The sequence below is a fragment of the Oncorhynchus tshawytscha genome, linkage group LG02 (genome assembly GCF_018296145.1).
Source record: "Oncorhynchus tshawytscha isolate Ot180627B linkage group LG02, Otsh_v2.0, whole genome shotgun sequence".
NCBI classification, from domain to species: domain Eukaryota; kingdom Metazoa; phylum Chordata; class Actinopteri; order Salmoniformes; family Salmonidae; genus Oncorhynchus; species Oncorhynchus tshawytscha.
The window spans coordinates 24487115-25612111 of NC_056430.1; the positions used below are offsets into that span (position 1 = coordinate 24487115).

The following is a 1124997-nucleotide window of genomic DNA, read 5'->3' on the forward strand; positions in this document are numbered from 1 at the left end:
ACGTTCATTGCCCATCCTCCCATCCCTATGGTAACCAAGCTGAGGTGTGTTTAAAGGTGGTGCTCTACCTGGGGCATTGGGTCAGGGCAGGGTAAGGGGTGAATCAGGTACCTCAGGTACCTCTGTGCTGGAGTTAGCCTGGCCCATTAGGGATACTGGCCTGTCTACCCATGTCCCCTAAGACACTCTTTGTGCAACTGTCTGAGAGAGAGAAAGAGAACATACCATGAATGGATTTGTCTAACATCTTTATTAGCATTATTCAAAATGCTTGTAAAATATCCTCCACCCTCAGTAATCATAAACAGATTACAAATACTGGTAAATGGTTTTCAAATTGTTCAAATTATAATGTTACACGGACAGAAGAGCAAGTACATAAATGGAGTTTCTTTTTACCACATGCTTTGACACTGAAGACACATGGTTAATTCATTATCATCATCAATATCAGACACCATCTCCTTAGACTTATTTTTATTCATTGCACAAACTTTCCAAAAGTTGTACAAACCTGAAAGACTTTGTTTATAGAATTCAAGACAAAGAAAACATGACAGATAAAATGGAGGGTGTTCAGGAATGGTTATACAGACAAGCTTGGCTGAGCTCACTGTTTTAATTGCAACTTAGTTATTCTGGCCCTTTTTCACTGGGGCCTAGCTAGCTAGCTCCAGGATGTGTATGAAATGATTCTTTCATTTGAATCAAGAGCAACCATTTGTAAACAGAGCGGGTACAAACACTTTTCCCATTTACAATTGTTAACAACAACATCAAAAACTCCCCACAAATCAATACATAAAACCCCTTTATGATCAAGGGCATCTTGTGTAACATGGCAGACAGCGAACAATTCTTCCTTAGTGCAGTGAAATAAAACTTTATACAATTTAAATAATCATTCTAAATATATAAAATAAAAACACATTTATTAAAATATAGTGTATACTATAAAGGATGTCTTGAAAAAAATATAAATAAATACAAGCGATTAAATAAAATTCTAATAATGAGGAATAAACTGCTACTGTTACCTTGCTGTAACGCTGAGATTAAATCCTCCCAGTTTCGCAATTAGAATGTGCACAAACATGCATAGAAACACATAGCACCACTTCATGCACTTTGTCAAGACTATATAGGAAACTTCAAGAATTATACAATTGTAGACCACATTTCTCTTCCACGACAGTACAAACCAGTTTGAAAAAGACGTCTCGTTAAAAAGGTCTGTGGCATTGCACCTAGCACAGAAAAAGATAAACTGTAAACAGACTCAAGCCACAGGCAATACAACATTCACGAAAACAACATCTAAAAACGTAACTAAAATCTAGATTTTGTACAATACTTCAAAATACAACGTGTGGAACTGTATCAATCGACAACTTACCTTTTCTGGCACCAGAATATTTTTACCTAAGAACTGCATGTAGGTCATTTGGACACATTTTTTTATGTTTTTGCACAAACAGGACACCAACAACATGATGCATTAGAGGATCAAACTGAGCTAGCCCCTCATGCCCCCTCCCTCCCTTCAACCCTTTCCTTCCTTAACCCCTGATTGAATTTGCCCTTATAGAACACTGATGTCCCAATCAGACTGCAAGGCTACATCTGATTGGAGTAGGAGGTGGGTTCACCCACAGGACTGTATTCTGATGCCTGCTCCCGGTCTCCCTGGCCGCTGTAGCCTCCTGACTGGTCGAAGCTGCCCTGGTTGTAGGGCTGCTGCTGGCTGAAGGTCGCGGCCTGTTTTTCGGGTGGCGCTCCAGCGTACCGAGCAGGTCCTCCCTTATGCCAGCCAGTCTCCTTGAAAACAAACCAGATGTTTCCTGCCCACAGGACGAAGTTTAGGAAGCCAAACACCTGGGGAGAGACAGAGTATATCACAACAAAACAAACCATACATGTGGTGTGTGTGTTGTGGTGTGGTAGTGTGTGGTTCACAGTCTGTCGTACCACAGAGGTGTTAAGGCCTGACCAACGGGGTCCTTGCACTGAGCCACACTTGTTGGTCATGACCTTACAGGCAGATATGAGCTCCTGCACCTCATCTGGATCTGTGGCGACCTTGACGTCCGACAAGGCCTGGGCCCAGGCCGAAGAACTGACCAGCCACATGAAGGCGAACACCACGGTCACTATGAAGTCCTGAGAGGGCAGGGGGACATATTACTGAATAGTGATCAAGTTGCTGTTTGCACAAAAAGCAGATGTGAAAGGTGCAGGGACTGGGTACATTATACAACATATATTGCAGCATGGAAGCAGTACAAACACATAGCATACTATCTTATTCAAAAGGAAATATAATCAGTGGAGGTTTGAACACAAAAAAGGTGAGCAGCTCACAATGAGAGGGCCTCGGTTGTTCTCTCGGTACTTGTTCTGGAAGAAGATGTAGACTACGGTGGCCATGAGGGAGTAGAGGAAGGCGAACACAGCAATGGTGACGAAGAACTCAGCTGAGGAAGAATAGTCCCCAATGAGGAAGAGACTCTCCCTCCTCCTCCCATCACACAGCGGAGCCTCAAAGGACACCTGGTGCAACCTGCCACAGAGTGGAGAAAAGAGGAGTCTAAAACACCTGTAGCCACTCTTTAAACAATGGAGAGATTAAGTCTATTAAAAGACATCAACAGACTGCTGATGATCTTATTTTGTGTGTCTTGAGTGAATATTAGCAAAGCGACCACTGAAAGCATTTTAGACATCTTGTCTGGTGCTAATCACTACCCCTTTGTTTGGCTGCATAATAGCTTTCAGAGTGCCACACAGATGGATCTTAATTGGCTCGACTAAATCTTGCATATGGTGTTAGAAATTACATCTCAAATTGTCTCAAATATTATCCCGCTAGGCTGGTGTTGAAAAGCACATGTGTGCACGCACACACATACACACAGAAACACAGACAGCAAAGGAATTTGAATGAGGAGCAACAGAGTTGGAGATGGCTCCTAATCTCTTTGGGTTCATTAAACATTCATGGGGCTGCGCTGGAAATTGAGAAAAAATACCTCTAACCCAAATGTGCTTGTCCTCGAGTTGCATTACTATTATGTGTCTTAAATGTTACTAGAAAGTGTCTAGAAAGGGTCTTACCTAAAAGGATAGGCAAAATCGATGCCAATACTGAGGTTGCTGCTGGCCTTGTCAAGCTGACAGTCAACGCTAACCCGCAGCTGTCCACTGTAGCCTCCACATGTTGCAAATGCAAAAATGGCAAAAAGCTGTTGAGAGACAAACAAACAAAAACAACAAAATTATTGAATTGGAACTCTGTTCAGGAGTAATTAGCCTGATTATTTAAAGGCCCAATGCATCTGTTTTTTTTAATTATCTCAATATCAAATAATTTCTGGTTAACAATTATATACATATACCTTACTGTAATAGTTTTCCATTAAAGTAGTCAAAAGTAAACAATATTAGCTGTTTAGCAGAGGCTTGGCAGAGGCTTGGAACTGTCTTTATTGGTCCATTAAAGGCGTAGTGCAGTCAAAGATGAGATTTTTCCTGTGTGTTATATATATTTCCACACTGAGGTTGGAATAATACTGTGAAATTGTGAAAATTATGGTAATGTTTTTTGTGTAAGAGCTGTTTGAAAAGACCACCTGAAATTTCAGCCTGTTTTGGTGGGATGGAGTTTTGGCCTGGATGGTGACATCACCGGGCGGGAAATTAGTTAGACCAATAAGACAGAGATCCAAACCTCTCTGCCAATAACAGCTGTTTTCAGTTTTCCCCTAACTAGTGTTAGCACAATGATTGGAAGTCTATGAATATCTGCATGCTGCTAACGCTAGTTAGCATTGGCTCGTGAAACTCCACGACTTCATCTGATTCTGGGGAAGTAGATAATGGGCCTCATTGCCAAAATCCCGAAGTATGCCTTTAACTGAAAATTATTTGATATGGAGATTAAAATGGCTGCATGGAACTTATACTGCCGGTGATGTCACCAGGCAAGACAAAACTCCAACCATGCAAAACCTGCTGGTTAGAAGGTCCTGTGTAAATTGTACTTTCTACCAGCAACTATGAGGAAATAACACTGATCAAATTTGTTCACACTTTTACAATGTTAGTTTCATCAGTTGTTGTACAATATGATACAGAACACAGGAAAAACAGCATTTTGAATGCAATGGGCTTAATTACTCATCTGTTGAAAGTCTGAGAGGGTATTGTGATCACTAAGAACACAAGGGCCTTGTTGTAATTTCCTCCCTCCCTATTTATGCATCCATCAGTTGTTAAATCAAAGATAAACAAGAACACCAAAGCGTGCTGATCTAATCCCTCCCAAGGATTTTGTTGGTCTTCCAGCAGGCAAAGCAGTGCTCAATTTCAATTAGGCCCCCTCCCACACATACAGGTAATTCATATCCAGCACCACTCTCTCTGTGGTGGATTCTCACTGCAGTTAGACAAAGAGTCAGTGACATTGCTACGGCTACTGACAGCAATGTCTGGAGTACCCACCCACCAAAGAGTGAGACAGGTTGAGATAGCGAGACAGGCAGAGAAATAGGGAGAGAGAGAGAAAAGAAACCATTTTCAACGTGAACGACCTCTGTAAGTTACAGGACTGATGAAGTACATTAGCCAAGCACTGAGAACAGAATGGGCTCATACTGAGAGGTTAGGCCTCTCACCGCCTGCTTGCAAAACTAATACAAAAGCAAAGTCTCATCATGAGTGGGAATTAGATTTCAGTAGATGACTCAGATGCCAATGTTCCGTTATGAAACAAACAGACACAGAAGAATTATTAACACTTGGACCTGGACCATTCCAGCAAGGATAATAGGGTAACAACATGCGGCATAAAAAACATCTGACAATATCAATCGCTCAAATCAGCTATCTGCTCCTTCAACCTGTAGCTACAGCTATAGTTCCAGACACGTCAGGTGTCTGGACACATAACATGCAATAACAAAATACATTAGGTTTCTTTCACAAGACACCCATATAGCAGATGGCAGTCATTAGTACTGTACTGACAGACTGGAGAGAGAGAGCAGTCAGCGTGACAGAGACATCCTCTGTAGTCCTCTTGCGCCCAATGATGACCTCATCACCCGCAGACTCAAGAGAAATTCCTGGACATCATTAGACTTCCGCTCCACTTGGCATGCCCACAATAGGACCACAACTTCTCCTCTCCCAGGGGTGGCTGCAGAGACTGTAGATCCATCTCTGAAAAACGACTAGTGCTATGGAGACATGCATACACTGCCACACATACACATGACATAACATGCATATGCACATAAAACACATGCAAACACACACACACACACACACACACACACACACACACACACACACACACACACACACACACACACACACACACACACACACACACACACACACACACACACACACACACACACACACACACACACACACACACACACACACACACACACACACACACACACGTCCAGTCTGTTGGCTGAAATATATATCAGGTTTGTTTCTATGGGGATCCTCCAAACAGAGCCTGAGAAATAATTCCCATGCTGCAACTGAGGCAAACACTCAACTACCATGAGAACTAGGAAACTTAGATTCACATGTATAAGCACTACTCATCCATAGTCTCATTTTCAGCCCTGCATCCAGAGCTCTGGGAGCAGTAATAGTTATCATTAGCAAGCTCATAATATAATTTGTCTGCTCAGACTGAATGATCCTCTATGTCTAACGTCTTGTTAAAATGAACCCACCAGTAGTAGAGCAGAGGAAAGGAGAGAAGGGAAGGATTGAGAGAGGCTCACTGTAAAGGGCGGCAGGGTAGCCTAGTGGTTAAGAGCGTTGGACTAGTAACTGAAAGGTTGCAAGTTCATTTCCCTGAGCTGACAAGGTACAAGGTTGCATAGTTAAATAAAGGTTAAAAAAATAAATATTATCTTGGTCAGAAATAATTGAAAGGATGAGTAAAGGCACCGATTAGGGTTTACAGGCTGTAAGTAGGCTCGAGCAGGGTTTCCCCCCACTAGGTGCACATTTGTTTTTTTTGCCCTAGCACTACACAGCTGATTGAAATAATCAAAGCTTGAATTTGTATTTATTTTACCTTTATTTAACTAGGCAAGTCAGTTAAGAACAAATTCTTATTTTCAATGACGGCCTAGGAACAGTGAGTTAACTGCCTGTTCAGGGGCAGAATGACAGATTTGTACCTTGTCAGCTCAGGGATTTGAACTTGCAACCTTCCGGTTACTAGTCCAACGCCGGTTACTAACCACTAGGCTACCCTTCCTCCCCAGCTGTGTAGTGCTAGGGCAAAAAACAAAATGTGCACCTGGGGGGCCCAGGACCGAGTTTGGGAAACCCTGGGCTAGAGAGAGCAAGACATGATGGAAAGGCTCATCACTGCTTGCACTGAGAGAGGGTTATTAGTAAGCTCTCATATCTAGTCACTTCAAAGGACAACACAGGCATTTCTCCTCAGAAAGCTATGTAGTGGGACAGCAAGTCAAACCAGGAAGATAATGTAACAAACAGCAGGTAGGGAAGTGAAGGCAGGTAGGGAAGTGAACCTGGGTCTCTGGCATGAAAGGCAAACACCCTAAACTTCACGTCAATAGGGTTAACCCACCTGGTGGGAATTGTAATGTGGCTCATATAGCGAGGATCGCTTCAATATCTTACAGACCAATGTGAAACTGATGCTGGATTGAACACAAGTGTCGCACTAAGAATTACACATCTCCATTTACATTGCACCAACTTTAGTTGATCATTACACAGCCTAATCACTCTGTCAACTTTTTTATTTATTTTTTTTTATTTCACCTTTATTTAACCAGGTAGGCTAGTTGAGAACACGTTCTCAACTTATCTAAATCTCAACAATTTTGCAATTATTTCTTAAGGGAGAGGCATGGTATTCTCTTATCATTAGGACCTCAATGCCGAAATACATTTGTTGAATTTCATTAAACATTTTGTAACTGAATATCTGACCACACCTAATCAACTGCAGTATGTAGAGTGTATGAAAATGTAACTTACCGGTGCAAATATAACCATACACATTTGAAAATTACAATCCAACTTTGTTACACAAAATGTTTTCTAGTAGCTCTCACTCTCATCCCGTGAAACCGAAGAAGATGCTCCCCAGAGACTGAACAGGGTTGTGTGTTGTCTACCTCTCTCTCTTTCTCCCTCCCTCCCTTTTTCATAAAGTAAAACAACGAATATTGTGAGAGAGAAAAGTGATATGAAAAAAGCGAGAGACACGGGATAAAGAGAGAGAGATGGATATGATGTCACCTATCAGTTTCTTTATTCAGTGTGTTCTCTTCTTACCCCAGCTGAAGATAGGACTCCACACACACACACACACACACACACACACACACACACACACACACACACACACACACACACACACACACACACACACACACACACACACACACACACACACACACACACACACACACACACACACACACACACACACACACACACACACCTCACTATAATGTACACAAAACCATACCACAGGAAACCCCAGAACATGCCATAAACAACCTCACAACATCACAACAAAACTACAACATTCTGAGCACCACCAGCTAACGTTCTCTTCCAATGACATTGATGTACAGTACCAGTCAAAAGTTTGGACACACCCTACTCATTCAAGGTTTTTCTTTACATATTTTGATTTGTTTAACACTTTTTTGGTTACTAAATGATTCCATGTGTTATTTCATAGTGTTGATGTCTTCACTAATAATCTACAATGTTGAAAATAGTACAAATAAAGAAAAACCCTGGAATGAGTAGGTGTGTCCAAACTTATGACTGGTACTGTAAGTGCACAGAAACACCACTCAAACCAGACCTAAATGAGTCTGGGGAAATACTGCCATTAGAGAAAACAATATCCGTAATCACAGAGCCAACAGGGAGAGTTTCATTAGGCAAGAATTATAATTCTGTAGCAGTTGAGGAAGTCCAGCTAGAGTGGGGCTTGACCCAGCAACCCTGCAGTAACAGGGCAATCACACAACCTACGCCATAAAGATCCAGACCTCTTGCCAACGGCTGTACTACGCTTACGTACAGAGGTGTTACAAAACTGTGATGTCTAAGATTGAATCATTGAGGGAGATATGAGAGTTAGTAGGGAGTGGGGTAAGAAGCCATTTTTTACAGGGAAACAGAGTATTCTTTCTAACAAAGATGTCTCCATCCACTACATGGCCAAAATTATGTGGAGACCTGCTCGATGAACTTCTCATTCCAAAATCACGGGCATTAATATGGAGTTGGTCCCCCCTTTCTGCTCTAACAGCCTCCACTCTTCTGGGAAGGCTTTCCACTAGATGTTGGAACATTGCTGCGGCAACCTGCTTCCATTCAGCCACAAGTGCATTTGTGAGGTTGGGCACTGATGTTGGATGATTAGGCCTGGCTCGCAGTCTGTGTTCCAATTAATCCCAAAGGTGGAGATGGAGTTGAGGGCAGGGCTCTGTGCAGGCCAGTCAATTTCGTCCCCACCGACAAACCATTTGTATATAGACCTCACTTTGTGCATGGGGGCATTGTCATGCTGAAACAGGAAAGGGCCTTCCCCAAACTGTTGCAACAAAGTTGGATGCACAAAATCATCTAAAATATAATTGTATGCTGCAATTCCCTTCACTGGAACTATGGGGCCTAGTCCTAACCATGAAAAACAGCCCTAGACCATTATTCCACCTCCACCAAACTTTACAGTTGGCACTATGCATTGGGGCAGATAGCGTTCTCCTGGCATCCTCCAAACTCACATTCATCCGTCGGACTGCCAGATGGTGAAGCGTGATTCATCACTCCAGAGAACGCGTTTCCTCTGCTCCAGAGTCCAATGAGGGTGAGCTTTACACCACTCCAGCCGACGCTTGGCATTGCGCATGGAGATCTTAGGCTTTTATGTGGCTGCTCGGCCATGAAAACCCATTTCATGAAGCTCCCGACAAACAGTTCTTGTGCTGACGTTGCTTCCAGAGGCAGTTTGGAACTCAGTAGTGAGTGTTGCAACAGAGGACAGACGATTTTTACTCGCTACAGCACTTCAGCACTCGGCGGTCCCGTTCTGTGAGCTTGTCTGTCCTACTACTTCGCGGCTGAGCTGTTGTTGCTCCTCAACGTTTCCACTTCACAATAACAGCACATACAGTTGACCGGGGCAGCTCTAGCAGGGCAGAAATTTGACAAACTAAATTGTTGGAAAGGTGGCATCCTATGACGGTGTCACGTTAAAAGTCACTGAGCTCTTCAGTAGGGGCCATTCTACTGCCAATGTTTGTCTATGGAGATTGCAAATCCACTAATTTGAAGAGGTGTCCACATACTTTTGGTTATATAGTGTATTTCAGGATGTTGTGTATCCCTGGAAATAATCAGAATTAATGTAAACAATACAGTTTTGAAAACATAGCTTGTCCAATAAAAGAGGTCTCTTGGCACAACTTACCCCAGGTATGGGGCAAATTAAGCCGCAGGACAGGGTAAGTTACACTGCCTACACATTTCTGTAATGAATGAAATTGTAGGGACCGACACCGGAGATGAGAAGCAGGTACGGGGAGTAAAACATTTAATCAGGAACAGACATGAAACAAGACAGGAGCAGCGTCAGCACACGGGTATACAAAGACAAATAACAATCAATGCAGAAGCAGGGAACAGAGCAGGGAACCAGACAGATATAGGGAAGGTAATGACAGATGTGTTTGAGACCAGGTGAGTCCAATAATCGCTGATGCGTGTGATGGGGGAAGGCAGGTCTGTGTAATGATGATGGCAGGAGTGCGTAATGCTGGGGAGCCTGGCGCTCAAGCGGGAGCAGACACAATTCAACACAATCACAATAGTTTTTGTCTTAATCATATTAAGCATATTTTAACACAGGCTTAACCCCTAGCAAACACTTTGTACGTTTGTTTTTACACTTGTAACTTAGGCCAGGCCCTGTTGTTACCTCATATCCTAGCGATAATGCCTAGCATTACGCCTTGGAAGAAAACACTTCAATTTTCTTAACTTGCCATGGGCGCAACATACCCCATACCATTGGCTCAGTTTACCCCAAGGCAAAGATTTTGACTATATTAGCCCACACAGCTACAATGATGCACTTTCATGCTAGGTTCAGGACCTCATATTGAAGCTTATAGAAACTCCAACTGCTAAATAGAACACTCTTATCTACTTTGTTTTATACACAAGCATCATGAAACCTCTAAAACAATCAATTAATTTGACTTGGTGAAAATACTTTTTTGAGACCTAACTTGCTTACCACTTTTTCCATGTGGTTTTCTTCCTTCACAGACTCCATTAAATGATGACTTCTTGCTAAATATTTGGTCAAATTATAAATTTTGTGTATGGTTTCTTAGAAACAACTTCCCCCTTTTGCTCAACTTACCACACTCTCCCCTACTGGAGTACCTTAATATTCATCATCATCATCATCATAATAATAATAAAACCTAAGGGAGTTATTGGTAGAATGAGAAACAATAACATTTAATGTGATTTAGCACACATCCTGTCCTTATAGTAGTAATGCAATAGCATTTTGTGCTCCCGAACCCTACGGCCCAGGGGACTGCAGCAGAGGAGGCTGGTGGGATGAGCTATAGGAGGACGGACTCTTTGTAATGGCTGGAATGGAATTAAAGGAATGGAGTCAAACGTGGTTTCCATATGTTTGATGTATTTGATTCCGTTCCAATGATACTCCAGCCATTCCAATGAGTCCGTCCTCCTATAGCTCCCCCCACCAGCCTCCACTGGATTTCAGATATAAAAGGGTGGCTGAATCTGCTTTAAAAAAAAACAAGAAAGTTTCAGGAAACCAAAAAATTGTCCTTCATCTGAGGCCAGGACTAATGGGGTGTTACCAACTCTATCTGGGACTACAGGGAGAAATCACAGGCTGTGACAAATGCAGGTCTGCAGTTTAATATCGCATAGGTTATCATTGCCATTGTAAAAATACAAACCCTCTGTGGCAATGGTAGAAGAGAATCCTACAGCTATAGGGGAAAAACTGTGGTTCCGTGTATTGATTGGTATCGGGTATATTTCATGACGTAATGACAACTAAATTAAAGACATAAAGAAAGCAAAAGCCCCCCTCCAACATCACAAGACCATCTCTTTCCTAGAACCAACGAGGGAAACTGAAAAAAGGGCGTAAACGGAACACATGTTGATGGAAACTTGAATCAGGCATCAACAAATCAGACATAGGATGGAAGAAATCAGAGAGAACTGCCCGGAACAGTGTGATGGACACTTGTTGGATTATTACTTTGTTTCTGCCTCCATAGTTTGAAGAAAGTATATTGTACTACTTCAGATATGCACTGCCCAAAAAAACGTTGATTTCATGTATTAATTTGTATCTGGTATATTTCATGATGTAATGACTACAAAATTAAAGACAGAAAGCATGCAAAAGATCAAACATCCCTTTGAAGGAACATCTCTCTTTCTGTAGTTCTCCAGTGAGATGCTTTTTAATACCTATTAAAAGGTATATAGAAGTTAAACCTCATGAGACAGATTAGTGTTAAAAAACTGGACTTGGCAGCTTGGAGGAAGTTATATCACTCCTAGTAGTCTACACCACTGCACATAGAAGCTCTGCTCCAAACTCAGCCTTGAACATCATCTATCATCTCACTATCTGTCTCAAACCAGGTACAGTATATGTATCCAGATCCAATGATGAATTATGTAACACATTTCCTCTGCCATCACATTGCAATCTACCTCCCATGAAAGTACAGAAGAGAATGACCATTAGCTGCTGTGGGCCTGCAGGTCTGGAATTGGAGGTGAGGGCCGAGGGCTGAGGGCAAAAGTCATGGAGCCTGGGGAAAGAAAGTGTGTCAAGCTCTCCTCCTACAAAGATATTGATCTTGAAGAAAGTTTTTCACAATGTATAATGAACAAGGAGGTTTTCTTAGTTTAGAGTAACAGATGAGCATGGCCCTAGGACCATGCCCCAGGATTACCTGACATGATGGCTCCTTGCTGTCCCCAGTCCACCTGGCCGTGCTGCTGCTCCAGTTTCAACTGTTCTGCCTTCTTATTATTCGAACATGCTGATCATTTATGAACATTTGAACATCTTGGCCATGTTCTGTTATAATCTCCACCCGGCACAGCCTGAAGAGGACTGGCCACCCCACATAGCCTGGTTCCTCTCTAGGTTGCTTCCTAGGTTTTGGCCTTTCTAGGGAGTTTTTCCTAGCCACCGTGCTTCTACACCTGCATTGCTTGCTGTTTGGGGTTTTAGGCTGGGTTTCTGTACAGCACTTTGAGATATCAGCTGATGTACGAAGGGCTATATAAATAAATTTGATTTGATTTGATTTGATGAGTACAATATTTTGTAAACAGAAGGAGAACTAGCTACATCCCAAACATCCCCTTTTACTTCACCCTGGCTGCCTCTTCTAATTGAAAAACGTATCTTCGAGGATGTCAGGAGGAGAACATGTGTCACGGATCAGACATACTCTCCAAAAGCCCCCCTCCAACATCACAAGACCATCTCTTACCTGGAATCCACAAGGGAAATGGAAAAAGAGGCCGCCCACGGAACACATGTTGATGAAAGGTTGAAACGGGCATCAACAAAACAGACATAGGATGGAAGAAATCAGAGAGAAATGCCCAGAACAGAGTGGGATGGACAGCAGTGGTCCATGGCCTATGTTCCCTGAGGAGCGATGGGCCTATAACTTGTTGGATTATTACTTTGTTTTTGCCTCCATGGTTTGAAGAAAGTGTGTTGTAATACTTCAGATATGCACTACAAAGATGCATCTCAATAGTTCTTTCCTTGTATCCTCTCCTTCATACACACTGATCTGAAAACGTATGACTGTAACAACTGCTCGCTGAAGGAGGGAAAGAGGTACAGTGCCTTCAGTAAGTATTCAGACCCCTTGACTTTTTCCACATTTTGTTATGTTACAGCCTTAACCTTAAAATGTACTAAATAAATACAAATAATCAGCAATCTACACACAATACCCCATAATGTATTGTCCTGAATCTTCATCATAGGAATCACTCGGATTGCCTGCTTCTGGAGAGGGGACGATATTTCCTGCATCAAAATGGGCGCTCAGGCCTTGGGATCAGTCGATGTGATGACGCTGCAGATGCGTGGGGGACGCACAACAAATTGCAGCCTGTACCAATGTTCGCTCTAATTCTTTTTGGCACTGAGCAAATTTCAAGTCCGCTGAGCGTAAACTTGAACATTGTGAAAATTCTGTGAACACTGTGGCTGTAACCACCTTATGTTCCAATTTTAACAGTGGCCAAGTAGGCTACTATGGCTATTTAATCATAATGCAGGCCTACCAAAGTGGCCAGTAGTGAAAAGTACTGAAGGGAAAATACTTTAAAGTAGTACCTAAGTAGTTTTTTGGGGTTACTTTACTTTACTATTTATATTTTTGACATCTTTTACTTCACTACATAACTAAAGAAAATTATTTACTTTTTACGCCTTGCATTTTTCCTGACACCCAAAAGCACTCGTGACATTTTGAATGCTTAGCAGGACAGGAAAATGGTCCAATTCACCCACTTATCAAGAGAACATCCCTGGTCATCCCTACTGCCTCTAATCTGGCAGACTCACTAAATACAAATGCTTTGTAAATGATGTTTGTGTTGGAGTGGGCCCCTGGCTATCCGTGAGTAAATAAAAAACAATAAAATTGTGCTGTCTGGTTTGCTTAATAAACAAAACAAAAATAATAAATAAACGTCCCTTTTTCAGGACCCTGTCGTTCAAAGACATTTCGAAAAAATCCAAATAACTTCACAGATCTTCATTGTCAAGGGATTAAACACAGTTTTCCATTCTTGTTCAATGAACCATGAACAATTAATGAACATGCACCTGTGGAACGGTCGTTAAGACACTAACAGCTTACAGACGGTAGGCAATTAAGGTCACAGTTATGAAAACTTAGGACACTAAAGAGGCCTTTCTAATGACTCTGAAAAACACAAAAAGAAAGATGCCCAGGGTCCCTGCTCATCTGTGTGAATGTGCCTTAGGCATGCTGCAAGGAGGCATGAGAACTGCAGATGTGGCCAGGGCAATAAATTGTAATGTCCGTACTGTGAGACGCCTAAGACAGAGCTACAGGGAGACAGGACGGACAGCTGTTCGTCCTCGTAGTGGCAGACCATGTGTAACAACACCTGCACAGGATCGGTAGATCCGAACATCACACCTGCGGGACAGGTACAGGATGGCAACAACAACTGCCTGAGTTACACCAGGAACGCACAATCTCTCCATCAGTGCTCAGACTGTCCGCAATAGGCTGAGAGAGGCTGGACTGAGGACTTGTAGGCCTGTTGTAAGGCAGGTCCTCACAAGACATCACCGGCAACAACGTCGCCTATGGGCACAAACCCACCGTTGCTGGACCAGACAGGCAAAAGGTACTCTTCACTGACGAGTCGCGGTTTTGTCTCACCATGTGTGATGGTCAGATTCGCGTTTATCGTCGAAGGAAACACCAAAGCCTGTACTCTGGATCGGGATCGATTTGGAGGTGGAGGGTCCGTCAGGGTCTGGGGTGGTGTGTCACAGCATCATCGGACTGAGCTTGTTGTCATTGCAGGCAATCTCAATGCAGTGCGTTTACAGGTAAGACATCTTCCTCCCTCATGTGGTACCCTTCCTGCAGGCTCATCCTGACATGACCCCCCAGCATGACAATGCCACCAGCCATACTGCTCGTTCTGTGCGTGTTTTCCTGCAAGACAGGAATGTCAGTGTTCTACCATGGCCAGCGAAAAGCCCGGATCTCAATCCCATTGAGCACGTTTGGTACCTGTTGGATCGGAGGGTGAGGGCTAGGGCCATTCCCCCCAGAAATGTCCGGGAACTTGCAGGTGCTTTGGTGGAAGAGTGGGGTAACATTTCACAGTAAGAACTGGTAAATCTGGTGCAGTCCATGAGGAGGAGATGCAAAGCAGTACTTAATGCAGCTGGTGGCCACACCATATACTGACTGTTACTTGATTTTGACCCCCCTTTTGTTCAGGGACACAATTATTCCTTTTATGTTAGTCACGTGTCTGTGGAACTTGTTCAGTTTATGTCTCAGTTGTTGAATCTTGTTATGTTCATACAAATATTAACACATGTTAAGTTTGCTGGAAATAAACGCAGATGACATTGAGAGGATGTTTAAGGAATGTGAAATTAATTATACTTTAACTTTTGATACTTAAGTATAATTTAGCAATTACATTTACTTTTGATACTTAAGTATATTGAAAATCAAATACTTTTAAACTTTTACTCAAGTAGTATTTTACTGGGTGATTTTCTTTTAAGGTATATTTACTTTTATTCAAGTATAATAATTGGGTACTTTTTCCACCACTGAGAGTAGCCTACCATAAACAACAATTGAAAGAAATGCATCCCGTAACATTTTTACATGGAAATAGCTGTTCTATCACCCAGTCTACAGTAGAAGTAAATGTTTGGTGTTCAATGTAGGCCTGCATTCCAGGAGACTTTAGGAAAAAAAACATGCAGGGCTTGACATTAATCTGTTTATCCACTTGTCATCCAGACAAGGAGGTGACTGAAAAGGTTGTGTTGTTTGATGCAAGAAACCATTTTACAAAATAAAATGTATTATTATTCCCATACTGTTAAAACAAAGATTCAGACAGATTATGCTACCCTCTGCCTTTTAGCTACATAGCTTTGTAATGAATACACAGGTAGAAAAAGGTGTAGATTCACATGCAGAGCGCGGCAGGTGTTTATTTCGCCTTCGCGGAAGGCAGGAATCGTGGTCACAGGCCGACAATGTTCATACACAGGTAGGCAAACAGGCAGGTGAATCAAAAAGAGGATTGAAGGCTATAACTGGTTCTCACAAATGAGCTAGGAAAAGGCTTAGTAGAGTCAAAATGAACAATACCTCACAAAGGCACAAACAGAATGAACTGAACTAAATAAGGAGCTGATGAGACCAGGTGAGTAACTAACACAGGTGAAATCAATGAACAAAAATGAAAGACAGGGCTACCTTTAACAACACAAAGAAACAGGGCTATGTTCACGAACACAAAGAAACAAAACACAAGGTTGACTAAGAAAATAAATACAGAACCCTACAAGCTTATTCAAGACTGTCTCAAAATACAACATTGCCCCATTAAGACATAAAAAAGCTCTTTACTTGATGGCTAGAAATACATATATTGAATATATTTTGTGCTCCTGTAGGACACAACCACTCCCCCATTGTTGACTAGAAATTTGCTATAACTGGGCTAATAACTCACTAACTAGCAAATAATATGAACAAATGTGCATAGGTGGCTACATGCAGCTCTCGCTTTGATCTCAAAACAAGCGCATCTACTCCCATCTACTCCCATGCTGTAAACACTGTCCAGTTCAAGGTGAACGTCACAGATCCATATATGGCAATTGCTATTTGCATATAGGCCTACTGCAGTTATGGCACATGGCCCGTGTAGAGTCGTGCCTGTCAATGCAATAGAATCCTACTCCAATGCCCTCTGCCTACAACAAAATCTCTTGCACAGTTAGTTTTACATACTAAGTGTTGCACAGTTTTGTTCCGGTACATTTAAAGTGGCTAATATATTATTGATTCAAGCACAATTTCTACAGTAGAATGAAACTTTGATAGTGTTAAAGTGGCAATATGTAACTTTTTGGGCGACCCGAACAAATTTCCATAGAAATGTGAGTTATAGATTTAGCATTCTACTTCAAAGCAAGTCTAAGAAGCGGTAGATCTGTTCTATGTGGCTATTGCTATGCTTACCGTGGTTACGTTTTGTTTTTGCCTCTTTTACTTTCAGTTTTGTACACAAGCTTCAAACACCTGAAACAACAATATTTTGGTTATGGAAAATATATTTCACAATGATTCTCTACACTAGGTAGTCCCAAACTGGGGTACACGTATGCTGTCAGGGGTACGCCAAATAAAAATGTGATTCACATAAAAATATAAACATATATATATTTTTTTTCTTCACATTTTCAAACAGTTAATTTATATTTTCCAACGGGGCTATACATTTGGGTGAGGTTTTTTTGTCACCTGAGTAGCCTCGTTTCACTGCCAAAAACAAAATTCAACCATCTAGTGTTCAGCGAAATAACAACACAATGTCAAATACAGGTAGCCTAGTCAAATAATTAACATCCGGTCACATTAACCGTTACTCTCTCGCGGGAATTCCACTAATGGTTCCTATGTAGCCAAACGTAGCTGCTGCTCATGTTGGTATCTGTACTGCTGGCGCAAAAGCCATGACAGGGAGACATATTGGAGTGGTAACGCGCGTGCAAGCAGTTTCTCCCGACGCCACGTGGGTGCACTGCAGCATCCACCGAGAGGCTCTTGCTGCCAAGGAAATGCCTGACAGCTTGAAAGACGTTTTAAAGCAACGCCCCTGAACTCTTGTGTATTTTCTGCACTATGCAATGATATGGGCAGCGACCATATAACGCTTTTACAACATACAGAAGTGCGCTGGTTATCAAGGGGCAAAGTATTGACATGTTTTTTTAAATTTTTAAATTGAGAGACGAGCTTAAAGTTTTCTTTACTGACCATCATTTTCACTTGTCTGACCGCTTGCATGATGATGAGTTTCTCACATGACTGGCCTATCTGGGTGATGTATTGTCTCGCCTCAATGATCTGAATCTAGGATTACAGAGACTCTCCACAACTATATTCAATGTGCGGGACAAAATTGAGGCTATGATTAAGAAGTTGTATTTCTTCTCTGTCTGCATTAATAAGGACAACACACAGGTCTTTCCATCTTTGTATGAGTTTTTCTGTGCAAATGAACTCAAGCTTATGGACAATGTCAAATGTGATATAGCGAAGCACCTGTGTGAGTTGGGTGCACAATTACACAGGTACCCAAAATGGATGACACAAACAACTGGATTCGTTATCCCTTTCATGCCCCTGCCTCCAGTCCACTTACCAATATCTGAACAAGAGAGCCTCATCGAAATTGCAACATGCGGTTCTGTGAAAATTTAATCAGAAGCCACTGACAGACTTCTGGATTGGGCTGTGCTCAGAGTATCCCGCTGTTAAGACACTGATGCCCTTTGCAACCACGTACCTATGTGAAAGTGGATTCTTGGCCCTCACTAGCATGAAAACTAAATACAGGCACAGACTGTCAATGGAAAGTAATTTAAGACTGAGACTCTCTCCAATACAACCCAACATTGCAGAGTTATGTGCATCCTTTCAAGCACACCCTTCTCATTAACCTGTGGTGAGTTATTCACAATTTTCGATGAACAAATAAATATGTAAGATGGTTAAATAAAGAGCAAAATGATTGATCATTATTATATTATTATTTGTGCCCCTGTCCTATAGGAGCTCTTTTTCACTTCACACGAGCCGGGTTGTGACAAAAACTCACACTCATTCTTATGTTTAATAAATGCATCGTATAGTGTGTGTGTGGCAGGCTTACAATGATGGGAAAAAACAACATTCGAGAGTGAGCTGACCCTGATGCTAGAGGTAGCTGGAGGTTGAATGTGTGAAGGGGTACAGGACTATAAAAGGTTTGGGAACCACTGCACTGCACTACACTATACTAGTTTGTTTAGTCACATAAACTGAAATTAGGCAGTTTTAGCAACCAGGAAATGGTGGACCGATTTCTGCATAGTGTCACTTTAACAAAACGGGAAACTCTAGTTGAGTGAAGTTCAATCTTGTGCTTCTCTGAGCAGGCTGATATGTATTCTGCACGGCAGTCCGAGGGAAGAGGAACATTGGCCCTGTACCCTGATGTCATTGTTTGCATGGCAACACTGTGCATGCGCACCATTGGTCGGCGCAGACAGCAAGCCTCCCGTGAAGGGGCGGGACGTTACCCTATGGACTGGGAGAGATTGGTTCTTTTTCCATTTCCCCCACTCTTGACAACCGTGTGTCTAAATGTGGAGAAGGGACACTTTTCATCGAACTCACATACGGGAGACACAACACTTTTGACACCCGTGAAGACTGCTTATCAAGGCAAATAATAAGCTGCATGGACTTACTCTGTGTGCAATAATAGTGTTTAACATGATTTTTGAATGACTACCTCGTCTCAATACCCCACACATACAATTATATGTAAGGTTCCTCAGTCAAACAGTGAATTTCAAACACAGATTCAACCACAAAGACTAGGGAGATTTTCCAATGCCTCGCAAAGAAAGGCACCTAAGGTATTGGTAGATTTCTTAAAAGAATAGCAGATATTTAATATACCTTTGAGCATGGTGAAGTTGTTAATTACACTTTGGATGGTGTATCAATACACCTAGTCACTACAAAGATACAGGCCTCCTTCCTAACTCAGTTGCCGAAGAGGAAGGAAGCCGCTCAGGGATTTCACCAATGGTGACTTTAAAACAGATACAGAGTTTAATAGCTGTGATAGGAGAAAACTGAGGATGGATCAACAACATTATAGTTACTCCACAATATTCACCTAATTGACAGAGTGAAAAGAAGGAAGCCTGTACAGAATATAAATGTTCCAAAACATGCATCCTGTTCGCAATAAGGCACTAAAGTAATACTGCAAAACATTTGGCAAAGTGCTTAACTTTTTGTTCTGAATACAAAGGGTTATGTTTGTGGCAAATCCAATACAACACATTACTGAGTATCATGTTATGGCTATGCTTGTAATCATTAAGGACTGCGGAGTATTTCAGAATAAAAAATAAACAGAATGGAGATAAGCACAGGCAAAATCCTAGAGGAAACCCAGTTCAGTCTGCTTTCCACCAGACCCTTTCAGCAGGACAATAACCTAAAACACAAGGTGAAATCTACACTGGAATTGCTTACCAAGAAGACAGTGAATGTTCCTGAGTGGCTGAGTTTGACTTAAATCTACTTAAAAAGCTATGGCAAGACCTGAAAATGGTTGTCTAGTAATGATCAACAACCAATTTGACAGAAATTGAGAATTTTTAAAAGAATAGTGGGAAAATGTTGCACAATCCAGGTGTGGAAAGCTCTTAGAGACTTACCCAGAAAGACTCTGTAATTGCAGCCAAAGGTGCTTCTACAAAGTATTGACTTAAGTGTGTGAATTCTTATGTAAATTAGATATTTCTGTATTTCAATTTCAATACATTTACTAAAATGTCTAAAAACATGTTTTGACTTCGTATTTGTAGAGTATTGTGTGTAGTATTTAAAAAAAAATGTTTTCATTAATTTTGAATTCAGGCTGTAACACAACAAAATGTGGAATAAGTCAAGGGGCATGAATACTTTCTTAAGGCACTGTACAAGACAACCAATGTGAGTATCTTTTAATTCATTGGGGCAACCCATCTTCTTAGCCTTCCTCGTTATGGTCTCATTAACCATCTTACTTATTGCTATAGCCAGGCTAAGCAATTCGAACAATAACTACGTTTGTGATTAGGACATTTCTGAGAACCATTCAAACTTCAGCAAACAACGTCCAGGGGGTGAGCATGCTCGACCACTAAGGGACAGTTAAGTTGGTGCAACGTCAGACAGTCTCGTGTTCCAATTCTTTGTTTTAATAGCGTGAATCGTTCCTCTTCATGCAAATGTGGTCCAATAATTGAAGAAATGAATCCAAGCCTTACTCTTATCACCATTGCAAGGCAGGGCTTCCAGTGAGGCATGGATTTCATAGCCTTGTCAGGCGTGATTGTAGATCCTTCAACCAAAGTTGTAAGAGTGCAACTTCCCCCATGGTATGTTGTACCGAAGTTGACTAACTGGAAGGGAAACATACTTTCTTTCTCCATGACAGAGGTAGAGTCCCCCCAAGAGGTAAAAAGAGAAGCAGCAGTACTTCCGCTACAAGTCCCTCTCCCTGCCTGTCAGCAGCACACACCATTTCCTCTTCTCTATCTTGGTCTCTCCAAGCCCATTTTCCATATAAAGCTCTTTGCCTGCAAGCTCCTCAAAACCATGATCACCATAATCAGAGCTGACACCTACGTAGTATGCAGCTCCAGTCTGCCATTACAGGCAGCTGGATGGCCAGTTTACCAAAAGGAGGCGAGGTTACAGTTTGATTTCAATGGCGTTCAACTCCTGGAGGGGCTAATTAAATTTGGTATGCCATTTTCAGATTATGCAGCTTGACCTCACACATTCATCTGGGTACGAGCATCAACATTGACTTACACGTGCACACCTACAGAATATGAGTCACATATAAACATGCACAAGTGCAAACATGCACACACATCTGCACACATTCATACACACATACAGTAACAGTCAAAAGTTTGGACACACCTAGTCATTCAAGGGTTTTTCTTTATTTTTACTATTTTCTATATTGTAGAATAATAGTGAAGACATCAAAACCGTTAATAACACATATGGAATCTTGTAGTAACCAAAAATGTATTAAACAAATCAAAATATATTTTATATTTTTCAAAGTATCCACCCTTCACCTTGATGACAGCTGTCATCAAGCCAAAGGATGGCATATGTTTTACATTATTATTATTATGATATTCTTTTTTTCACCTTTATTTTACCAGGTAGGCTAGTTGAGAACAAGTTCTCATTTGCAACTGTGACCTGGCCAAGATAAAGCATAGCAGTTCGACACATACAACAACACAGAGTTACACATGGAATGAACAAAACATACAGTCAATAATACAGTAGAACAAAAAGGAAACGTCTGGAATGAAGATATATCTAGGACATACATAACCTTGGGAAATCAATTTGGTCAATTAATACCTCCATGTTACCATTCATTTTAATGTCATGACAATGTCACATACACTTCCCCTGGGTTTTTAATATTCACTTTCATTGAAGATACACACATCCGTGGAGATACCACTTCTTTCATATACTGCATCTCTTCTGGCTAAATACTATTGTAGAGTGGCTTGTGCAAGAGATCTGTATCAGATTCATCAGGACATTTCGCTTTAATAAGCCTAAATGAGGCATTCAAAACTGTTACAAACGAGAGTAAAAATGCATGCTTGAACTGATGTATAATAACTGAACATCTCATATACTGTATACTACCACAGCCATTATTATCAGGTGATCTGTGCACCTTGTGGTGGTAAATGGACATTGAGGAAAGGTAGTTGGAGGCGTAGTAGGTACACTGGACAGTTCAGTAGGGTTTCCAGTGTGGGAAAAGTTTAATAGAATTGTAATGTGTTCCTGGTTAGGCCCCTGCCTGAGACAGCCTAATCTTATCTCCTTCTTTTAATTAACTGAGCTGCTCATAGCCATCTGGCTACTAATGCTTCATATATCCACAGTGTGTGTGTGTGTGCATGTCAAATCAAATCACATTTTATTTGTCACATCTGCCAAATAGAACAGGTGTAGTAGACCTTACCGTGAAATGCTTACTTACAAGCCCTTAACCAACAATGTGGTTCAAGAAATAGAGTTAAGAAAATATTTACTAAATAAATAAAGTAAACAAATATATATATAATCAAAAAGTAAGACAAGAAAATTACATAACAAGAAAATTACAGAACAAGAACAAGGCTATATTTATTTAATTTGATTTCGCCTTTATTTAACCAGATAGGCCAGTTGAGAACAAGTTCTCATTTACAACTGCGACCTGGCCAAGATAAAGCAAAGCTGTGCGACAAAAACAACAACACAGAGTTACACATACACAAACATAGAGTCAATAACACAATGGAAAATAGATGTACAGTGTGTGCAAATGTAGAAGAGTAGGGAGGTAAGGCAATAAATAGGTCAAATAATCACAATGTAGCGTTAACACTGGAGTGATAGATGACGATTTGCAAGTAGTGATACTGTGGTGAAAAAGAGCAAGGGGATAAATAACAACTGAGGTAGTTGGGTGTGATATTTACGGATTGGCTGTGTACAGGTACAGTGATCGATAAGCTGCTCTGACAGCTGATGCTTAAAGTTAGAGAGGGATAAGACTCCAGCTTCAGTGATTTTTGTCATTCGTTCCAGTCATTGGCAGCAGAGAACTGGAAGGAAAGGTGGCCAAAGGAAATGGGGATGACCAGTGAAATATACCTGCTAGAGCGTGTGCTACGGGTGGGTGTTGCTATGGTGACCAGTGAGCTGAGATAAGGTGGGGTTTTACCTAGCAAAGACTTATAGATGACCTGGAGCCAGTGGGTTTGGCAAAGAATATGTAGTGAGGGTCAGCCAATGAGAGCATACAGGTCGCAGTGGTGGGTAGTATATGGGGCTTTGGTGACAAAACGGATGGCACTGTGATAGACTACATCCAGTTTGCTGAGTAGAGTGTTGGATGCTATTTTGTAAATGACATCGCCAAAGTCAAGGATCGGTAGGATAGTCAGTTTTATGAGGGTATGTTTGGCAGCATGAGTGAAGGAGGCTTTGTTGCAAAATAGGAAGCCGATTCTAGATTTAATTTTGGATTGGAGATGCTTAATGTGAGTCTGGTAGGAGAGTTTACAGTCTAACCAGACACCTAGGTATTTGTAGTTGTCCCCAAATTCTAAGTCAGAACCGACCAGAGTAGTGATGCTAGACAGGTGGGCGGGTGCGGGCAGCAATCGGTTGAAGAGCATGCATTTAGTTTTACTAGCATTTAAAAGCAATTGCAGGCCACGGAAGGAGTGCTGTATGACATTGAAGCTCGTTTGGAGGTTTGTTAACAGGGGATACCGGTACAGAGTCAATGTGCAGGGGTACAGGCTAGTCGGAGTAACGTGTAAAGTGAATATGCATAGATAATAAACAGCGAGTAGCAGCAGTGTAAAAACAAAGGAGGGGGGGTCAATGTAAATAGTCCGGGTGGCCATTTGATTAATTGTTCAGCAGTCTTATGGCTTGGGGGTAGAAGCTGTTAAGGAGCTTTTTGGTCCTAGACTTTGCACTCCGGTACCATTTGCTGTGCGGTAGCAGAGAGATCAATCTGTGACTTGGGTGACTGGAGTCTTTGACTATTTTTTGGGCCTTCCTCTGACACCGCCTAGTATATAGTTCCTGGACGTCAGGAAGCTTGGCCCCAGTGATGTACTTGGCCGTACGCACTACCCTCTGCAGCGTCTTACGGTCATCAAATGCCGAGCATTTGCAATACCAGGCGGTGATGCAACCGGTCAGGATGCTCTCGATGGTGCAAATGTCAAACTTTTTGAGGATCTGGGGACCCATGCCAGTCTCCTGAGGGGGAAAAGGTGTTGTCATGTCCTCTTCACAACTGTGTTGGTGTGTTTGGACCATGATAGTTCATTGGTGATGTGGACACCAAGGAACTTGAAACTCTCAACCCGCTCCACTCTCAGGGCTGTTGAAGTTAATCGGGTCTGTTCGGCCATCCTTTTCCTATAGTCCACAATCAGCTCCTTTGTCTTTGTCTCACATTGAGGGAGAGGTTGTTGTCCTGACATCAACCTCTCACACATGTGTGTGTGTGCGTGTATATATGCATGTGCGTGTGTGCGCGAGTGAGAGAACCCCAATCACCCAATCACAATTACTAGGATCATGAAAAAAGACATCCAAATTCTACAAACTTGTCCTTATTGAATCAAAGCAGGATAAAGTTAAAGCTCCAGTCAGGCCATCCCATAGCCCTGCTCTCTGTCCTCTCCACGGCAGCCCTGCTCTCTGTCCTGACCACGGCAGCCCTGCTCTCTGTCCTCTCCACGGCAGCCCTGCTCTCTGTCCTGACCACGGCAGCCCTGCTCTCTGTCCTCTCCACGGCAGCCCTGCTCTCTGTCCTCTCCACGGCAGCCCTGCTCTCTGTCCACTCCATGACAGTACAGTGACCCCATATGTGTGCTAGCTGCTGTGACGCATTTTGGATTCTCCCTGGGGTGGCATGGCATCAGTGGAGCACGGACTGTGTCCAGCATAGTAGAGCAGGATGCTAGGCTAGGCTAGGAGAGGCCATTCCAGAGCACAGCTACACTATACTCGGTCAGGGTCTCTCCCTTCTCTTAACACCCCATTACCCCAAGTATACTGTCAGTCTCTTCTCATTTCCTAATCTCAAGCACAAAGAAACACAGCAGGAGGGCATAAGCAAATATATTCAGTGCTTTTAAGTATGATATTGCATTTAACGCTCACATCACACTGTTTTGGTTGAGAGGGATAAGGGGATTATAAAAAGCAACATGCACGCACACACGCACACACACACTTACACGCATGCACACATGCACACACACACTTACACGCATACACATTTTACATTTACACACACAAACACAACTGAGAGAGAGCGCAATTCCAACATAACATCACATTACTCTCCCTCTCTCCCTCCCTCCCTCCCTCCCTCCCTCCCTCCCTCCCTCCCTCCCTCCCTCCCTCCCTCCCTCCCTCCCTCCCTCCCTCCCTCCCTCCCTCCCTCCCTCCCTCCCTCCCTCCCTCCCTCCCTTTCCTGCAGCTGCCTCCATTCCCTATGTTTACCCCTCTCATTTATGGTGGAGGCCTTTGAACAGGAGAGCGTGGCATTGTGAAGGGGAGTGTGTGCTAAGCCCCGCACCCCTGTGTGTTTATCTGCCTCTCCCAGCTGGGCTCCTGGGGGAGGGATGAGGCCTGGGAGAGAAGCTGGGATGAGGGCTAGGATGGAGAGAACACTGGGGGAAAAAGCTAGGATGAGGCTAGGACAAGGGCTGGGGAATGATTATGTTTTTTGTCCTTCTAGGGGAAATTCTATCCTCACAGATCACCACAGTTAGTTACACATACACACAACAAGGTACATCCCTCACCCCCATGAAAACATACATGATATATATAAATTATAATGAGGGCTGGGATGAGAGCTGGGATGGACTCAACGAGAATGAAGAACGAAATCAAGGGAGAAAACAGAAAACAAGGAGAAGTGAAAGTGAAATGGTGAGAACTGAGGAGAGAGCGAGTGAGTGTAAGAAGGAGTGTGGGGGTTGGCAAACAAGGAAGTGGTAGATGGAGAGGGATCAAGTGCAGAGTAAAGATGGAGATCATGCTAAGGACACTGTGTATTCAGTCAGTCTCACTGAGGAGCCTCAGCACAGCATTCATCAGCAACACTTATGTTCCCTCAGGCACCGTAGACGCTGCTATCCACCTGCTCTATTCAAGACGTAGGCGTCGCAGCATGAAGTACTCACTTGGGGAACCAAAAGCCTGAAATCTTCTCTCTACAACTGCAGAAATCTGGGACAGTCTTTATCAAGAGGAGAGGGAAAGAGATGACCATGTCTGCAGCCCATTAAATGTTTTAAACCACCATTACAATAGTCATATAAAGGGTCTACACAACCACCCTGAGAGCCAGGAACCCAGCTATTACAACATTATTACCACTGGGCTTAGAAGAACCAAACAGGGATATGATCCTTGCTACAGCACCTCTCGCCTACTGTTGCAGCACACTTCAGTGTAACACACTCAAGCTGTTGTGTTTGGTAAGTGTCTATATGAGTATGTGATGATAAAGCATAGCCTCTGAAGAAAGTACAAACAACACTACCTATCAAGGGCTTTCCCCCCACACGTGTTTCCATACTGTGCCTGTCTCCAGTGATACTGTGTCTGTGTCTGTGTGTCTGTGTGTGTGATAAAAATATCCCTTCTCCTCCACTCGAGTGGAAGCATTGTGCATTATCTACAATGCAGTTTCCTCCTACATGGTCTGTCAGTGTGGTAACATGAGCAATTTTTTAGCTAGCTCATTACAAAATAAAACAGCAACCGTCTTTCAAAAACTGTCAGAGACAACAGGGAGAATAAACTAAATCACATTTACGCTTGCGCTTAATCAAAGACAATTGCCCAATGTAGAAAGCTACAAACAGATCTGTTTTGGAAAAACTTTTTTATCTGCCTTTAAATGGTCTGGACCATGGTGAGCCTCCATTTTCAATGAGGTCCTTTTTGTTCATAGTCCTCTTATTTATACCCATTTAGTCTTAAAAGAGGACAATCTCAGATATGCAATACTGTACTTCAAAGTGATTTACTGACATAACTAGCCCAACATACACTGTGAAAACAATATGATCAAGACATTATGGTAGAATCAAGTTATCATGGAAGTTGATTGTGCTACGTGGTGAATGCTTTGTGACTTGATTAACCCATGCCTCTCTCTCTTCTCTCTCTTCTCTCTCTTCTCTCTCTTCTCTCTCTCTCTCTCTCTCTCTCTCTCTCTCTCTCTCTCTCTCTCTCTCTCTCTCTCTCTCTCTCTCTCTCTCTCTCTCTCTCTCTCTCTCCTCTCTCTCTCTCTCTCTCTCTCTCTCTCTCTCTCTCTCTCTCTCTCTCTCTCTCTCTCTCTCTCTCTCTCTCTCTCTCTCTCTCTCTCTCTCTCTCTCTCTCTCTCTCTCTCTCTCTCTCCTCTCCTCACATATTTCTGCAAGCATGACTGACCACAAGCAAGCAGAAAATCTCAATTTATTTCATAACAGTGCTTCTTCATGCTCCTCTTCTCCTCGTGGGGTTTCCATGGCTACTTGGTCAGGTGACCTAGCTGGAGCCCATCCCCTGCCCTGCAGTCACTGTCACAGCAGTTAGTCAGCCTCGGCCACACAACAAGGAAATGTTACGACTGTGTGTGTGTGTGTTTGTGTTAGTATGCATACACCACCCGGCAGTGGTACAGTGTTTAGTATGTGTGGATGGTAGGACAGCAGATAGTTATTTTTTTTGTAAACATATATACACAGTAATAATATATATTTTTTAAATATATTTTCCTTTATTATTTTCCCCTAACCCTACCCCCCCTCCCCAAAATGTAGGCTTCTACTTCCAGCTTATACATAATATATTCATTTTAATGACACAATGTATTTTAAAATAGCATTTTACAATTATACAATAGTCATCCTTCAGCTACAGTCAACCCCTCCCATCTATCTCTGAAGACCATCCAGTTTGATTTATATTTGCCATATATTTCTAACTGTGTTGTTTCACAAGTTCTGAACCCATATACATTTTACGGGCACAGTATATTTTGCATTAGTTATCTTGTTGTTTTTAGTCCCACCCTTCAGCTCCACTCAACCCCTCCCATCTATCTCTTAACACCATCCATTTTTGTCTTCTATTTGCAATATATTTTTCAACTGTGCTTTGATGTTTCACAAAAGTTCTGTCACGTTCTGACCTTAGTTCTGTTATTATATCTTTGTTTTAGTATGGTCAGGGCGTGAGTTGGGTGGGCAGTCTATGTTTGTTTTTCTACGTTGGTTTTTGAGTTCGGCCTAGTATGTTTCTCAATCAGAGGCAGCTGTCAATTGTTGTCCCTGATTGAGAATCATACTTAGGTAGCCTGGGTTTCACTTTTGGGTTGTGGGTGTTTGGTCCACACGGTACTGTTTTCGGTTTTGTATATTCACGTCATCGGTTGTTGTTTTTGTTCGAGTGTTCTATTGTCTTTATTAAAAAACATAACTGGACACTTACCACGCTGCGCATTGGTCCTCCGATCCTTCTCGCTACTCCTCCTCAGAAGAGGAGGACGAGAACCCTTACAAGTTCTGAACCTTTCTATTCTCATAGTTTCTACAGATTGTAAATGAAAGACAACAGCAGTGATTTGTGTGTGTGTATGTGAAAGTTAATATTTGTGCAAAAACCTATGAGTGAGAGTTCCAGTAATTGTATTATATGTAAGAGTGGACACTTTTAGCAGAATGACACTTTACATTCATATTACTGGGCATGTCAAATTCTCAATCTTTATTAAAGAGATGAGACACAAAAGTGTGGTGTTCACACCTACAGTATATGCCAACTGGACCCAGATGTCAATTCAATGTCTATTCCACGTTGGTTCAATGAAATTTCATTAAAATGAAGTGGAACCAACGTTGATTCAACCAGTGTGTGCCCAGTGGGTGTTCACCTTGATGAGGCTGTTAATGCTATTTGCTTTTAACACAATGGTATATGATGTTACAGAGCTACAAACATTCCACAAATAGAGTGCTTTTTGGGTAGTGTAATTTTGATTAAAAAAATGTTTAAAAAATATTTATTTCACCTAATTAAAACATTCTGTTATAAAGAGTGTAAAGAGCATAAAAAACATGTTTTCACTTACTATATAGTAAGTGCCAATAAAGTAACAGGGTTGACCGTAACAGGGTTGACAATTTTATCTTAAATCAGCCATAAATTCCTTTGTGATGGGAGAATGGAGGCAACAGGGAGGGGCAATTGAATGCAAGCGTCACAAAAATATTCAATTGCAAAAAAAAAAAATCCTGCCTATCTATCTATGGGTAACAGTGCTGACGTGTTATGCTTGACACACTCAGTTTTCCACCAGAAAAAAAAAACTGAAAATGGCCAAAAATACTAGAACCAGCACCCTCTTTAACACTATGATTTGACTAATAGATGTTCGATGTGTCTTCTGAAAAGTTTTTTTAAAAGAACAGCTTCACTATATTAAAACTAGAGTTCCATTCACGTAACAGGGTTGACCTGAGGAACAAACGTAAATGAATCACTAACCACATTAAATAAATAATAATCTTCAGAAATTACTTTGTCAAAGCAACAAAAGAACTAGGGCTTTACAAATGACGGTGAAAACTTGGGAAAATGTTTGGGGTGGTGGGGTAAAATCTTCCTAGAAGACGGAAAGGGCCACATGTCAAATTTGCAGATCTTTTGCATTTTAAGCAAGTCTTTATTCATACAAAAAAAAAAGATTTATTGAATTTGACCAATCACATCCGAACTTTTCACATCAGATCTTTTTCAGAGCTGATCTGATTGGTCAAAAGACCAATTAGTAAAACAAATATATCAGACTTTGGCTGCCTGTGTAAATGCAGCCCATGTGGTTTATATTAAAGGGACTTCATTTAATAAAACAGGCTTTAAAAATTCAATATTGGTGCATGATTTCTACTCCAGACCATTAGACTACACTCGCCAACCTTTCCCTTGTAGGGTTTCACTCGCTGATCGATGTTGAGAAGAGTGGCATTGGGCATGATCTCTGCTCCTCGCTTCGACGAGAGGCTGTGCCAACAAAAAGGAAGGGACAGGCCAACCTTCTCCTGCCTGACTCACAGACTGAGACGAACCCAGAGACGTGAGCTCCCCTCTGACATGATGGGTTAGCATTAGCAGAGCTAAGTTACAGCCTAAAACTCCATCCACATCACATGCGGACTGTGGAGACACACTCACACGCATACGCCAGCCCGCCCGCCCACACAGATAGACAGACAGACAGACAGACAGACAGACAGACAGACAGACAGACAGACAGACAGACAGACAGACAGACAGACAGACAGACAGACAGACAGACAGACAGACAGACAGACAGACAGACAGACAGACAGACAGACAGACAGACAGACAGACAGACAGACAGACAGACAGACAGATTTGCAAGTTTATCTCAATACTTTGTTATATACCCTTTGTTGGCAATGACAGAGGTCAAACGTTTTCTGTAAGTCTTCACAAGGTTTTCACACACTGTTGCTGGTATTTTGGCCCATTCCTCCATGCAGATCTCCTCTAGAGCAGTGATGTTTTTTTGCTGGCTAACATGGACTTTCAACTCCCTCCAAAGATTTTCTATGGGGTTGAGATCTGGAGACTGGCTAGGCCACTCCAGGACCTTGAAATGCTTTTTACGAAGCCACTCCTTCGTTGCCCGGGCGGTGTGTTTGGGATCATTGTCATGCTGAAAGACCCAGCCACGTTTCATCTTCAATGCCCTTGCTGATGGAAGGAGGTTTTCACTCAAAATCTCACGATACATGGCCCCATTCATTCTTTCCTTGACACGGATCAGTCGTCCTGGTCCCTTTGCAGAAAAACAGCTCCAAAACATTATGTTTCCACCCCCATGCTTCACAGTAGGCATGGTGTTCTTTGGATGCAACTCAGCATCTTTGTCCTCCAAACACGATGAGTTGAGTTGTTACCAAAAAGTTATATTTTGGTTTCATCTGACCATATGACATTCTCCCAATCTTCTGCTGGATCATCCAAATGCTCTCTAGCAAACTTCAGATGGGCCTGGACATGTACTGGCTTAAGCAGGGGGACACGTCTGGCACTGCAGGATTTGAGTCCCTGGCGGCGTAGTGTGTTACTGATGGTAGGCTTTGTTACTTTGGTCCCAGCTCTCTGCAGGTCATTCACTAGGTCCTCCCGTGTGGTTCTGGGATTTTTGCTCACCGTTCTTGTGATCATTTTGACCCCACCGGGTGAGATCTTGCGTGGAGCCCCAGATCGAGGGAGATTATCAGTGGTCTTGTATGTCTTCCATTTCCTAATAATTGCTCCCACAGTTGATTTCTTCAAACCAAGCTGCTTACCTATTGCAGATTCAGTCTTCCCAGCCTGGTGCAGGTCTACAATTTTGTTTCTGGTGTCCTTTGACAGCTCTTTGGTCTTGGCCATAGTGGAGTTTGGAGTGTGACTGTTTGAGGTTGTTGACAGGTGTCTTTTATACTGATAACAAGTTCAAACAGGTGCCATTAATACAGGTAACGAGTGGGGGACAGAGGATCCTTTTAAAGAAGTTACAGGTCTGTGAGAGCCAGAAATCTTGCTTGTTTGTAGGTGACCAAATACTTATTTTCCACCATCATTTGCAAATAAATTCATTAAAAATCCTACAATGTGATTTTCTGGATTTTTTTTCTTATTTTGTCTTTCATAGTTGAAGTGTACCTATGATGAAAATTACAGGCCTCTCTCATCTTTTTAAGTGGGAAAACTTGCACAACTGGTGGCTGACTAAATACTTTTACCCCACTGTACAGTGTGAAGTAAGATTAGGGAGGTAAGGCAATAAATTGTCCACAGTGGCAAAATAATTACAATATAGCAATTGAACACTGGAGTGATAGATGTGTAGAAGATGAATGTGCAAGTAGAGATACTGGGGTGCCAAAGGAGAAAAAAAACAATATAGGGATGAGGTAGTTGGGTGGGCTATTTACAGATGGGCTATGTACAGGTGCAATGATCTGTAAGCTGCTCTGACAGCTGAGGCTTACAGTTAGAGGGAGATATAAGACTCCAGCTTCAGTGATTTTTGCAATTCGTTCCAGTCATTGGCAGCATAGAACTGGAAGGAAAGGCGGCCAAAGGAGGTGTTGGCTTTGGGGATGACCAGTGCAATGTACCTGCTGGAGCGCGTGCTATGTGTGGGTGTTGCTATGGTGACCAGTGAGCTGAGATAAGGTGGGGCTTTACCTAGCAAAGACTTATAGATGACCTGGAGCCTGTGGGTTTGGCAACGGATATGTAGTGAGTGCCAGCCAACGAGAGCATACTGGTCGCAGTGGTGGGTAGTATATAGGGCTTTCGTGATAAAACGGATGACACTGTGATAGACTACATACAGTTTGCAGAGTATAGTGTTGGGGTCTATTTTGTAAATGACATGGCTAAAGTCAAGGATCGGTAGGATAGTCAGTTTTACGAGGGTATGTTTGGCGGATTGAGTGAAGGAGGCTTTCTTGCGAAATAGGAAGCCGATTCTAGATTTAATTTTGGATTGGAGATGCTTCATGTGAGTCTGGAAGGAGAGTTTACAGTCTAACCAGACAGCTAGGTATTTGTAGTTGTCCACGTATTCTAGGTCAGAACCGTCCAGAGTAGTAATGCTTGTTGAGCGGGAGGATGCGGGCAGCAATCGGTTGAAGAGCATGCACTTAGTTTTACTAGCATTTAAAAGCAGCTGCAGACCATGGACGGAGGGCTATATGGCATTGAAACACATTTGGAGGTTTGTTAGCACAGTGTCCAAAAAAAGGACAGATGTATACAGAATGGTGTCGTCTGCGTAGAGATGGATCAGAGAATCACCAGCAGCAAGAGCGACATCATATACAGAGAAAAGAGTCGGCCTGAGAATTGAACCCTGTGGCACCCCCATAGAGACTGCCAGGGGTCCGGACAACAGGCCCTCCGATTTGACACACTGAACTCTATCTGAGAAGTAGTTGGTGAACCAGGCGAGGCAGTCATTTGAGAAGCCAAGGCTATTGAGTCTGCCGATAAGAATTCATTGACTGACAGAGTCGAAAGCCTTCGCCAGGTCGATGAATACGGCTACACAGTATTATCTTTTATCGATGGAGGTTATGATATCGTTTAAGGCCTTGAGCGTGGCTGAGGTGCACCCATGACCAGCTCAGAAACCAGATTGCATAGCAGAGAAGGTACGGTGGGATTCGAAATGGTCGGTGATCTGTTTGTTAACTTGGCTTTCGAAGACCTTGGAAAGGCAGAGTAGGATAGAGATAGGTCTGTAACAGTTTGGGTCTAGAGTGTCTTCTCCTTTGAATAAGGGGATGACCGCGGCAGCTTTCCAATCTTTGGGGATCTCAGACGATACGAAAGAGAATTTGAGCAGGCTAGTAATAGGGGTTGCAACAATTGTGGTGGATAATTTTAGAAAGAGAGAGTCCAGATTGTCTAGCCTATCTGATTTGTAGGGGTCCAGATTTTGCAGCTATTTCAGAACATCAGCTATCTGGATTTGGGTGAAGGAGAAATGAGGGAGGCTTGGGCAAGTTGCTGTGGGGGGTGCAGAGCTGTTGACCGGGGTAGGGGTAGCCAGGTGGAAAGCTTGGCCATCCGTAGAAAAATGCTTATTGAAATTCTTGATTATCATTGATTTATCGGTGGTGACAGTGTTTCCTAGCCTTAGTGCAGTGGGCAGCTGGGAGGAGGTGCTCCTATTCTCCATGGACTTTACAGTGTCGCAGAACTTTTTGGAGTTTGTGCTACAGGATGCAAATTTCTGTTTGAAAAAGCTAGCCTTTGCTTTCCTAACTGACTGTCTATATTGGTTCCTAACTTCCCTGAGAAGTTGCATATCGCGGGGGCTATTCGATACTAATGCAGTATGCCACAGGAGTAAAATAAGGCTGCAATGTAACAAAATGCGGAAAAAGTCTGAATGCGCTGTATGCTTTGATTGAAACAAAATACAAGCAAGGCTAATAGTTTGTTATCATCTGCTCTAAGTCACTCACGAAACATTCATTCAAGAAAATCTAAATGCATAGGCTATTCCTATGAAACTGATTGAGATCAATCTAATGATTGGCATGCAGGTGCAAATATGACATTTTATTGAGACAATATGTGTTGGCTTAGGCAACATTTTAATTGGAGGATTACTTTTTGGCATTTCTACAACAGGGCTCTCCAACCCTGTTTGTTCTTGGAGAGCTACCACCATTTAGGTTTTCATTCTAACACTAATCGAGCGCAACTGATTCAAATAATTAGCTGGTTTATAAGATGAATCGGGTTAGTCTGAAACCCTACTGTAACGAGTGCGCTGAGAGTCGGGAAGCAAGTACAGGGAGTGAGTGTTTTAGTAAAGAAACAAAACAATAAACACGAAACACAAACAACGCACCGACATGAAACAGAGCCAATAACACCTGAGGAAAGAACCAAGGGGAGTGACAGATAGAGTAAAGATAATCAAGGAGGTGATGGAGTTCAGGTGAGTGTCATGAGGCCCAGGTGCGCAAGACGATGGTGACAGGTGTGTGGCATAATCGACCTAGAGGCCGGAGAGGGAGTATACGTGACACCTACAGGACGGTAGCACTCCAGGAACAGGGTTGGAGAGCCATGATAGGCTATTCAATAGGCTACTGTTGGTAGAAACTTTGATTGAGGAAATGATGACGTCACTTACATATTTTGTGTGCTCCCTCATCTAAAAAATAGGCACTGCACCACTGCAAGTAAGATCTGTAGTAGGGCTGTAGCCGTGATGTCTGTATGCTGCATGTGTTCCCTGCTGGCTTCATCCATCTGAGCAGAATCCAAAATGCAACCGTCACTTGCTCATTACGAACAGGGTAAATAAAGGACCTTGAATGACAGCACCGTAGACAACTCCTCCTTTCACCCGGAGACTTCCTAACACTATTTTGATCTGCCGCTGACCACGTTTTAGCCTTCTTCTCCATTTACATTGTGTCGTAGCCTACACTTGGATTAGCCTACACTGTAATTCATTAAACTGGACTGGATTATTTTACCGCACCTGCATTGCAATCCAATGATTGCAAAATGTATGCAATAAACAAAGATATGCTACAGAATACTATATAGGTCCACTAATACAGGACTAGTAAAGTCCCAGTGCACTACTTTTGTGATTTAAAAAAAAAGTTTATATATTTGTATTTTTCAGGGTGTGCTGCAGCACCCCTTGGCAACAGCTAATGGGGATCATAAATAAATACTCAATACTAAATACATGGGCCTTATTACAAGCTCTACTGTCTCCGGAAGTCAGTGGATTTGCATTCTGATGATCTAGTAAACTTGAACTCAGAGCGTTGCTTGAATTATTTTTTACATTTTTTTTTACATCAGCTCTGTATGCAAATATCCTTCGGATAGGAATGATATATCTCTAACAGCAAATTATCTTCCAGGGAGGTAGTCATCAAAACAAGTCCAACAGTACAGTCACTGTAGTATTGAAGGCTGCTGGGAGTAAAAACAGACCCAAACCACAACGTGGTCAGTACAAGGACGTGATTACACCCACATGTGTTTCCCGGGTGATAAGCCTCGCATGCAGAGAGAGAGAGAGAGGGAGATTCATTCTCCCTAGAGAAGTTGCATCTCTTTTCACCAATCCCCTGGCATTCAAAAGCAAAAATTATATGAAATGATAATTCCACTTTTGTAGTACTGCCTAATTTGCATAACAATGGAGGCTTTTTGGCTCCTCTCTCCCACTCTACTCTGCTCTATAAGAGGCAGTGGACCGGGGTCAATCTCAAAGAGTAGATGAAAATTTGACATATGAACTTTGTAGCATTGCCATTTTGAACAGGTGTCGATTAGCAATGCCAGGTTTGAGTGCAAAGCTTGTGATTTGTGAAATCAAAACAGCGAAAGCCCAACTTCCGTATGGTTCTGTTTTCTTGAGACTTACCAACATGTTGCCCTATGAAAACAATAATAAATTGTCTTGTTGAGAAAAACCTACAGTAGCTGAGACAGGTGTATCAAGTTTCACAGTCACACGGAAGTCACAGATCCTATACTGATATCTGATGTGACAAGCCATACAAATCCATATTAGAACATTTTGCAGTTTTGATTTTGTTATTATGTCTGAGCAAATAACAGCATTAGCCATGGCAAAATACATAGAACTGCAGGAAATTATCTTTAAATTTCAACATTTAATTCAGCTCCACAGCAAAATGTGTAGAATTGTATCAAATTAGATCTAAAACTTCACAAATGTCTCTCATCTCCATGGAGAAATGTGTAGAATTGCAGGAAATTGCCTTAAAATGCAAAAATGTCTCTACACCGCCAAGATGGGGCCTCTAAAATGCAGCCGCGACAACAGGCCAACTGTGGGTATTGCCACGCCCCCCACCACACGCCTGTCACACCCACCACCTAAGCCTTTTTTTTATCCATAAAAAACACTGCACTACACTTACATATACACTGACACACGGACACACGCACGTACACAGAGACGAACACACAACAAGGAGCTAGGGCACATCTTAAAGCGCAGCTTCTACATGACTTGAGAATGGGAAGCTTACAGGTGTTTGGAGAATTGTCCGCCACATACTGACAACGTGCCAGAGAGCCAGAGTTGCAGCTTTGGAAATGCATGGGAGATGATTATTTACCATAAAGTAGTGTGAAAGTATCAGGTTTTGATGACTAGATGCCGCTGTTCCTGCTATACCAACACACTCTTTTATCCATTTTGCTGGTCTCTTGTGTTTATTAAATAGATCACAGCATTTATTTTGCAACTTTGGGTAGAACACGAATAGATGTGGCTCATGATTGGTACACTAGGGCTTCTGAGTGGCACAGCAGTCTAAGGCACTGCATTTTAGTACTAGAGGCGTCACTACAGACCCTGGTTCAATTCCAGGCTGTATCACAACCGGCTGTTGTTGGGAGTCCCAGGGCTGTGCACAATTGTCCCAGCGTTATCCGGATTAGGGTTTGGCTGGGGTAGGCTGTCATTGTAAATAAGAATTTGTTCTTAACTGACTTGCCTAGTTAAATAAAGCATTGTGTGGTCATCCTCACAAGTCCTCCATGAAAGCAAATACTTCTGTCCTTCTCTTAGCAACCTAATACTGACTGACTGCTGAGGGCCATATCCTGGCAAACAAGGATCATCTGGGGCAAAAATACGTTCATAGCTTTCAGAAGCATAATAATGCACTTCAGTAAAATTCAAGTTCTTCCTATTTTGATGATCTTTGAATACATTTGGACATATGACTTGAGTAATAGATTATCACACACTTCTCAGGATGCAATGTTGTGCAGAATGAACTGCTCATAAGAGTCCGTAATAGTAAAGGTACTGACGATTACTTGGTTTTATTTACATCTCGGTCATCTCTTTTTTTCTGACTCTGGCCACTCATACTAATTAAGCTGAACCAATTTAACCACTCTGAGCATCCGAGTGTGTCAATGGGTTAGCTGTCTCTGTGTCACTCTGCTCCTGATGGGAAAGATGCTGTTTCCTCCTCTATTCCTCTGCATTGTTTCAACACACTCATAGAGTGAAACTATCATCTCCATGTCACTGTGACACCGTGACACTACTACATGCTCAGAGCTCTGTCAGCCATTGCCCCAGAAGCCACCAATTTCAAGCTGTTTGTGTTTGTGTGTGTGTGTGTGTGTGTGTGTGTGTTCTGCAAAGAGTCACCATATACTGAAACATCAGTCAACCAATGACTGCCTACTGTTATATAAAAAATAATAATATTTCAATTCAACAGCTGACCCCTGTGCCATGTCACAGTTGTAATTTAGATAAGTAGGCCTAAATAACATTGAAATTAAATTGTAGGCGACATATGATAATTTGATATCCCTTCATGCTTTTATATTGTTGATATTTGTAAATTGACAAATTATTTAATGCCACAGCCACCCATGATTACAATGGAATTATGGCAACCAAATATATACCAGTGACTTGCAGTGTTTTGACGTGAACCCCTAATAAAGACAGCTTGCTGTTGAAACATTGGTCAATACATTACTGCATCAAAGCTACTAGAGTGCTGCTTTTCCTTTATTGTTTATCCATATGTGACAGGATGAGAGCACGCACACACACACACACACACACACAAACGAGCTCTGACTGACTGAACGTTTTGGATCACCTGCCTGCTATTTTAGACTGACCCATAAATATCACCGTGAATAACCGTTACACCTAAACAACCAATGTGACCAGCCTCCCAGTGAAGACGAAGTAGTAGCCACACTAGCCTTATGTAATAGAGCAGCAATTCATTACATAAACTTGAACCATTTGGTCAATGTAAAGCGAATTGTTCACACGCTGATTGAACATGCGCTGGGATGGTTCCTCATCAGAGAAAGTGGAACATCACTATACACGACATAGAACGCAATTATAAAAATAAAAAGTTTAACCTGAGAGTAATGGAAATGAATGAAAACAAAACGTACAGGATTGCCTAACGCTACTCTCAAAAACACAACAAGCCCGCTTAGGTAGGCAAAACAAACACGCAATTATGAAATCGCACAGGGGTTCAGTGAGCAAATGCAAATACGACTGTGCAATGTATACAGCTAGGCGGTATATCGGCAGACACTAATAGATAGGATCAATAAATTGACTTCCTACTGTAAACATGTTATCGTTCAGTTAACTCAAACAAAACAAATAAGTGTTTCTGCAAACACTCAACTTACCCATTCCAAAACGCGGATAAATCCAAGGGGTAATTTAAGCACTTGAAACGTTCCAACAGACACGAGCTAAGGGAATAATGACAACAACAATGACATGGAAACAAAAACTATAGTGTTAATCAAATAGCCATAACTATTAGTATATAATTTGACAAATTTGAATAAAGGCCTTTTAACGCACATTATTTTGAGACCTGACCAAACACCATTTACAATCAATAAACATACCTGGTTAGCTGATTCCATTTTCAAAATACTTATCTACTTGTTCAGTAAGACGTAAACAATTTTACAGTGCTACCCAAACCGACTGATGCCTGTGCCTCGCGCAAAAGACTCTCGGCTTTAATTGCTACTGCACGGAAAAAACCGAGCTCTATTCGGCTTGTTGAAAAATAAAACACCATAGAGACAGACTGGGATTGGCTTCACGGAAATAAACGATGGCGTCCACATTTGCCGATTGTAACGGCCTCTCCTCCCCACGTCGGAGATGGTTGAGGGGATGTGATTGTATCTCTCGTGCATTAATGTTGGATCGAGGCACCACGCATTGTAAGGTCATATAAGTAGAAATATACAGTACCCGTCAAAAGTTTGGACACACCTACTCATTCAAATCAAATCCAATTGTATTTGTCACATATGCCAAATACAACAGGTGTAGGTAGACCTTATAGTGAAATGCTTACTTAGCCCTTATAACCAACAATGCCGTTTTAAGAAAATAAGTATTATGTAAAAAAAATACATACACTACCTGTCCAAAGTTTTAGAACACCTCCTCATTCAAGGATTTTTCTTTATTTTTACTATTTTCTCCATTGTAGAATAATAGGGAAAACATCAAAACTATGAAATAACACATATGGAATCATGTAGTAACCAAAAAAGTGTTAAACAAATCAAAATATATTTTATATTTAAGATTCATCAAATAGCGACCCTTTGCATTGACGACAGCTTTGCACCCTCTTGGCATTCTCTCAATCAGCTTCATGAGGTAGTCACCTGGAATGTATTTCAATTAACAGGTGTGCCTTCTTAAAAGTTCATTTGTGGAATTTCTTTCCTTCTTAATGCGTTTGAGCCATTCAGTTGTGTTGTGAGAAGGTAGGGGGGTATACAGAAGATAGCCCTATTTGGTAAAAGACCAAGTCCATTTTATGGCAAGAACAGCTCAAATAAGCTAAAAGAAATGACAGTCCATCATTACTTTAATACATGAAGGTCAGTCAATACGGAACATTTAAAGAACTTTGAAAGTTTCTTCAAGTGCAGTCGCAAAAACCATCAAGAGCTATGATGAAACTGGCTCTCATGAGGAATGGAAGACCCAGAGTTATCTCTGCTGCAGAGGATAAGTTCATTCGAGTTACCAGCCTCAGAAATTGCAGCACAAATAAATGCAACACAGAGTTCAAGTAACAGACACATCTCAACATAAACTGTTCAGAGGAGACTTTGTGAACCAGGCCTTCATGGTTAAATTGCTGCAAAGAAACCACTTCTAAAGGACACCATCAAGAAGAAGAGACTTGCTTCGGCCAAGAAACACGAGCAATGGGTAATAGACTGGTGGAAATCTGTCCTTTGTTCTGGAGTCCAAATGGAATATTTTTGGTTCCAACTGTCATGTCTTTGTGAGATGTGATGTGGGTAAACGAATGATTTCAGCATGTGTATTTCCCACCGTAAAGCATGGAGGAGGAGGCGTTATAGTGTGGGGGTGCTTTGCTGGTGACACTGTCTGTGATTTATTTAGAATTCAATGTACACTTAACCAGCATGGCTACCACAGCATTCTGCATCAATACGCCATCCCATCTGGTTTGGGCTTAGTGGGACTATCATTTGTTTTTCAACAGGACAATGACCCAAATCACACCCCCAGGCTGTATAAGGGCTATTTGACCAAGAAGGAGAGTGATGGAGTGCTGCATCAGATGACCTGGCCTCCACAATCCCCGACCTCAACCAAATTGAGATGGTTTGGGATGAGTCAGAACGCAGAGTGAAGGATAAGCAGCCAACAAGTGTTCAACATATGTGGGAACTCCTTCAAGACTGTTAAAAAAGCATTCCAGGTGACTACCTCATGAAGCTGGTTGCTTCATTAAAAGTCCTACAATGTGATTTTCTGGATTTTTTTTCTTCATTTTGTCTGTCATAGTTGAAGTGTACCTATGAGGAAAATTACAGGCCTCTCTCATCTTTTTAAGTTGGAAAACTTGCACAATTGGTGGCTGACTAAATACTTTTTTGCCCCACTGTACCTGCAGGCAAGATGATGGTGAGCGAGGATTCCTGATTCTGCCACAGAGATTATAATTCCAATAGAGACGAGTGAAAACCAGGCTGACAGCATGGCTAATTTTACAACATCTCTTCTCTCACTCCAACCCTCCTTCTCCCCTTGTTTTACTCTCCTGCTCACACACATCCCTCTCTTCTCATCTCCTTTGCTCCCTCTCTCTCTCCCTCTCTCTCTCACACTCTCTCTACCTCTCTCACGCTCTCTCTCTCTGCCTGCCTGAAGTGCTGTCCTAGCGATTAGGAAACTGTTAGATCTGATTGGCTAATCTTCGCACCACAGAAGATCTAAAAGAAGTCGGCAGGAAGAATAGAGGATCTCATGCATACTTTATCCATTTAGTTGGATGTGATGTTTTTCATGAGCCAAGTCACAGACAGCTGTTTCTGAAAGGGATGCCTGCCATTCGTTTTTAGATGTTGAGAATTTTACAAGCTTGCCAGGGTCAGTAAAACAATGGTCAATACAATGATTGACCATAGGGAGATATTGATGTTGACTGATATTAATTTAGATAATCTCTTATCCACAGAGCACAGGTGCCTAGTGGTTAAAGCATTGGACTAGTAACCGAAAGGTTGCAAGATTGAATCACTGAGCTGACAAGCAAAAAACTGTCGTTCTGCCCCTGAACAAGTTAACCCACTGTTCCCCGGTAGGCTGTCATTGAAAATAAGAATTTGTTCTTAACTGACTTACCTGGTAAAATACAGTTTTTTACAATCACTTTGGCACTAATTTCGGAACCTCAATGTCATTTTTCAAAACTCTAGACACAAAACTCACAAGCAATGATCAAAATGCAAATTTTTCAAAACTCTTAACACTTTTTCCAATTGCTTGGATACAATACACATAAAGCTAAGATCATTTGTTCATTGAACTAAAATCACCCGTTCAAAATGACACAACTTAAAATCAAAGTATTAGCATTTCAAAATGAAATTCAGACATTACATCTGAGATGACTGTCTATTCCTTTCATTACAATGATCTAACTATCAATTGATACAACTGCTCAAAATGATAAGTAACTGTTGCATTAGTCTTAATGCATAGTTTTACGGAAACTGATGAACAATATTGTCACGCCCTGGTCAAAGTATTTTGTGTTTATCTTTATGTATTTGGTCAGGCCAGGGTGTGGCATGGGGTTTTTGTAATTGTGGTGTGTTTGTCTTGGGGTTTTGGTGGTGGTATTGGGATTGTAGCTTAGTGGGTTGTCTAGCAAGGTCTATGGCTGTCTGGAGTGGTTCTCAATCAGAGGCAGGTGCTTATCGTTGTCTCTGATTGGGAACCATATTTAGGCAGCCATATTCTTTGAGTTTGTCGTGGGTGATTGTCCTTAGTGTCTTACTTGTACTCTCTGTTAGTTTGCACTAGATAGGCTGTTTTCGGTTTTCATTTACGTTTATTGTTTTGTAGTGTTTAGTGTTTAGTCGTGTTTACGTTTTGTTTAATAAATATGGATCGCAATCGACACGCTGCAGTTTGGTCCGACTCTCCTTCATCACCACTAGAAAACCGTTACAGAATCACCCACCACCAACGGACCAAGCGGCGTGTCAACAGGCAGGAGCAGCCGAAAGAGGAGAGGCAACAAAGGCAGCAACAGCGGCGCAATGAGGATTGGACATGGGACGATATATTGGATGGCAAGGGTTGCTACACATGGGAGGAGATCCTGGCGGGAAGGGATCGCCTTCCATGGGAACAGGTGGAGGCACTTAGGAGAGCAGAGGCAGCCGGAGAGAGGAGCCGGCGATACGAGGGAACACGGTTGGCAAGAAAGCCCGGGAGTCAGCCCCAAAAATTTCTTGGGGGCTTACAGGGAGTATAGCTATGCCAGGTAGGAGACCTGCGCAAACTCCCTGTGCTTACCGGGGGCTGGAGAGACCGGGCAGGCACCGTGTTATGCTGTGGAGCGCATGGTGTCTCCAGTGCGGGTGCACAGCCCGGTTCGATATATTCCAGCTCCTCGTATCGGCCGGGCTAGAGTGGGCATCGAGCCAGGTAAGGTTGGGCAGGCTCGGTGCTCAAGAGCTCCAGTGCGCCTGCACGGTCCGGTCTATCCAGTACCACCTCCACACCCCAGCCCTCCGGTAGCAGCTCCCCGCACCAGGCTTCCTGTGCGTGTCCTCGATCCAGTACCACCAGTTCCAGCACCACGCACCAGGCCTTCAGTGTGCCTCGCCTGTTTAGCGCAGCCAGAGCCTTTCTCCTCTACAGCGCTGCCGGAGCCTCCCGCCTGTTTAGCGCAGCCAGAGCCTTTCTCCTCTCCTACGCTGCCGGAGTCTCCCGCCTGTTCAGCGCAGCCAGAGCTGCCAGTCTGCAAGGAGCAGCCAGAGCTGTCAGTCTGCATGGAGCAGCCAGAGCTGCCAGTCTGCATGAAGCAGCCAGTCTGCATGGAGCAGCCAGAGCTGTCAGTCCGCATGGAGCAGTCAGAGCTGTCAGTCTACATGAAGCAGCCCGAGCTGCCAGTCTGCATGAAGCAGCCAGTCTACATGGAGCTTCCAGTCTGCATGAAGCAGCCAGAGCTGTCAGTCTGCATGGAACAGTCAGAGCTGTCAGTCTGCATGGAACAGCAGAGCTGTCAGTCTGCATGGAGCAGCCAGAGCTGTCAGTCTACATGAAGCAGCCCGAGCTGCCAGTCTGCATGAAGCAGCCAGTCTACATGGAGCAGCCAGAGATGTCAGTCTGCATGAAGCAGCCAGAGCTGTCAGTCTGCATAGAGCAGCCAGTCTGCATGGAGCTGCCAGTCTGCATGGAGCTGCCAGTCTGCAAGGAGCTGCCAGTCTGCAAGGAGCTGCCAGTCTGCAAGGAGCTGTCAGTCTGCACGGAGCTGTCAGTCTAAGGAGCTGCCAGTCTGCAAGGAGCTGCCAGTCAGCACGGAGCCGCCAGAGCGGTCAGTCTGTAAGAAGCCGCCAGAGCTGTCAGCCTATATGGAGCAGCTAGTGCCGCCAGTCTGCCCAGCGCCGCCAGTGCCCCCAGTCTGCCCAGCGTCGCCAGTCTGCCCAGCGCCGTCAGTCTGCCCAGCATCGCCAGTCTGCCCAGCGTCGCCAGTCTGCCCAGCGTCGCCAGTCTGCCCAGCGTCGCCAGTCTGCCCAGCGTCGCCAGTCTGCCCAGCCAGTCTGCCCAGCGCCGCCAGTCTGCCCAGCGCCGCCAGTCTGCCCAGCGCCGCCAGTCTGCCCAGCGCCGCCAGATCTGCCAGTCAGCCAGACTCTTCCAGATCTGCCAGTCAACCAGACTCTTCCAGATCTGCCAGTCAACCAGACTCTTCCAGATCTGCCAGTCAACCAGACTCTTCCAGATCTGCCAGTCAACCAGACTCTTCCAGATCTGCCAGTCAACCAGACTCTTCCAGATCTGTCAGTCAGCCAGGATCTGCCAGTCAGCCAGGATCTGCTGAAACCACCAGCCAGCCAGGAGCTGGTAGATCTATCTACCTGCCTGAGCTTCCTCTCACTCCTGAGCTTCCTCTCACTCCTGAGCTTCCTCTCACTCCTGAGCTTCCTCTCACTCCCGAGCTTCCTCTCACTCCCGAGCTTCCTCTCACTCCCGAGCTTCCTCTCACTCCCGAGCTTCCTCTCACTCCCGAGCTTCCTCTCACTCCCGAGCTTCCTCTCACTCCCGAGCTTCCTCTCACTCCCGAGCTTTCTCTCACTCCCGAGCTTCCTCTCACTCCCGAGCTTTCTCTCACTCCCGAGCTTTCTCTCACTCCCGAGCTTTCTCTCACTCCCGAGAGCTTTCTCTCACTCCCGAGCTTTCTCTCACTCCCGAGCTTCCCCTCAGTCCCGAGCTGCCTCGGTCCCGAGCTGTCCTTCAGTCCCGATCTGCTCCTCAGTCCAGTGGGGTTCTGGGTGGGGACTACTAGGCCATGGTCGGCGGCGAGGGTGGACTATCCAGGGACGAAGGGAGAGGGGACTAAGACATTAAAGGAGTGGGGTCCACGTCCCGCGCCGGAGCCGCCACCATGGACAGACGCCCACCCGGACCCTCCCTATTGTTTTGAGGTGCGTTCGGGAGTCCGCACCTTAGGGGGGGGGGTTCTGTCACGCCCTGGTCAAAGTATTTTGTGTTTATGTATTTGGTCAGGCCAGGGTGTGGCATGGGGTTTTTGTAATTGTGGTGTGTTTGTCTTGGGGTTTTGGTGGTGGTATTGGGATTGTAGCTTAGTGGGTTGTCTAGCAAGGTCTATGGCTGTCTGGAGTGGTTCTCAATCAGAGGCAGGTGCTTATCGTTGTCTCTGATTGGGAACCATATTTAGGCAGCCATATTCTTTGAGTTTGTCGTGGGTGATTGTCCTTAGTGTCTTACTTGTACTCTCTGTTAGTTTGCACTAGATAGGCTGTTTTCGGTTTTCATTTACGTTTATTGTTTTGTAGTGTTTAGTGTTTAGTCGTGTTTACGTTTTGTTTAATAAATATGGATCGCAATCGACACGCTGCAGTTTGGTCCGACTCTCCTTCATCACCACTAGAAAACCGTTACAAATATTCCATGTTTAGATCATGAAAGTTTCAGGATTACGAGATCCATTGACGCCAATTACGTGGAATATGAATCAATTGGACTACATTATCTGTGGATGTAACATTTTATCATCATTCTTTATCAGACACTGTTTCTATGGTCCCATGTACCACTTTTCCAGACCATGTTTTCAGATTTGACATTACTGTACACTCACTGGCCACTTTATTAGGTACACCTATCTAGTACTGGGTAGGACCCCCTTTTGCCTCCACAACAGCATGCATTATTCACGGTGTTGTACGTTAAGAGATGCCCTTGTGCACACCACTGTTTTAAACAGCTGTTATTTGAGCGTTTGTGGCCTTTCTGTTAGCTTGAATGAGTCTGGACATTCTCCTCTGACCTCTCTCATTAACAAGGTGTTTTGCCCACAGAACTGCCGCTCACTGAATGTGTTCTGTTTATCGCACCATTCTCTGTAAACTCTAGAGACTGTAATGGGTAAAAATCCCAGGAAGGCAGCTGTTTCTGAGATGCTGGAACCACCATGTGTGGCATCAACAATTGATACCACAGTCAAAGTTGCTTAGATTACGCATCTTGCCCGTTCTAATGTTTGGTCGAACAACATCTAAAGCTCTCTACTCTATATACTCTGTATATTGAGTTGCAGGCAGCCACATGATTCGCAGTTCGAATGTAACCTTCCATGATGAGCTAAATCAGGTCTGTAGAGCTGATGGCATGACCTATGTCATTGTGTGGGATAATGTCAGGTTCCACCATGCTCAAATGGTGCAAGCATGGTTTCAGGCCCAACCACAATTTACCACCCTGAAATTACCCCCATACTATCCTTCTCTAAAACCCGAGTGTCAGGCATGGATTCGCCCGAAGATTCTTCCCAAGATGTTTGGCTAATGAAAACATCCATTGTGATGTGGATGAGAACCTGTGGCCAAATCCACAAAACAGAGCTGATGGAAATATAGAAGTACAGTAATCAATCTTTTGTTTTTCTTTTTACAGTAAGCCAGGCGAGGAACACTGCAGTGATGTTTTACAGTAAGCCAGGTGAGGAACACTGCAGTGATGTTTTACAGTAAGCCAGGTGAGGAACACTGCAGTGATGTTTTACAGTAAGCCAGGTGAGGAACACTGCAGTGATGTTTTACAGTAAGCCAGGTGAGGAACACTGCAGTGATGTTTTACAGTAAGCCAGGTGAGGAACACTGCAGCTGATGTTTTACTGTCTTTTTTTAAGCTAATTATTTTTGCTTTGATTCAAAGAAACCTATGTTGTGATTTTATTGTATTTCATCAATAAATTTCATATTTTGTTCAATGATTCCACTGTGTCTGTAGTATTCTCTCTACTAGTCCTTCTACAGTGATGTATTTATGTGTAGTACCATAATAAAACATGTATCACATATTTTGTACTATAATATTTAATGATCGTACGAACAACTACACAGTGAAACCACCGGTATCTTGTGAGTGGGTGATCTAAATGAATGTTCCTATGGTATTTCATGATAAATGAGTTATTTGAACCAATGATTCTGCAAGTGCAAGGTTTCTTTAAAGATATGAATGCACAATGCAATGTTATGAACATTGGACAGCCTGTGTTACAAGTGATGACCGTTTTGAGTTTTGTGTCTAGAGTTTTGAAAAATGACCACAAGGTTCTGAATTTTTTTTTTTTTTAGATCATTACCAGACCAGACCACAGTCTCCAGAGTGGTCATGTCACCACCTGAAGATTCAGAGGGGCTTTTTCCCCCCAAATGTGAAAATGGACATTTTGCCCCCCTCAGGAAGAGCCACTGTTCATTTGAAGGAGGCTGCATGTGACCGTTCCAAGGTCAACTCGCATCGCTCTACCAGCACATAGTGCCACCACCCCTCAGAGAATGCTGGGAAAAGGCTGCAAATAGATGCAAAGCAACTGAAGGATTTTTTTGCAGGGATCGCAGCTGTGTCTGCTCACTCACACTCGATTTCTTCCTGCACGTTAAGATTCTGAGAAGAGGTGAATAGGGCTGATTCTGTGCCATGATAACTGTCATGTTAAAGTGGTGCCCACCTACTGTCTACTGTAGCTCTTATGGGGAGTTGTCTTATCCCTATCAAAATCCTCTTGGGGTTTTAGGGGAGACTCCTTGGTGCTGGAACAGCATCCTTTCGGTTCCCCTGGATGGGAGTATCAAGGAGAATCTGTCATACACACTGGCAGGTGTCCAAACACATCACACATACCTTGACAAACTGCAAATGTGCTGCAGAGGCAGAAACAAGCACACCTGGGTTTAGTACCTGGGGGACCAGAGAGTGACAGAGGAGAGGTAGGTGTGTGTGTGTGTGTGTGTGTGTGTGTGTGTGTGTGTGTGTGTGTGTGTGTGTGTGTGGGCGCATGCATGCATGTGTGTGTGGGTGGGTGGGTGATAAGAGAGACAGAGGTAGAGTGAAATTTGATCATTCAGATACTGGTGGGATTGTTATAACCATGTTAATATTAATGCTGACTTGAAAACAACTGGCAACTAACTTCTACTACAGTAGTCAAAATGACTGGAAACATTGTTTGTCAACTCCTCACCATAAGGGCGGGGCAATTAAAACTAGACAGTAAGAGCATCAACAAACACATTAAGGTTTAATTAGAAATTAACCAGCCACAAGGATCTGCACCTCTGTGTCTCTAATCAACATTTGCCTATGCAGCCAGTACATTAGATCTCCAATTAAAGTGTTAATAACATAAAAGCTAAACTAATTGATCATATAAAGCTTTGACCAGTGGCAGTGTGGGGTGTCTTTGTCACCATAGTTACAGTGTCTCAATTAACCCAATGTCAAGAAGACATTACAGTCATAACGCCCCCTGCTGGTCACGCAAAAAAAGGTGGGAAAATATCAGAGGCTTTAGTTGAATAGCTGGGGATTATACAGACTTAAAATTGTTTTTCTTCAGCCTAAGAAAGAGTCTGTAAATGTACAGTTATAATCCTGGGATGACGATGGCAAAGCAAAAATATCCCTAAAAGGGAGTTATGTCAAGTAAATGTATTAAGAGTGAAGAGGATTATGTTGTGTGTTCCTCTCTGGTTTTGGGCAGGCAGTATTATAAGAAAATACACAGTATCCATTAGTTCAGTTTTGTCACGTCCTCTTCAGTTTAGTCTCATCTTCCTCTAGGGCAATAGACCAGAAGTGTGTTTTAGCACATGTGCTGACCAGCCACAGCACAGCACTCACACCTGTACCCTAACACGTGTAGCCTACTGGAGAAAAACAAATCAGTCCTGCCCCCATAACCACACCTGATACAGCAACACATGTATCATCAGGGACATGAAACCATTATTTTTCATTGATTTAACCATAATCTAGAGATCTGACAAGAGGTATTATATTCATATTCATTGAGTCTCTACTGTGGAGTACTGTTATGTTCATCATACAGGCAAACAACACACACAAAAACCAACTGTAAGGTGCTAATCTCGGTTAACCCAGAAGTAAAATATTGTGTAATTTGGTCAACTTCGCAGAATCTGCCCATGAGAGATGAGTACTTTGATTTTGCTCTTCCATCATCGACATAGTGGTAAGTCCTTATTTTATATATATTTTTTTACTCCAGACAACTGCATGATATAAATCATATACAGGAAACTGACCCATTGCCTATCTGAATTAGGATCTCTTGCTGTTGAGTTTCCTAGACACTAGGTGGCAGTTTTACTGTACGGTGTGCTAAGTTCAGGGCTGCTTACCTTTATAGACCCCTGCAGAAGGCCTTACGTTCAACGATCATTTTCCCCATGAAAAGTAACCGTTAACATACGTTTTTCCTTAAACAAAACAAAGGTGTGGAAGCATGATCACATACAACACAGCGTCTCACACACTAGGAGTTTGTCATTAACTGTTACCTGCTTTTAAAGGCCCACCGCAATCAAACATTGGATTTTTCTGTGTTTTATATATATTTCCACGCTATGAGGTTGGAATAATACTGTGAAATTGTGAAAATTATGATAATGTCCTTTTAGTGTAAGAGCTGTTTGAAACCTGAAATTTCAGTCTGTTTTGGTGGGATGGAGTTTTGGCCTGCCTGGTGACATCACCAGGTGGTAAATTAGATAAAAGACCAATAAGAAAGAGAGTTCCAAACCTCTCTGCTAATAACAGCTAGTTTTCAGTTTCCCCCTCCCCTTCAGACCACTCCCAGACAGTCCTGGCAAAATTCATGTTTCTTTTGGACCATTTGAATTGAAAACAATCATCGTACGGTACTTTATTGTTACCCAGAAATTGAGATAAAAATGGCTGCATTGGATCTTTAAATGGCAGACCTACCACCACTGATGCCACCGTTTTCTCAGGAATGCAATGCTTCACATTTTTAAAGCAGGTCATCATGCTAGCTATCATTGTAATTTTTCAAGAGACACCCCGAACGACCAACGGAGAAAGTGTTCATTTAAAAGGGAAAGTGTGCCTTTGTCATGACCTTTTTTCAGATCTCTCTCTGTGTGGGTGAGTGATGTAATGAAAGACAGTTCCAGAGCAGGCTGCGTTAAGCTGGTGGAGCACAGAGCAGTGTTGCGCTCTCTGGGTGTGGATGGAGCAGACAGCACAGTGACACTGGGAACAATTACTGTTCTTCTCCTCTGTTTAAGCCTCTTTCATATTGCACCTATTGGAGGAATTATAGCAGAGAGCAGGCCAGTCACTTATCCAGAGCAACAACTGTACAACTGGCAGGCGTCCCAGAGCACGTCCAATGTTTACAATATTGCATAGTCTGTCTTTCGTTTCCAATGGTGAGCTTTGCGGTCAATAGTATATTTTGATGAAGATCAGAGGAGCATGTATTTGATTGTCTCTCTGCTTGTCTCTGTCCTTCCTCCCCTCTCCTCTGTGTGAAACCACCAGTTTTCCCTCTATTCTTTTCATAGGTATTAAGAAAGTTCTGTGCATTGCCTTGAGGCGTTCATGGTCTATATAGTAGTGTTTGATGGACTAGTATCTGAACACCTGTGTGTGCTTTGCTGTTTCACTACATTTTTCTTCATAGGAGAATGGGAGATACAGTATTTGGCCTCTGACAGGCTTGACGCTTTTTTTGCTTATTTTCTGCAGTGAAATGTCATGACTCAGTCATTTTGGACACCATCACATTTTTCATAGTTAGTTGTCAAACCTACAATCATGCGCCTGCAAAAACACAAAGAAATTAAACACAATTAGACACTGAAACAAAAGCCGGGCATTTGGAAATATGTCTGGTTAAATGGCATTAACCCTGGTCTCATTCTGCACCAGTAAAACAGTGTACATAATCAGGATTAACATTAGCACGATAGGGAAAACACTGACAGAGAGAGAACGAGAGAGAGGGAGAGGAGGGGGAGCTGTAGCACAGTCTATGATGGTGGCCTCAAACTAAGATTGGTGATATGCAGTAACACATGTATGAAATACTCATAAACAAACATGTGCATTCAACCACAAACACATACACACATATTACAGTAGACCCACAGTCATTTCCATATGGCTCTGAGTAGACCTACACACGTCATTTGAGCTCTTGCCACAGATTGAAATACAGTGAAAACAGTCAGGTAAAAAAATCTGAATCGCTTACCCAGATGCCTCTGATAGACAGAGCTGTTCCCACATCTGTCATTGGTCAGTAGATTGCTTCTGAGGGCACCAGGAGAAGTCAACCCTATGACAACAGGTTTAGCCCACATGTTGCTAGGCAACTAATCCAGTGGGGAAGGAATGGGTCTATTCTTGTGACAATGACGGACAATTATCAGATGCTTATCTCTTTAAAGACGTTTTCCAGTGCATTGTTTGCAATTAAACAAAATGCATTTATCCTAACACTATTCTTTACCTGACAATATGCACTTTTTCATGTCACAGAATATTTGATTATTGGCTTTCAGCTTTGGGCCATGACTATGGTCACTTTCAAATTCTAATAATTAGATTAGATTAGTTTATTAGTTACATGCACAGGGTCGCAGATGTAATTGCAGGGTCATTCTTAAACTCAGAGCTCCAACTGTACAGGTAAAAAAAGAGAAGTGAATGAAACAATAATAAAAATAATCATAAATACATATTTACAACTGTAGCAATGATACATGTCTATTGGGGGGTTGGGGGTGGGGGAGCATGTAGCTTGTTGGTGGCTATTCAGCAGCCAGATGGTCTGGGGGTAGAATCTAATGGCCAGACTGTCAGTTTTTGGCATGAATACTGCCCCCGTCTGAGTGATGGAAGTGGGGAGAACAGGCTGTGGCTCAGGTGATCGATCTTCTTGGCCTTCCTACGACACCAGTGTGCACCCAATGGTGTGTTTGGCTGAACGTAGCACCCGCTGTAGAGCCTTGTGGTCAGTGGTGGTGAAGTTGATGTACCAGGCTGTGATGCAGCCCGACAGTATGCTCTTGATGGTGCTCCTGTATAACACTGTGATGGCCCTCGGGGACAGGGAGAATTTCTTCATCCTCCATCAGGGTCTACATCAGAGAGATGTAAGCTCTATAGTGGGAAATGATCACTGGGTTTTGATGTTCAGTGATTGTTTGCTTTGTTTGTGTGACATCAAATGGAGCAGCAGAATCTTCTGAATCCTTAGTTATAAATGACCATGGAAACTCTCTGCTGCTGACGTCTTAATTGTTTTGATGTCAAATTTCTATTTTGGAATGTACGGCTTATGTCTGTACTGGACTGGCTGTATAGTTGTCATCCAGCCATGGTGCACCAATGGCATAAAGTACTTAAGTAAAACACTTTGAAGTACTATATTTTAGGAATCTGTACTTTAATATTTATAATTTTCACAACTTTTACACCACTACATTCCTTATGTACGTTTTACTCCCATACATTTTCCATGACACCCAAAAAGTACCCGTTACATTTCGAATGCTTGGGCAATATGGTCCAATTCACAGACCTATCAATATAACACATTGTCATCCCTACTGCCTCTGATCTGGCAGAATCACGAAACATAAATACAGCATTTGTAAATTATGTCTGAGTGTGAGAGTGTGCCTCTGTCTGTCCGTACATTTCTTTATTAAATCGTGGAGTATTTTAAGGGTAACTTTTAATTTGACTTGCGTAATTTTCTATTAAGGTATCTTTACTTTTACTAAAGTATGACTGTTGAGTACTTTTTCCACCACTGGTCTGTACCTTGAAGGACCCATGATGTGGAAATGGCTTTGCACATGACAAGATGCATTTGTAGGCTCAATGCCAAATGGGGTATGAAGCCACCTGGGTGAACCCTACTGCCAGTGTACAACTGCATGTCAGCTATCACATCGTTTTATGTATCCCTTAAAGCATTGTTCAACCACACCATTGGGTAAAAAACATCACTAAATCTTCAGAAATAAATCAACTAGGCTTGCCCTTCCTAACTCCAATGATTTTTATTATATATTTTTTTATGTGGTTATCTGCTGCTGTCAATCTCCATCTGAAATTAGCGCTGGGAAACATACAACTACCAGAGCCTCTATCTACTCTGCAGGTGTCAGGAGATGGGAGGCCAGATAGAGCCTACCCTGTGACTCCAGAGCACTGATAACCTGGAGACAGGCTACCAAACACATCCAGTCAAATGAAAGGGTGGTTTTCCTCATCAACTGTACTCCCCATCTTCTCCTCACACAGCCAGTTCTGTTAGCTGGATGCACATCAACACACTGCTTATTCAGTCTGGGAACAGAGACTGTGTTAATTAACTGACTGAGGAGAATCACAGAGGGAGATTGGGGTGGTATTGCGAGCTATGGTATCATCAATTCAATTCATCCCTCAAACATAAAGATGGTAGCTAGAGAAGTAGTCCAATGTCACTCACTCACTTACTGTACATTTTATTTCACAACGGTGGATAGGTTTACTTGAGTACATTTAATATGAATTATTTAATGACAAAAATGTGCTTATAAATATGGCAAATATTGAAGAATGAAATGTTTCTGACAGAATAGAAGGATAAGGAATAGGGAGGCAGAAAAATGAATCCATGCTTTTGTCACTTCTAGGTTAGACTACTGCAATGCTCTATTTTCCGGCTACCCGGATAAAGCACTAAATAAACTTCAGTTAGTGCTAAATACGGCTGCTAGAATCCTGACTAGAACCAAAAAATTTGATCATATTACTCCAGTGCTAGCCTCTCTACACTGGCTTCCTGTCAAAGCAAGGGCTGATTTCAAGGTTTTACTGCTAACCTACAAAGCATTACATGGGCTTGCTCCTACCTATCTCTCTGATTTGGTCCTGCCGTACATACCTACACGTACGCTACGGTCACAAGACGCAGGCCTCCTAATTGTCCCTAGAATTTCTAAGCAAACAGCTGGAGGCAGGGCTTTCTCCTATAGAGCTCCATTTTTATGGAACGGTCTGCCTACCCATGTCAGAGACGCAAACTCGGTCTCAACCTTTAAGTCTTTACTGAAGACTCATCTCTTCAGTGGGTCATATGATTGAGTGTAGTCTGGCCCAGGAGTGGGAAGGTGAACGGAAAGGCTCTGGAGCAACGAACCGCCCTTGCTGTCTCTGCCTGGCCGGTTCCCCTCTTTCCACTGGGATTCTCTGCCTCTAACCCTATTACAGGGGCTGAGTCACTGGCTTGCTGGGGCTCTCTCATGCCGTCCCTGGAGGGGGTGCGTCACCTGAGTGGGTTGATTCACTGTTGTGGTCATCCTGTCTGGGTTGGCGCCCCCCTTGGGTTGTGCCGTGGCGGAGATCTTTGTGGGCTATACTCAGCCTTGTCTCAGGATGGTAAGTTGGTGGTTGAAGATATCCCTCTAGTGGTGTGGGGCTGTGCTTTGGCAAAGTGGGTGGGGTTATATCCTTCCTGTTTGGCCCTGTCCGGGGTGTCCTCGGATGGGGCCACAGTGTCTCCTGACCCCTCCTGTCTCAGCCTCCAGTATTTATGCTGCAGTAGTTTATGTGTCGGGGGCTGGGGTCAGTTTGTTATATCTGGAGTACTTCTCCTGTCCTATTCGGTGTCCTGTGTGAATCTAAGTGTGCGTTCTCTAATTCTCTCCTTCTCTCTTTCTTTCTCTCTCTCGGAGGACCTGAGCCCTAGGACCATGCCCCAGGACTACCTGACATGATGACTCCTTGCTGTCCCCAGTCCACCTGGCCATGCTGCTGTTCCAGTTTCAACTGACCTGAGCCCTAGGACCATGCCCCAGGACTACCTGACATGATGACTCCTTGCTGTCCCCAGTCCACCTGGCCATGCTGCTGCTCCAGTTTCAACTTCCACCTGACTGTGCTGCTGTTCCAGTTTCAACTGTTCTGCCTTATTATTATTCAACCATGCTGGTCATTTATGAACATTTGAACATCTTGGCCATGTTCTGTTATAATCTCCACCCGGCACAGCCAGAAGAGGACTGGCCACCCCACATAGCCTGGTTCCTCTCTAGGTTTCTTCCTAGGTTTTGGCCTTTCTAGGGAGTTTTTCCTAGCCACCGTGCTTCTACACCTGCATTGCTTGCTGTTTGGGGTTTTAGGCTGGGTTTCTGTACAGCACTTTGAGATATCAGCTGATGTACGAAGGGCTATATAAATAAATTTGATTTGATTTGATTTGATTTGGGGAGTGTAATTTTTACTTGGAAATAACAGACCAGTAGGGGCTCCCTCTCATTACCTAACATAGAAGTTGTGTAGTAGCTACAATCCAACAGTAGAAAAGGATTCCATGACAATAATGTATTTTTCCTCAAAGTCCCTCTTAAACCAACTCAAATATGTGCCTGTCCTACCCCCATGGATAGGCTTAGTCATAGTATTGCACACCATTCTGCAGAGACAGTGTTTCACCGTGCTGAGCTTAGAATCTTACTGTAACCTGAATTGAGCATGCTGATTGAAGTCTATCATTGGCAACAATTGCTAAGCTGGGACAATTTTGTGTGAAAAAAAGGTAGTCTATCCTGGGAACCAACACTTCTGAGAGAGGAGTCTTGAAACACACAGGCCTACATGGTTTTAATAAATGGGAAATTATTATTCTTTAAGGTCTGTCTGTGCTGGTGGAACAAACCAGGGGATGGGTTTGATGCGGTTCTCTCGCCTCTACAGAGCACACAGGTCCAGCTCAATGAGTATCTCCCTGTGAATATGATGTAACTCATATTTACTGTAATGGCAGTGTGCTGAATACAGGCTCAGGCTGAATACAGGCTGAATACAGGCTCTGGGATTCTCTCTCTAAAAGGATCTGTACAAAACTAGCAATGGACCTCCTCCTGACCTGTCCTTCTCCAGCGAGTTCATTCACACAACGTAAACACACACACACACACACAGACAGCATGCTGTGTGTGTGTCAACAAAACTAAGGAGATGATTGTGGACTTCAGGAAACTGCAGAGGGAACACCCCCCTATCCACATCGATGGAACAGTAGTGGATAGGGTAGTAAGTTTTAAGATCCTCGGCGTACACATCACAGACAAACTGAATTGGTCCACCCACACAGACAGCATCGTGAAGAAGGCGCAGCAGCGCCTCTTCAACCTCAGGAGGCTGAAGAAATTCGGCTTGTCACCAAAAGCACTCACAAACTTCTACAGATGCACAATCAAGAGCATCCTGTCGGGCTGTATCACCGCCTGGTACGGCAACTGCTCCGCCCACAACCGTAAGGCTCTCCAGAGGGTAGTGAGGTCTGCACAACGCATCACCAGGGGCAAACTACCTGCCTTCCAGGACACCTACACCACCCGATGTCACAGGAAGGCCATAAAGATCACCAAGGACAACAACCACCCGAGCCACTGCCTGTTCACCCCGCTATCATCCAGAAGGCGAGGTCAGTACAGGTGCATCAAAGCTGGGACCGAGAGACTGAAAAACAGCTTCTATCTCAAGGCCATCAGACTGTTAAACAGCCACCACTAACATTGAGTGGCTGCTGCCAACACACTGACTCAACTCCAGCCACTTTAATAATGGGAATTGATGGGAAATGATGTAAAATATATCATTAGCCACTTTAAACAATGCTACCTAATATAATGTTTACATACCCTACATTATTCATCTCATATGTATACTGTATATACTGTACTCTATATCATCTACTGCATCTTTATGTAATACATGTATCACTAGCCACTTTAACTATGCCACTTTGTTTACATACTCATCTCATATGTATATACTGCACTCAGTACCATCTACTGTATCTTGCCTATGCCGCTCTGTACCATCACTCATTCATATATCTTTATGTACATATTCTTTATCCCCTTACACTTGTGTCTATAAGGTAGTCGTTTTGGAATTGTTAGCTAGATTACTTGTTGGTTATTACTGCATTGTCGGAACTAGAATCACAAGAATTTCGCTACACTCGCATTAACATCTGCTAACCATGTGTATGTGACGAATAACATTTGATTTGATTTGATTTGCTGGCGTCTACTGAAAGTGAGGCAGTTATTACCTCAACCATTCCCTTAAAGCACAGGCTGTTGTGTGGGAATTTGTTTCCCAGTACAATTTTTTTATGCATTCACATTTTGATCTATCGCTCTACAAATGTGTTTTGGTGGGAATTCCAATGCATGAAAGTGCATCAATCATAAGCAAGTATGATGAATGCTTGGTATGTCCAAATAGAACGACTGACAGGGTTCATATCATTATATTGTCATCAAATCATGTCTATAAATGGATTGATCTCTGCAGGTGGTACAGTTTGTTCTGTGGGTTTAAGGAAGCTTGGTCTCGCACTCAGTAAACATGGTTGTTGTCACATCAAATATAAAAAGTAGGACTTTTCTGGACTGAAGTCAAGTTAGTTTTTGCCACATCCGGTATGTTCCCTTTCACCCGATCACTGTGAGAGAAAGCAGTTAATGAAACTACAAGTCTAACAAGTGCAAAATTTAAGTTGGCACCAGTTGTCCTAATACATATTCAAGTCAAGTGGCTCTCTTTTGAACACACAGTCATGTTCTATTTCAGTTCAACCTTTAGTAATCTGGCATAGGCATGACAAACACTCCTTAAAAGACCTTTGGCTGAAATTGGAGACATGCTGGTACTCCCAGAGCTACTCTCTAACGATTGTTGTTACAATGCTTTGAATGCTGGGAAACCAGAGGCATTTTCCCTAACCATCACATCACGTGCATCAACATATTACACCAATTTACTTTGATCAACAGTAAAATTATAGAATTATGAATGGTTGATTAATATTACAGCTTGTATGCCCTTTTAAAAAGGGAGTTCACGTAACAGAAAAAGCTTCATAATTTGGGGTGAAAAATGCTCCCTGGGGAGCTTGCACTCTCCTTTCCTGAAGAGGCTTTTTTAGGCTCCAGTTCTCTAGAGACCCCTGTTACAACAGCTGTGCAGTGTCATAGGGCTAACCAAAAGGGCACCCCTCTATTTATATCCAATCAAGAGTTGGTAGCTAATACCAGATTTGTTCACGTGTTAAATAGACCTTTAGTCTTGTTGAAACGATCATAGCTTGTGGGCTGGGATGGTCTAGTGGTTTGGTTAGGGCTGCAGCCTTCACTGTACAGTCATGCCCAATGTCCACCAGATGATTATGCATATTTATTTTGCCAGATGTCTAGCCCGCATTTTCCATACTTGACCCACGTGCTTTGCTTTCAACTATTACAAGCTATCTAGTTGGAGTTTGTGTGTACATCCGTTGAATGCATGCCGTACACAGAATGCACAGCAGCACCCCCAACGAGGCGTTATGATCCTCGCCACTGAAATTGAATGACTTCCGCTGGAACGCAAAGTTTAATGCATCTGGTGGACACGAGGCATTACACCGTGTTGGCGTAGGTTTGAATCCGGCCCACTACTGCACCATTCCTAATAATAACTAACTAGTCAGGTAATTACTGTACATGATTTACCAGTTTTCACATCTTGGAAACCTTAAGGAATAAACATCAGTAAACTGGTGAAATACTTGGTTGGTGTTATTTAAGATCAATATCATAGGGCAGAAGAAAATACTAAATCATTTTCAGTCAAGAACATTTGTCAAGAGCATATTTATTTTTTGTCGTACAATATACATTTAGTAAAACTCAAAAACAAACTAATGCTGTCACATTTAATGAACTTAAAGCAGACCACACTTTTCTGAAGTTATTTACACAATAACATACCATTAGTATCAATCTTCATGTACAGTAACAATATAATTTATATAGAAAAAGAGGTAGGGTCAACTGCTTCTTGCCCAATTAATCAGAACACTACAATTATTTTTGCTTCAAATAATATGGGTCTGAAAAGGGTTAAAAGCTCTAAACCACAGCATTGGTCTTAATTAACCTGGGTCTCCACCAGACTGAAGAGCAGTCTGGGACAGCACCAGTCACACAGACCAGCATTTAATGTACATCACAGACAATTAAAGGCATCCGAAGCAAATCGATTCACAAAAGAAAGTACTTAATTTCAAGCTGAATTTGTACAGAGAATGGGGATTCAAATGGAAAGGAACATCAAAACCCAAATGACTGATTCGAATGGCAATGGTTCCAAAGGCAGGAGAACAAAAGTACGAGGTCAGACAAGTCTGGAGCCCATACATTTTAATAGTCTTTGATGTAGTCTTAGGAAGCTTATGGTCAACATATATAGTATAACACACTGTTATATCAATCAATTAGAACAAAAACCCCCATCACATTTCTCTTACAGAATCCCAATTTGAGACCCACGTGCATAACTACATTTGCATGTATACAACACATGCACATCAGTCCTAGTGACAACACACTAAAGTCGGAGTTAAAAATTAAGATGTCAAGTTAGGATTCTGCAAAGTGCAGCATTGCTATCATGGCAAAAAAATGTCAAACAGAATCAGTTAATGTACTACAAACATTCTGCTTAACAGACTAAAAACAAGGATCAGTCAATTCTAAAACCAACTCTACCTCTAGTGAAATAGAACAGTAATAATATCAGCTCTTCAAAGCCTGCTATAGAGCTTAATCAGATGAATCCTTCCACTCAACAGGTGTTGCTATGAAATGCCCGATATCATATGCTGCCTGATTACACAAATAGTGATGCATATTATGTGCTCTTCAGACAAACATAGCAGTAAAACAAAGACTCATGGTCTAAACCATGAGACAGCAGGTCAGTCATTGGTCCAATGGGCTGAAGTGTTGAACAAGGAATTACATTTAGGTTGATGATCAGTAGTCCATTATGTGACTAGTGTGCTGAAGATTACTGCATCCCCCCCCAAAAAAAATTCTTATGGTGCAGCTCCAATAACACCATTCTTATGTTCGCTGACAATCAGAGCACTCCTCTAATGGTGAACTGTAGTAGGCCTTCTGGCAATGAGTAAACCCAGTTCCCTATACGTTATGCCTCCAGTTTTCGGACAGTTAGTGCATTGCTTTACAGGTGGGTGTGTTGGTTGCTTAATGCACCCCGTTCATTATGTGTTTCTGGTGTAGCTCCAGGCTCTTGGGCTCGTCCTGGTTGTGTTGGGAAGGGGCGATATAGTCTTCTAGGAGCCGAGCATTCTTCCGGATCTCCTCCAGAGTGTACTCCTGCACGATGGAGCCATTCTCAAACACAATCACCAGCATGTCCTGAGAAAGACACACCAGAGAGTCAGTGAAACATGAGACTACGAAAGAGACGTGTGTTATACAATGTAGACTTAAACAACTGTTGACACAGTAATCACACAGAGGTGAGCATGTGTGCTCTATTCCTCCCAAGTGAAACATCTTCCCCTATTTAAGGCCTCACCTCCTCTGGCTTGCCCACCCCTCGCTCCACAGTCTCAATGAAGTCATCAGAGTTTCTCCTAAGTGACAGAAGACCTCTCTTTGACCCCTTGGACGGGTCGGTCACAGGCTGCTTGTACACATCCATCTAGACAAAACACAAACACAACAGATGGAAACATGTTAAAATCACCTTTGTTCAAACTCTTTTGAACACTTAAATTCTTTGATTTGTGTGAGTTGTTTGTTTACACAGAAAATCAGTTGTGACTGAGCTCATTCTCAAAAAAAGACTGATTCCCAGGACAGGTTTCCTTTGAGCATTCCACAATCACTACAAAGGAGTGATTGAGGTATGAGGAGGTATTCCATATTAGATCAAAAGAAAGGTTTAGTGGGTAAAAATGGCTGCTTTTCATCTTCATCCAAGCACTTAGTGACTTCAGTGTTCACACCCCTTGACCTTTTCCACATTTTGTTGTGTTACAGCCCGAAATTAAAATTGATTAAATTGAGATTTTGCATCACTGACAATACCACATAATGTCAAATTAGAAATATGATTTTAGAAATGTTTACAAAATAATAAAACCTGAAATGTCTTGAGTCAATAAATAGTTCAACCCTGTTGTTATGACAAGCCTATAGTTCAGGAGTAAAAAATGTGCTTAACAAGTCACAAGTTGCATGGACTCAATAAGTGTTAAACATGATTTTTCAAAATGACTACCTCATCTCTGTACCCCACACATACAGATAATTGTACGGTCTATTAGTAGAGCAGTGAATTTTAAACACATATTCAACCCGCAAAGGTTCAGTGGCGTGTATTCATGGATGCCGAGGGAAGCCAGGCTTATTTGACTGACTTTTTTCTCTCATCATTTTCAGTCAATTCGGAAGTAGCTGAATCTCACCGGAGAAATTCAGAACGAGGGAAACAGTGCCCTTCTGTCTCAGTATGTGTAGCCCATGTATCTTATGCGTTCTGGACCAAAGGAGTATGACATGTTGTGGCCGTAGCATTTGATTGATTGATGCCAACAAGCATTTGGCCCCCCTTGATAAAACATATAAAATAATTAGCATTGAGCTCAACTGTGGGTTGACCTGGTGCAGCGTTCAACTAGTCTACAAGTAGGATGAGTAAAAAAAAAAAAACCTGTTTAGTTCGCAACACACAATATTTAGCAACATTGTTTGGCCTAAATTGTTTTTTCTATCTTGCAGTTAGTTTTCAGTGTATTAAACTAAGCAAGCCTTGTTAATTTGACAATTTTTAAATGTTTAAGTTGGAATGGTGCCGAAATAGAGGAGGCAGTGCTCCTGTGGTCTTTGGGTTGACCTGAGGTAATGCCGTGGTTCTAAAATCAGTAGTTCTTAAGTAAACTGTCAAAAACATTAACTTGCTTGACCATGTTGCAGGTCATATAAGCGTTTGTTACATGTAATATTTGCTTTGTGGACAGATGTTGCTCTCTGGTTTTGTGATTAAAACACCAGTATGTGTCGGTTAATTTATTTTGCCACTGTCTGGCCACTTTTTTTGTTGTCACGGCCTTATTGTATATATCACAGTGGAATATGAACAAATGGGTTTATAGAGCAAAAAATTCAATTTTCACAGCATAGGTTGTAATATGGATGTTTTACTGGTTTCACTTGCTCAGTGATTTTACCCACGCACTGCTACTGGGGAGGTTATCCAAAGCAGGGTACTTACTGGTAGATGGGTAAAAATAAAAAATGCAGACCATATCCCTTTGAGCATGGTGAAGTTTTTAATTACACTTTGGATGGTGTATCTAATAGATGGGTTAACTAACAACGTCACTAAAACGATGTGCACACTTCCATGGGGCAGAAGTCAGCGTGTTGTGATTCTGGATGGCCATTTAGCTAGCAAGAAAGACAAGAAACCGCCATGTGGGGAATCATAAGTGGCTTGTTTCAGCTCGTTCCACCTTGTTCATGATACCATGTCTTGTTTTGACTGATTTCATACCAGTGCTAATATGGCTAAACATTTGCTAGCTAGTTTTTCAACAATTGTAATGATGTATTTGAGAGACAAGTACTCATTGTGCAATTAGACTGCTGAACAATTTGTAAAATCACCACCGGACAATTTACATAGACCCCTCTTTTGTACAATGCTGCAACTACTCACTGTTTATTATCTATGCATAGTCACTTCACCCCCACCTACGTGTACAAATTACCTCAACTAACCTGTACCCCCGCACACTGACTCAGTACCGGTGCCCCCTGTATATAGCTCGTTAGTGTTACTTTTCATTATTACTTTTTATTTTAGTCTACTTGGTAAATATTTTCTTAACCCTTCTTGAACTACACTGTTGGTTAAGGGCTTGTAAGTAAGCATTTCGTGGTAAAGTCTACACAACTTTGTATTCGGCGCATGTGACAAAAAGTTTGATTTGACCTATACACCCAGTCACTACACAGATAAAGACGTCCTTCTTAACTCAGTTGTTGGAGAGGAAGGAAACCGCTCCCGGATTTAACATCGAGGCCAATGGTGGCTTTAAAACAGTTCCAGCATTTAATGGCTGTGATAGGAGAAAACTGAGGATGGCTCAACAACATGACAGAATGAAAAGAAGGAAGCATGCACATGTTATTGGTAAGCTTGTCATCGGCAAGACTAAGGAGTTTTTTAGGATACAAATAAAATAGTGCTAAACACAGGCAAAATCCTAGAGGAAAACCTGGTTCAGTCTGCTTTCCAACAGACATTGGGAGACAAATTCACCTTTCAGCAGGACAATAACCTAAAACACAAGGCCAAATATACACTATAGTTGCTTACCAAGATGACATTCTTGAGTGGCCTAGTTACAGTTTTGACTTAAATTGGCTTTAAACTGTATGGCAAGACTTGAAAATGTCTGTCTAGCGATGATCAACAACAAACTTGACAGAGCTTGAAGAGTAATGTGCAAATTCAGGCTGTAACAACAAAATGTAGAATAAGTCGAGGGGTATGAATACTTTCTGAAGGCACTGTATGAAAGTAAATAAGTGAGTAACATACCCCCTTCCCATTGATCTCCACATAGCTGCATTTGAAGGCACAGTTGAGTGTGTCTCTGTTGAGCTTCTGAAGGAGGGCGCTCCCACAGCCAAAGAACACATTCTCAGCACTCCAGCCTTCGTCACTCAACTTCTCCAGGATCTACAGGCAGAGATGGCAGTTAAACAATGTGGTATATCCAGAGGGGTGTTCGTGGGCGGTGTGTGTAAATTATTTTCTTACCTCATCCACTGAGTTGAGATCAATGCCGTCACCCTGGATGATTCGCAGGTAAGATGGCAGCACCTTGAAGCCTTGAGAGTTCAGAGAGCAACCGAAGCACTCCTCCAAAATCTTTATCACCTGGCGAGGGAATAGGTAGTCAAGTACTGCATCCAAACTTTGAAACTTGAATCAAAGAGACAATAATAGGCAACTGAAACCCCCACACAGACAAGTGACATTTCGAAGGGAATCAATAAGAGCTAAGTGTATAGAGCACACCAAGTATGTTGGTCCCAAGGGTGACACTATGGAACCTGAAATCCAATCTGAACAAGAACGCAAGTTTGTCTTAGAAACAATAAAACATAAAAGAACAGCCAAGAGCAACTTAAAACTAACTGCTCTTTTCAAAAAACATTCCTTGCAGTAGACCCATTGTCAAGAGAAGAAGACTTTGGATGAAAACTGGAAATTAACTAGTTGAAGTCAGAAGTTTACATACACTTAGGTTGGAGCCATTAAAACTAGTTTTTCAACAAATTTCTTGTCCTAACCGACTTGCCAAAACTATAGTTTAACATCTACTTTGTGCATGACACACGTCATTTTTCAAACAATTGTTTACAGACAGATTATTTCACTGTATCACAATTCTATTGGGTCAGAAGTTTACATACACTAAGTTGACTGTGCCTTTAAATAGCTTGGAAAATTCCAGGCAATTATGTCATGGCTTTAGAAGCTTCTGATAGGCTAATTGACATAATTTGTGTCAATTGGAGGTCTACCTGAGGATGTATTTCAAAGCCTACCTTCAAACTCAGTGCCTCTTTGCCTGGCATCATGGGAAAATCAAAAGCATCATGTTGTGGGGGTGCTTTGCTGCAGGAAGGACTGGCGCACTTCACAAAATAGATGGCTTCATGAGGGAGGAAAATTATGTGGATATATTGAAGCAACATCAAGACATCAGTCAGGATGTTAAAGCTTGGAACCCATGTTCCACTTTCTCAGGTAAATCACTTCAAGTGAACAAACGTCACGTGATTTCTTTCAGGCACTTTGTTGAACAATGCAAAAGATGAATCATAGTAGATGAGTCTTCCAAATGGACAAAATTGTGTCAAAATGGCTTAATGACAACAAAGTCAAGGTATTGGAGTGGCCATCAAAGCTCTGACCTATAGAAAAATGTGGGCAGAACTGAAAAAGCGTATGCGAGCAAGGAGGCCTACAAACCTGACTCTATGTACAGGGAAGCCTGTGATTACATGTCTCTATGTACAGGGAAGCCTGTGATTACATGTCTCTATGTACAGGGAAGCCTGTGATTACATGTCTCTATGTACAGGGAAGCCTGTGATTACATGTCTATGTACAGGGAAGCCTGTGATTACATGTCTCTATGTACAGGGAAGCCTGTGATTACATGTCTCTATGTACAGGGAAGCCTGTGATTACATGTCTCTATGTACAGGGAAGCCTGTGATTACATGTCTCTATGTACAGGGAAGCCTGTGATTACATGTCTACATGTACAACACCAGCGCTGTCGGGAGGAATGGGCCAAAATTCCCCCAACTTATTGTGGGAAGCGTGTGGAAGGCTACCTGAAACTTTTGACCCAAGTTAAACAATTTAAAGGCAATGCTACCAAATACCAATTGAGTGTATGTAAACTTCTGACCCACTGGGAATGTGATGAAAGAAATAAAAGCTGAAATCATTCTTTCAACTATTATTTTGACATTTCACATTTTTTAAATAAAGTGGTGATCGTAACTAACCTAAGACAGCGAGTTTTTATGAGAATGAAATGTCAGCAATGGTGAAAAACTGAGTTTAAATGTATTTTGCTAAGGTGTACGTAAACTTCCGACTTCAACTGTATGTACCGTGTGTATGGCCAGCCAGGAAGACCCACACCACAACCCAGACCTGTGACACTTGTAGCGAGATCATACTTGACTATGAGGGATCCCATCCCAAAAGGAAGGTAGGTGTGTGTTCCCCCACCTCGATGAGGGTCTCTGCGGGGTCTCCTGAGTCAGGCCGGATGATCAAGCAGGAGTCTTCGCTCCGCTCTATCACGCGCTCCTTCAGCTTGTCCCCCCAGATGTGTCTACAAGCCTTGAAGATGTCGTAGCTGTCACTGACCACTGACACCGGCCCTGTCGGGAACTGGTCCAGCATGCTCTCGAAGGCCTCCTTCTCCCTGCTCCGCCCCCACGAGATGATCGTACTACAGGGAGAAGATGAAATTGGTTTTAAGAAACAGATTCAGTCTGCTGGACTGAAAACCTCTTATCCCTACACCTAGGGCTGCATGTTTGCTGTACAAGTCAAAAACCACAAAGCAAAATGTGTGATGCTACATGTGAAAGGGACTATGTGATTGAGTGTGTTTGTGAGCATGAGTCTTACCTATGCTCTGCTGCAGGCATAGAGAAGCCTGCCATGGGGCAGCCATAGTATCGCTGGGCCATCAGTAGCCCTGCTACAGTGTCTGTACTGCAGAAATTCACCAGGTGGGCCGCCCCGCCTAATGCCGCAGACTGATAGGGATAAAGGAGGGAAAATCATCAGTTTCAAATTGTCACACAGACAGAAGTGTGTAACTGAAAGAAAAAGTCTGCTCCAAATCCCCAGCCCCTTTTCCATTACCTAAGCATCATCCTTGAGAACAGCATTTTGACCAGTTTCTGTTCATTCTGGTTATAGTCACAGTAATGCTCCAGAACATAGTCAGCAATAATCTACTACAATAAATATCTTCATAAGTGGGAGGGACATCTCAAACTATACTGAACAAAAATATAAACACCTATGCCCACACCTCTGCCCAGTCATGCAAAATCCATTGATTAGGGCCTAATTCATTTATTTCCATTCATTTATTTCCAGTTCCCTTATGTGAACTGTAACTCAGTAAAATCATTGAAGAATAGTTTGATAGTTTGAGATGTCCCTCCCACTATGAAGATATTTCTTGTAGCAGATTATTGCTGACTATGTTCATTAGTATTCAAAGGAGAGAGTCTTTATGCCTCGCTGGAGCATTACTGTGACTATAACCAGAATGTACAGAAACTGGTTAAAATGCTGTAAACTACACTGAACAAAAATATAAATGCAACATGTAAAGTGTTGGTTTCATGAGCTGAAAAAAAGATCGCAGAAATTTCCCATATGCATTTCTCGTTTGCCAATATAATCCATCCACCTGACAGGTGTGGCATATCAAGAAGCTGATTAAACAGCATGATCATTACACAGGTGCACCTTGTGCAGAGGACAATAAAAGGCCACTAAAATGTACAGTTGTTTCACAACACAATGCCGCAAATGTCTCAAGTTGAGGGAGCGTGCAATTGGCATGCTGACTGCAGTTCCAAAGAGTTGAATGTTAATTTCTCTACTGTAAGCAGTCTCCAACATCGTTTTAGAGAACTTTGCAGTATGTCCAACCACCCTCACAACCGCAGACCACGGGTATGGGCAGGCATAAACTACAAACAACGAACACAATTACGATTTAGGGATGGCAATTTGAATGCACAGAGATACCATGACGAGATCCTGAGGCCCATTGTCATGTGAATCATCTGCCGCCATCACCTCATGTTTCAGCATGAAAATGCATGGCCATGTCGCAAGGATCTGTACACAATTACTGGAAGCTGAACATGCCCCAGTTCTTCCACTCACCAGACATGTCACCCATTGAGTATGTTTGGGATGCTCTGGATCGACGTGTACAACTGCGTGTTACAGTTCCTGCCAATATCCAACAACTTAGCACAGCTATTGAAGAGGAGTGGGACAACATTCCACAGGCCACAATCAACGAAGAAAAGGAGATGTGACACGCTACATGAGGCAAATGGTGGTCACCCCAGATACTGACTGGTTTTCTGAGCCACATTCCTACCTTTTTTTAAAGGTATCGTGACCAACAGATAAATCTGTATTCTCAGTCATGTGAAATCCATAGATTAGGGCCTAATTAATGATTTCCTTATTGTTGCATTTATATATATTTTTTCATTGTATATGCATATTTTAATGCTAGACTGTTGCTCGTCATCAAATCTATTTTAGAAAGCCTTTTTTGTTTTACATCAGAAATTGTCAAAGTGCTTTACAGATGCCCAGCACCAAACTCCCAAGAAGGCAGAAACCTAGAAAGAAACCAGGCTCAGAGGTGTGACCAGTCCTCTTCTGGTTGGGCTTGCCATGGGTCTTACCTCCTGCGAGGAGACCCCTCTGTAGCCAAAGTCATGCAGTTTGAAGTCCAGGCCCTCCAGACTGCCTGATGTGGCCTTCAGGTGCTTGGCCAGGATCTTCTTAAACTCCCGGGAGATGGTCGCCACACTAATGGGATACCACATCTGGACCAGCATGGTCTGTGAGAGAAAAAGAGAAACACAGAGATCGCTAAAACACCATTTGATTTGAGAAGAAGTTGATTTTGTTCAGAGACGACTTCTAAAACCATGACAATGGGACGTGGCTGTGCCATTGGGAAGTAGGGAAGGGAAGTAGAAATGGGTGTGGGCTGGATAGCAAAAGCTGTGGCTGGTGTTGGGCTCAGTGCCAGCAGGCTAAGCTATCCCCTGAACAGGAAAAAGGCCAGAGTGACTGGGTGGAATCATCCTCATTGACCTGATTAGGGGAATTGCAATGGTTTCTTTGACTCCATGACAGTGTCCCCAACAAAAGAGAGATAAAATTTTTTTTTAAAGATAAATAACGAGGAATAAAGTTCAGATTTAATGTCAAATGCACAAGTACAGTGGAATGCCTTTGTTGAAAACTCAAAACCCCACAATTGCAATACAATAATAAAATAAAAACACGAGAAATAAGAAGAACACAAAAAGTAAGTAACTTTAAGCATACTATATACAGGGTCAGTTTCAATAACATATATGCAGGGACACTGGAGTGATGGAGTTAGAAATGTATAGGGGTAAGGTGACTAGGCATCAGTATATATGATAAACAGTGTAGCAGCAGCTTGTATGTGAGTGGGTGTGTGTGAGTGTAGTCAGTATAAATGTATGGGCATGTTACAGTATGTGTGAGTGATTAGATGGAGTGAGAATGTGTGTTGGTGGTTGGTGCCAAACTTGATGCACCGGTGGTACTGCTTATAGTGCGGAAGCAGAGAGAATAGTCTATGGCTTGGGTGGTTGGAGTCTTGAACGATTCTCCAGGCCTTCCTACCATACACCTGATATATAAACTCAGCAAAAAAAAGAAAAGTCCCTTTTTCAGGACCCTGTCTTTCAAAGATAATTCGTAAAAATCCAAAAAAACTTCAGATCTTCATTGTAAAGGGTTTAAACACTGTTTCCCATGCTTGTTCATTCAATGAACCATAAACAATTAATGAACATGTACCTGTGCAACAGTCGTTAAGACGCTAACAGCTTACAGACGGTAGGCAATTAAGGTCACGTTTATGAAAACTTAGGACACTAAAGAGGCCTTTCTACTGACTCTGAAAAGCACCAAAAGAAAGATGCCCAGGGTCCCTGCTCATCTGCGTGAACGTGCCTTAGGCATGCTGCAAGGAAGCATGAGGACCGCAGATGTGGCCAGGGAAATAAATTGCAGTGTCTGTACTGTGAGACGCTTAAGACAGCGCTACAGGGAGACAGGACAGCTGATCTGGAGCTGTCAAAGTGAACATGTACCGAACTTTGATGATCGGAGGGCCTCTGCCTAATATTTCCAGCCTCCTGAGGGGGAAGAGGCATTGTTTTGCCTTCTTCACGACTGGGTTGGGGTGTGTAGACAATGATAATTCCTTAATAATGTGGACATAGGAACTTGAAGATCTAGACCCGCTCCACTACAGCCCCATTGATGTGGATGGGTGTGTACTTTGCCCTTCGTTTCCTGTAGTCCACTATCAGCAGCCCGTCAGGAATTCCAGGATCCAGAAGGACGTGTCAGTCCCATGGTCCTGCGCTTAGGAGGGCACCATGGTGTTGAACGCTAAGCTATAGTCAATGGACAGCATTCTCGCGTAAGTGTCCTCTTGTCCAGGTGGGAGAGGGCAGTGTGGAGTGCAACAAAGATTGGATCATCTGCGTGTCTGTTAAGAGCAGGGACAAACCCTGGACTACTGCCCAACATTGTCACAGCTCTGTTCTGTCTGACCAGTATCTGATACAATCCACCTGGTGAGTTGTGTGCACACACACACGGTTTAAGAAACATATGCTGTATTAGAGAAAGGAAGTACAACAAAATGACAATGAAAGGGATACTAAGGGGGAAATGAAGAGAATTACCTCAATATAGTTGGTGAGCCAGAAGAAATCTGGGTCTGTGTTTTCCACTGTGAAGAGGACGTTTCCTCTGGGAATGATCTTCCCCTCAGGAACCGCTTTGATTCGAATTGGGAGACGGCCATCATACTTCTGATGAAACAGCATCAAAATCTACAATCAACCTCGGTGTGTGTGTGTGTTCATATGAACATCTTACAGCGAGCAGCCTAACAGTTGAGACTGCATCAGTAAAATAGACTTCATTGAAAAGCTAAAATTGAGACATCCCACTTACCTCCAGCACTTTCCTCCAGCCTTCCTCATCAAACACAGTCTGTCTAAAGTGCATCTGGTAAAAGACTTTGGCTTCCTGAATCTTCTCCTCAGTGATGACTCGTCCTGATTAGGGGAGACAATGGGGAAAAAGTAATTCATGAATCAAAATGAACAGACAGAAACAAACAAACCAAAAACTCACTAGCCCACATGTGTCAGGCAACATTTGAACTATCAGTGTAAAAGTAGATCTGTCCCACCCCCACTTACTGCAATTCCCTTTCATTCAGTCAAAATTGAGTGTCAGTGGGTGATCAAGTGCCACAGAAACACAGTCAGTGGTGGAGAATGGTTGACTAGTATGGCTGGAGGAGACTCTCTGATTGGATAGAGGAGTGAAACCCTAGCCTGGAGGAGGACCTCAGCAGTCAGAAACAAACCCCTCAGTGGTCCTCTCAGGGGTGATAGGTCACTGTTCACACATTCCACACATGACTGCATATGGGACCAGATACAAACACTGCCGACTGCCATGTCTGGAGACCCTAAAATTAGATGAGTTGAAGTTGGTCCTTTTTATTTATTTTTAAACATACTTTATCTAGGCTGTCATAGTTGCATGGATGTGGCCATTTGATTGAATTTGCAAATGTTCCATTGAGGTTGAGTGTATGAAATCTTCTGTAATCTGTGGTTTGTTTTGGAAGTTTTTCAATAACCTTCACCAAGTGACTTAGTGGGTCATACATGCACATCATGTGACAAAGGACAATACTGGTGGTAAATAGAACATATGACTGCGACGTACCACGGAGTCACATCACAGTGTGTGGGCTGAGGTGACCTCTAAACACTGACTAGCCTAGAACAGACTACAATGAGAAGGAAGAAACTCAAGAATGGAACTCTAAAAGAATGGAGATGAAAGAAGCAAGTGGAATTTCCTTACAAGGCTATAGTCCAGACTAGAGGTCGACCGATTAATCAGAATGGCCGATTAATTGGGGCCGATTTCAAGTTTTTCATAACAAATCGGTAATCAGCATTTTTGGACACCGATTATGGCCGATTACATTGCACTCCATGAGGAGACTTCGTGGCAGGCTGACTACCTGTTATGCGAGTGCAGTAAGGAGCCACGGTAAGGTGCTAGCAAGCATTAAACTTATCTTAACAATCACTAGTTAAATACACATGGTTGATGATATTACTAGTTTATCTAGCTTGTCCCGCGTTGCATATAATCGATGCGGTGCTGTTAATTTATCATTGAAATCACAGCCTATTTCGCCAAACGGGTGATTTAACAAGCGCATTCGCGAAAAAAAGCACTGTCGTTGCACCAATGTGTATCTAAACATCAACACCCTTCTTAAAATCAATACACAAGTATATATATTTTTAAACCTGCATATTTAGTCAATATTGCCTGCTAACATGAATTTCTTTAAACTAGGGAAATTGTGTCACTTCTCTTGCGTTGTGTGCAACAGAGTTAGGGTATATGCAGCAGTTTCGGCCGCCTGGCTCGTTGCAAACTGTGTGAAGACCATTTCTAACAAAGACAGCCAACTTCGCCAAACGGGGGATGATTTAACAAAAGCACAATCGTTGCACGAATGAACATAACCATCAATGCCTTTCTTAAAACCAATAAACAGAGGTATATTTTTTTAAACCTGCACATTTAGTTAAAATAATATTGCCTACTAACATTAATTTAACTAGGGAAATTGTGTCACTTCTCTTGCATTCATTGCACACAGAGTCAGGATATATGCAACAGTTTGGGCCGCCTGGCTCATTGCGAACTAATTTGCCAGAATTTTACATAATTATGACATAACACTGAAGGTTGTGCAATGTAACAGCAATATAACTGTAACAGCAAGACTTATGGATGCCACCCGTTAGATAAAATACGTAATGGTTCCGTATTTCACTGAAAGAATAAACGTTTTGTTTTCGAAATTATAGTTTCCGGATTTGACCATATTAATGACCTAAGGCTCGTATTTCTGTGTGTTATTATATTATAATTAAGTATATGATTTGATAGAGCAATCTGATTGAGCGATGGTAGGCAGCAGCAGGCTCGTAAGCATTCATTCAAACAGCACTTTCCTGCGTTTGCCAACGGCTCTTTGCAAATGCTTCAAGCATTGCGCTGTTTATGACTTCAAGCCTATCAACTCCCAAGATTAGGCTGGCAATACTAAAGTACCTATTAGAACATCCAATAATCGAAAGGTATGAAATACAAATGGTATAGAGAGAAATAGTCCTATAATAACTCCAACCTAAAACTTCTTATGTGGGAATATTGAAGACTCATGTTTAAAGGAACATTAGCTTTTTCACATGGCACATATTGCACTTTTACTTTCTTCTCCAACACGGTTTTTGCATTATTTAAACCAAATTGAACATGTTTCATTATTTATTTGAGACTAAATTGATTTTATTGATGTATTATATTAGGTTAAAATAAGTGTTCATTGTTCATTCAGTATTGTTGTAATTGCCATTATTACAAATAAATAAATAAATATATATATATATATATATATATATAAAAATCTGCTTTTTTTTTGGGTCCTCCAATAAATCGGTATCGGCGTTGAAATATCATAAAATCGGTCCATCTCTCATACAGGCAAAATGGACATACCTGAAAGATACTTCTTCAGGAGGTACTGAAGGCCAAAAAACACAATCTCACTGAACTGGGTGCCCCCCCTTTTGCGGCGGCACTCAAAGTAGGAGTAGACCTTGCTAACATTGGGAGGGTACTGCTTGTAGTGTGTGATCTGTGGAAGAGGAGAATTTCAGTTAAAATAGGCTACAACAAAGGAAACCTAAGGGAGTCAAGGGAAAGACAAACTAACTGGAATCAGGAGGTCATGTTATTAACGACATAATAAGCCAGGTCAGTGAAGAGATGAGGTGTAGGCCCATGATGAGAAAAGTCCATTTCATGTTCCTACGAGAGCTTAGTCCTGCAAAATTAGATCACAAACAGTGACTAATGTCAAAGCTGTTTGTTTCAGAGCTTAAGAATGAACCTTAATACACCGGAAGATGTTCTAAGCACTTCTCTTATACATTTAGAGAATAACCTGTTTTGTATCATATACATCCTTCCAACTGATTAGTGCACATAAAAACAGCATTATTTCTGAGTTTTATTTTTCAAAGGGTTCACCCCGAATGTGCCAAGAGGGAAAGTGGAGCGAATGCAAAAAAAAAAAGCCCTTAAGTTAGGCTAAGTGAAGAGCTTAGTGTGCAACGTGATGCTTTGTACAGTACCACATCTCTCTCTGCCAAACATGAGCTCCAGTGGGTGGGGGTGCTCTCCTCATTCCAGTTCAAAACACAGGTCGGCCTTTGTGAGCCCAGGGTCAGAAATTCAATAATTGAGAGCAACTACCCTTCACTTGGAAATTTACAATTTGCGCAAAGAGGCAGGGGTGAGCAGTATTAGCGCCATCTTTATCCAAGCTGCCCTTTACCACACTCTCTCCCCCGCTACTTCTCACTCACCCTACCTCTCAGAATCTCCTTTCCCCTTGATGCTGATCTTGAAGTCATAAGGTTTTGGCTCATGATCTTAGCAATTACAAATCAGATGTTTTGCAAACATTCCGGCTGAGGCTGTAGTGAGTGCCAGTGTATCAGACGTTATTACGTGTCACATGACTGGAATTCTGGGAGTGTCAGGTCTGGAGGAATGGGAGTCATCACAACCAGGGACAAATAGAGAAAAAAACTTGAGATGCCCATATGTTGCGCTGTTGTCTTCATCTTCCCATAATGGGTGAGATGGTGTTTAGGAAAGGTTAACAGGTGATGTTAGTTTTCACAGTGAAAACATAAGTCAATCTGGGCCCTCAATGTTTACACAAAAGAAGGACCACAAAGTCAACCAAAAGTAAGCGAAAGCATAAACATGATTATGCAACAACAGAGAGAGCTATTGATGGGAGAGGACAGCAAGAGGATGGCTAACCAGGATTTTATGCTGTTATGGAAGGTTGTTGTATATGTAACCATTGTTCAGATTTGGGGGATATCCATAAAGATATTTAGCGTATCATATTCACCTCGACAGTCTCATGATGCACAGATACAGGATTCTCAGAAGGGATTGTACAAGGGCTATGCCTACATACAGTAAGATCATCCCCTTGACCACATCTAATCAATAAATATAAATGTGTGACTACTGACTACCTTTCCAGGTGCTGTACTGAAGGATGGAACACGGGCAATATGCCAGATAGTTATACCTAACAAACCTAATAAGGATTTCATAAGAACACAAAACACATACCATTCATATGCATACCTTGTGACTTTGTCTGACTGGCATCACCATCCAACCAACTGTGGAACTTCACTTATGTAAGAGGGATAATTTCTATCATGAGCCTACGAATGACATAATGTAGGTATACATGCCATGACTAGGCAATGTGCGTAGCAAACCAGGCCCTGGAGACAACTGGGTTGTAACTGGAGAAAAAAAAAAAAAAGGGTGCCATGCACAGTGCTTGACTTTGGCAAGAGCTCACCGTAGCAGAGTACCGGAACCTCAATTTTTCAACTGCTTGAGCTCCTGTTCCTTTTATAAAATATTAGCTCAAAGTATTATGGAACTCCTGCACCTAAATATAATACAGTACTGGAACCTACTTCAGGTTCAAACACTCATTCAGTATGCTACAGTTATTATGCCTATTGTCTTCCTCCATTCATTTGACAACATATCTACATTTGGTAGGAATTACAACACTGTTCTGATCAGTATGAAATCAATAAAATAATAGGCTTACCTAGTGGCAAAGCAGTGACTGATCCCTAGGCTAGAGATTGAAATCAATGGTCTATAGCAGTGTTTCCCAAATCCAGTCCTTATTAAGTACCCCCTCGACAGCACACATTTTTGTTGTAGCCCTGGACAGAAACATTGGATTCAACTTCGAATCAAATGTTATTTGTCACATGCTGCAGAATACAACAGGTGTAGACCTTACAGTGCAATGCTTACTTGTCAAGGGCTTGATTATTAGTTGACAAGTATAATCTGGTGTTCTTGTCAGGTGCCACAACAAAAATATGTACTGTCGGGGATACTCGAGGACAGGGCAACACTGGTCTGTAGCAGCGTCTCCCAAACTCGGTCCTCGGGATCCCAAGGAGTGCACGTTTTGGTTTTTGCCCCAACACTACTCAGCTGATTCAAATAATCAACGAATCATCAAGCTTTAATTCTTTGAATCAGCTGTGTAAAACTAGGACCACGTTTGGGAAACGTTGGTCTAAAGGATTAAGACTGACACTTTTACTGACTGATTAGTTGGGGGGTCGCTACAAACTTGAAGTCATCACGCGGACCCTTGGCATTTGGTAGTGACATTTATTGAGCCGGGCTATTGCCCTCTGGTAAAGTTTGGCCGTGTGCACTCAGAGGTAGTTACCTAGCTAGGCTTGAGAAAAAGTTGAATACATGCAAGTATGCCCCCCAAAAATCTAGTATTAAAGTTAGGGCTAGCGAAACACCATATAAAATAGTTAGCATTTAACCTTTCTTTAGCATTAGCTGTCAGATGTTGTTGATTCCACATAGGTAGCTAGCTAGCCAGGCTACGTTTTGACCTCTATTGGCAATGTATTTGTCAGGCGTCAAATTGCTAGGCTACTCAGTATGAGAGTTGTTAAAATTAGAAATAACGATTGAGGGCGGAACACCAGCCATGGTCTGAATAAGTTTGCTAGTTACTTTGCATTATTTCGGTTTGGTTTATGTAGCTAGGTTCGTGGCATGTTCTGTATATAATGTAACGTTGGTTTTTTAATACTAGTTCTTGAAATAAGGTCCCCTCGAGTGAATGTCAGCTTAGCCAGGCGCACTTCCACAACATTTCGTCAACCATTTCTAGGAAGGAAGAATATAACTGATGCAAATGCGAAAATGTTGCCAGCTTCAGCTTGCGACACGTATCGTATTGGTAACATGATAATACTACTGCTGAAAGTAAGTAACTTCTAGTTAGTGGCGATCATGACACTCACCTTGTATGAATCTGTCGCCAGTAAAATATTAAAATCCTGGGCTGCCATGGTTGATTGAACGAGATGAATGCGACTGTGCTCTACTTCGTCGCTATTTATCAAAATCGAAAGCTGACTAAGGCGGAGATAGCAGCTACACAACCGTACTTTGTTATTCCTCTGTTGTTCCTGTGTTACGTCCTTCTAGTAGTGAAATTAGCCCGTCCCTGAAACTGACCGCCCAGAGAAGGAGAATTCCGGGGTTGGGTTGAGGGGGCGGATTTGAAAACATGCATGTTAGAAAGCACGTAGTCAATGCTCCCCCTCTGATATTCTTACGCACGGAAGAGGCGTGGTCACTCTGTTTTACAAGTTTCATTTCAGCACTGTGCTGGTTATCACTTGCCTGAAAGTTTCACTTTCCCGGAAAGCATTGATTTAAGGGAATGGTGCTAAGTTTCTGATTTATATGCCTAGTGCAGTGGTTTCCAACCTGGGGAACATGAGAAGACTCATGAGTCTATATGCTTACATGGTAAAATACATATGAGGGAATAGTTTTAAGGGTACTCTGGTCACTCTGTTTTACAAGTTTCATTTCAGCACTGTGCTGGTTATCACTTGCCTGAAAGTTTCACTTTCCCGGAAAGCATTGATTTAAGGGAATGGTGCTAAGTTTCTGATTTATATGCCTAGTGCAGTGGTTTCCAACCTGGGGAACATGAGAAGACTCATGAGTCTATATGCTTACATGGTAAAATACATATGAGGGAATAGTTTTAAGGGTACTCTGGTCAGAGCAAAATTCAGTTGGAGGTAAGGTAACCGGAAAAGGTTGGGAACGACTGGGCTAGTGAGTGGCTACCTTGTCAAAAGTTCTGATATTGCCACTAGTACAGATGGGATTGCAAATGTTCATAAACGATTGCAAAACAAACCACTTTCCAAACGTGGAAAAGGCTATAAGGACATGCCTTATAGCCCGACCTCACTAATGCACTTGTGGCTGAATGGAAGCAAGTCCCCGCAGCAATGTTCCAGTGGAAAGCCTTCCCAAAAGAGTTGAGGCTGTTATAAAAAGGGGGACCAACTCCATATTACTGCCCATGATTTTGGAATGAGATGTTCGACAAGCAGGTGTCCACATACTTTTGGTCATGTGGTGCATTTTATATGGTATTTAGACACTCACATTTTATATCATTATGTAACTTCTTTATGTCAAGTTTCTCAGTAAAACTAAGTTCATTGCGGGGACAGGAAGAAAGAACTCCCAGGGACAAACAGAGATGGAGGGGTATGTCTCGTGATTAATAAATCCAGGCTGTATCACATCTGGCTGTGATTGGGAATCCCATAGGGCAGTGCACAGTTGGCCCAGCGTCATCCAGGTTTGGCCGGGGCAGGCCGTCATTGTAAATAAGAATTTGTTCTTAACTGACTTGCCCAGTTAAATAAAAAAATTGTGGTAACGTACAGGAACTCAAGTCCTTTTGTTCTCTCGATCTGGTATACTTCACCATCAAATGCCGACCGCATTACCTGCCAAGATTATAATTTTCTTTTGTCATTGTCCCTACCATGTATATTCCTCCTCAAGCCGACACTGTGACGGCTCTCAAGGAACTACACTGGACTTTGTGCAAACTGGAAACCGCATATCCTGAGGCCGATTTTATTGTAGCTGGGGACTTTGATAAAGGAAACATTCCATAAATTCTATCAACACATCTCCTGGACTACACTCGGTGAGAACACGCTTTACCATTGTTACTCTCCCTCCGTCCTGCTCCTCCCCGCCTATAGGGAGAAACGTTTTAGCAGGAAGCACCCGTAGTAAGGACTGTTCAACATTGTTCTGACCAATCGGAATCTAGAATCTAGACTGGAAAATGCTCCGGGTCACCTTTGAGGATTGTATCGATGTACACACTGACTCGGTGACTGGGTTCATCGGGAAGTTCATAGTGGATGTTTTTCCTACTGTGACGATTAGAACTTATCCAAACCAACCAAACCAAAAACTGTGGATAATTTGAACATGAACCACCGCATTTAACCACGGTCAGGTGACTGGGAATATGGTTCTGTACAAACAACCCAGCTATGACCTCCGAAAGGCAATCAAAGGGGCAAAATGAAAGTACAGGGACAAAGTGGATTCTCAATTCAATGGCTCAGACACGAGACGCATGTGGGTGGGAATCCAGACAATCATGGATTATAAAGGGAAAGCCAGCTAAACACCTTCACCCGCTTTGAACAAAACAACACAGAGCCGCCGACGTGGGCTCCCGCCGCTCACGAGGACTCTGTGCTCCCGATCTCTGTGGTCAACGTAAGTAAGATAGTCAAGATTGTTAATCCTTGTACGGCTGCTGGCCCAGACGACATACCAAGCGGCATCCTCTGAGCATGTGCAGACCAGCTGGTTGGAGTGTTTGAATGTAAGTAATCTCTCCCTATCCCAGTCTGTTGTTCCCACTTGCATCAAGATGTCCACCGTTGCTCCTGTACCCAAGAAAGTGAAGGTAACTGAACTGAATGACTATTGCCCTGTAGCACTCACTTTTTGGAGTCACTTTTACTGTAAATAGAATAGAATGTGTCAAAACATTTCTACATTAATATGGATGCTACCATGATTACGGATAATCCTGAATGAATCGTGAATAATGACGAGTGACAAATATCATACCCCTAAATAATTCTAACCTCCCCAAGTTTTTTGGGGGGGGTGTGTGGTTCCTTCCTCTCTGGCAACTGAGTTAGAAAAGGCACCTGCTTTGTTGTAATGACTGGATATATTGATACACCATCCAAAGTGTAATTAATTAACTTCACCATGGTCAAAGGGATATTCAATGTCTGTATTGTTTTTTACCCAGGGTCCCATACCATCCAAAATCTCCTCCCAAGCCCAGGAGTCCAGAACCCTCTGCTCCTGGTTACCACGCTGCTTGGTCCGGTTGTGGTGGGTAGTTCTGTAACGGATCTCTTCGTCGTCTGACGACGAGTATGAATTATCGGACCAATGTGCAGCGTGGTAAGTGTCCATGTTAATTTAATAGCTGAACACACAAAAACAAAATAACGAAGCGAATGGAAGAAACGGAACAGTTCTGCAAGGTGACATACACTAAACAGAAAACAACTACCCACAAATCATAGTGGGAACACAGGCTACCTAAGTATAATTCTCAGAGACAACAATTGACAGCTGCCTCTGATTGGGAACCATACCAGGCCAAAAGCAGAAATACAACACATAGAACAAAAACATTGAATGCCCACCCCAACTCATGCCCTGACCAAACTAAAACAGAGACATAAAAAGGAACTAAGGTCAGGACATGACACCATGTGTATGTGACCAATAAAATTTGATTTGATTAGATTTTTACTTACGAGTCGTTTCCCAACAATGCAGAGTTAAAAAGTAAGAAAATGTGCAAATAGAAAATAGTAACACAATAACAAGACTATATACAAGGAGTACCGGTAACAAGTCAATGTGCAGGGGTACAAGGTAGTTGAGGTAATATTAACATGTAGGTCGGGGTAAAAGTGTTTTGGCACTCTGGATAGAGTAGAAGCAGTGTGTGTGAAAATGTGTGGTGTGTTGGAGTGTCAGTGTAAGCATGTGTGAGCAAGTGGGTAGAGTCTGTGGAAGAGAGTGAGTGAAAAAAGGGTCAATTCAATAGTCCAGGTAGCCATTTGATTAACTGTTCAGCAGTCTTATGTATTAGGAGTAGAAGCTGTTATGGGTGCCTTTTGGTCCCGAACTTGGCGCTCTGGTACCGTTTGCCATGTGGTAGCAGATTGAACAGTCTATGGCTTGGGTGGCTGGGGTCTTTGACAATTTTCCGGGCCTTCCTCTGACACCGCCTGGTATAGAGGTCCTGGATGGCAGGGAGTTTAGCCCCATGTACTGGGCCATCCACACGACCCTCTGTAGTGCCTTGCGATCGAGCTCTGTGCAGTTGCCATACCAAGTGGTGATGCAGCAAGTCAAGATGCTCTCGATGGTGCAGCTGTAGAACCCTTCGAGGATCTGAGGGGCCATGCCAAATATTTTCAACCTAAGGGGGAAGAGGCACTGTTGAGCCTTCTTCACAACAGTGATGCTGTGAGAGGACCATGTTAAGTCCTTGGTGATGTGGAACTTAAAGCTCTCAACCCACTTCACTACAGAGTTGTCAATCTGTTTTGGAGCGTGCTTGCCCCTCTACTTCCTGTAGTCCACGATCAGCTCCGTTTTGTCTTTCTGATGTTGAGGGAGAGGTTGCTGTTGTTCTGGCACCACGCTGCCAGGTCTCTGACCTCCTCCCTGTAGGCTGTCTCATCGTTGTCGGTGCTCAGGCTTACCACCGTCGTGTCATCAGCAAACTTGATGATGGCGTTGGAGACGTGTTGCCACACAGTCATAGGTGAACAGGGAGTATAGAAGGGGACAAAGCACACACCCCTGAGGGGTCAGTTAGGCAGATGTGTTGTTACTAGGGCTGGGAATTTCCAGGGCCTCACGGTATAATATTATGAAGATCGCGAGATCTTACAATTGTCTGCTGCAGAGGAACAAGAGAGAGCCATGAGAAAATGAGTTTTGATCAGTCATGGAAAGAAAACTGCTGAAAACAAATTGGCTACCTATTTAAAAAGATTAGAACAAGCTACAGTATGAATGAAAAATACTGGTGTTTTGGTGCAGGTACAGCCGACTACTACTGCGCTGTAGTCAATGAACGGCATTCTCACATAAGTATTCTTCTTGTCCAGGTGGGAGAGAGCAGTGTGGAGTGCAATAGAGATTGTGTGATCTGTTGGGGTTGTATGCAAATTGGATTGGGTCCAGGGTGTCTGAGATGATGGTGTTGATGGTGTGCCAGGACAGGACAATAGGCAAGCAGCTTGGTGAGAAGGCAACAACTGTTGGCGCAATTATTAGAAAATGGAAGAAGTTCAAGATGACTGTCAAATCACCCTCGGTCTGGGGCTCCATGCAAGATCTCACCTAGTGGGGCATCAATGGTCATGAGGAAAGTGAGCGATCAGCCCAGAACTACATGGCAGGACCTGGTCAATGACCTGAAGAGAGCTGGAACTACAGTCTCAAAGAAAACCATTAGTAACACATTACGCCGTCATGGATTAATATCCTGCAGCGCATGCAAGGTCCCCCTGCTCAAGCCAGCGCATGTCCAGGCCCGTCTGAAGTTTGCCAATGACCATCTGGAGGATCCAGAGGAGGAATGGGAGAAGGTCATGTGGTCTGATGAGACAAAAATAGAGCTTTTTGGTCTAAACTCCACTTGCCGTGTTTGGAGGAGGAAGAAGAAGGATGAGTACAACCCCAAGAACACCATCCCAACCGTGAAGCATGGAAGTGGAAACATCCTTTTTTGGGGATGCTTTTCTGCAAAGGGGACAGGACGACTGCACCGTATTGAGGGGAGGATGGATGGGGCCATGTATCGCGAGATCTTGGCCAACAACCTCCTTCCCTCAGTAAGAGCATTGAAGATGGGTCGTGGCTGGGCTTTCCTGCATGACAACGACCCAAAACACACAGCCAGGGCAACTAAGGAGTGGCTCCGTAAGAAGCATCTCAAGGTCCTGGAGTGGCCTAGGCAGTCTCCAGACCTGAACCCAATAGAACATTTTTGGAGGGAGCTGAAAGTCCGTATTGCCAAGTGACAGCCCCGAAACCTGAAGGATCTGGAGAAGGTCTGTATGGAGGAGTGGTCCAAAATCCCTGCTGCAGTGTGTGCAAACCTGGTCAAGATCTACAGGAAACGTATGATCTCTGTAATTGCAAACAAAGGTTTCTGTACCAAATATTAAGTTATGCTTTTCTGATGTATCAAATACTTATGTCATGCAATAAAATGCAAATGAATTACTTAAAAATCATACAATGTGATTTTCTGGATTTTTGTTTTAGATTCTGTCTCTCACAGTTGAAGTGTACCTATGATAAAAATTACAGACCTCTACATGCTTTGTAAGTAGGAAAACCTGCAAAATCGGCAGTGTATCAAATACTTGTTCTCCCCACTGTACATGTAACAGTTGAAGTCGGAAGTTTACATACACTTAGGTTGGAGTCATTAATTAAATCTCGTTTTTCAACCATTCCACAAATTTCTTGTAAACAAACTATAGTTTTGGCAAGTCGTTTAGGACATCTACTTTGTGCATGACACAAGTCATTTTTCCAACAATTGTTAATAACAGACAGATTTTTTCACATATCTCACTGTATCACAATTTCAGTGGGTCAGAAGTTTAGATACACTAAGTTGACTGTGCCTTTAAACAGCCTGGAACATTCCAGAAAATTATGTCATGGCTTTAGAAGCTTCTGATAGGCTAATTGACATCATTTGAGTCAATTGGAGGTGTACCTGTGGCTGTATTTCAAGGCATACCTTCAAACTCAGTGCCTCTTTGCTTGACATCAATGGAAAATCAAAAGAAATTAGCTGTCTTGACGTTGTATTAGTTAATGTGATGACTGTTGCTCATCGAATGATTAAAGTTTTCTAATTGCGAAGCAATTTTTAACTCATTAACCTGGGGCACCATGGGGAAATTCGTTTTATTGGGTTTCTATTTCCCAAATTAACTCAAAGAATATCAGAATATCGATTTTACAACAGTCGCTAATTAATCAGTTTCCTCTACAATCTCATTCTGAACGTCACATAATCCGGGAATCTGCACGGACCCGGGTCCCACCAATGAGTTCTTACCACATCAATCTTAGTGGATTATTTATTTACTAGAAAGCTAAAATGATGATAAAAAAATACACATACACAAAACACAGTCTAGGCTATTGATTAGAACTTAGTATAACGGGCCAACACACTATGTGGCGCATGTTACCCAAAATGTGGATTTAAAAGAGAGAGAAAAAGAGAAAGTACACGAGAAATATACATTTGGGTGCATTTGTCAGTTATGCTTATTTTAACCCTAGCCTTGCCCCGAACTGCCGCTCTTATGGGTCCGAATATAATGTAATTACGTGTGGGAGATCTCAGATGGAAAGCTCCGTGTGGGTCGTTTAGGCTTCTCAATGATGCACTTCTCCGGCGCAACTCTCTGGTTGTCCTCACGATGTCAGTGTCCTTTTTTTTCTGATTCCTCGCCCTTGCTCTGGGAGGGGTCTTCTGAGGACAGACAGCTCTGTAGCTCAGAGCTCACAGTGTAGGAATGAAACAGTGTAGATACCACGATTCGATGGAGAGTGGAGGTTAGGTGGTCCGGCTTGAATTCACCCGCTTAGACACAGCTACTCATCATGGGCATGGGTAGAAAAAAGATTTATTTGTTTTCAACCTTGTTTTGGGTTCGTTGACTTTTTAGACCTTGGCTGCAGCTTGGGTCACTTAGTCTGATCTGTTTATTCTTAACTCACGGGTTTTATACCCTTGGGTCAGAAGTGGGCGTAACCGCCTTTAGGGCAATTCTCTAAGCATACCAAGTTAAGAGCAAGGTCTACATTTGACTCAAATCCAATTTTAGACAACTAACTTCACATTTCATCTTTACCAAAACATTCTCTTTCATTTGGACATTTTCCACACAATGTACAATGTATAAACATCAAGCATATCCTATGAAAACTCTTACAGTTACAATGTTTTCATAATAACGTAATCTATTAACCTTTAACAACAAAACAAAAATGACATACATTTCCATATTCCATCTATCGTCATGACCACCATTGTGACTGACGGAAACCATTGTTCCAAAGTCCCTTTATTGCATGTTTAATGTTCTGAGGCTGGTTCTCCATAGTGAGAGGACAAATGAATGTTGTCTGTGGCCTAAGATTTACCATGGGTGTGAGGGGTCATAAAACCCCCACATCTTCAGACCCCTAGATCTCTCCTCCTCTGTTGGGGGTGAGAGATCATCTGTAGGGTTGTGGTCTCCTGTAACCTGACCTGATCAGGACAGTCATGACATAGCCAAGACCTCAGAAAATAAATTGTAGACCTCCACAAGTCTGGTTCATCCTTGGGAGCAATTTCCAAATGACTGAAGATACCACGTTCATCTGTAAAAACAATAGTACGCAAGTATAAACACCATGGGACCATGCAGCCATCATACCGCTCAGGAAGGAGACACGTTCTGTCAACGTACTTTGGTGCAGAAAGTGCAAATCAACCCCAGAACAACAGCAAAGGACCTTGTGAAGATGCTGGAGGAAACAGGTACAAAAGTATCTATATCTACAATAAAACGAGTCCTATATCGACATAACCTGAAAGGCCGTCAGCAAGGAGGAAGCCACTGCTACAAAAACGCCACAAAAAAAGCCAGACTACGGTTTGCAACTGCACATGGGGACAGAGATCGTACTGTTTGGGGAAATGTCCTCTGGTCTGATGAAACAAAAATAGAACTGTTTGGCTATAATGACCACTGTCATGTTTGGAGGAAAAAGGGGGAGGCTTGCAAGCTGAAGAACACCATCCCAACCGTGAAGCACGGGAGTGGCAGCATCATGTTGTGGGGGTGCTTTGCTGCAGGAGGGACTGGTGCACTTCACAAAATAGGTGGCATCATGAGTCGGAAAAATGATGTGGATATATTGAAGCAACATCTCAAGACATCAGTCAGGAAGTTAAAGCTTGGCCGTAAATGGGTCATCCAAATGTACAATGACCCCAAGCATACTTCCAAAGTTGTGGCAAAATGGCTTAAGGACAACAAATTCAAGGTATTAGAGTAGCCATCACAAAGCCCTGACCTCAATCCTATAGAACATTTGTGGGCAGAACTGAAAAAGTGTGTGCGAGCATGGAGGCCTACAAATCTGACTCAGTTACACCAGCTCTGTCAGGAGGAATGGGCCAAATTAACCCAATTTATTGTGGGAAGCTTGTGGGAGGCTACCCGACATGTTTGACCCAAGTTAAACAATTTAGGCAATGCTACGAAATACTAATTGAGTGTAAGTAAACTTCTGACCCACTAGGAATGTGATGAAAGAAATAAAAGCTGAAAAAAATCATTCTGTCTACTATTATTCTGACATTTCACGTTCTTAAAATAAAGTGGTGATCCTAACTGACCTAAGACAGGGAATTTTTACTAGGATTAAATGTTAGGATTTGTGAAAAACTGAGTTTAAACGTATGTCTGGCCCAGCGGCCTTGAGTGTTAACCTATTTAAGTCTTACATCTGGCCTCCCGAGTGGCGCAGTGGTCTAAGGCACTGCATCGCAGTGCTAGCTGTGCCAATAGAGATCTTGGTTCGAGTCCAGGCTCTGTCACAGCCAGCTGCAACTGGGAGACCCATGGGGCGGCGCACAATTGGCCCAGCGTCGTCCGGGTTAGGGGAGGGTCTTGTCCCACTGCGCTCTAGCAACTCCTGTGGTGGGCTGGGTACAATGCACGCTGACACGATTGTCAGGTGCACAGTGTTTCCTCCGACACATTGCAACTGGCTTCCGGGTTAAATGGCATTGTGTCAAGAAGTAGTGCCGCTTTGCTGGATTGTGTTTCGGAGGACGCACGGCTCCCGGCCTTCGCCTCTCCCAAGTCCATACGGGAGTTGCAGCGATGAGACAAGACTGTCACTACCAATTGGATACTACAAAACAGTAGGGGCTCTCATGCCTGGCTCACTGTTGTCATTCAGTCATTCAGCTCATCTGGGATATTTGCATTACTGGGAAAATCACTGCTGGTTTTCCCTTTGTAATCCGTAATAGTGTACAGCCACATCCTACACCGGGTCTGACAGAGTGTCGGACCCGGTGTAGGATGTTAGAGCTAGAAACATAAGCATTTTGCTGCACCTGCGATAGCATTTGCATAACTGTGTATGTAACCAATACATTTTAATTTGATAATGAAAAAAAAGTAATTCTTACATTTGAATGCTAAAATGTCAATTTGGGCTACTCTGTTTTCAGTCAAAATCACATGCCTAAAAGATAATATATTTTCATCCACATTATCATCAACTTTAGTTACAGTAACCTCTGTGGCAATGGATGTGTTACTCATTTTAAATTAAATTAAATACTGTTACATTAATTAGCCTTAACTTTAGGCTAGTTAACGTATTACAAAAGTTATATTGAAATGTGTTTGGTTGACAATGCAAGCAACTATCAACATTTAAAGGAGATGCTAATGCTTGGATCGTTTCATCTGAGCCACTGGCTTAATCCTATTCCTTAATTTTTATTTGTGGTGTACTTGGAGACGTGAATCCAACATATCATTTGTTAACTTGTCCACAAGTTAATAGGTTATTTATTGTATTGCTAAAGTGATATTGAATTGTGTTTGGTTGTCAATGCAACCAAATATCAACATTTAAAGCAGATATTTTGTGTCACTGACTTAGTCTTGCTTTAATTCCAGTTTGTCTACAAATTAAAAATTGATATGTTGGATTCAAGTCTCCATCTCAACCAAAATTAAAGTGACTAAATGTGACTAAATAAAATCAAACTTCAAATGCACTTCAAATTAAGTTTGATTTAGTGCTATTCTTTAAAATTGCTTTTTGATGGAGATGTGAATCCAACACATGAATTATTACATTGGAAATCAACCAAAGCTTGAACCCAAGGCCTATATGTATTGTCTAGTTTTAGTTGAACCCTGGGTTGAATTGAAACAATAGCTGTTGATGACTTCGCAAATACTAAATAGTATCATTGATGATATATGATTTACCTATGACTTCGATAGCAACAGTGAATCTATTTAGCTATTAAAACGTAACAATTCACATAATTGTACATTGGTAGTAGTCCGTGACAAAACTCAAAGCGAAGCAGGCCTGGGCTTTGTTAAAAAACTGGATGGAGATCAGAAGTATAGCTGTTGATAAATCAGCCCTCCAGTAAGAGGTGCTGTCTGTTCAGACTGTTTTATTTCTGATAGTGGATATAATGTTGAAGATCTTGTGTTGTTTCAAAGGTACAAATTCAACATATTTTATACAAGGTTTGTGTATGTTGAAAATTGATTACCATGATGACACACTCCTGTGGTTGAAATTTCATCCTTAAAACAGCAGTTTATGTTTTTTGTTTTTTTTCAAATCTAATGTATTTTTAACAAAACGTTGACAATTACTCCAGGGCCAGGCATCATGCTGTCAGCATTGAAGATTGATGACAACCGTGGAGATGTGTAGGCTAAATGTGTTTTCTGTAACGCATATATGTCATCACCATACTGATTTAATTTTGCAGCTCAATTCTGATACGTAGGATATAGGCCCTATAGGCAATATTACCCTAGGCATACTAGGGAACAATGCAACATAGGCACTATAATGTACAAACATATAGGAATTAATAGTCGATTAAATCACGCACTTCAAGTCTGACTATTGACTATTCCATGTATCAAATTCAGAATAGGGCAACAAGTGGAGTTTGCGGAAATAATATTGAATATTGGGAATAAATAAATAATGATGTGGGAAAAGACGTAATTTGTGAGAATCTCCATTGGAGATGTCTCAGATCATCAGGTGGATGTAGTAAATAGGTTGTCGCGTCAACTGCGCTCCCACCGCCCGCTATAATTCGCCTTTATATTCAGAACCATGGTCAGTTCCCGGTACCTTCTCCATCCGCGCGTTGCTTAGCAGGCTACTGAAAAGCGTTCTTTATCGTCTTTCATCCGACCCCACCCCTTCTCATAGCATCCTAGCAAATCCCCGGCGGTGACTGGAGAGTTAAACGCTGAAAACTCGTAGGGTAAGCAACTACACATTTATTTTGTTCGAATTCAATAGCTTTTTGTGCAGAGTTTGACCAGCCCAGGCCTACTCTCTTTCTACATCAGTCTTGGGCTTTCGTAATTCCTCTCAACTGAGATTTCCTGGTTTACATCGAGTTTATCAGTATTTTTTTCTACTCATCCCCCCCTCCCCCCTCTAGCGTTGCCAATGCAACACAGATAGCAGCTGTCTCTGAACACTGTCGTTCTTGAAAAACCTGTGGCACTAATTATTTTTGGTCTCCGCTTTTTCACTTTGTCTAGATAGTCTCCATCCAAGACCACCAACATGTTGGACCCATCTTCCAGTGAGGAGGAAGCGGATGAGATGGTAGAAGAAGAACGCAAAGAGGTGTTGGCACCAAATACCGGGGGCGCACGGGTGTCACCCAGCCGGACCACCGAGAGTTCTGGTGGGCTCCAGCCGTCAAGCCGGGGAAGCAGTGCTCGCCCATCCAGCCCCAGCCCCTCGGTGGCCAGCGATAAGGAGAAAGATGATCTGGAAAAGATGCAGAGGGAGGAGGAAGAGCGAAAGAAGAGGCTCCAGCTCTATGTCTTTGTAATGCGCTGCATTGCCTACCCTTTTAATGCCAAGCAACCCACCGACATGGCCAGACGACAGCAGAAGGTAAGACGACTGTAAATAATAAACACACAACAGTGACTACATACTTTTTAAAAGTAATTAAAATATATCCTATACTGTAGTATATAATGAAACTAGTCTTCTGGCATGGGATTAATGGTAGGGTAGTCATTATTAGAAGGGAACCACCCTTGCATAATGTTAACTATTAGAGCTTTAATGATGGGGGGGGTGATTAGAGTGTAGCCCCCACTCTTCTGATACTGGTGTTGGAAAGAAGCAGGTCCAGTAAAGGCATATTTCAATAGCAGCAAAACTACATCAGTGACATGTCTACCAGTTGCACAGTCACATAGTTTCCTTTAAGTGCACCTCCTGTTGAAATGTAGTCTAATTCAATCACAAGGAAGTGCCATATAGCTGTAAATATAGTGGGCTTTGTGTTTGTGGGTAATTTAAAGTGCCACCTTCATCTCACCCACTGCCTGTCAGTGACTCTGCTCTGGTGCCCTGCCCATTGTAGTAGCACTTCCATAAGTCTAGCCTCCAGGGAGGATAATCATCCTTCTGTTCCTACATGAATCAAGTAAAGCTTGTAAGGCTTTTGCACGAACGACCTCTAACACCAAATGAATTGCTTATTTCACAGAGTAGCATTTCTATTGTTGTCTACAGGAAATGTGCTGTAGGCCTATATTTCATCTGACAGATGAATTTCCACTGCATCTAGTACATTATAAAATGTAGCCTAGTCATGGTCAAGAAAATTCACACACACCTGCTAGTGGAAACCTATTGGTCATGTAGAGCTTTGATCTAAGCTACCTGAATAGTAATGTGCCCAGCTGCAGGAGATATTACAATCATATCAGCCTCATTTACATACTGTATTAGCTTTGCATTTTTCAGCATGAATAACATTGTCCATCTCCCAAATAATTAAAATGTATAGACTGGCATAATTCAAGTAGATGTTTTTGCTAAAAGTAACATATTATTTCCTTCTCTCAAAGCCCTTAATAACCTTTTGTGACTAGGGGGCAGTATTTTCATTTTTGGAAAAATAACGTTCCCGTAGTAAACGGGATATTTTGTCAGGACAAGATGCTAGAATATGCATATAATTGACAGCTTATGATAGTAAACACTCTAAAGTTTCCAAAACTGTCAAAATATTGTCTGTGAGTATAACAGAACTGATGTTGCAGGCGAAAGCCTGAGAAAAATCCAATCCGGAAGTGCCTCATGTTTTGAAAGCGCTGCGTTCCAATGCATCCCTATTGAGCAGTGAATGGGCTATCAACCAGATTACTCTTTCTCCGTATTCCCGAAGGTGTCTACAGCATTGTGACGTAGTTTTACGCATTTATGTTGAAGAATACCCGTAAGCGGCTACATTGCGAAAGTGGTCACCTGATGGCTCCCAGGGTGACTCTCGAGTAAAATACAGAGGTAGCCATTATTCCAATCGGTCCTACTGAAAAACGAATTGTCCCGATGATTATATTATCGAATAGATATTTTAAAAACACCTTGAGGATTGATAAACAACGTTTGCCATGTTTCTGTCGATATTATGGAGCTAATTTTGAATATTTTTGGCGTTTTCATGACTGCAATTTCCGGGCAATTTCTCAGCCAAACGTGAAGAACAAACGGAGCTATTTCTCCTACAAAAATAATATTTCTGGAAAAAAGGAACATTTGCTATCTAACTGGCAGTCTCGTGAGTGAAAACATCCGAAGCTCATCAAAGGTAAACGATTTAATTTGATTGCTTTTCTGATTTCCATGACCAAGTTACCTGCTGCTAGCTGGACAAAATGCTATGCTAGGCTATCGATAAACTTACACAAATGCTTGTCTAGCTTTGGCTGTAAAGCATATTTTGAAAATCTGACATGACAGGGTGATTAACAAAAGGCTAAGCTGTGTCTCAATGTATTTCATTTGTGATTTTCATGAATAGGAATATTTTCGAGGAAATTTATGTCCGTTGCGTTATGCTAATTAGTGTCAGTCGATGATTACGCTCCCGCATGCGGGATGGGTAGTCACTAAAGGTTTTAAACTTAAAATTAGTAACATGTCCATCTAATATCCCAGCCATTGGGCAGCATATGAGGCCATTTTTAATACATGCAGATTTAATCCGATTCTTTTAATACAGCGGCCATTGTGGTGACAGCAAAAAGTCAGAGCAGTGATGACATCCATCTGGATATCTCCATTATATATTTTTAAAATGGTGAAGTCAGAGATAGACTAAATAAATCTAATCAAATAACATTTTATTGGTCACATATACATGGTTAGCAGATGTCATTGCGAGTGTAGCGAAATGCTTGTACATCTAGGTCCGACAGTGCAGTAATATCGCACAGTAATCTAACAATTCTACAACAACAATCTAATACACACCAATCTAAGTAAAGGGATGGAATAAGAATATATACATATAAGTATATGGATGAGCGATGACAGAGCGGCATAGGCAAGATGCAATAGATGGTATAAAATACAGTATATAAACTCAGCAAAAAAAGAAACGTCCCTTTTTCAGGACCCTGTCTTTCAAAGATAATTCGTAAAAATCCAAATAACTCTTAATCTTAATCTTAAATAATCTTTATTGTAAAGTGTTTAAACACTGTTTCCCATGCTTGTTCAATGAACCATAAACAATTAATTAACTTGCACCTGTGGAACAGTTGTTAAGACACTAACAGCTTACAGACGGTAGGCAATTAAGGTCACGGTTAGGAAAACATAGGACACTAAAGAGGCCTTTCTACTGACTCTGAAAAACACAAAATGAAAGATGCCCAGGGTCCCTGCTCATCTGCGTGAATGTGCCTTAGGCATGCTGCAAGGAGGCAAGAGGACAGTAGATGTGGCCAGGGAAATACATTTCAATGTCTGTACTGTGAGACGCCTAAGACAGCGCTACAGAGAGACAGGATGGACAGCTGATCGTCCTCGCGGTGGCAGACCACGTGTAACAACACCTGTACAGGATCGGTTTATCCGAAAATCACACCTGCAGGACAGGTTCAGGATGGCAACAACAACTGCCTGAGTTACACCAGGAATACACAATCCCTCCATCAGTGCTCAGACTGTTCGCAATAGGCTGAGAAAGGCTGGACTGAGGGATTGTAGGCCTGTTGTAAGGCAGGTCCTCAACAGACATCATCGGCAACAACGTCGCCTATGGGCACAAACCCACCGTCGCTGGACCAGACAGGACTGGTAAAAAGTGCTCTTCACTGACAAGTCGCAGTTTTGTCTCACCAGGGGTGATGGTCGGATTTGCGTTAATCGTCGAAGGAAAGAGCATTACACTGAGGCCTGTACTCTGGATCGGGATCGATTTGGAGGTGGAGGGTCCGTCATGGTCTGGGGTGGTATGTCACAGCATCATCGGACTGAGCTTGTTGTCATTGCAGGCAATCTCAACGCGGTGCGTTACAGGGAAGACATCCTCCTCCTTCATGTGGTATCCTTCCTGCAGGTTCATCCTAACATGACACTCCAGCATGACAATGCCACCAGCCATACTGCTCGTTCTGTGCGTGATTTCCTTCAAGACAGGAATATCAGTGTTCTGCCATGGCCAGCGAAGAGCCCGGATCTCAATCCCATTTAGCACGTCTGGGACCTGTTGGATCGGAGGGTGAGTGCTAGGGCCATTCCCCCCAGAATTGTCCGGGAACTTGCAGGTGCCTTGGTGGAAGACTGGGGTAACATCTCACAGGAAGAACTGGCAAATCTGGTGCAGTCCATGAGGAGGACACTCACACTTACTGGCCTGAGGCCAAACCACATGACCACTGCAGTACTTAATGCAGCTGGTGGCCACACCAGCTACTGACAGTTACTTTTGATTTTGACCCGCGCCTTTGTTCAAGAACACATTATTACATGTCTGTGGAACTTTTTCAGTATATGTCTCAGTTGATGAATCTTGATCCCAGCTTTGATGCACCTGTACTGTCCTCGCCTACTGGATGGTAGCGGGGTGAACAGGCAGTGGCTCGGGTGGTTGTTGTTCTTGACATTGGGTGGTGTAGGTGTCCTAGAGGGCAGGTGGTTTGACCACACCACCTTCTGCAGGGTCTTGCGGGTGTGGGCGGTGATATAGCCCTACGGGATGCTTTCAATTAAGCATGTGTGAAGGTTTGTGAGGGTTTTAGGTGACAAGCCACATTTATTCAGCGTCCTGAGGTTGTAGAGGCGCTGTGGCGCCTTCTTCACCACACTGTCTGTGTGGGTGGACCATTTCAGTTTGTCAGTAATGTGTACGCCGAGGAACTTAAATTTCTACCTTCTCCACTGCTGTCCCATCAATGTGGATATGGGGGTGCTCCCTCTGCTGTTTCCTGAAGTCCACAATCATCTCCTTTGTTTTGTTGACATTGAGTGCGAGGTTGTTTTCCTGACACCACACTCCGAGTACCCTCACCTCCTCCCTGTAGGCTGTCTCGTCATTGTTGGTAATCAAGCCCACTACTGTTGTGTCGTGTTCAAACCTGATGATTGAGTTGGAGGCGTGCATGGCCATCTGGGCTGGCAGCCTTGCGAGGGTTAACACATTTAAATGTCTTACTCACATCGGCCACAGAGAAGGAGAGGGTGGGCCCACTGTCCTTGGTAGCGGGCCGTGTCGGTGGCACTGATGTTATCCTCAAAGCTGGTAAAGAAGGTGTTTAGTTTGTTTGGAAGCAATATGTCGGTGTCCGTGATGTGGCTGGTTTTATTTTCGTAGTCCATGGTTGCCTGTAGACCCTGCCACATACGTCTGAGCCATTGAATTGCGACTCCACTTTGTCGCTATACTGATATTTCGCTTGTTTGATTGCCTTGCGGAGGGAATAACTACACTGTTTGTATTCAGCCATATTCCCAGTCATCTTTCAATGGTTAAATCCGGTCGTCGCGCTTTCAGTTTTGCACAAATGCCGCAATCTATCCACGGTTTCTAGTTAGTGTACATTTTAGTAGTCACAGTGGGGGCAACATCTCCAATGCACTTCCTTATAAACTCACTCACTGAATCAGTGTATAAGTCAATATTATTCTCTGAGGCTGCCCAGAACATTTCCAAGTCCGCGCGATCAAAACAATCTTGAAGCTTGGATTCCGATTGGTCAGACCAGCGTTGAATAGTTCTTGTCATGGGTACATCCTGTTTGAGTTTCTGCCTATAGGACGGGAGGAGCTAAATGGAGTGATGGTCAGATTTCCCGACTGGAGGGTTTGGGAGGGCCTTGTATGCATCACGGAAGTTAGAGAAGCAGTGATCCAGTGTATTGCAGCATGAGTGCTACAATTACTATGCTGATAGAATTTAGCTAGCCTTGTTCCCAAATTTGCTTTGTTAAAATCCCCAGCTACAATAAATGCAGCCTCCGGATATATGGTTTCCAGTTTGCATAGAGTCCAGTGAATTTCCTTGAGGGCCGTCAGGGTATCAGCTTGAGGGGGGATATACACATCTGTGACAACAATCGACAAGAATTATCTTGGGAAATAATATGGTCGACATTTTATTGTGAGGAATTCTAGGTCAGGTGAACAAAAGGACTTGAGTTCATGGATGTTGTTACGATTATACCATGAGTTGGTAATCATGAAGCATACGCTCCCACCCTTCTTCTTCTTCCCAGAAAGATGTTTATTTCTGTCGGCGCGACGCATAAAGAATCCCGGTGGCTGTACCAACTCCGACAACATATCCTGAGAGAGCCATGTTTCCGTGAAATGGAGTTGCCCTAATTTCGTCTACCTTAATATCTAGAGACTGGTCTTTGGCGACTAAAATACTCGGAAGCGGTAGTTATGTGCATGCCTCCGAAGTCTGACCAGGAGGCCGCTCCATCTACCTCTTCTGCGGCAATGTTGTTTTGGGTCGGCCTCTGTGATCAGATGAAATGCCCTGGGTGGTGGTGCGAACAAAGGATCCACTTTGGGAAAGTTGTATTCCTGGTCATAATGTTGGCAACTTGACGTCGCTCTGATATCCAATAGTTATTCCCGGGTGTATGTAATAATACTTCAGATTTTCTGGGCTAACAATGTAAGAAATAATACATAAAAAAACAAAATACTGCATAGTTTCCAAAGGACTAGAAGCGAGGCAACCCTCTCTGTCGGCGCCATCTTGCTACTCCATCTTGCTACAGACTATTCCAGGAAGATCTTCTGAGGTTTCTTTACCTCGGAGTGACCTGTTATCTGATCCCCTTAATATGAATGTGTTTCCTTTTTGTTCTTCATGGAATAGAATTACAGTATTCCTCCTAGCCTATACTAGGCTTCCACAATTAATGGACTCGGCTTATGCTGATGGTTAATGATGACAAGTATGAATAGGCCTATTTATTATCGTCGTCGTAAGGGAATCTTGTGTCAGTATATTAGGGATGGGCGCTCAACTCCGGTGCTTGGATGGCGGAGTGTCTGCTGGTTTTTGTTATTACCTTCAAACTGGCCATTATGAGATTGCCATGACAGGGGGTAAAGAAAACCAGCAGATACTGGGGCTCCTGAGATTACAGTTGTCCATCCGCAATACTCCAAGGAAGGCTTTGCAGGTGCTGATTTCTCATGGTGACAACATGTTATGATACCTTTCTCGCATGATGAAATACACCAGACAATTTGGAATTCTTTAGTGAGTCTCGTGAAACATACACTATGCAGTCTGATGGGTGGTTCTTGTTAGCCGACATTTTGTGGAGATGAGTGGCGAGGGTTCACTCTCCTGTGATAAGTTGTCAGACTGGTTAGTCTGCTCCATTTAGAAACTATCTTTGACACATTACAAAAACGACTAATGTTGAGTGAATGGATGCAAGGTCAAACAGTGGCCCACCATAAAATAGAGGGCACTTAATTACTGCTCTTGATCCTTTACTTGATGAGCTGGCGATTGTACAATTTCTGGGGTGTGACCTTGTCCTGTCTGACCCATTAAAGTCATGCTGAGCTGATCTCTTAAATGTTACTGTAGGAGATAGCCATAGACTTCCAGTTTTTGCACTAATGGTAGTTGGCATTGGCCCGTGAGAACTGCCTCTAACCTCCTTCACACTGGACACAAAGACGAACATGGTATCCACAAGTTCATCTTACTCTGGGGAAGTACATGCCTTTAGAAAGTATTCACACTCCTTGACTATTTCCACATGTTATTGTGTTACAGCCTGCATTTAAATGAATTCAATTGTGATTTTGTGTCACTGGCCTACACACAATACCCCATAATGTCAAAGTGGAATTATATTTTTACAACATTTTACAAATTCATTACAAATAAAAGCTGAAATGTCTTGAGTAAATAAGTATTCATCCCCTTTGTTATGGCAAGCCTAAATAACTTCAGAAGTAAACATTTGCTGAAAAAGTCACATAATAAATTGCATGAACTCACTCTGTGTGCAATAACAGTGTTTAACATGATTTTGGAATACCTCACCTCTGTACCCCACACACAATTATCTGTGCGGTCCCTCAGTCGAACAGTGAATTTCAAATACAGATTCAACCACAAAGTCCAAGGAGGTCTTCCAATGCCTTCCAAAGCAGGGCACCTATAGATGGATGGGTAAAAATAAAAAAGCTGACATTGAATATCCCTTTTAGCATGGTGAATTACATTTTGGATGGTGTATCAATACACCCAGTCACTACAAAGATGCAGGCGTCCTTCTGAACTTAGTTGCCGGAGAGGAAGGAAACCGCTCAGGAATTTCACCACAAGGCCAATAGTGACTTTAAAACAGTTAAAGAGTTTAATGGCTGTGATCGGAGAAAACTGAGGATGGATCAACAACAGTATAGTTACTCCACAATACTAAGCTAATTGAGAGAATGAAAAGAAAGAAGCACGTACATAATAAAAAATATTCTAAAACATGCATCCTGTTTGCAACAAGGCACTAAAGTAATACTGCAAAAAATTGGCAAAGCAATTTACTTTTTATTCTGAAAAGAAAGTGTTATGTTTGGGGCAAATACAACACATTACTGAGTACCACTTTCCAGATTTTCAAGCTTAGTGGGGGATGTATAATGTTATGGTTATGCTTGTAATCGTTAAGGAATGGGGAGTTTTTCAGGATAAAAAATAAGCGGAATGGAGCTAAGCACAGACAAACTCCTAGAGGAAAACCTAGTTCAGTCTGCTTTCCACCAGACACTGGGAGATTAATTCACCTTTCAGCAGGACAATAACCTAAAACACAAGGCCAAATATACACTGGAGCACTGGAGTTGCTTACCTAGACAACATTAATGTTTCTGAGACTTACCCAGAAAGACTCACATCTGTAATCACTGACAAAGGTGAATCTAACAGGCTGTGAATACTTATGTAAATGAGATGTTTCTGTATTTCATTTTCAATCCATTTTCAATAATTTCTCAAAACATATTTTCACTTTGTCATTATGGAGTATTGTGTGTTGATTGGAGTATTATGGAGTATTGTGTGTAGAAAAAAAGATTTAATCAATTTTGAATACAAGCTGTAACACAACAACATGTGGCATAAGTCAAAGGGTATGAATACTTTCTGAACACACTGTAGATAAAGGGCCTCGTTGCCAAAATCACAAAGTATCCCTTTAAAATGAATCTCACAATACCCTCTCTTGCATTCCCCATTATGAAAAACAGAGCTAAAGGCACATCTAAAGTCTTTGTTGGATGGGTCTCAGAAAAACATTATTTCTCCTTGACTAATTTGCATCTTTATCTGGTTTGTTTTCATGCAGTCTTTGGGCTTTGCTCCATTAGACCATTATGGGGGGGATGTAGGCTCACCTTTCTCTCTCATCGTTTACTGTTATTGTGTACACAGACACTTGCGTCACATGTGATTGCTATTGTCTGCTCTCAAGTCCCACCCTGAGCAGATTGAATGGAATCTGAGCTAGAAACAAGACAGTTGATTTGTCTTCTCTCTTTAGGGTTGTCAGGGGACCTAGCTTGAGATAGTCTCTGAATGTACACCTTGCTGTGGTTCTCAGTTTGAAACAGTATATGTGTTTGATTGGTCCCTCTGTGTTAAGGTCACACACTGTCAGTAACAGGATGATAAGTGGATGTTATTGCAACAGTAGAGAAGACTCCCTCATTGTGAGTTTGGGCTTAGCATTTACTATCACTTGAACCTGATTGGCTAGCTCAGACTGAGAAAGTGTATCTTTATCATTACAATGTCTTGTAACTCTCACTCTCATAATTCTCTCACATGGATGTAGATCTCTATCTCCCCTCTCATATTCCCCGTATTCTTCTCTCCTTTCTCTCTGATTGTATCTCCTCCCTCCCTCCTATTCTTTGTCTCAGGCCCCCCCTTCTCCTTTCCTGTCTCTCTCTTTTCCTATCTCTTCCTCTTGCTCACTCTCTCTCTGTCTTTCAGTGAGCCTTCAGCCTGGAATTTTAGCTAATTTCCTCCCAGCAGTCGATATACCTCAAAGGCCTCTATGACAGTGATTGTATCCGTCATCAAGTTCTTTTCTCAATGTTTCTGCTGGATGCTTGTCCATATGACTCCTTTTCTCACTTTCCCTCAAATACCACAGTGAAAATGTGGACTTATTAAAATGAGAAAATTAGCAGCTGTTGTGTTAGTGGGGGCTATATTGCTTGGGCAAAACAAACATCTTGTCCTTTTTAGGTATGACGTTATTTTCATAGTGATATATTATTTGAAACCTGTTTCCTGAAAACATGTTTTCTAGTTAGACAGGAGCCTGGCAAGGCCAATGATCTAAAATGAAATATGTTAACTAGCTCCGTTGTTTCAACCACTTCTCAAAAATATTGTATGCCAAACCAATTGTTGAAAACACAGGCACGAGTTGAACGCAGAAGGAGCTGCAGTATGGTAACAACCTCCTGCTCCCTACTGTCTTTTATTTATTCCCCATTCTAGGATTATTACACAAAGGTGAGGCTGAGGCGGTACAGTAGCACAATCAGGCCATATGTCCTCTTTTCCACCCCATAGGCCTGGATGAAACCTGTCCAACATCTCCGTACCGCAACCATGCTTTTCTCCTCTCTGCTCCTTTCCTCCCCTCCTCTACTATTCCCTCACTCCATCTCCCCTTCTCTCCTTCACTCTTCTCTACTTCTCTTCTACCATTCCCCCACTTTTCTCCTTGCTTTTCTCCTATGCTTCTCCTCTACCCTGCTTCTTGCCTTCTGCGTATCTCCCCCATCCCTTTGTTCTGCTTATCTTCACTGCTCATCACCCCTGCTTCTCTCATCTACTTTCCTCTTCCATCTCTCTGTTGCTCCTTTCCCCAAATTCTATTCCCCATCTCCCTTCTCTCTTCTCTCTTCAGGAGCCTCCAGAGTGGCAGGGCTTTGGATACAAATCTGTAACAGTAACAGATACACAGGGCTCCACACAACAAGGACTCCCTTTAAATAATTTCACCTCTTTGATGAGCCGACACCTTTGTAAATGGATACTTGTTCTGTCTGCTTTAACAAGTAATATGTCTTTGTCTCCGCTCAGCCACCTACTCTGAGGCATATGAGACAGGTAACGGGACAGAGTTACAACCTCCCCTCCTCTTGTGTTAAGTGGGATACTGCCTCGGTGAAAAGAAAGTCTGCTGCGTTGCTCTACTCGGTGTCATGACGTGGCCCTTTCTGGGTATAGATCGTGGCACCCCGCCCCCTCTCTCTCTCGCTCTGTCTCCTACGACCAGGTTCTGTTATCAATTCAATTCAATTCAATGGCTTTATTGGCATGGGAAACATGTTAACATTGCCAAAGCAAGTGAGGTAGATAATATATAAAGTGAATATATAAAGTGAAATAAACAATCAAAATTAACAGTAAACATTACACATACAGAAGTTTCAAAACAATAAAAGACATTACAAATGTCATATTATATATATACAGTGTTTTAACAATGTACAAATGGTTAAAGGACACAAGAATAAAATAAATAAGCATAAATATGGGTTGTATTTACAATGGTGTTTGTTCTTCACTGGTTGCCCTTTTCTCGTGGCAACAGGTCACACATCTTGCTGCTGTGATGGCACACTGTGGAATTTCACCCAGTAGATATGGGAGTTTATCAAAATTGGATTTGTTTTCGAATTCTTTGTGGATCTGTGTAATCTGAGGGAAATATGTCTCTCTAATATGGTCATACATTGGGCAGGAGGTTAGGAAGTGCAGCTCAGTTTCCACCTGTGGGCAGTGGGCACATAGCCTGTTGTGTTTGTGAACAGAGCCCCAGGACCAGCTTGCTTAGGGGACTCTTCTCCAGGTTAATCTCTCTGTAGGTGATGGCTTTGTTATGGAAGGTTTGGGAATCACTTCCTTTTAGGTGGTTATAGAATTTAACGGCTCTTTTCTGGATTTTGATCATTAGTGGGTATCGGCCTAATTCTGCTCTGCATGCATTATTTGGTGTTCTACGTTGTACACGGAGGATATTTTTGCAGAATTCTGTGTGCAGTCTCAATTTGGTGTTTGTCCCTTTTTGTGAAGTCTTGGTTGGTGAGCGGACCCCAGACCTCACAACCATAAAGGGCAATGGGCTCTATGACTGATTCAAGTATTTTTAGCCAAATCCTAATTGGTATGTTGAAATGTATGTTCCTTTTGATGGCATAGAATGCCCTTCTTGCCTTGTCTCTCAGATCGTTCACAGCTTTGTGGAAGTTACCTGTGGCGCTGATGTTTAGGCCAAAGTATGTCTAGTTTTTTGTGTGCTCTAGGGCAACAGTGTCTAGATGGAATTTGTATTTGTGGTCCTGGTGACTGGACCTTTTTTGGAACACCATTATTTTGGTCTGAGATTGACTGTCAGGGCCCAGGTCTGACAGAATCTGTGCATAAGATCTAGGTGCTGCTGTAGGCCCTCCTTGGTTGGTGACAGAAGCACCAGATCATCAGCAAACAGCAGACATTTGACTTCGGATTCTAGTAGGGTGAGGCCGGGTGCTGCAGATTTTTCTAGTGCCCACGCCAATTTGTTGATATATATGTTGAAGAGGGTGGGGCTTAAGCTGCATCCCTGTCTCACCCCACGACCCTGTGTGAAGAAATGTGTGTGTTTTTTGCCAATTTTAACCGCACACTTGTTGTTTGTATACATGGATTTTATAATGTCGTATGTTTTACCCCCAACACCACTTTCCATCAGTTTGTATAGCAGACCCTCATGCCAAATTGAGTCGAAGGCTTTTTTGAAATCAACAAAGCACGAGAAGACTTTGCCTTTGCTTTGGTTTGTTTGGTTGTCAATTAGGGTGTGGGTGAATACAAGGTCTGTTGTACGGTAATTTGGTAAAAAGCCAATTTGACATTTGCTCAGTACATTGTTTTCATTGAGGAAATGTACGAGTCTGCTGTTAATGATAATGCAGAGGATTTTCCCAAGGTTACTGTTGACGCATATTCCACGGTAGTTATTGGGGTCAAATTTGTCTCCACTTTTGTGGATTGGGGTGATCAGTCCTTGGTTCCAAATATTGGGGAAGATGCCAGAGCTAAGGATGATGTTAAAGAGTTTTAGTATAGCCAATTGGAATTTGTTGTCTGTATATTTATTTACACCACAGGCCTTTTTGGGTTGGAGGATTTTTATTTTGTCCTGTAACTCATTCAATGTAATTGGAGAATCCAGTGGGTTCTGGTAGTCTTTAATAGTTGATTCTAAGATCTGTATTTGATCATGTGTATGTTTTTTCTCTTTATTCTTTGTTATAGAGCCAAAAAGATTGGAGAAGTGGTTTACCTATACATCTCCATTTTGGATAGATAATTCTTCATGTTGTTGTTTGTTTAGTGTTTTCCAATTATCCCAGAAGTGGTTAGATTCTATGGATTTTTCAATTACATTGAGCTGATTTCTGACATGCTGTTCCTTCTTTTTCCGTAGTGTATTTCTGTATTGTTTTAGTGATTCACCATAGTGAAGGCGTAGACTCACGTTTTCCGGGTCTCTATGTTTTTGGTTGGACAGATTTCTCAATTTCTTTCTTAGATTTTTGCATTCTTCATCAAACCATTTGTCATTGTCGTTAATTTTCTTCGGTTTTCTATTTGAGATTTTTAGATTTGATAGGGAAGCTGAGAGGTCAAATATACTGTTAAGATTTTCAACTGCCAAGTTTACACCTTCACTATTACAGTGGAACGTTTTACCCAGGAAATTGTCTAAAAGGGATTGAATTTGTTGTTGCCTAATTGTTTTTTGGTAGGTTTCCAAACTGCATTCCTTCCATCTATAGCATTTCTCAATGTTACTCAGTTCCTTTGGCTTTGATGCCTCGTGATTGGTTATTTCTCTGTTTAAGTAGACTGTGATTTTGCTGTGGTCTGATAGGGGTGTCAGTGGGCTGACTGTGAACGCTCTGAGAGACTCTGGGTTGAGGTCAGTGAAAAAGTAGTCTACAGTACTACTGCCAAGAGATGAGCTATAGGTATACCTACCATAGGAGTCCCCTCGAAGCCTACCATTGAGTATGTACATACCCAGCGTGCGACAGAGCTGCAGGAGTTGTGACCCGTTTTTGTTGGTTATGTTGTCATAGTTGTGCCTAGGGGGGCATATGCGGGAGGGAATGCTGTCACCTCCAGGCAGGTGTTTGTCCCCCTGTGTGCTGAAGGTGTCAGGTTCTTGTCCGGTTCTGGCATTTAGGTTGCCACAGACTAGTACATGTCCCTGGGCCTGGAAATGATTGATTTCCCCCTCCAGGATGGAGAAGCTGTCTTCATTAAAGTATGGGGATTCTAGTGGGGGGATATAGGTAGCACACAGGAGGACATTTTTCTCTGTTAGGATAATTTCCTTTTGAATTTCTAGCCAAATGTAGAATGTTCCTGTTTTGATTAATTTAATGGAGTGAGTTAGGTCTGCTCTATACCAAATTAGCATACCCCCTGAGTCCCTTCCCTGTTTCACACCTGGTAGTTTGGTGGATGGGACTACCAGCTATCTGTAACCTAGAGGGCAACCAGTGGGTCCATATCCTCTATACCAGGTTTCTTGCAGGATGGCAATGTCTGTATTACCGATTTCTTTGGTGAAGTCCGGGTTCCTGCTCTTAAGGCCAAAGGCAGATGACATCAGGCCTTGGATATTCCAGGATGATATAGTGAAGGCTTTTTGTTCCATAGAGTGTCCAATGTTGTTGGTCGTAGTTTGGCCTTATCTCAGGTCATAAATTCCTGGCGGAGACTCTCTCCCCCTGGCCACGCAGGAAGAGACACATAGAGAGAACAAAGGATTTCACATGGCAAACGCCAAAATCCCCAAAATGGGGATTTGACACAAAATGTCCACTTGTGAGAAGGTGGGAATGGTCAGTGGACACTTAAGGGATGGGTATGACAAGTGTGTTTTCTTTTCTAAACAGGAAACACATCTTACTTTATCTCTGAATATGTAAATTTCTCAATTATGGGGTTTGCATCTAAATCTTGTATAAAATGAATGAGTAAAGATGAAACTATTTGTGGAATTATGTAATATGATGTTAAACCTTTAATGTGAAAGATTTGTATTCCCTTTAAAGCTTTAAAAGGAAGTCATTGGCCCGCCCCAGTGAGCACAGACATGATCTGGCATCATGGCACAGCCCTTTTCTACTGTTATGAATAAAACCTGAGGAAATCCTCTTCAGACCACAAAAACCTCAGCGTAAGCTAAGGGTGCAATGGTTGTTGAATTCCTAACCATACCACGTGGAGCAGTGGCTACACGGTGGGAAATGGTTACAGAATAAGAGCAAATCTTAGATAATAATTACTAGTCTGCAGCTAGAAATTATGTCAAACTGGGATGCGAAGACCGACAACCGCCGAAACATCTATTCTAAGAGAACAGTACTCTGAAGTATCCATTCTAACCACGAAAGACTTTGCTCTTCAGGGAAACAGAGAGGGAGAGAGACTCAGATGAACTCTCCAACAGAAGGACTGACGATTCCAACAGAGATCACAACGACACATTGGGCATAAATATATATTGATTGCAATTATTCCCGAATGAGTGAGCGTTCATATGCAAATGATTAGCATTTCAATTAATATAATTATCAACTGTGTAGTGATTCCCTTTGTCTTTCCCGACCTTTTCAGTCCACACGCACTTCCCTTTGTCCACCAAGCCGTCATATCTGCTTAGCCCACTAGGGAACCTCCCCTATCATTTCCTTGTAACCATATCTACTGTGTTTGTTTATGCATTTCAGTGATTATTTAGTTAGTTACTAAATAAATTATTAAGACAATTGATGTATGAATGATTCATAGTAAAGGCTGGGTTTGTGCAGATAACCAACAATTTACGACGTTTGGAATGAGACTAACTTGAGGTAAAGAATAATTCATTAATTAGAAGACGAATTGATCAGATATTAAAATATTAGGAAAATTATAACTATGTAATCTGAAGATTTTCCTTGGTGCCCGTCTTCCTAGTTAATTACATTTACGTGATTAATTTAATCACGTAATAATAATTAGAGAGAAATGATTTGATAAAATAAGTCTTCACTTTACCGACATCGGTATTTGTCTGAGTTCAGAGGAAGGCAGCGTGCAAGAAACAAAAGACTGTTAAACAGCAGTATGAGTTCTAGTGTCTCTTCACCATCCAAAGTTAGACCAATAAAACTACAGAGACCAGGGCTGAAGGGTGTGTCTTTTTCATTTAGCATTAGCACAGGCGCCACTACATTGACAGCTAACTGTGATGCAAATATGCTCAGCTACTCCCTGTACTGATGAAGGGAAAGAGAGGTGCAATGATGGAAGAGTGATACAGAGGACAGATTTCGTAGTCCTGCTTCAAAATTGGCAATGAAATGTATCCTTTTGGAGAGAAATAATGACTTTTATGGCTTTCTTAGACACCACGAGTGAGTGGTGTACATGAGAGTTTCAGAAATGTATCAAATCTATACTTCTATTTGACATGAAAATATGAGAATATCTCATTTATGCACATTGTGTGCAATACACCAGGCAAATCTGGAACAGAATCTTTGAGTTATGTCATAAAAGGCAGACCTTGCATGTTTTAGTGAGTGAACACACAGTCCAGGGCCATTCTCTTGTGTGATATGGAAAATCAGCGTATGGTTTTGTGTGTGGTGGAAGTGTCACGGGGCTCACGTTCTCTCCTTGCCCTCTAACAGCTTTGTGTTGCAAAACTGGTTCAATAGTTCCCTGCTTAATTTATGATGGCATGGTGTAAGCACCTAATGATGCCATGTCAGGTTTCCTACTGTGCAGCCAGTCCGTGAGTACTGTATCCTCGCCAGGGTCTGTACACACATTTAACGCATGCATGTGCGCAGGCACATGAACACAACGCATACGTACAATGCACCCACACATACTACACACCTGCACTACACTTCCTGTCTTGGACACATACACTTATACAGACACATGGTGGTAAGAGTAATCAGTGCAGTCAGTCACTGTGAACACACGAACACAGAGCATGATCAATTATAGCTGTAATGGTGGGTGCCTGTGACACCCACAGAACGGGTATGTCAAGACCAAAGGCGCACGTTATTAGCCTAACCCCCCGCCACGAGCTCAGATGTTGCATACATATAGCTGTGTTTTATTATTCTAAAATGTTACACTATGTGCCGTGCTATTCCATGCTGTATGTTGTTTGTATTCTTGAATGCTAAGGCGTTTCTTGCGTTTCCACACTTCAATGTCTCGCTGTATAGATGGATTACCGGTAGTGGAGGTGGCTTGAGCTGTTAATGTAGGCAATCTGTTCCGTTTTCCCTGTCTCTCATAGTTTGGAGACTCACTCCAACACAGCTATTTTTGGGACATTATCCTTATTCTTACAGTGGGAGCTGAGAGGAAAAATCCCCCATTCCCATAACCAGCACCTGAGAATAGTAGGGCACTATTGTGTTAGACCAAGCCTAATGGCTAAGAGAGAGCTGGGTTGGACCTGGGGGTGAGGCAAAGGCTCACTGGTAATAGACCATAGATTGACGCCCCACTGGCCCAAAGCACTCTGGAGAAAGAGAACTGTGGTCAGAGTGGCGCTGTGGGTATTCTGGTTGCCCGTTCCAATACTACTTACAATGCATCCTTCCTGACTCCCAGTCCCTACCTCAAAGTAATCATTGATTAGGCTGGATTGGTTAAAGCTATGATGTGGAACCGTTGATTTCTCCTATCTCATTAGACCAGTGATCACTTCAAGGAAGGGAAGAAGCTAGAATGATGTTTACAAGTGCTCCCTCTACAGAGAGCTTGGCTAGAATAAACCAATCTAATGTTCCTAGCCACAACCCAGTCTTTATGATCGTTCGATTCAGCAGCAATTTGCTCTCATTGTGGAAGGGCAATTCCACGATAACGGAATTTGTATTTGTATTTATTATGGATCCCTATTAGCCAAGGCAGCAGCTATATCACATTAAATCAAATTGTATCGGTCACATACACGTGATTAGCAGATGTTATTGCGGGTGTAGAGAAATGCTTGTGCTTCTAACTCCGACAGTGCCGTAATATCTAACAAATTACACAACATATACCCAATACACACATCTAAGTAGGAATGAATTAAGACTATATACGTATGACCGAGCATTTTTTAATTTTTTAATTTAATTTAATTTTAGAGAGGACTGGATTAAGATACAGTAGAATAGTACAGAATACAGTACATACATGTGAGATGAGTAATGCAAAATATATTAACTTTATTAAGTGAAAGACATACCGTGGAATAGTATAGAAAACAGTATATCCATATGAAATGAGTAATGCCAGATATGTAAACATTATTAAAGTGACTTGTGTTCCATTCCTTAAAGTGGCCAGTGATTTCTAGTCTATGCCTATAGTCAGCAGCCTCTAATGTGCTAGTGATGGCTGTTTAACAGTCTGATGGCCTTGTGATAGAAGCTGTTTTTCAGTCTCTCGGTCCCAGCTTTGATGCACCTGTACTGACCTCGCCTTCTGGATGATAGCGGGGTGAACAGGCAGTGGCTCAGGTGGTTGTTATCCTTGATGATATTTTTGACCTTCCTGTGACATCGGGTGCTGTAGGTGTCCTGGAGGGCGGGTCGTTTGCCCCCGGTAATGCATTGGGCAGACCGCACCATCCTGTGCAGAGCCTTGCGGTTGTGGGAGGTGATACAGCCCGACAGTATGCTCTCAGTTGTGCATCTGTAAAAGTTTGTGAGGGTTTTAGGTGACAAGCCACATTTCAGCCTCCTGTGGTTTAAGAGGCTCTGTTGCGCCTTCTTCACCACACTGTCTGTGTGGGTGGTCTATTTCAGTTTGTCAGTGATGTGTACGCCAAGGAACTTGAAGCTTTCCACCTTCTCCACTGCGGTCCCATCGATGTAGATAGGCGGAGGCACCCTCTGCTGTTTCCTGAAGTCCACGATTATCACATTTGTTTTATTGACGTTGACTGAGCGGTTGTTTTCCAGGCACCACAACCCCAGAGCCCTTACCTCCTCGCTATAGGCTGTATCGTCGTCATTGGTAATTAGCCTCTTGAGTGTAGGGGGCAGTATTTTGATGTTTGGATGAAAAACATACCCAAATGAAACTGCCTATTTCTCAGGCCCAGAATCTAGAATATGCATATATGCATATGTCAGATTAGGATAGAAAACACTCTAAAGTTTCCAAAAATGTCAAAATATTGTCTGTGAGTATAACAGAACTGATATTGCAGGCGAAAACCTGAGGAAAATCCAACCCGGTAATGCTGTTTTTCCTGAAAGTTCCATTGCATGCCGTCACTCCATTTAAAGGGATATCAACCAGATTTTCCTATGGCTTCCACATGGTGTGAACAGTCTTTAGACATAGTTTCAGGCTTTTATTTTGAAAAATTAGCGAGAAAGATCACATCGCGTCATTGGATGGCTTGCTGCCAGCAGCGTTTTGCATGCGCAACAGCTTGGAGCAGAATTTTTTTCTCTCTCTCCTATTGAAGAAGCTACAGTCCGGTTGAAATATTATCGATTATATATTGTAAAAACAACCTGAGGATTGATTATAAAAAACGTTTGACATGTTTCTACGAACTTTACGGATACTATTTGGAATTTTCGTCTGCCCCGTCGTGACCGCTCGAGCCTGTTGATTTCTGAACATAACGCGCCAACCAAATGGAGATATTTTGGATATAAAAATAATCTTTATGGAACAAAATTATAATTTATTGTGTAACTGGGAGTCTCGTGACAAACATCCGAAGATCATCAAAGGTAAGCGATTCATTTTATTGCTTTTCTGACTTTCGTGACCAATCTACTTTGCTGCTAGCTGTTTGTAATGTTTTGTCTGCTGAGAGAGATGTCCTTACATAAACGCTTGGTATGCTTTCGCTGAAAAGCTTTTTTGAAATCTGACACGCCAGGTGGATTAACAACAAGCTAAACTGTGTTTTGCTATATTGCACTTGTGATTTCATGAAAATTAAATATTTTTAGTAATTTAATTTGAATTTGGTGCTCTGCAATTCAGCAGATGTTGATGAAAATGATCCCGCTAACGGGATGGGTGCATCAAGAAGTTAAGCCTACTGCTGTTGTGTCATTTGCAAAGTTGATGATTGAGTTGGCGGCATGCTTGGCCACACAACCATGGGTGAATAGGGAGTACAGGAGGGGCCTGAGCATGCACCCTTGTGGGGCCCCAGTGTTGAGGATAAACGGAGTGGAGGTAAAGTTTCCTACCTTCACCACCTGGGGGCGTCCCGTCAGGAAGTCCATGATCCAGTTGCACAGAGCGGGGTTCAGACCCAGGGCCTCAAGCTTAATGATGAGCTTGGAGGGTAGTATGGTGTTGAATGCTGAGCTACAGGCAATAAACAGCATACTTCCATAGGTATTCCTCTTGTCCAGATGGGATAGGGCAGTGTGCAGAGTGATGGCAATTGCATTGTCTGTGAATCTATTGGGACAGTAAGCAAATTCAAGTGGGTCTAGGATTGCAGGTAAGGTAGAGGTGATATGATCCTTGACTAGTCTCTCAAAGCACTTCATGATGACTAAGGGGAGTGCTACGGGGCGATAGTCATTAAGTTCAGTTACCTTTGCCCTCTTGGGTACAGGAACAATGGTGGCCATCTCGAAGCATGTTGGGACAGCAGACTGGGATAGGGAGAGATTGAATATGCCCGTAAATACACCAACCAACTGGTCTTCGCATGCTCTTAGGACGCAGCTAGGGATGCCGTCTGGGCATTACATTTCACAACAGAGTTCACAACACATTAAGTGTGTACCTCAAGCCTCTACTCTTCTACCACATATCTACAACACAAAATCCAACTGTACCTGTGTTTATAGTGCATACGTTATCGTGTGTGCATGTGTCTGTGCATGTGTGTGTGTCCCTTCACAGTCCCCACTGTTCCATAAGGTGTATTTTCATCCATTTAAATCTGATTTTACTGCTTGTATGAGTTATTTGATGTGGAATAGATTTCCATGTAGTCATGGCTCTATGTAGTACTGTGCGGCCCTCAATAGTGTGTTCTGGACTGTGAAGAGACCTCTGGTGGCATGTCTTGTGGGGTATGCATGTCTGAACTGTGTGCGAGTAGTTTAAACTTCTTAAGGTATAGGGGGCAGCATTTTCACTTTTGGATAAATAGCATGCCCAATTTCAACTCATGCCAAGAATATAAGATATGCATATTAGATATAGTATATTATTAGTATTATTAGTATATTTGGATAGAAAACACTCTGAAGTTTCTAAAACTGTTTGAATCATGTCTGTGAGTATAACAGAACTTATGTAGCAGGCAAAACCCTGAGGACTAACCGTTCAGATTTTTTTTTTAGGTCTCTGTCTGTTCAGTGAGTTCTCATTGGGAAACGATATTCCTTAGGAACTTGTTTTCAGTTCCTACCGCTTCCACTGGATGTCATCAGTCTTTGGAATTTGGTTGAGGTTGAGGTTATTCATTTGTGCAATGAAGAAGTACGGCCATCTAGGAACTGCGTAACACTGTTGAGAGTTGCGCAAGACTTGAAAAGTAGCTTGGTTTGTTGTCTTCCTGTATTGAACACAGATAGACCCGTCTTCAATTTGATCGATTATTAACGTTTAAAAATATATAAAGTTGTATTACAAAAGTAGTTTGAAATGTTTTGGCAAAGTTTACAGGCAACTTTTGAAATATTCTGTAGTGACGTTGCGCAATTTGGAAGCTGTTTTTTTTCTGGATCAAACGCGCCAAATAAATGGACATTTTGGATATACTGTATATGGACGGAATTAATCGAACAAAAGAACCAATTGTGATGTTTATGGGACATATTGGAGTGCCAACAAAAGAAGCTCGTCAAAGGTAAGGTAAGTCCTTCTTGACACCAGGCCATCCTCCAAAAGTCTTCGACCTCACTGTGAGTGCAGATGCACTCACACCTACCTGCTGCCATTCCTGAGCAAGCTCTGTGCTGGTGGTGCCCCGATCCCTCAGCTGAATCAACTTTAGGAGACGGTCCTGACGCTTGCTGGACTTTCTTGGGTGCCCTGAAGCCTTCTTCACAACAACTGAACTGCTCTCCTTGAAGTTCTTGATGATTTGATAAATGGTTGACATCCGATGGATTTGGATACTTCTATAGAGCAGATATCTGCAGCATTAGTAAAGATGTGATCAATGCATGTGGATGATTTCATTCCTGTGCTGTTTGTAAATTACTTGATAGATTGACTGATAACCTGAATGGCAACACCTCCACCATTGACTCAGATTTTTCACTTTAAAATATATGCCAAACAAAAACAATTGATTTCAAAGTTTAACAAACCATTCACTTGTATGCACAAGGACTACTTTGAGAAATTTACACAAAAAAGTCACAAACACATTTACTGCAAAGTTTGGTAAAATAATTATGGTCAAATCTCCCTCAGTTTTTATGCAACCACTTTTTCAAAAACTGTACAGTATCTGATCCAAATGAAGATTCAACGATGTCTACAGTGTCAGCTATGACATTGCATCTTGAGTTTGAAAAAATATTTTGAATATTGAACTACAGTAGGTGAAGTGGATTTACATCTGGTAACAGAGTTATGGTAACAGAATTACATCATGGGTCCCTAATCTGTACTATACAGAAATGCATCATTATGGATATGAATATCATTCACTTCATGGTGATGTATCCTGAATAGGTACACAAAAGTAGAAATATGCAATATCCATCTTTTGCACATTTGGGTATTATTCTACAGACTACCTATTATTGTAAAGAGCTCCGCCCCCAAACAAATCCACATTTGGTTTGTCCGAACCAGACCAAATCTGAAACGATCATAGATGCCTATCTTTCACAAGTTTGGACAGTACAATACAGTACTCTACTTTACTGTACTCTACTTTTCTTTACTGGACTGTACACTACTGTACTGAACTCTACTGTGCTTTGCAAACTTGTGAAACATAGATGTCTATGATTGGTTCAGATTTTGTCTGGCCAGGGCGGACTGACCAAAATACTACTCAGCTACTTTTCAACGTCCGATGTCGGTCGGTGCTCAGTGGGTTAGGATGCTTGTTAATAAAGTAAATGGAAAGAGGTTTAGAGATAGGTGTCAATAAGAGCAGGGGGATACAGAGCAGGAGAGAGAGAGACAGACAGACAGACACACACACACACACAGGTTTTCCAGACTGTTTTCACACTCTTACTTTGACCACCAGACGAGAGAAAAAATGTTAGCAGCTGAACATAACAGTACGCCAGTGGAAGGGAGGACAGTAGCAGGTGATCCAACTGTGGTTTGTGACTGCTATGATTTCCCATTGCAGACATGTCTGTGTGTAAACGAGAGTGGGGGAGGAGACATGTCTGTGTGTAAACGAGAGTGGGGGAGGAGACATGTCTGTGTGTAAACGAGAGTGGGGGAGGAGACATGTCTGTGTGTAAACGAGAGTGGGGGAGGAGACACGTCTGTGTGTAAACGAGAGTGGGGGAGGAGACACGTCTGTGTGTAAACGAGAGTGGGGGAGGAGGTCTGTGTGTAGACACGTCTGTGTGTAAACGAGAGTGGGGGAGGAGACACGTCTGTGTGTAAACGAGAGTGGGGGAGGAGACACGTCTGTGTGTAAACGAGAGTGGGGGAGGAGACACGTCTGTGTGTAAACGAGAGTGGGGGAGGAGACATGTCTGTGTGTAAAGGAGAGTGGGGGAGGAGACATGTCTGTGTGTAAATGAGAGTGGGGGGAGGAGACACGTCTGTGTGTAAACGAGAGTGGGGGAGGAGACACGTCTGTGTGTAAACGAGAGTGGGGGAGGAGACACGTCTGTGTGTAAACGAGAGTGGGGGAGGAGACATGTCTGTGTGTAAACGAGAGTGGGGGAGGAGAGACATGTCTGTGTGTAAACGAGAGAGTGGGGGGGGAGGAGACATGTCTGTGTGTAAACGAGAGTGGGGGAGGAGACATGTCTGTGTGTAAACGAGAGTGGGGGAGACATGTCTGTGTGTAAATGAGAGTGGGGGAGGAGACATGTCTGTGTGTAAATGAGAGTGGGCTTGTGTAAATGCAGGTTAGACATGTCTGTTGCAGCTGAGCCTAAACGAGAGTGGGGTGTGTGTGACATGTCTGTGTGTGTGTGAGTGGGGTGTGTGTTTTTAGGGTGCAGACATGTCTGTGTGGGCTGTCAGTAATCTCAGATTACACAATCCATTTGATGTGTTACGCCCATTATGTAACTGCCAGGGAGAGCCCATCTTTGTGCCATGAGAGTGTGATGTGTGTTTACGTACGTTAGAGTGGTGTATTTGTGTGAGTGACGTGTTTGTGAGAGAGATGGAGAGAGATAGACGGAGGAGGGAAGGGGAGAGAGATCACCCGCCCTCCTTCTGGTGCCACCTCTCTTCTCTGTTTTCCTGACCAATATGCCAAGTAGTCACACATTAAAGACACCCCTTTGGAAGCTGAATGGTGATTGCTTTTCACGTGATGGTGATTAGGGAGATATATTTCTTGACTTGTGATGGCAGACCACCTTGTGAATGATCCAGAGCTATTTCAGACCTCATCAACTGCCAAAACACTAATGTGAGGGAGGGAGGGAGGGAGGGAGGGAGGGAGGGAGGGAGGGAGGGGAGGGAGAGAGGGAGGGAGAGAGAGAGAGAGGGAGAGAGAGATATTTATAATATTCACATTAACGAATTGGCCACTATTCTAGAAAAATCTTCAGCCCCTGGTGTTAGTCTCCACAATTCAGAAGTTAAATGCCTACTCTTCGCAGATGACCTATGCCTGCTGTCACCCACAGCACATGACCTACAGCAGAGCCTGGACCTGCGAGAGCAGTACTGCCAGACCTGGGCCCTGGCAGTAAACCCTAAAAAGACTCAAATGGTGATTTTCCAGAGAAGATCCAGATCTCAGGGAATTAGACCAAAGTTCTCAATTGGTACAAAATATATAGAATGCTGTGCACACTACAATTACTTAGGTTTAAAAATAAGCTCAACTAGGCACCTTAATGAGGCAGTGAATGAGCTGAGAGAGAAAGCACGCAGGGCATTCTACGCCATTAAAAAGCTAATTGAAATTGAAATACCTATTAAAATTTGGCTAAAACTAATTGAATATGTCATTGAACCAATTGCACTTTATTGCAGCGAGGTGTGGGGTCCACTTGCAAAACAAGATTTCATCAAATGGGACAAACACCCCATTGAAACCCTGCATGCAGAGTTCTGTAAGATTCTCCTACAAGTCCAGAGGAAAACTACAAACAATGCATGCTGGGCAGAATTAGGGCAATATCCACTAATAATAAAAACTCAAAAAAGAGCAATTAAGTTTTGGAAACATCTAAAATACAGTGACCCCCTCTCATATCATTACCAAGCCCTGCAATGCCAAGAGCTGAGCAAAGAAAAGAGTCCCCTCATCCAGCTGGTCCTGGGGCTGAGTTCACAAACCTGTTCTACTAACAATTCCATACAATTCATCCATTGTACAGTATACAGCCTACAATGCACTGTACTATAGTATCCATTCTCAGACTTTCTCGTTCCCACCTTCAACAACCTGTTTGCTCTCTGAACTGGCTTATATTGGTTGTGTCGCATCATTTGAAACAGGTTAAATCAATTTTGAGTGGTTGTGTTCAATCAATGACATATGTTCTCTATTTGTATTTGATTGTTGCCACTTGTGTTTACAAGTATGGATGACATGTGCATTAGAGTGCAGAATGTGTTTTGAGAATGAGAATGTGTTTAGAGTTTTGCTGAAAAGTATAAGTGAGATCTGCAAATTGTGTTTTATCATGTGAAATGGTTTAAGGTATTGACAACAGACTGCAGAATTAGCTAAATGAGTCCAGGCAACTGAGAACTTTGTTCAGCCAATGGGTTTTAGTGTTTTAGCAATTGAGAAAAACTGTAACAGTACTGACTGCTCAATAGATTTTGACTGATTGCAGGTTCATATCAAGAAAGAACAAGAATTACAGTATCACAGAGACAAAGGACAAGTTTGTGAGATGCAGGGTACAGTACTGTAAAAATAGGGGTACAAGGTGCAGGATGAACAAAAAACAAAATTGCAAAGAGCAAAGCAGAGTAGTAATTTCTGATCAATTTTGAGCTACTATGAACGAAAATGTTTTCGTTCATCAAAAGACAATGACGGAAAAATATGAATATTTTTTTAGATAAAAAAATGTACTTCTCCCTGAGAATTGTATGTTTTGAACAATGTGTTTTCTATTTTTCGGTCTATTGTTAACTGACTGCTTGAGAGTGTATATCATTTTGATCACTTTGTTTATGATTTGAGAGCAGTGTTTGATTTTGAACACAGGTAAAACTGTTTTGAGGCGAATGTTTCATTTTGCAAGAGGAGTCGGAGGTTATGTAAATAGTGCTTGAAGATGAGGTTTTGTGTTTAATGTTTTCAGGAAATGGAGCAAGGTTTCAGAAATTGTGTTTTAGCAATTGAGAAAAACTATATCAGCAGAGGTCCAGTTTCCTGGAGGACCAGGTATCTTTGTGATGTCTCCACCCCCACACAGAGCTCTCACTCACTTACAAGATACAAGGCACGTGCCAGGCACAGGCATACAAACCACGAACACAAACATAATGAATGAAACAAACAAACACACACACACACGTGGTGTGTGAACATGCACACTGAAAAACTGCATGACTTAATCTGCATTGAAGTACAGTATGTGCAACATACAGTTCATGTTTGTACAGAACATCCATAACACAGTCTCCTACTATACACACAATGTATTGCTCCTTGACCCTGTAAAGAGCATGCATTTTCAGGAATATTGTTTGTGGCCAGCTGGCTCAGTAAAACAATCATTCAAGGGAATATTCCATCCTGTGCCAGAGATGATTAGATTCATGCCATTAAAGTGGTGCATTACATAAACCCTCAGCCTGATGTTTGCTAGCTTGGGGGCTTAGGGCCGGTGCTGCGCCATGAATTAAGTGGAGTGGACACAGTAAAACACAGGAGAGGACTTGAGTCAATGAGTAGAATAGAGACTAAGTTACCTTGTTGAACCACTGGGGTCTATCTGTAAGGGAAACACAGTCTGAGCTGTTTGAGCTAGGAAAACATGACTAAATTACTTACAAATATATATTTGAATGTAAAAGATTTCTAGAATTATGACTTTGCTGTTATTCTAATGGAAGGACACAGAGTAAAATGTCATAGCAACATGATCTCATACAAATACATTATGCTGTACCAAAGTGATTGGAATAAGGAGTGTTCTCCTCCTGGTCCTCCAATGTTTGGAGTGTGCCTGTTTGCTTTGTGTCTGTTCATCACTAAAACGCTGGCAGAAAAGGCAAGTGTAACTACTGACTCAGTGTGCCAAACCCAAATTACTGTATTAGTGTGTTGGTGTGTGTAGTTTCTGGAGTGCTGCCATGGCTGGTCTGCCTCTGTCCTAGGATGAGGATATCATATTACACAGACACACACATTTATGTACGTACTCTATCCACAATATCTCTATCATTATATTTTATTTTGCATCTGGGATGTAAAAAGCAATCAATCCTAACATTGTCAAAGTGCCCATCTTAATAAACATATTATAAATAATTACACGCAGGCATGTGCCTTGTTTCTTGTACAGACATAGCAGTTCATTTAATTTAAGGACAGACTCAAAGTAATAAAGATGCAATAGAAAAGGGAGCTAGTGAACATGGCACAGGTGCAAGCGCTTAGTAAATCTAGGCCCATGTTTTATGGACTCTAATGTAAACAAATACAATTCAATGCTTTGTTAGGCACATAAGAGTCCTGTGGGAATTCATTCTGAAAAGGACAGTACTGTATGGAAACTGTATACACAGACCATTATAGCGTCTAGTCTCACCCGGCCTTGGTACGAGTTAGTAAGTGAGATTTCTCTGAGAGTAGACAATGACATGGTATCTCTATACACTTGAACAGGGAGTGTCATAATTGCCTATGTTCCAAATACACTGACAATTCCCATAGTAAACCCAGATCTGAAAGCACTAGATAGGTGAAGGCCATATGGAGAAAATACCTGCTCCCAGATTCTGTCAAATCCAGTCCTCTCAAATCTGTGGGATTTGGAGTCGGGAGTCGAGGACAGGGATTTATTAAAGTGTGTTTGAACATCCTGTGGCAACTATCTCACATCATTTCCTAAAGCCGCATGCACATCTGCCCCTCCCCACGCCAGCTACCCTATCCCTCTACCCCAACCCCCAGCAGTACAGATTTCCCCTGATTCCTGTCAATGGATTGGACTATTCCCACGAGGACCGGTACAGATTTTTCTTTTGAAAATGTGTGCGCTCACTACTGTAAGTTGCTCTGGATAAGAGCGTCTGCTAAATGACAAAAAAAGTGGCTTGACTACAGACTCTACACTTAGAAGCAGTCGTGTTCATTCTGTGGATGTGTTTCTTCCTTTTCCTTCATTGTAATGTGGAAGTAATACATCCCTGGTGGGCATATTGTTTACTGCCTCACACCATGTTTACACACAGGCATGCGGGGCGGTGCTTTTTTGGGGTATAGATGTGGAACATGTTTATTGTATTGTCAGTGTTTAAGTGTTGCTGTCTGGTGTACAGAGTTGTGCCTTTTTTTGGAACCCAGGACTCCCTGGAAAACAGTGGCAATTGTGTGTATTTGGAACATTCTGACACTGAGCAATTCTGACGCTCCCTGTTCAAGTATATAGAGATACCATGTCATTGTCTACTCTCAGAAAAATCTCACTTACTCACTCGTACCAAGGCCGGGTGAGACTAGACGCTATAATGGTCTGTGTATACAGTTCCCATACAGTACTGTCCTTCTTAGAGTGAATTCCCACAGGACTATCCTGGCTAAATAAATAAATAGAAAGATGCTTGGCCTCCCAGAAGGTAGGCTGACCTCCCAGAAGGTAGGCTGACCTCCAACTGCTGTCCTTGGTGTGCTGACAGCAAAGCTAGAGTGGATGAAGCAGTTAGAGGAAGAGAGAGTGTTCCAGGATGGATGGATGACTTGAAGTATTGTGAAGGTCACATCTATGAGAGGCTGTGGTACTGTAGTTCACCCCAGACACGATGTCCACTCCATCTGCTCCACTGCTGATTAATCACATGGGTCTGATTGTGGTAGGCATCTGGAGGTGAGAGGTTTGGCTGGCGGTCAGTCTTCATAAAATCATGTGGCCCGGCTGGTCTGCTGAGACATCCCTCTCACCCAAACATGGGTTATTTATCAGTACTTGGCAGAGAGGTGAATGGGGCTGGGTAGGGTAAAGATCCACAGCTGATGATGGTTGAATTTCTCTATATATTGTATGGTTGATAAGGATAAATGTCACTTCCATAGTTATAATCTGTGCTATAATCATTACCCTGACCACTGATAATATCAGGGTTTCAGCTTAGTCCTCGACAGAGAGGCTGGTAATGGAAAGGTCATGTTGAACTCTGAACCTTGACCCCATTCAGGGTAATTACTACAGGGCTTTGTGGAGTTGTCTGTGACATGGTGACCACGGTAACAGTAACTTGGAGCAGCGGTGGGATGGGACAGATGGGGAGGAGGTCCAGGGGTGGGTTGGTAGACGTGTCTTTAGACATTAGTGTTTCACTTCTCTCAGATATCAAAAGCTGAAAAAAATGTGTAAAGGAGAGAGACCACATGAAGGGAGCATTGATAATACATTTGAATTAAGAACAGTATCATGTTCCTTGGCAAAATGATGGCAGAATGGTTGGCTACCCTCCCCTCAACATGTTGTGAGTGTGTGATAAAGACTTTGATAAATTACTGATTTGATGGACCAGTGTGTTATTGTAAAACAAGTGCTTCCATTTTCAGACGCCATTGGGTTATAGTCACTAGCCTACATCAGAGATAGGACCTTGGTCTGCACTCTGCATAAAAGTTTCATTATGACTATACTGACTCGTGTCATCTCGTCTCTGTCACATCACTTATACAGACACCCCAATTCTGGTCTTTTCCACTGATTGGTCTTTTGACAAATCAGATCAGCTCTTTTGCCAATAATTGGGCAAAGATCGCAATAGGACTGCCTGTGTAAATGCAGCCTTTCTCTATCCTCCCAGTTAGACATGCTCTCTTATCTATCTGCTCCTACCAGCCTGTGTATTTTGCTCGGGAAGGTCAATATACATTTACACAAGTGCCCAGTGCAGAATTACCGTGGCAACATCAGCCAAAACTAATTTCCTATCTATCTTTGAACATCTTTATTACTCAATCATTTATTTATAGCCCATCAGTCCTGTTGCCGTGTGGCGAGTGTAACACTGTGCATCTGTTTGCAGCATTATCAGGGATAATGCCTTTTTGCCATTCAGCGATTGCAACAGTAATTAATTTTAATGCAAAAAAACATCCCTGTTGTTATTGTCAGCTGAGACTGGGAGACCCCAGTTTTTAAAACTTCGGTGAGGGCTGTAATTCACACCTAAGGTGGCCATTTTTGTTGCCTTAAATGCTCGGTGAAGTATGCAAATAAAGATGTGTATGTTAAAAAGGACTTGATATCGAATCATGAAATATGTCATTGGTAATGTGAGGACTTAGATATGAGTGTTGGGACAGGGGCTGCATAAGGCATTTAAATGATTTGTATGCTGAGGATGTTAGAGAACACTGGGTTTAAACCAGAGTTCATGTTTCAGTTTAGCACTGAAACATGACAGTTTTCTTGCACTGTACCCAATGATTTAGGAAAGCTTACTTGATACGTCAATGTCCTGATTGTGGTTTTACAGACGTGTTTAATAGGTTTTATGTACACACTTTATTTGAATACTTATGAAATGCACATTGTTATATTTAGTAACACTTGCTTATTTTCCCTGGACTGCAACCCCATTTAATGCATTGGACGGATGTGGGTGGAGATATGTCTACATAAGGGTGCAAATAAACACTCACAAAAGCTCTGACGAAGGCCTTGAGGCCGATACGTAAAGCTTCATAATACTAGCAAGAGCAGTGTGTGGGTTTATAATTGTTTAAATCTTATTAAATTGTTACCATGCACCTGTAACAAAGATAGCTCAGATGTGCAAGTGCCTTTTGAATTTGAAGATGATGATGTGTCAGGGAAGAGAGACACTTAGAAGTACATTTATATTCAATATTTAAATAAAGTTGTTTATTTTATAAGGGGACTGTGACAATAGAATTGTATGAAGTGAAGTAAAGTAATATAATATGAGAACTTGATGTTAGGATGATTCCTATCACTCTGTTGTGTTTCTCTCTATATTGACTTTCTCCTGTCTGTCTGTCTGTCTGTCTGTCTGTCTGTCTGTCTGTCTGTCTGTCTGTCTGTCTGTCTGTCTGTCTGTCTGTCTGTCTGTCTGTCTGTCTGTCTGTCTGTCTGTCTGTCTGTCTGTCTGTCTGTCTGTCTGTCTGTCTGTCTGTCTGTCTGTCTGTCTGTCTGTCTGTCTGTCTGTCTGTCTGTCTGTCTGTCTGTCTGTCTGTCTGTCTGTCTGTCTGTCTGTCTGTCTGTCTGTCTGTCTGTCTGTCTGTCTGTCTGTCTGTCTGTCTGTCTGTCTGTCTGTCTGTCTGTCTGTCTGTCTGTCTGTCTGTCTGTCTGTCTGTCTGTCTGTCTGTCTGTCTGTCTGTCTGTCTGTCTGTCTGTCTGTCTCTGTCTGTCTGTCTGTCTGTCTGTCTGTCTGTCTGTCTGTCTGTCTGTCTGTCTGTCTGTCTGTCTGTCTGTCTGTCTGTCTGTCTGTCTGTCTGTCTGTCTGTCTGTCTGTCTGTCTGTCTGTCTGTCTGTCTGTCTGTCTGTCTGTCTGTCTGTCTGTCTGTCTGTCTGTCTGTCTGTCTGTCTGTCTGTCTGTCTGTCTGTCTGTCTGTCTGTCTGTCTGTCTGTCTGTCTGTCTGTCTCCTCTCTCAGATCAGTAAGCAGCAGCTACAGACAGTGAAGGAGCGTTTCCAGGCCTTCCTAAGTGGTGACACCCAGATAGTGGCAGACGAGGCCTTTATCAATGCAGTCCAAAGCTACTATGACGTGAGGCCCAACTCTGTGTGTTTTTGTTTCATTTTAGGTCTGTATGGGAGTATGTTTAAGTGTATGTTGTCTTTTATTTTGATTTGTATTCCGTGTTGATTATCCTGCTGTTTTAAATGGTCCTCAGCGGACGGACCAGTCCGTCTGGATATTTGAGGAGATGACTCACCTTTGTTCTGGTAAATGATGTGGAACTTACAGACAGGCTGCTTCCTTCAGGCAGTCATATTAATGTTCTCATCCTGCATCTGACAGATTCAAATGAATTGGACTACCCAAAATAGGCCTCTGAAATATTCAGTCCAGACAGCAGCTATGTGAGGTGCTAACCTGAATTTATGGACATCTTGTGCCCTTAGCTTTGAGTCTGACTATCCATCCCATCCAATCAGTCCACCTTCACTCTGAAATCACAGAAGGATGAGGTTCAGAACACTATTGCAAACCTTCCTAAAAGTTAGAGAAAAGGAGACAAGAAAATGTATTGAGCGAAAAGGGGATTCACTTTAATAAACCCAAATTAGTGAATTGAAAAAGCTAAAGCCAGTTTTCCAATTTAATTAAAGCATAATGGTATTACTGTCTGAGTTCTGGATTCTTACACACTCCCCACATCCCCACCTGCTCTGGAGACTGGAGGAGAGACACCTGGGGTGCTCTTTGTTGGCAGAACTCAGGGTAATGCTACTGTACGTGAAAGTGACAATGTGTAGACAACATTTCAATTCTATTTTCTATATCAGCAGTTTCTATATTTAACACTCCCATTTGTGCAATGTTCCCTTCTTTTGGGCCCACTAAGAGCACTGCTGCTGTTGCAGAACAAGTCAAGTGTCCAAAGTTGGCTACAGGCAGAGTGATAAATGTCTGTGTATCTGTGTGTCCATCCAGGCTCAGAGCTGTGGCCTTCTGTCTTCACCCTGCGTTAGGCACTGATTGGGAACAGAGAGTCTGTCACTGTGAGCCATAAGGAGGTTGCACGGTAGTGAGAGGGCCGACATCTGAGTCAGGCAGCCATTTGGGTCCTTCTCTCTCTCTCTTTCTCTTTCTCTAACCCACAACCCTTGGTATGGAAAATTGCTTTGTGGGGATTGTGAAAAAAATATACGTGCAGATGGAATTAAACAGAGAAGCGCAACAGTGTCAGATTGAATTGAAACTACAATAATTTATTTCCCTCTGCACCTTTGTCATAAAGACCCAAAGACCGAGCTGCAGCAAAGCCTCAAAGAGAGAAGCAGTACTTCAGAAACCCTCTTTTGCAGCTGCGTTTTCATTTCATGTCCCTCCAGATGCACGTGTCAGCCTGCTACCAGGGCTACTGTACACAGCTGCATGGGAGAACGTTTCATAGAAAATAATGGATCATTTCCCATTCAGGAATTGAGTAAAAATGGAATTTATCCTAACCTCTCAACTACGCTGTATGCGCATCCTCCTGTATGTTCCTCCTGCCCTGTAATGTTTAATCCACATGCTTTAACGCCCTCTTTCTGCTCTCGACCATGACAACAGATATTTTTGAAAAGTGACCGTGTGTGCCGGATGGTCCAGAGCGGAGGCTGCTCGGCCAGTGACTCGCGGGAGGTCTTCAAGAAGCACATTGAGAAGCGTGTCCGCAGCCTGCCCGAGATCGACGGTCTGAGTAAAGAGACGGTGCTCAGCTCCTGGATGGCCAAGTTTGACACCATCTACCGTGGAGAGGAGGACCCCAGGAAGCACCAGCAACGGATGACTGCCAGCGCAGCCTCAGAGCTCATCCTCAGTAAGGACCAGCTCTATGAGATGTTCCAGTCCATCCTGGGCATCAAGAAGTTTGAGCACCAGCTCCTCTACAACGCCTGCCAGGTGAGATAAGAGCTTCATGTCATGTCCTTTACTAGACATTTGTCTTAACACACTAACACTTTCCCTGGTGGTGATTTGTCAGTTTCACTCCTTTCTCCCGATCTGATAGTTGACTTGAGCGGCAGTGTCACTCTTTCAACCCTCTAATGCTTTAACTTCAGGCTTGCTTCTCATTAAGTTCCAATGGGTTGAAATGGTAAAAGTGTGCCGTGAAAGCCTTTCAGGGTTATTAGATGAGTTGTCACCTGTCACAGGAAAGCGCAACTTTCAGTGTGGAATTGAATACTCTTTGGGACCTTTAACCTTCGATCCAAGCAGGAAAGAGGTATGAATACGGCAAAGAAAATATGACCATTGTGAGATGGAGAGAGAGAGTGGGTGGTGTGCAGGGCACTATGGAAGTAGAACAATAGATGAGTGTGAGTACCCAGGTACTGTGTCACAAGGAAAGTGGGTGATGGCTGGAAGTGACTCAAAACACCTGCTAACTGCAATCATATTGTAATCATAGCGAATGGAATGGATAGCTATTGATCATTGTTGAATGGAGAGGGTGGGCTGAGAAGGCCGCCAGAATAATAAGGTGATGGTGGCTTTTAAAGAGGGGGTCCACATACTAGTCATACCGGGTTCAATGGAAGAAGGTATAGTCAGCCCGTTAGCATGTCTCAAGTCATCATCAAGCCTTTTGTCTGTCCAGGATTAACCATTCAGATGCCACACACACACACATGATGCTGGCCATACAGTATGTGAGTAGGCCTAGAGCCATTCTGTTATTAAGACCAGTGTATCATTGTAGTCCAGGCCAAGATTGAAATGACTTTTCTGCCACTGCTTCATTTAGTAATGTGCCCGGTCCACGCCCAGTTTCCAGTGGAAGGGCAGGGCCAGCCCATGAACATTAGCACTGCTAGTGACTCATCCTTTGGCGGAGACATAGTAGGATGTGCTAACGATAAATCTGCACAGACCTGCTGTATGTTACATGGAATTAGTTCTGACATTGTGCAATTTTGTTGCGAATGGAATTGCCTACCTATTAGACAATATTACCCCCTACTCTTTTCTTTGCCCTCTTTTCAAGAATAGGATTTAGTTGTCTTCTGCCACAGTTTAAAGACACATTTACTGTCAATATCAACACCCACTACACATTCAATCTCTGGCACACACGCGCACACACATACACACACCAGGGTTTCAGTTAGACGTCTATAGCCGGCTTTTGGCCAATAAAAAAACAAAAGGTTGATAAATAAAACTATTGCCTGCCAAAATGACCTGTAAAAACAATAACGCTTTTTATTCATTGAATACCAGTTGATGTAAATACATTTGACCGTTATGCTTATCAGTCTATAAGTAATTTGCATAATTTAGTGGAATTAAATTGGCCTGTGTGTATTTTCATTAGTCATCATGTATGTTTTTTCTCCAACACAACTATCACAAGCGCACAGATTTCTCCTGCAGCTCCTGTGCTTTTATAAGCCCATTCATTGCACAACTATTCTAAATGCAATCACGTGTTAACAGTTTTGGTGCACGATTAAAAATAACTATTTTTATTTCTCAACTAGTCATTGAAGCACACCTCCCATTCACCATTCAAGTGTAGGCACCAGGATATCAGCGCGTCACCCACCACTTTACAATGTGAGCTAGAGGCAATATGCATTTTGAAATCATACTTAATTGTTTGAAATCTGAATGTTTTATTTCATATTAGTTTGTCTGTCAAGTCTGTCATGGAAATTATCACCAGGGACATCTGATGTCAATATTAATATATATATATATTTATATATATATATATATATATTATATATATATATATATTTATTAATATATTTATATATTTATATTATCAGCAAGCTGGAGAGGTTCCAACAAACTTAATGAACCATAGTAAACGTCGGTTGGAGGCTCTGCCGGGGCAGTACCGTTACTTATAAACTGCTTACACAGACAAGTTATATTTACATGATTTACATGATTCATTATTCATTATTAGCGTTTGGTTCATGCATGTGACCGACCAATACCTAACAAGGCTTCTTCTCTCCAAGCTGATACCTTGAAACTGAGAGACCCCTTTCAGTTCTCAAAGCAATGTTCTGGACATACTGCCAAATTGCTTATACTGATAGTGAAGATTCCTCCCAGGAAAGATCAATCAATCACTTGCATGAACCAAGTCGAATTGGTTAACAGAAAAGCACCTCCATAAAATGTTTCTTCACAAGGCATGTCTTACCTTGCCTCAAAGTAGCTTTTGAAGCAAGGTAAAATCCGACCCTGCAAACGTGGAGGCAATTATTTTATAAAGACTTCATAGTTTCAAGTTTGGGGAAGCTTGGGGAAGCAATTTATCCTACCATTTCTACCATTCTGTATGCCAGTTCTGATTTTCATATGCGCATTAACAGTTTCATTAAAATAATAAAGTTTTTGTTTCTCAAAATAATTGTCACGTGGTTAATCGTAAAAATCTGAATAAAAATTACAAAAATCAAAGGTAAAAGTCAACAATTGCGAGATCACCAGTCTCTGCCATATGGGCAGATTGATTCACCGTCATCCATTGACGCCTAAAAAAAAGGAGCGCATAGCCTTCAGGCCAATGAAGCAGTGGACCTAGAACTTCCATTGCTTTTTCACACCGAGGATTGGTGCTTATCGAGGGGAGATTGTTGCTCCCTCAACATTATCAGGAAAGAGAAAACAGACACATGGTCATTGCTCACATGGAGCACTACAAACAGAAGACAATAAAAAAAAGACAAATCTCGTAAATGATGGTTATGAAATAAACCAAAACTTGTTTCTCACAAGTGTAGCAGGTTGTGAACTCTGCAAACAACATTTCCACTCTGAGAATGAGAATGGTAAATTAATTTAATTAATACATGCATTAACAGAAATGTATGTAACCAAATGACAGGGATTACCTGTACATTTACTACTGATGACATTATCTTCACACATATTTTAGATTATTTTAATTGACAGCCGTAACTCAATTATCAGCTAGGCCTATTACCACGCTTGCTGCCCAAATTGCGGGCTTCCAAAATGAGGGACAGAACAGCTGTCATCTGGGCCCTTAATCAGGTACCTGTCATCATGTACCTTAGGGTTGTGTGTTGAATGCTTTTGAAGGAGACTGATAGGCAGATGGTGTGTGTGTGTGTGTGTGTGTGTGTGTGTGTGTGTGTGTTTGTGTGTGCGTGCGCATGCGCGTGTGAACCTCTCCCTCAGCAAACTGAAGGCTAGTAGTGCAATTCATGACTATGTAAACCTTTCTGTGTAGAAACAACCTTAGTGACTGACTAAATTAAAACGAGAGGTCGTCTCACCGCTGTGTGTAACCTATGATAGTAGGCAGAGACTCTTTGTCTTCTGAAGAATGTGTTTTAGCCTGTAATGATGACTTCAGTTAAGGAATAAATTGAATAAATTCATGAATTGAATTTCAGTCCTGTGTGGCCTGTGTGTGCCCTGAGTGTGGGTGGAACAGCGTGGGTGTTGTTCCGTTTTATCAGATGGGGTTTGGTGTTATGGATGTGGTCGTGCCGACTGCCTGGCGCTGTTTTAATGAAAGCCTGTAATTGGTCAGAATGGACAGGCAACATCACAACATGGCTGATGTGACTACACTGCTGGTTGCCCAGGGACTCCTATGGAAACACAAATCCAACATTAGATCAGCATGATAAATAAATAGTATCTTTATTAATCCAGCTCTGGTGAGGCAGATCATTTGCCTTCAGCTCTGCTCACACAACACGAACACACACCTTCCGGTTGCCAGTTCATCTCCCTCTTTCTTTTCTCTGGTAACCTTCTGGCCACCTGTCTGCCTCTCTAACTTCAAGGATAGGTAGGCCCCATACAAACACTGTCCATAAAGCCTGTGGAATCGGTTAACTATAAAACAATATAAAAACATCAACTCAAACAGTTGTTTGTTTGACAAAACCTTTTGCCTTCCCCAGGATACAGACCATTTCTGGCAGAAGTCACTTTTATCAGTTCTTTTCCACTTGAGGTGGAAAAGAAAAACAACAGCCGTCATCAGAGTGAGTTTCTGTTAGATGTATAAGTAACTTAAGTCACTTACTGTGCACCTAAGTTAATATGTATATTATATATTTTAGAATCATAAACAAGGCTATCAACACAACAATTTGAAATCCCTCCATTCTATGCATACATTTGCTGTGAATTACAGAATGGGAGAGATGGGGAAGTAACATATCCTCAATTTTCATCAAAGACCTTGCTGTTATCATACTACAAATAGAGATCTGTCTGAAAGCTTTGAAGTAGATCTGAATGCTGGACTTTTGTTTTTGTCTAGACTGTGTGGTGCTGTATTTTGCGAAGGTGTGTGTGTGTGTGTGTGTGTGTGTGTGCGTGTGTGTGTCTTTGTTTGTGAAACCTTTCTGCTGTCAGTCTCACACACACTATGCCCTTTGTCTGCTCATTCATGGCTCCCATGGCGACAGTAAACATGGCCACCTCTCTTTCCCTGCCTCCCCTGTCAGCTGTTGTCACCCTGCCTATATTAAACCAGATAGACCGTATTGGTTCCCTCCCACACATCACAACTGCTGCTACCAGACTCTTATAATGATTGCTAAATACTGCACAATCTAAAACACTTGCCCCCCAATCACCCCTTCCCCAAAACACATGTAAATATTAGACTATAAATTGTGAATTCCTGTATTATACTTATGCAAATATATACACTACCGTTCAAAAGTTTGGGGTCACTTTGAAATGTCCATGTTTTTTAAAGAAAAGCAAAAGAAAGCACAAAAAAATTAAATTAAATTAAAATAACATCAAATTGATCAGAAATACAGTGTAGACATTGTTTATGTTGTAAATGACTATTGTAGCTGGAAACAACTGATTAAAAAAAATGAATATCTACATAGGCAAACAGAGGCCCATTGTCAGAAACCATCACTCCTGTGTTCCAATAACACGATGTGTTAGCTAATCCAAGTTTATTATTTTAAAAGGCTAATTGATCATTAGAAAACCCTTTTGCAATTATGTTAGCACAGCTGAAAATTGTTGCCCTGATTAAAGAAGAAATAAAACAGGCCTTCTTTTGACTAGTTGAGTATCTGGAGCATCAGCATTTGTGGGTTCACAAGTCTCAATGTCAACAGTGAACAGGCGACTCCGGGATGCTGGCCTTCTAGGCAGAGTTGCAAAGAAAAGCCATATCTCAGACTGGCTAATAAAAATAAAATGTCTACACTGTATTTCTGTATCACTGTATTTGCACATTCTTCCACTGCAAAACTACCATTCCAGTGTTTTACTTGCTATATTGTATTTACTTCGCCACCATGGCCTTTTTTTTGCCTTTACCTCCCTTATCTCACCTCATTTGCTCACATTGTATATATACTTATTTTCTACTGTATTATTGACTGTATGTTTGTTTTACTCCATGTGTAACTCTGTGTTGTTGTATGTGTCGAACTGCTTTGCTTTATCTTGGCCAGGTCACAGTTGTAAATGAGAACTTGTTCTCAACTTTCCTACCTGGTTAAATAAAGGTGAAATAAAAAAATTGGGTCAGTTTGATGTTATTTTATTGGACAATTCTTTTAAACTGTCTTTATAACAAGGACATTTCTAAGTGACCCCATACTTTTGAACAGTATTGTGATATATATATATATTCTACAAAGCCATTTACTTTGTTTGTATTCTTATCTTGTATTATTTCTTATTGTTGTTGCATTGATGAGAATAAACCTACAGGCAAGCATTTCGTTGGATGATGTATACCATGTGTATGCCGTACATATGACTAATAAAACTTGAAACAATATCTGAACACCTGTATGTTATGAAATTCTAACTCCTCCATACAGAGTTGATTTACAAGAATCTGAATTCACTGTATCCTCACCCAGGAAAACAGGGTAGTATCACAGCATCAGTGTGCCCCAAGTTGTCTGCACATAGAATTAACGATTGAACAGACACTCATGCACACTGAAATATTTACGCTGGCAGAGCTGTGTGCGTGCGTGTGTCTGTGTTTTTCTTTGAAAAGTGGAAAACAGAAGAGAACAAGCAGATTAGGAAGACTGTAGCCATGACAATGGTAACAGACAGTACCATACTTGACTCTAAACTCAATCGAGACAAGGGTCCTGAACTGGGATCTAAACACAGTCAACCTGAATATGTACAAGTGTGAGAGGGAAAGTCTACATAACCCTTATCCACAATTTACCCTGCTCTGCCTCCCTCTGCCTGTGGGTTACACTATAGCTGTTCACACCCATGGATGTTTTCACTTAAGGATGAGTTATCTGCTGCCTGGAGTGCCTAATGATAGAGTGAGCAGCCTTCAGACACAGAGGCTCCACGCTCTAGTGAGTGAGTGAAAAGATAGATAGTCCAGCATGCTACTCTACCAGTGGACAGAATACACTATCGATTGCCACTCAGTACAATAATACGGCTACTACAGTTACAATACCATGATGCTCAGATGGATACTACAGATCACAGACATATAGACTGACTGACTGACTGACTGTATATCCCATACACACTGGGGTAGGGCTGCCAATAAAAAGTGTGTGGGTGTGGAGAGCAAGAATTACACTATAAGCCCTCGGATCACATGTATGAGTGAGTCCATCACGTGTGAGTGAGTGAGTGAGTCCATCACGGTGCGATCTGGTAATGCACACTCTCAGACACAAGCTACTGTGTTACTGTACAAAACATCTACCACTGTAGTCTGCAGACAGGGAGGGAGTGACCACAGGAAGAGGAAGAGAGGGGAGAGAGGTAAAGATGCGAGATGGAGAGATGGGAGAGAGAAGAAGGGAAGTGATCAGCTGTCCACACCACAGAACTGCAATCCCAACGGGCAGACTCTGTATAAGTTTCAAGTTGCTTCCATTCAGCCACAAGCACTAGTGAGGTCGGCCACTGATGTTGGGAGATTAGGCTTGGCTTGCAGTCGGCGTTACAATTCAACCCACATGTGTTTGATGGGGTGGAGGTCAGGGCTCTGTGCAGACCAGTCAAGTTCTTCCACACCGATCTCAACAAACCATTTCAGCAAAGACTCTGTGTATTCTGACAGCATTTCTAGTCCTATTTTTATCCACCCTCTCCCTTGTTTCCCATCCCTCTCTCTTATTGTTGTTGTGAAGAATGCCTCAGTGCCCTGGCAGAAGGTGGAGGGTGGAGAGGGTGTACGTAGCGTGGGCAGAGAGAGAGAGAGAGAACAGGACATTTTCAGAGAATCTGAGACAGAAATTAATAGAGGGATGGATGAAGTGAGGGAGAGGATGAGGGAGAGGATGGGGTGAATGAAGAGCGAGACCATCATCTTATAATTCACTAATATCAAACAACACCCCCCCCCTTCCCCTCTGGGTTCCCTGTCCCCTGGAGGCCTACAGAGGGAGGGAAGGAGAAGTAATGTTGAAGAGTTAATCTAGACACACACACCGACACAATCATAATAACACAATTCTCTCAGACACACATTGATAAACAGACACAGTCAGATGCATATGGTGTGGCAATCAGGTGCGCAGCTTTGGCCGGTGGAGATTAGGCAGATTTAATGAATCTAATTATGGTTGGCCTTGCTTACATCAGATCTGATTGTATTATTACAGGGATATCTCTCTCTCTTTACTGCTCTGGTGTAATGCAGCAAATACTCTCAGTAGGTGAGTCTGTGTGTTCTGCCAGCATTTCTAGTTCTCTTTTCATCTACCCTCTCCCTTGTTTCCCACCCCTCTCTCATTGTTGTTGTGAAGAATGCCTCAGTGCCCTGGCACTCTACTGGACTCGTTTGGCACAGGGCGTAAAACTCTGCCAGAGTTACATGCCTGTTTTTTATTCTTACTGTATTATTTCATGGCCGCAGGACTAGGCTGGTCTGGTCAGGAGACACATAGACAGTGACTCTGATGTAGTGTTGTTCATTGTGTGTGTGTGTGCCTGTCACGACTTCTGCCAAAGTTGTTGCCTCTCCTTGTTCGGGCGGTGCTCAGCGGTCGACGTCACCGGTCTTCTAGCCATCATTGATCCATTTTTCATTTTCCATTGGTTTTGTCTTGTCTTCCCACACACCTGTTTTCAATCCCAGTCATTACCTGTTGTGTATTTAACCCTCTGTTTCCCCTCATGTCTTTGTCAGAGATTGTTTATTGTCAGTGTTGTGTTTATTGTATAGGTGCGCGATGGGTCCTCGTACCCATGTTTGTTTCTATTCTTATTAGTGTTATGGAGCATGTTATGTGGACATTCATTACAAGACTCCATTTTACACTCTGTTTGACTCTCCTGCGCCTGACTTCCCTGCCACCTATACACACGACTCTGACAGTGCCCTACCCATCCTGCTTTAAGAGCCCTAACGATGCCTCCGAACAGACTGGGGGATTCGATTAGCATAGATTCTAGAGATCTTGTTGCATATCTGTGGCTGTGTGTATATGGTCATGCTCGTGTGGTCTGTGGATATGTGTGTGGTATATGTCAATGTACTTCAGTATGTGTATTCCTGCCAGTAAATGCCCGGCTAGAAACCATATCTGTAGTCATTTGCTCCTCCATCCTCAGGGGCTGAAGGAGTGGCTGTGACAGATGTGTTTGTGTCTGCTATCGTACTGCAGGCTCCCTGACCACTAATGACTACCCCTTTTCTCAGAAGACCCACCTCTGCTCTGCAATCTGGAGAAAGAGTCTATACTGCACATACATCTGATGAAGACAACTCTGATTTATAGTATAGTCAAGTGACAAAGTAATAGATCTGAACCAGGGCTGTAAACAAGCATCCTTAAATAGAGAATTTACTTCCAAGGTCTAATTCACGACAAACACAATCATTTGACAGTGGTTGAATATCGATCACCATTTCCAGGGGAGTGGAAGTCATGGGATTCAAATGGAAATTAAATTGGTTAGCCTACAGCTCATCGTATTGGTGGGGTGTACAGGTGTAGGATCTTAATTTGACCAGTTTCTCACAGCAGGAAAATAATCCTGCAGCAACAAGAAATGTTAATTATTGTGTGAATTATAATTAATGACAATTTTTGTAGGGTTTGATACATTTTTAAGTGGAAATTACAAACTGTAGAAGCCTTTCTTAACTTCTCTAGGGTAGGGGGCACTATTTTCACCTCCGGATAAAAAGCGTGCCCAAAGGAAACTGCCTGCTACTCAGGCCCAGAAGCTAGGATATGCATATAATTGGTAGATTTGGATAGAAAACACTACATTTTGCAAAACTGTTAAAATAACATCTGTGACTATAACAGAACTGATTTGGCAGGTGAAAACCTGAGAAAAATCCATCCAGGAAGTAGGATTTTTTATTTTTTTTGTTGTTTTCTATTCAATTCCATTACAGTATCCATTGATTTAGGACTCAAATTGCAGTTCCTATGCCTTCCACTAGATGTCAACAGTCTTTAGAAATAGTTTCAGGCTTGTATTCTGAAAAATTAGGGAGTAAGAACAGTCTGAATGACTGGACCCTAAAGTGCCACAGAGCTTTTTCATGGGCAATCCCGAGAGTGCGCCTTTCTTTTTTACCTTTTATATTGATGACGTTATTGTCTGGTTGAAATATGATCAATTATTTAGGCTATAAAACAACCTGAGGATTGGATATAAACATCGTTTGACATGTTTCTATGAACTTTACGGATACAATTAGATACGATTTTTGATTATGGATTATGGGCGAACAAAGCGGTTTTGGATATAAAGAGAGACTTTATCAAACAAAACAAACATTTATTGAGAAAAATTAATGTCTTCTGAGTGCAACCATATGAAGATCATCAAAGGTATGTGATTCATTTTATCTCTATTTCTGACTTGTGTAACTCTTCTACTTGGCTGGTTACTGTTTGTAATGATTTGTCTGCTGGGCGATGTTCTCAAATAATCGCATGGTATGCTTTTGCCTTAAAGCCTTTTTGAAATCTGACACCGTGTTTGGATTCACAAGAAGTTCATCTTTAAACATATATATAACACTTGAATGTCTTCTGAATTTTTATAATCAGTATTTCTGTTTTTGAATTTGGAGCTCTGCAATTTCACTAGATGTTGGTCTAGAGGTTTTAAACCTCAAATACACCACAAGTTTGCATTGATCAAATTAAGATTCTATATCTGTACATGTACGCTCCAAGTCATTACATCTTGATACATTCATACATTACTACAAACAATTTCCAATGATGATTATTAGGATATAAGAACTAAAGGTAATACTATGTCAATATCAGGGTTTGTAATGGAGGTTGTGTGTAAGGCCCTGCGTTATGCCACCAGGTGATAATAAATGCTGAATGTAAGGCTTATGTCATGAAAACGTCTCTTGTCGTTGTGTTTGTTTCCAGCTTGATAACCCAGACGAGCAGGCTGCTCAGATCAGGAGAGAGCTGGACGGACGACTGCAGATGGCAGATCAGATCGCCAGGGTAAGACACAACTATCTCAAAGTAAAGTTAGACACCAACCTACCACTCTTAAATCACCTCACCAGAGCTGTTTCTGATACAGTAGAAGATGGTAGCTCTAAGGTCTATAAACTAAGTAGTAGTGATACTACAGTATCTGTGTGTTCTGAACCCTAGGCCCTCAAGCATAAGGCACATCTTTACATCAGAAAACTGCCTCAATAATGTAAGAGCAGAGGTAGACTCATGCAGGAGTACCCATAAATAAAGATCCTCTTTAAAAATACCTTTATGGTTGTAGACTACACAATGGACGTGGGTGTGACTTGTGTGCTTGCGTGCCTGTGTGTGTGTGTACGTGCGTGCCTGTGTGTATACCTGTGTGTGTATGTTTCTGTGCCATAACAGGGCGGCAGGTTTCCCAAGTTTGTTTCCAAAGAGATGGAGGCCATGTTCATAGAGGAGCTGAGATCCTCAGTGAACCTGCTTATGGCTAACCTGGAGAGCATGCCCGTGTCCAAGGGAGGAGAGTTCAAACTGCAGAAGCTCAAACGAGGACACAACAGCTCTATCATAGACATGGGACAGGAGGACGAGAACACACTGTCCAAGTCTGATGTGGTGCTCTCCTTCACTCTGGAGGTATGGTTGGTTAACACTGCAGCTCAAACATTGCGTGCCAGAGACACTGCCTCCAGTGGTCATTTGCAGAAGTGTGCTATTGAAATAATCCTGACTTTTCATCTGTCAGGCTACATAGAAAATAACATTCAAGGCTCTTCTTACTTTAGAAACAGACAGACACTGAGAGGGAAAGTAAGAGAGAGATGTAGACTGAATGACATAGGTGGTTTAGAGAGAGAGAGAGAGCAAGAGAGAGAGAGAGAGAGAGAGAGAGAGAGAGAGAGAGACAGGGAAAGAGGGAGATACAGTGGCTTGCGAAAGTATTCACCCACCATGGCATTTTTCCTATTTTATTGCCTTACAACCTGGAATTAAAATGTATCATTTGATTTACACAACATGCCTACCACTTTGAAGATGCAAAATATGTTTTATTGTGAAAAAATATCAAACTTTACTTGAGCGTGCATAACTATTCACTCCCCCAAAGTCAATACTTTTTAGAGCCTCCTTTTGCAGCAATTACAGCTGCAAGTCTCCTGGGGTATGTCTCTATAAGCTTTGCACATCTAGCCCCTGGGATTTTTTCCCATTCTTCAAGGCAAAACTGCTCCAGCTCCTTCAAGTTGGATGGGGTTCCGCTGGTATACAGCAATCTTTAAGTCATACCACAGATTCTCAGTTGGATTGAGGTCTGGGCATTGACTAGACAATTCCAAGACATTTAAATGGTACCCATTAAACCACTCGAGAGTTGCTTTAGCAGTATGCTTAGGGTCATTGTCCTGCTGGAAGGTGAACCCCCATCCCAGTCTCAAATCTCTGGAAGACTGAAGCAGGTTTCTCTCAAGAATTTCCTTGTATTTAGTGCCATCCATCAGTCCTTCAATTCTGACTAGTTTCCCAGTCCCTGCCGATGAAAAACATCCCCACAGCATGATACTGCCACCACCATGCTTCACTGTTGGCAATGGTTTTCTCGGGGTGATGAGAAATTGTTGTCTCATCTGACCAGAGTACCTTCTTCCATATGTTTGGGGAGTCTCCGACATGCCTTTTGGCGAACACCAAATGTGTTTTCTTAATTAAAGCAATGGCTTTTTTCTTGCCACTCTTCCGTAAAGCCCAGCTCTGTGGAGTGTACGGCTTAAAGTGGTCCTATGGACAGATTCTCCAATCTCCGCTGTGGAGCTTTGCAGCTCCTTCAGAGTTATCTTTGGTCTCTTTGTTGCCTCTCTGATTAATGCTCTCCTTGCCTGGTCCATGATTTTTGGTGGGCGGCCCTCTCTTGGCAGGTTTGTTGTGACGCCTTATTATTTCAATATTTAATAATGGATTTAATGGTGCTCCGTGCGATGTTCAAAGTTTCGAATATTTTTGTTATAACCCTGATCTGTACTTCTCCACGACATTGTCCCTGACCTGTTTGGAGAGCTCCTTGGTCTTCATGGTGACGCTTGTTTGGTGGTGCCCCTTGCTTTGTGGTGTTGCAGACTGTGGGGCCATTCAGAGCAGGTGTGTATATATACTGAGATCATGTGACATTTAGATTGCACAGAGGTGGACTTTAATTAACTAATTATGTGACTTCTGGAGGTAATTGGTTGCAACAGATCTTATTTAGAGGCTTCATAGCAAAGGGGGGAATACATATGCACGCACCACTTTTCACTTTTTTTTTTTTTTAAGTCATTTTTTTCATTTCACTTCACCAATTTGGACTATTTTGTGTTGTCCATTACATGAAATCTAAATAAAAAATCTATTTAAATTACAGGTTGTAATGCAACAAAATAGGAAAAACGCCAAGGGGGATAGGCTCTGATGATTAATGGTCCCTCCACTCTCGTATACCTCAGACATATTTATAGCAGCAGCCATTCAATACAGTCGTAATGTTTTAAACTCCCTATTCTGCTGCTCTCAGGGGACATGGCTGTAGTTCAGAGGAGCTGAGCTTATCGGGGGCGCCCATGTTTGTAAAAAAAAAACTAGTCAGATGTTTCTTTATAGTAGTATCAGTGCCTGTAACAGTGCTCTAGCTCTAACTGATAAAATACATTTTTTTGTGTCTGAAACTAGTTTCTAGCAGTAGATGCATGTTGGAAATAAATAACATGTATAGGCATTTGACTGGCAGTATTCTCTCTGCCAGGTGGTGATTGTGGAGGTTCAGGGGTTAAAGTCTCTGGCGCCCAATCGAGTCGTCTACTGCACCATGGAGGTGGAGGGGGGGCATAAGCTCCAGACTGACCAGGCCGAGGCCTCCAAGCCAACGTGAGTGTGACACACACACACGCACACACATACACACACAGGTATGCTGGGCACACAAATTAGATTATAACAGCCTTATTTAAAGTGGCAATCAGCAGTAGAAACAATAACAAAGAGATCTCCACGTTCCTAGTTTGGTAAAAAGTTGAGGGATGGGACTGGAGAAATGTAAACACTTTCAAATTCATAGACATGAATGCAAGGACTGACCATCCATGATATCACAATTATAGTTTAACCATGTTTTGAGGCTATATATGGTTTGTTTACATTTACTTTGTTTACAAACATTGGCTTGTATTTTGGGATCTGATGGGGTATGACAGTTCAACTAAGGTCATGAGGCATTTATAAGTTATATTCTTCAAGAAGTCCAATAATGGATCTAACAGCTGCTGTTTGCCTCTTTAAGAGTAAATACCTAGTTACTGGGTAATATGTTCAGTACGTTATATTTGATATATACTGTATGTAAACAAACTCATGTTTGCTAAGCATGTTAGGAAGAACATAACTGCATTTAATTTCCAGTCACAGGTTGTTTACTTAGATTCATCACAGCCAGTCATGTGCAAGGCCTCAGTGACATAAAACATGACCTGGTGATGCGATTGAATCTGCTCCTAACTCACTCTCACACTACTTCCTGTTTACATATACATGGCCACATCATGTGTACTTCCTATGACATAAAAACCCCAAGCCCCTGACTGCTGCTCTTCCCTCAGTCCCACTCTGAGTAGCACCTGATCCAGATTGTGTTAATATGATTAGCAAGTCCTGAGTCCTCATTAGGTGGTCCATAGGGTGGGTTCATGTTCTGTCAATAGCTGCACACCATGGTGTGGTAATGATATTTCCTGTGTGAGTATGACCAGGTGTTGTAGACGCCGAGCCAGACTGATTACTCAACATGCACCTTCTTCCACTGGTTGTGTTGAGACATTTGCTTTGCTTTATTTAAAGAACACTCACACATGTACATTTAGGTCCGAAATTATTGGCACCCATGATAAAGATGAGCAAAATAAACGATACAAATACTGAGCTATATTGTATGCTAAAAATGAGAACATTTTAGCCCAAAACCTGGTTACCTGTGCTAGGAGGCTGAAACTTGGCCACAAATGGATCTTCCAGGAAGACAATAACTCAAAGCACACATCAAAATCCACAAAGAAATTGTTATTTGACCACAAAATCAACATTTTGCCATGGTCATCTCAGTCTCGGGACTTGAACCCTATTGAAAACCAGTGGTTCGAATTGAAGAGGGCAATCTATAAACACAGACGGAGGATATCAAGGATTTGGAAATATTCTGTATGGAGGAATGGTCTTAGATCCCTCCCAATATGTTCTCCAATCTCATAAAACAGTTTATTAAAAGTCTCAGTGTCGTTATCCTCGCAAGGGGAAGGTGCTGGAATATTGAAAACAAGGGAATCATCCAATCATTTTGACCCCTATCTTTTTTTAAACTTTTTAAAAACTTTTTAAATCTCTTTCTCTGAGCAATTATATTAATAAAAAATCATATACTTCCTACATTTTATGAGCATGCAATATAGCTCAGTATTTGTATTATTTATTTTATACAGTCTTTTTTCCTCATCTATGTCAATTCGAGAAGCATCCACTTGCTGCCTGGTCTGCGAAACGCAAAGCATTCGTCTCAAATTGTATTTTTGCGTCTCATTTGGTATGCCTGAGCTGGTATGCCTGAACTCTTGATGTGTTCCTGTGTGTCAGTGTGTTAAGCACAAACCAGTTGGCGCACTAGTTCTGGTACTGGGTGTTATGTTAGTGTGTTTCTATCGTAATGGTCAAAGTTGGGAGAGTTGGCTAGCTATCGATGTGTTCAGGATGAATTTAGTTTTCTTAATTTTTTTGATAGAATGTTTATGCCAAAAATCACTACAACCAAACAAACACTGTACCTTGTGCTTTAGCTGTCCCCTGCTAGCTAGCGGCTAGCTGGTAGCACTAGGTAGGTAATGGCTAGCTTGTAGCACTAGCTAGTAAGTAACGCTAGCTAGTAGCCTATCACCTAGTTAGTTGTGCTAGCTAGCTAGTTAGTACTAATTAGAAAAGATACTGATAACTGACCCCATTTTTCTGTGCCACTAGCTAGCTTCTAATTCTAATACTGTTACTTGTACTCCCTGTTTATAGCCATGTTATTTTTTCTTGTTATTGTTGTTCATTATTCATTGTGTATTTATTCCTCATGTCGCTATTTCATTTTTAACTCTGCATTGTTGTAAAAGGACCCGTAAGTTAACATATCACTGTTAGTCTACACCTGTTTTTTTACGAAGCATGTGACAAATAACATGTCATTTTATTTGTACAGTATCTGTGTTCATTTGACTTTCTTTCTGTGGGGTGGGGGTGGGGGGGGGGTGAAGGAGACTGACAGAGAAGAGTAATTCATAATCCATACCTCTTCCTGAAATCCTCATTGTAAGGAAAGGGAATTATTTTCCTCATACTCTAATGCAAGGCTCATCACCCCTGTCTCCTCTTCTCTGATTTGAAAAGCAGGATGGTATGTTCTAGACTTGCTGCTAGAACTATAGTAGCTAAAACAGTTTGTAACAGTAACCCTGTACCTTTTTGTTTTTTAGTAGGACCATCAATACTCATTCAGAAATGTTAATTTTGGCGAGAGCCTTCTGTTTCTGAGATGACAGATGTTGCTGGTTGATTATAGTTTTAGCTTCACACAGTTACTGTAACACACCCTAGTGTGAAATATGTGGTGCAATGGGTCTTTGTTGTCTGACATTTTCAGAGTTATATCAGTCTCTATGCCCTGAGTGCACAGAGATAGAGAGTAGACATTGTCTAGAGTCTAGACTTTGGCCAGGGAGGCAGCTGTGCCCATCTGTGACGTCAAACTGTGTGTCTATGTGTGCATCAGATAAGTGCGAGGGAGAGAGAGAAGGGGCTATTTTAGACCCTGCTTCCTCACGGTGGAAGGCTCAGGTGGGAGCTGTGCTATGAGTGGATCAGTGGAAACTTTAGTTCAACAGAGTATGGGGCTATTATTGCTAGATACAGTATCTCGGGCAAACCCTGACATGCACATCTAAAGGGATCCATTCCTTCTCTTCCACAGATGGCAAGTCCTGTTGAACTTGGAATAGGAAATACAGTACATAGCCAATAGTATGTGGACACCCGTTCAAATGAGTGGATTTGGCTATTTCAGCCAAGCCTGTTGCTGACAGGTGTATAAAATTGAACACACAGCCATGCAGTTTCCATAGACAAACATTGGTAGTAGAATGGCTGGTAGCAGAAAGTTACTGAAGAGCTCAGTAACTTTCAACGTGGCACTGTCATAGTGCCACCTTTCCAAAAAGTAAATTTGTCACATTTCTGTCCTGCTAGAGCTGCCCCTGTCAACTGTAAGTGCTGATATTGTGAAGTGGAAACGTCTAGGAGCAACAGCGGCTCAGCCACGAAGTGGTAGGCAACACAAGCACATAGAACGGTGCCGCTGAGTGCTGAAGCTCCTAGTATGTAAAAATTGTCTGACTCACTACCCAGTTCCAAACGGTTTCTAGAAGCATTGACAGCACAATAACTGTTTGTTGGAAGCTTTGTGAAATGGGTTTCCATGGCCGAGCAGCCGCACACAAGCCTAAGACCACCATCTGCAATGCCAAGCGTCGGCTGGAGTAATGTAAAGCTATTTGTCATTGGACTCGATCAGAGGAAATGCGTTCTTTGGAGTGATGAATCACACTTCACCATCTGGCAGTCCGACAGACGAATCTGGGTTTGGCGGAAGCCAGGAGAACGCTACCTTCCTCAACGCATAGTAAAGTTTAATGGAGGAGGAATAATGTTTTTCATGGTTCGGGCTAGGCCCCTTAGTTCGAGTGAAGGGAAATCTTAACGCTACAGCATACAATGACATTCTAGACGATTCCAACTTTGTGGCAACAGTTTGGGGAAGGCCCTTTCCTATTTCAGCATGACAATGCCCCCATGCATAAAGCTAGGTCCATGCAGAAATGGTTTGTCGAGATCGGTGTGGAAGAACTTGACTGGCATGCACAGAGCCCTGACCTGAATCCCATCGAACACCTTTGGGATGAATTGTAACGCCGACTGCGAGCCAAGCCTAATCTCCCAACAACAGTGCCCGACCTCACTAATGCTCTTGTGGCTGAATGGAATCAAGTCCCCGCCGCAATATTCCAACATTTAGTGGAAATCCTTCTCATAAGAGTGGGGACCAACTCCATATTAATGCCCATGAATTTGGAATGAGATGTTCGATGAACAGTTGTCCAGATACTTTTGGTCATGTAGTGTATGAATGTTATCTGTTGGGATTTTAGTTATCTGTTCTGTGGTATGGACCAGCTGATCACTTTCCTCTCTCTCCCCCCTCTCCATCTCCCCATCTATCTCATCTTTACTTCTCTACCTCACTCCCCCCTCTTCCTCTTCCTGCTGTCTCTCCCTCCCTGTCTGCAGACTGCAGTGGTAGGTGTTTTGTACAGTAACACAGTAGCTTGTGTCTGAGAGTGTGCGTTACCAGGTCAGGTCACACCGTGATTCGGGGTGGAGAGGTGTGTGAAAGGACGGACTCACTCACACCTGTGACCCAAGGGCTTTTTGCACATAGGATACAACCTGGCTGGCTGGATGCGAGCTGTAGCCAGGCAGAAGGAACGTTGTTGTGTGTGTGGCTCCAGCATTGTGCTGTACTATCTTGTGCTGCTCCACACGTGTGGCTGAGCTGAGAGTGATATAGGAATGCCCATGGGCTGTGCTCGTGGCCACTCGGGCTCAAACCAACACCAGGCCTCACATCTGAGCCATGGGCCAGGATGAGAAATACACTCAATCCCTAGACATATTCACATCTCCAGCATTCTGCATGATGAGAAATACCTGCCATACTAGACCTGCGCACATCTTAGCCGCTCCGGAGAAATAGACCCATTCTCAGACCTCTGCTCATCTCAGGCATGTTGTAATGAGGACTACATGCTGTGATCCTAACAAATCAATTTATCTCTGTAATTTTCTCTGAAAGCAACTCATACATTCTGTAATGACATTTTCTGACCTCGTGAATCTAATCCAGACTTTAGTGATGCAAGCTGTTACACTGCCATCTACAGATGGAACAGTATGTGAAAACAGAATAATCAGGGATGGGCAGCCACAGTAGTTTGCTGAAAACACATTTACAGTCAGACAGGGTCAGACATTCATATTTACAGTCAGGCATTCATAAATACTACACAATTTAAACCATCTGGAGAATATTACATTTATGTTTGCATTAATCCATGCAATATTATGCTGCTCTGTAATCTATTATAATAGATTCTCTTTTCCCTCTAAATTTGTGTCAATATCGCAGAGTCAACACTACATCGCCAGTGCACTCTGCTCTGACAAGACAAACAGAACACAAACCCCAGGGAAATGGAGAGGGTGAAAGAGAGACATGGTCGGACTAGTCTTCATTCTGCCATATCAGTGCTCCCCCACCGCACTTTAGTGAGTGTGAAGTCACTCCTGGCTATATTAATTCTACACATGAGTGGCCACAAGCATTCAAGGCCTCTCTCTATTCCATGCTTACTGTTTGTCATTCTCTGCCCACTCTGGCTCACATGCTTCTAGAATTTAACTAAGGGTGTTTTCACATATAGTCCTCTTTAAAAGAACTGATCTCAGTCCTCTTTAAAGTGAACTCTGGGGTAAAAAATAAGAAGCATAAGAACTGTTATCTTTGTATTCATACTGCCTTTGCCTTTGAATGAGGTCTCAACTCTTTTGCCAGTTCAAGGCAACTATTTTGTGCACCAAGTCCTCTTTGCATTCACATTGCTATGTTTAGAAAGGAATCAAGATCTTTTTCCAACATGCACTCTGGGTTTTTACAAAGTGCAGGACAAGCAATTCAATCAGAATATGTTATTAGACAGCTAGAAGCTAATACATTGGAAGCTAATACATTGCATTTAGTTAAAATATGAGACATAATAATTGTATTCAGAAGATACTACTAACATGCAAATGTTTATTGGAAACAATGAATAGCAATAGAATAACTGCAGAATAAATAATGCTGTCATTGAAAATTTTACACCCAAGGTAGGCTACTGTCCCGAGCTAGAATAGATTTTGTAACCTATGTTGTGATTCTCCCCAAATATATTGTCTTCTCACACTACTGAAACCCTACAATCAATAAACAGCTTATGAAGCTCTCTTAGCCTATAGATCACATATTGCAAACAAATAATCTGAACTAAAAACAGCACACATTTTGGAATTTCTGTGCATCCGTGACAACTGCTAATCAATACCCAAAAACAGCACACGTTTTTTTCTGCGAACCTGCATCTTCTCTCTTTTGTGCCACCAATGTGAAGGTTTATGGCAGGGGAAATAGTGTTGCAGTAGTATAGTGTGTGGTGCGGGAATAATGACTTGCGAACCTGGGGAGCTTTGCGTTAACATTGTCCTAAAAAAGGTAACCGGTCCGCGGAATTCAAGCGAGCCGAACTCAGAACAACTCTCGAGATGGTCTCAGTTCGATTCGTTTCTGGGGCTCTTTTGAGGTGACTGAGTTCCTTTGGAGTTCACACTGCACAAAATATTTAAGCGAACCACACTGAGTTAAAAAATATTGACTGGAAGTGAACAAGTGTGAAGATACCCTAAGAGAATAGTGAGAATTCTGAGTCTGCCCATAGGACGAGCCATGAGCATGATTCTTCATTAACTGCAACTCACGATGTTTGCGTGGAGCTGTGAACAACTCAACTAGATTACAGAGAACAACCCAACTATACTGAACAAAAATATAAACGCAACATAAAAAGTGTTGGTCCTATGTTTCATGAGCTGAAATATAAGATCTCTATTTCTCTCAAATTTTGTGCACAAATTTGTTTACATCCTTGTTAGTGAGCATTTCTCCTTTGCCAAGATAATCCATCCACCGGACAGGTGTGGCATATCAAGAAGCTGATTAAACAGCATGACAATTACACAGGTGCACCTTGTACTGGGGACAATAAAAGGCCACTCTAAAATGTGCAGTTTTGTCAAACAAACACAATGGCACAGATGTCTTAAGTTTGAGTAGGTATGCAATTGGCATGCTGACTGCAGGAATGAGAAATTAACCAGAGCTGTTGCCAGATAATTTAATGTTAATTTCTCTACCATAAGCTGCCTCCAACATCGTTTTAGAGAATTTGGTAGTACGTTCAACCGGCCTCACAACCGTAGGCCACGTGGAACCACGGCAGACCAGGACCTCCACATTCGGCTTCTACACCTGCGGGATCGTCTGAGACCAGCCACCCGGACAGCTGATGAAACTGAGGAGATTTTCTGTCTGTAATAAAGCCTGTTTGTGGGGAAAAACGCATTCTGATTGGCTGGGCCTGGCTCCCAAGTGGGTGGGTCTATGCCCTGCAAGGCCCACCCATCGCTACACCCCTGCCCAGTCATGTTAAATCCATAGATTAGGGCCTAATATTTTTTTTTAAATCGATAGATTTTCTTTAAAATTGTTGAAATTGTTGCATGTTGCATTTATATTTTTGTTCAGTATAGATTACAGAGAACAACCTAACTCGATTACAGAGGAAAACCCAACTACCTTCTATCGACAAGTCTACTGTTTTTACAAGGGTGTGTGTGTGTGTGTGTGTGTGTGTGTGTTTATACAAGTCAAGGTCAATGATACACAGTAGGTGCAATGTTTATTTATTCTTCCCTGATTGCCGCTCTCTAATTAGCCACTTGAGCGGCTGCTGTACACATTAATGTATTTGTCCAAGAGTGAGGGTGCAGGGCTCACCCCTCTCCCTCCCCCTGTGATTCGTGACATGTTACACCAATATATGAGGTATTCTGTGAGTTGAAATTAAGTACAGTTGAAGTCGAAAGTTTATATACACCTTAGCCAAATACATTTAAACTCAGTTTTTCACAATTCCTGACATTTAATCATAGTAAAAATTCCCTGTCTTATGTCAGTTAGGATCACCATTTAATTTTAAGAATGTGAAATTTCAGAATAATAGTAGAGAGAGTGATTTATTTCAGCTTTTATTTCTTTCATCACATTCCCAGTGGGTCAGAAGTTTACATACAATCAATTAATATTTGGTAGCATTGCCTTTAAATTGTTTAACTTGGGTCAAACATTTCGGGTAGCCTTCCACAAGCTTCCCACAATAAGTTGAATGAATTTCAGGCCCATTGCTCCTGATAGAGCTGGTGTAACTGAGTCAGATTTGTAGGCCTCCTTGCTCGCACACGCTTTTTCAGTTCTGCCCACATATTTTCTATAGGATTGTCAGGGCTTTGTGATGGCCACTCCAATACCTTGACTTTGCTGTCCATAAGCCATTTTGCCACAACTTTGGAATTATGCTTGGGGTCATTGTCCATTTGGAAGACCCATTTGGGACCAAGCTTTAACTTCCTGACTGATGTCTTGAGATGTTGCTTCAATATATCCACAGAATTTTCCCGCCTCATGATGCAATCTATTTTGTGAAGTGCACCAGTCCCTCCTGCAGCAAAGCACCCCCACAACATGATGCTGCCACCCCAGCGCTTCACGGTTGGGATGGTGTTCTTCGGCTTGCAAGCCTCCCCCTTTTTCCTCCAAACATAACGATAGTCATTATGGCCAAACAGTTATATTTTTGTTTCATCAGACCAGAGGACTTTTCTCCAAAAAGTACGATCTTTGTCCCCATGTGCAGTTGCAAACCGTAGTCGTTTTTTTTATGGCAGTTTTGGAGCAGTGGCTTCTTCCTTGCTGAGCGGCTTTTCAGGTTATGTTGATATAGGACTTGTTTTACTGTGGATATAGACACTTTTGTACCTGTTTCCTCCAGCATCTTCACAAGGTCCTTTACTGTTGTTCTGAGATTGATTTGCACTTTTCGCACCAAAGTACGTTCATCTCTAGGAGACAGAACGTGTCTCCTTCCTGAGCGGTATGACGGCTGCGTTGTCCCATGGTGTTTATACTTGCGTACTATTGTTTGTACAGATGAACGTGGTACCTTCAGGTGTTTGGAAATTGCTCCCAAGGATGAACAAGACTCTTTTTTTCCTGAGGTCTTGGCTGTTTTCTTTAGATTTTACCATGATGTCAAGCAAAGAGGCACTGAGTTTACATCCACAGGTACACCTCCAATCGACTCAAATTATGTCAATTAGCCTATCAGAAGTTTCTAAAGCCATGACGTTTTCTGGAAGCTGTTTAAAGGCGCTGTCAATTTAGTGTATGTAAACTTCTGACCCACTGGAATTGTGATAGAGTGAATTATAAGTGAAATAATCTATCTGTAAGCAATTACTGGAAAAATTACTTGTCATGCACAAAGTAGATGTCCTAACCGACTTCCCAAAACTATAGTTTGTTAACAAGAAATTTGTGGAGTGGTTGAAAAACTAATTTTAATGACTCCAACCTAAGTGTATGTAAACTTCCGACTTCAACTGTATCTAGCCTACTTGACAAATTAGGCCACAAAGTTGCTGTTCCTTGATAAAATAATAACAATGTAATGTTAGAACTACTGCAACTCCATTGTGAAAGGTTCTCATTGGTTGGCTGATTTTAATTAATTAATTAATTTTTATTTCACCTTTATTTAGCCAGGTAGGCTAGTTGAGAACAAGTTCTCATTTACAACTGACATGGCCAAAGTAAAGCAAAGCAGTGCTACACAAACAACAACACAGAGTTACACATGGAATAAACAAACATACAGTCAATAAAACAGTAGAAAAAGTCTATATACAGTCTGTGCAAATGAGGTAGGATAAATAGGCCATAGTGGCAAAATAATTACAATATAGCAATTAAACACTGGAGTGACAGATGTACAGAAGATGAGTGTACAGATACTGGGGTGCAAAATCAACTAGATAACAGTGTGGGGATGAGGTAGTTGGATGGGCTAATTACAGGTGGGCTGTGTACAGGTGCATTGATCTATGAGCTGCTCTGACAGCTGGTGCTTAAAGCAAATAAAATCTGTAATTTGCCAGTACTAGACAGAAAACAAATGTGTTAGCTACTGTAGCTAGCTAGTTTATAAACCACTGTTTCGTGGAGAAACTGCAGTGCCTGGATCTTGCACCAGCAGCAAAAACACCAGACAGGCCAAGCAAACGCCGCAGAACTGACATGAACCAAGCTCATATTGATGTTTTGGAGCTGGAGAGAGAGAAGAATCTACAGTACTGCAGATTGAGGTCCTGAATTTACTAAAAGCGCTACTGAAAATTCAGAAACAGAAACTCCTTCAGGGAAACAAAGGCCCACTGTGTAAAGAATGCAGATCTTTTTATTTATTTAAGAAATTATTTATTATAAACAATGTTTCCCAAGCAGTTTGGTGTCCTCCAGTCCTGTCCCCACACTTGTGTTCTGATGCTTTCAGTTCCACCCTGTATGATATTGAGAATAACAACGTTTTAGGAAGGTTCCTAATTAGGAATTGTACATGTCTATCAAAATATAATATTGCTTTTTACATGTTACCAATGTTAGATTATACACACTTTAGGCTGCAAAATGGTTCTCAATCAAGGTTCTCCTCACAGAATTCCCATTTGCATTGGCAACATGTTGCACCTGAGTTTCTTCTTCATTCTCCTCAGGTAGGTTCCTTCTCAGTCTCCTGCCAACGTTATACAGAACTGCCACTGCAATAATGATTGTCAGTGTAGTGTCCATCTTCGTGCGGAGCTCTACCTGTTCTCATCTTCCTGGTACCAGATACTTTTATTGGACTTTATTGTGTCCCTGTTAAGAGGTGTGTTTTCTGTAGTCCTTTGTAGAATCTTGAATTGTTTACCTTGTGCGTTCGTGTCCTGAGTGAGTTTTTGAGACTTCGTGTTGTTGTTTTTTCAAGTGTACTGTGGTCTTGCGGCTACCAGAAACTGCACCCATGAGCCTTTCTCTCCAAGCGGTTCTCACCAGCGGAATGCAACTCCGATGTAGACAACTGGGAGCTCTTGGCAGTTAAGTGGGCTCTTGAGGGGTGGAGACACTGGTTGGAGAGGGCACCTCATCTTTTGAGATCTAGACGGACCATAAGAACTTGGTCTCCTTTAAAAAAGCCAAGTGGTTGAACGCTCCCCAGGCTAGGTCAGCTCTATTTTTTAACAGGTTCGTTTTCACACTAGCCTTTCACCCGGGATCCAAGAATCAGAAGGCAGACGCCCTGTCCCGATGTCTCTAACGTGGAGAGGGACCCCGAGTCCATCATCCCCAGCTCACACATTGTGGCCTCTGTGATATGCAGTATTGAGAACATGGTCCGACAAGCCCAGAACCAAGAACATGATCCCAGCAGGGGACCCACTAACAGACTTTACGTTCCACGATCAGTCCGGTCCCGAGTACTACAATGGGGACACTCCTCTAAATTAACTGGGCTTCCAGGGGTTATTTGGACACTGGAGTTTCTGAGGCGGAAATTCTGGTGGCTCAACATGATGGAGGATGTGATATCCTTTGCTGCGGGCCTGTTCCATCTGTGCCCAAAGCAAGTATTCACTTGCTTACCACTATCCTGGTTGTCGTTGATCGGTTCTCCAAGTTGCCTTCAGTGAAGGAGACCGCTGATCTCATGATTATCCATGTCTTTCGACTACACACACTTCTGCAGGACTTTGATTCAGATTGTGGGCCCCAGTTCGTCACACGGTATTGGAAGGCCTTCTGTTCCCTCTTGGGGGCATCGTGAGTCTCTCCTCGGGTTCCATCCTCAGTCGAATGGGCAAACTGAGCGGCCCAACCATGAGCTGGAGAAGTTCCTCCCCCCCTGTTTCCTAAACAAGAGGCCGAAGCGGGGGTGCCATCAGATCATTTGATGATGTCGCCACACCTGGATCAGAGCGTGATCCTCCGCTGCCAGCCACCAACATCAGGCAAACCGGCACCGGAGAACTCTTCAGCTCCTCAAGTAGGTCAACGGGTGTGGCTGTCCACCCTTGATCTTCCCTTAAAGGCTCCTTGCTACATAGGACCATTCAAGATCCTGAGTCGCATCGACTCGGTCACCTATTGCCTCCAGCTTCCCAGGTCCATGAGGGTCTGTCCGTCCTTTCATGTCTCCCGTCTCAAGCTGGTAAGGACCAGTCCATTCTCTCCCCCACACCTGCTCCTCCGCCCCCTTGACTTGTGGATGGCCGCCCGGCCTACACAGTCCGGCGTCCGAGGGACCCTGCAGTACCTGGTGGACCGTGAGGGCTATGGTCCCGAAGAGCGGGCGTGGATGCCTGCCCGGGACATCCTGGATCCGGGACTTGTTAGAGACTTCAAACAACTATATGGTGGTTGTAGGGGGGGAGGGGGCAGAGACGGCCCTAGAAACATTTATTTGACTCAGGTGTAACTTATTATTTCATGATGCTGTGTTTTCTGTGGTCCTTTGCAGAAGCTTGAATTGTTTACTGAGTGGCCCTGTAGACACGGGAATCTTTTTTACCCACACTCCAAAACCTCTCTCTGAGACATCTTGCCAGAATATGAGAGGTGTTGTATTCTCTCTCTTCAGGTGTCTGGGGGTTTAAAAGGGGAGTGCTAAGGTACTCACGTCACCTAGTAGGTGGCCTTCAGAAGCCCCCCTTTCCAGCATTGCACACAGATGACTATTGTCAAAGATTCTGCTGTCAAGGGGGGGATCCTGGCTATCTAGCTACGATGTTGGTGAGCCACAAAACACTGGTAAAAACAGCACCCGGACAAAACCAGCCGGAAATGTACCGACATGAACAATAAACAATCACACACAAAGTCATGGGGGAAACAGAGGGTTAAATACATGACCAGTAATTGGGAAATGAAAACCAGGTGTGGGGGAAACAAAGACAAAACCAATGGAAAATGAAAAGTGGATCGGCGACGTCGACCGCCGAGTGGCAGAAGTCGTGACACATCGCCACAACGTGTTCGGCAGACTGAAAACCCCTATACGGATTGACAATGCCTCCACTGTCAAAGTTGAATGGTTTGCATGCCCTGCGGAAGGACCCTGGTATGCGGAATAGATAGTTGGAGTTCGTCGGTCCCCAAGGCTGTAACAGTAATGCTAGCTTGGTGTGCAACGACTGATGTTGATGAGTATAACCAGAGATACTGGAATATAATAACCTCTCTGGTGTAATTTAGCTAATGACGTTAGATAACGTTACATGGTTACATAGGTACAGTAAATGCTCTCTACCAACAATAACCCTGTGGCACAATGTATTTGAATCACATAATCAACTGTTTTCACAACATTCTATAATAGCATCCCCTTTCAAACACCCTCCATTTCCTGCTTTATTTGGGTGTGCCAGAGATACCACTTACTGTATATACCGCTGACATACTTATTCTCTTGTATAGTAGTTAAATGTTACAAAGGAAGACTCACACTGTGGATCCATCACATCAGGGAAATGCTTCATAGATGGTAACTGCCGTAAGAACAGGACTTAAGTGTGAAACTTGGGATCTTCTTCGCAGATATACTGTAAGACCACATAGAAAGGAGATACAGCCCATCAGTGCGAAATGACACACAGAGAAACACCTCACAGCTTGGAGCTTGTTCACAGATGGTTGTGATGCATCCCAAAGGCATGCTGAGTGATTTAGGAATTATGTAATAGTGCTTGTGCTGTCAAGGTTTCCCTGTGCTATCTCTTCCTCAGAATGTGTCTTTTGAATACACCGGGTTTTTCATACACACACACACACACACACACACTCTCTCTCTCGCTTGCTCTTGCTCTCTCCTCACTACTGTAGTGTAGGGTCTTGATCCAATAAAGTGGATTTAAACATTTAAATGATCTTCTCCCTCTCCTGTGAAAATATTAAATGTGTGATTAATAAATTATCTGTAACAGAGCAGCAAGACACCATTTTCCATGTCAAACATATCATTTCACTATTTAACCCTTGTCTCTCCCTGTGGTCTTGTGTGTGTTCCAGCTGGGGGACCCAGGGGGACTTCACTACCACACACCCCCTGCCAGCTGTAAAGGTGAAGCTGTTTACTGAGAGCACAGGAGTACTGGCCCTGGAGGACAAAGAGTTGGGCAGGGTAAGAACCTACACGACTGGAGCCAGAGATAGGCATAGTCGGCAGCAAACTCGTTTTTCACATTTCAAAATGGTTGCTACTTTGACATGAATATGGTGTATATTGATACTATCATACATATATATATAGACATATACATTGATACAACCTTACATGACTGTGTGTTTTATCTATGACTTGACTTGACTTGTATAATAGGTATACCGGATGTGCCATTGTGCTTCCAGGTTGTGCTCCATCCCACCCCCAACAGTCCCAAACAGTCAGAACTGCACAAGATGTCCGTGTCCAAAGGCTGCCCTGACAGTGACCTGAAGATCAAACTGGCCATCCGCATGGACAAGCCACAAAACATGAAGCACTGTGGGTAAGTTACTTTGCGCTGAAACTCTAGATCAAACAATGATTTGCTGCCATCTAGTGGTTCTGATCATTACTGCATAACACACTCCCAGAACAGAGACGATCGACTGACCAAAACAGGCAACCTTTACTTTATCTTGACCTTTAAACTATGATCTTCAACATACATTGAACTTTACTGTGTAATTGGCACTGTGACATCTGACAATTTGAGATTTTTTCAAATATTGTGCTACTGCATTTATCAAGCCTACATAATAAAGTAAATATAGGGGCAACACTGCATAAACAAAGTGTGCATAGCCTTACACTTCTACAAACATGTAAGACATTACCATGTTAAAGCCCGATCAGTTCAAATCAGCCTGGTTTTGTCACAAATATTATGTATCTGTTTGTCCAGCCCTCATATTTTGCCTCACAGGGAAGTGCTTTACCATTTTCTTTCCAGGACAACCAGGGCTACAAGTAAACTGAAAAACAATTTGACATAAGTTACATTCATGAGTTTTATAGACGAATGTCACTAGAAAAATTAGCGGAAATTTATGAAAACGAGTCCTGTGTGGCTTGTGAACCTCGTAGAGCAAAACAGACAACACGTGCACGTTCGTGACAGTCTCTACTTTTCGGGATAGATCAGCTTTTCATAATAGTTTATAGCTCAAACTGTTCAGACTTTAGAGACATTTTCATGAGAAGAACCGTTTTCGGTATTGTGTCTTGATTTGATTTGTCTCACAAACTCCTCAATATTAAAACCTCTGTAGACTGCACAGGTGCATGGCTGCTATGGGCGGATTCAGAGCGAAGGAAGTCTGTAGGCCAAACAGACAATTCAGGAGGGGTTTAAAACCAGGTCAGAACCACTCAAATGTTGCCTGCAGCCTGTTGGTATTGATTGAGTTAAAGAGAACATTGAAAAAGAGTAAGAACTCTGACTGTCATGAATGGATATCAAGAAAATGTCTTGGCACCCTCCTCACCCCAGATCAAATAGCAAATAATGACTGTGATTAGCTTGATGGCTAGTGATAGAAGTGATGCGACAGCACCAACTCAGAGACATAAGGACATGTTAACGTCACATTCCTCTCACTTCCTCCCTCCTCCTGTCTCATTCAGTGTGTGTGCGTGCGTGCGTGTGTGTGTGTGTGTGTGTGTGTGTGTGTGTGTGTGTGTGTGTGTGTGTGTGCGTGCGTATGTGTGCACGTCCTGCTCTATGGGGAAGCCTAAGTGCTACCCAGTGTCTGGGCTTTGAGGCGCTCCGCCTGTCTCCCTCACTCACTCCTCCATATGCTTCCTGTACAGGGCCTGTGGGGCCTGATCTGCTCTTGGGGTGGTCCTACAGTAGCCTGCATTTGGGCCCTTAGCTCCCTGTACCAGCCTCTGCCTGGCAGGCTGCTGGCAGCCCCCTTGCCCGCTGCTCCTTGGGCACTAGTTTATTCAGAGCGACAAGCCACGACGCCCCAAAACTAAACAGGAGGGTACACAGGCAGAGGGAGGCGAACCAGGGCACCCCTAGCCTGACCAGGGGGAGGAGCGGGCAGATTCAGGCAGAGCTGGGGTCCTCACCCTCAGATGTTCTTTTCCAAAGCCCTCCTCCTCCTTCATCCTCTGATCTCTTCATAAAACAACAAGAAACAACACAACACATTCTGGACTTCCGCAGACTCAAGACTGATGGCACTCAACAAACCAGAGTGCAGTGATCAAACCCACATGTAGGGACGTCCACTGGCACATACAGTATCTGGGGTTCTGGATGTGTCAGGAGAATTTATGGCACTCCCATCCACAAACCATGTTCTTCTCTGAAATAAGTAAATATCAGAAAACTGTTATTTTCCCACTTTAAAACCATGAACAAACAAGGTAGCCCTAGCGATAAAACCCTTGCCATAGTAAAAGGTAGCAGTAACAACTTTTAACCATTAGAGGTCAGTAGAGACATTTTACTGTAGCACAAGTAGGGTAGCAAAGGGAGTGTATATTACTGGAAACTTTCAAAGATTACCAGCAAACTACCAGAATTTTGGTATCTTTCAAGAATTGTATGTAATCTATTACAAGACATCTAGTGGATTATCTATTACAAGACATCTAATTTCAGATTATCACAGGTGTCTGTAATCATCTCTGGCCCTCCGTGTGGGCTTACCACATGTACAATTAATTAAATAAGATTTTTAAATAAAACAATGGAATGGCAGAGCTGTTAAACATTATCCTATATATAAACCATACACTTGGTGAATACCATTGGTGTTTCATATGAAGGTTTATTTTACTATGTCAGTATCTATTTGTTGTCAATGTTTTGGTGATAAACTGGTGGCAGTTGTGAAAAATGTCAATAGTCAGAAGAGTTGCAGAGTTAATTGAATATAATGCCATTGTTTATTACCAGCGTTTTTCATTAATTAGGCTTTAAAAAAAATCTTGAACCATATGTCCTATGTACTATACTCATGAAAAATATGGACACAGATATAATAAATGAATACTCTATATGAATAATAAAAAGTTATTCAATTATAACTTACCAAAGTTACGATAGATTGCCATAGATTTTCTGTTAATTACCCACATTTCTGAAGATTCCAGTAACTTTAGTAAATTACCGGTAGCTTTGCAAACCTAAGCACAAGCATCTCTGTTATTGTTTGCAATCTCCATTTGCACAAGTTGATTAAGAACATTATAAACATTAAGAATACCCTCCTAATATTGAGTTGCAATCCCCACCTTTTGCCCTCAGAACAGCCTCAATTCGTCGGGGCATGGACTCTACAAGGTGTCGAAAGCGTTCCACAGGGATGCTGGCCCATGTAGACTACAATGCTTCCCACAGTTGTATCAAGTTGGCTGGATGTCCTTTGGGTGATGGATCATTCTTGATACACACAGGAAACTGTTGAGCGTGAAAAACCCAGCATGGCACACATACACAATCCATGTCTCAATTGTCTCAAGGCTTTAACCTTTAACCTGTCTCCTCCCCTTCATCTACAGTCGTGGCCAAAAGTTTTGAGAATGACACAAATATACATTTTCACAAAGTCTGCTGCCTCAGTGTCGTTAGATATTTTTGTCAGATGTTACTATGGAATAGTGAAGTATAATTACAAGCATTTCATAAGTGTCAAAGGCTTTTATTGACAATTAAATGAAGTTGATGCAAAGAGTCAATATTTGCAGTGTTGACCCTTCTTTTTCAAGACCTCTGCAATCCGCCCTGACATGCTGTCAATTCACTTCTGGGCCACATCCTGATTGATGGCAGCCCATTCTTGCATAATCAATGCTTGGAGTTTGTCAGAATTTGTGGGGTTTTGTTTGTCTACCCGCCTCTTGATGATTGACCACAAGTTCTCAATGGGATTAAGGGATTAAGGTCTATCGATGTTTTGTTCCCCGAGCCACTTAGTTATCAATTCTGCCTTATGGCAAGATGCTCCATCATGCTGGAAAAGGCATTGTTCGTCACCAAACTGTTCCTGGATGGTTGGGAGAAGTTGCTCTCGGAGGATGTGTTGGTACTATTCTTTATTTATGGCATTGTTCTTAGGCAAAATTGTGAGTGAGCCCACCTCCTTGGCTGGGAAGAAACCCCACACACGAATGGTCTCTGGATGCTTTACTGTTGGCATGACACAGGACTGATGGTAGCGCTCACCTTGTCTTCTCCAGAAACGCTTTTTTCCGGATGCCCCAAACAATAGGAAAGGGGATTCATCAGAGAAAATTACTTTACCCCAGTCCTCACCAGTCCAATCCCTGTACCTTTTGCAGAATATCAGTCTGTCCCTGGTGTTTTTCCTGGAGAGAAGTGGCTTCTTTGCTGCCCTTCTTGACACCAGGCCATCCTCCAAAAGTCTTCGCCTCACTGTGCGTGCAGATGCACTCACACCTGCCTGCTGCCATTCCTGAGCAAGCTCTGTGCTGGTGGTGCCCCGATCCCTCAGCTGAATCAACTTTAGGAGACGGTCCTGGCGCTTGTTGGACTTTCTTGGGCGCCCTGAAGCCTTCTTCACAACATTTGAACCGCTCTCCTTGAAGTTCTTGATCATCCGATAAATGTTTGATGTAGGTGCAATCTTACTGGCAGAATATCCTTGCCTGTTGAAACCCATTTTGTGCAAAGCAATAATGAAGGCACGTGTTTCCTTGCAGGTAACCATATTTGAAGAACAATGAATCCAAGCTTCACCCTCCTTTTGAAGCTTCCAGTCTGTTATTCGAACTCAATCAGCATGACAGAGTGATCTCCAGCCTTGTCAACACAACAACACCTGTGTTAACGAGAGAATCCCTGACATGATGTCAGCTGGTCCTTTTGTGGCAGGGCCGAAATGAAGTGGAAATGGGGTTTTGGCCTTCAGTTCATTTGCATGGCAAAGATGGACTTTGCCATTAATCTGATCACTCTTCATAACATTCTGGAGTATATGAAAATTGCCATGATACAAACTGAGGCAGCAGACTTTGTGAAAATTTATATTTGTGCCATTCTCAAAACTTTTGGCCAGGACTATACAGTGATTGAAGTGGATTTAACAAGTGGCATCAATAAGGGATCATAGATTTTACCTGGATTCACCTGGTCAGTCTGTCATGGAAAGAACAGGTGTTCATAATGTTTTGTATATTTATCATCATAAACTGGATGGTTCAAGCCCTGAATGCTGTTTGGCTAACAGCCATGGTATTGCAGACCGTATACCATGGGTATGACAACATTTATTTTTACTGCTTTAATTAAGTTGGTAACCAGTTTATAATAGCAATAAGACACCTTGTGGTATATTGCCAATATACTATGGCTAAGGTCTGTATCAAGGCACTCCGCGTTGCGTCGTGCGTAGAACAGTCCTTAGCCATGGTATATTGACCATATACCCCCCCCCTCCCCCTATTGCTTAGTTGTGACATAAACACATGCATATGCTTTTTTAGCATGCCACTTCTCTAGGACAAAATGATGCAACACAAAATGGAATATTGTAAAGCAGCCTCTGTAGCAAGGACATCCACCATAGTCCACACATCCTGTTATTAAACCATTGCTTTTGTTTACTTAGGTACCTATGGGCTATTGGTAAAAATGTGTGGAAGAGATGGAAGAAGAGATTCTATGTCTTGGTGCAGGTAAGAACAAAATACTTCCAGCTAAATAACCATGGTCAGCACTAGCCCAATACGTGATATGAGTTTTATCTGTCAAGCTGTAGTACGTGTCTTCATCTAGTTGACTAGGATGATAATGGTCTAATAGAGTTATTGTCAGAAGCTTTGTAGCTGTAGCAGCCATTTTTTGTGCATCATTTGGAGCATTATGCAGTCTCTTCTGAGTTCGGGAGTATATGTCTCAAGGCGAGGAGTTGACAGGCGAATGACAAACCGGTGTACGCTGGCTGGCCTAGCACTCGCAGCTAAAAGAGCCCACGGAATGCTCCTCTCACTTGCTTCCAGCTATACATACAGCATGTGACAAATACCGGTCAATAGACTGCCACTGTGTGGGTGTGTTTCCTGGAGAGAAAGGATGCTTGTTTGTTCATGACAGTGAGATGAAGTGTGTGTTTTTGTGTGTCAGTATGTGTCATAGAGAGATAGATAGACATCATGCATGTCCTATGTTGGTGCATAATTTGATTTGTAAAACATTTTCTTGCTTCTGTTTTTACTATGTTAAGTCGTGTGTAAGTATTCAATAATCTATTGGTGTTATGGACTCAAATGTATTTGTACGTTTGGAGATTGATGTTGTGATGAAATATGTGTTATTTCATAGTTTGATGTCTTCACTATTCTTCTACAATGTAGAAAATAGTAAAAATAAAGAAAAACCCTTGAATAAGTAGGTGTCCAAACTTTTGACTGATACTGCATATGAAATATAAATTAATAATGTAAGTGGGAAACAAAATGTTTGGGTGTATTTCAGGGTTTGTTTTGAGTTAGCTGTGTTAATTACTGTGGATGAGATTCACAATCAGCACTCTGATGTTCAACCCTCCTGTGAAATAACTTCATAAACAGCAAGTTCACATCAGCTGCATGCCAAATGTGGTGTGCACACCAGATGTGTATTTCATTATTATATTATGTGTTTTTGAGTGGCCCGACTCAACTACTTCTATTGGAAGTATTTGAAAGTATTTTCTAATAATTTTATATAAATAGCCTACTATTTGACAGTATTTTCAAATACTATTTTTTTTGGAGGGGGGTTGAATGCATGGGAGTGTATTTGAGTCAAGGTATTTTAGTATTTTCAAATACATGCCAATATTTTCCATGAGTTTCCAACTACTTGTCTTTTCAACAACAACAAAAATATTCTGAATACTTACTTCGAAATGCATGTGATAGTAATTAGTAATTGAACCCAGGTCTGGTACACACACACATGCCAAATGCCGTTTGATTGACATTTGCCATGATACTCATAAATAGCACAGCTTACACTGGGGGGTATTTATTTCAGAGATTAGTTTCCTGTTGAATTATTCATGAGTTGTTAATTACATGGAGTGAGTAGATAATTTACAGGGCTGGGTGACGGACGCTGGCATCACCCATGAAACATGGCAGCAACAGCGTTCTACAGGTGTGCATCTGTCATAACTAAGACACTATGTAAACACACTAGATGTGCCAGAGAACAAGAACGAGCCAGGGTTGAACATCCCACCAGGTGGCTGTCATGATGGTTCATACCATGTAACTCTCATTCCTGTGTGATAAATCCCATCTCTCATCTTTCATACCCAATGAAAGTGGAAAGCATCGCTATCAAAGCCGTCGAGCTCCACTGAACCATCCCATCACGAGAGGCAAAAATGCGACTCTAAACCTGTGAAACTGTGTTTTAACTAAATTAAGTGTCAAAGGATCACACTTATTGGCTTCCTCCCCAACCCCAACTCTTGCCACTCCCTCCTCCTACCCTCACCCTGTTCAGAGTTAATCCTGCCTGTGGTGCTAGCTGGCTAGTTGAATGCCCTGCCATGTCCCTGCTCAACAGAACAGATTGGAGCCATAAACCAATTTTTTATAATGCAAAGTGAAGTCTAATTATTCAGCAGTCAGGAGGCTGCCCTCCAACACAGCTGGCAGCAGCCACTCTCTCACTCAGCTCCCCTCTGCACTCTTAGTCTTTCTCCCTCCCTCCCTCCCTCCTCCTTTCACTCTCTCTTTTCTTTTTCCCCTCTCTGTTCACTTCCCCTCTCTCTCGTGCTCTTTTCTCTCTCTCTTTCTCTCCCCCTCTCCCTCTCTCTCTCTCTCTCTGTTGCTGTGCACTAGCTCTGGTGTAAAGTTATTAAGCAGTTGATTATGACAACCTTCATACCCAGTGACCCCCTCCCTGACAAACAACCACATTGATCACATCTCTGGTCTGCCCCCCAGCCCCACCCCACCCATCAAACAATCCAATTTATAGACTCTCAACGATAACAAGGTTATGAGAGCAAAGCATGTAGGGTAATCAGGGAGCCAAGTCTTTTAAAATAATTTAACGGTCAGTTTGACAGCAGGTCAGCCAAACTCTGAGCCAATAGTCTCTCTCTGCCTCCTGCTCTGTGTCTCTGTGTTTCTGTGTCTGTCTCTGTGTCTATCTCGCCTAGCCCAGACAGGCCCAAACTTTAACAGGCAAGGGAACGTAACAGGGAAGTGGTAGGAGAGAGAGAGAGGCATGCGAGGGGGTAGGAAGGAGAGGGGGAGTTCTGATGTGCCCCAGTGACGTCCCGAAGGCAAGTGGGTACCGTGAAGCTGGGTAGTGGCCCAGCGAGCTCCACCCGGGGCCTCATCAGTCCCCTGACAGTGAATCTCTGTTGTCACACAGAGACAGGCTGCAGCCAGTGAGAGCTGCCACTTGCAGCAGAGGTGACAATGGTGCAGGATTGGCCGGGATCCGCGGGTTGCCGTGGCATGACTGGCACCTAGCAGTCAGGCTCCCATCTCTTGTGACAGGGTGTCACTCCTGCACTCGTCTGTCCACGCTGAGTGACAGAGTCAGGGCCATAACCCCGCCCTGGCAACGGCCCCAGCAACAGCACCCTGACCACCCGTCCCCTTACTCTCTGATCCCCTCTCTCCACCTCTCTCTCTGTCCCTGTCTGTAGCAGAATAACATAATAATCCAGAATATCACTGTATCAGCGCTGGATAGGTGCATACTGTACACTCACAAGAACATAAATACTCACTCTCTTCTCTATCTCATCGACGTGTGTTACTTTTAAAGCACACATGTTGCTGTTCATGGAAACATACAGTGTCTTCAGAAAGTATTCACACCCCTTGACTTTTTCCACATTTTGTTGTGTTACAGCTTGAATTAAACCTTTATTAAATGTAGATTTTTTTGGTCACCGGCCTACACACAATACCCCATAATGTCAAAGTGGAATTATGTTTTTAGAAATGCTTACAAATGTACTAATAAATGAAAAGCTGAAATGTATTGAGTCAGTAAGTATTCACATAATAAGTTGCATGGACTCACTCTGTGTGCGTTTAACATTATTTTACATTTTAAATGACTACCTCATCTATGTACCCCACACATACAATTATCTGTAAGGTCCCTCAGTTCGAGCAGTGAATTTCAAACACAGATTTAACCGCAAATACCAGGGAGGTTTTCCAATGCCTCACAAAGAAGGGCACCTATTGGTAGATGGGTAACATTTTTAAAAAGTAGATATTGAATATCCTTTCAAGCATGGTAACGTTATTACTTACACTTACACAATCGACAATGGAGTTGCTTACCAAGAAGACAGTGAATGTTCCTGAGTGGCCGAGTTACAGTTTTGACTTAAATCTACTTGAAAATCTATGGCGAGACCTAAAAATGGCTGTCTAGTAATGATCAACAACCAATTTGACAGAGCTTGAAGAATGTTGAAAATAATCATGGGGAAATATTGTACAATCCGAGTGTGCAAAGTTCTTAGAGACTTACCCAGAAGACTCACATGTGTAATCACTGACAAAGGTGAATCTAACATGTGAATACTTACTTGTATGTAAATGAGATGTTTCTGTATTTCATTTTCAATAAATTTGCAAACATTTCTAAAAACATGTTTTTACTTTGTCATTATGGGCTATTGTATGTAGATGGGTGATGTTTTTTTTAAATCCATTTAGAATTCCATCTGTAACACAACAGAATATGGAATAAGTCAAGGGGTATGAATACTTTCTGAAGGCACTGTACATTGTGACAGTCTCTCCACCAGCCATGAACCAAGCTTCGACCAGCCCCTCTTCCCCTGGCTTGGCCACTTCATTCATCTAATTATAATGTGATTATCCTTGTATACCCACTCACTCTCACACACATTACTGACAAGAGGTTCAAGAGTGGGCAACACAGCTGTCACTTACCCCTCCCATACTCTATCTCACACACACACACACACACACACACATACACACACACACGTTCACTAATACATATACACACACAGACACAGATTGTTTTCCCATATGCCTATCTTGACCAGAATCTGGTCACCATTTATGCCTGGTGATTGGCTCATTAACCCATTAATCCCGGTTGGTTATCACGAACAATTGGTCCAATGCCTGGGTTAGAGAAAATGTGTCATCTGTGAGAGTTGAAGCACAATGGGGTTAAGGACAACTGATGAGATATACAATTGTAGTTACATAGTAATTACTAAGCAGTTTACCAATTCTATTACATTTTTGGGGTCCCTGTACTCATTGGTATTATGCATTATTGTGAGAAGTACCAGGTAAATGGCAGCTGGAGTAGTACTATGAGTAAAATGTACAGTAACTAATAGTAGCCCTCTGTCCCCTCTCTTTGTGGTGCAGGTGAGCCAGTACACCTTTGCCATGTGCAGCTACAGAGAGAAGAAGGCAGAGCCTGTGGAGCTGCTCACACTGGACGGCTACACTGTAGACTACACCGACCCTCAGCCAGGTAACACACCTGTCAAACTATAAACAAATGCAATCGGGTTAACCAATGGATTGTTGTGATTAATCACAATGAATCGCTAATTCAGAATTTGCTGAATTTGAGCTGTAATTTATGATTTTTTTAGACAACACACATTACAAGAATATTGATTGATTTTGTCCCAAGTAAAGGTTAGCAAAAATCATTTAATTTGACAAAGGACACTTTCTTTAACCTCAATGGCAAATTGTTTTCACGTCACTGTTGTTTTTGATTATGTATTTTGGATGTTTTTAGTCTATTTCTGACCACTTTCAGACAGTGCAATTAATCACGATAATCAAAAAATTGTGTACTAAAATTACAAAACGTTAGCTTGAGTTAACTGATTATATCAAGGCTCAGGCTAAGACCCAGATGCAGACACAGAAGGCAGACAGTATGAGTCTCAGAGTTTATTATAGTACAAGGGACAGGCAAATGGTAAATTAAGGCAGGTAAAGAGTCGTAATCCAAATCAGGGTCAGGCGGGTACAGGATGGCAGGCAAGATCAGGGTCAGGCGGGTACAGGATGGCAGGCAAGATCAGGGTCAGGTCAGGCCAAAAGGTCAGAACTGAGAAGACTAACCAAATCAAATTTTATTGGTGACATATATGTTATTGCGGGTGTAGCCGAAATGCTTGTGCTTCTAGCTCCGACAGTGCAGTAATATCTAACAAGTAATATCTAACAAATTACACAACATATACCCATACACCCAAATCTAAGTAGGAATGAATTAAGACTATATACATATGGACGAGCGTTGTCAGAGCAGAACTGACTTGACACAGTAGTATAGAAAAATGAACAGTATATGCATATGAGTTGAGTAATGCTAGGTATGTAAGCATTATTAAGTGAATGAGATACTGTAGAATAGTATAGAAAACAGCATATTCACATGAGATGAATAATGCCAGATATGTAAACATTATTAAAGTGACTAGTGTTCCATTCCTTAAAGTGGCCCAGTGATTCCTAGTCTTTGCTTATAGGCAGCAGCCTCTAATGTGCTAGTGATGGCTGTTTAACAGTCTGATGGCCTTGAGATAGAAGCTGATTTTCAGTCTCTCGGCCCCAGCTTTGATGCACCTGTACTGACCTCGCCTTCTAGATGATAGCGAGGTGAACAGGAAGTGGCTCAGGTGGTTGATGCCCTTGATGATCTTTTTGGCCTTCCTGTGCCATCAGGTGCTGTAGGTGTTCTGGAGGGCGGGTAGTTTTAGGTGACAAGCCAAATTTCTTTTGCCTCCTGAGGCTCTGTTGCGCCTTCTTCACCACACTCTATGTGTGGGTGGTTCATTTCAGTTTGTCAGTGATGTGTACGCCAAGGAACTTGAAGCTTTCCACCTTCTCCACTGCAGTCCCGTCGATGTAGATAGGGGGGTGCACCCTCTGCTGTTTCCTGAAGTCCACAATCATCTCCTTTGGCGAGTGAGAGGTTATTTTCCTGGCACCACACTCCAAGAGCCCTCACCTCCTCCCTGTAGGCTGTCTCGTCGCTGTTGGTAATCAAGCCTACTACTGTTGTGTCATCTGCAAACTTGATGATTGAGTTGGAGGTGTGCTTGGCCATGCAGTCATGGGTGAACAGGGAGTACAGGACGGAGCTGAGTACACAGCCTTGTGGGGCCCCAGTGTTGAGGATCAGCGGAGTGGAGGTGATGTTTCCTACCTTCACAACCTGGGGGCGGCCCATCAGGAAGTCCAGGACCCAGTTGCACAGGGCGGGGTTCAGACCCAGGGCCTAGAGCATAATGATGAGCTTGGAGGGTACTATGGTGTTGAATGCTGAACTATAGTCAATAAACAGCATTCTTACATAGGTTTTCCTCCTGTCCAGATGGGATAGGTCAGTGTGCAGAGTGATGACGATTGCATAGTCTGTGGATATATTGGGGCGGTAAGCAAATTGAAGTGGGTCTAAGGTGGCAGGTAAGGTAGAGGTGATATGATCCTTGACTAGTCTCTGAAAGCAATTCATGATGACAGGTGAGTGCTATGGGGCTATAGTCATTAAGTTCAGTTACCTTTTCCTTATTAGTTACAGGTGCAATGGTGGCCATCCTGAAGCATGTGGGGACAGCAGACTGGGATAGAAAGAGATTGAATATGCCCGAAAACACACCAGCCAGCTGGTCTGCACATGCTTTGAGGACACAGCTAGGGGTGTCGTCTAGACCGGCAACCTTGCGAGGGTTAACACGTTTAAATGTTTTACTCACATCGGCCACGGAGAAGGAGAGCCCACAGTCCTTGGTAGCGGGCTGCGTCAGTGGCACTGTGTTATCGTCAAAGCGTGCGAAGAATGTGTTTAGCCTGTCCGGAAGCAAGATGTGGTCTTGGCGACGTGGCTGGTTTTCCTTTAGTAGTCCATGATTGTCTGTAGTCCCTAACACATACGTCTCGTGTCTGAGCCGTTGAATTGCGACTCTACTTTATCTCTATACTGACGTTTAGCTTATTTGATTGCCTTGCGGATTGAATAACTACACCGTTTATATTCTGTCATATTACCAGTCGCCTTGCCATTATTAAATGCAGTGGTTCGCGCTTTCAGTTTTACGTGAATGCTACCATCTATCCATGGTTTCTGGTTAGGGTAGGTTTTAATAGTCACAGTGGGTACTACATCTCCTATTCACTTCCTTATGAACTCAGTCACCGTTTCCGTGTATGCGTCTAGATTATTTTTGCAAGCCATCCGGAACATATCCCAGTCCACGTGATCAAAACAATCCTGAAGAGTGGATTCTGATTGGTCAGACCAGCATTGAATAGTACAAAGCACAGGCACTTCCTGTTTGAGTTTCTGCCTATAGGATGGGAGGAGCAAGATGGCGTCGTGATCTGATTCGCCCGAAGGGAGGGCAGGGAGAGGGCCTTGTAGCATCCCAGAAGTTTGAATAGCAATGGTCGAGAGTCTTAGTAGTGCGAGTAGGACAGTCAATATGTTGATAGAATTTCCTCAGATAGCCTATTCCTCAGATTTGCTTTCTTAAAATCCCCAACTACAATAAATTCAGCCTCAGGATATGTGTTGTTTCCAGTTTGCATAAAGTCGCTTTAGATAAAACCGTCTGCTAAATTCCTCAAATGTAAATGACTACCATGGCCTAAATATATGGCACTGGTATGTACCAGTAGCACTAGCCCTACAAACACTGCTAACAGTGATTTATTCCTTAGGTCTGGAAGGTGGGAGGACCTTCTTCAACGCAGTGAAGGAGGGCGACACTGTGATCTTTGCCAGTGATGACGAGCAGGACCGTATCCTGTGGGTCCAGGCCATGTACCGGGCCACGGGCCAGTCCCACAAGCCCATCCCCCCCACCCAGGTTCAGAAACTCAACAACAGAGCCGGTTCTGCACCCCAGCTAGACGCACCCATCTCTCAGTTCTGTAAGTGTCGGCCCCTGTTGTGCCCACTAGGCCCACCACACTCACGGTAGCTCTCACTGTTTCAGCTTCACGAAGAACTACAGTACCCAGCAAACTGCCACCCCAATATACACTGCTGTTATGTCTAACCTAACTCTATATCTATCGAGCTACAGATTTCATTGGACTTCTTTTCGGGGTGACCTGTTTTGTTGTATTTTTTTCTCTTCACATGACACAAGTGTGTATTTTATATTCTACAATGGGTGGGTCTTTTCCTGGATGCCAATTGGTTAAAATCGCATTCCAGCTGGTGTCTATTCCACAGGTTACCACCAGCTAAAGCTATGATGTTGAAGTGCATATTTACTCTCACTGCACAATCCACTGTCTCACTAGAATTTGGTTTCCAACAGCGGATATTTGTATAAACATTGCTGTCTGTCTCTCCGACATTTGCAACATCTCCAGCTGTCCCATAGTAATAAACGTGTCGGGACAAGACAGACAGGCAGACGGCTTTTCTCTGTCAGTCGAAATCATGAATAAGCTGGCATAATTTTTATGGATATATACAAAGAAATGCCAATAGAAAACAGGTAAAATTAAATTAAATGCAGCTGGTTTGCAGTCTTTTTCAGCTTCAGTTTAAAGTGATTGTGTTGCTTTGCTGTTGGCTAGCTCCTCTGAACAACAGTGTCCTGACGAGAGACAACATTTTCTATGCCAGGCGAAATTGTTAGGTCATTGTTATGGATGTATCCAAAAAAATGTCACTAGAAAACAGCTTAAACAAACGCAAATGCACCTACTTTGCTGTTATTCAGGCTGCACTGTATGACATGACTGTAAGTTAGCCATAGTTGGCTAGCTAGCAAGCAAGTGATAAGAATGTTGCCAGCCAGTATGGCAATGGAACATTTCGAATGAATGACTGGGTCACGTCCATAGATACAGAACAAAATGACTTAATGACTGGGTCATGTTTCTGGCAACCGAACGAATGACCAGTCACTTGTGTAGCAACCTTAAATTTGTGTCCGGGCTGTATCTCGTGGAAGAATGAAATAGTATGAATAAATTAATCAAAATATAGTAAACAAATAAATAATTATGTCTATCATTATTTAAATATGTCGGTAACCCGTTGTATAAAAGTGATAATGCCCTCGAAGCCGGTGTTTGGAGGATATATTGGCATGGTTGTTGTTAGGCCCGAGACAAAGTCGAGGGCATTATAACTTAAATAGATGATACGCGCCATTATGGTGGGTACTTATTCTACATAAGGATGTGTGTGTGTGTAACAATGTATTTAATGTAACCCGAAGCAACCACAGAGCAGTGTCTACATCAATATGGAGGAGAGAGAACACTTCTCCCTAACTTTTTTATTTTTCCCTTCGTTCTACTATCATCACTAAATGTTATTTTTCATCAGCACTCTCTCTCTCCTATTCCATATTTGTTATCACATGAGCTCTCTTCTCTATCTGTATCTATTAGTTTCACTATATATCTATATTAATCTCTTTAGTTGAGCCTTTCGTCTTTTTTGATTACTGTTTCTCTTCCCCTGTGTCCCGTTATATCAGTTGTTTACCAGTGTTATGAGCTATTTCCCTCACTTTCTTTCTCTCTGTCTTGGTCTCTGTCTCTGTCTCTGCCTCTCTCTCTTGCTTTGTGTGTGCCCGGTCCCTAGCCCAGCTGCTGTAGGTCAGATCTCTGTGTCTGCTCTCTGTCTTTAAGTCTCTCTGGTTTGGTCCTTCTTACCCCGCTATCTCGTAGCTGGATTCAAGGGTAAGTGCTTCCCTGTTGCTGGCACACCTCAGATAATCCACACTGATTATCTGACCAAAGCAATGTGCTCTCCCTGTCTTCCTCCTCTTCTTTTGTTCAGTCTCTCCCTCTATTCAAGTCTTTATCTTATCTCTGTCTTAGACCACTCTAGAAAACATTTATTTTGATTCTGTTTGATTCTTTAGGATTCAATTTCATCCTTACCAGACTAGGATGCATGTAACTCTGATTTTGTTTGGTTTGCTTTGGTTAAACTATCTGCATATTTGCCTCTCTCTCTTTCTCTTCTCTTCTCTTCTCTTCTCGTCTCTTCTCTTTGGTTCTCTCTCTCTCTCAGCACCTTAATTGAACCCCTCTTAGAATAAGGTCCATATCCAAACACTAACTTGTATTTTCAAATCATATATTTCAAATACCAATAATACTAAACATCACTGCCATCATCAAATCATATTTTCTAACAGTTTTAATTACCAATATAGTGACAAAGGGTTTACTTCAGTAACAAGGCTAAAACTCACAACATAAACTACAGTGATGTTTCACATAATTGCAGTAGAATTGAGGATATAAGTGAATTCAGTGAAGTGGTTGTTTTTGACAACTACTGGAGGCCCCTGTGCCTCTCAGCCACTGGTAATTACCATGTTAAAAGTGACATGTCATGAATTAAACAGTGTGGTCTATGCACAATTATTTTGGGAAGCAATCAGTGAAATGTTACCAAATAACTACTTGCTAGTTCACACCTGCATATGTTCACAGTATAGTGTAACACCACAAAGGCTAACTGTTGGGAGAAAAAACAAGGTAAAAATTTAAAAAAAAACACTTACTATATGTTTTTGGGTTTCAAATTAAGATAATATTATTGGTATGCTAAATAAAGTTTTATATATATATATATATATATATATATATATATATATATATATACATATATACACACACACACACACTACCGTTCAAAAGTGTGGGGTCACTTAGTAATGTCCTTGTTTTAGAAAGAAAAGCAAAAAATGTTGTCCTTTAAATAACATTAAATTGATCTGAAATACAGTGGAGACATTGTTAATGTTGTAAATGGCTATTGTAGCTGGAAACGGCAGATTAAAAAAAATATATAATGGAATATCGACATAGGCCTCTATACGACTATGTAGATATTCCATTTAAAAAAATAAAACATTCCAGCTACAGTAGTCATTTACAACATTAAGTGTCTACACTGTATTTCTGATCAATTTAATGTTATTTTAATGGCCCGAAAATGTGCTTTTCTTTCAAAAACAAGGACATTTCTAAGTGACCCCAAACTTTTGAACTGTAGTGTGTATATACATACACTACCGGTCAAACGTTTTAAAACACCTACTCATTCAAGGGTTTTTATTTTTATTATTTCTACATTGTAAAATAATAGTGAAGACATCAAAACTATGAAATAACACATGTAGTAACCAAACAAGTGTTAAACAGATCAAAATATATTTTATATTTGAGATAATTGCCTTTGCCTTGATGACAGCTTAGAACACTTTTGGCATTCTCTCAACCAGTTTTATGAGGTAGTCACCTGGAATGCATTTCAATTAACAGGTGTGCCTTGTTAAAAGTTATAATTTGTGGAATTTCTTTCTTTCTTAATGTGTTTAAGATAGCCATATTTGATAAAAGACCAAGTCCATATTATGGCAAGAACAGCTCAAATAAGCAAAGAGAAACAACAATCTATTATTACTTTAAGACATTAAGGTCAGTCAATACGGAAAATGTCAGGAACTTTGAAAGTTTCTTCAAGTGCAGTCGCATAAACCCTCAAGCGCTATGATGCAACTGACTCTCATGAGGACCGCCACAGGAATGGAAAACCCAGAGTTACTTCTGCTGCAGTGGATAAGTTCATTAGAGTTACCAGCCTCAGAAATTGCATGCCAAATAAATGCTTCACAGAATTCAATTAACAGACACGTCTCAACATCAACTGTTCAGAGGAGACTGTGTGAATCAGGCCTTAATGGTTTCTTTGCAGCAATTCGACCATGATCTAAAGGACACCAATAATAAGAAGAGACTTGCTTGGGCCAAGAAACACAAGCAATAGACATTAGACCGGTAGACATTTATCCTTTGGTCTGGAGTCCAAATTGGAGATTTTTGGTTCCAACAGTCATATCTCTGAGGATGAATTCCGCATGTTTATTTCCCACCGTAAAAGCATGGAGGTGTGATGGTGTGGGGGTGCTTTGCTGGTGACGCTGTCTGTGATTCATTTAGGATTCAAGGCACACTTAACCAGCATGGCTACCACAGCATTCTGCAGCGATACGCCATCCCATCTGGTTTGGGCTTAGTGGGACTATCATTAGTTTTTTAACAGGACAATGACCAAATCCACCTCCAGGCTGTGTAAGGGCTATTTTACCATGAAGGAGAGTGATGGAGTGCACAACCAAATTTAGATCGTTTGGGATGAGTCGGACCGCAGAGTGAAGGAAAAGTGCTCAGCATATGTGGGAACACCTTCAACACTGTTGGAAAAGCGATCCAGGTGAAGCTGGTTGAGAGCTTGCCAAGAGTGTGCAAAGCTGTCATCAAAGCAAAGGGTGGCTATTTGAAGAATCTCAAATATAAAATATATTTTGGTTTGTTTAACACTTTTTTGGTTGCTACATGATTCCATATGTGTTATTTCATAGTTTTGATGTCTTCACTATTATTCTACAAATTCTAGAAAATAGTGTGTGTGTGTGTGTGTGTATCAACTCAGCATAAAAAGAAACGTCCTCTCGCTGTCAACTGCGTTTGTTTTCAGCAAACTTAACGTGTGTAAATATTTGTATGAACATAAGAAGATTCAACAACTGAGACAAACTGAATAAGTTCCACAGACATATGACTAACATAAATGGAATAATGTGTCCTTGAACAAAGGGGGGTCCAAATCAAAAGTAACAGTCAGTATCTGATGTGGCGACCAGCTGCATTAAGTACTGCAGTGCATCTCCTCCTCAATGACTGCACCAGATTTGCCAGTTCTTGCTGTGAGATGTTACCCCACTATTCCACCAAGCCGCCTGCAAGTTCCTGGACATTTCTGGGGGGAATGGCCCTAGCCCTCACCCTCCGATCCAACAGGTCGTAAACGTGCTCAATTGAGATCCGGGCTCTTCGCTGGTCATGGCAGAACTCTGACATTCCTGTTTTGCAGGAAATCACGCATAGAATGAGCAGTATGGCTGGAACGAGCAGTATGGCTGGAACGAGCAGTATGGCTGGTGGCATTGCCCCGCTGGAGTGTCATGTCAGGATGAGCCTGCAGGAAGGGTACAACATGAGGGAGGAGGATATCTTCCCTGTAACGCACAGCGTTGAGATTGCCTCCAATGACAACAAGCACAGTCCGATGATGCTGTGACACACTGCCCCAGACCATGACGGACCCTCCACATCCAAACCAATCCCGCCCCAGAGTACAGACCTCGGTGTAACGCTCATTCCTTCAACGATAAACGCGAATCCGACCATCACACATGGTGAGACAAAACTGCGACTCGTCAGTTTTGCCAGTCCTGTTTGGTCCAGCAATGGTGGGTTTGTGCCCATAGGAGACGTTGTTTCCGGTGATGTCTGGTGAGGACCTGCCATACAACAGGCCCACAAGCCCTCAGTGCAGCCTCTCTCAGCCTATTGCGGACAGTCTGAGCACTGATGGAGGGATTGTGCATTCCTGGTGTAACTCGGGCAGTTGTTGTTGCCATCCTGTATCTGTCCCGCAGGTATGATGTTTGGATGTACCAACCCTGTGCAGGTGTTGTTACACGTGGTCTGCCACTGCGAGGATGATCAGCTGTCCGTCCTGTCTCCCTGTAGCGCTGTCTTGTGCTTCTCACAGTACTGACATTGCAATTTATTGCCCTGGCCACATCTACAGTCCTCATGCCTCCTTGCAGCATGCCTAAGGCACATTCACACAGATGAGCAGGGACCCTGGGCATCTTTCTTTTGGTGTTGTTCAGAGTCAGTAGAAAGCCCTCTTAGTGTCCTAAGTTTTCATAACTGTGACCTTAATTGCCTACCGTCTGTAAGCTTTTAGTGTCTTAACGACCGTCCGACAGGTACATGTTCATTAATTGTTTATGGCTCATTTAACAAGCATGGGAAACAGTGTTTAAACCCTTTACAATGAAGATCTGTGAAGTTATTTGGATTTTTATAAATAATCTTTGAAGACAGGATCCTGAAAAAGGGACATTTATTTTTTTGCTGAGTTTATATTTATATATATATATATATATATATAATATATTCAAAACCAATGCAATTGGGCCACACACTTGATAGACATTATACAGTTATACAGTCCAAATCTGTTCACAGGTGTTATTTACAGTGGAATATTCATGCTTTACTGAAGAGGGCTCAATTTCTGCCTTTCTCTCTTTAGTTCTTCTTGCTACTAAATATGAGCTGGTAAATATGTACCTGGAGTATTCTGAATGCTAACAAGTAGTTCTTGTTGTCATGCAATTCCCTCTGTCATATGCTACTCCAGTCTTCTCCACTACTTACAGACGGACCTTGGATTAAAACTTGCTCTAACATTACTACCACTTTTACAATGTACATATCTGTTTGCCTTTTCTTTCTTTGGATGCCTGACAAGAACATTTACCAGGGTTATCCCAATTTACCAAGTTATCCCAATTTACCAAGTTATCCCAATTTACCAAGTTATCCCAATTTACCAGGGTTATCCCAATTTACCAAGTTATCCCAATTTACCAAGTTATCCCAATTTACCAAGTTATCCCAATTTACCAGGGTTATCCCAATTTTCCAGGGTTATCCCAATTTACCAAGTTATCCCAATTTACCAAGTTATCCCAATTATTGCTGAAAACTGAGACTGTTTTCTGTTCCCTGTTGTTAAGACTGAGACAGATCGTAGTGTTGTTGGGTATTGAGATTTTCCCCAGGAATGTACTACTCCTCTCCATCAACACACTAATAGTGGTATGCTCCAAGACGTTCTCTATGAATCATACAGTGCATGGGAATATAAAGTATTGTCAACTTGCAAATGTTCAAATGTGTAAAAACATGAACCTGTATAGAAAAACTAGATGAGCGTAATAAGATCTTCAACCATCACTGTTCATTGAACTGAAATGTTTAGGATGGATAGACTGATTGAGAAAGGGAGAACCAAAGTGTTGGTTAGTGTCTTTAGTTCCAGGTCAGCACTAAACCAGATCCAGTTATCACCATGTACCCTTCACTCTGCTCTCAGTGAGGGCTGGACTGTGGATGTCCATGTTGTGGGGGGGGTGTTTGATGGTGGTCAATCCTTAAAAAAACAAGTCATGTACTAAATAGCCCCAAATGTTCTGCTCTCAACTCTCTTAGTGAGTGCAGGGATCTATAAATGAGTAGCATCCATCAATCATTGTCATGTCTGTCCTTCCCCTGCCTAGACAGACGGGGGTGACTAGTGTCATTGTCTGTTACTGTCCAGTGCCCCCATGTCCACTCCACCGCTGGAATGTCAAATAGACGTGACAGGCCACCAGTCACAGAGAAGGACACAAAGTCACCTTTTGGATTTGGGAGTTGGGGATCATAAGCATCATAACAGCACAGTCTTTGTTCCCTGGGTGATTGACAGCTGGCAGGGCGCCACATTGGGTTTCACTCAACAGTGAGGTTGAGGTCAATGGGGAAAACAAAAGTAATACTGTATTCTTATATTCTCTGAGTTTGATATTTAAAAAATGATATTCAATAGTCAAAGTAATTTATTCTTCATGATTTTATGTGTATGTCACATTCAGCTTTAGTGTGATTTAGAATTTCAGAAAGAAATCCCAGAACATTTTATACATTTTTGTATATCAGTGTGTCTGAACACATTTTAAGTGTCAAAATAAGATTGTGTGTGTATCCACGTTGCGGCAAAAACTAATTTGTTTCACTATGTTCAAACTGTTGTTAATGCTCAATAAGTGGTGTTGTCTCTTTATTGACATGTAAAGCCTTGTCTCGGGAGGGGCAGCTGCATAGGCTATTTATCCAGACTGCTGCTTAGAATAGCTGTGACTTGCAGACCTCTGGCCTGCAGAGCAGTCCCCTAAGCCCTGGCTAAAATGAGCCATTACAATAAAAATAGAGGTAGATGGCCGGAGCAAGGATTAACAGGCAGCCTTCCAATTCTAGCCAGACCCTGATGTAATGCCTCAGCCCACTCACTGGGAAGTAAAGTGAAAATGTGTTGTCAAATTTATTTATCCCCCTCTCTGAACAAAGGGGTGCATGGTCAGGGGGTTCCTCTGTCCCAGGCCCTGTTTTACTGGCACAGGGGGGCATTTAATTAGGGAGACCCCAGGGGTCATGTGCCCACGAGCAGAGCTAAGCAGAGGAGGGGGGAGGGGAAAGGAGATGGATCTAGCTAGCACTCCTCTGAGGTTGCACTCAATCATGTGAGGATGCAATCAGAAAGGCTGCTTTCAGAGAGTTTATATGTGCTCAAGTTGAAGGATCACATAAGGGACTTTTTTTTTCTTTTTTTTTTTTTTTTTTTTACTAGGCAAGTCAGTTAAGAACACATTCTTATTTTCAATGACGGCCTAGGAACAGTGGGTTAACTGCCTGTTCAGGGGCAGAACGACAGATTTTGTACCTTGTCAGCTCGGGGATTTGAACTTACAACCTTTCGGTTACTAGTCCAATGCTCTAACCACTAGGCTACCCTGCCACCCCGACTTGAGATTTGCGGGGAGAACATACACTGTTTTGTAGAGAGAGAGAGAGACACAGACATTAACTTTAGCCTTTATCAAGGGAAACTGGACCAACGTTGTAATAGTGAGATTGACAGAAGGGTTTTTTCTGGATCAAAATGGGGTTTAGTTGGCGGGTGTGGTGTGGGCATGGCCAATTGCGTGGCCAAAATCAGAGGCTGTAGTGACAGAATGTTGCTATTTTAAAGCTAATTTCCTGCAATTGTACACATTTTGCAATGAGATGGAGAAAGAATGTGCAGTTTTAAAGCATCGTTTTTGCAATTCTACACATTTTTCCATGGCTTATGCTGTCTGAGTGATTCAAACATTTCAAAATCAATGCAAGCACTTTGCCATGACAAAAATACTCCTGCATCATTGTTTAATTTTTTTTTATTCTCCCTGACTATCTAGCTTTTATTTAGGTGATTGTTGGTTCTCAAAGATGTTCTTATAAAAAAATATATAAGTCCATTTATCTTTTCTACGTACATTATATTTTGTTTCTAGTCGTTTAAGTTTGCACTGAAAATGTTTTTCCTTCTTAAGTTTTTCCTTCGTTTTTCCTTCCATTTGATTATTTTTCTGAATGTTTTGACATAGGTGGCCAAATAACTTAGGTAGCCCGCCCAAGGGTTTTCTATGCAGAAGAAACCCTGAAACAGAACAGAACCAGTCATGCATGACCACAGGAACGATCCGTCTGCATTGGTTATGCTGCAACTTGCATCTACTCCTACTCACATCCACTCCTCTGGCCCAGAGCTCTTTCCACTTGATAGTTGACAATGAACCCCACAGTTAATCTTTCCATTGACCAGAACACCCATCCCCAGAAGAAGCATACTGTACGAGAGCCCTATTCAATAAGAACTTTGAAAGTTTCTTCAAGTGCAGTCGCATAAACCCTCAAGCGCTATGATGCAACTGACTCTCATGAGGACCGCCACAGGAATGGAAAACCCAGAGTTACTTCTGCTGCAGTGGATAAGTTCATTAGAGTTACCAGCCTCAGAAATTGCATGCCAAATAAATGCTTCACAGAATTCAATTAACAGACACGTCTCAACATCAACTGTTCAGAGGAGACTGTGTGAATCAGGCCTTCGTGGTCGAATTGCTGCAAAGCAACCGCTACTAAAGGACACCAATAATAAGAAGAGACTTGCTTGGGCCAAGAATCATGAGCAATAGACATTAGATCGGTGGAAATCTGTCCTTTGGTCTGATGAGTCCAAATGTGAGATTTTTGGTTCCAACTGCCCTGTCTTTGTGAGGCACAGAGTAGGTGAACAGGTGATCACCGCATGTGTGGTTCTCACTGTGACGCAGGGAGGAGAACATGTGATGGTATGGGGGTGCTTTGCTGCTGACACTGTCTATGATTTAAATATAATTAAAGGCACACTTAAGCAGCATGGCTGCCACAGCATTTTGCAGCGATACACCATCCGATCTGATTTGGGTGGGACTATCATTTGTTTTTCAACAGGACAATGACCCAAAACACACCTCCAGACTGTGTAAGGGCTATTTGACCAAGGAAAGTGATGGAGTGCTGCATCAGATGACTTCGTTTCCTCAATGACCCAACCTCAACCCAATTGAGATGGTTTGGGATGTGTTTGACTGCAGAGTGAATGAAAAGCAGCCAACAAGTGCTCAGCATATGAGGGAACTCCTTCAAGACTGTTGGATAAGCATTCCTCATGAAGCTGGTTGAGAGAATGCCAAGAGTGCGCAAAGCTGTCATCAAGGCAAAGGGTGGCTACTTTGAAGAATCTCAAATATAAAATATATTTTGATTTGTTTCACATTTTTGTCCATATGTGTTATGTCTTAGTTTTGATGTCTTCACTATAATTCTATAATGCAGAAAATAGTAAAAATAAAGAAAAACCCTTGAATGAGTAGGTGTGTCTAAACTTTTGACTGGTACTGTGTATATACAGTATTTGTGTCTCATGTAAACCTGCTTAATGGTTTTGATAGAATAGGGCCCTCCCGCTGCTTGAGTGACGCTCTCTCACCCTCTCACTTCTTCAGCAATTCACATCCTCTGATATATCTAACTCCTCTCTGGATCCTATTTCTCCCTCCATGTGTGCTGGCTGTCTCTCTCTCTCTCTCTCTGGGGTGGATGGACACAGACGCGGACCGGGCACAGAAACACGGCATGGATGAGTTCATCTCAGCCAACCCCTGTAGTTTCGACCACTCTTCCCTATTTGAGATGGTCCAGCGCCTCACCTTGGACCACAGGCTCAATGACTCTTACTCCTGTTTGGTGAGGAAAGTTAAGTCTAGTGGTTCCCTCATTCTTTTGCTTTGGGATGTGATCCCATATAAGTCATTCTATCATTGAACCCCTCCTTTGTCAATTTTGCAGGGCTGGCTCAGTCCAGGCCAGGTGTTTGTCATGGATGAGTACTGTGCTCGTAATGGTGTGCGGGGGTGTCACAGACACCTGTGTTACCTGGGCGACCTGCTGGAGCGGGCGGAGAACGGGGCTATGATTGACCCCACCCTGCTACACTACAGCTTTGCTTTCTGTGCCTCACACGTCCACGGCAACAGGTACAGAAAACTGACGTACATCTCCCCTCCTTTCTTTCTTTCTTTCTTTCTTTCTTTCTTTCTTTCTTTCTTTCTTTCTTTCTTTCTTTCTTTCTTTCTTTCTTTCTTTCTCTCTGTCTCTCTCTGTCTTTGTGTGTGTCATAAATGTTATGCGTGTTATGCGTATGAATGTCATGTTATGCTTATGAAAGCAAACCAAGAATCCCTGTTCAGAGAAGCCACCCTATCACCAACCTTCTACGAAGAATTTCATTCAGAGAAGACTCTAACCCAGTGTGTATTCCACCCAACATCCCATGCTTGTTGTTTGTTGCATCAGTCAAAGCTTACTTTCTCTAATATTATTTTTTAAATCACTTTTTCCAGTCACTTATGATTTTAAGTCTCTCGTGTTCAGTTGGGATTTGTGTATATTATTAAATTGTTCTTCTTTCTTAGTTGTCTGTTATTCTGTTGTCAATGAATTGTTTCTCATTGTCTATTATTTTTCTTTGCCATTACTTTTCTCTTCTCTGTTTTTCCTTGCTTGCTCTCATAACATCACCCCTGCCTCTCCCTCATGTAACCTGTAGTCAGAGACTGTCTGAGTTGCTAAACTGGCCCGTAACCGAGGCAGAGCTTCAAAGCTACCTTTACCCCCCCACCCCAGAGACCCCCACCCCCTCCAAGAGGGAACTCAAAATCATGGAGTTTAGTGGGGGAAAAGTACTCCAAGTCCCAGAAGGTAAGAGTCTGTGGTGCTTCTCCCACTTTCACATGCTATTGGAGTTATCGGAAATTCCTAGTTCCGTCTAGAAAGTTTACTTGAATGACCCGCCAAGTCGAAATTACAAGTGGGAACTCTGATTAAATGTTGTAGGCCGGGTTGTGACTTTTCACCACTGACTTTGACCTTTTCAACCAAAAGATGATAACAAATGCTGTTTTGAATTAAACAAAGTTGTTTTTCTGACATCACAACTAGAAAATAGGAAGTTCTGACGAACATATAGATCCAACATTCCTCCTCACTTATAGATCCACTGTGACTCCCATTCGACCTTTGTGACACATGAGTGTTTGTTTTTAACAAGATTAAATACTGTATTTGAAATATTAAAATAATTAATGAGTTTTGCAAATAATAGTATTACAAATGTGTTTTTTAAATAATAAAATGTCTGTGTTTGCATGTGTACTTGCATACATATGTAAGCTTGTTTGTACTTGTGTGTTTGTGTACATCTGCCCAGACTTTTGTATGTCATAATAATGGCTTGATCTCTAGTCAACATAAACAAGCGAGTGTCACTACAGTGTTGAGGGGCGAAGGTCATGGGCAGCTGTCTGTCAGTCTACCAGTCTGCCCCAATCTGACACTCCTCCTACCCAATCTACCCCTCCCTCCACCCCTCCCCCATCCTGTAACAGACAGTGATCGAGCTGAGGTGGGCTGTCTGTTTGAGTCCTGTTATGATCAGGCTAGACAGGGAGACGGGAGTAGCTCCAAGACAGGAGGATGGGGGTGGAGAGCGAGAGGGGAAAATGAGAGGAAAAGAGAGAGGTTCAGGAATAGAGGGAGAGGGAAAGAAGGATGGAGAGAGAGAAAATAAGGGAGGGAGGGGGGTGTAGTGTACTGTAGTGGGAGCTCTCCAGCCGGCCTGCCTGAAGGTCAGGGATGACAGGATGACAGGTCATCATGGGTGACGGGCGAGTGTCTCCTGCCACTGTCCGAGCCCAGGCCACAGCCAGCCCGCCTCCAGTCCCCATGACCATGACAGCACCGTGCTGCCCGCGAGAGAAACCCCTCTCTGGCCATGACCCCCTTCACTACCCTGACCCCCCCTTACTCCCCTCTCCGACCCACAACCTAATAGCCTTATAGCCACAGTGCATGGACTGAATATTATAGGGAGTACAGTAGCCTGGGAGTAAATTAAGAGTAAATAGAATTTTAAGGGTTGGAGTTGATTTAATTCCACCTCCAGTTAGTTTAGGTAATGCTTTGGAAATGTGGTGTTTGAATGTTAAAAATACCAGTTAAATATGGCTTTTATCTTTTTAAATTGGATGTACGAGTCAATTTGTGATTTGGCTGTAATTAATTTCCAGTCACGTACTTTTGAAATAAGCAGAGACCTCTGATGTGGTGTTCCTCTGATATTATTAGTTTCTCTGATCGCTCTGTGACAAATGACAACTCATTTCCATGTAGTCATGACAATAGAGTTTATGAAAACATTATGAAAGCCGTGTAGGAGAACAAAATAAGGCTAGGCATAATTAGTGTGAAATTATCAAATTTGTTTTCTGAGTTTTCACATCACATACCATGTTATTAAAAGCTTGGGCTTTTTATTGCTTATGACATGCCTCAGATGAAGACACACACAAAAACACACACTGACAATCATAGCCTGAAACACACACACATAGAGGGAGCATGGGTGAGGGGCCTATCTCCTTATAGTTAGTGACACGGCTGAGGATGGGGGAACGTGAGCACAGGGGAACGTGAGTGCATGTGACAGAGGAGGCACTGGTCGCCGTGACAGCGGCTTGAGGAGCAGGAGACGTGACATGCTTGTTGTCACCGGGCCCAGGATGTCATCTCAGTGAAGGACAGTGAGAAAGGAGGAGGGAGGTGGGGAGGGATACTCCTCCTGTCAGACACGATGGGGACCACAGCTTGCCATAGGGGTGTGTGAAGGGCAGTGGGATCCCCCCCTCCCTGTAACCATCCTCTCAGATACCAGTGGCCCCACTCTCGCAGATAGCTGGCTGGCTCTTACCTGTAGAATATACCACACATACGCTGGATTTGTACTGTAGGCTCTGCTGTGGACGTATAACTACATACTACATGTGTATTACTGTATGTTAGCTGAAATTCTCAGTTAGACCTCCAGTGACCGTTTGACCCTTGTGTGTGACCCCTGTGATTACTGTATCAGAGGTGGTAATACTGCCTACTCTGATTTGGGATGTTATGATAATTCTAAAATATTAATATATAATGTATATGCATAGTTCAATATGTGGACAATGTGGGAATGAAACCCACAACCTTGGTGTTTCCTGCCCCATGCTCCAACCATATAAATTCTATGGTACTGTATGACCCTCAGGCCTGACGGGATAGGGACGGTGACTGTGGAGGAGAAGGAGCGCTTTGAGGATATCAAGGAGAGGCTGCGTGTTCTGCTGGAGAACCAGATCACACACTTCAGGTGTGTACTGTACTCACTGCCAAGTCTGTAACTGACCCCGGCACAGACATGCCTATGGGACTCATCAGATTGTAGATCATGACTTATGCCAATCACTGTGCTCTGCTATATGTTACTTACATTCTGATCTCAAAAACAAGCTAGTCATTTATAAATGATAGAACTCCTTGAGGATAAAGAATGGTCTTATGATGAAGGAATACAGTGCATTCAGAAAGTATTCAGACCCCTTCACTATTTACAGCCTTGTTCTAAAATGGATTACATTTTTTAAAATCCTCATCAATCTAAACACAATACCCTATAATGACAAAGCGAAAGCAGGTCATTTTACTTTTTGCAAATATATATATATATATATATATATAAAGCAATAGCATCGAATAGTCCCCGCGATATGCAACTGTTCAGGGAAGTCAGGAACCAATACACGCAGTCAGTCAGGAAAGCAAAGGCCAGCTTTTTCAAGCAGAAATTTGCATCCTGTAGCTCTAACTCCAAAAAGTTCTGGGACACTGTAAAGTCCATGGAGAACAAGAGCACCTCCTCACAGCTGCCCACTGCACTGAGGCTAGGTAACACGGTCACCACTGATAAATCCATGATAATTGAAAACTTCAACATTTCTCAACGGCTGGCCATGCCTTCCTCCTGGCTACTCCAACCTCGGCCAACAGCTCCCCCCCCCCGCAGCAACTCGCCCAAGCCTCCCAGCTTCTCCTTTACCCAAATCCAGATGCCAGATGTTCTGAAAGAGCTGCAAAACCTGGACCCGTACAAATCAGCTGGTCTTGACAATCTGGACCCTCTATTTCTGAAATTATCCGCCGCCATTGTCGCAAACCCCTATTACCAGCCTGTTCAACCTCGCTTTCATATCGTCTGAGATCCCCAAGCATTGGAAAGCTGCCGCAGTCATCCCCCTCTTCAAAGGGGGAGACACCCTGGACCCAAACTGTTACAGACCTATATCCATCCTGCCCTGCCTATCTAAGGTCTTCGAAAGCCTAGTCAACAAACAGATCATTGACCATCTCGCAGTTGTAAATGAGAACTTGTTCTCAACTAGCCTACCTGGTTAAATAAAGGTGAAATAAAAAAATTAAAAAAATAAACATAAGCATTCAGACCCTTTTCTATGAGACTCGAAATTGAGCTCAGGTGCATCATGTCTCCATTGACTCATCCTTTCCAAGTTTCTACAACCTTATTGGAGTCCACCTGCTGTAAATTCAATTGATTGGACATGATTTGTAAAGGCAAACACCTGTCTATATAAGGTCCCACAGTTGACAGTGCTTTAGGTCGACCAAGCCGTTAGGTCGAAGGAATTGTCCGTACAAAAACATTTCTGCAGCCTTGAAGGTCCCCAAAAACACAGTGGCCTCCATCATTCTTAAATGGAAGAAGTTTGGAACCACCAAGACTCTTCCTAGAGCTGGCCGACCGGCCAAACTGAGCAATCAGGGGAGAAAGGCATTGGTCAGGGAGGTGACCAAGATCCTGATGGTCACTCTGACAGAGCACCAGAGTTCCTCTGTGGAGATGGGAGAACCTTCCAGAAGGACAGCAATCTCTGCAGCACTCCACCAATTCGGCCTTTATGGTAGAGTGGCCAGACGGAAGCCTCAGTAAAAGGCACATGACAGCCCGCTTGGAGTTTGCCAAAAGGCCCCCAAAGGACTCTCAGACCATGAGAAACAAGATTATCTGGTCTAATGAAACCATGATTGAACTCTTTGGCCTGAATGCCAAGCATCACGTCTGGAGGAAACCTGGCACCGCTTATCACCTGGCCAATACCATCCGTATAGTGAAACATGGTGGTGGCAGCATCATGCTGTGGGTATATTTTTCAGCTGTAGGGACTGGGAGACTAGTCGGGATCAAGGGAAAGATGAATGGAGCAAAGAACAGAGAGATCATTGATGAAAACCTGCTCCAGAGCGCTCAGGACCTTAAACTGGGGGCAAGGTTCACCTTTCAACAGGACAATGACCGTAAGCACACAGCCAAGACAACGCAGGCTTCGGGACAAGTCTCTGAATGTCATTGAGTGGCCCAGCCAGAGCCTGGACTTGAACCCAATCGAACATCTCTGGAGAGATCTGAAAATAGCTGTGCATCAACGCTTCCCATCCAACTTGACTGAGCTTGAGAGGATCTGCAGAGAAAAATGGGAGAAACTCCCCAAGCTTGTATCGTCATACCCAAGTAGACTTGAGGCTGTAATCGCTGCCAAAGGTGCTTCAACAAAGTACTGAGTAAAGTTTTTTAAAATTTAAAAATAAATTTAAACATTTTTAAAACCGTTTTTTGCGTTGTTGTTATGGGGTATTGTGTGTAGACTGATGAGGGGGGGAAACTATTATTACATTTTAGAATAGGGCTGTTAACGTAACAAAATGTGGAAAAGGTGAAGGCGTCTGAATACTTTCCGAATGTACTGTACCTTCATAGAAACCCTACATAAATAAAACTGGATTTCTTTCACAGGTACTGTTTTCCATTTGGTCGACCGGAGGGGGCCCTGAAAGCCACTTTGTCCCTGCTTGAGAGGGTATGTTATTATGCATCCTTTTTTAGCCTTACCTTATGTTCTATTAACCATGGACAAATACCTTCCTTTAGGCTATGGGACAAAAAAACGGAATAATATTTCAAATGTTCCATCCAAATTGACCAGATTGTATGGATAGTTATCTATTTGATTACTATATTATGTTGTTTATAATATAGGCTACTTTGTAAAACAGATGTTTGTCTCCTGTTCTCTAGAAGTGAAGGGTCAACAAGCGCACTCCCATCTTTTTTCCCTTTGTGGTACATACTGTAGGGCCAGTTCTAGTCTTTTGTGGGACCTAAGCGAGATTTGGTTGAGCCCCCCCACACCCCCTCCTCCCAGACCTTGCGCCAGGAAGAAGTGACTAAGGGAACAGTTGAAATCAGCGAGGGGTCACATTTTTGGGAGGTTCTTGCATTGGAATTATATTGAATTCGGTTTATATAATCACGCTATACCACAATAAACACAAAGTTCAAATGCCGAGACTCATTGAGTGCTTTTGAAATCTGTAGCCTCTCTGCAGCACAATGGACAGCGCCCTACAGCTAGGCCGTTTTGGTAATGAATATAGGCTACAAGATAGATAGGACAATTCATCTATTACAAACAGCCTATGTGAATGCAGCTGGACACACAGCTGTCTTACCAAAATAATGCAAACTAAATCCTGAAAGTAGTGGCCTAGTTATTCATACATGCAAACAAAAATACTGAATAGTAGTTTGGCTTAGAATACGGACATAACTGTGAATGCGAACGAATGGAACAGAACAAAACAGCGGTACCAAGTAGTAAGCCTGGTAAACAAAATAGATTGATGAAGAGATGACACAATGTATATTCAGGCTAGTTACATTAACAGTAAACAAAATAGATGGATAAAGACATGACACAATGTATATTCAGGCTAGTTACATTAACAGTAAACAAAATAGATGGATAAAGACATGACACAATGTATATTCAGGCTAGTTAATTAACAGTAAACAAAATAGATGGATAAAGAGATGACACAATGTATATTCAGGCTAGTTACATTAACAGTAAACAAAATAGATGGATAAAGACATGACACAATGTATATTCAGGCTCGTTACATTAACAGTAAACAAAATAGATGGATAAAGACATGACACAATGTATATTCAGGCTCGTTACATTAACAGTAAACAAAATAGATGGATAAAGACATGACACAATGTATATTCAGGCTCGTTACATTAACAGTAAATAAAATAGATGGATAAAGACATGACACAATGTATATTCAGGCTCGTTACATTAACAGTAAACAAAATAGATGGATAAAGACATGACACAATGTATATTCAGGCTCGTTACATTAACAGTAAACAAAATAGATGGATAAAGACATGACACAATGTATATTCAGGCTCGTTACATTAACAGTAAACAAAATAGATGGATAAAGACATGACACAATGTATATTCAGGCTCGTTACATTAACAGTAAACAAAATAGATGGATAAAGACATGACACAATGTATATTCAGGCTAGTTACATTAACAGTAAACAAAATAGATGGATAAAGACATGACACAATGTATATTCAGGCTAGTTACATTAACAGTAAACAAAATAGATGGATAAAGACATGACACAATGTATATTCAGGCTCGTTACATTAACAGTAAACTGTAGACCTTACAGTGAAAATCTTACATACAACCCTTAAGCTACAATGCAGTTTTAAGAAAAAATAAGTGTTAAGTAAAAAATAGATAAACAAAAATAACAGTAACAAATAATTAAAGAAGCAGTAAAATAACCATAGCGAGGCTAAATACAGGGGGTACCGGTACAGAGTCAATGTGCGGGGGCACTGGTTAGTTGAGGTAATTGAGGTAATATGTACATGTAGGCAGAGTTAAAGTGACTATGCATAGATAATAAACAGAAAGTAGCAGCAGCTTAAAAGTGTGGGGGGGAATGCAAATAGTCTGGGTAGCCATTTGATTAGCTGTTCAGGAGTATTATGGCTTGGGGGTAGAGGCTATTAAGAAGACTTGGCTCTCTGGTACCGCTTGCCATGAGGTAGCAAAGAGAACCGTCTATGACTAGGGTGGCTGGAGTCTTAGACAATTTTTAGGGCGGCGCTCAATTGGCCTAGGGTTGTCCGGGTTAGGGAGGGTTTGGCCGGCAGGGATATCCTTGTCTCATCGCGCACTAGCGACTCCTGTGGCGGGTCGGGCGCAGTGCACGCTGACCAGGTCGCTAGGTGTACGGTGTTTCCTCTGACACATTGGTGCGGCTGGCTTCCAGGTTGGATGCGCGCTGTGTTAAGAAGCAGTGCGGCTTGGTTGGGTTGTGTTTCGGGGGATGCTTGGCTCTCGACCTTCTCCTCTCCCGAATCCGTTACGGGAGTTGCAGCGATGAGACAAGACAGTAACTACTAACAATTGGATACCACGAAATTGGGGAGAAAAATGGGGTAAAAAAAGAGGGGGAAAATTATTTTTTCTACAATGTCTTCTGTTCTGTCCCAGGTGCTGATGAAGGATATCGTCACCTCTGTGCCCCAGGAGGAGGTGAAGACAGTCATCCGTAAATGTCTGGAGCAAGCAGCCTTGATCAACTACCAGCGCCTCTCAGAATATGCCAAAGTAGAAGGTAGATGACCACTTACACACTGACACCCCTCCACACACACACACAATGCAGCATCACACCGTGTCCTACACTCTTTCACACACAGTACTGTACTGTACTATTTATGTTCTGTCAACATTTTTGTCTCCCTTCTAGCATTGTTACCACAATAGCGTTGATATCTATAGGGATTATCACACGTTGTTGTTGCACAGTGGCCTACAGTACTTGGGGAAAAGACACAATCAGACAGCAGTTGTGAGATACTACAGACATCATGCCCTCTGGTGCTTTACCACATTGCCCCCTGCAGGTCAACTGTTGCACATAAACAACATGACCTCTTAAACATCAGGACTCAGTTTCCCGATAGCAATGGGACTTAGGCTTACAAGTATTTTAATGATGCATCATTCCTGATGTAACATGAGTTTCCCAAAACACCACGCATCGCTAAGTACAATGTTGGAGCATGTGTCGATACTGATAGAATCAAAAGAAAGGCAGCACTGTTCTCTGATCAGCTTTCTCCATTCAAATCTTACCTTAACATTATAAGTATTCCACAATACTGACGACGGATCCGCTCCTAGCTGAGAGATATTGTCACATTATGGCTGCAAATATTGAGGCAGCTTATTCTAATGCTTACCTATGATAATGCACTAAATTACAGATTCATTTGTCACATCATTGCGCGCATGTTGTTACACAAATATTGAGGTAAAATTAGACAGTGTAGCCTACAAATTGAACTCAATTGACTGAACATGAAATTGATTTCAATATGATTTAAATATTGTACATAGGCCTATGTAGCCAACAGGCCTACTGTATTTTTTTATGCAGTCATCTCGGTTTTAATTTGAAACATCATTTTTATCATTTGCTTGTCCAATTGCGAAAGCTACAGCAACTGTGTATTTATAGGCAACTTCGTTCCAAAGTTATCTGCGGTCACAGAAAGACCGATAAACAGCTTGATTTTTTGGTTTAGTGGATATCATATGTGTATAAGGTGAGATGGAATGGCATCTGACGACAGTTTGGGTTTCCAAAAAAGATAAAGATCATCTTTAGCACTGGCACTAGAAATTAGAAGGCAATGGATAAAATGTCATTTTTGTGTTGTGGGAGAACTCTCCATTTAGAACTGATCTCAGGGACATTTTAAGAGGAAAGTCAAACATTGAAATACAATCAAATAATGGAAATAAGGTGTTGTATTTATATTGTATTGAAAATGCAGTAGATAACGCAAAGCAGAGATTTCATACATAATTTTCACAATGTGATAAGTAATATTGGTGCCTTTGAATTAATATAACTGTTCTGTCCCCAGCTGCAGTAAACAGTGAAAAAAATACTCCATCTTCCCCTAATGTGTCTGCTCTTACTTTTACTCTTTTTATTCACAGGTGTAATTTACATTGATATAGCTCCCTAAATTAACTTGCACAGTAGAGATGTGTATAGTAAGTAAAAATGCATTCAACTCCCCGTGAATCTGCCATCTTTATGCTGACTCCTGTGTGTCTCAGCTTCTCTCTGGGCCAGTCAACCCACTGTCCCTCTCCTCTTGCACACCGTTGCGGCTTCAAGGTGGGGTGATGCTCTGAAGCAACAATTCCTCCTTCCCTGGTTTCCTCTCCTTTGTTCTGAAATAACCTTCATCTTCTGTTCATTTTACCCCCCTCTGCTTTCCTCCACCTTGTCTATTGGCTTTGCTGCTTCACTCCAAGCCCCTTGAAGTGTGAACACAAGTCAGGAAGGCCAATACACAAGGCATGCTGGGATTGCCCTCTGCAGCAACCCAGTATTTGTCCGTTGCATGTCCCAGGATTTCTTTACTAGGCATACAGAACTGGCTTACAAACTAAATTATGTGTTGGAATATATTTCTATGTGTGTGTAGCTTTGACTACACTCACCTATACTATTTTACTGGAAATTTCTAGTCTCAAATTCAGCTCTTCTCTATTCCGGTCAGTTTCTATGAAGAAATACCTGAGGGTGCCGAAGATACTGAAGGAGATGCCCCTTAGTATCTTGGAGTGGAAATACTGCAGAAAAATCCTGTTTCTCATAAACATTTGCTTGTTTGTTGCCTTGATTGGTAAAAACTCAAACTTGAGAGAAATGTCTCCCACCTTAATACCATTTGGCATGACGAATGGTTAAACAAAAGTGTTTCCAAAGACGACCGCCAGCCCACACGCCCTTTGTCCAACCACCCCTCTCCTCCACATTCGGCACTTCGGGCCCATCCCAAACCTTCTCCCCAGCCGCCAAACCCCACCCTCTACCACCACCATCTCCACAGAGGAACCTGTGGGGACCCCTATCCCCCACATGCAGCTACCCTTAGAGCTCTGACCTCTCCTCCTCTGACCCCAGCCTCTTGCATGCCCCGATCCTCTCTTGTAGGGAAAAAGAGAGAAATGTATGAGCATCCTGTCTTCTGCTTGGCGTCTCAAGTGATGGATTTAACCATTCGTGAGTACCTTCTTCATCCTGCTCCACCCTCCTCCACCCGTTCCTCCTCTTCCCCTTTCCTCAACCATCTTTTTCTATTTTCAACATCTCTCCGTTCACACGTCCCAATCCCCTCTATTACCACCATTCCTTGCTGCCCTCTTAAACTATCTCTCTCACGCTCTCGTTCTTGCTTCTCTTAAGTCCTTTTCCTTTTGATCTGTTGCTTCTGTCTGTGAAAGCCACCTGTGAGAGATCCAAGCCCATGGTCTGTGTCTGTCTGTTAGGTCCTAGCAGGGCAAGCCAGGACCAAGACTCCAACGGTCTGTGACAATCATGAGAGATCTTATCTACTGTATCTGTCAGCTTTGTTTTCTGTTCACATGCCTGTCTGCGAATTGAATGCATTTTTACTTTGCTTCTGTGTAAACCCCCCTCAGTCCTGTTGAACCATGTCTCACTGGTACAGTACATGATACAGGTACACCATACAGCTACTGTACCATAGGGAACATTGTCATGACTTTCCCTGTTTGTATCATTTCACACTGGGGGCCAGAGTGGTAAGACAACAGGAACAGGAAGTGGCAATCATAAACTGTATGTCCTGGAGTGTTTATGTTTTTTGTGTGTGTGTGCGTTGGGGGGAATGTTTGGACCACTGTCTGTATATGTTTTACTGTTTGAAGCTATATGTGTGTCTATGTCTGACTACTGGTTAACATCAGATCTGGAGAGGAGATCCCTTGGGTGAAGGGTGAAAGGTGTTGCTCAACCACTTTTTTCCCAGACTTCCACTCTATCCTGCTCTTATGCTTTCATTACTGACTATCCACTCCTCTCTCTCTTTCTCTCCCTCCCACCTTCCCTCTCTCTTCTTCTCTTCTTCTCTGCTCTCCCTATCTCCTGCTCTCTCCTAGCGGAGAAAACTCAGAAAGATAAGAAGGATCAGGATCCAGGTGACACCATCCTATATATGAGCATATCCTAACCCAGTTAGAGCCATAGCAACATAACATCTCACAGCCTTCCTGAGGCACGGCCTGGGAAGGTTACAGGAATGTTGTGACAGAGTTATGTCTCCATACCCCTGTCCTGTATTTTCCCCTGTACCTGCACTGCATTCCAGTGATGGAGATGCAGCCCTCCCCAGTGGGTGATTGTGGTAACCCTAACTATCAAGTCCCTTCTCTAGCCCTCCTGTTAAGACCACTCATCTGTGGAGTAGCTCCACCAATGGGCCTCCTCTGAATTCTCTTAAAATGCTTCCTCTTTCCTGCAATGATGTTTCCTCTTTTCTAAAAAAAAAAAATTATGTCAAGGAGGGGAAGAAAAGAAGTGAGGTAGTGAGGAAGGGAGGAAAAGAGAAGATGGAGAGAATTAGTAAACAAATGAACGGAGAGATCAATTTTAAGACCATTCAGACCATTGCCATTGAGTATCTCACTTGTGTGATTGAAACCTGCAGAGGTAGCACAACTTTATTGCAAGCTTCAATACATGTACGATAGCAGTTATGTGTTTGAATTCACAAGTTGTGCAATGAAAGTATCACATCCTCTGCAGATGGTGCATGAACATCTCCAATGTACTAAAATGCAATCGTTTTGAATAAAAACTTCATATCAAAGTTTGGTTACACATTATGACTGATGAAATGGTTTGGATATTCTGGCTGATATTTCCCATAATGTTATATCAATGGCAATTTTGATACATTGGAGATAAGTGAAGCAAGACGATATCATAGATCATGATAGCACATAGTCATCATCATTATTAATGTCACTTCCGACTATTTCAGGTTCACAGTCTTGCTGGTGTCACTGTGTGAGATGTAATTGATCATTAAATGTCACTGACTGGACAGCACTCACACCTGGTTTCCCTGGTCTAAATCAGTCACTGACTAAAAAAGAAGCGGACATCCCTTATACTGTAGAATGTGGCAATACTGAGTTTCTGTTATAGAAGATCTAAATGTTTGGCCTTGCCCCTCACCTCACCTGTATCACTCCAGCACCCATGCCCCTTCATTGACCAATGGAAGAAATGCCCTTTGTGTTTGCGGGCATTCTTTTAAACCCTCCATCCATACTGGTAACCAGACCATCATTTCAACACAGTCAGAGGCAATCCTCTGGCCACAGTCCAGTCCACAGACACCACTGGGCTTAAAGTGCTCTGCCAGTGTGTGTGCGTCACAGAGCTGTACTTCTGTACACTGCCAATTAAACCCCTGCTACTACAGAGCCTCACTAGCACAATGACAGTTGTGTGTGCTGGACAAAGAGCAGAAGCAGCGAGGAGAGGACATGGTCTTTGCCTCATTTCTTCAAGTGTAGAAGTCCACATTGTCACATTAATCTCTCCATTTTACTGGGACTGTAAAGAGGGACTGAGAAGTGCAAAATAAGTCAAGTAAGTCAGTGTTGTTGTGAAAAGTCTGTCTGACTGATTCATTAAGAAGAGATCAGGCATATGTAAAGATGTTTGACCCTCAGATGCACTGAAGTCTGAACGAGCACCCAATATGTTATTGTATAGGCTCCTACGCAGTTCTCCAGTTACCTATGCTGACTCTCTCTCTCTCTCTCTCTCACAAATACCATCTCTTCACCATATTCATTATTCTTTTCTTTATTTCAAAAGCATACATTTATGTGTAGTTTCATCACAACCTCATTGGTCAGTTGAGATGGTTGTGTTTTGTCCCTTGGTTGTGTTTCGTAACATGATCGCTGTAGACTGAATTAGTTTCCATTGAGTAAAGTATGTGAACTAGAGGTCTTCACGGGTCCAAAGATGGATCTGGGGGCTTTCCCACCCGGGCTTGATATGCATACATACTTTTTTTTTTAAAGAGGAGAGACCCATTCCGAATCGAGCCGAAGACAACGAGATCTGTTTCGTATAGACCTGGTCGGATCCAGAGGCAGTCGGATCAGAGTGAGGGAAGCAGCAGAAAATAGATTTTTTTAAGCTACTTTATTAGCCAGAGCTGATAAAACGTGAGAGGAGGGAGAGAGGCGTGTTGCTCTAGCAGGCGGGGGAGGGGCCGTACTGTGAGCGAGTGACACAGGGATGAGGGCAGAAGAGACGAGACCGCAACCAACCAAGCCGATAGTGGACTAATAACTGCAATAGCTAGGTTATTTATCATCAAATGTGATGACGTAGTACCTGACTGAATCAAACTGGGAGAAGCTAGTTAAGCTAGTTAACATTAGCTAAGTAGGTTAATTAATGCTTCAGTGCATGTGCCTTCTCATCCTACAGTTACGAATAATAACTCCATTCAGAATATTAAGTAGCAGCCTACCTGTTGGCTCTTGGTCGTTGTAGCCTATCCTTGTCCTTTAACTTTTAATTGCGTCATTTTAATTCCAGCTTCCATTGATTAGATACAGTATCTCCTAACTTTTGCCCCACACGGAGGCTCTATGACTGTAGCCTATTGCCGCTTTGATGACTTATGATTGGCCAACAACAAGCTCATCGATACACTCTCGTGAAAAGTAAGAGCAGCAGCATACATGATGAAATGTCTCTCTCTCTCTTTCTCTCTCTATAGCAGCAGTCGCGTTCGGATCTGTACAGGCCCTTCCAGACAAGTCAGTTAAGATTACACACACTTGAGACCCGTGACACTCAGACCTGTGACATTATTTAAATTCTGGAACAGGACCCACTCGGGTCTCTGGTATCCGGGTACAGGTGGATCTGTGAAGACCTCTAATGTGAACAGCAGACTGTCATTGTGTATTTTGTTCTTCAAGATGGATTTGATGTAAAAACCTGCCAATACTTGCACTCTACACTTTCTTAGTGGTTATATTTATCCTGGTTGTCACAGCTATCCTACTTAGCAGGGGGAAATGACCAGACTTCAGGGAGTGTCGTTTTGCATATCACATGTTAAACTTGAGCATCTCACATAAGAAACATTCAAAGTGTGGATGTCAGCACATACCGAACATGAGCGATGCACAACGTTCTGCACATTTTGCATGATAACTGTGGAACTTGTCTGTTGTTTTCCCTGTTTTAATTTGTCTCATTATACCTGCATAGTTCTAGAGATGGTTGTATTACAGTGTTGCCCTAGGAGACTTGCACAACATTAGCATAAGGTTGATCAGACGTTGAGGGGAAGTTTTACAGCCATGTATCTCCCTCCATATTGACCTGTGACCTTTGTGCTTCAGAGAATGTAGGGCGCTTAGTCACCCCTGCCAAAAAGCTGGAGGACACCATACGTCTGGCCGAGCTGGTCATCGAGGTCCTCCAACAGAACGAGGAGCATCACGCAGAGGTGAGTACAGCCCACATACATAATTCCAAGGTCAGTTATTATCAGAGCAGAGTGTTAAGAACTACAGAGAACCATGGGGCATTTATTCTCTCTGACTCTGTTTAACAGGCTACAGTCACAGTCGGTACAGTATTCACATCAGTTCTTTTTATCTCCATATCTCACTAGTGCATGCTAGCCAGACCGCATTGGCCTGCACGGTAAGGGGTCAAGGTGTGGGTTTAAAGGTCAAAAAGGTTGCATCACTTCTCACTCCTCCATTTCATGTGCACCAGGCATCGTTTGGGATGACAACGATGAGCAATGCACAGTTTGACGGGGGGACTTGGTCACTCTGTTTCCTATACAAGCCTCCTAGAAGGGAATACCCAACAGGGCTTTAATTAAGCCAATTGAATCATATCCTAGCCTAGGCGCTATAAAGGTTTTTGTGGTGATGTCACAAGTTGCTCTTCCTGTAATTGAGGGTGTCCCCAACAGAAGTTGCATGGTGCTGGTAGAGCAGTGTAGTGTAGTGTAGTGTAGAACAGTGTAGTGTAGTGCAGTGTAGTGTAGAGCAGTGTAGTGTAATGCAGTGTAGTGTAGTGTAGGTTGGGTGTGATGATGATTCAGACTACCTTCCTGTTGTTTACACTGCATTTGTACTCTTTCTGGAAACATGACGAGAATTTACAGACCTCAGTGACCCATTTTTAAACACCAAATGTGTCTATTGATTGAAGGCTAGGCCAAGTGCATGGTTTTCCTCGTGCATATTATGTTTACTCACAAAAGAGAATGTTGACATATATTTCTTAAGAGACGTTGAGCTCTTGAGTATGGTTTGTCAATTAAACTATCATTTGTTTTTTCTCCATTGGTTTGGATCATGTCTTTCTTTCACTGTCATCATCACATATTTCCTGCCAACTAACCATTAGATGGAAAAAGTAAACACAGGGATATGAACTTTGCAGAAGTATACCTGACTTAATCCCTTCCTGTTCTCTTATTGTTTGTTTTGTTTGCGGGGAATGTTCGGACAGGGCAAAGAGGTATGTGATGGATCCTCAAATCCTGATAACATGACCCCCAACCCCTGCCGCCCCCCACCTGCCATGAACCCTAACCACAGTCACCCCCCACTTGCCATGACCCCTAACCCCTGCCACCCTCTACCTCCCATATTATGTGATGTACTGAAGATGCCAAATGCCCAGGGATGGTCTTAACTGTTCCCATCTCTCTTCCTAGTAATAGCCTTGTACCCCAACTTCTTCCCTTATACTTGTTTTCAGCCCATCCTGGAGAGTTGTGCTTGTGCAGCCCAAAGGGTTTCATTTGGTGATAAAGCAAACCTCAACAAGCACTGTGGCAGTGTCCCTGTCTATCATACTCAGATCCCTCCCACTGAAATCCCCCCCGACCACATCACATCGCCCCCACCCCTCCCAGTCTGGTGCAGTTTTATCTGTCCACCCCAACTGCCACAGCCAACTCTGGTCCCATCCTGTCAGTGAAAGGCCTGCTCTGTGGTGCTGTGTGTTTGGGGAAAGCTGTGTGACAGGTAAGAGAGGTGATCCAGTCACCTCCACCCAACAAGCTGATCCTCCTCCATTGTAGACCTGATTACTCTCAATGGAAAAAGCATGTCATTTGTCTGAGGTAACGTGACCCGTCTGTCCCCTCTTGCATTTCTCAAAATGCTTTGTTGTGTGAATTTTCCCATCGGAAATTAACACCAACAACATCAGTAGACCAGCATAACCAGAAATAGACACATCTTCCACTCCTTCTCAACCCAGTACCCTCAGTCACCTCATCCATGTACCAGTCAGTTTGAGTCAATTCCATTATTATTCAAGTAATTTGGCAAATCTAGTAATGTTTCTGTGTATAGGGTATGCCATGGCCAATACAGTTCAGGAATTGACGAATGGAAATTAAACCAACCCTAACTATTACCCAATTTAGCAGCCAATGTGAAGAATCAGTAGATGACTCCTCCCACTGCTTGAGGCCTGTAATGACAGTTTTATTTATTGTTATGAGCCTCTCCATTTTGACCCTGAGTCTGTTGCTGGTTGCTGCTGGCGCTGTCATGGCAACCGTCCCATGCCAGAGTGCATGGCGCCCATGGGAACATTCACATCACAGAGGTGTGACGATGTGAATGGCTGATGGCCAAGTCCTCCACTGGCCCAGAGGACCACGGGCAGGGAGAGGGGGAGCATGGGAGGATGAGTGTTAACCTGCATGAGACCAGCCTGTTCCAGACTCTGTCACTCCACTGATTCTGTCTATCCTATAGGGAGGCTCTGAGCAGCTCTGTATGAATGACTTATTCAAGGAGCCGTATCTATGCAGTTCTCTGTGTTTCGCTCTGTGGGCCAATAGAACAGCGCACGCTTAGCCGTGCTCGAGTGCGGAACTTAAACACTGTGCTCAAAGCTGTAAAGTGTCCCCCAGAGATCTCTGTGTGATGCCTCAGAGGTGACAACTTGACTCTTATTGTGAAGAAAAGAGCCCTTATATAGATCGGTGGAGTAACATTATCTTCCTTTCCTCTCTAGAGAATGACACTTTGAGGCTTGTATTATAGTTGCATACTCTTATCCTCAATTTGTTTGTCTCTCTATCTTTGTCTATTTCTCCACCTGCCTCCCTTTTCCCCTCTTTCACCCTCTATTTGTTTTTCATCAAACTTTATCTGCACATTCCTCTCGTTCTCTCTTCCGTGTATCTCTTTCTTTCATACCCCCTTCTCTCCTCTCTTTTTCTATGTATTCCTCTCTTCTCTTTCATTCTACACTCTCTCTCTCCCCCATCTCTCTGTTTTCTCTCTCTTGCTCTCTCCTTCACTCTCTCTAGGCATTTGCGTGGTGGTCAGACCTGATGGTGGAGCATGCAGAGACCTTCTTGTCTCTGTATGCAGTGGACATGGATGCTGCACTGGAGGTTCAGCCCCCTGACAGCTGGGACAGCTTCCCTCTCTTCCAGTTGCTCAATGACTTTCTGAGGACCGACTGTGAGTGACTCCAACCCCGGCCCAGGCCCTGAACCAAGGCTACATTATGAACAAACACACACAACGTTTAGCACTCCCGAACCATACAGCACATACAGCACACAGTCTGGAGCATTCATGACACATAGAACTGGGTTTTTATTGAATGTTCATTGTGGTTGATCTTGGCGAACTGGAGAAACTAAAACCTAGTGTTGAGATCCAAATTGAGGAGAATATGTTCCGATCTAATATTACTTTCACACTGCATGATCCTTTCTGCATTTGACTCCAGTGTAATGAAACGGATGAAGGTAATTGAGAGGACAATGCAGCACTGTGGGAGCTTCTTACTAAGAGCTGAAACTAAAGTTGAAATGGTTGCTGTGGGCCCTGTAATTATTCGATGCATGTGACAAATAAAATTAATGAACTGTAGTTGCCATAGGAGCACTGTCCAGGGTTCTGGAAGCATGCGTCAGAAGAGAAACACTTACCACTGCCTTTGTGAAGTGAACCTACACTTGCTAATTGTCCCAGGGGAATGTCTCATTCTAGTTTGTCAGCCAGGAGTCTGGAAGAATGTAATGTAGTCTGTTGTTCACCTGCAGTGGCTTAATGGACTTGGACTGGAACAGCTTGTTATGCTCACTTGTTACTGCTGCACAATTGGCCACATTCATAGTTGGATTTTTTTTTGAAACAGCTGATTGGTTATTCACATTGCAATGATCATAGAAACAAGAAAATCTGGAGACAAGCCAAAAATAAGGATGAAATTAATGGTATTTTGATGAATGATAAATTGACATTTATCCTCTACGGGATCGGTGTCCCCCAGCGGGACGGTTGAGCTAACGTAGGCTAATGTGATTAGCATGAGGTTGTAAGTAACAAAATAAAATCCCAGGACATAGACATATCTGATATGGGCAAAAAGTATAAATTCTTGTTAATCTAACTGCACTGTCCAATTTACAGTAGCTATTACAGTGAAAGTGTACCATGCCATTGTTTGAGGACAGTGCACAATTCTGAACTTGAAAATGTATTAATAACCAATTAGGCACATTTGGGCAGTCTTGATACAACATGTTGAACAGATATGCAGTGGTTCATTGGATCAGTCTAAAACTTTCCACACTGCTTCCATCTAGTGGCCAAAATCTAAAGTGCACCTGGGCTGGAATAATACATTATGGCCTTTCTCTTGCATTTTAAATATGGTACAAAAAATGCATGTTTTTCTTTGTATTATCTTTTACCAGATCTAATGTGTTATGTTCCCCTGCATTAATTTCAACAAACTTCATGATAAGTTAGATTTCATAGTGTACACTTTGCATACAGTATGTTTGATGGACTGCAGCATACACAGATGGACTAATCCCATGTAATACTAGTAATTCTGATTTTCATGACTTTGACAGTATAGTTGGAAATGTAAACCTGCCACCATGATATCAACCATCCATCTCCCTCAGGCTTCTCCAGTGGTTTACAGGAGCACAATAACACAGTACACACACAGAGCAGCATCCCAATACTACCAAACCATACCACAGGGGAATTTTACATGGAAGGTCATTTGTTTTGTCTCCCTGAAGCAGCTAGCTTATGTGTCATGAAATAGCCTTAGCACCAGATAGGCGCCAAAGTCGGACAACATTCAAGCAGTTAATGAGGTCTAAAACAGTGGTGGCAGGGAGTAGGGCGAGCCCTGCATCCTCACTCCTGGACAAATACATCGAAGTGTACAGCAGCCACTCAAGTGGCTAATTGGAGAGCGACAATCAGGGAACAAAATAAACATTGCACCTACTGTGTATCATCGACCTTGACTTCTATACACGAGCACACACACACACACACACACACACACACACACACACACACACACACACACACACACACACACACACACACACACACACACACACACACACAGGGAGATTGAGCGCTCAAAGGGATAAAGAGGAAAACAGACCCACTGTTTGGAGCCATGAGCCATCGCATTAACACACACTGGCCTCCATTTTATCTCCCTTGGTCTGTGTTAGCGTTGCCTTTTTACCAGTTGAATCTAGAGGAAACTTGCCTGGTCTAATATATATATATATATATATATAGCCATCAGATATACAAAAGAGAAAATTTGGTATGGTAGCTTATAGCGAGCTAGACTAATATTAATATGATTTATTTTAGACAAGTTTTTTTTTGCTCATTATTATCAAGGGTGCCTATCATTTTGGATGTGACTGTTCCGATGGTGTTACATTTGAATGAATGACTTCATCTGACTTAAATGCTCTGTCCTGTCTCAGATAACCTGTGCAATGGGCAGTTCCACAAACACCTGCAGGACCTATATGCCCCACTGGTGGTGCGATATGTGGACCTCATGGAGTCATCCATCGCCCAGTCCATCCACAGGGGCTTCGAGAGAGAGTCCTGGGAGCCTGTCAAGTAAGGACATCCCTAATATCAACACCCCATTGAAATGGTTACATAGCCCGGATGCTACTGTTTCTGCATTCAAGTTGGCTATAGTAGTTATCGACTGATACCCAGGCTAGTCATAATGCAGTATAGACATACTGTATCGGTAGATGCTAATATCTTCAGTTTTCAAACTTGAATTACTGTCAATGTTTTCAGGCTTTCCTGTTCATGTTAACAGAAATATTCTGATAATGTTTTGGTAATCATGTGTACCATATATTTGTACATGAAATATATTGATATCCACACATGAAGTATGTCTACTTGTGGGCAATTGTGTAAAAAAAATGTTATTTTTATTTAACCTTTATTTAACCACAAGTTCTCATTTGCAACTGCGACCTGGCCAAGATAAAGCACAGCTATTCGACACATACAACAACACAGAGTTACACATGGAATAAACTAAACATACAGTCAGTGAGTGCAAATGAGGTAAGTTAAGGAAATAAATAGGCCATGGTGGCGAAGTAATTACAATATAGCAATTAAACACTGGAATGGTAGATCGGCCGAAGATGAATGTGCAGGTAGAGATACTGGGGTGCAAAGGAGCAATATAAATAAATACCAGTATGGGGATGAGGTAGGTAGATAGATGGGCTGTTTACAGATGGGCTATGAAAAGGTGCAGTGATCTGTAAGCTGCTCTGACAGCTGGTGCTTAAAGCTCGTGAGGGAGATGTGAGTCTCCAGCTTCAGAGATTTTTGCAATTCGTTCCAGTCATGGGCAGCAGAGAACTGGAAGGAAAGACGACCAAAGGAGGAATTGGCTTTGGGGGTGACCAGTGAGATATACCTGCTGGAGCGCGTGCTACTAGTGGGTGCTACAATGGTGACCAGTGAGATGTGATAAGGCGGGGCTTTACCTAGCAGAGACTTGTAGATAACCTGTAGCCAGTGGGTTTGGCGACGAGTATAAAGCGAGGACCAACCAACGAGAGAGTGCAGGTCGCAATGGTGGGTAGTGTATGGGGCTTTGGTGACAAAACGGATGGCACTGTGATAGACTGCATCCAGTTTATTGAGTAGAGTGTTGGAGGCTATTTTCTAGATGACATCACCGAAGTCGAGGATCGGTAGGATGGTCAGTTTTACGAGGGTATGTTTGGCAGCATGAGTGAAGGATGCTTTGTTGCTATATAGGAAGCCGATTCTAGATTTAATTTTGGATTGGAGATGCTTAATGTGAGTCTGGAAGGAGAGTTTACAGTCTAACCAGACACCCATGTATTTGTAGTTGTCCACGTATTCTAAGTCAGAGCCGTCCAGAGTAGTGATGCCGAACGGGTGGGCAGGTGCGGGCAGTGATCGATTGAATAGCATGCATTTAGTTTTATTTGCATTTAAGAGCAGTTGGAGGCCACGGAAGGAGAGTTGTATGGCATTGAAGCTTGTCTGGAGGTTAGTTAACACAGTGTCCAGGAAGGGGCCAGAAGTATACAGAATGGTGTTGTCTGCATAGAGGTGGATCAGAGACTCACCAGCAGCAAGAGCAACATCATTGATGTATACAGAAAAGAGAGTCGGCCCGAGAATTGAACCCTGTGGCACACCCATAGGCCCTCCGATTTGACACACTGAACTCTATCAGAGAAGTAGTTGGTAAACCAGGCGAGGCAATCATTTGAGAAACCAAGCCTGTCGAGTTTGCCAATAAGAATGTTGTGATTGACAGAGTCGAAAGCCTTGGCCAGGTCGATGAATACGGCTGCACAGTAATGTCTCTTATCGATGGTGGTTATGATGTCGTTTAGAAACTTGAGCGTGGCTGAGGTCCACCCATGACCAGATCTGAAACCAGATTGCATAGCGGAGAAGGTATGGTGGGATTCGAAATGGTCAGTAATCTGTTTGTTAACTTGGCTTTCGAAGACCTTAGAAAGACAGGGTGGGATAGATATAGGTCTGTAGCAGTTTGGGTCTAGAGTGTCACCCCCTTTGAAGAGGGGGATGACCACAACAGCTTTCCAATCTTTGGGAATCTCAGACGATACGAAAGAGAGGTTGAACAGGCTAGTAATAGGGGTTGCAACAATTTTGGCAGATAATTTTAGAAAGAGAGGGTCCAGATTGTCTAGCCCGGCTCATTTGTTGGGGTCCAGATTTTGCAGCTCTTTCAGAACATCAGCTATCTGGATTTGGGTAAAGGAGAAATGGTGGGGGCTTTGGCGGGTTGCTGTGGAGGGTGCCGGGCAGTTGACCAGGGTAGGGGTAGCCATGTGGCCAGCCGTAGAGAAATGCTTATTGAAATTCTCAATTATAGTGGATTTATCGGTGGTGACAGTGTTTCAGTAGCGTGCCGTGGTTCTGGGGCCTGGGCCTTCAGTGAAGTCCTACACAGTCCCACCCGAATTAATCCACCTCTTATTACCATCATTATGATGCCATGGCTCTAGACACTATACATTTAGACAGAAACGCAGTATAACCAGGCGTTGCGTCACCTTGAAATTGACATTTTTATTCAGAGAATTGCAGGGGAAGAGTACAATACCTTTTCATTGTGCAGCTTCGTTGCCCTGCGCGCTTGTTCGTTGAGCTGTAGATCCACTCGGGTGTCCCCAAAAGTTTTCAAAAGCACCATTGCTTGTAAGTGCCCAGCCGTACTTTGGTGTCTCGTTGCTGCCTTGGTTAGACAACTCAGGTTTGCAAAGCCAGTGTGGCTCCAAACACCAAATCGATCACTTGCAAATAATAGTCATTCCCAGCAGTACAGTTTGCAGTGCTTCTCGGAGCCTGTGAGTCATTCATAGTTGAAAGTGGCGAACGAACCCCTTTCCCGCCTGTGACAGGCTTTGTAGCGTCGGCGTCTACCTCTCCTGACAATGTCTAACTTTTCTTGAAAAGTTTGTCTTGAGAATGGCGTTATAATTATATCCTCGACCAAATCGATATCTTCTCCTTCCACCATTGTGGGTTGAAAAAACAGCTTAGTAGTACGCAAATTAATTTGTTGATCAATTTCAGTTTCCTAGTTCTGAGACCTGCCCATATAGGACCTGCCTCTCAATATTGGTAATCCAATCAAAAGACGTGCACGCACTACGCCTGCTAGCTGGCTCCTATGTAACACTAGAGCCAGCCAGCAGGCGTACAATAGCCAACTCTAAAGCTGATTGGTTGACACTAAATTTTAATTTCCATTCACTTTAAGCTACAAGCGCCCGCACTGTTGATTCTGAAGGCCTGAGGGCAGATTTTAGACCCCTGGCAACACATGATGGCTGAAAATGATTGGATAAAAAATCTAACATAAAGCCCAGCCCTCCAAATCTCAACCTGGGGCTGGAAGGAGTGCAACCAAGAGGAACGCTATGAAATGAAGAGTGTAACTCTTACTCTGGGGAATAATTTAATACATATTTGTGGGAAAATATATATATTTTTAAATTATATTCTGATTATGTTTAGGCCAGCAGAGAAGGCCTTGCTGGCCCTGACGGCCCACCACTGCAGTGTTTCCTAGCCTCAGAGCAGTGGGCAGCTGGGAGGAGGTTGTGTTACTTATTAATAAGTATTAACACAATTATTTACTATATATTTATTTATATTTGTCCATATTGCAGGTAAGATCATCTGAAAATATTGTCGGAAACATGTTTCTTGAGTGTTTCCCTAGAGCAGGTGTCAAACTCATTCCATGAAGGACCGACCGTCTGCGTGTTTTCACTCCTCCCTTGTACTTGATTGATGAATTAAGGTCACTAATTAGTAAAGAACTTCCCTCACCTGGTTGTCTAGGTCTTAATTTGATAGTGAAAAACCCTGCCCTGGAGTGTTCATATGGTACCCCTTGTATGAATGACATTGCAGTTTGTTGTCACCATATGTTGAGTTGTCATAAGTCAACTATCTTTTGTCATTAGTCTCTTCAATGCTGATAGGATACACTTTACACATTATTTGTCACCATTAGATTTGCCTCTTCAATTCAATGCAAAGATACCCTTACTTATTTAATTTCAATAACAGACTTTTTAGTGCTAATTTGCTAATTTGTTTTGCTAATTTCCTCATCAATTTTATTTGTTTTCCTTGGCGTTGCTTTTATCTAGTTTGTTTCACTTTCCCTTTTAAAACACATCCACATTACCAGTTACAGGACATTTTTTCTGTTCTGTTTGTTTCTACACAAGAGCCTAAGAAGTAATCTGTCTGATTTGAATCTACCAAATGTCAACATCCAAATGCCCAAAGTAACAAATCTACCGCCAGTTAGCTTCCCAACAATGCCTAGCTTTTCTACCCCCAACTGGATTGCAACTACATGTGACTCAGTGTGTATTGAGTCTCTGTTGGAGCCTGAAACATGAAACATGCACATGATATGTTCTTGGCCTGAACATATCACATGTCCTCTGGGACGCTGGCTGTCTGGCTTAACTTCTGAAGATGGACAGAAATTTCCAACAGTCTTAATTTCGATGGGGTCAGCTCTGGCCTAAGGGATTTTGCAACAATTTCATTGATTTTAGCGCGTTACAGTTCATATGAGAAAATCAGTTAATTGAATATGTTCCTTAGGCCCTAATCTATGGAATTCACATGACTGGGAATACAGATATGCATTTTTTGATCACAGATACCTTTAAAAAAAAATGGGTCTTACAATCGGCCTCAGGTTCTCGTCATGGTATTTTTGTGCATTCATCTATAAAATGCAATTGTGTTCGTTTTCCGTAGCTTATGACTACCCATACCATAACCCGACCCCCACCATGAGGCACTCTGTTCACAACGTTGACATCAGCTAAGAACTCTCCCACACAACATCATACATGTGGTCTCGGGTTATGAGGCCGGTTGGACGTACTGCCAAATTCCCTAAAACGATGTTGGAGGCGGCTTATGGTAGAGAAATTAACATTAAATTCTCTGGAAACAGCTCTGGTGGACATTCCTGCTGTCAGCATGCCAATTGCACGCTACCTCAAAACTTAACATCTGTGGCATTGAGCTGTGTGACAAAACTGCATATTTTAGAGTTGACTTTTATTCTCCCCAGCACAAGGTGCACCTGTGTAATGATCATGCTGTTTAATCATTTTATTGATATGCCACACCGGTCAGTTGGATGGATTATCTTGGCAAAGTTGAAATGCTCACTAACAGGGATGCAAACAAATTTCAGCACATTTGAGACAAATAACCTTTTTGTGCGTACGGAAGATTTCTGCAATATTTTATTTCAGCTCATATGGGACCAACACTTTACATGTTGCGTTTTTGATTTTTTTTAGTATAGTTAGCTCATGGCAGCTACTCCACTATAGGTTACAATAAAATTAATCAAATTTAATATAGCGCATTTTATTCATACAATAGTTTATAAAACCAAACATGCCTAACTTGCAGAAGTTGGAGAGCTTTGATCAGCCCTTGGTCTCCTGGGGTGTGTCTTTACTGAGGCATGAGCCTCTCAGATACACTCCTACTCTAATGCAGAGCATGTTAACTCATTCACCACATGATAATGATCCCCCTTTGTTATCGAGGGAATATGACATTTCCCATTTCATTAGTGAGTCTGTCAGTTGTAAAACTCCATGTCTACCTGTTAGCTCTGAGCGCTCCTCCAGGGGGACCTGGAGGGAGAAAGCGTAAAGATAATTGCAAATCTACAGTATGTTTAGATATGGTGATTTAAAGCACTTATCCTACACCTTGAGCTACACCTGATACATTATCTATCCCACTTCCCAAACCAGAGTGAAACATCTTCAGCACCTACTACTAAAAGTCTGTGTCTGTGTGTGCGTGTGTGTGAGAACAGACTGAGACCCTGGCTGTCGCCAAGTTTTGGATTCCAAGTCCCCGGTTTGATACCTTGTAAATGAGCACTCAACAGCCAATGAGATGAAGCGGAAGTCTCGTCCCAAAGTTGCCTCCGAAGTAAAACTAATCGCAACCACCTTTCACCTCCATCGTTATTAAAGGAATACATTTTCTGTCAAAGATAGTCCTAATCTAAACGCATGTTTACCATCCTGTAAATAAGCCAGAAAGATAAAACTCACCTCAAAGGAAAACTCTCAAATACCTCATTTACACAAGCACATGGTTGATAATTAGGAAAAAACAGGCTTAGACAATTCTAAAATATGTAGTTAAACACTGCCAGTGATCTGATGTGCTGTTGCCAGGGCTCCAGTTGTCACAGTGATCTGATGTTCTGTTGCCAGGGTCCCAGTTGTCCCAGTGATCTGATGTTCTGTTGCCAGGGCCCCAGTTGTCCAAGTGATCTGATGTGCTGTTGCCAAGGCTCCAGTTGTCCCAGTGATCTGATGTTCTGTTGCCAGGGCCCCAGTTGTCCCAGTGATTTGATGTTCTGTTGCCAGGGTCCCAGTTGTCCCAGTGATCTGATATTCTGTTGCCAGGGCCCCAGTTGTCCCAGTGATCTGATGTTCTGTTGCCAGGGCCCCAGTTGTCCCAGTGATCTGATGTGCTGTTGCCAGGGCTCCAGTTGTCACAGTGATCTGATGTTCTGTTGCCAGGGTCCCAGTTGTCCCAGTGATCTGATGTTCTGTTGCCAGGGCCCCAGTTGTCCCAGTGATCTGATGTGCTGTTGCCAGGGCTCCAGTTGTCCCAGTGATTTGATGTTCTGTTGCCAGGGTCCCAGTTGTCCCAGTGATCTGATATTCTGTTGCCAGGGCCCCAGTTGTCCCAGTGATCTGATGTTCTGTTGCCAGGGCCCCAGTTGTCCCAGTGATCTGATGTTCTGTTGCCTGGACCCCAGTTGCCCCAGTGTTGTTGTTCTATCGGCAGCCATGTTCATGCCAAGGCCCTAGCATGGGGAGTGTGGTTAAAGTAGGCAGTGTTTCGAAAGGGAGAGCTTTTCATTTTTCTCCTACAGCATGTGTTTGAACTGAATGGTGGAAAGACACAAATATATTTTTAAGCTGATTAAAAAACAACAGAATGGAATCATGCAAAATGATACACCATTATTAAACGAGGCCAAACCAAAGCCAGAGTTTAAAAGTGTTGTTTGTTTCTTTCCATCATATCCCTCTGACCTCCAGTCTGTGGAAGGGAGGTCAGATCCCTGTTTACCCTGTGTTGGAGCTCTTACCTACGGGTACTAGCTGGCAGGAGGCCCCTGTGTGGCTGGAGAGAGCTGCTCTCTCTATTTAAACGGTTTAGGGGAAGGGGACAGGGAGTGGGACAGTCTCCTCCACAGCATTGGAAAGCAACCCCACCCTTCATAGTGTTTTTCCAGAGTTTACTAACTAACTGACCAACCTACAGTGTGCATGGACCCCTACTCCTTCCCTTGTTCTAATAACCACTCAACTCACTGTGATTATTGATTGGTCAAATACATATTTATGTCTGTCAATTCTTTTTTACCATACACTGATTGGTACCTTGGAGAACACAATTCATAGAACCACATTGGCCAGGAACAGGTCAACGATAGTGTTTTTCATTCAAAATATTTTAACCCATCAGTAAATGTTAAAAATAACCGAAATAAATGGAATTCTGAGACCTAGATTTGCCCCATCCTCTTTGACCCTTGATGTAGTCTTTTACCTCCCATGTTAGGTACCAGTGCTATAACCTTTGCCCTGTGATTCCTGTCCAGTAACGGCTCGGGGACGTCAGAGGACCTGTTCTGGAAGCTGGATGCTCTACAGACCTTCATCAGAGACCTGCACTGGCCTGAGGAGGAGTTTGGCAAACACCTGGAGAGTAGGCTGAAACTCATGTCCAGCGACATGATTGAGTCCTGCATCAAACGGTGAGAGGACGGGCCTGAATGAGACACTTACTTACACACAATTACACACACACATTGTGGGTATGTGTATAGTTTTTCAACCTCTCTCCTTAATCTCCTTGTCTCCAGGACGCGGGTGGCCTTTGAAGCCAAGCTCCAGAAGAGCAGTCGGACCACAGACTTCCGGGTGCCTCAGTCCATCTGCACCATGTTCAACGTGATGGTGGATGCAAAGGCCCAGTCAGCCAAGCTGTGTGCCATGGAGCTGGGACAGGAGGTACAGTAGGCCTTCTATCAGACATACAATACCATCTTATAGCAGGCCACCTCCACAGCCTCACACCAACATGCATGTGTTACACAGTGTTTGAATCAGTGTAAAGTTTTCACCTATTATATTCCAGAGGGAATATAATGTTTATGATTCTATTGATGTCTAATAGTGATTTCTCTGATATATCACAAAGCATGTGGAACTGGATATACAGATCAGTTATCCACCGTGGATCAGTACCAAGGCACTTTGGGAAAATCCTTTTTTGCTCACCAACTGTTTGGAAAATGTGTATTCTCTTAATTGCATGGATTCAAGAGCCTCAGCTCACTTAAGATCAACATTTGTTGCTATTTCTTTCTATATGCACATATTATGTAATGGTGTGCTAATACAATACATGTTGTAGAGTAGTACATACTGTGTAAGCATTTCTGTCAAGGTTTTCACTTGCACATTTTTTCAAAGGCACTTGCTCCTGATTTTGCTTTTGCTTGAATATGTGATTTTGCTGTAGTCGCTTGCTTTTTCACCATCACCATGTCTCTATCTTTCATTTATTTTCTCTGTCCTGTGAACGTTTGTTAGAGATTGGTTAAGGGTGGCTAACAATTCAATTGAAATCTCACCCCTGGTTCCCAAATGTATAATTAGCCGCCATTGCAGTCTTCCCCAGTCTTCCGATACTTTTTGTTTTGATTTCATTAACATATGTGTAGATGCTACTGAATATACATGGAGTAGATGTGACAGTCTTCATATCCGCACAATCTAGAGACAGGTACCAATTACCAGAGCAGAATGAATTAGTCGGAGGTCTTTTACATGGCTCACGTGGAGACATAAGAATGCTGTCACACTACTGATTAGCATATTGGCCTACTGTGAGACCTGGTAGCAACAAACAGAAGGGGAGGGAAGGTAGGAAAGCTGGACTTGACATTGTCACTAACATGTCTCTTTCCTTACAGAGACAGTACCATTCCCAAATTGACGCTCTCATAGAAGAGACTGTGAAGGAGATGATCACCTTACTAGTAGCAAAGGTGCTGTTACTGTCTTACTCATATCTGAAAGTGATATGACATGAATGTTGTTTTTAATGTGTTGGACTTGCCAGTAACACAACTCCCTGTCTGTCAGTTTGTGGTCATTCTAGATAGTGTCCTAGCCAAACTGTCCAGATACGACGAGGGCACTCTCTTCTCCTCCTTCCTCTCTTTCACAGTAAGAACGCACTCCTTCTCTCATTCCCCTCTTTCTCAGTGTACACTGCATACAGAACTGGACCCTGATCTTGTAATTATTTTATTCGTCATTGGGTAGGAATAGTCTTGTTCAAATAATTTGCAGCTTTTCCCTCAGTTTTCTCATGATAACACTCCCACTGCAGGAACAGGTTTTCGTAGGTTTCCTGAACATTGTTATAGAAATCGAATTAACTTCTGAGTACACTTTGCAACTACATTTCCTGACATGACTGACTTAATGAGCATACTGCAGTCACACACTGAAGCTACACTCACATGAAACAGCTTTTGTAATGAAAGGAAGCTGCACAGTTGGACTCTCAAGTCTTTTCTTTTCACCTAATCTCTCTCTGTCTCATTTCAAGGTGAAAGCTGCCTCAAAGTATGTGGATGTACCTGTAAGTGAAAATAGTGTTGTTATCAGTTCTTGTGTTTCTCTTATCCCAGTCCAAGTGTGTGTGCGTGCATATGAGTCATTCTTGTATTTATTTATGTGCATGCACACGTATCTTGCTATGGTTTTCCATAGAGTCTCAGGACATGTCCAGATGGTTGTCTTTTTTTTGGTTTGGTTGTCATTCATATGGTTATGGGCAGAATCAGCTGGCTAGGCCTGCCATGTGGCACACATTGTGAGTCTCTGTTGTGTTGTGTAACAAAAGCACACCAGGATTCTGCCTCTGGGGCAGAACGCTAGCTGTGTTCTGCTTTAAACAGCACCTCAGAGGAGTATCACTTCACTGCCAATCGATCCACATGTCAACAAGGCACTTTTTAAATGAATGCCTTGTCGGTGAATCTGTGATTAGGCCTCTTATGTCCGTGGGCCCAAAGCCCTAGCTTCTGCATGGTAATGGTTTGTTTAATGCACAAAATACAATTACAGTGGCGAAACATACTAATTTGCACCCTTTGGAACCACTCAGGGATGTGTTAACAAAGTAAATTCAGTTTACAGTGTCTGATGATTACAAATTCATATTACCTCGTCCACTGGCATGGGGGGGATGCGTTTCATATACCGGAGAAGATGCGGGAGTGAGAAAGGCACACACACACACACACATAAACACGCACATACGTTAACACACGCACACACATAAACACACACACACAAATTGAGTGTCTTATTTGCAAACTCATTGTCCTGTGTGAATATTTGAGCTGGTATGAGAAATGGCAGCCCTCCTAACAATCTGTTCAGCAGCCTGATCATGTGTTCCTGGCTCCTCTGTTCACTTTGCACATTCCCAGACTGTTACGGAGGATTCTGGGCCAAGTACACATCTCTAATAGGAAGTTCAGTGACAATATCCCATATCTCTGGGTCTATACGCACTGCAAATGAAACGCCTCTCCAGAAATGTCAACCATGAACTCTGATTTCTCTGAGATGAAAAGGACAATTTGATAACACTTTAGTGTAATGTTTATTTTAATACCTGTCTGTTGTATCTGATTTTCCTTGGCTAATTACTCCTTTTCCCTCTCCTTTTCTCATCTCCCTCTCTCTGTCTCTATGTGGTGTGTCCTGCAGAAGCCTGGGATGGATGTTGCCGACGGTTACGTGACCTTTGTGCGCCATTCTCAGGACATGCTGCGGGATAAGGTCAATGAGGAGGTTTACATAGAAAGGTTATTTGATGTAAGTAACCAATGCCTTCTCCTCCCTTACAAGGGGAGGCTCTCCAAAATGTGATTAAACAGTCTGCTCTGAGGGATAAGTCACATTTTGAACAGCTTTCTGCCTTCTCTTCCACAGCTGTACAAGTAGCCCTCTCTCTCGCTCTCTCGCTTGCTCTCTCTCTCTCTCTCTCTCTCTCTCTTGCTCTCTCTCTCTCTCTCTCTCTCTCTCTCTCGCTCGCTTGCTCTCTCTCTCTCTCTATCGCTCGCTTGCTCTCTCTCTCTCTCTCTCTCTCTCTCTCTCTCGCTTGCTCTCTCTCTCTCTCTCTCGCTCTCTCGCTTGCTCTCTCTCTCTCTCTCTCTCGCTCGCTTGCTCTCTCTCTCTCTCTCTCTCTCTCTCTCGCTCTCTTGCTTGCTCTCTCTCTCTCGCTCGCTTGCTCTCTCTCTCTCTCTCTCTCTCTCTCTATACACCCTCCTTCCTTTACTTCCAAATCTTCCCTCCAGTCTGAATAGACTATGCTCTACCCTGTGTCTATTCTACTGTAGTGTTCTGCATCTTTTTATGTCTGTTTGTTTGAGACATGCAACACCTTGAGGAGGATTATCTTAAGCAGTGTTCTCTCTCTCTGTGAGTCAGCAGACAAGGGTTAATCAATTAAAGACCACACAATACAATGCCTTTCTATAAGATGACTTAATACATCCCCCGTCTAGATTCTGTCTTCAGCCGTTACATAATACATTGTGTTTCTCCACTAATTGATTTGTAGGAACATTAATAATCAGATCAAAAGGTTAGGGTTAGTAGGTCAGGGTTATGCTGACCCCTATCACTGCTGATCAGTTCTCTACGTTGGACTGTATACAAGACATTTGAAACTGTGTCCAATAAATATTCTTCCTCATAGTAGAGACAAATAGGAAGGAGGGCATCTGACCCTGGTCTTATTATAATGAGAGGAGATAGAAAGAATGAAATAATGAAAGAAAGGGACAGAGAGAAATATGTGTGAGTATTGGAGAGTGAATTAAGTTGAGGGAGAAATGAGAAAAGAGAACACTGTCTTAACCTAGATGATGTTCCAAGCTATTTCTTATCTAAATAGTCCTTTGTGATGCATGTTGACCAATTTGTCCACTGCTCTTTTCAAGGGAGGACCTCAGATTGCACCTATGTGTGCATGTGTGTGTGTGTTGCTTCCCTGAAGGCCTTCTGGCATGACCTGGCTTCTCTCTTATCAGTCTTCTCTGAGTGAACGTGTCTCTTCTCCATGTTTGTTTCTCTTGCTGCTTTGACCTGCTGTTTGCCTTGTATCCTCTTCTCTCAGAAGAGCATTTCTTCTCTGATTATAGCGGAGGCCTCAATCTCTCTCTCTCTTTATGTCACTCTCTATCTGTTCTCCCTCTGGCAGTACTGTGGCGTATGAAGGTGTCCTGCTGCACTGCAGGACTCCATTGCTGTTGTCCTTTTCTTGTCGCTCCGCTCAACATGACCAAGGCGTGATACTTCTCTGCTGCTGTTTCTGTGTGTTTAGGCTCAGTGATTTTTTAAAAAGCATAAAAAGGCCCTTGGTTTTTCTGTGTATTTTCCTTCCAACTCTTTATTTTTCTCACTTGAACCACCAATTCCTTTCAACATTTCTTTCATCTTTACTTTCTAAACCTTTCCAAACACATATTCTTCTGTTTCTGTTTCCCCCCTATTCTCGCTTAGCTATATATTTTGAAATGAAACTTATCTCTCATGTCAAATTTGTTTCAACACATTATGCCCAGTGGCATGATTCAGATTCAAATAATCTTCCTGTGTACATCTACTAACATGGCCCATCCCCCTGTAAATTCACCCCATACATACCTACCTACCTACCTACCTACCTACCTACCTACCTACCTACCTACCTACCATACCATACCATACCATACCATACCATACCATACCATACCATACCATGCCATGCCATGCCATACCATACCATACCATACCTACATACCATACATACAGTTCATTCAGAAAGTTTTCAGACCCCCCCCCACTTTTTACATGTTACGTTATAGCCTTATTCTAAAATTGATTACTTTTTTCCCCCCTCAGCAATCTACACACAATACCCCATAATGACAAAGCAAAAACAGGTTTTTAGACATGTTTACAACTGTATTAAAAGTAAAAAACAGATACCTTATTTACATAAGTATTCAAACCCTTTGCTATGAGAATCAAAATTGAGCTCAGGTGCATCCTGTTTCCATTGATCATCCTTGAGATGTTTCTACAACTTGATTGGAGTCCACCTGTGGTAAATTCAATTGATTGGACATGATTTGGAAAGGCACACACCTGTCTATATAAGGTCCCACAGTTCACAGTGCATGTCAGAGCAAAAACCAAGCCATGAGGTCGAAAGGAATTGTCCGTAGAGCTCCAAAACAGGATGGTGTCGAGGTACAGATCTGGGGATGGGTACCAAAAAATGTCTGCAGCATTGAAGGTCCCAGTGAACACAGTGGCCTCCATCATTCTTAAATGGAAGAAGTTTGGAACCACCAAGACTCTTCTTAGAGCTGGCCTCCCGGCCAAACTGAGCAATTGGGGGAGAAGGGCCTTGGTCAGGGAGGTAACCAAGAACCCGATAGTCACTCTGACAGAGCTCTAGAGTTCCTCTGTGGAGATGGGAAAATCTTCCAGAAGGACAACCATCTCTGCAGCACTCCACCAATCAGGTCTTATGGTAGAGTGACCAAACGGAAGCCACTCCTCAGTAAAACACACATGGCAGCTCACTTGGAGTTTGCCAAAAGCCACCCAAAGACTCTTAGACCATGAGAAACAAGATTCTCTGGTCTGATGAAATCAAGATTGAACTCTTTGGCCTGAATGCCTAGCGTCACATCTGGAGGAAACCTGGCACCATTCCTACAGTGAAGCATGGTGGTGGCAGCATCATGCTGTGTGGATGTTTTTCAGCGGCAGGGACTGGGAGACTAGTCAGGATTGAGGCAAAGATGAACAGAGTAAAGCACAGAGAGATCCTTAATGATCCTGCTCCAGAGTGCTCAGGACCTCAAACTGGGGAGAAGATTCACCTTCCAAAAGGCAACGACCCTTAGCACCAGACAATGCAGGAGTGGCTTCGGAACAAGTCTCTGAATGTACTTGAGTGGCCCACTCAGAGCCCGGACTTGAATCCGATCAAAAATCTCTGGAGAAACCTGAAAATATCTGTGCAGCAATGCTCCCCATCCAACCTGACAGAGCTTGAGAGGATCTGCAGAGAGGAATGGAAGAAACTCCCCAAATACAGGTGTGCCAAGCTTGTAGTGTCATACCCAAGAAGACTTGAAGCTGTGATCGTTGCCAAAGATGCTTCAACTAAGTCCTGAGTAAAAGTTCTGAATACTTATGTAAATGTCATATTTCAGTTTTACATGTTTTATACATTTGTTGAAATGTATAAAAACCTGTGTTTTACTTTGTCATTATGAATTATTTTGTGTGGATTGGTAAGGGGGAAAAACTATTTTATACATTACAAGGCTGTAATGTAACAAAATGTGGAAAAAGTCAAGGGGTCTGAATACTTTCCAAATGCACTGTGCATACAGTACATACATGCTCCCAAGTTGGTCAGCGGTCTAAGGCACTGCATCTCAGTGCTAGAGGCGTCACTATATACCCTGGTTCGATTCCAGACTGTATCACATCCGGCCGTGATTGTGAGTCCCATAGAGCGGCGCACAATTGTCCCAGCGTCGCCTGGGTTAGTGTTAGGCCGGGGTAGGCAGTCATTGTAAATGATAATTTGTTCTCAAGTGACTTGCCTAGTTAAATAAAATGTAAACATTTTAAAATACAATCATGTACTCAGCTCTCTCCAGGATTCAAGAACCCCTCCCTCAACAACCTCCTTGGCATGCAAACAACACTGAAGGACACATTTTGACAGCACACAAATGCGGGGATGCTGCCAAAACAGAGACTATTGTTTGAATTACTCTACATAGCACTTGGACTAGTTTAATATTGTGAGTATTACAGTCAGGTTTGGCAACATCTCCACATTCTTAAGCTGTCAAAATGAGGGTCAAATGGTGAGGCTCCCTCAAACTAGTTAATCTAGGATCAGATCACTTAAAAGTTACTGCTTCTTAGGCAAAAACATTCTACCTTCACCAACACCCCCGATCACACTGTATAGAAGGATCCAAAGCACATGGGGATCATACCACTTAGACTTGATTTGATTGTTTATTTGTTTTGTTCTATAAATTCCACAGTAGCATGTGCTGATGTCTGTAAACTACATTTGGATCCTGTCAGACAGAAACGTACTGTTTTACGTCAGTCTTGCTTCAGATGCTATTTCTTTTAAATATTTCATAGGGTAACATGAGTACTTTCTGGTGCTTACTTCTGACTGATGCCAAATGCTATGTCAGAGGTTCCAACCTTTTTTGCTTTGTGACCCACTAATTCAGGTGTCTTTTGAGTCGCGACCCACCATAAAGGTTAAGTGGTAAAAAAAACATACAGACCAAAGAATAAGTCAAAAATATAATCTTGTCAGCTGAGAGAAATGATGCAGTTTCAAAGCTAATCTTGTGTAATGCCACACATCCTGCCATGGAGCTGAAAGAAAATGGTGCAATTTTAAACATTTTGCCATGAAGCTGAGATAACATTTAGCCTTTTTAAGCTAATGTGTTCTTATGCGTAAACATTATAACAAAATAAATGGAGGATTATTGAAAATGTATAAATCCATTATCTTTTCTACATACCGTACTTTCTATTTGGTTTTAGTCATTTAAGTTTACTCTGAAATAATTGTTATATCCCGAAAATGTATTTTCCATCCCGCGACCCACTTGCAACCCTGCCCATTATGTAGTGGTTCTTGTTTTGATGAATTATTTAAAATGTTAAGGTAATCATGAAGTTATTACCATTTTACAATGTTATTTATCAGACAAAAAAAACAAACATGTGAACAGCCAACTGTAAAGTTAAGTGTAATCAAAATGCCTTTATGTTGGCTAAATACTTTTTTTACTGAAATAGTTTTTTGCCTTCAAGAAATCAACTATTTTTCCCCCCCTGCCCATCCAGGATATCCATTTTGATATGAAATTGAGTTTCATTTGATGTGTGTTGATGGCATCCCATAATAGATGGCTGTGAAGATTATCAGGAGACAAGATTTGAATTCTATTTGATCACAATAGAAACAATTTAATAGATGAGGATGTTGACCTTATAAAAGGACCTTTTGGCCTGAACATTAGTATTACTCTGTGTACTGCTGATCATAAGGGGATTACTTTTGAAATCACACAATGCCTGCAAATGAATATCCATTATGTACATTTCACACGTGCAGATCAAAACCAAATTCTAAATTCTCTCTTCTGTCTTTTGATCTTCCTTTGACCGGTAATGATTTGTCTCCCCACGTTTTGTTAGTAGGATTGGTACCCATTAGAATAGCTCCTTTAGAAGGAGCCAACAGACCAATCAGATGCGTGGTGGGCATGTCTTAGCCCTATAGAGCAGCCATACTCAACAGGGGAACGCCAGATTATCCGGACCCAGAACGGGGTCAATACGGACCACGGGTCCCGACTTAAAAATACATTTAAAATAAATTAAATTATATATTTTTTTTTTTTTTTGGGGGGGGGACTCATTCTGGCCTTCAACTCAATGCTGTTGAGAGTTGTAATTGTAGAATGCACAAGGTGCAATTTCAAATGTTGTAGTACATGGGCAGTTGTCCTCTTATGTCATTCACTGACAGACCTTAGAGAGCTATTTATAACCTGTCAGAAATGGCCAGGTGATTAACTACTAGCCCATTTTAGCTAGATAGGTAAGTTAGGGTAACAACATTTTGTAGTCATGTGCCCAGGGCACTGGTGTTCCCCCTCAGCTTCATGGCAAAATGTGTAGAATTGCAGGAATGACCTTAAAAACAAAACAACAACAAAACTCTCCAGCAACAAGATGGGTGTGAACAGTTTGAACAGTTTGGGGTTGCATATATTGCAAGGTGGGGGTTTGTTCCTATGCCAATAAATGCCAATACCCATTCGTACCTTTGCCATCTAGGAAATTTGTGTGACCGCACCTTCTGAAATATTAGTTGAGTTGAGTACCCGGTTAGGGTCAGATTTTAGTGTGAGGGGTATGACTAGGGCCCTTCCTAAGGATCCATTCTAATACCCACCCTCAGCCTTAGACCTGAGCAATGGCTGAGGAGTAACTCCATAAAACGTTCCTCGGGGAAAAATTCTGTTTTCAATTGTTCCCCCTACCCTATCCCTTGGGTCTTGATGACATTTAGTCAAGGTTTTAGGTGTGTGTGTGTGTGTGTGTGTGTGTGTGTGTGTGTGTGTGTGTGTGTGTGTGTGTGTGTGTGTGTGTGTGTGTGTGTGTGTGTGTGTGTGTGTGTGTGTGTGTGTGTGTGTGTGTGTGTGTGTGTGTGTGGAGGCCAGTTGATCGGAGGGCATACCTTATGTCGCCTCAAGGTTAATTAGAGTGGAGACATGGATTTCTCCAAGACATCATTAGATGTCATGTCCACCATAAGGTTGTGTTTAGACAGGCAGCCCAGTTTGGATATTTTTTCCACTAATTGGTCTTTTGACCAATCACATCAAATCTTTTCACATCAGATATTTTTCAGGGCTGATCTGATTGGTCAAAAGACCATTTACTAGTAAAAAGATCAGAATTGGACTGCCTGTGTAAATGCAGCCTAAGGAGATTACATGGATATGGTTCACTTTATTTAAATATGTGTCAGCAGCACTGCCTTTAGACCAGGGTGCCGTTTGACATCAGACTGACCATATGGGTATACATTAGTGTGTTAAGAAAACAACAACGCCCAAGAAATGAATTAGGATAGGAGACATATTAGAAGGTGAATAATGCCTATGTTGTTATTATTTGAGGATTTGACCTCTTCTCTGTCAGTAAAGATAGCTGTCTAGGCACAGCTCTATAGCTCATTGTGCAAATGCCAAGAGGGTGAAACAACTTGTTTTTTTGAATTGTTATTGCATTCAGTGAGAAAAATACTATTTGATTCATGCCATTTTTACGTACCCCAATCCAATCTTTCTGTGATTGCTTTAATAATACAATTTTGTTTGTGAAAATTGAGGCTTGGATGTGTGTGTGTGTGTGGGGGGGTGATGCGGGTATTATTCAACAGTAATGATTAATCTTGCAGAACTGTTCCCAAAGTACAGATGGCTTTTGTGATGTGCTGTAGGTTTTACAGAGGACAGATTTTTCCAAGCTGCCTAAGCAGCACCAAATTGTATGCAGCGATAAAGAGATGAAACTCGCAGTCAGATGGCTAAATTTGTTAAATTCAGGGGCAGGGAAATGGGGAGGGGAAGGGGGAGAGGGAGGGATGGAGCAGGGTGAGAGCGAGTTTGTTTTCCTCCTCCTACTACTCTTTCTGGTAGATCTTGAAAGAACAGCTGAAGAGATGAAGATTAAAACAGCTGTGCTTAACGTAAGGGCTCATCGACTTAATGCAGATATCATTGATTAAAAAATACATCTCTTTAGCTGGGGCCAAATCCAGCGCTTCACTGATACACTAGCTGCCTGGTGTGGGCCTCCAGCCTCCAGCACCAGGGAACAGAGAGAGAGCTGCCTGTGGTGGGCGCTAGTTCTAGCTGTTCCCCGGCCAACCACAGCTACACAGATTACACGGGTCAATTATACACTTAATCTGCCTCCTGGGGATTAGGGCCCAGCTCATTGATTGATTTGAAGTATTTCCGTTGACCTTGGTAGTTATCAGATCTGCGAGATTGCACGTTATGACTAAGTTAAAACGCTTTAATCGCCACACAGCAAACTAGTTTATGGCTGGCAGGGGGCAGCGGAGGGGAGGGCGGGAGGGGTTAGATTGGGATTGGGATTTAGGATTGTGCTGCTGCTTACTACTGTTTCTGTTGCTGCTGGTTTGTGCTTGTGATGATGATGATGATGATGATGACAAGGATAATTGTGACAGACCTGATGTAATACCACTTCACTGTCCCGAACACTTGACCACTTTGCAGGCTCTGGCCAAGCGCAGAGCAGAGCCAAGTGAACAGTTTAATCAACTTGAGCTTCTTGTGCAGCATGCAAAGTTAACTGTGGCAGGGTGGGTCAGGCAGACAGAGAGGAGAGCCAGGGCCAAATAAAGGATAGCTAAATGGAGGGAAAGAAGGAAGGAAGGAAGGTTTTAATGAGACCTAGGGTGAGAACTCTGAGTTGTTTCTATGTTGAAGAGATTACTTAATTTCAATGTTAGCTATACAATGTCTTATTTATGTATTTATTTTGACAATACTATTAATGTAAAGTTGTAAAATGTAATTTCTCGGGACAGACATTTAAAAAAATATATATATATTATTTCACCTTTATTTAACCAGGTAGGCTAGTTGAGAACAAGTTCTCATTTGCAACTGCGACCTGGCCAAGATAAAGCATAGCAGTGTGAACAGACAACACAGAGTTACACATGGAGTAAACAATTAACAAGTCAATAACACAGTAGAAAAAAAAGAGAGTCTATATACATTGTGTGCAAAAAAGATATGCGAAGAAAAATATGTTTAAAAAAACGAATATGTACAAGGGACACGACACGACAAGACGTCTGACTGCTACGCCATCTTGGATACTGTTTGTATATTTAGACATTAAGTGTGAAAAGAAAGTACACTTAGTAGCACTTTATAATAACTCCACATAATAAAGTATTTATAATGGATTAGTAAATAGTTGATTCATAATTGTTTTATCATTACTTTTACATTTGTACAGTTATTAACACCTTTTAAAGTATTTAATAATTATTCATAAGATCATTCATAAGATGTTTAATATAGTTCCTTATAAACCAATTACTAATCATTAGTTAAGTCTTTTTGCCTGGCCCCATTTAAAGTGTCGGCTATTTACAGTGTATTCGTAAAGTATTCAGACCCCTGACTTTTTACACATTTTGTTACGTTACAGCCTTATTCTAAAATTGATTAAATACATTTTTGTTCCTGATCAATCTACACACAATACCCCACAATGACAAAGCAAAAACAGGTTTTTAGCAATGTTTGCAAATGTATTAAAAATAAAAACAGATACCTTATGTACATAAGTATTCAGACACTTTGCTATGAGACTCGAAATTGAGCTCAGATGCATCCTGTTTCTATTGATCATCGTTGAGATGTTTCTTCAACTTTATTGGAGTCCGCCTGAGGTAAATTCAATTGATTCGACATGATTTGGAAAAGCACACACCTGTTTAATGGTGCCGACAGAGATGGTCTCCTCGCTGGTCGCCTCACTTCGCGTTCTTAGGAAACTATGCAGTATTTTGTTTTTTTTAATGTATTATTTATTTTCATTGCTACCCCAGGAAATCTTAAGTCTTATTACATACAGCTGGGAAGAACTATTGGATATAAGAGCAACGTCAACTTACCAACATTATGACCAGGAATACGACTTTCCCTAAGCAGATCCTCTCTTCGACCACCACCCAGCGCAATGGATCTAATCCCAGCAGCTGACCGAAAACAACAGCGATGGAGAAGGGGCAGACGGAGCGGTCTTCTGGTCAGGCTTCGTAAACGGGCACATTGCTTACCGCTCCTGAGTATACTACTACAATGTCCAGTCTCTTGACAAGGTAGACAAAATTCGAGACACGGGTTGCCTTCCAGAGAGACATCAGAGATTGTAACATTCTCTGTTTCACGGAAACATGGCTTTCTCGAGATATATTGTTGGAATTGGTTCTCCATGCATCACGCCGACAGAGATAAACACCTCACTGGGAAGAGGAAGGACGGGGGTGTATGCTTTATGATTAACAACTCTTGGTGCAATCATAACAACATACAGGAACTCAAGTCCTTCTGTTCACCCGACCTAGAATTTCTTACAATAAAATGTCAGCCATTCTACCTACCAAGAGAATTCTTGTCAGTTATAGTCACAGCTGTGTACAACCCCCCTCAAGCGAACACCAAGACGGCCCTCAAGGAACTTCACTGGACTCTTATGTAAATTGAAAACTATATATCCGGAGGCTGCATTTATTGTAGCTGAAGATTTTAACAAAGCAAATTTGAGAACAATGCTACCTAAATTGTATCAGCATATTGATTGCACGACACTTAGGGCTAATACTCTTGACCACTGCTTGTCTAACTTCCGTGGTCCATACAAAGCCCTCTCCCGCCCTCCCTTCGGCCAATCCGACCACGATGCCATCTTGCTCGTCCCGGCTTATAGGCAGAAACTCAAACAGGATGTACCAGTGACGAGAACCATTCAACACTGGTCTGACAAATCGGAAGCCACACTCCAAGATTGTTTTGATCATGCGGACAGGAATATGTTCCAATCAGCCTCAGAGGACAATATTGACTTATATGCTGACTCGGTGAATGCGTTTATAAATTAATGCATTGGAGACGTCATAGCCACTGTGACCATTTAAAACCTACCCTAAACAGAAACCGTGGATGGATGGATGGCGGCATTCGCGTAAAACTGAAAGAGCGATCCACCGCATTTAACCATGGAAAGAGGTCTGGAGATATGGCTGAACATAAACAGTGTAGTTATTCCCACCCCAAGGCAATCAAAACAAGTGAAATGCCGGTACAGGGACAAGGTGGAGTCGCAATTAAATGGCTCAGACACGAGACGTATGTGGCAGGGTCTACAGGAAATCACAGACTACAAAAATAAAAACAGCCACGTCACGGATACCGGCGTCACGCTTCCACACAAACTACCTTCTTTAACTGCTTTGAGGATAATACAGTGCCACTGTTTCAGCTCGCTAACAAAGTCTGCGGGCCCCCCTCTCCTTCTCAGTGGCTGACGTGAGTAAAACATTTAAACGTGTTAACCATCGCAAGGCTGCTGGCCCAGAAGGTATCCCTAGCTGTGTCCTCAGAGCATGCGCAGACCAGCTGGCTGGTGTTTTTACAGATATATTTAATCACTCCCTATTCAAGTTTGTTGTCCACACATGCTTCAAGATGGCGCCCATTGTTCCTGTACCCAAGAAGGCAAAGACAACTGAATTAAATGACTACCGCCCGTTGTCAAAGGAAGGCCAAAAAGATCATCAAGGGCAACAACCACCCGAGCCACTGCCTGTTCACACTGCCATCAACCAGAAGTAGAGGTCAGTACAGGTGTATCAAAGCTGGAACTGAGAGATTGAAAAAAACGCTTCTGGCTCAAGGCCATCAGACTGTTAAATAGCCATCACTAACTCAGAGAGGCTGCTGCCTACACTGAGACCCAATCACTGGACACTTTAAATAAATGTATCACTAGTCACTTTAAACAATGCCACTTTAAATAATGCCACTTTAATAATGTTTACATATCTTACTTTACTCATATCACATGTATATACTGTATTTTATATAATCTATTGCACCTTGCCTATGCCGTTCGGCCATCGCTCATCCATATATTTATATGTATATATTTTCATTCGCCCCTTTAGATTTGTGTGTATAAGGTAGTTGGTGGGGAATTGTTAGATTACTTGTTAGATTTGTGTGTAGTAGGTAGTTGTTGGGAATTGTTAGATATTACTGCACTGTTGGAACTAGAAGCACAAGCATTTCGCTACCCTCGCATTAACATCTGCTAACCATATGTATGTGACCAATAAAATGTTATTTGATTTGATATAAGGTCCCACAGTTGACAGTGCATGTCAGAGCAAAAACTAAGCCTTGAGGTTGAAGGAATTAGAGCTCCGAGATAGGATTGTGTTGAGGCAAGGATCTAGGGAGGGATACCACAACATTTCTCCAGCATTAAAGGTCCCCAAGAACAGAGTGCCCTCCATCATTCTTCAATGGAAGAAGTTTGGAACCAACAAGACATTTTCTAGAGCTGGCCCCGGCCAAACTGAGCAATTGGGGGATAAGGGCCTTTGTCAGGTAGGTGACGAAGAACCCAATGAGGAGATGGGAGAACCTTCCAGAAGGACAACCATATCTGCAGCACTCCACCAATCAAGCCTTTATGGTACAGTGGCCAGACGGAAGCCACTCCTCAGTAAAAGGCACATGACAGCCTGCTTGGAGTTTGCCAAAAGCCACCTAAAGGACACTCATACCATGAGAAACAAGATTCTCTGGTCTGATGAAACCAACATTGAACTCTCTGGCCTGAATGCCATGTGTCACATCTGGAGGAAACCTGGCACCATCCCTACAGTGAAGCATGGCGGTGGCAGAATCATGCTGTGGGGATGTTCTTCAGCGGCAGAGACTGGGAGACTGGTTGGGATCAAGGGAAATATGAACTGAGCAAAGTACAGAGAGGTCCTTGATGAAAACCTGCTCCAGAGTGCTCAGGACCTCAGATTGGGTGAAGGTTCACCTTCCAACAGGACAATGACCCTAAGCACACAGCCAAGACAACGCAGGAGTGGCTTCGGGACAATTCTGAATGTTCTTGAGTGTCCCAGTCAGAGCCCGGACTTGAACCTGATCAATCATCTCTGGAGAGGCCTGAAAATAGCTGTGCAGCAATGCTCCTCATCCAACCTGATAGAGCTTGAGAGGATCTGCAGAGAAGAATGGGAGAAACTCCACAAATACAGGTGTGCCAAGCTTGTAGTGTCATACCTGTCACGCCCTGATCTGTTTCACCTGTCCTTGTGCTTGTCTCCACCCCCTCCAGGTGTCGCCCATCTTCCCCACTTATCCTCTGGGTATGTATACCTGTTTTTTCTGTCTGTCTGTCTGTGCCAGCTCGTCTTGTTTGTTCAAGCCTACCCGCATTTTGTCTCAGCTCCTGTTTTTCCCTGGTCTCTCTTTTTCTTGTCCTTCTGGTTTTTGACCCTTGGCTGTCCTGACCCTGTACACGCCCACCTGACCACTCTGCCTGTCCCTGACCCTGCCTGCCGTTCTGTACATTACTCCACCTCTGGATTTACCGACCTCTGACTGATCTGACCCTGAGCTTGTCTGCCGTCCTGTACCTTTGCCTCTACTCTGGATTATTTACCACTGCCTGCCTTGACCTGTTGTCTGCTTGCCCCATTGTTACAATAAAAATTGTTACTTCACACAGTCTGCAATTGGGTCTTACCTTGTAATACCCAAGAAGACTCAAGGCTGTGATCACTACCAAAGGTGCTTTAACAAAGTCCTGAGTAAAGGGTCTGAATACTTATGTAAATGTGATATTTTCGTTTTTATCTGAACCTGTTTTGCTTTGTCATTATTGGGTAATGTGTAGATTGAGAAAAGGGTTGAATAAGGTTGTAACGTAACAAAATGTGAAAAAAGTCAAGGGGTCTGAATACTTTCCGAATGCACTTGTATACTTTATAAACACTTTATAAATGTTTTGAATGACTAGTGTAATTTCTCACAGAAGATTGACATGCCATTGGTATACATTCCAGCTGATGCTATTTAAGGTCTCAAAATGGCCCCTAAAACACATCAATGGTTAAACAATTGAATGCTTAAGAAAATATATTGAACATTTTATTCCAAAGCAGTCACATTGTTGTAATAAAATAAAGTTTTTAGTCTGAAAATGCTAACATAAGCGTTTCATGGCAGTGACCTTTCTACCAAAAACAAAGTGTGGATTGCAGTTCTCCTCCAGAGTAGTCTAATCTCAGTCAACCCGGAACTATTAAACTATTTAACATTTGAGTTCTTGTTAGTAATGGGAATTCCAGTTTGCGAACTCCACGAAAAAGGTAACTCTCAGCCAAAAAAGCATTATAGTAAACATCTTATGAATGGATTAATGAATTATAAATTATGAATGAACTATTTACTAATCCATTATAAATACTTTATTAGGTGGAGTTATTATAAATAGCCACTCATGATTTATCTGCTGTTGTTCTCCATCCAGTGTTTAATTTTGGAGAATTTGTTTTTTCACTTTTACAAATGAAATACTGTGTTGACCTTATTGAATACTATACTATATTCATGACGTGCTATATTTTATTCATTGAAATGTTTTGTTTAGTGCTGTTGATCTTTATCAGTTGGATTAACTTCATATCAAATTACATCAACAAAAAGAGAAGCGAACATGTTTACTATTAAAACAAAAGCGTAATTTACTCTTGGAAAATCTACGTTGTCACAAATATGGTTGAAGAAATGTGTTTATGGCTTTTAGGGGGATGAGGACGTGTTAACATAACGCAGGCTATTCTTAGGATATTAAAAAACATATATGTAATAATATCTGCTATTTAGCAGGCGCTTTTATTCAAAGCAACTTACAGTAGTGCCTGCATACGTTTTAATATTGGTGGTCCCAGCAGGAATTGAACCTGCAATCTTGTCATTGCAAGTGCAGTGCTCTACCAACTCAGCCACAGAGGACCACAATGATGTGTTTTTTCCATGTAAACCCATGATCTCATTATGTTGATATAAACCAATAGTGAAAAGAGTCTCTAGAATGGATGATGAATCTGAACAATAGTAGGATAGAATAAAAAAAGACTAAGGATAACAAACAGGTAGTATATTGATTCAATGTGACTGTTGAAAATATGTCAAAAGGTTTCGCTTCCTTTTAATGAAGCCTGTAAGCAGCTTAGACTCTTTATAATTACTGAGGGAGCATTTTGTTTCCATCCATCTACCCTCACTGTGATCTCAGACTCTGGCATAAATCCCTTCTGACTTACCCCAGAGGTCCATGTCAGTGGTCAAAACCAGATGAGGGCAGGAATGGATGAATAACATAAGATGAGGGAAATGGAAGTTAAATGAAGCTGTCTTTTATGTTGAGTGGGACAAGTCCCACTGTTTGGTGAAGGGGGGTGATCGGGTTGGTTGATCACACATACATTACATACACACACCATTTTCTCTCTCTTTCTCTCTCTGTGTCTTTCTTTCTCTGTTTCCCTCTCTTTCTCCCTCTTTATCTAAAGGGAGGTATGGTGGCATTTGTTTGATTAACTTGTCTGACAAAAGTGACAGCTGCTTGCGGGTGCGTGTGGATGAGAGGCTCAGTGCGGGTCCCTCTTTGTACATCTGTCAGCGGAGAGGCAGGGGAAAAGGGTGAAAAGAGACAAATTGGTCCCGAAAGGCAGGCCATTCACCTTCTGCACCCCCTCTCCGCCCCCCCGTCCCTCCTTCCCATTCAGGTGCTCGGCGGGATCCTCAAGTGCTTGCTGGCTTATTCCATTTCGCTCCCCCTATAGAGTCTGAAGCCCACAAGTGTTTTACCCGTCATTCTGAGCCCCTCAATCCGCCTCTAAGCGGCCTTTTGTGAGGAGAATGGCTCACTTTGCTCAGACCGTGGCTCTGTTTTTTTCTCCACTGAGCTTTTCTGTCCTTTATTGTGTGTTTACTCAATGACGCTGCGTAGTCAATAATTCCAACCGTTTCGTTCCTCACAACAAGCTCTTTCTCTCTTTTTTTAACCATGTTTTTGTAAATTACTCTCTTATTTGGACACTGTAATCAGTTCAACTGACACTCACTAGTGTAATGTGACTGGTGCTTTTGTGAGAGACTTGGATTTCAACAGAAAACAGTTCAGAAACGATTGAGAGCCTCTCGCTTGCTTTCATTTGATATAAACATTTATGTTAGCCTTGTGTTAGATATGCAAAGAACACTTATTGTTAACCTGATTTATTTCAAATTTATTTTAAAGAAAGACTGATTATCATAGCGATCTAGTAGTGGTTGGGCACACAGAGGATTTTTGTTCCACTTAAGGTTGCGCTGAAGCGTATGAATTGTTGGCTGGGCTCTCCTTTGTATAGGCGGCACAATCAGAACAGTTTGAAGCCCATAAGCTTGCTGAGCCTGAAACTTTATTTCAATTCTGCCATTCAGAGCACTGCGCTCCCCGAGGTTTAGAGGAGTAGAAAGGAGAGCGGTCAGAGCAGAGCGCAGGGCGCTGGCAGGATCTGAGGGCTACAGCCGTGGCGGTGCTCTCCCAGCGTGGAGGGACATGGTTAGGGCCGTCAGCTTCCTGTGAAAGGACTGACTACCCCTGGGGTCAGCTTAGCCCTAATGGGGGAGACGGGGAGACGGGGGGGGCTGGGGGTCACCGGTGTGGGTTACTATGGTAATTGAGTTCCGTCATCAATGGGCCTCCTCTCATGAGCTATAAATCAGACAATAACAGGCAGGCAGCAGCGGTGAAAAGCAAGCAGGTAGGATTACTCTGCCCCTTTGTCGTAAGTGCATAATGTCTTGTAGTCAGATTTAAAGACTTCTCAACCCCCGGGTCCTCCCCTCAGCTGCCCACTGGGGGGCCTAATTTAGCGGCCCGAGCTGCCAGCTAGACCAGTGTGGACAGCTCTTTTTAACCACTAACAAAGCCCTGCACTAGACATCCTGGCCAAGAGTGCTGGAGAAAGGTTGTGCCTTCGATCGGCCCTACCACTCTTTAATGGATTTTTTAAGAATGTTTGGTTTTCATTTTAAGGGGCTTGGAGTGTGGAGGCGTACTGTGTGTGTGTGTGTGTGTGTGTGTGTGTGTGTGTGTGTGTGTGTGTGTGTGTGTGTGTGTGTGTGTGTGTGTGTGTGTGTGTGTGTGTGTGTGTGTGTGTGGAAGAAGGAAAAAGTAGTGGTGCATTATGTCTCTCTGAAACACAGCGACCTCCCCTCTCCTTTAGAACTATGCCTGTCGCTTTGCATTAGCATTGTCACAGCAACAATCATCATTCCATGCCTCCCGCTAATTGCAGACACAGCTGGGTTCCAGCAGGACACCTACTACACACCCTAGCCTCGCACCAACCAGGCCCAATCTGTGGAGCACTGACACACACACAAATACAGTACACTCTCTCCTACTGCAAGGTCCCAGCCCGTTCAGACCAGATCCAATCTGGTATGTAGCACTGACACATACACAATCACATGCACACACACAGACCTACACACAATAACACACACACACACACACACACACACACACACACACACACACACACACACACACACACACACACACACACACACACACACACACACATTACCACCAGCAAGGGCAGGAAGAGGCAGAGTCGCAGGTTGCTTGTAATCCCCCTGTACCCCCTATGGAGGGCCCTGCCTCTCCTCCAGCATTCCTGCTTTTTTGTGATTTTTGGGGGCCCAGCACAAAGGCCTAAGCCGACCCCTTACCAGTCCTCTGTCCCAGCCTCGCAAAGGAGGGGTGAGGACCCATGAGGTGTGTGAAAGAAAAGGGGGGGGGGTTTGTATATGCATGTGTGTATGCGCACGTATGTGAATGTATTCATGTGTGTGTATTTGTGGGACGGGTGTATGTGTGTATGCATTGGGATACAAGGGGAGGGGTGTGCAGATTTGCACTGAATTCTGTTGGTTGCCCCCCTGCCAGGCGTTATGGCTTCCTGTAACATGTCAGATATGAGTGTGAACACCAGGTTCAAGGCCGGGTGTTGTGTGTGGTGGTGGTGGTGAAGGGGCATGGGGAGGAGGTTGGTGTTGCAGGGGGCAGGAGGTCTCACTGCCTCCCAGCTCGTCACTCCAAGGGGGATGGGTCCTGCAGATGTTCATGTATGTATGTGTGTGATGAAGCATTGGAACTCCTACCCGTACGCACACGAACACACAAACACACACAAAGACACACAACCCCCCAAAACCTCCATTATCCAATCCCTAATATCAGAACTCGTTAGAATGTCACAGATTTTGTCCCTGTTGGGTTTTGACATTATTTATTCAGAGCCATATTACATGTGTTTTGGCTGTCAGCTATTGCTAGCCTCCTGCTGATCCCAATCGAGCCTAAAAAGAGTGAGTTCCTGGGTGTGTTCATCTGCTCTGAGAAATTGGTTAGGGTTTGTTAGTCTGTTCATAGTTGAACAAAGCAAGAGTGCCATCACTGTTCATTTCACAAGCCTGGCATCAGAGTCCGTCTGTCTCCAAGTTTCGCTTGAGCACACACACCCACACGTATATATCCCACTGCTCCTCATTGCTGCTTCATTGTGGAATGTGGTCAACTTAAGAGAAACCTCTTAGAAGCTTCTGTTTGGTATGAAATGTCATATTTGATCATAAATGACCAGTGTTCTCTAGAAGATGACTGTCGGTTATTATCAGAACTGAGACTGGGAAGGAGAATGTGACAGAAGAGTGAAATAATGGGTTCAAGTAATAATGAGTGGGGGGAGTGATGAAATAACCCTATTCAGAGGTTATGAAAGTGAGTGAGAGAGTTGAGCAAAGATAAAGAGAGGAGAGCATGTGGAGGCTAAGGCTGACAGGGAGAGATGGAAGACCGGCAGAGGGAAAAGATGAGGGTGAGGGAGAGAGAGAGATAGAGAGAGAGAGAGCAGTCACTCCAGGCCTGGCCTCTAGATGGGGGGTCGTGCTTGGGCCGAGATCACAGCCCTGCTGCCATGGCGATACCTTCACAGGCACAGAGCGGCAGAGAGGAAGCTGCCACAGTGATACACACGCAGCAGGTCACCACAGTGATTCCGGCCTTTATGTTGTACTCTTACTTACCCTAGCACAACTCCAAGGAGTAGCTACATCGTCACCTCGTGGAGCAGGAACTGAAGATGTGTATACTGTTGTCACTACTGGGGTATGTTCACTTGAAATGTCAAGTAGCTACTGATACCTACGTTCTATTGAGCTCCCTGATAGAACATTTTCCGTGTGGACTGAAAAATTGTTCTCATATTTATTGAGTCTTTTTTGTACATGTGTAAAAAGGACAGTGCAGAAGGCCTTTCGTTGACAGAGTGAATTTCAGCAACACAAACTCAGTCACCCCAGATATGTCCCCCTCCTCCTTGCTTCTTTCTGACTGTTGAGCACTGGTCCACTCTGATTAGCATCAGCCTGCTCTGATCATTACCAATCAATTAGACTTCAAACAGGACTCAGCCCACAGATAAACATCTGGAGCCTCTCGGCTAGCTTCTCCGACTAGCTGCTGCTCCGGTTATAGAAGAAGTTCTTCCAGTTTACTCTCCCCTCAGCTGAGAGAGGGAGACAGCGAGAGGGAGTCAGTCAGAGGGGAATGAGTGAGTGAAAGAGACGGAGAGGGAGTTGTTGAGATGGAGAGAGAATGAGAGGGGGATAGAGACGAGAGGAGAAAGACAGAGGGCCTGAAGGAGTGAGCGTGTAAATTCCGATGAAATGCGGGTTCTGCTCTTTTTCTGTATTCTGGTTGTCTGTGTGTGTGTGTGTGTGTGTGTTTTGCTGGAGAATGCTGTGTTTTTGTGTTGCAGCAATGGTACACCAGCACCATGAACCTCCTGGGTACGTGGCTAACTGACCGGATGGACCTGCAGCTCCATGTCTACCAGCTCAAGATCCTAATCAGAGTAGCCAAGGTAAGACAAGCTCAGCAACCAGGGCCTCGCAAACCAATTGGTTATTAGTTCAAAGTAATATATATAGATCGATAGATATCACAATCAAGTAGTGTAGAATTCCAGCATTTCTCGTCTTAATCTGTGACCCTTATTAAATGAGTTGTGAGCTACCTTCTCTTGGGTTGATATAAAGCCTAGTAGTGACAACAATTGGTTATTTAACCTGTATTAATATTTCAGTGTGAGCAGTAACTACTAAGTCCTACCAGCATAACATCACGTCACACATTTATTTCTGTTCTCTGAGAGACTGTCTCCCTATACATGCAGTAGTGACTTGTAAGGGCTGATCAGTACATGCATGCATGGGATCTGGCCTGACATGCAACATATAGTTTTTAGTGCCTTGTGTATTGATGATTTAGTACACGTGTCTTTTGGGAAAATGCTACTCATGGGTAATTTGCTAAAGGTCTAAAATATTGTGAACTATTAAGTGTCCTCTTCTCATTGCGTCCGCTGCATTTTTACTGATATGAAAACACAGGTTAGGTGAACACATTATAACACCTGTCTGCTGTCACCTGTCTAATTCTTCTAATGATTCAGATGGAGGAAAGGAGATGAGGAAAGGAGGCCACCCTAGACAATCAAGATGTACCCAAACATTGCAGTGCATTCCTGGCTTCATGTCCTCTCTTGCCTTAGCAACTGACTGAGAATGCTTCCTCTGTGTGCTAGTCCCAACCCTGACCAGTGTTTTTATTCTCTTGGGGGTTTGTTCTTCCAGAAAAAGTACCGTGACTTCCGGCTGCAGGGCGTCCTGGACTCCACTCTGAACAGTAAGATGTATGACACGGTGAGGAACAGACTGACCCTGGAGGAGGCCACAGCATCGGTGAGGGAAGGAGGGATGGCGGGCATATCCATGAAGGACAGTGATGAAGACGATGATGATGTCTAGATCAACATCACGGGATGAAGGGGCCATTCGCATCCGTCTTAACCTGTGAATCAATGCATGTACTGTACCTACCAACTGTGTTATTTTTCTCTGTCAGATAGAAATACCCACAAAGGAACAAAAATACAAATTAATAACTGAATATAGAAATTATAATGATATTAGTATAGTATATAGTATATTATAATTATGAAATATATAATAATTGTTTAACTAAATTGTAGGTGTTTTATGAAAAAAGTTAGCGGAGATTTCTGGCTCATTCTCCTAAATCCACTCCTTAATGTTCCTAAGCAATATGGAGGACCATGTGTATGTGGTGTTAAGTACAATGATTGGGGGTAATGCTTGGTGTGTCCATGTTGAATGCAAACCTGTTGAGGCGCTTTGTTAACGTACTGTGAAAACAGTAATGGTACATCATTGTGAGGCGGAGAGTAGGACCTCCTATTGTTCTTATTCCTCTCAGAGCGAACGTCTACTGCCTAAAGGGAACAAACCACAGTCAGACAGACAACCTGTTTGTATCTAGGTTGCAATACATTATAAAACGTAGCTATCCATCCTCTTAACAACATCAATGTAGAATTGACTTTTGTCGACTGAATTCAGTACTACTACAAAAATGTTCCCTCACTGGTAAAACATTTAGCCCCCTTTTTAAACAATGTCGTTTTTTAAAATGCAATATTTTCATTGTTTCGTTGTTATAGCTTGTGGATGTATTTATTGATCATTTTATGTTTCAAAAAAAATATATATATATATGTATATATAGTGCCTTGCGAAAGTATTCGGCCCCCTTGAACTTTGCAACCTTTTGCCACATTTCAGGCTTCAAACATAAAGATATAAAACTGTATTTTTTTGTGAAGAATCAACAACAAGTGGGACACAATCATGAAGTGGAACGACATTTATTGGATATTTCAAACTTTTTTAACAAATCAAAAACTGAAAAATTGGGCGTGCAAAATTATTCAGCCCCTTTACTTTCAGTGCAGCAAACTCTCTCCAGAAGTTCAGTGAGGATCTCTGAATGATCCAATGTTGACCTAAATGACTAATGATGATAAATACAATCCACCTGTGTGTAATCACGTCTCCGTATAAATGCACCTGCAATGTGATAGTCTCAGAGGTCCGTTAAAAGCGCAGAGAGCATCATGAAGAACAAGGAACACACCAGGCAGGTCCGAGATACTGTTGTGAAGAAGTTTAAAGCCGGATTTGGATACAAAAAGATTTCCCAAGCTTTAAACATCCCAAGGAGCACTGTGCAAGCGATAATATTGAAATGGAAGGAGTATCAGACCACTGCAAATCTACCAAGACCTGGCCGTCCCTCTAAACTTTCAGCTCATACAAGGAGAAGACTGATCAGAGATGCAGCCAAGAGGCCCATGATCACTCTGGATGAACTGCAGAGATCTACAGCTGAGGTGGGAGACTCTGTCCATAGGACAACAATCAGTCGTATATTGCACAAATCTGGCCTTTATGGAAGAGTGGCAAGAAGAAAGCCATTTCTTAAAGATATCCATAAAAAGTGTTGTTTAAAGTTTGCCACAAGCCACTTGGGAGACACACCAAACATGTGGAAGAAGGTGCTCTGGTCAGATGAAACCAAAATTGAACTTTTTGGCAACAATGCAAAACATTATGTTTGGCGTAAAAGCAACACAGCTCATCACCCTGACCACACCATCCCCACTGTCAAACATGGTGGTGGCAGCATCATGGTTTGGGCCTGCTTTTCTTCAGCAGGGACAGGGAAGATGGTTAAAATTGATGGGAAGATGGATGGAGCCAAATACAGGACCATTCTGGAAGAAAACCTGATGGAGTCTGCAAAAGACCTGAGACTGGGACGGAGATTTGTCTTCCAACAAGACAATGATCCAAAACATAAAGCAAAATCTACAATGGAATGGTTCAAAAATAAACATATCCAGGTGTTAGAATGGCCAAGTCAAAGTCCAGACCTGAATCCAATCGAGAATCTGTGGAAAGAACTGAAAACTGCTGTTCACAAATGCTCTCCATCCAACCTCACTGAGCTCGAGCTGTTTTGCAAGGAGGAATGGGCAAAAATTTCAGTCTCTCGATGTGCAAAACTGATAGAGACATACCCAAGCAACTTACAGTTGTAATCGCAGCAAAAGGTGGTGCTACAAAGTATTAACTTAAGGGGGCTGAATAATTTTGCACGCCCAATTTTTCAGTTTTTGATTTGTTAAAAAAGTTTGAAATATCCAATAAATGTCGTTCCACTTCATGATTGTGTCCCACTTGTTGTTGATTCTTCACAAAAAAATACAGTTTTATATCTTTATGTTTGAAGCCTGAAATGTGGCAAAGGGTCGCAAAGTTCAAGGGGGCCGAATACTTTCGCAAGGCACTGTATATATATATATATATATATATATATATATATATATATATATATATATATTAGTAACAGTGAGCTCCAAAAGTATTGTGACAGTGTTTTGTTGTTTTGGCTCTGTACTCCAGCACTTTGGATTTGAATTATTCAATGATGATGAGGTTAAAGTCAATGAAGTTAAAGTCCAGACTGTCAGCTTTAATTTGAGGGTATTTTCCTCCATATCGTGTGAACCGTTTAGAAATGACAGTACTTTTTGTACATAGTCCCCCCATTTAAAGTAGTAAAAAATAATTGGTCCCATATTCATAGCACACAATGACTACATCAAGCTTGTGACTACAAATTTGTTGGATGCATTTGTTGTTGGTTTTGGTTGTATTTCAGATCATTTCATTCCCAATAGAATTGAATGGTAAATAATGTATTGTATTTTATTGTAAATAAGAATAGAATATGTTTCTAAACACTTCTACATTCATGTGGATGTTACCATGATTATTGGATAATCCTGAATGAATCGTGAATAATGAGTGAGAAAGTTAGACACACATAATGCCCCCAAGACATGCTATCCTCTCACCATTAGAATAACAGGGGAGGTTAGCATTTTTTGGGGGGTATGATATTTGTGTTTAACTTTCCCATTCATCTTTATTCACGATTCATTCAGGATTAGCCATAAACATGGTAGCATCCACATTAATGTAGAAGTGTTAAGAATTCTTACGAATTCTTAAGAATTATTCTTATTTACAAGTCATTGTATTATTTCAAATCCAAAGTGCTGGAGTGCAGAGCCAAAACAACAACACATTTGTCACGGTACCAATATTTTTGAAGCTCACTGTATAATAGCAGTCAGCACAAAAATATGAAATCATAAAGGGGAAATAGACTTTCTTCTGTGTCCCCTATACTTCAGCCATTCCAGGAGATGTTTCCACACTTTTATATCTGGATTGTGAGAGATGATGTATGCCAGTCTTTTCTCTGCCGCTGTTTTCTATATACACACACTGTACATTGCCCCGTGTGCAGTTACTGTATGTCCCAGGTATCCTCACAAAAAGTGTGTTTGTTCTCTGTGTAACGTTACTGCTGGAGTCATTGTGCTTCTGCCTTATGGGAGGCTACGAAACTAGTAGCCTGGTCCCAGATCTGTGTGTGCTTCTCCATTGTCATTTTCAAACCAATTTCATAAGCAGTTGACAAGAGAGCAGAAACAGACTGGCACCCAGGCTACAGAACTGGGGCCAACAAAATAAAAATACAACTATCTGTACAAACATACTGCTTTTTCATGTGACTTTGTTGTTATCTTGTGAAGTCCTGGAAATTGAAGTGACACTTCAATAGTAACATTACTTATAGGAAATGTAACTAATCTGCCCATACAAATTAATGTAAAGGGTTCATGTAAAAAGTTATGTAAAGAAAAACATATTCAAACTGATGAGGTTAACGGATTCCCTGAACCTGAATGCACAATACATATTAAAAAACATATTTAAAAACCCTGCCCTTGTAACCCCTTGTCTACCCCCCTTCCTGTCACGGTAATGTCCTAAGAAAAGAGTCTGAGATTAGTGTGTTGGATTAAAGCATCACTCATCTTCAGAGTTTATATTACAGCCCAGAAGAAGATTGGAAGAATGGCCAAAGATGATATGGACTTTGCCAGATCTCCACCAGATTAAAATTATTCTGCAACAAAAAAAAGTAATCAGGGCCAAGATGACAGATATCAGTAAAGTCAAGGGGATTAAATTTAATAAAGCCACAAATTAAAAGAAGATAGATATTTTTAATTATTTCAGAGAAGAAGGGCGAACAACAAATCCTTCTTAGAAAATTTACAAAAACAAGATTTAGACCTAGTGTTGTGGGAATAAGGTGATTCAAAACAAAAAACAAGCAAATCATGTGTCTTACTCGAGAACAAGCCTATGGTCTGGATGAAGGGTGAAAACATATTTTGTCATTGCAGGGAATTGAGAGTAGAAATTAGTTGTACAAAATATGTCAAATGTCTGAATATGGGAAAGGTGTATTATCTGTGAAAATCATCAGGTAATAATTGTGTGTGTAGAAAAAAAGAGATGCATTGTTTTCAATTGCAGTCTTGTCACAGTCCCTGCTAATGTGTCCTGCGCAACTTGTGACCATCGTAGGGGGGGAAAGAAGACATATACGTGTTCCTTGGAGTCTTTTGCACAATCAAAATGTAAAAGGTTATTTCCGATTGAGCAGACCAGTGGCAACCCGTCATTCAGGGCATGTTATTTTGTTATTTTGGCATTAATACGTGTCCCATTTCAGATTGAAAACAATGTAAAACAAACAATCATTGAGTTAGTAAAGCCGCATACAAACATGGTCTCTTTTTTGCTTTCGTGAGAAAGGCAGCTCCAAAATGCAGGTGTTTCAGCTCAGTGCTTTCTGTAGTTGTGGGGCAGCCAGCGGAAAATACGGAACGTACTGTAGAGGTTGGTAATGTTCTCTAGTTGTGCTACGATTGGCTCAGTGTTCTGTCACTCATGGGGACACAACGTCACCGCAAAATCTCGGGTGCTGAGCTCGGGTGCTGACATAGAGTTACATTAGAAGTGCCCATCCAAGAAGATTCAAGGTTATTGGTCACAGATAAAATGATGTCAAATCACGTTATATCTACCGTAGGTTTGATTGGACTGATTATGTAAACATCATACTTTCAAAATCTTAGCTAGACAAGCAGGCATCTTCATGAATCATGTCAAAAATCTACTGGAAAATCCTTGTCATATGAAGAGAAATTTTAGATAAAATGTATCATTGCTCATTGGCCATTGGACACAAATTGTGGTCCAAGTCTGGGTTTAAGGGTTTCTTTTCCAAGCTTAAAAGGATAAACATTCAACACCATGGGCCAGAAAAGGTTGAATACATTGGCCATGCTGTCAATCCAGCATGACTTCTGCAGCATTCAAAACATCTGGAAACTTGGAACTGGGAAATCTCAGACTTTATTAAGACAGCTCCAACTGCGAAAATACGTTTTGAACGGTCATCCAACTCGGAATTCCAAGTTGGGAACTCGGGCCTCTTTCTAGAGCTCTGAGCTGAAGATCACTGATGTCATGATTTGACCTTGTTTTTCAGTTGTCAGTTTTTCAGTTCAGTTTTTCAGTTGTCTTGAAAGCACTGTAAATCCAGTGAATGCCAGACTTTGATGACAAAGTTTGATGACAAAATTTGCCCACAAGGACCGCCGCACCACCTTCCTGTTCAAGTGAGCACAGCACAACAAGGTGAGTCCAAAAATGTCTTGTATACAGCTGCATAAATTATGTAATTTGCCAGGGAGATATGTATATTGTAGCTAAGAAAGTAATACTAAGTGTATGTTGTCCAGTAAGCTGTTAGTAGCTCATGTGCCTCACCCTAATCATTTGGTCCCTTTCACCCTCATAACTTAGCCTACTGTTCTGACATGATGGTGCACATGTTGCCGATAGCCTGTTTTAGAGAAATGTAATATTGTAAGAACTTTCATTGTCTTCTTATGCCCCTTTTATCCTACGGGTTCTGATTTGGTGTACAGGGAGAACACTGTCATAACGGCCCATGTTCTGAATTCTGTCTGAACAAATAGTTAGATGTACTATGTCCGTCCTAGCACGCTCATCATTCAATCAATCAAATGTAAAATAAATAAATCAAATAATAATCCGTGGTTGTAGATGGTGCAACAGGTCCGTACCTCAGGAGTAAATGTCAGTTGCCTTTTTATAGCCGAGCATTCAGAAGTCGAGACATCAAGTGTGGTAGAGAGAGAGAGAGAGAGTCAAAAACAGCAGGTCCGGGACAAGGTAGCACGTCTGGTGAACAGGTCAGGGTTCCCTAGCCACAGGCAGAACAGTTGAAACTGGAGCAGTAGCACAACCAGGTTGACTGGGGACAGCCAGGAGTCATCAGGCCAGGAGTCATGAGGCATGAACCTAGGGCTCAGGTCCTCTGGGAGGGGAGGGAGAGAGGGAGAGAGAATTAGAGTGAACATAGTTAAATTCACACAGGACACCAGATAAGACAGGAGAATTACACCACTGCCTGTTCACCCCGCTATCATCCAGAAGACGAGGTCAGTACAGGTGCATCAAAGCTGGGACCGAGAGACTGAAAAACAGCTTCTATCTCAAGGCCATCAGACTGTTAAACAGCAACCACTAAAACTGAGTGGCCGCTGCCAACACACTGACTCAACTCCAGCCACTTTAATAATGGGAATTGATGGGAAATGATGTAAAATATATCACTAGCCACTTTAAACAATGCTACCTAATATAATGTTTACATACCCTACATTATTCATCTCATATGTATACGTATATACTGTACTCTATATCATCTACTGCATCCTTATGTAATTACATGTATCACTAGCCACTTTAACTATGCCACTTGTTTACATACTCATCTCATATGTATATACTGTACTCGATACCATCTATTGTATCTTGCCTATGCTGCTCTGTACCATCACTCATTCATATATCTCTATGTACATATTCTTATCCCCTTGCACTGTGCATAAGACAGTAGTTTTGGAATTGTTAGTTAGATTACTTGTTGGTTATTACTGCATCGTCGGAACTAGAAGCACAAGCATTTCGCTACACTCGCATTAACATCTGCTAACCATGTGTATGTGACAAATACATTTGATTTGATTTGATTTTTTGAGATATAACAGACTGACCCTAGCCCCTCGGCACATAGACTATTGCAGCATAGATGTTGGAGACTGAGACAGGGGTGGGTCGGGGGACATCAAAACTATGAAATAATACATATGGAATCATGTAGTAACCAAAGAAGTGTGAAACAAATCAAAATAGATTTTAGATTCTTCAAAGTAACTACCCTTTGCCTTGATAACAGCTTTTGCTTGATAAGCAACTCCATTGTATATTTGGCCTTGTGTTTTAGGTTGTTGTCCTACTGAAAGGTACATTTGTGTCCCAGTGTCTGATGGAAAGCACACTGAAACAGGATTCCCCCTAGGATTTTGCCTATGCTTAGCTCTATTCTGTTTCTTTTTCTCCTAAAAAATACTCCCTAGTCCTTGCTGATGACAAGCATGTCCATAACATGATGCAGCCTCCACCATGCTTGAAAATATGAATAGTGGTACTCAGTGATGTGTTCGGTTGGGTTTGCCCCAAACATTGTGCTTTGTATTTGGGACATCAAGTTAATTTCTTTGTCACATTTTTTGCAGTTTTATTGCAAACAGGATGCATATTTTGTAATATTTTTATTCTGTACAAAGCTTCCTTCTTTTCACTCTATAATTGTGTTTATTATTGTGGAGTAACTACAATGTTGATTGCATCCTCAATTTTCTCCTATCACAACCACTAAACTCTGTAACTGTTTTAAAGTCACCATTGGCCTCATGGTGAAATCCCTGAGCAGTTTCCTTCCTCTCCAGCAACTGAGTTAGGAAGGATGCCTGTATCTTTGTATGGACTGGATGTATTAAAACACCATCCAAAGTGTAATTAATAACTTTATCATGCTCAAAGGGATATTCAATGTCTGCTTTTATTTTTTCCCATCTAACAACAGGTGCGATTCTTTGCGAGGCATTGGAAAACCGACCTGGTCTTTGTGTTTGAACCAGTGTTTAAAATTCATGGCTCGACTGAAGGACCTTACAGATAATTGTATGTGTGGGGTACAGAGATGAGGTAGTCATTAAACAATTATGTTAAACACTATTATTTTACACAGAGTGAGTCCATGCAACTTATAATACGACTTGTTAAGCACATTTTTACTTTACTTTTACCTGAACTTATTTAGGCTTGCCATAACAAAGGGTTTGAATACTTATTGACTCAAGACAGTTAAGCTTTTCATTTTTTTATTAATTTGCAAAAAAGACTATAAACATAATTCCACTTTGACGTTATGGGGTATTGTGTTTAGGCCAGAGACACAAAATCTAAATTTGATCCATTTTAAATTCAGGCTGTAACACAACAAAATGTGGAAAAAGTCAAGGGGTGTGAATACTTTCTGAATGTACTGTAGTATGTGAAATTTCAAAAAACATAGCATGCTTTAAATGCTAGGATGTCATACTCATTTCGGCTTTTCAACTAGTAGAATTATATCCTTCCTGTTTGGCCCTGTCCGGGGGTGTCCTCGGATGGGTCCACAGTGTCTCCTGACCCCTCCTGTCTCAGCCTCCAGTATTTATGCTGCAGTAGTTTATGTGTCGGGGGGCTGGGGTCAGTTTGTTATATCTGGAGTACTTCTCCTGTCCTATTCGGTGTCCTGTGTGAATCTAAGTGTGCGTTCTCTAATTCTCTCCTTCTCTCTCTCGGAGGACCTGAGCCCTAGGACCATGCCCCAGGATTACCTGACATGATGACTCCTTGCTGTCCCCAGTCCACCTGGCCGTGCTGCTGCTCCAGTTTCAACTGTTCTGCCTTCTTATTATTCGAACATGCTGATCATTTATGAACATTTGAACATCTTGGCCATGTTCTGTTATAATCTCCACCCGGCACAGCCAGAAGAGGACTGGCCACCCCACATATGCTCTCTCTAATTCTCTCTCTTTTTTTCTCTCTCGGAGAACCTGAGCCCTAGGACCATGCCCCAGGACTACCTGACATGATGACTCCTTGCTGTCCCCAGTCCATCTGACCGTGCTGCTGCTCCAGTTTCAACTGTTCTGCCTTATTATTACACGACCATGCTGGTCATTTATGAACATTTGAACATCTTGGCCATGTTCTGTTATAATCTCCACCCGGCACAGCCAGAAGAGGACTGGCCACCCCACATAGCCTGGTTCCTCTCTAGGTTTCTTCCTAGGTTTTGGCCTTTCTAGGGAGTTTTTCCTAGCCACCGTGCTTCTACACCTGCATTGCTTGCTGTTTGGGGTTTTAGGCTGGGTTTCTGTACAGCACTTTGAGATATCAGCTGATGTACGAAGGGCTATATAAATAAATTTGATTTGATTTGAATTCGCTGCACACTATTGAGAAAAATAATCGTATTTCAAGGCCCAGGTGTGTCTGGTCCAATACAAAATTGACCACTAAACCCCACACCCTAAGCACTTGTGGAGATCTGAGAGAGTTTGATTGGCATAAGTAATATGGCAAAAACTCACCTAATCAAAGGACAAGATGGAGCTATTTACCATATTAATTATTAACAGATCTCCACAAGTGCATAGGGCATAGGGTCTAGGGCAGTGGTGGAAAAAGTACCCAACTGTCATACTTGAGTAAAAGTAAAGTAACCTTAATAGAAATTGTTAAAGTAAAAGTAAAAAAGTCTAAAAGTATTTGGTTTAAAATATACTTAAGTATCAAAAGTAAATGTAATTGCTAAAATATACTTAATTATCAAAAGTCAAATAAAAAAATATAAATAATTTCAAATTCCTTATATTAAGCAAACCAGATGGCACCATTTCTTGTTTTTAAAATTTACGGAAAGCCAACACTCAGATATAATTTACAAACAAAACATGTGTGTTTAGTGTGTCCACCAGATCAGAGGCCGTAGGGATGACCAGGGATGTTTGGTTGATAAGTGCGTGAATTGGACTATTTTCCTGTCCTGCTAAGCATTCAAAAGTGTACTTTTGGGTGTCAAAGAAAATGCATGGAGTAAGAAGTACATTATTTTAAAAAGTACTCAAAAATATTAATAGTAAAGTACAGATATCCCTTATGTAGTACTTTAAATTATTTTTACTTAAGTACTTTACACAACTGGTCTAGGGGTCCATCCACTGACAACAGCTGATAATCAACTGAGGGGAAGTGCTGTACCCAAATTAACAAATGGCTGGAATCAACACAATTGCACATCAGATGATGCATTCTCAGTACGATGAGCCTACGATTAGTACACGGTGTGCAGTTTAAGTAAGTAGTAGGTAAGACAGATTTTGGAGATGGTCATTGCCTTTAAGTTTCAACACTATAACGCTGAACTTCAAAGAAACAGATTGAATCCAGCCCTCAGCTTTATAATTGCTAGAACCGTTCAAAAGCTAGAGCCAAATTCAGATGAAGAAAACAGAAACCCCTCTGTTTGTCACAACTGGAGACGGTCACAACCGCTAAATAGTGCACATCGGAGGTTACTCACCAGCCGAGGAGGGCCTTGAGTGGAGGAGAAGGGCAAGATAAGAGAGAAATTATGTGTTATTAAATTCAATTATGCGAGACCCCTGATGATGTGAGGCCCTAGGCAATTGCCTGAGTTGCCTAATGGTAAGTCCGTCACTGCTGCTATATAGGCCTATGACTTATCATGAGGTATCTAATCCTTATACTGTAATAAGCCATGTGTACAGTTTCATTTTAGCCATAGGCCTACACAAACATATTCTGAGATTCATCCAGAATGTGAATAAGAAATTCTAAAGTCCAGGGGCTTGATTCAGGCTTAGGAAATGTAGGCCTTTCCTATGCACGCATTTCCTACACACTACTTAGTAGTTGGTATTCAGACTTACCTTATGCAGGTGCATAAAGAGCTTTGCAGGCTGATTCCCTTGCGAGCTCTGAATACATTTAATTAAACTGCTGAAAACCTCCCACTTCCTGGCCAACAAATGTTCTTGTGGAGATTTCATTCACTAGGGTTATCTACTAAATGCACAATACCAGGTGTATTTCTGTATTTTGAAAGTTATATATCTTGAAAAGTTGATTTATATCTGAACAATGGACTAATCAAACAAATAAACAAAATATAGTCTTGGGGTGAAGTTTTCCTTTAAGATGCTTTTGGGAATCTTGTCCCTGAATATTAGGGATCAATTACAGAAAGCATGTCAACACAGCATATTCATCTCCTTTTCAGCACCAATTGGTTGATTTAAAAATACTCTGATCTTATACATTTTTTTTTAAAGCAGGTTTGGAGAGCCTTTATGCACAAAATATATTGATGAATCAAAAATAAAGTTGTTTGATTCATCCTGATAGTTGCCATATTCAATTGTTCAATCAATCAACAGTGTACAATAGGCTACATGTCCAAAATTATTGCACAACTTGTAATATTAGCCTAATATGATCAACTATTGCTAGCGATCCTGAGGAACAACCACACAAAGGTGACAGACGAAAAAAAGGTAAACTAAGGATGTATTGGAATGGTGCAAAATGTAAGGAAACTAGCACTAAAGTCAGTGACAAGTGTGGGTGGGTATAACTGACAGGGGTTACAGACAGTGGCTAATATTTCACATGATGCCAATTGTAAAATAAAAAATACAGTGAAAAGTCCGGGTATATAATTAAAACATTCTAGAAATCATAAATCAACTTGGTAGGTTTGTTGGTATACTGTCATTTGCGCATGGCTACAGGCTATAGCCTGGGTCTCCAAATTTCACCCCAAATGATAAGGCCAGCATTTCATAATCTTCACTGTGGAAAAGGTGAAATGCTGATATGCTTCAGTAAGGACAATCACCTAAAACAATTGCTATGTGTATTTACAATCACCTTCTCCAAAACTGATTGCTAATTTACCTAGCTCTTATCAATAGCTTTTATCCATGTATAAATTACAGTGCATGGAGAATTCTGTTATTTCTATCGGATAAAAATAAAGCAGATGCTTTTCCCACTTGGAATCGGCAGGTTCACTCAACCTTATTCATGGTTTCCTCACGCGTAAAAATGGTAGAACTACAATATATGGAAATTAAGTCAAGGTCAGAATACAGTGTATCTTTAGACACACATCTACCTCCGCGTCAATTGCTTTGATCTCGACCCTCGACGAATAGTGTCGGTGAATAGCATGCTTTTCTCATGCTTAAATTCAAAGTCAGAATACGCGTAGAGAGAAAAGTGCATAAAATGGGAATTACGTTCCATTTACGCGCGCTTAACTCGGCTCGGAATGGTCCTCTCTGATTCCTTTTCATATCAAGTGCTTGGGGATAATTTGAGGAATGAAGAGCTGCGCCATTGAGCAAATGAAAGACTTCTCATCCCTGCATATATTGTGGTTAAACTCAAAACACTATTTCTCCAGATCATTCTTGTCAGGGGGCGTAGGGCACAGTCAGACAAACGAGAGAGGCCCTACGCGGTAATGTTCTTCCTGAGACTGCGTATCTGACCTAATTGTGAGAGCGTAGGCTTTGTTTCTTTAGAGGCCCACCACGTCCGCTCCCTGATATAGGAATAACCGACAGCAAAGGCCAAAACGTTGTAACTCAGCATCCAATCTAACACGTGAGGGCCCTCGGGATATTATACATTTAATCAGTACATAAATCCAGCCGCAATGCAACAATTGTGCGAGGGAGAGGACACCGAGACGTATTAATAGGCCTGGAGATTTACGCCGGCACGATCTCAGCTGCTTTGGTTTTTAAGCTTCAATCAGGTTAGGAAATTGAAATGATAACGGTATCCAAATGAAAGATTCGCAATTGACCATCACAGCAAGAACTGGCCCAAGTCTCAACACTGGAGCACATGCAGTGGGGTGTCCTCCAATAACAGGGATAGGGATGACTGTTGAGGCGCCCATATCAGAGCCAGCAGGCTCCCTCAGACACGACATCACAGATAATAACAACAAGAACATTGACATTTGAGAAAGATAACAACCTTAATAAAAACATTGGACTAACAAATCAATTGATCTTCCCACTATATTTTAAGCAAGCAATGTGTTATATATTCCTACAAAAATATATTTTCTAGTCTGCTGCAATCAAATGTTTGTTCAGAACAGCTTGTATTTTAAGGGAGGGTGGGCCTATTTTTGTTTGTTGTTTTGAGTGTCAGAAGTGTTGGAATTGCCTGTTATTTAACAGAGCAGGTAGATGTCAGATCCGTTTAATAAAGGCCCTGCCAAAGCCTCTTATGTTTTCCTGCCCCTCCACAACCTTCTTATCTCAGCCTTAAGAAGGGAAAACAACCCAACTGATTAATTTTAGATCTTTTTTCCATGAAAAGAGTAGCTTACAGTTTAAAGCAATCTCACACAATGTTCAGTCAAGACATCAGGCCAGTGTATTAGAGAGAGATGTTCTTGCTGTCTGATCATACAGTAAGCCCATATGGGGATCAACAGTATCACAATCAGGAACTGGGGCTGCCAATTCCACTATTGTTAGGGATTTAACCCCTAGATAGACACATTGTATTTTTCCATATCTCTTTTTAGCAAATATTTTGTACATATAATAGTATTTCACAATATTCTTCCAATGGTCAGAAGTGGTATAGAGAAACTCTTGAATTGGGATGATGAAGAAACAGAAGGAAAAGAAAAGCTAGTACTAAGAATAAGTAGCCTACTTTTAAACATACACAATGATGCCCTGAATCCATGACAACCTTCAATGCCCTTCAGAAAATGCATCAAATTCCAATCCTCAACTCATTCCAATACACCTGTCCATATAGCCCACAGTCCAAAATGCTAATGCAGAAAATCCCTCATGCAACGCTGCTCTGATGTCCTCTTCTGTGCTGGTGAATGACCTGGGGAAGCCTGGACTGACCTGAGTCAGGCTTGGGTATCCTAGGTCTGCATGGCTCTACTGGACTCAGAGCAGGCCCAGAGGGGACTCTCCCTTCAACCTGCTGTCAATCACTTTAATTTTGGCAGACACATGGGGTCTGTGCAGAGTGGGCGGCAGCCAGCAGGGCAAACCAAGGCCTCTCAGGTGGCCATACATGCTCTGTTCTCTCAGGCTTCCTCACCATTGTCCTGCTCTGCCATTCACTCCTCTGCTCTAAGCATCAAAGGCAAGGCTGCCCCGTGCTTTGAAAAGCTATGGGCCATTCATTACTAACAGTATGGAGAACCTCCTGCACTTGGATAAGGGGTCAGAAAAATAGATGGATGGGGGGGGGGAGTTGGAGGAGAGTAAAAGTGGCACCAATGACAAATGTTTCAAAGAGATTGACAATTAAAAAAGGTGGGGGGAGAGAAACGTGCTAAAATGAGAAACGTGATTAAATTGTATTTAATATAGGACATGCTGAATGTGTGTGACAAAGAGAGAGAGAGTGTGTGTGTGTGTGTGTGTGTGTGTGTGTGTGTGTGTGTGTGTGTGTGTGTGTGTGTGTGTGTGTGTGTGTGTGTGTGTGTGTGTGTGTGTGTGTGTGTGTGTGTGTGTGTGTGTGTGTGTGTGTGTGTGTGTGTGTGTGTGTGTGTGTGTGTGTGTGTGTGTGTGTGTGTGTGTGTGTGTGCTTGTGTTGGTGTGTTCTGTAGGTGAAGAGAGGCAAACAGACAGAGTGCATGGTGGTTGGTGTTGAGGGGCAGGTGAGGGGCAGGAGATCTGACAGGCTAGAGGAACTCAGGAGGCCTTCAGGACACAAACACTGGCTGACAAAAAGACTCACTCAGGAATACATTAAAAAAGCAATTTCTGCAGTCCATAGCACAGGAACGCTCCATTGCTTTGACAGAAAATGTTTTCCTCTTAGTAGGCATTTTATCAGCAAACTTTTCTCAAGACACTTGATTTTCCTCTGAGCACTTTTATATAAAACAACAAAGCAGATATAGACTATGCTTTGATGCGACTTAAGACATATTTGTGAAGACCTCTTGTGACAACTTAAGACAGGTCTGGGAAAATATATCTCCTAAAGTCTTAAGATGTCTTTAAAAATCTCTGTGTCTCAAAATGTCAGTAGACTTTATTTCTTAACTTACAAAATCTCAAGACAGAGATGGCTGGTATGCTGATTACATTTTACTTTCCACGAGTTTGAACAGTGGTTCAAAAGAATGTGGCCCATTCCATCCTATGACCCTTTGGCATGGCCAAATATCATACTCAAAATCGAAGTAGTCCTTTGAGATTTAACACGTCATAACCACATGAGACCACAGTACATTCTGTTAGGTGACATGCTGGTCCTGTGATTCTCTGATGTAACACATCTGTAAACATAGCTCTAATGAAGCGATGTGCACAAGTTCACTGAACACCAGTGCTTCCATGTGGTCACACATTCACATTCCATTTCCTCACATTAAAACGTTGGTAGAAGTTGTCATCCTCTGTGGGACCACTAATGGAGAGTGTGAGGACCACTGTTGGTCGGTCGGTAGGCCTAACAGGAGATTTACAGCCTGTGTTTAGCCATTGACAAACTAATTTGTTGGGGTTTTAAAATAATACTGCCTGATGCTATTTATGATTCTGTCAAAATTGGTTAGAATAGGCCTAATGGTGAGAGGGGCTCAGGCTAACCAGTCCTGGGATCTTACCTTAACTGGAAATGTCTCATGTCCAGGTTTGGGGTTTGGCCTCAACCCTAACCCTAGCTTCATGTTCATGTTCATGTTCCCTAACCCTAGCTTCTTGACCCACTCCAATTTGCTTACCGCCCAAATAGGTCCACAGACGATGCAATCTCAACCACACTGCACACTGCCCTAACCCATCTGGACAAGAGGAATACCTATGTGAGAATGCTGTTCATCGACTACAGCTCGGCATTCAACACCATAGTACCCTCCAAGCTCGTCATCAAGCTCGAGACCCTGGGTCTCGACCCCGCCCTGTGCAACTGGGTACTGGACTTCCTGACGGGCCGCCCCCAGGTGGTGAGGGTAGGCAACAACATCTCCTCCCCGCTGATCCTCAACACTGGGGCCCCACAAGGGTGCGTTCTGAGCCCTCTCCTGTACTCCCTGTTCACCCACGACTGCGTGGCCATGCACGCCTCCAACTCAATCATCAAGTTTGCGGACGACACAACAGTGGTAGGCTTGATTACCAACAACGACGAGACGGCCTACAGGGAGGAGGTGAGGGCCCTCGGAGTGTGGTGTCAGGAAAATAACCTCACACTCAACGTCAACAAAACTAAGGAGATGATTGTGGACTTCAGGAAACAGCAGAGGGAACACCCCCATCCACATCGATGGAACAGTAGTGGAGAGGGTAGCAAGTTTTAAGTTCCTCGGCATACACATCACAGACAAACTGAATTGGTCCACTCACACAGACAGCATCGTGAGGAAGGCGCAGCAGCGCCTCTTCAACCTCAGGAGGCTGAAGAAATTCGGCTTGTCACCAAAAGCACTCACAAACTTCTACAGATGCACAATCGAGAGCATCCTGGCGGGCTGTATCACCGCCTGGTATGGCAACTGCACCGCCCTCAACCGTAAGGCTCTCCAGAGGGTAGTGAGGTCTGCACAACGCATCACCGGGGGCAAACTACCTGCCCTCCAGGACACCTACACCACCCGATGCTACAGGAAGGCCATAAAGATCATCAAGGACATCAACCACCCGAGCCACTGCCTGTTCACCCCGCTGCCATCCAGAAGGCGAGGTCAGTACAGGTGCATCAAAGCTGGGACCGAGAGACTGAAAAACAGCTTCTATCTCAAGGCCATCAGACTGTTAAACAGCCACCACTAACATTGAGTGGCTACTGCCAACACACTGTCAATGACACTGACTCTACTCCAGCCACTTTAATCATGGGAATCGATGGGAAATGATGTAAATATATCACTAGCCACTTTAAACAATGCTACCTTATATAATGTTACTTACCCTACATTGTTCATCTCATATGCATACGTTGATACTGTACTCTATATCATCGACTGCATCCTTATGTAATACATGTATCACTAGCCACTTTAACTATGCCACTTGGTTTACATACTTATCTCATATGTATATACTGTACTCGATATCATCTACTGTATCTTGCCTATGCTGCTCTGTACCATCACTCATTCATATATCCTTATGTACATATTCTTTATCCCCTTACACTGTGTATGACAGTAGTTTTTTTTGGAATTGTCAGTTAGATTACTTGCTCGTTATTACTGCATTGTCGGAACTAGAAGCACAAGCATTTCGCTACACTCGCATTAACATCTGCTAACCATGTGTATGTGACAAATAAAATTTGATTTGATTTGATTTGATTTGATGTCCATATCCCAGCTCAATCCTAAACCTAACCCTAACCCTAGATTGGCAATACATTGCATTTACAGCTGAAAACCTAATCCTAACCCTAATCCACGTGTCAATCTCATTCCACAGAGAGCGGAGTGTCTGTGGGTTTTCGCTCCTCCCTTGGATTTGATTGATGAATTAAAGTCATTGATTAGTAACAAACTCCCCTCACCTGGTTGTCTAGGTCGGAAAGGAAAAAACTCAAATCTGCAGACCCTTGGCCCTCTGTGGAATAAATTTGACACCACTGCACTAACCCATACCTTAATACCCTAACCATAGATTGATAATACATTACACTTACAGCTGAAACCTTAGCTTCCTGTCCACATCCTAGCTCAACCCTAACCCTAGCCTCAACTGGTTATATATCGTACTTTATTCCACACAAGGGTTTGTAGTACAACCCTGCAAGGGAAGGAGTTGGGGGGGGTCTCATTATCTTTAGGTTTTTCTTTTCCTTTTTCTTTGTCCTTTTTGTATGCATAGTGGATTATTATATATTAAATGACAGAAATGCTCATATCTTTGTGTCACTGTGCCTAAAAAAATGTATTTTCCTTTCCTTTTATTTGCATATAAGCAATGTATAAATGCTGATCATTCTAAGGGGAAAACCCGCCAAAAGCTTGTGTTATTGTAACATTGTATACAGTACAATGGCGGTCGGTGACGTTCATGATGAGGGAGTCAGGTTTTTTTTCATGAGCATGGCCTTATTTCTATTACAGCATATTGGATAACTGTCATTCATATTCTATTCACCCAGTTCAGTGTAACATCGATAGATTTAGGTTACTACATGATATTCTAATTTTCCCTATGCCCATCATGAGGTTGCTACAACATAGCCTATGAATGAAAGTTTACAACATAGGTGCACACAGGTCGAGAGAAAAATTTGACGTGACAGACAGTGACACATGGACAGACAGTGACACCTTCAATATATGTTTATCTCAGTTCCATTCCGTTTGCTTCCGTTTAAGAAACTTTATTTAACAGAATCGGCGGAATGAATACACCCCTGATTAAGCGTAAACACAGTTCACTTTCATAGCAGCCACGTTGTATTCCATCTCGCATCTATGCACTCTTCTCCTCTCACCTTTTCCCTTTGTTTGTGGACTTCAATGCACAACAAATCATCTGAAAAAAACTTTCCAAGCCAAGCCAAACCATATCAATACCACTACACACAGCTTTCATCACTGTCACCATATTGGCTAAAGCAGTGGTTCCCAAACATTTTATAGTCCCGTACCCCTTCAAACATTCAACCTCCAGCTGAGTAACCACTCTAGCACCAGGGTCAGCACACTCTCAAATGTTGTTTTTTTGCCATCATTGTGCCACACACACACTATACAATACATTTATTAAATATAAGAATGAGTGTGAGTTTTTGTCACAACCCCGGCTCGTGGGAAGTGACAAAGAGCTCTTATAGGACCAGGGCACAAATAATACTATCATAATAATCAATAATTTTGTAATTTATTTAACCATCTTAAATATAAAACCTTATTTGCTCATAAATAACTCACCACAGGTTAATGAGAAGGGTGTGCTTGAAAGGATGCACATAACTCTGCAATGTTGGGTTGTATTGGAGAGATTCTCAGTCTTAAATAAATTTCCACACAGTCTGTGCCTGTATTTAGTTTTCATGCTAGTGAGATCCAAGAATCCACTCTCCCATAGGTACATGGTTGCAAAGGGCATCAGTGTCTTAACAGCGCTATTTGCCAAGGCAGGATACTCGGAGCGCAGCCCAATCCAGAAATCTGGCAGTGGATTCTGATTAAATTCAATTTTTACAGAACCGCTTCTTGCAATTTCGATGAGGCTCTCTTGTTCGATATTGGTAAGTGGACTGGAGTCAGGGCATGAAAGGGATAACAAATCCAGTTGTTTGTGTCATCCGTTTCGGGAAAGTACCCAACTCACTCAGGTGCTTCGCTATATCACAATTGACATTGTCCGTAAGCTTGAGTTCATTTGCACACCAAAAAAATCATACAATGAAAGACCTGTGTGTTGTCCTTGTTAATGCAAACAGAGAAGAGCTCCAACTTCTTAATCATAGCCTCAATTTTGTCCCGCACACTGAATATTGTTGCGGAGAGTCCCTGTAATTCTAGATTCAGATCATTCATGCGAGAAAAAACATCACCCAGATAGGCCAGTCGTTGGAGTAACTCATCATTATGCAAGTGGTCAGACAAGTGAAAATTATGATCAGTAAAGATAACTTTAACCTCTAGCGTCGAGCAATCCCGTATCCGGGAGCGTAATCATAGCCTCAAGCTCATTACCATAACGCAACGTTTCCTATTCATGAAAATCGCAAATGAAATGAAATAAATATATTCAAACACAAGCTTAGCCTTTTGTTAACAACACTGTCATCTCAGATTTTCAAAATATGCTTTTCAACCAAAGCTACACAAGCATTTGTGTAAGAGTATTGATAGCCTAGCATAGCATTAAGCCTAGCATTCAGCAGGCAACATTTTCACAAAAACAAGAAAAGCATTCAAATAAAATCATTTACCTTTGAAGAACTTCGGATGTTTTCAATGACGAGACTCTTAGTTAGATAGCAAATGTTCATTTTTTCCAAAAAGATTATTTGTGTAGACGAAATAGCTCCGTTTTGTTCATCACGTTTCGCTAAGAAAAAGACCGGAAAATGCAGTCACTTACAACGCCGAACTTTTTTCCAAATGAGCTCCATAATATCAACAGAAACATGGCAAACGTTGTTTAGAATCAATCCTCAAGGTGTTTTTCACATATCTATTCGATAATCTATCAGTGGTGACAGTTGGCTTCTCATCAGAAGCAAACGGAAAAATACTGCAGCTGGAGATTACGCAATAATTGTGACGGAGGACACGAAGCGACCACCTGGTAGATGTAGTCTCTTATGGTCAATCTTCCAATGATATGCCTACAAATACGTCACAATGCTGCAGACACCTTGGGGAAAACGTGGAAAACGTAAGCTGACTCCTAGCTCCTTCACAGCCATATAAGGAGTCATTGGCATGCGGCGATTTAAAAAAATGTGGCACTTTCTGATTGGATTTTTATCTGGGTTTTTTCTGTAACATCAGTTCTGTTGCACTCACAGACAATATCTTTGCAGTTTTGGAAACATCAGAGTGTTTTCTTTCCAAAGCTGTCAATTATATGCATAGTTGAGCATCTTTTCTTGACAAAATATCTTGTTTAAAACGGGAACGTTTTTCATCCAAAAATTAAAATAGCGCCCCCTATATCCAAGAAGTTAAGCTCGTCTCTCACTTCAAACAACATGTCAATACTTTGCCCCTTGATAACCAGCGTACTTCTGTATCTTGTAAAAGCGTTACATGGTCGCTGCCCATATCATTGCATAGTGCAGAAAATACATGAGAGTTCAGGGGCCTTGCTTTAACAAAGTTAACCATTTCCACTGTAGCTTCCGAAACGTCTTTCAAGCTGTCAGGCATTCCCTTGGCAGCAATAGCCTCTTGGTGGATGCTGCAGTGTACCCAAGTAGCATCGGGAGCAACTGCTTGCACGCTCGTTACCACTCCACTATGTTTCCCTGTCATGGCTTTTGCTCCATCAGTACAGATACTAACACATCTTGACCAACAATGTCCAATTGATGTCACAAAGCTGTCCAGTACTTTAAAAAGATCCTCTCCTGTTGTCCTGGTTTTCAGTGGTTTTCAGAAGAGGATGTCTTCCTTAATTGACCCCCCATAAACGTAACGGACATATGACGGGAGCTGTTGACTCATCCAGCTGTAACGCATAGAATTCACTGGCTTGTATGCGAAGCAGTAATTTATTCAACACATCCTGCCATGTAACTGACGCGTCGTGAAACAGTATCATTTGATAAAGGCATTGTCTCTATAGATTTGTTGGCCTTTTCCCCCAGCACTGGCCCAGCCATATCCGCGGCAGTAGGAAGAATTAAGTCCTCCACAATAGTATGGGGCTTGCCTGTCCTAGCCACTCGGTAGCTCACCATATAAGACTCTTCTAGCTCCGTCTTATTAATGGTATCTTTTGCTTCTATACATGTCTTACTACTCAAAAGTCATTTTAATTCTCCCTCAAAAAACTCCTGTGGCTTATTTTTCAAATTGGCATGTTTTGTTTCTAAGTGTTTGGTCAAGAGTGAAGGTTTAATTGAGTTGTGAGATAGTACTTTTGCACATATGGCTCACACTGTGGCTCAGGAAAGGCACTACTCCCAATGTAAGTGAACCCCAAATCAATGTAGTTATCATATTTGCACCTCTTCAATGGTCCAACGTCTCTGTCTGTTGTTCAGCGCTTTCCCTGGTAAAGGGTCAGTAGCTCTTCGGCTGCCTCAGATTCATAACTGTTAGTGTCTATGCTAGCTGGGCTAACAACAAATGTAGAATTACTGATGCTAGCATTGAATGTGCTCGTGGAAGCAGAACAATGTGTGTCGTCGACAGGTGCAGGTGTAGTACTGCTGGTAGTAGTAGTACAACCACGAGAGCTGGCATGTGTCTCTATGGCCTTACTTTTTTAGTCATTTTCCCATTTTTGAGCAAATGGAATGAGCAGCAGCTATGTTTGGCTACATACGTTAGTGGAATTCCCGCAAGGGAGTAACTGTTAATGGGGTTGGATATTAATTATTTGACTAGGCTACCTGTATTTGACATTGTGTTGTTATTTCGCAGAACACTAACGTAACGTCAACTCACTCACTTTTGTACATCTCCTTGGTCCGTATAATTTACCTTATTTTTGCGCCCAAAAAACGTAATACTTCCAGATCAACTGTAATATCAATACCAATGTAAAGCACAAAATCCCCTTTCCAACAAAATTAATGAGGAGACCTTCATGATGCCCATCTCTGCATAATTCAACAAAGCAATGAGCTCCGTCAGGTCTTTTTAAAAATGGCGGGTGGGGAGCGAAGGCTACTAAGTGATCTTGAAAGGGGGAAATATGTTGTGTGAAGAAAACAGTTTTTTTTCACCCGATTTGTCCAATTAATCAACTTTAAAATGTAAATAAAACATAAAGAGTTTATGTAATGTCTCATCACATACCTGTTTGGAGGTTTGTGTTGAATTTGAAGAGGGGTTAGGGCTGCGCTAACGTTAGCCTCACAAGTGAACTGCAGCTGTTCCGGCTTTTGAGTGTCATAATGGCTCACAGTATGGCTCGCGGAAAAAAATGCAATTGGCACCCTAGTCATGAAATATTAGTTTAATATTAGCAGTAATTATATTAATTTAGACAAAAATCATGAATAATGAAGTTTTCTTACAAGTGTATATGGTTAACCATGATTTTAATCTGCGAGAGAAGGGCTACCCCTGGTGGAAAGAGGCTGTATGGCACAAAATGAGTCACTGTATGTTACAATGTAAAGTACAGCATCGGGAGGGGTCAGTTTTTTTCATCTTTTCTCAAATACTGTAATCCATTACCATGTCAATCAACGCTGAATCGAAACGTAGTTCACATCCCGGATGTTGATGCCAACACAGTCACTACAGTCACATTCGTTTTCATTGCAGCCTTGTTTGAATGTCGCGGTTACGCACATTTGTACAGAATGGGGTGAGTTTATGTTAGATGGTTCCATTTTATTTTTGGCAGTGAAACCAGGCTACTCAGGCAAGAAGAAAAACTCATCCAAATGTATAGCCCGGTTGGAAAATATAAATGGACTGTTTGAAAATGTGAATTAAAAAGAATAAACAAAAATAAATATATTTTTATTGTTATTTTCTTTTTAACGTTAATCACATTTTTATTTGTAATGTCATAGTCAACATAGCTAATAGGACTAACGGTTAATAAACCCCTTACAATCATGAAGTCACGTGTCAGTGTATAGTTAGTAAGCAGTCCAGCAGTTACACCAGTGGGTCCTGGCGGCAATAAATTAGTAAAAACCAAAACCTTACATTGGCTTGGAAGAGTACAAGTGTTGTGTTGGATAGTCATAACCAGCTAGCTAACATAGCATCCCTCTGTTTGAGCCGGGTGTTTGAGAAGGTTAAACTAGCTAGCTGCATTTGCTAGCTAAGTCAGTGAAACTGAAAGTGAAAAAAACATGAAATCTCTCTCTCTTGCTTCTCCTTCATTTTTGAAGAAATGTATTTGTTCAAAACTGTTAAACTATTGTCTTTCTCTCTGAGTCAACTACTCACCACATGTTATGCACTGCAGTGCTAGCTAGTTGTAACTTATGCTTTCAGTACTAGATTCATTCTCTGATCCTTTGATTGGGTGGACAACATGTCAGCGCATACTGCAAGTGTTCAGAAGTTGTCATAATTACTGTATAAGCCTATGGAAGGGGTTGAGAATCATGAGCCTCCTAGGTTTTGTATTGAAGTCAATGTACCCAGAGTAGGACTGAAACTAGCTGTCATCCGGCTACACCATGGTGCTACCCTATAGACTGCTGTTGAGGCTACTGTAAACCTTTATTGCAAAACAGTGTGTTTTAATCAATTATTTTGTGACGTGAATATATTTAGTATAGTTTCATCAAAAAATGATAACTTCAATGTTTTACAATGATTCTTTTTTTAAATATTTTATTTTTCACTGAGGAGCCTCCACTGATTCAGTATAGTATTATCTGTCATGTTGTAAATTCTAGTTCAACAACAAGAATCAAATCAGATAACTTGTGCTTGCAGTCTAGAATCAATGACATATTGTGGTGGTGAATAAAACCAAAATTAACATAGAACTGTTGTTTCCAATCAAAGAAAATGTCATTAATGTTGTTTTATTGTACTGGAACAAATGACAACAAACTATAATTTAATGAGTTCAATTAAGAAAAAAAGTTATAACTTTCTGATTGGGGTGAGACTTATCAAGACTTACAAGACTTATCAAAAACCTAAAGGATCTAATGGGATTGTTTTACAATATGGAAAAAAGTAGCCCAATAGGTTTCCAATAGGATTCTCATAGAGGTGACACAAATTCCTATAGAATTGCGAGCAACTACAGTATAGGATTCAGTAGGAGACATGTTCTCTGGTCACTTGTGGCATCGTGGCCAACTCTCAGCGGCAGGTTGCTCTGGAAACTTCTCGACTTGACTTCTTGCAGAGTCAACAGGACCAAGGCGTTCTCAACACTTTGCCTCCACCGTTTGTCACTGAAAGTAATACAAAGAAGTGGGAATGTCTGTAAGTTTCTGCGTGTGTATAAACTGAAGAGAAAATATAAATGTATTTAATAAGTCAATAGGTTTAACAGCGATTCTGAATGCTGTTTATTACTTTTTGCTTCATTTTCTAATTCAAAATCATGGTTTGAGATAAGAGTTTATAATGTACACTATAATTGAATTAGGTTTGGAGTGAACCTGGATGCCAAACAGCTAGCAGATGTCATCATACATTTGGCATCATGAGCTTGGCACAGGTGTTTTATTATTGTTGTCATTTTACCACCACCTTACCTTTTTAATATTGCATTATACGTATAACTGTGAACTAATAAGCTGTCTACTTTGAGTATGAGTAGACTATATCCGGGATAAACTTTGCAGTTACTGATTTTAAAAATGTATACATTACATACTGTACATTGAATTATATTAGACTTGGAAAACATGATAGTACAACAAGTCCACCGTTTACTACCAAATATAGTATAGGTCTAGTGTATCACAGTAATAGATTGGGAAACAATAAACAAACAAATGTGTCATGCAAATGCAGCGTCCCGGGCAGCTGCATTGTGTAAGCTACATGTTTGCTTGCCTGCTTTGGAAAGGAGAGACAAGAGCTAGTCCCCTAAGTCGATGCCCGAGCTAATTGCTGAACGTGTTAATGCCGAGTAGTGTGCCGAGGTTACAGCAATAGGATCAATGTTTATTGTGTGGACGAGCCGGTAGTGGGCCTGAATAAACTCAAATTAGAGTTACATCATTTACATATGAGTAGAATTAGTGGGACTCGTTTAAACCCTTCTGCGCTAAAGTTGCAGGTGTGTAACGGGATTTAAGATGTAGCATAATTGCCCTACATATTCAGGTCTTGGTTACATAGAAATACGTACCTTTTTTTCCATCAGTAAAGACAGACTGTTGTGAAAATGTATGGCTTATTTTCGTATATTTTCTACATACATTTAATTTATGACAATCACATACAAAAAGAGCAGAGAAACGAACGGAAGTCAGTATTCTAAACACCTGTTTGTCCCTCAGTTTAAACTGTGAAACAAAGTCGACATAAAAGCAGTTTATCTCAGTTCACATTTTCCACATTCACCCATTAAGAAAGACTATGTCAAGGACATGTGAATGAACTTATCCACACTCGAGGTCTTACATTCCCTGTATTAAGGGGAGAAAACGTTAGAATGGCATGGTCGACATAATAAACATCAACAATGCGTTGTCAAACCAATAATAGGCCTAAAGGAAATCAGAATGCGCAGTTGTGTGTGTGAACTTGCAAAGTTCTTTTGGAATGTATTTTTGTAGTCATTTGTTGTGCGTCTCAGGTAAAATCGTCTGCAAACAAATGAATTTAAGCTGGTCCTTATGAAAAAAAAGAGGAGAGGGCAACTGGTCATTGTAACAAGCACACAAAACTCTGGATTCCAGCAAACTTTTTATACTGGTTTAAAAAGAGCTCTTTTTATTTAAAGGTCTACCTCTGGCCAGGCTAAGTCTTTTCTTCCCCCTTAATCCGTTCTTTTATTTCAGAAAAACACAAAACCAGGTTCCACGCAGTGCTTTAGTAGCTAAAAGTGAAAGAGCAGTTTTTTTCGGGCTGAGCTGAGCTCTGAATCGCTCTGGAAAATTGGTTCTTCTGAATAGGTGGAGGAAAAACGTTTAATAGGATCCGAGGGAGGTTCTGCTATTGCAATCTGCTCTTTAAACAGGTGGAAATTGGACCTTCACAATTATACAAATAGTAATAAACCAGCATGGAAAAAAACTATTCCATCTCCAAGGATTAGCAACTCACAATGAAAAGTTTGTCTGGTCAAACCGTAGGACAAAAAATGATTATTGTTAATCAAGTTAAACAACCTCTGAAGGACTGATAAATTGTGATTTTTACTAATTAGAAGCATACAGTACAATCAGAATATGTGTTATATGATCTTATTCACTACTTAGGCTAATATTTACAGATATTCCAATTCAAAACATGGTAGCCTGAAATAAATCGAATACAATGCGAATGCTAGGCCTTTTTACTAAAACCAGTACTGTTGTCAACAGCAATCAGCAACAAACAAATGATACCACAAATAACAATAACAATAGCATAATAACAATAATAATAACATGTAGCCTACAAATAATAACAAACACATTGTTCAAATTAACATGATCAAATAGCCCTCATCTTTTATTTTTTTCGAGAAAGGAATAGACTAAAGCATAGTTATTCGATTAGAGAATGGCTGGTGGTATAAGCAGAGAATTTGAGGATGGGGACATAAATAATAATCTGTAATAACTGTCATGTACACCACCCCATGGCAGTATATAAGTGGGCGGCGGGAGAAGGGGCAGGGCTGGTGATGGCGTTTCCTTGTCACCCTTGATATGAGCTAGTCCATGTGATGTAGCTAAATGCAAGAGACAGTGATCTCGCGCTGATGAAGACGTCCGCTTCCAAAATGTGACAGGGCAGTCACGCTGCTATCTCCGAATACATCTGTCGTCGCTTTACAAAAAGGTAAACTTCAACATCGACTCAAACGCTAAATTTGCTATCAGATTCTCAGAGGTGTTGAATAGGAATGAACTCACTGCTTTTTGCCCTTTTCTTTTCCTTAACGAGCTCTGTAATGTTCTGTTCATTTTGTGTGTACTAATGAGCATTAATCTGGTACCCCTGGACGCTATTGTTCCAGGGATGCCCATTTGAATGCAAATGTGTGAGATTGTAATACCAAGGTGCTTATTAAACTGATGTGCGTCCGGTCTTTTCTGGAATTCAGGAGGCGAGGACAGGACGGCTGGTCGGCTGCTGCTCACACCAAGTTCGGTACACAAAATGTCAAGTTCTCTCCCTTTGGGAACGGCAATGTCTGTCCCACGACTCGATGGCGGTAGGAACGGAGTGTCCGCCGCACCAAAGGCGCTGGCCTTCTCCATTGAACGGATCATGTCCAAGACCTCTGAACCAAAAGTCCGTTTGGATGAGCGGCGAGTAGTGGAGACTTCAGAGGGAATGAAGATGCTGGGTCTCTGCTCACCTATACCGTGCATGATCCCCCTACAACCTTTTAGCTACGACTTACAAGCCAAGGCGCTGATGAATTACTCCGAATTTTGGAAAGCTAATTTCAGAGGAACACTATGCACTTCTGCTGCGATGTGCAAAGCCAACTGTGGGATGTGTGGCAAAATTGACTCGGGGTTGAAGCACTCTTTATTACCGGGGAGGGTGATAAAACCCCAAGTCATCCACCAGGCAGTGGCGATGCCCACCAACGGCTCTCTTTATTATTTCAACTACCTGGACTCTGCTTATCACCAGTCTGAGCTGCTAAGCGGACACTTGTTTTCCTCTGCCATGGCCAACTCACAAGCTTCTCTCAGTGCGCACCAGAAACTGCTACTGCTGGAGAACGCCAAACTCGCAAGCGCTTCCACCGAAAAGTTTCCGACACCTCAGTACCCACACAAGGAGCATCTCCCTGGCCAGCTCGACCAGATAGTGAAAGAGAACCATAGCCTGAGCTCGGAGAAAAATGGAGTGAAAGCGCATAGCAAGCACAACAGCTCCACGGACGGGAAACCCAAAAACTTCACCTGCGAAGTGTGTGGAAAGGTAAAGCATTTAATTCAGTATAACGAATGGCAAAAAAATAATAACGATGCAATTGTTATTGTTCGTTTTGTTTGTTTATTATTTGCTCTGCAAATCACTTACATTTCCTTTTTTTAAACATGTAGGCCTATAGACAATAACGCAGTATCAGTTATTGTAAATGTTTTGTGCAGTAGATTAGAATAGGCATTCCCTATTTACATTAAATTGAAGCTGACATGTCTTTTTCTCATTATCAAAACATCTCACAAATTAAATACAATACAAGTGAAAACGAGCTTGTTTGTTTTCTTCTGCAGGTGTTCAATGCCCATTATAATTTGACACGACACATGCCAGTGCACACAGGCGCGAGGCCGTTCGTGTGTAAAGTGTGCGGGAAAGGATTCCGTCAGGCCAGCACGTTGTGCAGACACAAAATCATCCACACACAGGTGAAACGTGTATTTCACTCGATAACAACTAGATTAGTTATATATGCCTATATTATAAACTCCCTCGAGGATTGCTTACAAATAATAATAATTTAGATATTTTGTATTTCTTTATCAGGAAAAGCCTCATAAATGCAACCAGTGTGGCAAGGCGTTCAACAGAAGTTCGACGCTGAACACTCACATACGGATCCATGCCGGGTACAAACCTTTCGTCTGCGAATTCTGTGGGAAAGGATTTCATCAGAAAGGTAATCATCACTATTTAAACCTTGGTCAAGATATTCAGGATATGTCCTCTAATGTAGGCTATATTTACAAAAACCCGCATTATAGGTTTTAGACTATATGTTTTGAGATTAATATAACACCAGAGAATCATAATAAAATAATCCAGATGATATTATTTTCAGCCTGCATTATAAATTCATGAAATTAATATCCCAGACAAATATTAATAAAAAAACATGGTTTTTATGATGGTGGTAATGATATATCCCAGTTATAACGTAATGATAATGTAGCCTAGATTACATCCAAAGGTAACAGCAAAGGCACACAATTCCCAATATTTAGAGGCATATCCATATTATTGGTATTATTGATACCCAGTGCTGCCCTCTGATGATGTTGAAGCGTCAATTTAAATCGGACATGTCACTTTACACTAACTAACTCTCCACACAAGACTCTTAAATTCGCCATGGGTCAAGAGACAGACCTTTCTCTGGTTTATAATCCAACCGTTTTCAGTTGCTGTTGCGTTTGATTGTGACAAAGTTTGACAACTTCTTGACTTCGACATGCAAATCGCTGATTAATGAAGGCTGTAGAATGGAGCGCCTTTGTGAAGAGTAAGTTAATTGTGAACTGTTGACCTTGAGGAGAAAAAAGGAGCTAAATGTGTTCCCTTTCGTGTATGCTGTTCATTTTATTCGCGATGTTAATTTTTATTAATTGCATTTCCCAATTTCAGGAAATTACAAGAACCACAAATTGACGCACAGCGGAGAGAAACAGTACAAGTGTTCCATCTGTAACAAGGCCTTCCATCAGGTCTACAACCTAACCTTTCACATGCACACGCACAACGACAAAAAGCCCTTCACGTGCGGAACCTGCGGGAAAGGCTTCTGCAGAAACTTTGACCTGAAAAAACACATAAGGAAATTGCACGACAATAACTCATGTAGGCCTATATCTGTGGCGACCGATTCTTCCAGGGGACCCGAAAGCTGAGTTTTCCACTGGATTTGGACAGTCTCCTTCACACTTAAATTGACAGGTTATTAAGCCTCGCCAGCGCAAATTTCTCAATGCATTTGTTTCTCCAGTTTTCACTGAGTGATGAAAACATCAAATATAATTGTTAAAAGAAGGGAACCTATAAAGCATACAAATAAACATTTGGACGACTTGATAGCCTGATGAAAAGCAAATGAGTTTTTTAAAGGTTTTATTCGATTTTAAAATTATAATAATGAGGATGGGAATTTTGCTTTGTTGCAGCAGTGCAGTAAATCTGACCGTGAGTGAATTAATTCATGTTATAAACATTTAAAGAAGAACATTACTATTTGCTCAACCCATGGGGAAATTCAGGAGGACGTGTTGTTTTTCTTTTATTGCATAACGTGTGAAAATCGAATTGTAAATAATGAAAATAAAATGTTATTTAAAAGTGTTTTACCTTGGGCGCATTTGTATACATTACAATGTAGGCTACATACAACTAAATTGTAACCTATATGTGGATAAAACGTTATATACATCAACATAACTTATGCATAAAATTGAATGTTTAACAATTTCAACAGTTGCCATTTATTAATAGGAAATAAAAAGTGTATCGTACATAAAATGCTATCGAAAACGTTTAGGTTTTTGAGAAAAATATGCCTACTCTAAATGTATATAGGAGTAGGTTAGTCAATGATTTGAAAAGGCCTATAACATATCAGAACGGAATTGTATTGATATTTCAGCCTTCTTTCAAATCAAGTTAAATGTAGCCTATGCCAAAAACCAGTTGGGAAGACAGTGATCGGTCTGATAAGCCTATAGGCCATTTCATCCTCTCAAATATCCAGATGTTTGCTTTTTCACAAAAAAAGATTCGCAAGCAGCTGTTTTACTAGCACCAGTGTGTGGGCTAGTCTGGGTTTATACGCCAATAATACATGGCTCCTGTTACTTGGTTGGGAGAAGTAGGCCTGTGTAGCATTATACACCTCCACTTTAAATTGGTAGCTATAAATTCAGTTTAAGCACTTTTTGCCAGACAAAGAGACAAGTCTGATGATGCTACACTTGACTTCCGTGTAATGGCACAAATGATCAGATATAACATGGACTCTTGAATGCGAATTACATTAATCAGCTAAACGCCGTCGATGGTAGGCTTCCGCGCATATACGTGTTCATCAGAATATGAATAATAGAGCACTTGGGCCATATCATCCACCTCTGTCCAACTTTAATAAAGGATAACGTATTCTGCACACGGCTCCTGGAACAATATTATCCTTGCGGCTAACAGAAATTCTGACGAGAGACGGGCGCGTGCTCACAAATCTCGGTCTACCAATTAGAACGTTTAATAATTATGCACCATGCCCAGGGACCGGTTAGAAGGCTAATATAACCAGTTGAATGGTCTGTTCACCTCTTGTCCACCCTGGTCCTGCTAGTTCACATAAAAGCTCCTTCAAAGACGAGAATATACCAACTAGTGTGTGTTTTTTTTCTTAAAAAATCATTGTTATATTGTCAGTTAAATTCCATTTTGCTGTTGTCACATTGACCAATACTTTTATATAGCCCTAAAGGCTCACATTATTGTTCAACATATAGGCTCTAGGAATAATATTTATATATTTCACACTACCCGTATTTGTTGGCGTTTAACATTGTGCGTAATTTGAACACTCAAGTGTAGTGCCAGACACAGATTGTGCGTAATTCCAGTTTAGGCTACGGAGTTTTCAATAGAAATCCAAGAAAGCCACGTCACATTGCGTCATAAATGTTATTAAGTGTATGCATTAATTGTTCTATCAGAAGAATAAAACATATTCTCAAATGTACTTTCGTTAGGCCTAATTATTCTCATATTTTTATTCGTAGTCTACGTAGGATAGATTTTCAGCAATTGTTCTATACAAACATTCCAAAGCTTCATCAAATAATACAGTTTAATTGACCACAGTCAATGAGTTGCGGGTAGGGGGTTAGCATATGCTGAAAAAAATCATAATCAAATTCCAACACAAACATAACAGCTAGAATATCACGGGGTCATTTATGCCCAATTAAACAATAGGCAACGCTATCAAGTTGGTATCCTCTCGTACGGACAATCTGGAACATGTCCACACCTACAATCATATTGGGTTGATGGGCCGAATAATCATTACAGTGTTGCCAATGTTACTTGTTTTTACGTCTTATAACAACAGGTTTGGTTTGTTTTGTATAAACAATCTTTACAACTCAGCCTACATTGAATTTCAGTATCCATTCATCCATCTTTGTTAGGGAATAGTCTATAGATGGGAAAATGCGAATGGTGCGAGTTTCTCGAAATAAATGTTTGTGTGTAGAAACGCGTCAGGGCTATGCACAAGAGTGTCCGTCTTGTCCAAAGCCGGAGAAAAGAGTGCTGGGGACTGGAGTAAACAACCTAAAGACAGCAGCGTTGCCCTTTTCTCTGCACATACCTCTCACGCATCAGAGCAACCAGCTTCGCTTCTAGAAACACGTTAATTGACAACGGAGCTCATTACTGCGTGCACATGTAAAACAGCGAGAGAGATTAACAACACAAGAGCGCATTAATCAACTGTCAACAATTGAGAACATCTACACGACCAGGATCACCCAAAATTGATGCATTTACAAGTCACAAAAGGCTCGGCTGAGACAGGAAGAAAAGAAGAGCAAGACTTTTGTTTGGCCATTTCAATTGATTGGGAGATTAACAGGAGTAGCTTCAGCTGTTTTTAAGGGCTGAGAGGAGAGAAAAGGACCAATTAAGTCCACCAAATGTTAACTACATCAGTTTCCCCCGTTTAGCCCAAATGAAATTCTAATTAAACCAACCCTTACCAACATTTTGGAAAGCAATTTCTTTCGCTGCTGGAGGAGAGCACAGGCTGGTTGCGCCCCTAGTTAGAAGAAGCATTGGCTCTTGACACAAAGAGCTCACTAGGCGCATTCTAAAATGCCATGAGGGAAGTTAATGAGCATCGGGCGAAGTCCTTGGATCTATTCCTGGAGAATGGTGTTGAAAAGATGGACTCCGCCAGCCTACTACATGGTGTTCTGGAAACTTCTTAATAATGTCCAAAAGGGCAGTCAGCAATAATATTGTTGTAGCTGCTCAAAATATGCAGTGGGTACTCGACTCTGGAAAATGATAGGATTGTAACATACATGTATGTGTTTGTATACGTGACACCACGAAAGTAATTGAAAATTATAAGACATTCTATTGTAAAAATAATAATAATAAAAAACAAAATGTAAATCCACATTTGGTTTCAAACACCTCGTTAGGATCTTGGATTTTCTAAATATATTTTTTGGGTGCATTAGCTTAGCATATCACACCAGGAAATTGGTGTGTGCATTGTATAGGCCTACACAATAATTACATTAATACAAGTAAATCAAATACAATAAAAAAATGAAAATAAATACACAACATAACATGATGACAGGACTGTGATATTCAAGTGATACAAATTCCTTGACAAAACTAGTTAACACTTTCCCCACCAAATCTAATTAAAACCCTTCCATACATTTACACAATGTAAATGTACGCACACGCACACTTCTTTTCTTGGATCCTTCTTGGCTCGTTAAGGACACGGGTGGTAGAAGGTGCTTTGTGGCTTAGAGGCCTGTGGGTGCTGGGCTTGTAGGAGCCATGTGCCGGCTCTGCCCTACTGGAATCACATCACTGTCTGTCAGTCTCCTTAGATTGACCTCTGCCCAAGACCAGTCCGTTTGCCTGCCCTCAGAGCCCTGGGCCAAGGAGCTGAAGGAGACCCTCTGTACCCTTGCCCACTCCTTTCACCTCTGTCTCTGGGAGGATTAGAGAACCCTAAACCCCAAACAATCTGCTCCACATTTCCAGCCTCAGCCTCTCACTGCACTGATAGCAATGAGATTGGTGTCCATGAGGAATCATGAGTAAATACTAATGTTGGCCACTGTCAAAAACAATTAAATAGATAAACAATACACAATTAATAGGCAAGAATACAACTGAATATCAACACATTTCTATAACTAGATAAAGACGTGACAAATGCATGAGTATTGTTCTCCATCACAGCCTGCCAAGACTGAGCTCTATTTTTGTGGAATTAAATCAGTCTTTCATTGTTGGTCAGGATCACTAATTCTGGGATGTCCGGTGCTAATCCCTTTGACCTGGTCTGGCCCTGCTGAGAAATGTCCACTACTGCTGTGCTTACCCAGAAGTGCTAATGACGTACTACTTCAGAGCCACAGCGTCCATTCACGCAAATAAGGCCCCTTATAATGAGATCCTACAAGTTGTCAAATTAGGATGAGCAGTCTCACCAGTTGGTAGGCACTGGTAAGAAGATGGAAGGACTGAACACCAGTATAACTAATTCACTTTATGTGACTTCCATTAACACAATAGAGATTGATCCCAGCAATTAAAATGTAATTGTTTTTCATAAGATAGAAGATACAGTTGAAGTCGGAAGTTTACATATACCTTAGCCAAATACATTTAAACTCAGTTTTCACAATTCCTGACATTTAAAAAAAATCCCTGTTTTAGGTCCGTTAGGATTGCCATTACCACTGTCAGAATAATAGTAGAGAGAATTATTTATTTCAGCTTTTATTTATTTATTCACATTCCCAGTGGGTCAGAAGTTTACATACACTCAATTAGTATTTGGTAGCATTGCCTTTAAATTGTTTAACTTGGGTCAAATGATTCGGGTAGCCTTCCACAAGTTTCCCAAAATAAGTTGGGTGAATTTTGGCCCATTCCTCCTGACAGAGCTGGTGTAACTGAGTCAGGTTTGGCCTCCTCACTCGCACATTTTTCAGTTCTGGCCACAAAGTTTCTATGCGATTGAGGTCAGGGCTTTGTGATGGCCACTCCAATACCTTGACTTTGTTGTACTCAAAGCTATGACATCATTTTCTGGAATTTTCCAAGCTGTTTAAAGGCACAGTCAACATAGTGTATGTAAACTTCCGACCCACTGAAATTGTGATACAGTGAATTATAAGTGAAATAATCTGTCTGTAAACAATTGTTGGAAAAATTACTTGTGTCATGCACAAAGTAGATGTCCTAACTGACTTGCCAAAACTATAGTTAGTTAACAAGAAATTTGTGGAGTGGTTGAAAAACGAGTTTTAATGACTCCAACCTAAGTGTATGTAAACTTCCGACTTCAACTGTATGTGATAAAAATACATATTCTGTATGTCCAAAGTGTTGTTCAGAACATACTGTGAATGCATTCTTCCTCCACAGTATCAATATTGAAAAGGAAAAAAAAAAAAATCCACTCTCTCACAAACTAAGAGACAAACCCTCAATTCAAATACAATGTTATGTTATAACTTCACTTACCTCACCAGTAGGCTTGTGGAAAAAGAGCTGAAAACATTAAGCACAATGTAAGTATGTATTTGAAAAGGGTAAAAAAACAACACTGCAGGAGTTCCCAGCAGTACAGCAGAAATAGTCTAAGAATAAATAAAAAAATCCCAGACAAGCTCCAGTATATGAAAGACATTTGTGTTTAAGTGCACTACAATTGAAAAAGTAAAAAGTATGTGCCGAAAGCTTTCTTTGTAAGGAGTACAGAGAGCCAGTGAAATGCAGTGAGGTATATGATTATGTTGACACAAAAAACCTTGGGTCCATTTTGGAGGAAACACTATACTTAAGCTTGGCCAGTCAATACCAAACAGTGTGGCGCTCCCTTAAGGCCAGTGTTAATTCCTTTTAGTGTGCCACATGTAGACTTGTCTTTAATCCACCACAACATGAACAACACAGTCAACTCCTCTCTTAGCCGATACAGTAGGCACAGGCCTGGCTGGCAGGACATGCACTTAGCCAGAGCTGACATGATCAAAGGAGTGATAAGGAATACTATGGGAGCACATTGTACAGTATGGAGCCCCATGTTATTTCAAGAAACAGCATTTTAACATTGGTTTATTTTTAAATACTGTAGGTCAATTTAAAAATAAAGTGTACTTTAAAAAATGTGATGTTTGTCTTCATATCTATCACATAATAACAAAATGTTCTAAAATAATAGAAAAACAAAACAAAATTATGCCAAAATTGTAGTTTTGTTGTACAGCACTCACTACACTTGCAGCACATTATTCAATAAAATACAACATGCAATCATCCATTATCCAATCAATTGAAGTCGACAGCTAACCAGTTATTGTGCTTCTCAGGAGGCTCTCAGCATGCTCTCAATAGACGCCCCAAATCATGTAATCATACGGTTTTAAATGCATATGCTATTAGAGATGGAGAGGGTCACCTCCTAGCCTCTGTCTGCTGCTAATCCTGTAGCTGAATTTGAGAGGTTGGCTTTAACCCAGGTGTCTGTGGGGTAATGGGGGTCAGGGGACTCAGGGAGGGTTGTCACGGCTGGGACTGGCTGGCAGGGCCTGGTAACAAGGGCCTGGTCTGCCAACCGGGGGCGTGAAGGGACTGTGGTGTCCGTAGCTAATCCACCTCAGGGCTTTCACCATTAGAATACATAATGTGAATCTAGTCATTTGGAAGTGCTCCAGATCGTGCTCTTCAAAATCCTTTTAGATAATTTGCTGCCTGTCCCCCTGCCTTCACTCACCCTCGTTGCCCCTCCTCAAACCTTCACCCACATCCACCCCTCCCACAACCACCATCCCCCATTAGCCCCCCTCCATGGCGACTGGTGCCTGCCTGACCTCGGGGGCAGGATCGGGTCCCATCTGAGGAGCCAGGGCAGCTGCCAACCATGGCCACTTCAACGCAGGCCATCCGGATGATTGCGTTTGTCAAGCCGCCACTCCGCGTCAACCCAGTGCAGGTTTGATCATCGCAATTAGGCTGGATCAGGGATGCCATCTCTGCCACAGAGAGGGAATGAGAGAAGGAAGAACGAGGGAGGTGGAGGGAGGGCAGAGGGGTGGTTTGTGCTGGTTTGACAGTCAGAAAGCAGGTGGAAAGACTCGCTGCGTTTTTGCAAACCGTTTAACAGTGAGACAGACGTCCACCTTCACATTTTGTCCCATGTACCTTCTCATTATCCACACAGCAGCTCCTTTTAACACTGTCCCTACGGCCCGTGTCTTACCTGAAAATATCTGAACTGAAGTCTCAATTATGTTGGTGGAAACAATCTGTAACACTATGACCAATTTGTAACCCCATAAATAGGACCATTTATCATACTGAATATGGTTTACTGTATAATGGTAAAATAACCCTAGAAAACACAGACATTCTAACTTTACAAGCAATAATGCTTTCTGATCGGTGATACCAACTGCCTAACAAACAGACCACCCACCCCCAAAAAATAAAAATAAATAAAAATAAACATGTCTTGAGAAACACAGCAGAGTTTATGCAAACCTAATGGACCTGCAGAAATGAATGGCTCATTTTACACATATTTCTATGGAGTATTATGAACATATGGTAACTGGCTGACCTCAGGCTACCCTTGAATAAAGGGACAATTAAAAAAAACAATTATCGCGGACACAGAAGGTCCTTCTGGAGGCTTTGTTTAATAAAGACGGCACAATCACATTTTATCTCAAATATAAAGAGGACTCTTCAATAACTATATAACGGTTTAGACACATTCCAGAGAACAGCTCAATGGCTTAGGCTAATATACCTGTATGTATCCCCCTAATGCACAATATACAGTCCCTTCAGAAAGTATTCATACCCCTTGACTTAGTCTACATTTTGTTGTGTTACAGCCAGAATTCACAAGACCCCACAATGACTAAGTGAAAACATGATTTTGGAAATTTTGGCAAAATTATTTAAAATGAAATACATAAATATATATAATTTACACAAGTATTCACACCCCTGAGTGAATACACATTAGAATCACCTTAAGCAGCGATTACAGATGTAGGTCTTTCTGGGTAAGTCTCTAAGGAGCTTTGCACACCGGGATTGTACAATATTTGCACATTATTATAAACTCTGTTAATTTGGTTGTTGATCATTAATTGACAGCCATTTTCAAGTCTTGCCATAGATTTTCATGACGATTTAAGTCTAAAACATATCTAGGCCACTCAGGAACATTCACTGTTGTCTTGGTAAGCAACTCCAGATGTATATTTGGCCTTGAGTTTTAGGTTATTGTCCTGCTGAAAGGAGGATTTGTCTCCCAGTGCCTGTTGGAAAGCAGATAACCAGGTTTTGTGCTAGGATGTTGCCTGTGCTTAGCTCTATTCTGTTTTTTTTATCACAAAAAACTCCCCCTAGTCCTTGCTGATGACAAGCATAACCATAACACGATGCAGCCACCACCATGCTTTAAAATATGAAGATTGGTACTCAGTGATGTGTTGTGTTCAATTTGCCCCAAACATAATGCTTTGTATTCAGGACATCAAGTTAATTTCTTTGTCACATTTCTTGCAGTTTTACCTTTGTGCCTTATTACAAACAGGGTGCATGTTTTGGAACACTTTTATTCTGTACAGGCTTCCTTTTGTTAATAACTCTGCAATTTCGGTTTCGGTTAGTATTGAGTAACTACAATGTTGTTGATCCATCTTCAGTTTTCTCCTATCACAGCCATTAAATTCTGTTACTGTTTTAAATTGTCCTCATGGTGAAATCCCTGAGCAGTTTCCTTCCTCTCTGGCAACTGAGTTAGGAAGGATGCCGAATTCCTTGAAGCGGCTGGGTGTATTGATACACCACCCACAGTGTAATTAATAACTTCACCATGCTCAAAGGGATATTCAATGTCTGCTTTTTTTGTACCCATCTGCCAACAGGTGCCCTTCTTTGCGATGCATTGGAAAACCTCCCTGGTCTTTGTAGTTGAATCTGTGATTGAAATTCACTGCTCGACTGAGGACCTTACACAATTTCATGTTTGGGGGTACAGAGATGAGGTACATTCAAAAATCATGTTAAACACATTTATTGCACACAGAGTAAGTTCATGCAACTTATGTGACCTGTTAAGTACATTTTTACTCATGAACTTATTTAGGCTTGCCATAACAAAGTGGGTGAATACTTATTGACTCAAGGCATTTCAGATGTATTTTTTATTAAATTGTAAACATTTCTCATAAAATAATTTCACTTTGATATGGGGTATGGCTTATAAGCCAGCGACACAAAAATCGCAATTGAATCCATTTTATATTCAGGCTAACACAAAATGTGGAAAAAGTCCAGGGTTGTGAAAACTTTCTGAAGGCCCTGTATACTGTGTGATGAAGTGTGGGGGGTGGTGGAATGGTGTTAATACATGTAAAACAAAAATGTTAGAAATAAGTTATATGATAGCATTTTAATGGATAAACATATTGAATTGTTGGGTGTGTATATAGTGTGCAACATTTTATTTGTATAGTTTATTATCTGTCAACTCTACAAAGTTAGGTGTGTGTCAGCTCATGCTTTTTAATGGACTAATAAGCTAAACTATAATGATTTATTAGGGACAAAAGTACATTTGCAGTGAAAGGAATATATAGATGAATGTGAATAATAAAAAACTTTATTGGTTACATATGCACATTGCTTGTTACGACTACTAGATATTGCACAGTATATGAACAAAAAAAAGTGCTTTAATGTACACATAAGAACATAGCTAGTATACAGACAATACATGCAAATAAATAAGAGCACATTTGATTAAATCATTGCTGAGTGACAGACAAAGTGAATGACCTGAGTAACTGAAGGAATTTGCCTTTGTTATCCAAATCTATGGTGCTACCTCCCCCTAGTGGGCAGATATGAACCATGAATTCAAAGACACCATATTCTTTGTTTCAAATAGAATTCTGATGGGATTACCATAAAGTGTTAAAGGCAATACAATCACACTGAAAGTGTGAGCATTGCTTGTAAACATTGCAATCAAGAGCAGCAATTCTGCAGACTGAGGGGTAATAGCCTAATCTGAGCTTCACCCCGAGACATCAAAATGGCTGAGCACAAAAAGGAGCTGCAGTGTAAATACAATGGAAATCAACATGCCTACTCAATGTTGGTGCTAAGAATACTGTTATTCTGATAGGAAAACAGCCCATATGAGACTAAATATGGCCTATAAAAAAGAGCATTTACCTCACAATAACCTCAATCTACAGTGTAATTGTCAACTGATTTTAGTTTCTCCTTCACTCCATGTTGATCACATAAGATTAAGTCAAAAGCCAAAACAGATTGTCCACTTCACTTCAGTTTCAGTATAGGACGAGGAGGCAGAGCCCCATCTTGTGCGGGGGCATGGTCTCTGGGTGTAGTTTTCTGTTTTTGTTGTTTAGGTGTTCTGCTAGGGTCACTGCTAGGATGTGGGCCCTTACCCAGGAGGAAGCGCTCCCATTCTGGGATCTTCTCCTCAACTGATGCCCAGTAACGAGTCTGAAACAAGACAACAGTACAGCGGCCTGTGTCAACAACAATCTGTGACCCCCTGACTGTACTTGATTATCAGGTATAGTAGGGTCAAGCTGCAAAACAACTCAAAATAGCTCCCATTGAAAATTAGGGGAGGCAAGGCAATCTTCAGAGAGGGCATGTATTGTTAATTTGTTGTTACTAAGAGATCCCTTACCTCCAAACTGAGGATGTCAGGGTGTGGGAGTTTTCTTGTTCTGAGACGATTCTCCATTTTCTGCAAGTCCTGTATTTGGAGAAAGGATCAGCCTATCACAAATTCAGCTATTCCTTTACACATGGCCTTCAAAACCTACAGTATACCAGCCTCATCGACATGCACAATAAAAGGCATGCACTGAACGTGTACATTCAAGTAGAGAACCTAGCAGCAGGTCTGAGAGGCACTTGGTAGATTCATACCTGGAGGAGCTGGGAGTTTCTCTCATGTGCAGCTTGTGACAGCTTCACCTGCTGCCTCCTCTTGCTCTTCTGTTGCTCATATCGACTTTCCATCTGCTGAAGGAGCACAGCCCTCTTCCCTAGACTGACACAACATGGATGACTTCCTTAGATATGCTTCCATGTGAAAATGAGCTTTAGGCTCTGCATGTTATTCAAGTTAAATTGAGCTACCTATACTTTTGTTCTGGATATTCAGCAAGCCAAAGCCACTTATGACATTTTAAACAAACTCCCAGGGGGCCAGCTAAAGTTAACTAAAGGGCTTGTTTGACATTGCAGCCGACAGTGCAGGCAACTGCTGACAGACTGATCTACAAATCACCTTGCATCACAAATAACTACTTTTATATTATTTGTAGATCAGTCACAATTTACCCATGATACATCACAGTTTTAATGCTCTTGAACATGCCATTATCAGCTAGCCAGCAGATCCGATCCGCTTGTTTACAGCTGCACTAGGGTCGGACATCATTCCTGTGTATATAATGACACGAGGAGCCGGCGCAAGATATGGCTCGGAAAACGTACCTCAATCATGGGCCAGCATCCCTGTGGAACACTTTCGACGCCTTGCACGGTCTGTTACAACAATATTGAACGACTGCTAGTTTTTCCAGAAAACTGTCCTTTTCCTCTTCATGCTAGGTAGCAGAAGCCGCAGGAGCCGTTAATGTTCAACATGACGCACCATTCTAGAATGGCTGTTGTTGCTACTGCTAACTACCATGAGGACAAAAACGTCAGTTTAATTAAAAACGAGCAGTTGCTCAATCTTCTTGTAACAGTTGGGATAAATGGGACAATTCGGAGTATACCGCATTTCTCATTCCTGGATTGAGGTGTTTTAAAAGCAATATCTCGCACCGTCTTATTATATGTCTTATTATACACTGAGTGTACAAAACATTAGGAACATTTTACTAATATTGTGTTGCACCCCCTTTTTCCCTCAGAACAGCCTCAATTCGTTGAGGCATGGTCCGTACAAGGTGTTGAAAGCGTTTCACATGGATGCTGGCCCATGTTGACTCCAATGCTACCCACAGATGTGTTGAGTTGGCTGGATTTCCTTTGGGTGGTGGACCATTCTTGATACACACAGGAAACTGTTGAGTGTTAAAGACCCAGCAGCACTGCAGTTCTTGACACACTCAAACCAGTGCATCTGACACCTACTACCATACCCTGTTCAAAAGGCACAAATCTTGTCTTACTCATTCACCCTCTGAATGGCACACATTCACAATCCATATCTCAATTCTCTCAAAGCTTAAAAATTAATTCGCGGTATTAACAAGTGACATCAATAAGGGATCATAGCTTTCACCTGGCCAGTCTATATGTCATGGAAAAATCAGGTGTTCCTAATGTTGTGTGTACTCCGTGTAAACAGGAATGCTGTCCGACCATAGTCCAGCTGTAAGCAAGCGGCTCAGATCTGCTGGCTTTTTAAATCAGATAGTTAGCATTAGCTACATTTACCATATTAAGTTTTCGTGCGAAGACTGAATCGAAGAGAGTGAGATTAGGTGTGGACAACGAAGATGGCAACAACAAGAAGTAATTAAAACATGAACTGCATAGCGCCAGGCTGTAGGAATTGGTTCCAAAAAAAATCCCTCGGTAAGCTACTATCGGCTGCCCGAGGGCCCAGAACTTTTGAAGAAGTGGCTCCATGTCCTGAAGAGGAAGGACGTGCCAGTCTGAGCTAGCAGGATCTGTAGACAGTACTTTGCAGAGGCAGACTTCGCGATGAAGGGCACTTGCGATGCGGCAACTGGGAGTTTCTGAATGGAAAGGAGTCATAGGCCTAAGTTGAAGCCTTCTGTTTGCACCTCCATTTAAAATTGAGGGTTGTTGTAGTAGGGGTTACCGACCGACCATCATCAACATCGCTGAAGCGACTGAACAGAGGAGGTTCTGCGAGTCAATGCAATGGAGCCTGAGGTAACGTTAACCGGTCATGACTGTTGTTGACTAGGCTAGCATTAGACACTGGACAACTTCGTTGCAACTTTAGTTGAAGGTAACTAGCTAACTGCATCGGAAGTGTTTTGTGTAACACCCCCCCACCAGCAAACAACGTTAGCAAGCAACTCTACTGCAACACAGTTTCTCCGTGTACCCGTTATTAGGTAGTTACTGTAGCTAGCTTCCACCTCAGATAGTCAAGTACTGTAATACATTTTGTTGACAGATGTTATCTCCACCTCCTTTAGCTAGACTGAAGTTGACATAGCTCATGTTTGCTGAAAAATAAACGTTCCTGTATTTGCTGTGTGTGTTGACAAAGCATACAAGACAGGTAGCTTGTTAATGCCAACTAATATATTTAGCTCCAGTCTTAACAAAACATGTTTGTTTTCAGGATGACATCTTCATCCCTGAAAAGGTTTTCATCTTGGAAGAGACTGAAGGAGGCAGAGGAGGTACATGTAAATCCATGTTATTTCTAAGGCTATTGTTTATTTCAAGTATATGCAGTGATTCTTGAATATAACTATAGCCTAACAGATGTCTTAATTGTTTTCTACCAACAAGAAAGAAGGAAGGGTTAGTACAGCATGCCAAACAGGAAAGAAGGAAGGGTTAGTACAGCATGCCAAACAGGAAAGAAGGGTTAGTACAGCATGCCAAACAGGAAAGAAGGAAGGGTTAGTACAGGAAAGAAGGAAGGGTTAGTACATGCCAAACAGGAAAGAAGGGTTAGTACAGCATGCCAAACTGACAGCATGCCAAACAGGAAAGAAGGGTTAGTACAGCTGCCAAACAGGAAAGAAGGGTATTCATGTGCTGCAGTGGAGAAAGAAGAGGTCCAAACAGGGACCATCACAGGAAAGAAGGGTTAGTAGAGCATGCCAAACTGACCCCTGGCTGCCAGTATTCATGTGCTGCAGTGGAGAAGAGGTCCACCGGGACCATCACTAAAGTGCTCGGGGCCCAGCTAGATAGCGCTCACGACCATCAGTATATAACCGAGTCCTGGCCCAATACGCCACAGATGGAACTGATGGAGAATGAGATCAGTGAAGACCATAACTCCCTGTATGAACCTGAGAGCTCAGAATCCCAATCATCACAGTGCGAGCCAAGATATACTATCGATCACTTTAGGGGAGAGGGCTGGTGTTCTGAAAGTAGAGAAGGAACAGGCCATTCAACAGCAAATTCAAAGATACACCCATCCATAAAGGGAATCAGAGTGGAACTGTTTTCCCGTTTCAATGGATGTGCGACCTTGTCCCGGCCCTGCTGTTTCGACTCCCTCTCTCTCAACCTATGAAAAGCCAACTGACATTTGCTCCTGAGGTGTTGAACTGTTGCACCCTCTATAACCACCGTGGTTAATATTTTGACGTAAAAAGATATTTTGTAAAATTCATTTCATTGATTGATTGTTTGCTGTGCTGAATATTCTCTAACTGTCAGAGTGATGGGACATATAGTATCTGTAACATGCTCATCTGCATCTTAACTTCTTAAAGTGGCAATAGAAACTATATCAAAGTGACTCCCTGCTCCTCTTTTAGTAAAACGCTGAGGGATGCGGCTGGAGAAATGTAACCACTCAAATTCATAGGCAGTGCTATAGATGCAAGGACTGACCATCCATGATATCAAAATTGTGATCCTGTTTCTATGATCTGTTTCCACCCAGTTCGCTTTCGTCTGCTAAATGGCATATATTATTAAAGTTTACTTTGACTCCGCCAACTAGCTGCCCAGTGTAGATACCATTCTTTTCCAATAGATGGTAGGGAGAGGCATAACATGCAGTGCATTGAGAGTCACAAATAGAACAAAGTTCTATTTAAGCGCCTGGCCACGCAGACGCCCACGAGCAGAGTGAGTGCAATGATTGAATAACATTTATGTGTAAATGTATTTTGCGAACGGTGTAGTCTGCATGTAATTCTTCCTTGTGCCTATAGGATGAACTGGTGATAAACTGCCAGCCTTAATGCTCTGCAAACAAAATCATAAGAAAAGTTAGAATGATACCGAAACTAAATCACAATGTATTCATAATGTGCACTCCCCATTATTGGTTAGAATGAAATTTCATGAATCATGATGCTGTCTGCGATTAGAACTCTAGTCGTCTAATCAAAAGGCAAATGTGTTACCATTGCGCCGCACAGCGCTGGTGATAAATATATGATACTGATTATATATTGAGCACCTACCCACTACGGATAAACCTTAATTTATAATCAAGCAACATTTCCCCAATTATTTAACTGGCATATCGGCTGCTGACTGGTCGAGTAACCTCTTCTGCCAGGAAGTCCTTCATAAGGATTAGTGACAATATAGATACTTAGTGTCCAATAAATACATCGCCATCCAGACAGATTCGCCACTCACACCAGTTTGTGTTCGGCTACGCCAACTCCTTAGCTGAGGTGTTTTGTCTGTATTGTTACTACCACGAGAACGAACTCTGATCTGGGGCAACGATCGGCTCACATTAACGGCTTCAGTAGGTTTATTGGCTCCCTAACTAACATTATTTAATTCTCTATAATAGACTCAGAGTTACTCTGGAAATTCAGCCATTTTTTTGGTTAGCTGGCGTTCTAAATCATAGTGGTTCCATTCCCCGTTAACGTCACATGGTTCTGACTGAGCTAACGTTAGACAACAAGCACTAGCGTTTGCTACCCTTGACGACACGTTACTAATGGTCAAATTTCCCTAAAATGGTTTAACTAGACAAATGCTCACATTTCTTCGTGTTTCTTGTTCAGTTCAACTTCTTCAAATGGAGGAGATGTCATTCTGCTAACTTAACTAGAAAGAGATAGACACTGCTGACCGTCTTCTTCGATGAGGTATAACGGTGGTTGGCATCCAATATGTTGCATTACCGCCACCTACTAGACTGGAGTACAACTCCCTAATCTAACACTACACTAACAAAAAAATTATATAAACAAAATTAAAATCACATCACCCTACTCCACTATTTAAATCTATTCAGTCATACCTCATGCCAACAACCTGAAAGGATGGGACATCACCACTTAACACACCATGTAACTCTTCTGATGTCAAGTCTCGCACACCCAACTACTTCTCCGCAGCTGCCACCACAACCTCCATTTTCTGCAACTTGCTATCAATGCTAAAAATCCGATCTTACTGAAACATATATCACTTGTTGGCCTCTCTCTTTGTACTGGTACAGATATACTACTCAAACCACTCCTCTCAGCATCCCTCCCCCTTGACCCATCTTCCTCTACTTTCTTCACTGCTTCAGCATATGACAACTTCGGCACTACTCTAACCCCGGAAACCTCAACCCGCCTATCTCCAATGGGACATTTCTGACTCCAAGCTCCATGGGCACCCCTACAGTTAACACATACCACTCCTTCTCCCAATGCTATACATTCCTTTGTCTCATGCCCTTCTGCACACTTCTCACACTAGGAACCTCCCTCCTACACACTGTAGCCACATTCCCATAAGCTTGACACCTGTAACAATGTAGTGTATTTGTTACAAAAGCTCGAACAGGATAACTTATATATCTTAACATCACTTTGTCAGGCAGAGACTCAAAACTCAAAAGAACAGACAATGACTCTTCTGTTTCACCACTCTCGCCACCCTGTCTGCGTCGCACCAAACGACGAGCATCACGAACACCAGGAATCTTCAGTTGGTCAACTTTTACATTTACTGCTACCCAAGTAATCGCTCCTTTTCTTGAGAGCGAAACAATTCACATTTCTTGACCTCATTTGTTGAATGCCGAGCGCCTTCTCCCTCTGACCAGTAGAAACAAACAATTATCACAAGACCACTTCTGGTTACCCTCACCGATTCCACAGTACCCAACTCTGTTTTCACCCACCCTGAAATCACAAATGGATCAGGGTCCACTTTTTCCAAAAAACTTCACTCCTAATGTCAAAGACTCATCTTTATCCTGACCCTCGGTGCAAGCCTCGGGCTCCGAGAACTTCACCACACCTACCCCCTCCGATACTTTGCCCTCATTCGCTTCCATTTCTACTTCGGTCTTCAGCTCACTCTGCTTACACTTTCTACCATTCTTCTTTAACAAACCATCTCCCTTTTTTTCCACCATTTTTAACTATCTCAAGCTCACCATCTTCCTCCCCCTCTCTTTTGACCTCCTATGCCTCTCTTTTTCCCTCCATTACTCTTCTGTATTCCAAGTGTACGTCTCCTTATGATAATACTGCACTTCTCCTGACACATCTAGTTGTTGCTTTCTCAAGGGATGCCATTTAACCGTCTGTCACAATCTCCGTACAATCAGCACAAACCCCTCGGGATGTAGCGCTCAACAGTGCATCCCACTTATAATGCAGCTGCTTGGTCTTGATGTTAGTCTTTATCAAAAGCTACTACGACACTTTTCAATTTCAAACAAGTGCGCCAAAACCCAACAATGTATCCAGTTCTGACTTTCTTCTCACCATTTCCGCAAGAACATTTATCCATATGAATGGACCGGAAACCGAGGAAATGACAATGTGAGTGTGCTGGAGAACCCCAAGGCCTATGCTCCACTGCTATTTGTGGATTTTAGATCAGCAGCCACACATCCTCCTCAGTTAGCTCAGACAGATGTCAGTCTTACCCTATACCATCAGGTTGTATCACTCATTTCTGACCAACAGGACAGCAGGTCCGAGTTAATGAGATCCTGTCTGAGCCCAAGGTCATTAAGGTGTCCCCCAAGGCTGAGTTCACCCATCCTATTCACACTGTATACAAATGAATGTACAAGTAGAAACCCTGATAACTATATTGTCCAGTTTTCTGATTATTTTGCCATTCTGGGCCTAATGTCTAGAAACGGATACTTCTTTCTATAGGTCAGAGATAAAGGTTTCTACAGTGGTGTGATGACCACCACCTCATCCTAAATGTCAAGCAAAATGAGGAAAAAAAAATTCACCCCAAATCTGTTGGTGACCACTCACCTGTGGTGGTCCTTAATGTGGACGTTACTCAGGTCTACTCTTGCAAATGCTCTAGAGTCCAACAACGACTATTTATTTGCATAGGTTCAGGGTTTTTGGAGTCAAACAGAAGGTCATGCTCCTATTTGACCAGGCTGTCATAGGGAGCATTCTACTCTAAGGCATTTCAGCCTGGTTTGGCAACTTGTCAGTTACAAACCCATCACCTGATCCAGACAGCCATGAAGGTGATGGGTTTGAGGTTTAGTAGCACCTGTCACCGCAGACTGTCTTTGAACAAACAGTTATGAGACAGGCCAAGAAAATAATGTCAGACCTCCCATGTACTCCACCCAGATTTGGCTTCTCCAATCAGACAGACACAGTTCCTCAATGTAAGTTGAACAAATATAAGCACTCATTCATCCCCCTGTCAGTCAAACTCCTAAACAGCAGTATGTAGGGCGAGACCATGTGCAATGTGATATATATATATATATATATATACAGTTGAAGTCGTTTACATACACTTAGGTTGGAGTCATGGAAACTCATTTTTCAACCACTCCACAAATTTCTTGTTAACAAACTATAGTTTTAGCAAGTCGGTTAGGACATCTACTTCGTGCAAGACACAAGTAATATTTTCAACAATTGTTTACAGACAGATTATTTCACTTATAACTCACTGTATCACAATTCCAGTGGGTCAGAAGTTTGCATACACTAAGTTAACTGTGCCTTTAAACAGCTTGGAAAATTCCAGAAAATGATGTCATGGCTTTAGAAGCTTCTGATAGGCTAAATTACATCATTTGAGTCAGTTGGAGGTGTACCTGTGGATGTATTTCAAGGCCTACTGCTTGACATCATGAAGGTACCACATTCATCTGTACAAACCATAGTACGCAAGTATAAACACCATGGGTTCACGCAGCCATCATACCGCTGAGGAAGGAGACGTGTTCTGTCTCCTAGAGATGAACATACTTTGTTGCGAAAAGTGCAAATCAATCCCAGAACAACAGCAAAGGACCTTGTGAAGATGCTGGAGGAAACAGGTACAATAGTATCTATATCTACAATAAAACGAGTCCTATATTGACATAACGGCAGGGAAGCCTAGTGATTAGAGCGTTGGACTAGTAACCGGAAGGTTGCAAGTTCAAATCCCTGAGCTGACAAGGTACAAATCTGTCGTTTTGCCCCTGAATAGGCAGTTAACCCACTGTTCCTAGGCCGTCATTGAAAATAAGAATTTGTTCTTAACTGACTTGCCAAGTTAAATAAAGGTAAAATAAAATAACCTGAAAGGCCGCTCAGCAAGGAAGAAGCCACTGCTCCAAAACCTCAATAAAAAGCCAGACTACGGTTTGCAACTGCGCCTGGAGACAAAGATTGCACTATTTGGAGAAATGTCCTCTGGTCTGATGAAACAAAAATAGAACTGTTTGGCCATAATGACCATCGTTATGTTAGGAGGAAAAAGGGGGATGCTTGCAAGCTTAAGAACACCATCCCAACTGTGAAGGACGGGGGGTGGCAGCATCATGTTGTGGGGGTGCTTTGCTGCAGGAGGGACTGGTGCACTTCACAAAATAGATGGTCTCATGAGGAAGGAAAATGATGTGGATATATTGAAGCAACATCTCAAGACATCAGTCAGGAAGTTAAAGCTTGGTCACAAATGGGTCTTCCAAATGGACAATGACCCCAAGCAGACTTCCATAGCTGTGGCAAAATGGCTTAAGGACAACAAAGTCAAGGTATTGGAGTGGCCATCACAAAGCCCTGATCTCGATCCTATAGAAAATTAGCGGGCAGAACTGAAAAAGCTTGTGCGAGCAAGGAGGCCAATATAACTGACTCAGTTACACCATCTCAGTCAGGAGGAATGGGCCAAAATTCACCCAACTTATTGTGGGAAGCTTGTGGAAGGCTACCCAAAACGTTTGACCCAAGTTAAACAATTTAAAGGCAATGCTACCAAATACTAATTGAGTGTATGTAAACTTCTGACCCACTGAGAATGTGATGAAAGAAATAAAAGCTGAAATAAATCATTGTCTCTACTATTATTCTGACATTTCCCATTCTTAAAATAAAGTGGTGATCCTAACTGACCTAAAACAGGGAATTTTTACTAGGATTAAATGTCAGGAATTGTGAAAAACTGAGTTTAAATGTATATGACTAAGGTGTATGTAAACTTCCCACTTCGACTGTATATATATATATATATATATATATATATACACACACACACACACACACACACACACACACACACACACACACACACACACACACAGTACCAGTGAAAAGTTTGGACACACCTACTCATTCTAGTTTTTTTTGTTTGTTGCTATTTTCTACATTGTAGAATAATAGTGAAGACAGCAAACTATGAAATAACACATGGAATCATGTAGTAACCAAAAAAGTGTTAAACAAATCAAAACATATTTTTTATTTGAGATTCTTCAAAGTAGCCACCCTTTGGCTTGATGACAACTTTGCATACTCTCGGTATTCTTTCAACCAGCTTCATGTTGTTGTCACCTGGAATGCATTTCAATTAACAGATGTGCCTTTGTAACAGTGTTGCTTCCGTCTCTCTCCTCACCCCAATCTGGGCTCAAACCAGGGACCATCTGCACACATTGACAACAGTCACCCTCAAAGCATTACCCATCACTCCACAAGAGCTATGGTCCTTGCAGAGCAAGGGAAACAACTACTTAACTACTTCAAGGTCTCAGAGCAAGTGACATCAGCGATTGGAACGCTATTAGCACGCACCCCGCTAACTAGCTAGCCATTTCAGACAGGATAGTTAATGTGTGGAATTTATTTCCTTCTTAATGTGTTTAAGCCAATCAGTTGTGTTGTGACAAGTTATTGGTGGTATACAGAAGATAGCCCTATTTGCTAAAAGGACAAGTCCGCGTTAATCTAGGATCAAATTATGTCAAACTGGTTAAGTCATGATAACACTGACATAGTAACATCATGACACCACTCCAAGTCAAGACCTACAGTACCTCATGTATTCTCCAAATGACTGGAGAATACATTGGATGCTGTTCACATGGAAAACCATCAGACAAGGCTAAACATTTGTGTCATTTTGAGAGTCCATCTATCATTACTTGTGCTGCATCTAAAATATGTGGTTCAGGATTGTTTAGCTTGAGCTGAATAGGCATTATGTATTATTTATTTATTATGTTTATTTGGCAGGGACAATGTACAACAAAAAATAAGTCTGGAACTGAAGGGTGGAACTAAAAATAAGATAACTCATGTAAAATATACTGTGTCCGTAAAATGTATATAGGTTCAGACCTTTTGTGAAACAGCACAGTTGAAAAATATATAGTAAATAGAAATCAAAACTGGATGGTCTTCAGCGACAGATGAGAGGGGTTGAGGGTAGCTGAAGGACGGGACTAAAAACAAACAAAAGATAACCATAGAAAATGAGAAGTGATGCGTTGCACCAGATTCAGCTGACAGCTCATTTACATCTGCAGTCCCCAGGCAGGTGAACACATAAACATGAACAAAAAGATGTACAAACAGATATTCAAAACCATAGATCAGGACATACAGACACATTTGACCATAGTTTCATCAGGTTTGCCAGGATTAATAGGCTATGTATCAGAATAATAGGCCTATCATTCAGGACAGGTTGTGTTTCAATTGATAATTCAAGATCTACTTTATTGTCCCTGAGGGGAAATTTGTCTTGGACACACATAGCTGATGCATACAGTAACAATATAAACATGAAAGTATACTCAATCACAAACATTGCCTGTGTCCTTATCATACATAGCCCACCAAATCACAGATGATTTAATCAGACATACACACTGTACATACAGTACATACACACTACCGTTCAAAAGTAGGAGGTCACAAAGAAATGTCCTTGTTTTTGAAAGAAAATATATTTTTTTGTCCATTAAAAGAACATAAAATTGATCAGAAATACAGTGTAGACATTGTTAATGCTGTAAATGACTATTGTAGCTGGAAACTGCTGATTTTTAAAAATCGAATATCTACATAAGCGTACAGAGGCCCATTATCGGCAAACATCACTCCTGTGTTCCAATAACACGATGTGTTAGCTAATCCAAGTTTATCATTTTATAAGGCTAATTGATCATTAGAAAACCCTTTTGCAATTATGTTAGCACAGCTGAAAACTGTTGTCCTGATTAAAGAAGCAATAAAACTGGCCTCCTTTAGACTAGTTGAGTGTCTGGAGCATCAGCATTTGTGGGTTCAATTACAGGCTCAAAATGGCAAGAAACAAAGAACATTCTTCTGAAACTCGTCAGTCTATTCTTGTTCTGAGAAATTAAGGCTATTCCACGCGAGAAATTGCCAAGAAACTGAAGATCTCGTACATCGCTGTGTACTACTCCCTTCACAGAACAGTGCAAACTGGCTCTAACTAGAATATAAAGAGGAGTGGGAGGCCCCAGAGCACAACTGAGCAAGAGGACAAGTACATTTGAGTGTCTAGTTTGAGAAACAGACGCCTCACAAGTCCTCAACTGGCAGCTTCATTAAATAGTACCCGCAAAACACCAGTCTCGATGTCAACAGTGAAGAGGCGACTCGGGGATGCTGGAACGTTCCCTCTAAACATAAAGGATATTAAAGAACAAAAGAACAGTGAGAACAGTTTCCTTCTAACGGTCTTTAAACAGCCAGACGTCTAGAGCTCCATGAGGGCTCAGATATCATCTATGCGTCTACCTTCCTCTTGCTGGATAGGCCGAAAGCCTTCTCCAACAGATCCTGCTTCTGCCTCTGAATCCCCACCATGTTCTTCCCCACAGAGTCCTTCACTATGAACTTAGTGATGACAACGTCTCTCTTCTGGCTGAAGCGGTGACAGCGGTTCACACACTGGTCATCTGTTGCTGGGTTCAAGACTGGGTCCATGAGGAAGATGCGCGAGGCAGCTGTGAAGTTTAGCCCCTCCCCTCTGGCTTAGAGTGACAGAAGCACGATTAATGGGCTGTCGGGTGTATCTCTCTGGAACTCCTTGATGACCTGAGCCTGCCTCTTCTGGCTCTGTGCCATCCAGACGCACAAACCTGAAAAACATCCTTCCTGAGTGGGACTCTGCAGTAGTGTGAGGAAGCGTGTTGACCTGAGAGACAACTGGACTCTTGTTGCTGTTGAACTCACTGCACAGTCAGAGCAGGCTCCTCCACCTTGGAGATCCTCCACCTTGGAGCTGCTCCTCCAGTTCTCTGAGATGTTGCCCTCCTCCTCCTCTTCTTCCTGAGGAAACCCCACAAGCTCACTGGCCTTGAGGTAGACTAGTGGTTAGAACGTTGGGCCAGTAACCAAAAGGTTGCTGAATGGAATCCCTGAGCTGACAAGGTAATAATCTGTCATTCTGCCCATGAGCAAAGCAGTTAATGCTGCAAGGAGGCAGGAGGACTGCAGATGTGGCCAGGGCAATAAATTGCAATGACCATACTGTGAAACGCCTAAGACAGGGAGACAGGACGAACAGCTGATCGTCCTCGCAGTGGCAGACCACGTGGAACAACACCTGCACAGGATCGGTACATCCGAACATCACACCTGCGGGACAGGTACAGGATGGCAACAACAACTGCCCGAGTTACACCAGGAACACACAATCCCTCCATCAGTGCTCAGACTGTCCGCAATAAGCTGAGAGAGGCTGGACTGAGGGCTTATAGGCCTGCTGTAAGGCAGGTCCTCACCAGACGTCACCGGCAACAACGTCGCCTATAGGCACAAACCCACCGTCGCTGGACCAAACAGGACTGGTAAAAAGTGCTCTTCACTGACGAGTCATGGTTTTGTCTCACCAGGGGTGATGGTCGGATTTGCGTTTATTGTTGAAGGAATGAGCGTTACATCGAGGCCTGTACTCTGGAGCGGGATCAATTTGGAGGTGTATGGTCCGTCATGGTCTGGGGCGGTGTGTCACAGCATCATCGGACTGAGCTTGTTGTCATTGCAGGCAATCTCAATGCTGTGCGTTACAGGGAAGACATCCTCCTTCCTCATGTGGTACCCTTCCTGCAGGCTCATCCTGACATGACACTTCAGCATGACAATGATGGTGAGCCATACTGCTCGTTCTGTATGTGATTTCCTGCAAGACAGGAATGTCAGTGTTCCCGGATCTCATGTCTGGGACCTGTTGGATCGGAGGGTGAGGGCTAGGGCCATTCCCCCCAGAAATGTCTGCGTACTTGCAGGTGCCTTGGTGGAAGAGTGGGGTAACATCTCACAGCAAGAACTGGCAAATCTGGTGCAGTCCATGAGGAGGAGATGCACTGCAGTACTGAATGCAGCTGGTGCCCCCCCCCCCTTGTTCAGGGGCACATTATTCCATTTCTGTTAGTCACACGTCTGTGGAACTTGTTCAGCTTATGTCTCAGTTGTTGAATCTTATGTACATACAAATATTTACATATGTTAAGTTGACAGTGAGAGGGCGTTTCTTTTTTTGCTGATTTTACTTGGCTGTTCTGGGCTTCACTACTTTACCACTAGATGGCAACCTCATATCTAATTATGTGATATTAATACAAGGATAGGGGAATGATAACGCTTTATTCACAATATGATACAAACTAGTAAATTCAATACACAAAGGCATGAAACATGGACCACACAAGGTTTTCAACAAAGTACATCAAAACCCATATTTTATTTTAAGTATAGCAATACAATTGACATATTAAATAACACTATAATAGAATGCTCTGATATAGCTTTCAACGAAACAAAACATTTTTTTCCTTATTTTTTTCTTATTTCAGGTTATCAAAAGAAGAAGCAACGCCCAGCTGTTCAAAATGGTCAATGGGACGAAATGATTCAGTGACTTACTAGAGCTACTCTATTACACTCTGACAACAGAATTGTAACTCAGAAAAAAATGACAAAAACAAAGTAATAACAATAATGATATCACAATCACTGACTTAAAGTTAATGGGAGGTGTGGAATTGTATTGGAATGTGATGACAACCACTAGCTCAGTGCACAGAGACTTGGTTTCCACGTTTCACCACAAAAGCAAAGCAACAAAGGAGTTGAAACGAGAGAAAGAAAAATAGCTTTATATGAAAATATAAATTCTATGATTATATACCATAGATACAAAGTCTCCAGAGAACGGTTGGTTATAGAAGCAACAAAATATGTACATTGTTTTCATGACACACTAGTGTTTGTGTTTTGCAACACATAAACACACCTGACAGTGGACACTAGGCTCAGTCAGGAAATTAAGACTTAACCTGATGAAACAAGACAAAACTGAAAAAAGCGAGTGTTTAATGATGCAAAATGCCTTCACTGACAAAGGGACAAAAGTCAGCTGTCTACCCCAAATGTTGGAGAGTTATGACTTCATTCAAAAGCCCTCCTTGGAAGGAGATGAAACACGACGGGTAAAATAATCAAATAATTGATGCATCTTTCCACTTAATTTTGTAATTCTATGAGTTGAGTGAGAAATTAAATATAATACAATTGCAATGAACTCCTTCTGTAGCAAAGGGAATTCCTAAACTAACGCAAGTGATGAGGAGTTAATGCAGAAATTCCAGGCTGGAAACAAAAAGATGCCAAAAGAAGCAGAAGAAAAAGTCAACAGAATTGTCCTCACTCAGCAGCCTAAATATCACTGAAAAAGGAAATCAGACACAAATGCAATTAACTTGCTCTCCCTCTCTATAATATTTCTATTAATGGAAATGAGTATAAGTCTTTGGTAAAAGTTACAAATCATAGGTATCCTCGATGCTTTGTTGTGATAATCAAATACAAATATTCTAATACCATTTTCATTGTGCTGTATAATGAATTCACATTTTATTTCAAATGTAAATCACAGGTGGTCTCTCTTTCCTTCAGATAACTAAGGGAGATATTTATCAAAGTGATTTTACCAGGAAATATAGAGGTGGCAGTATGACAACAACTAAAACAGGGTCAATGAGTTTATGTGAATCACTCTAGGACTCAAAAACCACAGTAAATCTTTCCTTGCTTAGGCCACCATATGACAGTCATAGCATACAATCATACCACACACAAGCAGAGTCGAGCAACAGTGAGGATTAGAAACGACGTACACAAGGCTGTGTGACGTGGGAGCATAAGTCCTTTACCCCAATAATAAATTCAATAGGGTATGACACAGAAAATAGCAATTGGCTGTGTCAATAGTATCCATTTTCTCAAAGAAGTTTCCGCTCACACAAGGGCATTATCATTTCTTCATTTGACTCTTCTGTGACTGTGTGTAGACTATTAGCAGCAAGAAGCAAAAACCAACAGAGCCAGAAGGAGGTGTAAGTGTGCAGAAAATCAACACTGGCATTGAATAAGAGTGGTAAACTGTTGGATCAAGTGGGAGTCAGTTCGGCTGAGGCATGTCATGACATCTACAAAATCACAAGCTATAATGATCAGTATATATATATATATATATATATATATATATATATGCATAATATGAATCATACTAAAAATAATACAAGTTCACAGTAGCTGTTATATTACCACCTTCAATATTCAAATATGGGTTTGAATTGCTAATTAGATGCACAATGAAGATAAAAGTCATATAAACAAAAGTTAATCAAACAACAAATAGAACTGGTGACCCTATTGCCTGTAGGTGTGACAGAAACCAGACTGTTGAGTCTTGCAGCAAATTAGTGATATTTGAGCCACAAGGGTGAGGAGAGGAGAGGTGGTCTACTGTAATGAACCTCAGGTTGGACAGCTTATTCATATGAACATGGAGCTATGACACTCTCACTCCTCTTCCTTATATGAGCTAGTAGAGAGCAAACGGAGCAATGTTTTTTTTCCTACTTCTCAAAAGCAGTTGAGTGAGGGCTTTTGCCATGGAATGTTGAAATCAGAGTTTAAGTGTAGTAGAGTCCATCAGCTTAGTATAGGCAGTAACTGACATTATAGTGCAAACAAGAAAGACAGAAGTATGTTTTGTTGTTGTGAACTCAAAAACGTGGGTGCAAACGCTCAGTAGGATAACATTAAGACATAAAATGGCAAAAAATAAATATCAAAAACTTTTTATCAGTGTAAAAAAGTAATCAGGTTATTCATTTAACCAAGAGTCTGGCAAAAAAGGCCTCAAAAAGTCTTGTCTTATAGTCCTTGACATTTTACAAAGTAAGTGGCTCTCTGTCTGCGAGGGCCTTGGGCCCCTCAGGCCTGGTGGGTGGGCCCTTCAGACGAGGGACTCCATGCTCTCTGCCTGGTCTGACTCATCAGACATGGCCATGGTGCAGTTTCTGTCCATGGACGTGAGGCCAGAGCCATTCTCCTTGGTGCTGATCAGACTGAGCATAGCTTTATAAAGGTACTGGTACTGATCCTGTGGAGGGAGAGGAACATGCTCTTAGAGAGGGGGAAACTACAAATGTTCAATTATGTAGTTTTTACATTTAATCCCATAATCATGCTCTACTGGTCTACTTACTATGTCTGTGAAAACTCCAGGCCTCATGAGGTTGATCATTTTGGCCACCTGATAGACGCCCACGGCACTCTCACTCTCCAGCTGCTGGGACAGGGTGGTAAGGGCACACAGCATGCCCGCTGACACTGCCCCGAACCTGGGAGACAGGAGAGGGACAAACAGGGTTACTTTATAGGCCCTAAAACAAGACAGGGACTGAGGGACACACAGGGTCACAAATGAGCATAGAGCCCAGTGAGCCCAGAGGGTCAAATGACTTCCATGTGAGACTAAAGGAGCGGATCAGCCCAGAGGGTCAAATGAATTCCATGTGAGACCACAGGAGAAGTTCAGCCCAGAGGGTCAAATGAATTCCATGTGAGACTAAAGGAGCGGTTCAGCCCAGAGGGTCAAATGAATTCCATGTGAGACCACAGGAGCCGATCAGCCCAGAGGGTCAAATGAATTCCATGTGAGACCACAGGAGCCGTTCAGCCCCTTAGGAAATCAGGGACGCTCACAGGAAAAGGTTGCTGCTTCTATTAACATCCATGTCAAATGTGATGGAGATACACAAGCTAACTACCATGTCTCACCAGCTAATGAATATGCAGACAATTACGACAGCCGTCTTTCCAAAACCTCTTAGGGGGGGATTCCATAGTACAGATACAGAACTGAAATGCTCAATTAGTCCCTTTTTTCTCTGGGATGAGACAAGCAATCTTCATTTTCCTAATGAATAAACATGACTGAGGCTGCGTGTCTCGTCGTTGGGAGTGTTGTTCGCTGCCACTAATGTCTGTCAGCATTAATAGACATTCATTATTTCTAATTGGATGGAGTATCAGGGTACATGGGGGTGGAACTTGTTGCGGATTAAAGGCTGTGCGTGATGACGAATTGCACATAAAACATTTTTGCGGTTAAATTTCCATGTACCGAATAAAAAATACAAGTTAAATGGGTTTCCATCGCATTTTCATCTGTACTGATGGTTTTGTCACTAAAATGTTGCGTTAAAGGCTATAGTGAGAGTGCCCACTCTGGTCTTGACACCTGCGCTCTAGACAACAGCTGGCAGATACACTGTGTGTGTAGCCTACATGATGAGATTATTATGAACAAAAGAGCAAGATTATTTTAAATTTGTCAAACGGCAGCCAAGCATCAATCATCATGTCTTCAGAATAAGACCCTTGATATTTATTGGAAAGGAGCATCAAGATCCACATGCACTTTCACCACCCCGTGAAGTTTTTCTGTAGCCTAATAAACTGCATGGTTTCTCGAGTCGTAGTGTGAGGGCCACACAAAATATAATCACGTGACTAAGTTTACTTTGATTTGATGGTTGTTATATTGATATTTGAGCATAAAGGCATTTCCACTGCAATTTCTCGCATAATTCATTTTACAGACACGAAAAGATCTCACCTTGCCTAGCGTATTTTGTTTTGTCAACATTTGGAAAGTTTACCAGCTAATGAACTGTTTCCATCAGGCCTTTCGTGAAATATTTAATTAATATTAATATTAATTAATATTAATATTTTACTTTACGCATAGAAAGGTTGTATGGAAACCTGGTTAGAGTGAATAATTACATGTTCTGTTGAAACAGAACACAGTTTAAAGTATTTACTTAGAGGTTAAAAGAAGAGATAATGATTATCTCTGTCATCAGGAGCATGATGTGACACACTCACTCATCGTGCACTATGGTAGGTCCGTCTCTGATCATGGCCTCCTCCTTGATGACATTGATGAGCTCAAAGGTGCTGCTCATGGGAGCATCAGGGTTGGGCCATTTAGGGCACTGGAAGTGACGCACCTCCAACACATAGTCATCCTGGGGTAGAGGGAAAAGAAAGACAGAAGAAGAGATAGTTTAAGGTAGGTGTACATACAAAGATGCCCACCCACCCACCCACACACAAAGACTGACTCACACACTCATGCAGGTAAAGACAGTCATACACACAGACGCAGGCCCATTAAAACACCGCACAACAAGTCAACATGGGCCAGCATCCCTGTGGAACGCTTTTGACACCTTGTAGAGTCTATGCCCCAACGAATTGAGGCTGTTCTGAGGGCAAAAGGGGAGGGTGTGCAACTCAATATTAAGGTGTTCCTAATGTTTGGTATACTCAGTGTATAATACAGATATATGTCATTTAACAGACACTTTAATCCAAAGCGATTTACAGTCATGCGTGCATACATTTTACACATAGGTAGTGCTGGGAATAGAACCTTCTATCCTTGTGTTGCAAACACCATGCTCTACCAACTAAGCTACAATGGACTTCCTACACCCACACACACAGGCACACACATCACATCGTACCTGTGTGGCCTCCAGGATAAAGTCGTGGATGATGATCTGCTCTTCGTTAGAAAGGCATAGTCTGTCTTTGCTGATGAGCGTGACAGTGAAGGCCTCACAGTTCATGGCCTCCTCTCGGCTTGGCCAGTACACAAACTCATCCTCCGCCTAAAGACACAGCCAAACCAAAACAAGGATGAAAATAATAGGGAAAAGGGAGAAGGGGAAAGGGTGAGAAAGAAGGGAGGGAAAATGAGAAATACAAGGAAGGGGAGTGTGAGACATTGCAGTTTAGTATAAGAACTGACAGTTCATATATATAGCAAAGGACTTGCCCTAAAACAAAAACATCAAAATGTTAAAGGAACTGGAGTATGAGTGCAGAAGTGCCACTACTCAGTGTGTGAAATCATAGATATATAGACAGAGTTAGTTAGAGAGGTGACAGGTATGGGCAGCAGGTAGAGAGGTAAGCCAGCAACTGGAGAATTGCCAGATCGAATCCCAGGTTCGACAGGAAAATTCTGAAGGGAAATGAGCTGGCAACCGGAGGATTGCTGGTATCACATCCTAGAGGACATTGCATGCTATTGTTCCACTGGAACAGGAAGTTACCCCCCCCACAGCAACAGGTTCCTAGGTGCCCAGTGTGGCAGCCCCCTGCATTGCTTCAAAACCTGTATATGTACCATGCCTTCAGAAAGTATTCACACTCCTTGACTATTTCCACATTTTATTGTGTAACAGCCTGCATTTAAAATGGATTACATTGAGATATTTGTCACTGGCCGATACACAAAACAAAACATCAAAGTGGAATTATGTTTTTCAAAATTTGTACAAATGCATTAAAATATGAAAAACTGAAATGTCTTGAGTCAATAAGTCAATGAGTCAATAAGTATTCAACCCCTTTGTTATGGCAAGCCTAAATAAGTTCAGGAGTAAAAGTTTGCTTAACAAGTCACATAATAAGTTGCATGGATTCACACTGTGTGCAATAATAGTGTTTCATATGATTTGTAAATGACTACCTCATCTCTGTACCCCACACACATACAATTATCTGTGCGGTCCCTCAGTCAAGCAGTGAATTTCAAACACAGATTCAACCTCAAAGACCATGGAGGTTTTCCAATGCCTCGCAAAGAAGGGCACCTATTGGTGGATGGGTAAAAAAAACACAGCATGGAATATCCCTTTGAGCATGGTGAAGTTATTAATTACACCTTGGATGATGTATAATCACACAAAGTAACAGGTGTCCTTCCTAACTCAGTTGCTTGAGAGTAAGAAAACTGCTTAGGGATTTCACCATGAGGCCAATGGTGACTTCAAAATAGTTACAGAGTTTAATGGCTGTGATAGGAGAAAACTGAGGATGGATCAACAACATTGTAGTTACTCCACAATACTAACCTAATTGACAGAGTGAAAAGAAGAAAGCCCGTACAGAATAAAAATATTCTAAAACATGCATCCTGTTTGCAACAAGGTGCTAAAGTAATACTGCAAAAAATGTGGCAAAGCAATTAACTTTTTGTCCTGAATACAAACAAAGTGTTAGGTTTTGGGCAAACCCAATACAACACATTACTGAGTACCACTGTCCATATTTCAAGCATATAGGTAGCTGCATCATGTTATGGGTATCGTTGTAAACCAGCTAAACCTGGTTCAGTCTGCTTTCAACCAGACACTGTGAGACAAATTTACCTTTCAGCAGGACAATAACATAAAACACAAGGCCAAATCCACACTGGAGTTGCTTACCAAGAAGACAGTGAATGTTCCTGTGTGGCCAAAATTTTACTTAAATCTACATGAAAAGCTATGGCAAGACCTGAAAATGGTTGTCTAGCAATGATCAAGAATCAATTTGACAGAGCTTGAATAATTTTGAAAACAATAATGGGCAAATGTTGCACAATCCAGGTGTGGAAAGCTTTTAGAGACTTGCCCAGAAAGATTCACAGCTGTAATCCCTGTCAAAGGTGCTTCTACAATGTACTGACTCAGGGGTGTGAATAATTACACTACCTGTCGAAAGTTTTAGAGCACCTACTTATTCAAGGTTTTTCTTTATTTTTACTATTTTCTACATTGTAGAATAATAGTGAAGACATCAACACCATGAAATAACACATATGGAATCATGTAGTAACCAAAAAAGTGTCAAGCAACTCAAAATAAACTACCTTTCAAATGTTTAGGGTCGTCCTTGTTTTTGAAAGAAAAGCACATTTTTCGTACATTACAATAAAATCTAATTGATCAGAAATACAGTGTAGACATTGTTAGTGTTGTAAATTACTATTTTAGCTGGAAACAGCAGGTTTTTTTATGGAATATCTACATAGGTGTACAGAGTCCCATTATCAGCAACCATCACTCCTGTGTTCCAATGGCACGTTGTGTTAGCTAATCCAAGTTTATCATTTTAAAAGGCTAATTAATCATTAGAAAACCCTTTTGCAATTATGTTAGCACAGCTGAAAACTGTTGTTCTGATTAAAGAAGCAATAAAACTGTCCTCCTTTAGACTAGTTGAGTATCTGAAGCATCAGCATTTTTGGGTTCGATTACAGGCTAAAAATGGCCAGAAACAAATTACTTTCTTCTGAAACTCATCAGTCTATTCTTGTTCTGATAAATTAAGGCTATTCCATGCGAGAAAAATCCAAGAAACTGAAGATCTCGTACAACGCTGTGTACTACTCCCTTCACAGAACAGCGCAAACTGGCTCTAACCAGAGTAGAAAGAGAAGTGGGAGGCCCCGGTGCACAACTGAGCAAGAGGACAAGTACATTTGAGTGTCTAGTTTGAGAAACAGATGCCTCACAAGTCCTCAACTGGCAGCTTTATTAAATAGTACCCACAAAACACCAGTTTCAACGTCAACAGTGAAGAGGCAACTCCGGGATGCTGGCCTTCTAGGTAGAGTTCCTCTGTCCAGTGTATGTGTTCTTTTACCCATCTTAATCTTTCCTTTCAACTCTGCCTAGAAGGCCAGCATTTCGGAGTCGCCTCCGCACTGTTGATATTGAGACTGGTGTTTTTTGCGGGTACTATTTAATAAAGCTGCCAGTTGAGGACAGGACAAAAATTAAGTCAATTTTGAATTCAGGCTGTAACACAACAAAATGTGTATAAGTCAACGGGTATGAATACTTTCCGAAGGCACTGTATGAATGTGTGTTTTTTGGCGGGGTTGGGTTAAAAGTGATTGTCAAATTTCGTTTGGACCTTGTGTGCAATTGACCAATAAAGTGATCTGAATCTTGATCTTAATCTTAATAAGACATATGGCTGAGTGGAGCGACTGATACAGCTGCTGTCACCTTCAGTATTCATCTCAATTCCTCTTACACCCAAACGAGTGGCTTCCTGTGTGAACACTGGGCCAAGGCTGGGAGAGACTAAGCTTAGCGTGCTAAGACAGCCCTTTAATAGACCAGAGATAAGGCTGAAGCCAACAACCCTTGGTGGTGGGGTGTGTGTGCATGTACTGTATGTGTGTGTGTGCCTGCATGCTTGCACATGCACTTGTTCATGTGCGTGCGTGTGAGAGACCCACCAGCCCTTGGTTGTCCGGCAGCATGACAATGATCTGTGCATTGTGGTCCCAGATCATCCTCCAGAAGTCTTTAGTGGTGTGGGGCAGAGGATGCTGGGTAATGATAAACTCATTGCTCCTGTAGTAGCCCTGTGGTGTCAGAACAGAGGTCAAGGGTCCAAGCAAGGGTTGTGTTGTGGTTACACACAAAGATGAAAACAAGTCTGTGTGTGTCAGATGAAACCTGCCACAGCAGTAGACTACCACTGCTCAAAACACCTTAGATCTAGCGGTCTACCTTTTTATGTCCCGACACAAACCTAGGATTCACATAGGTCAACAACAAATCCAATTCCATTCCTTTCAGTTGATAGCAATGAACAATGTCTATGATAGCAATGTCTATGAGAAAAAGCGATCATATATCATAATACTGACATTCCTTAGCTCAGTTGGTCCAGCCGGGTGTGTGGCAGGGACAGTGAATGATTGACAGAGGAGGGACAGGAGGTGGTACTCACCATTATGTAAGACGCGTTAATGTAATCTGTGCCTTTCATGCCGGGTAAAGGTGCCAACCCCACCCTCGCACGCTCCGCTGCCATAGAGAAAGAGAGATCCAATCAAGGCACAGTGATCATAGAGCTAAGTAGCAAACATGTTCTTATTGGTTTACAAAGTAAAGTGTGTCATTTTTATGAAAGCAGCCACAGCATAATCACTTAAAATAACTCTAGTATGAGCATGGACCATAAACAACTGGTTATGTAACTAACTACTGTAGATGAATGACTTCCTATTACCATGAATAGAGCCTAAGGTTATCAGAAACAGGAAACTGTGGAAGGCAGCAGCCTAGACGGGAGCCAATACAAAATCTGAATATCGCTGTCAGGTGGTGCATGGATAATATAATTTGACTTACAGGGTACTACCGAGGAGTTGCGGTTCTTCTCTTTGTTGCATTCCTTCTGAGCACTGAAGCACTCCACAAACCTAGCATTACACTGAGTCACCAACTGCAACAAGAGAGGTGAGAGGGCAAGAAAGAGGGACAGATGGGTGGATGAAAGTGGGTGAGGAAGAAAGACAGAGAGAGAGAGAGGTTAGATAACAATGATACAATACACCAGATTATCTGATAAAGATACATGCTTTGATTGATCATTCATACCCTCCCTACTCTGTCATTTAAACAAACTCTCATGGCCTGCAGTACTCTGTGTAGAGTCACTGACCTCAGGTGTTCTGACACTAACCACCCTACTGTTATGGCCCTAAACATGGGGTTCAGAACATAGCTAGTAGTGTAAACATGTGTTTAGAATACAGCGCAACCATGTGCTGCTTCCCATCAACACCGACTTTCAACAGTTAATTCAATTATAGTCAAGTCTCAGATCAAATTCTGCTGACTGAAAAAAGTGTTTGCTCATCTTAATATTGCAGATAACGCTCATGCCAAATCGCATGTTACAAAAAGACAAACACTGCTTAATTCTTTGTAGAGCAGAAATTAACACAGACTTTTTCTTGGGCTGTGAAAAACAAAATAAATATTCTCTCCAAAAAATTATTAACTTCAAATCCAGCCTTGAGGCTAATTGCATTAAAATCCCAATGGCTGCCATTGTTTCGCAAGAGCACGCTCAATCTCTCCAAACCCTGGGCTAAATCAAATACACCGTGGAGGAGAATAATGAAAGCCAATTACGTTGTGAGCTTGTCATCAAACCAGGCCATAACCCAGACCCCCCACCATTATAGGAAAGTTCACATCTCCCTGGAAACAAGCAGTGAGTGGGGTTAGTCAAAGGGGCCACCCGAGGAAGATAAGTACTCTTCCCCCAAATGTGTATTTCCATTCTAATTACGATCACTTCTCCAGTAGTGGGCCCTGAGGGAGATGAATCACAACTTTGTGATGCTGAGGGACGTCTTTAAGGAGACAAACAGGACCCTGAAGTCTCTGCTCTGGGAAAACATGGGAACGATGGAGAGCTGAGAGAAGAGAGAGGATAGAGGGAGAGTGGGGTACAGAGAGAGAGAAAAAAGAGGTACAGAGAAAGAGAGAGAAAGAAAGGTAAGGAGAGAAAGAGAGACAGCGAGAGAGACAGAGAGATGTGGCAGAAAAAGAAAGATGCAGAGAAAATATGTTTGAGAGAGAAGGAGCATGATAGGCAGATAGAGAAAGAGATCTAGGGGAATGAGTGTTCAGTAAGACTGAGAAGGAGGTACTCTGACCTTAAACTGTTTCTCCAGCCGTGTCTTGCCGCCCACCCCAGGCATAAGGATACTGTTGACATAGCTGTGCAGCTGGCTGGACAACACCTCTGTCTCCTTCCCCATGATGGCCTCAATCAACGCATCATGAATGAAGATATACTGCTCCTATAGGCCAAGCAGGACAGAAAGAGAGAACACCAGTCAGACATGCAGACAACGTGGCAGTGCAGCTCTTTTTAGAGCAGATAAATTATGACAATGACCATGGTCCCCTTGGTCCCGGACAACAGTGGCTGTGTGATGCATGCCTTTCCTATATTTACAAAGAGGGACATGGACAGACTTAAACACAGCTGCATTAGACAGATAAGAAAGATGGAAGTTTAACGTTATGCTCTACTGTAGTCTACTAGCTGCAGGGAGTTTGATCATTCGGGACTTTACCACAGATGCTCAAGTGAATAGAATGGCACATGGTGATTATAGAATGAGTCACTCAGGATGTTCATACACACTCAAAAACACACACACACACACACAACCCACCTCTGTTTGTACCAGGTAGTTGCGGTGTGTCCGGATGTGTTTGAGGAAGCCCAGGACGTTGACTGTGCTTTTGTCCTTGATCTGCTGCAGCATGCTGTCTATGACGATGTAGGTCCCTGTCCGGCCCACACCCGCACTGCACACACACACACACATGAACATACAACTTGGATATTCATACAGGGCGGCAGGGTAGCCTAGTGGTTAGAGCTTTGGGCTAGTAACCGAAAGGTTGCAAGTTCATATCCCGAGCTGACAAGGTACAAATCTGTCGTTCTGCCCCTGAACAGGTAGTTAACCGACTGTAGGCCATCATTGAAAATAAGAATTTGTTTGTAACTGACTTGCCTAGTCAAAATAAATACAGGGTTTCCTATTGGCATTTAGGTCTTCAGGAATATGGACAAAGAGCTCCATGACAGCAGCAGACTAATTAATCTTCTCACTCAGCTGTCAATCCCAGTACATGTATGCTGCATTCATCTTCTCCTCTAACTGGTTCTTAATCAATCAATCCATGTCATTGGCTGATCAGACACATCATTTTCCAGATCTAAACCAGTTGCTGATGAATGATGTTCAAGGACTGAAGTTTGGGAGAGCAGCTCTAATGCATCCAAGCCCTCCTGGAGAAGTCATACAGTACAAACTCCTAGAAAACATGCCTTAACCTCACATCTGACCCTTAACAGGGCTATTTATATCTCATAGGTGGACTTCTCCTCAAGTCAAGGTCCTGTGTGTATCATTAACATAAATCCATGTTCAGCAGGAGAGAAGCCAGTCGGCAGCAGCACTGACAGTGTGAGAGAAGGTCCACCCAGGTCACTGTGTCCACCCAGGACACAGTAATAAGCTTGGCTACACCTGTGGTGTGTGTGTCTGGCAGAGCTGTATAGTTGAGTGTGTAGACACAGCAGGTTCTGCCTGTGAAGGGTCATTATCGAACAGCACAGGACAGATGACATTAGAGACCATTACTCTCATTACCGAGGAGGGAACTTTCACTGGACAATTACAGTCCATGTCCCTGCCTTAAACACATGCTTAGCTAACCACAGCTGCGATTCCTTTCTCTCAGGTAACAAAGGAAGTGCAGAGTAGCTGTAGGGAAAATTATAGTGTATATTTCAGACTGCAGTGCATATTACACTCTAAAAATTAGGGGTTCAACTAGAGTTCTAACATCATCAAAGAACATTAGGGTTCTTGGCAATGAAAAACAGCCCCAAAAAGGTTTTTCAAAGATACAGAAGAGGCACACAGGGGAATTTGCTGTTAATCCTTCCCTTTCTCTAATGTATTTTGCAATAAAACTAGCAAGTGTTGTAAGATCATTGCTTTACTCGGACTCGAGACCACAGCAGCAATCCTGCTCTTGCCCTATCTCTTCAATGAGGACCCGAGTAGCCTTTATGGCCGTGACAAGGTATGCCTATGCTCAAATAATCTGTTTCTTCATAAACATGTGTGCATGCTTATATAAAACTACAGCTGAACATTTGTTCTGTTCTTTGTTAATTGTATGTGTATTAATCTTTTCTTACTTTTGTTGACACAGATTACACTGCTCCCTACTCCTTTACTGCAAATCGGTGGGAATCCAATTCACCATGAGAGTGAAATCCCACTGGTATTTGATGGGGAGAACATCCACGCCCTATTGGACGTCCTCATGGGACTTGGGGCTCTGCCAGGGCTGGATTTTTTATTTTCAGTTCAATTTCCCCAAAATGTCAGAAAAACACCTATGTTGTTATGTTACTGTGTTCTGGGGATAAGAGAATTTGGGGTGAAGTTGCCAGAGCCGGTTATAAAGATGGCAAACTCCCTAACATAACTAAGTGGTTGTTGGACACACACACACACACACACACACACACACACACACACACACACACACACACACACACACACACACACACACACACACACACACACACACACACACACACACACCCTAAAGCAAAAGAAACTGCATTTAGTATCAAGTCTACAATACTGTTAGTTTACCTATGATTATTTTTAATGTATGTTGTTTTTATTGTACATCATTATTTTATTTTAAAAAATGTAATGAAATGCACTGCACAAAGTAAATGTATTATTTATTATGGTCTGACATGTCTGCAGACATTTTTTTATATGTTTTGTTTGGTAAACTGTTTTGTAAATATTCCTTCACATTTGTGGTGCTACTAAATAATCAATTTATTACTTAAATCAATATTGTCAATATTGTTATTATTATTATTGTTATTCATGTATTTTTTTATAATGGAGAGAGGGAGGACAGGGAGTTTAAAAAAATTAGCCCCAAAAGGTTCTTCGAGGAACCATTATAAGGGGTTCTTCGAATAACCTTTTTCAAGGGTTCTTAAAATAACTTATAGGGTTTCCCCCACAGTTTCAATTTGAAGAACCCATAAAGGATCCTCCAGGAACCTTTACTTTTTACACTGCATGGCTCTATGCCAGGTCACTCACAGCACTGCATGTAGAGGGCATACTTTTTCATCTCAGTCGTGCCAAATCAAATTGTATTTGTCACATGTACCGAATACAATACCTTACAGTGAAATGCTTACTTACAAGCCCTAAGCAACAATACAGTTTAATATATATATATATATATATTCTATATATATATATATATCTTCTATATATATATATATATATATATATATATATATATATATATATATATATATATATATATAATAAGAAAGATAAAGCAATAATTATTGAAGAGCCTCACTAAAATAACAATAATGAGGCTATATACGGGGGGTACCGGTACAGAGTCAATGTGCGGGGGCACCGGTTAGTCGAGGTAATTGAGGTAATATGTACATGTAGGTAGAGTTATTAAAGTGCCTATGCATAGATAATAACAGAGAGTAGTAGCAGTGTAAAAGGGGGGTGGGGGGGAATGCAAATAGTCTGGGTAGCCATTTGATTAGATGTTCAGGAGTCTCATGGCTTGGGGGTAGAAGCTGTTTAGAAGCCTCTTGGACCTAGATTTGATACTCCGGTACTGCTTGCTATGCGGGAGCAGAGAGAACAGTCTATGACTAGGGTGGCTGGAGACTTTGACAATTTTTAGGGCCTTCCTCTGACACCGTCTGGTATAGAGGTCCTGGATGGCAGGAAGCTTGGCCACACTGATGCACTGGGCCGTACACACTGCCCTCTGTAGAGCTTTGTACGTGTCTCTGTGTGTGGAGTAAAGGTGGTCTAGAGTTCTATTTCCCTCTAGTTGCACATTTAACATGCTGGTGGAAATTTGGTAAAACAGATTTAAGTTCCCTGCATTAAAGTCCACGGCCACTAGGAGCGCCGCCTCTGGATGAGCATTTTCCTGTTTGCTTATGGCGGTATACAGCTCATTGAGTGTGTCTTAGTGCCGGCATCGGTCTGCGGTGGTATGTAGACAGCTACGAAAAATACAGATGAAAACTCTCTAGGTAGATAGTGTGGTCTACAACTTATCATGAGATACTCTACCTCAGGCGAGCAAAACCTTGAGACTTCCTTAGATATCGTGCACCAGCTGCTGTTTACAAATATACACAGAACGCCACCCCTTGTCTTACCAAAGGCTGCTGTTCTATCCTGACGATACAGTGTAAAACCGGCCAGCTGTATTTTGTGAATGTTGTCGTTCAGCCGCAACTCAGTGAAACATAAGATATTACATTTTTTATGCCCTGTTAGTAGTTTATTCTTGCTCGTAGGTCATCATTTTTATTTTTCAATATTTGCCAGTAGAACAGATGGCAGTGGGAGTTTACTCGATCACCTACAAATTCTCAGAAGGCAGCCCGTACTCCGCCCCCTTTTTATCCATCTTCTCTTCACACAAATGACAAGGATTTTGGCCTGTTCCTGGGAAAGCAGTATATCCTTCACGTCGGACTCATTAAAGGAAAAAGCTTCTACCAGTTCGTGGTGAGTAATTACTGTTCTGATGTCCAGAAGTTATTTTCGGTCATAAGACACGGTCGCAGCAACATTATGTACATAATTAGTAAAAAAATGTTTTACAAACAACGCAATTTAAAAAAAATAATAACAAAAATCCTACCCATTTATTGGCAGAAACACTTATGTATCAAGCACCACAACAGATGCTTCACTGGTGAAAATAAATAATAAACTAAACTACAGTAAATCATGAAACTGTCTAATATTGACTATTTTTGGGGGCTCATTAGTTCTCATAATCTTTATTTTTGCCTTTTGTTCGTCCTCTCATGCTTGATACATTTTTGAATACACAGTTTGCAAAATGTGTACCTCTTCTATTTTAGTAAGTCTTCTCCCATAAGAATCCCTGAGCAGCACAGTGACAGAGACAATACCTGCAGTGGACCAGCATAGGGCCCATCTCTGGGGTCTGGGTGGCAGCAGACCTCCTGACGAAGGTGAGCACGGGGAGGGTGTACTCAGGGACGCCCATGTCAGGCCACTGGGTATAGTGGTATTGCACCACCGTTCTTTCACTCTGACACCCCTTAGGGTTCCCTTTCTGACCCTTGGAGAGAGGGAGGGAGGAAGAGGGAGGAGGGAGATAGAGAGAAAACACATTGATTAGTATCTTTCTACATGATAAGAAGTAGATGAGATATCATGTTAGTCACTTTTCAATAACACTGAGACCAGTAGAACAGGATCACCTGAGAAGACAGGTATGGAGACCATTAACACTGTAGACCAATAACACTGACACCAATAACACTGTTGACCTATAATACTGCAGACCTATAAATCAAATTCAAATCAAATCAAATGTATTTATTTAGCCATTCTTACATCAGCTGATATCTCAAAGTGCTATACAGAAACCCAGCCTAAAACCCCAAACAGAAAGCAATGCAGGTGTAGAAGCACGGTGGCTAGGAAAAACTCCCTAGAAAGTCCAAAACCTAGGAAGAAACCTAGAGAGGAACCTGGCTATGAGGGGTGGCCAGTCCTCTTCTGGCTGTGTTGGGTGGAGATTATAACAGAACATGGCCAAGATGTTCAAATGTTCATAAATGACCAACATGGTCAAATAATAATAATCACAGTAGTTGTCGAGGGTGCAACAAGTCAGCACCTCAGGAGTAAATGTCAGTTGTCTTTTCATAGCCGATCATAACACTGTTGACCTATAACACTGCAGACCTATAACACTGTAGACCTATAACACTGTCACTGACCTTTTTTACTTTTGTGTTGCGCACGGTGAAGCGTCGTAGCGTGTAGCAGGCGTGCACTTTGGTGCTCTTTAGCGTGACCACGATGTTCCCATATTCCTCTGTGTTCTCTGTGGGCCAGTACTGATCACATTTCCTCTGCAGAGACACACCACACATGGTTAGGGACTCTTGTTTCAATGAATCACAAAAAACAAAAGGTTATTATATGATTACTAAAAGGATCTATTGAATTGTAGTGTATATACCCTTCCTTTCTCCACGAGGTTGGTGATCATGACGATGATGCCAGTGTTCTGTTCCCACACCATCCTCCAGAAGTCCTCGAAGGTGGACTTGAGAGGGCCCTGGGCCGCGATGTATGCCTTGGGCTTGTTATAGCCCTACCATACACAGGGAAACAAGGTGAGAGACCATGAACAAAACATACACAATATTCAAAGACATTGTCATGCTTGTACAATACGTAACACATATTGTACACACACGCCTACAATACACAGTACAAAAAAACGAATTCTTACAAATACACACTCACACGACCAGACGGACCAAAATAGATACTCCAATCAACACTCACATCTACGTAATTGGCATTGATATAGTCACTGTGTTTGGTGTCCTTCCCAGCTAAAGGCCGTAGCTTCACCCGAGTGTGGTCGTCTGGAGGAGAGACAGGGACAGTTAGCTCTGTGTGTGTGTGTGTGTGTGTGCGTGCGTGCGTGCGTTCACGTGTGTGTCTCACATTCCCCACACTACATATTCTGTTAGCTCTGAAGACACCAGTAGCCTAGATGATGAGAGCTGTACTCTTACAAGCAGGATCTGTATGACATGAAGCATCAGTGCAGTGGTGTGACAGCCTGTCATGCTCCTGCATTGTAATGTGTGGTGTGCACTACTCACAGGCCACGATGTTGATGTATCTGTTCTTGTGCTTGTTGTCTGGATGGTTGGAGTGCTCCGACGTGATCTTCATGTCCACCGTGCATCGTTGCACCTCCTGTGGGGGAGAGAGAGACACACCAAGGGTAACATTTTGGAACGAAGTGAAAAGAGAGATTTTGACAGTTATAGAGGCATTTCTGGTAACATCTAAGCAATTTATCGCTGTCAGATGCGGTCGACAAAGTGACAGACACAGGGCAGCTGTCTCCCTCCCTTTCTTCCTCTCTCTCTCTCTCTCTCTCTTCCTCGCTCTCTCCCTGAGCAGAAGTTGACACGCTCTCTCCAGGGTTGGGCTCAATTCAAATCAAAGGGCAGTCAATTCAGGAAGCAATAAATAGCTTCTACTTTTCAGTTTATTGAGAAGTCATTGAAAATAAATACCCTTTTTCTATTATTGAATTGTCGTTTCAGTTTACTTTCTGAATAGACGGCCTTCAATTCGATTTGAGCCCAACTCTGGCTCTCTCCCCTTAAGTCCTGTCACACACTAAGCTAACCATCACGCAATCTTCCCAAACCTCCGCTGCTCTCACAACATCATTCCACTCCCAGTGGAACCATAACGTATGCCATCCATTGAGAAGCTTCATGTATCACTTTTATCAACCGTCCTTTAAAGCCACGGCAGAAAACATGCCAAATATGCTTGTGTTCTTTGTGTGTCTCGATACAATCATGAAACCAGAGAACACATGCCCATTCTACTCTATCACTCTATAGTCTAATAGCAACCAGTACATAGTCAATGTTTTATGACAAAGCAACAACAGTTATCTGGCCTTCTAGCAACACGAATTATGACCGACCATGGTCTTCAGTCTGGTCAAATCAGCCCCTCGTTCATTTCCTCTAAGGATTTACAGATCAACAACCTTGTTATATATTTAATAGATGTCTCTCTCCATGGTACAAACAGGAATACTCATTTATTCTGGGCACAGCAGAAGAATTCGGACCCCTCATAAAAGTTGGAGATAGATATATGATAGATCGATAGATAGATAGATAGATAGATAGATAGATAGATAGATAGATAGATAGATATAAGGGAAGGGTGACTGTGGAGGTGGGGTGTACATGGGTAAGAACATGGTGCTGGGATCAAGTTGTGAGGGCTTGGGGACAGTGAAACTGGGTACATACTTACTGTAAAGTCACTGGCTGATGTGACCACCAGATGGCTTATACATACACCACACACACGCCAGACACACACACGCCTGCACACACATGCTTACACATGCTTCCACACACACGCACGCACACACACGCACACACGCTTACACACGCTTACACATGCTTACACACGCACACACACACACACACACACACACACACACACACACACACACACACACACACACACACACACACACACACACACACACACACACACACACACACACACACACACACACACACACACACACACACACACACACACACACACACACACACACACACACACACGGAATACGGACACAGCTGCCCACTGGCTCCAATTACAGTGTGTATGCCAAGGAGAGTAGTGGCATTACAGAATGAGATCCTAAAAATGAGCAGATCTCTAGCCAACACCAGGGAGAATTCAACCATGGTGGACATATGTGGACATTAGAATGACAAGAAGGTATTTATAAATCACCCCAGAACCCTGTCTGTCTATATGGTGTGAAAGGCATCAGGGTACAGAGAGTTATTAGTGAACAGTAAATCTATGAGACATGACGCAAATGGACATATTAGCCACCAAGATCGAAGTCATGTCATGTAACTAACATATCCTCCCTGTGACTCTATCTGTATGCAGCATGCATTCTATCCCCAAAGATTCCCATTGCACAGTGCCCAGGGATCCAAGCCCAGCCAAACCCATTCCGCAGCCTCTCCCCCTGTCTTTAAGCACCCTACCCAGGGATCCAAGCCCAGCCAAACCCATTCCCCAGCCTCTCCCCCTGTCTTTACGCACCCTACCCAGGGATCCAAGCCCAGCCAAACCCATTCCCCAGCCTCTCCCCCTGTCTTTATGCACCCTACCTAGGGATCCAAGCCCAGCCAAACCCATTCCCCAGCCTCTCCCCCTGTCTTTACGCACCCTACCCAGGGATCCAAGCCCAGCCAAACCCATTCCCTAGCCTCTCCCCCTGTCTTTACGCACCCTACCCATGACTCCCTGGGGCCCGTCGGGACAAAGCCACTTGTCAGGGCCCGAGGACGCTCCACCCAAAGGGGTTTCGCTCCGCTGCCTTCCCCCTTTCTCCTGCCTCCTTTCTGGGGCAGAATAAAGAGATGTGGAGTGCAAGTAGCACTCCATTCACTCAGGAGAGGGGCCCCCCTTAAACCTTAAACCACTTCCAAGTGTCACTCACACTGGCCTGGACAACAAGCGGGTGGTGGTGGGGGAGTGGCAGTGTTGCTAGCCCCATGGGGAAACTCATTAGCAGGCCCTAGTGTAGGACAGCTCCCCCATCCTTCTTCTGGGGAGAGGGTTACTAAGAAATACTGAGAGGTTTGCTAACGGCTGAGAAAGTTAGGGTGGGAGAAGGTGAAGGGAGGGACAACGAGGGCAGCAGAGTGGGTTTCTCAAACTACAGCGATAGAAATAGGAGAGGTATTTACAGCACATATATCTGTTAGCATGTGATCAAAATCCCCCTCAAAATAAGTTGTAGGATCACTGACTGAGCCCTCAGATATATTTTACTCGGAATGAAACTTGAAAACCATGGCTGTCCTAAGGGCTATAACCCAGGCACAAAGCATTACTGATCTTACATCATCTGTGTGATCCACATACAACAAGGTAAATATTGGTTTATTAAGGCAGTGTAGTGGACATCTGACACAGGTTTCCAGCCTGATCTGCTCTCTCGCTCTCAGTCAGCCGGCCCAGTCAGGAGACACATGTCTAAATCAGCTAACAGACCTCTCGTACATCATCTGCTCCAATACCATTAGCTGCACTATGGAAACCTTAAATGCCCCACACACACACAAGCATGAACGCACACACGGACACACATGCTGCCCTCACTCACATGGCAAACCAAACACGACACAGGAACGTGGAAAGTCAACCAGTGGTTAGAGCAAGGTCACCTGGCTAACTCAGACTCTAACCCACCGGGCTGGGATGCTATGCTAGCCAGTCTATCGTGGGGTTAAGAGTTAAGATTACTATATTACAGCAACAAAGGGAGCAGTTATTTACCTCAAAGTCCTCTGAGAAGCCATGCTGGTTGTTGGAATAGAGCTCTGAGATGTGTTTGATGAACTGCTTGACAGGGATGGCCTCCATGTCATCTGGAAGGGAGACCATAGAATTAGACACTTAGTCAAAAACACACAGACAAACAGTTTGAGTCATACAGACAAACAGTTTGAGTTCGGCACACACTTGTGTCTAGGGAAGACATGTAGCAGAGGAACTGAAGTATATGTCACATATGAAGATATCAACATGTTTAATGTACAGTACAATGTACAGTACAGTACAATGCATGTACAAAACATCTCTACACTATAACTCTACACTATCTCTAGGATCTCTAAAAACCTGTAATACCTGTTGAATATCTGTCTTAAAAAGACAGAGTGATGTAACACATGCAGGAAAGTAGCAGGAAGCTACAGGAGGAGAGCGGTGAGAGATTGCTCTTCCACTCTATCACAATCCCATGTTCAATATTTCACCAAGACAAAAAGCATGTGTTATTTATGTCCATCAGCTTATGTTTCACATAGGTGAAGAAGTTCACAGCTTTCATCTCAAGCAGAGTCATTAATGATTCACAGTTTCAATCTGGTCCTAGTTTAATCCACAGAAGGGGGTAAAGATAGCAAAAGGGAAAAGAGTGTAATGGTGGAGAGTGATGAGAGGGACAGATCTCATCTTGGTGGATGTTCTGTCCTAACTGTGCCTGTGGGAACCACTCTAAACGCTCATTTAGTGAGACATACGGAGAGCTGGGCTGAACAAACGCTTCATCCACAGGGGAAATCACACACTCAAACACGTGTACGAATGCCTACTGTACGCACGTCACACACACTTACAAACGTACACTTACTCGCATGCACACACGCGCACACACACACACACACACAAATCCACACACAATGAATGTTTCATAGAGCCAACTTATGGGAAAAGGCAGCTTGTACTTTTACATCTTTGCCCAAACGATAATGGTACTTCATAGGACATGCTGTTAACTACAGTGCCTGTTGAAAGCACCCAAATCCTTCTATTTACCCCTTCTTCTCATTAAATATTAACGCATACAAGGCAGAGAGGAATATTTATGCATACTAATGCCACTAATCATATGCTTATGGTAAACACAGCATATGGAGATACAAGGAGGAGGTTCAAATTGTCAAACAGCTTCATGAAAAATGTATTAGACATAATTGGCTTTGAAAATTATTGTTGGAAATACACTGGAGTAATATACTGTGGTGTGTGGTATGTCTCTGGTAGTTAGGTGTGTGGGGTGTTTGTCTTGTGGTCGTTTTCATAAGGTTTCAAATCCCCAGAGAGAGAGGGGGGGGGGGTGTCAGTTGAGACAATTAGCTCTGTGAGAAGCAGGATTGTCATTATGGTCACATATGGCTCTCCCCTCACTGCTGCTCGTTCTCCTATAGGTCTCTACAGCCCCACCGGGCCTAAGAACTCTCTGCCTTAGATGCCCTATACACACTGAGTCATGGCAACACAGTATGATTCAGTCCACTGTTTTCACAGCTCTATCTGAGTGGAATCATCTAGTAATCTTTAGCTCCATTATTGCACAAATTAATACATTTTAAAGGCCCAGTGCAGTCAAAAACGTGATTCATGTGATTTTAAATGTGTTTTTTGTACATTTCCACACCGAGATTTCGCCCACACCCCTAAGGAAACCTCTTTCTCAAAGCCACTTATCTGGATCAGGTTCTGCGCATGTGTTATTTTATGCACAAAAAAAAATTGGGGCGTAGCTGCTGCTCACACTCCATTCACATTTCTCTCTTTACTCACCCTCTTCTGAACCATGATGATGTAGCCTATGTCTCTGCCTCATATTTCTGGACGGCTGAAATAAAAACCATGCGGCGATTTGAACTAACATTCAAGGCCATTATGAAGGCTACAACCTTCTCTGTCTGTTGTAACGGATATTGCAGTTGCACAAACAGGATGCAGTCCCTACACATTGCATTGGAGCAGAAACAATCAGCGTTTTGATGTAGGCTAATCATTATAGTTGCTGCAATATCGTAGCCATTACACAGAGTTGCTGAAAAATAATACTACTACTTTGACTGACTGCCTGTCTGTCTGCCTTCTGCTCAGCCAATGTTTGCAACGATGATGAAAAAATAACATTAAATGGCTAATTAGACTGCGTCTGTGTCATGTTTGTGTCATGTTTGTGTTTGATATGCATGTAACTCCCCACTTGAGTTTTGCACTGGGGCAAAAAACTATTTGAGAGTTTATACAAACATGTTAATCATGTCTTTAGAGTATAACATGTAAATACTGCATGTAGCCTAACTTCCCTCCTTAAAAAAGGACATTAAATTGTGTTTATCCTTAACAGCCTACTGAGGCTTGGAATGCAATAGTTGGAACACATCGACCGTGTCCTTTGTCTACAACATGAAGTGTGTAGACTACACCAGACAAAGGCGTTCATCGTTGATGTAAGCCACAGCGGAGCACTGAGCAGCAGCTACGTAAAAATAAATCTTCTTGCCATGGTAAATCGGGTGTCCAGAAAATCCGGAACCACAGCCTCTCCATTTAGTGTATGAGCGCCTAAAATGTAAGCCTGTTTTGGTGTGATGGAGTTTTGGCCTTCAATGGTGACATCACCATGCAGTAAATTAGTTAATAGACCCATAAGAAAGAGAGTTCCAAACCTCTCTGCCAATAACAGCTCATTTTCAGTTTTCCACTCGGACCACACCCAGACAGTCCTAGTACAATTCTTGGTTGTTTCTTTTTGACCAGTTTAATTGAAAACAATCACAGTAAGGTACTTAATTGTTAACCAGAAATGATTTGATATTCAGATAAAAATGGCTGCATTGGACCTTTAAGAAAAAGTATGCCTATTTCAGTCCTCCAAACCTATGATCAAGATAGATAACAACCTTCAAACAGCACTCCAATCAACATTAGGCTATTCTAGAAACATTGCCTTACATCATAGTCAATATGTAAATGATAATCAATGAGGGGCTATGCGTTCTATGGAAAATAATGAATGACGCGGAGGTCAGGAGTTGCATTATTGTCCTTGGAACGCATAGAGCCCCGAGTTGATTATCCCTTTATACTATGGCTATAATTTAACACAGCTAGAAATGTGTTCATTTTCCAGTATAAACGTGTTCAACATCCACTGAAGTAGCTAGCAAGTTTACTAGATACAGTAGTTGCAATGGCAACCAAACAGACTTGCTAGTTTAGCTAACCAAACTATTCCTCCTAGCTTGTTATTAAGGAACATCTAATTCAACAATGCCAATAATGTTTTCAATTCGACTTTGGCTTTCAAAAGCAGCTCAAACATAAAAAATGTAAGAATGAACGATAGCCATTGAATTTTACGATGCAAATATACTGTGCGTTATGACTTGAAGGGCTCCAGAATCCCCTTCAAGCAAATCAGAAAGAAGTATTCAACAATGCCATGGTATAAAGTCTCATAAGCCACAAACCTTTTGATATCTGGTTAGGAGATCTGCTGGGGAGAATGTAGAGTACTGAAGTCAGTTCTCAAAGTTAACAGCCTTTTAAGGAGGAGGAGAGATGTTGAATGGGGCCCACTTTATAAGCCTTCCCTGTCCCTGTGCTGGGAAGTGCTGCGCCATTGGTTTAAATAGGCACATCAGACACAGCTCTCTGTGCCAAGGTCCATTGTGAAGGACACTCAGTCAGTCCAAATGGATTTGGATGCTGCGGAAAATCTTGTGAGGCGAGATGTTAGATATGGAAGATTGGGTCTTTGAGGGCCAATCTCCATGCCTTTAATGTTTGATCCACTGGCTCGAAAGAGTGAGAGAGAGATCCAGCCCTCCTCTACCCCCCACCCCCCACCCCACCCCTCCCACCCTCCTTTAACATGGTGCATTTGGGCTGAACCAGTAAGCACAGAGCACAAAACCAATGCTGACAGGGAACTCTCATAAATCGTGTTAAACACTACAGTAACACTAGTGAGGGCAAACACCCACCTGTTCCCACACATCACATGATTATGACGGAATAGTGTGTTCTAGCAAAACAACACCAGCTACGGGTATCTCTTGGAACACAAATCTTGTAAATACTGATCACACATATGCACCCCAACAAACCAACCACCTGAGGCCACTGGCACCTTCATCGCCAAGCAACAGCCCATTGAAACCATGGCTGAGTGAGTCCTGTCTCACAGAGTCAGGCTCTCCCTATCAAGTGTTTTAACACTTGAACAGCATTCACAGATGATAACACTGGTGTTCAAACATCAATGTAGGCTGCTAATGCAATGGCTCAGACCTCGATCTCACATGAGATCTTCATGGAAAAATCAATGTGTGCATGGATTTTCCCATCTGAAAAGTGGTTAAAGTAAAATGTTCAATATTAAGTGTGAGAGACATCTCAGCTCTCCTCCCCTTTAGTAATTTAAACACTTTTCAAGATCATCTCTAGGAATAATTTAATGTCGATTTCGGTGTTGAAATGTATGCCTGTTTATCTATAATGCATGTCGGGGTCTGCTGCTGGTGGCAAAAATAACTTCCCTTTGGGGATCAATAATGTCTAATCAATACAATGGAATGACAGGTTACTGTCCAGTACATGAAACTCAATGCACACACTATAAATCAAGTACAGCTCCTTTAGAAAAACAACATATGAATGAACTGTTTGTTTACTCTTCAACAGAGCACACAGAGGTGGATGGATAATGAAATAGTGGTCTCATGTGAGGAGAACGGTCATATGAAGTCTCATATGGTGTCTACTGTATGTGTGTGATGTATCTGTACAGATTGTACATGATTGGTGCCTAAAGGGTTCCAGTGGAAACAGAGAGGAGCAGACATATGGGACAAGACTATTCCCCTTGACCCTGACTGTGAATTCTTTCATTGACCACAGACAGAAAGTGAACATTTGGAAAACTTCAGAGAAACGGTGCCATTTTGCTGAAATCAACTGACCCATTCCTGACAAGAATTTTAATCTCCTTCTGGGGTACTATGGGGCCGAAGCTATGCTCTGATTGGTGCTTACCTGGGATGGGGATGACAGGGATGCTGTCATTGGGCACCACTCTGGGAGAACTACTGTCCTCCACATAGAAATGAGCCGTCTGAAAACACCTCCTGAGAGCGAGAGAGAGAGAGAGAGACAGTCAGTCAGTCAGTGGCACATTAGCCCTGAGAATAATGTATCAGCGCTGTCATCAGCAATGCCACAGGTGACAATCTCCTCCAAAGTAAACACAGATGGCACTAGAGACACGTGACAGGATCAAGGTGTACTTTGAACTCCTCCAGAGAAGGCAAACATTAGCATAAACACGCAGTCACCACCACACACTCTCACAGCTCACACACCGTCAGAGTTATTAAGAGTCACATAAACACTATGAGGATCAGAATCAATTTGTTTTCAGTTTGAGCTATGAAGCAGAGACATACTGTATGTCTGTGGCTAGCCAAATAATGGACTAAAGGAGCCTAACATTGCTCCTTATAGTCCAAGGACCTTATAGGTTCTATTTAGAGGGCAAAGACCAAACAGCCAAATACTCCATCTAAAAGTACATTGATTCTCAAATGCAGTACAGTTCTAGAAACAAAAATACCTCTACTTTCATATCACATCAAACTCATTTCACAAATGCAAAATACATGCTTACTGTACACATTTTAACAGGTTTTAACACAGTTGCAACCAACAGTATTTTTCAGTGACAAGACATTTGTGGTGTCCGTCTTCTGTTTACACACAGGTGTTCAGGGACACAGATAGCTAATTAGCACACGTATGGACTACCTGTGCTAATTAGCTTTCTGCATCTCCAAACACCTGTGTGTAAATGGAAGATGTCTTCCGTCTGTTTTCCGTAAACAGGCACTGTAACATGGACATATGGCCGTGTGGGAACCCTAACCCTGTAAAGGTGTGTATCAATTGTATATATTTGTATTATTTCTCGCTGATATCAAAGATATGGTCCTTATGCTTCTAAAATCGTACCGCAAGCGATGCATGCTAATGTTCAGACCAAGCATCGGGACTCTTAACAAAAGTCCCCCGTACAGAAGACGCCTTCGTCCAATAACTCTTATGTGTAATGTAATGGAACGGAGAGTCATGATCAAGGGCTAGTCTGTGGCCAAACAAAGATCAAGAGGGCAAAGAACACATAGACACAGCTGCAAGTGCAGGCTATGTAAAGCTCAATGGAGGTGTGTCTGAAAAGCCAGGCAGCTCCAGACTAAGCACATACCCTTAGGGAAGTGTACCGTAATAAACATATTACACTGTACGCTTCATCAAAGAGCTCTCCTCGAAGAGAGATTAAAGCTACAATATGGAAACAAGTTAACAGTCAAAACCTGTTCCTCTATTTAAAAATCTCAAAGTAAAAGAAAAACTAGCATTGCATATTTCTTTAACAAATACAGCACTCCAGACTAATAAGCCTGTCATGAACTTCAAGCCTTAAAAATAGGATACAGGTGAGAAAGGGAAAGGAGATAAATCATCTCCATAAGAGAGAGGCGGATATCTGAGCTTGAGCAAGAGGCTATCTACCAAATAGAGAGTAAAGTTACTGAGTGAGTGGAAATGTGTATATGTGAGTGTGTGGTCCTACTCCTACCTGTATTTTATGCAGAGTAGATTGCAGAAACTGGTCATCCTAGAGAGATGAGAGAAGAGCGGAGGAGAAGAGAGACAGAACAGCCTTAGCAGGCAGCGTCTGCATGCTGCTACTGAACCAGACCAGCAGACGGAGAGAGGGAGGAGAAGAGAGGAGTAGAGGTAGGAGAGCAAGAAGAGGGAGGACTCCCCTGTCCTCTCTGCATTAACAAGTCAGAGGAGCAGTGACCTGTCACTCACTCTGTCTAGTAAGAGCTCCTGGATCATTCTCCAGTAATTATCCTGTGTTTAGAGTCAGGCTCAAGGTTGGTTGACCTGATCTCAGACCAGTAATTACTCACGGGTGGCTTACTGTCTACGGGCAGCCAATGTGGTCCGATGGGGGAGGGGTTACAGGGCAACATGGGGGTTGAGCCCTGAGCCCGAGCTCTGCTACGCAATAGGATTAGAATTACCCAACACTCCCCTCTCACGCCTTCAACACCTGCTACTGCCCGAGAGACCTCCAGCTCAACCACCTGTTTTTCTGTCTCTCTCTCTCTCTGTGTGTGTGTGTGTGTGTGTGTGTGTGTGTGTGTGTGTGTGTGTGTGTGTGTGTGTGTCTGTCTGTCTGTGTGTCTGTGTGTCTGTGTGTGTGTCTGTGCATGTGTCTGTGCCATCTCTGTAACACCAGGAACTTTATCTCTGGCACACGCAGACAGACAGATACAAACACAGACACAAAAACACAGACAGACAGACCGAGACACACACACACCCTGTCGTCTGTTTCACAGGACACACTAAGGCTAGGCGGGCTAAACTGAGTCTAAAAGGTAGTTTAATCCAAACAGCCAGCCTAATCTTCCCTAGCCTGTTACTGCAGCTATGATCTCTGCCATTTTCTCTCCCCAGAGGCCCCCTACAGGCCTCAGGGGGTGCTGCACTTCCATTAGCCTCTGTGACAGAGAGCTATAAAAAATGTGGATAAAGGTTGCCCTCTAGGCACAGATCTATGAGCAGCTTACCCTCATGAAATCCTACAAACTTTACAATTAGGGTGGAGACATCAAAATGTCCTCAGATCAGTATCTAGGGGCAGCTTCCTCCTGCTCTGCTGGGTCTCAGTGAGGGGCTAATTATCTGGTCGTGGCTGCTGACCTTTAAGGAGCCGGGGGTGGTGAGAACCAGAGAGGTCACAGCCCTCACTCAGAGGAAAACAGCTCTTTGAACCCAGGCTGGCATTAAACGCCTGTTTGAAGTGCTACGATGGATGCGCTTTGATGATAAAGGCCTGAGAACTAAAATGCTCTCTTCAGCATCATAGGAAACATATACATCTTACAGTAAGAGATATTGACAGGAAACTAGTGCTCATAACCTCAATGCTTTCTTGGTAATGCTGTTTGTGTGACAATATTTACAAATGGGTGAGTATCTATGTATGTAAACAAGCTAGTTGTTGAATGAATAAAAATGTGCATGCCCTCCACTACTTTGGCAGATGCAAAACCCTCTGTGATATATCTCCGTGTCATTGTCTCCAAGTGGGTGCTTGGTGTGTGTGTATGTTCTCACCCCTAACCCCCCCATGCCTGAGTCCTGATTTGCACAGGAGTGGAGCTAGGAAGTGAAGCAGATGGCCAGTCATGCCCCTGGGCCTTAACCGATGAAGGGGCTGGGGCAAGGAGGGCAGGGGGCTACTATAGAGCACTGGGGCTGATGGGGATAGCAGGTACCATAGCCAGCTTACACACTGATACATGGAGAGACCACAGAGGTTAGTCAGGTGGGTGATTGAATTAGCACTGGAGTGTAGAAATCCCCCAACGTCTGTTGACCAGCACTGTGTGTAGCAGTGGAGGCTCCTCCGAGGAGGAAGGGGAGGACCATCCTCCTCAGGGAATTTCATAAAAATAAAAATAGTGAAACATTTAAAAAGTTATCCTTCTTAGATGAAGATATACTACATATAATCACGTCACCAAATAATTGATTAAAACACACTGTTTTGCAATGAAGGGCTAGAGGAGACTCAGCAGCACTGTGTAGGGTATCACAATGGTGTAGCTGGAGAACAGCTAGCTTCTCTCCTCCTCTCGGTACATTCACTTCAATACAAAACCTAGGAAGCTCATGGTTCTCAACCACTTCCATAGACTTACACAGTAATTATGACAACTTCCGGAGGACATCCTCCAACATATCAGAGCTCATGAGTCATGAACAGACATGCTATTATTATACCTTTATTTCAACAAGGAACACAGACTGAGACCGAGGTCTCTTTTAAAGCTGGGCCCTGCGTATACAAGTTTACACATACAGTTTAGGTACAATGATTAAGAAACTAAACATGACAAACAAAACGATCACATATAACACAAAAAAATACAGCAGAAGCTTTACATTTACACACAGGTTATTCTACCAACAGCACAAGAACTTGCATAACCCAAAACAGTTACAAGCAATACAAAATAAAAATCCTCCAATAAATATTTAAAATGGGCAAGGGGGACATGAGTCTCAAGTTTAGTCTGCAGGCTATTCCATAAGCAAGGAGCTTAACAGGAAAAGTCAGCCATACCCAACTCTGTGCAAATCGCATGGGCCCCAGGTTAAATCCATGCTTGAGACCTGGTTGTAGGAATTCTAATTCTAATATTGATGAGTGATTTATAAATAAGAAGGTAGTTTATTCAGAAGTGCTTCATAGACAAACACGAAAGCATGTAGTACTCATCTCATGGACAGCGAAGTCCAACCCACATATTGATATAAAACACAGTGGTGAGTTCTGTAGCTAGCACCTGTAATAAACCTAAGTGCGCAATGACAAGTAGCATCCAGCGATTTAAGTGTTGATGCCGTAGCATGCATGTAAATAATATCCCCATAATCTATAACAGACATAAAAGTAGCTTGCACAATTTGTCTTCTATTTGTAGAGGACAAACACGTCCTGTTTCTATGGAGGAAGCCTAGCTTGATTTTTAGCCGTTTACAAAGTTCATCAATATGCATTTTAAAAGACAGTTTATCATCCAACCATATCCCTAAGTATTTATATGCAGAGACCTGATTAATCTGAGAACCATCTAAGCTCGTGAGTGCAAGTGTATTTCAACCAACTTTTTGAACCTATTAAAAATCATAAAATGTGTTTTCTTTGCATTTTAAACAAGTTTCAGCTGTATAAAAGACCCTTGTAATATCTTAAAATGCTTGGTCAGCCGTTGAAGCGATAGAGTACATGACAGTGTCATCAGCATATAAATGAATTTGACACTTTCATATCTCATCACCGATACTGTTTATGTAGAGAGTGAACAGTAATGGACCAAGTATAGAACCTTGTGGTACCCCTTTAACCAACTCCAATGGCTCCGACTGGAAGCCGTCGACTCTAACAGCCTGACTTCCTTTAGATAGTCATGAAACCAACGACAGACATTAAATCCCAGTCCTATTGTCGACAGCTTACCCAAAAGTATTGCATGGTCATTCAAGGGGTTTAAGTAGGCTAAACTAGCTAGCTGCATTCGCCAGCTAAGTTAGTAAAAAGAATATATACAGTACCTGTCAAAAGTTTGGACACATCTACTCATTCAAGGGTTTTTCTTTATTTGTACTATTTCCTACATTGTAGAATAATAGTGAGGACATCAAAACTATGAAATAACACATATGAAATCATGTAGTAACCCACATTTTTTAAACAAATATATGTTATATTTGAGATTCTTCAAAGTAGCCACCCTTTGCCTCGATGACAGATTTGCACACTATTGGCATTCTCTCAACCAGCTTCATGAGGTAGTCACCTGGAATGCTTTTCCAACAGTCTTGAAGGAGTTCCCATATATGCTGAGTACTTGTTGGCTGCTTTTCCTTCACTCTGCGGTCCAACTCATTCCAAATCATCTCAATTGGGTTGAGGTCTGGTGATTGTGGAGGCCAAGTCATCTGATGCAGCACTCCATCACTGTCCTTCTTGGTCAAATAGCCCTTACACAGCCTGGAGGTGTGTTTGGTAATTGTCCTGTTGAAAAATAAATGATAGTCCCACTAAGTGCAAACTAGATGGGATGGCGTATCGCTGCAGAATGCTGTGGTAGCCATGCTGGTTAAGTGTGCCTTGAATTCTAAAAAAATCACTGACAGTGTCACCAGCAAAGCACAACATAACAACTCCTCCTCCATGTTTTACGGTGGGAACCACAAATGCGGAGATCATCCGTTCATGTACCCTGCGTCTCACAAAGGCACGGCGGTTGGAACCATTCATTTCAAATTTGGACTCATCATGACAGATTTCCTCTGGTCTAATGTCCATTTCTCGTGTTTCTTGGCCCAAGCAAGTCTCTTCTTCTTACTGGTGTCCTTTAGTAGTGGTTTCTTTGCAGCAATTCGACCATGGAGGCCTGATTCACGTAGTCTTCTCTGAACAGTTGATGTTGAGATGTGTCTGTTACTTAAACTCTGTGAAGCATTTATTTGGGCTCAAATCTGATTGCAGTTAATTGCCAATATCTGAGGCTGGTAACTCTAATAAACTTGTTCTCTGCAGCAGAGTTAACTCTGAGTCTTTCTTTCCTGTGGCAGTCCTCACGAGAGCCAGTTTCATCATATCGCTTGATGGTTTTTGCGACTGCACTTGAAGAAACTTTAAAAGTTCTTGAAATGTTCCGGATTGACTGACCTTCATGTCTGAAAGTAATGATGGACTGTCATTTCTCTTTTCTTATTTGAGCTGTTCTTGCCATAATATGGACTTAGTCTTTTACCAAATAGGGCTATCTTCTGTATACCAACCCTACCTTGTCACAACACAACTGATTGACTCAAATGCATTAAGAAGGAAAGAAATTCCACAAATAAACGTTTAACAAGGCACTGTTAATTGAAATGCATTCTAGGTGACTACCTCATGAAGCTGGTTGAATGCCAAGAGTGTGCAAAGCTGTCATCAAGGCAAAGGGTGGCTACTTTGAAGATAATTTTTTAAATTTTGTTTAACACTTCTTTGGTTACTACATATTTCCATATGTGTTATTTCATAGTTTTGATATCTTCAATATTATTCAACTATGTAGAAAATAGTCAAAATAAAGAAAAACCCTGGAATGAGTAGATGTGTCCAAACTTTTGACAGGTACTGTATATATTTTTTAAACTTTCACTTTCACAAACGTAGCTAGCGAATGCAGCTAGCTAGTTTAGCCTACTTCAACCCCCGGGTTCAAACAGAGAGGGATGCTATGTTAGCTAGCTGGCTATGGCTATCCAACACTGGAACTCTTCCAAGTCATGATAAGCTTTTGGTTTTATTAATGTATTGCTACAGGGGCCTGCCAGTGTAACTGCTAAACTGCTTGCTGTACACTGTACTGCATCACTGTAGCAGGTTTACTAATGTGTTAGTTCTAGTAGATAGACAAACATTTCCGTTAATATGGTGACACCACTGTCGGCTGTGTGTAGCGGTTATGGTATGAAAATTTGTCTTGGAAAGTTTTTTCCACCTGGTCACAGACAGCTGTTGTATTGTGCACTGAAGTCCACAAGCAAAGGGAAACGGTAAGAGGATTAGAGAGTGTAGATGCGAGAAGGAATAATATATACAACGAGCAAAGTGATCATGCTGTTTATAAGTGGCTGCTAGTTCTGTGTTTGCATGTGATCAGGAGTATATTAACTCTGCTGATTCTTAAACGGAAGCAAACAGAATGAAATGTGGATAAACATACCTGAATTTGTCCAATATGAACTCTCGTTTGCAACCGTTGGACTAAAGATTACAACCTACATGTGCAGGCAAGAGTGTGCAAGGCGGTATTAAATGTGTCATTCACTGTCTGTCACTTTGATAATACCTAATTTCTCTCGACCTGTTCACCTACGTTGTAAACATTCATTTGTATGCTAGATTGTAGCAACCTCAAAATGGGTATAGGGAAAATTTGAGTATCATGTAGTAGCCTGAACGTATCGATATTACATTGAGCTGGGTGAATGGAATATGAATGACAGTCATCCAATACGCTGTAATAGAAATAAGCCCATGCTCATAAAAAAATATCTTCCTCCCTCATCTTAAACGGCACCGACCGCCATTGGTGTGTAGCCTATACCTGGCTGTTTTTGTGTATGTTGCTCTATGTTCACCATTCTTTAGGGCTGTGATGGTCATGGAGTTTTGGATGACTGGTCATACTGTAATTATTGGTCAGCCAAATGACTGCAGCCACCGTTATGGTCACTTGAATAGCAAATGTTATTTATTTATAGTTTAAAAAAATGACATTTTCTCCTCTCTTCCACTTCTGTCTGCATGTGCAGCAGCTGCAGAGGGGGGTGTTGCCTAGGCAACCAAATACTTGTTTGCTGCAACACAAAGTTTCATCACTTTGTAAAGAGTCCATGTTACCGCGGAAACTGACTCAACCCAGGAATGCCCGGCCTTCCCATGTTAAGTCAATTTTATTTATATTTTCTTCATGAGGGCCTTCCTCCATTATCATCGATTACACGATTATACAGTAATCGTGCCAGCCCTACCCTTCTTCAAACTATACCAACACGAGTTGGGGAAACATTCTTCCTGAAAGGTTTTTATTCAGCTACATGAGTGTGATGTCTCAGTGTGTTATGGTACCCACCTCCAGTAGACGAGCACAGCCAGCAGCAGGATGAGGCAGATGAAGGTGAGGGCAGAGACCACCACCAGGGGGATGATCCACTCCACCCTCCCCACCCCTGGGGGACCCTGCTGGGTCAGGTTGGACATGCTAGTCCTCTCTGTAGGAGGGGAGAGGACATAGAATCAGTCAGAATCACAGCAATATTTACTGGACATATTGGGGATGCTGATCCGGAACAGGAGAGGGGTGGAATGAGGACAAAGACACATTTAGCCAGGTTTAACTGAGCTTCACAAAGGTAAAAAATGAACCACAAAATAATAATAAACAATGATGTGATCAAATTCACTAGCCATCTTCTCAACTGAAGACACATGTTACAGGTTCATTTACCTTAGTAAAATGCTGGATACGTGATCAGGCAGAATGGTTGCCATGAAACTATACTATAATAACCCAAAAAATGTGCTGGAGAATGTTCGGCAGTGCTTACCAGAGAAACAGTAGCCTCTCTTCATACCAAATGCTACCAGTGACAATATATTCCTGTGCTGTCAAAGACAAGTATTCTAAAGTTAGATTTTGGTAGGTAGTGTGGCTATTAACATCATCATCAGCCCCTTATCCTACTATATCTAGACTGGTGCTTTACACAGACAGGAACAATCCAATCCTGGATCATATTCAATAGGCACACACACACAGGAGAAAACATGGTCAACAACAACCAAAAACAACAAAGATTCATTGATATTGGAGACTATTAGAACATCAGTAATCAAATCATAATCTGTTTATTTATGAAGGCAACCCTGGTGCTACATAGCCAGCTTATCTTGCTACCCAGATAAGTGCTCCACTTAGATCCCACACATCCTGAGCCAGCCCCCCTCCACGCTAACCCCCCAACCCTACCTACCCAGGGCTGGTTTTCCTGCTGTGCTGTTCCCGGACCCCATGGCTTTATTCTGCAGCAGGAGCCCGGGTGGTAGCGGCAGTGGCACAGTGGGGGTAGCCCTGGAGGCCGAAACAGCAGTCCCCTGCACTGCAGCACAGCCAGCCGCTACCACAGACGCTCTCTCCCTACCATCCACACACACACCATACTGGCAGGGGAACCATTGTGTGCTGCTCCACTCTGCTCTGTTCTGCTCTCTCCTGTCTGCCTCTCACTGTAAGACGAGTCGTCCCGAAACACAGCGCCAGCGGAAGTGCACACGGACGAACAGGGGCAAACACACAAATGCAATAATGCACACACAGCCAGTAACAAACCTGCATCGAAGGATACACACACGTGTCACCACACACACATGCAGCCAAACACACACTCACACAGACTCACACACCAATGCACACAAGGCCTACATGACTCTAGTGTCAGGCAGGGAGTTATAAATGGAGCAGAGGTTTTTCCCCTGCAGCGGTGTCTCTGCTCCGAGCTCATCTCGCTGGGTCTGAAAGTAGGCCAGCACTCAGCCTAAAGACAACACCAAGGAGGGAGAGAGAGGAGGAAGGAGAGAGAGGAGGAAGGAGGAAGGAGGGGAAACAACAAGGATGGAGAGAGAGGAGGAAGGAGAGAGAGGAGGAAGGAGAGAGAGGAGGAAGGAGGAAGGAGGGGAAACAACAAGGATGGAGAGAGAGGAGGAAGGAGAGAGAAGAGGAAGGAGAGAGAGGAGGAAGGAGAGAGAGGAGGAAGGAGGGGAAACAACAAGGATGGAGAGAAGGGGAGTGAGAAAGACAATGTGAGAGAGAAATAAATAGAGAGCGATCGAAAGAGGTGGAGGGAAAAACAGAGGTGCAAAGGGAAATATAGGAAAGGAGAGAAAGTGGGAAAGATGAGAGAGGAGGGTAAGGGGAGTGGAAGAGATAATGAAGGAGAGAGAGGTGGAACAGAAAACAAGGAAGGGAAGAGGGGAAGGTCCTATCCCCCAGAAGTGTCTATCAAACACATGTTTAATTTGAGTCCTTGTCTTTGGGAGTCACTCATATTTATTCATCAAATTGTAAACCAAGTAGGTAACAGAAATAGCTATAATGTCACTGGTTTTCCATAAAATGTAAATTACAGAATAACCCCTAATCAATATTGTACACGGCATACTGTAGTTAAGGCTGTCTGCAATGCAGTGGCAGTTTAGAAGCCTACTTCCAGCAGTGTATCTCAGCATTAGCCACAGTCTTTCAGTATGTAGAGAGCTTTCCTGGGCAGATCACTTTACTCTTTTGGGGAAGCTACTCTGAAAATATAGTTTTCCACGCTACCAATTACTTCATACTGGAAGAAGTTAAGCTACACTAAAGCTACCTTTAAGAAAAATATATTTTACATAATTAAAGTTACTTTAAAAAAGTAGTTCACAACATCCAAACTACTTCGTGAAAAATGTATCATTTCTAAATCTAGCCTGGGCAGCAGTTAGTGGGCGCTGTAGATCCATAGCGCCCACTAGCGGCTGCTCAGGCTAAACTAAATCTGACATGTCATGAGCTATGTTTCCATTCAAATTGGTGACAGATTTTCATGCAAATATTCAAAAATCTGCATAAATCTGCATTTGATTCCATCAAATTGACTTGTTGCAGATAAAATGATGTGCGTGATGACATAGTGCACATAAATATAGTTTTGCGGTTATATTCCCATGTACCGAATAAAAAAATCCAAGTTAAATGGGCTTCCATCGCATTTTCAACTCTATTGACGGATTTCTCAAAACAAATGTGTGTTATATAGCAACTGTACCCACTCTGGTCTTGGCACGTGCGCTATAGCCAACAGCTGGCAAATACAGTGCGGGTATAGCCTACATCATGACATTATTATGGACAAAAGAGCGAGATTATTTTTATTTGTCAAACGGTAGGCAAGTATGTTTGTATTTGTATTTATTATGGATCCCCATTATCCCCACTCTTCCTGGGGTCCAGCAAAATTAAGGCAGTTTATACCATTTTAAAACATTACAATACATTCACAGATTTCACAACACACTGTGTGCCCTCAGGCCCCTACTCCACCACTACCACATATCTACAACACACTGTGTGCCCTCAGGCCCCTACTCCACCACTACCACATATCTACAACACACTGTGTAAGGCCCCTACTCCACCACTACCACATATCTACAACACACTGTGTGGCCCCTGTCCACCACTACCACATATCTGTGTGTACCCTCAGGCCCCTGTCCACCACTGTATCTACAACACACTGTGTGCCCTCAGGCCCCTACTCCACCACTACCACATTCTACAACACACTGTGTGCCCTCAGGCCCCTACTCCACCACTACCACATATCTACAGTACTAAATCCATGTGTATGTATAGTGTGTGTGTGTGTGTGTGTGTGTGTGTGTGTGTGTGTGTGTGTGTGTGTGTGTGTGTGTGTGTGTGTGTGTGTGTGTGTGTGTGTGTGCGTGTGTGCGTGTGCATGTGTGTGTGCGTGTGTCTGTGTCAGTGTTTGTGTTGCTTCACAGTCCACGCTGTTCCATAAGGCGTTTTTTGTCATCTGTTTTTTAAAATCTAATTTTACTGCCTGCGTCAGTTACTTGATGTGGAATAGAGTTCCATGTAGTCATGGCTCTATGTAGCGCTGTGTGCCTCCCATAGTCTGGTTTGGACTTGGGGACTGTGAAGAGACCTCTTGTGGCATGTCTTGTGGGGTATGCATGGGTGTCTGAGGTGTGTGCCTGTAGTTTAGACAGACAGCTCGGTGCATTCAACATGTCAATACTTCTCAAAAATAAAAGTAGTGATAAAGTCAATCTCTCCTCCACTTTCAGCCTGGAGAGATTGACATGCATATTAATATTAGCTCTCTGTGTACATCCAAGGACCAGCTGTGCTGCCCTGTTTTGAGCCAATTGAAAATTTCCTAAGGTGCCACTTTTTTGTGGCACCTGACCACAGGACTGAACAGTAGTCAAGGTGCGACAAAACTAGGGCCTGTAGGACCTGCCTTGTTGATAGTGTTGTTAAGAAGGCAGACCATCGCTTTATAATAGACAGACTTCTCCCCATCTTAGCTACTACTGCATCAATATGGTTTGACCATGACAGTTTACAATCTAGTGTTACTCCAAGCACTTTAATCATCTCAACTTGCTCACTTTCCACATGATTTATTACAAGATTTAGTTGAGGTTTAGGGTTCAATGAGTGTCCAAATACAATGCTTTTAGTTTTAGAAATATTTAGGGCTAACTTATTGATCATGTCACCAGAATAAGACCCTCGATATTTATTGAATGTAGCATCAAGCTCATCACCTTGCACTTTCAGTACCCTGTGAAATTCATAACCTATTGAATCTGTAGACTATTAAACTGCATTCTTTCCCGACGAGTCGTAGTAGGAGGACAACACAACATGTCATCGTGTGACTCCAAGTTAACTTCCATATGATGGTTATTATATCAATATATGCTCATAAAAGTGATTCCACCGACATTTCTCTGATAATTAATTGCGCCGACGCAAAAAGATCCTAGTGAATTTTGTTGTGTCAAGATTTGGAAAGTTTACCGACAAATATTAGTTTCCATCAGACCTGTCATTAAATTTTGTATCCGACACATACTCACATAAAAAGGTTGGATGGAAACCTGGTTACGGACTTCAAATTGCAAGAACAGATCACACTGGAGTCAGATGTTAACAGAATGTGTAATTTTGCCTATTAAACGCAAAAACGATGTTTCAAGTGAGAATTAGGCACGTCCATATTTTATTTTATGCAAAAAAAGTAGTGTGTATTTCCGGAAGTTAGCTACACCGCTACAATACCAAGATTTTAATTGAGTTCAACTACTACCAAGCTTCTGCTAAATGTATTTTAATTAGCAACCTAACACTGCTCAACATCTACAGCATGTCATTCAGTACAAGCACAAGAGGGTTTGTAGGCATTAGTGTGCGTGTAAGTGGGTATGTGTGGGTATGAAAAAACATTACAACTGAACCATGGTCAAATATGTCTAATACAAGGCTGTCATATTCCTTTCCACTTTATAGTCTTATTATAAGGCGGCAGGTAGCCTAGTGATTAAGAGTGTTGGGCCAGTAACCAAAAGGTTGCTGGTTTGAATTCCAGAGCCCTTGAGCAAGGCACGTAACCCTAATTGCTCCTGTAAGTCGCTCTGGATAACTGCTAAATAATTCAAATGTAATACGAGGAATCACATACTGAAGAAAGGAAAAAGATCACAAGTTGAGACCGGGAGTACAATTTGGTCCAGCTCTGATGCCCTTTCATTATTTTTCTCAGAATGTACTGAAGAAAGGGCTCCCAAGTGGCGCAGCGATCTAAGGCACCTCATCTCAGAACAAGAGGCGTCACTGTAGTCCCTGATTCGAATCCAAGCTGCATCACATCCGGCTGTGATTGGGAGTCCCATAGGGTGGCGCACAATTGACCCAGCGTCGTCTGGGTTTGGCCAGGGTAGGCAGTTGCAAATAAGAATTTGACTTGCCTAGTTAAATAAAGGTTACATAAAAAAAAGAGAATCCACTATAATGCCTGTGCTCACCTGTGTGTATGGAGAATGGCCAGTGGCTTTTGTCCCTTCCTGTGCTGGGCCGGAGGGTGGGGGAGGGGCTGTCTGGGGCTGTGAACTCTGCCGTGTCATTCCCTAGCTCCAAGGTAGGGGGCACCACTGTGTCTGTCTCCACCATACTCTGTGTGTGTGTCACCAGCTGGTCCTCCTCAGCACTAGAGGGCGTAGTGCTGCTGGTGTTAGTTTCACTCTCACTCTCCCCTTCTCTTCCTTTCTCTTTGGCAGTCGAGGCTGGTGCGGCCGTGGGCGGCTCTTTCACTACCGTGCTGTCCGCCTGCTTCTCTACCTTGTCTGCCATCGCTTTCTTTTCTTTTGTCTCCTTCTCTTTCTCCTCCTCGTCTTCCTCCTTATCCTCCTCTCCTTCTTTCTCTCCCTCCTCTCCCTCACCTTTGGCACCTTTCTCCCCGTCCTCGGAGCCCTCTCCATTGTCTTTGGCTGCGTCTGTGCTCTGGGAGGCCGCTGGTTCGCTGGTGGGCTGACGAGGGGTGGCAGCGGTGGGATTCTGGCTGGAGGATGGGGCTCTGGTTGGCCACACAGAGCTGGGGAAGGAGGATATGACCCCACCACTGAACCCTAGCCCTGCCAGTAGGGTACTAGTCACCACGGACGCCACCGTCGCTTGGCTACCACTGGAGGAGGGGCTGATGCCTGTCGCCATTGACACAAAGGAGAAGGGGAGGCCGGAGGAGGTCCAGGTGGAGGAGCCGGAGCTGATGGGAGCCATGTCTGCCGAGGAGGCTGGGGAAACAGTGGGCTGGAAAGAGAAAGTAGGGAGAGGGAGAGGTGAAAAAAAGGTGAGTGGGAAGGAGAGGGAGGGAAAAGAGACAAGTGATTGAAAAATGTAATGACATAATAGCCATGTGACATAAATATGTGGAACTGTTTCATCAATTGAAAATAAAAAGCAATCAAGTACATCATCTGTTATCTGCACATTACTGACATAGGACATTTAATTTATATCTGTGGTCTGTAGTTAAAATGAATGTCTTTGGAGTTGACAGTATCGGAGTGACAGAGCATGCTCTCCAGCACAGAGGTTAAATAATAAGACAGTGCTGCTCTCTGTTGGAGAGAGGTAGTACTACAGAGGGTTCACGCAGCACTCACCATCCCAGTCTTTACTATCCTCGTCCCTTCAAATATCCTGGTTGTGTTAGCTGAAAGGAGAACATAACATGAAACTTCTTAACCAATGATAACTCAAAATATATGTTACTGTATAGACAGTGTAATACCGCTTTGCAACAAATCGGCATAGGCATTTAGACAGACAGAGATATCGTGATGAGGAGGGGAAAGAGTAGAGGCAACGCTGCATCACTAAACAAGACAATAAGGGAACAAAACAAGAGACAAAGAGATTAGAGATAAATATAGACTGTGATGAAATGTGAGGGAAATATTTACAGTTTCTTTTTAGAAAAGTGAAAAGGAAAAATGAAGGACAGAGGATGATGAGGAGGATGATAATGAGGAAGTCACCTCTGAAGAGCATGCTCTGGCTGAAGTCACTGCGCATGTCATTCATACACACAGCCTGCACCCGGAACAGATACAGCACGTCTGGAGACACCGGAGTGATGACAGCTTCCTGTAACACACAAACACCCCCCCACGCAGCCATCGCAAGGCAGGGTGGCCCACAAGCTTTGAGATATAATATGAACACGCCATTAAATGAACAATTATCTCATGTAGGTTTTTGCAGTAACGCTCTGTAACTTTAAAGAATATTTATCTCAAAACTGTGATTCTTAAACGACGTGTTCGGAGATTTGGTCAACTCCATCAGATTTGTCTAAAATCCTAAATCAATCAGAAATATGCAGAATCAGCTATACCATAAGGACCCCTTATTCATATACTCAGTACATGTAGACCACTCATGGTCTGTAAACTTCTCTACTTTTGATAGATTTAAACAAACAATATTGGAATCACCATGGTCACAACCATAAACTGTCAACTCCATCTGCTTCATAGAATATGAATTTTTGTTGAAATGTTACATATAATTAGGTTAAGAGTCATAAAGCAACTGAGGAAAAACACAATTGCTACTATGTATACCACTTGAATGTAAAAGAAAACTGCACTCCATCAGATTTTCTCTTACATCAACTCCGTCAGAGTTCTATAGGATCTGATAGAATCGTTATTTTTAAATGGGGATTCAAATGAATCATTTTCCATATTTTATTCATTATTTTTTGAGGCAAATATATGTCTGTTTGAGTTGTCAACTGTTTGAGGAATAAGAGAAACCCCCAAATACAGGTGTGCCAAGCTTGTAGCATCATACCCGAGAAGAATCAAGGCTGTAATCCCTGCCAAAGGTGATTCAACAAAGTCTTGAGTAGAGGGTCTGAATTCTTATGTAAATGTAATATTTCTGTTTTGTATTTTTTCTAAATTAGCAAAAAATTCAAAAACCTGTTTTTACTTTGTAATTATAGGGTATTGTGTGTACATAAGGGAAAAAACTATTTCCTCAATTTTAGAATAAGGTCGTAATGTAACAATATGTGGAAAATGTAAAGGAGTCTGAATACTTTCCGATTGCACTGTATTAAAAATGTTGCTAATATTAAAACAAATATTAGCGGGAAAACGTTGCGATTGTCCCTGAGCTCTAAAATAGCAAAATGTATCAAATTGCATGAGATTAGCTTCAAAAAAATTCTCTGCCCCATGGCAAAATAAAAAAATGATTGGGTTGGGGGTGGACCTTTGCTCAATTCATGTGAGGGGGAGCCGTGAAACTGCGCTATGCCACTGGCGCACACACGCATTAAAATATAAATTCTGTCGGGGCAGGGGTGCATGGATCCTGCTGCACACTGAGTGGATGATCCAGCAGAACAAAAGGAGGATGTGTTTGGCACAGCGAATTTCCATGCTCACACACAGAGAGACCATCCATGCTCACACTTACATAGCGAACGTCCGTGCTCACACACACACACACAGAGACCATCCATGCTCACACACACATAGTGATTGTCCGTGTTATCCATGCTCACACACACATAGCGAACGGCCGTGCTCACACACACAGAAGGTGGAATTGTCTACAGAACACTTCCCATAAACCCATCCAGCTAGCAGACACACCATTGTCTGCTATAGAGAAGGAGTGTGTGTACACCTACTGTACACTTAGGTCGGGTGGCAAGAGCAAACAGTAATAAACATGCACACACACACATACTTAGATGAGTTCTGGGTACCTTCCTGGAGAGGTCACACACCTTAGTCTAGAATACTACACAACACAGCCTGCCCCTTGACTCTAACACAGCACAGAGGGCAGTGGTCATAGAATGACGGTTAGAGCAGGATGGGAGAAATAAATGTTCCCTCTTCCTCTCTCCCTCTGTCTCCCTCTCCTTTCCTGCTTTCTGTAGACAACAAACAATGGGTTTACCACAGTCTTGAGTGGTGCGATTGTAGCAAAACTGTAGCAACAATGTATAACCTATTTTTAATTAGGATTTAATGTAAATCACCCTGGGCTGAATATGGGTGGTAGAGACAGGCCTGCGTTAGCCAATACCTCACCTCTCTCTCCCTTCCTATTTTCTCTTTATGGTGGACGCATTCCAGATAACACGCATTCATTATCCCCACGGCGGGGAGATGGAGGTCCAATCCACCACTAAATGCATGAGGAATGGCTATTATCATAAGTCACATTCTCCGGTGTACGATCGCCAGGGAGGGCTCGCTGCACAACTACATTTTACATTAAGTAAATGCGTTTGTTCTCCCCTCACCACCACCATCTCCTCCATGATTTATGCAAGTTCCGCACAGTTTAATTCAGTTAAGGATGTGTCTGCCCTGTTCCCGGCGGTTATTACAAATGGAGAGGGCTGTAAAGACCGACGGCAGGCAGGGCTGGAGTGGTTTAGTGGGCCTTTCCATGGATTCTGACGACAGGTTTCATAAAGCCTGGATGTGCCATGCGCTCCCTAATGTGACCCGCATAGTGGAGGTGCCCAGGGAGAAGACAGAGAATTAAAATGGAAATGACAATCTGAGAGAAAAGGAGGAGAGATGGAGAGGGAGAGGCAGAGAACAATAGAGAGAATGAGTGGGAGGGGAATGATGGAGAAAGAAAGCGAGAGAGAGAGAGAGAGAGAGAGAGAGAGAGAGAGAGAGAGAGAGAGAAACGGAAATAGATGGAGCTTGAGAGAAATAATAAAAAGACTGAGAGAACAGGAAGGAGTGATGAGAGGAGGAAGAATGGCTGAGACGAGAGCGGCTGTGGTACATGAGGAGATGATATTCCGTTAATAATGGGCAGCCCTCAAAGAAAAGAACCGCCAAGTCTCTCCTCTGTTCTCTCTTCCGCTGTCCCTTGTTCTCCCTCCCTCTATCAGCAGGCAGGAATTCCTCCCTCCTGCTCCTCCTCATTAAATCCCAGCCCCCATTGGAACACAATGGCAGGATATTAAAAGAGCTGTGGGTGTTTAAAATGCCAGCGCTGGTGGCTCTGCACCTTACGTTGATGTTTCACAGTGCTAGTTTCAAGGTCAAACTACCAACAGTGTCACTACAGTAAGTCTCCACATGCAGTCTAATATGCAGACAATTTACCATAATTTGTCAGTCGATCTCATCAGTTTCTGTACTGTCACTGTGTGTCACGAGTCCGACCGAGGGTGGCTTCCCTTCCCGGTCGGGTGGCGCTCGGCGGTCGTCATCACCGGCCTATTAGCTGCCACTGATTGTCTTTCCTCCCCCTCCTTGTATGTTTATTGGTAGCACCTGTTTGTGATGATTAGTTGGGCTTCTTTAGACAGCCGGCCTGCCTGTTTGTTGTGCGGGATTATTCATTGTAACCTTCGGCTCTGTAGTAGAGGAACGTGTTAGTTCCTGGTCATGCATTTTTCAGTTGTACATTTTTCATTCCTCGTGTTTGGGGCCGTTATTATTGTGAGCACCCTGTGGTGCGTTGGTGCATTAAAGAGCACAGCATTGGACTCTCTGTCTCCTGCGTTTGACTCCACACCCACGACACCCGGAGCATTACACTGTGTGTGGTAAAGTTATGTGTGTGTGCCTGTGTGTGTGCCTGTGTGTGTGTGCGGGTGTGGTGTAGAGTAACTGACCAGTTTGTTTTGGCTGTCGGTGACATGCGTTTCCTCGTAGGACTCGTCGTGTTTAGTCCAGCTGTAGGAGATGAGGAAGGAGATAATTGGCGGGTGGTAGGTGAACTCTGGTCGGGTCCATCGCACCACCAGGGCCGTGTGGTTCAGATGCTGCACCTTCATGTTGATGGGAGCACTGCTGCACACTGCGAGAGGGAGGGAGGGAGAGAGAGAGAGGTGAGGGATGGAGTAGGGGTGAGAAATGAGATGGGAAAAAGAAAGAGGAGATGAGGATAAATGAGGATAGGAGAACCCACTCCACACACATGCAATGGACACCCAGATGTATGTATGGTATACTCTCGAAACACACATACGGTACATGTAGACACTTAGCCGAGGATGATGAGGAGAGAGACGTGCTGAGGAGAGAGAGATTTGTGTGTTAACAGTGCTTTGAGGCAGTTGTGTCATGGAGTCATGGAGTCGTTCCACCAGACGGTAGTATCGGTCTGAGGGCTAACACAACAAAGGCGCTCATATATACCATCTTCTAGGCCTTCCATCTTGGTTTCATATCTCCCTATTCCCTATGCATCCATACAACATGTAGCTGATTTGCTTAGCAGTGGTGTTGTTTCCTCATATGGCCACTAGATGTCTCTGTTTGACCAGTATGAGCAGAGTCCCCCAGTCCTCAGCTCTGCATGGCGTTAACATGGCGTCACAGGCAGCTCCATGGCTCTGTAGTCTCCACAGCAGAGGGGTTCATCACTGGACATGTCAGCAAGCTGAAGACATTACTTCAATAATCAAACCCTGTTTTATTCAAAGGGAAGTTTTACGGAGATCTGCTCTATTTCTCCCACAATCCCCTCACGTTAACAGATGTCATCACCACCTAGTAAAGGCAGATGGATGGGACTGAGGAACCAAATACTGCCTACAGTTTAATCATCAGCATCAATATTACGAATATCCCGAGGATGAATATAAGACATGATCTAAACAAACTGCATTGATATGTGTGAGTACACTATATTTGTGGAATGATAAAGTACGCATAACAATAGCCTATTATGTATGAGTAAATTCATTAGTCATAAATAGCAGCAATGCGGTTATCAATGAATATCCCGATGAATAGTCCCATGTAGTTTGGCATTACTAAAGTGATTAGTCACTCCCTTCTCCCCCTGTACTGCTGCCTGGCTGGCTGGGCCAATGGAACCTGTTTGACCTCCACACACACATGGTGTCCTCTAGATAACACCCAGCTGTGGTGGGTCAGCCTGCACTGTCACTCTCTCTGCGCGCACGCACGTGTATGTGTGAGTGAGTGTGAGAGTGAGAGTGAGAGTGAGAGTGAGAGTGAGAGTGAGAGAGAGAAAGAGATTGAGCGAGAGAGAGAGAGAGAGAGAGAGAGAGAGAAAGACAGAAAGAAAGAAAGAAAGAAAGAAAGAAAGAAAGAAAGAAAGAAAGAAAGAAAGAAAGAAAGAAAGAAAGAAAGAAAGAAAGAAAGAAAGAAAGAGAAGTGAATGTGAGGTAGTAGGTAAGGGGTGTCTCTGTGATGAAAGGCATAAGAGGATATATCCATCACCCCTCCCAGGCCCCAAAGCCCCTCAGGACTCTATGATAGATTGGAGCGTTAGCACAAAAGAGTACACACACACACACACACACACACGCACACACAAGGGACAGGTAGCGATGGCAAAGGATATCACTCTTTCGTTCTGGCTACCAAAAAAAGAGAGGAGGTCTCTTAAGAGATGTGAGAGGCAGTTTAAAGGAGGAAGGTGATCTGTGGACCATGCTGGTAGATGAATGGCCAATAGAAAGGAGTGAGAGAGCCAGCTACCTGGTGACTTACTGGAACCTCAGAGTTTCAGGAGGTTACTCACACACCCGTGAGTTAATAACTGTGTAATAACTATACAGTAGTCTACAGTGGACAGTCTGTGCCCTGTGGGATGTAATACCTGACTTAACCCCATGGTCAGAAACCCTACTCAGTGTGTAGTGATGATGAATACTGACCTGTGTATGTGTTACTCCAGGTTTTGGCATCCCCTTCCTTGCAGTCTCTTCAAATCCTAACTAGGGAAATGGATCCAACCCTAGACCCTCCATCCCCTTCTAAGCCCACTCCAAGCCCTTGTGTTTCTGGGACAGATCAGTTCTGGGTTAATTCACCCTATCTTAAGACATGGGTGCTCATTTAATTCCTTAGGTTTCAATTCCTTGCCTATATTCTTGGAAGGAACAGCCATCACACTCTCTCCCTCCCAATTATCATCCACCCCTCCCTCTATTCCATCACTGTGCCGCCAATCAATTCTCCACGCCCATAAATAAAATAAAATAACTAGTTTGATGGATGATAAAGAAAATCTCCTAAACAATAGTTATTTCAGAGCACTTCAATTAATTATAATTGTGATTATTACTGAGAGATTGGGCTCTCCAGGAGCTAGTACTGCTTCCTGATTTCCCTTTGTTTCATTAGCAGCCTTCCTACAGGCCAGCAGGCTATGTCCAGGTGACAGGATAGAATATCTCTTTGACCAGAGGCTTACAAGTAGCCAGTCCTTCACTGCATTGCATAACTTTCTGCTTTGTGTTTCAAGGGTAGATGGGATGAAGTAAAGGACTTCCAGCGCACGCACACGCACGCACGCACGCACACGCACGCACACGCACACGCAGAGTGCTTTTCATTGGGCTGGAGGTAGAGTTAGGCTACAGTCTGTTCTTCATTTGATGGGATTGAGTCATTTGTCAGCTGTAACACTCAGGCTATTAGGAACATTGCTGAACTGTAATGTCCCTTTTCTACAGGGCTCCTCAACTTTGAGAAAAATGATGATATTACAATACGATTGTGCTTTCCCGTGTCGGACAGTGTTCGACACATTGAAGTGCACACAGGCACGCACGCACGCACGCACGCACACACACACACACACACACACACACACACCCACACACACACACACCACACACACACCCACCCACACGCACCCACACACACAAACACCACACACACACACACACACACACACACACACACAAACACACACGCACACACACACACGCACCCACACACAGAAAGTCATTGTGTGTAATGCAGCAGGCTGTGTAGTGGAGTGAATAGGTGGCATATGGCCCATCGTTACGCTGTTTGTCTTCACTCTTTTCCCTCCTCTCCTCTCTTTTCCTGTCCTCTCCTCTCCTGTTCTGTTCATTTCTCCCCTCAGTCTGACAGATGCAACCCCCAGCAAATGTGCACAACTGCAGCTTTCAAGGACAACTCATATTGCCTGAGTGCATTACAGTAATGTGTGTGGGTACATGTACAATGTGTGTGTGTGTGCGCATCTTCATTTTATATATTGACATTAAATTCTGAGGTTGGAGACAGAAAAGCAGCCTGGTTGGTGTGGTCATGCAACTCAGACAGATGCTAGCGGACTGTGTGAGAGGGTCGCAGGAGTCTTCAGGCACACTCCCTGACACACACTCCCTGACATGTTATAAGACATGATGTACTAGAACCAGTAACGAGCCAGTAAAAGACTGGCCATTGGTGGGCCTCCCAGTACTGTATGGTAGGGGAGTAACACTCCTCATTTGTCCTAAACCACCAGAGAATATTCCAAAGTGGCAGAGTCATGATATGTTGGATTGTACCTTAGGAATTCTGAGGCATCCGCATTTTGGCATAACCAAGAGTTCACTGGAGAGCAACAATGTGCAGTGCTCCAATCCGTGAATTGAATTTGACTCTGAAAACAAAAGCAATTATGTTTCTCTCCTCAGCGTTACTTAGAATAAAATTAACTTGGATTGGACTGTAACAAGGATGCACAGTATCCAATGGTGTGTGAGGTCCCGCCCTACCTTTGGATGCCTCGGTTCCATACGGGTTGCCCAGGCTGTCCGTCAGGTCAGGTAGCCAGGCGTCTCTGACTGCGGACTTGAAGACGTCACGATTATCGAGGCTCTGGATTGGCCGGAAGTTACTCCTCAGGTACTCCACAGACTTCACATGGTCCTGCTGCTCTGTGGTGAAGATGGAGTAGAACGCCTCCAGCTAAAAGAGAGAGAGAGAGAGAGAGAGAGAGAGAGAGAGAGAGAGAGAGAGAGAGAGAGAGAGAGAGAGAGAGAGAGGTAGAGAAAGAGAGAGGGAGAGAGAGAGAGTTAGAGAAAGATAGAGTGAGAAAGACAGAGTTAGAGAAAGAGAGAGTGAGAGGGAGAGAGTTAGAGAAATAGAGAGTGAGAGGGAGAGAGAGAGTTAGAGAAATAGAGAGTGAGAGGGAGAGAGAGAGTTAGAGAAAGAGAGTGAGAGGGAGAGAGAGAGTTAGAGAAAGAGAGAGTGAGGGAGAGAGTTAGAGAGAGAGTTAGAGAAAGGGAGAGAGAGAGTTAGAGAAAGAGAGAGTGAGAGGGAGGACGAAGGAAAACACGCATTAGGGAGGAGAGAAATTACTACATTTTGAGGATATTAAAAGCTCTGAAATCATTTGAACTGTTAATTTGTTCATGGCATCTTTCTAGCAGCTCCTTTTATCTTTGCCCATACATGTACAGTATAATGATGTGATCTTGGTCCTAGCTGTAAGGCTGTGGGGCTGTGGGGCTGAGAGGCATGCCGGGCCAAGCTAGCCCAGCCTAATCAGTAGGAATAGTGTTCTTGAGGCAAACATAAAAATATGACCAGCTGTCCCCCTCCTCTCTTCAACCCAGAATAACCACGCTTTCTGACCTGGTGCTAGAACCCAGGGAATAATCATAATAATCTGTCGAACGGTTTAATAGCTGCCGTTTCAGATGATGAAAGTAATGTCTGGGAGTATCTGTCCTTCAACATCATGATGGCATGCTAACGGCTAAAGAAACAATGTGAGCTGAGACTGCACATGTAAAAAAACAGTCGATTTAGAGTGAAAATGGGTGGAGAAAGAGAGAAAGAAGAAAGATAAATAGATAGATGGCTAGATGTACGGAGGAAGGGTCTAATTTCCTTAGTGTGTGCGAGGTTGTGGGATAAACAAGTGGTTGGTTTGGTTACAGAGTGAGGGTTGGAATCATAGAGATCCTATCAATTAAAGAATTTTAATTCCTAACTCTATGGTTAGAACACTTCCCTGTCTGCTCAGCTCTCTGTCTGTTTACTAAGCAGACTGAGACTGGAGGCCTGGGGAATACTCAGTTCAATGACTGCTCCTCACATTGGCTGTGGAGGGTAAGAGTCTGTGTGTGTGTGTGTGTGTGTGTGTGTGTGTGTGTGTGTGTGTGTGTGTGTGTGTGTGTGTGTGTGTGTGTGCACAACACATCTCTTTCATCTGACACTATAGAAATGGTGTGTCCCATCAGAATGGAACATATTGTACCTTCTATTCTTTGGCAGGACACCTGTAATCCAAAGTCGGCCATGTCCTTAAATCTACAGGCTGCATTAGCCATAATGGCTGATCTGTTAAATATGGTAGCCTCTAGCCCTGGCACAGAAAAGCCCATGCCAGGTCGTGTCAAAGCAATACGCTGCTCTCCACCAAATCTCTTAATCAGACTACAATCTGCTAATCCCTAATATGGCAACACCCCCTTAAAAAACAGGTTATTGGGATTTGAATCACTTCCAGGTCTGCCAAAGGATTTCTTTGTGTGGAAAGCACAGCGCGATTGAAGACTAATACCTCCAGGAGTGACATCGCACACACTCACGCAAGAACGCCATCACACACGTGCACACACACTTCTGTGAGGGGTGAGAAAGGCCTCTGTGATGGGGAGAGCAGGGGTTAAGTGGCCTGGCATGGTAACAGCCGTTACAGCCTGGTGTACACACACACACACACACACACACACACACACACACACACACACACACACACACACACACACACACACACACAAGATCCAGATGCTACAAATGGAAGCATATTAGGCGGCGCTGTCGCTGTGGAATAGCTGAGCATCGATCTGCTGTAAAAGCCACCCCTAAGCTACGTCTGTCACTCCCAATGACCTACTTCCACCACTGATCAAGAACAAAAGACAAAGACTGAAGGAGGGATCGAGAGAGGGAGGTAGGGAGAGAGAGAGAGAGAGAGAGAGAGAGAGAGAGAGAGAGAGAGAGAGATAAAGACATAGACAGACAGGGGAGAGGGAGTACACTGTTTCTTCTTCCCACGTTCTTTCATCTTGGCCAATTAAGTTTTTTTTTAAACCACAGGACAGAAAAAGTGGTATAGACATCAAACCCGAGTTAAAAATGTTGAAAAAGACTGACTAAATGGTCAGGGGTAAACACCCGGAGGATAGAAGATAGGAACAATAAGGATAAGGGATCCCACTGAAGGGAAGGAAGGATGTGCTGCCTGGATGGATAGAGCATCTGCTGAAGTCACTTCCCCTTTAAGTCCCCGTCCTGGTCATTGCATGACTCAAACATCCCCCAGGTTTTGTGTCGATGAAATAAAATCAATCAAATAAAAATGTATTTGTCACATGCGCCAAATACAACAGGTGTAGTAGACCTTAGCGTGAAATGCTTACTAACAAGCCCTTAACCAAAAATGCAGTTCAATAAATAGAGTTAAGAAAATATTACAAAATAAACTAAAGTAAAAAATCTAATCAAATCTAAAAGTAACACAAGAAATGGGCATTACAATAACGAGGTTATATACAGGGGGTACCAGTACCGAGACAATGTGCGGGGGTACAGGTCAGTCGAGGCAATTTGTAAAGTGACTATTGATGGGTTCTGACTTATAAACGGGAAAATATGAAATATTCTTATCCATGTCACTGAAGGAAAGAGGGGAATAGAGAACATTTACATTCTGTCAGGATATGTTATTGTTAGCCATCAGGGATCCTATGGGAGGAGAACAGACACAGTCTGGCACAAGTCAACAGGACAGCCGTGAGTTGGGGAGGAGTGAGGATTTTGGGCAGAGGTCATGTTAGATTAAGTGCGGAAGAACATACATCACTAATCTTCTGGATAGCAAACAGGGGTGTATTTGCTGTTCAGATGTGTAAGGAGGGGCTCAGATTATGAGAAAGGGTTAAATACTAGCGTTTGTGTGAATATGTTTTTTGTCTTATGCAGCTGTATGACCCAGTGGGTGAATAAACTTGGTTTAAGCTTTACTAAGCATCTGTGACTCTTTTACTCTGTTTAGTTGGAACCTAACACTATGCATAGATAATAGATAGTGAGTAGCAGTAGTGTAGAAACAAAGGGGGTGGGGGGGGGGTGTTAATGTTAATAGTCTGGGTGGCCACATGATTAATTGTTCAGCAGTCTTATGGCTTGGTTGTAGAAGCTGTTAACGAGCCTTTTGGTCCTAGACTTGTTGTTGCCTACCCTTACCACCTGGGGGCAGCCCGTCAGGAATTCCAGGATCCAGTTGCAGAGGGAGGTGTTTAGTCCCAGGGTCCTTAGCTTAGTGATGAGCTTTGGGGGCACTATGGTGTTGAACGCTGAGCTGTAGTCAATGAACAGCATTCTCACATAGGTGTTCCTTTTGTCCAGGTGGGAAAGGGCAGTGTGGAGTACGATTGAGATTGCGTCGTCTATGGATCTGTTGGGGCGGTATGCGAATTTGAGTGGGTCTAGGGTTTTCGGCATGATGGTGTTGATGTGAGCCATGACCAGCCTTTCAAAGCACTTCATGGCTACAGATGTGAGTGCTACAGGTAATCATTTAGGCAGGTTACCTTTCCTAGCTAGCTCCCTGCCTCTCAGGGAAGTCCAAACACTTCTTATACCAGGAAGGTCTGTAGAGTCGCAGTGAAATAACACCATTGTATATTCCATATACATCCCAGAGTATTATTCACTGTTGACTGGATCTCAGGCCAAATCAAATCATCCAAAAGGTCAGGCTCAGAGTTCCTCCATGCTGCTTTTCATCTTCTCTACTCTCCGCTCTCTTATAATTCAGAGGATGACAATAGACAAATCCCATCTATTACCCTGCTATGGGACACCTGCTGTCTTCTGAGGAGGCAACATTCACTGTGAGCTCCCATAAACACCCTATTGTAAAGGGGCAATCTGCAGTTGTCCACCTATTTTTGGACATTAATTAATGATATGTACCCATTGATTCTTGAAGAATATAACTTATAAATGCCTCATGAGCTTAGTTCAACTGTCGTACCCCATCAGAACCCAAAATATAAAGCTTGTTTTACTCCAATGTCAGTAAACAACGTAAATGTAAACAAACACTCTATAGCCTCAAAACATTGTTAGAACTATAATGTTTCATATCATGTATGGTCAGTCCTTGCATCCAAAGCTCTGTCCATGAATTTGAGTGGTTAGATTTCTCTAGCTCCATCCCTCAACTTTTTACCAAAACAGTGGTGGGGATGACAGTTTGTTATTGTTTCAACTGCAGATGGCCTTTTAGAGTTGTATGTCTATGTGATAGTCTTATTGCTAGTTGTACTGTGCATGCAGCTGCTATGACGGCCCACCTTTCTGCTAGCATTTGGGGGTACAAAGACCTATGTACCAGTGTGCCATTTTGCATTCAGCACTAGGACTATGCTCTTGCCTATGGGTGGTTAATCTTCAGCTGAGCTCTATGTAGCAGCCAGTATGTTATCTAGCCAGACAGTATGTAAGGGGAATATGAAGCAGGCTAACGGTAAGCTAGTGGTATTCAAGTGGTATAAAGCTGTATCTAGGAGTGACCTATCTTTCTGTGGGCCCAGAGCCAGGCAGCTCCTCTCTTCCACAGCTCCAGAGCTGTCTGGGCCTTGACTAAGCTCTGGCAGATAAACATGTTTAATGCAGACCCACAGAGCACGGTGACAGGGGGCAACGCTCGGCCACCCCTCAACACCACAGCTCTATCTCTCTCTCCCTCTCTACCTCTCCCTCTCTACCTCTCCCTCTCTACCTCTCCCTCTCCCTCTCTGTCCCCTTATATAAAGCCAATACTTCTTCCACATTTGGCGTCCTCCAGTCACACTCTTAAGCAAACTCATTTGGCCTCATTAGTATGTAAGTCTGACAAATGTTCCCTGGACTGTTGGAGAGGAGAGATGGGGAGAGGAGTGGAGAGAAGGGTCATGTGAGGACAGACACCATCACATTACTGACAATGTCTGTACCAACCCAATCACAAATACAGACATCACACATGAGGTATGTGAGCAAATTACAGCTCCTGGAAGGAGGAGACCATTAGTCAAGAAAGACAACAGTGTTTGTTTGTGTGTGTGTGTGTGTGTGTGTGTGTGTGTGTGTGTGTGTGTGTGTGTGTGTGTGTGTGTGTGTGTGTGTGTGTGTGTGTGTGTGTGTGTGCGTGTGGCGTATTTGAGAGAGACAGTGACTCACCTGTTTGTAGGAGAGGAACACAGGTCTGTTGAAGACGATCCACTCGACCACCTTGCTGCAGGGTGGGGTGGTGAGAGAGCCTGTGTAGCGATAGTAACCCCCCAATGATGACGGCAACAGATCTCTCAGAACAAAGGGCTCCAGGAAGGTTTCTTTCTCTGGGGGAGAACAAGCACAGGGACACAAGGAATCAGTATCAACCATTCAGTCACAGCCACATACACTCTACACATGTAGCATACTGAATGTCCAAACTGCAATGCTGGAGAATGAGAAAATGTATTTATTGATGTAAACAGTGTCAAGGGAGAAGATGTGTTCCCTTTGTCACTGAATCATTGAGTATAGTATGGCCCTCTAGTGCTGATGCAAGTAGTCAACCATTTTGGCAACTAATCAATACCATTGATCTCCTCTAAGAATTATTCAACCAGCCCTGAGTCAGAGCTCACGTGTGTAACCACTGGATCTGTCCCCAGTGTCCCAGGCTCCATCAGAACCCAAAGTATATTTTGGAATGGACCACTCAAGCTTTACACAAATATCTGGTGAATCCAACGGATGGTAAAACCAACCCAATTCCCTCCAAAATCCTGTTGTGATGGCAACGCTTATCAGTCCAAGACAACAATGGCAGCCCAACACACACCCAAGGTAAAGATAAATGTAGCTGGGGCAAACCTCTTGTGCCATAAGAATGAGGTGTTCCCTCCCAAATAGAGATAACAGTATAAATAACCTAAAAGATGGGGCGAAGAAACAAAACAGAATGGCTATATGAATCCTCCTGCCCCACATTTTTAATAGATAACTAAACTTGGAATCCTATTGAGCAGGGATGAAAACGAGGCTTAGCGTGCTAGCAATGCGTCGCGGAGCCGCATCAGATTGGAAGTGAATGGGAGAGCTGGGGGATTAAAGCCAATGCTGCAGAATAGAGGACAGAGGCAGGCACAGTGGCAGGGAAGAGGCTATACTGTTACCACCACAGCTGTACCACTAGCTAGGCTCACATACAGTACTGTAGTCTACTGTACTGTAAGCTATTTCAGCCTTTATAAATTAATTGCCAATCAGGGCTGGAGAGTGCTGAGTCAGTGGAGACTTCAAAGCCACTGTAAGACGCTGAATTAATGGACTTGTAATTTGTGCCATTGAGGAGCGGGGAGTTCATTTCAGTACTGTCACAGGAGACCACTGAGAGGGAACGGTTCACTGGGTAAACAATGATGCTGACACTGGGCCATGTACATATACATACATTGCATGCAAGAGAATACAATGACATACATGTGCAGGGTTAGGGCAGTACAGTATGTCACCCAATCAGCCCCCTCTCTATACCTCCTTCCTATGCTGTATCCAGCTTTGAGACACTGCTGTATCATACAGCTAGGTTGTATAAATTAGTAGATACACTTGAATCACTCCTAAGTCTTCATATTATGTCCCAGTACCTTTTCACAGTTCAAATCACCATGTCTTTAGACAGAAAAAAGACTGTGGCTCACTGCATTTTTACAATGTAGCCTTTGCATGTGTAAATGGGCAACCACTGTACTGAATGTACCTTACACAGTCTCCTGCACTCATCTACTGCTTTTTCAAATAGGAAATGAAGGAACAAAGGATTTTCCTGGTTCTATTAAAGATTAAAGCCAGACGACTGGGGTCATTTCAACTACATATATGTGTTGACTGACCCCAGCTGAAATCCATTCGCAACATCTGCCTCTTGCACAAGAGAGCTACACACACACACACACACATGCACAGACACACGCAAACATGCACACACACGCACATGCACGTACACACGCATGTACAGATACTCAGAACTGTGGCTCTCAGCACTTGGCATCTCCTTATATGTGTCCTGATTTGTCTCTTTGCGCTTAGATTGTGTCCCTGCCCTTGCTGTATAATTAAATATTAAGACTAAGTAACATAGGAACCTAATGGATGATTACTTGAGCAGACAGATTTCCTGTCGCACAAGCCTGTGTGCTTAAAATACCAGCAGAATGAACTCTGTCGCAGCGATGCTAATGTTGCAATTAAAATGCCTTCCTTTGAGCCACAGGGAACACACAGAGCCATTGAAAACAGAGGATTGCTTCACAATGTTCTCACAGCAAATACTCCTCTGACACTTATTTTCTTCAAACTATTGTCTAATTGTTTAGAATGTAGCGTGTGTTGCTATTTGTGTGCTGGAAGTTTGTGTGTGAGTTTATTAGTATGCATGTGTGTATGATAATGCTTAATTCAAATCCATACATCTTGAGATCCTCTTCCCTCCATCTCCCTCCTTCCCTCCCTGTCCCCTCCTCGTGTGGAGGGAACAGAGCTGAAAATCTCTGCAATTCACAACAGCAGGAGACAGGCCCGTCAGCGGGGGAGGGAAGGGGGAGACTGGGGAGGCGGGGACCCCACGGTCATATCTGTCTCTGATAAAGACCCCCCATAACGCTGCCTGGCCCTGGGCAAGTCACAGCCTGCCTCACCCTCCCTGCCTCTTCTCTCCCTCCCTCTCCTCTCCAGTCACATTCCCTCCCTCCTCCTTTCCTCTCCCAACACACTCCCTCCTTTCCCCTAATCTCCAGTAATTCTCCCTCACTCCTCTCCTAAACTGCCTCCTTTCCTCTCCCACATTCCTTCCTCCTCCACTGCCCTCAGTAACAACACACAGTTACACTAAAAGTAACGTGATGATGAGGATTGTATCATCATAATCATCATGCAATATAGTTCCGATTTTTCTTTACAATATCGATATAGTTATGTCTGTAAGCTACAGCTGTTAATGTATCAGTATGTCAAAGTTACCCAGCCCTTCTACATCAGTGAGAGCTCAGTGAATCAAAGGCTAGAGCAGTCTTTATCTTAGCTTGTCGAGTGCCTTAAGCCTTCACCCTAATAACAATCTTAGTCCTGTCAGATTTAGCAGCTTTATCTGACATCAAACATTCACCCAACTATAATCACTACACCAGGGACACACCCATATCCCTCTGGACTCATATAGACAAGGCTATAATTGTCTCTTGCAGATCTGCAAAAAAGTGTAGTCAGAACCAAGGTTAATATTTTAAAGTTAATATTGGCATAACTATTTGGCAACTCTATTGGAAAAAATGGCATTGATAAAGCAAAGGTCAACCAGAAACATGGTAACCAAGGTACAACACAATAACCCACTCAAGAAGCCAGCATGTATAGAAGAATAAACTCTACAGCAGGGTGTCAAGCTTATTCCATGGAGGGCCAAGTGTCTGCTGGTTTTTGGTTAATCCTTCCAATTAATACCTACACAACTATGTGAGTTTTTTACTAAACAGTGACCTTCATTCCTCAATCAAGTGCAAGGGAGGGGCGAAAACCAGCAGGCACTCGGACCTCTATGGAATGAGTTTGACACGTGTGCTCTACAGGGTGATTTCTCATGAGAGCCCAGCAGCTTGCTATGCTTGTTTGAGGGCATTTGTTAAGACTAGGCCTGGGCAGCTCTTGTTCTCAGGGGCCTGATTGGTGTCACACTTTTTCCCCAGCCCCCAAGGACTGGAATTGCCCAGGCCTGTGTTAAACAAAGGTTTCATGTAAAATGCAACAAGCCGTGAACTACAAAGACCGCCAGCTAGTGTGGTGGTGCGTGTCCGCCAGACAAGACCAGACCCAGACAGATGAGTGGAAATTTAACCAGCTCTCTCTCTTTCAAGTTCCTAGAACACTGAAGGGCAACTCCAGTCCTCGGGGGCCAGAATGGTGTCACTGTTTCGGTTTTTAGCACTCCCACAAAGTCAAAATGCTTAATATCATAAAAATGTATGAAAACAAAAATGTAATTTAAGGTTAGGCATAAGGTTAACAGTGTGAATAAGGTTAGGGTTAAGGTTAGGTTTAAAATCAAATTTGAAGAAGATACATTTTTGAAACAGGCAGAGTTTATGACTTTGCCTCTCGTAACGGTCCACTTTTTCCCCATCCCAAGCAAACACAGCTGATTAAGCTAATTGCATTTTAAATGGAAGATCATGATTAGTAGATTATTGGAGTCAGGTGTGTTAGCTGGGGCTAGGGAGAGTGTGACACCAATCAGGCCCCCGACGTACCCGGCTTAGCCCCCTCAGTTTTAGTTTTATGTCCTACTTATATCATGCTATACCACAATAAACATAAAGTTAAAATGCAGAAACTCTGAGATCACTGATTGTTTTGAAGTAACAGGTTGGTGCGAAATACGTAGCATATATCTGCTGTAAAATAGGGGCTTTCTAGCTGTCGTAGGGAGGCAGGAGGCAGGCAGGTAGAGGTGCAAATGAGTGTTGGATTTATTTACACAGCGTTGGTGTTTCAAAGATGACGATGATATTTACAAATATACATACACTACCGTTCAAAAGTTTGGGGTCACTTAGAAATGTCCTTGCATATTTTTTGTCCATTAAAATAACATCAAATTAAAACACAAGTCTCAATGTCAACAGTGAAGAGGCTACTCCGGGATGCTGGCCATCTAGGCAGAGTTCCCCTGTCCAGGGTCTGTGCTCTTTTGCCCATCTTAACCTTTTCTTTTAATTTGCTACTCTGCCTAGAAGACCAGCATCCCGGAGTAGGACGCGCAAACCAGATGGGATGGCATATCGCTGAAGAATGCTGTGGTAGCAATGTTGGTTAAGTGTGACTTGAATTCTAAATAAATCACTGAGTGTCACTAACAAAGCACCCCCCACACCATCACACCTCCTCCTCCATGCTTCACTGTGGGAACCACACATGCAGAGATCATCCGTTCACCTACTCGGCGTCTCACATAGACACAGTGGATGGAACCAAAAAACTCAAATTTGGACTCATCAGACCAAAGGACAGATTTCCACCGGTCTAATGTTCATTAACCGTGTTTCTTGGCCAAAGCAAGTCTCTTCTTCTTATTGGTGTCCTTCAGTTGTGATTTCTTTGCAGCAATGCGACCATGGAGGCCTGATTCACGCAGTCTCCTCTGAACAGTTGATGTTGAAATGTGTCTGTTACTTGAACTCTGTGAAGCATTTATTTGCGCTGCAATTTCTGAGGCTGGTAACTCTAATGAACTGCAGCAGAGGTAACTCTGGGTCTTCCTTTCCTGTGGCGATCCACATGAGAGCTAGTTTCATCATAGCGCTTGATGGCTTTTGCGCCTGCACTTGGAGAAACTTTAAAAGTTGTTGAAATTGACTGACCTTCATGTCTAAAAGTAATGATGGACTGTTGTTTCTCTTTGCTTATTTGAGCTGTTCTTGCCATAATATGGACTTGTTCTTTTACTAAATAGCTATATCTTCTGTATACCACCCATATACCTTGTCACAACACAACAGATTGGCTCAAATGCATTAAGAAGGAAAGATATTCCACAAATTAACTTTTAACAAAGCACACCAGTTAATTGAAATGCATTCAAGGTGACTACCTCATGAAGCTGGTTGTGAAAATGCCACAACAATAGACAACCATAGTGTGCTTAAACAAATAACACTCAAATTATTATATTTTTGTTGTCTATATTGAATACATAATTTAAACAAAAGTATGAAAAAGTATGTGAACCCCTAGGCTAATGACTTCTCCAATCAATGAGATGAGATTGGAGATGTTGGTTAGAGCTGCCTTGCCCTATAAAAAACACTCACTAAATTTGAAGTAAATAAACAACAGAATGGCTTCAACAGAAGAAAATAGACCTTCTGAAGTGGCCCAGTCAGAGTCCTGACCTCAACCCGATTGAGATGCTGTGGCATGACCTCAAGTTAGCAGTTCACACCAGACATCCCAAGAATATTGCTGAACTGAAACAGTTTTGTAAAGAGGAATGGTCCAAAATTCCTCCTGACCATTGTACAGGTCTGATCGCAACTACAGATGTTTGGTTGAGGTTATTGCTGCCAATGCAAACCCCCCCAAAATGTTGCCCCCTTAGTCACTTTATCCTGTTGCCAGATCTGGCCCTCGAGGACTGGAGTTGCCCATCCCTGACCAAGAACAACCAGAGAACATTAGGAGCCCACCTCTCCAGTACAATTTAACAAAGATTGGACTTGATTGAGCTGGACTTGTCTGCTTGTCAGGTGATTTCTACATTGAAACAGAAAGCCTGTGGTGAGTGTATTGAGATGTTAGGCTAACGTGTAATAAGCCTGAGATGATTCCATGAATACTTCATGTAACTAACTACATGCTATGGTTGTGCAAACTTTTATTAAAGTCTGTGTTCATTATTGTTTGAAAGGGGTGCATCAGGGATAAAAAGATAATTTCGCTTTAGTCGAGTGTTTTTTAAAACAACCTAGTTCCTTTTGTCTGTAGAGACTCATGGGGGCAACCTGGGGTATGTTCTCTATAATTAGGTACTTGCAACCACAAAAAAACTACACAAACAGAAACGAAAAAGGACTGAGAAATTGCAGTTACATGCAACTTTGGAAAAAATTATGTTGTGAACCTCAATGAACAAATGTTGTAGGCCAATGATTGGTGAATTCCCTCCTGAAATGATTGGGTGATGGATGTGTCACTCACCATGATGAACCACACCCCTCAGGCCATGGATAATGGGGTCCACTGCTGGGTTGTCCTTCAGTCCCACCTGAGAACAGGAGAGGAGAGAGGAGCAGGAGATACACGTTAGAGTCTGGAAAACATGTAAGACATTGTGTAACACCTCCTCTGATACTTCCACTCAAAGAGAGAAAATAGTAGTTGCAGAAAAAGAGGGCAGAGAGAGAGTGTCACGCCCTGGTCTTAGTATTTTGTGTTTTCTTTATTATTTTGGTCAGGCCAGGGTGTGACATGAGGTTATTATGTGGTGTGTTTTGTCTTGGGGTTTTAGTAGGTATTGGGATTGTGGCTTAGTAGGGTTGTCTAGAAAAGTCTATGGTTGCCTGAAGTGGTTCTCAATCAGAGGCAGGTGATTATCGTTGTCTCTGATTGGGAACCATATTTAGGCAGCCATATTCTTTGAGTGTTTCGTGGGTGATTGTTCCTGTCTCTGTGTTTGTTGTTCACCAGATAGGCTGTATAGGTTTTCACGGTCCGGTTGTTGTTTTTGTATTGTTTGTTTTTTCGTCGTCATGAAACATGTATCAAAAATACCACGCTGCATTTTGGTCTGACTCTCCTTCACCGCAAGAAAACCATAACAGAGAGAGAAAGAGCGAGAGAGAGAGAGAGAGAGAGAGAGAGACCATTTTCTGTAGAGAGTGAGTCTTGGTGATGGAAAAACAGAGTCAGAGGTCTTTTTGACCTGAGCTGGAGGAGCAATACACAGGACGTCAACAGACTCTATACATACGTGGGTCCTACAGCTACACACTAGGGCTAACCCCAAATAGTCGACTGGTCGATTGTTTGGTTGATAGGTTGTTGGTCGACCAATCATTTTTTAGGTCTAGCAGTAGAAAATATATACAGTACATATACAGTACCGGTCAAATGTTTGGACACACCTACTCATTCCAGGATTTTTCTTTATTTGTACTATTTTCAAAATTGTACAATAATAGTGAAAACATCAAAACTATTAAATAACACATACGGAATCATGTAGTAACCAATTTGTTTTTAAACAAATCAAACAGCTTCATGAGGTAATCACCTGGAATGCATTTCAATTAACAGATGTGCCTTAAAAGTACATTTGTGGAATTTCTTTCCTTCTTAATGCATTTGTTGTGACAAGGAAGCAGTGGTAAACAGAAGATAAATAAGGTTATGTAAAATACCAAGTCCATATTATGGCAAGAACAGCTCAAATAAGCAAAGAGACAGTCCATCATTACTTTAAGACATGAAGGTCAGTCAATCCAGAACATTTCAATAATTTTTTAAGTTTCTTCAAGTGCAGGTGCAAAAATCATCAAGTGCTATGATGAAACTGGCTCTCATGAGGTCCGCCACAGAAAAGGAAGACCCAGAGTTACCTCTGCTGCAGAGGATAAGTTCATTAAAGTTACCAGCTTCAGAAATTGTAGCACAAATAAATGCTTCAGAGTTCAAGTAACAGACACATCGCAACATCAACTGTTCAGAGGAGACTGTGTGAATCAGGCCTTCATGGTCAAATTTCTGCAAAGAAACCACTACTAAAGGACACCAATAATAAGAAGAGACTTGCTTGGGCCTAAAAACACGAGCAATGGACATTAGACTGGTGGACATCTGTCCTTTGTTCATGAGCCCAAATTTTTTATTTTTGGTTCCAACCACTGTCTATGTGAGACGCAGAGTAGGTGAATGGATGATCTCTGCATGTGTGGTTCCCAAAGTGATGCACGGAGGAAGAGGTGTGATGGTGTGTGGGTGCTTTTCTGGTGACACTGTCTGTGATTTATTTAGAAATCAAGGCACACTTAACCAACATTGCTACCACAGCATTCTGCAGTCATACACCATTAAATAACAAATCTAATCAAATCAAATGTTTTTGTCACATACACATGGTTAGCAGATGTTAATGCGAGGGTAGCGAAATGCTTGTGCTTCTAGTTCCGACAATGCAGTAATAACCAACGAGTAATCTAACTAACAATGCCAAAACTACTACCTTATACACACAACTGTAAAGGGATAAAGAATATGTATATAAAGATATATGAATGAGTGATGGTACAGAGCGGCATAGGCAAGATGCAGTAGATGGTATCGAGTACAGTATATAAATATGAGATGAGTAATGTAGGGTATGTAAACAAAGTGGCATAGTTTAAAGTGGCTAGTGATACATGTATTACATAAAGATGCAGTAGATGATATAGAGTACAGTATATACGTATACATATGAGATGAATAATGTAGGGTATGTAAACATTATATTAAGTAGCATTGTTTAAAGTGGCTAGTGATATATTTTACATCAATTCCCATCAATTCCCATTATTAAAGTGGCTGGAGTTGAGTCAGTGTGTTGGCAGCAGCCAGTCAATGTTAGTGGTGGCTGTTTAACAATCTGATGGCCTTGAGATAGAAGCTGTTTTTCAGTCTCTCGGTCTCTCGGTCCCAGCTTTGATGCACCTGTACTGACCTCGCCTTCTGGATGATAGCGTGGTGAACAGGCAGTGCCTCGGGTGGTTGTTGTCCTTGATGATCTTCATGGCCTTCCTGTGACATCGGGTGGTGTAGGTGTCCTGGAGGGCAGGTAGTTTGCCCCCGGTGATGCGTTGTGCAGACCTCACTACCCACTGGAGAGCCTTACGGTTGTGGGCGGAGCAGTTGCCGTACCAGGCGGTGATACAGCCCGACAGGATGCTCTTGATTGCGCATCTGTAGAAGTTTGTGAGTGCTTTTGGTGACAAGCCAAATTTCTTCAGCATCCTGAGGTTGAAGAGGCGCTGCTACGTCTTCTTCACGATGCTGTCTGTGTGGGTGGACCAATTGAGTTTCTCTGTGATGTGTACTGTCCCATCGATGTGGATAGGGGGGTGTTCCCTCTGCTGTTTCCTGAAGTCCACAATCATCTCCTTAGTTTTGCTGACGTTGAGTGTGAGGTTATTTTCCTGACACCACACTCCGAGGGCCCTCACCTCCTCCCTGTAGGCCGTCTCGTCGTTGTTGGTAATCAAGCCTACCACTGTTGTGTCGTCCGCAAACTTGTTGATTGAGTCGGAGGCGTGCGTGGCCACGCAGTCGTGGGTGAACAGGGAGTACAGGAGAGGGCTCAGAACGCACCCTTGTGGGGCCCCAGTTTTGAGGATCAGCGGGGTGGAGATGTTGTTACCTACCCTCACCACCTGGGGGCGGCCCGTCAGGAAGTCCAGTACCCAGTTGCACAGGGCGGGGTCGAGACCCAGGGTCTCGAGCTTGATGACGAGTTTGGGGGGTACTATGGTGTTAAATGCTGAGCTGTAATCGATGAACAGCATTCTCACATAGGTGTTCCTCTTGTCCAGATGGGTTAGGGCAGTGTGCAGTGTGGTTGAGATTGCATTGTCTGTGGACCTATTTGGGCGGTAAGCAAATTGGTGTGGGTCTAGGGTGTCAGGTAGGGTGGAGGTGATATGGTCCTTGACTAATCTCTCAAAGCACTTCATGATGACGGAAGTGAGTGCTACCGGGCGGTAGTCGTTTAGCTCAGTTACCTTAGCTTTCTTGAGAACAGGAACAATGGTGGCCCTCTTGAAGCATGTGGGAACAGCAGACTGGGATAAGGTTTGATTGAATATGTCCGTAAACACACCAGCCAGCTGGTCTGCGCATGCTCTGAGTGCGCGGCTGGGGATGCCGTCTGGGCCTGTAGCCTTTCGAGGGTTAACACGTTTAAATGTTTTACTCACCTCGGCTGCAGTGAAGGAGAGGCCGCATGTTTTGGTTGCGGGTCGTGTCAGTGGCACTGTATTGTCCTCAAAGCGGGCAAACAAGTTATTTAGTCTGCCTGGGAGCAAGACATCCTGGTCCGTGACTGGGCTGTTTTTCTTTTTGTAATCCGTGATTGACTGTAGACCCTGCCACATACCTTGTGTCTGAGCCGTTGAATTGTGATTCTACTTTGTCTCTATACTGACGCTTAGCTTGTTCGATTCCCTTGCGGAGGGAATAGCTACATTGTTTGTATTCGGTCATGTTTCCGGTCACCTTGCCCTGATTAAAAGCACTGGTTCTTGCTTTCAGTTTCACGCGAATGCTGCCATCAATCCACGGTTTCTGGTTTGGGAATGTTTTAACCGTTGCTATGGGAACGCCATCTAATGAACTCGCTCACCGAATCAGCGTATTCGTCAATATTGTTGTTTGACGCAAAACTAAACATATCCCAGTCCACGTGATGGAAGCAGTCTTGGAGCGTGGAATCAGATTGGTCGGACCAGCGTTGAACAGACCTCAGCACGGGAGCTTCTTGTTTTAGCTTCTGTCTGTAGGCAGGGAGCAACAAAATGGAGTCGTGGTCAGCTTTTCTGAAAGGAGGGCGGGGGAGGGCCTTATATGCGTCGCGGAAGTTAGAATAGCAATGATCCAAGATTTTACCAGCCCTGGTTGCGCAATCGATATGCTGATACAATTTAGGGAGTCTTGTTCTCAGATTAGCCTTGTTAAAATCCCCAGCTACAATGAATGCAGCCTCAGGATATGTGGATTCCAGTTTGCAAAGAGTCAAATAAAGTTCGTTCAGAGCCATCGATGTGTCTGCTTGGGGGGGAATATATACGGCTGTGATTATAATCGAAGAGAATTCCCTTGGTAGATAATGCGGTCGACATTTGATTGTGAGGAATTCTAAAATCAGGTGAACAGAAGGACTTGAGTTCATGTATGTTGTTGTGACCACACCACGTCTCGTTAACCATAAAGCATACGCCCCCGCCCCTCTTCTTACCAGAAAGATGTTTGTTTCTGTCGGCGCGACGCGTGGAGAAACCAGCTGGCTGCACCGACTCCGATAGCGTCTCTCGAGTGAGCCATATTTCCGTGAAGCAAAGAACGTTACAGTCTCTGATGTCCCTTTGGAATGCTACCCTTGCTCGGATTTCATCAACCTTGTTGTCAAGAGACTGGACATTGGCGAGAAGTATGCTAGGGAGCGGTGCGCGATGTGCCCGTCTCCGGAATCTGACCAGAAGACCGCTTCGTTTCCCATTAGTGGGACTATCATTGTTTTTCAACAGGACAATGACCCAACACACCTCTGGGCTCTGTAAGGACTATTTGACCAAGAAGGAGAGTGATGGAGTGCTGCATCGGATGACCTGGCCTCCAAAATCACCCAGCCTCAACTCAGTTGAGATGGTTTGGGATGAGTTGTACCACAGAGTGAACGAAAAGCGGCCAACAAGTGCTCAGCATATGTGGGAACTCCTTCAAGACTGTTGGAAAAGCATTCCAGGTGAAGCTGGTTGAGAGAATGCCAAGAGTGTGCAAAGCTGTCATCAAGGCAAAGGGTGGCTATTTGAAGAATCTCAAATCTCAAATATATTTTGATTTGTTTAACACTTTTTGGTTGCTATATGATTCCCTACGTGTTATTTCATAGTTTTGATGTCTTCACTATTATTCTACAATGTAGAAAATAGTCCAAATAAAGAAAAACCCTTGAATGAGTAGGTGTGTCCAAACCTTTGACCCGTAGTGTGTGTATATATGTATATATATATACACACACACTATATATTATTATAATTTTTTAAACCTCTTTTTCTTTCCAAATTTTGTGATATTCAATTGATAGTTACAGTCTTGTCCCATCGCTGCGACTCCTGTACGGACTCGGGAGAGGCGACGGTCGAGAGCAATGCGTCCTCTGAAACACAACCCTGCCAAGTTGCGCTGCTTCTTGACACACTGCTCGCTCAACCCGGATCGAGCTGGCGACTGTATCAGGGTGCATGCACCCAGCCTACCACAGGAGTTGCTAGAAAGCGATGGGAGAAGGTCATTCCGGCCGGCCAAATCCTCCCATAACCTGGACGACACTGGGCCAATTGTGCGCCGGCTCATGGGTCTCCCAATCGTGGCCGGCTACGACACAACCCGGTCTCGAACCCGGATCTGTAGTGACGCCTATAGCACTGTGATGCAGTGCCTTAGACCGCTGCGCCACTCGGGAGATACTCTGCTTTTTTGACACCACATTCCAAAAAGCAAGTCCTGTAGGCTCTAGTTTTGTCTTATCTTGATTACAGTTGTGTGGTCGAGAACGGCAAAGAAAGACCGAGTTAAGCTACTTCTGTGGCCAAAAACAGAGTGGCACTTCTTGGTTTTCATTGTATTCGGAGGGCTAATATACTGTAAATACTTTGCATACCAATCTCTCTTGGCTAAGAGTTGAGGAGAGACTGACTGCATAACTACTTCTTTTTATAAGAAATATTAATGCATTAAGCTCTAACACACACACTTACCCCACCAGACAAGCCACCAGGTTTTTTTTCACAGTCCACAAATCCAGAACAAATTCAAGAAAGCGTATAGTATTATATAAAGCCAGTATTGCATGGAACTCCGTTCCATCTCATATTGCTCAAATGAACAGCAAACCTGGTTTAAAAAAAAACAGATAAAGCAACACCTCACGGCACAACGCCTCTCCTCTATTTGACCTAGATAGTCTGTGTGTATGTATTGATATGTTGGCTACAGTATGTGTGCCTTTTTTAAACTGATGTAGTTCTGTACTTGAGCTGTTTTTTCTATTAATGTTCTGTATTATGACATGTTTCATGTTTTGTGTGGACCCCTGGAAGAGTAGCTTCTGCTTTCGCAACAGATAATGGGGATCCTAATAAAATACCAAATACCAAATATTTCAGGCTCTTGTCATCTCCTGTCTGGGCTACTGCAACTCGCTGTTGGCAGGGATCCCCGCTTGTGCCATCAAACCCCTGCAACTTATCCAGATCGTTGCAGCCCCCCTGGTTGTCAACCTTCCCAAGATTTCCCATTTCACCACGCTCCTCCGCACACTCCACTGGCTTCCAGTCAAAGCTCGCATCCATTACAAGACCATGTAAATGTCAACGTTGTGAACAGAGTGCCCCATACTCAAAATCAAATCAAATTTGATTTGTCACATGTGCCGAATACAACAGGTGTAGACCTTACTGTGAAATGCTTACTTACAAGCCCTTTAACCAACAATGCAGTTCAAGAAATATTGACTAAATAAACAAAATAAAAATGTTTTAATAAAAAGTACCACAATAAAATAGCAACAATGAAGCTATATACAGGGGGTGCCGGTACCGAGTCAATGTGGGGGGTACAGGTTGGTAGAGGTAGTGGCAGTGGGGTTATGGTATGGGCAGGCATAAGATATGGACAATGAACACAATTGCATTTTATCAATGGCAATTTGAATGCACAGTGATACCTTGATGACATCCTGATGCCCATTGTCATGCCATTTATTCGTCACCATCACCTCATGTTTCAGTATGATAATGCACAACCCCATGATCTGTACACAATTCCTTGAAGCTGAACATTTCCCAATTCTTCCATTACCTTCATACTCACCAGATATGTAACCTGTTGGGAGGCTCTGGATCGACGTGTACGACTGCATGTTCCAGTTCCTGACAATTTCCAGCAACTTCGCACAGCCATTGAAGTGGAGTGGGACAACATTCCGAAGACCATAATCAACAGCCTAAATCAACTTTTTTATTTTTTATTGTGAAATTAATGAAAAAAGCATCTAATCAACAATGGGATTTGACACCACGACACTGACAACAAATGGATATCGCCATAGTAAAATACAGTGCCTTGCGAAAGTATTCGGCCCCCTTGAACTTTGCGACCTTTTGCCACATTTCAGGCTTCAAACATAAAGATATAAAACTGTATTTTTTTGTGAAGAATCAACAACAAGTGGGACACAATCATGAAGTGGAACGACATTTATTGGATATTTCAAACTTTTTTAACAAATCAAAAACTGAAAAATTGGGCGTGCAAAATTATTCAGCCCCCTTAAGTTAATACTTTGTAGCGCCACCTTTTGCTGCGATTACAGCTGTAAGTCGCTTGGGGTATGTCTCTATCAGTTTTGCACATCGAGAGACTGAAATTTTTCCCATTCCTCCTTGCAAAACAGCTCGAGCTCAGTGAGGTTGGATGGAGAGCATTTGTGAACAGCAGTTTTCAGTTCTTTCCACAGATTCTCGATTGGATTCAGGTCTGGACTTTGACTTGGCCATTCTAACACCTGGATATGTTTATTTTTGAACCATTCCATTGTAGATTTTGCTTTATGTTTTGGATCATTGTCTTGTTGGAAGACAAATCTCCGTCCCAGTCTCAGGTCTTTTGCAGACTCCATCAGGTTTTCTTCCAGAATGGTCCGGTATTTGGCTCCATCCATCTTCCCATCAATTCGAACCATCTTCCCTGTCCCTGCTGAAGAAAAGCAGGCCCAAACGATGATGCTGCCACCACCATGTTTGACAGTGGAGATGGTGTGTTCAGGGTGATGAGCTGTGTTGCTTTTACGCCAAACATAACGTTTTGCATTGTTGCCAAAACGTTCAATTTTGGTTTCATCTGACCAGAGCACCTTCTTCCACATGTTTGGTGTGTCTCCCAGGTGGCTTGTGGCAAACTTTAAACGACACTTTTTATGGATATCTTTAAGAAATTGCTTTCTTCTTGCCACTCTTCCATAAAGGCCAGATTTGTGCAATATACGACAGATTGTTGTCCTATGGACAGAGTCTCCCACCTCAGCTGTAGATCTCTGCAGTTCATCCAGAGTGATCATGGGCCTCTTGGCTGCATCTCTGATCAGTCTTCTCCTTGTATGAGCTGAAAGTTTAGAGGGACGGCCAGGTCTTGGTAGATTTGCAGTGGTCTGATACTCCTTCCATTTCAATATTATCGCTTGCACAGTGCTCCTTGGGATGTTTAAAGCTTGGGAAATCTTTTTGTATCCAAATCCGGCTTTAAACTTCTTCACAACAGTATCTCGGACCTGCCTGGTGTGTTCCTTGTTCTTCATGATGCTCTCTGCGCTTTTAACGGACCTCTGAGACTATCACAGTGCAGGTGCATTTATACGGAGACTTGATTACACAGGTGGATTGTATTTATCATCATTAGTCATTTAGGTCAACATTGGATCATTCAGAGATCCTAACTGAACTTCTGGAGAGAGTTTGCTGCACTGAAAGTAAAGGGGCTGAATAATTTTGCACGCCCAATTTTTCAGTTTTTGATTTGTTAAAAAAGTTTGAAATATCCAATAAATGTCTTTCCACTTCATGATTGTGTCCCACTTGTTGTTGATTCTTCACAAAAAAATACAGTTTTATATCTTTATGTTTGAAGCCTGAAATGTGGCAAAAGGTCACAAAGGTTCAAGAGGGCCGAATACTTTCGCAAGGCACTGTAAATAAATGTCCGTAAAAAATATGTTGAAATCCTCATTTTAAACACCAATTGTATTCACTAAGTTGATGGTTTATTTAAAAAAATTCAACAATCCTTTTTAATTATTTCATATATTTTACATGTGATAAGGCCACACAGAGTGCCAAAGATAATTACAGACACCTGTGATAATCGGAATTACCCAAAAGCGTCACTAGATGTCTTGTTATAGATTACATAACATCCTTTAAAGATACACAAATTCTGGCAGTTTACTGGTAAACTTTTAAAGTTTCCAGTAATACACCCTCCCTTTTCAACCCTAACTGGGATAAAGCCCCACACTGAGCTTCAACACACTTCAATCAATGGTTTTCTTTCATTGTTTCCCTGCATTGAGAGACTAGGAAGACCCCTACTGTAGGACAAAAATGTGAAGAGGATTAGAGAGTAACCACACAGTTTCAGGGGCAACCTTCACTGTTACCTTCCTTTCTTCCTAACCCTCCCATGGCACTCCTCTGTTGTTCAGTTACCCCCTGAGTCCAGGTCTATTCTTCAGCCACCTCTGTCACCACCTACTGTCTTCCTCTGTTCCTATGTTCCCAGTCACCGTGTGAGGCATTGCACATCTACCACACTCCTTCGAGTTCTCTCCCACTGTCCCGCTATTTTTAAACACATCAAAGAAACGTGTTTCTGGTGGATGGCGGACCACAGAGAGTACTGAATGATTGTAGCAGCACTGGGGTTTTATTTAAGCAGAGCCCTGCGCCAAATCTTCCTACTTAAGATAGCCCTCTGCGAAGACAGACTGAGAGAGGAAGAGAGAGATGGCTTCAAAGATAGAGACAGGGGTGATAGGAGAAAAACAGATAGGGAGGGAGGCAAAGAGAGAGAGCGATAGAGAGCATGACCAAGGGAATTATAGTTTCATTATTAATGATTGTCTGTTAAATCCACAGCTCTGTCCCATGTGAACCTCCTCCATGGGGTCACACACTGTGTTTGTCTCTGCATTGTCAGTACCACAGTCCCTCTCTTCTCCCCACACAGGCAGCCTGAGTCACCACACCACAGTACAATGACAGGGCAGAAAGATCAGGCCAATGCCATGTGACATCTCATCTCTTTATCATCCATCCAACAGCCCTGATTCGTTCTCCCTGACTTCTGTCGTGGCATTGTTCGGCTTTACCAAATGAGGAGAGTTACAAACTTCACACACCAGTCAGAGATACTTAAACTACATATTTTTTAATAAGAGCTTTGCAATAGCCCTTTTTGACTTTCAATGATGCGCTATCTCTAATGAACCATTGAAAAGTCCCAACAGAAAAGTACAAAGATCTTTTATAGCCAAGATACACCCCCTACATGACGAATCACAGATCTTAGGAACAGTTCACAAAGGTTAAGATTTGTATGAAAGATATCTATAAAACATGGCAGACAGTTACTGCTGTGTCAACAGCTCTCATTGTAAAGACCAGTGTCTGGCCCCCTCACTCCAAAAGGGAACCGTCTCTCCCTGATACGGCATAGAACAGAACCATTAGCTCATGTTATCTGGGATGCTCTTTAGGCTTTATTACCCAAAGACATTGTAAATCTCCTCTGTCAGTGCTATCTCATAGAGGCCCATCCACAGTGGAACACACACACAATACTCTATTCTGTCGAATGTAACAACTATTATAATGTAATACAAGCATTATAACAATCTTACAAGCATTATAACATAATCTTGCCATTTTCCACGACACTTCTCTTTACTATTATCAGTCCAAAAGGACTGTTGAATCTCTCTGTATCTCCTTACAGTCACATAAAACAGTGAAGTGAAGAATAAAGGGCAACTGTAAATGAAGCTACTGTACCTTCAAGAGACTCTTGGCTCATTGCACCATGAGGCTTTAATTGCAGTGCAGGCCAATCGGAGAGAGGGGATTGTTCGACAAACGAGGATATCTCTGCAGTGTCAGAGAGCAGTTGAAACACCTGTGTTTGCCTTCCCAACGACGTGAGAGCTAAAGAATAGCTGTGTCACTTTCTCGCAAGTGTGCTTATTGCTTTTGGACCTTTATCATATCTATACACGTAAAATTAGCAACTATGATCAATTAAGAGGGAGAAGTCACACCTAATGAAGAATCAGAAACGTAATTTGTGCCGATATAAATATAAAGAGCTCCATCTTGTTTCTGAGGACAGTGACGTCGGAGGCTATCCATTCTTTAAGCTGAGAAATGTCCCTCTGTAACTAGGGCGACTGGTGTCACAGAGAGGAAGCAGAGACTAAGTGGCTATGCCATCCCGCTTCATCAACAACAACCCTGGCTCGAGTGCCAAAGCATAATCTACCTGTACACTACAGTACCAGGCCTCACCTCCTCCTCAATTTACCACTTAAACTAAGAAATGGCTAAATGCAACTACAGCAAATTACATTGAATTAATTCTGATTCTCTGTTAAAAGCTGGAACTAATTTCTCCTCCAGTAGCAAGTACTCTGCTGAATTAGAAGCAGCACTGTAGGGTTTAGCACTGTTGGCATATAGTGTAATTAACTTCATTTGGAGGTAATGGATTTAGTGAGGAATGGAGAGTCACCTAAATAGAAGACAAAAAACTCCTTCATCAACACATTATTTCTATGGCTGCATCACATGTAAGACACTGCCTCTCCTTAATGTACTGTACACCTTGGCTGAGTTGATCAGAAGTAAACTTCCTGTTACCATAGTAACACATGCTCCAGTGAGTAGTAAGCCTCTGTGAGCGATGCTGGGTCTGGTCTGCTCTAATCACACGTGTGTTTATCTGAATGACCGTATGGTGAATCCCTGAGCATGTGGACTGTAAATAAGCCAATAAAACTGTAATGATAGATGTTACTACTAAAATCTATTTCAATCAGGGGACTGGGCACAGCACGAGAGTGGGCCGCAAAAGCAATGTAAGCCGCAGCCCTGAGCTCACACGGGGCGATAGGGCCAATTTGTCCTGTATGGCAACATACATCATTAAATTAATACATGCCACAGTGAGAGGAGAGCAATCTAATCACCACACACACACACACACAACACCTCACGGATCAACTCCTCCTTCCTATTTGACCAAGATAGTTTGTGTGTATGTATTGATGTGTAGGCTACGTCAGCCTTTTTTAAATTGGTGTAGTTCTGTCCTTGAGCTGTCCTTGTCTATTAATGTTCTGTATTATGACATGTTTCATGTTTTGTGTGGACCCCAGGAAGAAGATCTGCTGCAATAGCTAATGGCGGATCCTAATAAAATACCAAACACACACACGCTGACTGAGACACACACACACACACACACACACACACACACACACACACACACACACACACACACTGACTGAGACACACACACACGCTGACTGAGACACACACACACACACGCTGACTGAGACACACACACACACACATGCTGACTGAGACACACACACACACACAGATGTACACTGAGTGGAACACTTCCTAAAATTGAGTTGCATCCCCTTTTAACCTCAGAACAGCCTCAATTCGTTGGGGCATGGACAAGGTGTCGAAAGCGTTCCACAGGGATGTTGGCCCATGTTGACTCCAAAGCATTCCACAATTGTGCCAAGTTGGCTGGATGTCCTTTGGGTGGTGAACCATTCCTGATACACACGGGAAACTGTTGAGTGTGAAAAACCCAGCAGACTTGTAGTTCTTAACCAGTGCACCTGGCAACTACTACCAAACTCTGTTCAAAGGCACTTCAATCTTTTGTCTTGCCCATTCACCCTCTGTATGACATACATACACAATCCATGTTTCAATTATCTCAAGACTTAAAAATACTTCTGTAACCTGTCTCCTCCCCTTCATCTACACTGCCTGAAGTGGATTTAATGAGTGACATCAATTAGGGATCATAACATTCACCTGGATTCACCTGGTCAGTCTATGTCATTGAAAGTTCATAATGTTTTGTACACTCAGCATATACACAGTACACACACATGAATATGACACTCCTTGAAGGGGTCACTTGATTGGTAAATTGCTGTAGTTGTTTTGTGAACTGATTTATTGTCTGTAATCAGGCGAGGTTGCTATTAGCTAGTTGTTGTTTTTTAAGCGGCCTGATGGGGATGTATAACTTGGCAGACAGAGGAGAGGAGCTTTACAGTCATCACCATAGAGGAATGCCTCACTTTTTAACAGGATACCTCTTCACGATAACCACCCCCGAGGGATACATCCACTCTCCAGGCCTGCCAGATACTGGCTCTCTGACAATCAGTTTGGTGGTTCACTGAGTGTGTGTGTGTGTGTGTGTGTGTGTGTGTGTGTGTGTGTGTGTGTGTGTGTGTGTGTGTGTGTGTGTGTGTGTGTGTGTGTGGTTGCACGTGTTTATTACTGTGTGATCTCGTTCAGGGGTACACACACTCCTCTATAAAAGACAACGTTATGACTGCTATCTTCAGGGGTCTAGGGAAAGTGTTCTGAAGCTGTGTGTGTGCCATTAAGGCTTTCCATTTCCCTGTGCTCTGTATTCCACATGTTAACACATGCCGTTTACACACGCCCACCCACGCAGGTGCAGGTTACTGTTTGAGAGAGGAGCAAGTGTTTGAGTTTGAGGAGATCAAAGATAGAAAAAAATATATTATGAGATGTGCATTATCTGATTCTTCAAGTAAAATTTGTGTCTGTGTGTGTGGGGGGGGGGTGTTTGCAGTGCTTGGTAGGAGAGACAGGGGGAGAGAGAGAGACAAAGGGAGAGGTTGAGAGAGAGATGGAGAGAGAGAGAGCAAGGGAGAGGTTGAGAGAGAGATGGAGAGAGAGAGCAAGGGAGAGAGGGAGAGCAGGAAGACAGTCATTGTAATTCAGTGGACGCAAGTAAAGAATGCCCAATCTGGACCTAAGAGGACTGGAGGATTATGCAGGCGTTGGTGTGCATGTGTTGGTGAGTGTGTATGTCTCTCGGTGTGTGTTAGGGAGTATTAAAGGAAAGTTAATGGACCAAGTAAAAGCCCACTTACGCAATCGATGGCATCAAATGAACTTTTAATCCTGCCAATTCAGAGTCATGGAGTTGACAATGACCCCGCCCACTGCTAGCCCAACAGACCCACACACGCAGGCCAACCAACACTTATATCTCCACTTAAGACAATACAGCCAAGTCAGTCGCACAGATAAAATCAAATCAAATCAAATCAAATTTTATTTGTCACATACACATGGTTAGCAGATGTTAATGCGAGTGTAGCGAAATGCTTGTGCTTCTAGTTCCGACAATGCAGTAATAACGAGCAAGTAATCTAACTAACAATTCCAAAAAAAACTACTGTCATACACAGTGTAAATAAACACAGTGCTCAGGGACAACACAAGAAACACATTTATTTTCCAAGCTTATTAATGTGTTTCTTCCCCAGCAGTGATGGTAAAACAGTAATGTTGTGTTTCACTTCTGATATGTGCATTGATTTAGAGTGAGTCAATGTGTTGTTCCATGGGCCATGTAGATTTCTATAAGGTCATATCAAAACCCTATGAGTGAGAAGCCAAAAATAAAAGACAAATGTTCTCACCTGAAAGAAGACCGACATCACTGCAATGATCCTCTTCTGACGTATTGCAGCACTGAGGCTGTCAAAGTCATCCGAGTTATACATGTAGATCTGCATCTATTCGGGAGAACGAGAGAAAGACAGGGAGAGAGAACGAGAGAAAGACAGGGAGAGAGAATGAGAGAAAGACAGGGAGAGAGAATGATAGAAAGACAGGGAGAGAGAATGAGAGAAAGACAGGGAGAGAGAATGATAGAAAGACAGGGAGAGAGAATGAGAGAAAGACAGGGAGAGAGAACGAGAGAAAGACAGGGAGAGAGAATGAGAGAAAGACAGGGAGAGAGAACGAGAGAAAGACAGGGAGAGAGAATGAGAGAAAGACAGGGAGAGAGAATGATAGAAAGACAGGGAGAGAGAATGATAGAAAGACAGGGAGAGAGAATGAGAGAAAGACAGGGAGAGAGAATGAGAGAAAGACAGGGAGAGAATGAGAGAAAGACAGCGAGAGAGAATGAGAGAAAGACAGCGAGAGAGAACGAGAGAAAGACGGAGAGAGAACGAGAGAAAGACAGGGAGAGAGAATGAGAGAAAGACAGGAGAGAGAGAAGGATGAGAGAAAGACAGGGAGAGAATGGGACAGGGAGAGAGAATGAGAGAAAGACAGGAGAATGAGAGAATGACAGAAAGACAGGGAGAGAGAATGATAGAAAGACAGGGAGAGAATGAGAGAAAGACAGTGAGAGAGAATGAGAGAAAGACAGCGAGAGAGGATGAGAGAAAGACAGGGAGAGAGAATGAGAGAAAGACAGGGAGAGAGAATGAGAGGAAGACAGCGAGAGAGAATGAGAGAAAGACAGCGAGAGAGAATGAGAGAAAGACAGCGAGAGAGAATGAGAGAAAGACAGCGAGAGAGAATGAGAGAAAGACAGTGAGAGAGAATGAGAGAAAGACAGCGAGAGAGGATGAGAGAAAGACAGGGAGAGAGAATGAGAGAAAGACAGGGAGAGAGAATGAGAGAAAGACAGGGAGAGAGAATGAGAGAAAGACAGGGAGAGAGAATGAGAGAAAGACAGGGAGAGAGAATGAGAGAAAGACAGGGAGAGAGCATGAGAGAAAGACAGGGAGAGAGAATTAAAGAGTTAGGGATCCATCTGTAAAACTTCCACTTCTCTCAAGGAATAGCTTGGATCTCCAAATTGCGTCCTTAATGACTATGTCAGCAGAGCCACAGAACATATAAATGGGAGTGTGTTCTGCTCTGTGACTCCTCTCTCATCTGTGGGGTTTCTCTGAATCCTTGAATAATACACAGCCCTGCACTGGTTGAGGGTGACTTCATACGTTGGACTGATGTGTGGTGAGCTTTTAGCAGCCAAATCGGCAGCAGAAGAAGCATCACCCAAGTGGGTGCTACACATCGATGGTGGAGGAGTCGTCCAGTAGTTACGAGAGAGCTGAGGAATGACGAGAACAATGTCTTGTCTGAGAACAACTCCAGCGAGCTAACTCCATCACCACCATCATTACCAACACTGTCCCTACCATCCAACTCAGCTGCCATCCAAGCCGGCTGCCAGCAGAATACCGGTAGATGCCTTCACCAAACGCAGGCACCCTCTGAAGCTAGAGACTTGATGCTTGCTTGTTTTACATTTCAAGCAATGTTCTATTATTTTTTTGTTTACTTGTATGTGCTGTGTACTGCAGTTCAGCTTTTAGCTGCCAAGTACGACCTACATGTACAAATGAAATAAACTACTAGTACTACAAAAGAATATGTAATTAGGACAAAGGTAATACATTGGTTATAGATCATTTACAGCTTATTTATTCCCATAGAGCTGCATAAAGACACCCTGGACCGTACATGGACCTTCCAGGGCTGAGCAGTGTCAATATGGGCTGTAAGTCATCCACTCTGCTCTCAGACACAGACACACTGATCCAGACAGATAGAGGCCTAGAACTGTAGCTTAGTTAGCCTGCTGTTAACATAATCAGTATAAATAGCCCACTCAAGACTGGAAGGATGTACAGATAGCTTGTTAGATCCCCCCTTTCTATCTCTCTCTCTTTCATAAACACACACGCACATATAGCACAACCAACACGGTCCTCTCCATCAGGCCGGTTGTCATGGTGATATGCAGCAGGCAAAGCTCACTCACACATGCACACATGTACGTGTAAAGGACGTCACACCGCTTGCTTAGCGAGTACCACTTCCTCCGGATTCGGCACATACCTGTCTCAAACCCGGGATCTCTGCTTCACAAACACACGTGACCATCCTCCCTCAAGCGCCTCTACCGATTGCGCCACAAGCTAGCTAATGAGGCGGCGCAAACATGGACATTTATGACTGAGGGGTATATTTTGCGTCTATGTGCTACACACGGACGCACACACACAGACACAGACACAGACACACACACACAGACACAGACACACACACACACACACACACATCCGGTGGGATGGGCGTGTGTCCTACTCAGAGATCGGGGTCTTTAATCAGGGAAAAGATAGCCTTCAGCATTTCCTAATATGTTAAGGGAAGAACCAGCTTCCTCAAACACGATACACAACCACACAGCTACTTCATCATCACCAGGATCTGTGTGTGTGTATTTCAGATGGGATCATCTCTCTCTAATATGATAGAGAACCACAGCGACACACCCTCCATCATCATCAACTGTGCGTCAAAGAATCAGTATCATCACTAAATCAAGTGCGGGTTGTGGGACGTGTGTGAAGTGAGGTCCTTCACTGTAGGATTACAGGGTTTATGTGTGTACATTTGCCTGGCAAGAATGAAATATATTTCCTCCTTATTGTTTAAGATGACAAGTTGAATGCAATGCCTCAATGTAGCAAGACACACACACCTGCACACACACGCACGCACGCACGCACACACAAACACGCACGCAAGTCAGGCCCCTCTCTCATTCCCCACGGTCTATCATGTGAAGGTGAAGCTCCCTTCTTCTGGAGTGTGTGTGTTTACATGAAAGCTGTGGAGATAAATGCTGTAGGGGAACACATTCTGCGCCTGCCAAAATCCATTTTCTCACAATATCAACATCGTCAATATTATTCCAGTTGCATTTTCCACGCTTCTGTAATCCTGACATAAAGCAGGGTGCATAGCCTCCTTTGATCTATTTGAGGCGTAAACAGTTCTGTGGTCTCCTAATATACTATGGAGTCCAAAATGATTGGATGGCTTGATGAAGATGAGCAAATAAGTATCAAATAAATAATTGTATGCAATTTTTGGGGGGGAAAATGATATTATTTTAAACTAATATAATTGCTCAGAGAAAGAGATTTTAATTAAGAAGTAATAATAAAATCACTAAAATATAGGGGTCAAAATTATTGGATCCCCTGTTTTCAATACCCCAATGCATACGTAGAATAACTCATCCCATATGGTGGTGAATCTTTGATGTTATGGGACTATTTTCCTTCCACTGGTCCTGGGGCCCTTGTTATTAAGGTCAACGGCATCATGAACGTTACCAAGTAGCAGGATATTTTAGCCAAAAACCCGCTCATCTTTATCAAGGGATCCAATAATTCTGGACCCCACTGTTGAGCCCATAGTACAATATGTGTTTACCATCAGATTCTTCTGTCAGTTAATTGATGGCAATAATAGCAGAATTGCAGCTCTACAGTACTGTGTGTGTGTGTGTGCACACACACACACACACACACACACACACACACACACACACACACACACACACACACACACACACACACGCATAGAGTGCTAGCTGAGTTAGTGGAGACATCATTTCCTAAATAAGGGAGAGCAGGTGGCATGGCAGGGTCTTACATATTTGAACCTCCGCATATTGAGGGCTGTGGATCACTGGTCACTTTGCATTCAGCCCAGAAGAGAAGTGGCGGGTGGCGACACATTCTCCATACTCATCTCAGACAAGAAGACACAACCTTCACGCACTGCACACAGAATACTAGAGCACCTCAGCAACCAGGATGGACATTAGACAAAGACTCAATGGAAGACACAGAGGGCAATTGGACCCCTGGATGATCCTATTTCATTAGTGTGTGGTCTTAGTTTACTGTGCTGCATGTTTGACTGGAGCACTACGTGCTGTGGGTCATAGTGTGATTGACATGGCTATGAGAGATCCTGGAGAGTTGTAAGAGCTTGTTAAACTGAATCTCCTGTTCTTAGTGCTGGGCTAGAACAAAAGCCTGCACACCCTATTATACACCATGACTAGGGCTGGTGACCATTGGTTTAGCAGCAGTATAGAGAGGGGTGAGAGGGAGGAGTCCTGGACACAGAGTACACCGAGTGTGATCCGGTACAGTGCGTCAACAGTATATCATGCCACCGAAGGACAGACCTCACACCCTATGGTCCCAGCCATGCCATCCTCTTTTCCCTTCAATGACTGATGTCACCCCTGTGTCATCATTATTCAATACCAGGCTGCAATTAAGTCAATAAATATGGAACATATACACACACACAGACATACAGACATGCACACAGACACACTCTCTCTCTCCATTTCGTGGATCGCTTACACACACATAATCAAACACAAAGAAAGGAACCAGGGGACTGGTTGTTGACATTCCTGAGTGAATGCAAACGTGTTTAAATGAAAGGTATTTTCCTCTCCTAGTTCACAGAAAAGCCTGGACAAATATGCACAGGCTTACAGAGAGCAAGCAGGTTTGTGGCAGGCCTGTCTCCTGCTCTCCTGTATGTGTGTGTGTGTGTGTGTGTGTGTGTGTGTGTGTGTGTGTGTGTGTGTGTGTGTGTGTGTGTGTGTGTGTGTGTGTGTGTGTGTGTGTTGTGTGTGTGTGTGTGTGTGTGTGTGTGTGTGTGTGTGTGTGTGTGTGTGTGTGTGTGTGTGTGTGTGTGTTTGTGTGTGTGTGTGTGTGTGTGTGTGTGAGAGAGAGAGCTGTGATCCCAGGCTCTATTAACACAAAGGTCACGGTGAGCTATTACAGAGGACAGGTCTGCTCACACATCCCACTGGGCACAGATGTCAATTTAACGTCAACTTCACGTTGGTTCAATGAAATTTCATTGAAATGACATGGAAACATCATTGATTCAACTAGTGTGTGCCCAGTGGGATATCAACACACAAGGAACAGTACAGCAGTTGATGGGGAGAAACGGTAGTCATGGAGCATGACGATGCAGAAGGAAATACAATGATAAACAAAGATATATTCTCTAAATCTTCATTCCTGCCCTGCAGAACTTTTGTAACCGGTAGAAAAGGGGAAACCATGACAGAATATCATCTGCACCCAGATAGAAAGCAAAGAAGGGTCTTGATATATTCAGACCCTCACTGTGCTGTATCTCTTCTCTCTCTCTTTCTCACTCTCTCAATGTTTTTCTCCCCGAAATTTCCCATGGTCAGCAGAAAAGCACCCACTACACAGAGATCATTCTAATAAAACAATGCCTAAGAGAGAGAGAGAGAGAGAGAGAGAGAAATGTCTTGACTGGGACACAATGACACACACACCACACACAGTGCAGGGAACACTCTGGGAGCACTGACCTACACACCAAAATCAGCAGCAAGGAAAAACCACCTGGGTAGAAGAGAACTATAACTCTAGAGAAAAAGAACAGGGGAGGAAATCTGCCTTGTTTCATGGCCTTAAGGGGTCTGTAACACCATCTCTCCATTCCTCTAGTTTAAAAACAGGGTAGTAGGTGCACAGCAAAGTCTCCATGCTCCATCTCAACTCAAAACAACCATGCTTTTCCCCAGAATGCAGGAAGGGAGCCCCCGCTACTCCTCACAGGGGTCCATCATCACTAATCTCCCAAAGTTAGAGTAGCAGCCAGAACCCAGGAGATGGTCAGAGATGGTTTGAACATGCTAACCATTGGAGCAGGGTCACGGTCAAGGTCCCACTAAAAATAACCCCTCCTCCAACACCGTCTGTGACTAATAGAACAGGGGTGGTGGAGTTCCTCTGATGAGTTCCTCTCCCCTTACATCAAAGGCCTAGGGAGAGGAAGTGACCCAGACCACTCATTACAGCCAATCAGCTGACTTCCTGGGCTGTGGTGGCCTCGGGCAAGGGCTGGCCAATAATTTGAGCCTGTCTCTGAGCTCGGGGAGATACACATAATGACCAGTGTCTTAACAATGTTAACCAATTCATTGTTTTCATTTCCTCATTGTCCTGGCTTAGAGTGGATCCATAGCTCAGGACAACCTCTCACTGGTGACTCCCAGAGCAGAGCAGTAATTACTGAAGAGCCTCACTGAGATTATAACTAATAGCCACGTCAATTACAAAGGCCCTATCCAGGAACATTATGACATTGTTATGAGCACAAACAAAACACAGCAAAAAATATAATTTGTATCACACAGAGTGACTGACATGTTTTTGTGTCAGTATATGTCGTGAGACAGTGATAGTGACTCTGAGGTTGACTTATTCAGGCGAGATATTCTAATAATTCAACTTCACTCCATCATGGGGCCAAATGATCAAGCATGCACGCACCCACATCTATTCTATACAGTATGTACATCACAAATAAGTGTTCACCAAGACAAAAACAAATATTACTGTACTCTATATATGAAAAGGGCTTACCGAGAAAAACATCCAAAAATACTATTTTGAGGTATAAAAAGAAAGAAGCATAGATTGATTTATTTTAGCTCACTTCAATCCATTGTACAGGATGCTAACAGGTGACTGACGTTTCGACGTCAAGCTGACGTCTTTGTCACACCCTGATTTGTTTCACCTGGCTTTGTGATTGTCTCCACCCCCCTCCAAGTGTCACCCATCTTCCCCATTATCCCCTGTATATTTATACCTGTGTTCTCTGTTTGTCTGTTGCCAGTTAGTTTTGTTCGTAAAACCTACCAGCGTTTGTTTCCCTGCTCCTGCCTCTGTTTTCTAGTCCTACCCGGTTTTGACTGTTCTACCTGCCCTGACCCTGAGACCACCTGCCGTTCTGGACCCATTACACCCTTCCTGGATTACTGACCCCTGCCTGCCTTGACCTGTCATTAGACCTGTCCCTGTGGTTGTAATAAACTCTTTACTTCTACACTGTCTGCATCTGGGTGTTACTTACTTCAACATGATAGTCTTCCTCAGAGTGACGTGACCATTGCAAATAGCCTCGTGGCACAATGAGACACAACAATGTCAGAAAATAATAATATGCTGCAAGGTAAATGGAAAATTATTGCACAAAATAATAGTAATAATAAGAGAAATAGTGTGTCTCATTAATCAATTGGCCATTTCAAAACATGCATAGATGATATTTGGGTGTCTGTGAATCCGGTGACACAGAGACCCCCAAAATCAAGGCAACAACATTATAGAAACGAGGACAGTGAAAAATCATTGTTTATCCCCTTAGGATCCACAGTGTCTAAGGACATACTGAAATATTAGCATTATTATTTTCTTACATTGTTGTGTCTCAAATAGGAGCTAAGTGCAATGGTCAGATCACTCTGAGGAAGACGTCAGCTTAACGTCAAAACGTCAGTCACCTGTTCGCATCCTGTACAATGGATTAAAGTGAGCTAAAATAAATACATTTGTGCTTTTTTTTGTTGAGTGCTCCAATTCCTTTCTTCATTTTGGAAGTTTTTCATGGTACGCCCGTCTCATGATTTTGGTCATTCAGTGGAGGCTGGTGTGAGGAGCTAGAGGAGGACGGGCTCATTGTAATGGTTGGAATGGAACAGTATCAAACAGATCAAACATATGGAAACCATGTTTGACTCCATTCCATTGGTTCCATTCTAGCCATTACAATAAGTCTGTCCTTCTATAGCTCTTCCCGCCATCCTCCACTGTTGTCATGTTGTTGAGCACCCCTCTTTTCCGTTGTTTGCTGAAGTGAGAGGTCCAACTGGACTCTGTACTCTATATATACACAGTTGAAGTTGGAAGTTTACATTCACCTTAGCAAAATACATTTAAACTCAGTTTTTCACAATTCCTGACATTTAATCCTAGTAAACATTCCCTATTTTAGGTCAGTTAGGATCACCACTTTATTTTAAGAATGTGAAATGTCAGAATAATAGTAGAGAGAATGATTTATTTCAGCTTTTATTTCTTTCATCACATTCCCAGTGGGTCAGAAGTTTACATACACTCAATTAGTATTTGGTAGCATTGCCTTTAAAAACGTTTCGGGTAGCCTTTCACAAGCTTCCCACAATAAGTTGGGTGAATTTTGGCCCATTCCTCCTGACAGAGCTGGTGTAACTGAGTCAGGTTTGTAGGCCTTCTTGCTCGCACACACTTTTTCAGTTCTGCCAACAAATGTTGTATAGGATTCAGGTCGGGTCTTTCTGATGGCCACCCCAATACCTTGACTTTGTTGTTCTTAAGCCATTTTGCCACAACTTTGGAAGTATGCTTGGGGTCATTGTCCATTTGGAAGACCCATTTGCGACCAAGCTTTAACTTCCTGACTGATGTCTTGAGCTGTTGCTTCAATATATCCACATCATTTCCCCTCCTTATGATGCCATCTATTTTGTGAAGTGCACCAGTCCCTCCTGCAGTGAAGCACCCCCACAACATGATGCTGCCACCACCGTGCTTCACGGTTGGGATGGTGTTCTTCAGCTTACAAAAGGCTAAGCTTGTGAGTGAATATATTTCTTTCATTTCATTTGCGATTTTCATGAATAGTTAACGTTGCGTTATGGTAATGAGCTTGAGGCTATGATTACGCTCCCGGATACGGGATTGCTCGACGCAAGAAGTTAAAGGTACAGTCAACTTAGTCTATGTAAACTTCTGACCCACTGGAATTGTGATACAGTGAATTATAAGTTAAATAATCTGTCTGTAAACAATTGTTGGAAAAATGACTTAGGACAACTACTTTGTGCATGACACAACTGACTTGCCAAAACTATAGTTTGTTAACAAAAAAATTGTGGAGTGGTTGAAAAACGAGTTTTAATGACTCCAACCTAAGTGTATGTAAACTTCCGACTTCAGCTGTATTAATATCTTGCATGAGAGCGAGGAAAACATTACCCCAACATTAACGGGTCTATGTGATTAATCATGAGACCTATGCAGGTGGCATGTTAATGTATCATGATTATGGATCCTCTGTGTGGCTTCTCATGGGGGTAGAGAGTGCCATGGTTGGCCTGGCGCCTCCATCCCTCACTCTGTTAGCTTTGACTGACAGGCTGCATTTATCCACCTCCACACTTTATCTCTTTAGAACAACAGCCATCAACGTGAAGGAAGGAGGCAGATAAACGAGTGGCCAGAGCCCCGGGGAGCGCTTCCCAAAGATTTCCCATCCATTCAGCCAACACACTCACGCACGCACATGTTCTCCCTCCCCTCTTCTCCACCCTCAATCTCTACAACCTTTTCTCCCTCTGCTTGTGTCAGACAGCACAGACAGCACAATTTTCCAATTTCTCCAGCACAAATGAGCCAATTCAAGTCTTTGCTCCTGACAGAGGGGATAGCACCTCATGTGAATCCTACAGACACATCTAAAAATGTTTTAGACTTTACGGACCACCAGGAGAGAGAAAAAAATATGTTTGAGCAGTTAAGGACACGTTCCAAGCATATAGCGCTTGACAGCCTTAATATAACTGGTATTATAAACTGAGTGATTCAAGCTCTGAATGACAGCCGTGGTATATTAGACCATATACCACAGGTATGACAAAACATTTTGTTTTACTGCTCTAATTATTAATTTATAATAGCAAAAAGGCCACTCGGGGTTTGTGATATATGACCAATATACTACGGCTAAGAACTGTGTCCAGGCACGCCATGCTGTATCGTAGTAAAGAACAGCCCTTAGCCGTGGTATAGCCGTGGTATACCACACCTTCTTGGGCCTTATTGCTTTAGTAACACCACACAGGTTCAGAATCCCAACGAGAGAGGGGCCATGGTGCTTATAAAGCAGTGGTATTCAAAGTCGGGGTCGCGACCCCACTGGGGGAGGTGCAGAGGGGTCGGAAAAATAAATAAAACAAGATTTTTATTTTATTAGTAACAAAAAATTAAGAGTACAAATATGGGATGGGACAAATATGCAAACATTTTTGAGAAAGATCATTTTAAAAATACATGAATTGGTTTCCTTTCATTTAGATAAGAGATGAAAATGCTATGAATTGAAGGTTCTTTATTGGTGTAAAAATATAAATTGACCAGTTTTAAGGTTGTGTCATTAGATTTGGGGTGGGGTCACCAGAAATTATTGGGGAAAAAATGGGGTTCCCGCTTAATAAGTTTGAATACCACTGTCCTAAAGACTGAAGAGAGAAGAGAGGAAATGAGGAAGAAGAGAGGGGAACATGGCCATGTCAACTACACCAAGCATGTCTGCCATATACACGGGTGGAATGTTTACTCAAGAGCATGGCTTAAATGCTGAAAAGACAAAACGCAGTGAGGCCTGAGTGTGATTTATCTGCCAAACTGTAGAAGGAATATTAATCATGGTTGTGCACCTGTGTGTACTGTATGTTCTGTATATGGCAGCTCCTCCCTATCCTGCACTACACTGAGATGACTCAGCAACCAGCATGCTGAGATTCAAGATCACATTTACTTATCTGACAACGCTATGTCAGCCCAGGGCCCCGTAAAACAGGGGAAGGAGACAGAGAAAGAGGGCTGGGAAGAGGGAGCAAAAGAATGGGGGAGACAGATGGAAAGAGAGTGGAAGAGAGAGGGGAAGAGAGAGTGGAAGAGAGAGGGGAAGAGAGAGTGGAAGAGAGAGTGGAAGAGAGAGGGGAAGAGAGAGTGGAAGAGAGAGTGGAAGAGGGAGGGAAAGAGAGAGGGGAAGAGGTAGTGGAAGAGAGTGGGAAAGAGAATAGAGAGAAGAGAGAGTGGAAGAGGGAGGGAAGAGGGAGTGAAGAGAGAGGGAAGAGAGAGGGGAAGAGAGAGGGAAGAGAGAGTGGAAGAGGGAGGGAAAGAGAGGGGGAAGAGGGAGGGAAGAGGGAGGGAAAGAGAGAGTGGAAGAGGGAGGGAAAGAGAGAGTGGAATAGAGAGTGGAAGAGAGAGTGGAAGAGGGAGGGAAAGAGAGAGTGGAAGAGGGAGGGAAAGAGAGAGGGGAAGAGGGAGTGGAAGAGGGAGGGAAAGAGAGAGTGGAAGAGAGAGTGGAATAGAGAGTGGAAGAGAGAGTGGAAGAGGGAGGGAAAGAGAGAGTGGAAGAGGGAGGGAAAGAGAGAGGGGAAGAGGGAGTGGAAGAGGGAGGGAAAGAGAGAGTGGAAGAGGGAGGGAAAGAGAGAGTGGAATAGAGAGTGGAAGAGAGAGTGGAAGAGGGAGGGAAAGAGAGAGGGAAAGAGAGAGTGGAATAGAGAGTGGAAGAGAGAGTGGAAGAGGGAGGGAAAGAGAGAGTGGAAGAGGGAGGGAAAGAGAGAGGCTGGAAGAGGGAGGGAAAGAGAGAGTGGAATAGAGAGTGGAAGAGAGAGTGGAAGAGGGAGGGAAAGAGAGAGGGAAGAGGGAGTGGAAGAGGGAGGGAAAGAGAGAGTGGAATAGAGAGTGGAAGAGAGAGTGGAAGAGGGAGGGAAAGAGAGAGTGGAAGAATCTAACTAACAATTCTAAAAAAACTACTGTAGAGGGAGGGGAAGAGAGAGTGGAAGAGGGAGGGAAAGAGAGGGGGAAGAGAAGGGAGGAGAGAGGGGAAGAGAAGGGAGGAGAGAGGGGAAGAGAGAGGGAGAAGAGAGAGGGGAAGAGAGAGGGGAAGAGAGAGGGGAAGAGAGAGGGGAAGAGAGAGGGGAAGAGGGAGGGGAGAGAGTGGAAGAGAGGGGAAGAGGATGAGGGGAGAGAGTGGAAGAGAGGGGAAGAGGGAGGGGAAGAGAGAGGGAAGAGGGAGGGGAAGAGAGAGGGGAAGTGGGAGTGGAAGAGAGAGGGGAAGAGAGAGTGGATAGAGAGAGTGGAAGAGAGAGGGGGAGAGAGGGGAAGAGAGTGGAAGAGAGAGGGGAAGAGAGAGTGGAAGAGAGAGGGGAAGAGAGAGTGGAAGAGAGAGTGGAAGAGAGAGGGGAAGAGAGAGTGGAAGAGAGAGTGGAAAGAGAGTGGAAGAGAGAGTGGAAAGAGAGTGGAAAGAGAGTGGAAGAGAGAGTGGAAGAGTGAAAGAGAGGGAAGAGAGTGTTTGTGAATTGTCCCCTAGTTTTAAGTTGTTTAGATAGATAATGAGGCTGATAGAGACTGGGGAGTCTCCCATGGTCTGCAATTACACCACTGTTAGGGGAGTGTATATGTGTGTGTGTGTATTGTCTCTGCAAATAGGACTGAAATATTAATGTGGACAATCTGGCTCATTAAGAAAGAGATTGTGGCCTACTTGAGCTTGACAAAAACAAACACGCTCCTTCAAAGAGTGAAAACAGTGACTCGGAGTGCTACAAGATAAAAAGTCTAATCAAATATCTAATGAGCTTGATCGCTGACAGAGAGCTAATACATAAACCACTGGTTTCAAAGCCATATAATAAAGTATACGAAAGAGATTGTGTTCCATATGATGTGTTTGGAGGCATATCTGCTCACATGTATCACATATATCATGCACGTGTCCGTCCTAAGTCTTGTAATGTTCGGTCTGACAACAAAAACACAGTAGCCTCGGTGTTCTTCCACTTTGAAGTGGATACTGAGAGGAATAGAGTTCCATCAGAGGGGAGGTGCAACAAGACTGGGAAGGGCTCTGTGATATCACCCTCTGGGACCATGGAAGATCTGAGGCTGAATCACAAGCCTTTGTGCTGGGAAGGAACCAATGACAGACATACATGATGTGCTCCACTCTGTGTCCTAGTTGGGAGAGAGCACATCAAGGTGTTGTTTTGATGCTGTGATTCACACAACCAGAGCTCTCCATGGAGTTTAGTACCTGGCTGAGCACTCCATTGGTGCACTCCACCAGGCTCTGCTTATTTCTCCCAAGTGGATGTCCATCAAAAAGGTAATTGTAGCATAGGCACCTGTGGCACCAAATCTACCTCAAGTCTCCCTCACTACAATGGCTTTAAAAGCCAGGTATACAATACAGGACGAAAGTGCAATAGCTGGGATATTAAACATGTTTGGTGTGTTGAGCCCTTTGAAATCTATCTTAAAACCCCAAAATACATTACATGAGAAATGTTAGAATGTCACTCCCTCCTTTTTCAATTTCGGGAGTATTGCTTTTTCATAAAATCTGGAAAATATTGCTTTTGAGAAAACAAAAGGCAGCCTGTATCAGCAACGAGATTATTAAAAATGGTATCAAGCTAGCCCAGAACTGGGACAACATATTTTTGCCCTCTAGGTAGCATTGGGCTTTTAAAGAATGGCTGTGTTTTTCGGTGTCATTGAGGACAGGCCAGGAAATATAACATTATGTTAGAAATTGCACGCCTCCCGATCCAGAGGGAGGCCAATCATAAATAAAATAGAGAAATACATTTAAAAAAGGAGCTTGGCATGGCAGTCATCAGTTATCTTTGAAGGTTTAATGGAATGTAGCTGCCAAGAAAGGGAACGACAGAGAGAGGGAGAGAGAGAGAGATATAGAAATAGTGTGTGAGGGAGAGAGAGAGAGACAAATAGAAGAGAAATAGAGAAGAAGAGGGACACAAAGAGAAAAAGTGTGAGAGGCCCAACATGACAATACATGAGAATACCACTCCACAATATTTCTCCTTTGTGAATCAAACACAAAATAGACCAACAGTTGAAAATTATAATATTATGACTTTGCTTTAAAACCTCCTCTCAGAGTCCACTAAAACTGTATCTCTAAGCTGACTCTTCTTTTCCATCCTTTACCCTCTCAACAATAAATCAATTTGTTTTTTATTTCCTCCGTGGACGCTCTTTGAGCCAAATGACGTCGTCCCCACAATGACCGTACGTACCTACCCCAACCAGAAACCATGGATTACAGGCAGCATCCGCACTGAGCTAAAGGCTAGAGCTGCCGCTTTCAAGGAGCGGGACTCTAATCCGGAAGCTTATAAGAAATCCTGCTATACCCTCCGACGAACCATCAAACAGGCAAAGCGTCAATACAGGACTCTGTCCGAGTCTGTAATACCAACATGTTTTAAGCAGACCACCATAGTGCCTGTGCCGAAGAACACTAAGGTAACCTGCCTAAATGATTACCGACCTATAGCACTCACATCTGTAGCCATGAAGTGCTTTGAAAGGCTGGTCATGGCTCACATCCACACCATCATCTCAGAAACCCTAGACCCACTCCAATTTGCATACCACCCCAACAGATCCACAGATGATGCAGTCTCTATTGCACTCCACACTGCCCTTTCACACCTGGACAAAACACCATTCAACACCACAGTGCCCTCAAAGCGCATCAATAAGCTAAGGACCCTGAGACTAAACACCTCCCTCTGCAACTGGATCTTGGATTTCCTGACGGGCCACCCCCCAAGTGGTAAGGGTAGGTAACAACACATCCGCCACGCTGATCCAAAACACAGGGGCCCCTCAGGGGTGCGTGCTCAGCCCCTTCCTGTACTCCCTGTTCACTCATGACTGCTCGGCCAGGCACGACTCAGACACCATCATTAAATTTGTAGATGACACAACAGTGGTAGGCCTGATCCCCGACAACAACGAGACAGCCTATAGGGAAGAGGTCAGAGACCTGGCCGTGTGGTGCCAGGACAACAACCTCTCCCTCAACGTGATCAAGACAAAGGAGATGATTGTGGACTACAGGAAAAAGAGGACCGAGCACACCCCCATTCTCATCGACAGGGCTGCAGTGGAGCAGGTTGAGAACTTCAAGTGGCCACATCACCAACAAACTAACATGGTCTAAGCACACCATGTCAGTCGTGAAGCGGGCAAGACAAAACCTATTCTCCCTCAGGAGACTGAAAAGATTTGGCATGGGTCCTCAGATCCACAAAAGGTTCTACAGCTGCACCATCGAAAGAGCATCCTGACTGGTTGCATCACTGCCTGGTATGGCAACTGCTCGGCCGCCGACCGCAAGGCACTACAGAGGGTAGTGCAAACGGCCCAGTACATCCCTAGGGCTAAGCTTCCTGCCATCCAGGACCTCTATACCAGACGGGGTCAGAGAAAGGCCCTAAGATTTGGCAAAGACTCCAGCCACCCTAGTCATAGACTGTTCTCTCTGCTACCACATGGGAAGCGGTACCGGAGCGCCAAGTCTAGGTCCGAGAGGCTTCTAAACAGCTTCTACCCCCAAGCCATAAGACTGATGAACATCTAGTCAAATGGCTACCTAGACTATTCACATTGCCCCCCCTCCCTTCTCCACACCACTGCCACTCTGTTGTCATCTATGCATAGTCCCTTTAATTAACTCTACCTACATGTACATACTACCTCAATTATCCGGTGCCCCCGCTCACTGACTCTGTACCGGCACCCCCCTTTGTATATTGTTATTTTTTATTTGACATCTTGTTACACTTCCTTCCTCTCCCTGACATGTTTTGATTGACATGCCACTCATTTCCTCTGTCTGTACACTACACAGACAGCAGATTAAAACTTTAGCTAGCCTGGCATAGACTTTGATCAATATTTGTTTGATTGTATCCCCTGTATCCCCTATCTCCTAAGTCATTAAATAGCCATGCACAGCACCATAGGCGTCTGTGTTGTCAAGACCTGGAAGTAACCTTAACAACAGAACGAGCATAACTAAAGCGTGGGCATTCTGGCAAGGTTATACCAACTGTGCTAAGTATCTACAGGCACCGAAAATAGAACCAACGCACCAGTCATTATGCACAGACGTCAAATCTTAATTTGACTAGTTTCTCACAGGAGGAAAATAACCCTGTAGCAACTGAAGATTTGACAGCCTTGCTGATACACTAGGCCCACGGTGACAGGGAAATGGACCAGGTACAAATATGAAACTTCTCAAGTAAAAGTTACAGACAAAACATGAGCTGAAAAATTTAGAAATGATAGAGAATCAAATCAAATGTTTTTGGTCACACACATGGTTAGCAGATGTTAACGCAAGTAAAATGCTTGCGAAATGCTTGTGCTTCTAATTCCAACAGTGCAGTAATATCTAACAAGTAATCTCACAATTCCCAACAACTACCTAATACACACAAATCTAAAGGGGTGAATGAGAATATGTACATATAAGTATATGGATGAGCGATGGCCGAGCGGCATAGGCAAGGTGCAATAGATGGTATAAATACAATGTATACATGTGATATAAGTAATGTAAGATATGTAAACATTATTAAAGTGGCATTGTTTAAATTGACTAGTGATCAATTTATTAAAGTGTCCAGTGATTGGGTCTCAATGTAGGCAGCAGCCTCTCTGAGTTAGTGATGGCTGTTTAGCAGTCTGTTGTTCTTGAGATAGAAGCTGTTTCTCAATCTCTCGGTCCCAGCTTTGATGCACCTGTACCGACCTCGCCTTCTGGATGATAGCAGTGTGAACAGGCAGTGGCTCAGGTGGTTGTTGTCCTTGATGATCTTTTTGGCCTTCCTGTAAAATCGGGTGCTGTAGGTGTCATGGAGGGCAGGTACTTTGCCCATCAATTGTGTTTTTGCAAATATCAACACACCAAGACACAAATGTACTGTACACAGTACTACCATACATACGGTAGACTTGAAAAAATACACAATGAATATCTATGCACAAGGTCATTTAGGTCAGGAATGCATTTTCTGTTTCATCCACTGCAAAAAGGTTGACGGAAATAAAATTCCATTCATCACTGACATCTATTATTTGTGATACAGTACCTTCAGCGTCTGTGAGAGTGTGCACATCATCTACCTTGCCCCCCATCTTGGTCTGAGGCCCACAGGGGGGGACAGGGGCAGGAGCATGGAGGAGAAGGAGGAGTAGGGGGCAATGGTGGTGGAAGGAGGAGGAAGAGGCCAGGTTAGGCATCAGAAGGCTTCAATTCGGCTGGCGGCTAGCCGAAGTCAGCTAGGCGAACTGAATGAGTGTGCTCGCATACTCCCTTAAAAGACATTCACTTCAAAAATGAGAAAAAAGGGACAAAAGTACAGTTTGTCCATTTTGAGACGCCTAAGCCAGTAAACACTTCCTCAAAATAGTACAAATTTATCTAAGATAACTCAAGAAATCTGTCATTGATTTTGATGTTTTTGCTGAAGAGATCTTAGTCGCGCAATTTTAAATCTAAATTAGATGTTTGGTAGAGTATTTCTAAATTAAAAAATGGTCACTTGTTGAATGACAACAAAGACTACTGAAGAATCCCTACCGTTGACCAATCACCGTCGAAGGGGCGTAGACTTTCGGCGAACAACTTTGGCTTGCCTCAATAAAAAAAATGTGTGTGGCCAAACAACTGAACAAACAAAAACATAACAAAATGTCGTCATAATATATGCTCAAACTGTTCCGAAGTGTTTCGGCTGGGAAGCATGTGGAAGCCTTTACGCTGGACAGAATGGAAAGACTGAGAGAGCAGTGAAATCACTCCAGGGTGTCAAGAGGGCATTGAGAAATAAAGCTGGAACACTCTCCTCTCACCACCTTAGAACACGGGAGCAGATGTGTGATATTACAAAGTGGGAAGACTTCCTCTCTGACACCGTAAACAGAGAGTTTCAGAGAGATGTCCCTGCAAGGAATGATACTGCAATAACCTGATTTGAGGTCATTCTGACATTATGCTAAACTGAGTTTGAGTTCTGTTGTGATGATGTGTCATCCTTTCCATGATACACCAACTCATTCCTATAGCATTCAATTTATCCTGAAGATGACCCCGATGAAGTTAAGCTTCCTACAATCAAATAAATTCAGTCCATACTCCATGCATAATTCATTTATAAATCATTGAAGCCAAATCTTTCCGGAATCCATTCAGAGACTGAGGGTGGGGATGTGATTGTTGTACAGTATGAGCAGGGTAACACACCGTGGGTGATGGATACAGATGGAGAGCTGTGCGTCATGCCTGCCTGGCTGTGCTTTGCATATTAAGCAGTGTTTTACAGTTAAAACAGCAGGTAGGAACGCAGCAGTCCCCCACTTAATCACAAGCTTATTAGAGAACAATTACTAAATGGCAAGGCTTGTAAACATAAATCATTCAAGAGGACTTTAAGAAATGAAAGTGGCATTTTGCAGAAAATCTCCTCTGTGTTGACAGCAGTGTCCTCATGAGTATTCATAGGAGAGGGCTCAGACCAACCAGGGTCTGTTAGTGACAGTCACCAAGGACATCTGGCCACAGCTACAGTACATGCTTTAGTCTGTCTCTCTGTTAGCACTAAGCATACTACCACTACTGTTGATAAAGGCTTTCAGAGTGTGTTATATATGACTAGCATGTTTAAAATCATCCTTCTTTCATTCTATTAACTTGTTTATTTTCCTGTCTTTTTACTTTGACACCCAACAGAAATGACATCACAGAAATGTCCTCCCTTACGAAGTCAGAGCTTACATGCCTCTTACATTGCAGATGATCTCTCATTCCATTGAATATAGTGCTACTTCAAGGACCACTAAGAAAAACTTTGACCAGCAAGTGCTTCAGCTACAGCCCCACGTACACACACACACACACACACACACACACACACACACACACAGTGAGAGTGGTTAGATTTACTTAGGGAAAAAAGAGGGGGGATAAGGAAGGGAAGTGGAAGAAGGCATGATCACCACTAATGCGTATAATCAGCTACAAGTACTTATTTTAATAATATGTCAGGCTTTGTGTCAATGGGGTTGTTTTTCTCTGTTGCTGGGGGAGTGTCTATCTCCTTGCAATTGAGAGCCCTGTCTGCCTTAGTCTGAGGGTTCTCCTCTCTTCATACTCTTATCACCAGACAGACATCTCTGGTAATGTGTTGAGGAATCACTAGGGGGTTAGCATTTCCCTAATGTTCTAAATGGGCAGTGGCATCAAATAAAATATTGGGTTATACATAATGAAGATCAAAACAGATCATTTTAAATGGGCTAAGTATATAGGGGAACACTGATCCAGATTTAAAAAATGAAAGAAAAAACCCAAAGCTTGAGCCTTTGTCCATCAAACGCTATACATGATCTCAGACTGGACAACAACAGTGGAGGAAACCACAGCCACTGAATTCAGGTCAGCTCAAGAGGGAGAAGCAGAGATTCAGCGCTAACCAATTTAACTAGACCCACATTTTCAAGTAATGGCTCTGCAAAACCACCCAGGGTTTAAGGTATTTTCCAAATTAAACCTTGTCATTGGCAATTTCCCTGCCACAGTACATCTAAATAAGATTGGGAGAGACCCACCGTGCCTCAGTGTATTGCATCCAGATTTAGTAACAAAGCCACTTTGTACCTGTGGATTACCACTTTATATTATCACTGCTGTTTTCCTACCAGAAGAAGAGCTGAGATGGAGAGCTGCTCTCATCTCTCCTATAATACAGGTCAGCACAGCACCTGTGACATTAAAGAGGTCATGTGACATTAGATGATGGGAAGCCATAATCAATAGCACAGCAAGGCATGACGGCAATGGGGTGCGCACACACACACACACACACTGCCCTGCCACTGGCATATTTAATTACCTCTTAGACACAATCGCCCTCCTTGACAGAATGTTAATTGTGAACTATCTCCACAGTGCATTCCTCCTCCCTTACTCTCTCTCTTTCTACTGTGCCCTCAGCTCTATATCCTTCCCCTACCTTTCTCTTATTCTCCCTCCCTCTCTCGCTCTCTCTCGCTCTCTGTACAGATAAGGACATGAGTAGGGGGGGTTGTCAGCACTCATTAGCATTCACCACAGTAACACTCTCAGACAACCAAGTCCAGGGCTGTAACCAGGGTTTGAGTTTTAGTGAGGTCTGGAAGGTCTCCCCAGAATTTTTTGGGAAAGTTTAAGCTGATTTACTGCTTTTCTATACAATGAAATAAAAACATAAAAATGCTATTTGGAGAAGAGCAAAAACAATCAAAAATGACCCCAGCCATTATCACCTTGGCTTCTGTAGGTTCATTCACATCAGTCATTCTACAAACACACCTCAGTCAATCTACAAAGCCTATTAGCTCTTCAACTGTAATGTTTTACCCGGATATATGAGAACGGATTCACACTGACACATAGCATCAGTGACTGTTCAGTCAGTTGTAATGATGAACGGGGGGCGGAGCTAGCATGTTGGAGTGAACGGCTGTGCGTGAGAGGCTCCTGCAACTTTTTTGCGAAATAATCTAATTTAACCTACTTTATGGCACTTTTTACAACAAACGTTTCTTTCTAATACAAGATTGTAACTTTTTATATGAAAATGCCGAGTAATAAGCGACCAAAGGACAATAAATCCACAGTGGAGGCCTACTCCCCACTAAACAACGAGACAGACAGGGCGGGAGGCACATGCAACAACGTGACACTTACAGAACTTACCCGGGCTTTGGGGGAACTACGTGTTGCTATAGCTGAGGATCTTAAGGCCACTATTGCTGAACTGGACACCAAAATCGAGAGCATCATTCGAACGGTCGCTTCTTATGGCCAGAGTATTGTGGACCTTGAGAAAGCTTCTGAATTCAACGCTGGTAGGATCGACGAGTTAGAGAAGCTATGCACGTCATTGCAGGATAGTGTGCAGAGGCTTTCTGTGAAAGTGGTGGACATGGAGGGCCGATCCAGACGTAATAACCTTCGCGTTGTTGGTCTGGCAGAGGGGGTAGAGGCGGGCTCTCGCCCCACCGACTTCTTCGCCAAGCTATTGAAGGATGCAATGGGATCGGATGTTTTGGATTCGGATCCCCAGCTGGACCGCGCACATCGCTCCCTTGTCCCAGTGCCTGGACCGGGCCAACGTCCTCGCCCAGTAATCATCTGTTGTCACAGTTTCAAGACCAAGGATCTTATCCTGCGTGAAGCTCGAATGAGGGGCAACCTATCACATAAAGGGCATCCATTCCGTGTATATGAGGATTATGCGCCCGATGTGGCAAAGCATCGCGCCGACTACAGATATGTCATGACCAAACTCTACAAACTCCATCTTCGCCCAGCCTTACTCTTCCCTGCAAGACTAAGAATTACCCCGCCTTCCGGTGAGAAGATTTGGCTCTCCTCGGTTTTGGACGCAGAGAAGTTTATCCGGGGATATACACCAATCCCCCGTACAGGTTAAAGTGCCTTGTTATTGCGTGTTAGGGTCTGCTCATGGACTCGAATCCATACTATACCATATTGGGTGAAAACGTATTAAACGGGCTCAACAAGGGCTACGGAACATGTAAGACGCTGAGCTAATGAATGGCGGCCAGAGCTCTCATTTAACGTTAAATTCACTTTCATCCCGGCTGTGCTCAGAGCGATGCATATTTTTTACTTCCAGGTTTGATCACTGACACCTTCGGACGGATATACTTATATTCCCCCACTTTTGTTTTGTTTCGTTATTTATTTTACAATCCTTACATTATTCTTACTACCATACCATTTATTGATTGCTTGCAGGGGACTCGGGGTGATGGTTGGGAGGGGGCAGACACCTGGTTAGCAAGTTGATGTTTTGTGCCGTTCTGCCTTTGTTTAGCCGTGGGCCTCTCTCCCGACTAGAGTCCCACCAGCCCTCTGCAGTGCTTATATCTGTGTAGGTGTGCATACATATAATTACTATTTGTACTTTATTACTATTTTCTCTTAGCATTTTAGTATTATGTATGTGTATATTTTAAATCAGTGTAGATTGTTATTCTGGGGTATGAATGTTTGTATGTGTATATGTGGATGTATGTATACATATGGATGTATATACATATTCTTTAAATATATATTTTTATATATGATTTTTTTGTGTGGGTATGTATACATACATGTATATGTGTGTGTGTATGTGTATGCATGTGTGTATGTTTATATATGTATATATAGGTATGTGTATGTATATGTGTGTATATATATGTGTATGTGTGTGTGTATATGTGTGTATGTGTGTGTGTATGTATATGTGTATATGTGTATATGTGTATGTATATATATATGTATGTATGTATGTGTGTATGTATGTATGTGTGTATGTATGTATATATGTACGTATGTATGTATGTATGTGTGTATGTATGTATATATGTACGTATGTATGTATGTATGTGTATATGTATGTGTATATGTATGTGTGTATGTATGTATATATATATATATATATATATATGTGTATGTATATATATATATATATGTATTATGTATATATTTTTATTTATTTTTTATTACAAATGGTTTTTTTTATGGGGGGAACGTTTAATTTAACAAATCCTTGTTCCGATCTCCTGACCCACAGTATGTAAAGGTACGGCTGACTATGTCGGTTGCGGATGGTTTATTTTTTGACCGGCAGTGCTTAGCAATATAATCTTGAGGCTATATCTTGCTTATCTCTGGGATTGACCCAGGATGACGCTTAAATGCGCAATATGTTTAAGTTGCAACTTATTCGGTTTAGGTTTATTAGATGCTAACTGAACACTTAACTCGCGGGAGCCTCCTCAGTTCATATGTTAGTAGAAGTTCTAGGATAGTGAGAGGTGAACGTATAGTTGGGATTTTATTTTTGTTTTACCTCTTGTTCGAAGTCGCGCCGTGCTTTTTGGCATCGGCCAGACAATGTGTTTATTATTTTTATTTTTCCTTTTTTTTTCTCTCCTGTTTGTACATGCCTGTTAAATGTGGGTTGATGGGGGGGTAAGTGTTGGGGAAATTAGGGGAACAGGGTGGGAAGTAAAGGTGCTTGCAGGGGGAGGGGTGGGTTGGATACTGCTCGGTTGTAGGTGCTACATATGCTGATCGTGATGGTTTGGTGCGCTTTCTTACCTTTTTATCAAGTTACATGGTATGCAGGCCACCATAGGAACTACAAACGAGAGGAGGGCGGGGCTTACATTCACTTCCTGGAATGTCAAGGGTTTAAACGAACCAATTAAGAGGGGCAAGGTCCTAGCCCACTTGAAAGCACTCTTGTCTGATATTATATTTTTGCAAGAAACCCATCTGAAGAATAACTCTCATAGCAGACTTAAGTGTAGGTGGGTGTAGGTGGGTGGGGCAAGTGTATTCTAACTTCTCTGCCAAAAACGAGAGGCACAGCGATTCTGGTACGGAAAGGAATTCCCTTTCTACATAAAACCACTATTGCGGATAAAGAGGGTCGGTATGTGATCGCAATAGGAGAAATCCACTCTACCTCAGTAACTCTACTAAATATCTATGGGCCAAACATTGACAACCCCTCTTTTTTCAAAAGAGTCCTTGCCCTGATTCCAGATATCTCCCATACTTACCTGGTCATTGGAGGGGACCTTAACTGTGTGCTAGACCAATATTTGGATAGATCCTCTACCCGGCGAACCCCTACCTCCTATTCAAGCGAATTCTTGAATACCTACATAAAAAATTCAAACTTATTTGATATATGGAGGATCGCTAACCCTACGGGTAGGGAATACTCCTTTTACTCTCATGTTCACAAGGTTTACACTCGAATTGACTACTTTTTGTTGGATGCTAGACTACTCCCCTATACCTGTAATGTGAGGTATCATGATATTATAATCTCGGACCACAGTCCACTTACCTTCTCCCTGAGATTGGGTGACATTGTACCAAACGAGAGGGTCTGGAGGTTGAATCCTCAGCTCCTCACAGAACCAACATTCTGTGAATATCTTAAAGACCAAATTACATTTTTCTTTGATACCAACGACAACACAGAGACTTCCCCAGCATTATTGTGGGAAACACTGAAGGCTTATCTGAGAGGCTGTATCATCTCCTTTCAGGCTGCCAGGAGTAGGCAAAACAGAGGAAAACTGGAAGAACTGGAGGGACAAATTCACTTACTGGAAAGGGAGAATGCTAGCCACCCATCTATGGAGAAACATTTAAAAAATGACCTCTTTAAAATTTGAATATAATCAGATTCTCTCAGCTAAAATTGCTAAATCTTTTCTCTATGCCAAGCAAAAATATTTAGAGTTTGGTGACAAACCACACAAATTACTCGCCAGACAACTTCGAAAAAATGTGAGTGACCGAATGATTCACAGGGTTAAATCTGCATCTGGGGAATTACTCTCTTCCCCCAAAGACATCAATTACAGATTCCGGCAGTTTTATGAGACTCTATATACATCTAAAGCAGATCCTAACCCCTTAATTATGCAAACATTTTTGGAGGACTGTAATCTTCCTGCCCTGAACCAGGAAGATTCTAACTTCCTGAATAAGGAAATATCTCTTGATGAAATTCGAGAAACAATTAAATCTCTAAAGAGTGGCAAGACCCCGGGCCCAGATGGATACCCTGGTGAATTCTATAAAACATTCAGCAACATGCTCTCTCCCTACCTGCACAAAATGTTGGTTCAGGCCAATGAGGATGGAGCTCTCCCTTCTACTTTGGATGAAGCGTTCATTACAGTTATACATAAGAAGGGTAAAGATCCAGAAGAGGTAGGGTCATACAGACCAATATCTCTCCTTAATACAGACCAAAAGATTTTAGCAAAAACTCTGGCTAACAGGCTTAGCACTTTAATTGGCAAATTGGTCCATTCGGATCAGACCGGCTTTATCCCTAACAGAAACTCGTTCTTCAATCTCAGGTCCCTCTTCAATATTATGTATTCTCAGAGGTTACCCAACGTGGACCTTGCCGTCATATCTCTTGACGCCGAAAAGGCCTTTGACCAAGTTGAGTGGCCCTATCTATTCAAGGTCCTACAGAAATGTAATATTGGAGATAGGTTCATAAATTGGATCCAGCTTTTATATAGGAACCCCTGTGCCAGAATAGTCACTAACCAATCATTGTCGCCCCGATTTAACCTCAACAGGGGGACAAGGCAGGGTTGTTAGCTGTCGCCTATGCTCTTCGCCCTAATTATCGAACCGCTCGCTCAGACGATTAGATCTCATGCAGCAATACACGGCTATAATACTAAAGATACTCTAAATAAGATCTCCCTATACGCAGATGACATCCTCCTCTATGTAACAGAACCCCAGGCTAGTATCCCAGCTATTCTTGATGTGATCAATTTGTTTGGTACCTTCTCGGGATACAGAATAAATTGGAACAAGAGTGAATTAATGCCCATACGGTCGCAAAATACCGCCTGGCTAGAACATCTCCCATTTAAGTTATCTTCAGAAAAATGTACCTACCTAGGAATTGTAGTTACCAAACAATACTCCTTACTATTTAAAGAGAATGTCCCCTCTCTGATACAAAAACTCAAAGCAAACATACTATTTTGGAGAACTCTCCCAATTTCTCTGCTCGGACGAATTAATGCCATTAAAATGGTCTTCCTCCCACAACTGCTCTACCTATATCAGAACATCCCAGTATTCATACCTAAATCCTTTCATAAACAACTGGACTCAATTATCAATCCTTTCATCTAGATTATAAAACACACAGGATAGGTAAAAAACACCTCTGTAAATCCAAGATGGAAGGAGGATTGTCTCTCCCAAATTTTATATTTTATTACTGGGCAGCTAACCTCCGCGTTGTTACGTTTCTGTTGGATGACGTACTTCCAGCATCCAGCTGGCTTGGTATGGAGCGTGAGGAGTGTCACCCCTTCTCTATTGGCACTGTGATTTTGTCGCCTGTCAATCTGGAGATGTCACTTTATTGTAACAATCCTATTATACATAGCACAGTCCGAATCTGGAAGCAAATTAAAGTCCACTTTGAGCTTAGACCAATGTCATTCATGCTCCCTGTCGCCAGGAATCCCTCCTTTGCCCCTTCTAACCTTGATAACACCTTTGAGCGATGGGGAGAGTTGGGGATAAGTACCATAGGGGATTTATACATAGAGGGGACCTTTGCTTCCTTTGAGTTGCTGAGGGAAACTTATAATCTTCCCAGAAGTAATTTTTTGAGATACCTACAAATTAGAGACTACATTAGAAAACACCTCCCAACATTTGGGAATGCTAAACCTTCCATGTTTGACGGATGCATAAAAATATGCCCCACCTCAGATAAACTGATATCGCGTCTATATGATGCTTTTCAATCTGTTAGCACACCTTCTACAGATGCCATCAAGGCAAAATGGGAGGAAGAACTAGGGACTGACATCTCGGTGGCAGACTGGGAAGAGAGCTTGGAGTATATCCACACATGCTCCATTAATTCCAGACATTGTCTCATACAATTCAAGGTATTACACAGATTACACTATTCCAAAACTAAACTGCATAGGATATTTCCTGACACATCCCCTACATGTGATAAATGTCAGGCTGCGCAGGGTACACTACTCCACTGCTTTGCCCTATGCTCTAGCTTGCATGGTTATTGGTGTGGAATTTTTGGGATCCTCTCTGAAGTTTTGCAGACTTCAATAGATCCAGACCCGCTTCTGATAATCCTGGGAGTCCCTAAACGGATTAACCAACCCCCAAAAACAACTAATCTCGTACGGTCTCATCTCGGCAAAAAAACTAATCTTGTTGTTTTGGAAAAGGAGGGAAGCGCCCTCTACCAAATTATGGCTCAGTGAACTGGCAAACACTGTACACTTAGAAAGAATTAGATATATTCTGAACAATAAATTATCAACATTTGATAAAATCTGGCAGCCTTTCCTCTCCTACTTGTACTTATTAACGCACTCTCAATTGTAATATTTTAATCTACCTTTGGGCAGCATGTGCTGGCCCTCCCACCCGAGCAGTTGGGAGGGGGGGGGGAATAGGGGGACTAAGGGGGGGTAGGGGGGACATCTTCCCTCTTTCTTTCTACGTGTCCTTGTTTTGTATGTCGTGTTTTGTATTATTTGTTCTGCACCCAGAACTCTGGGTCTTGTTGTTCCTGTATGCTCTTTATGTTTAGATAAGAATTGTATACCTGTCTTGTATACCTATACACCATTCTTGTGTGTGTTTAATAAAAATATTTGAAACAGTTGTAATGATGAACTGCATAAAATCATCAACTCTTTAATTATATCTCTTATCAAATGACATAGCATTCACATTTGTATTCCTAGGCATTACTAATAATGCTCCGCACAAACAGACATGAATGGAGCACACAGATTATCATATTATGACATTCACATGAATTATTAGAATATTATTTATGATTCTGTATTAATATCAGTTTTGTAGTTGAAAAAACAGTGGGGAATGGATATGGCGAACAACCACCGATGTAAACATTAATGTATGACATTTTTAGAACTGTATTGTTTGCCTATAGGGAAGAGGCCATATGGAGATGTTCATATTGAAAAATATATATTTTTAAGTTCCTAACTTGTTTGATTAGATTAGTACAGTTTTTTCAGGGGACCCCACATGGGGCCCTGACCCCAAGTTTGGGAACCACTAAACTAACTTCTCTCTCTGCTTGCTTCCTCTCTCTCTCTGTCTCCTCTGCTTCCTCCTGCATACACTGCAGCCTGCCTCAGTCTCACCACTGAGCGCCACATCACTGTCTGCCTCAGTAGCCTACTCTCTGTAGAGCAAAGTTATTATGAGAACTAAGTAAACACTTTTTAGGCTCCGTTTAACGTTAGCCTCTTACTTCATCCTTCTAGTTGGCTAAGTAATACTACCCAGAGCCCTTCAACATTACTGCAATACTGGTGCGGGAGAGTTTTAAAATGGCCTTTAGTCTGGCATCTCGCACATTGTCAGCAGCATCTCTACTGTAGTTCTCTAGTGAAGCCGACTGCGAGCTGGGGCAGTTTGGCCTGTGCTACGAGAGGGCGGAGTTAGCTGTTTGAGAGAGTGGTGAACGTGCTACTAAAAAGGAAAATCCGGGAGGTAAATCAGGGGGACGCAGGCAAACATAACGAGCAAACCACGGTTCATGATTCCACTCGTTCGCAAAGAGGCAGGCACTATTAGAACTCAGTCAGATCAAGAATATAAGCGTTCTGAAATTTGATCAACGCTGGGAGCATATTCAGATGTTCACCCATAATAGATTTTCTTTGTGTGCAAAAAATATATTTGTATTATGTATTTATTTGTCAAATTAGAAACAATTACCGATGTCAATCATATATCAATCATATTATATAGTTACGGCCATGACCATGTCGCACGAATAACCAGCCCAAACTAATCAAATCCAGTTAATCTTTCATGCTGGCATATTGGCTAGAAAGAACATTCTATTCTGCAGACATCAGGACAGAGATCAACAGAGTGGACCGCAAATCATACAATGAATCATTCAAGAAATCATCAATATAACAGAAGAGGGAGTTCGGCCTTTTATTGATCAGTTTCGCAATGCGCAAAAGTGAATGTGTGAAACATGAGATGCAGCACCTTGTAAGCAGCATATTAACGTTATTGGAGGGACAAAGCACCCAATGAAAAAAACTGAAATGACAACATAAAATTGAAATACTTAAAATTAAGGTTATTATAGTAAATTAAAACGAAACATGAAAAAACTATTTAGTAAATTGAAAATAAATAACTAACAAACCTGTTTTAAGTTGGTGAAGAGCAACTGCAGAAAATTGCGGCTGGCTGCAATAAAAACTTCATGACCTTTGATCACATAATTTTTGTAAAGTTCATGCAGTTGACATGTAGGTGCAAATATGACATTGTTTATCCCCATTATTCAACACACTGGCCCACTGACTTGACAAAAGTGATCCACCTTTACGTGGCCATTGAGATGAGCATGATGCAAGACTTTGCTCTCACATAGTCACACAGAGTATCTGTGCTTCACACTGCTACAATGTGGTGGCTATGGGACCAAAACAGCGGAGAAGTTCAGCCTCACTCTTCAATGATCCTGGTTGTTTCGTAAATTGACCTACTACTACTGTTTCCTTCATGCATCTACGTCATCTTGCGGAGTCTACCTTTAAGCCTAACCTAACCTATGACCTGACCCATCACCTTGTGCATTAATGCCCCACGGTGTCAACAAGTGACAACCCCCCCAAAAAAACAACCATACAACACATAGATGGCTCCTAGCCTCCCACACATATGTTAGTTTCTGTCCCTAACACTAAACCTAAAACAGAAACTAAATACTAAATAGAAATGTTTTCATAAAACTTAAACTAAATAAAAACTAGCAAAGTGGATCTGAAAACTAACTGAAATTTAACTGAACATAAAAACTAGTATAAAAATAAATACTATAATAACCTTCTTAAAACTGCTGACACCAGCCAAACTCACCAAATGTCAAATGATCTATATTAATCTGTTCGCCAAAGACAGTAAAGAGGCTGCTGGGGTTGTCATTAATCAAAACATAATAATTATATTTTACCATTCAAGGGAACAACAGCTGGGTAGCTGGGTTTAGAGATCACTTAGGCTTCAGGAGTGAGATCGACCATCACTGGCCATCCACTGATCAGACCCCAGGGCCCTGGCCTTCACATTTTTAGATCAATATGGGACCACCCTCTACTCTTCGCCATTCTGACAGGGGGCAGACTCCCACCCCCACTGCTCCTCATTCATACACTGGGTTTTCTAGAATTCTCTCCTCCAGATATTCCCATTCACACTCCTTTCCTCTCGCTCTCACCTCCACTGGGAACCTCTTGCCGTTGATGCTGTGTTCAGAGCCCTCAGATCCGTTGCTCTGGCCCCAGTGGAACTCCACCTTCTCTGCCTTAAAACGCCCAGGCAGGCCCGCACCACGAACAAAGTAGTCATCCTTCAGCATGATAGCCACTGAGAGAGACAGAGAGAGAAGAAAAGAGAGAGAGAGAGAGAGAGAGAGAGAGAGTTACATGAGGGTCAGGTAGGTGATAGGTAGCCTAGCGGTTAAGAGGGTTGGGCCTGTAAACAGACATAGACACAGTGTGAAACTTCTGTTTGGCCTACAAACAATATACAATTACATTCATTCAAAGCACTTGGTATTGAGGTTCATCATCTATTTAGCTTCCCCAAGGGGATGCTGATGCATTTTCTGAATATAACATGTGGTGCTTCTATAACGTCTGTGCTGCCTGCCCTACAAGGCTGGGTCTCTAATTAAGGGCTAATTTGTCTGGTAAAAGCTATCTCCTCAGCCACTTCTAATTGCCTCTGCAAATCTTTTGTTAGTTTATCATACGCTTGTTGAAATAAAGTGGAAATTGACAGAGGGAGGCAATTTTTTTATTCACAAATTTGACTGAATAGACCCACATTTAATTAACTAATACGACCTTAAATAAATGCTCCCATTGTCAAACCGATTTCTTACTGTGATTGAATTTCAGAATTGTTTCTACTCCTCCTTTCAGGGGAGATTTCTGTCCCATTTAGAAGAAGCACTCAAGTGAAATGAGTGGCCTGGTTGTCATCTCAACGTCTTCAGAAAAGTTTGAAACTAAATACAGCAGGCCTGTTAAATTCCATTTACTTAGTTTGACATTTCTCATGTCGTAGACTCTGCTAAAGCCTTTGACCCTTAAACAATAGGCTGGTCTATCAAAGTTAATTTCCCCTCCTTGTGTAGTTTGTGTCCTCTGGGAGATATTGGAGATTTTAAGAGATGTGTCACTTGGTGCTTGTACAAGATTGTTGGCACTCCCACTGAAATTCTACCAGTCTGCATCCAAGAAGCTAAGGTTACACTGAGTAGTAGGACATCCTGTGGGAGCCTGGTCTTCCTGGCAAACCTCATACTACCATTGAGACTGCAATATGAGGGATTAACCACACATAGTGTGCTAAATGAGTTTCTTAGCATCTACTGCATGGGACTCAAAGAAGAAAAAGGTGAGGTGGAGGGAGACTCTACCACAGTGGCTAACTGAAATACACTCCACTGTATTGCTGCTATGCTAAGTCTCACTCCTCCACTGTGGCTAGGCTGAGCTGTTGCGGTTTATGCTAACAGGCTAGAGGAAGGGATGGAACTGCAGCTTACATTAGTGTTCAGAGCACAGCAGGCAGAAAGAAAAACACATAATTTGCTCACTTTTTTCATCATTTGTTTTTGCCTTTTGTTGATTCAGAGTCCTAATCCAGCGTGTGAGGGGAAGGCAAGCCCTAGGAGTTTCATTAGCGATGGGAGCCAGTGTTTGGGCGCGCTAACAGGCGAGCCGGAATTAGACGCTAAGCCAGCGAGACCATGGACAGCAGTGTGTGAAAACCGGGGGCATATATGAAAATAAAGCCGTGATCAATGCAAATATTTCCTCAGGGCTCCAAGTCCTCATGAATTTCTTAAAAAGGTTTATTTGATATGATTCTGGGAAAGTATTCTCCGTTCATCCCTCTTCATCCAGCCACCCTCCTTTCCCTCTCAAAAACCATGACACCGATCTTCTGGCAGTGAGACATCTATAATGACTTCCTGCTTCAAGGTGACAGGGTCAGAGTTCAGTCAAAGATACAGCTTTCACAGAAGCAGGAGCACTTTTAAAAGAAGCTGATTGAAGCATCCATTATTCAGAGACACTTTAGGTGATTATGTCAATCAAATCAAATTCAATTGTATCTGTCACATGTGCTGAATACAACAGGTAACAGGTGAAATACTCAGCTGTCATGTTGAATACAACAGGTAACAGGTTAAATACTCAGCTGTCACGCTGAATACAACAGGTAACAGGTGAAATACTCAGCTGTCACGCTGAATACAACAGGTAACAGGTGAAATACTCAGCTGTCATGTTGAATACAACAGGTAACAGGTTAAATACTCAGCTGTCACGCTGAATACAACAGGTAACAGGTGAAATACTCAGCTGTCACGCTGAATACAACAGGTAACAGGTGAAATACACAGCTGTCACGCTGAATACAACAGGTAACAGGTGAAATACTCAGCTGTCATTTATAAATAGTGGAGAATGTATAAATAATGCATTGCACAACAAGAGGATGTTTGTCTTGCTAAGCGTGCATTATGGAGTACGCAGAGTCAAGAAGCTGTGCTCTATTTTGTTCTGCTACTGTTGTTTGTGTTAGAACTTCATTTGATTTGGTGGGCAGTGGCACTGCTACGCTAACCCACTATAATACCTGTGCCACACTGGTTTTCCCCGATCATGCCTGTAGAGAAGACAGCTCAGAAGTAGCCCTCGTCCAAACCATGGCCTTGGGAAGAGATGGCTACGGACATCAGAGGTTCTGAGAAACACCATGCGATCAGGGACAGACATTTCTCATGCCGAGTTAGCTGAGGAGTCTCTCTCTCTCTCTCTCTCTCTCTCTCTCTCTCTCTCTCTCTCTCTCTCTCTCTCTCTCACTGAGTGATGCCAGGACAGGGACACTAATACACTTCTCAGGGGGAAGCAGATATCCAGGCAGCCCGTTCCCAGGGGAGAAGACGTACAGTCCCCCACCAGATGAACCTGACTCTCCTTCAGCCTCACAAAGACATGGCCTCCAATCTCAACAACAAGCCATTTACTCACCCCACCACTAGTGAGGAATGTGGGCTATTGACTCACATACTCCCTACTAGAGGGAGCTTGAAATCCCATCAGCGTTAGCCTTGATAGAAATATGCCGAAGCTTTATGGGCTATTCCCTCTATAAGATCTTCATTATTTGATAGAACACAATACATCACTCACTGATAGAGGGATTACAAGGTATACAAGATGTATGTTTTTTTTAAAGCACATTCACGTGTCCATTTAGGGTCTCCACTTGGGAGAGATGGACCAGAGACAACACCAGTTCATACATGCCACATTATGTTCAGAGAGATTAATATAGTAAAATATCTGACAATATAGAAATCACACTAGTCACATTATGTCCCCCAGGTCTGCAGAGAGAGCCTTAATAAGACAGCTGGCCTTGTTGTGACTGCTGTCAATACAGATGCCAGCCACCTGTGGCCCCTGCTCCCACAAGCATTTTAACTCCATTTGTTGGCAGAAAGAGAGGACATCCATCTTTGTGACAGATAGAAATTGTGAAAAATACCTGTCTTAGACAGGGAAAATCCATGAAATGCTATAAATGCTGAATTGAGTTTTTTTCAGATTTTCATCTGTACCAATGACAGATTCACTAATATGGAGGCATCACTTATGTGAAAATCCGCTCCTACCACAAATATTGTATTGGACTGCTGTGCATGTCGCATTTAAACTACTTGAACGTACTGATGTAAGATCTTCATTTAACCTACAGTATATTGTTAGGATTTCTACGTTAAGTCCATAGTGTTGCTTGGTCAGTGGTTAGGCTATTAGCTGGCCAAAAGTAGGCTACATGAAAAGTAAAATACTGTTAGTATAACCGTGTGTTAGAGTGGGTTTTCAGTTAATTTATTTAAATCACAAAGCTCATCTGTATTTCCTGCGGTGCAGGAACTTTCTCAGCAACATAAGAGTGATCAAATCAAGATCCTAAGATCTGTATGTACATAGTGTGATTTTCATGTACTCTAATGTTATACTAAAAATACAGTGCATTCGGAAAGTATTCAGACCCCTTCCCTTTATACACATTTTGTTAAGTTACAGCCTTATTTTAAAATGTATTCAATATTTTTTTCCTCATCAATCTACACAAAATAACCCATAATGACAAAGCGAAAACAGGTTTTTAGAAATGTTTTCAAATGTATTAAAAATAAAAAACAGAAATACCTGAAAGAAGTTTGGAACCACCAAGAGGTGACCAAGAACCCGATAGTCATTCTGACGGAGCTCCAGATTTCCTTTGTGGAAATTCGAGAATCTTCCAGAAGGACAACCATCTCTGCAGCACTCTACCAATCAGGCATTTATGGTAGCCAGACGGAAGCCACTCCTCAGTAAAAGGCACATGACAGCCCACCTGGAGTTTGCCAAAAGGGACCTAAAGGACTCTCAGACCATGAGAAACAAGATCCTCTGTCTTCGGCCTGAATGCCAAGCGCCACGTATGGAGGAAACCTGGCACCATCCCTATGGTGAAACATGGTGGTGGCAGCATCATGCTGTGGGGATGTTTTTCAGAGACAGGGACTATGAGACTAGTCAGGATCGAGGGAAAGATGAACTGAACAAAGTACAGAGAGATCCTTGACGAAAACCTGCCTCAGAGTGCTCAGGACCTCATACTGGGGTGAAGGTCCACCTTCCAACAGGAAAACGACCCTAAGCACACAACCAAGACAACGCAGGCTTTGGGACAAGTCTCCGAATGTCCTTGAGTGGCCCAGCCAGAGCCCGGACTTGAACCTGATCAAACATCTCTGGAGAGACCTGAAAATAGCTGTGCAGCAATGCTCCCCATCCAACTTGACAGAGGATCTGCAGAAAATAATGGGAGAAACTCCCCAAATACAGGTGTGCCAAGAATGTACCGTCATACCCAAGAAGACTCGAGGCTATAATCGCTGCCAAATTTACTTCAACAAAGTACTGAGTAAATTGTCTGAATACTTATGTAAATGTGATATTTCAATTTTTTACTTTTTATAAATTTCAAAAAAATTCTAAAACCCTGTTTATGCTTTGTCATTATGGGGTATTGTGTGTAGATTGATGAGAGGAAAAAACAATCTAATATGTTTTAGAAAAAAGGCTGTAACGTAACAAAAAGTCAAGGGGTCTGAAAACTTTCTGAAAGCACTGAAGGTACGTCATAATATGTTCAGACGTATCTATACTGTAAATACATAACCAAAAGAAGGAGAGGGTAAACAGACATTGGGGGACTGTGAATCTCACCTGTTTTGCCAGTGTTCTTCATTGAAGTCTTGTTGGAGGACTCTGTCTCAAATCCGTCCAAAGCTAGCTCCTGATACTCCATGGACACCTTGCTGTCCTGATCTGCGATGTTGATTGGGGATTGGTTCCTCTCTCTGCATTCTGGGTAAGCTGATGACCAGCCCTCCTCTGGCCCGTACGTACCTGGATGAGAAGAAAGAATACGATATATATATTCCATACGATACAATGTGGTTTTGCCATCCAACCAGAGCTAACCATTTGGTCTGCTAATCAGCAGAGAAAGTGTAGCACACTGAAAATATTTTCATACACGTTATGCAGAAAAGTGATAATGTTTTTGGTGGAATAATGCAGTCTTAATGGCACTCATTTTCCAAAAAGGAACCACCAGTAGATTCCTTCTGATGTTGACCTGCAGTTAAACTTTCCTTCCCATAATGCAGGCACATATGTGGTATTTTTATCAGAATGTGAACAAAGCTATACCTCCTAACCCAAGAGGAGGTAAAGGTAGTGTATTCAGAGATTAAACCCCACACTCTTAGATGAATGGCAAGTCCCGGTGTGAGACCAGACACCTCCATGTAGCACAGAGTCAAGACAGGGAAAGGAGCAGGGTAGAAATGTCACCAATCTCCTGCCACCTCCCTCAAATAAAGCAAACAGAGAGAATGACGATGAGGGTAAGAGAGAGAGAGAAAGAGAGAGAGATTGGACCGGTTCAATGCCATGGAAACAGTGGAGGATGGAGAATATAGATAGTCCCTCTCCTCTCCCTATACACTTCTAAGCAGAGCAGGGATGGTGTCCTCAGTGTGGGGTCACAGTCTTCAATAACCACCCAACCATAAAACACCAGACCAGCCAAGTGAAGTCAAGTGATTCCTTAGCATCCAGTGAAGGGGAATTAATTTGGTTGTGTATAACACACTAGAAAAACACATTCAACAAAGGCATACATATCCCAACAACATTTACAATATAATTCAACTGATTCAGTGAATACAACAGCACCCCACACCCATAAACATTCCACCAAATTGATTTTAAATTCAGAAGTACTTTAGGTATGTCTCAGCCTCCAGTATTTATGCTGCAGTAGTTAATGTGTCGGGGGGCTAGGGTCAGTTTGTTATATCTGGAGTACCTCTCCTGTCCTATTCGGTGTCCTGTGTGAATCTAAATGTGCGTTCTCTAATTCTCTCTTTCTCTCTCTCTCTCGGAGGACCTGAGCCCTAGGACCATGCCCCAGGACTACCTGACATGATGACTCCTTGCTGTCCCCAGTCCACCTGGCCGTGCTGCTGCTCCAGTTTCAACTGTTCTGCCTTATTATTATTCGACCATGCTGGTCATTTATGAACATTTGAACATCTTGGCCATGTTCTGTTATAATCTCCACCCGGCACAGCCAGAAGAGGACTGGCCACCCCACATAGCCTGGTTCCTCTCTAGGTTTCTTCCTAGGTTTTGGCCTTTCTAGGGAGTTTTTCCTAGCCACCGTGCTTCTACACCTGCATTGCTTGCTGTTTGGGGTTTTAGGCTGGGTTTCTGTACAGCACTTTGAGATATCAGCTGATGTATGAAGGGCTATAGAAATAAATTTGATTTGATTTGATTTGAGTATTAGATAGTGCATTATATTAATGTATATACAATTGGAAGCATTAGCTAAATAGTGCTACAGTATCTGTCTCATGATGGAACATAGGAACAGAGGGTGTGGCTATCTCTTAAAACAAACTCAGACGACAAGCCATGTCAAGTTTCATTTATTATACAAGGAACTGAGAAATCAATCATTTAACCTTGTACAATGATTACAACTGCACAACACACTGTAAGCATTAGATATGAAAGGGACATACAGCATCTAATCATGATCCTAATCTCCAATAGATATGCTTCATTGTGTCCTAACCTCGAGATCTATTGACTTTCCCCTGCATTATGTTCTCCTGTCCTCTTTCTACAGTGAAGGCTTTGGCTGCCCTCTGTCTTAAGGATGGAATGAAGTGGCAGGGCCCTCTCTTATTCACTCTGCCCACTCCTACTACCCCCTATGTCCGCAGCATGCACACTTTGGCTAAAGTGCACCCATAATTGAAAGCTACACTGAGCTACCGGGGTTCTAAAATGAATTTGTCTATGATTACTCATGCCCCACGCGTGTCCGGAGCATTTGGTCATTTCTATTTCATTGAATTAGGAAGCATCCTCTTCTCCTGCCCCCTATCCTAGCCTTGGGGTATATTGATTGTAGAGATCTGGGTTTCATATATGAGAACGCAGGGTATGGATCCAGGCAGCAGCGGACTTGTAATTAATGGGAGAGCTGGTGTGAATCCATTAGTCATTGTTTTAATGCGGCCAATGTGTGCAGAAAGCTACTGCACTGAGAGGAGAGACAAGCGGACGTAAACAACCTTTACACTAAACAAACAGAAATTCAACTTGCAGTTCAACTCTGCCCAGAGTGCAGAGCACTTTGCTATGGCCCTTTCCCACATTTCCCACAGACACACAGGGCACATTGCGAGATGATACTAGAAAGAGAAATTGAGTTGAATAATTTTGTACCCTTTTTAGATTGAGCACATCTATGTGAAATACAGTGCCTTAAGAAAGTATTCACACCCCTTGCCTTTTTCCAAATTCTGTTGTGTTACAGCATGAATTTAAAATGGATTAAATCGAGATTTTGTGTCACTGGCCTACACACAATACCCCATAATGTCAAAGTGTAATTATGTTTTTAGACATTTATACAAATTAACACAAATGAAAAGCTGAAATGTCTTGAGTTAATAATAAGTATTCAACCCCTTTGTTATGGCAATCCTAAATAAGTTCAGGAGTAAAAATGTGTGGATTCATAAGTTGCATGGACTCACTCTGTGCAACTAACTCAGTTGAAGGAGATGAAGGAAATCCCTCAGGGATTCCACCATGAGGTCAATGGTGACTTAAAAACAGTTACAGAGTTTAATGGCTGTGATAGCAGAAAACTGAAGATGGCTGAATAACATTGTAGTTACTACACAATACTAATCTACAGTGCATTCGGGAACTATTCAGACTCCTTCCCCTTTTCCACATGTTGTTACGTTACAGCCTTATTCTAAAATGTATTAAATGTCCTCATTAACCTACACACAATACCCCCTAATGACAAAGTGAAAAACGTTTTTTTTTTTAGAAGTTAGACATTTTTAGAAGTATTGAGACCCTTTGCTATGAGACTCGAAATTGAGCTCAGTTGCATCCTGTTTCCATTGATCATCCTCGAGATATTTCTACAACTTGATTTGAGTTGTAATAATGGTATCTGTTTTAGAATAAATCTGTAACATATCAAAATGTGGAAAAAGTCAAGGGGTCTGAATACTTTCAGAATGCACTGTATACTTTGTCATGACGATATAAACGGATGGATGAGTTCTAGACAATTTATTGGTTGATTTGGTAATCTGGAGTGCAGGTAATTGTTTTAAAAGCGTTATTAAATGTGACAGTGTGTTATCCCCATCTCCAGTGAGGAGAGCCATGTAGCTATGACGCGTTCCTACACAATTTCCTGATTTCACAGACAGACCACTTAGAAGTTAAATCATGGGGAAAATTATTATTTTACCCAGTGATAGAATATAGGCTTTCGTGAAATTGACAAGAGTTTCATGATTTTTATTTGGGGTTGGATTATCCCTTTAAAAGCATATTACACCCATCTAAATATCATAAGATAATGATGGAGCATAAGTGGAACATGAATTTATGTGAGCTCACACAGTAATGAGAAAATTAGACCTTGTATGCCAGGGCCAGGGACAGTCAGTCAGTGTCCCCTGGTCAGATTGACCTTCCTCCTGAGACGAGCAAGCATGAGAACTAAAACCAGAAGCACACCACCAGGTGTCACATCAACGTTGCATTCCCCTTTGACCTCTGCCTACCAGAGATCAACACTTAGAGACTATCAACAAGCTTACAGGGTAAGGAAACCAATATGCAATTTTGTAATTTGGGTGAACAATCCCTTTAAAGCTGGAAATCATAGCGATGAAACTGCCACCTCCGTTTGCAATATTACAACAACAAAGATGTTATTTCAAACAACGAACACAGATGTTTTCACTGGGAAATCATTGCACGTGTAATAAAACAGGAGAGTGTGTAATAATACTTTCTTTATGCATGATGCTGGATGCTCATTTCCTCAAAACAAAAACAATAACAAAAACACCTGGTTGCAGCCAGTGACACGGTTTAGCCTATCACGGATCGAAGCTTTAAGTCTTCTCTTTTATGTTATAGATAAGGAATGGATTGCGAATGACCTAAAATGGACTAGGCTTGTGAGTATACCAAACATTAGGAACACATTTCTAATATTGAGTTGGACCTCAGAACAGCCTCAATTCGTTGGGGCGTGGACCCTACAAGGTGTTCCACAGGGATGCTGGCCCATGTTGACTCCAATGCTTCCCACAGTTGTGTCAAGTTGGCTGGATGTCCGTTGTGTGGTGGACCATTCTTGATACACACGGGAAACTGTTGAGCATGAAAAACCCAGCAGCTTTGCAATTCTTGACACAAACCTACTACCATACCCCGTTCATAGGCACTTCAATCTTTTGTCTTGCCCAGTCACCCTCTGAATGACACACATACACAATCCATGTCTCAACTGTCTCCACTTCTACACTGATTGAAGTGGATTTAACAATGACATCAATAAGGGATCATAGCTTCCACCTGGATTCACCTGGTCAGTCATAGAAAGAGCATGTGTCCTTAATGTTTTGTACACACAGTGTATGTATCTCACATTCACAGAGTGGAGGGATAATACATACTTATCTCCCTGACAACAAAGAACATGGAAGAGATATCAGAAGAGAGAATCACAGACAATAATCATACATTCTGGTCAACAGGGAGAGGATTTGATATTTCTGATGTTTTATGCATTTTTCATGGCCAATTGTCTGTGATTCTCTTGAGAGCATGCACATTTTATTTCTGCGAATTATGAAGACTGTAAATACACCTTTATGTTGCTTTCACCCTCCAGGAACTAGAGGCTTTTCAGTCAATTACGAGAGATTTCTTCAACAGCCTCAGCATTCGTGACCTTGCTCATTTCATATTGAAAAAATGCCATATTCCAATTTGCTGCATAAACAAAACCATGATTGTGTGAGGCTGCTTAAAGAGCACAATTATAAAACGTTTGCCCAAAGACAGCATTGTTACCCAAAAGCAAACACACCTTAGGGGGAATTTGCCTTTGGAAAAATATGCCATTCTCCAAGGAACAGAACAAAGCATGGCACCACTCTTCTATTTCAGGATGCTCTATGGTCCTCTCCTAAGGCCGTGATTCCATCAAGATTAGTGGGAAATTGCAGAAATCAATGCTGTGAGAGGTCTGCTGGTATTTCAGTGATCTCCGCCTTGCCAGGAGAGGCCCAATAGAGTCACCCAAGGTATTATATGTAATCTCCCAGTGCAGTCAGCGCGACAGAAGCCGCTCTCAAATTCTCTTCACCTGGAGGAAAATACACAGCCTACTGTACCCTCTCCAGCGACACCTATTACAATGGCCACCACTGTAAACAAATACACAAGGTTCATTTGACCTGGAATGGGGATGTGGTAGAGAAATTAGACATTTGAGAGTGAGAAGTTAATAGAAGAGAGAGAGAGAGAGACACACACAAAAGACGAGTGTGTGAGAGAGAAACAGGGACAGAGAGAGAGAGAGAGAGAGTATGTGTGTGTGTATGAATGTGTGTCTCTTCACAGTCCCAGCTGTTCCATAAGATGTATTTTGATCTGGGGTTTTTTAAATCAAATTTTAGTGCTTGCATGATTTACTTGATGTGGAATGGAGTTCCATGTAGTTGGCTCTATGTAGATGGCTCTATGTAGTACTGTGAGCCTCCCATAGTCTGTTCTGGACTTGGGGACTGTGAAGAGACCTCTGGTGGCATGTCTTGTGGGGTATGCATGGGTGCACAAGCTGTGTGCTAGAAGTTTAAACAGACAGCTCGGTGCATTTAACATGTGCATTTAACCTCTCACAAATACAAGTAGTGACAAAGTTAATCTCTTCTCTACTTTGAGCCAGGAGAGATTGTCATGCATATTATTAATGTTAGCTCTCCGTGTACAATAAGGGCCAGCTGGGCTGCCCTGTTCTGGGCCAACTGTAAAGTCCCTCTTTGTGGCACCTGACCACATGACTGGACAGTAGTGCAGGTAAGACAAAACTAGCGCCTGTAGGACCTGCCTTGTTGATAGCGTTGTGAAATCAAATCAAAACAAATTGTATTGGTCACATACACATAGTTAGCAGATGTTAATGCGAGTGTTTCGATAACTCTTGTGCTTCTAGTTCCGACAATGCAGTAATATCTAACAAGTAATCTAACAAATTCACAACAACTACCTTAAACACACAAATGTAAAGGGATGAATAAGAATATGTGCATATAAATATATGGATGAGCGATGGCTGTGTGGCATAGGCAAGATGCAGTAGATGGTATAGAGTACAGTATATACATATGAGATGAGTAATGTAGAATATGTAAACATTAGTAAAGTGGTGTTATTTAAAAGTGACTAGTGATGTCTTTATTAAGTCCATTCATTAAAGTGGCTTGAGATTTGAGTCTGTATGTTGGCAGCAGCCTCTCTTTGTTAGTGACTGTTTAACAGTCTGGTGGCCTTGAGATGAATCTGTTTTTCAGTCTCTCTGTCCCAGCTTTGACGCACCTCTACTGACCTCGCCTTCTGGATGATAGCGGGGTGAACAGGCAGTGGCTCGGGTGGTTGTTGTCCTTAATGATATTTTTGGCCTTCCTGTGACATTGGGTGTTGTAGGTGTCCTGGATGGCAGGTAGTTTGCCCCCGGTGATGCGTTGTGCAGACCACACCAACCTCAGGAGAGCCTTGCGGTTGAGGGCAGTGCACTTGCCGTACCAGGGGGTGATACAGCCCGACAGGATGCTCTCGATTGTGCATCTGTAAAAGTTTGTAAGTGTTTTAGGTGACAAGCCAAATTTCTTCAGCCTCCTGAGGTTGAAGAGGTGTTGTTGTGCCTTCTTCACCACGCTGTCTGTGTGGGTGGATCATTTCAGTTTGTCCGTGATGTGTACACCGAGGAACTTAAAACTTTCCACCTTTCATTACTGTCCAGTCGATGTAGATGGGGGGTTTCTCCCTCTGTTTCCTGAAGTCCACAATCATCTCCTTTGTTTTGCTGACGTTGAGTGAGAGGTTGTTTCCTGACACCACACTCTGAGGGCCCTCACCTCCTCCCTGTAGGCTGCCTTGTCGTTGTTGGTAATCAAGCCTACCACTGTAGTGTCGTCTGCAAACTTGATGATTGAGTTGGAAGCGTGCATGGCCACGCAGTCATGGGTGAACAGGGAGTACAGGAGAGGGCTGAGAACACACCCTTGTGGGGCCCCAGTGTTGAGGATCAGCGGGTTGGAGATGTTGTTTCCTACCTTCACAACCTGGAGGTGGGCCGTCAGAAAGTCCAGGACCCAGTTGCACAGGGTGGGGTCGAGGCCCAGTGACTAATTTGGAGGGTAGTATGGTGTTAAATGCTGAGCTGTAGTCAATTACCAGCATTCTTACATAGGTATTCCTCTTGTCCAGATGGGCTAGGACAGTGTGCAGTGTGATGCCTATTGCATCGTCAGTGGGCCTATAGGGGTGGTAAGCAAATTGGAGTGGGTCTAGGGTATCAGGTAGGGAGGGTGGAGGTGATATTATCCTTGACTAGACTCTCAAAGCACTTAATGATGACAGAAGTGAGTGCTACGGGGCGATAGTCATTTAGTTCAGTTACTTTAGCTTCCTTGGGAACAGGAACAATGGTGGCCATCTTGAAGCATGTGGGGACAGCAGACTGAGATAGGGATTGATTGAATATGTCCGTAAACACACCAGCCAGCAGGCTTGCACATGCTCTCAAAGCAATCCTTGAATTTGTCTTGAGTAGGAAGATCTGAATACAAAACGTATATAGCTCCATTATAAAGAAAGTGATCTACACACTTCCTTAAACCTAAAATAAGTAAAGATTTTTTTTTGTGGAAGTAAAAAAAATGTTTTACGGCGGAGACTGACAGATTGCATATGCTCAGAACAACAATATCAATCCATTTATATAGCCCTTCTCCACCTGTATTTAAGACGGACGGATGCAAGCTGTTTAAATGGACCAGATCTTGATTTAGATGTTCACAAATGTAACAGATTTTTGACTATCACTATTGTCATGATATGTTTGGTAAAGTAATAAAGAAGGTGAAATATTTTGCATAGATGTTTCTAAAAAGATTATAACTAAACTCAGCAAAAAAAGAAACATCCTTTTTAAGGAGCCTGTCTTTCAAAGATAATTCGTAAAAATCCCAAAATCTTCACAGATCTTCATTGTCCAAGCGTTTAAACACAGTTTCCGATGCTTGTTCAATGAACCATAAACAATTAATGAACATGCAAATGTGGAACGGTCGTTAAGACACTAACAGCTTACAGACGGTAGGCAATTAAGGTCACAGTTATTAAAATTTAGGACACTAAAGAGGCCTTTCTACTATCTTCTACTAAAGAAAGATGCCCAGGGTCCCTGCTCATCTGCGTGACCGTGTCTTAGGCATGCTGCAAGGAGGCATAAGAACTGCAGATGTGGCCAGGGCAATAAATTGCAATGTCCGTACTGTGCGACGCCTAAGACAGCACTACAAGGAGACAGGACGGACAGCTGATCGTCCTCGCAGTGGCAGACCACGTGGAACAACACCTGCACAGGATCGGTACATCTGAACATCACACCTGCGGGACAGTTACAGGATGGCAACAACAACTGCCCGAGTTACACCAGGATTGCACAATCCCTCCATCAGTGTTCAGACTGTCCGCAATAGGCTGAGAGAGGCTGGGCTGAAGGCTTATAGGCCTGTTGTAAGGCAGGTCCTCACCAGACATCATCGGCAACAACGTCACCTATGGGCACAAACCCACCATCGATGGACCAGACAGGACTGGCAAAAAGTGCTCTTCACTGACGAGTCTCGGTTTTGTCTCATCAGGGGTGATGGTCGGATTCGTGTTTATCGTCAAAGGAATGAGCATTACACCGAGGCCTGCACTCTGGAGCGGGATCGATTTGGAGGTGGAGGGTTCGTCATGTTCTGGGGAGGTGTGTCTCAGCATCATCGGACTGAGCTTGCTGTCATTGCAGGCAATCTCAACGCTGTGTGTTACAGGGAAGACATCCTCCTCATGTGGTACCCTTTCTGCAGGCTCATCCTGACATGACACTCCAGGATGGCAATGCCACCAGCCATACTGCTCGTTCTGTGCGTGATTTCCTGCAAGACAGGAATGTCAGTGTTCTGCCATGGCCAGCGAAGAGCCCGGATCTCAATCCCATTGAGCATGTCTGGGACCTGTTGGATCTGTTGTTCTGCCCCTGAGCAAGGCAGATAACCCACTGCTCCCCGGGCGGCGATAACATGGATGTCGATTAAGGTAGCCCCCCGCTCCTCTCTGATTCAGAGGGGTTGGGTTAAATGTGGAAGACACATTTGTGCAGCCAGATTTGTTTGCCATTCCTTTTGCCTCATCCCTCTGATCCATGTTTTACATTCCTCATCAATCCACAGGGATTTAACCATTTTAAAAATAATTTTCTTAATGGGTGCATGCTTATTAGTAACTGGAATAAGTCATTTAATAAATGTGCAGCGTCTGGTTGCACCTCATTACACATCACAGACCAGCAAATATTCTTTACATCTTCAACATAGGAATTACTGCAAAATGTATTGACTTTGGTTTTTATAGATATGGCCACTATATTATGATCACAACATCAGATGGATTTGGATACTGCTTTTGAACAGATTTCTGCAGCGTTTCATTCCTGTGCTGTTTGAAGCTTTTTCTTGACTTGGACAAGTTGGAGCTTTCATGAACCTTGTTTCTTGATTGTATTTATTGCTTTACTGGGAGGCTTATCAGAGGTAGACATGACAGTGATATTTATGTTTGAGCTGATGGACTTTCTCCTAGGGGAAACCTCCTCAATGCTAACAGTATAACTCATGTTCATTTTTGCATGTTTACGTCATACAATAGTTGTAGGATTGATAAAGGGATTGAGGGGAGTTAGAGGAACACAAGTTAGAGGAACATAGATTACTTACATTATGACTGCTAATGCCCCTGGGACAATGTACATTTGCAGCAGCACTACGACAACCCAGCGACACAATGGTAGGGATTATCTGAGCAGGGCTTAGGTTACTGATAAGTAATTGTCTCAACACAGCCTTGAAATGCGCGGACACTATCGAGGAGCTAAGATTATTCATTCCTATAGAGCATCTTCTGTTTCCAAAAGGTGTCAATGTTATCTATGAAAGTTATTCCAACAGAGCTACAGTAGTCTTTTAGCCAAGTGTGTAATGCCAGTAGCTTGCTGAATCTTTCACAGCCATGGCCCAGCAATGGTACCAGGCCTGAAATAATTGCCCGCTTTTTGGAATCGTCCAGAGCTAAAATCACTTGTTTAAAATCAAATTTCAGCAGTTCCAAGCTAGCCCTCCTAATGTCGTTTGACCCCATGTGGACAACGACAGTGTCAGCCCCCGGCAGGTGTCATAGAACGGTAGGAATCAGCCTTGTAATGTCCTGTACTTGTGCTCCAGTAGAGCACAGAGATGTTTCTCACCATAGAGCCGTCTATGAAGACAGCTGTTGAAATCGGGCCATTCTTTTGCCTCAAGTGGTTTAGAAGACCCCTTAAGGACTGATGGGAGGTGGGGCCTAATGGACCCTTTCCAGCAGTAGAATCCATAGAGGCTGATGAAGGGGCCAGACTCTCAGACACCCTCACGGTCCGATGAGTGGGGATCTCTGAAGGTCTGAACCCAAGGTAGAAGCTACCGGAGAGGTAGACAGAACAGAGTATGAGGGCGCGGGTACCTCCAGATCCGATCTAGAAGTGGAAGCCCCCTATGATTGAAGGCACCAGAGTCCCATTGCCAAGGAGGCCCCTATTGCCAAAGGCTGCTTCTTTCGACTCTACTGTGAGTAATGAACCTCTTTGGGTGGTTGTTAGGGTCAAGAATAGGAACATCCACTAAGTCATCCATTCCCCAGGGAAGGGGTAGACCCCTTCGAGGAGAGATCCCTGTAGAGCACCGGCCCGTCGGCTGTGGAGGCGACACGGTAGCGACACTCCCACCAGGCCAGAGCGGCATCCAGCTAGAAGAGTAGAAGAGAAGGAGAAAGTAGGCGGACATGGATTCTCCAGTAGCTTGTGTAAGTTAGCTACTTGTTCACTAAGAGTACCTGACTCACCCCTGTAGTCCTCTGCAGGCAAACAGTTGCCACATTGAAAGTCTGGACGGTCCACATTGTCCCGGAATAGAGCAAACTAAACACAGCTGCTGCATTAGTGACCTTCATTTGAAACTACAGGCTAGCTAGGCTACCTGGGCTTCCGTGTCTTTCTCCTTGACAGGAGTTTCCAAAAACGTTTTCTATGAGCTACAGTGGGTTCGCAAATACATCCTGCTAGGTTTCCGCGTCTCTCTTTTTGACAGCAATTTCCAAATACAGCCCACACCCCGCTTCCCGAAACAAGCAGAACCAGTGAAATGACAAACTCACAAGCAACACACACCAGTATGGCAAACAGAGAGAAAGCGGAGGACTTGCTCACTGTATGGATCGAAGGCTGCAAATAAACTACACGAGCGGGAGATGACCAACTCACAAGTTGGTGCTGTAGAAACAAGCAGTAAATTGTGGGGCCGTGAGCCAAAACACTAGTCAACAAGTTAGGGAGAGACAGGTGACAGGAGCAGGAGCCAACCAATGAGCAGCGTGAACGAGCAGCGTGACGCACAAGTGTGGTGCGGGTACTGAGAGGGGCAGGAGAGGATCCGTTAAATATGGCAGCCACAGCATGTCTAGATTTATTGTGCCAACATCCATTAGACCCTGGCTCTCTGAGTGGAATGTTCTGGTACAGTGAAAGAGCAGTGAAAGAGAAAGGGGGTGAAAATGTAAAAAGGTATATATATATATATATATATACCTTTTTACATTTTCACCCCCTTTCTCCCCAATTGCGTGGTATCCAAATCTTTAGTAGTTATTCTCTTGTTTCATCAATACTACTCCCGCACGGGCTCGGGAGAGACGAAGGTCGAAAGCCATGCGTCCTCCGAAACACAACCCAACCAAGCCGCACTGCTTCTTAACACAGCGCACATTCAAATAAGAAGCCAGCCGCACCAATGTGTCGGAGGAAACACTGTGCACCTGGCGACCTGGTTAGTGTGCACTGCGCCCGGCCCGCCACAGGAGTCGCTAGTGTGCGATGAGACAAGGATATCCCTACCGGAAAAACCCTCCCTAATCCGGACGACACTAGGCCAATTGTGCGTTGCCCCACGGACCTCGCGGTCGTGGCCGGCTGCGACAGAGCCTGGGCGCGAACCCAGAGTCTCTGGTGATACAGCTAGCACTGCGATGCAGTGCCCTAGACCACTGCGCCACCCGGGAGGCCCCCAGTGAAAGAGCTTTTGTTGCCGCCGCTCTGGCCAACAATAAGAGACATTACTGTGCAGCCGTATTCATCGACCTGGCCAAGGCTTTCGACTCTGTCAATCACCACATTCTTATCGGCAGACTTAACAGCCTTGGTTTCTCAAATGACTGCCTCGCCTGGTTCACCAACTACTTCTCTGATAGAGTTCAGTGTGTCAAATCGGAGGGCCTGTTGTCCGGACCTCTGACAGTCTCTATGGCGGGGGCCACAGAGTTCAATTCTCGGGCAGACTCTCTTCTCTGTATACATCAATGATGTCGCTCTTGCTGCTGGTGATTCTCTGATCCACCTCTACGCAGACGACACCATTCTGTATACTTCTGGCCCTTCTTTGGGAAATATGTTACCTAACCTCCAGGTGAGCTTCAATGCCAAACAACTCTCCTTCCGTTGCCTCCAACTGCTCTTAAATGGAAGTAAAACTAAATGCATGTTCTTCAACAGATCGCTGCCCGCACCTGCCCACCCTTCCAGCATCACTACTCTGGACGGTTCTGACTTAGAATATGTGGACAACTACAAATACCTAGGTGTCTGGTTAGACTGTAAACTCTCCTTCCAGACTCACATTAAGCATCTCTAATCCACAATTAAATCTAGAATCGGCTTCCAATTTCGCAACAAAACATCCTTCACTCATGCTGCCAAACATACCCTCGTAAAACTGACCATCCTACCGATCCTCGACTTCAGCGATGTCATTTACAAAATAGCCTCCAACACTCTACTCAGCAAACTGGATGTAGTCTATCACAGTGCCATCCGTTTGTCACCAAAGCCCCATATACTACCCACTATTGAGACCTGTACACTCTCGTTGGCTGGCCCTCACTTCATACTCGTCGCCAAACCCACTGGCTCCAGGTCATCTATAAGTCGTTGCTAGGTAAAGCCCCGCCTTATCTCAGCTCACAGGTCGCCATAGCAGCACCCACCCGTAGCACGCGCTCCAGCAGGTACAGTGGGGCAAAAAAGTATTTAGTCAGCCACCAATTGTGCAAGTTCTCCCACTTAAAAAGATGAGAGAGGCCTGTAATTTTCATCATAGGTACACTTCAACTATGACAGACAGAATGAGAGAAAAAAATCCAGAAAATTACATTGTAGGATTTTTTATGAATTCATTTGCAAATTATGGTGGAAAATTAGTATTTGGTCACCTACAAACAAGCAAGATTTCTGGCTCTCACAGACCTGTAACTTCTTCTTTAAGAGGCTCCTCTGTCCTCCACTCGTTACCTGTATTAATGGCACCTGTTTGAACTTGTTATCCGTATAAAAGACACCTGTCCACAACCTCAAACAGTCACACTCCAAACTCCACTATGGCCAAGACCAAAGAGCTGTCAAAGGACACCAGAAGCAAAATTGTAGACCTGCACCAGGCTGGGAAGACTGAATCTGCAATAGGTAAGCAGCTTGGTTTGAAGAAATCAACTGTGGGAGCAATTATTAGGAAATGGAAGACATACAAGACCACTGATAATCTCCCTCGATCTGGGGCTCCACGCAAGATCTCACCCCGTGGGGTCAAAATTATCACAAGAACGGTGAGCAAAAATCCCAGAACCACACGGGGGGACCTAGTGAATGACCTGCAGAGAGCTGGGACCAAAGTAACAAAGCCTACCATCCGTAACACACTACGCCGCCAGGGACTCAAATCCTGCAGTGCCAGACGTGTCCCCCTGCTTAAGCCAGTACATGTCCAGGCCCGTCTGAAGTTTGCTACAGAGCATTTGGATGATCCAGAAGAAGATTGGGAGAATGTCATATGGTCAGATGAAACCAAAATATAACTTTTTGGTAAAAACTCAACTCGTTGTGTTTGGAGGACAAAGAATGCTGAGTTGCATCCAAAGTGGTGGCATTAGAGGTAGTGGCTGTGGTTCCTGTATTGTTGTTATCAGATTGGATTAATCTAGTTGGTGAAGCATGCCTTGTGGCCATAAAATGCACTGATCACTCACAATGAGGTGTCAAGAAGACCTGACACTTCCCAGCTTTCTGGAAGCAGGCTAGTGAGAGGAATTACAGCAGCATCCAATGATTAGGCGATGACAATGAAAGAAAACATGACATGACCTCCATAACACATCTCAGTGAAAAGTATCGTCATTGTCCTTGGGTTATTAAATTCACAGGATGCTTTTACACTGGGAGTCACAGTTTGAGGAAGGAAACAAAATCGGTCAAATATATTTCCAAAAAGACTGCATAAACAGCCCTCCCAGCCCTCCCATCCCTGTAGCTGCTCACACACTGACTCTGCTCACCTTGGGTACAGGGATTATTCCCAGCCAGCGGGATGTGTTAGTCAGACCCACAGACATATGGGAGGGAAAACGGGATGTCTCCTGGGCCGTTCCGTCACTCAGCCTTAATTAGAGATGTCGTTTGTGTATGTGTATGTGCGTATGAGTCTGTGTGTGTGTGTGTCTGTGTGGAGAGTGGTGCTGCATCCACAGTGCTAGCGGGTCCCTGACAGGCCCCTTAAGCATGTGAGGATGCTGTCACAGTCGATTTCACATCTGTCCTTATGGCCACAATACACACACTATAACTTTACAGTACACATCCTCACACACACACAAACACAAAACCCAATACAGCCAAAAATACTGTAGCACAAAGTCACAAGTCTAACTCATCATACTTTCACATACAGTATACAGCCACACATGAATAAACACATTCCATATCTTAATTTGAGCCAGTTTCACACAGCTGGAAAATAATCCTGCAGCAACAGGACATTAATGGCCATTATTTGTGAGGGTTGATACAAACTTTAGAAGCCTTTTAAAACCTGAAATACACGACAAGTTTGCATTTCCTGCTGGGCAGGAAGATTACTGCAAAAATAGGATGATCTAATTAAGATACAGCATCTGTACTTAGAGTATCCATACATGTTATGTACAAATACACATGCACAGAGACAATACAAGCTGATTTCACACTTTCACTACTCACACTCAGTACTCCAACAATACACTTGAAGCATTAATCATTTCTGACAAGAAAAACATATTGAAAAACAGGCACACAGAAAGATACATCCACAAAAAAGATACATCCACCGATTCTATGGACAAAGGTCACACTTCAATCACACAATGCTATTTTCACCCCATCCTTCCCCATCCGGTCCAACCAATCATGTAATTAGGGAGTGGATATAAACAGTATATAAACACACTGAGGCCAAACTAAGGAAAGCAAACACAGATTAGTCTCAGTCATCCCCACTACACCACAGTCTACAAATAACACAGAAAAGTCTGGCACAAATCTCTCCATCTTATCAGTACAGCATTAATAGTGATATCACTGCATATGATATACACTGAGTGTACAAAACATTAGGAGCATCTTCTTAATATTGAGTTGCACCCCATTTTGACTTAAAGAACAGCTTCAATACATTGGGGCATGGATTCTACAAGGTTCCACAGGGATGCTGGCCCATGATGACTCCAATGCTTCCCACAGTTGTGTCAAGTTGGCTGGATGTCCTTTGGGTGGTGGACCATTCTTGATACACACGGGAAACTATTGAGCGTGAAGAACCCAGCATTGTTGCAGATCTTGACACACTCAGACCGGTGTTCTAGGCACCTATTACCATATCCCGTTCAAAGGCACTTATATCTTTCGTCTTGCCCATTCACCCTCTGAATGGCACACATATACAATCCATGTCTCAATTGTCTCAAGGCTTAAAAACCTTCTTTAACCTGTATTCTCCCTTTCATCTACACAAATTGAAGTGGATTTAACAGGTGGGAATCAATAAGGGATCATAGCTTTCAGCTGGTCAGTCTATGTCATGGAAAGAGCATGTGTTCTTAATGTTATGTACACTCAGCATATAAACCAGGCATTCTAAGGCGATTTAAATGTGCTATTCCCGACAATTCTGATTCGAAGTGAGGGTATTGCCTTGCGCCTCTGCCCCTAGAATATCCTCTTATTATTGAGTTTCTGCACTCCTTTCTTCAGTCGCTGGGTGAGTCATTGACGTCTGTGGGATCGGTGTCCCTATAACGTAACGGTTGAACTAACGTGCGCTAATGTGATTAGCATTAGCGCATACAAAATCTAAATTGCACCTAAAATGCAATATTATATTATGGCCTTTTTCTCTTGCATTTCAAAGATGATGGAGAAAAAAAAAATGCATGTTTTTTTGTTTGAATTATCTTTTACCTGATCTAATGTGTTATATTCTCCTACATTAATTTCACATTTGCACAAACTTCAAAGTGTTTCCTTTCAAATGGTATCAAGCATATGCATATCCCTGTTTCAGGTCCTGAGCTACAGGCAGTTAGATTTGGGTATGTCATTTTAGGCAAAGAAAAACAAAAAAAAGGGTCCTTCTCCCTGGCAGACTCAGTGCTTTGACTGAGAAGAAAGGTGTAATTTATCTGCTTAAGCCTCCTGTCATTGAGTTTGAAGATGCGATTGTTTCATCTCCTATTCCTTCACTTAGAACAACCTCAGACAAATGCATCCAAATGTATTAGCGATTCAGGCATGCAGTTGAATACATAATTTCTTCACAAACTGCTGGTTTTCTTTTTTAGCTACAGTCATGAGTTGAACAACTAGTCACACTGAGCAGTGATGAGTGCTAAGCAAATCACTATGATAATGGTGCTAGCGGTCGGATAAAACAGTAATAGTGTTGCTGTCGAGATGATAATGATGATGATGACAACATAATGACGATGATGATGATGACAGTGAAGGTCACTGTTTGTCTGCCTGGTCTGGCTGATAGAGGACTAAAATGTATTTGGTTTGCAGTTGCTTTTCATAAGCTAATTCTTTGCTTTTAATTAGGCATGCTCTCATTGATTGACAGTCCTGGTTTTTGAGTTTTAATATGTGTGTTGTGATTCTGTTGTTTATTTATGTTCATCCATTTCAAGTAGTGGCATGGCATGCATTTATTAAATATATATCAGGCTAAAATTAAAGTGTGAAAACAGGCATAGATTATTTTGGTTTAATTTCAATTTTTACTTTGAAAAGTTAATGATTGGTCTTGAATGTTAAAAACCTCAATATTTATGTGAACCAGCTTTTGCCCCATGAGAGCCAAAGAGAGATTTCTCTAAGTTCTGTAGGTCCAGGATTGATTTAAAGCCCACAGCTTGGCATGGAAAGCCCATGTCTGATACGAGATGAGCCTATGAACATCCTACTTTTCCTGAGCCTACTGCCTGAGGGGGATGATGGGAGATAGGTCAAAGAGCAGAAGGTCACGTCCCTGACATCACACAGCCAGCAGACAGCTAGGCCAGACTAAAGGCCAGGGCAAAGCACTCTGGGTACCTGTGATCTGTATTCACCTAGCCCAGAAGTATCTGCTGACCTTCCTGTCTGTCTGACAACACCTGCAACCAATATGTGAGTTCTGTGTGTGTGTGCATGTGAGAGACTGCAGCACATGTGTGTGTGTGTGCATGTGAGAGACTGCAGCACATGTGTATGTGCGCATGAAACAGTAGTGCCAAAGTAAAATGTCAGGATTTGCAACTTCCATGGCAACAGATCATTTCTGTTTGCTTTTGTGTTATTGTTGTTCCATTGTCACATCCCACTGGGCACGAACTGGTTGAATCAACATTGTTTTAACGTAATCTACATTGCAAAATGCATTGGATTTGAAAAAAGTAATCAACTGTTGATTTGTAATCATGGTAACCAATTTTCAACATAGACAAAGCTCGTATAAAATATGTTGAATTTGTACCTTTGAAACAACGTCAGATCTTCAATGTTCTATCCACTCTCAGAAAAAAAACTATAGGCTGGACAGCACCTCCTACTGGAAAGCTGATCTATATACAGCTATTAATTTGGTCTTCCATCCAGGGTTTAAAGCAAGTCCTGCTTAGCTTTGATATTTGTCACTGACTGACTACGACCAATGTGCTATCATGAGAATGATTATTAAGAGATCTCTTAATAACTAAATAATAACTACATAGATTCACTGTTGCTATTTAAGTCCTGCTAAAGTGTAGATTTAACAGAGCAAATTATATGTAACCAGACATTATAAGTAATATATCATCTAATAGACCTAGGGTATATACAGTATCAGTCAAAAGTTTGGACACGCCGAGTCATTCAAGGGTTTTCTTTATTTGTACTATTTTCTAGACATTAAAACTATGAAATAACACTTATGGAATCATGTAGTAACCAAAAAAGTGTTAAACAAATCAAAATATATTTTAGATTTGAGATTCTTCAAAGTAGCCACCTTGATGACAGCTTTGCACACTCTTGACATTCTCTCAACCAGCTGCATGAGGTAGTCACCTGGAATGCATTTCAATTAACTGGTGTGCTTTGTCAAAAGTACATTTGTAGAATTTCTTTCCTTCTTAACGCGTTTGAGCCAATCAGTTGTGTTGTGACAAGGTAGAGATGGTATACAGAAGATAGCCCTGTTTGGTAAAAGACCAAGTCCATATTATGGCAAGAACAGCTCAAATAAGCAAAGAGAAATGACAGTCCATCAAAACTTTAAGACATGAAGGTCAGTCAATATGTGACATTTGCAGTCGCAAAAACCAACAAGTGCTATGATGAAACTAGCTCTCAGGAGGACCGCCACAGGAAAGGTAGACCCAGAGTTACCTCTGCTGTAGAGGATAAGTTCATTAGAGTTACTAGCCTCAGAAATTGCAGCCAAAATAAATGCTTCACAGAGTTCAAGTAACAGACACATCTCAACATCAACTGTTCAGAGGAGACTGGGTGAATCAGGCCTTCATGGTCGAATTGCTGCAAAGAAACCATTACTAAAGGACACCAAAAAGAAGAAGAGACGTGCTTGGACCAAGAAAAGACGAGCAATGGACATTAGACCAGTGGAAATCTGTCCTTTGGTCTGATGAGTCCAAATGTGAGATTTTTGGTTCCAACCGCCATGTTTTTGTGAGACGCAGAGTAGGTGAATGGATGATCTCTGCATGTGTGGTTCCCACCGTGAAGCATGGATGTGTGATGGTGTGGAGGTGCTTGGTGACACTGTCGTGATTCATTCAGAATTCAAGGTACACTTAACCAGCATGGCTACCACAGCTTTCTGCAGTGATACGCCAGCCCATCTGGTTTGTGCTTAGTGGGACTATCATTTGCTTTTCAACAGGACAATGACCCAACACACCCCCAGGCTGTATAAGGGCTATTTGACCAAGAAGGAGAGTGATGGAGTGCTGCATCAGATGATCTGGCCTCCACAATCACCCAACCTCAACCCAATTGAGATGGTTTGTAATCCTCAAGTGAATAATTCATATGTTGGATTCATGTCTCCATCTAAACCAAAAATCAAAGTTAAAAAATATATTTAAAGTGAATTGAAAGTTTGATTTGATTTTGATCTCAGAAAAATTAATGGATTACTCACTAATGGATTACTCACTTTATATATACATAGCCCAACTGTATTCTCAATTTAGCTCATCCTATATAATTACTGCTGTACATACCTTTTTCCTACTTATATATTGCCTATACTGTCTATACACACCACATATTTATATTCCAGGACTCTGACATTGCTCATTCTGATATTGCTTTTTCTGATATTTCTTAATGTCTTGTTTCTTCTTCTTTTCTTGGGATTATTTGTGTATTAGCATTGTACTGTTAGACATTTACTGCATTGCTGGAGCTAGAAACACAAGCCTATCGCTGAACCTGCTTTAAGATCTGCTAATCTGTATATGCGACAAATAAACTTTGATTTGGGTTTTTAAATGTTGAAATTTGGTTGCGTTGTCAACAAAACACATTTCAATATTAAACATCCTAAGGTTAAGGCTAATTTCCAAACTAATGTAACAATATTTATTCAACCTTAAAATTAAAAACGCATCCATGGCCCCATTTTGAGGTTACTATAACTATAAATAAATGTCTTACTGTATGTAATCGTAGAAAGCATGCATGTTCAAGATAGCATGCAAAGGTCGCAGGTCTGTGGAGGTCTTCACAATTGCTTTAATAATCTGTGCAGAATCTCGAACAGCATTGATTACTTGCACTATGTACTTTTATTGCAATCTCCACTGCAATCCAGGTCACTTGGTTGTGCTATTAGATGAAGCACAGTGATATCATATTAAGTTGTTATATAAATAGATATGACATTGTATTCCCATTTGAACTTTGTTGTCCTGTCATTTGCCGGCTCATTCGAAATGACCTTTATATTTCAAGCGTACTGTAGGGCTGAACTTCGGCAATACAGATTGAATAGAGCCCTAAACCAATAAGAAAAGGATCCTACTGGGCACACCCCGTGATTTAGACATGGAATTTTTGGTAATATGATAAATAAAAGATGAAGAAGTCCCTTGAGCACAGAAGGAAACATGTAATTCTAGCAATACTACAAAGAGATTTAAACAAGTTAGCGGAGGAGGGAGAAGCTAAGAGGAATCAGAAAGGGAGGGGAGAAATTACAATAAATCCAGCAATAAAGTGCCTGTGGCAAGATTGTATCTTCTGTAACAACAGAAAAAGGGGACAGTTTCCAAGTTCTGGGACTCAAAGTTATTTCCTCATGGACACCACTATACCTTGAATCAGGTGAGTTTGTCTGGGGCTACAACAACAATGTGTGCTGTTGGGGGTACTCTAGGCCTTAGAGGATAAGAACATCAAATCAAAATTGTGGCAACTAAAATATGCCGTAAAGACCTCAAATGAAGACACTGATTTAACGATGGTTTGCTCTTTGTTGTCATAGAGCAAACTAGGATATGAAAAGCAAACTCTAATACAGATTTTCTGGTGTGAGTAGATATATTATCAGAGAGTGGCTGGGTTGTGGAAGACTCACTTATTGGCTTAATTGGCACATATTGGCATCTATTCATTAGGCCTATAGCTTATCTCTTCCTCGCTCTCTTTCCTCTAACAAGTTAGCCTTTCACCATGGCAACCACACATCTCCTGACAACCCGAGTTCCCTGTTCTGTTATCCTCAGCAATGTGTTACTTTTGCAGGGCTCTCTAAACTCCACACATTCAATGTGCCTCCAAATCCCTGAAGGATGGGGCTGACAAAAGGTCCCCTCCCTGGTGCAGGGATAAAAGGATAAAGGCATTAGACATAATGTCTCATCTGTTATGAAATGACACTCACACCTCTCTCTCTCTCACTCTCTCTCCTGCTTTCCTCTCAGCCTCCCAACTGAGAAGGTCCTCCTATGCCACCTCCAGACACTCCAACACCCACCCTTCCACACACATTCCCATTTTCAACCAGCGCCTTTACAGCATCAGTTTAAATTGGCCTCATCTCTTCAGATCCCAGGAGAGCGCAACTGGCCCTCTCCTCCAGCAGCAGCCCAAAACTACAGCAGACCCTAAGGCCTTCACTCCACTCCAGACAGACAGACAGCCAGATAGTCACACAGGGGACCATCTATGGTCCCCATTGATTTTGAGTGATTTTAATTAAAGGACACAAGCTGCTTTATATTCCAGAGTCATTCCATTTCTTCCAGCCCCCCTCAACCTCCGTCTGTATTGCTTTATATTCTGAGGCGGCCAGCAGTGTTTTCTTCGGACAGACACGCTGAAAGCATCCTGTTGTTTTTCTCTCCCCCGCTATGCTGTGTTCAGTATTGATGGCACAGATAATACATTCAAGGGCAGCGCCTGCCTTCCATCTGCCTGCTAAGGCAGGGGATGAGCCCGCTAAGCCACAGCTTCTATTACTGCTGTTGTTCTTCACTCGACACCATGAAAGTTTAGCGATGCTGAAAGTTGATCGTCCTCTCCACTAACTGTGACCTCTGCTCGTATGGCACACTGTGGGTGGGCCTTGAACTGTGTAGACAGAGAACCTCTGGGCTTTCTGTGGACGCTCTCCTACTACTGTTGCCATCATAACCTCGCTACAGACATTGTGACTTCACTCTTGTTAATATCTGAGTGCATATGTTTGTCCTTGACTGTCCCTAATGCAGTTCATTTCATTGCCATCGTTGAACCAGACTCTTTCTCTCTCTCTCTCTCTCTCTCTCTCTCTATATATATATATATATATATATATATATATATATATGTATATAGAGTACTAGTCAAAAGTTTGGACACCTACTTATTCAAGGGTTTTCCTTTATTTTTACTATTTTCTACATTGTAGAATAATAGTGAAGACATCAAAACTATGAAATAACACATGTGGAATCATGTAGTAACCAAAAGATTCTTAAAAAGTAGCCACCCTTTACCTTGATGGCAGCTTTGCACCCTCTTGGCATTCTCTCATTCAGCTTCATGAGGTAGGTGAGGAAGATAGCCCTAATTGGTAAAAGACCAAGCACATATTATGGAAAGAACAGCTGAAATAAGCAAAGAGAAACAACAGTCCATCATTACTTTAAGGCATGAAGGTCAGTCAATAGGAAACATTTCAATAAGTTTCTTCAAGTGCAGTTGCAAAAACCATCAAGTGCTATCATGAAACTGGCTCTCATGAGGACCGCCACAGGAAAGGAAGACCTTGAGTTACCTCTGCTGCAGAGGATAAGTTCACTAGAGTTAACTGCACTTAGATTGCAGCCCAAATAAATTCTTTATAGAGTTCAAGTAACAGACACATCTCAACATCAACTGTTCACAAGAGACTGCGTGAATCAGGTCTTCATGGTCGAATTGCTGCAAAGAAACCACTACTAAAGGACACCAATAAGAAGAAGAGACTTGCTTGGGCCAAGAAACACGAGCAATGGGTAATAGACTGGTGGAAATCTGTCCTTTTGTCAGAGTAGGTGAATAGATGATATCCGCATGTGTGGTTCCCAATGTGAAACATGAAGGAGGAGGTGTGATGGTGTGGGGGTGCATTGTTGGTAACACTGTTGGTGATTTATTTAGAATTCAAGGCACACTTAACCAGCACGGCTACCACAGCATTCTGCAGCGATACGCCATCCCATCTGCTTTGCGCTTAGTGGGACTATCATTTGTTTTCAACAGGACAATGACCCAAAACACTCCTCCAGGCTGTGTAAGGGCTATTTGACCAAGGAGAGTGATGGAGTGCTGCGTCAGATGACCTGGCTTCCACAATCACCCAACCTCAACCCAATTGAGATGGTTTGGGATGAGTCGGACCGCAGAGTGAAGGAAAAGCAGCCAACAAGTGCTCAGCATATGTGGGAACTCCTTCAAGACTGTTGGAAAAGCATTACTCATGAAGCTGGTTGAGAGAATGCCAAGAGTTTGCAAAGCTGTCATCAAGGCAAAGGGTGGCTACTTTGAAGAATCTCAAATATAAAATATATTTAGATTTGTTGAGCTTACTTGAGACGCAGACGTCCCACCTAGAGCTCTGGAAATGCACATGCGCTACGCTACACGCTAATAGTATTAGTTAAAACGCAAACGTTCATTAAAATACACATGCTTGGTATTGAAATAAAGCTACAGTCATTGTGAATCTAGCCACCGAGTCAGATTTTTAAAATGCTTTTCGGCGAAAGCATGAGAAGCTATTATCTGATAGCATGCAACACCCCAAAAGACCCGTAGGGGATGTAAACAAAAGAATTAGCATAGTCGGCGCTACACAAACCGCACAATAAAATATAAAACATTAATTACCTTTGACCATCTTCTTTCTTTGCACACCTTGATGTCCCATAATCAATACTGGGTCTTTTTTTGGATTAAATCGGTCCATATATAGCCTAGATATCGATCTATGAAGACTGTGTGATAAACGGAAAAAAATAGCGTTTCATAACGTAACGTCATTTTTTAAAAGTTAAAAATTCGACGATAAACTTTCACAAAACACTTCGAAATACCTTACTAATGCAACTTTAGGTATAACTACACGTTAATAAGCTATAAAAATCATCAGGAGGCGATGTAAATTCGATAGCCTGCCGTGTGGAAAAATGTCCGGAAAAACACAAAGACAATGCCTCGGGTCGGTGGTCGGAGGGAATCGGTTCCCTTTGGTCGGATCTACCAAGAATCAATTCAGATTCAAATGAGGAGACTCTATACATCCTGTGGAAGCTGTAGGTACTGCAAGCTCGGCCTCATATATTACGGTTCACCTTTAACAATTCCTGGGAGTGGCGCATGGATATTTTTCCATCTCCAGTGATCAGATTTTCCTGCGCTTTTCGATGAAACAGACGTTCTGTTATAGTCACAGCCGTGATTTAAACAGTTTTGGAAACGTCTGAGTGTTTTCTATCCACACATACTAATCATATGCATATACTATATTCCTGGCCTGAGTAGCAGGACGCCAAAATGTTGCGCGATTTTTAACAGAATTTCCGAAAAAGTAGGGGGGAAGCTTAACAGGGATATGTGGGACAGTAGCGTCCCACCTGGCCAACATCCAGTGAAAATGCAGAGCGCCAAATTCAAATAAATTACTATAAAAATTTAACTTTGATGAAATCACACATTCAATATACCAAATTAAAGCTACACTTGTTGTGAATCCAGCCAATGTGTCAGATTTCAAAAATGCTTTACGGTGAAAGCAAACAATGCTATTATCTGAGGATAGCACCCCAGTAAACAAAGAGAGAAAAGCATATTTCAACCCTGCAGGCGCGACACAAAACGCAGAAATAAAAATATAAATCATGCCTTACCTTTGACGAGCTTTTTCTGTTGGCACTCCAATATGTCCCATAAACATCACAAATGGTCCTTTTGTTCGATTAATTCCGTCCATATATATCCAAAATGTCTATTTATTTGGCGCTTTTGATCCATAAAAACACCGGTTCCAACGTGCGCAACGTGACCACAAAATATCTCAAAAGTTACCTGTAAGCATTGTCCAAACATTTCAAACTACTTTTGTAATACAACTTTAGCTATTTTTTTATGTAAATAATCGATAAAATTGAAGACGGGATAAACAGTGTTCAATACCGGATGATAACAAAGTGTAGCGACCATTTCTGGTCACGCGCCTCTATCTAACAGTACACTTCAAGTTACCCTCGTTCTGGATGGCCATACTTCTTCATTACACAAAGGAAAAACCCCAACCAATGTCTAAAGACTGTTGACATCCAGTGGACGCGATAGGAACTGCAAGCCCCTGCCTTAGAATACTCGATTCCCAATGAAAACCCATTGAAAAGAGTGACCTCAAAAATAAAATTTCCTGGATGGTTTGTCCTTGGGGTTTCGCCTGCCAAATAAGTTCTGTTAGAGTGTTTTCTATCCAAATCTACTAATAATATGCATATCCTGGCATCTGAGCCAGAGACACAGGCCGTTTACTTTGGACAATCTTTTCATCCAGACGTGAAAATATTGCCCCCTATCCCAAAGAAGTGAAATCCATTTTCAAATGCTCCGAGCTAGCACTCCTGATGTTGTTTGTCCCAACATGGACTACAACAGTGTCAGCTCCCGGCTTCTGTGGTAGAACAGTCGGAAGCAGCCTTGTTATGTCCTGTACTTGTGCTCCTGGGTAGCACAAGGTTTTTGTCTTGGGGACCGAGATATTTCTCACCATAGAGCTGCCTGTGATGACAGCTGGTGATGTTGAATGGGCTGGTCTCGCAGGCTGGCCTCACCAGACTGGGCTGGCCTGGGCTGGCCTCACCAGACTGTGAGGCTGGGAGCTCCGAAGATCTGATCCCAAGGTAGAACCCACCGGAGAGGGAGACATAACTGAGTACGAAGACGCAGGTACCTCCGGATCCGATCTTGATTGGGAAGCCACCAAGGACAAAGGCACCGGAACCTCTGGATCCAGGGCTGCAAAGCTGTTTCTGGTCTGTGTCAGTTCCGGGCTCAACATTTCCATGGAGACCCCCGTTGCCAGAAGACGCCTTCTTCGACTACCACGGCGAATGACGTACCTCCATGGCTGTATGGTTGGGTCGAGAACAGTTCCTTTCTCCAGGGAAGGGGGAGACCCCTTCGCGGATAGAACTCTGCTGAGCACCGGCCAGTCGGCTGTGGAAAGCCGACACAGCAGAGAAACTTCCACCAGACCAGAGCGGGATCCGGCTACTTGGGTGGAAGAAAAAGGAAAAGTAGTTGGGCGTGGGTCAGCCAGTAGCTTATGTAGGTTTTCTACTTGCTTGCTAAGAGTAGCTATTTCGCTCCTGTATTCTTCCGTAAGCAAGCAGTTGCTACATTGAAAATCAGCGCGGTCCACATTGTCCTGAACAAAGCAAAGTAAACACAGCTCCTGCAACACTGAAAACTTTCAATAGCGGCCTCCATTTGAGAACCGCCGAGCCAGCTAGGCTTGCTGGGCTTTTGTGCCTCTCCCCCTATACGGAATGGCAGATAGCAGCGCTCACAGCAATTTAGCCAAACAGAGCCTCAGTATTCCAAATAAAATCTAAGTATATAAAAACACTGTCAGCTTTTAAACCGAGGTCTTTAGTTCAGTTTTCGGCATTCGACAGCGTACAACAACAACAAACATACATCATGCTCTGATGACGTACTCATCGCCAACCCTGTTATGGTCAACCCTATTACGGTCAACCCTTTTACGGTCAACCCTATTACTTTATTTGTCACTTAATAGGCACTTACTATACAGATGTAGGATCTTAATTTGAGCCAGTTTGCAACAGCAGGTAAATAATGCTGCAGCAACAGGAAATGTGAATTATTATGTGGATTTTTTGTAGGGGTTGATACATTTTTCTTTAGCGCAAATCAGGTCTGACATTTTAAAGTGGAAATTACAAACTTTAGATGCCTTTTTAAACCTTGAATACACTACAAGTTTGCTTTTCCTGCCGTGCAGAAAAATTATCAGCAGCAAAAGAAGGATCAAATTAAGATTCTACATATGTAGTATTTTTTTTCTTCTCTTGAGATGGGAAAACGTGTTTTTTATGAAGTTGAACATGTGCTCTTTATGACAGAATGTTAAAATAAGCTGAAATCAAACTTTTTTTTTTTTAACAAGTTACACTTCTCAAAACGCACTGAATCAGTGGAATGACCCAGTTCTAAAGCAGCATTTTTTAAGTCTTCATCTTTTATGTATGATTTTCATTTCATTAATGTATGGTTTCAATTCATGATACTCTTATATATTTTGTACAACCTTCAATGGAGGGGGTTGGGGGGACTTCAAAGACCAAAGCTACGGAAGTGGAAGGTTAGCAGGGCTCATTCTCTCTTCCCAATCCGTTCAGGGGAGGAAACCTGTAAAGTGACAAGAGCATTATCTTTTAGCTTTATAATTCGGAGACCGGTGCCGAGGCAGTCTTGTCAAAGGCAGGACTTTGAGGAAACTGTCAGGCAGAAAAGGTGAATTTGATGAGAATTGGCAGGCAGATTATGGATGTGGCATTTGGGGTCTTGGCACAGCCTCGTCATGTCCACTTGATGGCCGGCCTGCTGCTATTATGTGTCAGAGCTCTCTGCCGGATTGACTGACATTACAAAAGCCCAAGGCGCTTTTTACTTGACAGTCAAGCTTAATTTGTAGCTCAAATACCTCCGCCGTTGTCTCCCTCTCTTGCTCTCTTTCTCTAACTTGATGTCTCTCCATTTCTTCCTTTTTTTCTTTACTTCTCTCTCCATTGCAACTCTTTCTCTTTCATTGTTTCATCGTTCCCTCTAGCAATTTCTTAATCCCTGGAGACTTCAGTAAAGTGTGCCAAGTGCATTAGCGATGTGTCTTTTAAGAGTAGAATATGGTCAATGGAGTCAGACATTCATGTGTTCTTGAGCACACACATAGTGCAGACATCACGCTGTACAGAGGGACTTAACAATACACATCACATCTCCATTTCTCAAGGGTCTCACTCACTACAGGCTTTGGCATGGCAGATCAAAGACCAGGGAGGAATTGATTATGATGTATCTTTACATCTTCAAAATAAAAGCCCTTGTAATGAGCTGTGTTTTCTGGCAGCATGCTATAAGATTATCCCCCAGGAACCAAAAGGAGGAGGGAGGTATTTAATGTGACACCACCCCATCATCCACAGTAACCATGTAAGAGTAGGGTGAGGGGAGCTACTTATATGCAACACCACCCGTTCCTAGGAATTATGTGGAAGAGGACGGAGGTATTTAACTCATCACCCCCACTTAGGCCCCCACTGGGCGTTCCTCGTGGTATTTCATGCTACATGAACTGAAGTCCCATAGAGACACAATAGGATCACACAAGTAAGGCACTCAGCTCTCTTTCTCTCTCTCTACCACTCCAGAACAGCACAAAAGGCACTATGCCTGACCAAACTCCCACCTTGGCCTCCCGAGTGGTGCAGCGGTCTAAGGCACTGCATCTCAGTGCAAGAGGTGTCACTATAGTAACTGGTTTGAATCCAGGCTGTATCACATCAAGCTGTGATTGGGAGTCCTATAGGGTGGCGCACAATTGGCCCAGCTTCGTCCGGGTTTGGCTGGAGTAGGCCATCATTGTAAATAAGAATTTGTTCTTAACTGACTTGCCTAGTTAAATAAAGGTTAAATAAAAATAGTAAAACAATTGGATAGCTAGCTAAATTAATGGAGATGTATTTGCAATGTTTTAAAATATTTGATTGGTTATGTAAAAAAGGTGAAAGTATGCCAGATAATGCAGGAGGTGCTAGGGGCAGAGTTGTCAATTGGGGATTTATTCAAGATGAAGCCCATTTGTGGCATTTAGCATCTAAGTTTTACATAGTGGGGCAATTTAGTCCATGAACATTTTAGGGCAGTAAGATGCAGGGAGTGTGGAGGAGGATAGGGAGGAGAAAGAGGTGTGAGCCAACAATCTCCAAGACCTCTGTCAGCACAAGTCCAGTGCTCCAATAGTTAGCAAATCAAACAGGGATACCACAGCGTGAGTAGGCATTAGTGGCCACAAGTGTCACGGATCCCTCTGGAACATTCATCTCGCACACCTGGCACCAATTCCCACTGATTGTATTTGTATATATGTGGTGCTGTCGATTATACCATGGTGCTGTCGCTTATTGTTACAATGTCCGTTGGTGTGTGTGAGTACCTGTGCTGTGTGTCGTGCCATTGTGGATTGCGCAGATGATTACGGGTCTCGTCCCGTGTGATAATCATTGTGCGCTTGTGTATTTATTCAAGGTACTCCTCGCTATTTTGTTTTGGGTTTCAACCCTGTGTTCTTGTTACGTGTTTGTTTGGTCTTCGTCCCCATGCCTTTACACGGCACGCCGTAATTTGGGCTAAATTTAAAAAAATATTACCCATTCCTGCGTCTGTCTCCCGATTCCATTATGCCAACGTGACAGAGAGAGAAAGAGAGATGGACAGACAGACAGACAAACACTGAAACATGGAAAAGAGAGAGAGAAATAAAGAAAAAGAGAAGGAAACACCATTCACCAGATCTCTGCTTAAACCTGGTGTCTGTTTGGCACATGTTGCTTTGGGCTTGCTGCATAGAGGTGGAGGCTGCTGCCTGAGAACAATACTAATTGTGGTGTGAGGAAGAAATGTGCTGTGCTGCTCTCTGCTGCCTCTGCTACTGATTCCCTCTCCTCTTCCCTGCTCCTCTCGCCCCAGGCCCAGAACCAGCCAGAGGTCCTCCTCACTGGAGCACAGATCACATTGCAGCAGGCCTTTTGTTCTCTCTCTCATTCTCTCTTCCTCTCCTTCCCTCGCTCTCTGATTCTCTCCTCACTACATTTATCTCATTACGGTTGTGGTATCTCCAGTGGCATTGAAAATGAAGTGTTAATCTCTCCACTCATCAATCTTGGAGGCTTAGGAATGCCAAATCACTCCCCTGAAAATGATGACTGGCACTTTTAGTTGTTTGGAGAAATAAGTGTGGTGCTAAATTGAATTTTAATGGATTGTGCATCCCCAGTGAAAGGTGCAATCCATTATTTGATGATTGTAATGTTGTTTGCTGCTCATGTTGATTTACGGTATGTATAGCATGACAGGCCAAAGGTTGCTGGGATTGGGAAGGAAGCAGCATTGTGTTGATTAAGTTTTAAATATGTCAGAGAGGAGGGCTACACTCAGGGCTCTGGGTAGGGCAGCAGTGGCAATTCAGTGGTTGTTCTTTCTGTGTCCTGTATGAGCAAACAGGAATGGTCCTTTCCACCTGCATGGCAGAAACACAGTCAATTGAATATGATGCATGTATCGTTTTTATACAACAATATTAGTCCCTCCAAGGCACAAAGAGGCAGGAGTAAATAACGAACGGCAGTGATAACAGAGAAAGCGTATGTATGTTCCCTGCTTCTCTGAAGTGGATGTTGTCTGTTATGTCTCTCTTTAATCTGTTTCTAACCAGAAGCTAATTGCTCTCTCTCTGTATCTCATATCCTCCTTTAGGATCCGCCATCCGCCATCTGCTGATGATAACATATGGAACCTATCAAGAGCAGAGATATTGGGAATAAATTAGCCAGATTGTCAGGACTGGAATATGTCATCATGAGACATCTGAAACGTTACTTTAGAGGCGCAATAGGTTTTATGGTCAACTGTTACTTGAACCTTTCAAGATTTTGCTGTGAATGCCCAATTGTGACGTCCCCTCAGGTTGGGGATAAGACAAGATTTCAGAGTATTTATACCTCAACCCTTTGTATTGTGCTGGAGTATTGGATCAGAACACTTCAGCTTTTTCACATATGCTCCTGTATATGATCCTGTATAGCACTCTTAGTACAAGACTATTTCACTTTTGATGAATAATTCTAATGGGAGGTTGGAAGATGGAGATCAGTCAAGCTGTGTAGGCTATAGTTGTGTTATCCCAGGAGAACGATTGCCAGGAACAAAAAATCAATAAAGGCAGCTCAAAGGCCATTTTAGGGGCGGTCTCACCGACTCATTCATCACCTTTCAATCTGCCATCATACATCCAAACTAATCCTCAAATGAGCTGTCCCTACGCAGGGAATGACTTCGCATGTGGGGTAAAACATCACGGGAACCTTGAAGAGCTGGTGTTGAAAAGAATACTTGGTGATTTATGGTCTTTGGGTGCGTTACGATGTCAGCTGTTTTCTGTTTCTGTATTATTTGATCATATGTATAATATTTATATAATGCACTATAGTCAGGAGCAGATCAGCGTGAGGTCAGCCATATCATAATGAACTTAGACCTGTTGTGATATGGAAATCATGCTGTGGTTTATTAATTGTTTCTTTGATTAACTCATAACCCACCTGCCTTGCCACACACGCGTACACACACGCACAAACACTCACCCCACTCACACATACAGTACCAGTCAAAAGTTTGGACACACCTACTCATTCAATGGTTTTTCTTTATTTTTACTATTTCTACATTCTTGAATAATAGTGAAGACATCACAACTATGAAATAACACGTGGAATCATGTAGTAACCAAAAAAGTGTTAAAGGACTAGTTTTAGTATTAAAAGACTCCAAATAACGGCCAATAATTTCAGGTCCAGTACCATCATTGGACTGTGGTTGTGAAAGATTCAGCAGACTGCTGGCAGAAGACAAGGTGAGCGCTACCATCAGTCCTGTGTCATGCCAACAGTAAAACATCTTGAGACCATTCACGTGTGGGGTTGCTTCTCAGCCAAGGGAGTGGACTCACTCACAATTATGCCTAAGAACACAGCCATGAATAAAGAATGGTACCAACACATCCTCTGAGAGCAACTTCTCCCAACCATCCAGGAACAGTTTGGTGATGAACAATGCCTTTTCCAGCATGATGAAGCATCTTGCCATAAGGCAAGGTGCTTCATCATCATAACTACGTGGCTCGGGGAACAAAACATCGATATTTTGGGTCCATGGCCAGGAAACTCCAGAGACCTTAATCCCATTGAGAACTTGTGGTCAATCCTCAAGAGGTGGGTGGACAAACAAAACCCCACAAATTCTGACAAACTCCAAGCATTGATTATGCAAGAATGGGCTGCCATCAGTCAGGATGTGGCCCAGAAGTTAATTGACAGCATGCCAGGGTGGATTGCAGAGGTCTTGAAAAGAAGGGTCAACACTGCAAATATTGATTCTTTGCATCGACTTCATGTAAATGTCAATAACAGCCTTCGACACTTTTGAAATGCTTGTAATTATACTTCAGTATTCCATATGTCGTGTCTTTACTATCATTAAACTGAAGACTTCGTTTTTATCAAAGATTCTCTGTAATTAGTTACTCGATTAAACTGAATAATCATGTAACTGTAATTAACTTGGAAGTTGGGGCACCAAGGAAAGTATTCAGATTACAGTTATAATTTCCCAATATAACCTTTCAGATATTTTCATATCTGATCAATAGTCTTCTGATTAATTCATTATTTATTTTACCTCACATTAGTCTCATTCCAAACGTCGTAAATTGTTTATCAGCAAAAACCCAGTCTTCACTATGAGTCATCCATACATCAATTTTCTTAAATCATTTATTCATTACTAACTAAGTAATTCACAGAAATGCATAAACAAACAGTAAATATGGTTACATGAAATGATAGAATGTGCCCTAGTGGGCATGGCGGCTTGTTTGACAAAAGGGGAGGGGGGGGTTTACTAAGAAGTCACTACAGAGTTAATTATAACAATTAAAATGCTAATCCTTTACACATGAACGCTCACTCATTCGGGAACAATTGCAATCAATATATATATATTTACGCTCAGTGTATCATCTTGATCGCTGGTGAAAAGTCTTGCTTGTAGAATTGTCCGTCTCTCTCCCTCTCTCTCTCTGTCTTGGTTAGAGGGGATAGTTCAAAGTGACATTCGTTATAGAATGTATGTTTCGGCGGTTGTCGTTCTTCGCGTTCAATGATACCGAATTCCTAGCTGCAGACTAGTAATTAGTATCAAAGACTTGTTCTTATTCTGTCGGTATCGATAGTCTAAGAGTTTAACCACGTGGTATGGTTAAAAGATTCAGCAATGGTCTGCAACCTTTGTACTCCCGTGATTGAGAGAGAAATGGTCTCCTGATAATTTCTCAAAGTTGGGTTTTATTCGGAATGGCAGAAGGGGGCTGTCCCAGGATGTCTGACCCTAACTGGGCTCAGGGGTGGTCCTCTGATTTAGTTCAAATCAAAAGGGAATTGTATTTTTCTTCATTAAACAGTCCACAATCATATTACACCATTATACAAACAGTATCATACTCACTCATTCATCTTATACAACAATTAGATGTAAACCTCATATCTGAGGCTATTATATAAACAGCGTTATGGTAATGTGGCCACGCCGTCTCTCTTGAGCTTCCCAAGTTGTGCCAAACGGACCAGTTCGTAGCTGGATTCTTCACTGATCTTTTACAAGTTCTGTGAGGTGGAAGGATTTCCTTTGTCTCCATGAAAAACTACTCTCTATAACTATGTGTCCATCAGGTCTTCTCAGGAATGTACGACCTCTGACCACAGCAGGCTGGTTGTAGAAGCAGAGAGCGGGGGATGGTGCTCGCTGTACTCAAAGAGGGCAACGTCATGACACATAGTAACATCTGACTAAAATATCTAAAGACACTGGAGCAGCAAACTTTGTGGAAATGAATATTTGTGTCATTCTCAAAACTTTTGGCCACGACTGTACATACACATGGATTTAATGCTGTAGATATGTGGTAGTGCTTGAGTAGGGGCCTGAGGGCACACAGTGTGTTGTGAAATCTGTGAATGTATTGTAATGATTTTAAAATTGTATAAACTGCCTACATTTTCCTGGACCCCAGGAAGAGTAGCTGCTGCTTTGGCAGAATCTAACGGGGATCCATAATAAAAACAAATCTTAAATCAGCCATAAATGCCCTCATGACAGGGGGAATGGAAGCTTGCTGTGTTCAACATGTAGTGGCAATTAAATGCAAGCTTCACACCAAACAAAATGCTAAAACATTTCTAGCCTGCCTATCTATGGATAACAGGGTTGATGTGTTATGCTCCATCCGCTCAGTTTTCCACCACACAACCCCAGAAAATGTCCAAAAGAGTCAAACCAGCTCAACTGCTTTTACACAATGATTTGACTATTAGATATTGATGTTCAATGTTTCTTTTGAAAACAATATTTAAAATGCAATAGTTTCACCATATTGAAACACAAGTTCAGTTCATGTAACAGGGTTGACCTTCGAATGAGGGACAGATGTTAATGAATAACTAATAATATGAAATGAATAATAACCTTCAGAAATGACTTTGTCAAAGCAACAAAATAACTAGGGCTTTACAATGATGGTGAAACTTGTAGAAATAGTTGTATTAAGAGGGTTGAAATCTTCCTAGAAGTGACACAAGGTTGATGGAGGGACATGTCAAATTGCTGAATTTTGGCACTTTAGCAAGTCGTTTTATTGAAGCAGATTTATTGAATTATCCATGTGGTCTATCTTAAAGGGCATTTAATTTAATATTACAGGCTTTTAAAATTCAATATTGGTGCACCATTTCTACATAAAATATCAAAGGGATGCAAAAGGCACTAATTTCATGGAACGACCCAATTATGCTCTGATATTGAAATGGTTTTGTGAGGTCTGTGCAAAAATATGAGCAGTGAGCATGGCTGCTTGGGTGATGTGTTTCCATGTCTGTCTGTTAAGACCCGTCTTAATTTCCGTTCGGAAAGAAATGCATAGAGAGATAGAAAGATGATATGAGGTGAGATGGGAGGTGGACAATGGGGTCTTCTTTGTGTGAGGCCTGTCCTGGCCTTCCTGCCCTTCCTGTTCCCTGTTTGGCCTGGCTCTGTCCCTGCTGGCTAAATTGCGTATTTTAAGTCCCTCTCTGTACAGAAAACCCATTTAGAGAGTCAGGCTTGGTAAGAGGGGAGCAGACACCTTCATTAAGTTCCCGTCAGGCCAGAGTGGCTAGGCCTTTCCTTTCCTGCGTGGGCCCTGAAACAGGGGTTGACGACCTGGTTAGTGACGCCACAGTCCCTGCTCTTCCCCCATCAGCAGACCCTGCTTAATTAATTTTCTGCCTGGAGCTTCTAGCAGTGATGACAGGATCCCAGACACCATGGCAGCCTACTGAATAGAGGAAGAACTCACCCCCCACACACACACACACACACACACACACACACACACACACACACACACACACACAAACACACACACACACACACACACACACACACACACACACACACACAGGTTTGCTAAAAGTAAAACATACGCTATTAGCATCAATGTAGTGTATGAAAAAGTGGCCTCTTTGTTTAAACTTGTTTCAACTCAAGGTCAGTGAGCATGTGACAGATTTCACCGTGCTCAGAGTGTGATCACAACACACGTGTTACATCGGGATGTGTGAATGGATTGCCCTTATCATTTAGGCACTAACAGTAATAATCCAAGGTTGAACCTGTGGTTTATTAGATGAAATGGTTCAAAACATCACTCTATCATTTATCTTTACCTCCAATCACTAACCATAATTTGCTCAAGGAGAGCTAGTCACATTGACAAAAAGCTCCTAACTCATCCTTGTGCTCCAGAGCTCACTTGTAGCTGAAACCACTCAACCACCTTCAGTAATTATTCTCAATATCTCATAATGTATTTAATAAAACAGGTAGTTTGGATCCGGGATGCTGATTGGTTGATAGCCATTAGTTATTCACGATAATCCACTGCAAATGCTTGTTAACAGTTCCATTTGAACTACATGGTTGCCCCAGAAACAAAACAAAACAATAAATTACTATAGTTTTAAGGTTAAATTTAAGGTTGCATCTCAATAGTGTACAAATCAACTCCCTTTCCCTGTCTCTACCCATTTACCTGCTAAATCTAAACGAGAGTACATCTTAGGATACGAAGAGAAGAAGTCACTTCAGCCCGGTTCCTTTCTCCCTGCCAGCCGTCCCAGCATGCAGTGTGTTTTGCGGTGCTCATTTCAGAGATGAGCAGAGACACAGGAAGCAGGAAACAGCACTGCCAATCGATCAGTGCTGTGGCCCTGACACTGTCATGCCTAATTAAGCATGCTGATGATAGGCTTAATTAAGCATGCTCTCGCATCTGAAGAGCTCTGGCGGGCTCAGACACACACACACATACACACACACACACACACACACACACACACACACACACACACACACACACACACACACACACACACACACACACACACACACACACACACACACACACACACAGAGGATCAAGCACGGACACATAGGATTCATCTGCGTTCCTCTAAAGAATTACCTCCCTTTTCATACAAGCTCGTAAACATCTAAGAATGTGTCCTCTGAGCCTGTTCCTAATCATTAGACATGCCATACCTGGAAAGGTATGAGTATTTATTGTAATCAATTACTATTACTGTAATCTATTTACTTAATGGGCTTGGTCAACATCTGTATCCAACTGTCTCTGCTGTGGTTGATTGGCCAGATACTGTTAGCTTTGGAAGCTGATGATGTAATACAGGAAGCTGTCTCTCTGTTTTCAGCCATTCAGCATGTCTAGAGTCAAGCTACTCCATCTCTTGTTTATTCTATAGTTTCCTTCAATACACTTAATTTCCATCTGCAATGTTATGTATGTTCCATCCCAGAGAACATGTCCCATCAGACAGTGAGGCAGACTGGGATGACTGTTTTTATCATCACATAACAGACACATGAATGGTTCCCTCCGTCAGGCCTTGTCACCTGCCACAATGCAGAGCACACTCTTCCAGCACTAATCAGACTGCAAGAGACAGAGCCTGTTAAATTCCCTGAATAATTCAGATTAAGGTGGTAAATTAATGAGGTTAGCCAAGGACTGATCACCAAGGAGGCCAAGACTAGCAGTGTTCCCATAGTGGAGAAAGGGTAAACACGTTTAGAGACTCAATTAATTTATAAACGTGCAAAAATACACCCTTGCTAAGACACCCAAGAAGTCATGCATGCAAACACACACACACATACACATGTACACGCACATCTACAGAACACACACATACAAAGAACACACGGCATGCCTCCAGGGGTGACCTTGATGAGGATTCAGTGTAATCCTCCTCATTTTTTTTAAAGTACGGTGTGTGGAGCATTCAGGTCTCAGGGAGATGAAGGACATGGCTCTGTGATTTATTACACACAGGCCTTATGTGAAAGCATTTTCACTTCCTCACCACTGCTACTGCCTCTGCAATCTAATTAGAAAATCCCTGAATCTCAATGAAAACATCTCACCTGCAGAACCTCCACTATCCCACTGCCTCATTAAGCAATAAGACCGTTTTATTTATTACAATTATTTATTTAAACTTCATTTTGACAGTGAGTCAATGCTGAGACCAAGGTCTCTTTTCCAGATACAAAATTCCAGTTACCATATACACATTAAACTACCCATCCATATACACATTAAACTACCCATCCATATACACATTAAAATACACATGAAAAGCAAAACACAATCATAAAAAACAGACACATTATTCAGTAAAATTATTCAGTATTCAGCCACCTGAAATGCCCTAGAGACACCAATTCCTCAAATTTTAAAGTGCATTGTAGATGATTCCACATGTAAAGTGGAAGGAATATCGAGAGTTAGCCATCCCTGAGACCGGGTCTGGTATCTCGTAGGTCTATAAGTTAACAATGAAGTAACGTACGGCGGAAGTTTATGCAGAAGCCTTAGAAACAAAAAGAGTGCAATGCACTTCATAGAGGGCCAGCCTACTTTTTGATACAGAATGCAGTGATGTGTACAGAACCTATCGCCCGTAATAAAGTGTAGTGCGCAATGATAAACTGTGTCCAATAGCTTCAATACAGTGGCAGCTGCGTTCACATAAATAATATCCCACAGTCTATAACTGGTATGAATGTCAAAACTTTGGGAAAACTTTAGGAAAATGGCGTCATATAGCTTCCAGAAAACAGTACATTTCAAACTAGGGATTTTGTTGCTAATTGGGGTAAAACAGTAATTCTGCATGCATCAGCTACCAATTGACACATCCAGCCCAAAGCGGTCGGTCAGAGACCTGGCAGTGTGATGACAGGACAGCAACCTCTCCCTCAACATCAGCAAGGCAAAGGAGTAGATTGTGGAGTACAGGAAACGGAGGGCCAAGGAAGCCCCCATTCACATCAATGGGGCTGTAGTGGAGTGGGTCAAGAGTTTCAAGTTCCTCTGTGTCTACATCACTTAAAGATTTATCATCTTCCACACACACCAACACAGTTGTGAAGAGGGCACGACAACGCTTCTGCCCCCTAAAAAGATTTGGCATGGGCCCTCAGATCCTCAAAAGGTTCTACAGCTGCACCATTGAGAGCATCTTGACTGGCTGCATCACCGCTTGGTATGGCAACTGCTTGGCATCCGACCGCAAGGTGCTACAGAGGCGTACAGCCCAGTACACCACTGGGGCCGAGCTCCCTGCCTTCCAGGACCTCTATACCAGGTGGTCTCAGAAGAAGGCCGTAAAAATGGTTAAATACTCCAGCCACCCAAGTCATAGAATGTGCTCTCTGCTTCCGCACGGTAAGCGATACCGATGCAACCAACAGGACCCTGAACAGCTTCTACCTACAAGCCATAAATAGCTAATTAAATAGTTAACCAAATAACTACCCGGAACATTCTGCATTGACCCTTTTTGCACAAACATTTTTGACTCATTAAATACAGTTGAAGTCGCAATTTCCAAACACCTGAAGGTACCACCTTCATCTGTACAAACAATAGTACGCAAGTATAAACACCATGGGACCATGCAGCCGTCATACCGCTCAGGAAGGAGACACGTTCTGTCTCCTAGAGATGAATGTACTTTGGTGTGAAAAGTGCAAATCAATTCCAGAACAACAGCAAAGGACCTTGTGAATTTGCTGGAGGAAACAGGTACAAAAATATCTATATCCACAGTAAAATGAGTCCTATATCGATGTAACCTGAAAGTCCGCTCAGCAAGGAAGAAGCCACTGCTCCAAAACCGCTATGAAAAAGCCAGACTACAGTTTGCAACTGCACATGGGGACAAAGATTGTACTTTTTGGAGAAATGTCCTCTGGTCTGATGAAACAAAAATAGCACTGTTTGGCCATAATGACCATCGTTATGTTTGGAGGAAAAAGAGGGAGCGTTGCAAGCCGAAGAACACCATCCCAACCGTGAAGCACGTGGGTGGCAGCATCATGTTGTGGGGGTGCATTGCTTCAGGAGGGACTGGTGCACTTCACAAAATAGATGGAATCATGAGGCAGGACAATTATGTGGATATATTGATACAACATCTCAAGACATCAGTCAGGAAGTTAAAGCTTGGTCGCCAATGGGTCTTCCAAATGGACAATGACCCCAAGCATACCTCCATAGTTGTGGCAAAATGGCTTAAGGACAACAAAGTCAAAGTATTGGAGTGGCAATCACAAAGCCCTGACCTCAATCCTATAGAAAAGTTGTGGTCAGAACTGAAAAAGTATGTGCGAGCAAGGAGGCCTACAAACCTGACTCAGTTACACCAGCTCTGTCAGGAGGAATGGGCCAAAATTCACCCAACTTATTGTGGGAAGCTTGTGGAAGGCTACCCGATATGTTTGACCCAAGTCAAACAATTTGAAGGCAATGCTAGCAAATACTAATTGAGTGTATGTAAACTTCTGACCCACTGGGAATGTGATGAAAGAAATAAAAGCTGAAATAAACAATTCTTTCTACTATTATTCTGACATTTCACATTCTTAAAATAAAGTGGTGATCCTAAGTAACCTAAGACAGGGATTTTTAGGATTAAATGTCAGGAATTGTGAAAAACTGAGTTTAAATGTATTTGTCTAAGGTGTATGTAAACTTCCGACCCCAACTGTATGTTGCTACTACTGTATATTATCTGTCACTGTATTCGTAGTTATACAGTATGTACTGTACATTTCTACCTCAATTACCTCGTACCCCTGCACATCATCTCGGTACGGGTACCCAGTGTATATAGACAAGTTATCGTTACTCATGGTGTATATCATGAGTATACCAAACATTAGGAACACCTTCCTAATATTGAGTTGTACCCTATTTTGCACCTCAGAACAGACTCAGTTTGTCGGGGCATGGACTCTACAAGGTATTGAAAGCATTCCACAGGGATGCTGGCCCATGTTGACTCCAATGTTTCCCATAGTTGTGTAAAGTTGGCTGTATTTCCTTTGTGTGGTGAACCATTTTTTATACACATGGGAAACTGTTGAGCCTGAAAAACACAGCAGCATTGCAGTTCTTGACACAAACCGGTGCGCCTGACACCTACTACCATAACCGGTTCAAAGACACTTAAATCTTTTGTCTTGCCCATTCACCCTCTGAATGGCACATATCCACAATCCATGTCTCAATTGTCTCAAGGCTTAGAAACCCTTCTTGATTAAAGTGTATTTAACAAGGGACATCAATAAGGGATCATAGCTTTCACCAAGAATCACCTGGTCAGTGTATGTCATGGAAAGAGCAGGGGCCCTTAATGTTTTGTATACTCAGTGTATATTATTACATGTTTTAACTTTTCTCTATTTTCTTTCTCTCTGCATTGTTGGGAAGGGCCCGTAAGTAAGCATTTCACTGTTAGTCTACACCTGTTGTTTACAAAGCATGTGACAATTTAAATTTGACTTGATTTTGATCTAATGTTCATACGCATAAATCATGAGGTTCATTTGTACGTGATTTGGATAAAAACATATACTTGGTTTTGCCTGCATTAAGTACCAATTTCAGTTCAACAAAGGCTTTCTGCAAAGTAATGAAAGCAACCATGGGGGAAATAGCATACACTAGCGTCATCTTCATACAGGTGTATGTAAAAAGAAAACAAATTGCAAATAGACCAACATTGTTTGTATAGACAGTAAGAAGTACAGGACCTAAAATCGATCCCACAAATCAAATGAAGTTTTATTTGTCACATATGCCGAATACCACAGACGTTACAGTGAAATGCTTACTTACAAGCCCTTAACCAACAATGCAGTTTACATTTTTTTTGTAAATAAAGTATTTACAATGATGCTACAGTATGGAATGTCACCTTTTAATTGAGGGTATTTTCATACATATTTGTTTTACTGTTTAAAAATCACTGCACGTTATGTATCTAGTCCCTTCATTTGAAGGAAGTATTTGGACAAATTCAATTATAGTGTATTCCATTTGGTCAAAAGTATAGTATTTGGTCCCATATTTCTAGCATGCAATGACTACATCCAGCACGGAAGGCCTTCAGAGAAGTTACTGCCTTAGATGCACAAAGATCATCTCACCATTACCAATAACGGGAGGTTAGCATTTTGGGGGGATACGATTTTTATGCCTCTTCACTTTCTCACTCATCATTATTAACGATTCATTCAGGAATATCCATAATTACGGTAGCAGAAACTATTTCTATTCTTATTCATAATAAAAGTGATTTACCATTCATTTCTAGTGGGCACAACATAATCCGAAACAGAACCGAAGAATACTACAAATGCATCAAACAAGTTTGTAGAGTCACAAGCTTGATGTACTCATTGTGTGGTATAAATATGGGACCAAATACTACACCTTTGACAACATTTTATACACTATAAGTGAATTTGTCGAAATATTTGACACTTTCAACTGGGGGCACTAGATACATAAAGTTCTTTCATTTCCAAATGTTAAAACAGATATGTATGAAAATACCCCAAAATAAAAGGTGACATTCCATACTGTAGGCTCATAGAAAACCTTGGATCTCAAATCAAAAATGCTGGAGTATAAAGCCAAATTAAAAGTTTTAGCTTCACTCTCCAAATAAATATGAAGGGAAGTGTATATCAGTGAATAATTCAAAACAAAAAGTGGACATTCAAAACGTTTGGGAGTTAGTCTTTGATACGCGCCGGTCATCCAAATGAGGTCCCTGAGACCAGACTGGACTCTTCTCATTAACTCCTAGAAGGGAGGGGGACCGTGTGCACAGCCACACTCCCAAAATCACTCACACTGACAAAGGCACTTAGTCGACATTAAAGGGTAATTGGGTAGTGCTCATGCAATATTTCAAAAGTGTTAAGGCCAGGAAAGCGGGGTCTAGAGATCAAAGGCGTAATGGCAGGCGGGATAATGAACCTTAGAAATGTACCAATTCTAATTAAAATGTTCTGAAAACAACTGCATGGAGAGAATGAAAGAGATCTAATGACAGCCGTAATGCCAGGGCAATCTCATTCTTTCTGTGAAAAACAAACTCATCTAGCGTCAGCGGGGGTGTACACTGGCGGTATACCAGGGCAGACAATTTTAATCCTAACATACAGACAAAAGCTAGTGGAGGAATATAGAGACAGTTCCTAAACCCCTTGGGATAAATTACCTTTCTGCTCTGTGTTTTGACTGCCTACAGTCTTGTCACGTCTTGTCAGTCTTTTCAGTTGTAATTTTGTTATTTATTTTTAATTTCACCTTTATTTAACCAGGTAAGCTAGTTGAGAACAAGTTATAATTTACAACTGCGACCTGGCCAAGATAAAGCAAAGCAGTGCGACATAACAACAACACAGACAACACTTGGAATAAACAAGCGTACAGCCAATAACACAATAAAAAAAGAAAGTCTATATACAGTGTGTGCAAATGGCGTGAGGAGGTAAGGCAATAAATAGGCCATAGTAGCGAAGTAATTACAATTTAGCAGATTAATACTGGAGTGATAGATAAGCAGCTGATGATGTGCAAGTAGTGCTACTGGTGTGAAAAAGAGCAGAAAAGTAAATAAAAACAATATGGGGATGAGGTAGGTAGATTGGGTGTGCTATTTACAGAGGGACTATGTACAGCTGCTGTGATTGTTTAGCTGCTCAGATAGCTGATGTTTAAAGTTAGTGAGGGAAATGTTTAAAGTTAGTGAGGGAAATGTAAGTCTCCAGCTGCAGCGATTTTTGCAATTCGTTCCAGTCACTGGCAGCAGAGAACTGGAAGGAAAGGCGGTCAAAGAAGGTGTTGGCTTTGGGGATGACCAGTGAGATATACCTGCTGGAGCGCGTGCTACGGGTGGGTGTTGTTATCGTGACCAGTGAGCTGAGATAAGGTGGAGCTTTACCTAGCATAGACTTATAGATGACCTGGAGCCAGTGGGTTTGGCGACGAGTATGAAGTGAGGGCCAGCCAACGAGAGTGTACAGGTCGCAATAGTGGGTAGTATATGGGGCTTTGGTGACAAAACGGATGGCACTGTGATAGACTACATCCAGTTTGCTGAGTAGAGTGTTGGAGGCTATTTTGTAGATGACATCACCGAAGTCGAGGATCTGTAGGATAGTCAGTTTTACTAGGGTACGTTTGGCGGCGTGAGTGAAGGAGGCTTGGTTGCGAAATAGAAAGCCGATTCTAGATTTGATTTTGGATTGGAGATGTTTGATATGAGTGTGGAAGGAGAGTTTACAGTCTAGCCAGACACCTAGGTATTTGTAGGTGTCCACGTATTCTAGGTCAGAACCGTCCAGAGTAGTGATGCTAGTCGGGCGTGCAGGTGCAGGCAGCGAACGGTTGAAAAGTATGCATTTGTTTTTACTAGCGTTTAAGAGCAGTTGGAGGCCACGGAAGGAGTGTTGTATGGCATTGAAGCTCGTTTGGAGGTTAGTTAACGGCTGCACAGTACTGTCAGTACTATCGATAGCGGTTATGATATTGTGTAGTACCTTGAGCGTGGCTGAGGTGCACCCATGACCAGCTCGGAAACTGGATTGCACAGCGGAGAAGGTACGGTGGGATTCAAAATGGTCAGTGATCTGTTTATTAACTTGGTTTTCGAAGACTTTAGAAAGACAGGGCAGGATGGATATAGGTCTATAACAGTTTGGGAGTGTCACCCCCTAGAGTGTCACCCCCTTTGAAGAGGGGGATGACCGCGGCAGCTTTCCAATCTTTATGGATCTCAGACGATACGAAAGAGAGGTTGAACAGACTGGTAATAGGGGTTGCAACAATGGCGACAGATCATTTTAGAAAGAGTGGGTCCAGATTGTCTAGCCCAGCTGATTTGTACGGGTCCAGTTTTTGCAGCTCTTTCAGAACATCTGCTATATTGATTTGGGTGAAGGAGAAGCTGGGGAGGCCCGGGCAAGTAGCTGCGGGGGGTGCAGAGCTGTTGGCCGGGGTTGGGGTAGCCAGGAGGAAAGCATGGCCAGCCGAAGAGAAATGCTTATTGAAATTTTCGATTATCATTGATTTATCGGTGGTGGCAGTGTTACCTTGTCTCAGTGCAGTGGGCAACTGGGAGGAGGTGCTCTTGTTCACCATGGACTTTACAGTGTCCCAAACCTTTTGGAGGTAGATCTACAGGATGCACATTTCTGTTTGAAAAAGCTAGCCTTTGCTTTCCTGACTGACTGCGTGTATTGGTTCCTGACTTCCCTGAACAGTTGCATATCGCAGGGACTATTGCAGTCCGTCACAGGATATTTTTTGTGCTGGTCAAGGACAGTCAGGTCTGGAGAGAACCAAGGGCTATATCTGTTCTTAGCTCAACATTTTTTGAAAGAGGCATGCTTATTTATGATGGTGAGGAAATTACTTTTAAAGAACGACCAGGCATCCTCGACTGACGGTATGAGGTCAGTATCCTTCCAGGATACCCGGGCCAGGTCGATTAGAAAGTCCTGCTCGTAGAAGTGTTTTAGGGAGCGTTTGACAGTGATGAGGGGTGGTCGTTTGACCACGGACCCATAGCGGATGCAGGCAATGAGGCAGTAATCGCTGAGATCCGGATTGAAAACAGCAGAGGGTTATTTGGATATAGGGTTGTACCTGGTGGTTTCCTTGATAATTTGTGTGAGATTGAGGGCATCTAGCTTAGATTGTAGGATGGCCGGGGTGTTAAGCATATTCCAGTTTCGGTCACTTAACAGAACGAACTCTGAAGATAGATGGGGTGCAATCAATTCACATATGGTTTCCGGGGCACAGCTGGGAGCTAAGGGGGGTCTATAACATGCGGCAACAGTGAGAGACTTATTTCTGGAGAGATTAATTTTTAAAATTAGAAGCTCGAACTGTTTGGGCATAGACCTGGAAAATATGACAAAACTTTGCAAGCTATCTCTGCAGTAGATTGCAACTCCTCCCCCTTTGGCAGTTCTACGTTGACAGAAAATGTTGTGGTTGGGTATGGAAATCTCTGGATTTTTGGTGGCCTTCCTAAATCATTTGTTTAGGGTGGTACAAAGATGGGCTTAAGAAAAAGTCCTTTGTCCCATAGTCAACCCACCTTTTGACCCCTATAAAGTGATATGTTGAAGCTTTATTTTAAATACCCAATTAGAAGGCAACATAAAAAGTATTACCTGTTGTGAGGAGGGTGAACAGCAAGACCGGACAACATGGAGAGAAAAGTGACAAAACAATCATTAGAAAGTGAAGTATAGACCTATCTATAGACCCTTTCCAGTACACAACACACTGACATCACACACAGATGTGCATGATTTTTGGTGCATTGTAAGAAAGCTATCGTCATCTGCGCCCATTCAACGTTTTTATTATTTCTAAACAAAATAACCTTTTTAGGTTCTCATATGCTTACAATTATGTCTTGATTCTTGCTTGATCAGTTGCTAATATTAAATTTGGTTGTGATCTTTGCAAAATAACTACACTGAACAAAAATATAAACACAACATATAAAGTGCTTGTTTGATGTTTCATGACCTGAAATAAAATATCCCAGAAATGTTAAATACAAACAAAAAGCTTATTTCTCAAAAATGTTGTGCACAAATTTGTTTACATCCCTGTTAGTGGGCATTTTATTATTTGTCAAGATAATCCATCCACCTGACAGGTGTGGCATATGAAGAAGCTGATTAAACATCATGTTCATTACAAAGGTACACTTTGTACTAGGGACAATAAAAGGCCACTCTAAAATGTGCCATTTTGTCATGCAACACAATGGCACAGATGTCTCAAGTTTTGAGGAGTATTTCTGTCTGTAATAAAACCCTTTTGTGGGGAAAAACTCATTCAGTCAACACACACAGTCAATAGCATTAAAACATCCAACTAGTGAGCCTCAACTCTGATTAGGCTTAAGGCATGAACAGACCGGTAGGATTGTCGAGCGTCTGGTAAATAGCACCTCTGAACAGAGTAATTTGCAAACCTAGTGAAAACCGATTCCATATGTAAAAACAGGCGAAAAGGACGGCCATCAGTCACCCACCCACCGGCGGGTGGTCCCTATAGCACACAGAGCCAACAACACTTGAATGAACAGTGAACGAACAACCCCTTTCTTTGCAGACCACCAATTGGTCTGGTGAGTTTTCTCCTTTAGGACTAGTTTTCAAACTGCACAGAGAAACTGTCAACAAGTAGTCGTAATGGATGGAAATTATTATTATTATTTTTTTCTGAATTTCCTTACCTAGCCAGTTTGCAGTGATGACAAACCACTCAACAAACCCTATACCATTCCACCCATTTTAACTGACGTTTTTCAGCTCAGGCCAGAGCTCTTTAAAATGTATCGAAATAACACATCTACAAAGGACACAGGCTTAAAGACTGAGCCGGGGGGAGCAGAGAGCCTGGTACATGTTGCTGGTTGAAGTAAATTATATGAGTCATGGTTAACCTGTCTAATAGGCCTGCCTCAAAGGGCCTTGCACCTTTAGAGGGAGGCATGTGGCCTGACTACTTGATTGAGTGAGAGCTGATGTGAGGAGTATGGACCACCGATGGCTAGGCATGTAGATACAGTAGAGGCTCTGATCACAGGCACGGAGGCTCCTCACAGGCCATCAAAGCCCTAGTATAGAGATGAAAAATCATGTTTGATTGAAGCTCTGATGGGTTCCAATCAAACTGATCCAGTCACTGACATCATAGAAAATGCAGGCACGAGGCAGTAAAGATGAAGCTACTCTACATATAGCCACATAGCCATAAGCAGTGGAGATACATATTTAATGCGAGTTGATCCTTAAATATTTAAAAAATACCCAACAAGATCAAGTGAGGGAGGTTGTTAACAAAACAAACCTTTTACAATCCCATGAAACATTGAAAATGTCTTCAGGTGTTGATAGTAATAGCACTCAACCAACATGTCTCTTCAACTCCTTCACTTCTTTGTCATTCAGATGCCCTAGAAGAGCTATCCATTAAATCCATGCATCCCAACTGCTCCGTATCAGAGGGAAAGATTTTCCCCATCACTCCCAATCCCTAACTAAGCAAATAAGGTTGAAGAGAAAGAGGGAAACAGTGGGAGGGGAGGCTTAGTTAAATGTAAATGAGGAGAGAGAGGGGCCCTGTGCTGTCACTCTGATCCTAACAGCTCCCAAAGATGGTGATGAGAGACGAGAGAGATCAGGTATAATTAATAACGTTCAGGCCACTCCAGGTGCTAGATAGCCCATCTCTCCTTGTGCCATGGAGCCATGGAGCTTCCCCAAGCTTCGAAGGCTTTCAGCTGCTAGAGCTCCACATAATGAGGTCTGAAGGACAGGCCACGTCCTGGCAGAGTGGAGGAGGAGGATGACAGACTACAGGTGAGCTGGGGGATTGTGGAGGCCAGGGCCCAAGGCCTCCTCTCTCGGGGCCAACTGAGATGGATGATGGGAAAGCAAGAAACAATGCTGCCCTGCACGGACACCTGGGAACATTCCGATGCTCAGGTGGAACTAATTACAGTATATCTGTGTCATGTTTGTCCTCTTTCATAATTTATGTAATTATGTAATTATCCATTTTAAATGAGGTGCTGACAGTACAGACTAAAAAAGAGAAGATGAGGAGAAAAACATGAGGAGAAATCCAGGATGACTACTATTTATAGGGTTGTGCTTTCATCTTGTGCACATAACATATCTTGCTCACCTGTATTAGCGCCATGTTTACTACTGACACAAATCTCTCACACACCAACCAGTGCTGAGACTTTGGTGTCTTATGTTATTTTATGCAATCCCAGCAAAAACGCAGACTAAGCCAGGATCCCAAAAATAGATGGAGAAGTATGATCCACAAAAAAGGAACCAGGACCATGACTCTGCGATGCGTTAATGGAAAAAAATAGAAGTTTACGAACAAGCTTGTCTTGTTAAATGGGGCGAGCGTGTTTGAGAGTCAGCCTGTAAACATCTTGTGAGACACGAGCAGGGAGAGGAAAGCTTCTTGATGCTTGGTACGGGTGCCAGTCTGTAGAGCTGTGTGTGTGTGTACACATTTTCCCACTCGTGTAAAGTAAAAATACTTTTAAGTACTACTTAAGTCGTGTTTGGGGGTATCTGTACTTTAATTTACAATTGAGATTTTGTCAACTTTTACTTCACTGCATTCTTAAAGAAAATGTGGTATGCTTTATTCAATACATTTTCCCTGACACTCAAAAGTATATTTTGAATGGTTAGAAGGACAGGATATTGATCTACAGTAGTTCACACACTTATCAAGAGAACATCCCTGGTCATCCCTAATGCCTCTGATCTAGAAGACTCACTTAACACAAATGTTTCCTTTGAAAAATTATGTCTGAGTGTTGTAGTGTGCCCCTGGCTATCTGTAAAATAATAATAACAGTTGCGTTTTCTAAATATAAGCAATTTGAAATTATTTATACTTTTCCTTCTGATACATAACTATATTTTCTGCAATTACATTTACCTTTGATACTTAAGTATATTTAAAACCAAATACTTTTAGACTTCTACTCAGGTAGTATTTTACTGGGTGACTTGCACTTTTACATTTTAAGTTTACTTTTACTTGAGTCATTTTCTAATAAAGTATCTTTACTTTTACAATTGGGTACTTTTTCCACCACTGTGTTTTACTATACTTGTGAGTACCAGAAGTCCTTTCAAGAATAGTAAACCAACTAAAATTCAGAGAAGTTAGTACATTTTGCTGGTCCTCACTTGTAAAAAGGCTATTTTAGGCTTAGGGGATAGGTTTAGGGTTACATGCTGACCACACCGCCCGGGTCGCATGTGCGAGCGTTTCAAAATACACTACCAGTCAAAAGTTTGGGAACACCTACTTATTCAAGGGTTTTTCTTTATTTTTACTATTTTCTACATTGTAGAATAATAGTTAAGACATCAAAACTATGAAATAACACATGGAATCATGTAGTATCCAAAAAAGTGTTAAACAAATCAAAATATATTTGAGATTTGAGATTCTTTAAATAGCCACCCTTTGCCTTGATGACAGCTTTGCACACACTTGGAATTCTCTCAACCAGCTTCATGAGGTAGTCACATGGTATGTATTTCAATTAACAGGTGTGCCTTCTTAAAAGTGTATATGTGGAATTTCTTTCCATCTTATAGTGTTTGAGCCAATCAGTTGTGTTGTGACAAGGTAGGGGTGGTTTACAGAAAATAGCCCTATTTGGTAAAAGACCACGTCCATATTATGCCAAGAACAGCTCAAATAAGCAAAGAGAAACAACAGTCAATCATTACTTTAAGAAATGAAGGTCAGTCAATACGGAAAATGTCAAGAACTTTGAAAGTTTCTTCAAAAACAGTCGCAATAACCATCAAGCACTATGCTGAAACTGGCTCTCATGAAGACCACCGCAGGAATGGAAGACACAGAGTTGCCTCTGCTGCAGAGGATAAGTTCATTGGAGTTACCAGCCTCAGAAATTGCAGCCCAAATAAATGCATCACAGACACCAATAAGAAGAAGAGACGTGCTTGGGCCAAGAAACATGAGCAATGGACATTAGACAGGTGGACATTTGTCCTTTGGTCTGAAGTCCAAAATTGAGATTTTTGGTTCCAACCGCCATGTGAGACGCGGTGTGGGTGAACGGATGATCTCCACATATGTATTTCCCACCATAAAGTATGGAGGAGGAGGTGTTATGGTGTAGGAGTGCTTTGCTAGTGACACTGTCTGTGATTTATTTAGAATTCAAGGCACTCTTAACCAGCATGGCTACCACAGCATTCTGCAGCGACACGCCATCCCATCTGGTTTACACTTAGTGGGACTATTATTTGTTTTTCAACAGGACAATGACCAACACACCTCCAGGCTGTGTAAGGGCTATTTCACCAATAAGGAGAGTGCTGGAGTGCTGCATGCTGAGCTGGCCTCCACAATCCCCCAACCTCAAACAAATTGAGATGGTTTGGGATGAGTCAGACAGCTTTGCACTCTTGGAATTCTCTCAACCAGCTTCACTTGGAATGCTTTTCCAACAGTCTTGAAGGGGAACTCCTTCAACTTGGAAAAGCATTCCAGGTGAAGCTGGTTGAGAGAATGCCAAGAGTGCAAAGCTGTCATCAAGGCAAAGGGTGGCTATTTGAAGAATATCAAATCCAAAATAAATTTAAATTTGTTTAACACTTTTTTGGTTACTACATGATTAGGGTTAGTGTTAGAATTATAATTAGGGTTAGTGTTTACGTTTAGAGTTAGGGCTAGGAGTAAGTGTTAGGGGTTAAGGATAGGATTAAGGTTAGGGTTAGATTTAGGGTTAGGTTTAGGGGTTAGGGAAAATAGGATTTTGAAAGGAATCTATTTTTGGTCCCCAAAATTTCCTCACACATATAGTAAGACATAGCTGTGTGTGCGTGTGGTGTGTGTGTGTGCATAAACTCATCTGCCACATCAGGGGCTGACGGAGGAACAGGGAGAATGGGTTACGAGATCCAACTCCTTATCAGAAAACGCAGAGAAAAAAAATCTAAGCCTTGTCAAAAATACATTTTCTACAGCAACTGAGCTTTGGAAATTAGTTTGAAAAGTGTTTATTTGTTATAGATCCCAAATGTTTTCCCCCTTTGATGCTGAATGTATTACCTATGTTAAGAGTGTACACTGAAACATGCATGGAAGTAAATAGGTCTGTCCTTCCCTCCCTTCATTCTCTATGAAAATAGAACAAAAGACAAACAGTGAAGACGTAATTTCTTCTCCCTTTTATTACATTCCAAAAAGCCAGAGCGATTGCACCTGATTCCTTTATTATTGCCGTTATGATGACATTTCACATTTTGTTGATTCAGCTTTTCTCCCCCTGATTTCAATTGCTGATTATTCTACATCAGTCAGGGCTGATTTGATGAAAGAGCCAACAGAGTTATTGCTTTCCTCAGTCAAGTTATTACCCTGGCAGGCGCCTGCTCCGGAGCCAGCCTCTATACTGTACAACGAAGACAAATAATAAGGCAGGGAACTGTGGGAAGCATGTGACACCTAAACAGATAACTGAGACAGCCAGAGGCACAGAGAAGACCCTGCAGTAGGACTCTGTGGCACCCCGCTCAGCCCTGCCACAGCTGCAGTTGATTCACTATTTGTCAATCTCTTTCAGAGTGAGGATGTTGTAGAGGTTCTGACACGACTATCACCTGCAGCTTGCTAGAAGAATGACAGGGAACCTCATAATTACCACATCTTCATCTTGTAATCAGCTACACACAGTCACACCCCCACTTCCCCCTGTTCTTACATTACATTAATTCTCCTCACAGGAGAATCACAGGCCAAGTCCTTCCTGGCGGCAAGACAACAATGTTGTGGTCATTTAGCACAATTCAATTCACACAGATCACTGTAATGCTCCAGACCTTTTAGGAGAAACCATTCACCCCCTCCTCATGTCTCCCTTAAGGCTGCATGGGGAGAGATGATGGCTGATAATGGACCGGTTGAGATGGCTATTGAGAAGACAGTGGTTACAGAGAAAAGGGTTTGTGCCTAATTACATTCACAGGGCCATGTCCATGTTAATTTATGGACATCCACACACACACACATACATGCATGCACACGCACGCAGACATTCACTTGGGGTAGTTCCTTTTCCGTAACGATATGGTATGAGGTTGACTATCCCTCATACAGGCCACCATTTCCCTGTCAAAGCCTGCTCTCATCAGCATGATGAATTATTTTCTCTTGTCCTCCTAAGCGCCTTGGCTCATTTCACATTATGTTTGGCAAATCAGGAAATGGAGTGATTAACTATTTTGGGTGTCAACACCCAGTGTAAACGCTGCATTAATCATGTGCCGTGTGGCTGTTGTTCACCTATTTCATTTCCTGTCTCTCTACCCACTGGTGTGTCTGCACCCCTCCTGTCATTTCACGGTTTGTGCCTTCGTCAGTTGAGAGAGGTGCTTTGGGACAAGGGGAGGGAGGCTGCCAGCTCCTGATCTGGAAAATAGGCCAGCGCCAGGGCCTGAGGACATACACTCCAGCCTAAGGGACTGGCTATGTGTGCAGGGGTGGACTGGCTATCTGGCATTTCAGGAAAATGCCAGATGGGCTGGACAATTTTTATCCCTGTGGGCATGTAACTTTTTTTTGCAAAAAAATATAATTATCTGGCTAATAATGGGGGCCTTGAAGAAAGAAATGGGCCGGTGTTTTAGAAATGCCAGGGCCAATTTCTGGTCCCTGTCCGCCGCTGGGTGTGTGTTTGTGTGCGTGTCTGAGTGTGTAGCCCAGCTTGATAATAACACGTACAGTTGAAGTCGGAGGTTTGCATACACTTAGGTTGGAGTCATTAAAACTCGTTTTTCAACCACTCCACAAATTTCTTGTTAACAAACTAGAGTTTTGGCAAGTGGGTTAGGATATCTACAAAGTGCATGACACAAATCATTTTTCCAACAATTGTTTACAGACAGATAATTTCACTTATAATTCACTGTTTCACAATTCCAGTGGGTCAGAAGTTTACATACCTTAAGTTGACTGTGCCTTTAAACAGTTTGGAAAATTCCAGAAAATGATGTCATGGCTTTAGAAGCTTCCGATAGGCTAATTGACATCATTTGAGTCACTTGGAGGTGTACCTGTGGATGTATTTCAAGGCCTACCTTCAAACTCAGTGTCTCTTTGCTTGACGTCATGGGAAAATCTAAAGAAATCAGCCAAGACCTCGGAAAAAAAATGGTAGACCTCCACAAATCTTGTTCATCCTTGGGAGCAATTTCCAAACGCCTGAAGGTACCACATTCATCTGTACAAACAAGAGTACGCAAGTATAAACACCATGGGACCACACAGCCGTCATAGGGGGACCACGTAGCTGCTCAGGAAGGAGACACGTTCTGTCTCCTAGAGATGAACGTGGTGCGAAAAGTGCAAATCAATCCCAGAACAACAGCAAAGGACCTTGTGAAGATGCTGAAGGAAACAGGTACAAAATTATCTATATCCACAGTAAAATGAGTCCTATATTGACATAACCTGAAAGGCTGCTCAGCAAGGAAGAAGCCACTGCTCCAAAACCGCCATAAAAAAGGCAGACTATGGATTGCAACTGCACATGGGGACAAAGATCATACTTTTTGGAGAAATATCCTCTGGTCTGATGAAACAAAAATATAACTGTTTGGTCATAATGACCATCATTATGTTTGGAGGAAAAAGGGGGGGACTTGCAAACCGAAGAACACCATCCCAACCGTGAAGGACGGGGGTGGCAGCATCATGTTGTGGGGGTGCCCTGCTGCAGGAGGGGCTGGAGCACTTCACAAAATACATGGCATCATGAGGCAGGATAATTATGTGGATATATTGAAGCAACATCTCAAGACATCAGTCAGGAAGTTAAAGCTTGGTCGCCAATGGGTCTTCCAAATGGACAATGACCCAAAGCATTCTTCCAGAGTTAAAGCAAAATGGCTTAAGGATAACAAAGTCAAGGTATTGACACAAAGCCCGGCTCTCAATCTTATAGAAAATGTGTGGGTAGAACTGAAAAAGCATATGCGAGCAAGCAGGCAGACAAACCTGACTCAGTTACACCAGCTCTGTCAGGAGGAATGGGCCAAAATTCACCCAACTTATTGTGGGAAGCTTGTGTAAGGCTACCCGAAACGTTTAACCCAAGTTTTAATTTAAAGGCATTGCTGCTAAATACTAATTGAGTGTATGTAAACTTCTGACCCACTGGGAATGTGATGAAAGAAATAAAAGCTGAAATAAATAATTCTCTCTACTATTATTCTGACATTTCACATTCTTAAAATAAAGTGGTGATCCTAACTGACCTAAGACAGGGAATTTTTACTAGGATTAAATGTCAGGAAAACTGAGTTTAAATGTATTTGGCTAAGGTGTATGTGAACTGACTTCAACTGTATACTCTATCTTGCTTTCTAATAATCGGCTCGTAAGAGGGCAAACACTTACAAATGTGGCCTACTAACACTCCACTAAGGTCAAGGCTGTGCTTGTACAATATCATAAAGCAGGGTGCATGGGGTTGATGCAGAATGGGAAACTAAGGCATTCTCTGAATCTCATCTGCACATCCCTTCCCCCCCTTCTGTGAAACTGTAACAGTCTAATAAACTTACAGTCTAGTTACACATCAGGTACTGCATAAGAGATAGGAAGACCCACTTTAAAGTAGTGATGGGGAAAATCCATACAGTTACATATCGGGATATCATTTTTGCGCTAGTTGGCTGTAGCTGCACCAAAACTCCAGTATTTTTCCATCATAGAGAACAAGCTATCTTCTTTTTAAATACGGAGTCTGAATAAGGTATTTGTTTCAACACTTTTATTTCCATCACTGGTCAAAACTTTCTCATGGCTCTCTCTTGTCCCTCTGCAGGAAACATATGGTGAGCTATATATTTGGAACATCAAATCGCAAAAAAATCACAGTATCGTATCGCAATGCATATAGAATTGTGAGAATCGCAATAAATATCATATCGGCACCTAAGCATCATGATAATATCATATCGTGGGGTCCCTGGCAATTCCCAGCCCTACTTTAAAGCTTCACTAGGTGTAAATGGTGCAAAAGAAGGATGCTTTTGAGAGACATTTCTGTTACTAAAGAGTAGATAAGCCTCATGAAAAAGCGCTCATTTCTGAAGAGTGGAGCATTTGCATAATGATGGCATGCACACGCCGTTGGTGGTTTCTAATCCTGGCAGATGGGGGATAAACGGAGGTAAAGAAAGCATCCAGATGCTCACCCCAAAACACACTTACCTTAACTAACCTAGCACAATTAAATGAGGGTGTGTGTGTGTGTGTGTGTGTGTGTGTGTGTGTGTGTGTGTGTGTGTGTGTGTGTGTGTGTGAAGAGAGAGAGAGTGAGATAATGAAAAGCTCCTTATTTTCTTTGCTAGATAAGCAACCCAGGGATTTCACTATTGTTCTAGGTCTGTGGTTTTATCTGAATGAGTGCCAGTTCTTGGGCCTATGGCTATGGCTGGAGGGAGCATTGGAGGTAGTAGCAGAGAGGGTGTGTGTGTGTGTGTGTGTGTGTGTGTGTGTGTGTGTGTGTGTGTGTGTCAGGAGGAATTGCGGATTGCTTGTGTGTGAAATTCATGCAGAGACCCCAAGCCCTCCAGGGGACCCTGTAATTTATTTCTGAAGCCCTGTCAGCAACACACAAACACACACACATTGGGGCTCTACAGGGAGGTTCTATCGTCACAGTGCCAGTCTTAATTAGCGACCCTCTGTGCTCCTTCAGCTCATCTCATGGGTTCTCCTGCTGCTGTCCAGCCATAACACATCTGTCCTGGGCCTCACAGAGAGACACCAGCCCCTGCCCAGTCCCCACCACCATCCTGTTCCAGCCATTTACTGCACTAGTTTACACTAGAAATCATCACTGGGGACTTACATGATTCCATTATACATCTCAGCTATTTAGGGATGATGGGGGGGGAATTAACAAGTGAGCAGCTGCTTACAGAGCAGTGAGTTTTGCCATTGTGCAACATGTGGACTATCAGTTTTGTAATTCCAATGGAGGTGTTGAGCAACTCTGTGTGAACGGATGCAATAAGACCAGATATGATCTTGTTTAATGTAGGTGATATTTTCTCACTGATTAATTGAGGCCTCTGTAAAAAACGTGGAAGCCACTGCCTATGTCCCTAAGGACTCAGTGTACGGAGAGGAAGAGTAGCATGCTCCACTAAATCAGCCTTGTCTCTCCCTCTTAATGTTCCTCAGTGTACAGAATCAAGTCTACGGAAATTCAGACATGCTTTAGTACGGAGTAAGCACTAGCAGCCTGTCTGGGATGATTTCCAAATGCAACACAACACTGATCAACAAAAGCACATGCGCAACCACTTATCACAGAACCCTTTAAGATCAGCATAATTTATTTATAGCTGGCCCTGAGCTGCCATTTTGCTGTTAAGTGGGCATTCATGGCTACATATACTGTGATGCATATTGACCACTCTGCAGTCTGCCTCATAAAACAATCCCACCAATGCCGCTGTGTTACTCATTAAAAATGCACTGGCCAGAAATGTCTGTCTTAAAAGGCAATTAAGTAAGTGTGGCACACGCAGGCCTGGATTAGAGCAGGGCCCAGTTTCTCTGGTCTGCATGTGGAAATCAATAGGCACTTAGCGTTGCAGGCTTACAGCATGAAGAAGACACCTTCTACCACAGACAATGGAGCATGAAACAGAAATGTCAAACACCAGCACAGGATAAGAACGGAAGATTTTAGCATGTTGTCGCTTGTGTCATTACTGTTTCCCCATTTCCTGTTAGTCAATAATGTGGCACTCAGACAGAGAGAAACATTTTCTCTTGTGGAGAGGTTCTGAGATAAAGCTTGGTGAATTAAAGGTCATTCAACATTCAAGAGCTGAGACAACTCATTCTGTACACGTCTGTGTGACAATGGTTTTTATGTTTTGTATTTCTGTGTGTCTGAACAATGAATACAATGAGTTATGTTAAATGTTCTGTTTTGTAATCATGCAAGTCATCAAGGCCCAAGGCCTAACACAAAGCAGGTTGGCATTAATTGGAATAATTCATGTGCTGGCCGGCAGGTAGCCTAGTGGTTAGAGTGTTGGGCCAGTAACAGAAAGGTTGCTAGATCAAATCCCTGAGCTGACAAGGTAAATATCTGCAGGCAGTCACTACCTGACACAGTCATAAAATATGATTTCAAGCCTAACCACAATATAACTAGGCAAGTCAGTTAAGAACAAATTCTTATTTACAATGACAGCCTAGAAACAGTGGGTAACCTGCCTTATTCAGGGGCAGAACAACAGATTTGTACCTTGTCAGCTCGTGGATTTGATCTAGCAACTGGCCCAATGCTCTAACCACCTGCCAGCCTAACCCTAACCTTAAATTAAGACCAAAAACCGATTTATTGTTTTCATTATTTTTTACGATATACAGACAATTTTTACTTTGCAGCTGGCCTATCTAGTGGAAATCACTCAGTTGTATTGTATTTGTACTTTATTTATTATGGAGCCCCAGTTCTGCCTCCAGGACAAGATTCATCCCAATAAATGTCAACCTGCCATAGCCCTATGAGTTCAGGCTGCCAAAAAGACAGGCTCCCTTCTAATTTCCCCCATCCTGCAGCGACGCCTTCGCTCTGACTAAAAGGTCAGTCTGATAATTATGTGCTTCTGAGCAGAGCCCAGTGCAGCTCTGTCTGGCTGGCTGGCTGTCATTCTTTCTGTAAAACTGTGCTGTAACACATCAGCCACAATCCATCACAACTTCATCCAGAGTCGAGCAGAGCAGAGCAAAGCTAGTGCATTAAGACATTTCATTTTAGCAGCCGCTAACCTAATTAGCCCGGATCCCGCGCATCTCTGCATTCTAATAACTAATTAGCATGAGTACAACTCGGCTGGGGCTGGGGCTGAGGAGAGAAAAGAGCCGCAGGCAACCCTCATGTCCTTCCCCCTCTCTTTTTCTCTCAATTTTTAATTTCTTTCTATTTCCATCTCTCGCTCCTAACTACCACTCTATCTCTCTCAGAAAACAAAGCAATGATGCAAAAGGGGATCTATACATGTTTTTTAATGTAGCAGTTTCTCAGGAGACAGAGGAAGAGACATTTTCCAAGAAAAACTTTAGGAACAGAGCCTGGGGAAGCTGGGCCAGAGAGAGAGAGAGAGGACAACGGTCCTCCATTCTTTGATTCCAAAGAAAGGAGAGCTGCTTCAGCACTGATCAGCACGAGGGAAGAGGTGGGAGTGAGAGAAAGAGGAAAGGGGAAAGAGAGACCCTAAAAAGATAAACATATTTTAAAAGGGGGAAGAGGAAAATAACTGAACAGGGCATGTGTGTGTGTGTGTGCGATGTGCTATGAAGAGGCACGGGTTACATCTCTCCTCTCTGAAATCCCCGGGCCAACCAGAACTCCCCAGGGTGATCCACCTACGCTACAGACGTACATTCTCCACCATGCATCATAGCAACACTTACACTGCAGTTCACATCAGCAAGCAAAGGCAACGTCATGAAAAATGCATTATTAAAAGTGCCCGGGGGAGGAGGGGGGATTCAGAGTGATACACATTCATACAGAGAAAGAGGGGGGAGGAGGAGGGGGGATTCAGAGTGATATACAGAGAAACTCGGGAGACAGGGCTGAGAGAGCACAGTAGATGCTGGTGCTTTGTTGTGCAAACCTCTCATTCACACAGACAGACTCTGGTGAGAATGGACAGTCTACTGACAACACAAACAGTATATGGATCACAATGTGGCTTATACACTACATGACCAAAAGTATGTGGGCAAAATCATGTGCAAAATCATGCTATAACAGCCGTCCACTCTTCTAAGAAGGCTTTCCATTAGATGTTGGAACATTGCTGCGGGCATGTTGGGCGATTAGGCCTGGCTCGCAGTCGGCGATCCAATTCATCCCAAAGGTGTTCGATGGGGTTGAGGTCAGGGCTCTGTGCGGGCCAGTCAATTTCTTCCACACCAATCATGACAAACCATTTCTGTATGGACCTTGCTTTGTGCGCAGGGACATTGTCATGCTGAAACAGGAAAGGGCCTTCCCCAAACTGTTGCCACAAAGTTGAAAGCACAGAATCTGATAGTATGCTGTAGCATTAAGATTTCCCTTCCCTGGAGCTAAGGGGCCTAGCCCGAACCATGAAAAACAGCCCCAGACCATTATTAATCCTCTGCCAAGCTTTACAGTTGGCACTATGCATTGGGGCAGGTAGCTGGCTTACACCAAACCAAGATTCGTCCGTCAGACTGCCAGATGGTGAAGCGTGATTCATCACTCCAGAGAATGCATTTCCACTGCTCCAGAGTCCAACGGCTGCAAGCTTTACACCACCCCAGCCGATGATTGGCATTGCGCATGGTGATCTTAGGCTTGTGTGCCGCTGCTCGGCCATGGAAACCCCTTTCATGAAGGCAGTTTGGAACTCGGTAGTGAGTGTTGCAACCGAGGACATACCATTTTTACATGCTGCAGGACTCACCGGTCCCCTTCTGTGAGCTTGTGTGGCCTATCACTTTGCGGCTGAGCCACTGTTGCTCCTAGACGTTTCCTCTTCACAATAACAGCAGACAGACTGACCGGGGCAGCTGTAGCAGGGCAGAAATTTGACAAACTGCCTGTTGGATAGGTGGCATCCTATGACATGCCACGTTGAAAGTCACTGAGCTTTTCAGTAAGGCCATTCAACTGCCAATGTTTGTCTATGGTGAATGCATGGCTGTATACTCGATTTCACACAACTGTCACCAACAGGTCTGGCTGAAATAGCCAAATCCACTCATTTGAAGGGGCGTCCACATACTTTTGTATATACAGTTGAAGTCTGAAGTTTATATACGCTTAGGTATATTAAAACTCGTTGTTCAACCACTCCACAAATGTCTTGTTAACAAACCATAGTTTTGGCAAGCCGGTTAGGACATCTATTTTGTGCAATCAAAATAAATCAGCCAAGACCTAAAAAAAAAACTCCACAAGTCTGGTTCATCCTTGGGTGCAATTTCCAAACATCTGAAGGTACCAAGTTCATCTGTACAAACAATAGTACGCAAGTATAAACACCATGGGACCATGCAACCGTCATACCGCTCAGGAAGGAGACGCGTTCTGTCTCCTAGAGATGAACGTACTTTGGTGCGAAAAGTGCAAATCAATCCCAGAACAACAGCAAAGGACCCTGTGAAGATGCTGAAGGAAACAGGTACAAAAGTATTTATATCCACAGTAAAATGAGTTCTATATCAACATAACCTGAAAGGCCGCTCAGCAAGGAAGCCACTGCTCCAAAACCGCCCAAAAAAAGGCAGACTATGGTTTGCAACTGCACATGGGGACAAAGATTGTACTTTTTGGAGAAATGTCCTCTGGTCTGATGAAACAAAAATAGAACTGTTTGGCCATAATGACCATCGTTATGTATGGAGGAAAAAAAGGGGAGGCTTGCAAACCGAAGAACACCATCCCAACCATGAAGCACGGGGGTGGCAGCATCATGTTGTGGGGGTGCCCTGCTGCAGGAGGGACTGGTGCACTTCACAAAATAGATGGCATTATGAGAAAGGAAAATTATGTGGATATATTGAAGCAACATCTCAAGACATCAGTCAGGAAGTTAAAGCTTGGTCGCAAATGGGTCTTCCAAATGGACAATGACCCCAAGCATAATTCCAAAGTTGGGGCAAAATGGCCTAAGGACAACAAAGTCAAGGTATTGGAGTGCCCGTCTCAAAGCCCTGCACTCAATCTTATAGAAAATGTGTGGGTAGAACTGAAAAAGCATGTGTGGGTAGAACTGAAAAAGCATATGTGAGCAAGGAGGCCTACAAACCTGACTCAGTTACACCAGCTCTGTCAGGAGGAATGGGCCAAAATTCACCCAACTTATTGTTGGAAGCTTGTGGAAGGCTATCTGAAATGTTTGACCCAAGTTAAACAATTTAAAGGCATCGCTACCAAGTACTAATTGAGTGTATGTAAACTTCTGAACCACTGGGAATGTGATGAAAGAAATAAAAGCTGAAATAAATAATTCTCTCTACTATTATTCTGACATTTCAAATTCTTAAAATAAAGTGGCGATCCTAACTGACCTAAGACAGGTAAACTAGGATTAAACGTCAGGAATTGTGAAAAACTGAGTTTAAATGTATTTGTCTAAGGTGTATGTAAACTTCCGACTTCAAATGTATAGTATCTGCCTCTGCTTCTGCCTCTGTCTCTCACTCTTGAACACAGTTCCTGTCTGCTTGAAAAGATGCCCACTGGTCCACTCAGTCAGGCTCCTGAGTCACAGATACTCATCTCAGAGGAGAATTCATCAAGTATGTTTTTTTATTGATCTAATTTTGCAGCAAGCCACAAACACACACACATTCTTTGTCAGTTGGGATCACCATGGAGATGGAACAGAAACAAAGAAAAGGCTTATTCTTATTCTATTAGGTGGAAATAAAGAAAAAAGAGGAGGCGGCGGGATGGCAGAGGGCCTTGGTTTCTATGCCCCCTGTACCCAATCTACATATCCTCCTTACATCCTTCTCACCCTCTCCAATCCTCCCTCTCTAAAGCATTAACTTTCAGTCAGATCCAAGGAGTTCCCTATGCAGCCCTTCGCCTGCAAGGTTGACCCCTCCTCTCTTTCAACTGCTGCTCCACAGTTTCACAGACTGAATGAGAATTAGAAAGCAGCGGACAGATTGCTAGAGGTGATGTCACCCGGGAGGGGAAGGGCTATCAAACATTTTGAGGTGACTCAGAGCCTAGAACAGCGTACACAGACCCTAGGACCACCCACAAACACAGCCAAAACTGTCTGTTCATGTTCATCAGCTGGTGCATACAGCTGGCCCTCTCTGGGATCTACGCTAGCTATACCACCGGTATGCATTCAAGAACACACCCCGCCATGGAATTCACATGATGTGTAACCTCTATGCTCTGTGAGTGTCTCAATGCCATGTGATTGATCTGAAGGAGGGAGAGACTGAGGAGGGAGACTGTTCTTCTGAGGCTGCTGTGATTGACTGACTGCTCATGATGCATTCAGGAGATTACTCTGAACAATACACTAGCAAACAAAACAGTACGGAAACAACATAGAATCAAGTTTACAGAATAACAGAGAGAGAGAGAAAGAGTTAGTAGGGAGTAGAGAGCCTTCATGTCCAGTAGGCCATCATAGTTATACAATGACATGATTGGCCCTAATCAGAGGCTACACTTAGTTACGCAACTGGAACTCAGTGCAGCGACCTTCAGAGACACATACAGACAGGATGCAGGGGACACTCTATCCCTGTCCCGATAACTCATTGAAAAATGTTATATACACTATCTGTCAAAAGTTTTAGAACACCTACTCATTCAAGGGTTTTTCTTCATTTTTACTATTTTCTACATTGTAGAATAATAGTGAAAACATCAAAACTATGAAATAACACAAATGGAATCATGTAGCAACCAAAAAAGTGCTAAACAAAGAGAGATTCTTCAAATAGCCACCCATTGCTTTCATGATAGCTTCCCCCACTCTTGGCATTCTCTCAACCAGCTTCACCTGGAATGATTTTCCAACAATCTTGAAGAAGTTCCCACATATGCTGAGCACTTGTTGGCTGCTTTTCCTTCACTGTGCGGTCCGACTCATCCCAAATCATCTCAATTTGGATGAGGTCGGGGGATTGTGGAGGCCAGGTCATCTGATGCAGCACTCTCCTTCTTGGTCAAATAGCCCTTATACAGCCTGATACAAGGCACACATTGGTAATAGTTCTTCAATTTATGCTATGAAAGCAATGTTGTCAACTGTCATTTCAAACTCTAACCTGTGACAACCTATCTCCTTCAATTTTGAGAGCATACATTTAAATCATTTAGCAGACGCTCTTATTGAGAGGGACTTACAGGAGCAATTAGGGTTAAGTGACTTGTTCAAGGGCACAGACAGATTTTTTACCTAGTCGGCTCGCAGATTCAAACCAGCGGCCTTTCTGTTACTGGCTCAGTCTCTTAACCGCTAGGCTACCTGCCGCCTAATCAAAGAAATCTGTTTCTAATCAGTCAGCTTAACATCAATAGAAGGGGGAGAGGAGAAGTTGGCAGGATTGGTGCAATAGGAAGAAGAGATGCAGCTGCTGGTGTGGGCAGCAGAGGCACCTGTCTCACCACAGGCATACAGCGACAGAGGAGGGCTTTCCTGATGGCTGTGATGACCTGTAATAGGCCCAAAGCCCTTGCCAGGATTATAATAAGTGTACTCCAATGGGGATGAATTGAGACCCAAACAGGAGAGTCTACACAACCTGACTAGGAGACATGTGTCCAATGAATTCTGTAGAAGCGCCACAGAACATCACGTAACACACACACACACGGATGATCTGGCACAGTTGGTCTTCAGCACAAGCAGGGGTGCATTAGGAGCCCCCCACGGTGCTCTGAGCGCACATTCGTTATTATGATCTTGAGATATCTCTGTATAATGACTTTTTCCCCTGCAGCGAACACATAGAAACCCCTCAATGTCTCTCCTAAAGTGTAATCATACACACTACATTCAAAAGTTTGGGTCACTTAGAAATGGGGTCACTTAGAAATGCCCTTGTTTTTTTTTAAAGCACCTTTTTGTCCATTAAAATAACATCAAATTGATCAGAAATAGAGTATAGACATTGTTAATGTTACAAATGTCTATTGTAGCTGGAACCGGCTGATTTTTTATGGAATATCTACATAAGCGTACAGAGGCCCATTATCAGCAACCATCACTCATGTGTTCCAATGGCACGTTGTGTTAGATAATCCAAGTTTATAATTTTAAAAGGCTAATTGATCATTAGAAAACCATTTTGCAATTATGTTAGCACAGCTGAAAACTGTTGTCCTTATTAAAGAAGCAATAAAACTGGCCTTCTTTACACTAGTTGAGTATCTGGAGCATCAGAAATTGTGGGTTTGATTACACCCGCAAAACACCAGTCTCAACGTCAACAGTGAAGAGGCGACTCCGGGATGCTGGCCTTCTAGGCAGAGTTTCTCTGTCCAGTGTCTGTGTTCTTTTGCCCATCTTAATCTTTTCTTTTTATTGGCCAGTCTGAGATATGGCTTTTTCTTTGCAACTCTGCCTAGAAGGCCAGTATCCCGGAGTCGTCTCTTCACTGTTGACGTTGAGACTGGTGTTTTGCGGTTCTATTTAATGAAGCTGCCAGTTGAGGACTTGTGAGGTGTCTGTTTCTCAAACTAGACACTCTAGTGTACTTGTCCTCTTGCTCAGTTGGGCCTCCCACTTCTCTTTCCATTCTGGTTAGATACAGTTTGTGCTGTTCTATGAAGGGCATAGTACACAGCGTTGTACGACATCTTCAGTTTCTTGGCAATTTCTCGCATGGAATAGCCTTCAATTCTCAGAACAAGAATAGACTGACGAGTTTCAGAAGAAAGTTCTTTGTTTCTGGTCATTTTGAGCCTGTAATCGAACCCACAAATGCTGATGCTCCAGATACTCAACTAGTCTAAAGAAGTCCAGTTTTATTGCTTCATTAATCAGGACAACAGTTTTCAGCTGTGGGTTTTCTAATGATCAATTAGCCTTATAATATGATAAACTTGGATTAGATAACACAACGTGCCATTGGAACACAGGAGTGATGGTTGCCGATAATAAGCCTCTGTACGCCTACAGTATGTAGATATTCCATACAAAAACTGCTAGAATAGTCATTTACAGCATTAACAATGTCTAGACTGTATTTCTGATCAATTTGATATTATTTTAAGAGGAACAAAATGAGCTTTTCTTTCAAAAACAAGGAAATGTCAAAGTGACCCCAAACTTTTGAACGGTAGCCTATATCTCCAGCAACCATAACCTCTAATGATAAGAGCCTGTCTAGTCTCAACTTTCCTCTCATCCACCCCTACATCTTAGGCCCACTTGTCCATTAGAAAACACCCTGGCCTGGGTGTGGGCTATAGCAGTAACACCTGAGGGAAGGAGTAAGTCTGGACGAGAACCAAACCTGATTATATAGTGTTAGGGGAAACACGAGACACCATTCATCCATCACGGCAGCTGTTTTCCTGCTCCATTGAGTGGCTCCTTGCTTTAGTCTGTCTCTCAGCCATGCTCTGTGCTCCATTAGGAGCTGATGTGTTAATAACCTTTCAGACTATTGAACCTGTAATGATCTGAATACGTGTGTGTTTGTGATCCTGTTAGCCTCTGTAGATCCATAGCCCACCTCCTCACTGACTCTATTACCCTCTGATCCCAATGAAGGAAGTACTGCAGCACAAACTGACCTCTGGTCCACAACTTCATCCAATCCATCCTGTTTCAGGTTTGCATGCACGTTTTCCAGAGTGACTGACATGTAAAGTGGAAAGTTAGTGTGTTATAGTTGAACACACATACTGTAGATTCACAGATATGCATATATAAAACAGGAACAAATCATAAAATGGAAGTTAACGCACATTAATGTACATAAACATTGTGAAGTGTACATTCAATAGAGAAGGAAATGGTGAAGAAATCAAGCTAATCAGCAGAGATAATCAGACCAGGCTGATATATTGTTCTCCTTCAACGTTATCTCCCGCTTGATTCCGGCTGGGGGCGGGACAAAGATTACCGTTTCCTGTTTGTAGGGAGTGGGCTCACATCCTCACAGTGAAATATCATTCAGCTGGACATTGGTTTGAGTGAAACATTGAGGAAATGTTAACTTCATGCCCCCTGGTCTCCACCATCTATACTACACTGGAGAAAGTTCCCTTTGATCGTTGAGGCAAAGTGCGCCTCTCAGCACCGTATAGCCTTGCTCTTGTTCTTTAGTCCTGGGGTGTGAACAATGTGAACTTCAGAGAGCAGGTCCAGGCTCTAATCAGCCACTTCAGAGGAACCTTCTCCTGCTGAGGCTGAGGGAAACCCTGTTCTGATTAAGGTCTGGTTTAACAAAGGCCTGCTGCTGGCTCTACTCTCCACTGTCCTGACCTGTTCACAGATTCATGTAATCTACCGTTACATAACTGTTCAAGGGAAGAACCTTCACTGCCCTTCTGTTCCTCTATATGAAATGGCAGAAATAACATCTGTCCATTAATTACAGTACAGGTGAAAACTACTTTCTTCATTTATGCCTTTTACTGGAAACAAAAAAATCTCTGTGAGGTTGCCTATCAATATTATCTCTGGCTAACACTGTTAATTGAGGTAAAGGGGTATATTTATATCACCCAAGGAAGCCAATAACAACAAGGTGAATCTACTGATTGGTTCTAGTATCTAGTTTTTATGTGGATCCAAAGAGGGAAGAAGGTAAGCATCTCAAGACCCTGTCTCCTTCCTTGACTCAGCTAGTGTGTTAGATCTTTCTGGAGGAGTAGAGCAGATAGAAGGAGCTAGCTAGCCGCTTAGCTGCTCCAGGCTTTCACCTAACCACCCACTGTTCACATAGACCCACTGTCATTACACAAGCATGTCAACCTCTCTCCCTCCCAAAGTTCAGATCTCAGGCTCACAGGGAACCTGATGAAATATAGAATAGTAATGCATTAAAATGGCACTGGTGTGTACCCCATATCAGAAATTAAACAGAGTTCTCTGGGCTAAAACATCTGACCGTTTAACATGGTTAGAACCAACAGAGCAACCTGCCAGATACAGTATATAAAAACTGGTGTAGAACTAAACTATACTTAGTTAACTAGGCAAGTCAGTTAAGAACAAATTCTTATTTACAATGACGGCCTACACCGGCCAAACTCAGACAACGCTGGGCCAATTGTGCACCCCCCAATCACAGCCGGTAGTGATACAGCCTGGATTCAAACCAGGCTGTCTGTAGTGACACCTCAAGGGGGAAGGGGGGATACCTAGTCAGTTGTACAACTGAATGCTTTCAACTGAAATGTGTCTTCCGCATGTAACCCAACCACTCTGAATCAGAGAGGTGCAGGGGGCTGCCTTAATCAACATCCACAGCACCCAGGAAACAGTGCCTTACCTTGCTCAGGGGCAGAACCACAGATTTGTACCTTGTCAGCTCGGGGATTCAATCCAGCAACCTTTCAATTACTGGCCCAACGCTCTTACCACTAGGCTACCTGCCGCCCCGAACTCACTGAGATGCAGTGCCTTAGACCGCTGCGCCACTCGGGAACATGGGATGTAGCCCTGCTTTTAATTAGGGTATAAAATAAATACCTTTAGAGTATGTCTTGCCAAAATATCCTGTATGCTAATAAACCAAATTAGTTTTCATAAGCTTTCCTAGTTGTAAGATAGTTGTTTTATGAGATCTGTGTTTTATGAGTATTGACCAATATGAAAATGGATGTAGTTGATAAGATAAAATAAATCTGAGCAAAGCATTCAGTGCTTTGATATTGAAAATTCTAATCAGCCAAAAAGAAACAGGTAGACAATTATCTATGAAACTGTCAGGAAAAATAGTAACATACACTACATGACCAAAAATATTTGGACACCTACTTGTCAAACATCACATTCCAAAATTATGGGAATGAACATGGAGTTTGTCCCCCCTTTGCTGCTATAACAGCCTCCACACATCTGGGAAGGCTTTCCACTACATGTTGGAACATTGCAGCGAGGACTTGCTTCCATTCAGCCACAAGAGCATTAGTGAGGTCGGCACTGATGTTGGGCGAATAGGTCTGGCTCGCAGTCGGCGTTCCAATTCATCCCGAAGGTGTCCGATGGGGTTGAGGTCAGGGCTCTGTGCCGGCCAGTCAATCAAGTTCTTGAAATCTTGATCAACCATTTCTGTATGGACCTCGCTTTGTGCACGGGGGCATTGCCATGCTGAAACAGGAAAGGGCCTTCCCCAAACTGTTGCCACAAAGTTGGAAGCACAGAATTGTGTAGAATGTCATTGTATGCTGTAGCGTTAAGATTTTCCTTCACTGGTCCTAAGAGGCCTAGCCCGAGCTATGAAAAACAGCTCCATACCATTATTCCTCCTCCACCAAACTTTACAGTTGTCACTATGCATTGGGGCAGGTAGCATTCTCCTGGCATCAGCCAAACCCAGATTCGTACTTCGGACTGCCAGATGGGAAAGCGTGATTCATCACACCAGAGAATGTGTTTCCACGGCTCCGGAGTCCAATGGCGGCAAACTTTACACCACTCCAGCCGAAGCTTGGCATTGCACATGGTGATCTTAGGCTTGTGTGCAGCTATTTTTACGAGCTACGCGCTTCAGCACTCGGCGGCCACGTTCTGTGAACTTGTGTGGCCTCCCACTTCCCTGCTGAGCCGTTGTTGCTCCTAGACGTTTCCACTTCACAGTGACAGCACTTAGAGTTGACCGGGGCAGGTCTAGCAGGGCAGAAATTTGAAGAACTGACTTGTTGGAAAGGTGGCATCATATCACAGTGCCATATTGAAAGTCACTGAGTTCTTCAGTAATGCAATTCTACTGCCAATGTTTGTCTATGCAGATTGCATGGTCGTGTGCTTGATTTTATACACCTGTGGCTGAAATAGCCGAATCCACTAATTTGAAGTGGTGTCCACATACATTTGTATATATAGTGTATTTACTCAACATATTTACTCAATTCTCCCAACTGTACTGTAATTCATCATGCGTGGCATGGTAGATTTTCCTTCTCTGTCCTGCCGTTGCTAGATTTCCTCCACCTTATATAGATTAAGGTATTATCATAAATACTAAGCATATGTGTGTAAGCTGCTTACTGGACAATTTAATTTTCTGAAATACAGATTAAAATTGTGCTGAATTAAACAGACACAGCGAAATGTCAATGAGGCAGAAAGCATATTATAGATTAATGAAGGATTATGTTCTTGATGATCTGAGCAGTAGCATATGGCTCCTGTCCTGTCCTGTCCTATTCTGTCCTGCTCTGTCCTGTTCTCTGTCATACATTGACTGACAGGGAGAGAGCTGTTTTCTGCCACCCTCCTCTTGGCGGATGGGAGAGTTTCTCAGGTTCCAGGTTTGTGTTTTTTCTCTGTGTTCTGTGAAGCCTGATACTCTTCAATAAAAGGGTGGCGCCACTCTTGGCTGTTACGGAGTGCTATTGACAAGACTCATGTGGTAAAGAAGCGAGAAAAGGATCCATTCCGCAGCACCTCTGAAGTATCGACAGAGATGGACCACGGAAACAAACCCACAAAGGTTGTCTGCTGGGTGTCTGGGATTGAGAGGTCAAGCATGCTGTCTGACCTCAGTCTGTAGTGACTGTAAAACAGGCTTGTCTGTGTGGATACAGCATGGCTAGAAGGGTATGGCTCTGGTGCTATGAAAAAGTTATCTAATTAATGTCAGAGCTAGCTGTGGTGCAGCATCCAAGACAAATAATGCCCCCGATCAGCTGCATAGGCAGAAATACGGCTTGCAGAATTAAATAATGTATGGCTAGTGCTTCATGCATTGTGAATTGCATAGCCTAACAGGTACATTGTTACAGTAAATGTTTATGTGTGTCTTTAAATGGTTCTGTTAAAACCACTCACGATCAATAAAATCCACATAGAATGGCTTATAAAAGAACGTGTCGGCACCAGTGAAGGAGTTAATATGTGCCAGTGACCCATTGCAGGTAAAACCAGTGGATTACTTCTTACGAGGAAGTATCAGGTTGCCAGGTTAACCAAGTTTAACTGTGGCTACTTTTCAAAGGAAAAAGCATGGAATTCTGAACATTGGAGCCCAGCCATTAAGTGTTAGCTGAATAGGTGAATTTCAAGAGCCAAATGGTAACATAAACAAACATATGGCAATGGTAATTTGCAGTCTATAGATGCCTATGTCTCATTGCTAGCTAACAGGCTATATCCCTTTGTATATTTGGCAGCTGCATGATTTTGCATTTGCCCCGAAGACAAAAGTATTACCGTAGCACTATACCACTTTCCTGTAGTTGCTTACATTCTTCCGGCCTCATGAATGTCAGATTGGTTTTGGTCCTTAGGGTATTACAATGAAAGTATTGTAATAACAAAGTTACATTAAACCATGCTATCTTCTGCCAATATTATTATCCCAGCACATATCCTTAGGGTAGGGTCTAGGTACCTGTCTCCTTCAGGGCATTGTGTGTGTGTGTGTGTGTCTGCTTTCCCTAGCCTTGAGTCTGAAGCCATGGCGTCAAGCCCTCGGGCAGTGAAAAAGCAGAGTGATCTCCCCCAGTCTCAGTGCCTTCTCTGCACTTACACAGATGATACAAATACAGACTAAATGTCTCAAGCACAGTGCTAGATGTAACCTGCACCACAGAGTGCCCCCTCTTATCCTTGGTGCCCGCAGGTTGCACTGAAATCCCTTTAGACCGAAGCCACTTTAGCCCAGCTGCTCCACAAGGCAGAGGAGAGGAGAAAATACCTAGACCAAAACACATACAGCGATTCTGCTTCAGATTACAGAGAATGTGGTCTATCTAATCTGTAGCTCTGGTGGGCTATAGGTATTCACAGAGTTTTTTTTGTAGAGTTCTAGAGGCAAGCATAGAGAACAGAAAACAGTAAGAGAGGTCAAACACCGATGTCAGAGCCTAACATGCTAAATATAACACTGATCTGATCAAAGTGATGGAAGCGAGAGAACAAAAACCAGTAATAGAGACTGCTAAATGGCTGCTAGACTGCTGGAGTGAGAAGCAGAGTTGGAATTTGATCATTCCTACTTCAAACAGGGGGAAGGTGAGGGAGCAGCATGCTTGTTGTGTTCAAAGCCCGCCTGGACCAAGGGAAGGAGAGGGAAGAGAGGGAGAAAAAAGAGGAGCTTGACTTGTGAAATGGGAATCCAGTCAGGCTTGACTCCCAGTTGCCTGGTCTTCTGTTACTATTTAGAGCAATAGCCCTCCTTTCAGCCTATAGCCGCACCCATGCATATTGCATCACCTAGCAGTTTACTGTAATTCTGACAACATCTCTGTTTTCCGCTGAATATCAACAGGATTACGAGAGACCTTAATGGGGCGACAGCTGCAGAGGAATCAGTGTATTTCATGTCATAACCTCCAGGGTAAGGAAGTGCTAGTGGCGGGAACGCTGAGGTCACAAACAAGGCGATCACACTCCAGGGACGCCACAATGCTTTACCATGACATAATGAGATACACAACCCATGGAGCGACTAAGGAGCAACAACCTCGATTAAAAGTGGAACGGACAGCGTTTTAGTAACATCAAATCTTAGTAAAAATCTGTTCATATACAACCCCAGCAAGAATATGACTCCTTTTTATTACATTTTCGGACAAGCCGAGCACTTAGATATAGTCATTTTCATAGAATGTAAGGCATTTGTGAAAATTCTATAGCAAAGAGTGGGAAAGCGGCCGTGCGTTAGGACAATTAATAGACACTGCCGCAAATAAAACCTAAATAAAACATATGTCTTGTCTACACTTCCCTTTCTCACCTGGACAAAAGGAACACCTATGTGAGAATGCTGTTCATTGACTACAACTCAGAGTTCAATACCATAGTGCCCATAAAGCTCATAACTAAGCTAAGAACTCTGGGACTAAACACCTCCCTCTGCAACTGGATCCAGGACTTTCTGACGGGCAGCCCCCAGGTGGTAAGGGTAGGCAACAACACGTCTGCCAAGCTGATCCTCAACACTGGGGCCCCTCAGGGGTGTGTGCTTAGTCCCCTCCTGTACTCCCTGTTCACCCATGACTGTGTGGACAAACACGACTCCAACACCATCATTAAGCTTGCTGACGACACAACAGTGATCACTGACAGCGATGATCCAGCATATAGGGAGTAGGTCAGAGACCTGGCAGTGTGGTGCCAGGACAACAACCTCTCCCTCAACGTGAGCAAAACAAAGGATCTGATCGTGGACTAAAGCAAAAAGCAGAGCGAACAGGCCCCCATTAATATCGATGGGTCTGTAGTGGAGTGGGCTGAGAGTTCAAATCAAATCAAATCAAATCAAATTTTATTTGTCACATACACATGGTTAGCAGATGTTAATGCGAGTGTAGCGAAATGCTTGTGCTTCTAGTTCCGACAATGCAGTAATAACGAACAAGTAATCTAACTAACAATTCCAAAAAACTACTGTCTTAAACACAGTGTAAGGGGATAAAGAATATGTACATAAGGATATATGAATGAGTGATGGTACAGAGCAGCATAGGCAAGATACAGCAGATGATATCGAGTACAGTATATACATATGAGATGAGTATGTAAACCAAGTGGCATAGTTAAAGTGGCTAGTGATACATGTATTACATACGGATGCAGTCGATGATATAGAGTACAGTATATACGTATGCATATGAGATGAATAATGTAGGTAGCATTGGTAGCATAAGGTAGCATTGTTTAAAGTGGCTAGTGATATATTTACATCATTTCCCATCAATTCCCATTATTAAAGTGGCTGGAGTAGAGTCAGTGTCATTGACAGTGTGTTGGCAGTAGCCACTCAATGTTAGTGGTGGCTGTTTAACAGTCTGATGGCCTTGAGATAGAAGCTGTTTTTCAGTCTCTCGGTCCCAGCTTTGATGCACCTGTACTGACCTCGCCTTCTGGATGACAGCGGGGTGAACAGGCAGTGGCTCGGGTGGTTGATGTCCTTGATGATCTTTATGGCCTTCCTGTAGCATCGGGTGGTGTAGGTGTCCTGGAGGGCAGGTAGTTTGCCACCGGTGATGCGTTGTGCAGACCTCACTACCCTCTGGAGAGCCTTACGGTTGTGGGCGGAGCAGTTGCCGTACCAGGCGGTGATGCAGCCCGCCAGGATGCTCTCGATTGTGCATCTGTAGAAGTTTGTGAGTGCTTTTGGTGACAAGCCGAATTTCTTCAGCCTCCTGAGGTTGAAGAGGCGCTGCTGCGCCTTCTTCACGATGCTGTCTGTGTGAGTGGACCAATTCAGTTTGTCTGTGATGTGTATGCCGAGGAACTTAAAACTTGCTACCCTCTCCACTACTGTTCCATCGATGTGGATGGGGGTGTTCCCTCTGCTGTTTCCTGAAGTCCACAATCATCTCCTTAGTTTTGTTGACGTTGAGTGTGAGGTTATTTTCCTGACACCACACTCCGAGGGCCCTCACCTCCTCCCTGTAGGCCGTCTCGTCGTTGTTGGTAATCAAGCCTACCACTGTTGTGACGTCCGCAAACTTGATGATTGAGTTGGAGGCGTGCGTGGCCACGCAGTCGTGGGTGAACAGGGAGTACAGGAGAGGGCTCAGAACGCACCCTTGTGGGGCCCCAGTGTTGAGGATCAGCGGGGAGGAGATGTTGTTGCCTACCCTCACCACCTGTGGGCGGCCCGTCAGGAAGTCCAGTACCCAGTTGCACAGGGCGGGGTCGAGACCCAGGGTCTCGAGCTTGATGACGAGCTTGGAGGGTACTATGGTGTTGAATGCCGAGCTGTAGTCGATGAACAGCATTCTCACATAGGTATTCCTCTTGTCCAGATGGGTTAGGGCAGTGTGCAGTGTGGTTGAGATTGCATCGTCTGTGGACCTATTTGGGCGGTAAGCAAATTGGAGTGGGTCTAGGGTGTCAGGTAGGGTGGAGGTGATATGGTCCTTGACTAGTCTCTCAAAGCACTTCATGATGACGGATGTGAGTGCTACGGGCGGTAGTCGTTTAGCTCAGTTACCTTAGCTTTCTTGGGAACAGGAACAATGGTGGCCCTCTTGAAGCATGTGGGAACAGCAGACTGGTATAGGGATTGATTGAATATGTCCGTAAACACACCGGCCAGCTGGTCTGCGCATGCTCTGAGGGCGCGGCTGGGGATGCCGTCTGGGCCTGCAGCCTTGCGAGGGTTAACACGTTTAAATGTCTTACTCACCTCGGCTGCAGTGAAGGAGAGACCGCATGTTTTCATTGCAGGCCGTGTCAGTGGCACTGTATTGTCCTCAAAGCGGGCAAAAAAGTTATTTAGTCTGCCTGGGAGCAAGACATCCTGGTCCGTGACTGGGCTGGATTTCTTCCTGTAGTCCGTGATTGACTGTAGACCCTGCCACATGCCTCTTGTGTCTGAGCCGTTGAATTGAGATTCTACTTTGTCTCTGTACTGGCGCTTAGCTTGTTTGATAGCCTTGCGGAGGGAATAGCTGCACTGTTTGTATTCAGTCATGTCACCAGACACCTTGCCCTGATTAAAAGCAGTGGTTCGCGCTTTCAGTTTCACACGAATGCTGCCATCAATCCACGGTTTCTGGTTAGGGAATGTTTTAATCGTTGCTATGGGAACGACATCTTCAACGCACGTTCTAATGAACTCGCACACCGAATCAGCGTATTCGTCAATGTTGTTGTCTGACGCAATACGAAACATCTCCCAGTCCACGTGATGGAAGCAGTCTTGGAGTGTGGAGTCAGCTTGGTCGGACCAGCGTTGGACAGACCACAGCGTGGGAGCCTCTTGTTTTAGTTTCTGTCTGTAGGCAGGGATCAACAAAATGGAGTCGTGGTCAGCTTTTCCGAAAGGGGGCGGGGCAGGGCCTTATATGCGTCGCAGAAGTTAGAGTAACAATGATCCAGGGTCTTTCCACCCCTGGTTGCGCAATCGATATGCTGATAAAATTTAGGGAGTCTTGTTTTCAGATTAGCCTTGTTAAAATCCCCAGCTACAATGAATGCAGCCTCCGGATAAATCGTTTCCAGTTTGCAGAGAGTTAAATAAAGTTCGTTCAGAGCCATCGATGTGTCTGCTTAGGGGGATATATACGGCTGTGATTATAATCGAAGAGAATTCTCTTGGTAGATAATGCGGTCTACATTTGATTGTGAGGAATTCTAAATCAGGTGAACAGAAGGATTTGAGTTCCTGTATGTTTCTTTCATCACACCATGTCACGTTGGCCATAAGGCATACGCCCCCGCCCCTCTTCTTACCAGAAAGATGTTTGTTTCTGTCGGCGCGATGCGTGGAGAAACCCGCTGGCTGCACCGCTTCGGATAGCGTCTCTCCAGTGAGCCATGTTTCCGTGAAGCAGAGAACGTTACAGTCTCTGATGTCCCTCTGGAATGCTACCCTTGCTCGGATTTCATCAACCTTGTCGTCAAGAGACTGGACATTGGCAAGAAGAATGCTAGGGAGTGGTGCATGGTGTGCCCGGCTCCGGAGTCTGACCAGAAGACCACTTCGCTTCCCTCTTTTTCTGAGTCGTTTTTTTGGGTCGCTGCATGGAATCCACTCCGTTGTCCTGGTTGTAAGGCAGAACACAGGATCCGCGTCGCGAAAAACATATTCTTGGTCGTACTGATGGTGAGTTGACGCTGATCTTATATTCAGTAGTTCTTCTCGACTGTATGTAATGAACCCTAAGATGACCTGGGGTACTAGTGTAAGAAATAACGCGTAAAAAAACAAAAAACTGCATAGTTTCCTAGGAACGCGAAGCGAAGCGGCCATCTCTGTCGGCGCCGGAGTTTCAAGTTCCTTGGTGTCCACATCATGTCCACATGGTCCAAACACACCAAGACAGTTGTGAAGAGGGACGACAACACCCTTTCCAACTCAAGAGACTGAAAGGATTTAGCATGAGTCCCCATACCCTCAAAAGGTTCTACAGCTGCACCATCGAGAACATCCTGACCGGTTGCATCACCGCCTGATATGGCAACTGCTCGGCATCTGACCGTAAGGTGCTACAGAGGGTGTGTACGGCTCAGTACATCACTGGGGCCAAGCTTCCTGCTATCCAGGACCTATATACTAGGCGGTGTGAGAGGAAAGACCAAAACATTTTCAAAGACTCCAGTCCCCCAAGTCATAGACTGTTCTCTTTGCTACCGCACGGCAAGTAGTACCGGGAACGCCAAGTCTAGGACAGAAAGACTCCTTAAGAGCTTCTACCCCCCAAGCCATAAGACTGCTGAGGAATTCATCAAATGGCCACCAGACTATTTACATTGACCTCCCCCCCACTCCATTTGTTTGTACACTGCTGCAACTCGCTACTTATTATCTATGCATAGTCACTTCACCCCTACATACATGTACAAATGGCCTCGACTATCCTGTACCCCTGCACATTGACTCGGTACCGGTGCCCCCTGTATATAGCCTTGTTATTGTTCTTTTATTGTGTTACTTTATATTATTTTTTACTTTATTTGGTAAATATTTTCTAAACTCTTTCTTGAACTGCACTGTTGGTTAATTAAGGGATTGCAAGTAAGCATTTCAAGGTAAGGTCTACACCGGTTGTATTCGGCGCATGTGACAAATACAGTTTAATTTGATTTGATTTGTTATTGCTGGTGCAGAGAAATGCTTGTGTTCCTAGCTCCAACAGTGCAGTAGTATCTAACAATTCACAACAATACACACATCTAAAAGTATAATAATGGAATTAAGAAATATATAAACATTAGGAAGGGCAATGTCAGAGCGGCCTTGACTAAAACATAGTAGACTAGAATACAGTATATACATACACTACCATTCAAAGTGTGGGGTCACTTAGACATTTCCTTGTTTTTGAAAGAAAAGCCATTTTTTTTGTCCATTAAAATAACATAAAATTGATCAGAAATACAGTCTAGACATAGTCATTTACAACATTAACAATTGTAACTGGAAACGGCAGTTTTTTAATGGAATATCTACATACTGTAGGCATACAGAGGCTTATTATCAGCAACCATCACTCCTGTGTTCCAATGGCACGTTGTGTTATCTAATCCAAGTTTATCATTTTAAAAGCCTAATTGATCATTAGAATACCCTTTTGCAATTATGTTAGCACAGCTGAAAACTGTTGTCCTGATTACAGAAGCAATAAAACAGGCCTTCTTTAGACTAGTTAAGTATCTGGAGCTTCAGCGTTTGTGGGTTCGATTACAGGCTCATAATGGCCAGAAACAAAGAACTTTCTCCTGAAACTCGTCAGTCTATTCTTGTTCTTAGAAATGAAGGCTATTCCATGCGAGAAATTGCCAAGGAACTGAAGATCTCGTACAAAGCTGTGTACTACTCTCTTCTCAGAATAGTGCAAACTGTCTCTAACCAGAATAAAAAGAGAAGTGGGAGGCCCCGGTGCACAACTGAGCAAGAGGACAAGTACATTAGAGTGTCTAGTTTGAGAAACAGACGCCTCACAAGTATTCAACTGGCAGCTTCATTAAATAGTACCCGCAAAACACCAGTCTCAACGTCAACAGTGAAGAGGCGACTCCGGGATGCTGGCCTTCTAGGCAGTGTTGCAAAGAAAAAGCCATATCTCAGATCGGCCAATAAAAAGAAAAGATTTAGCTGGGCAAAAGAACACAGACACTAGACAGAGGAAGATTGGAAAAAAGTGTTGTGGACAGACAAATCTAAGTTTGAGGTGTTCGGATTACAAAAAAGAACATTTGTGTGATGTGGAAAAAATGAAAATATTCTAGAGGAGCATGGTGGAGTCAATGTGATGGTCTGGGGGTGCTTTGGTGGTGGTAAAGTGGGAGATTTGTATTGGGTAAAATGGATCTTGAAGAAGGAAGGCTAGCAACGCCATGCCATACCCTACCACAAGACAGGTGATAGCCGGCAAGTGATCGCTAATTAACAGTCTGATAGCCTTGAGATAGAACTCCTCTCTCTCTCTCTCTCTCTCTCTCTCTCTCTCTCTCTCTCTCAGGACTACCTGGCCTGATGACTCCTTGCTGTCCCCAGTCCACCTGGTTGTGCTGCTGCGCCAGTTTCAACTGTTCTGCCTGTGGCTATGGTACACTGACCTGTTCACTGGACGTGCTACCTTGTCCTGGACATGCTGTTTTGGACTCTCTCTCTACCTCACCTGCTGTCTCTACTCTGAATGATCGGCTATGAAAAGCCAACTTCTCCTTAGGTTCAAGGCCTTTCTAGGGAGTTTCTCCTAGTTTCTCCTAGCCACCGTGCTTCTACAAACGGTCTTCCAAGTGGACAATGACCCCAAGCATACTTCCAAAGTTGTGGTAAAATGGCTTAAGAACAACAAAGTCAAGGTATTGGAGTGGCCATCACAAAGCCCTGACCTCAATCCTATAGAAAATTCACCCAAATTATAGTGGGAAGCTTGTGGAAGGCTACCCGAAAAGTTTGATTCAAGTTAAACAATTTAAAGGCAATGCTACCAAATATGAATTGAGTGTATGTAAACTTCTGAACCACTGGGAATGTGATGAAAGAAATAAAAGCTGAAATAAATCATTCTCTCTACTATTATTCTGACATTTCACATTCTTAAAATAAAGTGGTGATCCTAACTGACCAAAGACAGGGAATTTGTACTAGGATTAAATGTCAGGAATTGTGAAAAACTGAGTTTAAATGTATTTGGCTAAGGTGTATGTAAACTTCCGACTTCAACTGCATGTTGTTTTGCTTTTTTATTTCACCTTTATTTAACCAGGTAGGCTAGTTGAGAACAAGTTCTCATTTACAACTGCAACCTGGCCAAGATAAAGCGTATCAATTTGACACATAGAACAACACAGAGTTACACATGGAATAAACAAAACATACAGTCAATAATACAGTAGAACAAAAGATAACAAAAAGTCTACATACAGTGAGTGCAAATGAGGTAAGTTAAGGAAATAAATAGGCCATGGTGGCGAAGTAATTACAATATAGCCATTAAACACTGGAATGTTAGATCAGTGCAGGTAGAGTGCATGTAGAGATACTGGGGTGCAAAGGAGAAAAATAAATAAATACCAGTATGGGGATGAGGTAGGTAGATAGATGGGCTGTTTACAGATGGGCTATGTACAGGTGCAGTGATCTGTAAGCTGCTCTGACAGCTGGTGCTTAAAGCTTGTGAGGGAGATGTGAGTCTCCAGCTTCAGAGATTTTTGCAGTTCGTTCCAGTCATGGGCAGCAGAGAACTGGAAGGAAAGACAACCAAAGGAGGAATTGGCTTTGGGGGTGACCAGTGAGATATACCTGCTGGAGCGCGTGCTACGAGTGGGTGCTGCTATGGTGACCAGTGAGCTAAGGCAGGGCTTTACTTAGCAGAGACTTGTAGATAACCTGTAGCCAGTGGGTTTGGCGACGAGTATGAAGCGAGGGCCAACCAACGAGAGCGTACAGGTCGCAATGGTGGGTAGTGTATGGGGCTTTGGTGACAAAACGGATGGCACTGTGATAGACTGCATCCAGTTTGTTGAGTAGAGTGTTGGAGGCTATTTTACAGATGACATCACCAAAGTTGAGGATTGGTAGGATGGTCAGTTTTACGAGGGTATGTTTGGCAGCATGAGTGAAGGATGCTTTGTTGCGAGATAGGAAGCTGATTCTAGATTTAATTTTGGGTTGGAGATGCTTAATGTGAGTCTGGAAGGAGAGTTTACAGTCTAACCAGACACCCAGGTATTTGTAGTCCACGAATTCTAAGTCAGAGCCGTCCAGAGTAGTGATGCTGAATGGGCGAGCAGGTGCGGGCAGTGATCGATTGAATAGCATGCATTTAGTTTTACTTGCGTTTAAGAGCAGTTGGACGCCACGGAAGGAGAGATGTATGGCATTGAAGCTCGTCTGGAGGTTAGTTAACACAGTGTCCAAGGAGGGGCCAGAAGTATACAGAATGGTGTCGTCTGCGTAGAGGTGGATCAGAGAATCACCAGCAGCAAGAGCAACATCACTGATGTATACAGAAAAGAGAGTCGGCCCGAGAATTGAACCCTGTGGCACACCCATAGAGACTGTCAGAGGTCCGGACAACAGGCCCTCCGATTTGTCACACTGAACTCTATCAGAGAAATAGTTGGTAAACCAGGCGAGGCAATCATTTGAGAAACCAATGCTGTCGAGTCTGCCAATAAGAATGAATGAGGTGCACCCATGACCAGCTCTGAAACCAGATTGCATAGCGGAGAAGGTATGGTGGGATTCGAAATGGTCAGTAATCTGTTTGTTAACTTGGCTTCTGGTGGGGGCTTCTGCGGGTTGCTGTGGAGAGTGCCGGGCAGTTGACCGGGGTAGGGGTAGCCATGTGGAAAGCATGGCCAGGCATAGAGAAATGCTTATTGAAATTCTCAATTATAGTGGATTTATCGGTGGTGACAGTGTTTCTTAGCCTCAGAGCAGTGGGCAGCTGGGAGGAGGTGCTCTTATTCTCCACGGACTTTACAGTGTCCCAGAACTTTTTTGAGTTAGTACTACAGGATGCAAATTTCTGTTTGAAAAAGCTTGCCTTAGCTTTTCTAACTGCCTGTGTATATTTGTTCCTGTCTTCCCTGAAAAGTTGCATATCACGGGGGCTATTCGATGCTAATGCAGAACGCCACAGGATGTTTTTGTGCTGGTCAAGGGCAGACAGATCTAGAGTGAAACAAGAACTATATCTATTCCTAGTTCTACATTTTTTGAGAGGGCCATGCTTGTTTAAGATTGTGAGGAAGGCACTTTTAAAGAATAGCCAGGGATCGTCTACTGACGGGATGAGGTCAATGTTATTCCAGGATACCCCGGCCAGGTCGATTAGAAAGGCCTGTTCGCAGAAGTGTTTTAGGGAGCATTTGATAGTGATGATGGGTGGTCGTTTGGTCGCAGACCCATTACGGATGCAGGCAATGAGGCAGTGATCGCTGAGATCTTGATTGAAAACAGCAGAGGTGTATTTGGAGGGCGAATTAGTTAGGATGACATCTATGAGGGTGCCCGTGTTTACTGATTTGGGGTTGTACCTGGTAGGTTCATTGATAATTTGTGTGAGATTGAGGGCATCAAGCTTAGTTTGTAGGATGGCCGGGGTGTTAAGCATGTCCGAGTTTAGGTCACCTAGTAGCACGAGCTCAGTAGATAGATGGGGGGCAATCAATTCACATATGGTATCGAGGGCACAGCTGGGGGCAGAGGAAGGTCTTTTGCAAGCGGCAACAGTGAGAGACTTGTTTCTGGAAAGGTGAATTTTTAGAAGTAGAAGCTCAAATTGTTTGGGTAGAGACGTAGATAGCCTGCATAGTTCTGTATTACTATCTTTGTAGTAGATTGCAACACCGCCCCCTTTGGCAGTACTATCTTTGCGGAAAAAGTTATAGTTAGGAATGGAAATGTCAAGGTTTTTGGTGGTTTTCCTAAGCCAGGATTCAGACACGGCTAAGACATCTGGGTTGGCAGAGTGTGCTAAAGCAGTGATTAAAACAAACTTAGGGAGTAGGCTTCTAATGTTAACATGCATGATACCAAGGCTTTTACATTTACAGAAGTCAACAAATGAGAGCACCTGGGGGGTGGGAGTGGAGCTAGGCACTGCAGGATTAACCTGGATTAACCTCCACATCACCAGAGCTAACATCACATGAGCTAAAATCAGTAAATAAACCCTCTCAAACCTTTTCAGTTTGTAGTCCGTCATCAAAATTGCATTGATAAACAAATAGGGAATAGTAGCCTGCTCACCCTTCTGCAGCTTGCCTGCCAATGCATGCTTGTCCTAACCCACGTTTTGACAATTGAATGGGTACTTGCCTGCCCGCCCATTTGATTGATGCCAAATACATTTAATTGACAACTTAGAGATATGCTAACTGTGGATAACAGTCGTTCAAATGGATTCAAATTTCTTTCTAGCTAACCAAATAACAACAGCATCTCTAGCTGTAGCCACAGAAAAACGATATGGGGAGAAAAAGTCAGCCAATCACCCACTCGTCCAATGAAAACATCCTCCCAGCAGCTTGCTAGTTAACATTAGGCTCTGTGTATTTATCTTGCTAAATAAATAGCTACATAAACATATACGCTAGCCTATTAGCCAACTTGTGATCATTGCCCTTGCTAGTTTGATTGTATTGACATTCCCAGCCTTAGGTACATTCGTCTGTTTTTTGTCCAAAATACTGGGTAATTGAAACTGAAACAGTGCATCCCGAATGGCTGGAGGAAGCAAACAATGTACCAGGCCAGCTGTAATTTACAACCTGAGAGTAATATTTGTTGGACAACCATGAAATGTGTTGGTGAATTATATTAATCACGCATTGAACTCCACCTATTCTGCCAACAATTTTGAATTTTGAGTCAAATATAATCTATTTTTAAAACCTCTTATAAAGTTGGTTTTGTAGCATAAACTGGGAGTTTGATATATTTTACTGATATTATGATTGTCTCATGTTTACTCCCTGCCAAGTAGTTAAAACACTATCAATTCCACATCTCCTGAGGAGGTGTGAGGAGTAAAGACTACAAGGACAAGCATACTATGTTTGATGCTTTTATTCAATTCTAATTCATTCCAATAATGTGGAAGTTGTTTAGGTCAAATTGGGTCCTTGCTCTAATTCATATCTACTAGATGTTTAATGGATGCTTATTTGTCATAATGTGGAGTTTGCTATTGACCCACAGTGGTTGGTGGCTACCCTGGCATCATGTGCTGTGAGGTATATAGGTCTGGAGAGATAGTGTGTAAGCTACCTGGGCTAATGTTTTAGGGTCAGCTGCGTTAGCGAGGGGCAGGCTCTGGGTGACTCTGGGTGCCTGGGGTCGGTTAGGGTAAGTGGATGGTGACAAACGGCAGGTGATGACTTGGCCCTCTGCTGAGAGAGGCTAGGGTCTGGACATGTTGTGACATCACAGCTATCCATCATGAGGAGGGAGGAAGGGTGTACCTCCCAACTACCATAAATCACAGTCAGGGCCAGAGAGCACTCCCACGGACAGCCGACTTCCACCACTCCTCCTGGCCAAGCTCTATGTGCAAGAGGACCTCACTTCACAGTCCCCAAGTCCAGAACAGACTATGGGAGGCGCACAGTGCTACATAGAGCCATGACTACATGGAACTCCATTCCACATCAAGTAACTGATGCAAGCAGTAAAATTACTTTTTAAAAACAGATAAAAATACACCTTATGGAACAGCGGGACTGTGAAGCAACACAAACATAAGCACAGGCACATGCATACACACACACAATAACATACACATTGTAACAGTTTTCTTCCTCTTCTGAGGAGGAGTATGAAGGATCGGACCAACATGCACACCAGGCCAAGACCTAGAAATACAAAACATAGAAAAAAGTACATAGAATGCCCACATTAGTCACACCCTAGCCTAACCAAAATAGAACACAGAAATACAAAAACATAGAACAACACATGGAATGCCCACCCCAACTCACGCCCTGACCAAACTAAAATAGAGACATAAAGGAACTAAGGTCAGGACATGACAGTGCCCCCCCCCCCCCAAAAAGGGTGCGGACTCCGGCCGCAAAACCTAAACCCATAGGGGAGAGTCTGGGTGGGCATCTGTCCGCGGTGGCGGCTCTGGCGCGGGACGTGGACCCCACTCCACCATAGTCTTGGCCCACTTAAGTGGCGCCTTTGGTGCGGCGACCCTCAGACTGGGGACCCTTGCAGCGAGCCCCGAATAGACGGGAGACTCCGGCAGCGCCGGACAGGCGGGGGACTCTGGGCTATGAGCGCGTACTGGTGACACTGTGCGCTTGACCCTCATGACACGGTGCCTGACCAGTACTGCGTTTCTTCCGGTAAGCACGGAGAGTTGACTCAGGTCTATCGCCTGACTCCGCCAATCTCCCCGTGTGCCACCCCCCCAAAAAATGTTTGTGGCTGCCTCTCGTGCCTGTTGCGCTGCCTAACCTCATATCGCCACCGCTCAGCTCTCGCTGCCTCCAGATCTTCCTTGGGGCGGCGATATTCCCCAGCCTGTGCCCAGGGTCCCTTGCCTTCCAGTATCTCTTCCCAAGTCCAGGAGTCTAGAACCCTCTGCTCCTGGTTACCACGCTGCTTGGTCCTTTCTTGGTGGGTAGTTCTGTAACGGTTTTCTTCCTCTTCTGAGGAGGAGTATGAAGGATCGGACCAATATGCAGCGTGGTAAGTGTTCGTCATTTTAATCAATAGCTCTGAAACCTAAAAATACAAAGTAACAAAAAGAACAACCGAAACAGTTCCGTCTGGTAACTAAAACAAAGACAGAAAACAACTACCCACAAATCATAGTGGGAAAACAGGCTGCCTACGTATGGTTCTCAATCAGAGACAACGATAAACAGCTGCTTCTGATTGGGAACCATACCAGGCCAAACACAGAAATACAAAAACATAGAACAACACATAGAATACCCACCCCAACTCACACCCTGACCAAACTAAAATTGAAACATAAAAAAGGAACTAAGGTCAAGACGTGACACACATGTACAAATGGATTTTGTATTGTAGATATGTAATGGTGGAGTAGGGGCCTGAGGGCAATCTGTGAATGCATTGTCATTTTTTAAAATTGTATAAACTGCCTTTTTTTTGCTGGACTCCAGGAAGAGTATCCATAATAAATACAATAAATCTATAATAAATACAAATACACTGCTTGAGAGGAAGTACAGAGTTAACCAAAGCAGAAGACACACACCTCCTATCACCCAGCCAGTGCTACAAAATCATGCTAAAATGCCACATTAAGCCCCTATCCGAGGGCAATCGTTTCATATCAACGATGTCTCCGAAACCACTAACACAGACAACTCCACTGTCGCTATTTTATGTTAAACCCACAGTGGGTTGATGCCACCAGCCATACAGGCCCATTTCCCTCCCAACCACTTACAAAAGCAGTAATGGAGGCTGCCATGAGCCCCACATGAACAAATATGGGTCAGTGCTCAAATATTATGATTTATTTCTGCTTTCGTGTGCCAGGCCTTATTTATCTTTCCGCCGCAGCACCTATGGGAATGGCGTTGGATAACTCGGTTCTCTCTCAACACAATGTGCCTTTGAAAGTGCTCCTGCAAACACAGACACAACCACACACTGAGCCATAATTGGCCTGTTTCATTAGCATTTGAATGTAGAGCTGTGTTTGAGAGAGTGAGGCAGCCACACAGCTATATCTTCACAGCTTACATTTTCACAAGTTACATGGGGAGAGACAGAAACAGAGAAAGAGACAGCGAGAGAGAGAGACAGTGAAATACGTTTTATTGTTTATTTCACTTTATATATTCACTTTATATATTATCAACCTCATTTGCTTTGGCAATGTTAACACATGTTTCCCATGCCAATAAAGCCCTTGAATGGAATTGAATTGAATTGAAAGAGATAGAAACAGAGAGACAGAATGAGAGAGAGAAGAGAGGAGAGAGACAGAGAGATAGAAATAAACAGAGATAGAGAGAGCGAGCACCAGAGAATGACAGAGAGAAAGAGAGCCCCTAAGTGGGAATGAAAGAGAGAATAAGATATTGAAGAAAAAATGAGTGAAAGAAAAGGAGAAAAGGAGAAAGAGGAGCAGGAGAGGGATGGGGAGTGTGTGATATGTAGAGAATGATAGAGGGAGGTGTAGAAAGAGACGATACATGACTGGAAGGTAGAGCTGGAGAGAAGGAGAGGAAGAGAATGTGTGCTCTGATTAGGAATGAGAGGTAGAGGGCTAAGAAGCAGGGGGAGACGGAGAGACAGCAGATAGATAGACGGGCAGGCAGGCAGGCAGGCAGGGGTGTAATTGGCTGATGACCCGTCCTGTGGTCAGATCTCCTCCAATCAGACAGGATTGGAGAGGAGTAGATGAAGGGAGGAAGTAATGGTAGAATGTTAGGACACAGCCCCTTTCCTCAATTACCATTGATGTGGAAAAAATTGATAGGTGAAGGCAATACACTGTTTAGCTAGTGTTGAGGTTGCAGCCGTATTGAAATACTCATCATGTTCTTAAAGATCAATATGAAGGGAAGGGGACATGAAATGAGGATATTTAAACACCACTGGAATGCAGCCAGAGCATTTCAGCTCTCCTCTTTCTCTACCCAAATGTACAATTCTTCCCATGAATCCATGTTCTCAGTGTTATTTTCCAGAATTCTATAATGAAATAATGTTTTAATTAGCATCTCCGTGGGATGTCATCAATTACAATCAGGGGGAATGTTCTCTGTGTTCCTTTAAGAGTGACTCCATCCCCCAGCAGAGCCCATCCAAAACACAAAACCACAGGTGTTCTAATGCAGTGGAGGGAGGGAGTGTCTTTGCACGCAAAAAAAGAAATGCCTCTCCTCACTGCAGAGGGAAAGAGACACGGGAACTATCCCATGATGCACTTGGCCAGCTGTTAAAAGGTATCCACAGAGAGCACATTCCCTGCCTGTTCACCTGGGCTGTCACTGCCACTCATATTGGTCATTCATCAAGCCATACACACCTGCTGTCAACCCACTCCTCTCTCATTCACTTAGCCCGGATAACAGAGCCATGAACAACCCACAATAGTGTTGTCCTCCCATGCTGTTTCTCCTCTCTCACACACAAACTGCATCTCGCTCCCTGTCGCTGTCTGAAGCAGGTACACACACCTACAAGGCAAGCAGACATCTCTCTGAGGCTTTCAGCAGACAACCACATACATCCTAAAAGCTCCTTTCATCCCATCAAAGCTTGGCGCGCACACACACACACACACACACACACACACACACACACACACACACACACACACACACACACTAGCCTATATTGAAGCTTTATCACAAATACTCAAAAAGGAAAAAATGAAGATTATTAATTGTTGTGAGAAAGCAGGACTGGACAACATGGGAAAAAAAGAGAGAAAACAATAATTAGAAAGGGAAATACAGGTCTATCAAGAGGGCAAAGTCTGTGTATAGAAAGTGAATAACGCAGATACACACACACACACACACACACACACACACACACACACACACACACACACACACACACACACACACACACACACACACACACACACACACACACACACACACACACAGAGGGATTGAAGGTGATATGTATGGATCAGTGGAACAGGAACTCTGGAGAAGAGACAGATCAGTCCGGCAGAACTTCCAGAGGCCGCCTCAACCTTCACCTCCCTCCCCCCTGGGGTTCCCAGACCGCGCACACCAGGCCTGTCACCTGCTCTGTCACCTGGTGTGTCCTCTGTTCTCTCCTGCTGCTGAGGGACAACCATGCAGCATAACAGCACTCAGCACATCCATACAGGCTAACAGAACTCAGCACATCCATACAGGCTAACAGCACTCAGCACATCCATACAGGCTAACAGCCCTCAGCACATCCATACAGGCTAACAGCACTCAGCACATCCATACAGGCTAACAGCACTCAGCACATCCATACAGTCTAACAGCACTCAGTACATCCATACAGGCTAACAGCACTCAGCACATCCATACTGGCAAACAGCACATCCATACATAACAGCACATCCATACAGGCTAACAGCACATTCATACCTAACAGCACAACCATACAGGCTAACAGCACTTAGCACATCCATACAGGCTAACAGCACTCAGCACATCCATACAGGCTAACATCACTCAGCACATCTATACTGGCTAACAGCACATCCATACCTAACAGCACATCCATACAGGCCAACAGCACATCCATACAGGCTAACAGCACTCAGACATTCATACAGGCTAACAGCACTCAGCACATCCATACAGGGTAACAGCACATCCATACAGGCTAACAACACTCAGCACATCCATACAGGCTAACAGCACTCAGCACATCCATACAGGCTAACAGCACATCCATACAGGCTAACAGCACTCAGCACATCCATACAGGCTAACAGCACTCAGCACATCCATATAGGCTAACAGCACACAGCACATCCATACAGGCTAACAGCACTCAGCACATCTATACTGGCTAACAGCACATCCATACAGGCCAACAGCACATCCATACAGGCTAACAGCACTCAGCACATCCATGCAGGCTAACAGCACTCAGACATTCATACAGGCTAACAGCACTCAGCACATCCATACAGGGTAACAGCACATCCATACAGGCTAACAACACTCAGCACATCCATACAGGCTAACAGCACTCAGCACATCCATACAGTCTAACAGCACATCCATACAGGGTAACAGCACTCAGCACATCCATACAGTCTAACAGCACTCAGTACATCCATACAGGCTAACAGCCTTCAGCACATCCATACAGGCTAACAGCACTCAGCACACCCATACATAACAGCACATGCATACAGGCTAACATCACATTCATACCTAACAGCACATCCATACAGGCTAACAGCCCTCAGCACATCCATACAGGCTAACATCACTCAGAACATCCATACTGGCAAACAGCACTCAGCACATCTATACAGGCTAACAGCCCTCAGCACATCCATACAGGCTAACAGCACTCAGCAGATCCATACAGGCTAACAGCACTCAGTACATCCATACTGGCAAACAGCACATCCACATAACAGCACATACATAACAGCACATCCATACAGGCTAACAGCACATTCATACCTAACAGCACAACCATACAGGCTAACAGCACTTAGCACATCCATACAGGCTAACAGCACTCAGCACATCCATACAGGCTAACATCACTCAGCACATCTATACTGGCTAACAGCACATCCATACCTAACAGCACATCCATACAGGCCAACAGCATCCATCCTAACAGCACTAGCACATTCATACAGGCTAACAGCACTCAGCACATCCATACAGGCTAACAGCCCTCAGCACATCCATACAGGCTAACAGCACACATCCAGCACATCCATACAGGCTAACAGCACTCAGCACATCCATACAGGCTAACAGCACTCAGCACATCCATACAGGCTAACAGCACTCAGCACATCCATACTGGCTAACAGCACATCCATACATAACAGCACATGCATACAGGCTAACAGCACATTCATACCTAACAGCACATCCATACAGGCTAACAGCCCTCAGCACATCCATACAGGCTAACAGCACTCAGAACATCCATACTGGCTAACAGCACTCAGCACATCCATACAGGCTAACAGCCCTCAGCACATCCATACAGGCTAACAGCACTCATCACATCCATACAGTCTAACAGCAATCAGTACATCCATACAGGCTAACAGCACTCAGCACATCCATACTGGCAAACAGCACATCCATACATAACAGCACATCCATGCAGGCTAACAGCACATTCATACCTAACAGCACAACCATACAGGCTAACAGCACTTAGCACATCCATACAGGCTAACAGCACTCAGCACATCCATACAGGCTAACACACTCAGCACATCCATACAGGCTAACAGCACTCAGCACATCTATACTGGCTAACAGCACATCCATACCTAACAGCACATCCATACAGGCCAACAGCACATCCATACAGGCTAACAGCACTCAGACATTCATACAGGCTAACAGCACTCAGCACATCCATACAGGGTAACAGCACATCCATGCAGGCTAACAACACTCAGCACATCCATACAGGCTAACAGCACTCAGCACATCCATACAGGCTAACAGCACTCAGCACATCCATACAGGCTAACAGCACATCCATACAGGCTAACAGCACATCCATACAGGCTAACAGCACTCAGCACATCCATACAGGCTAACAGCACTCAGCACATCCATACAGGCTAACAGCACTCAGCACATCTATACTGGCTAACAGCACATCCATACAGGCCAGGCAGCACATCCATACAGGCTAACAGCACTCAGCACATCCATGCAGGCTAACAGCACTCAGACATTCATACAGGCTAACAGCACTCAGCACATCCATACAGGGTAACAGCACATCCATACAGGCTAACAACATCCATCAGCACATCCATACAGGCTAACAGCACTCAGCACATCCATACAGGCTAACAGCACAGCACATCCATACAGGGCAACAGCACATCATACATCCAGCACAGTCTAACAGCACTCAGCACATCCATACAGGCTAACAGCCTTCAGCACATCCATACAGGCTAACAGCACTCAGCACACCCATACATAACAGCACATGCATACAGGCTAACATCACATTCATACCTAACAGCACATCCATACAGGCTAACAGCCCTCAGCACATCCATACAGGCTAACAGCACTCAGAACATCCATACTGGCAAACAGCACTCAGCACATCTATACAGGCTAACAGCCCTCAGCACATCCATACAGGCTAACAGCACTCAGCAGATCCATACAGTCTAACAGCACTCAGTACATCCATACTGGCAAACAGCACATCCATACATAACAGCACATCCATACAGGCTAACAGCACATTCATACCTAACAGCACAACCATACAGGCTAACAGCACTTAGCACATCCATACAGGCTAACAGCACTCAGCACATCCATACAGGCTAACATCACTCAGCACATCTATACTGGCTAACAGCACATCCATACCTAACAGCACATCCATACAGGCTAACAGCACATCCATACAAGCTAACAGCACATCCATACAGGCTAACAGCACTCAGCACATCCATACAGGCTAACAGCACTCAGCACATCCATACAGGCTAACAGCCCTCAGCACATCCATACAGGCCAACAGCACTCAGCACATCCATACAGTCTAACAGCACTCAGTACATCCATACAGGCTAACAGCACTTAGCACACCCATACAGGCTAACAGCACTCAGCACATCCGTACAGGCTAACAGCACTCAGCTCATCCATACAGGCTAACAGCACTCAGCACATTTATACTGGCTAACAGCACATCCATACCTAACAGCACATCCATACAGGCTAACAGCACTCAGCACATCCATACAGTCTAACAGCACATCCATACAGACTAACAGCACTCAGCACATCCATACAGGCTAACAGCACTCAGCACATCCATACTGACCAACAGCAAATCCATACCTAACAGCACATCCATACAGGCTAACAGCACATTCATACAGGCTAACAGCACTCAGCACATCCATACAGGCTAACAGCACTCAGCACATCCATACAGGCTAACAGCACATCCATACAGGCCAACAGCACATCCATACAGGCTAAAAGCACATCCATACAGGCTAACAGCACTCAGCACATCCATGCAGGCTAACATCACTCAGACATTCATACAGGCTAACAGCACTCAGTACATCCATACAGGCTAACAGCACATTCATACCTAACAGCACATCCATTCAGGATAACAGCACATTCATACCTAACAGCACATCCATTCAGGCTAACAGCACATTCATACCTAACAGCACATCCATACAGGCTAACAGCTCTCAGCACATCCATACAGGCTAACAGCACTCAGCACATCCATACAGGCTAACAGCACATCCATATCTAACAGCACATCCATATCTAACAGCTCTCAGCACGTCCAGCCGTGATGATGATGCCAGAGGTGAGATAGGTTCAAATGATCTGTTTGTCTCTCACCATTTATTTTATTTACATGGGAAGACATAGTAAGTAAATGAAAATATATTAACACTATATTGATCTTGTTGTCAAATAGTGAGGGAATAGTCAGTATTTCCTGTCAGGTTTGTCCTCTGGTAGCTTGGCTGGGCTCTAACCCAACATTTTACATTTACATCTTTAGTAATTTAGCAGATGGTCTTATCCAGAGTGACTTACAGTAGTGAATCGAACCCACAAGCCTGGCGTTGCAAGCAACATGCTCTACCAACTGAGCCACATGGGACCAACAACAGACACCTGGGGAGGGACACGCTCCCCTTGCCGCTCCGTACCCCTCTCCCATGGACTCCCACAGGGACAGTCTGAATTGACCTCCAGCACACGCCTCTGGTGACAGATAGCTGATGCTGGGAGATCAGGTAGACAATGGCCCCCTACCTCCATAATGCAAGCACACCCATTCAGAGCTTTGACAAACAGATTATCTCTCCGGAGCCAGAGCACCGATCGATTACAGCCCCTTAAAAATACAGAGTTGTGGGGGAGAGAGGGAAAGGAGAGTGAGAGAAAGACAGAGAGAGAGAGAAAAGCAGAGAGAAAGGCAGAGAGAGAGAGAGAGAAAGGCAGCGAGAGAGAAAAAGAGACATATGGTGAGAGAAGGGTGTAGTGGTGGCGCTGGGTTGGTGAAGAGGCTGAATATTGTGCTTATTTTCAGATTGATCATAAACCTCTCAGATAAGTCAGTTTACAGATGCTGCAAAAATGGCCTCATGCTTATGCACTACAACATTACATCAGCTGATGAAATATTATCCAGAGATGTGTTTGAAGTCATAATTTGGAAAAGGAAACCACAGAGTACCTGATAGTCCTGAAGGCATTGACTCACAATTTTGATAGGAACTAAACTGTCTGTTTCCACTAAGACTCTGAGCTTTCACGTCTTATGTGACAGCATCTCCTCTCCAGAGCCTGTGTAACCTCTGACCTGTAACGATCAACCTGTTTATTTATAACCTAGGCCATTTAACGGCTGACTAACTCTCTGCCTCTCCCTCAATTATTCAGCAGCCTTGATTTGTGTGTGTGTGTGTGTGTGTGTGTGTGTGTGTGTGTGTGTGTGTGTGTGTGTGTGTGTGTGTGTGTGTGTGTGTGCATGTGTATGAGTGCATGTGTACATGCGTGCATACGTGAGTGTGTGTGTGTCCATCTCTGGTGCCCCTCAGATGGAGACTGATGAGAGGGGAGTGGGGGCCACAGGAGGGCCAGAGAGCATGCTTTTAGCTTCCATGCAAAAACAACAATTAGGCCAGATGTAATTTTGGTGCTCCACTCTCTACTTGCTTGTTGTAGCCAAGCCAGCTGCTCCACCCAGACCTCAGCCCTGTCCCAGGCCTGTCGCATGCTAGACCTACCAACCTTCCACTACCAGCACAGCCCAAACCAATGCCCAGTAGGGACAATGTAATGTTAGGTAGTGAGTAAATTAGTAAGTGAGGTAAGGAAGGAAGGAAGAATGTGTGTGTGTGTGTGTGTGTGTGTGTGTGTGTGTGTGTGTGTGTGTGTGTGTGTGTGTGTGTGTGTGTGTGTGTGTGTGTGTGTGTGTGTGTGTGTGTGTGTGTGTGTGTGTGTGTGTGAGTGTGTGTGTGTGTGTGTGTGTGTGTGTGTGTGTGAGTCAAACAAAAGCCCCACATCCCGGCAGATTGTGAAAGTGAAATTCAGAGAAAGTCAGAATCCATAATGTTACTTCCACTCGGATGTCCTGAGCTCCGGAGCACATTACTGAGTAAATGTCATCGTTTTCATCTCTTTCCTCATTGCTCTTTGACTCTGCTGTTCAAAGACTGAGAAGCCTCTTTTATGCCCTTTTCTGAAATCAATACTTCCCCTGCTCACCTAATAAAAGTCCTAGAAAAAGGCAAAAAAGACACACACACACACGCACCAGCACACACAAACGCGTATGCGCACGCCCACACACATGCCCACGCCCACACACACACACACACACACACACACACACACACACACACACACACACACACACACACACACACACACACACACACACACACACTCACACACACGACTAGGCTGAGGATTTTACTTTTAATATGAGTCATTATCTTAATTAATTTGTCAGTCTATTTGCTGACCCAAGTGAAAGGTGTGCTAAAATATCCCCCTCTCTTCTCCTCTCTATTCCTTTCCCCTCATATCCCTGTCCTCTCTTCTCTCCTCACCTCATCTCTCCTTTTTCCCCTTTATTCCCATTTCCCCATGTCATCTTACCACCACCTCTATCTCTCTCCTCTCTCTCTGCCCATTCCTTTCTTTCCTATCTTTTTTCTACTAATTTAATTTCACCTCTTTCCCCTTCACTCCCCTATCCTCATGTCACTCTTCACTCCCCTATCCTCATGTCACCTCTTCACTCCCTATCCTCATGTCACCTCTTCACTCCCCTATCCTCATGTCACCTCTTCACTCCCCTATCCTCATGTCACCTCTTCACTCCCCTATCCTCATGTCACCTCTTCACTCCCCATATCCTCATGTCACCTCTTCACTCCCCATATCCTCATGTCACCTCTTCACTCCCCATATCCTCATGTCACCTCTTCACTCCCCTATCCTCATGTCACCTCTTCCTCATGTCACCTCTTCATCCTCATGTCACCTCTTCACTCCCCTATCCTCATGTCACCCCTTCACTCATGTCACCTCTTCACTCCCCTATCCTCATGTCACCTCTTCACTCCCAATATCCTCATGTCACCTCTTCACTCCCCTATCCTCATGTCACCTCTTCATTCCCCTATCCTCATGTCACCCCTTCACTCATGTCACCTCTTCACTCCCCTATCCTCATGTCACCTCTTCACTCCCAATATCCTCATGTCACCTCTTCACTCCCCTATCCTCATGTCACCTCTTCACTCCACTATCCTCATGTCACCTCTTCACTCCCCTATCCTCATGTCACCTCTTCACTCCCCTATCCTCATGTTATCCCTGGTCAGTAGTATTTATAGGATAGTGACCAGATGAAAAACAGAAAGGAAAGAGATCGTAAGACATAATAACAAGATGTAAATAGCTTCGAGCTCTACAGAATACTGTGTAGAAATGTACATCTTGTATTCAGGGATGTATTGAGTGTATTGTGCTACTGTGTGTCATTGTTTTGTTGTGCATTAAGGGCCCGATTCCAACCTGAGTTAAGTGTGTGTAAATGGAACTTTATTCCCTTTTTGTGCATTTTTATCTCGATGCGTATTCTGACCATCCTATTCACCCGCTATTCATTCTGGGTGTTTATCAAATAAATGATGTTGTGTGTGGTGGAGGTGTGTCCACAGATATGCCGTATTCTGACCTTGACTTAATTCCCTAATAATTCCACCAACCTTTACACGTGAGGAAACCATGAATAAGGTCACGCGAACCTGCCGGTTCCAACTGAAAAAAGCATCTACTTTTTGTTGATAGAAATAACAGCACTGTAATTTATAAATGGATAAAAGCACATGAACTGCTGCTGTGCGGACTGTGGTTGGAGTTTTGCGCGTGTGGCTCCAGTTGTGTCCACTGTCGTTTAGCAATCGAAAAAAACTGTAACACACTCAAAGTATGGAGGTCAGTTCAACGCTTCCTGGGAAGGTCCAAACTAACCTCTGCTCTTACCCCAATTCTTAACAACCCAGATTTCAGTCCAGGATGGCTGGATGCTGGCTTTAACTTATGGCTTAATAAGGGCGTACGCAGGCTAAATGACGTATTTGCTGATAAGATTCTGTTGTCATTTGAGCAGATGGTCAAGAAATATCGACTCCCAAAGCAGGACTTTTTCCGCTTCCTACAAGTAAGACATTATATTCCGAAGAGCACCACCTTAATTGGTAACCCTGATGTGTCTGTCATTGAAAGAATGCTTTTTTCCCACAAAGGAAAATGTCTTCTGTTTTATGATACTCTTCTCCTCAGTGTCTTAAATGTAAAACTGATACAGGCACCCTAACACATTGTTTATGGTCATGTACCAAAATACAAAGATACTGGTCTGGTGTTCTACAAGAAATTGAAAAGATGCTAGGGGTTGACCTAGAATTGGACCCAGTTTCTTTACTGTTAGGTCTCCCTAGTAGGCATGTTACTTCTGTGGGTAAAAGGAGGCTTTACAACATCCTTACCTTCGCAGTGAGGAAAAACATCCTTTTACAGTGGATTAGTGATAAGGTTCCTTCTATTAAAGATTGGCATAAGATACTATTTGAATGGGTGCCTCTGGAATATCTGACATGTACATTGCATTCTAAAACAGACCAGTTCTACAAAGTATGGGAACCTTATCTAAATTACCTAGAACCTGAGGTATCAGCTATTATGCTGCAAGGATTCTCTTAGAACGGCGGGGATCTATGCATTTCAGAACTACACTGTACGTTCCATGTGTGGAACCTAACCTCTTGGTTTAAACTGAGCTTTTTTGTTTAATTTCTGTTTGTAAGTTTGTTTAAAATGTATGTATTGAGAGACGCAATGATGGTGATGGGGTGAGAGAAACACCGAGCGGGAAGAGGAAAATGGTGTACGTATGTATCGGTGTGTATGTGTGTGTGTGCGTGCGCGTATGTATGCGTATGTGTGTGTATATGCATGGGTATATGTATGTGTGTGTATGTATGTGTATATATATATGCGCGTAGGTATGTGTAAGTGGGTGCTGTTTTTCTTGTTTTTGTTCTGTGTGCTTTGTCTCTGTTGTTGTATCTCTTAATATGGGTGAAAATTGTGAAATTCCAATAAAAAATACTATTACAGATAAATGGATAAAAGCTATTGATAAAAACAATACACATAGCAATTGTTTTAGATGATTTTCCCTTATGATCCCTGGAGACGAATGTGAAACCAAATATATGGAAGCAAAATCATATCAACATGACATGATTGCGGCCCATTTTCCACAGTGAAATAGGCTATATATAGCTTTGCTGTTATTCAGAATATGCCCTCGTAATTTGTGTGCCCTCGTAATTTGCATGGATGAAATTTGAACATCCAAGCTACAGGCTTCTATATGGCTGAACCTGCCCAGTTGATGTATGCCTTTTAGATTGTTTTAATTATAGCCTATGCCTGGGCTTTTCTTCATTTTATTTTACAATTTGTATCATGTTAAATATTAGCCACTATCGGAAGCCACCGTCGTTAATATCCACATACATTTATAACTGTCACTTGAGAGTTAGGTCTTCAATTTGTATCTTACATTTTGCGTCATTCCATTCTGTTTACCTTTCTTTCCTCTGGCACGCCCGTGAAGTAATTCCTGAGGGTCGTAACCATTAGTGGATCATATTAGGCGTTGCGCAATAATTTAGGACATGTAGCCTATTTAAATCATTATGGAACTCAGACCACACGTAGCAGGTTAATCCTGGAGCCTGGTGAACGGTTCACGATGATGTCACGCCCTGACCTTAGAGATCCTTTTAATTATCTATTTGATAGGTCAGGGTGTGACTAGGGTGGGAAATCTATGTTTATATTTTGTAATTTTTTATACTTTGTTGGCCGAGTATGGTTCCCATTCAGAGGCAGCTGTCTATCGTTGTCTCTAATTAGGGATCAAATTTAGGCAGCCCTTTTTCCCACCTTCAGTTGTGGGATTTTGTCTTTTTTTGTTGCATGTGTTTGCACTCCTAGCTTTACGTTCGTTGAGTTGTTTATTATTTTTGGTGGAACATTTAAATTAAAGGAAATGTACGCTTACCACGCTGCACCTTGGTCTCATTCCGACGACAGCCATAACAGATGACTGGACTATTGTCATTAAGTTCCATAATTAGGGAGGACTAGGGTAGATTTATAGGACTTTTGTTCAACCCCTACTGTACATTTATTTTCCACCTTCTAATATTTTATGGATTGAACTTTAATATGACAACTTTCAGGATGAATTAAACCACAGTATTTTTTTATTCATCAATATATTTTGTGCATAAATGCTCTCCAAATCAGTTTCTTTTATGCTTCATAAATACTTTCCTAACCCTAAAATGTTCCTAAATATTCTACAAGATCAGACAATTTTTGTATCTACCAGTTGGTGCTGAAAGGGAGACAAAGATGCAGAGATGGCATTCTTTCATTGATCCCTATTTTCTGTACTCGTTTTTTCGAGGTATTCTAGTCTGTTGACAAAATTCTAATTAAAGGTACACAGTATTTAAAGTGATTCGATGTATTATAGTCTGTTGACAAAATTCTAATTAAAGGTACACAGTATTTAAAGTGATGGCGTAAGACAAATGTACTGAAAACCCTATTGAATGAAAACTCCACACGAAAATCTGTTGGCCAGCAAGTGGGAGGGTTTTCAGTGGTTGATTCACATTTACTCAGTGCGCACAAGGGAATCACGCCTGCAAACCCCATTATGCACCTTCATAAGGTAAGTCTGAATAACAACTACTGAAAAGTGTGTAGGAAAGGTGTGCGTAAGAAAGGTGTAATTTCCTAAATCGGAACCGGCCCCAAAATGTTTATCTGTTGCATGCAAAAGAGCTGCTTGTTAGTTTGCTCCCATTCATGTGACATTACCTTGTCTTTACTCAGGCGGAAGGAAACCAATAAATCAGGCCAACCACAGAAGGTCATATTCATATTTTCACATCATCAACCAATAGTTGCAGCAATGTTCTATTGAATGTTTTCCCAGATCAGGTCCATACTTTACAAAAGCCTGCAACAATATGAAGTAAACATATAGGAACAAAGCTAAATAATAGGAAGACAGAGATATGTTTTCACTGGCTCTGGGCTAGGATGTGACAAATGGACCAACATTCAACAGACATTTCTTTCTTGGTTTTCCGTTAAAATGATAAGAAAATGCACCACATTCCATGTGAATTCACAATGTAGCTGCGCTGCTGCCAGCAACGGTTTGAGTCTCATGGTGCGTCCCGTTCAGATGGTTAAGCATTGCACATGTACTACCATTACTGTACATCAATTCCACCTCGCAAAGTTTGCATTTCCCTGTCATTTAACTTCTCAAAGTATTGCCATACAGGACTTTGCTGCTGTCTTTCTCTGCCAACTGTTAACGACAATGACAAAGGGGTGGAAAGTTGACCCCAATATAATTGATTCCTTGAGTGTCGACTCTTCTGAGTGTCAAGATTATATTCCACCAGGAATCAACTCCTAAGATTCTGTATTTTTTGGAAAGGTAGAGACGGCATATTTTCCGTACTTCCGAGAACACAAATACTAAGAAAGGGGAGGGGCACAGTATATGCAGGTTTTCCACCAGGCAGACAGAGTCAGAACCAAGCACTAGGCCTATCTATGGCAATGACAGTCTGTTACAAATCAGTTGGACAGTATTTTTGACAGTATTTCAATCTGAAGGAAGTATGGTTTGAATCGTCTGAAATGCAGCAGAAAGCTATTTGGAAGTTCAGAAGATCATCAGGCCTGCGCGGCTTGTGGGCATTGTAGAGGGAAACAGAAGACAAATATCCTATCTTTCAGTGATGGGGTCATAATGTTTTGTAGTTAGAGCCACATATGTAGGAAGAAAACATAAACCAATCTGTTTATTATAACCACATCTAATGGCTACCAGAAGTTACTAACGTAATTCCAACCAAGCACAATTTTTGTATGTTATTTACAGAGCTTCTCTCGCAACCAAATTTTCAAATCAGGCGACCCCACATTGGGTCGCCACCCCTAGTTTGGGAAATGCTGGGATAGGATATTCTACACTCATCAGGCCCGAAGACTGAACACACACTTACATCATTAGCTAAGAGAAAGAGCTGGGGTATAGTCATCAGTCCAAACAGTTAGCAACTAAAACAAGACAACTCTGTGTTATTGTCTGTTCACACTGCTATGCTTTATCTTGGCCAGTTCGCAGTTGTAAATGAGAACTTGTTCTCAACTAGCCTACCTGGTTAAATAAAGGTGAAATAACATTTAAAAAATAAAGAGTTTCTATAGGACAAATTCAGGTAAGTCCCTCCCCGTTTCGTTCCATTTGCTTCTGCTCTGAAACTTTTCACAACAGACTCACCATAGTGAATACACCCTGGCGAGCTAGCGCAAGGGAGAGAGAGGAGAGGGCAGTCAGAACGAACCATGTTGCGCATATGTCTTGGTAATCTGCATCTCCCAATGTCTTGTCTTGCATGCCTTGCAAATTCACCAAAGTATCATAACCCCTACTCCCAGCCAACTATGGATTGGCTCTGGTTGTGTGTGGAGAGAGGGTGAGAAGAGCAGGGCGGTAATATAATAGCCTCAGCATGTGTCCCTGCTTCATATGGGCTCAGCAGCAGCAGAGAGCAGTCCCAGCCAGGTACATTTAAGACTCAACCTGCCTCTATCATCACTTCAGGGAGGACATTAGGAAAAGACAGCTTGTGTCTGTGTTCTGGTGGCGCATGTGTATGTTAGAGGCTGGTAAGTGAAACTCTGCTTTGGATTAGGCCTCTGCCAAGCGCATGTCCGGGTGTGTGCATTGGAGTGCAGTGTGCATGTCTCTGTGTGTGCTTGCGTGTGACTCTGAGGTCACCTCTGGGTCCTGTTGAGCAGGAGCTCCCTCTATGTGATTTATGGCTCTGGTAGCTCCAGCAGGCAGGGCCTATTTTCTTAGAGGTCTTTGAAAGGAGCCAAAATAACATGCCTTTCCTACTCACTCCTTCCTGTTTCCTGGCTTCTCCAGAAGAGGGTGGAGTCCTGCCAAACCAGCCCCTGATACTTCTACCTATCTTCCCTTTCCTTGCTTTCCTCTTTCATTCTCCATTTCCCTTCCCCCATCTCTCCCTCTCTACCCCATCCCTCAAGCCTCTGTTACCCTCTTAGCTTTAATAGAGAGCTGTTCCCCCAGACTGACCTCTCCACCCTCTCCATTTCTCTCAAGGGCCCCCACACTTTCTAGCAATTTCCATTAAAAACTCCTTGAACCAGACCTGACCGCTTTCCGTTGCAATCTCTGCTAAATAAAGTCCTAAATAGAGCTTTTGTCAAATTCCATTTTTCATTTGTTGAATGCTTTTTCTTCCCACAAAGATCGACAAGGGGGAATCAACCATAACAAAGGAATAAGTGTTGAGTAATATTCTCAAAACAAACTTTATCTAGAGGTAGAAGTAAAAAGAACATGCAAGGAGGAGCCATTTGACTACATATCCACACAGAACATTCCTTGACAAAACATGACAAAAAAATCTCTCTCCATACTTTCGTCAATTCAGATCACTTCTATTTTTTTTCTTCTGTTGCAGTGACAAATGTTTCTCCTGACCCAAAGCCACAACTCTGCTATCTGGTCGTCGACTAGCCGAGCCGTATTAATTACTGTTATTAAGCAATTCATTAGCAGATGAGAGAAAGATAATGCCAAACTGTATGCTGGTTTAATGACTAGCCAGGGGGTGGGCGTGTGCAGCGAGACGGATATCAGGCAAGAACAGAAGTGACATTAACCTTTTGATTAGCAGAGTAATGGGCAGATGGACGGACTGGCACATCCGTTCTCCAAGTCGAGGAGGAGAAAAAAAACAACAAGAAAATGACGTCACCGGTGGGACTATCAGTGTTCAAAGTGATGAGATGACAGCATCCCTATGCTCCTTTCAGTCACACAGTCATCTATGGAACTGGATTAGTCTTGTTAACTTTCTCTCTTTCCCTCTACAAGACAGAGAACATATGAAAAAGACTATAACAGCTGTTTGTCACTTATTACAAATGTAATAATAAAAAAAGATTGATGAATATCTAACAACAAACAAGAACAGTCCTGAACTATTTTTGGTTCTCAGAGGATTTATTTCAGATGTCAGGAGAGGCTCATCTAGTCAAGCCCAGTCAAAAATGAATCATCGTTTGCAGATTTGATCGTAAAATGTCATTTGATTGAAAAATTCAATAAACACTTAATGTGTCCTGTGAGAGAACCAAAAACAGCTCTGCACTGTGTGACATGTGCATCTTCAAGATGCAAAGAAGTCCTGGGTGACCACTTGAGAATAATTTCAGAGTCATGCCCATCAACTGTTCATCACAACAGACCACTCCACCTGGCTGGTCACTTTACATAACTGGATCTCCCCATGCATAATGCAGCAGTTGTAACGTACGTTCCATCTCAAACCACAGATGGAGACTGACACCTTGTACTACAGGCAGCCGGGTACCAACCTTGGTACCACACAGAGATGCTGTGGCCAACTGACAGTTTACCCCGAGGGACCACATACAACATTGCTTCAGTTTGGTGCTGTTGTTGCCAAATGAACTGTATACTGTACCATAACTACTAAGTAGTTATTTAAAAGGGACATGCTCTCTTTCAAACAAATTGTCTTTTAGATTTAGATAACAATGTGGTAATAGTAGCAGAGCTGCAAACAGTCCAGTAGTGGATTAGTGTCCTCTCTATGGATAGAGACTGTAGTTCTGAGTACATGGTGTCCCAGTAATGAACCATTGAGCCCATTAGGCACGCTGCCACCCCCCTGCACCCCCCTCGTGCCTCCATCATCCACCCTCGTCGCCTATTACGCCATGCTTTCCATGCTATTTAAAAACATTAGCAGGCGCCACGCATATTCAGAGGTTGTTGATGAGCCCTGTGATCTATTCCTGGGGTGATGATGATATCACGCCCATTGTGCTTTCTTTAATGCACATTTTATCCTCGTTTAAGGGCACGAGCTTGAGTTTGAGGAAACAGTCTACTATTTTAAATTAACAATGGACTTTCCGCACCCTTATAGGGAAGGGCACTCAACATGCACTAAGACAAATTACTGATGATTGGCTGAAATAAATTCATAATAAGAAAATTGTGGGAGCTGTTTTTTTAGCATTCATCGATCATAGTCTGCTGCTGAAAAAACGTATGTGTCATGGCTTTACAGTGGATCGAGTTACCTACAGTATCGAACAGAACACAGAGTTTTTTTTATGGTAGCCTCTCATAAAACAGATAGAGTATGGCATACCTCAAGGCAGCTGTCTTGATCACTTACGGTATAAAAATTGTACTAATGACATACCACTAGCAGTGAGTAAAGCCTGTGTGTCTATGTACGCTGATGACTCAACATTATACTGTATGTCAGCTACAACAGACAGTGAAATCACTGCTACACTTAACAAAGACTTACAGTCAGATTTAGAATGGGAGGCCAGTAAGTCGTAAATAAGCAAGTCGTAAATATATAAAAAACTAAAATAATTTATTTGGGACAAATAATTTGCTAAACCCTGAACCTCAACTAAATCTTGAAATTGAAATGAATAAGGTGGCAATTGAGCAAGTTGAATACACTAAACTGCCTGGTGTAACCCTAGATTGTAAACTGACATGGTCAAGACATATTGATGCAATGGTAGATAAGATGTGGAGAGGTCTGTCGTTGATAAAGCGCTGCTCTGCTTTCTTGACAACACAATCAACAAAACAAGTCCTACAGGTCCTAGTTTTACAGGTCCTACAGGTCCTAGCCACAAATATGGAAATAGGCAAATCACAGTTGTCCCAGAACAGAGCAGCATGCCTGTTCCTTAAATATACGCAGAGGGCTAATATCAATAACATGCATGTCAATATCTGCTGGCTCAATGTGTTTGACTACATCACTATTTGTCTTTGTGAGAGGTATTGACGTGTTGAAAGCACCGAACTGTCTGTTCAAACAGCTAACACACAGCGCAGACACCCATACAAACCCCACAAGACATGCCACCAAGGGTCTCTTACAGACCCCAAGTCCAGGACAGACTCTGGGAAATGAACAGTATTACATAGAGCCATGACTACATGGAACTCTCTTCTAAGTATCTCAAGCGAGCAGTAAAATCTGATAAAAAAACCCAGATAAAACAACTCCTCACGGTACAACGAGGACTGTGAAGAGGCACACACATGCATATGCACATACACTCTAACACATGCACTCTACAGTCGTGGCCAAAAGTTTTGAGAATTACACAAATATTAATTTTCACAAAGCCTGCTGCCTCAGTTTGTATGATGGCAATTTGCATATACTCCAGAATGTTATGAAGAGTGATCAGATGAATTGCAATTAATTGCAAAGTCCCTCTTTGCCATGCAAATGAACTGAATCCCCCCAAAAATGTCCACTGCATTACAGCCCTGCCACAAAAGGACCAGCTGACATCATGTCAGTCATTCTCGCATTAACATAGGTGTGAGTGTTGACGAGGAAAAGGCTGGAGATCACTCTGTCATGCTGATTGAGTTCGAATAACAGACTGGAAGCTTCAAAAGGAGGGTGGTGCTTGGAATCATTGTTCTTCCTCTGTCAGTCATGGATACCTTCAAGGAAACATGTGCTGTCATCATTGCTTTGCACAAAAAGGGCTTCACAGGCAAGGATATTGCTGCCAGTAAGATTGCACCTAAATCAACCATTTATCGGATCATCAAGAACTTCAAGGAGAGCGGTTCAATTGTTGTGAAGAAGGCTTCAAGGCGCCCAAGAAAGTCCAGCAAGCGCCAGCACTGTCTCCTAAAGTTGATTCAGCTGCGGTATCGGGGCACCACCAGTACAGAGCTTGCTCAGGAATGTCAGCAGGCAGGTGTGAATGCATCTGCACGCACAGTGAGGCAAAGACTTTTGAAGGATGTCCTGGTGTCAAGAAGGGCAGCAAAGAAGCCACTTCTCTCCAGGAAAAACATCAGGGACAGACTGATATTCTGCAAAAGGTACAGGGGTTGGACTGCTGAGGACTGGGGTAAAGTCATTTTCTCTGATATATCCCCTTTCCGATGGTTTGGGGCATCCGGAAAAAAGCTTGTCCGGAGAAGACAAGGTGAGCGCTACCTTCAGTCCTGTGTCAAGCCAACAGTAAAGCATCCTGAGACCATTCATGTGTGGGGTTGCTTCCCAGCCAAGGCTCACTCACAATTTTGCCTAAGAACACAGCCATGAAGAAAAGTACCAACACATCCTCCGAGAGCAACTTCTCCCAACCATTCAGGAACAGTTTGGTGACGAACAATGCCTTTTCCAGCATGATGGAGCACCTTGCCATAAGGCAAAAGTGATAACTAAGTGGCTCGGGGAACAAAACATCGATATTTTGGGTCCATGGCCAGGAAACTCCCGAGACCTTAATCCCACTGAGAACTTGTGATCAATCCTCAAGAGGCGGGTGGACAAACAAAAACCTCACAAATTCTGACAAACTCCAAGCATTGATTATGCAAGAATGGGCTGCCATCAGTCAGGATGTGGCCCACAAGTTAATTGACAGCATGTCAGGGCGGATTGCAGAGGTCTTGAAAAAGAAGGGTCAACACTGCAAATATTGACTCTTTGCATCAACTTCATGTAATTGTCAATAAAAGCCTTTGACACTTTTGAAATGCTTGTAATTATACTTCAGTATTCCATAGTAACATCTGACAAAAATATCTAAAGACACTGAAGTAGCAAACTTTGTGAAAATTAATATTTGTGTCATTCTCAAACCGTTTGGCCACGACCGTACACCCATATATTGTTTCATTGTAGTATTGTACATTTTTATTACAAGAGAAATAATGTAATAACACCTTGTATGATGTATTGTTTTATTTATGATGTGTAGACTGTTGTTGTGTTTTGTTGTGATGTAATTGTTTTAATCCTGTTCGGACCTAAAGAAGAGTACGGGGATACTTAAAAATGCAAATATCAATACTGCTGGAGAGATGAGGACCAGCGACACTTCTCTCCCTCTGCCTGCCTGAGTCTTCTCTCTCCCTTTCCAACTCCCTCAAACCTCTTTCCCATTTTTCTTCCTCGCTATACCCTCCCCACCTTCTCTGCATTTGTTCTCTCCCACTCCCCTCTCACCCCTCTCCCCCATCTCCCTTTCTCTCTCCCTATCCACACTCTCCTTTTGCCCCCTCCCCCTGTCCACCTCTGTCCCTCTATACGACCTCCAGACACAGCTGCTAACTCTGGTTGAGCTCTTGACAATACATTTTTAGCCAACAAGGTGCTCTTTAGTGACGCCAATTAGACAGTGTGCAGATTAAGCATCACAATGGAGCGCTTAGGGAGAAAGCAATAGGTTTACTCTCTAAACATGCCCGCTGCTTTGAAATAAGAACAAAAATCAATAGGCACTTGTGTAATTCACTTCACAGCAGATAACTGCAGTGGGGAGGGCTGGGTAATGAAGTGATAGCCAATGAGACGGGCAGAATGGCCCTTGTGTGCTGAGGCCCTTATGAATCATATATCAACAGTGTCCATCATGGAAGCTTAGGATTGGCTGTTTCATAGTGCTGATGACTAGAGGGTTTGAATAACCATGGAAGGAATGGGGAGGAACCCAGAGGGAGGTGAGGGTGGTCATGAAATAATGCAAGAAGTTTTTCACTGTTTGTTGGATATAATAGCTTACTGTATATAGCCTTTTGTATCCATGTAGGCCTCTTCAGATTCCAATACTAACTTGACCACCCTCTCTCTGTTACCCTGCTGTGATGGAATTTGACAAAATGCCATCATGTAATTGGGTGTTGCCAAGTGAGGAATTCACAATTCTGTTGGATCTTCACATGATTCATACAGTATGGCAGTATGTACTACGTCCTACTGAGCCTATTCTCTATACTCCTAAACCTGAGACGTTTCTGGAATAATCAATGTCCAACTCTCTGATGACATCATTTTTACTTCCAGCAGCTCCAGGAGCCGATCGATAGTGCCGGTATTCGGGAAGAAAGATTGACCAATAATTTCCCCCCGGATTTTCAATTATAAACTGCTAAACATCTGCAATAAAGAGGGTGCAGGGGACGCAGTGCGATCCATCACCATAGCGACTGTGTAGATGGGTGTGATAACATGGGAACAGCCGTCAGGGAAGAGGAATGCCCCTCCAGTTGCCTGCCTGCCTGCCTCACTCTCTCTCTCTCCCTCAAACACACACACACACACACACACACACACACACACACACACACACACACACACACACACACACACACACACACACACACACACACACACACACACACACACACACACAATCATCTCGGTTAACTGAGGAATATTAACCCCCACCCAACATAAATACACCTCCAAATGTACTGTCTCTCCTTCTTTTACCCTTTCTCTCCATCACTCATACTTTCATCGTGTCTGTCAGCCTCTCACTCAATGGGTTCATCGTCTGTATCTCCCTCTCTCTCTTCCCCCCTCTCCCCCTCTCTCACACTCTCTCTCTCGCTCTTCTCCCCCCACCCTCTCCCTCTCTCTCTATCTACATATGACATTTTTGGCTGATATCGATATCCAATATTTTCCTTGCCAAAGAAAAAAAGATACAGATATTGACAATTTTAGTGGCCTTTTAAACATTCTAGTACAGTTAAATAGTTGATACACACACACACACACACACACACACACACACACACACGCACTGACCAAAAAGTTATTTTGTTGGCATTTACGTACTTCCTCATTTTCAGTAAAACCTCTTTATTTAACTTACTTGCTGTGCTGTTTCGTTGTTCATTTGTTCAGTCACAACCAGTATTTCATCATACATGTCAAGCAGTGAAGTTTCAGCTCTGTCTGTCCGTGGTCTCTCTTCCTCGGTGCGTACTGTCACTGTGTCCGTTTCCATCTTCTCCATTAGTGTCTGTGTGTCTTCAACAATACTGAGTAACTCCGGTAGGGCAACATCTGAAAATAGCGCCTACTTGGTAGTGTGTACCGGTGCTCGACCAGTCGGCGAAAGCCAACATCATCCACGACAGAGAACGGTTGATTGTCAAGGGCAATGAATTCCATTATCTTCGCGTTGATGGATTTCGCCTTTGCGTTGTCTCGCTGAAATTGTCTTACTCTTTCAAATGACTGAGCGATCCACACAGCAGACATTGTGGGCTAGGTTAGGAATGCTGTGTTGCACATGTGGCGCAATATTTTTTGTGGCATCTACCTACATTATATAGGTATGCACATCAGCTGTGATGCCGATGTTGGCATTGTTACCTAATATCGTCCGATTCCGATATGCTTACCGATATACTGGGCATCCCTGCTGTCCACATTCTCCATCTTGCTCTCTCTCTCGCTGCTTGGTATCAGCCATGGTGTGATCCATAGCATTCTGAATGTAAACAACTACACTCGCTTTTTTTGTTTGTTATTTTTTGTTTGAATTTTACCCCTTTTTCTCCCCAATTTCGTGGTATCGAATTGTTTTTAGTAGCTACTATCTTGTCTCATCGCTACAACTCCCATACGGGCCCATTCATGCGTCCTCCGATACACAACCCAACCAAGCCGCACTGCTTCTTAACACAGCACCATCCAACCCGGAAGCCAGCCGCACCAATGTGTCGGAGGAAACACCGTGCACCTGGCAACCTTGGTTAGCGCGCACTGCGCCCAGCCCGCCACAGGAGTCGCTGGTGCGCGATGAGACAAGGATTTCCCTACCGGCCAAACCCTCCCTAACCCGGACGATGCTAGGCCAATTGTGTGTCGCCCCACGGACCTCCCGGTCTCGGCCGGTTACGACAGAGCCTGGGCGCCAACCCAGAGTCTCTGGTGGCACAGCTGGCGCTGCAGTACAGCGCCCTTAACCACTGCGCCACCTGGGAGGCCCTACACTTGCCTTTTCTCTCTGTGAAACACTCTACTTCCTCTTCCCCCCATCATTGTGCTTTGTTTGCCCATGTCTGCCCTGAGTCTCCTGTCTCTCAGCAGTGTGTGTTCCATAGACTCCACACTGTCACATGTGGCTGTTTGGAGCATATTAAATACCCTGTAAGCCAATAAGCCACAGGAATGTGTATTCAGTAGGAGTGTAATCTGCCGCAAGCCTTTGCAGCAGATTTTGAAATGTATATTGTATGCCTTCAGGAGCTACTTTTCCACTTAATATAGCCTATTTGTTACCCTACCTGGTTTTCAGTACCAATGAAGACGGGCAGCACAAGCAGCCAATGGCATTACAGCTCCTCTGGTGCACTGTGTGCTTAGCCAATAGGAGACAGGATAAGATGGTACTTCAAATATATGAGATAACTTAGAGCTAATATATCTATTTAAAATATAGTAAAGGTATGAGCAACTATGGGGAAATAATTCACAAACCAATAGAGACATTTTGGTCTGGGATGATGACACAGAGGTGTTGAAATTGAATCCTTACCCAGTGGGATCATAGGGCTGCAAATTCCATGCTTGATTAGCTCAGTGGGGATTGAGTTAATTTGATCCACATGTAGAGGACCAGTAGGAGCAAGAGAGATAGGATCTGGGACTATGTACACCAATGGCCGGTGAATCCCACCAAGCATCTGGCAACAGAGCTGAAGCAACCTGTAGCGGTGTGTATGTGTGTATGTGTGTATGTGTGTATGGCGCTGCTGTAAGGGACTTTGTGTTCGGTGTGTTCTAAACACATACACACACACACATTATTATTATTATTAGTCTGGTCCCTCGCCTGTGTGTTGGCTGTCTGAGGCACATTGATTAATAAATAGTGAGTGATTTTTCATCTTTAGGGCCTTTAATAACACAGGGGAGCAGCGCGCCCAGCACACAAGGACAGGGGGGTCACCATCATGCCGATGCACTTCATCACACATGCCATGGGAACACACGTGTGTGTGTGTCAGGCCCTGTCAGCAGGTCTAACATTAGCCCAGCGCCAGGGAGCTCTGATCTGGATCACACCACAACATTATGTTGTTTACTAGCCAAGAGTCAAACAGGTAGCCTGCACACTGCTGCTACAGTCTCAACACAGTAATCACACTGCTGTACAGCCTTATCTCAGCACAGTAATCACACTGCTGTACAGCCTTGTCTCAGCACAGCAATCACACTGCTGTACAGCCTTGTCTCAGCACAGTAATCACACTGCTGTACAGCCTTGTCTCAGCACTGCAATCACACTGCTGTACAGCCTTGTCTCAGCACAGTAATCACACTGCTGTACAGCCTTGTCTCAACACAGTAATAACACTGCTGTACAGCCTTGTCTCAGCACAGTAATCACACTGCTGTACAGCCTTGTCTCAGCACAGCAATCACACTGCTGTACAGCCTTGTCTCAGCACAGTAATCACACTGCTGTACAGCCTTGTCTCAGCACTGCAATCACACTGCTGTACAGCCTTGTCTCAGCACAGTAATCACACTGCTGTACAGCCTTGTCTCAACACAGTAATAACACTGCTGTACAGCCTTGTCTCAGCACAGTAATCACACTGCTGTACAGCCTTGTCTCAGCACAGTAACCACACTGCTGTACAGCCTTGTCTTAACACAGTAACCACACTGCTGTACAGCTTTGTCTCAGCACAGTAACCACACTGCTGTACAGCCTTGTCTCAATACAGTAACCACACTGCTGTACAGCCTTGTCTCAACACAGTAACCACACTTCTGTACAGCCTTGTCTCAACACAGTAACCACACTTCTGTACAGCCTTGTCTCAACACAGTAACCACACTGCTGTACAGCCTTGTCTCAACACACTGCTGTACAGCCTTGTCTCAACTACAGCTTTGTCTCAGCACAGTAACCACACTGCTGTACAGCCTTGTCTCAATACAGTAACCACACTGCTATTACAGTCTGAGCACAGTAATCACACTGCTGCTACAGTCTGAGCACATTAACCACACTGCTACTACAGTCTGAGCACAGTAATCACACTGCTACTACAGTCTGAGCACAGTAATCACACTGCTACTGCAGTCTCAGCACAGTAACCACACTGCTACTACAGTCTGAGCACAGTAATCACACTGCTACAACAGTCTGAGCACAGTAATCACACTGCTACTGCAGTCTCAGCACAGTAACCACACTGCTACTACAGTCTGAGCACAGTAACCACACTGCTACTACAGTCTCAGAACAGTAACCACACTGCTACTGCAGTCTCAGGACAGTAACCACACTGCTACTACAGTCTCAGGACAGTAACCACACTGCTACTGCAGTCTCAGGACAGTAATGACACTGCTGTACAGCCTTGTCTCAACACAGTAACCACACTGCTACTACAGTCTCAGAACAGTAACCACACTGCTACTGCAGTCTCAGGACAGTAACCACACTGCTACTGCAGTCTCAGGACAGTAATCACACTGCTACTGCAGTCTCAACACAGTAACCACACTGCTACTACAGTCTCAGGACAGTAACCACACTGCTACTGCAGTCTCAGAACAGTAACCACACTGCTACTGCAGTCTCAGGACAGTAACCACACTGCTACTGCAGTCTCAAAACAGTAACCACACTGCTACTGCAGTCTCAGCACAGTAATCACACTGCTACTACAGTCTCAGCACAGTAATCACACTGCTACTACAGTCTCAGGACAGTAACCACACTGCTACTGCAGTCTCAGGACAGTAATCACACTGCTGTACAGCCTTGTCTCAACACCTCCAGGTCAAAACATATTGGGAAATAATAATCCTACTATATAGTAATAACCATGGCTAGCGTCTTCTTCACTGTAAGACACCAAACTGCCATTCCATTACTAATGTGTCCCTCCTAAAATGCCATCTGTTATGACTCAAGCTCTGGGAGGTACGTGGCTCATCTATACCCCCGTCAGATACACTCATGAGTATTTGAACTACCAGCCACTACTCAGAGCCCCACCATGACACAGCAAAACAGCCTGCTGCTCTGTATGCAGGCTAAACGCTTCTGCTTGGCTGGAGCAAAGACCCTGCTACAGTACACACCCTATTATCCATCCAGTCTATTCTAATCATAGGTTAAACAAGGGAGCATCTAAACATAGCAGCAGCAGAATAATAATTTAGGATGGGAATACCCTGCTCTTCCTCCTGTTCTTAATGGGGATTCTGTGCTAAGTGTTTCCGTATGTGGCGGTGTCTGAAATAGATGATGGGGTTGCCGGAGGGCTATTTCTGTTTCTGGGGAGGGAGAGGAAGCTGTTCGAAGGCAGCTGAAAGGCACAGCAGTGTAGAGGAACCTGTTCAGGTTGGGTTCAGCTGCACTACCACCATCCACCATCAATCAACCCTCAAGAAAAAGATGGGGGGAAAACCCTGTCGATACAATATTTAGGTTCGCGATCATAGGTTACTCATTTATTTACATTCTAATATATTTCCTTTCTTCGTCAGGGTGGTGAATCACAGGTGGCCCGGGAAAGTGATTTGATGATTTAGGGCCCAATTCAAGCTCCAAAATTGGTTCCTGCCAGCTTAATACATCATAGGAAATTAAAAGGTGATTGCGGTGTGAGGTGAACCTGGGCCAGGGAGAGATGGAGGTAGCTCAGCCACACTGACACATCACTCAGACAGAGATGAATGGGGCCCCAAGCCAGTATAAATGTCTGATCTGATCATTGAATGATAACCAAGATTAATTTAGATAAGAATAGAGAGAGAGAGAGAGAGAGAGAGAGAGAGAGATATGAGCGATCAAAACATTATTAATTAAGAGAGATCACAACATTATTAATAATTAGTGTGTAGACACTTTTACATGTCCGAGGCAAGTTATCAGAGCTTGGGTTGCCCTTAGACATCCTCTGTCCACACACACACACACACACACACACACACACACACACACACACACACACACACACACACACACACACACACACACACACACACACACACACACACACACACACACACACACACACACAGTGGTTATGAGTGATGGTCTATTGGGATTCTCATCATTGCTGGCATCTCAGACGTTGAATATGGCTGTAAATCGCAATCTGAAGGAAGGAGGGGTCAGGGTGGGAGTGTGTGGCATGAGAGGGACAGGTCATCTCTACCTTACAGAGGGCTAGTAGGGTTGTCACCTAACATTCAGACACCTAACATTCAGACAATTACACACTGTTTTCAATCATAGCCTGGTGTCCAGGATAAGTGAAAAACATAATTCTAGTGCTTAAAGAATGCACTCAATGAAACAACTCTCCAACGTATTAGGCCTCTTACATTACCAATGGCTTGTAAGGCACTCATGAGTGGACACGAATAGAAACATACACTACATGACCAAAAATATACAGTTGAAGTCGGAATTTTACATTCACTTAGGATGGAGATATTAAAACTTGTTTTTCAACCACTCAACACAATTTTTTTGTTAACAAACTATAGTTTTGGCTAGTTGGTTAGGACATCTACTTTGTGCATGACACAAGTAATTTTTCCAACAATTATTTACAGACAGATTATATCACTTATAATTCATTGTATCACAATTCCAGTGGGTCAGAAGTTTACATACACTAAGTTGACTGTGCATTTAAACAGCTTGGAAAATTCCAGAAATTGATGTCATGGCTTTAGAAGCTTCGGATAGGCTAACTGACATAATTTGCGTCAATTGGAGGTGTACCTGTGGATGTATTTCAAGGCCTACCTTCAAACTCAGTGCCTCTTTGCTTGACATTATGGGAAAATCAAAAGAAATCAGCCAAGACACGTCAAATATTTCATTCCAAAATCATGGGCATTAATATGGAGTTGGTCCCCCCTTTGCTGCTATAACAGCACAAGTCAGTTAACCCACTGTTCCCAGGCCGTCATTGAAAATAAGAATTTGTTCTTAACTGACCTTCCTAGTTAAATAAAGGGTATAAAAAAAACAATAAATGTAAAAAAAATTCAGCTTCCACTCTTCTGGGAGCCTCTACTCTTCCTGTCAGCAACGGGTCTGGCTGAAATAGCCGAAACCACTCATTTGAATGGGTGTCCACATACTTATGTATATCTAGTGTACTGAATAGAATGGAACTCTGGGGAATGTAGTTCAATTTCTACAAGAGTTCCTTCAGTTTCCTCAGGTGCAAACTCTAAATGGAAGACATCTTACCGAATAACTGTCTGACAACACATCCAAAGAGAGCATGTAGCACTTAAGGCTATGCAGCAGGGGGAGATTAACAGTCTACAGAGAGGAACATCACTAGCAGTGAGGAGGGACCAGAGTAATCTGTTTAGATTAGCATTCCTGAGTCCCATGAGCTTTACCTTAGTTACAAAGTCAAAGAGAGAGGAGTTCTACAGACAGCCTAGCCCAATAGAGACACACACCTTACACTGCAACATCCAACACATAGACACATACCTTACACGGCAACATCTATTGTCCTCCCATATGTACACCCATTCCAAAATCATGGGCATTAATATGGAGTTGGTCCCCCCTTTGCTGCGGTAACAGCCTCCACTCTTCTGGGAAGGCTTTCCACTAGATGTTGGAACATTGCTGCGGAGACTTGCTTCCATTCAGCCACAAGAGCACTAGTGAGGTTGGGCACTGATGTTGGGCGATTAGGCCTGGCTCGCAGTCAGCGTTCCAATTCATCCTAAAAGTGCTCGATGGTGTTGAGGTCAGGGCTCTGCGCAGGCCAGTCAAGTTCTTCCACACCGATCTCGACAAACCATTTCTATATGGACCTCGCTTTGTGCATGGGGGCATTGTCATGCTGAAACAGGAAAGGCCCTCCCCCAAACTGTTGCCACAAAATTGGAAGCACAGAATCATCTAGAATGTCAATGTCATCCTTTCACTGGAACTACGGGGCCTAGCACGAACCATGAAGAACAGCCCCAGGCCATTATTCCTCCTCCGCCAAACTTTACAGTTGACACTGTATTCTCCTGGCATCCGCCAAACCCAGACAGTTATTGTGCTGAAGTTGCTTCCAGAGGCAGTTTGGAACTCGGTATTGAGTGTAGCAACTGAGGACAGACGATTTTTACGCGCTATGCACTTCAGCACTCGGCAGACCCGTTCTGTGAGCTTGTGTGGCCTAACACTTTGTGGCTAAGCCATTGTTGCTCCTAGACATTTCCCCTTCACAATAACAGCACGTACACTTTACTGGGGCCACTCTAACAGGGCAGAAATTTGATGAACTGACCTGTTGGAAAGGTGGCATGCTATGATGGTGCCACATTGAAAGTCACTGAGCCCTTCAGTGTGGCCATTCTACTGCCAATGGTTGTCTATGGAGATTGCGTGGCTGTGTGTTCGATTTTATACACTTGTCAGCAATGGGTGTGGCTCAAATAGCCGGATCCACTCATCCACATACTTTGGCCATGTAGTGTATATTTAAAGTCATTACAATGATGGTGGGCGACATCTCATCTATAAGCCAGACTGGTGACAAAGGAGGTATTAAAAAAAAAAGTGTGTGTGTGTGTGTGTGTGTTGTGTTTTGAGAGGTGTGTGTGTGTGTGTGTGTGTGTGTGTGTGTGTGTGTGTGTGTGTGTGTGTGTGTGTGTGTGTGTGTGTGTGTGTGTGTGTGAGAGAAAGAGTGTGTGTGTGTGCTACACCAGTGCAGATAAATGGGCAAAACTATCCAAGTATTCATCCTTGCCACACTGACAATTACAATGTAATGGAAAACGTCCATAAGAACATTGAATACAGGATCAATCGGGGTGTCTACGCCTCCTTTTTCAATTGATTTTAATTGTGTTTCCTTTCACTCACTGCGATAGTTACCATCAGGCTTTAGGAGACTAATGACATCTCTAAACTCTCCTGGACCTGAGCTGCATGTTAAACTACTGGAGGTATGAATGAGTTTCTCTCTGCCTCTGTCTTTCTCACATCTCTCCTCCCTATCACCTTGCCTAACCATTATCCTTGTGAAGTTCCCCTTTCACACTCTGCCTCTGTCTTTCTCACATCTCTCCTCCCTATCACCTTGCCTAACCATTATCCTTGTGAAGTTCCCCTTTCACACTCTGCCTATGAAGATATGGGATAATTGCTATGCATAGAATTAGAATTAGTAGACTTTCCAACTGAAAGAAATTATACTTGATATGTGACCTTCAAGTTGTATGTTTACATCCATATAGAGCATCTAATCAGAGACCTTCAGAGAGATTGAGAAAAACAGAGAAGGAAAAGGGGAGAAGCTCAAAAATATTTTATGAGTGAAGCAACCTGCTCTGTTTATTAGACATGAACACACTAACTCAAGCAAGAACACATGCACGCATGCATGCACGCAGACACACACACACACACACACACACACACACACACACACACACACACCTCCTCAGTTTGTTTACTGGGATGCCATCTCCTTCCTCCCGCCGTCCCTCCAGGATGATGTACGACAAAACTGGGAAATATTTCGCCAACATGATCTCAGCGAAATGAATTAATAATTCATGCATGATGAAGTCTTTTTAATATTTCAGGCATAATTAATAAGGCGACGCATCACTCCCCTCAAAGAGGAAATCGCATTGAATGTCAACAGCAGATGAATGAGACAGAAGGCAGAACCTGGTTCACTATCAGTCAGACACCAGCGACCATTCCACACACACACACACCCACCAAAACACTCCCTCCCTTCAAAGCTTTCACACACGCTCACACACGCTCACACACACACACACACACACACACACACACACACACACACACACACACACACACACACACACACACACACACACACACACACACACACACTTTTTCAAAGTCCCAGCAGTAGCAGGAAGATAAGGGGAAAGAGAGAGAAGCAGGAATTGGTCATTGGTAAGTTGTAACGTCCATTGCTCTCGCTCTCTTTGATAAAGTCCACCAGCGAGGAAGAGAGATGGTGTTCCAGAGAGCTCAAGAGTCTAACACATCCCAGCTCTGCTTCCACCTCAAACTCACCCGACCTGACCTGGGGAAGTAGATCACTCTGCAGAGAGGTGTCAACACTACTAGGAACCAATGGCCAGATCCCCTCAATGAAGGACAGGGGGGTTACCACTGGATGCTCTAATGGGCCACTGTGGTGTGTGGGGGGTGATGCTGTCTCCGCAATACCAGGATCAGAATCACGCTCTGAGCATAGCAGACGGTTTGAGCGACAACTCAGAGTGTGCGCTTTAAGGGCAAAAGTAACACACACACCCTCTGTCAAAGCGTGTGTGTGTTCATGTCTAAAGGCGTCCGCATGCTTCCCAGTTTAAACAGTTCGGAAGGGTTCGTACATAAATTATGACGACATTTTGTGACATTTATGTTTGTTTTGGACACTCCTGTGGGATTTTTCAGCTGTTCATGCAGACCCATTTTTTTTCTAGAGGTAAGCCAAAGTTTGGATCCGAAGTCTACGCACCTACGTCTGTGATTAGTCAACAGTAGGGATTCTTGAATAAAGTCTTTGTTGTCATTCAAGGAGACTACTTGTTTTCATGCATTTTTTCCTCTTCATTTTACATCTTAGTTTGATGTAAAATTGCATGACTAAAATCTCCTTGGCAAAAACGCCCAAATTGTGGCCAGATATCCTGAGTTATCTTAGATTAATTCTGACTATTTTGAGGAAGTGTATGCTGGCTACGGCGTTTTAAAATGGACAAACAGTACTATAGCTGCTTCTTTATAATTTTTTAAAATAAAGGTATTTTAAGGGAGTATGCGAGCAACCTCGTTCGGTTTCACTTAGCCAACTTCGGCTAGCCGCCAGCCGAACTGAAATATGTTTAAGCCTTAAAACTTTTCATGAACTAACGAACAAACCACAGGAGGTTGGTGGACCTTAATTGGGGAAGACGGGCTTGTGGTAATGGCCGGAGCAGAATTAGTGGAATGGTATCAAATACATCAAACACATGGTTTCCGTCCAGCCATTATTATGAGCCTTCCTCCCCTCAGCAGCCTCCACTGGAACACACCTACACACACACCTCATAATCTGGTGTGCACCACTGTTACCTCTCCAGGGATCTTCCTCAGAAGGCAATGTTTACCAGACCACACAGGCAAGCTCACATTAAACTTGGCATTTCTACTCATCCCTTATTCAGCTACATCTTCCTCATATTCCCCCCTCTGCTCCCACACTTAATCTGTTCACACCCTTGCTCTGCCAAATATGCTGTATTTATTCTCCACTCACCCCCTTTCACTGTCCACCTTTTACTTTGAAAGCCACATACACACAGACAAACACACACACACACACACACACGCACACACACACACACACACACACACACGGGCACACACACACGGGCACACACAAAGGCACACGGCACAGACAGCCCTCCTTTGCTTTATAGAGAGATACGATGCTCCCTCAGTCTCCCTAGAGTCTCTGTGTGTGGCGATATTACCAGCCCTGTTATGAGTAATGGCCCAGAGTACTAAAGCTTGAAATAAACTTTAATCAATTTCACAATGTGTGGCTCTGGCTAATCCATTTGCTGCTATTCAGCTGCACAGCAGAGAGAAACTATAACCAAACAAACACAAACAAATACACACAAGCAAGCAGACACACAAACACACACACACAGCTCCTAACCACCACCTTATACCACAGATCAGATTAGCCTAACCAAGCATTTGTGTTATACTTACTCATCTGGAAGGCATCCACATCCAGCCCACGCACACACACTCTCTCCAACCACTCTCCAACTGCAGATTAAACACTAAAGAGTGATCACCATCTACTTCCCATCGCTCTCTCCCTCATCCCTCTCTTCCTGTCTCCTATATTTAGCTCTCTCCATGATTTTCTTCTTACCTTTCATCAGAGGCTCCAGTTTTGAGTCATTAAGCAGGCCTGCACAGAGCCCCACTCGGCCCCCACCACCCCCATACATTTATCCACACACAGACCACTTGATCTGATCTCATGCACTCCATTCTATTGCACTTGCCTGATCTTGAGGCCAATTTAATCAACCTATTCAGAGAAATAGTATTTGTGTAAGCTTAAACAAATCTTGATCGTCTGTTGATAGAATGATTGTGGAAACTACACGACATGACCAAAACATCTCTTTCCAAAATCATAGGCATTAATATGGAGTTGGTCCCCCTTTGCTGCTATAACAGCCTCCACTCTTCTGGGAAGGATTTCCACTAGATGTTGGAACATTGCTGCGGGGACTTGCTTCCATTCAGCCATAAGAGCATTAATGGGCTTGGGCATTGATGTTGTGCGATTAGGCCTGGCTCACAGTCGGCGTTCCAATTCATCCCAAAAAGGTTCGGTGGGATTGAGGTCAGGGCTCTGTGCAGGCCAGTCAAGGTCTTCCACACCGATCTTTACAAATCATTTCTGTATGGCCCTCACTTTGTGCACAGGGGCATTGTCATGCTGAAACAGGAAAGGGCCACAAAGTTGGAAGCACAGAATCATCTAGAATGTCATTGTATGTTGTAGCGTTAAGATTTTCCCTTCACTGGAACTAAGGGGCCTAGACCGAACCATGAAAAACAGCCTCAGACCATTATTCCTCCTCCACCAAACTTTACAGTTGGCACATCCGCCAAACCCAGATTCGTCGGACGGACTGCCAGACGGTGAAGCGTGATTCACCACTCCAGAGAACACGTTTCCACTAATCCAGAGTCCAATGGCAGCAAGGTTTACACCACTCCAGCCAATTGGTATTGCGCATGGTGATCTTAGGCTTGTGTGCCGCTGCTCGGCCATGGAAACCCATTTCATGAAGCTCCAGACAAACAGTTCTTGAACTGACGTTGCTTCCAGAGGCAGTTTGGAACCTGGTAGTGAGTGTTGCAACCGAGGACAGACTATTTTTATGCGCTACGCGCTTCAGCACTCTGCGCTCCCGTTCTGTGAGCTTGTGTGGCCTGCCACTTCACGGATTAGCCGCTGTTGCTCCTAGACGTTTCCACTTCACAATAACAGCACTTATTGTTGACTGGGGCAGCTCTAGCAGGGCAGAAATTTGACGAACTGACTTGTTGAAAAGGTAGCATCCTATGATGATGTCACATTGAGATCTTCTATTGTCAATGTTTATCTAAGGAGATTGCATGGGTGTGCACTCGATTTTATACACCCGTCAACAACGGGTGTGGCTGAAATAGCAGAATCCACATATTTGAAGGGGTGTCCACATACTTTTGTATATATAGTGTATATAAAGTCATCCATATGAATAGTCGGTGAGCAGCTCAGGTTGCTGGCGGACAGCTGAATGTTACCATGCATTTATGAAAATGATGGCAATTATATAATTCATCCTAATGCAGCCTAAGGCTTTGCATTACTAATAAGCTGGCGTGTTTAAAGAACTCCATGTTATATCTTATTCTGCACATCTTACGTAATACAAATCTTACTTCCAAGCCTCCCCCCTGTGTGTACGTCAAGAAGAGAGATTTAATTAGGTCAGAGAGGAAGAGGCGAAGCGAGAGGGATAACTAGGCCCAAAATCTGTCTTTTCCATTTTTTGGCCTAAACAAGCGAGGAGTTTTTGCATGGAGGTCAATGAGAGTGTTGAATTTGGTCAACAAAAAATGTAATGGCTTATTTGATGCATGTGGCTTATTTGATCGAACATAAGTTTCGTAATGCTTAGGTTGCTACAAGTCTAATGATATAAGTAGGACACGTGACACCCCGGCAACTTTGATTTAAAAAACACTTTATATCGGATTTGTGCCTGTTGTTCACACTCATATCTGCCCTCTCATTGACTAAAATGGTCCCACCTGATCATGCCTCCACCTGAACTGCCTTCCATTTTTCAAGACATTTAATTTAATCGTGAGAGTTGCCACTTGAGTATCTGGTCGATATAATGGATAATCTGTGACTAAGTCAAAACCAGCTTGAATTACTCCTCAAATTCCCCCTCACTGTACTTTCCCTCCCCTTCTTCCCTCCATCCCTCCATCCATCCCTCCATCCATCCATCCATCCATCCATCCATCCATCCCTTCTCTAACATTAGATCAGTATTTTCTGTGCCCAGGAATGAGAGGAGAGGAGGAAAGAGAAGAGAGTAGAAGAGGGGAGAGGGAGGTAGGACAATGGGTCATCTACATTCCAAATCCATCCACCATCTTCTGGTCTGATTCTAGTGATGTTGATCTTTATAACCCACTTACAGGGCCATCCACAACAGGCAGGAGGACTAAAACCAGTAGAAACACAAGCCCAAACACTTGAAACAAACACAGGATTCACTCAGCCAGGCAGCCAAACAGAGCCATCTGGTTTTGGTCTCATCTCTCTACCTCCACCCCTCCTCCTTCTCTCTTCTCCATCTTTCCCTCCCTTGACTCTCTCTTCCTCAGCCTCCCTCTTTCTGTCTCTCCCTTTTTCTATGTGTCAAGTGCACAGTTTGTCCTTGGTAAGGTGTTAGCAGCAGCAGTGATGGTGACGGTAGTGATGTCATCACCAGGAACCCACCGCCTCTCAATGTGACCTACATGCTTTATCGGACACCTCTACCTGACGTCACTCCCTCTCTCTATCTTTCTCTCTGCCTCTATCTCACATCTCTCCCTCTTGATCCTTCCCTCCTCTCTCGCTTTACCTCTCCCTCTCTGTCTTCCTCTCCCATCCACTGTATCTGGAGCTGAAGCATGCCTGAGGTCAGGGTCTAAAATGGAGAGATTACTCAAACAGTACAAAGTCATATTCAATTAGGATGGCGGGATATTGGCTGTACAGTAAATTGCACAATTACTGCAGCACAGTGGCAGATGTGCAGCTCCATTTGCAGGAGTGTGCTGCTGTCAGTAGAGCTGGGTCATTCTATTAGAGCGGCCTCATGATGGGCCATGCTGCTCTGATGCCGTACATACTTAAACACAGCACAGACACGCTCTGCTCGCCACATTCATGAATGAAAGACAACAAGCCTTGCAGAGCCAGAGAGAGAGGGCTGTCTCTCTCATTAATTAATTTACTCTCTCTCCATCGCTCTTATTTGCTTTCACTCCTGTCATTCTTGTTTTCATCCTCCACCTAAACCCTAATTTTAACACCTTCATTCCCACTTCCTGTTTCTGTTACAACACTATGTCACATGATGTATTTGCATAGGTAAAAATCCTTAGCACAAAGAGAGAGAGCTACGGCAGAGCTAGACTATCAGTCCTCTGATCTATTAGCTATAGTAGTTCATGCCAAATTGTAATTATTTCACCACTATGGCCTATTTATTGCCTTACCTCCCTAATTTGCACACACATTTGCACACACTGTATATAGATTTTTCTATTGTGTTATTGACTGTTTGTTTATCCCATGTGTAACTATGTGTTGTTGTTTGTGTCGCACTGCTTTGCTTTATCTTGGCCAGATCGCAGTTGTAAATGAGAACTTGTTCTCAACTAGCCTACCTGGTTAAATAAAGGTGAATTTAAATGAAATAAAAATAGCATACCCTGAGAGCAAGTGGCACCATTCAGAGGTTCCTGTATCACAACTAAAGCCAGCTAAAGGGTACCTTACAAGCAAACATTGACTGACATAGTAGAGTGTGAAAGACAGACAGCTTGAAAGAGAGATTGAGATGTGCCACCACAGACAGGGAAAAATAAGGCTGGGAGTGAGAGAAAAGAGGACTTGAACACCACACTAGGAAGCTGCTCTCATCAGCATGCCAAGTCAGGTTTGAGGCTTTGTTTTTCATTCTGTTAGGCTGCCCTCAGCCCTCTGTTCCCTCTAAACATTCAGCTGCCTTGACACAACATCTCTCTGGCTCTCTCAATTAAATTTCAATTTAAGGGGCTTTATTGGCATGGGAAACATATGTTTACATTGCCAAAGCAAGTGAAATAGATAATGAACAAATAAACAATAAAAACAAACAGTAAACATTCCAAAAGAATAGAGATGTTTCAAATGTCATATTATGTCTCTATACAGTGTTCTAACGATGTGCAAGTACAAAAGGGAAAATAAATAAACATAAATATGGGTTGTATTTACAATGGTGTTTGTTCTTCACTGGTTGCCCTTTTCTTGTGGCAATAGGTCACAAATATTGCTGCTGTGATTTCACACTGTGGTATTTCCCCCAATAGATATGGGAGTTTATCAAAATTGGATTTGATATTCAAATTCTTTGTGGGTCTGTGTAATCTGAGGGAAGTATGTGTCTCTAACATGGTCATACATTTGGCAGGAGGTTAGGAAGTGCAGCTCAGTTTCCACCTCATTTTGTGGGCAGTGTGCACATACAGTAGCCTGCCTATGGCAGACCTGGCAAGGCTATGCTCACTGAGTTAGTACATAGTCAAAGCTTTCCTTAATGTTGGGTCAGGTATTCTGCCACTGTGTACTCTGTTTAGGGCCAAATAGCATTCTAGTTTGCTCAGTTTTTTGTTAATTCTTTCCAGTGTGTCAAGTACTTCTCTTTTGTTTTCTCATGATTTGGTTGGGTCTAATTGTGTTGCTGTCCTGGGGCTCTGCTTGTGTTTGTGAACAGAGCCCCAGGACCAGTTTGCTTAGGGGACTCTTCTCCAGGTTCATCTATCTGTGGGTGATGGCTTTGTTAAAAGGAAGGTTTGGGAATCGCTTCCATTTACAGTAGGAGGTTGTAGAATTTAACAACTCTTTTTTGGTAATCAGCAGGTATCGGCCTAATTCTGCTCTGCATGCATTATTTTGTGTTTTACGTTGTACACAGAGGATATTTTTTCAGAATTCTGCATGCAGAGTCTCAATGTGGTGTTTGTCCCATTTTGTTCATTCTTGGTTGGTGAGTGGACCCCAGACCTCACAACCATAAAGGGTAGACGTTTAGGCCGAGGTATGTATAGTTTTTTGTGTGCTCTATTGAAAAGGTGTCTAGATGGAATTCGTATTTGTGGTCCTGGCAACTGGACCATTTTTGGAACACCATTATTTTTGTCTTACTGAGATTTACTGTCATAATTTCCATTTGAAGAAATAATTATACAGAGCTGGAAGAGATGTATCAGTGACCAATGACCACCTGTGCTAACAAGATTTATTTCCCTGTTTTTTTGTGTGGGCAGAAATGATTAAATAATACTATTTCTCCATCTTCATTTCATTGTAAACGATGAGGACTGCTGTTGACAGGCAAGTCTGTGATTGTCCTAATGTCATTTCAGAACCTCTATGGCAGGCAGTTCTGTAAAGGTTGGCATGGCAACTAGGTGCCCTACCATTGTCATAACTCTGCTAGATCTCAAATTACATGTAATTCCCCTGAGTGCTGATGAAATCACTCAAAGGTGTTGGATAATACATAACCCATCACACCTTACACGAATGACCTGGTCTGAAGACCCCATTCAGTAAATAACGTGCATATTAATCCATTAGGAAACACCCTTAAGTGCATTTTAGGGCAAGTGGAGCACTGCAGATTCAAGGGTGATCCAATGCAGTTTTTCTTTGTCCCCTACTACAGCATACTACTGAATATGCATAGAGGATCCACTCCAAAGCATATTTACACGTCCTCAGAAATACACACAGAAAAACGATACGTGTACAAACACTCATAAGGAGTAAAGGCACACTCTTAGAATCCAAGGACTTAAGCATAGGCCTACTGACTAAGCAGCACACTAAAGAAAATATATATATTTTGTTTAACATCCTCACAGAAATGACTATCTTTATGAGTTGTTATTTAAGTCACAGCCCTTAATCCTCTAAAGTTAAACTACAGTACAATATATCATCAATGTCCATCTTCATGTATTTTCTTCAAGGCTGCACACAAAACCTAGAGAGCTCTCAACTCAAGCCTGCCAGTGAATGTGAAATGGGCTATGAGAATTGATATGAAACGGACAAGGTGGTGAATTCTCCATCTCATAAATTAGGGTACGTCTCCCATTGAAGCCAGAAGTATTGAGGCTACAAGGGATTTAAAATGAATATCCAGCAAGTTGGGGGTGAGGGGAGGGACGGAGGGTGATTTATAGTGCCATTGAGCAAAAAAAAAAATGTACGTGGAAAAGTGGAACTTTCCATCAAATCCACCTTAATGTGAACTTTGTAGCGGTGTGTGGAAGAGAAGGCATGAGGGAGGGCCTATTGATCTGGCCTCAGTGTTTCAGTCAGATGCTCACAAAAAGGCAGCTTAAAATATATGGAAAAGCACTTGTAATTATGTAGACTGGAGGGCATAACGCTCCCGGGGTCATTTGTTTGGTTTATACTGCATATCTTAATTAAGCCTCAGCCGCTTCACTTTGAGGCAGTAATTCTGATATGAGCAATGACAGGTCGTATGTTCAGTCTTTCCAGGTCCTTGATATCCTTTGTCTGCTGTTATGGACTGCCCTCATCAATTCAAACCACAGGTTTTCAACAGAGTTTAAGTCAGGAGACTGTTGATTTTGCGCTCAATTAACCATTTATTTGTAGGTTTGGATTAGTGTTGTGGGTTATTGTCTTGCTGGAGGATCCACTTGTGGCCAAGTTTCAACCTCCTGGCAGAGGCAACCAGGTTTTTGGCTAAAATGTCCTGGCACTGGAAAAGTTTATGATGCCATTGACCTTAACAAGGGCCCCAGGACCAGTGGAAGCAAAATTGCCCAAAAATATCAAAGATCCACCACCGTATTTGACCATAGGTATGAGGTTATTTTCTGCTTCTGCTTGTGTTTTTCAATGCTAAACCCACCACTGGTGTGCGTGGCCAAAGAGCTCTATTTTCATATCATCCGACCATAGCACCGGTTCCAATCCAAGTGCCAATGCCGTCTAGAATATCATTTCAACAAAAAAAATGAGCATGGAATATAGCTCAGTATTGGTCTGATTTATTGTACGGTCTTTTTTGCCTGGCCCTGAATGTATACAAAGAATGTCCAAAAATGGCCATAAGGGTACCAAGTCTAGGGCTGTGAGAGTTATTCATCAGTTCACTTGAGTTCCCTTTTTGTAATTTTAGTGCACCATTTTTTTGTTTGTGATTAATTGCATTGTCTGAAAGTCTTCCAAATACAGTGAGAACATACAAAATACATCATCTATACATCTAAAAACAACAATGTGATGTCAAAACAAGTTGACATTGAGGTTAAAGAAGTTGTGCTTTATCAATTTACCTGACTTTGTTGACTAACTTTGGATAAAATCAAGATGTCAATGCTTTTTGTATAAAAAATCTTAAATTACAGCTACATTTTGCGATTAATCGTAAGGGGTTCAATCGTCAGAGGTTCCAACTGTAGAAACCAGTTCCTACATATGAATATAAAAATTGATTTTATCAAACAAAACTATTCTACATTTTATCTCTGGGACGCTCAGGATGACAAATCAGAGCAAGATTACTGAATGTAAGTACATTATTTACCTTCAGAGGTGAATGTATCAAACCAGTTGCCGTGATAAAAGTTTTGTTGTTGTGCACTCTCTTCAAACAATAGCATGGTCTTTTTTCACTGTAATACCTACTGTAAATTGGATAGTGCAGTTAGATTAACAAGAATTTAAGCCTGTCTATGTCCTGGAAAGTGTGCTGTTACTTACAATGTCATTCTAGTCACATTAGCGCATGTTAGCAACGAGGGACACAGATCCCGTAGATCCTTCAGAGGTTACTAAAAGTAAATCCTAAGATTAACTCGATGAAATGTTTGAAATTGTTTGAAAGTCCTAGTACCAACACAATTACAGTTGATCCGAACACATTTCAATGACAGTTTCTTAAGTCATCATTTATGTATACAACTTCTAAAGAATAACAGACATCCAAATAATAACATAATCACTGGCGTAATAAGGCATCCAATATGGGTGAAGTCCTCACTTCGCAACCTGGTGAGTTTACAGTAAAACAGTTATAAAGCTCTGTATAAAGCTCTGTCCGAATTAGCTTGTCGTAATCAGATCCACCGGTATATATTCAGATGACAGATTCCAGAATGGCTACCTCACTGAGGCATAGCAGACTGCCCCATCAGCCCGCCAGAGAGAATGACGCATTAACATGCAGAGAGATGAGAGCTTAGAGCTGTGCACAAACTCAGGCAATATCTAGGGACAGCCCTGCATACTGCCTCTCCTCTGCTTCATGTCCCTAAGGCCCAGAGAGAGAGAGAGAGAGAGGATAGAGAGAGAGATATGCAGTTCTGTATTAGTGACAGGTCTGTAGTTGCTGCTAGAATAGCGAGGTATAAGGAGGTTCTCAGCTGTTTGAGAGGAGAAATAGCAGTGGGTAACCGGGCCCCAAAGGGACTGATGTGATTATTAAATATCAGGATGGGCTACCAGAGTGCCACCGCTGATTCACATGAAAGGGTTAGGAGCCATCAGCATTCTCAAACCAAGCATAACATACTATCCTCAGCTCTCTCTCTCACTCACTCACTCACTCACTCACTCACTCAAACACTACAGTACCTGCTATAGCACCAGCCTATCCGTTTGTTCAGAAAAAAAATATGCCATTTCACAAAATGGAGGGATCTCTGTGACTGTCCTACACAATCTGTATTGTTTTCTTCTTGCTGAAATTACACCCACAGTTACATCAGAGTCTTATATAAGCCTTTAATATTATGCGTGCCATGACACAAAACACCATTAATAGATCTAAGCATCAATACCCAGCTCGCTAAGTGAATCTGTCACCAGCTCTACTTTGCCACGAGCCCCTGGCTTTAATGCAGCGTCGGGCTACAATTAGAGTAGACATGGGAACAGAAATATATTTAAAAAATAAAGATCATTTGTTGCCCGAGGCTTGGTTGCACAGTAAAATATTAATGCTCCTCCTCTGCAAATATCGCTCAGAGGGACAAAAGAAGTCACTTTTTCTCCACAGAAACATTCATAAAATAAAAAGCCCAGAGAATCCCTGAGGCCAGGGCTCTAAAGAACAGGGAGCATAGGCGGAGGAAGAGGGAGAGAGGAGAGAAGGAGAAGGGGGAGAGAGAGAGACAGACAGAGAGAGAGAGTAAGAACCATTCTGCATTAACACACACACCTGAATAGGCCCAGTAGGACTCCTCAGCCGCTCTTCTGAGTCTGCTCCCGGGCGCTCGGCCATCTTGGCTCCCTTGCGTGGACCCGGGCTGCCCTCCTGTCAGCGCTGTGTGGGGGAGAGAAAGGAGAAGGATGTCACCAAAATGGCACTGCACTCACTCACTGCGGTAAAACAAAAAAGCACCGCTCTTGCTAACAGCATTCTCATTAAGAAACAGAGACTGACTGTGACTTGGACACAGCCAAATTACACAGCCAGTGCTTACAATGACTTACCAAAACATCCTACCACAAAAGCCACAACAAATTCCTTAAAACTTAGGCATGAATACAGACACATAGATACATAGTGTGGCTCATTGGTAAGAGCCACACTTTGTCAGATCCGATTATGCCAGGCTCATTGTGACTGTGGGGCCTCTGGGATGTGAACTGCGGGCTGCTGAGTTTTTGGGTAAGAGTCACCCACACTCCTGCCCCTCACTTGCTGTGCCATAAATGGGCTTTGGCAATACCTGGGAATAACTGGTATTTTACATTTTATCTGTCTATCACATGTGGTTATGAGAACAGAGAGAGAGAGAGAGAGAGAGAGAGAGAGAGAGAGAGAGAGAGAGAGGTAAGAGGACACGTGCTGAGCGCTGGCTGACCGTGTGGTTACCTCCTTACTCACTGCATCACCAAGGACACTGGGCCACCGGAGATGTCAATCAAAGCCTAATGGTATTTTAAAGGCTGCTCGCTGGGCATTGTGGTTACTTAAGGGCTTGATGTAAACAATGGGTGACTCTTTGTTTCAATGACAGACCGATTTTTCTCTCTTCTTTAATTCTTGGGGATGTAAGCTTGAGCATGCCTGTGAATGTCAATGAGAGGCCAGTCCATGGCTTTTCTATGAATTACATTATCGATTCCCAATACTCTCCCAACAGAAAATGTTATTATGCAGCCCCACCCTATCCTCTCAATCCACGCCAAACCCATCCTCTCACTATCCTTCTTCTTGCCTTTCTTTCTGTCATTCATTCCCTCTCCCATTGTCTCTTACCCTTGACTCTCTTTCTCTAACACACACACACACACACACACACACACACACACACACACATATCGTACAAGCTCATTTCATTCTTCCCCACATGCCTGTGAGGCCACAGGAGTTAACCCTGTCCTCTCATGGCTGTAGCACTTCAGCCGTGGCCAGTCATTTAACAGCTAGCCACTATCTACACAGGTGTCCATTAAAGCAGTCAATCAGTCCACAGTGCCAAAGCCCAGCCCAGAAACTCTGGGCTGCACTGAAACTATCCCCAGCACTGTAACATAAGAATATAAATGTCAGTGCCAATGACAATATGGGGTGGGGAGGGGAGAGGGAACTAGGGATGGGAGGAGAAGTGGTGCTGATGGGGGGGGAAAACGCTACAGAGGGATAGATGGCAGAGTTTGGGTAGAATGAGAGAAGAGAAGTAGATAGAGAAAGAGGGAGAGAAGAGGACAGAGTAATACAGTGTCGGGTCATATTGGGGTGGGACCATTTTTTTCAGCCCAGCCCACTCTCTTAGAGACAGTCTCTGGTCACTGTGATGGGCAGCCTGCTGCCTGGCAACTGTTCATCAGGAGGAGAGGACACCAGGAGGCGAGAAAGAAGGGAGAAAAGAACAAAGGCCTTCTATGCGTTTTCAGAGGAGGAGGAAGGAGGGGGGAGAGAGGAGGGAACAGGCTTCGACTGGTAGTGCCAGTTTAAAAAAGTCACAAGCAATGTTCCCTCTAAGCTGCACACGTGCGTGGGCACGCAACTCCCCCAGGACTGCCGTGCAGAAGAAATATCAGCCTGCGAAGAGAAGCACGAGATTGAACTTCACTCAACTTTCTGGAGTTTTCCCCGTTAGTTAACACTATCAACGTTTCCCTTTGCTGTGGGAATTGTGATCGAATCAATGCAATATTAGCCACTTTCAGTGCAACATACCGAACTATGCAAGACTTTGTATGCAAAACTAACTATGCAAGAGATTTTGTTGTAGGCAGAGCACATTGGAATAGGATTATCATTCTCTTCTCCTATCCACTGGTCTCTGTGTCTTCTACCACAACAGTCACTACTTCCCTGCTCTCCCAGACCCTGTCAAAGACTATCAACGTCAACACAGCCAGCAAAGCAGCAAAGATACACACACCACACACGCATGCACACACACACAGACTCACAAATACAAACCACCACACAAAGACACTAGCAGTCATGTGTCATACTAATGGCGCAGAAAACCCTGTCCTAAAAAACAGCATTTTATTCAAAATCATTGCATAGAGCACATAGTGTTATGAGGGAAATTTAGAAAGTCCTTGTTTAACTGTGCAGGCAATGCTAGGGATGTCTCCTATGATCTAATCTTTCTGCGAGAGGTTCCATTCTGCTGCGCTGGTCTAAACTAATTTTTACCTAATTGATTTATAATTTCCTATTTGAGGAATGTGCTCTTATGAGAGAGAGATTGGGGGCTGACATTTTTGTCAGGCCATCTCTGCAGAAACAATGATATGGGGAGATGTAATCGAATAAGGATCCGAGTCTAAAACTATGATTTTCTCATTCAGATCCCCAGTAGCTGCTGAAGAAGCAGCAGCTACTCTTCCAAGCCCTGTATCTATATCTATAAAACTTCCCTGAGGCTAAGGTATCAACTTTAACAGAAAGCCAAATGAAGTAGACAGTTCAGCAGTGAAACAGAGAATGAAGTAGACAGTTACGCAGTGTCCTGGAAACAGAGAATGAAGGTGCCATTGGTGGCTTCACAAGGGTAATGAAGTTGTGATTAGCTCTTTTTGGCAAGACCTGCAGCACCTGCAATGTCAACTCCCAGATTCACTAGGATAGAGAACTCACATAGAGCTCTATTTGAAAGGTGTGTTCAGCAAGGTCAGAATGCACGCACACACACACACACACACACCAACAAAAACACACACCATGCAAAATCTGCATGGCAAATACAATATACGTGAATGCCAACAACAACAAATGTGCTTCCTTGCTCCAGCTGTACGTACTGCCAGAACTCCATAAAGCAGAAAGAAACTGAAACTTTGACTGACCCTGTCTTTTGTTTCCACACCGAGTGAATCACACAAAAGTTCCTCTTGAGAAAAGAGATGGAAAGCATTGGTTCCTGCCATCCACCCATCCCCGCAGACCAGCCGTTGAAGCTATTGCTGAATGTTTGCTGTCACTTCATTCAAACACAGAATGTACTTAATCTTGGATTTTTTTATACCACTTCAGTGGTTCGAGGAGGCAGAATGAGGTGTCCAGAAACACACAGGTGGGTGCACATACACACACACACAGAGCACAGTGTGTGTGTGTGTGTGTGTGTGTGTGTGTGTGTGTGTGTGTGCGTGCGTGCGTGCGCGCGCGTGCGTGTGCGTATGCATATGCGTATGCGTGTGTGTGTGTGTGTGTGTGTGTGTGTGTGTGTGTGTGTGTGTGTGTGTGTGTGTGTGTGTGTGTGTGTGTGTGTGTGTGTGTGTGCGTGCGTGCGTGTGTGTCAGCCAGGGTAGTCCTCACTACTGTAATACACTTAATTAGCATTCTTTTCATCTCTCTCCAATACATCTTTACTGCTGAAGGACATCCGCGACTAGCAAACACACACACACACATACACACACACAAACGCCTACTAACAGAAATACAAACACAAACAACCACACACACACACACATACTGGCAGTCCAAAACACTTGCATGGTGGTGGTCAGAGAGTAACAGCTGTCACGTTAAATAAACCTTGCAGGGCTGTAATAGTCCTCCACATACTCTCTGGTGGGTGACCAGATCCTCTGCCAGAGGGACAGGCATAGGGGCTTGGGAAGGGATTAAGAGGGGGCTGGGGCTGTGAATGGGGGGTGTCAGGAATGGGGGCTGGGATTTTGGTCTTGGCATTGGGCTATAGGTTAGAGGCTGTGGTTGGGCCTATGGCACAGTGTTGAGACTGGGTAGGGAGAGCAGCAGAGATGAGAGGGAATCAGTCCCCAGAGAAAAGACGACCCAGCATGGGGTGAGTTCACTACAGTCTCAGCCAAAGGCAGTGAGAGAAGCACACAGAGGGAGAGAGAGAGAGAGAAATGGCGAGAGAGCGCTGTAAAGCCAAAATGCTGGTGCATCGTCCATAAAGCAGAAACACTGGGAGGCAACACGAGAGCGTGTCGGAAGCACATTACTCAAATGGGTCTTTAGTGTAGTGGAAAATGCACTTGAAGACACGCGCTCGTTCCAAGCGCCCGTCTCCCTTTGTGTTTTCTCCCTGCATTGATCTGCTATAGACAGGAGACAGTATGCACCACGGCTGGTCACTCCATGCACACCGATGTTAATTAATAGGCGGTCTGCAAAGGACAAGGTCGCTGAGCCAAACACAAAGCCAATGCTGACAGCTCCACTGTGAAGACGTACAGTCCAGATACAGTTAACGTCGCCTTTTGTCCACCGCATTCACAAACACAGGGGCTGCCATGGGTTCCTTTATACTCCTATCACACAACAAGGCACATGATGTCACTGTGAAAGACATGGCCCATTCATGTTTCAGTAGACACAGCCTTCAGATACTGTACCCATTTAAAGCACACCATGGAACCAAGTCCCTTATAGATATTGTCTTTGTTCTTTGTTCATACCCTTTATTTTTGTAAATATTTCAAAAATATTTTTACCCCAATTTCATGATATCCAATTGGTAGTACCAGTCTTGTCCCATCGCTGCAAATCCCGTACGGCGAAGGTTGAGAGCCATGCGTCCTCCGAAACAGGATCCTGCCAAGCCGCACTGCTTCTTGACACACTGCTCGCTTAACCCGGAAGCCAGCTGCAACACTGTGTCGGAGGAAACACTGTACAACTGGTGACCGAAGTCAGTGTGCATGCGCCCGGCCCGCCACAAAAAGTCGCTAGAGGACATCCCGTAGGGCCAATTGTGCGCTGCTTCATGGGTCTCCCGGTCGCGGCTGGCTGCAACACAGCCTGGGATCGAACCGGGGTCTGTAGTGATGCCTCAAGCACTGCGATGCAGTGCCTTAGACCGTGATGCAGTGCCTTAGACCGTGATGCAGTGCTTTAGACCGTGATGCAGTGCCTTAGACCGCTGCGCCACTCGGCAGGCCCTTGTGTTCATTCCCTTCAAGAGTTCCAGAGACACAATTGTTCTTATTTTATTTATTTAAAAAATTTAAAAAACTTTATTTAACTAGACAAGTCATGTTAAGAACAAATTTGTTTTTACAATGAGGGCCTACTTGGTAAAGGTTAGAGAAGTCCTTTATAGCATTGCCCGATAGCAATGACCAAATCTACAGAACAGTGCTTCCCTGTGAGGGAGCAGTTATCTCATAAGAATGCAGAGCAAAGGACTGTGAGTTATCTTTAGTTATGTTCCGGCTGATTGGTGGAGGAGGGAGAGGTGATTTGTGGGAGTTGTCTTCGCTTACATTTTATTTTTCTACCTGCATTCATCTCTGGCATTCATGGAGGCAGGAAATAAAGATAAATGAGATGCAGTCGTTTCTTTTTTTCTGTTTCTTTTTTTCTAAACGGAGGCTTGAAGGTCAGTGCATATGAAACAATCCATAACACATGTCACTTAGCAAAATCCAAGTACAGACAATAGACATCTGCTACTGCACCTCTCTCTCTCTCTCGCTCTCTCATTCTCTCACTCTGTCTTTCTCTCTGTCTCTGCATTGCAGTACAGGGGGAAATGGGTTGTTCTGCTAATAACTCATGTAATTCCCATGTGACGATTCGATAATCATGGATGGATCTATGTCCTTTAGGCTTACACTACGCTGTAAGAGGGATGCAAACGCCAAAGCATGAACAGCGATCAATGCTGTCTGGGCTCTTTTTCATATCTCAAGTGTGCTGCTACAGCATTGTCATTTTTAATGTATGACCCTGTAGCATGTACTGTATGGCCACACGCTGCTGCAATCTTGGAAATGAGGTTGTTAAGCTCAAAGGGGCCATCTGGGTAAATAAAGGATGAATACACAAATAAAAAGTGGGCAGGATTTGGCCACCTGTGGTTTAATGGGTTGTCTTCATGACATTGAGGACAGTCAAGTTAAAGCTAGTACTGTATGTCAGACACAACAACCCCCACCACTTCACTTGTAGACATAAAACAACCCCCCACCCTTCATCTGTAGACATATAACAACCCCCACCCCTTCAACTGTAGACATATAACAACCCCCATCCCTTCAACTGTAGACATATAACAACCCACACCCCTTCATCTGTAGACATATAACAACCCCCACCCCTTCATCTGTAGACATATAACAACCCCCACCCCTTCAACTGTAGACATATAACAACCCCCACCCCTTCAACTGTAGACATATAACAACCCCCACCCCTTCATCTGTAGACATATAACAACCCCCACCCCTTCATCTGTAGACATATAACAACCCCCACCCCTTCAACTGTAGACATATAACAACCCCCATCCCTTCCACTGTAGACATATAACAACCCACACCCCTTCATCTGTAGACATATAACAACCCCCACCCCTTCATCTGTAGACATATAACAACCCCCACCCCTTCACCATATAACAACCCCCACCCTTCATCTGTAGACATATAACAACCCCCACCCCTTCATCTGTAGACATATAACAACCCCCACCCTTCATCTGTAGACATATAACAACCCCCACCCTTCATCTGTAGACATATAACAACCCCCCCTTCACCCCCCCACCCTTTCATCTGTAGACATATAACAACCCCCACCCTTTCAACTGTAGACATATAACAACCCCCACCCCTTCATCTGTAGACATATAACAACCCCCATCCCTTCAACTGTAGACATATAACAACCCCCCCACCCCTTCATCTGTAGACATATAACAACCCCCACCCCTTCATCTGTAGACATATAACAACCCCCACCCCTTCATCTGTAGACATATAACAACCCCCACCCCTTCATCTGTAGACATATAACAACCCCCACCCCTTCATCTGTAGACATATAACAACCCCCACCCCTTCATCTGTAGACATATAACAACCCCCACCCCTTCATCTGTAGACATATAACAACCCCCACCCTTCATCTGTAGACATATAACAACCCCCACCCCTTCATCTGTAGACATATAACAACCCCCACCCCTTCAACTGTAGACATATAACAACCCCCACCCTTCATCTGTAGACATATAACAACCCCCACCCCCCATTCAACTGTAGACATATAACAACCCCCACCCCTTCATCTGTAGACATATAACAACCCCCATCCCCCCACCCCTTCATCTGTAGACATATAACAACCCCCACCCCTTCATCTGTAGACATATAACAACCCCCACCCCTTCATCTGTAGACATATAACAACCCCCACCCCTTCATCTGTAGACATATAACAACCCCCACCCCTTCATCTGTAGACATATAACAACCCCCACCCCTTCATCTGTAGACATATAACAACCCCCACCCCTTCATCTGTAGACATATAACAACCCCCACCCCTTCATCTGTAGACATATAACAACCCCCACCCCTTCATCTGTAGACATATAACAACCCCCACCCCTTCATCTGTAGACATATAACAACCCCACACCTTCATCTGTAGACACCCAACTGTAGACATATAACAACCCCCACCCCTTCATCTGTAGACATATAACAACCCCCACCCCTTCAACTGTAGACATATAACAACCCCCACCCCTTCATCTGTAGACATATAACAACCCCCATCCCTTCATCTGTAGACATATAACAACCCCCACCCCTTCAACTGTAGACATATAACAACCCCCACCCCTTCATCTGTAGACATATAACAACCCCCATCCCTTCAACTGTAGACATATAACAACCCACACCCCTTCATCTGTAGACATATAACAACCCCCACCCCTTCATCTGTAGACATATAACAACCCCCACCCCTTCAACTGTAGACATATAACAACCCCCACCCCTTCATCTGTAGACATATAACAACCCCCACCCCTTCAACTGTAGACATATAACAACCCCCAGCCCTTCATCTGTAGACATATAACAACCCCCATCCCTTCATCTGTAGACATATAACAACCCCCACCCCTTCAACTGTAGACATATAACAACCCCCACCCCTTCATCTGTAGACATATAACAACCCCCACCCCTTCAACTGTAGACATATAACAACCCACACCCCTTCAACTGTAGACATATAACAACCCCCACCCCTTCAACTGTAGACATATAACAACCCCCATCCCCTTCAACTGTAGACATATAACAACCCCCACCCCTTCAACTGTAGACATATAACAACCCCCACCCCTTCAACTGTAGACATATAACAACCCCTTTGCCATAGCTTCCTTTCAGCTATTAGGACTCATTGTATTGAGTGTCGGGGATGAATACGGAACCAGTGGATGACGCCAGCTCATATGCTCCACTGTAACAAGGGCAGATCCTCTTCAGATTGAATGACACAGAGCATACAATAGAAAGGGTAATGTATAACAGCCAATCACTCTCATGTTTTAGTACACTGGTATTTTCATACAGAAGTCAAAGTCACGTTACTGTAAAGACTAATGGAGAGAGTAACAGTATACAGTAGACAAATTAAATGCATACTTGAGTCATCGTCTGACTCTGAGATTATAGGCATTTTGCAAATGCCATCTGATGAATAATTCAGAATCAATAGCCTAGACCTTCACCGCTCCTGCAAGCCAGAGACTTAAATTTAGGGGTCAAGATCAGCTCAATGTAGCTCCAATACTGAAACGGCCTCAGGGTCTTTATGTTCAACCCATACACCATCGTAAGAGCATAGTTAATCTGTTCTTTCTATGACGCACAGCGATAATCCCACATTCCCCCATTTCCTGACCTACGACCTCTCCCAGAGTGCATTGCATGTTGAGGTGTTCCAGGATGTGAATCCATCTGTTTTTTTGGGCAGTCGTTTCCAACTCCCTTTGGATCCATATGGGCACCTGTGACCCGTTTACTTATCCCACCCAATGCTAACCTGCAAGGTTAAGGTGAAGTATCATTATTATTAATCAAATCAAATCAAATCAAATCAAATTTTATTTGTCACATACACATGGTTAGCAGATGTTAATGCGAGTGTAGCGAAATGCTTGTCTTTTAATATGCTTGTCTTTTAATATGCTTCTTTGTGTGTTTCTTTGTGTGTTTGTATTGGTCTCCGTCTCCTCTCTCAGAGATTATTCTCCCTGGGTTCTGGTTCTCAGTTTTTCCTGACAAATATGGCCACCGTTGCAGCCGTGGTGAGCATTGAAATTGAGATCTGAGAGATTCATGCATTCCTCCTGACAAGATTAAGACACCTGAATGGTAAAGCTGCAAGCCCAGCACCAGAGAAAGGGTTCTTTGGGGTGTGTATTAAATTGTATTGGAGAGCCGATAAACAGAGTTCTGGCAGGAGCAGAAGTTGCATAGAGTAATCCTGCGGTATGGGATGTGGATCAGTGCCGGACACAGTGCAATTCGATTAACGCCCAGGCAAGGTGATTCCCCCTCCTAGGGCTCAACGAAACAGATCCCCTCCCCCACCCCCCTCCTGGAGTGCTAGGTGCCTGCACACTTGAATTAAAGGGTACCTACTCTCAAAAATCAAAGTCAAATCAAAATTAATTTCTTAGATTTTTTACAGACCTCTCAAAAAAAAGGTCTGTAAAAAAAAAGGTGTGACTTTGAGAACGAAAACCTGAAACCTGTGAATTTCTGACTCAGTTTATCTGTTTCAATAGTAGGCCTACTATTAGCCTACTGCACAGTACAGCTTGGGTTGGCCTGAATGTGAAAGACCAATATGGGATTCACCATTTTAGATTATTCAGTGTACATTGCATTCTGGAAAGTATTGAGACCCCTTGACTTTTTCACATTTTGTTACGTTACAGCCTTATTCTAAAATGTTTAAATAGTTTTCTCTCCCAAATCAATCTACACACAATACCCAATAATGACAGAACAAAAACAGGTTTTAGACATTTTTGCACATAAAATTACATTTACATAAGTATTCAGACCATTTATTCAGTACTTTATTGAAGTACCTTTGGTAGAGATTACTACCTCGAGTCTTCTTGGGTATGATGCTATAAGCTAGGCACACCTGTATTTGGGGAGATACTCCCATTCTTCTCTGCTGATCCTCTCAAGCTCTGTCAGGTTGGATGGGGAGCTGCACAGCTATTTTCAGGTCTCTCCAGAGATGATCGTTCGGGTTCAAGTCCAGGCTCTGGCTGGGCCACTCAAGGACATTCAGAGACTTGTTCCGGAGCCACTCCTGCATTGTTCCCTCAATCCTGACTAGTCTCGCAGTCCCTGCCGCTGAAAAACATCCCCACAGCATGATGCTGCCACCACCATGCTTCACTGTAAGGATGGTGTAAGGTTTCCTCCAGACGTGACGCTTGGCATTCAGGTCAAAGAGTTACGCCTGTCATTCAGGTCAAAGAATTGAATCTTGGTTTCATCAGACCAGAAAACCTTGTTTCTCATAGTCTGAGAGTCCTTTAGGTGCCTTTTGGCCAACTCCAAGCGGGCTGTAATGTGCCTTTTACTGAGGAGTGGCTTCCGTCTGGCCACTTTACCATAAAGGCCTGATTGGTGGAGTGCTGCAGAAATGGTTGTCCTTCTGGAATGTTCTCTGGAGCTCTGTCAGAGTGACTTCCCTGACAAAGGCCCTTCTCCCCCGATTGCTCAGTTTGGCTAGGTGGCCAGACCTAGGAAGAGTCTTGGTAGTTCCAAATTCTTCCATTTAAGAATAATAAAAATTTGTTGGTACCCTTCCCCAGATCTTTGCCTCAACGCAATCCTGTCTTGAAGCTCTATGGACAATTCCTTCAACCTCACGGCTTGGGTTTTGCTCTGAAATGCACTGTCATCTATGAGACCTTATATAAACAGGTGTATGCCTTTCCAAATCATGTCCAATCAATTGAATTTACCACAGGTGGACTCCAACTTCTACAAGTTGTAGAAACATCTCAAGGATGATAAATGTAATCAGTAACATAACTTTTTTTATATATAATATATATAATGTAAGGATATAATTTAGTAGAAAGCGATGTGTTAGACATCCATATATGGCCAGCTATGTAAACTTTAACATTAATTTAACCTGCAAATGAGGTCATTCAATTGGTAACATACATTTTTGTCTTCTTCTAAGGGGAAAGTAAAAGTAACGGAATTTAATCAGATTATGTTACTGAGTTTGGATAATCCAAAAGTTATGTTACGGATTACATTTATCATCCTTGAGATGTTTCTACAATATGTATATATATATATATATATATATATATATATATATGAACTAGGAAATCTCACAAATGGAAAAATGTAGCAACCAAAGAAATGCTGAACAAATCTAAATCTATTTTATATGAGATTCTTCAAATAGCCACCCTTTGCCTTGATGATGCTTTCACCACTAGGCTACCTGCTGCCCCATAATGAGCACTTGTTGGCTGCTTTTCCTTCACTCTGCGGTCCGATTCATTCCAAACCATCACAATTTGGTTGAGGTCCGGGGATTGTGGAGGCCAGATCATCTGATGCAGCACTCCATCCCTCTCCTTCTTGGTCAAATTGCCCTTACACAGCCTGGAGGTGTGTTGGTCATTGTCCTGTTGAAAAACAAATGATCCCACTAAGTGTAAACCAGATGGGTTGGCGTATCGCTGCAGAATGCTGTGGTAGCCATGCTGGTTAAGAGTGCCTTGAATTCTAAATAAATCACAGACAGTGTCACTAGCAAAGCACTCCTACACCATAACACCTCCTCCTCCATACTTTATGGTGGGAAATACATATGCGGAGATCATCAGTTCACCCACACCGCGTCTCACAAAGACATGGCGGTTGGAACCAAAAATCTCCATTTTGGACTCCCCACCAAAGGACAAATATCCACCGGTCTAATGTCCATTGCTCGTGTTTCTTGGCCCAAGCAAGTCTCTTCTTATTATTGGTGTCCTTTAGTAGTGGTTTCTTTGCAGCAAATCGACCACGAAGGCCTGATTCACACAGTCTCCTGTGTGTGTCTGTTAGATGTGTCTGTTACTTAAACTCTGTGAAGCATGTATTTGGGCTGCAATATCTGAGGCTGGTAACTCTAATGAACTTATCCTCTGCAGCAGAGGTAACTCCGAGTCTTCCATTCTTGTGGCGGTCCTCATGAGAGACAGTTACATCATAGTGCTTGATGGTTTTTGCGACTGCACTTGAATCAACTTTCAAAGTTCTTGAACTGTCCCATATTGACTGACCTTCATGTCTTAAAGTATTGATGGACTGCCATTTCTCTTTGCTTATTTGAGCTGTTCTTGCCATAATATGGACTTGGTCTTTTATCAATATGGACTTGGTATTTTACCAAATAGGGCTATCTTCTGTGTACCACCCCTACCATGTCACAACACAACTGATTGGCTCAAACGCATTAAGAAGGAAAGAAATTCCACAAATTAACTTTTAAGAACGCACACCTGTTAATTGAAATGCATTCCAGGTGACTACCTCATTAAGCTGGTTGAGAGAATGCCAAGAGTGTGCAAAGCTGTCATCAAGGCAAAGGGTGGCTATTTGAAGAATCTCAAGTATGTATGTTTTTTATTAATTTATTTTAATTTCTCTTTTATTGAACCAGGTAGGCCAGTTGAGAACAAGTACTCATTTACAACTGCGACCTGGCCAAGATAAAGCAACGCAGTGCGACAAAAACAACAACACAGAGTTACACATAAACAAACGTACAGTCAATAACACAATAGAAAATAAAAATAGAAAAATCTATGTATAGTGCAAATGTAGAAGACTAGGGATGTAGGCAATAAATAGGCAATAGAGGCAATATAATTACAATATAGCATTAATACTGGAGTGATAGATGTGCAGATGATGATGTGCAAGTAGAGATACTGGGGTGCAAAAGAGCAAGAGGGTAAGTAATAATATGGGGATGAGGTAGTTGGGTGTGCTATTTACAGATTGGCTGTGTTCAGGTACAGTCAGGTACAGGTACAGTAAGCTGCTTTGACAGCTGATGCATAAAGTTAGAGAGGGAGATATAAGACTCCAGCTTCAGAGATTTTTGCAATTCGTTCCAGTCATTGGCAGGAGAGAACTGGAAGGAAAGACGTCCAAAGGAAGTGTTGGCTTTGGGGATGACCAGTGCAATATACAGTGGGTCAAAAAGTATTTAATCAGCCACCAATTGTGCAAGTTCTCCCACTTAAAAAGATGAGAGAGGCCTGTAATTTTCATCATAGGTACACTTCAACTATGGCAGACAAAATTAGGAAAATTCACATTGTAGGATTTTTAATGAATTTATTTGCAAATTATGGTGGAAAATAAGGATTTGGTCACCTACAAACAAGCACGATTTCTGGCTCTCACAGACCTGTAACTTCTTCTTTAAGAGGCTCCTCTGTCCTCCATTCGTTACCTGTATTAATGGCACCTGTTTGAACTTGTTATCAGTATAAAAGACACCTGTCCACAACCTCAAACAGTCACACTCCAAACTCCACTATGGCCAAGACCAAAGAGCTGTCAAAGGACACCAGAAACAAAATTGTAGACCTGCACCAGGCTGGGAAGACTGAATCTGCAATAGGTAAGCAGCTTGGTTTGAAGAAATCAACTGTGGGAGCAATTATTAGGAAATGGAAGACATACCAGACCACTGATAATCTCCCTCGATCTGGGGCTCCATGCAAGATCTCACCCCGTGGGGTCAAAATGATCACATGAACGGGAAGAAAAAATCCCAGAACCACACGGGGGGACCAAGTGAATGACCTGCAGAGAGCTGGGACCAAAGTAACAAAGCCTACCATCAGTAACACACTACGCCGCCAAGGACTCAAATCCTGCAGTGCCATGCGTGTCCCCCTGCTTAAGCCAGTACATGTCCAGGCCCGTCTGAAGTTTGCTAGAGAGCATTTGGATGATCCAGAAGAAGATTGGGAGAATGTCATATGGTCAGATGAAACCAAAATATAACTTTTTGGTAAAAACTCAACTCGTTGTGTTTGGAGGACAAAGAATGCTGAGTTGCATCCAAAGAACACCCTAACTACTGTGAAGCATGGGGTGGAAACATCATGCTTTGGGGCTATTTTTCTGCAAAGGGACCAGGATGACGGATCCGTGTAAAGGAAAGAATAAATGGGGCCATGTATCATGAGATTTTCAGTGAAAACCGCCTTCCATCAGCAAGGGCATTGAAGATGAAACGTGGCTGGGTCTTTCAGCATGACAATGATGCCAAACACACCGCCCGGGCAACGAAAGAGTGGCTTCGTAAGAAGCATTTCAAGGTCCTGGAGTGGCCTAGCCAGTCTCCAGATCTCAACCCCATAGAAAATCTTTGGAGGGAGTTGAAAGTCCGTGTTGCCCAGCAACAGCCCCAAAACATCACTGCTCTAGAGGAGATCTGCATGGAGGAATGGGCCAAAATACCAGCAACAGTGTGTGAAAACCTTGTGAAGACTTACAGAAAACGTTTGACCTCTTTCATTGCCAACAAAGGGTATATAACAAAGTATTGAGATAAACTTTTGTTATTGACCAAATACTTATTTTCCAGCATAATTTGCAAATAAATTCATTAAAAATCCTACAATGTGATTTTCTGGATTTTTTTTCCACATTTGGTCTGTCATAGTTAAAGTGTACCTATGATGAAAATTACAGGCCTCTCTCATCTTTTTAAGTGGGAGAACTTGCACAATTGGTGGCTGACTAAATACTTTTTTGCCCCACTGTACCTGCTGGATCGTGTGGGTGTTGCTATGGTGACCTTTGCACCCCAGTATCTCTACTTGCACACAAAATAGCCCCCAACACTCTACTCAGCAAACAGGATGTAGTCTATCACAGTGCCATCCGTTTTGTCACCAAAGCCCCATATACTACCCACCACTGCAACCTGTATGCTCTCATTGGCTGGCCCTCGCTTCATATTCGTCACCAAACCCACTGGCTCCAGGTCATCTATAAGTCTTTGCTTGGTAAAGCCTCGCCTTATCTCAGCTCACTGGTCACCATAGCAGCATCCACCCGTAGCACTCGCTCCAGCACGTATGGTCACCCCTAAAGCTAATTCCTCCTTCGGCCACCTTTCCTTCCAATTCTCTGCTGCCAATGACTGGAACAAACTCCAAAAATCACTGAAGCTGGAGACTCATATCTCCCTCACTAGCTTTAAGCACCAGCTGTCAGAGCAGCTCACAGATATGTACCTGTACATATCCCATCTGTAAATAGCCTATCCAACTACCTCATCCCCATACTGTTATTTATTGGATTTATTTAGCTCCTTTGCATCCCAGTATCTCTACTTGCACACTCGTCTTCTGCACATCTATCACCAGTGTTTAATTTCTACATTGTAATTATTCTGCCACTATGGCCTATTTATTGCCTTACCTCCCTTATCCTACCTCATTTGCACACTGTATATAGACTTGTTTTATTGTATTATTGACTGTATGTTTGTTTATTCCATGTGTAACTCTGTGTTGTTGTTTGTGTAACACTGCTTTGCTTTATCTTGGCCAGGGCGCAGTTGTAAATGAGAACTTGTTCTCAACCAGACTACCTGGAAAAATACATGTGAAAGAAAAATAAATAATAATAAACACACACACACACACACACACACACACACACACACACACACACACACACACACACACACACACACACACACACACACACACACACACACACACAGTCTTCAGTCTTGTATATCTAACCTTTCTAAATCCTATTTTTCCAAACCCCTAAACCTAACTCTTAACACTAAACCTAGCTCCTAACCCGAACCCTAAAAAGCCTAGCTGCTAACCCTAAACCTAATTATAACCCTAATACTAATTCTAACTTTAACCCTAAAACCACTAGAAATAGCAATTGACATTGTGGGGACTAACAAAATGTCCCCAGTTGGTCCAATTTCAGTTTGTTTACTATTCTTGTGGGGACACAACATACTATCTTCATCTTCTTCTTTCTCCCCCTCTTTATCTCCTCTATCCTCCCCTATTCCATCTAGTTATTCACAGGAGTGTCATCATAGTTGATGGTGGCATAGGTTAGTGTTTACTGTCCTGCTCCATCTACTTACTGCCTTCTCTAGGACTGATGTCAGGAAGTAGCACATGCTATCCATACGCCACCAAAGACTTTGTCCCCCACACCACGTCTAACAGCTGTCATGTCCTGTCAAATACTGCCAAAGCACCTGGCAAGGTACTCTGACTCTAAAATGAGCTGAATCTCTGCTAGATGCTTGAGATGCATTCACAAAAGCATTAAAACGAGGTACAAAACTCACCCTCTGTGGAGAGTAAGGGAGCAGAAAATACAAAATCGTATTTTCCAGAGTGTAGCCACACCTCTGTCACAGCGTGACACAGGGTTACGAAGTCATCCGCTCAGACTCACTGTGACGAAGCTAAATGTTCCCAAAATTAGACATTTGTAAGTAAAATGCCTGGTGTTAACGGCTCCCATCAATTTGCGATAAGGCGGCAGAGTGGTGAGGTGAATCCAGCTGATAAATGACTAGAGCTGCTGGAACATATTTTTTGCAGGAGATAAAACATACCTGGGATATGTATTTCTCCAGGGATAACCAAATCAAATGATTAAGTTTAAGATTAGGGGGAACTAGGGTGAGGGGGTTAAGGGGTTTGTGGGTTGGGGGGAAGGGAGAGTTATGGTGGGTGTAGCTTGGTATTAAGGATACATGAAATAATGGTATCTCGATAAAGCTTATGGAAGAAGCATTGGAAGACAGAAGCATTGTTTTCAGGTCTCTCACCTCTACAAACTGAAATTTGTCTCAGATTCAATTATGTAATGTCTGAACACACTAAACGACAGCTGTACATTAATGACAACTAGTGACACCATTAAACTTGAATAATGTGTATAAAGATCATATTAAAAGGTCCTGAGATGAAAGGAGCCTAGAGCCACTAACATTGTAATATTGACTGAGGGACTGGGATTTGTTTTTGATATGTAGTTTATCTGATGAAATTCAAAAATTCCAACACTATATCACTGTTGGTCTATATCTGCTTGTGTGCAAATGCACATGCACTTGTGTATGTGTGTGTCAAAGTCAAACCTATCTCACCCCACGCAGATCACACACATCAAAGAGAGGGAGATTGGAGAACAGAGAGGAAATTATCTATACACACCAAACCACTCCCGATGGAGTTAGAGGGGGCGCGGGTGACATGATTATCTGCACGTTGCAAGACGAGGAATCCACCCACTTTGATCAATGGGAGACAGCGTTTCAACTACTTACAATGGTGGCCTCACCTCTCTCTCTCTCTCTCTCTCTGGAGTTGGTTGTGTGAGGTTGCTGTGGGTGGTGACAGGGTTTCAACTACTTACAATGGTGGCCTCACCTCTCTCTCTCTGGAGTTGGTTGTGTGAGGTTGCTGTGGGTGGTGACAGAGTTTGCTGTCCCTTTTTTAAGCTAATGTTTTTCTCGTTTCTAATCTTTTTTTCCCCTCCATGATTTTAGGTTAAGTAATTTGATTTAGTGGTTATATAGCCTACATTGTTGGGTGGGTTAGTCGCAAGGGTGACATTTGTGGGCAATACTCGGCCTTGTCTCAGTGTAGTAAGTTGGTGGTTAAAGATATCCCTCTAGTGGTGTGGGTACTGTGCTTTGGCAAAGTGGGTGGGGTTATATCCTACCTGGTTGGCCCTGTCCAGGGGTATAATCAGACGGGGCCACAGTGTCTCCCGACCCCTCCTGTCTCAGCCTCCATTGTGCTGGAATAGTTTATGTGTCGGGGGACTAGGGTCAGCCTGTTCTCTCTCTCTTTCTCTCTCTCTTGATTTGTTTGGTGGGAGTGGGGATGGAGTCTCACATGGAGACACTGTACCTGTCTCTCCGCCATGGGTTCAGGTATATGCCTGAGCCGAATATGAACTTGATGCGAGAGCTCGCACCTTACAGGAAATTTGGCAGCCCAATGAGAGAGTTATTACTTGGATGTAAAACCCCACTGTTGAAACGTTACCGCTTGTAGGCTAGAAGGCAGGTTTTCAACTTGACATATTTTGTACCAGGTGAGGTATGAGGGGAAAGCCTACATGGTTTATGCAACCACAGGTAGTCTGAAGGGTTTTGAGTGTGGGGAAATTGGACATAAGAGGCATGCATGCACGCACAGGGAGCTGGACGAGCGTGGCACTGATGGATCCACTGTCACGTCTGGCTCTACCCCAAACATCGGAATTGCTTGCCTAGAAATTGCATAGAGTTGTACGTCGGGCAGAAATGAGTGTTTGAATCAAGAAAGTTTCCTCTCATGACCTCTACAAGCCAGAATGTTGAATAAAATTGTATTTTAATGTAATTTACCGATTGTCCGTGCAGTTGGTCCTTTTGGCAGTAGGAATGTGAGACAATATATCCACAGGAAAGTACAATTACATCCATTTTTCAAAGCGCTGGTAGTGCATTCAGGTTGGAGCAGGATATAAGAGACATTGAAAATAGCCTTATTGGGCAGTATGACTCAGGATCAGAAAGGGAGTTGAGGGCTAAGCGGACGCAGCTGGGGTCTTTTTTACAAGATCAGGTGAAGGGTGCGCTCAGAGTGGGTTCTTCTTCAACCTGGAGAGGAAGTCGGCGCAGCAGAAGCAGATCATCCATCTTCGGCGTCCTTCAGGGTCTCTGACGTCGGATTTGGTGGAGATGAGAAGGATAACTATGGACTTCTACGCAGACCTCTACAGTGACAGCAACACTGATCCTCTGTGTGCTCAAGAGATTCTACAGGGGCTGCCTAAGCTCAGGCCTGAGCAGAGTGCTGGGCTGGAGGGTGATCTTTAGTTTCAGGAACTAACAGCGGCTGTGCAGCAGCTCTCCCCAGGCAGTGTGCTGGGGGTTGATAGACTGACAGCTGAGTTTTATAAACACCTCTTGGAGGTCTTTCGGGAGCCCTTTGAGAACTCTGTTTACCAGTCAGCTGCCAGTGGGCAGTGCTGTCATTACTGCCAAAGAAGGGGGCCGGTGTCATTGCTCTGCTTGGATTACAAAATACTGTCAAAGGGGTTGGAAAATTGGCTGTTTAGACACAATAGTTCACGTTTCTAGGGGTAGTAGCTTGGAGGTCGGCTTCATTGTCAGTTTATGCTGATGATGTAACCGTGTTTATTAAAGGGGAGGTAGATGTAGATAAGGTTAGCAGGGCATTAGTGTTGTTTGAGTGAACGGCATCAGCTAAGGTGAACTGGGAGAAGAGTGAGGTGGGCCAGAGCAGGATCTCCTGGTCTTCCTGGGGGGATATAGTACAGTGGGTCAGAGCAGGATCTCCTGGTCTTCCTGGGGGGCTACAGTACAGTGGGTCAGAGCAGGATCTCCTAGTCTTCCTGGGGCGCTATAGTGGGTCAGAGCAGGATCTCCTGGTCTTCCTGGGGGCTACAGTACAGTGGGTCAGAGCAGGATCTCCTAGTCTTCCTGGGGGCTATAGTGGGTCAGAGCAGGATCTCATGGTCTTCCTGGGGGCTACAGTACAGTGGGTCAGAGCAGGATCTCATAGTCTTCCTGGGGGGCTACAGTGGGTCAGAGCAGGATCTCCTAGTCTTCCTGGGGGCTACAGTGGGTCAGAGCAGGATCTCCTAGTCTTCCTGGGGGCTACAGTGGGTCAGAGCAGGATCTCCTAGTCTTCCTGGGGGCTATAGTGGGTCAGAGCAGGGTCTCATGGTCTTCCTGGGGGCTACAGTACAGTGGGTCAGAGCAGGATCTCCTAGTCTTCCTGGGGGACTACAGTGGGTCAGAGCAGGATCTCCCAGTCTTCCTGGGGGCTACAGTACAGTGGGTCAGAGCAGGATCTCCTAGTCTTCCTGGGGGACTACAGTGGGTCAGAGCAGGATCTCCCAGTCTTCCTGGGGGCTACAGTACAGTGGGTCAGAGCAGGATCTCCTAGTCTTCCTGGGGGCTACAGTGGGTCAGAGCAGGATCTCCTAGTCTTCCTCGGGGGCTACAGTGTGACAGAGTAGGGTTGAAGTTCTTAGGGGTGTTCTTGGGGACCTTAGAGTTTCAGGGGAGAAATTGGGAGGGGTTGATGGACATAATTGCGGCTAAGTTGTCTAAATGGCTGTGGTTGTTGCCACTGATGTCTTTCAGGGGAAGGGTCGTGGTCGCTAACATCTTGGCTACTTCACTGCTCTGGTGGACCCCCCACAGAGTGGTTGCTGGTGGATTTATTTTGGCCTGGCCAACATTGGACACGCCAGCAGTGTTACACCTCTCTTTGCATGAGGTGGGCCATGTGCTGGTGGACATTGGGTCCAGAGTGACAGCTTTCCACCTACAAGCTGCACATAGACTTCTGTACCATCCCCCCATACCAGCCCCATGCTGGAGAGACACTGCTTGGGCTGTTCTGAGGAGAGCAGGGGACGGACCTAGGTTATGACAGGCCCTTGTTCCTGTTGGATCTGAAGCAGGTAGATATGTCAGCCATTACTCCACTCTACAGCACTGTGCTTTTGGCGTGGAAAAATAATATTTGTTCACAGAAACATTTCACGGACCAGGAGCATGGAAAAAAAGGTGTCTGTGTCACAACCAACTAATCCAGACCAGAATGCTGACCTCTGACAGCTTGCGGGCCAGGCTTGTGAGAGCGGGTTTCACTAAGTTGGGTGACCTGCAAGAAGAAGCTGGGTGTAAATCTGCTAGCGACATGGCTGAGGCTTCATCCATAAAGTCAACCAGGCTGCTGCAGCAGGTGGTGTAGGGGGTCCTTGCTGCACTAACAGGCTCATTCAGAACTGCTGGGGAATAGGCAAATGACACTGACCTACCTCATTCACCATCGCTGCCGCTGCAGAGGAATAGCAGAAGGGTGAGGGAATGATCCTATCTTTCAATACTCCGGAGCTGGGGGCCTTTTGCACAGCCAGCAAAAAAGCTGAGAAGGTGGCTCAGGAAGATCATCTGCACGGGCTGAGGGCAACGAGGTGGCCGGGGGGGTGGGACCGGGCTCTTCTCTGAGAGGATGTTGGCACTCCCTGTGTAAGCATCCCATAGAGAGGCATATTGCTGATCTATAGTGGAGGATTATTAATGTGGCTATCGCTACGAACAGATATGTGTCGCACCTTGATCCATCAGTGGGGAGGGAGTGTCTGTTCTGTGGGTAGGAGGAGACTGTGCAGCATCTGTTTTTCTCTTATTCCAGGCTGGTAGCAATGTTTTCAGTCCTGGGTGGGTGGTGTACAGGCCTAGGGTTGGGGCTGACTGTAGACCTGCATGTTGGAGGGACTAGGTATAGATTAGCAAATAGGCTTAGAGACAGTCTAGTAAATTACCTGTTGGGGCAGGTAAAAATATACATCTGGAAGACTAGGAAACACGAGATGCAGGGGGCACGTTGTACAGACCTCAGAGCTGTGCTGCTGGGGCGGGATCAGCTGAAACTGGAGCATGTATATGAGGGGCTGGTGAACCTTCTGGGGGATTTTGTGGGGGGTCCTATGTGCAGTGGATGAGGAGGGGGGATTGGTTTTAATTTAGTAGTCTGTTTAAATTAAATAAAGTTTGTATTTTAATGATGTAAGTATTTGGGCCAAATAATGGTATTTTCTTTATTTAAAAATATCTCCCTCTCCCACCCCATCTCTTTCATTTCTCTCTCTACATGTAACTACACATTTAGTGTTGGCTTCATTTACATAGCATTGAATTCACCTCTACTTTCATTTTATTTGCTTGTGCATATCTGACCTGATTTCCATCTAAATCGCTCATTCCTTTATCCATCTAAATTACTCATTCTTTGCCTCTCCCTCTCAATCTCCCTCTCTCTCCCCCTCTCTCTCTCTCCTCAGAAGAGAAAATTACATCTCATTTCAGTTTAAACAGATTGACACCGGGCCATAATTCCCCTTATGCTATACACTCATCCTTGAGAGACCCATTAGAGGGGGGATAAAAACAAGATGATGAATTTACTGGACCTGACGGAGAGTGGTTTGTCTCTTATTCTGTTCCCATCACTGCTGACTGAACACAGACATGATGATATATGCAGCCCCACACCCGTCTACCACTGCCTAATGGTACATTCCAATAAACCGACATTCAATAAACACATTACTTGAGAGCACCATTTATTGACTGGGGGTTATTACTTTATAATGGAGTCAGTAAGATCTGAAAGTTAAATTCTAGATGGAATCAATAAGCAGAAGAAAAATGACTTCAGAGTAAATTATATACTTAACCTCGGTACTTCCATTCAACAATAAAAGACAGAAAAAAGGCTTCATAAATGTGTCTTCTTCAAACCACACGTGTAATCAAACCCCTCTAAGTCATAAATGGTGCCGCTGGGAAAATAAATAACCATTAACAACCAAGGACTGAGAGAGTGGTCAATACCTCTTCTTACAGTCTGAACACTGCACTCTGGAGTAAGTCAGACATAAAGAGAGTTGAGGCCTTTCTCAGTGCATCCCCCTCACTCTCCCTCTTTTCCCACCTTGTCTCCCTCTCTCCCTTCTCCCTCCACACTGCTCTGTCAGGGGGCGCACATACACCTCATGAGGCACAGCAGAACACTGTGTACCTCCCAATATCAGCTCTCCTCCCCCCAAACCCATCTGATACAAAACGCCTCACAAACAAGCAGCACAGCTCGGGGACTCCCACTATTGCACAGTTTGCCCTGCCTAGGGACCTGTCTTCATGTCAGTTAGCTCTGAGAACTCCGCTCCCCCTCTCCTCACCAAGGAGAAGGCCTACCTGGGAAGAAAGAGGGGGAGAGAAGGAGCACTGGGAGGGAGGAGGAGGGAACTTCAGATCTGGAGTGCACAACAAGAAAGAGTGAAGAAAAAGAAAGAGAGAGAGAGAGTGAGAGAGGAGAGGTAAGGAGATTGGCGTAATGAAGCAGGAAAGCCTGCAGTGGAATTGCGCTTTAAATCAAGTCGATTCTCCATTTTGTCTGCTAAATGCAGATAAACAAACCGCTGCTGAGACTTGTTACAGTGTGATTGATGAACGACTTACGCAGGTGCAAAAATACACACACCGTTTAACGGCCCTGAGAGTACCTCTCCTTGTGGTTGCAGTGTTCAGTGTATATGTGTGTACAGTATGTGTGTGTGTGTGTGTGTGTGTGTGTGTGTGTGTGTGTGTGTGTGTGTGTGTGTGTGTGTGTGTGTGTGTGTGTGTGTGTGCGATGTAGGCAGAGTCGTAGGCAGAGGCAGAGGCGTAAAGCGCCACCGCTGATAACACGTAGCTCACACACACCATGATACTGAGTTCCTATTACTGAGAACAGAGCTGTGTCTCTGCAAAGATTCCCAGTTCTACACAGACAACCTCGGATACATCAAGCCAATAAAAAGACACAGGGTCATTCACAGGCCAGCTAGATAGTAGAGAAACTCTTCAAGGTCATGTACTGTAACTCTATAGCTGAGGAAATCAAAATCCAGGATGGAGGATATTGAATGTCAAATACAACAGGGGACCCTGGATCAGGCTGAGGAGATGGGTGGATGGTTCAGGGTTTATAGGGTCATGAGGTCAGGGCTGGTGTGAAGGGCACGGAAGCCCCAGAGGGCCAGACTGGGCAGAAATGGCTGAATCAGTATGCAGGTCAGCTCAGGTGATGCATTCTGCCCAATTAGAGCTGGCCTGGTGGGTCAATGACGATGGCAGGCTTTAATGCTGATAGGAGCTGCACAGTGACTTCACAAAGGCACAAAGTCAACACATAATTGGATGAGTAGGCTACATGGTTTAATGGGAGACTTTAAGAGAAAGTGAAATAACCCATTCCTTTGTGTATACCTGTACCAAAACAGAGAGGTTTTTCAGTGCACCAGAAAGCTGGATTCCACACACACACACACGCACACACACAAACGCTTCACGTTCATTAGCTCTACCCATGGTTCTCATCCTCCGCCAGCGAGACGGTCTCAGTGGGGAAGAGTCTATTTCTAGCCCAGGAGAGGTGGATGTGTGCATGGGGTTGGTGGAGAATCTCTAAAGGGTAATTACTAACGTTAGAGCAAGGTGAGCCACAGTTCAGGTAGATGGGCTGGCTTCTTCCTGGAACTAAAGTGGAGTAATTACCCAGATACAAACACAGCATTCTGCACTCCTCAGGAGTCACATCAGCCCCAGCTGAGCGCACAGAAAGAGAACAGAGACCATTTTTTATTTTCACTAAACAGAAACCCACCACATCTGTTCATCCCGTGCCAGTTGTTGACTCTGCTAGGCAGTAGAAAGAGGGTTAAACACTGTTTCGCTTCAGGCAGACCATCACCTAGCCAGATTTAGTCTTTAGCATGTCACACACTACCCATTGGGAGGGGAGCGATTCTCAAGCAAAAAGCTTGAGCACCAGGGCACTGCGTGTCTCCAGAACCCAGAAAGAAGCCAGGCTTGCACGTTACTGGAAAGACACAGCCCTCTGCTCTCCCAAAAAAGCCTCCATGCTAAATATCAGAGGTCATGTAAAGAAGCCCCGAGGTAGCGACAGTATATATATGTATCTTTCATGAAAAAGAGAACAAGAATGAAGGTGTGAGAGAGAGAGAAAGGTGAGGGGAAAGACAGGAGGAAAGAGAGAAGGAGAGAAAGTGTGTGTAAAGATAGCGAGGACTGACAGGTTCAGGAAGTGTGTTTGGCACACCATGTGTGAGAGACTGGGGCACCCGAGGTTCATGCATAATTTATCCCGGGTTTTGGAGATGAGCGTAAAGATGTTCCACGCTCAGGGTGACAAGCGCACATGACAATTTAGAAAGGCAGTGACCTCAATTAAACGAAAGGGTCGAGCAGGGATCCAGCCACAGATGGAGAGCAGTCCTGTTACTTTATTAGTATTGCCCCTTCAATTCACTCAGCCTGGTCTCTCTCGTTCTACGGCAAGAGAGAGAAGAGAGGATAAACTAAAGGAATAAGAAAAAAAGAACACAGCCAATTTGCCACGTAGCTCAGGCAAAGCAGACTCCCAAATCCATAGAAAATAAGCTCAATCCATCAGGGCCCCGTATCAGCTGGGAGCCGGGCGGGTTAATGGAATGCAGTAAATAAAAATATGTTTGCGATTCACCCGGTAATAACAGAGCAAGACAACGAAAACGTGATTTTCACAGCAGCTTTTCCTCTCTTCCTAAGTTCAAATGAGTCAGTCACTGTTTGGGTATAAGAGGGGTGAACAAGAGTTAAACTTTTACTTCAGAGCACAAGAGTTGAACATCCTCTGCGATGAGAGTGTTACTGAGAGAGTAGAAGTCCTTCCTCCTTTCCCAATTTTTCCATTCCTTCACCCTCCTCTCCACATCACCATATTAAGCATGGGCCCACATGGGCTTACAAGACAGGTCCGACATATTTAAATCAACAATATGGGACAGAAGATTTTAACCCCACAACATATTCAGAGAGGGAGAAAAGTCATCACAAACTCATTCCGTAAAGCACTGATGAACTGCCACTTACTGTAACTGTCCAGTGAAAATCAAACCTTTAAAAAGTTCATATTATGTTAACTCATACCCAAATAATGTTGCCGACTCACCCTATACTCCTATTTGTGACCAAAGCATAAATTGGAGGGAAAAAAACGACCTCAAAAATACCACCTCAAACTCGTATCTCAAACAGACCGTTTCAAAACGACTTGCCGTTTCCTCATAGAGGAGCATGTCTATTCGCATTCACATTTCTTCTAAACGGTATACACCCACATCATTCTGTTGTTGGGGTGCGCCCACACCATTCTGTTGTTGGGGTGCGCCCACACCATTCTGTTGTTGGGGTGCATTCTGTTGTTGGGGTGCGCCCACCATCTGTTGTTGGGGTTCTGTTGTTGGGGTGCGCCCACATCATTCTGTTGTTGGGGTGCGCCCACACCATGTTGTTGGGGTGCGCCCACACCATTCTGTTGTTGGGGTGTTGGGGTGCGCCCACATCATTCTGTTGTTGGGGTGCGCCCACACCATTCTGTTGTTGGGGTGCGCCCACACCATTCTGTTGTTGGGGTGCGCCCACACCATTCTGCGCCCACATCATTCTGTTGTTGGGGCGCCCACACCATGTTGTTGGGGTGCGCCCACACCATTCTGTTGTGCGCCCACATCATTCTGTTGTTGGGGCGCCCACACCATTCTGAGCCCACACATTCTGTTGTTGGGGTGCGCCCATCATCTGTTGTTGGGGTGCGCCCACACCATTCTGTTGTTGGGGTGCGCCCACACCATGCGCCCACATCATTCTGTTGTTGGGGTGCGCCCACACCATTCTGTTGTTGGGGTGCGCCCACACCATTCCAACACAGTAAAGCTGCTATTTAACATACTTCATTTTATTATTGTATATTATTATTGTCAATGGGGAAGTTGTTAGCTAGAATACAATCAAACCTACGCCATGTATATGTTCCTGCATATACAATGTTTATGAGCCGGCTTCTTCAGTCAATGCTTCTTCAGTCAATGCTTCTTCAGTCAATGCTTCTTCCGTCAATGCTTCTTCCGTCAATGCTTCTTCAGTCAATGCTTCTTCAGTCAATGCTTCTTCAGTCAATGCTTCTTCAGTCAATGCTTCTTCAGTCAATGCTTCTTCAGTCAATGCTTCTTCCGTCAATGCTTCTTCAGTCAATGCTTCTTCAGTCAATGCTTCTTCAGTCAATGCTTCTTCCGTCAATGCTTCTTCAGTCAATGCTTCTTCAGTCAATGCTTCTTCCGTCAATGCTTCTTCCGTCAATGCTTCTTCCGTCAATGCTTCTTCAGTCAATGCTTCTTCCGTCAATGCTTCTTCCGTCAATGCTTCTTCCGTCAATGCTTCTTCCGTCAATGCTTCTTCAGTCAATGCTTCTTCAGTCAATGCTTCTTCAGTCAATACTTCTTCAGTCAATGCTTCTTCCGTCAATGCTTCTTCAGTCAATGCTTCTTCCGTCAATGCTTCTTCCATCAATGCTTCTTCAGTCAATGCTTCTTCAGTCAATGCTTCTTCCGTCAATGCTTCTTTCGTCAATGCTTCTTCAGTCAATGCTTCTTCCATCAATGCTTCTTCAGTCAATGCTTCTTCAGTCAATGCTTCTTCCGTCAATGCTTCTTCCGTCAATGCTTCTTCAGTCAATGCTTCTTCAGTCAATGCTTCTTCCGTCAATGCTTCTTCCGTCAATGCTTCTTCAGTCAATGCTTCTTCCGTCAATGCTTCTTCAGTCAATGCTTCTTCCGTCAATGCTTCTTCAGTCAATGCTTCTTCCGTCAATGCTTCTTCAGTCAATGCTTCTTCAGTCAATGCTTCTTCAGTCAATGCTTCTTCCGGCAATGCTTCTTCAGTCAATGCTTCTTCAGTCAATGATTCTACTGGGTGAGACAAAATACAAATATTTGATTTGATTTGGAATGAATGGGATCCATTTCCAGGAATACTTTATGTAAAATGTTGACCTAAATACTTGATAAATCAGATAATCTGATCTTGGTAACCTTTTAAATAAATTCTGTATTTAACACTGTTGTGCTGTTATGTGCCTAGTGCTTTCATCTTCAATTGTAGAAAAAATACTCTGACATCAAATATCTCCACATGCAAATCAAAGATCTGCATACGCAAACAATAAGCTAATCACATACTCAGACATACTATATCCCAATGAGTGGGCTTCATATCTTAGACAATTTATCCAACCCATTCCTACAGAGCTGAACAATGATTAAGAAGGCTTCAGCCAATCGACATGGCAACTGCTCCGTCACTCTCACATCAACAGCCATCGCCTTGAGGAGGGGGGATTGTAACTTAACACATGAAAACAGCAAGAATGACAAGCGTCGGATGGGCGACACCTTGCCCCGGGCACGGGCCTTCATGTACTACATGGAGAGAGAGGGAGAACAGAACAGAACAGCAGACAGCAGCAGCAGGAGCAGTGTGGGGCGTGGGGTTGACAGTGATAGTCATCAGATCCACACAGCTTGTGTTTCTCCTGCTCCTCTCTCCGCCTCACTGAGAAACGCTCAGGGACACCTGACACAGCCACATCCGCCTCAGACGTGTCCTTGTGGCGCTGGGTCGTTACCACCACACACACGCATGCATGCGCACGCGCACACACACACACACACACACACACATATAAAGAGATACGATACTACACACAGAACGTCCACTGTTCTTTACATGCCAGAACAGAAATGTATACATCACCACTGGTAGGCATACAGTAGGTGTCATGCCCATAGGGTGGCGCAGGGGCACGTGCCCCTTCAGATTAGTAGTCACACCCTGACCATAGAGAGCCCTTGTTTCTCTATGGTGACTAGGGGTATTCTAGTTTATTATTTCTATGTGGTGTTCTAGTTTATTTTTCTATGTTGGTGATTTGTATGATTCCCAATTAGAGGCAGCTGGTAATCGTTGTCTCTAATTGGGGATCATATTTAGGTAGCATTTTCCCACCTGTGTTTGTGGGATATTATTTTGTGTTTTGTGCATGTGCACCACGTAGTCACGTTTCGTTGTTAGTTTATTGATTTATTGTTTTGTTCTTGCTAAGTTTCACTTTATAATAAATATGTGGAACTCAACATCTGCTGTGCCTTGGTACGTCTCTCCTCACGTACGTGACATTAGTACTGTATTTTAACAAATGAATTACTAAACTTTATATTTATGCCCATGTTCTATTATAATTATTGATAAAAATATATGTCAGCGTTTTTTTGCGGTAGGGGCATGGTGATTTGACCGGGCAAATATTATATACAGGATACGAACATTCCATTCCAGCTACATTATGAATACATTTATTGTAGTTCTGCAACAACATCCATTTTAATACACATCTAAAATATATGAATAACAAATCTGAGAACAGTAATATTTTACACACACATAAAGGTACCCATAAACAATCATTTCTGATGTAAAAACACAAATGTGAAAAATGTGTGTATATTGGGTTTTGGAACAAAACTCTTCATTTACAGATAGCCAGTCAGAGAGCTGCAATAATGCCAATCCTATTTTAACTTGATTTCCATAATGGCTGTGGCTATTGATTATGGTTTCCAAGCAGCTCCAGAAATCAATTCTATTAGATTGAGTAAACTACTAGAGATTATGCAGATTGAAGGAAGAGAGGAAGAAACTAATGAAACAGAGAAGACAATAAGAGAAGCAGCTGCTTGAATGAGAGTAATGGATGAGAACAAGCATGTCCTGATTAGCGTGTGTGTGTGGAGCTGGTGTATACTGTATGTGTGTGTGTGTGTGTGTGTGTGTGTGTGGAGCTGGTGTATACTGTGTGTGTGTGTGTTTGTGTGTGTGTGTGTGTGTGTGTGTGTGTGTGTGTGTGGAGCTGGTGTATACTGTATGTGTGTGTGTGTGTGTGTGTGGGGCTGGTGTATACTGTATGTGTGTGTGTGTGTGGGGCTGGTGTATACTGTATGTGTGTGTGTGGGGGGAGCAGGAAGAGGGGACATGCCAGATGGAGGAAGGTAGGGAAGTGCAAACTCTCTCAAATACTTCCTGTGGCCTCTGGTGAGTGCTGGCACAGTGGCACAAGGCGTGACCACAAACAGAAAGCAGAGAAGTGGCCAATCATACCAGGAGGTATCAGAGGGGACAGGGGGTCGGCAGGAGGTGTCACATCAATTAAATATAAGAAGTATACTGTACACAACATTGGACAACTATCATCTCTCAATGTCTGTTTCCTCCTAAATCCTATGTTAGGGATTCATGTAGCGTAGTCAGTCAGACTGGGGACAAAGTGGAATGCCTTTAAAAGGGTTGTCCTGTTCTGAAGATGATATGGTCAGAGATATGCATCTGGCCTGGCAGTGAACAGTGGCATTCACTCTGTGTGTGTGTGTGTGTGTGTGTGTGTGTGTGTGTGTGTGTGTGTGTGTGTGTGTGTGTGTGTGTGTGTGTGTGTGTGTGTGTGTGTGTGTGTGTGTATGTGTGTGTGTGTATGTGTGTGTGTGTGTTTGCGGGTGCGCATGCATACGTACTTGTGTGCGTGTGTGTGTGTGCTTGTGTGTGCGTGTTTGTGTGTCTGTGCAAAGACAGAAAATTGTTGGAATCACATAGAGAAGTGGGAAGTGAGAGTCAGGGGCAGATGTGAGGACGAATGGGATGTAGAGGATTAAAACCACAGCACATTTCTTTACTGCTGAGCTGCTCGTCCTCATCTTCTATCCATGCCTATAAAACCCTGAGAGAAGCACACTGCACAACGCTACCATTTACAACAGACACAACAATGCCCTGTTTCATTCCCCCTCCATCCAACTCCCTCTCTTCCCCTCCCCAGCTAGCCTCATTCCAATTCCCCTCTGCCACTCTAGTCCCCTCTCTCCTCCTCATCCTCCTCTCCCACTGTAATCATCCCACTCCCTTTCTCCCCCACTACCCTCTTCCTTCCCTACCACTCCCTCCCCAACCCAGAATGACATCACTCCCCTGGGGTTGTGTCCTTGCAGGGCAGGGTCTGACTTTAGATGTGAGAAGCCAGAGAGAGCTCTGTAGCAAGATGAGTAACACTGGCTCCCCACTGGGGGTATATCTAGTTATTAGAGCCTGTGCAGATACATGACTGTAGATCTGCTGTGTTTTGACAGTCACACTGATGATTTAACTTCTCAGCTGAAGGGTAGAAAACCTTTGACTGCAGGAATAAATACAACTACATCCCATGATTTAACAAAGGTATTTTTCTGTACTATACATTTATGCAATATTTATTCATTTTCCTTACCCACACACATACTTTATTGCAGCCCACCCAGAAATGTGATCTGCAGGCATAGGAGGCATATTTAATCAAATCCATGTTTCAGGGAATGATAAGAAGGTAAGTGTATGTGGGAGCTTTTTTGTGAGCCACACATGCCTCAGCCTCTCTCTGGGAGAACACAGTACACAAGGCCCTTCAAGGCCCTCTCTATCTACTGTACACTCAACCACATGTACAGATGTAGGATCTTAATTTGATCCCTCTTTTGTTGCTGAGAATTTTGTGTATTTCAGTTTTAAAAAGGCTTCTAACGTCTGTAATTTTCATGAAATTTCAAACTTGATTTCACCTAATGAAAAATGTATGAATCCCTACAAAAATTCCATTAATTATAATCCACAAACAGGGCCGGATTAAGAAATCATAGGCTCGGGGGCTTATTTTTATATAGGCAAATAACCAAAATGAGTGGCTACTCTAAAACTGACAAACTGAGATCAATCTGGTTTTGAATTCAAACAAACAATAGCCCAGGCCAATGAAGCGACACACAGATTGTACAATATTAGGAGGCAATATATATACAGTACATATCATAGGCTACAGTAGGCTACTAAATACAATTTCCAGTGGCACACTGACTCACCTAATGATGAAGCCATACGCTACTCACTGTGATGACCGATGCGCTCGTTGTGGCAATAGCCTATCTCAAGATGAGCAACTTTGGATAACAGTGCTGCTGTTAGATACAAATTGTGAGTTGTTGAGAAAAATATTATATTGGTTCTACAGACAGACTAGTCCTCTCTGTCCAGCAGTGGGCATTTGCTTTCCAAACTGTGCGTTTTTCCCACGATTGCATTTTGAAATGCAATCACCTGAGTGGGTTGATTCACTGATGTGGTCATCCTGTCTGGGTTGGCGCCCCCCTTGGGTTGTGCCATGGCGGAGATCTTTGTGGGCTATACTCAGCCTTGTCTCAGGATGGTAAGTTGGTGGTTGAAGATATCCCTCTAGTGGTGTGGGGGCTGTGCTTTGGCAAAGTGGGTGGGGTTATATCCTTCCTGTTTGGCCCTGTCTGGGGGTGTCCTCGGATGGGGCCACAGTGTCTCCTGACCCCTCCTGTCTCAGCCTCCAGTATTTATGCTGCAGTAGTTAATGTGTCGGGGGGCCAGGGTCAGTTTGTTATATCTGGAGTACCTCTCCTGTCCTATTCGGTGTCCTGTGTGAATCTAAATGTGCGTTCTCCAATTCTCTCTTTCTCTCTCTCTCTCTCTCTCTCTCTCTCTCTCTCTCGGAGGACCTGAGCCCTAGGACCATGCCCCAGGACTACCTGACATGATGACTCCTTGCTGTCCCCAGTCCACCTGGCCGTGCTGCTGCTTCAGTTTCAACTGTTCTGCCTTATTATTATTCGACCATGCTGGTCATTTATGAACATTTGAACATCTTGGCCATGTTCTGATATAATCTCCACCCGGCACAGCCAGAAGAGGACTGGCCACCCCACATATGCTCTCTCTAATTCTCTCTTTCTTTCTCTCTCTCGGAGGACCTGAGCCCTAGGACCATGCCCCAGGACTACCTGACATGATGACTCCTTGCTGTCCCCAGTCCACCTGACCGTGCTGCTGCTCCAGTTTCAACTGTTCTGCCTTATTATTATACGACCATGCTGGTCATTTATGAACATTTGAACATCTTGGCCATGTTCTGTTATAATCTCCACCCGGCACAGCCAGAAGAGGACTGGCCAACCCACATAGCATGGTTCCTCTCTAGGTTTCTTCCTAGGTTTTGGCCTTTCTAGGGAGTTTTTCCTAGCCACCGTGCTTCTACACCTGCATTGCTTGCTGTTTGGGGTTTTAGGCTGGGTTTCTGTACAGCACTTTGAGATATCAGCTGATGTACGAAGGGCTATATAAATAAATTTGATTTGATTTGATTTTTGATTTGGGCCCGACTCACACAATTGACCAGTCACATGTATTTATTATGCAGTTTATTTAACACATTTTATTTATCAGTTACCTATTCAAGGCAAGGCCCCCACGTGGGGCCCCTACCTCCTCTCCTCCCCTATCTGATGATTAGCAGAGTGGCAGCAGGCAGCAGCAGGCTGTCTACACTCATTGAGAGCAGGCTCCATAGTTAATCTACAAATACATACCTCCAAAGACATCACCACAGGATAACCCAAACCTATCCTACATTGCTACAGGAGCTTTATCACACACCACACACACCTCATGAATACATACCTTCTCAAGATGAACAAACACTACGTCTCACTAACACACACCTCCCCAGACTTCACCACATGGTGCATTCACTCCTTCTCTGACACATAAACCATCAGACAGACATACAGACAGTGTCTCCTGCTGTCCTTGCCCTCCTGCTACCTGGGAAAATCCATAAAGTCTCCTCCTCCTCTCCTCCTCACTAAGTGATACAATCTTTGCTCACTTCTACTTGAAATGAGGGCCGCTTCTCGGAAGGAATCTAATTTCCTGTCTCCATTGTAAGTCTCACCGCCCACTGAGCGAGAGAGAGAGAGAGCGGGAGAGAGATTCCATAGTCCCTATAGTCAGATTAAGTAGTACTTTACTGTACTTTGACTCAGACAAAAGCTACCGATTTAACATCCACAGCACTCATCATCAATGTAGCATTTTCCATTTCACCATTTGAAATGCCACTTAATGAAAGTGTATACTTGCTGACACGTAATCGAGAAGGTATGCACCCTCAACTGCAAATATGCCAACCTAACAGAAATAAATAATTGGATACCACCTGAGTCCATTTAGACCTGCAGAAACCTGAAGACAGGATAATTAACTAGTGTAAATGTATTCGCAAAATGAAGCAGTGCGAAACATTATCACACATACAGTACATGAATACACACTTAAATACTTGCACAAAAACACATACACATACACACCCACACAAAACACACATCCTTCCACTGACATTGAAATGTTATGGGTAAGAGATTTTCCCCATTGCCGAGCAGCAAGCAGCATTCAATAGATGACTGGATGTTTATTGGAATTGTCATCATGGAGGTCAGATCATGGACCCACAGCTGTCAATACTCTAACCAGGATCTCTGCTCTAACTCTGCTGCTGAGAATGTCACCTTGAAATGGACTGAAGGAATGACACACACACACACACACACACACACACACACACACACACACACACACACACACACACACACACACACACACACACACACACACACACACACAGAGAGACACACACACACACATAAACACACACACTCAGGCATTTAAGCACAAACACACACAGGCAGATAAACACACACATCTCATCTTTCTTTCTCACTTCTATCAGAGTGGGCCTCTTCTACACGACTGAGTTGATTGTGTTTGAAATGCAGTTCTCGGCCAGAGAGAGGCTGTATGGGATGTAGCTTCAGACAGATTGGTTCTCTGACCACCTCTTCCACCATTCCCCAAAATCCCCAAATTATTTTAGGTTTTGGGAAGGCAGCAAGGACCCCAAATCTTTACAGCGCTAATCACATAAGAGGGGCCAGGCATTCAGGGAACAGAACACTACTGATAACAGATGTTCTCTTTATCCTATAGATTTAACATCTTACTGAATCACACACACACACGCAAGCATGCACAAGCAACACAGACACACACACACACAGACACACATATACACACACACACACACACACACACACCCTACCAAACCCCATATTGAGCTCTAATCAGGGCAGGAAGTAAACAGAGAGCCAACCTGTGCCATTAACAAGATGACGGGAGTTCGCTTGGGGGTCAGGCCTCAGAAATCTCCACAAGATGTGCAGAAGGAGATAGAAAGAGAGAGATAGATAGAAAGAGAGAGACAGAACAAGAGAGAGATATACAGTATATGGTATTGATGTGTTGTATTTTCTGAATTCATTTCTCTGCTTAGCATGATTTTTTCTCATCTATTCCGGACATGCCATTGTCCAGGTCAATTTACACAGATTCCATTTTTCTCTGTCATCAATGTCCATTTAAGCAGCTCAGGTTAAATACCATTCATACGGTCCAGTAGCAGCCTCAGTCCCACCGGGGATTTGGGTCTATGGCTGGTATTCCCAGATGAGCGCAGAGCAGTCTAGCTAGCGCTCACATTCCACCTCTCTCCCCTCTCTTCCCGATGGGGCCTGGAGTCCCCTGAGCATCACCCAACACCAGACAACACCGTCAGTTACACACAGAGACTACTGCCCAGGAGACACTCATTAAATTGGTAGAGCTACCACACAAAGCAACACCTTCAGGTCTGCTTAGCAATATATCTGTTAGGTCGTGCAGACTTCACTAGTCAGCAGGGCTCTAAATTGTGACAATTCTGGTCACATATGCTCCTAAATATTTTGCTGTGCGAACTGTAATTTTTACTTGGGAGCACCAGTTTGCTTAGGGAAAAAAATCACATAGATAATAATTTTTGTAATGATTAGGCTTCACTGTACCACTGTTTCCGAGTGCTTCTATCACACTTTGGCAGGCCACATTTTACATTCACAAACCATGTCGTGGGCCGTTCTAAAACTACTCACAGGCCATTAACCATTTGTTTACACTTCGTTCAGTCTTGTTACATCATTAGCTAGCTAGCTAACAACATGGTAACTTCACCAGTATATCTAAACATTTGGGGGCACAGAAATAAAGGAAAAGGTTTAGATTATTTTCAGGAGATCAATGACAGAGAGGAGAATCAGAATCTCAAATCATTTGTAATTGTATTTGTCACATGCGCCGAATAAAACAGTGTCATGTGTGCTCCCTCTCCGGCCTCTAGGTCACCAGGCTGCTCGTTATGGCGCACACCTGTCACCATCGTTACACGCACCCACGCGTCATCAGACTCACCTGGACTCCATCACTTCCCTGATTACCTTCCGTATATGTCACTCTCTTTGGTTCTTTCCCCAGGCAAGATTGTTTCTGTTTCAGTTTCCTGTCTGTGCGTTTGTGTTTTGTTTATTAAATTATGCACTCCCTGAACTTCCTTCCCGACTCGCAGCGCACTCATTACAAACAGATATAGATCTTACCGTGAAATGCTTACTTACAAGCCATTAACCAACAATGTATTTCTTTTAAAGTAAGAAAATAAATAAAATAACAATAATGAGGCTATATACAGGGGGTACCAGTACCGAGTCAAAGTGTGGAGGTACAGGTTAGTCAAGGTAATTGTGGTAATGTGTAGGGGTAAAGAGAATATGCATAGATAATAAACAGCGAGTAGCAGCAGCACAAAAAAAGGAGGTAAATGCAAATAATCCAGGGAGCGATTTGATTAATTGTTCAGCAGTCTTTTGACTTGGAGGTAGAAGCTGTTAAGGAGCCTTTTGGACCTAGAATTGGCGCTCCGGTACTGCTTGCCATGCGATAGCAGAGAGAACAGTCTATGACTTGGGTGTCTGGAGTCTGACACCGCCTGGTTAAGAGGTCCTGGATGGCAGGAAGCTTGGCCCCAGTGATGTACTGGACCGTACGCACTACCCTCTGTCGCGCCTTGCAGTTGGATGTCGAGCAGTTGCCATACCAAGCAGTGATGCAACCAGTCAGGATGCTCTCGATGGTGCAGCTGTAGAACTTTTTGAGAATCTGAGGACCCATGCCAAATCTTTTCAGTCTCCTGAGGGAGAATAGGCGTTGTCTTGCCCTCTTCACGACTGTGTTTGGACCATGACAGGTTGTTAGTAATGTGGACCCCAAGGAACTTGAAGCTTTCTACCCGCTACACTACAGTCCGGTTGACATGATAGGAGGTGTGCTTGGCCCTCCTTTTCCTGTAGTCCACGATCAGCTCCCTTGTCTTGCTCACGTTGATGGAGAGGTTGTTGACCTGGCAGGACACTGCCAGGTCTCTGACCTCCTCCCTATAAACTGTCTCATCGTTGTTAGTGATCAGGCCTACCTGTCGTCTCCGTCCATAGCTGCAATATGTTTCCCTTAACTTGTCCAGTGATTTTTCTTTCTACATTTAGAAAGTTTGCATAGAAAATAGATGCAACAATTACCTTCTAGGGTGCGTTTCAATTTAGCTATCTAGTATCAATAAAAAACAGCTGAATGTAATGAACAAAAAATATTTATAAAAAAAATCTGGCAAAAACAGTATTGAATAAAAATGTTGTGTTTGAAGGGTTTTCATTACCCATTTAGGCTAATGGATGGTGAAACTTGCCAGCCAACCAGAAAAACAAGGTGAAACAATACAGGCATTGTCTTGCAAAGAAATAAAAAATTATAGTTGACATTTTTTAGTTAGCAGACAGCAGACATTTACAATTAAATGTAGAGTGGAGCTTTATAGTTATGCGGTGACATCATGTGCCCTGTGTACCTTCAAAATGATTCGTCAATCATAATTTATTCGAAAAACAGTTTCCATCATCATTTGTCACAATACAGGAAGTTCAACAAAAGAAAACTCCACCCATCGAATTAATAAAAATGCTTCTCCTATATCTTCCATTTCCATTACACATATTGCAAAGATTTTTTTTTGCGACATTGATTATGTCGAATAAACCTGGACCAATGGAAACCTACCTACTGATTATAGCAAGCTGACAGATCTCTTACATGTTTTCACTCACAAACTTGATGCTCTTAAAGAGACGGTGTACAATTTTCTATGTAATGCATTTTCTATGTAATGTAGCGTTGACGCTGTAGTGAAAACGTATTCCTGTCCAGTCAATTTTTCACATACTGTCCAGATCCCGCAACAGTTCTATGATCTAGACAACTTTCCTGTCCTGTCCTAGGGAGTTTTTCGTAGCCACGTGCTTCTACATCTGCATTGCTTGCTGTTTTAGGCTGGGTTTCTGTACAGCACTTTGTGACATCGGCTGATGTAAAAAGGGCTTTATAAATACATTTGATTGATTGACTTGATCGATTAAAAAGAACACTCCCGTCCGTCCCGCGCTCATTTTAACACGCAGAAATTTCTAGAATGACTCTAGAATATCATTCCCGTTCCTGCAGGAATTACGCAGGGCCCGCAATACCTGCAGGAGTCATGTTCCTGTGTAAACCTAAACAAATGCATCTCAATAGGAAATATAGGAACAACAAGTGCTTCAAAGTAGCTAGACCCAATATAGTCTGTGTCTCAATATGCTCTGGTGCTCCTAAATTTTAGATTGTGTTCCTAACTTTTTAAAACTGTGAGCACCAGTGATACCAATGACATTATTTAATTCAGAGCCCCGCTAATCAGACACGAATACCTGCCAAAAAACTGAAATACAAAACTACAACTGGAATCATTATCATTATTCGCTCTGCCCACAATTGGCCCAGCGTCGTCTGGATTTGGCTGGGGTAGGTCGTCATTGTAAATATGAATGTTCTTAACTGACTTGCCTAGTTAAATAAAGGTTAAATATGTCAATGGCAGCATCTTTCATTTTGTCTGGCTTTGCCACTGTTTCATTGGTGAACCATAGTGTGAGTTTGTGGAGCACATGATATGCAAAGCTAAATCCTGTAAACGTGCACTTATCTAGTGAACATACTGTATATCCTGGGAAGACTTTGTAGGGAGGGGTTAATGGTGAGAGAGCAATGTCTTCCAGAAACACTGCTGAGATCTTTACAGCCAACTTAAACCATTAGATCTGACCCCTCAGCTTTAAATCTACATTTCTTTACACATGGTGGCCAATATGGCCAATACCTTCTGAACTTGTGACCTCATAAGAACCTCTTCATGAGTTCAATCACAGTTGACCCAATAAACTCCTGATCCCAGTCTCACTGACCAGAGTAGCAGGGCAGCACATACACTACATCAACAAAAATATGTGGACAAATATGTGGACACCTGCTCGTTGAACATCTTGTTCCAAAATCATGGGCATTAATTGGGAGTTGGTCCACATTATTGCAGCTATAACAGCCTTCACTCTTCTGGGAAGGCTTTCCACAAGATGATGGAACTTTGCAGCGGGGACTAGCTTCCATTCAGCCACAAGAGCATTAGTGAAGTCGAGCACGGATGTTGGGCGATTAGGCTTGGCTCGCAGATGGCGTTCCAATTCATCCCGAAGGTGTTCGATGGGGTTGAGGTCAGGGCTCTGTGCAGGCCAGTCAAGTTCTTCCACACCGTTCTTGACAAACCATTCTTGTACGGACTTCGCTTTGTGCACGCTGGGTATTGTCATTGCGAAGCAAGAAAGGGCCTTCCCCAAAATGTTGCCACAAAGTTGAAAGAACCAAATCGTCTACAATGTAATTGTATGCTGTAGCCTTAAGATTTCCGTTTACTGGAACTAAGGGACCTATCCAGAACCATGAAAAACAGCTCCAACCCATTATTCATCCTCCACCAAACTTTACAGTTGGCACTATGCATTCGAGCAGGTAGCGTTCTCCTGGCATCCGCCAAATCTTGATTTGTCCGTCGGACTGCCAGATGGTGAAGTGTGACTTATCATTCCAGAAAACGCGTTCCACTGCTCCGGAGTCCAATGGCGGCAAGCTTTACACCACTCCAGCTGATGCTTGGCATTACTCATGGTGATATTAGGCTTGTATGTGGCTGCTCGACCATGGAAACCCATTTCATGAAGCTCCCGACTAACAGTTCTTGTGCTGAAGTTGCTTCCAGAGGCAGTTTGGAACTCGGTAGTGAGTGTTGAAACTGAGAACAGACGATTTAGTACTCAGCAGTCCCCTTCTGTGAGCTTGTGTGGCCTATCAAGTCGCGGTTGAGCCGTTGTTGCCATTTCCACTTCACAATAACAGCACTTACAGTTGACCGGTACAGCTCTAGCAGGGCAAAAATTTGAAAAACCGACTTGTTGGAAAGATTGAAAATCACTGAGCTCTTCAGTAAGACCATTCTACTGCCAATGTTTTCTTTGGAGATTGCATGGCAGTGTGCTCGATTTTATATACCTGTCAGCAACGGATGTGGCTGAAATAGCTGAATCCAGTAATTTGAATGGGTGTCCACATACTTTTGTATATATGGTGTATATGTAACGCAGGATTTCACACCCATAGGTTTCCAATGGTATTCAGTTGTGTAGATCAAGATTACACATCTTGTACCAACATTAGATTGTCTCCGTCTCCTTCCCCAACTGAATGGACGGATAACACGTGCATCCAGATGTTACAGTAAGCATTCTGATTATGTATCGCTAGCAGGCTTCCTGTTGCCTCTAACAGAGGAGAGGCCACAACATGCTCATCCAGATGTTTCAGGAAGGAAGTGTTCTGACTTTTAGGGTGGTGTTGTGCATCCTGTAACTCCCTCCCTCTCACAGAAGAAACCCCTGACATGCCACTAGATCTAACAGCCAGAGGAAGCATTAAACATTTTCAAATTAGATAAGACGAGCTAAGGTTTCTGATTGATTTTTGCAGGTGACATTGTAGAGTGATAAAATACATGGGTGGAGATTAAATTGACACAACTCTGAGTTTCAAGTTTCAAAGTTTATTCGCCACGTGCACAGGATACAACAGGTGTAAAACAGTACAGTGCTCTTTCCAAAAATGCAGAGATTATAATATATAGATAACAGAAAATAGAATAATCAAATGTGGTGAAGTTCAATAGGACAAAAAAGGCTATTTTTCAAAGGCCTCTTTACCTTCTTGGATACTAAGTTGATAGACAAAACAATTGCAGGGGCCAGTCCATTTTGAGAGATGCTCAAGCCCTGCTTATTAAAGAATAGCTTGTATGACTCAAGTCTATGCCTACTCACCTCATTAAAAAACCTACCCAACTACAGTATAAAGCAGTTGGACTGGATAAAATCACACACACACACACACACACACACACACACACACACACACACACACACACACACACACACACACACACACACACACACACACACACACACTTCATACCAAGGCCTATTTCTCTCAGGCATCTGAGCAATACACACAGTCTAATTGGGCTATTAGGTCTGGCATTAGCTGGCTGTGGTTCCTGCAGTCATTACTGCCACAGCCTGAGCCAGTGGACGGGGATGTGGAGCGAGAGGACTGCCGCTGCGGCCCCCGCACCATTAGCCAATTAAAACAATCACGGCTTAGGCTGACCAACGAGCTGGATTATTCATATGTGCGTAAAATAACTGCTGGTCTCCCAACGTTCTTATATTTCTGTCTTTCCTACTCAGTCAAACATCTGATTACCTATACAGAGGACTCTCTAGAGAGAAGGGCAGGAGCGTTTGTCAAAAACATTTACAGTCTATTTACGGTGCCGTGTCAAATGGCGTTGGCGGGGAGAGAAATCCATAGTGCATGCATTAGGCTGCCATATGGTAGATTTATGTGGAGGGGGAGATGGGGGAGATGTGCCTGCTGTCCAGGGAAGGGTGGGCCTTCCGAGGGGTTCTCACTCGCTCCTCCGACTATTAGGAGGAGTTATGGCTAGTAGGAACAGAACTCTCCCTTAGTTCTTCATTGATTCTGGATCATTTTGCAGCGTGTATTTCACAGGATTATAAGCATGATGGATACAACTCTGGCCAGCCTGGACAAGACAGGAACAGGACAAAGTTAAAACTGAGAGAGAAGGACATGGGGGGGATCAGATGGAGAAAAAACGAGGCGGATCAGAGGCCGTTACATAGCTAGACAGCGTCACAGGCAGTGAGTGAGAGAGAGAGAGTGAGGAAACAAGTGTGAGTCACAACAGAGCTGTTTTGGTGGGGAATAGCTGGATGGGTGATCTCTCCTATGCATGACTTATACGACCCATCGTTCCCGGTTGCCTTTCATTGGCGGATCGATACACTCACTAAGTGCTGTCTGACAAAAGGCATATTCCACATTTAAATTCACTTCAGACAAAGCCGGCTGAAACTTTATCTTGTGATTAAACCGTTCCCCTCTGAGCAGCAGGCCAAGTGCCATTTCTCACAGCCAGAGGAGAGGAGGGGAAAGTCAACTCTCACCTGGATACAGGGTCACCTAGGTCTGCTACTCTCACATAACCATTAGGAGAAACACGTTGACCAAAATATAAACACATTTATCAACACCGCCGCTTCAATTACAGCTGCACACATTTGGGTGAGAAAACTGCTGTAGAATGCTACAACAGAAGACATCGTTAACAAACATCTCTCAATTACATGACATTGTTTTGAAATCCCTAAGAAAAATTGCACCAAACATAACTCAACCCCTTATTTGACAAAACAGGGAGTTTGTCTTGCAAATCTAGCCACAGAGGCAAGGACTGAGAAATGAAGGTGCGATCAAATAGACCCTTATGGGGCGAGTCAGTTAGTGTGGGAGAGATAGATTCAGAAACCCTTTCTCAGAGCCTGCACCTCTTGGCCATAATTTTATCCAACAGACATGGGAAGCAAGAAAGACAGAAGATATCTCCACAATGGCCTGCAAAGCTCAGACACAGACTCACATACATTACACTAGACATGTTCTCAAGAAGTGTATTATCCTTTGCAGGCTCTGAGCTACGTTTCCTTCCAGATATCCCCCCCCTTCCCCCTCTCCCAGTCTCCACCGTCCCTCCCTCACCACTTCTAAAGTCAGAGAGCCTTTGATGTTATTTTGGGATCAATACATGGGAGCTGTAGAGCCACTATCACGGTACAGGAGGGAACCATGGACTAGATTTAAGAAATGCTTTCATAAAAACAGAAGCACAGTCTGTCACAGCGCCAAAGCCTTATCCACACCTCTTAAAGGCCGGCTCAAACTGTTCAGTGTCTCCAAGCATGGCCAAGAATAGACCCGAGATGAATGAGTAATGAGTATGAAGACAGGTTGAGCATGTAACATATGTGTAGCTTACACATTCATGTACTGCAGGGATGCACAAAGCACATACAGATAACACACACAGATGTAGGATCTTAATTTGACCTACAGTATATTGTCACAGCAAATTAATCCTGCAGAAACAAGATTTAAGAAACAAAGTTCAGTCAATACTGTTGCTTGATCGGTGGTTAGGCTATTAGCAGGCTACATGAAAAGTGCAATATTGTTAATACACTAAGTGTACACAACATTAGGAACACATGTTCTTTCCATGACAGACTGACCAGGTGAATTCCGGTGAAAGCTATGGTCCCTTATTGATGTCAGCTGTTAAATCCAATTCAATTGGTGTAGCCGAAGGGGAGGAGACAGATTAAAGAAGGATTTTTAAGCCTTGAGACAATTGCGACATGGATTGTGTATGTGTATCATTCAGAAGGTGAATGGGAAATAAAAAATATTTAAGTGCCTTTGAATGGCTTTGAGTGTCAAAAACTGCAGCGCTACCGCGTTTTTCACGTTCAATAGTTTCCCGCGTGTATCAAGAATGGTCTACCACCCAAATGACATCCAGCCAACTTGACACAACTCTGGGAAGCATTGGTGTCAACATTGTGGAGTCCAACCTTAATGACTTGGAGAAGATCTGCAAAGAGGAGTGGGACAAAATCCCTCCTGAGATGTGTGCAAACCTGGTGGCCAACTACAAGAAATGTTTGACCTCTGTGATTGCCAACAAGGGTTTTGCCACCAAGTACTAAGTCATGTTTTGCAGAGCGGTCAAATACTTATTTCCCTCATTAATATGCAAATCAATTTCTAACAATTTTTACATGTGTTTTTCTGGATTTTTTTGTTGTTGTTATTCTGTCTATCACTGTTCAAATAAACCTACCATTAAAATTATAGACTGATAATTTCTTTGTCAGTGGGCAAATGTACAAAATCAGCAGGGGATCAAATACTTTTTTTCCTCACTGTAGTGTCAAACCAAGTTGCTGGCCACCCAATGAATAGCCATTATAAATCCATTTGGACTGCGTCATTATAAATCCCCACTGTCCCCGAAATCCAATTTAACCCCCTCAACAAACTCCATCCTCATCCCAGGTACCATACATCACCATCCCCACAATCCCCCAGTGTCACACTTTACTATTACTACATACAGTTGAAGTTGGACGTTTACATACACTGTAGCCAAATACATGTAAACTACGTTTTTCACAATCCCTGACATTTAATTCTAGTAAAAATTTGCTGTCTTAGGTCACTTAGGATCACCACTTCATTTTAAGAATGTGAAATGTCAGAATAATAGTAGAGAGAATTATTTATTTCAGCTTTTATTTCTTTCATCACATTCCCAATGGGTCAGATGTTTACATACACTCAATTAGGATTTGGTAGCATTGCCTTGAAATTGTGTAACTTGGGTCAAACATTTTGGGTAGCCTTCCACAAGCTTCACACAATAAGTTGGGTGAATGTTGGCCCATTCCTCCTGACAGAGCTGGTATAACTGAGTCAGGTTTGTAGGCCTCCTTTCTCGCACATGCTTTTTCAGTTCTACCCACACATTTTCCATAGGATTGAGGTCCGGGCTTTGTGATGGCCACTCCAATACCTTAACTTTGTTGTCCTTAAGCCATTTTGCCACAACTTTGGAAGTATGCTTGGGGTCATTGTCCATTTGGAAGACCCATTTGCGTCCAAGCTTTAACTTCCTGACTGATGTGTTAAGATGTTGCTTCAATATGTCCACATCATTTTCTTCCTCATGATACCATCCATTTTGTGATGTGCACCAGTCCTTCCTGCAGCAAAGCACACCCACTACATGATGCTGCCACCCCCTTGCTTCACGGTTGGGATGGTGTTCCCTGGCTTGCAAGCCTACCCCTTTTCCTTCAAACATAACGATGGTCATTATGGCCAAACAGTTCTATTTTTGTTTCATCAGACCAGAGGACATTTCTCCAAAAAGTACGATCTTTGTCACCATGTGCAGTCGTGAACCGTAGTCTGGCTTTTTTATGTCGGTTCTGAAGCAATGGCTTCTTCCTTGCTGAGCGGACTTTCAGGTTATGTCGATATAGGACTCGTTTACTGTGGATATAGATACTTTTGTACCTGTTTCCTCCAGCATCTTCACAAGGTCCTTTGCTGTTGTTCTGGGATTGATTTGCACTTTTCGCAACAACGTACGTTCATCTCTAGGAGACAGAACGAGTCTCCTTCCTGAGCGGTATGACGGCTGTGTGGTCCCATGGTGTTTATACTTGCATACTATTGTTTGTACCGATGAACGTGCTACCTTCAGGTGTTTGGAAATTGCTCCCAAGGATGAACCAGACTTGTGGAGGTCTACCATTTTTTTCTGAGGTCTTGGCTCATTCCTTTTGATTTTCCCAAGATGTCAAGCAAAGAGGCACTGAGTTTGAAGGTAGACCTTGAAATAAATCCACAGTTACACCTCCAATTGACTCAAATGATGTCAGTTAGCCTGTAAGAAATTTCTAAAGCCATGACATCATTTTCTGGAATTTTCCAAGCTGTTTAAAGGCCCAGTCAACTTGGTGTATGTAAACTTCTGACCCACTGGAATTGTGATACAGTGAATTATAAGTGAAATAATCTGTCTGTAGACAACTGTTGGAAAGATTACTTGTGTCATGCACGAAGTAGATGTCCTAACCGACTTGCCAAAACTCTTGTTTGTTAACAAGAAATTTGTGGAGTGGTTGAAAAACAAGTTTTAATAACTCCAACCGAATTGTGTATGTAAACTTCTGACTTCAACTGTATACAAACTCACACATACCATGAGCATTATCATGCAAAGAGTGGAATGTCTCTTTACTTTATTATCCATGGGGTTGGAGAGAGAGAGAGAGAGAGAGAGAGAGAGAGAGCTGATGGAAGGGATATATGGGGTGGGTGGATAATTTAAATGAATTGTAACGGCCCTTGATTCACCCATGGGAACAGATTTCTCCAGGCATGAAGAACAGCAGTTATTATACGGCCTGTCTATCTAACAGGGCAGAGTGCAATCTGCAGCTACTCCTATGTCTGTACTGTCCCCCTTGTTACCCTTTCCCCCTAGAGTCAGTTGACACACCAGTGTGAATACTGAATAGCTCCTTGTGTGTTTATGTTAGAGACTTAACATTTTTTTGTAGTGGTTGGAGCTCAATCCCCTCTTTTTCTACACGTGAGAGGATCAGGACAAGAAAATCATCACAAAATAATCTGTAAAACCCTAACTGTTTGAGATACAAACTAATAAGTCACCAGCATCGAAAGATGAGACTCTCACATAGAGATAGATAGAGGAATCATCTTTATATCTGTGCCATTGTATAGTCTGTGACAGCATGGGCAGCGCAATTGAGGCTACAACCCATAGGAATTCTCACTCAGTTGACTACTTTGACTACTTTAAAATGGCGGAAGCATGGTGGAAGCCCTGAATGGCGCTGCCCATGCTAAAACAGCATTTTGGCCACTCTATCATTCTCTATGGACTCTCAAGAACACGACAGTGTTGGTTGTTTCTCTATACGACATCCACAAGCTTTACGGCAGTTGTCTGAACTCTCTGTTGGGGACGTTCTAATTTCTAAGAGGTCTTCTCACAAAACCAACTGTCCAGACCGAACCGTTGGAGCTACAAACATATTCCCGAAGGGGGATACTCTCATGAACACGAAGGTGTCGGATGTTTTGCTACACGATGCACACAAGCTTCAGGGGTGTCGTCAGAAGGTGACCCAGTACTGAGCTGTAAAAATTTGCATAGGGGGTAAAAAGTGCCACAAATAATGTGAGCAAACATGGGTCTAAAGTTTTGTTATATCTTTCAGATATAGGACAGACACATTAAAACCTTATGATTTATTTTTTGACTGTCTGATTTGCCTTGTACAAATGTGGTATTCAATGTGTTTCTATGGGCTATAGCAATAAAGGCCAAATCAAATGTTTCATCAAATAATTGTTTATACATTTTTGTTATACCTACAGGGGTCCTAAAATTGTAACTCAAATGGTTAAATTATCAATTTTATGACCATCTTAAAACAATTCCATATGTTAGCTTAGCAGATATTGTGATCAAAGGGCTTAGAACTACTTAACACATTTACATGACACACGACAAATACCACCCAACTACCATCTGACGACCACCTGATTACTACCACATTCACACACACCCATTTATTACCCAATCACATCCATCCTTCTTAACCCTCTCCTTGGGCCCATAACCTCTTACTCTCCCCACCAATCTCCCTGTCTTTCCTTCCCCACCTTTGTCCTCTCCGTCTCCCCCACCCTCCTTGTCCCCTCTGTCCTGTTCCTGTGGCGAGGTGCTGAGTCCTGCGGTGAGGGGCTGAGTCCTGCGGTGAGGTGCTGAGTCCTGCGGTGAGGTGCTGAGTCCTGCGGTGAGGGGCTGAGTCCTGCGGTGAGGTGCTGAGTCCTGCGGTGAGGTGCTGAGTCCTGCGGTGAGGGGCTGAGTCCTGCGGTGAGGGGCTGAGTCCTGCGGTGAGGTGCTGAATCCTGCGGTGAGGTGCTGAGTCCTGCGGTGAGGGGCTGAGTCCTGCGGTGAGGGGCTGAGTCCTGCGGTGAGGTGCTGAGTCCTGCGGTGAGGTGCTGAGTCCTGCGGTGAGGGGCTGAGTCCTGCGGTGAGGGGCTGAGTCCTGCGGTGAGGGGCTGAGTCCTGCGGTGAGGTGCTGAATCCTGCGGTGAGGTGCTGAGTCCTGCGGTGAGGGGCTGTACGTGCTGTTGATGATGTCTTATTAAAGAGATTAGAGGAAGACTCACAGTGATAACGGTGTGACCTAGTACTAATGTGCTGAGCTCAGCCCATTTAATCCAATTCACATCCATTATAGTTACCCCCCTTTGTTCTTCTGTTAAACCTGTCACTTAAGAGAGAATGTCAAACCTTTGTTGAAACAAGTAACTCCTTTTAATCAGCTGGAAAGGAATGGGCTCAAGTTGACACGTGGCGCCAAAAAGGTCCTCAATTTCTACCACAGAGTACACTCAATTAAATCACACAGTCTTATCGCTGAGAAACTGCACAATAAAATGGCTGTTCGGTATTCTACTCCAGCTCAACGCTGGAAGTGCTAGCATAACATCTGCCTATCTTGGGCTACAAGCTCTCGCAGACTAGGCATTGTGCCTTTTTCTAATAACTGGGCTACATTCAAATTCCTCTATCACTGCCACTATGTTCACACATTAGCTTGGCCATCATGCTTTTGTTTTCATGAGTAACATAAAGCCAATTGAACCAGACTAGAAAACCTGGTGTTTTGAGCTGAAACTGAAACTACAGTATGTGTATTTTGGTTCACGATGCAGTCTGGCAATTGACTGCAGCTTTGTTGGTCTGCTTCTTAGTTATGACCCTCTTAGCCGGTGCCCCACCCGTATCCGGAACCTCATATCTGCAGGCTACACTCTGTTGCTAGGCACTAGTGTGTCTGACCAGCTTCAATCACACATCATACAACAAGAGCTTCTTTAAAGAACCTCCAAAGAGATCTGTTCTGCCAGTCTGTTGAAACCCACTGTTGCCAGGCCAAGGTTGGTTTAAATTGATAAGACACTGTCAGTGAGTTCCAAAGGCTGAGAGGGACGGGCTGAACTGAGTGTGGAGGATGCCAAAATGGGGAGATGAGCTCACACTTTTGATCTGGCCACATGGATGTCCAATTCATGATCCCCGATAATGTTAAACCCATCCAAGTCAGTATATAAATGTCAATTTCATACACACACGTACACACACAAACACAGGCACACACAAACACGCACACACTCCCAAATCTCCTAAATCTCCCAAAGCAAAATATATTTCTACCATTTTGTGTTCCAGCATATGCCATCAGAATCCACTCTGCTCTACTTCCAGAATGTAGCCTACTATGAGAGAGGATTCTATCCTATATCAGTCTCCCTTGTGAAATGGTCATTTCACTGAGCCCATGGGAAAAATGAACGATAATGAAAAACAAAGATTAAGACGATAAACCTGAAATGGTCGCAGTTTTATAGACAGAGTGCACAATCCAGCACAGACAAGCAGCTTAAATATGACATTTGTCTGTTTGGATTGATAACTGTGTCTTGGGCCGTTCAGTTTACAGGCGTGAGCTGGAGAGATTAGTCAGAGAAATGAAAAGCATATCATGCCAACAAAGGGACAAATGCAGCATGTCTATCAGTGTCCAGAATCTGGGAGCATGAAACATTCCCGCAGATGACTGACACCAACCACACAACATGGGGCAGGATCTAACCCCTAATCCCAAAATCCAGCCCACGTAGGGGGCACACACACACAACTCAGAGTAACTCTCCCTTTAAAAACCGCACAGAACTTCCACACACAGACATAAGAGTGAAAGGACAGAACAAGACACATATGTATATGCATGTATACAGTGCATTCGGAAAGTATTCAGACCCCTTAACTTTTTCCACATTTTGTTACATTACAGCTTATTCTAAAATGGATTAAATAAATGTTTTTCCTCATCAATCTACACACAATACCCCATAATGACAAAGCAAAAACAGGTTTTTAGAAATATTAGCACATTTATTACAAATGTAAAAAATAAATACCTTATTTACATAAGTATTCAGACCCCTTGCTATGACACTCGAATTGAGCTCAGGCGCATCCTGTTTCCATTGTTTATCCTTGAGATGTTTCTACAACTTGATTGGAGTCCAACTGTGGTAAATTCAATTGATTGAACATGATTTGGATAGGCACACACCTGTCTATATAAGGTCCCACAGTTGACAGTGCATGACAGAGCAAAAACCAAGCCATGAGGTTGAAGGAATTGTCGATGCACAGATCTGGGGAAGGGTACCAAAACATTTCTGCAGCATTAAAGGTACCCAAGAACAAAGGGGCCTCCGTCATTCTTAAATGGAAGAAGTTTGGAACCACCAAGACTCTTCGTAGAGGTGACCGCCCGGCCAAACTGAGCAATTGGGGGAGAAGGGCCTGGGTCAGGGAGGTGACCAAGAACCCGATGGTCACTCTGACAGAGCTCCAGTTCCTCTGAAGAGATGGGAGAACTTTCCAGAGCAACTATCTCAGTTCCTCTGAAGAGATGGGAAAAGAACTTTCAGACCAGAAGGAAAGTGTCTGGCCAAGTGTCTGGAAGAAACCTGGCACCATCCCTACGGTGAAGAATGGTGGTGGCAGCATCATGATGTGGGGATGTTTTTCAGGTGCAGGGGCAGGGACTGGGAGAATAGTCAAGATCGAGGGAAAGATGAATGGAACAAAGTATAGCGAGATCCTTGATGAAAACCTGCTCCAGAGCGCTAGTACCTCAGACTGGGGCCGAAGGTTCACCTTCCAACAGGACAACGACCCTAAGTCCACAGCCAAGACAACGCAGGAGTGGCTATGGGACAAGTCTCTGAATGTGCTTGAGTGGCCCAGCCAGATCCAGGACTTGAACCCAATCGAACATCTCTAGAGAAACCTGAAAATAGCTGTGCGGTGATGCTCCCCATCCAACCTAACAGAGCTTGTGAGGATCTGCAGAGAAGAATGGGAGAACCTCCCCAAATACAAGTGTGCCAAGCTTGCAGCGTCATACCCGAGAAGACTCGAGGCTGTAATCCCTGCCAAAGGTGCTTCAACAAATTACTGAGTAACGGGTCTGAATACTTATGTAAATGTGATCTGTTTATTTTTATACATTTGCAAAAATTTCAAACAACCTTGTTTTGCTTTGTCCATATGGGGTATTGTGTGTAGATTGATGAGGCAAACAAACGATTAAATATATTTTAGAAGATGGCTGCAACGTAACAAAGTGTGGAAAAAGTAAAGGGTTCTGAATACTTTCCTAATGCACTCTATCCAGTGTATAATAATAGTTCCTGCAGTCAAATGACTGAATCACCTTCTAGTGGTCTCATGGGTAGAATGTTATTTTATAGTTTTCATTATTAATTGGGAAATGTACTTTTTATATATTTTTTAAAGAAAATCCAGTGTTTCAATGTCAAACGATTTTGTTATATTTCAGTCTTCTGTGATGTATATAAAGTGTAATATTGGGATGCAAACTCAAAATGGAATACCTTTCCACTCTATATCTGACATGGTACAGGTGTCTTTTTTGAAGCCCATAACCATGTGTGTGAAGTGTATACTTTGGTTTCCAAAAATGTGTTTTTAAGACTATCAAGAAACACTGTGTGACCTTGATCTAGAACACTGCAGTAAAAAGGTTAAGTGGAATATATAGGACCACTGAGAAGTACATCCTCTGTGGGATGTTGAAACAATAAAAGGGCTACAGGATCATTTAGAAGTGATGTTGTCATTAGCATTCAGATAATTATCATTTCTGCTTCCAAGAACAATGAGATTCTGAGTAAAAAGGTGTTGCTCATAAAATATCATTACAGAGCAGAGCAGACGTACAGTATGTGACGGTGTATGAAAAATAAAGTCTGTATCCACAGCAACCGGGGCTGAACTTAACGACAGCTTTGGATAATGTTTCTCTCTCGCTCTCTCTCTCTGTATGAAACAGGATAACTAAATGACACAATCTATAAACATTGCTGTGAAAAATGACATAACTCTATGTTCCCAAGGTGATGTTTTCTGCATTGGTGATCTAACAAGACACAAGAGAGATTAAGGAGTCCACACTCTAATGACTCACAAATATTACAATTATTTCAACAACACACAAAGTTCTCAGTTCAGCCTTTTGGATGCGTAAGCCATACATATTTTCTGGACTTACTGAGATGTACTTCTCCCATCTCTAATATTAGAGAGCGGAGCAGGGCTCAGTCTCGTGTTATATTGAATATCTAAAGATTCTGATTCATCTGTTTGTTTAAACAAAGACACATCCTACAAAGGCCTATTCAATTGGACTATAGGATCAAGCGGACAGCACGCCCCCATCCACATCGATGGGGCTGTTGTGGAGCGGGTCGAGTTCCTTGGCGTCCACATCACTAAGGATTTAACATGGTCCACACACACCTGCACAGTCATGAAGAGAGCACAGCAGCACCTCTTCCACCTCAGGAGAATGAAAAGATTTGGTATGGGCCCTCAGATCTTCAAAAGGTTCTACAGCTGCACCACTGAGAGCATCTTGATTGGCTGTATCACCGCTTGGTATGGAAAATGCACCCCACTTGACTGCAAAGCTCTACAGCGAGTGGTGCGGACAGCCCAGTACATCACTGGGGCTGAGCTCCCTGCCATCCAGGACCTCTATATCAGGTGGTGTCAGAGGAAAGCCCAAAATAATTACCAAAGGCCCCAGCCACGTGCTCAGCAAACATTATAGGCTCCGAGACAGCTTCTTCCCCCAAGCCAAAAGATTGCTAAATAGCCAGACTGATAAATAGTCAGTTAATGGTACCCAAACTATAGTGGATTGCGAAAGTTTTCACCTCCCTTGGCATTTTTCCTATTTTGTTGCCTTACAACATGGAATTAAAATAGATTTTTTTGGAGGCTTGTATCATTTGATTTACACTTCATGCCTACCACTTTGAAGATGCAACATATTATTTATTGTGAAAAAAGCAAGAAATAAGACAAAAAAACAGAAAACTTAAGCGCGCATAACTATTCACCCCCCCAAAGTCAATACTTTGTTAGAGCAATCTTTTGCAGCAATTACAGCTGCAAGTCTCTATAAGTTTGGTACATCTAGCCACTGGGATTTTGGTCCATTCTTCAAGGCAACACTGCTCCAGCTCCTTCAAGTTGGATGGGTTCTGATGGTGTACAGCAATATTTAAGTCATTCCACAGATTCTCAATTGGATTGAGGTCTGGGCTTTAACTAGGCCATTCCAAGACATTTAAACGTTTCTTAAACCACTCGAGTGTTGCTTTAGCAGTATGCTTATGGTCATTGTCCTACTGGAAGGTGAACCTCCGTCCCAGTCTCAAATCTCTGGAAGACTGAAACAGGTTTCCCTCAAGAATTTCCTTGTATTTAGCGCCATCCATCAGTCCTTCAATTCTGACCAGTTTCCCAGTCCCTGACGATGAAAAATATCCCCACAGCATGATGCTGCCACCACCATGCTTCACTGTGGAGATGGTGTTCTAGGGGTGATGCGAGGTGTGGGTTTGCGCCAGACATAGCGTTTTCCTTGATGGCCAAAAAGCTACATTTTAGTCTCATCTGACCAGAGTACCTTCTTCTCTATGTTTGGGGAGTCTCCCACATGCTTTTTGGCAAACACCAAATGTGTTTGCTTATTTTTTTCTTTAAGCAATGGCTTTTTTCTGGCCACTCTTCCGTAAATGTACGTGTACGGCTTAAGGTGGTCCTATGGACAGATACTCCAATCTCCGCTGTGGAGCTTTGCAGCGCCTTCAGGGTTATCTTTGGTCTCTTTGTTGCCTCTGATTAATGCCCTCCTTGCCTGGTCTGTGCGTTTTGGTGGGCGGCCCTCTCTTGGCAGGTTCGTTGTGGTGCCATATTCTTTCAATTTTTTAAATAATGGATTTAAATGGTGCTCCGTGGGATGTTCAAAGTTTTTATAACCCAACCCTGATCTATACTTCTCCACAACTTTGTCTCTGACCTGTTTAGAGAGCTCATTGGTCTTCATGGTGCCACTTGCTTGGTGGTGCCGCTTGCTTAGTGGTGTTGCAGACTCTGGGGCTTTTCAGTACAGGTGTATATATACACAGATCATGTGACAGATCATGTGAAAATTAAATAAAGTCCACCTGTGTGCAATCTAACTAATTATGTGACTTCTGAAGGTAATTTGTTGCACCAGATCTTATTTAGGGTCTTCATCGCAAAGGGGGTGAACACTTAATATGCATGCACCACTTTTCCGTTGTTAATTTATTTTTTGAAACAAGTAATTATTTTCATTTCACTTCACCAATTTGGACTATTTTATGTATGTCCATTACATGAAATCAAAATAAAAATCTATTTAAATTACAGGTTGTAATGCAACAAAATAGGAAAAACGCCAAGGGGGATGAATACATTGCAAGGCACTGGATCTGCACTGATTCTATCTTGCACTGACCCTAAGTACACTCAAAAGACTATGTATATACACACACCATATACAGTGTACACACACACACACTACATTGGCACTCCCACACACATTCACATGCACTACATACGCACAAACACGCATACCGACACAAACACACATACATACACAAATGACACACACAAACACTTTTACACAAAACATTTGCTGCTGCTACTCTGTTCTTTATTTACTCTAATTATCACTAACCTGATGCCTAGTCACTTTAACCTGCCTTCATGTACATATCTACCTCAAATACCTCATGCCTCTGCACATTGATCTGGTAATGGTACTCCCTGTACAGTGCCTTCAGAAAGTATTCATACCCCTCAACTTATTCCACAATACAGCCTGATGGATGAAACATGTTTTTTCTCTCAGCCATCTACACACAATACCCCATAAGGACAAATTAAAAACATGTTTTTGGAAATGTTTGCGAATGTATTTAATTTTCAATACAGAATTATCTCAATTACGTAAGTATTATGTTTTTGCTTTGTCATTATGGGGTATTGTGTGTAAATTGATGAGGGGAAAAAATGATTTAATCCATTTTATAAATTCATTAAAAATCCTACAATGGGATTTTCGGGATTTTTTTCTCATTTTGTCTGTTATAGTTGAAGTGTACCTATGATGAAAATTACAAGCCTCTCTCATCTTTTTAAGTGGGAGAACTTGCACAATTGGTGGCTGACTAAATACTTTTTTTGCCCCACTGTATACCTCTCCTTAATGCAACTGCTGTGTCAGATTTCAAAAAAACTTTACGGAAAAAGCTAACCATGCAATAATCTGAGATGGCGCTCAGAACAATAGCCAAATTAGCCACCGTGTTAGAGTCAACAGAAACCAGAAATGACATGATAAATATTCCCTTACCTTTGATGATCTTCATCAGAATGCACTCCCAGGAATCCCAGGTCCACAATAAATGCTTGACTTGTTCGATAATGTCTGTTATTTATGTCCAATTAGCTACTTTTGTTAGCGCGTTTGGTACACCTATCCAAACACTGGTGCTGGTCGACCATATCTTCGGACAAAAACTTCAAAAAATTATATTACAGGTCGAAGAAACATTTTAAACTAAGTATATAATCAATCTTTAGGATGTTTTTATCATAAATCTCCAATAAAGTTCCAACCGGAGAATTCCTTTGTGTCTTGAGGAGGAACGGAACGCAGGAAGATATCATGTGGTATGCGTGTGACCGGGAAATGGCTGACTGCCAGTAGTCTGACTCATTCCCCTCTTATTCAGTCCCACAACACAGTAGAAGCCTCATTCAAATTTTTATAGACGGTTGACATCTAGTGGAAGCCCTAGGAAGTGAATGTTCATTCATATCCAAATGGGATTTCAATAGGGAATGGGTTGAAAATATACCAACCTCAGATTTCTCACTTCCTGTTTGGATTTCTTCTCAGGTTTTTGCCTGCCATGAGTTCTGTTATACTCACAGACATCATTCAAACAGTTTTAGAAACTTCAGAGTGTTTTCTATCCAATACTAATAATAATATGCATATATTAGCAACTGAGATTGAGGAGCAGGCCGTTTACTCTGGGCACCTCTGGTCACCTTTCATCCAAGCTACTCAATAGTGCCCCTGCAGCCATAAGAAGCTTAACATTCTGTATACTCCCCTTGTCCTAAGGGTCAAAAATTACCCATAAAACCCATAAAATAAAGCAGCTTAATTGAATTTTAAACCCCAAATCTATTTTGCATGAAGAAACAACCTGTCATTCATCACAAACTTTGTGAATATCTAGGTTTTCCCTCTTCACAATGCAGAAAGACTGCATTTAATCAGTGGATACAACACACCTGTCATAATTGCTTTCTTTACTAAAGTGCTCATCCACTGTTACTTCAGGGCCAGGGTTGTATAGGTATGTCAGACACTCCACCCACTTCTCCCAGACCTCGCTTATGGCTGCCAGTTTGTGTCTCATACGCCTTGCAGGTCTTGACTCACGGTTATCAAATCGTAGCATTCTTGAGAAAGTGTCAAAGACTTTCAGTGGCATCGTGGCACGGAAAATCGCCCTTTCACTCTCTGCATCCCAGAGACTACATGTAGCCTTGCCTCGGGACCTATACACACCCGCTAAGATTAGCAGCCCTTTGTAGGTACACAGGTCAATCTCATCCATCCTTTTCCAGTTGTCTCCACATTTACGGAAACCCTCCAAATGTGTCATCTCCAGGATGATTTTTTCGATGGCTGGTGTGATGAACATGTAGAATGTTGAGGCGATGTCCTGGTCATGGGCAACTACATGTTATAACATGTTGTGTTGCCATCCTGCCCTGGTTATCATATGGTGACAAGGACCATGAAATTTTGCTTATCTTTGACAAAAATGTGTTTTTGTGTTTGTGTTTATTTTGTCTGTGAACGGGTCATGTGTGGGGTCGTGGAGGGGAGATGCTGCACATGCACAAGAAAGTTTTAGTTTTGTCTGAGTTCAATCAGTAGCACACATAATCTCATTGTGTGTGTGTGGTTTTTGTGGTGTGTAAATTATTTTATGACTGCCTGGTCAAAAATGACCCTGAGACAATCTTTGTACCCAGGTGGTGTACACCTTTCATGGAAATATTAACAAAGGCGATGTTTCACTTTTCTCATGTTGGGGTCACTCTAGGAAAAGTCGATTGCCGATTGTGTCGTCCATGGATCTGTTGGGACGATATGCGAATTGTAGTGGGTCTTTGATATCGAGTCAAGTGAAGGTGTTACGGTACTTAACTAGCCTCTCAAAGCACTTCATGATGTCAGAAGTGAGTGCTACAGGGCGATAGGTGAGTTACCTTTGTATTCTTGGGTCCAGTCCAGATTGAACACGTTAGTAAAAACTCCAGCCAGCTGATCTGCACATGCTCTAAAAACGCGGCTTGGGATAGCATCTGGGCCGGCAGCCTTGCAAGGGTTAACATGCTTAAATTACTTACTCACGTTGGCGACGGAGAATGAGAGCACACAGTCCTTGTAAGCGCTGGGGACCCGCGTCGGCCGCTCAATGCTGTTTTTCTTGAAGCGGGAGAAGAAGGTGTTTCGCTCATCCGGGAACGAGGTGTCGGTGTATCTGATGTGGCTGGCTTCCACTTTATAATCCATGATTGTCTGGAGTCCCTGCCACATATGTCTCATGTCTGAGCCGTTGAAATGCAACTCCACTTTCAAATCAAATCAAATCAAATCAAATCAACTTTCTCCCTGTACTGTCGTTTTCCTCTTTGGGTCCATGTTCCCAGTCAACTTGACAGGCATAATGGGACCCATGTCATCCAAAAAGTTATACTTTTCACTCATCTGTCCATAGAACATTCTTCCAGGAGTCTTGATGATCATCCAGGTGCTTTTGGCAAACTTAAGTCAACTTTTTGGACGAGGTGGGTCCCATTATGTCTGGCTAAAACCAAACGCTGCGTTCCATAGTACGAACCTCATACCAGAACCTGTACTAGAACCTGTACTACTTGTCTTCATAAAAAGGAACCATGAATTCTGTTCTGCATCAGAGAATTCTACAGGAGAATGTCAGGCCATCCATCTGTGAGCTGAAGCTGAAGAGTAGCTTGGTCATGCCGCAAGACACTGATCCAAAACACACAATCAAGTCTACATAAAAAAAGTGTTGTAAAGCAACAAGTCTTGGAATGGCCTAGTCAAAGTCCAGACCTAATCCCAATTGATTTTGTGGCAGGACTTGAAACGAGCAGTTCATGCTTGAAAACCCACAAATGTCGCTGATTTAAAGCAGTTCTGCATGCAGAAGTGGGCCAAAATTCCTCCACAGCGACGTGAGAGACTGATTAACAACTAGAGGAAGCATTTGGTTACAGTCATTGCAGCTACAAGTGGCAAACCAGTTGTTGAGTGTAAGGAAGCAATTACTTTTTTTACACAGGGGAATTGGATGTTGCATAACTTGGTTAATAAAAATAATTTTTAAAGTATACATTTGTTTTGGTATTCCCTTTATCTAATATCAGGGTTTGGTTGAAGATCTGATAACATTCACTTGCAAAAAATATGCAAACATTTTGAAAATCAGAAAGGATGCAAATACTTTTTCACGGCACTGCACTTATTCTGTAGTTCTGTCAATCACCTTACATCTTTATCCATCTACAACTCAACATAACACTATAATGGTAAACACATTCTTCCCCAAGCATTCTGGTACAATGTATCTGCAACTCAAAAACCCAGTCACACAGTAAAATAAACACAGATCATATGAGTGACTTACAGCCTGATGAAGGCTTGGATTCACATATCTATAACTATCAGAAGTTAGTTGGGCAAAGTGTGAAAAGCGTTTGAGGCAAGGACTTTGTGTTCGTGACCAGAGAAAAGCAGAAAGCGAGGGATCTGTCTCTGAGTGTCTCCGTTAATTTGAGGTAATAGGCCCTGCAGTCATGTGGAGGCTGGGGCCCGGGTCCTGCTTAATGGTAATTTGATTTTCCTGTTGGATCGTTCGCCCAACGCCTGTCAACATTCTGTCACTGTGGAGATCCTCAGAGTGACACCGCCTGAGAGCCTTTTCATTGGCCGAGCACCAAAGGCCCTGAAAGACACAGGGTAGAAAGTAGAACAGAAAAAAGAGACAGCAAGAGAGAAAGAGAGAGAGAGAAAGAGAGAGAGAGAGAGAGAGAGAGGGGAGCAGAAATAAGAGAAATAGAGAGAGAGCGAGAGAGACAGAAAGAAAGGGAGGAGCAGAGAGAGTGAGAGAGAAAGGGAGGAGCAGAAAAAATAGAGATACAGAGGATAGATTCATTGAGTGAGAGGTTGGTAGACAGGAAGAAAGTAAAAGTGATGAGAGAAAAAGAGGGAGATAGGGATGCATGTAGAGAGTTTGGAGAAATGTTTCAGGGGTTTATCTAACTACACTAATGAGATATTTCATTATTATTTTGAATTAAGTAAGTCATTGTAAGTCATTGTCTTTCTATAAAATTATTCATTATTATTTTTTAATTAGGTGCCCTCTCAGTATTTAGAGGTTCAAGGCCCAGCTCTGGTAACATCACAGGAATACATATGCTTCACATGAATGAAAGTGTCTGCTGTACAAATAATCTAAAATGACGGATATTTTGGACGAAGCATTTTATGGATGCAAAAGAAAAAGGTTCGCTCAAGGATGCCGACCATGATTTTTGCATATCAAAGTAGCTCTAATTCTACAAACTCCATTGAGATCACTAAACTTCCTGAGTCTCTGCAGAATGCGTCTCTGTGTGGCACCTAGAAAGTGTTCTGGAGCGTCAGGTTTGGCTGCGTTCCATTCGATTTCCCCGGCGGGTCATTCATCGGCCCTAGGACGGGCGAGATAGCGCACAGCCCCGGGGTGATTAACGGAAGAAAGATGGCTGCAGCCCCAGCGTAAATCCAGAGGGGTTTCAGGTTGAACACAGGCGCTTGTCTACCGTTGAGGAATGGGACCGAGCCTGGCCAAATCCTGCATGGAAATCTCTACTCTCACTCCTCAGTCCGTTCTCCCTCTTGCCATTTCACAGATCAAATCTGAGGGGGTGAGAGGGAGGAATAAAGAAAGAGAAAGAGGGAGTGAGGAAGAGAAAGAAAAATAAAGAAGAGTGAGACACAGGAAAAATAAAGAAAATGGGGAGAGAGAGCAAGCGAGAGAAACTGAGAGAGAATGAGAATGCAAATGAGAGAGAGAAGGAGAGAGCGAAAGAGAGAGAGAGCTACAGTTGAAGTCGGAAGTTTACATACACTTAGGTTGGAGTTATTAAAACTCGTTTTTCAACCACTCCACAAATGTCTTGTTAACAAACTACAGTTTTGGCAGGTCGGTTAGGACATCTACTTTGTGCATGACACAAGTCATTTTTACAACAATTGTTTACAGACAGATTATTTCACTTATAATTCACTGTATCACAATTCCAGTGGGTCAGAAGTTTACATACACTAAGTTGACTGTGCATTTAAACAGCTTGGAAAATTCCAGAAAATGATGTCATGGCTTTAGAAGCTTCTGATAGGCTAATAGACATCCTTTGAATCAATTGGAGGTGTACCTGTGGATTTATTTCAAGGCCTAACTTTAAACTCAGTGCCTCTTCGCTAGACATCATGGGAAAGTCAAACGAAATCAGCCAAAACATCAGAAAAAAATTATAGACCTCCACAAGTCGGTCTCCTAGAGATGAACGTACTTTGGTGTGAAAAGTCCAAATCAATCCCAGAACAACAGCAAAGGACCTTGTGAAGATGCTGGAGGAAACAGGTACAAAAGTATCTATATCCACAGTAAAATCTGTCCTATATCGACATAACCTGAAAGGCCGCTCAGCAAGGAAGAAGCTGCTCCAAAACCTCCATAAAAAAGCAGACTACGGTTTGCAACTGCACATGGGGACAAAGATCGTACTTTTTGGAGAAATGTCCTCTGGTCTGATGAAACAAAAATAGAACTGTTTGGCCATAATGACATTGTTATGTTTGGAGGAAAAAGGTGGAGGCTTGCAAGCCGAAGAACACCATCCCAACCGTGAAGCACGGGGTTGGCATCATCATGTTGTGGGGGTGCTTTGCTGCAGGAGGGACTGGTGCATTTCACAAAATAGATGGCATCATGAGGACATACGTACAGGCACCGGTTATCCAGGCTGATTGAGGTAGTGTGTACATGTAGATATGGTTAAAGTGACTATGCATATATGATAAACAGAGAGTAGCAGTAGCGTAAAAGAGGGGTTGGCGGGTGGTGGGTCGAGGGACACAGTGCAGATAGCCGAGTTAGCCAACGTACGGTGGCACTGGTTGGTCAGGCCAATTGAGGTAGTATGTACATGAATGTATAGTTAAAGGGACTATGCATATATGATAAACAGAGAGCAGCAGCAGCGTAAAAGTGGGGTTGGGCGGGCACACAATGCAAATAGTCCGGGTAGCCATTTGATTACCTGTTCAGGATTCTTATGGCTTGGGGGTAAAAACTGTTGAGAAGCCTTTTTGTCCTAGACCTCGCACTCCGGTACCGCTTGCCATGCGGTAGCAAAGAGAAAAGTCTATGACTGGGATGGCTGGGGTCTTTGACAATTTTTATGGCCTTCCTCTGATACCGCCTGGTGTAAAGGTCCTGGATGGCAGGCAGCTTAGCCCCAGCGATGTACTGGGCCGTACACACTACCCTCTGTAGTGCCTTGCGGTCGGAGGCCGAGCAATTGCCGTACTGGGCAGTGATGCAACCAGTTAGGATGCTCTAGATGTTGCAGCTGTTGAACCTTTTGAAGATCTGAGGACCCATGCCAAATCCTTTAAGTTTCCTGAGGGGGAATAGGCTTTGTCGTGCCCTCTTCACGACTGTCTTGGTGTGTTTGGACCATTCTAGTTTGTTGGTGATGTGGACACCAAGGCACTTGAAGGTCTCAACCTGCTCCACTACAGCCCTCTCAATGAGAATGGGTGCTCGGTCCTCCATTTCCTGAAGTCCACAATCATCTCCTTAGTCTTGGTTACATAGAGGGATAGGTTGTTATTCTGGCACCACCCAGCCAGGTATCTGACCTCCTCCCTGTTAGCTGTCTCGTCATTGTCGATGATCAGGCCTACCAATGTTGTCGTCTGCAAACTTAATGCTGGTGTTGGAGTCATGCCTGGCCATGCAGTCATGGGTGAACAGGGAGTACAGGAGAGGACTGAACATGCACCCCTGGGGGGCTCCAGTGTTGAGGATCAGCATGGCAGATGTGTTGCTACCTACCCTCACCACCTGTGGGCGTCCCGTCAGGAAGTCCAGGATCCAGTTGCAGAGGAAGGTGTTTAGTCCCAGGATCCTTAGCTTAGTGATGAGCTTTGAGGGTACTATGGTGTTGAAAGCTGAGCTGTAGTCAATGAATAGCATTCTCACATAGGTGTTCCTTTTGTCCAGGTGGGAAAGGGCAGTGTGGAGTGCAATAGAGATTGCATCATCTGTGGATCTGCTTGGGCGGTAGGCAAATTGGAGTGGGTCTAGGGTTTCTGGGATAATGGTGTTGATGTGAGCTATTACCAGCCTTTCAAAGCACTTCATGGTAACGGACATGAGTGCTACGGGTCTGTAGTCATTTAGGCAGGTTGCCTTCGTGTTCTTCGGCACAGGGACTATGGTGGTCTGCTTGAAACATGTTGGTATTACAGACTCAATCAGGGACATGTTGAAAATGTCAGTGAAGACACCTGACAGTTGGTCAGCACATGCCAGGAGCACACGTCCTGGCTATCCATCTGGACCCGCAGCCTTGTGAATGTTGACCTGTTTAAAGGTCTTACTCACGTCGGCTACGGAGAGCATGATCACACAGTCGTCTGGAACAGCTGATGCTCTCATGCATGCCTCAGTGTTGCTCGCCTCGAAGCAAGCATAGAAGTGATTTAGCTCGTCTGGTAGGCTCGTGTCACTGGGCAGCTCGCGGCTGTGCTTCCCTTTGTAGTCTGTAATAGTTTGCAAGCCCTGCAACATAAGACGAGTGTCGGAGCTGGTGTAGTACGATTCAATATTAGCCCTGTATTGACGCTTTGCCTGTTGGATCATCGGATGGTTCATCGAAGGGCATAGCAGGATTTCTTATAAGCTTCCGGGTTAGAGTCCTGCACCGTGAAAGCAGCAGCTCTACCCTTTAGCTCAGTGAATGTTGCCTGTAGTCCATGGCTTCTGGTTGGGGTATGTATGTACAGTCACTGTGGGGACGACGTCCTTGATGCACTTATTGATAAAGCCAGTGACTGATGTGGTGTACTCCTCAATGCCATTGGAAGAATCCCAGAACTTATTGTGGGAAGCTTGTGGAAAGCTACCCGAAACGTTTGATCCAAGTTAAACCATTTCAAGGCAATGCTACCAAATACGAATTGAGTGTTTGTAAACTTTTGACCCACTGGGAATGTGATGAAATAAATAACAGCTGAAATAAATCATTCTCTCTACTATTTTTCTGACATTTCACATTCTTAAAGTAAAGTGGTGATTCTACCTGACCTATGAAAGGGAATTTTTACTAGGATTAAATGTCAGGAATTGTGAAAAACTGAGTTTAAATGTATTTGGCTAATGTGTATGTAAACTTCCGACTTCAACTGTAAGTGACCAGGAGGGATAGAAGGAAAGAGAGCATGAGCGGAAACCTGTGAGCCCCAGGGGTAATGTTAGTGAGGCCCATCTGTTTAACATCTGGACTGAGGAGCCAAACACCTCCAGTTAAGCAGCGGAGCCAATCAGAGAGGGCAGAGTGTCACACTCGCTCTGTGATCACGATGAACGAGATACACTGTAGATGGTGCAATAGATAGATATTAATATAAAGCGCATCAGGGTGACATTGAGCAAAAATATGATTACAGTAAACACATTATATTTTGAGAGTACATTTTGTGTTCTTCAGAGGTCATAACATGCAATGCTATTGGACATAGAAATATCAGACAGCAAGACACTTGAATGAGACGGGAGGAGTGACACCACAAGATACAGCACCCACCACCCAGTGAGTCCAGAACACAAGGGGTCAAGAGAGACGGGATGACAGAAGCAGTAGAAGCAGCAGATAAGAACACACATCTCCTTCTTCATCTCCGTGTCCATCCATCTGGAGTGAACTGTCATCAGGCCAGGCCAACCAGAGGCAATCTCTTGTCAAGTTAAGAAGAAATGAAAAAGAAGATCTACCTTAGAATCGATTTTTATCTGAAAACACCCAGCCAGTGTTTGGGCTTAATCTCCACTCTTTGCAACACTGATTGTTTTTAATATCCACACTAGGGAGTGAGGACTGATTGAAATAATAAAACATGCCGCCGGTGAGCTTCGGCCTCTAGTTGAGCAGAAAGCCAGCATAGTTTTTTCTCCGAGTCAGGTACAGTCATTTTTCTATATTTTCTTCTCCACCCATCCATACCTCTCTTCTTGTGGCTAATCTCCTGTGACAGTGTCCCAACAAGCTGCTGAGCTGAGGGGTTTTGAGTCCAAAGGCGGTTGTCATTTTAACACCCTACTTCTACTACTCTAACTACAAGTTAGAGGGTAGTACTGATACCTCTCACCTCTAGCAAATTAAACATATTGTAGCACATAATTGCAAAACATATATATATATATATATATATATATATACACACATACATACATATACAGTGGGGCAAAAAAGTATTTAGTCAGCCACCAATTGTGCAAGTTCTCCCACTTAAAAAGATGAGAGAGGCCTGTAATTTTCATCATAGGTACACTTCAACTATGACAGACAAAATGAGAAAAAAAATCCAGAAAATCACATTGTAGGATTTTTTATGAATTTATTTGCAAATTATGGTGGAAAATAAGTATTTGGTCAATAACAAAAGTTTATCTCAATACTTTGTTATATACCCTTTGTTGGCAATGACAGAGGTCAAACGTTTTATGTAAGTCTTCACAAGGTTTTCACACACTGTTGCTGGTATTTTGGCCCATTCCTCCATGCAGATCTCCTCTAGAGCAGTGATGTTTTGGGGCTGTTGCTGGGCAACACAGACTTTCAACTCCCTCCAAAGATTTTCTATGGGGTTGAGATCTGGAGACTGGCTAGGCCACTCCAGGACCTTGAAATGCTTCTTACGAAGCCACTCCTTCGTTGCCCGGGCGGTGTGTTTGGGATCATTGTCATGCTGAAAGACCCAGCCACGTTTCATCTTCAATGCCCTTGCTGATGGAAGGAGGTTTTCACTCAAAATCTCACGATACATGGCCCCATTCATTCTTTCCTTTACACGGATCAGTCGTACTGGTCCCTTTGCAGAAAAACAGCCCCAAAGCATGATGTTTCCACCCCCATGCTTCACAGTAGGTATGGTGTTCTTTGGATGCAACTCAGCATTCTTTGTCCTCCAAACACGACGAGTTGAGTTTTAGTTCTATTTTGGTTTCATCTGACCATATGACATTCTCCCAATCTTCTTCTGGATCATCCAAATGCTCTCTAGAAAAACTTCAGACGGGCCTGGACATGTACTGGCTTAAGTAGGGGGACACGTCTGGCACTGCAGGATTTGAGTCCCTGGCGGCATAGTGTGTTACTGATGGTAAGCTTTGTTCCTTTGGTCCCAGCTCTCTGCAGGTCATTCACTAGGTCATCCCCCCGTGTGGTTCTGGGATTTTTGCTCACCGTTCTTGTGATCCTTTTGACCCCACGGGGTGAGATCTTGCGTGGAGCCCCAGATCGAGGGAGATTATCAGAGGTCTTGTATGTCTTCCATTTCCTAATAATTGCTCCCACAGTTGATTTCTTCAAACCAAGCTGCTTACCTATTGCAGATTCAGTCTTCCCAGCCTGGTGCAGGTCTACAATTTTGTTTCTGGTGTCCTATGACAGCTCTTTGGTCTTGGCCATAGTGGAGTTTGGAGTGTGACTGTTTGAGGTTGTGGACAGGTGTCTTTTATACTGATAACAAGTTCAAATGTTACCAGTAAAAACAAATGTCCTTGTTTTTGAAAGAAAAGCACATTTTTTGTCCATTAAAATAACATCAAATTTATCAGAAATACAGTGTAGACATTGTTAATGTTGTAAATGACTTTTGTAGCTAAAAACGGCCGTTTTTTTTATGGAATATCTACATAGGCGTACAGATGCCCATTATCAGCAACCATCACTCCTGTGTGTTCCAATGGCACGTTGTGTTAGCTAATCCAAGTGTATCATTTTAAAAGGCTAATTGATCATTAGAAAACCCTTTTTCAAATTATGTTAGCACAGCTGAAAACTGTTGGTCTGATTAAAGAAGCAATAAAACTGGCTTTCTTTAGACTAGTTAAGTATCTGGAGCATCAGCATTTGTGGGTTCGATTACAGGCTCAAAACGGCCAGAAAGTCTTTCTCATGAAACTCGTCAGTCTATTCCATGCGAGAAATTGCCAAGAAACTGAAGATATCGTACAACGCTGTGTACTACTCCCTTCACAGAACAGGGCAAACTGTCTCTAACCAGAATAGAAAGAGCAGTGCAATGAAGGAGTGCAACGAAAAATACTTCTCAGACTGGCAAATAAAAAATAAAAGATTAAGATGGGGAAAGGAACACAGACACTGGACAGAGGAACTCTGCCTAGAAGGCCAGCATACTGGAGTCGCCTTCACTGTTGACGTTGAGACTGGTGTTTTGCGGGTCCTATTTAATGAAGCTGCCAGTTGAGGACTTGTAAGGCGTCTGTTTCTCAAACTAGACACTCTAATTTACTTGTCCTTTTACTCAGTTGTGCACCGGGGCCTCCCACTCCTCTTTCTATTCTCATTAGAACCAGTTTACGCTGTTCTGTGAAGCCAGTTTTATTGCTTCTTTAATCAGAACAGTTTTTTTTGCTGACATAATTGCAAAAGGGTTTTCTAATGATCAATTAGCCTTTTAAAATAATAAACTTGGATTAGCTAACACAAAGTGCCATTGGAACACAGGAGTGATGGTTGCTGATAATGGGCCTATGTACGCCTATGTAGATGTTCCATAAAATAATCCGCTGTTTCCAGCTACAATAGCCATTAACAACATTAACAATGTCTACACTGTATTTCTGATCAATTTGATGTTATTTTAATGGACATTTCTAAGTGACCCCCAAACTTTTGAACGGTAGTGTATATTTTTTTATCTACATTTTTCAGTAATATGAAATTCCACTGTGTCAGCACAGGAATGCTGATGATAGTGGTGGACTACACCAGGTGTTGATGGTGGGGGTGAATGACTACACAGAAACGCTGCCGTGTAAGAGGAAAAGGCCACCGTATTCAAATTGCCAGATAATTAAAGCTTGGCGCAAGGAAAGGGAAGTAGAAGTTTCTATTGAAAAAACAAACACATTTATTACCCAAAGGTGGCATGTCAAAAGAATCCATGGGGTTCCCATTAAACACTACCTCTCCTTGTGCTGCTCTGCTGCTCTGAGGAAGAAGTAAAGCATTTCTCTCTCCCCTCCTTCCCCTCACTTTTTCATTCTCTCCCTCTCATTCCCAAGCGTGATCTTAAGAAAAGGACTTTAACAAGCAGAACCCTCCTCTGACTCTCAAATCCCACTTCTGAGGGGAATTCCAGCAAATGAATTGTATGAGATTATTAATGAAAGACATGAGGCGCATCGATCGCTTAAAGCTGCAAAATGTAACTTTTTGGGCGACTCGACCAAATTCGCATGGAAATGTTAGTTATTGATCTGTCATTCTCATTGAAAGGAATTTTAAGAAGTGGTAGGTCTGTTCTATGTGCACTATTTATATGCTTCCCATTCTTAAGTTTAGTTTTTACGTCTTTTACTTTCAGGTTTTGTACGCCAGCTTCAAATAGCTGAAAATGAAAGATTTTGGTAATGAAAATGATATTTCACAGCGGTTTAGATGGTACAATGATTCTCTACACAATGATGACTTGTTTTGTCACAAACTCAAATTAGGCAAACTATTCAAATTTAAGCAACCAGGAAATGGCAGAGCGATTTCTGCATATTTCACCTTTAAGGTGATGCATACTTTAAAGGCTGAAGTGGTCTCTGGGAACGGTCCTCTCATACTTTGATCGACAGAGAGGGATGTTGTGAATGATGTGTCATGACACACCCCAGCATGACACACCCCAGCAGTGTTTCTATTGATAAGAGAAGTTCTGTACATCCAGTACTCACAATGGGTAGTTGGGGCTGTTTGTGCTATAATGATCTGTGATGGATTAATCTGGCTGACTTTCACTATAGCCATGACAAACGACTGTGGTGTAACATTGACCATCACACTTTTTCACTGCAGATTCAGCATTTGGTAACTGGTGGTACTCTGCATGCATTACTTGAGTGCATAAATGAGAGTGGCCAGAGAGAGAAAGAAAGGGAGAGGGGGAGATGGGCAACGAGAGAGGGCATTGTAGTTTAAACAGCCTCCCCAGAAGTAAGACAAATTAGGTTGTGCAGCCGACGCCACAACCCGTGTCCCCGTTTCTCAGAGGAGGAAGCCAACGTCTCCCAAGCATTAAAGTGTAAAAACCAACGCCACTGCGAGAATTTAATGAGGAGGACTATGTACTGTTCTCGACTCTCAGGCCCACCGCTGACTGTGTGACACAACACTTCTTGGCATGTGGTGATATTCTTTTTTTTAAATTTCCTCTATATTGTTTTTTTTTTGAGTGGGTATCAAGGCTGTAACCAGCCCAGCCCAGGCCTCTCAGTCACCCCAGTGCTACATTAATGCATTAGGACTGTGAAAATGGCATGCCACATCTCTGTGACTATATTCTCCGGTAATAGGCCACATTACACAGTTTATCCACCCCTATGTGCATACTGAAATGCAACACATATGAGAATAAAGTGGGGCAACAAAAGGAAACAATGATTCTGATTTGGTCCGCAATAGCAGTAGGAGGGAAATATTATGAAAACATTATTCAAGTTCACCAGTAGCCTCTAGTCTATTCTATTTCACATTGTAAATATGGTTTTGGCCCTGACTGCCGGTCAAAGGATTTAGAACACCTACTCATTGAAGGCTCTCTCTTTATTTGTACTATTTTCTACATTGTAGAATAATAGTGAAGAATTCAAAACTATGAAATAACACATATGGAATCTTGTAGTAACCAAAAAAGTACTAAACAAATCAAAATATATTTAATATTTCAGATTCTTCAAGTAGCCACCCTTTGCCTTGATGACAGCTTTGCACCCTCTTGGCATTCTCTCAACCAGCTACATGAGTTAGTCACCTGGGATGCATTTCTATTAACAGTTGTGCCTTCTTAAAAGTTCATTTGTGGAAATTCTTTCCTTCTTAAAGCGCTTGAGCAAATCAGTTGTGTTGTGACAAGGTAGGGGGTATACAGAAGATAGCCCTATTTGGTAAAGACCAAGTCCATATTATGGCAAGAACAGTCCATCATTACTTTAAGACATGAAGGTCAGTCAATATGGACAATTTCAAGAACTTTTAAAGATTCTTCAAGTGCAGTCGCAAAAACCATCAAGCTCGAAAATGAAACTGGCTGTAAGACCGAGAGTTACCTCTCCTGCAGAGGATAAGTTCATTAGAGTTACCAGCCTCAGAAATTGCAGCCCAAAACAATGCTTCACAGAGTTCAAGTAACAGGCACACCTCTGATGAGTCCAAATTGGAGATTTTTGGTTCCAACCGCAGTGTCTTTGTGAGACGCGGTGTGTGTGAACAGATTATCTCTGCATGTGTATTTGCCAATGTAAAGCATGGAGGAAGAGGTGTTATGGTGTGGGGGTGCTTTGCTGGAGACACTGTCTGTAATTTATTTCGAATTCAAGGCACACTTAACCAGCATGGCTACCACAGCATTCTGCAGCGACACCATCCCATCTGGTTTGGGCTTAGTGGGACTATCATTTGTTTTTCAACAAGACAATGACCCAACACACCTCCAGGCTGTGTAAAGGCGATTTTACCAAGAAGGAGAGTGATGGAGTTTGGACTCAACAGATGACTCATCAATTTGGACTCATCAGATGACCTGGCCTCCACAATCCCCGGACCTCAAACAAAATTGAGATGGTTTGGGATGAGTCGGACCACAGAGTAAAGGAAAAGCAGCCAACAAGTGCTCAGCATATGTGGGAACTCCTTCAAGACTGTTGGAAAAGCATTCCAGGTGAAGCTGGTTGAGAGAATGCTAAGAGTGTGCAAAGCTGTCATCAAGGCAAAGGGCAAAGGGTGATATTAAATAAATTTTGATTTGTTTAACACTTTTTTGGTTACTACATGATTCCATATGTGTTACATCATAGTTTTGATGTCTTCACTATTATTCTACAATGTAGAAAATAGTCAAAATAAAGAAAGCACTTGAATGAGTGGGTGTTCTAAAACTTTTGACCGGTAGTGTAGCTTACTTTCTTGTGTTCTACTTATTTCTTGTGTGTTTTTGTCTACTTAACTTTTTTTTATAGTACTACTGATATTGATTACTGTATTGTTGGGAAAGTGTTTGCAAGAGAGGCATTTCACTGTACTTGACAATAAAACTTGCAACTTGAAATGTATTCTACTCTATTCAGGCAAAAGCTAAGTATTAGCTGTTTTAACTGCATTACGGCCTGGCACCGCAGACACACAGTGAGTAATGGAGAAAGGCTAAAGTTAAGTTGCTAAAGCTTTCCCAAAAGAGTCTACCCTCACTCACAGCAGGTTTGTACTCTCTTTGTAAATATTTGATGGGGGTACAAATCATGAGTGGCTGGAAGATTGTAGTGAGAGCCTTTGTTTTGGAATTGCCGGTGCAAGGGAATAAAAGTGTCCAGAATCGATGAAGGGGGTGAAAAGAAAAATGTTTTTAAGAGAGGCAGGCAGGCATGCCAGGAGGTGAGAGGGACTGCGAAAGGGGAACAGTGATGGATGAATTTTAGCACTCTCCCACCAGGGTCTGATTGAGTGACCAAACAAACACTGTGAAATAATGCCAGTGATAATCCAGAGTAAGCACATTGGGAAACTGACTGAGCTTCGTATAAACAACTTGAGACTTACTCCACCCTCAAACTCCTTCTAAAATAAAAGTTAAACAAGTAAAACAAAACCTCTCCAATATAAAACACCCCCTCTAGTGGTCCAGCTCAAATGTGCTATAATGAGTCACACTGTATGGTAGCCAAACAAAAAGGTATTCATTTAGTCATTAGAATCCCAGAGAGATGATCATAATTCAAAATGATATCCTTAAGTGTCCTCAGCAGTTTAAAAATTGATGCTGCCATTGAGGCTCATGCTGAATCTTAATTATTAACTTGTTTAATGCATTAATTTATCCCATTGCTTATACCACATTTCATTGAGCCCTCAGACCTGTGTGTTTGTGTGTGTGTCCTTTTGGCGTCTGTACTTAGCATTCCATGGTTGCTAGAGGAGCGGCCAAGGAGGATCACAACCTCACAGAAAAAAATGGCATTTACCTTCATGGGCACTGGCTTGAGCTGCTTTAATGTGTTATTAATGTATCCTACATGGCTACAGAGCCATGCTAATTGTGACCAGAGAGAGAGGTAGAGACAGAGAGAGAAAAGGGGAGCAAAAGAGAGGGAGAACAAGGTTGAGCCTGAGAACTCCAATGGGGGATAGTTTTCAGCGGACTAAAACAGTGTGATATTATGTAATGTTACATTATGTTGTTATATTATGCAATGTTATATGATGTTATGTTATATCACGTTATATGTTATATGATGTTACATTATGTTATGTTATAAGGTAGTGTAAGTCTACTAGCGACATGTAAAGCATTTACAAAATAAATAATTTAGAAAAGTCAGAGAAAGTTTAATCGCTTAACACTTTCAATGTCAAACTACTCTTGATCACAAAAAAAGTTAAGAGGAACGGAGTGAAGGGTGACTTTCAGTGTTCAAAAAGACTGAACAGTCTATTAGATATTTGAAGACACAAATCAATGTTTCAATGTATTGTCTGCACTCAAGCAAATGGCTTGATAGAGAACATAAGAGCTGTAACGTGTGTGGATTTGTCATAGCAACCGTAAAGACAGAAAATCTATCACTGGGCAAACAACAGAGCTCCAACTAAGCTCTTCCATTCCATTGTTTTGTGATAAAACCCCACTTTTCATCTATCCAGCAACAACAACAAAATATGTGAGAATAAACAAATAACTAGCCTTCACCATCTAAGGACAGACTGCTCATTTGAGTGTGTGACAGGCTCACTTTATTTTCCTTCCCCCTCCTGCTGGTGTTTGTTTGGCTCCTGTGTCAGTTAGTCTTGTCTGCCTCCTCACCCAACAGCCTGTCAGTTAGTCTTGTCTGCCTCCTCACCCAACAGCCTGTCAGTTAGTCTTGTCTGCCTCCTCACCCGACAGCCTGTCAGTCCTGGGTGTTTTAACACTGACTAATCCACTGAGATGAAATCCTCCCCTGGCACCACACTGCTCCTCATGCTCCGGGGTCTGGCAGTCTGGCAGGCAGGCAGCATTACTGCCACAGAGGGGGTGAGAGTTTACCCCTCTCTCTGTCTTACCACCTCCCCCTCCTCTCTCCCTCTCACAGCAGGCATCACTGGTGAAATGGGCTGTCCTTTTCATTTAGATCCCAGGCCTGTGGAAAGTAGTGGAAGGGTTTGGAAGAATGGGAGGAGGAGTGTATGGCCTGTCAGTGGTACATCCTCTGGTCTTTATCCCGTTCATGTTACGCCCTCTGGCCTCCTGTCTCTATCCCATCCCTGCTGTTCCACCTGAGGGACTGTCTGTGATAGTACCGCTGAGAGGGAGGTTACTTTGCAGGTTGCCGTCAACTCTATTGCAGCCCAACATTCAGCTGCTACTAAAGGACATTGGAAAAGCCATGACTTGCTTTTTATAAACCTCTAATCTGCCTCTCTGGTACACAGGGATAGCGTACTTGAATTAAAGATCATTATGTACAGCAAGGTCTTAAAGCGTTACTTGACATGTGCGGAATTAACTCTTGCAATTAACTTTCCACAATGTATGCATTGCCCTTTGTCTCCATCAACCACTGTGAGGAAAATATTTTGACCATTGTTACTAATCCATGTATTGCAATCCATTGGAAACAGTACATGGCAATTCTATTAAAGCATTACAGCCAGTATATTCCATGCACTGTAAAAATACAATACAAAAAACATTGTTTCAACCAAGTATTATTAATTAACTGGTTCCACAGCCTTTTAATTTGTTTGCTCAACTTTTCGGTCAAAGTGTTGCCTGAACGTAACATTTTTAGCTGGCCCAAACTTAGCTCCAACGTGAGAAAACATGTGTTTGCTCAATTTGTCTCCATGTTCATTCAACTAGAAATTAATTATAGCATCTATCTAGAAAGAGTCTGTGGAACAAGTTACACAAACACACAGTGCTTTTAACTTACATAGTTGACACACGTTGACATTTTTTATATTTAACTAGGCAAGTCAGTTAAAAAAAAATCTTATTATAGAATGACGGCCTACCCCGGTCAAACCCTCCCCTAACCTGGACGACGCTGTGCCAATTGCGCACTGCTCTATGGGACTCCCAATCACAGCTGGTTGTGATACAGCCCAGGATCAAAATTGATGCCGCTTACACTGAGATGCAGTGCTTTAGACCCATACATGATTAAATTGTGCATGTTTATTATACAGTAAATAGTATTCAACATGTTCTCACCTGGGATTGTGAACTCACAACCTCCTGGTTCACAGCATTCCAATCTTCCTGCTACACCACCACTGCTGTGTCAATAACTGAATTCCCATGTATTTCTACACTTTGCACTTCAAAGTAAATCTAAGGTCTGTTAATAGTAAACCCAAGAAAAACTATTTTATTTACCATAGTGATTAAGAAGTAACATTAAAAACAGAGTAAAATTAGACAACTAAACCTAAAATTGCTTAAATAAGTCAATCAAAATCATTGAATAGTCAGATGAAATGATAATTGACACAGACATGGTGGCATAGCAGGAATATTGAAATGCCATGAAGCAAGAGGTTGCGAGTTCAAATCTCACTTGTTGAAAAGTTATTACTCTGTAAATGAACATGCCCAACCTAAGCATGTACGGTGTGTCAAATATGTAAGATGAAAACATTCTATGTTAAAAGCACTGTGTGTGTGTAACTATACTGAATAAAAGCAACATATAATGTGTTGGTCCCGTTTTTTATGAGCTTAAACAGAAATGTTCCATAAGCACAAAAAAGTTTATTTCTGTCAAATTACGAGCACAAATGTGTTTAAATCCCTGTTAGTGAGCATTTTTCCTTTGCCAAGATAATCCATCCACTTGACAGTTTTGGCATATCAAGAAGCTGATTAAACAACATGATCATTACACAGGTGCACCTTGTGCTAGGGACAACAAAAGGCCACACAAAAGGCCACAGTTGTGCAGTGTGCAGTTGTCACAATGCCACAAATGTGTCAAGTTGAGGGAGTGTGTAATTGGCATGCTGACTGCAAGAATGTCCAACAGAGCTGTTGCCAGATAATTGAATGTTAATTTCTCTACCATAAGCCCCCTCCAACATTGTTTTAGAGAATTTGGCAGTACATCCAACCGGCCTCACAACCATGGGTAACCACGCCAGCCCAGGAACTCCAAATTTGGCTTGTTCACCTGAGGGATTGTCTAAGATCAGCCACACGGACAGCTGATGAAACTGAAGACTAATCATGTCTGTAATAAAGCCCTTTTGTGGGGAAAAACTCATTCTGATTGGCTGAGCCAGGCTCCCCAGTGAGTGGGCCTGGCTCCTAAATTGGCGGGCCTATGAACTCCCAGGCCCACCCATGGCTGTGCCCCTGCCCAGCCATCTAAAATCCATAGATTAGTGCCTAATGAATGTATTTCAATTGACTGATTTCTTTATATGAACTGTAACTCAGTAAAATTGTTGAAATTGCTGCGTTTAAATTTTTGGTCAGTATAGTTCCACAGACTTTTTTTAAACCAAAATAATATATTCTAGGGTGGCAAGGTAGCCTAGTGGTTAAAGCGTTAGACTAGTAACTGAAAGGTTGCAAGTTCAAATCCCTGAGCTGACAAGGTACAAATCTGTTATTCTACTCCTGAACAGGCAGTTAACCCACTGTTCCTAGGCCGTCATTGGAAATAAGAATTTGTTCTTAACTGACTTGCCTAGTTAAATAAAGGTGAATAAAATAAAAAATAGCACATACGTGTGAGCAAACATCATTTTAAGTTGACTGAATTGTTGCGTACATTTTCTCATGTTGGAGCTAAATTTGGGCCAACGAAAAATGTAATGTTCAGGTAACACTTTGACCAAAAAGTTTAGTAAACAAACAAATGGTTGTTGAACCCAATAATTAATAATAATTATTGAAACAACTAGATTTGTAGGTGTTTTTTTACAGTGTGCACATCAAATGAAGCCTTAGTTAGCAAGACATGTGATTGAAAAAGTGTCTACTTCAATACATGATGAGGGATAATGGACACCCTGCATCTAACAGCGTGAAATGTGCTTCTCACAGATTGAAAGAGATGGGCAGGAAACACATTAACTGAACCGGAGCGCACCGGAACCAATCAGACCAACCCACTAAAAGAGAGAGGGAAGCAGAAGGAGAAAGAGGGAAAGCAGAAAGAGCAGTTTTAAAGCAGCAAAGGGCAGACCGGTAAATAATCCTTAAACTTGAAAATAATGATAGGAAACTCCCACCACTTCCCATTGAAAATAATGATGGGAAACTTCCACCACTTAACATTGAAAATAATGATGGGAAACTCCCACCACTTCCCATTGAAAATAATGATGGGAAACTCCCACCACTTCCCATTGAAAATAATGATGGGAAACTCCCACCACTTCCCATTGAAAATAATGATGGGAAACTCCCACCACTTCCCATTGAAAATAATGATGGGTAACTCCCACCACTTCCCATTGAAAATAATGATGGGAAACGCCCACCACTTCCCATTGAAAATAATGATGGGAAACTCCCACCACTTCAGATTGAAAATAATGATGGGAAACTCCCACCACTTCCCATTGAAAATAATGATGGGAAACTCCCACCACTTCCCATTGAAAATAATCCAGTGAAGACTTGATTAAAACAATGAGCTGGAACAATAGAAAAGGTGATGCCGAAGCCCACTGTTGACTGAAGCAGCTTTTATATTCAGCAGGCCATTAATCCCAAGCGCTATGGCAAGAAATAGGGAAGGCAGCCCGGAATCTTCCCAGCACAGACCGTGTTTCCCAGTAGCTTTCTGGGTTTCAGAGTATGAGGCGAAAAACTGACGAGCGACAGAAAAAAAATGGAAATGCCTAACTGAGCAGAAATGCTGATGAAAACTCTAAACACAGATTTTCAATCTTCTTCTTATGTTTTATTCAAAGTATCATTAATTTACTATTATTGTGAAAATATGAATTAATAGTATTATCAGCATTATTACTTGCCCTATTGCTGTAATTGAACAGCATGACTAACAGAAAACTAATTCAGATAACTACAATACACAACACATTGTAGTGTGTGGTCATATAGTTCAGCATCTCTCTCCACAAACCACACTTTCATCAAGAACCCTGCAGAAAATCACTAAGCAACTGCAACATGACAGCGTCCCACACAGTTAACTGTCTGCCTCCCCTCATATCTTTTAATCAATCTATTAGGGGGAGCTTGGTGACGATGACAGGCCCAGTGACTGATAAAGTGACCTGGCGGACATTAGAGCTGCTCCGGCCTGTGCGAGAGGCAGATAATAGCCAGTGCTGGGAGAGATGATGATGATGATAATGATAATGATAATGTTGTTACTGAGGCCAAAAGCATATCCAATCCTCCCTAAATGTCAACCTTTAGCCTACTATCGCACACTGCGACTTGAAATTGAAGGCGCTCCCGGCTCAGAATGGATAATAAACACATTATTTCATTCTATCAGATTCAAACAATTGCACTCTCCCCAGACGACAATGAAGGGAAGATAAATAAATAAAAAAGGAGAGGAAAATGAAAAGATGTGCTGGCTCAGGAGCTTCTCATAACATTACAATGGCTGTTCTGTTCAGCTTGTTCTGTGAACTCCATACATTAATTTCACAGACAAGGGGACTGATCGAAGGCCAAACTGATCTCTTTCTCTCCCTCCGTCTTTCCTTTTAGTATCCTTGGGCTGAATGGTGGAGAAGTGAGTGACAGGGCAATGTGTTCTGTCTTTCATTACTAGCCTGGCTGCCTGGCTGTGGCTAGACTCTGTAGTACACTAACACCCAAGCTGGGGACTGGAGGCTGGAGCCGGTGCCCTATGGCAGGAGACGCCCCGCAGTGATATTCAGCACTTTTTATATCCCAAACAGATGTTTGTGCGGCCCCACTGCACAGTCAGCAAACTGGCCCTTACGGGAAACTGAAGAGTGCAGCAGCCTCTTTCACAGAATATTGACAAGAATAATAGAGTTGCTATGTTGTCCGTCTCCGTCTACAGTCTTCGGCTGTATTGGTGGAAGACGTCATCCCTCGCGGACAGATTCTGCACATTAACCGAAGAATCTGTCAGGGCTGAATGGGATGAGCAGGACAATGAGCAGCGGTTATTACAGACAAATCAGGTTTTAGAATTTTCGGAAGGGGGGGGGGACATTTGGTCCATAGACTTGCCCATACCTTGCAAAGAGAAAGGGGGAAGCTCTTCGTTTCGGTTCCGCTCCTCGTTCTAGCATCTCTTCTCTTAACATGTATGGACCCAGAACCTAATCAAGCAGCTATCCAATTATGCAAGACCTTAGCTCAAGGTTAACCGAGATTACAGAAGTCATTTTACATTTTAGTCACTTAGCAGACACACTTACCCAGAGCGATTTACAGGAGCAATTGGGGTTATGTTCCTTGCTCAAGGGCACATCAAATAATTCACCTAGTTGGCTCCGGGATTCAAACCAGCAACCTTTCAGTTAGTGGCCCAACGCTCTTAAGCACTAGGCTACCTGCCACCTATTGACATGACATTGAAGGAGATGTGAGTGTGAGCATTGTGAACAGTTAAAGCATGTTTAATGCTCAGGGGTTAAAGTTCACAGTTTGTAATAAACTATTACAGTCCAATAAAATAGTTAAACTATACAAAACAGAAAATATTGGTGATGAAATATAACATTTTATCCTTGAACTGGCATTCTCTTCTTACTATCACTTTAGTCATAACTAAAAACTATCACTTTTGTCAAACAATGGCTTGCAGCAACACATACAGAAGCGATAAAACTCAGCTTTTCGCTACCCGTCCCAACCAACCCCTAATGTCGCATGCAGCAGGCTGACACCTTGATGTTCGACACACTGCACACCAGCAGAGAGTGAAAGAGAGAGAGAGACAGTCCCAGTCATTGGGGCGTGTATTTGCCCTTCTGTGACAACGTCCTGTTCCTCAAGAATTCATCACTCCTCTAATGCAACTCCATCCTCCTCCTGTTCTGAATTCTGTCACTACTGCTGAGCTACACACTAAAAAAATGAGAATTCCTGAAGGATTCTTTGGGAAGAGTGATGGTTCTATGTGAACCATAATGACTCAAAGAACCCTTTGAGGTCTTCAATGCTTATTTACAGTTCACAAAAGGATTCTTTGCTCTTTTACCGACATTTTAAAATGTAGTGGAGTTGGTGGCTCTTTGAATATTTTGAGGAATGCTTTGCTCACAGCTCTTTTGTGCAACCGTGTCATTCCAGTTGATCTAATGTGTTGTGTTAGGCGTGTTATATATACTGAACAAAAATATAAACACAACAATTTCAACAAATTTGAACTGAGTTACAGTTCATATAAGGAAATCAGTAAATTTAAATAAATTCATGAGGCCTTAATCTATGGATTTCACATGACTGGGCAGGGGCGCAGCTATGGGTGGGCCTGGGCCCGCCAACTTAGGAGCCAGGCCCACTCACTGGGGAGCCTGGCCCAGCCAATCAGAATGAGTTTTTCCCCACAAAAGGGCTTTATTACAGACAGAAAAACTACTCAGTTTCATCAGCTGTCCGGGTGGCTGGTCTCAGACGATCCCACAGGTGAAGAAGCCGGATGTGGAGGTCTTCGGCTGGCGTGGTTACACGTGGTTGGATATACTGCCAAATTCTCTAAAACAACGTTGGAGGTGGCTTATGGTAGAAAAATAAACATTCAGTTATCTGGCAACAGCTCTGGTGGAAATTTGTGCAGTCAACATGCCAATTGCACGTTCCCTCAAAAATTGACGGAGCGTGCAATTGTACCATTGTGTTGAGTGATAAAACTGCACATTTTAGAGTGGCCTTTTATAGCACCCAGCACAAGGTGTACCTGTGTAACAATCGTGCTGTTTAATCAGCTTCTTGATATGCCACACCTGTCAGGTGGAAGGATTATCTTGGCAAATGATAAAATGTTCACTAACAGGGATATAAGCAAATTTAGGCACACAATTTGAGCTAAATAAGCTTTTTGTGCATATGGAAAATGTCTGTTATCTTTTATTTCAGCTCATGAAACATGGGACCAACCCTTTTCATGTTGTGTTTATATTTTTGTTCAGTATATGACTATGGCCAGTAATGGTGTCATGTGAAAGACTCATGTATGGCCTTGTGTCAATTGAAAACAGTTGACTCAATCAGTCAGTGCTCCTCAATTCTCTCCTTAGGGACCCCCAGCTGTTCCAGCGGTAGCTCACTTCATTCAACTTGTCAATTAACACAATAATAACACTGATGGAATTTTAACAATATAACAAGGCTAACCACAATTTAATTTTTTTTTAAATGTATGGTTCTTCAAAAGGATCTACAAATAACCTTTCAGATTGAGAAACACTATTTATAGAACCATTCACCATAAAGGTTCTACAAAGAACCATAAAAAAGCTTCTATATAGCCCCAAAGAGGGTTGTAACCATAGCGGAATCCTTTTTTGGTGCCAAATATAACTTTAAAAAAATATATAACCATAGGAAAGGGTTCTTTATAGCACCATACAGGTTCCATTTAGAACCTTATGAGCATGATTCTTTATTGAACCTTCAAAAAGGTTTCTATATAACACCAAAAAAGGGTTCTGCTATGGTTACAAGCCAAATAACCCCTATCTAGTACCATTTCGGGGAAAATGGGGGAGGGGTGTGTACCACATCCATCCCTCCCTCTGTCCCTTAATCCTTCTTCTTTGCAGTTTGACCCCCACTTCTGACTGATCTCCGTCCCTCTGGTTGATTTCCCTCTAGATTAGCGATCAGATGTAATGTGAGAAGGGAGACGAGTCAAAATGAAAGGAATCAGAATGGTTAACAAGGATCCAACCCCATGTTTCCTTCAGCTTTTATGATGGAATTTCAGAAGAAGTTAGAAATCAAGTATGAAGTGTGGATTTCTCAGTAAAGTAGGCTAAGTTTTGTTTCACAAAATCCAAACGGTAGAGACCAGGGGTGACGGACTAGACTTGGTTTTGGATTTGCAAGGAGCACACAGCACAGTAATATATATATTTTCATATTTTAGAGTTAGAGAAAATATGATAAATGAATCATCACCAACACAGAGCTAGAGAGAGAGAAATAAAATGCGACACACACACAATGTATTTCCAGCATGTAAATGACCATTACAAAGTTATGCTTTGCAATGCACTTCATACTTTCCCTGTAGATATTACATTGTCTCTCTTCAGAGACATTGGATCCCATGTAAAATAATTGAATTACATATCAAGGTTGCATGGGAATTAAAATGAGTTTCTTGGCTTGCATATAAGCCTATATAGCAGAAAAATACGTAATGTATAATTAATCTCATTCAAAGTTGTGATCATTTCATTCTACAAAAAAAAACACATCTCACAAATTGGATTTATATATATGCATATGATAAAACAAAATAATCTGTGTTGGAGATGCCAGGAGCGTCCATAGCAGCGCCTTCCCCTGAAGGGACTGTCAAGCAGGCACAAATACATTTCTTGGACGTGCAGTCATCAGATCAAATTTAAAAAGCTTGAGGAAACTCGCGTGCCACTCAGTCAAGGTCACCCAAATACAAATTCTACAAAGAAACCATAGGGACAGCGGTGCGAATCATCTAAGCGTCCGTGCGGGTAGGTTATAGCCTACATTCGCAAATTCCAAGGACCTTTATTAGTCCGAGCATAGTCAAATATCGACAATTATTTACAGGAATGTTTCTATTTAGCATTCCAAATGACGACGCTCTCCCCGAGCAAGATTCACATTGATTCGGGCAGTCATCGTTACTCTCTCGTTTTCTTTTAGGCAAGTCTGAATAGGAACATTGTGCCAAGACTCAATGATGCAGCCTAAACCTATAATATGTTATAAAACAATTCTGTATCGGGGTCAAATGGACCGCAAATGTGGGTAGTTGGGTGTCAATTACCTGCTGTTGCTTGCCCGCTAACGGTGATTGTTTTATATGCTTTATGTGTTAATCCATAACCTTGTAGAACTCATTTGGAATGTGAGATAGCCTCATATAAAGATACATCTACATGTTTGCAGCGCCGTTGATTTGTATTGTCTGATCTGTAGCCACACGGTTGGGAGATAACGGTTTCGTTGAATGGGCGATCCGCTGTCAATTATCAAGTCTATTTCTGAGTATTGTATATACATTTCAGATAGTTGTTGGAACAGAATAGTCTATATTGGTTACACTAATTCTTATCATGATCTTTCCTGGTGATATATGCGCGTCGCGAGTTAATGAAGATAAAGTGGAAGGGAGTTTTACCACCTTAGAATGACTGTAGCCTAATGGAGATATAATAGATTCACGAAAAAATAGCCATGAAAAAGCTAATCATTTCGCGTCAAAATCTAAATTTCCATAATCCCAAATAATATAGTTGACCGTGGTTAGTGTCTGATTGAATGTGTATTCTAATTATGTAAAAGGCGCATAGAACAAATTTGCACAGCATTATGTTACAGACTGAACACGTCAACATTACAGGTCCTTAATATGCCACTCGTGTATGAGCTGAGTTTAGTCATATTGCACTAATGTTCCCTAGAACTACTCCACGGCTTTTCAAGTCATCGCCAAGCCTGGAAAACTGAGATACGACTTCGAAAAACTTACCAGGATGACAGTCGGCCCAAAAGAGAACGAAGGCAGACAAGATCAGAGACAAGATCCACCAGCAACACGATTGCAGTAGCCTCCGCATGACAAAATGAACATCGAGAGCAAAAAGGGCAACTGTTGAGTTATCCGTCTGATCAAATAATTAATGTCTGCTGCGTAAAAACAGCGCAAATGCTGCTAAATGTAGGCTAGTGACTGTGCAGTGGAATTATATTCAGTACTGTCTGGAACATCCAGAAAACAGTCTTTACTTCTCAAAACCTCCTTCCAAACAGCTTCTTGATACTCCCAAAGAAAAACATGTCAGTTAGGAGAGATATAGCTTTCGAGCTTGATTCAGTTCATTCAACAAGAATCGAGGGGATAGGAGCAGAAGATGCTAGTGGCAGTAGGCTAGTCCATGCATCCGAGAGCTGCAGCGGTTCTGCTGGCGAAAACAGAGAGGGAATAGTTGGAGCGGCACTGGAAGCTTTCCATTCCTCCATCCAGGAAGTAGCGTGTGAATCGAAGTCTGGCAGAGACTTTAAAACAGGCTCGGGAGAAAAGGCGAGGAGAGGAGGGGAGAGAGATGGGGGGAGAGGGAGCTTGAGAGATGCAGAGCTCACTCCTCCGGATCCTAGTGCCGGGTAGTAGCTCACTATTCAGCAATAGCCAACAGTTTAAAGGGGCAATCTGCACTTCGAACAATAGCAAAGTGACAACCCGCCACTGATTTAGTAAACAGCTGGGGCTGAACAAATTTACCCAATCTCAAACTCATGGGCAGAGCTATGGATATAGGGACTGATCATCCATGATATCGATATTATAGTTTTAACCATGTTTTGAGGATATAGGCTACATTGTTTGTTTACATTTACATTGTTTATGAACAAAGGAGTAAAACAAGCTAATATTTTGCATTCTGATGGGGTACGGCAGTTGAACTAAGCTCCTGAGGCATCTATACGTTATATTATTCAAGAATCAATGGGTAGGCTATACTCATTCATTTATAAGATGGATATAGCAACTGCAGATTGCCATTTAATGGAACTTGGTAGCCGATCTGAAAAAGCTGTTTTAGAGGCAGGTTGAATGAAATATAAATTACCATATGATGTTGACTGTTGATGTTGACATGTATTAATGGAAATAGTTCTATAATCTATTGGTCTATATGTGTATCTGTTTTACAATACATTATTATGCACACCTGAAAACAATATCCTTAAACAACCCACTGTATTTGGTTGTACAATGTTATAGGCCTACACCCCTTCGGTGTGTGGGAGTAAAAACTAACAAGCACACACAGGACAAAGCCACAACAAACAAATATGGCCTTGACAAAGGCTACACAGCTTCAGCTTTGACATATAATCGATTATGTTGGCAAACTGTCAACAACATACAATGCCAATTGCAGTGGAAAACCATTCTCATTCACAATGAGCTATTCATGTAGGGGACTAAACAATAGAGATGATGCATTAAAGACAGACTGTATTATGTTGCAAAAATATACCATAGCCCTTTACACTCGTACCTGAAAATGGCAGAGCTTTGAGTCATAAAGGTGCATTGAAATTACTTAGGAACTGTGCACGCTTTGGAGAGGTGTGTGGCCACTTGGAGACACCAGCTAGTCCTCTCACTCAAACCCTTCTAATTGTTTTTCTTATGTTGAATCTACCCCACATTTCCCAGTAATATTCTTATCATGTTACTGAATATATCCAGAGTATTTTCGTTATCAACAAATGTGGTGGAAAGTACAGTAAATGTAAAATGCACATAAAATCAACAGTGTTATGTTTGGATTCAGTCTTGTCTCAGGTGACCTGTTCTTCTCACCTTCAGTCTAATAATTTTCCTATAATCTCCAAAACTGTTCCCTTTCAATTGCTACCATGGTTATGCATATGCATTTCATATTTCTTCTGTAAGAAACATTTAAATGTAGCACTATCCATTCCCACGATTGTAGAGGATTAAGCAAAACATTGTTTGGTCCTTGACTTGTAAAGGCAAAAAGGTGACACTACTTGAACCTGCTTCCATAATCATAATTGCATAACAGATGTACTGTAACTAAAATTCACGACAACTGGTGTTAACTTCTGGCAATTCATTTAACACATGTATGAGCATCTGAAGAGTTTAGATATTTTCATATAATTATTAGACAACTTCTACTGGTGGTTCGATTGGAAGTTTTTTTAAAGGCAGTATATTTGACACTTGGATGGAGAATCAGCAAACTCTGCTGACTAGGGTACCAATTCTACTGTATTTCAGTCTGTCATACCAAGATGTTGGATCATTCCTGCCTGACATCTTCCCACTGACATCTGTATAACAGTGAATCGATAAATTTCTTCTCAATCAACTGCACACAGTGGACTCAACCAAACGGTGACTTCTATGACAAAAAGTATTCTGCTGAGTGGCATTTGATGGACAATGAAGCGTTTTTTGGTTAGTCTCCTAACAACCAATTTAAAAACCACATAAAAAGCTTCATAAACTTTGCAGCTGCTAATACACTCTCTCTTTCACCTATATAGATTAGCCCAAAATCACCCTGGTCTGTCAGTTTAACTGAGTGTTTAATTAGTAGTGCTGTAATGTTGAATTATAGGCCTTGAGGGATGGTTCACATTCTATATTACATTCTACTGACTGGCTCTTCCCTGGTTATCTCTCATCTACCTTGCTGTTTACCAGTTAATGTTCTGTGTTAATTGGATATCAGTGGTAGTGAATTCAAATACTTTCAGCCGATATCAGTCATAATACGTCTTCCAATAATAAACCTCTTTTGAATTATCAAACAGATCAACATGGCAGTGTTGCCATTGTTTATATGTTTTTCTTTATAATGTCAAAAATAAACATCTCCAACCCGCAATATCACACACCCACAAACTGAAATCTTATGTGTACATTCTACAATCAATTAGTGAAAGAGAGCCTCAAATGTCACATTCATTTGTATATATATATTCACTGTAATCCATGAATCGCAGCAATGTTGGTTCCTGTGTTCAGTCATATCTATGGTCACATTTGCATGGGTGAAACAAAAACACCCTAATGGTTGGTGAGAAGGTGGTAGCAGCATCCCAGTATGCCGACCGGAGTATGGGTGAGTGGGTGTGTTGAAAAGAAAGTAGTGGGTGTGTGCAAATAAGTGGGTGTGTTGAAAGGAAAGTAGTGGGTGTGTGCAAATAAGTGGGTGTGTTGAAAGGAAAGTAGTGGGTGTGTGCAAAGAAGTGGGTGTGTTGAAAGGAAAGTAGTGGGTGTGTGCAAATAAGTGGGTGTGTTGAAAGGAAAGTAGTTGGTGTGTGCAAATAAGTGGGTGTGTTGAAAGGAACGCAGTGGGTGTGTGCAAAGAAGTGGGTGTGTTGAAAGGAAAGTAGTGGGTGTGTGCAAAAAAGTGGGTGTGTTGAAAGGAACATAGTGGGTGTGTGCAAATAAGTGGGTGTGTTGAAAGGAAAGAAGTGGGGGTGTGCAAAGAAGTGGCTGTGTTGAAAGAAAGTAGTTGGTGTGTGCAAAGAAGTGGTTGTGTTGAAAGGAAAGAAGTGGGGGTGTGCAAAGAAGTGGCTGTGTTGAAAGGAACGCAGTGGGTGTGTGCAATGAAGTGGGTGTGTTGAAAGGAACATAGTGAGTGTGTGCAAAGAAGTGGGTGTGTTGTGGAAAGGAGTTGTGTCAAAAGCGCTCTGCTATTAGGTTAGACGTTTTTGATTGAGCTGTGTTTTTGTCTTCCGTTACCATACAACTATTACATTGAGCTACTGTACTGCGAGAGTTTGGACTGATGTTTTTAAGATAGAGGATGAGTCTGAGTCGTATTTCACTGTTAGTTTTACACAAATCATTTTAAATGTTCAGTTGTAAAACTGATGACTGTTTATTTTGTATTAAAAGTATTGATGATGGGTGTACTGTTGCTTCATGCATTGTATGCGTGTGCTTACTGCTACTGTCACCCTGATATTGGCTACTAGCTACTTCCCACTCCGGTTGCTGGACAGTAGTGCTTGTCAATGCAGAGCAAAGGGCACTGTGTCCCGGTGTTGTTGCGTTCATGCCCTCCCCATTGAGTAGTAGACTGTATATAAATCAAATCAAATTGTATTTGTCACATGCCCGAATACAACAGGTATTTCACCTTACAGTGAAATGCTTACTTACAAGCCCTTAAACAACAATGCAGTTTTAAGAAAAATAAGTGTTAAGAAAAAATAGATAATATATATATATATATATATATTTTAAACAAGTAATTAAAGAGCAGCAGTAAAATAACAGTAGGGAGGCTATATAGCGGCGGATCCGTACAGAGTCAATGCGCTGGGGCACCAGTTCGTCCAGGATATATGTATCAATGTGACACCTAGACGGTTATAAATATGAGTTATTTCTTGTGTAGGCTGCTATCCTACTTGAAATAAAATCATGTGAGAGAGAAAATCGCCACAATATCTACCACCGGAGACACAACCATGATACCCATTAGGAAGCACATCAAGTCAGCAGGCACAACACTCAGCACGGGTCGCCGGCTGACTATCGACTCGTAGTGCAGCCCAATCAGCCAAGCAAAACGATCTTGAGTGCCAACAAATCTGCCCAATTATTCGAATCGCTTTCCCATACACCAACTCCCCAATAGTCTGGTCGCCATATTGGGCTGCAGCTACTCATACTTGTGATTGGTTGACAATAGAGCTTCACACATTGCAGGCGATGGCTGTAGGATGACGTTGGTGAGCAAACTGCAAGAACATGCAGTCAAAATTTCATGAACTTTGATCACATGGATTTTGTAAAATTCATGTAGTCGACAAGTAAGCGCAAATCGGATTTTTTAAAATCCATAATGCAACCCATTTTGAAAGGTTGGTCACCGACTTGACAAAAGGGATCCGCTCAAACGCGCCCAATGTATGACGTTTTAGAGATTCAGAAGGTACATATAAGCGCATGTGGCTACACTCATTGTGGAACTTGTAGTCACATTAACATGCTAGAGAGGCACTTCCAGAACCATTGTGCATCACCAGAACTGCACTACCCATAGATCATTCGGGTTATCAAGACTGTCTCAGACACGGAAGGTGAGTGCTCCTGTCATTTTCATTTCATGCAACGAGGACGAAATAATGCAGCTATATTGTTATACGTTTTAGCTGTATTGATTGAATGTATTGATTTAAGAATTGTAAGCGAATGAAGATGATTAGCTAAAATATTTGACTTGTCTCGACGTTTATAATATTTATTTGATAGGAAACATGTCAATGAATGTGCATTAGGCTACAGTCACCGGTCAGTTCAAAGATCTGACAACCTAATTGCGGAAAATAGGCCTTCGTAATATTTCGCTGTGAGCGAAAGCAAACTACGTGCGTTCAATACACGGATGCGTTTCTAACTAGTTAAGCCTAATATGATGGAGCTTTGCCTTGTCCACGCTACGCGGTGGTCTCTTTAACATTGTTTCATTACAGAACTGTTCACTATAGACACATTTTTAGCGCGAAATAATGTGCTAAACAGTTTTTCAGAGTTACGTTTCATGGGCATGTGTTATGTAAAGATCCAACCTTGAAATTGCAGACGGGGATTATACATCGGAAATTAATAGACAATTGTAGGTCTATTTGACATTGCCATTTTTTGTATTTAACTCAACTTCATGATTTTTTTTTTTAACCTAATAATAGTCTCTGATGCTGTTACTATTGTCATTGCTGACTTTTTTGTTGATTTCTACACTGAGGCCAGTGTCCCCTTCAAGTATGCTGGTGACTGACAGCTGCAATACGGGCCTTTTAATCATAAAGATCCACCAGTACTATGTGTGCTTTTAGTCTATCAGCATGTATGGTTATATAATGTGTTCCAATATGGATGATTGAAGGTCTGTTCAGGCCATATTAGCCTATACCTTTCCCACGATGAATAACCAGAAAAACACTAAATCCCTCTCCTCTTCTTCACTTTCAGTCTAAACTCCTCAAAAAGGCCCAGTTTGCTTCTCACTCTCGTTCAGTGTCAAACCCTGGGGATGTACACTTTTTTTTTTTGACGATTGTGAAAACAAAGTGACAGTGTAACAGCGGCACAGTCCCACCATTCACTGTATGGGAAGAGTCAGAAAGAATGCTGAAGTCTACACGCTTGGACAGTAATGATTGTATTGTATTTTACTGGGTGTGACAGACTGATGTAGACGTTGTTGTGAGGCGGTGTCATTTGTAAATAAAGCTTAGTGTTTATAAAAGAAACTCAATGAATGTAGACACATAGGCATGGCCTATCCCTATATAACATACTGTATGCTGTCCTTACAAAGTATTTTTTTAATTGAACCTTTATTTAACTGAAAGTCACTTAAGAACAAATTCTTATTTACAATGACGGCCTACACCGGCCAAACCCGGGCGACGCTGGGCCAGTTGTGCGCCGCCCTATGGGACTCCCAAACACGGGCAGTTGTGATACAGCTTGGATATAGACCATACATGTACAGTTCTAACACAGTACAAGTAGGCCTAGTTATTACAACTGAAACCTGTTTTCAGTTTGTCTTTACAAATGTATATTTAGTGCAAACATTAGATTTGCAATAAAGCTCGATTAAGTATGTTGAATCCTGCTCTCACTCTAGAATTACTGTTTGATGAAATTAGTCAGAAACACTGGGCTTATGAGTTTGTTTACAAATGGTCTTATACAACTCAGGAACAGCCATACGAGAATATATAACAGCATCTATAACAGCTTTAATGTAAACTCTTTGTAGCCAATTTATACCTATTTACATGGTACACTTACAAATCTACTGTGCATTCGGAAAGTAGTCAGACCCCTTGAATTGTTTCACATTTTGTTACATTGCAGTCTTATTCTAAAGTGGATTAAATAGATTAATAGTTTTCCCCCTCATCAATCTGCACACAATTCCCCATAATGACAAAGCTAAAACAGGTTTTTAGATTTTCTTTGCTAATTTATTAACAAATAATAACTGAAATATCACATTTACATAAGTATTCAGATCTTTTACTCAGGACTTTGTAGAAACACCTTTGACAGCGATTACAGCCTTGAGTCTTCTTGGGTATGACGCTACAAGCTTGGCACACCTGTATTTTGAGTTTCTCTCATTCTTCTCTGTAGATCCTCTCAAGCTCTGTCAGGTTGGATGAGGAGAGTTGCTGCACAGTTATTTTCAGGTCTCTCCAGAAATGTTAGACAGGGTTCATGTCCAGGCTCTGACTGGGCCACTCAAGGACATTCAGAGACTTGTCCCAAAGCCACTCCTGCGTTGTATTGGCTGTGTTCTAATTGAATCCATTTTAGAATAAGGCTGTAATGTAACAAAATGAGTTCTTTCCCGAATGCACTGTATGCAATTGCTTGAACTATGCTTTAACCTTAACTAAGTTTCAACTACATTGACTACATCTGAATGTGTGGATGTCTGAATGTGTGGACTTATGTTACTAGACGTTTCAGACACTTCACACCCTCTGACCCTCTGTTAGTCTTCTCAGACCATCCAGAGGTGGAGGTTGTGGGAACAGTGGGAGTCCAGAAGTGACCAGATGGTTTTTTAACATGACGAATTTGATTAAATACATTTTAATGATCTGGTTCTCAGTGGTGCTGTTTAGGGATGTCACATGGCTCCTCCTTGTAATGTGTACCATCTGTCTCCTCTGCAAAAATAAATAATTAAGTAAACAGAGAAATCTTCTTGTCTAACACTCACGGGACACCTACTCCTATGAACCCCTGCTGAACTAAGCAGTACACCTACTCCTATGAACCCTTGCTGAACTTAACAGTACACCTACTTGGAGCTGCAAGTTATTTGAACCATAACCCGAAACCGATGCAAAAAAAAGTGTCCATGGCAGTATGTGCCAGGTGCTCTCCCAGATTTGGATGTGCTCGGTTTGAATTATTCTCGATGAATCATACACACACTTCGCCCACCTTAATCACAAGACAGCTCAAGAATTATACATGCTACTGCATGCAGCCTTCTACTGTATATCTTCAATACTTTCTCCTTAAAGGAAAAGTCATTATGATGCAAAATGTTGGTGACACTTTGACACTTTAACATCCAATAAAACCAGTGTGGATGAATATATCAGTGATACATGTCTGCAGCTTTCCCTGGTTCCAAACTTCATTTGGAGATTTGTGGACAGAGATGCAAGAGAACCGGCATCAATGATACACTGTTTATTCATACCACAGCAATACTTAGTTGATTGGATTCTCTTTGCCTAATGTTGAATTAAACAGCCATAGACCTGTGTTAATTTCTCTATCCTGTATTTCCCCAGCATGTCCACCGTGTATCGTGTTGTTCAGTGTGTTGTGTGCATCATTAATTGTGCCCATCTAACACACACACACAGGCTCTTGTATCATGTTGAGAATGCACAGGTCTATATCTATTTAGCAAGTTCTAATTAGGATTTGAAAATGACTTAAAATAGCATTTAGGAAAAGTACTGTCTAGAACAGCCATGCTCCAGGATGTATTCCTGTCCTCATTGACATTCATTTAGTGTTATATAGCAGTGTTACACAATATAGTTCTGGAAGTGGGATATGAATACAAGCACGACTCACTTCCTAAAGTCATAACAAAATGACATGTTCACATTGTCTTATAAAGCAACCCTGTACTGTATTCAGGTCAGTGTTCTCCCACATTGAAAGTCAAGTGACCTACAAAAACACACCGAGTTCATCCAGTCATCTGACTGGTCCTTGAGTCCTTGATACTTTCTGAAAAGAAGAGCAGGAGGAATAGAGAGAGTGGTGATGCTGACAGAACCAATGGCTCCTCAGTTGTAATTGTGTGTGCGCATGTGTTCACTCTGAGGTCAGGCTGTGTGTGTGAGGGCTGCAGAGAGAAGACCTGATGAATGATTTTCAAGGAGAGGTCATAAAGGTCACCACCGTAGTGTGGTGGAAGGTGCCCAGACCCTCAGCAGAATATCAACTCTCTTTGCATTTCTCTTCCATTTACATGGAGCCTGATGTCCCTACTGGTCTCTGCCCCTGCAGGTAAAGAAAAGTGCGGTACTGTAGAAGATCCGAGAGGAGTTCACACTGCATCAAGTCTAAAAGTTGTGGTCTGCTCTGGAGTCCAGGTACACTTATAGACATGTAAATATGATTAAACAAGACAAGCACACAATATCTGACTAAACTCTTGGACAGTTTGTAGTGCAGAGGGAAAGGACAGCTGTTATGTAAAATGACAATACATTTGGTTGTGTCTATAAATACATGAATTAAGATGATGACATGCTACAGGGGATGTACTCACTACTGTAGCTAGGTTTCCATCCAATTAGTGACAGATTTTCATGCGAACATTCAAAAATCTGCATAAAAACAAAATCTGCATTTTGCCAGAGATGGGTTTCCATCAAATTGACCTGTTGTGAATAAAAGGCTGTGCGTGATGACAGTGTATATTTAACATATATATACTTTTTACCCCTTTTTTTTACCCCAATTTTGTGATATCCAATGGTAGTTACAGTCTTGTCCCATCACTGCAACTCCCGTACGGACTCGGGAGAGGGGAAGGTCGAGAGCCATGCGTCCTCCGAAACATGACCCCGCCAACATGACCCCGACTACACTGGGCCAATTGTGCATCACCTCATGGGTCTCCCATTCCTGACACAGCCCGGGATCGAACCTGGATCTGTAGTGACGACTCTAGCACTGCGATGCAGTGCCTTAGACCGCTGTGCCACTCAGGAGACCCATAAAATACCTTTTGTGGTTAAATTCCCATGTACCGAATAAAAAAAAAAAGTTAAATGGGTTTCCATGGCATTTCCAACTCTGATGGTTTTGTCAACAAAAAAACGTTGCGTTATATTGCTCATGTGCCCCCTCTGGTCTTGTCATGTGCGCTCTAGCCAACAGCTTGACATACACTGTGCGTAAAATAGCCTACGTGATGAGATTATTATGGACAAAAGAGCGAGATTATTTGTCAAAAGGCAGCCAAGCATCGATCATCATGTCTCCATAATAAGAATCTTGATATTTATTGGCAAGGAGCATCAATCACCACGTGCACTTTCACCACCTTGTGAAGTTCATCATACCTTATCTGTAGCCCAATAAACTGCATTATTTCCCAATGAGTCCTAGTGGAAGGACCACATAACATATCATCACGTGACTCCAAGTTTACTTCGATATGATGATTATTATATCAATATTTGTGCATAAAGGAATTTCCATCGCCATTTCTTGCATAATTAATATTTATAGACACAAAGATCCCACCTCATCTAGCGTATTTGTTTTGTAGACATTTGGAAAGTTTGCTGACAAATTTGCTGTTTCCATCAGGCCTGTCGTGACATTTTTTTATGCAATGTGTACATTAGCCTCTTAAAAACGTTGGATGGAAACCTGGTTAATGACAGCAAAAATGTAATGAGCATAAATCAAGTAATTCATGACCTATTGATTATTGTAAGTCAATATATGTCCTGTTGCATGGTAGAAGCCTTTAAATGTATCATCCCATATGCTTATTGTGATGCCCTTCAACCCTGCCTATCCTGTTAGTGTTGTTTCTGGTCATGTCTCAACATGGGGCTTAGTGTACGTCAATGCCAATGGCAGAGCAACAAAGGAGCGGAGGTCCAATGCATGGTGCCCAGGGGATGACATTTATCCCCACTCTGTATTTCTGCTGTTAATCCGATTGGAGACAAAGGCCTTCATTCCCAATCACATTAACCAGTTGGCATCTCTTCAGTCTCTTTCACTCTTAATCCCATTCAATGCTAGCAAAAATGTTACTTGATCTGATTGGGCACAACAGCAATCTGATACTGGAAGATAATTGGTCATATCTGATTTGGGGAAGCGGGGGAAAAGAAAACATTTAGAGGTGGGGGAAGGGGGTTGGGGGAAAATAAGTGAGGGAAGTGGGTGGGAAAAGAGATAGATAGTAGGATGAGCAAAAGGAGAGTTGAGCAATGATCTGTCTGAGCAATGATGTGGCTCCTTGTTTTTTTGTTAGTCGTCTTGCCTGGGGATATGAATGATTGTTGGTCAATCCTTTAAACCAGGTAGGCCTACAACTGAACTGAATTCTGGAGATGTGTGTCAGCCACTTTTAGATATATTCTTTGCCTTACCACTAAGTAAAAGGATCACCCTTCCAAAAATGAGATATGTGTTCAATTTCACCTTCTAATTTCACCTTTCAATCTCCTTTATCCTCTCTGGAATGTGCTGCTTCAATCCTTTGACAAAGAGCTTAGCCACCCAAAGCCACCAGTGATGGGAATTGGCGTCTCTTCTGTGTTACTACACACTACCCCTAGGGATCTCTTATGTGTCTCATTACTATTCACAGAAACACTATAAGAAATTGACACAGATGTGCTTACAAGTGTTAATGTCTGCCTGCATTGTTCTTATTTTGTCTCTCACTTACACTCTGTGCTGTAGACCTGTAGCCTACATCGTTTCAAACGTTTAGGCACTGTATGCCCCTAAAATGAAATTCTGTACCATGGTTACCAAATCATTCTTCACCTCTAATTAGGGACTGATTTAAACCTGGGGCACCAGGCGGGTGCAATTAATTATCAGGTAGAACAGAAAACCAGCAGTAGTCTGGTCCTTGTTGGGTAAGATTTGAATACCCCTGCTCTAGGCTATGCATTACTGTATATTCCAGTAGTTACATGTTTTGAATCATTTTCAAATGAAAGCAGTCACAGAAATGCAGAAACATTACATTCTGCGTGGCTACTGCAGGATTGTAGGAGTACCTGTGGCACTCCAAGAACAGGGTTGTCTATACCCCTGCCATATATCCTACGGCTACTTAGAAAAAAGGTGCCTACACAATAGTTGCCTACATTATTAGAAAAAAGGGATCCAAAAGGTTTTTGGGCTGTCCGCATAGGATAACTATTGTGTAGGCCTATTTGTGTGATGTACAGAATTGTAACATGATATGTGAATGCTTTCATACTATTACATCTTAGCTAATGTAATGCATTGGCAGCATGTTTTTCAACTAACCTTTACATGGCTATACTTCCTTAATTCTCAACTTGGAAGTCACTGGCATCTTCTCAACTCCCATCGCTAGTTGCAGGAGGAACGTTGGACGTTATGAAATTAAATACATTTTTGCTTCATGAGATAATCCAACAATATAATATGTATGCCGCCATGTTGTCTTTCAGATCTTCTCTCATTGATCAAGACAGGTGAGTGTCCATCCCAAAGTGCTGCACATCATGACTCAGAAATCAAGCGTCACTTTGAATAACACTACACTAACCTGTCTTGATCAATGAGAGATCAGAATTGGACACATTTTTGGATACACTTCATGGAGCAAGAAAATGTATACATTTCATAATGGAGCATTTTCTAAATTCCAACGTCCCACCTGAAACTAGTGATGGGAGTTGTGAAGACAAAGGTAACTTCCAAATTGAGAATTAATGAAGTATCGCCATGTAAATGTTAGTTGAAAAATGTCTGCCGGTGCTTTACAATAGCTAAGCGGTTACAAGTAGGGAGGCCATCACATATCTCATTACAATTCTGTAGCTACTTGTTAGGATGAGGCCATCATGTGTGCACTCTGATTGTAGCGGGCCATTTTCCCTAATGCAAACTAATCACATTGCTAAAGACAGCCGGACATTCAATATTCAAATGTGTACTTTACGCCCTACACTGAAAACATGTTGAGTGTTTTGTAGCGGTGTCTAGTTGATTGTATTGATTTGCAGGGAAAACTCCAGGCAGACAGGGATGTCATGACGTTGGCCTCTTTGGGTATAGCAACCCCATCCCCATCTCCCTGCCTTCCCCTTGCCTCCTTCAACTAGGCTGCTGTGGTCAGTGGCCATAAATTCCTGAGAAGACCCTGCTACATAGTAGAGGGAGAGTAAACTTTCATAGAGGACAAAGGAAATCCTTCCACTTCACAGAACTTGAGGTACAAACAAATTTCATGTTCCAAAGAAAGTGTAAAAGATCGGTGAAGAATCCAGCTACGAACTGGTCCGTTTGTCACAACTTGAGAAAGCTCATGGGAGACGGTGTGGCCACATTACCATAACGCTGTTTATATAATAGCCTCAGATATGAGGTTTACATCTGATTGTTGTATAAGATGAATGAGTGAGTATGATACTGTTTGTATAATTGTGTAATATGATTTTGGACTGTTTAATGAAGAAAAATACAATTCCCTTTTGATTTGAACTAAATCAGAGGACCGCCCCTGAGCCCAGTTAGGGTCAGACATCCTGGGACAACCCCCTTCTGCCATTCCGAATAAAACCCAACTCCTGAAATTATCAGGAGACCAAGCTTACCTCAATTACGAGATGGCTAAAGGTTGCAGACCTTGTTTTTCTCCATTAGGAGGACAAAGGTTGTAGACCATTGCTGAATCTTTTAACCATACCACGTGGTTAAACTCTTAGACTATCGATGCCGACAGAATAAGAACAAGTCTTTGATACTAATTACTAGTCTGCAGCTAGGAATTCGGTATCATTGAACGCGAAGAACGACAACCGCCGAAACATCCATTCTATAACGAATGTCACTTTGAACTATCCCCTCTAACCAAGACAGAGAGGGAGAGAGATGGACAATTCTACGAAAGACACAAACTTTTTACCAGCGATCAAGACGACACACTGAGCGTAAATATATATATATATTGATTGCAATTGTTCCCGAATGAGTGAGCGTTCATGTGTAAAGGATTAGCATTTCAATTGTTATAATTATCACTCTGTAGTGACTTCTTAGTCGACCCCCACTTCCCCTTTTGTCTAACAAGCCGCCTTGCCGGTTTAGCCCACTAGGGCACATTCTCCTATCATTTCATGTAACCACATTTACCATGTTTGTTTGTTAGTTTATACATTTCTGTGAATTACAGCGATTAGGCAATATATCTTTGCCTCAGCCATGCCTCCAGTAGCTCATTACAGTAATGTTGATGTCGATATTTTTCCTGCCTTTGAGTTATTATTCAAGGATTCAAGAAATGTGTTTCCTGTTAGTCTCTTCTCACACCTGTATGACTTCTTTGTTCTCCAGGTAGTTGCCTGCCAACATGGACATGTAAGAAACAAGTGGGGATAATAACAGACTACTATGCGTAGGCCTATACCTGCTGATGCCACCTGACAGAGGGTATGTAAGTTAGTTGGTGATGGTGTTTTGGATGAGAAGGAAGGGAACAGACGTGCATGATATGGGATGTGAAATTTGTGCCCAAAGAATTATATTTTAAGTGCAAATTGACATTGAGCCGAAGTGTATTTTCTAGTCAAATTTGTCTTCTTTGGTCTTGAGCACATGATTGCAGCCGTCAGTGATTACACTGCACCTTTATTCAGGAAATCACCTTCTTACCTCCGTGGCTACTCAGGCAATCACAAAGATGGTTGCATCTTCCTCTCTGTCTATCGCCTCCCTTGGCAGTGAGACATGGTAAGCCTACCTGCATCCAGCAGATACCTTCTTAGGGCACAGACGCTGTGACAGGATGAGCTGAGACAGGATGCCGAAGGGTGCCAGACAGGATGGTGAATTACCGCCACCAACAACACGGGTGGTGAAATTACATAAAAAGCTAGCTAGCTACTTGATACTTCATGGACCAGAGCTAGGTCGGACCAGAGCTAGCTAGCTCCTAGCTACGCCCTGGACCAGAGCTAGACCAGCGCTAGTGTGAACCAGAGATTACTAGCTGCTAGCTATGCCATGGACCAGACAAAGTGTGGACCAGAGCTACAGTACCAGTCAAGTTTGGACACACCTATTTAAACACTCATTTAAGGGTTTTTCTTTAATTGTACTATTTTCTACATTGTAGAACAATAATGAAGACATCAAAACTATGAAATAACACATATGGAATCATGTAGTAACCAAACAAATGTTAAACAAATCAAAATATATTTGATATTCTTCAAAGTAGCCACCCTTTGCCTTGATGACAGCTTTGCACTGTCTTTGCATTCTCTCAACCAGCTTCACCTGAAATGCTTTTCCAACAGTCTTGAAGGAGTTCCCACATATGCTGAGCACTTGTTGGCTGCTTTTCCTTCACTCTGCGGTCCAACTCATCACAAACCATTTTGGGTTGAGGTTGGGTGCTTTTGGAGGCCACAAGCAGAATACCAATTGTCATTCATTAGGAAAGAAATAATGACATTTATGATGGTCAATTTTGAAACTGATGCAGCATTCCACCACTCTCCTTCTTGGTCATAAAGAAAAACCATTGAATGAGTAAGTAGGTGTGTCCAAACCTTTGACTGGTATCATAGCTAGCTACGACCTGGACCAGCGCTAGTGCGGACAACAGCTACAGCTAGTCGGAAGTTTACATATCCCTTAGCCAAATACATTTAAACTCAGTTTTTCACAATTCCTGACATTTAATCCTATAACATTTCCTGTTTTAGGTCAGTTAAGATCACCAATTTATTTTAAGAATGTGAAACAATAGTATAATAGTAGAGAGAATGATTTATTTAAACTTTTAATTCTTTCCTCACAGTTCCAGTGGGTCAGAAGTTTACATACACTCAATTAGTATTTGGTAGCATTGCATTTAAATGGTTTAAATTGGGTCAACCGTTTTGGGTAGCCTACCACAAGCTTCCCACAATAAGTTGGGTGAATTTTGGCCCATTGCTCCTGACAGAGCTGGTGTAACTGAGTCAGGTTTGTAGGCCTCCTTGCTCGCAGACACTTTTAGTTCTGCCCACAAATGTTCTATGTGATTGAGGTCAGGGCTTTGTGATGGCCACTCCAATACCTTGACTTTGTTGTCCTTAAGCCATTTTGCCACAACTTTGGAAGTATGCTTGGGGTCATTGTCCATTTGGAAGACCCATTTGTGACCAAGCTTTAACTTCCTAACTGATGTCTTGATGTTGCTTCAATATATCCACATCATTTTCCTGCCTCATGAAGCCATCTATTTTGTGAAGTTCACCAGTCCCTCCTGCAGCAAAGCACCCCCACAACATGATGCTGCCACACCCCCGTGCTTCACGGTTGGGATGGTGTTCTTCGGCTTGCAACGCTCCCTTTTTTCCCTCCAAACATAACGATGGTCATTATGGCCAAACAGTTCTATTTTTGTTTCATCAGACCAGAGGACATTTCTCCAAAAAGTACGATCTTTGTCCCCATGTGCAGTTTCAAACCATAGTCTGTTTTTTATGGCGGTTTTGGAGCAGTGGCTTCTTCCTTGCTGAAGGTCTTTCAGGTTATGTCGATATAGGACTTGTTTTTACTGTGGATTTAGATACTTTTGTACCTGTTTCCTCCAGCATCTTCACAAGGTCCTCGCAACAAAGTATGTTCATCTCTAGGAGACAGAATGCGTCTCCTTCCTGAGCGGTATGACGGCTGGGTGGTCCCATGGTGTTTATACTTGCGTATTATTGTTTGTACAGATGAACGTGATACCTTCAGACATTTTGAAATTGCTCCCAAGAATGAACCAGACTTGTGTAGGTCTACAATTTTTTTTCTGAGGTCTTGGCTGATTTCTTTTGATTTTCCCATGATGTCAAGGAAAGAGGCACTGAGTTTGAAGGTAGGCCTTGAAATACATCCACAGGTACACCTCCAACTGACTCAAATGATGTAATTTAGCCTATCAGAAGCTTCTAAAGCCATGACATCATTTTCTGGAATTTTCCAAGCTGTTTAAAGCACAGTCAACTTAGTGTGTGTGTGTATCCTTCTGACCCACTGGAATTGTGATACAGTGAAATAATCTGTCTGTAAACAGTTGTTGGAAAAATGACTTGCGTCATGCACAAAGTAGATGTCCTAACCGACACGGAGTTGTGGCTGAATGATGACACTATCAACATATGCTGTACATGGTTATACGCTGTACCGGCAGGATAGAACAGTGGCGTCTGGTAAGATAAGGGGCGGCGGGCTATGTATTTTTGTAAATAACAGCTGGTGCACGATATCTAAGTTAGTTTCGAGCTATTGCTCGCCTGAGGTAGAGCATCTCATGATAAGCTGTAGACCGCACTATCTATCTAGAGAGTTTTCATCTGCATTTTTCATAGCTGTTTACATACCACCACAGTCAGAGGCTGGCACTAAGAAAACTTTGAATGAGCTGTATTCCGCCATAAGCAAACAAGAAAACGCTCAACCAGAGGCGGCACTCCTAGTAGTCGGGGACTTTAATGCAGGGAAACTTAAATCCGTTTTACCAAATTTCTATCAGCATATTAAATGTGCAACCAGAGGAAAAAACTCTGCATCATCGAGAGCATCCTGACTGGTTGCATCACTGCCTGGTATGGCAACTGCTCGGCCTCCGACCGCAAGGCACTACAGAGGGTAGTGCGAACGGCCCAGTACATGGGGCCAAGCTTACTGCAATCCAGGACCTCTATACCAGGCAGTGTCAGAGGAAGGCCCTAAAAATTGTCAGACTCCAGCCACCCAAGTCATAGACGCACGGCAAGCAGTACCGGAGCACCAAGTCTAGGTCCAAGAGGCTTCTAAACAGCTTCTACCCCGAAGCCATAAGATTCCTGAACACCTAATCAAATGGCTACCCATACTTTACATTACTCCCACCTTTTTTTTACACTGCTGCTATCTGTTGTTATCATCTATGCATAGTCACTTTAATAACTCTACCCACATGTACATATTACCTCAACTAACCTGGTGCCCCCGCACATTGACTCTGTACCGGTACCCCCAACAAACTGCATTGTTGGTTAGGGGCTTGTAAGTAAGCATTTCACTGTAAGGTCTACACATGTTGTATTTGGTGCATGTGACTATTACGATTTGATTTGACATGGGTACTATGGTGCCTTGAGTTGGTTGGAACCTCTCCAGCGCACTGACAATAAACAATGATTCCTATTAAGATTGACTTCGAGTGTCCCTGTGTAAGAATTTCCACAACATTCCCATTGGAAATGACAGGCTGTGGTCTATCTTAGTTATAAAAATATTTGGCTACGCCCTGGACCAAAGCTACTGCTGATCAGAGCTACTAGCTTTGCCCTGGACCAGAGCTAGCTAGCTAGTAGCATAGAGGGCCTTTTAAATTCCTAATTCAGTGGGTATGCCCTGGACCAGAGCTAGTGAAATATTATACCTCTGGCCCAGCGTGTTAGAGTGCGTGAGCTTTGACATTAGCAGACTAGGTGCCCTCAAAACACACCATCTGCAGCTGGATGCTTCTCACCCACTTGACATCATGAAGTGACTTAAATTGACAATAGTCTGCATTTTCAATATGTAGCCCACTATCCCAGGTTTCCAAGTAGTCTTCCTAGCCCTATAGCTCAAATGTCAGTGTTGGTTCACAGACAGCGAGAGCAGAATACCAATTGTCATTCATTAGGAAAGAAATAATGACATTTATGATGGCCAATTTTGAAGCTATTAGGCTTTTTAATGCTCTTCGCATTGTTTTCACTCTGCCTCTCCTACCTCAATTATGTTACGTGTGTTGGTGTCTCAGTCCATTGCATCTTCCTAGCTCAGGCCGTCCGTCCCTTGGGAATTAATGGCGGGGAATTGATCTGTTATCATATTTGTGCATTATCTCCAGCAGCTGGTGGATATGCATGGTGCTGTGAGCAATGATAGAAAAATATTAGCCCCAGTAAATGCCACGTCTTTATATCACGTCAGGAACACCTAACCAGAAGCTATAAATACAATGGAGCCTGTCTAGCATGTACACGTGCACATTACTTATATTTGGTCACAAGGAAAAAAGCGAGAACACTGTTATTAATTGGATTATAATGCAAGTAGATCATGAAGAATTTGATTCTGGGAGGCTACTTTCTGAATCTTCAGCTTTTCTACAGTAGATTTGAACTAAAGGACACATAACACATTGGACTGTCTGTCCTCAGTCTTGTGCTCTGATTCTTGGGTGGGAATGTGTGGATTCCCGTTCACAGCTTGTAGAGGAACAAGGTTTCAATCAACTGAGATGTTTACGAAACAACCATCATCCCATCATTCATGTGACTGGAAGTGGTGTCAACGTGACCCACTATCCAACGTGACTCATGCTGCCTTGGATTGAGTTCTGTTGGTTCAAATCAAAAAGTTATCCTGCTGTTACTTCTCCTTCCATCTGTCAAAACCTCGTCATGTACAAATGGTTAAATGCTGTTGTCTTTCTGTCGAGCTACCATTGTGTATGCTAGGGCATATGTACAGAGATAAATATGGAAATGCATCATAATGCTTTGTGTGCCAAGAGGAATCTCACAAAGCACTTACTGTCATTGTAGAATTATACAAGGGTACAGAAACTGGCAGTTCCTTTTATCTAATGTATTTACTACAATCAGGAGAATCAACAAAATATTTTAATTTTGAGTTATCACATTAGCTGCTCTATATGAATTTAATGAATGTCAGTTTGTATTTGGACGTAAAGAACACAATGTCAAATTAACTTAACTCTAAGATCTGTCCAGAGTGTCTCCCTCATTAAAAGTGATGTGTTTGTTTTTGGCTTCAGTTTGCGGATGCTATTTCAATTGAAGTTCAGGTCTTTGAGTTGTTACCCCCTCTGGGCATGCCCAAATTAGACGAGTGGTACTAGACGGCTAATGCGTAAAAGTGGATTTTGCTGGATTTTGTAGAGTGAGGCTTCCTCAGGTCAGTGTGCATGTGTGAGGCCAGGGGTTTAAGTTGAGAAAACCTCCAGGAGTTTGTTTAGTTTCCCCTGCAGGTTTGGCTGTAAAGCGATCATCTGGTTCTGATGTCTCTTTGGGAAGTCTTGGCCAGTGGTAATAAACAAGATATCTGAGCAGCGAACACCAGGACTTTGAAATCTCTTTACCGATAGCCTAATTGTCCCTGGATCCAGTTGTGCTCTTTGTTGCTTTTGCATTTTCATCTATACATTTGAACTTGAATTGAGTTATTAGACTGTTGGTAGTGACTGTTTGTGAAAGTCAAATGCAATAGTCAAACTTCACCTTCAAATATTCAGATTTTAGATTGTTACTTCCAGCTTTACCTCGTGGGCATTGAATCGAATGGGCAACCATCATTCCCGCAGAATTACAGTTTTAGGTTTTCTGTGATGGCAGCCCTCTAGAGATTTTGCCCCAATTGAAGTGACTTGCGGAAAAAGGTATTTATCTGTCTCTCCTGTTAACTCGAGAAGTGATCTAACATGATTCCTGTTCTACCGCTCTCCCTCCCTCTCTCTCCTGAACCTTGTTTTCTCCCTGGATGTCCGCCTTCCGTCACTTTAATCAACCCTTTTAATTACCGTCACTATCAGTTGCCCTGCGCCTCATTGTCACCTCTGGGACATTCTGCCTGTGAAGGCAAAGCAAGGGGAAACTCCTAAGGGAGTCAGGGGCCTATGCTTGGGTAATAGCAGGCCTTTGCCAGTCTGTCAGCTGTATTGCCAGCTCCCATCTCTCCCTGCCCGCCGGGCAGCTCCAGAGATGTCGTGATAAATTGATGTTCGCTTCAGCTCTACTGTGCACTCTTAAGTAGAGGAGAGACTGAGTGTATTTGGGCTTCTGTTCAATCAACACTTCCCCAATAGAATGAATCTTTTACAAGGAAAAACAAAGTTCAAGCTTGAGCCGTCTCTTTCATTAAAAATGTACGCCGAGTTGAGAGACAGAAAGAGAAATAGGGTCCAGGCTTCCAGGGAAAGGTTACACCATCTAACTAGTTTACAATTTATTTTGTGCATCAATAACATGTCTTTTACTCACAGGTCTTTATAATCTTTGTTTCTTTCCATCCCCTCTCATCAGTGTTCCAGGTAGATATGAGCTATTGCTCTTGTCTCTTATTACGTCTAACTACGTCATTAACATGTTAAACAAACAGTGATATTTCAAGGTTATCTTTGCATTCCTACACATGTCCTTTCCAACATGCTTAGCTTTTTATCCAATGCCCTTATGCTTTGATCTGTCAGAACCTTGACACAATACATTCATCTTGATGCAATTTGAATTATAGAAACACTTAAGGTAGCTGAGACTAAATATTTAATCTGCCCCACTGCTGAACCAAATCCAATGTTAATTGTTTATGGCATTCATTCGGCATACCACTTGGACATTGTGACATGAGATGTAAAAAAATAGCTATACGTTACAGTTTTTTGTTTAAAATTGTCATAATGGCAACGTTTCAATTTACTTTGAAACATTGAACATTGAAACTTCATTTAGAGGTATTGCAATCAATGTCAGACACCTTAAGATATATTGACAGTAAAGCATACATTCATGAACCCAAGTCCTATATACCTTATTGAAAATAAGCATTATTATAACAGACCTCCATACAGACCAACAACCTCTTTTTTTCTCACATACTGCAGATCTGAATAGAGATACTGTATCCTATGGCCAATGGGTTTACTTACAGGCATCTTTGAGTTACTGTTTTGAGTGACAGAGGAGTATCATTAGACCTAGGCTGTCTGCAATGAAACTCATCATTTTGTAATCTTCTCCTCCTTGTGTTGCAGCCTCCATCTGTCCTTCTATCCCTCCTTCCATCCCTCCCTTCTCTAATTACCAGACCCTGGGACCGTGAGAAGCAAGCGAGGTTGAAGGTAAGTGTATTTATTGCTTCTCTTTGACAATAAAGTTGGCCTGGATCATTGATTTTTTTTTTCCTCCCCTGCCTTTTTTCAAGGGATGTAAGCATGTTGATTACAGATAAAGCCAACAGCAACATTTGTGTTGCTACTGTTGTCTTGTTTTCACGTTGTTCACTGTATGTATGTATGTAGAGAACACTGGGCTAGATAAGTTCAGCCAAGAGGTTGTTTGCTCTGCTCAATGTGTCTCTGGTCATCCTCTCTGCCTCAGCTGCCTCCTACGTAGAGTTACACAGCACTTACACAGGAGGGAGAATAATGCTTTATTTTTCTTTATTGAATCACATGTTTTGAACTAAAACAGTTTCAGTTTGCTTTGAATGACTTTTATTTGCTGATGTGCATGCTGGTGACAGTGCTGCTTTGCAAAGCCCTGTATCTTAATAGAACATGCTCTCTCTCCCCTCACAGGAAAAAGGGGAGAAATGTTGATGCATATCTGATGTTGGGAATAACAGGGAATGGGAAGTTATTAATGAATTAGTGTCATAGGGTGGGTGCTATAGCATGTTAAATCACCATCTGAATGGTGATGCTATATTGGTGGTGCTATATGCCACTCTCTGTGGCCTTTGCTAACTACTGCACAGCTGGTCTTCAATCCCCTGCTTGTCCAGAGGGAGCCATTTCTTAAACTAGCTCTGGTGGATCCAAGCCTAGCCGTGGCGCTGGGGTAGGCCCAGTTAACAGATGTTTGATTTGGACATCTGCCCCTTGCAGCAGTGTATCTTAACCTCCCTCAATGTTTTATTTGCCTAGGCCTGCAAATGAACACATCTGGCTGTAAGGCTGTTACCCTCAGGACTAAACTACAGATTAAAATGTACTATTTAGTCCATGAGAAACTTTAAGCAAATCGACCATTGTCATTAATGTAGTCAGAGTTATGTGCACAAGATTAGGTCTTGTAGGTTGTGTTTTGCACAGCAGAACTGATTAAAAATGGGCAATAATAGCCTGTTTTACTAATCACTGATTGCTGTGGTACATTTGGAGGGCTCTCGAAATGTTTACTGCAAGGGCCCTAACTGGGGTAATTATCACTCATTTAGTGCATTTTGAAATCATAATTGGCATAATAATTTTCATGCAGGAATGCCTTTCTGGGAAACATTTAACTATCACTGTAATATTTAGGGGTTTTATAGCCATGAATTACGCTTGCCCAGATTGAAAACCATCACTGCTTGATTCATATAGGCTGCAGTTTATTATTATTAGCAGAATGTGCAGCTTGGGTTAACATAGAGATTTTGATTAAGATATGTTTGCCTATACTGTATGTGTTGGAATATCTGTAGAAATCTCTTGCCTTTCTCCCATTTAGGAGCTCAAATAATCCTAAAGTGTCATACCTCATACTGACATTTTCTTTACCCAGGGACCACCAATGCTGCCTGACTAATTTAGATTAGTCTATAGTACATCCCCATTTGGAGAGCTGCGCTCTGTCTATTGACGTAAACGTGCATTGAGAAAGATGACATTGTCCAAAGCTATTATTTACCCATGCAATACATATCAGAGACTAAGGCTAAGGATTTGTTATTATACCTCTGTTAGCGTCAGAATGTGAACTGATTATTGGTTGTGTGTGTGTTTTGCATCTGTGTTTCCCTGTGTGTGTTGACTGGAATGGACTGCTCCGACCTTTATTATTGAGATGATGGGGATAATAATTTTCCCTCTGCTATGTCTGGGTAATTGCTCATGCCTGGGTGATGGGCCGGACTAATGCAACACCCACATCTGGGAATCGAGGGGGACTTTTACCCACTTGAATAACCTCTTAGACGGCAGCCTCCGTGCACCACAGTTCTGTTTGATCGCTCCAACCGGTCATGTTAACACAACCTGCCATTTATTTATTCCTGGATTGTACTTCAAGTATATGTTTAAGAGCATGTCATGTCATGTCAGTAATAGTAGTAGATGTCCCAATATCTAAATTCAATTTGTTGGTTTTTGTAATTTAGGTAAGGATGCTGCATGCAAACAGGATTCCAAGGCTCATCTATAGATCTACTCAGGCCCCAAGTACAATCTGTAATGAGAGCACTAGACATTCAACACCACTGAGAAATGGCAGCATTCCATGAATGCACCATGTTGGGTGTTTTTGATGTGGCAGAAAGTGTGTTTAGTGGTACTGTAGTACAATGGCCGTAACAGGCATTTGAGAATATGATCAGATTCAAAATCACTTTCCGTTGTGTCATTTATCGCTATAGCTTTTTGGAGTGGTAATAGATCATCTATAGACATTATTGTGTGTCATGATAGATTCAGGAAAGAGATGAAAAATATCCTTGGGGACAGTCAATGGCTCGTTTTGCTTCACTCAGATGTTATTATTTCAAAGTTAGTTTGGACTCTTAAGATTAGAATGCTTGGCAGCTTTATGGCAGGTAATTCCACACTTATTTCAAATGGATCTCTGAAGGCTTCACTTTTATCTATTTCTTTTCTCCATTAAACCTCCCTTATAATACATTGAAAGCATATCCAAGTCATTATGTAAAACAGGAGTTTGTCTTAAAGTGTAGTTATTAAAATCACCACTTTTTAAGTAAAAGGAGATTAAACTTGGTTCTGATGTCAAATAGGTGGTTTATGCATTAACGGCTGCAGCACTTAAATCACAACTAAAAGCTTTCTCCAACTCCAGCAGAAATTCAGATTTTCTATACAACTGTCCATCGCCTAGTGAAAACAACATTTTTAACACTCTTCCAGCACATGAAATTAGAGCTGGGGGATTTAGTTTAGGTAGAGGATTTTACCAAAGAGGTTTCAGTATTTGCAGATGAGTGAACGGATAATACTGTATGTACTCAGCAATTTTGTTTTAAACTAAACCATGTGTAACTAGTAGGCTTTTACACGTGAAGTTCAGGGACGCAGACTTTACTTTCAGAGAACACCCATCTGTTCAAAAACAAGCCTACAAGTAGACTCTTTCTGTCATGTACTGTAACCGAGGACACCATCAGATTTCTCTGCTTTCCCACTGTGAGTGCAGTTACAGTAATGGTTCTCTGCCCAAAATACAATTATTTGTATTGGGAGTAATTGTATTGAGAATGTCCAATCTGTGGCCTTATTTTATTAACTTTATGTCAATAATCCAACAGACAGAGAGGAGGGGACGGGACATTACAGGATAATATGGCCTTGACACAGCCTTCTCACATACACACAAGTCATCTGGAGTGACTCACCAATACTCCAGGAAGAGGAATGTCTGACATGCAACATGAAAGCCAAGTGATACTTTATAAACACAATAACCAACCATTGTTTGCCAGATCTGGGAAATATCAATTATTTTCAGTCAGTTCCCCTAAGCACTATTACTGTGAGCAGAAGGGGTCTGGGAAAAGCACTGTACATAGACAGATTGGTTGTAGAGATAATTGTGTCTGCTGTAAAAGGATGGTGGCTGGTTTTAAGAGTGCCTTGCATTTGGAAAACACTGATTATCACACGAGGGGAAGAGTTTTCAGAGTGTGATGACATTAGAATGGATGGCTCTTCCTGTTCAAGGAAATTAGATGACTGTCAGTAGCTTCCCTGGTGCGTTTCTACCTCAGCTTCATATGGGGCCTTCTGGAGAGCTGAATGGAGTCTGAATATCATTACATAGAAAAAGCTCATGCCGTTTCTGCATTGTATTTTTTAAGGCATTTGACCTGAGGCAAACTTCAACATGACATTTCATATGCCTTACGTGCATGCACATTTTTGTGGATGTGTCACTTTGAAATCTTGCTTGGTTCCACATTATTCACAACATACCTGTATAATTAGTAGTGAAGACATCAAAACTATTAAATAACACATGGAATCATGTAGTATCCAAAAAAAGTATTAAACAAATCCAAATATATTTTAGATTATTTTAAAGTAGCCGCCTTTTGCCTTGATGACAGCTTTCCACACTCCTGGCATTCTTTCCACCAGCTTCACGAGGAATGCTTTTCCAACATTCTTGAAGGAGTTCCCACTTATGCTGAGCATTTGTTGGCAGCTTTTCCTTCACTCTGCGGTCAAACTCAAACCGAACCATCTCAATTGGGTTGAGGTTGGGTGATTTGTGGAGGCCAGTCATCTGATGCAGCACCCCGTCACTCTCCTTCTTGGTCAATTAGCCCCTACATAGCCTGGAGGTGTGTTTTGGGTCATTTTCCTGTTGAAAAACAAATGATATTCCCACTAAGCGCAAACCAGATGGGATGGCGTATCACTGCAGAATGCTGTGGTAGCCATGCTGGTTAAGTGTGCCTTGAATTCTAAATAAATCATCTACAGTGTCACCAGCAATGCACCATCACACCACCTCCTCCATGCTTCAAGGTGTGGAACCACACATGCAGAGATCATCCGTTCACCTACTCTGCGCCACAAATCTAAAATTTGGACTCAGCAGACCAAAGAACAGATTTCCACCAGTCTAATGTCCATGACTTGTGTTTCTAGCCCAAGCAAGTCACTTCTTATTATTGGTGTCCTTTAGTAGTGGTCTCTTTGCAGTAATTCGACCATGAAGGCCTGATTCACTCAGTCTCCTCTGAACAGTTGATGTTGAGATGTGTGACTTGAACTCTGTGAAGCATTTATTTGTCTGCAATCTGAGGCGCAGTTAACTCTAATGAATTTATCCTCTACAGCAGAGGTAACTCTGGGTCTTCCTTTCCTGTGGTGGTCCTCATGAGAGCCAGTTTCATCATAGTGCTTGATGGTTTTTGCGACTGCTCTTGAAGAAACTTTCAAAGTTCTGGAAATCTTTCCGAATTGACTGACCTTCATGTCTTAAAGTATTGATGGACTGTAATTTCTCTTTGCTTATTTGAGCTGTTCTTGCCATAATATGGACTTGGTCTTTTATCAATATGGACTTGGTCTTTTATCAAATAGGGCTATCTTCTGTGTACCACCCCTACCATGTCACAACACAACTGATTGGCTCAAACGCATTAAGAAGAATATACATTTCACCAATTAACTTTTAACAAGGCACACCTGTTAATTGAAATGCATTCCAAGTGTCTACCTCATGAAGCTGGTTGAGAGAATGCCAAGGGTGTGCAAAGCTGTCATCAAGGCAATGGGTTTGAAGAATCTCAAATCTCAAATAGATTTTGATTTGTTTAGCACTTTTTTGGTTACTACATGATTCCATATGTGTTATTTCATAGTTTTGATGTCTTCACTATTTACTCCGGAGGTGCTGACCTGTTGCACCCTCGACAACCACCTTGATGATTATTATTATTATTATTTGACCCTGCTGGTCATCTATGAACATTTGAATATCTTGGCCATTGTCACACCCTGACCTTAGAGCCTTTTTATTTCTCTATTTGGTTCGGTGGGGTGTGATTTGGGTGGGCATTCTAGTTTTTCTAGTTCCTTGTTGGCCGGGTATGGTTCCCAATCAGAGGCAGCTGTCTCATTGTTTCTGATTGGGGATCATACTTAGGCAGCCTTTTTTCCACCTTTTAGTTTGTGGGATCTTGTTTGTGTGTAGTTGCTTTCTGCACTGCATGTAGCTTTATGTTAGTTTTTGTATTTTGTTGTTTTTTCGGTGTCATTAAAATAAAAGTAAAATGTACGCCTACCACGCTGCACCTTGCTCCAATCCATCTCTAAATGATCGTGACAGCCATATTCTGTTATAATCTCTACCCGGCACAGCCAGAAGGGGACTGGCCACCCCTCATAGCCTGGTTCCTCTCTACGTTTCTTCCTAGGTTCTGGCCTTTTCTAGGGAGTTTTTCCTAGCCACCGTGCTTCTACACCTGCAGTGCTTGCTGTTTGGGGTTTTAGTCTGGGTTTCTGTACAGCACTTTGAGATATCAGCTGATATAAGAAGGGCTTTATAAATACATTTGATTTGATTCACTATTATTCTACAATGTAGAAAATTGTAAAAAAAAATAAAAAAATACCTTGAATGAGTAGGTGTGTCCAAACTTTTGACTGGTACTGTATGTATGTGAATTCGGCCCTCGGGCCGCCAGTTGGGGAACCCTGCACTAGTGTATAATGTGTTAATTTGTGTGAAACAAACGGAAATACATAAGACACTTGAGAATTCCTTTTAGCTTTTTATGATCATAAAAATGTTCTTGCTAAGTGCATCCCACATGCTATGCATGCATGGTTCATTTATAAGGCTGTGTCTCATCAATAAAGGTAGTTGTCCCCCCCTCCTTTTGTTGCTGGACTCTAGCGTGTTGGCTCATAAACAGAGGGAAGTATCCTCTCTTGACCACAGCTTAAGTGAAATCACTGTCTTCCCTTTCATGAGCGGCCACATTGTTTTCTGCTTTGCCTTTGATGCGGGTGCTCTTTGTGGAGGATGCAAGCGCAGCCCCACCTGTAGAGCTGTCCAGATAAATGGCAAGAGCCAGGAGTGGGCATGCGTCCTCTCGCCATCTGCGTGTTATCGGTGAGGACACCCCTCTGCTGCGGGGCATTGTCAGTACCATCTCCCTCAAGGAGCTGAGCCAGGCAGACTCCACTGAGCGTCAGGTGCTATTCACACTACTACCAAATATTTTTGTAAGTAAACCAAGATAAACCACAGCCTGTTGTTTCAAATGGGAACAGATTAGTCATAGTGCGCAGAACAAGCAAGTAGGTGGCCAGAGCCAGTCACGAGCTAGGGAGATCCTATTAGCACATTCTAGCAAACATTTGCATATTTCCGTTAGGGAACGCCTACTCTGAAGTGCGCGTGGGCAATAACTCAACTCGCCTTTGCCCTCCTTCCAAACAATGCATTTTTTTTAAAGTCTGCAAAACTAGTCCACTCTGTTCATAACAGATTCTAGATTTTATGAACAGAACTTTGAGATCAAATGTTTCATTGAGGAGAAAATTCGCAGAATGTCAGCCAAAATCCATCTCGTTCCATCTTCCCCACTGTCGGGCTACTGTGTTCTGTATTCGGAGGGGATGCAGGCCTATAAACAACATATGGATGGATCACTCAGTGTGAGAAGTAGTCTGCACATGATTTGCAGTTTAACAAAGAGAGCATTGTGCATCGTTCCATGTCAGCTCATTAGAAGATGGTATGAAACCATACAATCCTATACGCCACAATTTTGATGTGAGTTTTATATTAAGTCACTTTTTCTTTCTCAGTGGCATAGATGGTTTTAGATGTGTAGAATTGTGATAACTGTAACTCAGTTAAAGTTGTTCTGGGTGTGTTTTATTGTTCCACTGTTGTTATTTGTAGGAGAGGACGATGTAAAGGATAATCAGCGAGATGCGTTCTATGGAAAATAATGAGCAGATGGAAGCTGTGTTCCACATTGTGCTAGCGGAGTGAAACTCATTTTCCAGAGAATGCATAGAGCCACGAGTTGAATATCCCTTTTATACAGTGGCTATAATTTAACACATGTGCCACTAGAAATGTGTTCATTGGCAGGTAGAAATTTCTTCAACATCCACTGAAGTAGCTAGCAAGTTTACTAATTAGCTATAATAGTTGCCTTGGTAACTAAACAAACAGACTTGCTAGTTAGCTAAGCAAACTGTTTTGGGGGGAGGGTTGTGGTTTTTTGGGAGAGAAGTGCGTTTTTTCCCCTGGATTACATTTGCTCTGCTGCTCATATTTTCCCTATAAACACAGGGCAGCCAACTTTTGAAAGCTTTGAGTGAGGATTTGCTGTGTGAATTTCATTGCCCCCTAGCACAACACCTAGACGGGGTAAAATTGGACTACTTTAAAGCTAATTTCCTGCAATTCTACGTATCTTTACATGGCTTAGGCCTATGACCAGGATGGGCATTTTTTAAAGAAAAAAACACAGGTCAGGTGTATTCAGGATGCTTTGAACATTAAATAAACACTCAAAATTGGACAACTTTGTTATTTTGGGGAATTCATTTTAAAGTATGCAAAAATCTTTAAAACATTTTTTTAGGTGGTTTAACACTTTATTCAGAGGGTAATGAAGTGAGATGGAGATGCCGGCAAATGCTAGAAACAGTGGGAGGGTTGGAAGCAGGGATTGATCCCTGTTCTCAGGTGGAAAGTTCTGGAAAGTGCTTTGCACAGGAAATATTAATAGTTGATGTCAGCGGGTCACCAAATCATAGATTTCAATCTCCTTGTCCATAGACTGATTTCAAGGTAAGGACACAACATTTTGTATTTATTAATTTGGGTGAACTATCTCTTTTAAAATAGGTCTGGAAGAAATTCCTGCTTGCTCTCCAGGAGGGTTGGCCACCCCTGGTCTATGTTTACCAAGTGCTGGGTGTTTGAAAATGTTCTTGTTATAACAATTAATTTCTCAAAATCACCAAACCTTCAAGAAAAATCTAATGGACCAATATTCCGGTGGTTTATGCCTACTAGTTAAAGATCCTTGACATAGTGTTACTCTACAAAGACAAAATATGATGTGTGCAGTAGTTGTCTAGCATGTGCACAATACTAAAATGTCCAAAATTATGTTTGATTCCTGGAGCATTTAATATCCAAAGCTTATGTGTATGACATATTCAAAACTGTCCACGAAGGCCTGCAAAAATACATAGCTTCATATAATTAATTTTCAAAGACACAAGTAGGCATATGAGATTTCAAATATATTTTATATGTTTTATAAACTCCACAGCGAACGTTCTCGCTCTGCATTCAGCTCCGCTCTTAACTTGAGGGGTGTTTCTTTAAAACATGCATTCAATCCCATTGATCCCTTACATAACTAGACCAATCATATGCTTCAATGTGCTGCAGTTCACAATGCAGGACAATGATAAAGGTTTTGCTCGTGATGTTAAATTGCAAGCGCAAATGCTCCGATTCCAAAACGATTTGGAGCACAGTTGAAAAGATGGACGAATTTGAAAAATAAAAGCAGTAATTTTCAATGCGGTGTGCCGTGAGAACGGGAGAAGAGGGTCAAATGCATGTGTCTCACAGACAATGTGTGAGAGTTGGCAGCTCTGTAAACAATGGCTCTATTTACTTTTGTTATTACCCTAATATTACCCTATGATACGAAGGCACTGTGTCCCGGCGCTCAGACTGACTCCGACAGTTGAGCTTGACTGTTTCAGGTCTACCAGAGTTAGTCCTATAATTTAACAATATAATGCTTATCTTTATAAAAAATTGAAAATTAGCGAATTAACCACCTTCTGTATGTTTTTATCTGTATAGAAGACGCAGTATCCATCTGACATAAATTATGCATGTCAGTGTTGCAGCATGCCACTGGCATATCTCTATCTCTGGGGTTAGGCCTAAGCTCCTCTTCCCATACATAGGCTATATATACAGTGCATTCAGAAAGTATTAAGACCCCTTTACCTTTTCCACATTTTGTTTAGTTAGTCTTATTCTAAAATGGATGAAATCAAACGTCAATCGACACACAATACTCAATAATGACAAAGCGAAAACAGGTTTTTAGAAATGTTTGCAAACGTATTAAAAATAAAAAAACGGATACCTTATTTACAGAAGTATTCAGACCCTTTGCTATGTGACTCAAAATTGAGCTCAGGTGCATCCTGTTTCCATGGATCATCCTTGATGTTTCTACAACTTGATTGGAGTCCATCTGTGGTAAATTGATTTGATTGGACATGATGGGAGCGGGTAAAAGGCTGTCTATATAAGGTCCTACAGTTGACAGTGTATGTCAGAGCAAAAACCAAGCCATGAGGTTGAAGGAATTGTCTGTAGAGCTCTGAGACGGGATTGTGTCTAGGTACAGATCTGAGGAAGGGTACCAAAACAATTCTGCAGCATTCAAGACTGTTGGAAAAGCATTCCAGGTGAAGCTGGTTAAGAGAATGCCAAGAGTCTGCAAAGCTGCCATCAAGGCAAAGGGTGGCTACTTTGAAGAATCTAAAATCTAAAAAAAATACATTTGTTACAAAACACCAAAAAGTTGAATGACATTCGGAGATTGCCAAGCCTTCGATACTAGGTAAAGCCTACAACGTAGGGAGGGATGTATTTTCTGTTTGTCGAGATTGACATAGTCTATTTATTGTGGTGTTGAAAACACAAACATGATATTGAAGTGCCCAAAGTCAGTATGCTTTGTTTATTGGCTGTGCGGTACATTGCACAGAAACCTGTTGGTGGAAATTGTGTTTATATAAATATGGCATCAAATTGTTGAAATTAGATTTCCCCCCTAGCTGATCATTATCTTTAGCCGGCTCGTCTGTGGTGGTCAGTGAACCCTCAACCTTCTGGCCCGTAGCCCTGCGTAGCATCGACTGGGCCACAAAAGCATGCTGAAGTGGCAAAGTCTATATCCACGTTTTTAAACACAGGGACGCTACAGTAATTGTTATTTATCGTGGTAAAACTTATTTTGAGTTCATCTGAGGGGGAGGGTGTTAAATACATTTTACAGTATAAGGTGAGAGGTTCATGTGAAAATATTTGTAACTTTGGAGAGAGGAGTACATTTTGTTTTTATGACACCTTGAGTTGGACCAGCCCCTCCAGCCCAGTAAATGTTGATCTGTCCCTAAGAATTAATTATAGCCATTGAATTCTACCGTGCTGATATACCGTGTGATATAGGGAAATAATGTACCCTCTAGAATGCCCTTCAAGGCAATTAGAAATGAGTATTCAACAATGCCATGGTATAATTCTACATTGAGTTCTAGCATCAAATGTCAAGGCTGTCAGTGTTGTCCTTCCTCTTTTGCTAGTCAGGGCCTTAAGGTATGAAGATGAGAAGCACAGTTGGCAGAGGAGCGCAGTTGTAGCTGTCAGACTGACTGCGGTTAAAATAGGACTGGCTTTATGAATACTAAACAACAGCTTTCAGCAGATAACTATACAATGTGTTCCTTGCTCAGCACTAGAGCTCCTCGTTACAGAACAGACGAGGACGTGGCTGTTGTTTCAATGCAACACATTCCAGCAGGGCCTTTTACCATTGTGAGTTCCACTCTACAGAATATGTCACTTTTCCTTTAAGGAATCCAAGTATTATTATAAGTTGCACTTAAACAATGTTGAGGCATTAACTGGATGGACTAAAGACATACAGACCCATTTCTAGTGTTGATGGGTTGAGACAATCCCTCACTATTCTCAAATGTACTGTAGTTATGTTTGGTTGGACTCTTGGTGTACTTGGTACTTCTGTGTTACATTACACGTGTTTCAATTAAACAGTGATGTTTTCCTATGTGAAATAATGGAGTGCACATCTTTACATTTCAGACAGTATCTGCTAGTCTCTCTTGCACTGTGTGACTCCCATCCACTTTTTAAAAAATTTGCTGAACAAATTTGCTTTAAAACTCTGCATTAATGGTCAAATATGGATCCTTTCAGTCTAATATCCAAACTGCTCCTCCCATTAGGGTGAATGGGTAATTATATAAATTGTACAGAGTGGTCCGCTCCACAGATGCAGGTCAAATCAATAGGCTTTGTCTGATGGTAATGTGTGCCTTTAGTAACATGACTCAGCCAATGGATTGATTACCACTCAATGTGTATCAGCCTATGGACTGCAGTCAGACAGAATCTTGTTATATTCGGAATGCGCTTTCCCCTACAATTTACACTACAGTAATGTCTGGACAACAATGTAAGCAATGTTATTTTTATTAGAAAAAAAGTAACATTCCAGACTTAGTAACTTGAGAGAGAAGGAAAGCAGCGGTGATAGTTGAGCACCACCTTGTCCTCTTCTCAATGGGAAAGGACACAGAGGGCAGACGGGAATGTTCCCCAGGGTCTCCTCCCACAGAGTAGTGGGTATCACAGGCACACAGTCAAGGCGCTGGGCCTCTCACTTGTAATAGGTTGCATCTATATAATGGATTGCATTTATATAGCCCTTTTCACATGGTCTCAAAGCGCTTTATAGTATATTGTGAGGGGAAAAGTGGCCTCACCAACAATGTGTAACACCCACCCTTAGACCCACGGTAGTTTCCTGCCCTTTCCTCAGATGGAGACTGACATGATTCTCTCAGTGAGAATTCTGATAATAGAAACTCAGAGGGAAAGATATAATCACAGAAATTAACATTCAAACATTAAGCTTCCCTTTTGCCTTGGATTGATTTCAGTGCACTGTTTACATTCGACTAAGCATTTCAAATAGGATTCTAAAACACTTAGTTGTCTAGTCCTATAGGGGGAAAGGTGTGATTGACCAGTTGACTTGATCACCACAACAAACCTGTGGAGGACAAGTTCAACATTTATTGCAGACAGGTCGCTAATAAGGTGTAGTTGTGGCTCCGTTGAGGCCCAGTTCCCTACGGCATCACTGTATCACCACACTACACTGTTTTATTACGGTCTGTACAGGCCAGGCTTCACACATTTCATACCGCCTCTTCACACACAAAGGAAATGGATCTCAAAATGCATCACCTTTATGGTTACGTTTTGCTTTCTCTATTTGGAAGACAATGGTTTCATTCTTCATAGAGAAAAAAGTACTGTGATCAAATTACTGTTGTGTATAATGTAAACAACCGTATGTTATGGCAGAGAGTGAAGGTTTCCATGCCCCCCATCAAACACCCCCGGGCCTTTTAGCAGCGTACAGACAGGTCTTATTGAACTGATTTGGTTTATGTCTTTAGTTGCCCTACAGTTCTAACAACCACTGAACTGTCATCCTTCTGATTTTGTGACTTTATTCACATTTTCATGCTTTTCATTCTCAATAAATTCATTCTGCGATATTGTCTACAAACAATAATAATTGTTGAGCCATAGAATAGAAGCTCTCTATGACATCATTAATACTTTCAGTGTTTGTCAAACAAGGGTCCTGGGCATCAATGTTATCCATGAAAGGCTCTGTGTTATCTGAGGCTGTTGTGGTGTAAATGTCATTTTGTTCTAATACTGCATCAAGTTTTTGTCAGCCTTTGTGACAGCAGACCCTTGTACAGGAGGTGACAGTGTAAAGGCAGGTGAATGTGCCTGAGGGTGTATCCTGGTTAAATAGGTGCCAGTGGGCCATCCACAGGGAGGGGTGATGTACTATAAGCTGTCAGTGACATTTTAAAAGCCCCTATACACACACACACACAGCATCTCATTACAAAGCTGGGTCTGTGTGTTGGACTTGGAGGTGTCTGGGTGAAAGCCTTTTGTCTTAGTCTGTCCGCGACAGCTGGGCTGTCTGCCTCTGCAAAGTCAGGGAGGGAGCTATACTGAACAAAAATATAAACGCAACATGCAACAATTTCAAAGATTTGACTGAGTTACAGTTCATATAAGGAAATCAGTCAATTCAAATAAATTCATTCGGCCCTAATCAATGGATTTCACACGACTGGGAATACAGATATGCATCTCTTGGTAACAGATATCTTGAAAAAAAGGATCAGAAAACCAGTCCGTATCTGGTGAGACAACCATTCGCATCATACAGCATGGCACATCTCCTTCGCATAGAGTTTATCAGGCTGTTGACTGTGGCCTGTGGAATGTTGTCCGACTCCTCTTCAATGGCTGTGCGAAGTTGCTGGATATTGGAGGGAACTGGAACACATAGTCGTACACATCGATCCAGAGCATCCCAAACATGCTCAATGGGTGACATGTCTGGTGAGTATACAGGCCATTGAAGAACTGGGACATTTTCAGGTGTACAGATCCTTGTGACATGGGGCTGTGCATTATCATGCTGAAACATGAGGTAATGGCGGCGGATGAATGGCACACCAATCGGCATCAGGATCTCGTTAAGTTATCTCTGTTCATTTAAATTGCCATTGATAAAATGCAATTGTGTTCGTTGTCCGTAGCTTATGCCTGCCCCTACCATAACCCCATGGGGCACTCTGTTCACAACGTTGACATCAGCAAACCGCTCGCCCACACGATGCCATACACGTGGTCTGCGGTTGTGAGGCCGGTTGGACGTACTGCCAAATTCTTTAAAACGACGTAGGAGGTGGCTTATGGTAGAGAAATTAACATTAAATTTTCTGGCAAGCGCTCTGGTGGACATTCCTACAGTCAGCATGCCAATTGCACTCTCCCTCAACTTGAGACATCTGTGGCATTGTGTTGTGTGACAAAACTGCACATTTTAGAGTGGCCTTTTATTGTCCCCAGCACAAGGTGCACCTGTGTTGTGATCATGATGTTTAATCAGCTTATTAATATGCCACACCTGTCGGGTGGATGGATTATCTTGGCAAAGGACAAATGCTCACTAACAGGGATGTAAACAAATTTGTGCACAAAATCTGAGAGAAATAAGCGTTCTGTGTATGGAACATTTCTGTGATATTTTATTTAAACTCATGAAACATTAGACCAAGACTTTACATGTTGGGTTTACATTTTATTTCAATGTAGAAAAAGCAAACACTGAAGAAACATGGTTAGCTTAAAACTTTCTGTTAGCCACCCTTTTTGTGAGTTTATAAAGCATTGTAGCTAGGTATATTAATATAGAGTAGTTGTTTGTGTAGTAAACCATGCTTTCGGAAACATCCCCCATTTTGTTATGTTACAGCCTTATTTTAAAATTGATTAAATAAAAAATATTCCTCATCCAACAACACACAATACCCCATAATGACAAAGCAAAAACAGGTTTTAAACAGAAATACCTTATTAACATAAGTATTCAGACCCTTTGTTATGGGACTCGAAATTGATCTCAGGTGCATCCTGTTTCCATTGATCATCCTTGAGATGTTTCTACAACGGGATTGGAGTTTACCTGTAGTAAATTAAATTGATTGGACATGATTTGGATAGGCACACACCTGTATATACAGTTGGAGTCATTAAAACTCATTTTTCAACCACTCCACAAATTTCTGTGTGCACGACACAAGTAATTTTTCCAACAATTGTTTACAGACAGATTATTTCACTTTTAATTCACTGAATCACAATTCCAGTGGGTCAGAAGTTTACATACACTAAGTTGATTGTGCCTTTCAAACAGCTTCGAAAATTCCATTTGAGTCAATTGGAGGTCAGTGCCTCTTTGCTTGACATCATGGGGAAATCAAAAGAAATCAGCCAAGACTTCAGAAAAAAAATAGTAGACCTCCACAAGTCTGGTAGATCCGTGGGAGCAATTTTCAAACGCCTGAAGGTACCACGTTCATTTGTACAAACAATAGTACCCAAGTATAAACACCATGGGAGCACACAGCCATCATACCGCTCAGGAAGGAGAGGCATTCTGTCTCCTAGAGATGAACATACTTTGTTGGGAAAAGTGCAAATCAATCCCAGAACAGCAGCAAAGGACCTTGTGAAGATGCTGGAGGAAACCGGTACAAAAATATCTATATCCACAGTAAAATGAGTCCTATATCGACATAACCTGAAAGGCCGCTCAGCGAGGAATAAGCCACTGCTCCATAACCGCCATGAAAAAGCCAGACTACGGTTTGCAACTGCACATGGGGACAAAGATCATACTTTATGGAGAAATGTTCTCTGGTCTGATGAAGCAAAAATAGAACTGTTTGGCCATAATGACCATGATTATGTTTGGAGGAAAAAGGGGGTAGGCTTGCAAGCCGAGGAACATCATCCCAACCATGAAGCCTGGGGGTGGCAGCATCATGTTGTGGGGGTGCTTTGCTGCAGGAGGGACTGGCACACTTCACAAAATAGATGGCATCATGAGGTAGGAAAATTATGTGGATCTATTGAAGCAACATCTCAAGACATCAGTCAGGAAGTAAAAGCTTGGTCGCAAATGGGTCTTCCAAATGGACAATGACCCCAAGTATACTTCCAAAGTTGTGGCAAAATGGCTTAAGGACAACAAAGTCAAGGTATTGAAGTGGCCATCACAAAGCCCTGACGTCAATCCCATAGAAAATTTGTGGGACAAACTGAAAAAGCGTGTGCGAGCAAGGAGGCCTAAAAACCTGACTCAGTTTCACCAGCTCTGTCAGGAGGAATGGGCCAAAATTCACCCAAATTATTGTGGGAAGCTTGTGGAAGTCTACCCAATATGTTTGACCCAAGTTAAACAATTTAAAGGCAATGCTACCAAATACTAATGGAGTGTATGTAAACTTCTGTCCCTTTTGGGAATGTGATGAAAGACATACAAGTTGAAATAAATCATTCTCTCTACTATTATTCTGACATTACACATTCTTAAAATAAAGTGGTGATCCTAACTGACAAAAGACGTGGAATCTTTACTAGGATTAAATGTCAGGAAATGTGAAAAACTGATTTTAAATATATTTGGCTAAGGTGTTGTATGTAAACCTCTGACTTCAACTGTATAAGTCCCACAGTTGACAGTGCATGTCAGAGCAACACCCAATTATCCGTAGAGCTCCGAGGCAGGATTATGTAAAGGGTACCAAAAATGTATGCAGCATTGAAGGTCCAAAAGAACATAGTGGCCGCCATCATTCTTAAATGGAATGGAAGTTTGGAACCACCAAGACTCTTCCTAGAGCTGGCTGCCTGGCAAAACTGAGCAATTGGGGTAGAAGGGCCTGGGTCAATCTGACAGAGCTCCAGAGTTCCTCTGTGGAGATGGGAGAATCTTCCAGAAGGACAACCATCTCTGCTGCACTCCACCAATAGGCCTTTATGGTACAGTGGCCAGACGAGAGCCACTCTTCAGTAAAAGGCACATGAAAGCCTGCTTGGAGTTTCCAAAAGGCACCTAAAGGACTTGCAGACCATGAGAAACAAGATTCTCTGGTCTGTTGAAACCAAGATTGAGGTTTTCGGCCTGAATGCCAAGCGCCGCATCTGGAGGAAACCTGGCATCATCCCTATGCATGGTGGTTGCAGCATCATGCTGTGGGGATGTTTTTCAGTAGCAGGGACTGGGACACTAATCAGGATCGAGGGAAATTTGAACGGAGCAGTACAGAGAGATCATTGATGAAAACCTGCTACAGAGCACTCAGGACCTCTCCTTCCAACAGGTCAATGACCCTAAGCACACAGCCAAGACGACGTAGGAGTGGCTTCGGAACAAGTCTCTGAATGTCCTAGCCAGAGCTAGGACTTGAACCCGATCGAACATCTCTGGAGAGAGCTGAAAATAGATGTGCATCGGTTCTCCCCATTCAACCTGACAAAGCTTGAGAGGTTCTGCAGATAAGAATTGGAGAATCTCCCCAAATACAGGTGTGCCAAACTTGTAGCGTCATTCCAAAGAAGGCTTGAGGCTGTAATCGTTGCCAAAGGTGCTTCAGCAAAGTGATATATCAGTATTGTTTTATTTTTATTAATTTGCAAAAAAAATTAAAAACCTGTTTTTGATTTGTCGTTATGGGTTATTGTGTGTAGTTTGATGGAGGGAAAACATTTTAAAACGTAACAAAATGTGGAATAAGTCAAGGGGTCTGAATACTTTCCGAATACACTGTATAAATCTTCTTCGGGATAGGGGGCAGCATTTTCTTTTTGGGATAAATAGCATGCCCAATTTCAACTTACTGCTACTCATCCCCAGAATATAAGATATGCATATTATTAGTAGATTTGAATTGAAAACACTCTGAAGTTTCTAAAACTGTTTGAATCATGTCTGTGAGTATAACAGAACTTATGTAGCAGGCAAAACCCCAAGGACAAACCATTCAGATTTTCTTTTGAGGTCACTGTCTATTCAATGAGTGTTCACTGAGAAACTAGATTTCTAAGGGACTTGTTTGCAGTTCCTACCGCTTCCACTGGATGTCACCAGTCTTTAGAAATTGGTTGAGGTTATTCTTTTGTGTAATGAAGAAGTACGGCCATCTTGAATGAGTGTCATTTGAAGTGTACTTTTTGAAAGAGGTGCATGACTTGAAAAGTAGCGTCAGTATGTTGTCTTCCTGTATTGAACACAGATAGTCCCGTCTTCAATTTGATTGATTATTAACGTTTAAGAATACCTGAAGTTGTATTACAAAAGTAGTTTGAAATGTTTTGGCAAAGTTTACAGGTAACTTTTGAGATATTTTGTAGTGACGTTGCGCAAATTGGAAGCTGTGTTTTTCTGGATCAAATGCGCCAAATAAATAGATTTTGGATATATCGACTGAATGAATCGAACAAAAGGACCATTGTGATGTTTATGGGACACATTGGAGAGCCAACAAAAGAAGCTCGTCAAATGTAAGGCAGGATTTACATTTTATTTCTGCGTTTTGTCTTGCGCCTGCAGGGTAGAAATATGCTACTCTCGTTGTTTACTGTTGTGCTATCATCAGGTAATAGCATCTTATGCTTTCGCCGAATAGCCTTTTTGAAATCTGACATGTCGGCTGGATTCACAACGAGTGTAGCTTTAATTTGGTATCTTACATGTGTGATTTAATGAAAGTTTGATTTTTATAGTATTTTTAAAAAATTTGGCGATCTGCATTTTCCCTGGCTATTGGCCAAGTGGGACACGACTGTCCCGCCTATCCCAGAGAGGATAAGGAACCATTATATACTATAAATGCTTGTAGCATGTTTTTATAGTTCACCGTGAGGTGATAGGCAGTAGTCCTAGGATAGGCTCTGCAAGCGTGTTAGTGCATTATAAACAAGAGGCTCATAGAAGGGTTACTGGAATATGCTTTTTATATGATTAACTTTTTCTGCTCTCAAACATACAAGTTCATTGATTCACTACTGAGGGTCATGACAAAACCAATACAGGAACATGTGTATTGTAGCTGTGTCTGTTCCCTTTAGGGTGTCAATATGTTATTTCATACACGTCAGATCGACAGGCTCGTATTAATCTAGACTCTACTTCCACATTCCTATTCCATATAATCCTGTCAGGCATATAGTTGGACTGAAAGTAGCCCTATGGGTTATGCCACAACAAAATTATGTGGTTAGTTTTCTAAAGGTATGAATAGGCTTTTATTGTGCAACATAATGCTCTCTTGCGTAGTATATCAGAGAACAGGACAAGTATCATAGATTGAATGTGGGCATGTTCACCAAGGTCACTGCGTCCATAAAAAGGTTGTTTCAGAGATGCAATCTGCAGCAAACAACATGCATAGGTTGGTTAGTGACCCGTTTAATTGTCTAATGCTCAGGCTTCATAAACCATGTCTGTCAAGCCTCTTGTTTACTACTGTCTGACTAGCAATGACATTTCATCTATTTTAACCAGGTCAATTTCGATACTTTTAGTAGTAAGAAGGTATGTGTTGGCGACAGCAGCACCATGTTCTATGAACAGATTCTGTTTGTATTGCGTTTGCATGTATAGCATTCAAGTCACTATGACACAAACCATGGATGAAATACACTTTGCATGCATTATAAACAGGGGCACAACTTTGGTTTGTTTTAGAAGTGGAAGTTTTTTATATATTTTTTTTAATCCAATTGGATAAATACTCCAAACAGCCTACTCGACCGCTCGGAGGCTTCCGCATGGTCATAAATCACACTATTGCCTCGTTTGGTATCACATTCCAATGATAAAACTAGGGGGGACAACAATTCAATTTCAGAATGTGGGGAGGGACATGTCACCCCTGCCCCAGTGAAAGTTGCACCCCTGATTATAAATACAGGTAGATACCAACACTTTTAAAATGAACTCTTTCATGTTGGACTAAGCAGGCCCTCCTTTGCTTTGTGAGTTTCCCTGCCCATCAGTATTTAGGCTATTCATAGCCCTAATCAGCCAAATTGATGTGGAGTGGCTCTCTGGCTACCTGGATAATGACCTGTAATGCACTGTACAACTCACCTATAGTCACCCTGCCTCACACACACCAACTAGATGTATCTGAATCCAGCTGAATACATGCCACTGTTCTACATTCCCCATTGTGTGCATTATCAAGGTTTGCAAGAAAATGAAAAGCATATAAATATAAACAGATTAAAATAAATGGATGAACATGAAGTGAAGGCATTGACATTTTTAAAAGGGAGTGTATTTATTTAACAGTTTCAACATCTCTCAGACCTATGATTACTTCAGTGAAAGAAGGGTGATGCATGGTAAATTATTAGAACTAGTCCATGGAGAGCTCTGTTCTGTGTGTTTTTGGGGTCCATACCAGACTGGGCCAGCAGAGGGAAGAGCTCAGCTCAGGGTTGATTGACTTGTCTCTCATCTCCCTGTCACTGCAGCTTCTCTCACACACAGTCACTCCACACTGTCACTCAGCCCAGATTACTTTCAGCCATAGCTCATGTGTGAGTGAGTCACGCTTATACAAACACACTTCCGTTGGTATACATGCATGCCTTTTGAGTCACCACACATTCCGTGTGTCTGAACAGGCTCTTGGACTATGAGTAAAATGTTATAGTCGTCTTGTAACATTCATACTGGCACATTCCTGTCTGTATCCCTGGACTTTCCTTCACTTTCAAAGCCCCATTATCCAGGCGAACTATACATCTCTGGATCATTAGAATGTTAGTTTTGTTATTACTCTTTGAAACTTTTGCACAGGATCTTTTTGATGCTCAATGGAAACATAGTTTTGGACACACCTACTCATTCCAGGGTGTTTTTTTATTTTTTGTATTTTCTACATTGTAGAATAATAGTGAAGACATCAACTATGAAATAACACATATGGAATCATGTAGTAACCAAAAAAGTGTTAATCGAATCAAAATATATTTTATATTGGAGATTATTCAAATTAGCCACCCTTTGCCTTGATGACAGCTTTGCACACTCTTTGCATTCTCTCAACCAGCTTCATGAGGTAGTCACCTGGATTGCTTTTCCAACAGTCTTGAAGTAGTTCCCACCTATGCTGATCATTTGTTGGCTGCTTTTCCTTCACTCTCCGGTCCAACTCATCCCAAACCATCTCAATTGGGTTGAGGTTGGGTGATTGTGGAGGCCAGGTCATCTAATGCAGCACTCCATCCCTCTCCTTCTTGGTCAAATAGCACTTACACAGCCTGGAGGTGTGTTTTGTGTCATTGTCCTGTTGAAAACAAATGGGATGATGTATCGCTGCAGAATACTGGGGTAGCCATGCTCGTTAAGTGTGCCTTGAATTCTTAATAAATCACAAAAGGTGTGTCAAGTTTTGACTGGTACTGTGTGTGTGTGTGTGTGTGTGTGTGTGTGTGTGTGTGTGTGTCACAACTTCCGGTGAAGTTGGTCCCTCTCCTTGTTCGGGCGGGGTTTGGCTGTCGATCCTCTTTTCATTTTCCATTGGTCTTGTCTTGTATCACACCTGGTTCCAATTCCATCAATTACATGTTGTGTATGTAACCCTCTGTTTCTCCTCATGTCCTTGTTGGTGACTATTCTTTGTAAGTGTTTGTGCACTTTTGTCCTGGCGTGCATAGGGTTATGTACCCATACTCCTTCCTCTGCCCGGTCTCCCTACGGCCCTATAGACTGCGGAGGCCTTGTTTACACATGTCTTCCGGCACTACAGGGTGCCTGAGGATATAGTGTCTGATCTGGGTCCCCAGTTCACGTCTATGGTCTGGAAGGCGTCCATGGAACGTCTGGGGGTCTCGATCAGCCTTTCACCCCGAGTGTAATGGGCAGGTGGAGAGAGTGAACCAGGATGTGGGCAGGTTTCTGCGGTCCTAGTGCCAGGACCGGCAACTGGATTCGGGGTGCCGGGTGAGGGGCCTTCTGTATCTCATGGAGTGGGAGGGGTATGGCCCGGAGGAGAGGTGCTGGGTTCCGGTCGAGGACGTGTTGGACCCATCTATGCTGCAGGAGTTCCACCATCTTCGTATATATAAATGTTTTTAAAGGACTCAGTCCAGCTTTACTTACTCTTGAAGTTTTAATGCACAAGGTGCAATTTCAAAATTGGGTAGTACATTCTCAGTTGTCAGGTTAGTCATTGCTCACCTTAGAGAGCTATTTATAACATGTCAGAAATGTCCAGATCAACTAGCCCATATCAGCTAACATTTTTTTATTTTTTAGCCCATAGATATTATTTAGTCACTCAAATATTACTTGAATACACATTGGGCATGATGAAATGTATAAAATTGCAAGACAATTTGCTTTAAAACTGCAACAACAAAAAAGTTTGGCAACCCCTGGGCTAAGGAATGAAAACACTGGACACTGTAAAATTGGAAAAACATTGCCTGGACTGATGAATTCTGGTTCCTGTTGTTTCACACTGATGCGAAGACTAGGGTATGAAGAAAACCATATGAGTGCATGCGTCCAGGCTGGTGGTGTGGGGTGTGTATTCGTGGCACACATTGGACTCCTTGATAAAAGTGAAGCAACGTTTGAATGCCACAGGATATATGAACATCATTGCTAATCAGGTGCACCCCTTCATGGCAGCAGTGTATCCATGCAAATTGATTTGTTCAGCACACTCCGTGTATATTTTAATGATGTACAGTGAGCTCCAAAAGTATTGGGACAGTGCCAAGTTATTTTGTTGTTTTGGCTCTGTAGTTTAGCACTTATGCAATGACTATGAGACTAAAGTGCATATTGTCAACTTTGATTTGAATGGTATTTTCATCCATATCGGGTGAACCGTTTTAGAAATTACAGCACTTTTTGTACATACGGTCCCCATTTTAGGGGACCAAAAGTATTGGGACAAATTCACTTATGTGTATTACATTCGTAAAAAGTGAAGTAATTTGTCCAATATTCATAGCAATCAATGACTATATCAAGGTTGTGACTCTACACATTTGCTGGATGCATTTGCTCTTGGTTTTTGGTTTCCTTTCAGATTATTTTGTGCCAATATAAATTAATGTCATTTTAGTCACTTTTATTGTAAATACGATTTTGAATATTTCTAAACACTTCTACATGAATGTGGATGCTACCATGATTACGGATAATCCTGGATGAATCGTGAATAATAATGAGGAGTGAGTAAATTACAGACAAATATCATACCCCCCCAAAAATGCTAACGCCCGTTATTATTGTAATGGTGAGAGGTTAGCTTGTCTTGGGGGTATGCGTCTAACTTTCTCACTCATCATTATTCATGATTCATTCAGGATTATCTGTAATCGTTGTAGACTACAGAGCCAAAACAACTAAAACTGTCATTGTCCCAATACTTTTGGAGGTCACTGTATGTATGTATGTATGGATGTCACAGACATGAGCAAAGAATAATGTACACCCTTTTTCAATATGGAAAATAATTCACTGTACCTCCAGTTAGGAAAAATAATATATATAGCGTCACTTCTTTTGATTCCTCAGTTTTACAGGGAACAATAGAGTATGTCTTTGTCCTGGTAGCTGTCTAAGTGGATGAGAGGGCAGCAAACAGCCTCTGTTGTGGGCATTGGAGCCTGTGCTTGGACATTAGCTGGCCTTTGTTTTATAGCGCTTTAGGATGCAGATACAGCCATGACTTTATCAGACCTTGATGACCCGTTTTACATGCTAATCATCTGACATCCTGCTTGCTGGAAGAAAAAAAAAGATGGAGGGTGGGGAACAGAGGATGAAGGAAAGAATATGAGAAGAGGAGATGCTCTTTTTGGTTTGGCAATGATAAAATGAATGCATGCTTTTCGGTTTCTAAGCTGCCCATAAAATTTGGAGGAAACAACAAGCACACTGCTTGGAGATTAGCTCTGCAAAAGTGTAACTAATTATTTTCTGGTCCACAAGCTGTGCCACACTCCAGTGTATCAATGAATACCATTAGATGAGCCTAAGTTAACTGAGACGTGTGGCTCTCCATCACCCGTTCTGCTCTATGCAAAAGCACCACCACACTCTCCTCCAATTCTGTATGAGGTGCAGAGCTTGGAGGAGAGAAGGAGAGGAGGAGAGAGGAAAATTACAAAACCAATAAAGTAGCCGTGTGAAGTACTCTGGAGGACTGGAATTACATCTCCATCCCAATGAATGGACTGTAGCTCTCCTATACCTCCGCTATTATTGTCTCCTCCTCCTCCAACTCCCCCCTGACAAGTTTTTAATTGCCATAAACTCATGCATATTCATGCCAGGAGTCACCCCTCTTTTGTTGGTAGATTTTGGTAAAAGGCTGTTTTGCATAGCAGTGATGAGGTTTATTTATTTGGTTATACCTACTCCCTCCACCCTGCCAAAATGCTGCTGTTGTGCTTCATCTGTCTACTTAGCAGCAGTATATGATGTTCAGTAGAGGTTGCCTGTGCGTATGCTGTATTGTGTTCTTATCTCTGTCAAATAACGACCATTAAGTAAGGTAAAACCCTCATTAGCTGTGAATCAAATAACATTACAAGTTCAAGTAAAGCTTTACTTACCAGTATGGGTAAAATGGAAAAGTATCTTTGGCTTCACCTCAACAAACTCAATGACAAACAGATTACATAAATCGTCATGTGACATTCGTCCTTTTGTATTCTGCTGTGACCTTTACTGCAAAACTGTCAATATCCCCATGACCACCTCAAGCTCGCAGATAAGGGTTCAGTACCCAGACCTGCAGAGTGCAGGCGTTTTCTCACCCCTTTTTAGCTCGGGGATTATATTTCATTCACTGGACCACACACACTCCGCAGCTCAAGCAGCCCTCTTGACATCCTGTTTTACCGAAATCAGCTGATATTTTCACATCACGATCAGTGAACCCCCCCAATCAATTGACCATGGTGCATTGCTTTGAAAGGGAATAATGTAAATTCTACTAAATCTAATTCTATGGTGCAAATTCACCCGAATCCGGACATATGTCCTTCAGCCTTTGAAGTATTTACATGTGAACAAGCGCTGCTAAAGTTCACCACCTATCTTGAATTTGGTTGCCATATTGAATTAGACACTGACAGGTGTTTATTTGTTTTTGAATCTAGTGTTGGCTGCATATGTGTACGCTATGTGTGTCATTCATAACCCTAGATCAATTGAAAATCTCTGAGTATTGAAAATAAATTATGAATTCATGAGTTTGTCTAAGAGTTATACACTTCTTGTGTATACAGTTGAAAAATCAATGTCTGTATGATACATTTCAAAGCTTTGTATGCATGTCATGTTCTTTCTTATCATCAAAAACTCTCTGCAATGTGTTAATTAGTTTTAGTTTGTTGCGCTGAACATCATTTTACACTAACAATTTGTGATTTGCTTTACTTAAAAAGCACGGCTTTCAATATCACACTTTTCATTCAGTTTGTCAGACAGCATATTGGCCCTTGTGATGGTTTTTATTTGATTATATTTGCGGTTGCTTTGCACTAACGTGTACAACAGTTTAATTAAAGGAGGAGTAGAGCCTGAATGCGAACATAATTTAAGAGTAAATTGAATTGTTGTATTTGCTCAGTTATGTTGCCCTGTGGGTGTACTCTAGATTTCATTTTACACAGTCAAACTCCTGAGAGAGCAGCTTTCAGAGCTGACAGCATTTCATTTACCCACGCACACACAGGCATCCACGCACATATAATCACGGACAACACGCACGCATGCACACACACACACACAATATTTATTTAATTTCATCAGTGACATGCTTTTATGAAGCTTCCTAGGCATGTGAAATTAAAGCCTTTTACTTATTCATTAGATGCATTGTAGTTGAATAAGTTTACTTTACCCACTGCCCCATCAAAAAACAACATTTGATCAAATAAATCCAAATCAATTGGCAATGTTGTATGCAGATGTGGACAGACGCTGAGATACAAGTGTGTATTCTCTCTAAGGCCTACTTGTTTCTCAGGCCGTGGAAAGTACCCTGTCCCTGGCTGTCGCGTGCTTATTTTATTAAAACATTTTCTAGGGGGTCACCGTGTTTATCTAGTTTGGACTTCAGTAACAGGCAGGGTGACTCAATATCAAACCCTTACCCATGAAAGTGGAGACGCAATAGGGATGATGGGTTCACATAAACCTGTCTGTTCGAATGCTGGCCAGTTTGTCTGTATCCCCTCTGCCTCTTCATCCCTTGTCAGATCCTCATTGGATACATCCTGCCAGCTCTCACTGACACCCCCTCCTAGCTTCTACCCCCAAAGAGGTCAGTCATTATGCTGCTTTCTGCAGCATCATTAAGGCCTGTTTGAATCCTTTCTCTCTTTTCAGCAAGTGATTGTTATGTCTCCCAACTCGGTTCAGCCATTTTTTCGTGGGGACTTGGAACAGCAACAAGCGACCCAGAGGTCTCTTTTTAAACTGCTCCCCAATTCTTAATGGTCCACAAACGTTGTTATTTGAAATTAACAGCTTTGCCCCATGCTATTCTTTTGACATTAATATCTTAAAAGTTTCATATAATTGAATCAGCCGATCTGAATTCAGATTGGGTTTTCACGGTAACTGGGACTATTGGAAGTTTCCTGTGTCAAAGCAGAGCAGGTTTACCAGGGATTGAGTGTTCTATTTGTTGCTGAGAGAGCTGTTGCTCTTTAGTGCCAATGTCACTGTTCTCTGAATGTTTGTCTCAATTAGTTTTCCTTCCAGACCTTGTGGGAGGGATTTGTCTCACCTACTTTGAAAGAATTCAACACCCACTCACAGCCGCTAGTGCATAAGAACATATCACTTTGCTTTTTTTGTACAGCCAGCTATTTACCTGGTAAAATACTCTTAGTAGAATTGCTACAATTCATTCCTAAGTACTTCAATCGAATAACGTAATACGTGTAAACAAACATTTGCTAGGCTACAGTACCCAGTTAACCAATTGTGCAGATTTTTAAAAAGAAGAAAAACCAGAAACTGCCTGCAGTAAAGCACACGATTTCTCAATAGTCATAAACACCAGCCTAAAAAAGCCTGTCAAATGAAGTTCTAGCCATCTTCAAGTCTGTGTTGAATTTCTCAAGTGGCAGCCGTGAACTATCTTGGTTCTCAGTATCTAAATTATTCAAGCGGATATGGTTGAGACTGTGTAGCACAGGCCTATATTGTGTTAAAGCCTTTTCCCATGTAGTTAATAGCTGAACAAACCTTGGGCTCTGTCCTGTGTGCTTTCCATTACAATTGTGTTGGAATATGTAGAAATAATGGTGCGTTCCATCTGACCTTCAGTGAACTGAACTAATTATTTATCCTATGTGGATGGGGCTATTGAATACCATCTAAATATAGATGCAAGCATCAAGCTTACATAGTAAAATAGTAGAGCATTAGGGACATTAATAGATTTCACTGCTAGTTAACCCTTTGAAAGGGTGTGGCATTGTACTGTAATTGCAAAGCTTGTTGATTGCTTCATGGGTCGAACTGAATTGTCTTTAGAATGACTTAAGGCTGCGTTTTATATGCTTTATGAGTAGGCAAATTACTGTGTTGGAGTCATTCAGTAGTGGGCACATATTTTGGTGAATGCTTGTTTAGGTTGGGATTTGGGTTTGTGAGTTTCTCTCTGAGCAGTGCGAAGGTCCAGAGGGAGGAGACGTCTGTGGGAAATGCTAACTGTACCTTGAGAATATTAGCATTCACCCCAAGTTAAGGCCGCTGGTTCACTGTCTGGCCATCAGACAAGCGACTGAGTAGACCTGAGGGTAACACTGCACGATCATGTTACTACTGTATTACACTGGGACAGTAGCACATGTTCCCCTTCCAAAACCTTATATGCATCAACATACACTTAGGATTTGTTTAGTGTGATCTGTTGGATTCAGTCATAGTGTAGCATCATCAACAATCCTCTTTCATAGTTTTTGTTTTTAATGAACTAAGAAGTACGTTTTAAGTAACAATAGGCATTAGTCTGAAACCGAAAACATTTCAACCATGGATATTAAAAACAACAAAAATATGTTTTAAGTGAGAATAAGCATTGGTCTGGAGACTTGGTCTGAAAATAAATTAAATTCACATGAACACCACAATGCATTTTTCACCCTTGCTCTACCAAGGTTTTCCAGCACACAGCTTTGAACTACAGTAGCTATGTTGGTATTGTACTTCAAACTATGTGTAGGTAGGTTGCTTGTGATTCAAATCTTCTCAAACAGCCTAATTCATACTCTTAGAGGAGGTCCTTCCACAATCATGTAATTTGTACTGCATATAAGGTAAATCATTGAATTATTCACACACCACAGTAAGACATTATCCCATTATGCTACATTTTCAAGATTATTTTGTATTAAATGAAAGCAAGATTTTCTTTTATACTTACAAGACCATCAGGCTTGATTAAGCTGTTTGTCTTGTAGTAATGTGGATGGGGCTATTGCCTGTATTTCCTTAAACCTTTATTTTAGCAATGCAAATCATATCATTTTTTGGTCAGTAGGTGCCCAACATAACAACAGGTGTGTTGGACACAGTAGCTCAGATAGTTAGAGCCTGTCTGCACTCCTGATTTATGTAACTGTTAGCTTCCATAATAGTGAATTAAGCTCAGAAGATTATTAACATGGAATCTGTTTTATGAATTGTTGTGCTGATCAATGGACAGTTCATTACCTCTGTCAAAATAATGTGTAGCTTAAAGTTACGTTCGTACTTGTATTTCTTTTTACAATAAAGATTGCAATGCAACAGTAATATACATTTGCAATATCCCTACAGTGCATTCGGAAAGTATTCCGACCCCTTCACTTTTGTTCACATTTTGTTACGTTACAGCCTTATTCTAAAATGGTTGAAATACATTTTACATACACACAATACCCCATAATGACAAAGAGAACCATTTTTTAAAATTATTTGAAAATGTATTAAAAAATGTAAAAACAAAGCGTGTGCAAAGCGGTCATCAAGGCAAAGGGTGGCTACTTTGAAGAATCTCAAATATAAAATATATTTTGATTTATTTGTTTAATTTGTTTAATACCTTTTTGTTTACTACATGATTCTATATGTGTTATTTCATAGTTTTGATGTATTCACTATTATTCTACAATGTAGGAAATAGTAGAACTAAAGAAAAACCCTTGAATGAGTAGGTGTGTCCAAACTCATTTTAATAGCAGGATATTGTAAAGTCCATTATACCCTCTGAAGAGTATGAATTAGGCTTTTGAGAATGTTTGAATCCTAAGCAACCTGCATACACATAGTTTGAAGTACAATACCAACATGGCTACTGTAGTAGGTCAAAGGTTTGTGCTGGAAAACCTTGGTAGGGCATGGGTGGAATAGTCATTGTGGTTCTTATGTAAATGTACTTTTTTTCCTGGCTCCAGACCAACGATTCTCACTGAAAACACATTTTTTGTTTTTATTTTCCATGGTTTTTACACCGTAAGATGATTATGCAACATTATTATACAACATTATAGTGCATTATAACACAGCAATACAAGTTAAGTAAAAGTAAACAATAATGACAAATGGCAAGAGAAGTAATGTAGTTGTTAGTATTTAAATATATTAACAGCTGATTTTCCAGAGGGAAGCGACAATCCAGAAACCCATTTAAGCCAATATGGAGTAAACTGGACATTTTTTCCCTGATCTCTCTTAAGACAATTGAGCACTCTCCTGTAAAATACACAAGTAATGTACCCATTAACTATTTACATGAAAATGTACCTTCGAGTTTACTAAAGAAAGACCTAGTACTACATTACCTGTAAGCAAAGCGAGTTATCCCTAAATATAAGATTTGCAACCAAATGTACATTCATCAGATATAGTCAACTTTGCTAAATACAATTCTGGGATGGCCACAATTGCTCTTGACAAGCTACAGGTTTATGCAGGCTTTTTTGTTCAAGCCCAGTTCTACTACACCTGATTTTACTATTAATGGCCTCAATGTGCAGCTGAGGTCTTATTGAACAGCTGAGTAGTAGAATCAGGTGTGGTAGTGTAACAGTTTAGCTGCTTCCTTCCTTTTCCTCACCCCAACCTGGCTTGAACCAGGGACCATCTGCACACATCAACAACAGTCACCCTCGAAGCATCGTTACCTATCACTTTACAAAATTAGCAAGGGAAACAACTAATTCAAGGTCTCAAAACAAGTGAAGTCACCGATTTGAAATGGTCGGTTATTGACTGTCACATTAGCCGGCTCGGAGAGCGAGGCATGAAGTGGCACGAACTGCTCAGGGTTCTGCGTCAGCAGAAGGCTTGTGGTACCTCTCCCCCTGACATCGTATGTCATCCATCTAGGTGGAAACAACTTGGGATACATCAAGGGGACGGCACTGGAGCGGCAGATGCACAAGGATTTAGAGGTAATCATCCGCATGTTCCCCGGTACAAAGGTGGTCTTATCGCGCAACAGATGTTCCAGTGGGACCAGAAGTTAAACAAGTGCATAGAGAGGGCCCGGCGTGCCGTCAATCAGCGGGTGTACGCATTTCTCTGTGACAGGGACATGCACACAATCCGCCCCTCTGCCATTAAGCAGTGTTTCCTGGGATGTACCGTAGGGATGGAGTGCAGCTGACGGATGAGGAAACGATGTATTCATTGAGAGTTGGTTTCTCTACCTTTCTCTCCCCCGTAGTAGTAGCAAGACGTGCACAGTAGTACACACACCACACTCCCTGTCTATTGCCACTGAATGGTGCTCAATGAACCTAAAATCTATTTGAATGCAAATAAGCAATGTGTCAAATCTATACACTAAAGAGAATGGTCTAAATGTATCCTCCGAGAGGCAAACCCAGAACCTTTAGTTCCAAAGTCGGAGACGCTAAAAGCCAATTTATGCTTGATCCGAATATGTGGTCGGAGGCTCCATATGGGGGAGTGATGGAATTGCGGAGTATCTGGAGACATGCAGAGGCCAAATTGGGCTCCGTACCGCATTGCTGTGCGCCTCCCAAATTTGTATGCGTTCTGTCTCCTAGAGATGAATGTACTTTGGTGCTAAAAGTGCAAATCAATCCCAGAACAACAGCAAAGGACCTTGTGAAGATGCTGGGGAAACAGGTACAAAAGTATCTATATCCACGGTAAGACGAGCCCTATATCTACATCACCTGAAAGGCCGCTCAGCAAGGAAGAAGCCACTGCTCCAAAACCGCCATAAAAAAGCCAGACTACGGTTTACAACTGCACATCGGGACAAAAGATCGTACTTTTTGGAGAAATGTCCTCTGGTCTGATGAAACAACAATAAAACTGTTTGGCCATAATGACCTTCGAAAAAGGGGGAGTCTTGCAAGCCGAAGAACACCATCCCAACCTTGAAGCACAGGGGTGGCAGCATCATGTTGTGGGGGTGCTTTGCTGCAGGAGGGACTGGTGCACTTCACAAAATAGATGGCTTCATGAGGCAGGACAATTATGTGGATATATTGAAGCAACATCTCAAGACATCAGTCAGGAAGTTAAAGCTTGGTCGCAAATGGGTCTTCCAAATGGACAATGACCCCAAGCATACTTCCAAAGTTGTGGCAAAATGGCTTAAGGACAACAAAGTCAAGGTATTGGAGTGGTCATCACAAAGCTTTGACCTCAAGCCTATAGAAAATGTGTGGGAGGCCTACAAACCTGACTCAGTTACACCAGCTCTGTCAGGAGGAATGGGCCAAAATTCACCCAACTTATTGTGGGAAGTTTGTGGAAGGCTACCCAAAACGTTTGACCCAAGTTAAACAATTTAAAGGCAATGCTACCAAATACTAATTGAGTGTATGTAAACTTCTGACCCACTGTGAATGTGATGAAAGAAATAAAAGCTGAAATAAATCATTCTCTCTACTATTATTCTGATATTTCACATTCTTAAAATAAAGTGGTGATCCTAACTGACCTAAGACAGGGAATTTTTATTAAATGTCAGGATTTGTGAAAAACGGAGTTTAAATGTATTTGGCTAAGGTGTATGTAAACTTCGAACTTCAACTGTATATCGCAGTTTTTTTTTATTATACTGTGTCAATGGGAAAAAGTTTGACACTAGGATCTCACATCACACTCATCAATTCCATCAAGATTACTGTAAGCCCTCATATAAGCTTCAGTAATTAGTGCTCCTCCAAGCAAGACAAGCTTAGCATCCATCCAAAAATAGGAGGTATAGCGTATGGCTTAGAGTAATTGCCCTACTCTATAAATCTCCATTTCTCTCACACTTCACGCACAACATAGAATTGAATAAGGCAATTAACATTCAGACATTTCACACAAACATTTTTCTCCACCCTAATCCCTGGGCATCATGCTACACAATATAGAAAAGATATACCGACTCTTAGCATTGGCCACACTGGCTGTACTTTATGCATGCATACATAGAGATCTGATAAAGGAAGGCTTAGCAAGTTCCCCGTATCTATCTGCTATTGATGCTGTGTGTTGGAGCAGTGCTAACAGTGCATATTAATGCCTTTGTGGGTTTATGCTTATGCATACTATTATGCATGATTGGCAGCACTAAAACATGATCTCACTCAGAGCTGACAAATTAAATACAGTATAGATCAAGTAACGTTCATACTATCTGTTGTCCTCCCCTTTTGACCTTTTGTAAATAATTTGAAGTATTTGGAATGTTTACCAACCTAAAATGTTGCTTGTTGTCTAAACGGTCTAGATCTTGTCTCAACACCATGCCAAATTTGAGTTACTACTGATTAAACCGTATAGATTCTTAGACCATAGCCCAGCAGGCACTACTGACCCAGTTGGTTGCGCTAATGTACTGGGTTCTGTCATGACTGTCCTGATCAGGTCAGGATACAGGAGACCACAACCCTACAGATTATCTCTCAACCTCAACAGAGGAGGAGAGATCTAGGGGTCTGAATGATTTTATGACCCCTCACGCCCCTGGTAAATCTCAGGCCACACACAGACAGATTCCTTTGTCCTGTTACTATGGAGAACCAGCCTCAGAACATTAAATATTAAATAAAGGGACTTTGGAACAAAGGTTTCCGTCAGCCACAATGGTGGTCATGACGATAGAAGGAATATGATAATGTATGTCATTTTTGTTTTGTTATTAAAGGTTAATAGATGACGTTATTACGAAAACATTGTAACGTCAACAGTTTACATAGTATATGCTTGATGTTTATACATTGTACGTTGTATGGAAAATGTCCAAATCAAAGAGAATGTTTTGGTAAAGATGAAATGTGAAGTTAGTCGTCTAAAATTAGATTTGAGTAAAATCTAGACCTTGCCTCATAACTTGGTACGCCCAGAGAATTGCCCTAAAGGCGGTTACGCAACTTCTGACACGAGGGTATAAAACCTGTGAGTAAAGAATTTACAGAGGAGACTACGTGACCCAAGCTGCAGCCAAGGTCTAAAAAGTCAACGAACCCAGAATGCAACACAAGTTTGAAAACAAAGAAACCTTTGGGGCAGTTTGGGGCAAGGCTAGGGTTAGAATAGCATAGCTGACAAATTCACCCAAATGTATATTTCTCTCATGTACTTTCTTTCCCCTCTCTCTCTTTGAAATCTCCATTTTGGGTAACACGCGCCATAGTGTGTTGGCCCATTATACTAAGTTCTAATCAATAGCCTATAATGTGTTTTGTCTACGTGTATCTTATATCATAAGTTTAGCTTTCTAGTAAATAAATATTCAACTAAGATTGGTGTGGCACGAACTCATTGGTGAGACTCGGGTCCGTGCAGATTCACGGACTATACGACGTTCAGAACGAGATTGTAGAGATAACTGGTTAATTAGCGGCTGTTGTAAAATCGATATTCTGATTTAATTTGGGAAATAGAAATTCAATAAAAACTAGTTTTCCCATGGTGCCCCAGGTTAATGAGTTAATAATTGCTTAATTCAGTTAATCACGCAATTAGAAACTTTGAATCATTCGATGAACAACAGTCGTCATATTAACTAATAAAACGTCATGACAGTTCTGACTCATTATGCCTTCCCATGATTCCCTGGGTTTTAGCCTGGCCCTGGAGAGTGGTGTTGGTGTTGCCTCTGGATTATGGGTTGTGTAGTCCAGCCCTAGAGCAATGATACTCTCCCCACTCAGGACTTGCATTGCCCATCTTATAGAATGTACTACATTTGTGCCTCTGTTGCATACGCGTTGTCTGTGAATAGTAAAGTACAACTAGATTTAGCTTACCAACAAAAATAATAGTATGTCAGCATAGACAGTGACACATTGAAGATTCCCTTATTATTTCACGTAACATGGTTTAGCAATGTCCTTGAATGCCAATTTTAACGCTACTGTTGCTAGCTGGCAAGGTATAAGTACCGTTATGCACAATTTTCCTGTTACTTAAAGTATTAAATAATGCAAATATAGCTTTCAATTATTGCTGATAAATAGTCAATGAAAATTATTATTTTTTGAATATTTTTCTATTTATCTAAAATATCTTAGCACTAACTCAAGAAAGATGGGGTCGACAGAGACGGTCACCTCGCTTCAAGTCCTTAGAAAACTATACAGTTATTTGTTTTTTTATTAATGTATTATTTCTTACATTGTTAGCCCAGAAAATCTCAAGTGTTATTACATACAGCCGGGAAGAACTATTGGATATAAAAGCGGTCAATTTACCATCATTACGACCAGGAATACGTCTTCCCGAAGCGGATCCTTTGTTCGGACCTCCACCCTGGACATGCGATCTTATCTCAGAGGCCGACCCAAAACAATGTGGTCGCCGCAGGAGAGGCAGACGGAGCGGCCTACTGGTCAGACTCAGTAGGCGAGCACACCATCCACCGCTTCCGAGCATATTAATCGCCAATGTCCAATCTCTAGATAACAAGGTGGACAAAAATAGGGCGCAAGTTGCCTTCCAGAGAGACATCAGAGATTGTAACATTCTTTGTTTCACGGAAACATGGCTCACTCGGGATATGTTGTCAGAGTCGGTACAGCCACCCGGTTTCTTCACGCATCACGCTGACAGAAACAAACATCACTCCGGTAAGAAGAAGGGCAGGGGTGTATGCCTTATGGTTAACGAGTCATGGTGTAATCACAACAACATACAGGAACTCAAGTCCTTTTGTTCACGCAACCTCGTATTCCTTACAATCAAATGCCTACCTCGTTATCTTTCAAGAGAATTCTCTTCTTTTATAGTCACAGCCGTGTATATCCCCCCCACCTCAAGCAGATCCCTTGTCGGCCCTGAACGAACTTCACTGGACTCTATGTAAACTGGAAACCTTACATCCTGAGGCTGCATTTATTTTATTGTAGCTTTGTTAAAATCCCCAGCTAACTTAAGAACCATACTTCCTAAATTCTTTCAGGATATCGAATGCGCGACGAGCTGGTAGCTTTCTGGATCATTGCTACTCAAACTTCCGCGACGCATACAAAGCCCTCCCCCGCCCTGCCTTCGGCAAATCTGACCATGACTCCATGTTGTTGCTCCCAGCCTATAGACAGAAACTTAAACAGGAAATGCCCGTGCTCAGGTCCAATACAACGCTGGTCTGACTAATCGGATTCCACACTTCAAGATTGCTTCAATCACGTAGACTGGGAAATGTTCCGGATAATCTCAAACAGTAACATTGATGTATAAACTGACTCGGGGTGTACATGTTTATTAGCAAGTGCATCGGAGATGTCGTACCCCCTGTGAAAATTAAAACCGTCCGTAACTAGAAACCGTGGATTGATGGCAGCATTTGCGCGAAACTGAAAAAGCAAACCACCGCTTTTAATCATGGCAAGACAACCGGAAACACGACCGAATACAAACAGTGCAGCTATTCCCTCCACAAGGCTGTCAAACAAGCAAAGCATCAGTATAGAGACAAAGTAGAGTCGTAATTCAATAGCTTAAACACGAGACGCATGTGGCAGGGTCTCCAGTCAATCACGGATTACAAAAAGAAAACCAGCCCCGTCACGGACACCGGCGTCTTGCTCCCAGACAAATTAAACAACTTCTTTGCTTGCTTTGAGGACAATACAGTGCCACTGACACGGCCCGCAACCAATGCCAGTGGGCTCTCCTTCTCCGTGGCCAACATGAGTAAAACATTTAAACATGTTAACCCTCGCAAGGCTGCCGGCCCAGACGGCATCCCTAGCCGCTTCCTTAGAGCATGTGCAGACCAGCTGGCTAGTGTGTTTACGGACATATTCAACACATCCCTATCCCACTCTGTTGTCCCTACATGCTTCAAGATGGCCACCATTGTTCCTATTCCCAAGAAAGCTAAGGTAACAGAACTAAAAGACTATCGCCCCATTACACACACTTCTGTCATCATGAAGTGCTTTGAGAGTCTAGTCAAGGACCATATCACCTCCACCCTACCTGATACCCTAGACCCACTCCAATTTGCTTACCACCCCAATAGGTCCACTGACGATGCAATCGCCATCACTCTGCACACTGCCCTATCCCATCTGGACAAGAGGAATACCTATGTAAGAATGCTGTTCATTGACTACAGCTCAGCATTTACCATAGTACCCTCCAAACTCGTCATTAAGCTCGAGACCCTGGATTTCGACCCCGCCCTGTGCAAATGGGTCCTGGACTTTCTGACGGGCCGCCCCCAGGTGGTGAAGGTAGGAAACAACATGTCCACTCCGCTGATCCTCAACACTGGGGCCCCACAAGGGTGCATTCTCTCCTGTACTCCCTGTTCCCCCATGACTGCGTGGCCATGCACGCTTCCAACTCAATCATCAAGTTTGCAGACGACACTATAGTGGTAGGCCTGGTTACCAACAATGACGAGACAGCCTACAGGGAGGAGGTGAGGGCCCTCAGAGTGTGGTGTCAGGAAAATAACCTCTCACTCAACGTCAACAAAACAAAGGAGATGATCGTGGACTTCAGGAAACAGCAGAGGGAGCATCCCCCCATCCTCATCGACGGGACAGTAATGGAGAAGGTGGAATGTTTTAAGTTCCTCGGTGTATACATCACGGACAAACTGAAATGGTCCACCCACACAGACAGAATGGTAAAGAAAGCGCAACAGCACCTCTTCAACCTCAGGAGGCTGAAGAATTTTGCCTTGTCATCTGAAACACTCACAAACTTTTACAGATGCTCAATCGAAAGCATCCTGTCGGGCTGTATCACCGCCTGGTACGGCAATTGCACCGCCCTCAACCGCAAGGCTCTCCAGAGGGTAGTGCGGTCTGCACAACTGAAAAACAGTTTCTACCATCATACTTTTGAAACAGCCATCACTAACATAGAGAGGCTGCTGCCTACATACAGACTCAAATCTTTGGCCACTTAAATAAACAGACTTAATAGAGATATCACTAGTCACTTTAAATAACGCCACTTTAATAATGTTTAAATATCCTACATTACTCATCTGATATGTATATACTGTATTCTTCACCACCTACTGCATCTTGCCTATGCCGCACACCATCGCTCATACATATATTTATATGTAGATATTCTTATTCATCCCTATACATTTGTGCGTATAAGGTAGTTGTTGTGAATTTGTTAGATTACGTGTTAGATTTTACTGCATAGTTGGAACTAGAAGCACAAGCATTCGCTACATTCGCATTAACATCTGCTAACCATGGGTATGTGACCAATTAACATTTTATTTTATTTTTGAAAGGTATTTTGATGATCTTTTGTCTACTCACAGTCATACTTCGTATTCAGTGAGAGAGTGTATTTGTGTAACCCTCTCTTCCTGTCCTGCCGCCCATTACATGCAATCCCATTTTGTTCTGCTGCATTCTGAATAGAGCATCTCTGGCTCCCCCGGGCTGAGAGATTGCTTGGTTATCACCAGGAGGAGATTATTTCTGTCTCACATTCAATATGCTGTGGCAGCTATCCAATGGGAGGCTCACATGGTCATTGTCTAAAGGCCTGAAGAGGAGACAGCTCCAATATACAGGCCTCTGTTGAAAGGGACACGCATAATTTTTTTTCAAGGGCCCAGGGTTTTTAATAGTTTCACTTTGTACACTCCACACTGAAAAGAAGCGTGTTATCCATTTCTTTTGGTGTGTACAGGGATGGGGCCTAATGCTATGTAAAGCAGCACAGAGTCCAAATGCTGGTGAAGGACAGACTTGGAAGCAGACAAATTTTAGCATTGGAATAAACATGTTGCTATAGGTCTGTGCAATGTGAACATACCAATGGCAATCTGACCACGGCCTTGACCTGGTGGGTTTGTTGACCTATAATCACATTAATTATGTTGTTCATCTTGCCTCTGGCTCAAAAGGCATGCTGTTTATTAAAAGGCCTATTAAAAAAATCTATAAATGTGGACTGAAGTGTTATGGTGACATTCTAGCCTTTTCAAGTATACTGATAAATAATATATCTAAAAAGTAAGGAATGCACCAACAGTTGTAGTTGTTGTTTACATCAGTGTGTGGATTATTGGACATGTGTTTTGTTAATGTGCAGCCCACAATTAATAATATTTAATAATACTTAAGCCTGTAATTTCATGCTAGAGTAGAGTCAGGGAGAAAATCACCTTGATAATTGCAATTGATCAAGTTTCATGGCTATCGCAGTCTAACCAAGAGAGTGTGAGATGTACATGTGTAGGATCTTAATTTGAGCCAGCATGCTACAGCAGGGAAATAATCCTGCAGCAACAAGATATGTTAATTATTATGTGGATTATAATTAATGGACATTTTTGTAGAGGTTGATATATTTTTCGTAAGGGAAAATAAAGTCTGACATTTCAAAGTGAAAAATAGAATCTTCAGAAGCTTTTTTAAACCTCAAATACAGTGCACAGTTCACAGTTATTCTGCGAACAGGATGATCAAATTAAGATCCTACATCTGTATTAGCTGCACTGACACATGCCTTTTAGCATCCTGCCTTAGTGAGAATGATCCTAGCCAGTGATCAGGAGTTACCCCCTTGGTTGTACATGCCCTTGAATGCTGACATCAAGGATATGGATATTTATGAGGCAAGTGGGTGCACATTTAATATCATGTGGCAGCAAACCATATTCAAAAAGGGGTCTCTCCTTGGGTCTTCAATACTTTGGGCTTTTATTTGCACCATAAATCCAAGACTCAAGTTTGTTGGGTTTTAAAAAGGCCCTATTATTCATGTCAGGGCTGAGGGATTGTAAATATTAGAGAACAAAGTGGTGTGTAAGGTGATAACAAGACTAATTTATGCTGATGTTGCGCAATAAACTATTTACGGAGGCTGTTAGCAATCACCAGGTTTATGTTGAGTCCCGGGAGCCATAAACAATCGGAAAAACATTTAAGGTGAACATCAAAAACAAACAGGCAGATGCAACAAGCTGCCCAAGGTTATGGCGCTAGTTTACTATGCTTGGTTTTTAAGACCACACTCTCTACCCATCACATCCATCTTGTAATCTCATGTTTCGTGATGAGTCCTTGACATCCAGATCCCCAGTTGTTTGAGCGCTCCCAGAAGAATGGTTTGTTCAACCACCTTCAGCCTATCAAATTCCACATTCAAAATTCACAGGAAGCAGTTTCTCAAACTTTCTTATGTTTCGAAGAATGTCTGTGAACCTTGTCCATTCCATTGTCTATTATCCATAGTAATCGCAAACTCTTCAAAGTTTAATATTGGTATCTGAAGAGAACTTTCAGTACATGTTCAATATACACTGTGTAACACTGTATTGCTAGTAGAATTTAGATTTAAGTGACCTTGGCAAACAGTTGGTCTCTCTAATGCAAATCATCAGTATTCGTCCGTAGCACCAGTTGGCTGGATTGATTTCTAGTCCGATTCCCCTGGTTGTAGGTTAGAGCTGAGGATCCCTTAGAGGCTTGTCCGAAGCCTGTGGATGCAGGGATTGACTTTGGACTGAGGCTTTAGCTGACAGAGAGTGCAGCTGGATCCATACTCTACCCACATGTCCATCACTATCCCCTCATCCCCCCCGAGCTCACACACTCCTTCCAACAGGGAGGCCACAGACGGCTGAGCTATGGGAAACTGTTGGCCAAGCACATTTCACTGTTACTCGGCCCTCTTTTCTCCATCTTGGCAAACTACTGGAGTTACATCAGCTTCCCTCTGAGACACGCTCCATATCTCCATTTAATATTCAACAAGTTAAGCAGATGCTCTCCTCCACCAGGGAAACTTGAGACTCCTGTTGGAAGTCTTGCCAAGTCTTGACAAGGCCATGGACAGCATTGATTTGTCATTGCTTTCGAAATGAATGACTCATGTTGTTTATTTTCACTCTTCAGAAAACTAATTGAAACATAAACCAATGTGTTTTGTCCTTATTATTTTTAGAGAGTCATTGATTTAACTAAACACCCACACTGGTTATTAGCATGTGATGGCTTGACATCCACCCACTTTGTGTAAATAAGTCTTTGTTCTCTTCAGTTAATGCAATGCAACTGATCTTGAGATATACAGTATCTGCCTCGTGTTTTAGAACAATAAAATATTTAGAGTTGTATTTTTTCTTCCTCTACAGTGGGGCAAAAAAGTATTCAGTCAGCCACCAATTGTGCATGTTCTCCCACTTAAAAAGATGAGAGGCCTGCAATTTTCATCATAGGTACACTTCAACTATGACAGACAAAATGAGAAAAAAATCCCAAAAATCACATTGTAGGATTTTTAATGAATTTATTTGAAAATTATGGTGGAAAATAAGTATTTGGTCACCTACAAACAAGCAAGATTTCTGGCTCTCACAGACCTGTAACTTCTTCTTTAAGAGGCTCCTCTGTCCTCCACTCGTTACCTGTATTAATGGCACCTGTTTGAAGCTGTTATCAGTATAAAAGACACCTGTCCACAACCTCAAACAGTCATACTCCAAACTCCACTATGGCCAAGACCAAAGAGCTGTCAAAAGACACCAGAAACAAAATTGTAGACCTGCACCAGGCTGGGAAGACTGAATCTGCAATAGGTAAGCAGCTTGGTTTGAAGAAATCAACTGTGGGAGCAATTATTAGGAAATGGAAGACATACAAGACCTCTGATAATCTCCCTCGATCTGGGGCTCCACGCAAGATCTCACCCCGTGGGGTCAAAATGATCACAAGAACAGTGAGCAAAAATCCCAGAACCACACGGGGGGACCTAGTGAATGACCTGCAGAGAGCTGGGACCAAGGTAACAAAGCCTACCATCAGTAACACACTACGCCACCAGGGACTCAAATCCTGCAGTGCCATACGTGTCCCCCTGCTTAAGCCAGTACATGTCCAGGCCCGTCTGAAGTTTGCTAGAGAGCATTTGGATGATCCAGAAGAAGATTGGGAGAATGTCATATGGTCAGATGAAACCGAAATATAACTTTTTGGTAAAAACTCAACTCGTCGTGTTTGGAGGACAAATGAATGCTGAGTTCCATCCAAAGAACACCATACCTACTGTGAAGCATGGGGGTGGAAACATCATGCTTTGGGGCTGTTTTTCTGCAAAGGGACCAGTACGACTGATCCGTGTAAAGGAAAGAATGAATGGGGCCATGTATCGTGAGATTTTGAGTGAAAACCTCCTTCCATCAGCAAAGGCATTGAAGATGAAATGTGGCTGGGTCTTTCAGCATGACAATGATCCCAAACACACCGCCCGGGCAATGAAGGAGTGGCTTCGTAAGAAGCATTTCAAGGTCCTGAAGTGGCCTAGCCAGTCTCCAGATCTCAACCCCATAGAAAATCTTTGGAGGGAGTTGAAAGTCTGTGTTGCCCAGCAACAGCCCCAAAACATCACTGCTCTAGAGGAGATCTGCATGGAGGAATGGGCCAAAATTCAAGCAACTGTGTGTGAAAACCTTGTGAAGACTTACAGAAAACGTTTGACCTCTGTCATTGCCAACAAAGGGTATATAACAAAGTATTGAGATAAACTTTTGTTATTGACCAAATACTTATTTTCCACCATAATTTGCAAATAAATTCATAAAAAATCCTACAATGTGATTTTCTGGGTTTTTTTTTCTCATTTTGTCTGTCATATTTGAAGTGTACCTAATGATTAAAATTACAGGCCTCTCTCATCTTTTTAAGTGGGAGAACTTGCACAATTGGTGGCTGACTAAATACTTTTTTGCCCCACTGTATATCCCTAAATAATGTTTTATTCAAATAGAAGATGAGCAAACCATCATCATCAACATTATGAATTATGACTCATACCAAAGACTTAATGAATAAGAATAATGCAAATGTTATAATAAATATCATTTTAGGGGACCCATCATTGTCTTCTAGTGATTGAGGTTGATGTATTGTAAATGCTGTGTTAGTCAGATTGTGTATAATCTCTCTATCATGTAGGTGTGATGTCCTAAACAGTTCTCTAGCTTTTAGTATTCACTTTGTAGTCATGCACAGAGATGAGTAATAAACATTGTTTTTCAATTGATAAAAAATGTAAAGATACCTGTGTTGTTTAATTAAGCAGACATACAATCTTAAAACCCAGTCCTTGCAGTACTCAGTCAAACTCTGTCTGGAATAAATGTGCTCATGTCAAAATATCTCATCAGAATTTTATATGAATACAAGTCAATGTTGTCTCCAAAGGTTGGGTTGACATCAACTACTAAAACAACTGTTTGTTTGTTTCATGCCTGCATTTTATTATTTTTATTCTGTGTGCAAAAAAGGTGTAAATGAGATGTACTGTATAACAGGGGAGCCAACAATCACACTCTGTATGAATTCCTTTGTGACATTTAATTTACTGAGAATAAAAAGTGATTTAGTTAATAATACTGTTGTTGTGAGCTCCTCATTCTAATAATAGTAATACTATATGCCATATAGCATACGCTTTTATCTAAAGTGACTTAGTCATGCTATTAGTCAATCGGAGGGCATGCTGTCCGGTCCTCTGGCAGTCTCTATGGGGGTGCCACAGGGTTCAATTCTCGGGCCGACTCTTTTCTCTGTATATATCAATGATGTTGCTCTTGCTGCGGGCGATTCCCTGATCCACCTCTACGCAGACGACACCATTCTATATACTTCCGGCCCGTCCTTGGACACTGTGCTATCTAACCTCCAAACGAGCTTCAATGCCATACAACACTCCTTCCGTGGCCTCCAACTGCTCTTAAACGCTAGTAAAACCAAATGCATGCTTTTCAACCGTTCGCTGCCTGCACCCGCACGCCTGACCAGCATCACCACCCTGGATGGTTCCGACCTTGAATATGTGGACATCTATAAGTACCTAGGTGTCTGGCTAGACTGTAAACTCTCCTTCCAGACTCATCAAACATCTCCAATCGAAAATCAAATCAAGAGTCGGCTTTCTATTCCGCAACAAAGCGTCCTTCACTCACGCCGCCAAACTTACCCTAGTAAAACTGACTATCCTACCGATCCTCGACTTCGGCGCTGTCATCTACAAAATTGCTTCCAACACTCTACTCAGCAAACTGGATGCAGTTTATCACAGTGCCATCCGTTTTGTCACTAAAGCACCTTATACCACCCACCACTGCGACTTGTATGCTCTAGTCGGCTGGCCCTCGCTACATATTCGTCGCCAGACCCACTGGCTCAGGTCATCTACAAGTCCATGCTAGGTAAAGCTCCGCCTTATCTCAGTTCACTGGTCACGATGGCAACACCCATCCGTAGCACGCGCTCCAGCAGGTGTATCTCACTGATCATCCCTAAAGCCAACACCTCATTTGGCCGCCTTTCGTTCCAGTTCTCTGCTGCCTGTGACTGGAACGAATTGCAAAAATCGCTGACGTTGGAGACTTTTATCTCCCTCACCAACTTCAAACATCTGCTATCTGAGCAGCTAACCGATCGCTGCAGCTGTACATAGTCTATCGGTAAATAGCCCACCCATTTTTACCTACCTCATCCCAATACTGTTTTTATTTATTTACTTTTCTGCTCTTTTGCACACCAATAGCTCTACCTGTACATGACCATCTGATCATTTATCACTCCAGTGTTAATCTGCAAAATTGTAATTTATTCGCCTACCTCCTCATGCCTTTTGCACACAATGTATATAGACTCCCCTTTTTTTTCTTTTTTTCCCTACTGTGTTATTGACTTGTGAATTGTTTACTCCATGTGTAACTCTGTGTTGTCTGTTCACACTGCTATGCTTTATCTTGGCCAGGTCACAGTTGCAAATGAGAACTTGTTCTCAACTAGCCTACCTGGTTAAATAAAGGTGAAATAAAATTTTAAAATAAAAATGCATGCATACATTTTACGTATGGGTGGTCCCGGGAATCAAATCCACTACCCTGGCATTATAAGCACCACGCTCTACCAACTGAGCTGTTGTAATGATCACCACACAGTAATTTGGTGAGGCCTACTGTCTCATATACTATTATGGGAAAACATCATGCATTGTGTGAAAACTTATTCACAAAAAAACTGCAGCAATCAAGAAGTCTATGATCTTGATTGTCAGTTAACGTCAAGTTTTGATTTTCATTTGGCATTTGCTGTGAATGGCAAATTAAAATGTCATTATATATTAGGTTGTATTTATGTAGAATTATAATCAATGATGTTCACAGTCACAGTTTGGTGTTCATTAAGATATTTACATAGGCTTACATTAGAGTTAGGTCTTGTGTTTTAAGGAATGCTTGAATGTCTTTCTTCTTATAATAATTTAGGTTTTACCAATAGAGTAAATGGGACCTGGAGCAGTGAGCATCTCTATAGCTGTGCAGTAGACCTCCCATTAATACCACCACGCTTTGTTATTCTCACCTTGGCAACACATTGCTTTTACTCATTTAGATTGCACACCTTAAGGTTGAGGCTGCTATTCAGCTTGGAATTAATTTAAATAAATGACTAATTCAATTCCCTTCTTAAGGGCGCATCGTTGGATTTGGTGTAATATTTCATTTATTACTATTGTGATTATGTAGAAAGATGCAGTAGGTAGTGAGCTATACAGATTATATATATATATAGACAGATAGGCATAGATAGAGATTAATATTTTGAGTGCTGATTCAATGTAATTTCTAGGTGCTGTGGGTCAGGCCCCTTTCAGACGACGCCGTGCATTCAGCAGCAGTTTAGACTGGTGTTGTACGGTGGTGGAGCCATCCTTGACTCTGCTCTCCCTCTCTCCCTGTGTACTAGCCTCCTCCCTGGGTGCCGAACTGCTCCTCTCATTAGTGGAACAGTTAGCGACCCCGGCGCCTCAGGGTGCCTCCCAAGTTCGGCTCCGATTCTTGTTTCCATCATAATTGCTTAGTCAATTTCACCTTGAGTTCACAGTGTACCCTCTTCCTCTCCCTTGCCGGGAAAGATTCAGCGGTCTTTAAGGTGTGTCCTTTTTTTAAATTGGCTGCTGCGCTATGTTCAGCTGTGTTACTGGAACAAGCTCCCCGTCTCCTACTTTATCACACTCTCCTTTAAGGAAAAGTATATTATTTTATACTAATACAATTAAAAGAGATTTTGTTTAACAAATATGAAATGTTTTCTAAAAAATATGGCGGTAAAGATTATTGCCACCCCTGTTTTCAATACATTTGAATACCACACCCTGCAAGGATAACAGCACAGAGCCTTTTTCTAAAATATTTTATGAGATTTGAGAAAACATTGGGAGGGATCTTTCACTATTCCTCCATACAGAATCTTTACTTTGTCTGTGCTTATGGACTGTACTTTTAAATTCAAACCACAGGTTTAAAATGGAGACAGATAACCTTTGCAAAATGTTGATTTTTGTAGCCAATTAACAATTTCTTGATGTATGTTTGGGGTTATTGTCTTGCTTGAAGATCCACTTTCAGCCTCCTGGCAAAGGCAACCAGGTTTTTCAGCTAAAATGTCCTGGTTCTCGGTGAAGTTCATGATGCCGTTGACCTTAACAGGGCCCCAGCACCAGTGGAAGCAAAATAGCTCCATTACAACAAAGATTCCCCACCATATTTTATTGTAGGTATGTTTTTTTTTATGCTTATGCATCCTTGTTTTGACACCAAACTCACCACTGGTGTGCGTAGCCAAAGAGCTCTATTTTCATGTCATCCAACAAATGTAAATGCTGGGAGTTTGCTAAACGGCATTGACACTTGGATTGTAAATGGTGCTATGATCAGGTGACATGAAAATAGAGCTTTTTGGTCACGCACACCAGTGGTGAGTTTGGTGTCAAAACAAGGATGCATAAGCAGAAAAGAACCCTATACCTACTGTAAAATATGGTGGTGGATCTTTGATATTATGGGGCTATTTTGCTTCCACTGGTCCTGGGGCCCTTGTTAAGGTCAACGGCATCATGAACTTTACCCAGTGCCAGGACATTTTAGCCAAAAACCTGGTTGCCTCTGCCAGGAGGTTGAAACTTGGCCACAAGTGGATCCTCCAGCAGGACAATACCCCCAAGCACACATCAAAATCCACAAACAAATGGTAAATTGACCACAAAATCAACATTTTGCAATGGCCTTCTCAGTCTCTGTTCTTAAAAGCCATTGAAAACCTGTGGTTTTAATTGATGAGGGAAGTCCATTAGCACAGATGAAGGATATCAAGGATCTGGAAAGGTTCTGTATGGAGGAATGGTCGATTCTTCCCAATGTGTTCTCCAATCTCATACAACATTTTAGAAAAATGTGCAGTGCTGTTATCGTTGCAAGGTAAGATAAACAGGGGTGCTGTTGAACAAAATCTATTTCCCTGAGCAATTGTATTAGTATAAAATGATTTAATTTCCCAATTTTTTGGAGCATACAATATAGCTTATTTATTTTATAAAGTATTTTTTGCTCATCTTTATCAAGGCCAATAATTCTGGACCTGACTGTACATCCGGATGTCTTGGAGGACATGGTAATTAAATTACATTTGCTGATCTGTACATTGCATTAGAATTTATGACCCACATTAAGCTTGCTGTAGTGACTGCTCCCAGTGTCATAAGAGCTCTTCTCTTTGGTAATTGCTTATGTATATTAAACATATTTCATAGGTTGATGTTTATTCAGACTCAAAGACCTATTAGTGACCTCTCATAGTATAGGCATGAAGAGGACTACAGCACATTGATACACAGCAGCACTAAATGAGGGTCTGAAGCACATTAATGAATTAATAGGATTGTGATAGGAAAGCTTGAGAGGGACTGGACCGATACATACACAGCCATACCAAGCCATTAGATTACTGATCCAGTGCACATTTCTCGTTTCCAACTTGGGCCATTACAGTATTGCACTGTATCTGCTTAGGATATTTTACCATTATTTTCCCCTCCTTGGCATTGAAGTATGAATGACGCTCAGAGGGATGGATGGACATGATAGGTGCTTGAAATTATTTTGTCAAGGGCTGGTGGTCATTTCTCTCAGCATTGTTTTCTATGAAAATAGTTTAAAGTGAGGTTGGGGAATGTAGATATATCATCCCCTACATCAGGGATCATCGCCTAGATTCAGTCGCGGGACGATTTGTTTCTTGAGCGGATGGTCAGGGGGCGGAACATAATTACAAATAATTTGTAGACTGCAAATGTACTGCAAGAAGCCCAAACAGATATATTTGACTACAACATCATTTTAAATATTGCTTACATTTGTATACGATCACATACAGTATATCTCGCTAATATGCGTGGGAATACTTTGGAACAGATTTCCCAAATGAAAATCACTTGGAGCTGATTTGTTGTTGATTTTTCAGTCTTTTAACACTGAAAACATATGTACTTTCTTGCTCTGAAAACTTGGGGGGCCAAATAAAATCAAATGTGGCTAAATTCGGCCCGCTGACCCCCAGTTGGGAAATCCCTACATGACACAGGCCTACTATGGCCGGATAAAAATAACTTTGGGTTATTTTGAATGTTTGGCAATGATAGGCTAAATGTTGCTGCTTGTTGTGAACATTTGTTATTGTTTTTCATTTCCAGCTCAAGTAATGTTATACCAGTTCTTATTTACTTGTTTTTGCCTTGGCCTCTGAAATTGTACAATAGTTGTGTAGGCCTTTCAGTATTTTTTAAATATATTTTTTTTAAACCTTTATTTAACTAGGCAAGTCAGTTAAGAATTTGTTCTTATTTACAATGGCGGCCTACCAGTAATAACAGTAGCAGGGATGAAATAATCTCTTTCATTTGTTCCCTCATGAAGAATCACATTTCACTTACAATCGATTATACCATGTGTTGTGGACATATGCTACTACATCTCAAGTCTCACCATCAGAGTGAACACACACAAAAAACCCAGTTCCATGTAAATCCATTTGTTTGATGGATGAGTCTCAGTGTTGCTGCTGTTCTGGATCTGTTGCTCCATGACAGATGGCTTTCTGGTCTAATGTAAGCACAATATTTTAAATTGAATAGGAAAATACTTTATAGAGCAAGTCTCTATCATGGCAAAGGTCAGAGTGGCACATAATCAACAGTGCTGCTGGGAGGAGGATGGGAGCCCTGAAATGACTGCTCTGGCCCTGGTCTTAATCTTCTCCCTGCTTGTTTAGTTGCCCTTTATCCTCAGATGCTGTGCCCACCTAATCTCATTTGTGCTGCTAATGCCTGTTCCGGGAGATGGTGTGCTGACAAGGCACATCATGATAATGATTCATGTACACAACCAAATTGGATCTCTCAAACACTTCTGACTTAGGGAGGAGTCTTTGATAAAATTGGTTGAAACTGCTGACAGTAATGGTTTTAAATACAGCATGTGTAACAACTAGCGATGAGGTTCTGTAGATGTGTATGGAACCGTGTTACTTTTTATTATAGACTAGGTGGGTTGAGCCCTGAATGATGATTGGCTTACAGCCATGCTATGTCAGACTGTATACTATGGGTATGACAAAACATTTATTTTTACTGCTCTAATTACGTTGGTAACCAGTTTACAATATCAATAAGGCAACACGGGGGTTTGTGGTATATAGCCAATATACCACAGCTAAGGGCTGTGCCTTATAGCTTAAATATACAATGCCCCAGTGCCAATAGATGCAGTGTTGTACTCTTTCAGAAACTGTAAGTTGTCACGTGCCTTGTAAAAACACTGTAGGTATGCTTTTGGTCTTCATCAAATAGGATGTTAACTCCACCCAAACATCATACAGTAAACCAATGATTGTAACACCACAAATAAATACCATTTTTTTATTATGTGCTTTTTGTAGTATAAAGCTATGTTTTTTCTCCCGAGAGAGAGAAATGCAGTACCAGTCAAAGGTTTGGTGTGTTCGGGTCATATAGATAAGGGTGTGCGGTACATTGACTGGACACACAGCGTGGATACAGCTGAGTTGAGTGAGACCCAAACAATGGAATTACTTCACATAATGCCAGTCACTGCATTCCCAAATATGCACAACTTAAGGTTTTCACAGATGAAGTCCAGAACTCCTTTTAGTTCTCTGATAACATCCTCAAGACTAATACAGAGAGAAACAAAGACCATGCAATGTTAGAAAGGGGCCTTGTAACAGGGTTGCAAAGCTACTGGTAAATTACCAAAGTTACCTGGATTCTTAAGTAATTTTGGTAAATAACCAGTAATCTATGGTGACTTTGGTCATTTATACTCAAATATTTTTTTTATTCATATATAGTATTAATTGTGTATAACTTTGTCCATATTGTTCATGACTTTCTAGTGGATAGACCATATGGTTCAAGAGAAAATTGCCTAATTAAGGTAAAAAGCACCTGATCAACAATGTCATTATTTTCAATTAACAGCAACTCCTCCAACTATTCACTTTTTTCACAACTGCAAACAGTTTGGTGCCAAAACATTTAAAACAAAGACATAATATTGGCATAAAAGTGTGTGAAATAAAATATAAAGGATATTTAATGCCGAAACCCTTATATTAAACACCAAAGATGGTTTATACTCTATCTAGGATAATGTTGTTGTTTTTTTTATTTGAAAGTTACCAAAATGCTGGTAGTTTACTGGTAAACTATATGAAAGTTTCCATTTAAAATATACCCTCTCTTTGTAAGCCAAACCAGGGCCTTTAACATAGTCAGCACCACATGAAATTACTCTTGACAAGTTATTATGTTGTTGAGAGCAGAAGTGCTCTTGGCCTTTTCAGCTCTACAGGACCATTATCCTGACCACTCGACAGTTCCCAACAACTTCTTCATTCACTAATTACACGTTTGGATGGGTGTATGCAAGCCACTTATTATTCCTGTTGGTCTTCTGTGAAGTGGTTGAGCCCATATTTTATTTCGATTTTTGATTGACAGCTTGGGCTCATAGGTCTGAGTCTGACAGGGTTTGTCTAGACAGACTGTGCTGTATCATCATCAGATTGGCAAAGCACTTCATCCCCCTCAGAAGCCTGTTGATTTACAGGGAAGTGGAGTTTCCTCGGAACAGACAAACAGCCATTTCCTGAAACATGTTGTCTGGGTGACATTTCTGTCCATTAAACAACCTTATCACTCATAATACTTGTGAGATTTATAGAAAACATCTTGTTTTATGATGCCAATGACATTAGCAACAATATGGTAGCATCTACAGAGAAGAGTGATGGCAGGTGGTACCAGTGCACCAAGTCTGGAACCAACAGGACCCTGAACAGCTTCTACCCCCAAGCCATAAGACTGCTAAACAAGACTGCTAAATAGCTAGTCAAATGGCTTCCCGTACCACCTGCATTGACTATATTTTGCACTAACTCTCTTGCACTGACTTTATGCCCACACACTGGACTCTACCCACTCAACCATACTTACATGATACCCCAACACACACACTCACTACATATGCCCACATACACATAACATGTACACCAATGCATGCTGATACCACACACTCACTCAAAGACATTATCTATCCTGTTGCCTAGTCACTTTACCCCTACCTATATTTACAGTACATAACTACATCAATTACCTCGTACCCCTGAACATCGACTCGGTACTGGTACTCGGTACTCCTTGTATATACTGAACAGTGCATTCGGAAAGTATTCAGACCCCTTCACTTTTTATGTTACTGCCTTTTTCTAAAAATGTATTTGTTTGTTTCCCCCTCATCAATCTACACACAATCACGCACAATGGCAAAGTGAAAACAGGTTTTTAGAAATGTTTGCAAATGTATTACAAATAAAAAAACAGAAATACCTTGTGTTGTGACGTGACTTTCATTAATCTGATGACTGTTATTTATTTAATACACTAACTATGTTTAATTGTAACCGATTTAAATTAATAATGTAATAATTCACTCGTTAGGATTTGGGGCACCACGGAATAAGTTGTTTAACTAGTTACCATCTCCCGGATTAAACTCTAGAAGATGTATGTTTTATATCGATAACAGCCATTTATTAATCATTACCTCATATCAATTCTCATTCTGAACAGTCATAACTTTCTTGGATCTGCAATAACCCCAACCTTGAGCATTATTCAGTACTACACAAATTGGTTTAATTATTTATTTACTAGCTAACTAAATAATAATGCGGAATACACATACACAGTTACATGAGACAAAGATCCCTAGTGGACTGACAAGATATGACGGCTTATTACACAGAGATGGAGAAGGGGGTGGGGAAAATAGAGAGATAGAAAAAAGGGACATTTATCGGGATACATTCTAGGACTGTCCTCACATTAATCATATACCTTGCACACGAACAGCCGCCCGTTTGAAATAAGAAAATAATGTATTTACGTGTTGAATGCCGTTCGTTCCTTGTTTATCTTGGTCAGAACCAAGCCATCTCGGAAAGTTGTTTTGGTGAGCCTTTCCTGTGGGCCAATTGTGCGTGCTCTGATTGTCCACCAGAGGTCACAATGTCCTTCTTAGTTGTCCTGTCTCAAATGGGCTGTTTCTCATTAACAGCTACATAGCCGTACCAGTGATTGTCTTAGAGGGGAGTTTTCTTCTTCTCTTCCTCGGGTAGATATTCTGAATTCCGAACCACTTTACACACACAGCTGCAGACTGGCGGTGTCCTGGTCTGGTAATTTCATTTTCTTCACCTCGTATTGAGAATTTCAGAGTTTCTAACTATTTCAGCGTGTGGACCACAGTCTCACGTCTTTCTGGTCTAATGTTAATTTGTCTCCCAATCCTTTTAAGCACTCTGGTTGAAAAGGGCGGTTCCATCATGCTGACAAGCTCTCTGACCTCACTTGGGGCGTGGCTACTTAATGTACAAAGGATATGATCAGAAGTTATCTCTTATGACTCCTAAAATCACATTCCTGTCTTAACAAAAATACTTTCATCCATTTTCATATCACATAGACAATGTATTGGATGGAAACTTGACAGATAAAAGGGGTATCCTTCCTAGTTACAATATTTGGTTCATACAGTTTTTAATAATGTCACTAAATGAAAATCAATATGACATTGGTTTTCTACATCTCCCCCACTGACCATTTCCCACATTCTTTATGATAGAATTATTGTTCCATTATCCACTTTTTGGACGTTAGAGTTTTGGGCTGCCGAAAGTCTTCTGGAGATAAAGACATTCCTTTGGTTGATACAAAGGAGCCAGAGAGTCCTCTGCTGCATAAAATGTATGACCGGTGTATGGAGGTGTCAAAACCTCCACCGTTCCCTCCTCCCCTCTGCGGGAGAGAGTGGTCTGGTAGAAGTAATCTTTGGGTACTCACAGGAGAGTCATGACACTTGCTTTGTCATTATGGGGTATTGTGTGTATATCACATTTACATAAGTATTCAGACCCTTTACTCAGTACTTTTTTGAAGCACCTTTGGAAGTTATTACAGCCTCGTCTTCTTGGGTATGAAGTTACAAGCTTGGCACACCTGTATTTGGGGAGTTTCTCCCATTGTTCTCTGCAGATCCTCTCAAGCTCTGTCAGGTTGCACAGCAATTTTGAGGTATCTCCAAAGTTGTTAGGTCTGGTTCATGTCCGGGTTCTGGCTGAGCCACTCAAGGACATTCAGAGACTTGTCCCGAAGCCACTGCGTTGTCTAGGCGGTGTGCTTAGGGTCGTTGTCCTGTTGGATTGTGACCCTTCAACCCAGTCTGAAGTCCTGAGCGCTCTGGAGCAGGTTTTCATCAAGGACCTCTTTTTCTTTTGCTCTGTTCATCTTTCCCTCAATCCTGACTAGTCTCCCAGTACCTGCCGCTGAAAAACATTCCCACAGCATGATGCTGCCACCAACATGCTTCACTGTAGGGATGGTGCCAGGTTTCCTCCAGACGTGACGCTTGTCATTCAGGTCAAATACTTTAATATTGGTTTCATCAAACCAGAGCATCTTGTTTCTCATGGTCTGAGAATCCTTTCGATGCCTTTTGGCAAACTCCAAGCGGGCTGTCATACCTTTTACTGAGGAGTAGCTTCCGTCTGGCCACTCTACATTAAAGGGCTGATTGGTGGAGTGCTGCAGAGACAGTTGTCCTCTGGAAGGTTCTCCTATCTCCACAGACAATCCCTGGAGCTCTGTCAGAGTGACCATCGGGTTCTTGGTCACCTCCCCGACCAAGGCACTTCTCCCCCATTTGCTCTGTTTGGCCGGGCTGACAGTTCTAGGAAGTCTTGGTGGTTCCAAACTTCTTCCATTTAAGAATGATGGAGGCCAATGTGTTCTTAGAGACCTTCAATGCTGCAGTAATGTTTTGGTACTCTTCCCCAGATCTGTGCCTCGCCACAATTCTGCCTCTGAGCTCTATGGACAATTCCTTCAACCTCATGGCTTGGTTTTTGCTCTGACATGTACTGTCAACTGTGGGAGCTTATATACAGCCGTGGCCAAAAGTTTTGAGAATGACACAAATATTAATTTTCACAAAGTCTGCTGCCTCAGTTTGTATGATGGCAATTTGCATATACTCCAGAATGTTATGAAGACTGATCAGATTAATTACAATTAATTGCAAAGTACCTCTTTGCCATGCAAATTAACTGAATCCCCCAAAAACATTTCCACTGTATTTCAGCCCTGCCACAAAAGGACCAGCTGACATCATGTCAGTGATTCTCTCATTGACACAGGTGTGAGTGTTGACGAGGAAAAGGCTGGAGATCACTCTGTCATGCTGATTGAGTTCGAATAACAGACAGGAAGCTTCAAAAGGAGGGTGGTGCTTGGAATCATTGCTCTTCCTCTGTCAACCATGGTTACCTGCAAGGAAACACTTGCCGTCATCATTGCTTTGCACAAAGAGGGCTTCACAGGCAATGATATTGCTGCCAGTAAGATTGCACCTAAATCAACCATTTATCGGATCATCAAGAACTTCAAGGAGAGCGGTTCAATTGTTGTGAAGAAGGCTTCAAGGCGCCCAAGAAAGTCTAGCAAGCGTCAGGACTGTCTCCCAAAGTTGATTCAGCTGCACGATCGGGGCACCACCAGTACAAAGCTTGCTCTGGAATGTCAGCAGGCAGGTGTGAGTGCATCTGCACGCACAGTGAGGCAAAGACTTTTGGAGGATGGCCTGGTGTCAAGAAGGGCAGCAAAGAAGCCACTTCTCTCCAGGAAGAACATCAGGGACAGGCTGATATTCTGCAAAAGGTACAGGGATTGGACTGCTGAGGACTGGGGTAAAGTCATTTTCTCTGATGAATCCCCTTTCCGATTGTTTGGGGTGTCCGGAGAAGACAAGGTGAGCGCTACCATCAGTCCTGTCATGCCAACAGTAAAGCATCCTGAGACCATTCATGTGTGGGGTTGCTTCTCAGCCAAGAGAGTGGGCTCACTCACAATTTTGGTACCAACACATCCTCTGAGAGCAACTTCTCCCAACCATCCAGGAACAGTTTGGTGATGAACAATGCCTTTTCTAGCATGATGAAGCACCTTGCCATAAGGCAAAAGTGATAACTAAGTGGCACGGGGAACAAAACATCGATATTTTGGGTCCTTGGCCAGGAAACTCCCGAGACCTTAATCCCATTGAGAACTTGTGGTCAATCCTCAAGAGGTGGGTGGACAATCAAAAACCCACAAATTCTGACAAACTCCAAGCATTGATTATGCAAGAATGGGCTGCCATTAATTGACAGCATGTCAGGGCGGATTGCAGAGGTCTTGAAAAAGAAGGGTCAACACTGCAAATATTGACTCTTTGCATCAACTTCATGTAATTGTCAATAAAAGCCTTTGACACTTATGAAATGCTTGTAATTATACTTCAGTATTCCATAGTAACATCTGACAAAAATATCTAAAGACACTGAGGCAGCAGACTTTGTGTGTCATTCTCAAAACTTTTGGCCACGACTGTAGACAGGTGTGTGCCTTTCCAAATCGTGTCCAAACAGTTCAATTTAACACAGGTGGACTCCAATCAAGTTGTAGAAACTTTTCATGTGTAATCAATGGAAATAGGATGCACCTGAGCTCAATTTCGAGTCTCATAGCAAAGGGTCTGAATGCTTATGTAAATAAGGTATTTATTTTATTTTATTGTAAATAATTATGGGGTATTGTGTGCAGATTTAGGGAAACATTAATTTAATCCATTCGGCAATCTTCAAAAATGAACATTCTATCATTAATGAGCTTGAGGAGATCAGAGAACTTGATCCTAATTCGATAACCCAACATCCAATGACAATGTTTATGTAAATTCGACTGATAGAACGTTGTCCTAACTTAATACATACATTTAGTTGGAAACATTCTAACATTGTTAATTCTGACGTAATACATTTCATTGTAAACATAAACATTGGGTACACAGAGGACATGCATTGGACTAGGCTACAGGTTCAAGAGCTATAAGAGGAATGCAGAGGATGGAAGAGAGCGAGGCCAGTGGAAATCCCATCAGAGATGCATAAATTGATGCATGAATTGGGAAATGTAGGGAAATGTATTGAAGATAAAGAAGTATAAATTAGAAGTTAATTAATAAACTGGGCAAATAATCCACTATTTGTATGCTATCCTATACAATCTATTAGGCCTACAGTAGGCTACTACAATGAATACATGTGACCACCACCTGTGTTATGCAAGCCAGAGACAACCACTTTTTTTTTGTCTGACACACGTTTTGTGCCAATGAATTGATGATTAACATCACCAATATGTCAGTTGAATGAAATGTTTAAATAAAAATGTATTTAATAAAAACTTGGCTGTTGAAGTAAGAAACAGATCACAAAGAGAATCCCCATTCCCCACTGAGCTCCCTTTTGGAAATGGCAAGTTCACTTTCTCATCCATTAACAAATATCAAGTGCAAGTGCGCTGTCCAGCAGCTCATATAAGCAGGATGGTGGGCCTTTTCATTAGGAGGAAAGTCTAACGTGAATCGCTAAAACAATTAAAAAATTAAACCTATTTTAGCAGCCAAGCATGAATGATCATTGTAGCCTTTTACCTTCTAGACATTATGTTGAAATATCTTCACAGCTACAATAAAAACCACCAGGCTTCCATCATACTGTATTACACTGAACAAAAATATGAATGCAACAATTTAAAAGATTTTACTGAGTTACAGTTCATATAAGGAAATCAGCCAATCAAAATAAATAAATTAGGCCCTAATCTATGGATTTCACATGGCTGGGAATACAGATATCAAATCAAATCAAATCAAATTTATTTATGTAGCCCTTCGTACATCAGCTGATATCTCAAAGTGCTGTACAGAAACCCAGCCTAAAACCCCAAACAGAAAGCAATGCAGGTGTAGAAGCACGGTGGCTAGGAAAAACTCCCTAGAAAGGCCAAAACCTAGGAAGAAACCTAGAGAGGAACCAGGCTATGTGGGGTGGCCAGTCCTCTTCTGGCTGTACCGGGTGGAGACAGAACATGGCCAAGATGTTCAAATGTTCATAAATGACCAGCATGGTCCAATAATAATAAGGCAGAACAGTTGAAACTGGAGCAGCAGCACGGCCAGGTGGACTGGGGACAGCAAGGAGTCATCGTGTCAGGTAGTCCTGAGGCATGGTCCTAGGGCTCAGGTCCTCCGAGAGACAGAAAGAAAGAGAGAGAGAGAGAATTAGAGAGAGCACACGTAAATTCACACAGGACACCGAATAGGACAGGAGAAGTACTCCAGATATAACAAACTGACCCTAGCCCCCCGACACATGAACTACTGCAGCATAAATACTGGAGGCTGAGACGGGAGTGTGACAGGAGTGTGTGGCCCCATCCGAGGACACCCCCGTACAGGGTTGGTCACAGATACCTTAAAAAGAAGGTATCGGTGTGGATCAGAAAACCAGTCAGTATCTGGTGTCACCACAATTTGCCTCATACAGCGCAACACATCTCCTTCGCATAGAGTTTATCAGGCTGTTAATTGTGGAATGTTGTCCCACTTTTCTTCAATTGCTTTGCGAAGTACAAATGACATTTTATTTGTCACATGCGCCGAATTAAACAGATATAGACCTTACAATGTTATGCTTACTTACAAGCCCTTAATTAACCAACAATGCAGTTTTAAGAAAAATAGGTGTTAAAGTATTTGCTAAAATAAACTGATGTAGAAAAAGAAATAAGAAGAAAATAACAAATCATTACAGAGCAACAATAAAATAACAGTAACGAGGCTTTTATACAGGAGGTACCAGTACAGAGTCAATGTGCGGGGGCACAGGCTAGTTGAGGTAATTAAGATAATATGTACATGTAGGTAAAGTGACTATGCATATATTAACAGAGAGCTGCAGCAGTGTAAAAATGGGATGTTGTGGTGCGGTCAATGCAAATAGTCCTGATAGCCATTTGATTAGCTGTCTTATGTCTTATGGCTTGGCGGTAGAAGCTGTTAAGAAGCTTTTTGGACCTAGACTTGGTGCTCCGGTACCGCTTGCCGTGTTGTAACACAGAGAAAAGTCTATGACTAGGTTGCTAATTTTTAATGCCTTCCTCTGGCACCGCCTGGTACAGTCTTCCTGGATGGCAGGAAGCTTGGCCCCAGTGATGTACTGGGCCATACGCACTACCCTCTGTAGTGCCTTGCGGTCTGAGGCCGAGCAGTTGCTATACCATGTGGTAATGTAACCAGCTCTCGATGTTGCAGCTGTAGAACTTTTTAAGGTTCTGAGGACCCATGTCTCCTGAAGGAGAATCGGCGTTGTTGTGCCCTCTTCACAACTGTCTTGGTGTGTTTGGAACATGATAGTTTGTTGGGAATGGACACCAAGGAACTTGAAGCTCTCAACCTGCTCCACTACAGCCCCGTCGATGAGAATGGGGGCATGCTCGGCCCTCCTTTTCCTGTAGTCCACAATCATCTCCTTTGTCTTGATCACGTTGAGGGAGAGGTTCTTATCCTGGCACGACACTGCTAGATCTCTGACTTCCATATAGGCTGTGTCATTGTTGTCGTTGATCAGGCCTACCACTTTTGTGTCGTCTGCAAACTTAATGATGGTGTTGGAATCGTGCTTGGCCGTGCAGTCAAGGGCGAACAGGGAGAATAGGAGGGGACAAAGCACGCACCCCTGAGGGGCCCCCGTTTTGAGGATCAGCGTGGCAGATGTGATGTTACCTACCCTTACCACCTGGGGACGGCCCGTCAGGAATTCCAGGATCCAGTTGCAGAGGGAGTTGTTTAGTCCCAGGGTCTTTAGCTTAGTGATGAGCTTTGAGTTGACTGTGGTGTTGAACGCTGAGTTGTAGTCAATGAATAGCATCCTCACGTAGGTTCCTTTTGTCCAGGTGGGAAAGGGCAGTGTGGAGTGCAATAGAGATTGTGTCATCTGTGGATCTGTTTGGGCGATATGCAAATTGGAGTGGGTCTAGGGTTTCTGGGATAAGGGTGTTGATGTGAGCCATGACCAGCCTTTCAAAGCACTTCATGGCTACAGATGAGAGAGCTATGGATTGGTAGTCATTTAGGCTGGTTACCTTGGTGTTCTTGGGCACAGGGACTATGGTGGTCTGCTTGAAACAGATAAAACTGTCCAGTTTGAGTGTTTTTTGCAGCTCGTTCCAGTCGCTGTTGCAGCGAACTGAAAAGAGGAGTGACCCAGGGATGTGTGTGCTTTAGGCATCTCAGATAGAGGGTAGTGAGGCCTAAGAGAGTTTTATAAATATGCATCAACCAGTGGGTCTTCAGACGAGTATACAGAGATGAACAGTTTACAGAGGAGTACAGAGTGTAGTGATGTGTCCTATAAGGAGCATTGGTGGCAAATTTTATGGCCAAATGGTAAAGAACATCTAGCCGCTCGAGAGCACCCTTACCTGCCGATCTATAAATTACTTTATAGATCGGCAGGTCATCTGAATCAGGGTTAGTTTGGCAGCTGGGGTGAAAGAGGAGCGCTTACGATAGAGGAAACCTAGTCTAGATTTAACCTTAGCCTGCAGCTTTGATATGTGCTGAGAGTAGGACGTTGAACCATCAAGGCATACTCCCAAGAACTTGTATGAGGTGACTACATCAAGCTCTAAACCCTCTGTGGTAGCAATCACACCAGTGGGGAGAGGGGCATTCTTCTTACCAAACCACATGACTTTTGTTTTGGAGGTGTTCAGAACAAGGTTAAGGGCAGAGAAAGCTTGTTGGACACTAAAAAAGCTTTGTTGTAGAGCATTTAACAGAAAATCCAGGGAATGGCCAGCTGAGTATAAGACTGTATCATCTGCATATAAATGGATGAGAGAGCTTCCTACTGCCTGAGCTATGTTGTTGATGTAAATTGAGAAGAGTGTGGGGCCTAGGATCGAGCCTTGGGCACTCCCTTGGTGACAGGCAGTGGCTGAGACAGCAGATGTTCTGATTTTATACACTGCACTCTTTGAGAGAGGTAGTTAGCAAACCAGGCCAAAGACCGCTTAGAGACACTAATACTCCTTTGCCGGCCCACAAGAATGGAATGGTCTACCGAATCAAAAGCTTTGGCCAGGTCAATAAAAATAGCAGCACAACATTGCCAAGATTCAAGGGCACTGGTGACATCATTTAGGACCTTTAAGGTTGCGGTGACACATCTATAACCTGAGCGGAAACCAGATTGCATACCAGAGAGAATACTATAGACATTAAGAAAGCCAGTCAGTTGATTATTGACAAGTTTTTCCGACACTTTTGATAAAAAGGGCAAAATAGAAATTGGCCTATGGCCTATAGCAGTTAGGATCAGCTTGATCTCCCCCTTTAAATAAAGGATGCACCGTGGCTGCCTTTCAAGCAATGGGAACCTCCCCAGTGAGGAGAGACAGGTTAAAAAGGTCAGAGATGGACTTGGCAATGACAGGGGCAGCAACCTTAAAGAAGAGAGGGTCTAAACCACCTGGCCAAGATGGATTTTTGGTGTCAAGTTTAAGGAGCTCCTTTAGCACCTCGGACACAGTGTCCGTCTGCAGGGGGAAACATTGTAGTGGGCCAGGGTAAAAAGAGGCAGCAGGATTGGTGCTCATGGCAATAGAAGGGGTGGGAGATGAGGAAATGTTGGACGGGCAAGGAGGTATGGCTGAGTCAAATAGGAATCCTGACTTAATGAAGTGGTGATTAAAGAGCTCAGCCATGTGCTCCTTGTCAGTAACAACCACATCATCAATATTAAAGGACATGGGCAGTTGTGAAGAAGAGGGTTTATTCTCCAGGTCTTTAACCGTTTTCCAGAACTTCTTGGGGTTAAACCCACAGAGAGAGAACTCTTCTTAAAGTAACTAATTTTGTCCTTCTGCATAGCCTGAGTGCACTTATTTATCATTTGCCTGTATGAGAGCCAGTCAGTCTGAGTATGCGTGTGCTTAGCCTTTCGCCAAATGGAATTCTTGAGGTGGAGTAACTCTGCCAGATCATGGTCTAACCAAGGGCGAACCTGTTTTTAATTCTCATTTTCTTTATTGGGGTGTGTTTGTTAACAATATCACTGAAAATATCAAAAAAGAAGGTCCAAGCGTCTTCGACAGAGGGGATCATGTTGATTTTATACCAAGTCATGAAGGCTTGCTCATGAAAGTTTTTTAGCCAGCGTCTATGACAAATCAGGACAGGTCGTTTCACTAAGCAGCCATTATAAACACAGACTGTAAAACAGTGATCATTAAGTTCATTACAGAAAAGACCAGACTGATACCTATCAAGATTATTCGTGAGGATAACATCAAGGAGGGGAGCATTTTCTGGGTGTTTGGAGTCAACCGGGATTCATCTGTCAAGAGCACACTTCTCCAGCATGCCAGTAGCCATTGAAGGAGAGCATTTGCTGCATTGGTTATGACGCTGAACTGCAGTCACGTCAAGACCCTGGTGAGGACAGTGAGCACGCAGATGAGCTTCCCTGAGACGGTTTCTGACAGTTTGTGAGAAAATACGCAGTGCACCTGTGTAATGATCATGCTGTTTAATCAGTTTCTTGATATGCCATACCTGTCAATTGGATGGTTTATCTTGGCAAAGGAGAAATGCTCACTCATAGGGACGTAAACAAATTTGTGTACAAAAAAAACACTTAACATGCCCAACACTTAACATGTGTTTATAATTTTGTTCAGTATAAACGAAAACATTTAAGAATTACAGGGGGCAGTTTGGAAAAATGAATCCCATGCAAATCTTCCTCTGGAATAAGGCACATGCTTGGGTAAAAGGCTAATTACATAACCAACGTCTCTATTCTATTGTATTTCTCACATGCGTTGTTAACAACAGGTGTAGGCTAACAGTGACATTTTTATGGGTCCTATCCCAACAAAATGCAGAGATAGAGAAATAATATAATAGTAATAACACGTAATAAAACAATTACAAATAAATATACAATGAGTTAGGATAATTGGTCATTAACATCTCTAATAGACCATCAGGTGCACTCATGCTAACATTCCAAGAAGGATAAAACATATTAGGCCATGGTTATTAGCTCAAGCCTTAGTTGCATCATTCCCTGGCAACAGGGAGGAAATAAAAAACATATACAGTAAACTTATTGAAGATGATACAATGCAGACAGTGTTATAACAGAATGTTGTTCGAAACCGAGCGCCCCACCACAAAGAAACAGGCAAACTAACCTACAAACAAACAACTTCAGTGCATATTCTTTTCCATACTGTAATAAAGAGCATGATTTGCAATGTACTGTAAATACGAGCCATGTGATAGGGAAAGGGGGATACCGATACGTCACTATTCAGTGCAATCAAACAGTGAATGGCTTGTGAAGCCAAATTGTGGACCCTAGTTACAGGCTACAACTAGCACCAGTATAACTATGGCCCAGATTATTTCTTGGTCACGTCACATAGTCAGAAACAACTCCTTCAGGCATACCAGCAACAGGTAGGCCTACTATGTGCAACATTCCAACCCAACAGCTTCTGATCTGGAGATTGTACAAAACCAGTCCCTATAAAGCAGTCAGATACTCTCGGGCTGTTCGTTCAGTTTTAGGATTCGCTCGGCATTCCTGGTGTTCTCTCTCAGTAGATCCATGTTAGCGTTGACATTTTCCTTCATTCACTCCTCGACTGTGTCTGGGAAGTAGATGCCCTCCATCTCCATACGGCAGTAAATAATTTCAGGAGTAGAAATGTGCTAAACAAGTCACATACAGCTAAAGAAACACTTGAGTGGCTTAAGGGGAAACATTTAAATGTCTAGGAATGGCCTAGTCAAAGCCCAGAACTCAATCCAATTGAGAATCTATGGTATGACTTAAAGATTGCTGTACACCAGCAGAACCCATCCAACTTGAAGGAGCTGGAGCAGTTTTGCCTTGAAGAATGGGCAAAAATCCCAGATGTGCCAAGCTTATGGAGACATACCTCAAGAGACTTGCAGCCATAATTGCTGCAAAAGGTGGCTCTACAAAATATTGACTTTGGGGGGGTGAATAGTTATGCACACTCAAGTTTTTTTTTTGGTCTTATTTCTTGTTTGTTTCACAAAACATATTTTGCATTTTCGAACTAGTAGGCATATTGTGTAAATCAAATGATACAAACCAAATCAAAATAAGATGGTACAAAAAACAGCTAAATTACAGCACTCCAAAAATATCTAGAAATACAGCACATTCCTCAGTGAATAGTTCGCCCAGTCAATACTTTAAATTGCCCAAGAGACATCAGAATGTCCAATTTCAATGTATTTTGCCAACAAAGTTAGGTAAGTTCGAAGCTTGTGTAGTAGGGCTTTGTAAACAAAAAGGGATTAATGAGGACCAGACAACCTTTTGCTACAGGATTCATTAAAACTGTCACCAGAGATAACACGAATGGCGCTACGGTAGACGGCATCCAAAGGTTTAAGAGTAGTGGCTGCTGCAATCTGGTAAATGGTCTCACCATAATAATCAAGAACTGGCAGGCAAGTTGAGTGTACAATCTGCTTCCTGCTATTTAGGGAGAGGCAAGATCTATTAATAAAAAGAAGTCACTTTAAATCTTAGCGTTTTAACTAGCTCATCAGTATGTTTTTTTTTAACATGAAGTCTTTGTAAATCCAAAATGCCCAGCTATTCGTAGGCAAGAACCCGATCAATGGGTGAACCATCCAATGAATAAATATGTGGTCCATCTGAAACTAAAGAACAAGATGGGTTTAGTCTTGCTCACATTAAGTAAATGAAGTTTTAAACCAACCAGGGTTTCTGTAAGGTAACAAGCTCAGATTGCAGCTCTAACATAGCCTAGTCAACAGTGGGAACAATGGCATACATAGCAGTGTCGTCTGAATACAGATGATATTACACATTTTAACAGATAGACCAATATTTATATAAATTACAAAGAGAACAGGTTCCAGTACAGACCCCTGCGGTACACCTTTTGTAATATTCAGGACACTAGACTTAACACCATCAGAGATCACACATTGAGTCCTGTCTGTTAGATACTTTTCAAACCACTTGGAAGAAGCCTGATCCAGATCTTTTCCAGTCAACCTTTGAATAAGAATGTGATGGTCAATGGTATCGAAGGCCTTGGAAAGGTCTATAAATAAGGTAGCACAGTGATTTTTATGATCCAAGCGTAGTAGCTGAAACTGCTATGTCGAGGTCTAAAACTGGATGGTTGCACGTTGAGAATAGAGTGAGAAGTTAAAGTTCTTAGTTGAAAGTTAGTCAGGGATTCTAAAACTTTGCAAAGGCAAGATCATTTGGTAATAGGACGGTAGTTATCTAAGTCAGAAGGGTCTCCTCATGTATGTAGTGGGAGGACATGTTTTGCTTTCAAGATCTTAGGGATAACACCAGAAACAATTTTCAAGTAAAAAATATAGGTCACTGCAATAAGTGGGACAGAGAGCTGCAGTAAGAAGGGATCAAATAAATCCGTCCTTATGATTTTTTTTGTAACATCAATCTTTAGCAAAGCACTTAGTACATCACAGACATCAAAGGGTTGAAATTAAAATAAGGTATGTGAGTCTGTTAGTACATCCTTTTCGACAATCTGTTCTGAGGTGACTAAAGGACTCCCTCTAGTGGGATGAGATTACATTTCAGAGATTATCCTTTCAAGCAGGTGGCCAGCTTGAAGCAAAATGTTTATAATAGGCATCACAAATGTATATTTTGTCTAGAATGGACCCGAGGCTGTCAAAACCTGCTGTGGCACCGAGGGGGTGGGGTTTTATAATTAAATAAAATATTTGACCACTTTCCAGAAATTGGCTGGATTAACACTACTCTCTGATACACAATTGAAGAAATATGTTGATTTTGCTTTTTAACCAGGGATAGACATCTACAGTGTATTTGGAAAGTATTCAGACCCCTTGACTTTTGTTACGTTACAGCCTTATTCTAAAATAGTTTAAATACTTTTTTTCTCAACAGTCTGCACACAATACCCCATAAGGCAAAGTGAAAACAGTTTTTTATTTTTTATATTTGCACATTTATATATATATTTTTTAAACAGATACCTTATTTACTTAAGTATTCAGACCTTTTGCTATGAGACTTGAAATTGAGCTCAGGTGCATCCTGTTTCCATCGATCATCCTTGAGTTGTTTCTACAACTTGATTGGTGTCCACTTGTGGTAAATTCAATTGATTGGACATGATTTGGAAAGGCACACACCTGTCTATATAAGGTTCCACAGTTGACAGTGTATGTCAGAGCAAAAACCAAGCCATGAGGTTGAAGGAATTGTCTGTAGAGCTTCGAGACAGGATTGTGTCAAGACACAGATCTGGTGAAGGGTACCAAAACGTTACTGCAGCATTGAAGGTCCGCAAGAACACAGTGGCCTCCATCATTCTTAAATGGAAGAAGTTTGGAACCACCAAGACTCTTCCTAGAGCTGGTCGCCCGGCCAAACTGAGCAAACGGGAGAGAAGAGCCTTAGTCAGGGAGGTGACCAAGAACCCAATAGTCACTCTGACAGAGCTCCAGAGTTCCTTCATTTGATTTGATGTGATATTTAAAATAAATAAATAAAAACATTTACAAAAGTAGCTAAAAACCTGTTTTTCTTTGTCATTTTGGGGTATTGTGTATAGATTGATGAGGGGGGACGTTTTAATGCATTTTTGAATAAGGCTGTAACGTAACAAAATGTGGAATATGTCATGCGGTCTGAATACTTTTCGAATGCACTGTATTTCTCAAATGTCTGAAAGTCTGCAGTCCGTCTAGCTTTAGCCCAAGCTACATTTCTTTTATGTAATTTCTCAGACAAATCATGCATTAACCAATGATTACATTGGTCTTTTACCTTTAGTTTATTTTATTGCACATGTTTGTCTGCAACAAAGTTAAACAGTGAAATAAAACAATGAAGGGCCTGATCGGTATTATGTTAACGCAAACAAGTTTCCTGTGTGGAATTAAAGAAGGTGTAAGAAGCAATGAGAGGAAAATAAATCAGGACTGGTATCAGGGCACAGCATATAACTGAAATCGCAAAAATAATGGTGTATGCTTGTGATTGTAAGCTCATTGCGATCCATAAAATATCTGGATATAATCATCTTTGTTGTAATGGAACAAGGCTTTGTGGCAGCGTTGAGCTGAGTATCACTAGCCAAGCATTGGAATGGATACAGGTACATCCTTGGTTTCACCGTGGGGATCTTGTGCTTAAATAACCAGAGCCTATCAGTAGCCTGGAATCGCAGAGCAACATGCAGCACTGCAGAGACGAGATACAGAACTGAGCTGTCATTCTCACTCCCAGTCTCCTTCAAATCCAATTGTATTTGTCACATGCGCCGAATACAACAGGTGTAGACCTTACAGTGAAATGCTTACTTACAATGCAGTTTAAGAAAAATACCTACAAAAAGTAAGAGATAAGAATAACAAATAATTAAAGAGCAGCAGTAAATAACAATAGCGGGGCTGTATACAGGGGGTACCGGTACAGAGTTAATGTGCGGGGGCACCGGTGTCGAGGTAATTAAGGTAATATGTACATGTAGGTAGAGTTATTAAATTGACTATGCATAGATAATAACAGAGAGTAGCAATTTGTGACAATTGTCGTTTTTATGTGTGCGTGTTAAGTTCATACTGAGGCGTATGTGTTGTGAAAGGCAATTTGAGATTATAGTGCTGAGGCTACCATTTAAACTAGCCAGGGTTTAATTGAGGCTGGCCCTGGACTTACTGTAAGGGAAGTCAATGCACCTGTGTCTCAAATACATTCTTTACCAAAGCCTCTGAATCACCAATCGCCATTACTAACACGCACAGCCCATCACCATTCTCTTACCTCTGTTAAAACAGCCACATGGGACCCAAGACCTAGTAAGCATCAAGTAGAATACAGATTGAGGTGTTTTTATTGTGTTGATGGATTACTATTGGGCATAGTATCACTCAAGAATGTGCCAAAATTCATTCAGGTCAATGCTTAAGGTTGGATTTCCCTCAGAAATATCAATGACTGAACCAGAATGACTTAACACAGACCATTCAATACTTTGGTCTTTACTTCATACCTTTGTGATGACACTGGTGGGCTTTTTTTACATTTCATGCTTTACTGAAACTGCCTTTCCCTTGGATACATTGAATCCCAGTGTATCTTAGGGTGTGCAAAATTATTCAGCCCCTTTACTTTCAGTGCAGCAAACTCTCTCCAGAAGTTCAGTGAGGATCTCTGAATGATCCAATGTTGACCTAAATGACTAATGATGATAAATACAATCCACCTGTGTGTAATCAAGTCTCCGTATAAATGCACCTGCACTGCGATAGTCTCAGAGGTCCGTTAAAAGCGCAGAGAGCATCATGAAGAACAAGGAACACACCAGGCAGGTCCGAGATACTGCTGTGAAGAAGTTTAAAGCCGGATTTGGATACAAAAAGATTTCCCAAGCTTTAAACATCCCAAGGAGCACTGTGCAAGCGATAATATTGAAATGGAAGGAGTATCAGACCACTGCAAATCTACCAAGACCTGGCCGTCCCTCTAAACTTTCAGCTCATACAAGGAGTGTAACCATATGAAGATCATCAAAGGTAAGTGATACATTTTAATGCTATTTCTGACTTTTGTTACTCTTCTTCTTGGCTGCTAACTGTTTGTAATGATTTGTCTGTTGGGCGCTGTTCTCAGATAATCGCATGGTTTGCTTTTGCTGTAAAGCCTTTTTGAAATCTGACACAGCGGTTGGATTAACAAGAAGTTTATCTTTAAACTGGTGTATAACGTTTGTATCTTTCATGTATGTTTATTATGATCATTTCTATTTTATTGAGTTTCACGCTCTGCAATTACACCGGATGTTGTTTGAGACAGTGTTTTACTGAACAAAACGCACTATCAAAATTGAGGTTTTTTGATATAAAGAGGGACTTGATCGAACAAAACTAACATTTATTGGATAACTGAGAGTTTTGTGAGTGTAATCATATGAAGATCATCAAAGGCAAGTGATTAATTTTAGCGCTATTTCTGACTTTTGTTACTCGTCGACATGGCTGGTTACTGTTTGTTATGGTTTATCTGCTGGGCGCTGTTCTTCTTTTGCCGTAAAGTTTTGAAATCTGACACTGTGGTTGGATTAACAAGAACTTAATCTTTAAACCGATGTTTAACACTTGTATGTTTCATGAATTTTTATAATGAGTATTTCTGTTTTTGAATTTGGCACTCTGCAATTTCACTGGATGTTGGCCAGGTGGGACGGTAGCGTCCCACACCCCCTAGAGAGGTTAAAGTGTACTATTAGCTAGCTAGCTAACGTTAGCTGGCTGATCTGTGTAGTAATGTTTTCACTGATTGCACATAAAGGAATGTAGTTCCTACATGATAGGGTGCTCTCTTTGTTATCCAACTGATCTTTCTGTCATCCTGTGAACCCAGTTCATTGCTTCTCGCAGCTATATTTGTAAAACGTTTAAAAAAAGTTTTAACATGATGGAAGTGGGCATTTTAGGCCCTTTTTTTTAGACCTATCACATTAACTTATTCAACATATTAATATTGTAAAAGTACCCTTTTTGAGTTTGCTTATTTTTAGACATATATTTTGGAAAAATAAACTCTTCAAACACATCAAACTTCAAAAGTGGTCTCTCTGCTACTTTTGAAGAAATTATCGATTTTAGACATAGACATTGATATTATAGGTCATTAATCAATCACAGCCCTCCCGAGTGGCGTAGTGGTCTAAGGCACTGCATCTCAGTGCAAGAGGCATCACTATAGTCCCTGGCTCGAATCCAGGCTGAATCAAATCCGGCCGTGATTGGTAGTCCCATAGGGCGGCGCACAATTGGCCCTGCGTCGGCCTGGGTAGGCCGTCATTGTACAAAAAATTTGTTCTTAACAGACTTGCCTAGTTAAATAAAGGTTAAAAAATATATATAATAATAATAAAATGTGGGGGTTCCACATTCGACAAATCACCAGCAGAGAGAGTTCCCTTTTTAAATCCATTTTCCCATTCACTGTGTTGGTGGGTGCTCATAAAATGTATCATATCTTTAAAAGTAGCAGAGTGACCACTCTGGAAATGTGATGCATTTGTAGAGTAAATTGTTTAAAACAATATGTCTCAAATGTACTAAATCAAAAAGGGTACTTTTGAGATATTAATTTGAATAGTTTTAACGTTGAATAAAAGCATGTTTAAAATTGTATTTTAAAATGTAGCGATACTCCATATTTAAAGCACACTATAAGGAGTGTAATGACACCAAGGTGTTTCATCATTGTGTCTTTGGGTTTTACATGGGGGCCTAAAATGGTCAATTTCATCATGATTTTCTCAAAAATGGTTTGTAATACAAATGTAAAAAGCATGTTAAACATCCTTCCTCCCATTTAAGTTTTTATGTGAGAATTGCTAGAACAATCTGAGATACAAAATATATTTTCCTCCCATGCCTGCATGGAATCTTCCCATTGCCAGTCCCTGATTCCCCATTCCCGGGCAGATAGCATAATCAACACACAGACCTCACCACAACAAGGAGTAGCATCTTTCACAGTGTCCCTACCAGGACACATCAGCTCAGACATCAGCTTCTGTGTGCACCTGACATTACACCGGCATCAAACACACCTCCAGAGCCACTTCTCATGATGATTCCCACACACTGGTTCTGAAACCATCTTTCTGATGGGGGGTAAATGCACTAATTTCAAATAAATCAAATCAAATGTTATTTGTCACATGTGCCGAATACAACCGGTGTAGACCTTACAGTGAAATGCTTACTTACAAGCCCTTAACCAACAATGCCTACAAAAAAAGTAAGAGACAAGAATAACGAATAATTAAAGAGCAGCAGTAAATAACAATTGTGGGGCTATATACAGGGGGTACCGGTACAGTCAATGAGCGGGGGCACTGGTGTCGAGGTAATTGAGGTAATATGTATGTGTAGGTAGAGTTATTAAAGTGACTATGCATAGATAAGAACAGAGAGTAGCAGCAGCATAGAAGGGGGGGGGGGGGCAATACAAATATTCTGGGTAGCCATTTGATTAGCTGTTCAGGAGTCTAATGGCTTGGGGTAGAAGCTGTTTAGAAGCCTCTTGGACCTAGACTTGGCGCTCCAGTACAGCTTTCTGTACGGTAGCAGAGAAAACAGTCTATGACTAGGGTGGCTGGAGTTTTTAGGGCCTTCCTCTGACATTGCCTGGTATAGCGGTCCTGGATGGCAGGAAGTTTGGCCCCGATGATGAATAGGTTTTGTTGTGCCCTCTCCATGACTGTCTTGGTGTGCTTGGACCATGTAAGTTTGTTGGTGATGTGGACACCAACCTGCTCCTCTACAGCATGGATGATGAAAATGGGGGTATGCTCGGTCCTCTTTTTCCTGTAGTCCACAATCATCTCCTTTGTCCTGATCACATTGAGGGAGAGGTTGTTGTCCTGGCACCACACGGTCAGGTCTCTGACCTCCTCCTTATAGGCTGTCTCATCGTTGTCGGTGATCAGGCCTACCACTGTTGTGTCATCGGCAAATGTAATGATGGTTTTGGAGTTGTGCCTGGCCGTACAGTCATGAGTGAACAGGGAGTACAGGAGGGGGCTGTACACGCACCCCTGAGGGGCCCCTGTGTTGAAGATCAGCTTGGCGGATGTGTTGTTACCTACCCTTACCACCTGGGGGCGGACCGTCAGGACGTCCAGGAACCAGTTGCAGAGGGAGGTGTTTAGTCCCAGGGTCCTTAGCTTATTGATGTGCTTTGAGGGCACTATGGTGTTGAACACTGAGCTGTAGTCAATGAATAGCATTCTCACATAGGTGTTCCTTCTTTCCAGGTGGGAAAGGGCAGTGTGGAGTGCAATAGAGAAGGCATCATCTGTGGATCTGTTGGGGCAGTATGCAAATTGGAGTGGTTCTAAGGTTTCTGGGATGATGGTGTTGATGTGAGCCATGACCAGCCTCTCAAGGTACTTCATGGCTACAAACGTGACTGCTGCGGGTCAGTAGTCATTTAGGCAGGTTACCTTAGTGTTCCTAAATGACTACCAACCTGACTAAAGACCCGGCCCTTTATGCGCTGCAGTGCTTGCTAGCCGTAGCTTATGCTTTCAGTACTAGATTCAATTTCTGATCATTTGATTGGATGGACAAGATGTCAGTTCATGCTGCACAAGCTCTAATACTGTAGGTTAGAGGACGTCCTCTGGAAGATTTCACAATTACTGTTTAAGTCTATGGAAGGGGGAGGGAACCATGAGCCTCCTACTCTAGGTTTTGTATTCAAGTCAATGTACCCAGAGGAGGGTGGAAAATAGCTGTCCACCGGCTACATTATTTGAGGCTACTATATACCTTCATTACAAAGCAGTGAGTATTAATCCATTATTTGGTGACGTGAATATATTTAGTGTAGTTTTATCTAAAAATGACAACTATTTTAATGTTACACTATTAAACTTTTTCAGAAATTCACTGAGTGGGATGGTCCTCCCCTTCCTCCTCTGAGGAGCCTCCACTGACACACACACACACACACACACACACACACACACACACACACACACACACACACACACACAATAAACTCAATTCTTCATTCAAATTTGTCGTTGTGGAATTGTTGGAGTCCATTTGGAATATTAATGCAGGAGACAGCTGGTGAGCTTGTGTGTGAATGTGTCTTCTGGGACCAGTTCCAAATCCACCCAGGGCTCAGCTTCTCTCTTTCTCTTTCTCAAGTTCCATCTCACTTTTGCTTCTCTCTCTCTATGTGTGCTTACTGTACCAAAGGCACCATGTTGCAGTTCAGAGAGTGCGGAAACGGAGAGAGTGTGACGGAGATGCTGAGAGAGAGAAACACGGCGTGATTATCTCCAGGCCTCAGCCCATCTCCTTAGTCTCCTCTCCCATGCAGCCTCTGTTGGGCCGCAGAGCCCTCGGAGACAGGCCCGTGTAATCGCTTAGGCCTCATTTAACCTCATTACAATAAGTAATTCACACATTTCAAAAGTGGATCCTCTCACAGTCATTAGGTGTAATTAAATTGAGCGGTCACGTTAGAACGGTTTTAGAGAGGGATGCATCCTAGAGGATTTTTTGTTTATTTTTTACTCTAGTAATTTTACACACTCTGTGCTTTTGAATTTCATTTTCAGCCTCAAAATCATGCACTTGTGTAGGTAGGCCATTGGTGCAGACTATACCACAGCACATTATGTAGCCAGCTGTGTGTACCTAGGACTTTGACATACTGGTCTAAACAGGAAACTATAACTGGGCCCTAGTTATAGTTTAGAGAGAGTTGCAAGAATAAGATGGATGAGCTTCGTTTGAGAGTCTCCTATTAGAGAGACTTCAAAAACTGCAATATTATATGCCTTGCAGAAACTTGGCTGGCTCAATCTATGAACATAGTACTCAGTGGTTTCTCCATGCAACGGCACGATCAGATGACAGATGACCGCAGCCTCAGGCAATTCCAAAGTTGGAGAGGTGTGCCTCTTCATAAACAAAAACTTCTGCACTGCTTCCAGTGTGAAGGAAATATCGAGCTTTTGCTCACCTGATATGGAATACCTCATGGTAAGCTGCAGACTTTTATTTACCTACAAAGAGAGTTCTTATCTGTACTTATTATCACAGCTGTCTACATCCTTCCACAAGTCAACACCACTTTGTCACTCAACAAACTGTATTGGGCCATAAACAAACAGGAAACCACTACCCAGAGGCAGCGTTTCTGCGTTTCTACCTCACTTCTACCTACACGTCTCCTGCGCCACTAAGGACGCTAAAACTCTAGACCACTATTATTCTACCCACAGAACAACATACAAGGCCCTCAACCTCTTTTTCGGCAAATCATACCATGACTCTATCCTCCTGCTTCCTGGTTACAAACAAAAGCCCAAACAGGAAGTACCAGTGACGTGATCAATACAGAAGTGGTCTGATGGTCTGATAAAGCAAACACAAGGCTACAAGACTGTTTTGCTAGTACAGACTGGTAAATGTCCTGGGACTCATCTGATAATATTGAGTAGTTTACCACATCAGTCACACGGTTCATCAATAAGTGCATAGACGACATCTTCCCCACAGTGACTATACGAATACATTTTATGTTCACTTTGAGGAAAACAATGCAGAGTCTTGCATGAAAGCCCCTGTTGTTCGGAATGACTGTGTGATCTCGCTCTCCATGACCGATGTGAGTAAAACTTTTAAATCAAATCAAATTTACATCAGCTGATATATCAAAGTGCTGTACAGAGACCCAGCCTAAAGCCCCAACAGCAAGCAATGCAGGTGTAGAAGCACGGTGGCTAGGAAAAACTCCCTAGAAAGGCCAAAACCTAGGAAGAAACCTAGAGAGGAACCAGGCTATGAGGGGTGGCCAGTCCTCTTCTGGCTATGCCGGGTGGAGATTATAACAGAACATGGCCAAATGTTCAAATGTTCATAAATGACCAGCATGGCCAAATAATAGTAATCACAGTGAACAGGTCAGGGTTCCATAGCCACAGGCAGAACAGTTGAAACTGGAGCAGCAGCACGGCCAGGTGGATTGGTGACAACAAGGAGTCATCATGCCAGGTAGTCCTGAGGCATGGTCCTAGGGCTCAGGTCCCCCGAGATAGAGAAAGAAAGAAAGAGAGAAAGAGAGAATTAGAGAGAAATTCACACAGGACACCGGATAAGACAGGAGAAATACTCCAGATATAACAGACTGACCCTAGCCCCCAACACATAAACTACTGCAGCATAAATAAATACAGGTTAACACTTGCAAAGCCGACGGGCCAGACGGAATACCGTAGAACATACACAGACCAGCCAGCTGGCATGTGTCTTCAATGACATTTTCAATCTATCCTTGTCCCAGCATGTTTCAAGCTGACCATCATTGTCCCTGTTCCTGAGAACTCCAATGTAATCTACCGAAATAACTATCGCCCTGTAGCACTCACATCTGTTATTATAAAGTGCTTTACATAGCTGGTCATGACACACATTAACACCATCAACCCAGACACCCACACCAATTTGCATGCTGCCCCAACAGATTCACAGAAGACAGCAATCTCAATTGCACTTCACACTGCCGTCTCCCACCTGGACAAGAGGGGACATTTCTATGTGAGAATGCTGTTTATAGACTACAGCTCAACGTTCAACACCATAGTCCCCTCAAAGTTCATCACCATGCTCGGGTCCCTGGGACTGAACACCTCCCTCTGCATCTGGATCCTGGACTTCCTGACAGGCCGGCCCCAGGTGATGAGGGTAGGCAACAACACATCCGCCATGCTGACCCTCAATACAGGGCCCTTCAGGGGTGCGTGCATAATACCCTCCAGCACTCCTTGTTCCCCCACGACTGCATGGCCACGCACAACTTCAACACCATCATCAAGTTTGCTGATGACACGGAGCCTACAGAGAGGAGGTCAGAGATTGATCATGTGCTAGGTCAACAATAACAATAGCTGATTGTGGACAACAGTAGAAAGAGGGGAAAGCACGCCCCCATCCACATTGATGGGGCTGTAGTGGAGTGGGTCAAAAGCTTCAAGTTCCTTGGCATACACATCACTAAGGACTTAACATGGTCCACACACACCCGCAAAGTTGTGAAGAGGGCACTACAGCGCCTCTTCCCCCTCAGGAGGCTGAAATTATTTCACATGGGCCCTCTGATCCTCAACAAGTTCTACAGCTGCACAATCTAGTGAATCTTAACTGGCTGCATCAAAGCTTGGTTTGGCAAATGCACCGCCCTTGAACGCAAAGCGCTACAGACAGTGGTGTGGATGGTCCAGTAAATCACTGGGGCCAAGCTCACTGCCATCCTGGACCTCTATATCAGGCGGTGTCAGAAGAAGATTGTCAAAGACTTCAGACACCCAAGCCACAGACTGTTCACTCTGCTACCTGTTCGCTCTGCACTCTGCTATGCGCACACACACAAATACACACACACACACTTTTACACTCATCATATGCTGCTGCTACTTGGTTATTATCTATCCTTGTGATTAATGGGTTCCCCCAACCAGGGGTACTAGGACCCCTGGGGGTACTTGGCCTATCCACAGAGGGTACTTGAGAAGACTCATGAGAACATAGGCCTAATGGTAAAATGCACTTGAGGCGGTACTTAAGGGTCCCCCGGGCAGAGCAACATTTAGTTGGTGGTACAGTAACCGAAAAAGGTTGGGAACCACTGCGCTAGAGGATGAGTGCAGTTGAGAACATGACTACTTAACACATTGAAAATAACCTACAAATAAAGGTATCTTATATTTACTATAACCAAGGCCATCACATGGTGTCTGAAGTAGACTTTGTGTAGCCGACCATCAAATCTAACGACAAGGACGACAAAAAAGTTAAACCCGCCAAAGCAATTCAAGTTTGAAAGCCTCGCAGAATGGCCGGAGTGGAGACAGAGATTCTGCCGTTTCAGGACTACGACAAAACTGGACAAAGATGATGGAGTCGTCCAGGTCAGTTCGCTAATCTACGAAGTGGGCAGTGAGGCAGAGAAAATACTCAGCTCATTTGAATTCGCTCAGGAGGAGGATGAAACAAACTTTGATATAGTGTTGGGAAAGTATGACAACTACTTCATTCCACAACGGAATCTCACTAACAAGCGCGTATGTTTTTACCAATGCAGCCAGAGAGAGAGAGAGAAAAGGCAGAATGTACTGTACATCAGAGCTCCTTATGAGCTATCTGAGAACTGTGATTTCGGTGCTAAAAGGGAAGAACATATCCGAGACCGTTTAGTAGTGGGCATCACAGACAAAGAATTCTCTCAAAAGTTACAGTTGGTACTGACATTGACGTTAGCACAGGCTATTCAAAAAGTGCGGCAGTCGGGGGATGTTGCTAAGCAGATTAGCTTGCAGATGGGGGAACAGCAGCACGGGCTAATACAGTAGGTAGCTAGCAGCATCTCCAAAAGAACGAGAGCAGGCTATGGGGAGAAAAAAGGCTTGAGTCAAGGATATAGTGGCACTAAAACAAGCCACAATGCAAGGAACTGTGAAAGATGTGGTAAAAGCACACATGCTGGGAAAATGCTCAGCGTTCAAAAGCACTTGCAACAACTAAAATAAGAAAGGACATTGGTAATGTGTGTGGAAAAGCAAACCACAATCTGTGACATCACAGAAGAGATAGATCAAGTCCATGTTCTGGGCTCAGTTAGCAAGGAGGCTAGTGACTGCACTGCTCAACATAGGGGGCATCCCTACAAGCTTTAAAATAGACACAGGCACAGACACAAGCATTATTAGTGAAGAGACTTTTAACCAACTCTCACTGAGGAGAAAATTGCACCCTGCTGAAGTGCATCTGAACACCCCAGGGGTCGAGTTAAAGTGTCTAGGTCAGTTTCAGGCTAACCCTAGTTATAAGGGACAACAGTACAGTTTCCTTGTGTATGTGATACCAGGAGGGGGTGGAGGGGGAGGAGTTCAACAGTATGGTTAGCGATAATGGCCCCCAGTTGGCTTAGCCGTGTAACTGCTGTAGATATAGGCCTGGTTACATGCATAGATGAGGTCAGTGATGTTTTTGGGTGCTGCGGGAAGCTAAAAACTGAACCAGTGAAAATAGTCTTAAAAGAGTATGCCCAGCTAATGGTTCATGTGAAAAGGGAGCTAAATCTCATGGAAAATGAGGACATAGCGGTAAAAGTAATAGAGCCGACACAATGGTGCTGCTATGTTGCCAGTGCTAAAGCCAAATGACAACATACCAATCTGTGTCGATCTAAAACCACTGAACAAAGTAGTGAAAAGAAGGAAATCGTGTCAAAACTGTCAGGAGCCGAAGTGTTCACCCCGCTAGATGCAACTAGTGGGTTCTACCAAATCCTTCTCCATTAGGAGAGTAGCAAGCTGACTACTTTCTGACTGACTACTCACTCCTTTTGGGAGATACTGTTTCAAACTTCTCCCGTTTGGGATAACCAGTGCCCCCAAGATTTTTCAAAGGAAAATGACGGAAACTCTTTATGGCTCGAGGGTGTGGCTACATACATGGACGATGTACCGATCTATGCCAACTCTGAGCAGAAACATGACAAGTGCCTGGGAAATGTGCTCAGTCGTTGAAGCAACAGGCCTCAAGCTCAACAACGACAAGTGTAAGTTCAAACAAAGCCAGCTTTTCTTCCTGGGGCACATCATTGACATAAACAGAAGCAGGCCAGACCTGGAAAAGGTCATGGGGATAAGCAACTTCCCCCAGCCCCAGACCATATGCAAGTATGCAAGCTGAAGCGTTTCCTCAGGATGGTACAGTATCTGGGGAAATACATTCCGGGGCCATCTACTGTGGGGCAGCCGCTCTACGAGCTCCTCAAAACAAAGGTAGAGTGGGCCAGGGGACACACACAAAGGAGGCAGCATTTCAGAGACTTAAACACTCACTAACCACTGCTCCTGTGTTAACTTATTATGATTCTAGGAAGCCTACAGCAATGTTAGCTGATGCCAGCAGCTGCGGAGTAGAGGTGTCCTACTTCAAAAGCATGTTGAGGACTGGAAACCAGTCGCGATATTGTCCCCCAGTTCAACAGCATGTTTAGCGATAATGGCACCCATTTCAACAGTATGGTTAGCGATAATGGCCCCCAGTTGGCAAGTACAGGGCTAAAATAACTCAGTAAGGAGTATTACTTCATACATTTGACAAGTGGCCCCACTTCCCACAGAGTAATGGACATGAGGAGAGAGCTGTACAGACAGCCAAGTGGATGCTCAAGCAGACAGACCCTCTTCTCACTCTGCTGACGTACAGAGCCACTCCCCCAACATCGACAGGTTTCAGCCCGGCTGATCTACTGATGGGGAGAAGAATCAGGACAACCCACCCTTCATCCCTTCACTCCTCTGTTCCTCTGGTGATGTAGAGGTGAATCCAGGCCCTGCAGTGCCTAGCTCCACTCCTATTCCCCAGGCGCTGTGAGGCGGTGTTGCAATCTACTGCAGAGATAGCCTGCAAAGTTCTGTCCTACTATCCAGGTCTGTACCCTTGATGCCCTCATTCTCACACAAATTATCAATGAACCTACCAGGTACCACCCCAAACCCGTAAACACGGGTACCCTCATAGATATCATCCTAACCAACTTGCCCTCTACATACACCTCTGCTGGGGTAAAGTCATTTTCTCTGATAAATCCCCTTTCCGGTTGTTTGGGGCATCCGGAAAAAAGCTTGTCCAGAGAAGACCAGGTGAGCACTACCATCAGTCGTGTGTCATGTCAACAGTAATGTATCCTGAGGTCATTCATGTGTGGGGTTGCTTCTCAGCCAAGGGAGTGGGCTTAAGAACACAGCCATGAATAAAGAATGGTACCAACACATTCTCCGAGAGCAACTTCTCCCAACCATCCAGGAACAGTTTGGTGACGAACAATTCCTTTTCTTGCCATAAGGCAAAAGTGATAACTAAGTGGCTCGGGGAACAAAACATCGATATTTTGCGTCCATGGCCAGGAAACTCCCGAGACCTTAATCCCATTGAGAACTTGTGGTCAATCCTCAAGGGGCGGGTGGACAAACAAAAACCCACAAATTCTGTCAACCTCCAAGCAATGCTTATGCAAGAATGGGCTGCCATCAGTCAGGATGTGGCCCAGAAGTTAATTGACAGCATGCCAGGGCGGATTGCAGAGGTCTTGAAAAAGAAGGGTCAACACTGCAAATATTGACTTTTTGCATCAACTTCATGTGATTGTCAATGAAAGCCTTTGACACTGAAATGCTTGTAATTATACTTCAGTATTCCATAGTAACATCTGATAAAAATATCTAAAGACACTGAAGCAGCAAACTTTGTGGAAATTAGTATTTGTGTCATTCTCAAAACTTTTGGCCATGACTGTAGTTCTCATCATAGTTGCGCTTCTTCGATGGTCCAACGTCCCTGTCTGTTTGGTGCTTTCCTGGGTAAGGGGACAGTAGGTCTTCGGCTGCATCAGATTCACAACTGTCAGTGCCCATGCTTGCTGGGCTAACAGCAAATGTAGAATTACTGATGCTAGCATTGGATGTGCTCGTGGAAACAGAACAACTTGTGTTGTCGACAGATGCAGGTGTAGTACTGCTAGTAGTAGCATTTATTTAACTAGGCTACCTGTATTTGACATTGTGTTCTTATTTCACTGAACACTAGATGGTTTAATGTTATTTTTGGCAGTGAAATATGGCTACTCAGGTGAGAAAAAAACCTCACCCAAATGTATAGCCCCGTTGGATTTTATGTTTCAATTTTTAAAAACGTGAATCACATTTTTATTTGGTGTACCCCCGATGTACCCCAGTTTGGGAATACCTGTGCTTAGCACTACTTAGCATTCAGTTGCATGTCGTTTTGTTACTTCACATTTATGTTATTAAATGTGGTCACACATTGAAAATAACCTACAAATAGAAGTATCTTATATTTAACAAATAACCAAGGCTATTACAAACCTCATGCTATATACACCAATTTTGTAAATGTTTGTTTTTCATCAGAAATGATTGCTTATGGCTACTTTCATGAGCGTGTATAATTTAACTGTTCTCAGATTGGTAGTTAATAGGTTTCAGATTGTTTTCCAAATAAAATCCTATATATCTGTTGTTTAGCTGGAATGGAAAGTTTATATCCTGTATATTTGACTGTGATATGTGGTTGTCTCACCTAGCTATCTTAAGATGAATGCAAGTTGCTCTGGAGAGGAGCATGTGCTAAATGACAAAACCTTGTTTTACGTACAGATCTCATATTATTGTATTGAATAATATATAATAATCATGTTATTTTGCAGTCTGCAATGTAACCACCACACTCTCAGAGATATATGTAGTACTGATATGTTTTACACAGTCAAATTTAACAAACAACTAACTACATGTTTAATTAAGAACTGTACAAATGATACATTTGTTACATCAATATAAAAAATAATATACAGTATATACAGTACCAGTCAAAAGTTTGGACACCTACTCATTCCAGGGTTTTTCTTTATTTTGGCTATTTTCTACACAGTGAATACATCAAAACTATGAAATAACACATATAGAATCATGTAATAACCCAAAAAGTGTTAAACAAATCAAAATATATTTTATATTTGAGATTCTTCAAAGTAGCCACCCTTTGCCTTGATGACAGCTTTACACACTTGGCATTCTCTCAACCAGCTTAATGAGGTGTGCATTTCAGTTAACAGGTGTGCCTTGTTAAAAGTTAATTTATGGAATTTCTTTCCTTCTTAATGTGTTTGAACCAATCAGTTGTGTTGTGACAAGTTAGGGCTATATTCTGTATACCACCCCTATTTGGTAAAAGACCAAGTCTATATTATGACAAGAACAGCTCAAATAAGCAAAGAGAAACGACAGTCTGTAAGGATGCGTGCAGGTGGGAAGGGAAGTCAGGCGCAGGAGATCCAACTTGGTATAAAATCGGAGCAGTTTAATAAGTGCTCAAAAACTCTGAAAACCAAAATATACAAAATAATACAAGTGGGTACAAAACCCGTCGCACACCAGAACATATCTTGCACATAGCTTACAAACAAACAATCACCCGACAAGGACAATGAGGGGGAACAGAGGGTTAAATACACAACATATAATAAATGGGATTGGAACCAGGTGTGATACAAGACCAGACAAAACCAAAGGAAAATGAAAGGGGATCAGCGATGGCTAGAAGGTCGTTGACTTTGAACATTGCCCGAACAAGGAGAGGGACCAACTTAGGCAGAAGTCGTGACAATAGCCGCGCGTCGACACCGGCCTCGGGGACGACCCGGAAGGCGAGGCGCAGGGCGATCCGGACGAAGACAGTGGAACTCCTGCAGCATAGATGGGTCCAACACGTCCTCGACCGGAACCCAGCACCTCTCCTCCGGGCCGGGCCGTACCCCTCCCGCTCCACGAGATACTGAAGGCCCCTCGCCCGGCGCCCCGAATCCAGTATGGAGCGAATGGAGTACGCCGGGGCCCCCCCGATGTCCAGAGGGGGTGGAGGAACCTCTGGCACCTCAGACTCCTGGAGCGGGCCAGCCACCACCGGCCTGAGGAGAGACACATGGAGCGAGGGGTTAATACGATAATCGGGTGGAAGCTGTAACCGATAACAAAGATTGTTGACTTCCCTGAGGACTTTAAATGAACCCACAAACCGCGGACCCAGCTTACGGCAGGGCAGGCGGAGGGGCAGGTTTCGGGTTGAGAGCCAGACCCGGTGCCCCAGTGTGAATACCGGGGTCTCACTGCGGTGGAGATCTGCATTAACCTTCTGGCGCGTTACGGCCTGCTGAAGGTGGACACGGACGGCTTCCCATGTCTCCTCCGCATGCCTGAACCAGTCGTCCACCGCAGGAACCTCGGTCTGACCCTGATGCCAAGGCGCCAGAATGGGCTGGTACCCAGTACGCACTGGAAGGGAGAGATGTTTGTGGAGGAGTGGCGGAGCGAGTTCTGTGCCATCTCGGCCCAGGGCACGAACTCCGCCCACTCCCCCGACGGGTCCTGGCAATAGGACCATAGAAACCTGCCCACATCCTGGTTCACTCTCTCCACCTGGCCATTAAATCCCTGAAGTAAGGCTGATCGAGACCCCCAGACGTTCCATGAATGCCTTCCAGACCCTAGACGTGAACTGGGGACCCCGATCAGACACTATATCCCCAGGCACCCTGTAGTGCCGGAAGGCGTGTGTAAACAAGGCCTCCGCAGTCTGTAGGGAGACCGGACAGAGGGAGGAGATGACAGGAATTCGAGAAATGATCCACAACGACCAGGATCGCGGTGTTACCCTGTGAGAATGGAAGATCAGTAAGAAAATCCACCTACAGGTGCGACCAAGGCCACTGTGGAATGGGTAAGGGGTGTAACTTACCTCTGGGCAGGTGCCTAGGAGCCTTACACTGGGCTCCCACCGAGCAGGAGGAAACACACTTCCGGCGCCACCAGGCAGGAGGCGGGAGTATGGGTGTGGGCCGCTCCTCTGTGTCATAAGGTCAGGACAATGCGTCAGCTTTCGCGTTCTGGGAGCCTGGTCTGTAAGAAAGGTAAACACAAAACGTGTGAAAAACATGACCCACCTTGCCTGGCGAGGGTTCAGTCTCCTCGCTGCCCAGATATACTCCAGATTGTGGTGGTCAGTCAAGATGAGAAAAGGGTGTCTGGCCCCCTCAAGCCAATGTCTCCACACCTTCAAGGCCTTGACGACAGCCAACAACTCCCGGTCCCCCACGTCATAGCTTCGCTCTGCCGGGCTGAGCTTCCTCGAGAAGAAGGCACAGGGAGGGAGCTTCGGTGGGGTACCCAAGCGCTGAGAGTGCACAGCTCCTATCCCAGCCTCGGACACGTCCACCCCCACTATGAACGCCAAAGAGGGATCCGGATGGGCCAGCACGGAGCCTTCAGGTTCTGGTAAAAGCCCTGTCCGCCTCAGCTGTCCACTGCAAGCGCACCGGGCCCCCCTTCAGCAGTGAGATAATGGGAGCCGCTACCTGACCAAAACCCCGGATAAACCTCCGGTAGTAGTTGGCAAACCCTAAGAACCACTGCACCTCCTTTACCGTGGTGGGAGTCGGCCAATTACGCACGGCTGCAATGCTGTCACTCTCCATCTCCACCCCTGAGGTGGAAATGCGATACCCTAGGAAGGAGACGGACTATTGGAAGAACAGGCATTTCTCAGCCTTGACATACAGGTCATGCTCCAACAGGCGACCAAGAACTCTGCGCACCAGGGACACAAGCTCTTCGCGTGATGTCAAAATGACATCAATATACATCACTACACCCTGCCCGTGCAGGTCCCTGGAAATCTCGTCTACAAAGGCTTGGAAGACTGCTGGCGCATTCATCAACCCGTACGGCATGACGAGGTACTCAGAGTGTCCAGAGGTGGTACTGAAAGCAGTCTTCCACTCGTCTCCCTCTCGTATACGTACCAGGTTGTATTCGCTCCTGAGATCTAGTTAGGTGAAGAAGCGCGCCCAGTGCATTGACTTTATCACTGCGGCTATGAGCGGTAGCGGGTAACTATACCTCACAGTGATCTGATTCTGACCCCGATAGTCAATACACAGATGCAGACCTCCCTCCTTCTTCTTCACAAAAAATAAACTCGAGGAGGTGGGTGAAGTGGAGGACCGAATGTACCCCTGACGCAGGGATTCGGAGACATACAGTATGTTTCCATAGCCTCCGTCTCCGCCTGTGAGAGGGGATACATGTGACTCCTGGGAAGTGCAGCGTCTACCAGGAGATCTATCGCACAATCGCCCCGTCGATGAGGTGGTAATTGAGTTGCCTTCTTTTTGGAGAAGGCGAGAGTCAAATCGGCATTTTCAGGGGCAATGCTCATGGTGGAGACCTGGTCTGGACTCTCCACCGTAGGAGCACCAACGGAAACCCCTAAACAACTACCTGAGCACTCTCGCGGCCACCCCGTGAGAGCCCTCTGTGGCAAAGAAACATTGGGGTTATGACAAGCTAACCAGGGCAGGCCCAGCACCACGAGAAACGCAGGAGAGTCAATAAGGAAGAGACTATTTCTCTCCGTATGACCCCCCTGCGTCACCATGCCCAAAGGAGCGGTGACCTCCCTAATCAACCCTGACCCTAATGGTGGACTATCTAATGCGAACGTGGAACATTAACTATAAACATTAACTATCTGAGCAGCTAACTGATCGCTGCAGCTGTACATTGTCCATCTGTAAATAGCCCACCCAATCTACCTACCTCATCCCCATACTGTTTTTATTTTATTTACTTTTCTGCTCTTTTGCACACTAGTATCTCTACCTGCACATCATCATCTACTCATTTATCACTCCAGTGTTAATTTGCTAAATTGTAACTATTTGTTCCTATGGCCTATTTATTACCTACCTCCTCATGCCTTTTGCACACACTGTATATAGACTTAATTTTTTCGACTGTGTCATTGATTTGTTTATTGTGTTATTGGCTTGTTTATTGTTTACTCCATGTGTAATTCTGTGTTGTTGTCTGTGTCACACTGCTTTGCTTTATCTTGGCCAGGTCGCAGTTGCAAATGAGAACTTGTTCTCAACTAGCCTACCTGGTTAAACAAAGTTGAAATATATATATATTTTTTTTAAATGGTAAAGTATATATTATTTTGTGTTTTTCCCCCATGTCTAATTGAATGCTGGTCAATGCTGGCCAATGCTAATTGAAACCTGGATTCCTGTATAGAAGATGAACAATTATTCTAGTGTGGTAAGAAAAAGTAAGTGAAAAGAGAACGAGACACTTACAGAAACATAGACAGATAACTTTCAAATATTTTATGTTTGCAGTAATAGCTTTTTCCAGCAGGGATATCTGTGACAGCCGATAGAGAGGGCTTGGTCAGATGTGACGTCATCTTGGCAGTGCTCTTGATATCTGTGACACACTGATGAGAGGACTCATCATTTCACAAACCCAATTTCACCAAGAGAACTGCTGCAAATAGTGACAATCCTTTTTGTTTTAACTAGCTTCAAAATGAGCAATTGGCTCCAGTGAAGCGCATGGTTTAGTATCTCAGTATTGCTCATTACTGTGTTTCTCACACTAGGGTATTCTTTCATTTCTGTTATGATTGAGACTTTTCGATACGAAGAGACCATTTTGAACTTTTTAGATGATGACACACATTTCATGCTTGTTTGTCAGACTTCTGTACCTTGAAAGCTGTTTCATGAACGGTTGATTTTTTGGAAAGTGGTACTTTGTATTGTCCTTAGATACTTTCTGCAGTGTGATTTGCTGAACACCCAGTGAACCCTAACAGACAGCCCTGCAGCGGTCTTGCCTCAGTTCACCTTATTTGAACACTTCTTCCCTCTTTCAGGTCTGCAGTCATCACCATGTCTACATTCCGTTTTGGACAGCACGTCATCAAGGCCTCAGCAGTGTTTCTACAAACTGAGTTGTCCTTCGCCCTGGTCAACAGGAAGCCTGTGGTGCCTGGACGTATCCTTCAATTATCACTTTAACAGGCCCTAACAGGGACGCTGCTTGTTAGCTGGGGCTGAAGGAGAGAAAACGACTGAACCATCCTGAACCTTAGTCTGGACACAGGTAGGTCACAGCTCTCTCTCTCGCTGTCTCACCTCACTAGAACATTCTGTGCTCAATTTAGCAGTTCAACAGTTTGTCTCTTTAGTAAGGTGGGTGTGACCTCAACAATAGGCCAAGTAAACAGCTGTTTACAACAGAAACAGAAGGAATAAAAAATTAATGTCCACATAATGTCCCGCATTATGTGGACAATGGCATTTTTTACATAGTATAAAGTTTAGTTGTGTGTGTCACGACAACACATGTTTACCTCATAATGGATATAGGCAGAGCGGGAATCTTTGTCAGCTCTTGCCTTGCATCCACTCTTCTCTCTCTTTCGGTGAAAAATGCAATATTTTTGTCTATTAATCATCGTTTTCAACCAGCAAATGCAAACCTTGCATTAATTTGCATGATTTCCATTGCTGATTTGCTTGAATAATGTGCTTATTCTCTTTTTGGTATAATAATCAGTCCTTGGCTTTGTGCTTGAGTTCCTCAAGTGCTGTTCTGCATTGCATAACTTCTGTGTTTAGATTAACTTTGGACTTGGGGAGATTTTTCACCGCATTATAGGGCATTGCTGTATAATCCTTAAGTCTAAAGAAAGGGAAAAATGTTCTCAGGTTCTCAGGCCATGAGGAATGCATTTGCATTATTTAATCATACACTTTTTTGTCCTACAGGGAACATTATAATAATGCCAGAAAGCAAATTCACTGAGTAGACACTGATTATCACTCCAGTGTTAAAGGGCACTTTTTGTTTCCTAAAGTGTGTGTCTGTATGTGTGCGTGCGTGTGTGTAAGTGAGTGTTTGGTGCCATACTACTGTCTTTATGCATGTGTATATGAGTCGCTGTCTGTGTGACTATAGGTGAATCTACAGCCACAGTGGGTCTGTGTTGTTGAATATGCATTGGCACATAGCTCTACTGTTAGATGTGTTTTGTTGGCTGTGTGAGGGCTTAGATCAAAGCGCTATTCTTTGCATTCATATCTGTACATGTTGTGGTGTTGAGAGGTAAATAGGACTTGGCTGAAATCTGAAACATTAAATTGTTATGTGTCTGCACTTGGACTTCCCAGGGATATTATGGGATATCTTCCCAGGGAATGTTGGGATGTAGGGTCTCTTGCGCAAAAGGACAATCCCTGTGTGTTTACACGGTATGCATTAAAGTCTGTGGGAAAACCCAACGGACATAAACTAAAATCTCTCTTTCCTTTTTCTCTCCCTCTCTGTCTCTCCAGTGACCCACCAATGATGTTGTTAGTTACTCTCACTCAGATATCATATTAACATGGTATAAGTCATTGCAAAATGTGTAGAATTACACGAAATGCTCACTTTCACTTACGCAAATGCAGCTAGCTAGATTAGCCTATTCAAACACCCGATACAAATAGAGAGGGATGCTATGTTACCTAGCTGGCTATGGCTATCCAACACTTCCAAGTCAAGGTAAGCTTTTGGTTTTATTAATTTATTGCCACTGGGGCCTGCCGGTGTAACTGCTAAACTGCTTGCTGTACACTGTTCTTCAAGATTGTAGCGGGTTTACTAATGCATTAGTTCTAGTAGCTACACTACCTGACCAAAAGTATGTGGACACCTGCTTGTCGAACATCTCATTCCCCCCTTTGCTGCTATAACAGCCTCCATTCTGCTGGGAAGGCTTTCCACTAGATGATGGAACATTGCTGCATGGACTTGCTTCCATTCAGCCACAAGAGCATTAGTGACGTCAGACACTGATGTTGGGCTATTAGGCCTGGCTTGCAGTCAGCGTTCCAATTCATCCCAAAGGTTTTCGATGGGGTTGAGGTCAGGGCTCGTTGCTGGCCAGTCAAGTTCTTCCAGACAGATCTCGACAAACCATTTCTGTATTGACCTCGCTTTGTGCACGGAGTCATTGTCATGCTGAAAAAGGAAAGGGCATTCCTCAAACTGTTGCTGCAAAGTTGGAAGCACAGAATTATCTAGAATGTAATTGTATGCTGTAGCATTAAGAGTTCCCTTCACTGGACCAAAGGGAACTAGACCGAACCATGAACAACAGCCTCAGACCATTATTCCTCCTCCACCAAACTTTACAATTGGCACTGCTCCAGAGTCCAATGGCGGCGAGCTTTACACCACTCCAGTCGACGCTTGGCATTGCAGATGATGATCTTAGACTTGTATGCGGCTGCTTGGCCATGGAAACACATTTTATGAAGCTCCCATTTTATGAAGCTCCCAGGCTGTTTAGAACTCGGTAGTGAGTGTTGCAACCGAGGACCAAAGATTTTCACACACTTCGCGCTTCAGAACTCGATGGTCCCGTTCTGTGAGCTTTTGTGACCTACCACTTTGTGGCTGAGCTGTTGTTGCTTCTAGACATTTCCACTTCACAACAACAGTAGTTGACCGGGCAAGTTCTAGCAGGGTAGAATTTGACGAACTGACTTGTTGGAACCTATGACGGTTTCATGTTGAAAGTCACTGAGCTCTTCAGTAAGGCCATTCTACTGCTATTGCGTGTCGATGAAGATTGCATGGCTGTGTGCTCAATTGTATACACCTTTCAACAACGGGTGTGGCTGAAATAGCCAAATCCACTAATCTGAAGGGGTGTCCACTAGGGATGCAATGGTACAGTTGGCCCACGGTTCGGTATGTATCACGGTTTTTGGGCCACGGTACGGTTTCACTATCTCTACATTTAAGAAAAGTGTGCCCTTGTATGACTCTCATACAGGGGATGAGTGTGCAACACGTAGCTCTTCATCTCCCAATACAGTACATAGTGAACTGTCACAGTGAGGTAGCTTTGAGTTGCTCTGGAGGTTCAACTATCAGTGGAGAGAGCTAGATAGGGTGTCTGTGTCAATTAGTTTTAAATTTCTCTCCGTGATGTTTCATAGAGTTTGGGAATTACTTTGTTGTTGAAATGTGTGCTGGAGGGGACATTGTAACACTGTTCAATTTTTTTCATCAGGTCGGTATCGGTATCCACCGAACAGGGCTGCAAATCTTTGGCTATGAATACTCCCACTGCTTTCGTTATTTCTTAATTTTTTTCTGAATTTGTCGCAAATTGTTGTTGGAAGGCAGGAGCAGGAGATTGTTGTGTTTTCGCTAACGAGTGGACTCTCCTTGCTCCAGCTCCACCTGCATGGGATACGGCCGGGTGATGGCGACGTAAATGACACATCATGTTTCCACTCTAGTAGCCGACAGTGGCAAAGCAATACTTGCAGACTGTACTTTGTTTGTTTACGGTCTTCTTCAACTTGTCATCGTATTGAACGCTGAATACAAAATGTTCCCACACAGCGGATTTGAGAAACGGCGATGCCTCTTAAAATTTGCTTCTCTCTGTCTCGCTAGCACTCGCCATTGTCACGTTAGAGCTGGGAGAATATTTATTTGTTTTTAGTTTCCCAGTTTCCTGTCCCCTTTAGGGAGGTTTCCCACTGAGATGTCATTGCAAATTGTCCATTGGTTGTTTAAGGGGGGGGGTGGTTGTGGTCACTGCGGTTGCCACATTTTGAGACATTGCTGTGGAGTAAAGTTTGTCAGCCCTCAGGAGACCCCTAGCCCCTTGTGCCCCAAGCAGTTGCCTGCCAAACCTGTTCACAAACTGCGTATCTGGTTCTGTGGGTCTGTATGTACAAGGTGCATGTAGTCTGCAGCGCAATAAGCACGTTTTGGAAATTATAGGAAAATGACAGGCATATCGTAATTTCGCGGTTCACGTGTGCATATTGAACCGTAGGGGGCGTACCGAACGGTTCGACAACATACTTTGTACCGTTGCACCCCTAGTGTCCACATGCTTTTGTATATATAGTGTATGTTGACTATGATGTTAATATGGTGACAACGATGTAGGCTGTGTGTAGAGGTTAGCAGTTATTGTTTGAAGGTTTGGCTTGGGAAGGTTTTTTCATCACATATAGCTGTTGTATTGTGAACTGAAGTCTACAAGCGAAGGGAAAAGGTGAGAGGAGGAGAGAGCATAGATGCGAGAAGGAATTATATATACAATGAGCAAAGTGATCATGCTGTTTATGTGGCTGCTAGTTCTGTTTTTGCATGTGATCAGGGGTGCATTTATTCTGCCGATTCTATTGGAGTCTTATATCTCCCTCACTAACTTTAAGTATCAGCTGTCAGAGCAGCTTACCGATCATTGCACCTGTACACCTGCCCATCTGTAAATAGCCTACCCAACTACCTCATCCCCATATAGTTTTTTTTTGTTGCTCCTTTGCACCCCAGTGGGGTGCACATTCATCTTCTGCACATCTATCACTCTAGTCTATCATTCCAGTGTTTCGTTGCTAAATTGTAAATATTTCACCACTATTTATTGCCTTACCTCCCTAATCTTACTACATTTGCACACACTGTATATAGATGTTTCTATTGTGTTATTGACTGTACGTTTGTTTATCCCATGTGTAACTCTGTGTTGTTTGTGTCGCACTGCTTTGCTTTATCTTGGCCAGATCGCAGTTGTAAATGAGAACTTGTTTTCAACTGGCCTATCTGTTTAAGTAAAGGTGAAATAAAGGTGAAATACAATTTTAAAAATCTTAAACGGAAGCAAATGGAACAAAACAGGGATAAACATACCTGAATTTGTTCAATTGAAACTCGTTTGCAACTGTTGGATGTTCACAACCTAGATCAGCTAGAGGCTAGATGCAGGCAAGAGTGTGCAAGACGGTATTGAATGTGTCACTGTCTGTCACCTTGACTACTCAAGTATCTCTCGACCTGTGCACCTTTGTTGTAAACTTTCTTTCTTAGGCTAGGTTGTATCAACCTGATGATGGGTACAGGGAAAATGTTAGTATTATGTAATAGTCTAAACCTATCGATGTTACATTGAGTTGGGTGAATGGAATATGAATGACAGTCATCCAATATTCTGTAATAGAAATAAGGCCATTCCCCAACCAAAAATTATTTTTGTCCTCCCTCATCTTAAACGGCACCGACTGCCACTGGTACATGCTCACATGCATTCACCAGGGTTTCCGTTTGCCGGTAATTGGCTAACGTTGGAAAAAAATATGAAAAATCGAAAAGCTGATAAATAAAGTTGTTGCAGGCCAAATTGACAGGGAGAAAATAAATCCCATTGCAAAATAATGCTTTTTATTCAGCGAAGGAAATGTCAGTCGATCTAAACACACTTGACCGTCATGCTTATTGGTGTATAAGTTAATTTGCAGTACTTAGTGGAACTAAATCAAATCATATGTTATTGGTCACATACACGTGTTTAGCAGATGTTATTGTGGGTGTAGCGAAATGCTTGTGTTTCTAGCGCCAACAGTGTAGTAATATCTAACAATTTCACAACAATGCACACAATGCACACAAATCTAAAGTAAAGGATTGGATAGCATACAGTACAGAGCCTATTTTGAGCAGAATATCACCTCAGCTTGTTGCTGCTGGAGTGAAACATGCTTTTATATAAATACAGTCATTGTTCAACAATTGTAAATGCAATTGCGAGTAAAAAAAAACAACTTTTTAATGGTCACAATTAAAAAGAGCTACTATTTTTATTACTCAACTGGTAATTGAAGCGCGCCTCCCATTTGCTATTAAAATGCATAGGCAACATCAACAATCAACAATCATCAATCATTTTGCAATGTAAGCTGGGGGCAGTATGCATTTTGAAAACTGATACTTCATTGTTTGAAACCTGAACGTTTTACTTCATATTATGAGGCATGTTTTACCTTGCTTCAATGTAACTATTTATATTTCTAAATACTTCTTAATATGCAATTGAAACCAGCATTTATCTCCTGTTCTGTTCTTTTTTTGGGTTGTTCAGAAGCCAAATGTAAGGACCGACGCTGGAGTAGAGAAGCAGGGATGGGGAGTCAACATTTAATTGGAACAGACATGGAACAGGACAAGAACAGTGTCAGAACCCATAATACACAGACATAAGACAATAATTGCAGCAGGGGAACAGAGCTGGGGAAATGACAAATATAGGAGAGGTAATAAACAGGTGATTGAGTCCAGGTGAGTCCAATAATTTACTAATGCGCATGACGAGGGAAGGCAGGTGTGCGTAATTATGGTGGCAGGAGTGTGTAATGCAGGGCAGCCTGGCACCCTCGAGCGCCGGGGGGAAGAGCGGGAGCAGGCGTGACAGTACCCCCCCTTCTTGGGATGCCACCTGGAGTCCAACCTGGGCGAGCCTGACAGGCCGGCCGAGGTACGGGCGCTGGACAAGTCGGCTGGGTGTAAAATCCTGAAGAACCGGCAGAAGCGTGGTTGCCTGGTGAGCCAGCTGAGGCATAGGAGCATGACGATCCCGCTGAGGTGTAGGAGCCCGAAGATCCGGCTGAGGCGTAGCAGTCTGAGGAGCCGGCTGGGTGTAAAACCTGACGATCCGGCTGAGGCCTGACGTGGGATTGGCACCTTCTGAGACAACCAGAGAAAGGAAACCTGTCGAGCCAGCTATGGCATGGAAGCCCGATGATCCAGCTAAGGCACCCCCGGTTCCATCGGCGGCAGCCCCCAGACCCGACGCCAGCATTCCCCGATGCCTCATTTGATGGCTGCTGCATTCTGTAAGGACTGACGCTGGAGGAGAGAAGCAGATACGGGGAGTCAACATTTAATTGGAACAGACATGGAACAGGACAGTGTCAGAACCGGGTAATACACAGACATAAGACAGTCAATGCAGCAGCGTGGAACAGAGCTGGGGAACTGACAAATATAGGGAAAATAATAAACAGGTGATTGAGTCCAGATGAGTCCAATAATTCGCTGATGCGCGTGCCGAGGGAAGGCAGGTGTGCGTAATGACGGTGGCAGGAGTGTGTAATGCAGGGCGGCCTGGCGCCCTCGTGCGCCAAGGGGGAAGAGCGGGAGCAGGCATGACACCAACGGCACGATCCTAGTCATAGTAGATAAATTACCATCATCTAAATGAGATTTCTGTCATTCTGAGCACCATTAATTTTTTATTTTTTATTATTCACATTTATTTAACAAGCTAAGCTAGTTGAGAACAAGTTCTCATTTACAACTGCGACCTGGCAGACACAGAGTTACACATGGAATAAACAAGCGTACAGTCAATAACACAATGGAAAAATAAGAAAGTCTCTATATAGTGTGTGCAAATGGTGTGAGGTGGTAAGGCAATAAATAGGCCACAGTAGCGAAGTAATTACAATTTAGCAAATTAACACTGGAGTGATAGATGAGCAGATGGTGATGTGCATGTTTCTATACTGGTGTCCAAAAGAGCAGAAAAGTAAATAAAGACAATATGGGGATGAGGTAGGTAGATTGGCCAGGCTATTTACAGATGCGCTATGTACAGCTGCAGCAATCGGTTAGCTGCTCAGATAGCTGACGTTTAAAGTTAGTGAGGGAAATATAAGTCTCCAGCTTCAGTGATTTTTGCAATTCGTTCCAGTCATTGGCAGCAGAGAACTGGAAGGAAAGGTGGCCAAAGGAGGTGTTGGCTTTGGGGATGACCAGTGAGATATACCTGCTGGAGCGCGTGCTACGGGTGGATGTTGTTATCGTGACCAGTTGGCTGAGATAAGGCGGAGCTTTAGCTAGTATAGACTTACAGATGACCTGGAGCCAGTTGGTCTGGCGACAGATATGTAGCGAGGGCCAGCCGACTAGAGCATACAGGTCGCAGTGGTGGGTGGTATAAGGAGCTTTGGTGACAAAACGGATGACACTGTGATAGACTGCATCCAGTTTGCTGAGTAGAGTATTGGAAGCTATTTTGTAAATGACATCGCCGAGGTCGAGGATCGGTAGGATAGTCAGTTTTACGAGGGTATGTTTAGCGGTGTGAGTGAGAGAGGCATTGTTGCGAAATAGGAAGACGATTCTAGATTTCATGTTGGTTTGGAGATGTATGGCATTGAAGCTCGTTAGGAGGTTAGTTAACACAGTGTCCAAAGAAGGGCCAGATGTATACAGAATGGTGTCCTCTGTGTAGAGGTGGATAAGGGAAGCACTCGCAGCAAGAGCGACATCGTTGATATATACAGAGAGAAGAGTCGGCCTGAGAATTTAACCCTGTGATACCCCCATAGAGACTGCCAGATGTCCGGACAACAGGCCCTCCGATTTGACACACTGAACTCTGTCTGAGAAATAGTTGGTGAACCAGGCAGGGCAGTCATTTGAGAAACAAAGACTGTTGAGTCTGCCGATAAGAATACGGTGATTGACAGAGTCGAAAGCCTTGGCCAAGTCGATGAAGACGGCTGCACAGTACTGTCTTTTATCGATGGCGGTTATGATATCATTTAGTACCTTGAGCATGGCTGAGGTGCACTGTGACCAGCTCATTCCAGGGTTTTTCATTATTTGTACTATTATCTACATTGTAGAATAATATTAAAGACATCAAAATTATGAAATAATACATATGAAATCATGTAGGAATCAAAGAGATGTTAAACAAATATTTTTTATATTTGAGAATCTTCAAAGTAGCCACCCTTTGCCTTGATGACAGCTTTGCACACTCTTGGCATTCTCCCAACCAGCTTCATGAGGTACAGTAGTCACCTGGAATGCATCTCAATTAACAGGTGTGCCTTGTTAATTTGTGGAATTTCTTTCCTTCTTAATGAGTTTGAGCCAATCAGTTGTGTTGTGACAAGGTAGGGGTTGTATACAGAAGATTGCCCTATTTGGTAAAAGACCAAGTCCATATTATGTCAAAAACAGCTCAAATAAGCAAAGAGAAACCACAATCCATCATTACTTAAAGACATGAAAGTCAGTCAATCCGGAAAATGTCAGGACCTTTGAAAGTTTCTTCAAGTGCAGTCGCAAAAACCATCAAGCGCTATGATGGAACTGCCTCTCATGAGGACAGCCACAGGAATGGGAGACCCAGAGTTACCTCTGCTGCAGAGGATACGTTCATTAGAGTTACCAGCCTCAGAAATTGCAGCCTAAATACATTTTTCACAGAATTCAAGTAACAGACACATCTCAACATCAACTGTTCAGAGGAGACTGCGTGAATTTTAATTTAAATTTTTTTATTTCACCTTTATTTAACCAGGTAGGCTAGTTGAGAACAAGTTCTCATTTGCAACTGCGACCTAGCCAAGATAAATGAGAATGAGGCCTTCAGGTTCAAATTGCTTCAAAGAAACCACTACTAAAGGACACCAATAATAAGAAGAGACTTGCTTGGGCCAAGAAACATGAGCAATGGATATTAGACCGGTGGAAATCTGTCCTTTGGTCTGATGAGTCCAAATTTGAGATGTTTGGTTCCAACCACTGCGTCTTTGTAAGACTCAGAGTAGGTGAACGGATGATCTCCTCATGTGTCGTTCCCACCGTGAAGCATGGAGGAGGAGGTGTGATGTTGTGGGTTTGCTTTGCTGGTGACAGTGTCTGTGATTTATTTTGAATTCAAGGCACACTTAACGAGAAGCCTTGGCCAAGTCAATGAAGACGGCTGCACAGTATTGCATTCTGCAGTGATACGCCATCCCATCTGATTTGCGCTTAGTGGGATTATCATTTGTTTTTAACAGGACAATGGCCCAACACATCTCCAGGCTATGTAAGGGCTATTTGAACAAGAAGGAGAGTGATAGAGTGCTGCATCAGATGACATGGCCTCCACAATCACCCGACTTCAACCCAATTGAGATGGTTTGGGATGAGTTGGACCGTGGAGTGAAGGGAAGGCAGAAAATAAGTGCTCAGCATTTGTGGGAACTCCTTCAAGGCTGTTGGAAAAGCATTCCTCATGAATCTTGTTGAGAGAATGCCAAGAGTTTGCAAAGCTGTCATCAAGGCAAAGGGTGGCTACTTTGAAGAATGTCAAATATAAAATATATTTTGATTTAACATTTCTTTGGTTATTACATGATTCCACATGTGTTATTTCATAGTTTTGATGTCTTCGCTATTTTCTACAATGTAGAAATAGCAACAATTTTTTTTTTTATGACTAGGTGTGTCCAAACTTTTGACTGGTACTGTAGGTCCTGGAAATTTCTCGAATTGACCGTAAATTAAAATCTTCCAGGTCACATTATCCGGCGCCAAATTTTCCTTATGGAATCCCTGGCAACATACGCTCAAAAACACACATGGACACAAACACACCACAAACATCATGAGAGCTGACATGCTGCTTTGCATATGTGACTTAACATACAGGTGACACCGTTACTCTGGAAAGACCATCTTGGCTTTTTCAATAATGTTGGGTTATGAGAAAGCAGGTGTCACTTCCAGTCGATGAGATGGACAGTTTGGTGAGATATTTGAGGGAGAAAATGTGTTTTATGTTGCCGTCAGGCCTGCAGTGTTTCCCTGCCTGTCGTGATTATTGATGGAGCTTCCCGGCAATGGGTTTCTGGGTAAATTAACAAGGCTGTCCAAGAGTCTGAATCTGAACTACATGTTCCGTAAAGTGTCCTACCTTTTACAGAACATGATCCAGGTATTGGGTAATATAAAATTATTTGATTTTGCTTAATTAGCTCTGGTAAACAACCCTGAACTACAGTGGCATAGTTGAAGGAGAACAGGGCTCCTAGACCCAAGACCAGCTATGAGAAGTTTACTCAAGAACATGAGGCAAATTACCTATTAGCGTTGCATGTGCCATCCAGGCCTGGGTAATGTGTGCTAAGTTAAATGATCAATGTGCCTCTAATGACCATGTTTCAACAAGGCCGAGCTATGTAAATTGAAATTGTGCTCATGAAGATTCTAATTGATTATGTTTTCTATTAGAATTACAGTATACTGTTTGTAGAATGTATGCTTGGCATATAGTAAATCACTTTTGCATTGCATTGCACTGCATATAGCATAGTAGTACAGCAGTCTTTAATGATATAAACTTCCTGAGTTACACTGTACAGTAAATTAAATCATTTTTAAAGCGGAGATGTTTACAAATTGGTAGGATATGACCCCCAATTTAACATGGTATCCTTTTTGATGTTTACTGTTTATAGCAACATTACTCTAATTGGAGTGTTACTACCTTTAACACATCATTACCCTTTTAATCTTTGCCAGTGAACTACCTTTTTTGATCTAGTGAACCCGGAACAAACTTACAAAGAATAAGTCTCAGTAAGTCTAAGTGTAAATTAACATCAAAGACAAATTGTGTATGTCTGCCTTCTACTGTATGCTATGGATAGGACAGCCTAATCATGTTGTCCGTTGGTGTCATGTAACTTTGCTCAGACAGAAGATGGCTGAAGGTCAAGCTTAAAATTTTGCATAATATCTTGTCATATCAGCATTAAACATGCCCACTGCCAAGCTCTTTAGGGCCCCTGCTACAGCTCAAATCCCCCCGTCACAGGCATGCAAATCTCCCTGACAACACAAATCACACCCTTTGATTAAACATCTTCTTTTTGGATAAATGCGTCATTAGTGAGATACTCAGAATAGTTGATTACATAGATCTAGTAATCCTATTGAAATGCATAATTAGCAACATTTCCCCCCCTCTTCCCGAGGTAGAAAATGGAGGGAAAGAAAGAGCTGTGATTAGCACGGCACAATGATCTCTCATTATCGTTCAATCTAGCAACACACATTACCAGACACACAGGCCGGGATTACCACTGTATTATGGCTTAGTTCTGGAAATAGCCCCTAGGTAACTGTTTGAGAGCTGTTTTGTCATTGAGGTAAATGCCAGTGGATGACAGATATGTTCTTCACATTGTATTCTCAAGGAGATCAAACAAATGTGACAGACATCGGAGGTCGCACCAAGAAGGTCAATGATTTCTCAGACCTTTTTATGTGAATCCCCTTGAATATTGCTTTGTCTTTTCTTTTGCCAGCCTCTCCAGAATCACTCAGAGATCAGAGTTTCTGCTTTGACAGTCACAGACCACTGTGGTGGAGAGAATACACGAGTCACGCTTGAAGCCAACAGAACCACACACCATATGGATCACACACCATATACTGTCTACAGTAAATCTTCACTTAGAGGGAAGACCGAAGGGATGGTGATGTTCTCAATTGTCAGTTTTCTAGGCATATTTTTATTGTAGGCTAAATAGAGACAAAGGTTTATGAACTCAGCAAAAAAAGAAACGTCCTCTCACTGTCAACTGCGTTTACTTTCAGCAAACTTAACATGTGGGAATATTTGTATGAAAATAGCAAGATTCAACAACTGAGACATCAACTGAACAAGTTCCACAGACATGTGACTAACATAAATGGAATAATGTGTCCCTGAACAAAGGGGGGGTCAAAATCAAAAGTAACAGTCAGTATCTGGTGTGGCCACCAGCTGCATTAAGAATTGCAGTGCATCTCCTCCTCATGGACTGCACAAGATTTGCCAGTTCTTGCTTTGAGATGTTACCCCACTCTTCCACCAAAGCACCTGCAAGTTCCCCTGACATTTCTGCGGGGAATGGTTCTAGCCCTCACCCTCCGATCCAACAGGTCCCAGGCGTGCTCAATGGGATTGAGATCCGTGCTCTTTTTTGGCTATGGCAGAACACTGACATTCCTGTCCTGCAGGAAATCACTCACAGTATGAGCAGTATGGCTGGTGGCATTGTCATGCTGGAGCGTCATGTCAGGATGAGCCTGCAGGAAGGGTACCACATGAGGGAGGAGGATGTCTTCCCTGTAACGCACAGCGTTGAGATTGCCTGCAATGACAACAAGCTCAGTCCGATGATGTTGTGACACACCGCCCCAGACCATGACGGAGCCTACACCTCCAAAGCGATCCCGCTCCAGTGTACAGGATTTGGTGTAACGCCCATTCCTTCGACGAAAAACGCAAATCCGACCATCACCCCTGGTGAGACAAAACCGCGACTCGCCAGTGAAGAGCACTTTTTGCCAGGCCTGTCTGGTCCAGCGACGGTGGGTTTGTGCCCGTAGGCGACGTTGTTGCCGGTGATGTCTGGTGAGGACCTGCCGTACAACAGGCCTACAAGTCCAGCCTCAGTCCAGCCTCTCTCAGCCTCTTGCAGACAGTCTGAGCACTGATGGAGGGATTGTGCGTCCCTGGTGTAACTCGGGCAGTTGTTGTTGCCATCCTGTACCTGTCCTGCAGGTGTGATGTTCGGATGTATTGATCCTGTGCAGGTGTTGTTACACGTGGTCTGCCACTGCGAGGATGATCAGCTGTTCTTCCTGTCCACCTGTAGAGCTGTCTGAGGCGTTTCACAGTACGGACATTGCAATTTATTGCCCTGGCCACATCTGGAGTCCTCATGCCTCCTTGCAGCATGCCTAAGGCATGCCTATCTTTCTTTCTGTGTTTTTCAGAGTCAGTAGAAAGGCCTCTTTAGTGTCCTAAGTTTTCATAACTGTGACCTTAATTGCCTACCGTCTGTAAGCTTTTAGTGTCTTAACGACCGTTCCACAGGTGCATGTTCATTAATTGTTTATGGTTCATTGAACAAGCATGGGAAACAGTGTTTAAACCCTTTACAATGAATATCTTTGAAGTTGGATTATTATTATTTTTTTTTACAAATGATCTTTGAATGACAGGGTCCTGAAAAAGGGACGTTTCTTTTTTTGCTGAGTTTAGGTGTTTGCAATCAACACCATCATCTCAGATCGTAGCATGTGCTCCAAGGTGGCATAGCAGTTCAGACGTCTTTTGTCCTCGTCTTGTCGTGTTCTGTATATATATATATTTACAACTTTTTTCACATACATTTTATTTTTATTTTTCATCAACTCATCTTCAAAACACTCTCCTGCAACCCGCCTCACCAATTTATATTTATAAAAAAGTATTATTTACCTCATATCTGTAATCCTCCAAGAAGCTAGCCAGAAACTCCAAGAAGCTAGCCTAAACTAGCCAGAAGCTAATCGGTAGCTAGTTCAGAAGCTAATCCAGAAGCTAATCAGAAGCTAGTTTAGAAGCTAGTTAGCTTCTTTACTGGCAAATCGTTAGTATTCAGCTAACCACGGTTTGTGGTCATCAGCTATCCTTTAGCTCGAAAATCTATCGCCAGTTTTGTACGGCGCAGCGCGGCTCGGAACAGAACGGAACATACCGGACCAATTTTTCTCTCCATGTCCCTGGATTTCGACTGCTCTCTGGACATTCATACCCGGATCTCACAGCTAGGTAGCTGCTATCCATGTGACTATCGGCCTTCGTCGATTCCGGAGCAAACATCAATTATTCCGGAGCTAGCCAGCTCCGTCAATCACTCCTGAGTTCCATCAATCACTCCTGGGCTGCAGTCACCTATCCGGACCCGTTTTACTGCCTACGCGGTGCCCCACCGGGCCTTCACAACTGGACTGCCGACGTTATCTACCCGAAGGAGTTATCCGGCTGGCTCCTCCGTCGCAACGTTACCTGAATGCCCATCTGCGGCCTGCTAACCGTTAGCTGTCTTACCGGCTGCTATCTGAATAGACAATCGGACAATTTATTTATTTTTATTAAGTTTTCTTCTTGGGCCTCTATAACTATATCTATTGTTTTTATTTTTGTTGTTGTTGTGTGATTTGGATTAATCCCCTCTACCACACGGAACCCCACTAATCTACTGACGGAACGCAAGAGGTGGCTAACAACAGACCTCCATCCTATGCTAGCTTGCTACCGATGGCCTGGCTAGCTGTCTAAATCGCCGTGACCCCCAACCAACCTCTCCACTCACTGGACCCTTTTGATCACTCGACTAAGCATGCCTCTCCTTAATGTCAATATGTCTTGTCCATTGCTGTTCTGGTTTGTGTTTATTGGCTTATTTCACTGTAGAGCCTCTAGTCCTGCTCACTATACCTTATCCAACCTATTAGTTCCACCACCCACACATGCAATGACATCTCCTGGTTTCAATGATGTTTCTAGAGACAATACCTCTCTCTTCATCACTCAATACCTAGGTTTACCTCCACTGTATTCACATACTACCATACCTTTGTCTGTACATTATACCTTGATGCTATTTTACCGCCCCCAGAAACCTCCTTTTACTCTATGTTCCAGACTTTCTAGACAACCAATTCTCATAGCTTTTAGCCGTACCCTTATTCTACTCCTCCTATGTTCCTCTGGCGATGTAGAGGTGAATCCAGGCCCTGCAGTGCCTAGCTCCACTCCTATTCCCCAGGCGCTCTCTTTTGACGACTTCTGTAACCGTAATAGCCTTGGTTTCATGCATGTTAACATTAGAAGCCTCCTCCCTAAGTTTGTTTTATTCACTGCTTTAGCACACTCTGCCAACCCGGATGTTCTAGCTGTGTCTGAATCCTGGCTTAGGAAGACCACCAAAAATTCAGAAATTTTAACTCCAAACTACAACATCTTCAGACAAGATAGAACTGCCAAAGGGGGCGGTGTTGCAATCTACTGCAAAGATAGCCTGCAGAGTTCTGTCCTACTATCCAGGTCTGTACCCAAACAATTTGAACTTCTACTTTTAAAAATCCACCTCTCTAAAAACAAGTCTCTCACCGTTGCCGCCTGCTATAGACCACCCTCTGCCCCCAGCTGTGCTCTGGACACCATATGTGAACTGATTGCCCCCATCTATCTTCAGAGTTCGTGCTGCTAGGCGACCTAAACTGGAACATGCTTAACACCCCAGCCATCCTACAATCTAAACTTGATGCCCTCAATCTCACACAAATTATCAATGAACCTACCAGGTACCTCCCCAAAGCCTTAAACACGGGCACCCTCATAGATATCATCCTAACCAACTTCCCCTCTAAATACACCTCTGCTGTCTTCAACCAAGATCTCAGCGATCACTGCCTCATTGCCTGCATCTGTAATGGGTCAGCGGTCAAACGACCTCCACTCATCACTGTAAAACGCTCCCTGAAACACTTCTGTGAGCAGGCCTTTCTAATCGACCTGGCCGGGGTATCCTGGAAGGATATTGATCTCATCCCGTCAGTAGAGGATGCCTGGATATTTTTTTAAAATGCCTTCCTAACCATCTTAAATAAACATGCCCCATTCAAGAAATTTAGAACCAGGAACAGATATAGCCCTTGGTTCTCCCCAGACCTGACTGCCCTTAACCAACACAAAAACATCCTATGGCGTTCTGCATTAGCATCGAACAGCCCCGTGATATGCAGCTGTTCAGGGAAGCTAGAAACCATTATACACAGGCAGTTAGAAAAGCCAAGGCTAGCTTTTTCAAGCAGAAATTTGCTTCCTGCAACACTAACTCAAAAAGTTCTGGGACACTGTAAAGTCCATGAAGAATAAGAACACCTCCTCCCAGCTGCCCACTGCACTGAAGATAGGAAACACTGTCACCACTGATAAATCCACCATAATTGAGAATTTCAATAAGCATTTTTCTACGGCTGGCCATGCTTTCCACCTGGCTACTCCTACCCCGGTCAACAGCACTGCACCCCCAACAGCAACTCGCCCAAGCCTTCCCCATTTCTCCTTCTCCCAAATCCATTCAGCTGATGTTCTGAAAGAGCTGCAAAATCTGGACCCCTACAAATCAGCCGGGCTAGACAATCTGGACCCTTTCTTTCAAAATTATCTGCCGAAATTGTTGCCACTCCTATTACTAGCCTGTTCAACCTCTCTTTCGTGTCGTCTGAGATTCCCAAAGATTGGAAAGCAGCTGCGGTCATCCCCCTCTTCAAAGGGGGACACTCTTGACCCAAACTGCTACAGCCCTATATCTATCCTACCGTGCCTTTCTAAGGTCTTCGAAAGCCAAGTCAACAAACAGATTACCGACCATTTTGAATCTCACCATACCTTCTCTGCTATGCAATCTGGTTTCAGAGCTGGTCATGGGTGCACCTCAGCCACGCTCAAGGTCCTAAACGATATCTTAACCGCCATCGATAAGAAACATTACTGTGCAGCCGTATTCATTGATCTGGCCAAGGCTTTCGACTCTGTCAATCACCACATCCTCATCGGCAGACTCGACAGCCTTGGTTTCTCAAATGATTGCCTCGCCTGGTTCACCAACTACTTCTCTGATAGAGTTCAGTGTGTCAAATCGGAGGGTCTGCTGTCCGGACCTCTGGCAGTCTCTATGGGGGTGCCACAGGGTTCAATTCTTGGACCGACTCTCTTCTCTGTATACATCAATGAGGTCGCTCTTGCTGCTGGTTAGTCTCTGATCCACCTCTACACAGACGACACCATTCTGTATACTTCCGGCCCTTCTTTGGACACTGTGTTAACAACCCTCCAGGCAAGCTTCAATGCCATACAACTCTCCTTCCGTGGCCTCCAATTGCTCTTAAATACAAGTAAAACTAAATGCATGCTCTTCAACCGATCGCTACCTGCACCTAACCGCCTGTCCAACATCACTACTCTGGACGGCTCTGACTTAGAATACGTGGACAACTACAAATACTTAGGTGTCTGGTTAGACTGTAAACTCTCCTTCCAGACCCATATCAAACATCTCCAATCCAAAGTTAAATCTAGAATTGGCTTCCTATTTCGCAACAAAGCATCCTTCACTCATGCTGCCAAACATACCCTTGTAAAACTGACCATCCTACCAATCCTCGACTTTGGCGATGTCATTTACAAAATAGCCTCCAATACCCTACTCAACAAATTGGATGCAGTCTATCACAGTGCAATCCGTTTTGTCACCAAAGCCCCATATACTACCCACCATTGCGACCTGTACGCTCTCGTTGGCTGGCCCTCGCTTCATACTCGTCGCCAAACCCACTGGCTCCATGTCATCTACAAGACCCTGCTAGGTAAAGTCCCCCTTATCTCAGCTCGCTGGTCACCATAGCATCTCCCACCTGTAGCACACGCTCCAGCAGGTATATCTCTCTAGTCACCCCCAAAACCAATTCTTTCTTTGGCCGCCTCTCCTTCCAGTTCTCTGCTGCCAATGACTGGAACGAACTACAAAAATCTCTGAAACTGGAAACACTTATCTCCCTCACTAGCTTTAAGCACCAACTGTCAGAGCAGCTCACAGATTACTGCACCTGTACATAGCCCACCTATAATTTAGCCCAAACAACTACCTCTTTCCCAACTGTATTTAATTTTAATTTATTTATTTATTTTGCTCCTTTGCACCCCATTATTTTTATTTCTACTTTGCACATTCTTCCAGTGCAAAACTACCATTCCAGTGTTTTACTTGCTATATTGTATTTACTTTGCCACCATGGCCTTTTTTGCCTTTACCTCCCTTCTCACCTCATTTGCTCACATTGTATATAGACTTGTTTATACTGTATTATTGACTGTATGTTTGTTTTACTCCATGTGTAACTCTGTGTCGTTGTATCTGTCGAACTGCTTTGCTTTATCTTGGCCAGGTCGCAATTGTAAATGAGAACTTGTTCTCAACTTGCCTACGTGGTTAAATAAAGGTAAAATAAATAAATGTACATTGACAGTGGCGTCATGCCAATAGGGGGCACAAGGGCACATGTCCCCTGAGATATATCCAGTTTATTTTTTATTTTTCAGATGTTAAATTAATATCTAAACATTTTTAAGCCCACTTTTTTTTCAGAATTATGAATAATAAAATCTGTCAGCTGTATTTTGTGGAAGTGAACACACTGACTGGACCAGGCAAAGAGTTCCTCCATTTTCTCCCTAGTAAGTGGTTCCTTACAAGGTGCACAGAGAAAAGATACACTAGATACTCTAATGCAATATAGTCAGTGGAGGAGGAGAGAGTGTAGAGTGACACACACAGCATTTCATTTGATTTTAGCTGCCGGTGATGGGCAGGACTCGCTGGAGGTATGTTTGTTTATGAATTAATTTGATCAAGCTATGTAACCTATTGATTCATTGTTGATGAATAAAAAAAAAAGTTTTGTTCTCTATAATACTAGCCACCTAGCAATTTATTTAGTTAACCAGCTAGATAGGTTCCCAATCTCCCAACAACATAACTAGCTACCAAGCCATTTCAGGCCATCAATAAAGTTAGAGTAGCTTGTCTAACTATCTTAGCTGGCATGCCTGCTGGCAAGGTTGCAAGAGTTTAGAAAAGCAAGCAATTACTAGATGTACTGAATAAGACTTACATTCCTTTCCATCTTTTACCTCGATTTTAGCAGAGATGCAGAGAAGCATAGTTTCTTAAACAATTTAACCACCAGTCAGAATCATACAGAATCTGGCACCGTACAATGATATCATGATATACCTACAGTATGTGTGTATTAATTATGGTGCTATAATATGTTGATTGATGATTGATTAATGTTTTGATGTGTGCTATGATTCAATGTACTGTGTTTTAATATGAATATAATATCCTAGGCATTTTAGTGTGGGATATTGAGATGTGTGATTTACAACAGTCAGAATGACCCCCTCTGGAATGTGTAGAATAGAATAAGGCATAATGATTACGCAGGAAAAAGCTTGCAGGAAAAAGCTTAAAAATGCAAAATTCTCCAACTTCCAGGTGCCCAGGCCCACTCTTGACCACCCCTCCTCCATCCTCACATACATCATGTCCGCTCTAATAATCAATGACGCCCCTGTACATTGATATAGCTCCTTCTCAATTAGTGAGCTCTTAATATCTGAAATGATCTCTTCCAATTTCAGACAGCCTTTCTACACAGCCGTCTTTGATGTGGTACCATTAAATGTCACAACGATGGAAGAATGCTTTGAGCCAATGCCGCCCCCAAGCTTTGGCATGCCAGCCTTTTTATCCAAAAGGTTGAGTAGGCCTACAGGGTAATGTACACTGAGTATACCAAACATTATGAACACCTTACTAATATTGAGTTTCACCCCCTGCCTTTTGCCCTCAGAACAGCCTCAATACATTGGGGTATGGACTCTACAAGGTGTCGAAGGCATTCCACAGGGATGCTGACCCATGTTGACACCAATTTTTATTTTTTTACCTTTATTTAACTAGGCATGTCAGTTAAGAACAAATTCTTATTTTCAATGACGGCCTAGGAACAGTGGCAGAATGACAGATTTGTACCTTGACAGCTTGGGGGTTTGAACGTGCAACCTTCCAGTTAATAGTCCAACACTCTAACCAGTAGGCTACCCTACCCCCCCAAAGCATCCCATACTTGTGTCAAGTTGGCTAGATGTCCTTTGGGTGGTGGACCATTGTAGATACACACAAGAAACTGTTGAGTGTGAAAAACCCAGCAGCGTTGCAGTTCTTGACACAAACCGGTGCACGTGGCAGTTAATACCATAACCCTTTCAAAGACACTTAAATCTTTTGTTTTCTCCGTTCACTCTCTGAATGGCACACATAAACAATCCATGTATCAATTGTCTTTAAAAAATCTTTCTTTAAGCTGCCTCCTCCCATTCATCTACACTGATTGAAGAGGATTTAACAAGTGACATCAATAAGGGATGATATGTATACATTGATCACCACCATTGTGGAACTGGAACCCATTACCTGTGTTTTCTAACATCATAAAAAATCCAATTGACATTTTTTCAGGATGAGCGCTTATTCTGTTCACAAAATACTGTGATGTGATTTGCCTTTCTGAACAATTATGTTATCCAACTGAGAGTTAGCTTCACACAGTTTGGAGGTTAAAATAATTCTCATAAAATAGGTTTGGCTTTGGGGAGCAAAATCAATGCTATCTTATTGTTAGCTTGCAGTTTTGACTTGACAATTTGCCATATTTCTACAATTTTGTTGCGCCTTTATACTCTGTATAATTCCATTATTTTCTCCTATAAAAGGAGGGTTGATTCTAGTCTATTTCGATTTTTGATTTGTAAGGACAGAGAACATTTCACTGTGTTATCAGGAATAGAAGAGAAGCACTGATGCTTTAAGAAATGTGTTCAGAATCTGGGATATGTAGATGTGTTGTTTCAGGTCGTAAAATATGTTCTGATACTGGAATATAGATACTAGGTTCAAAAGACATCCTTCTTTTCCCAGTTTGTGTTGCTGACGATTTAAGCTTCTCCGTCATAGCCAGAAATAAAACATGCATCAGCAACAAGAGACATTGATTTATTAAAGCCTTGTTGGGGTTTTTAACCCTCTACAAACTTTTCCATTACCCGGGACAAAAGTGAAAGTGTTGAAGCAACTTCTTCATTGAGTGTTAGGCCTATATTTTCCTCTTCTGTTTTTAAGACAAGATAGACTTTTGCATTATCGCATAGACTATTTGGCCTTTTGATTTGAATGTAAGGTCAGTCGAAAAGATGTACAGTGTTGACTATAAAATGATTCATTATGGATAGTGGATCTGCTATAGTTCTATCACTGTATGCATTTGTCACCAGGTTCCATGGTTTATCTTCTCTGTTTTATGTGATGCACTGTGCTGTATCTGGTTCTACCCTCCTCTTGGAAAGGGTTGTATGTAGCTTCTTTACTGTGATGGCATTTGACAACTTACCTAACCCATTCCTCGACTGTCTGTCAGAATCCTCCTTTAAAACATCTCCCTCTCCCTTTTAACTGATACTCTACTCTATGATCATCTCTCCTCTCCTCCCCTTTCCTTTCCTCCCTCCTCCAGGCCCATGTTCTGCTGATAGTGCAGTGAAATTCTCTGCTCCTGGCGACTGTAGCCCCTAATGTCCAGTCGGCTGGCTGCATGGATCACTGTGCTTCCACGCCGGAAACCATACAAGAGAAATCAGGTCATTGAGTATTCTGAGCTGCAGGAGGCACTAAGCCTCAACCTTTTTATCTCTATCGTGTTTACGTCTATGTCTGTTCAGGGATCCACAGCCTGGTGGGAATTGGGCTCCAGCAGGACCCCCTGTGCCACAGCCCACTCAGAGGACCCCGACGGCTGGCACTGCCAAGGCCAGGATGGGGGTGGGTGTGACAGGAGATGGAGGTTTTTGAGTTTTACCCTGCAGTGATACGGCTCCTCTGGATGTCTTCCCAGTCCACTTTTCATCCAACACACACACTCACACACACTCACACACACTCACACACACAAAGAAACACACATAAGTCATGAAACATTTATCCCATCATGCATGTTTGTCCATGGAAAGTAAGGCAATGTTTCACAAATAGTTTCAAAGGGACCCAGTTAAGATTCTGGAAGGGACAAATAAAACAAAAGCTTTGCATTTAAAAAAAGTCAGCCTCTTGAATATAATATTAGACAAACAAAAAATGGCCTATTTTTTTGTTTTTTACTACATATGAATTATTGCAAGCCACTACACATCTAAAATTTTAGTTGAATGTTAGGGAATAATGAGGATTTTATAAGATCAAAAATATAATGAACAAAAATATAAATGCAACATATAACAATGTCAAGGATTTTTTCATGTAAGGAAATCAGTCTATTGAAATAAATAGAATAAAAAGACATTAGGAATGAATCTATGGATTTCACATGACTGGGCAGGGGTTCAGCCATGGGTAGACCTTGGAGGGAATTAGCCCACCCACTGGGGAGCCAGGCCCAGCCAATCATAATGAGTTCTTCCCCACAAAATGGCTTAATTACAGACAGAAAACACCTGTCAGGTGGATGGATTATCACAAATGTGTGCACAAAATTAGAAAGAAATAAGCTTTTTGTGCATATGGAACATTTCTGGGATTTTATATTTAAGCTCATGACACATGGGACCAACACTTTACATGTTGCGTTTATATTTTTGTTCACTGTATTGCATGTAAACATCTTAAAGTAAAAATATTAGTTTATAAGAACTAACAGCTACAAATATAGTGCATGTGAACATCTTTAAGTAGACCACACTGCAATGTCAATATTCCAGGAACAGAGGCAAGCATTGCACAACATGTTTTGCTAAATATCTACAGTACAATTGATTGACATTGTTTGCTTAAATGGCACTGTGTATTATGAAAACCTGTTGTAGGAACTGCACAATTATCTTCTGAGAGCTGTAATTAGTATTTTTAAACCATTTTGGAAACAATTATTTTATTGGACAATACATGGGTGGATGATGACATTGGGACAGAGGACAGTGTGGGCTATGTTTCCCAATAGGCCTATAATCAAACAGTTGTAGCCTATTTTCAGCAGATGCATTTTGAGAAGCATGTTTACCCCTGGATTCTCTCTTGCTGGGCAGCAATGACATGGACAAATGCAGTTGTGTTTTGTCATTTCTCAGAAGATCTTGCATGTCTCTTATGGAACAGTTTATGAAACATAAATCTATTTGTGCCATTTTGGCATAGTCTGTGAAATGGCAAAATGTAACTGTACATTCTTTTCTTCCATAAATAGCATTGACTTGGAATCCGAGATTGCATCACATCTTTTGTTTCCAAGATGTTATAAGATCTCTCTTTTATTGTCCAGACAAGGTGGACAGAAAAGTGAAAAAGAATCAGTTTGTCAGGGGCAAAAAATAATATCCAAATAATCAACTGCCAGTGACTCTGGAAAGAACAGGGGAGAATTATGTCTGAGTAACTCTTATATAGATGAACATGACCGACCATTATGAGTGTGTGTATGCGTGTCTTTCTTTCTGTCTGTATTACTGTGTGTCTGTGGTTTTGTTGATGTGCAGGACAGTGGGGATCCCAAAGACTTTGATTGCCAAGGCAGATTGAGGTTTGGCCTCCTTTTTTGAGTTGAGAGACTTGTTTCATAATTAAAAGCGCTCTCCCATAGGCCTGCTCCAGATGTGATAGTGAACTTGCTGGCCTCTTCTATGCCACTGAGAGAGATGCTGGAGACAGCCAGACATCTTTAAATGTTGTACAGAGACCTTGGTACCAAGGCATATTTCAATTATTTTGAACCCCGTCAAGATTTATGTGGACCTTAAAATAAACATGGTATCTGACTTGCCTCTGTCTAGTATCTATAGTGCAGTGTTTGGTATTAACTGTAAAGGAACTCTAAAAAGCAACATATTGGTGCTTGTAGTGTTCCAATCAATTAGCATGTTAAAAGCATCATTATTCATTATTAACTTGTATTACATCAAGTAGCCCCTTAAAGTGTGCCTACGCTCTTTATTATTCCAAAGTTAGTTTGTTTTTTTGGGGGGTGGACAATTGTTTTTGTGTGTGTGTGTGTGTGTGATTGCATATGTGTGTGTGTGTATATGTGCATGGTTGGGGAGTAGCTGATTACATGTAATCTGATTACAAAAACACTGTAATCAGATTAGAGATACTTTTGAAAAATGAAATGATTATTTATTGGATTACTGTTAAATTCAGAACAGCTGTTTGCAGGGGGGAAAAGCATTATGACACCTTTCTGTTTTTTCAATGACATTCAATTCAGCATTGAATAAGTCACAATTTTAAATTTGTTCCACCTGAGCGAGTCTGACCACAATTTAGAGATCACTGTGATGACACACCAAATAGGGTTGATGGATCCTTTTTGTCTTCTTCTAATGCCTTTTAAGGAAAAAGTAATCAAAAAATAACTGAAAGTAATCAGATTATGTTACTGAGTTTGTGTAATCTTGAAGTTATGTTACTGATTGCAATTTTGTTGACAGGTAACTGGTAATGGATTACATTTAGAAAGTACCCAACCCTGCATGCATGTGTGTGGTTAGCATATCTCTGTGTGTGTTCAGTATGTGATATATTCAGGTCTTTGCGTGTATGGGTTTGTGTTGTGTGTGTGTGTGTGTGTGTGATAAAGTGCTGTGTTTTTTAAAATGTTATTCTCCTTCACATTACAGTCCCAGAGACAGATGACAGTCGTAGTTGGCGGATGATTCAGTGAGTCTCGCTGGGAACTTATCCGTGGAAATAGCAATAATGAATTTATGAGCACTAACTATGCTACTTGTAAATTCTAATTTCTGAAAGATATACTGCAATGGCCTGTACCGCCATCCTCACTCACTTTGATTCATATCAGTGGCTGAATACAGGATTAGAAACCACTGATTATTTTATTATTCTATGGAGCCATAGGCAGTCAGGGCTGAATTAGACTAATGTTTGGACATGACTGCCAGAGAATAGGGGAGTAGGAGCAGAGAACAATATTGGCCTCTACTGATCTTTTGAAAGATTTGTATAGGACAGCATGCCTTTAGGGGTGCCATCAATAGTATGTAAAGTAAATGAACTGTTATTGCAAACACAGTAAACAATATGCATTTCAATGGACATAACACCATAACTGTCAGTGGTTTATTTTTTTATTTTTTAAGGGTCAAGACTGCTGTGGATGTATGCCCTACCTTGCCTTCAATTAATCACATGTAAACTCATTAGTATGCCTGTTAGATTATGCAGCCTGTGAGAATGAATACATTGGTGGCATCGTATACTGTAGCTGGTCGTTGTGTTTAGCATGTTCTTGATATGGTGTCGGAGAGCATGCGCATGTCTGTGGGGATGTTAATATATCATGTGCCAGCTCTACCTCATTCAACTTCCTCTGTACACTCTTAGAAAAAGTGTTCCAAAAGGGTTCTTCGGCTGGCCCCATGGGATAACCCTTTGTGGTTCCAGGTAGAACCCTTTTGGAGAGATCAACTGATCTGCTGGTTTATCTTTGTGGATTGTCCATTGCAATCAAGTAATCCAGTGGTATCCTGCAGGAGCAAGTTAAGTTCTGCCTGTTCATTACAATCGAACCCAAGTGTTTGTGCACCCTTTTATAAATTAAAATAGCCCTACTCCACTGTCCTCTAAAGTCCAATGTTTCATATTAATGTAGGAAATGTGGGGTCATCTGTTATAGAGTTGGAGGCGTAGAGCTGTCTGGTCTCTCCTCATGCAGTACAGTATGCTTCTTCCTCCTGATTTTGTTCCTCCGTGGAGGACCCAGTATGTGCTTGGCTCGCACAAAGGAAAACAGGTCCTGTGTGGCTGCATTATTCATTTCTTAATTTCACATTGGCAGAGTAATTGAGAAATAATGTAAGGTTGGGAGATACCTGGACAGAAAGCAAATGAAACGCTCTATTCTCATGGAAATTATGGAAGTTTACTTTGGCGTGGTGGTGAATAACAAAATGTTAACTCTCCTACCCCACCCCCACACCACACTTTGCTTTTGTCTGCCAGGTTTACGGAATCTTCTGGTTTTCTCTACTGGAAAATATGACATTTTCCAGAGTAATCACTTTCCTTTGCATGACTGGTTGTGTGTCATTTGATGTCCTTGAGGGAAAGCAGGAGATGATAAAGCTGGTTGTTTAAAGACAGTCTAAACACAAAGCTCCTCCGTGACAGATCCACACTACACACTGACTCTAAGGCTGATTGAATGACTTTCTTTAGCTTTTTGTATCCTTTCCATGTGATTTCATTTATTAAGCATTGCTAATTGAAAATATATATTCATACCATCTCTCGGCTCAAAGTACCATCCAAATGACTGGTAATCAATAAATGAATATTACAACGGATCACAACGGTCATTTTTACTACATTTCTGACAATGATTTAAGCATATGACTAATAAGGTCCATTTGCACAAGCTGTGGTGAATTCTCATCTACGTAAGTAAGGGATAATCAACGAGTGGCTGGCTATGCGTTCTATGGAAAATATTGGATGTGTCCCACAACATGCTAGCGGAGTGAAACTAATCGTCCACAGAGTTGCATTATTTTTCAGAGAACGCATAGAGCCACAAGTTGATTATCCCTTTTATACCATGGCTATACTTTAAATTTGTCTCAAAGTGTGTTCAACATCCACTGAAGTAGCTAGCAAGTTTACTAGATAGAGACAGTAGTTGCCTTGGTAACCAAACAAACAGACTTGCTTGTTGAGCTAACCGAACCATCAGTTCTAGCTTGTTATGATGAACATCTAATTCAACAATGCCAATGATGTTTTCAATTCGACTTTTGCTTTCAAAATTAGCTCGAACATGTAAGAATGAACTATAGCCATTGAATTCTACCATGCAAATATACTGTGCGGTATAGGGAAATAATGCACGCTTTAGAATGCCCTTCAAGCCGATCAGAAACAATGATCAACAATGCCATGGTATAATTGAGTGATAATGCCCTCGAAGCCGGTGTTTGGAGGATATTCGTTGAGGGCCTGAAAAACCGTGCCAATATATCCTCCAAACACCGGTTTCAAGGGCAATATCACTTTTATACAACTGGTTACCAGCTATTCAAATAATGATTTACATATTTTAATGATCACGTTATTTTGATTAATTTATTAATGTTATTTTATCCTTCCACAAGATATAGATAGTTCCGACACAAATCTAGGGCTGCTACCCAAGCCAGCTGGTCATTCGTTCTATCGGTTCGGTTGCCAGAGACGTGTCCCAGTCGTTGTCTTTTTGTTCTCCATCTATGGACGCGACCCTTTCGTTCGTTTTAAATGTTCCATTGCCATACTGGCTGGCAACGTTCTTATCCCTTGCTTGCTAGCTAGCCAGCCAACTACAGCTAATTTACAGTCATGTCAAACATTGCAGCCAGAATAACAACAGTAGCTGCGTTTGCATTTGTTGAAGCTGTTTTCTAGTGACATTGTTATGGATGTATCCAAATAAAAGAGCTAATGATGTGCACTTTCGCCTGTGCTATCTCGTCAGTATGCTGTTGTTCAGAGTAGCTAGCCAACAACACAGCTAACACAATCACTTCAAACTGAAGCTGGTAAGACCAGCTGCACTTCGTTATGGTTTACTTTTTTTCAATTGACATTTCTTTGTCCATAAAAACGATGCCAGCTGATTCTTGAGTTCAACTGACTGAGAAACGCCTGTCTGTCTCGTCCCAACACCTTCATTACTATGAGACAGCTGGAGATCGAATTTGAATATTAACAATGTTGCAAATGTCGGAGGGACAGACAGCAAGGGTTATACAAATCTCTGTTGTTGAAAACTAAATGTTCTTGGTCTTTATGGTCTTTATGGTCTTTATTCCCTCCCGTCTTGACACCAAATATACACATTATAGTACAAGTATTATAGTAGTTATCATGTAGAATGTTGCCATACAAAAATCAAAATAAAATGTATTGTACACAAAGACATATTTATCAGATGTTATTGTGGGTGTAGCAAAATTATTCTTAATAAGAGAGAGTGACACAATAAGCTCCAATAGATGTTATTTCATTTTTTACAAATATTGTAAAGAACCAAAAGGCCCCCAAAGATATAGATATTTATTAAACTGACAATTAAAAATATATGATTAAAAAAAAATAATAGAAAATTACTCTATTCATGGCACCTTAAATAAATACATTTCCTGATGGCTCCCTACAGTCCCAAATTATATGTTTTATTCTTGTAATCCAAATGAAATGATTTACTTGGAGCATTCATTCATTCTGCTGGCAGGCACATCTCGCCAGTGAATGCAAGTCTGAAATACAATACTGCTGGTAATTAGGCTTTTTAATGAGCAGGGCACAACTATAAACAGGTCAGACGGAGCAATTATCTTACAGTTAAAGACTATTAAATTGCTTAAACAATCACATTCACAGCATAAAAACTTTGACTGACAATTTCTACTAATGACCTATGGATATTCTCTCTAATGTAAATGGAGCATTGGAATAGTTATTTGAATGATGCACATTGCACACAGCCCTAGGAAATAAAGAAATCGTTTAAATAGTGTCATGTCTTTTCAATTATCAAAATGTGTTATTCGAAACTGCAGGAAATGGTTATGTGTGTCCAGCGAGAGCATGTGTGTTTGTGTATGTGAGAGAGAGAGAGAAAGTTGTGCCTGCACATGCTCTTGTGTGGCAATGGTCTAATGCCCTTCCCGCAGTGGGCTCTGTCTGTGGGGGGCAGCGCTGCTGATTGCTCCTCTTTCATCAGCCTGTCATGACTGGACCTCAGGAGGACCTCACGCTGGCCCAGTGACCTCCACTTCTCTATGTCAACCTTCCCCTTTTCTAGAAACTCCTCTCCCTCTGGACAGCACAGGGAAAGTTCACCTTGTCTCTCTTAGCAGCTGTTTGAATCAAACCCAGTGTGTTGATTTTTATGTTGGGGTCAACTTGGCTCAGTATATCCAACCCATATACTGTACCCCACAACCAAGACACTCATTAAATGTGAATCAATTATCCATTCATATGTCATAACATTTATAGATTTACACTTAATTACTATTGATTTTATTGATATGTACAGTTTATTAACATTTGCAGTACAGATCCATTATGTCTCCTCACATACAATATTCCAGTGCAGTGCAAACAGACATCCATTTACCGGTGCTATCGTCAATGAGACAGTGAGTGAGCTGACCACTGGTCTGCTTTGTCAACTGTCAACGGCAGGGAGATTCTACTAAGCAGAAAGGTCTATTGAGTTATTGGTTATTGAGGTTATTGAGTCTTTTTGATAGTGTCAGAGCATGTAAGGCCTGTAATCTATCTCTTCAGCTTTTCATTGGGATAGGTTCCTCACCCATCTCTCAGTCCCAGGCCTTCTGGGCTAGTAGTTAGTTAATCATGCTAGCTAACTCCTCTGTTACAGGCTGCTACAATCTCATTTTAGCAGATTTGGGTCAATATAAGTAATGACTTCGTCACAATAGACTGTCTGACATCTAAAAGTAACAGTTACTTGGGAACTATATTGACAGATTAGAAGAGTGTTATTAGAGCTTTTGAAATGGACCCCAACCCTGACAGGTACTGTACACAGTATATCTATTTTGTTTGACAAATGTGTCCGTGAAAAATAATACCTACAGTCTTATTTTATCGTTGATTTGTCGTTTTTGCAGAAGTTGTCTGTAGTGCTCCAAGACAGGATTGAGTTGAGGCACAGATCTGGGGAAGGGTACCCAAACATTTCTGCAGCATTGAAGGTCCCCAAGAACACAGTGGCCTCCATCATTCTTAAATGGAAGAAGTTTGGAACCACCAAAACTCTTCCTTGAGCTGGCCGCCCGGCCAAACTGAGCAATCGGGGGAGAAGGGCCTTGGTCAGGGAGGTGACCAAGAACCCGATGGTCACTCTGACAGAGCTCCAGAGTTCCTCTGTGGAGATGGGAGGACCTTCCAGAAGGACAACCGTCTCTGCAGCAATCAGGCCTTTATGGTAGAGCGGCCAGATGGAAGCCACTCCCCAGTAAAAGGCACATGACAGCCCGCTTGGAGATTGCCAAAATGCACCTAAAGGACTCTCAGACCATGAGAAACAAGATTCTCTGGTCTGATGAAACAAAGATTGAACTCTTTGGCCTGAATGCCAAGCGTCACGCCAGGAGGAAACCTGGCACCATCCCTACGGTGAAGCATGGTGGTGGCAGAATCATGCTGTGGGGATGTTTTTCAGCGACAGTGACTGGGAGACTAGTCAGGATCGAGGGAAAGATGAACGGAGAAAAAGAGATCCTTGAAGAAAACCTGGTCCAGAGCGCTCAGAACCTCAGACTGTGGCGAAGATTCACCTTCAAACAGGACAACGACCCTAAGCACACAGCTAAGACAATGCAGGAGTGGCTTCGGGACAAGTCTCTGAATGTCCTTGAGTGGCCCAGCCAGAGCCCGGACTTGAACCCAATCAAACATCTCTGGGGAGACCTGAAAATAGCTGTGCAGCGACGCTCCCCATCCAACCTGACAGAACATGAGAAGATCTGCAGAGAAGAATGGAATAAACTCCCCAAATATAGGTGTGCCAAGCTTGTAGCGTCATACCCAAGAAGACTTGAGGTTGTAATCGCTGCCAAAGGTGCTTCACAAAGCACAGAGTAAAGTGTCTGAATACTTATGTAAATGTGATATTCTGTTTTTAGATTTTTTTATCATTTAGCAAACATTTATGAAAACCTGTTTTTGCTTTTTCGTTATGGGGTATTGTGTGGAGAATGATGAGTAAAAAACAAACAATTTAATCAATTTGAGAATAAGGCTGTAACGTAACAAAATCTGGGATAAGTCAAGGGGTCTGAATACTTTCCAAAGGCACAGTACATATCTTCCTCTGCATATTTACTGATGGACAGTAAATATTACATTTTCGGTCCTCAAGGACAAATTTTAGTGTTTGTGGAAAAGTAAATGTGCATATGGTTTCTATCTTCAGTGAGAACTGTGTGGTGTAGCGAAACTCATATTGTGTGGAGCCATCCCCCTACCTCCCCTTGCTCTTCCCGTGGCCAGCAGATTGTACCATGTTTGATTAGAGTATTAATAGCCACAGACAGTCTTGGCAGTCACAGCAGTTATTGATGGGAAATTATGAATCTGACCTCTCAGCTTTTTAGCTGATTGCATTATGTTTGATTAGAATACAAATAACCCAGAAACAGATTTTTTATTCGATAGCAACATTTTTGTTGAATGGCATATTCTATTAGTGTAATAGGACCGGATCACTTCCCCCTGTTCTTTATCAGGAAATTCTAAATATTCAGGGTTTTCACCATCCCACTCAGACATTCACTAGGTCCATCTGGTCCCAGATATTCCTGTTATTAATACAGCCACAGTCCGTTTGAGTCCGTCAGTACCAGCACTGATATCACATTCATCAATAATGAAGCAAAGTACTAAAGTCGTACAAATCAGAGTTGGAAAGAACAGCTGTTAGCCTATTCATAATTTTGCTCCATATGAACCCCAAACTGAGATGAATAGGCAGAACCAGTAGGATACACAGAAGCTCAAAGGACACAGTTGGCAAAACTCTTCCAGCTCTGTTAGTCCCTCTGTCTCACTTGAGGCACACTGTTGGCCTGTAGAAATAATCCCCAAAAGCTTCCAACATTCTGTTATCATTGAAGGTTTGAGAATAGGGCAAGTCCACAGAAACAGAATGATGCTGAGACAGATTTTTCACTTTAAAGTGTTTGTCTAACAAAAAAGATTGCACAAGGACTAGTTTGAAATATTCCCAATGAAAATGTTACAAAAACACATTTACTTGAACAGATGCGAAGTTTGGTAACAGAATGACTGTTTGTGCTGTTTGTGCCGTCATTCTGGAAATTGTTAAAAGTCATCCTTGTGCAAAGAGTTGTATGGTTTGTTTGACATTGCAATCTTTGGTTTTTGTTTGACATACATTTTAAAGATAAACATCTGAGTCTCAGCATAATTATGTTACCATGGAATTGCCCTATAGCAAAAGAGTGAAAGAATGAATAGGTGACTCCTATGCTTATATGTCATCTCTTTCCTGTCTCCAGTGATCAGGGAAGAATCTTTAAAGTGATCAGGTTGCGATGCCAGTTCAGCTTTAAAGGGAAGCTCAGTGGTGAAAGCTCCCCTCTCCCTTGACAGAATCCATGTACAGTACTTATGAATATGACTGTGACAGCGTGTAATTAGGTTTTTATGGACAGCGTTGTGGGTCATAACTTAGAACACCAGAGTGCTCAAAACTTTTTACTGCCTTCTCTGAAGTTTAACAACATCCCACCTGTATTCCTGCTGGACTCATCTCGTACCTTTTCAGTTGTCATAAAGGTGCTCTTCTCCTCCTTGTACTGGCCTCCTATAGGGGGGAACACATGGTTAATAAACCTCTTCCCGTCACACACAGGTGTTGGGCCAGAGATGGGCCTCGCCTCTGAGCAGATTTTGCAGGAGCCGATTGGAACAGTAGCATTAATCAATGGTATTTTGGGCTGTGTATTAATTAAACTGACACATGGCACAGAACCGCATGGGCGACATGCTGGCTCCACTGTCTGCCAGGGATATAAAAATCATTCTGGGATATTAAAATCAATCTGTTTGGGTTTATTTCTACTCAGACAGACAGAGTTCCTTTAGAGATGCATTTCAACTCACTGTGTGAATAACTTAATATTTCTAGCTGTTTACTCCTTTTTCCTTAACATTTTTTAAAAACATTTGTCATATTTCAGTAGTGCATTTGCAACAATTTCAACCATGCTCTGATTCTACATCTGTCATGTTTTCTTTCATATTGCTCATGCCCCTTTCACAGAGTATGACACAGATGGAATGGGATATCATAAGAGCTGTTTATTGTACGTATGCAAATGCTTGTGACTGTGTTGTGTAATGCAGGGTAATCCCTCTTTATTATGAGTCCGGAGGAATTGCAGTTTTGGCAGTTCGCTCTTCACTGGTTTGAAAAACGCATGTATGGATTTCTATCCGTCTGCTGTTCTTGTTAATGTATGTTATTTTGTTCTAATGTCAGTATAATTCATTTTTATGTGCAGCAACAAGCACTCTCCAATTAATCAGTTAGCTTTTCAAAGTGCTATACAGTGCAACTTAACAGAATGGAAGTCCATAATGAAGTGCTTTATTATAGATTTTCTCATTTGTCTTTCTTCTTGCTTTTCTCTTTTCCTTTCAAGCTGCTGAGAAAAGAGGGTTCTTTGATATACATCCAGAAAAACATGAGCATCTGGGAGATGCAGAGATACAAAACACCATTTGAATGATTTGCCTTTGAAACTCCTTAATAAGCACTGTCTGTGAAAGTCAACAAAGTACCACCGAAGTTGACATGAGTTGTGTCTGGAGACTTTGTAGTTAGGGGACTCTTCAAACCGAACTGACCAGACACCCGTGTGTGTGCACGCAGGGTGTGTCTTTGTGTGTGTTCGTGTCTGTCTGTGTGCGTGCATGCCTGTGTCTGCGCGCATGCTATCTGGTTTGTTTGGATGGCGAACATAAAGCATTCAACCACCAGCCCGATGCAAGGTGCCAGGGTAGATTGCTTTGGCATGGTGAAGCATAATGCCTCTATTGGGCAAAATTATTATCACAAGCTGTATGCCTGTGATAAGCTGATCATAAATGGAGGGATTTATGATACCACATTAAGAAGCTGCATTTATTCATTCAACTATTATTTAGGATATAATGGGGAGTGGAAGATTTGAAGAAAAAAACATTCTAAAGTATAGCAGCAGGAGGTAGCATTTGACATGACTCTTGGTTTTATTTGGAGCTTGGAGCGGATTTATTTACTGAATTGAGGAGAGATACGGGAGGAAGAGAACCGCAAATGATCCAGAATCAAAATCATCTTTTTGTCAGCAGACAGACGAGCAGTGTAATATAATTATACATGTAGGGCTAAGCCGATAACGTCTCACTCGCTCTCTGAGGCTGTGTGAATCTGTTTTCATGAATGGAGCTACTGGTACCTACTGCATGTTTGCATGTTTCTATCCATTGCTTCCTTAGAGTTAATCACTTAACCCAGTTACTGCAATGCTGTATTATTATCTCATTCAAAAGTAGAGATTTGGACTGGTTTTTATACCTTTGGTTTGCATTCAGATACAACATAAGGGCCTTTGGTCAGCCCTGTTGATGGCAAAAACAAGCAAACTTCTCATAAGAAGTCCTGACACCTTAATTTTTGGACTTTTTAGACAAAAAAAAAAAAAACTAGAGGAAAATATAGCATAGATAGCGACCACAGCAGGATTCTGTGAAGATTGTGAAAGGACTGTTAAAATAATCAGATAATAATTTGTTTCTGACAATGTTCAGTATATAAACTTAGGACACTCCTCCATACATGAAAGCCTACATGTTTTTGTTTTCATTATGTGGGACACAACATTGCATCACTGCAGTCCTCTGCATCTAACCTGCTGAATAGATCCTTAGCAAACTTGGTGGGTGTATTGTGATGAATGCATTGTTGTTTACATAAGACCTTTTTAAGCCACTGAATAGTACATACTCTTCTCACTGATCTCTCTTGGGAAATGATGAATAGGTAAATAAAGGCCTGCTGTCATTGCAGAGATGTTATCCTCTGTGAGGTTTGCATAGTGCTAAAAGATAAATTAACAATGACTGACGAATAGACTGCTTTATTTGTACCAAAAGGATGTTTGAAAGACTAGAACCCTGGACATATGATCACAGAGGAAAAACCAGACTTGAGGATTAGTGTAAACAAAGTAGAGATTGCATCACTGATCAATCCAAATAGACAATATTGGTTGGCCCCCTGACGTGCAAAACAAAGGTCACTTGTCAGCTGACAATGAGACAACCCCTAGTATTAGCCAGCGCAACGGTGACCACCTCATACTGCTAGTGCTGATATTATACAAAGCTCCAGATTTCTAACTGAGTCCGTCTGACAGGCTAATTGCCCTGACAGCTCTTGTTAGAGATGTTTTATGGGTGTGCAGTGGAGGCGCCCAGAGTCAGGCCCACATGACTCCATGCCAGGCAGCCTGCTGGGCGGAGGGGGACAGGGAAGGGGGTGGAGGGGTTCAGGGGCAATCCCCTGGAGGGAGGGTGGGGGGGCTTTGAATGCTGGGATTGTGCTTGGCGGTGGTCATTACAATGGTCAGCAGCTGGTGGGATGTTGGCATGCTGTCTGGTCCTCGTGTCCCCTTGACCCCACCGCTGCACGGTGCATGTAGATGAGGTAAGTGGCGCAGCAGTGAGAGGTCACGAGGCACTGTCATTAGAAGGGAGGTCAGAGAGCTATAATCGCTTACATCTTAAAAAGGCTGCTTCCTGACAGCAGCACCACAGGTAGTCATACATCATGGGACTGGCTGGCTGTTGAAGCCCTCCTTTCCTCACTGTCTCTGGGCATTGTGTGAATCCATGCAGCACTGTTGCACTGCAATATATCCACTTATAGTGGAAGAAATTGAGAATTTCTATACATGATAGATGTTTTAACTTGTATTATGGATGGCTATTATTTATTTAGCTGATTTTTTATAAAGAACTGGTGTCCTGGTTGATCAGGCTGTGTTTGTATAATCTGTTAATGAATAATCCTGTGGTGTTAACAGGAATGAGAAGTTAGGATACAGACACCCCTTTATAAATGATGTCTCAACAGGTTACACTTCGGTTTTACATCAACCACCTCTGTGATGAAAGCATCCATTTGGCTTGTCAATAAAACATAAACAGGGTTCTACTTGCAGTTTGACTACCGTTGGGTCTTCTCTCTAGCATATTTGTTCAACTAAATGGGTCAGATGTTGAAGAAGGTTGTGTATGCGCTTGCTCATGTGTCTGCGTGACTGTGTGTATTCTTTCTCTGTATCATCTTTCACAGGTGTTCATTCCAAACTCGCTTTGTTTTCTTACCTCGCTGTGTCTCCCCTGACTGGCTAGGATAGGATAATTGGTATCTGAGAGACTGTGTTTTCTCCTCCAACATGGTGAGCAAAATGTGCAACCCACAACAGCTGCTGTCTAACAAGCGGTGTGTGTGAATGCTGCTCTGTCTCAGCCTGTGGAGGTTAATGGGTTGGTTGGCTATGAAGCGAGACTGCGCCGCTTCTGAGGAGCCACTGTTTATTAATTGTGACCTCTCACATCCAGGGGTTCATGCCTGATAATGTATAACATGCAGAATGGAAGATGGACCCATTTCAGAGCCAGCCCTCCTCCCGGATGCTTTCAGGCGTTGGGCGTGCATTTGTGTGTGTGACAGGCATTATTGGAGAGACAGTGCGCTAATTCGTGTAACACGACAGAACGAGATGGAACGTAACGAGAGGAATGTGGCGTGGCGTATCCTGACAGGGCTGCTTGTGGAAACGCCCGGAATTTAGTGAACAAATCTGGGGATGTCACGGACAGACGGCAAATAGCCTCTCTCTAAACAGTTTAACGTGACATGGGCCACCTCTGTGACAAAGGGATTTAAAAACAGACCCACGTCTCTCATCAATAGTCACCCATTGTTTTTGCAAAATTAACGAGAGCAACCACATTATTCGTTCCCTTGCTATTCTCTGTTCTCCTCCAGGGCTGTTCCTCCATGAGAAGGGGTCTATTAGACAGAGCCAATGTGGTTTGATGAAGAACAGTGCTGTCTGTCGAACTGGAGGAAGTGATCCTGACATGTATGCCCACTGGGAAGCATTAAGAAGGCTGCTCATTTAATTAATTCCCTACAAACACAGCGATTAATTAACTTATTATGGATTGTTTCCCGCTGAAATTATGCTTCTTTGTTAGTGGCGCATAAATCAAATAAAATATTATTTAACACAAATGCTTCCAGTCCTTTTCCAACAATGCAGAGTTAAAGATTTAAAAAAAAAATATATATATACAGTTGAAGTCGGAGGTTTACATACACTTAGGTTGGAGTCATTAAAACTCGTTTTTCAACGACTCCACAAATGTCTTGGTAACAAACTATAGTTTTGGCAAGTCGGTTAGGACATCTACTTTCTGCATGACACAAGTCATTTTTCCAACAATTGTTTACAGACAGATTATTTCACTTAGAATTCACTGTATCACAATTTCAGTGGGTCAGAAGTTTGCATACACTAAGTTGACTGTGCCTTTAAACAGCTTGGAAAATTATAGAAAATTGTGTCATGGCTTTAGAAGCTTTTTGGAGAAATGTCCTCTGGTCTGATGAAACAAAAATAGAACTGTTTGGCCATAATGAACATTGTTATGTTTGGAGGAAAAAGGGGGAGGCTTGCAAACCGAAGAATACCATCCCAACCGTGAAGCATGGGGGTGGCAGCATCATGTTGTGGGGGTGCTTTGCTGCAGGAGGGAGGAGTGGTGCAATTCACAAAATAGATGGCATCACGAGGTAGGAAAATTATGTGGATATATTGTAGCAACATCTGAAGACATCAGTTAAAGTTAAGTTAAAGCTGGATCGCAAATGGGTCTTCCAAATGGACAATAACCACAAGCATACTTCTAAAGATGTGTCAAAATGGATTAAGGACAACAAAGTCAAAGTACGGAGGCCTAAAAACCTGACTCAGTTACACCAGCTCTGTCAGGAGGAATGGGCCAAACTTATTTTAGGAAGCTTGTGGAAGGCTACCCAAAACGTTTGACCCAAGTTAAACAATTTAAAGGCAATGCTACCAAATACTAATTGAGTGTATGTACACTTCTGACCCACTGGGACTGTGATTGAAGAAATAAAAGCTCTCTTCTCTCAACTATTATTCTGACATTTCACATTCTTAAAGTAAAGTGGTGATCCTAACTGACCTAAGACAGGGAATTTTTACGAGGATTAAATGTCAGGAATTGTGAAAAACGGAGTTTAAATGTATTTGGTATATGTAAACTTCCGACTTCAACTGTATATATATATATATATATATATATATATATATAGAGAGAGAGAGTGCATTCGGAAAGTATTCAGACCCTTTACTTTTTTTCACATGTTGTTATGTTATAGCCTTATTCTAAAATGTATTACATTTTTTTTAAAATCCTCATCAATCTACATACAATACCCCATAATAACAAAACGTTTTTTTAGAAATGTTAGCAAATTTATTTAATAAATGTACAAAACAGAAATACCTTATTTACAGTGCCTTGCGAAAGTATTCGGCCCCCTTGAACTTTGCGACCTTTTGCCACATTTCAGGCTTCAAACATAAAGATAGAAAACTGTATTTTTTTGTGAAGAATCAACAAGTGGGACACAATCATGAAGTGGAACGACATTTATTGGATATTTCAAACTTTTTTAACAAATCAAAAACTGAAAAATTGGGCGTGCAAAATTATTCAGCCCCCTTAAGTTAGTACTTTGTAGCGCCACCTTTTGCTGCGATTACAGCTGTAAGTCACTTGGGGTATGTCTCTATCAGTTTTGCACATCGAGAGACTGAATTTTTTCCCAATCCTCCTTGCAAAACAGCTCGAGCTCAGTGAGGTTGGATGGAGAGCATTTGTGAACAGCAGTTTTCAGTTCTTTCCACAGATTCTCGATTGGATTCAGGTCTGGACTTTGACTCGGCTATTCTAACACCTGGATATGTTTATTTTTGAACCATTCCATTGTAGATTTTGCTTTATGTTTTGGATCATTGTCTTGTTGGAAGACAAATCTCCGTCCCAGTCTCAGGTCTTTTGCAGACTCCATCAGGTTTTCTTCCAGAATGGTCCTGTATTTGGCTCCATCCATCTTCCCATCAATTTTAACCATCTTCCCTGTCCCTGCTGAAGAAAAGCAGGCCCAAACCATGATGCTGCCACCACCATGTTTGACAGTGGGGATGGTGTGTTCAGGGTGATGAGCTGTGTTGCTTTTACGCCAAACATAGCGTTTTGCATTGTTGCCAAAAAGTTCAATTTTGGTTTCATCTGACCAGAGCACCTTCTTCCACATGTTTGGTGTGTCTCCCAGGTGGCTTGTGGCAAACTTTAAACGACACTTTTTATGGATATCTTTAAGAAATGGCTTTCTTCTTGCCACCCTTCCATAAAGGCCAGATTTGTGCAATATACGACTGATTGTTGTCCTATGGACAGAGTCTCCCACCTCAGCTGTAGATCTCTGCAGTTCATCCAGAGTGATCATGGGCCTCTTGGCTGCATCTCTGATCAGTCTTCTCCTTGTATGAGCTGAAAGTTTAGAGGGATGGCCAGGTCTTGGTAGATTTGCAGTGGTCTGATACTCCTTCCATTTCAATATTATCGCTTGCACCGTGCTCCTTGGGATGTTTAAAGCTTGGGAAATTTTTTGTATCCAAATCCGGCTTTAAACTTCTTCACAACAGTATCTCGGACCTGCCTGGTGTGTTCCTTGTTCTTCATGATGCTCTTTTGACTGCGCTTTTAACGGACCTCTGAGACTATCACAGTGCAGGTGCATTTATACTGAGACTTGATTACACACAGGTGGATTGTATTTATCATCATTAGTCATTTAGGTCAACATTGGATCATTCAGAGATCCTCACTGAACTTCTGGAGAGAGTTTGCTGCACTGAAAGTAAAGGGGCTGAATCATTTTGCACGCACAATCTTTCAGTTTTTGATTTGTTAAAAAAGTTTGAAATATCCAATAAATGTCTTTCCACTTCATGATTGTGTCCCACTTGTTGTTGATTCTTCACCAAAAAATACAGTTTTATATCTTTATGTTTGAAGCCTGAAATGTGGCAAAAGGTCGCAAAGTTCAAGGGGGCCGAATACTTTCGCAAGGCACTGTACATACAGTACCAGTCAAAAGTTTGGACACACCTACTCATTCAAGAGTTTTTCTTTATGTTTACTTTTTTTCTACATTGTAGAATAGTAATGAAGACATTAACTTTGAAGAATCTCAAATATAAAATATATTTTGATTTGTTGTAATGCATACTACATGATTCCGTATGTGTTATTTCATAGTTTGATGTCTTCACTATTCTATTATTCTACAATGTAAAAAAAATAGTAAAAATTAAGAAAAACCCTTGAATTAGTAGGTATTTCTTGCGTGCAGGACTCCTCGTGTCACTCTCTCAGTCAATTTCTGTAATAATCTTGTCCAAATGTGTATACTTGAAGTCCAATTTAGTGTTTATTCTTTTGGTAGCCATGTTGTACTTTTTAAGCGCTGTGTAACGTAAATTCCCCTGTGTCCTGTGAATTTTCAATGAAGAATAAATCGTGTTTCGCGCAGCCATAAGACAATGGCCGTCACATACTCATGTAAACCCAGCTCATTGGCTATCTAGCTAACTTTCAAAACGATAGCTGGTCATTGGATCAAGAGACTGTCAATCTACTGAACACCGCCCATCTCATTGGTGCATAATGATGGCTGTCCTTCGTGGGCTAAATGACGAGTTTTGTAGCCAATACGTAATGTAGAATGATTAATCAACGTTTGCTTGCCTTCTAGTGTCTGAGGAATTCACAGAAACCGAACTTGACCTGGTAAAACAAGGTTTAGCTGGTTAGATTTCATGGATTGTTTTGTTGCTAGTTGAAAGAGTCGGAATTCATGTGAAATTCTGTATAAAACATGGATCGTGTAAGGATATAAAAATGTTTTTTGTCAAACAAAACTATGCTACATTTTATCTCTGGAACCAGAATGACAAATCAGTGCAAGTTTACTGAATGTAAGTACATTATATACCGTCAGAGTTGAATGTATCAAATTAGTTGCCTTGATAAAAGTGTTTTGTTGTTGTGCACGCTCCTCAAACAATAGCATTGTATTTTTTTGCTGTAATAGCTACTGTAAATTGGACACTGCAGTTAGATTAACCACAATTTAAGCTTTCTAACCATATAAGACATATCTTTGTTTACAATGCCATTCTAGTCAAATATTGTATATTGAGCAGCAACTTTCCCGATTTCGGGACACTGATCCAGTAGTTAAACTGTCTCTCTTGGAATGCCATGTTTTCTCAGTGTTCCACAGTGGTAGATGGGTGGGGGGAGTGTACTGTATCCCAGCTGTGGCTGGTCCTTGTAGACCATCTTCCCTGTCTCTGTCTGTTTCTGGTGGACATTGCTCCAGGCTACAAACTTCAGACATGGATGCCAGTAAATCTACAGAAACAGCCTGTCAGGAAGAAATGGGATTTCTCTCTCTCTCACTGACACACACACACGCGCACACACACACACACACACACAACACACACACACACACACACACACACACACACACACACACACACACACACACACACACACACACACACACACACACACACACACACACACACACACACACACACACTGCCTCTGGGCCTGGGCCTCTGCTTCCTCAGTAGCTCCTGATATGAGCCACACTATCGGGTTGTGTGAGTGTATGGTATGGTTTTGTCTGGTGTGGTAGACTCTGCCTGGGTGTCTGGCATTGTTGACAGGCCACGCTCTCTCTCCTCCCCCACATGGCAGGGGGGGGGGCATCTAGACGTCCGCTCCCGTGTCCCCACTGCATCTCATCCCTGTCTGATTACGGCGGCAGGCGCGGCGGCGGTGGCTGTCCAATTGATCTCTCGTTATCTGAGGGGATGCGCTGGTGATTGATGAGCACATGCAGGAGGTGCCTGCGCCACAGCCCCGGCTCTTATCTGGCCTCCGCCGCCGCCGGAAACACAGCCGGAGCCTCAGCCTGAGCCTCAGTGTGTGGCAGAAGGGGCCGAGGGGAAGATGATGGACTGCCTGCCTGGTGCCCCCCTCCCTCTCCTGTCTCTGGATTAGGCTGGGACTGGAGTTGTGTTTGGGGCTGGAGCTGGAGGCACAGAGGCAACTGGAACTGCATTTGGAGCTGGGGATGAGGAATGGGGAGTGGTGGAGCAGGAGGATAGAGTATTGAGCTGGACCACTCATGCTGGTAGGCAGGGAAACTGCCACGGAGGCTCGGAGGGAGGCAGGGAGGGAGGGAGGGAGGCAGGCAAGGAGGGAGGCACTACAAGCCCTGCAGCTGTGTCTGCTCATAAAAGACAGACCCTCCAGCCACAGATTGGCTCCCTGCGATACACAAACACAATTTGCACTAGCTAATTACTGTTAATGGAGGGCCATGGAACCGGTGGGGATGGGGAGTCTGCTGGGATGGGGATGGGGGCTCTTTATGGTCCAGTCCATGCTGTGCTGTGTTTTTTTATTTTTATCAACAGTGACATTGTTGATTATCCTGGCTCTGAAGCTCTATTTAAATTCTCAGAAATAAATTGCTCCGGGATCATCTGATGAAAGGGAAATCAAAACGGGGAAGGACAGAAGGACAGTCTCTCCAAATGATATACGGTTGGCACATTACATTGGCAAGTTGTGCTAACTGGAGACAGGATGATTGAGAGAACAGACAATGACAACGGCTCCATAATGAAGTGTTGCTACATTCCCTCATTATGAGAAGAGGAGGCTAAAAAGTGCCAGGAGTGGACCACACCTGTCCAGCACTATGCCTCTGAGTGTAACAGCTGTAGGGCTGTGGAATCTAGACCTTGAATCCAGTATCTCTGTCCAGCTCTATGAAAGAATAGTAAGGGGGTTGGATCTATAATGACTGGTTACTCTGAGAGCAGATTCTTAAATCAATTCAAAACTACATACAGATGACATGACGTTCGGACTTTCCACAGTCATCTTTGCAATCCCCTTTATCTCTCTCTCTCTCTCTCTCTCTCTCTCTCGTATCTTTGTTTGGTTGTCCATGCTTCTTTCTCCCTCTCTGTCCAGCATATCTATCACTCTTCCTTTGTCTATGATCTAGCAGAAAGAGTACTGCGGTAACTACACTGAACAAAAATATGAACGCAACATGTTGGTTCCATGTTTCATGAGCTAAAATAATCCATACGCACAAAAAGCTTATTTTTGGTGAGCATTTCTCCTTTGCCAAGATAATCCATCCACCTAACAGGTGTGGCATATCAAGAAGCTGATTAAACAGTATGATCATTACAATAGGTGCACCTTGTGCTGGGGACAATAAAAGGCCAATGTCCAATCGGCCTCACAACCGCAGACTACGTGTAACAAAACCAGCTCAGGACCTCCACATCCGGTTTCTTCACTTGCGGGATCGTCTGAAACCAGCCAACCACATAGATGATGAAACTGTGGGTTTGCACAACCGAATTACCCATTATGGGGTATTGTATTCTGCACAAACTGTTAGAAATCATCTCAGGGAAGCTCATCTGCGTGCTTGTCATCCTCACTGGGGTATTGACTTGACTGCAGTTTGGCTTCGTAACTGACTTCAGGGGGCAAATGCTCACCTCTGATGGCCACCATGCTGGAGAGTGTGATCTTCACAGATTAATCCTTGTTTCAACTTTACCGATGGCAGACAGTGTCGTGTGGGCGAGCGGTTTGCTGATGTCAACGTTGTGAACAAAGTGCCCAATGGTGGCCGTGGGGTTATGCTATGAGAGGCATAAGCTACGGACAACAAACACAATTGCGTTTGAATGCACGGCAATTTGAATGCACAGAGATACCGTGATGAGATCCAGAGGCCTATTGTCATGCCATTCATCAGCAGCCATCATCTCATTGTCATGACGTTGGCCTGAGGGAGGAGGTTTATGACCCCCATAAATACCTTTCCCCTTTTTCCTCTTTCTACTCAACCGATGTGACTATTGAAAATCCCTTTGTCAACATTGAGAGAGAGTCTGGTGACATCAAAAGATGGGAAACTGAACCATATTTCGGTAATCCAACCAGTTGAAAATATGCGTTGGGACTTAATGAATATGATGACAGTTCAGTTGGCGTCTGAGACATGATTACTGATGATAGGACGACATAAACTGTATCATGGAAAATCTACACATTCTAGTTATCAGATTCACATGGAATTGTTGTGCAATTTAAATGTTTAAAAATGAAACTATTTGTGAAAAGATTAAATGTAATTTTTAGCTTCTTAATGAGAGAACGGTTTGTCAGAAGAACACCACTCTGCTCACTCAGAGGCTCCTCCCAAGTGAACAGACATGGGTTGTAAACTATGAACCACAGCCCTCTCACCCAATCCTATATAAGCCTCTTGACGAAAATGTAACTTTCTGTTCCGAGGACGTTAGGGCGACGGTCCGACGTTAAAAGGGCTCAGATAATAACCTGTTCCAAGGACATGCGGACCGGCAGTCCCCACGTTGAAAGGACAAAGACCACCTACAGAACTAAGCCAACAACATCAGCAAGAACGCAATTGGCATCAAATGTCAATGTGAAGGTGACAACCTACACGCCGAAAGGATGAATTTCGACTATACCAGCCAGAATATAGCATGAGTTTAACGTATGGCAACTTGGTATGAACTTAGAACTCTTATTCACTAAAGAAGTGCTACCCCTTCCGCCCGGTTAACGTGGGCTAGGAGAGGACGGCCAGAGTATCCATTCTACCACGCTCCAGTTCACCACTAGACATTCTTCAGAGGACAAACCGGCCTTCCATCGACGACCAAAGCGCAGTTCAGAGTAAATATTTATTGCATTCTCCTTTTTCAAATGGGCGGTTATTTAGAATGCATAAGATTCTGTATTTAGGATAGCATAGCTTCTCCCTTTGTTACTCAGTCTTCCCGCTCTTTCACTCAAACCCAACCCCCTCTCTTTGTGTAACCAGCCGTCGTATCTGTTCCGTCCACCAGGGACATTTTCCTTTATGACATCATTTGTAATCAATGTATGATACATTCTGTGTATAGGTAATTTTGTGTGATTATTTAGGAATTTAGTCAATTAATTATTATACCAAATGTTGTATTGCTGATTCAACTTGTTAGCCAGAGTTCGTGAAGATAACCAAGAATTTACAACTTTCAGATGAGACTAAATAAAGTGACGATTAAATATTGACTGCTATTGAGGTAAAAGATTACTAGGTCTTTAAGAGTTTATTCGGAAGATTTCAGCTCTATAAACATTATTTCGTGGTTCCCCGACTTTCTAGTTAATTATTTACCTGATTAGCTTAATCAGGTAATATTAATTACAGAGAAATTATTTTATAGAATAGCATGTAATATCACTTAATCCGGCATAGCCAAAGACACGACATCATGTTTCAGCATGATAATGCACAGCTCCAGGTCGCAAGAATCTGTACACAATTCCTGGAAGCTGAAAATGTCCCAGTTCTACCATGACCTGCGTACTCACCAGCAATGTACCCTCTATGCATTTTGCTGTACCCGCAATAACATCTGCTAAATATGTGTATGTGACCAATAAAATTTGATTTGATTTTAAGCTGTGCGCAGTAGCCCTAGACTGCAGCACATTGAGGATGAGGTCAGGGCTTTGTGATGGCCTCTCCAATACCTTGACTTTGTTGTCCTTAATCCATTTTGCCACAACTTTGGAAGTTTGCTTGGGGTCATTGTCCATTTGGAAGACCCATTTGCAACCAAGCTTTAACTTCCTGACTGATGTCTTCAGATGTTGCTTCAATATGTCCACATAATTTTTCTTCCTCGTGATGCCGTCTATTTTTTGAAGGGCACCAGTCCCTCCTGCAGCAAAGCACCCCCACAACATGATGCTGCCACCCCCATGCTTCACGGTTGGGATGGTGTTCTTCGGCTTGCAAGCCTCCCCCTTTTTCCTTCAAACGTAATGATGGTCATTATGGCCAAACAGTTCTATTTTTGTTTCATCAGACCAGAGGACATTTCTCCACAAAGTACGATCTTTGTCACCATGTGCAGTTGCAAACCGTAGTCTGGCTTTTTTATGGCGGTTTTGGAGCAGTGGCTTCTTCCTTGCTGAGCGGCCTTTCGGGTTATGTCGATATAGGACTTGTTTTACTGTGGATATAGATACTTTTGTACCGGTTTCCTCCAGCGTCTTCACATGGTCCTTTGCTGTTGTTCTGGGATTGATTTACACTTTTCACCAAAATACATTCATCTCTAGGAGACAGAACGCGTCTCCTTCCTGAGCGCTATGACTGCTGCGTGATCCCAGGGTGTTTATACTTGCATACTATTGTTTGTACAGATGAATGTGGTACCTTCAGGCGTTTTCAAATTCCTCCCAAGGCTGAACCAGACTTTTGGAGGTCTACATTTTATTTATGAGGTCTTGGCTGATTTCTTTTGATGTTCTTATGATGTCAAGCAGAGAGGCACTGAGTTTGAAGGTAGGCCTTGAAATACATCCACAAGTACACCTCCAATTGACTCAAATTGTCAATTAGCCTAACAGAAGCTTCTACAGCCATGACATCATTTTCTGGAATTTTCTAAGCTGTTTAAAGGCACAGTCAACTATGCGTCTGACCCACTGGAATTGTGATAGAGTGAAATAATCTCTGAGTAAACAATTGTTGGAAAGATTACTTGTGTCATGCAAAGTAAATGTCTTAACTGACTTGCCAAAATTCTAGTTTGTTAACAAGAAATTTGTGGAGTGGTTGAAAAACTAGTTTTAATGACTCCAACCTAAGTGTATGTAAACTTCTGACTTCAACTGTACTTGCTAATGTTTAGTCTCAGGACAATAAAGTCTCCTTCCAGATAGACATCAGGGACTGCATCATACTTTATTTCAGGGTATCGTGGCTCTCTCCGGATATACTGTCCCCTTCCATACAGCAAGCTGGGTTTTCAGTTTTGCAGACAGGAATAAAAGATCTCTCCGGAAATATGAAAGATGGTGGTGTATGTTTCATGATTAACTACTCATGGTGTGATTGTGATAATGTACAGAAACTCATGTCCTTTTGTTCACCCAACCTAGAATACCTCACAATCAAATGCCAACCGTATTACCTCCCCTTCAAGCCGATACCACAACGGCCCTCAAGGAACTACACTGGACTTTATGCAAACTGTAAACCACATATCCTGAGGTTGCATTTATTGTAGCTGGGAATTTTAACAAAGCAAATTTGAGGAAAATGCTACTGAAGTTCTATCAACACATTGACTGTAGTACTCTCACTGCTGAAACGCCAGACCACTGTAACTCCCCATTCCATTTGATCACACGGACCGGGATATGGGTAGCCTTTGGGTAGCCTTTGAGAATAACATTGATGTATACACGGACACGGTGACTGAGTTCATCAGGAAGTGTGTAGGGGATGTTGTTCCCACTGTGACTATTGAAACCTACCCAAACCAGAAACCATGGATAGATGGCAGCATTCACGCAAAACTGAAAGCGCGAACCACCGCATCTAACCATGGCAAGGTGACTGGGAATATGGTTGAATACAAACCGTGTAGTTAAACAGGCAACTAAACAGGCAAAAAGTCAGTACAGAGACAAAGTGGAGTCGTAAATCAACAGCTCAGACACAAGGCATTTGTGGCAGGGTCTACAGAAAACCAGCCACGTCGCGGACATCGTCGTCTTGCTCCCGAACAAGCTAAACACCTGCTTCGCCCACTTTGAGGATAACACAGTGCTACTGACGTGGCCCGCTCCCATGGACTGTGGGCTGTTGTTCTCCGTGGCTGACATGAGTAAGAAATTAAGAGTGTTAACCCTCACAAGGCTGCCGGCCCAGACAGCATCCCTAGCAGCGTCTTCAGAGCATGTGCAGAACAGCTGGCTGGAGTGTTTACGGACATGCTGTCCCTATCCCCATATGTTGTTCCCACTTGCTTCAAGATGTCGTCTTGCTGTACCCAAGAAAGCAAAGGTAACTGAACTAAATAACTATCGCCCGGTAGCACTCACTTCTGCTTTGAGAGGCTAGTTAAGGATCATATCACCTCTACCTTACCTGACACCCTAGACCAATAGATCCACAGACGATGCAATTGCCATTGCACTTTACACTGCCCTATCCCATCTGGAAAATACAAATACCCATGTAAGAATGCTGTTCATTGACTATAGCTCAGCCTTCAACACAATAGTACACTTCAAGCTCATCATTAAGCTCGGTGGCCTGGGTTTGAACCCCGTCCTGTGCAACTGGGTCCTGGACATCCCGACTAGCTGTCCCAGGTGGTGAAGGTAGGAAACAACACCTTCACTTCGCTGATCCTCAACACAGGGGCCCCACAAGAGTGTGTGCGCAGCCCGCTCCTGTAATCCCTGTTCACCCATGACTGTGTGGCCCCAGACGCCTCCAACTCAATCATCAAGTTTGCAGACGACACAACAGTAGTAGGCCTGATGACCAACAATGATGACAGTCTACAAGGAGGAGGTGAGGGCCCTGGCAGAGTGGTGCCAGGAAAATAACCTCTCCCTCAATGTATACAAAATGAAGGAGCTGATCATGGACTTCAGGAAACAGCAGAGGGAGCACGCCTCCATCCACATCGACTGGACTGCAGTGGAGGTGAAAAGTTTCAAGTTCCTTGGCGTACACATCGCTGACAATCTGAAATGGTCCACCCAGACAGACATTGTGGTGAAGAATAATCACACAAAAAAATCCTTTCGTCATTATGGGGTAATGTGTGTAGATTTTTATTTCTTTATTCAATTTTAGAATAAGGCTGTAATGTAACAAAATGTGGAAAAGGGAAGGGGTCTGAATACCTCCTGAATGCGCTGTATGAACTGTATCTCAGTAAAATCTTTGAAATTGTTGCATGTTGCGTTCATATTTTTTGTTCAGTATATTAGCTAAAGAGTTTTTCTGAGTATGAAATGAATCTGAATCAATGGGCATGCCTAGTCTGCAGTATGAAAAACCCCATTCCCTTTGTCTTCGTATCGATACACATGACTACACATGCACAGATGTGTGTGAGTGCACAAAATAATCCTGAATAGTATTTTTTGAGACTACGTACTGCCGAAAGAAGCACTGAAGTGCTCAGAACACCTGTGAGAATTGTACTGTAGCTAGACTGCTTCAAGCTGAACTAGAGTATTTTCCATGTCTGGATACTAAAGGAGCCTAAGGATTTGGCTTTTAATAGCTTTTTTTATAGCTTGTGTCAAGTGGTGGTTCAGGCTTCAATTTTGTTATTTCACATGATCTTAGTGTACCTTAAAGCGGTGGCCTTAAATGTAAGTCCACCTCCTCAAACTTGTGTTGAAACAGTACATTAATACAGCATTGTACTCTTCTAAGTCCCAAGCTTTCTGTGTTGCTTTAACCCAAAGACAAGGGAGTTCTTAGGGCTCCTGTATGAATGATTTATCCTTTTCTCTTTGAACTTCACAGACAAAGCACGGCTTGCAGATTCCCGGCAAGGAATCTGATTATTTTTCCCACCATCCTTAGTGTGAGAAATAATACAAACTGCTCTATTTGTGTGTGTGTGTTTGTGTGTGTTTGTGTGTGTGTGTGTGAGAGAGAGAGAGAGAGAGGTAAAGGGGGGTGATGAAAACAGAGAGAATATTATTGTTGATGGAGCATTTTATTCCATAGTTCATTAGCAGGAGGACACATTATTTACACAATATTACTGTGAGACATAATGGCTGCACTGATGTGAGATGATGGCCCTTGTCTTATTGCAGGGATGATAAACAACCACTCCCTCTCCCAGTCCACTCACAGCCATTCCAAACCGATCATATTGCAGCTCCCAGGCCGCCCATGGATCAATAACATTTTCAGCAGGACTGTTCTTCTTCCTCTGATTTGATTTTCTCTCCATTCCCCTGCAATGGTCTCTGTTCTTGGGGCTTCAGCTGTGCACGCCTGGGGATGATGCTCAGTCATAAACAATAAAGCCCCTTCTCCTGCCCCATCTCCCCCAGCTCTGGCACCGAGGAAATCTGTCCACCACATTAATTTATTTAAAGGAGTCCGGCTGGGCTCCACACACTCTCCTCAATGGTTTGGTGCGCAGTACGATACACGGTACGTGTGTATGGTGTGTGGTAGAGCCTGTGCTGAGCCCTGCTGCATTCCCGGTATTGATCCAAGGTAATGAGCATGGAGAGAGTGCGAGTCCGGCCGGCCAGCACACAGCAGCCCAGTAAGATGAATGAAAGAGTAATTGACTGAGACAATACAAATAATTTGTGGCTGTAGGAGAACATCAAGATTGATGGCTGCTTTGGTTGCGTAGTGTAATAGCTCCTAGTTTTAGTAGTGCAGGTTCGACTGCTCCCAGGGAAGCGTTTGGAATGAGGGAAAAGAATGCAAAATGTTTGGCAGTGAGAGAGACTGGAGGGAGTGAGAGAGTGAATATAGAGAGAAGTGCAGGGAATAAAAGCGAGAGGGAGAGAATACCGCTTCCATGAAGAGAAGGAGAAAAGTAGGGCTGATTCACCTATAGAGGGCAGGCTCCTCCAGCTCTAATGTACACTAAGTATACAAAATATTAAGAACACCTGCTGTTTCCATGACATAGAGCTGACCAGGGAAATCCAGGTGAAAGATATGATCCCTTATTGATGTCTCTTAAATCCATTTCAATCAGTGTAGATGAAGGGGAGGAGACAGGTTAGAATGATTTTTAAGCCTTGAGACAATTGAGACATGTCTTGTGTATGTTTGCCATTCAGAGGGTGAATGGGCAAGACAAAAGATTTAAGTGCCTTTTTTATTTAGTTATTTCACCTTTATTTAACCAGGTAGGCTAGTTGAGAACAAGTTCTCATTTGCAACTGCGACCTGGCCAAGATAAACCATAGCAATTCGACACATAGAACAACACAGAGTTACACATGTAATAAACAAAACATACAGTCAATAATACAGTAGAACAAAAGAAAACAAAAAGTCTATATACAGTTAGTGCAAATTAGGTAAGTTAAGGAAATAAATAGGCCATGGTGGCGAAGTAATTACAATATAGCAATTAAACACTGGAATGGTAGATGTGCAGAAGATGAATGTGCAAGTAGAGATACTGGGGTGCAAAGGAGCAAGATAAATAAATAAATACAGTATGGGGATGAGGTAGGTAGATAGATGGGCTGTTTACAGATGGGCTATGTACAGGTGCAGTGATCTATGAGCTGCTCTGACAGCTGGTGAGGGAGATTTGAGTCTCCAGCTTCAGTGATTTTTGCAGTTCGTTCCAGTCATTGACATCAGAGAACTGGAAGGAAAGACGACCAAGGGAGGAATTGGCTTTGGGGGTGAACAGTGAGATATACCTGCTGGAGCGCGTGCTACGAGTGGGTGCTGCTATGGTGACCAGTGAGCTGAGATAAGGCGGGGCTTTACCTAGCAGAGACTTGTAGATTACCTGTAACCAGTGGGTTTGGCGACGAGTATGAAGCGAGGGCCAACCAACGAGAGCGTACAGGTCGCAATGGTGAGTAGTGTATGGGTCTTTGGTGACAAAACGGATGGCACTGTGATAGACTGCATCCAGTTTATTGAGTAGAGTGTTGGAGGCTATTTTATAGATGACATCACAGAAGTCGAGGATCGGTAGGATGGTCCGTTTTACAAGGGTATGTTTGGCAGCGTGAGTGAAGGATGCTTTGTTGCGATATAGGAAGCCAATTCTAGATTTAATTTTGGATTGGAGATGCTTAATGTGAGTCTGGAAGGGGAGTTTACAATCTAACCAGACACCCAGGTATTTGTAGTCATCCACATATTCTAAGTCGGAGCCGTCCAGAGTAGTGATGCTGGACGGGCGAGCAGGTGCGGGCAGTGATCGATTGAATAGAATGCATTTCGTTTTACTTGCGTTTAAGTACAGTTGGAGGCCACGGAAGGAGAGTTGTATGGCATTGAAGCTCGTCTGGAGGTTAGGTAACAGTGCCCAAAGAGGGGCCAGAAGTATACAGAATGGTGTCGTCTGCGTAGAGGTCGATCAGAGAATCACCAGCAGCAAGAGCAACATCATTGATGTATACAGAGAAGAGAGTCGGCCAGAGATTTGAACCCTGTGGCACACCCATAGAGACTGCCAGAGGTCCGGACAACAGGCCCTCCTATTTGACACACTGAACTCTATCAGAGACGTAGTTAGTAAACCAGGCGAGGCAATCATTTGAGAAACCAAGGCAGTCGAGTCTGCCAATAAGAATGTGGTGATTGACAGAGACGAAAGCCTTGGCCAGGTCGATGAATACAGCTGCACAGTACTGTCTCTTATCGATGGCGGTTATGGTGTCGTTTAGGACTTTGAGCATGGCTGAGGTGCACCCATGACCAGCTCTGAAACCAGATTGCATAGCGGAGAAGGTACGTTGGGATTCGAAATGGTCAGTAATCTGTTTGTTAACTTGGCTTTCGAAGACCTTAGAAAGACAGGGTAGGATAGATATAGGTCTGTAGCAGTTTGGGTCTAGAGTGTCACCCCCTTTGAAGAGGGGGATGACCGAGGCAGCTTTCAAATCTTTGGGAATCTCAGACGATACGAAAGAGAGTTTGAACAGGCTAGTAATAGGGGTTGCAACAATTTCAGCAGATAATTTTAGCTGATTTGTATGGGTCCAGATTTTGCAGCTCTTTCAGAACATCAACTATCTGGATTTGGGTGAAGGAGAAATGGTGGGGGCTTTGGCGGGTTGCTGTGGAGGGTGCTGGGCAGTTGACCGGAGTAGGGGGAGCCAGGTGGAAAGCATGGCCAGCCGTAGAGAAATGCTTATTGAAATTCTCAATTATGGTGGATTTATCGGTGGTAACAGTGTTTCCTAGCCTCAGAGCAGTGGGCAGCTGGGAGGAGGTGCTCTTATTCTCCATGGACTTTACAGTGTTCCAGAACTTTTTTGTGTTAGTACTACAGGATGCAAATTTCTGTTTGAAAAAACTAGCCTTAGCTTTTCTAACTGCCTGTGTGTATTGGTTCCTCACTTCCCTGAAAATGTGCATATCACAGGGGCTATTCGATGCTAATGCAGAACGCCACAGGATGTTTTTGTGCTGGTCAAGAGCAGACAGTTCTGGAGTGAACCAAGGACTATATCTATTCCTTGTTCTACATTTTTTGAATGGGGCATGCTTTTTTAAGATGGTGAGGAAGTTACTTTTAAAGAATAGCCAGGCGTCATCTACTGGTGGGATGAGGTCAATGTCATTCCAGGATACCCTAGCCAGGTTGATTAGAAAGGCCTTCCTGCAGAAGTGTTTTAGGGAGCGTTTGACAGTGATGAGGGGTGGTCGTTTGGTCACAGACCCATTACGGATGCAGGCAATGAGGCAGTGATCGCTGAGATATTGATTGAAAACAGCAGAGGTAAATTTGGAGGCTGAGTTAGTTAGGATGATATCTATGAGGGTGCCCATGTTTACGGATTTGGGGTTGTACCTGGTAGGTTCATTGATCATTTGTTTGAGATTGAGGGCATCAAGCTCAGATTGTAGGATGGCCGGGGTGTTAAGCTCGAGTTTAGGTCACCAAGTGGTACGAGCTCAGAAGATAGATGGGGGGCAAACAATTCACATATGGTATCGAGGCCACAGCTGGGGGCAGAGGGACTTGTTTCTGGAAAGGTGCATTTTTAGAAGTAGAAGCTCGAATTGTTTGGGTACTCTGCAGGCTATCTTTGCAGTAGATTGCAACACCGCCCCCTTTGGCAGTCCTATCTTGGCGGAAAATGTTATAGTTAGCGATGGAGATTTCAGGGTTTTTGGTGGTTTTCCTAAGCCAGGATTCAGGATTCAGACATGGCTAAGACATCCGGGTTGGCAGAGTGTGCTAAAGCAGTGAGTAAAACAAACTTAGGGAGTAGGCTTCTAATGTTAACATGCATGAAACCAAGGCTTTTACGGTTAGAGAAGTCAACAAATGAGATCACCTGGGGAGTGGGAGTGGAGCTAGGCACTGCAGGGCCTCGATTACCCTCTACATCACCAGAGGAACAGAGGAGAAGTAGGATAAGGGTACGGCTAAAGGCTATACAAACTGGCCGTCTAGCACGTTTGGAACAGAGAGTAAAAGGAGCAGGTTTCTGGGATTAATAGCATAGATTCAAGACGTAGTATACAGACAATGGCAAGATAGGATGTGAGTACATTGGAGGTAAACCTAGGCATTGAGTAATGATGAGAGAGATATAGTCTCTAGAGACGTTTAAACCAGGTGATGTCTTCGCATATGTAGGAGGTGAAACAACATGGTTGGTTAAGGTATATTGAGCATGGCTATAGTCTCTACAGTGAAATAAGTAATCACTAACCAGGACAGTAATGGACGAGGCGTATTGATATTATAGAGAGGCATGCGGAGCCAAGTGAACATATGTGTCCAGTGAGTGGTTGGGCTGACTGGGGACACGGCGATTCAGACAGTTAACAGGCCGATGCTAAGAAGCTAACAGTTTGTGGGCAGGGGCTAAACAAACTAGCAGTTAGCAGACCGGGGCTGGCAAGCTAGCAGTTAGCAGACCGGGTTAGCAAGCAAGCAGTTGGCAGACCGGGGCTAGCAGTTAGCAGACCGGGGCAAGCAGTTAGAAGACCGGGGCAGGCAAGCTAGCAATTAGCAGACCGGGGCAAGCGAGTTAGCAGTTAACAGACCGGGGCTAGCAAGTTAGCTTTTGGGGGACGTCGTGATGGGGGTAAGTCTGTTTTTGCCTCTTCGTGCGGTGACGTCGATAGACCAGTCGTGTAATTAGTAGGGTTCCAAGTAGCTCTAGGTAGCTAGTAGGCCGCTGTTAACAGAATGGGCCTTCAGCGGAAGTCGCGCCCGAGGGGCCTTTTGGAATCCTCGGGCAGATTATGTCGGTATTCCAGTCATAGAGGATCGGCAGGGTTCAGTGCCCCCCACCGGCAGTAGAAGGGGTCCGGATATTGTAGCCCAGGAGTGGGCTTCGGTGGTAGCACAGGAGCCCTGGTCGGGCTAGCTTCAGGCTAATTGGTGCTTGCTCCGGGATGGAAACGCTAGCCAGGAGTAGACACCCGGGATTGCGGTTAGCTAGTTGTGAAGATGGGGGTGAGGATAAAATAATAATAATAGGTCAGTTATGCTCTGGTTTGAGTCACGTTGTTCGAACTGGTGAGAGCTTTCCGAGCTAAAGTTTAGCTGACGACCGCTAGCAATGGTTTGCTGACTGAAAGCTGGTAGGTAGTTAGCTGGCTAGCTTCAGTTGAGGGATTCCAGATCCGAAGTAAATAGAAAGACTTTAGAAAAAAAACAGATCCACGCCACATTGGGTGAGGCGGGTTGCAGGAGAGTATTTAAAAGTTGAGGTTTAGGAAAATATTTTCAAAAGATATGCAAAGAAAAAGATGTAAAACAATATATACAAGGGACAGGACAAAGATGTCTGACTGCTACGTCATCTTGGATAGGGTTTGGTAGTAGGGTTTAGTAGTTTGAATGGTGTTTGGTAGTAGGTGCCAGACGCACCGGTCTGTGTCAAGAACTGCAAAACTGCTTGGATTTCTCTCAACAGTTTCCCATATGTATCAAGACTGGCCCATTGGAGTCAACCTGGGCCAGCATCCCTGTGGAATGCTTTCGACGCCTTTGTAGAGTCCATGCCCCAATGGATTGAGGATGTTCTGAGGGCAAAAGGGTGTGGGGGTGCAACTCAATATGAGGAAGGTGTTCCTAATGTTTGATATACTCAGTGTATGTCATCCCTTGTTTGAAATGTATTACATTAGTCATACATTATGCATTGTATACTGTAACTGTAAATTACTTTTGAAATTGAGAAATATGTGAAGACTGACATCGCACTCGCTCTCGGATTGATCTTCTTACAGGAACATCAGTTTAGAAGTAATAGTTTCACCCCAGAATTTGTGAAGAACAGTACTATAGATGCTGACTTCTCATTTCAATTCATTATGTACACAAATAAACATTGTTAGATACTACACTCACATATATATATATATATATATATATATATATATATATATATATTTTACATTATTAAATAATATCTCATTCTCATACAGAAATGCATAAAACCACATTTTTCAATTCAGGAGCTTTCATGTTTAAAACATTGTGTACCGTAGTCATTATTATTTTGACCCTTCCTAATCACATGGTATGTTATGAAAGCCACTGTAAGTGATGGGATCTCATTATGCCTCAGTAGTTTCAGGAATTCTCAAGCCATCATTCAAACTACATGCTTGTTTCCACCTGTGCCTGTGATGTCACCTGCTTCATTTGTAATCCTGTTCTCAAAGCCTGTATGCATGTTGAGATGCCTGTAGTCCCCGAGCTCAGGCAGGAGAAGCATATAGACAAACTCCAAACTTTTGGTACGTAGCTGTATAGCATCTTTTAATACCTGGTAAGTGTGTCATCTGACAGCTCCCCATGGGCCAGCTAGTCAGAGAGAGCCTACATTATTAATAAGTCCCTCACATCCACACAGGGCCTTGATCATCCCACTAATAATGTTGATGTATTCCAAAAAGTCGTATCTTAATCATGATTATTACAGTGATTAATGTGACAACAACACAGGGAGATGTCACATTAGTTTCAGGTGTACAATACAGAATGCTCTCTTTCTACCAAGAGAAGGGTTGTCTGAAGTGTCATGATTGTGTGCGCAGGGGCTTACTCCGAGAGCCAATTACATAGGTTGGTATTTGAAGGAGACACATTGTCTTGTGGTAGAAACACTGGATTCTCGTCTACTCAGATGCTCCCTGCATAGTTTTCCTGTTCCTGTATGATAGCATATCCAGATCTATTAGAGCCCTTATCCACTGCATCCATTAGTAAAACAGGCTTTGTTAAACACAAAGGTTGTGGGCTTCCAAATGAAAGAAGATCCCATTGGTCTGTGGGCTGTGTTACGTGCAGTGTGAAACTAATATATATAGTGCTGTGTACATAAGGGAGGTAGCGGCCCAGAGTGAACTCTAGATTTATAGTAATAATCTGTGGAAGGTAAGAGATCTGTGCTGGAGTGAGCTAGGCCAGATGGTTGAGGAGTCCCTGCTAATGTATTACAATTAGACAGGAGAAAGCCTGTATGGGCAGAAGAGACAAGAGGAGAGAGGAGCCAGGATCAGTGAAATGCCAGTTATCTCTCCTGAGAGAAGCAGAGTTGTGATTTGGAGAGAGGTGAAGGCTCTAACAAAGACGGAGACAAAGACACCTGGCTTACACTACCAGTCAAAAGTTTTAGAACAGCTACTCATTCAAGGGTTTTCTTTATTTTTACTATTTTCTACATTGTAGAATAGTAGTGAAGACATCAAAACTACAGTGGTTTCTCAAATAAAGTTTTGACATTATGCTGCGCAACTTAGAGATCATTTGAGGTTTAGTACGATACCCCTGCTTCAAAACTATGAAATAACACATGGAATCATGTAGTAACCAAATAAGTGTTAAACAAATCAAAATATATTTTATATTTGAGATTATTCAAATAGCCATCCTTTGCCTTGATAACAGCTTTGCACACTCTTGGCATTCTCTCAACCAGCTTCATGAGGTAGTCACCTGGAATTTATTTCAATTAACAGGTGTGCCTTCTTAAAAGTTAATTTGTGGAATTTCTTTCCTTCTTAATGCGTTTGAGCCAATCAGTTGTGTTGTGACAAGGTAGGGGTGGTATACAGAAGATAGCCCTATTTGGTTAACTTCTTGGATATAGGGGGCGCTCTTTTAATTTATGGATAAAAAACGTGCCCGTTTTAAGTGCAATAGTTTGTCACGAAAAGATGCTCGACTATGCATATAATTGGCAGCTTTGGAAAGAAAACACTCTAAGGTTTCCAAAACTGCAAAGATATTATCTGTGAGTGCCACAGAACTCATGCTACAGGCGAAACCAAGATGAAACTTCAACCAGGAAATGGGCAGAATTTTTGAAGCTCTGTTTCCCATTGTCTCATTATATGGCTGTGAATGCGCCGGGAATGAGCCTGCCCTTTCTATCGTTTCTGCAAGGTGTCTGCAGCATTGTGACGTATTTGTAGGCATATCATTGGAAGATTGGCCATAAGAGACTACATTTACCAGGGGTCCGCCCGGTGTCCTTTGTATAAATTGGTGCGTAATCTACAAGCTGCACGCAGTCATCCAGTGATTGAGAGGAGAGAGGAGGCTTTCAACGAACGATATATCATGAAGAGATATGTGAAAAACACCTTGAGGATTGATTCTAAACAACGTTTACCATGTTTCAGTCGATATTATGGAGTTAATTTGGAAAATAGTTTGGCATTTTGAAGACTGAATTTTAGTTTTTTTTGGTAGCCAAACGTGACGCACCAAACGGAGCAATTTCTCCTAAACAAATAATCTTTCAGGAAAAACTGAGCATTTGCTATCTAACTGAGAGTCTCCTCATTGAAAACATCTGAAGTTCTTCAAAGGTAATGATTTTATTTGAATGATTTTCTGGTTTTTGTGAAAATGTTGTCTGCTGATGCTAACGCTAAATGCTACGCTAGCTGCGCTAGCTGTTACACAAATGCTTATTTTGCAATGGTTGAGAAGCATATTTTGAAAATCTGAGATGACAGTGTTGTTAACAAAAGGCTAAGCTTGAGAGCTAGCATATTAATTTCATTTCATTTGCGATTGTCATGAATAGTTAACGTTGCGTTATGGTAATGAGCTTGAGGCTGTATTCACGATCCCGGATCCGGGATGGCTCGACGCAAGAACTTAAAGACCAAGTCCATTTTATGTCAAAAACAGCTCAAATAAGCAAAGAGAAATGACAATCCATCATTACTTTAAAACATGAATGTCAGTCAATCTGGAAAATGTCAAGAACTTTGAACGTTTCTTCATGTGCAGTTGCAAAAAACATCAAGCGCTATGAGGACTGCCACACGAAGACCCAGAGTTACCTCTGCTGCAGAGGATAAGTTCATTAGAGTTACCAGCCTCAGAAATTGCAGCCTAAATAAATGCTTCACAGAGTTCAAGTAACAGAAACATCTCAACATCAATTGTTCAGAGGAGACTGTATGAATCAGGCCTTCATGGTCGAATTGCTCCAAAGAAACCACAACTAAAGGTCCCCAATAAGAAGAAGAGACTTGCTTAGGCAAAGAAACACGAGCAATGGGCATTAAACCGGTGGAAATTTGTCCTTTGGTCTGTAGTCCAAATTTGCGATTTGTTTCCAACCGCCATGTTTTTGTGAGACGCGGTGTGGGTGAACGGATGCTCTCTGCATGTGTATTTCTCACCGTAAAGCATGGAGGAGGAGGTCTTATGGTGAAGGGGTGCTTTGCTGGTGACACTATCTGTGATTTATTTAGAATTCACACTTAACCATTATGGCTACTACAGCATTCTGCAGCGATACGCCATCCCATCTGGTTTGCGCTTAGTGGGATTATAATTTATTTTTCAACAGGACAATGACCCAACACACCTCCAGGCTGTGTAAGGGCTATTTGACCAAGAAGGAGAATGATGGAGTGCTGAATCAGATGACCTGGCCTCCATAATCACCCAACCTCAACCCAATTGAGATGGTTTAGGATGAGTTGGACCACAGAGTGAAGGAAAAGCAGCCAACAAGTTTTTAGCATATGTGGGAACTCCTTCAAGACTGTTGGAAAAGCATTCCATGTGATGCTGGTTGAGAGAATGCCAAGAGTGTGCAAAGCTGTCATCAAGGCAAAGTGTGGCTATTTGAAGAATCTCAAAAATAAAATATATTTAGATTTCTTTAACACTTTTTTGGTTACTACATGATTCCATATGTGTTTTTTCATCGTTTTGATGTCTACACTGTTATTCTGCAATGTAGAAAATTGTAAAAATAAAGAAAAACCCTTGAATGAGTAGGTCTTCTAAAACCTTTGACCCGTAGTGTGCATAGTCAATCCTAACACCATGCTGGCATTCATAGCTCACAGCATGGACAGAAATAGGCCATTTAAATTGTATTCTCAAAATTGATTGCAAAATACATTAGTTGTTATTTGTTACGTTACATGGATACTGGTAATAACTCATGAATTTAAATGATTGTTGGATTATATGCATGTTCATTAGTTTCATGATATTGGTGGTCTCAGTCCATTGCTCTTGTGTTTTCTGTTTGCTTTTGCAATGACAAGGCCACAGAAAATACAAACACACACACACAAACAAACTTAGAAACACACAGGAAAAGCAGGCTGACAGCAAGCTTCATTAGCAGGGTGAGTTGTGTTTATGTGGGTCTAGGGGAAACCAACAGAAAGAGTAACGTGCATTAGTCACATCTCTGCTCCGCTCCTCTCTCTCTGCCTTCTCAGGGCAGGGATTGTTAAACACACGGCTAGTCGGACAGACACTCTGACAGGTTTATCAATATTCCCTCTCATCAAATCGCTCAGCCAACCTATGCCCCCGAAAGGCCACCTCCATGCACCTAACTGTCTCATTAAAAAGTTTGGAGGGGCGTCGGGGGTGTTTGGGGCTCCCGGGAGCCGAGGTTGACACTGCTCAGGTCCCCCAGGCATTGGCCCTAGGGGCCAGATTAGAGATCTGCTTTCACCCAGCACCTTGACCCTCCACTGACCTCATCTATTTACACCCTGTCAAGACTGCTGACAGAAGTAACCCAATGGGCACAGACCACAATTCAATGTCTATTCCAGATGGTTCAATGTAATTTCATTGAAATGATGTACAAAACAACTTTGATTTAACCAGTTGTCTCCCTGGTGATGATTCACAACCACAGAGAGAGAACAAAAAAGAGAGGGAGAGAGAGTGGGAGAAAGATGGAAAGAGAAAGTGGTGAGGGACAGGTAGAGAGAACGAAAAAGGGAGCGAGAGATGGAAATCAGAGCAACAAAGTAAGGAATGAGAGAGGGAAAAACCGAGGGATAGGGGAAAATTATAGCGCAAGAGAAAGGGGAGATGAAAGAGAAAGGGAGGGGGAGAAATGCAATTAGCATTCAGTAGGGGCGACATGTGGCTGAGCGATAGTTTTTTTTACCCATGGTGCGAAGGTAACGACGTTGCTGATGGCCCATCATGGAGAGATGTGGTGGGAGAGGGGGAGTAGGAGTAGATGGGGGAGGAAGGGGTAGGGGCCTTGCAAGGGGGAGAAAGTGAGTGGGCGCAATGCAAAACAATAATGCAACGGTATACCTGATAAAGAAAATTGAATTTTAAAGCGTCTATTGGGAAAAAGCCTGCTCTGAATTGTGTTCCTGGAGGGCTGGCGTTGGGATTGCTCTCAGCACTGCCATAAACAAGGCACAATCATAATGCAGATCTCTCTGTGCATTATTGCTGTCTTTATGGCTGAAAAAGGCAAACAGTGCCTACTCCTGCTCCCAGAATAAGCTGCCGAAAGGCTGAAACAGTGCTTAGCTAGAGGAGAGAGAAGGAAGATGATTTTTAGGGAAATCCTGAGTGAGTTAGTGGACAGCTTGTTCTTCTCTCTCCTCTGATGCGTTGGCTGAATGTTCACCAGATGGGCGATGACAGGAGTTTTTTAATGAGGTTTCACTGGTGCGGATGTTAACCTGCACCATTAGGGAAAGAAACACATGGCTAACTATTCCTCAACGCCCAAAGAATGCTCCAGAAATACCCACATTTATCAATTACAGCAATCTATTCCATGAGGCTTCACGGAAGAATACAGTCACATAACTAGCTGGACTACTGCAGGAACAGAGGTGTAAAGTAATTAAGTAAAGATACTTTAAAATACAGGGCCTTTCGAGGGGTGCTGCGGTCTAAGGCACTGCATCTCAGTGCTAAAGGCGTTACGACAGACCCGGGTTCGACCCCAGGCTGTGTCGCAGCCAACCGTGACCGGGAGACCCATGAGGCGGCGCATAATTGACCCAGGGTCATCCGGGTTAGGGGAGGGTTTGGTCGGCTCGGGATGTTCTTAACCCATCACGCTGTAGTGACTTGTTGTGGTGGTCCGGGCGCATGCACGCTGACTCATGTCGCCAGTTGTACGGTGTTTCTTTGGCACATTTGTTGTGACTATTTTCATTAACCCGATGACTGTTATTTATGTAATAAACTAACTATGTTTTATTGTTACCCAATTAAATTGATCATGTAACAATTAACTCATTAGGATTTGGGGCACCATGAGAGCAGTTCTTTAAAGTGTTACCATCTCCAGAATTAAACTCTAAAGGTCTTAACCTATTACATCCATAAACAAGTCAACTTATTAATCATAACCTCGTATCATATCATCATTCTGAACGGTCGCATCCTCATTGCATCTGCAAAAAACCAAGCCTTACTTCTGATTCAGTACTACACAAATTGGTTTAATTATTTATTTACTAGCTAACTAAAGGATAACACAGGATAAACATACACACTTAATACATTAGAAACAGGTCCCTAGCGGACTGACACAGTATGGTAGCCTGCTACAAAAGACACGGAGAGGGCGGGAGAGAGACAAGGACACTTAACGTTGGTACATTTTAGAATCTACTCTCACATCACAGTAGTCATGTACTTTGCACACGAACCACCGCCCGTTTGGAGTAAGAAATCATAAATGTATTTTCGTGTAAATGCCTTGGTTCGCCGTGTATCTCTGTCGGAACCAGGCCTTCTTAGAAAGAGGGTTGGTTGGGCCTTTCCGCAGCACGCTTGTAAGGCTCTGATTGTCCAAAAGGTGTCCCCACCCGCCTTCTAATGTTGTTCTTCTCTGCTGTCATCCGGTATCCGGTGACTTGTCGTGTAGTCCTGAACATAATTACAGAGTTTATTCTACTTTCCATTTGCTCCTGAAGCTGCCTCTTTGAAGATAGGCTAGCCATCCGTGTCGATGGTTCCCATTGGGTGATGAGAGGAGTACTACGGTGATTTGAGATGAGTAGTAGAATGGTCCCACTTAAATTTGATGTTATAGATACTTTACTTAGGAGAGCTAATCAGCCGTACCAGTGATTGTCTAGGAGGTGACTTGATCGTCTCTACTTTGTGTTGAGATTCAAAGTTTAAACCACTTTAGAAGCTGCATCTCGACATCTGTCTGGTCTGATACGTTAATTCTTAACCCATCGTTTTATACAGTTTGTTCAAAAGGGGCGGTTCGTGAGGCTGACACACTCTCTGACCTCACTCAAGGGGGCGGTTCTTGTCCTTGATTTACAACAGGGTGTGAGGCCCCCCCATTGGTGAGAGAGAGGGTCTGGTTGAAACCTATTTGGATCCTCACAGAACAGTCATGACACATTGGTGTGAGCATTGTGTCAAGAAGCAGGGTTATGTTTCGGAGGACACATGGCTCTCGACCTTCGCCTCTGCCGAGTCTGTATGGGGGTTGCAGCAATGGAACAAGACTGCAACTACCAATTGGATATCACAAAATGGAATGCTTCGCAGGACAGGACAATTGTCAAATTCAGACTTATCAAGAGAACATCCCTGGTCATCCCTACTGCCTCTAATCTGGCGGACTCACTAAACACATATGCTTCGTTTGTTAGTGATGTCTGAATGTTGGAGCATGCACCTGGCTCTCCGTAAATAAAAAAATACAAGAAAATGGTGCCGTCTAGTTTGCTTAATATAAGGAATTTTAAATATGCTATACTTTTACTTTTGATACTTAAGTATAGACAGAAGCGTACTACATGACAGAACCAATCCAAACTCATCTCTCATCTATTATCTCATAGCCAATCATAGCTAGCGGGAAGTTTCCAGTCTTTTTCCTTGGCTAAACCAATTAAAACCAAGTTTGTTATTAACGTTCAAATGCCACTCTTGTGAAGTAGTGATGTGCAACATACGCATAGCTTCATGAAACAGGTCACATATATCAGATCAGAACTAGCTTTAACCCTTCACACATGTTATAGTTTATGATATTATTTGTTTCCCCTCAGTCACAACTATATGTTGTTCAGCTGTCAGCCAATTCCCATCCCTTTAGCTCTGTCCAACAGACATGACTCACCTCACATCCACAAGATATGCCACCATTTTGTTTAACTGCTAATTAGTCTTAATACATGTATGTAGTCATGTCAGCTTGTTCAGTTAGCCATTGTCAGTTATGATAAGGCGCAAGCTGTCGTTTTCCACTTCCGACATTAATCATATGTGACTTGAACAAATTGTTCTGAATACATGTCATATTCAACTGATGTTGCCACGGTTTCTGGAGCATTGACAATTTGCACTGTGTCGCATTTAATGGCCCTCTCCCATCTAAGCTTCTGTTTGTGACATCAATAATTATCCACTGTGTTTCTGAGACCAGGATAAGGTTCTCTGTCACGCTAAGGGGTTAAGAAGAGTTCAGTCCAGGGGAAAGGAACAGGATCATCCAGGATGTTTCTCTCCATCTCTCTCTCCTCTGGCATGACCTCCCAGGCCTCATCATGCAATTGTATCTTCAAATCTGTGTCTGGTATCACCGTTCCCATGGCAGAAGGTTTGGGAGGCATGGAGCTGCAGAGGTAATGATGGAAATAAATACAGTAGGGTGGTGGCTATGCAGCCGTTGAGGTCCACTGTACTGAAGGTGTGTTTTTTTTACCCAATCCATCTGTCTGTCCTTTTTGAGCTCTGCACATAAACTCTGTCTTTCTCCAGGGAGCGAAGAGGGGAGGTGAGAATCTTAGTGTCTCATTAAGACCCAAATTAATTGATAAGCAGGCAATGCTCCTAGGCTTGTAGGTGTCTTATTAAACTTCTTCAAGCTTAAGGTCTGCAATTCAGTGCCTACTTTGATCAGTAATTGCCAACAACTTTCCCACAATTAATTGATTACTCTGGGGAAAATGGGTTGGAGATACTGTAAATGTCTTTTGGATATCTCCGAACCAAAGTGAAAGCACTGTCTTCTCTCTTTTACTGCAATTATCATCTTTAGACTTGAAGCCCCTCCGACTTCTACGGAGTGTCACAGTTCACTTAGAGTTAAGATAGTCAGTGTGGAGGCAATGGCTGAAGGGTAGGAAAGGTACAGAACACAGTAGTTCCATGGGCCTCACTCTCTCATAGCTGGAATCACTTATTTTACACCAGGACTCCAAGGCACGTCCAAAGTGACCAAAGGGTCAGCTTCCCAGGTGTCGGAAATGATCTAAGAGCAGCTTCAGAGAAGTGGAATGCTTCATATGAACTCACTCCTACTTTAGTGGGCTCCTTCTACTTAGTGCGATTCCATAACCAAGTTGCTCCATTCAATGTTGAGCTTGAGTCTTGATAGAGGCTTGTTATGTTCTTATTTTTCACTATAATATGAATGTGTTTATCAATGTATTTTTCGGAAAGCGGGCATGGTGAAGTTATATTATCTCTCGGTAAGCCAGTCTTTCTGACTCGTTATCTCACGCCACACGATGATTCAGTGATTCCCTACAAAATATCAGGTTAATGAACCTCTGGCCCACTTTGTTATGTTCATCATGTTGTGGTTGTTGTAAGTAATGGCAGTCATCCATTAAGTAAATGAGTTTCTGTGTGAGCAGAAGAATGGTAGCGGGGGAATGCAGCGTATAGCTGAGTATAATGAGACTCAGTTTGAAGGGCTGGGCCACACAAAGAGAATCCAATGTGTCACTGCTGAAGCACTTAAATAACAATACACCTCATAATGACTTGGCTTGGTGCAGTGGGGGTCAAAGACAGCAATATAGGACTAATGTTGGTCTCTTTTAGATTGTTTTATATATTTGTTTATGTATTTATCACTTATTTTACCAGGCAAGTTGGCTGAGAACATATGCTCATATTCCACTACTGCCTGAATAAGAGGGGTTAATGAGTGGGGTGCTGGGGATTCTATGTACATGAGGGGAGGACGGTGAGTACTGTATAAACATTAGTGTGTAACTGTCAATATCAGTTGCTCAAGTACTTTTGAGTAGAGAACGATCGATAATTGGTCCGGACGATAATTATGGCCGACATTAGCCTTTTACTAGTCTATTGGCTATCGGCCCTTGACTATCCACGGAGCCGATAGATTATAAATTCCTTGTGTCAAATTGCTACAAGATAAAGCTGCCTCACTGCATTGCTAGCTTGCCTGTCCTGAGGAACCTCTGGAATGCATCTCTTGCTACAGTGGTTCTTCCTTTAAAAGTTTTGAGCTTATGCTGTGACCGTTTGTGGTAGATGGTGGCAGATTGTGGTAAATTGTGTCATTCTGGCAACAGTGGCTGACACTTAAATAGCATACCATAGAATTCTGCAGCACCCCGCAAGCTGTGGTGCAGTACGCCGCAACTTTTAAAGGAAGAACCACTATAGCTTCCCACTCATGCTGATATCTGCTCATCCGTTAACACACTTGAATAATGCAACATGAAATGTTGACATTAATTTACTTTGGGGCAAAAAAAATCCATACAGGCTACAACACCTTAGAAAGCAAGAAGATACCGGTGGCCAAATGCCAACCAGATGGCTCTATTATTCCTGCCTTTGTCATCTAAAGTCCAAACTTAACGTTCCCAGCTGGTGATACATTTGTGGCCCCCTGGCGACCGGCTTGTACATAAAACAATATCCGATATTAAAAATAAAAATAAACATTTCACCATAATGCTAGTGGCTAATGCTACTTCCAGATGTTGCGTGCAGCACTCAGACCCGGAGTAAACAATAGACTGCTGCAACCTGATTGGCTGAACGTGGTACGCAACATCCAGAAGTAGGATTAGCCTCTCTAGCATGGTAGGGGGGAAAAATGTGTTTCATTACGATTACTCATATTTTCCCAGTGAGTCTGGATAGAGAGTTTACAGTCTAACCAGACACCTAGGTATAGTTGTAGTTGTCCACATATTCTAGGTCAGAACCGTCCAGTGATGTAGTGATGCTAGTTGGGCGGAAGGGTGCGGGCAGCAATCGGTTAAAGAGCATGCACCTAGTTTTACTAGCATTTAAAAGCAGTTGGAGGCCATGGAAGGAGTGTTGTATGGCGTTGAAGCTCGTTTTGGAGGTTTGTTAGCACAGTGTCCAAAGAAGGGCCAGATGTATACAGAATGATGCCGTCTGCGTAGAGGTGGATATGAGAATCACCAGCAGCAAGAGCAACATCATTGATATATACAGAGAAAAGAGTCGGCCCGAGAATTGAACCCTGTGGCACCCCCTAGAGACTGCCAGAGGTCTGGACAACAGGCCCTCTGATTTGACACACTGAACTCTATCTGAGAAGCAGTTGGTGAGCATTTGAGAAGCCAAGGCTATTGAGTCTGCCGATAAGAATGCAGTGATTGACAGAGTTGTAAGCCTTGTCCAGGATTATCAAGACATCTGCACAGTACTGTCTTTTATCAATGGCGGTTATGATATCGTTTAGGACCTTCAGCGTAGCTGAGGTGCACCCATGACCAGCTCGGAAACCAGATTACATAGAGGAGAAGGTACGGTGGGATTCGAAATGGTCGGTGATCTGTTTATTAACTTGGCTTTCAGAGATTTTAGAAAGACAGTGCAGGATGGATATAGGTCTATAACAGTTTGAAGAGGGGGATGACCGTGGCAGCTTTTCAATCTTTGGGGATCTCAGACGATACAAAAGAGGTAGTAATGGGGGTTGCAACAATTTCGGCTGATAATTTTAGAGAGGGACCAGATTGTCTAGCCCAGCTGATTTGTAGGGGTCCAGATTTTGCAGTACTTTCAGAACATCAGCTGTCTGGATTTGGGTGAAGGACAAGTGTGTGGGGGGTAGGGGGGGGCTTGGGCAAGTTGCTGCAGGGGTGCTGAGATGTTGGCCAGGGTAGGGGTAGCCAGGTGGAAAGTATGACCAGCCGTAGAAAAATGCTTATTGAAATGATCAATTATCGTAGATTTATCGGTGGTGACAGTGTTTCCTATCCTCAGTGCAGTGGGCAGCTGGGAGGAGGTGCTCTTATTCTCCATGGACTTTAGTGTCCCAAAACTCTTTGGAATTAGTGCTACATGAAGCAAATTTCTGTTTGAAAAAGCTAGCCTTAGCTTTCCTAATTTACGGAATATATTGAATCCTGACTTCCCTGAAAAGTTGCATATCGCAGGGGCTATTTGATGCTAATGCAGACCACCGTAGGATTTTTTTGTGCTGGTCAAGGGCAGTCAAGTCTGGGGTGAACCAAGGTATATATCTGTTCTTAGTTCTACATTATTTGAATGGGGCATACTTATTTAAGATGGAGAGGAAAGCACTTTTGAAGAGCAACCAGGCATCCTCTACTGATGGGATGAGGTCAATATCCTTCCAGGATAGATTAGAAAGGCCTGCTCGCTGAAGTGTTTAAGGGAGCGTTTGACAGTGACCGCATTTGACCGCGGACCCAGTACGCACGCAGGCAATGAGGCGGTGATCACTGAGATCCTGGTTGAAGACAGCAGAGGTGTATTTAGAGGACAGGTTGGTCAGGATGATGTCTAAGAGGGTGCCCATGGTTACAGATTTAGGGTTGTACCTGGTAGGTTCTTTGTCATTCAGACACGGCTAGGGCATACGGGTTGGCAGAGTGTGCTAAAGCAGTGAATAAAACAAACTTAGGGAGGAGGCTTCTAATGTTAGCATGAAACCGATGCTTTTACGGTTACAGAAGTCAACAAATGAGAGTGCTTGGGGTATGGGAGTGATGCTGGGGGCTGCAGGGCCTGGGTTAACCTCTACATCACCAGAGGAACAAAGGAGGAGTAGGATAAGAGTATGGCTAATGGCCAAAAGAACTGGTCATCTAGTGTGTTCGGAACAGAGAGTAAAAGGATCAGGTTTCTGTGCGCGGAAGAATAGATTCAAGGCATAATGTACAGGCAAGGGTATTGTAGGATGTGAGAACAGTTGAGGTAAGCCTAGTCATTGAGTGACGATGAGAGAGGTTTTGTCTCTAGAGGCACCATTTAAGCCAGGTGAGGTCACCGTATGTGTGGGGGGTGGACCATAAGGGCTAGCTAAGGAATATTGAGCAGGGCTGGAGGTTTTACTGTGAAATAAGACACAAATTACTAACCAAAACAGCAATAGACAGGTGTATTGACATTAGGGAGAGGCATGTGTAGCCGAGTGATCATAGGGTCCAATGAGTAGCAAGGCGAGCTGGATGCATGGTGATTCAGACAGCTAGCGGGCCGGGGCTAGCAGCAGGCTAGCAGATGTCCTCAGGGGGACGTCGCAACGGGAGGTTCTGTTGAAACCCCCACGTACGGATTACTTCGGCAGGCCAGTCGTGATGGATCGGCGTGTCTCTGTGTCAGCAGCAAAGGGTCCAGGCCAATTGGCAGAAGAGGAATTGAAGCCCAGGGATTATCTGATGGAATTCTTCTGCTAGCTGGGAGAAGGGCCTAGTTCCAGGCTAGCTCCAGGCTAACTGGTGCTTTCTTCGGGACAGAAACGTTATTGATATTGTTCTTGTACATACTGTATATTTTATTTTGACATACTGTATATATATATTTTTTGACACTATCTATTTCTGATATTGCTACTATGCAAGTAACTTTTTGGCTGTACGGTTTACACCTTCTGTAGAGACCCATCCACTTAGCAAGACTTAGCAAAATATTGATATGTGTGGTCGTAACATGATTTTGTGACATACAACAACAATATCATGTGACTGTATCAAGTGTCCACCACATAATCATATGGCGCATCCACATAAATATAGGGTGCATGCATCTGTTTATGTACTTTACATGTGCACTTCACTCAGGTTTCAACTCAGGTTGCATGGCCTTAACTTATGTATGGAATGCTATGTGATAAGTGCCTGTGTAACAGTATATAAAGTTTGCTAATGTACTGGTGTGAAGGCATTTGGGCAGTGGTCAAGTGTACTTAAGTTATTTGGGGTGTATCTGTACATTACTTTATTATTTATATTTTTGTCAACTTTTACTTTTACTTCACTACATTCCGAAATGAAATAATGTACTTTTTACTCCATACATATCCCTTACACCCAAAATGACTTGTTACATTTTGACAGTAAAATTGTCCAATTCAAACAATTCAATCAGATCCCTACTGCATCTGATCTGGCAGACTCACTAAACCCAAATGCTTCGTTTGTAAATTATGTTTGAGTGTTGGAGTGTGCCCCTGGCTATCCTTCAATAAGAGAAAATTGTGCCATCTGGTTTATTATGAGGAATTTGAAATTATTTATAATTTTACTCAAGTATGACAATTTAGTACTTTTTCCATCTTTACTACACTACTCACTGTTTAGCACATGACCTCATGTGGATCCTTAAAGAGATGGGTGGGGTTGGCTTAAGAGGATGTGAACAATGCGGAATGGTTGTAGACAAAGGAGAGCTCTCCAGTAGGTACCAAAACATTCAAAGGCCCTTTTCTCAAAAGTGAGTTTACAAATGTATCAACTTTCAAAGCAGAATTACTTTCCCATTGGTCCTCAAAAAATGCTGTGTATGACATACTAATTTGTAACTCTGAGTCTCTAATTTTATTCCATGTAAAAAAAACTATTTAAATCTTTGCTACATAAGACCGAATCCAGGTGGTAAGTCAAATATTTCCACAGTATGAGGTTTAAATAATACTCTGAAATTAATGATAATGGTCTTTTAGTGTAAGAGCTGTTTGAAAAGACCGCCTGAAATTTCTGCCTGTTTTGGGGGGATGGAGTTTTGGCCTGTCTGGTGAAATCACCAGGTAGTAAATTAGTTAGTAGAACAATAAGAAAGAGATTGTTCCAAACCCCTCTGCCAATAACAGCTAATTTCCAGTTTTCCCCTTCCCACTCAGACCACTCCCAGCCAGTCCTTGCAACATTTTTGCTTGAGAAATTGCTCTTTGCTATTTTTGTTTCTTTTTGACCATTTTAATTGAAAACAATCACAGTAAGGTACCTAATTGTTGCCCATGACAAACAACGTCAGGAATAATAGTGCCAGTCAGGAATAACAGTGCCAGTCACGAATAACAGTGCCATCTGGCAGACATTTGGGCTGGCCAGGTAATAAACAACATTCTGCTTTCATATAAAGCTATATTTCCTTGCTAGTTTACAGCTGAAGCTAACATCAATTCACTACCCTATAACTTTATTTGTGATACCATAATACAAAATATTATGATTTCAAATCTGGTTATCACCAACAACTTTGGTAATTCACTGGTTAAAACATTTGGCGAATTCACTCAGTCTGACTGTGCATGCAGAATGTCTGTGCCGTTTTCTGAAAGGGACAGCCCGCAATTTTATGAAAGAAGAAATTAGACTACTTCCAGGGGCAGATTGGCCATCTGGCATTTCTGGAAAATGCATTGATGGGTTGGTCCATTTTTTGCAGAGTGGGCCTGCCTAACTTGGAGTTTTAGCATTAAACTACCATTAACTGGCAACGAAATGGGTGCCTCATGGGGGGAAAAAGGACCGTTGTGGGGGCCTTGCGGAAAGAAATGGGCCGGTGTAGAGGGGCTCAAGGATAAAAATGGGTAGGTGTGTTAGAAATGCCAGGGACGATTTCTGGTCCCAGTCCCCCCCTGGCTACTTCTATGCAAAGGTTGTTGATCAGTAGTATAATATCAGTCCCAAATGGAAAGGAAACTAATTGTTTGTCATCTGTAGCCCCATATACTCCACTGAATGCAAACATCCTATTAAATATGCATTCACCTGTATAGTCAGTAGGCTTAGGCTACATCTTTATTTACCCCGTTTATCAATAGAGAATTACCATTCAAATAAATTATTACCATTGTTATGTAGTTAGATTGGTAAAAACAAAGTTTAATTGATTGTATAATTGATTCATTATTGCATACATGGCTGTCATTGGGACATTTTGACATCCAGAAAGTATAATTTAAGTATACTGAACATTGGCATAAAACTGGTCTCCTTGGCCCCCAAAAAATCGGTATCGGCATCGGCCCTAAAACATATCAGTCTTTATACAGATCCTTTATAGGGAAACAAGAATGATAAAATGAATTCCAATATCATAAGTAATGCATTAGAATAGTTGTTCAAAGTGTAAAGTTACTGAAAAGGAACAAATATGTGGTAATTGGATATATTAAGAAGGCGGATATTGAATGTTTTTCATAGGATTATTAATTGATTTAATGCCATAATATTATACCAGACAGGTTGTGCTGGAATTAAATTAAGTGAAAGAGACAAAGCAACATTTTGGAGAGATTTTCCTGTTTTATAGGATATGATTCATTTTTAACTTCAATCATAAAAAAAGTTTGTTTCTGAGGTTGTTGTGGGGTTGTGTTTACTGGATATTTCATTCATTAAGGATGTTCTGAGTTCTCCTATGAATTGAAGGACAAGCTTTTGAATTTCACATGAGATCTGAATGATACATTATTATTCATTATATGCAATTCATTTGAAATAAATCTGTTTCATACTTGAGAGGAGAACAAGAAAATGATTAAATTTATACATATGCTCATGCAAATATAGAAATTGAAACTGGACAAAAAAAACATTATTGCATAACTGCACGGTATTTGCAAACAAAATGACAGGACATCAACCATATCAGTTATATATCCTTTTAATCAAAATGTTCAGTTTATGCCTTAGAAGTTTATTTAGATGGTAAAATCTAAATGATTGACTGACATGTTTTGGCCTATTTTTGGAAGAAAACAAAACAAATATCTGCTCCCTTGTGTTATTGCTGACATGGACTGTATGGTTTGAAAACCTTAGATGAAAAATGAATGATAGGTCTTTGACTAGAGCTTTGCTTCTCTCTACCAATGGAGGTAAAGACACACCAGAGCTCTCAGCTAGATTTGCCTACATTTTTTGTCATGCCTTTGGTGAAACACGCACCCACACACATTCACCAAATCAAATCAAATCAAATTTGATTTGTCACATACACATGGTTAGCAGATGTTAATGCGAGTGTAGCGAAATGCTTGTGCTTCTAGTTCCGACAATGCAGTAATAACAATCCAGTACAACAGAATCAGACTTAATGAACATGGTAAAGCATGTGCACTGGGTCTGTTGAGAGGGACCACTATTTTGTGATGGAGTGTTGGCACTGCATTGTGGGATGTGGTAGGGGGTTCTGTTTGTACTGGGGAGGAACGATACACACACACACAGAGTCACCATGGCCTGTCTTGGCACAGCTGGTGGTGGTTTATAAAGGAAGTTTCAGCCCCTGTTTGTATGTCACATCCGATTGTGTTAAACACACAGATACTTTTCACATGACATTTAAATCAACACTTCAACAGAACTGCAGCTCTGGTGGAGGCATCTTCAGCTCTCTACAGTACTGTAGCTCTGGGCTCTCCAGAATACTGGATGACATGTGGGAAAGTAGACAGACTACATACGGAGTATGTTAATCAAGGATGTGTCTGCCCTTTTCTGTTTTAGGCTATACAAGATGCAGTCAAGTCTCCATTAAGCCACAGAAGAGAGGACTGTATATTGGTATTCATTATGTACATTTGTGAATGTGCTATGGATGAGGAGAGTGTGAGAAACCCACCCTCTCATTTCTTCTGCCACTCACACCACAAGGCTAAGCCACCATCTCTCCTGGAGTGGAGTGGAGCCTGTTCTGGCTGTTGACATCCCAACATCTGTTTTCTGAAGTGGCACACAGCATCTGTTAAAAAGCACAAACCCCAAAAGTACAAACCCCCCCTCGCCTCTGACTGTGTGTATTTTATTTTTTTGACAGTTATTGTGATTGTGAACCCCATCTCGTCTTCAGGACTTGTCAATCTCTGAACCTGTCCACTCAACCAGTCATCTCCTAACGTATAATTTCTGTCTGACAGTGATGGGTTGGTAATAACATAATATTATACCTTCAGTCCTTTCTGCACACTGGGTCCACAGACCTCACAGACTGCAAACACAGAGATCTCTCTGATAGTCTCTGTCAGGAAGTCGACAAGCTGTCCTCGCCTGTGTTCTCCTGTGTACTCCATGGGCTAAGGAGCAATGTATCGCCACTTTATTTATGTAATTTGTAGTTATTTATCAGGGCTTTATATCAGTTCAGACAGACAGAGTATTTCATTTGCCGCATGACCATTGCAGTAATACAGTTAGGGCTGACCACATTTAGTCGACTGGTCAATTGTTTGGCCCATAGGCTGTTGGTCAACCAAGATTTTTTGTTGTTGAGCAATGGCAAATATATTTAAAAAATGTTTTGGCACACGAGACGACTGATTCACGCCTTCCTGAGTGGACTAATCCAGAGATCATATATTATTATTACAGTCTTACCTTGTCATTGTAGGAGTGGACAGGTTGTTTGAAGAGCGCACAACCTAGGCTACACTTGTGAGAAAAAAGTTTTGGTTTATTGCATTTAATTTACGAGTTGTCAATTTATTCATTGACTTTTGTTTGGAGAGCTCCTATCAATCTTGAGTAAGGACACGCACCTGATTACGCATAGAAGTAGGCCTAGGCTACCTGGCCTGCGTGCAAATGTAGGCTTATGTGACTCACCACCTGGATTCAGTCTTATGTAGCAAAATTTGAAATTGTGTTTTTTACATTGGATAAAAGTAGAGACTTAGAGCTACAAAATGTTATATCAAACTGCATTGTTGAGGAACAATGGGAAAGTAATTCTGCTTTGAAAGTTGATACACTTGTAAACTCACTTTTGAGAAAATGGCCTTTGAATGTTTTGGTATCTAGTGAAAAGCTCTTCTTTGTCTACACCCATTCAGTATCGTTCACACCCTCTTAAGCTTTAGCCCCACCCATCTTGTTTCGCCCTTTGAGCACACAAGACGCTCTGACCAATGATTTGTTTACCTTTGAATAACATGAAAACAGCCAGTCTCATAGTGCAACAATTTCCTTACACTTCTTTGCAGACATTTACTGACACTGGCCGTATTCAACACGCGATGTACACTTTAGCTTAAGACATCTAGCTAGCTAGGTAAACAATGAATCTAGCTAGGTAAACTATGTGTAAAATCACACACGCCACGTAACATCAGCTAACAAGCCAGCCAGCTAGTTAAACAACAATGAACATAGTGCCAAATAATGCTGTCACTACACTGCATGAATATGTTGGGAGCTGACTAGCAAAGCAAACAGCTCTGGGATATGAATAATAACATCAGCTAGGGAGCCAGCCAGCTAATGTTAGCTAGCCACGAAACGCATTTTGATTTTAAAAATGTTTTTACACTCAAACGGCTCTTCTGTGAAGTCGTGACTTGCGACATACGCCTAGTTTCCTGAATCGGGTCACAAATGTGCCCATTTGGGGATCTTATAGTATTTCTGATTTGTCTTAACTCACCATCACCGTGGAGCTTCTCAAAGTATTTTTTGCTTTGCCTCAAACAGCAAGTAAACAAAATCTGTTTGTGCATACATTGAGAATGAAAATAGTTCCTCAATGTAGCCTATTTGAAAAATATTTCCAGCTCTTTCCCTTTCAATAACCACTCAGTATGAAACGGGAAACAAATGTAATGCTCTGATTCAGTGGAAACGTCATAAAATAGGCCTACCTGATTACTTCTTATCCCTTTCGCAAATAGCCTACAGCTGTGTCTGTCTGTCCGGAGCTCACTAGTTCCTTGCACATGGGAAATGCATAGCCAATGTGATTTATAAGATATTTTACACAGATATTTTCTACCTGTGGGCTGCAATGTTTTTATTTGTTGGATTTATGTAGGCTATTTTTACATATTGGCAATGGCAATAGAAGTTACTTTTAAATTTGTATAATTTTAATTTACATAGAATTTTGATTAACCACATGACATTGATTTTGAGATATGAAGACTTTATTATAATTGAAATTAAAGTTTTCCACAAATGTGCATATGAAAATCATAGCTGGCACGCAGATCAGTAGAAATGGTTCGATACCTTGGCACTCCAAATGGAAAAATTTGCCGACCTTTGGTGTAGCCTAGTGGTTAGAGCGTTGGACTAGTAACCGGAAGGTTGCAAGTTCAAACCCCCGAGCTGACAAGGGACAAATCTGTCACTCTGCCCCTGAACAGGCAGTTAACCCACTTTTCCTAGCCTGTCATTGAAAATAAGAATTTGTTTTTAACTGATCTTGCCTAGTTAAATAAAGGTAAAATAAAAAATAAAATTACCAACATTAAGGAGCATAACTTCAGAATCTGCGACGGCCAGCAACATCGGGCAGTAGGAGGAGGGTCGAGAACCGTTTTCTTTCTTCTAGTTTGGCTATATTGATCTCTGGCTCCCTCTTTAGTAATTTTTGTGTCTTTAATTTTAAGTGCAGTGCTTAAAGCATCAGACAAGCTCAGTAGCCTACATATAGTTGATTTTATTCAAACATAGGGTGTTTCTATATATGGAAAGATACACGTTTAAAAATGTTGATTGGTCGAAAGAACAGACAACTCTCGGTCGGCCAAGATTTTTTTTTAGTCGGAGACAGCCCTAAATACAGTACTGTGCGATTGAACTGGCCAGATCAAATACCCCTTTACAATCTAGCACCTGGTTCCTTAATTCTTGTTGCAGGGTGATTCCTGCCTCACTGACCTTGGGTTTGAGCACTGCGACAGATGCCCTTGACTCCAATCCCAGTGAATGTAAATGATAGACTATTATTAAAGGATGTTGTGGTGTGTGCTGCTCTTTGCCAGCTCTGTGCAGCCAAATTAAAAGGACATACATTTTAATAGGCGGTTCTAGCATCAGTGGCAGTTACCACTATCTGATTAATGGTGTAGAGTACTGATTTCAATAAGACATGAATAATTCTGCTTTAGTCCCAAAGTCATGATAAAGTGTGTTCATTGAGAAAAAGAGGAAAAACATAGACATATTAGAAAGTTGGTTGTGAGGGAGGCAGCCATTGTTGTGAGGATGAGGTTGGGGAAGTGACCATTGACTTTGCCAGTGTATTGGCTTGGTTGCTGCCAGGGGACAACGACTGCACCCTCTCATTGAAGCCACTGAGGTTTAAGGCTGACAATGATAGTGCAGGCATTGTGTGTAGAAAACAGTATCCCTCATTATAATGAATAGAAAAATGGCAATCTTCGTAGTTAATTAACATCACAAAAAGTATCTATTGTTTTATGTACAGTACCAGTCAAATGTTTGGGACACACCTACTCATTCTAGGGTTTTTCTTTATTTTTACTATTTTCTACGTTGTAGAATAATAGTGAAGATATCAAAACTATGAAATTATACATATGGAATCATGTAGTAACCAAAAATATTTTATATTTGAGATTCTTCAAAGTAGCCACTTTTTGCCTTGATGACACTCTTGGCATTCTCTCAACCAGCTTCATTGGGTAGTCACCTGGAATGCATTTCATTTAACAGGTGTGCCTTGTTAACTTGTGGAATTTATTTCCTTCTTAATGCGTTTGTGCCAGTCACTTGTTTTGTGACAAGGTAGGGGTGGTATACAGAAGATAGCTCTATTTGGTAAAAGACCAAGTCCATATTATGTAAAGAACAACTCAAATAAGCAAAGAGAAACAAAGGTCCATCATTACTTGATGACATAAAGCTCAGTCAATCTGGAAAATGTCAGTGCAGTCACAAAAACCGTCAGGCGCTATGATGAAACTGGCTCTCATGAGGACTGCCACAGGAAAGGAAAACCCAGAGTTACCTCTGCTGCAGAGGATAAGTTCATTAGAGTTAACTGCACCCTAAATTGCAGCCCAACTAAATGCTTCACAGAGTTCAATTAACAGACACATCTCAACACCAACTGTTCAGAGGAGACTACGTGAATCAGGCTTTCATGGTCGAATTGCTGCAAAGAAACTACTACTTAAGGACCAATAAGAAGAAGAGACTTGCTTGGGCCAAGAAACATGAGCAATGTACATTAGACTGGTGGAAATCTGTCCTTTGGTCTAATGAGTCCAAATTTGAGATTTTTGGTAGGTGAACAGATGATCTGCACATGTGTTGTTCCCACCGTGAAGCATGGAGAAGGTGTTGTGGTGTGGGGGTGCTTTTCTGGTGACACTGTCTGTGATTTATTTAGAATTCAAGGCACACATAACCAGCATGTTTACCACAGTATTCTGCAGCTATACGCCATCCCATCTGGTTTGCGCTTAGTGCGACTATAATTTGTTTTTCAACAGGACAATGACCCCAAACACACTTCCAGGCTGTGAAAGGGCTATTTGATCAAGTAGGAGAGTGATGGAGGGCTGCATCAGATGACCTGGTCTCCACAATCACCTGACCTCAACCCAATTGAGATGGTTTGGGATGAGTTGGACCACAGAGTGAAAGAAAAGCAGCCAACAAGTTTTTAGCATATGTAGGAACTCCTTCAAGACTGTTGAGAGAATGCCAAGAGTGTGCAAAGGGTGGCTACTTTGAAGAAACTCAAATTTAGAATATATTTTGATTTGTTTAACACTTTTTTCATTAATACATTACTATAATACAACAAATATCATGTTTAAACTCAAATATATTAATTTTTTTTTTTTCAATATACAGTACCAGTTCAATTTTTTTACACACTGACTCATTCAATGGATTTTCTTTATTTTTATATTGTAGAATAATAGTGAAGACATCAAAACTATGAAATAACACATATGGAATCATGTAGTAACCCAAAAAGTGTTAAACAAATCGAAATATATTTGTAGTTGTTTAACACTTTTTTGGTTACTGTATGATTCCTAATGTTTTATTTCATAGTTTACTCAGTACTTTGTTGAAGCACCTTTGGCAGCGATTACAGCCTCGAGTCTTCTTGGGTATGATGTTACAAGCTTGGCACACCTGTATTTCAAATCAAATCAAACTTCTTTTGCCACATGCGCTGAATACAAGTGTAGACTCTACCGTGAAATGCTTACTTACAAGCCCTTAACCAACAGTGCAGTTCAAGAAGAAGAAAATATTTACCAAGTAGGCTAAAATAAAAAAGTAGTTGAGGTAATCTGTGCATGTAGGTGCGGGCGAAGTGACTATGCATAGGTAACAAACAAACAGCGAGTAGCAGCAGTTTACAAAAGAGAGGGGGGGTCAATGCAAATTGTCCGGTGGCGATTTTGATGAATTGTTCAGCAGTCTAATGGCTTGGGGTAGAAGCTGTTTATGAGTCTTTTGGTCCTAGACTTGGTGCGCCAGTACTGCTTGCCGTGCGTTAGCAGAGAAAACAGTCTGTAACTTGGGTGACTGCAGTATCTGACAATGTTATGGGCTTTCCTCTGACACCGCCTATTATATAGGTCCTGGATGGCAGGAAGCTTTGCCCCAGTGATGTACTGGGCCATTCGCACTACCCTCTGTAGCACCTTACGGTTAGATGCCGAGCAGTTGCCATACTAGACGGTGATGCATCCGGTTAGGATGCTCTCGATGGTGCAGCTGTAGAACCTTTTGAGGATCTGGGGACCCATGCTAAATCTTTTCAGTCTCCTGAGGGGGAAAAGGTTTTGTCGTGCCCTCTTCGTGACTGTCTTGGTATGTTTGGACCACAATAGTTTGTTGGTGATGTGGACACCAAGGAACTTGAAACTCTCGACCCGCTCCTCTACAGTCCAGTCGATGTTAATGGGGGCCTGTTCGGTCTGCCTTTTCCTGTAGTCCACGATTAGCTCCTTTGTCTTGCTTACATTGAGGGAGTCGTTGTTGTGCTGGCACCACACTGCCAGTTCTCTGACCTCCTCCCTATAGGCCGTCTCGTCGCTGTCGGTGATCAGGCCTACCACTGTTGTGTCGTTTGCAAACTTAATGATGGTGTTGGAGTCGTGTTTGCCCACGCAGTCGTGGGTGAAGAGGGAATACAGGAGGGGACTTAGTACACACCCCTGAGGGTCCCCCGTGTTAAGGATCAGCATGGCAGACGTGTTGTTGCCTACTCTTACACCTGGGGGCGGCCCGTCAGGAAGTCCAGGATCCAGTTGCAGAGGGAGGTGTTTAGTCCCAGAGGCCTTAGCTTAGTGCTGAGTTTTGTGGGCACTATGGTGTTGAACGCTGAGCTGTAGTCAATGATCAGCATTCTCATATAGGTGTTCCTTTTGTCCAGGTAACAAAGGGCAGTATGGAGTGCGATTGAGATCTGTGGATCTGTTGGGGCGGTATGCGAATTGGAGTAGGTCTAGAGTGTCCGGGAGGATGCTGTTGATGTGAGCCATGACCAGTCTTTCAAAGCACTTCATGGCTACTGACGTGAGTGCTACAGGGCGGTAATCATTCCGGTTACCTTCGCTTCCTTGGGCACAGGGACTATGGTGGTCTGCTTTGAACATGTAGGTATTACACACTCGGTCAGGGAGAGGTTGAAAATGTCAGTGAAGACACTTGACAGTTGGTCCGCACATGCTTTGAGTATACGTCCTGGTAATCCGTCTGGCCCAGCGACTTTGTGAATGTTGATCTGTTTAAAGGTTTTGTTCACATCGGCTACTGAGAGCGTTATCACACAGTCATCCAGAATAGCTGGTGCTCTCACCCTCATCAGGGTTGCTTGCCTTGAATCGAGCATAAAGGGCATTTAGCTCGTCTGGTAGGCTCGCGTCACTGGGCAGCTTGTGTCTGGGTTTCCCTTTGTTGTCTGTAATAGTTTTCAAGCCCTGCAACATCCGACGAGTGTCAGAGACGGTGTAGTAGGATTCAATATTAATCCTGTATTGACACTTTGCTTGTTTGATGGTTCGTCTGAGGGCATAGAGAGATTTCTTATAAGCGTCCGGATTAGTCTCCCGCTCCTTGAAAGCGACAGCTCCAGCCTTTAGCTCTATGCGGATGTTGCCTGTAATCCATAGCTTGTGATTATGTACGTGCAGTCACTGTGGGGACAATGTCATCGATGCACTTATTGATGAAGCCGATTACTGAGGTGGTGTATTCTTCAATGCCATTGGATGAATCCCGGAACATATTCCAGTCTGTGCTAGCAAAACAGTCCTGTAGTGTAGCATCCGTGTCATCTGACCACTTCCGTATTGAGCGAGTCACTGGTACTTCCTGCTTTAGTTTTTGCTTATGGTCAGATTTTCTAAATGGAGGGCGAGGGAGAGCTTTGTATGCATCGCTGTGTGTGGATTAAATATGGTCTAGGATTTTTGGAGTTTCTCCCATTCTTCTCTGAAGATCCTCTCAAGCTCTGTCAGGTTGGCTATGGAGCGTGATGTACAGCTATTTTCAGGTCTCTCCAGAGATGTTCGATTGGGTTCATGTCCGGGCTTTGGCTGGGCCACTCAAGGACATTCAGAGACTTGTCCTGTAGCCACTCCTGCATTGTCTTGGCTGTGTGCTTAGGGTCATTGTCCTTTTGGGAGGTGAACCTTCACACCAGTCTGAGGTCCTGAACACTCTGGAGCAGGTTTTCATCAAGGATCTCTGTACTTTGCTCCGTTTATCTTGATTGTTAAGACTTGAGACAATTGAGACATGGATTGTGTATGTGTGCCATTCAGAGTGTGAATCAGCAAGACAAAAGGTTTAAGTGCCTTTGAATGGGTATGGTAGTGGATGCCAGACACACCGGTTTGTGTCAAGAACTGTAATGCTGCTGGGTTTTTCATCAGGTTCCTGTGTGTATCAAGAATGGCCCACCACCCAAAGGACATCCAGCCAACTTGACACAATTGTGAGAAGTATTGGAGTCCACATGGACATCGCTGTGGAACGCTTCGACACCTTGTAGAGACAATGCCCCAACGAATTGTGGCTGTTCTGAGGGGAGAGTGGGATTAGCCCCTCTCTGTACCCCGCACGCACAATTGTGTGTAAGGTCCCTCAATTGTATGTAAGGTCCCCCAATTTCAAGCACAGATTCAACCACAAAGACAGAAGCAAAGAAGGGCAGCTAGTGGTGCTGTAGATGGGTAAATGTTTTTAAAAAGCAGACATTGAATTTCCCTTTTAGCATGGTGAAGTAATTAATTATGCTTTGGATGGTCTACCAATACACCCAGTCACTACAAAGATACAGGTGTCCTTCCTAACTCAGTTGCCGGAAGGGAAGGAACCCGCTCAGGGATTTCACCATGGGGCCAATGGTGATTTTAATAAAACAGTTCGAGGACAGATCAACAACATTGTAGTTACTCCACAATACTAACCTAAATGACATTAAAAAAAGAAGTCTGTACAGAATAAAAATTGCACCTGTTTGTAATAATGCAAAATATGTGGCCAAGAAATGAACTTTTTGTTCTGAATACAAAGCATTATGTTTGGGGAAAATCCAACACAATACATCACTGAGTACAGTGGCTTGCAAAAGTATTCACCCCACTTTGCAGTTTTCCTATTTTGTTGCCTTGCAACATGGAATTACATTTTTTGGGGGGGGAGGGTTGTATCATTTGATTTACACAACATGTCTACCACATTGAAGATGTAAAATATGTTTTATTGTGAAACAAACAAGAAATAAGACAAAGAAACAGAACTTGAGTGTGCATAACTATTCAACCCCCCCCAAAGTTAATACTTTGTAGAGCCACCTTTTGCAGCAATTACAGCTGCAAGTCTCTTATGTCTCTATAAGCTTGGCGCATCTAGCCACTGGGATTTTTGCCCATTCTTCTAGGCAAAACTGCTCCAGCGCCTTCAAGTTGGATGGGTTCCGCTGATGTACAGCAATCTTTAAGTCATACCACAGATTCTCAATTGGATTGAGGTCTGGGTTTTGACTAGGCCATTCCGAGACATTGAAATGTTTCCCCTTAAACCACTCAAGTGTTGCTTCAGCAGTATGCATAGGGTCATTGTCCTGCTGGAAGGTGAAGCTCCGTCCCAATCTCAAATCTCTGGAAGACTGAAATATATTTCCCTCAAGAATTTCCCTGTATTTAGCGCCATCCATCATTCCTTCAAATCTGACCAGTTTCCCAGTCCCTGCTGATGAAAAACATGGTGTTCTCGGGGTGATGAGAGGTGTTGAGTTTGCGCCAGACATAGCGTTTTCCTTGATGGCCAAAAATGTCCATTTTAGTTTCATCTGACCAGAGTACCTTTTTCCATATGTTTGGAGAGTCTCCCACATGCCTTTTGGCGAACACCAAACATGTTTGCTCATCTTTTTCTTTAAGGAATGGCTTTTTTTCTGACCACTCTTCCGTAAAGCCCAGCTCTGTGGAGTGTACGGCTTAAAATGGTCCTATGGGCAGATACCCCAATCTCCGCTGTGGAGCTTTACAGCTCCTTCAGAGTTATCTTTGGTTTCTTTGTTCCCTCACCGATTAATGCCCTCCTTGCCTGGTCTGAGTTTTGGTGGGCGACCCTCTCTTAGCAGGTTTGTTGTGGTGCTATGTTCTTTCCATTTTTTAAATAATGGATTTAATGGTGCTCCGTGGGATGTTTATAACCCAACCCTGATCTGTACTTCTCCTTAACTTTGTCCCTGGCCTGTTTTGGGGGCTCCTTGGTATTCGTGGTGCACCTTGCTTTGTTGTGTTGCAGAGTCTGGGGCATTTCAGAATGGGTGTATATATACACAGATCATGTGACAGATCATGTGACACTTAGATTGCACACAGGTAGACTTTATTTAACCTGCTGAGTGTAGGGGGCAGTATTTTGATGTTTGGATGAAAAACGTACCCAAATGAAACTGCCTATTTCTCAGGCCCAGAATCTAGAATATGCATATAATTGTCAGATTAGGATAGAAAACACTAAAGTTTCCAAAACTGTCAAAATATTGTCTGTGAGTAAAAACAGAACTGATATTGCAGGCGAAAACCTGAGGAAAATCCAACCCGGAAGTGCTGTTTTTCCTGAAAGTTCTCTGTTCCATAGCCTGCCTTCGCTCCATTTAAAGGGATATCAACCATATTAATTTTCCTATGGCTTCCATATGTTGTGAACAGTCTTTAGACATAGTTTCAGGCTTTTATTTTGAAAAATGAGCGAGAAAGATCACATCGCATCATTTTATGGCTGGGTGCCAGCAGCGTTTTGCATGCGCAACAGCTCGGAGCAGATATTTTCTCTCTCTCCTATTGAAGAAGGTACAGTCCGGTTGAAATATTATCAATTATATAGTGTAAAAACAACCTGAGGATTGATTATAAAAAACTTTTGACATGTTTCTAAGAACTTTACGGACACTATTTGGAATTTTCGTTCGCCCCGTCATTACCGCTCGACCTGTGGATTTCTGAACATAACGCGCCCACCAAATGGAGTTATTTTGCTATCTTTATGGAACAAAAGGAACATTTATTGTGTAACTGGGAGTCTCATGAGTGCAAACATCCGAAGATCATCAAAGGTAAGCGATTCATTTTATTGCTTTTCTGACTTTCGTGACCAATCTACTTGGCTGTTAGCTGTTTGTAATATTTTGTCTACTGAGAGAGATGTCCTTACATAAATGCTTGGTATGCTTTCGCCGAAAAGCTTTTTTGAAATCTGACACGCCAGGTGGATTAACAACAAGATCAGCTGTGTTTTGCTATATTGCACTTGTGATTTCATAAATATTAAATATTTTAGTAATTTAATTTGAATTTGGCGCTCTGCAATTCAGCGGATGTTGACGTAAATGATCCCCGCTAAAGGGATGGGTGCATCAAGAAGTTAACTGATTATGTGACTTCTGAAGGTAATTGGTTGCACAAGATCTTATGTAGGGGCTTCTTAGCAAAGGGGGTGAATACATATGCACGCTTTTTTTTTCATTTCACCTCACCAATTTGGACTATTTTGCGTATGTCCATTAAATGAAATTATGAATACTTTTGCAAGGCACTGTACCACTCTTCTCCATATTGTCAAACATGGTGGTGGCTGCATCATGTTATGGATATGCTCGTGATCGGACAAGGACTAGGCAGTTTTTTAAAGATAAAAATAAATGGAATAGGGCTAAGCACAGGCAAAATTCTAGAGGAAAACCTGGTTCAGCAGGACAATCACCTAAAACTTACCAGGACGACAGTGAATGTTCCTGAGTGACTCACAGCTGTTATCACTGCCAAAGGTGATTCTAACATTTATTGACTCAGGGGGTTGGGGGGGTTGACTCAGGGGGTACTTATCTAATCAATATATATTAGTGTTTTATTTATCTTTTTAAAATCTTCCACTTTGATATAAGAGTATTTTGTGTAGACCCCCCCCCCCCAAATACAATTCAAGCCTTTTTAATTCCAATTTGGAATTGGAAAAAGGGCAAGGGGTGTGAATACTTTTTGAAGGCACTCCATAATGGTTTGGGACAACTGGGAATGTCTTGTGACAAAGCCTCCAGCGGATCATGACACAACATCCCAATAAGTCCTTGTGGACATCCCAGGGACAAACAGAACTAGACAAAACCTCCAGGGGAAAATGACACAATGTCCCAGGAATGTCCTAAAAAATGTCCCCGGGGCAAACCTGGAACTATAAAAAGAACCCCAGAGAACGTCCCCTTTGCCTCCTAAGGACTAGTAAAATTAAATACATCATATTAAGGTCCTGACATGTCCCTCAGTGAAGTCCTGGTAAATTGCATGGAACTACATAAAGGTCCCCAGAGAACGTTCCCTTGCAACCATCCCATGCCGTTCTTAGAATAATTTCAGAAATGGAAGAACGTTGCACCGAAATGCTTAAGGGATCTAATGGGAACCTCAACGAATATCGTCAGGACATCCCCTGTTTGCTGGGAAGTACTTTTACCTTTATCTGACAGAAAATGCAGAACTAAGAACAGATATAGCCCTTGGTTCACTCCAGACCTGACTGCCCTCGACCAGCACAAAAACATCCTGTGGCGGACTGCAATAGCATCGAATAGTCCCCGCGATATGCAACTGTTCAGGGAAGTCAGGAACCAATACACGCAGTCAGTCAGGAAAGCTAAGGCCAGCTTCTTCAGGTAGAAATTTGCATCCTGTAGCTCCAACTCCAAAAAGTTCTGGGACACTGTGAAGTCCATGGAGAACAAGAGCACCTCCTCCCAGCAGCCCACTGCACTGAGGCTAGGTAACACGGTCACCACCGATAAATCCATGATTATCGAAAACTTCAACAAGCATTTCTCAACGGCTGGCCATGCCTTCCGCCTGGCTACTCCAACCTCGGCCAACAGCTCCGCCCCCCCCCCGCAGCTACTCGCCCAAGCCTCTCCAGGTTCTCCTTTACCAAAATCCAGATAGCAGATGTTCTGAAAGAGCTGCAAAACCTGGACCCGTACAAATCAGCTGGGCTTGACAATCTGGACCCTCTATTTCTGAAACTATCCGCCGCCATTGTCGCAACCCCTATTACCAGCCTGTTCAACCTCTCTTTCATATCGTCTGAGATCCTCAAGGATTGGAAAGCTGCCGCAGTCATCACCCTCTTCAAAGGGGGAGACACCCTGGACCCTAACTGTTACAGACCTATATCCATCCTGCCCTGCCTATCTAAGGTCTTCGAAAACCAAGTCAACAAACAGGTCACTGACCATCTCGAATCCCACCGTACCTTCTCCGCTGTACAATCTGGTTTCCGAGCCGGTCACGGGTGTACCTCAGCCACGCTCAAGGTACTAAACGATATCATAACCGCCATCGATAAAAGACAACACTGTGCAGCCGTCTTCATCGACCTTGCCAAGGCTTTCGACTCTGTCAATCACCATATTCTTATCGGCAGACTCCGTAGCCTCGGTTTTTCTGATGACTGCCTTGCCTGGTTCACCAACTACTTTACAGACAGAGTTCAGTGTGTCAAATCGGAGGGCATGCTGTCCGGTCCTCTGGCAGTCTCTATGGGGGTGCCACAGGGTTCAATTCTCGGGCCGACTCCTTTCTCTGTATATATCAATGATGTTGCTCTTGCTGCGGGCGATTCCCTGATCCACCTCTACGCAGACGACACCATTCTATATACTTTCGAGCCGTCCTTGGACACTGTGCTATCTAACCTCCAAACGAGCTTCAATGCCATACAACACTCCTTCCGTGGCCTCCAACTGCTCTTAAACGCTAGTAAAACCAAATGCATGCTTTTCAACCGTTCGCTGCCTGCACCCGCACGCCTGACTAGTATCACCACCCTGGATGGTTCCGACCTTGACTATGTGGACATCTATAAGTACCTAGGTGTCTGGCTAGTCTGTAAACTCTCATTCCAGACTCATATCAAACATCTCCAATCGAAAATCAAATCGAGAGTCGGCTTTCTATTCCGCAACAAAGACTCCTTCACTCACGCCGCCAAACTTACCCTAGTAAAACTGACTATCCTACCGATCCTCGACTTCGGCGATGTCATCTACAAAATTGCTTCCAACACTCTACTCAGCAAACTGGATGCAGTTTATCACAGTGCCATCCGTTTTGTCACTAAAGCATCTTATACCACCCACCACTGCGACCTGTATGCTCTAGTCGGCTGGCCCTCGCTACATATTCGTCGCCAGACCCACTGGCTCCAGGTCATCTACAAGTCCATGCTAGGTAAAGCTCCGCCTTATCTCAGTTCACTGGTCACGATGGCACCCACCCGTAGCACACGCTCCAGCAGGTGTATCTCACTGATCATCCCTAAAGCCAACACCTCATTTGGCCGCCTTTCGTTCCAGTTCTCTGCTGCCTGTGACTGGAACGAATTGCAAAAATCGCTGAAGTTGGAGACTTTTATCTCCCTCACCAACTTCAAACATCTGCTATCTGAGCAGCTAACCGATCGCTGCAGCTGTACATAGTCTATCGGTAAATAGCCCACCCATTTTTACCTACCTCATCCCCATACTGTTTTTATTTATTTACTTTTCTGCTCTTTTGCACACCAATATCTCTACCTGTACATGACCATCTGATCATTTATCACTCCAGTGTTAATCTGCAAAATTGTAATTATTCACCTACCTCCTCATGCCTTTTGCACACAATGTATATAGACTCTCTTTTTTTTCTACTGTGTTATTGACTTGTTAATTGTTTACTCCATGTGTAACTCTGTGTTGTCTGTTCACACTGCTATGCTTTATCTTGGCCAGGTTGCAGTTGCAAATGAGAACTTGTTCTCAACTAGCCTACCTGGTTAAATAAAGAAATAAAAAAATAAAAAAACAAATTAAGTCATGGCACATTTGACATGTTATGTATGCAATATTAAACATATGCAACATTAAACATGTATCACTGACTAACCCCTTCAAATAAGGTTAATAAAAACAGCTTCAGCAACAGCAAAGACATAAGTAATAAAACACATAAGCAATACAACACAAATCTATCAGTTCACAGCCAGCCAGCTTGGGCGTGTGTGTGTGTTTCTGTTCAACCAAACAAGATTCTCTTGTTAATGTTCAAGGAGGCTTGAAGATAAAGATGCTGTATTCGACTCACTCCCTCTACCGCACCTGAATGATCGGCTATGAAAGCCAACTGACATTTACTTGTGAGGTGCTGACCTGTTGCACCCTCTACAACCATTGTGTATCAAGGTACAAGGCGAGACCCAGATGCAGACCCAGGAGGCAGATAGTTGGAGTCTTACAATGTTTATTAATCCAAAAAGGGATAGGCAAGAGAATTGTCGTGTACAGGCAAAAGGTCAAAACCAGTTCAGAGTCCAATAGGTACCGAAGGGCAGGCAGATTCAAGGTCAGGGCAGGCAAGATGATCAAGCAGGCGGGAAAATAGTCCAGAGTCAGGCAGTAGTCCAAACCGGGGAGACTAGCGAACGAGAATAGAAAAGGAGTACGGGGAAAAACACACTGGTTAACTTGACTGAACATACATGATGAACTGACACAGAGAGACTGTAAACACAGGGATAAATACACAGTGGAAATAAGCGACACCTGGAGGGGGTGGAGACAATCACAGGGACAGGTGAAACAGAACAGGGTGTGACACTGTGATTATTATTATCTGACCCTGCTGGTCATCTATGAACTTTTGAACATCTTGGCCATGTACTGTTATAATCTCCACCTGGCACAGCCAGAAGAGGACTGGCCACCCCTCAGAACCTGGTTCCTCTCTAGGATTTGTGGGAATCAGCTAAACTTTGAACATTGAGATATTAAATAAATGATAAGAAAGAAGCATAGAATCAAAGGAGTAAAAGAGACAGGGTTTTATGTCAGAAGTTAAGGGTTCTCTGAAGAAAGATAGAAGGCTTTGGAATGTGTTGGGTGGACGAGATGAGAGCAACGTGTTAATATAGGGATGACAGATGCACATTTGTGTTTTAGGTGAAGGAGGGGTTGAGGTCAGGAGGTGAGGACAGATTCCCTTAAGGGAGTAATAAGGGTGATCCTGATACCCTTTTCCTGTTGAACCATAAGATGTAAGAATTGGAGAGAAGGAGTTTTAAGTGGAATGTATAGAACTGTGATGGTGAGACATGTTTTGCTGTCTGAATTACAGCTGTACAGATCCTTTGGGAATACTTAAACTTGGTTAAAGCTTCTCTAGTGTCCATGAGTTACTTACTCTGAAAAATAAGAACCTAACAGTTTCTTCCGAGGTACCTGCCATTCTAGGGAGTTTTTCCTAGCCACCGTGCTCCTACATCTGCATTGCTTGCTGTTTGGTGTTTTAGGCTGAGTTTCTGTATAGCACTTTGTGACATCGGCTGATGTAAAAAGGGATTCATTGATTGATTGAAGGCTCTGCGTACAAGATAGGTGGTCGTTCGGGTTCTCAAGCCTGATGACAGTTATCCACAGAGAATATCCAGTGCCACAGGGCACAGCTTTGGATAAACAGAACTGGAGAGGTGACTCTGTAAACAGGCCCCCCTTTACTTCTTCCAGGTATTTCTGCAGCTCACTCGGGGCACTTAATGCCCTGCCAGGTTGACCCTCCGGCTGTACAGTGACCTCAGACACAATCTTCGATGCGAGGAAGCTATATTTCTGAAGCACTGTTGTGAGATGCTTGCTGGATTCATCATGCTGGCATCTTCCTGGGGTCCTGCTGCTCCACCCACCGCTTCCAAGTATATTACTTGCTAATGTTCAGTCCCTGGATAACAAAGATGATGAGATCAGGGCAAGGGTTTCTTTCCAGACAGACATCAGGGATTGTAAAATACTATGCTTCACAGAAACATGGATTTCCCTGGGTATACTGTCGGAGTCGGTCTAGCCATCTGGATTCTCAGTTCATCGCCCTGACAGGAATAAACATCTCTCCGGGAAGAAGGGCGGGCGTGTATGTTTCATGATTAATGACTCACGGTGTAATTGTGATAAGATACAGGAACTCAAATCCTTTTGTTCACCCAACCAGGAATACCTCACAATCAAATGCCGACCGTATTATCTCCCAAGAGAATTTACTTTGATTATAGTATCGGCCGTGTACATCCCCCCTCAAGCCGATACCACGACAGCCCTCAAGGAACTTCACTGGACTTTATGCAAACTGGATACCGTACAGTGGGGCAAAAAAGTATTTAGTCAGCCACCAATTATGCAAGTTCTCCCACTTAAAAAGATGAGAGAGGCCTGTAATTTTCATCATAGGTGCACTTCAACTATGACAGACAAAATGAGAAAATAAATCCAGAAAATCACATTGTAGGATTTTTAATGAATTTATTTGCAAATTATGGTGGAAAATAAGTATTTAGTGTTCTACAAACAAGCAAGATTTCTGGCTCTCACAGACCTGTAACTTCTTCTTTAAGAGGCTCCTCTGTCCTCCACTCGTTACCTGTATTAATGGCACCTGTTTGAACTTGTTATCAGTATAAAATACACCTGTCCACAACCTCAAACAGTCACACTCCAAACTCCACTATGGCCAAGACCAAAGAGCTGTCAAAGGACACCAGAAACAAAATTGTAGACCTGCACCAGGCTGGGAAGACTGAATCTGCAATAGGTAAGCAGCTTGGTTTGAAGAAATCGACTGTGGGAGCAATTATTAGGAAATGGAAGACATACAAGACCACTGATAATCTCCCTCGATCTGGGGCTCCACGCAAGATCTCACCCCATGGGGTCAAAATGATCACAAGAACAGTGAGCAAAAATCCCAGAACTACACGGGGGGACCTAGTGAATGACCTGCAGAGAGCTGGGACAAAAGTAACAAAGCCTACCATCAGTAACACTACGCCGCCAGGGACTCAAATCCTGCAGTGCCAGACGTGTCCCCCTGCTTAAGCCAGTACATGTCCAGGCCCGTCTGAAGTTTGCTAGAGAGCATTTGGATGATCCAGAAGAAGATTGGGAGAATGTCATATGGTCAGATGAAACCAAAATATAACGTTTTGGTAAAAACTCAACTCGTCGTGTTTGGAGGACAAAGAATGCTGAGTTGCATCCAAAGAACACCATACCTACTGTGAAGCATGGAGGTGGAAACATCATGCTTTGGGGCTGTTTTTCTGCAAAGGGACCAGGACGACTGATCCTTGTAAAGGAAAGAATGAATGGGGCCATGTATCGTGAGATTTTGAGTGAAAACCTCCTTCCATCAGCAAGGGCATTGAAGATGAAACATGGCTGGGTCTTTCAGCATGACAATGATCCCAAACACACCGCCCAGGCAACGAAGGAGTGGCTTCGTAAGAAGCATTTCAAGGTCCTGGAGTGGCCTAGCCAGTCTCCAGATCTCAACCCCATAGAAAATCTTTGGAGGGAGTTGAAAGTCCGTGTTGCCCAGCAACAGCCCCAAAACATCACTGCTCTAGAGGAGATCTGCATGGAGGAATGGGCCAAAATACCAGCAACAGTGTGTGAAAACCTTGTGAAGACTTACAGAAAACGTTTGACCTCTGTCATTGCCAACAAAGGGTATATAACAAAGTATTGAGAAACTTTTGTTATTGACCAAATACTTATTTTCCACCATAATTTGCAAATAAATTCATATAAAATCCTACAATGTGATTTTCTGGATTTTCTTTCTCATTTTGTCTGTCATAGTTGAAGTGTACCTATGATGAAAATTACAGGCCTCTCTCATCTTTTTAAGTGGGAGAACTTGCACAATTGGTGCCTGACTAAATACTTTTTTGCCCCACTGTATATCCTGAGGCTGCATTTATTGTAGCTGGGGATTTTAACAAAGCAAATTTGAGGAAGCCTGTGTAAATTATATCAGCATTTTGACTGTAGTACTCGCACTACTAAAAACACTAGACCACTGTTACTCCAACTTCCGGGATGCATACAAGGCCCTCCCCCGCCCTCCTTTCGGAAGGTCTGACCACAACTCAATTTTTCTCCCCCCTTCCTATAGGCAGAAACTCAAACAGGAAGTACCCGTGCTAAGGACTATTCAACGCTGGTCTGACCAATTGGAATCATGCTTCAAGATACAGCCCGACAGATCATCCTGTCGGGCTGTATCACCGCCTGATACGGCAACTGCACCATTCACAGCCGCAGGGCTCTCCAGAGGGTGGTGTGGTATGCACAACGTATCACCGGGGGCAAACTTCCTGCCCTCCAGGACAAATACAGCACCCGATGTCACAGGAAGGCCAAAAAGATCATCAAGGACAACAACCACCCAAACCACTGCCTGTTCATCGCGCTATCATCCAGAAGGCGAGGTAAGTACAGGTGCATCAAAGCTGGGACAGAGAGACTGAAAAACATCTATTTCAAAGCCATCAGACTGTTAAATAGCCATCACTAGCTGGCTTCCACCCATTTACTCAACCCTGCAACTTAGAGGCTGCTGCCCTATATACATAGACTTGGAATCACTGGCCACTTTAATAATGGAACACTAGTCTAATTTAATGTTTACATACTGCTATACACATCTCATATGTATATACTGTATTCTATTCTAATGCATTTTAGTCAATGCCACTGACATTGCTCAATCTAATATTTATATATTTCTTAATTCCATTCTTTTACTTTTAGATTTGTGTGTATTGTTGTGAATTGTTAGATACTACTGCACTGTTGGAGTTAGGAACACATGCATTTCGCTACACCCGCAATAACATCTGCTAAATATGTGCATGTCACCAATACAATTTGATTTGATTGTGTAATGATCATGCTGTTTAATCAGCTTCCTGATATGCCTCACCTGTCAGGTGGATGGATTATCTTGACAAAGGAGAAATGCTCAACATGGATGTAAACAAGTTTGTGCACAAAATGTGAAAGAAATAAGCTTGTTGTGCAAATTTCAGCTCATTAAACATGGGACCAACTCTCAACATAATGCGTTTATATTTTTGTTCAGTGTATAACCCCATTGTATAATAGAATGATGAGCTAATAGACAGACAGGCTGATGGGTTCTGACAATCCCAGCTCTCCTCTCTTAGCCTGTTAATGCCCTGTGAGCCACCTCTATAGTGATATTGGGTTAATAAATGCATATGATTCAGCGCAGAGGCAAGGGGCTTTGAAAATTATACTTAATGCACTGAAATGTGCCTTGGAAGAAATGGGCCCTGGATAAGTTTGAAGAGAGATAGGGCCACATCATCCCCATCCCTAGATCTCCCATCATCAATGTTGCTGTTTTCCTTTAGTAGCACATCCACAGCCATCACGGAATATCTCCATCACAATTAATTCATTAGAAAGGCCCACCATCTCAATCATTTACATTGTGCAGGATGGCATTCAGAATCATTTATAAAAAATGAAATGCCTGCCTTACCTGTTTGGTGTCATTCACTGTAATGCATTTTGACATTCAAATCAAACATTCTTGTTCAAGGACTGCATGCTGTGGTTACTAACCATTCTGTCTGAACGTAGACAATAGGTACACAGTGACAGGGAGAGATGCTGCTGCTACAGCCATAACGCTGTCCTCTCTGGATGTCTGATGTTATCTCTTTATCTGATGTTGGCAGGGATTTGGCGTTCATTTACTCAGGCACATACAGATGTTCAAACAACCCAACCTGTGACGTCCTTCAGGTCCCATTGAGGGTTTGTTTTGTTTCTGCAGCTAGCACCTTGTTTGTTATTGTTTTCTCTGTTATCTGGTTGGTTGCTAGCTGGCGCTGCACGCTGACCTTTACCTGCTCGTCAGTGAACCTCACAGTACTGCCTGATCCTCTCCGTGCCAAAAATAAACCCTTCTCCGCTCCTGCCTACTGAAGCTTGTGTGGAAAAGCCATCGCATTTCCAAGGTCGACGAGTATCATTCTCATTAAGGTTCACAATAACATAGCTGGATGGAAGAGCGATGGCAATAACATATTTCAGATTCAGTGCGCTGTAACCTTGCTGGGTTAGGGGCATCTACCTGAACCTTTCTGATAGGAGTCATTTGGCATTTTATCTGCTAAATCTACTTCACTTTATTTTACCCGACTATATCCTTCTGGGGCTAGCCATTCCCACAGTCCTCATAAACACAATGAGCAATCTTTAGACACACACACAAACAAGCATTACATCAAATTCTCCTCATAACCCTGAATAATCCCCTTTTCCATTTGATCAAGGCCCTCCTCACTTGTGTCACCAAAGGGTATTAGTGCTGGGATCCACATTCGCTCTTCATCAGAGATCTGCTTTCCAAATCAAATCAAATCAAATTTTATTTGTCACATACACATGGTTAGCAGATGTTAATGCGAGTGTAGCGAAATGCTTGTGCTTCTAGTTCTGACAATGCAGTAATAACCAACAAGTAATCTAACAATTTCAAAACTACTGTCTTATACACAGTGTAAGGGGATAAAGAATATGTACATAAAGATATATGAATGAGTGGTGGTACAGAGCAGCATAGGCAAGATACAGTAGATGGTATCGAGTACAGAATATACATATGAGATAAGTATGTAAACAAAGTGGCATAGTTAAAGTGGCTAGTGATACATGTATTACATAAGGATGCAGTAGATGATATAGAGTACAGTATATACGTATGCATATGAGATGAATAATGTAGGGTATGTAACATTATATTAGGTAGCATTGTTTAAAGTGGCTAGTGATATATTTTACATCGTTTCCCATCAATTCCCATTATTAAAGTGGCTGGAGTTGAGTCAGTGTCAGTGTGTTGGCAGCAGCCACTCAATGTTAGTGGTGGCTGTTTAACAGTCTGATGGCCTTGAGATAGAAGCTGTTTTTCAGTCTCTCGGTCCCTGCTTTGATGCACCTGTACTGACCTCGCCTTCTGGATGATAGCGGGGTGAACAGGCAGTGGCTCGGGTGGTTGTTGTCCTTGATGATCTTTATGGCCTTCCTGTAACATCGGGTGGTGTAGGTGTCCTGGAGGGCAGGTAGTTTGCCCCCGGTGATGCGTTGTGCAGACCTCACTACCCTCTGGAAAGCCTTACGGTTGTGGGCGGAGCAGTTGCCGTACCAGCCCGCCAGGATGCTCTCGATTGTGCATCTGTAGAAGTTTGTGAGTGCTTTTGGTGACAAGCCGAATTTCTTCAGCCTCCTGAGGTTGAAGAGGCGCTGCTGCGCCTTCTTCACGATGCTGTCTGTGTGAGTGGACCAACTCAGTTTGTCTGTGATGTGTATGCCGAGGAACTTAAAACTTGCTACCCTCTCCACTACTGTTCCATCGATGTGGATAGGGGGGTGTTCCCTCTGCTGTTTCCTGAAGTCCACAATCATCTCCTTAGTTTTGTTGACGTTGAGTGTGAGGTTATTTTCCTGACACCACACTCCAAGGGCCCTCACCTCCTCCCTGTAGGCCATCTCGTCGTTGTTGGTAATCAAGCCTACCACTGTTGTGTCGTCCGCAAACTTGATGATTGAGTTGGAGGCGTGCGTGGCCACGCAGTCGTGGGTGAACAGGGAGTACAGGGAGTACAGGAGAGGGCTCCGAACGCACCCTTGTGGGGCCCCAGTGTTGAGGATCAGCGGGGTGGAGATGTTGTTGCCTACCCTCACCACCTGGGGGCGGCCCGTCAGGAAGTCCAGTACCCAGTTGCACAGGGCGGGGTCGAGATCCTATCTATCTCCCATTGCTTATACAGGCTTCTACAAGCTAGCACTTTGATAGATGAAACACAGCAAGACCTTGATCAATGGGTAACCAATCATTAGCAGCACCCTTTAAACCAGCCTGATGCGACAGATGTTCACAGTGTAAATGCTCATAATCATTCTGCCCAGTGATTTGTTGAGAGGCATGCTCAAATGATTATTCTAATATGAAACCCACCATCAAAGAAAACAGCAACCTCTCAATCACTGCACAATGTGTAAAGAAGGTAAACTAGAGACTAGCTGATTTCTATGTGCAACATGGCTGTAAAAGTTCCATGGCATGTCAAAATAGATTGACTGTACAGTACAACACTTGCTACACTGTAAAAAACAGGTGGGCTAGAATTGAGCGTATCCACCTGGAAGCAATATGTCTATAGTCTACAGGGTGAGAAATGTAATTTGAGTCATAGAGGTGATGGTCAGTGGACATAAGAGTACATTAAAGTCAAGTGGTCAAATATAGGAGCTAAATACTTTTTGTCCAATGCTTATTGGTTGAGTGTATATTTCATGCCCATGAATACCAGGTTCTTTAAGCAGCACTGCTGCTGCCTGAGTGTCCAACCCCGTACATTATCTTTTTAAACAAGGCATCAAACTATATATTATTCAGATACCCAAACCATGAAATATGCATGAATATAAAAGTACAATGGGATAAAATCACTTTACTGACATGTAAGTGTCTCTTTTCTCAATGCAACATTAGAGATCTATAAACAGGTGAAAATATTCTTACTTATGGGCCTATGTTACAATACTAAAAACCCTTCATAGATCAAATCTGACAATGGTTTCCAAAGATGATTTAATTACTTATAAAATGTTGTATCACTTAATTTGTCCATATACTGTTAGAATACAGGACACTCTATTATACAGTAATACAATATCCTCTCTGACCTGTGTCATATCGGCTGTTGAAAAGTCTTAAATATAATGTACCTCTTCCTTTTAATGGTGACTATTTATAGAAAGACATAACTCATCTGTCATGCTTTTATCGTATCAAGGACTCTCATGCAGCATATAGATGGTCAAGGGGGACTATAATGTTTCACAACAGTGTATGAAGTATAACACATAATGGCTGAAGAATTCTCGCTCAATAGGTCCTTGTGTAAGGATATTTTGATGATCAATACCCTTTGGCTCTAAAAAACATATTGCAGATGGTTACATCAAATAGACTTGAACATCTATAGATTTTGGAGCTAGATATTCTGAAGAGAACAAACACACACAGTGTGCATTATGGGGACTGTGCTGTGTGTGTAGAAAGGATTGAGAGAGTGGTGATGCAGCTCCTACATTTTTACTGATGTGTTTCATGAAAACATATTTTCGTGAGTGGGGAAAAAAAGCAAGTCACTTTGCATTTCTTTACATTTCCCCCACATTTCCATATCTCAAGAACGTCCCCAAATTGACGTCTTGAAGAAAGACCAAATAAGATCTCGGTATCTTTGTGCCTTGTTTGTGCCGTCTATTTTGAGAATAGAGGACGTATCTGTCATTCAAGAAGTCCTTGATATCTGAAATAAATGAAAAGGGGGAAGGGACGGGGGGAGAGGCAACAAACACATTCTAAGTCACGCCAAAGCACTAATTGAGTTATGCAGATAGTGGGAGCTGATTGCTGGCGTTTTGAGATGCTTTGCTGATGCTCCTCGGGGAGTCGAACAGGAAGAAATAAACATCATTAATGGAGAGGAGATGAAACATGCTCAAACATTGCCTCGACTTTCTGGCAGGCGTTTGTTTACCCAATTTGAATAATAAGAAGATCCATCATAGAATATGAGCTAGAGCCATTACCAGTTAGGATGATTCTGTCTTGAATTCTGCCATACTTGGAGTTAAATGGAAGTCTAACTGAACCGGTATTACTGTACCACTCTATTGTACCAAATCCTCTTTAGAAACAAACCGAACTGAATCTGAATGGGACCTTTAGTCTATATTTCTCCTGGATACAAATGTTAAATAGTTTTATCAAACATTAATAGCTGTATCTAAGAGTCAAATCAAGTACCAAAAGTGAGACCCTCACACATTTCACAGGTCCTAAAACAACCATAACCCTTTCCAAGACTATTATAGTTAATGAAAACTGAAAATAGAATAATAACTAAAATTGGAAAAACAATTTAGTAAACTGAAATAAAAAACTAAAACTATACTGAAACTATTATTGTTGACTGCAAACCAATTAAAATAAAATAAAAACCAAAACCAACCATTCTGTTTAGTTTGAGTTTTTTTCTTCTAAACTTTAGGCAATAATCATGTGGTTTTCAAGCTTTTTTACGAATGGGGTTTTCGAGCTTCTGAATCTGGTGGGTAAATGCTGCCAGTAGATGCCGATGTTTCAAATAGGCCTAGCTTGTGCATCACTATCACTATCTATCACTAGCTAACAAATCAAATTCAAATCCAATTTTACTGGCCACATACACATGTTTAGCAGATGTTATTGCGGGTGTAGTGAAATGCTTGTGCGTCTAGTTCTGGCAATATCTAACAAGTAATATCTAAAATTTTTCACGACATATACCCAATACACACAAATAGTAAGGAATGGAATTAAGAATATAGAAATATATGGGCAAGCAATGTCAGAGCAGCATAGACTAAGATACAGTAGAATGGTAGAGAATACAGTATATACAGTACATATGAGCTGAGTAATGGATGATATGTAAACATTATTAAGTGACATTTTTAAAGTGAATAGTGTTCCATTTATTAAAGTGGCCAATGATTTCAAGTCTGTGTATATAGGCAGCAGCCTCTATGTGCTAGTGATGGCTATTTAATGGTCTGATGGCCTTGAGATAGAAGCTGTTTTTCAGTCTCTCTGTCCCAACTTTGATGCACCTGTACTGACCTCGCCTTCAGGATAATAGTGGGGTGAACAGGCCGTGGCTCAGTTGGTTGATGTCCTTGATTATCTTTTTGGCCTCTCTGTGACATTGGGTGCTGTAGGTGTCCTGGAGGGGAAGTAGTTTGCCCCCGGTGATGCATTGGGCAGATCGCACCACCCTCTGAAGAGCCCTGTGATTGGAGGCGGTGCAGTTGAACCCAGCTAGCTGTTTGGACGGGGACAGTATATCCAGAGAGACCCATGTTTCCGTTAAACAGAGTATGTTACAATCCCTGATGTCTCTATGGAAGGAGATCCTCGCCCTGAGCTTGTCTACTTTATTATCCAGAGACTGAAAATTTGCGAGTAATATACTCAGAAGTGGTGGATGGTGTGCACACTTCCTGAGTCGGACTAGAAGTCCACTCCGAATACATCTTCTCCGCCGGCGGTGTTTTGGAGCAGCCTCTGGAATAAGTTCAATTGCCCTGGGAGGTACAAACATAGGATCCAATTCGGGAAACTCTGATTCCTGGTCGTAATGCTGGTAAGTTACTGCCACTCTGATATCCAAAAGTTCTTTCTGGCTGAATGTAATAATACAGAAAAAATTCTGGGCTAATAATGCATGCAATGACACACAAAAAAAATGAAATACTGCAAAGTTGTGTCGTGTCTTTGGCTATGCCGGATTAAGTGATATGACATGCTATAAAATAATTTCTCCGTAATTAATATCACCTGATTGAGCTAATCATGTAAATGTAATTAACTAGAGAGTCGGGCACCACAAAATAATATTTATAGAGCTGTTATCTTCCGAATAAACTTTTAAAGACCTAGTAATATTTTGCATCAATAGCAGTCAATATCAATCGTCATCTTACTTCAGTCTCATCTAAAAGTTGTAAATTCTAGGTTATCTGCAAGAACCCTGGCTAACAATTTGAATCAGCAGTACAAAATTGGGTTTAATTATTTATTTACTAAATACCTAACTAATCACACAGAATTACACATACACATATTTAAATCATAACTTGATTACAAATTACGTCATAAAGGAAAACGTCCCACAGCTGGTTACACAAAAGAAAAGGGCTGGGTTGGAGTGAAAGAGCGGGAAGACTGAGGAACAAAGGGAAAAAGCTGTGCTATCGTAAATAGAGTATCTTATGCATTCTAAATTACCGCCCTTTGGAAAAGGAAAATGCAATAAATATTTACTCTGAGCTGCGCTTCAGTAGGTTGGTGGTAGATGGAAGATTGTGTTGCCAAACCGAGTCTTCTGTCCTTTGAAGAATGTCTCTGGTGGTCAATTGGATAAGTTGTAGTAACGTTGTTGTGTGATAGACGGGATACTCTGTCTGTTCCTTCCGAACCCTCGTTTGCAGCAGCTGTTGCTAACTCAACGGCTAGGAGGTATCACTTCTGTAGTGAATAAAAGTTCAAAGTGCATACCATTCTCAACCAAAGCTCATGCTGATGTTGGCTTCGTTCTGTAGTTATTATCTGAACCATTCTGACATAGGACCGTCGTCCTCACATCATCGGAACAGGAAGTTCTGTTGTCGTCAAGGCTTTATATAGGAAGGGAGAGGAGGGCGTGTTTGAAAAGTTTTATAGCCCATGTCCCTTCACAGGGTGGGCCACTGATTGAGCAGCCCTATCTTATGAAAACCCACATCTCACATTTCATTCCATCCCAAATAATTTGATATTCAAACATTTAAATTGAACAACAATTCCATGTGAATCCGATAACTCTGATGTGTAGACTTTCCACTGTAGAGTTTGTCATCTTATCATTGATGAGAATGTCTCAGATGACAACCAAACTGACATCATATTCATTAAATACCACCACATATGTTCAATTGTTCGGATTACCAGAATATAGTTCATTTCCCCCCACCTACTGATGTTCCCAGAATCTCTATGTTAACCAAGGGTTTTGCAAATGTAACCTCAGTAGGGTGGAGAGAGGAAAAACGGGGGAAGAGGCATTTATGACTGTCATAAACCTACCCCCCAGGCCAACGTCATGACAGTTGCTTAGGAGCTAGAAGCAGAGCTGCCATATCTGTCGGTGCCATCTTACTATTACACAGGTGCACCTTGTGGTGGGGACAATAAAAGGTCACTACAATGTGCAACAGTTGTAGGTCACACAACACATTGCCACATATGTCTCAAGTTGTGAGTGAGCGTGTAATTGGCATATTGACTGCAGGAATGTCCACCAGAGCTGTTACCAGAGAATGTAATGTTAATTTCTCTACCATAAGCTGTCTCCAACATCGTTTTAGAGAATTTGGCAGTACGTTCAACAGCCTCACAACCGCAGACCACGTGTATGGCTTCGTTTGGGTGAGCGGTTTGCTGATGTCAAAGTTGTGAACAGAGTGCCCCATGGTGGCAGTGGGGTTATGGTATGGTTATGCAAAAGATATGGACAACAAGCACAATGTCATTTTATCGATGGCAAATAGAATGCAGAGAGATACCGTGTTCCAGTTATTCTATGGCCTGCATACTCACCAGACATGTCACCCATTGAGCAGGTTTGGGATGCTCTGGATCGACATCTACGACATCGTGTTCCAGTTTCCGCCAATATCAAGCAATTTTGCACAGCCATTGAAGAGGAGTGAGACAACATTCCACAGGCCACAATAAACAGCCTGATCAACTCTGCGAAGGAGATGTGTCCCGCTGCATGAGGCAAGTGTTTGCCACACCAGATACTGACTGGTTTCCTTATATGATCTCAGTAAAATCTTTGAAATTGTTGCGTTTATGTTTTTGTTCAGTGTAGTTTTCAATCTTAAGAGAATATAGATAAATATATTTTTGTGAAATTAAGGTTACATTATGAATGAAATTCATAAGCCTATTGAGGTATTGTAGGTAGGTCAGCAAGCATGCTATTTAATTTTTAAGGGATGCACAGTTGAAATGATATCTCATATCCTTGCTGTTATTATTAGCATCAGCCGTATGCTATGGTTATATCATTATCATCTTTTGAATTGCTAAGCATATATATTGCCGATGCCAGACCTTTTTGTATGCAGTTTGAGGCTGGGCTCCACTCACTCAGTTTAGTGAGGTTTGTTTGTTAGTAGGCATTGCATGGTATGATCAAGACCGAGATGGAGTGGCTAAATGGACTCTGTCTGATAAATGAAGGATTGGCGATAATGCCTTGTTGACGCACCAGATGTATAATGTAGCCGGCTGGTTGGCAGGGCCATCTAGACCCATCTGGATATGAAGCACCAAGGCTATTATATGACATTCAGTATGCTCTAACCAGCAGGCTCTAAGTGATTTCTCTGGGTGTGGATAAAAAGAAAAACACTATTTGCCAGCCATCCATTTTACTCATCCATTTCCAACATCCCACTCCCTCAGAATTGTTTCAGCCATTTAATATTTTCACTCTTTCCCACCATCACATGTTCTAGAGCAATGTCTTGACGGTTTTCAGTATAGTACCTGAAGTCATTAGAGGGCAAGTCGTTAAGGAAGTTATCTGCCATTTACATGGCTTTTCATCCTGTTTCAGAAGTACTGTTCTGGCCTCCTTTTATGACTGAAGATAAAGTATAATTCAAAGGCTCAGAGGTTGCGGCGGTTAAGGTCACTTTGATGAGTGTAGAGCGGAGCAGACGTGAAACACAATGAGCAGTGGCTAATTTGGTGCATGCTAATGTTGCAGAATGAGGAGTGATCGGGGTCAGATGCGTGGGGGACACCTCGGTAGGATTGATTCTGTGTGGATCTCTTTCTCTCTCTATATATATCTCTCTCACTCTCTCTCTCTATCAGTCTGATGGTATACGAATCTCCTGTTCTCATATATTTTATTTACAGTGTATCTACAGTCTATGCCCCATGTCCTGTGGTGCCTCATTCAAACTTCACTCTGTCATATCAACATGTTAGCCATGCCTCTTGACATTACACACAGTCTGTTATTGACATCCATCAATTTACCCATGGATTATGTATCAATCCACAGATTATGCCACTGTCCCTTCGACATCTCATTAAGTTACTGTATGTTCCTTACACAGGGTCACATATACTATAGAGGGTGTCCCACTGTCTTTGAGCCTGGTAAAGTCAATAGGAGCCAGCCTCCCCTGAATGCGGTATTTAGCCTGCGCACACTAATGAGCTACTTAATTGATTTAATGAAGTCCAAATGTCACTCATCATTCCTACACCTCCCACAAGGAGAAGGGAGATGGATCCGGACTCTCTGTTGATGCATAATGATTTTAATCTGCTCTCATGGAGCTCGAGTAATGGCCTGTATTGGGACAGTACTGGAATTTGTTTGGTTATGTTTTTCACACCCAGATGAATCACTTCACTCCCATGGAGAGTGGGAGGACGGGAGCAAGGGAGAGAGAGTGAGAGAAAGAGAGAGAGAGGGAAAGAGAGATACAGGTCGATGGGTGTGTGGATAGATGGATAGATACACTGCCAGTATGAAATACATTTATAGAATACCTGATCACTTGTGAGGGAGAATGATAGTGGCTTGGAGCTCATTAGTAGGCCTACTTGAGATGAGAAATTCAGCTCTTTCTCATATGAACTGGACACAGCAGGAGTTGCCCTAAATGAAAGGTTATGTCTAAGGAGCCAACCTAATGAAGCAACATGTAGCTGCAGTATGTAAGAAGGCCCTTCACATGATTGGTTCATCTCTGACTTTTATGTCTGACATTTAAACTATCACAAAGGGCACTTATGTGATTGTGGCTTTGTTTTTGTCCATTAATTATGCGGAACATACATTTTTGCTTTAATGCAGTCCCATACCACTTCAAAACCCAGATCATTGTCTGAAGTCATGCCAATGGTTTACTATCACACCTACAAGACAGTAAGAAATGGGTGTAATGGTAATACATGTACAGTGGTCTAAGCAGGAGAATAGGTGGGTACTTTAGACCTTCTACCTTATACCCCTAGGTGTTAATTATAGATTGTATAAATCTATATGCAGATTATGGATGATAGTCATTATTAAATAACACTAACCTGTCCATCAAAGGCAGAGTCACCTGGAACTTGGAACGTTTTCCCCAAAGTCCCCCACAACGAAATGCCTCCTCAGTCCCAGCCATGGAAATCACCAAGAGGACACGCTGAAGTATTTAAATATATTTAAATTAATTTAAATGTATTGAGATGAGCGGTGCTGCCTGTGAGCCAAATCTGAGTGATTGCAGCGTATTCATAAGTGCTGTTCACTCTTAGGAGATTCTCAGAGTCAAACACCTGCAGACAGCCACTTTTTATTTGACTTCTACTATCGTTAGACACTACCCAGCAAACGAAAATAGTTTCTGTGAAAGTTCTCCGAACGCTCGTTAGGTCGCGGCAAATGTTCTCTTCACACAAAAACTGTCCAGTCATGTGGCGATGATTATAGGAGTTTGTATAAAACATTTGCCTGATGTTGCAAGAACGTTCTTAGAACACATTTAATTTGTTCTTTAAAGGTTTCCGGAATGTTTCATTAGGTTGTGGGAACAGTCTTCTGAGAACATTGTGAGCACATTACAAAAGAGAGGTTCCTGAAAGACAAAAATTATCCAGTTCTGCGGATAATTCTACAATGTTTCTTTTAGGGTGCAAGAAACATTCACCTGATGTTACAAGAACGTTCCCAGAACACATTTAGTCTGTTCTTTAAAGGTTCCCAGAATGTTTCTTACGGTTGTGGGAACAGTCTGGTGGGAACATTGTGGGGACATCACAAAAGATTCACTGCATGACCAGAAGTATGTGGACACCTGCTCGCCGAACATCTCATTCCAAAATCATGGGCAGCCGGATACAAGCCTAAGATCACCATGCGCAATGTCAAGAGTCAGCTGTAGTGGTGTAAAGCTCGCTGCCATTGGACTCTGGATACACATTCTCTGGAGTGATGAATCATGCTTCACCATCTGGCAGTCCAACACACGAATCTGGGTTTGACGGATGCCAGGAGAATGCTACCTGCTCGAATGCATAGTGCCAACTGTAATACATGTACAGTGGTCTAAGCAGGAGAATAGGTGGGTACTTTAGACCTTCTACCTTATACCCCCAGGTGTTAATTATAGATTGTATAAATCTATATGCAGATTATGGATGATAGTCATTATTAAATAACACTAACCTGTCCATCAAAGGCAGAGTCACTTGGAACTTGGAACGTTTTCCCCAAAGTCCCCCGCAACGATATGCCTCCTCAGTCCCAGCCATGGAAATCACCAAGAGGACGTGCTGAAGTATTTAAATATATTTAAATTAATTTAAAAAGACTGTTCCCACAACCTAATGAAACATTCTTAGAACCTTTAAAGAACAGACAAAATGTGTTCTGGGAACATTCTTGCAACATCAGGCAAATATTTTAAACAAACATTGTATAATCATCAGCATAAATGTCCAGTTGTGTTATGAGATCATTTGCTGCATCCTTATGAATGTTCTGGGAACTTTCACAGAACCAATTTTAGTTGGGAAAACAGTACTGGTACATTACCTTGAAACCTAATGAGACCTTTTGGGGAATGTTCTGTGGTGTTTGTTACAGATGTTGTCCCCAACATTTTAGTGAATGTTAGGATAACATTCCAAGGACAATATACAAAAATGTATTTTTGAAAAAATTGTATTTGAATGTTTTTGGGATGTTATCATCCTAATATGAGATAAAACCCTAACTAGACCTGAATGTGAATCTTAGCTAATGTCCTGGGAATGTTCCCAGTTTGCTGGGTATGCTACAAATGTTCTGTCTCTGCTTCTTTTCATGATGCTTTGTCCAGATGATATACAATTCTGATTCTCCTCTCAAAAGAACAGGCAAAGGTCCTTCTTCCAGTTATTGTGAAGACATTTTTAATCACACTGTTTATACCTTTATTTTACCACATGCCATGTGGCACATGAATAGCTTACCTGACTTTCTAATAGTTATTAGATATTGCATTAGAATTATGAAGCTAATGTTATTTCTCTAGTCTTTGGTCTGCTGGCTGCAGCCTACCAGGCAGGGGATAAAAGCTTGACTTTAGAGGATTTAAGTTCCCTTAATCGTTCTCATTGAAAATATGCAGGAAATGGAGCATTTAATTCTGAAGATTCTTTTGAAGTCAAGCTTTAATGGTTGTTTGAGTACAATTCAGGAAGCTGCTAAGCCACTTACATTGCATATAAACATACTCGATCAGAGAAATATTCAACTTTAGTTTCCTCTAATTAACACACAATTGTACAGAAATCTACCTGATACATATGAATGGAAATGCACTGAATTGTGGGGAGGAAGAAATTAAATAGGCCAAAGTACACTTACTGATTTAACCATTCCTTTTGACATGATTTCAGCCTTTTTGGATACAGGCCTTGTTGACAGTGCCTCCATGTGGAGTTAGTTTCAGTATGAATACTAAATAAATACTACTTTAATGCACTTGAGTAGGTACGAAACGGGATTGTGTATTTTTGTGAATGTGTGTTTCTGTGAGCATGTTTGTTTCACCTTAGTACATGAGTGTAGGAAATGTGAAGTTTAATCTATAAAATCAGGAATTGACCCATCATCCCCTCAGTATCGCTCAACCCTTGTAAGAAAAAAGAGAAGGTAAGAAAAAAACTATAAGAATTATAGTAGTGGGCAAAATGGAGGTTCTGGTCCCGATCAGTGAGAGAGGCTGTGGCGGCTTGGGGTTGATTTCCTGTCTGGAGAGGACTAACGTACAATGTCTGCCATGTAATCCACCAGCGCAGAGGTTACTAAAGGCTTGCTCCCCCAAACTAAAAGGGCCAAGGTGGGAGAAACAAAGTGAGATATTACTTGAAAACTCAGAGGACTTACAGTATATGGAAAGAGCTAACCTTCTTTATTTGTTCTAGGACTAGCTGAGTTTGTACCTACTCTCCTTTCTTGTTTTATAAGTACACTGCCTGTGTTCAATGGAGGGGCTCACTCAATGACATTGAGTAATATTGTAATAATAATCCATAGATACTGTACATCCGGCATCTGTACTTTCAGTGTGAACTCAGCATTGATTAACTCCTCTGTTTGACTGCTTAACAATTCTAGCCCATTCTTTTCTTTGCACAGTCAATATGTAATACTACTGTATATGGCAGTGAAAGCAAACAACATTGGAATGGAATGTATTATTTTAAGAAAGGAGAAACATATTTCATGGATATTAAGTAGTCAGTTATGGGCCATATAGCAGAAGGTTTGTGGGCTCATAGGGGTTTATTCTCTGCCTTATTAAACTTAATTACCTTTCCAAGCAGTATATATATATATATATATATATATATATATATATACAGTGCCTTGCGAAAGTATTCAGCCCCCTTGAACTTTGCGACCTTTTGCCACATTTCAGGCTTCAAACATAAAGATATAAAACTGTATTTTTTTGTGAAGAATCAACAACAAGTGGGACACAATCATGAAGTGGAACGACATTTATTGGATATTTCAAACTTTTTTAACAAATCAAAACTGAAAAATTGGGCGTGCAAAATTATTCAGCCCCTTTACTTTCAGTGCAGCAAACTTTCTCCAGATGTTCAGTGAGGATCTCTGAATGATCCAATGTTGACCTAAATGACTAATGATGATAAATACAATCCACCTGTGTGTAATCAAGTCTCCGTATAAATGCACCTGCACTGTGATAGTCTCAGAGGTCCGTTAAAAGCGCAGAGAGCATCATGAAGAACAAGGAACACACCAGGCAGGTCCGAGATACTGTTGTGAAGAAGTTTAAAGCCTAATTTGGATACAAAAAGATTTCCCAAACTTTAAACATCCCAAGGAGCACTGTGCAAGCGATAATATTGAAATGGAAGGAGTATCAGACCACTGCAAATCTACTAAGACCTGGCCGTCCCTCTAAACTTTCAGCTCATACAAGGAGAAGACTGATCAGAGATGCAGCCAAGAGGCCCATGATCACTCTGGATGAACTGCAGAGATCTACAGCTGAGGTGGGAGACTCTGTCCATAGGACAACAATCCGTCGTATATTGCACAAATCTGGCCTTTATGGAAGAGTGGCAAGAAGAAAGCCATTTCTTAAAGATATCCATAAAAAGTGTTGTTTAAAGTTTGCCACAAGCCACCTGGGAGACACACCAAACATGTGGAAGAAGGTGCTCTGGTCAGATGAAACCAAAATTGAACTTTTTGGCAACAATGCAAAACGTTATGTTTGGCGTAAAAGCAACACAGCTCATCACCCTGAACACACCATCCCCACTGTCAAACATGGTGGTGGCAGCATCATGGTTTGGGCCTGCTTTTCTTCAGCAGGGACAGGGAAGATGGTTAAAATTGATGGGAAGATGGATGGAGCCAAATACACGACCATTCTGGAAGAAAACCTAATGGAGTCTGCAAAAGACCTGAGACTGGGACGGAGATTTGTCTTCCAACAAGATAATGATCCAAAACATAAAGCAAAATCTTCAATGGAATGGTTCAAAAATAAACATATCCAGGTGTTAGAATGGCCAAGTCAAAGTCCAGATCTGAATCCAATCGAGAATCTGTGGAAAGAACTGAAAACTGCTGTTCACAAATGCTCTCCATCCAACCTCACTGAGCTCGAGCTGTTTTGCAAGGAGGAATGGGAAAAAAATTCAGTCTCTCGATGTGCAAAACTGATAGAGACACACCCCAAGCGACTTACAGCTGTAATCGCAGCAAAAGGTGGCGCTACAAAGTATTAACTTAAGGGGGCTGAATAATTTTGCACGCCCAATTTTTCCGTTTTTGATTTGTTAAAAAAGTTTGAAATATCCAATAAATGTCATTCCACTTCATGATTGTGTCCTACTTGTTGTTGATTCTTCACAAAAAAATACAGTTTTATATCTTTATGTTTGAAGCCTGAAATGTGGCAAAAGGTCGCAAAGTTCAAGGGGGCCGAATACTTTCGCAAGGCACTGTATATATATATATATATATATATATATACACACACACAGTGGGGCAAAAAAAGTATTTAGTCAGCCACCAATTGTGCAAGTTCTCCCACTTAAAAAATGAGAGAGGCCTGTAATTTTCATCATAGGTACACTTCAACTATGACAGACAAAATGAGAAGAAAAAAATTCCAGAAAATCACATTGTAGGATTTTTAATGAATTGATTTGCAAATTATGGTGGACAATAAGTATTTGGTCAATAACAAAAGTTTATCTCAATACTTTCATAGTTGAAGTGTACCTATGATGAAAATTACAGGCCTCTCTCATCTTTTTAAGTGGGAGAACATGCACAATTGGTGGCTAACTAAATACTTTTTTGCCCGACTGTATGTATATAAAAAGTATATATAAATATATATATATATATATATATATATATATATATATATATATATATATATATATATACTTTTTGATGAAATGTCCTCTGGTCTGGTGAAACAAAAATAGAACTGTTTGGCCATAATGACCATCGTTATGTTTGGACGAAAAAGGGGGAGGCTTGCATGCCGAAGAAGTCCATCCCATGGCAGCATCATGTTGTTGGGGTGCTTTGCTGCAGGAGGGACTGGTGCACTTCACAAAATAGATGGCGTCATGAGGAATGAAAATCATGTGGATATATTGAAGCAACATCTCAAGACATCAGTCAGGAAGTTAAAGCTTGGTTGCAAATGGGTCTTCCAAATGGACAATGACCCCAAGCATACTTCTAAAATTGTGACAAATTGGCTTAAGGACAACAAATTCAAGGTATTGAAGTGGCCATCACAAAGCCATGACCTCAATCCTATTGAAAATTTTTGGGAGAACTGAAAAACCGTGTGCTAGCAAGGAGGCCTACAAACCTGACTCAGTTACACCATCTCTGTCAGGAGGAATGGGCCAAAATTCACCCAACTTTTTGTGGGAAGCTTGTGGAAGTCTACCCAAAATGTTTGACCCAAGTTAAACAATTTAATGGCAATGCTACCAAATACCAATTGAGTGTATTTAAACTTCTGACCCACTGGGAGTGTGATGAAATAAATAAATCATTCTCTCTACTCTCTACTATTATTCTGACATTTCACATTCTGAAAATAAAGTGGTGATCCTAACTGACCTAAGACAGGGAATTTGTACTCTGATTAAATGTCAGGAATTGTGAAGAACTGAGTTTAAATGTTTTTGGCTAAGGTGTATGTAAACTTCCGACTTCAACTGTGTATGTATGTGTGAATATATTTTAGTAACAACATTAGGAAACAAATCATTTTAAAACTCCAGCCTCATCCCTCTTCATTGAATGCTCATCTGCATGTTGTTGTTGTTTCTGTTTGCAGCTTCAGGAAAGGGGAATTGGTGTAAGCTTAACGGGAGCTGTTGGTGACAGTCTCACGAGCCCCACAACTAGCAGCTCTTGACAACAGCAGAGTTTTAGCAGCTGCGTGAGGGACAGACAGAAGGGAGACTGGGGAGAGATGGGGGATAGAAGGGGCCTCAGGTTCCCAGGCTCAGAAGTCCTTGAGGGACCTGACTATGTGAGGAAATGAGCTGAGTTCTTGACAGCTATCTACTCCAACCCTCACCTGGGACGGCAGTGCCAACGTGGAACGGGATGGGCGCTGATAACCCGGTAATCACTTTTGATTGTGTTTATTTATGAGTGACAACCCACAGGTGGATAAATGTTTTAATTTGCTGTATAATTGTGTTCGCGGTTAAATGGGGCACAGTCTAGATTAAATTTAAAAGTCAAATGGTTTGTTGCGGGGAAAGCTTGTTTACAGTTTGCAGGGCAGCGCTCTGAGGTTGTTTGTCAATGTTGATGACTTTTTGAACTTTTAATGAAACGTGTTTTGCAATTTGGGTGTTTGGGTTTGGTTGTGGCTTCCCTAAAAAAGATTAAGTGTGTTATTTATGTGTTTGTGCACAGTGCCGGGCCTCTGTTTGTCTTGTTGACCACACAATAAGCCACAGCGAGTAATGGTTCACGGCAAATTAGTCAGCTTGATTAACTCTCCAATATACATCTTGTCCTCACAAATTGTGTGTTCCCTTCACCACTAATAGTCTCCAAAGACCTGTGTGGACTTAGCTCACTGTGACTGTGGTCTATGTTCCTGGAGCCGGCTGCTATGAAGGGAAACGTCTATACCTAGGCTGCCAGGTCTGAAATGTGGTTAATGGTTTGGAAGACAAACTCATTGTCCGCTGTGACTTACTCTGAATGATGATGTGGCCGTCTTTGCCTTGGCTTGAGGAGCAGAGAACGATCCTAGAGGGCAGAGAGACACAGAAACGATGTTAGTGACTCCTCACAGGCTCAGTCTGATCATCTGTTTGACTTGTCAGCCAGACATCTGGGGTGGACTCTCAAGGCATGGATACTGATCTGTCGAAATGGGGTGTTTCAAAGATACCAGCCATTTAAGTTGATACACAAATAACCTACGCCTTGGCTTTTCTTATTAGAGTTTCTATGTGTGAGTGAATCTGTTTTGTTTGGAAATAGATATAATCTGCAATAGTTTTTGGATGTTTTGCTTTTAGTGTTTCAAGCTAGTGGTTGGGTTGTCATATAAACTGCACCTCCGGTAAAGGCATCTTAAATTCACTTTCAGCATTTCACTGTGTATCTATATTGAAGTCGGGCTATGGTAAAGGCTAGGTGCAGTGCTATTCTGCCCTTGGAGGCATTTAAAGAGTCCTGTTTTATTCATAGAGGCATGAAGGAGCTTGTATGATAGTTTATTAAAGTGAATCTCGCTCGGGGACCTCCATAGCCTTATTGTTACTGCTTTGGCTGTCAACCATGTTTCATTGTCAGCACTGGGATTATAGTACGCAAATAAATGCTCTAATTCTGTCCTAGCCAAAGCCTATTACAGGGCAGGAGACCAGGTTCTGTGAAAGGATGCACATTTTAAGATCTAAAATCACTGGAGTATTTGGGTCTTAATTGGATTTAATTACGGAGTTAATTGGGAAACATGAATTAAAGCTTGTTTAGAGGCTAGTCAATTCAAATGCCACAAGTTTCCCTAAGATAAATGTGTTGCTGTTCTTCTTTCTACTTCTGATAAGGAATGAAAAAGATCTTTTAATAAATGATACAGTCACACTGACTATGTATTCCCTCTACTCCTCTTTGTATACTTCCATGGGTACCAAACCTGGAAAGGTAGATTTATTTCAGTAGTTCCACCTCAAGGTATGAAAACTTGCAGTGTAACAGGAATTCTAATTAAGTATTAATATCTCTCCCTGCCTCCGGCTTACGACAGAGGATCCTTCATTAAAAATCATTAAAGCATCAGCAGGATGGGAGCAAAGTTGGCCTCTCATCCTGCTTCCATGGTTTTAGGCCCTTACTTCAGATCCTGTGTTTAAAGGCGTGCTGCTTTGGCTTCCTAAAACCCAGCCCAGCAGGCTGTCTGAGGACACTGGCGGTAGCAGCCTGCCCATCCCTCTCCCTCCTCTCTGCCTCCTACCTCTCAGGCACCAGATGCTTGGTCTGGGTAGTGGAGAAGAGTGTGAGTGCCCAGTGAAAGGCAGGCAGGCCAGCACTTCAGACAGGAACACAGACACGCGGCCAGGAACACAGACACAAAGCCTGGGGCAAGAGTGGAGGGCCATGTGCAATGAGATTTTTGTGTGTACAGGACAGTGCCTTCGGAAAGTATTCAGACCCCTTGACTTTTTCCACATTTGTTTATGTTACAGCCTTATTCTAAAATGTATTAAATAAGAAAGAATCCTCAGCAATCTACACACAATACCACATAATGACAAAGTGAAAACAGGTTTTGTAGTCAGACCCTTTGCTGTGAGACTCGATTTTTAAAAATGTATTTTGTATTTAACCTTTATTTACACAGGGAGTCACAATGAGTTTTTAAATATATTTTACAGGAGAGCCCTGTATACATTACAATAAAACAGAAGAATAAAACATATACACTACCGGTCAAAAGTTTTAGAACACCTACTCATTCAAGGGTTTTTCTTTATTTTTACTATTTTCTAACTTTGTTGAATAATAGTGAAGACATCAAAACAATGAAATAACAAATATGGAATCATGTAGTAACCAAAAAAGTGTTAAAGCAAAATACAGTTTATATTTGAGATTCTTTAAAAAAAAAGTATGTCTGTGAGTGTAACAGAACTTATTTGGCAGGTGAAACCCCGAGGACAAACCATCCAGGATTTTATTTTGTTTTGAGATCACTATCTTTTCAATTGGTTTTCTATGGGGAACTAGATTTATGAGGGAGTGGTTGCAGTTCTTATAGCTTCCACTAGGTGTCAACAGTCTAGAAATTGGTTGATGTTTTTCCATTGAGAAATTAAGAAGTAGCCCTTTCCTTTCTGGGTGTACAGCCAAATGTACTGTTTTGTTTGGGGCGCGCGACCTGAAGCTCGCTCCGGTTTCATTGAATACAGTTTATTCCGTCTTAAATTTGATTGATTATTTACGTTTAAAAATACCTAAAGTTGGATTAGGAAAGTTGTTTGAAATGTTTGGATCAAGTTTACAGGTAACTTATTAGATACTTTGTCGTCATGTTGCGCAAGTTGGAACCTGTGTATTTTCTGAATCAAACGGGCCAAATAAATGGACATTTTGTGGATATAATGACAGAATTTATCGAACAAAAGGACCATTTGTGATGTTTAATTTACATATTGGAGTGCCAACAGAAGAAGATCTTCAATGGTAAGGCAAGAATTATACAGTTATTTCTGACTTTTGTGTCACGCCTGGCGGGTTGAATTATGATTTTCACGTGTTTTGTGTGATGGGGTGCTGTCCTCAGATAATAGCATGGTTTGATATCAACCCAGAGCATATCGGACTGCTTTTTCTCTACCACATCTCCAGATTCCTACCGCAAGAATTTAACCTTTACACCGGATCATCGCAGCTAGCTAGCTGCTATCCGAGGGGCTACTCCGGGCTAACGTCTCTGTCCCGAAGCAAGCACCAGTTAGCCTGGAGCTAGCCTCATGCTAGGCCCATCTCCCGGCTAGTCGAAGAGGTCCATCAGCCAATTATTGGGCTACAATACCTATTTTGCCAATTGGCCTGGACCCTTTTACTGCTGACACGGAGCCCCGCCGATCCATCACGACTTGTCTGCCGACGTAACTATCTGATAGGGTTTCAACAAGGCTCTTCCATTGCGACGTCCCCCGGAGGCCCATCTGCTAGCCTTCTATCCCCTGCCCGCTAGCTGCCTGAATCGTTGTGTCTCGAGCTCGCCTAGCTACTCACTGGACCCAATGATCACTCAGCTACACATGCCTCCCCCTATTGTCAATATATCTTGTCTATTGCTGTTTTGGTTCGTAATTATTGTCTTATTTCACTGTAAAGTATCCAGCCCTGCTCAATATGCCTTAGCTAACACTTTTGTTCCACCACCCAACAAATGCGGGGACCTCACCTGGCTTAAATGGTGCCTCTAGAGACAAAACCTCGCTCATCGTCACTCAATGCCTAGGTTTACCTCCAATGTACTCACATCCTACCATATCCTTGTCTGTACATTATGCCTTGAATCTATTCTTCCAGGCCCAGAAATCTGCTCCTTTTACTCTCTGTTCCGAATGCACTCGACAACCAGTTCTTATAGCATTTAGTCATACCCTTATCCTACTCCTCTGTTCCTCTGGTGACGTAGAGGTTAACCCAGGCCCAGCAGCCCCCAGCACCACTCTCATTCCCCAGGCGCTCTCATTTGTTGAGTTTTGTAACTGTAAAAGCCTTGGTTCCATGCATGTTAACATTAGAAGCCTCCTCCCTAAGTTTGTTTTATTCACTGCTTTAGCACACTCCGCCAAACCTGATGTCCTAGCCGTGTCTGAAACCTGGCTTAGGAAGGCCACCAAAAATCCTTAACTATAACATTTTCCAGTAAACACAAAATGCAGTTTTTAAGTGATAATTTTATTTATTAAGGGGAAAAAAACTATACGAACCTTCATGGCCCTATGTGACAAAGTAATTGACCCCCCTTGTTACATCATGAATTTACTGTTGTTAATCACATTTTTTGGAAAGCTGAGTTAAATTTCACTAGCCACACCCAGGCCTGATTACTCCTAGAGCTGTTGAATCAAGAAATCACTTAAACAGAACCTGTTTGACAAAGTGAAGTAGGCCAAAAGATCTCAAAAAGCAAGACATCATGCCGTGATCCAAAGAAATTCAGGAACCGATGAGAAACAAAGTAATTGACATCTATCAGTCTGGAAAGGGTTACAACGCCATTTCTAAAGCTTTGGGACTCCAGCGATCCACAGTGAGAGCCATTATCCACAAATGGAGAAAATTTGGAACAGTGGTGAACCATCCCAGGAGTGGCCGGCCTACCAAAATTACCCCAAGAGCGTAGCGACGACTCATCCAGGAGGTCACAAAAGAACCCACAACAACATCTAAAGAACTGCAGGCCTCACTTGCCTCAATTAAGTTCAGTGTTCATGACTCAACCATAAGGGACTGGGCAAAAATGGAATCCATAAAGGCTCGTCTCACTTTTGGCAAAAAACATCTTGATGATCCCCAAAACTTTTGGGAAAATATTCTGTGGACTGACGAGACAAACGTTGAACTTTTTGGAAAGTGTGCGTCCTCAGAAAAAGAACATCATACCAACAGTCAAATATGGTGGTGGTAGTGTGATGGTCTAGGGCTGCTTCGCTGCTTCAGGACCTGGACGACTTGCTGTGATTGATGGAACCATGAATTCTGCTCTCTACCAAAAAATCCTGAAGGAGAATGTCCGGCCATCAGTTTGTGACCTCAAGCTGAAGCGCACTTGGGATCTGCAGCAGGACAATGATCCAAAACACACCAGCAAGTCCACCTCTGAATGGCTAAAAAAAAAGGTTTTGGAGTGGCCTAGTCAAAGTCCGGCCTTGAATCCGATTGAGATGCTGTGACCTTAAAAAGGCGGTTCATGCTCTCAAACTCTCCAATGTGGCTGAATTAAATCAATTCTGCAAGGAAGAGTGGGCCAACATTCCTCCACAGCGATGTGAAAGACTCATTGCTAGTTATCGCAAATGCTTGATTGCAGTTGTTGCTGCTGAGGCTGGCACAACCAGTTATTAGGTTTAGGGGGCAATTACTTTTTCACATAGGGCCATGAACGTTCGGATAGTTTTTTTCCCTTTAATAAATAAAATCTTCACTTAAACTGCATTTTGTGGTTACTTGGGTTATCTTTGTGTAATATGTAAATGTGTTTGATGATCTGAACCATTTAAGTGGTGCAAATACTTTTTCACAACACTGTATGTAAATGTGATATTTCAGTTTTAAATGTTTTATAAATTAGCAAAATAATCTGTCATTATGGATTTTCAATCAACAATTGAATCAATTTTAGAATAAGGCTGTAACCTAACAAAATGTGTAAAAGTTCAAGTGATCTGAATACTTTCCGAAGGCACTGTATGTGTATATATATATATATATATATATATATATATATATATATATATATATATATATATATATATATATATATATATACACACACCTGTATATCCAGGTGGTTTCTGTGGTGATTCAGTTTTACAGAGAGGCATGTTGACATTAACAAGTGACAGGTTTTTATAGTATGTCTGAATTATGTTGTCATAAAGTAAATACCAAAGAAAGCACTTCTTTGTTATTAATGTGTTTATAACAATGGGCTATTGTCCACCCAGGAGCTATTGGCTTAAATCAAATATTGATTTAATAATGACCTAGTAGCTAGATCTTATTGATCACTAATACAGACAACATTCAGATATCCCTGTAGTGCCAAACATCCCCCCCACACACTATCTTTCATTTATCAGAAAATAAGGTAATGTCTCTCTCAAGGCTTTAGTGAAAGAAAAAAACATTATTTAACAATAAGATTTTATAAAATAAATTGAAGTGGTGTTGTATTATAACCCAAGGCTAAGAGAGTCTTTATTTCTTTTCTGCACAATATACATCAGAGACAGCCGAGCCGGTTGTACGTTTATTGGAACATTTATATAGAGAAATATCAAAACAACAGACAATTTTTTTTTGTTTTTTTGTGAAAACACAAAGAAGCAATTTCGCAACAGTGTAGACTCAAAACAGATGTAGACAAACTAACACATACTCCACATAACTTTATATTTTATGTTATTAAGTGTGAGAGGGATGAAAAACAACTTTGAAAAGACACATATGGTATGAAAGCTATTACTGGAATTCAGATAACTTAATAAAAAAATCCTAGTAATTATTTATTCTTTGATCATGTTAATGTTACATGAATAAATGTTTGGGCGCTCTCTATGACGCTCTCTCGCTCTCTCTCTTTCTCTCTAATTTTCAATTTCTCTCTCCCTGCTTCTGTATCCATAGAATTATGGTTTTAGACCATGCACCGCTGATATGATTGTTGAATGGGTGCAGTGATAGTGCAGATTATGACCCTACTGTAAATTGTTGGTGACTGAAGACCAAAACAAACCCAAAGCAGCTCTGGTACTGCCAAGATATGATAGCATATCAGTTTGGTGTTTATTCAAAAGTTATATCACTTCATTCCAACTTTTTGGCTTCAATAATTTTTCCTCTTTCTCACTTCACTTGTTTCTTTACTTGTAGTTTAGGCAATATGTGAAAATAATGATCAGCTTTTCATAAAAGCATGAAACTTGGTACACTTGTATAGTTTTGGGTCCTGGACAATTTCAGACAGGGAGCCATCGCATAAACGCTTCTTGGCGACCGTGGCAGCCATTTCTTATTTTCATCTGTAGCCGAACATTGTATTTTCCTTCATATCTGCTGAACCAAACATGATCACGCAGAAAAGGTGTCTATCCCTACGTTTTGAAGGTCAAGGATGACAATGCGTCCATGTAAAAAAAGAAAGATGGTGCTGCAGTGGTAGCCGTCACGGATCCCCCCGGTACTGTTGCTCATTCCGTTTACCAGCACTGGAGGTCTACTGTACGTCACCGGCCTTCTAGGCGTCACTGAACTGGATTCATTACCACCAACCCTGGACTGTCTTGTCTCATTACCCACACCTGGTTTCCATTAATATTTTGGTACATAAGATCTCTGCCATAATTTCCAATGACAGAAAACAGCTTCTGGACATTATAACATCACTAACCTCGATTTGGATGAACATTTCTACTTCAACGAGTCGGCAGCTCTGTACATTCTGCTTACTCCCGACCAGGCTATAATCCACAAAAGAGGAAGTGGCGGTGAAAGAGAGGCAGGCGAGGTTGCATCCTGACGAGACTACGTCTGCGAGCAAATAGACTGCCATTGCTCTCTGTTCTTTTGGCGAACGTGCAGTCACCGGCGAACAAACTGGATGAGCACCGTTCAAGACTATCCTATACACAGTATTACTATAATATGTTTCTCAGAGTCGTGCATACTATAAACTCACCGGACAGTTTATTAGGTACACCACCCCATTCACCAAGCAGGCAGACAGGCATCGAAGCAAACCCATCTGGTTTGGGATTAGTGGGACTATCATTTGTTTTTCAACAGGACAATGACCCAACACACCTCCAGGGTGCGTAAGGGCTATTTTACCAAGAAGGAGAGACGATGGAGTGCTGCATCAGATGACCTAGCCTCCACAATCCCCTGACCTCAACCAAATTGAGATGGTTTGGGATGAGTTAGACTCCAGAGTGAAGGAAAAGCAGCCTGGTCCGGAGTAACAGGCACACCTGTTAATTGAAATGCATTCCAGGAAGCTGGTGGCTATTTGAATGATCTCAAATCATCAAATCAAGTATTTTGCTTTAACACTTTTTTGGTTACTACCTGATTCCATATGTATTATTTCATAGTTTTGATGTCTTCACTATTATTCTATAATGTGGAAAATAGTAAAAATAAAGAAAAACCCAGGAATAAGTAGGTGTGTGCAATCTTTTGACTAGTACTGTGTATATATATTTTTTTACTGTGTATATATATAGAGAGAGAGAGAGATTTTTTCTTTTATCTTTAACTCTGCATTGTTGGAAAATATTTATTTTATTTGTACAACTTTAAAAATCGCCACCTGGCGGCTGTAGCGGCTGTTGCTATTCCGCCATACCCGGACAATACATTTTCATTCGTATCTGCTGATCCAAACATGATAACACAGAAATTGTGATGTCTACCCCAATTGTTATGGTCAATGATTACAATGGTGACATGTACAACATCATACCCTGTTCAGATTATTATATAATGGTGGACTGCCATGGTAAACCATGCAAGGAAATCCCAACCTTTTCTTTGTTATCATGTTTGTTTCAGCACATATGAAGGAAAATACATTGTCTGGCTATGTAGGAATAGCAAAATCCACCAGGGGGCACATAGCTGGTAACTGTGGCTTGGTTTCTGCAAATATTCTAAAACTTGGGGGGTCATTTTGGCACATATGCAGTTTTGAAATCATTATCTGGCTAAAATATGGATTGCTTTCCTGGGGCCCCGCGGCCCCTGAGGATTGGCGTCACACCATCAGACATGGGTGGCAGTGATCCGGGGGCCAGCACAGCTCCCGCGCTTCCTCTTTATTATTGTTGTTTTTCCACGAGGGAACACAACATGCTCCAGAATGCCAGAGAACCACCAGGGACCTTTCTCTTTCTTGATTGCAGGCTGAATGCTTTGATCAGTGTTGCGTTCCCTTGCGGATTTGCCCTTTGCCTCTGAGCAAAAACAAAACTGTGTCACTGCTCAGAAAGAAGTTGCATCTAATGCCAATGAAACTCTGTTAAGGAGGAAGTCATGTTCATTTGTTGAACGCATTGAGCAATCTCCTTTCTCTCAAGTGTTAAGTCAACCTCTGATGGGGAGAGATTGATTACAATATTCAAATCAAATCAAACATGTGTAGACCTTACTGTGAAATGCTTACTATACCTTATTAACCAACAATGCAGAGTATTTTTTTTTAAGGAAGAAAATATTGGCTGAAAGGTTAGTCAAGGTAATTGACGTAATATGTACATATAGGTGGGGGTAAAGTGACGATGCATAGATAATAAACAGCGAGTAGCAGCAGCGTAAAAAGGGGGTCAATGCAAATAGCCATTTGATTTACTGCTTAGCAGTCTTATGGCTTGGCTTGGGCGTAGAAGCTGTTAAGGGGCTTACTGTGCGTTAGCAGAGAGAACAGTCTATGACTTGGGTGGCTGGAGTCTTGGACAATTTTTAGGGCCTCAAGTGAAAAGTACCTTTGTAATATGCAGCTCCTATGCATATTTCACATGGATCAGGCAATTTCATAACACATACAGTACCAGTCAAAAGTTTGGACACACCTACTATTTCAAGGGTTTTTCTTTATTTTTACTATTTTCTACATTGTAGAATGATAGTGAATCAAATCAAATCAAATTGATTTATATAGCCCTTCGTACATCAGCTGATATATCAAAGTGCTGTACAGAAACCCAGCCTAAAACCCCAAACAGCAAGCAATGCAGGTGTAGAAGCACGGTGGCTAGGAAAAACTCCTTAGAAAGGCCAAAACCTAGGAAGAAACCTAGAGAGGACCCAGGCTATGAGGGGTGGCCAGTCCTCTTCTGGCTGTGCCGGGTGGAGATTATAGCAGAACATGGCCAAGATGTTCAAATGTTCATAAATGACCAGCATGGTCAAATAATAGTAATCACAGTGAACAGCAAAAGACATTCAAAACTATGAAAAAACACTTATGGAACCATGTAGTAACCAAAAAAGTGAGATTCTTCGAAGTTGCTACCCTTTGCCTTGATGACAGCTATGCACACTCTTGGCATTCTCTCAACCAGCTTCATGAGGTAGTCACCTTAAATGCATTTCAATTAACAGGTGTGCCTTGTTAAAAGTTTATTTGTGGAATTTCTTTCCTTCTTTATGTGTTTGCAACAATCAGTTATGTTGTGACCAAGGTAGGGGTGGTGTACAGAAGATCGCTCTATTTGGTAAAAGTTTAAGGGCACAGGGGGAGACACAGATGCAGACACGGGAGGCAGATGGTTCGAGTCTCTGATATTTATTATAATCCAAGGGGTAGGCAAGAGAATGGTCGTGGAAAGGCAAAAGATCATAACAAGGTCAGCGTCCAGGAGGTACAGAGTGGCAGGCAGGCTCGAGGTCAGGGCAGGCAGTATGGCAAGGGTGAAAACCGGGAGGACTAGAAAAAACAAAGAAAAGGAAAAAGCAGGAGCACGGTATAACACGCTGGTTGACATGACAAACAAGACAAACTGGAAACAGACAAACAGGGAACACAGGAAAAAGTACTCAGGGACCAATGAGGAAAACAGGTGACACCTGGAGGTGGGTGGAGTCAATCACAAAGACAGGTGACACAGATCAGGGCATGACAAAAAGACCAAGTCCATATTATGGCAAGAACAGCTCAAATAAGCAAAGAGAAACGACAGTCCATCATTACTTTAAGACATGAAGGTCAGTCAATCTGGAAAATTTTGAAGAAAAAGTTTCTTCAAGTGCAGTCGCAAAACCCATTAAATTCTATGATGAAACTGGCTCTCATGAGGACCGCCACAGGAAAGGAAGACACAGAGTTACCTCTGATAGAGAGGATACATTCATTAGAGTTAACTGCACCTCCGATTGCAGCCCAAATAAATGCTTCACAGAGTTCAAGTAACAGACACATCTCACCATCAACTGTTCAGAGGAGACTGTGTGAATCAGGTCTTCATTGTCGAATTGCTACAAAGAAACCACTGCTAAAGAAGAATGGCGCCGGAGGAGATAGCTGCCGTTTTACGGGCTCTTAACCAGACAACCGACAAGGCCAACATGCCATCATTCGCAGAAGAAAGAGACAGAGACAGTAAGGATCCAACGGTGAGTGGGTAATCTGCCTATACCACCAGTCCTATTAGCCAATGTACAATCATTGAATAACAAAATGTTTGAGCTACGATCACGAGTATCCTACCAACGGGACATTAAAAACTGTAATATCTTATGTTTCACCGAGTCGTGGCTGAACGACGACATGGATAAAATACAGCTGGCGGAGGTTATGCTGCATCGGCAAGATAGAACAGCTGTCTCTGGTTAAACAAGGGGGGGACGGTCTGTGTATATTTGTAAACAACAACTGCTGCACAAAATCTAATATTAATGAAGTCTCGCCTCTGGCACTAAGTCCACACTCAACGAGCTGTATAAGGCCATAAGCAAACAGGAAGACGCTCATCCAGAGGCGCCGATCCTAGTGGACGTGGACTTTAATGCAGGGAAACTTAAATTGGTTTTACCTCATTTCTACCAGCATGTTAAATGTGCAACCTGTCACTAAGGTTCCAGATACATCACAAATGGTCCTTTTGTTCGATAATGTCCTTCTTTATATCCATAAAATCTCAGTTTAGCTGGTGTGCTTCAGTCAATAATCCCCCCAGTTTCCCTCCATCAAAATGCATACAAAATGAATCCCAAACGTTACTAATAAACTTTTCCAATCAAGTCAAACAACGTTTATAATCAAACCTTAGGTACCCTAATACGTAAATAAACAATAAAATTTAAGACAGAGTATCGTTATTGTCTTTACCGGAGAAAAATACCAAAGAACGCGCTGTCTTCCACGCGCTTGGAAACACTACAGCCAAAATGGGAGCCACCTAGAAAAACTAAAATTTCTGTCTCATTTTTCCAAAACCAGCATGAAACTTTTTCTAAAGACTGTTGACATCTAGTGGAAGCCCTAGGAACTGCAATCTGGTAGGATTTTGCCTTATAATAAAAGTGACAGCCATTGAAAACAGTGGTAGGCTGAATTTTTGGGGGGGAGGAGGTTGGTTTGTGCTCTGGGTTTTGCCTGCCATATCAGTTCTGTTGTACTCACAGATGTAATTTTAACAGTTTTAGAAACTTTAGAGTGTTTTCTATCCAAATCCAATTATATGCATATCCTCGCTTCTGGGCCTGAGTAACAGGCAGTTAACTTTGGGCACGCTTTTCATCCGGATGTGAAAATACTGTCGCCTACCCAAGAGAGGTTAAACAGGTCAACATTCACAAGGCCGCGGGGCCAGACGGATTACCAGGATGTGTACTCCGAGCATGTGCTGACCAACTGGCAAGAGAGTTCACTGACATTTTCAACTTGTCCCCTACTTGTCTGTATTACCTACATGTTTCAAGTAGACCACCATTGTCCCTGTTCCCAAGACCACCAAGGTAACCTGCCTAAATTACTACTGACCCGTAGTACTCACGTCTGTAGCCATGAAGTTTTTTGAACGGCTGGTCATGACTCACATCAACACAATTATCCCAGAAACCCTAGACCCACTCCAATTTGCATACCACCTCAACAGATCCACAGATGATGTAATCTCTATAGGCACTCCACAATGCCCTTTCCCACCTGGACAAAAATAATACCTATATGAGAATGCTATTCATTGACTACAGCTCAGCGTTCAACACCATAGGGCCCTCACAGCTCATCACTAAGCTAAGACCCTTGGACTAAATACCTCCCTCTGCAACTGGATCCTGGACTTCCTAACGGGCCGCCCCCAGGGGGTAAGGGTAGGTAACAACACATCTGCCACGCTGATCCTCAACACAGGGGCCCCTCAGGGGTGTGTGCTCAGCCCCCTCCTGTACTCCCTGTTCACTCATGACTGTATGGCCTGGCACGACTCCAACACCATCATTAAGTTTGCCGATGACACAACAGTAGTAGGCCTGATCACCAACAACGATGAGACAGCCTATAAGGAGGAGGTCAGAGATGTGGTGCTAGGATAACAACCTCTCCCCCAACATGATCAAGACAAAGTAGATGATTGTGGACTACAGGAAAAGGAGGTTCGAGCATGCCCCGATTCTCTACAACGGGGCTGTAGTGGAGCAGGTTGAGAGATCCAAGTTCCTTGGTGTCCACACCACCACGACAGTCGTGAAGAGGGCACAACAAAGCCTAAACCCCCTCAGGAGACTGAAGAGATTTGGCACGGTTCCTCAGATCCTCAAAAAGTTCCACAGCTGCAGAATCACGAGCATCTGGTTGCATCACTGCCTGGTATGGTAACTGCTTGGCCTCCGACCGCAAGGCACTACAGGGGGTAGTGCGCACGGCCCAGTACATCACTGGGGCCAAGCTTCCTGCCATCCAGAGCCGCTATACCAGACGGTGTCAGAGGAAGGCCTGTCACCCTGTCAAAGACTCCAGGCACCCTGTTCATAGACTGTACTCTCTGCTACCGCATGGCAAGCAGTACTGGAGGGCCAAGTCTAGGTCAAAAAATAATTTTTAACAGCTTCTACCCCCAAGCCACAAGACTCCTGAACAGTTACTCAAATGGCTTTACCCAGACTATTTGCATATTCCCCTCACCCTCTTTTATGCTGCTGCTACTCTCTTGTTATTATCTATGCATAGTCACTTTATCTCGACCTACATGTACATATTACCTCAATTACCTCGACTAACCGGTGCCCCGGCACATTGACTTTGTACCGGTACCCATTGTATATAGCCTTGCTACTGTTATTTTACTGCTGCTCTTTAACTATTTGTTATTAAAAAAATGTACTTAACACTTATTTTTCTTATAACTGGTTGGTTAAGGGCTTTTACGTAAGCTTTTCACTGTTGTATTCGGTTCATGTGACAAATACAATTGGATTTGATTTAACCTCTAGTGACACCCCATCCCGGATCCGGGAGCGTAATCATCGACTGACACTAATTAGCATAACGCAACGGACATAAATATTACTAGAAAATATTCCTATTCATGAAAATCACAAGTGAAATATATTGAGACACAGCTTAGCCTGTTGTTAATCACCCTGTCCTCTCAGATTTTCAAAATATGCTTTACAGCCAAAGCAAGACAAGCATTTGTGTAAGTTTATCGATAGCCTAGCATAGCATTATGTCTAGCTAGCAGCAGGTAACTTGGTCACGAAAATCAGAAAAGCAATCAAATTAAATTGTTTACCTTTTGAGCTTCGGATGTTTTCACTCACGAGACTCCCAGTTAGATAGCCAATGTTCCTTTTTTTCCAAAAATATTAATTTTGTAGGCGAAGTAGCTCCGTTTGTTCTTCACGTTTGGCTGAGAAATCGACCGGAAATTGCGGTCACGAAAACGCCGAAAAATATACCAAATTAGCTCCATAATATCGACAGAAACATGGCAAACGTTGTTTAATATCAATCCTCAAGGTGTTTTTTCAAATATCTATTCGATAAAATATCCACCGGGACAATTGGTTTTTCAGTAGGACCGATTGGAAAAATGGCTACCTCTGTATTTTACGCAAGAATCACTCTGAGAGCCATCAGGTGACTACTTACACAATGTATCCGCTTACGGGTATTCTTCAACATAAATGCGTAAAACTACGTCACAATGCTGTAGACACCTTGGGGAATACGTAGAAAAAGTAATCTGGTTGATAGCCCATTCACTGCTCAATAGGGACGCATTGGAACGCAGAGCTTTCAAAACATGAGGCACTTCCAGATTGGATTTCTCTCAGGCTTTCGCCTGCAATATCAGTTATGTTATACTCACGGACAATATTTTTACAGTTTTGGAAACTTTAGAGTGTTTTCTATCCTAAGCTGTCAATTATATGCATATTCTAGCATCTTGTCCTGACAAAATATCCCGTTTTACTTTGGGTATGTTATTTTTCCAAAAATGAAAATACTGCCCCCTAGTCACAACAGGTTTTAAAGCACACCAATAAGAAGAAGAGATTTGCTTGGGCAAAGAAACATGAGCAATGGACATTAGACAGGTGGAAATCTGTCCTTTGGTCTGATGTCCAAATTTGAGATTTTTGGTTCTAACCGCTGTGTCTTTGTGAGACACAGAGTAGGTGAGCGGATTATCTCCGCATGTGTGGTTCCCACCGTGAAGCATAGAGGAGGAGGTGTGATGGTGTGGGGGTGCTTTGCTGGTGATACTGTCAATGATTTATTTAGAGTTCAAGGCACACTTAACCAGCATGGCTACCACGTTATTCTGCAGCGATACACCATCCCATCTGGTTTGCGCTTCATGGGACTATCATTTGTTTTTGAACAGGAAAATAACCCAAAACACACCTCCAGGCTGTGTAAGGGCTATTTGACCAAGGACAGTGATGGAGTGCTGCATCAGATGACCTGGCCTCAACCCAATTGAGATGGTTTGGGTTGAGTTAAAGTGCAGAATGAAGGAAAAGCAGCCAACAAGTGCTCAGCATATGTGGGAACTTCTTCAAGACTGCTAGAAAAGCATTTCTCATGAAGCTGGTTGAGAGAATGCCAAGAGTGTACAAAGTTGTCATCAATGAAAAGGGTGGCTACTTTGAAGAATCTCAAATATAAAATGTATTTTGATTTGTTTGACACTTTTTGGTTACTACATGATTCCATATGTGATATTTCATTGTTTTGATGTCTTCACTATTATTCTACAATGTAGAAAATAGTACAAATGAAGAAACACCTTTGAATGAGTAGGTGTGTCCAAACCTTTGACTGGTACTGTATATGTTGTTTCTATCCTGTCATTGTGTTCTGTCATTGTGTGTTCAACATTTGAATAAAGAATAGCATTCTTACATTTCATATGCTTTCAAACCATATAGGTGGTAACCATTGTCTTCACATCAATAATATAGTGGTTATGGGAGACAGGGATCCTAAAATGGTTTGTTTGCTTCATAGATGATGGATACCCACGCAGACAAGAAACATCTCTCTGGTCTTTAAAGTTACATCAATCTAAACGTTCTCACTTTATATCTTTTCATGTGGGACCTTCCACTGAACAAATTTGCTGTTCACATGTTCTTCCTCTTTTCTCCTGCATCCCAGTTGGCGTGTGGCTGATAGTTACAGAAAAGGCAAATATAACTCAACTGAAAAAGACAGCAATAAAGGAGACTTGAGAGCCATTTCTCGACTTGTGTATGAAGTATATCAGACATCATTCAATTGTATTTGTCATAGCTTGGCGCAGCAGTCTAAGGCACTGCATCTCAGTGTTAGAAGCATCACTACAGACCCTGGTTCGATTCCAGGCTGTATAACAACTGGCTGTGATTGGGAGTCCCATAGGGTGGCGCACAACTGGCCCAGCGTGGTCTGGTTTAGGGTTTGGCCGGGGTAGGCCGTCATTGTAAATAAGAATTTGTTCTTAACTGACTTGCCTAGTTAAATAAAGGTTCAATTAAAAATATATATATAAAACATTACTCCAAAAGGAGATAGGCCTGATTAACATTTGTGTAACCAAATAAAGCAATTATAGATGCATTTGACTATTGTGTACATCATGATACTATAACTCTAAGATTATACTGTACCAGCAAAAAAAGGACATTAGTTCAAACCAGGTATTAAATGTGTATTAGTGAATAGAAGTGGCACAAGTACAAATGTAATCGGCAATATATTTGTTACCAAAATACACAAACATACCTTGCACCTACCACTGCATTTGATCCCTCTAAGCTTCTCCACAATGTACACAAACACAACAGTGCTCTTTAAAACCAAAATCACTTCAGCTAAATGTCACAAATCATAATGTGAATGGATATCCTCCACAGCTTATGAAACCTGGTCAGAAAAAAAATATTTCATACTGAAAGAGATTTATTTGTTGTCACCTCAGTATTTTCCTCCGTGTTCCTGCTTTCGTCAATCCTTCATCTTTGTGCGTCTCCAGATGGGCAAAAACAAAACACAGGGAGACATTTTGTCATCCCTCACAACTGCTTCCACAGAACAAACGGCAGCCAGACAGCCATGCTCCAGTTGTCTGTTATCATCACACAGAAAAAACACACAGAAAACAGACTACTACAACTACTTCTCAACTGTTTGGGTAGAAACAATAACTGCTTAAAGAGTGATGCTGCTTTGTTGATAGCATTTTCCTGGAACAAACAGCACCTGACAGAGTCAAGTAACCCCCGACAATACAAGACCTCAGGATCAGACTTCACAAGACACGTCAAGGACTCATCAAAATGCTCTGCCTGCACTTATTATACAGCTACAATGGATCATATTCCGCTCTACAATCGGATTATTGCTGAATACAACATTTCATGTTCCACAAATTCCCTCAGAGAAATGTTTTATTTAATATGTGGAGCCGTATGATCTCTTTTTGAGCTCCATGTCATCTCTTTGTGAGCACCATGTCTGCTGCAGCCCGTATCTTGAGGATGTTCTGAGTCCAATGATGGACACACCATCTAAACTAGTCAGTAAGACGTGAGCTGAGGGCGTTTCTGAGGGTCTGTGTTCTCCAGAAAACTGAAAGGTGTAATGCTTTGGCAACTCTCTGTCTCCAAGTCACTGGCTTTCCAACTGCTACAGTATAAAAAATGTGGTGGTGAAAAGCAGCCGGTCCTCACTGACAGTCGCTACATCTCATAGGAGAGACAGAGAGATGGAGAATCCACCCGAGTAGTGTGATCTTGTCTTAAAGCCCCCCTGTTTGGAAGTATTTACCACAGATATTGATTTATTCTCATCCCCCATCCCCCCACCCCATCTTTGTTTAATCATATCAGATTTGGAGGTTGGTTCAGCATTGATAGAATTGATTGTCCTAGACAAAACTGACAATTCATGTCCAAGGGTTGTTTCTGAGACTGAATGTTTGTACGTAGAGTGCTTGAATTTAAATTGACCTGACAGAATCCATGTGTATTTGAGAATACATCAAGGGGGGATTGGAAAAACTTTGATTAGTGCTGATGTCGTTTGTAGTCTGTTTGTATTGATGGACCACTTTAATATACATCCCATTATTAAATTTCAGCATGCTTAATTTGATGAAATTCCACTTTGTAAATTAGGCTTTTATATGTCTCTCTATTTTCACTATAAACAATTAGCTCCTTCATTACTGGCAGATCAGAACATAAACTGTTCTGTCTAGAGAAAAAACATCACTACAGCATTTCTGTCTGCGTAATGCTTTGATATGGAACAATAAATCCTACTGTACATTGATTGCTATGTAAATCACGTGTATTTTTTTATACAATACATTCTTAGTTCATTGGAATAGGTGATGTGACAATATTAGGTGTAATTTTTCTTGTCTTTGTGTCCTTGTATAGTCACCTATTGTGAAGATTGAAAGATAAGAAAGTGTATCCATTGTTTCTATTTCATACTTCTATAGGAAAGGTTCACTGGGCGAGCTTTCCCTCAGTTTTCTGATGGTGGTGTAACTATATCTGAAAGCATCATTAAAGCCTTTACACCCATACCCTGGCTGTTTAAAGCCAACCATGATCCTGTAGGGATAAGGAGTTAGAGAAGAGAGTTGCATTTGTTATCCCGAAGAGTCCTAGGGCTTTACTCTACCTTTCTACATTCTCTACATCTATCCATCCAGTGATGTACTCCTAAGAGTGCAGATGTCACAGGATATCGTCTTGGCTTTTTCTTTTTGTTGCGGATCGCTCAGGGCGGCTTACGACTGTCTAATCCTAGCTGACAGTTAAGTGATAATTGCAGAGGTAAGCTTTGCCCAAGACACTTGGTATTGAATGAGAACTGTGCAAGCTATTGACAGGAGAGAGGGGAAATCCTATCTTTAATGATGAAAGCCTGGTAAGCGTGAGAAATCGTATTTCTAGATCTTTCTCCCTGCACCCCCCCCTCAGTCAATCACATGTTGCTGAGGTATAGTGCCTTGTATTCTGAGAGAAGAGCTTATTGAAGATTGAAAAATAAACATTTTAGATTTTCGGTCACAGTTGACATCGCAACCATTGTGTTTTTGAATTGGGATTTGTTTATAGAATCTTTCAATATGACAGATCATCTCTTGAACTCCCACCTATGCATAATACGGACATATCCTGTAAATTGCTTTTCATGCCTCTGACAATGAACTGTATGGATACTCTCATTGAAGACCTGCAGTCAATCTGTCATTAATTAAAGTTTTATGGACTGAATATGAAGTTGCCCAGACCTGCATCTCCCCTAATATTATTATTTATTGTTCAGTTCCGGTATGTTCCAGGCCGGGGGATATCCCTGTCGTAAATCTCCAAAGAGACCCAGCACTTCACTCACCCAAGATGGGTTGGGGTATTTGCAAAGGGGTGTAGTGGCACGCTTGCATGCCCTTGTGTTTAGGTAGAGGTTCTATCTATACCATATATCACTTATACAGCCCCTGGCACAGAAGCGCTAAACCGCTTTCACACGACCCACACACCAGTGTGTGATTTATGTTTGATTGGTATGTTGGAGCTGATTTGATTTTGGCTTTTTTTCTGAACCGGGTCGCACTTTGACTTACAGATTCCATAACAGTGTAAGGTGGATGTGTGATTGATAGAACAATTATATAGCAGAAAATAGAGCTTGATTGGTTCACCAACAGTATATTTTATTATGAGATGATAATGGACTATAAATGTAGGTAATCAGTCAAGCTATAAGAAAAAAAGTGTTGGGTTTGTGAATGGATTGAATGATTGAATTTTTTTTACTCACGTTCTCTATGACAGATGTTTGCAAGGTTCTCTGAACTGAGGCATATTGCTTGAACTCTTGCATGTCTTGTCCAGTCTGAATGCACACAATAAGTGACTCAGCTGGAACCATGCAATCCTTCCTGTATGAAGATCTACAGTCTTAGAAAAAAGGGTTCCAAAATGTTGGGTTCTTCAGGTGTCCCCATAGAATACTTTATGGTTCCATGTAGAACCCGCTGTGGAAAGGGTTCTTCATGGAACCCAAAAGGATTTTACCTGGAACCAAAAGGTGTTATTCAAAGGGTACTCCTATGGGGATAGCCGAAGAACCATTTTAGGTTCTAGATATACACTCTTAAAAAAAAGGTGCTATCTGTTTCCTGCCAATGGCTGTTTTCTCATGAATGGATTAATCATGTGTAGAATAGACTCATGCACACACAGTACTACAATACCTGTCAAATAGCCCGACGGAGGGTATTAAAATGAAATTCAGTTGTTTTTTTCTTTCCTTTCCTTCCCTGTTGTTTTTGTGTTGCCTCAAAGTATGTATGTTTTAGACTGGATGTTAAAATGAGCAGACATTTTGTGCCAGAGGCAGCCTCTGCATAGCACAACAAGGCTTTGTTCTTCTGAAACATGATGGGTAGCACTTATTTCTCTACCATTCTCCCATTGTCTCTGCACTGCCAGTCAGCATTGAGTCTTCCATGCCTATACCCACTCATTGGCAGTGTATACACACCTCTCTCTGCTGCTGTTAGCTTACTGCTCTATTACAGCCAATACCCCATTTTACAAAAGAACACATTGAAAAAAAGGGAAAGGTAGTAATGATACAGACAAGTCTATTGTTTACAAATAAATAGTGGTTGGCTATTCAATGTGGCGTCACAATTCAAACTATCAGCTCACCTTGCAGTGCTTTTGCAGAACAATGGGTGAGCTGTCTGGAAAATTATTTCAATACATTAGTGTGAATAGATATGTTTAGAATTTCCCAATGACTGAACAAAGAAAGTGACAGTTGGAGGCATGTTGGGCTCATTTTAGAGGATTGTGATTGGTTCTGGGAATGTTTTCTCATGAGGTAAGCAGCAAATCCTGTACAATCCCAGGCTTTGCTTACATCATCTGCTTCTCTCCATATGCTCACCCTGTCTCAGCCCTTCTTTCAGATCTCAGGCTCTCTCACATATCATAAATTTCCACATTCACTGTAACACCAAACTCCCCCATCCAAGTCTACCATCCACATCTACAGTAAGTGTCTTATTCTTTAAGCCTTGTAAGAAATGAGCATCCACTCACAAAACCACCGGAGACACCACTACATTCACTGCCTCAACTCTTGCAGTAAACATCTCCATCCAACGAAAAATAACACATTCTGGAATAAAGTGCCCCTTGCCAACGCGACAGGGGGCCATACTTTTTACAGAACACATCAAGAGCTCTCCAGCCTAAACAGGATGCAATGTTATATTTCTACCATTGGTCTTCCCATTTTTCTCCCTGTAATCATCATGTGTGGAGGATGGTGTTGTTGAGGCCAGGGCATGTGTCCATTAAAGTGGGAATCAGGGCCTTGGACCTTCCAAAGAATGAATGGTCCCATTAACCTCATGGGCTCTCCTGACTGTCCTGACAGCATACCACTGGAAAAGGGGATTACATCTTTACTTTTCTTCTTGAGGAGAGTATTGAGAGACATCCTTGAATTGTGATCCAGCAGGGCCTTGGTTGTTGAGCAGTCCTGCTGTGAAGGGTTAAAGGTGGACACAATATTTTCTTTGGAGAGCATTTGAACAATGTTGCCTGTACCCATGTCTGTCCAGGTCTCCTGAATGTTGCCTGTACCCATGTCTGTCCATGTCTCCTGAATGTTGCCTGTACCCATGTCTGTCCATGTCTCCTGAATGTTGCCTGTACCCATGTCTGTCCATGTCTCTGGAGTTGTTTCTGGTATGCTCTTTTGTCTCTCTCTATTTTTGAATAGTAACTTTGATTATTGATATTGATACAACATGAAGGACAGACATCTTTCTATCCCCAATGTTTTCTGTGCCCTCTAACAACAATGTGCAAGCAGCCTATGTTTGTGTCAATCATCTCATGGACACAGATGTGGCTAGAATGACAGCCCAGACATAGTCCTCTTTTTACTTTCCACCAGACTCCCCCATCATAGTCCAGTGACAGTACACTGTGTACAGTATATGCTACTGTATTCTCATGACAGTGTCTGACCAATCTGATTAAATCAAATAACACATTTTGAAGAGGGGGGGGGGTGGCTATTTGAGTACAATGTCCCAGGGTGGTCTCTGGCAGACTGGCAGAACTCCCAGCTCTGTGGGGAAGGGTTGAGGGGAGGCATGGCAGCATCCCTCCCTGTTCCTCACCCTCGCATCCCTCCCTGTTCCTCATTTCACATAAGTCAGCTTTTAATTCAATGTTTTTGTTTTTCATTCCTATTGGTGTGGAGGCTTGTGTGTTTAGAAGGGTATACAGTGCAGCAAGCTGCTGAGGGTTTGGAGCGGAGCATGTTGAAACGGAGCCTCGTCGTATCTCTTTGACAACAACACTGTGAGTGTCAGGGCAATATCGCAGCTATGAGATTGAGTTCAAGTTTATTCTATTAAGTGTTGAAGTAATGATTTATTTTCAGTGTCCCAGCTGTAACTCAGCTGAAAAGCTGCGTAAATATTTGATGAAAAGTAACTCATAAGCTTTGATTAGAGGAATTTGGGTTTCAATAAAACCCAATTCCAAAGCACGGAGATGTTTTCAATAACGACTGCACATAGTAATTAAACCCAATGAGTTTGTGTCCTCCCGCCTCACAGATACGGCAGAGAAGAAACCGAAATAAAGAGAGCTGTGTTGTTCAGTCTTCAGAGAAACACTCATATCCTTTCATTGCTCTGTTAGTCTCTCCTGTGTTGCTGAACAGAGTCTAGTTCTTGGGTAGATTGATTTGGTTAAAAAAAAGAGCCCTCTTCAGAAATGAATCCCTTTGTCAGCAGATCCATGCCACTTTGGAGGGGTGAAGGGTGATGGGGGTTGTTTAGGCACAGCTGTAATCAGGAAGACAGACCAAGTTGTTGCCGCGGTGATGGATCCCCTTGTTTTGGCAGCCCTATTTCTGAGCTGTGGAGGCACTTTGATTCATTCAAAGCCTGCTGTGTTCATCTCAGACCAGGTATATGTCAGAAGGTTTGTGTGTGGGTTTGCAGTGTATGTGCAGGTGTGTGTGTGCTCCCCCACACCCAACTGAAGCCTTGACCTCCAGCCCCACACCATTTGCAGGGTCACACTGCGCACAAATCTGTATTTGTTATGTTAGATGTCATTACTCTTGATGTCATTTTAATTTCTCAGACTGTGTAAAATGCAACTGGATCATATCTCTCTTGGCTTAATCATGGGATTTGTGATCCAATTGTGTAGTGCCGTTATTTATTTATCCGGCTACTCAATTTTCCCACCGCATATTGAAAAGGGAGGGGGCTTCAGGATGTGGAGGGGGGTGACAGTGTCGGGTGGGGGCTGGTGTCGAAGGGGCTGATTCTCATAGACCCAGACAAAGTCGATGTCACAGTAGAAAATGATAACGTTTGGGGGCAGATGTTTTCCCGAAAGAAATGATTGCATTTGCAATGTAAAACCAATCTACATGCCTTGTTCTTATTATATGCACTGCGACCTCAGGAGTGAATCAGATGAAAGCAGTCAAATAACTGTTATGACAGATAATAATGGGATCAGAATGGGGTTTCTCGCCCGGGCCCCAGTCCCCGGTCCCCATCTGTGGAGCCTGGAGAATGAGTGTGCCCCCCTGGCCAGCCTCCGCTGAGAGATTGAGATTGGATTGGCTTAGGCAGAGCCATACGGACTCCATCTCACCTGTGGGATGCTGTAGAGGGTAATGAAGCCCCTGGCACACAAGGACAATGTGTGTTGGGTTGGCCTGCAGTAAAAACATGCACTGGTATTGTGCTGATTCGACTGAAGATAATGCTTAGGTTATGTTTATATTCAACCCACAGCAGGTAGCCAATGCATACTAGAAGATCCCCACACAGTGGAAAGATGTGTTGGGCTAGCAGAGAGCGAAGATGTGTGTGTAGTCTGCACACAGTGAAAATGAGTGGTGGGTTAGCTCACCGTTAAAATATATGTAAGATACTCTTTAAAGTTTTCGGAAGATGGTCAGGGACTCAGCTGTCCTGACATTAGGGGGAAGATTGTTCCACCATTGGGGTGCCAGAACAGAGAATATATTGGACTGGGCTAAGTGGGAGCTGCCCTACCGTCGGGTTGGGAGGGTCAAAAGACTAGAGGTGGCAGAACAGAGTGCTCAGGTTGGGGTGTATGGTTTGACAATACCCTGGAGGTAGGGAGGGGCAGTTCCTTTTGCTGCTTTGTAGGCAATCAACAGGGTTTTGAAGATGATGTGAGCTTCGACTGGAAGCCAGTGGAATGTGCAGGGGAGCGGGGTGACATGGGAGAACTTGGTAAGGTTGAACACCAGGAATGCTGTGTCCTTCTGAATAAGTTGCAGGGTTTGAAGGCACAAGCGGGGAGCCCAACCAACAGAGAGTTGCAGTAGTCTAGACGGGAGAGGATTAGTACCTATTCCGCTTCCTGTGTGAGAAAAGATTGTACTCTACAGATGTTGTAGAGCATGAACATGCGAGTCACTGCTTTGATGTTTGCAGAGAATGATAGGGTCTTGTCCAAGGTCATGCCAAGGTTCTTTGCACTCTGGGAGGGGGACATTGTGGAGTTGTCAACCTTGGAGCTGGCAGGCCTTCCCCGGGTGGAAGAGCAGCTCCATCTTGTTGAGGTTGAGCTTGAGGTGGTGGGCCGACATCCAAGCTGAGATGTCTGCCAGGCACTCAGAGATGTGTGTCGCCATCTGGGTGTCTTAATCGGCCAAAGAGAATAGTAGTTGAGTGTAATTCGCATAGCAATGATAGGAGAGCCCATGTGAGGATATGACAGAGCCGAGAGACTTGGTTTTAAGAGAAAAGAGGAGAGAGCCTAGAACCGAGCATGCGGTGCAGACACAGATCCTCTCCATGCCACCTAGTAGGAGCGACATGTCAGGTAGGATGCAATCCAGGAGTATGCAGAGCCTGAGAAGCCTAGCCCTGAGAGGGTGGAGAGGAGGAGCTGATAGATAACAGTTTTGAAGGCAGTGGATATATCTAGGATGATGAGAACAGAGGAGAGAGTCAGCTTTGGCAGAGCGGAGAGCCTCAGTGACATGGAGGAGAGCGGTCTCAGTTGCGTGAGAACCAAAATTGGTTCTGTAAAAGTTCCCAGAACATTTGCGGCAAGTGTTATAGTAACACAAAAACTGTCCAGCTGTGCTGATGATTATACAAGGTTTCCAGAGATGGTCTGGATAAGTGAGGAGGGGATGGGGTCAAGTGGGAAGGTTGTCGTGCGCCTGGACATCACTAGTCACAGGATTTAATCTGAAAAGAGAGAGGAGAAAGAGGTCAAGGTGTAGGGTAGTTCTGTGGACTCAGTAGTACCGGAGCGCCAAGTCTAGGTCCAAAAGGCTTCTAAACAGCTTCTACCCCCAAGCCATAAGACTCCTGAACAGCTAAAGAAATGGCTACCCAGACTATTTGCATTGCCGCCCCTCCCCTTTCACACTGCTGCTATTCTCTGTTTATTATCTATGTATAGTCACTTTAACTCTACCTACATGTGCCCCCGCACAATTGACTCTGTACCGGTACCCCTGTATATGGCCTCCACATGACATGACTCTGTACCGGTACCCCTGTATATAGCCTCCACATTGACTCTGTACCAGTACCCCTGTATATAGCCTCCACATTGACTCTGTACCAGTACCCCTGTATATAGCCTCCACATTGACTCTGTACCGGTACCCCTGTATATAACCTCCACATTCACTCTGTACCAGTACCCCTGTATATAACCTCCACTTTCACTCTGTACCGGTACCCCTGTATATAACCTCCACTTTCACTCTGTACCAGTACCCCTGTATATGGCCTCCACATTCACTCTGTACCGGTACCCCTGTATATGGCCTCCACATTCACTCTGTACCGGTACCCCTGTATATAGCCTCCACATTCACTCTGTACCAGTACCCCTGTATATAGCCTCCACATTCACTCTGTACCGGTACCCCTGTATATAACCTCCACTTTCACTCTGTACCGGTACCCCTGTATATAACCTCCACATTCACTCTGTACCGGTACACCTGTATATAGCCTCCACATTCACTCTGTACCGGTACCCCTGTATATAGCCTCCACATTCACTCTGTACCGGTACCCCTGTATATAACCTCCACATTCACTCTGTACCGGTACCCCTGTATATAGCCTCCACATTCACTCTGTACCGGTACCCCTGTATATAGCCTCCACATTCACTCTGTACCGGTACCCCTGTATATAACCTCCACATTCACTCTGTACCGGTACCCCTGTATATAGCCTCCACATTCACTCTGTACCGGTACCCCTGTATATAACCTCCACATTCACTCTGTACCGGTACCCTTGTATATAGCCTCCACATTCACTCTGTACCGGTACACCTGTATATAACCTCCACATTCACTCTGTACCGGTACCCCTGTATATAGCCTCCACATTCACTCTGTACCGGTACACCTGTATATAGCCTCCACATTCACTCTGTACCGGTACCCCTGTATATAGCCTCCACATTCACTCTGTACCGGTACCCCTGTATATAACCTCCACATTCACTCTGTACCGGTACACCTGTATATAGCCTCCACATTCACTCTGTACCGGTACCCCTGTATATAACCTCCACTTTCACTCTGTACCAGTACCCCTGTATATGGCCTCCACCCTCTGTACCGGTACCCTATATAGCCTCCACATTCACTCTGTACCGGTACCCCTGTATATAACCTCCACATTCACTCTGTACCGGTACACCTGTATATAGCCTCCACATTCACTCTGTACCGGTACCCTGTATATAACCTCCACATTTCACTCTGTACCGGTACCCCTGTATATAACCTCCACATTCACTCTGTTCCGGTACCCCTGTATATAACCTCCACATTCACTCTGTACCGGTACCCCTGTATATAACCTCCACATTCACTCTGTACCGGTACCCCTGTATATAACCTCCACATTCACTCTGTACCGGTACACCTGTATATAGCCTCCACATTCACTCTGTACCGGTACCCCTGTATATAACCTCCACATTCACTCTGTACCGGTACCCCTGTATATAGCCTCCACATTCACTCTGTACCGGTACCCCTGTATATAGCCTCCACATTCACTCTGTACCGGTACCCCTGTATATGGCCTCCACATTCACTCTGTACCGGTACACCTGTATATGGCCTCCACATTCACTCTGTACCGGTACACCTGTATATGGCCTCCACATTCACTCTGTACCGGTACCCCTGTATATAACCTCCACATTCACTCTGTACCGGTACCCCTGTATATAACCTCCACATTCACTCTGTACCGGTACCCCTGTATATAACCTCCACATTCACTCTGTACCGGTACCCCTGTATATAGCCTCCACATTCACTCTGTACCGGTACCCCTGTATATAGCCTCCACATTCACTCTGTACCGGTACACCTGTATATGGCCTCCACTTTTTTTATTCATCTATTTTTTACTTAACACATATTTTTTCTTAAAACTGCTTTGTTGGCTAAGGGCTTGTAAGTAACCATTACATTATTGAATGATTATTGAATGAGGTGCGGATGTCAAAATCAAATCAAATCAAATTGTAGTTGTCACATACACGTGTTTAGCAGATGTCATCAAGCCTTTTTATGATATCTGATTTCATTCCAGTGTGCTGCACATGAAAAGGGTAGCAAACTGATCATTAGTGCCGCTGTTTCTGACTCGTGAGATGAATGGCGCCCAGACACAGCCATTATGCCATGAAACACAAGGATGTAATCATCCTCTCCAAACGCTGCAGGATGCTGTTTTATGTTTGGTTTTGGACTAGGATGTCTCTTTCATTTCTATTGCCTGTGGACAAGTTTTTGAATATTTTTCACATCAGTGATTCAACACTTTAGATGTTATTTTTCTCATATATCTGGCCTGCACATGAAGTCAATGTGACAACTCTTGATCTTTCATAATGGTCCAGTTCTTCATATGAAAGTATATTTGGTATAGTGGATTGCTATGCTTGACTTTCATTAAGATTCAACTCTGCTGTCTGTCTCCACAAATTATATCTGCCACGGTGCAATAGAATATGGAAATCATTTTTGATTACTTGATGCCTGTAATCAAGACATGTCTGGCTGTAAAGTGATTTTTGAATCAAAAGGCGAGACATGGGAGCAATAACAAAATTTGATCCAGAATGTTATATTTTGATTGCTTATTTGAAAGTTATTTTCAAGCAAGAAGTGAACATACATCATGAATTCTATGTTCCAGGTTTTGTTCTCAGTCATGTCAGTCTGTTACACACTATCCTATCTCGAGTTTCCCATTTTTGATTTTGTGAAAATATCAATCTTAAGGTGCATTTTTTTTCTTGCTGTTCTTATTTTCCCTTGATCTCTCCTTAATTGTTGGCTCCTGTTTCTCAGAGAACTGTTTCCCGGATAGTGTTGTCAGCACACTGTTATTGATCCAATGACCCGAGTCTGAAGGAAAAATGTCCTTCAGCCTTTGGACATTTTCTCTCAAAGTCCTTCCACCTGTCATCAACACGTCTCGCTTTAGTAACAAAGCTTGATTACTTTCCAGTGTGCAATTGCACTGAGATGTGTGGATTGTGAGAATTTCTGTGAAATATGTTTCATGACCTTTATAACTCAGCTGAAATTGATCATTTTTGGTCCCTGACAAAACATCCCCATGCACTTAAGTTGTAAAAGGTATGAACATGGCAGTTTTCTCTATTTTAGTTACTTCAAAGCCAGAATACTGATAATAAATGAGTCTGCTTTCAATCCCCTTGCCTATGCTATTTAATAGGAACTTTATAATGGGTTTGTAAATGGCTTGTACATACACTACATGACCAAAAGTATGCGGACTCCTGCTCGTCAAACATCTCATTCAAAATCATGGGCATTAATATGGAGTTGGTCCCCCCTTTGCTGCTATAACAGCCTCCACTCTTCTGGGAAGGATTTCCACTAGATGTTGGAACATTGCTGCGGAGACTTGCTTCCATTCCACAAGAGCAGTAGTGAGGTCAGGCACCGATGTTGGGCAATTAGGCCTGGCTCACAGTCGGCGTTCCAATTCATCCCAATGGGGTTAGATGGGGTTGAGGTCAGGGCTTTGTGCAGGCTAGTCAAGTTCTTCCACACCGATCTCGACAAAACATTGCTGTATGGACCTCGCTTTGTGCACGGGGGCAGTAACAGAAAAGGACCTTCCCCAAACTGTTGCCACAAAGTTGGAAGCACAGAATAGTCTAGAATGTCATTGTTCTGCCAGCTTTTTGTTGAGTTTGTTTGTATAAATATTGGTTGTTTATATTTCACATAGCTCTCAAATGTTTTTCAACACCTTTCGCAACCAAGTCTCAATGTATACTTTGTATGGCTAGAGGAAACAAAATATTTGGTAAAAACTATGGTGTTTTTTCTCTATATGAGACCAATGTTATTTCCATAAGGACATGACTAACACAACGATAGTTTATAATTTTGGTGTTGAAAATAATCAAAATAGTTTTATTGCTATCGAGATGATAAGTGTCCTCATGATAAGTGTTGTTTCATTTTTGGTATTCATAGTATAGATCTTAAATAGGATAGGTCTTAAATGTAGAACATGATGAAATAGAGCTTTATAATTACAAAAACACTTTTTTATGCTGCCTGCCTTTTAGAGGAACAAAGCAGAGGTACGGACAGTATCACACCTCTGTAAAGCTCTGTTTTATTTCACATTAACCTTTGGAGACTAGCTATACTGAAAAAAACATATAAAGTTACCTTGGTGAACAAATTGTACAAAACTCCCATATAAACCATCTCAATTGAGTTTATTTGACTCAGCTTAAGAAGGCAATGCCAACAACAACACAATGTAATATTTCAAATAACGCACTTGTGTCTCAATTTAGGATTCTGCCTCTCTTTCCCCATTTTAAGTATCCTTGCTTGTCTATCAGTGTTGCTACTGTATCTATGCACTGTGTTGTTGATAATGTAGCTCTCTGACTTTGTTCCTTTACCTCTCTCGCTGTCTGTGGTTTCCTTAACCAGCCTGTCTCTCAGATGTGTTGGTGTGTCCTCTGCGGCCCGTTGAGCGTTTCCGAGACTTGCATCCTGATGAGGTGGCTGACCTCTTCACCACTACCCAGAGAGTGGCTGGCCTGGTGGAAAAACACTTCCATGCTTCCTCCCTCACCATCGCCATACAGGTAATACTGTACACACTACCGTCGGTATCCAGCATTACAACATAGGGATGAATACTAATTCCAAATCTACATCCCTTTGTTTATGTATCTTCCATTGCTCATTTCTGGTCCATATCAGACAGAAGAAAGTGTTCATTACTATTCAAGCTCAAAATTATTTTGAATAATGAATTATTGTGGGCCATATATCTATCTATATAATATGGTGTGGGTTAGAGAGAGTGAGAGAGAGAAGGAGTAATGTGTGAATGACCAAGTGAACAATTGTGTGAGTCACCATCTGAGTCAGTGAGTGTGTTAGTTTAGTGAAAGAAAAACAACACAACCACAGAGGCTTAGAGAGAACAGGACTACATCAATCTCCCACTCGTTCAGGCTGTAGCTCTGCATTGGAATAAGAGGCATAACTGAGGAAAGTTGCACCGAGAGCCAACAGAATATCCCCACCTGCTGGAACAATACAATAACAGGTTCTCATTGGACTTCCAGGCAGGATTTGACAGCCAGGCAGCCTATCACTTCACAGGCTTTGTCATTCTGCATAACTTTTGATATATGCAGTATATGCTAATGTTCAAATGTCACCAAGCCTGCTTGGCAGCCCGACACAAAAAATAATTTCATGTGTTTGAAAAAAGCAGGGAATAATGTTTATGGGGATATCATTTTCTTTGACTTGAGGGGTATAGAGAAGTGATGATGTGAGATTAGTTGTGACAGCTCTGAGGTTAGAGTCATAAAACTGAGGCACTGTATCAAGCAACACTCTCTGCAGGAGGGTTGCTGTTCTCTGCATAGAGCGCCACACGACAAACAAAATCACACAACACAAACCTAAGAAAGGAGATGTGAAAATTCATTACTTCATAGACTTGCATAAATATTACATCATAATGCACACTTTGTCACCAAATACATTTTTGTCATACAGATGTTCCTTTGAGGTCTCTTAATGCTTTAGATATTTGTGTCCTCAATTCCTGATCACTATATTAGAAAATGCCTTCGAGGTATGCAGTCTATATTGTGCTTTAACTTAACTCTATTGAACCAGTCAACTTGTCAAAAAGAAACCATTTCCAAAAACAGCTGTCATGTGACAGAGGAGAGACACTAAAGTGAGAATACAGCTCAACGCCGAAGGACAGAAAGAAGACAAAAGAAACAAATTAAAAACTTTGAGATTCACGTGGCGATGGGGAGGTGCCGCCATGATTCATCTGAAATTAAAATCCTGTTGAATTATTAACGTAGGCATTTCTGAGTTCTCTACCGTTCCTAATGATCTCGTTCTGTTCCCACCAGGATGGCCCTGAAGCCGGACAAACTGTGAAGGTGAGGACTTAATAATGCACTCCCTTTAAATTTATCATGAGGCCTCTGCAACAGTTATATGCTATTAAATAATAATTGTATTTCATTTGCAGGTCCCAAACTCTTGGCATATGTAAATTATTCAGTGTTCTATTTTAAAATGCGTTGTCTGTATTCTTTTGGTGGAAGATGGAATGACATGCGCTGAGACTCAGGGGCTATGGTGGCTGCCACTAAAAAGGGGGTGAATGGTGTCAGGGGATCCCACCCTTGCCTCCAGCACTGACAGTAGTTTAGGCCTGGCTCTGCCTGACAAAAACTTTCTTCCCTCACTCTTCCTACTTTTTATGTCTGTAGTGAGATATAATAATATATGCCATTTAGCATACATTTTTACGTTGTTGGTCATTTTGAGATGAATTATTACTATTATTGTTTTGGTTTTTATTCGCTTGTTGGGCAATGGGGCGGCAGATAGCCAAGTGGTTAGACCATTGGGCCAGTAACCGAAAGGTTGCTGGATCGAATCTCCGTGCTGACAATGTAAAAATCTGTTGTTCGGCCCCTAAACAAAGCAGTTAACCCACTGTTTCCCAGTAGGCTGTCATTGTAAATAAGAATTTGTTCTTAACTGACTTGCCTAGTTACATAAAGGTTATAATCATAGTCCTGAGGTTAAAAATCTGTTATGATTATACCTCATATCTCAAACATTTAAAAGTTATAGACGATGAATGCACAATGCCACAGTCTACAGTGTATTTGTTCAGAGACAAACTGTATTTGAACAAGTTTTTACCCTCTTCTTTTTATGCGTATCACCTTAGTGCATAATACTGTTATTCCCAAAACCCACACACTCATTTCATATTGCATATAGAACACAAGCTTAATTATACATTTATGGAAGTTGCCATGAGAGCAGTCTTTGGCCTGAACTGAGGAGGAATATTGAAATGTTAATGGTGTAATTTGAGCTGAGGACATTAAGGCAATGGATGTGTGGACATGTTTTAATCATAGAGATGAAAGTCAGTATTTGCAGAATATATGAAAGAATACTGAAATATACTTAAATATAGCTCATGTTATGTATTTGGGAAAAAAAACAAGGGTGTAAGAATACACAAAGGTGTAAGGAGTTGCTTTATGTGCATTGATTTGAAATTCCATACCTACTACCACCATCATTTGCACCCCCTTTCAGTTATTTTATATACTTTGAAATTGCATTATTTGAAACAATGGTTATGGTACTATTAGAAAGAAAATGTACAAATCATTTGAATTAGTCTCAGCCTTGTGAATTTGTGGTATTTTGTATTAAATATTTCCAGTATATTTCGTAACACATTAGTGCATTGTGTTAGATCATTTATAGTGTAATTACCATTTGATTACCAGACTTTAATGCAGGGAAACTTAAATCAGTTCTACCAAATCTCTATCAACATGTTAAATGAGCAACCAGAGGGAAAACTATTCTAGGTCACCTGTACTCCACACACAGAGGCGCGTACAAAGCTCTCCCTTGCCCTCCACTTGGTAAATCCGACCACAACTCTATCCTCCTGATTCCTGCTTACAAGCAAAAGCAGGAAGCACCAGTGACTCGGTCTATAAAAATATGGTCAGATGAAGCATATGCTAAACTACAGGACTGCTTTGCTATCACAGACTGGAACATGTTCCAGGATTCTTCCGATGACATTGAGGAATACACCACATCAGTCATTGGCTTTATCAATAAGTGCATTGAGGACGTCATCCCCACAGTGACTGTACGTACATACGAAGCCATGGGTTACAGGGAATATTCGCACTGAGCTAAAGGGTAGAGCTACCACTTTCAAGGTGCGGGACTCTAACCCGGAAGCTTACAAAAAATCCTGCTATGCCCTGCGATGAACCATCAAACAGGCAAAGTGTCAATACAGGGCTAAGATTGAATCATACTACACCGGCTCCGACGTTCGTCGGATGTGGCAGGGCTTGCAAACTATTACAGACTACAAAGGGAAGCACAGCCGCGAACTGCCCAGTGACATGAGCCTACCAGACGAGCTAAATCACTTCTATGCTCGCTTCGAGGCAAGCAACACTGAGGCATGCATGAGAGCATCAGCTGTTCCAGACGACTGTGTGATCACGCTCTCCGTAGCTGACGTGAGTAAGACCTTTAAACAGGTCAACATACACAAGGCTGCGGGGCCAGACGGATTACCAGGATGTGTGCTCCGGGCATGTGCTGACCAACTGGCAGGTGTCTTCACTTACATTTTCAACATGTCCCTGATTGAGTCTGTAATACCAACATGCTTCAAGCAGACCACCATAGTCCCTGTTCCCAAGAACACAAAGGTAACCTGCCTAAATGACTACAGACCCGTAGCACTCACGTCCGTAGCCATGAAGTGCTTTGAAAGGCTGGTAATGGCTCACATCAACACCATTATCCCAGAAAGGGTAGGTGCAACACATCTGCCACGCTGATCCTCAACACTGGAGCTCCCCAGGGTTGCGTGCTCAGTCCCCTCCTGTACTCCCAGTTCACCCACGACTGCATGGCCAGGCACGACTCCAACACCATCATTAAGTTTGCTGACGACAACAGTGGTCGGCCTGATCACCGACAAAGACGAGACAGTCTATAGGGAGGAGGTCAGAGACCTGGCCGGGTGGTGCCAGAATAACAACCTATCCCTCAACGTAACCAAGACTAAGGAGATGATTGTGGAATACAGGAAATGTAGCACCGAGCACATCCCCATTCTCATCAACGGGGCTGTAGTGGAGCAGGTTGAGAGCTTCAAATTCCTTGGTGTCCACATCAACAACAAACTAGATTGGTCCAAACACACCAAGACAGTCGTGAAGAGGGCACGACAAAGCCTTTCCCCCTCAGGAAACTACAAATATTTGGCATGGGTCCTGAGATCCTCAAAAGGTTCTACAGCTGCAACATCTAGAGCATCCTGACCGGTGGCTCGATTTCCGACCGCAAGGCACTTCAGAGGGTAGTGCGTACGGCCCAGTACATCACTGGGGCAAAGCTGCCTGCCATCCAGAACCTCTACATCAGGCGGTGTCAGAGGAAGGCCCTAAAAATGGTCAAAGACTCCAGCCACCCCAGTCATAGACTGTTCTCTCTACTACTGCATGGCAAGCGGTACCGGAGTGCCAAGTGTAGGACCAAAAGGCTTCTCAACAGTTTTTACTCCCAAGCCAAGTGGTTACCCGGACTATTTGCACCAACCACCAACCCCTCTTTTTACGCTTCTGCTTACTCATACATACATTGTCACTTTAACGATACCTACATGTACATACTACCTCAATAAGCCTGCCTAACAGGTGTCTTGCTACTCATTTTTCAAATGTCTTTTTACTTCTTTACTTACTCCCACACACACACACCATTGGTTAGAGCCTGTAAGTAAGCATTTCACTGTAAGGTCTACTACACCTGTTGTATTTGGTGCACGTGACAAATTTGATATCCTAATCTGACTTTGGTGCAGGTCATAATGTTCTTCACATTACCATCCCTTGTAATCACACACTACATCAAATTGTACTTGTCACATGCACAGGATACAGTTGTAAACAGTTCTGTGAAATGGTTACTTGTGTTTTTATTTTATTTGTACCTTTATTTAACTAGGCAAGTCAGTTAAGAACAAATTCTTATTTTCAATGACGGCCTAGGAACTGTGGGTTAACTGCCTGTTCACGGGCAGAACGACAGATTTGTATCTTGTCAGCTTGGGGATTTGAACTTGCAACCTTCCAATTACTAGTCCAACGCTCTAACAACTAGGCTACCCTACCCTGGCAAGACCGAAAATAGAAAGGGTCTAGATAAAAATATTTTATAAATATTTTATCATTCTTAGATAATGCTAAACAAACTAGGAGTCAGCCTAGTGGTCGGACAAAACGAGTATCGTTATGGATATGGGCAATTTTCTGGATACGATTATGTTCAGAGTATTTTTTTTTTTAAATATCTGTGATAAGAAGAAAGTTTTTTTTCAGGTGTCAGCAAGCAAGTTTCTCATGTGTCAGCCACAGAGTTTCTAAACCATACTGTCCTGTGTTTGTGTCAGTCACGTGCATGGTCTAAATAACTCAACTGGCTAGTTTGCCTGTCCGTAAAGAAAAGGGTGGGCTGTACGTTGATCCTGTTGCTCTGATTGGATAGAGTGAAATTTCACTGGCCACTCCGCTTCATAATTTCACCCGATCACTTTTCCTCTTTCCTCGCATGTTTTCGGTCTGTTCATTTAGATTACTGCTGCCTGCTACTATGATAAATCACAAGGCGAGGATGTTTGCTATCAATATGCATAATATTTAACAAGTGAGGCAAGGGTAGGGAAAAAATATGAAACTAATGCGCATTCTGACTGAGTGACTGCAAACTTGACTACCCGCTGCATATTGAGGACACAGACAGACACACACACCTCCGCGCTCTGCTTCTAATCTGCAGCTTTTTTCAGCGAGAACATGCAGGGAGGTATTTTGCCAACCTCTATTTAGGCTATTAAAACACTTCCGTTTTTCCGATTAAGAGTGTCATCCAATCGACTGTCAACTGTCAATTTACGGATACTATTACGAATACGAGTATGGCCATGTCGACACACCCTTACCAGACACACTTGTCTAAATTGATGGGTCGTGTGAAAGAAATGCGATAATCACCCACACTCACATCTAGCTATTGTCTAGACATATACAGTACAAGTCAAAAGTTTGGACACACCTACTCATTCTAGGGTTTTCTTTATTTGTACTATTTTATACATTGTAGAATAATAGTGAAGACATCAAAACAATTAAATAACACATATGGAACTATGTAGTAACCAAACAAGTGTTAAACTAATCAAAATATTTTTTATATGCATTTTTTTGTTGTTGATCAAATAAAAAAATTCTAAGTTCAAATGCCTCTCCTGTGAAGTAGTGACATTTTTTATTTTTTTTATTTCACCTTTATTTAACCAGGTAGGCTAGTTGAGAACAAGTTCTCATTTGCAACTGCGACCTGGCCAAGATAAAGCATAGCAGTGTGAACAGACAACACAGAGTTACACATGGAGTAAACAATTAACAAGTCAATAACACAGTAGAAAAAAAAAGAGAGTCTCGCAACATACGCCTAGAATCATGAAAAGGGTAAAGTAAATATCAGGCCATTTCTCTACCGTGAAATAAAGTGCCACTAAGATGTGAAAAAGTCACGAATCCTCAGACGTAATCATCATCGGAACCACAGCACATTCCCAACCTGCTCTGGCAGCTTCTGCACACTAAAGATTTGAATGGGCATCCAAAGAATTTGCCTGAGAACAAAGGTACTTATTTGAAGAGGTCTTTGAATAAGTGCTACATCCTCTTCAAATGGCACCCGGTCCCCCAGATAATGCCTCCTCCATTGAAATGTTTAATCACCTAAAAAGCGCATTTAAAGTCGAAAGCCTTTTCATTCTTCTCGCAGAGGAGGAAAAACAGCCTCAAACATATAAATGTATGCTGTTATTTACTTTAAGATGCCAGTAGTGGTTTTGATTTATCTATTTAGTATTCTGTATGGGCTGTCTAGGCGTGTGTGGAACAAGCAGGTCATTGAGGTTTGTTATTTCTCTTTATATTCTTATCACATCACATCATATATAGGCTCAATGAGGCATTACGGCTCGTAGGATTTCTTATCTAAATAGGGAGTTTTGTGGTGGATAATGTTAATTTCATGTGAACCTGAGAAATGTCAGACAGGCGCTTAGTGGCCCCTCTCAGGTGGGGTGCCTTTAGGAGGGTGGAAGGGGGGTCCCTCTGTCATAGCGTATTTGGTGTGCCTTTTAAAAGTAAAGGTTAGCTTTCATAACCGCTCGGACCACTCTTCAACAGTAGGTGAGCCCACGCCTCCCTCCATGTCTGATTGAATGGAGGGACTCATATTGACTGAGTATCTGGGGTGGCAGGTAGCCTAGTGGTTAGAGCGTTGGACTCGTAACCGGAAGGTTGCAAGATTGAATCCCTGAGCTGACAAGGTAAAAATCTGTTGTTCTGCCCCTAACCCACTGTTCCTAGGCCGTTATTGAAATTAAGAATTTGTTCTTAACTTGCTTGCCTAGTTAAATAACAACATCAACAAAAATTATACGCCATCCATGTTATTGCCCTGACATATCAATTAACCTTAAAACTTGTCCAAACCACTCTGTTTTGTTGTAATCCAACTGGGACAGAAACCGTATCTTCTCTATGACTCAGAAGGCCTTCAGCCAGTAAGAGAGCCTCCTTTATCACTACTTCTAAAATACTGTTTTCTTTTGTAATTTCCATTCACAATCAACGCTTACTTTAAATTCAAGTAATTAACTTTAGAAAGCTAAATAGAGAACTAGAATTCCCTGTTGCAGGATAATTACTGTATTTCAGGTTTAAAAAGGCTTCTTAAGCTTGTAATTTCTACTTTGAAATCTCAGACTTGATTTTCCCTTATGAAAAATGTTGCAACCCCTAAAAATATGTCCAGGAATTATAACCAACATAATAATTCACCATTCCTGTTGCTGCAGGATTAATTTCCTGTTGTAGCAAACTGGCTCAAATTAAGATTCTACATCTGTAATAAATGGTTCTGGAGGCTGTTGTTTTCCATTGTTTCTTGTTGTTGTTGGCGCCGTTAATGTTGTTTTTACCCCTGCCTTGTCTTCTTCATGCTCATTAGCCTCACGCTGCACGCTAGAAACATCTGTCCTCCCCAGCCCAACCCTACACCAGTCTATCTGCTAATGGGACTGCTGAACACACAGCATCACCTCACCAACAACTTTCCACATAACCTACTCTACCTTCTGCTTGAAGGATGGCCTTTCTTACTTGCCCTGTTCTCTTTCTCTGATTTGAATAACAATGACATGAGATGTCTGTTCTTGGGCACAAGGGGCCTGAGTTTTGCTGTTTTGTGTGTTTTTTTTAACAGGACACGTCAGGGTTTCAAATGTGCTCCTGGGCCAACTGTCTTTTAGCCTGACCAGTTTCTAAATCAACTTTAAAATACTCTGCATGAATAATAAATGAATGCAAAGTCCTGCAGTCAGGCCATTTTGCAGCCAGATTTGATCTGATCTAGAGAATGCCCCCAAAACCCGACTAGTGTGTGGAGAGAAGATGGCGGTCATACTACCCCCCCAGAGAAACAAAGCTTTGCCATCCGTTTTTCACAAAAACAATTTTTCATCCAGTGATTGTTTGAGATGAAATTGTTTTTGTCTGTCAATACAAACAAGGTCAAATAGCAATGTATTTTTTGCTATCTTCAATTAGATTCAAACCTAAGGGAAGGTTGGCTTTTGGATTATCATGAAATCGCCTGCATCAAATATTCTCTCATTTGTAGTGAGTGCCATCACTGGGAAACGCAACAGAGAACCTCTCAGCCATGAACCAAAGGCAGTAATAAAGAGAAGTTGTTCTATCACTGTTCCTTAACCCACTGAAACAATCTACATATTTTATCCAGTAATTTTGAACATGCAGTAAATCTGAATTAGAGGCCTGCCTGGTCCCTTTATGAGAAAAATATTATCTGGTGCACCAAGCACACTGGCTACAGTGCTGCCCCACCTCCATTTATCAACTGGATTATTGCAATCATGTGCTCTCGCACTGGCAATAAAAAATGACTCTTTGATTGAATAAGAGAGAGGCAGTCTATGGAGGCAAATGCACTTTTATAAACTCTGTGCCTGGAGTCTCACAAAGACAGCAGACAAATCTTTGTATTAGAATGATGGAATTTAGTTTATTTTCATCTTGTGGAAAATGTAGGGGTGATTATAGTTATTCATCATGTGGACGGCTCTGTTTGGAACATGTTTGTTGCTGTGTGTGTTCACAGAGAAGGGCCATGATGTATACATTGCTGTATGAAAACAAAAGAGAATGTGCTTAAACAGAAATATTAACAGTAAAACCAGTGAAGCCGGATTGTGTGCTGGTTTGATGGCACAGTCATTGTTTATTAAAGAGCCAGATGAACCAGAGAGGTTGATTCCCATTATTTGATTGACAGTTGCAGAGGTCCTGTTTTTGCTAAATTAATATATTCCTATCAGTCATTTGCAGTGTGTACTGGCAGCACTCTCACTGTTTGTGATGATGTGTATTGGGGAGGGGGCATGCTGATGAGATAACCTAAGGGCTTGACCGAAGACCTAGCCAACTTCAAAACAGATCACTGCCTCATGGTTCTGGGTTAATTAGGGCTTCAGGTGACCCTAGAATGGCACAGTAGGCCATTTGTTACTGCCACTGATGGCTGATTGCAACTGCTTAACAATGCAGTAGGTGTTTAATACATTTCAACACACCCACAATGAATGTTAGTATGGTACCTCACAAAGTAGGATCTCACTCTAAAGCAGGGATGTGCAAGTTTGATAGGAGTGCGGGCCACAAAAGAAATCTGAACTGATCATGAGAGGTCTCAGTGGCTAGCGGGTCTGTGTACCCCCATCCATAACAACACATGCAGTCAGAGCTGGCCCTAGCCTTTTGGGGGCCCTAAGCGATTAAAAAAAAATATATTTTGCCATGGGGTGTAGACAGGTCTCTAAAGTGGTATATATACAACAAAATATTTTGCTATGACCTGCAGTTTTAATTTGGGAGCACTTGTGCAAAGAATATTAATAAATGCAAACAATTTGTTTTATGTTTGTATTAATTGTTGTAATGATAAGGCTTCGCTATAATGTAAATGTAAAACGTCTATCCCGCTGTTACCCAAACACAGATTCATTAGCATCTTGCTTGCACCATTTATGCAGCGAAAACGTATTGTTTCTATCCCAAACAGTTCAAAAGATCTGACCCATATTACCAGTGCAATGTTTCCTTCTTCCTGTCGTGGATGGGGGGGCTGCATTTTACAATCATAAACCATGTCGTGGGCCGTTCTAAAACTATTCATGGGTAGTTAACCATTTGTTTTACACCATGTTCAGTCATGTTTGTTACCTCATTAGCTAGCTAGCTGACAACCTGATAACTTTACCAGCATATCTGAACATTTGGGGGCAGAGAAGAAAGGCAAAAGGGATAGCTTCTTAAATGAGATCTATGATTTGCCACATCTTCAATTTAAGCGTACTGGAGAGCGTGGAGGCCTGGTGGGAAACTAAAGTCATTCCGCTACCCAAAAATAGTAAAGAGCCCTTTACTGGCTCAATTAGCCGACCAATTAGCGTGTTCTCAACCCTTAGTAAACTTCTGGAAAAAATTGTGTTTGACCAGATACAATGCTATTTTACAGTAAACAAATTGACAAAAGAATTTCAGCATGCTTATAGGAAAGGACACTCAACAAGCACAGCACTTACACAAATGACTGATGATTGGCTGAGAGAAGTTGATGATACAATTATTGTGGGGGGCTGTCTTGTTAGACTTCAGTGCAGCTTTTGACATTATTGATCATAGTCTGCTGCTGGAAAAACGTATGTGTTATGGCTTTACACACGCTGCTATAATGTGGATAAAGAGTTACTTGTTTAACCTGTTGCGACTCTAGGGGCAGTATTTTCATTTTTGGAGAAAAAAAACTTTCCCGTTTTAAACGGGATATTTTGTCAGGATAAGATGCTAGAATATGCATATACAGTGGGGCAAAAAAGTGTTTAGTCAGCCACCAATTGTGCAAGTTCTTCCACTTAAAAAGACGAGAGAGGCCTGTAATTTTCATCATAGGTACACTTCAACTATGACAGACAAACTGAGAAAAAAAATTCCAGAAAATCACATTGTAGGATTTTTAATGAATTTATTTGCAAATTATGGTGGAAAATAAGTATTTGGTCACCTAAAAACAAGCAAGATTTCTGGCTCTCACAGACCTGTAACTTCTTCATTAAGAGGCTCCTCTGTTCTTCATATTTAGAAAATCTGAGATGACAGGGTGATTAACAAAAGGCTAAGCTGTGTTCCAATATATTTCACTTGTGATTTTCATGAATAGGAATATTTTCTAGGAAGATTTATGTCCATTGCATTATGCTAATTAGTGTCAGATGATGACAACGGTCCCATTCACGGGATGGGGTGTCACTAGAGGTTAACAGAACACAGCGAGTGTTCTTTAATGGAAGCCTATCAAATACAATCCAGTTAGAATCAGGAATTCCCCAGGGCAGCTGTTTAGGCCCCTTGCTTTTTCAAATTTTACTAACAACATGCCACTGACTTTGAGTAAAGCCAGAGTTTCTATGTATGTGGATGACTTAACACTATACACGTCAGCTACTACAGCGACTGAAATGACTGCAACACTCAACAAAGAGCTGCAGTTAGTTTCAGAGTGGGTGGCAAGGAATACGTTAGTCCTAAATACTTCTAAAACTTAAAGCATTGTATTTGGAACAAAACACTCACTAAACCCTAAACAAACTAAATATTGTAATACATAATGTGGAAATTTAGCAAGTTGAAATGACTAAACTGCTTGGAGTAACACTAGATTGTAAACGGTCATGATCAAGACAAATTGATGCAGTAGTAGCTAAGATGGGATAGAAGTCTGTCTATAATAAAGCGATGCTCTGCCTTCTTAACAACACTATCAACAAGGCAGGTCCTACAGGCACTAGTTTTGTCACACCTTGACTACTGTTCAATCGTGTGGTCACGTGCCACAAAAAAGGACTTAGGAAAATTGCAATTGGCTCAGAACAGGGCAGCACGGCTGGCCCTTGGATGTACACAGAGAGCTAATTCATGCCAATCTCTCCTGGTGGAAGAGAGATTGAAACCCTCATCCGGGTTAGGGAAGAGTAGCTGCTATGCGCGGTGAGACAAGGATATTCCCACTGGCCAAACCCTCCCTAACCCGGATGACGCTAGGCCAATTGTGTGTCGCCCCACGGCAGCTACCGGCTGGGACAGAGCCTGGGCGCGAACCCAGAGTCTCTGGTGGCACAGCTAGCACTGCAATGCAGTGTCCTAGACTGTCCTAGACCACTGCACCACCCTGGAGGCCCTTGTACAGAACATTTTGCAGTTTCAAAGCAAGTTTGCTGCAATTCTGCACATTTTGCCAAGAGGTGGAGAGGAAAATGTGCAGTTTTACAGCAAATGTATTACACTTCTACACATATTGCCATAGGGTGGAGAGAAATGTTTTTAATATGATATCTGAGTGAGAGTGACAAACAAAATCAATGGTGGGGTCCCAGTCAGTAATTCGACCATGATTAAAAATACCGGATATTTACAGTGTAACATACTTTCAGACAGCAATTTTGCATGGTTCAGTAAAGACTATGTTGTAGTAAAATACAGAGGTTATGCTGTGTCTTGGGGCTGGTGACTAACCCTCATGCTAGCAGTCACAACACATCACATTCAGGGTGAACCATAGTCAAACACACCACCTTTTGCGCAGGGCTCCTAGCAGATGCATGACAATGGACTTTGCAAACATAATGGGTTATTCCAATGTTAGCATTAGACTCATTAATCTTCATGGTGGCACGTTTTAGTTTGTTTGAGGACTTTATACGGTGTTGAAGTGCAAAGCAAAGGGGACCCATCAAACAAAGCAAGATGAATCTTCCTGTAAATTGCTGGCTGTTGTTTTTTTTAGCAAGAGGTGGTTTGGTGGTGGAAGCAAAGAATGGTGGGACAGATCTTCCTCTCTTCCTCTAATTAGTAGCTCCTGCTTGGAGCAACGGAGGCTCCTGCACCCTCTACCTTAATGGGAACACAGCTGTTTGTAACAAAATACATTCGTCTCCCTGTCTGACTAGATTCCACCTAAACAAAAAAAATGCTCTATAGCTATTTGCACTTTTATCTCTGCAGTCAGAAACGAATTAAAAGACATGTGTTTTATTATGTTTGGAGAAACTTTACATACCTCTTAGAACGTAGCACAGACAAACAAACATACAGCTCTGTATGAAGGATGTTCTAAATGAGTAGGCCTGTGCTGTGTGTGAGTTCATTGAAACAGGGTATGGTGACCAAGTATGGATGGAAAATAAAGCATAAGGAAGTATCCACAGACTGATGAGGGGACGTTGGAGGGGATGACATTGAACTTTGACCCCCAGTATCTGCATGTGTCTAATCAGGGAGGCAATGAGACAAAACAGATATACTGTAAGTGGGACTCTGACTGCTGCCAAGGACACGTACCAGTCTTGACGGAAAACAACTAAGATCAAATTGTTTTCTATTAGCTTTATTAAGATAGATATAGTCCTATATCAGTTGGGGTGTAAGGAAATATTGGTACCACTTAGTGTGTGCTTTACTTTGTTCCCGCATTAATACACTTTCAAATGGTGATATTGTAGAGTCCCCAACTCCCTTATTTCAGAGCACTAACAGCCAGTTAGTGACACTGCTGCTGTAAATCTAATCCAGGATGTCAGACTTCCACTACCTTGCATGTTCTAATTCCTTTACCAGTGTGAATCCCAGTCAAGGCCAGTCATGACAGCTGCCATATCTTATGAGGGGAGACTTATTGAGCCCACGCAGAGTGGCCCCTTGCTGTGCATGTGGGCATCAAACTGTCTGAAACTCACCCCACACATTCTGCAGTGTCAGTCAGGGTTTATGATCTCCCATCCCACCCTTCACATTGCTGGCATGCCGGCTTTTACACACTCCCTGTCTGCCGGCCTCTGCCTGCCGCACTCAGCACCGTTTAAAATGTAATGAACACCGCTGCCGCCGACTTCCTTCAAACTTTACCTCAAGGTAGGTAGATTTAATAATGCAGACATTATGCAAATGTACTCATTAAATGTACTCAGAAAATGTGTGGCAACAAAGCAGAGGCCTCGAAACATGTTATCTTGTTTGTAGCATTTATAAACACTCATTGACACAGACTGTGCTGTTTATCATAGCTGAGTAATGATAAATGATTAAAAGCTGGCAATTTGGATATTATGCTCTAGATGAGACTAAAGTGCTGAAGAAAATGCTTTTTGAGGTTAGGACCTGTAGATAAAAGTGAGCCTCAGAGTTCAAATGGCCCTTCTTGATATTTTATACACATCTTTGCTGAGTAGCCAAAGTTCATGATAAAGAACTCTTAAAGGTGCACTATGCAGAAATTGCTCCGACATTTCCTGGTTGCTAAAATTAGAATAGTTCGGCTAATTTCAGTTTTTGTGACAAAACAAGCAAGTATAGTGTAGAGAATCATTGTACCATCTAAACCATTGTGAAATATATTTTCCATAACCAAAAATATTGTATTTTCAGCTGTTTGAAGCTGGTGTACAAAACCGAAAGTAAAAGACACAACAAATAAAACTTAAGAGCGGGAAGCATAGAAAAGTGCACATAGAACAGAACTACAGCTTCTTAGACTTGCTTTCAATGACAATGACAGATCTGTAACTCCCAAAAAGTTACATATTGCAGCTTTAAACAAGGATATCAGTTTTGTTTGTTAGTTAATTTCCCCTGTCAGTTTAGTTTCTCAATGTGCTGTCAACTTTGAGAATGAGATAAGTGAGATGTTCCGATCCAGAAAAGAACAAGACAGTTTTCCTCATGTCATTGATTTTATTTATCATGTACAAAGTTGACAGTCTGTGCTCACATGATCCTAACACACACAGGATGTGCTGTCATTTATGTTCTGTATGCTAATGAACATCTATTCAAGTCAGCTAATCAAATTGTTTTGAAGATACTTCTGAGAATGCTCTTATTAAGTAAGAGCTGTGTACTCTAAAGAACTGTCACAAGTATTCAGAAGGCCCAGGAGGCTGCTTTGTGTGGGAATCATTTCTTACATCTGAATAGCCTTGACAGTACACTTGCTCTATTCACGTTGATGCTTATACAAACACGATGATGTGCTGTTCTCCCACAATGCCAGTGGCAGAATCACAATGACTGTTGACAATTTGTAAAATGCGGTATGACAATTTGCAAAATGTGTTTAAAACCATCTCTGAAATAATGTCGGAGGTAAGCCTATTTCCTGTGAATGTGGCTTACTGTCATGTGAATTGTAACTGTGTCCTTCATTCTTCATATTGATTTATTCTGTTTTACTAGAGAGAAATAATAATTATATATACCAGGGATTGAAAAGGGAACTAATCAACTGAGACAATATAAAAAATGACATGTACATGACATGTACAAAGTGACTCCGCCACTTCATTATACAGGCTTACTCTGTTAATTCCTCATGTGGTTGTTGTGTTAGGAACACTGCTGCTGAACTATTCATTTAACTAACATCTATTTTAGCGGATTTCTATTGCATTATTTGAAGTATGCAAAATTTCAGCAAACTAGAGCCAAGTGGATTGCTGATTAAAATTCAAGCATATGTAAGTGCTGGGGACATTAGCATCATGAGGACATTGTTTCTTCAGTTTGAGCGTGTTGTATTTCATTTCAGAGGAGTCTCTCGTTCTCTACTTGTCCTTCATTATGTTATCACTAGCTAATGACTTTGTTTTACTCTGTAAAACTTTTTGGCAGATTTGCATAGTGTAAGATAAATGTTTGCATTGTCTAATTATCTTTCCTGTTTTAATGTGTGTGTTTTTTCTTCTTCTGCGTAAATACGTAGCAGTTGTTCTGGGACTTTGCCACACTAATAAGCACCCAAGGAAAGCTGCAAGTTGGAAACTAACTGTGCAGATGGCCAAGTTTGTGACAGCACGAGGCAAGGGGGAACAGAAAAGGATGTCTGACAAAGTCAATTTAAGTTTTAAAAGCATAAAATTAAGGAGTCCCGGTAGTATACAGGTGGTACACTTGGCGGAATGTATTGTAACCCTCCTGTGATTTACAGCATTGCTTCACCACAAGGTTGTGAATGAATGAAAGATGTCTCTGGATCGGTCTGTTGTCAGTTCAGTCTGTTACAAGAGTACCTGGCACAGCATAGTATGTATGTCTCTCTGGATAGGTCTGTTGTCAGTTCAGTCTGTTACAAGAGTACCTGGCACAGCATAGTATGTATGTCTCTCTGGATAGGTCTGTTGTCAGTTCAGTCTGTTACAAGAGTACCTGGCACAGCATGGTATGTATGTCTCTCTGGATAGGTCTGTTGTCAGTTCAGTCTGTTACAAGAGTACCTGGCACAGCATAGTATGCATGTCTCTCTGGATGAGTGAATAACATAATATCTAAAAAATAAAACATGTTAATTTGTTTTGTCATTGTGTGTTTTCAGCATGTTCACGTGCATGTCCTCCCCAGGAAGGCAGGTGACTTTGAGAGAAACGACAACGTCTATGATGAGGTAAAGTAGAGCGTTTTTAAAGTTATTTTGTCTCTCCCACTACATTGATTTGAGTTCTTATGACTAAACATTGATATTCAATATGACACACTGTCTGTTTAAATTCTTCCAGGGTAGGAGTTGTTTTCATCATAGTTATCTTATGTTTATCAGTAATGCACTAGCTCACCTGTAGCTCAAAATAATAGCTTTAATTAAACATGTTACAGCTGGGGTTGAACAAACGTCAATACACCCTGAGACCTTTTCGAAAATAAAATCACCAAACCAATGAACCACGATACTTCAATACACAAATAATGAACATGCCTTTCATAGTGATTTAAATTTCCCTGTGACATTTAAAATTTGCAACAAGAGCGACCACACCAAATGAATATCAATGACTAAGTTTGATATGAATATTCTAATTACTACATCTAATAAAAACAGGCTTGACTATAGTTCCCTAACGAGCCAGAGGCGGAAATAGAACGCATCCACATGCGTGGCCCACCAGCCAAATACAAATATGTTTGTTTTTAATTTGCATGTGATCATAAGGGTTATTGTGAAAGCAGCTACTGTATGCCATTCATATTGTTGATGTCACACGCTGCAAATTAGACCTTTTTTCCTCTGAGGTGTTTTGCTTCACAATGAATAATCACCCAGTGTTGGCTCCCCCATACCTTACCACTGTTAAGTGTTTTATAACTCAAACTGTGCACATTTACTCCCTCATAAAGACTATTTAAGAGGCAATAGAATAGTTTAACCACTTTCCTCCTTCACAGTGTGAAACTAGTGAGAAATGTCACACAGGGTTTCCAATCATCTATTTGGGTGATATTGTGTTTAGTGAATAGACATCTAAACTTCAGACCCACGTCATCTAGTCACAGCCTCTGATTTGCTGTATTGCTGATTAGGACATTACATAATGATTGGTTGATGTCTCTGATGTCAGTGACTAGGCCAATTACCCCAGATAGTCATTCAGTGGCCGTGCTCACTACAAGGCTGACTTTGGGGCAGGCACCGAGGCTCCACTGTCTGGGGTGTTTATTGTCGCAGAGAAAGGGATGGGACTCTGGAGGGCGATTTTATTTGTCACTTTATTTAGATGAAGTGACACGGCCCGGTAGATTCACGCAACGTGGTCGTAAAGAGCCTGTCCCCCACCTGACAGCCATTCTGAAAGATACAGTCAGCAGCCTCTCTCTCTCTTGCACTCACTCTCGCTCTCTCTCTCTTGCACTCTCTCTCTCTCAGATATAACACATGCCATTTCCAATTTTCTTAGCAGTGTCACCTTGCCAAAAAAGCTGTCATGGCATATTACACTTGTTTTGTCTCTTCTCTTTCACAAATTTTCTTTGTTATGTGCTTTGAATGTACGAGCTTGTCAGTAGCCATAATGGAGACAACAGCAAATGCTCAGGTTTTGTCTTCCTCTCTCACCGAACTAGATGCTGTAGCTATTCAAAGTTTCATACAGATACACTACTATAAAGAGTGTACTGTACAAAATATACTTTGTCAAGTTCATCTGACATCTTTACAATTTATATATGTGACCAACCGGCTCAATTCTGTTTTATGTAGCATAATTTGAACTCATGTATTTTACACAGGAGAAAAGAAGAGAATGGTATATCATACACTACAGTTGAGGAAAAATGGGAAAGTAATTCTGCTTTGAAAGTTAATAAACTTGTAACCCCACTATTGAGAAAATGGCCCTTCAATGTTTTGGTACACCTACAGGAGAGCTCTTCTTTGTCTACACCTATTCAGCATCATTTACACCCTCTTAAGTGTACTTTAACACCAATACACCCATCCGTTTAAAATTAATTTAGTATACGTCAATCTAACAAACCAGGCAACTAAAAGCACCTTTCTAAATAATGTTTTGGTTAGTTTCTAGCTTGTTAGCTAACTAGCTAACGTTAAGTTAGCTGGCTAGCCAGTTCAAAGTATGACCGTATCATATAGCTGACAACGTCTTAACTTTAGGTAAAATAGCTTACAGTAGTGAGTATGACGTAATAAAAGCAGGGAATTCCACTGGAGAATTTTGGAAATTGGACACTGTCTTGTTGGCCTAACGTTATATTCTAATTTGACTTTGGTGCGGGTCATGTTGTTCTTCACATTACCGTCTCTGGTAAACACACACTATATCAAATAATATGAACGTTTATTTGTCACATGCACAGGATACAGAAGGTGTAAATCCAAACTCATAATGTTACTACCCTACATTAATCTACAGGTAGCTAAAGCTATCCAACTAGGTTCAATGTTAGCTAACTAACTAACATCAGACTATGCAAATGGCTCTGAGATAGGAATATAAGAATAATACTACACAGATCATACACATAATGCTAGCTAGCTAACAGTACGCTTTAAATTGCAATGAAAGCTGACCAAATTAGAAAAGTATAATATCTGAACATGTAGCGAGCTAGACTTTCTTACCCATATACATGGACGAGCGCCTCTCCCTGTCTGTCACGGATGCCATAGTTGCCATTAGTTTGAAGATGGAATCCAGAGACAGGTGTTTTATACAACAGTCTTTTGTGTGTTCTCTTTTGACTCCCTATGCATATTTGCAATCAAATGCCTGAATTTTCTCCAACTCCTTAGCTATCATATTCTGCTTCCACTGGGCATTCCACTGATTTCAACTTGGAAAGCATTAGCAACACTTTTGCAGTTCTTCATGATATCTTTCAAAAGAGATGTGTTAGAAAGATTATCTACACATACTGAGAAGCTTGTGTTATAGACAGAAGCATGCTACATACCAGACCAATCCGAACTCATCTCTTGGCTTGTACTACCAATCATGGCTAGTGGGAAGGTTTCTACCTCTTTCCATGGCTCAACCAACTAGGCTTGTAATTTAACAATTTTATTCGTATTTACAGATGGCATGCAAGTTTGTTAATAAGGCACATGAAAGTTCACAATTTCCAGATGGCATTTCGGACAAAAAACTAAGTTTGATAAAACAAATAATCATTATGTTCAAATGCCTCTCCTGTGAAGTAGTGGCACGCGACATACTCCTAGTTTCCTGAAACAAGTTACATATGCTTTCACGGCAGTATGGTTTGTTAGCAGAGATGAAAGACAGAGAGACATAAACAAAGATACAGTATATTGTTGTAATATTGCCTGCAGTAGCAGCATGCGCCCTTGTTACGACTTTTACTTCCTCTAGATAGTCAAGTTGGATCGTCTTCTCGGCGCTTGCTCCATAACTTGCTCCAAAAGGTCAGAGTGGATATCAGATGAACATGATTGGAAAGGTGAAGGATTTCACTGTGTGGAGAATGATGTTGTAATAATCATTACAGTGGGTGTATAGCAATATCCCAGCCATTTATCTACTTGACCTTGGTAATGCTCATCAATGGTCAAGTTATACACTTACAATGAATCATGTCAAACACCCAATTAGCTACTAACTGAAAATAGATCACATCTATGAATGTGATGGCCTACAGCCTCTGGGGGCTTTGAGAGTGGGGTAGATGGAGAGAGAGAGGAAGAGAGAGAAAAGGTTGAAAGGCGTAGAGAGTTGGAGGCCTGCCCCACAACATGGCAAGCATTGTGTATTTGCACCTCAGCAGCCTTCTGCCCAGACACCACTCATTACACCTTTTAAAGGTCAGCACTTTCAAAAATATGTGCTATGACCTTTTAATCAGCCAAGGGGGAAAAAAACATTGAATCACATTTGGCATTCGTTTAACACACATTTTATCTAATATCTAATATAATAATATATGCCATTTAGCAGACGCTTTAATCCAAAGTGACTTAGTCATGTGTGTATACATTTTATATATGGGTAGTCTTGGGAACTGAACGCACTATCCTGGCGTTGCAAACGCTATTCTCTACCAGCTGAACTACAGAGGCTAATATTTGCCATGATCATTCTATGCACATGAAGAAATGCAATTTACACCCATTGAATATGCACTTTAAAGCTACTGTACTTCAGCAGGTACATGGTGACCATGACCCGAAATGTAGATGGTGAACCCTTTAGCCTGGTACAACTATAACCCGTAAATGGGTTCCATTTCCACGTTTGACATTTTTTCCTACATTTCTGACCTGGGAAGCCATGTTGTTGACAAACACGAGCTTTTGAATGATGCCTCAAATGTTTGTGTCCTCGTACCCTAATCCATCTCATCCAACTGATTAAGTGCTGATTGAGTATGTGCTTGTGCTCAGAACATGTAAATGACAATTGTAATCAAAAGTGTGGTCTTTCTTTAATGAAGTCTGCACTCACTCACTCTCAGTGCCTGGAACACCATCTCAACACAGGAGCTTGAGAGCTGTACTGTAGCATCTAGTCGTGAGCTGGCGTTAATAACCATAGCCCTTCGTGTAGTTAGAATCCCAATACTCCTCTTCAGTCCTATTAAGAACACCGGCACTGTAGACACGAGTCACTCTTATTGGATGAGAGAGAGAAAGTGCACTCTTTATGGCTATTTAATCAGAGGAAAAAGCAGTGAGACGGCACCAGGCTATGCCTCTCTTCTGCTCTTGCTCTGAGCCACCTCAGAGATCAGTGGAAACTCAATTACGCCGTTGCCATGCTTGTTAGTGGGGAACAATGTCAGCTCGTGATTATAAGTTGTAATGATGTTATTTTCTCCAATTAGGCCTTGTGTGTTTTTTTTCAAATGCCTCTCCAGGTTCTCTAGGGAGAATGGAAGTGACAGACAGATGGAGGAAATGCTGTGAACCTAGTGTTTTGAAGGCAGTTTATAGCTTTTAAATGGGTCTGAATGGATCCGGTTTGATCGGCAGCTACTGTAAATGTTTTCCATTTTGGTTCTGCTTATTTGTGCTGGCCACTGAAACAGTTGCAGGAACAGGAGTTTGATACAGGCTTATTGATTGGAAGAGGGGTTAGCAACATGAATATTCACCCCATCTCTGAACTGAATACAATAAATGAGAAGATGACTGCGTCGGGGTCAAGGCTAGAATATGCCCCCTGAATAACGAGGGTGGAAATACATTATTCTTAATGATTCGCTGTATACAATTTATCTAATGCATTTTCTTTTTCGACTAGATCTACAGTATGTTCTAAAATCACTGCTTGTTATGTCTGGTTCTGTCATATTTCATATGTATTTCTACTGTACAGATCAGCTAGGGAGAACATTGCAAGGGAAAGCAGTCAAGTTATTTTACTGTCTCTAGCCTCTTGCTGTTGGAAACAGCAGCTCTTAAATTACCCCACCTTGTTTCTGCTCTGCTTATGTGCCTAGTCACTCCAAAGACAACGAGTCATTCAGGGGCCCTGGAGACTGAATTTCACTTATTTAGCTTCCCGATTATTATCTTTCATTCCAGTATCTATCCACCCAATCGATAAATCCGCTCTCCGTTCTATTTCTACTAGCCAGACACATCCTCGGCGCCGTGCTGACGTAGCCTGCCTAAGATATGTAGTGGGTCTCTCTCAACCCTGATATTGTGTGATAGCATTGCTCATTAGATCTTTATCTATGGTGCTCCCCTTTGCTGTGTGTGAGGATATCCAGACAGAGAGATCATATTCAGGGGAGGCGCTGCGTTGTTATTTGACTGTCATTCATCATATTTTGTGGCAGTGTTATTAGGGAACATAGGGGGGAATAGGGCTATGTAATGACAAATATCAATGGATCCTCATGTTCTTGCCTGCTGTGACAGGCTACTATCCATCTCTCTGGCACTCACCTAGTTAACATTTTTATCAAATGGCCAAGATTTGTCATTTTCCCTTCCCGGGGGGAGTTGGAGCTTTCGCCGATAGTTTAGATAAAGGAGAAAGATCCAGAACACGGCCCACATCTTCCTGTGCAAATGATGAGCAATTGTTCTAAAGTGCAGCCCCCATCTGTCTGGCACTGTTGGACATGCAGTACTGTAGCCTACTTTGTTAGATAAAGGGAGGAGTGAGGGGGTGTCAAATAATAATGTTTACCATGGGAACCCATTAGCCCATTGGGTTCTTGTTATGTTGTTCACCTCATCCTCAGGGTCTACCTGAGACTGTGCAGGAGGACAGGTATCTCTAAACATATTATTCAGCAGAACACGCACACGCACACACACCCGCACACAAACACACAGATGCACACACACTCACACAATCTTAAAAATAACTGCATAACTTAGAAAATAAATTGATTAGTGGCTACTCAAACACCTCCAACGGTCAGTAGAACTCAAATCATAAAAGTTGTACTAACTCAAATGTCAATAATATTTCTTATCACTTAATGTTTTTGAATACTGTCTACAAATATTAGGTTATTGATAAATATAACTTATATAAATATAACTGTTCTGCTAATCTTAAATTGAGCTTTTTCAAGTTATGATTTTTTTATATTTTAAAGTCAATCTACCATTTAAAAACAAATAAAGTAGTCATCAGAAACATTGATATTTTAGTAAAAAAACACTTTATTTATCCGTGTTGTGCCTATATAGAATCATTAAGTTTTTGCAAGTTATTGAAACATAGTAGTGCAATGTGGCTTGATTTTTAGTGGACTGTTTAATTAATTAAGAAATAATTAACACAATGTTGTTAACACAATAATTAACACAATGTTGTATGCATGTTTGAAGAAAGATAAGTATATTTAAAACATAATATTAAGCAGTTTTTTGTGCTCTGAGGTGTAATTGCTCTTGATGATAAACTACTGGCACACAGCTCGGACACCCATGCATACCCCACAAGACATGCCACAAGAGGTCTCTTCACAGTCCCCAAGTCCAGAACAGACTTTCGGAGTGGCACAGTACCACATAGATCCATGACTACATGGAACTCTATTCCACATCAAGTAACTGATGCAAGCAGTAAAATTAGATTTTTTAAAAACCTGAAAATAAAACCACCTTATGGAACAGCGGGGACTGTGAAGCAACTCAAACATAGGCACAGACACATGCATACACACACACGATAACATACGCACTATACACACACGTACACATAGATTTTGTACTGTAGATAGGTGGTAGTGGTGGAGTAGGGGCCTGAGGGCACACAATGTGTTGTGAAATCTGTGAATGTATTACACACACACACACACACACACACACACACACACACACACACACACACACACACACCTTAGGTATCTCACAGCAGAGTTTATGAGTATGGATTGCGAGTATGGATTGCAGTAAGGCCCTTACAAATACAATTACGCAGAGGGTGATAGCTAGAGATACTTTTTACTACAGAACTAACTCTTGAAAATAATATGCTTCGACAATTAGTAATTTTGCCATTGCATAATAACTAGTGAGATGATATAGTGTCTGGTTGAATCTACCTTGAGAAGTTTTAAACAGATTTTAGTGTCCGTACTATCACTGTCATCTTTTTATCAACGACACCCACAAACAATCAATACTTCTCTGTGAAGTCAGCTCCTCGCTTTGTCTATGTATACATTTGTTTCCTATACTATTTTAAAAATGCATTGTACCCTAAACTAGTTCTGAGTGTGGCGCTGTCTTTGGTCAGGCTTGCAACGATAATAGGAAAGACCACTGTATGAGTTATGTATTGATTCCTCTGTGAGAAAAGAAAAACACATCTATGTATTCCTGACTGCAGCGTTCAATCCACTTTCTTGTCTCTTCTACTTTTCCAAGTCTGTGTTAAAGCATCTCTGTTCCTTGCTGCTCCCATCTGTCCCTACTGAGGAAGATAAGGCGAGCGATTTAGTATCACAGCTAGCCTCCCATGGGGTACTTGGCATTGTCAAGTTTATAAATGTGTTCGCCATAACCGGCTATTGACAACGCTTGCCGATGATGAAACTGTTAATTATTCTACCGACGTGGGATGTATTGAGCTGATTTAGCTGAGCATATGTTAAGACCATGAAGTTGCTGTACTTTTTAGAAGCAGCAACTTATATAGTCCCCGTCCTTACCCTCTCTCTCTCTCTTGCGCCCTCTCTCTCTCTTTCCCACCCTCTCTCTCCCCTCTCTCTCTCTTTCTTTCCCACCCTCTATCTCTCCATATGCTAATGTTGTTGTACTTGTGGAGGACCTGGTAAATTGCCCAATAAAGCAGGAATCATCTGATGTGGTGCGTACGCCCAAGCGCTTACAGCTTGAACACAATTTTCGTTGTTAGCTAAGTGTGAGAGAGGTTCAGGAGATGTCATAGAAGTGTTGATTTGCATCTCATTTGGAATGCAAATATATGTATGAAGCATGGTTTACAGAGTTGTGATCGGCTTCACATTCCAAACACATTCACTTCATTACCAGATGTATTATTTGCTAGGTCTCAAGTATCTCTTTGCATAAGCTTATGCTGAGAAAGAGGTATCACCTTCACATAGATTTATGAATAATATGAATAGCTCCATGAGTGATCAAACATGTTACCAAACAAGACTGCATTACTCACAGTTCTTGAGGCATTATTCCCTCCAAAGTCAACTTTCTCTCATGGTCTCCATGAGAAAGCATCCATGGCTTACACAGCAAAATGAATAATGACACATGCAATGCAATAAGGATCTGCAGTATTCCAAACTCATCTTGAATTAAATACAGTGTTGAGTACATGAAATTGAGGGGATCCTCTTTGGTAATATCTCTGCATTTCTGCACTGTAAAAAAGGTCTCCCACTGTGTTTAGAGACTCAGAGAAGCATGGCAGTGCTGAGATTCAGCAGACATCTGGGTCTGGGTCTGTAATGTGATACAGAAAGCTACATGCAACTCCAACAAAGCACTGTCATCTTCTGATACAGCATGTCACTGCAGATGCCTTTCTCATTTTTTCCTCATGTCCTGTATACTCAGTCAGTGTTATATTCAGTTGTATTTTATATAATAAAGCATGTAATGCATCTATATAGCATTTGTGTAGTGGCATACAGATGAGCAGCCGCATTTTTATCATTTCCACACTTGGGGATTTTCTTTTAGCAGGGTCTGCCTTTTTTGCCTTTTATAAGCACATTTCATGCAATTCTACTTTTTTACATGAGAGAAGACATTAGTAGAATCTTTTTTAATACCACACAAATTACCGAAATTAATGGCTACTCAAACAGTGACAAACTGAGATCAATACAAACACCCTGTTTTGAATGCAAACAATAGTACTGGCCAATGAAGAGAAACACAGATTGCACAATATTAGGAGGAATATACACTCACCGGAGAGTTTATTAGGCACACCCATCTAGTACTGGGTTGGACCCCCCTTTGCCTCCAGAACAGCCTAAATTATTCGGGGCATTCTACAAGGTGTTGGAAACGTTCTACAGGGATGTTGGTCCATGCTGACGCGATGGCATCACGCAGTTGCTGAAGAGTGTACGGCGGTACATTCATGCTGCAAACAGCCCGTTCCATCTCATCCCAAACATGCTCTATTGGGTTGAGGTCTGGGGACTGCTCAGGCCACTCAAGTAAACTGAACTTGCTGTCATGTTCCAAGCTATTTCTTTCCACTCCTCAATTGTCCAGTGTTGGTGATCTCATGCCCACCGGAGCTGCTTCTTCTTGTTTTTAGTCTCATTGTAGTATAGTCTCATTTAGATTTCCATATGATTTATATTTTGGAGAAGGTTCATATAAAATAAATTAACAAATGAATAAATGTATAGAGAGTTGTGGAATGTAGCCATTACAGGACTAATACTATTGTTTTTTGCTTTTATTTCTGCAAAGAGAGAACATAAATTAATTCACAAATGTGACTCACTTCATACAGGCAGATAGTGTGGATGGGTAAGCAATCTCTCTCTCTCATTGTCTCTCTCGCTCTCTCTTTGTCACTCTCTCTTTCGCTCTGTCTCTCTCTCTGTTTCTGTCTCTCCCTCTCTCGCTCATTTTCTCTCCCGCTCTCTCTCTCTCTCTCTCTCTCTCACGCACAAACACACTCATTCAGTATACACACAAGGATAAACACATACATACACACACACACACAGTCCTAGACACAGCTAAACTCCATGTCACTGAGCCCTGTGATAGACATCATTCAGTCTTGCACAAGGAAAGAGGGAGAAAGTCAAGTCTTTAAATATTGTGTTTGTATTAGGAGAGCTGGCTTATCGAAAGTGGCAGGCAGCAACAAAGAGAGTGGCAAGTGGATTGTGCCAGCTAACCTTTAGCCGAAATCATTTCTCATTTACTTCAGCTCTGCCGTCTCTCTTTTGGCCATGTGCAGAGTGGCCCAAGGAGAGCTAAATTATGCGTCCACAGAACAGAAGACAGTCTGGGAAAGTACCTGCTGGGAAAGTGTAATTTGATTCTGGAAGAGGCTTTAAGCCGAGCAGGAAAATCACCTGTCATTCTTCGGCCCCCCCTTGTGATTTGATTTGATTGTATATTTTCTCATCTTCAATAGGTTGGTTGGTTCTCCTTTTTCCACAATGGAACCATTGTGAACTTAAAAAGCGGCCATGTATACCGTGTCCGGTGGGGGCTGTCACAGTTGTGTAGCAGCATGGACAGGAGACGAAAAACCACAGGTTCTGCTTTAATTTCTTTTGGGAATCCAGAGCGCGGTGCTCATTCTGGGATATTTTAAACATCTGCCTTCCCGTAAGTCTCTGTAGTGCAAATGACTTTGATGGTGGCAAAGGAAGCTGGGAGAAAGGATCTGAAAATGGGTTCCTTTTTCTGTCCCAGCTGGAATAGTAACAAGAATAGTAAATACTGGGATATGAAGGGAATGGCATGGGATAGTTATGGAGGCCAGTTCAAATCCCTATGGCTTCGTCAGTGTCCTTACAGCACATCCCTCTATATACTCATGTGGCTTAATTATCAGCAGGTAATGCAAATCTGGGCTAGTGTGTACAATATGCTCCCTGCAACAAACAGACTATTGCACAGTGGAGAGGGCTTCCAGAACACGCTATGGCACAGTGGAGAGGGCTTCCAGAATACACTATAGCACAGTGGAGAGGGCTTCCAGAATACACTATGGCACAGCCGAGAGGGCTTCCAGAACTCACTATGGCACAGTGGAGAGGGCTTCCAGAACACACTATGGCATAGGGAGAGGGCTTCCAGAACGCACTATGGCACAGTGGAGAGAGTTTCCAGAACACACTATAGCACAGTGGAGAGGGTTTCCAGAACACACTAAAGTAATAGTCGGGAGGGCTTCAGAACACACTATGGCACAGTGGAGAGGGTTTCCAGAACACACTAAAGTAATAGTCGGGAGGGCTTCCAGAACACACTATGGCACAGTGGAGAGGGCTTCCAGAACACACTATGGCACAGTGGAGAGGGTTTCCAGAACATACTAAAGTAATAGTCGAGAGGGCTTCCAGAACGCACTATGGCACAGTCGAGAGGGCTTCCAGAACACACTATGGTAACGGGGGAGAGGGCTTCCAGAACACACTATGGCATAGGGAGAGGACTTCCTGAATTCACTATGGCACAGTGGAGAGGGCTTCCAGAACACACTATGGCACAGTCGAGAGGGCTTCCAGAACACACTATGTCATAAGGAGAGGGCTTCCAGAACACACTATGGCATAGGGAGAGGGCTTCCAGAATACACTATGGTATAGGGAGAGCGCTTCCAGAATACACTATGGCACAGGTCTGAGGTCTGTTCAACGCTGGTCCGACCAATCTGATTCCACGCTCCAAGACTGCTTCCATCACGTGGACTGGGATATGTTTCGTATTGCGTCAAACAACAACATTGACGAATACGCTGATTCGGTGAGCGAGTTCATTAGAACGTGCGTTGAAGATGTCGTTCCCATAGCAACGATTAAAACATTCCCAAACCAGAAACCGTGGATTGATGGCAACATTCGTGTGAAACTGAAAGCGCGAACCACTGCTTTTAATCAGGGCAAGGTGACCGGAAACATGACCGAATACAAACAGTGTAGCTATTCCCTCCGCAAGGCAATCAAACAAGCTAAGCGTCAGTATAGAGACAAAGTAGAATAGCAATTCAACGGCTCAGACACAAGAGGTATGTGGCAGGGTCTACAGTCAATCACGGATTACAAAAAGAAAACCAGCCCAGTCACGGACCAGGATGTCTTGCTCCCAGGCAGACTAAATAACTTTTTTGCCCACTTTGACGACAATACAGTGCCACTGACACGGCCCGCAACCAAAACATGCAGACTCTCCTTCACTGCAGCCGAGGTGAGTAAAACATTTAAACGTGTTAACCCTCGCAAGGCTGCAGGCCCAGACGGCATCCCCAGCCGCACCCTCAGAGCATGCGCAGACCAGCTGGCTGGTGTGTTTATGGACATATTCAATCAATCCTTATCCCAGTCTGCTGTTCCCACATGCTTCAAGAGGGCCACCATTGTTCCTGTTCCCAAGAAAGCTAAGGTAACTGAGCTAAACGACTACCGCCCCGTAGCACTCACTTCCGTCATCATGAAGTGCTTTGAGAGACTAGTCAAGGACCATATCACCTCCATCCTACCTGACACCCTAGACCCACACCAATTTGCTTACCGCCCAAATAGGTCCACAGACGATGCAATCTCAACCACACTGCACACTGCCCTAACCCATCTGGACAAGAGGAATACCTATGTGAGAATGCTGTTCATCGACTACAGCTCAGCATTTAACACCATAGTACCCTCCAAACTCGACCAGAACACAGTATAGTACAGGACATATATCTACGTGACTTCAGTGACACATTGGTTCATGCACAAGTATTGGACTTGATCATTTATGTGTCAGATAATAATTATTGTTTCTGGGTTTGCATGCTTCTCTGTTTAAAACAGTCAGGGAGACAGGTGCACTGTAATACATCAAGAATATGTCTTTAGAAAGTTAATGCAACTTTTTTACACAACAGGAATGGAAGTGCCGACGTGCTAAAATGAACTTTGTCTGATGTACAGCTACTTCTGAAAGCGCAAACTACATCCCAAATGGAGCACCGCACCTGCCCAGAGTGGGAGTATGTTCTAATTGACTTCTGACCCTCCTTCTGCCGAGCACAGAACTTCTCCATCTCCCTAATATAGACATGGGGGCCAGTGTCACGGTCGTTAGCATACCAGCAGGATGGAAAGGGGCTCAAGTCTTGATCACAGATTTTTTTTAAATATGGGAAATATAAAAGATACAATCACTGTGTAGAAAACATTAAGAACACCTGCTTTTACCAAAACATAGACTGACCAGGTGAATCCAGGTGAAAGCTATGATCCCTTATTGATGTCTCTTGTTAAATCCACTTCAATCAGTGTAAATTACGTGGAGGAGACATGTTAAAGAAGGATTTTTAAGCCTTGAGACATGGATTGTGTATGTGAATCATTCAGAGGGTGAATTGGCAGGACAATTGATTTAAGTGCCTTTGAACGGGGTATGGTAGTAGTGGGAAGGGTATGGTAACTGTGGGAAGCATTGGAGTCAACATGGGCCAGCATCCCTGTGGAACGCTTTTGACACATTGTTGAGTCCATGCCCGTCAAATTGAGGCGGTTCTGAAGGCCACTGTAGCCCACAACCTCCCAATGAGATAGTGTAGAGAAAGCCCCTCTACTCGTGCCATCACTGTGAAAATAATTGCTGGGATAGTTATTCGCAGAGATTTTGCAATTAAAGGTGATTACTGCCGTAGCAGGAGTGCTGCAGATTTCCTCTCTTCAGGAGAGGTAATACAGTGCAAAGCGAGATATAGCAGGGGATATGGAAAAAGAGAGAGAGAAGGAGAGAGAGCAGGGCCCAGGTACTAAAGCCTTTTATCAGTTTCTGCCTAATAATCTTAGCACAGAAGAAGGGTCTGTAATTAGACTTTTCTCTCTCTTATAATTGAGGATGTGTTATCGGTCTGAGGCTGCTGCTCATTATTTAACTGGAGATGACCTTTTTTGGAGGGGAGGGTGAAGATGGAGACTCATAACTGTGTAACAACTCTGTTCTTGAATTTTCATGGGTTGGGTGGCAGCATTCGATCAAAACTTGGTTTGAGATTTGTGATTCTGAGATGTATTTTAATTGACCAGTATATAATATTATCCAAGTATACCATGCTGTAGCTTACATATGTAGAAATTCTGATGTCCATTCACCCATCCTGGATGGTTTTAATTGCATGCCAGCTTGCACATCTGTTGGACGCGGGTAGTGGAGTTGTTTTGGATCCAGTTCCAGCTCCGGAGAGAGAGAAAGAGAGAAATCGGTTCCAGTGACATCCCCATTGAGCATTCTCTGAGCCTGGCGCCGTCCAAGCCCAACACCTGGACTGACATGACTTCAGTGCCAGCACGGTGCCAGTCAGCATCTGCCTGCCGAGCCTGGCCCACACCCCAGTCCCAGTGTTGGAGCTGTTAGTCTGGGCATTGGACAGAGCCAATTAGCCTGGACCATCCCCTGGCGCTGTTGCTCTGCCACACCAAGCCACTTCCTGTGCAACTGTCTAAGGCCTGGTCATTACACCACCTCTGTCGCCATCCTGCTCTGCCCCAGCCTCTGGAGCTGTGGTTCTGGGTTCTCACACCAAGGTCACATCTAGCATTTGTTCGCTTTCTATCTAATTACTGCTAAAGAGCTTTAAAGCCATGTTTGTACACCGTGTCACTCATCCTGCTCGTTGTTTTCGCACAAATCTGTTGTGATTAATCCTCCACACCTGTTTACTCGGCTGTCGCTCAGCGAATGAAAGGCTTGCAAGGAAGGCCGTGGATTGTGTATGCACACTTTGTCCTGCTACCATTTGTTCTCAAGAACAAAAAGACCATTGATGTTTTTATGCATCAACACTGGATGTTTTTTTCTACTTTGTGTGACATCTAACAAAGACATGAACTATCAGACGAAGCTGTTTGTCTACTCTCTTCTATTAGTTATAGAAGCTCTATCATTAGCTGAGCTGTTCTTATGATGCACATTGCTCCTGTCAAGCACATGCAATTTAGATGGAGAATGTGACCAGGCTGCGTTTCCCGTCCTTGTGTGACTGACGGGTTAAATTGACTCACAGACAGACACTGTGATGAAGGGACAGGGAAGGTAAATCAAACACGATTTTTTGGGCTCCTGCTCCCCATCCCTGTCTGTCACTGATCGAACAGGTGACAGCTCCATAGTAGACACTAAATCCCATTACCAATAAAGTCCTCATGCATTTGCATGTTAATTAGTCGCTATCAGATCTCTGTGTTATCACAAGATGACAGAATTAATCAGCCCCTAAAAGAGTGTAATTAAAAGAAACTGCTATAACGGGATGTCTTTTGTATCAGCAACAACTTTAATATGAAGTCAGAGGTCTGGAACGGATGTGTTTGAGGGACATTCTCAAGGCCATGACATTGAGCAAAGCAGGGGAAGACAGAACTATGGTTATAATGTGTGAAGGGTACGAATGTGCTCCTGCAGTGCCTATTGGTCTGTCCCTTCAAAGTATGCTGTGAGCTACCCCTCAGACAGATGATTCATTGGAGAAGTTCAGGAGTTTTTCATTCATGACCTGTCGACTGGTATTACCTGAAGAATAATCTTGGAAGCCCAGAACTAAAATTTTGCATATCTGCATCAGATGGTCAAATAAGTTCTGGAGGGAAATGTTAAGAGAAAGATATTAACGGTACTTGTGAAGTCTCACTCCCTCTAAACTGAAACTCTCTGCAAGTTTCAGGCAAGTCTATGGGCCAAAAGTCCTCTCACTTTCCAAAATTCGAAAAATGCAAGCTGGCGAGTCCGTGGAAAATCCTGATTTGTTCAGGTACAAAAAAATCTGTGTACCGGAAACAAAGTTCTTCATTATTCATCGCATCCCACAGACGTACGGTACCATCATGTTACGTATGTCTGTCCACAAGATATTCATTGAAGAGTATTCTCACCTTTCTTTAAGATCCCTGTGTCAATGGTAATGTATGTTGTCGTTTTGTTTTGGTGGTGTGTGATTAGTGGCAGTCTCATAACTTTTGTTTTTGAGGGAACCAACCTGATGGCTGATCCTTCATAGTGAAATCTGAAAATATTTTAAGGAAATCCAGCCTTCACATGTTTCCCCAACTAGAATGCAAGAAGCAATGTAATGAACCCCCCCCCTCCCCTACACACACACACACACACACACACACACACACACACACACACACACACACACACACACACACACACACATATATATATATATATATATATATATATATATATATATATATATATATATATATATATATATATATATATATATATATATATATATATATACACACACACACTTGTAGTCGTGTGGTATGCAATATTTATGCTGTCGCTATGTGTTCCCCAGCCTACTGAGGCTTTGTGGGTTTCTTGTAGTGGCTGAGCATGTCTGAACATGGCTCCCTTAAGCTTTCACCATCTGTGCAGAAAAATAACAACTGTTCCTTTCTTTCACATGAAACCTACAGTACGGTATGTGACGATAGGCATGAGAAGATGATAAGAACAAACAGTATCCAGCCACAAGCAAGAGCCTGAAGAATGTAGGGTTATTGTGTCTACGCTAATAACTGACCTTGCTTGGCTCATGAAGGAATGTTATTAATTAAGGAATGTTTTTAAGGGACAAATACAGAAATACGTTTTGTTATCCTTACTGATAGCATCAGAAGCCAGTTTTCCTGTATTTCCCCACATACGTTGTAGTCATGTCCGTGCTTCCTCTGCCTCAGCAGATCTATACAGATGAGTCTGGTTAATTCCTTTAGTTGTCCAATGATACTGTATTCTGTGATGCTAATAACCCTAGGAGAAACTGTTCCAGAGCTGTATGTTCATATCTAGATCAAAGTCAAAGAGCCACAGAGCAGTGTCTGCTTCTATTGCCCAGACCAGACTGTATGGGGCATTCCAGTTGAACTAACTCTGCTTGGTCAGTTCGTGTACGCATCAGATCAATAGCAATACAGAGAATCATTAATAAGTGGAGCAGACGTGAAGGGGAGAGATCTGTTGTGAATACTCACAGAAGTAGAGAGTGTGTGATTCAGACTACAAAATCAATGCCGCTTAATAACTAAACAACTTCCTCTAAATGTACTCATCGATGTTCTGACAGCTCTTCTTTGAGATGTCCATCGGGAAGTGGCCTTTTTTTTTACCTGGCTGTGTTATAGCGATCTCAACTCTCCTTAGCAACGTCTTACTGTTAGTAATGTGTTATAGCGGTCTCAACTCTCCTTAGCAACGTCTTACTGTTAGTAATGTGTTATAGCGGTCTCAACTCTCCTTAGCAACGTCTTACTGTTAGTAATGTGTTATAGCGGTCTCAACTCTCCTTAGCAAAGTCTTACTGTTAGTAATGTGTTATAGCGGTCTCAACTCTCCTTAGCAACGTCTTACTGTTAGTAATGTGTTATAACTGTCAACTCTCCTTTGCAACGTCTTACTGTTAGTAATGTGTTATAGCAGTCAACTCTCCTTAGCAAAGTCTTACTGTTAGTAATGTGTTATAACAGTCAACTCTCCTTAGCAAAGTCTTACTGTTAGTAATGTGTTATAGCGATTACAACTCTCCTTAACAAAGTCTTACTGTTAGTAATGTGTTATAGCAGTCAACTCTCCTTAGCAAAGTCTTACTGTTAGTAATGTGTTATAGCGATTACAACTCTCCTTAACAAAGTCTTACTGTTAGTAATGTGTTACAGCAGTCAACTCTCCTTAGCAAAGTCTTACTGTTAGTAATGTGTTATAACAGTCAACTCTCCTTAGCAACGTCTTACTGTTAGTAATGTGTTATAGCAGTCAACTCTCCTTAGCAAAGTCTTACTGTTAGTAATGTGTTATAGAGATTACAACTCTCCTTAACAAAGTCTTACTGTTAGTAATGTGTTATAACAGTCAACTCTCCTTAGCAAAGTCTTACTGTTAGTAATGTGTTATAGCAGTCAACTCTCCTTAGCAAAGTCTTACTGTTAGTAATGTGTTATAGCGATTACAACTCTCCTTAACAAAGTCTTACTGTTAGTAATGTGTTATAACAGTCAACTCTCCTTAGCAAAGTCTTACTGTTAGTAATGTGTTATAGCAGTCAACTCTCCTTAGCAAAGTCTTACTGTTAGGAATGTGTTATAACAGTCAACTCTCCTTAGCAAAGTCTTACTGTTAGTAATGTGTTATAGCAGTCAACTCTCCTTAACAAAGTCTTACTGTTAGTAATGTGTTATAACAGTCAACTCTCCTTAACAAAGTCTTACTGTTAGTAATGTGTTATAGCAGTCAACTCTCCTTAACAAAGTCTTACTGTTAGGAATGTGTTATAACAGTCAACTCTCCTTAGCAACGTCTTACTGTTAGTAATGTGTTATAGCAGTCAACTCTCCTTAACAAAGTCTTACTGTTAGTAATGTGTTATAACAATCAACTCTCATTAGCAACGTCTTACTGTTAGTAATGTTTTATAACAGTCAACTCTCCTTAACAAAGTCTTACTGTTAGTAATGTGTTATAACAGTCAACTCTCCTTAACAAAGTCTTACTGTTAGTAATGTGTTATAACAGTCAACTCTCATTAACAAAGTCTTACTGTTAGGAATGTGTTATAGCAGTCAACTCTCATTAGCAAAGTCTTACTGTTAGGAATGTGTTATAACAGTCAACTCTCCTTAACAAAGTCTTACTGTTAGGAATGTGTTATAACAGTCAACTCTCCTGAGCAAAGTCTTACTGTTAGTAATGTGTTATAACAGTCAACTCTCCTGAGCAAAGTCTTACTGTTAGTAATGTGCAGCTGTTAGCAGAATAGTTCCTGCTGCTGACACTTAGAGAATACTCATTTATCATTGAGTATTCAGGGAGAGTTTAAAATGATATGGAATATGAATGTAGCATTAAATATACAATTAAATCTGAAAAAGACAATGGGGAGACATTGCATAAGCAGCACTGTTATTTTTATAAAAGTAAAAATGATGTAAATTACTTCAAAGAGTTTAAATTATTTTGTTCTTATAAATGTTTGATAGGTTGTGAAATGTAAGAACAGAGATCACACAATAACTTGTTATCTGTGGTATTAAGGTTAAATCAATATGACACCCTTTGACCCCTCAACAGCACCTCGCAAAATAACAGTTACATTTTAAGCAGATGGTATATCAAGTCCAAAATGAATTTGGAAAAACACACCATTTCCACAGTGTTTACTGTATTCAAATCTGCTACAAGCATTGTGAGTAATTTTATTCCGCCTTTCATTATTGTTCCAAGGATATGAAATGTGACTCTCGGAGTTCAGTTTGGAGGGACAGAATACCATACTTTTGTTTCATATATTTTTCATATGTTTAGTTATTTGTTGAAGGGGGAGAGAAAAAAGGCAGGGAGGCATAGAACCACCCCCTCAGAACCACCCCCTCAGAACCACCCCCTCAGTGCAGGAAAGGTGAATGTTAAGGGGAGAGAGACAGTCCAGTGTCTAATAAGAGGAACACCATAACCACCCACACAGACTATTCAGAGGGGGAAATAACATCATTATTCCCAATTACTAGTTTTATGTAGGGGTGTGCATTTGGGTTCATCCCTGAATTTTAACATGAAGAAAATGGTAATGATTATCCTTTCAAAAATGCAGTAATTGAAAGTCTGGATTGTTTCAATGCAGTCAGATTCTATGCTATGGTGATATATTTGGCTGTTATATTGACTCCACAGTGTTTGCTATTTATCTAGAGAGGACGATGCTAACTCAATATGAAAAACAAGGTGCACATAATATAAAAGTCAGTAGACAGTAGTATTGTTGTCAACATGTTTGACATTGCTACTGCGACATTTTTTCTCTTGACTAATTTACTTATTAACAGGCTACAAAATACAGTATGTGACAGTTGACAGAGGTTTGTTGTTAGCGCTTTGTTTGATCTCACATTAATCTGACAGCTGTTTCATTTTATACAAGGGAACTGTACCTCAGTTCTAGCATCACTGCTATTGCTATCTGACAGATCATGGTCTATCATGAAGGAACCAGAGTCTGATAATAATAAGAGCCAAGAGCACAACATGTTTTTTAGTTAAGTTTGTTAAAGGTCCCTTTGATTTCTCCCATTAATTACTTAATTAGGTGGTTATTTTTTCATGAGTTTAATGTAATCCGTGCTCTTTGGTGTGTTGGAAGCACTGTGGTAGCGACCTTTAAATGCTTACACTTCAGAATATACAGCTCTGGGTGATGTTTGCTCTGTTGCTTTGAGATTTACACAAAAAAATGGGGTACATCAATTTCATTGCCCTGCAGACGTCCCTACTACATGCCTAAAAACGTACCATAGTTATTTTTAAGTCTTGTAGCTCTTAAATTGGTTCATACATGATACCTGTTATCAGTCACCCATCAGTCACCCAGTCACCCAACTTTGAAATCATATAGAATGACAATTGAGCCTGCTTAAGCAATCAACATGGGTGATATAGAGTAGAGCAGGGTGTTATGTTGGTGCAGTCCAAGGTGACCTAACCAGACCCACTCCTGTAAACCAGATGAATTATACAGATGAGTTATGGGGTCAGTGGAGTCAGCTGCTTGAGATGTGCAAATGTCATTTAAACTTTAATGCAAATCTTTCATTGACATACGGTAAATGCATGATTTATGCAAATGACGTAAAGATTTGTCCCAGAAGTCATAGACCGCTGCAATAGAATGAGTCTTTCCCACTTGACAATGTTAATGTTTGCTGTAATAAAGTGACAATAGCATAACTGACAACAGTAGGTTTCGATATGAGCCTTGCTCCATTATATCGGTCTCATTTCTCATTTACACAAGAAATATCTTGAATTTAAAAAGTTTTCACTCTGTGATGGTTTTCTTTGACAACTGCAGCTGTTGCTTGTTTACTGGGGCTGTATTTGATCTCCAACACCAAGGCCAAGCTACCATGAGGCACAGGAGGCTGATGAGGGGAGGATTTCTCATAATAATGGCTGGAATGGAGTGAATGAAATGGTATCAAACACGTGTGTTTGATGTGTTCGATACCATTCCATTTATTCTGTTCCAGCCGTTACTATGAGCCCATCCTCCCCAATTAAGGTGCCACCAGCCGCCTGTGCCTTGAGGGTGGACAAAGTTAACTTTACGGCCACACACGCGCATCACTCAGCTGCATATTTTTTGAACATTGTACCTGTCAAGAGATTAGCATGAGATGTGATTCCTCTCGTGAGGTAGAGTTAAAGATTTTTATTTTTCTATTGACAGCAGCTTTGTGGCACTTCAGTCGCTATTGTAGTGTGCTGATCAAATCCCTTCTGTTCAAACGCAAGTCATTTAGGAGGCAGCCGCTCTCTCCTGGTGGAGATCATTAAAGATAGAGTACGTACACAAGCAGGCAGTGTTGATTTCCCTCTAATATACCCACAAATGCACTGAGCTCTCTTCCCGGGAAAAGCGTCATCTGTCTGGACATCTGGTGTTTATCCTGCTTTTCCATCACCACAGCTATTCAAGCATGTCATTGCAAAAATTAACGTCAAACTCAAATGTCAATCTTAATAGCAGCTCTTAGGGTTTCTTTATCATCACCTAAATGTGCTGTAAACTTGGCTTTTGTAGTCCATTAGTGGTCAGTTTAAGATCATTTCTATCTTGATTGGGAAGGGCAAAGCTGTTTACTCATTTTTGCAGTTGAATACATTATTCTCAGCAAGACTCCTTAAAAGGATGTTAAGAATTTTAAATGTACCGTAATAACAATATTAAGGTACTTTCTGTAGATAACTCTGTAGATTAATATTACATTAATACAATTCATTGGTTTGTTGGTTCATAATTGCAGGGTTTTGAATTTGGGATTCATAAATGCCATGCACAATCATGTCGTCTTGGAGACAATAACTGATGTGAATATTTTATCATCTAAAATATGTCAGGTTGACTTATATAAGGACCCAGGCATTAGCGCTGCTGTACAGCAAGATATTACAAACTGTGTGCCCACACAACCGTAAGTAGTGCTTCAATATGTTAAGCTGTGTCTGCAAAGTGTTTGATATTATTATGCAAATTACAAGTGCAGGAGGTTAACATAGATTTTCAGAACAATGTAACCCCTTGCGGTCCTGTATTTAGCTCTTTCAGCAAACGCATTGGGCCTAGTATGACTGCAAGCTGTTGTAAATGTAATTGTGCGTTTGTGTGCAGGTGGGTGTGCGTGCGTGTGCATGTGTGTCCCCGCAATTTTAGTCATTGCACTCAGCCTCTCTATTCAGCTATTACTGCTTTTCAAAAAAACTTTTATTGTGACGTACCTTTTCTGTGAAGAAAACAGACAGTCTAAGTGCCAAATAGAAAGATTGGATGTGCAGGGCAGCACAGGTGTGTCAGGAGTTAAGACCTTAAGATATATGGACACTCCATTGCTGACAGGTGTATAAAATTGAGCACACAGCCAAGCAATCTCCATAGACAAACATTGGCAGTGGAATGGCCTGTAATGAAGAGCTCAGTGACTTTCAACGTGGCACAGCCATAGGATGCCACCTTTCCAACAAGTCAGTTTGTCAAATTTCTGTCCTGCCAGAGCTGTCCCGGTCAACTGTAAGTGCTGTCATTGTGAAGTGGAAATGTCTAGGAGCAACAATGGCTCAGCCGTGAAGTGGTAGGCCACACAAGCTAACAGAGTGGGACCGCCGAGTATGAAGTGCGTAGAGCGTCTCTCCTTGGTTGCAACACTCACTACCAAGTTCCAAACTGCCTCTGGAAGCAACGTCAGCACAAGAACTGTTCGTCGGGAGCTTCATGAAATGGGTTTCCATGCATGAGCAGCGGCATACAAGCCTGAAATCACCATGTGCAATGCCAAGCGTCAGCTGGAGTGGTGTAAAACTTGCCGCCATTGAACTCTGGAGCAGATGTAACACGTTCTCTGGAGTGATGAATCAAGCTTTACTGGCAGTCCGACGGACGAATCTGGATTTGTCGGATGCCAGGAGAACTCTACCTGCCCCAATGCATAGTGCCAACTTTAAAGTTTGGTGGAGGAGGAATAATGGTCTGGGGCAGTTTTTCATGGTTCGGGCTAGGCCCCTTAATTCCAGTGAAGGGAAATCTTAACGTTATAGCATACTGTACTATGACGTTCTAGACAATTCTTTGCTTCCAACTTTGTGGCGAGAGTTTGGGGAAGGCCCTTTCCTGTTTCAGCATGACTATCCCCCTGTGCACAATGCGAGGTCCATACAGAAATGGTTTGTCAAGATTGGTACGGAATAAATTTACTGACCTCAACCCCATCCAACACCTTTGGGATGAATTGGAACGCCAATTGCGAGCCAGGTCTAATTGCCCAACATCAGTGCCCGACCTCACTAATGGTCTTGTGGCTGAATGAAAGCAAGTCCCCGCAGCAATGTTCCAACATCTAGTGGAAATCCTTCCCAGAAGAGTGGAGTCTATTATACCAGCAAGGGGGGGACCAACTCCATATTACTGCCCATGATTTTGGAATGAGATGTTCGACAAGCAGGTGTCCACATAATTTTGGCCATGTAGTGTATCACAGGAAGGGCACAACTTCAATGTCATTACTGGTGCCTTTGTTGAAAGGTGGAAAGGGAAGTGAGCACCAAGAACCAGCACTGGCTCAATTAGCACCTGTGGGTTCCTGTCGTAGCTATGTCCCCATTTACCAAACTACCGCAAAAGTTGTCCTGCTAGCTTCTCAGAGGGAGGGCTGGAGAAAAAGGAGAGCAATATAAGTTGTCACGCTGAGTAATTAGTTTTCATGGGCCAAGAAGGGCGGCAGGTTGTTGTGACACACACCAGATTGTCCAGCAATCCACTGAGAGCCCCTGTCACTATCCAGAGAGCCCAGTCCAGGGACCACTCTCCTCCCTTCCCAATCCCTTCTCCTCACAAGAGCTGGCCTCTAGCCCACACTACTGAAATATCCAAGCTCTCCATGAGGACGGGGATATAGTAGCAAAGAGTTCTCCTCATTAACTTACTGTGCGTATTCTAAAGTCATTGTGTATTTGCATATGTACCTAACTTCTGTTCACTAAGTTTTGTCATGGGAGGATGTTTTTGTGGGGGGATTAATTGTTATGTCCTTGCTTGTCACTGAGCCAGAAACACAATTTCTAGTCTGTGTATTTGTTCTGTCACAATGTGTTATTTTACAACTCGATTTGACAGTTGATCATTTTATATTAAGACAGGAAACTCTTGGCTCATTAAGTAGCGACGTTTTACATTTTCAAAACATTACCTGCAAACCGTGAATAAATGATGGCAGGCCTAAATGAGATAGAATACATTCATTCTAAAATCAACGTGGCATCTTGAGAGAGTTCAGTGAGGGGCCAGATTGACTGTCTGTCTGTCTAGGTAATCCAGTCCCTCTGAGGAGTAGCTTACTGCTAAAGTAAATGACAGTTATGGTGACAGGCAACTTTCTGGGAGCACAAATCATTACTTCAACACAGAGAGGATTCCAGGCCAGGGTACTGTTTAATATGGATTGTAAGAAAGACAGCGAGTGTATGATCTGAGAGAAAGACAGGGAGAGATAATACAGAGAGAAAGAGAGAGTGGTCAGATGACTGGATAGATAGAGAGAGAGGGAGAGAGAGAGGGAGAGAGAGAGAGAGAGAGAGGGAGAGAGAGAGAGAGAGAGAGAGAGAGAGAGAGAGAGAGAGAGAGGTCAGATGACTAGATAGAGAGAGAGAGGGGTCAGATGACTAGATAGAGAGAGAGTGGTCAGATGATGGGATAGAGAGAGAGAGTGGTCAGATGACGGGATAGAGAGAGAGAGAGAGAGAGAGTGGTCAGATGACGGGATAGAGAGAGAGAGAGAGAGAGAGGGAGTGGTCAGATGACTGGATAGAGAGGTCAGATGACAGATGACTAGATAGAGAGAGAGAGTGGTCAGATGACGGATAGAGAGAGAGAGTGGTCAGATGACGGGATAGAGAGAGAGAGAGAGAGAGAGAGTGGTCAGATGACGGGATAGAGAGAGAGAGTGGTCAGATGACGGGATAGAGAGAGAGAGAGAGTGGTCAGGTGACGGGATAGAGAGAGAGAGTGGTCAGATGACGGGATAGAGAGAGAGTGGTCAGATGATAAGACAGAGAGAGAGAGAGTGGTCAGATGACGGGATAGAGAGAGAGAGAGAGAGAGAGAGAGAGAGAGAGATGTCAGATGTCAGATGACAGGACAGAGAGAGAGAGTGGTCAGATGACGGGATAGAGAGAGAGTTGTCAGATGACAGGACAGAGGGAGAGAGTGGTCAGATGACAGGACAGAGGGAGAGAGAGAGAGAGTGGTCAGATGACGGGATAGAGAGAGAGTAGTCAGATAATGGGACAGACAGAGAGAGTGGTCAGATGACGAGACAGAGAGAGAGAGTGGTCAGATGACGGGACAGAGAGAGAGTGGTCAGATGACGGGATAGAGAGTGGTCAGATGACAGAGAGAGAGAGTGGTCAGATGACGGGATAGAGAGAGTGGTCAGATGATAAGACAGAGAGAGAGAGAGTGGTCAGATGACGGGATAGAGAGAGAGAGAGTGGTCAGATGACGGGATAGAGAGAGAGAGTGGTCAGATAACGGGATAGAGAGAGAGTGAGAGAGTGGTCAGATGACGGGATAGAGAGAGAGAGTGGTCAGATGACGGGATAGAGAGAGAGTGGTCAGATGATAAGACAGAGAGAGAGTGGTCAGATGACGGGATAGAGAGAGAGAGAGAGAGAGAGAGAGAGATGTCAGATGACAGGACAGAGAGAGAGAGTGGTCAGATGACAGGATAGAGAGAGAGTTGTCAGATGACAGGACAGAGGGAGAGAGTGGTCAGATGACAGGACAGAGGGAGAGAGAGAGAGAGTGGTCAGATGACGGGATAGAGAGAGAGTAGTCAGATAACGGGACAGACAGAGAGAGTGGTCAGATGACGAGACAGAGAGAGAGAGTGGTCAGATGACGGGACAGAGAGAGAGTGGTCAGATGACGGGATAGAGAGAGAGAGTGGTCAGATGACGGGACAGAGAGAGAATGGTCAGATGATGGGACAGAGAGAGAGAGTGGTCAGATGACAGGACCGAGGGAGAGAGAGAGAGGTCAGATGATGGGACAGAGAGAGAGTGGTCAGATGACTGGATAGAGAGAGAGAGAGAGTTGTCAGATTACAGGACAGAGAGAGACTTGTCAGATGACAGGACAGAGAGAGAGTTGTCAGATGACAGGACAGACAGATGACAGGACAGAGAGAGAGAGTTGTCAGATGACAGGACAGAGAGAGTGGTCAGATGACGGGATAGAGAGAGAGTGGTCAGATGATAAGACAGAGAGAGAGAGAGTGGTCAGATGACGGGATAGAGAGAGAGAGTGGTCAGATGACGGGATAGAGAGAGAGTGGTCAGATAACGGGATAGAGAGAGTGAGAGAGTGGTCAGGTGACGGGATAGACAGATGACGGGATAGAGAGAGAGTGGTCAGATGATAAGACAGAGAGAGAGTGGTCAGATGACGGGATAGAGAGAGAGAGAGAGAGAGAGAGATGTCAGATGACAGGACAGAGAGAGAGAGTGGTCAGATGACAGGATAGAGTCAGATGACAGGACAGAGAGAGAGTGGTCAGATGACAGGACAGAGGACAGATGACGGGATAGAGAGAGTAGTCAGATAACGGGACAGACAGAGAGAGTGGTCAGATGACAGACAGAGAGAGAGTGGTCAGATGACGGGACAGAGACAGATGACGGGATAGAGAGAGAGAGTGGTCAGATGACGGGACAGAGAGAGAATGGTCAGATGATGGGACAGAGAGAGAGAGTGGTCAGATGACAGGACCGAGGGAGAGAGAGAGAGGTCAGATGATGGGACAGAGAGAGAGTGGTCAGATGACTGGATAGAGAGAGAGAGAGAGTTGTCAGATTACAGGACAGAGAGAGAGACTTGTCAGATGACAGGACAGAGAGAGAGAATTGTCAGATGACAGGACAGAGAGAGAGAGTTGTCAGATGACAGGACAGAGAGAGAGAGTTGTCAGATGACAGGACAGAGAGAGAGAGTGGTCAGATGACGGGATAGAGAGAGAGTTGTCAGATGACGGGACAGAGGGAGAGAGTGGTCAGATGACGGGAAAGAGAAAGAGAGTGGTCAGATGATGGGACAGAGAGAGAGTGGTCAGATGACGGGACAGAGAGAGAGAGTTGTCAGATGACGGGACAGGGGGAGAGAGTGGTCAGATGATCGGACAGAGAGAAAGAGTAGTCAGATTACGGGGCAGAGAGAGGGAGTGGTCAGATTACGGGACGGGGGGAGAGAGTGGTCAGATGATGGGACAGGGAGAAAGATTGGTCAGATTACGGGACAGAGAGAGGGAGTGGTCAGATGACATTTCACGGTAAGGTGTATACCTGTTGTATTCGGCGCATGTGACAAATACAATTAGATTTGATTTGATGACAGGGCAGCATTTCCCACCATCCTCCTGATTATGAGGCATTACACTTATTTTTCCACCGAAATAGGTAGACCATTTCTGTTGTTGGAAGAAGAGTGTTCACAGTGAATAAATAACATTAAAATGCATCTCAATTAATCACAATATCAGAAGTTTATTTTGTTAAACAATGTATAAACTGTGTTCAGTATAAGAATATTTTCAGTGCCCATGTCACGCCCTGACCTAAAAGAGCCTTTTTATGTCTCTAGTTGGTTTGGTCAGGGTGTGATTTGGGTGGGCATTCTATTTTCTATGTTTTTGTATTTCTATGTTTTGGCCGGGTATGGTTCTCAATCAGGGACAGCCGTCTATCGTTGTCTCTGATTGGGAATCATACTAAGGCACCCTTTTTCCCTTTTGTCATTGTGGGAAGTTGTCTTTGTTAGGGGTACTATAGCCTTTGTAAGCTTCACGGTCGTTTTTGTTATTTCTTGTTTTGTTGGCGACATTTTAACAAATAAAAGAAAATGTACGCTCGCCAAGCTGCGCTTTGGTCTTCCTTGAACGACGGCCGTGACAGAACTTCCCAGTGCGTCTCTTCGGCCCAGGATATCCTGTGCCGGCTCTGCGCACTGTATCTCCGATGCGTCTGCACAGCCCAGTGCGTCCTGTGCCAGCGCCCCGCATTTGCAGGGCGAAGATAACCATCCAGCCAGGACGGGTTGTGCAGGCTCTACGCTCGAGACCTCCAGTGCGCCTCCACGACCCAGTGTATCCGGTGCCTACGCCAAGAACCAAGCCTCCTGTATGTCTCCTCAGCCTGGTGAGTCCTGTGCCTACCCCCAGAACCAGGCCCCCTATATGTCTCCCCAGCCTGGTGAGCCTTGTGGCAGCTCCACGCACCAGGCTGCCCATACGTCTCCTAACTCCAGTGATGATTCATGGCACAAAGCCTCCAGTGATGATCCATGGCACAAAGCCTCCAGTGATGATTCATGGCACGAAGCCTCCAGTGATGATTCATGGCACGATGCCTCCAGTGATGATTCATGGCACGAAGCCTCCAGTGATGATCCATGGCACAAAGCCTCCAGTGATGATCCATGGCACGAAGCCTCCAGTGAGGAGTCATGGCACAAAACCTCCAATGGCGGCCTCCAGTCCGGAGCCTCCTGCGACGGCCTCCAGTCCGGAGCCTCCAGCGATGAAGGTCCCCAGGCTGGGGCCCGCAGAGAGGGTCCCCAGTCTGGGGTCAGAAACGTCACCAAAGTGGCTGGGTATGGTTCTCAATCAGGGACAGCTGTCTATCGTTGTCTCTGATTGGGAATCATACTTAGGCAGCCTTTTCCCTTTTGTCATTGTGGGAAGTTGTCTTTGTTAGAGGTACTATAGCCCTTGTAAGCTTCACGGTCGTTTTTGTTATTTCTTGTTTTGTTGGCGACATTTTAACAAATAAAAGAAAATGTACGCTCACGACGCTGCGCTTTGGTCTTCCTTGAACGATGGCCGTGACAGCCCATTTGAATAGCACTCAAACTCGTACATATTGAAGCACATGCCCCATCACTTCATTCATTAGTTCCATCAAAGCCTGTCCATAGCAAATGTTACCCCCTCCTGATAAGGGTATTGAAACATATTAGCTGAAGGTTTTGCACAGAGTACCTGTTCTCCTGTCCTGGGAATCAGAACATCACAGGGATGGTGTCTCCACAGTGGGAGATGTGGCGTTATTTACATAACTGAAGTGATGGTAATAGTCATCTGTTACCATGTGTCAAATGGGGCATGCCTCTTTAACCATTCATCCCAGGGTGCCTGAAGTTGGTATCATGTGGGTTGTATCCCTTTCATCAATAAGGGGAATTCAGAAAGAGACAAATTAATAAAACAGTCCGAGGGTTTAGAGATTCTGTTTGATGGAGTTTAATTGAGCTTTAAGATTTAAAAAAACTAAACACAATGAAGGGTTCTCTCTTTCGTCAGGCTGTGAGCCAGAAATTGCCTGAAGGAGGAGACCTCCGAGTAGGGTTGACAGTCTATTCTTTGACTAACATGACTGCCACTCCGTACAATGTCAGGACTGATGTCTCTATCTGGGTCCCGAAACTAAATGTGTGTATTATCCAAAGCTACTGCTGTGCATCATTGTGTGCTTGAAGCAATGCTTGTTTTAGTCCAGCCCCATGTGGGGTTGCCTGATATGAAAATGGGGCCCTGGGAGAATTTCCCCCCAAAAAATATATATACAAATAATTTTTGTATCTCAAAATCATTGTAATGTGGTTAACCTTAAAAATCTAAGTGAAACTTATTCAAATCTAAAAGATTCAACGAGAGAGTGCCGTAAGATCATGGAAAAAGGACACACTTGACTTTTGCACTTGAATCATTCCCTTGGTGAATGGCTAGACCCGCTACCGTACGAAAACACACAGTATTACCAGCCGCAATTGATATTGTGAAAATGTGTGGGGAGGCAGAGGCACAGAAACTCACATCAATACCTTTGTCTGATAACACTTTTAAACAAAGAATGTGTTCTAGCAATCAAGAGGGAACTCTGATTGACTCAAAAACTCCCCAGCTTATGCTTTCCAAATGGACGTTAGCTGTGCGGGCCGCGATGCCCATGCATACCATGCATTGACTTTAGTTTGCAATACATGTCGGGGGATGCTATTCACGAGGACATATTGTTTTGTCTCACAATTCTCGAGCATGAAACGGCACAGGTGATGTTCAGTGTGCTGCGTGGCTATATTGACGAAAAACAGATCCCATGGGATCGAATGGTGGGCTTTTGCACAGATGAGGCTCAATCTATGGCGGAACGGCAGACAGGCCTCTGCACTCTAGTTATGAATGTGTCTACCTCTGCCATATGGACACATTGTGTGATACACTGAGAGCAACTGGCGGCAAAAGAGCTAAGCACAGAACTCAGAGATATACTGCAGCAGGTAACTTCGATTGTAAACTACATCAAACCACATCCACTGCGAGCACGCTTGTTCGCAAAACTATGTGTAATGAAGAAATAAAATGGTCTCCTTACCTACTGTATGTAACAGACATATTTGGGAAACTGAACGAACTAAACGCAAGCATGCAGGGGAAATACAAAAGCATTCTACAGATGAGTGACCAAATCAGTGGATTCGGAGGAAAGAATTCTTATTGGAGAGTCTTTTAAAAGAGATCCATGCCCCCTTCCCTCCGCTGTGCATGTTTCTAACAGGAAACAGCGTCAATAAGTGTCCTACACGAGGGATGACTGCTCACCTTCAGTGCTTAGAAGAGCACTTTGGGAACTTCCGAATCCGTTTGACTGTGATCCAGGCTCAGTTGACATGCCGGTAAGTGAAATCGAACTGTTGATCGAGCTGTCATGTGACCGAATGCTGCAGACAACGCATTCAAGGGTCACTAAGGAGGAGTTTTGGTTCTTATTCGAAGGGAAAAAACTTGCCGTCTCCCTCTGAGCATTTAAACTCATGGTACCCTTCTCCAGCTCATATCTGTGTGAAGCTGGATTCAGTGCTCTCGTCTGCATTTAAAACCAAATATCGATCCAGGTTGGATGTGACAGCAGAGATGAGGTGTTCTAGTCAAACTGAACATGTGGTTAACCATGTATCTATCATTCAACAGCACTACTTGTTCTGGTTTAAAACGTCACAACTCTGGGTGAATGTGTAAGTTAATCACATCAGTACTTAAAACAGTAACTTTTTCTTATCTTGGAAATATGCCGTCTTGGAAAATGTCATCAAACTATGAAATACACCAAGTCTACCCTGCGGTTATGGAAATAAATTGAACAACAAGAAAAATAGTGACTTTCAATCAAGCAAAAAGTAATGACATGATGTGCTGACATGACTGTTGAGAGGTTGTTGTGATCCGAGGTACAAAGCCATGTACATGATAATAGTATTTCACCATTACCAACAAAATGATCAAGGAGTCAGGTAGGACACAATATGAGACATGATGTTCTAGTAAAGACAATGAAGGATGGAAAGAGAGAAGGATGAAGAAGTCACTCAGCAGTTTGAGGAACAGCCCAGTTGTCATTTCTTTGAGTCACCCAGTCTCATTTTTTTGTCAAATATTATATCTGTTTGGGCTTCTGGTAGTCAATTTGCAGTATACAAATTATGTTCCGGTCCCCCAACCATCCGCTCAAGAAAAAATTGTCTTGTGGCTGAATCTAAATGATGATCCCTGACATACAGTTTCTACAGATGGCTCGTTATCGGTCTCCTCTCTGGTAAAACCATGGATCACTCTGAGGTCACGGTGACCCCGCTGACCCTGAGGTCAGTGCTTAATGAAAGCATGTCCTGTCTGACTTATGAGGTCCTGCCCTGCATGTGCTATGACACAGAGTCCCCACAAGAGAACATGGGGTTACCAGGGGTTAATCAAGTCGGATTCTGCTCTCTGTGTGCAATATGATATTACCTGCTTGACTTTGAGATGGATCCCTGATTGTTCTGAAAGAGCTATAGGCTCTTTTTATGGCCTCATAGCTATACATAACTATACTATCAGGGTCTCTTCACCTCCATTACAGTAAATATGCCTACTATACAGTGCATTGAAGAATAACATTGTATCGGCAACAATTGATTTCCCCATTGAGATTGTTAAGACATTTGAATGGATTTATATTTTTCCCTGAAATTTTATCACAGAAAGACTCAAATCATAAAGTGCATTCAAAAGGCAGTGTAGCGTCTTCCAGCTATCCACCATGCTGTGATAAACAGATATTGTCCATAATAATTGTCCAAATGCCAAATCTTGGCATAATCATATAATCCATTATACTGTGCTGTATGTTTCTATGATTCATAAATCATTTCATGCATGTACTCTAGTTGAGATTATGCGACTCAACCAAACTAGAACATCTCACCAGGGTAATCCTTAGCTGTGCCATGTCTTCTCCTCCCTAGCCCCACACACACCCCTCTCTCTCTCATGGGTGTCTCATGAGCCCTCTCTCTGGCAACATGTGACTGTACTCTACTGTACTTTGAGTGCAGTCTGCAGCCTGAACCTGAGATCTCATATGAAAGCTGGCTTCTCTCAACGACAGGCCATGTGCTGAGCCCCTCCTGTGGCGGTCTCAGCAGGGGAACACAAGTGTACGGGGAAGGTGGCCAAAAAGGAAGCCAATAGAATCTCTGCATGTGTTCTCTCGAAACGTCTGACGGGTCCGCATCACAGAACCTCTCGAGCTTAATCAGTGTGTCTGAGAATAGAGGCGCGTGTTTGACAGCCTGTCAGAAAAAGGGTATTTTTTAAAAATCTGGGGAATATTATTTTTGTTGGGTAATTACCGCACCAGCTGCTGAAATGTTTTTACATGCCATCAAGATGGCTTCAGTCACAGAGGAAAGACAGGAGGAGAGAAGCTAGGGCAATCTGTTCTTACTGTGGTTGTGTGAAGTTCTCCTCTCTCTCTGTCTCTCTCTGTCTCCTGGGTTTTTACTGTTGGCCAGAATATGTGACTGACAAACCAAACAGAAGGTAGAATCAGTGAAGCTTGGAAAAATACATAAGGAATAGAATCTTCATATTTGATGCAAATTGTATGTAAAGCGCTGTAAACACCTTCTTCAAACCAACTGACTAATATGGGATGGTTGCATATTAATTTCTATAATCACACATTCATTTAATTCAAATATGTTGGACAGTTTGGAAGTTATATGCACACAACTGATGTTAGTTGTGGAATGCATATACTGTACAGTCTATTTGTTTCTGATGTAAGAGGCTTCAGCATACTATTATCCAACACTGCTGCCCCCATGCTGCCACACTAACTCCTACAAGTAGCCACCACCCTGCATCATTCAAGGAGGCAGCGCAATTCAAATATTATGGTTTGGAGGAAATGTGTAATATCCTTGCCTCTGGCAACCATATCTAGTTATCACATTTTAGGGAAGACCCAGATGCAGCCAAGCACAGACAGGTGAAACAGATCAGGGTTTGACACTAGTCTAGATTATCATTCATATTTAACATTTCTCCTTTTGTTTTATATCATCCATGAATCCTATTTAGTTCTTACTTTTTGTCGCTGTCATACAATTTGTCCTTGTGTAGCTTGTAATAAGACACTATGGTACAGTTGTAAATTATTTTCTTTACTTGGGTGGGCCAGCTTTTACTGTTTCGCAAGCCTGATGCCATAGTGCAATCTCTAGTGTCACACTTTACTTCTTAACTTCATTGTGTAATGTTAACTTAAAATGTAGTTTGATTGCTTCGTACAACCTGCCATGCCTACTGTAACTGTCTTGATAGCAAATAGAATATGGTTCAGGCTACAGTGTATATTTTAATTAGGATTTTGGCAGTTTGTTTACTGACAACAATTTGTCTCTCAACTATGGCACGGATGCTGTGTAATATTTGAACAAAAACACAATAATTGCCAAATGTTTTCAATAAGCTGCCAATAGCGCGATTTGTCATACCAATGTATCCAAACTAGGGTCGCAAAGAGAGGGTAACTTTTGTCAGTAAACTACCATAATTTTGGTATCTTTCAAGGATCTATCACAAGACGTCTAGTGGCTCTTTTGGGTACTTCAGATTATCACAGGTGTCTGTATTTATCCCTGGCCCTCTGTGTGGCCTTATCACATGTAAAATATATGAAATAATGATTAAAACAAATTGGGAATGACAAGGCTGTAAAATATGATCCTAAATATAAACCATCAACTTAGTGAATACCATTAGTGTTAAATATGAGGGTTTCAGCATGAAATATACTTTCTATATATTTTTACACACTTCAAATGTTTTTACAATGTCAACATGTATTTTTTGTCAATGTTTTGGCATCAAACTGATGGCAGTTGTGAAGAAAAGTCAATAGTTGGAAGAATTGCAAAGTTCATTGAAAATAATGCCACTGCTGATTTGATGCTTTTTTTCATTAATTAGGCTTTTTTTCTCTTGAACCATATGTTCTATCTACTAGAAACTCATGGACAATATGGACACAGATATTTAGAAATATATACTATATATGAATACATTTTATACAAGTTATTCAAGTATAAATTACCAAAGTTATGATAGATTGCCATAGATTTTCAGTTAATTGCCGAAATGACTGAAGGTTCCGGTAACTTTTGGAAATGACCGGTAGTTTTGCAACCCTAATCCAAACATATCTTGAAAACCCAACATAATTGAATCAATCTGAGAGAGTTAGGAGTGAAATTGAATGGTACAAAAGTTGAGCTAAAGTAGTCATCTCATGTGAAATCATCATTCACCCTATTGAAAATACAAACCAATGAATGGAAATGTGCCTTGCAGAAACTGATTGCCAAAGGTAATTACCTGTGGAGATTAAAAGATATGCACTTGCATCTACCATTTATATCATGGTCTCCAAGGTTCAATGGGAGGCTGAGACTAGAACCATGAATGATCAATAACTCAATAAACACAACATAACTAGATCTTTGAATTGTATGGGGGATGAAGAGGTCTAGGTCCTGAATCTTGTGTAAATATGTTGGCGGATTTATTAGATGTTTTTATTTTTTCTGTATTGGCATACACTACTGGTCAAACGTTTTAGAAACCTACTCATTCAAGGGTTTTTCTTCATTTGACTTTTTCTACATTGCAGAATAATAGTGAGGACATCAAGAATATGAAATAACACATATGGAATTATGTAGTAACCAAAATAGTGTTAAACAAATAAAATAGCTCTTACACAGCCTGGAGGTGTGTTGGGTCTTTGTCCTGTTGAGAAACAAATGATAGTCCCACTAAGCCCAAACCAGATGGGATGGCGTAATGCTGCAGAATGCTGTGGTAGCCATGCTGGTAGTGTGCATTGAATTCTAAATAAATCACAGACTGTCACCAGCAATGCAACCCCACACCATCATACCTCCTCCTCCATGCTTTACAGTGGGAAATACACATGCAGAGATCATCCGTTCACCCACACAGCGTCTCACAAAGACATGGCGGTTGGAACCAAACATTTCAAATTTAGACTCCAGACCAAAGGACAAATTTATATCGATCTAATGTCCGTTGCTCGTGTTTCTTGGCCCAAGCAAGTCTCTTCTTCTTATTGGTGTCCTTGAGTAGTGGTTTCTTTGCAGAAATTTGATCACGAAGGCCTGATTAACACAGTCTCCTCTGAACAGTTGATGTTGAGATGTGTCTGTTACTTGAACTCTGTGAAGTATTTATTTGGGCTGCAATCTGAGGCTGGTAATTTTCCGTATTGATTGACCTTCATGTCTTAAAATAATGATGGACTGTAGTTTCTCTTTGCTTATTTGAGCTGTTCTTGACATAATACAGACTTTGTCTTTTACCAAATAGGGCTATCTTCTGTATACCCCCCTATCTTGTCACAACACAACTGATTGGCTCAAATACATTAAGAAGGAAAGAAATTCCACAAATTAATTTTTAACAAGGCACACCTGTTAATTGAAATGCATTCCAGGTGACTACCTCATGAAGCTGGTTGAGAGAATGACAAGAGTGTGCAAATCTCTCAACAAGGCAAAGGATGGCTATTTGAAGAATCTCAAACATAAAATATATTTGATTTGTTTAACACTTTTTTGGTTACTACATGATTCTATATGTGTTATTTCATAGTTTTGATGACTAAAAATAAAGAAAAACCCTTGAATGAGTAGGTGTTCTAAAACTTTTGACTGGTAGTGTATGTTACTCAGAAAACCCAGTTTTCCTTATTTATTCAGAAGCCTTGACACACCCGGAGGAATTTGAATTCCGCAAACTTCCATTTATGAGTAAATTGGGTGTGACAAATTATTTAATGAGTAGGATGTCTTTGTGCTGAGAGCAAAGGCTTATCCTCTGAAGTCCTTTTTGTTCACATGTAATTATTAGATGACCTCTAGTGTGACATTGTAATGCCATGGCATGTATGTCAGAGTCCCATAGTGAAAAGCCATGCTGATAGCGGAGGTGTGTCTCCTTTCACTGGAGTGCTGTGTTAAATGTTAAGGAGCTCAAACAAAACCATTATGTTCCTTGGCTCCACATTTATGTATTTAATAAGAGCATAAATTGATACATTAAAAGCCGTCATGGGAGGGATAATTCACACATGCTGCTCCCGCCAATGTGAATAGACAGTTGCTGCATTAGCTCTTTGACACACTGTGAGACAGCTAGCCAGCTACTGTACTGTACCTACAGATGTTTGTGGCCATGTTGCGAGTCATCTCCAGCATTAATATTCATGGGCACGTTTGTCACTGAAAGTATTAACAGGGTTTCTGCACACACACACACGCGCGCTCTCACACACCAGTGCGTGTTTGGACATCCGCACAGCTGCTAGTGAGGACACAAGGGGATCGCCTTTCCCTTCTCTCAGAGAAACAGCAGGAAGACCAACCCACCTGCTCTAAATGCATACACACACACACACACACACACACACACACACACACACACACACACACACACACACACACACACACACACACACACACACACACACACACACACACACACACACACACCATGCTGCTAATTGTGCTGCTGTTATCTTGGACATGCTGAGATCTTATAATGTACAAGTCAAGGAACTTGTTTTCAACAGTATAATGATCTATGAAGAACTTACATTGTATGAATGTTGCAGTTTACAACATACTGGAAAAACCAATTCCAAGAAGAGATACTGTAAGAAGGCTACCCTATTCCATGCATTTTCAGCAAAAACAATGTCTTACTTGAAGGAATAGTTATTGTTTTTCGGTGCTTTGTATTTTCTCAAAGAGACTCAATTAGCACTGCAAAGTTCGATGACATAACAGTTGTTGCGCTAGCATTTGTGTGGGGGATTTTTAGATGGAGAACAAAAATCCTTGATTAAGTCTTGATGAGCCTGATGATTATTCAGATAAAGTCAAAGACAAGTCTTTGTTAATATTACATGATTACATTGCATGCTATTAGCAATTGTTCTGCAATTCTTCAGTTTTCCATGCTGTTGTCAATTCAGCTTTTACTCAATATCTGTTTGCCCCATGAATCAACACTGTTAAGTAAAAGGAGAACAATTTAGGCTTATTTTAGTGTTTTGCCATGATATAATATGATGTCTGAGGCCCAAGTAAATGTTTAGAGGCTGGTCACCAGCTAAGGGCTAATTTGCAATATTAGTGTCTCTAATGACATAATCTGAAGTGTCAACTGGTATTTTGTGTTGCAAGGAAACAATATATTTGAGCCCCACAAATACATAATGTCCCCATGAAAATCAATTTGGGACAAATGATGTGACTTACTGTCACTACTTCCACCGAATGTGGCTCCTCTCCCTGTTCGGGAGGTGCTCGGCGGTCGTCGTCGCCGGCCTACGAGCTACCAACGATCCATTTTTCTTTTTCGTTTGTGTCTGTCTGTTTCTTACACCTGTGTTCTATTGAGTTCATTTCTGTAGGTTTATTAACCTCGTTGCCTGCTGTTATTTTGTGCGGGATAATTTCTGTGTTTGTTTGGTGCGTGTGCTAGATTGCGCCACAGGCTATTCTCACGGTCGTTGGTGCTGTTGTGATTTATTTAGGAGTAGATTGTTTTTTTCCTCCTGTTGTCACTTCGAGTTCCTGTTTTGTTGGGCGCCTTCATTGGGTTTGTTTCCTGACCAGTTTTGTTGTGTTTTGGACTTCCAAATAAATATTTTACTATTTGGACCTCAGTGCTCTCCTGCTCCTGACTCCTGCACCTACCTCATCCCAGTGAGGCACCTTACACTTACTACATGCATTATACATCTCTGATAAGTTGACAATGCCTTACTAAAACTGTGTGCAATTCATCTTACTGTGAATGAATTTTCTACCAGAAAAAGAAAAGCTTCAATATCAGAAAGACATATCTTTCCTTCCCCCATTCCTTTGCTTACAGCGAAATACGATGTTGATGTGAGTTTTCTACGCTTGAAATACATTGTAACGTCTTATGGGATTACGTGAGCCTACAAAGCCATTTCAGTTCAACGTTTGAAGCTTGAAAATCTCTGACTCCGTCCAACCCCACCACTCCCCCCCTTAACTCCTTTCCAACAAAATGTCATCCTCCAGTTGCTGTAACCATGTCCTGTGAGGTAAATGGACTAGATCCTAATACAGTGTGATGGTCTGAGATAAGGTTTGTCTGGGGTTTGAGCAGTGTGTTGGTGTGATCTCAGATAACCCACATGAACAGGCAGAGGGTCCAGCCTAGCCTAGAAGAGGGACTAGCATGACTCCCAAGGGCGCTAGAGAGATGACCCCCATGTCCTCATGTTCCAACTGGCCTGCTTTCCACAGGACCCAATCCGACAAGCTTTCAAGCCAGGGTCATATTCTGTTTGCACATATAACAAAAAAGAATATGCAACAAAACAGAACAGCACTTGTCAGTGTTGGAAGGAGAAGATGTATTGAAATAATGACCCCCTGGTGTTTTAGCTTCCAGACGGTTTAGAGAGGAAGCGGGGAAACATTGAAATCTATTACATGTTGAATCATTTTACTGCCTAGCTCTCTGAGAACATAAAACATCCCTCTCTGTGCCGTGCTGTTACAGTAGCTATCTTCAACTGGTGGGTATTTTTATTGCATCGTTTTTTACCTAGACTAACCAAGCATGCCACAAACATGTTAGATGTGCTGTGAAAATAACTCAAGGACATAAAAATCAATATCACCAACCAGTGCAAGCTTTCTGCACTGTTTATGTTTATTTATTTTGTGTGGCTTGAAAGACATCTCATTCTGAACACTGTATACTAGCCTTGAGGGCTTTCCTGCATCTTAACATCATCTAAACTACAGCCACATATGACAGATCCCAATGTGAAGCCTTAGCAGTTGGAAACCACGCCGTGCTGTTGTGGCTTTTATGGTTGGGAGAGGGTATGTATTGCATGTGGCTTTACATTATAAACAACCCCCGCCTGGCAGTTAAAATGAAGACACCTCCCAAACCTCAGAATGTCAGCCCATCTGTCCTGGGGGAGGCATTAGTGTGATGAAGTACATCGTTTCCCTCTAAATCTATGAATGTTACAAAAACAGCAACCACAGGCACGGGTGTCAGAATCTGTCACAGTCATACAATTTCCCCTCCGTGGCTATTCTCAATTAACCATAATGTGTTCCTCTTGTTTGCCTTGTTGGAAGGGCGAGACGTTTATATTTTAAACCTCAACTCTGATTGTGTCTGAAAAGACTAAATGAGGAGTGAGGTTGTCGTTGTTTTTGTTTTGTGCATTTCATGGAATTTCACCAGTGCGTGCCCCAGTTCCACTGGGCATCATCTTTTATATTCTATAATCTGGTGGAACAGTCAAGTGTACAGAGACTATTGAGTGCTAATGTTTCTGCTAACACCCGGTCAACAACTTTGTTTATTCTACATTGAAACAGTTTTTTATTAACAGTTTTTTATTTTTTTATGATGGTGCATATTCAAAGGAATTTAGTCAATTTCTCCTTCCAGTTACTGAGGTAAACAGGTGACTATGCGTGTGCATACGTGCAGGTAAGTCTGGGTATACATGTGTTTATTCATCAACTAGTAGCCTCTGTTTAATAGACATTTAGTAAAGTAACGTAAAGGACTATGTGATGTATTTATGTGCAGCTCCAGAAGCATGACCGTGAGAGTGAGGACGTCCCTTCCAGGTGGAGAACAGAGGAGGAGATGGCAGCAGAGGCTTCTGATCTGAGGAAACAATTCAGCTAAACTGTCCTGTAAAGAACCACTTTAGGTCTTTCTCTATAAAGAATGCTACATTGAAAATGTTTTGCCCATGATGTTAAAGTTGTTGTTGATGAGTGCTTTAGTTGAAATAGAAGGTTCATGTTAGTGACTCATGACTTACTGTGTTTGGTCTTTTTTCCAATCCAGAATCTCTATAACGACAACTTGCAAAGTTTCAAGTGATTGTGAAGTGGATAATTCTTCAGTTGGCACTGTTGTTGGAAAAAGTATTTTGAACTGAACTGATGTGGTTGATTACAGTTCATACATCTTTAAATGTAATGTGTGACTTGTATTATTACCTCAGATGTTTTTTTGTGGTGTTTTTGTTGTTCTCCTTAGAATTTATTGGGGTTAGACTTGTACCAGAGTTATTGTTGTTGTTTTATATTCCATGAGTGTCACAACATGTAAATGTTGAATTATTCATCAATCGCTCTCCCTTGCATCAGTTCTTAATCGCACCAAGTCAGTGCTCATAACAACATTTAAAGGCCCTCGAAACCCCACAGTCACAGCTATGAACATGCATGTGAGCACCTCCATGCAAAGCGGAGCTAAAAACGAGTGGATAATGAAGGTAACATGTGGTTAATAAAGAGGAGCAGCTGCTCTGGGATCTGTGAAATTGTCAAATCAGATTTAGTGTGCCGTAGGAGACAACAAGCCTGCCAAAGAGTCAGCTGAAGGCAATAGATCTGCTTCCATATTGACAGAGGTCATAGTAGTGGAAAGCAGAGATGATGTTGTTGCTGGTTTTTCTTCATATTTGTGATTAACTTTAAGCATCTGAATTGGAAAAAAGTTTGCTTTTCATAATAATCAGTTTAGTTGAGTTTATTAGGATCCCCATTAGCTATTGCACATGCAGCAGCTACACTATCCCAGGGTCCACATAAAACATACAAATACATAGCAAAACAACCACAAGATATCACATTCAATTAAAATAAGAGTTATATATATATAGGAAGTTCAAGAAGAGACCAAAGAAATACCATTTACAGTGAGATAATGAAGGCCTGAAACATTACGAGAAGCATTTTGAAGCCTAATTTCAGTTTTCAGTTGAAGCTTTGATACACTTTAATTTCCTTCAACTCAGTTGTAAAGCGCTTAAAAGCATTTCCCTGCACTCTTAGAAAAAAAATAGTTCCAAAAGGGTTCTTCGGCTGTCCCCATAGGATAACCCTTTTTTGGTTCCAGGTAGAACCATTTTGGGTTCCATGTAGAACCCTCTGTGGAAAGGGATCTACTTGGAACCCCAAATAGTTTTACCTCAAACAAAAAAGGGTTCTTCAAAGGATTCTCCTATGAGGACAGCCAAAGAACCCATTTAGGTTCTAGATAGCACCTATTTTTCTATCAGTGTTGAGTCCAGGGAATGGGTTTTGTTTGGTACAAGGTTGAAAAATGGACCACAATAAATGGTGTGAATTGAACTCCACCTCAACATTCAGTAAAGTGGCATTATGATTGAAACAATGACCACAGTAATGGATTGATTCCTGGTGGTTATGCCTGATGAATAGCACAGCATAAGGCTACATTGATTTTCTTTTTTGTATCGATGTTGGAATAAAATGCCAGTCTTGCCATTTACTCAGCTGGATGCAGAAATACAATCCTGTTCTTGAAATATAATGTGTGAGTGGCTTTCTAGTGGTAATCAAGCTGTAAAAGGCCCCATGAATTTTAAACAATATTATTAAGCATGAGGAATTTTTCAATGGCAATAATTCAAAGAGTCGGGGGAGAAAATCCATCTACTGTACGTCCAGTAAGATGAAACTTTCCCACACAGTGAGGGAAACATAGCCTCACATAAAGGAATATACAGTTCATATTTGACCTTGGCTTCAGGACCAACACTGTTACCACGATCTAAATGCCCCTTTTAATATCCCTTCCATTTCACAGGTTTGTGGTTGATCGTAATATGAAATAATTAGTAGGAACATAGAATTGGATATCGTTAAAGCATATTGAATATAATTAGCTACCAGAGAATAACGTTGAAATAAATGTCACGTGCTGTGGAATGGAAGGCACATCCCAAATCTATTAGATGGATGACTCAAAGGGTTCCTACTTACTGAGGAATGGTTTAATTACCTCTCTGACATGGTTATAGGGCCTAATAACTCCCAACATCTTTTATAGGAATACCAGGCTACCGCTTCAATGGTACCATGAATCACTTTACTTTGGTACACAAAAGTACACAACACTGTGAGATTGGCTTTTGGGAACTTCTCTGACTAATGTTTTGCTTGTATTTCAAGAGAAAGACTGTTTAACTGAACTTCATAGATTAGATGTTTCATTACACAACCCAAATGCTCTTATAATATTGATTTAAAGCATGAACATTGACATGAAAAACTAAATGTAAAAGCATCCAAGGAACTAGCATATTCTGTCCCAACAGAGCGAAAGATCCATGGTCATTAAATCTAGTTGTGTATTGTGTGTTTTGGCCACCCATGTATTCACTAGAGGAGACACCTCACTTATAGGAAACACTCATTTTCCTCTTTCCACCATCAATGAATGTAACAATATATAGAGCCATACAGCTTCTTTTCAAATGATAATATCCCTTAACCATCAGATATGCATCTACACATGTCAGCAAGCGAGTTCAGCATTACTATGAAATGTGGCTGGAGACCCCACACATAACCATCATTATTTATTATTTATAACCATCATTATTTACCCGTAATAGAAACACATCCTCTGGTTCAACTAAATGGATGTGTCTTCCATTATAGGTGCGTTTGAAGAAACCGTGTACTGACCTAAGTAATGGTGCCTCTCATTATGTGAACGAGAATCGAATAGCAAAATGTGTCTCACCTCTTTAAAGACTGGTTATACAGTGCATTCGGCAAGTTTTTTCTTTGTTATAAATTTGCAAAAATGTATAAAAAGCTGTTTTTGATTTAACAATGTGGGGTATTGTGTGTAGATTGATGAGGGGGAAAAAAATCTATTTAATCAATTTTAGAATGAGCCTGTAACGTAACAAAACATGGAAAAAGTCAAGGGGTCTGAATACTTTCCGAATGCACTGTATATGCCATGGCAATGGTTTTTATGGAATGTACAGCCACAGGAGGTTGGTGGCACTTTAATTGAGGAGGACGGGTTCATGGTAATCGGTGGAGCGGAATGAGTGGAATGGTATCAAATACATCAAAAACATGGCTTGATGCCATTCCATTTGCTCCGCTCCAGACATTATTATGAGCCGTCTTCCCCTCAGCAGCCTCCACTGTGTACAGACCATACTGCACAGGAGTTTCTACTACTCCTGTGGGTATGAGTGCATGGATGAGATTTAGGTCTCCAAGAAATACTCTCACATTTGTGCTAATGTCTTCTATATGAGTTTTTGCTAGCAGTGTTAACCACATTACATTTTTACCTTCCTAATATTACTTATGCTGATAACAATAGGAACAATATTATTAACCAGTAGTCATTTTTACAGACGTGTCAGTTTCTACCAGTGAACAGAAAAACAGCAAAGAGAAATACATCCTGATCAGAGGTAGTATATATTGTGACAGGTCTGCATGCAGTTGGGGTTATCAAAAATGGCCTTCAGTTTTTCCCTATCTATTTTTCTATTCTTCCCTCATTGTATCCAGGTTCTTGAATAGGTAGTGCTTAGTGAATGGAATGGCTTTAGGAGGAATGTGTTTGAGCAGTAATGAACTTTTTTGTGGTGTTTGGTGCTGTAATGACTTAGTATAAGATATGTAATTTCTTATAACTTAAATAAATATCATATTTAGTGCCAGTACAAATTTGGCCCCATTTCATATAACTGACAACTGATCATTTTCTGCCAAGTATCCTCTAAGCAGTGTAGAGACACTATTCGGATTCTGCAGACTCGTTACAACTTCAGCTTTGTGCACAAATGGATTTTCTCCCTCTGTACCAAGAGAAAGTGGTTGTGTTTCTATTATACACAATTATTTAGTATTTTTTCCGATGTTTGGCTCTAAATCCAGCTGAGAATATGATGTGAATAAAATGATTGCTGGATTCACGAGACTGTCCCCTTTAATATGCAGTCTCCCAGGCTTGGCTCCGTTGCTCAGAGGCAGGAGAAAATCGATTATTTGTCTGGATAGGCCAGAAAATGTGACACATCACTCCCTATGAAAATGTTGGGTGTGAAACCTGACACTTCAAGTCAGCTCCGCTGACAGAGTGGTTGTAGAGGCACTGGACCCTGCGACGTTCCCAGAGTGCGCTGTACACCAAAATATCAGTCAGAACCGTTCCGACCGGTACATTTGAATTGATTTGGGGAGTGTTTTGGTTTGATTCTCTATCCCCGCTGATTGTGAACATCATTATTTTTGTGACATTTGTGCCCTTCTTCTGTTAGCTACCCCCCCAAAAAAAAAAAAAAAATAGTAAAAAAAACTTATACTGTTGTATGAATTACTTAGTATCTCATTTGATCAACTTAGTATCTTGTTTGAATTATTTAGTATCTCTTTTTTTTACTAAGTTGTTAAACGAGATACAACTTAAACACTTATTTTGTCTAATTAGACCTCAATTGTTATGCTGCGCCAGTTGGCTTGTCAAACCGTTGCTACAGCCATTCATTCACTGATTCCAACCATTGATATGATTATTCATTGACAGTTCTCTGTTAAAGCTGCTTTTGAATGCCAGAACATGTAAATGGGCCAACAACATCTCACGGTTTTACTAATTTGACTTCCGATTCTGATGTTTATCCACATTACTCCAAATGTCCAATTTTGACACCCTGGGTTGCTCCTCCTGCTCAGCATCGTCCTTCCGAGGGTTGCGGAGTTGCTCTTCCTGCTCAGCATTATCTTTCCGAGGGTCGCATGTTCAATCTCAGTGGTAGACACTTGTTTTACGTATTTTTTGTTTTAACCCTATCCAAAACCTTAACTAACCCTTACCATAACCATTTAGAATGAATGCCTAAACTTAGGTGTAGTTAGAAATAAATTCATTAAAAATCCTACAATGTGATTTTCTGGAATTGTTTTCCTAATTTTGTCTGTCATAGTTGAAGTGTACCTATGATGAATATTCAACTTTTTAAGTGGGAGAACTTGCACAATTGGTGGCTGACTAAATACTTTTTTTGCACCACTGTATATTTTTTGAGATTCTTCAAAGTAGCCGCCCTTTGCCTTGATAACAGCTATGCACACTCTTGACAGTCTCTCAACCGGCTTCATGAGGTTGTCACCTGGAATGGATTTCAATTAATAGGTGTGCCTTGTTAAACGTTAATTTGTGGAATTTCTTGCCTTTTTAATGCATTTGAGCCAATCAGTTGTGTTGTGACAAGGTAGGGTTGGGTATACGTAAGATAGCCCTATTTGGTAAAAGACCAAGTCCATATTACGGCAAGAACAACTCAAATAAGCAAAGAGAAACCACAGTCCATCATTATTTTAAGACATGAAGGTCAGTCAATAGGGAAAATTTCAGAAAGTTTCTTCAAGTGCAGTCGCAAAAACCATTAAGCGCTATGATGAAACTGGCCCTCATGAGGACCGCCACAGGAAAGGAAGACCCAGAGTTACCACTGCTGTAGACGATAAGTACATTTGAGTTACCAGCTTCAGAAATCGGCTATTATTTGCATGTCTTACAATGTTTATTAATCCAAAAGGAGTAGGCAAGAGAATGGTTGTGGACAGGAGGTACAGAGTGGCAGACAGGCTCATGGTCAAGGCAGGCTGAATGGTCAGGCAGGTGGATACAGAAACAGGCAAGGGTCAAAACCGGGAGGACTAGAAAAAGGAGAATAGCAAAAAGCAGGAGAATGGGAAAAACGCTGGTTGACTTGGAAAGACATATAAGACGAACTGGCACAGAGAGACGGGAAACACAGGGATAAATACACTGGGGGAAATCAGCGACACCTGGAGGGGGTGGAGACAATCATAAGGACAGGTGTAACAGATCAGGGCGTGACAGTACCCCCCCACCACCCAGGGATGCCACCTGGGCCATAACTCTCCTAGTCAACCAGGTACTGAAAACCCCTGCCCCGTGGTTAAACCTTCAGAAAGCATCTCACCCTATATGCTGGCTGGCCATTGATTACCCGGGGGTTTGGGATGGGCCTGGAAACAGAAGACAAAGGACAGTGAGACACAGGCTTAATTCTGGACACATGGAAAGTATGGTGGATACAGAGGGTACAGGGTAACACAAGACGGACAGAAGTGGAACTCAGGACTCTGGAGATGGGAAAGTACCTTTGAACCAGGGAGACAGTTTGTGGCACTCTACCCACAGAGGCAGGTCCTGAGTGGAAAGCCAAACCCTCTGCCCAATGCGGTAGCGGGGAGCTGGGGTCCGGCGACGGTCCGCTTGTCGACGATACCTGGAGCACTCGAAAGGGGAGAGTCCCGTGGCAGAACAGGGAAGGGTGTTCCAAGCATACTCCACCCAGACCAGTTGACGGCTCCAGGTAGTGGGGTTGATTGAGACCAGGAATCTCAAGGTGGTTTCCAGATCGTGATTGGCTCGCTCCGACTGACCATTGGTTTGGGAATGGAATCCAGATGACAGGCTGGCCGACGACCCAATAAGGGTGCAGAATGCCTTCCAGGGGGGTGGAGACACTCACAGGGACAGGTGAAACATATCAGGGCGTGACACTTCATGGTTGAATTGCTGAAAAAAACTCTACTAAAGGACACCAATAAGAAGAAGAGACTTGCTTTGGCCAAGAAAAACAAACAATGGACATTAGATCGGTGGAAATCTGTCCTCTGGGCCTGATTTCAAATGAGAGATTTTGGGTTCCAACCGCCATGTCTTTGTGAGATGCAGAGTAGGTGAACGAATGATCTCCGCATGTGTGGTTCCCACCCTAAAACATGGAGGAGGAGGTGTGAGAGTGCTTTGCTGGTGACAATGTTTTGATTTATTTAGAATTCAAGGCACACTTAATCAGCATGGCTACCACAGCATTCTGCAGCAATATGCCATCCCATCTGGTTTGTGCTTAGTGGGACTATTATTTCTTTTTCAACAGGACAATGACCCAAAACACACCTCCAGGCTGTGTAAGGGCTATTTGACCAAGAAGAAGAGTGATGGAGTGCTGCATCAGATGACCTGGCCTCCACAATCACCTGACCTCAACCCAATTGAGATGGTTTGGGAAGAGTTGGACCACAGAGTGAAGAAAAAGCAGCCAACAAGTGCCCAGCATATGTGGGAACTCCTTCAAGACTGTTGGAAAAGCATTCCATGTGATGCTGGTTGAGAGAATCCCAAGAGTGTGCAAAGCTGTCATCAAGGCAAAGGGTAGCTACTTTGAAGAATCTAAGATAAAATATATATTTTTTGGTTACTACATTATTCCATATGTGTTATTTCATCATTTTGATGTCTTCACTTTTATTCTACAATGTAGAAGAAAGAAAAACCTTGATGGGTGTATTCAAACTTTTGACTGGTACTGTATATTAAAATAATACAAATTTCTCTGTCTGGTTTTGGTTGCTGAAACATAGCTAGTTGTGAGAGAGAGAAAAAATAGGTGAATTCCCAAATACATATACAAAGCTGCTTAAATTAATTTCCCCTGGCTGTGGTACCCATGGGGTGTGGTGCCAATAACATGTCAACCCCCTGCCCTCTGGGTTACACGCTACGCGATTAATGACAAACTAACAGACCGCTTCGCTAAGATGGCTCTCAAACTGTTCTCCCCAGAGTAAGAGAAAGAGAAAAAGTACTGCAACATTTTACTCCCCAAACACACACAAGATAGCAGACTCTAACATAATTATCTCATAACTTTGTCTTAAAATAAATGAGAGCAACTTTGTTCACTTCTCTAATCAGCATTTTCTTTTGCCATATCCAAGGCCTCTGAAAATATAACTCCCTTGTATTTGTGAAAAGACATTATTTCATAGAAATATAGCTAACTCAACCCATAACCCATACCATGTAAAAGGGACTGCAATAAATAGTAGGATGCTTGAATGTGAAAAACCAGTTTCATCTGGATGTAATACCACATCAGTACTTGCAGTACTGAATAACAAATGAAAGGTCCTGTGATGGTCAAAGCTGTGTGGTCAGTAGCCTACAGTAGCTATAGTGCCTCGCAAAAGTATTTAGACCCCATGGATTTCTTCAAATTATATTGTGTTTTTTTTGTCAACAAGCTACACAAAATACTCTAATGTCAAAGTGGAAAAATTAGACATATTTTTTTAATTCATATAAACTTAATAATTAAAATATAGTTGTTGCATAATTATTTCGCCCCTGTGTTTAGGCAAGCCTTACCAAATCACATAATAAGTTATATGGACTCACTCTGAGCAAAATAATAGGGGGTGATGATTTTTGAATGACTAACCCTACATACAACATCTGTAAGGTCCCTTAGTCAACTATTGAGTTTCAAGCACAGATTCAACTGCAAAGACCAGGGAGCTTTTCGAAAGTTCAATGAAGAAGGTTAGTGATTGGTAGAGGGTTAACAATAAAAAATCAGACATGGAATATTTCTTTAAGCATGGTCAAGTTAATAATTATGCTGTGGATTATGTACTAATTATGTATTAATCCACCGAGACACATCAAAGATGCAGTCGTCTTGAATTGAGCTGCAGGATTGGAATAAAACTGCTCAGGGATGTTACCATTAGACCATTGTATGTACGTACAGTCACTGTGGGGACGACGTCCTTAATGCACTTATTGATAAAGCCAGTGACAGATGTGGTGTATTCCTCAATGTCATCGGTAGAATCCCGGAACATGTTCCAGGTTGTGATAGCAAAGCAGTCCTGTAGTTTAGCATCTGCTTTTTCTGACCATTTTTTTATAGACTGAATCACTGGTGGTTCCTGCTTTCATTTTTGCTTGTAAGCAGGAATCAGGAGGATAGAGTTGTGGTCGGATTTACCAAATGGAGGGCGAGGAAGAGCTTTGTACGCGTTTCTGTGTGTGGAGTACAGGTGATCTATAATTTTTTTCCCTCTGGTTGCACATTTACCATGTTGATAGAGATTTGGTCGAACTGATTTAAGTTTCCCTGCATTAAAGTCTCCGGCCACTAGGAGCGCCGCCTCTGGGTGAGTGGTTTCCTGATGGCTTATTTCCTTACACAGCTGACTGAGTACGGTCTTAGTGCCAGCATCTGTCTGTGGTGGTAAATAAACAGCCACAAAAAGTATAGCTGAGAATTCTCTAGGCAAGTAGTGTGGCCTGCAGTTTATCACAATATACTTCAGGCGAGCAAAATCTAGAGACTTACTTAGATTTCGTGTACCAGCTGTTGTTTACAAATATGCACAGACCGCCCCCCCTCGTCTTACCGGAGTGTGCTGTTCTATCCTGCCGGTGCAGCGTATATCCCGCTAGCTGAATATCCATGTCGTCATTCAGCCACGATTCCGTGAAGCATAGGATATTACAGTTTTTGATGTCTCGTTGGTAGGATATTCGTGATCTTACCTCGTCTAGTTTATTGTCCAATGATTGCACATTTGAGAGTAATATTGACGGTAACGGCAGCATTCCTGGTTGTCTTCTGCGGGTCCGGACGAGGCATCCGGCTCTTCGTCCTCTGCGTCGCTTCCTTTTGCGAATAATTGGGATGTCTGCACTGTGGGGTGTTTGAAGAATATCATGAGTCCTGCTTGCTGCTGCTGCTGTTGTTGTTGAAAAACTCTTTGTCTAATCCGAGGAGAGTGATCGCTGTCCTGATATCCAGAAGCTCTTTTCTTCCGTAAGATACGGTTGCAGAAACATTATGTACAAAATCCTTTACAAATATCGCGAAAAAACCCCACATAATAGCACAATTGGTTAGGAGACCGTAAAATGGCGGCCATCTCCTCCGGCGTGATTTTGTAGACGAGCTTCAATGCCATACAACTCTCCTTCCGTGGCCTCCAACTGCTCTTAAATGCAAGTAAAACTAAATGCATGCTCTTCAACCGATTGCTGCCCGCACCTGCCCACCCGTCCAGCATCACTACTCTGGACGGCTCTGACTTAGAATGTGTGGACAACTACAAATACCTAGGTGTCCGGTTGGACTGTAAACTCTCCTACCAGACTCACATTAAACATCTCCAATCCAAAAGTAAATCTAGAATCTGCTTCCTATTTTGCAACAAAGCATCCTTCACTCATGCGCCAAACATACCCTCGTAAAACTGACCATCCTACCGATCCTCGACTTTGGTGATGTCATTTACAAAATAGCCTCCAACACTCTGCTCAACGAATTGGATGCAGTCTATCACAGTGACATCTGTTTTGTCACCCATGTACTACCCACCACTGCGAACTGTACGCTCTTGTTGGCTGGCCTTTGCTTCATACTCGTCGCCAAACCCTGGCTCCAGGTCATCTTCAAGTCTCTGCTAGGTAAAGCCCCGCCTTTTCTCAGCTCACTAGTCACCATAGCAGCACCCACACGTAGCACGCACTCCAGCGGGTATATCTCACTAGTCACCCCCAAAGCCAATTCTTCCTTTGGCTGCCTCTCCTTCCAGTTCTCTGCTGCCAATGACTGGAACGAACTGCAAAAATCACTAAAGCTGGAGACTCTTTCCTCCCTCACTATCTTTAAGCACCAGCCTTCAGAGCAGCTCACAGATCACTGCACCTGTACATAGCCCATCTGTAAATAGCCCATCCAATCTACCTCATTCCCATACCAGTATCTCAACTTGCACATTCATCTTCTGCACATTCTACCATTCCAGTGTTTAATTGCTATATTGTGATTACTTCGCCACCATGGCCTAGTTATTGCCGTACCCTTATCCTACCTCATTTGCACATCCTGTATATAGACTTTTCTACTGTATTATTGATTGTAAGTTTGTTTATTCCATGTGTAACTCTGTGTTGTTGTATGTGTCGAACTGCTTTGCTTGATCTTGGCCAGGTCGCAGTTGCAAATGAGAACTTGTTCTCAACTAGCCTACCTGGTTAAATAAAGGTGGAATAAAATAAGAAAAAAGAAAAAAAGAAATGCAGCTAGCTAATTTAGCTTACTGAAACACCCTACTCAAACAGAGGGATGCTACATTAGCTAGCTGGCTATGACTTTCCAACACAACACTGGAACTCTTCTAAGTCAAGGTAAGCTTTTGGTACTACTAATTTATTGCCACCAGTAACTGCTTACTGACTGTACACTAACGTTACTGCATGATTATAGCTGGTTTACTAATGCATTAGTTATATTATTATTATTATGCTGACCATGACTTTACTTTAGCTAATATGGTGACAACGATGTAGGCTGTGTGTAGCGGTTTGGCTTGGAAAGGTTTTTTCGCCTGGTAACATACAGCTGATGTGTTGTGCATTGAAGTCCACAGGTGAAGGGAAGAGAATATATAAAACGTGGCTGTTATGAGAGTGAACTATGTTAATGCTTGATCAGCTGTGTATTTATTCCGCCAATTCTGTTGAAAAACCTTTCTTAAACGGAAGCAAATGAAACAAAACTGTGATAAAGAAACTGAATTTGTGCAATAGAAACTCTAGTTTTCAACTGTTGGACTAATGATTACACCCTATATCAGCTAGATATTGTAAATAAGCATTTGTTCTTAACTGACTTCTCTAGTTAAATAAAAAATAAATAAAAATAGGCTATTCATTTTTGGTTTATTTAAACCTTTATTTAACTAGGCAAGTCAGTTAAGAACAAATTCTTGTTTACAATATCTAGCTGATATAGGGTGTAATCATAACGGCCTACCTAAAGGCAAAAGGCCTCCTGCAGGGATGGGGGCTGGGATAAAAAAAAAATGTTTTAATGAAAATATAGGACAATACACACATCACGACAAGAGAGACAACACAACACTACGTAGAGAGAGACCTAAGACAACAACATACAGTGGGGCAAAAAAGTATTTAGTCAGCCACCAATTGTGCAAGTTCTCCCACTTAAAAGATGAGAGAGGCCTGTAATTTTCATCATAGGTACACTTCCACTATGACAGACGAAATGAGAAAAAAAATCACATTGTAGGATTTTTAATGAATTATAGGGTATAGGGAAAATGTGAGTATCGTGTACTAGCCTAAACCTATCACTGTTACATTGAACAGGGTGAATGGATATGAATGAGAGTCATCCAACATGCTGTAATAGAAATAAGGCCATGCTCATAACAAAAAAAATCATCCTCCGTCATCTTAAATGGCACTGACCGCCACTGCTACAACAGAAGGCCAAATCGACACGGTTGCTTACCAAGGAAGACAGTGAATGTTCCTGAGTGGCCAAGTTACAGTTTTGATTTAAATCTGCTTGAAAATCTGTATCAAGACTAAATGATCTCTCCAGCCATGGAGGCCAGCATCCCGGAGTCGCCTCTTCACTGTTGACGTTGATACTGGTGTTTTGCGGCATTATTTAATGAAGCTACCAGTTCAGGACTTGTGAGGCGTCTGTTTTTCAAACTAGAAACTCTAATGTACTTGTCCTCTTGCTCAGTTGTGTACCGGGGCCTCCAACACCTCTTTCTATTCTGGTTAGGGACAGTTTGCGCTGTTCTGCGAAGGAGTAGTACACAGCGTTGTACGGGATCTTCAATTTCTTGGCAATTTCTTGCATGGAATAGCCTTCATTTCTCAGACCAAGAATAGACTAACGAGTTTCAGAAGAAAGTTCTTTGTTTCTGGCCATTTTGAGCCTGTAATCGAACCCACAAATGCTGATACTCCAAATCCACATACTCAACTAGTCTAAAGAAGGCCAGTTTTATTGCTTCTTTAATCAGAACAACAGTTTTCAGCTGTGCTAACATAATTGCAAAAGTGTTTTCAAATGATCAATTAGCCTTTTAAAATGATAAACTTGGATTCGCGAACACAATGTGCCATTGGAACAGAGTGATGGTTGCTGATAATGGGCCTCTGTACGCCTATGTAGATATTCCATACAAAATCAGCCGTTTCCAGCTACAATAGTCATGAACAACATTAACAATGTCTATATTGTATCTGATCAATTTCATGTTATTTTAATGGACAAATTTTTTTGCTTTTCTTTCAAAAAACAAGGACATTTCTAAGTGACCCCAAACTTTTTAACGGTTGTGTACTTTCAAAATTCATATCTCGAAATTAATAACATACCAAATGCCTCAGTATTTATTGCATGGGTCTATTTATTACTGCAACACTAATCATCACAAATTGTAAGCAAGCTAGTTACAGTGCCCCCTAACGACATGATTGACATCTTTATTTATTTACTTTTTATTTTTATTTAACTAGGCAAGTCAATTAAGAACAAATTCTTATTTACAATGACGACCTACTCAGGAAAAGAGGGTGGGCATTCAGCTGATCATTGATGTTGATGATTGATGTACATCTGCTATTTAGCTAGCTCGATTTATTTTACTGATAGTGATTTACCTCTCTGTTTTTCTACCTTTCTCTGCCAACCAGACATAATATTTTGTGTGGTACTGTTGGCAAAATCATGTGTTATCAAGTGTTAATCAAATGGCATGCTGCTGTGGCAGTACTGTTGATATTTACAGTAGTTCGCTCGCTACACATACTCGACCGATGACCACATCTCTCAAGCCATGCATATTTGGATATTTGGAGACTGGAAGGGAAAAGGGCTTGTGTCTGCACAGGTAGAGCCCTATCTGTGTACGTGCCTGGTTATGAAGCAGGGTAGCAGGGTTCTCCACTGTGAATCCCTTGGTGGATTGTGGTTGTGAAAGCACTTGCGTGGGGGGTGCATCAGCTGCTCCTCTGCATGAGATATCAGCTCAAGATCTCACCCCCAGGGCAAAGAGCACTAGCACTTGAGCATCTCACTGCCACATTTGGTGAGGGTGAAGAAAGGGAGCCCATATATTTACAGGGAAATGTCATTATCAGTGGTGATTCATTCGCCTGGGGATCCTCCTCCTTCTGAATGTGTGTACTCAAGAAGAGGTCATTGTAGTGTACTCTTCGTGGCTGAGGCAGAGAAAAAGAGGAATGTGATTTGAACCTGGGTGATATTGCTGGATCATTTATCACTCCAGTGCCTCTGTGGCCGGGGTTCAGTGCAGATGGCTGCATATTTCCAGGTTGTTCCACTTGCTCCTGCCGTACGTATGTGTCCCCAGAAGAGATCTGCTGAAAGGAATTGTGATTTGGCTTGTAGGGAGGGACTGGGGGCTGTGAGCTCGTTCATTCTCCATAAATAGAGGGCGTGCGTGTGGGGCGGACAGGCCTAATGCTGCCAGTGCCAACACCTGGTCCACTGAACTCTGTCCGCACGGATCCACGTGCACGTTTTTCATTACTCCGCTTCTGCCGCTGCGTGCCTGTGCACTGGAGGGAGTAATTCAAGAGTTTCTAGAAAAGTCTCAAGCACAGCTCAGGTCATGGAGCTTAAAACTTGTGTTTGGAGAAAATAGCTGTATTTTCCCTTAAGTTCTCATTTCTCTCTGCAAACCTTCTCCTGCTTATGGACATTTTGTAACATTAATTGTGGCTCAGACCTTTTGACCTTGTGCACCCCAGTCCAAATTTGAATGTTCACATTACATGCACTGAGTGTACAAAACACCTGCTCTTTCCATGACATAGACTGACCAGGTGAATCCAGGTGAAAGCTATGATCCCTTGTATATGTTGCATTTTAAATCCACTTCAATCAGTGTAGATGAAGGGGAGGAGACAGGTGTGAGACAAGCCTTGAGACAATTGAGACATGAATTGTATATGTGTGCCATTCAGAGGGGGATTTATGTGCCTTTGAACAGGGTATGGTAGTAGGTGCCAGGCGCAAAGTTTTGTGTCAAGAACTGCAATGCTGCTGGGTTTTTCACGCTCAACAGTTTCCCGTGTGTATCAAGAATGGTCCACCACCCAAAGGACATCCAGCCAACTTGACACAACTGTGGGAAGCATTGGAGTTAACATGGGCCAGCATCCCTGTGGAATGCTTTTGACACCTTGTAGAGTCCATGCCTCAATGAATTGAAGCTGCTCAGAGGGCAAAAGGTTGGGTGCAACTCAATATTAGGAAGGTGTTCTTAATGTTTTGTACACTCAGTGTATTTTAATTTAAAAGCTTGTTGCCCATGTGCCTGCCATTTCAGCTGGCAACATTTGAATAGAACCCAAGGTCAACCAATGGATTAATCTGTTTACTTGTGTCTAATATATATTGATTAATGGAGTGAAACAAACGCTATCAGAGCAGTACCTGTATTTATCATCCATTCCATTTAGAGAGAACTCTATGGACATTGGCACTGGCACAAAACACACTCACGTCCCAAAGATGACTTTATGGTCAGAGAGTCAATGACAGAGGGAAAGCTTGCCATATACCTGTCAGAGTAGAAATGTTCAAAAAGTGTATTGAGAAGAACAGGCCTGAGTGAGAGTTTTTGTAGGGAATTTTACAAAGGATCAGTTAGAGGCCAACACTTTACTTGAACCATTATGGCATAGGACCTACACATTAAACTGTTATGACAGCTAACAGCTCATGGCAACTATCGTTTCACAGCCACAATACTAAGTAAAAATTCAGGTCAGCTTGTGCAATGACGTGCGGTAAAGGGTTCAATGAATATGTTATGTTCACTTATATGGTAGGTCCTTGGAACATTGTGAAGTGATCCTCCACAAACAGTGCAAACAATCCTCCACATACAATTTCCCATTGTATCTAGCCCTTTTATTGTTGCTATTTAGCACATTATCAATAGTCATTTAGATTTCGTATAGAATGTAAACATGTTCCCACACAAAACAAATCCTTAGCCCCCTCCCTTGCTTGAGTCCCAAGTTTCTATTCAGCTGTTTCCAGCAATATCTCAAAACATGCATAAGCCTCTGTTTGCATCACTGTCCCTGCCCTCAGTATCGCACCACAAAGGTCTCTCACCCTTAAAGAAATACAGAGCAGGGATGACAAGTAATGCTAACATTGTCATATTTGTGTAACCGCTTCTGATTAGAAAACACACAAACTGGGAGCGAGATCCGGATTCATCAGTGATCCTGCAGCTGATTGCCTGGGAGAGACGGCAGCTACACAAAAAAAATATAACCTTAAGTTTTGCTCTATCATATTTTGTACACATTTAATTCATGTTTTATGGCAGAATGTAATTGTCTCTTGAAGAATTTACTTCACTTGGTGGAACGTGATGTGCACCAGATTCATTAATGTAGAAATGAACTCGCCAAAGTTTGTTTGGTCAAAGAGTTTGTGGTTTTGGTAGAGCTCATTAGAGTGATACCCAGCATGCTTTGCAATTGTACATTTGTACATTTACATTTTGGTCATTTAGCAGGCACTTTTATCGAGAGTGACTTCAGTCAGTGCATTCAACTAGCTATATAAACAACTACATGTAAAAAGTAACAAGTTTATGTAACTGCTACTGAGAATGTCATTGTGCTTCAACTGGTCTTTTCGGTTAGTTGACTACTGCGGCTGCTGGCTTAAAAATGGGTAGTGAGCCTCATGGAATAGCAAGATGCAGATGGAAGGATACAGCTTGATACTTAGATCTTAATTATACTATTGTTAATTTGAATGAACATGTTTAGAATGTAAATAAGTGCTGTTTTCATTTAGGACTAACACAACTCAAAGAGCTACAACTGACACAATTGATTCATTTGGGAGTTGAAGCATGATTACCTGAATACATTTGGTCAATCTAACGTAATCATTTCTGATGATTATTTCTCATTTCATTAGTGTTTCAATAACTAAATTAAGTAGATATGTATTCATAACTTAATGTAAAAAATAATTGGTTTCCATTAGGTGTAACTACTGTCCAAAACTTAAATAGTAAAAGAGAGGGGGTGCTATGGAGGAAAAAAATACTCAAATGAAAATGCTAACGTTCACATTTCCCTGAAGGCTTTTCTGCAATAAAGAGAGTGACTTGATTTTCATTCAGATAGCACACTAACGGTGTCAGTGCTGTATTCTTCCCCCGCTTCTCTCCAATGGCAAGGGACCTGAGCTGATCGGGAGATTGGTTTCAGGGATTCACAGCTATTTCCTCAGCGAGGTGGAGACAACACCATGCATCACATTATCTCTGTTATTCCCCTGTTTGTGCCTCCATGGGTGATTTGCTTGGAAATGAAAGTTTGGAAAGGGATTTTCAGATATCCGCTAAACCTGGCCCCCCCTGTACAAAAAAATAATAGATATGACATCTAACCTTATCTCTCTTTCCTACTCCAAACTGCTGAAGTAAAGCAAAGATTCAACATGATGATTTCACTCCAAGCTATCCTACATACTCATAAATGTGGTTTGTTACAAGGGTGAAATTGTGGTGTAGATATTGGGGGGGACGAACATTGGATTGGGGGTCCGAGTGTCCTCTACCGGATTTGCTTTTAACATTTTAAAACGCATTTCCTGCAATTTTACAGTTTGACATGAGTTAGTTTGTCTATTTTGAAGGGTATTTTGAAAATACAGTAGAAGTAGTAGGACAAGTCGTCCCAATCATTGCCTTGAAGGTATTTTACTGCAACTATTAAGAATACACAAATGATGAAGACTGAGCTAGGTAGTAACTTCATCTATCTTACAGTATGCCTATAATAACTGAGACAGATTGACAGCATTCTGATCCAATGAGAATGGGGGGACTGGTGCCACCCCGGGTACCCCCCTCGTACGCCCCTGACTGAAACCAGTGGGGGAGGGGCTTGAATAGACAGCATGGCTGTCTATAAACAGTGAAGCTGAGCGGAGGAGAGGCAGTGTGTAGAACAGGGCCGGACTAATGCATTTGGGGCCTCGGGTAACCTACCTCCAGGCAACCCCCCCAAAATTATGTTATTTAAAAAATATATTCTGGGTACGAATTAACATGTTGTAAATATTGGCGAATATCGCCTATGGTTCGTTACAAACTGATATGAACATTTTTCATCATTTCCATCAAAATATGAAGAGGATTACAATGTTGTATATTCCACTGTATAATTCCCTTTTCCAATGTATCGTACTATTTGATTCCATTGCCATTTGTTCACTTGAGCAGTCTTAAGTGTATTTTAAAAGTCAAGAAACATTGTGAACTGAATCAGTATGCTTACTGACTTTTTTCTTTGATTTGATGTGGTCTGACTGTCTGACCAGCTGGTCTGTGAGTTGGAGGCTAATGCATAAACATTGTATTGGAAGAAGTAAACATCTATTCCATAATATACAAAAGAGAGAAAGGTAATTGATTTAAGGCAAGCTGAATGTAACTATGTTATCAATTTCATTGAGGTCACACATGTCAGTCATCTCTCTGGAGATCCCCCTTGAGTGTAGACCTTTCTGCCTCTCTCTGCCTGTTGCCGGAAGGAAAGCAAAAACACATGCAATGTAGAAAGCACTGCACTACACCATCTCTTACTCACTCTTCCTCTCTCCCTCTCTTTCTCTCTCTTTTTACCCTACTTTCTCATAGCACGTGGGGTCCAAATCACATGGAATGCAATCATTTGTGTGGTGATGATTGGATGATGGCATTAAAATGAAGGCACAATAAAGGTTTAGAACTGCTACACATAATGAGCTAAACTTTCGATTTTAAACAATCATCACAGGGCTAATCGTCAACAAAACATGAATATGAAAGCAGTTTTCCGAACCAACAGAATGGTATTTTCCACAGTTCATATTGCATACCATTTTCTTTCTACGGCACACAAGGGAAATACTTTGTTTATCTGCAAGGTTAGGCTTCTTTAATAATCCCTGTTTACCATTATTGTTCAGCACAATACAAAGCAAACATACCCACCCGTGTTGGAGTCTTTTCTTCTCCGTTTAAAAATGATTTATTGCTGCGGTAGCCAATGCTCTGTTACAATCAATTTGATGTTGCATAAAGGTCATTTGATCCTCTTTAAATACATGGAGAACTCTGATTAAAATGTCATACATGCATTGATTCTCTTTGACCCTTATATTGCAGAGTGGGTGAATTATCTTGTGGAGAAAATAGCAAGTGAAAACATTCCTTCTTTTCTATTAATGCTTTAACTGCAGCATTTATCATAGTAACCAGGATGGGGGTAAGAAAGACAGAGAGAAGTTTATCATTATTCTAATTGGCTTCCTTACTACATGGTATGATAACAACGAGATGTTTTGTTTATTTGTAGCTAATTCCACTGTATCTAATGCATGGCGGTGGGATAATTAAAAGAAGCGGGTCAGGAGCAGGGTCAGGCTTCTCATCTGGGTGAGATGGAAGCTGGCCATAGAATTGTCAGACAGGGAACTGAGCCAGATTACCTTGAGAGCATGGGGACTGTTCTGTTGTGTAGCAAAAGAACACCCATTCCATCCAATATATATAGGGTAATGAAGCAGGTCTATATTACTGTAAACCAGTCAATCTAGAGGTTTGAATACACAACAATTAGTAGGGCTTAAACCTTAACTTGCTCTGTTATTTAGAAATCTGCATTTGCGCAGGACCATCAGAGATAAATGTACAGTAGCTACGTCGCACAGACAATTTGTCGATTCTTATAATTTCCACAAAATTAAACAGCTATCAACAGCCAGGTGGAAAGCTATTAAAGCTACAATCTCATACATCCAGTACCTACTGTACAGTACATACAGCATCCACCCCATACGGTTTTATGAGTGTTTTTACATGCAGGGCTAATAAATATTTCATTCGTTCATCCCCAGAGTGTGTCTGGTCTAAAACACCACCGTAATGTCCACTCCTCAGATTCACAGCAACAAAGAAGGCCTACCCAGGATGTCCTGGAGTAATTGTGTTCACATTGACAGAACTCCTTAGACATACCCACCATACTCATTACCAAATTACTATTGTAGACTCTGTTCTCATAATCTCTCACCATACATTAATAGTCTGCTATTCAAGTTTAACTACCATTTGATTTATGACTAAAGCTATAGTGTAATAGAAGGCTAATTAGGTGGAATCCCCATACAATCTCTACTATGCACATTCATTCATCACCAACACTCAAACACGCGTTGTTGTAATACCCAATTGTAATGGAAATCAAACAAGGCCTAAATGTTTTTGCTGAAGTACCAGGTGTGATGTGTGTCATGTCTTTTCTTTAGGGGTTATTATGATACTCTAGAATAAGTCAATACAATTCAACTTATTTTGAATGTATTTATATCAACATTTGTCTGCCTAAACAAGCTATTTAATACAGTACCACGATAGTGAAACCACAGGTATTATGCATCATTACATATCACAATGCATTTTACAAGTTGGATTTATGACAAGTGCTACCCTTAATACTTATAGGCTACTATGTTTAATGTCATGGTAGACTTTGGCTGCAGACATCTGTAAAACAGCAATGTACTATTCCCTTCAAGAGTGTGAACATTCTTGGCATTCAGAACTCCCAGTATTGACCAAAAGGTTAGCGCTCAGAAAAAAGTGTAAGGCTCAGCTGTTGACAGATGCATACGGAAAGTATTCAGACCCCTTCACTTTTTCCACATTGTGTTACGTTATAGCCTTTATAAAATTGATTAAATAAACAATTTCCCGCATCAAACTACACACAATACCTTCCTCTGTGTAGATGGGAGAACCTTCCAGAAGTACAACCATCTCTTTATGGTAGAGTGGCCAGATGGATGCCACTCCTCACATGACAGCCCACTTGAAGTTTGCCAAAAGGCACCTAAAGGACTCTCAGACCGGGAGTAACAAGATTCTCTGGTCTGATGAAACCAAAATTGAACTCTTTGGCCTGAATGCCAAGCGTCACATCTGAAGGAAACCTGGCAACGCTCATCACCTGTCCAATACCATCCCTACTGTGAAACATGGTGGTGGCAGCATCATACTGTGGGGACGTTTTTCAGCGACATGAACTGGGAGACTAGTCAGGATTGAGGGAAAGATGAACGGAGCAAAGTATAGACAGATCGTTGATGAAAACCAGGAGTAGCTTCGGGACAAGTCTCTGAATGTCCTTGAGTGGCACAGCCAGAGCCCAGACTTGAACCTGGTCGAATATCTCTGAAGAGACCTGAAAATAGCTGTGCAGCAACGCTCCCCATCCAACCTGACAGAGCTTGAGAGGATCTGCAAAGAAAAATTGGAGAAACTCCCCAAGTACAGGTGTGCCAAGCTTGTAGCGTCATACCCAAGAAGACTCAAGGCTGTATTCACTGCCAAAGGTGCTTCAACAAAGTACTGAGGTAAATGTGATATTTCAGGGTTTTTTTCATATAATTTGCAAACATTTCTAAAAACCTGTTTTTGATTTGTCATTATGGGCTATTGTGTGTAGATCGATGAGGGAAAAAATATATTTTATCCATTTTAGAATGGCTGTAACGTAACGTGTGGAAAAAGTGAAGGGGTCAGAATACTTCCCGAATAGACTGTATCGAGTCCTGAGATTGGGGTTTTATAGGACAATTTGTGTAATATTACTATGGCCAAAACATTGCATGGAAAATAACACTGAAGAATATATTTTCACAAGGTGTCTAGTCATGCTCATAACTCTTACTCAGTAGTGACATCATGCAGTACCTTACATTGTGATCTTGGTATTATGAGTACTCTTTATATAAGACTGTTACAGCAGAAAATAAAGAATATCCATGAAAATGGACCAATAAAGCAAGTATTGTATTGTTTTCATCACCATGTATGCTCAGTGCAAACAAGTAATCATTTATATTTAAAATAATGAAAGAAAGGAAACAGAGAAACATCCACAAATTATTGGAACCAATCTTTCATGGTTCACACAATTAACCAAATGTAGTAGTAGAATTGTTAACATAATGAGTAAAGCAAATGGATTTGGAACTAGGTTTCGCATGTCTGTTATATGACTAAGCCGTGGTAGATGTATTGATTTACCATTATATATAGTAGTATAGTGTATGTACAGTGCATTCGGAAAGTATTCAGACCCCTTGACGTTTTTCACATTTTCTTAGGTCACAGCCTTATTCTAAAATGGATTATTATTTTTTCCCTCATCAATTCTACACAAAATACCCCATAATGACAAAGCAAAAGCATGTTTCTAGAAATGTTTGCAAATGTATGAAAAATAATAAACTGAAATATCACTTTTACATCAGTATTCAGACCCTTTACTCAGTACATTGTTGAAGCACATTTGGCAGTGATTACTGCCTCGAGTTTTTCACATTCTTCTCTGCAGATTCTCCCAAGCACTGTCAGGTTGGATGGAGAGCGTTGCTGCACAGCTATTTTCAAGTCTCTCCAGAGATGTTTGATCGGGCTCAAGACTGGGCTCTGGCTGGGCCACTCAAGAACATTCAGAGAGTTGTCCCGAAGCCACTCCTACGTCATCTTGGCTGTGTGCTTAGGGTCGCTGTCCTGTTGGAAGGTGAACCATTGCCCCAGTCTGAGGTCTTGAGCGCTTTGGAGCAGTTTTTCATAAAGGATCTCTCTGTACTTTGCTCTGTTCCCTCGATCCTGACTAGTCTCCCAGTCAATGTTGCTGAAAAACATCCCCACAGCATGATGCTGCCACAACCATGCCTCACCGTAGGGATGGTGCCAGGTTTCCTCCAGATGTGATGCTTGGCATTCAGGCCAAAGAGTTCAATCTTGGTTTCATCAGACCAGAGAATCTTGTTTCTCATGGTCTGAGAGTCTTTAGGTGCATTTTGGCAAACTCCAAAAGGCACCCATGTGCCTTTTACTGAGGAGTGGCTTCCTTCTGGCCACTCTACCATAAAGGCCTGATTGGAGGAGTGCTGCAGAGATGGTTGTCCTTTGGGAAGGTTCTCCCATCTCCACAGAGGAACTCTAGAGTGACCGTTGGTTTCTTGGTCACCTACCTTCTCAGTTTGGCCGGGCGGCTAGCTCTAGGAAGAGTCTTGGTGGTTCCAATCTTCTTCCATTTAAGAATGATGGAGGCCACTGTGTTCTTGGGGGGCCTTCAATGCTGTAGACATTTCCCCAGATCTGTGCCTCGACACAATGGACAATTCATTCGACCTCATGGCTTGGTTTTTGCTCAGACAATCACTGTCGACTGTGGGACCTTATATTAACAGATGTGTGCCTTTCCAAATCATGTCCAATCAATTGAATTTACCACAGGTGGACTCCAATCAAGTTGTAGAAACATCTCAAGGATGATCAATGGAAACATGATGCACCTGAGCTCAATTTCGAGTCTCATAGCAAAGGGTCTGAATACTTAGTATGTAAATAAGGTATTTCAGTTTTTTATTTTCATACATTTTCAAAAATATAAAAATATATATTTTTGCTTTTTCATTATGGGGTATTGTACTAGATTAAAAACGATTTTACTTTATTTAATCTATTCTATTATAAGGCTGTAATGTAACATAATCTAGGAAAAAGTGAAGGGGACTGAATACTTTCCGAATGCACTGTATTCCATATTTTACATGTTCTCCATCCAATGAGTATTATATTTTCATGTGGAGGAACTATACATAAATTTTGTTGTACCTCCATTGTTTACAACATACCATCTGGTCCTCTGTTTCCACAACCGAGTGTGGCATAATCTCCTGCCAATAATCTACGGTAGGTAGAGTGTAGAAACATGTTCACAACACCCCATGTTCAACAGGAAAGCTAATTAGCGTTCTACCAGCAGGCTACAGTGAAAGAGTTCAGAAGAGAGCACCTACTTTGAGTCATACTATTTAGAAACCATTAGGAAAGTCACACAAACAGGAAAAACAAACAGGAAAGTAATAATGGTATTATCACCTTTTTGTGTGTGCTTTTGCATCCTGTTATTAGATGAAAACACAGATTAAATTAAAGAGACTAAAATACATGTGCACGTGATTTACTGTGGGCTGCGTACCAATCAAAACTTGACACTGGGACGAGTCTGTGCTTTCGGGTTTACACTGTTCGTTTTAGTAGCAGCCCTTAAATCATGTTTTCAGACTTTTTTGTAGCTTGTTAACTTCAGTAATAGCATGGTGCCACGTTGGCATCTCCCATCGGGCATCTCTGGGGCTTAGCCTGTAATTTCTCGGCCTGAATTAAAAAATCTCACCTGGCTCACAAGCCGAGATGATTAGAGGACACACACAGTCTCACAGTGAGGAGTCAGCTAATTACAACACACTGGTGCCGTGCAGATTTTAGTGTACCCCTCCAATCTCTACGCTGGGCCACTTAAATTAATTGTCAATACAAGGCTATGTCCAACCCATCATGATAATAATTTCATCATATTCCTTGCATCACCACATTGTTTATGTAGACCTCAACTTTAGTGAACCATTCTATTCAAAGTATTTATGGGTAAATGTATGTCCTAGATACACCCTGGAACATTAGATGTGAAAGCAGTGATGGCTTATAAAGCCGTTAGAATGGTGTTATGGCAGGCTGCAGTACATCTGTATTTACATGTCACACTATGAGTGCAGGACCACAGGTCAGAGCATGAAGACACAGCCAGCTAGCAGACGGCCACAGGAACAATTCAGAATTGACAAAATTACTGAGGTTTCAGGCCAACAATATCTGCTCTCATTCTCACTCTTCCTCTCTCTCCATACCTCCTGCCAAGCGACTGACTGTGAACGCCTGCTTGCATTATGCTGAATATTTTAATTACTCTCTGCACAACTTGTTTGCTCCCTCTACTGGTGGACAGTTGATATGTAATTTGCCGGAAAATCCTCTATCTAAAATATCAAAACAAAAAGGAACGTTCTAGATAACTTAACATGAATGTCAGTTGTTTCAAAGAATAAAATCATGCTTTTGGCTGCAATGAAATAAAAACATTGAATTACCAAGACATGTTATGTACCTTATTGTAGTTAAATAAATAAAAAGATTTGCTGAATGCATGTGTTTTATAGTATAAAGTCATATATAATGGTTGTCATGACAAACAACCAGCGAGCAATGCTTTCAGAATGTATTCATTTTATGTGGAATTGAACAGTTCATCAGCTGAGACACAATGATGTGTATAATTGTAAGAAATACGTGGTTTTAGAAATATCCAAGCTATTGCTATGTGAGATATATATCTTTTTTAATTAACACAATCAATAGGCTATGTTAGAGCGACACAGTAGTTGGTACAATGATCATCTTATAAAGATCGGTCTATTTCTCCCGGCTATTGAACTACTGTACTTTCACAGTAAAATTGAAATCCGTACTGCAACCAGAACTGCTTGACTCTGCATGGGAAAGCACATCCCATCGCTACACCAGACGCAAACAATAGGTTGACCACAACATCACCTAACAGAAACTTTAACTTTCAGTATTCCTGCAGGCACTTGGAAGTAAAACTTGAAAAGGGAACAGCACAAAAATACTATGCTACTGGCATTATTTTACAAAAGTAATCTTGCTGCTTTTAATGAATGTTTTAACACAAAGTTGTATGCCTGCAATAGACTTAACTGTAATGTAACAGCCCTGTGCTGACTGGATGTTCATATTCTCTTCCAAAATCAATAAGACATTTTGGAATGGCAAGAAACACCAGAATGATTTGTTTCATACACCTACACTCCTGTTACATGTACACGTCAAAGTAAAGCGTTTGTTAAAACAAGTTCACACATACAGTACACCTTCATGTTGGTATTGATGTGGTTTATTGTGTGCTGTAGAAAGACAGAAAGATAGGGTGTGTTAGTTATGAACACTGCCATCCCTGACTCTCCCACAGGACACTGTAGAATGCTGCCGCCACTGAAGGAGACTTCGTAACAAGGATAAAGTCATGAAAGTATAGTTTGTGATCTATTTCTATGAAGAATGACTGTCACACTAGAAGCTCCTCTCAGAGTGAGCAGTGAATGCTGCTTACGGCTGTCTAAATCACACTCTGGAGCTTTATTCATCTATCCTTATTGAACTCATTTTGCCTCAAAAGAAGAAAACCATATTGATGGCAAACTCAAGAGGAGTCAACAGCTAGCTTATTGCATCTTCTTTCAGTGTGTACTAATCAGCAGTGTGGTGGTGTGTGTGTGCCTTTCCCTTTCCTTGTGCAAAAGCAAATTGCCTTCTTTGAGGGGATCTGTGAGAGTTTGGGGAGTGTGGCACGGATCACACTGCGTAAAAGCATGTGTAATGAGTTACATGCTTGTGAAATCATAAACAGGTTGGAGCTGCCTGAAGCCCTCAAACCCTCTCAGGCGGTTGGTGCTGCGCTTTATAGCCCCACTATCCCCCAGATGAATTGCATGCACGCCACGCTAACTCCAGGCTCCTTTTGCCAGTGGAGTTTGTTGTGTTGTTGATGTGCATGTGTGTGTCCGTACATGCGCATGCGTGTGTACATTAACAGATGTGTCTGTATGTTTGTAAATGCATGTGTTGCCTTTTTCTATCCAGCACCTTTTTGCAGGTTAGACAAGCATGTTCTTTATCTCTCTCTCCTCTCTGCCAGAGTGAGGCACATTGATCACCATCATAGTCCGGAGTGCTGTGTGCTGTCTAACTCACTGCATCACAAGCCTAACAAACTGGGACGGAACAGTCCATAAACACTGTGCTATGCTGAATAGCCTAGATCAACTGTTGGGTTTATTCAGAAAGCATAACATTGCCAACCGTTACAGATACTGAGGATAGTTCACTAGTCACTTGGAATTGATAACCATGTCTATACATTGAAATGCATTCCTAAAATGTTCTATATGGCAACAATTAGAAGTTCTATAGGGAAACACAATCCTCATTTGGAGGGAGAGAGATACCCAAGAAACTCACAATGGCTTTAGAGATGGTCATTAACATGATAATTAGAAACAACATGTGTGCCGCATTTCCTAATGGAATCTCTTTAATCTTGTTATTAGTCACCCAATTAATGAGCAAAAGCAGACTAATGCAGCGTTAGTTGAAAAGGGCCCACAGCTGGGTCCCCACCCACCCAGACCCAGGGAGGGAGCAGGGCAGCCAGGGACAGCTAATCCACCCTCTGGGGCCTAGCTCTCTTCTTCTCTCTCTGGGTGGCCCTGACATCTGGAGTCCTGATGGGGAATGTGAGAGATATGCTGCTCACTGATGTCCATAGTGCTCCTGTCTCAACACATCACCAAACAGGTGTCTCACATTTCCTCCAATGTTTACACTTCTTTACTGAATCTCTATGCATCAATCCACATCTGGATACAGTCTGAAAAGTAAGGTTTCGCTGTACTTTTTGTGCCAGTCAAAGATGCTTTCCTCATTCAAATTACATCCATGAAGAGACACTCAGTTGAGAGCAAAGATCAACATTCTATCAGCACCAAAAAACCATGGTATTCCCTGGTAACGCAAGCCAATTTATGGACGTGTTAAATCTCGGTTTTACAAAGCAATCTGCAACGGTAGCTTGACAAAACTTCACACGTTACCTGAATCACAAATGTCTAAAAGCTGGCATCTCTCATTCAGTGAGCATCCATCAATGTTCAGGCAGACTATTTATCGCTGCATCTGATTTTGGTACACCTGCTCATCTTCCTGTGTGTAGCCTATCGGCTAAATCTCTCAAACCCAAATTTATGAAACGCACAAGTGCTTGGATTCCAAAATGGGGGATGTGAACAGAACAGCTCAGTACTCTTTTAATTGCCTCTGGCAACATATAAAAGCTACCTTTCATCTACAATTTCTTCCCATTACGTTTCCTCCACACATGTTGTAGATCCTATTACATACTAAGGAGCTTTTTTCCCCTTTCCGTCACCTTCTCTGTTGTTTGAATGGTTATTTCCTAAGCTGTAAGAGAGGTGGGGGGAGCTATTCACGCAGACAAACATGCAGATGAGAAAAGTATTCTCAAAGCTTGGCTAGAGGGAAGCGACTTGTCAGTGTCAATTCTGCAACATGTGCTTTACCTGCAGTCATTCTGTTACTCTAAGCTTATTGTAGACCTTCCCAAAACCAGACAGCCTCCTAACAGGCTTGGCAGTGATCAATGTGAAAACACAAAATGGTGGGCAACTGCAGCTGTTGTCCGCAGCCCAATAAGTCCATTCAAACAGGCACATTGATCAATACGAAGAATATACCACTTATGCCAGAACACCTCTTCAAAGTTCTGTGAATGACATTGATAAAGGACCCAACACTATTGTGTGTTGACATACAGAAGTAGTTCTGTTCATGGCAGAAAATAATGTCCAACTGTCTGTTACTATGGAAAAATATTCTAAGAGAACTGTCTGTTAAGCCAGAAGAAGTTGTTCGAAGAGAATAACAACAAAGGAGAGACCATGGGATCAGTCAACTCCCACCATGACTGAAATTGTTGTTGTTACTTTGTGGCATGTTCTTATTACCACGTGGGTCGATTGAAAACAAAGGTTGATTGACTCTTGATTGAAATGTACTTCACACAAATGCATGACTAACAGCTGATGCCCACGCCTTAAGAAGCCTTGGTTGATCTGCCCTTATCTTACTATGACTGCATCAGACTGAAGGATATTCAAATGAGCAAATACAACACCGGTCAGTAGTCTGTTTTGTTCTCGGCTTGTTCTTAACCACATAAAGCATGGTAGAGAAAAAAACTGTCCCTTTTGCTTTCTGCCACAGCCTTGTATAGCCTCAGACTCTTTGCTTAACACTACCTGACAACTCGGTTGACATCCCAAAGAGTTCCTTAATATATTCTTAAACCTTTCGGCATCTCTTTCCTGTCCCAAATCTCATGAATAAGGCATAGGGCCCAGTCAGCAAGTGAGCGGGAGGAGAGGTGGCGAGGTCCCATCCATCACTGTCACTGAGCTGCCTCTCTGGCGAGCTGTGCTCACTCAGCCAATGATCGCCACACACACACACACACACACACACACACACAGACACACACACACACACACACACACACACACACACACACACACACACACACACACACACACACACACACACACACACACACACACACTATCAGTAAACAGGTAGGAGAGTGGGTAGGGCTTGGGTTGCTCAAGCATTTAGTGGGCATAAATCTTGAGGAATCATTGAGGGATCTGAGGCAGCTGGGCCACCCCCTGTTATGCTCTAAGGCTGAGAGAGAGACAGACCTCACTGTGCATAGGGATATGGAGATAAAGACACTGCTTCTTCAGGTATCCTCCACTCTTCTCCTCTCTTCACCCTACTGATTAAATGGGAAATGGTGGATTGTAGTGAATAAGATGGTGTGTGTGTGTGTGTGTGTGTGTGTGTGTGTGTGTGTGTGTGTGTGTGTGTGTGTGTGTGTGTGTGTGTGTGTGTGTGTGTGTGTGTGTGTGTGTGTGTGTGTGAAGACATAGGGGGAGGGTTTGATTACTCAATTATGTTTTCTTTAAGGGCACATAAAATTAGATAGGAAAGGTAGGAAGAGATTGAGGGAGGAATAAGGCACTCATTGTTTGGATGAGACGGTGTGGATACAAAGCTTTGTTTGTTTCTCAGTGTTGTGTAAGCAATCAAAATCAGGTTTAATCTTTGAAAACAAGCTAACAAGACACTGCCTTGGTTAAAGAAGTTAAAATGTTCCCTTCTTTCTTTTTTCTGTGAGATGGCGAAGGCCTTGAATCGTGACTGCTGCAACACAGATAGCTACAGCAGTGACATGTCACACCTTTTACCCCTGCCTTCATTCTCTGTTCTCCTACCTCAACTCTCTATACGCCCTCATCTCCGCTGCCTGTCTCCTCTCCTCCTATGCCTCCACCTCCTCCCTTTCTCCTTGCCTGGCTGTCTCTCTCTCTCTCCATGCCTGGTATTGCCCTGCCTCCCTCATCTCCCCTCTCTCCTGACCTCCTAAATCCTCCTAACACCTCCCTAGTCCTCCCTCCACCTCCCACTTCTCTCCTGTCAGGGTACCAGGCTGTTTTAAAGGTGCATTATGGGGGTGAGAGCTCTTGTTTCACAGAGGCTCTGCCTTAACAGCACCACCTCTCTCTATCAGGACTGAACCACCAGCCTCTGCTGCCCAGACAGGCCCACTGATGAGACAAGTACACAGACACTGCTGACAAATTAAAGAAAAAGGCCAGGCGTGGTGTGTTGTATTAATTTTACACAGGTTCTGTTCTGCCCTTTTGCTTTCATTTCCTCACGGTGTCTCTGAAATGCAGCAAAACACCACCTGGAGAAAGAACAATTAAACACCACCTGGAGAAAGAACAATTAAACACCACCTGGAGAAAGAACAATTAAACACCACCTGGAGAAAGAACAATTAAACACCACCTGGAGAAAGAACAATTAAACACCACCTGGAGAAAGAACAATTAAACACCACCTGGAGAAAGAACAATTAAACACCACCTGGAGAAAGAACAATTAAACACCACCTGGAGAAAGAACAATTAAACACCACCTGGAGAAAGAACAATTAAACACAGTTTGGAGAAAGAACAATTAAACACCACCCGGAGAAAGAACAATTAAACACCACCTGGAGAAAGAACAATTAAACACCACCTGGAGAAAGAACAATTAAACACCACCTGGAGAAAGAACAATTAAACACCACCTGGAGAAAGAACAATTAAACACCACCTGGAGAAAGAACAATTAAACACCACCTGGAGAAAGAACAATTAAACACCACCTGGAGAAAGAACAATTAAACACAGTTTGGAGAAAGAACAATTAAACACAGTTTGGAGAAAGAACAATTAAACACCACCTGGAGAAAGAACAATTAAACACCACCTGGAGAAAGAACAATTAAACACAGTTTGGAGAAAGAACAATTAAACACCACCTGGAGAAAGAACAATTAAACACAGTTTGGAGAAAGAACAATTAAACACCACCTGGAGAAAGAACAATTAAACACAGTTTGGAGAAAGAACAATTAAACACCACCTGGAGAAAGAACAATTAAACACAGTTTGGAGAAAGAACAATTAAACACCACCTGGAGAAAGAACAATTAAACACAGTTTGGAGAAAGAACAATTAAACACCACCTGGAGAAAGAACAATTAAACACCACCTGGAGAAAGAACAATTAAACACCACCTGGAGAAAGAACAATTAAACACCACCTGGAGAAAGAACAATTAAACACAGTTTGGAGAAAGAACAATTAAACACCACCTGGAGAAAGAACAATTAAACACAGTTTGGAGAAAGAACAATTAAACACCACCTGGAGAAAGAACAATTAAACACCACCTGGAGAAAGAACAATTAAACACCACCTGGAGAAAGAACAATTAAACACCACCTGGAGAAAGAACAATTAAACACCACCTGGAGAAAGAACAATTAAACACAGTTTGGAGAAAGAACAATTAAACACCACCTGGAGAAAGAACAATTAAACACCACCTGGAGAAAGAACAATTAAACACCACCTGGAGAAAGAACAATTAAACACCACCTGGAGAAAGAACAATTAAACACAGTTTGGAGAAAGAACTACTGTTTTGGTTTTTCTTTAATTATTTGAATGTTTCTTCTGCAGAGAGAAAGATGATCACAAAAGTGATGTGTAGTCAAATATTGGTGGGAGATGGAGGGCTAACCATTGAGGGCTAACCATAACCACTAACCAAGAAACCCAATGATGACAATCTACTTGTTGGTCTGTAAAGGCTTTCACTGTGACACCAGTGGTGTAGAGTACTTATGTACTGGGTATCTGTACTTTGCTATTTAGATTTTTACTTTACTACATTCCTAAAGAAAATAATGTACTTTTTACTCCATACAGTTTTACTCCCACCCAAAAGTACTTGACTAGTTCAACCATTTTCCTGGCAAGATGTAATGAGTACTTCTGGGTGGGAGGGAAAATGTATGGTGTAAAAAGAGAACATCCCTGGTCATCCATACTGCCTCTGATAGTGGATTCACTTAACATAAATGCTTTGTTTGTAAATTATGTCTAAGTGTTGGAGTGTGCCCCTGCTATCCAAAATCTAGTCTGCTTAATATAAGGAATTTGACAACATTTGTACTTTTGATACTTAAGTATATTTTATCGATTACATAAAATGGTGATACTTAAGTATATTTAAAACCAAATACTTTTACCAGACTTTTACTCAAGTAGTACTTTACTGGGTGACTTTCACTTTTACTTGAATTATTTTCTATTACGGTATCTTTACTTTTACTCAAGTATGGCAATTGAGTACTTTTTGCAAAACCGTGTGACACAATGGCAGGACATTCCATGGTGGATATGAGTTAACACTCAAGTAGCTTTGGATTGTATCCCTCATCCATTCCAAATTCTCACTCAAGTTCAGGCAACCCTTTTTATATTAATTCCATTAACAGGGAACTCATAGAGACACAATACAAAATCCAAGGCGAATCCATACTAATGATAATGTTCTCTTCTTTAATGTCTCCATTTGAGCCGTAATAAGTCCTCACTGCAGTGGTTTGGCTGTGAGTTGCTGGAGGTGATGCTGGAGGAGTCGTGGGGCTGTGAAAGCGAGCATGTTAACGGTGTGGCTGCGCTCTGAGAGAACCACTGATGTCATTAGGGAGCGAGTGCTAGCGTCTGTGGGTGGCTAATGGATGGATGGATGGATGAGAGGAGGCACAGCTCACAGCGTGTGCATCTAAATAGACAAAAGTGGCTTCCTCAACACCTTTTTTACTCCATCAGCTCAGATGTGATAGAACTGGAAAGATGAAAGCAAATCCACAGTAGTTATCCACCATGCTGCTTTCACTTGTCCTGTGTTTTCACGTCATTGCAGTGGGGGGGAATACAGTTGAATAAGATGTCTTGAAATGCCTATGACTGGTGTGATTTCACCTGTACTAGGTTGGCTGTAATGTTAGCGGTTGGCTGTAATGTTAGCATCATTGGTTGGAGGCGGGCAGGTATTTGTGTATTGAGAAGGACGAACATAATGTAGCAGAAACCCTATAAAATTGTTACTACTATGCTACCGATAAAATGGGTTGCTTAATCACTTCCTCCACATAAAATAGGGGGTGAATGTAACTTGTTCTGTCATGAATAATAGTGAAGGGTATGTGAGTTGAGTTTTGCAAAGGGTGGCTACTTTGAAGAATCTCAAATATAAATTATATTTTGATTTGTTTAACACTTTTTTGGTTACTACATGATTCCATAAGTGTTATTTCATAGTTTTGGATGTCTTTCCTATTATTCTACAATGTAGAAAATAGTAAAAATAAAGAAAAACCTTTGAATGAGTAGGCGTGTCCAAACTTTTGACTGGTACTCCATGTCAAACCAAAACCAATGACAGCAAAGTTAAACAAACCATACAACTATAGTGTAAGGACTATTTAAAAACAAATCCACAGAACATTTTTCAAAAACATATTTACTTGAAGACCAGTTCAAATGCGAAGTTTAGTACCAGAATGACGGTTTGTGCTCTTTGTGCCATCATTCTGTTACCAAACGTTGCATAGCCAATGTGTTTTCGTAAAATTTTCTGTGGAAATTGTCAGGTGAATAACTTACGGGAGGACAGGGAATGGGGGACGGGGGACTGGGGTCATAACCACCCCACGTATTAGAAACAGGTCAATTTGACCCCCCCAATAATATACCAAAAATCACCACTGTAAAGCCACAGGCAGACTCGCTTTATGTGGCTTTGCACCACAGTGACTCAGTTCCTAATTTTATGATTGGATTCCCCCATCAAGTAAATACTATTTTGGAATGCACCAGGTCCCCAGAGGCAGCTGGCTTGTTCTGAGAAATTTCTCCGCTCTCTCTCTTTTCATTGGTCATATTGCTTTGGTCTGCAGTAACAGTTTAGCAACATATACTACCCTGTCTCCCTTTCTATTTGTTGTGTTTTCTGAGGGGAAAGTATATCACGAAGACAGGAATAAAGAAAACTCCGGGAAGAAGAAAGGCGGTGGTGTATGTTTCATGATTAACCACTCATGGTGTGATTGTCATAACACACAGAAACTCAAGCCCTTTTGTTCACCCGATCTAGAATACCTCACCATCAAATGCCAACCATATTACATCCCAAGAGAATTCTCTTCGGTTATACTCACAGCCGTGTATATTCCCCCTCAAGTCGTTACCACAATGGCCCTCAAAGAACTTCACTGGACTTTATGCAAACTGGAAACCACATATCCTGGGGCCTCATTTATTGTAGCTGGGGATTTTAACAACGCAAATTTGAGGAAAACGCTGATGAAGTTCTATCAACACACTTACTGTAGTACTCGCACTGTTGAAACACAGTACCCATGCTAAGGACTATTCAATGCTGGTCTGACCAATCGGAATCCACGCTTCAAGATTGTTTGATCACGCAGACTAGGATATGTTCCGGGTAGCCTCTAAGAATAACATTGACAAATTCACAGATACAGTGACTGAGTTTATTAGGAAGTGTATAGGAGATGTTGTACCCACAGTGACTATTAAAACCTACCCTAACCAGAAACCGTGGCTCAATGGCAGCATTCGCTCAAAACTGATAGTGCGAACGACTGCATTTAACCATGGCAAGGTGACTGGGAATATGGCAGAGTACAAAAAGTGTAATTATTAACTCCGTAAAGCAATCAACAGGCAAAACATCAGTATAGAGACAAAGTGGAGTCACACTCAACGGCTCAGATACGAGGCGTATGTGGCAGAGTCTACAGACAATCACGGACTACAAAGGGAAAACCAGCCACATCTTGCTTCCAGACAAGCTAAACACCTGCTTCGCCCACTTTGAGGATAACACAGTGCCACCGACATAGCACGCTACCAAGGACTGTGGGCTCTCCTTCTCCATGGCCGACGTGAGTAAGACATTTAAGCCTGTTAACCCTCCCAAGGCTGCCTGCCCAGATGGCATCTCTAGCCGCATCCTCAGAGCATGTGCAGACCAGCTGGCTGGAGTGTTTACGGACATATTCAATCTCCCTATCCCAGTGTGCTGTCCCCACATGCTTCAAGATGTGCACCATTGTTCCTGTAACCAAGAAACAAAGGTAACTGAACTAAATTACTATCGCCCCGTAGCACTCACTTCTGTCATCATGAATGGCTTTGAGTGGCTAGTTAAGGATCATATCACCTCTACCTTACCTGACACCCTAGACCCACTTCAATTTAATTACCGCCCCATTAGATCCATAGACGATGCAATCGCCATCACGCTGCACACTGCCCTATCTCATCTGGACAAGAGGAATACCTATTTAAGAATGCTGTTCATTAACTATAGCTCAGCATTCAACACCATAGTACCCTCCAAGCTCACCATTAAGCTCGAGGTCCTGGGTCTGAACCTCAACCTGTGCAACTGGGTCCCGGACTTCCTGACGGGTCGCCCCAGGTGGTGAAGGTAGGAAACAACACCTCCACTTCGCTGATCTTCAACACAGGGGCCCCACAAGGGTGCGTGCTCAGCCCCCTCCTGTAGTCCCTGTTCACCCATGACTGCGTGGCCACACACGCCTCCAACTCAATCAACAAGTTTGCAGACAACACAACAGTAGTAGGCCTGATTACCAACAATGACGAGACAGCCTACAGGGAGAAGGTGAGGGGCCCGGGAGTGTGGTGCTAGAAAAATAACCTCTGACTCAATGTCGACAAAACAACGGAGCTGACAGTGGAAACAGCAGAGAGAGCATGCCCCTATCCACAGACTGGACCGCAGTGGAGAAGGTGGAAAGCTTCAAGTTCCTCAGCATACACATCACTGACGATCTGAAATGGTCCACCCACACAGACAGTGTGGTAAAGAATGCGCAACAGCTCCTGTTCAACATCAGGAGGCTGAAGAAATTTGGCTTGGCACCTAAAACCCTCACAAACGTTTACAGATGCACAATTGAGGGCATCCTGTCGGGCTGTATCACTGCCTGGTATGGTAACTGCACAGCCTGTAACCGCAGGCCTCTCCAGAGGGTGGTGCTGTCTGCCCAATGCTTCACCGGGGGCAAACTATCTACCCTCCAGGACACATACAGCACCCGATATCACAGGAAGTCCAAAAAGATCATCAAGGACAACAAGCAACCGAGCCACTGCCTGTTCACCCCGTTATCATCCATAAGGTGTGGTCAGTACAGGTGAATCAAAGCTGGGATTGAGAGACTGAAAAACAGCTTCTATCTCAAGGCCATCAGACTGTTAAATAGCCACCACTACCTGTTTATGACATACCGTAAATACCAAAACTCTCTCTCCACTCTACAGAATTGACTTTTGGAAAGCCTTTGTTACCACAGAGAAAGACTATACAGGATGGTAACATCAGAAAGTTGAACAATGAGACAATATTTCTGTAATGGAAGGTTCCGTTGGTACTTAAAGAATATGATGTCAGATCAGTCATTGTTTTGGTAGATTGTTATTGATGATAGGATGAAAGAATTGTATATTTGAAAGTCTACACATTCTAGTTATCATATTTACATCAAAATGTTGCAAAACTTAAGTGATTAAACATTAAACTATTTGTGAGAAGATGTGATTTTAGCTTCTAAATGAGAGAATTGTTTCATAAGTAAACTTACGCTCAATCAGTAACCCCACCCACAGGAGCACAGACATTGATTAGAAGGATGAAATGCCCCTTCTCCTCCCCAGTATGAAAGCCCCTGTAACAATCATTAACTTTTAGTTCCAGAAATGTGAGGACTGCTGTCCGAACGTTTAGAAGGGTGCATTTCAACGTGGAGATGACGATCACCACGCAGGAGTGGTGAATTTCGGCTTGACCAGACAGAATAAAGCGCAAGCTGATTATGGCAATTTGGTATGAACTTTGAACTATTATTTACTAAAGAAGAAGTGATACATCCTAGACGTCAAGTTATCAGCTGCAGCTGTAAACCTACGTAGCCTAGGAAAGGACAGACAATATCCAAAGAACGACAGGGTACAAGGGTCCGCTCTGCAAGATTACGACCAGAAAGATTCTTCAAAGGACAATGGCGATCTCTACTGGGCAAACCAGTCTTCCATCTTCGACCAGTCTATTGAAGCGCAGCTCAGAGTAATATATATCTTGTGTTTTCCTTTTCCGAATGGGCGGTTATTAGAATGCATAAGATTCTGTATTTACAGTAGCATAGCTTCTCAAGGTTCAATAGAGACTAAATTCCAAATTCCTGTTCAGGTGAGGAAAGGTGTTGGGTTTGCGCCAGGCATAGGGTTTTCCTTGATGGCCAAAAAGCTACATTGTAATCACTTCTGACCAGAGTACCTTCTTCCATATGTTTGGGGAGTCTCCAGCATGCCTTTTGGTGAACACCAAACGTGTTTGCTTATTTTTTTCTATAAGCAATGGCTTTTTGTTGGCAACTCTTCCGTAAAGCGCAGCTCTGTGGAGTGTACGGCTTAAAGTGGTCCTATGGACAGATACTCCAATCTTCGCTGTGGAGCTTGGCAGCTCCTTCAGGGTTATGTTTAATCTCATTGTTGCCTCTCTGATTAATTCCCTCCTTGACTGGTCTGTGAGTTTTGGTGGGCAGCTCTCTCTTGGCATGTTTGTTGTGGTGCCATATTCTTTCCATTTTTTAATAATGGATTTAATGGTGCTCTGTGGAATGTTCAAAGTTTTGGATATTGTTTTATAAACCAACCCTGATCTATACTTCTCCACAACCTGTTTAGAGAGCTCCTTGGTCTTCATGGTGTCGCTTGCTTGGTGGTGCCCCTTGCTTAGTGGTATTGCAGACTCTGGGGCCTTTCAGAACAGGTGTATATATACTGAGATCATGTGACAGATCATGTGACACTTCGATTGCACACAGGTGGACTTTATTTAACTAATTATGTGACTTCTGAAGTTAATTGGTTGCACCAGATCTTATTTAGGGGCTTCATAGCAAAGGGGGTGAATACATATGCATGCACCACTTTTCCGTTTTATATTTTGTAGTATTTTTTGAAACAAGTAATTTTTTTCATTTCACTTCACCATATTTGACTATTTCGCATTCAAGTCAGTGAATTCTATGCATTACAGCTGGATGAGTCAACAGACGAGGTGGGACTGGCACAGCTCCTGGTATATGTCTGTTACTTTTATGGGGGGGGGGGTCAAATAAGGAAGACATCCTCTAATACAAACACTACAGATTGAAGATGGTTAACATTGTTATAGCAAGGCCCCAGAATTCTCATGTATTTTCTGCATTATGCAATGATATGGACAGCGATCATGTAACACTTTTACAAGATACAGAAGTGCGCTGGTTATCAAGGGGCAAAGTATTGACCCTTTTTTTTAAATTGAGAGACAAGCTTAAAGTTTTCTTTACTGATCATAATTTTCACTTGTCTGACCTCTTGCATGATGACAAGTTTCTCACACGACTGGCCTATCTGGATGATCTTTTTTCTCGCCTGAATGATCTGTATCTAGGATTACAGGGACTCTCCGCTACTGTATTCAATGTGTGGGACAAAATTGAGGATATGATTAAGAAGTTGGAGCTCTTTTCTGTCTGCATTAACAAGGACAACACACAGGTCTTTCCATCATTGTTTGTGTGCAAATGAACTCAAGCTTACAGACAATGTCAAATGTGATATAGCGAAGCACCTGAGTGAGTTGGGTGCGCAATTACGCAGGTACTTTCCCGAAACAGATGACAAACAACTAGATTCGTTATCCCTTTCATGCCCTGCTTCCAGTCCACTTACCGATATCTGAACAAGAGAGCCTCATCGAAATTGCAACATGTGGTTCTGTGAAAATTGAATTTAGTCAGAAGCCACTGCCAGATTTCTGGATAGCGCTCAGAGTTTCTTGCCTTGACAAATCACACTGTTAAGACACTGATGCCCTTTGTAACCACATACCTATGTGAGAGTGGATTCTCGGCCCTCACTAGCATGAAAGCTAAATACAGGCACAGACTGTGTGACTCTCTCCAATACAACACAACATTGCGGAGTTATGTGCATCCTTTCAAGCACACCCTTCTCATTAGCCTGTGGTGAGTTATTCACCATTTTTGATGAACAAATAAGGTTTTATATGTAAGATGGCTAAATAAAGAGAAAAATGTATTATTATTATTAGTGCCCTGGTCCTATAAGAGCTCTTTGTCACTTCCCATGAGCCGGGTTGTGATAATAACTCACACTCATTCTTATGTTTCATAAATGTATCGTATAGTGTGTGTGCAGGCTTACAATGGCAAAAAAACATTTACAAGTGCACTGACTCTGGTGCTAGAGGGAGTACGCAGCTGGAGGTTGAATGTTGGAAGGGATACGAGACTATAAAAAGTTTACAGCTACCCTCTGATTTCCTATTCAGGGTTTTAACCAAGCCCAGCTATGATGTGTCACATACTATTACAAATGTACTTATTGTAAGAATGAATGTTCCGAGATCTCCACTTAACTAAATAGATTCCCTGTTGCTATCGAAGTTATTCCAAACGGTAGGTTTAACTTCTTAAGGTATAGGGGGCAGCATTTTCACTTTGGGATAAATAGCGTGCCCAATTTCAACTTCCTGCTACTCATGCCAAGAATATAAGATATGCATATTATTAGTAGATTTGGATAGAAAACACGAAGTTTCTAAAACTGTTTGAATCATGTATGTGAGTATAACAGAACTTATGTAGCAGGCAAAACCCAGAGGATTAACTGTTCAGAATTCTTTTTTTTTAGGTCTCTGGCTGTTCAGTGAGTTCTCATTGGGAAACGATATTTCTTAGGCACTTGTTTTCCTACCGCTTCCACTGGATGTCACCAGTCTTTGGAATTTGGTTGAGGTTATTCCTTTGTGCAATGAAGAAGTACGGCCATCTTGGAAAAAGGTAACGCTGTTGAGAGTGTGCAAGACTTGAAAAGTAGCGTTAGTTTCCTCTCGTCCTCTATTGAAAACATATAGACCCGTCTTCAATTTGATCAATTATTAACGTTTAAAAATACCTAAAGTTGTATTACAAAAGTAGTTTGAAAGTTTTGACAAAGTTTACAGGCAACTTTTGAAATATTCTGTAGTGACGTTGCGCAATTCGGAAGCTGTTTTTTTCTGGATCAAACGCGCCAAATAAATTGACATTTTGGATATACTGTATATGGATGGAATTAATCGAACAAAAGGACCAATTGTGATGTTTATGGGACATATTGGAGTGCCAACAAAAGAAGCTCGTCAAAGGTAAGGGATGTTTTATATTTTATTTCTGCGTTTTGTGTAGCGCCTGCAGGGTTGAAATATGCTAGCCTCTTTGTTTACTATTGTGCTATCATCAGATAATAGCTTCTTATGCTTTTGCCGAAAAGCCTTTTTAAAATCTGACATGTTGGCTGGATTCACGAATTTAGTATCTTACATGTGTGATTTAATGAAAGTTTGATTTTTATATCATTTTATTTGAATTTGCTGCGCTGCATTTTCCCTGGCTTTTGGCCAAGTAGGATGCAAGTGTCCTCTATACCATAAGAAGTTAACAGAGCAAATTAAATGTGACCATACTTTATCACTCATATATCATCAATTATACTATTTTGGCCTATATAACATTTTGCAAAGTCTTCAACAGCTTTTGTTTCAATTCAACACAGAATTCAAATAAAAATAAACAATACAATTATCAGGGCCCAAGGCAAGACCCAAATGCAGACACAGGAGGCAGATGGTTGAGCTCCGATATTCATTATAACAAAAGGGGTAGGCAAAAGTTGGGTCGGGGACTGGCGAGAGTTCATAAACCAGGTCAGAGTCCAAACAGTACCAGGCGGCTTGAGGCTTGAGGTCAGGACAGGCAGGGGTTCAGTGAACAGGCCTGAGTCCAAACAGTACAAGGGGATAGGCAGGCTCGAGGTCAGTACAGGCAGAGTGGTCAGGCAGGCGGGTTCGGTGTCAGGACAGGCAAGGGTCAAAAGCAGGAGGGCTAGGAAAAAACAGAGACTGGGGAAAATAGGAGTTATCAAAACCGCTGATTGACTTGGCAAAATAGGACGAACTGGCACAGAGAGAAAAGAAACACAGGGATAAATATACCGGGTATAATAAGCGACACCTGGAGGGGGGTGGAGACAAGAACAAGGACAGGTGAAACAGATCAGGGTGTGACAACAATAGGCCTTGACAAATGTTATATTTAGGGTTCAATTCAATCTGTATCTCGTAAGTGTTACAGATTGCGCAATTAAAATTGAAAGGTAATCGAGCATAGCCTTTAAATTTCAATCACGTTGTAATGCTAAACTTCAGTGATACAGATTGAATCGAGCCCTTATGTAATATTGCCTTGTGTTTGGTTGTTCTTTATAGTTAGTTACTACTATTTCCTATTGTATGTTGCCCCTGAATTTACTGTGTTGTGTAATACTCTGCAGGTGGCATATGCAATCTATACAGTCGTTTGAGATGTACTGCTGCTATATTCTGTAAGATTCTGTGTCTCTGCATTTGTCCCTGGTGTATTCATTCGGTATTGTAAGGACCGACGCCAGGGATGAGAAGCAGGTACGGGGAGTCAAACATTTAATCAAGAACAGACATAAAACAAGACAGGAACAGTGTCAGCACACTGGTATACAAGTAAGTACCCTTCCACAGATCTATGCCTTCACAAGCATTTCGCTACACTCGTATTAACATCTGCTACCCATGCGTATACGACCGATTTGATTTGATAAGACGATCAATGCAGAAGCAGGGAACAGAGCGGGGAACCAGACAGATATAGGGACGTAATGACAGAGTTGATTGAGTCCAGGCGAGTCCAATAATTGCTGATGGGGGGAAGGCAAGTGTGCGTAATGATGATGGCAGGAGTGCGCAATGCTGGGAAACCTGGCGCCCTCGAGTGCCAGGGGGGGAAGAGCGGGAGCAGGCGTGACAGGAATGTGTGATTTAATTAATTGTGTTTCTGTCCATTACAGAACCACCACCATTCCACTACATCGTCCACTTTTCATCTCCACGTATAGTGCATTTGGAAAGTATTCAGATTAAATTGTTTTTTTCCCCTCATCGATCTACGCACAATACCCCATAATGACAAAGCAAAATCAGGTTATTAGAAATGATAAATTATATCTATACAAAAAAACTGAAATATCACATTTACTTAAGTATTCAGACCCTTTACTCAGTACTTTGTTGAAGCACCTTAGGCCGCAATTACAGCCTTGAGTCTTCTTGGGTATGATGCTACAAGAATGGCAGTTTCTCCCACCCATGTTGAATGGGGAGCGTTGCTGCAAAGATTTTTTCAGGCCTCTCCAGAGATGTTCAATAGGGTTCATGTCCAGTCTCTGGTTGGGCCACTGAAGGACATTCAGTGACCTGTCCCGAAGCCATGTCCTGCATTGTCTTGGCTGTGTGCTTAGGGTTGTTGTCCTGTTGGAAGGTGAACCTTCACCCCAGTCTGAGGTCCTGAGCACTCTGGAGCAGGTTTTCATCAAGAATCTCTCTGTACTTTGTTCCGTTCATTTTTCCCTAAATCCTGACTAGTCTCCCAGTCCCTGCCGCTGAAAAACATCCCCACAGCATGATGCTGCCACCACCATGCTTCACCGTAGGGATGGTGCCAGGTTTCCTCTAGACGTGATGCTTGGCATTGAAGCCAAAGAGTTCAAACTTGGTTTCGTCAGACAAGACAGTATTTAACGTCCATCCATGTCTGAGGACATTGGGAGATGATGTGGAAACTGGCCACTACGGCAAAAGTGAGCACTGTTACCTTCAAGTAGGTTTCAGTTTTCAGGGCATTGTGGATGGGGATGGGGATGGGGGATGGGGGATGGGGGATGGGGATGGGGGATGGGGATGGGGGATGGGGGATGGGGATGGGGGATGGGGGATGGGGGATGGGCATCTCCCTCTGATTCTAAAGGTTGCTAGTTTGAATCCAGCAATATTTTTTTGTTTTAAGCCTGTCCCAAACCTTAATCCTTTCCTTAACCATTCAGAGTTAATGCCTAACCTTAAGATTTTGGAGTTAATGCCTGAACATAACTCTAACCTTAACAATTCGGAGTTAACACCTAAACTTAACCTTGAACACTTCAACATTTGATGTTTGCAACACCTTTGAAATGTGATGTTTGAGAAACATGGATGAATGTCTAACTCTGATGTGAGACTGTGAGAGCTAGTTGAGTGATGATCGAATGTTACATAATGCAATTAGTGGGAACACACCATTCTAAAAACCACATTGCAGATGCAAGCTGTTTCATGTGACAGAGATGAAAATATCTGTTAGAAATTTAAGAGGGGAAATCTAAAGATGCAACAACAAGCATGGGTTGCTAATATGACTAGGATTGTGTCTTTGGCTGCTGGACAATAAAGTTGATTTGAAAACCAATATAACATGAGAGAAATGCTGGTTTCCATTGCAAAACTACCATTCCAGTGTTTTTACTTGCTATATTGTATTTACTTTGCCACCATGGCCTTTTTTGCCTTTACCTCCCTTCTCACCTCATTTGCTCACATTGTATATAGACTTGTTTATACTGTATTATTGACTATATGTTTGTTTTACTCCATGTGTAACTCTGTGTCGTTGTATCCGTCGAACTGCTTTGCTTTATCTTGGCCAGGTCGCAATTGTAAATGAGAACTTGTGCTCAACTTGCCTACCTGGTTAAATAAAGGTAAAATAAAAATAAATAAAATAAATAAGGTAATGTTTATAAAATAATTCCCTCAACATTCGTACTGAACTGTGCCTTGTGTATGTCAAGAGAATCAAGCCTTTAGACGTTAATTTGAATTATCCTACATTATATTTGCCAAACATGACTGGCGTTTGTCCTATATTTATGTACTTAAAATTCTAATTAAAAGTTTAGCTACATTTTCTGGGGCCTCCCTCATGTCAGCATCAGTGTGGCCATATCACCTAGCTTACACTTTGAGATGCAGGCTAACTATTTATATCCAGGTAACTGCCAAAATAAAGTGTCTTAATAGGGCGATGAGCCAACACAAGCCACCTGAACGGCTTCAATGTGCCGTCTATAGATTGTGTCTGGAACTCTACTGGAAGGATGTAACACCATTCTTCCATGAGAAATTCCATAATTTGGTGTTTTGTTGATGGTGGTGGAAAATGCTGTCTCAGGCGTCGCTCCAGGATCTCCCATAAGTGTTACATTTGGTTGAGATCTACTGACTGAAAAACACACGCACACACACTTTAAACCCCCAAAGCTCCTTTGAGCATCTGGGCATTTTTATACATGACCCAAAGCATGTTAATTAATGGCTTAATTAACTCAGGAACCACACCTGTGTGGAAGCAACTGCTTTCAATAAACTTTGTATCCCTCATTTACTCAAGTGTTTCCATTATTTTGTCAGTTTGGTAGATACATTGTTCAATGAGATTCCAACCTATTTTCACCCACTTAAAAAGACAGCCAAAGGTTTGTTGAATTCCCAATGGGTTATCACTGTACTTTAAACCATTTAAAAGCACAACAATGTTAAAAAGGGAATACAATGTCAGATATGTTATTTATTTAAACAATAAATTAATGTTTTTTAACCTTTATTTAACTAGGCAAGTCAGTTAATAAATTCTTATTTACAATGATAGCCTACACCAGACGATGCTGGGCCGATCGTGCGACGCCCTGTGGGACTCCCAATCACCCCGGATGTGATGCTGCCTGGATTTGAACCAGGAACTGCAGTGACCCCTACTTGATACTGAGAGGTAGTGCCTTAGAACACTGCGCCACTCGGAAGCCATTTTATCACGGTGTTTCATCTAATAGCACAACCAAATGACCTGGGTTGCGGTTGAGACTAAATTAAAGTACATGGTACAAGTGATTAATGCCGTTTGAGATTCTGTACCGATTATTGTAACAATTGTGAATATTTCCACAGACCTGCAACCCTGAACATGCATACTTTCTATGATTACATAAGAAGACATTTATTGTTACAGTAACCTCAAAATGTGGCCATGGATGTGTTACTCATTTTAAAGTTGAATAAATATGAGTATGTAAGATAGTAAATAGCCTAATGTTAAGGCTGTCTTACAAACTGTCTTAATATGGAATTGTGTTTGTTGACAATGCAACCAAATATGGGCAACTCAAACAGGAAGTACCGTGCTAAAGACTATTCAACAATGGTCTGACCAATCAGAATCCACACTTCAGGATTGTTTGATCATGTGGACTGGGATATGTTCCGGGTAGCTTGCGGAAATTATTTAGATGAATACACTGAAACAGTGACTGAGTTTATCAGGAAGTGTATAGGAGATGTCATACCCACTGTGACTGTTAAAACCTACCCTAAACAGAAACGGTGAATTGATGGCAGCATTTGTGCGAAACTGAAAGCACGAACCACCGCATTTAACCATGGCAAGGTGACTGGGAATATGGCAGAATACAAACAGTGTAGATATTTACTCCGCATGGCAACAGGCAAAATGTCAGTATAGAGACAAGGTGAAGTCGCAATTCAACGGCTCAGACACGAGACGTATGTGGCAGGGTCTACAGACAATCACAGACTACAAAAGGAAAATCAAATCAAACTTAATTTGTCACGTGCGCCGAATACAACAGGTTGTTGCACCTGTTGTATTCAGCACACGTGACAAATAAACTTTGATTTTCCTTTTGTAGTCTGTGATTAGACCTTACTGTGAAATGCTTACTTACAAGCCCTAACCAACAGTGCAATTTTTAAGTAAAAAATAGGTATTATGTAAATAATAGATAAGTAAAGAAATAAAAAAAACTGTAAAATGACAGTAAAAATAACAGTAGTGTGGCTACATACAGGTGGAACCAGTACAGAGTCAATGTGCAGGGGCACCGGTTTGTCGGGCTAACTGAGGTAATATGTACATGTAGGTATAGTTAAAGTGACTAAGCATAGATGATAAACAGAGTAGCAGCAGCGTAAAGAGGGGTTGGCGGGAGGGGAGGTTTGGGGCGGGACACAATGCAAATAGTCCGGGTAGCCATTTGATTACTTGTTCAGGAGTCTTATGGCTTGGGGATAAAAGCTGTTGAGAAGCCTTTTGGTCCTAGACTTTGCGCTCCGGTACCGCTTGCCATGGTAGCAGAGAAAACAGTCTGAGACTTGGGTGGCTGGGATCTTTGACAATTTTTTGGGCCTTCCTCTGACACCGCCATGTGTAGAGGTCCTGGATGGCAGGCAGCTTTGCCCCAGTGATGTACTGGGCCGTACGCACTACCCTCTGTAGTGCCTTGCGGTCTGAGGCCGAGCAGTTGCTGTACTAGGCAGTGATGCAACAAGTCAGGATGCTCTCGATGTTGCGGCTATAGAACCTTTTGAGGATCTGAGGACCCATGCCAAATCTTTTCAGTCTCCTGAGGGGGAACACAAATAGAATAATGGGTTTTGACATTTAAATGTAGTTAAGGAAAGGGTGTGGTGGTGACTGTCTTTTAATAGTAAGAACATATTTTAAAGTAATATAGAAAAATATTTCTGTTTTAGTTGTGATTGGGGTATATTGACCAAATTATTGGACATTATTGGATGTATTTTCCCTTCAAAATTCACCAGAATCAATCATTTCTCAGCTAGCTCCCAGGGAAGAATTCCCCTGGACCTCCCTAGAGGGGTGCTGACACCGGAACCCATTGACCCCCCCCCCCATTCCCAATATCCAACACAAAGTTACCCTTTACCCACCCTTGCATACATTTGTATGGTTTGATTAACTTTGCAGTCATTGTTTTAAGTTTGACATACATTTTTAAGTGAAAAATCTTCCACGGTAAGAGAGTCCCAATAGCTGGTAGCTGCATGTAAGGAATGTTTAGAGTCTTGTCAAAGGACGTTATGTTTGAACAATCTGAAGAGATATGATGCCATTTAGATGTTTAAGTACCCTGCTCATGGTAATGTATGAGTGCTTATAGAAATAGATTTCACTTTCATGACCACACATGCTGATGTTCTGATAACACTGAAGTACACTTTCTTGCATTTCATTGATTGAGAATTGGGTGCCCTTATGAGTGACAAGTGCATTCAAATGCAAGGGCTGACGAACAGCATAAAAACTAGTATGAAGCACAAACTTATTCAAAAGTTCTATTGTCAATCACAGTGCTAAAATAAATGTAGATTCACATCTTTTTGTTCATGCATGCCTATCAGTATTCTTAAACTGTTACATATTCACATCAACCCTGTTCATGAGACCAAAAGAAAATGTATCCCATCAAAGGTTTCCTTCAAAGGTTTCATTCAGCACATGAATGTGATGCCTTTGTTTTGAAAAATCTCTCTGCTTCCTGAATTCAGATTGTCAGAGGCATAATAATACACAGTTTATTGTTTCCTAAACAGTAGTGTTTTCATTCAAGGCACAATACATTACTCTGCCTCCCTCAGGTTCTCAGGACTAAACTTTTAAACCTGAAGGGTTGTGAAGCTGCTGACAACTCAGCTCAATTGCCCCATTTTAATTATAAAAAAATGTAAGAGGACAACAAGGATGTGTGCGTGCACGTCTGTGTGTGTTTGCCTGCGTATCTGAGTGCGTTTGTGCCTGTGTTTGATTTGAAGGCCATGTGCACAAATCCATTTCCTCTACCAAATTAGCAGGTTATAACCCAGGCATTACAATAGCAACCAATCATAGAAGGAAAGCAGACATACATTCATGTAAATACGAGTCTATGGTACCTCCCATTCCTCTCATGACCCAGCAGAAATGACTGTAACACCTTGGGACAGCAGAGAGATGCTGATCCTCTTCGTTTCCAAGACGACAGAGTTGAAGGCATGGCAGATTGACACTTCCTCCTCTGTGTTCACTAATCTCCTCGGAGGAAATTTGTTTTTTTGCGCTGCTTAATCAGACACCTTTAGAGATTAAGTCAAATACGTTATTTGAAATTCAGCCTTGTTGAATTATTTCTGCCAGGGATACGAGCCCTGGATATGAGCATTCAGAGCACATATGAAATGTTCTCAATAGCAGTCACAGAGAACAAATCACATTGTAGATTAGATTTACTGCTGAGTTCTCATGTCAACAGTACATTACAATAACCTATGCATCAGAGTATCCATGAACAGAAACAATAAAACACTGCAATGCCTCTGTGACCCCAATCAAACAGCATCAGAATCACCTTTATTCACCAAATACATTTGCATGTATAGGATATTTGACTTAGTGAAATGGTGCTGCCACAAACAGAATATACAGAAAAACAAACAGAATATACAGACAACATATGTAGACGCAAAGTTTACACAAATTAACATGCGGTATGTAGACTATGTGCACTGCAAGCTAAGAACTATAAGCTTTACTATGAACACTAAGCTACATTATAAATTATGTATGTAGAGATGTATACATAAAAAACTATTTTACAGGATGATTTGCGATGGGGGAAATATATATAGTCAGGTCCATAATTATTTGCACCCTTGATAAAGATGAGCATAATAATTTTTTTAAATACTGCGCTACATGTAAAAAGGGAAATTATATTATACTAAGATAATTGCTCAGATAATGACAGAGCCTTTTTCGGTAGTTTTATGAGATTGTTGAACACGTTGGGAGGGATCTTAGTGTAACGGTTCTCTTTAGGTGAAGGAGAGGCGGACCAAAACGCAGCGTGGTGGTTATTCATGGTTTTTAATAAAGACACTAGACATGAATAAGCTAACAAAAACAATAAACGTGGAAAACCAAAAACAGCCCCATCTGGTGCAAAACAAAGACAGGAACAATCACCCACAAACACAGTGAAACCCAGGCTACCTAAATATGGTTCCCAATCAGAGACAATGACTAACACCTGCCTCTGATTGAGAACCATATCAGGCCAGACATAGAAATAGACAAACAAGACATCCAACATAGAATGCCCATTCAGATCACACCCTGACCAACCAAAACATAGAAACATACAAAGCAAACTATGGTCAGGGTACAGTGACAGTACACCCCCAAGGTGCGGACTCTGGCCGCAAAACCTGAACCTATTGGGGAGGGTCTGGATGGGCATCTGTCCGCGGTGGCGGCTCTGGTGCTGGACGTGGCTCCCACTTCACCGTAGTCTTAGTCCCCCACCTTGTTCGCTTCCATGGCCTCCTAGCCACGGCGACCCTACTTAATGACCCCACTGGACAGAGGGGCGGAAGCTCGGGACAGAGGGGCTCTGGCGCCTCAGACTCCGGCAGCAGCGCCGGACAAGCGGGAGACTCCGGCAGCAGCGCCGGACAGGCGGGACCACCTGCAGGGAGGAGACAGAGACAGCCTGGTGCGTGGGGCTGCCACAGGACCCACCAGGCTGGGGAGACCTTCAGGAGGCTTGGTGTTAGGAGGAGACACCTGAAGGACCGGGCTGTGGGGGAGCACTGGGGCTCTGGTGCGCAACCTTGGCACCACTTCCCCAGGCTGGACAACTACTCTAGCCCTGACCCTCCAGAGTGCAGGCACAGGTTGAACCGGGCTGTGGGTAAGCACGGGAGATCTAGTGCTTACTACACGCACCTCTCCCTTAGGCTCCACTCCCACATTTGCCCGGCACGAGTGGAGCGCAGGCAGAGGACGCACTGCACCCTCCCAGCGCCCCGGAGACACAGCACGCAGAGCCGGCGCAGGATACCCTGGACCAAAACAGCGTACCGGCGACCAGACCCGCTGAGCAGGCACCACACGCCCTGGCTCGATGCCCACACTCGCATGACACTCTCGGGGGGGCTGCCCTATAGCGCACCGGGCTATGGGCATGTACTGGCGACACCGTGTACTAAACCGCATAAACACGGTGCCTGACCAGTAATGCGCTGCTTATAATAAGCACGAGGAGTGAGCTCCGGTCTGCTACCTGGCTTAGTACCACACCTCGTCTGCCCCCCCCAAAAGAAATTGGGGGCTGCCTCTCGTACCTGTCGCACTGCCGTGCTGCCTCCTCATATCGCCGCCGCTCAGCTTTCGCTGCCTCCAGCTCTGCTTTGAGGCGGCGATATTCCCCAGCCTGTGCCCAGGGTCCCTCTCCGTTCAGTATCTCCTCCCATGTCCAGGAGTCCTGTGATGCTGGCCGCTGTTGTTGCTGCTGCTGTCGTCGCTGTCTTTTCCAACGCTGCTTGGTCCTTGGTTGGTGGGTGATTCTGTCACGGTCGTCCTCCTCTTCATCTGAAGAGGAGAGGCGAGAAGGATCGGAGGACCAAAATGCGGCGTGATGTGTGTTCATCATGAATTTTAATAAAGAAATCACTGAACACTATACAAAAACAGTAAACAAAATAACAACCGTGAAGCTAATGCGAGCTGCGCTGAATCAAGCCATCAACATAGACAATCACCCACAAAACAAACAGTGCAACCCAGGCTACCTAAGTATGATTCTCAATCAGAGACAACTAATGACACCTGCCTCTGATTGAGAACTAGGCCGAAACATAGAAATCCCAAATCATATAAAATCAAACATAGACTGCCCACCCAACTCACGCCCTGACCATACTAAATAAATACAAAACAAAGGAAATAAAGGTCAGAATGTGACACTTAGACCATTCCTCCATACAGAATCTTTACAGATACTTGATATCCTTCTTCTGCTCTCATGGACTGCCCTCTTTCATTCAAACCACAGGTTTTCAATGGTGTTCAAGTCCAAAGACTGAGATGGCCATTGCAACATTTTCATTTTGAGGTCAATTAACCATTTCTTTGTGGATTTTGATTTGTGCTTGGGGTTATTGTCTTGCTGGAAGATCCACTTGAGGCTAAGTGTCAGCCTCCAGGCAGAGGCAACCAGGTTTTTGGCTAAAATGTCCTGGTACTTGGTAAAGTTTATGATGCCCTTGACCTTAACACGGGCCCCAGGACCAGTGGAAGTTTTATCTCCATCTCTTCATTCAAAGACTCAATCATGGACACTTACTGACAGTTGTGACTGCTTCGGGTGATGTATTGTTGTCTCTACCTTCTTGCCCTTTGTGCTGTTGTCTGTGCTCAATAATGTTTGTACCATGTTTTGTGCTGCTACCATGTTGTGCTGCTGCCATGTTGTGTCACTACCATGCTGTGTTTTCATGTGTTGCTGCCATGCTATGTTGTTGTCTTAGGTCTCTCTCTGTGTAGTGTTGTGGTGATGTGTGTTTGTCCTATATTTTTATTTTTAATCCCAGCCCCTGTCCCAGCAGGAGGCCTTTTGGTAGGCCGTCATTGTAAATAAGAATTTGTTCTTCGCTGACTTGCCGAAACAAATGCTAAATTGTCCCATAACATCAAAGATCCACCACAATATTTTACTACAATATTTTAATAATTAGTTACTTTTCTGCATATGTTTCTGTTTTTCAACGCCAAACACACCACTGGTGTGCGTGGCCAAAGAACTCTATTTTCATGTCATACGACCATAGCACTGGTTCCAATCCAAGTGTCAAAGCCATATATCAAACTCCAGGAGGGGGTGCTATGGTCAGATGACAGGCTCAGTGTCGTTATCCTCGCAAGGTGTTGGTGCAAGAGTATTGAAAACAGGGTTGCAAATATTTTTCTTTTTTCTTACTTGTTATTAAACAATCTCTTTCTCAGTGCAATTGTATTAGTAGAAAATCATATAATTTCCCCATGTTTTTGAGCATACAATATAGCTCTGAATTAGTTAAGGTCTTTTTTTGCTCATCTTTATCAAGGTTGCCAATAATTATGGACTTGGCTCTAAAAAAGGTCTCAGGTGCATATGAAAATGTGCAGAGAGTCACAGCCTGCTTGACCTTGCCCCAGTGAAACTGGTAGAGAGGGGGAATCTGTGGCATCTAACAGCATAACGCATAACCTTATAAGGCAGCTCATTGTGGAGTAAAGTTAAGTCAGTGGCTCATCTCTTTTTTTATCACAATGCCTATTCAAACATTCAGATATCTTCTCTAATTTGTCTTACATTTCAAAGAGCTATCCTCATTTAGCATGAAAGCTCTTCACTTTCCCTATGTGCTTTTGATAGTGACTGTACTTTTTACATGAAACACATCCTGAGAGCTGTTTAATGTGGAAAAATTACAACGGATAGAAATGTCTCTGTATTATTTAAAAGTCCATTTTAAAAACTAGATTGGCCTGAAGCATCCATGGATATTCTGGCACCCTTGAATATCTTTTCCATTTCATATTTTCAGACATAACTAGGTCACCTTTATTTAACACATCACCCCCCTTCCTTTCCAAAAAGGGTTAAAGAGCGACTGCCTTTAAAAAGCAACTTATCCCTTTGGAAATGGCCTATGTGGCATCGATATGAGTCAGAAACAGTTATTCTAGTGTCAAAATTGACTACAAGGAGTGTATAGGACAAATTTGGTCATAAAGTCAGTCTCGTCTAAAACAGAGTTTGGAACATCCGTGCAGCACAACGGGTAAATGAAGGTTGGGTTTTGATTTGAAAATCATGGCTCTCTCCGGATATACTGTCCCCATCCATACAGCCAACTGGGTTCTCAGTAAATCGCGCAGACAGAAATAAAGAACCCTCCTGGAAGAACTTAACTATTCATGGTGTGATTGTGATAACGTACAGAAACTCAAGTCCTTTTGTTCACCCAACTAGAATACCTCACAATCAAATGCTGACCGTATTACCTCGCAAGAGAATTCTCTTTGGTTATTGTCACTGCCGTGTATATTCCCCCTCAAGCCGATACTATGACGGCCCTCAAGGAACTACACTGGACTTTGTGCAAACTGGAAATCAACTATATCCAGAGGCAACATTTATTGTAGCTGTGGATTTTAACAACACACATTTGAGGAAAACGCTGCCGAAGTTCTATCAACACATTGATTGTAGTACTCATGCTGCTAAAACACTTGACCACTGCTACTCCAACTTCCGGGATGCCTACAAGGCCCTCCCCGGCCCTCCCTTCGGCAAATCAGATCATGACTCCATTTTGCTCATCCCTTCCTGTAGGCAGAAACTCAAACAGGAAGCACCCGTACCGAGGTCTATTCAACGCTGGTCTGACCAATCGCAATCCATGCTTCAAGATTGTTTTGATCACGCAGACTGGGATATGTTCCGGGTAGCCTCTGAGAATAACATTGACGTATACACTGACACAGTGACTGAGTTTCTCAGGAAGTGTATAGCAGATGTTGTGCCCACTGTGACTATTAAAACCTACCCAAATAAGAAACTGTGGATAGATGGCAGCATTCACACAAAACTGAAAGTGCGAACAACCGCATTTAACCATGGCAAGGTCACTGGGAATATGTTTGAATACAAACAGTGTAGCTATTCCCTCGGTAAGGCAATCAAACAGGCAAAATGTCAGCACAGAGACAAAGTGGAGTCAGAATTCAACAGCTCGTAAGTGACGTAATTGGCAGGGTCTACAGACAATCACAGATTACAATGGGAAAACCAGCCATGTCACGGACACCGACGTCTTGCTCCCGGACAAGCTAAACACCTTCTTTGCCCGCTTTGAGGATAACACAGTGCCACCGACGTGGCCCGCTCCCAAGGACTGTGGGCTCTCGTTCTCCATGGCCGACATGAGTAAAACATTTAAACGTGTTAACCCTCGCAATGCTGCCGGCTCAGACGGCATCCCTAACCGCATCCTCAGAGCATGCGCAGACCAGCTGCCTGGAGTGTTTACGGACATATTCAATCTCTCCTGATCCCAGTCTGCTGTCCACCATTGTTCCTGTACCCAAAAAAGCATCTCCTAAATATGTGTATGTATAAAATTCTATTTGAAAAACAACTCCAAGACTGAAATCTCATCAACCGATGTGTTCAGTGACTCTTTAAAAAAAGAAAAAACACAAGGGGAAAAAGCTACATGCTTAGTAAGCCAAATGTGAGACATTCGTGCACGTCTATAGGGAAACAGATCAAATTAAATTGAAGAGTGCCGTCTGAATGTCTCTATAATCCCACCGCTCTTAACTTCAACCCTAACTGCTGGAAAGTTATTAACACCTTGAAATATAAATTGCCCGGCCTGCCATTCAGGGATTTTTTTTATTACTATTTATCAACGCACACTACGGTGGAAACTGGAAAAAAGCAGCAGCAATCACCACATTTCCTTATTCATACGTCCCACGGGTGTTTCCTACATTGAAAGCAAAACCAGGATATGATTTCTCCTCCATAATTTTTCCTAACCACATTACGCTTTCACACATTTCGATTCCTCGTCCCTCCAGACGCCCAGTTGTTGAATATTTTAGATGGTGAATGGTGGAGGTGTGGTGAAGCTGCAATCTTCCTGATTACTTTAGAGAAGAGGAAAAACCACATGGAACATTCTGAAATGTACTATCTCCTTGTGAATGCCTGGAAAAAACACATTATGAGAAAGCTATTTCCTTCAACAGAATAGCATAGTCCCCACAGATGATTTGGAGATCTTAATCTGGCCTGTCAGTTCCATTTAGTCAATTGTAACACGCAACATGCAACATTATAATCTGCTAATTGGCTGAGGATGTTGAATATAATTGTTGACAGAGTTGCCGTTGACACTACAGATCAATGTTTCAGTTTGACAATAGTTTGAGCACTACAGATCATACTATGAAGGTTGAATATCTACAATATCTAAATACCCCTTAAAGGACCCCTCCAGAGGATGTTGCCACCCCTATTTCCATGTCATTCTAGTCCTAGAGAGTGAAATGCACGTTTAGTTCCACCCTCCAAACACCGACGTATGACTCCTTATAAATATTGAGTAGTCAGGCGGCATCTCCACCTTCCTCCGTGTGCACAGCCCATATGGTAAACAAACCAAAATCTGGACATGGCCACTTTGGGGACAGTCACTCTGAAGAGTAAAGGTTATGTAGTAGTTAGTAGCTAGCAGGCCCTAAACAGAAAAAGCTTTTTGTAGGGAGCCAAGAAAAGCAACTCTTGCCTGTATCAGTGATTGACACTAGCTAGCTAGAATGTGCAACAATATACAGTATACTACTATTAGCAATATACCAATGCCAGTACAATAGGCCAACTTTATGCACATTGTTCTTGCACATTGTTCCCAGAATAAGGCTGTCACTTGGTCAAAGCATAATTAATATTCTGTACCAAATACATTGCGCATATCAATAAACATCTTACTGTTGATGTGCATGGAGTACAAAATTACTATGGAGTAGAAAACACCAGCTTGCCAGAATGTGTATGTGCTGTAATATAGGTTATAGATAAGAGAGGAGGAAGTGGTGGCTTGTTAGAACACGGACATGGTTCTAATTTCAGTGGTGCGTATGAGGAACCCCATAACGGGTCCGCTTTGAAAGCAAACTAGCTTATTTTAACATAACCGTCAAAAAGATTGCAACATTGAGAACTCAATATGTAATCAATATGTGATAGAACCCTGAGCACAGGAGTAGACTATAATGAACATGTTGGCTTTCTATACATTTGTTATGATGTTGGCCTGTTGGTAATGTTTATGACCCCCATAAATACCTTTCCCCCTTTCCTCTCTCTACTCTACAAATGTGACTCCTGGAAAGCCCTTTGTTAACAGAGTCTGTTAACATCAAAAGGGTGGTGAACATAATATTTTGATAATCCAACCAGTTGAAAATATACGTTGGTACTTAAAGAATATGATATCAGATCAGTTGTCATCTGAGACATTATTACTGATGATAGGATGACATAAACTGTATCTTGGAAAGTCTACACATTATAGTTATCAGATTCACATGGAATTGTTGTGCAATTTTAAATGTTTAAATATGAAACTTTGTGAACATATGAAATGTAATTTCAGCCTCTTAATGAGAGAATTGGTTTTCACAAGTGAACTAGGCTCATCTCAGTGGCCCCGCCCATGTGAACAGACATTGGTTGTGAACTATGAAACACGCCCTTCTCTCCCTACCTCATAAGCCCTTTACAAAAATGTAACATTTGTTTTCCCAATTTCCCAAGGACGTGAGGACGACGGTCCATACGTTAAAAGGGCTAATATCAAACTACAGAACTAAGCCAACTTCTGAGTGAGCTTAAAGTATGGCAACTTGGTATGAACTTTGAACTCTTATTCAATAAAGAAGTGATACCTCCTAGCCGTTGAGTGAGCAGCAGCAGCTGTAAACGTGGGCTAGGAAAGGACGGACGGACAAAGTATCTCTTCATTCAAAACACACGACGGTACGACAACGTATCCGTTCTACAACAAGACATATTCTTCAAAGGACAAGGGAGATCTCTGTTGGGCAACACTGCCTTCCATCTATGACCAACCTATTGAAGCACCGCCTAGAGTAAATATTTCTTGCATTTTCCTTTTCCAAATGGGTGGTTATTTAGAATGCATAAGAGTCTGTATTTACGATAGCATAGCTTCACAAGGTCTGATCAGAGACCCTTATTCCTTTTGTTCCTCAGTCTTCCCTCGCTTTCATTCAAAACCCAACCCCCTTTCTTTGTGTAACCAGCTGTCATATCGGTTCCGTACGCCAGGGACGTTTTTTTTAATGACATAATTAGTAATCAATGTATGACCCATCCTGTGTAATTCTGTGTGATTGTTTAGGTATTTAGTAAATAAATAATTAAACAAAATTTGTATTGCTGATACAACTGGTTAGCCAGGGTTCATGAAGATTCTACGACTTCAGATGAGACTGAATAAGGTTCAAGAAGAATTCTACGACTTCAGATGAGACTGAATAAGGTGACGATTAAGAATGGACTGCTATTGATGTAAAAGATTACCAGGTCATTAAGAGTTTATTCGGAAGATTACAGCTCCATAATTATTATGTCACGTTCTGACCTTTATTTCCTTTGTTTTTTCTTTATTTAGTATGGTCAGGGCGTGAGTTGGGGTGGGCAGTCAGTCTGTTTGTTTTCCTATGTTGGTTTTTATGTTCAGCCCAGTATGGTTCTCAATCAGAGGCAGGTGTCGTTAGTCAAATCAAATCAAATCAAATCAAATTTTATTTGTCACATACACATGGTTAGCAGATGTTAATGCGAGTGTAGCGAAATGCTTGTGCTTCTAGTTCCGACAATGCAGTAATAACGAACAAGTAATCTAACTAACAATTCCAAAAAAACTACTGTCTCATACACAGTGTAAGGGGATAAAGAATATGTACATAAGGATATATGAATGAGTGATGGTACAGAGCAGCATAGGCAAGATACAGTAGATGATATCAAGTACAGTATATACATATGAGATGAGTATGTAAACCAAGTGGCATAGTTAAAGTTAAAGTAGTTGTCTCTGATTGAGAATCATACTTAGGTAGCCTGGGTTTCACTGTTGGTTTGTGGGTGTTTGTTTCCGTGTGAGTGTTTGTTGCCACACGGTACTGTTTCAGTTTTCATTTTCATCACATTGTTTATTGTTTTGTATCTCAGTGTTCAGTTCATTTTTAATAAATCGTCATGAACACTTACCACGCTGCATCTTGGTCCGATCCTTACTCCTGTTCGGACGAAGAGGAAATCTGCCGTTACACAGTATTTCATGGTGCCCTGACTTTGTAGTTAATTACATTTACATGATTAGTTCAATCAGGTAATATTAGTTACAGAGAAATGATTTTATAGAATAGCATGTCATGTCACTTAATCCGGCATAGCAAAGACACAACATATAGTAATAATTTATTTTCCATTTCATTGTTTGCTCAGATTGTAATTGTAGTTGGTTGTGTAAACATTATCAGAACAGGCATTGAATGATAAACACAACAAAACATGGACCCATTTTGGGATATATATATTTTTTACACTGTAGTCACATCTCACCGTTTTCTCGATATAACAATATCATGGCTGGCTCAGCCATTTCATGGTCTGGATCACTCAGCCCAGGGAATCCTCGGTCTTGTAAGACACATGAAACACATACAGTTGAAGTCGGAAGTTTACATACACCTTAGCCAAATACATTTAAACTCAGTTTTTCACAATTCCTGACATCTCCAATAAGAATCCCCATTGTAAACTATCTAAGGTGACAACTAGGGTATTAACTTCAGGTAGAATGATTATAGATTTTTGTTATTGTATAAGGATATGCTTTCCCATGCATTAAATTAAATTGAAACAGTAAACGACTCCACCAAGGCAACATACATAAATGTTCAAGATGTGTATTATTACATTTTCAAAGCACCACATCAAAATAAATAAAATAATAAACCCCAATGAGTTGTGCCTAACCCATGTCCAAATTATTTCGAGCTTGCTTAACCCTTTGGCGCGCGTTGGAGCTAAAAAAAAATGATGACACACATGAAGTCCCGAAGCACCCCACCGTTGTGGTTACTCACTACTCGTAGATACTTCCTCAGTGAAGTATGGCGGTTCCATGCAGGTTTCCTCACAAGATCCACAGCAAGCACAGCTATCAATGCAGACAGTACTCTTTAGCAGTAACCGATATCCCATGAGAACATGAACTCGTTAATCTTTCCCAAACAATTCTCTCTCGGTGTCACACAATGCCAAGCTAACCTCAAGGCTGTCAAATACCTCCACGATGAGACGGTAGCTTCAAGTCGTTACTAAGTCTTTCTTCACAAAATTATAACAACTCTCCTGTAAAATAAAATCGGTATTTCCCTTCAAAACACGGTAGGTATGGGTTTTGTTAGATTTTCCTCGTCTTCTGTTATAATTCTTCTTCACCAATGGTCATAATGTAATGTCCATCCTTCTCAAATCGTCTCTCTACCTCTATTTTTCCCCCAGGCCTCCTGTTAACCAGGTCAACTCTCCCATTAGCCACAGCTTAACAAGCAACCTTATTGGTCAAAACTTAAAAGTAAACCAACCTATTCACTTATACATTACCAAATAATTATAGCAAATAATCTAAATACTTGGTTCTAACAAGGGCATTGCCTTTAAATTGTTTAATAACTTGGGTCAAACGTTTCGGGTAGCCTTCCACAAGCGTCCCACAATAAGTTGGGTGAATTTTGTCCCATTCCTCCTGACAGAGCTGGTGTAACTGAATCAGGTTTGTAGGCCTCTTTGCTCGCACGCACTTTTTCAGTTCAGCCCATACATTTTTTATGGGATTGAGGTCAGGGCTTTGTGATGGCCACTCCAATACCTTGACTTCGTTGTTCTTAAGCCATGTTGCCACAACTTTGGAAGTTTGCTTGGGGCCATTGTCCATTTGGAAGACCCATTTGCGACCAAGCTTTAACTTCCTGACTGATGTCTTGAGATGTTGCTTCAATATATCCACATAATGTTCCATCCTCATGATGTCATCTATTTTGTAAAGTGCACCAGTCCCTCCTGCAGAAAAGCACCCCCACAACATGATGCTGCCACCCCTGTGCTTCACGTGTTGGGATGGTGCTCTTCATCTTGCAAGCCTCCCCCATTTTCCTCCAAACACAACGATGGTCATTATGGCCAAACAGTTCTATTTTTGTTTCGTCAGACCAGAGGACATTTCTCTAAAAAGTACAATCTTTGTCCCCATGTGCAGTTCCAAACTGTAGTCTGGCTTTTTTGTGGCGGTTTTGGAGCAGTAGCTTCTTCCTTGCTGAGCGGCCTTTCAGGTTGTCTATAGGAATCGTTTTACTGTGGATATAGATACTTTTGTACCTGTTTCCTCCGACATCTTCACAAGGTCCTTTGCTGTTGTTCTGGTATTGATTTGCACTTTTTGCACCAAAGTACGATCATCTCTAGGAGACAGAACGCGTCTCCTTCCTGAGTGGTATGACGGCTGCGTGGTCCCATGGTGTTTATACTTGCGTACTATTGTTTGTACAGATGAACGTGGTACCTTCATAGGTTTGGAAATTGCTTCCAAGGATGAACCAGACTTGTGGAGGTCCACAATTTTTTTCTGAGGTCTTGGCTGGTTTTCTTTTGATTTTCCCATGATGTCATGCAAAGAGGCACTGAGTTTGAAAGTAGGCCTTGAAATACATCCACAGGTACACTCTCCAATTGACTCAAATTATGTTAATTAGCCTATCAGAAGCTTCTAAAGCCATGACATAATTTTCTGGAATTTTCCAAGCTGTTTAAAGGCAGTCAACTTAGTGTATGTAAACTTCTGACGCACTGGAATTGTGATCGATTGAATGATAAGTGAAATAATCTGTCTGAACAATTGTTGGAAAAACTACTTATGTCATGCACAAAGTAGATGTCCCAACCGACTTGCCAAAACTACCATTTGTTAACAAGAAATTTGCGGAGTGATTGAAAAACGACTTTTAATGACTCCAACGTAAGTGTATGTAAACTTCCGACTTCAACTGTAGGTAGGTTGTTGAATTTGTCATTATGTTATATCATTTTGCTATTCTAAGTTTACCCGAGAGAACTGAGAATCAGGCAGGGATTCTCTCTCTGTATACAGTCAAGACAGTGCTGTCAGATTGTTACTCACCCTGTGTACATCAACCATCCGGTCAAGTCACCCTTGATTGTCCAGCCTTGTTGTCCTGACATCCTCTACTGTACTTCACCTAGGTGGTGGAGGGATTTATGGGGATGGACAATCAATGATGGATGAAACTGGGGTCAATTTAGGATATGATTAGCATTTTTTGAGGGGGAGAGGAGAGGGGATGAATGAGCCAATTGTAAACTGGGGATGATTAGGTGACAGTGATGGTATGAGGGCCAGATTGGGAATTTAGCCATGACACCAGGGTTAACACCCCTACTCTTACAATAAGGTCCATGGGATCTTTAGTGACCACAGAGAGTCAGGACACCCGTTTAACTTCCAGCAGCATCTGGTCACCCATCCAGGGACCAACCAGGACCACCCCTGCTTAGCTTCAGAAGCAAGCCAGCAGTGGGATGCAGGGTGGTATGCTGGTGTTAAAACATTTGTATGGAAAAAAAACACCAGGAATGGATGGCTTTCCCAAAGAATTCGAGTCAACATTTTGGGACAAAGTAGCCCCACTATTTACACGAATGACAACACACGTCACTCAATTCATTACATCCTAGTTTCATGTATTAAACTGTTATTTCAGTTATATGTAAAATAAGAAGATCTGGAGAATCCCATTCTGATTATAGACCCATTTAATAAATTATGACAATAAAATAGTAACAAATCTTATAAGCAATAGAAAGGCAAAGGTCCTATCATACTTGAAACATATCAATCAGACAGGGTGTCAAGATCGTGTGGCGAGACGGACCAAGGCGCAGCGTGATTGGAGTTCCACATCTTTATTTTTTGATAAACTTAAAACAAACCAAGACCCAAACAACGACCATGCAGTACTGAGGTCCAACATGCACTCACTCAAAAACAATATCCCACAAAGCAGGTGGTATGATCCCCAATTAGAGACAACGAACATCAGCTGCCTCTAATTGGGAACCATACCTAGAGCATCAACATAGAAATATATAACCTAGAACACCCCCTAGTCACACCCTGACCTACTACACATAGAGAACCAAGGGCTCTCTATGGTCAGGTAGTGACACAGGGTTTATTAAAAATAGACACTTACAAACAAATACAAGAACATGTTTCAGTTGAATACAATACACAAAAAAAGATATAGATTTATCAGTAATGTCTGTTGATGCCAAAAAGTCTTTAGACCATCTTGAATGTGTTTTTCGATTCAAAACCTTGGAAGATTTTAACTGTCCAGCTGAAATACTCAATGTAATTAAACATATTGTATACAGTACATGTCTATAAGCAAAAATATACACAAATAATACATTATCTGATGAAACTGCTTTAGAAAGGGGAGCAAGACACGGAAGTCCCCTCTCCCCCCTCCTGTTTGCACTGGCAATTGAGTGACTTGCAGAAAGAATTAGACAGGACCCAAATGTAACATGTGTCGGTATTGGTAAATACAAAAAAATAAACAACTTATTTGCAGATGATCTCCTGCAGCGGCGATTTTAGCATGTAAATCTTGGTGGGGCATACTCAAAATATTTTTTTCCAGATGCTTACCAGCAAAGCCACTTCACAACACAACACTAAACAATACATGAATTGCACTATAACGGTGAAAATTGGTGCCCACAAACTGTTAGGGCCTACATAAAGCTGTCCCAACAGCAGGGCTTTTTTCCCAGCACCACAGGGTGAATCCTTACCACCGCTACACCTGGCTATCAGCGGAGCCTTGTCTGGCAGCGAAACAGTTCATTCAGCCTCATTTACTGCCTTTTTAAAAAACATAGCTGATATGGCTGACTTACCTCTTAAATGTAAAGTCCCCATATTTGGGGACCCTATCATATTGTTTTTAATTCAATTCAGTCTGGTATGAGAACGGTAGCCCCTATCTGCAAAAAAGGTGTGTCTGTGGAAAGCTGAGTATCTTGGCTATTGATCGGTGCATTAAAATCTTTGGTGTGACTTACTACCATATATGGGCATTCAAACTTATTTTTAAAATATTTTTTATTTCACCTTTATTTAACCAGGTAAGCTAGCTGAGAACAAGTTCTCATTTACAACTGCGACCTGGCCAAGATAAAGCAAAGCAGTGTGACAGAAACAACAACACAGAGTTACACATGGAGTAAACAAGCGTACAGTCAATAACACAACAGAAAAAAGAGAACGTATATATACAGTGTGTGCAAATGGCATGAGGAGGTAAGGCAATAAATAGGCCATAGTAGCGAAGTAATTACAATTTAGCAGATTAACACTGGAGTGATAGAAGAGCAGATGATGGTGTGTAAAGTAGTGATACAAAAGAGCAGCAAAGTAAATAAAAACAATATGGGGATGAGGTAGGTAGATTGGGTGGGCTATTTACAAATGGACTATGCACAGCTGCAGAGATCGGTTAGCTGCTCAGATAGCTGGTGTTTAAAGTTAGTGAGGGAAATGTAAGTCTCCAGCTTCAGCGATTTATGCAATTCATTCCAGTTACTGGCAGCAGAGAACTGGAAGGAAAGGCGGCCAAAGGAGGTGTTGGCTTTGGGTATGACCAGTGAGATATACCTGCTGGAGCACGTGCTACGGGTGGGTGTTGTTATCGTGACCTGAGATGAGATTTTGGCTGAGCTTTACCTAGCATAGACTTATAGATGACCTGGAGCCAGTGGGTCTGGTGATGAATATGTAGCGAGGCCAGCCAACTAGAGCATACAGGTAGCAGTGGTGGGTGGTATAAGGCGCTTTGGTAACAAAACGGAGGGCACTGTGATAGACTACATCCAATTTGCCGAGTAGAGTGTTGGAAGCTATTTTGTAGATGGCATCGCCGAAGTCGAGGATCGGTAGGATAGTCAATTTACTAGGGTAAGTTTGGCGGCATGATTGAAGGAGGTTTTGTTGTGAAATAGGAAGCCGATTCTAGATTTGATTTTGGATTGGAGATGTTTGATATGAGTCTGGAAGGAGAGTTTACAGTCTAGCTTGTCCACGTATTCTAGGTCAGAACCGTCCAGAGTAGTGATGCTCGGCCGAGGCGATGACCTCATTTCAAGATGGCTGCTACGTTCCGGTTAGCGTTGTGAAACATAAACAAAATAAACATGGAATATGTTGATACACCCGGAAAGCCAGGACCCAACAGATCATGAGGATGTCTTATTTGTATGCCTGTGACCTACCGTTATTGATCACCAGCCACAAGAGTCAAAATGTTTATTTTACACAATGTTTTCACCAAACAGAAAACATCTTACAAGGTAAGCTTAGATCTGGTCTGTGTTTGAGCTATAGCTACATGAGGGGTATCAAATGAATCCTTAGGTTGGTAAGAACAAATCTTTCCTAATGTTATCTGATGATGTATGACTTAATGGCAACATCGAATGTCCACTGAGTGACGATATATTTGCATATAAATACTATAATGATGCCTGGTTATTTGCTGTAGACATCCATTTCATTGGTTACTATGGCACCTTGACAGTCTTGTAGCCAACGAGAAACTTTCCAGGGATATGCAGTTGACCTGGGTGGGACAGAGCAAGGCCTAGAACCTTATATGCGTACTGCGAACTATTGATCACAAATAGGGTGTGTGTCTATTTGTCAATAACAGCTGGTGCACGATGTCTAATATTAAAGAAGTCTCGAGGTATTGGTGGAGTACCTTATGATAAGCTGTAGACCACACTATCTACTAATTGAAATCTCATCTATATTATTCGTAGCCGTCTATTTGCCTCTACAGACCTATGCTGGTACTAAGACCACACTCAACCAACTCTATGAGGCCATAAGCAAACAAGAAAATGCTCATCCCGAGGCGGCACTCCTAGTGGCTGGGGACTTTAATGCAGGCAAACTTAAATCAGTTTTACCAAATTTTTACCAGCATGACACATGTGCAACCAGAGGAAAAAAACTATAGAACACCTTTACTCCACACACAGGGATGCATACAAAGCTCTCCACCACTCTCCATTTGTCAAATCTGACCATAATTCTATCCTCCCGATTCCTGCTTACAAGCAAAAACGAAAGCAGGATGTACCAGTGACTCTCTCAATATGGAAGTGGTAAGATGACGCGGATGCTACACTACAGGACTGGCTAGCGCTACATAACACACTAGTTTCCTGGTCTACGGGACACCTACCAGACTGGGGTAAGGACTGCCAGACTTAATGTCAAAGACCCCCACGAAGAGCCTCGCTGTGTCCTCCTGCATTCCTTGAAGACCCCAAGACTTTTCCGCTCTCCAACTCGAATACTTCAACCTCCGGGAGGCCTTCAGTAAGAGGCAGGCCGCCATTCTTCCCCCTCATCGTCCTTACAGCTGTACCATAGAACTCCTACCCGGCGCCACACCTCCCCAGGGTCGTCTGTACTCCCTCTCGACCCCTGAAGCAGCAGTCATGGACAATTACATCCAGGAGTCACTGGAGGCAGGTTTCATACGTCCCTCTACATCCCCTGCTGGTACAGGCTTCTTCTTGGTGGGTAAGAAGGATTGAAGTCCTGCGTCCCTGCATTGATTACAGAGGGCTGAACCAGATTACAATCAAGAATCGTTACCCCTTACCCCTGATGTCCTCTGCATTGGAGTTGGTCCAAGGGGCCCATTTATTCACCAAACTGGACCTCTGTAATGCTTACAATCTGGTGAGAATCAGGGAGGGAGATGAGTGGAAGACTGCCTTTAAAACCCCTAGTGGCCACTGAGTATTTAGTCATGCCCTTCGGATTGTCGAATTTACCAGCAGTCTTTCAATCATTGGTCAATGACACCATGAGGGATATGTTGAATCGGTTCGTCATTGTTTACCTCAACGACATCTTGATCTTATCCAAGACCCTTCAGTAACAAAACTGCACATCCGCCAAGTCCTGTGAGACACATCCTGCAGAGTCAACTATATGTCAAGATAGAGAAGTGTGAGTTCAAGGTTTCCTTCCTGGGTCACATTATCTCTACCGCAGGCATCCAAATGGAAGATTGAGGCGGATGCCGACTTGCCCCGTCCCACCTCACTCAAGAACATCCAGCGGTTCCTCGGTTTTGCCAATTTTAACAGGCATTTTATTCGCAACTTTGATGCAGTGGCAGCTCCTCTCACTGTCCTAACCCGCAAGTCCCAGACCCGTTTTTGCTGGACCGCCAAGGCTGACAGGACATTCATGGAGCTCAAGGGATGTTTCACCTCTAGACCCATCCTTGGTCATCCTGATCCGACTCGTCCCTTTGTCGAGGAGGTGGATGCCTCGGACACTGGAGCAGGGACGGTCCTTTCACAATGGAATGAGGAGGACAAGAAACTGCACCCATGTGCCTTTCTCTCCAAGCAGTTCTCACCAGTGGAAAGCAACTACGGTGTAGGCAACCGGGAGCTCTTGGCAGTTAAGTGGGCTCTTAAGGGGTGGGGACACTGGTTGGAGGGGGCACTTAAACCGTTCTGGATCTGGACGGACCATAAGAACTTGGTCTCCATTTAAGAAGCCAAGAGGTTGAACGCTCGCCAGGCTAGGTGGGCTCTGTTTTTTAACAGGTTCGATTTCACACTAGCCTATCGCCCGGGATCCACGAATCAGAACGTAGAGGCCCTGTCCCGCCAACACTATGTCTCTAACGAGGAGAGGGACCCCGAACCCATCATCCCCAGCTCACGCATTGTGGCCCCTGTCATATGGTGTATTGAGACCACGGTCTGACAAGCCCAGATCTGAGAACCTGACCCCGGCGGGAGACCCACTACCAGACTTTATGTTCCGCGATCAGCCCGGTCCAGAGTACTACAATGGGGACACTCCTCTAAATTAATCGGGGGGTTCATCGGATACTGGAGTTCCTGAGATGGAAATTCTGTTGGCCCAACATTATGGAGGATGTGAGATCCTTTGTTGCGGCCTGTTCCATCTGACGTGAAGCAAGTCTTCCAGGTTGCTAGGTTGCTCCAACCTCTGCCCATCCCCAACTGGCCCTGGTCTCATCTATCTGTAGACTTTATCACAGGGTTGCCTCCATCTCAAGGGCTTACCACTATCCTGGTGGCCGTCGATCGGTTCTCCAAGGCAGCCCATTTCATCGCCTTCCCAGGTCCATATATTTTCCACTAGCTGCCCCACCACCACAGAAAGCACTGAGCTAGGCTGAAACACCTGCATGTTGGAGCTGTCTTACTCATGAAAGTAAAAAAGAGACCATGTTTGTATGCAGCTTTATAAACTCAATTATATATTTTTTACATTGTTTGCAAACTGAAATGTGATACGTATTAATGCCAAAAGAACATGCAAAACAGGAAACAAAAAACAGGTGTGGCTCTAATATACCTGACCAATATTGAAAACTCAATGCCCCCTTTTTCTCAAAAAATATCAGGATGTAAAATTTATGTGGAAAAAAATGAAATAATGGAAATAGTAAAAAGAAAAAGAATAACTCATAATCTCCAGCAATCCATTAAGTGGACCTAAAAAGTATTAAATACTTAGGATGCTAGATAAGTGAAAACCAACAACAAATATATAAAAATAACTTTATTCCATTACTCAACAATATGAAAGCACATCTAATTAAACAGATTAATATTCCCATACATTTTACAGGCAGAATAAACCTTTATAGAATGGCAACGTTTTTGTATTTATTTTTGGTAATACCTATTACCTCGTTGATGATATTCTTTAAAAAAGTATTGTCATGACGTTGGCCTGGGGTTAGGTTTATGACAGTCATAAACCCTTTTTCCTCTCTGTCAGGAGTATTACAATGTAAACTTCATCCATCTGTCTGAATATTTCAAGACATGGCATATTGGGGTGTAGTGAGATACCCAATGGCCTGGAAGATTCTCTTCTCATCTTGAAAAAACTCTTGTAACTACCCATCCCGGATTCGGGAGCCTTGTCATCAACTGACACTAATTAGCATAACGCAACCAACATAAATATTACTAGAAAATATTCATATTCATGAAATCACAAGTGAAATATATTGAAACACAGATTAGCCTTTTATTAATCACCCTGTCATCTCAGATTTTGAAAATATGCATTACAGCCAAAGCAAGACAAGCATTTGTGTAAGTTTATTGATAGCCTAGCATAGCATTATGCCTAGCTAGCAGCAGGCAACCTGGTCACGAAAATCAGAGAAGCAATCAAATTAAATCGTTTACCTTTGATGTTTTCACTCACAAGACTCCCAGTTAGATAGCAAATGTTCTTTTTTTCCCAAAATATTATTTTTGTAGCCGAAATAACTCCGTTAGTTCTACACGTTTGGCTGAGAATTCGACTGGAAATTGCGGTCACGACAACACCGAAAAATATTCCAAATTAGCTCGACAGAAATATGGCAAACATGGTTTATAATCAATCCTCAAGGTGTTTTTCAAATATCTATTCGATAATATATCAACCGGGACAGGTGGCTTCTTAGTAGGAAAGATAGAAACAATGGCCGCATTTATCTTTTACGCACAAAACACTCTGAGAGACTCCAGCTGACCACTGACGCAATGTTGACGTTCAGGCTCATTTTTCAAAATAAAAGCCTGAAACTATGTATTGTGACACTAGACACATTAGGGAAGCCATAGAAAAAGGAATCTGGTTGATATCTCATTCACTGCTCAATAGGGACGCATAGGGACGCAGAGCTTTCTAAATAAGAGTCCCTTCCTGATTGGCTTTTTCTCAGGCTTTTGCCTGCAATATCAGTTCTGTTATACTCACTGACAATATTTTTACAGTTTTGGAAACTTTAGAGTGTTTTCTATCCTAAGCTGTCAATTATATGAATATTCTAGCATCTTGTCCTGACAAAATAGCCCGTTTACATTGGGAACGTTATTTTTCCTAAAATGAAAATAGTGCCCCCTAGATTCAACAAGTTAAAAACTTGGAAATCAATTAATCCACCATGAACACAATAATTGAACAATTGAAATAGCATGGGCAAGCGAGAAGAAAAAATAATTGGTACAATTTACAATTGTTTTATGTGCATGTTTGTATTTGGTGTTGGGGGAAAAATAAACAAATACACTACTGTTCAAAAGTTTGGGGTCACTTAGAAATGTCCTTGTTTTTGAAAGAAAAGGACATTTTTTGTCCATTAAAATAACATCAAATTGATCAGAAATACAGTGTAGACATTGTTAATGTTGTAAATTACTATTGTAGCTGGAAATGGCAGATAAAAAATTGAATATCTACATAGGCGTACAGAGGCCCATTATCAGCAACCATCACTCCTGTGTTCCAATGGCACGTTGTGTTAGCTAATCCAAGTTTATCATTTTAAAAGGCTAATTGATTATTAGAAAACCCTTTTGCAGTTATGTTAGCACAGCTGAAAACTGTTGTCCTGATTAAAGAAGCAATAAAACTGGCCTTCTTTAGACTAGTTGAGTATCTGGAACATCAGTGTTTGTGGGTTCAATTACAGACTCAAAATGGCCAGAAACAGATACCTTACTGTGTGGGAGGACCCGCTGCACAACTAAGCAAGAGGACAAGTAGATTGGTGTCTAGTTTGAGAAAAAGACGCCTCACAAGTCCTCAACTGGTAGCTTCATTAAATAATACCCGCAAAACACCAGTCTCAACGTCAACAGTGAAGAGGCGACTATGGGATACTGACCTTCCAGGCAGAGTTCCTCTGTCCAGTGTCTGTTATTTTGCCCATCTTAATCCTTTCTTTTTATTGGCCAGTCTGAGATATGGCTTTTTCTTTGCAACTCTGCCTAGAAGGCCAGCATCCCGGAGTCGCCTCCTCACTGTTAAAGTTGAGACTGGTGTTTTTCAGGTATTGTTTCATATTTTAAAAAAATAAAAAAGCAGAGCCACTTTTACTAAAACAATGACTTACAGTTAAATAAAGGTTAAATAAAAAATATATAGATATACAGTTGAAGTCGGAAGTTTACATACACTTAGGTTGGAGTCATTAAAACTCAAAAATTTCTTGTTAGCAAACTATAGTTTTGGCAATTTGGTAAGGACATCTACTTTGTGCATGACACAAGTCATTTTTCCAACAATTGTTTACAGACAGATTATTTCACTTATAATTCACTGTATCACAATTCCAGTGAGTCAGAAGTTTACATACACTAAGTTGACTGTGCCTTTAAACAGCTTGGAAAATTCCAGAAAATGATGTCATGGCTTTAGAAGCTTCTGATAGGCTATTTGACATCATTTGAGTCAATTGGAGGTGTACCTGTGGATGTATTTCAAGGCCTACCTTCAAACTCAGTCCCACTTTGCTTAATATCAAAAGAAATCAGCCAAGACCTCAGAAAAACAATTGTAGACCTCCACAAGTCTGGTTCATCCTTGGGAGCAATTTACAAATGACTGAAGGTACCAGATTCATCTGTACAAACAATTGTACGCAAGTATAAACACCTTGGGACCATGCAGCCGTCATACCGCTCAGGAAGGAGACACGTTCTGTCTGCTAGAGATGAACGTATTTTGGTGCAAAAGGTACAAATCAATCCAAGAACAACAGCAAAGGACCTTGTGAAGATGCTGGAGGAAACAGGTACAAAGGTATCTATATCCACAGTAAAATGAGTCCTATATCGACATAACCTGAAAGGCCGCTCAGCAAGGAAGAAGCCACTGCTCCAAAACCGTCATAATAAGCCAGACTACGGTTTGCAACTGCACATGGGGACAAAGATCGTACTTTTTTGAGAAATGTCCTCTGGTCTGACGAAACAAAAATATAACTGTTTGGCCATAATTTCCATTGTTAAGTTTGGAGGAAAATGGGGGAGGCTTGCAAGAAAAAGAACACCATCCCAACCGTGAAGCATGGGGGTGGCAGCATCATGTTGTGGGGGTGCTTTACTGCAGGAGGGACTGGTGCAGTATATGGCATGAGGATGGAAAAGGATGTGGATATATTGAAACAACATCTCAAGACATCAGTCAGGAAGTTAAATCTTGGTCGCAAATGGGTCTTCCAAATGGACATTGACCCCAAGCATACTTCCAAAGTTGTGGCTAAAATGGCTTAATTAAGGACAACAAAGTCAAGGTATTGGAATGGCCATCGCAAAGCCCTGGCCTCAATCCTATAGAACATTTGTGGGCAGAACTGAAAAAGTGTGTGCGAGCAAGTAGGCCTACAAACCTGATTCAGGTACACCAGCTCTGTCAGGAGGAATGGGCCGAAAGTCCCCCAACTTATAATTTAAATTAAACTTTATTTAACTAGGCAAGTCAGCAGTTAAGAACAAATTCTTATTTTCAATGATGGCCTAGGAACTGTGGGTTAACTGCCTGTTCAGGGGCAGAATGACAAAGATTGTCAGCTCAGGGATTTGAACTTGCAACCTTCCAGTTACTAGTCCAACGTTCTAACCACTAGGCTACCCTGACACCACAATTATTATTGTGGGAAGCTTGTGGAAGGTTACCTGAAATGTTTGACCCAAGTTAAACCATTTAAAGGTATTGCTACCAAATACTAATTGAGTGTATGTAAACTTATGAACCACTGGAAATGTGATGAAAGAAATAAAAGCTGAAATAAATAATTCTCTCTACTATTATTCTGACATTTCACTTTCTTAAAATAAAGTGGTGATCCTAACTAACCTATGACAGGGAATTCTTAAATGTCAGGAATTGTGAAAAACTGAGTTTAAATGTATTTGGCTAAGGTGTATGTAAACTTCCAACTTCAACTGTATATATAAAAAGTTTTTTTTTCTCACTTAAATGGTTGTGCAACTTCATGGTTAAGATATGGGCATCGTCTTTCAGCTGAAAAAAGTGGATTTTAGCTGGTGTGGTACTTTAAAGTAACACTAATGCATGTCCCCAATAACCAGTGTGGGTGCTAGACAAACAACTTTAAGACATGATCCACCTGACTGTTATCATGTTTCCATCTTAATTTGAGATTGAAAACTCATAAGAGAAGCCCCAAGCTGCAATTGAAGCCTGGCATGTACAGTGCATTCGGAAAGTATTCAGACCCCTTTACCTTTTCCACGTTTTGTTACGTTAGTCTTATTCAAAGATGTATTAATTTGTTTTTCCCCCTCTTCAATCTACACACATTCCCCATAATGACAAAGCAAAAACATGATTTTTGTCATTTTTGAAAATGTATTAAATAAAATAAAACTGAAATTTCACATTTACATAAGTATTCAGACCCTTTACTCAGTACTTTGTTGAACCACCTTTGGCAGTGATTACAGCTTCAAGTCTTCTTGGGTATGACACTACAAGCTTGGCACACCTGTATTTGGGAAGTTTCTCAGATTGCTCTGTTTGGCCGGGCGGGTAGCTATAGGAAGAGTCTTGGTGGTTCCAAATTTCTTTCATTTCACAATGATGTAGGCCACTTTGTTCTTGGGGACCTTCAATGCTGCAGAAATTGTTTGGTGCCCTTCTCCAGATCTGTTCAGCAACACAATCCTGTCTCGGAGCTCCATGGACAATTCCTTGGACAACCGCATGCATGGCTTGGTTTTTGCTCAGGTATGTGTCTTTCCAAATCATGTTCAATCAATTGAATTTACCAAAGGTGGACTCTAATCAGGTTGTAGAAACATCTCAAGGGTGATCAATGGAAACAGGATGTACCTGAGCTCAATTTCGAGTCTCATAGCAGAGGGTCTGAATTGTTATGTAAATAAGGATTTTTTTTCTTATTTTTATAAATGTGCAAAATGTGGAAAAGGTCAAGAGGTCTGAATACTTTCAGAATGCACTGTAGGCGTGTAGACATTAACATAAATATGTAATTGTGTTGATCAGAGCAGGGGGACCGCATACTGTGCAGGAAATGGAATTATTGCATAAAATACATTTCTTGTTATGGATCTTCTTGTGTGGTGGAACATGAGTATTTTAATCGAGTGGTCTTCTGTATAAGTGAAGAACTGAAAGAGGTGCTACTTATCATGAAGGGCAATAGGCCTTTATTTCCTCAAAGACGTGTAGAACTGGTGGGTGGTGAATTTAATCAAGAATAAGAGACTGTTACCATTTCTGAAACATTTTGTGGGATTAAAATGTGAATTACAATTAACATGCCTATGAACAAACTGTTATTAATTTCTCAAAGGAGCATAGTTCCAAATTGGTAAACTTTGGAATTTGCCATTTAGATCAAGATCATTCCTTCAAACACTGAATACTTGCCTGACACCTGTGCACTTCATTAAGAGCCAAATTAAATGCTGAAAACATCAATCTCAATTGAACTGCTACACAGAGGACAGCTACTGTACAGGGAGCACAAAGCACAATGCCAGGGGGGACAAATCTCCCATCAAATTGTTGTTTGAGTTTCTCTACAAATTTCCTGTCGGCATACACTAAATGACCCGTGCAGAATACAATTTGTATCAGTACGTGAAATTAAACCACTGAAAACAAAAGTGTTGTTAAAAGTGTTTTTACCAGGTCCTAGTCTATTAAGAGCCACATACCAAGACCAAATCAACTCTGGGACTACTTGGGTTTTACCTGGGTTTTTGGGTTACTGTGTAGTTACAAGGTAAGATTTTGGTTTGAGTTATTAACATGGTAATTCACAGGTCACTTTCAAACGTGTAATTACAAAACATTAGTAACATAGTGGAACATTTTGTTTAAATAACATTAATAATTACACATGCGGAACAGCCTTCAGCAAGAGGTTATGCAAATACAGACCCTGTTCTAATTGTGTAATAACCGATACCGCTAATCCCTATTACCATATAATAGCAAAACCTAACTACTGTGCTGTTATAAAAGTTATTACCATATAGTTACATAGTAATAGGAGAAACGTAATGTAAAGCGTAAGCCCTGAGGGTAGCTTCATGTCTCGTGGCTTCATATTCATGCAGAATTCATCTTTGTTTTCACCTCATTCCCTCTTACCTGGTTTTCTCATTCCGGACGTGGTGTAAAAAATGTTCATGCACTTTGTGGGAGGGGAGATTCTGGAGATGACACAGCCCAAAATCTAGATTAATGACATGGATCAACCCGCGGTGTTGTCAGCGCCAGGCCACATCAATCACCACACGTTACCCAGGACTAATGATGGCACAGGAAAACATCTTGATAATGAACTTTATAGTGATGGATGGTGTCAAGGCGTGTAATGGAGACAACCTTGAGATCGTGTTTCTTTGCACATACGTCCGTGTTGCAGGGCACACCAGAAGGAGATAAGGGTCTTCTGTAGAGGCTGTTTCTGCTTTTGTGAATCATCTTTTTCCTCATGTTTTTGTGATAAGTTTCATACTGGGTTGTTGTTGACTTTCCTCGTCATTGTGAATCATCATTTTCCTTGGCCTTTCTTTTCGCACAGTCAATAAAACTAATGTTCACTAGATCCTAAAAAAAATTGCAGACACCTCATGCAATCTGTAATCTTCAGTCAATCATAAGCAACTGTCTACATTATCCTCAGCAGTTGTTTCTTATTATCCTCTCTTATGTACAGTTCATTTTGTTGGATGCACTGTGGATCTTGAAACACTTTGTCCTGAACAAAGATTTAGTCCAGACAGAGGTAGACACCATAGTGCGTTACAGCCAACTCCTCCAAAATATCTCAGAGTTTCTAAAAAGTCTATGTTTGATGCTTGGATTCACGTTGTGTATGTGGGAATGTGGGGCTTCCAGCTGACTGTGTAATTAATTGGTCAGAAATAATAACCAGCTCTATGATCTGGTCAAGATTGCTAGGTTGCTAAACCACAGGTTGAAATGTGCTTCCTGTTTTTGAGAACTGTCCGGATTCCCGCAAGACTGGGATCAATTACCGAAGAACTCGCGGGATCACAGTCAAAGGAAGAACCTAGCAAATGACCAATGCTAGATAAAACTTAATAGATGTCTGCATTCAAGGATGGAGAAAAATACATGTACCGCTAGCTTGGGAGTTTGTAACCTATCATTTGCTAGCTATTGTTTTGCAATTTTGAGTTAGCTTTTTTGAACAATTGATGTGCTAGTATTAGTTTCTGTTTATTTTTCCATTCCTTCTAGGAATCAAGACTGCAAAGGTTTTTATGGATATGCAGAATAAATGCAGTGGGACATGGCCTCAACTTTAGGACACTCTCAAGATATGAAAAGGTTGGACAACGTTTGTTTCAAAGGAGGTTTGAATATACAACCTGTCAACCAGACAGTTAAAGGAAAACTCCACCCAAAAATGATATTTTGGTATTTGTTTCATTAGTCCATTGTTGATTTAGTCCCAAAATGCTTTGCAAGTCAGCAATCAAATTATATTACTTTCAAAATACAGAAATACAGCCGGTATGAAGTTATATATCGTGAAAACTTGATTTCTGACATACAAAACATTTTGGGAGTATATCAACGATGGACTAATGAAACAAATACCAAAAGACAGTTTTTGGGTGGAATTTTTCTTTAATCCTAAGAAGCTATAAAAACCTTCTGATTGTTTTAAAAGTTGCAAAGGAATCAGTGTATTGTTTACACTCTCCATTAATTAATTGATTAATTTCGGTCCCATTGTGGCTAAGAAAAAAAACTGTTTCTGTTTACGCTTAACTTCAGTTGTCAGACTGTGTGCATAACTGGTCAACTGGAGTCAGGTGCAGAAGAGCAGAGATGAGTGAACAGACACACTTAAATTGGCAGAATCAAAACAGTCGGACGCAACAGTGTCACAATGCGCGGCTCTAGCAGCGCGCCGACACCGGCCTTGGGGACGACCCGAAGGGCGAGGTGCAGGGCGATCCAGAAGGAGACGGTGGAACTCCCGCAGCATTGAAGGGTCCAACACGTCCTCCACCGGACCCCAGGATCTCTCCTCCAGACCGTACCCCTCCCACTCCACGAGGTACTGAAGGCCCCTCGCCTGACACCTCGAATCCAGTATAGAACGAACAGAGTACACCGGGGCCCCCTCGATGTCCAGAGGGGGCGGTGGAACCTCCGGCACCTCAGACTCCTGGAGCGGGCCAGCCACCACCGGCCTGAGGAGAGACACAAGGAACGAGGGGTTAATACGGTAATCAGGGGAAGTTGTAACCTGTAACTAACCTCGTTCAGTCTCCTCAGGACTTTAAATGGCCCCACAAACCATGGCCCCAGCTTCCGGCAGGACAGTCGGAGGGGCAGGTTTTGGGTCGAGAGCCAGACCCACACCGGGGCCTCACTGCGGTGACAGTCCGCACTGGTTTTCTGGTGCAGCACGGCCCACTGAAGGTGAACATGAGCGGCGTCCTATGTCTCCTCCGCGCGCCTGAACCAGTCGTCCACCGCAGAAGCCTCGATCTGACTCTGATGCCAAGGCACCAGAACCGGCTGGCACCCCAGTACTCACTGGAAGGGGGAGAGGTTAGTGGAGGAGTAGGGGAGCAAGTTCTGGGCCAGGGCACGAACGCTGCCCACTCCCCCGGCCGGTCCTGGCAGTAAGAACTCAGAATCCTACCCACATTCTGGTAAACTCTCTCCACCTGCCCGTTACTCTCGGGGTGGAAACCCGAGGTAAGGCTGATCGAGACCCCCAAACGTTCCATGAACGCCCTACAGACCCTCGACGTAAACTGGGGATCCCGATCAGACACTATGTCCTCAGGCACCCCGTAGTACCGGAAGACGTGTGTAAACAAGGCCTCAGTAGTCTGTAGGGCTGTAGGGAGACCGGGCAGAGGGAGGAGACGGCAGGACTTAGAGAAACAATCCACAACAACCAGGATCGTGGTGTTTCCCTGTGATGGGGGAGATCAGTCAGGAAATCGATTGACAGGTGCGACCATGGCTGTTGTGGAATGGGTAAGGTGTGTAGCTTACCTCTGGGCAGGTGCCTAGGAGCCTTACACTGGGCGCACACCGAGCAGGAGGAAACCATAAACCCTCACATCCTTTGCTAAAGTGGGCCACATGTACTTCCCACTTTGGCTAAGGACGCACCGTCCAACCGATGCCTGGATGACCAGAGGAGGGTGACGTGTGGGCCCAATAGATCAGCCGGTCACGGACAGCAGACGGAACGTACAGACGCCCAGCGGGACAATGGAGGGGAGCGGGCTCTGCATGCAACGCCTGCTCAATGTCCTCGTCCAGCTCCCACACTACCGTTAAATCAAATCAATGTTCATTCCGGTGTTCAATCTCAGTCTAAAAACAAGTTGATATTGAGAGACAAAGATACAGCAGAGTGAGATCCAATCACTCATCGTTACTTATTGAACAAGGCCACAACCAAGGCTGTGCACTTTTGTTGATATACAGCATTTGTAGGGAGGACTGCACATAAAAATAAATCCTTCAGAATGTATATGTTTTTTTTCTGATCATGTATTGGCTGTGCCATTTTGTAAAGTTTGTCTCTGCCATATGCACTATTTAAACAGTTTTACTGTTGTTCCAAAAGGCTTTCTATGAACACTAACCCCAGGAGCCCTCACAATTTATATTTCATTGCACTGTCAACACTTCACGACAGGAGCTGATACACTCGTTATACGCCTGAACAAATTGAACTCCTCAATACAGCAAATGCTGACAGCATTTCCCTGGTGAGAGTGTGTGCTAATGTAGCGTGGACCATACGCGTATGTAGAGTAGCATTATACAATGCTATTAGTGTTTCAAAAGTCATGCAAAGTTCAATCTGTCAGGGAATACCCATAGGGAGTTTAAAACTAAATCAGCAGGCCATTCTCCGTCTCGCCTGTATCGGCAAGCAGCCCAAGTGATTTATTGTCTCATTCCATTGTGTTTTGACCAACCTTTTCCCAGAGTGGACTTTGGTCAAAATGTTCACACTAAATTCTGATTTTAATTTACAATCGTCAAGGAGACGAAATTGCTTTGTTGTTTTCCCCATATCTTATATAACTAGAGTTGTTATTTCCATTTACACTTCTGCTATTTCTGGTCAAGTGCAGACTTAGATGTTTGACAACTGACCCCAGTATTTTTCTCTCTTTTTATTCATCTATCCATCACTCATCAGTTTTTTGTTAGGGTAGCTACTTCAAACAGAACTTTCTTCTTCGAAAAACAGATGAGAGGCCACTCAGTTTTAAACTAAGTTACCTCTCTGAAAGTCAGATTTTATCTCTAAATAGGAGGTATTGACAGGCAAATGATACCAACTGTTATCCTAGTTCAGACTGTAGGGTTATGCTGTACATTAGCAGCTGGTTTAACGGACCTCTAGGGTAATTGTAAATCATCCACATATCTGTCTGGGAGAATGGCTATGGCCACCCACTAATGACCAGTTATCCTCCTAGGCTCTTCATCTTTATTGTCCTATTTCTAGCTACTGTGTTATTTTACTCTGTCAAGTGATATCCTGGATGATTACTCATGGTAACGGGGGGTTCAGGCACAGAGGTGTGGTATTATTACTATGATGATCATGTCTTTCCTGGCCTAAACATAATACCATTAGCAGTATGCATCATAAATATTGTAATGCTGTGACTATTGATGCCTTATTTCATAGAGGGTTGTTATTTCATATAAATGTAGAACAGTTAGCATTTTCCATACTGCCCACAACAATATGCCACCTCAATATTGGAAATAATTTCTAGTCGTGTGAAGTAAAAACATTTAACGACTAGCCAAGTTGTCTTCATTGTATGTTGCAGTTCATTTTCACATAAATTAAATATTTGGTGTAATCAGGAAATAACTGCATTCATTGTGAAGGCCTGCCCCTGACCGCGAAGAGTGTGCTAATGCTTTCTTTCTGTCTGTCTCATCCCGACTCCGACACATTAATTACTATGTGATAGCTGGAGATCGAATTTGAGTATTGAAAAGATATTGCAAATGTCGGAGAGACAGACAGAAAGGTTTATACAAATCTCCACTGTTGAAAACTAAGTGATAGACGGGAGACTGGACAGACGGGAGACTCTAGCAGCTCTGGACAGATGGGAGACTCTAGCAGCTCTGGACAGACGGGAGACTCTAGCAGCTCTGGACAGACGGGAGACTCTAGCAGCTCTGGACAGACGGGAGACTCTAGCAGCTCTGGACAGATGGGAGACTCTAGCAGCTCTGGAAAGGTGGTACTGGGCCGAGGACATGCACAGGAAGCCTGGTGCGGGGAGCTGCCACCAGAGGGCTGGTGTTTGGAGGTGGCCCTGGATGGACCGGAACTTGCAGGCGCACTGGAGCTCTTGAGCACCGAGCCTGCCCAACCTTACCTGGATGAATGCTCCCGGTCGCCCTGCCAGTGCGGCGAGGTGGAATAGCCCGCACTGGGTTGTGCAGGCGAACCCGGGACACCATGCGCAAGGCTGGTGCCATGTACGCCGGCCCAAGGAGACGCACTGGAGACCAGATGCGTAGAGCCGGCTTCATGGCACTTGGCTCGATGCCCACTCTAGCCCGGCCGATACGAGGAGCTGGTATGTACCGCACCGGGCTATGCACCCGCACGGGGACACCGTGCGCTCCACAGCATAACACAGTGCCTGTCCGGTCTCTCTCGCCCCCCGGTAAGCACAGGAAGTTGGCACAGGTCTCCTACATGGCTTCGCCATACTCCCTCCAGGGTCCTCTCCCCTCGAGGATTTCCTCCCATGTCCAAGAGTCCTGTGTCTTTGGCCGCTGTTGCATGTCACCACGCTGCTTGGTCCTGTTTTGATGGGTGATTCTGTAACGGTTTTCTTCCTCGGAAGGAGAGGAGGACCAAAATGCAGCGTGGTTATTGTTAAGCATCTTTAATAAAGACGAAAACGTAAACACTATACAAATACAAAATAAGAAAACGTGGCAAAACCGAAACAGTCCTAACTGGTGCAGAGAACACAGAGACAGGAAACAATCACCCACAAAATACCTAAAGAATATGGCTGCCTAAATATGGTTCCCAATCAGAGACAACGATAAACACCTGCCTCTGATTGAGAACCACTCCAGGCAACCATAGACTTACCTAGAACACTCAACTGAACACAACCCGATAGACTACAAAACCCCTAGACAAAAAAAGACACATAAATCACCCATGTCACACCCAGGCCTAACCAACATAATAAAGAAAACACAGAATACTAAGGCCAGGGTGTGACACAGAGTAAATAGTAATTTTAACGTCATAGATTTAGCCGGTGGTAAATTGTGGAATAGACACTTGCTGGAATGCTGTTTTAACCAATCAGCATTCTGGATTATATCCACTTGTTGTATAAATAATATTAATTTCTTGTACTTTGCTTATTTGACAAAGTTATGGTAAGTGTGTATGTTTGCACCACAGCCTAACACAGCAGGTAAACTGGGGAACTGACCATCTGCTCCAGGTCCTCAGCTTTAAACCACTACTGGATTAACAATGAATAGCTACTAAGAGTCCTGCTAGTTTGTTTTGCCCATTGATTTATCTGTTTTTTTTCACTTTGAAAGATTTCCTGTCCCCTTCTGCTGTGAGAGAGTTAAGTTGAGCTTGAATCCAGGTTCATTGCAGCATCACTTTTCCTAAGGCGAGTCAATTAGTTGTCTATAGCCTACGCCAATCGTGGGCTATTGAGGTGCCAATAAACCCTGTTCTAGTGTGGAGGGAAATCTGATTTCTCTTGTCTATGAAGCAGCCAGCTGAGATGAATCATCCTGAAGTAAATATAATATGCATCATGCATATAAATACATCCTAATGGCACCCTTGGATAAGAGAAAGGTCTAGCGGTGAATATAATGCTCTGTTTATGATTTTTTATGTGTTTTCTGTAGTCTCTCAGGGTGGATTTAATACAGCATATTCTCCATACCCAGCTGCTTGTCCTGTGTTGATTAGCAATGGAGTTTTATGGGGGAAAGTGAATGATAGAGTGGAATATGAATCGCTCCATACAGACATCAACATGAAACAAACAAAGTAAAACAGAAGTGAAGCCAGGGCAGAGCAAGGCCAGGCAGAGGCCATGCCAGATTGCATGAGGAAGTTAGCATGGCTAATGCTTCAACTTCCACAACCCAGCTAGCTCACCATCGCCAAGCCCCGGCTCATCACGGTGAGCATGTCATCACAGTGAGTCCACCTGCGTATTTGTCTGCAGTTGATGAACCACCCACACTACCAAAAATGCCAGTGTTTCCCATTACAGTGATTCGTGGAAAATTGTGGTGTTTGTCATGGAAGTGAATCGGAAAGTTTTATTGTCTGGAATACAGTTCGACAAGGAATGCCCTTTTCTGTCAAATGTGTAGATATTTCCCCGAGGCCACTATGGAAGGCTCATTTCTTAGAGACAGATATAAGGTTTGTAAGCACGTTCGCAAGCTAGCAAACTACACTCTTTTGCACTGGATACATTAAGGCTATGTGCAAGGCAAGGCAATCAAATCTGGGGTAATGTTTTAAATAAACTTTACAGTGACTCCATGGACTATTCATTTGTAGAGAGGAATCGTGATCAAGTGGTTCCGTGCATGCTGACTGCACGCATAGCCGTGGGAAGTTGGGGTGCTGAGGGTGCTGTAGCACCCCTTGAAAAATATGCATTTTTAAAATGTTTAATCACAAAATAAATATATAAATATATATATGCAAGTGTGAAACCATAGCATTGGTCTACATTTTTCAGCACTACGAGAAGGTAATGCGGCTTGGCTGACAAAATTTTTATGTTTAACAAAAGTACTAAGTGGAGTTGGAGCCAGGACATTTAGGATCTTGAATACAAGACATTAATCGTTGTATTGCACAAGATTTTCCCAACTCAGGAGCTCATGCTTTCTGAGGATGTAACAGTGATGATGGCTATTGGGTTTTCTATCAAGCACTTTGAGAGCCTGTTTGTAGACAGACTGAATGGGTTTTAATATTATACATCAAACGTGGGCCAAACTAGACAAACAGTATGTTAAGTGGGAGAGTATCATAGATTTGAAGTACAGTTTTGCTACCTCTGGAGTCAAACAATTTTGTGTGAATCGGAAATTAGATAGGTTGAATTTTGTTATTTGAGTTACCCTTTCAACGGCTTTTTAAAAGAGAGGTTGGAATCAAGTATGATGCCAAGGTACTTAAAATCGGTTACCACCTGGAGCTTGTCGTGGAAATTTCCTCTATTTACCAAATCATGGGAGCAAACCACACACACAAGTCAGAGTTAGTTATCAAAGTCCATCTTTAATTATATGAGCTCTATCACAATCCTGTGACTCTCAGGTAATTCAGTGTCTCTCAGTGAACTCTCTGAGAGTCCCCTTACAATGCAACTGAGTTCCTTTAATAGCAAAGACACACATAGTCAGACAGCATAGACATAATAAATCGTTCAGCTTTGTCTCCTTTCCCAAACCCCAGAACCATAAACCAAATCCTCCATATCAACAGGCATATATCAAATTGTCATTTATATACAACCCACTCTAAATACAAACTCCTGGACAAACTCACGGAGAGGAGGGTGAGGCTATAGGTTAAGATAGAAACAACATAAGAGGGAGCATAGAATGATTCCAGACACTGGAACCCTTCTTTCCCCACTAGAAAAGGTAGGGAGTAAAAGATATGTTTACACATGATGACACTTTGACCTCTCCCCTCTCAGCGGCCCATGCAACTTAGTTTTGACATAGAACAGATAACTGCAAACTCACTACAGAATTACACAAAAATACCATTCTGATGAGAAGTAACTTACACACATTTGATGAATATTAAACAGCTTACAAATGTTACCAACACATTCTGATCCTTCCACGACAAGCTTCTCCCCTGACACATAGACATCTGGCTCAGTAGCATCAGTTGCCCTCTTTGTGAAGAACATGCAGACTGTTTTTTACACATTGAGATGCAAACATGAGTCACTGAGTCACTTTGTAACCTGGACCGTTACAGTAGTGAGTTCTTGTGCAGCTTGTTTGCTCTTTGCATGCACATATACCACTGTATCATCTGCATACATTTGAACTTCAGACCCAGTACAGACAGAAGGCTGATCATTCATGTACAGGCTGAACAGGATGGGCCCCAGTATTGACCCTTGGGGCACGCCCACATCATAGCTGAGAATGGGCGACAGCTCATTGCTCACTCTGACAAACTGGGTTCTGACTTCAAGGTATGATTTCATCCATCTCAAGGCATCTGGGGAAAAGTTGAACTTGGACAGTTTTGTGATGAGAACCTCATGGTTAACAGTATCAGTGTTTTGCTCTGAAGCCAAACTGCATGGAGTGCAATGTGAAGGGGCTGTTGTTGAGGTGGGCTATCAGTTGCTCTGCTACACACTTTTCAGCAACCTTCGACACCACAAGTAGTATATTAATGGGCCTCTGTTCTCTGACTCTCTGACGCATTCACAACAAGAATTGTGCATTTATTCTCATGTCTCATGAGTTCTACGGTTTAGCCTATTTATTTTGCTTCTCAATAGAAGATCTTTAGGGACAGGCTATGAAGTTTCAGCCAGGGCCCTGACTCGATCCGGTAGCGATCACCATTTCCCCTTTAGACGAAATAGCCTACGCCTACAGAAAGACTGCAGCCTAGACAAGTTATACAATAATAGTAATATTAGGGTAGAAATATGTGGAAACCATGGTGTATGGAATTGAATGCAGCCTAGGCCATACATTTCCTCTAACAATACGCACAATACAGAGATGAATCCGTAGCTACTAGCATCCAAGCCTTCAGCTGCTGTCAAGTGTAGGAACTCCTCAAGTATCCCGTTCTTATGTAAAGCACCGCCACAGAAATATGTTCCCTTTCTCACCGCTGCACTTATCTGGTCCCTTAGTCTAACACATCAGCCATAAGGGCTTGGCCTATTATTTCATTCTGGGTATCATTGGGGAATGCATTTCACATTGTCATGATTTTAGGTCATTCAGAGATACAGTACCTACATTTCTTTCTAATAGAATTTTTCACACAGGGCGCCTTTCATTCGCCAGGCAGGCTGTTTGTGAAATGTTTTGCCAAATTAGAGTATAGCCGCTTACCCATGCAACACAACTACACCACTGATGTCTGGGTATTTTTGCTGGAAAATGTTGGCCCAGTCACGTTTACTCAGGCCCAGCCATACAGCAATTTCTGCCTACGCCTCTGGATTAAAACCCAAAGGGAGGTAAGTGATCGGTCTCTAAATACTGTATGTCTGTTATCACTGACTCAATCTCTGGGACCTCCTCATTTGATGTTGGGAAGTGAGATGGCACATCAACAACTTGGTACGCCTTTCTGAGACAATGAGTGACAACAATGCCATCTCCAATTCCTGCCTCACTGTTTAATGTCCTGCAGCGCATTGCCGTGACAGCAACGCCTGTGACATCAGTGTGACGGGCTCAGACACATTTCCTTGTTTCAATCCACTTTGCACCTCGGAACATTGCACACAGAATATGTAGGAACATAGCTACAGTATAGGAGTCCCCTCCTTGTTCGCTCTCCTTGTTTGTCTTTGTCAGATTGTAAAAGTAATATACTAGCTGGGGTATTACTCATTTATATGGTTTAAAATGTATATGGATATGGTATAATACTGAATGCAGGACTATAATAAAAAGCAACATCTTAACCTATAAAGACCATATCACATATATCGCTGAAGGGAATACTCTGGCGCCTTTTTAACCATCTGAATGGTTTCCTTCCAGAATACAGTAGGTGGTGTTGTCGGTCTTGTACAGCTAATTGTTTGGGGACTTTGACTTGTTAACTGATGTTGTTGAAAGTGACACTTCTTGTTTCTCCCTAGTGAGGTTAGTTAATTAGCTGTTGTTGTTCTACATGGCAGCACACATTCAGAGTATCACTTAGCATCGGTGAGTAATTATTATTTATCATGTCGACCCCTTGAAGCCCACTGTCAAATGTCCATGTATTGGGGGACTGTGAAAATTATAGGACTCATATTCCATATAAGGGAAAAAACTCCCAAGAGTGACAGTCTAACTACCCTGAGTTGTTGATGTATAGAAGACTGCACTGGCCCCATGTTGGGCACCAATTTTGGAAAATGACAGTTTGAGTGTTTCAACTGTATATAAAAAGTCTGAGCTTATCACAGCTTCAAGGAAAAGATATATATGATTTTTATTGATTGAATAAAAACATTCATAATAAGATAACAAGATTAATGTTAGCTAACGTACTTTTGTACATCGCGCTGTAATGTACAATTGACCTTGTTTTAGCGCCCAAAAAACGTAATACTTCAAGGTTAATATGTAATATGTAATATGTATACCATTGTAAAGCACAATTTCTCCCCTTTCCTGCAAAATCATTGATGAGACCGTCATGCTGCCCATCTCTGCATGATTGAAGAAGGCAATAAGCTCCGTCGGGTCTTTTTAAAAATGCCGGGTGGGGAAGTGAAACCTACTGCATGATGGGGAAAGGGGAGATAAGCCGTATGGGGAACCTTTTTTTCCACCTAATCTGTCCAATTTATCACCTCTAAAATGTAAATGAAAGACTATAAAGAGTGTATATAAAGAGTCATTAAATACCTATTTGAAGGTTTGTGTGGAATTTGAATCGGGTTTTTAAGGCGGCAGTAAAGTTTCCAGAAGTAAACAGTGGCTATCACGGCTTTGGAGAGTCATGATGTCTTGCAGTTATGATGCAAAAAATGAATGCATTCCGTTGTACAATTGACTAGGTATCCCCCTTACCCTATCCTTTTTTTGTTTTTAATCTGCGAGAGAAGTGTGTAACGGTTCTCTTTTGGTGAAGGAGAGTCGGACCAAAATGCGGCGTGTAGATTGCGATCCATGTTTAATCAACAAACGTAAAACACGAATCAATACAAAAACTACAAAAAAAAAACAAATGTGGAAACGTACCGAAAACCTAAACAGCCCTATCTGGTGAAAACACAGAGACAGGAACAATCACCCACAAACACACAGTGAAACCCAGATTACTTCCGGCGCCGACAGAGATGGCCGCCTCGCTTCGCGTTCCTAGGAAACTATGCAGTTTTTTGTTTTTTTTACGTGTTATTTCTTACACTAGTACCCCAGGTCATCTTAGGTTTCTTTACATACAGCCGAGAAGAACTACTGAATATAAGATCAGCGTCAACTCACCATCAGTACGACCAAGAATATGTTTTTCGCGATGCGGATCCTGTGTTCTGCCTTACAACCAGTGTAACCGAGTGGATCACATGCAGCGACCAAAAAAAAAAAACGACTCAGAAAAAGAGGGAAACGAAGCGGTCTTCTGGTCAGACTCCGGAGATGGGCACATCGTGCACCACTCCCTAGCATTCTTCTTGCCAATGTCCAGTCTCTTGACAACAAGGTTGATGAAATCCGAGCAAGGGTAGCATTCCAGAGGGACATCAGAGACTGTAACGTTCTTTGCTTCACGGAAACATGGCTAACTGGAGAGACGCAATCCGAAGCGGTCCAGCCAGCGGGTTTCTCCACGCATCGCGCCGACAGAAACAAACATCTTTCTGGTAAGAAGACGGGCGGGGGCGTATGTCTTATGGCCAACGTGACATGGTGTGATGAAAGAAACATACAGGAACTCAAATCCTTCTGTTCACCTGATTTAGAATTCCTCACAATCAAATGTAGACCGCATTATCTACCAAGAGAATTCTCTTCGATTATAATCACAGCCGTATATATCCCCCCAAGCAGACACATCGATGGCTCTGAACAAACTTTATTTAACTCTCTGCAAACTGGAAACGATTTATCCGGAGGCTGCATTCATTGTAGCTGGGGATTTTAACAAGGCTAATCTGAAAACAAGACTCCCTAAATTTTATCAGCATATCGATTGCGCAACCAGGGGTGGAAAGACCCTGGATCATTGTTACTCTAACTTCCGCGACGCATATAAGGCCCTGCCCCGCCCCCTTTCGGAAAAGCTGACCACGACTCCATTTTGTTGATCCCTGCCTACAGACAGAAACTAAAACAAGAAGCTCCCACGCTGAGGTCTGTCCAACGCTGGTCCGACCAAGCTGACTCCACACTCCAAGACTGCTTCCATCACGTGGACTGGGAGATGTTTCGTATTGCGTCAGACAACAACATTGACGAATACGCTGATACGGTGTGCGAGTTCATTAGAACGTGCGTTGAAGATGTCGTTCCCATAGCAACGATTAAAACATTCCCTAACCAGAAACCGTGGATTGATGGCAGCATTCGTGTGAAACTGAAGGCACGAACCACTGCTTTTAATCAGGGCAAGGTGTCTGGTAAGACAGACGGCATCCCCAGCCGCGCCCTCAGAGCATGCGCAGACCAGCTGGCCGGTGTGTTTACGGACATATTCAATCAATCCCTATACCAGTCTGCTGTTCCCACATGCTTCAAGAGGGCCACCATTGTTCCTGTTCCCAAGAAAGCTAAGGTAACTGAGCTAAACGACTACCGCCCCGTAGCACTCACATCCGTCATCATGAAGTGCTTTGAGAGACTAGTCAAGGACCATATCACCTCCACCCTACCTGACACCCTTGACCCACTCCAATTTGCTTACCGCCCAAATAGGTCCACAGACGATGCCATCTCAACCACACTGCACACTGCCCTAACCCATCTGGACAAGAGGAATACCTATGTGAGAATGCTGTTCATCGACTACAGCTCGGCATTCAACACCATAGTACCCTCCAAGCTCGTCATCAAGCTCGAGACCCTGGGTCTCGACCCCGCCCTGTGCAACTGGGTACTGGACTTCCTGACGGGCCGCCCCAGGTGGTGAGGGTAGGCAACAACATCTCCTCCCCGCTGATCCTCAACACTGGGGCCCCACAAGGGTGCGTTCTGAGCCCTCTCCTGTACTCCCTGTTCACCCACGACTGCGTGGCCATGCACGCCTCCAACTCAATCATCAAGTTTGCGGACGACACAACAGTGGTAGGCTTGATTACCAACAACGACGAGACGGCCTACAGGGAGGAGGTGAGGGCCCTCGGAGTGTGGTGTCAGGAAAATAACCTCACACTCAACGTCAACAAAACTAAGGAGATGATTGTGGACTTCAGGAAACAGCAGAGGGAACACCCCCATCCACATCGATGGAACAGTAGTGGAGAGGGTAGCAAGTTTTAAGTTCCTCGGCATACACATCACAGACAAACTGAATTGGTCCACTCACACAGACAGCATCGTGAGGAAGGCGCAGCAGCGCCTCTTCAACCTCAGGAGGCTGAAGAAATTCGGCTTGTCACCAAAAGCACTCACAAACTTCTACAGATGCACAATCGAGAGCATCCTGGCGGGCTGTATCACCGCCTGGTATGGCAACTGCACCGCCCTCAACCGTAAGGCTCTCCAGAGGGTAGTGAGGTCTGCACAACGCATCACCGGGGGCAAACTACCTGCCCTCCAGGACACCTACACCACCCGATGCTACAGGAAGGCCATAAAGATCATCAAGGACATCAACCACCCGAGCCACTGCCTGTTCACCCCGCTGCCATCCAGAAGGCGAGGTCAGTACAGGTGCATCAAAGCTGGGACCGAGAGACTGAAAAACAGCTTCTATCTCAAGGCCATCAGACTGTTAAGATTACTTGCTCGTTATTACTGCATTGTCGGAACTAGAAGCACAAGCATTTCGCTACACTCGCATTAACATCTGATGTTATGCGAGTGTAGCGAAATGCTTGTGCTTCTAGTTCCGACAATGCAGTAATAACCAACAAGTAATCTAACTAACAATTCCAAAACTACTGTCTTATACACAGTGTAAGGGGATAAAGAATATGTACATAAAGATATATGAATGAGTGATGGTACAGAGCAGCATAGGCAAGATACAGTAGATGGTATCGAGTACAGTATATACATATGAGATGAGTATGTAAACAAAGTGGCATAGTTAAAGTGGCTAGTGATACATGTATTACATAAGGATGCAGTAGATGATATAGAGTACAGTATATACGTATGCATATGAGATGAATAATGTAGGGTAAGTAACATTATATAAGGTAGCATTGTTTAAAGTGGCTAGTGATATATTTATATCATTTCCCATCAATTCCCATTATTAAAGTGGCTGGAGTTGAGTCAGTGTCAGTGTCAGTGTGTTGGCAGCAGCCACCCAATGTTAGTGGTGGCTGTTTAACAGTCTGATGGCCTTGAGATAGAAGCTGTTTTTCAGTCTCTCAGTCCCAGCTTTGATGCACCTGTACTGACCTCGCCTTGTGGATGAAAGCGGGGTGAACAGGCAGTGGCTCGGGTGGTTGATGTCCTTGATGATCTTTATGGCCTTCCTGTAACATCGGGTGGTGTAGGTATCCTGGAGGGCAGGTAGTTTGCCCCCGGTGATGCGTTGTGCAGACCTCACTACCCTCTGGAGAGCCTTACGGTTGTGGGCGGAGCAGTTGCCGTACCAGGCGGTGAGACTGCTTATAACAGTCCAATCTATAGGCCAATTGGTGCCATTCTGTTGTTAACCGTAATTTTGCCTTATGTCAGATTCACTCCAGATATTGTATTTGAAGTCATTACATTAGTTTTATTGGTTGTGAAAATATATTTATATTTTCTGCATTCAAATATGGTCACGCTGTACCTATAGATGCACATTACTTTACAATACTTTGAAATTCTTCTTATCATGAGCCATAAGCCAGATTTGGTATATAGACTCAATGAATTAGCTTCTAATGAATTTGAGAATTAGTAGTTGTTCTTTCAAAGTCGGCCACGCTACCACCATTTAGCAATAGATTGAACTTCACATGCGTCATTCTTGTGGTCTTGAGGGATAAACATGGTAATGCTTTCACTGATTGCACATAAAGGAAGATAGTTCCTACATGATAGAGTCCTTGCTTTGTTATCCAATGACCTTTATGTCACCCTGTGAACCCCATTAATTGCTGCTAACGGCTATATTTGATAACGTTTTCATTTCCGGGATGAAAGACAGAGGAGTGGGATTTTTCCCTGGACGGGCTGCTCTCAGTCCGATCTTTGTCTCTTTGTTTCTATTGCAGTGGTCACCAACTTTTCTGAGTCAAGTTCACAAAGCAGTTCTGTTGGAATGAGGTTTGTGCAGTAGGCCTAATACATTATCACAGAATATTGGCTATATGACTGGCCTGACAATATTGTTCTTATCAGACCATATTATATATTTCAAGCTTTGAAAACAAAATAGATCCGTTGGTGCAGCACTTGTGAGGCACAGCTGAACATAAATTGAAATAATTAGCAAATAATTAGCTTTTTATTTTACTGTACTGATTGATTGATGATACCTGCAGCTCTCATGGTGCTTTCAAGACAACTAGGAATTCAGGAAAAAAAGAGGTCATATCATGAATTCTGAGTTGGATTTTAAAAAATTGAACAAAGCAAGTCAGTTAAGAACAAATTCTTATTTACAATGACGGCCTGCCGGGGAACAGTGGGTTAACTGCATTGTTCAGAACAACATATTTATTTACCTTGTCAGCTCGGGGATTAGATCCAGCTCTTTTTTCAAGTTCTCAGTTGTCTTGAACACACTAAAGTCGGAAGTCTGAGCTATTCGATTGGTCAGAGAAGTAGGCACACTTGAATTAGCCACAGATCTCCTGATCTGCTGGTATGAGTTAATAGAATATAAACTTTTAAAAGTGAGATTTTCACTGGACAGTTACTTTAATCCATGTATTAATCAAGAGATTCTCTTAATTATGCATTATGTAAATGAATTTGAATTAAATGTGTCATCTCATAGCTTAGTGTTGTGCAACAGCTGGCCTACTAACAGTGAGAAACAGACTTTTAATATGTCACTTGTTAAGCCTCAGAGACTTCATTCACACTTGTCAATTAAACGGCATCAAATCTATTCACAGCTTGGGCCACAGAGTAAAACAGTCATTATGCAATTTTTATTTTATTTTTTAATTAATTTTTTATTTCACCTTTATTTTTATTTTTTTATTTTATTTTACCTTTATTTAACCAGGCAAGTCAGTTAAGAACAAATTCTTATTTTCAATGACGGCCTAGGAACAGTGGGTTAACTGCCTGTTCAGGGGCAGAACGACAGATTTTGTACCTTATCAGCTCGGGGGTTTGAACAATTAACAAGTCAATAACACAGTAGAAAAAAAAGAGAGTCTATATACATTGTGTGCAAAAGGCATGAGGAGGTAGGCGAATAATTACAATTTTGCAGATTAACACTGGAGTGATAAATGATCAGATGGTCATGTACATGTAGAGATATTGGTGTGCAAAAGAGCAGAAAAGTAAATAAATATAAACAGTATGGGGATGAGGTAGGTAAAATTGGGTGGGCTATTTACCGATAGACTATGTACAGCTGCAGCGATCGGTTAGCTGCTCAGATAACAGATGTTTGAAGTTGGTGAGGGAGATAAAAGTCTCCAACTTCAGCGATTTTTGCATTTCGTTCCAGTCACAGGCAGCAGAGAACTGGAACGAAAGGCGGCCAAATGAGGTGTTGGCTTTAGGGAAGATCAGTGAGATACACCTGCTGGAGCTGGTGCTACGGGTGGGTGTTGCCATCGTGACCAGTGAACTGAGATAAGGCGGAGCTTTACCTAGCATGGACTTGTAGATGACCACCAGTGTATAGAACACCCTGGAGAATTGTTTTGCATATCCATTACATTTACATAAGTTTTGAGTTTATATTCAACAAACAAAATGAGAAATTAAGAGTTGCTGTCCGTAGTTCCTAGTCCAGCGGTTGCAACCCACTGGCCACACACTGGTTGAATCAACATAGTTTCCATGTCATTTGAATGAAATTACGTTTGAGAAACATTGAATTGACAGTCTGTGCCCAGTGGGAAATGATTCACAGCTTTGGTAATATGCACTTTTGGTTGTTTAGCAAATGGAAACTTAAAGGTTTTCACTAATTACAGGTGCACTGAAAACTTTTCCCTGTAAATTTACAGCATTATACTGGCAGCAAAGTTGCCAGGTAAACACTGTAATTTGTGTTACGGTTTTCTTCCGTCGAAGGAGAGTCGGACCAAAATGCAGCGTGGTAATTTTCATACATGTTTAATAATGATGAAAAACAAATAATACAAACGGACCGTGAAAACCTATACAGCCCATCTGGTGACAACAAAACACAGAGACAGGAACAATCACCCACGAAACACTCAAAGAATATGGCTGCATAAATATGGTTCCCAATCAGAGACAACGATAATCACCTGCCTCTGATTGAGAACCGCCTCAGGCAACCATAGACTTTGCTAGAAAACCCCACTAAGCCACAATCCCAAAACCTACGAAAAACCCCAATACAAAAACACACCACAAAATAAACCCATGTCACACCCTGGCCTGACCAAATAAATAAAGAAAACACAAAATACTAAGACCAGGGCGTGACAATGTGGCTTTACCACAGGGATGCTGTATAATGTTTTACAGTAAGATAAACAGTGCTGTATTATACAATAGACCATTACACTATACATAAATCAGCCGACTGTAATCATAACAGAAACACAGCTGTATTATATAAATACAGTAATTTGCTGGCAAATCTGCTGCCAGTATATTTGTATTTTACTGTATTTTACTGTAATTACATGGGACTGGTGCAAGAAGGTTTGCTGCTAGGTAATGTGTTTTCATATTACAACATGTCAAATATATGAATATTTTGTCTTTTAGAGGCCATAACAAAACTTCTAAAGTTGTGGTGAGGGCAAAACAGAGCAAAACAGTTCAAAGACATGGCAAATATTCAACCAGTAAAGGTTTGAGGCTTGCTGACACTCCAATCTGTCCCCTATATGCATGTAATTGTTGTGCTCAGGTGAACCCATATACGAAAGCTAACATATGGAATTGTTTTAAGATGGTCATGCCATGGATCATTTAGCTATTTGATATTGCATTTTAGGATGCCTGTAGGTTTAAAAAAAAAAAAAAAAAAACATCGAATTTGGGGTTTAGCCTACAACTATAGCCCATAGAAAGGCATAGATAACACATTCATGAATGGAAAAAGCAGATAATAAAAACATGTAAATAAGGAATAAGGTTTTGAAGTGTTTGTGTTATAAAGTAAGCTCAGGAAATATGAGGTTTTTTTTAACCCCTTTTTTTGATGGCACAAAACTACCTCCATGCTTCCATTTATTTTTTAACCTGTACCGGGTTACCTTCAGATGAGTTCCTTGTCCTGTGTTCCCATCGTGTTTGTGAGAGTCTCCCCTTTCTATAGTGGAGTCATATTATTTTGAAGCCCAAACAGTTCGGACGCTTGAAAGAAGAACGATTTTTGGGATGTCTCCTGGTCTGACAAACAGCAGTGTAGCACGGGCACTTTCCACCGCGGATGTGGAAGGCCGACAGTGGCCTGGATTGAGATGCGGCACATGCAAAAAAAACATCTCTCTAGCTTAAATTGAGAGATTTTGATGGGGATTTTTTTTTTTACTATGTTAAATCGATTGACACACTTTATAATGAGGCAATAACATCCCCAATCAATGCATGATGCAAGCTCAATGCTAAAGTTCAATATTTGCAGAGATACTGTTAGTGCTAGTGGATAGAATTTGTCTGTTTGTGTCTATCAAGCTAGAATAAAATCGTTCCCATGCCCAGTGAAATAAAATAAATAAATACAAAAAAACAAAAACAGGTTGAATCACAAGTTCAATAGGGTCCTCAGCAACAGAATTGCCATAATGGATTGACACTAATCTCAAAATTCTGTGGTATTGTACTGTCCATCTGAAGCAAGTTAGGCATCCTAGGAGGGGCATATGATTGTAGGAGCAGAACATAATGGAGTTTGGAAATGTATCTCTATCCTTTAATGTGTCCTTAGAGCAGGGATAAACAACTTGTCTCAAAATGCACAATGTCTGCTAATTATCACTTTGTTGAGGGCAGGATTTAAGGCCAAGCACCACACCCTCATAGGGTATTTTTTTCCCTTAATCATATCACAATCAACATTTTCCACTTGAATGTACAGTAGACACAAATATAATACTTTTTTGCATAGCAATTTATCTTGAAATATTTGATTAAAATGTGCAAATGAGGCGATATCTCATTAAAAATGCAAATAATTGCATATTGTGCAAATCCATTTTTCTGGACACTGGATGAAATCAACCTAAACATGTTGGTTTTCATTTTGTTTAGACACTCCAGGACAGGACTTGTCCAGAGCAGATTGAGGATAAATACTTTTTTCATCTTTCTATCTGTAAAATATTAAAATACATTTATGGCAACAATTTGTTTTTCAAAGAAAATGTTATCTAGAATAAAACATGGAAAGCATATCAACAATTCCCTCTGAGCCAGTCTGGAGAACACTGACAAATGTCTATTTAGACCCAATCACAGTCTCTCCATATCCATTTTAAAGTGGTTAAAACTTGATGAATGTATGATAAACTAAAGAAAATATACATTTTCATCAAGTTTTTGTCATTTTGATATTTACTTTTTGAAAACACTAATATTAATTGACCAAAATACCAATACATTTCAGCCTGTGGTGCCTGGACTTAAACTTAGAAGACTATGTATCTACACACACAAGGTTGGGTTGTGCTCTTCAGGGGCAATAACGCAGTATTTTATGCCCATTAGGGATTGATACATCCCAGATACAAACTAACAACCTTATCAAGAGGGGAAAAGAGCTGTTTATCATAATACGTTGATGTTTATTGATAATCAGAGGGGTATACTACAAAGCAGAGTCAAGGAGTTAGAAAGATGAGCTTGAAATGTGTGACAGTCAGTCTCGTATAAACTTGAACCCAGGCGCAGAAAAACCGCCTCAGACAGAGGTGAGGATATGTCCCGGGTCGGAACCCAGGAACATTCTTCAGGGCCGTAACCCTTCCATGAGTAACTGAGTCCCCCACCGGATCTGACAGCTGGAGAGGATGCGTTGCACCATGTAGGCTGGCTGTTCCGCTATCATGCGAGGCGAGGTAGAGGCCGAGGGGCCGGAACCAGAGGACTGAATACCACAGGCTTGAGTCTGGGGATGTGGAAGGTGGGATGGACCCTCATGGACCAGGGAAGACGAAGGCAAAAGGCCACAGGGTTGATGCGCCAAAGAACCTTGAATGGCCCAACGTACCGGGGAGCCAACTTCCTAGATTCCACGCATAGAGGCAGGTCCCTAGTGGACGACCAGATAATCTGGCCTGGATGCAGGAGGAGACACGGGTGGCAATGACGGTTGGCCTGTCGTTGAACCTGAGCAGAGGACTGTTAGAGGAATTAAATTCCTATATGTTTATTAACCGATTCTATTAATACATTCAGCCCATTTCTAAGGATTTGTAAGATACTTATTTGCATAAAATGGGCAGAGACCAGTCTCAAAATCAAGCAATAGCGTTTATTCTCGAGAGTACTGAACATGATACAATTTACAACAGGTTATAAACTGAAAATGACGTCATAGGTTTTAAACTGTCCCGTCCCACCTCCACTGCGATACAATGGCAGTATAGTTCACAAGCCTACATCGTCCACCACAGGTTTAGATAGTTTACGACCAGGCAAGGTCTCCCTGTGTAGATAAGCATTCTAGCCAGTCTGACGATAAGTTCATTCGTTTCTACCAAGGAACAGACCGTCTTTGTTCTAATTCTTGATTATAATTACACACATTATATTCAGTACTAGGATTTTTTTATTTATTCATACATCTATACAGTAACATAATAATATTCTGATTAGTCAGTCCTGATTGAAATGTATACATAATTAGTCATTATTGATGAAAAAAATCCCTTAACAAGGACCTCAGGAGCGCTGACCGAGCCCTCTTCCAGGTACGGCGGCAACGAGAGATGAGGCGTTGAGCGGAAGGAACCGTCACTTCGATCTCCTGATCTGGAAACAGGGGGGGCTGGTAATGGTACAACACCTGGAATGGTGATAGGCCAGTGGAAGAACACTGGAGAGTGTTGTGTGCATACGCCACCCAGCGTAGATGCTGACTCCAAGTGGAGGGGTTGGCGGACACATAGCACCATAAAGCGGTCTCCAGATCCTGGTTCACCCGCTCAGTTTGACAGTTGGACTGAGGGTGAAAACCCGAAGACATACTGGCTGATGACGCCAGAAGTATACAGAATGCCCTCCAAAATCTGGAGGCAAACTGGGGGCCCCAGTCTCACGGGCAGATGGCAGCTTGGGTAGTGGAAGGAAATGTACCGCCTTGGAAAAGCAGTCCACAATGACCAGGATGACCGTGTGTCCCTGTGAGGATGGAAGGCCCGTGATAAAATCCATAGAGAGATGGGACCAGGGTCGAGAAGGTGTAAGCAGAGGATGAAGAAGCCCCAGAGGCTGCTGACGAGGATTCTTGTTCTGTAGGCAGGTCGGACATGCAGCCACGAAGGTTTGAGGGTCCGCCGAGGGCCACCAAAACCTCCTCAAAATCTCTAATGTTCGCTGCCCTCCCGGATGAGAGGTGAGATGTGATGAGTGAGCCCACTGAAGTCCCTTGGACCGTGCCCCAAGAGGAACAAAAAGTCTGTTAGGTGGATAGCTGTCTGGAACTGCCTCCCTACCTTGCGCCTCCAGCACTACAGTCTCCATACCCCAGGACACCGGCGCGAGGATGGGGATGATGGCTTCAAGCAGCCAATCCTCACTGGAGCTGGGGAACAGGCAAGAAAGGGCATCCGGCTTCACGTTCTTAGGCCCCGGACGGTACCATAATGTGAATCTGAACCGAGTGAAGAAAAGAGCCCAACAAGATAGTCGGGGATTGAGGCGTTTAGCATCCTGGATGTGGCCAGGTTCTTTTTGTCTGTTCAAACCGTAAAGGGATGTTCCGAGCCCTCCAACCAGTGCCCTCACTCCTCCAAAGCCAGTTTAACCGCAAGAAGCTCCCGATTTCCGACATCATAGTTATTCTCTGCTCGAGTGAGACGCCTGGAGAAGAAGGCACAGGGATGAAGCTTTTGGTCTTTTGCCAAGCGTTGAGACAGAACTGCGCCCAGGTCCACGTCAGAGGCATCCACCTCCACCACGAAGTGAAGAGAAGGATCCGCATGAACAAGAATGGGTGCAGACGAAAACCAACATTTCAGGTCCTGGAATGCCCTCTCCGCAGCAGGGGTCCAACATACATGTCCAACCGAGCCCTTGGTGAGTGTTGTCAATGGCACCGCCACAGCACTAAAGTCTCTCTCAAATCTCCGATAGAAATGAGCAAAACCCAAAAACCATTGAACAGTTGACAACCACTCCTACCTTTTGGGAGTTCATCTGCACACAGCCCTGAGACACGATGTACACCAGGAAGGAGATCTGAGAAGGTGAAACTCAAACTTTTCAGCCTTCATGAATAAGTGATGAGCAAGGAGTCTTTGACGAACCTGCCGGACATGTTAGACGTGTTCAACCATGGACTTGGAGAAGATGAGGATGTCATCCAGGTACACAAATACAAACTGGTGAAGGAAGTCGCGCAGCACATCATTAACCAGGGCCTGGAGAACGGCTGGAGCATTAGAAATGCCAAACGGCATGACCCGGTACTCATAATGTCCATTGGAAGTTTTGAATGCTGTCTTCCACTCATCTCACTGTCTGCTGCGCACCAGATTGTATGTGTTCTGTAAATCCAATTTAGAGAAAACCGCAGCTCCCTGAAGTCTCTCAAAAGCTGATGACATAAAAGGAAGGGGGTAACGGTTCTTGATGGTAATGTTATTTAGCCCCCGGTAATCAATACAAGGACGCAATCCTCCATCCTTCTTCCCAATAAAGAAAAAATCCTTCTCCCATCTACTGACGAGTCATCCCGTTTCCCGTCAGCTTGGGACGGGAGGCACGGAAATGTCCAGATTGTCCACAATGACGACATTGTTGCTCGTTAATCCTATGCCTCTCCAAAGTGGAAAGTCTGGTGCTTCCCAATTACATCGGCTCCTCTAGCGGATATGAAGGAGCACCATAGCCGACTTGAGAACCCTGACGGGACATGGAACAAGCAGGCCCAGCATTCGGCAATGGCCCAATTGAAGAATCGACTCCCTTAGAGGAGCCCAAAACACTGGACCCAACTTGGAATCCCTCCATCCTCTCATGACGACGTTTTCTTGAAGCAGGTTGTTTATCCGGATGGCCAGAAAGATAAGCTCCTCCAGAGTGTCAGGGTTGTCCCGGGAATCCAGTTCATCCTTGAGAACCTCAGAATCTGTTCTGACAGACTGAGTGAAGTGCCTCTGTATTCCAACCTCTTTCAGTAGCGAGAGTCCAAAAATCAATGGCGTAATCTACTACGCTCCAGCTGTCCTGCCGAAGAGCAATGAGTCTTTTGAGCAGCATTCCTGCCACTGATGGAGTGATCAAACACCCTCCTCATCTCCTGGATGAAGCTTTGCCAATTGAAACAAATGTCTGCTTGCTGCTCCCATATGGCCGTGGCCCAGGCCAGAGCCTGTCCTGAGAGGAATGACATGACATATGCAACTCTGGCACGATCGGTGGGAAACGTTGATACCTGCAGCTCGAAGACCAGCGAACATTGGAGCAGGAACCCACGACACCTGCCAGGATGTCCCTCATAACGCTCCTGTGCCGGGAGATGCGGCTCCCGAGGGGAGGAAGATGATGAGCTGGTAGAAAGTGGAGGGTTAGGAACCACCACAGGTGCAGCAACCATTACTCCCGTCTGTCCATTCTGCAGAGTGAACGCAAGAGTTCCTAAATCCTCCGATAATGTCTTCAGCCGCTCCTCATGGCAGCCAATCACAGTTTCATGGTGAGTGAGAGCAGACCGTAAGTGGTGGAGCTCGGAGTGTCCCTCGGACAATTTGAGAAATCTCTGCTGGGTCATTTTAGACTCAGGTCTACTGTGACAGTCAGTCTCGTACAAACTTGAACCCAGGCGCAGAGAAACACAGCAGGCAGAGGTGAGGATAAATCCAGAACATTTACTGAAGCTTACAGAGCAAAACAACAAAGCTCTAGCACATGAATAACTAAACAAAACAAGAGACCTGAGCAACCGGCCTAGTCCACAGAGGACCTAAATAGTCCATACACCAGGTGAACCCAATAAGCCCAATCAGGCTCACCTGGACACTGGAAAACATAAGGGTGCTCCCTGAGGGTGCCCTCCAGTGGCACCCTCAGGGAGTACACCCCAAGATGACCTCTGACCTGTGACAGAAATGGGCATGGTCTAGTTGATTCAACATATAAAAGCATTTTTTTTTTATTATACCAGAAAATCTATAGTTATTTCTAGTTGCTTCGCTGGCTAACTCATCGATCCTGCTGTCAGGGTCGTGTACTGTAAGAGAGACACAGACACGTATCTCAATTGAGAATTTGGCCTACAAAGCAAAACCGTGGGTGTTTCTCAATATGCATACTACCGTAATCCACACTCTCATGTTCCTGGTGCATTTTTCGAGGGCGTTCTCTTGAGTATGTTGTCATGTCTTTGGCTATGCCGGATTAAGTGATATGATATGCTATTCTATAAAAGCCTTTCTCTGTAATTAATATTACCTGATTGAGCTAATCATGTAAATGTAATTAACTAGAAAGTCAGGGCACCACGAAAGAGTGATTATAGAGCTGTTATCTTCCGAATAAACTCTTAAAGACCTAGTAATATTTTACATCAATCGCAGTAAATATTAATCGCCACCTTATTTCAGTCTCATCTGAAAGTTGTAAATTCTTGGTTATCTTCACAAACCCTGGCTAACAAGTCAAATCAGCAATACAAAAGTGGGTTTAATTATTTATTTACTAAATACCTAACTAATCACACAGAATTACATATACACAAAATGCTAATTATGTCATACAGAAAACGTCGCTGGTGGACGTAGCCGACGCAATTTCTGGTTACACAAAGGAAAGGGGGTTGGATTTGAGTGAAAGAGCGGGAAGACTGAGGAACAAAGGGATGTTATCGTAAATACAGTATCTTATGCAATCTAAATTACAGCCCATTTGGAAAAGGAAAACGCAATAAATATTTACTCTGAGCTGTGCATCGGTAGGTTGGTCGTAGATGCTGGCCATGTTGGCCAACAGAGATCTTCCTGTCCTCGGAAGAATGTCACTTGTGGTAAATTGGATACGTTGTAGTATCGTCGTTATGTGTTAGAATGGGTACGTCGTCCGTCCTTTCCTAGCCCACGTTTACAGCTGCTGTTGCTAACTCAACGGCTAGGATGTCTCACTTCTTCAGTGAATAAGAGTTCAAAGTTTATACCATTCACAACCAAAGCTCACACTGAGGTTAGCTTAGATCTGTAGTTGACATGTTAGTCCTTTTCAACGTATGGACCATCGTCCTATCATCCTCGGAACAGATAGTTTCATTTTCGTCAAGGGCTTATATAGTGGAGGGAGAGAAGGGTGTGTTTCATAGTTTATAACCCATGTCTCTTCATAGGGGTGGGCCACTGATTGAGCAGAGCTCTAAATTTATGAAAACCCAAATCTCTCATTTGGAAGCTAAAATTACATTTCATCTTTTCACAAATAGTGTCATATCTAAACATTTAAATTGCACAACAATTCCATGTGAATCTGATAACTAGAATGTGTAGACTTTCCCAGATACAGGTTATGTCGTCCTGTCATCAGTCATAATGTCTCAGATGACAACCGAACTGACATCATATTCATTAAGTACCAACACATATTTTCAACTGGTTCTATTACCAAAATATGGTTCCTTTCCCCCACTTGTTTGATGTTCCCAGACTCTCTATGTTTAACCTCTCTGGAATATTCGGGACGATAGCGTCCCACCCCGCCAACAGCCAATGAAAGTGCAGGGCGCCAAATTAAAAACAACAAAACACAGCCATTTTTCCGGCCAAAGAGAGGAGTCACAAAAAGCAGAAATATAGATAAAATGAATCATTAGCCTTTGATGATCTTCATCAGATGACACTCATAGGACTTCATGTTACACAATACATGTATGTTTTGTTCGATAAAGTGTATATTTATATCCAGAAATCTTATTTTACATTGCCGTGTTATGTTCAGTAGTTCCAAAACATGCAGTGATTTTGCAGAGAGCCACATCAATTTACAGAAATACTCATAATAAACATTGATAAAAGATACAACTATTCCACATGGAACTTTAGATTAACTTCTCCTTAATGCAATCGCTGTGTCAGATTTCAAAAGAACTTTATGGAAAAAGCATACCATGCAATAATCTGAGTACGGCGCTCAGAGACCAAACAAGCCAAAAAGATATCTGCCATATTGTGCAGTCAACAGAAGTCAGAAATAACATTATAAATATTCACTTACCTTTGATGATCTTCATCAGAATGCACTCCCAGGAATCGCAGTTCAACAATAAATGTTTGATTTGTTCGATAAAATTCATAATTTATGTCCAAATAGCTCATTTTGTTAGGGCGTTTGGTAAACAAATCCAAACGTGCGTGCAAATCCAGCCGAAAGGTCGGACGAAAAGTCCAAAAAGTTATATTACAGGTTGAAGAAACATGTCAAATGAAGTATAGAATCAATCTTTAGGTTGTTTTTATCATAACGTTCCAATCGGAGAATTCCTTTGTCTGTAGAAAAGCAATGGAACACAAGCTAACTTTCACATGACCGCGCAGCCATGAGCTCGTGGCAATCTGCCAGACACCTGGCTCAATTCCCTCTCATTCGGCCCCACTTCACAGTATAAGCATCAAACAAGGTTTTAAAGACTGTTGACATCTAGTGGAAGCCTTAGGAAGTGCAACATGACCAATATCCCACTGTATCTTCGATAGGCTATGAGGCTATGACCTACAAACCTCAGATTTCCCACTTCCTGGTTGGATTTTTCTCAAGTTTTCGACTGCCATATGAGTTCTGTTATAGACATCATTCAAACAGTTTTAGAAACGTCAGAGTGTTTTCTATCCAAATATACTAATTATATGCATATTCTAGCTTTTATGGCTGAGTAGCAGGCAGTTTCCTCTGGGCACCTTATTCATCCAAGCTACTCAATACTGCCCCCCAGTCACCAACAAATTAACAAAGGCTATTCAAGAGTCCTTCAGTAGAGTCAGAGAGAGAGGGAAGGGAGAAAGGTGTTTATGTGGGGGTCAACAACCTTACCCACAGGCCAACGTCATGACAGTGTTCTTATTAGGATGAGAGTGTGGAAAACACATACATTTTACATTTGAGAAACATTGCACAGTCCCATGCTACTGCTTCATATATTTGTGCATACTTTCCATTGAAACTTGCATCAATGCATGCTTCGAAATGTGTATAAGCGGATTGCACATCCGAGAAGTGCCCTCCATACTCCGACTGATGCGTGCTACAATTTGCGTGCTAGGAGCACGGATGTATGCTATTGAGAAACACCCACTGTGTCCTTCTCCCAGCCTTCCTCTCAGTAAAATTTCACAACTCCTGCTCCAGCTCTCCCAGACTGTCTGTCTGGGAGGCAAGCTGCATGTAGGAGTTGATGAGAAAGTTGGGCCCGACCGGCCAGCCATGGCAAAAATAGATTACTCTGAGAATGAGACTGACAGACAAGGTGTGTGTATGTTGTGCTTTCGCGTGTGTTACACGCATGTCTTTATACACTTGTGTGTGAAAAGAGAAGGGGTAGAGCAACAGAAAGAGAAAGCAGCAAGGGAAATTTGAGTAGAGTAACTGACACCTTAATCTCGGCTATTATTTCAATTGGGCCATTTCCTCGATGGATACATGTCACTTTTCTACATCAGCTTTAATATTGCAGATAGATTGTAGCTTCCATCAATGTAATTGTCTGCATCATTTCCATCCCCATATACATTTTTTTCGAAAAACATATACAGTGCATTTGATAAGTATTCAGAACCCTTCCCATTTTCCACATTTAGTTGCGTTACAAACTTATTCTAAAATGGTTTAAGAACATTTTTTCCTAATCAAGCTACACACAATTCCCCATAATGTCAAAGCGAAAACAGGTTTTTAGAAGTTTTAGCGAAGGTATTAAAAATAAAAAACAGAAATACCTTACTTACATAAGTATTCTGACCCTTTGCTATGAGAATCGAAATTGAGCTCAGATGCATCCTGTTTCCATTGATCATCCTTGAGATGTTTCTACAACTTGATTGGAGTCCACCTGTGGTAAATTCTATTGATTGGACATGATTTGGAAAGGCACACACCTGTTTATAGAAGGTAGTTAACAGTGCATGTCAGAGCAATAACCAAGCCATGAGGTCGAAGGAATTGTCCGTAGAGCTCCAAAAAATGTCTGCAGCATTAAAGGTCCCCACGAACACTGTGGCCTCCATAATTCTCAAATGAAAGAAGTTCGGAACCACCAAGACTCTTCCTAGAGATGGGCGCCCTGCCAAACTGAGCAATCGGGGGAGAAGATGGTCACTCTGACAGAGCTGCAGAGTTCCTCTGTGGAGATGGGAGAACCTTCCAGAAGGACAACCATCCCTGCAGCACTCCACCAATCAGGCCTTTATGGTAGAGTGGCCAGATGGAAACCACTCCTCAGTAAAAGGCACATGACAGCCCACTTGGATTTTTCAAAAGGCACCTAAAGAACTCTCACACCATGAGAAACAACATTCTCTGGTCTGATTAAACCAAATTTGAAATCTTCGGCCTGAATGCCAAGCGTCACGTCTGGAGGAAACCTGGCACCATCCCTACGGTGAAGCATGGTGGTGGCTTCATTATGCTGTGGGTATGTTTTTCAGCGGCATTGTCAGGATAGAGGGAAAGATGAGCAGAGCAAAGTACAGAGAGATCCTTGATGAAAACCTGCTCCAGAGGTCTCAGGACCTCAGATGGGGCGAAGGATCACCTTCCAACAGGACAACGACTCTAAGCCCACAGCCAAGACAACGCAGGAGTGACTTTGGGACAAGTATCTGAATGTCCTTGAATGGCCCAGCCAGAGCCCGGACTTGCACCCGATGAAACATCTCTGGGGAGACCTGAAAATAGCTGTGCAGCGATGCTCTCCATCCAACCTGACAGAGCTTGAGAGGATCTGCAGAGGGGAATGGGAGAAACTCCCCTAATACGGGTGTACCAAGCTTGTAGCGTCATACCCAAGAAGATTTGAGGCTGTAATTGCTGCCAAAGGTGCTTCCACCAAGTACTGAGTAAAGAGCCTGAATTCTTATGTAAATGTTATTTTTCTATTTTTTTACTCTTAATAAATTTGCAAAATTTTCTAAACTGTTTTTGCTTTCTCATTATGGGGTATTGTGTGTAGGTTGATGAGGGGAAACAAATATTTAATTCATTTTAGAAGGCTGTAACGTAACAAAATGTGGAAAAAGTCAAGGGGTCTGAAAATTTCCAATGCACTGCCAATGCACTAGTTGAGTATCTGGAGAATCAGCATTTGTGGGTTCGATTACAGGCTCAAAATGGACAGAAACAAAGAACTTTCTTCTGAAACTCATCTGTCTATTTCTTGTTCTGAGAAATGAAGAAGGCTATTCCATGCAAGAAATTGCCAAGAAACGGAAGATCTCGTACAACGCTGTGTGCTACTCCTGCCACAGAACAGCACAAACTGTCTCTAACCAGAATGGAAAGAGGAGGGGAGGCCCCGGTGCACGACTGAGCAAGAGGACAAGTACATTAGAGTGTCTAGTTTGAAAAACAGTCGCTTCACAAGTCCTCAACTGGCAGCTTCATTAAATAGTACCCACAAAACACCAGTCCTCTTGCTCAGTTGTGCACCGTGGCCTCCCACTCCTCTTTCTATTCTGGTTAGAGCCAGTTTACTCTGTTCTGTAGAGGGAGTAGTACACATTGTTGTACGAGATCTTCAGTTTCTTGGCAATTTCTCACATGGAATTGCCATCATTCCTCAGAACAAGAATAGACTGACGAGTTTTGGGAGAAAGTTCTTTGTTTCTGGCCATTTTCAGCCTGTAATCGAACGCACAAATGCTGATGCTCCAGATACTCAGCTAGCCTAAAAAAGGCCAGTTTTATTGCTTCTTTAATCAACACAACAGTTTTCAGCTGTGCTAACATAATTGCGAAAGGGTTTTCTAATGATCAATTAGCCTTTTAAATGATAATGTCACGCCCTGGTCAAAGTATTTTGTGTTTATCTTTATGTATTTGGTCAGGCCAGGGTGTGGCATGGGGTTTTTGTAATTGTGGTGTGTTTGTCTTGGGGTTTTGGTGGTGGTATTGGGATTGTAGCTTAGTGGGTTATCTAGCAAAGTCTATGGCTGTCTGGAATGGTTCTCAATCAGAGGCAGGTGCTTATCGTTGTCTCTGATTGGGAACCATATTTAGGCAGCCATATTCTTTGAGTTTGTCGTGGGTGATTGTCCTTAGTGTCCTATGTGTACTCTCGGTTAGTTTGCACTAGATAGGCTGTTTCGGTTTCGATTACGTTTATTGTTTTGTGTAGTGTTCGTGTTTCTTTATTTTATTAAACATGAATCTCAATCGACACGCTGCAGTTTGGTCCGACTCTCCTTCATCACCACTAGAAAACCGTTACAGAATCACCCACCAACCAAGGACCAAGCGGCGTGGTAAACAGAGGCAGCAGCAACAGCAGCAGCAGGAGAAGCGACAGGTGCAGCAGGAGCAACAGCAGCAGCAGCAAAGGCAGCAGCAGGAGCAAAGGCAGCAGAAGGAGAAGCAACAGAGGCAGCAGCAGCATTTGGAGAGGCTGCACTCTTTGGATAAATGGACTTGGGAGGAGATCCTTGACGGACAAGGACCCTGGGCCGAGCCATGGATGGAATTGGAGCTGTCGGCGAAGCAGAGTGCTGAGTCTGAGAGTGTGGAGGATGTATTGGACAGAGTAGAAAGAAAGGTGTGGGCTTGGCATAGCATGCACGGCATACCAGTGCCAGCACCACGCATCAGGCCTACAGTGCGTCCCACCTGTTCAGCGCTGCCGGAGCCTTTCTCCTCTACAGCGCTGCTGGAGTCTCCCGCCTGTTCAGCGCAGCCAGAGCCTTTCTCCTCTCCTGCGCGGCCGGAGTCTCCCGCCTGTTCAGCGCAGCCAGTCTACAAGGAGCTGCCAGTCTGTAAGGAGCTGCCAGTCTGTAAGGAGCTGCCAGTCTGTAAGGAGCTGCCAGTCTGCACGGAGCTGCCGGTCTGCACGGAACTGCCGGTCTGCACGGAGCTGTCGGTCTGCAAGGAGCTGTCGGTCTGCACGGAGCTGTCAGTCTGCACGGAGCTGTCAGTCTGCACGGAGCTGTCAGTCTGCACGGAGCTGTCAGTCTGCACGGAGCTGCCAGTCTGCAAGGAGCTGCCAGTCTGCAAGGAGCTGCCAGTCTGTAAGGAGCTGCCAGTCTGCACGGAGCCGCCAGAGCTGCCAGTCTGTAAGAAGCCGCCAGAGCTGTCAGCCTACATGGAGCAGCCAGAGATGTCAGTCTGCATAGAGCAGCCAGTCTGCATGGAGCAGCCAGTCTGCAAGGAGCTGTCAGTCTGCAAGGAGCTGTCAGTCTGCACGGAGCTGCCAGTCTGCACGGAGCTGTCAGTCTGCACGGAGCTGTCAGTCTGCAAGGAGCTGTCAGTCTGCAAGGAGCTGCCAGGCTGCAAGGAGCAGCCAGTCAGCACGGAGCCGCCAGAGCTGTCAGCCTATATGGAGCAGCTAGTGCCGCCAGTCTGCCCAGCGCCGCCAGTGCCCCCCGTCTGCCCAGCGTCGCCAGTCTGCCCAGCACCGCCAGGCTGCCCAGCACCGCCAGGCTGCCCAGCGCCGCCAGATCTGCCAGTCAGCCAGACTCTTCCAGATCTGCCAGTCAGCCAGACTCTTCCAGATCTGCCAGTCAACCAGACTCTTCCAGATCTGCCAGTCAACCAGACTCTTCCAGATCTGCCAGTCAACCAGACTCTTCCAGATCTGCCAGTCAACCAGACTCTTCCAGATCTGCCAGTCAACCAGACTCTTCCAGATCTGCCAGTCAACCAGACTCTTCCAGATCTGCCAGTCAACCAGACTCTTCCAGATCTGCCAGTCAACCAGACTCTTCCAGATCTGCCAGTCAACCAGACTCTTCCAGATCTGCCAGTCAATCAGACTCTTCCAGATCCGCCAGTCAGCCGGGATCTGCCAGAACTGCCAGTCGGCCAGGATCCGCCAGAACTGCCAGTCGGCCAGGATCCGCCAGTCTGCCAGGATCCGCCAGTCTGCCAGGATCCGCCAGTCTGCCAGGATCCGCCAGTCTGCCAGGATCCGCCAGTCTGCCAGGATCCGCCAGTCTGCCAGGATCCGCCAGTCTGCCAGGATCCACCAGTCAGCCAGGATCTGCCGGAACCACCAGCCAGCCAGGATCCGCCAGTCGGCCAGGATCCGCCAGTCTGCCAGGATCCACCAGTCAGCCAGGATCCGCCAGAAGTGCCAGTCTGCCAGGATCCGCCAGTCTGCCAGGATCCGCCAGTCTGCCAGGATCCACCAGTCTGCCAGGATCCGCCAGAACTGCCAGTCTGCCAGGATCCGCCAGTCTGCCAGGATCCGCCAGTCTGCCAGGATCCGCCAGAACTGCCAGTCGGCCAGGATCTGCCAGTCGGCCAGGATCCGCCAGTCTGCCAGGATCAGTTAGATCCGCCAGGATCCGCCAGTCTGCCAGGATCCGCCAGTCTGCCGGGATCCGCCAGTCTGCCGGGATCCGCCAGGATCTGCCAGTCGGCCAGGATCTGCCAGTCGGCCAGGATCTGCCAGTCTGCCAGGATCCGCCAGTCTGCCAGGATCAGTTAGATCCGCCATTCAGCCAGGATCCGCCAGTCTGCCAGGATCAGTTAGATCCGCCATTCAGCCAGGATCCGCCAGTCTGCCAGGATCAGTTAGATCCGCCATTCAGCCAGGATCCGCCAGTCTGCCAGGATCCGCCAGTCTGCCAGGATCCGCCAGAAGTGCCAGTCAGCCAGGATCTGCCGGAACCACCAGCCAGCCAGGATCTGGTAGATCCATCAACCTGCCTGAGCTTCCTCTCACTCCTGAGCTTCCTCTCACTCCTGAGCTTCCTCTCACTCCTGAGCTTCCTCTCACTCCTGAGCTTCCTCTCACTCCTGAGCTTCCTCTCACTCCTGAGCTTCCCCTCGGTCCCGAGCTTCCTCTCGGTCCTGAGCTTCCCCTCGGTCCCGAGCTACCTCAGTCCAGTGGGGCCCGTTGTTAGGTTTCCTAGGCCAAGGTTAGCGGCGAGGGTCGCCACTCAAGGGACACTAAGGAGGTGGACTAAGACAATTATGGAGTGGGGTCCACGTCCAGCACCAGAGCCGCCACCGCGGACAGATGCCCACCCAGACCCTCCCCTACAGGTTTAGGTTGTGCGTTCGGGAGTCCGCACCTTAGGGGGGTTCTGTCACGCCCTGGTCAAAGTATTTTGTGTTTATCTTTATGTATTTGGTCAGGCCAGGGTGTGGCATGGGGTTTTTGTAATTGTGGTGTGTTTGTCTTGGGGTTTTGGTGGTGGTATTAGGATTGTAGCTTAGTGGGTTATCTAGCAAAGTCTATGGCTGTCTGGAATGGTTCTCAATCAGAGGCAGGTGCTTATCGTTGTCTCTGATTGGGAACCATATTTAGGCAGCCATATTCTTTGAGTTTGTCGTGGGTAATTGTCCTTAGTGTCCTATGTGTACTCTCGGTTAGTTTGCACTAGATAGGCTGTTTCGATTACGTTTATTGTTTTGTGTAGTGTTCGTGTTTCTTTATTTTATTAAACATGAATCTCAATCGACACGCTGCAGTTTGGTCCGACTCTCCTTCATCACCACTAGAAAACCGTTACAGATAAACTTGGATTAGCTAACACAATGTGCCATTGGAACACAGCAGTGATGGTTGCTGATAATGGTCTTCCGTATGCCTATGTAGATATTCCATACAAAATCTGCCGTTTCAAGCTACAATAGTAAATTACAACATTAAAAATGTTTACACTATATTTCTGATCAATTTAATGTTATTTTAATGGACAAAATGGTGCTTTTCTTTCAAAAACGAGGACATTTCTAAGTCACTCCAAACTTTTTAATGCTAGTGTACATTTTCCGGAGACAATTGATTTAATAATAGTTATCTTTTGTTTGTCCTTCAGCTAACCTTAACCCCTCTCATCTACGTATATCTATCTTTGATTTCTATTTGCCATATATTTTTCAACTGTACTGTGATGTTTCACAAAAGTTCCGAAACGTTCTATTCTCATAGTTTCTACAGATTGTAAATTAAAGATGAACATTTTTGCTAAAATCATTATTATATTATTGGTCAATTGACCTTTACTTCAAATCACCCATCAGTGCTATTTACAGAGTTAGCTCCAGGCAAATGTTGCAATTCTTCAGCCATTCCTGGACCTGGGACCAAAAACTAGCTACATATGGACAGTATGAAAACAAATGATCTCATGACATAGTCTCTTAACAGCAAAATCTGCAGAGCTGGTGTGGTTGTATCCCTCATATATATAACATTCTATTGGTTGCAAGAATTTTTAATAATTTAAATTGAAAAATGCAAAGTTTTGAATCCGGCGTCGTTTTGCGTATCAGTTCATAAACCATGAGCCATGGAATCGGTACATCGAAAATCTCTTCACAACTGTTTTGCAGTCTATATGGCACAGCTGTCCATTCTTTGGTCCTCAAATGAAACTGGTAAAAAAAAAATAATATCACAATTTTCTTTAACCAAATTTGATCTGTATTGCAGGGTTGACAGAGAAGTTCCTTACTTTCCCCCTTCTACTTGTCTTTTCCATTTTTGCGGTAATGCTGAAATTCGTTGGTTGTACTGTTGGGTAGTGCAGACATTTCCATATATTTTTGTTAGCTGCATATGTGACATAACTCCACCAGTCATATTTCTGATATAATTTACAAAGATTATACTTGGGTTTTTTTTTTATTCCAAAAATATTTATTTTTTGTTGTTGCAATTAGTATATTGGAGTTTAGCCATAATACGTGTTGTAATATTTGTTCTGTATTTTCTGGTGGATTAAACTGCAATTGTAACCAATGTTCTATGGCTTGTTTTTAAAATAGCAATATTTTGGAGATTATTTCATTTTAAAATAACTGAAAGTGAGAGCTTGAAATCTGAATAAAGGGAAAAAAGGCAATTCTTGAACACTGGGTAAGACATTCTTACTAATCTGCAAGATAACCCCTTTTCTGTTTAAATTGAGACAAGGAATGGTTCTGAGAAAGATCCTGCCATAATATCAATTTATGCTACTTGGATCACTCTCTGTGTTACAGCGAAAACGGAATCCATCCTCCTGGATTCAGTGCACTAGTTGAACCAGTCCATTAGCTTACTTGCCAGAAAAGTCATTATCATTGTTTTGTTTTTGTGCCAGGTTGGAATGAAAACAATTTGGGGTGTAGGTGTATGTTGATGTTGAAGCAAAAAATTACTATTGGTGAAACATCCATTTCCCCAGCATTTTTTCTCCTCTCTTTTTCCAGCACGATGACTGTTGGCTGTCTCATTGGTCTCATTTGCATACATAAATGCATTATGTTTAGGTCCTTGGGTTGTAGGGGTAATTCATATCTCTAACACAGTTACTGTTCTGGCAGACCCCTCACAGCGAAATATGCAACCAAGAGGGAAAACATTGAGGGCCTACCTCTCAACAGGAGGCCTGAGGAAACCAAAGTGCTATACTGAATATCAGGAGGCTATGCACGCGCATCACAGAGACCACATCCATGTTAAAACATCACCTAGTCGGAGCAAATTCCTCAGGTAACCATGGTGACAAATGCTCTGTCTCTGAAACAGCTTGTCCATTCCATCTAAATCTATAAAGCATCCGGCTAAATCTATAAAGTTAAGCTGCACCACTGGTCTCCCGAGTGGCGCAGAGGTCTAAGGCACTGCATCACAGTGCTAGAGGTGTCATTTACAGACCTTGGTTCAATCCCGGCTGTATCACAACTGGCCATGATCGGGAATAGGATGGTGCACAATTGGCCCGGCGTCGTCTAGGTTAGAGGAGGGTTTGGCCGGGGTAGGACGTCATTGTAAATTAAGAAGTTGTTCTTAGCTGACTTGCCTAGTTAAGTAAAGGTTCAAAAAATAAAAACATTACGGCCCCTGTGTCATTTTCTTATGAGGGTGGTATTTTGTTGTACCAAAGAAATCCTTACATCTGGCACTACTTCCAACCAAATAGAAACTTCAAAATGACAGAATTCAGATTTCTGTCTCTCTTCAGCCCATCTGTTGGGCTTTGTACCTCTCTTGAAGGATGTCCTCTGAACAAAGATTTATTCAAAACAGCCATTTATGCTGGGATAATAGATATGAAGGACTTTTTAATTCTACTCTTCGTGGAGCCGCACTACAGTTTGAATCCCATTTAACTAGTGGACAAATCACTGCAGTCAAAGTTCTCAGAGCAAGTTCATATGCTGACATTCTAGGTACATCATTCATCTTTTAATTGACTGCTTCGAGGCATATAGTAATAGAGAAATATGATAATTTACACCTTTTGCTCAAGCCGAAATGTGGTCTAATTGCGTTTTCCCTCCATGCACACCGAGTCAGTGGAACTCCAGCACTCTCCTCAATACTGGTTAAATTCCACTATTCAGGATAAAAGTAAAAAATTATTGCTTAAACTAATGTGAATAAATGATGTGCCAGATTAGCATTCCGGTGGCTTTCCCTGTGTTGGCTCCCCCCAAGGAAACAAGATTGTTTTCTAAATCGCTGCTATTGAGCTAGCTATTGATCACTGCATATCAACACTGCTACTGGGGAAATATGCTGCTGCATGGCCTGTGAAGAAGAAGTCAGTACTCTTGTTATATTTATACATTATGATAATGAGTATCTGTCATTTATAATTTGTATTCACCTAAAAGCTAATATTTTACTTTCAAGTGGTACATTTTCCAGCAGGTAATTTTACAAATGTGTTCTCAGTCAGACTAAGACATGATTCTTCTTTTTAAACATTGGGTTCTTCTTAATTTAATGTGCCTATTTTGGGCAATTATGCGCCAATAGTTTTTCTGGCCTAGTGCTGTCCATGGTCCTGACAGAATCCCTGGTGGTTCTGAACGGATAGCAGGGCTTTCGCTGCTGCAGCTATAATGTCAAATCAGATCAAATCATATGTTATTTGTCACATGCGCCAAATACAGCAGGTGTAGACCTTACAGTGAAATGCTTACTTGCAAGCCCTTAACCAACAATGCAGTTTTAAGAAAAATAAGTGTTAAGTAAAAAATAGGTAAGTAGAAAATAGAAAATAAAAGTAACAAATAATTAAACAGCAGCAGTGAGAATGCTGTTCATCGACTACAGCTCGGCATTCAACACCATAGTACCCTCCACGCTCGTCATCAAGCTCGAAACCCTGGGTCTCGACCCCGCCCTGTGCAACTGGGTACTGGACTTCCTGACGGGCCGCCCCCAGGTGCTGAGGGTAGGCAACAACATCTCCTCCCCGCTGATCCTCAACACTGGGGCCCCACAAGGGTGCGTTCTGAGCCCTCTCCTGTACTCCCTGTTCACCCACGACTGCGTGGCCACGCACGCCTCCAACTCAATCATCAAGTTTACGGACGACACAACAGTGGTAGGCTTGATTACCAACAACAACGAGACGGCCTACAGGGAGGAGGTGAGGGCCCTCGGAGTGTGGTGTCAGGAAAATAACCTCACACTCAACGTCAACAAAACTAAGGAGATGATTGTGGACTTCAGGAATCAGCAGAGGGAACACCCCCCCATCCACATCGATGGAACAGTAGTGGAGAGGGTAGCAAGTTTTAAGTTCCTCGGCATACACATCACAGACAAACTGAATTGGTCCACTCACACAGACAGCATTGTGAAGAAGGCGCAGCAGCGCCTCTTCAACCTCAGGAGGCTGAAGAAATTCGGCTTGTCACCAAAAGCACTCACAAACTTCTACAGATGCACAATCGAATCAAATCAAATCAAATTTATTTATATAGCCCTTCGTACATCAGCTGATATCTCAAAGTGCTGTACAGAAACCCAGCCTAAAACCCCAAACAGCAAGCAATGCAGGTGTAGAAGCACGGTGGCTAGGAAAAACTCCCTAGAAAGGCCAAAACCTAGGAAGAAACCTAGAGAGGAACCAGGCTATGTGGGGTGGCCAGTCCTCTTCTGGCTGTGCCGGGTGGAGATTATAACAGAACATGGCCAAGATGTTCAAATGTTCATAAATGACCAGCATGGTCAAATAATAATAAGGCAGAACAGTTGAAACTGGAGCAGCAGCACAGTCAGGTGGAAGTTGAAACTGGAGCAGCAGCATGGCCAGGTGGACTGGGGACAGCAAGGAGTCATCATGTCAGGTAGTCCTGGGGCATGGTCCTAGGGCTCAGGTCAGTTGAAACTGGAACAGCAGCATGGCCAGGTGGACTGGGGACAGCAAGGAGTCATCATGTCAGGTAGTCCTGGAGCTCAGGTCCTAGGGCTCGGGTCCTCCGAGAGAGAGAAAGAAAGAGAGAAGGAGAGAATTAGAGAACGCACACTTAGATTCACACAGGACACCGAATAGGACAGGAGAAGTACTCCAGATATAACAAACTGACCCCAGCCCCCCGACACATAAACTACTGCAGCATAAATACTGGAGGCTGAGACAGGAGGGGTCAGGAGACACTGTGGCCCCAATCGAGAGCATCCTGGCGGGCTGTATCACCGCCTGGTTTGGCAACTGCACCGCCCTCAACCGTAAGGCTCTCCAGAGGGTAGTGAAGTCTGCACAACGCATCACCGGGGGCAAACTACCTGCCCTCCAGGACACCTACACCACCCGATGCTACAGGAAGGCCATAAACATCATCAAGGACATCAACCACCCGAGCCACTGCCTGTTCACCCCGCTGTCATCCAGAAGGCGAGGTCAGTACAGGTGCATCAAAGCTGGGGCCGAGAGACTGAAAAACAGCTTCTATCTCAAGGCCATCAGACTGTTAAACAGCCACCACTAACATTGAGTGGCTGCTGCCAACACACTGTCAATGACACTGACTCATCTCCAGCCACTTTAATAATGGGAATTGATGGGAAATGATGTAAATATATCACTAGCCACTTTAAACAATGCTACCTTATATAATGTTACTTACCCTACATTATTCATCTCATATGCATACGTATATACTGTACTCTATATCATCGACTGCATCCTTATGTAATACATGTATCACCAGCCACTTTAACTATGCCACTTGGTTTACATACTCATCTCATATGTATATACTGTACTCGATATCATCTACTGTATCTTGCCTATGCTGCTCTGTACCATCACTCATTCATATATCCTTATGTACATATTCTTTATCCCCTTACACTGTGTATAAGACAGTAGTTTTTTGGAATTGTTAGTTAGATTACTTGTTCGTTATTACTGCATTGTCGGAACTAGAAGCACAAGCATTTCGCTACACTCGCATTAACATCTGCTAACCATGTGTATGTGACAAATAAATTTGATTTGATTTGATTTGATAAAATGACAATAGCGAGGCTGTATACAGGGGGTACCAGTACAGAGTCCATGTGTAGGGGCACCAGTTAGTCGAGGTAATTGAGGTAAGATGTACATGTAGAGTTAAAAGTAATTGAGGTAAGATGTACATGTAGAGTTAAAAGTGACTATGCATAGATAATAAACGGAGAGTAGCAGCAGCATAAAAGAGGGGTCTGGGTAGCCCTTTGATTAGCTTTTCAGGAGTCTTATGGCTTGGGGTTAGAAGCTGTTAAGAAGTCCGTTTAGTATTCAATACTTTTGGCCAGATTTACTTAGCAAGCATAGGCAACAGAGCATAGTTAAGGCCTTTAATTTTCAGTAGGGTATAAAACATGCAATGGACAAAGGCCATGTTGTATTCTTTCACATAGCACTCATAGCATGCTGATTATGTTCCTTCACAATCCATTTGTTCTGAAACACAACAGGAACAACATCAAAGCCACTGAAACGAGGCAACTGTTGTTTCCATGACAATCCCACAGAATAAAACCCATTATGGAACACGTTTCTGGCACTTTACGGAGAGTTCATGCAATGCACCTTACACCCAAACTGAACGAGGTATGACTTCATAAAGTGTAATATTTGTAAGAGCGAGAGAGTGACATGGATAGAGAGAAAGCTTGACAAGGACATATACAGGTGATAACAGCAAGGGAGTGTGTATGTGTGTGTGCCTGTGCGTATAAGTGCCCTGTGAGAGAGCCCCCTCCCTGCTTTTCCCTGAGCTCCCAGTGCTCTCCAATCCAATCAAGCCTACATGTCCACCTCCACATTAATTAGACCTGACTGTGCCTGAATCCTTCACCTGCCTGACCTGCATTTAATTGAGACAGGAAGTCCCCCCTGACTGTATTTAAGATATACATACCATAGCCCCACAGGCAAGAATATATCTAAAAGGTGTTTTTTTTTTCATCTCAAAGAAAAGGAATTCCTGATGACTACTGTACTCGGTATCCCCTTCCAGCTGAGAAGTCTTACTTTGCATGAACACTCTCTTCATTGCTCAGCATCTTAATCGTCTGTATCTTCCAGCTATCGTTCATTGATGTATCATTCAATGGGTATTACATTTTTTTGTGCTGTATAACAACATCATTCATAGCTATGTTCTATTCCTTTATTGTTTGATGGCCTGGAGTTAGAGTGCCAGAGTGAATGTAATATCTTCAATAGATGAGTGTATCTTCCAAATGGAACTGTATGTTGACATCTTCCATTTGCCTTATGTGTTTTCCCAGCATGGAGCAGAGGTGGAGTGAGACCGCCTTTATCTGTCTCACACGTGTGCCGTCGCGGGAACTTCAGAACACACTATGTCACTTCTCATTGTCTGTGCGTTTGTTTCAGTCATGCAGAGCCATCAATATGAGTTAAAACTTTAATTTCCCCATGTTATTTCTCCCCCGCATTATGTCTTATTCCATAGACCTACAAGACACTTTAAATTGAGATTAACACTGCATGTATTGAGCTCAGTGGAAATCGATATATATTCAAGAGGGCTGTGCAGTATTGTTACTTAAGGAATCCTAGAGGACTGTGCATTGTCCGTGAAATGTATTCATTAATGCGCGTTATAGTTACTTAAATCTGTTGCGGCCTCCCTTGCCCCAGCAGTGCTAGAGGGAATTTAAAATGGACCTTTTGGGATTACAAACGGTACAAGCGGAATTAGATTATTTCAGTTTGAGGCTAATGATAACAAAGTATGTTGTTTGATTAATTAATTTCTCCAAATTGGTGAGGCAGCAGGCATCATAAAAGAGTAATTTCCTCCTCTTTTTACAATCCCTCTATGAGGACATGTGGCGCCTGTCAGGCAAAGAGGGTTACGTCTCACTGTTAAACGCTCGTCCTGTAGAGGGAAGGCCTGACGGACGATCTGGAGGTGCTGGGTCATGGGTAAGACTGCCAATGAAAGCAGCAGAGACTAGAGTGTTTCCACTGCACAGTTGGCGAACCCGTGGTCACCTGTGACTGGCCCTTTAAATGGAGCGTGGGAAACTAAAGTACTGCGTCTCAATGGTCCAAAGTGCCTTCTTTCCGGCATAGCCAAAGACACAACACTGTATACCACGGGTTTGACAAAACATTCATTTTGACTGCTCTAATTACATTGGTAACCAGTTTATAACAGCAATAAGGCACATTGGGGTGCCTGTTTGTGAGTATAACTGCTTATACCAATAGGTCTAGGCTTTTATGACGCATGCGTGGTATACTTAAGCAATAAGGCACGAGGGGGTGTGGTATATGGCCAATTTCCCACGGCTAAGGGCAGTTCCTTTCTCCGCACGATGCAATGTGGAGTGCCTGGATACAGCCCTTAGCCGTAGTTTAAGCAGTTATACTCACAAACAGGCAACACTATGAGCATCTGGTCGTAGTGGGAAAGAAGACCAAAAAAAGTTATTTCAGGGAACCTTCTTTCATCTGTCCAATTCTTTAAGGTTAGTTTGGATAAAGGCAATGAGCTGAAGAAAGGAAGGCACTTTGAACCATTGAGACGCAGTACTTTAGTTTCCCACGCTCCATTTAAAGGGCCAGTCACAGGTGACCACGGGTTCGCCAACTGTGCAGGGGAAACACTCTAGTCTCTGCTGCTTTCATTGGCAGTCTTACCCATGACCCAGCACCTCCAGATCGTCCCTCAGGCCTTCCCTCTACAGGACGAGCGTTTAACAGTGAGACGTAACCCTCTTTGCCTGACAGGTGGCACATGTCCTCATAGAGGGATTGTAAAAAGAGGAGGAAATTACTCTTTTATGATGCCTGCTGCCTCACCGATCTGGAGAAATTAATTAATCAAACAACATACTTTGTTATCATTAGCCTCAAACTGAAATAATCTAATTCCGCTGTTATCTTCCGAATAAACTCTTATAGACCTAGTAATATGTTACATCAATAGCAGTCAATATTAATCGTCATCTTAATTCAGTCTCATCTGAAAGTTATAAATTCTTAGTTATCTGCACGAACCCTGGCTAACAAGTTAAATCATCAATACAAAATTGGGTTTAATTATTTGTTAACTAAATACCTAACTAATCACACAGAATTACACATACACATATTTAAATCATAACTTGATTACAAATTACGTCATGAAGGAAAACGTCCCTAGCAGGCGGAACAGATATGACAGCTGGTTACACAAAAGAAAAGGGGCTGGGTTTGAGTGAAAGAGCGGGAAGACTGAGGAACAAAGGGCGAAGCTGTGCTATCGTAAATACAGTATCTTATGCATTCTAAATTACCGCCCATTTGGAAAAGGAAAATGCAATAAATATTTACTCTGAGCTGCGCTTCGGTAGGTTGGTGGTAGATGAAAGGCCGTGTTGCCCAACCGAGTCCTTCATCCTTTGAAGAATGTCTCTGCTGGGAAATTGAATATGTTGTAGTAACGTTGTTGGGTGGTAGACAGGATACTCTGTCTGTTCCTTCCTAACCCTCGTTTGCAGTGGCTGTTGCTAACTTAACGGCTAGGAGGTATCGCTTCTGTAGTGAATAAGAGTTCAAAGTTCATACCATTCACAACCAAAGCTCACTCTGATGTTGGCTTTGTTCTGTAGTTATTATCTGAACCATTCTGACATCGGACCGTTGTCCTCACGTCCTCAGAACAGGAGGGTATATTGTCGTCAAGGGCTTATATAGGAAGGGAGAGGAGGGCGTGTTTGAAAAGTTTTATAGCACATGTCCCTTCACAGGGGCGGGCCACTGATAGGGCTCTGCTCAATCTTATGAAAACCCAAATCTCACATTTTAGAAGCTAAAATCACATTTCATCCCATCACGAATAATTTCATATTCAAACATATAAACTGAGCAACAATTCCATATGAATCCGATAACTCTGATGTGTAGACTTTCCCCTGTAGAGTTTATGTCATCTTATCATTGATGAGAATGTCTCAGATGACAACCGAACTGACATCATATTCATTAAGTACCACCGCATATGTTCAATTGGTCGGATTACCAGAATATAGTTAATTCCCCCCACCTTCTGATGTTCCCAGAATCTCTATGTTAACCAAGGGGTTTGCAAATGTAACATCAGTAGGGTAGAGAGAGGAAAAAGGGGGAAAGAGGTATTTATGACTGTCATAAATCTACCCCCAGGCCAACGTCATGACAACAGCCTGATATACCACGGCTGTCAGCCAATCAGAATCCAGGGCTCGAACTACCCAGCTTATAATTGTCTTTGAAGCATAGGGTCTCTGTGGGCTTGCTTTGGCTCTTCCCACTAGATCTCTAAAATAGCACTGGTTGGAGGACATTTAAATATTTGATACTATTGAGAAATTAGGAGATTTCTTTTAAAACCTGTATCAGTCTATGCATGCATCCTAAGAGGACTCACGTTACATTGCCACACTGAATTCTTTGTTTGATTTTTACACTGATATGCTGTCTCTTTGGGTTTTATAGATAATTATACGGTGAAATATGATAAGAGCAAACCATGAATAGCATCGAGGTTACAGGTTTAGCTCTGAATACTTTCCCAAAACCTGGAGGGAAACTTTGAACCAAAACGTTACATTTTAATAATCATCTGGCAAGCTTTATATCTAATTATCAGACAAAAATAGTGTCATGAGTGTGCACAGGAGACAGTCATTGTCAGGTTTGAGTTATTTACTGAACATTCCCTGTTACTTTGCATTCCAAGTACTGCCCACTCCGGGTTATATCCAATGAATGGCATTCATGTTCCTCCATTTTAAAGGGATTTCCAAATTAAATGTATTCACACAAAATGTACCTTAACTCAATATTATACTTTTTTATACTTGTCAGGATGCTAAACTAAAATTGTGAGTCTATTTTCAGTTTAATAGCAGTAACATTCCGACATAAGTTTCAAAGTAAAGTTAAAGTCCCAACATTCAACTTTTCCCGCAATTGTCTTTTTCACTGTCATTATTATTATTATTATTTATTTTGTTTTGTTATTATAATTTATATATTTTTTTACTGGTATCTGACTGGTCGTCCATACCAGGTGGTAACTTTTGGTGACTCTGTAGACCTAGGGGTTGCTGGTGTGGTTGGAGGATTACCAGTGTGGATTGCTTCCAACTTAGGTTCTGGGATAGCGGTTGGTGGACGTTTCACTAGAACATCAGTCTTGCCTTGTGGGGTTTCCATTGTGTGGCGTTTGTCCTCTGAAGTGACTTGGAGGTGCCTACAGTTTGTCCTGAACTCCTCATGCTCCGTTCCTACAATGTATGATCTGGGCTGTTCAACTTGACCTTTCACTGTTGCTGTGGTCATCCAGCCTTTGCCTTGGTCGAGCTTCAAATGCACAGAGTCACCTGGCTGTAGTGGTGGGAGGGTTCTAGCTCTGTGACACCTGTTGTAGTAGGTCCTGTAGAATGATTTTGCCTCAGAATTGTGCTTAGTAACCTTGTCCAAGTCTGGCCATCTAGGTTTTAGGTTCTTTGCCAGGGTTGGGAGCGATGTGAATACTTGTGCTTGGCTACAACCTGTAGCCACAATCAGTGTCTCTCTGTAGGTAAGGAGAGCGAGAAAGGGGTCTTCTTACTATAAGATTTTCTTAGCCGCCTAGACAGCTCTCCCGGCTTCTTCATTAGCTTGTGGGAAGTGAGGGCTTGAGGTCACGTGATTGAAGCCATACTCTTCCTTGAAGGACTGGAACTCGGAAGACGTGAATGCTTTGCGTTATCGGACACCAAGAGCTCTGCAATTCTAAAATGTGCAAACAGGCTCTTCAGCTTCCCTCTTTTGCTTGATGTGTCTGGCATGTGTACGACTTCTATGAATCTTGAGAATTATGAGAATTATTCAACAACAACCAGGTACTGCTGTCTGTCAACCTCTCGGGTGCAATGCATTATCAAGGTCTGTCAGGCAACTCAGTTGTTATCAACGATTCTTTGAGTTGCATTGGCTTGGTAGCCTAACACTGCTTGCACTGGCTCACTTTGTCCTTTATGTCCATGCTGATCTCTGGCCACCTCACTGAGAGTCGAGCATGTTCTATGCACTTTGTGAGGCCCTGGTGACCCTCATTGATCTAGCTGAAGACTTCACTTCTCAGGACTTTTGGAATCACAATTCTCTCCGCGCAGCAGTAGTCCATTTGATTCACTTAGTAGCCCTTGTTCACTAAAGTGGGTAACTGTCTCAGGCTCTGTTTTGAAGTGTTGCGGCCATCCATGCCTTGTGTACTTTAATACTGTCTGTATTTTGTTGTCTTCTCCACTTGCTTGTGTTATCTGGTGAAGCCTATTTTGATGAAACTGGTCTGTGCTCGTTCACTGCTGCAACAAAGGCCGCAACTTCATCCTCCAGGTCTGAGCTCTCCTGGCGGGCCGATGGGTGTCTTGTCAGTGTGTCGGCAATGAGCAGTGTCTTGCCAAGGGTATATTCAGCTTTAGGGCTGAACCTCATAATTCTGATAAGCAGCCGCTTGCAGCACAGAGGGACTTCATTCAGGTTTTTGTAGTTAAACAATGGCACCAACAGTGTGTGGTCCGTATGCAGTTTGAATGGATACAGGCCACACAGATAACGTGAGAACTTCTCACAAGCCCAAACCGATGCCAAGCACTCCTCCATCTGGGTATATATTCTCTGCTGGAGTAAGGGTTCATGAGCAGAAGGCTACGGGCAGCATTTCCCTTCATGCTCTTGCAACAGTACTACTCCAATGCCGTAACCGCTGGTGTTGTCACTCATGACTGTGGTTCTCATAACATTGTAGAATGCTAGTACTGGCGCTGATACAAGCATGCCCTTTACTTTTCTAAAGGCCTCGTCTTGGCTTCTCCCCCACGACCAGACGATATTTTGCATCAGAAGATTATTGATGGGCTGCAGCTCTGAGGAACTATTTTGTAAGTATCTGCATAGATAGATAATCATGACAAGTATAAGTTGAAGTTGCTGGTCCATTATGATATATAACAAGGCAATTAGAAATGCCAGATGGGCTCATTTTTCTAACTTGATCACAAATAATCAGAATAAATTGAGAGTGCTCTTCTCGGCCATTGAGTGCCTGTTAAATCCTACCCCCGCTAACCTACTGTATGTGAACTTTCCTACACATCTAAATGTGATGAGTTTGTAGCATATTTTAGATATAAAATAACAAACATTAGGCTGAATATGAGTCAAGCAAGACCCAATGAGAAGTTTGATGATATATGCCCTAGCCTACCATGCAAAGGCACTATGGATTTATTTTGCATGGTTGACACAGACATGCTCAGGAAAGTGATATCATCACTTAAGCCTTCTACCTACCTTCTCGATCCTATCCCCACTACCTTCTTCAAAACAGTTTTTAAGTGCAAATCTGAAGAAGTGCAAGCTAATGTTAATCAATCCCTGTTCACAGGCACTTTCCCCACTGCACTAAAAACTGCTATATTGAAAAATTGTGATATGAGGTATTATGTATATTGTCCATTGTGATTCTTCAGCTCATAGAAATTTATGGCCGATCCGCCACCTTCCATTGTTAAGCAAAATTTTGGAGAAATTGGTTTTCAAAACACATTTTTAAGTGCCAACTGTATTTAAAAGTTCTATCTGGTTTTCGGGTCCACCACAGCACAGAGGCAGCTTTAGTTAAGGTGGTAAATGATCTTAGAGCCAACACAGATGCCAAACAGTTCCATGTCCTTGTTCTCTTGGATTTAAGTCCTGCATTCGACACTGTTGACCATGATGTTCTTCTGGACAGACTGGAGAGGTGGGTTGGGCCTCTCCGGTCCATTTCTAAATTGGTTTAGGACCTATTTAACCTGTCAAGAGTTTTTTGTCACCCTTTTTGAACATAACTCAGATAAAATACATATCACATGTGGCATTCCACAAGTTTTGGTTTTGGGTCCGGTACTGTTCAGTTTAGAACTGTTACCCATTGGCAGCATGATCAGAAAGAACAGCATTGATTTTCACTGCTACGCAGATGAACCACAACTTAACATTTCCTTGTCACCAGAGGATTTTAGCTCCACGGATAAACTATTAGACTGTATCAGTGATTTCAATTCTTTGGTGGCTCACAACTTCCTCCAGCTAAATCAAAACAAGACCGAGGCACTTACTGTTGAAGCCAAAGCACATTTTAATTAATGGGCAATAAAGGTAAAAAGGTAAAAAACGTAGGTGTTATTTTAGATTCTAAACTTAACTTCGAATCACACATCAGGAATGTGAAAAAATCGCTTTTACCACCTGAGGAACATTGCCAAGGTGTGGTCGTTTCTCTCTCAGGATGAAACAGAGAGACTCGCCCACGCTTTTATTACAAGCAGGCTTGACTACTGTAATGCTCTCCTGTCTGGTCTACCCAAAAAAGCCATTGGTAAAATGCAAAACATACAGAATGCTGCAGCACGGGTCATGGCCAAGATCAGACGGAAAGCACACATTACACCAGTTTTGACGTGTCTGCACTGGCTGCCTGTGAGTTTTATAATACATTTGAATATTATTCGATTGGTTTTTAAATCAATCCATGATTGTGCACCCCTGTACATGTCAGACATGGTTTTAAATGATGTGCCCATTAGGTCTCTCAGGTCCTCGGGCACTGGCCTTTCAAATATCCCATAGCCTAGGACCAAGAGGCATGGAGAGGCAGCCTTTAGTTACCATGCCCCCAGCCTCTAGAATAGCCTGCCAGATAACCTGAGGGGGACTGAAACTGTGGACATTGTTAAAAGATCATTTAGCCCTGCTTTTCCATAGGGTGCTTTTTAGTCATTCCGTTTTTATTATTATTATTTTGTTTTAATCCTCTTATGTTTGTTGTATAGTAAATATTTAAGTTTTTATTTTCATTGTTTTTATTCGTTTTTTTTTACCTGTGAAGCACATTGTGTTGCATTCCATGTCTGAAATGTGCTGTATAAATAAAGCTTGATTTGTTTAGATTTGAATATAAATTTACTCTATCACTTCAAGCATTTCCATTCTATACAACTCATTTTCAACCTTTCGGAGGAATGGAATGGGTACTCTCCAGGTCACTTTGACACTATTGTTCTGCTGTGTTGTTCAGTACTATTTTAACTGGCTCGCATTTCAAGAATCCCACTGAACCCAAACACACGCTCTCACTTCCCCAATCCTCTTGATCAGGCCCATTGATATCTCTGTGCCGTGACACATGAGGTTGTCTCCCATGGCCCCTCTGACCACGAAGATGTTCATGTTGAATCTTATTTTTCACTTGGAGTTTTCATCTGGCCTACACACTGTAGTACTCCACCTGTGCTTCTTAGAATTACATTAGTTTTGCCTAGCTCTGGCTTGTTTTCCAGGCTATTGTAGCTTGCCTCTGATATGACAGTAGCATCTGCCCCTGAATCTATCTTGAAATTCAACACTTTTCCAATCTCTAAATTAACTCTCCAAGGTGGTGTCATCTGACTTTCACACTGAACTGATCAAAGAAAGACTGTTTCCATCTATGTGTCTACATGTGTTGTCACTTCATACATCACTTTTGAATGGCAAACAGCAGGGAAATGCCCCCTTCTCTTGCATTTCAAGAGACATTCAGCATTTCTATTTGGGCACTATTCCTTCTGACTGTGCTCTTCATCTAGGTCATCTACTCTTATCATCATTGCACCGTGCCTTTCTTTGTTTGAATCTTCCTTGTTTGAAACCTCTGTCTCTTTTACAGTGAGAGAACTTCACCTCTTCCACTTGCTTGTCACATGACTGCTCTGTGTTCTGACTCTTAAAGAGCTAACGGTTTTGTGTCATTTCGATTGCTCTAGTTAGCTTTAAATTCCTGTGCATTTGCAATTTTTCTGACAAAAATGTCTCTCTCGGTCCTATGACAATCCCGTCACAGGATCCTTAGTTCCCCCAAAATCACAGTGTTCAGAAAGTTTGTAGAGTCCCCTTATAAAAGTTTAAATTGACTCACGCTCTCGTCAGTTTTTCTGGTGAAAATGTGCACGTTCATATATTACATTCCTCCTTGGGATGAAGTCCTGTTCAAACTTCTCAATGACCATGTCGAAATCCTCTTTGTCATCTTTGTCCCGGAATACAAAGGACTTGTAGATATTCTCCGCCTCTTTGCCCATGGCGGATGTCAACGAGCTGACCTGAATGTCACCATCTTCTTGTGTTAGCTTTGAAGCTTTCCGGTAGTGCATGAAACACTGTTTCCACTCGGGTCTTTCACTTGGCTTCTCGATGTGAAAACTCTCTAGTGGTGGGAACTTTTACATTTTTAACTCTCAAGGATATTCTCCCTACCAAACGAAGCTAACTTTCAAGTTTCCTTAGTCTGTACGCATGGTATATATTTTCCAACAAAATACTTACTTGCAGGTTCCTTCTTGACAATGCAACAACAATAAGAAATAATACAAGACAAGAATACAAAACATTAAGTAAATGGAAGAAGAATAGAACAATATATGTTAGCATAAGTACAATACAGGAAGGCACAATTTATAGTCCAATATTCACACACATATTGGGGAAGGAGGGGAAGGAGGGGATGGGAGGCAAGTGTATCAATTTAGCAGTATAATAAGAGTCTGGTTGAGAGAATACCAAGAGTGTGCAAAGCTGTCATCAAGGCAAAGGGTGGCTACTTTGAATATTTTTTTAAACATTTTTTTGGTTACTACAAGATTCCATATGTGTTATTTCATAGTTTTGATGACTTCACTATTATTCCAGAATGAAGAAAATAGTAAAAAATAAAGAAAAACCCTGCATATACAGTGCCTTTGGAAAGTATTCAGAGCCCTTGACTTTTTCCACATTTTGTTACGTTACAGCCTTATTCTCAAATGGAATTTTTAAAAATCCCCAGCAATTATACACACAATATTTGCAAATAAATTCATAAAAAATGCTACAATGTGATTTTCTGGATTTTTTTTCTCATTTTGTCTGTCATAGTTGAAGTGTACCTATGATGAAAATTACAGACCTCTCTCATCTTTTCAAGTGGGAGAACTTGCACAATTGGTGGCTGACTAAATACTTTTTTGCCCCACTGTATATGGGGTCCCACAATTGACAGTGCATGTCAGATCAAAATCAAGCCATGAGGTCAAAGGAATTGTCCGTAGAGCTCCAAGACAAGATTGTGTTAAGGCACAGATCTGGGGAAGAGTAGCAAAACAATTCTGCAGAATTGAAGGTCCCCAAGATTATCTGGTCTGATGAAACCAAGATTGAACTCTTTGGCCTAAATGCCAAGCGTCATGTCTGGAGATGTCACGTCCTGACCATAAAGAGTCCTTATTTTCTATGGTAGAGTAGGTCAGGGCGTGACTGGGGGGTTAGTCTAGTTTATTACTTCTATGTGGGGTTCTAGGTTTGTTTTTCTATGTTAGTGATTGTGTATGATTCCCAATTAGAGGCAGCTGGTAATCGTTGTCTCTAATTGGGGATCATATATGAGTAGCTGTTTTCCCACCTGTGTTTCTGGGATATTGTTTTGAGTTAGTGCACATAGCATCTCTGTTGTCACGGTTCGTTGTTAGTTTATATGTTTTTGTCTTTGCTTAGTTTCACTTTATCATTAAAATAATGTGGAACTCAACATCCGCTGCGCCTTGGTCCCACATTTATTCTTGCGAACGTGACAGGAGAAACCTAGCACCATCTCTACGGTGAAGCATGGGGGTGGCATTATCATGCTGTGCGAATGTTTTTCAGTGGCAGGGACTGGGAGACTAGTCAGGATCGAAGAAAGATGAAGAGAGCAAAGTACAGAGAGATCCTTGATAAAAACCTGCTCCAGTGCGCTCAGGACCTCAGACTGGGGGAGAAGGTTCACATTCCAACAGGACAATGACCCTAAGCACACAGCCAAGACAATGCAGGAGTGGCTTCAGGACAAGTCTCTGAATGTCCTTGAGTGGCCTGAAAATAGCTGTGCAGCAACGCTCCCCATCCAACCTGACAGAGCCTGTACTGGGAGAAACTCCCCCAATACAGGTTTGCCATGCGTGTAGCATCATACCCAAGGAGACTCGCTGCTATAATCACAGTTTTGAATGAACAGCGTTCTCACGTAGGTGTTCCTCTTGTCCAGTTTGCTACGGCCGTGTGAATGCGTTGGAAATGGCATCTTCCGTGAATCTGTTGGAGCGGTAAGCAATTTGGAGTGGATCCAGTGTGCCTGGCAACCGGAGCAGCGAGAGTCTTGCTGGATGGCTCGGTATTATCTGGCTCGAAGCGAGGATAGAATGTGTTAAGCTCGTCTGGGGGGGAGGCGTCAGTGTGCACCGCACAGCTGGATTGGCCTTTGTTGTCTGTGACAGTCTATAGTCCTTGCCACATGTGACGCGAGTCTGAGTTCTCGAACATCAATTCAAGTTTGAGTTTGTATTGTTTTTTTGCATCCTTAATGGATTTATGGAGCCTGAACCTGCATACCTTGTACACGTCATAAGTCATCGGGGTTCGTTCTGCTGACAATGAATGTGGCAGTACGGGCTCTCAGCATTGTACGGATAACTTCTTTAATTCATGGTTTTGGTTTGGTGTATGTCCGGATTGTCATTGTGGGTACAACGTCATAAATACATTTCCTAATGAAGCCTGTGAACGAGGAATTATAAATTGTCAATGTTGATGTATGAGTCTTGGGTTGATGAATCTTTGAACATATTCCAATCAGTATTCTCAAAACAATCCTGCCGCATTGTGTCTGCCTCCTTTGTTCAGCGCCTCCTTTGTTCAGGCCAGACTGTTCTCTGTGCTGGTGGCACCCTCTTGAATTGCTGTTTGTAGGCGGTGAGTAGGAACAGAGAGACGTGATCTGATTGGCTGAAGTGAGGGTGGGGGGTGGCTTTGTACGCATCACGGATGTTTGTGTATACACAGATGTTTGTGTATACATGTTTGTATATACATCTTCTTGTGTGACAGGATACATGTTGGTAATATTTTGAGAAAATGTGTTTTAGACGGGCTTGGTTAAAGTCACCAGCAATAATAAAGACTGCTTCTGGGTGAGAGGATTCTTGCTACCTAATAATCTTGTACAGTTCGCTGAGGGCCACCTTAGTGTTTGCTTGTACCGGTATGTGCACTGCTGTCATAACAATACACGTGAATTCCCTCGGCGTATAGTGGGATCGGCCTTTAAGCATCAGAAACTCCAGGTCGGGTGAACAGGAGCTTGTGATGTTTTGAACTTCGGTACATCAGGAATTGTTTATGAGGAAACACAGCCTTCTCCCCCGACTCTTACCAGAAACCGCCTTTCGATCCATTCGGAATATGGAGACGCCATCTGGTTGAATAGCAGAGTCGAGTGTATCGTTCATGAGCCCCTTTCAGTAAAAACAAAGCCACAACATTCCCGGATGTCTCTCTGCGATTAAATGTTTATTTTCCAGTGATTGGACAATAGCCATCAGGATACTAGGAAGAGGAGGCTGCATAGCCTGTCTTTTCAGCCTAGTTTGGAATCCCCCTTTCCCTCCTCTCCTTCGTCGTCGGCATTGCCTTAGGTCATCTCGGCCAGCAACAGCAGTTAAGCCCAACTGCACAGGGAACAAGGGAGCGAATGTATTATTCAAGATCTGGGAAGATGAGAGATGTGTGTAGCTTCCAATTCATTATCCAGAAGTGTTTTCCGGTCTTAGGAAATTATTGCAAGATCATTCTGAGCAAACAAAGTAATATTTATCAGAAAAATAGCCATAAAAAGCAAGCAGGAACCAGCAGGACGTGTGCCCGCCTTAGCGCCGCAATCTTAGGCTAACTATTCACATTTTAGTCAGTGATTTCTCTATTTTCCTTGCCGTTTTGTCTTCTGACATCATGTCATGAATGCACATGGGCGACAGTCATTGTCAGGTTTGAGTTCTTTACTGAAAATTCCTTATGTTGCATTCCAAATACCGCCCACTGTGGGTTATATCCAATGAATGGCATTAATTTCAAATAGAATTACTGTGACAGGACTCTGGGTAAAATATATTGTTTTGACACAAATTTGCAATGCTAAAATGTTGTTGGTTGGTGTGATTTAAGGTCCAAATGCAGACCGTGTCGAAATAACAAAAGTTTATCACTAGAACCGAGGGCAGGCAAAATGCCAGGTCAAGGGCAGGCAGAGGTCAGTACTCCTGATCAGATTCCAAAAGGTACAGAACGGCAAGCAGTCTCAAGGTCAGAGCAGGCAGAGGTCAATAATCCAGTGTGGTGGGACAAGGTACAGGATGGCAGGCAGGCTTAGGGCAGGCAGAATGTTCAAAACCGGGAAAACTAGAAAACAGGAACTTTAGAAAAGATAGGCGCAAGGGGAAAACCGCTGGTAGGCTTGACGAACAAAACAAACTGGCAACAGACAAACAGAGAACACAGGTATAAGTGCACAGGGGATAATGAGGGAAGATGGGAGACACTTGTTGGGGGGTGGAAACTAGCACAAAGACAGGTGAAACAGATCAGAGTATGACAACATGGGCATAATGCAAGTCTGTCAAATCATATCAAGGCTGTGGAAAACAGTTTTAGGTCTTACAGTTATTAAATTCCCTTACAAAGGTGAAAAAGCATGTTTGCTGGGGCAATATTATTCCATTCAACATGATAGATTAATGTCGATGACAACAGAAAATAGTTTATTGCAATCATAGCTGCATATTTTGCTCCTTAAAGCAATGCATTTTTGATGATCTCTTTTTGGATTTGTTTTGTAGGACTGTTGCCATGAAATACTATAGCCGGGTACTTTTAATTTTTATTGCTTAATATTTTACTTTCACTTCAATTTGAATTTGAACAGGAAAGGTGATCAAACTATAAGCAAACAATTTCTCATGATTCCCATTTGGAATGTTGTGAGAACTGGATATAGAAGGATGGAAGGAAATGTATTAACTAACCTAACAGAAACATTGTGGGCCCCACAAATTGTTTGCTGAGTTTGTCAATGTCATTACTGCCCATGCATGTCATCTTAATCCCTGATATCCCAGATCACGATAGATCCACTGATATTTTCTTTCACCACATCTGCAAATAGCCAATGATTTGGCTCGAAAATATCAGTCATTTCAGTTTTTCATTAGGAACTTTTAATTAGGTATAAACTGTTTTACTCTCCATTTTTCATATCCTAGGGAAATGTGAACAGTGACTGTGAGAAGAATGTGCTTGAGAAACTTCCATTCCCTGAAGGGGCTGACCTCTGAGGTTGAGGCTGTGTAAATGTTTAATTGAACAAGGAAGGAGGAAAATGGATGGAGGAACTTTACAGTGGTGCCTGTGATTGAAATTACTATGGTATCATTATACACACACAAAAAAAATGGAAGTTAATTAAAAATAACATGATTTATTTTATGGTCTTACAGACCGTTTTGCTGTATTGGTGATATTGGAAATCACATTTTAAGTCATAGCTCCGGGGATACAAGATATCTCAGTCAGCTAGATTGACATTTCTTTCTTGCCCAGACTGTCACATTTAGACAGCATGTTTTATCCTTAACGGTTACACTGTATATGCTGATAGTGTTCCTCAAGTCACATTCACAAGCTACTTCACTAAGCACTTTTCATGTTCTTCAGCATAATGCCAATCAATATGAGCATACATATCGAATGACTAAGGTTGATGTAAAATAACAATTTCATTTACAGAAAGGAGAAGAAGGAAAGCAAGAGAGAGAGAGAGAGAGAGAGGGAAGAAAAAAAGAGAGAGCGCGAGATCGTGAGTGTGAGAGAGAAAGAGAGATCACTCCTGTTCCTGTTGGTTGAGCATTAGGTTTCATGGTACATTTCTCCCTGTCAGGTTTGTCTCTTAGAGATGGAGATGTTATTAAAACCAACTGTGGCCTGATTGATCTGATCAACAAATAAGACATTATTCAGACAACATCCATCATCTCCCAGGGGTAGCCCAGAAACAGGAACAACATCTCCATTTACCACACATTGACAGAAAGGCCCATGTTTTAGGTCGTGGAGAAACAAGAAACACTTTACTTTGGGATCAGAAAGAGAACATTCAAGGCAGTTGTCAAGATGTGTATGAAGGCGAAGTCAGGTGCAGGAGAGCAGAGTATGATTAAATAAAGCACACTTTATTATAGTTCCAAACCGGGAGCACAACAAACGCGATCAAAAAACGGAACAATAAAGTAAAAGCGCTTAACGAACATCACTAGACATGAAAACAATTACACACAAAACATGATGGGAAACAGAGGGTTAAATACAAGTAGATTGAGTGGGGAAATGAAAACCAGGTGTGTATGAAAACAAGACAAGACAAATGGATATATGAAAAATTGAGCGGCGAAGGCTAGAAAGCTGGCGACGTCGATCGCCGAACTCCGCCCGAACAAGGAGAGGAGCCGACTTCGGCGGAAGTCGTGACAGCAGGGCACTTTTTTTAGTGGATGTATGTAAGTGAGTAGGCTTTGACTGATTATGAATTCTCTGAAGGAGGACTTCTGAATCTGTAATGCCAACACTTCACACCTTTTGTTATCTGAAAGATATTGAGCAAGAAAACAAAAAACAAAAATACCTTTTCTGGCTGAGATGTGTATGTGTGTGCATGTGTGTGAGCGATGGTTGAAAGGAGAGAGTTGTTAAATTTAACTTGAAAAATAAAATGTACTTGTGATTATTGAGGCGGAAGGATGGTTGAACCTGTTATTTTATTTCTTAGAATGTGGGATGGTCCAAATGTATTTCCCCCTAATAGGCAACTTCAACCACTCACTTGTCACTTGAAATGACAAAGACCTTTCTGTATGAAAGGATAACAGCAGGGCAGATGGTGCTTTGATGTGGCAGAAAATAGATGTGTTGATGTAGGTAGGTGGAAACATAAAAGATCAAAATGTGGAAAATAAGAAAGATCGGGTTGTGTATAGGGCTCAACATTGCTACATGTCCGAGATGGTAATCATTGTTCATCTTAGGTTAAGAGTTGTTTCAACATCCTGGATGTAAAAAAATGACCTCAATGTATGTGTACATTAAATCAGGTTTCAAATCTACAAACCCAGGCTTAATAGGAATGTAAGCACTGATTTAGAGGTATAAAGATTCTCTGTCATGCAGAAAACACAGGCCAGACTGCAGGCCAATGTAAGTGGCATTGGTTATGAAGGACCAAGATTTATATCCTTAGGCTACCCTCCAGGGCAAAAGGAAAATGTTGCCAAGCTTTTATTTAACCTTCGACCTGTCTGTGCTTGAAAAACACATATAAAAAAGAAGGTTAAAGGACCGTGTTATCACAGGTGCTCAGAGTAACCACAAAGCAGACAGGCGAGTAAAGATGACTGCAGGCGCTATCAAAACAGGCTCACAGTCCTGTGATGAGACAACTGGGGACAGATTTAGGTCACGGTGTCACAGACGAGTTGTCGAGGAGTCACAGAGGAGGCACCGAGGTGTTGCCTCGGTCTCCCCTTGAGCGTGAGACAGCTGGACATGAGGGGATCAACAGCTGAACCCCTTTGTGTGTGTGTGAGTGTGTTTGTTTGTGTGCGTGCATGCATGCACACTTTCATAAAATGACTTTGTTTGTTTGTGTGTCTACGTGACACGTGTGTATCAAAACAGTGAATTCCTCCATCCCTCCCTTGTCCCCTTCAGCTATATGTTAGTCACTCTTCTTTCTCAAAATAATTTTCAAGTTGTCTGACGTCTTGCAATCCTAACTTTTGAGGGGATGACAGGAGTGTTGGGTGAATACAGTACACCTTTTGAATCGTTTATATGTTGGTTCTTTGATATTCCAGTCCAAATCACAAAAAAATATTGCAGTCAAAATTGCAACACAACGGGGACACAGATTCTGGATGCATAGTGCATGGGTACTTTATATCAAAATACATTTTGTGTCACCTAGGCTACGTATCACTATTAAAATGCCATTGGATGATTTTTAATTGGTTAATTGATCATCCACCTTTTATCAGTGTTCTATATTATTGTAAAGCATTGTACATCAAACAAGCACAAAATAGCATTAGCTGAATGTTTGCATCTACTGCACGGCACGTTCTTTCAGCACTATGTAAATATATAACTTTGCAATATCAAGCATATTTTATTTTTCCTGAAGCTATGCTTTTTATTTCCACCTACCAGTGTGGTATCATAGCATTACCCTTTTATTGGTTAAACACTTTGCTGTTGTAGGTCTTGCAGCATTTGGGGTATAAGGTCAGAAACAACATGATATGGCTTTAAAGTTCAAGTTTTTGGAAAACGTTCTCTGCGGGTTATGAATACCGGCAGCTACAAAGACCCAGGCCAAAAATGTAACATATGGCAGATTCCCAGGAGTTACATTCAAACATCGATAGACCCAAAACAACAACACATACAGTCGATCGTACGTAGTAGCAGTGGCAATACAGTGTGCATGCTTTTGTTTTAACCCAACACTTAAATAGATTGAGGACCAGGATAAGTTGGTTATTTGAATCAGTTGTGTCAGTGTGGGGTGTGGATAAAAATTGCTACCAAACTTTGCACACTGCAGCCCCTCCGGGACCTGGGTTTGCCATCGCTGATGTATAGTGTAAGTAAATGTCAAAAGAAATATCAGCATTTCAATTTACTCAACTGGATATGAAATAGCCTGTTTTTCCGTTGCAGGTCAAGGCATGAATATGTCCCTTTAAGTGATAAATGCTCATAAAGAGTTCATCACATGCCAACACAACGAGCGTACAACGACAGTACAATGTATTGTTTCATGTTTTGAATGTATGTTTCTATTATAAATCTTAGGTCATTCATTATACAGTGGTTATCTATGTACAGTATTTATCATTTTGCAGCATTACCTAACCCTGAAAAAATAACGAAGGAAATAAGAATTATGTATGTGCAGAAAACTCCTCTGGGTTTGAGTTACATTGTTCCTGTGCTTTAAGATAAGTGTAAAAACTCATAATTATATCTTATATGTGTCGATTTGTGCTCAACAAAACAGGATGATAACATTTTTTATTTCAGAAATAAATATATATTTCACCTTTATTTAACCAGGTAGGCCAGTTGAGGGATAAGTTCTCATTTACAACTGCGACCTGGCCAAGATAAAGCAAAGCAGTGCGACAAAACAAAAACAACAACACAGAGTTAAACATGAGATAAACAAACGTACAGTCAATAATACAATAGAAAAATCTATATACAGTGTGTGCAAATGGAGTAAGGAGGTAAGGCAGTAAATAGGCCATAGTAGTGAAGTAATTAAAATTGAGCAAATTAACACTGGAGTGATAGAAGTGCAGATGATGATGTGCAAGTAGAAATACTGGTGTGCAAAGAGCAAAAAAACAAACAAAAAAAACAATATGGGGATGAGGTAGGTAGTTGGATGTTTTTTTTTTACAGATGGGCTGTGTACAGCTGCAGTCATCGGTAAGCTGCTCAGATAGCTGATGCTTAAAGTTAGTGAGGGAGATATAAGTCTCCAACTTCAGCGATTTTTGCAATTCATTCCAGTCATTGGCAGCAGAGAACTGGAAGAAAAGGTGGCCGAAGGAGGTGTTGGCTTTGGTGATGATCAGTGGGATATACATGCTGGAGCACGTGCTTCGGGTGGGTTTTGTTAAGGTGACGATTGAGCTGAGATAAGGCGGAGCTTTACCTAGCAAAGACTTATAGAGGACCTGGAGCCAGTGGGTCTGGCGACGAATATGTAGAGAGGGCCAGCCAACGAGAACATACAGGTTGCAGTGGTGGGTGGTATATGGGGCTTTGGTGACAAAACAGATGGCACTGTGATAGAGTGCATCCAGTTTGCTGAGTAGAGTGTTGGAGGCTATTTTGTAAATGACATCGCCGAAGTTGAGGATCGGTAGGATAGTCAATTTTACGAGGGTATGTTTGGCAGCGTGAGTGAAGGAGGCTTTGTTGCGAAATAGGAAGCCGATTCTATATTTAATTTTCGATTGGAGATGCTTAACATGAGTCTGGAAGGAGAGTTTGCAGTCTAGTCAGACACCTAGGAATTTGTAGTTGTCCACATATTCCAATTCAGAACCGTCCAGAGTAGTGATGCTGGACGGGCGGACAGGTGCAGGCAGCAATCGGTTGAAGAGCATACATTTAGTTTTACTAGCGTTTAAGAGCAGTCGGAGGCCACGGAAGGAGTGTTGTATGGCATAGAAGCTCGTTTGGAGGTTTGTTAATTAACACAGTGTCCAAAGAAGGGCCAGATGTATACAGAATGGTGTCATCTGCGTAGAGGTGGATCAAAGAATCACCCACAGCAAGAGCTGGTGAGTCTGCCGGTAAGAATACAGTGATTGACAAAGTCGAAATCCTTGGACAGGTCAATGAATACAGCTGCACAGTACTGTCTTTTATCGGTGGCGGTTATGATATCGTTTAATACCTTGAGCGTGGCTGAGGTGCACCCGTGACCAGCTCGGAAACCAGATTGCGGCGGGTTATTTTTAGAAAAAGAGGGTCCAGATTGTCTAGCCCAGCTGATTTGTACGGATCCAGGTTTTGCAGCTCTTTCAGAACATCTGCTATCTTGATTTCGGTGAAGGAGAAGCGGGGGGGCAAGTAGCTGCGGGGGGAGCTGTTGGCCGGGGTTGGGGTAGCCAGGAGGAAAGCATGGCCAGCCGTAGAGAAATGCTTATTGAAATTCTTGATTATCATGTATTTATCGGTGGTGACAGTGTTTCCTAGCCTCAGTGCAGTGGGCAGCTGGGAGGAGGTGCTCTTATTCTCCATGGACTTTACAGTTCCTCATCCGAGTGTTGTGATAATTCATTGAAAGGATCAATTCAGAGGATTGAGAACTGAATTGTGCTGCAGAATGTCACCATCGGATTAGGACGAGTAGACAGATGATTATATTCAAAGTCTGTCATTTTCTGTCATGCCATTACCATCACCCATTACCATGACAAGATATCCTGTGTGATACATTTTCATTTTTTTGTCTCAAAACATGTTCTCCCATACAAATGTTTCCTCCACGAAAGTACTTTTGTATTTAAAGTCCTCTAATTGTCAGAAGTGCATGATGCTCTATGTTGACATAAGGCTTACTCAATTTATTTCTACTCATCTCTGTATTTGATTGTTCCTTCATGCCAGGACGACATTGTTTGGTGATTTTCTAACAAAGCAGCAAATGTTATACAAACATATTCTGAAGGGGTGACATTACTATTATTTCACCAGCTTTACACTAATCTGCTGAATTGCTTTGGTTTATTTTGGAGGTCTGGGAAATGTACTAATTTCCTGGGAGATGTTTACAGGTGGTGTCAAAGTCTACGTCACTGTGGCTTACTGTGGCTTTGCTGCTTGAAGCAGAACAATTGCTGAATAATCCAAATTGATATTAGAAAGTTGAAAAAGACAATGGCATATTGCAGGTGAAATATGTGTTTAACAACTTCTTAGTCTCATTGAGGTGCATTCAACAAACGGCCTTCTATCCCGACTATTCCGACTATTCTATCCCAACTATTTTGGAATGATGGAATACAGGTTATTAAGTTGTGTTGATGTTTTCCCTCTAGGTTTGATTTAGAGGTCATTGTTTTTCAGTAATGTATTATACTGTTGTTGTTTTGTCACTAACAATGTTGGCTGTCAGTATACTAAGATCCCAAGATGTATACTGTGGGCCTACATAGACTATTTTGATGTATAGTTTAAATTAATTTGTCCTTTCATTTCAAATTCCACCACCAACTCCTCAGAATCAGTCTTGGTTAAAAATAACAGCATGGCAACCTACCTACTACCTACCTACCTACTTACACTACATGACCATCTCATTCCAAAATCATGAGCATTAATATGGAGTTGGTCCCCCCTTTGCTGCTATGACAGACTCCACTTCCGGGAAGGTTCTCCACTAGATGGTGGAACATTGTTGCGGGGACGTGCTTCCATTCAGTCACAAGAGCATTAGTGAGGTCGGGCATTGATGTCTGGCGATTAGGCCTGGCTCATAGTCAGCATTCCAATTCATCCCAAAGGTGTTCGATGGGGTTGAGGTCAGGGCTCTGTGCAGGCCAGGCAAGTTCTTTCACACCGATCTCGACAAACCATTTCTGTATGGACCTTGTTTTGTGCACGGGGGCATTGTCATAATGAAACAGGAAAGTGCCTTCCCCGAACTGTTGCCACAAAGTTGGAAGCAAAGAATCGTCTAGAATGTTATTGTATACTGTGGAGTTAAGATTTCCCTTCACTGGAACTAAGGGGCCTAGCCCAAACCATGAAAAACAGCACTAGACCATTATTCATTCTCCACCAAACCTTACAGTTGACGCTATGCATTGGGGCAGGTAGAATTTTCCTGGCAACTGCCAAACCCAGATTTGTCCGTCAGACTGCCAGATGGTGAAGTGTGATTCATCACTCCAGAGAACGTGTTTACACTGCTCCAGAGTCGATGGCGGCGAGCTTTACTCTACCCCAGCCAATGCTAGGCAAAGCACATGGTGATCTTAGGCTTGTGTGCGGCTGCTCGGGCCATGGAAACCGATTTCATGAAGCTCGGGATGAACAGTTATTGTCCTGAGATTGCTTCCAGAGGCAGTTTGGAACTCGGTAGTAAGTGTTGCAAACAAGGACAGATGTTTTTTCCACTCTTCAGCACTCAATGGTCCCGTTCTGTGAGATTAGGTGGCCTACCACTTCACGGCTGAGCTGTTGTTGCACCTAGACGTTTCCACCTCACAGTAACAGCACTTACAGTTGACCGGGACAGCTCTAGCAGAGCAGAAATTTACTGAACTGAATTGTTGGCAAGGTGGTATCCTATAACGGTGCCTCGTTGAATGTCACTGAGCTCTTCAGTAAGGCCATTGTACTGCCAATGTTTGTCTTTTGAGATTGCATGGCTCGATTTTATACACCTGTCAGCAACGGGTGTGGCTAAAATAGCCATATACACTAATTTGAAGGGGTGTCCACATACTTTTGTATATACAGTACAGGGCAACATTTGGACACACCTACTCATTCAACATTTTTTCTTTATTTTTACTATTGAGAATAATAGTGAAGACATCAAAACTAATGCACCTACTTACCTATATTTCCTGTATTTCTCTCCTCCTATAACTTCCTTCCTCTTTATGGGCCAGTGACCCTCCTCCGTAACATCCTTGCTTTCTCTACTTGGCACAGCAACCCAATCTCCACCTCTCCCTGAGCCCTAATTATGTCTGGCATGGCGATGGGAACAGGTGAGCTCTGATAATAAGGCTGATATAGCTGACAGTGTATGCCATGCTGAGAGCCAGGCAGTAGGCAGAAACTTAAACACCAGGACACATCCGGAAAGACAATTTATGGTCGCTCTGTCCTCCATAATTTTGTGTATTTAAGGCCATGTGAGGGACAGGTACCATAAAGAGGAACGAGTTGGTTTCATGGTATAATGCTTTTTGGCTAGCCTGTGGCTTGATTATACATCAAACCACAGGACTGTGAATCAGCATTAGGGTAAACAAATAGCTCAGCTTCTGTAAAAAAAAAGAAAAGAGACTTAAATAATTTGTCAACACAGTGCTGAAACTACATAAGTAATTTCTACATTCTTTGGATGGAGATTTCTCGGCAGAGCTATAATTTAATCTAGGGGAAATTAGACTAATTAGAAGAGTTTGCTTTACTCTAATTAAGAGCTGAAATGCACCATTGACTATCCAGTGTTTTTCTGAAGTTCATCAGGGGCTTGCGGTGCAGTGCTCGTGTAGAAGGGCTCTCGGCTGGGCTCCAAAGACTGTTGTCCTGCAGCACTAAATGATATTATTCACAGTTGACTTGGCTGTGCTCACAGTGAAATCCTTATTCAAAGATGCCAAGGCTCTCTCTCTCTCGCTCTCTCTCTCTCAAGCCATCCAGTGAGATTTCAAATTGCAAGAGAGTTGCTCTTCAGAGTAAAGCGGTTGGGCACCCCTGGTTTTAAGCTAATCTAATCCTTGTAATCATGGATTGTACTCAAACCCCTTTTTCCCAGTGGTTTGAGGGAGACAGATGGGGAAAGAACAGAAACCTTGCTAGCGCTATGCCATGACCCGAACACCATGCAATGTAGTGAGTTATTTTTCTACTCTTTAAGAGATATGTGTTCGGAGACGAAAAGTGACAGATAATGTTTTGTGGCCTTCTTGGAGATATGCATGCAACCTATATGGAATGACAGGTGCATTTCCTGGAGAGAAAGACCATCATGTTTTTCTATTTAGCGGTTGACAGTTTGCCTTCATCATAACATGAGCTTAAGGGATTCCGAACTACCATGATATTGCAGGCCTCCTCTCTTCCCGGGAATTGAAATCCTTAATGGGGAGGCAGAGAGGCTGTTAGGGCCTGGTGGAGAGGGTTCCAATAAATCAGCATACTAAGTACATTCTCTATGAGCCGTCTCTCTGACCTCCATCTTTACATCTAGTGAGAGAAAAATCCTTCTTCACCGCCAGCGACCTTAAAGACCTTTTTCTCCTGAATAGACCAAGTTTATGAATTGGTCAAATCTACCGTGCATAATGTTTACTAAAGTAATTGGTGCATTCCCTAAAGGATTAAACATTGAGGTGACCCTTAAGATGTTATTATCCCCCATACAGTGTCTGGTGTAACATCTATGTGCTCAATCAAATGTATACCTCATTTGAAATGGAATTAATCATGCATTCAGAAGGTATTCTGTGAATACCACCACCCCATTCTATCATTACTATGTGTCACCTGCTTGAGTTGCTTAAGCTCCAGGTTTAATTTTGTTCCCCATTTGAGCAGTTTATGACCTGAAGAAATTGCTGCAAGTTGTTCTGTGTATTATTACAGGATATCCTATTGTACTCTAGTATTTACAGTCCAACTCTGCTTATTATTTAAAGACTAACTTGTCATGCACATGATGAACAAATATGTGTTTTTTGCACGGATGTGGCGTAGAAAAGATAACTTTTACAATTGTCCTTTTTTCGGTTGTTTTTCTACAATGTGCCTATTTAAGATAATTGCCCCTCTCCAAGCTGAAATTGACGGGCCAGCTCTCTCACAATTTGAGATTGAATGGAAATCAGGGTTTGTTGAAGTTGAAGACCATTAGGGTACTTCAGTATGATTGCCACTCCATAGTGATATGTGCAGACATTTCATTTCAAAGGTCCACAAGTTCTAAAATGTTTAAGAGCTTTCAGGGAGAGCTGAATTAAAAGTATCTGCATGTAACAAAGCACTGTGAATCTAATCTAATTATTGTTACACTGCGACTATCTGTAAGAAGAAAATAAAAAAAGTAAACTGTTCAGTATAGCTAATTTTATCTAAATAGAGGCCTCTAAGTGATCAGCCTGTATGATGTGACAATTTGGTTAAAAGGCACACCTGGAAATGTCTGAGCTAAATGCTTAAAGATAATATTCTAAAATATATAATTATATTCTCATGGTGGAAATTAGAATATGTAAATATTTTTGTAACCTAAGCTAATTGTCTCCATGTACAGCTGTTCACTTCAGTTCAGTGTGTTTACTTCAATAAACAACCTCTAGAGTCACATTAAGAACAATAATTAAATGCAACCTATATCGTACACCTCATGTTTCAACTCTCACCTATGATATTACAGAGAGAACTGTATGCGTAATAAAGACGGTGCCTGTTGTACATAAATGTAATGACCATGTTTGGTGGGCCAAATGTAATTTATCTTCAGGCAGCATAAGCCAAATGGATGTGTTCCATAATAGATTCTTCCCAATATTTCATTTGGTTTCTTCTTGTTGCATGTAAAACCCTGTGGAGATAACAATAACCAATGATGTAGCCCTCTGTTTCAAATTGATTTTGTTTTTCAGATGATTTATTTGGAATGATAATGAGTATTCACTTCCTAAACCAATTGTATTTGGTTGTCTAGTTTTTTTTCTCCAATTTTGGGTAATTTCTCATCATTGTGTTTGTCAGCCAAGATATAGCAGAAAAAGCAATGAACCAGCCAACAATTTTTCCTTTTCTTATAAGCTATCTTAAAGCCTGCATGCAGCATTTTTTTTTATCTGCACTGAATTAGAATGAGTATTGTGAGAAAAAAATATTAATCCAAGAGATTTCCTGACTTTCTGAAAATTGTGCTTTCACATGTTACAGAGAGAGACCAGTGAAACAAAGAGCAGAGAGTGTCTTTGTTCTCTGAAAGCTATGTCAGAGGGGAAAACCAGGAGTTTACTTTTTTCTGGCAACCAATTGTTATTTAGGAAATAATTAATCTACTGGTGGGTCTTGTGGTCCTGCCCCCCAGCGTCCTCTCTTTCCTTGACATGTTGGGGAGCATCTGTCATGGAGGTCTCTGGTCTTTAGCTTGTCTGTCAGCTCCAGACAGAGCCTCCGTTGTCACTTGTCATTTTTAGCACCATATTCAATATAGCAGTTTTCTTTGGAGACACTCCGTCTTTGTCATACATGCCAATATTGATTCTGACAACCAGGGCTCTTTGGTATCATGTGGCCTCCCGGCAGCGTTCAACATCTTTTCTTCTTTTCTTTGTGGGTGTCAGTGTATGTCTGATGGGCAGAGGGAGGGGGGAAGGGAGTGAGGAGGGAAAAGAGGGATAAAGAAAGAGCAGCAGAGCAAGTGTGTGGGAGATGTACTGTCCCCGACGTATTGATTTGGAGAGTGAAGCTAAAACTTTTAATTTGGCTCTATACGCCAACATTTTGGATTTGAGATCAAATGTTTTATATGAGGAGACAGTACAGAATGTCACCTCTTATTTTAGGGTCATACATATCTGTTTTCAGTGGCCGTCGGTACTGTTTAAGATTAGGGAGGAGTTTTGTTTTTTATGAGCATGGCCTTATTTCTATTACAGCAAATTGGATGACTGTCATTCACATTCTATTCTCCCAGCTCAATGTAACATTGATAGGTTTAGGCTACTGCATGATACTCTAATTTGCTCCATACCCATCATGGGGTTGCTCCAAACTAACCTACAAATGAAAGTTGAGAGAAACATTTGGAGTAATCAAGATGACAGGATGTAAACATTAGTCCAAATAACAGTATCTACTGGACAGATTCAGGTAGGTCCCTCCCCGTTTTGTTCTGTTTGCTTACATTTAACTTCGTAGGGCTAGGTCCCTTTTTTCTCTCAATGAAAATTAGCTCCCAGGATGCAATTCTTATGGCTTCCACAGGGTGTCAGCAGTCTATGTTAAAGGTTTCAGGCTTGTAACTTCCAAAAATATCAGTTTTAGTACAGGGACACAGTCTTGGAAATTCGTGTTTGCACGTTATATGAAGACAAAACGCACCTGCTAAAATCGGTTTCCTATTGAACATACTTCTTTCCATAGGAAATATTATAGTTTGAATACATTTTAGGGTATCTGAGGAGTAGATTTTTGTATTTGTGTTTGTGTGTATTTGTATTTTGAAAATTGAAGGGTAGATTTTCGGATTCCTTTCTCTGCATGTTGAACGAGTCGATTACTTAAATCCATGGCGCCAACTAAACTGACTTTTTGGGATATAAATAATGATTTTATCTAACAAATCAACACTACATGTTATAGCTGGGACCCTTTGGATGACAAATCAGAGGAATATTTTCAAAAAGTAAGTGAATATTTAATCGCTATTTGTGAATTTATCAAACCTGTGCAGGTGGAAAAATTATTTTGATTGGGGTGCCGTCTTCAAATAATCGCATGGCCTGTTTTTGCTGTAATAGCTACTGTAAATTGGACAGTGTAGTTAGATTAACAAGAATTTAAGCTTTCAAACGATATAAGACACTTATATGTACCTAAATGTTTAATATCCATCATTTTTATGATTATTTATTTAAATTTGCGCGCCCTCCAATCTCACCAGAAGTTGTCCCGCTAGCGGGATACCTAGGCTTTTTGAAGAAACGTTTTGTAATGTTTTGGAATTAATACACCCCTGATTAAGAAATTAAGAAATCCAATAAATGTCGTTCCACTTCATGATTGTGTCCCACTTGTTGTTGATTCTTCACAAAAAATACAGTTTTATATCTTTATGTTTGAAGCCTGAAATGTGGCAAAAGTTCGCAAAGTTCAAGGGGGACGAATACTTTCGCAAGGCACTGTAAGCTAAAAAGAAAAAAATAGAATGAAAAATAGCCAGCTCTCTCTCCTTTCTCTGCTGCTTTTACTTAATTAAAAACTGTTCAACTATTGTCCTCTATTTTTTAGTCAACTACTTACAACACTTAATGTACTGCAGTGCTAGCTAGCTGTAGCTTATGCTTCTGGTACTAGATTCATTCTCTGATCCTTTGATTGGATGGACAACATATCAGTTTGTATTGCCAGAGCTGATAGATTGGAGGATGTCCTCCGGAAGTCGTTGTAATTATTGTGTCATGCTTTGGAAGGGGGTGAGAACCATGAGCCTCCTAGGTTTTCTATAGACCTGATCAGAAGGCTTATAAACAAAGCCTTTCTGGTAGTGAACGTCTGAAAGCTGGACTCAAAAATGCACAGGAAACCATATGCAGACCACCACCATACTAGCTAGAATATCTAATTAATAATGAATATACTCAGTTTTATAACATTTCTATGAAATCATTAACACTACTCTCTTGTTATCAAGCTTCCATTTTTCGAGGTTGGTAGCTAGATAGCTAGTTTGCTTTGTACATGGAGGATATGCTAGCTAGCTACGAAGCTACTCTACCTTTTATTTATTATTTTATTTTTGTTTCACCTTTATTTAACCAGGTAAGCTAGTTGAGAACAAGTTCTCATTTACAACTGCGACCTGACCAAGATAAAGCAAAGCAGTGCGACACAAACAACAACACAGAGTTACACATGGAATAAACAAGCGTACAGTCAATAACACAATAGAAAAAAAATAAAGTCTATATACAGTGTGTGCAAATGGCATGAGGAGGTAAGGCAATAAATAGGCCATAGTAGCGACGTAATTACAATTTAGCAGATTAACACTGGAGTGATAGATGAGCAGATGATGATGTGCAAGTAGAGATACTGGTGTGCAAAAGAGCAACAGTAAATAAAAACAATATGGGGATGAGGTAGGTAGATTGGGTGGACTATTTACAGATGGACTATGTGCAGCTGCTCAGATAGCTGATGTTTAAAGTCAGTGAGGGAAACATAAGTCTTCAGCTTCAGAGATTTTTGCAATTCGTTCCAGTCACTGGCAGCAGAGAACTGGAAGGAAAGGCGGCCAAAGGAGGTGTTGGCTTTGGGGATTACCAGTGAGATATACCTGCTGGAGCGCGTGCTACGGGTGGGTGTTGTTATCGTGACCAGTGAGCTGACATAAGGCGGAGCTTTACCTAGCATAGACTTATAGATGACCTGGAGTCAGTGGGTCTGGCGATGAATATGTAGCGAGGGCCAGACGACTAGAGCATACAGGTCGCAGTGGTGGGTGGTATATGGGGCTTTGGTGACAAAACGGACGGCACTGTGATAGACTGCATCCAGTTTGCTGAGTAGAGTATTGGAAGCTATTTTGTAGATTGCCTTGATTGCAGCTGACCTGTATGCTAGCCAGAGGCCCATATTTGTATGTATTTTTTTCAACAAATATAGCCAGCTATCTCTAATTGCAATGTATGATAAATAGCTAATCTGTTTCATTTATTAAAATAGCGACAACTACACTCTCACTGTATTTTACCTTTTTCAATGTTCCACTAGCACTGTGCAGCATGCATGTATGCAAAAACAGTAGCTAGGTAACATTAGCTAGTTCCAGTTATTGTTCCAGTTATTGTCTCATTATTTTTCAGCTGTCTTGTTTGAACACCAAATGACCAAATGACCAAATGACCACAAGCTGCCTGCCACTGTGTGCGCGAGCTAGCTAGATATCCCTGACTCAGTGATTGGCATTCCATTGGCTATCTTGCCAGCATGCATGGATGAATGCAGAGGTCAGTCATGTAACATTAGCAAGCAAGACAACCAGAGGACAGAGGTCCTCCCTTTCCTGCTCTGAGGAGCCTCTACTGTCTGTTTTACCATTTAGAAATGAATGCACTTTATGTGTATAGTCTCTTCATTTGAAGGTGCCATAAGCATTTGGACACATTTACTTATAGTGTATTACATTTAGTCCAAATGTTCAGTGCTTGAGGAGTCACCCGGGTTCGATCGCAGGCTGTGTCACAACCGTCCGTGACCCAGAGTCCCATGGGGCAGCGCACAATTGTCCCAGCCTCGTGAGGGGAGGGTTTGGCCGGGGGGGTTTTACTTGGCTCATCACGCTCTAGCCAATCCTTGTGGCAGGCCGGGTGCCTGCAGGCTGACTTTGGTCGCCAGTTGAAACAGTGTTTCCTTCGACACATTGGTGTGGCTGGCTTATGGGTTAAGCGGGTGGGTGTAAGTGACGCGGTTTGGTTTACCTTGAGAGATTCACAGCTATAATCTTTGCCAAACGTGATTTTAACATGTATTGGGGGTTGAAGGGGGTTGAATACTTACTCAGGGGGTTGAATACTTACAGTATGTAATGAATATATATCAGTGTTTTTTTTATACATTTTTATACATTTTATTATTATTTTTTAAACTAATATTACAATTGTTCTTCCACTTTGACTTTACAGTGTATTTTGTGTAGATCGTTGACAAGAAAAAGACAATTAAATCCATTTGAATCCCACTTTGCAAAATGTTGAAAAAGTCAAGGGATATGAATACTTTCTGAAGGCACTGTATGTGTCAGACCATCTCTGAGCATGAACTATGTGAAATGGGTTTGATGCGTGTTCAAATTGTGTGGATAAGCTCTCACTTTAATAAAAAAAATCTATCTCTGACACTTTTAAGGTGATTGCCAACACATGGCTTATGAGTGTATTTTAATGATGGGCTGTCAATTCCCATAAATCACAACAAGCGCTGTATGTTCAGAGAAATTAATGCAGAAATAATTGTGGTGCTTGCACTTTGCACACCTTTCTCCAGACATCTTATCATTATTCGCATTAGCAGTTGAGGGAAAGTCAATGCAGGACTGTAGGCGTGATAACAGAGTGTTGTGTTAATTACTTGGGCCTTAACCTCTGTGAGATGGGGTCCATTGGCTTAATTTGAATGGATTACCAGGCTAGTATGAGGCTGCAGACCCTTATTGAACTCCCAGCCGAATTAGCTTGAAGCCATGTTAATGCCAGGCAATTGTATCAAAGTGTTGAAGATGTTAGGTGTTTTAGTGAATGCTGTCTCACTTTTGGAAACTTTTCTGTACCTACAGCTTCCATTACAGTTAACACTCTCTCACACTGCAACATGGCTTGGATGAAAGTTGGCAAAAAGACCAACCATTTTCCACATGTATAAACCAGAGTGCATTTGTGAGCATTGGTCTCCTAGGAACAGGACTCTAGGACAGTGCTGAGCCCCAGCCCAAATGGGAAATGGACTGACTGTCAAATTAGCCACTCTCATACAAGGTAGCCATCATCCCCTTCCTCCCTCTCTCCTCTTGGCCATTCAGCAAATGAAACCCCTTCCAGAGGCACTCATGTCCGACTCAAAGCACAAGTGCCCTCTGCAAAAAATACATCTTTCCATTAAATATAGCCAGGCTTAATCTACCAAAAGTACCTGTTCTGCTCTAACATCTTTTTGGGGTGTAATTTGTGGTGTTTCTAACACTCAACTGCCCACAGCCTAATAAAGTGTGTGACTGAAATGGCCTGGTATTGTTAGGAAGCAGATGGGAGCAGGTTGGCAGCTTTCCCTCCCCCTTCTTATCCTCACAGGGCATAATTCGGTAAAGGGTGCTAATGACGTGGAAGCCTAATGTGTTGGCTCCCCAGGTGAAAGCAGGCCCAGTGTTGGATGGAAAGCGATGAGAGCAGTGTGAGAGTGTTTGAGCTGTCAGCGTGGGGTCCACATAAAGCTCTTCTCCAGAGCCAGAGGGACTGAATGTAGTCCATCACACCTGAGAGGACTTTTGCCAGAATTGAAATAGCCAGTTTCTCTAGACACAGGTACTATCATCCACCACCCCCCTTCAGGGTTTCTCTCCAGCATGTGTTAGAAGAATACGATTTTGTAACTATGTGGAGTTTTCTGTCAGTTTCTTGAGTGAGCATTTGTTCAACTCCTGGACACACACACACACACACGAATCCTTTGGAAAGGATGATGATGGCGAGTGTTGCCATGCCAACAACTGAAGGGGACTTGAGCTTTGGTGGCGTTAATGGTAGTCTGTGAAATGCAGTGGACTGAAGAGATGCACAGTTTAATCTGAGCATGCCCTTAAAATGTTGTTCCTTGGTGACCCTACTGGCTTGCTTGTGTTATTCCTGTCCTGATCTTAGGTTAAATTCCCACAGTTAGAAGAATGGAACTCCATTCTATTCAATGACCCATCATTTTTAAGTGGATGCTGGTCAGGGAAGGAATGAAAATATGTTCTATTGTTACTGACTACTGATGGGTTCTGATTTATAAACTTGAACGTTTACATTCTGGCAGAACATGTTATTAGCCATCAGGTATCCTATGGAAAGGAGAAGGGCCACAGTCTGGTTGCTACAACAGAAGTTAATGGGGGTCTGTAGGAGGATTGGATGTGGTGGAGTCAATTAAGGTTGGATATGAGCCAGGGGCTTGGAATGTTACTGAGTAACGGAAAGGCAATCACAAGGTTACGGTCACTGAGAAGGGTGGAGATCTGTGGAGTAGTGAGGAATGGGGGATGAGGTTGGATCAGGTCACATTAAGGGATGTGCGTTGAAGATGTCGATCCCATAGCAATGATTAAAACATTCCCTAACCAGAAACCGTGGATTGATGGCAGCATTCGTGTGAAACTGAAGGCACGAACCACTGCTTTTAATCAGGGCAAGGTGTCTGGTAACATGACTGAATACAAACAGTGCAGCTATTCCCTCCGCAAGGCTATCAAACAAGCTAAGCGCCAGTACAGAGACAAAGTAGAATCTCAATTCAACGGCTCAGACACAAGAGGCATGTGGCAGGGTCTACAGTCAATCACGGACTACAGGAAGAAACCCAGCCCAGTCACGGACCAGGATGTCTTGCTCCCAGGCAGACTAAATAACTTTTTGCCCGCTTTGAGGACAATACAGTGCCACTGACACGGCCTGCAACGGAAACATGCGGTCTCTCCTTCACTGCAGCCGAAGTGAGTAAGACATTTAAACGTGTTAACCCTCGCAAGGCTGCAGGCCCAGACGGCATCCCCAGCTGCGCCCTCAGAGCATGCGCAGACCAGCTGGCCGGTGTGTTTACGGACATATTCAATCAATCCCTATACCAGTCTGCTGTTCCCACATGCTTCAAGAGGGCCACCATTGTTCCTGTTCCCAAGAAAGCTAAGGTAACTGAGCTAAACGACTACCGCCCGTAGCACTCACATCCGTCATCATGAAGTGCTTTGAGAGACTAGTCAAGGACCATATCACCTCCACCCTACCTGACACCCTTGACCCACTCCAATTTGCTTACCGCCCAAATAGGTCCACAGACGATGCAATCTCAACCACACTGCACACTGCCCTAACCCATCTGGACAAGAGGAATACCTATGTGAGAATGCTGTTCATCGACTACAGCTCGGCATTCAACACCATAGTACCCTCCAAGCTCGTCATCAAGCTCGAGACTCTGGGTCTCGACCCCGCCCTGTGCAACTGGGTACTGGACTTCCTGACGGGCCGCCCCCAGGTGGTGAGGGTAGGCAACAACATCTCCTCCCCGCTGATCACTGGGGCCCCACAAGGGTGCGTTCTGAGCCCTCTCCTGTACTCCCTGTTCACCCACGACTGCGTGGCCATGCACGCCTCCAACTCAATCATCAAGTTTGCGGACGACACAACAGTGGTAGGCTTGATTACCAACAACGACGAGACGGCCTACAGGGAGGAGGTGAGGGCCCTCGGAGTGTGGTGTCAGGAAAATAACCTCACACTCAACGTCAACAAAACTAAGGAGATGATTGTGGACTTCAGGAAACAGCAGAGGGAACACCCCCATCCACATCGATGGAACAGTAGTGGAGAGGGTAGCAAGTTTTAAGTTCTGATATCACAGACAAACTGGTCCACTCACACAGACAGCATCGTGAGGAAGGCGCAGAAGCGCCTCTTCAACCTCAGGAGGCTGAAGAAATTCGGCTTGTCACCAAAAGCACTCACAAACTTCTACAGATGCACAATCGAGAGCATCCTGGCGGGCTGTATCACCGCCTGGTATGGCAACTGCACCGCCCTCAACCGTAAGGCTCTCCAGAGGGTAGTGAGGTCTGCACAACGCATCACCGGGGGCAAACTACCTGCCCTCCAGGACACCTACACCACCCGATGCTACAGGAAGGCCATAAAGATCATCAAGGACATCAACCACCCGAGCCACTGCCTGATCACCCCGCTGTCATCCAGAAGGCGAGGTCAGTACAGGTGCATCAAAGCTGGGACCGAGAGACTGAAAAACAGCTTCTATCTCAAGGCCATCAGACTGTTAAACTGCCACCACTAACATTGAGTGACTACTGCCAACACACTGTCAATGACACTGACTCTACTCCAGCCACTTTAATCATGGGAATTGATGGGAAATGATGTAAATATATCACTAGCCACTTTAAACAATGCTACCTTATATAATGTTACTTACCCTACATTGTTCATCTCATATGCATACGTTGATACTGTACTCTATATCATCGACTGCATCCTTATGTAATACATGTATCACTAGCCACTTTAACTATGCCACTTGGTTTACATACTTATCTCATATGTATATACTGTACTCGATATCATCTACTGTATCTTGCCTATGCTGCTCTGTACCATCACTCATTCATATATCCTTATGTACATATTCTTTATCCCCTTACACTGTGTATAAGACAGTAGTTTTTTTTGGAATTGTTAGTTAGATTACTTGCTCGTTATTACTGCATTGTCGGAACTAGAAGCACAAGCATTTCGCTACACTCGCATTAACATCTGCTAACCATGTGTATGTGACAAATAAAATTTGATTTGATTTGATTTGAACAGTTTATTACCAACATCACTTAACTTCCTGCCTAGCAATAAAGATGTAATGTATAGAAGGAAGGAGGAGACTTCACCTAAATTGGGGTATATATACTTGTGCTGGTGGGAACACGTCTTTGTCCGTTTAGCTGTCTGACCCATTGCGTGAATACATTTGGTTTGAGCTTTGTATAGTTGTCCGTCAGTTTTTACCCTGTTACTTAGAAGCTAACACTACCAAGGGCTGTGCTTCCACCAACAACTATGTGTGTCCCTCCCACTCTCACTACCTGTTGGTGATTTCACTGTCAGATTTCTCCTCAAGTGTGTGCAGATGGGAAGGGAATGAGGAAATTATGCTTCCATTAGACAGTGGCATATTAAACCCAGGCACGACTCAGAGGAAAGGGGTCATTATGTAGGGGATTCATGAGATACCATATAGCACATTACGACTGGAAATCCAATGCATGATTTTCCAGTGTAGTTTTGATTTAGAATGCTAGTTATCTGTTTCAATTTAAAACTTAATCGAGAATGTTTGGATCCTGAACCCCTCCAGGATGTACTAATTCTGTAAGATTCAATATTATTCATCGGTTTGTAGTAGTACAACTTTTAATATAATGCAATGAATACATTTAAAATTTAAGACATACAAAAATAAATATTTTACTTTACACTTCTAGTCCTTTTTATCCATCCTGACAGCTGTCTGGTAGGTTGAAAATTAAACCTATCCAACCCTATCCAAAAAAAAAATACTCACCGATCATAGTGAGTGTATTTTTATGTAAATGAGTTTCTGTCCTGTGCTATTAGCATTACAAACCTAATAACAATTAAAGAGGATTGATATTCACAGAGACCCTGGATCTAATAATACAAACAGGCTGTGTCAAATTGACATTATCACAGTACATTTGCCTCATACGAATATCTCATTATTTTAGGCAGTACAGCAATTTCAGGTAATCTGCTAACCAATGGGGTGCAAGTCTCTGCCATTGCATTCTTCCAATTATCATCAAGCAATCGACAAGTGTGTGTGTGTGTGTGTGTGTGTGTGTGTGTGTGTGTGTGTGTGTGTGTGTGTGTGTGTGTGTGTGTGTGTGTGTGCGTGTGTGCGTGTGTGCGTGTATGTGTGCGTGCGTGCGTGTATGTGTGCATGTGTGTGTTCAGCAAAGCAATGCTAAAATGACTGAATTATTCATCCTAGGTACCTCTGCCTAGTAATTAAGGTATAGCTGTGGGAATCATTTTTCACACTGTTTACCAAATGCCATCTTCTTCTCATTAATAAACCCGGGCAAATGACACATACCATTCTTAAGCCATAATGCAGAGTAACAGCTAGGGGAAGTGGATATATTTATCCTTCAAGGTATTTAGATTAAATTAATTGCTACATTTTTCAGCAGTAGTTGTTTAGAATAAACATGATCATAATAACACTTGATTATGTGTTTGCAAGGCTCAAGATATCATAACATTGAATTTACAAAACAGTGGCAGATATCTACGTTGGTAAGGTCAATTGAGGTGATTTGCTCTATTTGCTCTATATGTATTCCATTTTAGAATTGCTAAACTATGAAAAGGAACACACACATATCACATGACCCATATGTTCTGTCCAAGATGCAGATGCTGAATGTGGGGGCGAGCTGTACTGTATGTCCATAGTGATAGAGATCACAGGCGAAGCCTCTATGTCCATGTGATGTTGCAAGCGGTTTTCCTAACGAGTTCTGGCAGTGGAGATGAATGCAGATGCCAGTCCCCCATTAGGCTGAGCATCTTGCTTGCGGTCAAAGAGAACTCACACTCCATTTGTAGCTGGGGCAGATGGCCACACCATCATGGAATCACTGGTGGTGGTGGTGGATTTTTTCATTTTCTTTTTTGAGGGGGCTGGGTGGTGCAGCTTTGTGTGTTTGGGGGGTTGGCATGGTGATAGCGGTGGCTGTTTAAGTAGCCGAGGGGATAATTTCGCATTTATAATTCGAATGGTCTCATTTTGCATCAATTCCTGGGAATCTATATATTGTGCTACAGCCTTAGATCAAGGTAAGTTTCATTGAATTTTAAACTTTTTCTTTTCAATGTTTCACCATAATACTGGCAATATAAATCATACATTATTGCACATTTTCAAGGTTGGGTAAATTTATGAAATGCCTCTGCAATCTAGACACACACACACACTTCATTCACTAATTCATCTGTTTTCTTCATACCACGGGGGAAGCCATTAGCAATGTTATAAAAAATTACATTCTGATTAAAATGAGCATGCTTAGCCTCACCTGCAGTTATTGTCAAATTGGCCTTACTGAACATTGCAGCTACTCTCCAGTCCCCACCACAGAAGTGACTGGAGTATTGATTTGCACCATCCAGCTAAATCATGCTCTTAATTTTCTAATTTAAAGATCAAATTCGGCCCCTAGGTATCTATCTCTAATTAGCATTGATGATTCCTATGTGCATCTGTAATTAAGTTATGAAGATTGGATGACAAATTTGCTGCTAATCTCCACTCGATCGTGGCCACAGACCCGGGGATGATTCACTCATTTAGTTTCGGCCTTATGGTGCTGAAAGGGGGATCATTCTGTGAGTCCAGATGTGCCTCAAGCCACCGGTTGTGATTCTATAACTGTGTTAATCAACACTCTTTTCCTCCACGATGCCAGCCCTGCTCTCTGAAATCCCACTCAGAGCCAGGGTAAGGTCACTGGGCAATGAGGGGCCTAAGGGGACAGTAATATAGAGTTACCATATGGAAGACATGGAGACTAGACTATGATAATAGCTACATACCCTCCATTTGTCAATTTAACAATATCTTTATGGATTATATTTGGTGAGCTTGAGTGTAATTCATTCCATTCAAAATAAAACATTCCTGTGTCTTCCTTCCCATCAGTCTGTAGGAAACATACTGTAGCATTAAAACCTTTCTTTGTCTATTTACCCGAAAGTACCCTGATGAGAACTATGATACTGAAACAAAGTGTTTTTTAATAATGAAGAGACCACTTTAATTCAACCTATATTCTCTGTGTGGCTAGATATTCACAGTCAGGCTGCATCACATCCGGCTGTGATTGGAAGTCGCATAGGGCGGAGCACAGTGTCGTCCGGGTTTGGCCGGGGTAGGCCATCATTGTAAATAAGAATATGTTCTTAACTGACTTGCCTAGTTAAATAAAGGTTCAATAAAGTGTGAGAAAAAGTCAATTTACGAAATAAAAAAGCTCTCTCTCAAAAAAAATAGAATGTGGAAGATGCAGATCACATCCCCCTCACATGATCTGTTTTTAGGTGATATATCCATCTCTCCTCCCACAAGATGGTCCCACTCTCCTCCACCAGCAGTTACATAATGATCCGAGACGTGCATAGGATAACGTGTGTGTGCCAGAGGGAGTTTCAGCAGATTTTGAACAACAGGAGATTGAGAGTGGAATCAGTGTTCAGATTCAAGTAATGTTCTCAGCGCTGGTTAATGTTCTCAGCCCCAGCTTGATAACGTGTTGTATGCTTTCTCTGCACTCATTTCACTCAGAGCAGTAGTAGTGTTATGATGGGACACAGTTTTTTATAAATGTTAGCAAATTTATAAAAAATAAAAACAAATACCTTATTTACCTAAGTTTTCAGACCCTTTGTTATGGGTCCACATGGGGTAAATTCAATTGATTGGACATGATTTGAAAAGCACACACCTGTCTATCTAAAGTCCCACAGTTGACAGTGCATATCATAGAAAAAAACAAGCAATGAGGTTGAAGGAATTGTCCGTATACCTCCAACACAGGATTGTGTCGAGGCGCAGATCTAGGGAAGGTTACCAACACAGCAGCATTCTTAAATGGGAAAAGTTTGGAACCACCAAGACTCTTCCGAGAGCAGGCAACTTGGCAAAACTGAGCAATCGGCAGAGAAGGGCCTTGGTCATGAAAGTGACCAAGAATTTGATGGCCACTCTGACAGAGCTCCAGAGTTCCTCTGTGAAGATGGGAGTACCTTCCAGAAGGACAACCATCTTTGCAGCACTCCACCAATCAGGCCTTTATGGTAGAGTGGCCAGACGGAAGCCACTCCTCAGGAAAAGACACATGACAGCCCACTTGGAGTTTGCCAAAAGGCACCTAAAGGTCTCTCAGAATATGAGAAACCAGATAATCTGGTCTGATGAAACCAAGATTGAACTCTTTGGCCTGTATGCCAAGCGTCACATCTGGAGGAAACCTGGCACCATCCCTACGGTGAAACATGGTGGTGGCAGCATCATGCTGTGGGTATGTTTTTCAGCGGCATGGAGACTTGTCAGGATCAAGGGAAAGATGAACTGAGCAAAGTACAGAGCGATCCTTGATGAAAACCTGCTCCAAAGCGCTCAGGACCTCAGACTGGGGCGAAGGTTCACCTTCCAACAGGACAACAACCCTAAGCACATAGCCAAGACAACGCAGGATTGGCTTCTGGACAAGTCTCTGAATGTCCTTGAGTGGCCCAGCCAGAGCCCGGACTTGAACATGATCATACATCTTCGGAGAGACCTGAAAATAGCTGTGCAGCGATGCTCCTCATCCAACCTAACAGAGCTTGAGAGAAGAATGGGAGAAACTCACCACATCAGATGTACAAGCTTGTGGCGTCAAACCCAAGAAGACTCGAGGCTGTAATCATTACTTTGTTGAAGCACCTTTAGCACTGAGTAAAGGGTCTGAATACTTATGTAAATGTGATATTTCAGTTTTTTATTTGTAATACATTTTAAAAATATTTTAAAAACCTGTTTTTGCCTTGTCATTATGGGGTATTGTGTTTAGATTTAATCCATTTTAGAACCATGCTGTACCGTAACAAAATGTGGAAAAAGTCAAGGGGTCTGAAAACTTTCCGAATGCACTGTATGTCTTTCAGAATAGTAGAACTCCCGGAGATATACAGCAAATAAGGGATGTGATATTATTTCCTGAACCAGGGGAAAGACATTCATCTTATGAAGCTATAAAAAATACTGCTTACCTTTGTGTACATGGCAAGGGTGAATAAGTCTCTCATTGATACAATCTGTTCCTGAATTACATTACAGACTTTGAATAGAACATCACCAATTGACACACTTTAGTGATGACATCGTTAAATCACTTCCCTGAGGACATGTTCACTGTCTTCAAATCTTTATTTGTCTGACTTTATTAAAGCTTACCGTTAGCTCTGTCTTGTACAGCAGAGTCCAGTACGTATACATGGCCTTTTGATTGTCACTAGCTCCATTAAATAGTGTTATTGTTCACCATCTATAACCCTTGTCAGCATGTGCCCCAAAAGAAGTGTGAAAGGGAAACCCTTGGCTGTTATGTTTGATTACCTGGACATTAGTAATAGAGCAAGTCTCCTGCTCAAAGAAACACTGGTGATGAGATGGAGTGGCATTTAGCATGCATCTTAATGAGCCCTTCCCTTTCCGCACAGAGCCCACTCTGCAGTGTGCATAGTTGATGAATAGCCTTGTTATTAAATGAAACCACTGCACCAGTTAGGCCTGAGTCAAATCAGCACAATCAGAAACGACTAGGATTTCTCTGCTGCGATCAGGAGTCAAGCGAAAGCGATCTTTTCCTGGGTGATCTCCACTGAGAGTGCTATCGATCTCTCTTTATGGGACTTTGTGCCATTGTGCCATTTTAATCTGGTCCCTTAACCATGGAGGAACAGCTCATTCCCTATATGTGTGTGTGTGTGTGTGTGTGTGTGTGTGTGTGTGTGTGTGTGCCCTTACAAAAAAAGGAGAGCTTTTGTGACATGTATGAACTCACATTTGAACAAATCACGTGAAATATGTGACGTACATTCCTTTATAATAAAAAATGAGTCCGACGTGATTTCGGACATGTGTGAAGTTGCACATGGATTGCAAAATTTGTGAACACAAAAAAAAGACGGTTTTTGGTTTTCGGACACGTGTCAAGTTTCACATGACACGTGGTTTCCCAACATTCCCAACAAGTAACCTGCAGGAGTCTAACCTGATCTAAGCCAATGTTTTGACCATTAAACCAAGAGGGACGACACTGGGTTTCTCTTCCAAGGTACTGTGTATGTTTTATCAATTTCTCTCAAACTCAGAATATTGACTGTTCAATTCCAAACAGGGCTGTCAAACACAACATTTTTAACAAGTTAATCACAGGATTTGCTGTGATTAATCCTGATTAATTGCAAATACTCCATTTTAATATTGACGTTTTGATTTTGTCCAAAGTAAGAGTTTGCAAATTTAGGTAAATTGATAAAGCACACTTTCTTTAACCTCAATGCCAGTTTGTTTTGACATCGCATTGTTGTTTTTAGCTGTATAGATTATGTATTTTGGATGTTTTCAGTGTAAAAGAAATTGGTGCAATAAAATTACGAAAAGCACTGATTAGAAATAATCTCTTTGTAGAAAAGTATATGTTTTCATTCATTCCAATATCAAACACATTCACACATTTTCAAATACATTAAAATCCCTTTTAGACATGTGTATTAAATGTAACAAAAACCAATGGACAGCTAACAATAACAGAAGTTAAAAATAGATAGTTAGCATGAAATGGAAGGTTAACTATTGCATTACACTAAGCTAGCTAGTCCTTAGCAATTAGCATGCTACCATTATTTACACATTTTATAAAATGTAACCTTCCAAAATACATATTATTAGCATGGTTCATATGCACAGTACATTTTGTTTTCAACAGGACATTGACCCAACATACCTCCTGGCTGTGTAAGGGCTATTTTACCAAGAAGGAGAGCGATGGCGTGCTGCATCAGGTGATCTGGTCTCCACAATCACCCGACCTCAACCCAATTGAGATGATTTGGGATGAGTTGGAACACAGAGTGAAGGAAAAGCAGCCAACAAGTGCTCAGCATGTGGGAACTCCTTCAAGACCATTGGAAAAGCATTCCAGGTGAAGCTGGTTGAGAGAATGCCAAGTGTGTAAAGCTGTCATCAAGGCAAAGGGTGGCTACTTTGAAGAATCTCATATGTAAAATAGATTTAGATTTGTTTAACACTTTTTTGGTTACTACATGATTCCATATGTGTTATTTCATAGTTTTGATGTCTTCACTTTGTAGAAAATAGTAAAAATAAAGAAAACCCCTTGAATGAGTAGGTGTCCAAACTTTTGACAGCTAAAATATTTTAGAATATATAGTACCAATCCCAATAATTAAGTTTTAAAGTCTGTTGCCTGATGTTTTATATTATACATTACTTTTGAATGGATTGGGTTGTTAACCGTCTTTCGCTGGAGAAGTGGTCAGTTGATAAACAACAACCGATTTTCATTAAAACACTGGACACATATTCCATAAGCTTTCAAATCTCTGCAAGGTTGTTCATGAGAAATACATTGTTTTCGTGGGATGATGCTTCTAATGAAACTGAGCTTTCTTACTGTGGAAGCACTGGTATCTGCAGCCTAAAGGAAATGCTACCATTAAGAAAAACTCTTTCCACACTGATCACAGCAATAAGGCTTCTCTTCTGCATGTATGCGTTGGTGTATAGTCAAGTGTCCTGACTGACTGAAGCGCTTCCCTCACTGATCACAGCTATAAGGCTAGAACTACCTTCAAATCATCATGTGAGATCATTCACACACTACAGAGTCTCTCTTGGTCAGTAGCACAGTACTCCAAAAGGCACATGCTCCTAGAACCTTCTGTGTGTATGTGTGTGTGCAGGTATATGGGTGTCTGTGTGTGTGAGAGAGAGAGAGAGCGAAAAAGAGAGAGAGGTTCATTATCTCTAATGGGACATTAAATAAAAGTCAGGGGGAAATCTCCCAGGCCCCAGGGTCTTCAGCACCAGGAAGGGCAATTAAAACGAGCGATCATGCCATAAAAGCTGCACTGACGTGCATTGAATATTCACTCATATACAACCCCTAGCCACCATGCCCCACCAACCCACCCCCCTGAAGTCCATCACCTCAGGCACAGTGTGTCTGACTGAGCAGCAGGGGGGCTCCTTTTCATTTATTAAATAACTAATAAATCAGAGAGGCAACCAAAGCTGTGCCACATAACCCACCCAGGCAGGCAGCATCATTCAGGGTGGTTTGTATACTGTACACTTAAGGAATTTCATTTATGTGTTGTTGTTTTGTAATGCAAAGCAGGTAATCCCATTTGTACAGAGATAAGACTGTTGTTTATTTTAACACAAGCGTTTTATAACCTCAATTTGTATTATCAGGTCATCAGACACTATTAGGAGTATGCTACTTTCCAATCAACTGAATGAGTCTCCCGGTGGCTTCACTGTAGTTATTGTATTACAGCGGAGTCTGATTTTGTGGTGTTGTATATGATGATTGCAATCGCTCACGTTATTGATTGATTGAAAGCTATTGTATAATACAGTGACAGAATAGATCAACAGCGTAATCTGGACATTTTTTCCTGCCCTCTTCAGTTTTGTAGACGTACAAAACATCTTAAAAAACTACTTTTTACATAAGACTGACCAGGTGAATCCAGGTGAAAGCTATGATCCCTTATTGACGTCACTTGTTAAATCTACTTCAATCAGTGTAGATGAAGGAGAGGAGACAGGATATAGGAGGATTTTTAAGCCTTGAGACAATTGAGACATTGATTGTGTGCATGTGCCAATCATAGGGTGAATGGGCAATACGAAGGATATAAGTGGTAGTAGGTGCCAGACGCACCAGCTTGTGTCAAGAATTGCAACGCTGCTGGGGTTTTCACACTCAACAGTTTCCCGTGTGTATCAAGAATGGTCCACCACCCAAAGGACTTACAGCCAACTTGACACAACTGTGGGAAGCATTGGAGTCAACATGGGCCAGCATCCCTGTGGAACACTTTCAACATCTTGTACAGTCCATACCCCGATGAATTGAGGCTGTTCTGAGTGCAAAACGGGGGGTTCAACTCAATATTAGGAAGGTGTTCCTAATGTTTGGTATACATAGTGTAACTATTAGTACATTAAAACCACCTCTTTAAGGTCGTTATTTTATTCCCTTTTAAATACTGTAACTGTTTTAGAACTTAAGTATCACGGTCATCTTTTGTTTTCCCAGCTCTTTTCACCGTAAGTTTTCATGTCCTTGAGTGTATTTTCATCTCATTTGTAGGAGATCAGCAAGGTCATTGTGTAAGAATGGAAAGAACAGAACTTGTACTGTTCATATATGAATAATTCTTTGTGGGTAAGTTCAGCTATGTGTAAGTTCTCATCAATCATTGAGAGCATTCTGTCGAGCTGCATGTCTCACCGCCTGGTACGGCAACTACGCCGCCCGCAACCGCAGGGCTCTCCAAAGCATGGTGGGTGTTCACCCCACTACCATCTAGAAGGCAGAGACAGTACAGGTGCATCACAGCTGGGACTGAGAGACTGAAAAACACTTTAACAGTCATCACTTGTCGGCCTCCGCCCAGTACACTGCCCTGAACCTTAGAGACTGCTGCCCTATGTACATAGAGTCATTGAACACTGGTCACTTTAATCATGTTAACTACTGTTTTATGTTTTAGGTGAGAAATAGACACTTTTAAAAATCTGGTATGTGGTTCTTGGTAATGGCTTGACGGCTCATGACGAGAGCCGTCATGTGTTGTGTACCTTCAATCAAGTTGATTTGCGAATTGATTCGCCCCCACAATAATACTGTATTCTAGTCATGGCTCATCCTATATAACTACTGCTGTACACACTTTTTCTATTAATATACTGTCTATACACACCATTTATATATTCCAGACTCTGACATTGCTCATGTCTTTCTTTATTATTTTTACTTTTTGGTTATTGTGTTGCTAGATATTACGGCACTGTTGGAGCTAGAACCATATGCCTTTTGCTGCACCTGCGATAACATCTGCAAGTCTGTATACACGACCAATAAACTTTGATTTGATCAGCGCTGGCCCATCTTCTGCTAATGATGTCATTGGTGTCTCCACAGGTGTACCATAACAACCCATTCACCAGTGGGGTATTCTCTTCCTATATCTGACTGCTGCTGAGAAGGGAAACTAATGTGTATTGTATTCACTTTTGTCGTGTTTATTTATGTAGTGGTGAGATGCTCATTAAAGTGATAGAGACTGTAATTAAAGGAGCCAGAGTAAATCTATCTGTGAGGGGATGTTGATTAGGGGCCTCAATGATCATTCATGGATTTATCTTATCCTACAGTATTGTGATTGTGTGGCCATTTGCATATTTCGGTGCTAAGGAAGTGAAGTGAAGGGACGACTCTGCAATTAGCCATAAACTGCTCTGGAACTCTCTTCTGGGATCGGCTTAGAATAAAGCCTCACCATGAACTTGAGAGAATTGAGTTATCTAACTTTATTGAATGACATTGACTCATGTGAAGTCACGTGAAACTCTGTAATTGACGTTGTGGCAAAGTTGTGCCAATTTGTTTTATGCAGTACCAACCTCTTAATTTCCATCCAATAAGGAAAATGGGGAGGGTCATGTTTCATTTTGTGGTTGATTGTATATTTCACAACTGAATGCACTGAAAGACAAGCCATTAGATAAATTGCATCCCTCTGATTTGTCATTTGATGGTGCAAGTCTTATACAACTGCAAAGTACCAAGATCCATTCACTGACCCTCATCTCCAGAAAGTCCTTTTCTTCTCCTCAGCCCCTTGAACTCATCTGGTGTTTTTTATGTGGGAGCCTTTTGAGTTTGTATCCCTGGGCAAGCAGCCATAAATAACCCCACAGAGTGATACTTCACTAGATTACAAGCCTAAGAGATGTGAGTCTCAACAAGCCTCTCATCCCCACACGCCAAATAAAAAAGACAGCTGTCCCTAATGATGGCTTTACCACCGTAATCAAGCACTAATAAACGTTGCCTGAAACAGCCACCCAGAGCATTCATATCACATTGGATGCATGTACTCTATCTATTCATTCATTCTCAAATACGTTTACTCATGTTGCCTTGTTTATCTCTATAATTATTTGTTTTCAAGTTTACCAAATTGCGTGTCTATTGTGGGAAGCTGATGTTTCATAGGAGGATCCTCCACCTTGCAGACACCTATATCTGTGTTGTGGTTATCTCTTTCAAACACAAAAGAAAGAAAATAATAGTCGTTAGATGGTGCCATTTACTCCATGCCCCAGCTCCAAACATGGTTATTTACCTCTGTCCTTGTTGTCTTCTGCAGAGGTGAGTAAACATGGCTATTTTCTGTCTAGGCCCAGTTCTGAGAGGTAGTACAGACTCAGCTCTTTCTGTCTGGCCCTAAGCTCTGTTTTTCTCCTTCTACAACCCTTCAGCCTTCACTATATAACGTCACTGTATGAACTAAATATTTTATTATACCAACAATGTGTGAAACTTGCAATCCTGTTCAGTGAATATTTTAATTGAATTAAAAATTGCTCTGTTTTATTTATTTCATTAACTTAGTCTGGGTACCAGTCTATTTAGCTCACTCCCCACCTTGCCAATCCTGTCATGCTAAACATATGCCATGGAATAAGGAGTGGAAATGTAGCTACACAGACTGGTACACAGGCTATCATTAACTCCCTTTCAAGCATAAGAATGTCAATTTAAGTTGTTTTTGTCATATAGAAAATATAATGTGATGACCACTAAGGAGTAAATGTAGAATAGTGTTTGTTTTGTGTGGAGTGACAGCCTGTTTGTTTTGCTGCAGGTGTGTCTCTGTGACCACTGGCCCATGTCCAATCAGAAGTGTTTGTTGACTTAAAAAGCATTGAAACAAACACATTAGATGTTCTGGGCAAACAACTGAAGGGGATCTTAGCCTTAGCAGGCACCAGTGAAACAGGACAACAAATTAGATGTTGAAATACATCTCCAGTTAGGGTTATGAGATACACAATGTCCACATACTATACAACATACACTTATCACATCCACAGGACAGGACTAGCTCTACCTATGTGGTACAACTACGACAAGGTGAGGGTATTCTCTACTGAAGTAGAATATGCATTATGTCTAGTTAGGAATAATAAAGCGTTGTTTCTTCCAAGAAAACTCTGGTGTGACGTTTGCTAGTTGTCTCAAATTGTGGTTAGCCGTTCATAGAGAACAGAATTGAATAGAATTTCTTATTGTTTTTTGCCCAATGAAATGTGTTAAATGGTTTCCTTTTCTCTGCACATGGTTTTAATTTGACTCCTTTAGCTTACACATCAGTGCTCACAGAAGGTTGGAACTGAAAAAGGGATACTTACAGGTGATTATTCACTCATAAACATCTGGTAAATACAATTACATAAAAACATTTTCTGGGGAGACCCTCACGAATTAAGATTAATAAATAAAAAAAGGTAAAGTACGAAACACAATTTCTCAACTGGCTCTAATTTTAACCAGTGAATACATTATTCAGATGTACAATTTTCAGTAGTTTGCTTAGAAGGATGAAAATATCTGAACCATAAAATCATTTCGCTTTTCCTTTTCCATTTGAAGACCTATAAATGTGCCCTGCCCGTCACTTTACATACAAAGTACTATGACGGGTTCAGATTGCTCTTTCGAATTGCAACATTCTAGTGCCACAATGCAACCCTCTGAATGGTGAAGCTGTATGCCTAGATGTCATTCACAGCAGAAATTCATTAATAAGTGCTCTGATATTTTTCTGATTTAATCAACTATTACTTTTTTCACAGACACTTGAACTCTCAAGTGCCAAAGCACTTGTGTGACCTACCTGGGCAGAGTTTACACATTTGAAAATTGTTTTTGAACATTTACAAACATTTTCCTCCTATTATAGCACAATCTGTTGCATTAGTACACATTGGGCTTGTCATACCATCGTACCAGATGAGATGTTGTGCCTGCGGATAGTGTTGTTTTTCTTCATCTTTAGCATCCTGTTACTCTGTATGTTTGCAGGTCTGTGTTCTCTGTAGACTTCACCTTAATAAGGCTTTACATGGAATCTCTCAGCTGCTCCTCACACTATGCTAGACAGATGTAGTGATGTTTGCAGGACCAGTGCCCCTTGACTCCACAGTTTGGACTAGACATGAATATCCTGTTTACTACTCTCTCTCTCAATGTCACCTCTTTTCCATCCTCTGGGGTGGAATCCTCAGTCCCAACGCGTATCTCCTGTCCTACAGTCTAACCAGCTGTTCCAATCAGCCTGATTAACCAAAGGAGGGATCTCAGGGGCACTGAGGTGGACAGGGCACCTTTACATCCCCCATATGCAATGGCTGCTGACTAGTGCAAAAGCTATTCACCACTCTGTCTGTCTTTACTCAATCCAAACTCCAGCCATCTGATCTGTCAGTGTACCTTCTACACCTTCCATGTGCACATACAAACTCCTCCCCTATGACCTACTCTACCTTTAATTTATGTAGCACCTTCTAACAAAAATAAAATGCTGATAGTGAAGTCATGCTTCAGACAACTGGTCTGGGTTGTCTTTTAGGTACGCTCACATTAAACTACTTGTAACAGATTTCCTACTCTTCGTCTGAAGAGGAGTAAGGATCGGACCAAAACGCAGCGTGGTAAGTGTTCATATTGATTCATTCAAAACCACAACTGAACACTGGAACAAAATAATAAATGTGAAATATACAAAACCAAAACAGTACCGTGTAGCCCAAACACTCACACGGAAACAAACACCCACAAACCAAAAGTGAAACCCATGCTACCTAAGTATGATTCTCAATCAGAGACAACGAACGACACCTGCCTCTGATTGAGAACCATACTAGGCTGAACACAAAAACCAACATAGAAAAACAAACATAGACTGCCCACCCCAACTCACGCCCTGAGCATACTAAAACAAAGAATAAAATAACAGAACTATGGTCAGAATATGACACTACTTTGAAAAATACTACAGGACAAGGTTATGACAAGTAAATGAAAACCGGAAAAAAAAACATTTGTAAAAACAATTTAAACAATTGTCTTTGATTGCAAAACTAAAACAAATACCATAAATTCGGTTTAGTTTGAGTTTTTCTTCTAAACTTTGGGCAAAAATCAAATGGGGTTTTCAAGCTTTTATCCTAATGATTTTTGGAACTTCTGAATCTGGCGGGTATATATATGCTGCCAGTAGATAGGCCTAGCTTGTGCATCGCTATCACTAGCTATCACTAGGTAACAGGAAATAAATCCGAGGGCGAGCACGGAGTGTGACTGGGCCAAGCTAGAACAGCTTGTGAAGTTGCTGGAGCTGATCGCAATCCACACCGACCAACTTCAAACTGACAGTCAGTAGCTGTCTGATGTGGTGCCTTGCCTTCTCAACCTTGAGGCACACTTGCAGTCAACTACTGTTGCAAAACAGTTGGTTCAGGTCCTCCAGAAGTCGCTGTCTGAGAGCTTTGCATGCATACTGAATCCTCTGGGAGCCAACTTTGATTCAACCCCTGCAGCAGCTTTTCTGATGGACCCAAGTGTGTCTCTGGCAATTTGCTCAATAGAGGTGGAGCCACTGTTCTTCAGCAAATCAGAGAGTACAGCCGTGGAATAGCAGGACCACAGGAAGATGCACGATGAATCCAGCAAGCATCTCGACCACAGTGCTTCAGAAATATAGCTTCCTCGCATCAAAGATTGTGTTTAAGGTCACTGTCCAGCAGCAGGGTCAACCTGGCAGGGCATTAAGTGCCCCGTGTGAGCTGTAGAAATACCTGGAAGCGGTAAAAAAGGGGGTCATCTCTCTAGTTCTGGGAGGCAAGGATGGCTGTTGATCCAAAGCTGTGCTTTATGCCACTGGATTTGTTTTCTACCCCTGCATCCCAAGCATTCAGGGAGAAAATATTCTATGTCTGTGGACAACTGTCATTGGGCTTGAGAAACTGAACGACCACCTCTCTGGAAAGCAGTCGTCTTGTTGTTGCAGCTGTTTTTATTAACCCTATTTGAAGGGGTTAGTCAGTGATACATGTTTAATATTACATGACTCTCTTTCTGTCGTTAAAGGCACTTAAAGCATTGGATTGGTGCAGTGTGCTGGGAGGGGGGGGTGTAACATCACTAGGGAGGATGCAACTGGGCTTAACAAAATCATCAAGAAGGCTGGATCTACCATCGGCACCCACCAGTTTTTTTTATATTCATTGATGATGTGCTGCTTTTAGTGTCTGTGTGTCCTTGTTGTGTTTTTATGTCATATTTATTGGTAATGTACTGTATGTATTGGCTGGTGCAATCAACATTCCCCTCTCTGGGATTAATAAAGTACTATCTTATCTAAACATGGGCAAGAGAGTTTCCTTCCACCATGTGTGACCGACCGCCTCAATTTGGTCTTATGTAGCAGAATTTGAAATTGTGTTTTTTTTTTACATTGGATAAAAGTAGAGTCCCAGAGCTAGATAATGGTATGTCATACATTGCAATTGAGGAGCAATGGGAAAGTAAATCTGCTTTGATAGTTGATAAACTTGTAACCCCACTTTTGAGAAAATGGTCCTTGAATGTTTTGGTACACCTACTGGGGAGCTCTTCTTTGTCTACACCCATTCAGCATCGTTCACACCCTCTTAAGCCTTAGTCCCATCCATCTGTTTATGGATTCACCATGTGAGGCCATGTGGTAAACACACGCTATATCATATCAAATCTAAGTTTATTTGTCACATGCAAAGGATACAGAAGGTGTAAACAGTACAGTGATACTACTTGCATATGTAATGGGTTGAAAACAAAGTCACTAAAAACAGACACCCCATTATAAGAATTTTTTTGAAACCAATTTGTTTACGTATTTTTCTTAATGAATTGAAATAGTATTTTCTACATACTTTAGCATTAGTAGTCCATCAAGCCAATAGATGGCGGTGTTGCACTGTGGTAGTAGGAGAAACAGCATGTTCTGACCACCATTCTTCAGAATAAAGAAAGCACCAGAACTTTGCAAACATAAACTTGTGTCCATTCTTTTTACTATTACAGGTTAGTAAGAGAACTTCCAAACGTTCTAATATCAAAAGAATATGTAATGACATGCTATTTAACAACTTTGTCAAGGTATTATCATGTTAGGCAAGGTTTTGTGTTGTTTTTGTGTCTTTTTTATTTCTATTTAACTTTTCTTTAACCTTTAATGTTTTTGTGTCTGTCACACCCTGACCATTATTTGCATTGTTTGTTTCTATGTTTTGTTTGGTCAGGGTGTGATATGAGTGGGCATTCAATGTTGCATGTCTAAGTTAGTCTGTTTCTATGTGTTTTAGCCTGATATGGTTCTCAATCAGTGGCAGGTGTTTGTCGTTGTCTCTGATTGGGAACCATATTTAGGTAGCCTGTTTGGTATTGTGTTTGGTGGGTTATTGTCTATGTGATGTTGCATGTTAGCACTCAGTTGCTATAGTGGTCACAGTCGTCTTGTTATTTTGTATAGTTTGTTTAGTGTTCATCTTCATTAATAAATAGAAGATTTATTCACACCACTCTGCGCTTTGGTCTCCTCACTACGACGATCGTGACAGTGTCGAACTGAGTGAGAGAAGAACGTGATTTACAATCAGTGAAAGTATATATTAGCTTGATGCTAGCTGAGGTAAAAACAATTTACAATTCAGAGACTATGTTTACTGAGTAGCTTACTTGTACTGGATTATGTCTAGGAGATTTTATAAAGAATCCATTTGTTAGGAATTTCTGAGTTTGTTTCATGTTATTGGTTTTATGTAAAATTGTGCTCACGAGCTGGTAAACTGGCTGCGCACGTTCAGTCTGGAGGGTCGACTTTTAGCACACAGTGTGGGGTGCATAAGAGAGACGATTTTACGGAGGTGCCACTATCTTAAAGCTGACTGTATTGTTGTCAGTTTTCTACATTGGTAGCAGTATATAGAAAAAACATTCAGCAATTTTTTCTTAATATATACGTGTTTCTATTGTATGAATGTGATACATTATGGCTTTCATGTGAAATCAAGCAGTAAGACAGGGTTATTTGTGGAACATTTTTGAATTATGCTTTGGGTGAAGTGCATTTATGTTGTGTAATTTAAAGTGTGCACTTGTTTGATATGAATGTTTTAAAAGTATGAACAAGAAAATAGACAATTGAACAAGATGCAAAGTTCAGAACTTTTTTCTATGTAAACTTGTTATTTTTTTCCATTACAGGCCACCTCCGCTACAGACTGAGACCGGTAACCCATTCATGCATAGTAGCAATATTAAAACAAAGTGTACAGATAAAAATATTTAATAAATATTTTATTGTGATTAGATGACGCTTACCCAATACACTTGTCAAAATTGATGGGTCATGTGAAGGAAATGCTATCACCATCCCTCACTCACATCTACAGTAGCTAAGTGGATGGGTCACTATTGTCTTAACAAGTACATTTATTTACTTTTATTTCACCTTTATTTAACCAGGTAAGCCAGTTGAGAACAAGTTCTCATGTACAACTGCGACCTAGCCAAGATAAAGCAAAGCAGTGTGGCAAAAACCACAACACAGTTACACATGGAATAAACAGACGTACAGTCAATAACACAATAGAAAAGTCTATGTAAAGTGTGTGCAAATTAAATAAGATTAGAGAAGTAAGGAAATAAGTAGGCCGTAGTGATTAAATAATTAAAATTTCACAAAAAAACACGAGTGATAGATGTGCAGAAGATGAATGTAGAGATACTGGGGTGCAAAGGAGCTATATATATTAAAAAAAATATGGGGATGGGGTAGTTGGATGGGCTACCTACATGATGGGATATGTACAGGTGCAATTATCTGCAAGCTGCTCTGATAGCTGATGCTTAAAGTTATTGAGGGAGATATGAGTCTCCAGCTTCAGTGATTTTTGCAATTCATTCCAGTCATTGGCAGCAGAGAACTGGAAGGAAAGGCCAAAGTATGAATTGACTTTGGGGGTGACCAGTGAAATATACCTGCTGGAGCGCGTGCTACGGATGGGTGCTGCTATAGTGACGAGTGAGCTGAGATTAGGTGGGGCTTTACCTAGCAAGGACTTATAGATGACCTGGAGCCAGTGGGTTTGGCAACGAATATGAAGCGAGGGCCAGACAAGAGCATACAGGTCGCAGGTGGGTAGTATATGGGGCTTTGGTGACGAATCAAATCAAATCAAATCAAATTTATTTATATAGCCCTTCGTACATCAGCTGATATCTCAAAGTGCTGTACAGAAACCCAGCCTAAAACCCCAAACAGCAAGCAATGCAGGTGTAGAAGCACGGTGGCTAGGAAAAACTCCCTAGAAAGGCCAAAACCTAGGAAGAAACCTAGAGAGGAACCAGGCTATGTGGGGTGGCCAGTCCTCTTCTGGCTGTGCCGGGTGGAGATTATAACAGAACATGGCCAAGATGTTCAAATGTTCATAAATGACCAGCATGGTCAAATAATAATAAGGCAGAACAGTTGAAACTGGAGCAGCAGCACAGTCAGGTGGAAGTTGAAACTGGAGCAGCAGCATGGCCAGGTGGACTGGGGACAGCAAGGAGTCATCATGTCAGGTAGTCCTGGGGCATGGTCCTAGGGCTCAGGTCAGTTGAAACTGGAACAGCAGCATGGCCAGGTGGACGAAGCGGATGGCACTGTGATAGGCTGCATCCAATTTGCTGAGTAGAGTGTTGGAGGCTATTTTGTAAATGACATCGCCGAAGTCAAGGATCGGTAAGATGATCAGTTTTACGAGGGTATGTTTGGCAGCGTGAGTGAAGGATGCTTTGTTGCGAAATAGGAATCTGATTCTAGATTTAATTTTGGATTGGGGATGCATAATATGAGTCTGGAAGGAGAGTTTACAATCTAACCAGACACCTAGGTATTTCTAATTGTCCACATATTCAATGTATTCCGAACCGTCCAGAGTAGTGATCCTAGGTGAGAGGGCAGGTGTGGGCAGTGATCGGTTGAAGAGCATGCATTTATTTTTTAGCTGCATTTAAGAGCAGTTGGAGGCCACGGAAGGAGAGTTGTATGGAACTAAAACTCGTCTGGAGGTTAGTTAACACAGTGTCCAAAGAAGGGCCAGAAGTATACAGAACGGTGTCGGCTGTGTAGAGGTGGATCAGAGAATCACCTGCCTCAAGAGTGACATCAGTGATGTATACAGAGCAAAGAGTCGGCCCGAGAATTGAACTCTGTGGCACCCCCATGGAGACTTTCAGAGGCCCGGACAACAGGCCCTCCAATTTGACACACTGAACCCTATCTGAGAAGTAGTTGGTGAACCAGGCGAGGCAGTCATTTGAGAAACTAAGGCTGTTGAGTCTGCCGATAAGGATGCGGTGATAGACATAGTCGACAGCCTTGGACAGGTCAATGAATACGGCTGCACAGTATTGTCTTTTGTCGATGGCGATTATGATATAGTTTAGGACCTTGAGTGTGGCTGAGGTGCACCCATGACCAGCTCAGAATCCAGATTGCATAGCGGATGTTCATGAAAAACAATCGATGGCCGTAATCACCCCCAGACACAACAATTTGATAGGTCATGTAATAATCCTGCCGAAGTGGAGTCTTTTGTTTAAACATGTAGCTATCTAGGTAGCTAGCTAGCTAAACAATGAACCGGCATAACCCCAACTCATACCACTACCAATAATCAATCAATCAAATGTATTTATAAAGCCCTTCTTACATCAGCTGATGTCACAGAAAGCTGTACAGAAACCCAGCCTAAAACCCCAAACAGCAAGCAATGCAGGTGTAGAAGCACGGTGGCTAGGAAAAACTCCCTAAAAAGGCCAGAACCTAGGAAAAAATCTATAGAGGAACCAGGCTATGAGGGGTGACCAGTCCTCTTTTGGCTTATAGCAGAACATGGCCAAGATGTTCAAATGTTCATAGATGACCAGCAGGGTCAAATAATAATAATCACTGTGGTTGTCGAGGGTGCAACAGGTCAGCACCTCAGGAGTAAATGTCAGTTGGCTTTTCATAGCTGATCATTCAAAGTATCTCTTCCACTCCTGCTGTCTCTAGAGAGTTGAAAACAGCAGGTCTGGGACAGGTAACACGTTCGGTGAACAATAAAAACATTGTCATAGCTGTAGTATGATTCTGCAGGTAGCTAAAGCTAAGAAACGAAAATGGCGGCGGAAGAAATGGCAGCAATTTTACGGGTGCCGAACCACCTGTGCTATTATGTGTTATTCTTTGCGTTATTTGTAACTTATTTTGTACTTAATGTCTCTGCAACCGTATCTTATGGTAAAAAAAGAGCTTCTGGATATCAGGACAGCGATCAATCATCTCGGATTAGACAAAAGTTTTTCTTCAACAAACAAGGCGCACAAGACATCCTCCAAACACCCGACAGGGCCGACATCCATGTTATTTGCAAGAGGAACCGATGCAGGTACAGAGGACAAAGAGCCGGATGCCTCGTGAGGACCCGGAGAAGGTGAGTGGGAAAGCTGCCGTTACCGTCAATACTACTCGCCAACGTGCAATCATTGGACAATAAACTAGACGAGGTACGATCACGAATATCCTACCAACGGGACATAAAAAACTGTAATATCCTATGTTTCACGGAATCGTGGCTGAATGACGACATGGATATTCAGCTAGCGGGATACACGCTGCACTGGCAGGATAGAACAGCACACTCCGGTAAGACAAGGAGGGGGGGGGGGTCTGTGCATATTTGGAAACAACTGCTGATGCACGAAATCTAAGGAAGTATCTAGATTTTGCTCGCCTGAAGTAGACGATATTGTGATAAATTGCAGGCCACACTACTTGCCTTGAGAGATTTCAGCTATACTTTTTGTGGCTGTTTATTTACCACCACAGACAGATGCTGGCACTAAGACCGCACTCAGTCAGCTGTATAAGGAAATAAGCAAACAGGAAACCACTCACCCAGAGGCGGCGCTCCGAATGGCTGGAGGCTTTAATGCAGGGAAACTGCATTAAAGCTCTCCCTCGCCCTCCATTTGGTAAATCCGACCACAACTCTATCCTCCTGATTCCTGCTTACAAGCAAAAATTAAAGCAGGAAGCACCAGTGACTTGGTCAAGACAAAAGTGGTCAGACGAAGCAGGTGCTAAACTACAGGACGACTTTGCTATCACAGACTGGAACATGTTCCGTGATTCTTCCGATGGCATTGAGGAGTACACCACATCAGTCACTGGCTTTATCAATAAGTGCATTGAGGACGTCGTGCCCACAGTGCCTGTACGTACATACCCCAACCAGAAGCCATGGATTACAGGCAACATTTGCACTGAGCTAAAGGGTAGAGCTGCCGCTTTCAAGGTGCGGGACTCTAACCCGGAAGCTTACAAGAAATCTTGCTATGCCCTGCGACGAACCATCAAATAGGCAAAGCGTCAATACAGGGCTAAGATTGAATCATACTACACTGGCTCCGGCACTCGTTTTATGCGGCAGGGCTTGCAAGCTATTACAGACTACAAAGGGAAGCACAGCCGCAAGCTGCCCAGTGACACGAGCCTACCAGACGAGCTAAATCACTTCTATGCTCGCTTCGAGGCAAGAAACACTCAGACATGCACGAGAGCATTAGCTGTTCCAAGCGACTATGTGATCATGCTCTCCGTAGCTGACGTGAGTAAGACCTTTAAATAGGTCAACATACACAAGGCTGCGGGGCAAGACAGATTACCAGGACGTGTGCTCCGGGCATGTGCTGACTAACTAGCAGGTGTCTTCACTGACATTTTCAACATGTCCCTGATTGAGTCTGTAATACCAACATGTTTCAAGCAGACCACCATAGTCCCTGTGCCCAAGAACGCAAAGGCAACCTGCCTAAATGACTACAGACCCGTAGCACTCACGTCTGTAGCCATGAAGTGCTTTGAAAGGTTGGTCATGGCTCACATCAACACCATGATCCCTGAAACCCTAGACCCACACCAATTTGCATACCGCCCAAACTGATCCATGATGATGCAAACTCTATGATGCAATCTCACACTGCCCTTTCCCACCTGGACAAAAGGAACACTTACGTGAGAATGCAATTCATTGACTACAGATCAGCGTTCAACACTATAGTACCCTCAAAGCTCATCATTAAGCTAAGGATCTTGGAACGAAACACCTCCCTCTGCAACTGGATCCTGGACTTCCTGACAGGCCGCCCCCAGGTGGTGAGGGTAGGTAGCAACACATCTGCCATGCTGATCCTCAACACTGGAGCTCCCCAGGGGTGCGTGCTCAGTCCCCTCCTGTACTCCCAGTTCACACACGACTGCATGGCTAGGCACAACTCCAACAACATCATTAAGTTTGCAGATGACACAACAGTGGTAGGCCTGATCACTGACAACGATGAGACAGCCTATAGGGAGGAGGTCAGAGTCCTGGCCGGGTGGTGCCAGAATAACAACCTATCCCTCAACGTAACCAAGACTAAGGAGATCATTGTGGACTACAGGAAAAGGAGGACCGAGCACACCCCTTTCTCATCGACGGGGCTGTCGTGGAGCAGGTTGAGAGCTTCATGTTCCCTGGTGTCCACATCAACAACAAACTAGAATGGTCCAAACACACCAAGACAGTCGTGAAGTGGGCACGACAAATCCTATTCCCCCTCAGGAAACTAAAAAGATTTTGCATGGGTCCTGAGATCCTCAAAAGGTTCTACAGCTGCAACATTGAGAGCATCCTGACTGGTTGCATCACTGCCTGGTACGGCATCTGCTCGGCCTCCCACCGCAAGGCACTACAGAGGGTAGTGCGTACGGCCCAGTACATCACTGGGGCTAAGCTGCCTGCCATCCAGGACCTCTACACCAGGCGGTGTCAGAGGAAGGCCCAAAAAATTGTCAAAGACCACAGCCACCCCAGTCATAGACTGTTCTCTCTACTACCGCATGGCAAGCAGTAGCGGAGTGCCAAGTTTAGGACAAAAAGGCTTCTCAACAGTTTTTACCCACAATCCATAAGACTCTTGAACAGGTAATCAAATGGCTACCTGGGCTATCTGCATTGTGTCCCACCCTCCAGCCACCAACCCCTCTTTTACGCTACTGGTACTCTCGGTTCATCATATATGCATAGTCACTTTAACCATATCTACATGTACATACTACCTCAATCAGCCTGACTAACCGGTGTCTGTGTGTGGCCTCGCTACTGTATATAGCCTGTCTTTTTACTGTTGTTACATTTCTTTACCTACCTATTGTTCACCAAATACACTGCTCAAAAGAAATAAAGGGAACACTAAAATAGCACATCCTAGATCTGAATGAATGAAATATTCTTATTAAATACTTTTTTCTTTACATAGTTGAATGTGCTGACAACAAAATCACACAAAAATGATCAATGGAAATCAAATTTATCAACCAATGGAGGTCTGGATTTGGAGTCACACTCAAAATTAAAGTGGAAAACCACACTACAGGCTGATCCAACTTTGATGTAATGTCCTTAAAACAAGTCAAAATGAGGCTCAGTAGTGTGTGTGGCCTCCACATGCCTGTATGACTTCCCTACAATGCCTGGGCATGCTCTTGATGAGGTGCTGGATGGTCTCCTGAGGGATCTCCTCCCAGACCTGGACTAAAGCATCCGCCAACTCCTGGACAGTCTGTGGTGCAATGTGGCGTTGGTGGATGGAGCGAGACATGATGTCCCAGACGTGCTCAATTGGATTCAGGTCTGGGGAACGGGCGGGCCAGTCCATAGCATCAATGCCTTCCTCTTGCAGGAACTACTGACACACTCCAGCCACATGAGGTCTAGCATTGTCTTGCATTAGGAGGAACCCAGGGCCATCTGCACCAGCATATGGTCTCACAAGGGGTCTGAGGATCTCATCTCGGTACCTAATGGCAGTCAGGCTACCTCTGGCGAGCACATGGAGGGCTGTGCGGCCCCCCAAAGAAATGCCACCCCACACCATGACTGACCCACTGCCAAACCGGTCATGCTGGAGGATGTTGCAGGCAGCAGAACATTCTCCATGGCGTCTCCAGACTCTGTCACGTCTGTCACATGTGCTCAGTGTGAACCTGCTTTCATCTTTGAAGAGCACAGGGCACCAGTGGCGAATTTGCCAATCTTGGTGTTCTCTGGCAAATGCCAAACGTCCTGCACGGTGTTGGGCTGTAAGCACAACCCCCACCTGTGGACATCGGGCCCTCATACCACCCCCATGGAGTCTGTTTCTGACAATTTGAGCAGACACATGCACATTTGTGGCCTGCTGGAGGTCATTTTGCAGGGCTCTGACAGTGCTCCTCCTGCTCCTCCTTGCACAAAGGCGGAGGTAGCGGTCCTGCTGCTGGGTTCTTGCCCTCCTACGGCCTCCTCCACATCTCCTGATGTACTGGCCTGTCTCCTGGTAGCGCCTCCATGCTCGGGACACTACGCTGACAGACACAGCAGACCTTCTTGCCACAGCTCGCATTGATGTGCCATCCTGGATGAGCTGCACTACCTGAGCCACTTGTGTGGGTTGTAGACTCCGTTTCATGCTACCACTAGAGTGAAAGCACCACCAGCATTCAAATGTGACCAAAACATCAGCCAGGAAGCATAGGCACTGAGAAGTGGTCTGTGGTCACCACCTGCAGAACCACTCCTTTATTGGGGGTGTCTTGCTAATTGCCTATAATTTCCACCTGTTGGCGTGTGCAAAAAGTAGCCCATCACTTTTTCCTACTGATCTGTCGATAGTCCCTGCTAAATTCAGGGCATCAACGTAGTTGAGAAAAGTAGCAAAACTTCTGAAGCTAAGCAGGGTTGGTCCTGGTTAGACCCTGGATGGGAGACCAGATGCTGCTGGAAGTGGTGTTGGAGGGCCAGTAGGAGGCACTCTTTCCTCTGGTCTAAAAAATATCCCAGGGCAGCACTAACCCTGTGTAGGGTCCCTGTGTGGGATGTTAAGTGGGTGTCCTGACTCTCTGAGGTCATTAAAGATCTATGGCACTTATTGTTAGAGTAGGGTTGTTAACCCTGGTGGCCTGACTGAATTCCCCAGCTGTCACCTAATCATCCCCAGCTTACAATTGACTCATTCATCCCCCTCCTGTAACTATTCCCCAGGTTGTTGCTGTAAATGAGAACATCTTCTCAGTCAATTTACCTGGTAAAAAAGGTAGTGATGTTTGACATACGTCTTGGTTCTTGAAACAAGTTACATCTTTCTTGCACCAGTCTAGGAGCTCATCCTTTAAATCTAAGGATTGATTTATAATTTAAACCTAACCGAACCTGGCCATGGAGTTGTATAGAGTCCTCTAGTGACCAAAACCCTGTCATAGCATAGGGAGCTCTATTGAGGACTTTCGCCATTTTGATATCGTCAACTGGACGGAACTTCCAACTTCATTTGCTGATCCCTCCTGATGACCCGGTTGGAGTCATGACAGCCAGGTCTTCAGGAGTGATCAGCCAATGAATCTTACTTGTGAAGAAGAAAATGTACTATTTCAAGATGTAGAAGACCTCAATGGTGTTGCCCATGCTCTCACAGATGCCATCATAACACAGATACAGAGATGCCTATGGTCCTCATCCATCACCGTATGTACTACTGCCTAATGGAAAGAAGTGACATCCCCCAAAAAACTGTAGGCTTACAACACATAAATGGCTCCTAGCCTCCCACGTATAGGCTACTTTCTGTCCCTAACACTAACACTAAAACTAAAACTAAATAATCTACAAACCAAATAGAAATAGAAACTAACAAACGAACAAATAAAAATCTAAAAACGAATTTAAAAAAAACACGAATATTTGAGGTAGGTATCCCAAGGCCCCAAATGTGGTAGTCCGGCCCTGTCTAAAATAGGGGTGTCAAACATATGGCTCTATGAGCCTATTCAATGCGTCCCACAGGTGGTTTGAGTAAAACAAATTCTTGATATAGACTGTTATTCTGCTAACAATATGCTTATCCAAATCAATGTGACATCACAGAAGCTACGGAAAAAAACGATGTTAATGCTGTTTTCACTACCTCATTGACTCCAGCTCTCTCCAACCAAAATGCCACGATATTGACCTTGGAGGCCCACGTTGGGATCAGACGGGCTGCAATCGGCTGTAAAAAAAACGTTGGCCGTCATAGTAGTTCAATAGAGCCTCACATTTTAACCACATTTCAATTCCGTAACCTTTTGTTCAAGTGGCCACAGATTGGATCAGTTTCTGGAAGAGATTGCTTCCTGAATCGGAAATGTTGTGCCCGTGTCAAGGGCACATGGCTGCTACTCTCCACTCTTATCGAAGCCTCACGGTTAACATTGTTGACACAGCTCTCCATCCTGGACCCAGCACAACAGTTAATGGTTAAAATATGCAGTGTTTGTCACAAGTCCCCAAAAACCTCCAATATCTCAAGAGGGGTCATGCTGAGAGCTCAGTCTCAAGTGACACTACTACTGTGTGTTTAATCACAGCAGTTTGGAATCATTATAAAGTGAGAACAGCATAATTGCTTGAATGTGACATTTCATGTATCGTGTTATATAACAGCCTGAAACAGTAATCCATCTCCTTAAAGTTCTCATTATCACCCTTGTGATCTTACAGAGAGCAGAGGTCAAACACCTCTAACACTCATTGATTTCTATCACAAGACGTTTTTGAAAAATGTATCTTTGTGCATCTGTGTCTCTTTCCTAAGTATGCTGCAATCCAGTTGTTCCACACTTTGAACTGTGAGAGTGTCACATGCTCAAGTAGGGAAATACTTCATGATTGTGGCCATTATTTGATAACTTGCTGTGTGATATTGTCTTCGTAATCTTACCACATTAAAGTAAATGTTGGCCATCAATACATGAACCAGAAGTAAGATGGGCCTGTGTATTTGAACCATAAGAAATATGCATACTGTAAATGTGACCAAGCTGACAAACATCAGTTTCATGCATTTCTTTTGGTTGCCTTCAAAGTTTGTAGGCTATGTATATTCTAAAAATGTTTACTTTGAAGGTTAAAAGCACCTTAACAATTTGGTTGTAATTTCCCCCAAAATTGGGGGAAAAGATCAAAGTTTGCCTAACAACGATCCCTGACCAATACGATACCATCTCCAGAATATTATTCATTTTTCAGTTAGTTTGGTTCAGTCCAAAGAGCACTTTGATTTGTAACTTTGGTTCCATCAGTGTCTCTAATGAATGCCATATATCTGTCTCTCAGTGCATAGTGGCTTTGATGATTTGAGGGCACCTTTTACTTTGAGCTGTGTTCATCCAGCATCAATGGAGTTTAAATCTACCGCTAGCATGCTGTATGTCTCACATGTTAGCTTGATCCAACAATCTATGTCATCTAGGGAAAGTTGTAGAGTGTGCTTTGATCTAACACTGTTTTAAGAAGATAAATAATGGGGATGATGTAAGTGGATGCAGGGAAGCAGTCCATCAAATGAATACATTCTTTGCAACCATTTTGATATCCATCATGTGCAGGTCTACAGGGCTGACTGTTCATACTGGAGAACCCCAAAGATTATGAAGACACTATAGACTACATAAGACTACGTAGGATTATAGAGGAAGCTGGATGACCATTATTTTGTGGTGGAGAATGAGGCAACACTGAATAATGAGGTATTCAGAATGGCCTCTCTTCTCTGTGAGGGGAGCAACTTCCCTCTGACCCTACAAACAGTGCTGATACAGTAATTAACAGCGGACAGACAGAGCCACTGAGACCCCTTTTCACAGAGAGAGTGGAGCAGCCAGAAAAATGTTCCCCTGACAAAGTGCAAGTACACTACGGTACAGAAGACAAGCCCTGTGCTTTGCAAATGTAATCGCAAAATGATGTCAACACGCCTCTAAATGAGCCAAAGAGAGGAGGAAGCTTCTAAAACGCTGGCAAGGTACTCAGTAGCTGATGACATCGTGCCTATTTTTTCTCCTTTCTCCCTCTATCTATCCGTTGGTGCATGAGAGAAGTATTTGATGTATGAGGGAGGAGGGAGGAAGTGGTAGATGAAAGGGATGTATCAAAAGTGTCAGGGGATGAACTGTGTTTATGCCAAAATCACTGAACTCCACCTGAAAGGATCAAACAAGTCAGGGTCTAACCTAACGTAGCAGGCGTAAAATAAATGCTGTCGGGGAGGGAGGGGTGTGGAGATTCTCACCTGCACTGGTGAACCAATCCAATAAATATGGAGGAGGAGTTAAAATGGAGTGTTGCATCAAAAGTTGCATCAAATGCTCTCTTTCCATTTTCCCTGAAAACCAGACGCATCTGGTTGTTTCCGCCCCACAGACGGTGGTCAGGGTCAGACCCTGAGAGGGAGGAAGGAATATAGAGAGAGAAGGGAGGAGAAAGATAGTGTAAGCTTATGCATGTGTACACACAAAAATGCAATCCTGTATTTTAAAAAGAACACACAAATAAAGCAAAAGAGAACTGTATTTCATGAGGTGGTTTGATGTCATACTCCTAAAGGCTTGTTTTATCATGAAATATATTTTTATTTCATTATTAATGGAAATTCAATATTGTGTTTGTTTGCATATCACCTCTACAGTCACCTTTCGTGCTACATTTCATGTAAAAAAAAACAAGCTGGCAGCCTTCTCAGAGCTATTCTGGCCATCTGTATCTTCACATAAGCTCCAATAACTTTGAAAAAGTTTCAACTACAGGCACTTGAAGACAATCTCTGGATTTGTTGTGTAATATGTATTGTGTAACAATTTATTACACAATACATATTGAACAACAAATCTGCATTCTGCAAGATGTAGAAATAGATAACAGACTTAAGGTCACCCAGAAAAGGTTTTTGTTGTCATTGTGGATGTATTGTTGCATAAATCAACTATAAAGAAATTATTATTCTGGTGTGTGTGCGTGCGTGTGCATGTGTGTGGTTGCAGTATCTTGTGGCCAAGACCCTCATAGCTTTTTAATCTGTGCTGGGACGCTGAGGAGCCCCATGCCATGGGCAATAATACTCTCACAGGACCTAGACAGAGGGGGGCACTGATGGGATCGGCAGATAGCTTTATGTCCCCTTCCCTCCAGGACAGTAGCATTGAGTTTAGGGAGGAGGGAGAGCATTAGAGAGAGACAACAAGAGTGAGACATGGAGGTAGCGAGAGAGGGAGAAAGAAAGAAAGAAAGAAAGAAAGAAAGAAAGAAAGAAAGAAAGAAAGAAAGAAAGAAAGAAAGAAAGAAAGAAAGAAAGAAAGAAAGAAAGAAAGAAAGAAAGAAAGAAAGAAAGAAAGAAAGAAAGAGTGTATCCTGTAACAAAAGTGAAAGGGGGAATTGTCACTATGAGCAATGTCACTATAGAGAGCAATGCTGTATGAGCAATGTCACTATAGTTCGATTGCTTTTATTGCAGATGCACAGAACTATATTTATTGTAAGTATTTACAATCAAAAATATATCAACCGCTTTTCAAAAATTGCTCTACTGTGTAACCAAGATACACAACGAACAAATAATAATAATAATTATTATTAAGTTGTTATCATCTTGTCCTGTTAAGTATTTTTCAAATTCTAGGCCCAGTCCCCTAACTATAATCAACACAGGCTTGTATACAGTGCATGGACAGTCTCTCTTCTTTGTTATTGTGAAATTGAACACTGAGTAGCAAATGAGTAATAATAAAATTGGATTATCACATGCACAGGTTCGCAAATGTAGTTGTAGTTTTATATTTTACCCTCATTTTACCAGGTAAGTTGACTGAGAACACATTCTCATTTACAGCAATGACCTGTGGAATAGTTACAAGGGAGAGGAAGGGGAATAAATGAGCCAATTGGAAACTGGGGATGATTAGGTGGCCATGACAGTATGAGGGCCAGATTGGAAATTTTGCCAGGACACCGGTGTTAACACCCCTACTCTTACAATAAGTGCCATGGGATCTTTAGTGACCACAGAGAGTCAAGACACCCGTTTAACGTCCAATCCGAAAGACAGAACCCTACACAAGGGGGGGGTACTCAAATTTTCGGTCCAAGTGTTACCTGAACCAAAGAAAATGTTTTGGCCCAAATTTTGCTCCACCATGATTACATTGTGCATGTTCATTTATAATTATTGTTATGTCCTCACTCTTGGTTGATGGCATTCCAACATTACAATCGTCCTACTTGACCTAATTGACTATTCTCTCCTCATTAATTTGACTTACATATTTCAGCAATTTTAGTTTTTTCTCTATAATTGTCTAATGTTGGTGGGGCATATTACTTTGTTTTAATGTTATCCTTAATTACTATGATGAATAAAATATGTTTTCAGAGCTGAGACTGCTGGTTGTCAAAAGGTCATGACAGGGTAATTCTACACAAAAACACAGCCCTCATTTTAGCTGTTTCTAAAATCACCTATGGGAAAAATGAATGATGGAAAAACAATTTGAACCATTTCCTTGTTTGACCGCTAGGTTTTATGGGTATTATGACACCTCCACTGTGGGGCTTTATAAACTTAGTTTTTATGTCAATGTGTGTAAAATATGTAAGTTGAGCTACGTTTGGGCCAACACTTCTTTTTTTAGTTCAGGTAACACTTGGAATGATAAGTTGAGTTAACAGAAAAAAAGTCTGTGGAACCAGTTACTTAATAATAATTACTTGAAACTCCATTTTTTTTAGTGTATATGCTCACACACACGCACGAGCACACACACACACACACACACACACACACACATAAACACGTACAAAGAAACACACATGGCCTATTCACATAGCTTTTAACTTTCTCAATTCAAACAGGCTCTTTGCATCACTACGCATGCAGATATTCATATGAATGTAATAGCAACAGACGATGATAACATAAACACTGAAAAACAAACGTAATAAACTGGACTACATGAACCATATCTTGCAATCATGGATCTCTTACTATAAACAATCAGTGTCCATTCTCTTTCCAATGTCTTCTCCTCGTCCTGATGAACCCATTAGCTGTTGTCCTTCAGTTTCTGTCCGTTAGACGCTGGGTCTACATCATAGACTGGCAACGTGTGGAAACACATCGCTCTGTGGTGTCTAAGGTGTACCAACAGTGCCACCATTAGACAGGCAGATGTATTTATTCAAAGGGTTTTGAAATTGCAGATGAATTTATCATAGTGAACACAAAGGCAGATTTAATGAGTCTGAATACTATGAGTCTGTTTTTTTTTAAATAGCAAAGACATTTTTGTAAATCAAACATACCTCAACAAACTTTAGGCCTCTGAGCTGTCAGCCTGCGTCTCTTCTCACAGTAATGTGTGTAGCCTACCTCTGACTTAGATTAAAGGGACAATCTTTGATGATTGCACAAGGATGAATCGCTGTTATTCTGAGTGGAATTCATTGTCATCCATCTTTCCTCCATCTCCTTATCTTGTAAATGGAGCATCAGTCAGATTTCATGATTTATTAAATCACTTACTAATTAAATAAATATTCAGTGTGCTAACAGACAGAGATAAGCTTTTTGTGGAGTGTGTTGAAGATGATTTTCTTTATTGATGATGGCAGAAAGACCATGTTGTTGTTGGTTTATACACACCAGCCTCCTCCATTGTTTTGCTTTGAGGTGTTGGGATGTGATGGAATTGCTCCAGTGGTGTGCTGAAATGGAACCTCTTCCACCACCCAAGATGAGACGTGGTCACAAAGAAATAATGAATAAATATTGATTGTGCGTACAGTGCGGGGAAGAGATCTCGGACGGGAGAGATAGAGTTCAGCCTTCCAGCCCAAATTGGTTTCTGGGGCTGTGGCAGAGTGAATTACACTGTTGGACTGTGCCTAATGCCGTGCCCCTCAGTTCCATGACAGGGAGGGAGCAGGACCTTGTACAGAAGAGAAGGGGAGAGAGAGAGAGAGAGAGAGAGAAGGGGGAGAGAGAGAGAGAAATAGAGGGGGAGAGAGATAGTACATAGTTGTTGTAGGGTCACCTCTGCATTACATTCAAGGGTATTTTATGTGTGTGTGTGTGTGTGTGTGTGTGTGTGTGTGTGTGTGTGTGTGTGTGTGTGTGTGTGTGTGTGTGTGTGTGTGTGTGTGTGTGTGTGTGTGTGTGTGTGTGTGTGTGTGTGTGTGTGTGTGTGTGTGTGTGTGTGTGTGTGTGTGTGTGTGTGTGGTGAGGAGGGGAGGTGGTATTATGTTGTGGTTTATTATGACCATTGTGTATGACATGGCAGGAACCAAGACACTCACAGAGCATTCGGAACATCCTAGTCTTTCTACAGAACCAAATGATATACAGTGCCTTGCGAAAGTATTCGGCCCCCTTGAACTTTGCGACCTTTTGCCACATTTCAGGCTTCAAACATAAAGATATAAAACTGTATTTTTTTTTGAAGAATCAACAACAAGTGGGACACAATCATGAAGTGGAACGACATTTATTGGATATTTCAAACTTTTTTAACAAATCAAAAACTGAAAAATTGGGCGTGCAAAATTATTCAGCCCCTTTACTTTCAGTGCAGCAAACTCTCTCTAGAAGTTCAGTGAGGATCTCTGAATGATCCAATGTTGACCTAAATGACTAATGATGATAAATACAATCCACCTGTGTGTAATCAAGTCTCCGTATAAATGCACCTGCACTGTGATAGTCTCAGAGGTCCGTTAAAAGCGCAGAGAGCATCATGAAGAACAAGGAACACACCAGGCAGGTCCGAGATACTGTTGTGAAGAAGTTTAAAGCCGGATTTGGATATAAAAAGATTTCCCACGCTTTAAACATCCCAAGGAGCACTGTGCAAGCGATAATGTTGAAATGGAAGGAGTATCAGACCACTACAAATCTACCAAGACCTGGCCGTCCCTCTAAACTTTCAGCTCATACAAGGAGAAGACTGATCAGAGATGCAGCCAAGAGGCCCATGATCACTCTGGATGAACTGCAGAGATCTACAGCTGAGGTGGGAGACTCTGTCCATAGGACAACAATCAGTCGTATATTGCACAAATCTGGCCTTTATGGAAGAGTGGCAAGAAGAAAGCCATTTCTTAAAGATATCCATAAAAAGTGTTGTTTAAAGTTTGCCACAAGCCACCTGGGAGACACACCAAACATGTGGAAGAAGGTGCTCTGGTCAGATGAAACCAAAATTGAACTTTTTGGCAACAATGCAAAACGTTATGTTTGGCGTAAAAGCAACACAGCTCATCACCCTGAACACACCATCCCCACTGTCAAACATGGTGGTGGCAGCATCATGGTTTGGGCCTGATTTTCTTCAGCAGGGACAGGGAAGATGGTTCAAATTGATGGGAAGATGGATGGAGCCAAATACAGGACCATTCTGGAAGAAAACCTAATGGAGTCTGCAAAAGACCTGAGACTGGGACGGAGATTTGTCTTCCAACAAGACAATGACCCAAAACATAAAGCAAAATCTACAATGGAATGGTTCAAAAATAAACATATCCAGGTGTTAGAATGGCCAAGTCAAAGTCCAGACCTGAATCCAATCGAGAATCTGTGGAAAGAACTGAAAACTGCTGTTCACAAATGCTCTCCATCCAACCTCACTGAGCTCGAGCTGTTTTGCAAGGAGGAATGGGAAAAATGTCAGTCTCTCGATGTGCAAAACTGATAGAGACATACCCCAAGCGACTTACAGCTGTAATCGCAGCAAAAGGTGGCACTACAAAGTATTAACTTAAGGGGGCTGAATAATTTTGCACGCCCAATTTTTCAGTTTTTGATTTGTTAAAAAAGTTTGAAATATCCAATAAATGTCGTTCCACTTCATGATTGTGTCCCACTTGCTGTTGATTCTTCACAAAAAAATACAGTTTTATATCTTTATGTTTGAAGCATGAAATGTGGCAAAAGGTCGCAAAGTTCAAGGGGGCCGAATACTTTCGCAAGGCACTGTAAATATTTGAACAAGCAATGTCAGAGCAGCATAGACTAAGATACAGTAGAACAGAATAGAATACAGTCTATACATACAGTATGAGATGAGTAATGAAAAATATGTAAACATTATTAAAGTGACTAGTGTTCCATTATTAAAGTGGCCAGTGATTTCAAGTCTATGTAAATAGGGTAGCAGCCTCGAATGTGCTAATGATGGCTATTTAACAGTCTGATGGTCTTGAGATAGAAGCTGCTTTTCAGCCTCTCGGTCCAAGCTTTGATGCACCTATACTGACCTCACCTTCTGGATGATAGTGGAGTGAACAGGCAGTGGCTTGGATGGTTGTTGTCCTTGATCATCTTTTTGGCCTTTCTGTGACATTGGGTGTTGTAGGTGTCCTGGAGGGAAGCTAGTTTGCCCCCGATGATGCTTTGGGCAGATGGCACCACCCTCTGGAGGGCCCTAAGGTTGCGGGCGAAGCAGTTGCCGTACCAGGCGGTGATACAGCCCAACCTGATGCTCTCAATTGTGCATCTGTAAAAGTTTGTGAGGGTTTTAGGTGCCCTTTGTCCATATTGGAGTAATGTCTAATGCTTGCAAATGTGTTCCACAAAGACAACCAATTCAATTGCTTTTTATGTTTATGCCTTAAAAAATATGTTTTCATGCCTTACAATTCTATAGACTACACAGACAGACAGACACACACACACGCACAAAGCCACAGCACTTTTCTATTGCTCAATGGTTTCATCTGGGTGAACGGCGGGATAGGAGTTGTCCTTCATCTGCAAGGTTTATTTAAAGCAGATTCTACATCTCAGTACCCGTCTGTGTCTGAACAGAATCCCATTGTGATGAGTGAAAATATAAGTAACCTTATATTTCTCCCAAGATCACAGTCTGAAAACTTTATTAACCTGAAACACTGAGGCACAGTTGTTGTTTGTAACATATTGTCATTATCTGTCTTCATGGATGTTGTCTGTCTGGCTTTATAAATAAATGTGTTTGCCCCTGAAAAATTTTGTGAATTTTCTCAGATGAACACACCATTGCAAGCTGTGCTCTCCAGAGGAGGACAATAAAAATGTATGCATTGATCCAGATGAAGCTCCAAGTGAAAGGACCCTCAGTAGCTAGAAACATTAAGAGGATACAAGTAGCTAAAAGAAAAACCAACAAAGTATGGATAAATGTCACACAGACATGCTATTGTCTCGCTCCCCAGACTGCCTCTCAGATGTAATGAAGGCTTTGCATTGCTTCTCTCAAACAAAGGCTTTAGGGTCATACTGCCCCACTGTAGCAGATTCTCTTGATATCATAGAAAGTGTAAGGGCAGAGACACAGAGGAAACTCAACTATCAATCTCTTATTACTTCTCTTTATTACTCTTAGTCGGTCAGTATCTCTGTTATTGTCCCAATGTCTCTCGCTCCCCCTATTCAATTCAATTAAATTTCAATGTAAGGGCTTTATTGGCATGGGAAACATATGTTACATTGTCAAAGCAAGTGAAATAGATAATAAAGTAAAGTGAAATAAACAATACAAAAATTGAAAGTAAACATTACACTCACCAAAGTTCCAAATGAATAAAGATATTTCCCACATCATATTATGTGCAAATAGTTAAAGTACAAAAGGGAAAATAAATAAACATAAATATGGGTTGCATTTACAATGGTGTTTGTTCTTTACTGGTTGCCCTTCTCTTGTGGCAACAGGTCACAAATATTGCTGCTGTGATGGCACACTGTGGTATTTCACCCAACAGATATGGGAGTTTATCAAAATTGTGTTTGTTTTCAAACTCTTTGTGGGTCTGTGTAATCGGAGGGAAATATGTGTCAGACATTTGGCAGGAGGTTAGGAATTGCATCTCAGTTTCCACCTTATTTTGTGGGCAGTGTGCACATAACCCGTCTTCTCTTGAGAGCCAGGTCTGCCTACGGGGGCCTTTCTCAATAGCAAGGCTATGCAAACTGAGTCTGTACATAGTCAAACCTTTCCTTAGGTTTCGGTCACTTTTACTCACAGCTTTGTGGAAGTTACCTGTGGCGCTGATGTTTAGGCCGAGGTATGAATAGTTGTTTGTGTGCTCTAGGGCAACGGTGTCTAGATGGAATTTGTATTTGTCAACTGGACCTTTTTAAGAACACCATTATTTTTGTCATACTGAGATTTACTGTCAGGGCCCAGGTCTGACTGAATCTGTGCAGAATATTAATGTGCTTCTGTAGGCCCTCCTTCGTTGGGGACAGAAGCACCAGATCATCAGCAAATAGTAGACATTTGACTTCAGATTCTAGTAGGGTGAGGCCGGGTGCTGCAAGCTGTTCTAGCACCCTTGCCAATTCGTTGATATATATGTTGAAGAGGGTGGGGCTTAAGCTGCATCCTTGTCTCACCCCACGGCCCTGTGGAAATAATGTGTGATTTTTGCCCATTTTAAACACACACTTGTTGTTTGTGTACATAGATTTTATAATGTTGTATGTTTTTCCCACAACACCACTTTCCATCAATTTGTATAGCAAACCCTCATGCCAAATTGAATCAAAAGCTTTTTTGAAATCAACAAAGCATGAGAAGACTTTTCCTTTGTTTTGATTTGTTTCTTTGTCAATTAGGATGTGCAGGTTGAATACGTGGTCTGTACGGTAATTTGGTAAAAAGCCAATTTGACATTTGCTCAGTACATTGTTTTCACTGAGGAAATGTACGAGTCTGAGGTTAATGATAATGCAGAGGATTTTCCCAAGACTGCCGTTGACGCATATCCCACAGTATTTATTGGGGTCAAATTCGTCTCCACTTTTGTGGATTGTGTTGATCAGTCCTTGGTTCCAAATATTAGGGAAGATTCCAGAGCTAAGGCTTATGTTAAAGAGTTTAAGTATAGCCAATTGGAATTTGTGGTCTGTATATTTTATCATTTAATTTAGGATACCATCAACACCACAGTCATTTTTGGGTTGGCGTGTTAGTATTTTGCCCTGTAGTTCATTCAATGTAATCTCTCTCTCTCTCTCTACACAGCCTATCTGCTGTTTTTGAGCTACACTAAACTATGTATTCTTTACTGTGATATATTTGGAGCTATGCACACTAATCTGTTTCAAAGTTATGTTTGTGAGTGATACGCACAGCATATATCTTTTCCTTCACAATGATGTTTTGGAGCTGCTACGCACACACTATATCCGTTTTACGCTGATGTTCTCTGAGGTCGCATTGTGCACGGCTCCACTGACCTTAACTCCCATGGCTCGTTTGGCAACGGACAAGTCCATCTGTATTTTATTCTCCCGGTCGTGCACATGCATCTGATTACATCACTGATTCTGCCCTGGACCTTCCCTCCTCTGTGGCAGAGCACGTCATCGAGGTCTTTAGCTCTGGTAATTACCCATTGCTCATTGGGTTTGATTAATACATTGTGGCTGCTGGCTAGCCCTAAAATGAGTCACCCTCTGTTCATTATCTCAGTGGCGGCTTCACCCTACCAAGGCACCAGCGGCCATCTTTCACTGGCCTGGTGTCACCTTACTGACAGGCTAGCTAAAGCAGCTGTTATCACAGCCACTCAAATCAAAGTCCAGGGTAAAACAACTCCATACACTCACTCTAATATGGATATTACGTAGGGTTTTCTCCTAGTTGTGTGTTTGAAAAGAATGTGCAGCAATCTTGAATATTTTCAGATTTCAAACTCCTTTTGGAGTCAAGAGCCATTCCACTTCTTACCCTTATTCGATCTGTAGATTAATATATGTTCCCAGAAGAAGTCACCGGTGCCGTTTGGTACTACCATGGTTTTGTATGGCAGTCTTCTGTGGTATCGTAATAGTATTGGTACTGTTTTACATTTCAGTACTGTTTCAGTCCTGAGCTCTCGTAGTACACTGTCTCCTAAGCCATGTTTCGTGGCTCTCTAAGCCAAGCAGAAAAACACACACACACACACACACACACACACACACACACACACACACACACACACACACACACACACACACACACACACACACACAGTTCTTAAATGATCTCTCTGCCCATATCAGCACTCGCTATCTTAATAATGTAACACTTCCAATTTCCCAATGACACTCACTCCCATTATTCTCCAGTAAATGTTGGTGCAGGGGAGGGTTTAGGGATGAAAGCTATCTGATGAAAACAATCTCTGTTATCAGCATGAAATAATATTACGATATTAATCATGGAACAGGATGTGGGGATGAGGATGTTTGGGTTAGTTTGGTCTCTCTCTTCTTCTCTTTTCTTCTTGGAAAATGTGACGTGTTTGTACTGATGAGTCTGACATCAGAAAAACCATTAGCAAAAAGATATATATTTTTTTAGGTGATTTTCTATTTCTCTATCCTGTCTTTTATCCTGCAGTATTTGCAATTACTTTTGAGCGCTGTGATTCTCCCATTGTAATTGCTCACTGCATCACTGCACTGCAGAGTATTACTAAGGATACAGGTCGCATATTAAACTCTCTCTTTCCAGTTAATGTAGAGGGTTAAACCAAGTCTGGCCCCATCAAGAGACAATGTATCATATTTATCCACAGCAAAGTGGAAGTGGCAGTGCTACTGTACACCAAGCACAATTGTAATATTAAAAGGCAGTAGTGCTATAATGTACTGATCATTAATTGATGGTATACTGCAATGTAGTTGTCAATTAAAAAGTTAGTAGTAATAGTGTAGAAGTAGCATAGTATAGTAGGTGTAATAGAAGTAGTAGTATAGTAGTAGTAGTAGTAGTTTTAGTAGTAGAATTAGTAGCAGTAGTAGTAGTAGTAGTAGTCATCGTCGTAGTAGAAGGAGTAGTACTGTAGTAGTTGTAGTAAGTGTTAATAGTTCTATAAATACAGCAGTAGTGATAGTAGTATAGTGGTAAAATACATAATATATTGCGCTACTGATAATATCACAGAGTATTTCTAGAAATAGAAATAGTACATATAACCCATGACATCAATCCTTTATTGTTAGCAGCAAAAATATGAGTGTGTCCTCTGAGGAGTTTGCTGGCCATGTGGAATGAATTGAGTGCACTTTCGGGTAGGCAGAAAGGCTCTGGAAACTTGACCACAGTGTCAGCAGGTTAAATCTCAGAGGCCCAAACCACTCTCCCTGTGCCCTTGACCAAGGTTCCCTACCAGGGAGGATACTTGGGAAATTAGGCCAAACAGCGGAGTGGAAGATTTGTTTAGAAATGTCAGATGAAGCCTCTTCCAACCACTTGCAGGGTGATTTTGGTACTTGCTCCAAGAGACGAATGGATGGTTGCAATGTATTTTTGTTTGTCGTGCATTACCAACAGCTAGATTTATTTTTCACAGTTAGCAACGGAGTCACCAATGCCTTCGACTTTCTCATCAGTACAACACTAGATCTGGCCCTGTACATGGCTGCACTCACTAGTTGGTTGACATTCTTTTTTTTCTGGTAATGTCTGCTTATCCCACTTTCAGTCCCATCTGAGTAAGAAGCTACCCACTGGTGTCACGACTTCCACCGAAGTCAGTTCCTCTCCTTGTTCGGGCGGCGTTCGGCGTCACCGGTCTTCTAGCCATCGTCGATCCACTTTTCATTTTCCATTTGTTTTGTCTTGTTTTCCTACGCACCTGGTTTTCATTTCCCTCATTAATTGTTGTGTATTTAACCCTCTGTTCCCCCATGTCTTTGTGTGGAATTGTTTGTTGTAAGTGCTTGTGCACATGTTTACTGGTGCACGTCAGGTTTTGTACCCATGTTGGTTATTTCTTTATGCCGTTGGTTTTGCAATTAAACTGCTCTGGCTATTACCTAGTTCTGCTCTCCTGCGTCTGACTTCCCTGCCACCAGTTACGCACCCCTTACAACTGGGCACAAACTGAATGAATCAATGTTGTTTCAAACTAATTTACCAAAATAATGTGACGTGGAATCTACGTTGAAAAAACATTGTTTTTGAAAATGGAGATGACATCCTGGTAACTAAATTTCAGCATAAACAACGTCAGATCTTCAACTTTATATAAATTATCAGAAAAAAAACTATAGGCTGCGCAGCACCTTCAAATGTAATATTTAGTGATGTTGAATTGTGTTTGGTTGTCAAGCAAATATCAACATTTGAAGGTGATCAAATGTTTGAAGGAAATCCACCATAACTTGAAACCCTAGGCCTTTTGTATGTCTATTTTTAGTTGAATTCTGGGTTGATTTGAAGCAATAACTGTTGATTACTTTGAAAATGCTATGTAGGCCTAAACATCATCCTTGATGACATATGAGTGATAAATTATAGTCACGTTAAATTAGCTCTGTTAAGCCTATCCTCCGGACTGACATTTGGGTGACAACTAAACCAAAAATTCAGACATATTTTTTAAAATTGGAATTTGGTTATGCTTTTATATGGCATAGTGATAACACATTGGAAATTCAACTAACTTTTGGCTGTCTTTTTGAGAGGGTGAATATAGGTTGTAATCTCATTGACCAACATCTCAACCAAATATTACCCAATTATCCACTTTGAAAAGAAAGAGTGTGCCTAGTGGGTAGTTAATCCCTCTGGAAGGCACAACACAGCGCTGTTGCCTGATATGTAAACATCTAACAAACATTTTTTACAGCAACTTTCTCTCCCTGTTGTGCAACTCATTAAATGCATCTCTTCTCTCTTTGAGTGCAGAATGATTTCAGCCATGTGTCGCCTATCTCCTCTGCCTCTAGTTTGTAGGCCTTAACATGCTTTGAAATCTCCTAAAGACAGTAGTCATGTCCAAATACCCATACTAGCGTACTACATACTTAAACTGCATACTATGTACTCATCGTTGCATACTATTTAGCATATACCATTTAGTAAAAAGTAGTATGCCATGGCAGAACGCAGTAGCGGCTCCTGACTGGCTCAGTAGGTCCAGGTGTGGGTGAATTTTTTCAAATTCAACAGACATACATCGATTAACCAGTCTGATAATAGCTAATTTCCAATACGATTGATTTCTCTAAACTCTGAATAGAATAGGAATGGAGTTATATGCCTACTCAGACTGCTTATAGGCAGACTATCACATTCAACCTATACCCATAGCCAAGGACTTGGTTCTATTTCATCATATTTATTAGTGAAACCAAAGTGCATTAAAATATACTGAACACAATTATAAAAGCAACATGCAACAATTTCATTGATTTTACTGAGTTCCAGTTCATATAAGTCAATCAGCCAATTCAAATAAGTTAATTAGGCCCTAGTCTACGGATTTCACATGCCTGGGAATACAGACATGTTGGTCACAGATACCTTAAAAAAGGTAGGGGCATGGATCAGAAAACCAGTCAGTATCTGGTGTGACCAGCATTTGCCTCACGCATCGCAACACATCTCCTTCACATAGAGTTGATCAGACTGTTGATTGTGGCCTGTGAAATGTTGTCCCACTCCTCTTCAATGGCTGTGCGAAGTTGCTGGATATTGGCGGGAACTGGAACACGGTGTCGTATACATCAATCCAGAGCATCCCAAACAGGCTCAATGGGTGACATGTTTGGTGAGTATGCAGGCCATGGAAGAACAGGGACATTTTAAGGTTCTAGGAATTGTGTACAGATCCTTGTGACATAGGGTTTTGCATTATTATGGTGAAACATGAGGTGATGGCGGCGGATGAATGGCACAACAATGGGCCTTCCAAATCTTGTCACAGTTTCTCTGTGCATTCAAATTGCCATTCGTAAAATACAACTGTGTTCGTTGTTCGTAGCTTATGCTTGGCCATACCATAACCCTACCACCACCATGGGGCACTCTGTTCACAACGTTGACATCAGCAAACCGCTCGCCCACACAACACCACACATGTGGTCTGCAGTTGTGAGGCCGGTTGGACATACTTCAAATTCTTTAAAATGACATTGGAGACAGCTTATGGTAGAGAAATTAACATTACAATCTCTGGCAACAGCTCTGGTGGACATTCCTGCAGTCAGCATGCCAATTGCAAGCTACCTCAACATTTGAGATATCTGTGGCATTGTGTTGTGTGACAAAACTGCACATTGTAGAGTTGTGTTTTATTGTACCCAGATCAAGGTGTACCTGTGTCATGCTGTTTAATCAGCTTCTTGATATGACACACTTGTCAGGTGGATGGATTAACTTGGCAAATGAGAAATGCTCACTAACAGGGATGTAAACAAATTTGTGCACAACATTTGAGAGAAATAAGCTTTTTGTGCATATGGAAAATTTCTGGGATCTTTAATTTCAGCTCATGAAACATGGGACCAACACTTTACATGTTGTGTTTATATTTTTGTTCAGTGTATATAAATTAAATCAAATAGCCTAGCACACACCAAAACTTTTCAAATGTTCAAATCAAAAGGCTATTGCACAGAAAAACATGGACAGTTGGGTGCATCGCAAATTCAGAACAGCTGGACAGCAACATAATAAGCTAAAGAACTGATCATTGGGAACAAGATAAGAATGACTGCTAAGGGGAGTTATATCAAAGTCTATAAAATTCTAAATAAAGCATTGAGGATTTATCAATCTTCTCTAATTGCTGTTTATTCAGTTTTTGGCTGATCTGTTGAGCTTGATGATGTCGATGTTGTTTTGTTATAACTGAGGCGTGGGCAGTGACGGTCCCTGTTGTGGAAGACAAGCTGACAGGTCAGGAGCAGCCATATGCTGCATCTTCATTTCCCTGTTGTAAATCAGCAATAGTAGAGAGAGTAATGTGCTTATGTCTCGATTACACCAACAGCGGCAATGCACAAAATGGTATGCTACATCATCTGGATATGTGTGCAACAAACGTTCAACATTCACCTTCTACCATTACTATCCAGCCTTCTGTGCATATATTATTTGATAAATCCAAAGTATGCACCACATAGAACGCACTGCAACTGCCTCTGCAATGCAATGCTGCAAGGCTAACGCAGCGTACCATTGGAAATGAATGTACTTACGGTGTATCAAAACGCAATGTCGCTGTCAGTGTGATCGAGGCATTAGGCTGAAACAAAGGCGTGATTGTCTACATTGTATAGGTTGTGTTCTGTGAGCTATAGAAACAGCAGGATGGCTCATCATCTCCTCCTACTGGAGAGTTGATCAACTTCTTATAACAGACCTAATGCATTACATTTTCACAGAACAGCCTTGAAATAACCCTTCAACTCTTAATCTTCCCCAACCTCGCTCTCCTCATTCAAATCCTCAACCGGAAAATTTTATTTAGAAGAAAAAAGTGTGAACCTTGGTGCAAATGAAGATAATGTCTGGAGATGCGGAGGGAGAACATCTGACAAATTGCACAGCGAGAAAGAAATTAATAGATTACCCAACATCAGACTGTGACTATGTGTGAAAAATGTGCTGCCACTGATAAGTATTAATCTTCACTGATTAATTGGTACTTTTGTTAAAGAAATCAAGCAGCTATGGAAAAGTATTGTGTCACATTCAGGATTCATGTCAACAACCGGTCAGGAAACAAATGTCCTGTTTGTGTTTGCTTTTTTGATGTCATTAAGAGCATGTTGATATGACAGAGGTTGTGAGAGGTGTGCTTATGTTGTTATTTTGACTTTCAGGGATAGTAAAAAAAAACATATAACTGATTTATCATGTCCAAAGTTTGAAGCTGGAGCAAACAACCAAAGCTCAGCACCTGAACCTAAAAGCACCTATAAATGTCCAGCACTCATTGTACAAAAGGATCTCTTCTTCAGTTGCTGGAAAATCAACCAAATGTTTTTACAGTCCAAATATTGGCTGTGAAACTCTGTAAAAGTCGCTCTTTTAGGGCTATAGAAACGAAAGTGACCTTGAGATCAGAATGCAGTCTTCACTCTAGTAACATGTCACACGTTGTTACCATCAGCAGGACTCTGGTATTTCCCCAGTAAGCAGAGTAGTATTGATTGGTGGAGCACTCCTTTCACACCGCTGAGTGGGAGAATGGCTGGGTGAAGTTGTTTCACAAATGGCTGTGGCAATGTTTGGAAAAAGCTAATGCACACTGGCTGTGCACCTCAAATCAAATCAAATCAAATCAAATCAAATCAAATTTTATTTGTCACATACACATGGTTAGCAGATGTTAATGCGAGTGTAGCGAAATGCTTGTGCTTCTAGTTCCGACAATGCAGTAATAACGAGCAAGTAATCTAACTAACAATTCCAAAAAAAAAAAAAAAACTACTGTCTTATACACAGTGTAAGGGGATAAAGAATATGTACATAAGGATATATGAATGAGTGATGGTACAGAGCAGCATAGGCAAGATACAGTAGATGATATCTATACATATGAGATAAGTATGTAATCCAAGTGGCATAGTTAAAGTGGCTAGTGATACATGTATTACATAAGGATGCAGTCGATGATATAGAGTACAGTATCAACGTATGCATATGAGATGAACAATGTAGGGTAAGTAACATTATATAAGGTAGCATTGTTTAAAGTGGCTAGTGATATATTTACATAATTTCCCATCAATTCCCATGATTAAAGTGGCTGGAGTAGAGTCAGTGTCATTGACAGTGTGTTGGCAGTAGCCACTCAATGTTAGTGGTGGCTGTTTAACAGTCTGATGGCCTTGAGATAGAAGCTGTTTTTCAGTCTCTCGGTCCCAGCTTTGATGCACCTGTACTGACCTCGCCTTCTGGATGACAGCGGGGTGAACAGGCAGTGGCTCGGGTGGTTGATGTCCTTGATGATCTTTATGGCCTTCCTGTAGCATCGGGTGGTGTAGGTGTCCTGGAGGGCAGGTAGTTTGCCCCGGTGATGCTAGACCTCACTACCCTCTGGAGAGCCTTACGGTTGAGGGCGGTGCAGTTGCCATACCAGGCGGTGATACAGCCCGCCAGGATGCTCTCGATTGTGCATCTGTAGAAGTTTGTGAGTGCTTTTGGTGACAAGCCGGCCTCCTGAGGTTGAAGAGGCGCTGCTGCGCCTTCCTCACGATGCTGTCTGTGTGAGTGGACCAATTCAGTTTGTCTGTGATGTGTATGCCGAGGAACTTAAAACTTGCTACCCTCTCCACTACTGTTCCATCGATGTGGATGGGGGTGTTCCCTCTGCTGTTTCCTGAAGTCCACAATCATCTCCTTAGTTTTGTTGACGTTGAGTGTGAGGTTATTTTCCTGACACCACACTCCGAGGGCCCTCACCTCCTCCCTGTAGGCCGTCTCGTCGTTGTTGGTAATCAAGCCTACCACTGTTGTGTCGTCCGCAAACTTGATGATTGAGTTGGAGGCGTGCATGGCCACGCAGTCGTGGGTGAACAGGGAGTACAGGAGGGGGCTCAGAACGCACCCTTGTGGGGCCCCAGTGTTGAGGATCAGCGGGGAGGAGATGTTGTTGCCTACCCTCACCACCTGGGGCGGCCCGTCAGGAAGTCCAGTACCCAGTTGCACAGGGCGGGGTCGAGACCCAGGGTCTCGAGCTTGATGACGAGCTTGGAGGGTACTATGGTGTTGAATGCCGAGCTGTAGTCGATGAACAGCATTCTCACATAGGTATTCCTCTTGTCCAGATGGGTTAGGGCAGTGTGCAGTGTGGTTGAGATTGCATCGTACCTATTTGGGCGGTAAGCAAATTGGAGTGGGTCAAGGGTGTCAGGTAGGGTGGAGGTGATATGGTCCTTGACTAGTCTCTCAAAGCACTTCATGATGACGGATGTGAGTGCTACGGGGCGGTAGTCGTTTAGCTCAGTTACCTTAGCTTTCTTGGGAACAGGAACAATGGTGGCCCTCTTGAAGCATGTGGGAACAGCAGACTGGTATAGGGATTGGTTGAATATGTCCGTAAACACACCGGCCAGCTGGTCTGCGCATGCTCTGAGGGCGCGGCTGGGGATGCCGTCTGGGCCTGCAGCCTTGCGAGGGTTAACACGTTTAAATGTCTTACTCACTTCGGCTGCAGTGAAGGAGAGACCGCATGATTCCGTTGCAGGCCGTGTCAGTGGCACTGTATTGTCCTCAAAGCGGGCAAAAAGTTATTTAGTCTGCCTGGGAGCAAGACATCCTGGTCCGTGACTGGGCTGGGTTTCTTCCTGTAGTCCGTGATTGACTGTAGACCCTGCCACATACCTCTTGTGTCTGAGCCGTTGAATTGAGATTCTACTTTGTCTCTGTACTGGCGCTTAGCTTGTTTGATAGCCTTGCGGAGGGAATAGCTGCACTGTTTGTATTCAGTCATGTTACCAGACACCTTGCCCTGATTAAAAGCAGTGGTTCGTGCCTTCAGTTTCACACGAATGCTGCCATCAATCCACGGTTTCTGGTTAGGGAATGTTTTAATCGTTGCTATGGGAACGACATCTTCAACGCACGTTCTAATGAACTCGCACACCGTATCAGCGTATTCGTCAATGTTGTTGTCTGACGCAATATCTCCCAGTCCACGTGATGGAAGCCTAGCCAGACCACAGCAAAATTGTTTTTCTATGAGCTCAAAAGAGACTAAAAATCTACCTGCTGTGGCTCAGACTCAAATCACCTCCAGGCTACCATATCACACACATGTACACATACACAAACCCAGAGAAATAGGAGAGAGAGTAATCAATCCGTAGTATAATTCCACTACTATTAAGTCATAGTCAGTGTGTCTCTGGCTGTAAGCAGTGGCCTGAGTAGAACATTGAGGGGACTCAACCAACCCAGTATCACAGATTATTGTGATAGACACAAATTGCTTATTGGAAATTTGCGACGGGCACACGAAAAATACTTTTTTCATGTGCAGTACACAATGTTGTATACAGTGCATTTCAATCACAGATATCAACCGTAGGTTACATAAATGATAGGAGGGAGATTGGTCAGGGAGGATGAGTGGGTGTATGATGGAAATGTCTATTAACCCAAAGGTTGCGTGTTATAATCTCATCATGGACAATTTTAGTATTTTAGCTAAAGGCAACTTTGCAACTACTTATTACTGTTTAGCTACTTTGCAACTACTTAGCATGTTAGCTAACCCTTCCCCTTTAACCTAACCTTAACCCTTCAACTACTTAGCTAGCATGTTACCTAAACCTAACCTTAACCCTAATCCCTAAACCTAACCATAACCTTAACCCCTAACCCTAATTCCTGGCCTAGCTAAAGTTTGCCACCTAGCTACCCTAGCTAACGGAATTTGTGTAATATACACAAATGAGTTATGACGAAAGGAAATCGTGTAACACACACAAAAAAAGTGTGCCCGTCTTTCATTTTGAATAAGTAATTTGTGTCTATTTCAAATTAAGCCATTATAGTGTTTACTCAACTCCATCCTCAACTCCCCTGCACTTCCTCACAAATAATACAAAATAAAAATAACTCGAATCTGTGTCACGACTTCCGATCCACTTTTCATATTCCATTTGTTTTGTCTTTGTTTTTCACACCTGGTTTCAATCCCCCAATAACTTGTTCATTATTTAACCCTCTGTTCACCCATGGGGTTTTGTGAGTAACTGTTTTGTATATAGTAAGGTCCATTTATGTGGACTCTCTTTTGTATCGCATTTGATTCATGTTGACTAAAGTACGTTTATTTACTCATATCTGCTGTCCTGTGCCTGACTCCTATCCAGCTACACACAGAGCTCATTACACTGTGAAATATCCTGCAGTTGGAGTTGCTTCAGATGAGATGCATTTGCATTTAATCTCATTTTGGTTGGGACAAAATACTGTTCACATCCACGTCCTTCCAAATATTCACTAAGTTTCACAGTACCCTAAAAACACATTGTTGTCTCCCACAGTGTTTTACTTTCACAATAACTAATGGACACAAACTGCTTATGGATTCTCAAAGCTAGATAATACATTTCTACACTGGTCATTGTGAAAACTAAGACTCTCACACTGTACATCAGGCAACATTGGATGCTTCATAATGGAGTACTGATTCATACTCTGTACCTGTATACACTCTATTTATAAAGCCATCCAAACTTTTCACATAAGCTGCTTTCCTCACCCGCAGTAACATGATTATGCTGTTTGGTAGGTGTAAGACATAGTGAACATGAGGGGAGAGGTGGAGAAGTAGAGAGGTACTTGAGATGCAATAAGAGGGTGATCTACAAATCTCCTGTTTTACTTCAGTCTCCCAGAAAGAGGAATAAAGTGTCACAATTTATTACTCTTCCCACGCCACATTCATGACAAAGTTACAATTCATAGCAAATTACATCCTCAACATGTGATAATTGTGGTAAACCAGCGTGTGTACAATACAATTGACATTACTGTATAGTTGTGTTCTTAACTCTCTGCCTCAGATCACAGATGTGACTATGAACATAACTCTGGATCAGCATTATAATAATTTTTTTTATTGAGGAACATAGGATTCTCTAACAAGAGACCTGATTTGAGGAGAGTTTAGTTAAACCCAGTTTAGTTAAACCCCACACCATGCTGGAGGGCTTGTAAAGGTGCATTTAATCAAGGGTTAAAAAGACAGGATGTAGACCTGGTCAACCATTAAAATGTTATACTTGGTGGGCTGAAACATTCCCTAGTCTCCTTTCTTAAAGGCCCCTTTTTCACTCTGTACATCTCCACAGCCGTCAGCTAGGTTAATTAGTCCCTCACCCCTGCACTTCAGAAAGGCTGTGTTTTTAACCTTTGGTCTTATATCTAAAAATGATACAGTATACATAGTATGGAGACTAATGTATCCATGCACAAAGGTGTGTGCAAATTCACTATGCATGTCTGTTCCCCATCCATATATTCAAAACAAATCTATTTGAAGCTTTTTTCAGTTAAAAACATAGTACTGTACGGTCTCATAGACCTTCTTTCTTACAGAGACCTCATTTGAGGAGTGAAAAGCCAGCCAGAGCAGCAGTTGGTGTTTGACATCCAATGCCCAGAGGGACTCTATTAGCTCAACAAATTGTTATGTAGGCCAAGAGCACAGCCCAAATATCCCTGGATCTATCTAGCTCTGCTGAGACCTGCTTTAACATACAACATCTATAGACTTTTTGTCTTTTAAGACTAAAAACCTCTCCTTGTGGAACTGTTATCCGCTCTGTGTTTTAGCACCTTTTGTGTGTGTGTGTCATTTAAGGTGCCATCCCTGAAATGAAAAACCCTTGTTTCAGTGTCTTACCAGAGCCATCATGGCAAAACATGGAAATTCTCTGCCACAGTTTTCCCATGTGAGTGGTGAGCCTAAACATGTTGTGTTGACTGTGACTGTACTGAAATATGCTTCTCGCAGTGTGGTCTTAAAGGCAAATAAACTAAAGGCAAATGAACTTTTAGGCAAATTAAGTTCAAGGCAAGAATCATGCCCTGAGTAACCTTACCTGGGATTTGGAGACATAAGTGTTAGAGTAATATGTGAATAAATGAGACTATTATAATAACAGAGAGTAATAGTGAAATTAGACTACAAACTGTTTTGAGAGCAACTTTGTTCCCCCCAATTAACTAAATCATTTGAGATGAATAACTGTTTCTGTCATGAGAGACTTGTGTATTTGGTGACATCACATTTCTTTGAATATAAAATGTGAATTCTAATATATCTGGTCTAAGCAATTAGGATCTGTTCTTCGGGGTGCTTTCCAAAAGAGGAATTGCTGAAGTATTTAACCTGATCAAGCTAAGCTATAGGTAGACAGACGAGCAGAACCAAAAGCAGGTGGAGGGTGGGGTGGTGGTAGGGAAAAGGTTCAGCAGCAACAACGTTTGCCCAAATACTGCTGAAGATCCGATTGAATGGACTACAAAATACAGTTGAAGACAGAAGTTTACATACACTTAGGTTGGAGTCATTAAAACTTTTTCAACCACTTCACAAATTTCTTGTTAACAAACTATAGATTTGGCAAGTCGGTTAGGACATCTACTTTGTGCATGACAAGTAATTTTTCCAACAATTGTTTACATACAGATTATTTCACTTATAATTAATTTAATCACAATTCCAGTGGGTCAGACGTTTACATACACAAAGTTGATTGTGCCTCGAAACAGCTTGGAAAATTACAGAAAATTATGTCATGGCGTTAGAAGCTTCTGATAGGCTAATTGACATCATTTGAGTCAATTGGAGGTGTACCTGTGGATTTATTTCAAGCCTACCTTCAAACTCAGTGCCTCTTTGCTTGACATCATGGGAAAATCAAAAGAAATCAGACAAGACCTCAGAATTTTTTTTGTAGATCTCCACAAGTCTGGTTCATCCTTGGGAGCAATTTCCAAATGCCTGAAGGTACCATGCTCATCTGTAAAAAACAATAGTACTCAAGTATAAACACCATGGGACCACGCAGCAGTCATACCGCTCATGGAAGAGAGCCGTACTTTGGTGCGAAAAGTGCAAATCAATCCAAGAACAGCAGCAAAGGACCTTGTGAAGATGCTGTAGGAAACAGGTACAAAAGCATCTATAGCCACAGTAAAACGGGTCCTATATTGACCTAACATGAAAGGCAGCTCAGCAAGGAAGAAGCCACTGCTCCAAAACAACCATAATTAAAGCCAGACTAGGGTTTGCAACTGCACATGGGGACAAAGATCGCACTTTTTGGAGAAATGTCCTCTGGTCTGATGAAACAAAAATAGAGCTGTTTGGCCATATTTACCATCGTTATATTTGGTGGAGAAAGGGGAGGCTTGCAAGCCGAAGAACACCATCCCAACTGTGAAGCACGGGGGTGGCAGCATCATGTTGTGGGGGTACTTTGCTGCAGGAAGGACTGATGCACTTAACAAAATAGATGATATCATGAGGGAGGAAAAACATGTGGATGTATTGAAGCAACATCTGAAGACATCAGTCAGGTTAAAGCTTGGTCGCAAATGGGTCTTCCAAATGGACAATGACTCAAAGCATACAGTCGTGGCCAAAAGTTTTGAGAATGACACAAATATTAATTTCCACAAAGTTTGCTGCTTCAGTGTCTTTAGATATTTTTGTCAGATGTTACTATGGAATACTGAAGTATAATTACAAGCATTTCAAAAGTGTGAAATAAGTTTATTGACAATTGCATGAAATTGATGCAAAGAGTCAATATTTGCAGTGTTGAACCTTCTTTTTCAAGACCTCAGCAATCTGCCCTGGCATTCTGTCAATTAACTTATGGGCCACATCCTGACTGATGGCAGCCCATTCTTGCATAATCAATGCTTGGAGTTTGTCGGAATTTGTGGGTTTTTGTTTGTCCACCCGCCTCTTGAGGATTGACCACAAGTTCTCAATGGGATTAAGGTCTGGGGAGTTTCCTGGCCATGGACCCAAAACATCGATGTTTTGTTCCCCGAACCACTTATTTATCACTTTTGCCTCATGGCAAGGTGGTCCATCATGCTGGAAAAGGCATTGTTCGTCACCAAACTGTTCCTGGATGGTTAGGAGAAGTTGCTCTCAGAGGTTGTGTTGGTACCATTCTTGATTCACGGCTGTGTTCTTGGGAAAAATTGTGAGTGAGCCCACTCCCTTGGCTGAGAAGCAACCCCACACATGAATGGTCTCAGGATGCTTTACTGTTGGCATGACACAGGACTGATGGTAGCGCTCACCTTGTCTTCTCCGGACAAGCTTTTTTCCGGATGCCCCAAACAATCGGAAAGGGGATTCATCAGAGAAAATGACTTTACCCCAATCCTCAGCAGTCCAATCCCTCTACATTTTGCAGAATATCAATCTGTCCCTGATGTTCTTCCTAGAGAGAAGTGGCTTCTTTGCTGCTCTTCTTGACACCAGGCCATCCTCCAAAAGTCTTCGCCTCACTGTGCGTGCAGATGCACTCACATCTGCCTGCTGCCATTCCTGAGCAAGCTCTGTACTGGTGGTGCCCCAATCCCGCAGCTGAATCAAATTTAGGAGATGGTCCTGGTGCTTGCTGGACTTTCTTGGGTGCCCTGAAACCTTCTTCACAACAATTGAACCGCTCTCCTTGAAGTTCTTGATGATCCAATAAATGGTTGATTTAGGTGCAATCTTACTGGCAGCAATATTCTTGCCTGTGAAGCCCTTTTTGTGCAAAGCAATGATGACGCCACGTGTTTCCTTGCAGTTAACCATGATTGACAGAGGAAGAACAATGACTCCACGCACCACCCTCCTTTTCAAGCTTCCAGTCTGTTATTCAAACACCTGTGTTAACGAGAGAATCACTGACATGTCAGTTGGTCCTTTTGTGGCAGAGCTGAAATGCAGTGGAAATGTTTTTGGGGGATTCAGTTCATTTGCATGGCAAAGAGGGACTTTGCAATTAATTGCAATTCATCTGATCACTCTTCATAACATTCTGGACTATATACCATTTTCCATCATACAAACTGAGGCAGCAGACTTTGTGAAAATTCATATTTGTGTCATTCTCAAAACTTTTGGCCACAACTGTACTTCCAAAGTTGTGGCAAAATGGCTTAAGGGCAACAAAGTCAAGGTAGTGGCCATCGCAAAGCCCTGACCTCAATCCCATGGAAAATTTGTGGGTAGAACTGAAAAAGCGTGTGTGAGCAAGGAGGCCTACAAACCTGACTCAGTTACGCCAGCTCTGTCAGTAGGAATGGGACAAAATTCACCCAACTTATTGTGGGAAGCTTGTGGAAGGCTACCCAAAACGTTTAACTCAAGTTAAACAATTTAAAGGTATTGCTACCAAATACTAATTGAGTGTATGTAAACTTATGAACCACTGGAAATGTGATGAAAGAAATAAAAGCTGAAATAAATCTTTCTCTACTATTATTCTGACATTTCACATTCTGAAAATAAAGTGGTGATCCTAAGTGACCTAAGACAGGGAATTTTATACTAGGATTAAATGTCAAGAATTGTGAAAAACTGAGTTTAAATGTATTTGGCTAAGGTGTATGTAAACTTCTGACTTCAACTGTATGTTTGTTGTCAAAATGATTGGATGTTGAAGCTCAGCTGGAGCTGTCAGCTGACTAATCATGTGACAAGATCCTCTTCCATGCCAGAATCAGTTTACTTCCATTTTGCCCATAAAAACGAGGGTGCGGTTAGATGTATACACGCATCTCACTGGTACCATGATATACCGGTCACCTACTGTCCCTTTGACCACCAGCTCAGACAGGTAGTACAAGTTCAACAGGTAGCAGTATCACACCTCTAGAGGTAGTATATTCAAAGACGGTCTCGGGGAAGCTATGAATGGAGTTGAAGCAACTCTTAATATGCATAAACTCTTAGTGAAACAACAACTGCCATATCTCCATCAAAAGTCATTTCGGGCAGTATGAGTTGTGGACATACAGTGGGGCAAAAAAGTATTTAGTCAGCCACCAATTGTGCAAGTTCTCCCACTTAAAAAGATGAGAGAGGTCTGTAATTTTCATCATAGGTACACTTCAACTATAACAGACAAAATGAGAAAAAAAATCCAGAAAATCACATTGTAGGATTTTTAATGAATTGATTTGCAAATTATGGTGGAAAATAAGTATTGGTACAGGATTATTTTATTAGACTCATTTTAGTTTCAAATGTAAACTTTGAGGAACATAGCATGGTCAACAATATTTTTCTTCTTGTCTGCTCTACCATTAAAAATGTTTAGGTTTATTGAAGAGTGAACAAACTCAATCAAACGCAAGTAAGTATGACACCTACAATACAGACACTAATGAATTTGACTAACCAGACATGTTCGGAAAGAAATTAGAATGATGAGGTTCACAAACCTTCTAATGACATACTGGAACAATTTCACTTTTAGTTAATGATTCAAATAGTTAATTAAACTGAGTCTGTTGCTTTAAGTTGTCCATTATTGACCCTTTTTCACTGGTTTTCCAGTAATGAAACCTATCATCATACCCTCAGGGACACAGTGGGGTTTATAGCACAACCATTAATAAATACATCCTCTTTCTTGTCAATATACTCAGTGCTTTGATGCTCTCCCATCGCTGAAGGTAACTCACTCACATTAATCACAGCAATAAATAGTTATTTAATTAACATTTAATTAAAATATTAAATGAATGTAACGGCAATGTTTAAAGCAGCTGTCCTAATCTGTCGCTAATGAGCACAGTAATTCCCTCACAATTGAAATTCACCTAAACTCATAATCATTGCTTATTTATAATCTGAAAAATTATCTGAAAAACAACCTGCAAATGCATCCAACAAGTTTTTAGAGTCACAAGCTTTATGGAGTCATTGCAAACTGCAAATACATCCAACACATTTTTAGAGTCACAAGCTTTATGCAGTCATTGCGTGCTTGGAATATAACACCAAATACTACACTTCTGACTATTTTATTTATAACAATCTTTAGTTGTGTCAATGATGTTGACCCCTACCTTTTTTGGAGAAAACAATTATTACTTGTTCAACAAAATCTCTTTCTCTGAATAATTGTATTAGTATAAAATAATATAGTAAATGGATAAAAAAATGGATTTTATACAGTCATTATTGCTTTATTCTTTATCAAGGGTGTCAATATATTGACCCCACTGTACATCAATACTTCAGGGTGACATGAAAACACATTTGAGTCTCATAACGGCACATTACTGTTGTATCTGTGGGGAAAATAGTCTAATGTTGTCACGTATTCTCAAGGTGGGTGGAATCAGGCGCAGAGAGCAGGTTAAGTGATTCGACAGTTTAATTCTCCGGCAATCAAAACAACACGGTCAACCCAACATACAGGGTGAATAATCCAACACAGGATCAAAAATAGACCGGAGAAATAACACACACGTACTCCACCAAAATACATGAAATACAAACAATCCCGCACAAAACAAGGGCGAGACAACCTAATACATATAAGGACGTTAATTAAACTAAAATACACACAGGTGAAACTAATAAGACAAAACCAACAGACAAACTAAAAAGGGATCGGTGGTGGCTAGTAGGACGGTGACGACGACCGCCGAGCACCGCCCGAACAGGCAGGAGAGCCAACTTCGGCGGAAGTCGTGACAGTACCCCCCCCGACAGGCCCCCGCAGCGCGCTGCCACCGTCCTCGAGGACGACCCGGAGGACGAGGTGCTGGGCGATCCGGGTGGAGGCGGTGGAAATCTCTCAGGAGAGAAGGGTCCAAAATGTCCCCCACCAGAACCCAGCATCTCTCCTCCGGACCGTACCCCTCCCAGTCCACGAGGTACTGTAGGCCCCCCACCCGGCGTCTCGAATCCAGAATGCTCCGAACTGTGTACGCCGGGGACCCCTCGATGTCCAGAGGGGGCGGAGGGACCTCAGGCACCTCACCCTCTTGCAGGGGCCCAGCCACCACCGGCCTGAGGAGAGACACATGAAACGAGGGGTTAATACGGTAATACCTAGGAAGTTGTAACCTGTAACACACCTCGTTAATATTCTCCTCAGGACTTTGAACGGCCCCACACACTGCGGACCCAGTTTCCGACAGGGCAGGCGGAGGGACAGGTTTCGGGTCGAGAGCCAGACCCTGTCCCCCGGTGCAAACACGGGGGCCTCACTGCGGTGCTGGTCAGCGCTCCTCTTCTGCCGTTCTCCCGCTAACCGTAGTGAGTCCTGAATGGCTTTCCAGGTGTCTTTGGAGCGCTGTACCCATTCCTCCACCGCAGGAGCCTCGGTCTGGCTCTGATGCCATGGAGCCAGAAACGGCTGGTAACCTAACACACACTCAAAAGGGGACAAGTTAGTTGAGGAGTGGCGTAGGGAGTTCTGAGCCAGTTCAGCCCAGGGAACATACCTTGCCCACTCACCAGGCCGGTCCCGGCAATAGGACTGCAGAAACCTGCCCACCTCCTGGTTTACGCGCTCCACCTGCCCATTACTTTTTTAAGCTGACTGAGACCCCCAGTCTCTCCATAAACGCCCTCCACACTCTGGACGTGAATTGGGGACCCCGATCAGAAACGATGTCCTCAGGCACCCCATAGTGCCGGAAGACATGGGTAAACAAGGCCTCCGCAGTCTGCAGGGCCGTAGGGAGACCGGGCAACGGGATGAGATGACAGGACTTAGAAAACCGATCCACAACGACCAGGATCGTAGTACTTCCCTGGGACGGGGGAAGGTCGGTAAGAAAGTCCACCGATAAGTGTGTCCATGGCCGTTGTGGAACGGGGAGGGGTTGTAATTTCCCTCTAGGCAGGTGCCGAGGAGCCTTGCTCTGAGCACACACCGAGCAGGAGGAGACATAAAATCTCACGTCTTTAGCCAGCGTGGGCCACCAGTATCTCCCTCTCAGACTCCGCACTGTCCTCTCGATGCCAGGATGACCCGAGGAGGGGAGAGTATGAGCCCACCGGATCAGCTTGTCCCGGACCCCCCTCGGCACGTACTGAGTCCCCACTGGACAGTTAGGGGGGGCCGGCTCCGACCGCGAGGCCTTCTCTATCTCCGCGTCCACCTCCCATACCACCGGTGCCACGAGACATGACGGTGAAATAATGGGAGTTGGCTCAATGGACCGCTCCTCGGTATCATAGAGGCGGGACAGCGCGTCGGCTTTGGTGTTTTGGGAGCCTGGCCGGTATGAGAGGGTAAACCGGAACCTGGTAAAAAACATGGCCCATCTAGCCTGACGTGGATTTAGTCTCTTAGCTGCCCGGATATACTCGAGATTACGATGGTCAGTCCAGATGAGAAAAGGGTGTTTAGCCCCCTCAAGCCAATGTCTCCACACCTTCAGAGCCTTGACTACAGCTAACAACTCCCGGTCCCCCACATCATAGTTTCGCTCCGCTGGGCTGAGCTTGCTCGAAAAGAAAGCACATGGGCGAAGCTTGGGTGGCACGCCCGAGCGATGGGACAGCACGGCTCCGACCCCAGCCTCGGACGCATCCACCTCCACTATGAACGCTAAAGAGGGGTCCGGATGCGCCAACACGGGCGCATTGGTGAACAGCTCCTTCAAACGACTGAAGGCTCTGCCCGCCTCTGCTGACCAGCGCAAGCGCACCGGTCCTCCCTTCAGCAGTGAGGTGATGGGAGCAGCCACCTGACCAAAACCCCGGATAAACCTCCGGTAGTAATTGGCAAACCCTAAAAACCGCTGCACCTCTTTCACCGTGGTCGGAGTCGGCCAATTACGCACGGCTGTAACTCGGTCATCCTCCATCACCACCCCGGAGGTGGAAATACGATATCCCAGGAAGGAAACGGACTGTTTGAAAAACTCACATTTCTCCGCCTTGCAATACAGGTCGTGCTCCAGCAGTCGCCCAAATACCTTACGCACCAGAGACAGATGCGCCGACCGTGTGGCAGAATAGATCAATATGTCATCGATGTACACTACCACTCCCTGCCCGAGCAGGTCTCGGAGAATCTCATCTACGAAGGATTGGAAGACGGCTGGAGCATTCTTCAACCCGTATGGCATGACGCGGTACTCATAATGACCAGATGTAGTACTAAATGCGGTTTTCCACTCATCTCCTCTCCGGATACGCACCAGATTATACGCGCTCCTCAGGTCCAGTTTTGTGAAGAAGCGCGCCCCGTGAAATGATTCCACCGCCGTAGCGATGAGAGGTAGTGGGTAACTAAACCCCACTGTGATGGAATTTAGACCTCTATAATCAATGCACGGACGCAGACCTCCATCCTTCTTCTTCACAAAAAATAAGCTTGAGGAGACGGGTGATGCGGAGGGCCGAATGTACCCCTGTCCCAGCGATTCAGCAACGTATGTTTCCATCGCTACCGTCTCCTCCTGGGACAATGGATACACGTGACTCCTAGGAAGTGCAGCGTTCTCCAGAAGGTTTATCACGCAGTCCTCTCAACGATGAGGTGGTAATTGGGTCGCCTTCTTTTTACTGAAGGCGATAGCCAAATCGGCATATTCAGAGGGAATGCACACGGTGGAAACTTGGTCTGGACTCTCCACCGTAGTCGCACCAATGGCAACTCCTATACACCTACCTGAACACTCCTCTGACCACCCCTTAAGAGCCCCCTGTCGCCAGGAAATCACCGGGTTGTGTTGAGCTAACCAGGGAACCCCCAACACCACTGGAAACGCAGGTGACTCTATAAGGAACAGACTAATCTGCTCCTTATGATCCCCCCGCGTTACCATGTCCAGCGGCACCGTAGCCTCCCTAATTACTCCTGACCCTAATGGTCGGCTATCTAAAGAGTGCACGGGGAAAGGTAGGTCTAACGACACCAGGGGAATCCCTAGCCTTAACGCAAGCCCACGATCCATGAAATTCCCAGCTGCGCCTGAATCGACTAGCGCCTTATGCTGTAGAGAGGGAAAAAACCCAGGGAAAGAAGTCAATACATACACATGACCGACAGGAAGCTCTGGGTGAGTCTTGTGCTTACTCACCTGGGGTGATCGAGCAGTGCTCCGCCTGTCCTCCCGACTCCCAGACGAGTTCCTCCAGCACCGGTCTGACGTGTGCCCTTGTCGACCACAACTGGTACAGGAGGACACTCCTCCTCCGGTCCCCCTCGAAGCCGCCCCTCCTAATTCCATAGGGATAGGGGCAGGAGGGCTGGGAAGTGGGAACGACAGGGTCTGATCTGAATGCCCGCGGGCAGCCAGCAGGTTGTCGAGACGGATAGCCAAGTCAATGAGCTCATCCAATGTGCATGTGGTGTCCCGACATGCCAGCTCCCTGCGGACGTCCTCCCTGAGACTGCATCGAAAATGATCGATCAAGGCCCTGTCGTTCCATCCTGCTCCTGCGGCCAAAGTCCTGAACTCCAGAGCAAATTCCTGTACTCTCCTCGTCTCCTGACGCAGGTGGAACAGCCGTTCACCCGCCGCCCGACCCTCTGGTGGATGGTCAAAAACAGCTCGGAATCGGCGGGTGAACTCTGGGTAATTATCCCTCGCAGAGTCTGGACCATTCCACACTGCGTTGGCCCACTCGAGGGCTTGCCCAGTCAAGCAGGAGACGAGGGCGCTCACGCTCTCCTCTCCGGAGGGAGCAGGACGCACGGTAGCCAGGTATAGTTCCAGTTGAAGGAGGAAACCCTGGCACCCAGCCGCCGTTCCGTCATACTCCCGTGGGAGTGTCAGCCGAAGAGCCCCGGAGCCAGATGTGGTTGCAGGAACAGGAGGTGCTGGAGAAGGGGGTGCTAGTGATGATGTGGGAAGGCCACTCCTCTCCCATCGATCCATCCTCTCCATCATTTGGTCCATGGCAGAACCAATCCGATGAAGCACGCTGGTGTGATGGAGGACCCTCTCTTCCATCGATGGGAGAGGAGACGCGGCTGCTCCTGCTGATTCCATGTTCCGGTGCGGGATTCTGTCATGTATTCTCAAGGTGGGTGGAATCAGGCGCAGAGAGCAGGTTAAGTGATTCGACAGTTTAATTCTCCGGCAATCAAAACAACACGGTCAACCCAACATACAGGGTGAATGATCCAACACAGGATCAAAAATAGACCGGAGAAATAACACACACGTACTCCACCAAAATACATGAAATACAAACAATCCCGCACAAAACAAGGGCAGGACAACCTAATACATATAAGGACGTTAATTAAACTAAAATACACACAGGTGAAACTAATAAGACAAAACCAACAGACAAACGAAAAAGGGATCGGTGGCTAGTAGGACGGTGACGACGACCGCCGAGCACCGCCCGAACAGGCAGGAGAGCCAACTTCGGCGGAAGTCGTGACAAATGTCTTCTTACCGGTAGATCCAGGAAAAGTCTAAACATGTATGGCAAGGCTATCCAGTTAAAAAGCTTCCACCTATAGCTTAGACATTAATGGCATTGCATGTTAAAATAACATGTTTCATATTTAATAAGCCCTTAATTGTTATTAATACATTATTTTCCATCTCAATTACCAGACCAAGTTGAACAGCAAGACAAAGGAGCTGATCGTAGACTACAAGAAATGGAGGGCCGAGCATTCCCCTATTCACATCTACGGGGCTAGAGTGCTGCGGGCCGAAAGCTTCATGTTCCCCGGTGTCCACGTCACTAAGGACCTATCATGGTCCAAACACACCAAGACAGTCGTGAAGAGGGCATGACAATGCCTATTCCCCCTCAGGAGACTGAAAAGATATGGCATGGGTCCTTAGATACTTATTTTCCACCATAATTTGCAAATAAATTCATTAAAAATCCTACAATGTGATTTTCTGGGAAAAAAAATCTCATTTTCTCTGTCATAGTTGAAGTGTACCTATGATGAAAATTACAGGCCTCTCTCATCTTTTTAAGTGGGAGAACTTGCACAATTGGTGGCTGACTAAATACTTTTTTGCCCCACTGTAATTGACAGCTTAGGATAGAAAACACTCTAAAGTTTTCAAAACTGTAAAAATATTGTCTGTGAGTATAACAGAACTGATATTGCAGGCGAAAGCCTAAGAAAAATCCAATCAGGAAGTGACTCGTATTTTGAAACCGTTGTGTTCCTATGCATCCCTATTGGCCATTGAAAGGGATATCAACCAGATTCCTTTTTCTGTGGCTCCCTGCGGTGTCTACAGCCTTTAGACATAGTTTCAGGCCTTTATTTGGAAGAATGAGCGTAAACGACTACATTGCGTCAGTGGCCAGCTGAGGGCTCTCAGAGTGATTCTTGCGTAAAAGACAGAGGTAGCCATTTTTCCTCTCGGTCCTACTGAAAAGCCAATTGTCCCGGTTGATATATTATCGAATAGATATTTGAAAAACACCTTGAGGATTGATTATAAAAAACGTTGCCATGTTTCTGTCGATATTATGGATACAATTTAGATTTTTTTTTCGTCGTTGTCGTGACCGCTATTTCCGGTGGATTTCTCAACATAACATGACAAACAAACGGAGGTATTTTGGGTATAATAATAATCTTTATGGAACAAAAGGAACATTTGCTGTCTAACTGGGAGTCTCGTCAGTGAAAACATCTGAAGATCATCAAAGGTAAACGGTTAATTTGATTGCTTTTCTGATTTTCGTGACCAAGCTGCTGCTAGCTGGACATAATGCTATGCTAGGCTATCGATAAACTTACACAAACGCTTGTCGTGCTTTGGCTGTAAAGCATCATTTCAAAATCTGAGACGACAGGGTGATTAACAAAAGGCTAAGCTGTGTTTCGCAATATTTCACTTGTGATTTCATGAATATTAATATTTTCTAGTAAGATTATTTGGCCGTTGCGCTATGCTAATTAGTGTAGTTGAGGACAATTCTCCCGGATCCGGGATGGGTAGTTCCAAGAGGTTTTTAACATCAGAAGCCTCCTCCCTAAGTTTGTTTTATTCACTGCTTTAGCACACCCCGCCAACCCTGATGTCCAAGCCGTGTCTAAATCCTGGTTTAGGAAGGCCACCAAAAAATCTGAAATTTCCATCCCCAACTACAACATTTTCCGCCAAGATAGAGCTGCCAAAGGGGGCAAAGTTGCAATCTACTGCAGAGATAGTCTGCAGAGTTCTGTCATGCTATCCAGGTCTGTGTCCAAAAAGTTTGAGCTTCTACTTTTAAAAATCCACCTTTCCAGAAATAAGTCTCTCACTGTTGCCGCTCGTTATAGACCCCCCTCAGACCCCGGCTGTGCCCTGGACACCATATGTGAATTGATTGCCCCTCATTTATCTTCATAGTTTGTACTGTTAGGTGACCTTAACTGGGATATGCTTAACAACCCGGCAGTCCTACAATCTAAGCTAGATGCCCTCAATCTCACACAAATTATCAAGGAGCCTACCAGGTACAACCCTAAATCCGTAGACACGGGCACCCTCATAGATATCATCCTGAACAACCTGCCCTCTAAATACACTTCTGCTGTCTTCAACCAGGATCTCAGCGATCACTGCCTCATTGCCTGCGTCCGTAATTGGTCCGTGGTCAAAAGATCACCCCTCATCACTGTCAAACACTCCCTAAAAAAAACACTTCAGTGAGCAGGCATTTCTAATCAACCTGGCCCGGATATCCTGGAAGGATATTGACCTCATCCCGTCAGTAGAGGATGCCTAGTTATTATTTAAAAGTGCTTCCCTCAAAATCTTAAATAATCATGCCCTATTCAAAAAATGAATCCCTTGGTTCACTCCAGACTTGACTGCCATTGACCAGCACAAAAACATCCTATGGCGTACTGCATTAGCATCGAACAGCCCCCGCAATATGCAGCTTTTCAGGGAAGTTATTAAGTTATTAAGAACCAATATACACAGTCAGTTAGGAAAGCAAAGGCTAGCTTTTTCAAAAATAAATTTACCTCCTGTAGCACAAACTCCCAAAGGTTTTGGGACACTGTAAATCTCATGGAGAATAAGAGCACCTCCTCCCAGCTGCACACTGCACTGAGGCTAGGAAACACGGTCACCACCAAAAAATCTACGATAATTTCAATAAGCATTTTTCTACGGCTTTCCTCCTGGCTACCCCTACCCCGGCCAACGGCTCAGCACCACCCATAGCAACTTGCCCAAGCCTGCCCTGCTTCTCCTTCACCCAAATCCAGATAGCTGATGTTCTGAAAGAGCTGAAAAATATCGGCCCCTATAAATTCAGCTGGGCTAGACAATCTGGACCCTCTCTTTCTAAAATTATCTGCCGCAATTGTTGCAACCCCTATTACTAGCCTATTCAACCTCTCTTTTGTGTCGTCTGAGATCCTGAAAGATTGGAAAGCTGCAGCGGTCATCCCCCTCTTCAAAGGGGGAGACACTCTAGACCCAAACTCTTACAGACCTATATCTATCCTGCCCTGCCTTTCTAAAGTCTTCTTAGGCCAAGTTAACAAACATCACTGACCATTTCGAATCCCACAATACCTTCTCCGCTATGAAATCTGGTTTCCGAGCTTGTCATGGGTGCACCTCAGCCATGCTCAGGGTCCTAAACAATATCAAAACCGCCATCGATAAAAGACAGTCCTGTGCAGCTGTCTTCATTGACCTGGCCGAGGCTTTCGACTCTGTCAATCACCTCATTCTTATCGGCAGACTCAACAGCCTTGGTTTCTCAAATGACTGCCTCGCCTGATTCACCAACTACTTCTCAGAGTTCAGTGTGTCAAATCGGAGGGCCTGTTGTCCGGACCTCTGGCAGTCTTTATGGGGGTGCCACAGGGTTCAATACTCGGGCCGAATCTGTTTTCTGTATATATCAATACTGTCGCTCTAGCTGCTGGTGATTATCTGATCCACCTCTATGCAGACGACATCATTCTGTATACATCTGGCCCTTCTTTGGACACCATGTTAACAAACCTCCAGATGATCTTCAATGCCATTCAACACTCCTTCCATGGCCTCCAACTGCTCTTAATTGCAAGTAAAACTAAATGCATGCTCTTCAACCGTTTCCTGCTCGCACTCGCCCGCCTGACTAGCTTCAATACTCTGGACGATTGTGACTTAGGTATTTGTAGTTGTCCACATATTCTAGGTGTCTGGTTAGACTGTAAACTCTCCTTTCAGACTCATATTAAGCAACTCCAATCCAAAATTAAATCTAGAATCGGCCTCCTATTTCGCAACAAAGCCTCTTTCACTTACACTGCTAAACCCTCGTAAAACTGACTATCCTATCGATTCTTGACTTTGGCGATGTCAATTAAATATTGCCTCCAACACTCTACTCAGCAAATTGGATGTAGTCAATCAAAATGTCATCCGTTTTGTCACCAAAGTCCCACAACTGTGACCTGTATGCTCTCATTGGCTGACGCTCGCTTTATATTCATCACCAAACCCACTGTCTCCAGGTCATCTATAAATCTTTGCTAGGTAAAGCCCCGCCTTATCTCAGCTCATTGGTCACCATAGCAACACCCACCAGAAGCACGCGCTCAAGCAGATACAGCTGAAGTCGGAAGTTGACATACAACTTAGACAAATACATTTAAACTCAGTATTTCACAATTCCTGACATTTAATCCTTGTAAAAATCCCGTCTTAGGTAAGTTAGGATCACCACTTTATTTTCAGAATGTGAAATGTCAGAATAATAGTAGAGAATGTTTTATTTCAGCTTTTTTTTATTTCATCACATTCCCAGTGGGTCAGAAGTTTACATACACTCAATTAGTACTTGGTAGCATTGCCTTTAAATTGTTTAACTTGGGTCAAACGTTTTGGGTAGCATTCCACAAGCTTCCCACAATAAGTTGGGTGAATTTAGGCCCATTCCTCCTGACAGAGCTGGTGTAACTGAGTCAGGTTTGTAGGCCTCCTTGCTCGCACACGCTTTTTCAGATCTGCCCACAAATGTTCTATGGGATTGAGGTCAGGGCTTTGTGATGGCCACTTCGTTGTCCTTAAGCCATTTTGCCACAACTTTGGAAATATGCTTAGGGTCATTGTCCATTTGGAAGACCCATTTGCGACCCAGTTTCTTGACTGATGTCTTGAGATGTTGCTTCAATATATCCACGTAATTTTCCTCCCTCATGGAGTCATCTATTTTGTGAAGTGCACCAGTCCCTCCTGCAGCAAAGCACCCCCACAATATGATGCTGCCACCCCCATGCTTCACAGTTGGGATGGTGTTCTTTGGCTTGCAAGCCTCCCCCAGTTCTATTTTTGTTGATTTGCCCTTTTCGCACCAAAGTACGTTCATCTCTAGGAGACAGAACGCGTCTCCTTCCTGAGCGGTATGACGGCTACGTGGTCCCATGGTGTTTATACTTGCCTTCTATTGTTTGTATAGATGAACGTGGAACCTTCAGGCATTTGGAAATTGCTCCCAAGGATGAACCAGACTTAGCCTATCAGAAGCTTCTAAAGCCATGACATCATTTTCTGGAATTTTCCAAGCAGTTTAAATGTATGTAAACTTCTGACCCACTGGAATTGTGAAACAGTGAATGATACGTGAAATAATCTGTCTGTAAACAATTGTTGAAAAAAATTACTTGTGTATGCACAAAGTAGATATCCTAACCGACTTGCCAAAACTATAGTTTGTTAACAAGGAATTTGTGAAGTGGTTGAAAAACTAATTTTAATGACTGCAACCTAAGTGTATGTAAACTTCCGACAACTGGTCATCCCCAAAGCCAACTCCTCTTTTGACCGCCTTTCCTTCCAGTTCTCTGCTGCCAATGACTTGAACGAATTGCAAAAATCACTGAAGCTGGAGACTTATATCCCCCTCACTAACTTTAAGCATCAGCTGTCAGAGCAGTTTACCGATCATTGCACCTGTACACAGCCCATCTGTAAATAGCCCACACAACTACCTCATCCCCATATTGTTATTTATTTTTGCTCTTTTGCACCCCAGTATCTGTACTTGCACATCATCATCTGCACATCTATCACTCCAGTGTTAATGCTATATTGTAATTATTTTGCCATTATGGCTATTTATTGCCTTACCTCCCTAATCTTACTACATTTGCACACACTGTATATAGATATTTTCTATTGTGTTATTGACTGTACGTTTGTTTATCCCATGTGTAACTGTTGTTTCTGTCGCATTGCGTTGCTTTATCTTGGCCAGGTCGCAGTTGTAAATGAGAACTTGTTCTCAACTGGTCTACCTGGTTAAATAAAGGTGAAATAAAATGTAATTATTCAATATGAGTTATTTCATAGTTTGATGTCTTCACTATTATTCTACAAAGTAGAAAGTATTAAAAATAAAGAAAAACCCTGAAATGAGAAGGTGTGTTCAGACTTTTGACTGGTACTGTACATATTACCTCAATTACCATACCCCTGCACATTGACTCGGTACCAGTACTCCTTTTCTGTAGCCTCGTTATTGTTATTTTACTGTGTTACTAAACTCAGCAAAAAATAAATGTCCTCTCACTGTCAACTGTGTTTATTTTCAGCAAACTTAACGTGTAAATATTTGTATGAACATAACATCATTCAACAACTTAAACAAACTGCCATAGACATGTGACTAACAGAAATTTAATAATGTGTCCCTGAACAAAGGTGGGGGGTTCAAAATCAAAAGCAACAGTCAGTGTCTGGTGTGGCCACCAGCTGAATTAAGTACTGCAGTGTATCTCCTCCTCATGGACTGCACCAAATTTGCCAGTTCTTGCTGTGACATGTTACCCCACTCTTCCACAAAGGCACCTGCAAGTTCCCAGACATTTCTGGGGGGAATGCGTTACAGGCCCTCACCCTCCGATCCAACAGGTCTCAGACGTGCTCAATGGGATTGAGATCCGGGCTCTTCGCTGGCCATGGCAGAACACTGACATTCCTGTCTTGCAGGAAGTCACGCACAGAACGAGCATTATGGCTGGTGACATTGTCATGCTGGAGAGTCATGGTAGGATGAGCCTGCAGGAAGGGTACCACATGAGGGAGGATGATGTAACGCACAGTGTTGATATTGCCTGCAATGACAACAGGCTCAGTCCAATGATGCTGTGACACACCGCCCCAGACCATGACGGACCCTCCACCTCCAAATCGATCCCGCTCTAGAGTGCAGGCCTCAGTATAATGCTCATTTCTTTGACAATAAACGCGAATCTGACCATCACCCCTGGTGAGACAAAACCGTGACTCGTCAGTGAAGAGCACTTTTTGCCAGTCCTGTATGGTCCAGCGACGGTGGGTTTGTGCCCATAGGCGACGTTGTTGCCAGTGATGTCTGGTGAGGACCTGCCTTACAACAGGCCTACAAGGCCTCAGTCCAGCCTCTTTCAGCCTATTGCAGACAGCCTGGGCAGTAATGGAGAGATTGTGCGTTCCTGGTGTAACTCGGGCAGTTGTTGCCATCCTGTATCTGTCCCGCAGGTGTGATGTTCGGATGTACCCATCTTGTGCAGGTGTTGTTACACGTGGTCTGCCACTGCGAGGAAGATCAGCTGTCTGTCCTGCCTCCCTGTAGCGCTGTCTTAGGCGTCTCACAGTATGGACATTGCAATTTATTGCCCTGGCCACATCTGCAGTCCTCATGCCTCCTTGCAGCATGCCTAAGGCACATTCACGCAGGTGAGCAGGGACCCTGGGCATCTTCCTTTTGGTGTTTTTCAGAGTCAGTAGAAAGGCCTCTTTAGTGTCCTAAGTTTTCATAACTGTGACCTTAATTGCATACCGTCTGTAAGCTGTTAGTGTCTTAACGACCGTTCCACAGGTGCATGTTCATTAATTGATTATGGTTCATTGAACAAGCATGGGAAACAGTGTTTAAACGCTTTACAATGAAGATCTGTGAAGTTATTTGGATTTTTACAAATGATCTTTGAAAGGCAGGGTCCTGAAAAAGGGACGTTTCTTTTTTTGCTGAGTTTATTTCCTTTTTTTCTTATTTGCTAGTCTTTTCTTACTTTTTAACTCTGCATTGTTGGGAAAGGGCTCGTAAGTAAGCATTACACCGAAAAGTTTACACCTGTTGTATTCAGGGTATGTGACAGATAAAATGTGATTTGAACAACCGTGAACCCAGTGTGCTATTCAAAGTGAATGCACACCAGCTCACTTTGCCTTTCTTGTAAGAAGTGTGGGCTGCTTCGATGGCAAGATGTGAGTTATGGGTGAGAGGTACTGAGAACAGGTCATTTTGGAACTGAGCACACATCTCAATTGTGAGCGACTGCCTCTATTTTCTTAGGGCTAGGCGTCCCATCAGCGGAACACCAGTCGACAACATCCGGTGAATTTCGAGGGTGCGCAATTCAAATAAAAAAATCATAATATTAAACATTTATGAACATACAAGTATCTTATATCGGTTAAAAGCTTAAATTCTTGTTAATCTAACTGGATTGTCCGATTTACAATAGCTTTTACAGCGAAAGCATACCATGTGATTGTTTGAGGACGGCGCAACACATCAACATATTTTTCAACCAGCACAGGCTTCATAAAATCACAAACAGCGATTAAATAATCACTTACTTTTGAAAATCTTCCTCTGTTTGCAATCCCTAGGGTCCCATCTACGATATGCATGGTTGTTTTGTTAGATCAAATCCTTCTTTTTTCCCAAAACGTCAGTTAGGTTGACGCCATCGATTTCAGTAATCCACTCGTCCAACATGCAGACAAAGGAATCCAAAAAGCTACCGCTAAACTTTATTAAAACAAGTAAAACTACATTTCTATTTAATACTCAGGTACCCTAAAGTGTAATTAAACTATAATATGTTATACAGAAAGAAGTATGTTCCATAGAAAAGTAAAATTAGCAAGTGCGCGTCCTCTTCGTCGCAAAACTGAAAATTCTTCCTCATTTTGGAAGAAACAAGCCTGAAACCTTGAACAAAGACTATGGACATCTAGTGGAAGCCATGTGAATTGCAATCAGGGAGCTGGAATTGCATAGGACCCATAGCTTTCCATTGAAAGAGCATGGGATCTCCCATAAAATTCTGGTTGGTTTTTATTTGGATTTTTGGCTACCATATCAATTGTGTTATAGTTTCATACATTATTTTAACATTTCCACAAACTGCAAAGTGTTTTCTATCCAATGGTACCAATTATATGCATATCATGGATTTTGGGCCTGAGTAACAGGTAGTTTACTTTGGGCACATAAGTCAGGCAAATATTCTGAAAAAAGGACCCTAGCTTTTTGATATTGTGTATTTTACATTAGATAAAAGTACAGACAGGGATAGAAAATGGTATATCATACACTGCAGGAACAATGGAAAAGTAATTATGCTTTGAAAGTTGATAAACTTGTAACCCCACTTTTGAGAAAATGGCCATTAAATATTTTGGTACACCTACTGGAGAGCTCTTCTTTGTCTACACCCATTCAGCATCGTTCACACACTCTTAAGTATTAGCCCCATCTCTTTAAGGATTCACATTAGAGGCCATGTGGTAAACACACCCTATATCAAATAAAATCAATGTTTATTTGTGACATGCACAGGATGCAGAAGGTGTAAACGGTACAGTGAAGTGGTTACTTGCATAGTAGCAATATCAATATATATATATATATATATATATATATATATATATATATATATATATATATATATATATATATATATATATATATACACTGCTCAAAAAAATAAAGGGAACACTTAAACAACACAATGCAACTCCAAGTAAATCACACTTCTGTGAAATCAAACTGTCCACTTAGGAAGCAACACTGATTGACAAAACATTTCACATGCTGTTGTGCAAATGGAATAGGCAACAGGTGGAACTTATAGGCAATTAGCAAGACACCCTCAATAAAGGAGTGGTTCTGCGGGTGGTGACCACAGACCACTTCCTATTTTTTTATTTGACTAGGTAAGTCAGTTAAGAACAAATTCTTATTTACAATGACGGCCTAGGAACAGTGGGTTAACTGCCTGTTCAGGGGCAGAACGACAGATTTGTACCTTGTCAGCTCGGGATTTGAACTTACAACCTTCCGGTAGAGTCCAACGCTCTAACCACTAGGCTACCCTGCCACCCACTATGGTTCCTGGCTGATGTTTTGGTCACTTTTGAATGCTGGCGGTGCTTTCACTCTAGTGGTAGCATGAGACGGAGTCTACAACCCACATAAGTGGCTCAGGTAGTGCAGCTCATCCAGGATGTCACATCAATGCGAGCTGTGGCAAGAAGGTTTGCTGTGTCTGTCAGCGCAGTGTCCAGAGCATGGAGGCGCTACCAGGAGACAGGCCAGTACATCAGGAGACGTGGAGGCCGTAGGAGGGAAACAACCCAGCAGCAGGACCGCTACCTCCGCCTTTGTGCAAGGAGGAGCAGGAGGAGTACTGTCAGAGCCCTGCAAAATGACCTCCAGCAGGCCACAAATGTGCATGTGTCTGCTCAAACGGTCAGAAACAGACTCCATGAGGGTGGTATGAGGGCCCGACGTCCACAGGTGGGGGTTGTGCTTACAGCCCAACACCGTGCAGGACGTTTGGCATTTGCCAGAGAACACCAAGATTGGCAAATTCGCCACTGGTGCCCTGTGCTCTTCACAGATGAAAGCAGGTTCACGCTGAGCACATGTGACAGACGTGACAGAGTCTGGAGACGCCGTGGAGAATGTTCTGCTGCCTGCAACATCCTCCAGCATGACCAGTTTGGCGGTGGGTCAGTCATGGTGTGGGGTGGCATTTCTTTGAGGGGGCCGCACAGCCCTCCATGTGCTCGCCAGAGGTAGCCTGACTGCCATTAGGTACCGAGATGAGATCCTCAGACCCCTTGTGAGACCATATGCTGGTGCGGTTGGCCCTGGGTTCCTCCTAATGCAAGACAATGCTAGACCTCATGTGGCTGGAGTGTGTCAGCAGTTCCTGCAAGAGGAAGGCATTGATGCTATGGACTGGCCCGCCCGTTCCCCAGACCTGAATCCAATTGAGCACATCTGGGACATCATGTCTCGCTCCATCCACCAATGCCACGTTGCACCACAGACTGTCCAGGAGTTGGCGGATGCTTTAGTCCAGGTCTGGGAGGAGATCCCTCAGGAGACCATCCGCCACCTCATCAGGAGCATGCCCAGGCGCTGTAGGGAGGTCATACAGGCATGTGGAGGCCACACACACTACGGAGCCTCATTTTGATTTGTTTTAAGGACATTACATCGAAGTTGGATCAGCCTGTAGTGTGGTTTTCCACTTTAATTTTGAGTGTGACTCCAAATCCAGACCTCCATGGGTTGATAAATTTGATTTCCATTGATAATTTTTGTGTGATTTTGTTGTCAGCACATTCAACTATGTAAAGAAAAAAGTATTTAATAAGAATATTTCATTCATTCAGATCTAGGATGTGTTATTTTAGTGTTCCCTTTATTTTTTTGAGCAGTGTATATATATATTTTTTTCATTATTAGATGATGATAGTGCCTGCTAAATCAGGGCATCAATATTGTTGAGAAAAAATAGCAAAACGTTTGTAGTTCTCAATGGCTAATGTTATATCTTTCAAAAACGGTGCGGTAGAAAGGACTGTCAACACATACTGAATAGCTCACATTATAGACAGAAGCATGCTACATGGCAGACCAATCCAAACTCATCTCCCGTCATGTCCAGCCCATCCATTATCACAGCCAATCAAGGCTAGCGGGAAGGTTCCTGTCTTCTTTGTCTTTATGGATGAAACACAAGTTTGTTATTAAGGCACTTGAAAGTTCACATGTTCCAGAAGGCATTTCTGCCAGAAAAATAAAATAAATAATAATAATATTTATGTTCAAATGCCACTCTTGTGAAGTAGTGACGTGCGACATATGCCTAGTTTCCTGAAAGGAGTCACAATTTAACTGCAGTGTCTGTGAAAGAGCTGAATTGAGCACACAGCCTACAGATGGCAGTAGAATCTCACTATGTGACATGGTTGCCCAGTCTGTTGCACTGAGATAGCAGAGATTACTACGATTGAATAGAAAGTCTAAATATGTATAAGAGGCTGTGCCCTAACAGTCTTAACAGTCTTAACTAGCTGACTTTTCTTGCCACTCATTCTGCATGACTTCTAATCTGAAAATGAATGAAACAATCAAATATAATTCAAGGTCAAGGCCACTCACCCATTCCGTAAGGGAGCAGCACAGGGAAAGAATACTGCAGTATTCCAAAGTATTGGGACACAGTCTGGAAATGTATACTGTACAGTTTTAAACAGTGTGTAATAGCTCAATGTGACACATTTTATTCAGTTTAGCAGCACGAGTAGCGTTTACAACAACATCATGGTCGAGCTGAATATTGTCCTTGTGAATGGTGAGTTTCATTATAGAAGCCCTTCTATGTAATAGAAAAGGCATACACTTTAAAGACACTTAAAGGCACTTTGACAACTTTTGAATAGTTTTTCAGTATGTTCATTCAAATTGTTTGTTTCTTTCAAGGTGAAAGTGGGGAGATTGAAAATATTGATTCCGTAAACATATATTCTGAAAGTAAGTGCCTCTGGTCTCTGCATATAAACAGGAATTCAACATAATAAAAAAAATACAATGTTACTTCCTGGTACTATTTTGGTGCATCCTAAGGAAATAAGCTTTAGGTAATTAACATTTTACATTGGAATTCGTAGGTACCCGGTAAATAGTGCACTGTAAAACCATGCATAAAAAAATGCTTCCTGCATTTAGGTGAGGACTCGTTGGTGTTTCCTGAGGGAGATTAAACTCCAAATAATTGTTCTGGTGGCCTCAGATGATCCAGCGACAAAGTAAGTTGAATTGACTTAATTGATATGAAATTGATCCCAACCCTTCACAGTAACTCCAACTCTGGATCGGGAAAGACTAAAAGGACTTTTCTGACCAGCATCCCATTAACAACCCAATTAGACAAAATCTAAAACTGTTTGATGCTGTCTCTCAGGATGACTGATGCGATCAGGGAGACGTTTGTCAGTCTGGGAAGCACTGGGGTGATGTCACTGTCGGAGCAGGTGATATGAATGGACAGAGCCCCTTTGAGAAGGTACAGTAAGAACATACTTTTCATTTCAAGGTTATAAAGTTGAAAAAAAGCTAATTGTATCCACTTTGTGTCAGTTAATCATACAATTTCTTGTTCGTTGGTGTACATCCTCCATATAGGTTGTGAAGAACAATGTTGAGACAAATGTGTATGATGGCTGGCCAGGTGTGGTGGAGGTGGGAGGATGCATTCTGAGGAGGAGCAGAGAGTAAGGAATATGATGGTTGCACGGAAGAGTTCCTTTACAGAGCTGTCCTCATT

At 42.4% G+C, this 1124997-nt stretch overlaps 7 protein-coding genes across 16 annotated transcripts; 3 read left to right on the plus strand and 4 right to left on the minus strand.

The window, feature by feature from the left end:
* Positions 1-238: 238 nt before the first annotated feature.
* On the minus strand, positions 239-39418 carry LOC112262407 (synaptoporin-like). Its single transcript, XM_024438067.2, has 6 exons — positions 39108-39418; positions 38880-38945; positions 3115-3242; positions 2362-2560; positions 1969-2160; positions 239-1875 (listed from the first exon to the last, which is right to left on the minus strand). Exons 1-6 carry the CDS (start codon positions 39123-39125, stop codon positions 1618-1620), a joined length of 861 nt encoding a protein of 286 aa, XP_024293835.1. The 5' UTR covers positions 39126-39418; the 3' UTR covers positions 239-1617.
* Positions 39419-58771: 19353 nt separating this feature from the next.
* On the minus strand, positions 58772-76662 carry nampt2 (nicotinamide phosphoribosyltransferase 2). 2 transcript variants are annotated; one of them, XM_024380312.2, is made up of 11 exons: positions 76401-76662; positions 72997-73135; positions 70345-70448; positions 70071-70199; positions 68013-68171; positions 66190-66320; positions 65782-66007; positions 63784-63903; positions 63562-63702; positions 60526-60651; positions 58772-60362 (listed from the first exon to the last, which is right to left on the minus strand). In XM_024380312.2, exons 1-11 carry the CDS (start codon positions 76446-76448, stop codon positions 60189-60191), a joined length of 1497 nt encoding a protein of 498 aa, XP_024236080.1. In that variant the 5' UTR covers positions 76449-76662; the 3' UTR covers positions 58772-60188. The 2 variants fall into 2 exon arrangements, with proteins under 2 accessions (XP_024236080.1, XP_024236087.1); XM_024380319.2 differs by lacking the exon at positions 76401-76662 and adding an exon at positions 75161-75288.
* An 11299-nt stretch (positions 76663-87961) lies between these two features.
* cadpsa (Ca2+-dependent activator protein for secretion a) lies at positions 87962-227302 on the plus strand. Of its 5 annotated transcripts, none has more exons than XM_024380273.2 (30): positions 87962-88135; positions 88422-88785; positions 120202-120315; positions 121831-122163; positions 132603-132683; positions 133071-133304; positions 135442-135563; positions 149584-149695; positions 149923-150062; positions 155143-155209; positions 159920-160028; positions 163241-163453; positions 174165-174301; positions 174404-174591; positions 177699-177800; positions 180297-180360; positions 182876-182999; positions 185406-185474; positions 189662-189768; positions 190794-190802; positions 192619-192775; positions 195082-195223; positions 202851-203006; positions 203115-203262; positions 204231-204305; positions 204403-204486; positions 204875-204907; positions 206047-206154; positions 225431-225535; positions 226308-227302. In XM_024380273.2, exons 2-30 carry the CDS (start codon positions 88447-88449, stop codon positions 226479-226481), a joined length of 3846 nt encoding a protein of 1281 aa, XP_024236041.1. In that variant the 5' UTR covers positions 87962-88135; positions 88422-88446; the 3' UTR covers positions 226482-227302. The 5 variants fall into 5 exon arrangements, with proteins under 5 accessions (XP_024236041.1, XP_024236047.1, XP_024236056.1 ...); XM_024380279.2 differs by having other exon boundaries at positions 88426-88785; XM_024380288.2 differs by lacking the exon at positions 190794-190802.
* A 26140-nt stretch (positions 227303-253442) lies between these two features.
* LOC112219039 (fez family zinc finger protein 2-like) lies at positions 253443-265372 on the plus strand. Of its 2 annotated transcripts, none has more exons than XM_024380266.2 (5): positions 253443-253611; positions 253877-254712; positions 255012-255146; positions 255265-255397; positions 265206-265372. In XM_024380266.2, exons 2-5 carry the CDS (start codon positions 253933-253935, stop codon positions 265253-265255), a joined length of 1098 nt encoding a protein of 365 aa, XP_024236034.1. In that variant the 5' UTR covers positions 253443-253611; positions 253877-253932; the 3' UTR covers positions 265256-265372. The 2 variants fall into 2 exon arrangements, with proteins under 2 accessions (XP_024236034.1, XP_024236030.1); XM_024380262.2 differs by lacking the exon at positions 265206-265372 and adding an exon at positions 256123-256830.
* A 554-nt stretch (positions 265373-265926) lies between these two features.
* On the minus strand, positions 265927-272155 carry lg02h3orf14 (linkage group 02 C3orf14 homolog). Of its 2 annotated transcripts, none has more exons than XM_024380251.2 (4): positions 272029-272155; positions 267256-267379; positions 267011-267079; positions 265927-266817 (listed from the first exon to the last, which is right to left on the minus strand). In XM_024380251.2, the coding sequence occupies exons 1-4, from the start codon at positions 272079-272081 to the stop codon at positions 266629-266631; spliced, it is 435 nt and encodes a 144-aa protein (XP_024236019.1). In that variant the 5' UTR covers positions 272082-272155; the 3' UTR covers positions 265927-266628. The 2 variants fall into 2 exon arrangements, with proteins under 2 accessions (XP_024236019.1, XP_024236023.1); XM_024380255.2 differs by lacking the exon at positions 272029-272155 and adding an exon at positions 271669-271973.
* An 8800-nt stretch (positions 272156-280955) lies between these two features.
* LOC112219011 (receptor-type tyrosine-protein phosphatase gamma) lies at positions 280956-600572 on the minus strand. Of its 2 annotated transcripts, XM_024380244.2 has the most exons (29): positions 600024-600562; positions 518574-518678; positions 391227-391409; positions 386135-386283; positions 356550-356645; positions 341675-341741; positions 335117-335274; positions 329650-329842; positions 325768-325952; positions 322133-322241; positions 321758-321807; positions 320621-321401; positions 315102-315240; positions 306859-306950; positions 301789-301880; positions 298536-298632; positions 298210-298292; positions 297878-298012; positions 297633-297767; positions 296793-296965; positions 292429-292564; positions 291901-292047; positions 290582-290675; positions 290178-290254; positions 289678-289806; positions 286121-286267; positions 285477-285619; positions 283789-283924; positions 280956-283683 (listed from the first exon to the last, which is right to left on the minus strand). In XM_024380244.2, the coding sequence occupies exons 1-29, from the start codon at positions 600109-600111 to the stop codon at positions 283537-283539; spliced, it is 4266 nt and encodes a 1421-aa protein (XP_024236012.2). In that variant the 5' UTR covers positions 600112-600562; the 3' UTR covers positions 280956-283536. The 2 variants fall into 2 exon arrangements, with proteins under 2 accessions (XP_024236012.2, XP_042151555.1); XM_042295621.1 differs by lacking the exons at positions 280956-283683; positions 283789-283924; positions 285477-285619; ... (2 more) ...; positions 290178-290254; positions 290582-290675 and adding an exon at positions 290686-291657 and having other exon boundaries at positions 600024-600572.
* Positions 600573-605020: 4448 nt separating this feature from the next.
* fhit (fragile histidine triad diadenosine triphosphatase) lies at positions 605021-904149 on the plus strand. Of its 2 annotated transcripts, none has more exons than XM_024380237.2 (9): positions 605021-605134; positions 609117-609202; positions 621640-621726; positions 706147-706268; positions 846700-846845; positions 848151-848180; positions 863398-863466; positions 903597-903706; positions 903864-904149. In XM_024380237.2, exons 4-8 carry the CDS (start codon positions 706163-706165, stop codon positions 903696-903698), a joined length of 453 nt encoding a protein of 150 aa, XP_024236005.1. In that variant the 5' UTR covers positions 605021-605134; positions 609117-609202; positions 621640-621726; positions 706147-706162; the 3' UTR covers positions 903699-903706; positions 903864-904149. The 2 variants fall into 2 exon arrangements, with proteins under 2 accessions (XP_024236005.1, XP_024235995.1); XM_024380227.2 differs by adding an exon at positions 614184-614279 and having other exon boundaries at positions 605026-605134; positions 903597-904149.
* Positions 904150-1124997: the final 220848 nt, after the last annotated feature.

What these genes read in the sequence shown, in the direction of transcription:
- lg02h3orf14 (XM_024380251.2), bottom strand. Translation starts at nt 272,081, where the DNA reads ATGACATCTCCTCCATTTGAAGAAGTTGAACTGAACAAGAAACACGAA. An exon ending in GAAACTCCCAGCTCCTCCAG is followed by an intron (nt 267,080 to 267,255) that starts GTATGAATCTAC and finishes CTCCAAATACAG; the next exon opens with GACTTGCAGAAAATGGAGAA. An exon ending in CTGACATCCTCAGTTTGGAG is followed by an intron (nt 266,818 to 267,010) that starts GTAAGGGATCTC and finishes GTCTTGTTTCAG; the next exon opens with ACTCGTTACTGGGCATCAGT.
- cadpsa (XM_024380273.2), top strand. Translation starts at nt 88,447, where the DNA reads ATGTTGGACCCATCTTCCAGTGAGGAGGAAGCGGATGAGATGGTAGAA. An exon ending in CAAAACATGAAGCACTGTGG is followed by an intron (nt 150,063 to 155,142) that starts GTAAGTTACTTT and finishes TTGTTTACTTAG; the next exon opens with GTACCTATGGGCTATTGGTA. An exon ending in ATTGAGTCCTGCATCAAACG is followed by an intron (nt 203,007 to 203,114) that starts GTGAGAGGACGG and finishes CCTTGTCTCCAG; the next exon opens with GACGCGGGTGGCCTTTGAAG.
- LOC112262407 (XM_024438067.2), bottom strand. An exon ending in GATTTTGCCTATCCTTTTAG is followed by an intron (nt 2,561 to 3,114) that starts GTAAGACCCTTT and finishes ACTCTGTGGCAG; the next exon opens with GTTGCACCAGGTGTCCTTTG. An exon ending in ACAACCGAGGCCCTCTCATT is followed by an intron (nt 2,161 to 2,361) that starts GTGAGCTGCTCA and finishes CTGCCCTCTCAG; the next exon opens with GACTTCATAGTGACCGTGGT.
- LOC112219011 (XM_024380244.2), bottom strand. Translation starts at nt 600,111, where the DNA reads ATGCGGAGGCTACTGCAATCGTGTTGCTGGTGGATCTTGTCTCTGATC. An exon ending in GAAGAACACTGGCAAAACAG is followed by an intron (nt 386,284 to 391,226) that starts GTGAGATTCACA and finishes TGTCTCTCTCAG; the next exon opens with TGGCTATCATGCTGAAGGAT. An exon ending in ACCTCGTGGAGAAAGGAAGG is followed by an intron (nt 297,768 to 297,877) that starts GTATATACACTA and finishes GTGTCTCTGCAG; the next exon opens with AGGAAATGTGATCAGTACTG.
- nampt2 (XM_024380312.2), bottom strand. Translation starts at nt 76,448, where the DNA reads ATGGCAGCCCAGGATTTTAATATTTTACTGGCGACAGATTCATACAAG. An exon ending in CCGCAGAGACCCTCATCGAG is followed by an intron (nt 63,904 to 65,781) that starts GTGGGGGAACAC and finishes TTCCCTCGCCAG; the next exon opens with GTGATAAAGATTTTGGAGGA. An exon ending in ATCTCAACTCAGTGGATGAG is followed by an intron (nt 63,703 to 63,783) that starts GTAAGAAAATAA and finishes CTCTGCCTGTAG; the next exon opens with ATCCTGGAGAAGTTGAGTGA.
- fhit (XM_024380237.2), top strand. Translation starts at nt 706,163, where the DNA reads ATGTCTACATTCCGTTTTGGACAGCACGTCATCAAGGCCTCAGCAGTG. An exon ending in GAAGCCTGTGGTGCCTGGAC is followed by an intron (nt 706,269 to 846,699) that starts GTATCCTTCAAT and finishes CCTGTCTCTCAG; the next exon opens with ATGTGTTGGTGTGTCCTCTG. An exon ending in AAGCCGGACAAACTGTGAAG is followed by an intron (nt 848,181 to 863,397) that starts GTGAGGACTTAA and finishes GTGTGTTTTCAG; the next exon opens with CATGTTCACGTGCATGTCCT.
- LOC112219039 (XM_024380262.2), top strand. Translation starts at nt 253,933, where the DNA reads ATGTCAAGTTCTCTCCCTTTGGGAACGGCAATGTCTGTCCCACGACTC. An exon ending in CCTGCGAAGTGTGTGGAAAG is followed by an intron (nt 254,713 to 255,011) that starts GTAAAGCATTTA and finishes TTTCTTCTGCAG; the next exon opens with GTGTTCAATGCCCATTATAA. An exon ending in GAAAGGATTTCATCAGAAAG is followed by an intron (nt 255,398 to 256,122) that starts GTAATCATCACT and finishes TCCCAATTTCAG; the next exon opens with GAAATTACAAGAACCACAAA.